Source organism: Geotrypetes seraphini, chromosome 1 (genome assembly GCF_902459505.1).
Source record: "Geotrypetes seraphini chromosome 1, aGeoSer1.1, whole genome shotgun sequence".
NCBI lineage: Eukaryota > Metazoa > Chordata > Amphibia > Gymnophiona > Dermophiidae > Geotrypetes > Geotrypetes seraphini.
In genome coordinates this window covers 343,601,454-344,520,684 of record NC_047084.1, presented here as the reverse complement: position 1 = coordinate 344,520,684, position 919,231 = coordinate 343,601,454, and the positions used below count along the sequence as shown (strand labels likewise).

The following is a 919,231-nucleotide window of genomic DNA, read 5'->3' as shown; positions in this document are numbered from 1 at the left end:
ATAAGATGCGCCGGGTGCGGAGACTCTCGTCCTCTTCTTCCTCGAGGTCCTCACGAGGCTCCTCGCCTTCGGGCAGGCCTCGGACGAGGCGCCGGACGAGGAAGGCGAAGCGATCTCGCGCCTCGCCTCGGAGGCGCGGTCGTTCGTCGCCGCTCGGGGGCAAGACCTTACAGGTCTCGGAGCTCCGACTGGATAACCCCAGCCTTTTCCGCTCCCCGGTCGGGGAAGGTTCCCGTGCCTCCTCGCCGAGGCGGAAGGGACGGGCCTCGATTCCTCGTACCCCGGGGGGTTCCCCCGAGGCTTCTCTCAGGCATGCTCGGTCCCCGACCCCCTCGAGGTCCCGGGAGCGTGCCTCATGGGGATCGGGGTCCGGTAGAGAGCCGAGGTATTCCCGCGAGGCTTCCCCTTTCGGCTCGGCGGGAAAATCGCGGTCTCCTTCTCCGCCTGCCAGACCTTCGTCATTCTCCCGGTTTGTGCAGGATATGGCGGGGGCTTTGGGAGTGGACTTGTTGGCAGGTTCCCACTATACCAAGGAGTTTTTGGAAGAGCAGGATCTTCCGGCCCCCCCTCGGGAATCCCCTCGCCTTCCACTGAATAAGGTACTTCATCAGACCTTACTGAGAAATTTGGAGACCCCTCTTACAGTCACGGTGGTGCCGTCCAAGATGGAGTCGAAATACCGGACCCTCCCTCCTAAGGGGTTCGAGAAGGCGCAACTCTCCCACCAATCGCTCTTAGTGGAGTCGGCGCTTAAGAAGTCTCAACCTTCCAGGGTGTCTGCAGCGGTCCCGCCGGGGAGGGAAGGTCGGACCCTTGACAAATTTGGTCGTCGCCTCTACGCTAACTCTTAGATGGCGATCAGGGTCTTAAATTATGCATTTTCCTATTCGTCCTTCTTGCGTACCATGGTGAAGGACCTCCCATCTTTTAGGGAAGTCATACCTGATTCCCACAGGGAGAAGTTCGCCACTTTTATGTCACATCTGTCGCAATTGCGCTTGTACCTTTTCCACGCTGTGTACGACGCTTTTGAGCTCGCCTCGAGGGTGTCGGCCTGTGCGGTGGCTATGCGCCGGCTGGCGTGGCTCCGCACCCTCGAGATGGACTCCAACCTGCAGGAGCGTTTGGCGAACTTGCCCTGTGTGGGGTCTGAGCTGTTCGACTCCCTGCAGGCGGCGACCAAACGTCTGTCGGAGCAGGAGCGTTCTCTGGCCTCCCTGGTCCGCCCCAAACCTAAGGCCCCGCCGCAAAAACCTTTTCGGCAGGCCCTGAGAAGATATCCGCAAAAATCTACGCCGGCCTTCTCGAGACCTCCGCCCCGACGTCCACCCCAACAGGGTAGGGGAGGTCAGTCTAAACCCCCAGCGCAGGGAGCGTCCAAGCCCGCGCCGTCTTTTTGACGGGATCTGCGGTTGGGGGCGGGCCCCCTCCGCGATATCGCCGGACCCCCTCCCCATCGGGGGTCGACTCAGGTCCTTTTCCGGGGCTTGGACCGAGATTACATCTGACGCATGGGTGCTCCGGACCGTCTCCGAGGGCTATTCACTAAACTTCTTATCACAGCCTCCGGACAGGCCGCCCAGCGCTTGCCCGTCCAATCGGAGCCAGTTGCCCCTTCTCCTGGTCGAGGCCAGGGCCTTGCTGAACCTAGGGGCAGTGGAGCCGGTCCCTCCAGACCAGCGAGGTCGGGGTTTTTACTCCCGTTACTTTTTGGTCCCGAAAAAGACCGGGGATTTGCGCCCCATTTTGGACCTCCGGAAGCTCAACAAGTTCCTGGTCCGGGAGAAGTTCCGTATGTTATCGCTTCCGGTTTTGTACCCCCTGTTGGAGGAAGGGGATTGGATGTGCTCCCTGGACTTGAAGGAAGCATATACCCATGTTCCGGTGCATCCCGCTTTTCGCAAGTTCTTACGGTTCCAGGTGGGAGAGTTGCACCTTCAGTATCGGGTCCTTCCCTTTGGTCTGGCGTCGTCCCCTCGGGTGTTCAACAAGTGTATGGTGGTAGTCGCGGCAGCCCTGCGCTCTCGGGGGCTGCAGGTCTTTCCCTACCTGGACGATTGGCTGATCAAGGCCCCGACCAGGGAGGGAGTTATCTTAGCGACCCAACAGACTATCATCTTACTTCAACGACTAGGGTTCGAAGTGAACTTTCCCAAGTCTCAGTTATGCCCGGCTCAGTCTCTACAGTTTATCGGTGCCGTGCTGGACACGGTTCGCCTCCGCTCTTTCCTTCCCCCTCCTCGGAGGGAGGCCTTGCTTCGGTTAGGTCGCCAAGTGTTGAAGCTATCCGTGGTGTCGGCTCAGGGTATGATGATCCTTCTGGGCCACATGGCATCGACGGTCCACGTCACTCCCTTCGCTCGCTTGCATCTGAGGCTTCCTCAGTGGACTCTGGTCTCTCAATGGCGACAGGATCGCGACCCAGTCTCTTGTCCGATAGCAGTGACTCCTTCTTTGAGACGCTCGCTCCGACTCTTCCAGTCTTTCAGGAGGTTTGCTGTTTCTCGTTCCTCCATGTCGCAAGGTCCTGACCATGGACTCCTCGGAGTACGCGTGGGGGGCACATCTCGACGGTCTGCGAACGCAGGGCCTATGGTCGGCCGAGGACCGTCGTTGTCACATCAATGTGTTGGAGCTTCGTGCCATTTTTCTGGCTGCACGAGCTTTCTGCCACCTACTGCACGATCAAGTAGTGCTCGTGCGGACGGACAACCAGGTGGCAATGTATTATGTAAACAAACAAGGGGGGACGGGCTCTTGGCCTCTGTGCCAGGAGGCCCTGTGCCTTTGGGAATGGGCCGTCTCCCAGAACATGTTCCTGCGTGCGGTTTACATCCAGGGAGAGAAGAACTGTCTGGCAGACAAACTCAGTTGTCTTCTCCAGCCGCACGAGTGGTCGCTGAACGCCCGGGTTCTACGCGAGGTCTTCGACCGCTGGGGGACTCCTCAGGTGGAACTGTTTGCCTCCCCGGAGACTCACAAACTACCCCTCTACTGTTCTCGGATGTATTCCCGGGACCGTCTCGAGGCCGATGCCTTCCTTCTCGATTGGGGGGGGAGGTTCCTTTATGCGTTCCCTCCTTTTCCTCTGATCTTGAGAACGCTGGTACATCTCAAATCGACCAGAGCCACTATGATTCTCATTGCACCTCGTTGGCCCAGACAGCACTGGTTCTCCCTGCTCCTTCAACTCAGTGTCCGGGAACCTCTACTTCTGCCTGTCTTTCCCTCTCTGCTGTCTCAGAGTCGGGGTTCGCTGTTACATCCCAATCTGCAGTCTTTACATCTGACCGCTTGGTTCCTTTCCCCTTGACTTCGATTCCTGTTTCTCAGTCGGTGAGGGAGATTTTGGAAGCCTCGCGCAAGGTCTCGACTCGGCTCTGTTATTCCCAGAAATGGACCAGATTTTCATCCTGGTGTTCCTCGAACCATCTGGACCCGAGTTCAGTTCCCGTGTCTTAGGTGCTGGAATATTTGTTGCATCTGTCTCAGTCTGGACTGAAGACGACTTCCATTCGGGTGCATCTCAGTGCCATTGTGGCGTTCCATCGGCATCTTGAGGGTCGATCTCTCTCTCTTCATCCTCTGGTAACTCGTTTCATGAGGGGTCTCGGGAATGTCCATCCTCCTCTGAAACCTCCTCCTGTAGTTTGGGATCTTAATGTGGTCTTAGCTCAGCTGATGAGGCCTCCTTTTGAGCCTCTTGATAAATCTCATCTTAAGTTTCTCACTTGGAAAGTGATCTTTTTGATTGCGCTCACATCCGCTCGTCGGATTAGTGAGCTGCAGGCTTTGGTTGCGGATCCACCTTTTACTGTGTTCCATCATGACAAGGTGGTTCTTCGCACCCATCCTAAATTTTTGCCTAAGGTTGTGTCTGATTTCCACCTCAATCAGTCCATTGTTCTTCCGGTGTTCTTCCCGAAGCCCCACTCTCATCCTGGTGAGGCGGCGCTTCACACGCTTGACTGTAAGAGGGCGTTGGCCTTTTATCTCCAACGTACCAAGTCTCATCGGAAGGTTCCTCAATTGTTTTTGTCCTTTGATCCTAATCGGTTGGGACATCCTGTTTCCAAGCGCACCTTGTCCAACTGGTTGGCTGCTTGTATTTCTTTTTGCTACGCTCAGGCTGGTCTCACGCTCCATGGTCGAGTCACGGGGCATAAGGTCCGGGCTATGGCAGCTTCTGTTGCTTTCCTCCGGTCTACTCCTGTGGAGGACATATGTAAAGCTGCCACTTGGTCTTCGGTTCATACGTTCACCTCCCACTACTGTCTGGACACTTTGTCCAGAAACGACGGCCGGTTTGGCCAGTCGGTGTTACGTAATCTGTTTTCCTAAATTGCCATCCTCCCACCTGCCCTTTTTTGGTTGGCTTGGAGGTCACCCACATGTGAGAATATGCTGCCTGCTTGTCCTGGGATAAAGCACAGTTACTTACCGTAACAGGTGTTATCCAGGGACAGCAGGCAGATATTCTCACAACCCGCCTGCCTCCCCGAGGATGGCTTCTTTGCTAGTTATGGAACTGAGGACCACGAGGTGGGATGCGCCCTCTAGTGGGCAAGAAGGCATGCACATGCGTGGTGCAGTGTAGCAAACTTGAAACTTCAATCAAGTTTGCTTGAAAAGCTGTCCGCGCTGGGGCTCCGTAGATGACGTCACCCACATGTGAGAATATCTGCCTGCTGTCCCTGGATAACACCTGTTACGGTAAGTAACTGTGCTTTTTAGCACACTGGTTTATTTTCTTACTGTGCAAAATCAAAAGTTCAAGGAAAGAAATGGAAACAAATCCTTAAATTCTAATAACAAAGAAGTGTGAAGTTTGTGTTTTTGATGTTCATATCTTTCTTGAATTAGGAATTGGAAGAAGTTTTGCACATTTTGTTTACTTCATCTCTTAGATGTGGCCCGTTTCAAGGCAGTTTATTTTAAGAGGAAAAGGTTTAAATGTGTTCCCTTGTCATTCCCACTCCACAAGCTCAACTGTGTTGTCTTTCTCAGAATCCATGCAGAGAATGAGATATTATGGTGGCCAATATCCTTTGTGTCAGCATCCATTTCCATGTGAATAAATTTGACTGCACAGCTTGTAGCATAATGCACTAAATTTCAAATAATTGTTGCTTTTCAACCAGTAGGACAAAGATTGTATAGTCCACCAAGGCAAAAAAAACTGGTCTCTAGAAATTATGGGTCCAAATTGGTTTGGTGTGATTGTTAATAAAGTAGGGGTGATCTTTGATAAGGTATTATAAGTGTCTTTATGTAAATGTTATTCACAGATGTATTTATTTTGCTTTATTGACCAAATCTAATTTGAAAGTATTTATTTTTGTTTGCCTGTGCTGTATTCTGTACAGTGTATGTTTATTTTTATTCCTGCTTTGTGTTGTAGTAATCATTCATTCATATTATTTGATTAAATACTCTTCCCCTTCCCCAAAAACTCTAAACATTTTCTGAAATTAAAGAATTGCGGTTTGTTTTGAATTTTAGAGTTTATGTATTTATATGTTTGTCCAAAATAGCCCATTTCCATGCGAAATGCAGATAAACCCCTTACTCTCATCTTTTCTGTCTGGTAGAGTTCCCTTTCTCCTGCCATTTTAAACTAGCAGAATTTCCCACTTCTTTCTTTCCAGTGATAGGAGAAGACTAGGTGCTCCTTTTTTGAAGGCGCGTTAGGGCCTTAATGCGCGGAATAGCGCGTGCTAGCCGCTACTGCCTCCTTTTGAACAGGCGGTAGATTTTCGGCTAGCGTGCACTATAGCATGCGCTAATCCGGTGCGTGCGCTAAAACGCTTAGCGCACCTTCGTAAAAGGAGCCCTAGGACTGTTTATCAGTGTCTGCCACCTGGTTTGCTTGTTTCTGAACTACAGTCTCATCGAACCACCTGACACTAGGGCAGATGCAGAAAGCTCTACTGGGAAATTGGTGCACCAAAAATGCAACAGCATGCAAATTACTGCTGTGTTAAAACTATGGCAGTATTCCACAGCTCATTGCTAAATGCCACCCTTTCTCAATATCTGAGTGATAATTGGATAGGGAATGAACAGAAAGGGGGGTGATACCTTAAAAAAAAAATCTGGTGGTCTGCATTGGCCCCAGGTTGGAGTCTCACAATCTTTCACCCCACCTGCTTGACCCGACCATCTTCCATCTCCACCAGTATTTATAAAGAAAATATCCTGGATATTCTAGTCAGTGGTTCTACCTCCCTCCCTCACCCTATTTCTAATATATTCCCTGGTGTCTAGTGACTCCCAACCCAATTTAATATTTAAAAAAACCCTCCCTGTGGTTAATGGACCGTCTTCCCAACTACTTACCATTTGCCCCAGCCTCCCTAGACCCTGTACTTTAAATGAGACAGGAGAAATACCCATTTGCACCTACCTCATCTTTGGTGATGATAGCTTCCATATATCTTCCCCTAGAAATGGGGTCATCAACCCAGTCCTTGGAAGATATCTAGCTAGTTGGGGATTCAGGGTCTCCACAATATGCATGAGATGGATTTGCATACAGCAGAGGCATGCAAATATTTTCCATTCATATTCTATTCTAGAAAATACCATTCTGCTTTTGACATAATGATTTATTGGTGTGTTTGGTGGGGGGGGGGGGGGGGAGGTTCAAGGCAAAAATAAAATCTTCATGTTTGCAATGAATGGATTCTGTAATAAATTTGATGGTGTTTAAGTTTGTTGAAGGAAATTTTGTAAGTTTTCGAGAGAGCTCCCTGTCATTTGGGCTACAGTGAGCATTTCCTAATTTGGTCCTGTTATATCTATGATCTGCAAACCTTGCTTCAGAGAAGTTGGAACTAGAGAATGACACGGGGACGGATGGGGGTAGTTAACCATAGAACGGGGGCAAGGACAGGAACAAAGCTCATGGGAATGGGGACAGAGCCTGTGGGGACAGGACAGAGCCCATGTCCACAGGAACAAATTTTTCCCATGTCTTTCTCTAGTTGGAACTACAAGTTCTTAGGGTAAAATCATAACCCTAGACAGTGGCGCAGTAAAGGGGAGGTCTGGGGGGGGGGGAGGACCAGCCTAGGAGTCATCTTGGTGGGGATGCCGGCACCTCTCCATCCCTCCCACCACGCTCATGCCTTCCCCCACCCCACCTCCTCAAATCTTCATCATGAGCAACTTTTCCAGCTTGCTGTTCGAACCGGCTTGGCTTCCCTCTGAAGCACTTCTGGGTCGTGGGGCCAGAAAGTGACATCATAGGGAAAGCCAATGCTGGCACAAGCAGCAGGCCTGGAAGCTGCTCACGCTGGTGATGATTTAAAGAGGTATGTGGGGGGAAGAAAGGGTACGAATATGGTGTGGGGTATGAAGAGTAGGGTGCAGGGGTGACCACCACCCAAGTACCAACTACCCTCGCTACACCACTGACCCTAGATCAATGTGATGTTCATGTCTGGTTTTCAAGAGCCACAAACAATATAAGGCATGAGGTTAAGGTAAATTGCAATAGGAGAAATTTGAATATTGTGAATAAAGTATATTCCATAGGAAACCACTCCTATGGAGCAAAGGGCTGCAGCTGCTTTCTCAACCAGTCCCCCCTCTCCCTCCCCAGTATAGGAGAGCCCTCTTAGCAGAGGCAGATACTATGTTTGAATTTATTGTGACCTTTTTTTGCTTAAAGATAGGTGTTTTTTAAAAAATCATGAGCCACCCTTTCAGTATTGACTTTGCCTTAAGCCCAGAAAAAAAGTGAAATAATTGAATTTACACTTATCTTGACTTTGCCATCAGATACATTCAGTTTGTCTTGTACACACCACTCTCCTGTAGAATGCCTTTTCCAAATATGAGGGTTTGGGATAATTTACTTGACAGGTTTTACTTCCTTTTTTTTCACTGTATTACTTTAATATTATCAGTTTAGAATCGTTAAGGATGAACTGTCAAAGGTTATAATTTGTAACACTGGTTTATCCTGGGGAGATGTTTTAATTTGCTGATGCTGTATGCAGATAAACTTCTCAATTTCTATGGGATGTTGTTGCCAGCTCTGTTTCATGTAGTAAAATAGAATATTGATGGGGGAAATGGGCAAATAAAACTTTAATAGAAGGAATCAGAACCATTTATTAAAGTAGATTCAGGAAGGAAGCTGTGTTTTGGGGAAGCTTATGTGTAGGCTGCCTTGTACAAATGTGTAGATTAACTAAATCATGATCTTTGAAAGTTTAGTTTATTTTTTCATTTGGAATAAAGTCATGGTGAAAGAGGTTTTTCTGCCCAAAGAAGTTGTGCCACAGATTTTGTCTGATTAAGATAAATTGATGCATAAATGTAAATTTTTGACTTCATCTTTTAAATTCTTTCCTTTCAACAAAGAAGTGTCAGATCAAGCTGTGGAAAACAAATAAAGACATACTTGCTGGATTTTTGTATGGAAGTGGTGTAATTATTGAATGTGTTCAGTTAAACTGGTACATTTACGGAGGATGGTACTGAATTTTCGTTAAGAAGCATTCTAATGGGTGCAAGGCACCGAAATAGGACAGAAACTGCAGATTCACACAAAAATATATACCCATTTATAGAAAAGTGCCTGTGTTTTTGTGTGGATCTGCAAAGGAGGCATGGCCATGGGAGGGGAATGGGTGGATCAGGGTATTCCCTTAAAATGTGCGCAATTATAGAATAGTGAGGATCTGTGCCCAATTTTCCACACTGGGATTTATACCTGGTTTCAGCGGATGAAACTCTTAGGCCCTGATTTTACAAAGTGCGTCCCGATTTTAGGCAGCTGTAGGTGTCCTACAGCTGTCTAATCAGCCAATCGGGATACACGTTTTTAAAAAAAATGCTCCCCAGGCAGGCCGCCTATATTGAAGACGCCTCCGGGAGCCTAGGGAGGCCCGCAAGATGCCTAAGCTCGCCTAAGGGCCTTAGGCGGCCCTATGCGTCTCCCTAGTAGAGGAAGAGACCCTTACAATGTAGGCCAGCAAAATGCGGCCGCTATACTTATCGCGGCAAGGGGTCTCCCTGCTGCAATAAGTATAGTGGCCACGGATGCCTGTCCGATCACCAGCAGGAGAGTGCCCAACCACCTGAAACTCCTGATCGCCGGCAAGAGGGTGCCGAACCCCTCCTGCCGGAACACCACCCCAAAGTCCCGATCACCGGCAGGAGGGTGCCCAACCCCTCCTGCCGGAACACCACCCCAAAGTCCCGATCACCGGCAGGAGGGTGCCCAACCCCTCCTGCAGGAATGCCCCCCCCTCGAAACTCTTGATCGCTGGCAGGAGGGTGCCCAACCCCTCCTGCTGGAAAGCCACACCCCTTCCGGACCTCCCACGCTAATGACCCCCCTCCGCGCTACCACCCCCCAACTAACCGCTAAATTGTTGGTTAGCCGGCCGGGTCTTGCTGCTGTACAGCCGTCAGGCCCGCCTCGTTGAAATGAGGCGGGCCCACCCCTTCCCGGCCCATCCCCGCTAAGTCTAAGGCCTGATTGGCCCAGGCTTCTAGAGCCTGGGCCAGTCAAGCCTTAGGGTTAGTGGGGATGGGCGGACCCGCTATGCCTAAGGCCTGATTGGTCCAGACTTCTAGAGCCTTGGCCAATCAGGCCTTAGACTTAGCTGGGATGGGCCGGGAAGGGGCGGACCCGCCTCATTTCAATGAGGCGGGCCTGCTGGCTGGATGACAGCAAGACCCGGCCGGTCGGCCAACAATTTAGAGGTTAGTTGGTGGGGGGGAGGTTAGGGGTGGTCATCGGGGGTGGGGGGTTGGCATGGGAGGTCTGGAGGGGGTGCGGCTTTTCGGCAGTAGGGGTTGGGCACCCTCCTGCCAGCGATCAGACAGCTGATGACGCCAAACTATGTAATATAGTAAGTGAAAGCAATCTGCAGGATAGTATGACGCAGGATCTGCTTACGTTGGAAAACTGGTCCTCGACATGGCAGCTGGGCTTCAATGCTAAGAAATGTAAGGTTATGCATCTCGGTAGCAGAAATCCATGCAAACCTTACACCTTAAATGGAGAAACACTAGCTAGGACTTCAGAAGAAAGAGACTTGGGAGTAATCATCAGTGCAGACATGAAGGCCGCCAAACAAGTAGAGAAGGCCTCATCCAAAGCAAGGCAACTTATGGGATGTATCAATAGAAGTTTCGTTAGCCGCAAATCTGAAGTCATAATGCCACTGTACAGAACCATGGTGAGACCTCATCTGGAGTACTGTGTGCAATTCTGGAGGCCACATTACCGTAAAGACGTGCTTAGAGTTGAGTCGGTTCAGCGGATGGCCACTAGGATGATCTCGGGGCTCAAGGGTCTCTCGTACGAAGAAAGACTAAACACATTGCAGCTCTACACTCTAGAGCACAGGTGTCAAAGTCGGTCCTCAAGGGCCGGAATCCAGTCGGGTTTTCAGGATTTCCCCAATGAATATGCATGAGATCTATGTGCATGCACTGCTTTCAATGCATATTCATTGGGGAAATCCTGAAAACCCGACTGGATTACGGCCCTCGAGGAGGGACTTTGACACCCCTGCTCTAGAGGAACGCAGGGAGAGGGGGGACATGATTGAGACATTTAAATACATCACAGGACCACGTGTCGAGGTGGAAGAAGACATCTTTTTTCTCAAGGGACCCTCGGTCACAAGGGGGCATCCGCTCAAACTCAGAGGAGGGAAATTCGATAGTGACGTAAGGAAGTATTTCTTCACAGAAAGGGTTGTAAATCACTGGAACAAGCTTCCAGAGCAGGTGATCAAGGCCACCAGCGTGCTTGACTTTAAGAATAAATGGGATGCCCTAGTAGGATCCTTACGAGGGTCGAGTTAAGGAACTAGGTCATTAGTACTCAGACTTAATGGGGTGGGTCAGTAGAGTGGGCAGACTTGATGGGCTATAGCCCTTTTCTGCCGTCATCTTTCTATGTTTCTATACTTATTATCTCTTGCCGCGATAAATGTAGCGGCCACGTCTACCCTAACCCGATTCTCTAACCGGCGTCTATAATATGGACGCCAATTCTGTATAGGACACCTCTCCCAGGCGTCCTATACGGAATCAGGGCTTTAATGCCTAAAGATGAGAACAGATCCTGGAACACACATTATAGAATACCATTCAACACTGATATTTTTCATTGACGAATTTTGAGCACCAATTACTGAAGCCAGCCCTTGGGACATAAATTCTGTATAGGAGGTGCATATTTTTAAGTGGTATGTACCCACTTTATCATTTGCATACAGATGTGCCAATATCTGTAGATAAGTATCATCTTATAGACTACCAGTTGGTTGAAAAAAATCACTATTACACGATGATGTGTACTTTTCTGGTAAGTGTGCAGAGGGGGTGCCTGCTAATTAAACTAGTATTTTTAAAGAAACATAGTTGCTGCTGTAACCTCTTCTGTTCAATCTGAGCCTAATTTTGTAGAGTGTTTAGGTGGAAAAAGGGGCATCCGAAAAGACATTCAAAATTTACACGGTATTTTATAAAGGGCTCACTGAATACAGAGCCTTTTGTAAAATATGTGTAAGGCCATGAACTACATGTATATTTTCCATGACACATGCATTGGGTATAACCATTTTACAAAATATTTAAAGAACAATCTCATATGGAACTTTGTACAGGTAAGCAGATGCATTTACATTTCAAAAGTAGCAAATTTTACAAAATCTGCATGTAGAAAGGGAACCAGTTAAGGAACTGAGCTCCAGAACTCAATCTTTAATACTTTGTTTTAGGCCCAACTGCCCCCTCAAATCATTCCTCCAAAGCCCAGGTTAAGGGAAGCAATTAGCTGACACTTGTGTGACTCATATTAGGTGTTTATCCCAGGACAAGCAGGCAGCATATTCTTACAGATGGGTGATGTCATCCTCAGAGCCCGCTACGGACAGTGCTAAAGTGTACTGTTAACTTTAAGCTTTTAGCAAAGCTTCAAGACGGCCTGCACCGCGCATGTGCAAGTGCCTTCCCACCCGACAACAGTTCGTGAGGTCACCAGTTTTTCATTTTCCGCGGAGTGAAGATGTAGTATCTGGACTTTGTCCAGTAAAGTTTGCCTTCCCACTTCGATTTTTCTTTCTTCTTGCTGCTTTTTTTTTAAGTTAGTGTCTATACGATGTTGTTTCAGATCAGAATTTTTAAACTTCTTTCTAAATTTGGGTTTATTGACATTTTTCTGCCTTCAGCCTTACTAAAGGCATCGACAGGTTTCCAGCAGAACTTGCACTTGACCCTCGGTTCCCTCCTGGTCAAGACTTCTTCCTGGCTACAGAGGTTTTTCTCCATTGTATTCTTTTTTGTCTGGAAATTTATTCCAGAAGCTTTTAGCCCTATCTAAATGCTTACTGCCATGGGTACAAATCCAACTTGTAAACTAAACTAAACTAAACCTTAAGTTTATATACCGCATCATCTCCACAAAAGTGGAGCTCGACACGGTTTACAGGAATTAATATAGAAAGGAACTCCAATGGAAAGGAGAAGGGCTTAGTAAAAAGAAAGAAAGAGGGGACTTAGTATAATGGAGAGGGAGGGAGTAGTTACATTTTAGCGAAAAGCCAAGTTTTCAAATGTTTTCGGAAGCGTTGGAGGGAGGTCGAACTCCAAAGAGGGGCAGTGAAGCTGTTCCACAGCTCGGTGATCCAGAAGAGGAGGGATGTCCCAAGTTTTACTGTATGGGATATGCCTTTTAAAGAGGGGAAGGATAATTTGAATTTTTGAGTGGATCTGGTGGAGGTAGGATTCGAGGAGAGCCAAGATAGAGGAAAGAGGGGAGAAAGGATGCCGTGTAGAGATTTGAAGGCTAGACAGGCGCATTTGTAGTGAACCCTGAGGATAACTGGGAGCCAGTGAAGCTTAGACAAAAGCGGGGAGACGTGGTCGAATTTGCTCTTAGCGAAGATTAGTTTAGCCGCGGTGTTCTGAATCCGCTGAAGTCTGTGAAGACTTTTCTTTGTTAGGCTTAAGTAGATGGAGTTGCAGTAATCCAGTCTGGATAGAATAATGGATTGAACGTGGACAGCGAAGTGTTGTTGGTGGAAGCAGGATCTTACTTTCCTTAACATGTGAAGATTGAAAAAGCATTTTTTTACTAAGGAGTTTAGGTGATCATTGAAGGACAGTGTAGAGTCAATGATGATTCCCAGAACTTTGCTTGAGTGCTCAAGCTGCAGTTTGGTGCCAGAGGATAGTGGGATGAGGGTGGATAGCTGATCTAATTTTGGGCCGAGCCGGAGTTGTTTTGTTTTGGTCTCGTTTAGTTTCATTTGAACGGTGAGCGCCCAGGATTGGAGATTCGTTATACAAGAAGAGATGTTATCAGAGAGGTTGGTGAGGTTAGAATCGGTCTCGAGGAGGACAAGGATGTCGTCTGCGTAGGTGTAAAGTGTCTCCAAGGGGGATAGTTGGAGGAGTTTCAGGGAGGACATATAAACATTGAAAAGAATCGGGGATAGAGGTGAACCCTGAGGGACTCCACAAATCGGTTTCCAAGGGGAGGATGAGGTGCCATTCCTGTTAAAGAAGTAGGAGCGGGAACGTAAGAATTTTGAGAACCAATCTAAGACTGTGGAGTTTATGCCAGTTTTAGAAAGTTGGAGGATTAGTATGTCATGATGGACAATGTCGAAAGCTGCAGAAAGGTCAAATTGAAGAAGGACAACGAACTTGTTGCAAGAGTGAAGATGTTGGACTTTTGAAATTAAAGAGGCCAAAAGGGATTCGGTGCTGAAGTTGGGTCTGAAGCCATGTTGATAGGGAAGGAGAATGGAGAATCTCTCAAGATAGGATGAGAGTTGGGTAGCTATGATGGACTCCAGCATCTTGGTCAGGAGAGGAATGTTAGCTATTGGGCGATAGCTGGATGGTGTGGAGGGGTTTAGATCAGCTTTTTTCAGTAGAGGGGATAAGGCAATGTATCCCATTTCTGCAGAGAATAGGCCTGAGAGTAGGGCGGAATTTATAAGTTTGGTGAGAGATGAGATGGCTTGTGCAGGAATATTCTCATATAAGTAGGAGGGGAAAGGATCCAAGGTACAATTGCAGAATTTTAACTTGAGGCAGAGTTTGGAGACCTGGGAATTGGAAATGAGCTAGAAGGCGGTCCAGGATCTATCGGCTGGGATATGGTTGGCCTCGGTTTGATTAGGGTTGGAGACGGCGAGTACCAGAGAGTTGTAAGAGGGTGTTAGAGGGAAGGAGCATCGTAAGGTAGTGACTTTCTCATTGAAAAATTTTGCTAGATCATCGGCAGATGGAGAGGAGGGGTGTGGCGGAATCATGTTTAGAGGATATGGAACGCCAAATGTTGAACAGTGTGTTACTTTGGTTGTTGGATCTGGCGATTTTGTAGTTTCAAAAACTACTTTTTCACCCTCTAGTTGCAAGGTTGTTCCTCACACTTGACTGGCAACTAACCACCATCATTCTTCCACCTTTTTGGTGGCCCTGGCGGACTTGTTTTCTTGTTTCTACTTAAACAATCTGACCAGAAAAAAAGAGAAACACACATTTATTTTCCATTTCCAGTTCACTCAAAACCAAGAGATCTTCTGTTTCATAAAACCTTCACTCTCTGAAATCAACAGCCAGAAGGACTTCCCTTTTTCTGTCCAATTTCTACTATCATACCTGCTATTAGAAGCCATCCAGTGATTGATGTTTTTGCTTCCGTTGGTTTTGTTTCACTACCTGGTATAATCCCTCTCCAGTGGCATTTAGATTCCTGGTCACTCTTTTCATAGTTGCCCTCCTACTATTCCTGTTTAACTAAGAAGAGGGTTCTTGTTGTCATGCTTAGTGCTCAGGACTCTGACCAGCGATCTGACTCCATATCTTAGTTCAAGCTGAGGTTAGATTTTTTGGCTCACACTTCAACTCGCTGCTGTCAGTTCCTCCAATAGTTCCTTTCAGCCTTAAACCTTTCCCTGAGCATCCATTTGTTCTAACCTCTGCTCTTTTTGACTTTCATTTTCTGTCTTGGAAAGTACCACTTCTACTCTACTATTTTTTCCTATTTGAGTCCGTGAACCTAGAGCACTGACCTCTATTCACCTTACAGAAGAGCTTCCAGAGCTCTCAAGGTAATCCATAGTGCAGGGTTAGGCAATTCCGGTCCTCGAGAGCCGGACCTAGGTCAGGTTTTCAGGATATCCACAATGAATATGTATGAGATGAATTTGCATGCACTGCCTCCTTGAGATGCAAATCTATCTCATGCATATTTATTGTGGATATCTTGAAACCTGACCTGGCTCAGGCTCTCAAGGACCGGAATTACCTACCCCTGCCCTAGGGGAACACTCCTGATGACTTCCTAAGCCCCAGTAAGCCCAGTCAACCTGTTCCTTATCATGCAACAACTTAAGCCATGCAGGGCTTCCCGTAACCTGGCTGTTTCCTTTTCATGTTTAAACATCCCACATTCCAGAACCCAACTAGACATTCTATCTGGATCTTCTTAACATTTTGCTCTCCTATGTGCGCATTTGGCTACTACTATGAGGTCAGATTACATTTTGCAACCACAATCACTGATGGCTTTACTGGATTACAAGTATTTGCCTATACTTGTTGAGCACATTTTTGTACCAGTTATTAGTTTACCAATTTCCTTCTTCCATTATGCTATACATACTCTTATATCATGGTATGTCTGAGTTCATTCAGATATACTGCACCATTTATTCTTTATTTAGAGGCCAACTCTCCCTCCATCTCTTTCAGTTAAGCTAGGGGGTCCCATCTGTGAGAATATGCTGCCTGCTTATCCTGGGATAAAGCACAGTTACCTGTAACAGGTGTTATCCAGGGACAGCAGGCAGATATTCTCACAGCCCGGCCACCTCCCCTAGTTGGCTTCTTCACTTGGGCATAGACATGACCTCATGAGCTGTCGGGCGAGAAGGCACTCGCACATGTGAGGTGTGGGCAGTCTCGAAGCTTCGCTAAAAGCTTAGTGACAGTACACTTGAGAATTGTCTCCATGGATGATGTCACCCATCTCAGAGAATATCTGCCTACTGTTCCTGAATAACACCTGTTACAGGTAAGTAACTGTGCTAAATGTCAATAAAGGAATTTTTTTTAACATTACAATATGTATTTCTTGTTTTAAATCTGCCCAAACCATGCCCAGAACACAGCCCTCTTGAAATCTCTGCTTGCCATAAATATACACATGCAAACAGCTTTTCTAAAAATTTTTCTTGCATGTGTTCCCATTTATATGTGCAAGTCAGCTTTTTACAAAAGTAAATGGCACCTAACCCTTCTAAAGTCACCTCCTTAATCCTGAAGATCATGCCTATGAAAAAATATGTGCATTTCCTTCTCCTTCAAATCTACCTGAACTGTATAAGAGGCATGATATGCAATATCAATGGTGAGATCATTTATCCAAATCTAGGCTAAATTATATGTTTGTAAAATTTTAACAATTTTTAGAAAGTAATTTGAATATTTAATTCTCACAGTTTGGGAAACTTTTGCTTTTATTTTTCAGAACACTATTAGAATTCAAGGCAAACAATAAATTCTCACCCAGCCAGCAGCCTATTAGCACAAAAAGTTCACAAGTACAGAATGCTCTTATTTATACAAACTTTATATAAAGGTTATATAAATAACTGCCTACATGTTAATAAAAACAACCAATGTGGACAAGTGAAATTCCTTTTGCAATCTCAGGTTTAAAAAATCTCTAATTCCTGCCTTATCTCAACCCAATCCTTTATTACTATCAAATAAAGACAACATGAAAATTCTCCTTCCCCAGTGTATCTATTATTTGATTTTATGGGTAAAATCAAGTTTTTAATGTTTTACAAAAAGAAGGATAATAGTTGGCAAGTCTAATTCAGGAGGCGTTTTGTTCCACGGCGTGGGTGGTGGTGTTGAATGCTCTAATATACTGGTTGCAGGCAGCCCAGAATGCAACTGCTAAATAAACCACCTCGGTACCGTGCTGGGCTTTAGCATGTCCACTACTGGATTTGTTGAACTTGGCTACCCATACAAGCCTGATCACAATTCAAGACGTATAAAGAAAACAATCTTTTACTAAAGTGGTCTTAAAACATCAACCATATTTTGATAACTTTTCAGGGCAAACCTAAGGCTCTTTATGGCAGGGGTAGGGAATCTCTAAACGGTGGCTAGTTTATACCCAGCTACAGTTACCATATTTAAGACAAAAAAAAGAGGACTCATTACCCTCTCCCCCCCACACACACATATTTGGTTCACAGTCACCTTGCCCTATCAATACCCTCTTATTCCCCAGTCTTTAACTCTATCCTCTTAACTCCTTCCATCCAGCAGGTCCTCTCTTCTCACTTCCATTGTGTGCCCCCTTCTTTCTCTCCCATCCAGTGTGCCCCCTTTCCTCTCTCTCCCCACCCTTCCATCCAGTATTTCTCTATGCTTTTCCATCCAGCATGTCCTCTTTTCCTCCTTATCCTTCCATTTATTTAAAAAAAATTTTATACAGCTTAAAAACTAAATGGTTCACATGAGTGCCTCTCCCCATCCTTCGATCAAGCATCTTCCCTGGGACAACAGTGGCATGGATTTGGACTTTCCATCCACCCAGTCCTTCAGACTGAACCTCCTGGTCCAAGTCTATGTCCTTATCTGGTCAGGGTGCATGCTGAGGGAAGCGCCCCATACCACTGCCTCTGATGTGTTGCAGCAGATGGTGAGAACCCTCAGCAGTTCAAATAGGCATTCCACATGAAGCTTACAAAAGCTAGGGTGAAGCCTTGTTCTGGGGTCTTAAGGACACTGGCAGGGACCTCCTATTTGTCCACCTGGGCTCCACAGCCCCTATGTATCTGTGCTTGGCCAATGCATCTTCGGAGTGCTTTGGAAAGGGTCTCGTCCCCTGGGAACGTGCCTTCTGTAGATCCCCAGGCCTGGAGGGCTCAGAGGAGGCTGAGTTCAAGGCTCCCACCCTTTTCTGATATGCTCCACATCATGCAGGACATGAACAGTCCTCAGCTAGCGCAAACCTCACATGGTATAGGGGTAGGAAGGCCTGAGGGGGTCCATTCCTGTTAATTTTAAGCAAAATTGAGGGGTTTTGAGGCAGATGAAGGCTTTATTTATTTTTTTAAAAAAATGTTTAAAACCTAAGATGGCCACTGCCAGTAGGGAAAGGGTTTTAGAGGAGGGAGAACTAGGCTCTGGGTGTAGAAACCTTCAGAATCTGACTTTTAAACTCATCTCCTGATTTTCCCCAAGACTATAATAGCTTTACTGTGCCATGTGGTGCCTGCCAGATTTGCTGGCTGAACCTGGTCTTGAGGCAGCTAGTCAGATCGAGGTCGGACTGAGCCTCATCACCTGGAAAACCACATCACATAGGAGGGGGGAGGGGAACCATGCAGCAGGCCCATTATTCCAGCTGAGCCAAATAACCTGCACTCAAGCTCCTGAATAAATCAGGGATGCAAACAGCTATTTGGACAGCCCCTGAACTTCAAAAATACGAAGGCGGGCTGGCTAGGTATCCCTGAGGGCTGATTTTGCTAGCAGCAGACTTCTGCAATATAAGTCTCCATCTTCTTCCAGGTGGAGGTTCCAACAAATGGGAGCCTCTGGACATCGAGCCTCCAATCGAACACTTGGGAAAAATATCTGAAAATAATAAAACCGCAGAGCAGAAACACTTCTTTTTTTTAAAATAATTTTTATTAGCGATTGCAACACAGAGTGGACAGAAAGCCAACATTGCAAGGACACAAGGCCCAGAATAATGAAAAACTGAGTAGTAAATGTAACTGACAGTATACAGAAAAGAAATAAAGAAACGGAATATCGCCATACACTCCAGCCGCAATCTGCAAATTTTTCATTAAAAAAACAAAAGCAAACCCTCCATTTATACTACACATGCACTAACTTCAAACACACCATACAAAACTCAACAAACACGCCACAGACACACCATCACACACTCAAGAACATACACCATACAAAACTCAACAAACACGCCACAGACACACCATCACACACACTCAAGCACTCACCCCTCACGTGGGAACCACACCGAATGCCCCCGAAACGGGAAGAAAGAAAGAGAAAGGGAAACCAGAAAAAATAGAAAAAAGTAGAAAAAGTTGTAGTAGAAAAAAAAAAGTAGAATAATTGTAATCCAGCTGTGCCATTGAGTCCCTGGGACATAATAACAAAGCTGCTTTCCAAAGCCCCACATAGCATCGATGGTCAATCCCCCCCCCCCCCCGGGAGTTCGTTGAATTTCAAAGCAGGCTACTTGTGCAATCCGATGAAGCCAATGAGTAAAGGAAGCCGCTTGGTCAGACACCCAATATTGCAAGAGGATTTTTTTCACCAAGAGGATGGCTAAATAAAGAAATTTCCGCTGAGGACCCGAGAAACTGGCATCCTCCAACACCCGTTGATCTTCCAATAAGAGCATGCCATAGTCACGGGGAATAGAACGGTGCACGATCTGCTCCAAAAAGGGGAGAACATGCAACCACAATTCGGTGGAGGGCATTCCAGAAAATGATGGACCAAAGTCCCCGAGGAGCGGCAATACTTGGTGCAAATATCCCCCTCCCAGAGGCCCTTACGCGCCCCGTGCTTCCTAGAGATATACGCCCTGTGTAATATCTTGAACTGCATCTCCTGGAGGTCGGAGGATCCTCCCATGGATCTAATATGACCAAACAAATCAAGGAACTCTCTCCGATCCCCCAGGAAGCCCATCTCCCCCCGCCATGCAGAGGCCATTCCATCAATGGGACCAAGAGACAAAGTCGCCCATAGCAGATAACACCACATAGAGAGTTTATTCTGGGCAGGAGGGACCAGAAAGAATTGTGCATCCAGAGGACCACAGAACCAAGCTACATCTCTTTTGTAGCGTAGTATAATAGTGGCAGACCTGAAGGTACGCCCAAAATTGGTTCGAGGGCAGATCCCACCGCTGCTGGATCTGAGTAAATGTGGGAAATACACCCCCAACACCCCATCCCAAATATCTCTCAATGTCCTACACCCCTGCTGCTCCCATACCTGAATTCGAGAAGGACCCATCACTGGAATGAAGCCAAGATTACCGCACAAGGGCAGCATCCCCAACGCAGCAGGTGTTTACAGCTGTTGTCTCCTCCACCACCTCCACGCTAGTCGAATCGGTTGGAGAAGACGCATTTTCGGGGAACCCCCTAGGACCGCCGATGGCTGCAAGTGTAATAAAGCCAAAAAGGAATGCGGCGCACACCAGGAAGTAAGCCACCCCCAGGAGCATATTTGTAATGTCCCATCCAGCCCTCATGGATAAAGCGAAACAGAGCCGCTACGTTATAAAGTCTGATATCTGGGAGGTTCAATCCGCCCCGTGATCTATCTAGCATCAACTTAGTATAACTAATGCAAGCTCTCTTGTGGCGCCAAATGAAAGTAGAAATAATGGAGCGAAAAACCTTCACATCCCGGCGGAGAGCCATACAGGGAGAGTCTGTAACAGATACAGAAGCTTCGGCAAGAGAACCATTTTAGTTAAAGCTACTCTACCCTAACGGTAGCTCCCGCCATCGGTCACAATGAGCTGTGATTTGCTCAAGAGGGCGGCGGACATTATACCAATACATGAGGGACAAATCGGGGCTCAAATACACTCCGAGATACCGCAGCGGCCCTTCAACAGGTGGTATAGAGAGAGCTGAATGCCAGGCCTCCTTGTGAGTAGCATCCAGGGGCAACAACTCAGACTTGGCACAATTAACTCGCAGACCGGAGAAGTTACCAAAAGTTTGGACCACCTCAAGTGCTCGCTCCAGATCTTCGGTTGGATTATCAAGATATAGCAAGATGTCATCTGGAAAAAGATTTATCTGACTTTCCCTATCTCCTATCCGAATTCCCCTGATGGAAGGATCGGTTCGAAGCTTTACCGCCAAGGGTTTGAGGGCTAGCACAAAGAGTAAAGGGGACATCCCTGTCTAGTACCTCTGCCCAGTGGGAAAGGATTGGTAAGGCCCCCATTCACCAGCAAGCACGCCTGCGGGCTAAGATATAAACTACGAGTCCATTCATGAAAACGGCCCTCTAAGCCATATTGCTGCAGAACCCAGAATAAGTATTGTCAGGATATACTATCAAAGGCCTTTTCCATGTCTAGACCTACTATAGCCGATTTGCTCCCTGTCCCCCTTCTTGAGTGCAATCGGGGCCCGAAAAAGGTTCATAGAAGCGTACCGGCCAGGAATAAAGCCCACCTGATCTTCATGGATTAATAAAGGGAGAACGGCATTCAAACAGCGGGCTATATAGCAGCTAAGAGTTTAACATCCTGATTGAGCAGAGAGATTGGGTGGTACGATCCCACCTGGGTAGGATCCTTCCCCGGTTTAGGCAGCAACACCACATGGGCCATATTTCTTAGCCCCAAGCCCTGTCCCGAATGCATCACATTATAAGCAGCCCCCAACGCAGGAGGGATCAAATCCCCCACCATCTTATAGTATTCGGGCCCAAACCCATCAGGGCCTGGCACTTTCGTGAGTTTCAAAGCTTTAATACCCGCCTGAATTTCCTCTACCGTAATTGGTGCGTTCAGAAGTTCAAGATGGTCAGCGTTCACTTGAGGTAAAGCTAAATTCCTGAAAAAATCTGTTCGATCTTGCTCTGACGACTCTCGGTGCGAATAAAGGTTCTCGTAGAATTTCACAAATTGGGACTGAATTTCCGCCGCCCCTGTATAAAGACGGCCCCCACTATCTTTAATAGACAGAATGACCTGTTGTTTTCGTGGAGGACACACGAGATTGGCCAAAAGCCGTCCTGTCTTCCCCCCCCCAGCAATGCAATTGATAACGTTGGAAATAAATATCCCTATTGGCCCGCTGACTCAAAATGACCTCCAGCTGGGAACGGACATCCCATAGATAACGCTTATCCTCCACAGAGAGCATAGCGACATGTCTCCGTCTCTGGGTCTGCAACTCCCCAGAGAGCCGCAAAAGGTCTGCATCCTGCCCCTGCCTTGCTCGAGACACGTAGGCAATAATGTATCCCCGGAGTACCACCTTAGATGCTTCCCAAAATACCACCAGGTCAACGTTAGGCATCGCATTACTACGACAATACTCCTGCCAGTGTTCCCTGAGGTAACTACGGAACACCATATCTCTGTACAGATGGCTCGGGAACCGCCATCCCCGTCGCAAGGGATCCTTTGTAAGCCGAATTGACAGTATCACTGGGGAATAGTCCGATAAAGGAACATCTACAATAGAAACACTCTCTATCTGTGAAAGCATAGAGGGCGCCGCCAGAAAATAATCTAGACGGGCATAGACGTCATGAGGGTGGGAGTAAAAAGTGTATGTATGCTCAGTAGGGTGCATAATCCGCCACAGATCCAACTGATCCATCAAAAAATTAACCCCTTTGGCTCCATGGTCCCCTGGGCAAACCCTCCCCGGTCTGCAATCCATCGATGGATCTGCCGTGATGTTAAAGTCACCCCCCACAAGGAGTTGATAGTCAGAATACTGAGCTACTTTGGCCAAGAGCTCAGAGAAAAATCGGTGACTATATATATTAGGGGCATAAAGATCACAAAACATCCATTTCTGTCCCCATAATTCTCCCAAAACTATCACATATCTCCCCTCCTTATCCGATAAAGTTTTATGAACGTGTAGTGGCAAATGTTTATGAAACAATATCGCTACCCCCTTCCGCCTGGAGTTAAAAGGAGGATGAGCAGACTTCCCCTACCCATTCCCTACGCAACTTGGCATGCTCAGCACCTGAGAGATGGGTCTCCTGGAGATAGGCAATATCAATGTGATTTTGCTTGAACCAATTCAGCAATTTCTTTCTCTTCACAGGGGAGTGGATGCCATCCACATTGTAGGTGGAAATGCGGAGCTTAACCAGTATCAAAAACAGATCTAGACAAAGAGACTGGAAACACTGAAAAAAATGGTGAGAAGAGAGGGACCTCCCAGTTAAGACCCCCTCCTCGCCTCAAGCATGTCCCAGGTAAGGAATCAGCAGCCCCCTCGGCCCTCCGGTCCCACCCAGAAGGTGAGGGCCTCAAGAAGATAAGGAACGGTGCAAGTCCAACACGCAACTCCCCAACCCTCCCCTGAAAGCACAACCAGATGTCCCACCACTCTCCCTACACACACCTACCATACATACCTCCAGGCACACACACCCTCCCCCCAACCCTATCCCAGAGAGTGCTCCCCCAGGACACCAACAAATCCCCATACAGACCCAAAAAAAACCAGAACAAGAAAACAAAATCCCATAAGTGAAATCAAAACGGAGAGTTCACGGATCTGGGCTAGCCATGATCCGATGCTAATGAGAGAACATGAACTCTAGTGCAATATACCATGGGAACAGCGAGTAGAAACAGTAGAAATAGTAAAATTATTAGAAAAAAGCCCCCCACCCCCCACCCAGGTGCTCCCAGCAACAATACTACATGCAGTCTCCAGACGATAACAGTCCCTGGACGGAGAAAAGGAAGCCAGGTCAACATCATGGAGGCCACACACAGCAACCACCCCCGCCACAGTGCCAATGTCCCCAGTATGACAGCCAGAGTCTCGTCCGCAAAAGTGCAAGAAAGGTCCAGAGCACTGGAGCATTGGGAAGAAACAGGACCAGATGCCAGTAATCCAGCATGTCAGCCAACCATGGAGGAGCAAGAAAGATCAACAAGGACAACAAGGCATGCTCTCCACACTCCGAGCGTCGAACTGCTGCCGGTTTCAATTGGCCGGGTCACCTCTACATTCCACAGAGGGGCCAGCGGCATTGATGGTGTCAAGGAAATGCTGCGCCTCCCCCTTGGTCAGCAGAGTATGCACCTTGCCTTCCCGCCAAATCCGCAAGCTGGCAGGGTAAACCAGAGCAAAGCGTACCCCCTTACGATGCAGGGAGGTGCAAATGGGCACCATTTCCCGCCGCTGAGAAGAAACACCTGCAGAGTAGTCATTGAAGAGGAGCAGCCGCTTCCCCTCGTACATCAGGCTGCCTGCCGAGCGATAGGCTTTTAAGAGTTGTTCTTTCTCCCTCCAGTTCACATACCTGGCAATAACCACTCTAGGCTTTGGGTTAGACCCCGAGGTGGTTCCCAGCCTGTGCGCTCGTTCGCACATAAAGGTTGCTGCCGAGGTCTCTAGGCTGAGGTGTTCAGGCAGCCACGATTGAAAAAATTGATAAAGATCGCCGGCGTTCTGCAGCTCTGGGAGCCCCACAACCCTCAGGTTATTGCGCCGTTGGCAGTTCTCCATATCATCCAGTTTCTCCGTGAGGGCTGCCACCTGGATTTGCAGGCTGTCCACCTGCTGCTGTGTTCGAAGGGCCTCATCTTCCCTAGCTGAAATACAAATTTGTCCCCCTCGGAACTCAATTTCCCCGTCCTGTCCCCGTGAGTTTTGTCTCTGTCTAATTCCTGAAATCTCTGCCTTAACCGCACAAGCCTCGAACACTTATGATTTTAAAGCGTTTGAGGCTTGTGCAGATGAGGACAGAGCTTGCAGGAATGGGGTAAGGACAGGAAAAGAACTTGCGAGGACGGGACATGAAAATGAGTTTCCGTGGGGATGGGGAAAATTTTGACCCCCATGTCATTCTCTATAAAGTAGAGTCCATTGAAGATGACCCTCCTACTAGATGGCCTGTGGAAGCAACTTCCACAGAAATGTGCAAGAAAGTTGAATAGCTGAAGAAATGGGCATCTCAGCAGGTACAGTTTGGAAAATAATTCATGAAAAGCAGGGCATGTCCAAAGTTAATGCAAGATGGGTTCCAAGAATGCTGACACTATGTCAGAAGGCAATGCGGCTTAAGTGCTGTCAGAAGAACTTGGAGATGCTCCATTAAGACAAAGCAATTTTTTTTAATCGTTTGGTGACTGGAAATCCTGAGTTGAAAATGGAGTCAATGCAATGGAAGCACAAGTCATCCCCCACTGCAAAAATGTTCAAGACAGAAGGCAAGTCACAGCAACTGTTTTCTAGGATGGTGAAGGACTTTTGCATCTGGAGTTCATGTCACACAAGATAACCATAACTGGGGAGAGTTACGCCAACACAATGATTGCTTTGCAGGAGTCAATCAATCAAGGAGAAAAGATGAGAAAAACTCAGCAGGCATGCTGCTTCTTCATGACCATGCACTGATTCATGACCATGCACTGATGCACGTCCCAACAATCAGACTTTGAGAATGTAGGTTTCAGCAGCTAATAACCATCCACCTTACAGTCCTGACCTGATTCCCTCAATTATTTCCTGTTCCAAGTTTTGAAGAAATCTCTCTGTGGACAGCGGTTTTCAAGTAAGGAGCCATCAAGGAAGCTGTTATGTCCTGGTTTGAAGGTCAGAAGAATTCTTTTCAAAGGGGTTAAAGTCATTGCAGGAAAAGTGGATGAAGTATATGGAGCTATCAGGGGACCATATTGAAAAAAAAAAAAAAAAAAAAAACAACTTTCTTACGGAGGTAGAAAAATTATTGAATGCCCCTGGTATTACCCGACCCCCACCTTCCATTCAGCCTGTGCCCCCTTCTCTCCTTTTAACATGATACATTCCATCTTGAACCCTCCCTTTCCATGCTCTGGCATCTCTCCTCTTCCCCCCCCCCATGGTGTGGTGTTTTCCTCTTTCCCCACCCCTTCTCCCCTCTCCTTTCCCTATAGGCTGCTGCTTGTACTCTTCGGGCCCCCCCCCTGGCAGCCCGAAGACGCTGCCCCATACACTCTCCCTCTGCTTCAACTTCTCGTCCCCGTAGAGGGCAAGCTTCCGGGCCGCCGGACGCAGCGCATTTAGCCCAAAAATTGTAGGCTGCAGCAGTGGAGTAAAAAGAGATCAGAGCACCTCCCTCCCCCCTCCCCCTTATGAGCTGCTGCTGGGGCGGACCGCCCTCGATACGCCACTGGTTGTGTTTCTTTTGCAGAGGGAGGGGAGGGGTTTGTTTTTTGCCATGGCTGCTGCGTACCGCAGTTGAGTCTCGCTGTCTCGCTGCCTCGCTCTCATGGGCGGGCAGGGAGGGAGGGGGAGGAGGAGGAGGAGGGGGGGGGGATGAGGATGACGATGACGGAGTGAAAATGGCGGATCTTTCGAAATCCAATCCCGGCCCTTGACATACCGAGAGAGCGAGAGAGGGAGGCGGCGGCGAAGGTAACCGGGTCGCTTGGCTCGATGTGGCTTGGGGGCGGTGACGGGTTCAAGCTCTGCCGGGGCTGCTGCGTTTCTAGCGGGGTACTTGGGGGTGGGAGATTGGGGGAAAGAGCCGCGGCCTAACGAGCCCCGCCGTGGACATAGATACACTTTCCCTCACCTCTAGGGAGACGCTGGAAGGAAAGATGCGGGCTGATCTTTCGCCGCTTCCCGGGCTTAATTTTGTCAGCATTTCGACATGACGTTGGAAATCAAAATGACAATATTGAAATTTAAAAATATGTTACTGGGGAAGGCAGTTGCCTTTACTTCATAATTTTTTTAGTTTATTTAGGAGAGCTAACTGCATCTGTGCTCTCATAAACCAGCTTGTTTTGCTTCGGTTTCTCAAAATAGATCGCCATTGGTCTTATCCTGAGTTGTGGTTTCTGGTTCCTTTTGTTTTATGCCAGTTTCTCCAGGTTGACTAGAGTGGAAAGCTTATTTCCTTTTGTTGCATTCATGAACCAGCAACTACTTTTTTCCTTTCTGCACATGAACACTACCTACATCTCCACAATATGCCACCACCAAGACACCCAAACATATGTATTTTGTGCCATAGTGCTATGACAGATCTTAGGGTTATCTAGGCTCCAATTTACAAATGTGCATAAGGAAAACAGTTAATGCATTGCACACCCTCTTATTTGCTACTACTTAAGGTGCCCACTGGTATAGTAAGGGGGAGGGGGCGGTCCACCCCAGGAACAGTCTTTGGAAAAGGCGCAGGCACCTGTCGTCCTCTCAGCCTCCCCTCCTTCATGAACCCCCGCCTTGTGTATACGCCCCTTCCCTCGTACCTCTTTAATTTTTCCTGTGCTATGAACTTGCTGCCTGTGTCAGTGTTGCCTCTCTCTGATGTCATTTCCAGGCCCTGCGCTTAGGCTGTTGCTCTCTCCTGGAAAATTAAGAAGGTAGGGAAAGGGAGGGGAGCACGTGCAGAGGTTGGGAGAGGGGTGCCACTGAAGGTGCCCCAGTCTGTCCATTTTTTTCTTTGAAAGGACAGTAAAAAGATCAATTGTGCAACAGTGAGGAAACCCAGACTGCTGCTACTATTATAATAATAATTTATTTTCTTGTATACCGCCCCACCAGCAGTTCCAGGCAGTTCACAATAGAAGAACTGAAACATTTCAGTTAAAAAATACAATTTAAAAAAACACAACTATTATAATTACTACATCCATTAAATACAGCATCAGATAAAAAGTACATTTAAAATAGAGCCTAATAAAAAATACCTTCTTAAATATCAACATTCTTGTTTATCAAATAGGTGAGTTTTCAATAATTCCCTAAATGTAAGATAAGAATAAGCTTGAACAATCAGCGGACTCATCCAGGAGTTCAACTTCCCCGCCTGATATTCCAATGTCCTATCCAAAAAAGTCTTATAGCGACAGGCCCTTGGGATAGGGAAGAGGAACATACCTGAATTTCTGGTACATTTTAATGAATTAAACAGTTTCAGGTAAGATACTAAATAGAAGGTAATAAACCAAAAAGAGCCTTATAACAGTTACACCCAAACTTAAAAAATACTTTGGCCTCAAAAGGCATTCAATGCAGTCTAGCATAAAAAGGACTAACATGATCATACTTATTAAGATCAAAGATTAAACGGACTGCTACATTCTGAATTAATCAAAGCCTTAATAGAATCTTTTTTGGTAGCCCCAAATAAACAATATTACAATAATCCAGAGTTGACAGTACAGTAGACTGGACCAGCAACCGAAAGGACTCTAGATCAAAATACTTCTTAATGGTTCTCAATTTCCTCAAAATTGCATAGCTTTTTTAAATTAATGAATCCATATGCTTCTTAAAAGTTAAACTACGATCCAGAATTATTCCCAAAATTTTCAAATTTGGCACTATCTCAAAACTTTGACCCTTTATTTGAATAGTTGTTTCATTAATTTTATCGATAGGGCTAGCCAAAAAAACCTTAGTTTTTTCAGAATTAAGCTTTAGTCTGAACTGTAGCATCCACAATTCTACCTTTTCCAAAATGTTAGAGATTTGAGTAATCAATTCATTCGAAACAGCCTTACAGGGGAGCAAAATGGTAATATCATCTGCGTATATATAAAACGTCAGATTTAAATTTTGAAGTAAATACAGTGTTCCCCCGGTTGTTCACGGTCAGCGGTTCGTGGTCCCGGTCATTTGCGGTATTTTCGGACCGTGAACCACCGACAAGGAGAGGGCAGCGGGAGAGGCAGGAGAGAGCAGCTGGAGCGCTGCGACTGCAGGAAATCACTCGTGGTTCGCTCAGACTGCCTCTTCCTGCACTAAGTCGGGCCTTATCCAATCAGGAGCTGCTTTGACACGCAGCTCCTGATTGGATAAGGCCCGACATCGTACAGGAAGAGGCGATCGGAGCGAACTGCGAGTGATTTCCTGCACTTGCGGTGCTCCGGCTGCTCTCCTGCTGCCCTCTCCCGCTGCCCTCTTCAGGCTCCCCTATGAAAAACTGTATTCGTGGTTTTTCGAGATTCACGGGGGTTCCTGGAATGGAACCCCCGCAAATCTTGGGGGAACACTGTATGCCAAGAAAACTAAATAGTGTTGGAGATAAAGGAGAACCCTGCAGAACTCCGCATGAGTTCTTCCAGGAAAAAGAATATTTGTCTTCAGTGAAAACTTCATATGTTCTATGTTTCAGGAACCCACTAAGCCAATTTTTTACATTACCTCTGATCCCAATTGAGTCCAAGCAGCTTAAGAGTAGATCATGATCCACTAAATCAGTAGTCTCAAACTCGCGGCCCGGGAGCCACATGTGGCCTGCCCGGTATTATTTTGAGGCCCGTGGTATGTTTATCATAATCACAAAAGTAAAATAAAACAGTTTAATGATCATATGTCTCTTTAGCTATAAATTACAATATTATTATTAAGACTTAGCCAAAAGGAAAGATTTATAAACTATAAAGAGTTTTACCTCATGCAAAATTGTCATTTCTTTAATAAGACATTAACTATTTTTTATGAGGCCCTTCAAGTACCTACAAATCCAAAATGTGGCCCTGCAAAGGGTTTGAGTTTGAGACCACTGCACTAAATCAAAAGTGCTGCTCAGATCCAACTGCAGGATCAGGGCACCAGTGCCAGTGCTAAATAGAATAGTAAAATGATTTATTAATGATGCTATTACTGTCTCTGTACTATATCCTGAGCGGAACCCTGATTGATAATCATGTAATATGTTAAATTTATCCAAGTATTTTACTAATTCAGCATTTACCAAACCCTCCATTATTTTTTCAAACAATGGAATTCTAGCTATTAATTATTTCCATAGTGTTACCAGACATACACAGTGCTGTAGAGCACTGTTCTTCAATCGCAGGTGTGCGGACGGACCGGTGTCGGTCTGCAGGAAATTTCTGTCGGTCCGCGCAGGGCCGGCAAGATTAAAGTGACCATAGGTCCGTTTTCAGACCTTCTGTCCCATTGTCCCCACACACAGCTTTGGGACAGTGGGACAGGGGATCATTTCCTGTCCCTCCCTCCTTCCTTTCCCCGGGTCTCCTTCTCTTACCACCCTGCTGCTGCTGCTAAAGCCGACAGGAAGTCTTCTTTCCGACGTCAATTCTGACGTCGGAGAGGACGTTCTGGGCCAGCCAATCGCTGCCTGGCTGGCCCAGAACGTCTTCTCCGACTTCAGAATTGACGTCGTAAAGAAGACTTCCTGTCGGCTTTAGCAGCAGCGGCAGGGCAGTAAGAGGAGAAAGGAAGGAGGGAGGCTTTTTTTTTTTTTTTTGGCGGGGCAGGGAGGGAAGGTGGTAGGCAGGAAAGCAGGCAGGCTTTGGCCAGGGAGGGAGAGAGGTAGGCAGGCAGGATGGCTTCGGGGGTGGGGGGTGGGACAAAGTGTGGAAGGCAGTGAGAGGGACATAGGAAGGAGGCACTGAGGGCACTAAAGAGATATGAAGGAGGCACTGGGGGCACTAAAGACAGGAAGAGGCACTAAGGACATGGGAAGGAGGCAATGGGGGCACTAAAGACAGGAAGGGGCACTCACTAAGGACATGAGAAGGAGGCACTGGGGGGCACTAAGGACATGAGAAGGAGGCACTGGGGGGCACTAAGGACATAGGAAGGAAAGAGGGAGGGAATAGAAAAGGACAATTATTGGGCCTGAGTGCAGAAAGAAAGAAATGAAAGAAAGGATACACAGACAGAAGGAAATGTAACCAGAGACTCATGAAATCACCAGACAGCAAAGGTAGGAAAAATGATTTTATTTTCAATTTAGTGATCAAAACGTGTCAGTTTTGAGAATTTATATCTGCTGTCTATAGTTTGCACTATATTTGTCTAGTTTTCTATAGTTACTGAGGTGACTGAGCTCACGGAGATGGGGCGGAAACGGAGTTTTTAAATTTTAGTATTAATAGTTGCTAGTCCACAAAATAATTCTTTTATTTCTGCCGGTCCACGGGTGTAAAAAAGTTGAAAAACACTGCTGTAGAGAGTCATGAAGGAGACAGTCTATGCTTGAAAGAACTTACAATTTGACCCTTTAATTGGCAGATGGTGAAACGGCTGCTTTACATCACTGTTCTTCAACCGCCGGTCCGCAGGAAATTTTTGCCAGTCCGCACAGGGCCGGCGATATTGACTCAATTCAATTTCCTGCCGATCTGCGCAGGGCCGGCAAGATCAACAGCTGAAGTCTGCGCTGGGCCGGAGAGATCTTGGGGAGCCTCCGACAGTGGCTTTCTCCCCTCTCTGCAGCTCTCCTTTACTTCCCAGCACAGCGATTCATGAAGGCAGCCTCGGGGCTTTTGCTGAGTCGCGGCTGCCTCTGATGATGCAACTTCCTCTTTCCTCAGAGGTGGCGCGACCCAACAAAGGACCCGAGGCTGCCTTCCTGAATCGCTGCGCTGGGAAGTAAGGAGAGTTGCTGGGAGGGGAGAAAGCCACTATTGGAGTCTGGGAAGCTGTTGGGCAAGGGGAAATAGGGGCAGCTGCTACTGGAGAGGGAGAAGGAAAGATGCTGCTGGGAGGGGAGGAGGGAAAGGAATCTAGGAAGCTGCTGGGCAAGGGAAAAAAAGGGACAGCTGCTACTGGACATGGAGGGAAGGAGAAGGAGAGATGCTGCTGGGAGGGGAGGAGGGAAATGAGTCTGGGAAACTGCTGGGCAAGGGAAAAAAAGGGATAGCTGCTACTGGACCTGAAGGGAAGCTGCTGGGCAAGGGAAAAAAAGGGACAGCTGCTACTAGAGAGGGAGAAAAAGAGATGCTGCTGGGAGGGGAGGAGGGAAAGGAGTCTGGGAAACTGCTGGGCAAGGGAAAAAAAGGGATAGTTGCTACTGGACCTGAAGGGAAGCTGCTGGGCAAGGGAAAAAAGAGACAGCTGCTACTGGAGAGGGAGAAGAAGAGACACTGCTAGGAGGGGAGGACGGAAAGGAGTCTGGGAAGCTGCTGGGCAAGGGAAAAAAAGGGAAAGCTGCTACTGGACCTGAAGGGAAGCTGCTGGGCAAGGGAAAAAAAAGGACAGCTGCTACTGGCCCTGCAGGGAAGCTGCTGGGCAAGGGTAAAAAAGGGACAGCTGCTACTCGAGAGGGAGAAGGAGAGATGCTGCTGGGAGGGGAGGAAGGGAAGAGAGTTACCGCTGGACAGGAGGAGGAGGGAAGGGAGAATGAAAAAAAGAAGGAAACAGCTTGCATGGAGATTAGAGGAGGGGAAGGGGAGAGACAGGCATGAGAAAGTAGAGAGATTGATGATAGGAAGGGGTCAGCAAAAAAATAAAGCAGAGAGGGACAACAATGGTAGATCTGGTGTAGGAGAGATAAAAATGAAGAGAGCACTGAAGCTGGAATGAATCATGTAAAAAGGAGAGAGGGAGCACAGGCTGGATGGAAGGGGGAGAGGGCAGACAGTGGATGGAAGGGGCAGACGCTGGAAGGAAGAGAATGTAAAGATGAAAGCAGAAACCAGAGACAACAAAAAAAATAATTTTATTTTTATTTTGTGATTAGAATATATCTGATTTGAAATATGAATTTGAAATGCTAGAGCTGGTGTTAGACATAACTGGGGACTGCAAAGCCCAGGCAATGCTTCTTTAGCTTCCAGCTGGCTTAGGGCACTCTCTGACCAGGGGGCAGTAGCCCTAGTTGCACTCCCCTAAAACTATTCCTGTCATGTGTGACTGCAGTATTCTGTTAGCATGATATTTCTGTGTAGCATTCTGTAATAATTTGGCTTGTTCCGTTTTCTTGATAGTAGAGGGGATATATGTAAGGGGAGGGGAGACAAGGTTTTATTGATCCTTGCTCTGTATTATTTGAATTTATAAAATGACAATTGTACAGAATATTGTTTCTTTTTATACTTTAATAAAATACATTCAATATAAAATCATAACTGAGGTTTATGCGGATGGGATCAGATGGTTTGCGGGGACCGAGCTCGCGGAAATGGGGTTTTTAAATTTTAGTCCTAGTAGTTTGCCGGTCCACAAAATAATTATTTTATTTGTGCCGGTCTATGGATGTAAAAAGGTTGAAAAACACTGCTTTACATAACTTGATGCTGAACGAGAGTAACAGTGCCAAGGAACAGGCATTTGGAGATACAAATCTCCCATAAGAGCCATAGAAAACACATGTTGCTTTTGAGGGTTAAACAGACAAGACAGACAAACAAGATGCCAGGATGGGGGATACAGTTAAGGTGGATGGTTAATCTGCTGGCTAGGGTGGTGAGCAGTGGGGAGTATGGTTATAGATTGAAGACTATTTCAAAAAAGGTGGATTTTCAGTCTGTCTTTAAACAGGGTAAGGGAAGGGAGGGGCATGATAGACAAACTCAGATAGTTTATTCCAGCATCTAGATCAGTGGTCTCAAACTCAAACTCTTTGCAGGGCCACATTTTGGAGTTGTAGGTACTTGGAGGGCTGCAGAAAAAATAGTTAATGTCTTATTAAAGAAAATAAAATTTTGCATGAGGTAAAACTCTATATAGCTTATAAATCTTTCCTTTTGGCTAAGTCTCAATAATAATATTGTAATTTATAGCTGAAGAGACATATGATCAAGAAACTGTTTTATTTTACTTTTGTGATTATGATAAACATACAGAGGGCCTCAAAATAGTACCTGGTGGACCGCGAGTTTGAGACTACTGATCTAGATCATGGGTGTCAAAATCTCTCCTTGAGGGCCGCAATCCAGTCGGGTTTTCAGGATTTTCCTAATGAATATGCATGATATCTATTTGCATATACTGCTTTCATTGTATGCTAATAGATCTCATTCATATTCATTGTGTAAATCCTGAAAACCCGACTGGATTGCGGTTCTCAAAAGGAACAAAGTCTGAAATTGGCAGTGGAGGAGAAGGGTGCAGATAAAAGTAGCTCATCTGAGGAATGGAGTTCTTGGGGAGGTGTATAAAGAGAGAGGAGAGATACTGAGGGGCTACAGCATGAACACACTTGTAGGTTAGTAATAGGAGTTTGAACTGTATGCAGAGGTGGATTGGGACCAGTGAAGTGATTTGAGGAGAGGGGTGAGTGTAGAGAGGTTGGCAGTAGATAAGTTGTGGAGATGAGTTTTGCACTGACTGCAGGGGGAGGGAGGGGTAGTTCAGCAGGAGATCTGTTAGAAGTAAATTGCATTAGTCTAAGCTGAGGTTATATGAGTGTGGACAAAGTTTGGGTAGTGTGCTGAGAAAGGAAGGGGTGAATTTTGGTGATGGTGCAGGAGTCAGTTTGATATCTCGTTTTCCCTTTAGGTCCCTCAATCTTTCCCACAGCAGAGCACTTTTTTATCTTTTGCTCTTCCACTCACTCTATCCACTATACAGCTTTTCTCCTCTCTGATCCAAGGGCTCTTCCCTCTTGCAGAGCAAAGTTCTCTTTCCTCCATCGTACCCTTCCATTCTTTGCCACTGATTTTCATGTGGTCATGGGTTACTGCAGCAAGCCTTTTTACCAGTCCTAGATGATGAGAGGGCAGGTTGTTCCTTGTTTTGGCCTGCACGGTTTGATGACTAGCTCTCCATGCTCTGGGTTACAGAAGCTGATGCAGCACTGCCATCCGCACTTGAGGATCTGGTCAGCATGAGAGTGGTGTATTTATGCTTTGAGCCTGTGGTAATGACAGGAGCAAATGAGCAATGCCTAAATGTTCCAGCCGTGTATGTTGTAAGGGGACTCTGATGTAAGGTGTCCAGTTTGTGCCTTGGTAGAAAACTGGCTGGATCTTAAGAGTTCATCATGGTAATATGTAGAAATAAAATAAAAACATAAAGCCTCCTGAGAAAATTAGAAAATAATGGGATAAGAACATAAGAATAGCCTTACTGGGTCAAACAGAGAGTAGGTTTAAATGGTCAGTATTGTCAATGGAGAAGGGTAGACAATGGGATTCCCCAGGGGTCTGTGCTAGGACTGCTGCTTTTTTATATATTTATTAATGATGTAGAGATCAGAATAACTAGTGAGGTAACTTACATTTGTTGATGAAACAAAGTTAACAAGAGGATTGTGAAAAAGTGCAAGAGGACCCTGGGAAACTGGACATGCAAATGGCAGATATTTAATGTGAGCAAGTGCTAATGATGTGTATGGGAAAGAGGAACCCAAACTATAGCTACATGATGCAAGGTTCCACATTAGGAAAAGGAAAAGGATCTAGGTGTCATTATTGATGATACACTGAAACCCTCAGCAGAGGCCAACCAAACTGGATGTTTTAGCTTCAACTAAAACTGTCTAACCATTTTCAGCAGAAACTGTAGCCGAAACTTATTGCCTGGTTTCAGCTGATACTGAAGTTTGATTGTTTGAATGTGAACCAATGAGGCCCATTGGGGATTATAAGAGCTGCTAAACCACAGGAGATCATGTTTCTCATGTGAGATCTCTCAGAGAGAGATAATGGTTACTGCGGATGGGCAGACTAGATGGGCCATTTGGCCTTTATCTGCCATCATGTTTCTATGATTACCCTCCAGTCCCAGGAAATCTCGTAAGCACTGGCTGACAACTGGGAGAAGCATTTTAGCAAAAACTTTTCAACGAATCTGGCACATTCAGGTTCTCAAGTCAATGCAAATGTAATTAAATATCTGAGACAGGAACTTTGTGAGCACATGTTTAAAAAAAATCATGATTATCTGCTTTTTATGTTTATGTAAACTATGCACAAATAGCAAGATATTTTTTTTTCTATTTTGTATTAAAGGACAAGCATGATATAAATTCTTACTAAAATAGGGTAAAGGAGTCCAAACAGTGATCAACACTACAGACATTATACAAGCCTGATGCACAATCCAGAATAAAAAAGCACAATGATGTTACTGAATGCAAGGACTACATGCTCTGAAAAATTACATAAGAAGTTGCTCCGCTGGGTTAGACCAGAGGTCCATCGCGCCCAGGAGTCCGCACCCGCGGCGGCCCATCAGGTCCATGACCTGACAAGTGGTCCCTGAACTCATCCTATAACCTATCACTACTTCTATCCGTACCCCTCAATCCCCTTATCCTTCAGGAATTTATCCAAACCCGCTTTGAATCCCTGTATTGTGTTCTGTCCAATCACAACCTCCGGGAGTGTGTTCCATGTGTCCACCACTTTCTGGATGAAGAAGAATTTCCTGGCATTGGTTCTAAACCTGTCCCCTTTCAGTTTATCTGAGTGCCCCCTTGTACTTGTTGTTCCCCACAGTCTGAAGAATCTGTCCCTGTCTACCTTATCTATGCCTTTCAGGATCTTAAAAGTTTCTATCATGTCTCCTCTAAGTCTCTGCTTTTCCAGGGAGAGTCTCCGCTTTTCCAGGGAGCAATACATTTCTCAAAACAATTTTTAATATATAAACTTAATTTCATTGTACAAATATCAGTTTCCTGCTATTACTATATAAGCTTGAACAATACTTGTGCTTGAAAATAATCTCTGCAGGTTTTTCTAATAAAATCTAGCTTCTGTACACTACAGGTTTAATTTAAAAGTTTGCATCTTCATCATACGCAATAGAGCCTGGAAATTCTTTAGAATCACCCAAATACTGTAGTATCCAAGCCAGAATGAATATATATATATAAAAAATAAAAAAATAATAAACACCATATTGTATCTCCAAGCAAAATAATCTCTATACACATGGACCTCACCTAAGAACATAAGAATAGCCTTACTGGGTCAGACTAATGGTCCATCAAGCCCAGTAGCCCATTCTAATGGTGGCCAATCCAGGTTTAGCAACCCAAGGTCTAGCAACATTCCATGCTACCGATCCAGGGCAAGCAGTGGCTTCTACCATGTCTTTCTCAATAACAGACTATGGACTTTTCCTCCAGGAACTTGTCCAAACCTTTCTTAAAACCAGCTACGCTATCTGCTCTTACCACAACCTCTGGCAATGCATTCCAGAGCTTAACCATTCTCCGAGTGAAATTTTTTTTTCCTCCTATTGGTTTTAAAAGTGTTTCCCTGTAACTTCATCGAGTGTCCCCCAGTCTTTGTAATTTTTGAGTTTGAGTGAAAAATCAATCCACTTGTACCTATTCTACTCCACTCAGAATTTTGTAGACTTCAATCATATCTCCCCTCGGCTGTCTCTTTTTCAAGCTGAAGAACCCTAACCTTTTTAGTCTTTCCTCATATGAGAGAAGTTACATCCCCTTTATCATCTTGGTCGCTCTTCTTTGAACCTAATGAACCTTGGTCGCTCTTCTTTGAACCTAATGAAAACTGAAACTAAAAGCCCCAGTGCTTTTACAGTGCCTCACTTTACACCACATTTGAAGTGACAGCTGATATCCAGGGAGAATAATTCCTAAAGAGCTTAGCCTAAATTTACAGACTTAAATTCTTGCTAAACTTTTGTATCAAAAGCATTTATTTATAACACTCTATCATAATGGTTCTCAACCCTGTCCTGGAGGACCACCAACCAGTCAGGATTTCAGGATAGCCCTAATGAATATGCATGATAAAAATTTGCATATAATGGAGAAGACGGGCATTCAAATCTGCTCCATCAGGGCTATCCTGAAAACTTGACTGGCTGATGGTCCTCCAGGACAGGGTTGGGAACCACTGCTCTATCATATAAACTACTATGCAAGATCATAACTGCATTATTTGTAACCACATTACACCCCCAAAATTACAGAAAGTAGCTCCTTTCATCCCAGATTATTTTACAATCCCTTGTGATGTAGTTGGGGCAGGAGTATTTCCCAGTTGCTCTTGCCCGTGTCCACTCTAATCTCAAAATGGTTGTCATAACTTCTTGTGGCAGTCTCACAAGCTTGCCACTAGAAACATGATGGCAGATAAAGGCCAAATGGCCCATCTAGTCTGCCCATCCGTAGTAACCATTATCCCAGGACAAGCAGGCATGATATTCTCACATGTGGGTGACGTCATCTACGGAGCCCCGATGCGGACAGCATTTCAAGCAAACTTGATTGAAGATTCAAGCTTGCTGTGCTGCATCACGCATGTGTGCCTCCTGCTCCACTAGAGGGCGCATCCCCTCCTCGTGGTCTCCAGTTCGTTTTTTTCCTCAGTGCTAAGAAGACATGTTTTTTCTTAGCTCTGCCCCAAGTGCCTTCTTTGCACCGCGATTTATTGTTTTTTGCCGTTCAAAGTCGCTGTGCGTATAATTGTTTATTATTCTTCTTCTTCTTCCTACTCATCGTGCTTCATGCGCTTCATTCGCGATCTGGGGGCTCCCGGGTCGTCGCGGCCGCGTGGCCTGATAGGCCGCAGCCGCCTGAATTTTCTATGTCCCGGCCTGTTACGGGCTTTAAAAAGTGCACCAGGTGTGAGCGTCTATTATCAATCACAGACCCGCTTCGCTGGTGCATCCTCTGCCTGGGGGCCGATCATCCGACAGAAACTTGCCCCCGGTGCGCTACCTTCCAACACCGGGCCCGCATGGCGGACCTGTTTGCTGCCGATCAACCCTCGACCTCGGCCTCGAGGTCGGCCCCGGCTTCGGCCCCGGCCTTGACCTCGGCCTCGAGTACCTCGGCCCCGCCTTGGGACTCGACTTCGAAGACCCCGAGCTCTCAGAAGTCTTCGGCTCCGGGTAAGTCCCCTCTTCCTTCCTCAGGTTCCATACCTCTGAAGAAGCCAACCTCGGGGACAATGGCCGGACAAGGGGGGAGTCCCTTACCCACGGCCCCGACGAAGCCCCCGAAGACCTCGGGACGTGCCTCCACCACTCGGAAATGCTCTAACTCGAGATCGCCCCCGGTGGAATGCACCGCGGCCTCGGACATGCCATCGATGCTGTCCGTGCCGGTGTTCCAGGAGCTGCTCCGAGCAATGATCACAACGGAGCTATCCGCTGCCATGGCTCACCTTCAACCGGCCTCAACCTCGACCTCGCGTGCGCCGGACCAGCCTGAGCAACGCGTCGAGACCCCTCGGGGCAAAGTGCACCGTTTTCGCTGCCTCTCTTCTTCCTCGGATTCTTCTCCGAGGCACTCGAGGCGTTCGTCCCCGGCGGAGCTATGCGGGGCGAAATGTAGATCAAAGCCCCTCGACTCCTCGGGCCGCCGACTTTCCAAAAAAGCCCGGAGTTCCCCTCCAACTCGAGGCCGCTCGCCCTCGACTCAATCGGGGGGATCGCTACGGGTTACTGAGCTATCTCTCACTAACCCCAAGCTGATTCTGACTCACCCTCGGTCCGGGGACCCGGTCCGAGGCTCTAGGCTTTCGCCGAGGGAGTTCGGGGAGAGGTCCCCGACCCGACATCGGTCGGTGCCTCTTACCCCGTCATCGTCCCCGAGGGACTCCTCGAGGCGACGCAGGTCCTCGACCCCGGAGCGCTTCCATAGCGCGTCCCCGGTGTCGGATCGAGGGTCCGAGCAAGAACCTCGCTATTCGAGGGAGGTTTCCCCTTCCTTCTTAGCGAAACGGAGGTCTCGTTCACCATCCCCGCAAGGGGCCACGGGATCCCACCGATCTTCCTTCACGAGGTTCGTCCAGGACATGGGACGTGCCCTTGACTTGGACTTACAATCTGACTCGAGGTACTCCAAGGAATACCTGGCGGAGTTGGATATGCCTTCTCCGCCCCAAGAGTCTCTCCGGCTACCGCTGAATCCGGTGCTCCGGCAGACCCTCATCAGGAATCTCGAGACCTCTTACATGGTGACGGCGGTCCCTTCTAAAATGGAGTCTAAGTACCGTACAGTACCCTGCCCGGGGTTTGAGCAACCACAGTTGTCCCACCAATCTTTACTGGTGGAGTCTTCCTTGAAGAAAGCTCACCCCTCTAGGGTGTCCGCGGCGGTCCCTCCGGGACGCGAAGGCAGGACACTGGACAAATTTGGCCGCCGTTTGTATCAGAACTCTATGATGGCCTCTAGAGTCCTGAACTACACGTTCACCTTTTCCTCTTATCTGAAACACCTCATTGGGCTTCTGGGCGCCTTCTCGGTGGATTTACCTGCCCCTCGCCAGGCAGCATTTGGCCTCCTCCTAGAGGATTTCTCCAACCTCCGCCTGCACTTGTTCCATGCTGCTTACGACGGCTTTGTACTTTCTTCCAGGGTTGCAGCCTTCGCAGTGGCCATGCGCAGGCTGGTGTGGCTGCGGCTCGTCGATATGGACCCAAACCTTCAAGATCGGTTAGCCAACCTTCCTTGCGTCGGTAAGGAACTCTTTGACGACACTATTGAGGCAGCTACGAAGCGGCTGTCGGAACACTTAAGTTCCTTTGCTTCGCTCGTCCGACAAAAACCTAAACCGCAGGCCTCTCGCCCTTTCCGGGGATTGCCTCGCCGCTACCCCCAGAAGTCTACTCCGGCCTTTTCCAGACCGCCGCCTCGGTGTCCCCAGGCTCACTCTAGGGCTTTACCAAAATCACAGCCTACTGCGCCTGCGAAGCCGTCTCTGTCCTTTTGACGGGAAAAGCGGACGGGGGCTGGCCCCCTCCGCCAGGCCTCCTTCCCATCGAGGGCCGCCTACGAGCCTACTACCCTCGCTGGGAAGCCATAACGTCGGACTCATGGGTCCTTGGCGTGATCTCATCAGGGTACTCACTTAACTTTCGAGAGGTTCCTCCCGACAGCCCACCAAGTGCATGTCCTCCCAATCGAGTGCAGTTGTCCCTCCTCCTCTCCGAGGCACAGGATCTCCTCCGCCTGCGGGCGGTGGAACCGGTCCCCCAAAATCAGAGGGGGTCAGGGGTTTTACTCCCGTTACTTCCTGGTACCGAAGAAGATGGGAGACCTGCGCCCGATTCTGGACTTAAGGCGCCTGAACAAGTTTCTGGTGCGGGAAAAGTTTCGGATGCTTTCCCTTCCGATTTTTTATCCCTTGCTCAACGAGGGCGACTGGCTCTGCTCCCTCGATCTGAAGGAGGTCTACACCCATGTTCCGGTGCACCCTGCTTACCGCAGGTTCCTGCGCTTTCAGGTGGGAGACCTCCACCTGCAATACCGGGTCCTTCCCTTCAGCCTGTCCTCGTCCCCCCGAGTCTTCACGAAGTGCCTCGTAGTGGTTGCGGCTGCCTTGCCCTCCCAGGGCCTGCAAGTATTCCCCTACCTGGACGATTGGCTGATCAAAGCCCTGACCAGGGAGGGGGCTATCTCAGGGACCCGACAGACTATTACTTTTCTTCAGTGTCTGGGGTTCGAGGTAAACTTTCCAAAATTCCAGCTGTGCCCCTCTCAGTCCTTACAATTCATCGGGGCCGTGCTGGACACGGTCCGTCTTCGTTCCTTCCTCCCACCCCAGCGCCGGAAGGCGCTGGTAAGTCTGAGCCGACAAGTCTCGAGATCGACCTCAGTCTTGGCACGACAGATGATGACGCTCCTCGGACATATGGCCTCCACCGTCCACGTCACTCCGCTTGCCCGCCTTCATCTGCGGTTACCGCAGTGGACTTTGGCCTCACAATAGCATCAGGATCGAGACCCGATCAACCGCCACGTGACAGTGACTCCTTCCTTGCAAAGATCACTCCGTTGGTGGGCCGATTCTTCGAATCTTTCCAAGGGTTTGCTCTTTCTCGCTCCTCCACACCACAAGGTCCTCACCACGGACTCGTCGGAGTATGCTTGGGGGGGGCTCATGTGGACGGTCTCCGCACTCAGGGTCTGTGGTCTACAGAGGATCGCCGCTGCCTCATCAACGTGCTGGAGCTTCGGGCCATTTACCTCGCCGCGGTGGCTTTTCAACACCTGCTTCACGACCAGGTGGTTTTCGTCCGCACAGACAACCAGGTGGCGATGTACTATGTAAACAAGCAGGGAGGGACGGGGTCATGGTCCCTCTGCCAAGAGGCTCTGTGGCTCTGGGACTGGGCAGTCTCCCAAAACATCTCCCTTCGAGCAGTTTACATACAGGGAGAACAAAACTGTCTGGCGGACAGGCTCAGCCGCCTCCTCCTGCTACACGAGTGGTCCCTGCATTCTCGGGTCCTGCGACAGGTGTTCGACACGGGGGGACTCCCCAGATAGATCTGTTCGCCTCCCCCGACAATCAAAACTGCCTCTCTTCTGTTCAAGGATATACTCCCCGGACCGTCTCGAGGCCGATGCCTTCCTCCTCGATTGGGAGGGGAAGTTCCTTTATGCGTTCCCGCCGTTTCCTCTGATTCTGAGGACGCTGGTTCATTTGAAATCGGTGAGGGCCACCCTGATCTTGATTGCTCCACGATGGCCCCGCCAGCCTTGGTTTTCCCTACTACTTCAACTCAGTGTCAGGGAACCTCTACTTCTACCTGTCTTTCCCTCTCTGCTATCTCAGAGTCGGGGTTCACTGTTACATCCCAATCTTCAGTCTCTTCATCTGACTGCTTGGTTTCTTTCCCCTTGACTTCCTTCCCGGTATCTCAGTCGGTCAGGGAGGTGCTGGAGGCTTCTCGGAAAGCCTCAACTAGACTCTGCTATTCCCAGAAGTGGACTAGATTCTCGTCCTGGTGCTTCTCTCACAGCCAGGACCCGATGTCGGTCCCTGTGTCTTTGGTTCTGGAGTATTTGCTTCAATTATCTCACTCTGGCCTGAAGACCAATTCCATTCGAGTACATCTTAGTGCGATTGCTGCCTTTCATCAGCCCCTAGAAGGGAAGGCTCTTTCACTCCATCCCTTGGTCTCTCGTTTCATGAAGGGTCTTTTGAATGTCCATCCTCCCCTCAAACCTCCTCTTGTGGTTTGGGATCTTAATGTGGTTTTGGCTCAACTGATGAAACCGCCATTTGAGCCCATGGATAAGTGTCATCTCAAGTTTCTCACTTGGAAAGTGATCTTCCTACTCGCCCTCACTTCTGCTCGGAGGGTTAGTGAACTGCAGGCCTTGGTGGCGGACCCACCTTTCACTGTATTCCATCATGACAAGGTGGTTCTCCGCACTCACCCTAAGTTTTTGCCTAAGGTGGTATCTGATTTTCATCTCAACCAGTCCATTGTTCTGACTGTGTTCTTTCCCAAGCCCCACTCTCATCCTGGAGAGGTGGCGCTCCACACTCTGGACTGCAAGAGGGCGTTGGCTTTTTATCTTCAACGCACTCAGTCTAATCGGACAGTTCCACAATTGTTTTTCTCCTTTGACCCAAATCGGTTGGGTCGCCCAGTTTCCAAGCGCACCTTGTCCAACTGGTTGGCTGCTTGTATTTCTTTTTGCTACACTCAGACTGGTCTCGCGCTGCATGGTCGAGTTACGGGGCATAAAGTCCGAACGATGGCAGCTTCGGTAGCTTTCCTCAGGTCCACGCCTATTGAGGATATCTGCAAGGCTGCCACGTGGTCTTCGGTTCATACTTTCACCTCCCACTACTGCCTGGATACACTGTCAAGGAGCGATGGCCGGTTTGGCCAATCGGTCTTACGTAATCTGTTTTCTTGAATTGCCAACTTCCCTCCGCCCCTTTTTCATTAGCTTGGAGGTCACCCACATGTGAGAATATCATGCCTGCTTGTCCTGGGATAAAGCACAGTTACTTACTGTAACAGGTGTTATCCAGGGACAGCAGGCATATATTCTCACAACCCGCCCACCTCCCCGGCGTTGGCTTCTTTGCTGGATATGTGAACTGGAGACCACGAGGAGGGGATGCGCCCTCTAGTGGAGCAGGAGGCACACATGCGTGATGCAGCACAGCAAGCTTGAATCTTCAGTCAAGTTTGCTTGAAATGCTGTCCGCATCGGGGCTCCGTAGATGACGTCACCCACATGTGAGAATATATGCCTGCTGTCCCTGGATAACACCTGTTACGGTAAGTAACTGTGCTTTACCTCTTTCTCTCTCCTAGAGATCCCAGGCCCTTTTGAATTCAGACAGTCTCTGTCTCCATCATCTCTTCCGGGAGACTGTTCCATGCATCTACCACCTTTCCTTAGATTACTGTGGAGCCTATCACCTCTTAACTTTATCCTATGCCCTCTGATTGCAAAATTTCCTTTCAAATGAAAGAGACTCGACTCATGTGCATTTGGAGGAGCATCTGAGGATCACTCCTGCCCTCACTACATCCCTAGAATGCCAGGGATTGTACGATAGGTTTAAGGAGGGAGGTGGGTCCGTACTGGTGGGCAAAGGGGGAAAGCCACTCCTATTTGGAAAGGTGGGCGAGGGAGATAAAAAGGACAAAATACAAATTTTCAGTTTCCACTGAAAATGCATGGTCACTTTTGGCTGAAACTGAAATCGGACGGAAAATGGATTTTGGGCCAGTTTTGGTGCTGTAACTGAAACTGAAGTTCAGTCAACTTCTAACCTTCTGCTCAGTGGGCAGCAGTGGCTAAAAAAGCAAATAGAATGTTAGAAATTATTGGAAAATAAATGAAAAACAGAGGAGAATATTAAAATGCTTTTGTATCTCTCTATGGTACAACTGTGCCTCAAATACTGTACATCTCAAAAAATATATAGCAGTATTAGAAAAGGTACAGAGAATGGTGACAATGATAAAAGGTATAGAATGACTTCTCTATGAGTAAAGGCTAAAGTGGCTAGGACTCTTCAGCTTGGAGAAGAGTTGACTTAAGGGAGATATAATAATCAAAGAACATTCCTCCCTTGTAAGTATAAATACTTTTCAGAGAAAGCTTTACATATGGTAGGATTTAGCTCAGAGATACGGAGGGGCAATAAAGGGGCGGAACCCTAACCACCTCACCACCCAATCATCGCTTAGTCCTCCACATTTTTTAACCTTTTCTTTACTTATTTTTTATCAATTTGTAATAATGAAAAAGTTTTAAAAGTCAGTATCACTTATAAATAAATCACTTAGCTATATAGCGGTTCTTTGGTTTCAACATGAACACATTTCGATTTCTGCATCAGGAAACCAAATATCTAATCTTTGAACTTCGCTTTCATACCAAGCAGCAGGAAAAGGTGAAAGTCTAAAACAGTAAAGGAAGAAAAGAATTCAACATATGAAACTTTCCACTAACACTTAAACAGAAAACTATAAATCCAAGTTACACACAAAATCTAAGCGATGATTGGGTGGTGAGGTGGTTAGGGTTCCGCCCCTTTATTGCTCCTCCGTATCTCTGAGCTAAATCCTACCATATGTAAAGCTTTCTCTGAAAAGTATTTATACTTACAAGGGAGGAGTGTTCTTTGATTATTATATCATACCTTTCACTCCCTCATTGTCATACCTATGTGGTATTTTTGTTCCCGATATTGGTTTTTTTTTTTTTTATTAAAGAAGAGATATGTCAGGTCTATAAAATACTGAGTGAAGTAGAAGAGGTAGATTTGAATCGTTTGTTTACTCTTTCTAAAAATACTAGGACAAGGGGGCATACGATGAAGCTATTAAGTAGTAGATTTAAAACACACCAGAGAAAATGTTTCTTCACTCAACATGTAATTAAACTCTGGAATTCATTGCCAGAGAATGTGAAAGCAGTTAGCTTAGCAGGGTTTAAATAGGTTTGGATACCTTCCTAAAAGAAAAGTCCATAAGCCATTCTTAAGATGGATTTGGGAAAATCCATTGCATACTGGCTAGCTTCTAGGGATTTAAAATCAAATCTGAAGAAACAGGCATTGTATTCTTTGCACCTCCTGCATGAGTTTTCAAATAAGGCTTCTTCAGGTATATCGGTGACAGAAATAAGAACTCATGCGGGATAGTACTTCTTAGGAAACCAGACGGAGACTATGTAGAAGCGGACTCGGAAAAATCCCAACTGTTAAATGAATACTTCTGCTCAGTCTTCACCCGCGAGGCGCCAGGACTCGGCCCTCAGCTACAGACAAGGGTTGACGCAGATGACCCGTTTAGTAATTTCAAGTTTACACCCAGCGGTGTCTACTGCGAGCTGTCAAAGCTTAAGGTTAACAAGGCAATGGGGCCTGACAACCTACACCTGCTCAGGGAGTTGTGTGATGTCTTGGCGGAACCGCTATCCGCGCTCTTCAATCTCTCCTGTAGTACGGGTAGCGTCCCGTTGGACTGGAAGACGGCTAACGTTATTCCACTCCACAAGAAAGGCTGCAAGATGGAGACAGAAAACTACAGACGGTGAGTCTCACATAGATAAAAAATTTTAATTGTAATTAATTGCACAATTAAAGGTATTATTTATTTATTTTCTACTGCAGCTCTTTGTGATTCTGGCTAAGTTACCTAATCCTCCATTGCCCCATGTATAAAATAAGTAACTGTATTTAATATGTAAACCAGTATATCAAATCCCATCCCCTCTTTCCTTATGGACTGATAATCTCCCTCAATCATATCCAGTATCTCTCCCTATCTCTTCTTACACCCCCGTAAGCAGTAGCAAGCTGTTCTCATGGCTGCTGGAGCTCACTGCCTTGGCCATAGCTTCTACCGGTGCTTCTCCTTTTCCGCTTGCATGTCTTCAGTTCACTCCCTTCATTCCATTTAGTGTTCCCCATCTGCTTCGCCCCACCCCCCACCGACAGTCTACCGGTAGTCTTCTGTTGGTCCCTAGCAGTGGCAACATTGTTCATACACTGCCTGTGGACTGCTCCCAAGTTTCAAGTTTTATTAGTTTTAATATAATGACTATCGACGTGCATCTAGCTGGTTTACAATGCTAAAAAATTTAAAGATTAAAAAAAAGTATATAATAATTATAAGAGGGGGAAGAGTGAACATCAAGTTTGTATTTGTAAATTGTCCTTAAACTTGAAGGTAAAGAGGGGAAGGGGGACTCAATAAATACATCATTAAAAATGGTAAAAGAACAGGGAAGAGGGGGGGATATGACATCAGGAGTGGGGGGGTTGCTTCTTAAAAGCGATTGATGCTAAGTTTTACTAGCTGTTAGAGAGGAAGATTTAAAGGCAGTGATATGCATCTTGAAATAACATTTTTAGTTTAATTTTAAATTTGTTGAGGAAATTTTTGAGACGGAGTTGAGGTGGCATAGCATTTCATAAAGTTGGAGCAACTACAGAGAAGTTAGTTTTCCTGGTGTAGTAGAATTCTTTGATGGAAGGGATGGTCAATAGATTCTGATCTAAGAAGGGCAAAGAGGAATGATGACTTTATCTAGAAAAGATGGAAGACGGGAAAGTTTGATTTTAAAGACTAGCATTAAGATTTTATAAGTGAAGCTTTTCCTTTGGCCTGCTCCACCCATTCATAAACAGGAAGTGATGTCAGAGAAGGCGGATCAGAAGTCCAATAGAAAACCAATAATAAGGTAGACCAGCACAGAGGAGGAATGGAGGTGGAAGAGAGGTGCTGTAACACTTCTACTCTTCAAACAATTTTTAATCACAATTAATAATTAATATATTAATTGCAGAATTAACTGCAATTAACTTGCAGCCCTAAGGCATAAAGATTTGCTTCTGTGTTTTCAGCACTCAGAATTAGCATGAAAACTTTTGTTTAAATGTGGTAATGTTAATTTCTTTGGACAAAACATTAAAATAATACTTTGATTAAAACAAAAATTATTTTTCATCATGATGGAAGTCGTTGTACAACTTGTTCTGAAAAACTGGAAAAATTGGGATAGATTAAACTAGGTTTTTGGTGGTAATCCTTGTGCCAAACTTATAAATTTGAACATATGAGAGCAATACAATTGGGACATTATAAAAAATTTAAGGATGTTTGGGACCCATTGACAAAATTTTGTTAAGATTGATTATTGGATTTAGCCCTTTGATTATATGCATCCAGGATGGGTGGGAGGGGGGTATGTAATTAATTTATTATTGGATTGCAAGGTTGCTTATCTTATTCATTTGCATTATATTAAATGTTTTTACACTTTTAGGAAGGATGGATGGGGAGGGGGTTATGTATTTATTGTATCACTAGTGTTAAAGCCCATTACATTAACGGGTGCTAGAAAGCAGCCCCCTTTCCCTCTCCCCCTCCAGTTCCTCCCTGACTGTCTCTCCATGGCCCCCTTTTGTCTCCCCTCCCCCAAGCAAAGCTGTCTGCCTCCCCCCAAAGCTGCCTGCCTCCCCCAAGCAAAGCTGCCTGCCCAAAGCAGGGGTTATGTATTTATTGTATCACTAGTGTTAAAGCCCATTACATTAACGGATGCTAGAAAGCAGCCCCCTTTCCCTCTCCCCCTCCAGTTCCTCCCTGACTGTCTCTCCATGGCCCCCTTTTGTCTCCCCTCCCCCAAGCAAAGCTGTCTGCCTCCCCTCCCCCAAAGCTGTCTGCCTCCCCCAAGCAAAGCTGCCTGCCTCCCCCTGTCCCTCCCCCCAAAGCAGCCTCCTTTCCCTCTCCCCCTCCAGTTCCTCCCTGACTATCTCTCCGTGGCCCCCCTTCTGTCTTCCCCCCAAGCAAAGCCATATGCCTCGCAGCACACCCCTCCCCCAAAGCAGCCCCCTTTCCCTCTCCCCCTCCTTTGAGAATTTTTACTTGCATGGGACACCTGCAGCACCGGCACCATACCCTCCAGCCGTTCCTCTGAGCGAAACTGCCACCACCGCTCAAATTCCAACAAAACTGCCACCACCTGTTCAAACTCCTTAACGCGCCGCCCGCCTACATGCTGTTGAGGCTGTCGCACACCGTCCCCGCGGTCTGGCCGGCTCCCTTAGTCCCTTGCCGCCCCCTTCCCTTCCCGCGGTCCCGACAAACGTCCTGACTCCAGCAGCGGCTGCAGCACTCTAAACATGCTGCTTCACGGCCTTCTACTGCCCTGATTTGCTCTGCTGTGTCGGGCAGAGCAAATCAGGGCAGTAGAAGGCCGCAAAGCAGCGTGTTTAGAGTGCTGCGGCCGCTGCTGGAATAAGGACGTTTGTCGGGACCTTTGGAAGGGAAGAGGGGCGGCGGGAAGGGAGGGTCGGATGGGAGGCTGAATGGGGGTTCGGGTGTGCCGGGGAGGGGGCGAAGACGAACTGTCTTACGGGAGAGGGGGAACCCTAAGCGCGCATGCGCACTCCTGCAGCCACAAACATATAGATCATGGAAGCATGCAGATAAGAGTGCGCATGTGTGGCTAGGGTTTTATTATATAGGATTAGAAGGAATTGAGTGCTATTGAGTTAATTGATTGATAATATGTTGCACTTTATGCTGGTTTTAAAATGAATAAAGATTAAAAAAAACCACAAACCAACAAAAATTATAATAAAAATTTCCAATGTAATCATAATCCAAAAACTTTTTTATTTTTTAGATTTGTCCTACCATACTTCTTATGGATCGTCATATTTTTAAAAAGTCTTTAAATTGTTTATGTGAAAAAAAAATATGTATCATTAATTTAACATAGCTCTTGAAGGAAAATATTTAGCTAGGATGATCTGAGATAACAAAAAGCATTGTTTCAAGTTGCAGCCATACAGTTGACAGAGATGATAGTTGTAATGAGCCGGCGGTGATCCTCAAGCATCATTCCTCCAAGTCAAAGCATCCTTCCTCTGCTACCTTGGAGCCTTTAGCCTCAGCAAGTGATCCAGTTGCAGACTCAGATCCACAATTGCAGGCTACTATCCAGACCATTCTAGAGTGGGAATTTGTTCAGTTTCTGAGCAAATACTGTCCTGCCTCAAATCTCCTCCCTGCAGTCCAGCCTAGGCACTCAGCAGGCTCCCAAGAGGTTGAGTCCTTGTCTGTGCCTTGAGCTGAATCTACACACTCTATGCAAGGAGTCGAGTCTTTGCGAGTGTTTGGTCTGGAATCTGCACACTCTGTGCAAGGAATCAAGTCTTTGTGAGTGTCTCGACTGCAATCTCTACACTCTGGAAGGAGTCGAGTGTCTCGACTGGAATCTGCACACTCTGTGCAAGGAGTCAAGTCTTTGCGAGTGTCTCGACTGGAATCTGCACACTCTGTGCAAGGAGTCGAGTCTTTGCGAGTGCTTCGAGATTTCTTGATCCAAACCACTGAGTCTATGGGGTTTCGATCTACAGATTCCAGCCCTATACCCTCTCCAAAGGCATTGCCCATCTCGACCTCACATGAGACCTGTTTCAGGCAGCACTCTCGTTGCCAGTTGAAGCCTACCTCATCCAGGCCTTCCAGCTCTTCGAGGCCTCCAACTCCTCAATCGAGGACACCGATCGCAGAACCTGAGGACTCAGCTGATTCCAATGCCTTGTCCCAGTCTGTCTATTTGCTGAGATACCAATACTCCAGAGAGGCCTCGTCTTTGTTTTCCACTTGAGGCGCCTCGAAGTCATCAAGTCCCTCTCGAGGCCATGCTCTGGCGGATTAATTTGGATGCTGGATCGAAGTACTCTTAAGGAGTATTTAGAGAAAATAAGTATGCCGCGACCTCCTGCCGAGTCTCTCAAGCTTCCTCTTAACAGGCTTCTGTCTCAGACTTTCATACGAAACCTGGAGACTCCTTATGCTATCCCTGCTGTTCTAGGCAAGTTGGAATCGAGGTATAGAACTCTACATTGCAAGGGCTTTGAGAACTTCCAAGTATCTCATCAATCCCTTCTTGTGGAATCTTCATTGAAGAGGAGTCATCCTTCCAGTATCTATGCTACCGTACCTCCTGGAAGAGAGGGCAGGACCATGGACAGGTTTGGCCGTCGTCTCTATCAAAACTCGATGATAGCCTCCAGGGTTTTAAATTATAATTTCATCTTTTCTATTTATTTCAAGTATTTTATTGATGTACTCCCTGGCTTCTCTAAAGACCTTGGTTAACACAGGCTTTTAGAGTTTCAGCAAGTCATTGCCACTTTGGCACAACTCAGGTTGCATCTTCTTCAGTCATTTTATGATGCATTTGAACTTTCCTCGAGGGTCATTGCATTCTCTGTAGCGATGCGCTGTCTGGCCTGGCTTTGCACCATCGATATGCTTCCCTACCTTCAGGATTGTCTGGCTAATATTCCTTGTGTGGGCAATGATCTCTTTGATGAATCCATAGAGGCCGCCACCAAGAAATTGTATGAGCATGAGAAAACTTTTACTTCCATCGTCAGACCAAAGCCTAAGCCAGCTCCTGCAAAGCCTTCTCGACTTCTCCATCCTATCAGAGGCGTTATCCTCCAAGGGCAGCTCCTTATACTCAAGCACCCTTCAAGATACCACAACAGCAGAAGCAACAGAAACCTCAGCCTTCTGCTACACCCAAGGCTTCTCAGCCTTTTTGACTGTCTCACACAGAGCATAACCTCAATTGTTTTGTCTCTGTCCTCTCCTCTCCCCATAGGAGGTCATCTCCATCTTTTTTACCATGGATGAGAGATCATTACATCCGACCCTTGGGTGCTGTCAATAATCAGGGAAGGATACTCTCTTCGCTCAGATTCCACTAGAGTTTCCTCCCAGAGAGTATCCTTCCAATCCATCCCAGACCGCCCTTCTTCTTCAAGAAGCTCAAGCTCTGCTTCGTCTCCGTGCCATCAAGGAAGTTCCCTTGGAACAGCAGAGCAGGGGGTTGATTCCCATTACTTCCCAGTTCCGAAGAAGACGGGCGATCTACGGACCATTCTGGATCTCAGGGCTCAACAAATTTTTGGTCAAAGAAAAATTTTGCATGTTGTCCCTGGCATCCCTTTATCTCCTTCTAGATCGGAACAATTGATTATGTTCTCTAGATCTCAAAGAGGCTTACACTCATTCATCCAGCCTCCCATCAGTACCTCAGATTTTGGGTGGGAAATCTGTATTTTCAATATAGAGTGCTATCCTTTGGCCTGGTATCATCTCCCAGAGTGTTCACTAAGTGCCTAGTAGTGGTGGCAGCAGCTCTGCGGAACCATGGTCTTCAGGTATTCCCCTACCTAGACGACTGGCTCATCAAAGATTCAACATCTCAGGGGGTTATTGTAGCGACCCAATGGACTACATGGTTCCTACAAAGCTTGGGATGCGAAATCAACTTTTCCAAATCCCATATTCAGTCCTTTCAGAATTTACAGTTCATTGGAGCGGTTCTGGACATTATCCAACTCAGAGCATTCCTTCCTCAGCAGTGTCTGGATGTTCTCCTTCAGCTCTGCCACAAAGTGTCTTCCTTTCTTCACTCTCAGCGGGACACATGGTACTGCTCGGTTACATGGCCTTGACTGTTCACGTGACTCCTTTTGCCAGACTTCACCTTAGAATCCCTGAGTAGACCCTGGCATCTCAGTGGACGCAAGCTTGCGATCCACTCTCTCAACACATTACAGTCACTCCTTCTTTGAGACAGTCTCTCCACTGGTAGTTGCTCTCTTCCAGTCTCTCCAGAGGTTTGCTGTTTTAGACGCCCCCTCATCAGAAACTCCTCGCGACAGATTCTTCGACCTACACTTGAAGGGGCTCACCTCGACGGTCTCAGTACTCAAGGCCATTGGTCCAGCACGGATCATCAGTGTAATATAAATCTGTTGGAACTCAGAGCGATCTTCAATGCTCTCAAAGCTTTCAACATCTTCTTCACGATCAAGTAGTCCTTATCGGATGGACAACCAAGTCGCCATTTACTATGTCAACATACAGGGAGGAACAGGATCTCTCCCTCTTTCCCAAGAAGCTCTGAGGGTTTGAGATTGGGCAATCCTTCACAACAGCTTCCTGAAAGTTGCCTATATTCAAGCAGAGGAAAACTGTCTGGTGACCAATTTGAGTCGTCTTCTGCAACCTCATGAATGGACGCTCAATTCTTCGCCTCTTCATCACATTTTTTCTTAGTGGGGAACTCCTCAGATAGATCTCTTAGCATCTCACCACAACCATATGCTGTCTCAGTTCTGCTCCAGGATATATTCTCCTCATCGCCTCGAGGCAGATGCTTTTCTGCTGGAATGGACGAATCTTTTCCCTCTATTCTCTCTCATTCTCAGACTCTTGACAAGCTCAAGAACGATCATGCCACCATGATTTTGATAGCTCCTCGGTGGCCCAGGCAACCTTGGTAATCCCTTCTACTTCAACTCAGCAGCAGGGAACCATACCTTCTACCAGTTTTTCTGTCTCTGCTTACACAGAGTCAAGGATCTCTACTTCATCCCAACCTGCAGTCTCTACACTTGATAGCTTGGTACTTCTCAACATAACTCCTCTTCAGTTTTCTCAACCTGTTCAAGACATTCTAGAGCAGGGCTGTCTTCTTGGTATGCAAATCTCTCTCTCATGCATATTCATTGTGGATATCCTGAAAACCTGGCCTGCCAGTAGATCTCGAGGACCGGGCTTGGGCAGCCCTGTTCTAGAGGCTTCCAGAAATCCTGCCACTAGGCAATGCTACCACCAAAAATGGACTATATTTTCTATGTGGTGCATCTCTCATTACATGGAGCCTTGAGATACCTCCTTGGATTATCTTTTGCACTTGTCTACCTCAGGCCTCGTCTATATCCATTCGAGTCCATCTCAGTGCTCTTGCTGCTTTTCATCAGCCTATTGATGGAAAACCCCTCTCTGCTCATCTGATGGTTTCCAAATTTATGAAAGGACTTTTCAATGTTAAACCTCCTCTCAAATGACCTCCATTGGTTTGGGATCTCAATGTTGTTCTTGCTCAATTGATGAAGCCTCCATTTGAACCAATGTCTACGGTTCATCAAAAATACTTCACTTGAAAAGTGGATTTTCTCATTGCCCTCACATCTGTTCGAAGAGTCAGTGAGCTGCAAGCTTTAATTGCTGATCCACCTTTCACAGTTTTCCATCATGACAAGGTGGTCCTCCGTATTTATCCTAAATTCTTACCTAAAATGGTTTCAGAATTTCATCTCAATCAATCCATTTTTTCCAAAGCCTCATTCTCATCCTAGAGAATCAGCTCTTCTTACTCTGGACTGTAAATGTGCTTTGGCCTTCTACCTATAATGCACCAAACCACACAGATCTACTCCTCAACTTTTTGTCTCCTTTGATCCAAACAGGCTGGGATGTCCAATTTCTAAGCGTACCATCTCCAACTGGATGGCTGCTTGTATCTCTTCCTGCTATGCCCAGGCTGGACTGCATCTACAGAGTTGAGTCACAGTTCACAAAGTCAGAGCCATGGCGGCTTCTGTAGCTTTCCTCAGATCCACTCCTATTGAAGAACTTTGCAAAGCTGCCACATGGTCCTCGGTTCACACTTTCACCTCTCATTATTGTCTGAATGTTTTCTCCAGACGGATTGGCCATTTTGGCCAGAGAGTATTACAAAATTTATTCTCTTAAGTTGCCAACACTCCCACCATCCCATTCTGGTTAGCTTGGAGGACACCCACATGTGAGAATAGGCTGCCTGCTTGTCCTGAGATAAAGCACAATTACTTACCATAACAGGTGTTATCCAGGGACAGCAGGCAGCTATTCTCGCAACCCACCCACCTCCCCTAGTTAGCTTCTCTGTTAGCTATCTGAACTAAGGAGACGTGCCCTTTGCTGGGCGGGAAGGCACTCGTGCATGCGCGGTGCAGCAGATTCAAAACTTCTGAGTTTCTTCAAGCAAGTCTGCTTGCGAGGCTGTCCGCATCCGGTCTCCATGGATGACGTCACCCATATGTGAGAATAGCTGCCTGCTGTCCCTGGATAACACCTGTTAACGGTAAGTAACTGCTTTCCTGAAGATAGGTGTTGGAAAGAATTCTCTGTGGTTACCACAGCTGTGGTTATTAGTTTATTAAAATGGCTATCTAAAAAGTGTTGTCACCTTAATATCTGTTCTACTAACTCACTGGACCATGCACCCTCTGACTGACAGAGCTTGTTAACAAGTACCTGTCAAAAGGACTCTATCCTAAGACATTATCGACCATCTCACTGACACCCATTCCCAAAGCTGCAGGTTTAAATCTATCTAAGATAAAAAAAAACCTACAGGCCAGTAGCAGGTATATCATGATTAGCTAAGCTGGTAGAATTCTGTTAATACACAACTTTATGAATTTCTAAGCCTGGTAGATGGCTATCATAGCTCTAAGCATGGCTTCAGGCTGATGCGCAGTACTGAATCCCTTGTAAAGATTACATCAGTGTCAAAGATCTATCTTAGCAAAGGCAAGCAAACTACTGTTGCAATTTCTCGGTGGCATTTGATGCAGTAGATCACATTACTACAGTTCCCCCCCGAATCCATGTGTTTTTTTTTGTTTTTTTTTTAAACAAAACTATTCTTCGGACCTTCCCCAGACCTTACCTGGTGGTCTAGGTGCGACGCTGGGCAGGATTGATCGTCCTACGCTCCTTCCCTGTGCAAAGCCGTCATCAAAATGGCTGCCGTGAGTTCCTACAACGGGCAGTTACGGCAGCCATTTTGATGACGGCTGTGCAAGAGGCAGGAGCGTAGGAAGATCGATCCTGCCCCGCGTCACCGTTAGACCACCAGATAAGGTATGGGGAAGGTCCGGGACACAGGAGGAAAGCAGGTGTGGGTCAGAACCGGTCCTAAAAATCAACTGTGACTTTTTTTTTTTTGGCCCTCAATATTCGTGGGCTGGCTCTGTTCCTAACCCCCGCGAATATTGAGGTTCTGCTGCACTTTTAAAACTAGAAGTACTAGGAATGTGTGGGTTAGTGTTGAAATGGTTCACAGAATTCCTTAGCAAGAGAACATATGAAGTGAGGAAAAAAATCATAAGAAATCTCAAACCTGGGATTCCACAAGGCTCCCCTCTTTCGCCATCACTGAACACCTTGGGCAGGCAGTTTTCCTTCACATAAGTCCATACTTTCACTTATGCACATGATCTCTTTCTCCTCTGTGTAGCCAGCGACTCCTTCATGGATACATTACATCACATATCTATTCTGATTGAGGATCTAAGTACATGGTCACAGCGGAACTTCCTTAAATTAAACAAGCAGAAGACAAAGGTGCTATGGTTTGGTGATCACAACTCGATACCTTATTCAGAGTTAATCCTGTGAGAAGCTCATGATTAATAAAACGTCAAAAGTATTAGGAGTAATTCTATACTCTAATCTTATCATGGGTGAGCAGATTACCACGCTGTTCAAAAGATTTTTCTTCAGATTGAGGCAGTTGAGGACAATAAGATCAATCCTGAGCCCAACTAGTTTTCAGACAGTCTCAATCAGTTCTACTTTCATATCTAGATTATTGCAACTCTTTATATTGCAACATTACAAAGAAAAGACTTCATTGATAAAAAAAAAAAAAAAGGACTCCTGAACACAGTGGCTAGACTGATTTTCCATAAGGCCTGATTTGAGAGAGCTAGTCTGCTGTTGATAAAACTACACTGGCTGCCAGTCAAGTATAGAATTAAATTTAAAATTGCATGCATGGCTCGCAAGGCTATATATGGAGAAAGCTCAACTGGGCTAACTTCAGCCATCCAAGTTTCACACTCCTTCTATAACTCAAGAATGACTCAATGCTATAAATTGTCTTCTCTTTCCACGTCAGGTTCAGAGGAAATCACTCTCCAAATCCACTCTACAAATCCACCTTCGAGTTTCAAGGCCCCAAAATTTGGAACTTCCCTAGCAACAGCAGCAGATGAATCCAGAGACCAATGGGATAGCTCACATCTACCAGCAGGCGGAGATAGAGAAACTGATTAACAGGTGGTCCTATTGGCTGGCACTCCTCCTGTTTATCTAGTATTCTCTATCTCCCAGCAGGAAAAGATCGCTATTCAACTAGCTCCTGAATTCTGGCTGTGGCTGGAACTTTATTTTCTCCTGTTGAGGTTTCTCTTCAGTGAGACTGCCATTCTGTTTCTCCTGTTGAGGTTTCTCTTCAGTGAGCTGGCAGTGCTATTTCTCCTGTTGAGATTTTCTCTTCAGTGAGACAGGGATGTCCGGCTGAACGGTGCCGGCTTTAGGGGTTACACCTGGGCCCCCCCAGGTCCCTGCCTCACCCTCCCTCCATTGCTAGAGGGTCTGACTGGGTCTCAATTTTTTTCTTCTTTCCCTTCTCTGTAAAAAAAAAAAAAAAATGAGACCACAGTTGCTACATTCTGCCATGCTTTTGCTGCAAACTGGCTTCAACTGGCCCTAACAAGAAGCTGTGAGTATGTCTGGCTTTTACGGTTGTTTGAACTTCAGGTTCTGTTTGGGAGTCTTAGTACTGTGGGTTTGGTCATCGTACATTTAAGGTATGGATATTTTATTGAGGCTAAGTTTTATGACTAGAAATCCGTGGAGGGAGCCGGGACTTCCCGCCCTTTGCATGCACGCGCTTGGTTTCCTTGTTGGTTACAGCGCGGCAGTAGCAGTGCGATTTCTTGCTCGCACTTGTTCTCATTGTTGGGTTTCAGTGCAGCAGTAGTCCTGTTTATTCTGAAGCTCTCTTTCATTGGTGTTTGTCACGGCCATGTGCAGCTGATTGTGCAGGTGCCGGTTTATAGCAGCATGAGATGGGACATGTTTTTTTCCGGCGCTGTGGGCCGTTCTAGTTATTCCCTGAGTCTGATTTTATTTCTATGCAAGCCGCGGCAGGGTAAATTTTGCGGGGCTTGAATCCAACTATGTTTCTAGGAGCGTTGATGCAGCGGCCACGTGTCAGTGAGAATCCGGCGTGCGCTTGGGTCTCTGGCGATGGCGGGAGAGCTGCAGCGTTCCGGTAGTTTGTTTCCAGCTGACTTTGGTCAGGGTATGCCGGGGCTTCTCTCCTTTCCGGTTCAGACAAGTTGTATGTGTGTCACCAGCTTTGGGACAAGCTTGGGCAGCTTTATATGTCTATGTCTGTGTTCCTGCTGTACTCCCTTGAAGGAAGCTGCTTGTTTAATCGGACTCTGGGGTTAGCACTCAAGGGGTTTACCAGAGAGACTCTGCCCTGTGCTAGGTCACCCAGTCTCGGTTTGTCTCCGGACTGGGGCGACATACGGTAACTCATGGCACGGTGAGATCAGCAGTAAGATAGTGCCCTGTATTTCACACAGGTATCTCATTGTCTCTCTTGGGGTCCCTGCAGATTGAGCCTTTGTCTGTTGGTAACTGTCCTTATTTGGGCCTCTGTGCTGAGCTGCATGTGTCTAGTAGTGGCACAGGATATATATGCCTAAAGGTAGTACAAACAGTTTCCAAGTTCGGACTGTCTCTATGGGCATAATGACACTGCGCATCTTCCTGCGGCCAAGACTCTCTTTCTCTATTTCTGAGGGGGCCTGGACTTCAGATTTCCATGCTTATCACGCTGGTTTCTCCTGTCACCATTTTCTCATGGCACATGCTAGACGGGCCCCCCAACCAGACAGGAAGGGCTGTACAGCTCCTTTTAACCAGGAGCCAGTTACCTATTCTATCAAACCCGCGGAGGATCAAGCGCTATGTGGCTGTTAGCCTCATCCCTGAAGCTCTCATTAGCGATGTGAGCTTTGTCTGATACTTGTAAGGATGCTGTTGTTTTCCACGGGGCGGTAGATGCAGCATCTTGATGAATGTAGTATGTATTCACTTTAAAGGACATACGTATTTCGCTCATGTTGCATGGGGTTAGTACTGTTTTCATGGTTCCAGTATATTCCTCTTTACATTGTGAAACTTGAATTTTCCTAGGAGAATCTTCTTGCAGATCCTACAGTCTCATCCTGCCATTCCCTGACCTTCTGCACTTCATTCTGAGGGGATCTTGACTTCTTTCAATGACTCTTCAGGCTTTCTCATGAGGGAGAAGACGCTATAATGTCAGATCAGGGGGCTGTGAAGATTTTTCAGGATGCTTGCATCTTTGCATTCTCCTCAGGTTTCCAGTTCGTTCTTGGAGTCTCTATGTTTTGTGTTTCCCTTTTCAGTGTTACTGGTCCTCAGGACAGTTCTTGTAGTTCTTCGGGAACTAAGGGACGTTGTTCCACTTACTGCATGGTGCCCGAGACGGGGGCATTGGGCAGGTTGGATCCCATTCTTCTGAATTAGTTTCTCGGGGTTACACATTTCTGCAGACAACATGGTAGTATATTTACATTTTCTCTATGGACTTCGAATCGGCACTTGGTTTGCCTGCCTCCCTTGGAGCAGCGCTTTCGGTTTTGGCACATGCCAAAGCCTACCCAAGGCTTCACGAACGTTTTAGGTGATGTGGGCGGTGGTACCGTTTTGGCGCTACCAGGCGATTCATCTAATTTCTTCTTGACTGCCTGCTTGATTCGGACGACTTCCAGTCGGGCCATTTGACTGACACGAAAAGGGTGGTATCTTTTCCTCAGTTCTTTACACGTGCATCTTCAAATTTGCACAGCGCTCTTTTCTCCTGTACTATTTATAGGTATATTGGGGTAATGTTTTTATTCATATAGGAGAGACATGTGTTTCTTTCTGGAGACTTGAGGTCTCGGTCTCAGATTGGTATTCTTCTTCTCTTACCATGACCAAGAGTATGGGATTCTGTACAGTTTCTATGACCCATATTGCTGACTCCACTGGGAACTTCGGCTTGCTTTCCCCTTCTTACGCTACAGCAGTCGCTTTTGTTCCGGTGGTTCCCAGTATCTCAGGGCTCCAATTATTTGGTATGCTCCTCCTGCATCGCTCTGTATGATTTGGTGGCTCAGTGCAATTTCTCTTTTCAAGGCATGCCTCAGTCTTTGCTGGACTAGCTCATGACCACCGACCATCCCGGGCTGTCGGGTTGGGGAGTTCGGTGGCTTCCATCCTCAGCTCCAGGAGTCTGGTCTTCAGAGGCGACTCAGTACTTGAGCAGGGTCAGGCTACCTTTCTGGAGCTTCAGATCATTCTTCCGGATTGCCACTGAGGGTCCTTTTGGTCAGTATTATGATGGGGGTATTTCTCTACAGCTTGGGCAGTAGGTGTTGTACTCAGTTTGCAGGTGAATTTGGTCTGCTTCAATGGGTGGACTCTCATCTTCGTCTTCTGTTGGCAGATCCTTTTATGGATCAGGATAAGAGTTTGGATAGACTTTCTCTCCGCAGAATCTGAGCATGTCCCATTTCTTATATGTTACAGTGTACAGCACTGTGTACGCTCTGGAAAGTGTGCATGTTAGTAATAGTGTAATTTTCTGCATCCTGGATATTGAGATTTGTGGCTCAGGCGTTCTAGCTCTTTTTATGGACGTGAGATCTCCTTGACCTAGACCTCATGGCCTCGTCTCTCAATTCTAAGCTTCCTAGCTTCTTCGGCGGGCCCAGGAAGTGGGAGTTAGAGGGGGGTAGCTGCATGGCGCCTTTCTCGCCTCTGCCTTCTCTTTTTCAGTGTTTTCCGCTGGCTGATGATGGCTTGGATTTGCCATCTCGAGCTCGCTTTCCGGGCACAGTATTTGTAGAATCTCTGGATTGGCGGCGCCATCCTTACTATGCGGATTTGATGAGTCTTTCGACAGCCGGACTAAGAAGTTTCCTGGTATCTCCGGCTTTTCTCGCCTAGGGTCCGATCAACATGGATATTTGTACTACTTTAGTATTACGACCTAGTTTTTTGAAAAATCTTGGTTGACGTGTAAGGGTTATGTGAAGCAGGTTGTTTCTTCTCTTATCCAGGTGCTACGGACGTCTTCTCCTGTGGCTTCTGCTTCCTTTTGGAGGTTTTTCCTCTCTTGGGTGCTTCTTAACGTTTGAAACACTCCAGAGTTCCTTTTTGGCACAAGTGTATTGCCGAGGGCTTAGCTTTCAATTCCCTTCAGCTTCTAGTGCCATTCTTGGCTTGTTACAAGGGCTAGGTATATTGCTCTTTGTTTACTTCTCAGCTTCATGTAGTTCAGTTCTTAAACAGAGTGCGGTATATTCATGCGCCTCTTAGAAAGCCCGGTTTGGAGTACAATCTTCACGTACTTCTTCTCAGTTTACCTAAGGCTTCATTTCATCCTTGTCTTTTGGGACTCTAAAGGGCTGTGCCATTGAACATGGGGTTTCTTGTGGCCATGGCTTCAGCTCTGCAGTTTTCTATGTTGCAGGCCTTGTTCAACGGGGATTCCTATTTCTGATTTCCAAAATATGGGGTATCAGTTCGGATGGTACCACTATTTCTTTCTAGGGGGATGTCATCCTTTCTTTTATGTCATGCTCGCTTTTCCTTCCTTCTTCCTGGGAGGAGAAATTGGGAGCAGTGCTTTTATTCACTGCATTTTTTGATACGTACGTAGCGTTCTCCGCGAGCTCAGTTTCTAACGACTTTTAGTTGTTTATACCTCCTTTTTATATTCTTCAAGGGATGCCTCAAACGTATGGCGGCATCCGAACCTCCATCGCTCAATGGGTCCAGGAGGACATTCTTTATGCTTGCTTGCTGGCAGGGAAGCGGTTGGCGAACGAACTTTATGACCATTCCGCCGGAGCGATGGCTACTTCTTGGGCTCGGCCCAGAGGTTTTTTCCTTGGAGGAGATTTGTCTCGTGGCTAATTGGTCTTCCGAGAGTGCTTTCTCTCTGCATTTCTGTTGGATGTGGGGGCGCATGTGGTAGGGGCATTTTGTGCTTCGGTTGTTGCGGAGGCGGCGTTTGCTTCCCACCCAGATTGAGGATTGCTTTGCTACATCCCATTGGTCTCTGGATTCATCTGCTGCTGTTACTAGGGAAGGAAAAATTATGTTCTTACCTGTTAATTTTCTTTCCCTTAGACGCAGCAGATGAATCCAGAGCCCCACCCTTTCTGGATATTGTCTCTCGGTTTTTTCTTTTGCAACTTTCGCAGTTTGTTATTATGGCAGGTTGTTTTCTGTATTATTGCATTTTGAGATTTGTTATGGGAAAGAAGTTTTTTATATGCTATGCCTATTGATGGTTACGGATGCTTGGACAAGGAGCTATACAAGATAAACAGGAGGAGTGCCAGCCAATAGGACCACCTGTTAATCAGTTTCTCTATCTCCGCCTGCAGGTAGATGTGAGCTATCCCATTGGTCTCTGGATTCATCTGCTGCGTCTAAGGGAAAGAAAATTAACAGGTAAGAACATAATTTTTCCTTCTCCCGAACTGCTTTCGTTGGATCTCCTCCTATCTTCAATTTAGGAAGATGCTAAAAATGCATCTGTTTTCATTATAGTCTTTCTATCAGATATAATAAAAGCCTTAGCGGACATGCGCAGTGTGAAATTTGTGCGGCCGTGATCCCTGATCCATTGCACTGTGTCACCGCATGTGCTGTAGGAGCGGCTGTTTCCAATGCGTGCAGCACATTTCCACAGCAACGTAGGAGAAGCGCAGTGGTTTCCTTCAGCTGAGCGGTTTCCGACGCTTCCCCTATCGCTAGCGTGTGGCGGTTTTAGTTGCGGTGGCCGGCAGTGGCGGCTGACCGCTGGCACAGACAGTAGGTAGGTAGCAATTGCTGGGGCCGGTAAGCGGGGGGCAGGCATCGGCTTTTGGCGCTGGAGGGAAGGAGTCGTGCAGGCAGGCTTGCTTTAGCGCGGCAGAGAGGAAGAGAGGTAGACTGGTTAGCTTCGGGGGAGGGGGTGGGACAAAGGCTGGAAGGAAGTGAGGGTGGACATGGGAAGGAGCACTGGGGGCACTAAGGACATGTGAATGGGCAATGGGGACACTAAGGACATGGGAAGGAGTACTGGGGGCACTAAGGACATGGAATGAGGCACTGGGAGCACTAAGGACATGGAATGAGGCACTGGGGGCACTAAGAACATAGGAAGGCGGCACTGGGGGCAGTAAGGAAATAGGAAACTGGGGGAACTAAGGACATGAGAAGGAGGTACTGGCGGCACAAAGGACATGGGAAGGAGGCACTTGGGGCACTAAGGACATAGGAAGGAGGCACTGGGAGCAATAAGGCCATAGGAAGGAAGGAGGGAAGGAATAGAAAAGGACATTTGTTGGGCCTGAGTGCAGAAAGAAAGAAATACAGCAGAAAAGGAGATAGAAAGATAGACACTTCTAGCACCTGTTAATGTAACGGGCTTAAATACTAGTGATTTATAATGTCTGTTGCTAAGTTTATCAGAAAAGGGAACTACGATGCCATGAGGAAAATGGTGAGAAAGAAACTCAGCGGCAACTTAGGGAAGATGGAGACCGTAGAAAAAGCCTGGTCCCTACTCAAAGGCACAGTGCACGAGGCACAGAACTTGTACGTCCCCAGGTTCAGGAAAGGGTGCAAAAAGAATCAAACAAAAAACCCAGTGTGGATAACAACTGCAGTGAAAAAGGCAATAAGCGACAAGAAAGCGTCATTCAGAACATGGAAAAAGGAACCAACAAAGGACAACCAGAAGGAACATAAAAGACACCAAAGAGAATGTCACCGAGTGGTTAGGAACGCAAAAAGAGAATATGAGGAGAGACTGGCCGGGGAAGCAACAAACTTCAAATTGTTCTTCAGATACGTCAAGGGGAAACAACCAGCCAGGGAAAAAGTGGGACCATTGGATGATGGAGACAAGAAGGGAGTGGTAAAGGAGGAAAAAGAGATAGCTGACAGGTTAAATAAGTTCTTCTCATCGGTCTTCACGAGAGAGGACACATCCAATATTCCAGAACCCGACGAGACCATAAATGGGGATCAGGATGAAAAGTTGGTCCAACTAGAGGTAAGACAAGAGGATGTCCTCCGACAGATAGACAGACTAAAGAGCAACAAATCACCGGGTCCGAACGGCATCCACCCAAGGGTGCTCAAAGAGCTCAGGAATGAAATAGCGGAACCACTTCGCCAAATATGTAACCTATCCTTAAAAACTGGGGAGGTATCGGAGGACTGGAAAATAGCGAATGTCACGCCCATCTTTAAAAAGGGTTCAAGGGGTGACCCAGGAAACTACAGGCCGGTGAGCTTGACCTCGGTTCCGGGAAAGATGATGGAAGCACTAGTTAAGGACAGCATCTGGGAGCACATAGAAAACAATGGACAGCTGAAGGCGAGCCAGCACGGCTTCTACAAGGGAAGGTCGTGCCTCACAAACTTACTATAGTTCTTTGAGGGAATAAACAGCCAGATGGATAAAGGGGAATCCATAGACATCATTTACCTTGACTTTCAAAAAGCCTTCGACAAGGTACCCCACGAACAGCTGCTTAAGAAGCTGTGGAACCACGGGGTGCAAGGGGATGTCCACCGATGGATCAAAATGGTTGGAGTAAAGGGCCACTACTCAGACTGGCTATGGGTCACGAGCGGCGTTCCGCAGGGGTCGGTGCTGGGACCGCTCCTGTTCAATATATTTATTAACGACCTGGAGGCGGGAACAAAATGTGAGGTTATAAAATTTGCGGATGACACCAAACTTTGCAGCAGGATTAGAATCACGAAAGACTGCGAGAACCTGCAAAGGGACCTAACGATACTGGAAGAGTGGGTAAAAAAATGGCAAATGAGCTTCAACATAGAGAAATGCAAGGTCATGCATGTAGGAAAAAAGAACCCGATGTTCAGCTACAAAATGGGGGGATCGCTGCTAGGGGTAAGTAACCTTGAAAGAGACCTGGGGGTGATGGTAGACACAACATTGAAGGCGTCGGCACAATGCGCGACGGCCTCAAGGAAAGCAAACCAAATGCTGGGTATCAATAAGAAGGGTATCACTGCCAGGACAAAGGAAGTCATCATGCCACTGTATCGTGCAATGGTGCGCCCGCATCTGGAGTACTGTGTCCAGTACTGGTCGCCGTACCTCAAGAAGGACATGGCAGTACTTGAGGGAGTCCAGAGAAGAGCGACTAAACTGTTAAAGGGTATGGAAAACTTCTCATTTGTGGACAGGTTGAAAAAGCTGGGGCTATTCTCCCTGGAAAAGCGGAGACTTAGAGGAGACATGATAGAAACCTTCAAAATCCTGAAGGGCATAGAAAAGGTAGACAGGGAGAGATTCTTCACACTGTGGGGAACCATAAGTATAAGGGGGCACTCGGAGAAATTAAAAGGGGGCAGGTTTAAAACAAACGCTAGGAAGTTCTTTTTTACCCAGAGGCCGTGATAGGACAGAGCACGTTACAGGGCTTCAAAGAAGGTTTGGATAGGTTCCTAGACAATAAGGGGATCGAGGGGTACAGATAGAGGTTGAGGTAAGTTATAGGAATAATCAGGGACCACAGCACAGGTGATAGACCTGGAGGGCCGCTGTGGGAGCGGACCGCTGGGCGGGATGGACCTTTGGTCTGACCCGGCGGAGGCAAATTCTTATGTTCTTATGTAAGTCACAATGACTCCCAGTTGGCATTTGCGGAGTATAAGAAATAATTTGAGCCTCTTAACAGCAGAAAGATCGCAGAAGTGCTTTCCATTGCCATTTTGTCCTACTGCAGCTATGTCTTGTACCTTTTACTCAACTGTTCTAGTGTCTCACCTGCTACCTCTGGTGTTTTTTCTGTATGCAACACATCACATGTTAAGCTTTATGAGATTACAATTGTTATCCCAGGACAAGCAGGCAGCATATTCTTAACACATGGGTGACGTCACCGACGGAGCCCTCGGTACGGACCTTTTTAACTAGAAGTTTCTAGTTGGCCGCACCGCGCGTGCGCGAGTGCCTTCCCGCCCGACGGAGGAGTGCGTGGTCCCCAGTTTCTTCGTTTCCGCGGAGCGAAGAAGACGCGTGTGTTTTTTCAACGGCCGTTGAAACCACTTTTTTGCCTTCCCGCTTGCGCTTTTTTCCCTATTTTTTCTTCTTTTGCCTTCGGGTTTCTTTTTCCTTTGATTTGTAAAAAAAAAAAAACAAAAAACTTTGCTTTTTTTTTCCCTTTTTTCGATTTTGCCCCGGCGGGGCCTGTTGCCATTATACAGGCCTCGGGGTTCGATTTTGCGGAGGCTGTTTTCCCCTTCATGCCCCCGCAGGTCGGTTTTAAAAAGTGCCAGCGGTGTGCACGCCCGATCTCCCTCACTGACCCACACAATTGGTGTTTGCAGTGTTTGGGTCCGGAGCATCGGGCGGACTCCTGCACCCGCTGTGCCACTCTTAAAAAGAGAACACTCAAAAACCGAAGAATTCAACAAACTCTTTTGTTCGGCACCGGGTCGGTGATGGACTCCTCGACATCGACAGCGGTACCACAGAAATCGGCACCGTCTACTTCGACACCGCCCGACCCCGCATCGGCGTCTCTGGCGCCAGGTAAGCCGGCTAAGAAGCCTCCCTCTTCCCTCGAGCGCCCTCCAACTACGGTGGCGACACCGACCTTGCCGGCCTCGCGCCGACCCCGCAAGCGCTCCGCCCCAATCTCGGTGAGTGCCTCGTCATCGGCCTCCTCATCGCTGGGGCGTGGAGCGGCATCTAAGGAACCGAAGCAAAAGAAAGCGGTTCCGATGCCACCCCTAGATGACCGTATTTCGGCCATCTTAAAAGTTCAACTCCAGGAACAGTTACAGCGACAGCTCGAGCACCTGTTGCCCACTATCCTGGCACCACTCCTTCCGGTACCAGACCGGCCCGAGCCCCGTACCGAGCCCCCGGTATCCACCCCTTCGGTACCTATCAACACCTCCATGCCGATTCTTTCGGCTGAGCAACTTCATACCCATCCGGTGGTTCACTCCCATACCACGACGGATCCTCCTCGGCACCAGGCGGAGCGTCATACTTCCCAGGACCGGGATCGACGCCGGTCCTCCTCTCCTGGTACCGTTTCGGTGCGCTCTGGAAAATCTTTATCCAAGACTCGCCATACCGCACCTTCCACCCCGGTGTCTCGACATGCACCAGAGGTCCGGGACCCTGACTTATGGGAGGAATCCCCTCCCGGTACCGAGGAGGATCCCTCCTCATCTGATGAGGACCCGTCGGCACCCGATGCCACCTCCAAACCGGAGCAGTCCTCCTTTTCAAAATTTCTAAGGGAGATGTCTGCAGCCCTATCCCTTCCTCTAGAATCTGACTCAAAAAAGTCTCAAGCCTTCCTGGAGGCTTTAGATTTTGAACAACCTCCTAAGGAGTTCCTCAAGCTTCCCGTGCATGACATCCTACGGGAGACTTTTTACAAAAACTGGGAGAATCCCCTTACGGTACCGGGGGCCCCCCGTAAACTGGACAACCTCTATCGTGTCATCCCTATCCCAGGGTTCGACAAGTCTCAATTGCCCCATGAGTCCCTTCTTGTTGAATCCACCTTAAAAAAGACTCAGGGCTCCAGTGTCTATGCCTCTACCCCTCCTGGCAGAGAGGGTAAGACCATGGACAAGTTTGGCAAGAGGCTCTACCAGAATGCCATGCTGGCCAACAGGGCGAACAACTATTCATTCCATTTTTCTTTCTATATGAAACATTTGGTCCAACAGCTGTCCGCCCTTCAAAAGTACCTGCCGGAGCGCAAGGTCCCACTGTTCCAACAGCACATCTCTGGCCTTCTTCAATTGCGCAAGTTTATGGTCCGCTTGATATACGACTCATTCGAGCTCACCTCCCGTGCCTCTGCCATGGCCGTAGCCATGCGCCGCCTGGCCTGGCTGAGAGTCTCCGACCTGGACATCAACCACCAGGATCGTCTAGCCAACGCCCCCTGTCTCGGGGATGAACTTTTTGGAGAGTCACTGGATTCCACCACCCAGAAACTCTCCGCCCATGAAACCAGGTGGGACACCCTGATCAAACCAAAGAAGAAGGCTCCGCCTGCCCGACCTTATCGACCTCAGTCGTCTTATCAACGCAGGTTCTCAGCCAGGCCACTCAATCCGCCTCCTCAACAACCTCGGCGGCCCCGTCAACAACAGCACCATGCCCAGGCTCGTTCTCAGGCCACTCAACCCTCCAAGCCTCTTCAGCCTGCCAAGCAGTCTCAGCCCTTTTGACTCTTCTCTCCAGGGCATAGCCAGTCTTCCACCTTCGCTACCTCTTCCACAACCAATCGGAGGTCGTCTCACCATATTCTCCAGCCGTTGGGAGGTCATCACATCGGACCAGTGGGTCCTCAACATCATCCGCCACGGCTACTCTCTCAACTTCCAGACTCTTCCATCAGACAACCCTCCCGTAGAGTCTGCTTCACACTCATCTCAAACCCCCCTCCTCCTGAGGGAGGTTCAATCCCTCCTCCTTCTCAATGCCATCGAAGAAGTACCTCCAGATCAATGGGGTCAGGGATTCTACTCCCGCTACTTCCTGGTACCCAAAAAGACGGGAGACCTCCGTCCAATTCTCGATCTCAGGGACCTCAACAAGTGTCTGGTAAAGGAGAAGTTCAGAATGCTCTCCCTTGCCACACTCTACCCTCTTCTTTCTCAGCACGACTGGCTATGTTCCCTGGACCTCAAAGAGGCCTACACTCACATCTCCATCAATCCGACTTCTCGCCGCTATCTGCGGTTCCAAGTACTGCACCGCCACTATCAGTACAAGGTACTACCGTTTGGCCTCGCTTCCTCACCCAGAGTCTTCACCAAATGCCTCATAGTAGTTGCGGCCTTCCTCAGGTCTCACAACCTCCAGGTGTTCCCCTACTTGGACGATTGGTTGGTGAAAGCACCTTCATCTCAACTTGTGCTACAGGCTACTCATCACACCATCTCTCTCCTCCACCTCCTGGGGTTCGAGATCAACTACCCCAAGTCGCACTTACTTCCCACCCAGCGACTTCAATTCATCGGAGCTGTTCTGGACACCACTCTAATGAGGGCTTTTCTTCCCTCCGATCGTCAGTGGACTCTGCTCCACCTCTGTCGTCAGGTGCTCAAACACCCCTCCATTCCTGCTCGACAAATGATGGTCCTCCTGGGACACATGGCCTCGACAGTACATGTCCTTCCTCTGGCACGTCTCCACCTCCGCACGCCTCAATGGACTCTCGCCAACCAATGGTCACAGACTACGGATCTTCTTTCTCATCCCATCTCTGTGACATCATCTCTTCAGCAATCTCTCCAATGGTGGTTGAACTCCTCAAATCTTTCCAGGGGTCTGCTCTTTCATCTGCCCCCTCACTCTATGATCAACACCACGGATGCGTCCCCCTATGCGTGGGGAGCTCACCTAGGAGATCTACGCACCCAGGGACTTTGGACCCCACAGGAGCGTCGACATCACATCAATTTCCTGGAACTCAGAGCCATGTTCTACGCCCTCAAGGCTTTCCAACATCTTCTCTGCCCTCAGGTTCTCCTCCTGTGCACAGACAATCAAGTCGCCATGTACTACATAAACAAGCAAGGCGGCACCGGATCTCGCCTCCTTTGTTTGGAGGCTCTACGCATCTGGACCTGGGCCACGGACCGCAATCTCTTCCTCAAGGCGGTCTATATCCAGGGCGAACAGAACTCCCTGGCCGACAATCTCAGCCGCATCCTTCAACCTCACGAGTGGACGTTGGACCCTCCGACTCTACTCTCTATCTTTGCTCGATGGGGCACTCCGCAGGTGGACCTCTTTGCAGCACCTCACAATCATCAGCTGCCCCACTTCTGCTCCAGACTCTTCTCTCCTCACCGTCTGGCCCCGGATGCATTCCTACTCGATTGGAGGGATCAATTCCTGTATGCCTTCCCTCCACTTCCTCTGATGTTGCGGACCTTGTCCAAGCTCCGCAAGGACAAAGCCACCATGATTCTCATCGCCCCTCGGTGGCCTCGTCAACACTGGTTCTCCCTCCTGCTCCAACTCAGCTCCAGGGAGCCCATTCCTCTTCCTGTGTTTCCTACTCTACTTACACAGCAGCATCAGTCTCTACTGCATCCCAATCTGTCTTCGCTCCACCTGACAGCTTGGTTTCTCTCGGGCTGACCTCTCCGGAGAATCTATCTCAACCTGTCCGCCTCATTTTGGACGCCTCCAGGAAACCGGCCACCCTCCAATGTTACAATCAGAAGTGGACCAGATTCTCCTCGTGGTGTCTCCGGCATCATCATGAACCCACCTCTTTAGCGGTGGAACTTGTATTGGATTATTTGCTCTCGCTGTCCAATGCTGGCCTCAAGTCTACCTCCATCAGAGTCCACCTCAGTGCCATCACTGCGTTTCATGAGCCTATTCTCGGAAAACCCCTCACGGCTCATCCTCTGGTTTCCAGATTTATGAGAGGTCTCTTCAATATCAAACCGCCTCTCAAGCCTCCTCCTGTCGTCTGGGACCTGAATGTGGTTCTGTCAGCACTCATGAAACCTCCGTTTGAGCCTCTTGCCACAACTTCGCTCAGGCTTCTTACCTGGAAGGTGCTTTTCCTAATTGCCATCACCTCTGCCAGGAGAGTTAGCGAACTGCATGCACTGGTTGCTGACCCACCGTTCACTGTTTTTCACCATGACAAGGTTGTTCTGCATACCCACCCTAAATTCCTTCCCAAGGTGGTCTCGGCTTTTCACCTCAACCAGTCCATTGTGTTGCCCGTCTTCTTCCCTAAATCTCACTCGCATCCTGGGGAACAGGCGTTGCACACGCTGGATTGTAAGCGTGCCCTTGCTTACTACCTTGATCGTACCAGAGCTCACCGAACATCCCCTCAGCTATTTTTGTCTTTCGATCCCAACCGTTTGGGTCGTCCTGTCTCCAAACGGACACTTTCAAATTGGCTTGCTGCCTGTATTGCATTCTGCTATGCTCGGGCCGGTCTCTCACTGGAAGGAGCTGTCACGGCCCACAGAGTCCGAGCTATGGCTGCTTCTATAGCTTTCCTCCGTTCCACGCCCATCGAGGAAATTTGCAAGGCAGCCACTTGGTCTTCAGTTCACACGTTCACTACTCACTACTGTCTGGATGCGTTCTCCAGACGGGATGGACACTTCGGCCAATCTGTGTTACAAAATTTATTTTCATAATGGCCAACCATCCCCCCTCCCTCTTTGTTAGCTTGGAGGTCACCCATGTGTTAAGAATATGCTGCCTGCTTGTCCTGGGATAAAGCACAGTTACTTACCGTAACAGGTGTTATCCAGGGACAGCAGGCAGATATTCTTACGTCCCACCCACCTCCCCGGGTTGGCTTCTTAGCTGGCTTATCCTAACTGGGGACCACGCACTCTTCCGTCGGGCGGGAAGGTACTCGCGCACGCGCGGTGCGGCCAACTAGAAACTTCTAGTTAAAAAGGTCCGTACCGAGGGCTCCGTCGGTGACGTCACCCATGTGTTAAGAATATCTGCCTGCTGTCCCTGGATAACACCTGTTACGGTAAGTAACTGTGCTTTTTGGGGCTACCCCTAGAACAACACAGCAAGGTCTCAGCTCATCACATGACCCCTGTTCTGTAGATTCTGAGGAATAACCTGTTGTTATCTCATGGTTGATGAGTAGTAGTTGATACTTCATTATATCTTGAATGGAAGAATTTGAAAATTTAGAGCAGGACCTAAAATAATTATTTTTATGGGCCTTTGCAAAAAAAGTTGAAATGTTGGTGTATTAAATTGAACTCCTTCAGATTTATTTTTCTCCTCCCCCATTGCAAAGCCATCCTGCTGTTGGAGTTGTAAAATATTCTACTATTTTTCAATACTTACTCCTTTCTTCCTGCATTTGGTTATGAAGCATTGTAGAAATGAGATGATTGGGAGCTTCTGTGAATTAATTTGAATTCCCTAAACTAGGCATCAGCACTTAGTTTTCTTAGCTTTCAATATTAAAACATCTTGTCCGCTTTCTGTTTCTAAAGATTCTGTGTGAGAATGTAGCTGTGCATTGTGATGCAATATTTCTACAGTTACATTTCATGAAAAAACTCTCCCTTCCATACCTAATAATCAGAATGCAGTTTGGACTCTTTCGGTTATAGATTGGACTCTGTCACCAAGTAAGAAAATAACAGACTCGAGTATAATTTTTTTCTTTGTTATTTTAATGCATTTCAATTTAATGTGGTTACTGTTACTAATTCAGGCCAAACTAGTAATTGTGGGTGAGATGTGGGGGTATCGCAGGCTGAGATGGTCTCTCCAGGAAGGTATTTGCTAGTGGAGATCACCTACATGCTTAAGGAATATCTTGTGCTTCTTGGAATGTGACATGTTTTGCAAAACTTTTTCTTCTTTTTATAAAAGAACAATCTCCAGAGCAGCAAAAAGGGTAGATGTGATGTTGCAGGAGACACATTTGGATGACCTCAAGCAGTGCTCTGTTTCATTATTATTGAAAACATGTTGAGGTGGTACTCTTTATTATACAACAGTTAGGGCTCCTTTTACGAAGGTGCGCTAATGGTTTTAGCGCACGCTACAATGCCGTGCGCGCTAGATGCTAATGCCTCCATAGAGCTGGCGTTAATATTTTCCATGTAGCGCGGGGTTAGCACTCATGGCATTGTAGCACACGCTAAAAACGCTAGCGCACCTTCGTAAAAGGAGCCCTAAGACTCATATTTTCTTGCTTATCCTAAGTATTGTCTTTTGAGAATCCTGAAACAGACTGATTCAACATTGCCACTCTGCTTTAAACATTGAATCTACATGAGATGCTCACTCAGATTGAGAGAGATTCCATCTACTATATATGTAAATTAATAAGACGTTTAAATTTATTTAAGCTCTCTAGAAAAGGAAAATTACTTTTATTCTATTATCTCAGCCGGACAAAACCACATAGAACATCTCCTCAACTTTTTGTCTCCTTTGATCCTAACATGTTGGGGCATCCTATTTCGAAGAGAACAATTTCAAACTGGTTGTAGGACATTGGCTTTTTTTCCCTATGTTTCAAGGGTATACGTCTTCTACCTGTGGACTATTTTTCTAGAAAGAAAGCATGGGTAACCAGGGAAACATTTTAGTTTTACTATATGCTCAGGCTGGGCTGCAACTGGAGAGTCATGTCACAGCCCATAAGGTTCGAGCTATGGCAGCTTCAGTAGCCTTCCTTTGCTCTACTCCCATTGACAAAATATGCAAAGCTGCTACTTGGTCCTTGGTTCATCCATTCACCTCACATTACTTTCTGGAATCTTTTTCCAGAAGGGATGGGCAATTCGGCCAGTTAGTTTTACAAAATTAATTTTCCTAAAAGGCCAACACTCCCACCATCCCATTCTGGTTAGCTTGGAGGTCACACACATGTGAGAATATGCTGCCTGCTTGTCCTGAGATAAAACACAGTTAGTTACTGTAAAAGGTGCTATCCAGGGACAGCAGGCAGATATTCTCACAACCAACCCACCTCCCCTAGATGGCTTCTTAGCTAGCTTACTGAACTGAGGAGCTGTGCGCCTACGTCTGGTGGGAAGGCACTCAAGCATGTGCGGTGTGGGCTATCGTGAACTTTTGAAATTTCTTAGTGGCAATGCACTTCTAAAGTATTCATGCCGGGGCTCCATGGATGACGTCACCCACATGTGAGACTATCTGCCTGCTGTCCCTGGATTACACCTGTTACGATAAGTAACTTTGGTTTTTGGTCTTTGTTTGTTTTTGGTTTTTGTAGTGATTGGGGACATTGGCTTTTTTTCCCTATGTTTCAAGGGTATACGTCATCTACCTGTGGACTATTATTCTAGAAAGAAAGCATGGGTAACCAGGGAAACATTTTAGTGATTGGTTACATAACCACTTTGTGTCAGCAGCAAGAGCTCATTGTAGAGAAGCTGAACTTTAAGAGAACTGTGAAGTTTTACTGGTTCTAAACAACTGTTACATAGAAACATAGAAGATGACGGCAGATAAGGGCCATAGCCCATCAGGTCTGCCCATTCTACTGACCCACCCCCAAGTCTACTATCCTAGGGATCTCACTCCTGGTGACAGGTTCCCTTGGCTTAACTCTCTAAGGGATCCCACATGGGCATCCCATTTGCTCTTAAATTCTTGCACGCTGTTTGCCTCGATCACCTGCAACGGGAGCTCGTTCCAAGGATCAACCACTCTCTCGGTGAAGAAATATTTCCTGGTGTTGCCATGAAATTTCCCGCCCCTGAGTTTGAGCGGATGCCCTCTTGTGGCTGAGGGTCCTTTGAGAAAGAGAATCTCTTCTTCCATCTCGGTAATATACTTAAACGTCTCGATCATGTCTCCTCTCTCCCTACGTTCCTCGAGTGAGTACAGCTGCAAATTTTTCAGCCTTTCCTCGTACGATAGATCCTTGAGCCCCGAGACCATCCTGGTGGCCATCCGTTGCACCGACTCTACTCTCAGCACATCTTTTCGGTAGTGTGGCCTCCAGAATTGCACACAGTATTCCAAATGAGGCCTCACCATGGTTCTGTATAATGGCATTATGACTTTAGGCTTCCGGCTGACGAAACTCCTGCGGATGCAACCTAACAACTGTCTTGCGTTAGATCAGGGGTGTCCAATGTCGGTCCTCGAGGGCCGCAATCCAGTCGGGTTTTCAGGATTTCCCCAATGAATATGCATGAGATCTATTAGCATACAATGAAAGCAGTGCATGCAAATAGACCTCATGTATATTCATTGGGGAAATCCTGAAAATCCGACTGGACTGCGGCCCTCGAGGACCGACATTGGACACCCCTGCCTTAGATGAAGCCTTCTCCACATGATCAACAGTTTTCATGTCTGCGCTGATGATCACTCCCAAGTCTCATTCTGTTGAAGTTCTAGCTAAGGTCTCACCATTCAAGGTGTAAGTTCTGCATGGATTTCTGCTGCCGAGGTGCATGATCTTGCATTTCTTAGCGTTGAAGCCCAGCTGCCAGGTCGAGGACCAAAGCTCCAACAAATGTAGGTCCTGTGTCATACTATCGGGTGAATTGCCATCTCTCACTATATTGCATAGTTTGGCATCGTCAGCGAATAACATTACCTTACCTTGAAGCCCCTGAGTTAGGTCACCTATGAATATGTTGAAAAGGAGCGGGCCCAAGACTGAGCCCTGCGGTACTCCACTGGTCACCTCCGATGTTTTAGAGAGGGTACCGTTAACTACCACCCTCTGAAGTCTGCCACTCAGCCAGTCATTGACCCATGTAGTTGGTGTTTCTCCCAGCCCCATTGATTGTAAGGGCGGACGACTTGGAATCACTATGGGTTAAGCTACCAGGAGGAACTGGAGCAGACATAAAATTGGGTCTGTACTGTCGCCCACCTGGACAAACAGAAGAAATCGACCAGGATCTGGAGGCTGAACTGAGGCAGGTATGCAAAAGCGGAAGGGTGGTGGTAATGGGGGACTTCAACTACCCGGGAATAGACTGGAGTATCGGGCACTCAAACTGCATGAGGGAGACCAAATTCCTGGAGGTCACGAGGGATTGTTTCATGGACGAAGCACAGAACCTGTACATCCCCAAGTTTAGGAAAGGGTGCAAAAAAAATAGAACAAAAAACCCAGTGTGGATAACAAATGCAGTAACAAAGACGATAAGTGACAAGAAAGCATCATTCAAAAAATGGAAAAAGGACAAAACAGAGGACAACCAAAAGGAGCATAAAATACACCAAAAGGAGTGTCACCGAATGGTTAGGAAAGCAAAAAGAGAATATGAAGAGAGACTGGCGGGGGAAGCAACAAACTTCAAATCATTCTTCAGGTACGTTAAGGGGAAGCAACCAGCAAGGGAGGAAGTGGGACCCTTGGATGATGGGGACAGAAAGGGAGTGGTAAAAGAGGAAAAAGAGATAGCTGACAGGTTAAATGAGTTCTTCACGTCAGTTTTCATGAGGGAGGACACAACCAACATTCCGGAACCCGAGGAGATCGTAAAAGGAGAGCAGGATGAAAATCTGGTCCAACTAGAGGTGAGCAAGGTGGATGTCCTCAGGCAGATAGACAGGCTAAAGAGCGACAAATCGCCAGGTCTGGACGGCATTCACCCAAGGGTACTCAAGGAACTAAGAAGTGAAATAGCTGAGCCACTTCGACAAATATGCAACCTATCCTTAAAAACTGGAGAGATTCCGGAGGACTGGAAAATAGCAAATGTCACGCCCATCTTCAAGAAAGGCTCAAGGGGAGACCCAGGAAACTACAGGCCGGTGAGCTTGACCTCAGTCCCGGGAAAGATGATGGAAGCGCTGATTAAAGACAGCATCTGGGAACACATCGAAAACAATGGGCAGCTAAAGTCGAGCCAGCATGGCTTCTGCAAGGCAGGCCATGCCTCATGAACTTATTATACTTCTTTGAGGGGGTAACCAGCCAGGTGGATAAAGGGGAATCCATAGACAAGGTGCCACACGAAAGACTGCTAAGGAAGCTATGGAACCACGGGGTACAAGGGGAGGTCCACCGATGGATCAAAAACTGGCTGCCGGACAGGAAACAGAGGGTTGGAGTAAAGGGCCATTACTCAGACTGGCAATGGGTCACGAGCGGAGTTCCGCAGGGGTCGGTACTGGGACCGCTCCTGTTCAATATATTTATTAACGACCTGGAGGCAGGAACAAAATGTGAGGATATTAAATTTGCGGATGACACCAAGCTATATAGCAAGGAGGACTGCGAAAATCTTCAAAAGGATCTGACAACACTGGAAAAATGGGCCAAAAAGTGGCAAATGAGCTTCAACATAGGGAAATGCAAGGTCATGCATATAGGGAAAAAGAACCCGATGTTCACTTACAAAATGGGGGGGATCACCGCTAGGGGTGAGCAACCTCGAAAGAGACCTGGGAGTGATGGTAGACACAACATTAAAGGCGTCGGCGCAGTGCGCCACAGCCTCAAGGAAAGCAAACAAAATGTTGGGTATCATTAAGAAGGGTACCACGACCAGGACGAAGGAAGTCATCTTGCCACTGTATCCTGCAATGGTGCACCCGCACCTGGAGTACTGTGTTCAGTACTGGTCGCCGTACCTCAAGAAGAACATGGCGGTACTTGAGAAGGTCCAGAGAAGAGCAACTAAGCTAATAAAGGGCATGGAGGACCTCTCATATACTGACAGACTGAAAAGGCTGGGGCTTTTCTCCCTGGAAAAGCGGAGACTTGGAGACATGATAGAAACCTTCAAGATCATGAAGGTATAGAAAAAATAGACAGGGACAGATTTTTCAAATTATGGGGAACCACAAGTACAAGGGAGCACTCAGAGAAATTGAAAGGAGAGAGGTTTAGAACAAACGCCAGGAAGTTCTTTTTCACACAGAGGGTGGTGGATACATGGAACGCGCTACCGGAGGATGTGATAAGCAGGAGCACGCTACAGGGCTTCAAAGAAGCTTTGGATAGGTACTTGGAGGACAAAGGGATTGAGGGGTACAGCTAAGAGTAGAGGTAGATTATAGGGACAGGATTAGAGGTAAGTTATAAAATTAGTCTGGGATCACTGTTTCAGGCAATAGGCCTGATGGGCCGCCGCAGGAGCGGACTGCTGGGCAAGATGGACCTCTGGTCTGCCTCAGCAGAGGCAACTCTTATGTTCATCTTGCTCAACAGCCTGCGATGCGGGACACTATCGAAAGCTTTGCTGAAGTCTAGGTATATGACGTCCACGGATTCTCCCAAGTCTAACTATTTTGTTACCCAGTCAAAGAAGCTGATGAGATTGGATTGGCAGGACCTACCCTTGGTGAATCCATGCTGACTGGGATCCCGTAGATTCTCCTCATCCAAGATTGCGTCTAATTTACATTTGATTAGTGTTTCCATGAGTTTGCATACTATTGATGTGAGACTCACCGGTCTGTAGTTTGCAGCCTCTGCCCTGCAACCCTTTTTGTGCAGTGGAACGATGTTAGCTGTTTTCCAGTCTATGGGGACTCTCCCCAAACTTAGGGAGAGATTGAAGAGTCCTGATAGCGGTTCTGCCAGGACATCACGCAGCTCACAGAGCACCCTGGGGTGTAGATTGTCCGGTCCCATGGCTTTGTTCACCTTGAGTCTTGCCAGTTCGTAGCAGACGTCGCCAGGTATGAACTCGAAATTCTGAAACGAGTCTTCCACGCTGGGCCTTGCCTGCAACTGCGGACCGTGCCCCGGTGCCTTGCAGGTGAAGACTGAGCAGAAGTATTCATTCAGTAGTTCTGCTTTATCGGAATCTGATTCTGCGAAGTTCCCATCTGGTTTTCTAAGGCGTACTATCCCGTCTGTGTTCTTTTTCCTATCACTAATATACTTGAAGAAGGATTTGTCCCCTTTCTTCATGTTCTTTGCCAGAGTCTCTTCCACTCGAAGTTTGGCCTCCCTGACTGCCGTTTTGACCGCTGCAGACCTCGCCCTATGTTCTAGTTTAGCTTCCCTAGTCTCTGTTCTTTTGTAGGAAATAAATGCTTTTTTCTTTTCCTTGACGAGGTGCGAGATTTCTGCGGAGTACTATTGGGGTTTGTTGTTTCTCCGCCGTTTCTGTACTGATTTAATGTAGAGGCTTGTTGCTTCATGTATGGTAGATTTCAGGGATGACCACATAGCTTTCACATCATCGGTCGTAGCTTGGTTCTGCAGTGTCCGGTGGACAAAATCTCCCATGTGTTCGAAGTCAGTGCCTCGGAAGTTGAGTACTTTTGTTTTCGTGTTTGATCTAGGCTAGGGAAACCTTTCCTGAGGTAGAACCACAGCATGTTGTGGTCACTGGAGGCTAGTGTATCTCCTACCGAGACCTTCGAGACGCTATCCCCGTTGGTGAGTACCAGGTCCAGGATCGCCTGAACCCTAGTGGGTTCCAATACCATTTGTTTGAGTCGTGCTCCCTTTATGGATGTTAACAGTCTCCTGCTGCCGCTGGTTGTTGCTGAGTATGAGTTCCAATCTGCGTCAGGCATGTTGAAGTCCCCTAGCAGAACAGCATCTCCCCGTAGAGTGATATTCTCTATGTCTTCAATTAATTCGGGGTCTTTGTCTTCCAGTTGACTTGGAGGTCTATATACTACACCAAGATACAGGCATTTTTCCCTGCCTAAACTAAACTAAATCTTGGGTTTATATACCGCATCATCTCCACAATGTGGAGCTTGGCACGGTTTACAGGGGTTGGGATAGAACGGAACTCCAAAGGAATTATAGAAATAAGTATGAAGAGAGGTTAGGGCTTAGAATACCAGAGAGGGGGAGAGGTTACATTTTGGAGAAGAGCCAAGTTTTCAGATGCTTACGGAAAAGTTGAAGGGAGCTCAAGTTACGAAGAGGGGATATCTGCATATCCACCTCAAGAACATCTTGTGAAAAATAATGTTTATGCCATTTACCTCTCACCCAATGTGACATCCTTATTACAGCCTTGTGACCAAGGAATTTTAGATTCCATGAAGACCCAAGTATAAAAGACTGTTTTCTGAATTGCATACTTGATGCAATTAACAGAGAGATAAGAATTCAAGACTTTCTCAAGGGGTTCAGTCTTAAGGATGCTATTTATGCCATTGCCAATGCCTGGAAAGATGTAACTAGATAAGCATTAAAAATGCTTGGCATAAACTTTGGCCATCAACAATGTTCGATGAAAATGAATCTGTAGAAGAAGACTATGAAGGTTTTGAAGTAAGTGTTGAAAGGCTGCTGATATCAAACCTCATTGCTTATGTGATGTCTATCATCTGAAAATGTTAATAAGTTACAGACAGCTGATACAGCATTAATAAGGTATTAATAAAGTGCTGAATATTGACAAAGATCCATCTGTTGTGCATTCCTTCAATGATGGCGAGATTGCTGAAATGGTGTTGAATAAAGAAGAGCTTGAGGATAGTAGTGATGATGACCTTATGAACATCAGAGAAAATATCCCTATAGATATGGTGAAAATATGTGACCAGATAATTGCTGACATGGAACAACGTGCATTTTATCCGTGAGCATGAGATTATGGCAGTCTACTTGATCAAAGAGAGACTACTGAAACAGAAACCTTTGCTAATTAAACAGATGACACTGGAAGAAGTCTTTTAAAAACACTGCCACTGTTCTAGAACCATCATTAGATATCCGAATATAGACAAAATGATGCATGTTAGATGTTTTTTGTTAAGTAAGACCATGTGTGACTAAATACCATCGGCCTCTTTTACAAAGCCACACAGCAACAGCCCCGAAGCCCTTTAAATCTCTATGGGCTTCGGGGCTGTTAGCGCAGCACAGCCACTAGCACGGCTTTGTAAAGAACATAAGAACATAAGAAGTTGCCTCCGCTGAGGCAGACCTTAGGTCCATCCTGCCCAGCGGTCCGCTCCCGCGGCGGCCCATCAGGCCCATTGCCTGAGCAATGGTCTATACCTATCTATACCCCTCAATCCCTTTTTCTTCTAGGAATCTATCCAAACCTTCTTTGAAACCATTTAATGTTTTCTTGTCTACAACAGCCTCTGGAAGCGCGTTCCATGTATCCACCACCCTCTGAGTGAAAAAGAACTTCCTAGCGTTTGTTCTAAACCTGTCCCCTTTCAATTTCTCCGAGTGCCCCCTTGTACTTGTGGTGCCCCTTAATTTGAAAAATCTGTCCCTGTCTACTTTTTCTATGCCCTTCAGGATCTTGAAGGTTTCTATCATGTCTCCTCTAAGTCTTCGCTTCTCCAGGGAGAAAAGTCCCAACTGCTTCAATCTGTCGGTATATGGGAGATTTTCCATTCCCTTTATCAGTTTAGTTGCTCTTCTTTGTACTCCCTCAAGTACCGCCATGTCTTTCTTGAGGTACGGTGACCAGTACTGGACACAGTACTCCAGATGCGGCCGTACCATTGCACGATACAGCGGCATGATGACTTCCTTCGTCCTGGTCGTAATACCCTTCTTAATGATACCCAACATTCTGTTTGCTTTCCTTGAGGCCGTGGCGCATTGCGCCGATGCCTTCAGTGTTGCGTCTACCATCACTCCCAGGTCTCTCTCCAGGTTACTGACCCCTAGTGGTGTTCCCCCCATTTTGTATGTGAACATCGGGTTCTTTTTCCCCACGTGCATGACCTTGCATTTCCCCACGTTGAAGCTCATCTGCCATTTTTCGGCCCACTTTTCCAGCTGCGTTAGATCCTTTTGGAGATCTTCGCAGTCTTCCCTGGTTTGAGCCCTGCTGTATAGTTTGGTGTCATCTGCAAATTTAATGACTTCACACTTGGTTCCCGACTCTAGGTCGTTTATGTAGATATTGAACAGGAGCGGTCCCAGCACCGACCCCTGCGGAACTCCGCTCGTGACCCCTTTCCAGTCTGAGTAGTGGCCCTTTACGCCAACCCTCTGCTTCCTGTTTGCCAGCCAGTTTTTGATCCATCGGTGGACTTCCCCTTGTACCCCGTGATTCCATATCTTTTTAAGCAGTCTCTCGTGTGGCACCTTGTCGAAGGCTTTTTGGAAGTCAAGGTAAATGATGTCTATAGATTCCCCTTTATCCACCTGGCTGTTCACCCCCCTCAAATAAGTACAATAAGTTTGTGAGGCATGACCTACCCTTGCAGAAGCCATGTTGACTCGGTTTTAGCTGCCCATTTTTTTCGATGTGCTCACAGATGCTGTCTTTAATCAGTGCCTCCATCATCTTTCCCGGGACTGAGGTCAGGCTCACCGGCCTGTAGTTTCCCGGGTCTCCCCTTGCGCCCTTCTTGAAGATGGGCGTGACATTTGCTATTTTCCAATCCTCTGGGATCTCTCCGGTTTTTAAGGATAGGTTGCATATCTGTCGAAGTGGCTCCGCTATTTCGTTTTTTAGTTCCTTGAGTACCCTTGGGTGAATGCCGTCCGGACCCGGCGATTTGTCGCTCTTTAGTCTGTCAATCTGCTTGAGTACATCCTCTTGGCTTACCTCTAAATCGACCAGCTTATCGTCTTGGTCTCCTATTACGATCTCCTCGGGTTCCGGAATGTTGGCTATATTCTCCATCTTGAAGACTGACGTGAAGAACTCATTTAACCTGTCAGCTATCTCTTTCTCTTCTTTTACTACTACCTTTCTGTCTCCATCGTCCAATGGTCCCACTTCTTCTCTCGCTGGTTGCTTCCTCTTGACGTATCTGAAGAACGACTTGAAGTTTGTTGCTTCCTCTGCCAGTCTCTCTTCGTATTCTCTTTTTGCTTTTCTAACCACTCGGTGACACTCCTTCTGGTGTTCTTTGTGCACTTTTTGGTTCTCCTCTGTTTGGTCTTTTTTCCATTTTCTGAACGATGCTTTCTTGTCGCTTATCGCCTTCTTCACTGCATTTGTTATCCACACTGGGTTTTTTGTTCTATTTTTTTTGCACCCTTTTCTGAACTTGGGGATGCATAGGTTTTGCGCTTTGTGCACAGTCTCCTTGAGTAAGGTCCAGGCTTTTTCTACAGATTCCGTCTTCCCTATGTTGCCTTTGAGTTTCTTTCCCACTATTTTTCTCATGGCATCATAATTTCCTTTTTTGAAGTTGAGTGCCGTCGTTGTGGTTCTTTTACCCTTTGATGATCCAATTTCGAGCCTGCACTGGATCGTGTTGTGATCGCTGTTACCTAGCGGGGGTAATACCGCCACCTCCTTTGCTGGCCCCCCTAGTCCATTGAATATTAGGTCAAGAGTGGCATCGCCCCGTATTGGTTCCGTGACCAGTTTCTCCATGAAACAGTCCCTCGTGACCTCTATGAATTTGGTTTCTCTTGCGCAGTTTGAGTGCCCAATACTCCAGTCTATCCCAGGATAGTTGAAGTCCCCCATCACCACCACATTTCCGCTTCTGCATACCTGCCTCAGTTCAGCCTCCAGCTCCTGGTCGATTTCTTCCGGTTGTCCAGGTGGGCGGTAGTACAGACCCAATTTAATGTCTGCCCCTGCTCCTCCCTGTAGCTTAACCCATAGTGATTCCAAGCCATCCGCCCGTACTGTTGTTTCCATCCTGGCTGATGGTATGGAGTCTTTTATGTACAGCGCTATTCTTCCACCCTTTTTATGTGTCCTGTCTCTCCTGTATAGTTTGTACCCTGGTATGGCCACATCCCATTGATTGTCCTCAGTCCACCACGTTTCTGTGACTCCAATTATGTCTAGGTCCTTATTGCTGGCAGTGATTTCCAGTTCTCCCATTTTGGCCCTCAGGCTCCTAGCATTTGTGTATAAGACCCAGTTTTTTGTCCTCTCTTTTTGTTTCCCTCGTGCTTTGGTACTCCTGCAGTTTTCCTCATGGTTTGCCAGCCCCTGAGCTTCGTCCTCCTTCTGCTGTGTGTGTGTGTGACGTCCTCTGCCTGTTCCCCCTGCACCTCCTGCTCTCCTAATTCCCACTCAGTCCTGGGCTCTTTTTCACCTTTGCCGCTCGCCTTCGCTGCGCGCCGAACGGCTGGGCGCCGTTGGCACCCTTCTACTTAAAGGGGAGCCCGGGCGCCGATGCGACCTGTGACGCGGCGGGGGGGCGGAGCTACCTCTCGCCGCGACCCCAGGTCTTTCTGCCTGCTTCTGGCTTCCTGCCCGCGCTGTCTCTCCTGCCTTCTCCGGCCCCTGCCCTGCGACAGCCGAACCTGTAGAAAAAAAGAAGAAGAAAAGCAAGGCAGAAACCGCTGAGGCCGTATGTATGGAACAGGTCTGTGTATGAAGTGTTTAATGTTTGCGACTCTTTCCTCAGTAATGCGCATTCTTTTGGCCCTTTTTACAAAGCCGTGGTAGCGGCTTTGATAAAGGGGCCCTTTGAGAATGGTGTGACTCAGTAGTGCACACTTTTCCCATAAATAACATGGAAAATAAGACTATGAAACTTGTTGGGATATGCACTCCTATATTTTATATTTGTCCTACATGAGAAATTGAGGCAGTGACATGCCATCCAGTGCAGGCATATGACCGACTGAAGGCTCTTTGGTGAACAAGTTTGTGCTTGAAGTGTTTGCTTTATTTTGAAATTAAAAACATTTTGGTGGCAATTTTATGGTCTTATGGTGTGTCTTTTTCAGACTTAACATTATCATTCTGAAAACTGAAAAAAATTCCAAAAAATGAAATATGCCTGGTCCCAAGGATTTCGGATAAAGGATCTTGTACCTGTATAAATTGTGCCCATAATTGGGTAAGTTTGCAGACAAACTAACTTATGGATTGCCAACAAGGTATCCTGTATTGTCTTTGAATTAGTATATGGTTTGCATAGTACCAATTTGATATTTTAAAAGGAACAGGATAAGACAGTTGTTCTAAATCTAGCTATACAGGGGCCAAATTAGTAGGCGAATCAGCTAGCCACCAAGATAATGCCCTTAACAGGAAGGCCTGATTATAAAATTTAGTTTGGGAAACTTAACACCAACCGAATGTTTGGGGGACATTTAATTTTTTGTTTGTCCTCTTGGTATCTCTCTTGGACCCATTCTCCTGGAAACAGACTAAAGTCTATTTGTTCTGTGTGTAAACAGGAAGCTACAAGGGTCATTTCATAAATAATGCACACTATTTTTTAAAATTGATATGTTTTATTTTTTTTTCCATGTATTTCTTTACAATCCTTCAACCTAGTCTCCCTGCTTTGCAATGACCGTGTCCCAATGTTCAGGAAGCTTAATTATTACATCCAAGACACCATTTTTGTTCAGTTGCCGAATGGTTTGGGTAACGGCGGAAGAAAGCTCTTCCAGAGATGCAAAATGATATCCATGCATAGGTTGTTTCAACTTTGGAAAAAGGTTGAAGTCTGGTGGACTCGTGTCTGGACTGTAGGGAGCATGAGGTAACACCTCCCAGCTGTATTTGCTTAGGTTTTCAATGATGACATTCCCTATGTGCGGGCGAGCGTTGTCATGAAGAATGAGTGGTCCAGCCAAGAGCAACTGAGTTCGGGTTTTGTGCATTTTTTTGCAAAAAATCACGATAATACACTGCTGTGACACTTCTTCCACATGGAACTTTGTCTGTAATGATAATATCTTCATGATGATAAGCAAAAATCATCATTTGTTTGACTTTCGATTGAGTTCGTCAAAATATTTTTAGCTGTGGGGAAGATGGAGCTCTCCACTCATCATTGAAAAACTACATAAATATGGCTGGGAGGTGTTACCTCATGCTCCCTACAGTCCAGACATGAGTCCACCAGACTTTGACCTTTTTCCAAAGTTGAAACAACCTATGCGTGGAAATCATTTTGCATCTCTGGAAGAGCTTTCTTCTGCCGGTACCCAAACCATTCAGCAACTGAACAAAAATGGTGTCTTGGATGGAATAATGAAGCTTCTCGGCCATTGGGACTCGGTCATTACAAAGCTGGGAGACTGTAAAGAAATACTTAGAAAAAAATAAAACATGTAAATTAAAAAAATAGTGTGCATTATTTATGAAATGACCCTCATATGTCAGAAGAGCATGATGTTGGAGAGGCAAGGATCTAGGTCACCCCAGTCAGTGTGTTACTGCCATTGAAGAATTCAGGTTTCCTGGACCAGGGAAGAGGAGGTAGAGGTTGGAGTAGGATGTGGCAAATGGAGAGGAGGGAGGAACCTGCAAAATTATAGAATTTTTATTTTATTTTATTATTTTTTTTAAAGTCATCCTTATCTGCTGGCTCCATGACACATCACCTAGGTGCTTGTAACATACTAGTTGAGAACTGCTGAGCTGAGCTATTTATCAACATGGTGAATAAATGTCTTTCTGGTGGTATTCAGTTCCTCAGCTAAAAGGTTAGTTCTGCTTCCCATTTGTTCCTGATTCTTGCTGAATATGTAATGATTTTCCCTTGCTAAAGTGGATTTCCAATATGTCCTTGGATCAACCTCTCCCCTATTCTTTTCCTCATAAGCCTGTCAATCCTATTGCAAATATAGGAAAAAAATTATATCTTAGTATAGTAGGATTGGCTTAAGAAAATAAGAATTGCCGCTGTTGGGTCAGACCAGTGGTCCATCGTGCCCAGCAGTCCGCTCATGCGGAGGCCCTTGGTCAAAGACCAGCGCCCTAACTGAGACTAACCCTACCTGCGTACGTTCTGGTTCAGCAGGAACTTGTCAAACTTTGTCTTGAATCCCTGGAGGGTGTTTTCCCCTATGACAGATTCTGGAAGAGCGTTCCAGTTTTCTACCACTCTCTGAGTGAAGAAGAACTTTCTTACATTCATACGGAATCTATCCCCTTTCAATTTTAGAAAGTGCCCTCTCGTTCTCCCTACCTTGGAGAGAGGGTGAACAACCTGTCTTTATCTACTAAGTCTATTCCCTTCAGTACCTTGAATGTTTCGATCATGTCCCCTCTCAATCTCCTATGTTCGAGGGAGAAAAGGCCCAGTTTCTCTAATCTTTCACTATATGGCAACTCCTCCAGCCCCTTAACTATCTTAGTTGCCCTTCTCTGGACCCTTTCAAGTGGCATCATGTCCTCCTTCATGTACGGCATGATAACCTTCTCCGATCTGTTTGTGATCCCCTTCTTTATCATTCCTAGCATTCTGTTCACCCTTTTTGCCACTGCCGCTTCATTTTTCAGTCAAAGGTCTTCTCTGTCTTGTTCCATTGACGGCCAGCTCCTACTGGAATAGGAATGGTTAGTAACTTGTTGTTTCATTGGCTATGCAACCAGTATGTAGTCCATGAAGGCATTCCCCCCCAAGGGGGGCACAAATAAAAGGTATTATTATTTCCCCCCCAATGGGGGTACAAATAAAAGGTGAAGTCAGCCTCATCAGAGTGCAGGATGCTCTGCTTGCAATGGTTTTTTGCATCAGCCCTTGAATGCATACACATTACCTTTTCACCATCTAGGAGATGACTATCTTACTGCTGGTCTGCTGTCTACAAATTAGGGTGGTGAATTGTTAGGTTTATTCTAGGACAAGCAGGCAGCATATTCTCACTTGAGGGTGATGTCATCCATAGAGCCCAATACAGACAGTGCAAAAGGGTACTGTCACTTTAAAAGACTGAAAAATGATGCTGTGAGCTGGGGAAGACTTGAGTTGACTTAGCTTCTGAACCTCAGGCCTGATTTTTGTATATTAAGCGGCTCCCATCTCAATCAGGTTTACTTAATTGATTTCTCTACATTGGCACTATTTCATGGAAAAATATTTGGCACATATTGCTGATGATATGTCTTCTAAATCAGCCAGGAAAGATCGCATATTGACAACTCGACCCTGAGGACAAGATGGCGTCAGTAGCAGTTTTGGAAATAAGTTCTTGAAGGACACATTCATTACAGGAGATAACCCAAGGAGTCTCTAAAGCTATGCAACCTGGACTGGATCGTTTCTTGGAGCAGCTGCAGCATCTTGAGGACTTAGTTACTGAAATCATCCGCTGCACCACGGAGCTGGAAAATCGTGTTTCTACTTTGGATGATGGTCATCTGAAACATGCAGCGGATATACAGGCCTTGCAGGCCTTTACACATGTGCACGTCAAATGTTCAGAGGATCTGGAAAATCGTTCACAAATGGCAAATTTATGTATCTTAGGCATACCGGAGACGGTAGCCGATTCTACATTGCTGGATTCTTTGGAATCTTGGCTGACCCAAAACTTTCTGCTTTGAGATGGACTAGGCCCAATTTGCCTTGAACACACACATTGTTTGGGGTGTTTGCCACCCCGAGATTTGCACCCTAGGCTGGTAATATCAAGCTCCACAATTACAATCATAAAGTGGAGATTTTGCAGTAACACAAAATATTTAAGCATACCCTTTGCTACGAAGACTCGGTGATATGCATATTCCAAGATTATTCTGCAGCGCTTACAGTAAAACACAAACTTCTCTACACACATTAATACCCAGATAGATCAATCTACTGACCATACTTGACCATATATGACACTTTTTGGGAGTCGCGTTGTTTTACATCTTGGTCTCGTTATCACACAGGGAACAGGATATTTTTATCCCCATGGCTCTAAAAATATGCAGCACCTACCATGAACCCTTGATAAAGCAATTATAATTGGCGAACCAGGTTCTATTTGGGCTTTGGCTGCCTGCATTATTTAAGATAAATGATTTAGTTCTTTTGCTGTAGGTATGTTTTATGTGAAGAGGATGGAACATTTTTCTAAGATATTTTAAGAAAATTATAATTAGAGATTTTTGAATAGCAAAAGATTTATCATAAAAAGGTGAAGGGAGGTTTTTTAAGGATCAATGAATGAAACGTGGATCCTGTCAGCCTTGGCTTGAGTTCATTTACCAACTACCAACTGGTTTCTGAAATCCTTTTCCTACCTTAATATTCACTCTGGACATTAGAGGGTGGGACCTGATTGTATTGTTGGATTGCTTCTGTTTTCGATCCCACTCACCATCTTTTGTGAATATCAGTGTGCAATATGCTTCCTTCCTACGTTGGACTCTTTCTTCACAGGCTCTATTTAGATGCTATTCACTACCATCTCCATCACCTAGGGGCATGTCTGCCTTTGTAGCTAGAACTGTACTGCTTGGGAAAAAAAGCCATCTTAAATGCCTGATTGACTTCGGATCCACCTATTCTTGCTCATTTGAAGCATCATTAGAGCGATGTAATTTTTCCGATGTTGATTCTCTAGGAGGTCAACAAGCTGATGACGGTTTCAGCATATGCAAAGGCATGGGAGACGTTTAAGTGCTGGTACAGCAAGGAAAGGTTAGAGTTGGACAATGCCCCATCTTGTCCGTACTGACATTCCATCAGGAGGGCTTTGACAAGGGATTGGCAGTGGCATTCTTTAGAGTTCAAGTAGAGAATGACAGGGACAAATTTTTCCCTGTCCTCATAGGAATTCGATTTCCCTGTCCCCATGAGTTTTGTTGCTGTCCCTGCCCCATTCCTGTAAGTTCTGCCTTAACTACACAAGCCTCAAACACTTATGATTTTAAAGTGTTTGAGGCTTGTGCAGATGAGAACAGAGCTTGCAGGAGTGGGGTAGGGACATGAAAAGAGTTCCAACGAGGGAAAATCTGTCCCTGTGTCATTCTCTAAGTTCAAGTAGCAAGGCTCTCGTGCTTCCATGGCTGAGTGAGAAGAGCTTCATTAGCAGCCTACCAGGACATAGGTTCCTGAAGGGCGTCCTGAGGCTGTGACCTCCAGTTCAAGACAAATTTCCATCCTGGAAGTTTATGATAGTTTTAGAGGGACTCGGCAGAGCCCTGTATAAACCCTTATAAGAGGCCTCCCTCATGGATCTGACGGTCAAAGCAGTCGTCTTGGTGAAGATTACTTCTGCCAGAAGAGTCTTGGAATTGCAGGTGCTGTGTCTCAGGTTCACGGAAACAGAAGTAACCTTGTGGAAGGTTCCTTTCTTCCTACTAAAGATCATTTTGGCATTTCATGTCAACCAAGAAGTTAGACTTCCAGCATTTTACCCCAGGGTCTAAGAAAAAAGACAAGGTCTTAAAGGTTTTTTTTATTGTGTTACCTGGAGGTGACCAGTAAGTTCCGTCTTTCAGATCATCTTTTTGTCTTAAATTAATCATGTGAGACAAGGTAGACCTGCTTCCAAGGCTACCATCTCCAGATGGATTCATAGAGCTATATCCTCTGCATACATCTGTTGCAGCAAACTGCCGCCTATCTTGTTGAAGGTGCATTCTACAAGAGGAGTGGTCTCTTGTGTGGAAGCAAGGGCAATTCCTCCTGAGGAAATTTGTAGATCAGTGACCTGTTCCTCCTTTTATACTTTCACCAAATTCTACAGGGTGAACATAGCAGCACAGGAGGATGTCACTTTTAGGTCCTCAATACTACGTGCAGGCTCCTCTCCTACCCTATGCTTTGGGGACTGCTTAGGTATGTCCCTATAGTTCAGCATACTATCTCTATTGCACTGGAAAAAGAGATTAGGTTCTTACCTTGATAATCTTTGCCAGTGGATAGGGATGGTATACTGAACGCCCCCACACAGCAATTTATCTGATGTACCTGCTTTCTAACTCAAGCTTAATGGTCAGCTCAATAGCTAAGATTTTGCTGTTAGTCAGACTATTAGGTTATGAAGAGTCTGTATATAGGATTACAAGGGAAGAATGGTTGAGCTCCTTAAATGTTCTAGCTGTTATGCTCTTGTATAACTTGCATTTTCTTATACTCATTGTTTCTCTCTGAGGCTTGTTAATGTTTTAACATTACTGTACTATTCGTTCAATGATTGTTGTAAAAATCTATCTGAGCAGATCAGATACCTAGTTTCGGGGAATTCCCTGTACCGTTCCTTCTCCTGTGTTCTGTAGGACTGTTGCCAGCTTTGGTACGAACTGAAGGGGGCAGCAGAGACAAGGGAGAAGGAGGAGGAGCTGAAAAGCTGTGATTGACATCTTCTGCAGTATGCCCTTGAGCACGCATGGTGAACACTATGATTCAGCATACCATCCCTATCTACTGGAAAAAATATTATCAAGGTAAGAACTTAATCTCTTTTTAAGCCAACCAAACAAGAAATACTAAGTAGAGGCAAGATTGATTCCTTACAATTCTGGAACAAGAATGTAAGACTTTTGAAATCAAAATGTTAAAATATTTTGATACCAATTGGACAGGACTCAACAAGGATCTTTGTTTCTTTCTCACTATAAAGAAATTCAAACTACTTTTGCTACCTCTTTGTCTCCAACTACCATTGAAATACTTTCATGTATCCCTTATACGAGAAATATACAGGTTTTTTCAACATATTACATTACATTAGTGATTTCTATTCCGCCATTACCTTGCTGTTCAAGGCGGATTACATCCAAACTAAAACAAGAATTACATTTCAACTTGAAGTAATAGATTAAACGATGAGATAAAATTTTAAGGGAGAATTATGGGTTTTAGATAATGTTTGGTAACTAGAAAAATTAGAGTACTAAGGGTTTATAGAGTGTTGGATGTTGGGTTAGGATTGTTGTGCTGGATAGGTTTAACGTGTTTTTTGAAGAGTATGGTTTTAATTTCTTTCTTGAAGGTTTTGTAATCTGTGGATGAAGATAACAGAGTGGTAAGTTGTTTGTCCAACTTAGCTGCTTTGGAGGCTATTAGGTTGTCATAAAGTTTTTTTATATGCTTATTTCTGATCTGTGGGAGGAGTTACCTTCGAAAGCTAATCATAAACTACATTGTTAGTCCAATTAAAAAGGTATTTTTTTTCCTTTGATTTTGTTTTATTACTACATATTACCTTTGAGCAAAGTATGTAACCAATTGAATTAGACCCAAACAGAAGTTGCAGAGAAACTCAACAACTGGAACAATACAATCCAACCAACAGTATGACCTCACATTGTAAGAAGCATGGTTCACAAAGATTCTAAAGGCAGAAAAACAAACATGCCACCAACTTGAAAGACGATAGCAAAAAGAGTTGCACCATAGACTACAAACTATTATGGAAATCTGCTATAAAGTCTTAAAAGCAACATGTAAATAAGACTAAACACACTTTGCATCAGAAATTGACAATAAAACCTTTGACATAAAGAATTTTTTTTCAGCTAATGCCCCCCCCACACCTTCCCAGAACCAGATTTAGCTAACCCAAACTTACACTCAGGAGCTAGCAGACTTATTTCTAAGACAAAATCAAGGGTGTACAGGTATGATATCCAATATCATAAACCCAGACATCCAGTCTGATCTCAAAACCACTGAATCATGTATGGTAGTCTAAATCTGGACTTTGATCTAATCTGTCCAGATGAACTTAACTCCACAACTAAAAAGAATATCCACTTTAAACTGTGTACTAGATAACTGCCCCTCATGATTATTTGCTCATATCACAGACTCACTAATACTATGGCTAGTCTCCCTATTCAACAACCTACTAACTGGTCAACTACCTAAACAAATGGGCTGCATTGCTCTCACCCCAATTCCAAAAACTGAGGGAGCTGACCCACTATTCCTTCTAACTTTAGGCCCATAGCAGGAAACCCACTACTAATCAAAATTTGTGAAGCCCTTGTCTGCAAGCAGCTTACTGCATGCATAAACTGCATGCCTCCATTCCTCACAATTGTGCTTTTGAGCCCGCTGTAGCACAGAACTACTGCTACTGACCTTAACCACCAAAATCAAGCAGATGCTGAGCACAGGACAACAACCAGTTCTACTACAATTCGACAACATCTCCTTGGCCTTCGACTCAGTTGATCACAATCTACTACTGACAAAGCTGGATGAACTAGGCTTGATTGGTTCTGCCCTCAATTCTGTTAAACAGAGGATATTGCTTATGCAAGGATAGTTCATTCTCAACACTGGAAATCTTTCTGCAGAGTACCCCAAGGGTTTCCAATATCCTGTATACTCTTCAACATATTCATGAGTTCCTTAGGTACTCTTCAGCAAGGGTGAATATCTACTATCTTAAGCAGATATTTTTCTTCTGATCCCACTAAGTACTGACATGAAGGAAGCTCCCACCAAAATCTCAGATGCCATAGAGAAAATCTACTCTTGAGCACTAACCCAAAAATTAAAACTTAACGCGTTCAAAATCAAAATATTATGGTTTCATAGTAACCTAAAGACAACCCCCAAAATTGTATAAACATTGTCAGGAACGATCCTAAACATAGACAAAACCGCCAAAGTCTTAGGAATCATATTTGATTCCACACTCTCCTACAAACCTCAAGTCTCTAACCTATAGAAAAAAAAATTCTTAAGCATGAAAAAAACTAAGATTAATCAGACCCTACTTCTACAACCATAACTTTGCTTTCCTGATTCAAATGCTGGTCCTATCACAGCTGGACTACTGTAACTCAGTTTACACAAGCTTAATGCATAAACTTAAATAATACAGAACACAGTAATTAGACTGATCTTTTTAGTCTAAAAAATGACGCTCTATCAGACTATTACTGCAAGCTTCACTGGCTATCAATAAATGCAAGAATAGCCTTTAAACTGTCCTGCATAATGTTTCATTCATTCCACGCTAACACCTCAGTCAATAACCCACCGATTCTCAAAGTCCTTATTCTCATCCTTCAGAATCCACGAAATGCACCAAATGATCATCATGTCATCCAAAGGAGTGAAATACAAATGAATATTCAACTCCTTATTCACTTACAAAATCACCTGAATTTGGAACAGCCTTTCATCATCCATCAGAACAGAAAATAAACTATCTCAATTTCCCCAAAAATGGAAAACTTTTCTATTGATGGATCCTATTAACCAAAATCATAACGTTCATCAATCCAAGAAAAACTCACTCTTCATTCTGACCTTCAACCACAAATGATAATATCACGAACACTAATCATTTGTGGTTGAAGGTCATTATAAGGGGAGAATACAGCGTTATTGACCAATTACATCAAAAGATAGCAAGTGAGTACAGGTTTCAGAAGAGTAGATTTACAGTGACAGTGTTCATATGTCACTGTAAATCTACTCTTCTGAAACCTGTACTCACCTGCTGCTTTTTGATATAATTAATTTGTCAGTAATTAATTTGTATTCTCCCCTTATAATGTAAGGGCCTCTTGATTGTAAATCGCCTTGAACCTATATTGGAAAAGTGCAATCCAGAAATTCAGATTAAATTTCTGGAAAGAAGATTCAGAAGATTATTCAAGATCTGGTATAGCTCATTGGGGCAATAATACTTAAATGATCGCAAATAACTTTTAAGACGCCTTTAACTAAGGTGCACTAACAGATTTAGGGCCTCTTTTACGAAGCTGATTAGCGCAGGCTGCTGCATAAACTGTCCCAAAGCCCATAGGGATTTGAAAGGCTTCATTCAGGGCTTTTGCCACATGTCACTTGCGTGGCTTCATAAAGGAGGCCCTTTGGCCCAGATTCTCTAAATGGTGCCATTGTTGGCAGCTGCCTTAAAAGCAGCCGCTGATGCATATCAATCACAAGACTGCATCATTTAGAGAATCGCACTCTGCCAGAAATGTAGGCCAGGGTTTTACAGGCCTACATTCCCAATTCCTATCTTTTGACATGAATCACACTTCTGGAGGCGCCTAATGTTACTTCTGGCATTAGCCACACCTGTAGTAGCAGTAGGTGCCTCTAGAGGCACAATTCCGGCGCTGTTTATTTAGGCATCAGTAGGTGTTTTGAATTTGCACTTAAGGACCATTTAAAACAGCATTTCCCTTTTAGGCCCCTAAGTTAAGGCACTATTTATAGAATTTCCCCTTCAGTGTGTGCTAATCATTTACTGAACTCTAAATTCCAAAAGCCCATTTTATTCCTATTAGTGTCTTTTAGCATTTCATGCATGCTAATCGTTAGCACACTTTAGTAAATGGAACCCTTAAACTTATGTTTGCTAAATATTCTATCTTTAATATTTTGGGTTTTTGTGTTATTATCTATGCTTTGTATGATATATAATGATATATGTATTTGTGTTATTGTCTATGCTTTGTATGATATATATATATATATATATATATTTATTTATCCCAGGACAAGCAGGCATGATATTCTCACATGTGGGTGACGCCATCTACGGAGCCCCAGGGCGGACAGCTTTTCAAGCAAACTTGATTGAAGTTTCAAGTTTGCTACACTGCACCACGCATGTGCATGCCTTCTTGCCCACTAGAGGGCGCATCCCCACCTCGTGGTCCTCAGTTCAGTTTTTTCCGCGGAGCCAGAAGCCCTGTGGAAATTGAGCTCTGATAGCTTGCCTTCTGTTACCGCGTCTGGGTGATTTTCGCTCGGTCGCTGTGCTTTTCTTTCTTTTTCAGTCGTCTTTGTTAAAAAAAAAAAAAAACAAACTTCTCCGACTTTGTTTTTTTTTTCTCGATCCGGCTCCGGGGGCCCCCGTGAGCCGCGGCCGCTGGCCGTGCTCGTTCCGGCCTTGTCGGTTTTCATGTCCCGTCCCTTGACGGGGTTTAAGAAGTGCACCAGGTGTGATCGGTTACTTTCTATTACCGATCCTCACCGGTGGTGCTTGCTCTGTTTAGGGCCTGAGCATCCGACAGACTCTTGCGACAGGTGCTCTACTTTTCAGGCCAGAGCGCTCCGCCGACGCCGAGCCAGGATGGCGGAGCTTTTCGCGGTCGACTCCGCGGCGGGGAAGGCCTCGACGTCGGCCTCGGCTTCGGCCCCAGCCTCGACCTCGGCCTCGGGATCCTCGCCCCAGCCGCGTCCCTCGACTTCATCGAAGCCTGCTGCTCCGACCAAGCCTACCTCGGGTAAGTCCCCGCTTCCCTCCTCAGCCCCAGGTTCGGCGAAGAAGCCATCCTCGGGCTCCTCGACAGCGGGTGGGTCGTCCTCGGCCCAGCCCAGGGTTGGCAAACCTAGTGCCCCGAGGGAATACTTGAGACCGAGGTCGCCCTCCAGGGAGCACCCCCCGGCCTCGGACCTACCGGCCATGATGGGGATCCCGGCCTTCCAAGACTTGCTCCGAGCATTGATTACCTCGGAGCTGTCGGGAGCCATCGAGCAACTGCAGCAGGCTTCGGCTTCGACTGCGCCGGTCTCGACGGCCCAGGCCTCGGCGGCCTCGGTCTCGGTACCCTCGACTTCGGGTGTCGGGCCGGCCCCGACCTCGACCCCGACATTGTCCTCGACTTCGACCTCGGAGACCCAGCCTGAGAAGAGCGTTAAGCCTCGGGACAAGGTGCGTCGGGTCAGGAGGATATCCTCGTCCTCTTCTTCGAGGTCTTCCCGGGGCTCCTCGCCCTCGGGCCGGCCTCGGGCGAGGCGTCGTCCGAGGAAACCCAAACGTTCTCAGGGTTCTCCTCGGAGACGTGATCGCTCTTCGCCGCTCGAGGGCGAGACCTTGCGTGTCTCGGAGCTCCGCCTCGACAACCCAAGCCTGTTTCGTTCCCCCGCGAGAGGGGGTTCGAGAGACTCCTCCCCGAGACGGAGGGGGCGTGCCTCGGACCCCCGGGGTTTCCCCCAAGGGCTCTTCGGGGCGCAGGCGTTCCCCGACCCCTTCGAGGTCGCTCGATGTGGCCTCCTGGGGATCGGGGTCTGGCAGGGAACCGTGGTATTCCCGCGAGGCTTCCCCCTTCTGTTCGGCGGGGAGATCTCGAACCCCCTCGCCGCCCGCCAGAACATCCTCCTTCTCCAGGTTTGTGCAGGATATGGCACAAGCCTTGGGGCTTGACTTAATGGCAGGTTCTCAATATACCAAAGAGTTCCTAGAGGAGCAGGACCTTCCTACTCCCCTGAGGGAAACTCCTCGCCTTCCCCTGAACAAGGTCCTACATCAAACCTTCCTTAGGAACTTGGACTCCCCTCTTACCATCACTGCAGTGCCGTCGAAGATGGAGTCCAAATACCGGACCATTCCATCTAAAGGGTTCGAGAAGCCTCAACTCTCCCACCAGTCGTTGATTGTGGAGTCGGCACTTAAAAAGACTCAACCCTCCAGAGTCTCAGTGGCGGTCCCGCCCGGAAGGGAGGGGAGGACCCTGGACAAGTTTGGTCGTCGCCTCTATTCTAATTCCCTCATGGCCGTCAGGGTCCTCAACTACGCATTTACGTTTTCATCCTATTTGCGTAGCATGGTGAAGGACTTACCTCAGTATCGGGAGGTCATGCCTGCTTCCCATCGAGAGGGGTTTGCCATATTCATGTCCAACTTGTCTCAATTGCGGCTGTACCTGTTCCACGCTGTGTACGACGCGTTTGAGCTTGCTTCGAGGGTGTCGGCCTTTGCGGTGGCTATGCGCCGGCTGGCCTGGCTCCGTACCCTCGATATGGATCCTAACCTACAGGAACGCCTGGCCAATTTACCATGCGTGGGGTCAGAATTATTTGATTAATCCTTGGAGGCGGCGACCAAGCGTTTGTCAGAACAGGAGCGCTCCTTAGCCTCCTTGGTCCATGCTAAACCTCGTGCCCCACCGCAAAAATCTTTCCGGCCACCCCCGAGGAGATACCCGCAGAAGTCTACTCCTGCATTTTCTCGACCTCCGGCCCGGCTCCCTCCCCAACAGGGTAGAGGGGGCCAGCCGAAACCTCCGGCGCAGGGAGCGTCCAAGCTGGCCCCGTCCTTTTGACGGGCTATGCGGATGGGGGCGGGCCCCATCCGCAATATCACGGGACCCCCTCCCAATCGGAGGCCGTCTCAGGTCCTTTTCTGTGGCTTGGACAGAGATAACATCCGACGCATGGGTGCTCCGGATCATCTCCGAGGGCTACTCGCAAAATTTCTCAGCCACGCCGCCGGACCATCCCCCCGGAATGTGTCCGTGCAATCGCAGCCAACTTCCCCTTCTCCTTCTGGAGGCCAGGGCCTTGTTGAGCTTATGGGCGGTGGAACCAGTGCCCCCAGAACAACGGGGAATGGGGTTTTACTCCCGTTACTTTTTGGTCCCAAAGAAGACAGGGGACTTACGCCCCATTTTGGACCTCCGGAAGCTCAACAAATTCCTGGTCCGGGAGAAGTTCCGGATGTTGTCACTTCCGGTTTTATACCCTCTGTTGGAGGAAGGGGATTGGATGTGCTCCCTAGACTTGAAGGAAGCCTACACTCATGTTCCGGTGCATCCCGCTTTCCGCAAGTATTTACGGTTCCTGGTGGGGGATTTGCACCTTCAATATCGGGTCCTCCCATTTGGTCTGGCTTCGTCCCCTCGAGTCTTCACGAAGTGTATGGTGGTGGTTGCGGCAGCCCTGAGATCGCAGGGACTGCAGGTCTTTCCCTACCTGGACGATTGGCTGATCAAGGCCTCCACCAGGGAGGGGGTTATCTCAGCGACCCGACAGACTATCATCTTCCTTCAACGTCTGGGGTTCGAGGTGAACTTCCCCAAGTCTCAGTTGAGCCCGACTCAATCCCTTCAGTTTATCGGAGCCGTGCTGGACACGGTTCGCCTTCGTTCCTTCCTTCCTCCTCCTCGGATGCAGGCACTGCTTCGATTGAGTCGACAGGTTTCGCTGATGCCCGCAGTTTCTGCTCATCGCATGTTGGTGCTCCTGGGCCACATGGTGTCGACGGTCCATGTCACTCCGTTCGCCCGATTGCGCCTGAGGCTTCCTCAGTGGACCTTGGCCTCCCAATGGCATTAGGAGTACGATCCCCTCTCTTGCCCGATAAGGGTGACTCCCTCTTTGAGACGCTCGCTCCGTTGGTGGACAAACTCTTCCAATCTTTCAGGGGGTTTGCTCTTTCTCGTTCCGCCGCATCGCAAGGTCCTGACCACGGATTCCTCGGAGTACGCGTGGGGGGCTCATCTCGACGGTCTGCGGACCCAGGGTCTATGGTTGGCGGAGGACCGTCTTTGTCACATCAATGTGTTGGAGTTTCGTGCCATTTTTCTGGCGGCTCGAGCGTTCTGCCACCTGCTCCACGACCAGGTAGTCCTCGTACGCACGGACAACCAGGTGGCAATGTATTATGTAAACAAACAAGGGGGAACGGGTTCTTGGGCCCTGTGCCAGGAAGCCCTGCGCCTCTGGGAATGGGCGATCTCCCAGAACATCTTCCTACGTGCGGTTTACATCCAGGGAGAAGAGAATTGTCTCGCAGACAAACTCAGTCGTCTTCTCCAACCACACGAGTGGTCGCTACACTCCCGAGTCCTACGCGAGGTCTTCGACCGCTGGGGGACCCCGCAGGTGGATCTCTTTGCTTCCCCGGAGACTCGCAAACTGCCCCTCTTTTGTTCCCGGATTTACTCCCAGGACCGTCTCGAGGCAGATGCCTTCCTTCTCGACTGGGGTGAGAGATTCCTTTATGCGTTTCCTCCCTTTCCTCTGATCTCGAGGACGTTGGTTCATCTTAAGTCATCCAGAGCCACTATGATTCTCATAGCGCCACGTTGGCCTCGTCAGCACTGGTTTTCCCTGCTCCTTCAACTCAGTGCCAGGGAGCCTCTACTTCTGCCAGTTTTTCCCTCTCTGCTGTCTCAGAGTCGGGGTTCGCTGTTGCATCCCAATCTTCAGTCATTACATCTGACGGCTTGGTTCCTTTTCCCCTGACTTCGGCGGTCAGGGAGGTGTTGGATGCCTCGCGCAAAGCCTCGACTCGGCTTTGTTATTCCCAGAAGTGGACCAGATTTTCATCCTGGTGTGCCTCGCACCATCTGGACCCGAGTTTGGTTCCGGTGTCCTCGGTTATGGAATATTTGCTGCATTTGTCCAAGTCTGGGCTGAAGACGACTTCCATCCGGGTGCATCTTAGTGCTATTGCTGCCTTCCATCGGCATCTGGAGGGTCGTTCTCTCTCTCTTCATCCTCTGGTGGTTCGTTTCATGAAGGGTTTAGTTAATGTTAATCCTCCTCTGAAACCTCCTCCTGTAGTTTGGGATCTGAATGTGGTCTTGGCTCAGCTGATGAAACCTCCCTTTGAACCAATTGACAAGTCTCTTCCTAAGTTTCTCACTTGGAAAGTGATCTTTTTACTTGTGCTCACGTCTGCTCGTCGAATTAGTGAGCTTCAGGCTTTGGTTGTGGACCCGCCCTTTACTGTGTTCCATCATGACAAGGTGGTTCTTCGCACCCATCCTAAATTTTTACCTAAGGTTGTGTCTGATTTCCACCTCAATCAGTCTATTGTTCTTCCGGTGTTCTTCCCGAAGCCCCACTCTCATCCCGGTGAGGCGGCGCTTCACACGCTGGACTGTAAGAGGGCGTTGGCTTTTTATCTCCAACGTACCAAGTCTTATCGGAAGGTTCCTCAATTGTTTTTGTCCTTTGATACTAATCGACTGGGACATCCTGTGTCCAAGCGCACCTTGTCCAACTGGCTGGCTGCTTGTATTTCTTTTTGCTACGCTCAGGCTGGTCTCACGCTCCATGGTCGAGTCACGGGGCATAAGGTCAGGTCTATGGCAGCTTCTGTTGCTTTCCTCCGGTCTACTCCTGTGGAGGACATTTGTAAAGCTGCCACTTGGTCTTCGGTTCATACGTTCACCTCCCACTACTGTCTTAGACACTTTGTCCAGAAGCGATGGCCGGTTTGGCCAGTCGGTGTTACGTAACCTGTTTTCCTAAATTGCCATCCTCCCACCTGCCCTTTTTTTTTGGTTGGCTTGGAGGTCACCCACATGTGAGAATATCATGCCTGCTTGTCCTGGGATAAAGCACAGTTACTTACCGTAACAGGTGTTATCCAGGGACAGCAGGCATATATTCTCACAACCCGCCCACCTCCCCGGGGATGGCTTCTTTGCTGGTTATGGAACTGAGGACCACGAGGTGGGGATGCGCCCTCTAGTGGGCAAGAAGGCATGCACATGCGTGGTGCAGTGTAGCAAACTTGAAACTTCAATCAAGTTTGCTTGAAAAGCTGTCCGCGCTGGGGCTCCGTAGATGACGTCACCCACATGTGAGAATATATGCCTGCTGTCCCTGGATAACACCTGTTACGGTAAGTAACTGTGCTATATATATATATATACATACATACACCTTTTATTTCAGAAACAAAGAAAATGATGGCAGATAAAGACTATATAACCATTACAGTCTGCCTGTCTATACCATTTATTTATTTTTATTATATTTATTTGAAAATTTTCAGAGAAATACAAAGCATGAGAGGTACAGCAAATAGAAAACCAAATAAAGTTCACACAGAACAACCCTTCTCTCCCCCCCCCCCAGAAACTCAAAAATGCAAATAGTTGTACTGTAACTCTTCAGTACAAAGCACCACAACACATCCAAAACCCCCCAAACTTCCCTCCCCTCACCCACCCCAGGGTCAATTATACAAATAAAATAAAACAATGCAAGATGGTTAGCACTATCATAAAGATAACAAACAAAGGTCATGTTATACTTTCACACCATTTAACATAAGTATCCCACACTTTAAAAAAGGGAGTAAGTCGATTATGCAGCAAAACAGTCAATTTAGACATACGAAAAATAAAATCCACTTTATGCAACAAAAAAATTCTGCCAGGGGGATAGGCCTGTTTCCAATGGGCAGCCAATAAAAGTCGAGCCGCCGTAAAAACAAAACAAGCAAGTTCATACGCTTTAACAGATAACAAAGCTAATGGTAAATGTAAGAGTGTCTATACCATTTATTACTCCTTCCTCTCCCTTAGAGATGCTATGAGCTTGTTCTATGCTTTCTTGAATTCACATACGAGTATAGTCTTCATCTCTACTTCCATGCATCCGCACTGTTTCTGTACAAAAGTAGATTACATCCAAGTATCCTTTTTTCTCCTTAATCCTATGCCCTTTGTTCCAGAGCTTCTTTTCAGTTGCAAGAAACTTTCCTCTGTACATTTATGCCTCAAAGATATTTTAAGGGGAGAAGTTTTCAAGGTATTTTTAAGATCTCCTCCTTTTACAGCACCTTGATTTACCATAGGAGTCACAAATCTGCATTTTCTTAGTATGGGGAGTCAGTTACCTGGAAGACTATCAGAGTAACCTTGCAGTGTTATTCTAAGGTCTCAGGAGCATTAGGCCACAAAGCTGGCTCACTGCTTCTGGGCTATATCTTAAAGGGGCTGTATTGTGTCTCCTGAGACCACAACCCTAAATCATGCTCCACTCCTGATGCCCTTCTAAATTAAGCATCACCCCCAACACAAATTATCCCCCATAAAACATCCCTTCCATCCTCTAGAACTGCTCCCTACCTTCAAAGTTCTTTGGTGTGTAATGGGATCAGGCAGGACTGAATCCCAGCTGTTCTGCCTCTGCCTAGTTTGGAGATGTAGCTTGGGCAGATTGGAGACAGGATAATGACAGCTGACTAGGAAGAAAGGCTAGTGAGAATTGAACTGATTGGGGTAGGGTTGAGGAAATTGTGTATTGGCTAAGAGTTTGGGGAAAATGTTGATTGGAGAAACAAGATGGGTTGAATGGGAGGAATCTGGAACATTTACACATATTGCTTTGAGTAAACCTGAGCAATTGCATCATTGGAGAGCCCTCCCTTCCCCCTTATCACCTACACTGGTACTGGGTCTCATGTTCTTTTTGCCAATGTGACCCTCACTTCAAAAATAGAGATCACTAGCCTACCTAGACTGCCCATTCATGCCATCTACTATTCCTTCCTATCCCTTAGAGATCCTCTGTATTTATCACATATACCTGAGGGAAGTGAAAGAAGCTAGGCAAGAAAAAAAAGAATCGAGATATGATGGGGAAGAATGTGCTGAAATGATGAAGAGCAAAGGGGCTTGAGCAACAGAATGGTGGTAGGAGGAGGAGCAGCAAAACCCAAGTGAGTAAGCAAGAGAAAACCAGAACTTATGAAGAATTTTCTGGTATAAGGGATAATAGTAAAATGTACTGTTTATGTGCTAATACCCTCTAAATAAATGCTAGCAATGAGATAAAGTGAAGAAATTGGAAATAAATGTGATATTACAAATAGGGTAAATCTGTGGCGAATGACCCTCCTGTTGGTGCAGCCTACTTACAGATAGAAACATTGATGCACATCTAACCTTTTTTTTTTTTTTTTTAGTATCATAGTCACCAAAATATATTAAAGAAAAAAAATGCAATTTATGCTTTTAAGTACCTCCGGGGCGGTCTCCTTCCCCAACGCCAGCGACCATTTAGATGCTAAAATAGGCAGCTGGGTGTACTCCCTCTCCGCCCGCGCTGTCCCATACCAGAAGGACAAAGAGTTGAGATCAGGAGGGAGAGACAAAAATATCTAGTCCACTTTTAAAAAGGAACCACCTCCCGGGCAACGGCATAGGTGGTCCAAGTAGTAGTAGCGCAGCTGCAGGTATGCAAAAGGCATATTAGGCAGAGCCCAGGTGGTGCAGAGGGTATCATAGGTAGGAAAGACAAAGGGAGCAGGGCCCACCAGAGTCACATGACCCAAGCAGAGACGGAAGCCAAATCATGCCGCAACACCCCTAGGGCCCCCACTCCAGCAGAAAGTCAGGGTTATGGCTGAGAATCCGGAAAGCCCAGTTACCCTGCCCCCTTACCAACCCAATGCCTCCACAAGTTCAGTGCCCTCCACAATGGAAGTAACCAAACAGAGTTGAGGCCCAGAAGAGTGCGCTGCCACTGAGGGCAGGTCAGACACGCCAGCTCGGCATAAGGAGTCACCCAGGAGTCAAAGAGTCCTGAATGGCAAAGCGAGCCTCGGTGAAAAGTTTGTGAATCCAGCGCATAAAAGCGGCTATATTATATAAGCGAAGATCCGGTAGGGCCAGCTCTCCACTATCCTTGCTCTGGGTAAGCTTCCACCATCCTGTGTGCGCTCTCCTACGGTGCCAGATAAGAGCTTATAAAGGACCGATAAGAGCATTCGTTGGTGGGCCTAAGCCACAGAGGGAGCATCTGCAGGGGGTAAAAAAGCTTGGGAAAGAGGACCATCTTTACCAGGGCAATTCTCCTAGACAGAGAAAGAGGCAAGTCCCCCCCAGCGGGTACAATAATCCAGTAAGCTCTGTAGCTTGGCAGAGATGTTGCGTTGATAAACAGTGGGCCAATCCGCAGTAAGAAAATGCCCAGATACTTAAGTGCCCTGCTCGCCCAACGAAACGGAAAAGCCGGATCAGAACACGAAGCACACGGAGAGGATATAGGCAAAGCCTCAGATTTACCAAAATTGATGCAGAGACCTGACAAACGGGGGATCGTCTCTTGTGCCTTACTCACAAACACCATGTCGCCACAAAAAGGGTTATCTTACACTCTTCAGGACCGACCCGAATGTCCGGGCTATGCCGAATCTTGTGGGCCAGCGACTCCAAAGAAAGAATAAATAGAAGTGGAGAAAGAGGGTACCCCGATAAAGCGAGAAGGGTGCAGTTCGACATTTATTGATAAGCAACTGTGCCGTGGGGGCGGTATAAAGACTAACTATCCACTGATGAAAGGGCCCTAAAATACCGAATTGTTGCACGATCCAAAAAAGATAAGGCCAGGTTACCTTATCAAAGGCCTTCTCAGCATCCAAGCTGGCCAAAAGATCGTATCCCGCCCGTCCCGCACCCTCCCCGAGTGCTACCAAGGCCCGTATGATATTAGAGGAAGCAAAGCGCCCGGGAACAAAGCCAACTTGATTAACATGGGCCAGGGAGGGTACTACTTGCGCCAACCAGTTCGCCAAAATCGAGGTAAGGATCTTCATATCTTGATTTAATAAAGAAATCAGACAATAAGACCCCACCAGTTCAGCATCTCTTCCCTGTTTAGGTAAAACCACGACATGAGCGTGGCTTTGTTCAGGGAGATTACGCCCAGATTTCTGCATGTCAGCAAACATGGCAACCAAGGTGGGCCCTATCCGAGTGTTCAAAATTTTGTAAAACTCATGCCCCATACCATCAGGACCGGAAGTATTCGCCAGCTTCAGCTTCCCCACCGCCACTTGAACCTCATCGCAAGAAATCGGGGCATTTATCAGTTGTAATTGAGAGGCCAACACCTGAGTTAGAGCAAGATCACGAAAAAAGGAGTCTCTAGCCTCCAGATTGTAGGGACCTGGTCCGTAAAGATCCTTATAGAAGCGAACAAATTGATCTTGGATCGCTGCCTCTTCTGTATGAACAGTATGATAACCGTCCTTGATGCGGGAAATGCAGGTGGCCTTTCGGAACGGCCGCACCAAGTTAGCCAGAAGCTTACCGGCCTTGTTGCCCCACCGATACAACCGGAACTTATAAACATCAATATGGGACATAGCGCGCTCTGTAAATATGGCATCAATTTGTTTACGCAGACTAAGATACTCGGCATGGGAAGCCTCCGATGGCTGTGAAATAAGGGTCTGCTTACTAAGATGCAATTGTTGGGCAAGCAACACTAGGGCTGCGTCCCGTCACCTCCTCTGACCATGTAGGCGATAATCCGTCCCAAAAGGTACGCCTTAGCAGCCTCCCAAAAGATAGTGTCTGAGACTTCCTCTCCTATATTGGTGAGGCAGAATTGATCCCATTCCTCAGCAAGATATGTATGAAAGGTTTTGTCTAGATAGAGTGTAGGATTAAGGCGCCAGATACGATCAGAGGCAGGGCCCTGCCATTTCAAAGTGATAGTAATAGCTGCATAATCACTGAAGGGAACATTAATGATATGGGAGCGCACCACTCGTCCAATTGACTGGGATGGCAACAAGATATAATCCAGCCTAGAATGAGAGTGGTGCACCCCAGAGTAAAAAGTGAAGTCTACCTCTCCCAGATGATAAACCCGCCAGACATCCACAAGGCCTAACTCGCCCATCAGAAAGTTTACCCCAAGCCTTTCATTGGTGCTCCGCACCACCTGAGGAGGTTTACAGTCAGTGGAAGGGTCACTAGGAATATTAAAGTCCCCTGCAACTATAAGTTCATAATTGGGCAGCGCTACCAGTTGGGCTAAAACTGTGGAAAAAAGAGTGAGCATAAATGTTCGGGCCATAAATATTGCACAGTACTACGGGTCGATCCTGGAGGGTGCCAGCCCAAAGAACATAACGACCCTGAGGATCCGTGATAATCCTATGTGGGACCGCTACTACAGTTTTGTGGATAAGAATAACAACACCCCTTTGTCTAGAATTGTATGAGGAATAGGCAGCATCCCCTAACCCAATCCCACACCAACTTGGAATGCTCACCAGAGGTAAGGTGTGTCTCTTGCAGAAATGCCACAGAAGCCTTCTCCCTCTTCAAAAAGGATAACACCTTCTTACGTTTGATTGGTGAATGAAGGCCAGCTACGTTGAGAGTAATATGTCAGGTCAACCATAGCCATGAGAAAGGCAAAGAACAATCAGTAGAAAGAAAAACAGCAAACAGTTTCCCCAGGGGGCCTCTCAGCCAAGCCCCCAGGAAAAGAAAAAGGAGAAACCCCAGTCGCTGAGGGTTACCAACCCCCTCACCCTCTCCTGCCTCCCCGCTCTCACCGTCCAGTCAAACAACCCAAACCCTAATACAAACATAGCCCACCACAACACCAAGCATGTCCCATACAAACTCTACCACACCCCTTCCCCCACTACTACCAGCTACCCCCTCCCCCAACCAGATTAAAATAAGAAATGCCCACTTCCAACCTCCCCCCCCCTCCCAATCCAAAAGAAGACCCAATAGATAGATCAGCATGAAGAAAGGACAGCTATAAAACCATCAGAAAAGTTCCCATATGAACACCCCAATCAGGAAGAGTTAACATGGAGGATAAAAATACCCAGCAGGTAAAAAAAAGTAAATAAGGAAACAGCAACCCCCCCCCCTGTTAGAACCCAGGGGAGATAAAAGAAAGACAAGAGAGAAGCAACAAGTACAGAGCAAGAGGCCAGCTGGGGACACTCCAGTGACCTACAACAGAGCGCCAGGCATCCCACAATAGAACACCTGGGGTCCCCCAGATACCACCCAACTGCCCCCGGTAGCCATCTCCACTCCGCTCCACTGGGCCCTATGGCAGTGACAGTCCACCCACACAGGCAATCCACCAAAAGATAGGGTCCATCTCCTGCAAGCAAACACAGCCATCCGTGCTCAGCCCAGAAGCAGAACAGAATACAGTAACTCTGCATGTGGAATAGGAAAAAATGGCCGAGGTATAAGGGAAGTCTGCTCTCCACTCAGCCACAGTCCGTCCCAAGAGCTGAGGGCACCAGCGATGAAGAAGTCCCAAGAACCGCAGCACAGATGTACCAGGGGTGAACCAATCAAAAAGGAGCCAAATCCAAAGGTGACAGCAGGAAAACACATTCCAAAGAACAGCTCGCGCTCAGGCCCTGCGGCCTCAGTCAAATTCAGGTCATGGAGCCGCCACTCCATGAAAGCCCTCCGTGTAAAGCTTTAGATCCGCCAGGGTGTTGGACTGATGAGGGCCAGACTCCGCATGGATACAAACCTTCGCTGGAAACAATACAGTGAAGTGGAACCCCCAGTTACGCAATTCAGCACAATAAGGGGCCAAAGCGTGACGGCTTGCGGCCACAGCCGGCGAGTAGTCATTAAGAGCAATTTGGCACCCTCATACTCCAAAGAGCCCGCCTTCCTGTACAGGGCCAAAATGCTATCCTTGAGCGCCTCATTTAAGAACCGGGCAATCACAGGGCGAGGTTTAGGCTCTCCTTGCCAGAAGGGCCCAATACGGTGCACCCGCTCCACCACCGCTCGGGCCTCCGCCATATCCAGGCCCACCTGAGTTGGCAGCCACTGTTCCATGATGTTCCAAAGATTCGCCTCCCGAACCCGTTCCGGTAATCCGAGGACTCTCAGGTTATTTCTTCTTCCGCGGTTCTCCTGGTCCTCTAATTTGGCTTACAGACTAGAGCATTGGGTCTCCAGGGCATGCAGGTGAGTAGCATCCTGGTTACCACAGTCCTCCTGTGCTGACACTCTCTGTTCCAGCTGGGTAAGTTGAGAACCGTGCCTTTTCATGCAATTTTTCAGTTCGTCAACGGAAGCCTGAAATTTGGCAAGTTTATCATCGATAAGGGCAGACAGATGTCTGGTAAGTTCCTGCAGTGTCTCCTCCTGCAAGGTAACAGTTGTTTGCGCCGGATTCCCCTCCGACGCCATTTTTGGCGAGAGCGTGGTCTGCTGAAGTTTTGGCGGCCGTGGTATCTTAGCGGGCATAACACCCCTCTGTTCGATCCAAATTGCACTCCAGCCGATTCCCGCAGCGAAGCAGCGCTGGCAAGGGTAAATTAGAGCAAGGGTAAATTGGACACTTCATGCCGAGAAAAAAAGAGGAAGGAGCGGGGAGAGAGAGGAGCTCAGGCAGAGAGCCACAGCTCAGCAGCGCGTCATCACGCGACTCCCCGCAATTTATGCTTATCCCAAGGTGAGCAAGAATACAGAAGCCCTAACTTTGCCAACATGCTGAGAAAGTGGAAGTGTTCTGTTGCCCCTTCTGCTGGATATTATCGTAGTGCTGCTCAGTTGTCTTCTGGAGGCACACCTAACCAGTTGGGTTTTTAGGATTAACAATGAATTTGCATGGTATCAATTTACATGCTTCAGAGACTCATTATATATGCAAATCTATTTGATGCATTTTCATGTGGTGATCCTGAAAATCTGACTAGCAAAATATTCGCTAGCACAGGGTTGAGAAGCACTGGTCTAATGAGCCAGGAAATTATTAAAGAACACACAGAAGGGGTAAATCTATAACTTTCCTGTACACAAGTATAGAATATGAAGCTTCATATTCTACACTTGTGTGCAGGAAAGTTCTTTGTCCACTCCTACTTGGAAATTATTAAGTCATTGAAGGGGTCTTTAATGGTCAAAGTTATAAATTTCAACTTTGTTTACTGTGGATAGGACAATAATGAAATGTCAGCTACTTGTGGATTACTTTACTGCTCTTGATGGTAAGAATTTAGGACATCTAGAGGCAATAGGTCTTATTTCAAACTCAACACAAAGTATAAATGTGTTTATCAAATAAAGCCAAATAAAAAAAGAAATAGAGTCCATAAGTAGTAGTAAAAGCTTCAACAGTTCACAAAATCAGGGACTCAGGAGGCCAAGAGTTGCTCAAAAGTGCATGGTTCAGAACAAGATATCTTTTTTAAAAGATACCACCAAAACAAAGAGAGATTATCCCATTAGCAAGGTTACAGTAGAGACCATAGTTGACCAAGTGTCCTTAAATACAGAGTAGATAGATTTTAAAGATTACAAATTATCCATGTCAACTACTGAATAAGTTGTAAATAGGAATGCTAATTTGGCATTTCTGAGTCGCACTATGTCCAAACGGATTCAAGGCAACTTACAATTTGAAGTTATAGGTAGCCAAAATGGTGCATTGCAATAATTAAAGGAGGATACAATTCTATAGAGCAATATCTCTCAAACTTTGTAGAGCCGGAGCACACTAAAAGTAGTGGCCATGGCTTGAGGCACCCAGAAGTGCGTGGACGTCGCTGTGATGACATAACGCATAGAAACATAGAAAAATGATGGCAGATAAGGGCTACAGCCCATCAAGTCTGCCCACACCATCGACCCTCCCTTTTAAGTCTAATTGTAATACTGCCTTTCTACTGACCCGCTCTTTCAAGTCTATACCCTAGTGATCCTATCCTTTGGCTGACCCTCGTAGGGATCCCACATAGGTATCCCATTTATTCTTGAAGTCTGGGACGCTGCGTGCCTCGATCACCTGCATTGGAAGCTTGTTCCAGTGCTCAATCACTCTCTCCGTAAAGAAGTGTTTCCTGGTGTCTCCACGAAACTTCCCTCCTCTGAGTTTGAGCGGATGACCTCTTGTGGTTGAGGGTCCCTTCAGGAGAAAGATATCATCTTCCACCTCAACCCGTCCCGTGATGTACTTAAATGTCTCAATCATGTCTCCCCTTTCCCTACGCTCCTCGAGAGAGTAGAGCTGCAATTTGCTCAGTCTTTCCTCGTACGGGAGACCCTTTAGCCCCGAGACCATCCTGGTGGCCGTCCGCTGAACTGATTCAACTCTGAGCACATCTTTACGGTAATGTGGCCTCCAAAATTGCACACAATATTCCAGATGAGGTCTCACCATGGCTCTGTACAATGGCATCATGACTTCAGGCTTCCTGTTGACGAAGCTTCTCCTGATACAACCTATCATCTGCCGTGCTTTAGATGAAGCCTTCTCCACTTGAGTGGCAGCTTTCATATCAGCACTGATGATTACTCCTAAGTCTCGTTCTGCCGTAGTTCTGGTTAAAGTTTCTCCATTCAGGGTGTAAGTTCTGCAAGGATTTCTGTTACCGAGATGCATGACCTTACATTTCTTGGCGTTGAAGCCCAGCTGCCAGATTGAGGACCAACTTTCTAGAGTACGCAGGTCTTGCTCCATAGCATCCTTTAGATTATAGTCGTTTACTATATTGCATAGTTTGGCGTCATCAGCGAATAAGGTTACCTTGCCTTGAAGCCCTTGAGTCAGATCCCCAATGAATATGTTGAAGAGGAGAGGGCCCAGGACTGAACCCTGTGGCACTCCGCTAGTCACTTCCGACATTTTAGAGAGGGTACCATTAACCACCACCCTCTGAAGTCTGCCACAAAGCCAATCTTTGACCCATGTAGTTAGAGTCTCTCCTAATCCCATCGATTTCATCTTGTTCAGCAGCCTGCGGTGTGGGACGCTGTCAAACGCTTTGCTGAAGTCCAGGTACACAACGTCCAAGGACTCGCCTGAGTCCAGTCTTTTTGTTACCCAGTCAAAGAAGCTGATAAGATTGGACTGGCATGACCTACCTTTGGTGAATCCATGTTGACTGGGATCCCGGAGATTTTCCTCGTTCAGGATCGTATCTAATTTATACTTAATTAGTGTTTCCATGAGTTTACACACTATTGAGGTGAGGCTTACCGGTCTATAGTTCGCAGCCTCAGCCTTGCAACCCTTTTTATGTAGAGGAACGACGTTGGCAGTTTTCCAGTCCAACGGAACTTTCCCCGTACTTAGTGAGAGATTGAAGAGCACTGCCAACGGTTCCGCCAGAACATCTCTCAATTCTCTGAGCACTCTTGGGTGTAAATTGTCCGGTCCCATGGCTTTGCTTACCTTGAGCCTTGCCAGTTCGTTGTAGACGTCCCCAGGTGTGAACTCAAAATTCTGAAACGGGTCATCCACGCCTTGTTTTACTTTCAACTGTGGTCCGTGTCCTGGTGCCTCGCAGGTGAAGACTGAGCAGAAATATTCATTTAGTAGTTCTGCTTTTTTGGAGTCCGCCACTGCGTAGTTTCCGTCCAGTTGTCTAAGGCGTACTATACCGTCTGTGTTCCTTTTCCTATCACTGATATACCTAAAGAAGGATTTGTCCCCTTTTTTAATGTTTTTTGCCAGAGATTCTTCCACTCGAAGTTTGGCCTCCCTAACTGCTGTTTTGACCGCTGCAGATCTGGTCTTATATTCTACTTTAGTTTCTTTTCTCTGCGTACGTTTGTAGGAAAGAAATGCTTTTTTCTTTTCCTTAATGAGGTGCGAGATCTCTTCAGTGAACCATTGGGGTTTGTTGTTTCTTTGTCGTTTATCTACTGATTTTATGTAGCGATTAGTTGCTTCGTGTATGGATGATTTCAGGTACAACCACATAGTTTCCACATTGCCGGTCTCTGCTTGGTCCTGCAGCGTCTGATGAACGAAATCTCCCATGCGTGTGAAGTCGGTGCCCCGGAAATTGAGTACCTTTGTTTTTGTAATTGATTTAGGGGATCCTTTCCCAAGGTTGAACCATATCATGTTATGGTCGCTGGAGGCTAGCGTATCTCCTACTGAGACCTCTGAGACGCTTTCCCCGTTGGTGAGTACCAGGTCTAGGATCGCCTGGTCCCTAGTGGGCTCTGTTACCATCTGTCTGAGATGTACTCCTTTTATGGAGGTCAAAAGCCTCCTGCTGCTGCTGGTTGTTGCTGAAATGTGTTCCAGTCTGCATCAGGCATGTTGAAGTCCCCTAGCAGTACAGTGTCGCCCCGTAGAGTTATATTCTCTATGTCTTCAATTAATTCTGCGTCCATGTCTTCCTGTTGTCTTGGAGGTCTGTATACCACACCAAGATACAGGCATTTTTTGCCACCTCTTGCCAGGTTTACCCAGAGGGACTCCCCGGTGTACTTGACATCAGAGATCCTGGTGGTTTTGATGTCCTCTTTAATGTATAGTGCTACCCCTCCACCTAACCTGACGAAGTAGATTGTACCCCGGTATGGCCATATCCCACCCATGTGCGTCTGTGAACCAAGTCTCGGATATTGCCACCACGTCCAGGTTGGCATCTCCTATTTCAGTTTCCAGTTCTAGAATTTTATTACCTAAACTGTGTGCATTAACATACATGGCCCTCCACACTTTGTGTTTGCTGAGTCCCTGTAAGGCTATTCCTGTCTGAGTCTGTGTGGCTCCTAGAGAACTGTTTGCAAAGTGGGTCCTTACCTCAGAAACAGAGTGTCGACTCGTCCCATCAGGATAGTTCCTTTCCCCCCCAGTATATGAGTAGGTCCCCTCCCCCAACTTACCTAGTTTAAAGCCCTGCGAAGCAGGCGGGCTAATCGGTGTCCGAAGATGTTCTTACCTCTGCTGGCCAAATGGAGTCCGTCTGGTCCCTGTAGTCCCTGCAGCGCCTCTCCATGATCCAGGAATCCGAAGTTCATATCTCGACACCATCCTTGTAGCCATTCGTTCGTTCTCAGGATGCATTCTTCTCTGGCTCTTCCCTTGCCTCTAACTGGGAGGATTGATGAGAAGACTACCTGCGCACTCGTCTGCTTCAGCCTCTCTCCCAAGGCTCCGAAGTCTCTGGTGATGGTCTCCGGGGTGTTCCTGGCAGTGTCATTCGTACCTATATGGATAAGAAGCATAGGAAAATGGTCATGAGGTGTAAGTAGTTTACCTAGGCTGGTGGTGACATCCCGTATTTTGGCTCCAGGCAGACAGCAAACCTCCCGTGAGTGTGCATCTGGTCTGCAGATTGGTCCCTCGGTGCCCCTCAGCATGGAGTCCCCAATGACTATAACTCTGCGCTTCTTCCGTTGTGGGGGGGGAAGTCGGTTAGCAGATGGAGTTGCGTGTTGGGCCTGCTCCTGTTCTTCGAGTTCTTCGTGCAGGGTCTGCTCCTGTACTTTGTCGGCAGCTTCTTCCTGAAGAATCTGAAATCTGTTCTTTAGGACGAGTTGAGTGGTTGATGTAGGGTTGGCCTGTTGAGAAGAAAAAGAAGAGGATGAAGAGATTGAAAAAGGGGGGGGGGGGATATTCTATGTTTACCTGTGGAAGAGGTCACCAACTGCCAGGTGTCATTGCCGCCAGCCATTTCCTTTATCCCAAATGTTGGCTTCAAAGCTGATGATTTGGGCGTCTCGAGAATGGACTTGTCATGGGTCTACTCTGTAATTTGGGACAGCTCCTGAACGACTCCGTCGATGTAGGCTTCATCCTCTCGGATGCTTCTCAGGTGAACCACCTCCTCCCTGAGGATCCACAGTTCCTGCATGATGGCTCCATCCAGCTGAGCGGCCTCCTCTGTCTGCGTGGAGACTGTAGTGTAGTGCCGGGGGATGGATTCGGTCTGCACGGAGACCTCTGTCCACCGTCCAGAGTCCTCCTCCCTCTGCACGCCGTCCGTAATCTCCTCCTGGATCCCCATGGTGGCTGGCATGCTGGATTTGATTGTAGCCTTGGCGCTTCTAGTCCTCCCTGCCATTTTCAAGTTGTGAATTAGGTTTGCCTGTCAGTAAATTAGAAAAAGAAAAGAAAGAGAGTTAGAAAAATCCTACTGAGAGCTAGTGCGATATTATGAAAGATTTGGGTGTCTGAGAGGATAAGAAGTTAAGAGCTGAGGGTATCTGAAAGGGTGGCTGAGTGTGAGTTAGTGTGAGAGATGTGATTTAAGTATGAGGGATAGTGTGATTAGGGGTGGTCTAGGGTAAAGGGATAGGTTGCTGCACTAAGGTATCCTTAGTCGAGTGTAGTTTGGCTCTCAAGGCTCTCCGCAAAGGTGCTCACGCTAAGGCGAGTGCCTTTGCCGCTCGCCTTCGCTGCGCGCCGAACGGCTGTGCGCCGTTGGCTCGCCTCCTTTATTGGAGGAGCCCGGTCGCGAGTCGCTGATGCGTTGGGGGTGGGCGGAGCTTTCTCTCGCCGCTTCCCCGAAGATGTACCCACGTGGTCCGGCGCTCCTAGCGCCCTCCTCTGCCTCCCCTTAAGCTCCTCTCTCCTCCTACCCGATCTGCTACTCTCCTGCTTCTCCTCTGCAGCCGATCAGCGCTGCGCCCGTTGGCTCGCCTCCTTTATTGGAGGAGCCCGGTCGCGAGTCGCTGATGCGTTGGGGGTGGGTGGAGCTTTCTTTCGCCGCTTCCCCGAAGATGTACCCACGTGGTCCGGCGCTCCTAGCGCCCTCCTCTGCCTCCCCTTAAGCTCCTCTCTCCTCCTACCCGATCTGCTACTCTCCTGCTTCTCCTCTGCAGCCGATCAGCGCTGCGCCCGTTGGGTCGCCTCCTTTATTGGAGGAGCCCGGTCGCGAGTCGCTGACGCGTTGGGGGTGGGCGGAGCTTTCTCTCGCCGCTTCCCCGAAGATGTACCCACGTGGTCCGGCGCTCCTAGCGCCCTCCTCTGCCTCCCCTTAAGCTCCTCTCTCCTACTACCCGATCTGCTACTCTCCTGCTTCTCCTCTGCAGCCGATCAGCGTTGCGCCCGTTGGCTCGCCTCCTTTATTGGAGGAGCCCGGTCGCGAGTCGCTGACGCGTTGGGGGTGGGCGGAGCTTTCTCTCGCCGCTTCCCCGAAGATGTACCCACGTGGTCCGGCGCTCCTAGCGCCCTCCTCTGCCTTCCCTTAAGCTCCTCTCTCCTCCTACCCGATCTGCTACTCTCCTGCTTCTCCTCTGCAGCCGATCAGCGCTGCGCCCGTTGGCTCGCCTCCTTTATTGGAGGAGCCCGGTCGTGAGTCGCTGACGCGTTGGGGGTGGGCGGAGCTTTCTCTTGCCGCTTCCCTGAAGATGTACCCACGTGGTCCAGCGCTCCTAGCGCCCTCCTCTGCCTCCCCTTAAGCTCCTCTCTCCTCCTACCCGATCTGCTACTCTCCTGCTTCTCCTCTGCAGCCGATCAGCGCTGCGCCCGTTGGCTCGCCTCCTTTATTGGAGGAGCCCGGTCGCGAGTCGCTGACGCGTTGGGGGTGGGCGGAGCTTTCTCTCGCCGCTTCCCTGAAGATGTACCCACGTGGTCCGGCGCTCCTAGCGCCCTTCTCTGCCTCCCCTTAAGCTCCTCTCTCCTCCTACCCGATCTGCTACTCTCCTGCTTCTCCTCTGCAGCCGATCAGCGCTGCGCCCGTTGGCTCGCCTCCTTTATTGGAGGAGCCCGGTCGCGAGTCGCTGACGCGTTGGGGGTGGGCGGAGCTTTCTCTCGCCGCTTCCCTGAAGATGTACCCACGTGGTCCGGCGCTCCTAGCGCCCTCCTCTGCCTCCCCTTAAGCTCCTCTCTCCTCCTACCTGATCTGCTACTCTCCTGCTTCTCCTCTGCAGCCGATCAACGCTGCGCCCGTTGGCTCGCCTCCTTTATTGGAGGAGCCCGGTCGCGAGTCGCTGACGCGTTGGGGGTGGGCGGAGCTTTCTCTCGCCGCTTCCTCGAAGATGTACCCACGTGGTCCGGCGCTCCTAGCGCCCTCCTCTGCCTCCCCTTAAGCTCCTCTCTCCTCCTACCCGATCTGCTACTCTCCTGCTTCTCCTCTGCAGCCGATCAGCGCTGCGCCCGTTGGCTCGCCTCCTTTATTGGAGGAGCCCGGTCGCGAGTCTCTGACGCGTTGGGGGTGGGTGGAGCTTTCTCTCACCGCTTCCCTGAAGATGTACCCACGTGGTCCGGCGCTCCTAGCGCCCTCCTCTGCCTCCCCTTAAGCTCCTCTCTCCTCCTACCCAATCTGCTACTCTCCTGCTTCTCCTCTGCAGCCGATCAGCGCTGCGCCCGTTGGCTCGCCTCCTTTATTGGAGGAGCCCGGTCGCGAGTCGCTGACGCGTTGGGGGTGGGCGGAGCTTTCTCTCGCCGCTTCCCTGAAGATGTACCCACGTGGTCCGGCGCTCCTAGCGCCCTCCTCTGCCTCCCCTTAAGCTCCTCTCTCCTCCTACCTGATCTGCTACTCTCCTGCTTCTCCTCTGCAGCCGATCAACGCTGCGCCCGTTGGCTCGCCTCCTTTATTGGAGGAGCCCGGTCGCGAGTCGCTGACGCGTTGGGGGTGGGCGGAGCTTTCTCTCGCCGCTTCCTCGAAGATGTACCCACGTGGTCCGGCGCTCCTAGCGCCCTCCTCTGCCTCCCCTTAAGCTCCTCTCTCCTCCTACCCGATCTGCTACTCTCCTGCTTCTCCTCTGCAGCCGATCAACGCTGCGCCCGTTGGCTCGCCTCCTTTATTGGAGGAGCCCGGTCGCGAGTCGCTGACGCGTTGGGGGTGGGCGGAGCTTTCTCTCGCCGCTTCCTCGAAGATGTACCCACGTGGTCCGGCGCTCCTAGCGCCCTCCTCTGCCTCCCCTTAAGCTCCTCTCTCCTCCTACCCGATCTGCTACTCTCCTGCTTCTCCTCTGCAGCCGATCAGCGCTGCGCCCGTTGGCTCGCCTCCTTTATTGGAGGAGCCCGGTCGTGAGTCGCTGACGCGTTGGGGGTGGGCGGAGCTTTCTCTCACCGCTTCCCTGAAGATGTACCCACGTGGTCCGGCGCTCCTAGCGCCCTCCTCTGCCTCCCCTTAAGCTCCTCTCTCCTCCTACCCGATCTGCTACTCTCCTGCTTCTCCTCTGCATCATGTCAATGTCCCATGTGCAGAGGCCCTCCAGATGTGCTCTGAGACGTCAGTAGGGGGTGCCAGCAGGGAAGAGGGCTGGAGAGGCACTGGCATCAACTACTTCAAGCTAAGTACCCTCTAAGTCTAACAAATATCAACTGAGTACCCCAACCACAGACCTTCCTAGGCCCACTGAAGCTCTGCCCCAGATCCCATCCCCTTTACTAATTGTAATGCAATTTTTTCCATTCATTTTCATATACACACAATATACACAGCAGATATGAATTCTCAAAACTGACACATTTCAATCACTATATTGAAAAAATCATTTTACCTACCAGCGATCCTCTGCAGGCTGCTGTAATTAGCTTTAAAGGTGAGACCGGGAGGCCAGGGGAGAAGCCGGAGGACACTAGAGAGAAGGGGGAAACATGCAGGCCTTCAGTGAATTGGGCAGCAGTGGCGCTGTACCGTGTAGGGAAGTCAGCTGGCAGGCGCCTCCCTTCCTCCTCATTGTGCCACGGCACACTTGGAATCTCAGGAGGCACACAGTTTGAGATACAGTGCTATAGAGAAATTGTAACTTATAATTTAAATTTTGATAGTTTAAGACAATACATTGCCATAAATAAGGGGAGTACAGTTCTATAGAGGGATAGGAATTATTTGGTTTCATATGAAACATGAGGTAGTTCTGATGGTTGGAGGGAGCTAGTAGTTGGAGAATAAGTGGAGTTGAAAAGGTAGGTTTTTAACTTCTTATGAAACGTGAGGTAATTTAGTTCAGTTCTGATGGTTGTAGGGAGGCCATTCTGTGTTTTTGTGCCAAGATGCATGAAAATCATGTTAAATATGCATTTGTACTTGAGGATTTTTGCTGATGGCAGTTTGTCGAGATTTTTGGATGAAGAGAACCATGTGGAAAGGAATGTGTGCACAAGTGCTGCTGCCGAGCTTCCGTTGAGTATGTGGAACCTTGTGCAGGAAATTTGAAATTGATTTGGGTTTGGACAGGTAGCCAGTGTAGTTGTTTGAGGTAGATAGAGATGGAGTCACATTTTTTCAGCTTGAATGAGTCTTATCCCTGTGTTTTGTATGAGCTGCAGCTTGCGGGTTAGGGTGATGGCGAGACTCGCGTAGATGGAGTTGCGGTAGTCTAGTTGCGATAGGATCAGCATCTGTACAAGTAGTCAAAGTGTTATTGATGGAAGTATGGTCTGATGAGCCTCAGTTGTCTCATAGTGTAGGATGTTTTCTTCCAGAGATTGGAGATTTGTGATTCAAGGGATAATGTAGAGTCCAGTTTGATGCCTAGTACTCTGGATGACTTTCTACCACAATGATAGTGCCTGCTGGAAGGATGATGCTTGTTGGAGCTGTCTGTAATGGAAAGTGAAACCAGAGAATTTTGGTTTGGGACATATTCAATTTGAGCTTGTTGATTGTAGCCCATGTTTGTATCTTGTCAGTGCTGTCTGAGATTTTTGGGGTTGTATCAGGCCAATTGTTTGTGGTTGGTATGAGAAGGATGACATCCACATATGATAACATGCATTCGTTGTTGTCGAATTTCATGTTGCCGAGAAAGCGCATGAACAGATTGAATAGAACTGGGGGAATGAGCAGACGATGAAGAAATGTTTACAGAGATTAGGGAAGCTGGCAAAATAGGCAATAGTATAATAATAGGAATTTTTCATTAAAAATGTGGAAATTGTTTCATTTGTGAAATTATGTTGGAAACAGATGGTTTTATTGATCTCCATTCTGGTGATAAATATCCATTACAGTCTTATACCACATGTTCTTCTGAGAATGTAAATTACCAGTATACTACATTGGGCAAACATTGAGATCTTTAAAAAGGAGATTATTCAAACATCACAATTATGTATGTATGGGCAAAATTTCTGGTTAAAGTGAAACTCGATGTGCATGAGTTATTTATCCAGATCCCAAGGCAGTACTTTACTAATCCTGAGCAATAATCTCCATACCCCTTATATTACTCAGGATTTACTTTGTTTGTTCTTACATTTATCCCAGAACCTCGGCAGTGCCTGAAACTTGACAAGAGCCTGTGCACTGAGCCCCAATGCCGGTGCCTCGAAGGGTGCTGGAGTTGGCCTTATTGCATGCACCACTGCTATCAACGTCAGGGGGTTGTAAGCCTCCTCTGAGTTGAATGGTAGGGATGGTACTGCAATGCTTTAGAAAGTGTGGACATCGTTTCACCTGTCTGAGGCAGGCTGAGCCTTTCTCCACTCACTCTGATTTGGAGAGACCACTCTTGAGGATTCACATTGCTTCTTGAAGAAAAGGGATTGAGACTTGTATACCGCTTTTTTGTAGTTATACAACCACACTCAAAGCAGATTACATATATACATGTACTTATTTTGTATCTGGGTCAATGGAGGATTAAGTGACTTGCCCAGGGCTACAAGGAGCACCCTTTCAATTTGATCCCATAACCTCTGGATGCAGAGGCAGCAGCTCTGCCACTAAGCTGCTTCTCCACCTCACATGGCATCCTATCTGACCTGTCATCACCTCAGGAGAGAAGAAAGTCTCCACCAGAGTCTCTTCATATTATCAAGGAAATGGCTTTCGTCATCCCATTTAAGTTGGAGACAGAGTAGTCATCTAGGACCGAGATGTTAGAGGTCTTGGATTATGAGTCTCCTTTCAAGAAAGGTGTCACATTACCATTACACCCTTAAGGGACTCCTTGGAGTCCAGAAGGCTCCTGGATTCAAAAAGGCCCAGCGTCCTCACCACTCTCTGGTGGTAGAATCTGCTCTCAAGTGAGATGAGAATACTTGGATTAATTAGGCTTCAGTGCACATTGTTCACATGTGTCAGATATACATGAACATGTACGTGAAATCTTTGTTTGATTCTCTCCCACTGGAGCAGGCTGAGGAGCTTCACCAGATGGCCAGAAAGCAGCTGCAGTGCAGGAACTACTTGGCCAGGAGCAAATATGATATTTTTGACATCCCTTTAGACTCTCTGCTACGAGTGTGGGGATGCAAGATGGACCACTGGTCTGACCCAGCAGCAGCAATTCTTATGTTCATGGTTGTGGGTCTCTGACCTTGAACAGAGGATTCAGGAGAGGCTTGCGGATGCACCTTGCCTCTGAGACAGCTTGTTTGGGAACAAAGTGGAAGAAGTGGCTGATCTGATAGGAAGCATAGAAATATCATTCAATCCTGTCTTGGCAACCTGCGACTGCCACCACCTCAACTAGGAGGAGATATTTGGGGAGGGGGGGGGAAGACAGCATCCCTTCTATTCGCAAAATCATAAGTTACCCTCCTGTTGCTAGTCTCAGCATTCCCATCCCTGTCGGCCCTGCTAGCAGAAGTCCCAATTGGCTCCCCAATCAAAGGGGGATGAGTTTTTCACTGGCTCCAGCAGAGCATAGCCACTGTAAAAGTAACTGTCCTGGGCAACCTGCCAGTGGGGAGGGAGGCTGAGTTTTTACAATCAATGGTGGCTCCTTGTAAGCTCTTCAAATGGGCTCTTCAAATGGGCACTTCAAATAGTTCGCCTCAGTTACACTTTGAATTGGCATCAATGTCCACCACATTGCCCCTGATAATATCATTTATCCCAGGACAAGCAGGCATGATATTCTCACATGTGGGTGACGTCATCTATGGAGCCCCAGCGCGGACAGTTTTTCAAGCAAACTTGATTGAAGTTTCAAGTTTGCTACACTGCACCACGCATGTGCATGCCTTCTTGCCCACTAGAGGGCGCATCCCCACCTCGTGGTCCTCAGTTCAGTCTTTTCCGCGGAGCCAGAAGCCCTGTGGAAATTGTGCTCTTCGTGTTTAGCCTTCTGACACCGCGGCTGAGGGTTTTTTTCTCGGTCGCTGTGCTTATTTTGGTTTTTTCTTTTATTGTGTATCAAGTTCCGTCAAAAAAAAAAAAAAAAAAAAATCTTTTATTTTCTTCCGTCGGCTCCGGGGGCTCCTGGTAGCCGCGGGACCTCGTTTGTTCCCGGCCAGATTTCGTGTCCATGTCCCGTCCCTTGACGGGTTTTAAAAAGTGCACCCGGTGCGATTGCCTCCTTTCAATTACCGATCCTCATCGGTGGTGCTTGCTTTGTCTGGGCCCTGAGCACCCGACGGATTCTTGTACTCGGTGCTCTACTTTTCAAAACAGGGCCCTCCGCCGCCGTCGCGCTAGGATGGCGGAGCTCTTTGCGGTGGACACTGGGGCGGGGAAGGCCTCGACGTCGGCCCCGGCCTTGACCTCGGCCTCGTCTCCCTCGACCTCGCCCCGACAGCCCGCTTCGTCGAAGCCGGTCTCTTCGACCCCGAAGTCAACGAAGGGTAAGTCCCCACTTCCTTCTTCTCTTCTAGCTTCGAAGAAGCCATCCTCTGGATCATCGACGGGGGTGGGTGGGTCGTCCTCGGCCCCGCCCCGAGCGTCGAAGTCTGGTGCCCCGCGGGAATACTTGAGACCGAGGTCGCCCTCGAGGGAGCACCCGCCGGCCCCGGAGCTACCTGCCATGATGGCGGTACCGGCCTTTCAGGACTTACTCCGTGCGCTTATTACCTCGGAGCTGTCCAGTGCCCTCGCGCACCTCCAGCCGCCTTCGGTGGCCCCGGCGTCGGTGGCCTCGGTTTCGGTTCCCTCGACTTCGGCCCCCGGGACGGCTTCGGCCTTGACCTCGGCTGACCAGCCTGAGCGGAGCGTGCGGCTTCGGGACAAGGGGCGGAGGGTTCGGAGCATCTCTTCCTCTTCGACCTCGTCGAGGTCCTCCCGGGGCTCCTCGCCCTCGGGTCGGCCTCGGGCGAAACGTTGGTCGAGGAAGCCCAAACGTCAACGGGTTTCTCCTCGACGATGCGGTCGCTCCTCGCCGACCGGGGCCGAGACCCTTCGGGTCTCCGAGCTTCGCCTCGATAATCCGAGGCTTCTCTGTTCCTCCGAGGTTGAGTACTCGAGGACTCCTCGCTGAGACGGAGGGGGCGTGCCTCGATCCCTCATACCCCGGGGACTTCCCGCAGGGGTTCCTCGGGGCGTGGCCGGTCCCCGACCCCGTCGAAGTCGCTTGGTGCGGCCTCTTGGGGTTCGGGCACGGGGAGGGAGCCTCGTTATTCCCGTGAGGCTTCCCCTTCCTTCTTGGCGACGAAGACTTCTCGTTCTCCCTCGCCTCCTTCGAAGCCCTCTTCCTTTTCCAGATTTGTCCTGGATATGGGAAGAGCCTTGGACCTTGATCTGGCGTCAGGGTCTCAATATTCAAAGCAGTTTTTGGAGGAGCAGGATTTGCCCTCTCCTCCCAGAGAGACCCCCCGGCTGCCTCTTAACAAGGTTCTACACCAGACCTTCCTGAGGAACTTGGACTCCCCTCTTACAGTCACAGCTGTTCCGTCTAAGATGGAGTCGAAGTACTGCACAGTCCCCTGCAAGGGCTTCGATAAGGCGCAGTTGTCTCACCAGTCGTTGCTGGTGGAATCGGCGTTGAAGAAGTCCCAGCCTTCTCGGGTCTCGGCTGCGACCCCCCCGGGCGGGAGGGGCGGACACTGAACAAGATTGGTCGTCGCCTCTATTCGAACTCCTTGATGGCCGCCAGGGTCCTTAATTACGCATTCACCTTCTCCTCCTATTTGAGGCAGATGGTCAAGGCGTTGCCCAGGTATTATGGAGTCATGTCTGATTCCCATAAGGAGGATTTTGGCGCCTTTATGGCCAATCTATCCCAGCTGCGCCTCTACCTCTTTCACGCAGTCTACGATGCCTTTGAGTTGGCCTCTCGCGTATCCGCCTTTGCGGTGGCGATGCGCCGTCTCGCGTGGCTTCGTGCGTTGGACATGGACCCGAACTTGCAGGAACGTCTGGCCAACCTTCCCTGTGTGGGCTCCGAGTTGTTCGATGAGTCCTTGGAGGCGGCGACCAAATGCTTGTCTGAACATGAGTGCTCTATCGCCTCATTGGTCCGTCCTAAACCCCGGGCCCCGCCGCAGAAGCCGTTTAGACCTCCTCCGCGGCGGTACCCGCAGAAGTCGACGCCGGCCTTCTCCAGGCCTCCGCCCTGGCGTCCATAGCAACAGGGCAGAGCGTCCCAATCAAAGCCTCAGGCGCAGGGAGCGTCTAAACCCGCTCCGTCTTTTTGACGTGTTGTGCGGTTGGGGGCGGGCCCCCTCCGCACTGTCAAAGGACCCCCTTCCTTTCGGGGGCCGATTGCAGGCCTTTCTTCCAGCCTGGGCCGAGATCACGTCGGATGCTTGGGTGCTCCGGATCATCTCCGAGGGGTACTCGCTAAACTTCTTAGCCAGGCCGCCGGAACATCCGCCGGGGGCTTCTCTTGGCTGTCGAGACTAGCTTCCTCTTCTCCTGTCGGAAGCCAAGTCCTTGTTGAGCCTTCGGGCGGTGGAGCCGGTACCCCTGAACCAAAGAGGACGGGGGTTTTACGCCCGGTACTTTTTGGTCCCGAAGAAGACAGGGGACTTACGCCCCATTCTGGACCTCCGGAGGCTCAACAAGTTTCTTGTCCAGGAGAAGTTCCGTATGTTGTCCCTTCCAGCCCTGTACCCTCTGTTAGAATCGGGGGACTGGATGTGCTCCCTGGATCTGAAGGAGGCATACACGCATGTTCCGGTGCATCCCGCCTTCCGCAAGTTCTTACGGTTCCAGGTGGGGGAATTGCACCTCCAGTATCGCGTACTCCCCTTCGGGCTGGCCTCGTCCCCTCTGGTCTTCACGAAGTGTATGGTGGTGGTCGCGGCTGCCCTGAGATCTCAGGGGCTACAGGTCTTCCCCTACCTGGACGATTGGCTGATCAAGGCTTCATCCAGGGAGGGGGTTACCTCAGCGACCCGACAGACTATCATCTTCCTTCAACGTCTGGGGTTCGAGGTAAATTTTCCCAAATCACAGCTGTGCCCGGCTCAATCCCTTCCCTCGTCGAGACTGGAGACTCTGCTTCGACTGGGCCGTCAGATTTCGCTGCTGCGCTCCGTCTCTGCGCACAGGCTGATGATTCTACTCGGCCACATGGCCTCGACGGTTCATGTCACACCGTTTGCCCGTTTGCATCTGAGACTCCCTCAGTGGACTTTGGCCTCACAGTGGCGTCAAGATTGGGACCCGCTCTCCCGTCCTATAACGGTGACTCCTTCCTTGAGACGATCGCTCCGTTGGTGGATCAACTCTTCCAATCTTTCCGGGGGTTTGCTCTTTCTCGTCCCTCCACATCGCAAGGTCCTGACCACGGACTCTTCGGCGTACGCGTGGGGGGCTCACCTTGACGGTCTATGGTCGGTGGAGGACCGTCTTTGTCACATCAATATGTTGGAGCTTTGCGCCATTTTCCTGGCGGCTCGAGCGTTCTGTCATCTGCTGCAAAATCAGGTGGTCCTGGTACGGACGGACAACCAAGTGGCAATGTATTATGTAAACAAACAAGGGGGAACGGGCTCTTGGTCCCTGTGCCGGGAAGCCTTGCGCCTTTGGGAATGGGCGACCTCCCAGAACATCTTCCTGCGGGGGGTCTACATTCAGGGAGAAAAGAATTGTCTCGCAGACAAACTCAGTCGTCTTCTCCAGCCGCACGAGTGGTCGCTAAACTCCCGAGTCCTACTCGAGGTCTTCGACCGCTGGGGGACTCCTCAGGTGGATCTCTTTGCTTCTCCCGAGACTCGCAAACTGCCCCTCTATTGTTCCCTGATTTACTCCCAGGACCGTCTCGAGGCGGATGCCTTCCTTCTCGACTGGGGAGAGAGATTCCTTTATGCGTTTCCTCCTTTTCCTCTGATCTTGAGGACGTTGGTTCACCTCAAGTCATCCAGAGCAACTATGATTCTCATAGCGCCACGTTGGCCTCGTCAGCACTGGTTTTCCCTGCTCCTTCAACTCGGTGCCAGGGAGCCTCTACTTCTGCCAGTTTTTCCCTCTCTGCTGTCTCAGAGTCAGGGTTCGCTGTTGCATCCCAATCTTCAGTCGTTACATCTGACGGCTTGGTTCCTCTCCCCCTGACTTCGGCGGTCAGGGAAGTGTTGGAAGCCTCGCGTAAGGCCTCGACTCGGCCTTGTTATTCCCAGAAGTGGACCAGATTTTCATCCTGGTGTACCTCGCACCATCTGGACCCGAGTTTGGTTCCGGTGTCCTCGGTTCTGGAATATTTGCTGCATTTGTCCAAGTCTGGGCTAAAGACGATTTCTATCCGGGTGCATCTCAGTGCTATTGCTGCTTTCCATCGACATCTAGAGGGCCGTTCTCTCTCTCTTCATCCTCTGGTGGTTCGTTTCATGAGGGGTTTAGTTAATGTTAATCCTCCTCTGAAACCTCCTCCTGTAGTTTGGGATCTGAATGTGGTTTTGGCTCAGCTGATGAAACCTCCCTTTGAGCCAATTGACAAGTCTCTTCCGAAGTTTCTCACTTGGAAGGTGGTCTTTTTACTTGCGCTCACGTCTGCTTTCCGAATTAGTGAGCTTCAGGCTTTGGTTGCGGACCCGCCCTTTACTGTGTTCCATCATGACAAGGTGGTTCTTCGCATCCATCCTAAATTTCTACCTAAGGTTGTGTCCGATTTCCACCTCAATCAGTCTATTGTCCTTCCGGTGTTTTTCCCGAAGCCCCACTCTCACCCTGGTGAGGCGGCGCTTCACACGCTGGACTGTAAGAGGGCGTTGGCTTTTTATCTCCAACGTACCAAGTCTCATCGGAAGCTTCCTCAATTATTTTTGTCCTTTGATCCTAATCGGCTGGGACATCCTGTTTCCAAGCGCACCTTGTCCAACTGGCTAGCTGCTTGTATTTCTTTTTGCTACGCTCAGGCTGGTCTCACATGGTCGAGTCACGGGGCATAAGGTCCGGGCGATGGCAGCTTCTGTTGCTTTCCTCCGGTCTACTCCTATGGAGGACATATGTAAAGCTGCCACATGGTATTCGGTTCATACGTTCACCTCCCACTACTGTCTGGACACTTTGTCCAGAAGCGACGGCCGGTTTGGCCAGTCAGTGTTACGTAACCTGTTTTCCTAAATTGCCTTCCTCCCACCTGCCCTTTTTTGGTTGGCTTGGAGGTCACCCACATGTGAGAATATCATGCCTGCTTGTCCTGGGATAAAGCACAGTTACTTACCGTAACAGGTGTTATCCAGGGACAGCAGGCATATATTCTCACAACCCGCCCACCTCCCCTGGGATGGCTTCTTTGCTGGTTATGGAACTGAGGACCACGAGGTGGGGATACGCCCTCTAGTGGGCAAGAAGGCATGCACATGCGTGGTGCAGTGTAGCAAACTTGAAACTTCAATCAAGTTTGCTTGAAAAGCTGTCCGCGCTGGGGCTCCGTAGATGACGTCACCCACATGTGAGAATATATGCCTGCTGTCCCTGGATAACACCTGTTACGGTAAGTAACTGTGCTTTCTCAGCTTTCAGCACAAGCAGGTATTGTTCTAGGAAATCTCCACCCTTTTGATGACCAGCGCAGTTGAACCCTTGCCACCTGGGGAAAAGGGAAGGGATTTTACTTCAAGTGCTTCCTTGTGCTGAAGAAAATAGTGGGATTTTATCACATCCTAGACCTAAGAGTCCTGAACAAATATCTGGTCAAAGAAAAGGTCAAGATGCTTCCCCTGCGCACCCTGTTCCCATGATTCAGGAGAAAGATTGGCTATGTTCTCTGGACTTGAAGGATGCCTATACCCATATTTCAATACTTAAGTCATAGGAAATATCTCAGATTTATAAAAGGGAAACACCTCTATCAGTACTGCATTCTGCTGTTTGACATCGTGTCTGCTCCTAGGGTGTTTCACCAAATGTCTAGTGGTGGTAGCGTCGGTATGCAAGCTGGTTATGTATGTGTTTCTCTAGATGATAGGCTGGTCAAGAGCACAAATCTAGAGAGAGCGTCTGAGTCCATGTGCAGAACTATTTGGGTGCTGGAGCTACTAGGGTTTGTCATAAACTATTCCAAATTTCATCTAGATCCAGTATAAAAATTAAGAGTACATTTGAACCATGCTGGATACCATATAAGCTTGAGCCTTTCTGCTCCTTGGTGAAGGCAGAAACATTTTGTTTCTCTAGCCTTGCGGGTTCGCAGGTCACAGCTCAGCACATGTTGAGGTAATGGGCCACATAGCCTCAACACCTATGACATGTCTCCATTTGAGAGAAGTCCAGTGATCTCAAGCCACTGGAAACCTAGCAGATCTCATCCATATTCCCCCTGTAAGGGTATTAGTGGACCTCGGGGGTTGCCTACATGACTTAGAAAACTAGGAAACTGAGAACATAGTATTTTTGATATGGTAGCACTCTGGAATATTTAGTTGTACCTATATTCCCCAAATATATATAATATTTATTTTCTATGCTGTTGTCCCCAAAAAGTTCAGGACGGGTTACAGATTAACATAGTTTATAGTACAAGTTGGTTGTTTTTTTTGTCCTAAAGACACATACCAAGAATCTAATACCCATATCTGTAATATACAGTTTATAGGTTAAAATTGTCACAGATACTGTACAGTACAAGTTTTTATCCTAACGTGACTCATACGAACATAAGAGTTGCTGATGCTAGGTCAGACCAGTGGTCCATCGTGCCCAGCAGTCCGCTCATGCGGCAGCCGCTAGGTCAAAAACCAGTGCTCTAAATGAGTCCAGCCTCACCTGCGTACGTTCCGGTTCAGCAGAAACTTGTCTAACTTTGTCTTGAATCCCTGGAGGGTGTTTTCCCTTACAACAGACTCCGGAAGAGCATTCCAGTTTTCCACCACTCTCTGGGTGAAGAAGAGCTTCCTTACGTTTGTATGGAATCTATTCCCTTTTAACTTTAGAGAGTGCTTTCTCGTTCTCCCTACCTTGGAGAGGGTGAACAACCTGTCTTTATCTAATAAATCTATTCCCTTCAGTATCTTGAATGTTTTGATCATGTCCCCTCTGTCTCCTCTTTTAAAGGGAGAAGAGGCCCAGTTTCTCTAATCTCTCACTGTACGACAACTCCTCCAGCCCATTAACCATTTTAATCACTCTTCTCTGGACCCTTTTGAGTAGTACCGTGTCCTTCTTCGTGTACGGCGACCAGTACTGAACACAGTACTCCAGGTGAGGGCGCACCATGGCCCAGTATAGTGGTATGATAACCTTCTCTGATCTGTTCGTGATCCTCTTCTTAATCATTCCTAGCATTCTGTTCGCCCTTTTCACCACCACTGCACATTGTTCCCGAGTCTCTTTCCTGGGGGATCTCTCCAAGTACTGCCCTGGACATCCTGAATTCGTGTATGAGATTTTTGTTACCGACATGTATCACTTTACACTTATCCACATTGAACCTCATTTGCCATGTCGCTGCCCATTTCTCGAGCGTGGTTAAGTCACGTTGCAGATCTTCGCAATCCCCCTGTGTCTTCACTACTCTGAATAACTTTGTATCATCTGCAAATTTAATCGCCTCACTCGTCATACCAATTTCCAGATCATTTATAAATATGTTGAAGAGCATGGATCCAAGCACCGAGCCCTGTGGTACCCCACTGGTGACGCTTTTCCTGTCCAAGTATTGTCCATTTACCCCCACTCTCTGTTTCCTATCCACCAACCAGTTTTTAATCCACGTGAGTATTTCACACTCGATTCCATGGCTCTCAATTTTCCAAAGTAGTTGTTCATGTGGAACCTTGTTGAACGCCTTCTGAAAACCCAGATACACAATGTCTACTGGGTCTCCCTCATCTATCTGTCTGTTTACTCCCTCAAAGAAGTGCAGCAAGTTCGTCAAACATGTCTGCTTTTGCTAAAACTGTGATGACTGGTCCTCATCAGCCCGTGTCCGTCAAGGTGATCAATGATGCGGTCCTTTATCAGCGACTCTACCATCTTTCCCAGTACTGAAGTCTGTAGTTTCCCGGATCTACCCTCAAACCTTTTTTGAAGATTGGCATAACATTCGCCACCTTCCAGTCTTCCAGAATCTTTTCTGATTTGATCGACAGATTGGCTATTAGTTGAAGCAGTTCAGCTATAGTCTCTTTCAGTTCCTTGATGACCCTTGGATGGATGCCATCCGGTCCCGGGGATTTATCATTTTTAAGCATATCAATCTGCCTGCATACCTCTTCTAGACTGACTTTCAACCCTGTCAGTTTTCTGTCTTCTTTTCCAGTGTATAGGCTGTTGGGTTCCAGTATGTTGTGTATATTCTCTTCGGTAAATACAGACGCAAAAAATATGTTCAGTTTGTCGGCGATGGCTTTAGCACTCCCTTTATTACTATAGTTCTTTGTAATCTTATCAGTTGTGGGGGTTAGGTGAACAGGTATGTTTTTTTTTTTTTTTTTTTAATTGAGGAGTCCATCAAGGGATCTTATCTGCAGAATCAGTCTATTCCAGGGGGTTGGTATGAAGTGGGAGTAGGAACGTCGTTTGGCAGTTTGCAGTTGAAGGGCAGGACCAGGGGTGTTTTGAGGCATATTTTATCCTGGGTGCAGAGGGACCTGTTTGGCACGTACAGAGGAAGCTTGGCCATTACATAGCCTGGTGCCACGTTGTGTAAAGACTAGAATGCTAACATCAGGCCCTTAAAGACACAATGTTTGGCTTCGGGCAGCCAGTGAGCCGACGATAGGGCCTGAGAGACCGGGTCGTGGGGATGGAGGTTCTTTAGATGTCTGATCACTGCTATAAATGTATGTTCTTTACCGTGATACCATTGAATAGAGGATTGCAGTAGCCCATGCTGGAGAGGTCTAAGGCATAGAGTAGCTGGGTGAAGTCAGACTCAGAAAAGTAGGTCTTTATTTTTCGCAGTTCCAGGTAGTACAGTGAGGAAGATACCACCTGAGAGATGTGGTTGGAGAGCGCTAGGTTGGAGTTAAGGAGTATTCCTAGGCTGCGTGCTTGGTCTTTTGCAGTTATGGTAGTTGAATCCCACTGTAGTCCTTACTACCGACTGTTGCATTGGCTCCTGGTTAAGGCATGAGTACTATTCAAATTTTTTTGCGTCTGTTTTAAGCTGGTTTGGGGATTTGCCCCAAATTTACCTTTTATCTCAATTTGTGTTATACAGTCCAACCAGGAATTCCGATTTATTTACTTATCCAAAAATTACTGGCTGAAGATATAAGACTTTTTTGGATAGGACCCTTGCATGTCAAGCAAGTAAGCAGCAGTCCTGGTGGGGTAATTATATTGGTGGAGTTATGTTGTTGTATGGTGGATTTCGAAAAGTAATTAAGTCAGCGTTGTTTGATAAATTTATTTCCTAAATGAGGATATTACTGTTAATCAAAATTCTACTTTGAATATATTAGGAAAACTGTTATATTTTAATTATTTGTATTTCTCTGATTGATTTAAATTATTTGTATTTCTCTGATTGTCCAGTCTTCTACTGTGTAAACCGCCTAGAAATTGTTTGATTATGGTATTATAGAAGAATAAAGTTATGTTATTATAAAACTAAATAAATTGAAAGACGTAGTCATGAACAAAAAGCCGTTAATTAATGTAATTTCCATAGTACAGAGAAACCCTTTTTTTTACTGCAGCATCCACTGCAGCATAGTAAGATTTTTGTCCTAGAGGACACCTAATATTTTTATAAAGTAGAAAGAATAGGATATTGTACCCTATGTACTGGTAATGACGACAATCCTCAGTAAGTTTAGTTGAAGTAGCAAAGAGCAATTTGGTTTTGTTTGAATTTAGTTTCAATTTAAACTCCCTTGTCTACTGCTCAACAACCAACATCACCTTTGAGATTTCCTTGCAATGTTTTGAGGAACCAACACAATAGAAATGATTACAGTAATGCCATCTGCATAGTTAAACAATTTACGGTAATCCCTCAAATCTGATAACCTAGTGTCTAAAGAGGATAAATAAATGTTAAAAGGCAGAGGTGAAAGAGGTAACCCTTGTGGCATTCCACAAGGGTTACGCCAGGGTTTAGAAAATATGTTGTCGGATAATACCTGGTAAGAACGTGAACACACAAAATCATGAAGCTGTTGAAAACATAGCCAGTGGAATCCAAGCATTGAAGTAATATGCTTATATCAACTAAGTCAAAGGCACAGCTAAGATCGAACTGTGAGATTAAAGCCCCCAATCCCCTACTAAAGAATGCATATATATGGTCTTAGAAATAAATGCCACCAAATACCCTATACAGTCTGCTCTTAAACTCCTAGGAGTGATGATAGTTAGATGCTGCACCATGCAGGTCCAAATCAACAAGACAAGCCTTTTTAATCATGCACAATCTAGAAAAATAAGAAAATTCTTCGACAAAGAGCAATATAGGCTCATAGTCCAATCCCTAGTCCTAGGTCTAGTGCAACATCCTCTACCTACCATGTCCTGCAAACATGATAAAACAATTACAGGCTGTACAAAACACAGCCCTCAGATTGATCTATTCACTAAGCAAATATGACCACATCACCACTGCTTACCTAGACTCACACTGGTTACCTATACAAGCGTGAATTCAATTCAAATTATACTGTCTATTATTCAAAGTAATAAATGGCACTGCCCCCACATATCTAAACAATCGCCTAAATTGGAACAATATAACCAGACAAAGTAGAACTCAGACCCCATTTACCTACCCCCCATTCAAAGGTACTTAGCGCAAGAAGATGTATGACAACCTACTAGCGACGCAAGCAGCGAAACTTGACCACCCCATCTCCAACATGCTGACAACGACAGACTTCAAATCATTTCGAAAAGAAATCAAAACCCTACTATTCAAAAAATTTAGCTAGATATCAAAACACATCCCCTTGTCCATCCCCTCTCTTGTAAATTTCCCTAAGTCTCTACCACTCTTGTAATTTTCCCTTCAAAGACTCAATCATGTAAACAGCACTCTAAATTGTAATTTTCCTTGAAATGTCCAGTTATCTTCTTTTGTAATCCGCCTAGAACTGCAAGATACTGGCAGTAATGTAATAGAGATACCAGCACAGTTTCAGTACTATAGAATGATCTGAAACCAGATTGTGAACTGTGCAGTATAACAAAACATTCCACATAATTTGTTAAAGAAACATAGTAACATAGTAGATGACAGCAGATAAAGACCTGAATGGTCCACCCAGTCTGCCCTGATTCAATTTAAATTTTAAATTTTTTTTTTTCTTAGCTATTTCTGGGCAAGAATCCAAAGCTCTACCCGGTACTGTGCTTGGGTTACAACTGCTGAAATCTCCGTTAAAACTTACTCCAGCCCATCTACACCCTCCCAGCCACTGAAACCCTCCCCAGCCCATCCCCCACCAAACGGCCATACACAGACACAGATCGTGCAAGTCTGCCCAGTACTGGCCTTAAAAGTTTACTAAGAAAGGAATGGAAGCTATAGTTGGCAACCGAGTTAACTGACCCTTTGCATTCCTTTATAGTTGCAGTGTTTTATATGAACCAAACCTTTGCATTCCTTTTATAATTGCTGTGTTTTATGTGAACAAGCAGGGGATTATAGGTTCCTACCCTTTGTATCAGGAGACATTGGGGATGTGGCAGTGAGCTCTCCTTCGTGCAAACAACAACCTGACAGACAGACTGAGCAGGATTCTACAACCTCATGAGTGGTTGCTCAACATGGGTGTTGCCTGCAAGATCATCCAAGAGTGGGACACTCCCTTGGTGGATCTTTTTGGCCACTCATCTCAAAAATAAAGTCCTTCAGTTGTGTTTCCGACTCAGATCACACGATGCCTTCTTCTTACATGGGGACAGATGTTCTATATGCACCAGGGTACGCCTGGCTGAGCCTCCGCGTGTGCGGATCACCGGACTGGATGGACCCCAGGTCTGATCCGGTGCAGGCATTTCTTATGTTCTTAATTCCTCTCATAGAGAGGACTTTGCTGAAACTCAAGCAAGATCAGGGAACTATAATCCTAATCGCTCCTAATTGGTCAAGACAGATTTGGTTCCCTCCTCTTCTGGAATTTCTTCTGAAGAACCCTGGAGGTTCCAACCCTGGAGGTTTCCAACCATCATAACACAGAACGAGAATCCCTTCTGCATTCCAATCTCCATACTCTGGCCTTCATGGCCTGGAAGTTGAGAGCATAGAATTTGCATCTCTAGCCCTGCCTGAGGGTGTCTCCAGAATCTTGCTTGCTTCCAGGAAAGACTCCACTAAGAGGTACAACTCTTAAGTGGAAAAGGTTTTCTGTCTAGTTTGTCCTTTATAAAAACTGCTTGAATACTTCTTGCACCTTTCTGTTTGAAAACCAACTCGTAAAGATTCATCTTAGTCCAATTAGTGTTTACGTTAGACAAACATTCAGCTGATCCATCATACGATCAAAATGTGCTGGTTTTTCCTATTCTCATATTTTCACAATTTTTATTCTACTTCTCTGATTGAGCAAGCATCCAAAGTTCTTTAGGCTTAATAACTATTTTTTTTTTTAAATTACAGCTAAGTATTTCAACCCTGCAAAATAAGTTTAGCTTTTTGATCCATGACAGGCAAGATTAAATTTTCTTTTAGCTCTGCAGTCCTACAGCTACTTAAGGTGGCCAAACAGATTGACAAGCTAGAAGGATGGTAGGGTGCATAGGGAGATGTATCCAGTGGCAGGAGGGAGTGGATATTCTTCCTGCTGACTTTTTTTTTCTTTTCTTAACGAAGGGGAGCGGGGGGGGGGGGCAGTTTTGGGAGTATTAAGTTCAAGGGGGAGGTTGCTGCGGCAGGAGGGAGTGGACATCTCTCCAAATGATCTTCAGTTGGGGGTGTTGGTTCAGGGGGTGTTGGGGGTTCGGGAAGGCCGGTGGCAGGAAAGAGTAGGCATCCCTTCTGCCGATGTTCAGTTGGGGGGAAGGGATTGGTTCGAGAGTGTCGGGGGCTCAGGAGGGCAGGGGCTGGCGGCAGGAGGGAGTGGGCACTCCTGCCAATCGTGATATCGGGGGGGGGGGGTCTTTTTTATGAGGGCAGATATTGTGCATGTGTAACACATGTACAACAGCTGTGCCATTTTTTTTTTTTTTTAAAAGCCCCAACAGCTGAGTGACAGGAGGCTGCTTTGGGGCTCTTCCCTGCCACTCAGCTGTTTGGACTCCCCAAACAGGCTCTGCACATGTCACTCGCTCTCTCAGTTGCTCTCACAGCAACTTATCAGATGAGATTCTGGCGAGCCTCCATTTGAATCATTTGCATGGAAACTTGTTGGAACATCAATTGCTGTTCCAGAGTCGGCCAAAAAATCGGCCAACAGTGACTCATTTGTAAGAACTTATAAACCCTTTGAAAGTAAGGAATTTCTTTATTATTTTAAAATTTATATACCGCTTTATTCCAAATGTGGTTTACAAATGATTACATACATAAAATATTATACAATTCAAAACCAGGTTAAAACAAAACAAACAGATTCAGTCCTTACATAGGATCAATTTCTCAAAGAAATGCGTCTACTGTCTCACTGTATAAGTTATTACAAATGAACCGTCATACACAGGTATGTGCTGAAAACCCTCCTTTTTCATCGTCATCATTGGGTTTTATACCATTTCTATGGACAAATGAAAAAGCAGACCTAGACACTGGTACCACCATAATAAGAAAAATAAAATCACTAGAGGACAAAGATAGAAAACTAATTTTATTTTCATTTTAGTGATAGAAGATGTAATTTCCCAAATCTGACATATTCCTATCATTATTTTGTATAGTAGAGGAAGAAATGCATCTTATTTCTCTGGCATTATAGTGCATGCAGTATATGGCTTCTTGATTTGTTAAATTTTTGTCTTGTTTTTGGTAACTTATTTTGTACTTGGTGAGGATCTTTCTGTATTAAGCCTTTGTGACCAAGGCCAGTTATTCTATCTGCATAGAGTTTCTATCTAGGGATCTGTAGAAATCTGGCTGTTTTCCTAGCCAGGAGCTGTATTGATGATCCTAGAGCCCATTGCAATATTTTCAATGCTTGCTTTTCCTGGGTAGGCACTGCCTTCTGAGTTCTAGTCTTGAGTGACTTTTATAGGGTTTTGGATTACTTCATATTCATAATAACCCAGTACTGGAGAGGTTATTTTGCTCTTACTAAGATGACTTCTGTAGGTAAATGTCCTTCTGCTCTGGATGCTTTGTTACATGAGGAAGGCTTCTGTGGATAAATGTCGGGGTTCAGTAATTTTTATATTAGCTTCAGGCTACATAATTTAACAATTTTTGCTAACTATAATGAGCATTTGCAAAGTGTTTATTATCCCAGGACAAGCAGGCATGATATTCTCACATGTGGGGTGACGTCATCTGCGGAGCCCCGATGCGGACAGCATTTCAAGCAAACATGATTGAAGATTCAAGCTTACTGTGCTGCACCACGCATGCGTGCCTCCTGCTCCACTAGAGGGCGTATCCCCTCCTCGTGGTCTCCAGTTCGTTTTTTCCCGCAGTGCTAAGAAGACACGTTTTTTTCTTAGCTCTGCCCCAAAGTGCCTTCTTTGCACTGCGATTTATTATTTTTTGTCGTTAAAAGTCGCTGTGCGTATAAATTCTACTTCTTCCTGCTCATCGCGCTGAACGCGCTTTTTTTTCGCGATCCGGGGGCTCCCGGGTCGTCACGGCCGCGTGGCCTGATAGGCCGCGGTCGCACCCATTTTCCTATGTCCCGGCCTGTTACGGGCTTTAAAAAGTGCACTGGGTGCGAGCGTCTACTATCACTCACAGACCCGCATCGCTGATGCATCCTCTGCCTGGGGGCCGACCATCCGACAGAAACTTGCCCTCGGTGCGCAACCTTCCAACACCGGGCGCTCCGCCAATGACGGGCCCGCATGGCGGACCTGTTTGCTGCCGATCAACCCTCGACTTCGGCCTCGAGATCGGCCCCGGCCTTGATCTCGGCCTCGAGTACCTCGGCCCCGCCTCGGGACTCGACTTCGAAGACCCCGAGCTTTCAGAAGTCTTCGGCTCCGGGTAAGTCCCCTCTTCCTTCCTCAGGGTCCATACCGCCAAAGAAGCCAACCTCGGGGACAATGGCTGGACAAGGGGGGAGTTCCTTACCCACGGCCCCGGCGAAGCCCCCGAAGACCTCGGGACGTGCCTCCACCACTCGGGAATGCTCTGAATCGAGATCACCCCCGGTGGAGTGCACCGCGGCCTCGGACATGCCATCAATGTTGTCCGTGCCGGTATTCCAGGAGCTGCTCCGAGCAATGATCACAACAGAGCTATCCGCTGCCATGGCTCACCTTCAACCGACCTCGACCTCGCGTGCGCCGGACCAGCCTGAGCAACGCGTCGAGACCCCTCGGGGCAAAGTGCGCCGTTTTCGCCGCCTCTCTTCTTCCTCGGATTCCTCTCCGAGGCACTCGAGGCGCTCGTCCCCGGCGGGGCGAAACGAAGATCGAAGCCCCTCGACCCCTCGGGCCGTCGACACTCTAAAAAGGCCCGGAGTTCCCCTCCGGCTTGAGGACACTCGCCCTCGACTCGATCCGTGGGACTGCTACGGGTTACCGAGCTGTCTCTCACTAACCCAAAGCTTCTACTGACTCCCCCTCGGTCCGGGGCTCCTGTCCGAGGCTCTAGGCTTTCGCCGAGGGAGCTCGGGGAGAGGTCTCCGACCCGACTTCGGTCGGTGCCCCTTACCCCGGCGGCGTCCCCGAGGGGCTCCTCGAGGCGACGCAGGTCCTCGACCCCGGAGCGCTTCCATAGTGCGTCCCCGGTGTCGGATCGAGGGTCCGAGCAAGAACCTCGCTATTCGAGGGAGGCTTCCCCTTCCTTCTCAGCGAAACGGAGGTCTCGTTCACCATCCCCGCAAGGGGTCACGGGATCCCACCGATCTTCCTTCACGAGGTTCGTCCAGGACATGGGACGTGCCCTTGACTTGGACTTACAATCTGACTCGAGGTACTCCAAGGAGTACCTGGCGGAGCTGGATATGCCTTCCCCGCCCCGAGAGTCTCTCCGGCTACCGCTGAACCCGGTGCTCCGGCAGACCCTTATCAGGAACCTCGAGACTCCCTACATGGTGACGGCGGTCCCATCTAAAATGGAGTCTAAGTACCGAACGGTGCCCTGCCCGGGGTTTGAGCAACCACAGTTGTCCCACCAATCTTTACTGGTGGAGTCTTCTCTGAAGAAAGCTCACCCCTCTAGGGTGTCCTCGGCGGTTCCTCCGGGACGCGAAGGCCGGACACTAGACAAATTTGGCCGCCGTTTGTATCAGAACTCGATGATGGCCTTAAGAGTCCTGAACTACACTTTCACCTTCTCTTACCTGAAACACCTCATTGGGCTGCTGGGCGCCTTCTCGGGGAATTTACCTGCCCCTCGCCAGAACAATGGACTCCAATGGAGTCAGTGTTTGGCCTCCTCCTCGAGGATTTTTCCAACCTCCGACTGCACTTGTTCCATGCCGCTTACGATGGCTTTGAACTGTCTTCTAGGGTCACAGCCTTTGCAGTGGCCATGCGCCGGCTGGTGTGGCTGCGGCTCGTCGATATGGACCCTAACCTGCAAGATCGGTTAGCGAACCTCCCTTGTGTCGAGAAGGAACTGTTTGACGACACTATCGAGGCAGCTACGAAACGGTTGTCGGAGCACGAACGTTCCTTTGCTACCTTGTCCGGCAAAAACCCAAGCCACAGGCCTCGCGCCCTTTCCTGGGATTGCCTCGCCGCTACCCCCAGAAGTCTACCCCGGCCTTTACCAGGCCGCCGCCGCGGCGTCCCCAGGCTCACCCTAGGGCTCTTCCAAAATCACAGCCTACTGCTCCTGCGAAGCCGTCTCCGTCCTTTTGATGGGATGAGCGGACGGGGGCTGGCCCCCTCCGCACCTCCACCTGGCCTCCTTCCCATCGGGGGCCGCCTACGAGCCTACTACCCTCGCTGGGAAGCCATAACGTCGGACTCATGGGTCCTTGGCGTGATCTCATCGGGGTACTCACACAACTTTCGAGAGGTTCCCCCCGACATCCCACCAAGTGCATGTCCGCCCAATCGAGCGCAGTTGTCCCTCTTCCTCTCCGAGGCACAGGATCTCCTTCGCCTGCGGGCGGTGGAACCGGTCCCCCAAAATCAAAGGGGCCAAGGGTTTTACTCCCGTTACTTCCTGGTACCGAAGAAGACGGGAGACCTGCACCCGATTCTGGACTTAAGGCGCCTGAACAAGTTTCTGGTGCAGGAAAAGTTTTGGATGCTTTCCCTTCCGATCCTTTACCCCCTGATCAACGAGGGCGATTGGCTCTGCTCCCTCGATCTGAAGGAGGCCTACACTCATGTTCCGGTGCACCCTGCTTGTCGCAGATTCCTGCGCTTCCAAGTGGGGGACCTCCATTTACAATACCGGGTCCTCCCCTTCGGCCTGTCCTCGTCCCCCCGAGTCTTCACGAAGTGCCTCGTAGTGGTCGCGACTGCCTTGCGCTCCCAGGGTCTGCAAGTATTCCCCTACCTGGACGATTGGTTGATCAAAGCCCTGACCAGGGAGGGGGTTATCTCAGCGACCCGACAGACTATTACTTCTCTTCAGGGTCTGGGTTTCGAGGTAAACTTTCCAAAATCCCAGCTGTGCCCCTCTCAGTCCTTACAATTCATCGGGGCCGTGCTGGACACGGTCCGTCTTCGTTCCTTCCTCCCTCCTCAGCGTCGGGAGGCGTTGGTAAATCTGAGCCGACAAGTCTCGAGAGCGACCTCGGTCTCGGCACGACAAATGATGATGCTCCTCAGCCATATGGCTTCCACCGTCCACGTTACCCCGCTTGCTCGCCTTCATCTGCGGTTACCTCAGTGGACTTTGGCCTCACAATGGCGTCAGGATCGAGACCCGATCAACCGCCACGTGACAGTGACTCATTCCTTACAACGATCGCTCCGTTGGTGGGCAGACGCTTCGAATCTTTCCAGGGGTTTGCTCTTTCTCGCCCCTCCACACCACAAGGTCCTAACCACGGACTCGTCGGAGTATGCTTGGGGGGCTCATGTAGATGGTCTCCGCACTCAGGGTCTGTGGTCCACAGAGGATCGTCGCTGCCACATCAACATGCTGGAGCTCCGGGCCATTTACCTTGCCGCGGTGGCCTTCCAACACCTGCTTCGCGACTGGGTGGTTCTCGTCCGCACGGACAACCAGGTGGCGATGTACTACATAAACAAGCAAGGAGGGACGGGGTCATGGTCCCTCTGCCAAGAGGCTTTACAGCTCTGGGAGTGGGCGGTCTCCCAAAACATCTCCCTTCGAGCGGTTTACATACAGGGAGAACAAAACTGCCTGGCGGACAGGCTCAGCCGCCTCCTCCAGCCACACGAGTGGTCCCTGCACTCTCAGGTACTGCAACAGGTGTTCGACACGTGGGGGACTCCCCAGATAGATCTGTTCGCCTCCCCCGACAATCAAAGACTGCCTCTCTTCTGTTCAAGGATATACTCCCCGGACCGTCTCGAGGCCAATGCCTTCCTCCTCGATTGGGAGGGGAAATTCCTCTATGCGTTCCCACCGTTTCCTCTGATTCTGAAGACGCTGGTTCATTTGAAATCGGTGAGGGCCACTCTGATCTTGATTGCCCCTCGATGGCCCCGCCAGCCTTGGTTTTCCCTACTACTTCAACTCAGTGTCAGGGAACCTCTACTTCTGCCTGTATTTCCCTCTCTGCTATCTCAGAGTCGGGGTTCACTGTTACATCCCAATCTTCAGTCTCTTCATCTAACTGCTTGGTTTCTTTCCCCTTGACATCTTCCCCTGTGTGTCAGTCGGTCAGGGAGGTGCTGGATGCTTCTCGGAAAGTCTCGACCAGACTCTGCTTTTCCCAAAAGTGGACTAGATTCTCGTTCTGGTGCTCCTCTCATCGCCAGGACCCGGTATCGATCCCGGTGCCCTTGTTCTGGAGTATTTACTCCATTTGTCTCACTCTGGCCTAAAGACCAATTCCATTCGAGTACATCTTAGTGCGATTGCGGCTTTTCATCAGCCCTTGGATTGGAAGGCTCTTTCACTCCATCCCTTGGTCTCTCGCTTCATGAAGGGTCTTTTGAATGTTCATCCTTCTCTCAAACCGCCTCCTGTGGTTTGGGATCTGAATGTGGTTCTGGCCCGACTCATGAAACCTCCGTTTGAGCCTATGGATAAGTGTCATCTTAAATTTCTCACTTGGAAAGTGATCTTCCTGCTCGCCCTCACGTCTGCTCGAAGAGTTAGTGAGCTGCAAGCCTTGGTGGCGGACCCACCGTTCACTGTATTCCATCATGACAAGGTGGTCCTCCGCACTCACCCTAAGTTTTTACCTAAGGTGGTGTCTGATTTTCATCTCAACCAGTCCATTGTTCTGCCGGTGTTTTTCCCCAAACCCCACTCTCATCCTGGATAGGTAGCGCTCCACACTCTTGACTGCAAGAGGGCGTTGGCTTTTTACCTTCAACGCACTCACGCTCACCGGACAGTCCCCCAATTGTTTTTGTCCTTTGACCCTAACAGATTTGGGCGTCCAGTTTCCAAGCGCACCCTGTCCAACTGGTTGGCTGCTTGTATTGCTTTCTGCTACGCTCAGGCTGGTCTCGCGCTGCATGGTCGAGTTACGGGACATAAAGTCCGAGCTATGGCAGCTTCGATAGCCTTCCTCAGGTCTATGCCGATTGAGGATATCTGCAAGGCTGCCACGTGGTCTTCGGTTCATACTTTCACCTCTCACTACTGCCTGGATACACTGTCCAGAAGCGATGGCCGGTTCGGCCAATCGGTGTTACGTAATCTGTTTTCTTAAATTGCCAACTTCCCTCCACCCCTTCGTTATTAGCTTGGAGGTCACCCACATGTGAGAATATCATGCCTACTTGTCCTGGGATAAAGCACAGTTACTTACCGTAACAGGTGTTATCCAGGGACAGCAGGCATATATTCTCACAACCCGCCCACCTCCCCGGGGTTGGCTTCTTTGCTGGATATGTGAACTGGAGACCACGAGGAGGAGATGCGCCCTCTAGTGGAGCAGGAGGCACACATGCGTGGTGCAGCACAGCAAGCTTGAATCTTCAATCAAGTTTGCTTGAAATGCTGTCCGCATCGGGGCTCCGTAGATGACGTCACCCCAAATGTGAGAATATATGCCTGCTGTCCCTGGATAACACCTGTTACGGTAAGTAACTGCTTTTTTCCTTCTCTATTATATAACCTGGAAATATAAGTTCTGTTCATTTTCTGGGGGCAGCTGTGTCTTACCAGTGTTCTGAATAATGGGGACCTCCCCACCATCCTTCCTGATCAGAGTTTTGAGGGGGAAACAACCTCATTCCTTGCCTTGGGCAACAGATTGTTCAGAGCTGCCCCTGGCTGTTAGATACTCACTAATGAGCAAACTAGATAAATGTTTGGTCTATTTCTGTCAAAATTCTTTAATATATTTGTGTAGAAGGAACTAACTCTTAACTGAATTTTCATTATTAGAGCCACAACTAAGGGTGATTGAGTTCTGTTATAATTATAAAGCATTTTAGGAAATTCTAACTGATACCTGTTCTTTAAATCTTGTTTCAGTGCCTTGTCTGACCTGCTCCCAGAAGACTTAAGATGGAGGTGGTTTCAGCAGAAGTTAACAGCATACTCCCAGAGGAGATAATGGACACAGAGATAGCTTTAGGGGATGATGATAGCATTGAGGCAGTCACCGTGACGTCACCTGCTGCAGAATCTATTCCTATGGAAACAGACTTGGAGGAAATAGTTGAAGTAAACCAAACCAGTGATTCTCTAACCACTGTAGAACCAGTTGCCATGACTGGTAATCATTCTAACCAAGCTACAGGAATTTCTACAGGCTTAAAACCTGAAATGTCATCTGCTGTACCAATTGCCTTCCAAGGTGGCCTCCAAAAACTTGGTGCCCAGATTCCTGTGACTATATCTGCCAATCAGATCATTTTGAATAAGGTGTCTGAATCTTCTGATCTTAAATCTGGCAGTCCACTTGTGAAACAGGAGGGCCAAAAGGTGATTTTAACGACTTTGGGAAAGTCTGGCCAGCCAATTGTCTTGACTCTACCACAGAGCCACCTACCCCACTCTCAAAAGGCCACAGTCCTTACCCAGTCAAGTGAGAATAAATTGCCTTCCCAACAGATAAAGGTGGTTACTATTGGAGGGAGATCGGATGTGAAACCTGTTATTGGTGTTTCATCCCTGACACCAGGAGGTCAGCTGATAACTACTGCTGGCAAGTCAGCTGTGCTGCAGACACAGCCACTGAAGACAGTGCAGGTAAAATGGATTGCTGAAGGACTTCTGCTTGATATACTGTTATCTTTTAGCTCCAGTGCATATAGGAGTAATTTTGCTGATTGCAAGAATAGGTGTGTTGGAAATTAATGAAGAGGATGCTCATATCTGCAGTTTAGAGAATTCTCCAAATGGCATTTTCAAAATATAGCAAGTTTAAATTTTGGCCCAAAAGTATGGAATTCTCTCTCAAGTATGCTGACTGGCTTGGAGTATTTTCAGGTCTTGTTTTGAAATAATTAACATTAATCAAGATTGAAATCTGAGTAGCGCTTAACTTCTCTGATAGGTAAAGTAAAAAGTGCTTTTTCTTGTAATAGTCAAACTTTTTTTACAAATCCCTCATCCAACACACTTTAGAAATTGATGCTCCGGTGTTTGTCTGGAATCCCTACTGCTGCTGTTAGACTGGCAGAAAAGTCAGCAGGAGATGGAATGCTTATAAATGAAAGAATCATTCTGAGGGGAATAAAAGTCTTCTCAAATCATAAATGAATCTAGGAAAAATTTAACTTTTAGCATTGACTAAAGCTGTTTAGATAGAATAAAGGAGTTAGTAAAAACTATATAGGTACATCACTCAGGGACATAGCCAAAATTTTATTTATTTTTTTTTTTTTTGTGGGGGGACTAGGGTTGGACTTGGAGGACCAAGAATTTCCTCTTAGTCCTGTTCTTTCCCCCCAGTACCTTTGCTGGTAGGGATGCTGAAGCCCAGTCAACTACCTGTGCTGTCTGAGGAGGAAGGACACAAGTAGGCTGCTCCAGCCTTCGACTTCAGTACTTCCATGTATGCTCAGTTCAATTGCATGAACTAAGTATGTGCAGAAGTACCAGTATGAGTGTCTGGAGCACTCCGCTGACTTCTGCTGCTTGGACAGCAGGGCTTATGGCAGCAAATCTCTTTGGCTGGCAGGACTTAAGCAACCCTGCCAGCCGCACGTTCAGTGCTGCAACATTGGAGGGGGCCTGTGTCCAGTAGGGGAGGGAGGTTAATGACCTGAGCCTCTCCCTTTCCATAACTTCACTAGTCTGTGGTCTCTGCCATCTCCCCTTCCCTTCGACAGTATGCTGAGGAAGCCCAGAGGACCATTTGTCAGTATTGAAGCAGCTATCTTTCCTCCTGCTTTAAACCAGAGCTCATATCATGCACCAAGGCATAATCAGCTCTAATGGTTGGGAATGTGAGCCTGTTTTATCCCAGGACAAGCAAGCAGCATATTCTCAGTTGATGGGTGACGTCATCCATGGAGCCCTGGTATAGACAATGCAAAAGTGTACTGTCACTTTAACTTCTTTTGAAGTCTCGCAATTGCCCATACCGTGCATACATGAGTGCCTCCCCACCTGATGTCAGTCAGCTAGCTTGCGGGACCATCAGTTCTTAGTTTTCCACAGAGCTAAGAAATTATCTTTTGGAGTGTCTCCAAATGTGCAATTTTTCTTCATATATTTTTTGCCTTCCTGTTCTTTTTCCCCTTTATTTTCATCATCATTACTTTGCCTCCTTGATTTTGGGGCCTTCGGGCTCCTCTCAGCGTCTTCGCAGGCTGGCTGTATTGATCGAATTTCGAGTTCTACTTAACCACCGCTGACTGAGTCCTTTGATCTCGCGGTGGCTATTTTTCCATCAATGTGCAAGCCTTCCAGTGGGTTTAAAAAGTGTTTTTGGTGCAACAGGGCCATTTCTGTATCTTCCTTGGCTCCATCGGTACCACCCCAGCCTGAGCATTGCTCCCTCAGGGAATCCGGTACCAAGTCTGCAATCCAGCATAGTCGTCACAGTTCTTCATCGCGCTCCACATCGGATTGATATCAATAGGAGCTCTTCCCGATACTGCAGTCATAGATCTTCACATCGACACTGATCTAAATCTAGATGTGCATTGCCTAATAAAAGAACTGATTATGATTCAGATCTCTTGGATCCAACATATTCAGATCCAGAACTCTCTGCACCAGAGTCCTATGGTATATCCTTCTGATTTTTCTTCTCTTCCTCCTAGACGAAGGTCTCCACTGGAGAATAATTTCATTCACCAGATTCATACAACTAAGGGGGCAAACCCTACCAGTGAAAATGGAATCTGAATTTGAACCGAGAGCAGAGTTATTTGATTCATTAGACTTTAAGCAAATTCCTATGGCTTGTTTAAAGTTTCCATTTAATCACCTTATGAAAGTCACTTATGTTTAAAAATTGGGAGTCCCCTTTTACCATGTGCCTGTGGCCTCTAGAAAACTTGACTTCCTTTACAGAGTCCAGGAATGTCCAGGGTTAGATTAGCCTCAACTACTCATCACTCTCTTTTGGTTGAGTCTGCTCTTAAAAGATCATCCAGTTCTAGAACTCTTCCTGGAAGGGAGGGCCGAACCCTGGACAAATTTGGTAGATGACTCTATTAAAATGTCATGTTTATGAGTCATATCCTCAGCTACAACTTCTATGACTTTCTACTTCAAACAGTTAGTCAAGAATTGGCCACCTTTGAGCAACATATTCCTGCTGAGATTCTTGAGCACAATACCAAGAAATCAACCATATTCTGCTCAAAACCAGAAATTTCATGACCAAATCAGTGTTCGATACATTTGATGTCACTTCTAGAGCTTCAGCATTGTCTATTGCTATGCATTGAGAGGCTTGGTTGTGTGTCTCCGACCTAGACCCCAATGTGCAAGTCTGTCTCACTAATATTCCTTGCTTGGGAGATGAGCTATTTGGTGACAAAATTGAACATGCCACTGAGAAAATGACAGAACATGAACAAAGTATGACAGTTATGTCTACTTCAAAATCATCCAAACACCAGACTACTAGGAGATACTACAAACCTAGATATCAGTCAACATCTTTTAAGAGATGCTATTCTCAGCACATGTTGTCTTCTAGGCTGCCTCCACAGAACCATCCCAGACAACGATCCCAGAAACTGCAAGCTCAGCCTTGGCTAAAATCTACTCAGTCTTTTTTGACTTCCTTATCCAGAGACTAGCCACTGTTCTATCATCCCACCCTCCTCTTCTGACTCATTATCACCATTGTTGGACCCTAATCACCACTGACAACTGGGTCTTGCAAGTCATAAAAGGCGGCTATGCTCTTCGTCTTCGTGCAGTGTCTCCATACAGATCTCTAAATATTCTTTCAACTTTCAGCAGACCTCCCTTCTTCAGCAAGAGCTCTCGGGCCTTCTACTGCTGAATGCCATCAAATCAGTACCCTCTCAGCAGAGTGGCTGAGGGTTTTTCTCCAAATATTTTCTCATACCAGAGAAGACCAGAGGACCGTGCCTGATCCTTGATCTCTTAGCCCTCAACAAGTATTTAGTCAGAGAAGTTTTGCACGCTATTCCTAGACACTCTCTATCCCCTCTTAGAGAAGAATGACTGGCTTTGCTCTCTGAATCTCAAAGAAGTATACACTCTTATTCCCATTCTTCCAGCCCACAGGAAGTACTGTCACTTTCAGATAGGAACACATCATTTCCAATACAGGGTGCTACCTTTTTGCCTGGCATCAACACCCAGAGTTCACAAATTGTTTAGTTGTAGTAGTTGCAGCACTCCACTTTTACGGCTTTTATGTAATCCCTTATCTGGACAACGTGTTGATAAAGGCATCCTCACCTCAAGCTGCTTAGATAGCAGTGAATTCAATCACATATGTCTTCTAAAACTTCTGAGATTGTGATCAGCTACCAGAAATCCCATCTCCAATCATCTCAGACACTGGAATTCATAGGGGTGCTGCTGAATGCAACTCAAACTTGAGCCTACTTCCCTAAATCGAGAATCTAATTCGCCTCTGCAACCAATATGATCTGCAGCACTTGTTTTCCACAACCTACTGTTCTAACCTTTATTGTGCCTTTTTCTCCTTCAAAATTGTAGTTCTACCTTCCCTTATGTCAGATTCATCTATGTCTACATTTGTCTTAGTATTTTAATCAATTTTTTTCTCCCCTATTTTTAAATATGTACACCGCTTAGAAACATTTTTATTAAGCGCTTGTATCAAATTTTAAATAAACTGTATCTACTCAACAAATCATCTCGGTGCATCACATGATGCGTCTCCTAGGGCACATGGTCTCCATAGTACATGTTACTCCATTTGCCCGTCATCTTAGAGATCTCCAATGGACTCTAGCTTCTCAATGATCTCAGGCCACAGATCTGCTCTCCCACCAACTCAATCGCCTCACTTCTTCCATCAAGCTCTGCTGTGGTGGCTTATCCCAACCAACCTATCCAAGGGCCTTTTTTTCATGTGCATCAAAAGATCTTAACAGATGCGTCCATGTCTGGATGGGGGGCTCACCTAGATGGCCTTCGTAATCAAGGGACTTGGACTGTTCAAGAGAAATCCTTTCACATCAATCTACTAGAACTGTTAGAAATCTGCAAAGTTCTGCACACATTTCAGAATTGTCTCCTCATTCAAGTAGTTCTGATACATACAGACAATTAGGTCACTATGTACTATGTTAACAAGCAAGGGAGCATGGGTTCTCGCCTCCTTTGCCAAGAAGTGACTAAAATCTGGAATTGGGCCATTCTGCGAAACATCTTTCTTAAACAGTATACCTGGCAGGCAAGCGGAACATACGGGCAGACAAGCAAAGCAGATACTTTCAACCTCATGAGTGGTCCCTGAACATGAAGACAGTACAACAAATCTTCTCAACATGGGGAACCCCTCAAATAGATCTGTTTGCATCTCCCATCCATCACAAACTTCTACAGTTTTACTCCAGACTACACTCGCCACATTGTCTGGAATTCGATGCCTTCCTGATAGACTGGACAGACCGATTTCTCGATGTCTTTCCTCCGATACCTTTAATAGGGAAACTTCTATTCAAACTCAAACGAGAACCAGCTACAATGATTCTCATTGCTCTGCGATGGCCAAGACAGCCCTGGTTCCCTCTTCTACTTCAGCTCAGTGCCAGGGAGCCCATCCCTCTGCAGGTTTACCCAACTCATTACTCTGAATGAAGGGTCCCTACTCCACCCCAATCTACATTCGCTGGCTCTCACAGCCTGGTATCGCTCTCTCAGTGACAGGAAACCGTCCACACAATGATGCTAACACTTTAAGTGGACTCGCTTCACTTTATGGTATAATCAGCAAGCTTTACTTCCAGTTTCATGTCCCCTTTCATCAGTATTGGATTACCTTATACAGCTCTCAGACTCGGGTCTAAAGATTACTTCAGTGAGAGTGTATTTCGGTGCCGTCGGTGCCTTTCACATTCCTCTTCATGATGAACCTCTGGCTACACACCCATTGGTTTCCAAATTTATGAAGAGATTGATGCACACAAAACCCCCAATCAAAGCCCCTATGGTTTCTTGGGACCTCAATATAGTTTCCATTCTCATAAAGCTACCATTTCAACCACTAGCATTGTCATCCCTCAAATATCTCATGTGGAAAGTGGTTTTCCTGATTTGTATCACTTCAGCTCGACACATATACAGGCAGTCCCTGGATTAAGAACTGGTTCTGTTTTTTTTTAAATTGTTCTTAAGTTGAATTTATATGTAATTTGAATCCTGTAAAGTAGAGTCTATAAACATTAAAAGAAATCAGTCCTCAAAATAAAGTACTGTAGTTTAAATATAAAGAGAAGATAGGTTTACACTTTCGTTCTTCATCCATCCCACTATTCCCTCTCCACCGCCACATTCAACATTTCTTCCTCTCTCTTCCCCATGCATCTATACCTTATGCCTTTCCCACCACCATGTCCAATATTAAGATATGACATCTCCCTCCCCTTACTCCCTCAGTGGTCACTGACCCCCCTCCCACCACCCAAAGATGTAAAAAACAACCAAAACCCAAAATAGCACATTCTAGCCTATACTATGAGAGGGTGTTGAAATGTTCTCAGCCCAAGAAGCTTCAGGTGTTAACACAAACATTTGAGCCCAGAAAGCAAAGAGGCACTGCAGTGAATTTCACATTAAAGATTCCAGATAACAGATTGTATGGTGAGCCCTTCAGATCCTACTGTACCTACATTAAGATGACACCTGCAGGCATAAAGGCTATTATGGTATACAGGTGGGGTACAGTAAGTTTTGGGTGAGTTTTGGAGGGTTCACCATACAATAGAAGTAAGTTAAAGTGACATTTTACTATGACTTTCTCTGCAGTAATCCTCCTGCTGTGCTGAGGAATGCTCAGCTATCTTTGAACAATTTCCTAAGAATGCTAGCTGTTTGAATGTTTGAAAATTTTGTGCTTGTGTGTTTTTCACATGGACGTTTTTATATTTGAGAATGGCCAAAAAAATAGACGTACTAAGGACCAAAACGTCTACATAGGTCATTCTAAAAACCAAACAAACTATTAAGAGCACTGAATAATACAGTCACATTGCCTGCCCACTGCTAAAATAGCTAACAGACTTTATATCCCACTGTTATAGCCTGGCATGGTTGCAGCAAAATAAAATGGTGAAAGCGTACTAAGAGCCTTGACAACATCCACTGCCCATCTCATCACATTTCATTGAAAACAGTTGAATTAAAACATGGTAGTCTGTACTTTTACGTCTCACTAGGAGAGGAGAGTGTGGTATAGTGGTTAGAGCTGTGGGTTCAAACCCTGCACTTCTCCTTGTGACACTGGGTAAGTCACTTAATCTTCCCCTTAGTCACTGTTCCATGTACATTAGATTCTGAGCCCACCGGGACAATGGACCTTCTTTGGGAGGACAGGCTAAAAAAAAAATCAAATAAATTATAAAAAAATAGACATCTTGCTGTTTTGAGAATGGACATTTTCTCTACTGGATTTCTGGACGTCTTTCCCAAAACGTCCAAACTCATATCGAAAATGCCCCTCCATGTGGTTGACATTCAGGTACACAAGCATTTTTCCAAAAGAATCTGAGTGGTGAACAAGTCAACAATAAAATTGCAAGCAATCGCACATAAAAATGCTGAGTAATAAAATCAAAATACATATTGGACCAGCCAATTTTTTTAAACAGAGATTTTTCAGTTCTAGTTGTCATGACATCCTAGCGTATGCAGGGGAACTGTTTTTATATGCTGTGGGGATATTTGAACAGATGAATGCTGAAACAGTGGTATCTTTATTGGCTTCCAACCAGAGCATGCTGTTTTATAAATACAGCTGTGCTATTTGACAGAAAGCATTGGGATTTGGTTTTAAGATTGTCACGTGCCTTCCCAAATGTGAGCACAAGGAAAGTTACATTTCAAGTACAATCAACAGTTATTTGCCAACGTAGGGCATTATTTACTAAAATGTGATATAATTTACTGCAAATTATTTAAAGAAGCATATAAACTCGTATTAAAACAAGTTGGTAAATAACGCCCCAAGTTTGTACCTCATCCAGTGCAAGGTTAAGCAACTTGCCCAAAGGTTGCAAGAAGCATCTGAAAGAAAAGTGGTTTTGAACCCTAGTTAGCCTGGGTTGCAGCCAACTGCTCTTCCATGCCCCACTAAGCTAGCACAAATTTGATTTTAATTAAAGTTCTAAAGTAAGGCTGCCAGCTGGATCCATTTTGGCAGGACAAGGTTTATCCAGTCCTGTGTTTACCCTGTTGCATACAAGGAATTGTAGTTCTGATTTCCCCATTTCATTCCTTAAGGAAAGCAAGACTAGGTCCAGGACTGGATGAACTCTGTCCTGAGAATCTGGATCCAACTGGCAACATTTATTCTAAAGTTTAAAAAAAAGAAGAAAGAATTGAAAATGTAGTTTGTAGGCTAGGAGAGTAACCAATGTGCATCTTCTCCATTTCCTTTGTTTCCTTGTGGTTAGGTCTGCTTGTGGCATACATGTGCTTGTGCCTTTTAAGGTTATTCTGTATTCTTCTGTTCGTCTATCAAGCAAGTACTTGTTTAGCCTTAGCTCCTGTTTGGTAGTGTGTTGAAAGAGAGAGATAATGAGTAAGAATAAGAGAGGCAGTTAAAAGGCAGAAAGATCAGGTTCCCCCCCTCCCAAGTCAATTCCAAAGAGGAAAGACAAGGACAACCTCCCAGTCTTTCCTCAGTTGATGTTTAGTATGGCCTAATATTGAGGCAGATCTTTTATGTGTGCCAGGACTTGGCATAATTCAGTTTTTTTCTTTTAATGTAACTTCTTGTGTTTTTTCAGATTGCTAAGAAGACTCCTGTATCGTCATCTGGCCCAATGATCACCAAACTCTTCATTGCAAAACCAATAAACAGCAAAGCGGTAACTACTGGACAGACAACTACAGTATCATCAGTTCTCACAGGTGGTATTTCTGGACATGTTTCAATTGTCTACTAAAATAGTCATATATAATTAAATTACTTGCAGATGTGCTTTGTACTTTGTGTTTAGAAGTGGCTATGCTTAGTTTTTGACATACATAGGTCTGTCCTTGTGGTTAGTTTGGAGATGTGCCTGTTCGTTATGGGTTTGTAAGTTGTCTTGTCATAATGATAAGACCAAAATATATGCCTGTGCATGTGACTATTAGATTCCATGTAGATCTATAATTTCCAGAGATGATTTTCCAAAATTTGTATTTATTTAAAAAATTTATTATTCTCAATCATGTGAGTGACTTACAGTAAACATACATAATTATCAAATTATATTACATTAGTGTCTTCTATCCCGCTAATACCTTTCAGTTCTAGGCAGTTTACAACAAGAGTTGGCCTGGGCATTTCCAGGGAGAATACATGGTTAATAGATATAGTATGCGTCGGGGTCTGTGGAGAGTCGATCAGGTTTAGTTTGATCATTGGACAAATTTCTTGAATAGAAAAGTTTTAAGTTCTTTCTTGAATGTTTTGTAGTTGGGCATCATAGTCAGCAGATTGGAGAGGTGGCAGCCTAGTTTCGCTGCTTTGATGGCTAATAGTCCGTCGTATATTTTTTTTTGCTTTGTATATCTTTGATTGGGGGGTGGCTAAAGTGTGCATGAGTTCTCCTTGGTATGGATGTATTTTTTCTGTTTAAGCGGTTGCTCAGATAGCTTGGTCCATTTCCATTTAGGGCTTTGAATAGGATGCAGTAGAATTTGTATTGTATGCGTGCTTGTACTGGGAGCTAGTGTGAATCTCGGAAAGCAGTGGTGATGTGGTCATATTTTTTCAGTGAGTAAATCAGTCTAAGAGCTGTATTTTGGACTGTTTATAATTATTTTAGTATGTTGGTTGGGCATGACAGGTATAGGATGTTATAGTAGTCCAGGAGTCCTAGGATTAGCGCTTGTACCAAGAGTTTGAACTGTTCGTTGTTGAAGTATTTTCGGATTTGCCTTAGGTTGCGCATGGTTGCAAATGCCCCTGAAATTTGTGGGGGCTCCATTCCAGGAACCCCCGTGAATTTCAAAAAACCATGTCAAAAGGCAGAGGAGGCAGGAGAGAGCAGCTGGAGAGAGCGAGACCAGAAGGCTTTGAGCATGCGCAAATGCTCAAAGCCCAGCACAGGGAAGAGGGAGGATCTCCCTCGCACCGCCCAGCCCAGCCCAGGCGAGGGAGGATCTTCAGGCACTAGCACTGGCACGTCCTGTGCATTGGTGCTGGTTCCAGTGCCCAATCGGGGTAAGCGATGTCTTTGCGGTGCTGAGGGAGATGTAGGATCGGGGGGGGAGGATGCCGTTTCACAGGGCCAGAAGAGGGAGTAAGCGGGGGTGGCAGGAGGAGGTTTTAGCAGCATGCGCGCTATACGTGTGTGCGTGCTTTATAGAATTTTTTTTACATAAATGCGTTGTTCCCGCGCGCTATACGCGTGTGCGTGTTATACGCGTATGCACATTATATGCATGAAAATACGGTAATCTCTCAGTTATCTGGCATCCATGGGGATTGGTAGATGCCGGTTAACTGTAGTTTCTGGTTGCTTGAAAACTACTCTAAAAATAGTTTTGTCTCCCTTCCCTCGCCCCGTTCTCTATTATCCCCCAGTTCCTCCCTTCCCACCCTCCTTTCTGGTCTGGTCTGGGTCACTTTATCTCCTCCCCCCCAACTTATGGGTCCAAGATTCATCCTTCTTCCCTCCTCTGCTTTCACCCTTCTGGACCCCTCCCCCCTTCCCCCAGGATCTGCCCTCCCTCCCTCCGTGCGGGTCTGTCTTTTTCTCAACCCTCTCACTTGAAACAGTCCTGACCCACCAAACCTCTCTTCTTCCCTCACTTTCCTGAAGCAGCGCTGGTGACGGTGATCCTGACCTGCCAACCCCCCATCCTTCCTTCCAGCTCTGAAGCAGTGGTGGTAGTCCTGACCCCTCCCTCCTTCCAGCCCTGAAGAAGAAGTGGCAGCGTTCCTGCCACGCAAGCCCCCTTCCCTCCCTCACTTTCCTGAAGCAGGAGCGGTAGCCGGTCCACAGATGCAGTGCTGTAAGCAGGCTGCTTGCGGCCGACCCTGGCAAGGCCTTTCCTCTGCCACAGAAAAGGCCCTGCTGGAGCTGGCCACAAACAACCTGTTTACAGCGCTGCCTCTGCTGCTTCGGAGCTGGAAGGAGGGTTTGGCAGGTTAGGACTGCCAATTCTGCTGCTTTGGGGGAGGGAAGGGGATTTTCGGGTCAGGAACATTGCTGCTTTGGGGGAGGGAGGGGGGTTTGCAGGTCAGGAAAACTGCCGATTTTGGAGCTATAGGGGGGGAGGGGGTTGTCCAGTCAAGATTACTGTTGCTTCGGGGACTGGAGGGAGGATGATTTTTTTTTTTTCTGGTTGGTGAGAGTACTGGTTGCTTGTCCCGATAATCGGGATTCTACTGTATTAAATCTTAAACCAATTGGTATGGTTCTATTTTTATACAGGAAAAATTGGCAAAACAAAGGGACATCTTCTAGTCCAGAGATGGGCAACTCTGGTGCTCGAGGGCCAGAATCCATTTGGGTTTTCAGGATTTCCCCAATGAATATGCATAAGATCTATTTGCATGCACTGCTTTCAATGCATATTCATTGGGGAAATCCTGAAAACCCGATTGAATTCCGGCCCTTGAGGACCGGAGTTGCCCACCCCTGTTCTAGTCTAAAGAGGTCCACCAAGAATATCTTGAATATCGAATCACTTCCCTAGAATATGTTGGATCTTCAGTGGTGTCACTTACGAACAAAAAATAATTTTATATCAGAGCATATTCAATAGAAGCAACACATTTTTTTGATGCTCCTTTAAAATTTTTGATCTTTTTATATTGAAGGGTGCCTGAGATGCTTGTGAATGGATGGTAGTATCTCTTGATATTGCTGTATGATCTATGCATAATAAATTCACATATAAAGGAACTGATTGTACATTGCAGAGTATAACAAGGATGATATTGTGAATGTATTGTTTGCAGGTAGGGTCCTTACACACGGTGCTCCTGGAACACCACCCAAGGCTATAACCATCTCTGAAAGCGGAGTGATTGGAACATCAGCACAACAAACAACCAATAAAATAGCTATTTCACCAATGAAATCCCCCAATAAGGTAACTAATGGGTTTCTGTAATCCTTCAGTCGATTCTCATATTAATCAGGTGCTTAACATTGTAAGTTTAACAGCACCATTTCACTCGACACTACATCTGCCACTGTTTCATGTTCACCTTTTTATAATATCTTTTCAGCACACTTCAGAGTTCTCTGCATTTCAGCATTCACAGTCTAAAATGTTCAGTGGGCAAATGTGCATATAATATAGTCCCTGCAACAAAGGCCTTGTTTGGTTTGCTCTTGTACGATAACTTCCAATTGCCTTTTTTTTTTGTAAATCTTAACTGCTGTGTCTCTTCCTTCTGGTGCATAGGTAGGTGTGACTCTTGACATCCTTTTTACTTGAAAACAGTCAAAGAAAATTTAAATCCTGATGAATTTGTTCTAATGGATTTTGCTGAAAATTATTCCTTTGTTGTTCAAGATGCTGTTCAGGGTTTTCATTGGGAAAATAACCAAACCACTTTGCACCCTTTTGTTGTCTATTTCCACCTTAACAGTGAAATTCAACGCATTAGTGACAGCTTAAGGCAGGGGTGTCCAATCTGTGGCCCGAGGGCCGCATGCTGCCCCGTGAAGTATTTTGTGCGGCCGCAGTCTAGGGTGATGCAGTGTTTTCCTCTGCTGCCCCCCGATGTTTACCATCTTGCCAGCTCCCTCCTATGTCTTGCTGCAGCATTTGTGCGTTTATGCGGCCCCAGAAACATTTTTTTCAGCCAATGTGGCCCAGGGAAGCCAAAAGGTTGGACATCCCTGGCTTAAGGCATGATACAGTGACAGTGCACGTTTTGTTTTTTTGTTTGTTTGTTTTTTTAAGTTCATTCTTCACATAAAAAGCTTACTTTCTGCCAGTGTAAGTACATAAGATATTTCAGTGATGGCTCTGCTACACAAAACAAAATTTTAAAAACTTTGTTAATCTCTGCTATCGCTATTCTGACTTTGGTATTCCTGCTGAGTGGAATTTCTTTGGCACAAGCCATGGTAAGTCACCCTGCGATGGAATTGGTGGAACTGCTAAAAGGTTATCAGCAAGTGCAAGCTTACAATGGCCATAAGAAAACCAAATTCTTTCACCAAGTGACCTGTTTAAGTTTTGTGACCAAAATTTGACAAAAATCAAGTTTTTGTTTGTCTCAAAAGAAGAAATTGAGTCTGCTAGACTCAATCAAGAAAGAAGATTTGAGACTGCCTCTACAATTGCTGGAACTCGTGAAAATCATCAGTTTATCCCATGGTGCAACCTCATCTGGAATACTGCGTTCAATTCTGGTCTCCTTATCTCAAGAAAGATATAATGGTGCTAGAAAAGGTTCAAAGAAGAGCGCCCTGTATCGGTAGCAAACTCCTTGAGTTTTGGCCAGATACTAGTGACTTGGATTGGCCACCGTGAGAATGGGCTACTGGGCTTGATGACTTTGGTCTGACCCAGTAAGGCTATTGTTATGTTCTTATGAGTCAAGTATCAAATGATTGTTCATCAATCATTGCAACTATTGGTTCACTAGATGATTCTTCAATTAATGCTTCTCTAAAGATAGAAAATCTTCAACCTGGACAATACATAGCATGTGTTTATGATAACAAATGGTGCGTTGGAAACATTTGCGAGACATCAATTGAAGAGCATGATGCACTCATAAATTTCATGCATCCTCATGGACCCATTCACTCATTTCATTGACTTCCTAGGAAGGATACTTGTTGGATTTCTGAAGACCACATTTTTGCAATTCTGCCTGCACCAAGCACAGTAACTGGTCGACAATACACATTTACAGAACCAACAATTCAACTCATTGAAGATAAATTTCATAATATTATGCAATAAATAAAGTGTGACTATGGCTTGGGAACCATAAAGAGACCCACTTGAGGCTTGGACCTTGGCTAAGAAACCCACCCACCCGTGGCTGGACTTGCCTGGCTATCGGGCGTGACCTCTTGGCGATGGGGTTGTCAGTTTGAATAAACTGGCAGTGGTTAAACCACCATGGACCAATGCAAGTTTTGACAATATTTTAATAACTATTAAATACATATGTAGTATGTGAAAAGGATTTGGTCCCAATTACTGCCTCAAACACACTGTCATTAGTAAGTCAGATGCATCTGGGGACAATATCTTAGAAACAACAGACGCCCATCCATTATCTCCAAAACATGTCCAATTTATTGTCAGTTCTACAACCCTTTTTATATCATTTTACATGGGTCAGTGTCATCAGCATATGACGTAAGTACAAACCATATATGGACACAGATCACATGAAACTTTAAAAGAAATAACAAGCACCTTACTATCTAAAGGCTAAAGGTGCTCTGCTTAGCAGATACTTTCTTTATCTAAAGCTTCTTACAAATACAGCTACGAAGACAATTGACTTCACTTCATAACAGGATAAGAAAACACATCTCTCAAACATAAAATGGCCTTGTAGTATATCAGCAAGAGAAGGAAAAACATACAGGGTCTGGGTTTACAGCTTCAAACACAGTTTAAGAAAAAACTACAAGACACATGATTTGTGTCCCTTCAGTATGCTTAACACAATTCCTTTACCATTAACCAACATTCTTAGTGCCTGGCAATTTCTAGTCCTGTGCCACAATTACGGTAAGTTTTAAAACAAACAGTAAATTATGTGTGGTGTAAAGTAGAGAATGACACGGTGACAAAATTCATCACCGTTCCCGTCCCCGCAGATAACCGCGGGAAATAATCCCATGTCATTTTCTAGTGTCTATTTCAACCTCAGTCCTTCTACACCAGCATTCTTCAAAGCAAAGCTTGCAGGTCAGTGGTTATGCCCAATTATATTCTGATTCTTCCCTCTCTCCTTAAAGCAGGGGTGTCAAAGTCCCTCCTCGAGGGCCGGAATCCAGTCGGGTTTTCTGGATTTCCCCAATGAATATGCATTGAAAGCAGTGCATGCAAATAGATCTCATGCAGATTCATTGGGGAAATTCTGAAAACCCGACTGGATTCTGGCCCTCGAGGACCGACTTTGACACCTGTGCCTTAAAGAATGACATGAAGATGGTTTTCCGCAGTTATCCGTGGGGACGGGAACGGTGTTGAATTTTGTCACCGTGTCATTCTCTAGTGTAAAGTTCTGAATAGGAAGCCAAGGAGAAGCCTCAACAATGGGAGAACCACACACAATGAGTGAGTCATGATCTTCAGCTTCGCTTCAGATACTAGTTTTTTCACTGCCTCCACTGATGTCTCACCAGTGTTTTAACTTGAGTGCCTGCGCGTACTGGGTTAGACATCCAAGACAGACTCTTGATAAAGGCACAGATGCCAAAACACTGCCAGTGTCGAGTGTATGAGCCCTCGTGAAACATTTATCAATAAAGTGACTTTTGAACTATATACCCGTGGCTGGTCAATTGGTGTAAAGTTCTTTCATAGTTCAACTTGAATATTTGAAGAATCCTCCAACGACAAATACAAAAAAACACCCTCTTGAAAATTTGATATCTGGTAGAGAAAAAGTTGCTCTATCCAGTGCTTTTTGAATCAAAGCGATTGCTGGTAACAAAACTGAAATACAAGGCTTCAAAAATGGGTAAAAGTTGTTGTTAATATTTTTCCTGCTCTGCTTGACTTGCAATATCTTTGCAAATAAATGAAAGCCTGTCTTGAAATTTTCACAGATGGATAACAATCAGTAGTTGAGCAGGTGTATCAAGCGAGAATAAACCATTTAAAGTTATTACAAATCTATCACACCCCAAAGATGAAGCCAAAAATTAGCAAATTGAGTTTCTGGCCAACTTTGGGATTGAGGCATTAGAAGAGCACTTAGCCTAGACTTTTGAAACTGTAAAAGTTTATTAAGTACAAAAAAGTTATACATGTAGATTAAATTTCAGGCTAATATTAGCAATACTCTGCAGGAGGTCCTTGAAGTTGCCCATTGTTTCATACAACACGCACAAAAATTTTAAGGCCTCTAATTAGGCACCTCTTACTACATGAATTTCATGTTTTCAAAGTTGAAGCTTTGCAGCGCTTAGTTTTTCAAGTCAGAGCATCTATGTGCCAAGTTTCATTGAGATGGTAAGGTGGGGATCATTTTGAAAATTTGTACAGTTGACTCAATAAGTAGGAAAAAGTAATTAAGTACACAGTAGGACGTTCTTTTTAACTCGATACCATACATGGCTGCATGTTTGGTAGGAGTTTACAGTGTCTGCAGAGTTTGGACCAAATTCTTTGACCCAAGCTGTGACACAACCTACTGTTGATGCCCATTTTCTAACATATAGAAGCTATTGTTTTGGTAACATGTAAACAAAAGAATGTGCCTAGAACTACAGAAACATGAGATGCTGTCCAGGCAGTCGGTAACTGTTGCTTTTCCATGACAGGCAGTGAAATCCACTATGCAGGCCCTCGCAGTTGGAGGAGTGAGCGCCCCTCAGTTTAAGACCATTATTCCTCTGGCCACAGCACCTAATGTTCAGCAGATTCAGGTACCTGGCAGCAAATTCCATTATGTCCGACTTGTCACTGCCACAACGGCGAACACCTCCAGTCAGTCTGCTAGCCACAGTTCCAGCACAAACACTCAGCCTCTCCAGCAAGGTCAGTCCTCTTATTGTAACTTAAAATGCTGGTAATATGGGTGTTCCTCTAAACCTCTGTTGAAAATCAGTGCGTTTTAGCAAATGTGTTGGAACTGAGTTTTTCAAAAGTGGTGTTTGAGAACGTAATTGCTAAGAGATATATAGGATCTCAAAGAGAAAGATGGGGAAAATTATTTCTTAAGACTGAAAAAGCTGGGACCAAAGTCAAGACAGCAGAGATACAGGGAGAAAGATAGCTAAGGATAACAGAAGGATTTCTCCTTTTTAAAAGATGTTAGAGGCAAAAATACAGAGAGAAGACCAAAACTAACCTAATCCTATGGTCCTTTTACAAAGCTGTGAAAGCAATTCCTGACATGACAAAGCTAATAGGAATTGAATGGGCTTCATCGTATTTGCTGCATGGGAATTGCTACTGCGACTTTGTGAAGGGAGCCTCTAATCTCTCTCTGTTCTGGCAAATCTTGACAACAGGCCCAAAGTGGATTATAAAATCATAAAATTCCCCAAAGGGATCAAAACTACATATTTTTAAAATAAATTATGTACAAATATTAGTTATTACTAACAATAATGCTTATAATCGAGATAAAGTTTTTTTTCTTCAAAAAGCAGAGTAGGGAGCAGCAAGTCTAAGATCTCTTGTAAAAATTATTCCATAATCAAGCTGCTAGGTAACTCAAAGCAGTGTGTATGACAGTTTTAAAGTGCAAGGCCTTTACAGATAGAAAGCATAATATTAATTAATATTAATTATTCATTCAATGAGATCTCCTTGGGACAGAACTTAAGTTGATACATGAGATATTTAAGCACAGAGCCATCAAAAACTTTATAAATCATCTTGAAACCTATTCTTGCCTCAACTGGTAGTCAATTCAGTTTAATTGAAAGAAGTTTTGCAAAGGCAGAACTGATGAGAAGAATGTGTGAATGGTGATGTGGAAAATGCTGAAAGTAATAATGATTATCCTAGGACAAGCAGGCAGCATATTCTCACATATAGGTGATGTCATCCATGGAGCCCAGTATGGATAGTCTGAAAAGTGAACTAGGGAATTGTTTGCTGTTGTTGAGTCACTTGTTACTCTTAAAATGTCAGATGTTATGTTATGTTAGTTCCTTCACCTCAATAATTTCCTTATTATTTTCGACATAAGACTCTATCTGTAGTTAAATCATTTGACGGAATGGCAGTTATTCTCTGTTGATGTTAATGAAACCTTTAAATTTTAAGAGCTTTGCAACTACCCGCACCGTGCATACGCAACTGCCTTCCCGCCCAAAGAGGCTCGAGGTACCTCAGTTCTTTGTTTTCCGCAGAGCAAAGAAGTATCTTTTGAGCTGAACTCTGTTCAGCTGGTATTGCCTTCCCACTTCGTGTAATTTTATTTTTTTCATTTGTTTTTATTTCCTTTCATTAAAGATAAGTAAGAAGAGAAATCTTTGTAATTTTTTCCTATACCTTGGAGATTTTTTTCTCAGCGAGTTTCTTGTTTCGAAATTGAGTTTCATAGCACCAAGAATTTTTCTGTCCATGTCTAAACCTTTGACAGGTTTTAAGAAGGGGCAGTACGTGCCAGCGGTCTATTTCTGTAACCGACCCTCATAATGGGTGGCTTCAGAGTTTAAACCTTGGACTCTGCATCTAGACTTGTACTTGGTGTTCCTCTTTAAAATCGTGCTCTCTTAAGGTCTGTCAAGCTTTGCAGGAACAATTCTTAGGCGCGACCATGGACATCGCCAGATCTTAGCCATCGACAGCTTCTGCATTGGCATGGACATCGGGGGAGTCAGCTCAGATGCATCCTCTCCCTAACAAGCATCATAGGTCTCTACAGCATCGAGTCTCTTGACGCTCCCCAGCTTTGCAGGTTTTGTCTCCCTCATCGAGGTCATCCATTTTGAGACAACCTGCTGCACTGATCATATCGGCTGTTGAGCCATCAGTACCGGTGCATTCTTTTAAGGTGTTGCAGATCCAAACGGCATTGAGTCTTTTGATGCAGAGTGAACAGCGATGTCATGGTTCTTCATTTACAGGTTGTTTCTCCTTCGTGCTGTTCACTCATTGTGGCACCCTCTCCGAGGCAACCTGCAGCATTGAGGGTACTGCCTGTTGATCCTTCGGTACCGGTGCATGTTTTCTGGGAGACACTCCATAAGTTCTTCTGTAATATGCTTAATTTGCACAAAATGCTGCTGCTAGCATCGACTCCCTCGGTACCGCCTCACTTAAGCATAGTGCTACGAGGCTTCAAGGTACCGATGTTGGCTGTCCATTGGAGCATCATGCTATTTCTCATTGGAGCTTCAAGATTGATGTTTTCCATTGGAAAATTTGATCAACTGCTTCAAAACATCAATCCTCTTCTTTGAGACATTCCAAGCTGAGGTATCATCTTTTCTCTTCGCGTCGATCTTATGCATCTGAACGAACAAGAGATATTCATAGATCCTCCTCATCTTCATGAGATTGATGCTGATGACATTGTAAGATTTTTTTTGAAGACACAAACCTCTATAATTCAGATTTCCAATTGGACTCAAGACAGTTTTATGCATTCCTTTCGAACTGTTACAGGAACATCCTTTTGGGTGAAGATCTTCAGTGGATCTTTCATTTCTTGGATATATTTGGCAGCTGGGCACAGCCTTTCCTGTTAATTTGGAAGCTAGCATTGAACCTAACGCTGAGTTCATACATGCTTGAGCTATGATGAGCCTCCCAAAGAGCTTCTCAGGTTGCTGTTACTAAACTAAACTAAACCTTAGGTTTGCATACCGCACCATCTCCGCGAACGTAGAGCTCGGCACGTTTTACAGAGTTAGAATAGAAAGGAACTACAATGAAGGGTTATAGGAAAGGAACTAAGAGGATAGAGGGGGACAAGGGTACTAGAGAGCGGGAGCTGTTATATGGCAGGCTTACTGAGATACCTCTCAACAAATTGGGGTACACCTTTAAGTATCATGGTTGCTTCAATAACCCTGGCTCGGTCTTCTCCATGCCACATCACTCATTACTGCTGGACTCAACCCTTAACAAATATTCCAGTATGTGAGTTTATGCCTCAGCACCTCTAGGGCATCAAGGCTGTATTTGAGACAAATTTGGACGTTGTCTTTTTTCAAAATTCTAGGCTGGCGACCAGAATCCTTTCTTACACTTTCTATATGTCCATTTATCTAAAGCAACTGAGCAGGAAATGGCCTGGCTTTTGCAGTATTTTCCTTCATAGCACCTTTTAGAATATCATCAAATTCATAGACTCTAATATATAGCAAGGTCAGCCTATCATGCTTTTGAGAGGTCATCTAGACCAGTGTTTTTCAACCGCTGTTCCGCGGCACACTAGTGTGCCACGAGATGTTGCCTGGTGTGCCGCAGGGCCGCCGGGCCCGGAGCTGACAGGGGGCCTGAGGCAGGGGCGCCAGTAGCTTGCCAAGGCAAAGTGAGTCGATCACCCAGGACTCACTTTGTCTTGGCGATCTAATCTATCGAGCCGATAAGTCTTCTTCTCCCCGACGTCAATTCTACAGTCGGAGAGGAAGTTCGGGCCAGCCAATCGCTGCCTGGCTGGGCGGAACTTCCTTTCCGATTGTAGAATTGACGTCAGGGAGAGCATGCGTCGGCGTCGGCTTTGGGGCCTGTTATCCATTGGTGGGTCCTGTTCCCCGATGGCAGCGGCAGCGGCAGTGGCAGTGGCTTGGGGAACGGCAGGGAGAAAGAAAGAAAGGGGGCAGGCAGGGAAACAGAAGGAAAGAAGAGAAACAGAAAAAAAGAAAGAAAGGTCAGGGAGAGAGGAAGAAAAAGTTGGGGGAGGGAATGAGGTGTGGAGGAGAGAAAGCATACAGGCTGATAGAAGGGAAGAAAGATTGGATGCACAGTCAGAAGAAGAAAGTGCAACCAGAAATCACCAGACAAGGTAGGAAAAATGATTTTATTTTAAATTTAGCAAAGTGGAGGCAGTATTACCACAGTTTTCAAAGGAATTTGCCCAAATAACTTAATAGTTAACTGGGTAAATTCCCAGAGATGAAAACTTCCCTTCACTTACTATGCACAGTTCTGAATTTATATCTGCTGTCTATATTTTACAATATGGTCACCTTTTACTAAACCGCAATAGTGGTTTTTAGCGCAGGGAGCCTATGAGCGTCAAGAGCAGCGCTGGACATTCAGCGCAGCTCCCTGCGCTAAAAACTGCTATTGTGGTTTAATAAAAAGGATGGAGGGTATATTTGTCTATTTATGTATGCTATAAAAACCAAATACAGAGAGAGACTGAGAGCTGTTGACGAAGAGCTACGTGTGTGTGTCTTTCTTCGATTCCAGCCAGAATATCAGCTTTGTGTTCAGCCAAACAGGCCCAGGTTTCGCACTGAATAAAGTATTTTATAATTTTTATAATTTTTATTTCGTAATAAAGTAATTATAAAATACTTTCTTTGTGTTTATTTGATTCCTATTCAAGAGAATTACTTTATATATAGTCAATATAGGCAGAGAGTTAAATTTTTTAACATTTTCTAATGGTGGTGTGCCTCGTGATTTTTTTCATGAAACAAGTGTGCCTTTGCCCAAAAAAGGTTGAAAAACACTGATCTAGACCTTCTGCAATGTCGGACTATGAGACGCCTAGTATGGCTAACAGTTTCTCGTACCATTGTGGTGGCCACAACATGAACGGAATGGGAATGCTTGAATAGCACAAAGTCTACTTCCTATTCATATCAAGGTTGATATACTTTTATATCTCAGCTCCTGACGCAAAAGCAGCAAAACCAGCCTCAGCAACCTCACACGGCAGCTCCTTCTGAACATGCACAGCCTTTCTTCATATGCCTCTGAAGAGCAACACTCTTTTTCTCTGATGCTTCCTCAATCAGTCTGAGGTCGTCTACAATGTTGATTTCTGATGACACTTGTGGGTTCTTAAAGTTATCAACGACACTTACTATATCTCATTTCAAAGTGAGGCCTTGTCAATCCTTGGCAGATGCCCTTCTCCTTTCACAAATGCTGGCTGTACTTCAATTGCATGCTGTAGGGGTAGTTTCCCTTTTTAAAAAGGTGTGGGGGAGACCAGAGGGGGCTGGGGAGAGGGGAACGGGGTGGAGTAGGGGGAGGCACTACATGGAGGCATGGGTCTTTGGGTATTACTATTACCGTATTTTCACCCATATACCGCGCACACGGGTATTGCGCGCAGGGAACAGAAATTTATGTAACAAAATTTTACTATAGCGTGCACACGCGTATACCGCGCATGCCGCCCCGACTCTCCTTTCGCCCGCCCCGACTCTCCTTTCGCCCGCCCTGCCTCTCCTTTCGCCCGCCCCGCCTCTCCTTTCGCCCGCCCCGACTCTTCTTTCGCCGCCCCGACTTTCCTTTCCGAAGGACCGCTCGCACCCCCACAGCCTCCCCCCTCCCCCTCCCGCATGGAGAAGCTGCCTACCGTTGTTTCCGGATGCCAGTGAGCCCAGCTGCTTCCTCTGCCGGTGGTCCCGCCCCTTCTCTGAGCCCTGCGCTACACTGCTTCCTCTTCCGGTAGTCCCGCCCTTTCTCTGATGCCCTTTCTCCTCTTCATTTTTTGAGTAGCTGGTCCTCCCGGTTTCGGCGTCTATTTCGCAAAATTCTGGAAACCCCATCTTCTCATTTGGAATATTGGACGGCCCTCCGAGCTGGCAGCACATGCTGTACAGCTTCTTGTAGCCTGGGGCATGCTTTTGGTGGCCGGGGATATGTCAATGTTTACCCTGTGCCTACCTCTTTGAGGGCCTAACACGGTTGACAAGGACTATCTCGAGTACCCTTTCACCGATTCCTCCAGGTTCAGGGGTCTGTGCTTTCTCTCTTTTTGACACAAGTGGCTTTTGAAAGGGGTGTAGGATATCTGGCAGTTGGTTTCATAGCTGAGGTTCTCTTTTGGGATCTCAGCTTTGTCTTATAGGCATAGTGGTACTGTTCGTTGCCATCAGGTGCTTCTTGCAGCTTTAACATTCTGCCTAGTGAGTCTTCCCTTTACGGGCAGTGTGGTTTTGTAGCTGTCTCCGTGGACTCTTTCTTATGTTCCTGCTTTCGCTCCGAACTGGGTTTTTTCACGGGGGTTTATTTACTCTATCTGGAACTTCCTGGTCTTGTCTAACCCATGTCGCATCTTCTACACTTCCTTTGTTGGGATCTTGGCTCCCTCTGCCAGCTCATACGGCTTTCTTACATAGGGGAAGACATGTCTCTGTATGGTTAATGGGTTTTAGACCTTCTTTCGGTTGGTGGCGACTTTGCCTCCTTCTCTACTTTTACAGATTCTTTCACCATGTTTTGTGCAGCCAAAGGTGTTGTGGGTGTTCGGCCACTCCAGGGGTTCATGGACCTTGAGACGGTGATTCCGGTTCCTCTTGCCCACTGGAGCCAGGGTGGTTAGGCTTGTTTATTTCTGGTACCACTGGTGAGACGTTTAGTGAGTCTGGTACTGGCTCTTTTTTGGCTCACTTCCTTATTCTACATCAGTTAATTCGGGGTGACCACTGTGAGATTGCTCAGTATAGCGGTTCAGCCGCAGCAGTTCTTTTCAGCGTTGATTCTCGACGGAGGTGGCTTAAATGTTGAATTATTCCGCAGTATAGGTCGTATCTTTGCTTTGCCGTCCTCGGGCGGCATTGTCACTTCGGCAGTGGCCATTTGTCATAGATACAACGACATCTTTCGGAACTTACCTTTTTTGTCCAGTGGTTTCCTGGCCTTTTGCTCTTCATTCTGAAGGGATCTTGGCTTCTTCCACTGACTCTTTGGGCTTTCTCATAAGGGGGAACACGCTATGATATCCGGTCAGGGGGCTTTGGACATTTTCAGGATGCTTGCCTCTTTGAATCCTCATCCGCTTCTGGTTCGTTCTTGGGGTCTCTATGTATTGAGCTTACCTTTTATAGGTTACTGTTCCTCGGGGCAGTTCTGTCAGTTCTTCCGGTACTACGGGGAGGTTCTTCCTCTTACGTCCTGGTGCCCAGGACAAGGGAATTTGGTCAGCCTGGGGGCTGGATCTCATTGTGCTGACTTAGTTTCTCTTTTATGAAGTGTCACTGGGAGAATATTTCCATGTTCGCTATGGACATCGAATCTGCCCTAGGTTCGCTTGCTTCTCTTTGAGCAGCACTCTCAGTTTTGGCCCTTGCCATTTCGCCTGGCCAGGACTTCCCGAACCTGTTGGATCAGGTGGGCAGTGATGGCGTTGTGGCACGAACTGGAGCATCACCTCCTTTCTTTCTTGGCTGTCTGCTTGATTTGGGCATCTTCCGGCCGGGTCAGGTGCCGTACACCTCAAGAGTGATTTCTTTTCTTCAGTTCTTTGGATGTGGCTCCTCACGTTTGCATGGCGCTCTTTTCTCCTGTGCTGCTTATTTGAAAATCGGGACGCTGTTGTTATTCTTCTTGGAGAGCAATGGGTTTCTTCCCAGAAACTAGGACAATGTATCCTGTTTGCCTTCTTCTTCAGTCACTGAGACCAACCGTATGGGCTTCGGTTCGAGTCCTGGGCTACATGGGGCTCTCCTCCACTGGGGTCTTTGGCTTACTTTCGCATTGGACCGCTTCGGCAGTCGCTTTTATTCCGGTGGTTCCCGCTTTCTCTGGGCCCCAGTTGTGTTATTTCATCGACTCCTCCAGCGTCACTCAGTATAATTTGGTGGCTCAGCGAGATTACTCTTTTCAAGGGCATGCCACGGTCTTTGCTGGCTTGCTCGCTGTCGCCGAACAGCCAAGGCTGTCGGGTTAGGGGGCTCAATGCTGTCATTCCTCAGCTCATGGAGTCTGGTCTTAAGAGGCGCCTCGATACTTGTTCTTTCTGCTACTCTGCCTCCTGGTCAAGCTACCGTTTTCAGAGTTTCAGACCATTTTTTCAGAATGCTGCTGACAGTGTTTTAGGTCAGGATTAGGATGGTGGATGTTCTCTATGACTGTGGCGGTTGCCGTGTGATATTGTGGTTCTACTTCACTGGGTGGAATCTCATTTTCCTCTTCTGTTAGCGGATCATTTTATGGGGCAGGAAATGTGTTTGGATGGACTTTCTCGCTGCATACTCTGAGCGTGACCATCTATTGTAGGTTTCAATGTGCAATGCTGTGTATGCCTTTCTGCACATTCGCTATACTATTTGGTAGTAGTACTACATTCTTCTGCATCCTTCTCTCTGTATAAGGGGAAGATATCCTGGAACTGGACCTCTTGGCCTTGTCTCGATATTCAATGTTTCCTGCCTCCTTCCGCAGGCGAGGAAGGGCCAGTCAGAGGAGGTAGCAGGGTTGCTTTTTTCTCTTCTCGCCTCTTTTGTCTGTATTTTTCCCTGGCTGATGATTGAATGGATGGGCCATCTCATGCTCGCTTTCGGGGCGCAGTTCTTAGTCCTTGCGGTGTGGCTCTGAGTCTTTCATCGGCCGAGCTGTGAGCTTCCTGGGTTCTCTGGACGGATTTCATTGGGTCTGATCTACCTAGGGCTTCGGCCTACTTTGGTGTTACGACCTCGCTTTTGCACAGTCATGGGTGACGTGTAAGGGTTCTGCGATGTAGATTCTTTCTTCGCTTATCCAGGCGATAGACGTCTTCCCCTGTGGCTGATACTTCCTTTGGGTGGCTTTTCCTTTCTGGGAGGCTTCTCACCATTAGCTCCCTTCCTGAGTTCCAGTGAAGCAGCCTTTGATGGCAGATCTTGCTGCTCATTCAGCGGGAGCTATGGCTGCTTCTTCGGCTGAGCCTAGAAGGTTTTATCCTTGGGGAGTTATGTCTTGAGGCTAATTGCTCTTCTGATCATTCTTTTCTTTGCATTCCTGGTTGCATGTGTCAGCACATGCTGAGCCTCATGTTGCTCCGCTCGTTGTGGAGATGGGGTTAACTTCCCGCTCAGATTTAGGATTTCTTTGCTACATCCCACTAGTCTCTGGATTCATCTGCTGCTGTTGCTAAGGAAGGAAAAATTATGTTCTTACCTGTTAATTTTATTTCCTTTAGACGCAGCAGATGAATCCAGAGCCCCACCCATTTCTGGTTTCTGTTTTGTGAGTTTCAGTAGTTTAATTGTGGTTGTCCGTGGTCTTCTGTGTTGCTACCTTTGTATTTTCTGATGGGAAAGAAGTTTTTTTTTCTTACATGCTAAGTATATTACTAGTTCCGGATGCTTGGGCAAGGAGCAATACTGGAGAATCAGGAGGAGTGCCAGCCAATAGGACCTCCTGTTAATCAGTTTATCTATCTCCGCCTGCTGGTAGATGTGTCCTATCCCACTAGTCTCTGGATTCATCTGCTGCGTCTAAAGGAAAGAAAATTAACAGGTAAGAACATAATTTTTCCTTCAGAGAGGAAAATGCTAAAAGGGGGGTAGATTGGTTTACAGAGGGAGATAATGCCAAAAGAGGCTAGATAGGCACACAGAGGGGGATAATACTGCAATGGAGGATTGATTGGAATATAGAAGGGGCAGTGCTGCCTAGCTTTCAAAACGCTAGATGACGATGCTCCAGATAAATTTCCCCAGATTTACAAAGCTATTAGGAAGATCTGTGGATCAATGTAACTCTAACAACTTAATCTTATCATTACCAACTCTGATAGAGAATGACACAGTGGCAAAATTCATCACCATTCTTGTCCCTGCAGATAACTGCAGAAAACCATTTCCATGCCATTCTTCAAGGAGAGAGGGAAGAATCAGAGTATGAATTGGCACAATCCCTGAGCCTCAAGCCTTGCATTGAAGAATGCTGGTGTAGAAGGACTGAGATTGAGATAGACACTAAAGAATGACACAGGATTGTTTCCCCACAGTTTTCTGCGGGGACAGGAACGGTGATGAATTTTGAGACCGTGTCATTTTAGACTCTAAAATTCAAAACAGACCACAGCGAATCATTTATCTACCAAATAGCAAAAGGATGGACCTCACTTCCCATTGATATTCGCACAACCAACATATACAACCTGTTTCAAAGAAACCTAAAAACATGATTTTAAAGAAATCCCTACCAGTGTCTCAAAGAAATGCAGACTAAATAATAGAAGCCAACAGGAACAAAGACAATTGTTTGAGAATTGAGCTCCTATCTGATACATTACCCACACTGCTGTAACATGTTGATAATTATATAATATGTACAACTTATGTTAAAAATCATTTCTGATTACCCTATACTGCATTACCCTATTCTGCTGTATTATGTTGAAAGCTCTAGATAATATCTATAACTCCTTGTTAATGAGCTTTTTTTTAAAAATATTTTATTTATAAATTTTTCATTCTTACAATAATTTAATTATACATAAACTTCAATTAATACGTGAAAAATTGTGATTACAAGTAATTCATCTTATCACATAAAATATAACCCTCCCCTTTCTTCAGTTCTTAAATCCCTATAATATACATTCCCACCCTTCCCCAATCTAATATATCCATTACTAATGTGCTATGAAACCTGATTATTGGAATATCGAGTCAGTGGTTCCCAAATTTTCTTAAAATTATGAATATTTCCCTGTTGTAATGCTATTGTTTTTTCCATTTTGTATATATGACAGACTGAATTCCACCAAAAAGTAAAATTTAATTTGGTGTAGTCCTTCCAATTTTGAGTTATTTGTTGCATGGCGACCCCTGTCAATATTAATAATAGTTTGTTATTGTTTGCTGAAATCGGACTCTGAGTTCTCATTGCTGTACCAAATAGTATAGTATCATATGAGAGTCCTACATGATTTTCTAGTAATTCATTAATTTGGGGCCAAATTAGTTTCCAAAATGCATTTATACAGGGACAAAAAAAAATTAAGTGATCTAATGTCCCGACTTCTACTCTGCAATGCCAGCATCTATTAGATCTAGTACTATCTATTTTTTGTAAACGCGTAGGGGTCCATAAAGTTCTATGTAACAAAAACAACCAAGTTTGACTCATAGATGCTGACTTTGTAGATCTTAATCTCCAGGACCAAAATCGTGGCCATTGAGATTCAGAAATTGTCTGACCAATCTCAATACTCCAAATATCCCTAAGTCCAGTTTTCTTTTTTTTGTTTAAAAATCCATTTAACAATTTATACCATTTTGCGGCTTGGTGACCCAAAAAATCCGCCTGGAAACATAGAACCTGCAGACTATATTGAGTATTAAGAGCTTTCCATTCAGGGAACCCTGCCTGAATAGCTTGCTTCAGTTGCAACCATTTAAAATATTGTGTTTTATTTAATCCAAATTTATGTTGCAATTGTGAAAAACTAAGCATTGCTCCTTCTGAAATAACATCATTCAATGTTCGTATACCTGCAATTATCCATTGTTTCCAGACGATTTTGTATCCGCCAATCTTGATCTTGGAGTTTACCCAAATTGATTGATTTAATGATTTAGCAATTGGTTCTGGTGATAGATTACTAACATATCTTAACGTCTTCCAAGTATCCAATAAAATTCTGTTATCCTTATATCTTCTTGGCATGTTTATACTAATTAGATGTTCTGGATGTAGTGGGAACAGGAGCCGCCATTCTAGATATAGCCAATCTGGTACATTCTCCATGAGATCTGGGAGGATCCAATACATACCCTGTCTTAGAATATAGGCTTGATGGTACCTATAAAAATTTGGAAAATTTACCCCTCCCTCCACAATTGGTCTTTGTAAAGATACTAAAGCAATTCTGGGTCTTTTCCCAAACCAAACAAATTTTGTAAGAATATTGTTTAACTTTTTATAAAATGACCCCTGAAAAAATATTGGTATCATACTCATTTGATAACAAACCACAGGCAATATCATCATTTTAATTGTTTGGACTCTTCCCCACCAAGAAAGATGTAAAGGATTCCATTGCTCACACATTTCTGTTATTTTTTTTAATAAAAGTTTTTCATTTTCTTTTACTGTATCTTCAATTGTATTTTTGATAATAATACCTAAATATTTTAATCCTTCTTCTTTCCAAATAAATGAATATGAATCAAATAATCCTTTGGTACAGTGAACATTAATTGGAAGAATTTCCGATTTACTCCAATTAATTTTATATCCAGAAAATTTCCCAAATTTCTCTAGAAGATTAAGTAAACTTGGAACAGTATTCCCCGGTTCTCTTAAATATAATAATATATCATCTGCATATGCAGAAAGTTTAAATTCCCAGTAAGAAAATGGGATTCCCTTTATCTCCTTAGTTTGATTAATTGCAATTAATAAGGGTTCTAAAACAATATCAAAAAGTAAGGGGGACAAAGGACATCCTTGTCTAACTCCCCTACGCAAGTTAAATCTATCTGATAAATTGTTATTAATATATAATCTTGCACCAGGAGAGCTATACAATGTCTGAATCATTTTAATAAAACCGGGGCCTATTCCAAACCATTCCAGAGCTTGATACATATAACTCCATTCCACTCTATCAAATGCTTTTTCTGCATCTAAAGATAGCATAAAAGCTGGATCATTCATATTTTTAACTAAATTTAAAGAGTGGAATGCTAATCTAGTATTGTTTGATGAGTGTCTTTTAGCAATAAATCCTGTTTGGTGTATATCAATAATAAAAGGAAGAGCTTTTGCCAATCTTATTGCTAATACTTTAGCAATCAACTTACCATCTACATTTAATAAAGAGATAGGCCTGTAGTTTGAAACCAAGGTAGGATCCTTGTTTGGTTTTGGTAAGACAATAATTACCGAATCAGCCATAGTACCTGATATAGTCCCATTATTTATTTGATATTGATACAAATTTAATAAATATGGTAAGATGATATTTTGAAATGTTTTATAGAATTCATCACCACCCGGAGCGGATCCAACTCTAAGAGACTTCAATGCTGATTCTATTTCTTTTAAAGATATAGGATCTTCTAAACTTCGTTTTATATGATCCGGAACATTTGGTCCAATAAATGAGTTTAAGAAATTTAATCCCTCTTGTTCTTTATTTTCATAAGATTCAGAAGAATATAAATCTTTATAAAAATCAAGAAATTGTATTAAAATATCTTTGGTGTTAGTGTGTGTGTTGCCTTGTGTATCTTTAATTGCAATAATCTTAGATTTCCTTTTTTTTTGCTTTAAGAAAATTAGCTAATAATCTTCCAGCTTTGTTTGAATTACCATAGTACTGAACTTGCTTATAGAAGATATCTTTTCTCACAAATTGAGAAGAAATCTCATTATATTTCGCTTTTATTTTTAATAAACTTTGTAATGTATTATGTTCCCAGTTCTTAATTAATTTATTTTCTAATACTTTAATTTGGTTTTCCAGATCAACATATTGTTTTTTAAGTTGTTTTTTGATAAATGCTGAATATGAAATAATATTTCCTCTTATTGTTGCTTTAAATGCGTCCCACAAAATCTCAGCATTAATATTGTCCGAATTATTTATTTGAAAAAATTCATTCATCTTTAATTTAAAATCTTCCAGAAAGTTCGAGTCCGCAAGTAAAGCATTATCAAATCTCCAAATTGGATCGAAATGTACTATATCATTATTCTTAAAGTCAATCCACACACCAGCATGGTCTGAAATTATAATGGGATCAATAACTGCATTCATCACTCGCTGCGCTATATTATTAGACACGAATATATAATCAATTCGTGAGAAAGATTTATGGACCTGAGAACAAAAAGAGAATTCCTGATCATTAAAATGAAGAATACACCATATATCAACTAAATTACAAGATTGAACCAAATTATCTAAACCTAACGATTTCATAATTCTACTTGGTCTCTTATCCAAAATTGGATCCAATTCAGCATTGAAATCCCCTGCTACGATTAAATTAGAAGTAGCCAGTGGTAACAGTAATTGTTGAACTTGTTTGAAAAACTCCATTTGATTCGAATTAGGAGCATATAAATTTAATAAATCCAGGGTTGTATTTCCCAGAACCATTTTGATATGCACCCATCTTCCTAAAGGATCATAGTTTATTAATTTGAAATCAGCATTGCACTTCCTATTTATCAGAACAGCAACCCCAGCTTTTTTCCCCATTGCAGGTGCAAAGAAGCATTTAGAAATCCAACCCCAGATAACTTTTTAGATTCAATATCAGAAAGGTGCGACTCTTGAATAAAATATATGTCCGCATTTTGCTTTTTAAGGAATGTTAGTACTTTCTTTCTCTTAATAGGATGATTTAAACCATTGACGTTAATAGAATAAATTTTTATATCCATCTATTTTATAATTAAATTTTGGCAAATATTTCTAAAATAAAAAAGATGACCAGACCTCAGCACATTAAGTAAATATAATTCATTTATCCAATTCCCCCATCCTTTTCCCCCCTAAAATAAGATTATAAAAGAAAAATTCAAATTTTACATTTATCCCATTTTCAATCCTCATCAATATATTATTACTGTGAACCCCCCTCCCTCTCTCTATGTTCCCTCCCCTCCCCCCAAAATCATTGTCTGATCTGGAACACACATTGGTATAGCAGACCCTAAACCCCCTCCCCCAGACAACTAATATCCCTCCATATTGAATTAATATCTCTCAAAAATTCAGCTATTCTTTTTCCCCCCACATATTTAATATTTCATTATTTCTATCCATACATATTCCATCATTCAATTAATAATTATTATCATTAATATTAATATTTCATTGTAGCAAATAACATAAAATTATCTATAATGAATTCAAATATAACTATTCAAATAAATTTTCATTCATATAAGTTATTCATATAAATAATAGTATCTTAAAAATCTTTATCTCCTTAGTAATTATCTCTTCTTTAAAAAACCCAATTCCCAGACTTAACCCTTTATTTAATAATTTTTATATTTCATATCAATTAGTATCTAGGTAAAATATATCATTATATTAAGAATCATACTTAATTCATATAAATTTTAAATATATCTTCCTTTCAAAGTAATATATATCCTATCTTAATATTTTGTTAACATTTTCAATTTTAACTATAATTCCATGTATATTAAATATTCATTGTTAATTTAAATATATTCATTCATAGCGTTAATATATTACTAATATTAGCATCTAACCAATTTATTTATAACATTCTCATTTAAAAATCAATCATGATATATTCAATATAAATAAATATTTGAATAAAATATATATTTTCATATTTATTAATAAAAGTCTAAAATTATTTCCTATTTTATTAATAATCCCTTTTGAAATATGTAATATCCTATATTTATTTCCTCATATTAATCAATTATTGTTATTCAGGATGGTTAGTTATTAGTAGTTAGGTAAATATATATATTATATTTATAATATTTCTCATAGATAATTAATTTCTTGTTAAATTAAAAATGTATCAGTAAATTCACAATATTGAAAAATTAGTCAAAAGCTCTTCATCTGCAATAAAATGCAGTAAAAATAACTTGGACCAGTATCAATCCACTTTTTTTTTTCCTTCTGTCTTCCTTTTTTTTTCCCCTCTTTTCTTCTCTTCAAAATGAGTCTTCTCCATTTTCTCTTTTTCCTTTAATCAATTTTTCTTTATGTAGACATCGGTTCCTCTTGTGATAGAAATTCTTTAAGTTTTGCAGGGTCTTGAAAATACCAGGACTTATTTCCAGTAGATATTCGCATTGTAGATGGATAGTACAAGCCGTACATGTAACCTTTTTTTTTCAACTGCTGCCTCAGCATAAGAAACTGCTTTCTGATGTTTGCAGTATGTTTTGCAAAGTCTGGAACCAATAACAATTTAGACCCTTTATAATTTAAATTTTTGTTCGCTTTTGCTACTTTCAGGATTTCTAAAGCTTGCTGGTATCTCAAAACTTTAAAAATCAAGGGTCTGGGGCCATTCTGATTCACTTGTTTTTTTGAAGGGATTCTATGTGCCCGTTCTATTTCCAACGGCCACTTGGAGTTTAACTGTAACAGTTTAGGTAGTAAGTTCTCTAAAAACTGTACAGTGTCTCCCCCTTCAAGATTTTCAGCCAGTCCAAGCACTCTGATGTTCTTCCTTTTCCCCCGATTCTCCAAATCTATCAGCTGATTTTTCAAGCTTTCTACATTTTGTCTTTCACTGTCACACTTTTGTGTGACAGTTTCCAGCAGTTCAATTCTCTCCTCAATCACAGACATCCTCTGCCTGTCAGTCTGGATCTCCTGCCTCAGACCCAGCACCTCCTCCTTTACCTCAGAAATTTTGCCAGCGTTGTCTGTCAGCATTAATTTAATTTTAAATAGCTTTGCCATTATATCTGCTTTATCTGAGAATTCCTCTGTTTCCAACGGGATCGGGACACTCGACGGCGACACCGGAGTCACTTTAGATCTTTTTGCCGATACACCGGAAGTGCACAGCTTCTCCGATTTGCCTTGCCTTGTGGTAGCCATTTCAGAAGTTATTTTTTGTTTTTATAACTCAGGTGAGCGATTCTTAGCAGCTGTTTCCTTTCCTTTAGTTGTCTGAGTTCAGGGAGCTCTGTTGCTATGCGACCATTTTGCGTGCTCCAAGCCACGCCCCCTTGTTAATGAGCTTTACCCTACATGGCACTGTAGTATTGTGCTGATTTTAACCCACCTAGAATTCTTGATTTGTGAGGATTTGGTGGGATATAAGACTAAACATAATTTAAGCCTTAAAATAGGTACATTTTGGGATTCTGACATCAGTTTCCTCATATAAAATTGTCCCCTACATGTTCTTTGGGTAAGGTGGAGGACAGCTGGACTTTCACTGAGAGCTAAATGTGTTTAAAAAAAATAAATAAATAAAAAAAAGTAAAGTATTTTGACCCACAAGCCTAAATCTGTCTTTACTAGATTGTATGTGATTTGGAGGGGAGCTAGAAGAAAAAAGTTTGGTTTAAAAAATGTGTGACTTTTCTGTGTTTACTTATTCCTATTTTATATATTTAGCTTTTTTGCAATTTAACTGTAAATGTATACCTGTGTAATTTGAATAACTTGATTTCTGTTGAATAGCTAAGCCAGTGGTGGTTAATGCAGCACCTGTCCGGATGTCAGTTCCTATTATCCCAGCTCAGACTGTCAAGCAGGTATGTAAATAAAGTGGCTTTGATATCATTTCCATTGCCAGTCCTATAAAACTTAGATTTCAATGAAGTTTACAGTTTTGCACAAAATAATTATTCAGCACCTCATAGGATGATTGGAGTAATATTATGATGCCTGTTATGAGAGTTTCATATTCATAATTTTTCTTTCAGGTGGCTCCAAAACCAGTCAACACAAGCTCGATTGTGACTACCAGCCAGCCACAACAGCGACTTATTATGCCAGCCACTCCCTTGCCACAAATTCAGCCAAATCTCACTAACTTTCCTCCAGGAACAGTTCTGGCACCAGCACCTGGGGCAGGAAGTTTAGGATATGCTGTTCTTCCGGCTCAATATGTTACTCAGGTACCTAGAGTATGAATGTGTGACATTACAACAGATAGTGTGATTTAAAAAAAAGGTATCCTGGCTCATCATTGTGACTCTGCTTTGCCCAGTACTTGCTACTCAAAGAGTCCCAAATTTTACTGTAGCAATGACTGAAGACATCTCAAAAGTACATTCACAGCCAATGTTTCTTCTAAGCTGGGCAGCAGTCGTCCTTTCATTTGTGAGGGACAGGCAGGTTCCTTGGGAGTCCTACAGAATCTACCTGTCCCCCATGATTGAATGTGAACAACCCTTACCAGCAGGAACATGGCAGTAGATTTCCATACAGCTTGGAGGGAATATTCCTTACATGAGTTTTGTTCATAGCCACTGTCAGAATTGGTCATTGTTCAGCACATTTTGATACCTGCTGGCCACATTCAGGGGTTGATGCAGAGTTTCTCACCTGTGGGTCAGAATCCTAAATGGCGTCACAAAACCTTTACTTAGAGTCACTACATTACATTAGTGCCTTCTATTCCGCCAATACTTTTTGATTCTAGGTGGATTACAAAGAATTAATCTGGACATACCCAGTGAGATTACAAGATAGATACTTTAGAAGAAGCATTATGGTCTGGGAATATATTGAGAAGGTTAGTGTGACTTGACAAATTGTCTGAATAGCTTGGTTTTTAATTCTCTCCTGAAGGTTTTGTAGTTGGACATTGTGATTAGCAGGTTGGAGATATGGTGGTCTAGTTTCGCTGCTTGGGTGGCTAGTAGGCCATCATACATTTTCTTATGTTGTATACCTTTGATTGGGAGGTGAGTGAAGGGTGCAGGTGTTCTCCTTGGTCTGAATGTATTGTTCCTGGTTAGGCGATTGTTTAAATAGGTTGGTCCAGCGCCATTCAGGTCTTTGAATAGCATACAGTACAATTTGTAGAGTATGCGTGCTTGTACAGGGAGCCAGTGTAAGTCTTGGAAGGCAGTGGTAATGTGGTTGTATTTTTTCAACGAGTATATCAGTCTGAGGGTTATATTTTGCACTGTTTGTAATTGCTTTATCATGTTGGCAGGGCATGACAAGTATAGGATGTTGCAGTAGTCTAGTAGTCCTAGAGCTAGGGACTGGACCAGGAATCTGAATTGTTTTTTGTCAAAGTGTTTTTTTGGATTTGGCTTAAGTTGCACATGACTGTGAAGTCTTTCTGGACTGTTTTGTTGATTTGGGGTTGCATGGTGCAGCCTTTGTCTTCACTATTTCCTGCAGTTTTAGATTGGGTTGCAAGGGATGTGATGGAGTTTATTTCAAGAATTGTTATGGATGGGGTTTTGTTTTTTTTCAAGAAGTAGGAATTTAGTTTTGTCTTGGTTCAGCTTTAGTTTGTGGTCTGTCTTCCATTTTGTCACTGTTTCTAGTGTTATGTGTAGTATGTTTGTTGTGTTGGAAGTATGTTGGTCGAAAGGAAGGAGGATGGTGATTTTGTTTGCGTAGCTATATGAAGTTAAGCCTAATTTGTTCAGGTAAGTACCGAGTGTGGCTATGTAGAGATTGAAGAGTGTTGTAGATAATGGAGAGCCTTGGGGAGGGGTCTCTACAGGGGATGATCCAGTAATCTGATTTTTTTTTGTTGTTGAAGGAATCTTTGAAACCGTGTGTAAACTCTACCTGCGATTCCTATTGCTTCCATTGTTTGTAGTAGGATGTCATGGTCTACCAGGTCAAATGCTGCAATGAGATCAAATTGTATGACTAGCATTTTTTTGCTTTTACTTAGATGTTTTCTGGCTGTGTCTGGTAGAGAGCCTATTAGTATTTCTGTGCTGTAGTTGGACCTGAAGCCTGAGTGTTATAGTTTTCTAGGTAGTCAGTGAGAGGTTTTGTCACAAGGCCTTCCATATAGCAGTATTGAGGCTATAGATCTATAGTTGGATAGCTGATCTGTTGCGCCCTTTGGGTCTTTCAGAATAGGGGTGATAACGATGTCATTAAGACCTTGTGGGAATTGGCCATCTGTAAGCATGCAGCTCATCCATTGCTGGGAGGGCTCTCTTAGGTGCATCATTCTACACTTCTGGAGGTTCTCACAATTTTATTTGGCCACAAAGATTGATAAACACTGGGCTACTGTAATAAAGTGTGAGAGGCTTAGTGCAGGCTTTGTGCACAGTTTTTTGTGCTATGGCTAGTCTGTGCAGAAGAATTTAGTGTACACAAAAACTTGTACAAATAGTTGATTAGAAGTAGCTATCAATGCACCGTTTATTTAAATCCAATAGTGATGAAGTCATTAGCTATTAAGCCTGGTTTTTGTTTTGTTTTGTTTTCGAATGCTGGGTTTTAAGTGCATGGTCTGAGGAATAAAATGCTATTTCACTATTTTGTGCCAGTTTCTTTTGCTAGTCTGAGCTAACCATAATCTAGTGAACAAAATGAGAAAAAAAAATGCAATAGTAAGAGGGTGAGGAGCTGAGATGATAGCTTCACCGAATGCATGGTTTATGGGAAGATGCTTTAGCTGTGAATTGATAGGTAATGCACTTGACTGTAGAAATTTATGTGATATCATATCAACCAAATTTATGCATAGAGTATACATTTTGTTCAATTCAAATAACCGCACCTTTTGCTTTAGTATTATTGAGGTACCATATATTAAGTATATACCATGAATGAATTATATATAGCTCATTCAACATATACCCCTTATAAACAATTACTGCAGATCCTCAGCGACACCACTTTTGGCTCAAACAAGCTCATTGCCAAAAGCTTGACGTGTCCTATCGTCACTGGATTTTCTATTCTCTAGATATAAATTAATTTTATCGTTAACTTTAGTTATTCTTGTGTATGTGTACATTTAGAAGTACTTAGTTTTGTGGCCTTTATAATAGGGATCTGTTCACTCCAAAGCTAAGTACTTCTAAATGTACATGTACACATACACACACAAAGTTCTGTTCACCTCTTGTCACTGAAAGCTGGTAAGGTAAAGCCATTCAGATAAATAATCAGGCAACTTACACCAGGATAAGCACTTGAATTAGCATAATTATAGTCCACTACTGCTGTCAGTAATTTTAAGCAAGGATTTATCTGTTCCCAATCGACACGCGAATATCCAAGGCTTCTGAAAACAAACGCCAACCTCCAACGCTTCTCAGTGCAATCACGTGGGAATTCCAGCGTTCCTCAGGGCAGTCACTCGGGAACTAAGATGTCCAACATACCCATTTCAATTACCCCAACATTGACTGATTAAATGTTAAACGGAAGTGCTAGGGAGGTAAAATTTCTAGATGTCATAAATGACTGCTTCTTGGAGCAACTGGTCCGGGAACTGACAAGAGGGGGAGCTATTTTAGATTTGGTCCTTCGTGAAATGCAAGGCAGAGTACAGGAGTAACTGTTGGGTCTGCTGGGAAACAGTGATCACAACGTGATCAAATTTGAGCTGATACTGGGAGTGATGTTGCAAAAGAAATCTACTGTAAAGGCATTTAATTTTTGAAAGGGTGACTATGATAAAATGAGGAAAATGGTTAAAAAGAAGCTAAAAGGATCAATTGCAAAGGTTAGGACTATATAAACCAGGCATGGATGTTATTTAAAAATACCATTGTGGAAGCCCAGACCAGATGCATTCCACGTATCAGTAAAGGTGGAAAGAAGAGGAAACGAGAGCCGTCATGGTTAAAAGGTGACGTGAAAGAGGCTATTAGAGCAAAACAATATTCTTTAAAGAATGGAAAAAGGATCTGAATGAAGAAAATAAGGAGACCAAAGCACTGGCAAGTTAGATGCAAAGCACTTATAAAGAAAGCTAAGAAGATATGAAGAGAAACTTGCAAAACAGGAAAAAGCTCATAACAATTTTTTAGGTACATCAGAAGCAGAAAACCTGTGAGTGAATCCATCAAAGAGTAAAAGGGGCGCTCAGGAAGGATAAAGCCAAAGCGGAGAGACTGAATGAATTCGTTGCTTCGGTCTTTACGGAAGAAGATGTAAGAGATCTACCTGAAACGGAAATGGTTTTCAAGGGTGATGATGCGGAGGAACTGAAAGAAATCTCGGTGAATCTAGAAGATGTATTAAGCCAAATCAACAGTTTAAAAGTGATAAATCGCCAGGACCAGATGGTATACATCCGAGGGTATTAAAAGAACTCAAACATGAAATTGCTGACCTGCTGTTAGTGATCTGTAACCTGTCGCTAAAATCATCTGTAGTACCTGAAGATTGGAGGGTGGCCAATGTTACGGTGATTTTTAAAAAGGGCTCCAAGGGAGATCCAGGAAATTACAGCCTCACTTCAGTGCCGGGCAAAATGATAGAAACAATTATAAAAAATAAAATTGTGGAACATGTAGACAAACATGATTTAATGAGACAGTCAGCATGGGCTCAGCCGAGGGAGATCTTGCCTCATCAATTTGCTCGACTTCTTTGAAGATGTGAATAAACATGTGGATAAAGATGAGCTAGTTTATGTAGTGTATCTAGACTTTCAGAAAGCTTTTGACAAAGTTCCTCATGAGAGGCTCTTGAGAAAATTTAAGAGTCAGTTTTGGATTAGGAATTGGTTATCGGATAGAAAACAAAGGGTAGGGTTAAATCAATGGTCTCAAACTCAAACCCTTTGCGGGGCCACATTTTGGATTTATAGGTATTTGGAGGGCCACAGAAAAAATAATTAGTATCTTATTAAAGAAATGACAATTTTGCATGAGGTTAAACTCTTTATAGTTTATAAAACTTTCCTTTAACAGTTAAAAGGAAAGATATATAAACTATAAAGAGTTTTACCTCATGCAAAATTGTCATTTCTTTAATAAGACATTAACTATTTTTTCTGCGGCCCTCCAAGTACTCTATTTTTTCTGCAGCACTCACATTTAAAGTTTAATATCTTTTCTTTCTCAAAACTGGCACATTTCAATCACTAAATTGAAAATAAAATCATTTTCCTACCTTTGTTTGGTAATTTCATCAGTCTCTGGTTGCACTTTATTCTTCTGACTGTGCATCCAATATTTCTTCCTTTCTTTCAGCCTCCTGTATGCTTCCTCTCCTCCCTCGTTCGATTTTTTTTTTCCCCTCCATTAAAAATTACAAAGACTAGGGGACACTTGATGACGTTAGAGAAATACTTTTGGTTTTTATTTTTTTAATATTTTTTATTTAGAAGTTGCTCAATACAAGAAACACAACATTCGTAAACATAGCCCAAGTGGAAAAACAAATGATAAGAAATAGAGAATGACACGGGGAAAAATTCTGTCCCCATCACTGTCCCGTCTCCGGACCACCATCCTCTTCACTGCCCCGTCCCCACCGTCCCCTTCACCGCCCCGTACCCATCTCTGCTGTCCCCGTCACCGTCCCCACTGTCCCCTTCACCGTCCAGTCCCCATCTCTGCTGTCCCCATCACTGCCCCGTCCCCATCTTCAGCGTCTTCTCCTCTCCATCCCCCCACCCCCAGCACCCTTCACGCGGTCCAGCAGCTCCCTCCTGCTGGCCAGCCGTGGATTTCCCTCCCTCCCTCCCTTTCCCTTACCTTCTCTTGTTGAAACTGGGGCTTTCTATAAGGCTATGCGCTGTATTAAAGCCGGAGCCTTGAAGTCGCGTCGGGTTGCCTTCTAGAAAAGTCTCCTCCGATGAAACAGGAAGTTGCGTCGGAGGAGACTTTTCCTGCAGGCAACGCGACGCGATGCAGCTTCAAGGCTCCGGCTGTAATACAGCACATAGCCTTATAGAAACTGCCAGTTTCAACAAGAGAAGGTAAGGGGGAGGGAGGGAGATGCATGGCAGGCCGGCGGGAGAGAGGAGGCTGCCGGTTCGAACGCTCGTTCACCGCGCGTGCTAACCATTCACCGCTCCACGGGGCGGTGAATGGCCTGGTCCCTGATCTTGTGGTGACCTTTTTTTTTTTTTGGTCACTGTTTTGGCGGGTTACCCGCGGCTAGCTGCGGGTAACAACCACCGTGTCATTCTCTAATAAGAAAGTCTATCGCGTGGTTTTTTATGTAGACCATAAGGACAAAAACAGAGCTAAACTGCCCCCCTTCATCTCCCAACCCACCCGCCACACCCACTATGGGTTCAAAAGTTCAGGAGAGCACTTGTGGCTCTATGGGATATATTGTCCCAAACAGGCGCCCAAATAGCCCGAAATCTCCTCCAACACCCAGATCACCATGTTTAACATCCAAATATTCATATTTTAAAAAAAGAAACTCCTCATTTCTCCACATGGTAACAGTAGGTACTTCAGGCAGTCTCCACAGTAAAAGAATACATTTCCTAGCCAACAGGGAAGCTTTTTGTAACAATTGAGAATGCTAGACAGTCCCAAAGAAGAAAATTGTGAAAAAAAGCAAAACATCCGCCTGCAGAGGAATTCTGCGCCATAATATCATCTGCAGATAGACAGCCAAAGGACTAAAAGGTTTGAACTTGGTCACAAGCCCAGAAAATATGGAACAAAGCAGCTGGCGTAGACTGGCACTTTAGGCAAAAAGAGAAATACTTTTAAAACCAATAGGAGGAAATAATTTTCACTCAGAGAATAGTTAAGCTCTGGAACGTGTTGCCAGAGGTTGTGGTAAGAGTGTAGCTGGTTTTGAGAAAGTTTTAGACAAGTTTCTGAAGGAAAAGTCCATAGTCTGTTATTGAGAAAAGACATGGTGGAAGCCACTGCTTGCCCTGGATTGGTACTCCTTGTTTTTTGGCCAGGTACTAGGAAACTGGATTGGCCACCGTGAGATTGAACTACTGGGCTTGATGCACCATTGGTCTGATCCAGTAAGGCTATTCTTATGTTCTTATAATATATACACATGCTACACTTCTCCATGCCCTGGTACAATCTATGTGCAAAATACTGATTCTTCTGCTAATGCATGCTCGATGAACTGGAATGTATGCATGCTTCCATAGCAGGCTGTGTATTCTCATGTGTTTCTGTAGATGTATGCCTTTTACATACACATTATTTGCATACAATTTGTTTACCACATTGGGTGTAAAAATATCTTTGTGTCTGCTGAACTCAGCACTCCGTCCTCTTGCATAGCTTATATCAGCCCCTCAGACAGCATGTTTCTTAGGTACCGGGGAGAGCTATGGTCTGTGATCCTTGACTCAGGATGTTTTTTTGTGATGGATGGACTAGATGAGAAGAGGTGAAAACACTGGAGGGATGAAGAGGAACCACAACTTGTGAAAGAATACAGATAGTGTTGCGATAGAGTCCAGTCCAAATGGAATTGGAAACCCAAAAGTGCAGGTGAAAATTAACAGGCCACTGTTCCCCCTGCCAGTTTTACTTGTCCATTTATTTTAAATCTTTGCTAAAACAATTATCAGACTTTGAGGAATTCCTTCCACCAGACAATTTATAACAGTTTCAGCAGGAATTTTAAAATCTTGTTTACTACTCAAAAGTTCATGGCTAGAGCAGCTTTTGATGTCTTTGATATTTCTTCCCAATCATCGGCAGTAGCCACTGCAATGCACAGGTTGGCTTGGCTTTGAGTCTTAGACCTGAAAACTTCAGTTCAGGAATGTCTGTCCAATGAACTGTACAATAAAACCTTGGTTTGTGAGCATAATTTGTTCCGGAAACATGCTTGTAATCCAAAGCACTCGTATATCAAAGCAAATTTCCCCATAAGAAATAATGGAAATGCAGATTCGTTCCACAACCCAAAATCTTTAATAGAAAATACTGTACTGTAGTACATTTAGAACAGTCACTACACTCCCGTGTCAGAGAGAGAAGAACCATCGGCTCAGTTGTGATGACATGTCAAGCGTATACGTGCTCGTATTACAAGACATCACTCGTTTATCAAGTTAAAATTTAATAAAACATTTTCCTTGTCTTGCAAAACACTCACCACCAAGTTGCTCACAATCCAAGGTTTTACTGTACCTTGCAAGGGAGAAGACCTATTTGGAGAAAGAAACTGAGAAAAGTGCAGACAAAATAAAAAAAACCCACACACATACTATGACAACTTTGTCTAAACCACACACCTCTCAATCTCCTTCATACAGAAGATATACTACCTCTTCCAGACGTCCATAGTATAACAACACCAAACATCGCTACAACTAGCCTTCTTCCTCACCTGCTACAGGGAAGTATTTTCACTGTTAACAGCCATGGTCTTGGCTACATTTCTAAACTGGACAAGTTTTCAGTGGAAAAAAAAGTGGAAGGCATATGCTTAGACTTTGAAGCAATAAGAAATACTATGGGCTCCTTTTACTGAGTTGCGTTAGCATTTTTAGCGCACACAGCATTTTAGCGCGTGCTAAACCCGCGTTACGTGGCTAGAACTAACGCCAGGTCAATGCTGGCGTTAGCGTCCAGCGCGCACGGCAATTTAGCGTGCGCTATTCTGCGCGTTAATGCCCTAACGCGGCTTAGTAAAAGGAGCCCTATGTTGTGTAGTATAAAACTTTTCAGTCTTTCTGCCTTTCATGGCTTCTTTTTTATTTTTCTACATTCCAATTTTGTTCTCTCTTGTTTTATTTTGCTTTAGAATCCCATTTTTGTTTCTCTTTACTTTACTCTTTCTCATGCTCTCTTGCTAAACACCTATGTACTTCTGGTTACTTTATCATTTCCTTCCCTTTTCTTCTCTTCTTTCTTTAACTCTTTTCCTTTGCTTCTTCCCTTTCCAGTGCTACAGCTAGAAATTATTTCCTTTCTATGTTTGGTCTTATATTCCTCCAGTGCTATTTACTGGCAGATCCTGCATACACTTCAAACATGAGGTGGAGATGAGGTGTTATTGCAGTTAATGAGAATTTTATCCAGTAATAAGTCATTAACAAATAGCTTTTATTTTGTTTACAGTACGATCTTGCATAGTGATTAAAAGGTTGGTGTTTGCATAGAGATGAAGAATGATCCCATCTACTAGTCAACTTATTTTCATATTTTTACCTCTTATCTTTGAATAGAATTTAACATTTTTTAGAGGTATAGCAGGGCCACAATTTACAAGACATTCTTTTCATGCACTAAATTCTCATAGTTAAAAAGTGCACTGTGATTTGTTTTTCTTTGTATTTTGTTAGCTGCCACAATCAACATATGTGCCTATTGCAAGCAGCGCTGGCTTCACTGGAACATCTAGTATTCAGACTCAAGCCAGGATACCATTCAATGGGTGAGTATTGGCACAGAAAAGTACTTGATCCTGAAGGAAGTTTTAAAACAAGAGGTCAGAAGATGGTACTTCAAAAGGCTAGATATGAAATGTGAAGGAAAACTCTGAGATCAGATGAATTCTGATATTGTCCTAAATAGTAAAATGGCCTCATCTATCGCTATATTCTGATTCTCTATTATGACCTTTGTTATTACATTGTTTTGATAATGATGAAAAGCATTATTGTATGCCCCTATTTTTAATTTGTAAAACTGAAAAAACTTGCCTTTGTGGCAGCTTTGATTTCCAGCTCATAGCTATTTTCCATCTGCCTTACTGTTTGACCACATTACTTCACAAAAATAGAAAAGTGCAAACTCGGGATGTTTTCTTGTTACATCATGAAACGGTAGACAGTTGCCTTATTAGGCCAGCTATCTTGACATCAATAATGGAGAACATCCCAGGCTTTTTAATCCTTCATTAGCAAGAGTTTAGCTATGTAATAAATTGATTTCAAACTACAAAACTGGACAAAGATAAGCTAGATGCCATAGAACAACCACATACATTGAATCACAAATTTCTCTGTTCAATGAGAATGATGAATCAGCTGACATAAGAATATAAGAGTTGCCATACTAATAGTCCGAAAGTCATCAATCCCAGTATCCTGTTTCCAATAGCCAACCCAGGTCACAAGAACCTCTTTAATTTACATTCTTTGTTTTCCAATTAGAGATCCTCTGTTTATCCCACGTTTTTTTGAATTCCATCACCGTTTTCCTCTCCACCACTTCCCTCGGGAGGGCATTCCAGGCATCTACTACACTTTCTGTGAAAAATAATTTCTTAACATTGCTCCTGAGCCTTCCTCCCCACAACCTCAAATTATGCCCTCTAGTTTCACCATTTTCTCTTCTCTGGAAAAGATTTGGTTCTATATTAATACCTTTCAAGTATTTAAACATCTATATCATATCTCCCCTGTCCCTCCTCTCCTCCAGAGTATACATATTTAGGTCTTCAATCTCTTCTCATACTACTTTTGGTTCAAACCCCTTACCATTTTCGTAGCCTTCCTCTGAACCACTTCAAGTCTTTTTATATCCTTCACCAGGTATGGCCTCCAAAACTGAACACAATACTCCAAGTACGGCCTCACCAGTGACCTATAGAGGGGCATCTATAGACTAGCAGGGGCAACTAAAACAAGAGGTCACTCAGAAAAACTGAGAGGAGACAGATTCAAAACGAATGCAAGAAAGTTCTTCTTCACTCAACGAGTGGTAGACACCTGGAACGCGCTTCCCGGAGAGGTGATAAGCCAGAGTACAATTCTGGGGTTCAAAAAGGGACTGGATGACTTCCTGGAAGCGAAGGGAATAACGGGGTACAGATAGAGGTTTACTTCACAGGACACTGAGCAAATAGGGTATGGACTTTTTAGGTTAGGTAGGGAACATTTTCAGGTCATGGACCTGGAGGGCCGCCGCGGGAGCGGACTGCCGGGCGCGATGGACCCCTGGTCTGACCCGGCAGAGGCAATGCTTATGTTCTTATGATCAACACCTCCCTTCTGTTGGTTATTCCTTTCTATACAGCCTAGCATCCTTTTGGCTACAGCTACCGCCTTATCACACTGTTTGTTTATTTATTTATTTATTTATTTAATTAATTTAACAAATTTCTCAACCGCCTATTACTAGGTAGCTTACAAATAGCGACATTCATAAAATAAGTAAAAATATACAAAAAAACAGAATTTATCCAGTCAATATACAGCTGCCTTTAGATCCTCAAACACAATCACTCCAAGGCCCCACTCTCCATCAGTGTTTATCAGCCTCTCTCACCTCCTAGCATATACAGTTCCCTCAGATTTCTACCCCCAAATTACTTCACATTGTATTTTAGTTGCGAGACATTAGACCAGTGTTTTTCAACCTTTTTTGGGCAAAGGCACACTTGTTTCATGAAAAAAATCACGAGGCACACCACCATTAGAAAATGTTAAAAAATTTAACTCTGTGCCTATATTGACTATATATAAAGTAATTCTCTTGAATAGGAATCAAATAAACACAAAGAAAGTATTTTATAATTACTTTATTATGAAATATTAAGTAAACAGAATAGTGAAAAATTATAAAATACTTTATTCAGTGCGAAACCTGGGCCTGTTTGGCTGAACACAAAGCTGATATTATCCCAGGACAAGCAGGCAGGTATTCTCACTAGTGGGTGATGTCATCCGACAGAGCCCCGACACGGACATCTTGAAAGCATGTCTTGCTTGAAGAAACTTAGAAGTTTCGAGATGCCCGCACTGCGCATGCGCCAGTGCCTTCCCGCCCGATGTACCAGGCGTGTCTCCTCAGTTCTTTTCTTTCCGCGGAGCTGAGAAGTTTGTACTTCATTCTGCGCTGACTGAATTTCAGTTTTTTTGCCTTCTTAACCTGCGTTTGTATTTCTTTCTTTGACTTTATTTCTATTTTACTTTATTTTCTAAAAAAAAAAAAAAAAAAACTTAAAATTATTTCTTCCGGCGGTTCGGCCGGGCCGGCCTCGTGGCTGCGGCCTAGCAGCTTCGACCTTGCAGCGTCAATTTTCCGGCCTATGTCCCGACCAATCACCGGTTTTAAAAAGTGCAGCAAGTGCCAGCGTGCGATTTCGCTGACGGACCCACACCGACGCTGCCTTCAGTGTTTGGGTCCGGAACACGTTCCGAAATCGTTCCGGCCTTGTTCCACGCTCACTGCGCGCTCGTTTAAGCGGCGCTGCTTGCTCTGGGAGTCGATGTTCAAGATGGAGACTGCCAAGGACATCTCTGCTGCTGCGGCTGTTGAGGTTTCGCCGATCCATTCGAAACCCACATCTGCGACTCCTGCATCGAGCATCGTGAAGCCCGCATCGTTTGCTCCGGCTTCAGCTTCGAGTTCAGCATCGGCGCCTGCCTCCGTCTCCTCGGTTCAGGTACCGCCTTCCACTGTCCCTCCCGTGGTCATCAAAGTGCCTAAAGCTAGCAAGCAGAAGCACGTGGCCACGAAGGAACGCGAAGACCGTGCAGGAGGACCCCCTTTCGGTGCGGATCCCTCCATATCGGCTTCGCTTCGGTCCCTGCTAGAAGCTCAGTTTGTCGAGCTTATGCGCACTATGGGACCCCGGCTTATCGCCAACATTCAAGGTGAGATTCCGACCCCGATTTCGGAGGGCGGTCCGCCCCCTCCCCCTCCTCCTCGTCGTTCGATCTCTCTGCTCGACGAGGGGGATCGGCGGAGGGCGGCGGAATCCTCCAGGAGGGCTTCCCTTCCGGAGATGCCACCTTTGGAGCCCATCACACCCCCGCGACAACAGGGTGCTAGGGCGGCTCCTGATAATCGTAGTCCTGGGCATACGGCATCGCAGGAGGAGTTCTTCCGCACTCCATACCAGACATGGGTGGCGCTGCGTGAATCCGCATCTCTGCCACCTCTGCGATCCACTGCATCGAGCCCTATCCATTCCTTTGAGGCTTCGAAGGATCAATCGATGCATAGAAGATCTCGTTCTCCGTCCCGTCACCGGGAGGGGCATCGATCTCGGCACTCTTCTAGGCACTCCTCACGTCATTCGGAGGTGTCTCCGCAGAAGAAGATCCAGCGTTTGGGGTACTCCTCGTCGGATGTGTCCCAGCCGGAGGGGCCAGAGTATGAGGAACCATCTACCTCCTATTCTCCATACCGATCTCAGCTCTCCCTGGACCCGGAGGCTTCCACGTCTTCTAGTCCGTCCCGTCGGCCGGCCTTGGCAGACCAGCTGTCTTTCTCATCCTTTCTCAGACAGATGGCGGATGACTTGGATGTGACTTTAGACACTGGGTCCAAATATTCTAAAGAGTATTTGGACACCATGCATTTACCTCACCCTCCAGCGGAGACACTTCGGCTTCCTCTGCACAAGCTGCTGGACCAGACTTTCATGCGCTGTTTTGAGACACCGTATTCCTTGCCTGCAGTTCCCAGTAAACTGGATGCTCGATACTGCATCGTTCACCACAAGGGGTTTGAGGGAGCCCAACTTTCTCATCAGTCCCTTCTGGTCGAGTCTTCTCTCAAGCGTTCTCATCCCTCCCAAGTCTATGCTTCCGTGCCTCCGGGCAGGGAGGGGAGAACGATGGACAAGTTTGGTAGACGTATCTATCAAAACTCGATGATGGCGACTCGAGTGCTCAATTACAATTTTTTCTTCTCTTCATATTTGGATTTCTTCTTGCCGGTGCTCCGCAAGTTCATCCCTTTCATCGATGCTCAGGCTCGTTTCCAGTTTGAAGAGGTGGTGGCGACCCTGTCCCAGTTGCGGCTGCAGCTGATGCAATCCTCTTACGATGCCTTCGAGCTCTCGGCATGTGCTGCGGCATGTTCGGTCGCCATGCGTCGCCTGGCGTGGCTTCGCACCATCGATATGGATCCGAACCTCCAAGACAGACTTGCAAATGTTCCTTGTGCAGGAGCGGATCTATTTGATGAGTCTATAGAAACTGTTACTAAAAAGCTGTCGGACCATGAAAAGTCTTTTCAGTCTATTCTGCGTCCTAAACCGAAGCCTCAGCAGTCTCGTCCCTCTAGACCGCCTCAAATTTACCAGCGGCGTTATCAACCGAGGCAGACTCCTCCTGCGAGACAGCCTGCGAAGAGACAGCCTCCGCAGAAGACTCAGCAGAAGCCACAGATGCCGGCTGCACCCAAGGCTACTCAGCCTTTTTGACTCTCTTCCAGGGAGCATAACCAACGTTCTGTCTTCCCCTGTTTTTCCCATAGGGGGTCGTCTCCATCATTTTTGTCATCGATGGGAGTCAATCACCACGGACCTTTGGGTCCTTACCATCGTAAGAGAGGGATACTCTCTTCATTTCCAACGGGTCCCCCCGGACCACCCTCCAAGAGAGTATCCTTCCAACTTAACGCAGACCGCTCTTCTTCTCCAGGAGGCTCAGGCTTTGCTTCGGCTTCGGGCCGTCGAGCCGGTCCCGTTAGATCAGCAAAACCAAGGGTTTTACTCCCGGTATTTCCTGGTTCCGAAGAAGACGGGCGATCTGCGGCCCATTTTGGACCTTCGAGTCCTCAACAAGTTTTTGGTCAGGGAGCGGTTCCGTATGCTGACCCTTGCCTCTCTCTATCCCCTCCTCGAGCAGAACGATTGGTTATGCTCTCTGGACCTCAAGGAGGCCTACACTCACATCCCGATTCATCCGGCCTCCCGCAAGTTCCTCAGATTTCGGGTGGGACATCTACATCTGCAGTATCGAGTGCTTCCATTTGGCCTTTCCTCTTCGCCCAGAGTCTTCACGAAGTGTCTGGTGGTGGTGGCCGCTGCACTCCGGAACATGGGTCTCCAGGTGTTTCCATACCTCGACGACTGGCTCATCAAGGCCCCGTCGGCCCCAGAGGTCATTTCGGCGACCTTGACTACGATTTGTTTTCTGCAGCACTTGGGCTTCGAGATCAACTTTCCCAAGTCACATCTTCAGCCCACCCAGAGTCTTCCCTTCATCGGGGCGGTCCTGGATACCATCCAACTTCGAGCGTTCCTTCCTCCTCAGCGCATGGATGCTCTTCTTCTACTCTGCCAGTCGGTGTCTTCTTGCCCGTCCATCTCAGCGAGACACATGATGGTCCTCTTGGGTCACATGGCATCCACAGTTCATGTGACGCCTTTTGCCAGACTACATCTCAGAATTCCTCAATGGACCTTGGCATCTCAGTGGACTCAGGTGTCCGACCCATTGTCCCGCCACATTGTGGTCACTCCTGCTCTACGGCAGTCTCTTCTCTGGTGGATGACCTCTTCGAATCTATCCAGAGGTTTGCTGTTTCACTCTCCTCCCCACCAGAAAGTTCTCACGACCGATTCATCGAACTATGCATGGGGAGCTCATCTGGATGGTCTTCGCACTCAGGGGTTCTGGACCAGTGCGGAACGACTCCATCAAATCAATCTTCTGGAGCTCAGAGCCATCTTCAATGCTCTTCAGGCTTTTCAACATCTGCTTCACGACATGGTGATCCTAATTCGCACCGACAATCAGGTCGCCATGTATTATGTAAACAAGCAAGGGGGCACGGGCTCGGCCTCCCTCTGCCAGGAAGCTCTTCGAGTCTGGGATTGGGCGGTCCGCCACAACACCTTCCTCAGGGCTGTCTACATTCAGGGGAAGGACAATGTCTTGGCAGACAAATTGAGTCGTCTTCTCCAACCTCACGAATGGACGCTCAATTCCAAACCCCTTCATCAGATATTTGCACAGTGGGGGATGCCTCAGATAGACCTCTTTGCAGCCCCCCACAACTTCAAGCTGCCTCAGTTTTGCTCCAGGATCTACACTCCTCTCCGCCTCGAGGCGGACGCTTTTCTGCTGGGTTGGGGGAATCGCTTCCTATATGCGTTTCCTCCTTTTCCTCTCATTCAGAAGACTCTGGTCAAGTTGAGATCAGACCATGCCACCATGATTCTAATTGCTCCTCGGTGGCCCAGACAACCTTGGTTCTCCCTTCTACTTCAACTCAGCAGCAGGGAGCCCATACTTCTTCCAGTGTTTCCTTCACTACTCACTCAACATCAAGGTTCACTACTTCATCCCAATCTGCAGTCCCTCCACCTGACAGCTTGGTTCCTTTCAACATAACTCCTCACCAGTTTTCTCAAGCAGTGAGGGAGGTCTTGGAGGCTTCCAGGAAGCCTGCTACTCGACAATGCTACTCCCAAAAATGGACTAGATTCTCCTCCTGGTGTATTTCCAATGCCATGGAACCTCAGCGAGCTTCCCTTTCTTCGGTATTGGACTACCTTCTACACCTATCTCAGTCTGGTCTCAAGTCTACCTCCATACGAGTCCACCTGAGTGCTATTGCGGCTTTCCATCAGCCTCTACAGGGGAAACCTTTGTCTGCTCATCCTGTGGTTTCCAGATTTATGAAAGGTCTTTTTCATGTCAACCCTCCTATCAAACCTCCTCCTGTGGTTTGGGATCTCAATGTTGTCCTGTCTCATCTCATGAAGCCTCCGTTTGAACCTCTCAACAAGGCTCCACTTAAGTATCTCACCTGGAAGGTGGTTTTTCTGGTGGCCCTGACGTCTGCTCGCCGGGTCAGTGAGCTTCAGGCCCTAGTGGCGGATCCACCGTTCACTGTATTCCATCATGACAAGGTGGTTCTTCGTACTCATCCGAAATTCCTGCCTAAAGTGGTCTCTGAATTTCACATCAACCAATCCATCGTGCTTCCAGTGTTCTTTCCAAAGCCTCATTCTCATCCTGGGGAAGCTGCTTTGCACACTCTGGACTGTAAACGTGCTTTAGCTTTCTACTTGGATCGCACAAAGCCTCACAGAACTGCTCCTCAACTTTTCGTCTCCTTTGATCCAAACAAGTTGGGACGACCTGTATCGAAGCGCACCATCTCTAACTGGATGGCGGCTTGTATCTCTTCCTGCTATGCCCAGGCTGGATTATCCCTTCCCTGTAAGGTCACAGCCCATAAGGTCAGAGCAATGGCAGCCTCTGTAGCCTTCCTCAGATCGACACCGATTGAGGAGATTTGTAAGGCTGCCACTTGGTCCTCGGTTCATACATTCACCTCTCATTATTGTCTGGACACTTTTTCCAGACGGGATGGACAGTTTGGCCAAACAGTGTTACAAAATTTATTCTCTTGAAATTGCCAACTCTCCCACCATCCCATTGGGGTTAGCTTGGAGGTCACCCACTAGTGAGAATACCTGCCTGCTTGTCCTGGGATAAAGCAATGTTACTTACCGTAACAGTTGTTATCCAGGGACAGCAGGCAGCTATTCTCACGTCCCACCCACCTCCCCTGGGTTGGCTTCTCAGGCTAGCTACCTGAACTGAGGAGACACGCCCGGTACATCGGGCGGGAAGGCACTGGCGCATGCGCGGTGCGGGCATCTCGAAACTTCTAAGTTTCTTCAAGCAAGACATGCTTTCAAGATGTCCGTGTCGGGGCTCTGTCGGATGACATCACCCACTAGTGAGAATAGCTGCCGGCTGTCCCTGGATAACAACTGTTACGGTAAGTAACATTGCTTTCTGGCTGGAATCGAAGAAAGACACACACGTAGCTCTTCGTCAACAGCTCTCAGTCTCTCTCTGTATTTGGTTTTTATAGCATACAAAAATAGACAAATATACCCTCCATCCTTTTTATTAAACCACAATAGCAGTTTTTAGCGCAGGGAGCTGCGCTGAATGCCCAGCGCTGCTCTTGACGCTCATAGGCTCCCTGCGCTAAAAACCACTATTGCGGTTTAGTAAAAGGTGACCCTATTGTAAAATATAGACAGCAGATATAAATTCAGAACTGTGCATAGTAAGTGAAGTTATTTGGGCAAATTCCTTTGAAAACTATGGTAATACTGCCTCCACTTTGCTAAACTTAAAATAAAATCATTTTTCCTACCTTGTCTGGTGATTTCTGGTTGCACTTTCTTCTTCTGACTGTGCATCTAATCTTTCTTCCCTTCTACCAGCCTGTATGCTTTCTCTCCTCTACACCTCATTCCCTCCCCCAACTTTTTCTTCCTCTCTCCCTGACCTTTCTTTCTTTTTTTCTGTTTCTCTTCTTTCCTTCTGTTTCCCTGCCTGCCCCCTTTCTTTCTTTCTCCCTGCGGTTCCCCAAGCCACTGCCACTGCCGCTGCCATCGGAGAACAGGACCCACCAATGGATAACAGGCCCCAAAGCCGACGCCGACGCATGCTCTCCCTGACGTCAATTCTGCAATCGGAGAGGAAGTTCCGCCCAGCCAGGCAGCGATTGGCTGGCCCGAACTTCCTCTCCGACTGCAGAATTGACGTCGGGGAGAAGAAGACTTATCGGCTCGATAGATTAGATCGCCAAGACAAAGTGAGTCCTGGGTGATCGACTCACTTTGCCTTGGCGAGCTACTGGCGCCCCTGCCTCGGGCCCCCTGTCAGCTCCGGGCCCCTGAATGCAGGACTGGTAGTACTGCCCTGATGGTGGCCCTGCGGCACACCAGGCAACATCTCGCGGTACACTAGTGTGCCGCGGAACAGCGGTTGAAAAACACTGCATTAGACCATTCTTCTAACTTTTGCAGATCCTTTTTCATGTTTTCCACTCCCTCCAGAGTATTACAAATCTTGGTATTATCCGCAAAAAAGTTAACCTTACCTTCTATATAATTCTAGCATTAGAGACTGAGATAACAAACGCCGATCTTGACGTGATAGCGATATCCGAAACTTGGTTCACAGAATCGCATGGGTGGGATATGGTTATACCAGGGTACAACCTACTTCGTTGCGACCGAGAAGGTAAATTGGGAAGAGGAGTAGCGCTATACACTAAGGAAAGCATCAAAACCATCAGAATCACAGATGTTAGATACACCGGGGAATCCCTCTGGGTGAACCTGGCCAGAGGGAATGAAAAAGCCTATACCTTGGGGTGATATATAGACCTCCCAGGCAACAGGAGGACAAAGACATGGAATTAATCGAGGACATAGAGAACATCACACTGCGCGGGGACACAGTAATGCTAGGAGACTTCAACATGCCAGATGCAGATTGGAACACACTCTCCGTGACTACGGGTAGCAGCAAAAGAATATTAACCTCCATAAAGGGTGCACGTCTCAAGCAATTGGTATTGGAGCCACCAGGGACCAGGCGTTACTAGACCTAGTTCTCACCAACGGAGATAGCGTCACGGAAGTCTCAGTAGGAGACACACTGGCCTCCAGCGACCATAATATGGTATGGCTCAACCTCAAGAAAGGTTTCCCTAAGACAAACACAACAACAAGGGTTCTCAACTTTAGAGGCACAGACTTCAACCGCATGGGAGATTTTGTCCATCAGGAGCTACATAAACAAGCAATATCTGACAATGTGGAGGATATGTGGTCGTCTCTGAAGTCCATCCTACACGAAGCAACAGACCGATACATAAAGACAGTAAGTAAACGCAGGAGAAACAAAAGGCCCCAATGGTTCAGTAAAGAAATTTCAGACCTAGTTAAACAGAAAAAAGACGTATTTCTTTAGCACTCTCCAGACCAGTAGAGGTTAATCTTTACAAATGGGTATATATCCAATCATGACCAGTAGGTGGAGACTGAAAACCAAAACTGTGGGACAGTATATAATATACTCCCTTCTCTATTTACCTCAGTCTTCTTTCAGTCTCCAGCAGGTGTTGATGTGATCTGTACCCATCTCCCTTGGTAGGGCTGTTGGAATTTGTTTAGGGGGTTTATAGTCCCTGTTTTTGGCCGGATGGAGCTTGGGTGGGCCCTGTTTGGGGTCCGTCCGACCTCGGGGGTGTCAAACCCGGCGGGTCTCGAGCGGGGTCCCTCCCCTCACTTCCTCCACCTCTCCACATTTTTCTAGAGGAGCCTCAGCAGTAAGCCTTGCCCCCTAAATCAAGCAAGGCATATTGCTTCGAGAGCCTGTGGAGTCTGTTATGTTAAAAAAAAAAAAAAACAAATCCTGAGGTAGTGCTGGTCTGGAGGGTTGTTTCCCTTTAAGAAAACTGTATTTTACTGTATTTTTTCATCTAACCGGCACTTTTTTTAAAGCTAGGTCGCGTATGGAGCAATGAGCACTTCTAAAGGGAAAAAGTGCTCATTGTGCTCCAGGCGCGAGGCACTCGCGGCCGGCCTGTGCAAGCGGTGTTCAGGCCGGTGCGGTGGAGGAGCTCCGTCGGCAGCGGCTGCAGGCGCCCAGAGCTCCCCGCCGATGGTGCCTCGCGAGTCGGCTGGGAGCAGTGGGGAAGCCCGGTCTTCCCCAACCGCCCACGGAGGGATTCCCCGAGCCGCCGACGGTCGGGTTGTTGGGGATTCCCTCTCAGCTGATGTTTTGACAGCTGATGCCGACTTGCCTGTTTTAGCGGCTGGGACTGTTCAGGCTTCTCAGCTGCTACAGGCTAGGGAGGGAGCAGTTTTGGCGGGAAAGTCGCCATCTTCACAGTCTGGCCCCTCCATTTTGTCTTCCACCTCAGGTGACCTTCCCCCTGTATTGGAAAAACAGGGGCAGGTTTCTGCTGGGTCCCCTGCTGTGGCAGGGAGTTCCTTGGGACCCTCGGGGGGGTTTTTCCCCTGATTTCTTTTTTTCTTTGTGCAGAGCCTATTTTCAGGCGGCTGGGGGTCCCGGATGCGCTCAGGGGGTTTCGGGGAGTGGGGTTTCCTCCGCGCTCCCTGCGGCTTTGCCTCTCTCGTCTGTTGTGGCGTCCCCTCCTCCTCCTCCCTTGTCCAAGCGTCCGCGGGTGTCGTGGGACGAGGATTTATGGTCTGAGGAGCGTGTCGGTCTGGATGAGGACCTGGACCCTTTTGAGGATTTCCAGGACCCTCTCGAGGGGACGGCTGCTGGCGGCGGGTTGTCGGGTTTCCCGTCCTCCGGCGAAGAGGCGTCCGTGGTGCGCCTTTTTCAGAGAGATGAGCTGCCGGACCTGATTCAACAGGTTTTTTCGGTGTTGCGTTTTGAGGATGTGCCGCCGGAGACTCCGCATGTGGGGGACCCTCTGCTTCGGGGGATCCGTACCGTTTCCCGCTCTTTTCCCATGCATCAGGATATTCGGGATATTGTACTGGAACAGTGGAAAACGCCGGAGGCGCCGTTTCGTTTGGCGCGCGTCATGGCTTGTTTGTATCCCATCCCAGAGGGGGATCGGGCTACTTAAGCATCGCCAGTCGTAGACGCGGTGGTCTCGGCGATTTCTAAGCGGCATACCGTGCCTGTTGAGGGCGGTTCTGCCTTGCGGCTATTTGTGGGGGGCTGGTGGCTCGCGCCGTGTTTTGGTGGGCTGAGCGTGTCCTGGATCGGGAGTCTGATGACTGGTCTTTGGTGGATCAGGAGGTGGCGAAGATTGAGATGGCTGCCTCGTTCCTTTCAGATGCTCTTTATGACTTGGTGCGGATCTCGGCTAAGTCTATGGCCTTTGGCGTGGCCGCGCGGCGTATTTTGTGGCTGCGCGCTTGGTCGGCGGATGCTGCGTCCAAAGCTAAGCTTACTAAATTTCCCTTCCGGGGGTCTTTTTTGTTTGGGGAGGAATTGGATAAGTTGATTCAGACTCTGACGGACTCAAAGGTGCCCCGTCTGCCTGAGGACCATGCCCGCCCTGCGTCTCGGGGTGGCGCTGCCCGGGGGCGTTTGCGGGAGTTTCGCAGGTATCGCCCTGGGCGTGGGGCTGCTTCTTTCCCGGCTCCAGGGTTTTCCCGGGGTCGGTTCTTCCAGCGCATGCAGCCCTTTCGGGGGGCCATTCGGGGGGCAGGGAATCCCTCCGCCGGTTCCCCCGCTTCCCGTCCTGCACAATGACTCCTTGCCGGCGCCCCCTTTGGTTCCAGTGGGGGCCCGGCTGCGCGAATTTTTCCCCAAATGGGCCGAGATCACGTCCGATCAGTGGGTCCTGGAGGTGGTGCGGGACGGTTATGCCCTGGAGTTCGCCCGCTCTCTGCCGGACCTTTTCCTAGCCTCTCCATGTCAGACTCCTTGGAAGACGCAGGCTTTTCGCCAGACCCTTCAGTGCTTGCTAGATCTCAAGGCAGTTGTTCCAGTGCCCCCTCCGGAGTGGGGCACCGGCAGGTACTCCATTTACTTTGTGGTGCCCAAGAAGGAGGGGACCTTTCGGCCCATCCTGGATTTGAAAGGGGTCAACAGGGCTCTCAAGATTCCCTCTTTTCGCATGGAAACTCTGCGGTCGGTCATTCTGGCGGTTCAGCCGGGGGAGTTTCTCACTTCTCTCGATCTGACGGAGGCCTACTTGCATGTTCCCATTCGGGCCTCTCATCAGCGCTTCCTTCGCTTTGCGATCTTGGGTCGGCACTATCAGTTCTGTGCGCTTCCCTTTGGTCTTGCCACGGCTCCCCGGATGTTCACCAAGGTGATGGTGGTCGTCGCGGCAGCCTTGCGGTCGGAGGGCGTTCTGATGCACCCCTACCTGGACGACTGGTTGATTCGGGCAAAGTCGTTGCAGGAGAGCTCCCGGGTTATGGCTCGGGTGGTGGAGTTTCTCCGGTCGCTGGGCTGGGTGGTCAACCTTTCCAAGAGTCGGTTGGTCCCGGCTCAGCGTCTGGAGTACCTTGGGGTTCTGTTCGACACCTCCTTGGGGAAGGTCTTCCTTCCAGAGGCCCGGGTGAGCAAATTGCAATCTCAGATTCGCCTGCTTTTGGCGTCCCGGTGTCCTCGGGCGCGAGATTTCCTCCAAGTCTTGGGGTCGATGGCGGCGTCCCTGGACGTGGTGAGGTGGGCGCGGGCCCACATGCGTCCTCTTCAGTATGCTCTGCTCCGGAGGTGGTCACCCCAGAGGCACGGTTTGGATGTTCCTGTCCCCCTGCGAGGCATGGCGCGCTGCAGTCTGCGTTGGTGGCTCCGGACCCCTCACCTTGTTCAGGGGGTGGGTCTGGATCTCCCGCAGTGGACGGTGCTCCTTACGGATGCGAGTCTCCTCGGTTGGGGGGCTCAGTGTTTGGGTCACTCAGCTCAGGGCACCTGGTCCACGGAGGAGGCCTCCTTGTCGATCAACATGTTGGAGACCAGAGCGGTCCGTCTGGCGCTGTTAGCTTTCCGCTCCCTTTTGTTGGGCAAGTCGGTCAGAGTCCTGTCGGACAATGCCACGGCGGTGGCTTATGTCAATCGTCAGGGGGGCACCAAGAGCACTCAGGTGGCGCAGGAGGTGGCTCGGCTCATGGTTTGGGCGGAGTCCCATCTTCTGGACCTCTCGGCCTCTCACATAGCCGGGGTAGAAAATGTTCAGGCGGATTTCCTCAGTCGTCACTTCCTGGATCCAGGAGAGTGGTGTCTCGGCGCCGTGGCGTTTCAGTTGATAGTGCAGGCTTGGGGGCAGCCCCTGATGGCCACGAATAGCAACGCCAAAGTGTCCCGCTTCTTCAGTCGTCGCAGGGACAGTCTGGCCGAGGGTCTGGATGCTCTGGTCCAACCGTGGCCAACGGAGGGGATTTTGTATGTGTTCCCTCCTTGGCCATTAGTGGGCAGAGTACTTCTTCGCATTGTTCACCATCCGGGTCTGGTGGTTCTGGTGGCTCCGGATTGGCCTTGACGTCCGTGGTATGCGGATCTGGTGAGGCATCTGGTGGCGGATTCTCTTCCTCTGCCTCTCTTGGACGATCTTCTGACGCAGGGTCCCATTACCATGTTCGACCCGTCTCCCTTCTGTCTTACGGCTTGGCTCTTGAAAGGGGTCGCCTTAGTAAGAAGGGATATTCAGATAAGGTGATCTCTACACTCTTGGGGTCCCGGAGGCTTTCTACCTCTCGGGCTTATGTGCGGGTTTGGCGTCTGTTTGAGGGGTGGTGCCGGGCGCGGGGAGTGGTCTCTTTTCGCGCTTCCCTGCCTAACATTCTAGAGTTCTTGCAGGATGGCCTGGATAGAGGCCTGGCTTGGTCTTCTCTCCGGGTTCAACTTGCGGCCCTGTCGGCTTTTCGAGGGTTGGTGACAGGTCAGCGTTTGTCTGCCATTCCTGATGTGATTTGCTTTTTGCGGGCGGCCAAGTTGCTCAGGCCTCCCCTACGGCCCTCTGTTCCCTCTTGGGATCTCAATCTGGTTCTCTCTGTTTTGGTGCGCCCACCTTTCAAGCCGTTGGATGGCTGTTCTTTGAAGGACCTTACTCTGAAGGCGGTCTTTTTGGTGGCCATTACTTCCGCTAGGTGTGTTTCTGAGCTACAGGCTTTCTCTTGTAGGGCTCCCTTCTTGGAGTTTTCTAGGGAGCGGGTTGTCTTGCGGCCTGTTCCTTCCTTTCTGCCGAAAGTAGTTTCTCCTTTTCATGCCAATCAATCGGTAGTCCTCCCGGTCTTGGGTAGTCGGGAGGGCTCTTTTGAGCAACGGCAGCTGCGCAAGTTGGATGTCGATCGGGTCCTTCGCTCTTATGTGCAGTGGACCCGGGAAATCCGGAAATCCGATCATCTCTTTGTCCTTCTGGCGGGTCCTCGTCGGGGGGCTGGCGCTTCTAAGGCTACTATTGCGCGCTGGATCAAGGAGACGATTGCTTCCGCTTATCTTCTGAGACAGAAGCCTGTTCCGGAGTTTCTCAAGGCTCATTCCACTCAGGGTCAAGCAGCTTCTTGGGCTGAGTCGTCGCTCGTGCCTCCAGTGGATATTTGTAAGGCTGCGGTTTGGTTCTCCTTGCATTCCTTTGTTAGACATTATCGGGTAGATGTTCAGGCGCGTCGGGACGCGGTGTTCGGTGAGCGTGTTCTGGTATCGGCCCTTCGGGGGTCCCGCCCGAAAGAGGGACTGCTATGGTACGTCCCATTTGTAAAGATTAACCTCTACTGGTCTGGAGAGTGCTAAAGAAGGAGAAATTAGGTTCTTACCTGCTAATTTACTTTCTTTTAGCTTCTCCAGACCAGTAGAGGTCCCCACCCTGTCTGTTGTTGTTGTTGTTGGGGCTGTTTCGCGGGCAGTTTTTGTTTTTTGCTGCGGTTTCTAGTATTTTTCTAGGGCCGGGGAGAATTGAAGAACAGCGGCTGTGGCTCGGCTGGCTTAGCTGGCGAGCTGTGGGGACATTTTCCTTCGGGTATTTCTCCTCTGCATTTTCCAACAGCACTTGGGTATGTTAGTTGTTACTCCTGTTCGGAGTATTGTTTTCTTTCTGTTTTCCAGTTCTTGGTTCTGCTTGGCTATTCGGCAGACTGAGGTAAATAGAGAAGGGAGTATATTATATACTGTCCCACAGTTTTGGTTTTCATTCTCCACCTGCTGGTCATGATTGGATATATACCCATTTGTAAAGATTAACCTCTACTGGTCTGGAGAACCTCTACTGGTCACCTACGAACATTTAGGCAGAGAGGGGGGCGAAAGAGGACTATCTAGACAGATCTAAAGCTGTCAAAACAGCAGTCAGAGAAGCCAAACTCCGAATGGAGGAAGAGCTAGCACGGAAAATTAAGAAAGAGGATAAATCTTTCTTCAGCTATATTAGTGACAGGAAAAGAAACAAAGATGGGATAGTACACCTGAAGCAATTGGGCGGTAACTTTGCGGAATCAGATTCTGAGAAGGCAGAACTACTAAACAAATACTTCTGTTAAGTGTTCACTCGCGAAGCGCCGGGAGCTGGTCCACAGCTGCAGACGGGAGATAACCAGAAAGACACGTTTCAAGATTTCGAATTTACGCCCAGTAGCGTCTACATAGAAACATAGAAACATAGAAATAGACGGCAGATAAGGGCCAAGGCCCATCAAGTCTGCCCACCCCAGTGATCCTCACTATCTATCTTTGCGGATAGATCCCACATGTCTATCCCATCTGGCCTTAAAATCCGCCACACTGGTGGCCTCAATAACCCGAAGTGGAAGACTATTCCAGCGATCAACCACCCTTTCAGTGAAGAAGAACTTCCTAGTGTCACTGTGCAGTTTCCCGCCCCTGATTTTCCACGAATGCCCCCTTGTTGCCGCGGGACCCTTGAAGAAGAAGATGTCTTCTTCCACCTTGATGCGGCCCGTGAGATATTTGAATGTCTCGATCATGTCTCCCCTCTCTCGACGCTCCTCGAGTGAGTAGAGCTGCAAATTCCCCAACCGCTCCTCGTACGGGAGCTCCCTGAGTCCCGAGACCATCCTGGTGGCCATTCTCTGGACCGACTCCAGTCTCAGCACATCCTTGCGGTAATGCGGCCTCCAGAATTGCACACAGTACTCCAGGTGCGGTCTCACCATGGATCTATATAGTGGCATAATGACTTCAGGTTTACGGCTGATGAAACTCCTGCGTATGCAACCTATGATTTGCCTTGCTTTGGATGAAGCTTGCTCCACTTGGTTTGCCGACTTCATGTCTTCTCTGACAATCACTCCCAAGTCTCTTTCTGCTACAGTTCTTGTCAGGATCTCGCCATTTAGGGTGTAGATCTTGCATGGATTCTGGCTTCCCAGGTGCATGACTTTGCATTTTTTGGCATTGAAACTGAGTTGCCAGGACCTAGACCAGTGCTCCAGCAGAAGTAAGTCATGCACCATATCGTCTGTCATTGCTTTTTTGTCTGTTGTGCTTTTGCTCACTACATTGCACAGTTTGGCATCATCGGCAAACAATGTTATTTTACCTCGAAGCCCTTCTGTCAGGTCTCTTATATAGATGTTGAACAAGATCGGGCCTAGGACGGAGCCCTGTGGCACTCCACTTATCACCTCCGACATCTCGGAGGGAGTGCCATTCACCATCACCCTCTGAAGCCTACCTCCAAGCCAGTTCCCAACCCATTTTGTTAAAGTGTCGCCCAAACCTAAAGAACTCATCTTATTCAGCAACCTGCGGTGTGGCACGCTATCAAATGCTTTGCTGAAATCCAGATAGACGATGTCCAGGGACTCACCAACATCCAGCTTCCTCGTCACCCAGTCAAAGAAGCCGATCAGGTTGGATTGGCACGATCTCCCCTTAGTAAATCCATGTTGGCGGGGATCCCGCAGATTCTCCTCGTCCATGATCCTATCCATTTGGTGTTTGATTAGGGTTTCCATTAGTTTGCTCACTATTGAAGTGAGACTCACTGGTCTGTAGTTTGCCATATCCACCCTGGAGCCTTTCTTGTGTAGTGGAATGACGTTAGCCGTCTTCCAGTCCATCGGGACGTTACCTGTACTAAGGGAGAGATTAAAGAGCGCGGATAGTGGTTCCGCCAAGACATCTCCCAACTCCCTGAGTACCCTAGGGTGTAGGTTGTCAGGCCCCATTGCCTTGTTGACTTTGATTTTTGACAGCTCGCAGTAGACGCTGCTGGGTGTAAATTTGAAATTACTAAACGGGTCTACTGATTTAATCCTTGTATGTGGTTGAGGGCCGATTCCCGGCACCTCGCGGGTGAAGACTGAACAGAAGTATTCATTTAACATCAAGACTCAAAGTAAACAAAGCCATGGGACCGGATAACCTACACCCCAGAATGCTAAGGGAGTTAAGGGAAGTCCTGGCAGAACCATTATCTGTTCTTTTCAATCTTTCCCTAAGCACAGGAAGGGTCTTCTTGGACTGGAAAACCGCCAACGTAATCCCACTCCACAAAAAGGGCTGCAGGACAAAGACAGCAAACTACAGACCAGTGAGTCTCACGTCTATAGTGTGTAAACTCATGGAAACACTGATCAAACAGAATCTTGACACAATCCTAGATGAAGAAAAACTGCGTGATCCACACCAACACAGGTTCACCCAGGGTAGATCCTTCCAATCTAATCTGATTAGCTTTTTTGACTGGGTTACTAGACAACTGGACGCCGGAGAGTCACTGGACGTGGTATATTTGGACTTCAGTAAAGCATTTGATAGCGTCCCTCATCGAAGATTACTGAACAAGCTGAAATCGATAGGATTAGGAGACACTCTAACTACATGGGTTGGGGATTGGCTGAGCGGTAGACTTCAGAAGGTGGTGGTGAACGGTACCCCATCCGAAGCATCGGACGTGATCAGTGGAGTGCCGCAGGGCTCGGTCCTGGGCCCAATTCTATTTAACTTATTCATAAGAGATATGACGCAAGGACTTAGAGGAAGGGTATCACTGTTACCCGACGACGACAAACTTTGCAACATAGTAGGCAAAAGCTTATTACATTACATTACATTACATTACATTAGGGATTTCTATTCCGCCTGTGCCTTGCGGTTCTAGGCGGATTACAATATAGAAGATGTCTGGGCAATTCCAGTAGAATTACATTACAGGATAAGAGTAGATTACAGGAACAGTAAAGAATTATGATACAACAATTTAACAGAATGGTACATAACACAGAGGATAATACATGTCACAGAAGATAATACATATCACAGGAGATAATATATATCGATTGAATCAAGTTAAATCAGGTGTAGTGTAGAAGAGTTACAGTACATTCTAAATCACAGACAAGGAGATACTATAGGTGGGTATTTCTGAAGGTGTTGATTGGGAACTCGTTGGGAGGAGGTTAGAGTGATGGGAGATATTTTTTGAACAATAGTGTTTTTATTTCTTTACGGAAATTTTTTATGTCTGTTGTTTTGATCAGTAATTCTAAGATGTCAGAGTCGATTTTAGCTGCCTGTGTCCCTAGAAGGTTGTCGTAAAGTTTCTTACGACAAGTTCCGTTGAGAGGTGGGAAGGTGAAGATGTTCTGCGTTCTCCTTCTTCTGGGTGAGAGGTAGTAGTGAAAGCGGTTGTTTAGGTAACTAGGTGCCATGCCGTGGGTTACTTTGAAAATGAGACAGTAGAGTTTGAATTGTATTCTTGCTCTTATTGGTAGCCAGTGAGATTCTAAGTATGCATTAGTAATGTGGTCATGTTTGCTGAGTGAGTATATGAGTCTGAGGGCTGTGTTCTGGATGGTCTGCAGTTTTACCTGATAATATGACACACGACCTACTGTTGCTGGAACAATGGTCAACTACTTGGCAGCTAGGCTTCAATGCTAAAAAATGCAAGATAATGCACCTGGGTAAGAGAAACCCGCGTAGAACTTATGTACTAAATGGTGAGACCTTGGTTAGGACCACGGCGGAACGCGACCTAGGGGTGATCATTAGTGAGGACATGAAGGTTGACAATCAAGTGGAGAAGGCTTCCTCCAGGGCAAGACAAATGATGGGGTGTATCCGCAGAGGTTTCGTCAGCAGGAGACCTGAAGTTATGATGCCGTTGTACAGAGCCATGGTGAGGCCTCACTTGGAGTACTGTGTTCAGTTTTGGAGACCACACTACCGAAAGGACGTGCTGAGGATTGAGTCGGTTCAGCGAATGGCCACCAGGATGGTCTTGGGGCTCAAGGATCTCACATATGAAGAAAGATTTAAAAAATTGTGGCTGTACTCACTTGAGGAAAGAAGAGAACGAGGAGATATGATTGAAACATATAAGTACATCACGGGACGCATCGAGTCAGAAGATGATATCTTCTGGCTCATGGGACCCTCGACCACCAGAGGGCATCCGCTGAAAATCAGGGGAGGGAAGTTTCATGGCGACTCCAGGAAGTACTTCTTCACCGAAAGAGTAGTGGATCATTGGAACAGACTCCCACTCCAGGTGATAAAGGCCAGCATCGTGACGGATTTTAAGAGAAAATGGGATACTCACGTGGGATCTTTAAGGGAGTAAATTCAGGGGAGGGGATACTTGGAATGGGCAGACTTGATGGGCTATAGCCCTTTTCTGCTGCTTTTTTCTATGTTTCTATGTTCTAACCCTTCAGCAATGTCGCTCACAAACATGTTAAACAGAATCGGTCCCAGGGTTCATAGACAAAATCGCGCGAGACAACGGCACGCCGACAACTGAGCGCCGACAACTAAGTGCAAGGTTGACGGCGCACCGAAGAAAAGCACTATTTTAAAGGGTTCCAATGGGGGGTGTCCCCTATTTTACTTAACAGACATCACGCTGGCGTTGTGGGGGGCTTGGGGGGTTGTATCCCCCCTCATTATACTTGAAACCGAACTTTTTGCCTGTTTTTTAGGGAAAAAGTTCAGTTTTAAGTATAATGTGGGGGGTTACAACCCCCCCAAACCCCCCACAACGCCAGCGCAATGTCTGTTAAGTAAAGTGGGGGGGTTTCCCCCCCCATACCCCCCGTCGGAGCCCTTTAAAATAGTGCTTTTCTTCGGCGCGCCGTCAACCTTGCGCTCAGTTGTTGGCACGCCATTGTCTCGCGCGATTTAGTCCCGTCACCCGGTCCCAGTACCAAGCCCTGAGGAAAGTTGCTAGTCTTAACCTTTCCCTCCTCCGAGCGAATTCCATTAACCACCACCCTCTGGCTGACAAAACTCACTGGGATGGGACAGGGAAATTGAGTTCCTGCGGGGATGTCATTCTCTACCCTGCATCACTAGAGTTGTTCATAAAAACCTAAAGTTGGAAAAACTGTGCGAACTGAAGTTTTTTCCATGAATTTGGTTGTGCTTGATCAAAAAATATTTTTTAAAGCCCATCCTGGGGTCCTTCAAAGCCACTGATTACATTTCTTATTTTTGCTTAATGGAGTAAATTTCTTGGTATTATAGCTATAACGTTTGTTTTCACAATCAGCAATGATACATTTTATGTCAAGTCTGTTTTATTGAAAACAATTCCTTAGAACCCCACTAATACAGTGTTACAACCACAAAAGAAAAAAAAAAATCTGAATCCTGGTCCAACCCCTGTGGCATACCTGAAGGATCTCCACTGTCTCCAATGCTTTTTAACCTTTACGTCACCTCCTTTGACATCATCTACCATTCTCCTACCTTTGAACCAACCAACTCTCATCTCTACTGAGAAACTGCAAAAAAAATTAGAAACATTGGACTGGAGGACGGCTAACGTCATTCCACTCCACAAGAAAGGCTCAAAGATGGAGACAGCAAACTACAGACCAGTGAGTCTAACATCGATAGTGAGCAAACTAATGGAAACTCTAATCAAACACCAATTGGATAAGATCCTGGATGAGGAAAATCTACGGGACCCCCGTCAACATGGATTTACTAAGGGAAGATCATGCCAATCCAACCTGATCAGCTTCTTTGGCTGGGTGATGGGGAAGCTGGATGTTGGGGAGTCCCTGGACATCGTGTACCTGGACTTTAGCAAAGCATTCGATAGCGTACCACACCGCAGGTTGCTGAGCAAGATGAGTTCTATAGGATTAGGTGACACATTAATAATAATAATAATAATTTTATTTTTTATATACTGCCATACCCGGCGAGTTCTAGGCGGTTTACATCAATTATAAAAGGATCTACGTTTTCAAGCAGATTTACAAACAAATAAAACAATTCAGTAACAAGTAAAACCGAAATTGACAGAGGATGGAGGGAGGTTGTTGAAGACGGGGAAGAGAGGAGCTGTAAAGGGGGGGGGTGAGAGCAGGGGGGGAGAGGAAAATGTGAGCGGGTGGGGCCGCTAGGGGTCTTGTTTGCTGAAAAGGTAAGTTTTGAGAGATTTTCTGAAGTCGAAGTAGGAGGGGGCCTCGAGTATCATTTGGGCCAGCCATGTGTTGAGCTTGGCTGCTTGGTAGGCGAAGGTTTTGTCTATGAATCTTTTATAGTGACAGAGTTTTAGCGAGGGGAAGGCGAACAGTTGAGTTCTACGGGATTTCTTGTTTGTGTGATAGAGGTTAAAGTGGGGGTTGATGTAGCTTGGAGTAGCACCATTAACCGATTTGTAGCAGAAGCATGCGAATTTGAAAAGGACTCTTGAATCGAATGGCAGCCAGTGTAGTTGGTGGTAGAAGGGGGTGACATGTTCCCATTTCTTTAGGCCGAAGATGAGGCGCACGGCAGTGTTTTGGATTATTTTTAATCTCCTGGTGGTAAAATGGGTTGGGAACTGGCTTGGTGGTAGGCTTGGTGATAGGCTTGGTGGTAGGCTTCAAAGGGTGGTGGTGAACGGCACACCCTCCGTAATGACGGAGGTGTTCAGTGGAGTGCCACAGGGCTCGGTCTTGGGCCCGACCCTATTCAACATCTTTATAAGAGACTTGGCAGAAGGGCTTCGAGGTAAAATAACATTATTCGCCGATGACTCCAAACTAAGTAATGTAGTGGGCAAATGCACAACGGACAAAGATTCAATGCCCGACAACATGATGCACGACCTACTCCTACTGGAGCGCTAGTCTAGGACCTGGCAACTTAGCTTCAATGCCAAAAAATGCAAAGTCATGCACCTAGGCAACCATAATCCATACAAGACTTATACCCTTAATGGTGAGATCCTAACAAGAACGGTAGCAGAACGAGACTTGGGGGGTGATCGTCAGTTAGGACATGAAGGCTGCCAGTCAGGTAGAGCAGGCCTCATCCAAGGCAAGACAGATCCTAGGTTGCATACGCAGGGGTTTCGTCAGCCGTAAGCCGGAAGTCATTATGCCATTGTATAGATCCATGGTGAGGCCCCACCTGGAATACTGTGTGCAATTCTGGAGGCCACATTATCGCAAAGATGTGCTGAGACTGGAGTCGGTTCAGAGAATGGCCACCCGGATGGTCTCGGGACTCAAAGATCTCCCGTACGAAGAACGGTTAGACAAACTGCAGCTATACTTGCTCGAGGAGCGCAGAGAGAGGGGGGACATGATCGAGACGTTCAAGTATCTCACGGGCCGCATCAAAGCAGAGGAAGATATCTTCTTTTTCAAGGGACCCACGGCAACAAGAGGGCATCCGTGGAAAATCAGAGGCGGGAAACAACGAGGTGACACCAGGAAATTCTTTTTCACTGAAAGGGTGGTTGATCGTTGGAATAGTTTTCCACTGCAGGTGATTGAGGCCAGCAGCGTGCCTGATTTTAAGGACAAATGGGATCGACATGTGGGATCTATTCGCTAGGCAAAGGAAGGGGAGGGTCATTAGGGTGGGCAGACTAGATGGGCCGTGGCCCTTATCTGCCGTCGATTTCTATATTTCCATGATAGACCACAAATTAAAACTGAACACAGACAAAACAAAATTTCTACTACTTGAAAAAGGCAAAACTCCAAACACTACAGAAATGGAAATAAACACTGTCAAATACCCCATACAACCCGCCCTAAAAATTCTTTGGGGTGATGATAGATGTTGCACCATGCAACTACAAATAAACAAGATCATCCAGAAATTCTTCGCTGTAATGTGCAACCTACAAAAAATTTATAAAGTCTTCAACAGGGAACAATTCCAACTCCTTTTCCAGTCCCTAATCCTGGGTATTCTAGACTACTTCAATTACAATTACAGACCATTCAAAACACAGCCCTCAGACTGATTTACTCTCTAAGCAAATATGACCACATCATCACTGCATACCTAGATTCACACTGGCTCCCAATGCAAGCACAAATATTATTTAAATTTTACTGTCTACCACACAAAGCTTAAATGGAGCTGTCTCCATATACCTGAATACCTCATCCAGAACAACTCAACCAGACCATGTTTTAGTGTCAAGTAGGTGTGGCAAAGCTACAAAATTTGTTTTTTCTGAATTAAGCTTCAGTTTGAATTCAGTCATCCATTGCTCCATCGAGTTTAGTACTTCTGTTGCCTTAGGAGTGACTTCCAAGAGAGAGGTAGCGAATGGGATAATGATTGTAAAGTCGTCTGCATAACTAAATAATTTTATCCCCAGCTGGATTAGTTGTGCTCCTAATGACGACATGTAGACATTGAAAAGCAGTGGTGATAATGGTGACCCTTGCGGTACACCAGATGGATTGCGCCAGGTATCAGAGAGATCGTAATTAAAACGTACTTGATATGTGCGGGACATAAGGAAACCTCAAAACCAGTCTAACACTTCTTCTCTGATACCAATTGCATCTAAGCATTGTAACAGTTTCCCATGGACCACTATGTCAAAGGCAGAGCTCATATCAAATTGCATGACCAGGGCATTAAGGCTCTTACTAAACAGGAACCATAAATTATCCAAGATAGCTACAATTACTGTCTCAGTGCTGAACAAATGTCTGAAGCCAGATTGAGTTTCATGTAAAAGGAAGAACTGATCAAGGTATTCCATCAATTGGGCATGATTTTTACAATAAAAGGGATGGATGCTATTGGCCTGTAGTTGGTTACTAATGCTGATGATTCTTTACTATTCTTTGGAATTGGGCTTATTATGATATGACCGTTATTAGTGAGGAATTTTCCATTTTTTAAGTTATCGGTTAAATAATTCAGCAAAGATAATTTAAAGTCTAATGGAGCTGCTTTCATAATTTCTGGGGGACATGGGTCCAAAACACAGTACGATTTAGAGTACTTGATATAATTATTCCATTCTAAATCTTGAAAGGAACTCCAAGTCATGTCCGCTGGTATTTCAGTTCCTTGTATGTTAGTTATTTGATGTTCGTATATGTCATTTGTTGAACAGTTATTTTTTAGGTTTTTAATTTTTGAATCGAAATGCTGTGCTAAATCGTTTGCTGAGGGTAGTTTACTATTATGCATGAGTTGAGTGTAGCGTGTGGTGTCAAATAAATTCGTAACCAAGTTGAACAGCTCTTTTGTATTGATTCCATTTGAGCTAGTATTAAATGAGTTGATTTTGGCCGAGTAAAATGCTTTACGTTTTTCTTTTATCAGTTGTTTGTAGATTTTTATGTTGGATCTCCAGTTGTTCCAGTCTGACAAGTTTCCCGTTTTTTTCCAAATTCTTTCCAATCATCTTACTAATTGTTTCATTTTTATTAGTTCGGTGTCAAACCATTTATTATATTTATTTGAGCAGGTTTTGCTATTTCGTTTAGGGGCAATTTTATCTAAAATAGATGTGCTAGTTTTCATCCAGTGGTCCCAAAAATCAACCCCTTCCCCTATCTCCGCTTGTAGTTCATATTGTGACCAAAATTCCTCTGGATTGATATGACCCCTTGTGAGATGTTCTCTATTTATCTTTGGATGTATTTTGGATTTTAAATGAGTCCAAGTTAAATTGAAATAATAAGTAAAATGATCAGACCAGATATCGTGACACCAGGTACCATCCGATAGAGAGATGGAGGGGTCTAAAATCTCCTTTGTGGCCATAGCTACCACATCTAAATGATGGCCTTTTTCATGTGTTTGTGTAGGTAAAGGGAGATTATAATTAAGCAAAGATAGAAAGTTTTTAAAGTCTTTTGCATCTGGATTGTCCTCTTCGTCTAGATGTAGGTTTATTTCTCCTACAATAATATTATATGAAGGAGTAATTGAATTATGTAGAACAAATTCGTAAAATTCCTCTTTAGCTTTTAACCAGCTTTTCGGCGGGACATAAAATAATATGCAGGAAATGGAATTTTCTAGTTCCTTATTGCTAATTTTACAGGCTAATATTTCTAACTAATTAGTCATTTTGGAATCCAGTAATTCAAGTTCAAATCCTTCCTTAAGAATAATTGCTAATCCTCCCCTTCTTCTTCCATCACGGTTTAGCATGTGAATTTTGAAATTATTTGGTAGAAGATCATTTATTATTGGATCTTCTTCAGACAATAGCCATGTTTCCGTTAGAAAAAGACAGGCTATTTGCTTGCTGACGATCCAATCTTTAATTTAAAAAGCTTTGTTCCTAACAGATCTAGTATTACGATATGCACAGGGAACAGAAGCGGATGTGATAGGTTTGGTAGTTGTAGTGGTTCTGAAAGGTTTTACTTCCCTTGTCCTTTTTTAAGGGTACGTTGATGCCTTCCGTTGCCTGAGATTACATTAATGTGATTTACTCTATCTTCCTGTTGGTTAATTATGAACCTAGTAGATAGATCAGGAACGTGGATTGAGTGTAGATGTGGATAGAGTGAATTGACATCTTTAATGCTACCACTTATTAAATAGAACAATAGAATCAATAGGAAATTTCATGTTTGCAGATTAACGTGTCACCCTCCTGTCGCAGTAGCTATGTTGGTTTCCCTATCACTCTCAATTTCTAGGTTATTTAGTTGACACTAATCAGATTGCTGAGTTCTTGAAAAGTAACTAATTCCAGATAGTAATGATTATGTTGAGGGAGTTAACTCTCACTACACAAATCAGACACACGTTTAACAATCTATAAAGTTGATTGCAGAGTGCAAAAACCTTATCTTAGTTTCTCACCAACTCACAGTTAAGTAGGGAGAGGTATAACGTCTCTTCTTTGATCACTGTTCAACAAATGAAGAGCAGAGTTTCTTGTTAAGTTCCACGCGGCTTTCCGCAAAGAGCTGAGGAAGAGGTAGCAGTCATTGGGGGCGGAGCCAAGGCCCCGACGCAGGTTCTGGTGATCGGGCCAGCAGGGCAGGGAGGGAAGATGGTGGTTTCCTGCCTCTTTGCTCTGCTGACTGAAAAATCGAATATGGCTCCCTGGATGGCCCTTTTCAAAGGGCTGAAGAAGAGGTAGCAGTCCTTGGGAGCGGAGCCAAGGCCCCGAAGCAGGTTCTGGTGATCGGGCCAGGAGACTGCTCACATGCATACATAGAGCCAAACATTGTCAATACAACAATACTCACGCTACAGTGTGTGGGTATGTGACGGGAAGCGTGTTCCAACTTTTGACAATCAGCTGGTCTATGGGTTGAAGTTTTTTAATTTCTCCCCACTTGTGTTTGCTCGCCAACTCTGCTTGCTGTCGTGCAAGTCTTTCCAAATCTTCATTTAGTGACTTGAACTTATTCACCCACATGTCTGAGGCCTTCAGGTCAGCAGCTTGGAGCTCAAAATCTCTGACGGAGACACCGGGGATGTAATTCAGGTCGGCGCTGTCCACTGCACACTCGTGTGGATGGATGATGAACTTAAAAAGACGAGTGCGCTCACGAAATTCTCCAAAGCACGTTTTGAATGACTGCAGGAGATTAGATGTGAAGCCTGCTAGCTGCTGAAGATCAAGATGTTGAGTAGGGTCACTTGCTGTGCATGCATCTTTAAACTCTCCCAGTTTTTCAAAGTGTAGTAAACGACCTGTTTCAATGTCGGCGATGAAGAGGTCTAGCTTGTTTTCAAATGCAAACACTGCTTGTTGAAGAGATAACTGTATTTCCAACACATTGAGCTGGTTCAGATGTTCAGTAATGTCCACAAGATAGTAGAACTTCAGGAGCCACTCAGTGTTAGCTAACTCAGGATGCTCAATGTTTTTTATTTCAAGAAAAGTCCGGATTTCACTCAGACAAGCTGCGAAACGGCTGAACACTTTCCCTCTTGACAACCAACGCACATTGCTGTGCAGAAGCAGACCAGGATAATTATTCCCAACTTCATCCAGCAGTGTTTTAAACTGGCGATCATTTAAAGCTCGGGCAACAATAAAGTTGACCACCTGAATGATCAGCGACATCACCTCACCAAGCTGCTCGCCACACATCTGAGCACAAAGCGCCTCCTGATGTAAGATGCAGAGAAAACTTAGGATGGGTCTCTTTTCATGTTCACGAAGAAGCGCTACGAATCCTCTGTTTTTCTCCACCATGCACGGAGCACCATCAGTACACACCGAAATAAGTTTATCCATCGGTAGATTTTGTTCTTTAGTGAGTTCAGTGAAAGACTTGAATAAATCCATCTCTCTTGTTGTCCCTTTCATAGGCAAAACAGCAAGACTTTCCTTACGTAGTGTGTCACCAACAGCATACCTTGCAATCACGCTGAACTGGGATAAATGGCTTATGTCTGTTGCCTCATCCAAAGCGAGAGAAAAGAATGGTGCTGCATTTATGTCCTTCACTTGTGTTGCCTCAATTTGATTTGCCATCATGATGGTACAATCGTGAACAATTCTTGCCGACAGAGGCATGTCTTTTATTCGTTTGATTATCTTGTCTTTATACGAAAAGTCATCAAAACATTCATTGGCAACATCAAGCATGAATGTTTTGGCATATTCCCCATCTGTGAATGGCTTTCCGTTTCTCACAATTGCTAAAGCACTAGCAAAGCTAGCCGAATTCCAGTCACCTTGTTGAGTCCAAACACGGAGTTGCTGCTGACTAGCTTGCACTCTGCACAGTAGCTCTTGACATGCTTTCTTCCTGCTGTCCCCCATAGGATATTTCGATGCAAATGTAGTATGGCATGTGTCGAAGTACCACTTTATATTTGACCGTTTCATAGATGCAATTTTATCATTGCATATTAGACACACTGCAGAACCTGCTCTCTCCACAAAGGCGAATTCCTCTGTCCATTCCTGCTGAAAAGTATGATACTCCTCGTTTTTTTTTTTTCTTTTAGCCATCTTCTTCAATAAAAGGGTTTCTGCAATTAGCTAGCTGACTGAGGTGAGGAGGATACCACTCCAGGTAGTGGTCTGTGGGGCAGGGCAGAGGTAATGAAGGCAGGGTAGCCAATTGTGGGTGTAGCTGGTGGGATGGGAAGCCGGGGCCTCGATTTGGGGCTGCCTATGAAGGATGATACAGCTTCAGGCCCATTTGGCCGCAGAAGCTGTGGGGCAAGGTAGGGTGGGTCCCAAGGATGCCGTAGGCACACTCACAACTTGTCCCCTTCACTGGTATAGCTTGCTGCGGTCCAGGCTAGAATCTACAGCTGGGGGAGGTGCCACATTGTGCAGAGCGTTGGAAGATGGCCCTTGCTGTCCCCGTCCTGGCTCAGATCTGATCCGGCTCTGTGTCAGTGGCTCCCGCTCGTAGCGTGTGCAGCCGCTCTCCTTGGCTCTGCCCCCTGAAGTCAGAGTGTCATGTTGCGAGCCAGATGCAGCCATCAAAAGAGCCACATCTGGCTTGCGAGCCATAGGTTCCTGACCCCTGTGTTAGCCGATGCCATATTGGATGGCTACTTCTCCCTACATAAACTAGATTGCAAGGTCATGCTATAATGTACACCATGGAAATTGCCATGCCAAAACAAAATTCTGATTCTCATGTCATTTTGAGAAATACCATTAGCAACATAAATCTCCACTACCAGTTACATTGTGACATACTAAAAAAAAAATCCTAACTCAACATATTGTACAGATCTATATAGCTTCCTCAACTTTGCCTTCATCATTTTTTCTCTTTCCTATCATGGCTAAGGGGTTCCTTTTTGTTTCTTTGACTTGTTATTGTAAACTACTTTGCTGTGTATTAAAATCCAAAATAAACATGTTGCAAGCCTACCATATAAAAGTAGCACTAATTCTTATGATTTGAACAACATGAACCTGGATAGCACTATATTAACATGAGGCCCTATTGGTAAAACAGAATAAATGGGGCTGCTACAGAGTTCTACACAGAAACTACATGCATACAAAATACCACACATTAGTCACATGCAAAATACAAACAAACCCTCACCAGATACAGAACAAGAGGCCACAAATTAGAAATAGATATATGAAGACAAAAATTGAACTGGATATTCCAAGAAGTCAAACAAGGCATGCACCACAATACAGAGGAAATAAAAACAGAAATGTATTTCTACTTGTACTGAACAAAAGACATCCATGATACACATTTCACAAAGCTAACATATTCTGCTTAATAAATAAAAAATAAAACACTTTTTTTCTACTTTTGTTGTCTGGGCATTTTATTTTTCCCAAGTATGTTGGTCCCTGTTTCTCTATTCTGCTTTCTTGTCTTTCCTTTGCTCTTTCCAGTGGGTGCTATCCTTTGTCATTTCTCAATTTTCCTCCCGTCTTCTTCCATTCCCTTGCTACATAATCTCAAACTCAAATTTCATCCTCTCACTCTTTAGCCCTTCATCTATATTTAACTAACCTATCAACTTGCCATCTCCTCTTCTCACCCTCTAGCGCTCTCATTTTTCCTTGGCCTCTTATTCCTTTCTTTTACCCACTCCCCATTACAACGTTTCTACCCTATATACTCACTATTCTCTTCTCACTCATCTCCTTTTCAATCCCCATGGCCTCTTCCACATAGTTTAATTATGTCCAGATTCCTCTTTCTCCTATAGCCTTTTAGCCCAGTATCTCTTCTCTCTTTCCCTCTTCTATTCAGTTGTTGCCTAACCCCTGCACTCCCAAAAGTGCATCTTCAGCAGCTCAGAGGGAAGAGTGGCAGCAGGAAACACAACCCTGCTGCAAGACCCACAGCTAAGCTAACCCTAATGTTATATTCTTTCCTGGGTTGCAAGCTACAAACCATGCTTACCAGATTTCATTTTTGGTGTACAAATCCACCAAAAAGAGAAAGGGGTAAACACAATTTCCTGCCTGCACAATGCAATAGGATGAATCTGCCACAAGTGACAGCTGAGGGTTTTCCTTTTTTCAGCTGTGGAAAACATGATTTGGTGTCCAGGGTACTTCATTGATAGCAGATAAGAATAACTGATCAAATGGATAAAATTTCTGAATGTCATGATTGTTATGCTTCAACCTGGTGTGCATGGCCTGTGTATTTATAAAGATCATTTATTATTTACTTGAATTTTGCTCACACCTTTTTTGATAACTGCTCAAGGTGAGTTACATTCAGGTATACTAGGTAAGACCAGCATTTAATGCCCTTTCTGTCGATGATAGCTTCTTTAACACTTCAGTGCAATTAATTAAAAAAAAAAAAAATGATGGTGCTGATTTCATATTGGTCTTTTTTCTTCATTAAAGAGATGCTTTACTTCATTAATTTTATTGAGCCGCAGTGCATTGTGAAATTTAGAGGCTCTGTATTAATAGATGTATGGTGGTGAGATATTCCATATACTGTTTTAAATTTCCATTTACTATAGAAATGGCGAACTTTCACTCTGATACTCAGGGTAGTTATGCTAGGTTCAAAGGCCTGGTGAGATCCAGGCAGAAGCATAAAGACGACTATAGAGTAGGTTTCCAGATTATTAAAGCAAAGAAAAGGTTCCAGAGAAGATGACATGGTGGTATGTTTTTCTTTTTCAGAATAATTTCATCAGAGTCTACAAGCAGACCCAGAAAACCATGCAACTGTACAAAGTCTCTGTGTTTGAAATTGTAAGTAACTATTATGTGTTTCTATGTACTATTCTTCTGATTTATTTTGACTCCTGCTTGGTGGGGATATGTGACAGCTGACTCCAGTATGCACAGAGAATACATTATAATAGGGACAGCTGCCTGCACTGGAAAGTAAGATACATTTATTACAATTGCTATAAAAGAGATCTTTTTAATTCATACAGTCTGTTTAGATACTATACAGAAAAAGAATCTACATAACAAAGCCCTTCAAACAACAGCACTGGGGCACTTGCTCAGCCTTAATGTTTTGTAGTCGCACGTCATTCTGTTGCGACTCTGCTCTCTTCTGGGTACTGAGCACTTAACTGGCCCCAAGCAATAGTAATTATTGTTTAGATTTATACCTTTATTTTAGAGTATCTTATCTCCTACTAAATTATCACAGAGCAAGGTGAGTATGTTTCATCATTATTATGATGACCACATTACAGTCAAACCTCGTTTTGCGAGTAATGTGGTTTGCGAGTGTTTTGCAAGACGAGCAAAACACTCGAGCAAATTTTAACTCGCAAACCAAGCGTTGACACGATATGCGAACCCCCACCCCAGGAACTGGCTTTGCTTCTCCCCCGAGGCCACCGGCGCTGCTCCCTCTCTTCGTGACTGAGATCGCCTCCCTCCTCCCCCCCCACTGACCGGCCATGTGCTTACCTTATCATCCATGTGTCGGTGCTGAAAGTGTCTGCCGCTGGTTCTATGCTGGACTGCTGCAGGGTCTTGAGCATCTGGGCATGCTCAAGGCCTTCTGGCTCACCCTCTTTGAGATTCTCGGAGTTCCGCAGCAGCCCAGCCATAGAACCAGCGGGCAGGCACTTCCAGCACCGATGCATGGATGGTAAAATAAGCACATGGCCGGTCAGTGGGGGGAAGAAGGGAGGCTATCTTGGTCGCGAAAGGAGGGAGCAGCACTGGTGGCCTCGGAGGAGAAGCAAAGCCGGTTCCCGGGGTGGGGTGTCAAACTAGAGGACAGCAGTGGGAGAAGACAGAAGAAGGGATGTGGGTCAGGTGTTGGGTTGGGGGAGTGTGTGTGTGTGTGTTTGAGAGAGATGTACCTATTAAGTCAGTGGAACAAATCATCTGAGTTGCCATTATGGCCTATGGGGAACTTTGCTTTGATATATGAGCACTTTGGATTACGAACATGCTTCTGGAATGAATTACGCTCACAAACCAAGGTACCACTGTATATCGCTTATTTGAATTTCAGTGCGGTTAAATGTGTATATTTTTTATACTGTTTCATATTAGATTTCAATTTGCCATTTCCAGGTTTATTTAATTTATTGTATTTATATTTATATTTGGTCATTTTTGCTATTCTATTAACAAAATTGTAAGTTTTATATTAAACTATACCTGCTGTACATTGCCTCAGCTAAATCTCTTCCTAAAGGTGGTGGTAATTCCCAATAAATAAATATCGAGGTCCTTTTACTAAACTTAAGAACTTGCATGTGCTTATCGCATGTTAAATAGGCTTACTGCGGGACATGCTATTTTTCAGATTTTAAGGGGATGTGTTTGGGGGTGGATAGTGGGCATGACAGCATTAATCAGCGCATGAGGCTTTGCTGCATGGTGGGCCCTTACTGCCTATAAAATAGGTGTCTGTAAGGACTCGCATAGTAACTTTGTTTAATGGCTGTGCGCCTATGGCGAGATTAACATGTGGTCATTAATTGGGGAAAATGGAAATGTCTTGTCATTTTCCAGCTGTGGCACAAGTGGCCTTGATTCACTGGAACGCGCTAAGGCCCCATTGTGAAGATAAAACATACAGGCTATACATAATCCACAAATCAGCAATCACACGGTAGACAAAACAAAATGTTTGAATATCTTAAGTTTACAGCAAAACTCCTGCAGATTTTGGAAGTCTCAGGTATTTGATAATGCATTCTACAATGGGGGCCCAAACAAACAAAAAAAAGCCCTTATCCAAGTAAATCGATGGATTCCTAACAGCAATGCTATGTGTTTTTTTTGAGGCTGCAGAGGGGAAACAAATACACCTCAAATAGGCCAGCTTAAACCATTATTAATAGTGTGTTCTGTCATATTCTACCAGTAACCCGTGTATTAAATACTTAAACTGGGATTTACCTAGCACAAACTGGTTTAGAACAGTGGCATGACCAGATCACAAATATCAGGCAGATTCTAAAAAGTAGATAAATTTCTAAGGAGAAGCGATAGCTTATATAGTCCCTATAAAACTAAAGAAGGGAAGCACTTCCTTAAACTCTAATTTCTGTTGTAGTTTACTTAGGTACCTTTTATTGGCCCAATATAAGAATAATCTAAATATGTCATAGTACATAAGGTTTCAAGAGCATGTTTAATAATAATAATTTATTCTTATATACCGCCAAAGCCATAATAGTTCGAGGCGGTTTACAATAAGAAGTGCTGGACAATCAGAGAAATAGTCATAATGTAAAATCACCAAATACAGAATAAAAGAAGTAAAAACAGTAAAATTCTTAGGTTACAAATCGATTAAACAATTTCATTTTTACTGATTTTTCTAAAACTAAAATAGGATGAGGAGTGCATGATAATGTTACCCAGCCAATCGTTCAATTTACCTGCCTGTAAAGCAAGAGTTCTGTCCAGGAATCTTTTATAACGACAGGCCTTTATTGTTGGATAAGTGAACATATGAATTCTACATGTAGGCCTAATAGAACAATACAAGTTAAAATGAGAAACCAAGTATGTAGGGGCCAAACCAAATATTGATTTAAAACAAAGACAAAAAAATTTAAACAACACTCTTGCTTCCAGGGGCAGCCAGTGTAGTTTTTGATAATGGGGACTTATATGTTCCCATTATTTTCAAACCAAAAATCAATCAACTGCCAAATTTTGAATAACTCAGAGTCTTTGAAAGGTTTTCTTAAAAGTTCCCAAATAAATGATGTTACAATAGTCAAGCATGCTTAAAATGGAAGATTGAACCAATAAACGGAATGATACTGCATCAAAATATATTCTGATGGTTCTGAGTTTCCATAATATCGAGAACCATTTTCTAACCAATAAATCCGTGTGTTCATCTAAAGTAAGGTATCGGTCCAATGTCACTCCCAGAATTTTTATGGAATAGTCAATAGGAAAGTCCTGACCATTCAAAGAAATCGACAAATCTTTAATTTTATCATTCGGGCTCGACAGAAAAAAATTGGTTTTATCTGAATTAAGTTTCAATTTAAATTTACACCCTTTTTCTCCATCAAACATACAATTATATATAAAACTGTAGGCATTTCTGGTCACTTTATTATTTTTCAGTCTGTTAAAATCAGCAAATAGTAATCAAGTACAGTATTAATATCATAAAAAGATGCTGTATTTAACATGTTACCATATAGAGACAATGTCAGCTTCTGTTCACTTAGGGATTCACAGCTGCATTCCCATGATATATGGACAAAACTTTGAAATAATAAACAAGGTGGGTCAATAGATTGCTTTAAGCAGTAAACCTTACTTTAGAAATAGGCCCAAAGTCATTTTGTAAGTTCTCCTATGCCCCTTATATTTCAGATACTGTGATTGTTTTGCGAATGGGGAGTTCTGCAACAACTGTAACTGCACAAACTGTTATAACAACTTGGAACATGAAAACGAAAGGCAAAAAGCTATAAAGGTAAATAGCAGATTTTTTTAAACATACTTGTTGGTCTCAAAATTAGCCTGTAGTTATGCTTTTGATGAAACGAGAAATGTTTGTGAAATTGTCATTGGTATTGAAGGTGAGCAAAAATGGAAGGCAAAGTCTCTAAGACCAGCATGTCTGATAGGTAGACAAAGAGTCTTTGCAGGACACTTTAAATTCTCAAGACGGGGTGGAATTAAAGCTCCTTTCAAATGAGTTCAAGCAACAGTTCAGTGCTTTCCTACCTACTCTAGGTTTTTAGGTTTTTCTTGATTTAGACCTTTTTATTTAATGTTTGTTCTAGTTTTACTCTCCTGCAGGCTGTAATAGCTTTTATTGGAGGTATCTTTAAAACACAGGAAGAAGCAGTTGTACAGAGAGGGCCAGTCATAAATAAGAGAAGCAACTCTCATCCTAGCAATGGAGAAGAGAGGCAGGGGGAGGGTTTTAGCCTATTTGTATAGGTTTGAGTTTGTTCTAAAAATAGTATCATCCAGTATTATCTTCTGTCACAGTTTAGAATCTGTTTGAAAAAATGGCTCTCAATTGACAAGAAGCACCTGTCTTTAAGAACAGGTAGCTGGAGCCATTTTGTGTCTGAGGGGTGGATGCTCTAAAATTGCCGTTAAAATCCTGTGAGTTGCTGTGGTACTGGTAAATTGTCTGATTTGAAAATGATAATCGATGCTGGATCAATTTCGCATGAAAATGAGTTTTGCGGAGGCCTGCCATAATCCCATCCAATCAATTGTTGGAGAAAGCGACTGACGCAAGTGCTGCAGAGCTGGCAGGGGAAACCCTGAAGAGTTGAATGGCAGGAGAAGCCCTGAAGCAGTCTTCTGCTGCTCAGCTGTTTGGGGCAGGAAGAGTACCATATTTTCACGCATATAACGCGCGCGTTATACATGATTTTTACAAACCGTGCATAACCGTGCGCATTATACGTGTGAGCGTGTTTTACAACTTTTTTTTTCAATCCGATCCGGCATCCCCCCTGCAAACCGGCATCCTCCCCCCCGCTCGCGTCACCCCCCTCCCCCGTGATCCTACAATCCCCCCAGCACCGCAAAACATCTCTTACCCGATTGGGCACCGGCACCAGCACCAATGCACAGGATGTGCCAGTGCTAGTGCCCGAAGATCCTCCCTCGTTGGGTTGGGTTGGTCTGGGCGGTGCGGTGCGAGAGAGATCCTCCTTCTTCCTGCGCCGGTGCAGGAAGAAGGAGGATCTCTCTCGCACCGCACCGCCCAGCCCAGCCCAACCCAACGAGGGAGGATCTTCGGACACTAGCACTGGCACATCCTGTGCATTGGTGCTGGTGCCAGTGTCCAATCGGGTAAGAGATGTTTTGCGGTGCTGGGGGAGATGTAGGATCGCGGGGGAGGGGGGGTGACGTGAGCGGGGGGGGGGGGAGGATGCTGGTTCGCAGGGGGAATGCCGGATTCGAATGAAAAAAAAATGCTCTCTTGGGTAAGCGAGCGGGGGGGAGGATGCTGATTCGGAGTAGGCGGGAGGAGGTTTTAGCATGCGCGGTATACGCGTGTGCACGCTATATTAAATTTTTTTTACATAAATTTGTGTTTCCCGCGCGCTATACCCGTGTACGCGTTTTACACGGGTGCGCGGTATATGGGTGAAAATACGGTAGTTTATTTTTTTAATGAGCACAGTCATATTAATCAGTCTTCAGGCAGGAACATGAAAAGAATCTGTTGTATGTATTTCTTATTAGAACTTTCACAGCTGATAAAAAAATGCTGAAGACTTTTAAAGGGCTCTGATATAATGTGAGTGCAGCAGCTGACAAAACATTTCCATTCAAAATGTTAAAGGAACAGGCTACACATTGCATAGTATAAAAATGCCTTTTGAAAATCATTCTTGACAAGACGACATAAAAATCAAAGAACTACCCAACTTCCCACATAGTACCATAGTCAAGGGCACAATATTGCGGGAACAATATCAAGTGATATTGTATAAGTTTAAATGTTATTTTATGATACACTTGTTGTAAGATGTAAAATGAATAAAGAATTTAAAAAAAACAAACCAATGAATCTTTTATAACACACACATGGAGTCAATTTAAAAAAGCCCAACACTCAATTTCTTTATTCAGCGCCACCAAGCTGACTGTGTTGAGACAGTAGATCCATTGTTGTTCTTTATGCCACAAATGAAATTGCCTCCATGATGCTTTGACTGCAGAGTTTCCAAAATAGTGAACCTCAAGTCAGTTACCACATGATTTAATTGTATCCAATGGCTGATGAATGGGGCAAGCAAAATCACTCAAAATAAGTACTGGAGGGATTGCCACAGTCATTCAAACAAAAGCTCAAATCATAAAAATAAAAATAAGTAAATTGTGGAGAAAACAAACCTCAATACAGTGGTTCCCCGGCCGCAAGGTGCTCAAAAGGAGCCTATATCATCACTGGAATGAAAAAACTCCACAATATCAATATAACTCAATCGTACACACTGATATTCATCAGAATCTTCTTTATCATTGGGAGTTTGTTGAAATAATGGCTCCACGCCAATAAACTTTGAAATGAAAGCTCCAATTGTGAGAATAATAATTTTTTTAGAAAGTGCTTTAATTGGCGTGAAACATATATTGACAGTTAGGTCAGCATATTAATGAAAATATTGTCCAGCAAATCTCAAATAGCTGGGACAAATCTTCTAGGACACAACCATTAAATCCAACTGTTATCTTGTCCCAACAGAAGTCCACCTGTTTCACCTCCTAATATGCTACATCAGGAGATAAAGAATCAAGCTGATATCAGAAACATGCCTTCAATCCGCTGGTGCGGTTCTTCAAAATGGCAGCATCTATAACATGCCTCCGCAATTTGCTGAGGTGCTCAATTATTTTGATTCGCACTGCCCTTACTGTACTTCTCATGTAGTACTGTAGGCAAGGGCATTGAATTAGATAAATCACTCCCTTGGTATTACAGTTTGAATCCCACCAATACCTCAGTGGTAACGCTAAATCTTTTATGTTTTCCAAAGATACAGCATAGGGGCATACACTACAGGCACCACATGCACTGTGCCACCATTTAGCATCTCCCTCTCTACAATATCACTTTAAAAATAAGATTGTATAAGTAGCTATTTAAGCTTGCATCCTCTGGAAAATGCAAATCGAGGCACACACTGAAACTCTTGAAGACACTATAAAATATTCCAGTGTCGTTTAATAATACTTTTGATCTCATACGCATTACTTGAATAAGGTAAAGCACAAAACAAGGGAATCACTGGAAGCAGGAGGCTGTCAATTGATCAATAAGGATTCTTGCGCATATAGAGCACGCTTATACGTATTTTAAAAAATGGAGTTTTGTTGATGGCCCTTTTCCAAAAAATGCTCCCACATTTCTTCAGCTTTAATCAAACATTCTTGTTTAATAGAGCAAACCATCCACAACCTGAGAAACTGCCCTCTAGTACCGTATGCTGTCCTTCAAGTGTCTTGGATGATGACTATGATATCTCAATAACATATTTTGGTTTGTGGGTTTACGAAACAGGGTAGTGGCAAATCCAGAACCCTCAAAAGATGATATCAAATCCAAAAACAGAAGTTGTTGAGAATGGATGGTGGAATTAAATTGCAGATTAGAATCGCAAGAATTAAGGCACATTTCAAAATTATCAAAGCTTTCCAATCAGCCTGCTTATATGTGGCTTCTTTTGGAAGAAAGGTTTTTATACACCTCTGAGTACTATTCACATTTGTATTTTTGGATTAGATATATTGATAATATTTTAGCAGTTTGGACAGGCTGATTGGAAACTTTGATAATTATGAAATGTGGCTTTATTCTTGCAATCCTAATCTGCAATTTAATTCCACGGTCCAACTTCTGGTTTTGGATTTGATATCTTTTGAGAGTTCTGGATTTGCCACTACCGTGTTTCATATAAGAACTTGCCAACTTCTTGACCATGTACTTAAATACATATACCACCACATAATTTTATAGTGGGTCTTTTCCACATGTAAAACAGACTTTACATGCAGTAGGATGTTTATTATCCCCCACATGCTTTTTGTCAGGAATTAACTGCTCAGGCTAGGGATAGGTGGAAGACTGGGGCTTTTTTTTTTTTTAGAAGAAAAAGGATACATTTGCTGAGTGGTTTTAGCATTTTTGAATAAAGGAAAATATTCAAGTGCTAAGGAAATGGTGGTCTGCATTGTTGGTGCAGTTTGCTGTTCTACTGAATTGTTTCATAATGCAGTGAGGTATGCCTTCTGTGCACTTCTTTGTGTTTGTGGACATAGTTTATATTTTATTTTTATTTAAAATAATCTAAGCTGACAGGGGTTTGTATAGCTGCTTCTAATTTTGGTTTTCTAAACCACATGCCCATAAATGTTCAAGCAATTCATAAATGACTCAGTTCAAGTATTATTTAAGAATCAAAATGAAGCATTGAAATTTCTAATAGAGTTGCTGAGATGTTAGAAGGAAAACTGTGAGTACTTCATAACATGAAAGCTTGTGAAACAGCTTAATGTCAAATATTTTTCCTGTGGGAAAGAAATACTCTTGTTCTGTCATTTAATACTCATCTTGGATTTGTTTTGGTAGGCATGCCTTGACAGAAACCCAGAAGCCTTTAAACCAAAAATAGGCAAAGGAAAAGAAGGAGAATCAGATCGACGTCACAGCAAGGGCTGCAATTGTAAGCGATCAGGATGTCTTAAAAATTATTGTGAATGCTATGAGGTAAGCCTCTTTGAAAGTAGTAGTTATTTCTCCTATCCAAATGTAGGGGTAGAGAAACCTCTTCCCATATTTCACCCAACTCCTATTATCCCCTTGATCACTGAATCTTGATTCTAGCGATCATTTCACCCACAATTCCAGATCAATCCTACTTTTTCTTCATCCCATATCCTATCTTCCCTCTTTCTCTTTTGCCTCTTCTTACCAGCCCTCCCTCTCTTCCCCTCACTTCTTTCCTTTTGCCCATTACTTTTTTAAACAAGAACAAGCAGAACTGTAAAATTCTCACCTATTAAGTGACTTCACCCATAAAGCCTGGTGCAGGAAGCAGTACCCCAGCAACTTTTTTAGAAGCCTTTGGGTAGGCTTACCAGGTAAGCATGCCTGTTCCGGCCTGCTTCTGTCATGTAGGATCTCCTTAGCCTACCCTTTTCTTTAGAGCTATTTTGACTGTTTTTCATTGTGGTTGCTTCAACAGCCACTGCATGATCTTTTCACAAGTACCTGGTAGTTCTCTAGTCAGGTTTTCAGTGAATTTTAAGGGGTTTTTTTTGCTTCTTTTTTTTGTCAGCTCAGTGTGGACCACTTTTAAGCCTCAGTCTCCTGGCCTGATTATTTTTGTCAACACCAAGTCATTTGATTTTTCTGTGACTTCAAAAATGTTCCTGATACAACAGGACTGTATCGGTTGTGGATACCCACTCTTGGTGCTTGCAATGTCCAAATCCCAACCATGATTGTATTCTTTGTTCCCAGATGTCAGGGAGAAACCTATGATAGAGAAAAGCCTGTTGGTGATAAGACCAGCATATTGATATCAGCAACATTGGTTTCCATTGGTTCAGGAGAAGCATCGGACCCTGGGGATGCATAAACATTAAGACTATCTCAATCATCCTCAATACTAAGCATCTGTAAATGTCCAGTTGTCTTCCAAAGAAAAGTAAGGATTCAACCTCATCTTTTGTTGGTTCCAAGGGAGCTTAATGAAAGACATCAAGTGTAGGCTGAGACATCTTAGCATCTCTATCAAATCAAGGTAGCTGTTGTTTATGAAGCACCTTCAACATAGGACTGCTCATCCTCTGTGTCGTCAGAAAGGATGCAAAAACCTCCATGAACTTAAGATCCAAGTTCCAATAAACCTCAGGCAACGCAAGATAGCATGACCACCCCTACAGGAATTGCTTCTTACTTATCTGCTGTCATTATCCAGTATGCTCTCCACACCCCTCCCCGACTTCTCAGAACACTAAACAACTATTGGCTACATAGCCCCTCAGTATCAGCTGCAGGTCTAGACTCCACTACTGGTTTTTTTGTTTTGTTTTGTTTTTTTACATATCTGGCTATTGTTGGTGGGTGGTGTATATGGGTTGCTCTCTAGGATGCTTAATAGAGTATGTTTGAGCTTCTTTTATGTCTATTGGTTGAAAAGGAGAATAGGTCAGTTATGTATTTGGGGGCTAGACTGAATAGAACCTTGAAGCAAAAGCAGCCGAACTTAAACCTCAAACAGCATTGCATATTTTCATGCTTCTTTGTGCATCTGTGCAGCACTGCATGGGTCGGGTGGCGCTATAGAATTAGTTACTAGTGGTACTAGTAGGAGTTTGGGATTGGAACGGTTTGGGGGCAGCAGTGCAAGATGCCCTGGCGGAACTTGTCCACTTATGGTAGGGGAGAATACCTTTCTTCCTTTCCTATGCTTTTCATGTTCCTACGCTGTTGAACAGGCCTTTCTGGCATTCCCCTAGTTCATGAAAAAGGCTACTCCGCTCCAATTCTTTCTGTATCCGTGCAGCATGCAGGATCTCTTTTCAAATCTGGCCCATAAGTCTGAGTGGCGTTGCTGGCGAATATTGTATTCTATATATCTCCATTGGAGTGATAGCGCCTCACTCTGGACAACCTGTCATTGCAGCGGTGTCCCGGATGGCCTCTTTTCCGGTTTCTATTCAAGACATGATCTTGCAAATCCTGATTGACCCTCCCTGATCCCGCCACATACTTCATCCATTACCCATGTATTCTCCATGGCCATGCCTAGGCTAACTCTTGTTGTAATCCACCTAGAATTGAAAGGTATTGGCGGGATAGATGGCATCATTTTAATGATATAATAATGGAGGGGTGGCAATCTTGGATTCAATAACTTGTCAGTTAGTTCCATCCCTAGGATTTTTCTTTGGGTTTGGGTTCTTGCTGTTATAGGTGGCGAAGAGCAGCTCTTCGGCCTTTGGGCGGCAGAGGCATTTCTAGCTTTCATATAGTGCGCTTTTCCTTTTAGGGAAATATGGGTTGGACAAGTGCCTTTCCATCCCCTCCTCCTGCCTATATTTTCCAGAATAGGCCAGGTAGGATCTTTTATTCTTCTAGTTGTCTCAATTCTTTCGCCGCTAAAGCTAAATTTTGCGCAGAGTTGTTATTTTCTTGTCTCCCTCTGCTAGCTCTTTAGGACTTTTAGAACATGGACTTTGGACATTATTCAGGATGATAACAATGTGAGTACTCTTTTCCTCTCGCAGATTCTTTCTGGGGGGCCCCGTATCTTTCAAGATTCCTACATTGGTTCAACTGGGAGAGTTCTCAAGTAAGGGACACTCAATCTCAAGTAAGATTGCTTCCATATTCCTGTGTGGTCGCCGTATCTGCGGTATCTTCGCTTTGAACCCCTTGGCCAGGCGCTATCGCTTTCGGTGGATGCCATTTGTCCTAGCAATGGCTCCAAGGACGGGTTCGAAGGTGATGGCAGTGGTTGTGGCGTTTTGTCGCAACCAGGGAACTCAAATACATCCTTCATCGTCCCGTTAATTCAGGGGCCTTCCTGGCAGGTCAGTTTGGCGGTGACACAAACGAGTGATTTATCTCTTTCGATCTTTGGATTCCCTACTGAACTCTCTTGTCCTGTGGTAGTCATTGGACCATCTCATAGGGTTGTTCGACATGCAGGGTGACCACTTCCAGTCTCAGGTTTGTCTTTTTTCTTCAGTCACTCAGACCAAGAGTGTAGGTTTATATACAGGTTCTAGAATCCATGGTGGCATTTCTGGACTTAGCGCCTTCGGCTGGATTTCACGTCAGCACACTGCAGCTGTGGCTTCTGGGCCGATAGTGCCCAGTGTAAGAGGCTGCACCCATAGTGTCTAATGGACTCCTTATCCATAGTTCAGTATAAGTGGATGGCAAAATTATTTTTTCAATGGGCCCTCTTATAGTCGCCAAGGTTTCCAGTCTTTGTGGTTAGGAGGCTCAGTTCCTTCCTGGCTCAGCGTTAGGCATCTGGTCTCAGTAAGAGGCTCAGTGTTCGCTTGCTCTTCGGAAGTTGTGGACGTTCAGGCTAGCGTTTCCAGAGTTTCAGGCCATCCTTCAATGAGGGAATTGTAGGGTAGCGTCTTGGCGGTTTCATTTTTTCAGCCGCCGCAGAAGTGTGTGGATCCTTCGGTTGCTGGTCAAAGCAATGATCCTGTTTCGGTAGGTGGTACCTTATCTTTCTCTTCTCTCAGTGACTCACATTGCGAGATCAATTAAAAAAAAAAAAAATCCCACATGTTCCACATACTTACTCAGTAAGGGTCTTCTCCATCCCGGGCTTTGCGATCTTTCCGCTCAGGAGCTCCAGCTTCTTGTATAGAGATGACACCTCCTTGAGCTATACTTCCTCACCTTATATTGAACTGCCAGCTTTTCACTTCTTCAGCGGGCTCAGTGAGTGGAAGTCTGAGGGAGTCGGAGTGCATAGCTGCGGTCACTCTTTTCTGACCTCTAGGTACTCTTCTCTACGTGTTTCCCTTGAACACTGCTTGCATACTTCCTTCTCATGGCTCGCTTTCACGACATGATGATATTCGTAGCTCTGGTTTTGCTGTGCCGTCCTTGGTATGCGGGTTGGAGGGGTTTGTTGGTGAGTGAGCCGCTGTAGTTCTCAGTATCTTCGGATTTGTTTACCCAGGGATTCATCGACAGCTGAGGCATACGAATTATTTCTCCTTTGTTCCTGGCGAATCTTATGTCTATATCTGCGGCTTACGCTTGTGTTTGGAGGGGTTATTTTGAGTCCTAGGCAGTTCTGGTATTTAACCCTTCTATACTTCTTCTATGCTTCTATGTCTTGCTTATCAGTCCACTGTAGTTCGGTTCCTGATGATAGTACAGCCTATTCTTTCATCGGTGTAGATACCCTATCTTGGGTAGACACTTATGATAGTTTTTCAGAATTTCAAACACATACCGTTTCAACCTTTGTCTTTTGACGCTGTAATGGAGGGGCATTGCAAACAGTGTTTCTTGTGGCCATGACTCCATTTAGGTGAGTTTCTCCATTGTTTCTTCCTCAGGTGATATATTCCTTGCATTTCAGTCGCTCTCCCTATTCCTTCCTGCTTTCTGGGAGGAGGACTGGAGGGGCGCGTGCTTCTCTTCATGGTGCTTCTTCGATCTTTGACTCTTCCTCTTTGTCTTCTTTGCGCGACACATCAAAGCTTTGGGAGCGACCAAAGCGCCTATCGCTTGAGGGCTCAAGGGGATCTTGACTTCCGCTTTCTGTATGGCAGGGAAGCGGTTCCCACATGAGCTTCATGCTTTTTCACTTCGACCACTGCCACCTTCTTGGATTGAGTCAGGAGGTTTTCCTTGACAGCCATTAGTCCGTGCTTATAAGAAGGCATTTTATATGCATGCCATTAAGAAGGCATTTTATAAGCTTGGTGCGATTGAGGATATCAGAGACTGCGCAAGCTTCTTTTGGTGCTTCAGTCATTGCAGGGCAGGGTATGCTTCCCACCCAGATTGAGGATTGCTTTGCTACATCCCACTAGTCTCTGGATTCATCTGCTGCTGTTGCAAAGGAAGGAAAAAATATGTTCTTAACCTGTTCATTTTCTTTCCTTTAGACGCAGCAGATGAATCCAGAGCCCCACCCTTTCTACATTTTGCGGTTCGGTTTATCTTTTGCGAGTTTCAGAGGTTTCGTTATAGTTGGTAGTTGTATTCTGTATTATTACCTTTGGACTTTATTATGGGAAAGAAGTTTTTTGCATACTAAGCAGCTTACAAGTTCCGAATGCTTGGGCAAGGAACAATACTGACGATACAGGAGAAGTGCCAGCCTGTTAATCAGTTTCTCTATCTCCACCTGCTGGTAGATGTGTGCTATCCCACTAGTCTCTGGATTCATCTGCTGCGTCTAAAGGAAAGAAAATTAACAGGTAAGAACATAATTTTTCCTTCTTTCGCCCATATCCTAGTTCCCTTGTTTCCATATCTGAGCTTCTCTCCTTTTCTTCCCATCTTTGCCCCTTCTTTCCTGTGATGTTTTCCTTTCTCCTTCAAATTGATATTCAAGGTTCCCCACCCACAATGCTCTTGGAAAAAAGACAAAATAGAAACACACAAAGATTGTAAAACCATTTTTATTATGCTGAATAAAGTTTCAATATAATAAGCAAAATCATTAAAATCTATCTAAATGAGACAAAAGTTTAGAAATTTTGCTACAGAATGTTCTAACTTATTCTAATGCAAAATCAATACCTGATTTGGGCTGTATGAATAAGATCATGGCAAAGCTACATTTGGAGTCAAGGATTGTGTGTTAGATACTAATCCTCAAAAAGGATGTCTAGATATCAGTTAAGCATTTTACAGTTAATTGGATTTTAGGGTTTATATGCTAACATGTAAAATTCCAGTTTTCATGAACACTGCTTCAGAATTATACTTTTTCTACTAAAAGTACTTTTTGGATGAAATTATACAGTATTTGTATGTCAGATTGCATTGTGTTTTACTGTATTGTGACATGCTGTTTTAAAGAAATAATTTAAAACAAAGGAGAAAGGGTGTCGGGAAAATTTAAATCTCTGCACATTGATGAAACAGGCCAGATGCTATAGATTAGAATTAACTTAACACAGAAATCATATTAAAAATTGCAATACCAACCAGGATGTCACCTCTGTCTGACAGCATGTTTGAAAAACTGACCATGGCACCAATGATTTTATGGTGAGAATACTAAAAGGAAATTTTAAGACAATCCAAGAATGTAAGACCTTTGAAATTAAAATGATGAAATATTTTGATACCTACCAATCAGGACTTAACAAAGACCTCAGCTTCCTTTCACATTATAAAGAAATTTAAACTACTTTATCTCTCTGTCTCCTTCCTACTTACCCACCTGCCCCTCCCTTTTCCTGTGAAACTATCACTAAAATACTTTCATGTTTCCCTTATATATATATACTGATATTTATCAGCATTTGCTTATTTCTGATCTGAAGGAGGATTTACTTTTAAAAGCTAATCATAAAATGCATTGAGTTAGTCCAATAAAAAAAGATATTACCTTATTTCTCTTTTTATTTCTAAATATTACCTTGAAAAGTGGACTAACAAGTCCCAAAAACCAGCAGGCTTGGTACTGAAATTATAGAAAAATATGCCCAGACACGGTGGCTAGAACGCTAAAGACATTCCATCAAAACCTGAACAGAGTTTAGTTATAAGTTATGGAGATTTAGTTATGTTGTTGGGAACTCCAGATTCAATAACTGAAGCTAATTATCATGTTTTAGTTTTTGTTGGTTTAAACATTGCTATAGATAGCACATAGTGAGAGATCCATATAGACCCTCTTTTACAAAGGCGCGCTAAGGCATTTTAGCACATGCTAAATCAACACGTACGTTAACCACTAACACATCCATAGGATAACATGCACACGTTAGCGTTTAGCACGCGCTAATATTTAGCGTGCACTAAAAAGCTTAGTGTACCTTTGTAAAAGAGGGGGATAGTCTAAACTGCTGTGCTTCCTCAGAATGCATGCGAGCTGGTTTCTTGAGATTTCCTAATCCTCACTGCCTCAGTAAACCATTAGTGATGTGATATATACTTAAAATGTTAAAACAACCACCACAGTAAAAAGTGTGTGACCAAATAGTGGAAAAATGTTATTTTAACTAAATTGTAACTTATATTTCCAGGCAAAAATCATGTGTTCTTCTATTTGCAAATGCGTTGGATGTAAAAACTTTGAAGAAAGCCCTGAAAGGAAGACGTTAATGCACTTGGCAGATGCAGCAGAAGTCAGAGTGCAGCAACAGACTGCTGCAAAAACAAAGCTATCATCACAAATTTCAGATTTGCTAACAAGGCCCACACCAACGCTAACTAGTGGAGGTGGAAAGTAAGTTAATGAAACATCCAGTATCATCCTTTCTTATGGATGTTGTAAGATATATCTTGCTCTGCTTTGAGCAGCTACTATATACACTCAAATATAAACCAATATAACTTTTATCCCAGAACAAGCAGGCAGCATATTCTCACATATGGGTGACGTCAACCACGGAGCCCCGATGCGGACAGCATCACAAACAGACTTGCTTGAAGAACTTTTAGAAAGTTCACGACTGCCGCACCACGCATGCGCGAGTGCCTTCCTGCCCGATGTAGGGCACGCGTCTCCTCAGTATCTCCTCAGTTCTTCATTTTCCGCAGAGCTGAGAAGCTGTTTCAAGGCTCTGTATGAGAATTAGTTCTTTACGTGCCTTCTCATCACCATGGCTTGTGTTTGTTTTCCCAGTCGCTGCGGTGCGCGTTAAAAAAAAAAGAGTTTTCGAAATTTTTTTGGCTGTGTCGCAGTGCGGCCTATTCCGCGGCCTCAGCCTGCAGGCTTCAATTTAGCCGCGGTCGTCTTCCATTCCATGTCCAGGTCAGTTACAGGATTCAAGAAGTGTAGCCAGTGTCAACGCGCGATCTCTATCACTGACCCACATAAGTGGTGTGTTTAGGACCTGACCATCTTCTGGAGTCATGCGCTCGTTGTGCTACACTTCAAAATCGAGCCCTTAAATGCCGTCGAGTTCAGCTTGAAAAATTTTCGGGGCCATGGATCTGCCTCCAAAACCCTCAGCTTCGACTTCAGCCTCGCTAAAGCCTACCTCGATGGGGAAATCTTCATCTTCAGGGAAATCAGCAAAATCATCCCTGGAAGGGCCGCTCTCCTCAGTGTCTCCCTCAGGTAAGCTAGTGAAGCCAACCTTTCATGAGTCACAACACACTCCAAGAGCGAGCTCCATAGGACCCGTTGCTTCGAGGCTTTCCAAGAAGCGTGTGTTCAATCGAGGAATCATTCGTTCTCGAGATCATCTTCCTCGGAGTCTCTAGCCGCACCAATTGAACCAGCTCCAGTGGTCTCGGTGCCAGCTTTGCAGAATATGTTGGAGGCTATTCTGCATCAGGAGTTTGGTAATATGCTTGCCAAATTAACTCCTGCCTCGACCCTGCTTCCTGCAGTCCAGCCTGAACACTCAGCAGTAATGCAAGGAGTCGAGTCCTTGAGAGTGCCTCAAGGTCAATCTGAACACTTTATACAAGGAGACGAGTCCTTGAAAGTGTCTCAACCTCGATCTTCAACCTCCAGTCCTACTCTACATGAGGCATTGCCTTCTTTGAGGCACAGGACGAGGACACCTCGCCAATCCTCATCGAGGCTGGCTTCGGCTCGATCAATGCCTCATTCTCCGAGGCATAGTTCATCTCCACACCATTTGTCCAGACGGTCGTCTCGACCCAGGTCTTCTTCTCGAGGTAGACCTTGTTCATTGAGGCATCAAGATTCTTCGAGGCCTCCAACTCCCTTATCAAGGAAGTCGATTGTAGAACCTCATATTCAACAGCATTCTCGACAGTAGAGTTCTTCTCCTATGAGATTTTCTTCACCAGTTTGTTCATCAAAACGAAAACGGCCTGCTTCTCTTGTTCATTCCAGGAGTGGACATTCCTCCACGTCTTCGCTATCAATATTCTAGAGAGGCTTCACCTTTCTTTGCAGTACAGGGAACTTCAAGGGGATCTCGTTCACCTTCACCTCAACATGGTCACCTCTCTTCTGACCCGGTGTCTTTTACTAAATTTTTGTGTCAAATGAGTAAAGATCTCAACATTGTCTTGGAGTCTGATTCCAAATACTCTAAGGAGTATTTAGAAGAACTGGGTATGCCTCATCCTCCTTGGGATTCTTTAAAATTACCCATGAATGGCATTCTTTGTCAAACTTTCAAGAGGAATTTGGATACACCATACTCAATTCCTGCTGTGCTGGGTAAGCTAGAATCTCAATATAAGATGGTTCATTGCAAGAGATTTGAGAAGTCTCAACTATCCCATCAATCTCTTCTCATGGAATCTTCTTTAAAAAGAACCAATCCTGCCAAAGTTTATGCCACAGTTCCTCCTGGCCGAGAGAGATGAACCATGGACAAATTTGGCCGTCAGTTGTATCAAAATTCAATGATGACAAATCAGATTTTAAACTATAGTCAAATATATTTTGAGCAAACAAGAAAGCAACATAGCAATACAATAAAACATGAAGCCAGCTCAACAGTTTTCAAGAAAGCCCCTCAAAAATCCCACCCCCCTCGAGCCCAACCCAACCCCCCTCCCCACCACCACACCCCCTCACCCCCGGGTCCTCCTTCCAAATACAGAACAGGGAAAAAATACAAAAGAAAGGGAATACAGCAAGCAAAACCAAAAGAAAATACAAAACAAGAATCAACAGTTGAGCACCCTGCTGCGAGCCAAAGGAGTCAAGGTAGTCCAAAAAGGCTCCCAGGTACTCTGAAACATACGGCCCTGGCGAGTAGAAAGATCAGGCACATCCATCCGCTCCCACATCAGAAGGGAAATCATTCGGCATCTCCAGAGAGAATAATCCGGAGCGTCAGGTTCAAGCCATTTCAACAGGATGCATTTCAGAGCAATCAGGACAGTCCACTTGAGGAAAGCTGCAACTCCTTTGGAACGAGGAAAGTAATGAGGAACAGTACCAAACAAAAGCAAAGGTGAACTGCGAATGGTGATGTACCTGATGTGATGCACAATGTGCGGCAGCGGCAAAGAAGGCAAATAGAATGTTGGGCATGATAAAGAAAGGAATCTCGAGTAGATCGGAGAAAGTTATAATGCCGCTTTATAGGGCAATGGTCAGACCACACTTGGAATACTGCGTCCAACATTGGTCTCCCTACCTAAAGAAGAGGGTGCAGAGACGAGCAACAAAACTGGTGAAGGGTATGGAGAAACTGGAATACGAGGATAGACTTATAACACTAGGATTGTTCTCCCTTGAGAAAAGGAGACTGCGTGGGGATATGATCGAGACCTTCAAAATACTGAAAGGAATCGACAAAATAGAGCAGAGAAGATTATTTACATTGTCCAAGTTGACACGGACTAGAGGACATGTAATGAAGCTAAGGGGGGACAGGTTCAGGACTAATGTCAGGAGGTTCTGCTTCACTCAGAGAGTGGTTGACGCCTGGAATGCCCTCCCAGAGGAGATTATTGCGGAATCGACCGTCCTAGGCTTCAAGAGCAAACTAGATGCATATCTCCTTAAGAGAGGCATATAAAGATATGGTGGACTATAAATTACGTTTTGTGAAATTCAGTTATAAGCAGGGATTCATCCAGACCAAATATACATAGATATAGCTGACATACTAAAAATCAAAAAAGATGAAAAGGAGAAAAATAAACCTCAATTGAGGGCAGTTGGGACTACACAAGTACCCAACCCTCCACTCATCATCACGGGTTTATAAAAAACTCCAAAACATGTATAAATAATCAATTCTCACGTTTTTCATTCATACAAAATCTTCTTTTTGTTATTTTCTCAAAGTCTTTTTTATAAATTCAATGTAAATGTCAAGCAGTAGAAGGCCCGAATCCCAAACTTAACCACATTAATTGGCGAGGACTACAGCTGAATGCAATAAGTGTAAGCAGTTTTTAGAGATATAAAGCATACATATGGAACCGTGAAAAAATACACTCATCTAAAATCGAGGGTTTTCACCAAAGGCTTCCAATTCAAGATCCCGACAGAAAAGACTTTCTGTTTCGCCCGGCAAGGGCTACTTCAGGGGAAAAGTGCCAACTCGAATATCTCTCTGCTTCTTATTGTCTGCTGGTGGTAAAGCCGACTCCTCTCTAGATAGTGCTGGGCTTGTATGAATGAAAAACGTGAGAATTGATTATTTATACATGTTTTGGAGTTTTTTATAAACCCGTGATGATGAGTGGAGGGTTGGGTACTTGTGTAGTCCCAACTGCCCTCAATTGAGGTTTATTTTTCTCCTTTTCATCTTTTTTGATTTTTAGTATGTCAGCTATATCTATGTATATTTGGTCTGGATGAATCCCTGCTTATAACTGAATTTCACAAAACGTATTTTTAATATATTTACTATTAGTTTCACGTTTGTGCCTCAAACAAATTATTAGGGACTATAAATTACGCCAGGTGTACACCTGGCAGGGCCTCCGCGTGTGCGGATCGCCGGACTTGATGGACCGAAGGTCTGATCCGGAGATGGCAGTTCTTATGTTCTTATGTTCTCCACAAAAGTGAAGATTGCAATCCAGAAAAGTTGGACTTTAGGACAGGTCCAGAACATGTGACCCAAGCCCGCTTCCGGAGCCTGGCAACGAAGGCAAGCAGCAGTAAGGCGGAAGTGGGACAAAAAAGCCCTCTTAGGAGAGATGTATAAACGAAAAATTAATTTAAAATGCTGTTCCCAAAAGGTGGTATATTTACGAAAAGCAGGTAGTCGTCTAACAGCCTGAAGGAGTACATCAGAGGGTAAATCAACAGCAAGATCGCAAGACCAAGCATCCCGCAACCTAGAAGGACATGGCGGTACTTGAGGGGGTCCAGAGAAGAGCGACTAAACTGATAAGGGGTATGGAAAATTTTGCATACGCTGACAGGTTGAAAATGCTGGGGCTGTTCTCCCTGGAGAAGAGGAGACTTAGAGGGGACATGATAGAAACCTTCAAAATCCTAAAGGGTATTGAGAAGGTGAATAAGGACAGATTTTTCAAACTGTGGGGGCCCACAACCACTAGGGGTCACTCGGAGAAATTGAAAGGGGACAGGTTTAGAACAAATGCTAGGAAGTTCTTTTTTACCCAGAGGGTAGTGGACACATGGAACGCGCTTCCAGAGGATGTGATAGGCCAGAGCACTTTACAGGGGTTCAAGGAAGGTTTGGATAGGTTCCTGGAGGATAAGGGGATTGAGGGGTACAGATAGAACTAGAGGTAGGTCATAGAAGGGGTCAGAAACCACTTCACAGGTCATAGACCTGATGGGCCACCGCGGGAGCGGACCGCTTGGCGAGATGGACCTCTGGTCTGACCCAGTGGAGGCAACTTCTTATGTTCTTAAAGGGGAAGGACCTGAAAAACATAAAGCCAACAGGGAACTATGAGCATGTTATATAGGTGCACCCGGCCCAGAAGCGAGAAGGGGAGAGATTCCCAAAGGGTCAATTTATTCTGGAGGGCCTGAAAACAGCGGGGGAACATTTAACCGATACAAACTAGAAAGGTCTAATGGAATGGTAACCCCCAGATACCGTAAAGTAGAATCTGCCCAGCGAAGAGGAAAGTCACCCCTCCACGAAATACGTAAGTCCGGCGGAAAAGGTAAAGCCAAGGATTTATCTAAATTAAGAGAAAGTCCAGAATAAAAACCAAATTCAGAAATAAGGTCTAGGGCCGTCGGAAGAGAGTCTGCAGGCCGGGTAAGAATCAAGAACCTGTCGTCTGCGTACGCCAGAGTCTTAAGCTCAAAGTCACCCACCAGAAGACCACAGACCTCCGCGCACCCCCGAAAAGTACACAATAAGGATTCCAAAGAAAGAAGAAACAAAAGGGGGGAAAGAGGGCAACCCTGCCGGGTACCACGAAGAATAGGAAAAGAGTCCGAACGGGTCCCATTAACTAGCAGAGAGGCCTGTGGATTAGAATAGAGGGAACGCACAGCTTCCAAATAGAAACCTCCCAACCCAACATGTTCCAGGGTACGGAATAAAAAGGACCAAGAAATGCTATCAAATGCCTTAGAGGCATCCAAGCTTACAAAAAGAGTCGGGATCTGACGAGAGTGACACTGAGCGAGAGCAAGAAGGACCTTGCGAACATTGCGTACTGACTGACGGCCCCGAACAAACCCAACTTGATCCTCATGGATAAGCTGCGGCAGATGAGGAGCCCGACGGTCAGCCAACATACGAGCAAAAAGTTTCAGGTCCACATTTATTAAAGAGATGGGGCGATAAGACCCGGGTAGGTCAGCCTCTTTCCCAGGCTTCAATAGTAAAGTAATGAGGGCCTCATTTGCAAAACGCGGAAAGGAACCCTGTGCAATAGCGGTATTAAAATACGCCAGCAAAGGTCCAAAAAGAGTAGGGGAGAGAAGCCAGTAAAAGTCACCGGAGAACCCATCTGGGCCCGGAGCTCGATCAGAGTGAAGTGCTTTAATAGCGGACTCCAATTCAACCGCCCAAAACGGACTATTAAGAGAAGACACCACTTCCGCGGGTAAACAAGGTAGACCAGAAGAGTGAAGATAATCCGTCGTCATGTCCAGAGAAACATCATCCGGAGCATCATATAGCCGGCGAAAGAAATCAAAGAGGACCCCAGAGATATCAGGTGTTGTGTACACCACCCCACCACTCCGAGTCCGAAGAGATAAAATCGGCCTCTTACCCGTCGCAGCTTTAACTAAACTGGCCATTAGCCGACCAGGCTTGTTCCCATAACGAAGAAAATGGTGCTTATAGAAGGCTCTACATTTTTGGGAACGAGAATGGAGAAGCGAGTTCAAAGCCGCCTGAGTAGAGAGATAACATTCCCGAGTCTCCCGGGAAGGGTGGAGAGAGAAGGACCGCTTCGCCAAACGCAAGGCCCGTTCCAGATTAATTATCCCTTGGTTAATGCGCTTGTTACGGGCACACAGGAAAGAGATAATGTGTCCCCGAATCACCGCCTTCCCAGCCTCCCAGAACAGGATAGGATCATCCATGTGGGAAGCATTATGGGTAGAATAGTCATCCCACTGAGTCTGTAGAAAGGTCCGAAATTCCTCATCCTGAGCAAGATAAAAAGGAAACCGCCAGGACGAAAGACGACGATACGCGGCATCCAGGACAACATCCACCCATATCGGGGCGTGATCAGAAATGGACAACGGACCAATCTCAGCTAACTGAACTGAAGGAAACAGAGATGAGGACAAGAAAATATAATCCATACGGGACCAAGTGCTATGAGCACGAGAAAGATGAGTATAGTCACGGACTTCAGGGTGAAGAAGACGCCAAGGGTCCACCAAGGAAAGAGTATCACAAAAGTCAGAAAGGAGACGACCCTTGGCACCCAAAGAAGAAACAAGTGGTCCAGATTTATCCAAAGCAGGGTTCATAACCAAATTAAAATCACCCATAAGAAGAAGAGGATCCCCAGGAAAGTTAGAACAAAGTGTAAGCAAGCGTTGCACGAAGGCCGACTCCCCCGAATTGGGGCCATAGACTACTAAAAGAAGATAAGAACTGATACCCAAGGTGAGGCGTAAAAGCAGAGATCTGCCATCAGGCGCCGTATCAAGAACTTGCACCCCAATAGGAGAAGACTTCTGAACCAACACTGCTACGCCACCATGGCGGCCCTCGGAAGAAGCAAAATAGACCTCCCCCACCCAAGAACGACGCAACTTAAGATGTTCCGCATCAGTCAGGCGAGTCTCCTGTAGACAAGCAATATCCGAACGACCACGCTGCAAGGCAGCCAGAATTTTAGAGCGCTTCACCGGGGACGTGATGCCTCCCACATTCCAAGAAGTAAGTCTAGATGGGGTACTCAGAGTAGGAAATACGAATAAAAGAATCGGAAAAAGAGCAGCAAATAGTAAACCACCCCAGGGGCCCAGCCTCCCCCCAGAGCAGAGATCCCAGTCCAACTGCAACAATTGAGAAAAAAACATCAGGAAATAAAGCAGAAAACAAACAAAATATCTCAAAGTAAGGAGGACCCCCCATCCCCAACAGCCCAACCCTCCCCATCCCAAACCTCCCCCCCTCCCTAAACCCCCCAAAATCCCCAAAAAATCCCACTGCGAACACACACCCCAGTCAACGGACGTGGAGTGAGAGGGAGTCACACAAAGATGGCAACAGGGCCCCCGATCCCCCCACCCCACAAAACAGTGCAGAGCAAAATCCTCACATTCACACGAGCAAAAAACCCAACAGCACAAACGGCACACCAGTCCTCCTCCCCCGGAGCAGGAAGAAGAGAAAGGGAAGGCCAAGGTAATAAGGCCCAAGCAGCCCTCAAACGAGAACCAGTCAGAATGATACCCCAAAACCCCACCCTCCCCCCCATCAATCACACACTCACCCAAAAAATCAATCAAACAATGCCAATCCCAAACTAAAAACAGTAATATAAAAGATGAAAAACCCCATTCCCACAAAGATGAAGATACCCCATGTAAATCCCTAACCCCAAGCAAATCCCCCACGCAATCCACAAACATCCAAAACAGGCAACAGGATCCTCCAGAGGTCGGATCTTCCCAGCATAACAGCAAGAACGCCCAAAACCTGAAGGCAGCGCATAGAGGGGAGGAGAGCACAGACTCAATACAAGCACTGCACAGCCATGAAAAGCAAAGAAGAAGGAAAAGGGACGAAAGCTGGGCGCAAACAGTAAACAAAAAGCAAAGGGCGTATAAAGAGGCTAGGGTACACCACCAACCTCTCCAACAGTAACAATCCCCCAAACATACCACAAACTCCTGCAAGAAAGTCCACAGAAGACAAATAAGGCATGGGAGGCACATTAAGTCCACCGGGAGGCCCAGGGGAATCTAAAACCGCCTGCCCGGTTCAGCATCCAGGATGACCCAAAGCACAGGCTCACTGCCCCAGCACTCCAGGGGAGGAGGACACAGTACAGAGATGGCAGAGGCCAAACTTCAGGCAGGACTGCAGGTGAGGAAAACTGCCTGCCCTGCTCAGCATCCAGGATGGCCCAAAGCACAGGCTCACTGCCCCAGCACTCCAGGGAAGGAAGACACAGTACAGGATTGGCCGAGGCCAAACCACAGACAGGACTGCAACCAAGGTCCCATCCAGGAAACAAGCCCCAAAGAATCCAAAACCTCAAGGGGCCGATGATGGACCAGATTCCCCGGGCAGGGCATCCAAGTAGGCCTGCGCTTCCTCTGCGGTGGCATAGCTCTTCCAGCCGGCGGTCGTCCAAATCCTCAGGGTGGCAGGATAGGAAAGTTGGAACCGGTGTTTTCATTCAAAAAGGGCCGAACAGACCCTGGAAAATCGACGACGCCGGTCCTGCAGCGCAGGGGAGTGTCCTGGAACAAGCGGACTGGTGCCCCGTCGAAAGCAAGCGTGTTCCTCTTTTTTCTGTAGTGGCGCATCAGTTCAGCCTTATGCGCAGAATTTTAAACTTTACAGATAGTAACCCGCGCCCGGGTATGGTCGTCGGCCCGCCGACCCAGGCGGTGTGCACGCTCCAATCGGAGGGGCCCCATCCCAGCAGGGAGCGGTAACTCAGTCTGTAGCCAGGACTCTAAGGTGGTAAGTAAGCTGGCATCAGAGACCATCTCAGGCAGCCCAATGAGACACAAATTGTCACGTCGGGAGCGTTTTTCTAAATCTTCAATCTTTTCTTCCTGGCGTCGAAGTAAACTTTTTAAGGAGGAGAGCTCCGCTGCCGAAGCATTGTGAGCGTCTTCCATGTGGGCAACGCGGTGCTCCAGCTCCCCGGTGCGTCTGGTGGTGTCAGTAATAGTTGACTCAAGCGAGGCTAGCTGGGAGGAAAGCTGGTCGAATCGGGCATCCAACGCTCGCACCACGGAAGCCGACAATGCCTCTATATGAGCCGCAGAAAGTGGGAGCGCGGAACCCGTCTCAGCCACCGCCGCCATCTTGGTGTCAGCACGCGAGGCTCGCACCTCCTGATCCTTGGTAACACAGCTAGATTTTCCGCTCATAGTAGGGCTGCCCGATTGAAGATAACGTTCCATGCACTGCAAAAAGGTGAGTCACATCCAAAAATGATTGAATCCTGTAGTAAAGAGGTGCAGGGGGACCCAGGGCCCCGGAGCTCGAGCAAAACACGTCTTGCCCGGCTCAGCACATCACGTGACTCCTCCAGATTTTAAACTATAATTTTGTTTTTATATCTTATCTCAAGCATTGGGTCAACGCTATGCCTACTTTTTTCAAGTACCTCCCAAAACATCAGCTATCAGAGTTCCAGCATATGCATTCTACTATAGGTCAACTTTGCTTGCATATGGTACAGGCTGCATATGATGTTTTTGAAATGTCCTCCAGGGTCATTGTGTTCTCGATGGCCATGCGTTGTCTAGCCTGGTTAAGAACTGTGGAGATGGATCCAAACCTGCAAGATTGACTGGCTAACATCCCACGTCAGGGAAATGAGTTGTTTGATGACTCCATTGAGGCAGCCACAAAGCGTTTGTCTGTGCATGAGAAATCGTTTGCCTCTATAGTTAAGCCGAAGCCTTCCACTGCTAAGAGTTACAGGCCTCCTCCATCTTATCAGAGGCACTACCCTCAGAAGTCAGCTTCTTATTCAAGGTCGTCTCCTAAAAAACAACAGCAGCAACAACAAAGGCAGCGTAAACCTCAGATTCCTGCTGCGCCCAAGTCCATTCAGCCATTTTGACCATCTAATTCAGAGCATAACCTCAGTTGTTCTGCTTCTGTCCTCTCCTCTTCCCATAGGAGATCATCTCCATCATTTTTATCATCGATGGGAACTAATTACATCTGACCTCTGGGTCCTCACAATAATCAGGGAGGGTTACTCTCTTCACTTCCTTCAGATTTTCCGCCAAGAGAGTATCTTTTCAATCTATCACAGATCACCCTTCTTTTTCAGGAAGCCCAAGCTCTGCTTCATCTCCGTGCCATCGAAGAAGTTCCTCTGGAACAGCAGAGCACAGGGTTTTACTCCCGTTACTTCCTTGTCCCGAAGAAGACAGGGGATCTGCGACCTATATTGGACCTCAGAGCTCTCAACAAATTTCTTGTCAAAGAAGTTTTGGATGCTGTCCCTAGCATTCTTGTATCCCCTTCTGGATCACAACGATTCGTTATGCTCTTTGGAGCTCAAAGAGGCTTACACTCACATTTCCATTCATCCAGCCTCTTGCAATTTCTCAGATTTCTGGTGGGAAATCATTTTTAATACAGAGTGCTACATTTCGGCCTGGCATCATCTCCCAGAGTTTTCACCAAATGCCTGATTGTAGTAGCAGCAGCTCTGCACAGCCATGGTCTTCAGGTTTTTCTGTACCTGGACGACTGGCTCATCAAAGATTTAACATCTCAGGGAGTTATTGTAGTGACCCAACGGACTATTTGGTTCCTAAAAGTTTGGGATTCGAAATAAATTTCCCAAAATCCCAGCTCCAGCCCTCTGACTCTATAGTTCATTGGTGCTGTACTGGATACTGTGCAACTCAGAGCATTCCATCCTCAACAGCATCAGGATACTCTCATGCAACTTTGTCTCAAAGTGTCATCCCTCACTTCACTCTCAGTGAGACACATGATGGTTCTCTTAGGTCACATGGGCTCTACAGTTCACATGACTCCTTTTGCTAGACTTCACCTCAGAATATTTCAGTGGGCGCAGGCTTCCGATCCACTTTCTCAACACATTACAGTGACTCTTTCATTGAGACAGTCTCTCCACTGGTGGATGCTCTCTTTTAAACTCTCCAGAGGTTTACAGTTTCAAACACCCCCTCATCAGAAGGTCCTCACGACAGATTCCTCGACCTATGCTTGAGGGGGCTCATCTCGATCTCCGTACTCAAGGGCATTGGTCCAGCACAGATTATTGGTGTCGCATAAATCTGTTGGGACTTGGAGCGATTTTCAATGCTTTTCAGCATCTTCTTCAAGATCAAGTAGTCCTCTTTCATACAAACAATCAAGTAGCCATGTACTATGTTAACAAGAAGGGAGGAACAGGATCCCTCTCCCTTTGCAAGGAAGCTCAGAAGATTTGGAATTGGGCAATTCTTCACAACATCTTTCTGAAAGCGGTCTACATTCAAGGAGAGAAAAACTCGAATTGAGTGTCCATTTGTGAGGCTTTAGAAGACGACTCAATTTGTCATTGAGTCGTCTTCTAAAGCCTCACAAATGGACACTCAATTCGTCGCCTCTCCATCACATTTTTTCTCAATGGGGAACCCCTTAAATAGTCTCTTTGTGTCTCCCCACAACAACAAGCTGCCTCAGTTTTGCTCCAGGATATACTCTCCTCACTGCCTGGATGCAGATGCCTTTCTTCTGGAATGGACGAACCAATTTCTGTATGCATTTCCTCCATTCCTTCTCATTCTCCATACACTCGTCAAACTCGAACACAATCATGCCACCATGATTCTTATAGCTCCTCAGTGGCCCAGACAACCGTGGTTCTCCCTTCTTCTTCAACTCAGCGGCAAGGAGCCTCTACTTCTACCAGTTTTTCCATCTCTACTTACACAGAGTCAGGGGTCTCTGCTTCATCCCCAACCTGCAGTCTCTTCACCTGACCACTTGGTACCTTTCAACTTAACTTCTAATCTACAGTTCTCTCAATCTGTCAAGGACATTTTAGAGGATTCCAGGAAGCCTACCACTGGACAATGTTACAACCAGAAATGGACTAGGTTTTCTGTTTAGTTCGCTCTTCATCACAAGGAGGCTCAGTCTACCTCCTTGTCTTTAGTCCTGGATTACCTGTTTCATGTATCTCAGTCGGGCCTCAAATCAACATCTGTTAGAGTCCACCTCAGTGCAATTGCTGCTTTTCATCAGCCACTGAATGGGAAACCCCTCTCTGCTCATCCTGTGGTTTCCTGATTTATGAAAGGACTTTTCAATGTTAATCCACCTCTCAAACCGCTTCCAGTGGTTTGGGACCTCAACGTGGTTCTTGCCAAATTGATGAAGCCTCCATTTGAACCAATGTCTACAGCTCATCTGAACTATCTCACCTGGAAAGTGGTTTTTCTCATTGCTCTCACATCTGCTCGCAGAGTCAGTGAGCTACAAGCTTTAGTGGCAGACCCTCCTTTCACAGTATTCCATCATGAGAAAGTGGTCCTCTGTACTCATCCTAAATTCTTACCAAAAGTTGTTTCAGAATTTCATCTCAATCAATCCGTTGTACTTCCAGTATTTTTTCCAAAGCCTCATTCTCACCCTGGAGAAACAGCTGAGTCTGGACTGCAAGCGTGCTTTGGCTTTCTACTTACAAAAGACTAAGCCACAGAGATCTTCTCTTCAACTTTTTGTCTCCTTCAATCCAAACAAGTTGGGACATCCAGTTTTCAAGTGAACCATCTCCAACTGGTTGGCTGCTTGTATCTCTTTCTGCTATGCTCAGGCTGGATTGCATCTAGAGGGTCGAGGCACAGTCCATAATAAATGGGCAGATCTAAGATGGCAGTTTGAAGCTGTAACTCTGCTGAAGGAATCTTTTGAAAATCAAGTATCTCTGTCTGTAACAAACTAAGTTGGTAATTTTTCTGGTAATATGTCTGGGAAACCGGGTAAAAGAAAAATGTTGAGAATGCATCGCCTAACAAGCAATTAACAAAAGGTGCGGCACCACTATAGCTTCTTTATTAAAGATTTTCATTTTCAGGGCTGCCCCAGCTGACTACAACGGCTGCAGCCGCAAGGGAAGGAGTTGGAGCCGGCGTGGGAGGCGAACTCCGCCCCCCCCCCCCCCAACAGCTCTTGCGGCACCAATACAACCTCTTTTAAAAAAGTTTTCATCTTCAGGGCAGCTCCACTGTGACCAGGAGCTGCCCCAGCTGATTTCAACGGCTGTAGCCACAAGGGAAGGAGTCGGAGCAGGCGTGGGAGGCGAACTCCGCCCCCAACAGCCCTTGTGACACCACTACAGCTTCTTTATTAAAGATTTTCATCATCTTTCCCCACTGTGATCGGGAGCTCCCCAGTTGACTACAATGGCTGCAGCCACAAGGGAAGGAGTTGGAGCAACTCTTTCAAACTGCTCTCTCTTCAGGGCAGCTCCTTAACCAGTGGGAGATTGCCCCACCGGCACAACCAGCACCACAAGGAACAGATCGGGCTGGTGTGGAAGACGTGCACCTCCTGACTTCCCTAACAACACAGATCTTTTGAACTGTACACTCTTCATTCCACTACCCTACCTACACCCACACCCACACACACAAGAGAGCCTACTATCTCCTACGGGCACCACTTAAGATCCTCAATCCATCAAAATGAAATTCCCACTCGCCCAAATTCTCCCAATTCTTTGCTTTTCCAACTTGACAGCTGTGCACAACGCACCCTCCAGCAAAAACCCCACCCCTCATGGCCCCCCAAATAACAGAGTTCCAGATCCTTTGACCCCCCCCAATATTCATTTAAAGAACCTTCAAACCCACCACAAAACCATCCCAATACTCGAACAAAAACACTAGCAACAAAAGACAGAGAAAACAACCTCCTTTCAAACCATCCACATCCAGTAAAACAATCAGCGGAATAAAAAAAATGGAAATACCCTCATCCCCATCCACTGTATGTATGCCAACACAAGATCGGTAGTAAATAAGCTATTTCTCCTGAATGACCTATTCTCAATCAACAGCCTAGACCTCTCATTCATAGTGGAAACTTTGCTAAAGAACCTAGATAGCCCGGAACTACCCTATCTCTGCCCTCGGATACAACATACTGTAATTCCCTAGGAAGCACAAGATTGGAGGTGGTCTAGCAATAATATACAAAAGCTCCTACATCATCACCGAGCTAGACTCAGCAGCCCACCCAGATCTAGAATACATTGCTTGCAAACTCGAAGACACGCCCAACTCTGCGCTCAACAAAATTGGAATCCTACTGATCTACAGACCACTCAATTCCCAATCAAGCTCTAGCCCCAAAATGAGTGAAATAATAATGAACCTAGCGTGCCAGTACACTAAATTACTCATCCTCGGAGACATCAATCTTCCTCTCGAATCTACCGAGAACAGATATCTTCAAACTCAAAAGACTACTTGAAGATTGTGACATCACGATCATACCCTCAGGTCCCACCCATGAGAAAGGACATACCCTAGACATACTAGCATCAACCCCTGCCAACCTTACAACTAACGCAACACCATGGACAGACCACTACCTACTAAACCTCTGCTTAAACTTCGTAACTGAGAATCAGAACAACAAGGCCACAAAGGAAGTGAAACTCATGCGAGGAAAAACTAGATCAGATCTTTTTTGGAACTTAGTTGAGAATACTCTAACCCCTCCTTCAGACCTCATTACAGCTATGCTAATGAGCTGGAACCAAGCCATTACCAACACATTGGACACACTCACCCCCCTCCACCTTCGAAAACAAAAACATAACTCCCCCTGGTTCACCGAATTTCTGAGATCAGATAAACTACTATGCAGGCGTCTGGAAAGAAAATGGCGAAAAAGCAGAACACTAGAACACAGAACACTATGGCGAAAGGCAATAAACAAATACAAATCCAACATATTGGAGGCCAAAAAGAACTACTATGCCAGCAAACTAGGCACCAAAACGCTAAATAACAAATAAACTATTTCACCTGGTACGACAGTTCACAACTCCACCGCTCGATAACCCAAAGGACAACCCAACAAAATCAGCACTCAGGATCTAGCAGACTTCTTTCTCAACAAAATCAAAACTGTACAATCAGAGGTAGCCAAATCAATCCCCACTGAGACACACATGCTCAGTACATCTCAACACATCCCTGAACCCACCAAAGCAGACCAGATCTGGACCTCATTCTCCAATCTGTCCATCCCTGACACAAAAAAAACTACTATCCAAACTATCCGTGCGCTGCAACTCCCTAGACAACTGTCCCCCTTACCTTCTCACTGCTGCTCCTGGTCAAATCACCACCTGGATCACCAACTTACTTAGTAACTCACTAAACCAAGGCCACTTGCCAAAGATAATGGGAAAGATTGCCCTCACCCTGATACCAAAATCACCAAAAGCATATCTCTCTTTGGCTTCAAATTATAGACCTATTGCCGGCATACCCATTTTCACAAAAATCATTAAGACCCACATAAGTAAATAACTCACAATTTTCATGGAGCAACACTCATGCCTCCCTCCATCCCAATTCGGATTCCATCAACAACATAGCACAGAGCTTCTCCTCCTCACCTTAATCACAAAACCCATACAACTGCTCAGCACAGGATGCCAAGCAATACCCCTCCAATTCGATATTTCAGCAGCCTTCGACTCAGTTGACCACCATTTACTACTAATAAAACTATCAGAAATAGGCATAACAGGCACAGTGCTAAAATGGTTCTCAGATTTCCTAAAAAACAGAGAATATATCATCAATAAGAGCAGAAAGATCTCCAACCCCTGGAAAGCCTTCTGTGGTGTGCCACTAGGCTCCCCACTCTCCCTCATCCTATTCAATCTCTTCATGAGCTCTCTAGGTAACATCAAATTTGAAGACGAAAGCATAATGTCATACGCAGATGACATTTTTCTCCTTATTCCCATAACCAAAAATCAATCGGACTTACCCAACAAAATCTCACACAATATAGAAAAAATCCAAAATTGGGCAACAACCAACAAACTGAAGCTAAACGCAACTAAAACCAAAGCTCTGTACTTCCACACAGCCCAGCAAATGGCACCTACAAGCATCACCCTTCGATCAGGCAAAACCCTCTCCATAGATGAGTCCTCCAAAATCCTAGGTTGCGTACTGGATTCCACTCTAACCATGGAACCCCAAATATCTAGTCTCCGAAAGAAATCCCTCTACACCCTGAGACAATTAAGACTAATCAGACCTTACTTTCACCAATACCACTTTGCCTTAATCGTACAACTGATGATCCTACCACAACTGGACTACTGTAACTCCATCTACATGGGAATCAACACTGCTCTAATTCACAAACTGCAACTCATCCAAAACACTGCCGTAAGACTTATCTTCAATTTGAGAAAATACGACTTAGTCACAACCTTCATCAAACAAATGCACTGGCTACCCATCCCATCACAAATAACATTCAAAATATTTTGCATCATTCACCGCATACTTTATGGAAACTCTGCGGCCCCACTCATTCAACTCTTCTTAATAGCATGGTCTACTTCCCGCAGAACCCTCAACCGGTTGCTACTAAATCTCCCATCCACTAAAGATCTTTACTATAAACGAGTTTTCCACTATAAACGAGTTTACCTTCCTATGAGTCAAAACTTGGAATGGCCTTACAGAAAAGACCAGAACTTAACCTTTCCACATCATCTTCCGAAGAAAACTGAAAACCCATCTGTTCGATACTTAATCTCCTTTACCCTCTCTTCTCTCCCTTTCTCCTTTCTTCTTCTCTCCTCTCTTTTTCTCTCCCCTTCCTCTCCCTCTTACCTCTCTTTACAGTCTCCTTGAGCCTGTATAGGTCTGAAGTTTCTCAAGGGGCTATGGAGAACTATGCACAAATGGAAAATTAGATAAAGTTAGAGCCATGGCAGCATCTGTAGCTTTCCTTAGATCTACTCCTATTGAGGAAATCTGCAAAGCTTCCACTTGGTCCTCAGTTCACACATTTACCTCATTATTATTTGTATTCTTTTTCCAGACGGGATGACCACTTTGGCCAGGCAGTATTACAAAATTTATTCTCCTGAATTGCCAACACTCCCACCATCCCATTCTGGTTAGCTTGGAGGTCACCGATATGTGAGAATATGCTGCCTGCTTGTCCTGGGATAAAGCACAGGTACTTACAGTAACAAGTGTTATCCAGGGACAGCAGGCAGACATTCTCACAACCCACCCACCTTCCCTGGTTGGCTTCTTAGCTAGCTATCTGAACTGAGGAGACGCTCGCCCTTTCTAAAACTTTCTAAAAGTTCTTCAAGCAAGTCTGCTTATGAAGCTGTCCACATCGGGGCTCCGTGGTTGACATCACCCATATGTGAGAATATCTGCATGCTGTCCCTGGATAACACCTGTTACGGTAAGTTACTGTGCTTTTTTTTCCTTCCATAAAGAGACAAAAATGTTAACTTGACTATAAACCAAAGGTTTATAGTCAAGTAGTCATCTTCTACCTTTGCCCCTCCCCAGTGGCATCTGGAATTCCTCCTCTCCCCTTCCATGAGTTCCCTCCCAACACACGCATTGGCCTACCTGCCCACCCCATCCCCTCTAGGCCTACTGTTTCACTTATTGGTCACCCTGACAGTAGTGGCTCCAATCCCAAAATGACTGATGCGACCTCCAGTTGTAATCTCGCAAGACTTAGCTGGAAGTTACAGCAGCCATTTGCATTGAGAATACGGGCAGGAGTGCATGAGAACACCTCCTGCCCCTGACTCGTCACTAGACTACCAGACACCACAGGGAAGAAAAGAAGTGGAGGAATGCCAGCAGACTCAAGTATAAACCAATATTTACATTTTGGCCCTTTTTTTAGCCAAAAGAAATCTTGGTATATACTCAAGTATATACAGTTTATCAGAATCTGGCATTAAAATGTAACTTGGAAGGTAATCTCTTTTGAAGTAAGCTTTATTCTGATGTGTAAGACACTGATTAGAGAAGGGGTTCTCAACCCAGTCCGGGACACATCAATCCAGTTTGTTTTACAAGATACCCATAATAAATATGCCTAAGAGATTTGCATATAATGGGGGCAATACATACAAATTTATCTCATGGCATAGTCATCATGAATATCCTGAAAACTTGACAGGCTGGGTGTATCCTGAGCACTGGATTTAGAACCCCTGGTTTAGAGTCTCCTGTCTTTCAGTGTGAGATGGGCCTGGGCTTTCTACAAAGGCATTACGTTTGATCCTAAGGAGAAAAGTAATTCAGCTGTCACTAATGCAGCAGCTACTGCCAGCTAAAAAGTATCTTTCAGGGTAACTTCCATCCAGCCTAGCAAAATATCCAATTTGTTACCTGAACATGCAGTAGATTGCCTTAAGGATCAGTGCCTACCGAACATATTTTTTTTCAGTTTCTGGTATAGGAGTACCAAAAAGCAGGGAGGAGATATGGAGGGATGCTGGACCCATAAGTGGGGGAAGAGAGCGCCCACAAAGCAGTGAAGAACAGATGCTAGGGCCTACAATTGGAGGTGGGGGGATGATAGAGTGAGGTGGGAAGGGAGACAAAACTATTTTTACAGTAACTCTCAAGCAACCAAAAACTACAGTTATCTGGCATCCACCAAGCCCCATGGGTGCTGGATAACTGAGAGTTTATTGTACTTACTCATTAAACATGAGGCATTCCTTATCTGAACCCCAGATCAGTCCAGATGCTTGGGTCGTGCTCTTCTGGCAGCAAGTGGAGACTGAAAAGTACTGAACTATAATGCTATTAGTTAAGAACCTTGTGCAGCCCCTTAACAGTCATTATTTCTCACTCTCCAAGAGCAGCCTCTTCTCAAGTATGCTGGGAAAGTTCAATTTTTCTGGCATTTAAAACAAAAAAAGGCAAAAGTTTGAAAGTCAGGCTGTTCAGATTTGAGGAGTTTAACTGTTCTAGGAGCCTTAAGATGTTACACCTGGGGTTTCAGGTTCTCTCTTCTCCCCATCACCCCATTTTTTCTTAGCATTTAAGGGGTAGCTGTTGCATGCCTGGGTCTTTTCCTCACAAAAAGGAAATCTTGAGTTAACTAAGTATTTCTACAACAAACAAAAAAAAAAAGAATGGTATGCTTGGTATGCTTATGTTTCCTCTCTAATTTATTGTTCTGTGAAAACAAAAATCTGTTTTAGTTTTTTTTGGGTGGAGAGAGAAGAGAGATTGTCATTTTGTTTTTGGGTTTTTTTTTTTGTTGTTCTCTTGTATAGTTCTGTTGTTTTTTCTCTCAACGAATCTCTCCCCCCCCTCACTCCGCCAACCCCAGTGTGGTGTCTATTCAGTTGTTTCTTTCTCAGTCCAGTCAGTGAGCTAATAATGTTAGCTGGGCCAGAAAAGTTGAAACAGTTTGCAATTTGTGAGAGAAGATTTTCATACAATCATTGTTGGAGGTATGAGGAGAGTGCAAAAAACTGGACTTCAGCCAGTGGGGAAATCTTGATATTTTTTCAGTGAATTAAGTCACTGATAAAATAATCTACAGAGGAATATTGCTGGAGATTCTCTTTGGTGGACTTGCTTTCTTATGTATGTTTGTGTGTGTGGTTTTTTTTCCTTTTAGTGCAACATTCCCACTAGTGGCTTGGCAACTTCTGTGGAATTTTCTGTCTGTTATAGAGCCTGTTTTGGCAGGAACTACATTTTTTATGCAGTTGCAGTAGTTTATGCCCAAATTGAATCACTTGTGCTCTTATCTTCAGATGCAGCTGTTTTTGACATTGACAGGTTAAACACGGCTAGGAATTCTGAAGCTGAACAGGAGGGTTGTGGGGTTTTTTCCCCTGAGTTTGTCTCATTAATGTATAAAACTTTTTTGTATGAGGAAAGGTTGCAGCAGAAGGTATTTTGAAATCTTTTCCCTAGGAGTCCTAGACTGGAAATGTTAAAAGACCTGGAGGACTTAGCTTCTGTTTCTTCTCTGGAAGATGCTAACTGTTGCTGTTCCAGAGCAATCTCAAAATTTACAGGTCTTTGAGGTTTTGGCCTTGGCGTTACAGGTGGCAGTTTGTGGAAGTTATGTTGCTTAACCTTAGGATACTCTGTCCATTCTTAATATCATACTGCAGAAAGATGTCAATCATAGCTGTTGAACCTTCTCCTCCCAGGAGTCTGCTGCCCCCTTCAGTTTCTCTTTCTGCAAGTGAGCATAAAATGTGTCTTCTGATCTGCTCGGTTTATTTCTTTTTTTATTTTGCGATAGTTTAGTTCTGAGTTTGAGTTGTGTCTTTTTTGTGAAATCAGAGATCCCTTTTGATAAGCATCTATTTATTTATTTTTATTTTTTTAATTTATTCAATTTTCTATACCATTCTCCCAGGAGAGCTCAGAACGGTTTACATGCATTTATTCAGTTACTCAAGCATTTTTCCCTGTCTGTCCCGGTGGGCTCACAGTCTATCTATAGAGCCAATTGTTCATCTGTTGTCTATTGAGGAGTTTCCATTATACCTACTACTTTAAATATTGACTGGCTAAGGGGCTGTACAAAGTTCTTAAATAATGACTTCATTGTTAGTACTTCTCATTCTCCACCTGTTGGCAGGCTAGCATGATCCAATCATCTGGACTGGTCTGTGAAATTAGGAGGTAAGATCAAATGTAGATCAATTAAAACCTAACATTTGAACATTCAGTGGTCACTAATGAGCCCACCTGACAATCTTATCAGCCTGAAAGGTTGAGGCAGGAGGGTGTGCCTTTGCTAGGAGGAGGTATCAGAATTAAAATCTGCCACTTTTTTTTTCAGCTATATGGGCCTTTTTTTACTAAGATGCGCTAACTGATTAGTGTGCGCTAATCGATTCTATGGACGCGTTAGCGTTTAGCGCGCGCTAATCGGTTAGCGCACCTTAGTAAAAGAGGGGGTTAGTATTGGCTAATCCCTAACTGCCACACACAAGCAGTTTTTAAATTTAAAATGACACTGCAGGGCTTGGACTTCTGCCCTTATTTCCTTGTCCTGACTTCCCTTCCTGTCAGGAAAGACAAGCCACCCAAGGGAAGCAGAGTGACCATTTCCTTGTCCAGTTTCTTGTTACTGTAGTACATGGAGCATGTATGGTTGGGCAGACTGGATGGACCATTTGGGTCTTTATCTGCCGTCATCTAATATAATAAAACGCTAGGCCGCACATGCGCACTCCCTATGCGTGCGCCGGTTTTCCGTGAGCTGTAGCGACCCGCATGTAGGAGTGCGCATGCGCGCGAATTTCCTGAGGCGGCTGTTGGCTTAGCGGCGGGTTAGAGACAGTGTCATTCCTCAGGTCCCCCTTCCCCCCCTACTCTCCCTCCCAACCCGAGCAGAGGCACAGCCGACAAACGTACCCGGGGCCGAAGGACCAAGGCTTTAGCTGAGAGTTACGGGTATCTTGAACCAGCACTTCCGCTCCTCTTTCTCTGGCCATGAGGTGCAGGGATCAGATTAAATACATTACGACAAGGCGAACAGGGCCATACCGAAGCTCCGACTTGAACTGCCAGTTGGCCGGCTCCCTTGCCGGAGTTATTTTTTCAGTTTAAAGGTGCCGCCGCGGCTCCTGTCACGAGCTGCACCTGCTTCAAAGAAGACTTCTAATGCAGGCGGGGATCATTAGAGGAGCTGCCGCGGCACCTTTAAACTGAAAAATAGCTCCGGCAAGGGAGTTGGCCAGATCACCACGGAAGCCACTCCCCCCCTTCCGCCCTCTCTCTGTCTGCAAAAAAAAAAACTACAACAACCCCAACAATCGCTGGCATGTAGGGGGAAAGGGGAGCTTGCAACAATAAAAACTCCCGATGCCCGCGACTGTGACCCCCCCCAAAAGTAAACTCCCCTGGAGCAAGGGGGGAGAGGGAGATCATTCCCATCTGTCCGAAGAAGGAACCGGCAGATTAGACGGTCAGCTGAGGGTAGGAGCAAGGGAATCAATCATGAGATGAGGGTGGAGGACAAGGAGGAGAATGATAGTTGGGTGGGGGCGGAAAGAGATGCCTGATTGGGAGTTGGGGCCTGGATTGGTGAGGAGAAGAGAGACATGGGATAGCCACTAGAGAGAGAGGCTTTGGGCTGGTAAGAGAAGCAGGCATTTGGAGTACAGGTAGGAGAGAGAGAGTGCATGGATGGGGTGGCCCACCCCCACCTCAGCGAACGAGAGCTAAAGGAACCCCTCCCCTCCCCCGCCAGGAGTGTGCGGGCAACTGACCACAGCTGGATTGAGGAAAGGGCAAGGGATCCCTTAGCTGGCACCGCTGGAAGGCAGCTCCAGTGAAGGTCTGGGCAGGGAGAGCGACAGAAAGAAAAAAAGATAGAAAGAAAGAAAGAAAGATAGCGGGAGGAAGAAAGAAAGATAGAAATAAAGAAAGAAACATAGGGCAGGGAGAGAGACAGAAAGAAAAAAGATAGACGGGCCAGGGAGAGAGACAGAAAGAAAGGAAGAAAGAGACAGGGGGGCAGGAGAAAGACAGACAGACATCTATTCTAGCACCCGTTAATGTAACGGGCTTAAACACTAGTTTACTATGTTACTGTGTATCTTTTCTGCCCTGCTCCTAGGTTTCACCAAGCCTTATTCACTACACCAATATTCTGGTGCTTCTAAGTTTAAGGTAAAAGAACCAAACAAGAACATTTGAAGTAGTCCTGAAGCCTCTCCTTATTAATTTAGGTATTGATTTTATTTTTGATATTTTATTTTCAGGCTGCCATTTACATTTGTCACCAAGGAAGTTGCTGAAGCTACATGCGACTGCCTCTTGGCACAGGCAGAGCAGGCTGAGAAAACAGGAAAATCAAAAGCGGCTGCAGAGCGCATGATACTGGAGGAATTTGGACGGTGTCTTATGAGAGTTATTAATTCGGCAGGGAAAGCCAAAAGCGACCCTTGCCCCCTAACCAGCTAACTCTTGCACATTAAACAATGCTAAACCTGGAACTCAAAGCACAGGGGACTCTTCAGGACAGGGGTCTGTGAGGACTAAAACTCCTTTTTTAACAGGAGAAGATCTGCTGATATTTCACCATGTTCACTTAGTGCTTGTTTTAGATGGACTTGCTACATTTAATATTGAAGCAAGAGGAGATTTTATGAAGCAATCACTTCTTTTAAATTTTGCAGGTAAATCTTCTACTTATGACGATACCCGGTGGTGAATTTCTTTTTCCTTTTTGATGTTATCAGTTTTAGCTTTCTGCCCGAGAGATGTGGTCACTCTTCCCCACTTTCCTTTCTTCTCTACAGAAATAAAACTGACTGAAAGGTAGTGCAGTGTGTGATGGTGCACTGCAAGCATCATGTAGTTCTCATGAAAAATAGAGCAAGAGGGAAAAACATTAAAAACTTGCATTTTTTAAAGGGGGAAAATTGATTTAATGGCAATATGCTAATGTTATCAGTCATAGGAAACTGGATTCCAAGGGGGGGAAAAAGGATACCGTATTTATTAGTCCCTCACAGTTACAGAAAAAAAATTCCAGTAGTGACAATTTTTTCTATCCTGGTGATCCATTGTGAGCTGCCTTTGCCTCTCTATCCTGAGATTATTAACTTGAAAGAAATAGTGAGCTGTTATATTATGGCAGGACACTACCTGAAGAGGACATTGTAGAATATTGACAAGTTCCTGATAGAATGCATTAAAGTCAGGATTGCTGCTGGCCGATCGTGGAACAACGATCGATGCGCTACCAAGTTTGCATGCAAATGATTTGCACGCAAACCCGACAGATCAATCGCTCATTGAGCAATTGACACATGCTCAGAGCCCTAACGCACAATCTGCCCCATTAAAAAAAAGAAGCCCCGTGACCCCCCGCCCCCCCATGACAGCGAAAATGGCAGGAGGGATGCCTATTCCCTCCTACCTGGCCAAATACCCCCGTGCCATGCCCCCACCCATTCCTAGACCCCAAGCCACCAATCCTCCTCAACCGTCCCATCCCTTCCCCCCTCCTCCTGAAAAAAGGATGCCCATTCCCTCCTGCCACCGGAAGTTCTCCTGAACCCCATTCCTGCTCCCTGAACACCCCCCCCCCCCCGGTACCTTTGCTAGACGGGAGCTGGATGGAAGCATGTCCCTCCAGCTCCAAGACCCGCCCATGGAAAATGACAGGTCTTCCCCTCTCCAGTGCACCATGTGATGCACGGGGAGGAGTCTAAGGCCCTGATTGGCTCAGACGCCTAAGGCCCCATGGGGAGGGGCCTAAGGTCCTGATTTGCTCAATGTCAGACCTTAGGCCCCTCCCTGTGCATCACATGGGATACAGAGGGAGAAGCCTAAGGCCCTGATTGGCTCAGACACAAAATATCTGTGCCATTGAAAAAAAATGTTTAAAAAAAACCCAGGTACACCTGTCGGTTACACAGTTACCGACAGATCTAGACCAATTGTTTTTTTCCGATAGCTAAAACCCCTGGGTTTTGTTTTGTTTTGGTTTTTGCATAGCCATGCGATGTTAGTGCATCAATCGCTAGGCTACTTTGCATGGCCAGATCGTAAAATGGACGATCGAGGGGAAAAACATGCAGTTAGCCGTTTTGTGCATCGGGTTAGTAAAAGCGATCATTGCTAAAGCTGTGAAAACAGGTTTAGCGACAATCGCTGGCTTTAGTAGATCTAGCCCAATGTGATTGTGGGAGTAAGAAATGTGAGCACTTCAGAAGATGAAGCCCATAGTTTGCGAGTAGGTAGAATAATTTAATGAGATTGCTTGGCAAACAGATGCAAAGGCTATAGTATAACCTGCATTAGCACATACCGTGATTATACTTATCTGTTCCCTCTGGGTTGAAGTTTTATACTTGACCAGTGTTGAAGATCTGCATAATGCTGCCTCTTGGCTGGGGTTGTCTTGATAATATTGTATTTTCATGTATATAAAACATGTTATATGCATTTTTACAAACCGTACATACAAGCTCTGTGCTATATGTGTGGGTGCACTATACCAATATATGTTTACAAAGACATGCTAATTGCAAAATCAGCAAATTTGTTTTTAAGGCTTTCTTTGAGGTTGTTATTTTTTAGGTTTTGTGCGGTAATAATGCCTGCAAGAGCCTAAAAAGAGAAGCCTTAAAAATAAATGCATTAGTTTGGCAATAGGCGTGCCTTAGAAAAATAAACTGGTATAGTGTGTGCTATATGCATGGGTGTGTTATATCAGTTTTTATAGTTTGCGTGCAGTATATATTTATGTATATTATACACATGGACATGTTATATGTGTAAAAATACAGTACTTCCAGGCCAGAAGGGTGAAGGTCTGGATGGTTCCCCTTTATTTTTAAAGGGTTTACTCTAGAGCAGGGATGTCAAAGTCCCTCTTCGAGGGCCGCAATCCAGTCAGGTTTTCAGGATTTCCCCAATGAATATGCATTTAATACATAAAATATAACTAGACGGGTTTTTTAAATTTAAATATACTGTATTTTTATTAAATAACACAAATCTTAACACTATATTATACATTAAACATAAATGAATCCATATTGCACTTTCAGTTACTAAAATCTGTATTATCCCACAATACAGTGGAAGAAAGCCTGGAGCTTGTACTCAGTCCATTCACAAGCCTTTTCTGATGAAAATAAAGCTATTCCACATCATAGTCTGTGTGTATTGTTTCATTTCTCCAGTATTCTTCAATGTTCCAACAAGCATACATTGATTCTTAGACAAAGCTGTTATAATGCCTTCTCACTCCAATTCAGACTGTGTCCGTCCAGCCAGCCCAACGTAGCACCACGTTTCGCTATTACAGCGTCTTCAGGAGCTAAAACTGGCAGGTTTTCAACTTCTTTATTGCTTTATTTCATTATTGATTAGCACCTGCATGGGTTTACAAGCCCACTCTCCTCTCAGACAGGATACAGTCTTCAGGGAGAATGGCCTTGTGAACCCATGCAGGTGCTAATCTATAATGAAATAAAGCAATAACGAAGTTGAAAACCTGCCAGTTTCAGCTCCTGAAGACGCTGTAATAGCGAAACATGGTGCTACGTCAGGCTGACTGGACAGTCTGAATTGGAGTGAGAAGGTATTATAACAGCTTTATCTAAGAATCAATGTATGCTTGTTGGAACATTGAAGAATACTGGAGAAATGAAATAATACACACAGACTATGATGTGGAATAGCTTTATTTTCAACAGAAAAGGCTTGTGAATGGACTGAATACAAGCTCCAGGCTTTCTTCCACTGTATTGTGGGATAATACAGATTTTAGTAACTGAAAGTGCAATATGGATTCATTTATGTTTAATGTATAATGCTTAACTGTTTAAGATGGTGTGACCTAACCTTTATCTTGTGTCCATGACCCTCACCATTTGTCAGTGTATGCTTCAGCCTTATGAGTTACATATATTAAGTATAGCTTATCAAGTGCTGCTTCTGTATTTTGATTTCAGAAATTACTGGAAAGTCCTTATAAATCCACTTAGGCATTAAACCAAAGCCTAATCTCTATTATAATTCCACACAAACTCTATTATCCCAGGACAAGCAGGCAGCATATTCTTAACGTATGGGTGACGTCACCGACGGAGCCCCGGTACGGACCTTTTTAACTAGAAAGTTCTAGTTGGCCGCGCATGCGCGAGTGCCTTCCCGCCCGACGGAGGAGTGCGTGGTCTCCAGTTTCTTCGTTTCCGCGGAGCGAAGAAGACGCATGTGCTTTCAACGGCCGTTGAAAACTCGATTTTTTGCCTTCCCGCTCGCGATTTTTGATTCCTTTTTGTTTTAATTTCTCTTGTCTTTCGACTAAATTTCCTAAAAAAAAAAAAAAAAAAAACCTCGTGTCTTTTTTCCTTCGTTTTTGCAGCCGGCCCCGGCTGGGCCTGTTGTAATCATCCAAGCCTCCGGGTTTGATTTCGCGGAGGCCGTGTTTCCCTTCATGCCCCCTCAACCGGGCTTCAAGAAGTGCCAGCGGTGTGCACGCCCGATCTCTCTCACTGACCCACACAACTGGTGCCTTCAGTGTTTGGATCCAGAGCATCGGGCGGACTCTTGCACCCGCTGTGCTACCCTAAAGAAACGCACTCTCAAGAACCGGCAAATACAACAAAATATTCTTTTCGGTACCGGTTCTACCATGGACCAGGCCCCGACGTCGACGGCACCGCCGAAATCGGCACCGACCACATCGACGACGCCTGATCTTCCTTCGGGGTCGACATCGCAAGGTAAGCCGGCTAAGAAGCCTCCCACTTCCCTTGAGCGCCCTCCAGTTACCGCGGTGACCCCGGTCCTTCCGGCGTCCCGCCGACCCCGTAAACGCTCCGCTCCGATCTCGGTGAGTGCCTCGTCATCGGCCTCCTCATCGCCGGAGCGTCGAGCAGCACCAGTGGTACCGAAGAAAACTAAAACGGTACCGGTGCCCCCATCTCGACCATCCTCCAGGACAAACTCCAGGAGCAGCTTCAACAGCAACTCAAACAGCTCCTTCCGACCCTACTGGCACCGCTCCTTCCGGTACCGGTCCAGCCCGAGCCTCGCACCGCTCCACCGGTGTCCACCCCCTCGGTACCGATGGACACTTCCATGCCGGTCTTATCTGCCCAGCCTGCACTTCAGACTTGCGCTGCAGAGGACCCCTCCCAGTCCCAAGATCGACACCGGTCGTCTCGGGATCGGGATCGGCACCACTCTTCCCATGACAGGGATCGACGCCGGTCTTCATCTCCCGGCACCGTATCCATGCGATCTGGCAAGTCCCTTTCTAAAACCCGCCATACTGAGCCGGCCATCAGGGACCCAGACTTATGGGAGCAATCCCCACTTGGTACCGAGGAGGATGCCTCTTCTACAGATGAAGAACCCTCCATGGCTGAATCCACCTCCAAACCCGAGCAATCCTCCTTCACTAAATTCCTTCGGGAGATGTCGGCGGCTCTTTCCATACCACTTGAGTCCGACTCCAAGAAGTCCCAGGCCTTTTTAGAAGCCTTGGACTTCGACCAACCTCCCAAGGAATTTCTTAAACTTCCCGTACATGATATCCTACGGGAAACCTTTTATAAAAATTTGGAGAATCCCCTTACTGTTCCAGGTGCCCCTAGAAAACTGGACAGTTTATACCGGGTCATCCCTATTCCGGGATTTGATAAACCCCAATTGCCCCATGAGAGTCTCTTGGTTGAATCCACTCTCAAAAAATCTCAAGGCTCCAGTGTTTATGCCTCCACCCCTCCTGGCAGAGAGGGGAAAACAATGGATAAATTTGGAAAGCGCCTATACCAGAATGCCATGCTGGCTAACAGAGCCAACAACTACACCTTTCATTTTTCATTTTATATGAAACACCTGGTGCAACAACTTTCTGCTCTACAAAAGTATATACCTGAACGCAAGGTTCCACTGTTTCAACAGCAAATTTCCAACCTCCTCCAGCTCAGAAAGTTCATGGTGCGCTCCATTTATGATTCCTTCGAGCTCACTTCCCGAGCTTCGGCTCTGGCAGTAGCCATGCGACGCCTTGCCTGGCTGAGGGTGTCTGATCTTGATGTGAATCACCAAGACCGCCTCGCCAACGCGCCCTGTCTTGGCGATGAACTTTTTGGGGAGTCTCTGGATACCACAACACAAAAACTTTCGGCTCATGAGACTAGATGGGACACCCTCATTAAGCCTAAAAAGAAGACTCCGCCTGCACGTCCATACAGACCTCAGTCCTCTTACCAACGTCGTTTTTCTGCTAGGCCGCTTAACCCTCCTCAACAACAATCTCGTCGGCCTCGCCAACAACAGCACACTCAGGCTCGATCTCAGTCTCACCAGACAACCAAGCCTCCCCCTCAGACTAAACCCCCGCAGCCCTTTTGACTCCGTTCTCCAGGGCATAGCCAGTCTCCAACCGTCGATGCCTCTTCCTCAACCTATCGGAGGCCGCCTCACCATCTTTCTTCAACGCTGGGAGGCCATCACATCAGACCTGTGGGTTCTCAACATCATCCGTCACGGATACTCACTAAGGTTCCAGACTCTTCCTGTAGACCATCCTCCCGTAGAGTCTGCTTCTCACTCCTCCCAAACTCCGCTCCTCCTCAGGGAGGTCCAATCCCTCCTCCTCCTCAATGCCATCGAAGAAGTTCCTCCAGACCAAAGAGGCCAGGGATTTTACTCCCGCTACTTCCTGGTACCCAAAAAAACGGGAGATCTTCGTCCCATCCTAGACCTCAGGAACCTCAACAAGTGTCTGGTCAAGGAAAAGTTCAAAATGCTTTCCCTTGCCACACTTTACCCTCTTCTATCTCAACACGACTGGCTATGTTCCCTGGACCTCAAGGAGGCCTACACTCACATTCCAATCCATCAGACTTCACGTCACTACCTTCGATTCCAGATACAGAATCACCACTATCAGTACAAGGTACTGCCTTTTGGTCTAGCATCATCACCCAGGGTGTTCACCAAATGCCTGATTGTGGTAGCGGCTTTTCTCAGGTCCCACACCCTACAGGTGTTCCCCTACTTGGACGATTGGTTGGTAAAAGCGACAACATCTCCACTTGTGCTCCAAGCCACTCATCAAACCATCTCTTTCCTCCATCTCTTGGGATTCGAGATCAATTATCCCAAGTCGCATCTGCTTCCCACACAACGCCTTCAGTTCATCGGAGCGGTTCTCGATACCAACCAGATGAGGGCGTTCCTTCCTGCCGACCGGCACCGCACCCTCCTTCACCTTTGTCGACAGGTGCTTCTCCATCCATCCATCCCTGCTCGGCAGATGATGGTCCTTCTGGGTCACATGGCCTCGACAGTCCATGTGATTCCTCTGGCACGACTCCACCTCAGGATACCTCAATGGACCCTTGCCAACCAATGGTCACAGACCACGAATCTTCTTTCTCATCCCGTCTCTGTGACATCATCTCTTCAGCAATCTCTTCAATGGTGGTTGAACTCCTCAAATCTTTCCAGGGGACTTCTCTTTCATCCACCCCCCCACTCCATGGTCATAACCACGGATGCTTCCCCCTATGCATGGAGGGCTCACTTGGGCGATCTCCGCACCCAGGGACTCTGGACCCCTCAGGAGCGTCAACATCACATCAACTTCCTGGAGCTCAGAGCCATGTTTTATGCTCTCAAGGCTTTCCAGCATCTCCTCTACCCCCAGGTTCTTCTCCTGTGCACGGACAATCAAGTCGCCATGTACTACATCAACAAGCAAGGCGGCACCGGATCTCGTCCCCTTTGTCAGGAGGCCCTCCGAATCTGGACATGGGCCACGGCCCACAATCTTTACCTCAAAGCTGTCTATATCCAGGGCGAACAGAACTCCCTGGCCGACAGTCTCAGCCGCATCCTTCAACCTCACGAGTGGACTCTGGATCCTCCCACACTCCACTCCATCTTTGCTCGCTGGGGCACCCCGCAGGTGGACCTATTTGCAGCTCCTCACAACCATCAGCTGCCCCAGTTCTGTTCCAGACTCTTCTCTCCACATCGTCTGGCCCCGGATGCATTCCTGCTCGACTGGACGGATCGGTTCCTCTATGCCTTCCCTCCACTTCCTCTGATGTTGCGGACCTTGTTCAAACTCCGCAAGGACAGGGCCACCATGATTCTCATCGCCCCTCGGTGGCCCAGACAGCACTGGTTCTCCCTCCTGCTTCAGCTTCAGCTCAGCTCCAGGGAGTCCATTCCTCTTCCTGTATTTCCTACTCTGCTTACTCAGCAGCATCAGTCTCTACTGCATCCCAATCTGTCTTCCCTCCACCTGACAGCTTGGTTTCTCTCGGGCTGACCTCTCCAGAGAACCTATCTCATCCTGTCCGTCGCATTTTGGATGCCTCCAGGAAACCCACCACACTCCAATGTTACCAACAGAAGTGGACCCGGTTTTCCTCTTGGTGCCTCCTGCATCATCACAACCCCACCTCATTGGCGGTGGAGACCGTACTGGACTATTTCCTCTCTCTGTCTAATGCTGGCCTCAAGTCCACCTCAATCAGAGTCCACCTCAGTGCCATCACTGCTTTTCATGAGCCTATCCTCGGAAAACCTCTCACGGCTCATCCTCTGGTTTCCCGGTTCATGCGAGGCCTCTTCAATATCAAACCACCTCTACAGCCTCCTCCGGTCGTCTGGGACCTCAACGTGGTTTTGTCAGCCCTCATGAAACCTCCCTTTGAGCCTCTTGCTACCACTTCACTCAAACTTCTCACATGGAAGGTGCTTTTCCTCATTGCCATCACCTCTGCCAGGAGGGTCAGTGAGCTGCATGCTCTGGTCGCCGATCCACCGTTCACTGTTTTTCACCATGACAAGGTGGTTATGCGCACCCATCCTAAATTCCTCCCCAAGGTGGTTTCAGCCTTTCACCTCAACCAGTCCATTGTGCTGCCTGTCTTCTTCCCAAAACCCCATTCTCATCCTGGGGAACAGGCATTACACACGCTGGATTGTAAGCGTGCCCTTGCTTACTACCTTGACCGTACCAGGGCTCACCGCTCCTCTCCTCAGCTTTTTCTAACCTTCGACCCTAACCGTCTGGGTCATCCTGTCTCTAAACGAACGCTGTCCAATTGGCTTGCTGCCTGTATTGCGTTCTGTTATGCTCGGGCCGGCCTGTCACTGGAAGGAGCTGTCACGGCCCATAGGGTCAGAGCTATGGCTGCTTCTGTGGCTTTCCTCCGTTCCACGCCTATTGAGGAAATCTGCAAGGCGGCCACTTGGTCTTCAGTTCACACATTCACTACTCACTACTGTCTGGATACCTTCTCCAGACGGGATGGACACTTTGGTCAATCTGTGTTACAGAATTTATTTTCCTAATGGCCAACCATCCCTCCTCCCTCTCTGTTAGCTTGGAGGTCACCCATACGTTAAGAATATGCTGCCTGCTTGTCCTGGGATAAAGCACAGTTACTTACCGTAACAGGTGTTATCCAGGGACAGCAGGCAGATATTCTTACGACCCTCCCACCTCCCCGGGTTGGCTTCTTAGCTGGCTTATCTTAACTGGAGACCACGCACTCCTCCGTCGGGCGGGAAGGCACTCGCGCATGCGCGGTGCGGCCAACTAGAACTTTCTAGTTAAAAAGGTCCGTACCGGGGCTCCGTCGGTGACGTCACCCATACGTTAAGAATATCTGCCTGCTGTCCCTGGATAACACCTGTTACGGTAAGTAACTGTGCTTTATAACTTCTTAACTCATGGTGGCCCCATACAGAAATCAAGCACGCTAATAGCCCTTGATGATAGATAAGCATTGTTATTAGAGTGTGCAAATGTTGGATCTACTGTATCCTTGACATCTATGTGAAAATCTCACACCTAAGTTATTCTATTTACCCAGTGTCTTGGCTTCTGCATTTGAAGTGCTCATATTTCTTGCTCCGCCCCCCCCCCCCCCACACAAAAAAAACTCATCCCACCAGGTGCTTGCTAACATTCCAGAGTGCCCCCTTCAGGTAATTTCCCATAATAATAGTTGCAAACAATTTGGCAAAAAAATGAATTAAATCTAATCAGGTGCAATAATTTATTCTTGAGACCTTTTTCTGCATGACTTTTTTTTTGTGTATAAATCTGGCATTACTGAAATGTGCTGTAGCTCTCTAATTTTTTCACTGCCGACATGGCTAGCAGCTGTGTAGAGACACATGAGTTTTCATACTGCAATACCATCTACTCTAGAATGTAGATCATCTTCAAAACGTACATCTAGATAAGAATTCCACCTCAGTTTGAGGTACAGTATATAAAACCAATATATAAAACCTTTGTTGGAGCAACACAACAAATTGGATACACTTGGAGTCATTACATACATGCTTTAAATTCTGGAATTGAAAAAGATTGATGTAGCAGGCCAAGCAGATGTATCGATGTGAGTCATTCAGTGTCGGTGTTCAGTGACTTCAAAACAAAGGAGAAAGTCCAACTTTGTCTGCAGAAAAAACCAAGCAGGAGAAACAAACAAAACTGCCGACTGTGTACAAGATGCAGGCAAAAATTTATTGTACCAAAATTAAAATGCAAATAAGTAAAATAAAACCTTATTTGCATTTTAATTTTGGTACAATAAATTTTTGCCTGCATCTTGTACAGTCTGCAGTTTTGTTTGTTTCTTCTGGTGTTCAGTGACTTCACATAAGCATTTCTGACAATTACAGTCAGACCCAAAGAGTAGAAAACAGCCACAGGAGCAATATTCCTAGGAACCTACATGGGGGTGTGACACCTTTCTACTCAGCTGGAGTTGTTCCAGGTAGATAGACAGGAATCGGGGATCCATGAGTAGGCTAGTGCAAACACAAATTAGTTGATCTCTTACGCATGATTATGTAAACCAAACATCTGAATAGCACAGAAAAGATGATATTCTTACATATGACTGATGAAAGGGATTTCTTTCATTCAGGCTTGACAAACCCAAAGATTAGTTCTGAAACCTCATCCCTCATAGTCAGTATTCCTGTCTCAGGACTGGACAGCTTATCTGTCCAGGTAGGCTAGAGCTTTATACAAACCATTAAGTCCTTCTCATCTCTGACAGCTGGCTTTTCCAATTTGTAAATGAAAGCTACAGAATACGCTTATTTTAAATCCACCAAATTGCCCACTGAATGATGATTTACATTTCCAAATACACTGGGATTTACTACAAATAAAGGTCTTCTCCTTTTTGTAGACCAATACCATTTAACTAATCCAACTGTAGAAGAAAGTGCGTGGATAAAGAACGTTTTTATTTTTAAAATTGTCAAAGTTTATGCAATATTTAAGAGGCAGTTTATTAAAAAAATACTGATTTTTCACTGTAAATGCTAGTGGAGGTGGGACATGAAGGGGGGGGATGTCACTGATCATTGTGAAAGCATCTGCCTAAGACCTGAGCTACATCTGATTGGCCAGAGATACATTGCATCACTGGATTCCAGTTCCATAATGGCAATGTTCTGAAACAATTTACATAATTCATCTAAAGTTTGCTCCAATAAAAGGGCTTTATATAATGGGTTATTGATCCCATTGAAAAATAGGGTTTAATAACCATAGATAAAGAAGTATTTTAATGTCTGGTTCCCATTGTTTTATGCAGTACATATTTTAAAATGTAAATTAGCTTGTGAATTTGTTTTAAGGGAGCATCACTATCCCCCCTCTTTTTTTTTTTTTTAACAAAACTAGCATGGTTTTTAGCACTTGCCACGGTGGTAGCAGCTCTGACACTCATAGAATTCCTGAGTGTTGGAGCCATTAACGCTTTGGCAGGCATTAAAAACCATGCTACGGTTTTGTAAAAAAAAAAAAAGGGGGGGGATATATTTGCTTGCTAAGTTTGCTAGACAAAATGATGTGTGTCCAAGAGTTTGAAAGAAAAACAATTAAAATGTCAATCATTTGCACACAGTGCAAAGATTAAAATGTAGAGTTGCCTTAAAACAAAGCAAAATCAAAAATATACATGGACATCTGAAACTCAGAATAGACCAGTGTTCCCCAAGTCACTCTTGGAATACCCCCTTGCCAGTTAGGTTTTCAGGATATCCACAATGAATATGCATGAGATTGATTTGTATACATTACCTCCATTGTATGCAAGCCTCTTTCATGCATATTCATTGTGGATATCCTGAAAACCTGACTGGCAAGGGGATACTCCGGAACCAACTTGGGAAACACTGGAATAGACTATTATCTTGTTATTGGGCATATTATTTCTGCTAGGGTCAGATAGCTTTGCAATTTGAGTTTAGTAACAAAAACAATTACAATATGGTTTCATAAGACTTCATGCCTTGAAATGTTGGTAGATAATTCACTAGAAAACAATGGTGTCATTAAGAAATCGTCATTAAGAAATCGCTTCAGAAACTTTGAGCTGCTACCACTGTCATTATTTTAAGGGCCACATCCGATTTGGGTTTTGTTTTTTTTGCCATGGGTGAAGCGATATATTGTAAACCTTTATCTTTTTAGTGCTGTTGCCTTTGTGCTTCAGATACCACTGCTCTGCTATGTCTTCTGCTATAAACACTAATGTCAGCAGCTAATGTCAGCATCCCTTTTTAATTCTGTAAATATTCCTTTCAGTGTCTACATCTGATTATAATTGGGTTTTTTTTTAAGTAGTAAGCTTTGTGCAAATCCCAAACCTTTGGAGTAGCATAGAGTACTCTCTAGCCAGTAGGACCACCTAGGATATGGCCATTTGCAAAGGGATGCAAGAGAAAACTAGCTAAAATGCATTGGAAAAGGTATTAGTGCTAGGTAAATTTTGTCTTGTCTCCACATTCAGCTTCTACAGGATGCAGTGTTTAGGTGGAAACTAGATTTTAAGATTTCTCTTGGCCTTATACAATCCATACTTTTCATTTTCCACAGGGTTTCAAAATAATACATGCATTTTTATATAATCAAACTAGAACAGGTGGATAAAACTAGCTGAGTGTGATGGATTAAATGTAGGGCAAATGACCTTAACGTTTTTAGTTCTTAAGCTGTTCTTTACAGATTTTTTAGCCTTTGGGGGATCAATCATGGTCTTGACTATGTATGATCAGTATCCTTGCTATTACAGTAGCACCACAAATGATCTTGCAAAACTTTCACCACTCATTTGGATGCAGAGGCAAATGTTGTATTTGTGGCATGTTGTAAGCATGGTGATGCCCAGAACCTGAGCTCCATCTTAGGGTTTTTTTCAAGCTTTTATTTTGTTTATGAATGAGTTTATTACTGAAACACCAACAGGCAGTGCATGTTCTGTGTGGATCTTAAAACAAGCTATTTGTGTATTTTAAATTCTGCCTAGAGCTAGGCCAGAGTTGTTCAGTCACTTAGGGTCTGATTCTATAAATGGTGGCGTAATTGAGGCTACCTAGCGATTCCTAACTAAAATCCATGCCTAACTTAAATTCGATCAATTAGCTTAAATGGTGTCCTAATTGACCATGCCAATAAACAATTGATTTAAAATAAGTTAGGTGTGGAATTCTGTGCAGCACCTAAGTGCCTATCTGAAAAGTAGATATGGTTAACTTAGACATCGCTAGGCATTTGAGTTGGAAAACCCTGTCCTAATATACTGGTGCCTAGCGACGCTTAAGCATGCCTAGGAGCCATTAGGCGTGATTTATAAATGGCGCCTAGCTGTTGATTGACAACCGTGTCAAGCAGTACAGGAGCCATTTATAGAATCAGGTCCTGAGGCTGCGATAGCGGTTTTAGCGCGCGCTAACACCAGCATTGAGCTGGTGTTAGTTCTAGCTGCGTAGCGCGGATTTAGTGCACGCTAAAAACGCTATCGCAGCTTAGTAAAATGAACCCTAAAAGATACACACAATGGGCTCCTTTTACAAAGCCACCTTAACGCGTGGAATAGCAAGTGCTAAATTGCCGTGCGCGCTAGCCGCTACCGCCTCCTTTTGAGCAGGCGGTAGATTTTCAGCTAGCGTGCGCTAATCCGGTGCGTGCATTAAAAATGCACTTTCAAATGCTAAAAGACAACTTACTTGGTTGAGGAAAGGGAACTTGGAATGAGCATTGGCCACAATTTATTTTACAACACAAGTAAGCCTTAAGCCTATGTCTTTGTTTTCTATTAATAGAAACTTTATGCCAGATCTTAGTTGAGTATTTTTTTCCTTACAAATGCTAAACTTAATCATTTATAATAATTTAAGAAATAATTCACATTGTGCATGGGTGCTGGGCTTTTCAGACGGTGTGAAAAACAACCATGTTAGAATTCTCAAACTTTATTTCGAGTTTAAATTTCTCTAAAATTATCAGAACATTTTATTTTTTTTTCAAGAGAGATTACTATATGTGTGCATTTGTATATTCTGTATATAATATAGACACATCCTCATCCGTGCTGTTTTAATGCAGGATTTCAGAAGTTGGAGTTTCTATTCTGTGCAATAGAGATTTCTAGCAGAGTCCATTTGTGAAGCTGATCCTGTCTTGTGATGGCCTGTGCATCACTATATATGTACATTAATGTCATAACCTAAAATCTATTATGACTTAAAGTAATGTTGATGCAGTAACTTTAAGGGCACAGCAGGGTATGGACATCTACTTTTAGCGACTCAATTGTTTTGTGTAGTGATATTGTATAAATGTAAATTAGATTTATGTGGATAAAGTAATACCTAATCAAGTTATTTTCAAAACAAATTGCAATATGTTTTCTTCTATCTAGGAATAGAAGTTGTGTGTTTTGTATATATTCTGTAGTTTATTCTAATGGCACCATTCGTAATGTGTATTTATACATTGTTCTGGGAAGGAGAAAGATCTAGACAGATATACAAGGGTCATTTCATAAATAATGCACTTTTTTTTTTTTAATTTACATGTTTTATTTTTTTTTTCCAAGTATTTCTTTACAGTCCTTCAATATAGTCATCTTGCTTTGCAATGACCGAGTCCCAATGTCCGGAAAGCTTCATTATTCCATCCAATACACCGTTTTTGTTCAGTTGCTGAATGGCTCGGGTAACGGCAGAAGAAAGCTCTTCCAGAGATGCAAAAAATGTCCACGCATAGGTTGTTTCAACTTTGGTAAAAGATTGAAGTCTGGTAGACTCATGTCTGGACTGTAGGGGAGCATGAGGTAATACTTCCCAGCCGTATTAACATATTAACAATGACGACATTACCTATGTGCGGGCGAGCGTTGTCATGAAGAATGAGTGGCCCAGCCAAGAGCAACTGAGGTCGGGTTTTGTGCATTTGTCTGTGATGATGATGCCTTCATGATCATAAGCAAAAATCATTTGTTTGACTTTTGATTGAGCTCGTTGAAATTTTTGAGGAGAAAATGGAGCTCTCTACTTGTTGGACTGTGATATCAGCTCCAGTTCAAAGTTTCTGACCATGTTTCATCAATAGCAACAATGCGATTCAAGAATGCCTGACCTTCAACGTCAAATCTTTGTTTTAGCACGGTTGCATTATCCAGGCATCTCTGCTGCTGCTCAGCAGTCAAGAACTGGGGTACCCATCTCACAGAAATTTTTTTCTTTTAAATCATTTGTCAGAATTCATTATACTTACGTCAGAAAGTTCTTCACTTGCCACATGATGATCTTGTTCAAGAGCATCAGCCACGAGTTTCACACATCGTTCATCGGTTGTTGATTTCGGCCTTCCTGGTCTTGCATCATTTATGCTCACATGACCACTCCGAGAACGAGTTACCCACTGAGAAATTGTACTACGGTCCACTGTTAACTCACCACAAACTTGACATAACGCACTATGGATTTCTGTCGGGTTTTTGCCACGTAGAGTTTCAATCTTTATGTACGACCTCTGATCGTCAACAGACACAGTACCCGAGACACCTGCAGCCTTCATTTCCCACACTTGTCACAGCCACACTATGTACACTACAGAGCTCCTAAGCACATGCTGCTTCAAGCACTGAAGTGAAACAAGGTTTACTGCAATTGCATCATCCACTCCCCAATGTTGCCAACCTGTGCATTATTTATGAAATGACCCTTGTAGATTATGTATGAAAGCACTGCTCAAATAGTTTGCTTGTGAAAATTTGAAGGTGAAATTGAATGTCCTTAGCGCCAACCCCTCCTCCAATTCGTATTCAGTGAGCTCTCCCAAGTATTCTGCTTCTTTTTCTGTGTTCAGTATGTGTATTTTTTTAATACTTCTGTAACACTTTTTATCAAACTGCTGAACAAGGATTGTTGTCAGGTTCATTCAGTTTCTTTTAAGTGAATTAGGGCAAGACTTCATTTTCTAATTCTGTTTACATCTGAAAGTAGAAAGATATAAAAATTTATATTTACAATACCTCTTCAAAGAATACACTTTCTATATTGTAAAAAATTAAATAAAACAGATCAAAAGAAAAATAAACATTTATACTATTCTGTAGAGCAGTTTTGTGCAATCTTTTTGTTCAAAGTCTTGAGTTGATTCTTAGTGGTAGGATTCATCAATATCCATGAATTAGTATTTTATTTTTGTTCAAGCTTATTTAATTTCCGATACGATAATGGTATAAATTTATTAGATCTGCTGATCTACTTGCACTGTTATGTGCAGAGTTACTGGGCTAATCAGTTAATGTAGCCAGAGATAAGATTTTGGGTTACTCTAAGGGGAAAATGGCTGGGCACTAAATGTGCTCTGCATCCCTCGAGGCGCTCACTCCCAGACTTAAGGTTTAAAAGAAATAAGTACTTGATCTGGTGGGCATCTTCAAGCCTCACCAGCTGAAGATCTCCCTGAAGCTCCAGAAACACCTGTGTTCAGCTCAGCAGTTAGTGATTACCGATACTTGCATTCCTGTGTATAATCAGGTTCCGCGCCTGTGTGAAAATTGAGCATGTGCAGAGTACCAGCATCGGTGGCTCAGGAAGTAGCTGCCAAACTGAGCCTGGGTTTCTGGTGCCTTTGGGGAGATCTTCAGCTGGAAAGGCTTAACAATCCTGCTGGCTACCTTAGTAGTATACAGTACTGCTGATGGGTGAGCCTGTGCCCATGCCACTGGCACTAATGCTCATTGGAACTCCTACCAGACATGTCACTAACCCAAGTTAGGCAGTGATAAATCATAAGCAGCTAAGAAATGGGCTCAGGGTTTTTGCAAACTAGATTGTTGCTGAAATAAAAATTATATACCGTATAATTTGTATATACTCAAATATAGAATGATTTTTGGGCCCAAAAATGGGAGTATTGTCCTATTATCAGGTCATCACCTGACCCCACTCCCGGACTTGATGCAGGCTTCTGGTAGGCCGGGACAGGAGGGATCCCTCCCGTCCTGGCCGATACTAACAATTTTTTATCCCCCACATACCTTTTCTCGTATCCCTGGTGGTCCAACGGTGTATGGGCAGGAGCAAACTTTCCCCACTCCTGCTCTGCTCCCTTCTTTTGAACTTGTGGCCAGCAGCACACAGGCACACAGGAGCGAGCTTCTCAAGCTCTCACCCGTCCCTGCACTGTTCCCTAAATGGCTGCCGCCAGTTCTCATGGGACTCATGAGAAATGGCAGAAGCCATTCAGCAAGCAGGGCTGGGCGGGAGCTCGAGAAGCTCGTGCCTTTGTGCTGTGAGATCAGGAGGGAGCAGGGTAGGAGTGCGTAAAGTTTGCTCCTGCCCATATACCACTGAACCAGGGATAAGAGAAAATGTACATGGGGGGGAGGGGGGGTGTAAAAAAATCTATCGGCCAGGACAGGAGGGAACCCTCCTACCCCGGCCTACCACTAGACCACCAGAGGGGGGTAAAGGGTACAGGGCAGGAAGGTGGGACATGGTGCAGAGCCTGGCAAGTAGTGAGGGGGGTTGGGTTCAGAGCTTGGCATGGAGGGAGGCTGGCTGCATAGCCTGGTAGGGCAGGAGGGAAGGGGGCTGGGTGCAGAGCTTTGCAGGGCAGGGAGGGAAGCGGGCTGAGTGCAGATCCTGGCAGGGGAGGACATGAGGGAGGGGACACGGGATGTAGATCCTGGAAGGGCATGGCACTTGAATATTAAGCCCCTGTCTTATATTCGAGTCAACTATTTTTTCCTCCTTTTGGGGGGAAAATGGGGGGTCTCGACTTATATTCAGATCGACTTATATTTGAGTATATACAGTAACTGTTTTCTTAAAATGACAGTGCCTTGTAAAAGTCTTCACATCTTTGTCCATTTTCCACATTCCACTATCTAAAAATACAATTCAAAATATATTAAAGTAGGAGTTTTTCACTGATCTACACAACATACTCTGCACTGCGTGGAGAAACAATCGTAAAAAAATTAAAAAAGTAATTAAGAACGAAAGTAGTCCTACCGTTTGTCATAGCAAATCCCCAAATATTGCCTAACAGCTCCCATAATAAGTTAAAGCCCAACTGTATCCAGTCACAGTAGCTGAGGAAAATGAGCCATTTTTGTTCTATAAAGTGAATCTAGCCCGGAACTTCCTCTCTGATGTCAGAATTGACCTTTTTTTTTGAGAGGGGGGGGAGGTTAAGGCTGTGGACCCGGCCCTTGTATGCGTCTGGCCTGTTGTCAGGGAAGCAGAGCGAACAGAACACAAAGGTTGTGTGAATCTATCGTGGAGCCCTGATCGACTCGCGTTGCCTTAGCGATCTACTGGCCAATCGCAATCGACCTTTTGGGCACCCCTGACTTATACTATGTCAAAGCTTCCATGTAAGCTGCATGACTGCAGAACCATACACCTTTTGGTAGGAGGCTGCACAGCCATTCAACCCCACCATGCAACTGGCACACCAGGACCTCCCGGAACATGCTGCTGCTGTTGCTGCTTTCCCAAACCAGCAACAAACTTAAATTCAGCCATCATGGGATCTTCCTGCACCTGCCTGTGGCTGCTGGTCTGCCCCCTCCATAACCTCTTGTTACGCGGTAGAGCCATTAGTCACAGGTAAGTGCAGGAAGATCCTGCAATAGCTGAATTTCAGTTTGCTGCTGGTTTAGGAAAGCAGCAGCAGTTGGGGAGGTTAGAGGGCAGATTCTGATAATGGAAGGGGAGAGAGAGAAGGGGATGACACTGATGGAAGTAGGATGGAGGAAGGGGACAGGGAGTTGTATAGGCAGATGCTAGTTGAAAGTGAGGAGGAGAGGGGGCAGGCTAGATGGAAGGAGGGGGATAAAGGGAACATGCTGGATGGGGGCAGAGGATACAATTGGTGAGATGCTGGATGGGGGCAGAGGATAGAGTTGGTGAGATACTGGATGAATAAAACAGGAGAGATGGGGGTAAGGGAAAGCAGTGGCAAGCAATAGGTTGACAGTGAAAAAAGAGAAATTGAGAACATAAGAACATAAGCAATGCCTCTGCTGGGTCAGACCTGAGGTCCATCGTGCCCAGCAGTCCGCTCACGCGGCGGCCCAACAGGTCCAGGACCTGTGCAGTAATCCTCTATCTATACCACTCTATCCCCTTTTCCAGCAGGAAATTGTCCAATTCTTTCTTGAACCCCAGTACCGTACTCTGCCCTATTACGCCCTCTGGAAGCGCATTCCAGGTGTCCACCACACGTTGAGGACTGGATAGTAAGAATTTAATCTAGAGAGACAGGAAATAAATTGAAGAAAGGAAAAGGAGAGAAAAATAGGAAATCCTGACAAGAAAGTTAAGAGAAAATGAGGAAAGCAGAAATCAGAGACTGGGACCAAAACAGTTGGGAAAAATAATTTTATTTTCTGTTTAAGATAAAAGTAGCTGCTGTGCTAATAAACATTAATAAATAAAAATGGAAATAAGGTGTTATCTTTATTGGGCTAATTTTAATAACTTTTGGACTAACTTTCAGAGACCAAAACCACCTTCCTTAGAACAGGATACCATAGCCCACAGCATTAACAGATAACCTCTGGCAGGCCTAACAGGGCCTAGCTCAGTTTTCATTCTTTTAAAAAAAACAAAACCAAACCTTTTTTGACTAGTCTCGGCACAGGTCAAACTTAATTGTTGGAAATTTATTTTCTTTGCCATAGGAAGCAGTGCTTCTGACCTGAATTAGATGTTAATTAAGGTTCTGTGAGGAAGATAGAATAACTGTAACTGTCACCAGGGCAGATTACTGTTAGCTTCAGATGGTCTCGTTGTAGCAGTCCCCTAAGTATCAAACCTATATAGAGAGGAAAAGTCCCAAGTAACCTTCTTTCTGAGAGAAAAGAGGATATTTTTCAGGGTACATGAATATTATTTTGCTCTGAGTATTTGATAATCTTTGCTTAAAAGATAAATTGTAGGTTCCTTTATAAAGATAGTTTAAATCTTAAAAGAGCAAACTTACTACCTAGTTTCTATAGTATGAAAGCCTTTTCCCTATAGTTTTTAAACTTGAACTTTCTGCTAGAGATAGAAACTTAACTGTCATAGCCTACACAGCATTAAGAGTTGGCAAGCATAACAGGACCTAGCTCAGTCCTCTTTCTCGCCTGCCCCAGCATATTTATTCACTTATTCTTAATCTATAGTCAACTATTCTAATTAAGATAAGAGACTATTGTCTTACATTACTTGCTAAGAATCAAATACCAAATAAAGCACACAATGTAATCCTAAGGCTTTTTATAGTAGTCTAATATTCTCAGTATCTTAACAAGGTTTAATTAAACAACTCAATAATACTAAGATGCAGACAGTAGTCCAGTAGCAAGAGGGGTGCTATTCAGTCTTTTGCACTGTGTTACATGTATGATTCTTTCCCAACTGGCGAGAAGTTGTGTGCTCAGTGCAAAAAGCTCCTAGCTCTCAGATAACAAGTCCATTCTCTTGAGGCTAGAATAGCAGACTTAGAGAAGCTGAGGGAGACAGAGATACATAGAGAACTAGAGGGACATTTTATTTAAATCCCACCTCGTCTGGCAGCCCTTGTGCTGCCTTGGAGGGAGGTCTCTTTAAGAGCATAATCCTGGTGAGGTAGGAAATAATCCTGTAGCCAGGACCTGTCCAGCAGGGAAAGCAATATATTCTTACACTGAGGATGTGTCTCTAAGATCTACCCAGGAGGGAAGAGCTAGGACAGCTGTTGTAGTAGGTGATTCAATCATTAGACATGTAGATAGCTGGGTATCTGGTGGACAAGAGGATCTACTGGTCACTTGCCAGCTTGGTGCAAAGGTGGCTGAACTTGCTCGTCACCTAGATGATTTTCTAGTGCATTCTGGACAGTAGCATTCTCCTCATGCTCACGAGCTATGCACAAGAAATCCATTCCAGGTTTTTAACTCCTACTTCTCCAGAGGGCTCTGCTGCCCCCTTCAGTTTTTCCTGCTGCATGTAAACTGGAGGGTGTCTTTCTGATCTTCTCTGTATATTTTATTATTCTTGGTTTGTTTGTCTTTTTTTTTTTTTGCGGTTTTTGTGGCTATCAGTGCAGCAGAGCTCCCCAGTGCGGGGGAAAGCTCTGCTTGCATGCAACCAGCAGGTTAATTCCTTGGGGACATGTTTGTCCAGCCTGCAAAAAACTCTGTGGAGCTTGGAGTCCGTATCCCTAGTAACTTAGTATGCCTACTGAATCGAAGAGGCTTGAGTGCAGGCTTAGCCATCCAAAGGGGGCTTAGTGGGGCTCTTTAGGGTGCCAGTTAAGATTTTGCCTCCACTTGTGCACAATTCTGCAGGAGTTGAGGATCAGTCCAACTGGCAGCCAGATTTTAACATTTGAGGACAGGCTGATTAAGGCAGGGATTCTTCTCCCAGATCCAGCTACTTCTTAGAACTGAGGCAGACCGCAGCACCTTCAGAGTACATGTCATAGTGAGTATGGCTATTACAACCTATGGGCAAAATTGGGTGGGGGGGGGGGGGGTGTCTGAAAAACTTATTTTTGAAGGATTCTGCCACATTCCCTGGGGTTTTCCTCCTCAAAAATCTTGTTTTCTGAGTTTTTAAACTTTTAGTTAAGGCATTTTTAAGCCATTTTTGTGATAAAACACTGCTGTTGCAGCCATTTTGGATTTCTTGATTTTATTTTTAAAAGTTCTCCATTCTTCAAATCACCTTGTTTTGCATCAAAACTGGTAGGGATGGAGTCCTCATTCTCTTTTACCCCTAATTCTTTCCTATTTTGTGCTGGATGGATGCTGGAAGAGCCCCTTTGCACCATGTGGCTTGGAGGTAGGCTTCAGAGGGTGATGGTGAATGGCACCCCCTCCGAGATGTCGGAGGTGATAAGTGGAGTGCCACAGGGCTCCGTCCTGGGTCCGATCTTGTTCAACATCTATATAAGAGACCTGACAGAAGGGCTCCGAGGTAAAATAACATTGTTCGCCGATGATGCCAAACTGTGCAATGTAGTGAGCAAAAGCACAACAGACAAAAAAGCAATGACAGACAATATGGTGCATGACTTACTTCTGCTGGAGCACTGGTCTAGGTCCTGGCAACTCAGTTTCAATGCCAAAAAATGCAAAGTCATGCACCTGGGAAGCCAAAATCCATGCAAGATCTACACCCTAAATGGCGAGATCCTGACATGAACTGAAGCAGAAAGAGACTTGGGGGTGATTGTCAGGGAAGACATGAAGTCTGCAAACCAAATGGAGCAAGCTTCATCCAAAGCAAGGCAAATCATAGGTTGCATACGCAGGAGTTTCGTCAGCTGTAAACCTGAAGTCATTATGCCACTGTATAGATCCATGGTGAGACCGCACCTGGAGTACTGTGTGCAATTCTGGAGACCGCATTACCGCAAGGATGTGCTGAGACTGGAATCGGTCCAGAGGATGGCCACCAGGATGGTCTCGGGACTCAGGGAGCTCCCGTACGAAGAGCGGTTGGGGAATTTGCAGCTCTACTCACTCGAGGAGCGTCGAGAGGGGAGATATGATCGAGACATTCAAATAGCTCACGGGCCGCATCAAGGTGGAAGAAGACATCTTCTTCTTCAAGGGTCCCGCGGCAACAAGGGGGCATTCGTGGAAAATCATGGGCGGGAAACTGCACAGTGACACTAGGAAGTTCTTCTTCACTGAAAGGGTGATTGATCGCTGGAATAGTCTTCCACTTCAGGTTATTGAGGCCACCAGTGTGGCGGATTTTAAGGCCAGATGGGATAGACATGTGGGATCTATCCGCAAAGATAGGGAGGATCACTGGAGTGGGCAGACTTGATGGGCCGTGGCCCTTATCTGCCGTCTATTTCTATGTTTCTATGTGCTGCACAGCACAGAAAAGGGGACGGGAGTGTCAGGCTTAGCTTCCACTTTAGTCTCTAGGGCTGAAGAACCTCTGGGGGGCCAGTCTACTCAGAAAAAAATTCCTCCCGAAGCCCCAGAACAGTAACATGCCTAAGTGTAAGAGTGTGGAAGTTGCAGAGCCCAAGAAACATAAGGTGGAGTTACCTAGAGGGACTTGGTGATAGCTAGTAAAGCCTTTTCTCCTCAGTTTTGTTAATTTGATGTGGAGAACTTATTTGGATAGCCAGGATCCTCATTTGAGCCCTGGCAGTGAGCAAGAAGTTGCACAAGGGGGCTTGGGCTCCAGGGCATATCGGGGTCATTGGTGGTGGCTGACCAGGAGTACTATTCAACATAGGAAAAGGCCGGGTCTATCTTCTAGAGGCACACAGCTTGCACTCAGATAACAGACATGATGGCAAAGCCAGTTCCAGCTGTGTGGCACTATCTCCAAGTACCAAACTCCATGCAGCCACTATAGATGTGGTCCCTTAGGTGAAGGCTCACATGCGTCCTCTCTAGAACTCACTACTGTCTCGGTGGTCCCCACAACAGGACTCCCTTCAAATAACTCTCCCATAGACTCCAGAATCCCACCGCAGTATGAGTTGGTGGCTCCATCCACAATCGTTATTACAGGGCATGCCCTCAGAATAACTTTGTGGGCGATTCTATTGACAGATTAGCCTGTTTGACTGGGGAGGCCATTGCAACGGATACCCAGTCCAGGGGCAGTGGCCAGCCTCTCAGAGAAAATGGTCCAGCAAGAGTCTGAAACTTTGTTACAAAAGCGATGGAATATGTCATAAGAACATAAGCAATGCCTCCACTGAGTCAGACCCGAGGTCCATCGTGCCCAGCAGTCCGCTCATGCGGCGGCCCAACAGGTCTAGGACCTGCACAGTAGCCCCCTATCTATACCCCTCTATCCCTTTCTTCAGCAGGAAATTGTCCAATCCTTTCTTGAACTCCAGTACCATACTCTGTCCTATTACGTCCTCTGGAAGCGCATTCCAGGTGTCCACCACCCGCTGATAAAGAAAAACTTCCTAGCATTTGTTTTGAATCTATCTATGTCAGTTACCAAGAAGGCACCAAGATTGTGCAACTAAGCCTGGAAGCCATTGTCTTCTTGGAGGTTGAAAAGGGATGAGTTCCAGAGGTTTGGCTTTGCCTAGGTCCTGTGAATCTGTCTCCGATAGGATTTCTGAGATAAAGTTCCGGCTGAGTACTGTTGAAAGCACATGGAACAGTAGGTGCTTCACATTGTATTGCCAGGTATGGAGTCGTCTCAGTTTGGCCATTGTTTCTGCCTGTAGTGCAGGGGTGTCAAATGTCAGTCCCCAAGGGCCGCAATCCAGTTGAGTTTTCAGGATGTCCCCAATGAATATGCATGAGATCTATTAGCATACGATGAAAGCAGTGCATACAAATAGATCTCATGCATATTCATTGGGTGAAAACCTGACTGGATTATGGCCCTCAAGAACCGACATTTGACATCCTTGCTGTAATGGGTGGCGTCATCACGAGTGTTCCAAAGACATAAGAAGCATATGTATTTGGTGTACCCCAGTTGCAGACCCAGAAGGAGTGACAACTTTGAGATCACCACAGAGGTTCCACTGGTGATCTGCTTAGCATGTGAGTTTTAAGTGTCTCCATTGACTCAAGAACCCACCACCAATTTGCATTAATAACTTTCCAATTCAGTCCGTCAATAAAATAAGAATTCTTGGAGTCATCACAGATAATAAACTAAATTATCACAATCAAATAAATTGTTGTTAAAAGTTGTTTCCACAGGCTGTGTATGATTTGATCTTTAGCTAACTTTTTGGATGCTCCCTCACTAAATATTTTAATTCATTCATTGATCATTTCAAAACTGGATTATTGTAATTCACTGTATAAAGGAATCACACAAAAAGAAATAAGAAGACTACAACTGATACAAAATACTGCAATAAAAATTATTACAGGTAAAAGAAAATTTGACCATGTAACACCATCATTAAAAAACGCACATTGGCTTCCTATCAACCACCGAATAAACTATAAACAGGTGCTCATTCCATTTAAAGTTCTACAAGTAAACACACCATTATTCCTAGATTGAGTTATCATTCTGTATTCTCTTTCCGCTCTTTACGATCTGAGGATAGAAACCTACTTACTGTTCCATCCCTACGAACCATAAATACCAGACATACCACACTTTTCTCCTTTACCGCCCCCCAAACGTGGAACTTATTACCTGCTCAGATAGAAAAAAAAATTATTGAGAAATTTTAAATGAAAACTAAAAAGTTTTCTATATAGATGCTTTTAACTGATTAGTGAGTCCCTTAAATTGAGTTAACATTCTTAATTGAAGTAGCCAAGCACTGATCTAATATAACCCCTATTGTTCTATCCTTATTTGTTCTCTTTCCTATATTAAAATTGTAGTTCTTCCCTGATTTCCCTTTGAAGTGCACATCTGTTTATCCCTATATTGTATGTTGCTTTGTAATCTTTGTAAAAAGCGATTATCAAATATGAAATAAACTTGAAACTCATATGTTTCCTTCAACCCAACTGCATAAGCAATAGGAACAGATGGCTTCTGGTTTCCATTCTGTAAAAGAACCGCTTTAAGGCTTACTTTGCTTGAATCAATGAAGTTTCCATTCATGAGAAACATGTTAATATCCCACGCATGAAACCATTAATATCAGTACCGAAACAAATGTTTCCTTTTGGTAAAAGGAAGCCAGGATGGTGTGATGATCACGGAAAAAAAGATATTTTGGTGTCCTGCCTTAAAAGATTCCATTGCTTTAGCCTTGAACCCAACAATTCTGCTTTCTTCTTTGACAGTGACAAGTCTCTAACCACATCATTAAGATCTTCTTGAGTTAGCAGGTGAGGTTGTTTTTCATCCACTTCAGGTTCATACAACTCCTCCACAGCAACAGAGGCACATTCTTCATCAGAACTTTCGGTACGTTGTGCTGATGTGGAAGGAGGAATTGGAACTGGATTCTCCAAGTCATGAGGAACGGGTTTAATTGCTGACGAGCAATCAGGATACACAATTTTTGATTTATTCCTCTTTGTGAATCCAGCAATTTTTGTCATGCAAAAATAACAGTCTGAGCCATGATTTGTTGGTTCACGCCACACCATGGCTACAGCAAAAGGCATCTTCTTCCGTTTCCCATTCAGCCACTGTGTTAATCCGGAATAGCAGACAGTGCAGCACACATGAGGTGCCCACACTTTATCTTGGTCACCAACTTTCGAGCCAAAATAATGCTTGTATGCACTTTTAAGTCTCCTGGACAGATTCTTTCGCTGATCGTGTGCAGTAAATTGTCCGCAGACATAACAGAAATTATCAGGATGGTTAACACAACCTCGTCTGTTCATAATATCATCTTAGACAAAAACAAACAAAATATAAAAAATTCAGTTAGAAAAAGCAGCACAATCACTTTTTAGTATAAACTTTCAAGTTACTGGTATATGTGATCGATGAGCTATCCTAAAATGCAATATTGTGCTACAGAAACAGTAAAATAGCAACATTTCATGGTAACGTTATGACAAAAATGATATAAACACAAACTGATACATAACTTTAAAACAGGATGTGATAGACAAAAGCTGTTTTCAGATTTAGAGTCGGCATGTATCCCTTGTTAAGGTACAAGTGACAGAACTCTAGTAGCAAATTGCTTGTTGACCAGCGTTATGAGCCAAACTCCAAATGCACTAGCTCTTCAAGTACATTGTGGATTACTTTGATAAAGATCAAGGTTCTTACAGGAAATCTTCTAATCACGTCATTGCTTGAGCTCCACAGGCACCTGCACCCTAGAAAAAAACAAAAAATACAAACAAAACAAACCGTGGTTTATGTCTTGTTTAAGTTACAAAACTGTACATGTACTGATTTCTAAATAACTTAATGTGACAGCTAGAATTCTCAGGCAGAACTCTAGTGGCTAGAACTTGATTACTTCATAGACAGATGCTGCACCATGCAACCGCAAATAAATAAAATACAGAAATCCTTCACAATCATGAGAAATCTGAGACTAGTCCGGAAATTCTTTGAAAGAACACAATTCCAACTTATAGTACAATCCCTAATTCTAGGTCTGCTGGACTACTGCAACATCCTCTTCCTTCCATGCCCTGCTACTATGACTAGACAACTTCAAACAATCCAAAATACAGCTTTGAGACTCATCTACTCATTGAGAAAACATGACCATATCACAGAAGCCTACATCAACTCACATTGGCTACCAATCCAAGAAAGAATACAATTTAAATTTTACTGCATGTTATTTAAAACTCTAAACGGAGACAGCCCATCTTAGCTGAACAACCGCCTCATCCAAGCATCCACTACCAGACACAGAAAAACGCACTCCCCATTCATACCTCCCCCGATCAAAGAAGTAAAACGATCAAAACTACACGACGGCCTCCTAGCCACTCAAGCCGCAAGACTGGACAACCAGATCTCCAACCTTCTGACGACCACCCCAGACTACAAGACATTCAGAAAAGAAATAAAAACTATACTTTTCAAGAAATTCCTGAAGCAGCCATAACATCACGTACTCTTAACTCTAAAATTGACAATTGTTCTACTCTTTACTTCACTAGTAACAACAATTGTGCTTCCATTGTTACCCCCTTTTAATTCTTTTGTAAACCGCCTTACTCTTAACAACCCGAGAAATGTTAAAAGATCTACTACTTACCTCACTAGTTAATCAATAGTTCTCCCATTGTAACCCCCGTTTTATTAATCTTTTGTAAGCTGCCTTGAACCGCAAGGTAATGGCGGAATAGAAATCCCTAATGTAATGTAATGTAATAAAGGCATTTTATGACAAGAGACATTGCAGTATAGGGAGATAGCAGTTACCTTGAGAGTAAAGGGCCCTAAGAAATGGGATTTTCTCTACTTCTAATAATCATTTCTATAGCACTGCACATGTTATATGCAAGTACCTTCTCTGGCCCTGGTGGTCTTACACTATAAGTTGTTTTATGTACCTGGGGCAATGGAAAGTTAAGCGACTTGCCCAGGGTCATAAGGAGCTGCATTAGGCATTGAACCCAGTCCCCCAGGATCAGAGTCTGCTAGACCAGTGTTCTTCAACCTTTTTACACCCGTGGACCGGCAGAAATAAGAATTATTTTGTGGACCGGCAAACTACTAAGACTGAATTTAAAAAAACCCAAAACATTTCCGCCCAGTCTCCTCAAGCTCGGTCCCCGCAAACCATCTGATCCCATCCGCATAAGCCTCAGTTATGATTTTATATTGAACATATTTTATTAAAGTATAAAAAGAAACGATATTCTGTACAATTGTCATTTTATAAATACAAATATACAGAGCAAGGACCAACAAAACCCCTGTCTCCCCTCCCCTTCACATATATCCCCTCTACTATCAAGAAAACTTAACAAGCCAAATTATTACAGAACGCTACACAGAAATAGCATGCCAATAGAATACTGCAATCACACATGACAGGAATAGTGTTAGGGGAGTGGCCCCTGGTCAGAGAGAGCTCTAAGCCAGCTGGAAGCTAAAGAAGCACTGCCTGGGCTTTGCAATCATCAGTTATGTCTCTAGCAGGATATTTCAAATATGATATATTCTAATGACAAAATAGAAATAAATTTCTTTTTTTCTACCTTTTGTTGTCTCTGGTTTCTGCTTTCATCTTCTTTTCACTCTTTTCCTTCAAGAGTCTGCCCAGTCTCTTCAATCCAGCATCTATCTGTTCCATCCACTGTCTGCCCTCTCCCCCTTCCATATGTATCTGCCTTCTTTCTATGCCCCTCTCCCCTTTCAATCTAGCCTGTGCCACCTCTCTCCTTTTTACATCATTCATTCCAGCTTCACTGCTTTCTTCATTTTTATCTCTCCTACACCAGATCTAACATCTTTATCCCTCTCATTCCTCTGTCTCTCCCCTTTCCCTCATCTGATCTCTCTATTCCACCCTGACCCCCTTCCCCTCCTGTAATCTCCCTGCCAGCTGTTTCCTTCTCCCTTCCCTCCTCCTTCTATCCAACAGTAACTCTCTTCCCATCCCTTTCCCTCCTCCCCTCCCAGCAGCATCTCTCCTATCTCCCTATAGGTCCAGTAGCAGCTCTCCCTTTATTCAGCAGCTTCCCAGCCTACAACAGTGGCTTCCTCCCCTTCTAGCAGCTCTAGTTGCCTGCAGCAGTGATTTACTTAGGCAGCCTTGGGTCAGTTGCTGTCTCTTAGGAAAGAGAAAGTTGTTGAAGTGAATCATTGCCTTTGCAAGTACGAGAGCTGCTGGGAGGGGAGACAGCCACTGTCGAAGGCTCCCCATGATCTTGCTCCTGTGCGCCCTGCACATTCACGACCTCCCCAAGCCGGCACAAACAGTATTGCACTGCAGGCCCTGCCATAGAGTCTCCATGAGTGAGCGGCCGCAGACAGGAAAGCTCAGGGCCAGCACCGCACCACTCGTTCACCTGTGGATGCTGTCAACAACCTGGTGGCAAGCCAGCAAACACGGCACAACCCCGCAGCCACATGGGTTCAACCCACTGGTTGCCTGCGCACATCCCACACATAGGCGGACTCTCCTCTTTGCACTACTACTACTGAAAAAAAATAGGCCTGCCATTTACTTCCTGGGTCAGAGCAACAGATACATAATCTGCTGATTACAGGGAGTAAGACATACACTGATTGTGAGTACAGGGGAGGGTTAGGTGGACACACACGTGAGCCGTAGCGGAGGGAAAGCCCAGACGCTGCCAATGGCCCCAATGCACACGCTGGCCCCGTGCACCGCCTGGAGCCTGAGGCTAGGTGGAACAGCAGCCTTCCGCCAACACCACCGCAGTTGGGGTGCCCACTGCTATACACCCGGCATGAAGTTTAACTGCGTTAATCTCATCGGCCCTGCGCGGACCAGCAGGAATTTTCTGTGGACCAGTGGTTGAAGAACACTGTGCTAGACTAATTCTTAGGTTACTCATCTACTTCCTACATGCTAAACCCATTTCTAGTGCTTTTCTAAGTAGAACTTGCAAAAAAAATTAGAAGGCGCTAAATGTTCCTGTATTAACTCAGTATTAGCCAGTTAACATGCACCAATGTGAATGCAACAGCTGGTTAATGCTTCTACACCTGTTCTCTGCTCTTAAGATGCCTTCTCTGAAAACTTGCTTTTGAAAATTAGTTCAAATATTTTGCCTGTTTGTATGCGTTAACACATCCTGCCACAAACCTGTTATTCACATGCTAAGCATACATTAGGGTGTAATGCTCTTTTGTTAAAAGATCCTTAAATGAGCTAAGGTCAATGAAACAGGACAAGTATGATGGTGGTCAACATTTGGTAATACTGCCCAGTAGTGCTGCCCGGTTCACGATTCGAATCGGTTCACTTCGGGTGAATCGATTCGAATCTATTTAAAACACCAAAATTCGACTTCCTGATTCGGACCCTCCCCCCTTAAAGCAGGTGCAGCAGCACTGCTCTTGCTGGCCAGCTGCTGCCGCACCAGCTTTAGAGGGCGAGGAGGGAGGGTCAGTCGGGAAGTGCGGCTGTCAGTTCCCCCCCCTTGGTGTCCGATTTCCCATCCTGGCATCCGGCTTCCCCCCTGGCCTCCCCGCACCGTTTACCTTATAAGTGAAGCCTACAGAGCAGATCGCGGTACTAGCATCTTGTGATATGCAGACTGTGCCTGCTAGGTCTGGCCCTAGGGTGAGACCTCTATCAAAAGCAGACAGTTCCCAACCTGCTCAGGTTAAACCCCAGTTTAGCATTTTGCCTGATGTTCCTTCTGTAACCAGTAGAGGGAGCCCTGGGGCTAAGCAGCAGTTTTCCCTTCCCCCACGCAATCCCAGAGGAAGTAACCGGATATCCTCTACACCTGAGGGTTTGGGGCGTGGTTGCCAGCTCCTAAACCAGAGGTCTGAGCTTCTAGAGAGACAGAGGGAGAGTTGGAGGGAACAGAAGCAGCTGCAGAACTCAAGGCTGGGAGATCTGTAGGGCTGTTCTTTGACTGAAGGTACGGAGCTTATAGAGGCCGGAGCAGAGATACCTTCTGACCCTTCCGAAGTATCCCAAGCCATGGAACTGGAGCCGGAGCCAATTACTGAGGTACCGAACAGTGTCCAGCCCATGGAAATATGCTAGTCCAAGGCAAGTGTTTAAAACTCTTAAGTTGATTACAAATATCCGGGTTTTGCTGGTTGGACTATTTTTGAAGCTGTGCCTTGCCAGTATTGCTAAGTTTAAAGCAGGATAGGATTCTTTTGGCAAGGGCTGTGCTGGACTTATCCTGTTGGGGATTAGTTTTTCTTTTCTTCCTTTTTGAAGTTTGACTGTTTTGTATCTAAGGTGGTGGGGTTTGCCCCCACGTTCATGTGGTGGGATCGAGGGCCAAATCTTGGCAATATATCACCACGTGGAGCACACCACCTTGCCCAACACTGCTGCTGCTGGAGGAATCAGTGCCGGTGCACTGATACAAGCACAAGTCTTCCTGAGAAAAGTAAAGACATGTTTTTGGACTATTTTTGGTTTGAGTGAAACCTTACTGACTGGAACTCTTGATTATATAAAGAATCTGTTTTTGCTTGGAAGATAAGGTTTCTTGTTTTGGGTTTAAAACCACTTTGAAGCTTTTTGTGCAGCTTTAGGACCATTAAGCTATACCAAACCTTATGTTTTGGGACTTTATTGTTTGCTGCTGTATCCTGACAAAGTTTATGTTTGACTTATTTGATGACTGGGTTAAGAACAAAAGAGTGAAGCAACTGGTTTATTTTGTTCTGAAGAATAAATCCAGTCCTGATTTTGATTTTCAACTTCCTAGTTTGTCTGTATTTTCTTCCACTAAACCTTTCTTTTTTCCTTGTGTCGCCCTCCGTGGCCCACAAGAGTATTTCCTTGTTCCAGCGGTCCAAGGTGCCCTGAGCCCGCTGGTGACAATCTTTGCAAACTGCTTTGAGGCTGTTTCCTCCGCTGCGATCCTGCCTCTGACGTCAGAGGAAGGGCGGGACCGCAGTAGAGGAAACAGCTCAAAACAGTTTGAAAAGATGCTAGCACCGCGATCACTTATAAGGTAAACGGTGCGGAGAGGCCAGGGGAAACACGGAGGCCTTCTTGGGGGGGAGGTGTGCGCAGTCCTTCGGGGTGGGACAGGCCTTGGGGGGGGAATTCAGGCCTTTAAGGGGGAGTGCAGACCTTCAAAGGGGGGACAGGCCAGGTATGGTGGCATAGGCCTTCAGGGGGGACAGGCAGGCCTTCAGGGGGGACAAGCCTTCAATGGGGGGAAGGGGGATAGAGATACTGGATAGGAGGGTAGCTGGGAAAAGAGGGAGAGATGGTGATGGGGAAAGGGAGAGAGATGCTGTAAGAAAGGGTAGTTAAGAAAAGGTGGATCTGTGGATGGAGACGAAAAAAAAGAGAGACGCCAGACTTCCGGGGGAGGGAAGGGGAGGACTGAGATGGCAGATGGATGGTTAGCACGGAGAAAGGAGACCCTGGCAAGCAAGTTATCAGAAGACAACCAGAGCCTGGGACCAACAAGATTTGAATAATGATCAGACAACAAAAGATAGAAAAACTAATTTTATTTTTTATTTTGTGATTACAATATGTCATATTTGAAACGTGTATCCTGCCAGACCTGGTGTTAGACCGCAAACATGAGCTAAGATTTAACAGAGAGAGGAAAAGTCTTTGTTTGTTTATATCACAGCGCCAGTGTGGTTAGAAGGCAATGGGGTGAAGAGGCTATAAAATAGACCCAACAATACACATCCGTATTGCCCTCGGCCTCAGAAATGGAGCCTACGCACAGCAATGCAGTCACAAACTGAGACAATCCACGTAGAAAAAACTCCTGCTCCAATCATTGGCCTTTAAAACTCTTTTTCTTTTTTTAAATGCTATTCTATAATATAAACCCTACACCACTCAGTATTTAAGATGTGGTTTTTAAATACTTATTCAACAAATCTGCATCAAATACTGTGTGTAATATCAAAATTTGAAAAACTCGACCACAAAAACTTATCTTATTTGTTTAGTAGTCTTCACTGTCGGAGTCTTAATAGTAAAATCTCAATTCATGTCCATTCGCCAACGCGGCCAGCGTTTCGCGGGAATTGCATACATCCGCTGCATCAGGGCCACCTGGACATTACCACACCAATCCTCGCTATAAACAAATACAAACAATAATATATTCACATTCAAAAACCAAAAAAGAAACATCGTTTTTTTAAAAAATTTAAATAGTACAACACTCACATCAGTGCATTCGGTCACAGCTTTTCAAACAGTGCCAAAATGGCAGCAACAACTTTATATAGTCTAGTTACCGTCACAACGTGCTGACATCATCGTAACGTGGCAAACGCACGTTCCACCTTTAAAAGAATGGCTACTAATAAAAATGTTGCCATTCCAGTCAGCACGTTGTGACGGTAACTAGACTATATAAAGTTGTTGCTGCCATTTTGGCACTGTTTGAAAAGCTGTGACCGAATGCACTGATGTGAGTGTTGTACTATTTAAATTTTTTAAAAAAACGATGTTTCTTTTTTGGTTTTTGAATGTGAATATATTATTGTTTGTATTTGTTTATAGCGAGGATTGGTGTGGTAATGTCCAGGTGGCCCTGATGCAGCGGACGTATGCAATTCCCGCGAAACGCTGGCCGCGTTGGCGAATGGACATGAATTGAGATTTTACTATTAAGACTCCGACAGTGAAGACTACTAAACAAATAAGATAAGTTTTTGTGGTCGAGTTTTTCAAATTTTGATATTACACACAGTATTTGATGCAGATTTGTTGAATAAGTATTTAAAAACCACATCTTAAATACTGAGTGGTGTAGGGTTTATATTATAGAATAGCATTTAAAAAAAGAAAAAGAGTTTTAAAGGCCAATGATTGGAGCAGGAGTTTTTTCTACGCGGATTGTCTCAGTTTGTGACTGCATTGCTGTGCGTAGGCTCCATTTCTGAGGCCGAGGGCAATACTGATGTGTATTGTTTGATATAGTGGTATTTCGCTATTATTTTTGTATTTGTATTATATAACACTGGGTTATATTACATTAGGTTTTATAAAATAAACCCACCAGGATGTTTGAAAAAAAACATCCAATTGGGCAGGAAAATCGAATCGAAAAACCAATTCAATAGGCTGAATCGAATCAAATTTTTTTTTCCTGAATCAAGTTTATTTTTATTTTATTTAAAATTTCTTATACCGCCCAATCAGCCTTCTAGGTGGTGTTCAAATTTGTAAAATCAGAAAACAAACTAACTAAAATACAAGTTTGAGGTGACAATACGTCAACAAATTAACTATTAAAACTTAAACTATTAAAAACAAAGACAAACAAGAACAAAAGGTAAAAGGCAAGAACTACATTAGGCTAAGTAAAAGAGAACAATTAGGGAAAAAACAATAAGGAGTGCTGCTGTTAAACTCAATAGTATTTTCACTCAGTTGCCCTTAAAAGGACAGTTATGTCTCAAAGGCATCAAGAAAGAGAAATAGCTCTAGCTTCATCTTAAAATTATTAAAATTTGATTCTTCGCATAAATAATTTGGAATACTATTCAAAAGAGAGGGGGCAGTGACAGAGAAGATAGTAGACCTCATTATAAACATAGAAACATGACGGCAGATAAAGGCTACAGCCCATCAAGTCTGCCCACACCATTGACCCCACCCTTATAATAATAATAATAATAACAACTTTATTCTTGTATACCGCAATACCATGGAAGTTCAATGCGGTTAAAAATAGAAGAGACTGTACATTTACAGCGATGATACATATTACAGTGTTGTTACATTTACAGAGATGTTACATAAATAGCAGTAATAAAAAGGCATATACTAAAGAAGAGACTGTACGTATACAGCGATGTTACATGTTATAGCAGTGATACATTTACAGTGATGTTAAATGTGAGGCAATGAAAAGGCAGGGCAATTAGATAAAACAGAGATTGAGAAAGAGAGGCCCCCTTAACTCTACTGACCTGCTCTATTAAGTCAATATCCTAGCGACCCTATTCATTGGTATGACCCTCGCAGTGATCCCACATAGGTATCCCATTTATTCTTGAAGTCTGGAATACTGCGGGCCTCGATCACCTGTACTGGAAGCTTTTTCCAATGCTCTATCACTCGTTCCATGAAGAAGTACTTCCTGACGTCTCCACAAAACTTCCCTCCCCTGAGTTTGAGCGGATGTCCTCTTGTGTTCGAGGGTCCTTTGAGAAGAAAGATATCATCTTCCACCTTGACCCGTCCCGTGATGTACTTAAATGTCTCAATCATGTCTCCCCTCTCCCTACGCTCCTCAAGAGTATAGAGCTGCAATTTCTTCAGTCTTTCTTCGTACGAGAGACCTTTTAGCCCCGAGACCATCCTGGTGGCCATCCGCTGAACCGACTCAATTCTGAGCACATCTTTACGGTAATGTGGCCTCCAGAATTGCACACAGTATTCTAGATGAGGTCTCACCATGGCTCTGTACAATGGCATCATGACCTCAGGCTTCCTGTTGACGAAACTTCTCTTGATACAACCCATCATCTGCCGTGCCTTAGATGAAGCCTTCTCCACTTGATTGGCAGTCTTCTTGTCTGCACTGATGAACACTCCCAAGTCTCGTTCTGCCATAGTCTTGGTCAAAGTTTCTCCATTCAAGGTGTAATTTCTGCATGGATTTCCATTTCCGAGATGCATGACCTTACATTTCTTGGCGTTGAAGCCCAGCTGCCAGATAGAGGACCAACTTTCTAAAGTACGGCGGTCCTGTTCCATAGTATCCTGTAGATTGTAGCCGTTTACGATATTGCATAGTTTGGCGTCATCAGCGAATAAGGTTACCTTACCTTGAAGCCCTGAGTCAAATCCCTAATGAATATGTTGAAGAGAAGTGGATATATAAACTTCAGTGACGTTATAGAGAAAAGGTTATTAGCTGTTGATCTTAGGGACCTAGGAGTATAAGGGGTAAGATTATTTATAAATTCAGGTTGATTGTTTTGTCTAGTCTTAAAATGTTCCACTGGCAACCAGTGAACTTCTTGCAACAAGGGTGACATAGTCGGATTTCTTTGCATTGAATATAATTTTTATGGCGGTGCTTTGTATTATCTGAAGTCTTCGTATTTCTTTTTTGGCTATACCTTTATAAAGGGCATTACAATAGTCAATGCACGAGATCACAAGAGTGAATCAAAATGTTAAAGGATGCGGCATCTAATAGTTTCGATAATGATCTGATCATATGGAGCCAATAAAAGCAACATTGAACCACTGTACCGATATGAAGATAACTAAATTTGTTATCAAAAGTTACTCCAAGCAGTTTAAGTGAAGGTACGGTTAATAGATTGAGATTTGAATGTAAGAGGAGTCTGCAAGGAAAGTCCTTCCTTGTTGGGAAAAATCATTATTACTTTGGATTTTTCAATGTTCAATGATAGCATAAGTACATCCAACCAGGAGTTAATCTTTTTAAATTTTTGGTTTAAATAGATCTATCGGATGTATTAATTGGACATCATCTGCATAAGCAAACATTGTAAACCCAATAGATTGCCCTAATGTTAAAAGGGGTGCCAGAAAAATAGAGATAAAATAGAACCCTGAGGAATCCCATAATCAGTAGTAAATGAGTCAGACGATGTAGAATTAATCTTGGAAGAACGATCTGTAAAAAAAGATAAACAGTCCAAGACCTGGTTTTTAATACCAATTTCACTCAGACGAGACAGAAGAAGCTTATGATCAATCGTGTCAATGCCGATGATAAATCTAAAGTATTAAGTATAAAGTATGTGTTTTTTCTCCCAGATCAGTTAAAATTCTTTTTGGAGCTGAAAAAGATAGCTTGATGAAGTATACACAGGTCCAATGAGTATATGGTAGCAAACTTTTGAGTTAGAGTGTTAAGCCTTACTTTTTAATTTTTATGCATTTTGATTTATTCTTTCCTTTTATATAGAATGTACTCCTCTTATTAACATTGTTGTCTAAGGAAGGATTTATAATTATTCCACTTGTAAAAATTTTTGATGATTTATATTAACATTCTACTGTATTTCTATAACAAGATTTTTTTCTTGTAAATTTTGTTGAAAATATAAATAATTTTTTAAAAAATCAAAACTTTCTGAAGTAATTGCTGTTTTATGGGGGCAGGTAACTTTTATGGGGTGCAGGCGGGGACGGAGGGGGACAGAGGGGATTCTGGCGGGAATTCTGCAGGGTACTTCTGTCCCTAAGCAACTCCTTATTCTGTATTTGTTGCAAGACGATTAGCAATGTTCTTGGCAAAGAAGTTTTTTTTGCTGGATGACATGACTTCAGACCACCTTCCAACAATCTGCAACAAACCATCCATCTGCTCAGGTTCTGAAGGTGAGATGGTAAGCAAGAACAGAGTTGGATAGCATTGCTACGAAGATTTAACTTTGCAGTCATTTATAATTTTCCTATCATCACGGCTAGTTGATACATGAGGACAACCACTCCGTTACCTGGAGCCAAAGGATCCAGTATCTTTTACACGTTTAAGTGTAGCATGCATCACTCCAAGTTAAATTTTCAATGTTGATGCAATTCTGCGATATGAGACCTTCATTTTGTAAAACAGTAATCTGTGCCTGGGTTTCAGGACTAAGTTTTGCTCCTCTTTTTCGCATATTTCTGTAAATAAAACAAACTAAAATATAATAAATTTTAATAGAAAATACATTTGTATCCAAAAACCTCAAATCTCAATTAAGATTGGCTGGAAATACAATTACTTTAAGTTCAGTTACAGTTCAGTTATTTAATAATTATTAGAAATAAAAATTAGAGAAATTATTAGTAAATACCACAAAATTATTAGTTACGTATATAAACAACACAGGCAAACACCTACAAATTTGAACATTAATTATTGTATGACTTTTTCAGAAATGCTACATCAACACATGCAAGATTTAAATTCAATCGCCTGTTCTGATGGGTTTAGTCTGGATTTCTTTGAAAAACACTTTGTCACAATATTTATACAGAAAGATTAGAAAGTGGCGAATGTTACGCCGATCTTCAAGAAAGGTTCAAGGGGAGATCTGGGAAACTACAGACTGGTGAGTCTGACCTCGGTACTGGGAAAAATGGTAGAGGCGCTGATAAAGGTCCGCATCATTGATCACCTTGACGGACACAATCTGATGAGAACCAGCCAGCATGGCTTCAGCAAAGGAAGATCTTGCTTGATGAACTTGCTGCACTTCTTCGAGGGAGTAAACAGGCAGATAGACAAGGGTGGCCTGGTCGATATTGTATATCTGGATTTTCAGAAGGGGTTCGACAAGGTCCCGTGTGAACTACTTCGAAAAACTGCAAGCCATTGAATCAAGGGTGAAATACTCATGTGGATTAAAAAAACTGGTTGGTGGATAGGAAACAGAGAGTGGGGGGTAAATGGACAATACTCGGACTGGAAAAGCGTAACAAGTGGAGTGCTGCAGGGTTCGGTGCTTGGGCCCGTGCTCTTCAACATATTTATAAATGACCTGGAAATTGGTACGAGCGAGGTCATTAAATTTCTGGATGATACGAAATAAGACCTGCAACGTGACAAAACATGCTTGAGAAATGGGCTGCGACATGGCAAATGAGGTTTAACGTGGATAAGCGTAAGGTAATGCATGTCGGTAACAAAAATATTATACACGAATACAGGATGTCTGGTGCAGTACTCAGAGAGACACCCCCCCCCCCCCCGCGGAAAGAGACTTGGGAGTACTGGTTGACAAGTTGATGAAGCCATCTGCGCAATGCACGGTGGCAAACAAAATGCTAGGAATGATTAGGAAGGGGATCACAAACAGATCGGAGAAGGTTATCATGCCGCTATACCGGGCCATGGTACGCTCCCACCTGGAATACTGCATCCAGCATTGGTCGCTGTCGCCATACATGAAGGACACAGTACTACTCAAAAGGGTCCAGAAAAGAGCAACTAAAATGGTTAAGGGGCTGGAGTTGCCGTACAGTGAGAGATTAGAGAAACTGGGCCTCTTATCCCTTGAAAAGAGGAGACATGATCGAAACATTCAAAATAAGGGAATGGACTTAGTAGGTTGTTCACTCTCTCCAAGGTAAAGAGAACGAGAGCGGAGGGATCTGCTCGCCACGTACGGAGGAAGCTTTGCCATCATGTAATCCGGCGCCATGTCGTGCAAAGATTTCAACGCTAGCATTAAGCCCTTGAAGACATTTGGCCACAGGCAGCCAGTGAGCTGACGATGCATGTGTAGACCTTCTTTGCCTGTAGATGGTCTGCACATACGCTGGCCCTCCGTGCCTGGCTGAGCTGGGAACATTACTTTTTTACTTTACTTCACAAGTCTGTGGTTTTAACCCGCTTTAAACCCAAAACCACAGGCTTGCATGGCGGGGAAGGGCAGGAGTCTGGGCAGAGAACAGGGTGGCAAGTCACGTCTGCCGGCTCGATCAAGGGCTTTCTTGGGTACCCATATGTCAAAGCTTCAGCAGGTCACCTGAAGTTCACCGACGGGGTTAAGGCTTTGATTAACAGAATCGGGGCAGAGAGTACGGTTTTTGTTCACACGCCTGGTCCTCACCAACCCAGTCGGGGTGTCTTCTTTAGTTTAGTGAATTGCATCCTTACTACTTTGCGTGCGCGGATCGGATCATGCAAATGATCCGAGGTTAGTGAATCAGGTCAGAGGAAAATCAGGTTGCAAAGTGCTCAGGACACGATCGGTGTCCTTACATCTAGCCCTAAGTCACTAGGAACTGTGGAATATACTGTAAATATTTTACAAGAATACATTTTATATAGTTAAAGTAACTTACCTGCTTTCAATCCAGTAGCATTGACTCGTTATCCTAAGTGAAAGCAAAAAAAAAAAAAAAAAAAAAAATCAGTTATTGGTCATGCCTAAAACGGCGTTTTTGTATATATATAAAAAAAATTAAAACCTACATCGCACAACTTAACCTTCACTATTTTCTTCCTTAGTTATGTCCTCAGCAATGACGTAATAATCACGGATGCTCATGATGTGAACAGCAAAAACCTTTTCATCATCGGACATAACCAGAACACCCCTCCCCTCACAATAACACCGTTCTTTTAAAAGAGCTCATTTTACAAAGCCACGGTGCCGTAAATGCGACGCAGCCCCTTCAATTTTTATGGGCTAGGTCAGTATCTTACGGACGCTTTGTAAAAGGGGCCAAAATAAGACGATAATAAAACCAGAACGGCATACCGAAAAAAAAAAATCGTAATCTGCCTTTTTTCCCCCCGGTGGATTATATATATGATAGATTAACTCAAAACATTTCAGCCTTACCACCCACCATTCCCTCCGACCCACTAACCTCTCCTCAATCACTGAGCAAAAGAGCAATAAAGCCCGCGCGCGCCAACTTATACGGCAAAACTAGGCTACCGGAAGTTGCGTCACCCCCTGCGTTTTGACTCCCGCCCATTTCGTCCTGGTGTCACAATCAGTAACGTGGAGACGGACAAACTCTATGGTCAACAAACGCAGATTTATGACGTTTTTATCAAACAGGAAATAATCCTCCTGGATATGCGGAAAGGGGGAAAAGCACACGCTGCTTTTCTTATTGCGCGTTCCCACTGTCTTTCTACCTTTATAGCCTAATCATTTTTTTCTATTGGAAGGTTGGGATCCTTGCTTCCCTCTTTATGTCCTGATGCCTCTGCAGGCTGGAAAACTTTTAAATATATAAGTTGTCTAGTATTGTCCGATAGTGATTTTTGTTTCTTAGAGCAACTGACGGTAGACGGAAGGAAATTCCACATTGTTCGAAGTAGAGGCACAGAAGGTGCCTAATTAGGAGATCAGTACTCTCAGTTTGAAACACTTGTGATGCAAAATGCTTCTAATCCTGGGTTTCTCCTTTATTTTACTCACATACGTTCTTTTCCACCCAAAAATCTAGGCTTGGACATTTTTTGTTTTCTTCACATATGTAAGCAACTTGGACAAACCTTAAAAAAAAAAAAAAAGAGGGCAGGCAGAACGAGGCTTGAATTGTCACCCATATAGCTTCCCCTTTCCCTTCACGCTAAGGGCACTTCTAGAACATGCGCACGAGCGACAGAAGATGCCAAAGAGCAAGACCGCACGCCTTATGCGGGGGTGGGGGCGGGGTTTTGAATGCCACGTTGTAGGAGGACGTGGAAGAGGCCGGTAGCTGTAGCTGTTTGCTGTTGCGGGCACGCTGAAGGCAGACTTGAGCGCGAGACGTCGGCGCGTGCCCTTGCCAGCTTCCTCCCGCTGCCCAGTGCGTCCTCAGTCTGTGCGGTGCTTGTAGCCGGTCCCGGAGTGGGAGAAGGAGAAGAGCAGGTGAGGGAGTGGCCCTGGGGGGGGCATTCAGTACGCCCGTCCCCCGAGTTCTCTACCCTATAAAAATTTCTTCCGGACTCCCAATGCGAAGTGATGAGGTCGAGGGCCTGGAGCGTAGTGTCGGTTCTCTATTTCCTCGCTTGCTTCTGGATCGAGATGTAACCTTTCTGTCTCAGGAGCGAGTCTCCTGCTAGGCTGAGAACGGCCTTGTCATTATTTGGCAGTCCGCTGAGGACGAAGTATACCTGCTGTCAGATTGCATGTTAGGAAAGGTTTCGTATTCTGTGTTTACTGATGTGCCTTTCCCGACATTATTGGCCAGAATAGGAGTCTAGTGGTCCAACGTTTGTCCCCCCCATCCTGATGAGTAGCTGAAAACATTTATTTTAGGGACAAGAGAGAGAGAGATCATAGGTGAGTTCTTCGTTTAAGGGTCAGTCAAGTTGCTAAATGTGAAGAACACGAGTATGTTCAAAGTTCATTTAAGGCCTGGTTCACGAAAGCTTTTCTGTGCCCATGGGGAAGAAAATAACTTGGTGAACAATTCTCTAGTTCAGGGGTGCCCACACTTTTGGGGCTTGCGAGCTACTTTTAAAATGACCAAATCAAAATGATCTACCAACAATAAAAAAATTTTAAAAACACAAAGCACACTGTACGCTGAGAAAATGTTAATTATTCCTATTCCTGGTTTTTTTCAAAGAGGTCAAGGCAGATGACTCTATGCAATGTCACCTCAGTAACAACCATACAAAAATAGACAAATATACCCCCTCCCTTTTTACTAAACCACAGTAGCAGTTTTTAGCACAGGGAGCTGTGCTGAATGCCCAGCGCTGCTCTCGATGCTCATAGGCTCCCTGCGCTAAAAAACGCTATTGTGGTTTAGTAAAAGGAGGGCCATAGTGCAAAATATAGGCAGCAGATATAAATTCAGACACATTTTGATCACTAAATTAAAAATAAAATCATTTTTCCTACCTTGTTTGGTGATTTCATGAGTCTCTGGTTGCACTTTCTTCTTCTGACTGTGCATCCAATCTTTCTTCCCTTCTTTCAGCCTGTATGCTTTCACTCCTCTAGACCTCATTCCCTCCCCCAACTTTTTCTTCCTCTCTCCCTGCCCTTTCTTTTTCCCTGTCTCCCTTTCTTTTTTTCTGTTTCGCTTCTTTCCTTCTCTCTCCTTGCCTTCCCCCTTTCTTTCTTTCTCCTGCCCTCCCCCAAGCCACTGCCGCCGCCATCGGGGAACAGGCCCCAAAGCCGCTGCTGCTGCCCCAAGCTCTCTCTCTGCTTCCCTGCGTCGGGCCGACCAGCATTCCTCTCCCCGACATCAATTCTGCCGTCGGAGAGGAAGTTCCGCCCAGCCAGGCAGCGATTGGCTGGCCCAAACTTCCTCTCTGACGGCAGAATTGACATCTGGGAGAGGAAGGCTGATCGGCTGGTAGATCGTCAAGGCAAAGTGAGTTTATCACGGAGCCCATCGACTCACTTTACTCTGGCGATCTACTGGTTGATTGCAATCAACCTATTGGGCACCCCTGCTCTAGTTTGTCTGCCGTTGGTATGAATTGATGCTGCTTGAACCACCTTGGGTGAAATGTACCCTGGCTGTTGTTAGACATAGGCAATTAAAAAAAAGTTGTTTGTAATCCTGAGAAAAACTGGATAATATAGGGACCAGAATAAAAATTGTTTTAAAGCGGAGGATGGAAGTGACAAGATAGAATTTGGTTGTTTGTTGTAATAATGGTAAATAACGGGTCTACGGTGTCTACTGAAATGTGAATTCTGTTAATAAACCAATAGTTTTCTAGAAAGATGAGTGAATACATTTATATTCAAAGATAAATTAGCTTACGTATTTTAAGTTAGGGTTTATGGGCTCTTAAAGCAATCGCTACTGAGAAAGTGAAGTCTATAACCAGGGTCATGTTCCCCAAGTAAGTATGCACTTTAGTATGTTTTTGTTAAAAAAAGTAGTGTACAACATAATCTAGTGCTATTGTGTTTCCCTGAAAATAAGCCCTAGCATGATTTTTGGGGTAGATCCTAATATAAGCCCTACCCCAGAAATAAGCCCTAGTTGGATCAATCCCCGAAGCCCCACTCAAATGTCCCTGACACTCCCTGATTTGCTGGCAGCAGCATCTTTCCTTTCCTATCGCCCATCCCCTTGCACAGCAACTTTCCATCCCTCCTTACCATCCTGCGCAGCAGAACCCTGCTGACATACGTCCGTTGCAAACAGCAGCGGTGGTAGCACTGAACAGGCTGCTTTGCAGCCTTCCTGCCGGGGACTTCCCATCCCTCTGCTGCATCACTGATGATGTCATCGGTGACGTGGCACAGGGAAGGCTGCGAAGCAAGCTGTTCAGTGCTGCTGACGCTGTTGTTTGGAATGGAGGTATGTCAGCATTGTTGAGTTCTGTTGCATGGGGGGGATGGGAGGGAGAGATGGAAAGATGCAGCGTAGGGGAATGGGTGGTGGGGTCAGGGTTCTGCTGCACAGGGGGGGATGGCTTTGTATAATCTGTATAATGCCCCCAAATTAGTGAAGATCACCCACTGCAGAAGTCCTGGGATTTCTAGCCCCAAATGCAACACTCCAAACACTGAGTGTAACAGTCTTTCTTAAAAGTTGTCAGACACACTTCAGCACAGCCTTACATTACAGTAAACAGGCAAGTAAGTGGCTTATCCTTTGGAGTTGTTTGGTATTGTAGTTGCCTCAGAAAAGCCCATGTATTATCTGTTCCACAAAGATCTCAAGACTTTTTTTTTAATTTCAGAAATGTTATGACATCTGAAATTCAGTTTGTTTAAGGATGATCTGTAATTTGTTTATTTGTTAACCATTTAAAACTCTTTCATAGGGAAGATGTGGCATACAAGAACAATGTTTAGATCAGTGGTCTCAAACTCAAACCCTTTGCAGGGCCACATTTTGGATTTGTAGGTACTTGGAGGGCCACAGAAAAAATAGTTAATGTCTTATTAAAGAAATGACAACTTTGCATCAGTGTTCCCTCTAAGCGGGCGGGTGTTGTGAGCAAACTTTTTTCACTGTGAGCTAAAAATATCGGGCGCCAGCAAGTTATGAGCCAAATAAATATGTTGCTTTCTACCACAGAACTTCCTTACGTTTGTATGGAATCTATCCCCTTTCAACTTTAGAGAGTGCCCTCTCGTTCTCCCTGCCTTAGCTACTAAGTCTATTCCCTTCAGTACCTTGAATGTTTCTATCATGTCCCCTCTCAATCTCCTCTGCTCAAGGGAGAAGAGGCCCAGTTTCTCTAATCTTTCGCTGTACGGCAACTCCTCCAGCCCCTTAACCATTTTAGTTGCTCTTCTCTGGATCCTTTCGAGTAGTACCGTGTCCTTCTTAAAGTACCAGTGCTGGACGCAGTACTCCAGGTGAGGGCGTACCATGGCCCGGTACAGCAGCATGATAACCTTCTCTGTCTCTTCAGTCCAGCATCTGCCCCTTCCATTCACTGTCTGTCTTTCCCTGCCATCTCTCCTCCTGCCCCCCCCCCACCCCCCAATTTGGTCTAGCATCCATCATCTTCCTTCTGTTCCCCTCATGGTCTGGCATCTCTATCCTTCCCTCCCCCCTGTGGTTTTTAGCATATCTCTCTTCTCATTTCCTCCACTCAGATCTGATCATTCTCTGCTCTCTCTTCCCTTTTCTTCTCTGGTCTTCCTTCTCTATTTTCTGCCTCCATCTAAATTAAATTCTTTCTTACTATTTAGTCCCGTTTCCCTCTTTTCACTGTGTCTACACACAGCTTGTCACCCCTTTCCCTCACCCCTCCATTATCTTACTATTTTCTTCCCCCTTTATTTATCTCCTCCTTCCATCCAGTATGTGTTCTTTCCCCACTTCCATTCAGCATCTGCTCTCCCTTCTCAACTGACATCCATCTGCCTTCTGCTCTCTCTCCCTTCTTCTCACTTCCATCATCTGTCCCCTTCTCTCTCTCTCTCATCTCCTCCATTCCATCATCTGCCCCTTCTCTCTCTCTCTCCCCCCCCCCCAACTTCCATCATCTGCCCCCCTTCCCCTCACCTTTGTGGGTCACTTTCTTTCCCCTGAGGGTGGCTCATGTCACAGGGGAAGCTTTGGCCGAGCAGAACCGCTTGATTGACAGTGGAACTTACTTGATTGATGTCGATGCTGGGGCCCGTTGCCGTTTGAAGGAAAAAAAAAAGGTGGAAAAAAGGAACCTGTAAAGGCGAGAGGAAGGGAAACCTCCAGGACAGCTGCTTTTTGCCCTCCTTCAGCGGCCCAAGAGTTCAGACCAGCAGCGGCAGCTCTGTATGCTTTTAACTTCGGCACAGAGCTGCCCCTAATCAATAGTTTAGCGCGGTTTCATGAGGCAGCCTCGGGGCCTTTGATAGCCGGCCCGCTTCGATGATGCGATGTGGGCCGGCCTAGCAAAGGCCCCGAGGCTGCCTTATGAAACCGCGCTAAACTATTGATTAGGGGCAGCTCTGTGCCGAAGTTAAAAGCATACACAGCTGCCGCTGCTGGTCTGGAGGTGCGGAGACAAGGCAGGAGGCAAACGCGGTGGAAGGCAGGAGTCCCGGCGAAGGCAGGAGTCCCGGCACAGCGACTGCAACAGGAAGTTGCAAGTCAGCTGACGCCGGCCTTTCGTTGCGGCGGGGACCGAATCCTTCGTGGACCGGCAAGATTTTGTTTGCGGACCGGCGGTTGAAGAACTGTGCTCTACACTGTGTGCGCTGCGACGAGAAACTTGTGCGCTGCGAGGTAATATTTTGTGCGCGTGCGCACGTCAACGCAGCTTAGCGGGAACACTGCTTTGCATGAGGTAAAACTCTTTATAGTTTATAAATCTTACCCCACCCCCCTGAAGGCCTGCATGTTCCCCCTACTTTGCAGTGTTCTCCAGCTTCCCCCCCTGGCCTCCCGGCCTTAGTTTCAGCTAATTATCGCAGCCTGCAGAAAGGATCTCCGGTGCTATAGCGTTCCTTACAGGCCACTATCGGCCTCCACAACATGTTCCCTCTGCCGAGGTCCCGCCCCTCCTCTGATGTCAAGGGCAGGATCGCAGCAGAGGGAACGTGCTGCTGAAGATGATGGCAGCTTGCAAGGATCACTACAGCACCGACAATTCTCTCTGCAGGCTGCGGTAATTATCTGAAGGTAAGAGCGGGAGACCAGAGGGGAAGCCGGAGGATGCTGCAAATAGCGTGCAGCACTAGTATAGACCGTGGGCCACAAAATAGTACCTGGTGGGCTGCATGTGGCCCCCCGGGCCATGAGTTTGAGACCACTGGTTTAGATCTAATGCAACACAATGAAATTGCTGCATGGGTGGGGGGGATGGGACGGAGTGAAAGATGCTGCACAAGGGGATGGGGTGAGATAATCATTGTACACACAAAAAAAAGGCATCCCCCCAAATTAAGCCTTAGTGTGTTTTTTGGCCCCCAAATTAATATATGACAGTGTCTTATTTGGGGGGAAGCACGGTAGTTCTTTGGGTATCATCAGAATGAATTACTGTTATGGTATAGGAGGAAAAGGGCATGTAATAGCATTTCATCTTTCAGTTTACTTGATTGTTCTTGTTTTTGCCACTGGTTGTTTTTTATGCTTGTAAACAAGTCTATGGTTATATTTATTTATTTCATTTTCTATCCTGTCCTCTCCAAAGAGCACAGGCTTTGCTGTACGGGGACAGACTGAAAGTATCCTGTTTCCAGCAGTGGCCAATCCTGGTCACAGATACTTCTCGGGATCTCAAAAGATTAAAATAGATTTCATTCTGCTTATCACAGGAAATAAGTAGTAGATTTTCCCCAAATCCAAGTTATTAATGATTTATGGAATGTTTAATTTTTTTTAACTATTTTTTTTTAACCACATTCTCTGGCAAGTTCTAGAGTTTGTTTATGTTTTGAGTAAAGAAATGTTTTCTCCAATTTATTACTTTTACTCATTTTGAGTCTCCTAGGCCTTGTTCTTCTGGAAAGCATAAACAAGTGATTTATACCTATTGTACTTCACTCATAGACCTTTTCATCTTATATTGAATCTCTTTTCACCAAGCAGAAAAGCTCTAGCCTTCTTAACCTTTCTTCATAGGGGACTTGTTCCATCCTTTTTATCATTTTGATCCCATTTCTATGTACCTTTTCCAATTTGTGTGTGTGTGTATGTATGTCCCCTATGAAGAAAGTTTTTTAGCCTGTTACATTAACGGGTGCTAGAATAGATGTGTAGACTTTTAGGCATTTCTTTCTTTCTGTCTTTCCCCCCTGTCCAGCAGCATCCCTTCCCTGCTCCCCCTGTCCAGCAGTAGCTCTTCTCCCTTCCTTTTACCTCCCACCTGTCCAGCAGCACCCCTTCCCTGTTCTTATCTGATAAGTCTTGCGTGTTTTCTGAAACAGCTGTGCCAGGACCCGCCGCAGACTCGTTGTAGCAATAAGGGAAACCGCCGCAGGCTCATTATTAAGCTGGCTCCTTTTTCAGCTGGGGAAACTGCCGCACACGTCTCAAACTGCCACTGGGGAAACCGCCGCATGTGTCGTGGCAAATCGCCACAGGCTCCTACTGCGCATGCGGGGGCACGGCACCATAGCAATTGAAGTACGCATGCGCGCTAAGGGTTTTATTATAGCGGATATAATATAGGGCGAAGACTTGGGAAAGTCCTGGTGCCTGCCACATGGACTTGGAGATACAGTAAAGCCTTGGATTGCAAGTAACTTGGTTTGCAAGTGTTTTGCAAGACAAGCAAAACATTTGATTAAATTTTAACTTGATATGCAAGCAATGTCTTGTAATACAAGTACATACAGTATACACACATCACAACTGAGCCGATGGTTCTTCTCTCTCTGACACTGCAAGAGTGTAGTGATTGTTCTAAACAAGCAAAGTCCGGCAGTACAAGTACATACAGTATACACGCATCACATTATCACAACAGAGTCAATGGTTCTTCTTTCTCTGATGCTCTGGGAGTGTAGTGACTGTTCTAAATGAGCGAGGTCTTGCAATCCAAGTACTTATAGTATTTTGTATTAAAGTATTGAATCAGAGTTTCCATTATTTCCTATGGGGAAATTCACTATGATATACGAGTGCTTTGGATTACAAGCATGCTTCTGGAACAAATTATGCTCGCAAACCAAGGTTTTACTGTGTGTGTATGTGTGTGTATATATATATATATATATGCTATTGCGGTGTGTATATATTCTTTAACGTTTGGCACACACAGGCGCTTTGTTTCATACCTTAACCACCATGGACCCCTGAGGAAGGCGTATTATCCGAAACACGGACCGTGTCGGGTCCCTTGGTTGGCAATAAGGTTATATATTCACTGTAATTTTTACTGATTCAATAAACAACGCCTGCATCTTGTACATAGTCTGCAGTTTGTGTTTTGTTTTTTGCTTGCTTTATAATGATTTAACATAGAAATTTCCTTTAGATTGTTGCACAATTATGATCGAGTGACATTTATGTTTTTTATCAACAGAATACAAGATTATTCGCCCTAATTACACTATTACCAGTTCTTTGGCATTTGAGTTGTTCAGATTTAACTCTGGGTTCCTTGAAAAATAACTTCGAAACATGGTCCATGTCAGGACCTGTTTGAAAACTTTCAAAAGCTAAGTGGGGAATTTTCTTCCCCTCTTTTTTGCCATTGAAAACAAGTTTTACTTATTTTTTGAATAGCACATTTATTAACACTTTTTTCACAAAATTCATACACAGTGATGGGGCGGTGGGTTCGGCTATAGGATCCTCAGCTCTTGGTCGAATTACATAATTCTGAGTGTATGTGAAATTTAATTAATTATACATTTTTCAAGCTAGACATATAACTTATTTAACTACTCTATCTTAGGAGTCTTATTTAGTAGTGTCATAATCTCAAAGGAGACATGAGTTGCCTTTCTAGCCACAACCAATCTGGAAGATTTTCCATGAGCTCTGGGAGGATCCAGTACATACCTTGACGCATAATATAGGATTGATGATACCTATAAAAATTAGGAAAATTTACCCCACTCTCCGCAATTGGTTTTTGTAGAGATACTAAGGCAATTCTCGCTGCTTTGCCCAGCCAAATAAATTTAGTTAAAACGCTATTTAATTTCTTGTAAAATGACCCTGGAAAATAGAATGGCAACATACCTATTTGGAAACAAACTACAGGCAAAATCATCATTTTAACTGTTTGGACAGATGTAAAGGATTCCATTGCTCACACATTTTTGTGACCTTTGTCAAAGATTTTTCATTAACCTTCATCGTCTTCATCTCGAACTGTACCCTTCACATTACTTTCTTCTTGGTTCTAACCATACACAGATTGTCTAGCCCCTCTTTGTTGTACCTATCTTTTGCTCTGTTTTACCATTCGCTGATTGTTCCTATTTTTGCTCTGATTGTACCATATCCTCTGATTGTATCATTCGCTGATTGTCCAGCCCTTCTTTGTTGTAAACCGCCTCAAACTACTATTGGCTTTGGTGGTATATAAGAAATAAATTATTATTATTCCAATGTTTTATGAATCCAAATACCTAAATATTCAATGCCCTCTTCCTTCCACAGAAAGGGGAATGAATCAAATAAACCTTTTTGACAATGAACATTTAACGGAAGAATCTCTGACTTCCTCCAATTTATTTTATAACCTGAAAATTTCCCAAATTTATCAATCAAATCCAATAAATGTGGAATGGTAGTTTCAGGATTTCTCAAATGAAGCTAAATATCATCTGCATACGCAGAGACTTTATATTCCCGACCTGTATAAGGAATACCTTGAATCACCTTTGCTTGTTGAATAGCCAATAAAAAGCACCGGGACTTTCCCAATTCTTTGCCCTACATTAGAACACCAGGTAGAGGAAAATAAAATACCCCCATAGAGTCATAAGCCGGGGCTCCCAGGTAACACTAATGCATGCCTCAAGCACAAGAGCTCTGCTCCCAAATAGGTTAGATATAAGTCCACGTCAGAAGAGGATGGAGGTTGTTCAAGAAGCGCCACAGTTCCTCAGGCTTTGTTGCTGTAAAGGTGTGATTATTGTGAGTCACCCGAACCTTAGCAGGGTATTGTAAGTTAAATTTAATCCCCTTATCAAAGAGCTGAGGGCACAATGGTGTCATAACCCTCCACTGTTCAGCCACATGCTGAGAAAAGTCTTGAAATAACAGGATCCGTGAGCCAGAGTAATCCAGGGATCTTGATATCTTGTATAAATCCAAAAGCCTCACTTTGATGGCATAGTTGTAGAATCTGGCCAAAACTGCCCGGGGTTTAGCCCTGTCCTCACGATCATGGCGGGGGCCCACCTGATACAGTCATTCTACAACAACCGGGCCAGCAGAGCTCAGCAAACCCAAGATGCGAGGCAACCAAGACTCCACAAAAGAAACAAGCACCTCATCAACAAACCTGCTTAGAAATACAATAAGAACATAAGAATTGCCACTGTTGGGGTCTGACCAGTGGTCCATTGTGCCTAGCAGTCCATTCATGCGGCGGTACCCAGGTCAAAGACCAGTGCTCTAAATGAGTCCAGCCTCACCTGCATATGTCCAGCTTTGTCTTGGATCCCTGGAGGGTGTTTTCCCCTATAACAGACTCCAGAAGAGATTTCCAGTTTTCTACATCTCTTTGGGTGAAGAAGAACTTCCTTACGTTTGTACGGAATCTATCCCCTTTCAACTTTAGAGAGTGCCCTCATTCTCCCTACCTTGGAGAGGGTGAACAATCTGTCTTTATCTACTAAGTCTATTCCCTTCAGTATTTTGAATGTTTTGATCATATCCCCTCTGTCTCCTCTTTTAAAGGGAGAAGAGGTCCAGTTTCTCCAATCTCTCACTGTGTGACAACTCCTCCAGCCCCTTAACCATTCTAGTCGCTCTTCTCTGGATCCTTTCGAGTATTACCGTGTCCTCCTTCATGTTCGGCGACCAGTGCTGGACGCAGTACTCCAGGTGAGGGCACACCATGGCCCAGTACAGCGGCATGATAACCTTCTCCAATCTATTCATGATCCCCTTTCTTTATCATTCCTAGCATTCTGTTTGTCCTTTTCACCACTGCCGCGTATTGCGCAAACGGCTTCATCGACTTGTCGATCAGAACTCCCAAGTCTCTTTCCTGTGAAGTCTCTCCAAGTACTGCCCCGGATATCCTGTATTCGTGCATGAGATTTTTGTTATCGACATGCATCATTTTATACTTATCCACGTGGAACCTCATTTGCCATGTCGATGCCCATTTCTCGAGCTTGATTATGTCACATTGCAGATCTTCGCAATCCCCCTGTGTCTTCACTACTCTGAATAATTTCAAATTGTCCGCAAATTTAATCACCTCATTCGTCATATTAATGTCCAGATCATTTATAAAGATGTTGAAGAGCACGGATCCAAGCACCGAGCCCTGCGGCACCCCACTGGTGACGCTCTTCCAGTCTGAGTATTGTCCATTTACTCCCACTCTCTGTTTCCTATGCTCCAGCCAGTTTTTAATCCACGTGAGTATTTCACCCTCGATTCCATGGCTCACAATTTTCTGAAGTAGTCGTTTATGTGGAACCTTGTCGAACGCCTTCTGAGAATCCAGTTATATAATGTCGACCGGGTCGCCCTTGTCTATCTGCCTATATACTCCCTTAAAGAAGTGCAACAAGTTCGTCAAACAAGATCTTCCTTTGCTGAAACTGTGTTGGCTAGTCCTCATCAGACTGTGTCTGTCAAGGTGATCAATGATGCGGTCCTTTATCAGCACCTCTACCATCTTTCCCGGTACCAAGGTCAGACTCACCGGTCTATAGTTTCCTGGATCTCCCCTAGAACCTTTTTTGAAAATCAGCGTAACATTCGCCACCTTCCAGTCTTCCGGAATCTTTACTGATTTTATCGACAGATTGCCTATTAGTTGAAGCACTTCAGCTATAGTCCCTTTCAGTTCCTTGATGACCCTTTGTTGGATGCCATCCTGTCCTGGGGATTTATCGCTCTTAAGCCTATCGATCTGCCTGCATACCTCTTCTAGACTGACCGTCAACCCTGTCAGTTTCCTGTCTTTGTTTCCAGCTTATAGCCTGATGGGTTCCGGTATGCTGTGTATATCCTCTTCGGTAAATACAGATGCAAGAAATGTGTTCAGTTTGTCGGCGATTGCTTTGTCCTCCTTTAGCACTCCCTTTATTCCGTGGTCATCCAACGTCCCCACTGCTTCCTTCGCGGGTCATTTCCCCTTAATATAGCGAAAAAACGGCTTGAAGATTTTTGCCTCCTTGTTGTTTGTGCTTATTCCAGTTTTCGTCCATTCTTGACCTTTTCCATTCTTTAAACAAAATTTTCTTGTCTCTGATCGTTTCCTTCACCTCTACAGTGATCCGGATGTTCTTACGACAGCTCCTATTTTCCTCATCCACCCAATCCATTAACAGCCGAACCATTTCCGCCACTGGATCTGGGAGGTCTGTCCTGCCAACGCGCTTTTCACATCCTCCATCGAAGTGTACAACTTTGCAAGCTCGTCATCTAGGAGCTGAGACATATGCCGCATTGACACCTGTTAAAACTTTTCTGATTCCGCCGTCTGGTTTACCGCTGGGTCGTCGCCATCTTAGCATGAGATAATGCCTCCTTATCTTTCCCAGGCTGCGGTGTTCTTACTGGCATTACACTCTCAACAGACGAGAGAGTGCACTGAAAATCACCAGGGAACAGGTAAGCACCAGAAACAAGAAGATGCTGATATTTGCGAGGTAAAACTTGGGGTTCCCGATGCACAAAACTGGGGAAGTCAGGTAAATAGTGCGGAGCAGAGCACACAGACGTCCGCTCAGGAACCAGCCATCACGTGACCCCCTAACCCCTTGTAATCAAATGTATAATCAGATGTATATGACACAAGCAGTGTTCTGTCTGTTTGTCCATCCTGTACGTCTTAATGTTTGTTTTCCATTTTTTATAATTTTATTGTAAACCGCCTAGAAGTTACTATAGGCGATATAATAAATTATAATAAAACTTGAAAACTTGGAGAAAATGAAAGAGAATATTGTATAAGAATGAAGCAGAATAAAGGCTGGACATATTAATATATCCATAATTAGCTAACATGGCTATTGCCTGATAACACACTCCTAGATCTTAGAAAGGTTTGCAATTGTACCAGCTCATAAAAAGTGAACACCCTTTGGTAGGGTGGGTTCGGGGATGAAAATGGAAACCTGTTCCTACTGTTTAATTGTTTTTGGCGGCTGTTCATGTTGGCATGCTGTTTGTGGTTTTGTACGATTCAAGAATAAAAATATGATTTACACTAAAAAAAGGTAAACACCCTCAAATTGGAGAGAATAGTTGCAAAGAAACCTTAGAAGAAATTTTACACCCAATTGGGATGTTTCTTGCTGCAAAGCCAGGAACTGCTTCCTCCTTTTTTGGATGCTTATACCCACTATACCTATACCCACTACAATCTCCCCCCAACTCTGGATATCTGGAACTCTGGTTATAGTGGATATCTGCTGTCAGATATCCACTATAACCTCCCCAACTCTGAAATGTCCTGTCTAAATTAGATTGTAAGCTCTTATGAGCAGGGACTGTCTATTGTATGTTAAAATGTACAGCGTTGCGTACGCCTTTCAGCGCTATAGAAATAATAAATAATAGTAGTATGTTTCTAGACACATCTGGAAAAAAATATGTAATTTAGCTTCTAAAAAATTGGGGCCCCTTTTTCAAAGCCACGGTAGCAATTCTCTCATAGCAAATTGCCAAAGCCCATTCAATTCTTATAGGCTTTAGTGCATTTGCTGTGGGAGGATCACTACTGTGGCTTTGTAAAAGGGGTCCCAGTTTTTTAGAAGCTACCGCATCCTCTTGAGCAGGTGGTAGTTTTTCAGCTAAATCCGGTATGTGCACTAAAAATGCTAGCGCACCTTTGTAAAAGGAGCCTCTAAGTTCAGGTGCTCCACTTTTTAGCATATTTGTTTTGTGGCCATCTTGGATCTTCCTCTCCCCCCTCACTCCTCCAATATCTGTGTTATATATATGATATATTGTGTTATATATATGATTATCCCAGGACAAGCAGGCAGCTATTCTCACTAGTGGGTGATGTCATCCGACAGAGCCCCGATACGGACGTCTCACAAGCATATTTTGCTTGAAGAAACTCAGAAGTTTCGAGATGCCCGCACCGCACATGCGCCAGTGCCTTCCCGCTCGATGCTCCGGGCGTGTCTCCTCAGTTCTTTTCTTTCCGCGGAGCTGAGAAGTTTTACTTCAATTCTGCACTGACTGAATTCCCGTTTTTGCCTTCTAATTGCCGCGATTTTGGGTTTATTTTACTCTTTATCGTGTCTTTTCTTTGTTTTTGTTCTTTAACCCTTTCAGGACCATAAGGATCGTAGGCCAATTTTTGTGGTTTTGATGACATTTTTATGGTAAAAAGGGCTTGCAGATGCCAAAAAGTTGATTTTTTTTGTGAAATATCATTATTTTTTTTAAAAAAAATCACACTTCTGGCTTATGGACAGTGTGGCAAGTGAATCTTCTCGTCAATCTGGCAACGACGCTAATGAATGAATGTCGGAACCAGTTTGTTTACATAAAGGCAGCTTCATATGGAATCCGTACATATCAAATTTAGAACTGTAGACTATCCCAATCAAAATTTATAGGATTTTAAAGTTATGGGACAAATATGTCCCTTGGTCCTGAAAGGGTTAAAAAAAAAAAAAAATTTTTCTTCCAGCGAGGCGGCCGGATCGGCCACGTGGCTCAGGCCCCGCGCCTTCGATCTCGCGGCGGAGCTTTTTCGGCCTATGTCCCGGCCAATCACCGGTTTTAAAAAGTGTAGCAAGTGCCAGCGCGCGATTTCGCTGACGGACCCGCATCGACGCTGCCTGCAGTGTCTTGGTCCAGAACATTTCCCGAAATCGTGCCAGCCTTGTTCCACTCTTACAGCGCGGGCGTTTAAGCGGCGCTGTCTGCTGTGGGAGTCGATGTTCAAGATGGAACATAAGAACATAAGCAGTGCCTCCGCTGGGTCAGACCAGAGGTCCATCGTGCCCAGCAGTCCACACACGCGGTGGCCCAACAGGTCCAGGACCTGTGCAGTAATCCTCTATCTATATCCCTCTATCCCCTTTTCCAGCAGGAAATTGTCCAATCCTTTCTTGAACCCCAGTACTGTACTCTGCCCTATTACATCCTCTGGAAGCGCATTCCAGGTGTCCACCACACGTTGGGTAAAGAAGAACTTCCTAGCATTCGTTTTGAATCTGTCCCCTTTCAACCTTTCCGAGTGCCCTCTTGTTCTTTTATTATTCGAAAGTTTGAAAAATCTGTCCCTCTCTACTCTCTCTATGCCTTTCATGATCTTGTAAGTCTCTATCATATCCCCTCTAAGTCTCCTCTGCTCCAGGGAAAAGAGTCCCAGTTTTTCTAATCTCTCAGCGTATGAAAGGTTTTCTATCTTTTTTTATCAGACGTGTCGCTCTTCTCTGAACCCTCTCTAGTAGAAGCTGCTACGGAACCTTCGGCTTCGACTTCATCGGCCGCTTCGCCTGTCCATGTGAAGCCAGCGACTACTCCTGCTACTCCGGGCCTTCTGAAGCCGGCTTCGTTCACTCTGGCTTCGGCCTCGAGTTTGGCGCCGGTGCCTGTCCCCGCCTCCTCGGCTCAGGTACTGCCTTCCACTATTCCTCCCGTGGTCATTAAGGTGCCGAAAGCTTCCAAGCAGAAGCACTCGACCACGAAGGAGCGCGAAGACCGTGCTGGAGGACCCCCTTTCGGTGCGGATCCCTCCATATCGGCTTCGCTACGGTCCCTCTTGGAGGCTCAGTTTGTCGAGCTCATGCAAACGATGGGACCCAGGTTAATTGCCTCCATCCAGGGTGACCTCCCGGTCCCGATTCCGGGGGGTGGACCGCCCCCTCCTCCTCCTCCTCGCCGATCGATCTCACTACTTAGCGAGGAGGAGCGACGTAGGGTGGCCGGTCCCTCGAGGTGGGCTTCCTTCAGCGACATGCCTCCTTTGGAGCCCATCACGCCTGCACGCCAACAGGGCGGGAATCCTCATGTGGGTAATTGAAGCCCTGGGAATAGCAAGTCTCAGGAAGAGTTCTTCCGCACCCCATACCAGGCCTGGGCTGCGTCGTGTGAAGCGTCGACCATTCAGCCTCTTCGCTCTACAGCTTCGAGTCCAATTCACTCGCTGGAAGCTTCGGGGGACCATGCGAAGTATCGTCATTCTCGCTCTCCCTCCAGGCACCATGAGGGGCATCGGTCCAGGCATTCATCACGGCACTCCTCGCGCCATTCTGAGGTTTCGCCACAGAAGAAGCTGCCACGCCTGGGGTACTCTTCCTCTGACCTGTCTACCCCGGAGGGACCGGAGTACGAGGAACCGTCTACCTCTTTTTCTCCCTGTCGATCCCAAGTCTCTCTGGATCCTGAGGCCTCAACTTCGTCCAGTCCCTCTCGGAGACCTGTACTGGCGGACCAGTTGTCTTTTTCTTCTTTTCTCAGACAAATAGCTGATGACTTGGATGTTACTTTGGACACTGGGTCTCGATATTCTAAAGAGTACCTCGACACCATGCACTTGCCTCACCCTCCTGCCGAATCTCTTCGACTGCCTCTCCATAAATTGCTGGATCAGACATTTATGAGATGTTTTGAGATGCCTTATTCTATTCCTGCAGTCTCGGGCAAATTGGATGCACGATACCGCACAGTCCATCACAAGGGGTTCGAGGGCTCTCAACTCTCTCACCAATCCCTGCTGGTCGAATCCTCCCTCAAGCGATCTCATCCCTCCCAAGTGTATGCCTCTGTGCCACCAGGTCGCGAGGGCAGGACGATGGATAAGTTTGGGAGGAGAATCTACCAGAACTCGATGATGGCTTCCCGAGTTCTTAATTATAATTTCTACTTTGCATCTTATCTGGAGTTCTTCTTGCCTGTACTTCGAAAATTTACTCCCTACATCGATTCTCAGGCTCGATTTGAATTCGAGGAAGTGGTAGCCTCGCTTTCCCAGCTTCGCCTCCAGCTTATGCAATCCTCGTACGATGCCTTTGAGCTCTCGGCACGTGCTGCTGCATGTTCCGTGGCCATGCGTCGGTTGGCATGGCTTCGGACAATTGACATGGACCCGAACCTCCAGGACAGGCTTGCCAATGTGCCTTGTGCGGGAGCGGATCTGTTTGACGAGTCCATCGAGACGGTGACGAAGAAGCTTTCTGACCACGAAAAGTCTTTTCAATCTATCCTTCGGCCTAAGCCCAAGCCTCAACAGTCTCTACCTTCTAGACCGCTCTTGATATATCAGCGGCGTTACACTCCGAGGCAGGCTCCGGCTGCGAGACAACCAGCGAAGAGGCAGCCGCCTCAGAAGGCTCAACAGAAACCTCAAACGCCGGCTACACCCAAGGCTACTCAGCCTTTTTGACTCCGTCCCAGGGAGCATAACCGACCTCGTTCTGCATCCCCCTGTTTTTCCTATCGGGGGTCGCCTCCACCATTTTTATCATCGATGGGAGGCTATTACCACCGACCTCTGGGTCCTTTCCATCGTAAGAGAAGGATACTCTCTTCAATTCCATCGGGTCCCTCCGGACCACCCTCCAAGAGAGTATCCTTCCAACTTGACACAGACTGCCCTCCTTCTTCAGGAAGCTCAAGCTTTGCTCCGGCTTCGGGCCGTCGAGCCGGTCCCGGTGGACCAGCACAACCGGGGTTTTTACTCCCGGTACTTCCTCGTCCCGAAGAAGACGGGCGATCTGCGACCCATTCTGGACCTTCGGGTCCTCAACAAGTTTTTGGTCAAGGAGAGGTTTTGCATGCTGACCCTTGCTTCTCTCTGCCCCCTCCTCGAGCAGAACGACTGGTTATGCTCTCTGGATCTCAAGGAGGCCTACACTCACATTCCCATTCATCCGGCCTCCCGCAAGTTCCTCAGATTTTGGGTGGGACATCTGCATCTGCAGTATCGAGTGCTTCCATTCGGCCTGTCCTCGTCTCCCAGAGTCTTCACGAAGTGTCTGGTGGTGGTGGCCACTGCACTCCGGAACAGGGGTCTTCAGGTGTTTCCATACCTCGATGACTGGCTCATCAAGGCCCCCTCAGCTCCAGAGGTCATTGTGGCGACCCTGGCTACAATTTGCTTCCTACAAAGTTTAGGCTTCGAGATCAACTTTCCCAAATCTCATCTACAGCCTACCCAGTCTCTTCCCTTCATCGGGGCAGTCCTGGACACCATTCAACTTCGAGCATACCTTCCTCCTCAGCGCCTGGATGCTCTTCTTCATCTTTGCCAGTCTGTGTCTTCTCGCCAGTCCATCTCAGCGAGACACATGATGGTCCTCCTGGGCCACATGGCCTCTACAGTTCATGTGACGCCATTTGCCAGACTCCATCTCAAAATTCCTCAGTGGACCCTGGCTTCTCAATGGACTCAGGTTTCGGACCCGTTGACTCGACACATCATAGTCACTCCTGCTCTTCGGCAGTCTCTACTTTGGTGGATGACCTCTTCGAATCTATCCAGAGGTTTGCTGTTTCACACTCCTCCCCACCAGAAGGTTCTCACAACCGATTCCTCGACCTATGCCTGGGGGGCTCATCTGGATGGGCTTTGCACTCAGGGATTCTGGACCAGTGCGAACTGACTCCATCAAATCAATCTTCTGGAGCTCAGAGCCATCCTCTATGCTCTGCAGGCTTTTCAACATCTGCTTCACGACATGGTGGTCCTCATTCGCACAGACAACCAGGTCGCCATGTATTATGTAAACAAGCAAGGGGGCATGGGCTCGTCCTCCCTCTGCCAGGAAGCTCTCAGAGTCTGGGATTGGGCGGTTCGCCACAACCCCTTCCTCAAAGCTGTCTACATTCAGGGGAAGGACAATGTCTTGGCAGACAACTTGAGTCGTCTCCTCCAGCTTCACGAATGGACTCTTCATTCCAACCCCCTTCATCAGATCGTTGCACAATGGGGGACGCCTCAGATAGACCTCTTTGCGGCTCCCCACAACTTCAAACTGCCTCAGTTTTGCTCCAGGATCTACACTCCTCATCGCCTCGAGGCAGATGCCTTTCTGCTGGATTGGGGGACTCGCTTTCTATATGCGTTTCCTCCATTTCCTCTCATTCAAAAGACTCTGGTCAAATTGAAATCCGACCAGGCCACCATGATTCTGATAGCTCCTCGGTGGCCCAGGCAACCTTGGTTCTCCCTTCTGCTTCAACTCAGCAGCAGGGAGCCGGTCCTTCTTCCAGTGTTTCCGTCACTACTTACTCAATATCAAGGATCACTGCTTCATCCCAACCTGCAGTCTCTCCACCTGACAGCTTGGTTCCTCTCAACGTAACTCCTCACCAGTTTTCCCAGGCGGTGAGGGATGTCTTGGAGGCTTCCAGGAAGCCTGCTACTCGTCAATGCTACTCCCAGAAATGGACTAGATTTTCTTCCTGGTGTGTTTCCAATTCCAAGGAGCCTCAGCGAGCCTCCCTATCCTCTGTACTTGACTATCTTCTACACCTGTCTCAGTCTGGTCTCAAGACTACATCTATATGAGTCCACCTGAGTGCTATTGCGGCTTTCCATCAGCCTCTACAAGGGAAGCCTCTCTCTGCTCATCCTGTGGTTTCCAGATTTATGAAAGGACTTTTCCATGTCAATCCTCCTCTCAAACCTCCTCCAGTGGTTTGGGTTCTCAATGTTGTCCTTTCTCAGCTTATGAAACCTCCTTTTGAGCCTCTCAACAAGGCTCCACTTAAGTTTCTCACCTGGAAAGTGGTTTTTCTAGTGGCCCTCACTTCTGCTCGCAGGGTCAGTGAGCTTCAGGCCTTAGTAGCGGATCCACCTTTCACAGTATTTCATCATGACAAGGTGGTCCTTCGCACCCATCCGAAATTCCTGCCTAAAGTGGTCTCTGAATTTCATCTCAACCAATCCATAGTGCTTCCTGTGTTTTTTCCAAAGCCTCATTGTCATCCTGGAGAATCAGCTCTTCACACTCTGGACTGTAAACGTGCTTTGGCTTTCTACCTGGATCGCACCAAACCACACAGAACTGCTCCTCAACTTTTCGTCTCCTTTGATCCAAACAAGTTGGGACAACCTGTATCGAAGCACACCATCTCCAACTGGATGGCGGCTTGTATCTCTTTCTGCTATGCCCAGGCTGGATTACCCCTTCCCTGTAAGGTCACAGCCCATAAGGTCAGAGCAATGGCAGCCTCTGTAGCCTTCCTCAGATCGACACCGATTGAGGAGATTTGTAAGGCTGCCACTTGGTCCTCTGTTCACACATTCACCTCTCATTATTGTCTGGATACTTTCTCCAGACGGGATGGACAGTTTGGCCAAACAGTATTACAAAATTTATTCTCCTAAGTTGCCAACTCTCCCACCATCCCATTGGGGTTAGCTTGGAGGTCACCCACTAGTGAGAATACCTGCCTGCTTGTCCTGGGATAAAGCAATGTTACTTACCGTAACAGTTGTTATCCAGGGACAGCAGGCAGCTATCTCACGTCCCACCCACCTCCCCTGGGTTGGCTTCTCTGCTAGCTACCTGAACTGAGGAGACACGCCCGGAGCATCGGGCGGGAAGGCACTGGCGCATGCGCGGTGCGGGCATCTCGAAACTTCTGAGTTTCTTCAAGCAAAATATGCTTGTGAGACGTCCGTATCGGGGCTCTGTCAGATGACATCACCCACTAGTGAGAATAGCTGCCTGCTGTCCCTGGATAACAACTGTTACGGTAAGTAACATTGCTTTTCCAAAAGATGGTGTCAAGCTCATTTCTCTTGTGGGCCTTTATAATGTGATTGAATAGTATCGTCTTTGTTATAATTCATGAACCCTTTTTTTCTTTTGAAGGATGAAGTTGAAGGAGATAGAGCGCACTGCTATGCAGGCATGGAGTCCTGCTCACCATCATCCCATTTACTTGGCCACAGGTGAGATGTGGCGCTGGGCATCATTGTTTCTCATATCATCGGCAAATCTACTTTAAAATTTCTGCTTTGCTCTATTTTTATTTTAAATCATTTTAAAAATATTACCACCACTTCTTTGCATTCTCACCCCTCAAAGCAGAGCATTTAAGGAGTATAATCTGGGGCTGTTGACAAAAAACTCACCCAGCAAATATGCAGGTTGGGTCTTGGGGAATGATATGTGTTGAGACATTTCAAAATGCTGAAATTGTTGGTCAATTTTCAAAGAAAGATGAACACCTGAGGTAGTTCCTAAATTTTCAGGCATCTGAAGCAAGTCTTCCTAGTTGAAAATGCTCCTAAACTTTGGAGAGCTGACATTCTAAGTTGTTTTTCTTGAACTGTCTTTACCCACTTTTGAGAAAAGTCTTGGTTGGGATGAGAGAATTTTTATAGATAGATGTTGGTACTTAACACTGGGTTTCACTAAGCAGCGTAAGAGCATTATTTTACCACGGCTGGCGAAGTAAATGCTTCGATGCTTATAGGAATTCAATGAGCTTTAGCGCATTTACTTCACCGGCCCACAGTAAAATGCTCTTGTGCTGCTTAGTAAAAGGAACCCTAAGTTAAGTGCCTGAATCTTTTGAAAATCTCCCTTTTGATACTTAGTTTCTCTCCTTTTTCTCAAAGGTCATGATATAATGGGCTGCATTTTTTTTTTTTAAATGTTGAAACTGTGTCTTAATATAAAAGAAAATGGCAATTCTCAGGCTAGATACAATGTATTGAAACTAAGAACAATGCTAACTTCATAGACACTCTCCAACATTTCCAACTGCCTCATTTCCATCCCAATATATACACTCTTCCCAAGAAAATTCACACGTAACTAGGATCTTCAGAATGCCAGTAGGATAGCATAACCCATCGTGGTAGCAGTCGTCATCAATCCCATATTTTTATTTATGTATGTAATATGTATTAATAAAATTTGTTTTAAAAAAAATTTCAAATCTTCATTTTGATAATTTCAAATCTTCAATTTATCTGTTCTCCAATATCTGTTGTTAGTAAAAGCTAATACAACACTTATCTTTTCAGCGGCACCTCTTCCTCCGGTACCGCCCAAGCAAGGCTCTATAAGGCCACATGGTACTAAATCTAAGTCTCCTCAATACAAATCCAGGTCCCGATGTCGGAGCACCTCCTTCTTAATGTTGGGCCGTCATCAAAGGAAACATAGGAGCTCTTCTTGACGTTCTCATCGGCACCATAGTAGTAGTAGTACTAGAAATAGATATACTAAATCTCCAAGCATAGAAGAATTTGATTCTGATCTATCCACCTAGATGTAGGTCACCCCTAGAAAGCCTTTCCTTTACCAAGTTCATTAGACAAGTGGGTCAAGCTCTTCCTGTCGGAATGTAGTCTTGAATCTGGACCAAGAGCTAAACTTTTCGATGCCCTGGATCTTGAACAAGTCCCTAAAGACTGTTTGAAACTCCCATTGCATAATCTCATGCAAGTTGCCATGTTTAAAAACTGAGAGACTCTTCTACTTATTCCAGTAGCTCCAAGACAATTAGATTCCCTTTATAGGGTGCAGTCCTGCCCTAGCTTTGATAAGCCTCAATTGCAGCATCACTCTCTCCTGGTGGAGTCTGCTTTAAAGAAATCATCTAGCTCCAGGACATATGCTGGTACTCCTCCAGGTAGGGAGGGTCATACTTTGGACAGGTTTGGCTGTAGGCTATTCCAAAATACAGTGCTCAGTAACCGCATCCTCAATTACAGTTTCTATATGACTTTCAATCTCAAACAATTGGATCAGCATCTGTCTCACTTCAAACAGTTCATTCCTGGAGACCAACTTGCTAATTTTCAACAGACCAATGATCTCCTTGAGACTAAAAAGTTCATGGCAAGATAACATAACATAAATGTTTATTTATATATCGCATTAGCCTTTTGGTTCAAGGCGGTGTACAGGATAGTAAAAAACATCAAGGAACAGTAATTTTTAACAAACTAGTCTTTGATGCCTTTGCCATAACTTCACATGCATCAGCCTTATCTGTTGCAATGTGGCTGCGAGCATTGCTTTGTGTATTAGACTTGGACCCCAATGTCCAAGACCATCTCACAAATATTCCCTTGTTTAGGAGACAAACTATTTGGTGATTGAAGAAGACATTCAAATGATCACCAGGCATGAGCAAAGTATGACTACTTTTTCAGCCTCTAAGTCGCCGAAACTGCAGGCTCCTAGACGTTACTACAATCGTAGACAGTCAAGTACATCTTTTAAACAGCACTATACTCTACCACCAATGTCTTCCAGAACTCCGGCTCAAAAGCACTATAGAAACCAATGTTCTCAGAAATCTCAGGCTCCTACACATCAGAAGTTGACTCAGTCTTTTTGACATGCTTCTAGAGAGTTCTTCAACCTCCTCCCCATCAACGCTGGACTCTGATCACCACCGACACTTGGATTTTGCATGTGATGAAAGAAGGGTATGCTCTGCATCTGTAGGAAATCTCTCTAAACAATCCAACAAGAGAGTTCTCTATCAATTCCTGGCAGACTTCTCTCCTGCAGGAACTCTCAGCCCTTCTGCAACTCAACGCAATTGAAACAGTACCCCCCTCAACAGAAGGATCATGGGTTTTACTCCAAGTACTTCCTCATACCGAAGAAGATGGGAAATCTATGACCAATTCTCGACCTCCATGCTCTCAATAAATACTTAGTGAAGGAGAAATTCCGCATGTTCTCCCTAGGAATCTTGTATTAGTGCCTCCTGATTCACTGATTGGCCGACTCATTTCAGTAAATCTATTCGAATTGATTTGTTGTCCGAGAAAATCTGACTCACCGATTCAGCAACCAACACCCCCTACCCCACACGGTGACACCTGCCATATTTCTGAGGCTTCCTAAAGCAGCAGTGGTGGTGCTCTGAACGGGCTGCTGCATGACCTGCCCCGCTGGGGCCTTCCCTCTGCTGCATCAGTGATGATGTCATCAGTGACACAGCAGAGAGAAGCCCTAGTGGGGCAGGCCGACAAGCAGTCCTTTCAGAGCACCACCACTCATGCTGCTTTATGAGGCCTCAGAAGTATGTCAGGTCTCACTATTGGAGAATTGGTGGGGTGCTGCTGTACGGCAGGGAATGGGAGGGAGGGATGGAAAGCAGCTGAACAGGGGGATGGGTGGGAGGGGAAGAACAATGCTGCACATGGGAGAGAGGAAGAATTGTGGTGGAGGAGGGGAAGAGGTAGAAAGGGATGAGAGGGAGAAATCCTGCATATGGTGGAGGGGAGGAAGATATGCATGGAGAAGAGAGAGGGAGAAATTGTGCATAGGGTGGAGGACAAGGAGAAATGGTGCATAGGGAGAGCGAAAGAAATGTTGCACATGATAATTGAGGGGAATAGAAAAGTTTGGCCCAGGGCATAAGGTAGGGGGAGAGAGAGATGGTAGACAGTGGGAAAGAAACAAATGTTAGATATGGCAGTAGAAGGTAGAAAAAAATATTTTATTTTCTATTTTGTGATTACAATATGTCAGATTTGAAATGTGTATCCTGCCAGATCAGGTGTTAGACAGAGAATGTGAGTTAGGATCTAACAGAGAGAGGAAAAGTATTTTTGTTTACACCTCACCGGTGTGGGGTTGGAGAGTGCAAAGTGGGGTGGGGTTGGTGGAAAGACTACAGAATAAACCTGCCAGGATGTTTGGAAAAAAAAAAAAATGTCTGATTGGGCGGGAAAATCGAATAAAAAATCAATTCAATAGGCCAAATCAAATCGATTTTTTTTTTCCCCTCAATTGGGTTTTACTACCTTGTATCCCCTCCTAGAAAAGAATGACTGGCTTTGCTCTCTGGAGCACAAGGAAGCATACACACACATCCCCATTGTGCAAGCCCATAAGCAATACATGCGATTTCGAATAGGCCAGCATTACCTTCAATACAGAGTACTTTGGGCCTAGTGTCAGAACCCAGAATGTTCACAAAGTGTTTTGTTGTAGTGGCTGCAACACTCCATTCTTACGGCTTTCACGTATTCCCCTATTTGGATGACTGGTTGATAAAAGCGTCATCCCCTCAAGCAGTCTAATCGGGCACCAACTCAACAATACGTCTCTTGGAACTCCTGGGATTTGCAGTCAATTACCAAAAGTCCCATCTCCAACCAATGCAGAATCTGGAATTCATAGGGGCTCATCTGGATACAATTAAGACTCGTGCTTACCTGCCTCAGCAGAGACTAGACATTTTACTTCATCTTTACAAACATGTCTCTGCTTTCCAAACCATCACAGCACGATAGTTAATGTGACTGTTGGGACACATGGCATAAAAAGTTCATGTATGGTCTTTGATGCATATGTTTACAAAGCACTACCGGATAGATTTGGTAAGCGCAGTCGGAGGCAGCTTTTGGGGCTTTGGTGCTCTCAGGTGCAATAGCTGTTTTCCTTCCTAATTGAGGACTGATTTTCTACATCCCACTAGTCTCTGAAATCATCTGCTGCTGGTGTCTAGGAAGATAATTTTCTTTCCTTTAGGCACAGCAGATGAATCCAGGGTCCCATCCTGGTTGTAAATTGTGCTGGTCTTGTCTGAAGCTATGTAATTTCTCATTCGGTGTCAGTATTTTGTGGTGCTGTTCTGCACAAGTTTTCTTCTGTTGGAGGTTATGGTAAAAAAAAAAAATTCAGCCTCCATATCTCCTACTGCTTTGTGAAGAGCAATATTGAAGGACCAGGAGACTTGCCATCCTATAAGAAAGTGTCAGTTCCGTGATCCCCACAGCAACACAAACGACTGAGAGTCCTTATTTCTTATCTGAAGAGCTAAGGGAGGTAAAACTTCACACAGACACATAATGTTTATTGTAAAATTCACAAAGGCTTTCTAGAGGCAGGATCTGGTCAATTTAAAGGCAACTGAATTCTCAGGCCTGTCTCCCAATTCTCTGCAAGCCTTGTGCCTTTTTATTAGAATCCAGATCAAAATTGCACAAGTAGCTATCAATCAACATATCATCTGACACAATATGTCACCTAATACAATATGTCATTAATTCTCATTGCCATCTATCAGGCCATTTTCATGTCAACAAGAACCCATTACAATATAGGACAAAACCAAAACATAGGTGTTGATGTTGTGTAAAAGCCATCACTAGTACATTACATAATTAAGCATATTTGATCCTGCATATAGTATTCTGCATCTAAAGGTTGTGTCCTTTCTTAGTTCTCTGTATCTAAATTTCTAAAGGCCTCTGATCCTCAAGGCAAATCTTAATTCTCTGTCTCTTTCTACACTGCTTAATAACTAATAACCTCAGTCCTCTTTAGCTTCAAGGTTTCTGCAAATGTCCGAGCAGTGTATTTCATAAACAAATAGTTCTAACAGGGACTTTTCTTATCAGAGCACAGAGGAATGAATCTATAAACATATGATTCTACAGCAAATTTCTATTCTAACATTTCACAGTGAAGCAAAACCCTGCTCTCACAAATCTTTCATAGTATATATATTTTCTGAGAGGGGGCCTGTTTTACAAAGCTATGCGAAGCCTTTTATATCTCTATGGGCTTCGGGGCCATTAGAAGAGGGGGTTAGTCTCTATTGGGGCCACCAAGATTTCAGTTCAGTACTCTTTATCTCCATCTACTGATAGATGTGCACAAACCATATCTCTGTATTCATCTTCTGTGCCTAAAGGAAAGAAAATTATCAGATGAGACATAATTTTTCCTTCCAGTTCAATAGGAGTGTCATGCTGAACACTAGGGTATTCTTCCTGTGCTTGCGAGCCATGCAAAAGGAATCCAAGGAATCCACTCCAGTTTTTCAATTTTTCTTCCTTCATCAAAGGACTCAAACCCCCCCCCCTTCAGTTTTTCCTTCTGAATGTGAGCTGGAAGGAGTCTTTTTGATCTGCTCCGTATATTTTTTTTTCAGTGTTTGTGGAGGGAAAGTTCTGCCTGCATGGAGGAGAAGCAGACTGGAGGTCTGCAGCTGACAGGCCAATCCCTCTGTGGTAACTTGTTGGTCAGCCTGCAGAGACTTTTTGGAGCTCAAGAGTCTGAACCCCTAGAAACTATTCACCTACTTGTTTGCAGGGGCTTGAGTGCAGGCTGTTAGGCATCTACAAAGGGCTCAGCAGGGCCCTGCAAGGTGCCGGCTGCATTTCACCTCCCTTCTTTTCACATCTGTGAGTCCATGGGAGTAGAGGTTTAGTCAGACATCAGTCCGACTGGAAGCCCAAAGATTTCAGCATTTGAGGACAGTTCCATTGAGGCAGAAAGTTTGAGTCCAAACTGAAATTCTGGATGTCGGTCAGACCTCAAGGGTATGAAAATTAATAATTTGTTATGAAATATTGGAGGACTGTTTGAGGTTTCTGATAGTATGCTTTGCCAATGTCTTAATTGTTCAATTTCCATGTTAACATTTTGTTGTACTTTTCAGAGCAGAACAGAAGTGTTGGGGAATCTCCCCATACCCCTCCTTCTCATGTGCTTTTATATATACTTATCGCCTGCTTTGGTACAAACTGAAGGGGGCAGCAGAAATCTTTGGTGAAGGAGGAGGAACTGAAAAACTGGAGTGGATTTCTTCTGCAGGGCTCACAAGCATGGGGAGAATACCCTAGCGTTTATCATGACATCAATTTTACTGGAAAAGATATTAGTAAGATAAGAACTTAATCGCTTTTTAGTTTTTTACAGAACAAATGGTTTCTTATGTTTAAGGTTTGAATGTACTATCATACCTCTGTGTGTAAATACTTTGCAGGAGTTTAGTTCTCTTTTTTTATGTATTGTGAACAGGTACGTCTGCTCAACAATTAGATGCTACTTTCAGTACAAGTGCCTCTCTAGAAATATTTGAACTGGATTTGGCAGACCCCTCCTTAGATATGAAGTCTTGTGCCACGTTCTCCTCATCTCACAGGTAGGGGTTTTGTTTGTGCACATGTGAATTATGGACTAAATAAAGCCATGAATAACGGATAATTATTTTTTTTTTTTTTGCTACAGGACATGCAGGTTTATAAGTTCTCATACCTCTTGTCCTTTTGGAGCCTGGCTTCTTGCTTTGGATTCTTATTCTGTTTTTGTCTCCACTACTTTCCTTGTTTTCATGTATACTATTTGTTGGTATGAACAGAAAACATCTCATCTCAGGTAGCAGTTCAAACACTTAACTATATACACATAATTTGTTTTCCTTGCACTCAAAGGATCTGTTTATTCTTTGCTTACCCCTGATGCAGCCAATATGACCAAACAGGTCGGGCTTCATATGATCACTTTAAGCAAATAAACATCTACTTTTTATGTGGATGTTTTTGGAATTTAGTTTTCAGGGGATTCTCGGTGAATATTACATTACATTACATTACATTCGGGATTTCTATTCCGCCATTACCTTGCGGTTCAAGGCGGATTACAAAAGGTTAGTTTAAGGACAGGATTACAATGAATTAAAGAATTACAGAATTACAGAGTTAGAGAATTACAGAATTACAGAATTACAGAATTGCATGAATTATAATGAATAGCTAGATAGGTAAGATGTAGATCTTGAGGGCTTTTAGAGGTCGTGTTGTTATTGCTGTTTTAGGAATTTCTTGAAAAGTGTGGTTTTTATTTCTTTTCTGAACGTCTTATAGTCTGGGGTTGTCATCAGAAGGTTGGATATCTGGTTGTCTAGTCTTGCAGCCTGTGTGGCTAGGAGGCCGTCATATTGTTTTGTTCTTTTTACTTCTTTGGATGGGGGGGGTATGAATGGGGAGTGCGTTTTTCTGTGTCTGGTGTTGGTTGCTTGGATGAGGCGATTGTTCAGGTATGATGGGCTGTCTCCGTGTAGGGTTTTATATAATATGCAGTAGAATTTGAATTGGATTCTTTCTTGGATTGGGAGCCAGTGTGAGTTGATGAAGGCCTCAGTGATGTGGTCGTGTTTTCTCAGTGAATAGGCGAGTCTTAAGGCTGTATTTTGGATTGTTTGGAGTTGTCTTATCGTATTTGCTGGACATGGGAGGAATAGTATGTTACAGTAGTCCAATATGCCTAGTATCAGGGATTGTACTATAAGTAGGAATTGTGTACTTTCAAAGAATTTTCGGACTTGTCTCAGGTTTCTCATGATTGCGAATGATTTTTGAGTTGTTTTGTTTATTTGCGGTTGCATTGTGCAGCATCTGTCTATGGTCATGCCTAGTAGTTTTATGTTTGTTTGGATGGGATATTTGGTTGCGTTTATGTCTAGTATGGTTGTGGTTTGGATCTTGTCGTTTTCTAGGAGGATGAATTTGGTTTTGTCTTGGTTGAGTTTAAGTTTGTGATTTTCCATCCAGGTTGTGACTGCTTCCAGTGTTTGGTGAAGTTCGTCTGTCATGGTTGGTTTGGAATGATCGTATGGGATGAGGATGGTGATGTCATCCGCATAGCTATAGGATGTTATGCCTATATTATCCAGATGAGTTCCTAGAGAGGCAGTGTATAGATTGAAGAGGGTGGGGGATAGTGGAGATCCTTGTGGTACGCCGCATGGGTTTGACCAGGATTCTGATTTTTCTTTGTTTGATTTTACACTGTAGGTTCTGAGTTTTAGGAATCCTTCGAACCAGGTGTATACTTTATCTGAGATGCCTATTGCATCTAAGATCTGTAGAAGGATGTTGTGGTCTACTAGGTCGAATGCCGCCGATAGGTCCAGTTGTATGAGTAGCATTTTTTTTCCTGTACTAAGTTGTTGTCTGACGGTATCCATGAGGGAGCCTAGTAATGTCTCTGTGCTGAAGTTTGTTCTGAATCCTGATTGCATGGGGTGGAGTAGGTTGTGGTTCTCTATGTAATTGGTGAGGAGTTTGGCTACTAGGCCTTCTATAATTTTGACATATAGCGGAATTGAGGCTATAGGTCTATAGTTAGCTGGGAGGTTTTGTGGTGCCTTTGGATCTTTTTGGATTGGGGTGATGACGATTTCGCTGAGGTTGTCAGGGAATGTGCCCTCTGTGAGCGTGAATTGGATCCATTGTAGAGTTGTGGTGCGGAACTTTACACTAGAGGTGGTAAGGAGATATGAGGGGCAATGGTTGAGGTCACAGGAGGCATGGCTGTATTTTTTGTAGAATTTGTTGAATGCTTACATACATACAGTGGTAATATCTATGAGTTCATAGTCTGGTTTTTCAGAATATGTACAATAATCTGGTTCTTGGAGATTGGATCGACCTGCATTAGGGGACTCCAGATAAATGAGGATTTCAGGAATAATCCTAACAAATATGCAAGAAATAGAGTTGCATGCATCTACATCATATGCAAATCTACAATGTTCATTTTTATTAGTTTGTTGAATCTGTTTTTATCTTTTTTTTCTTATGTATTAACTTATTTTAAAATATCTGCTCTTTAATGAGTTTTTTTGTAAACTGCCCAGGTTAGCAATCGGGAGAGTGAGATAGAAATGTTATAAATTAGTATTGTGATAAGAGTATAAAGCTATCTTGAGAGGACAGGGGACATGTTGACATCATCAACCAAAATGGCTGCATCAGTGCAAAACTCTTGGCTGCCTTTGGCAATATTATTAAATTACTCAGCCTTCACCAGCATATCTCGTGCACTAGTTGCACAATATAGTACCTGGAAAAGACAACTTCCTGCTGATATAATAAAATAGCCCCAGTGGTTGATCTTTCGGGGTTTGCCTACACAAGCAGCATGCAGCCCAATAGCATGCAGCCCACTGAGCGGGAAAATGCGCAGGGTCTACAACTTCACTGCCTGCACTACTCTTGCACTGTGACTCACCCTCTCCGGAAATATTTCAGGCAGATGATGCCTCAAATACTCTTCTAGAGGAACCACTAAAGACATTTATATGTGGATGAAAGAAATACAAACTGACTTGAAGGCGGTCCAAGTGGAACTGACTTCTTTGGGGACCAAGCTCCAAGTTGGGTACTTGCATTGAAGACGTTGAACAACGGCTAGACAATCATGCTGATATGATGGAAACTGTTGATAAGCAATTATTGGAGATCTGGGTGGACACCACACTGATACAGAATAAAATTAAAGATCTAGAAAACTGAAGCTGCCACCATAATCTCCAGTTTTGCAGTCTCCCTGAAACCCCGACTTATTCAGACTGTGATCGAGTAGTCCAGCAAATCGCAGGATATGTTTAGATGCCAGCTTTACCAAATCTTTATGTTGAACATCAGAGTTCTCATTTCAACTTCTGTATGTCCTTTTATCTCAAAAAGCTAATTCAGAAGTTGGCTGATTTTGAGCAGTATATTCCATTTGACTTCCTGCCAGAATTTCCGGACTTGGAAGGATCCACTATGGCTATAGAGTCTGTCAAAGTTGGATCGCTGCTTCCTTAGCGTCGTCAGCAGATGAATCTAGAGACTAGTGAGATAGCACACATCTGCCAGCAGGTGGAGATAGAGAACTGATTCGCAGGTGTATATCTTGGATGCAGTCCCTCTTGCCAGTCAGTACGCTCTATCTCCAGCAGGTTGGATGGTTGCTGTTCCGATAGTTCCTGGATCTCTGAGGGCTCCTGTGTGGAAGGCTATTTTCTCCTGCTGCTTTGGCTCCAGTTGAGTTTAGGGGTGTCGGCAGATTACATTTCTGATTTTGGGGGCAACACCTAGGCCCTCCCAGGTCCCTTCCCCACCCTCACTGCTTTGGAGGTGTGGCCGTGCACCTCAGCTGCGGCGGCAGATGAAGTGCTGGCGCCAGGAGTGGCGGCACCGTAAGGGCTTGCGGCCTTAGGTAGTCTCTTGCCGGAATTAGTGCTTCTGCTGCACAAGATTTTTTCGCAGCAGAAGGCAAGCGCGGACAGAGGTCTCTGAGGGAGACCTAGCCCAGGGGGCAGTGTTACAGCCACAGTTTGGTCATAAGAGAGCCAAGAGGCGTAGGGTGCCTGAGGCTGAGGACTTTGCCTACCCGGATTTCCCTCAACCTCTGTTCGGTCCCGGAGGGGGGCGGGGGGGGGGGAGGCCGGGGTGCAGGACATGGATGTGGAGGAGGCTGGTGGGGATGAACCCTCAGCATTGCGCCTGTTCCATAGGGAGGAACTGGCGGCCTTTATTTCAAAAGCTATGGACTGTCTGCACATTTCCCTGCCGGATACAGAAGGGGGGCGGTGCCCAATCCTCTTATGGCGGGCACTAGGCGGCCGCCTAAGACCTTTCCTGTGCATGAGGCCAAGCAGGAGTTGATTTCTGAGCAATGGACTACGCCAGAGACAGGCCTCAAGGTGACAAGGGCTTTGCATTTGTTGTGTCCTGTGGCTTTAGAGGAGCAGGATAGGTTTAAACTTCCTAAAGCGGATGCCTTGGTGGCAGCAGTCACTATGAAAACTACTTTACCGATCAAGGGAGGTATAACTCTGAGGGACCCTCAGGATAGGAAGATTGAGTCTTCTTTAAGGTCTTCATTTGATGTGGCAGCCCTGACTCTTCATGCAACTGTGTTTAGTTCTTATGCGGCATAGGTCTGTCTTCAATGGATCCAGCTATTTACTGATGGGGTTGTTGAATCTGGTGGGGTTCTGCCCCCAGACTTTCCTGATGTGAAGTCAGGGCTGGCGTATCTGACTGATGCCTTATATGATAATGATTAGGGCTTCAGCTAGGCAGATGGCTCTGGCTGTAGTATCTAGGAGGCACCTATGGCTGTGGCATTGGGCAGCGGATGCCGCCTTCAAATTACGCCTGGTATGTCTTTCCTTTAGGGTCAGGTTACTGAGGATCTGGAAAAATTGGTGAAAGATTTTGGAGATTTAAGTCTCAGAGGTTGGCAGAAAATAGGTCCAGAGGAGCACCTCAGTTTCCCTCATCTAGGCTGCGTTTTCAGGATACCAGGAGGTATAGCCCGGGGAAATCAGCATATAGAGCCTCCTATTCAGCAGCATATAGTGCCAGGTCCAGGGTTATTCAGTGGCAACCTTTTCGCCCTGCCAAACCCTCGGCCTTGAGGGTAGATCCTCCTCAGTCCTCACACCCTCCACAATGACGGGGTTTTGGCTCCTTCCGCCAGGTGAATGGGTGGAGGGTGGCGGCTGGTCTCATTGCTGGCGGAATGGGCCAAGATTACGTAGGGCACGGAGGTCTTCTGTATAGAGCAGTGTTTTTCAACCTTTTTACACCCGTGGACCGGCAGAAATAAAATAATTATTTTGTGGACCGGCAAATTACTAAGACCGAAATTAAAAAACACATTTCCGCCCCGTCTCCGCAAGCTCGGTCCCCACAAACCATCTGATCCCATCTGCACAAACCTCAGTTATGATTTTATATTGAACGTATTTTATTAAAGTATAAAAAGAACCCACATATTCTGTACAATTGTCATTTTATAAATATTCAGAGCAAGGACCAACAAAACCCCTGTCTCCCCTCCCCTTCACATATATCCCCTCTACTATCAAGAAAACTGAACAAGCCAAATTATTACAGAATGCTACACAGAAATATCATGCTAACAGAATACTGCAGTCACACATGACAGGAATAGTGTTAGGCTTTGCAGTCCCCAGTTATGTCTCTAGCAGGATATATATTTCAAATCTGATATATTGTAATGACAAAATAGAAAAAAAATGATTTTTTTTCTACCTTTTGTGGTTTCTTCTTTTCACTCTTTTCCTTCCAGCATCTGCCCGCTCCATCTTCCATATGTATCTGACTTCTTTCTATGCCCCTCTTCCCTTTCCATCTAGCCTGTGCCTCCTCTCTCCTTTTTACATCATTCATTCCAGCTTCACTGCTTTCTTCATTTTTATCTCTCCTACACCAGATCTAGCATCTTTATCTCTCTCTCATTTCTCTGCTGACCCCCTTTCCAGCATCAATCTCTCTCTACTTTCTCATTCCTGTCTCTCTCCCTTCCCTCATCTGATCTCTCCATTCCACCCTGATCCCTTTCCCTCCTCTAATCTCCCTGCCAGCTGTTTCCTTCCTTTTTTCCTTCTCCCTTTCCTCTTCCCCTCCCAGCAGCATCTCTCTTTCTACCTCCCTCCAGGTGCAGTAGCAGCTCTCCCTTTATCCAGGAGCTTCCCAGCCTCCAATAGTGGCTTCCTCTCCTTCCAGCAGCTCTCAGTACTTGCCTGCAGCAGTGATTTCCTTAAGCAACCTTGGGTCCGTTGCCGCCTCTGAGGAAAGGGGAAGTTGCCAAAGTGAATCACTGCCCTGGTAAGTACAGAGCTGCTAGGAGAGGAGACAGCCACTGTTGAAGGCTCCCCATGATCTTACTTCTGCTGTGCCCTGCACATTCGCGACCCCCCAAGCCGGCAAAAACAGCTTTGCACCGCAGGCCCTGCCAGGGCCCCTACCCGCCGCATCCTGCATGTGGGCAGACTCTCAGCAAAGACGCTGCTGATGGTCCCAATCCACATGCTGACCCCCCCCCCCCCCCACACACACACACACACACGCTGACCATCTCCCTTCTACTTGCAGTTTCCCCGCGGCCCTCTTTGGCGACTTGGCAGGGGCAGTGATCAAGACAGGCTGCCGACGTCGGGACCTTCCCTCTCTGATTCCCGCCTATTTTGTTCCAACTTCCTGTTTCCGCATAGGCGAGACTCACAGAGGGAATGCCCGATGTCGGCAGCCTGTCTTGATCGCCCGAGGCTGGGAGGAACAGAAGATTTCCGGGGCAGGAAATTTAATGGCATCGATCTCGGCAGCCCTGCGCGGACCGGCAGGAATTTTCTGCGGACCAGCGGTTGAAGAACTGTGGTATAGAGCACGAAGGTTACGGTTAAGAATGCTTTTTTCCAGGCACAGATTCTTTCTGAGCATCCCTGTGGACAGGGCCGGATAGGAGATTGTGAGCCATAGGGCCAGGGGTTCTGGTTCCTTGCAGTCAGAAGGGCCCGGGGCTCTATTCCAGGGTTTTGAGGGCCCACCAGTGGGTCATTTGGTTCACCAGGAGGTGGGGACTCAAGGTGGTAGGTCCTTTCATTCCCTTGCGGTAAGTTCCCCCACTCCCCAACGAGCACGGGGAGCAGGCTCGGGAAGTAGGGTAGGCCTTCGGTCCTCCAAGGGCCCTACAGCGCCTGTCGAGTGGTTTACCTTTCCGGATGGTGAAGGGCGCGAATTGCTTCATCCAGCTTGCGGCTCTGGCGCAGCAGGGTGGGTATTTCAGGGCTGTCCGCAGCCCTCAGGTTAGACTCCTCAGGGAGGTGGTTACCGGTCACTCCGCTTCGGTGGCGGGGGACACCCGTCTGCATCGCACAGGAGTAGGTTCAGGGGGATGCTCCCTTCCGCTGTGGTCTTGCGGTCTGGGTATTGAACAGTTGAGGCTGCAGCGTAGGGGGTATTCCGAGCAGGTTATCTCTACTGCAGGCAAATAAGAAGTCTACCTCTATGACTTATGCTAGGATCTGGTGGGTGTTTGAAGCTTGGTGCATTCAATTAGAGTTTCTTCCTTTTCAGGCTTCCCTGTCTCAGATTCTTTCCTTCCTGCAAGAAGGGGTTGCTAAAGGGTTGGCCTACAATTCCATTCGGGTACAGGTAGCGGCTATTGCCTGTTACAGAGGGAAGGTGTCAGATTTGTCCACAGGGTCTCACCCTGATGTGGTACCGTTCCTTAAGGGGGTTAACTGCATTAGGCCTCCTTTGCGCAGGCCCTGTCCGGATTGGAGTCTGAAGGTGGTCCTTAGAGATTTACAAGGGGCATCTTTCAAGCCTTTGGATACCGCGACACTCAAGGATGTTAACATTTAATGCGATTTTTTTTCTGGTAGCACTGGCTTCGGCCAGGCGGGTGTCGAAGTTGCAGGCTTTATCCTGCAGGGATCCGTTCTTAAGTTTTTCAGAGGCTGGTGTTTCGATTCGGACAGTTCCTTCTTTTGTTCCGATAGTAGTGTCTCCTTTTCATGTCAGTCAGGTCCTCTTTCTACCGTCCTTTCAGGAAGAGGATTGGGGGTCAAGGTTTCCTGCCTTGCGTTTGCTCAATGTAAGGAGAATGCTCTTGCACTAGCTTCAGGTTACTAATGATTTTTGGTGTTCGAATCACCTCTTTGTGCTCTTTTCAGGTCCTAGAAAGGGTTTTGCGGCTTCCAAGGCCTCAGTGGTCGTTGGGTCTGAGAGGCTATTTCTTCCACTTATTTGTTGGCTGGTAAGCAGGTGCCGGAGGCTCTACATGCTCATTCGACAAGAGCGGTGGCTACATCTTGGGCGGAGTCTAGGGGGTTTTCCCTGGAAGAGATTTGTAGGGCGGCCACTTGGTTGTCTTCCAACACGTTTTCTAAGCATTACCGCATGGATGTGGCAGAGCGCATGGAGGCATCCTTAGGTGCTTCGGTGCTTGCAGAGATGGCATGTTCGTCCCACCCGAGTTGAGGTTGCTTTGCTACATCCCACTAGTCTCTGGATTCATCTGCTGACAATGTTAAGGAAGGAAAATTTATGTCCTACCTGTTAATTTTCTTTCCTTTAGACGCAGCAGATGAATCCAGAGCCCCATCCGATCAGTATTGTTCATGGATCTTTTCTCGCAGGTGCTGTCTCATAGTTGGGGGGTCAGGATTTATTTTACTTATGAGAAAGAAGTTTGCTAGGTTGCAACTGCATTGTCTGAAGGCTTGGACATTAAGCGATACTGGCAAGAGGGACTCCATCCAAGATATAAACCTGCAAATCAGTTCTCTATCTCCACCTGCTGGTAGATGTGTGCCATCCCACTAGTCTCTGGATTTATCTGCTGTGTCTAAAGCAGGGGTGCCTACACTTTTTGGGCTTGCGAGCTACTTTTAAAATGACCCTGTCAAAATGATCTACCATGGCCATGCGTCGTTTGGCCTTGCTTCAGACCATTGACATGGACCCGAACCTCCAGGACAGGCTTGTCAACGTCCCCTGTGCGGGTGCAGATTTATTTGACGAATCTATTGAAACCGTGACGAAGAAGCTGTCGGACCATGAAAAATCCTTTCAATCCATTCTTCGTCCCAAGCCTAAGCCTGCGCAGTCTCGTCCTTCTCGACCGCCCTTGATCTATCAGCAGCGCTAAGCACCCAGGCAGGCTCCTGCTGCGAGACAACCAGCGAAGAGACAGCCTCCACAGAAGGCTCAGCAAAAACCTCAGCCTTCTGCTGTCCCTAAGGCTCCTCAGCCTTTTTGACTCTCTGTTCTGCCATCCCCTGTTTTTCCCATTGGGGGGTCGCCTCCATCATTTTTATCATCGATGGACGGCTATCACCACCGACCTTTGGGCCCTTACCATCATCAGGGAAGGATATTCTCTTCAGTTCCATCGGGTCCCCCTGGACCACCCTCCAAAAGAGTATCCTTCCAACTTGACCCAGACCGTCCTTCTTCTTCAGGAAGCTCAGGCTTTGCTCCGGCTTTGGGCCGTCGAGCTGGTCCATGTGGACCAACACAACCGGGGGTTTTACTCCCGGCACTTCCTTGTTCCGAAGAAGACGGGCGATCTGCGTCCAATTCTGGACCTCAGGATCCTCAACAAGTTCCTGGTCAAGGAGAGATTTTGCATGCTGACCCTTGCTTCTCTCTACCCTCTCCTCGAGCAGAACGACTGGTTATGCTCTCTGGATCTCAAGGAGGCCTACACTCACATTCCCATTCATCCGGCCTCTCGCAGATTCCTCAGATTTCGGGTGGGACATCTACATCTGCAGTATCGAGTGCTTCCATTCGGCCTGTCCTCGTCTCCCAGAGTCTTCACGAAGTGTCTGGCGGTAGTGGCCTCTGCACTCCGGAACCAGGGTCTTCAGGTATTTCCCTACCTCGACGACTGGCTCATCAAGGCTACCTCGGCCCCTGGGGTCATCTCGGCGACGTTAACAACGATTTGGTTCCTGCAGAGTTTGGGCTTCGAGATCAACTTCCCAAAATCTCATCTGCAGCCTACCCAGGCTCTTCCCTTCATCGGGGCGGTTCTGGATACTATTCAACTCAGAGCATTCCTTCCTCCACAGCGCCTGGATGCTCTTCTTCATCTCTGCCAGTCAGTATCTTCTCGCCAGTCCATCTCAGCGAGACACATGATGGTTCTCCTGGGCCACATGGCCTCTACAGTTCATGTGACTCCTTTTGCCAGACTTCACCTCAGGATTCCTCAGTGGACCCTGGCTTCTCAATGGACACAGGTGTCAGATCCTTTGACTCGTCACATCATAGTCACTCCTGCTCTTCAGCAGTCTCTACGTTGGTGGATGACCTCTTCAAATCTATCCAGAGGTTTGCTGTTTCACACTCCTCCCCACCAAAAAGTTCTCACGACCAATTCCTCGACCTATGCATGGGGAGCTCATCTGGACGGTCTTCGCACTCAAGGCTTCTGGACCAGTGCGGACCGGCTGTGCCATATCAATCTTCTGGAACTCAGGGCGATCTTCAATGCTCTTCAAGCGTTTCAACTTCTGCTTCACGATATGGTGGTCCTCATTCGCACTCTGGACTGTAAACGTGCTTTGGCTTTCTACCTGGATCGCACCAAACTACACAGAACTGCTTCTCAACTTTTCGTCTCCTTTGATCCGAACAAGTTGGGACGCCCTGTCTCGAAGCGTACCATCTCCAACTGGATGGCGGCTTGCATCTCTTTCTGCTATGCTCAGGCTGGACTACCCCTTCCCTGTAAAGTCACAGCCCATAAGGTCAGAGCAATGGCGGCCTCTGTAGCCTTCCTCAGATCGACACCAATTGAGGAGATTTGTAAGGCTGCCACTTGGTCCTCGGTTCATACATTCACCTCTCATTATTGTCTGGATACTTTCTCCAGACGGGATGGACAGTTTGGCCAAACAGTATTACAAAATTTATTCTCCTAAGTTGCCAACTCTCCCACCATCCCATCGAGGTTAGCTTGGAGGTCACCCACTAGTGAGAATACCTGCCTGCTTGTCCTGGAATAAAGCAATGTTACTTACCGTAACAGTTGTTATCCAGGGACAGCAGGCAGCTATTCTCACGTCCCACCCACCTCCCCTGGGTTGGCTTCTCTGCTAGCTACCTGAACTGAGGAGACACGCCCAGAGTATCGGGCGGGAAGGCACTTGCGCATGCGCGGTGCAGGCATCTCGAAACTTCTGAAGTTTCTTCAAGCAAGTATGCTTGTGAGATGTCCGCATCGGGGCTCTGTCGGATGACATCACCCACTAATGAGAATAGCTGCCTGCTGTCCCTGGATAACAACTGTTATGGTAAATAACATTGCTTTTTCTCTCTCTGTTAAATCCTAGCTCACGTTTGCGGTCTAACACCAGCTCTGGCAGGATACATTTCAAATCTGACATATTGTAATCACAAAACAGAAAATAAAATTATTTTTTCTACCTTTTGTTGTCTGGTCATTATTCAAATCTTGTCGGTCCCAGGCTCTGGTTGTCTTCTGATAACTTGCTTGCTAGGGTCTCCTTCTTTCTTCTTTCTCTGTGCTAACCATCCATCTGCCATTTCTGTCCTCACCTTCCGTTTCCCTTCCCTCCCACGGAGGTCTGGCATCTTTCCTTTTTTTCGTCTCCATCCACAGATCCACCTTTTCTCAACTACCCTTTCATCCAGCATCTCTCCCTCCTTCCCCACCACCCCAGGGTCCACCATCTCTCCCTTTCTTTTCTCAACTACCCTCTTATCCAGTATTTATATCCCCCCCTCTACACCATCCCTTGTGTCCAACTTCTCTCCCTTTCTGTTCCTTCCCTCCCTAAATCCCATTGTCCATCATCTCTTTCCCTCTCCTCTATTTTTAGACCGATTATTTCTTCCCCCCCAAAGTCCGGCATATGCATGTCTCTTTGAATCCCCCTTCCCTCTGTGTACTTCTACACCAGGGCCCCCCTCCCCTGAAGATCTGTCCCCCCCCCTGAAGGCCTGTGCCACCATCCCTGAAGGCGTGTCCCCCCCTTGAAGGCCTGTCTCCCTCCCTTGAAGATCTGCATCCCACCCCTGAAGACCTGGCTGCCTGTCCCCCTGAAGGCCTGTCCCACCCCCTTGAAGGCCTGCCTGTCCCCCCGAAGGCCTGTCCCACCCCCCTTGAAGGCCTGTCCCCCCTGAAGGCCTGCCTGCTTGTCCCTCCTGAAGGCCTGCCCCACCCCCACCCCACCCCGAAGGACTGCTCCCTCCCCCCCCCACCTCCCCCGGAAGACCTGTGTGTTCTCCCTGGCCTCCCACTGGTGTCTGACTTTCCCCCTGGCCTCCCTGCACCGTTTACCTTTGAAGACCAGCCTGCAAACAAAATCACGGGTATAGCGTCTTTCCAAACTGCTTCGGAGCTGTTTCCTCCGCAGCGGTCCCGCCCCTCCTCTGACGTCTTACATTATGAGGAAGAGAAAAGTATAGATTGTTTGATCTTTGCCACGTTTGGGGCCTATGGACTATCATCTCCAGCTCCTGCCTTCTTCAGTAATATAAGACAACATAAATTCACCATCTCATTCTGTGTCTGTCCTTAGGTGAACCATCACCACCACTTCAACCTTCTTTGAACTTGCCGGGACTGGTAGAACCTGTCTCTGGAGTTGGGGCAGGTCTAGCAACTCCTATACAATTTAAAGCTCCAATAGTAAACCTGGAACCCATTTCTAGAGACACTGGGACTCAGGGAGAGCAGCCCTTGGCTCCTGTTCAAATGTTAACAGAGCCAAGTATGGATTGCCTCCCTAAGGATAAAACTATTACTTTAAATGTCTGGCTAGTGGTTGGTAGCACTACAGGGCACTGTTTCAAAGTTGTGTCAGTTTTCATTTGAAGTTACCACTAAAGTAAATAAACAACAAGATTCAATAATGAAATTGACTATCAAAGTGGATAAATTAGATGGTTCAATAAAAGGTTTGCAACAGTCGGTTACTTTAAGTATGAAGGATAGTATGCTGTTACATATGCAACTGGAAAAAATGAAGAATTCACTGAGAGTGAAAAATTTGCAAATTTTGAAATTTCCAATTTCACATTACTTGGCTACCTTAGAAAGTGGTTCCTGTCCTGGAGGACCACCAGGCCAATCGGGTTTTTAGGCTATCCTTAATGAATATGCATGAGAGAGATTTGCATATAATGGAAGTGAGAGGCATGCAAATCCGCTCCATGCATATTCATTAGGGCTATCCTTAAAACCCTTATTTGCCCGATGGTCCTCCAGGACAGGTTTGGGAACCACTGCCTTACAATGTATTTAAGAGATATCCCACAATATATTAAGGTGGAATCTTTTTCACTTGACAATTTGTATTACATTCCAAGGAGTGCTAAGGTAATTAAAGAAGAAGGAGAAATAGACAGACAGGCTGGTATCCCCAGACAGTCTAAATGTCTCATAATTTGGAATCATCCAAAGATGTGATTGATAAAAGAGTACTTTATTGGTAACTTTCAGAACGGAAATTGAAAAGCAATGTAGTCTTAAGCTTTACTTAAAAACCAGACTCTGTTTTGTGGGCAACAAATATTTTTCTGATGTGTCCAGGCAGACACAGGCTAGGAGGAAGCAGTTCCTGCTGTCTAAGTCTAAAGTACTAGCAGTGGGCGCAAGTTTTTTTCCTAAAATTTCCATGTAAGTGTCTCATTACTTATGGAACTGACAAATATGTTTTGTGGATCCATTACAATTGGAGACCTTGAAAGATAAACTTGTTTTTTTTAAAAATTCAGATGTTAATGTTCACGTTGTAGAGAATTAGTGACAAAAGAAAAAGTTAGGCCTTTATTCGCCTCTCAGGTTAGTTAAAAATAAATATTTTCCTTTGAAATTTAGCGCTGACTGGCTCCAATTATGTAGACTTGAAATGTAATCATTGATTGTATATTATTTTGGAACTGTATTGTTCATGGCTTTATATTTTGCCTGATTTTTTGTTATAAATGTAGCAAATATCAATAAAAATAAAGTTTTAAAAAAATTGTAAATGCACAGTAGTATATTTAATTGCCATGTGAAAGAACCCTGTTTTGAATTTCTAGGAGGGCTCTTCCTCAGATTTGCAAATAAAATTGATCTCTGTAATTGTTTGATAGGTACCATAAGTTGATTTGGGGCCCACATCAAATGGATTCGGATGGTAGCTTGTCAGGAGTCCTCATCGCAGGAGGTGAAAATGGAAATCTGATTCTATATGATCCAGCTAAAATTGTACAGCGAGAGAATGAAGTTGTGATCGACCAGACAGACAAGCACACTGGTCCAGTTCGGGCTCTAGATATAAACGTGTTCCAGGTTTGGTTTCTTTTTATTTGATTTATGAGACTTTATATACTGTTTAATTTGGACATTCTGATTACTTATAATGCGATTAGCTGTATTTATGCTATTCTTTATCATCTGTACCAGACCAATCCAGAACTATTGGGTTATGTCCATCGACCAATGGATGGTGACAAAGAAAGTAGTTCTTTGTGACTCGCCCTTTAAGGGTATCGTGCAGCCGTAGAATGATCAGTATTTTTCTGTCTCTATGCAGATGGTTGGCAGACTGCAACTTCTCCTTGGTGCTCTTACCTAGCTCCTGATCCAGCTGATATCTGGGTCTCAATAGAGTAGGAGTTTACTTTTGGACAAAATTAGCTGCTTTTTAATTAGCTAAAAGATGTTTCTGGAGCTGGGTGACACTTTGGGGTGCTGAGTGCCCCCCCAACCCCCCCCCAAAAAAAAAAAAAACCACAGACACTTTTCAGTGCTACAGTAATCTTCTTTCCTTGAAGAACTTTCGCTTCTTACTTTAATTTACTTAACCTCATTCAGTAATATTTCCATTTGGGTAAACTTTTTGTTGGACTATGCCACCGGCCGAATAGTTCTGAAGTCTGCATATTTCTTATTTCTTGTAACAGCAGTGACTTTCACTCCTGGACACTGGTGTGTTTTCAGCACAAGTTTCAGGCAATTTGACTGACTTTGTTTCTTTATCCTCAGAGCCTTCTTTTGTTATCTTCAGACTCTCTTGTGCACCTGTTTTTATGTCTTGAAATGTCTCCCATATAGAGTTGATTTAGGCTGGACTCTTAATGATTCCAGTCCTGTAAATCAGTACATTTACCTGGTGAATTTTAATGTAATTTGCTTGCATTATATAGCAAGCTCAAGAATATGCCATTACTTTCAATGGACTTGGCTCCATTGCAATGCTACAGTTAAATGGCAAGCCTTTAGATGCCCTCTGGTTCCTCGTGTTAGCCTTACAGAACAGCTGTCAGCCAGTACTATTGCAGACGACTGTATGCTCGAGCTGCATGATTCTACTCCAATTCAAATCTGCTAGCAGTATGTGTGAATTTGCGTTTCCATGCCACATCATTAATTAAAATTCTAAAAATAAAAATCTTTCTTGCAACTGGCAAGTCCACTGTTGTCAAACTTCTTTTTTTTTTTCCTCACAATTTTGATTCTTCAGTTGAATTATATTGTTAATGGAAATGGTATATCTCTGGCAAATGAAATGATAGAAAGATTTGGTTTGCTGCATTTAAATTAGCATCTTCTTGATTACTTAGCCAGCTGAATAACAAAATTTCTAAGACTTGGTCCTTTTTTTTGGATTGACACATTTCTATAACAGTTTCTTATATTGCACTCCTACAGTAGTTGGCTAAACTGTAGCCATGACTGGCTGAACAGGACAACGACAGCACCATTGCTGATGCAGCCAGCTGAATGGAACACGTACATTCCTGCATCTATAAGGCCTAAACTAAACTAAATAGTTTATATACTGCATCCTCTCTATAATTATAGAGCTCGGCATGGTTTACAAGAGCTTAATATAAGGAAGGAACAGCATAGTAGGGGTTGGAGGTAGACGCCTGGAATGCTCTCCCAAAGGAGGTTATTAAGGAATCCACTGTGCTAGGATTCAAAGGCAAATTAGATGCACATCTCCTTACGAGAGGCATAGAGGGATATGGGTGACTAAAACTACATCAGGTGTATACCTGACTGGGCCTCCGCGTGTGCGGATCGCCGGACTCGATGGACCATGGGTCTGATCCGGAGATGGCAGTTCTTATGTTCTTAATATAGAGGGGAAGAAAGCATTACATTTTTGTGAATGGCCTAGTTTTCAGATGCTTTCGGAATAGTTGGAAGGAGCCCAGATTCCGTAGTAGGGCAGTGAGGTTATTCCAAAGCTCAGTGATTCTGAAGAAGAGAGATTTCCCTAATTTTCCCGCATAGAGGATACCTTTTAGCGAGGGGAAAGATAGTTTAACTTTTTGGGTGGATCTGGTGGTATCAGGACTTGAGGAATTCCAAGATAGTGGAATTAGGGGAGGGAGGATGCCATGTGGGGTCTTAAAAGCCAGGTCCACCATTTCTCCCTAAATCTCGCTCTCTTCACAGCCCAGCATGCCTTTCCCTCCAGCGCCAGTCCCTCTTTACCTCCGGCGTCAGTCCGATGTCGCTGCCAAGCCGAGGAGTCTGCTGGCTTCAGTGATTTGGCAGTGTTGTACATGGCTCCCCCTCCTGCTTTTCGCCTGCCACGGTCTGTCTCCAATAACGCGCAACTTCCTGTTTCCACCCGGGTGGACTGCGGCGGACGGAAGGCAGGAGAGGGAGCCAGGGACAACACTGTCGAATCACTGCCGAAGCCGGCAGACTTTACGGCGTGATGGCAACGTCGAACCGACGTGGAAGGGAGGATACCCTGGACTGTGAGAAGGGGAAGTTCGAGAGCATTGCCGCAGGCCACATAAAAAGGCCAGGTGGGCCTGATTCGGCCCATGGGCCTTGTGTTTGACACATGTGGTGTAGGGAGAGAGAAGAGGAGAGAGAAAAGCAGCAACAGAAAAAAATGCACGTTTAAATCAATACGAGGAGTTTAAATTGTGTGCAGAAACAGATGGGGAGCTGATGAAGAGGCTTGAGGAGAGGGATATGTGAGTGTAGCGACACTGGTAAAAGATAAGTGATGCTGCAAAATTTTGAAGATTGACAGAGTTCAGTGGGAGCAAGTTGCAGTTAAATGGGAAATGAAGAGAGTGTGGATAAAGGTTTTGGTAGTGTGCTCAGAAAGGAAGAGACAAATTTTGTTGTTCATAGTTGCTAAATGGCAGCACTGGCTGCAGCACATATGTCTGGCAGCTGCTAAAGGTGAGATTCAGCCTTAATGGGAACAAATGATGGGTTCTAGTGGAGGCCAACTTCAGGCCACTACCGGCATTGATATTATTGTTTATATTATTCTTGCACTGCATTTACTTGCTGGGGGGGGGGGGGGGTTTCTGCCTGTCTTTTCATGGCTGAGCGTTACTGTGGTCCTCCCGGGCCTGCCTGTTTTGTTATTTGTTCTTTCATACTGTAGTGTTGTAGCTTCTGTTTCTTTGTTATGGCGATGGCTGCTACCTCAATAAAAACTATTTAAAAAAAAAAAAAAGATTGGACCTTTCAGTTTGAAAAGAGTGGGAGAGATGGAACAGCTCGTGGACGGGCATAAAAGGACAATATGACTATGCAGTAGAAGAATGGATCCATTTGAAGCACATGATAGAACTTAGGGTAGAGGTGACTACAGGGGGAGGGACTCGATGTTCTTTCAGCGTGCGCCTGCACCAGCGATGTACACTCTATTTGGAAGTAAGGGAGAGGTTATTGCCTGCCCGCTCGCCAAAGCCACCACCAGGGATCCCTCCTTCCTACCCTCCATTGAAGCTGCCGCCGGGGATCCCTCCTTCCTGCCTGCCCCTCTCTCCACTGAAGCTGACCCAGTTTCTGAACGTACAGTGTGCTTTATGTTTTTTTAAATTTTGTGGTTACCATTATGCATTAATAAGATTATATTATGTGTATATGAAAAATGGATGGAAGAAATTGCATTACAATTAGTACTATTATGGGGGTGATGTCTGGGGTGGAGCCTGGGTGGGGGTACTCAGTTGATATTTGTTAGACTTAGGGGGTACTTGGCTTGAAGTTGAGAAACACTGATCTATAGCAATAACTTTGCCACACAGATTAAGCAGACTTCCAGCATTTGTATCTTATCCTCCACGTTTAGAATTTTCCATAGCAGGGTAATTTTGATACTCCTTCCAAATTCTTTGTAAAATAGTACCCTATGGTAAAATGGAAAAATTCATTGGCCTGCCAACATTCTTTGCAAAGCCACATGAACGCAAAAGAGCATGTGGTTGTCACTTATTGGACTGTAATAGAGCATTGACATGTGACACAACAGGAGCTCAACCACATAGGCAACCATCATAACCAATTTGTTGGTATGAAAAGAATAAGTTATTTGTGTCCAAGAGCACTTTCTGATTGGATTGCAGATTATTCAATACTTGATTTTAATGTGTTTTTATGTCAATTGTATTTTCTTCACTGATTGTACAGCTCTTCTTGATGTGAACCACCTAGAACTATGTGGTGTGGCAGTACATAAGAATAAAATTATTATTATTATTAATATGCAAGCAGGCAGAAAAGTTAAGGTGCATTAAAATCAGTAATGGCAATTTCAGTATCTTGTCTTCGTTCAAATCTCCTTCAAGGAAATGTATAGAGCTGCAGCTTGATCACTTATACATACATCTCACTATTTAAATTGGCAGCTTCAATAAAGGAGAGTAATTTTTGAACAGGCAGTCTTGAAAATTCTGAATAGTGTTTTAACTCTTTCAATCTACTACATTTACTTGGGTAGTGTTAAGCGTCAACTTAAGTGAATAAAATAACCAATGTGTTAGAATAGTGATTTGAGAGTTCTTTTGATATTTTATGAGGGTAGATTGAAAAGTTTGATCAAAAAAAGCAATTTAAACAACCTTAATCTCCATTGAGGGCTATACACTTAATCCAGCGAGTTTCATGAGGGCTATACACTTAATCCAGCAAGTTTCCATTTTTTTCATTAAACGTTATTTAACTTGCTTTTTCACCAAACTTTTCAAACCACACTCGTATTTTATGTTAAATTTTTCTAAACAGTTTTTAGGTCGGGAGCCCTCACTTATGTGGCTGATTTCCATTGTGCTTGTCAGAAAAGTGAAGTTAATTATTGAGAAGTCTTTGTAGACAACAGGATAAATTGGCTGTTCTCTATAGAGTTGAAGCTTCCGCTTAACTTGATATAAATTGAGGGGGTTTGTGCAGAATTTTCTTAGCCTGGCAGAGCTGATCAATCCTGATTCTGTTATGTATGCCATTCTGCCGGTGTGACGAACCTGCTGTATGTGGAGAACCCCCTTTTCAGGTAAGCAGTCTTGATTTCTCCTTTGGCAAATAGGATAGAAATCGGCCATGTCGATGAGCGCTCCCAAACTAAGGGATGCAAAGAAAAAGAAATCTAAAAATATTCAGGCCTTTTCCTAATTACCGGTACTCTTTTTATAAAATGTATTTTATAAACCTAATGCATATGATAGCAAGTAGCCTGAGCTTCAGCGATTCTTGGGAGCCTGAACTGTATTTTTGTTTTTTTTCTTTGATGGGAAGGAGCATAATAGGTCAATTTTCTATAGACTTCTATTATTGGCTATAAAGTGTTAAGCTTCATTGCATCTCTAGAGATTTATTTTAACTTTTTAATTTGATTGTATCTTTTGGATTATTTTCTTTGTTTTATGTAGACCAATCTTGTGGCCTCTGGTGCTAACGAATCAGAAATCTACATTTGGGACTTAAACAACTTTGCTACACCAATGACTCCTGGAGCTAAATCTCAGGTACTTTTATGTTGTAATATAAAGGATTGATATTGGTCCAAATTATGGCAATGAGCAAATGCTATCATAAGAAATAACATGCAACAAATTATTCAATTTGTTAAATTTTTAAAATTCTGATTTATAACATCTGTGTCACTTAGTTGAGGTAGCAGTAAAAAATGTGATTCTCTGCTCATCCTGAAATTGGATGCCTGGCCTAGTGTTTGAAAGATTTTGCCAATATACGTTTGTGTCAATTTTTTTTAAGCAAATACAACATAAAGAACCACATATATAAGCCAAAATGACACGGCAGGCAATTTTTTTCTCTCCTATTATTATATAAACAGGAATAAGCCTCAGATTTTGGAGTTTCACCCATTCCAGGTTTTCTCAAAGAGAAAGACAGTTCTTTTCTCTTACTCCTGCTTCCATCATCGGCTTGAACCCATCCTCCCTATCTTGATTCTAACAATTGATTTATTCTTCATTTCTAAAATTACTTTATCTCTTTAATTCATAACTCTTCAATCTTCAATTAATCTATATAAAAAAATTTAAATTGATTTCTGCTAATTTATACTAAACTCAACTGTTTAAATCAGGGATCCCCAAAGTCCCTCCTTGAGGGCCGAATCCAGTCGGGTTTCAGGATTTCCCCAATGAATATGCATTGAAAGCAGTGCATGCACATAGATCTCATGCATATTCATTGGGGAAATCCTGAAAACCCGACTGGATTCGGCCCTCAAGGAGGGACTTTGGGGACCCCTGGTTTAAATCCTTAAAAAACCTCACAATTCATTAATACTTGGGGCCTGTTTTACAAAGCCACGCCAGCGGCTGTAGCGCGGTAACGGCCCTGAAGCCCATAGAGATTTAAAGGGCTTCGGGGCTGTTGCCGCGCGGCTTTGTAAAACAGGTCCTTAATACTTAAGAAACCTCACAGTTCATTTCAAAACTCAAAACCGATAGAAAAAAATGTACTTATGCTTGAAAAAGTGCACTGGTGCCTCAAAGTGCTATGTCAAAAAGTGCATTAGTGCTGTAAACTACTTCAGTTAATTTCAAACTTTTTGAACTTAAAGTACTTAGCTTATGCTCTTTAGAATCCAAGGCTGTTGCTTGTTACTTCAATCATCCAACGCAGCCTGCGTTTCGTGGGATAGAATTACATCCCTGCTGCGTCAGAGAAAAAGTCTCTCTAGCAACGCTGAAAGTTTAAAAAACAGAAAGTTACTAACTCTTCAGAAAAGCCAACTAAATACTTTTACCTTCTTATGGAGGATTCACTTTTACCTTCTCTGGGCTGTAAACATACTCCTGCCGGTTCTGAGCAACAAGTGAACAAAGTAATGCATTTTACTTAAAAGAATGACATGACGTCTAGCACGTACACGTACTCAAACCTAATTGACAATACTTAAGGTGGTACATAGACTGCAGAGATCATTCCCAACTGTATTTCTCTTTATGTTATATTTAATTAATAGGTAACCACCAGGGTTTTTTGAGTATGCAAATAGCTTTCTTTGAAGGTTTGCTATAATATAACCACTTATCTTAAGTCAAGCAAACAGGATGCTAGGAATTATTAAAAAAAGGATGGTTAACAAGACTAAGAATGTTATAATGCCCCTGTGTCGCTCCATGGTGCGACCATACCTGGAGTATTGTGTCCAATTATGGTCGCCTTATCTCAAGCAAGATATAGCAGAATTAGAAAAGATTGAAAGAATGATGATCAAGATGATAAAGGGATGGAACACCTCTCACATGAGGAAAGACTAAAAAGGTTAGGGCTCTTCAGTTTGGAAAAGAGACGGCTGAGGGACGATAAGATTGATGTCTACAAAATCCTGAGTGATGTGGAACGAGTACAAGTGGATTGATGTTTTTTACTATGTCAAAAATTACAAAGACTAGGAAACACTTGAAGTTATAGGGAAATACTTTTAAAACCAATAGGAGGAAATAATTTTTCATTCAGAGAATAGTTAAGCTCTGGAACGCGTTGCCAGAGGTCGTGGTAAGAGCATTTAATGTAGCTGACTTTTAAGAAAGGCTTGGACAATTTCTGGAGGAAAAATCCATAGTATTTTACTGAAACAAGGGGAAAGTCGCTGCTTACCCTGGGTCAATAGCATGGAATGTTGCTACGTACTATCAGAGTATACTTTGATGCTTCATTGTTTAGATTGCTAGTACAATCTTTGGTTTTAAGTCAGTTGGAGTATTGCAATATTGTTTACTTGGTGGGCACATAAAAAATTTGCGTAGATTAAGTATTATTCAGAATGCAGCCATTTGGCTTATTTTCAATTTGAAAAAGTTTTGATCATATTACTCCCTATTTTTGCGAATTACATTGGTTGCTGATAGAGGCCCTGGTTCAGTTTAAGTTTGGCTGCATTTGTTATAAAATTTTGCTCGGCTTTATACCAAATTATCATGTGAACTTATTTACATATTCTAATATTAAGCACACTAGACGCTCACATGTATTTACTTTTCCATCTGTTAAAGAATGTAAATTCAAAAGATACCATTATAACCTGTCATATCAAGCAGCATCTTGGGATAAAGATTTAAATCTTTTAATCGCGACTTCTAGTATTTATCATTTATTTGAGAGACATTTGAAAACATACTTGTTCATTAGATATTTAGGTAACTAAAACACTTCATTTAACTGTAATTATTTTACTTTTGTAAACTGCATAGAATTTATGGTACTGCGGTATAGAAGTAAATTTTGTTATCTCTGTACATGTGGGTTTGGAGAGTTTTTGAGACTTGGGGCTCCTTTTACTAAGGCGTGCTAACCCCGCGCTACGCGCCAAGTACTAACGCCAGCTCAATGCTGGTGTTAGCGTCTAGCGCGCGTGCTAAAACTGCTAGCGCAGCTTAGTAAAAGGAGCCCTTAGTGTTTGGAAAGGACCATCTCTCTTAAATTCTGGTCATTAGGCAGGAAGATCTTCAGAAGGGCCTAGTTCAAGGGGCAGCCTTGGCTTATTTTAGGGGACTTCTTTTGTACACCTCTCATCCAGATGTGGTGCAGTTCCTCAAAGGGATTAACCATGCTGACTGGAGTCTCAGTTTGGTTCTTAAGGCCCTTTAGAAATTCCCCTTTGAACCTCTCATAAATAAGCGACTTTGAAAGATCTTTTCTTGATGTCGGTTTCTCTGGTCACCATTTTGTCAGCTAGATGAATTTCAGAGCTTCAGGTATTATCCTGCAGAGATCCATTTCTCTGCTTTTCTGAGGCAAATGTGTCTATTTGGTTGGTGCCATCTCTTCCTTCCATTTCAATCAACCGTTCCTGCTGTCTTTTTGGAGAAAGGGCTTTGGAATGGATTATCATTTGCTACATTTTCTTGATGTTCAAAGTCTTGTTCAGAGTCTCCCTCCAACTCTTCCGCAAACACCTGAAAACTTGGCTCTTTTCAAGAATCTAACACCTCCCGCTCTCTGGTACCTTGACCCCTCTCTACCCTCTTAGTTCCTTTCCTATTACCCATCTTCTTCTGGAGTTCCTTTCTATCCTAATTCTGTAAACCGTGCCCAGCTCTACGCTTGCGGAGATGGCGCGGTATACAAACTTAAGGTTTAGTTTAGTTTAGTTTCGGTATTTGGTGGTCACAAATGAGTTTTCGCTAACCAGATAATCTTTTTCTTCTCTTGGTGGGCCCCCATAAAGAGCATCTGGCCTCTAAAACAATTGCCTGTTCAATTATGAATCCATCTCTTCAGTATATGTCCTTTTGGGCAATGATCATCCATCACTGTAAGAGCTTATTCTACCAGAGTGTAGTTGACCTAATGGGCAAAATCCTAGGCTTTTTTATCTTGAGGAAATCTGTAGATTGTTTATGTGGTCTCATCACACACTTTTTCTAAATATTATTGTGTAGACATTTTGGCTAGAACAGAAGCTTCTTTTGGGACATCCATGCTCTCTGTGGGGGTTTCTGTAGCTCACCCAGTGTGAGGACTACTTTGCTGCATCCTATAAGTGTCTGGATTCCTCTATTCTGATACTAAGAAAGTAAAAATTGTCTTACCTGATAATTTTCTTTCCTTTAGTCATATCAGATGAATCCAGAAGCCCTTCCTCAGTAAGTGACTATGTGGTTTCCTATGTTGCATTTTTCTGTTTTGAATTGTTCTTCCACGTTTTAGGTTTCTTCATTGTTCTTACTACCATGTTTCCCCAAAAATAAGCCCTAACATGAATTTTGGGGTAGGTCTTAATATAAGTCCTAGTTATATCGATCCCGGAAGCCTAACCCAAATGTCACTGGATTCACCGGCAGCTTCCCCTGCTGCGCAGCCAAACCCCCGCTGACCCTCCCATCTTTCCATCTCTCCCTCCCATCCAAACCCCGCCAACTCTCCCACCAGAGAGACAGACATACCTCCTTCCTAACAGCAGCATCGTCAGCACTCTAAACAGGCTACTTCACAGTCTTTTCCCGCCTGTGATCCCCTCTGCTGCATTACTGATGATGTCATCAGCAATGCAGCACAGGGAAGGCCCCGGGGGGAGAAAGCCATGAAGCAGCCTGTTAGAGTGCTGCCAGCACTGCTTTTAGGAAGGAGGTATGTCAGTTTCTGCAGTGGGAGGGTCGGCGGGGTTCGGATAGGAGAAATGGAAAGATGGGAGGGTCAATGGGGGTTCAGCTGCGTGGGGGGGATGGGAGGGATAGAAGCTGTGCAAGGGTTCTGCTGCATGAGTGATGGGAGGGAGGGATAGAGGGAAGGCACAAGGGTGAGAGGGGGAGGAAAGATGCTGCACATGTGGGGGAGAGAAAGGAAAGAAGAAGAATTGGAGTGAAGGAGAGGAAGGGAGAGCTGATCATTGTACATGAAAAAAATAAGACCTACTCTGAAAATAAGCCGTAGTGGTTTTTTTGGACCCAAAATTAATATAAGAGACACTGTCTTATTTTCGGAGAAACACAGTATTTCCATTCTTTGAGGAAGGAAAAGTCTGTTTGATGTGCATACTGCTTTAAGAGAACTTGTAAATCACCAAGAGCCTTACCTTCTCTATGGCTGAGTTCAGTTCTGCACTTTTATCTCCACCTGCTTGTAGATGACCATAACCTATAAGTTTGGGGATTCATCTGCTATTACTGAAGGAAGGAAAATGATGAAGTATGACATAATTTTTACTTAATTAGAACTCTTGAAAATCTTTTTAATCGTTGATTAATTTTAAGAGTCCATGTAAATACATTATTTATAAGTCCCACAAATAAAATGCTATAAAGTTAGTATTAGGACATTGAACTAAAAACCTTCTGATTAAAATAGGCCTAATAAAGGAAGCTTGGTAAAAGGATGAGTTTCTTTAGAAGTATTCCTTCCCCCTCCCCAAGCTGAATTTATGTTAAATAGTAAAGCCTGCTGGACCTAACTTTTTTTGTTGGCCATATAAAGGTTATGTGTGACTCAGATATTTTACATTTTAATCTATTCTAGCCCTTGGAAGACATCAGCTGCATTTCCTGGAACAGGCAGGTTCAGCACATCCTTGCTTCAGCCAGCCCCAGTGGCCGTGCTACTGTATGGGACCTTCGGAAAAATGAGCCTATACTTAAAGTCAGCGACCACAGCAACCGGGTAACTATGTGGACAGAAATGTATTTCATTAGAAGTTAAGACTTTTGTCTTTCCTGTCTATGAAGCTGTGCAAGAGGCTTTAGTATCTGGTCTTGTTTTTTTTCCACTACAGCATGGTATTATTCTGGAAAATGGTATAAATTAATAGTAGGGAAGCGATTGTTTATTTTTTGTTTGTTTGTTTTAGAATTGTAAGTTTTTAATGTCAACAAGCAGGACTTGAGTCATGCACCAAAGTGGATGAAGTCATGTGATGAGACAGGAGCAGTACAGCTGTTCCAGAACTCTGATTTTAATGTAAAGTTCTAGACGTGTGTGCCTTCCTTGCTGCAACAGTCTCCTCAGCCTGACAGGCCTATTTTTGATATTCTGTTAAATGAACATGAAAAGAAAGCTACTCTGTTTTATTTCTGGTTGCTTTGGATTTTCATAAATTTTTTTTTAAACGCTTTACTTTCATTTGTTTTTTATTCTTTTAAAAATATCTTGATACATATTTTAAGCAAAGTTGGTGTCCTGGCCTTGTCCACAGTGTAGGAAAAAGATTCAAAACATAAACACTCATTCCTGAAATTTGATTTGACTGGACTAGGGCCTAGATGTACTAAAATCATCCTTAAAATCATATGGATCACTGTGGGGCTGAGAAATTGTCTGACTTCAAAATGGTGATCAATGTTCAAACGACTTCCCCTGCAAATTAGTTTTGTGGAAGTCTGCTGTAATCCCGCCTAATCAGTCGTTGGAAAAGCAACTTTGACACATGCGCAGATCCAGCAGGGGAAGCCCGAACAGCTGAGCAGCAGGGGAAGCCCTGAGGCAGCCTCGTGCCGCTCAGCTGTTCGGGGCAGGAAGACTTTTTTTTAATAGGCAAAGATATTGTATGTGTGTTACAAATGCACAATATCTGTCCCTATTAAAAAAAAGCCACGCTGGCCCCCAAATAAAAAAAGAGGCAAGAGGAATGCCAGAACGCTAGAACACAGACTGGCATGGAGAAAAAAATTAAAACAATACAAAACCCTCACTAGTGAAAAAAGAAAAAAATTCTACTCCAACAAAATCGGTAATCCTAAAACCAATAGCAATAACCTCTTCAGATTGGTCAATGATCTTTACAACATAGAAACCTACACTTACCTACACGAAGAAGCCACCTTAACCGCCAACACCCTGGCTGACTTCTTCAATACCAAGATCCAAAAAATAAGAACAACTCTACCAGCCAGCCCCAACCCCCTCGAGCTCTTCCCCATCCTCACAGACATGAATCCACCAAACCCAGACCCGGGAGCCAAAGTCGACCTTAGTTGGAAACAGTTCGCAATAACCGATTGGCAAACCTTCAATACTTACTACAACAAGTATACTCACTCCTACTGCCATCTGGACACATGCCCACCAAAAATCATGAGAACGGCCCCCCCCCCATTTTAAAGCAAAAATGATGACATGGGTTAATTACCTATTATCCAAAGGTAACTTCCCATCGGAGCAGGGTCAAATAATGATCACCCCAATTTTAAAAAATGAGAAAGAACCACCAAACTCCCCTTCTAATTATAGGCCGATTGCAAGTATCCCCCTATTTACCAAAATAGCGGAAGGGCTGGTAAAAGCGGAACTCTCCGCATACCTTGAAAAATTTAACATTCTAAGTGACAACCAATCAGGATTTCGGGCGGACCACAGCACTGAAACCATCATAGCCTCCCTTCTCGACCACCTCTTCACACTCTTCAGTCAAGGCTCAAGTGCCCTAATCATACAACTCGACCTGAGCAGTGCTTTTGACCTGGTCGACCACACCATTCTCCTGGAATGCCTAGCGCACATAGGCATCTCAGACCAGGTCCTCAATTGGTTTCAGGGGTTCCTACAAAATAGATCATACAAGGTACTCAAGAATAACTCTTTCTCATACTGCTGGGACAACACCTGCGGGGTCCCACAGGGCTCCCCCCTATCCCCCATCCTATTCAACATTTACCTTGCCTCACTAGGTAAACTCCTACACAACCTAAATCTCAAATTCTTCATTTATGCAGACGACATCACAATAACCATTCCATTAACCAACTTTTCACAAGAACTACTCGACCACATCTCAAACACTCTCAACCAGATAGAACTCTGGATGCTTGCATTCAGACTGAAATTAAACCCAGACAAAACAAAATTTTTTCTAGCCTCCCCCAAAGATAAAATTAAGGAAACCACAATTCAACTAAAAGGAAAGACCTTCCCCCTTGATCCGACCATAAAAATTCTGGGAGTCACGCTGGACAAAAACTTATCTCTAGATAACCATACCGACCTCATAATTAGGAAAAGCTTCTCGGTACTTTGGAAACTTCGCACCATAAAAAAACACTTCTATGACAATGCATTCCGCCTACTTGTACAATCCTCCATCCTCAGCATCCTCGACTATTGCAATATCATCTACCTTAACGCCACTAAGAAAACTACCAGGAGACTAAAAACAGTCCAAAATACCGCGGTGCGCCTCATCTTTGGCCTAAAGAAATGGGAACATGTCACCCCTTTCTATCACCAACTACACTGGCTACCATTTGAATCTAGAATTCTTTTTAAATTTGCATGCTTCTGCTACAAATCGGTTAACGGCTCCTCCCCAAGTTACATAAACACACACTTTAACCTCTACTGCAGCAACAGGACATCACGGAGAACTCAATTGTTCGCCTTCCCTTCGCCTAAACACTGCCCTCTCAAAAGATTCCTGGATAGAACTTTTGCCTTCCAAGCAGCCAAGTCGAACCCATGGCTAGCTCAGATGATACTCGAGGCCCCCACTTACCTAGCATTCAGAAAACTACTAAAAACATACCTTTTCAGCAATCACGACCCTTAATAACCCATTCACCGCACATGACACTTACCCCACCGCTGCCCCCTTCCTCCTTCACCAGTCCCTCCCTCCCCCACTCTCTACCTCCCCTACCTAGCTCGGTCAAACCTGCAATTTCTGTAATATTGATGTAAACCTGCCCGCTTTGCAGACAGTTAAGAATCGCTGTAACTTCACGGCTGACTGCGGCAAATCACTGTAATTTATCGGAATTCAGCCTGCAATTTTCAGTCAAAAATTCTTCAAATTATGCTGTAAATCTTCTTCTAATTTTGTAAACCTACTTCCAATTTTGTTGTAAATCTGCTATTCAATGTTGTAAATCTGCTTCTAATTTTGTAAACCTACCTCTAATTTTGTTGTAAATCTGCTACTCAATTCAAATTATGCTGTAAATCTTCTTCTAATTTTGTAAACCTACTTCCAATTTTGTTGTAAATCTGCTATTCAATGCTGTAAATCTGCTTCTAATTTTGTAAACCTACCTCTAATTTTCGTTGTAAATCTGCTACTCAATGCAGATCATTTGCTAATTGATGTAAACCGCCTAGAACTCACTGGGTATGGCGGTATATAAGAATAAAGAATAATAATAATAACTCCCTCCTACCTCGGCTATCTGGACTCCCCCCCCAGTGAAGATCATTGGCTGTCCAGCCCCCCATCTGCCTCATAACTTATATATAGAGACAGCATGAGGGATGTCTAGTCTCTCCTGCCTGCAGGCCTGGCTCTCCAAAATGGCGGGCCTTTCCGGTGCAACCTGGGATGCACCGGGAGGGGCCTAATGCCTGATTGGCTCAGGCGCCTAAGGAGCCATAGGTGCTTGAGCCAGTCAGGACCTCAGGACCCTCCTGTTGCATCCCAGAATGCACTGAGAAGGGGATGGTCCACCATTTTGGAGAAGCGAGCCTGCCAGCAGGAGGGACTAGGAATCCCTCCTACTATCTTCTTCAGTATAATGTATGGGTCAGGGGACCTGGTGGGGGGTTTGGATGGTCGAAGCAGGAGGGAATAGGCATCCCTCCTGCTGCTGATCTTTGTGGGGGGAGATGTCAGGAGTGTGTGTGTGTGTGGGGGTCAAATAGCCATGATCTTTGCGGGGATGAGTCAGGAGTGTGTATGTGTGTGTGGGAAGGGGTGTTTCAGGTGGCTGCAATTTTCGTTGGGGGGGATCGGGAGTTTGGGGAGCTCCAGGTTTTGAGACAGGAGGAAGTGTGCATCCTTCCTGCCTCCTTTTTTTTTTTTTTTTTTGAGGGCTGTCGTGGCTGACAAGAGAGGCGAACAATATGACAGTCTTGTCTAGACCTGTCGGTAATTTTGGGTTGTTAGTAGTCATCGCTAGATTTATTGCATGCCTAAGCGATGTTAGGGCATTGATTGGAGTGCTCGTTTTAATATTAATGACCTCATTTTAATACTAATTAGGTCATTTGCATTGCAGAGTTGGAGGCTGCAATGAATGCACGGCAAAGCCTGCAGTGAGCCATTGTGTGCATCAGTCAGTAACTTTAGGCTGACGCTAAACCAGTTCAGCCTTGTTTAGTGACAATCATTAGACGCACTGTGAGTTTAGTGCATCTGTGCCTAAGAATGTAATCAGCCTGACTGTTAATATTCTGGCAGTGTGTCTCTATGTGCCTGAATTGACTGCCTGAAACAATTTGTCAATCACTGTGAGGTGGAGAAAAGGAGGGCATCATATGTGCAGAGATTTTCTGACTGCCCACTAAAAGATCCTTCTTAGTGAATGTCATCTCTTCAAACCTGTGCATCGAATTACAAAGGGGAAGCATCAGGGATCTTCCAGAATGATACAGATCTCCTCAGAGTCTTCCAGGTCTAAAGTTCAGTTGTTTTCAGCACAATTGCACAAGTCTAATGTCAAGGACCTTACTGGACTAGTACAAAACAGATTTCTTTTTAGATCTCTAATTCATCAAGACTGAAACATGAGTCAAATGGCACCTAACACAATGATTTTTTTCTAAAGTTCTGGGGAAGTACATACAAAATCAGCAGATGTTACTTAGAGTTCTACCCCTAAGTGGATACCATTTTCCATTATAAGTACAATGCAAGTGATGGGATGGGTGGGGGGGTATTCTGAATTTTATTAAATGATTGGATAAGTAAAAATAATATTTCCTAGGATGGGATGGGAGGGAAGGGATTAAATGTTATGTATTATTGTTAAATATGATAGATGTTCAAGTGATGTATTTAAATCTCAATTGTCAATTTTATTGATACACTTATAAGAGGTAAAAATGAATAAAGATTTACAAAAACAAATATTTCAATCCTAATCAATACTGCATTCAAACCTATACAAGAAATATTTGCTTCTATACCCAGCATTGGAATGTCTGGACTATCTGTTAATACTTAAGCCATGAGGTTTCTCCTATTCTTCCTGGGCATGGCAGTCCACACAAAGAACACTAGAATCACAGGCCTTTTATAGGCGGGAAAACTGCAGTATGTTTTACCCCAAGAAGAAGAGACACACAGAAAGACAGAAAACAAGATGGAGTCATTAATACAAGATGGAGTTCTTAATACCGCTGTACCTCTACTTGATTTCCTCCATGATCTGGCGTACTCCAGCAAAATACATAAAGAAAATCTTATTATGCTTTTCCTTATCCATAGTGTTTTTCTCTGGCCTTAGCTGCAATCAATATTCAGAATTTTTATTTTTGTACCAAATTTTCCGTACACTTCTATTGGGCGTGACCTTAACTAACACATATGCTTGTATCTAACTAGAGTTACCCAGAATCATATGAAAAGCAGGCATTACATGTAGAAAAAATCCACAAAAGACTGCACCAACATGTCCTGCACACTAAGCATTCCATTATCACCCCCCACAGCGAGCGAGCGCCACTCCTCAAGGGCTGGGATTTCAGGACAAGGACAGTAGGAAAGGACATGAGCGACTGGTCCCCAGCAGCCGCTTCTTTTGTTGATCGGCCAGCCAAGTCAGTGTCCCAGATTTGTTTAGTGAATTGCTGCCTGTCTACTTTGCATGCCGTTTCCCCTCATTTGCATGCGCGGATCGGAGGATGATCGGAACAGAGGATAATGAATCGGGTGGGCTTAGTGAATATAGCCCTATGTTGGAGAGTTGAATTTGGGAGCAAACATCTTTTGTGTACCAGAATCTGTATACGATATATACATGTATCGGGGGAGAGTATAGCAGCAGAATTTTCAAATAAGAAAAGGCAAAAACAAATATGGATGAAACTAAAATTTCAGTCTCCATCTGTACTTATATCTATAAAAATGGGAAGTGAACAGGCCCTTTTATATAGGTAAGGCTGTATGGATATTCATGTATTAAACAGTTATTTCATTGACACATTCAAAACATCTATCCCATCATGAGAAGTGCTGTGTAGATGTTTAAATTAAGATATAAATCTTAAAAATTGAAGAAAAATTCTGGGTGCTAAACAGTTTGAAATTAGTATAGTCTATGTTAGTAATTAGTTGTTTGACCCATGATAAGAATGTGATGTGACCTGAAGGGTTTTTTGTGGGGGGGTGTTTTTTTTGTTGTTTTTTTTTGCAGATGCGCTGCTCAGGAATGGCATGGCATCCAGATGTGGCTACTCAGATGGTCCTTGCCTCAGAGGATGATCGACTGCCTGTCATACAGATGTGGGATCTTCGCTTTGCTTCTTCCCCATTACGTGTTATGGAAAACCATACAAGGTATTGAATCTTTAAATTATGCAGACAAATGCACACTTAGCCACAGATAAAATTTATACCCATCTCTTTCTCCCTCTTCTCCTTTCTTACCTATAACTCTGTGCAAGTCACTTAACCCTTCATTGCCCCAGGTACCACAGTTAGATAGTGAATATGCTGGGACAGATAGGAAAAATACTTGAGTACCTGATAACTGTTCAATGTATTGTAAATGCTTTGGGTGATTCTCATCATGAAAAAGGCGATTAATAAATCCCAGTAAATAAATAACACCTTGAGTTTTGATGTCCCCTCGAACCAGGATTCTAATTAGAAACATCAAGTGAGTGTTTCTGTTTGCTTTTCCTTAAACAAGTATCATACTTGTACTTATATTTTCAATAATTATAATAAAAAAGAGAGAAACAGCTTTTGAGGCCTAGTAACAATTTCAGTCAGTCACAGATAGTAGTTGCTAAATGCAGTATTTTCAGAGCTTACATTCTTCTACAGTGGATTTGGATTCTATTCCCTTTTCTGTTTTGTCACAGTGCAAAGAAGTGATTTTGCCATTGATAGCATATTTGGTCAATCTTTCTTTCAAGATTGGTGTCATTCCAGACAATTTAAAAGGAGCTGCTATTGCTCCCTTTTCTAAGAAAGGAAAAAGAGTCTAAGATGGTTATTGTAGTTTTCTTCCTATTTCAAATGTACTAGTGTTGACTAAAATGTTTAAAAAAACATTTTTAGAGCAACTGATTGATTTGGTGGAGAAAAGGCAGATTGTGAATAAGAACCAATCAGGTTATAGGCATCACAGCACTGAATCCCTTTTTTTGCCTATAGTGGATATGTCGTGGAGGACCAGGGTTATCAAGTTTCAGGTTTTTAAAATTTCTTATACCGCCCAATCAGCCTTCTAGGAGGTGTACAAATTCATAAAAACATAAAACATACTTTAGCTAAAATACAAGTTTGCATCACCAAACTGTAACAATAACTTTCAAAGACTTTTAAAAACAAAAACAAACAGGAACAAAAGGTAAAAAGGCAAGAACTACAATAATCAAAGTAAAAGAGAACAATTAAGGAAAAACAAAAGGAGGGGCTGCTATGAATAATGTTGAACTTATGATGCTTTTTTGGATTCAGTTGGATCTACATGCAGTTTCTCATTCTAACCTACTTAATTTGCTGTACAAAAAGGGAAAAGTGGTGGTGTGACCCAGGTGTAGGCTCTTCACCAGGAACAGTTTTGTCAGTCAGAACTCCAACTTTGTGTGGTCTATTACAACATTCTCTGTGGTGGGCTGTCCATATACACATGACTATAACTGGCAACTGTCCAAGAAGCCTCAAGGTAGGCCAGTGTGGGTTTGTAGCAGCATTAACATAGGTAATTTCAGGAGTCGTGAAAGTTGCTAATGTACAATGCTTGGCTGCTCAACAAGCATTTTTAATGAGGACTGTTAGTTACTACATTTTTTTAAATTGATAGTTTGGTTTGAAATTTCTTTTATAATTGTGTGAGGATGAAGAGGTAAGGTGTTGTGTCAAAGTTAATACTTGAAACTAAAATGCAGCACTCTGCTTATTCCATGTCAGTCATGCATTTGTGTATTCTAAAGAGTTGTAGCAGGATGTACTTGCTGTCTGAAGCACTTTAAAACTGTACATGGTATGTGAAAGAAGGTAGGGGGAAATGAAATTTTGTTATACATAATGACAACTCCTTCCATACTAGGACTGCACATTGAGAGCAATAATTAAGTTTATAACATGTCTTAAAGAAATCAACTACATTCATCACATCACATCATATGCTACGAGTTTATCTTGTTGGGCAGACTGGATGGATCATGCAGATCTTTATCTGCCATTATCTACTATGTTATCAACTATGTAGATGAATATAATAAAAAGATAACAGTAGCATATGAATCGAATCCAGTGATTTACCCACTCTCTCTTCTATGTCGTGATTGCAGACTGGAAGTGACAGCATTTCCTTTTCATTTCCTCTGTGCTTGGAGATCTGTTTTCTAGCTCAGTTATGTTTTTAATTTAATTTGGCACTTAAATTCCCCTTAAAATATAATTCTAGGTGGATTACAACAAACAAAACACATGATAGACATTGATGGAAAAATGTATTCGTATTTTTCATTTTGTCACTCAAGATGTTAAGTTACAAAATTTTTTCAAAATAACCAAATCTTCAAAGCACGTCTAAAGCTCACATAATTTGAAATAACTGTAATGTTCAATGGCAATGAATTCCAAAGTTCAGACCCTTTTCATATTACCATATGAACTCAAATATGTTGATCTGAATGTCAAGACCCCCTTTTTCCCCCCACCAAAAAAGGAGGAAAAATGATTGACTCAAATATGTCGAGCGGCTTAATATTCAAGTGCCCTGCCCTACCAGGATCTGCACCCAACGCCCCATCCCTCCCTCCCTTGTCAGGCTCTGCACCCAGCCCTCTTCCCTCCATCTCCTGTCAGGCTCTGCACCCAGCCCCCTCCCTGCAAGGCACTGCACCCAACCTCTTCCCTCCCTCCCCTCCCTGTCAGGCTCTGCACCCTTCCCCCTCCTCTCCCTGCCCTGTCCGTCGTACCTGCTCTGCCGTTCCCTGAAGTGCAACGGGCAGGAGTGAATTCTCCGTGCTCCTGCTCTACTGCTAACCCGCTGCCGTGACTGCTGTGAGTGTTGGTTTCTTCAGCCGCTGAGCGGCACCAAGCAGGAGCGCACTTTGGCGCTTCTTCTTGGTGCTGAGCAGCTTCCTGACTGGCTCCCGCAAATTCTTGGCCCAAATGTTTGGCCCAAAAATCCCGGTTTATATTGAAGTATATAAGAACATAAGAACATAAGCAATGCCTCTCCTGGGTCAGACCTGAGGTCCATCATGCCCAGAAGTCCGCTCACGCGGCGGCACAACAGGTCCAGGACCTGTGCAGTAATCCTCTATTTATACCCTTCTATCCCCTTTTCCAGCAGGAAATTGTCCAATCCTTTCTTAAACCCCAGTACTGTACTCTGCCCTATTACGCCCTCTGGAAGCGCATTCCAGTAGTCCACCACTCGTTGGGTAAAGAAGAACTTCCTAGCATTCGTTTTGAATCTGTCCCCTTTCAACTTTTCCGAGTGCCCTCTTGTTCTTTCAATTTTTTTGAAAGTTTGAAGAATCTGTCCCTCTCTACTCTCTCTATGCCCTTCATGATCTTATAAGTCTCTATCATATCCCCTCTAAGTCTCCTCTTCTCCAGGGAAAAGAGACCCAGTTTCTCCAATCTCTCAGCGTATGAAAGGTTTTCCATCCCTTTTATCAGACGTGTCGCTCTCCTCTGAACCCTCTCGAGTAACGCCATATCCTTCTTAAGGTACGGCGACCAATATATAAGGTATACAGTAGTTCTGTTTAAGGTCCATCATAGTGGACATTCAGACGCCAATGGAATTTTTGTTCTAACATCATGAGTTGACAGAAGAGTCCTTATAGGTTGGTATAAATGAACAAAATCCTGAAGGTAGCTAGGATCCATACGATATAATGTCTTAAAAATTAAGGGCGAGAGCTTAAATTCAGTCCTAGTCTTACAGAGAAGCCAGTGAAGTTTCATAAAATAAGGTGTTGCATGCTGAAATCTAGTGCCACCAAGTATTTTGCTGCAGCATTTTGAACAGCCTGTAGTCTCTTCATTTGCCTATCGGACATTCCCAAAAACAGGATATTACAGTAATCAATGTTGAGGCATGTGTGGCAAGAGGAAATGATGAAAGCTGACTACCATTCCTTGTCTGCAAGCACCACTGGTCTCTTTTGTTTACTCATGCATATATAAAAGTCTTTATATATTACCCTAGAATTGTTTTCGTTTTTGTGTATTTAAGCTGTACAAATGTAAAATGTTGGTTAAGTTTATTATTTTATGAGTAAAATCAGTGATACATTATGGTTAGATTGTACCCAGACAATATTTTGGATGTTAACATTTATCTAACTTCTCTTGTGCATTTACAGGGGTATTCTAACTATTGCCTGGAGCATGGCAGATCCTGAACTGCTCCTCAGCTGTGGAAAAGATGCCAGGATCCTATGCTGGAACCCTAACACAGGAGAGGTATGGAAAGGTCTTTTTGGTATAGTGAAGAAGCTCCATTTATTTGTTCTTTTGTGGAGTTGGTCTTAAAACAGTAATATTATGAAAGGCAATTTATTTTACTTCATACTGAAGACTGAAATTAAAGAGTAATTGTAAAATAATCTGGATGGTAGAATAGTAAATGACAGCAGATAAAGACCCGAATGGTCCATCCAGTCTGCTCAACTGTACACGCCAGCTCCAGACTCTGTCCTTTGTCTTGTTGCACCATATGCCTGGAACAGACAGTTTGAGTCATTACTTCAGGCTCAGTCTCTCTAGTAGTATTCAAATCCAAGCCAAAAGCCCATTTTTTCAAGGCTGCTTTCAACTCTTAACTCCCACTCACCATAAGATACCGATGTCTAGCCTATCATTCTCTTTGTAGGAAACTCCCCAACCCCAACCCCCTGTCTGTACAAATTAGATTGTAAGCTCTTCTGAGCAGGGACCATCTTTTATATGTTAAATGTACAGTGCTACGTAAACCTTTCAGCTCTATAGAAATGACATAGTAGTAGTATGTACACTAATGTCTAGATACTTCCTTTCCACAACAAACCTGTTTGCTTAGATCTTTTGTTCTAATACCAAATCACATATTGCCATTTTAAACAGAGACACACACACAGACACAGAGACACCTCGAGTTACAGATGCCCAATTTAAGTATGACTCGTACTTCAGAACGCAGTTGCACCTTCACTTGATTTCACTGAGCAGTATTTCCAGTGGCATAGACTCCTACATTTCTCCTGTAGCAGATTCAGGAATGATGCATGGCCACATTGAGAACAGTGTGTGGTTGTGCATGCTGTACCTTAAAGGGAACACCGATAGGGACAGTTGACCCTTTTGTCAGCTGGGAGCAGAGGTAAGCAGCAAGAATCTTAAAATGTACAAATTCTGAGTTACATACAAATCTGACTTAAGAACAACTTTAAAAACGTAACTTGTTAATCCAGAGACTGCGAATGTGTATGTGTGTATATTTTTTTAATTTTTAAAAAAATAATTTTCATATTAAGGTTTCAGAATTATTGTAAGCAGGACGAAGAAGTGAACCTCATTTTCAAATTTCATCTTGCTGTACCATAGGCCAGAATTTTCCATAATAACTATTGGTCTCTGTTTTGTTTGTACTGGCATCATTGTTCCCTCTAAGGGCAGAGTTATATGAGCAAAAATTTTCTTCACAAGCAAAGGACTGAGTTAAAGGGAGTGAAAAATTGTTACATTACATTATGAGCATTTCTTACAGATACATATAGACACAAGCACACACGTTGGACATGAGCCATACTCTACATGCTACTTTATAGCTACTCTGAATTTAACCAGATACTGGATGTTGAGCACAGCTTAAAAGGGAACACTGGTCTTCCTATATGAACACTACTCTTAAAAAAGAAAAAATGGGGGGTGATGGGGGGGGGGACAGTAGGGGCACTTCTGAAAACAGGAGGAAAGAATTCTACTGTCTACTAGCTGCCTCCCCTAGCACCTTTGTTATTAATGCTGGCCCTGACTTAAAAGTGACATCAGAGGTGGCAGACCGGCAGCTGCAGTTATGTACAGAAGGTCTGTGACTGCTGTATTTTAGTTTGCTGCTACTATTGGTTTAGGAAAGCGGCAGCAGAGAGTGGTAGAATGGAACAGGAGGGAGAAGGTGGTGTTCCTGCCCCCATCAGCTGCATGGCAGGGCTGAATGGCTACTCTGCATCGTAACACAAGGTATGCGACTGCTCAGCTTAGAGGGAGCAGTGACTGGCACCTCCTTTCTGTGTGACCATTCTCATAATTGTATGCATTTTTCTATTGATAGGTGCTGTACGAGCTTCCTACAAATACTCAATGGTGCTTTGATGTTCAGTGGTGCCCAAGAAACCCAGCTGTGTTGTCAGCTGCCTCTTTTGATGGACGAATCAGTATCTATTCTATCATGGGAGGAAGCCCTGACAGTCTGAGGCAGAAGCAAGCTGACAAGGTAAGTAAAGGTGCCTTTAAAGGACACAGTCAACCTTATTAGGTGTCCTATTACTGCTTCTGTTTGAGAACATAATGCAAAAATTTTGATAATTTTGGTTTTATTAAAATCACAAACAAATAGGAACAAAGCCATACAAATAGCTCATAACTTCTTCCACACAAATAGATAACATAGTAGATGATGGCAGATAAAGATCTGCATGATCCATCAAGTCTGCCCAACAAGAAAAACTCATAGCATATGATGTGATGTGATAGAACCTAGTCATAATTGATTTTTTTCAAGTATATGATATAACCTGTGCCCTTGACATTTTCAGGGAACAGATTGTAGAAGCTCGGTATTAGTCTTGCTCCTCAACTGCTGGAGTTGCCATCGAAGCACTCTCCAGTCCATTGTGGGATCTCAGAGAGATAAAGAGACTAGATGGGCCATTTGGCCTTTATCTGCCATCATGTTTCTATGTTTCCAGATCAGTCTAACCATAATTAGAGCATAGTCGTAGAAGTCTGCCCAATTACTGGAGGTGCCATCTAAAATCCTCCGTTTTGCCTTGATTCCGTTCTCTTTCCATATAGAAATACTTTGTGCTTATCCTACACATTTTTGAATTTCATTACCATTTTTGTCTCCATCACTCTCCGCAGGAAGGCATTCCAGGTATCTACCACCCTCTGTGGAAAAATAATTCCTTATGTTACTCAAGTCAAGCCCCCCCCCCAAAAAAAAAACAACAACAAACAAACTCTGTTCCTGTCCTACCGCTTCTCTATCTCTGGAAAAGATTTATTTATATATTAATACCTTACAAATATTTAATGTCTGTCATCACCCCTATCTCTCCTTTCCTCTAGGATATACATATTTAGGTAATCAAATCTTATATGTCTCGTAGTGTAAGCCACATAACCATTTATTTTTCTTTTCTCTGAACTGCTCAAAGTTTGTTAAGTCCTTAGCACGATATAGTCTCCAAAACTGAACACAATATTCCAAGAGGGGCCTTACTATTGACTTGACTAAGGGCATTAACGATCTAGTAGCTAACAAAGAAAAGACAGAACTACTCATAAACAAATGGGGAGGAAACAGCCCTGGCTTCCAAATAACACTAAAGGGCAATACCATAGAACCATCCAAGAATGGGGTGAGAAACTTAGGTGTATGACTGGACTCAAGCCTAGACATGACAACACAGATCCAACGCATAGTCAAAAAAGCTTATGGCAAACTCTACTGGGTTAGAGGACTGAAACTCTACCTCTCCCACCAAGCAATGTCCAATGTAGTAATATCCCTGGTGCTCACACTCTTTGACTATTGCAATGCAACCTTTCTGGGTTTACTGAAATACATGATCAGACGGATCCAAACAGTACAAAACACTGCACCTAGGTATTTGCTAGGTAAATTGAGACCGATAAGTGCCACCCCACTACTAAATGAGTTACACTGGCTCCCGATTGAGAGCAGGGTAAAATTCAAAATCTTATTGGTGGTGAGCCTTGAGGTACTCACCTTGATGTTGACCATTCTTCTGATCTTCCTCTATTCATTTTTATGCTGTATGTTCTGTTAGGAATCCTTCTAGCAACATGTGCACTTTACCGCTTATCCCTACGAAGTTTAGACTCAGTAATAGGAGTTGGTCTGCCACATCAAATGCACTAGCTAAGTCGAATTATAGTAAAAGGACTTGTTGTCCAGTGCTCATGCGTGTTTTAATCTCAGATGTCGGCACTGAGGAGCATTTCAGTGCTATAGTGTTTTCTGAAACCTGATTGTGTGGTGTGTAGTATTTTTGTTCCAGGTATTTTGTGATTTGATTTGTTACCATGTTTTCTAATAGCTTGACATAAAATGGGATTGAAGCTTCTGGTCTGTAATTCTTGACATTGTTCATTTCTCATTTTTGATCTTTTGGGATGGGTGTTAGAATGATTTTTCCTAGGTGTTTGGGAGAATATTCCTTTTTCTAGTGAGTTGTCCAGCCAATCTAATAGATAGTTGTTGTATATTTTTATGGATTTTATTTTTTGTAAGAAAATTGAGCAGACATCTAATGAGCATTGTGATTTGGTGTATTTGGGTAGTAATCTTATTAACCCTGTTTCTGTGATTGGTAAGAATTCCTCCCAGTAACTATTTGCTAGGTGTTTTATTTGTGGAAAGTCCTCTCGCTTTTGATTTTGTGCTGTTCCCTAGTATTTCTATGCAGTTCGCTGCATTTCCTTTGTTAATGTCAGTTCTGTTGTGGTCTACTTTTGCTTTGAAAAAGATTGCCAGTTCATCTGCTATTTAAGTATTTGTTTATTTGGTTGTTAATTCAGTTGGGTTAACTAGGAAGTGTGTTATTTGAAATAAAATTTTTCAAATCTGGTTTTCTTTTTCTGATTTGTTCAGAATAATACATTTGACTAGTTTTGTTTTGTTTTTGTAGTGGTTGATCTTTTTTCTCAATGAGATTGTCATCTTCAGTTTGATGCTTATTCCATTTCCTTCCATTATGTATCATGACTCAAATGTGTGAAAAATGAATTCTACAGAGAACATGAATGCTGTAGAATGGAATAAAATAGACCATGTTCTTGAAAACCCACCAAAATCAGAAAAGTTTACTCCAAAAAGAAGGTTTAATAGCAGAGGATTTTTTATCCAACTCCTTTCTTGTGTGTTGTTGTGTCCAATATATATGCACATGTATTTTACTGTGTAATTACAAAAACCATTGTCAAAAATAAAAATAATAGAAAACGTCAGAAATAGTACATGACAGATATGTAATATTGGACTAGTATTGCCCTCTGTATAAAAAATAGTGACCTGTGGTGTCTGTTGGTCGCCTAGCTTCACTCTAATTCAGGCTGAGATATTGTTAAGGTCTTAATTCTTTCATTCACAGCTGTCCTCATCCTTTGGAAACTTGGATCCATTTGGCACAGGGCAGCCCTTGCCTCCGCTACAGCTTCCTCAGCCCACAACACAAAGTACCATCCCTCCCCTGAAGAAACCACCAAAGTGGCTACGCAAACCTGTGGGTGCTTCCTTCTCAGTAAGTCTCTACTTTTATTGCCTTACAGCATTAGTCACTCTTTGGAAACCATTATAGATGCATTGTTTATAAATTGTTAGCTAGTACAGTGGTACCTTGGTTTACGAGCATAATTCGTTCCAGAAGCATGCTCGTAAACCAAAATACTCGTATATCAAAGCGAGTTTCCCTATAGGAACTAAGGAGAGAATGGGAACACGAAGGCCTTGAGCATGCGCAGATGCTCAAGGCCCAGCGCAGAAGGAGGCAGATCTTCGGGCACCGGCATGTCCTGTGCGTTGGTGCCGGTGCCAAATGTGGGGTAAAAAATGTGATCGGGTGGGTGGGTGGGTGGCTGCCTTTTTGATGCCGGATCGCGGCGGGGAGGGGATGCGACGCGAGCGGAGGGTGCCAGATCGTGGGGGGGAGGGTGCTGGAACGCGGGGGGGGGGGCACTCGTAAATCGAGGCACGCTCGGTTTCCGAGACGCCGATTTAGCAAATGTTTTGCTTGTCTTGCAAAACACTCGCAAACCGGTTCACTTGCAAACCGAGGTACCACTGTACTTCAGAGTAGCAACCGGAAATCTGGTCCTTTTGGAGCCTATGAACTTCTGAGGAGAAAAGCAATGTCTAGATTCAAATTTGGGATTCTTCAGTAACAGAGATCCCATAAAAGGGCTGTTTGTACTATAATTTATAATTTATAATTAGAGATGCCTCAAACAGTTTGCATACCTGAATGTTTCTATCCACCTCAAACTGCAAATTATATAGTACTCCTATTTTTGTAACTCATGGATGGACCAAACAAAATGATTTTGAAGAAAAGTGTTATGATTTTGGTGCTGCATCTAAAAGCAGTTAATCCACAGAATGAAGCGGTGCCAAGCATACCGAGTATAAACAAAAGTAGATTTTTTTTTCCTTAGGTTTTGCATGGTCAGTTTTCTTATGTCTCACCACTGTTCCTAGAAGGGCAAAGCATGTAGCCTTGCAGTGTAGCTGCAGTGGTGGCTAACAGGTACCTCTCCTCCACTTACTATGTGATGCAAAATGCTGAAATATATCCTGTGGTATGCTGTAAGTTAGAACATAACCTTGGCACTGTCTCACAGATGTAACCTTTTTCATTGCTTTCCAATATTGCCTTCATATCTTTCCGTACATATTGTTATGAAACTAAGAAAAAGAGGGAGAGGGGGTGTTAACTTCTTTCAAATTTAGTTTGACTATCTGAGTGTATGGAGATAGCAACAAAAAAATTAAAATTGTTGTTCTCCTTGATCTTTTGCTAAGTTTTGAGGCTTCCACGCCATGCTTTTCTCTTTCAAAAGCCAGTGTTGAGTGTACTGTATGTGTGTGGAAGATACTTCAAACAATATTTATATCTGAATATGTCTTTGCTGCATCCATTTTTTCTTGGAAGAATAACCGTCATAGAAACATAGAAAAATGACGGCAGATAAGGGCCATAGCCCATCAAGTCTGCCCACTTCACAGACCCACCCCCCTGAGTCTGCTCTCCTGGAGATCCCTCTCCTAATGACCCATCCTTAACTCCACCCTCTTAAGGATCCCACATGGGCATCCCATTTACCCTTAAAATCTGGCATGCTGTTGGCCTCGATTACCTGTATTGGAAGCTTGTTCCAATGATCAACCACTCTTTCGGTGAAGAAATACTTTCTGGTGTCCCCATGAAATTTCCCGCCCCTGAGTTTAAGCGGATGCCTTCTTGTGGCTGAGGGTCCCTGGAGGAGGAAAATATCTTCTTCCACCTCAATACGTCCAGAGATGTATTTAAATGTCTCAATCATGTCTCCCCTCTCCCTACGTTCCTCGAGAGAGTAGAGCCGCAGCTTGTTCAGCCTCTCTTCGTATGAGAGATCCTTGAGCCCCGAGACCATCCTGGTGGCCATCCGCTGAACTGACTCTGCTCTTAGCACATCTTTACGGTAATGTGGCCTCCAGAATTGCACACAGTATTCCAGATATGGTCTCATCATGGTTCTGTATAACGGCATGATGACCTCAGGCTTCCGGCTGACGAAACTTCTGCGGATACAACCTAACATTTGTCTTGCCTTAGATGAAGCCTTCTCCACTTGATTGGCAGCTTTCATATCTGCACTGATGATAACTCCCAAATCTCGTTCTGTTACCGTCCTAGATAAGGTTTCACCATTTAAGGTGTAAGTTCTGCACGGATTCCTACTGCCGAGGTGCATGACCTTGCATTTCTTGGCGTTGAAGCCCAGCTGCCAGGTAGATGACCAATGTTCCAACAAAAAAAGGTCATGCGTCATACTATCGTGTAAATCAGAGCCGCTCACTATGTTACATAGTTTGGCGTCATCGGCAAATAGTGTTATTTTACCTTGAAGCCCCTGAGTCAGGTCCCCTATGAATAAGTTGAAAAGGAGCGGGCCCAAGACTGAGCCCTGCGGTACTCCACTCATCACTTCTGATGTTTTAGAGAGGGTACCGTTAACCACCACCCTCTGAAGTCTACCACTTAGCCAATCCTTGACCCATGCAGTTAGCGTTTCTCCCAACCCCATCGATTTCATCTTGCTCAACAGCCTACGGTGAGGGACGCTATCGAAGGCTTTACTGAAGTCTAGGTACACTACGTCTAGGGATTCTCCCTAGTCCAGCTTTCTTGTTACCCAGTCAAAGAAGCTAATGAGATTGGATTGACAGGACCTACCCTTGGTGAATCCATGTTGACTGGGATCTCGTAGATTCTCCTCATTCAGGAACGTGTCTATTTTACGTTTGATTAGTGTTTCCATGAGTTTACACACTATTGATGTTAGACTCACCGGTCTGTAATTCGCAGCCTCCGCTCTGCAACCTTTTTTGTGCAGTGGAACAACGTTAGCCGTTTTCCAGTCCATGGATACTCTCCCCGTACTGAGTGAGAGATTGAAGAGTATGGATAGCGGTTCCGCCAGGACATCACACAACTCCCTGAGTACTCTGGGGTGTAGATTGTCCGGACCCATGTCTTTATTCACCTTGAGTGTTGTAATTTTGCAGTAAACGTCTCCGGGTGTGAACTTGAAATTCCAAAACAGGTCTTTCGCACCTTGCTTCGTCTGTAAGTGTGGACCGTGCCCCGGTGCCTCGCTGGTGAAGACCGAGCAGAAGTACTCATTCAGAAGTTCGGCTTTTTCGGAATCTGATTCCACGTACTTTCCATCTTGTTTTTTTAGGCGTACTATCCCGTCTGTGTTTCTTTTCCTGTCGCTAATGTACCTGAAGAAGGATTTGTCTCCCTTCTTGAGGTTCTTTGCTAAAGTTTCTTCCACATGAAGTTTGGCCTCCCTGATTGCCGTTTTGACCGCTGCAGCCCTGGATGTATATTTTAGTTTGGCTTCCACTTCCTCCGTACGTTTGTAGGAAATAAATGCCTTTTTCTTTTCTTTAACGAGGCACGAGATCTCAGCAGTGAACCATTGGGGTTTATTGTTTCTCTGCCGTTTGTTTACCGATCTAATGTAGAGGTTTGTTGCTTCATTTATGGTAGATTTCAGGGTTGACCACATAGCTTCAACATCATCCGTCTCTGCTTGTTTCTGCAGTGCCTGATGGACAAAATCTCCCATGCGTTTGAAGTCAGTGCCTCGGAAGTGGAGTACCTTTGTTTTTGTGTTTGATCTAGGGAAACCTTTCCTAAGGTTAAACCGTACCATGTTGTGGTCACTGGAGGATAGCATATCTCCTACCGAGACCTCCGAGATGCTTTCCCCGTTGGTGAGTACCAGGTCCAGGATCACCTGGGCCCTAGTGGGCTCCAATACCATTTGTTTAAGTCATGTTCCCTTCATGGCCGTCAATAGCCTCCTGCTAGAGTGATATTCTCAATGTCTTCAATTAGTTCCGTGTCTTTGTCTACCGGTTGTTTTGGAGGTCTATATACCACATCAAGATACAGGCATTTTTCTCTACCTCTGGCCAGGTTCACCCAGAGGGATTCCCCGGTGTACTTGACATCTGTGATCCTGGTCGTTTTGACGTCCTCTTTAATGTATAATGCTACCCCTCCCCCTAACTTACCCTCTCTGTCTTGACGAAGTAAGTTGTAGCCCGGTATAGCCATGTCCCACCCATGAGAGTCCGTGAACCAGGTTTCGGATATTGCCACTATGTCCAAGTCGGCATTTATTATTTCGGTCTCCAATTCTATAATTTTATTGCCTAAACTGTGTGCATTAACATACATAGCCCTCCACACCTTGTGTTTGATAAGTCCCTGTAGAGAATTTCCCATCTGAGTCAATGTGACTCCTAGAGAATCGTTTGTAGTGAGGGTACTTACCTCGGACCTAGAAGCGGAGTTTCGACTCACCTCATCAGGATTATTACTTACTGCTCTGGTATTGTATGAGTGGGTACCCTCCCCCAACTTACCTAATTTAAAGCCCTGCGAAGCAGGCGGGCTAGTCGGTGTCCGAAAACATTCTTACCTCTACTGGTCAGGTGAAGTCCGTCTTGTCCCTGAAGTCCTTGCAGCGTCTCTCCATGATTTAGAAATCCGAAGTTCATTTCCCGGCACCATCCATGTAGCCACTCATTTGTCCTCAGGATACGCTCGTCTCTGGCCCTTCCCTTACCTCTAACTGGAAGGATCGAAGAGAAGACCACCTGCGCTCCTGTCCGCTTTAGCCTGTCCCCCAGAGCTCTGAAGTCTTTGGTGGTGTCCTCCGGTGTGTTCCTGGCAGTGTCATTTGTTCCGACATGGATGAGCAGCATGGGGTAGTGACCTTGGGGCTTGAGCAGCCTATCAAGACAGGCGGTCACATCTCGGATTCTGGCTCCAGGTAGACAGCAGACCTCCCTCGATTGCATATCTGGTCGGCAAATAGGTCCCTCGGTGCCCCTCAGCATGGAGTACCCGATGACTATTACTCTACGCTTCTTCTGGGGGGGTCGATCCGTTGTCCCCGGAGATGGAGCCTTGTGTTGGACCCGCTCCTGTTCCTCGTCGGTAGTCTCTTCCTGCAAGGCCTGGAATCTGTTCCTCAGGATAAGTTGAGGGGTCGATGTGGAGCTACCCTGGTAAGAAAAAGAAGAAGAAGAAGGTGAAGAGATTGAAAGAGGGGGGGAGGGTTTCCTACGCTTACCCGTGAAGGATGTCACCAGCTGCCAGGAGTCATCATCTCCAGCCACCTCCTGGACCCCTGTGGTTGGTTTCAAGGCCGATGGTCTGGGCGTCTCAAGGAAGGATCCGTCACGGGCCTGCTCGGTGATTTGGGACAGCTCCTGCACTACTTCATCGATGTAGACCTCATCCTCTCTGATGCTTCTCAGGTGTTTGACCTCCTCCCTGAGGCTCCTTAGTCCCTGCATGAAGTCCTCATTCAGCTGACCGACCTCCTCTGTCTGTGTAGAAACTGTAGTGAACTGCTGGGGGATGGTCTCGGTCTGCACGGAGGCCTCTGTCTGCCGTCCTGGGTCCTCCTCCTTCTGTACGCAAGCCGTGGTCACCTCCTGGATCCCCCCGGTGGAAGGAGTGTCGGTCTTGAATGTAGACTTCGTGCTTCTTGTTCTCCCTGCCATATCCAAGTTGTAGTTAAGGTCTGCCTGTTAGTGAGTAAATGAGAGAATTAAACAAAAAGAGAAAAAGAAAGAAAAAGGTGTCCTGTTGTCAAGGATTTGGCTCTTCTTAAGGCTCTTCGCAAAGGCACTCTCGCTAAGGCGAGCGCCTTTGCTGCGCGCCGAGCGGCTCGCGCCGCTGGCCCCTCCCCTTTTAAGGAGGAGATTGGCTGCCGGGTGCTGCTGATGTCAGAGGGGTGGGCGGAGCTATCTCTCGCCTCTGCCCCTCTCTCTGCCTTGCCTCAGCTCTGCCTGCCTTGGCTTTCTCCCTCCTCCGTTCTCCCTCAGCTCCTACATGGATTTTGCCACTGAGTTGCCATTTTCATGTTCTGTGTGCATAAAGAGGTTAAGACAGTGGCTTAACCGAAAAAACGAGGTTCCAAGCTAGTGTACCTAATCCCACCTCTTCTGTATATGCTGTGAGCAAGAACCAGATATTTCCATCTTTTATCTCAACTGCAGATAGAAAACACACTGCTTCACTTCTCTCCCTACTGTGGATGTTCTCGTAGCATATCGATTTACTGGACGATATTCAGCCAGCAGTGATCTGCATTGTTTTAAATGCATACTGTCTTCGGCTAGTTTAGTCCCCAGTGTTCAATGGCTACTGTGATCATTTTTCACCAGGCAGCTGCAAGGGGGGGGCTTTGCCCCTACTTCCATTGCCCCATGAAAACCACCAGGGATAGAGGTAGACCTGGGTTGGTGGGGGGCTTATTCAAGGGGTTTGGCTTTGCTTTCCAAGGACTGTGGGGAGGGAAAGAAAAAGGGGCAGCAGCTTTTGAACACTGGGAGGGGTATTGGAATGGTTTTTATGTTTTAATTTAGTTATGCAGGTCCTGGCTGATGTTCAGTGCCAGCACCCGTATAGCTAAGGGGATGAAATTAGGACAACTTTTGAGCTTTCCTTAATTCACCCATTTAGCTATGTAGATGTTGGCACTGAATATTGCCAGCATATGCATAACTCCCAGCTCCTCCCCAATGCTTCTCCCCAGAGCTGCCCCTGATCTGCCTACATTTTCATTGGGCGGTCTGTGGAAATATTCAAAGGTACTGTTGGGTTAAGTGTCATTGACTGACTTCACTTAGGCTGTAGTATGTAATTTAAGCGGTCAGAGAGGCTCTTACCTGCTTAAAAGTTTTTTTAAAACAGTTAATGTTTAGCTATCTATATATCTATCTTATGGGCTATGATTTTTCCATTAGGCTATGATAAGAACTATCAGAACACATGTGATATACTTGAGCTTTTGAAACCGTTTAGGTAATGTCTTAACATATCCCAAAAGTTCACGTATAGCTTCCTTGGATAATACTTACAAAAGATTTAATAACCTGCAAAAAAATCCAGTATCTTTCAGGATCAGTCTAGCTGCTGCTAGAACACCACACTTTCTTGAGCACAATGATTGTAAACCACTTCAGTATTATGGGAAACATTAGTTATTGCACTGTGCTAAATCGTGGTGGTTTTTTTTTCCAATTACAGTTTGGTGGTAAATTGGTGACATTTGAAAATATAATACCACAGCAGCAACAAACAGTTCAGCAACATTTCCATGTGTACATCAGTCAGGTGGTGACTGAGAAGGAGTTTCTGAGCCGTTCAGACCAGCTTCAGGGAGTTGTACATTCAGGAGGGTTTGTGGAGTTTTGTCAGAAGAAAATAGAAGCTTCACAAACAGATTTTGAGAAGAATGTTTGGTCTTTTCTGAAGGTAAGGACCATGCTTTGAATAATTTTGAGGTGAATTGAGATTGAAGGGGAAGCAGTCTTTAAGCCAGAAAACCAGTAGTTAAAAGCACTGAGTAGGCTTTTCATCCATAGCACGTTCATGACAGGTGTTTGAAGCTTTGTCAATAGCTACACCAACATGAGATTCAACATTTCATCTTTGTTTAACCTCACAGTAGTTCTCATTTATTTTTCTGTTTTCAGTCTTCCCTCATTACTTTATCTTATTTCTTCTCTTTCTCCACTCCTGTGTCTTTCCTTTGTGCCAGCTTCACCAAGGCGATTGTTTATATTAAAGCTGCTTCTTGTGCCTCCTAAGAAAATGCTGTTTCTCCTATTGATGTTTTTATTAACAAGACTACAGTCTTATACCAAAACATAGTGGGACAGTGTGAAAAAAAAATAAAAATTAAATTGTAACAAGTATGTCAAATTCATGCTTTTTCCTAACTGGATGGAAGATGCCAAAATAATTGTTTTTCTTATTATTATTAGCCAAGACTGACAAGTTATATCACCCTACCAGCAAATGGAAGCAGAGAATTAGAACTGTTTTTAGTGACATCATTAATATAACCCTTCAATCTGGACTTTTCGTTTGATTAGTTTTTAGCTAAAGTTCCCTGTGCCGTATGTTCTTTAAATATATGCACATACATTCTGAAATATAAATTTTAAAATAAGCACAGTTCTTATTTACATTTAAGAAAATCTTGAAATTAAATCTTTAATTTCTGCTTCCATAAACTTGAGCAAAGTTTTGGGATCAGACAATTTTCTTTCAGTGCTTTTACTGTGGTGCTGTACATAATTAGTTCCAAAAACTACCCAGAATGTACTTGTTTGAAGTATGGGAGGCACCTTAGAACTTGTTATAGCTGTCTAACCTTTTTTAATCTTTTGACCTGCCTTGATATGAGTGGGGTGAAATAGCTGGAGCCTTTTGAATGCATGTAAATTATTTCAGTATGAACTTTTCTAAAATGGCAATCCAACTTTGCCTTTCTTTTAACTTTCATTCTCTGGGCTGACAGCTGTGTTCAGAGTCCAGGAAAAATGCCTTGCTGAATAACTGTGTGGTTGAAGAACGAAGGGGCTGATGTTTTGCATGGTTCTCATGTTTTGCATGGGTACATGAATAGCTGATGAAGCATAGTTGCACCTACACTCAATTTGACTGAGTTCTGCCTGCCTACAAATAATTTCACAAAGATGTGGAATACAGAAAACAATATTAACTTTTGCTGTCTATTTTTAGGTGAATTTTGAGGAAGATTCTCGTGGGAAATACCTAGAGCTTCTTGGCTTCAGAAAGGAAGAGCTTGGTCAGAAGGTAAGGTGCTTTCATTGTTTGCAGGTAATCAGGATTTAATTGGGTAATCCAAGCAGAAAATGGTGCTTGCAGTAGTCAACATCATACAAAAAATGGCCCAAAAATGGAGGTCTCAGGTTATATGGGAGTCCTCCCCAGCTCTGCACCACCCCACCCCCTCCCAGATTCACTGCAGGCCTCCCATGGGCCTGCCTTAAGCCCCAGTGATCTAGTTGTGAGTAGGGACAGGAGCGGTCCTGGATGGCTCTGCTCCACCCCACCTCCCTCCTATTCCCCGGACCCATCCACAGCTTACCTTTTATGCCCTAATGGTCCAGAGGTGAACTAGGGTAAGAGCCCTTAGGTTCTTGCATCAACCCAGCCTCCAAGAAAACACAATGATGCCAAATCACCAGCCATACCTCCATGGTTAGGAGGGAGGCTGTCGACGTTCTGGACAAATGGGTTATCTCCCTATTGCCACAAGCCTCTGCAGAAGGAATCCACTCCAGATTTTTTCTATTACTTTCCTACTTCACTGAGAGCTCTACTGTCACCTACATGAGCTGGAAGGAGTGTTTGTTCTGCTCTGCTCTTTATTTTATTCGGTTTTTTGATGCTGGGAGCTTCCCTGTTTGTGGGTCCAGCTCTTCCTGCATGGAGAACAAGCAGATGGTGGTCTGAAGCTGAAAGGCCTGTTAACCAGCTTGCAGAAGCATTTTTGGAGCTTGGGGCCTTCACTGGTTAGCGTTGCTCACCTACTGCTTGGCAGGGGTTTGAGTGTAGGCTGTCAGGCTGCTGTAGGTTGTGTTTTCGCCTCCCCTTTTCTAGTTGTTCATTCTTTGGGTCCATGGGGGTGGGGGATCAGTCAGATGCCATGTCTGACTGGCAGCCTGAAGATCAGCAATGGAGGAGACGTTCTGGATGAGGCAGTGATGTCTTCTCCCTTTCCTGCTACAGTTCAGAGATAAGGCAGGCTGCAGCACAGATCACAGTGAGTAAGGCTGTTAGTCTGTAAAGTGAATCGGAGGGGGTGTCAGAAATACCAGTTTTTAGTGGTTTCTGTTTGTTCCCCTATGTTCCCCCTCCCCCTAAATCCTAAACTTGTTGGTTTTTTATCTTTATTTCTTTGTTTTTTTCAGCAATTTTTGGCGCCAAAATCCTGATGGTGGCTATTTGGGATTTTAGCGATCTTTCTTTTTTCAAAAGTTTCTTGCAGCTCCAAAACTCCTTATTTGGCCTCAAAACATGTTGGGATTGAGTCCTTGGGCTCTCTTACCCCTAATCCATGCTAGGAATGCGCAATTGTGCGCCTCATGAGTGTTCTTGCACCATGTGCCGCACTGCACGTGAAAGGGAAGCGGGAGCGTCCAGCTTAGCCTCTCCTTTGTGCTCTCAGGCTGAAGAAAGGGCAGCTATCCTGGTGGTTCGGGCATTTTTCTTTTCTGGACCTAGAAACAGTGACCGTCCTGTGTGAAAGTGCACGGAAGCCACAGATCCCAAGAGGCACAAATTAGTCATCTTCAGGAGTACCTGGGTGTCTTGTTTGACATGGCTCCATGCTGTCTGGAACGGCTTTTTCACCTGAATTCATTAATTTAATGTGGAAAGCCTTTCAAGAAAGCTGCCCTTTCAAGGCAAAGGCGGTCTGCGCTTCAGATACTGCACATGAGGGCTCAACCCCTCTGGGTGCCTTTGCTTTGCAGTCTTCCACTGCCTAGGGCCTGGGAGATCCTTTTGATGGGAACACAGATGATGAGCCTCTAACTCAGTGGTTCCCAATCCTGTCCTGGAGGACCACCAGTCCAATCGGGTTTTCAGGCTAGCCCTAATGAATATGCATGGAGCAGATTTGCATGCCTGTCACTTCCATTATAAACAAATGGAAGTGACAGACATGTAAATCTGCTCCATGCATATTCATTAGGGCTAGCCTGAAAACCCGAATGGCCTAATGGTCCTCCAGGACAGGGAGGGAATCACTGCTCTAACTGTTCTCTTATTGTCTCAAGATGTGCCTCCCATATCTATGGCGCTGGCCCACTGTCTGGCGCTTTGGATCCTGTTTTGGCTTAGGATCTGGGGGATCATCCCACAGTCCTGCGCTTCTTTAAGCCCACGACTTTGCTAGATCTCATTTCTGAGTCTTTGCATGAGCTGAATTTGGACTGTCCCTTATTAGTGGAGTCTGTAAGGTGCACATGAGCTGGAAGGAGTGTTTGTTCTGCCAATTCCTAATGTATATCCCTTCTCCCTTCCTTTTCTTTTTAACTCAATTTTTTATTTTTTTCAAACAATGTAATTATCTACCCCCCCCCTTTTCCTTTTACCCCCACTTTCATGTTTGTCTTTGTAAAATGTCTCTTAATGTTCACTCTTCCCTCTCCTATAAGTATTATTTTAATTTTTAATTTTATTTTAGTATTGTAAACCGGCTAGATACTTGTCGATTGTCGGTATATTAAAAATAATAAAATTTGAAACTTGAACTTGAGAGAGGGTTCAGTCTTCTATGTTTCCCTAGCATCTGGACATTAATGTCATGGAGCAGTGGGATTCTCCAGAAGGGTTCCTCAAGGTTGTGAGATCCATGACTTGGCTGTATCCTATGGCACAGGAGTACCAGTAGCTTTTTACGCAGCCTAAAGTAGATTCCTTGATTTCACAAGTTACTGCCAAGCAAAGGTGGTGTAGTGCTCAAGGATATGTAGGATTGCCGAGTGGATGTGGTTCTCAAGAGACTTTTTGAGGCGCTGACTTTGGGTGTCAAAGCAGCCTCAGCAGTGTCCTTTGTGTCACGTGCCTGTCTTTCCAGGCTATGTACTTTGGAGCACGTGGAGCCCATACCTCAGCTCCTTTTGTCTGGAGTAGATTATTTGGCAGATGCTCTCTATGACATAATTTGTGTCGAGTAAAGCATCAGCTTATTCAATCTCTGTGCACAGAATGCTCTGGATCAGACAGTGGGCTGGAGATTCAACCTCTAAAGCTACTCTCAGAAGACTTCCTTTTAAGGGACAGTTGTTGTTTGGAAAGGGTCTGGATGATCTTATGTTTTGTGTGGTAGACCGCTGACCCAAGACTCTGCCTGAGAGCAGACCTGGAACTTTTAGAGGTCCAGGTCACAATAATTTTCGTGGCTCCAAGTGGTCTTTGCAGTATTCCAGCTCCACTTTCCAGAGATTCTCCCAAAATTACAGGCAGAGATTTTCTGGAGTTAGACACAACCAGTCTTCAGCACCCTGTGTTGTCCCCTCCATGAAGAAGAAGTGGCAATGATGTCAGGTCGGAAGCAGTCCCTCTCACAATAGGGGGATGACTCTCAGATTTTCTACAGGGCTGGGTTCAGATTATATCAGACTGCTGGGTTCTGAAAGTCATCCTGAGCGGCTGAAATTTGCCCAGACTCTTAACAGATTGGTTTGTGGACTCTCCTGTGGGGCATCAGGAAAAAGCAACCCAAAGTGCAAGCCACTGTGAAAAAGCTGCTAGACGTTCAGGTCATAGAGCCTGTGCCATCCAAATACTCTGGCTCAGGCAGATAATCCATATACTTCATTGTGGCAAAGAAAAGCTCTGATAATTAGAGACCCATTCTGGACCTTACATAAATGCAGTGCTCATGTTTTCGTATGGAGATGATTCGATCTGTCATAACAGCGGACACTTCAAGAGAGTTCCTGACCTCTCTGGATCTGACAGAGGCCTACTTGTATATTCCCATTTTCCCAGACCACAGAAAGTTCCTAAAATTTCATGTCCTGGAACAGCATTTCAGTTCTCGGCCTTGCCCTTTGACCTGGCTACAGCTCCACGCACATTCACCAAAGTGATGATGGTGGTGACAGCCCACCTGTGAAGGATGGGTCTTCAGGTACATCCCTACCTGGACGACTGGCTGATCTGGGTGCCCTCATTGATCGAGGGTCGGTGCACAGTAGATCAGGTGATCCAAGTCCTAGAGGGTCTGGGTAGGATTGTAAATTACAGGAAGAGCAATTTGTCTCCTACACAATCCCTGGAGTACCTGGGTGTCTTGTTTGACATGGCTGCAGGCTATGTCTACCAGAAGCACACACACAGAAGCTTTCCTCTCAGATAACGTGCCTCCTGATCAAGCCAACTCCTTCAGCATGGGACTATCTTCAAGTCCTAGGTTCAATGACGGCCACAATAGATGTGGTTCCTTGGGCGAGGGCTCGCATGTGAACTCTCCAGCGTGCATTACTCACACATTACTCTCTGTAGACACTTGTTACAGAAGTCTCTACCTTGGATGCTGGAGGATTGGGCTAGCATGAGTTGGTAGCTCCGCTCTCAGTCCCTTACCATAATAACATAAGAATAGCCCCACTGGGTCAGACCTGTGATACATCAAGGCCAGTAGCCCGTTCTCACAATGGCCAATCCAGGTCACTACTACCTGGCCAAAACCCAAAGTGTAGCAATATTCCATGCTACCGATACAGAGGAAGCAGTGGTTTCCCCCATGTCTTCCTCAATAACAGACTATGGACTTTTCCTTCAGGATCTTGTCCAAACCTTTTTTAAAACCTGCTACGCTATCTGCTCTTACCACATCCTCTGGCAACATGTTCCAGAGCTTAACTATTCTCTGAGTGAAAAAAAATTTCCTCCTATTGGTTTTAAAAGTATTTCCCTGTAACTTCATCGAGTGTCCCCTAGTCTTTGCAATTTTTGACGGAGCAAAAAAATCGATCCACTTGTACACATTCTACTCCACCCAGGATTTTTTAGACTTCAATCATATCTCCCATCAGCCATTTCTTTTCCAAGCTGAAGAGCCCTAACCGTTTTAGTCTTTCCTCATACAAGAGGAGTTCCATCCCCTTTACCACCTTGGTCGCTTTTCTTTGAACCTTTTCTAGCGCCACTATATCTTTCTTGAGATAAGGAGACCAGAATTGAATGCAGTACTCCAGATGAGGTCGTACCATGGAGCGATACAGTGGCATTATAACATTCTTAGTCTTGTTAACCATCCATTTTTTAATAATTCCTAGTATTCTATTTGCTTTTTTGGTCGCTGCCGCCACACCTTGGATGGAAGATTTCATTGTATTGTCTACGATGACACCCAGATCCTTTTCTTGGGTGCTAATCCCCATTGGTTATACCCATTAAAAATACATGATTAAATTAACTTGTCTCTTCTTTGATATTTCTGAATCATCCTATATAATAAAAAGCTAGCTGCACATGCACACTCCTATTTGCGTGTTCCGTGCGCTGTAGGTCTGTGACCGAAGGAGTGCGCATGCGCGCTTATACGTCACCAGCCGATCGCCTCCACAAGCCGGACCACAGCCAGCCGCCGATCTCCGTTCCTCCTGCACCATGACATGCCAGGCATGTCCCTGCCTCCCCCGCCGCCGGCCTCGGGCTCCTGGGGGCCGGCGGCGCGAGCCGCCCTGCCGGTGCTGAGGCCCCACCTCCCCGCTTCCGCCCTACACGGTGCCGCCAGACCCGGACAGCTTCCCATGAGGAAATAACAAAACAGCCCTACACTCACAGACCCGCGAGCAGGGTTGCCATGGAAACCCAGCCGGAATAACATGCAGTCGCAAGGGTCAGTGAGAGGGGATTAGGAGCTAAAGAGAGATTGAAAAAAACAAACAAACAACCAACAGTGGACAAGGAGAGAGAGACACACAGACAGTCACAGAAGGACAGGGGGCTAAAGAGACAGATTGAAAAAAATAACAAAACACAGAGGACAAGGAGAGAGAGTGACACAGGAAAAAAATGACAAACAGACATACAGCAGCCAAGGAGACAGACAACAAAAAAAAATACAGACATACTTACATACAGCGTCCAAGTAGACAGACAGAGAGACAGTGGGCAAGGAGACAGCAAAAAAAAAATACAAACAGCCAAGGAGACAAAGAGAAAAAAATAAAAAATACAATGCCCAAGGATAAATTCAGGAAAAAAAGACACAGTGGCCAAGGAGTTAGACTGCAAAAAAGACATACAGACATACAGCAGCCAATGAGACAGACAGACTGACAGCGACCAAGTAGACAATCGGCAAAAAAACACAAACAAACACAGAAAGCAAAAAAAGAGAAACATACAGCGGCCAAGGAGACAGGCATGCAACAAATAGGAAAAATATAAAAACTTTTAATAAATCAACCATACGTGAAGAAGGAATTAAAAAAAAAAAAGGAAAAGACACCTACAGGGAAACACAGGATCAAGAGCATACAGAGAAAACAGAAGTTTGCAGGAATCAGGAACATATAGAGAAAGGAGAGCAGAGACCCCTGCAAGAAGAGAAAAATAGCAAAGAGACTGGGGATGAGAAAGAGAGCAGAGATGCTTGCAGGGAGAAAAAGCTAAGCAGTAATGTTACAGCTTGAGAGTACAGACTAAGGAAGAAAGCAGAGACAGCGCTACACAGGGAAATGGAGGGAGGAAAGAGACAGAAAGAAAAATACAGACAGACATAAATTCTAGCACCCGTTAATGTAACGGGCTTAACGACTAGTAGACTATAAAGTCCATCTGGTATTGTCCTAGGTTCCAAATGCTGAAGTTGCCGTCCAAGCTCACTCCAGCCTGTCCAACCATCCTGTCTGCAGGATATCTACCATAAAGTCTGGCCAGTAACATCCTCATGTTCTAAGTTAGTGGAGTTCCCTTTGATGCCCTTCCCAGCCCAATCCTACACCAAATTATCACATAGGGGACATAGACTGTGCAAGTCTGTCCAGTACCAGCTTTAGCTCTTTAATGTATAAACTTCATTTTCTAATTAGAGATCCTCTATGTTAATCCTATGCTTTTTTGAATTCCATCATCGTTTTACTCTCCACCACTTCCCTCGGGAGGGCATTCCAGACATCTACCACCCTCTCAATGCTAGATATGCCAATGACACTATTCAAAGTCAGTGTCCACTGTGATGACGTCAATGAAGGACATGCATCAAATAGACTCAATGCTAATATTCCACTAACGCTCTTCAAAGTCTATGTCCACCGGTACCGAGAGGGATTGGTAATACAGAACAATCCAAGTGGCTGGAAATCTGACTCCAGGCCTAATATTTCTAAAAGAGAGGAAGAAAACATTGTGGTAATTTGTTTTTCTCCTTCAAGTTCTTTTACTTTATTTGTGTATCTAGCTCCAGAGTCGGGGCTAGCTACAAAAGACTATCTGCGGTGGACTGTGGTGGAATAGAAAGAAGGTTAAAAAACCATTGACGCTGATGGCAGGGGCAAAGGATTGAAAGTTGTCTGAGGGCCCCTTGGCACCGAAACAGATTAATTTATTTTTATTAATTAATTAAAAAAAATAAAATAAAGTAGAATAATAAACAACAAAGAAGAATGAAAAGAATTGAAGAAAAGTGGGAAGGCAAACTCAAGAGAATGAAGTTGTGAATTGTGATACATCATCGTTATTTCACGGAAAATGAAAAACTGATGACCTCACGAGCCGGCTTTGAGCAGGTAGGCACTCACATATACGCAATGCAGGCAGTCACAAACTTTCTAAAATATCTTAGTTGCAACGCACTTTTACCACTGTCTGTACCGGGCTCTGTGGATGACATCACCCACATGTGAGAATATGCTGCCTTCTTGTCCATAAGGAAGGTGAACTGATAAAGAAAATGACTGAAATTACACTTTTGCATTACTTTTCCCAGTGTTTTTTTTTCTTGTATGTATTTATGTATCTTTCTCACTCTCCCCATCTTGTATTTCATTGTAATTTGTCAATATCCGAATGGGGCGTACTTTTTGCATGCCTTAAATAATTTCCAGAGGATGAAAGTAATTTTGTATTTACTTTGAAAATGTAGTCCTGGTGAGTCATGCTGAAACAGCAGAATTAAGGATTGAAAAAAAATTTAGTCACAACTGTTTTCCTGTTGCCCCCACCTAGTTTCACAGTGACAAGTGTTGGGTGCTGCTATGAAGAAGGACCCTGATTCAATTCCTATGTAGGATTTCTGCATGCCAGGTTGGTCAGGAGTTGGGATGCTACAGAGGATATGGTCAAAGCCTCCTCCTTAAGAGTGTCAAGTATAGTAGAGACTGGATTTAGAGGCAATGATACGGGGTTTGGGAAGGAGCTCTGGCATATAACCTTTGGTCAAGGACTATTGCTACAGTGACTAAATTATGAACATTGGAAGGTAGATTTATTAAAATAGAGGTGGAAATCCCTGGGTAGTTGTGATTGACTGTCCCATGACACTGGCATACCATTACAAGTTCCAACAGAAATGAGAGCAAAAATAGAATGAAGGAACTACTTGGTCTTTTAGTAGCACATTGACAGTTGTGTTGGCCACTTCTTCTAGCGCTTTATAATGGAAAATGAAGTACATAGGCTTTCAGTGAAGTTGCTTGTGTTTAATTTGCTGTTTTTTGCTTTGTCCTGTATTTTTCAGCCTACATTTAAGTTCACCTCTCTGTACCTTTGATGTTTAAAAAAACAAGCCCAATGCTATTGCAACTTAAACTCTAAAGTTTAAAATTGTACTCTCATTTTCTTTCAGATTGCCTGTGCTCTGGATAGTAAAAGTGTTGTAGATGGTGAACTAAATGAGGTAAAAATAATTCATACACCTATCGCAATTATTTCAATTTTTATAACACAAGCCTGTTTTCAGCTTAGTAGGTACCTTTTCTTTTAAAGATGGTTCCCTAATGATCACAGCTGATATGCACGATATGGCACTGCTGACTTAGGCTGCAGCTTTTACTTACTAGGGTTTATTTATTCGTTTACCCTATTGGGAAAAAAAGTTTCATGTTTATTAAAATTTGATGCAAATACTTATACCATAATTTCAAAGCGAATTACAAATACAATAAAATTGGGGTGCCAAAAAACATTTAGTTGTATATACATTGACAATTTTATAGACAGACGACATGAGGAGAGAGGGTGAAACTACAGAATTTAGAGAAAGCAGTAATGAAGGATCACATGAAAGGAAGGGAATGGAAGACATAAACAGAAGGCTTAAAAACAAGAAATCTGCAGTATTGCTCTTGGATAAGAAATTTAATTATCGAAACATCTTTGAAAAGAAGTTTTCAAAGAATTTTTAAACTTCTCTAGTACAGCTTCTTCTCTGATATATCCGGGCAGCGAGTTCCATAGCCAGTCAGGTTTTCGGGATAGCTGTAATGAATATGCATAAGAGAGATTTGCATATAATGGAGGTGACAGGCATGCAAATCACCCCATGTATATTCCTTTTTCTGAAAACCTGACTGGCTGATGACAGGGTTGGGGACTACTGTTCTAGTAGGTTGTTAAATAAGCTCTGGTGGATGCATCATTGAATAACTAGAGTAATATTTATTATTTAGACTTGTGAATCTAAGTATCAGTGTGGTTTACAGGAGATAACATAAATACAATATTAAAACATAAAATGGTTATAATACTGTTAAAAGACAAATAGAGTTAAGCGACCAGCAGGAATTAACCCACAAACACATAAATATAATATCAGGAACCCTAAAGAGAGAGAGAGAGTTAACAGGTCTCCTCTACCCTAAAGATCACAGAAGATGGGCATAAAAATGATCCTATTTGCATGATGGCTATGGTTCATCTAGGAAATTTTTTGTGACTATGGATCTATTTGAGACCTCTCTCCATATTCCAGTTAGACCAAAGCACAAGGGGTTTGTGATACTGGGGAGACAGTTTCAGGCTCTCCTCTTTGGACTACCCACAGCACCTCTGACCACCTCCAAGGTTATGGTGGTGGTGGTGGCTGCAACAGTTCAGAAGAAAGGCATTCAGGTGCACCCCTACCTGGATGACTGGTTGATTAGGGTGAAGTCATCAACAAAGGGTTGACAGGCGATGGTGTGGGTAGTCAAAGTGCATCTAATATAATAAAATGGTAGGACGCGCATGCGCACTAAAAAAATCGTTTACCCTGATCCCGTCGCGGAAACACGATTGCGCATGCACGGGTTTTACGTCACCGCACTCTGTTCCTCCTCCACCATGCTACGCCAGCCATGCCCGCCGCCGGCCTCGAGCTCCTGGGGGCCCCATGTCCGGCACCAGCCTCGAGCTCCTCGGGGCCGGCGGCGCGAGCCGCCCGGCCGGTGCTGAGGCCCCGCTTCCGCCCTACACGCTCTTCAATTCCTCCAGGCAGTGGCAGACCAAACAGGACCCGATCGGACACCAGGGTTCTACATACTCACGGAACCCAAACTAATGTTCACAAAGAATTAATTTTTAAGTTCAGCAGACCCCAAGGTAATGTTGTGGCCGAAGTTATTTTTTAAGTTCTAAGCCGCTGTGCAATCCCCCCTCCCAACTGGAGATCGCCGCTCTCCCCCCCCTCCCGGAGATCGACGCTCACACCCGCTCCCACTGTGCAAACCCCCCCCCCCAACTGGAGATCGCCGCTCTCACCCGCTCCCACTGTGCAACCCCCCCCCCCCCCATGGGAGGATGCGCCGCAGCAAAGTGCTGCACAGGTACTGGAGGGGGAGAGACATATCGCTTCTGCACCGGTACAAACATCCCTCTAGCGTTGGCACTCGCTGCACGTTAAACAGGCTGCTTCGGGCTTTCTCCTGCAGTTGAGTCCCTTTGCTGCGTCACTGATTACGTCATCAATGATGCAACAGAGAGCCTCAACGGCAGAAGAAAGCCGAAGCAGCCTGTTTAACGTGCAGCGACTGCCAACGCTGGAGGGAGGTTTGATATTAAAGTCTTGCTAGGAGGGTCGTAGAGTCAGCGGGGGTTGGGCTGGGAGGGGAGAGAAGCGTCTGCATCGGGTGCTTCAGGCAGCACCAGCGTTTACAATTCGCTGCTGTTGCTGGCTTCAGGCCTTCCTCTCTGGCCGGTCCTGCCTACTTCCTGTTTTCATGAAGACAGGACCGGCCAGAGAGAAAGACCTGAAGCCAGCAACAGCAATGAATTGTGAATGCTGCTGCTGACCAATGAAGTAGTTAAATGAGGAAAGGGAGCAGAGGGGGAGAGAATGGCTTGGAGGGAAGGAGGAAGGTATGCCAGACCAAGGGAAAAGGAAGGAGGAGATGGAGAGAGGCCATATGGGAGAGAAAGAGAGAGATAGAAAGAGAAGAGAGGGCAGTGAATGGAAGGGGCAACATAGAGGGTGAACAGTATTCTAGCACCCGTTAATGTAACGGGCTTAAAGACTAGTTGTTCAATATAGTGTCTAGCAAATTGTATTTGACTTTGGAGAGTTGTCATGATGGCACAGGTTGGAGATTTCTAGTCTCCTAATGGCTTCAACGTGGAAGGACCTCCAAGTGTTGGATTCCATGGTGGTGGGTGGTAGTGGTGGTGGTGGCTGCCCTGGACTGGTTCCCTAGGCAAGGACGTATATGAAACCACTCCAAAGGACCTTGCTATCCAGGTGGTCACCCAAGTCTAAAGAAGTTTGAAATTTAGCTTCTACTCCCTCTGTAGACGAGAGTAGACCTCATATGGTAGTAGGTAAGGAGGCACCTTTCCCAGGGCATCAAATGTAGAGCCCCCAAACGGGTTTATCATGGCCACAGATGCCAGCCACAGGGTTGAAGGATGCTCTGTCAAGGGTTAGGTGGTTCAAGGTTGTTGGTCACTGTCAGAATCTAGGTAGGTCAATCTGCCTAGCACTTCTGATCTTCTTGCCTAGAATTTGAGGCCCAACAGTTTAGTGTTACAACGTGATGGCAGTAGCCTATGTCAACCGGCAAATAAGCTCCACAAATCTTAGGTTGTGGAAGAAGCATACCTAACAATGGCTTGGGCTGAATGGGGCCTCAAAACCATCTTGGTAATACATAATAATAAGTGTGGACAATTGTCAGATGGATTTCCTCAGACAAATTGTCTCGGACCTGGAAGCAGTGAGGCCTTTTGGTTGATTATGATCAGGTGGGGGTACCTCTGTCATTGATCAAATGGTATCTGCCAGAAACTTGTTTTTCAGCAGAAGAAAAAAAAAACTAGGATATAGCAGAATATATGTATTGGTACAGCCTTGGCCCCAAAAGGGGGTGCTTTGTTCTTTCATGGCCAGTGCCAAAGCTTCTGTTATGATGGATGGAGAGATGAGTGATAATGGTGATTCTTGCGATGCTGGACTGGCTCAGGCACCCATAGTATGGAGACCTATTGAGACCACTATGCAGGGTTTTTTTTATACTTCTCTCATCATAAAGATCTTTTATACTGGGGACATTGAACTTGGAGAATATAAAGCTATTTTCACTTATGGTATGATTCTTGAGAGGTTCTGTTAGAGCTAAAAAGGATTTTTCTCAGTAGTAGTGACAATTATGATGTGCACATGTAAATGGTCAACATCTCTGTATTATGTGTAAATCTGGAAAGTCTTCAAATTCTGGTGCATTTGAAGTCGGTGCCATCTTGGAAAGGTTCAATACCAGAGATTCTAGCCTAGTTACAGGTGGGACTGGATAAAGGACTTGGTCTTGAGCTCCTTGAAGGTTCAGATAGTGGCTTTTCCTGCTACAGAGGGATGGTACAGGAGAGGCCATAGCAGGGTGTCTGGATATGGCTGTGTTTTTCAGGGGCTTGAATCATGTTCTTTCTTCTGCTGGAGTTTGCAGTTGTTGCTATAGGCCTGAGTGAGGATCTGCTAAGGGGAAGAAAAACTCTATTGGAATATCTTACCTGCTATCATTCAAACTTGGGAAAAGGTAAAACTTGGGCTTCAGTAGGTATTTCATTGTCCTTCTCTTTTACCTTTTGGTTCAGAATTCTTCTTTTTCAGCAAAGTCAGTTTAGGCAGTGGTGTAGCCTTTAGATCTGTTATGGTTTTTATATAAAAAGTTTACTCTAGATTAGTATTTAAAGTTGCATTTCAGAGCATAAGATCAGATAAGGGCCAGATAGCATTTGAGGAAAGACAATATGTTTCTAGGCATTTAAATTAGAAGGTGGGGGTGGCACATTTGTGAAATAGAATTATGGAGGCCACCCCCAGCAAAAGATAAGATGTGATGGTAGTACAGATAGCAACGTAAATAATATTAGCAACTCCTTAGCAGTGAAACTAAACATAAACCTATACAAAAAACGAGTTTACCACTGAAAGATAGCTGGAAAGTGATGATCACAAACGCTAGCAGTCTAAGCAACAAAGTTCATGATCTTCAAGCCCTGATGTTAGAGGCAGATCTAGATATTGTTGCTATCACAGAGACTTGGTTCAGTGACTCCAATGGATGGGTTGCAAACATACTAAGATATAATATTTTTAAGAAGGACAGAGATGGTCAAAGAGGTGAAGGAGTAGCACTATGTAAAGATTGGTATCCAAGCGACTGAAATGCAGGGATCCTGGGGAGAGGAAGAAGTGATATGGATCGCTCTGAAAAGAGAAAATGAAACTTCTATCTACGTGGATGTAGTCTACAGACCTCCAACTCAATCACAACAAATTGATAAAAATCTGATTGCAGATATCCAAAAGTTTGGAAAGAAAGAGGAGGTGCTGCTCTTGGGTGATTTCAATCTGCCAGATGCAGATTGGAAAGTTCTGTCTGCGAAATTGGAAAGAAGTAGGGAGATTGTGGATGCCTTTCAAGAGGCTCTTCTCAGACAAATGGTGACGGAACCCATGAGGGAAAAAGCGATACTAGATCTGGTCTAGAGAATGATACGGGGACAAATTTGTTCCCATCCCCGCAGGAACTCAATTTCCCCGTCCTGTCCCTTCGAGTTTTCACTGACCCTGCCCCATTCCTGTAAGCTCTGTCTTAACCACACAAACCTCAAACCTTATGATTTTTAAGTGTTTGAGGCTTGTGTAGATGAGGACGGAGCTTGCAGGAATGGGGTAGGGACAGTCAAAGAATTCATAAGGACGGGAAAATTAGTTCCCGCGGGGAAAAATTTTTCCCTATATCATTCTCTAATCTTGTCCTCACAAATGGGGAGAGTATCTCTGTTGTTCGAGTGGGTGTCCATCTTGGAAATAGTGTTCATCAAATGGTTTGGCTTGATATAACAGCTAAAGTGGAGGGCTACCACACAAAATTCAAAGTCCTAGATTTCAAACATACGGTCTTTAGTAAAATGGGAATGTACCTGAAGAAAGAGCTGTTAGGATGGGAGGACATAAAGAAAGTGGAAATATAGTGGTCTATGCTGAAAGGAGCAATAAAAATGGCTACCGACCGTTATGTGAGTAAAATTAAATAAAAACAAGACAAAAAGGAACCGAAATAGTTCTCTAAACATGTGGTGGAGAAAATAAAAGCAAAAGAGCTGGCGTTCGTGAAATATAAAAATACCCAAGAAGAAGAGTACAGAAAGTGCTACCGGATGAAACTGAAAGAAGCCAAGAGAGAGAGATGTCTGGTGAAAGCGGAAGAGCAAATGGCTAGAAATGTAAAAAAGGGAGACAAAAATTTTTCAGATATATTAGTGAAAGGAAGAAGTTGAAAAATGGAATTGCAAGACTAAAAGATATGTATCGATATGTGGAGAGTGATGAGAAAAAAGCAAACATGTTAAACAAATGCTTTTGTTCTTTGTTCACGGAAGAAGATCCTGGAGAAGGACCAAGATTGCCTGGCAGAGTTACACACGAGAATGGAGTAGATACCTTTTCATTCACGGAAGAAAGTATTTATGAACAATTTGAAAAATTTAAGGTGGACAAAGCAATGGAACCAGATGGGATCCATCCCAGGATATTGAGGGAGCTATTAAAGATTTGTTCAACAAATCTTTGGAGACAGGAGTTGTTCCTATGGATGAAGAAGAGCGAATAGGCTTCCTTTGACAAATAGGTGAACATTTATGCAATAAACCCTTAAAAATATTTCTGTACCGTATTTTTGCATATATAGCTTGCACATAGACATAATCTGTACTATAATCCACAGAAAAGAAGCAATGTAAAAATTTTGTATTCCCTACCAAGTGTTCCATCATAAAGTTGGTAGCAGGCTTCTGCTGCTGAAGCTGACACTCCCACGAATGCTGAATTCATGCCGCTGAACTGAGCATCCACAGGAGTGTGGACATGTCACCAATGCTAGAATGATGAGGAATATGAATTCAGTAATGATAAAGTGGAAGCATTTACTCTCAAACATGTCAACTATTCAGATGATGATGATGACATGGACTTGAAAGGTTTTCCTTCCAGAACAAGCAAGATAATGAAGAATTATTATAAGACTTACATTAAATTAACGGGTGCTAGAATAGATAGAAACATAGAAATAGACGGCAGATAAGGGCCCACTGCCCATCTAGTCTGCCCACCTTAATGTCCCTCCCCTACCTTTGCCCTGTGAATAGATCCCATGTGCCGATCCCATTTGGCCTTAAAATCAGGCACGCTGCTGGCCTCAATCACCTGTAGTGGAAGACTATTCCAGCGATCAACCACTCTTTCAGTGAAAAAGAATTTCCTGGTGTCATCTCGTAGTTTCCCGCCCCTGATTTTCAACGGATGCCCTCTTGTTGTCGTGGGACCCTTGAAAAAGAAGATATCTTCCTCCGCCTCGATGCGGCCCGTAAGATACTTGAACGTCTCGATCATGTCCCCCCTCTCTCTGCGCTCCTCGAGCAAGTATAGCTGTAATTTGTCAAGCCGTTTTTCGTATGGTAGATCCTTGAGTCCCGAGACCATCCGGGTGGCCATTCTTTGCACCGACTCCAGTCTCAGCACATCCTTGCGATAATGCGGCCTCCAGAATTGCACACAGTATTCCAGGTGGGGCCTCACCATGGATCTATACAATGGCATAATGACTTCCGCCTTACGACTGACGAAACCCCTTCGTATGCAGCCCATGATTTGTCTTGCCTTGGACGAAGCCTGCTCCACTTGATTGGCAGACTTCATGTCCTCACTGACGATTACCCCCAAGTCTCGTTCTGCTACCGTTTTTGCTAGGATCTCGCCATTAAGGGTATAAGACTTGCATGGATTCTGGCTGCCCAGGTGCATAACTTTGCATTTTTTGGCATTGAAGTTGAGTTGCCATGTCCTAGACCATCGCTCCAGTAGGAGTAGGTCGTGCATCATGTTGTCGGGCACTGAATCTTCGTCTGTTGTGCATTTGCCCACTACATTACTCAGTTTGGCGTCATCGGCGAATAATGTTATTTTACCTCGAAGCCCTTCTGCCAAGTCTCTTATAAAGATGTTGAATAGGATTGGGCCCAAGACTGAGCCCTGTGGTACTCCACTAATCACCTCCGTCATTTCGGAGGGGGTGCCGTTCACCACCACCCTTTGGAGCCTACCTCCAAGCCAGCTCCCAACCCATTTCGTCAATGTGTCGCCTAATCCTATAGAACTCATCTTGCTCAGTAACCTGCGGTGTGGTACGCTATCAAATGCTTTGCTAAAGTCCAGGTACACGATGTCCAGGGACTCCCCAATATCTAGCTTCCCCGTTACCCAGTCAAAGAAGCTGATCAGGTTGGATTGGCAGGATCTCCCCTTAGTAAAACCATGTTGTCGGGGATCCCGTAGATTCTCCTCATCCAGGATCTTATCTAATTGGTGTTTGATTAGAGTTTCCATTAGTTTGCTCACTATTGATGTTAGACTCACTGGTCTGTAGTTTGCTGTCTCCATCTTTGAGCCTTTCTTGTGGAGTGGAATGACGTTAGCTGTCCTCCAGTCCAACGGGACGCTGCCTGTACTAAGGGAGAGGTTGAAGAGCGCGGACAGTGGCTCCGCCAAGACATCACTCAGCTCCCTAAGCACCCTGGGGTGCAGGTTGTCCGGCCCCATTGCCTTGCTAACCTTGAGCCTTGACAGCTCACCGTAGACACTGCTGGGCGTAAACTCAAAGTTACTAAACGGGTCAACTGAGCCAACCCTTGTCTGTAGCTGAGGGCCGAGCCCTGGCGCTTCTCGGGTGAAGACTGAGCAGAAGTATTCATTTAATAGTTGGGCTTTTTCCGAATCCTTTTCCACATAGTCTCCGTCTGGTTTCCTAAGACGTACAATCCCGCCTGAGTTTTTTCTTCTATCACTGATATACCTGAAGAAGGATTTATCTCCCTTCTGGATGTTCTTTGCTAGAGACTCCTCCATGAGGAATTTAGCCTCCCTGACTGCTGTTTTGACGGTTTTTGATTTGGCCAGGTAGTCTGCTCTAGAGTCCTGCTTCCCTGATTGTTTGTAAGAGATGAATGCTTTTTTCTTCTCCTTGATCAGGTCTGAGATCTCCGCAGTAAACCACTGTGGCTTATTGTTCCTTCGCCGTTTACTTACTGATTTTACATAGCGGTTTGTTGCTTCTTGTATGGTTGCTTTCAAAGTCGACCACATGTCTTCTACGTTATCGGTTTCTTCTTGGCTTTGTAGCGCCTGGTGAACGAAGTCTCCCATTTCTTTGAAATTTGTGTCCTTGAATTTGAGGACTTTGGTTAGTGTAGTAGATTTAGTGAAATCTTTCCTGATATTGAACCATACCATGTTGTGGTCACTGGAGGCCAATGTGTCGCCCACCGAGACCTCTGTGACACTTTCTCCATTGGTAAGTATCAGGTCCAGTATTGCCTGATCCCTTGTCGGTTCCAACACCAGTTGCCTGAGGCTTGCTCCTTTCATAGAGTTTAATAGCCTCCTGCTGCTGCCAGAAGCAGAGGTAAGTGTAACCCAATCCACATCAGGCATGTTGAAGTCACCTAGCAATACTGTGTCCCCACGCAAAGTGATATTTTCTATATCTTCGATTATTTCCATATCTAGGTCATCCTGTTGTCTTGGGGGTCTGTAAATTACACCAAGATACAAGCATTTGTCCTTCCCTCTGGCCAAATTAACCCAAAGGGATTCCCCAGTATACTGGACATCTGAGATTCTCGTGACCTTAATGTCATCTTTAGTATATAATGCTACACCCCCTCCCTTCCTACCCTCTCTGTCCTGGCGAAGCAAGTTGTAACCCGGTATGACCATGTCCCACCCGTGGGAGTCTGTGAGCCAGGTTTCGGATATCGCCACCACATCCAAGTCGGCATTCCTTATTTCTGTTTCCAATTCCAGAATCTTGTTTCCTAAACTGTGTACGTTGACGTACATAGCCCTCCATGTTGTATTTTTGTTATGTCTCAATGGGGATATTCCTGTTTGAGCTATTTGAACACCTTTAGCATTGTTTGTGTTATTTGTGCTTTCCTGAGGCTCAGAACCACAATGTGTACTCCCCATATACCCAGAACTACAGTGTGTACTCCCCCTAGACCCGGAATTACAATGTGACCCATAAATATGATGTGACCCTACTCCCGACTCAAAAGTGTGTGCACTCACCCCTGACCCAGAATTTTGGTGTCTACTTTCCTCAGCCTCATAAATGTATTGGCATTTTAGTTCGCCTGGTATGTTGTTTGTGCCTGTACCCTCCCCCGACTTACCTAGTTTAAAGCCCTGTGGAGTAGGCGGGCTAGGCGGTGTCCAAGGACATTCTTCCCTCTTCTGGTTAGGTGTAGCCCGTCGTGTCCCTGTAGTCCTTGCAATGCTTCTCCATGGTGCAGAAACCCGAAGTTCATCTCCTTGCACCATCCTCGCAACCAGTCGTTCGCCCTTTGTATTCGATCCTCTCTGGCTCTGCCCTTGCCCCTCACTGGGAGAATCGAGGAGAAGACTACCTGCGCATCCATCCTCCTCAGCTTCTCCCCCAGGGCCCTGAAGTCTTCAGGTATTCTGTCCGGGCTGCTCCTTGCGGTGTCGTTGGTTCCGACGTGGATTAGAACCATGGGGAAGTGGTCTCGGGGCTTGATGAGTCTGTCAATGCAAGCAGTGACATCCCGGATCCTGGCCCCTGGCAAACAGCAGACCTCTCTTGATTGTAGGTCTGGTCTGCAGATTGGTCCCTCGGTGCCCCTCAGCAGCGAATCTCCGATGACCACCACTCAGCGCTTCTTAGGGGTGGGCTGTACTGTTGATTCCGGAGTTGGAACCGTCTGCTGAACAACTACTTGTAGCTCTTTCTCCGGACCTTCCTGTAGCAGCTGATATCTGTTCCTCAGGGCGATATGAGGTGTCGATGTTGAGCTGTCCTGTATGGGGGAAAAAGAGACAGAGTTAGGTCCTCTGCATTTTCTTGTGGAGGAAGTCACCAACTGCCAGGAGTCAGCGTCTCCAACCACTTCCTGCATTCCGGTAGTTTGTCTCAAGGTGGCCGTTTTGGATGCTATGGGTGTTCCCAGGGTGGTCTTGTCAGGTTCCTGTTCAGCGATCTGAGACAGCTCCTGGATGACTCCATCGATGAAGGTCTCGTCGTCTCGGATGCTCCTTAAGCGCTGAACCTCCTCTCTCAGGCTCTTTAGCTCCATCAAAAGGCTTTCGTCCGGTTGAACCATTACTTCTGTCTGCGTTGAGACTGTAGACATCTTTGAGGGGATGGCCTCGGTCTGTACAGAGACCTCTGCCCTCCGTCCTGGTTCTCCTTCCATCTGTACTCAGACCATAGCCATCCCCTGGGTGCTCTCGGTGACTGAACTGCCTGTTTTGATTGAAGTCTTGCTGCTTCTAGTCCTACCTGCCATTACAAAGGTTTATTGTTATTATTTCTTAATTTAAATTTTTTTTTTTTTAGGATGTTTGTTAGGGTGGGGGCTGTTAGGTGTTGGTCAGTAAGTGTTGAGGGAGGGATAGAGGTAGTTAGTTAGTTCTTGGTCTGAGGGATGGAGTAGTTAGTTAGTTAGCTAGTAGTAGTAGTTAGTTAGTTAACAGTTAATTGTCAGTTAAGAACGTCTGTTTGTTAGTGTGCCTGTTTAGTGAGAAAGATTTAGTAGCTTGTTGGTGAGATAGAAAGTTGTAAGATTGAGAGTTAAAGACTTGGTAGAAAGTTGTAGATTGATAGTTAAAGACTTGGTAGAACGCTAAAGAAAGACTGAAGACAATTGATTAGTTAGCTAGTCTTATAAGTTGGGAGTCCGGCTGCGCGCCGTTGGCTCGTCCCCTTTTATGGGGGGAGTTTGGCTGGTGATGTCAGGGGTGGGCGGAGTTAGCTCTCGCCTCTTCCCCTGCTAGCACCGCCTTCTCTGCTCCTCTCTCTGCTTCTTCCTGCTAGCACACTCTCCGCTCACTGTTCTGTCATGTGCTCAGAACTCTGCTACCATGTGCTCAGGACTAGGCACAGCTCCTACAGTCTCCCTTCGGCTGGCCTTGCACTGTGAACTGCAGATGTGTCTGTCTGTCTTTCTTTCTGTCTCTCTTTTTGGCCGCTGTCTATCTTTCTTTCTCTCTCTCTCTTTTTGGCCGCTGTCTGTCTGTCTTTCTTTCTGTGTCTCTCCTTGACCACTGTCTGTCTTTCTCTCTCCTTGGCCGCAGTCTGTCTGTCTTTCTGTCTCTTTCTCTCGCTCTCCTTGACTGCTGTCTCTCTGTCTTTCTATCTTTCCCTCTCTCCTTGGCCGCTGTCTGTGTGTCTGTCTGCCTTTCTATCTCTCTCTCTCCTTGACTGCTGTCTATCTGTCTTTCTGTATATCTGTATCTGTCTGCTTTTTTGTCTCTCTCCTTGGTCGCTGTCTATCTGTCTTTCTGTGTATCTGTCTGCCTTTCTGTATGTCTGTCTGTCTCTCTCTCTCCTTGGCCACTGTCTGTGTGTCTGTCTTTCTGTCTCTTTCTCTCCTTGGCCGCTGTCTCTGTGTGTGTTTCTGTCTCTTTCTCTCTCTCTCGTTGGCCGCTGTCTCTGTGTGTGTTTCTGTCTCTTTCTCTCTCTCTCGTTGGCCGCTGTCTGTGTGTCTTTCTGTCTCTTTCTCTCTCCTTGGCTGCTGTCTGTCTGTCTTTCTGTTTCTTTCTCTCTCTCTCTCTCTCCTTGTCTGCTGTCTGTGTTTCTTTCTATCTTTCTCTCTCTCTCTCTTTGGCCGCTGTTTTTCTGTTTCTCTTTTGGCCGCTGTCTGTGTGTCTGTCTTTCTGTCTCTTTCTCTCTCTCTATCTCTCCTTGGCCGCTGTCTGTCTTTCTGTATATCTGTCTGCCTTTCTGTCTCTCTCCTTGGCCGCGGTCTGCCTTTCTGTCTGTCTGTCTCTCTCTTTCTTTCTCCTTAGCTGCTGTCTGTGTGTCTGTTTTTATGTCTCTTTCTCGTTGGCCGCTGTCTGTCTGTCTCTCTCTCTCCTTGGTCGCTGTCTGTGTGTCTGTGCGTCTTTCTGTCTCTTTATTTCTCCTTGGCCACTGACTGTCTGTCTCTCTCTCCTTGGCCGCTGTCTGTGTGTCTGTCTGTCTTTCTGTCTCTTTCTCTCCTTGGCCGCTGTCTCTGTGTGTGTTTCTATCTCTTTCTCTCTCTCTCGTTGGCCGCTGTCTGTGTGTCTTTCTGTCTCTTTCTCTCTCCTTGGCTGCTGTCTATGTGTCTTTCTGTCTCTTTCTCTCTCTCTTTCTCCTTGGCCACTGTCTGTGTGTCTTTCTGTCCTTTTTTCTCTCTCTCTCTCCTTGGCCGCCATTTGTATATCTGTCTGTCTTTCTGTCTCTTTCCCTCCCTTCCGTTCCCCTCCTGCGCCCCACTCCCATTCCTTTGACCGCCACCCCCCAGCCCACCCCACCCCCTCTGCACAGTGCCACCAGCCTCCAACAAATCTTCTTCCTCGACTCACCCAATGAACTGAAATTCACCCAGAGGGGAGAGTGGAGGCAGAGGAGAAGGCCGTGCGACCAGGGAGTGGCAGTGGTTGTGGTCTTCCCTCCCCTAGCTCCGTAGCTCGGTCGCTGCCTCCTCCTCTCCCCAATGTCAGCTCAGAACGTGCGCACGCGCCGAACGCACATGCGCCGCACTCTCCAACATTTCTCTGCCGGCCATGGAACTACGGACGCACGGAGCCACGAAGATTGAAGTGCACATGCGCGCTAAGGGTATTATTATATAGGATGTAAGTTTATGGTATTAAGTATTTTAAGCAAACCATTTGGGAGATAGGGTTTTTTTCCTTCCACTGTGACGAATATAACCTGCACTTGGCATCTCCCAGCTGTAAAAACTTTTACACCCCGTGGGTTATATTCATAAAAATATGGTAAGTGTTCTTTCACATTGAGTAGATCGGGGAAACAGTCATGTTGTAATGGATTTTGGATTGTATTTTATTAGCAAAATGTGTACAAAGGTCTGAAAACTTTTTTTTTCTAGGACATCATTTGGTTTTATATATTGTATTCTATTAGATATGCATTTGAGGTGGACACAGATCTTATATACATAACATTGCATATCAGTACTTATATATTTCACAACAAAATTTCTATTGTAAGAAAAGTAAACTTTTATTTGGATTTATTTCTCTGTTTTCTTTGTCAACCAGTATTTATGCATATGACAGAATTTGAATCTGAATATTGTTGTACCTGCTTTCTTGTTGATCAATTTACATCATACTTCTAAATCCCCGCAAACTTTCTTTTCTTGTCATTCGTTATAAAAGGCTTTTAAAGAATCTGGCCAGCCAATCTCCTGTGATGATGAAGAAAATGCTCCTGAACAGCAGTTTTTGGGGGAGGTATTTATTTCCGCTTAAGTTTTGATGGGCAGTTCTGTGCTAAACTTCAACTCTGTGCAGTTAAAACTACTACAGTATGTGTTTTTCAAATGGCATGATCTGTTAATGCGGAAATGCATCATTTCATAATCAAAACCACTTCCTTCTGCTTGTAATAGGTTTAGTGTCAAGTGTTAAATTGCTGTGTCTTGTTTGTTTATTTAATTCCACTAAAAGGGTTGGTCAGAAGTTTGTTTTTCTGCTTTATTTGTGTAGCTTGTATGCTATGTATTCCTAAATCTGTTTCTTGAGATTCTCAAACAAATTTCTTTGTCAAAATATGCACAGTGGAAGGCTGACAAGATTGATTTGAATACGTTTTTTTTGTAAGAAATGGTTTAATTAGGAGGGGCAAGGGAGATATGATTAAGATGTTCAAATACTTAAAAGGCATTAACATAGAACAAAACCTTTTCCAGAGAAAGGAAAATGGTAAAACCAGAGGACATAATTTGAGGTTGAGAGCTGGTAGACTCAAGAGCAATGTAAGGAAATTCTTCTTTACAGAGAGGGTGGTGGATGCGTGGAATGCGCTCCCAAGGGAGGTGGTGGAGAGGAAAACGGTGACAGTTCAAAAAAGCGTAGGATGAATGCAGAGGATCTCGAATCAGAAAAAAATTAAGGCTAGCACTGAGCAGACTTGCATGTTTTGTATCCATAAATGGCTGTTTGTTTGAGGATGGGCTGGGGAGGGCTTCATTGGCTGGGATGGTTTGGATGGGCTGGAGTGAGCTTGATGGAGACTTCAGTAGATGGAACCTAAGCATAGTATCTGACAGAGCTTTTGGTTCTGACCCAGCAATAGCTAAGAAGAAGGAAAATTTAAATTAAGTCAGTAATTTAAAGAGTGGGTAGGGTTGGGCAGACTAGATGGAGCATTCGGGTCTTATTTGCTGTCATCTACCATGTTATTATGTTACATATTTTGGTAGATAGCCTATAATAGAAAGCTGTTCCTTTCTAATCTTGACATTCATAACTAAATCCATTTCATATTTTTCCTGTTTATCTTGTATCAATGAACAATATTTCTAAGAGATTTCCTTTTTTTTATTTTTGGCATGAGCTACTATTTGTGGTAGTACGGTTCCCAAAAATGTTCACGAACCACAAAATCGCAAATAACAAAACATGGCGTCTTTGGGATAATAGAGGTTAGGTTTCAGCGGTTCACATTGCACCTCAAAACTGTGGAAACTGAACAATGAATCCTATGGGAAAATAGGGTTAGGTTCCTGCATGAAATACCTGTAATTCACTCTCCAGATGCTTGAGAGCCATATCTGGAAGCAAAGCCTGACCACGAAGTGAAATCAAAAACTTTTTTTTGTAGTACCAGTTCACAGCGGCACAAATGGAGAATTCTGCTACATAAAAATAGGAGTCTGTCTGTACTCTAGGTGAGCACAAACTGTTGCAGAGGAATGTTCATCACATCTTTCAGTACCTCCTCCTTTACCAGTGGAGTATAGTGCTCTCTCTCTAGTTTTTCCTTGTGCTAGCAAATTTAGAAGGTGTGTTCTGATCTGCTCTGTTCGATTTTTATTATTTTCAGATATATTTTTATCCATTTTGTGAGGCTGGTGCCTAGAGGTCCCCAGTTTAAGGCAGCTCTGCCTGAGAGAGGAAGCAGATTCTGCATGGGTGGTCTACTGCTCATGGGGCAACCCCAAGTTGTACCTGCTGAGCCAGCTTGTTTGGGGCATTTTGGAAGCTCAGGGACCATTCCCTTGGGAGCTAGCTCGTCTTCCAAGACTTGAGTGCAGGCTATGGGGTCCCTTTGGACTTCAAGGAGCAGGCTGAATTTTTCCTTCTCCCCATCAAGGTGCAAGGATCTGTAGAGCTTGAAGTCTGTTAGGTCTGGTCTTTCTGGCAGCCGAAAATCTACAGTTTTGGAGCCACTTGGCATTCAGGCAGAAAATCTTCTCCCTTCAGTCAGGATGCAGGAAAGCTAACAAGGAAGGCACCAGCACAGCACAGTGAGTACCGGCCATTATTCCCTAAGGGGAAAAATTGGGGAAGGGAGGGTGTCAAAATTGCTTTTTTTTTTAGGGTTTCTGGGGCCAGGACTAAGGTTTCCCACCTCCAAAACCCCTTTCCCTGAGTTTTTTTTTAAATTCAGGGGAGCCCCCCTATGGGCCAATTTTGGCGCAAATTTGCTGGCAGTCTATCTTGGATTTTAATTGGTCTTTTTTTTTTTTCTAAACCCCTCATTTCGGCTCAAAATTGATTAGGATGGACTCCTCACGCTATTCTACCCCCATATCATACCTGTTTTGTGCTGGATTTTCAGTTGAGGAGCATCTGTGTGCCATGGGCCACGCATGGGGATGAGCTTCAGGCTTAGCCTCCTTTGAGTCCTTTATAGCTGGGGGATCCGCAGGAGGTCTGAATGGTGGCAAAGAAATCCCTCCCAAAGACCCTGAACAGTGAGTCCACCTAGCACAAGTGTGCGAAATCAGAAGAGCCCAAGAGAAGCCAGTGTGAGGTCCTACAGGGGTCCATGGGGTCTCCGGTTCAGGGTTTTTACACCAGATTTAATTAATCTCCTGTGGAAAGCCTATCTGACGGGACCAAGATGCTCTGCACTGCCTGCAAGCACGCTGGTTTTGGACCGGGGGGATATTCTGTTCCAGGAGACCTCCCCGCCACTAAGGAACCTTAAGCACAGCCTGAGTGACCAGGTGGACCAGGACTGGGAGGATTGGAGTCCATGCCTTTACTGTCCCAGAGTGCAGTTTTCTTGCCTGGAGGATTCAGAATCCTTTTCAGGGTCCAGAGGTCAGGAGACAATAGTCCTGCGTGACCAGGGGAATAATCCCTCAGTGCGGTGACTTTTTACATCAGCGACCTTGCATTCAGGGAACTGAAGCTAGAACCTCAATAATCGTTGACCTCTCGGTGCACAGTCATGAGCGGTACAAATGCTCAAACTGCCTTTTTACCTGCACACCTGGACATTACCTTGCTAGTCACTGAGCAATGGGAGTCTCCAGAAGGCTCTCTAAGGTTAGTCAAGACTACTTAAGACACCTGTGTGCAGCTCTACTAGGCTTTCCTATACCAGGTGCTGATATTCTGGAGACAGGTATGTACTTTTGTATTCTGATCTTTGTGGGTGTGAGGGGGTCCATGAACACTGTTGTCATATGGTCAGTTTGGGCACTTTATGGCACTTAGACCCTTCTAACACAGGTCTAGTTCCAAATGTATAAGTTCTGTCCAGGATGTCTTGCGAATGTTTGCTTTATTATCGCTGCAAAATGTCCATGTTTAACCCACCCTTGAGACTGCCCAAAGCCCACCCATAACATGCCTCCACCATACCCATCTTGTGCTCTGAACGTACAGAGGCTGGAACACCTCGCTAGACGTACAGAAAGACAGTTTTGATTTCGGCACTTGGACGTTCTGGCGATTAGGACGTCCAAGTGCTGATTTAGGATGATTTTGGAAATCTATGTGTTTTGATTATGGGCCCCATAGTAACTTAGTAAATGACAACAAATTGTACTATCAATGATAAGCTTATAGGCAACCTGACTTTTGTTTCCGTGGTTTCTATCATCAATATTTATACCTTTGGTATAATGAATTGATATTTGCTCCACATAGTAACAATAGTAGTGAGAAGGAGTGATTTGGTCACAGTATAAAATTTATAAAATGTTAAGAGTATAGAATTTCACAGACTGCAAACGTATATGATCAGACACATTTCTTCCTTGCAGACGCCAGAGGTTGAAGAAGAGACTGAAGTCTGCAGATCTACAAGAGAAACTTTTAATATTTCTGTTAGTGGAGGTAAATCCTGCTCAAATGACAATAAGCACTCTGAATATTTTTTTTCTTTTTGTTGTGATAGTAATACAGTGGTATTTCTTAGCAATAGCAATGTAAGAAAAGGTATAAATAAACAAGGCCTGAAGGTGGTCAGGGCAACCTTGATATGGAATCTTCTCTGTATTTTCTACCTTACACCTTTCGAGGTACCTGCTCCTTTGCCTAAACTTGGCTTAGCTCAAAGAACTTGACTGAGGCTTTCTCTCATGTGTTCAAATTTGAAAAGTTTACAATATTTGGGATCTTTGTTCATAAAATACAGCATTCACATTATACTATCAAATATATAATGCTGTTATACTATTGCAATTATTTGCCTTTTATTATTTTTTAATTTTTAATATGCTCTTTTTGTATTGTGTACCTGCATGGATTTCACTGCTATCACTAAAACTTTGCGTGAAAGATATCTTTACAATGTGCTCAGTGCTCCTCCACCCAGGTCATTACTAACGCTGAGACCATGTGTGTGACTGCTGGGAACCATCTCCACACATGTATGTTCCCACCTACATATTTGATGACATTTACAAAACTCTTTTATAAAGTCATCAGTAAAGTTCAAGCATAAACCAACGTGAAATCGCTACTTCTGTATCGCTTGATAGACTGGTATAGTCCTTATGAATGGGTAATATGCCTCACTGCTACCAGCAGGTGGAGACTGAGATCAAAACTTGTATATCAGTAGAGCATCCCCTCTTGCTACTCCAGTTTTCCTCAGTCTCCTGTGGTAAAGCTTTTCAGCTCCCCTCTTAGCACTGTTGGAACTTTGTGGACTCCTGGTTCCCCTTTTTGTGCCGGATAGAGCTTGGGAAGGTTCTGTTTGGGGATCCATCTGACCTCGGGGGTGTTAAACCTGGCAGGTCTCATGCTGGGTCCCTCCCCCCACCTTCCTCCACCTCCCCATATTTTTGTAGAGGGCCTCAGCCGGTCTAAAGGGCTCATTTCCCTTTAAAGCTGCCTTTTTTCTGTGTTTTTTTTCTCAACTGACCGGCACTTGCTTTACAGCTAGGGCGGTTTTCAGCACAATGAGCTCTTTTAAAGGTAAAAAATGCTCCAGGTGCGAGGTACTCGTAGCCGGCCTGTGCAAGCATTGTGCAGGCTGGAACGGTGGGGAAGCCTCGTCGGCAGCGGATGCTGGTGGCCAGGGCACCCCTCTGCATGTGCCTCGCGGTTCAACTTCGGATCGTGGGGAAGCCCAGGCTTTCCCCAACAACCATGCGGGGGGGGTTCCCCCAGCCGCCAATGGTCAGGGAGAAAAGGATTCCCTTCCCGCTGGTTTGGCTGGGGATTCCCTTTTTACGTCAGTCGGTTCATCGACCTCTGCTTCAGGCCACAGGAGCTTGAATTTTGGTGGTTTTAGGGCCAATTTCGGCAGGAACCTCATCCTTCATTTCAGTTACCTCTGGTAACCTTCCCCCTGTTCTGGAAATACAGGAGCAAGGTGTGTCAGGGGCCCCTGCTGGAGCAGGGAATACCTTGGGGCCACTGTGCCCACTGGGGGGGGGGTTACCCTCAACGTCTTCCCCGGTGTGGCCCCACCACAGCGGTGGTGTTGCCCACCTCTACTCCTCTCTCATCCAAACGCCCAAGGGTCTCTTGGGATGAGGATGTTTTCCCAGAGGAGCACGAGGTGATTGATGAGGACCTGGACTCTTGGGAAGAATTCCAGGATCCTCTTGGGGGGCCGGATTCTGCTGGTGAGGGGTTTGAGCACTCCCCAGCCGGTGAAGATGCGTCTGTGGTGCGCATTTTTCAGCGGGACGAGCTCCATGAGTTAATCCTTCAGGACTCTTCGGTTTTGCACTTTGAGGACCCCATGTCGGAGCCCCCGCGTATGGTAGACCCCTTGCTTAAGGGGATTCGCGTTGCTTCCCATTCTTTTCCTATGCATCAGGATGTTTGGGACATAATGCTCGCATAGTGGCAGGTGCCGGAAGCCCCTTTTTGCTTTGTGCATTCCATGGCCTGCCTGTATCCCATTCCGGAAGGGGATAGGGATACTCTGAGGTCGCTAAACAATTGATCTGTGAACACTTGTGTTTGAACAAGCTTAAAAGAAGCAAAAGGGAACTATATAGAACAAAAATACATACCCTGGGGGATCCTATAATGGTGAATATGTGGGAAAGCTGATTAATTCAAAGAGATTAAAATAAAAGTAAATAGTTAGTTAGATTCCATTTTAATTATTTTGCTATTCACATTTTAATGCTCTTTTCTCCATGTTCAGTCTTTTCTCTAGCGATTCATCCAACATTTGTACCTTTTAATGTGTGTTTGGGGCATTTTTCTTAGACTAGTATTCATTCATTCATTCATTTCAGTTATTCTTCATACATTTGTTAGCCTCCCCCCTTCTATTTTTGTTATGTGGAACATTTCACCAATTAGATCGCATATTTAATTGCTCCTCCTTCTACGTGCGTCCCTATCCAATGCAAATGCAAGCAGTGTCTCACTCCCGGCTCACCACATATTAGGTGTTTCTGACTCTGCTTTCATACTGCAGTTCTTTCACGAACATCACTGGTTTATGGTTTTCACTTCTTGAATCAAGTTTTTTTCTTTTCCTTTATTAGCGACATTTTATACTTATATTTGTTTTCTTTTGCTTTTACTGGATAGCTTTTTCCTTTGCATTGTCTTTTTAGCAGCATCTAGTTATGTGTGGCATAGCTCCTTCCTGAACCCATCCCCCACTATCACTTCCCTATGGCTCCGTGGTAGATGCCTCTTCCCACCGGTTTTTCTTATGATCACAGCTCACTGGGTATGCTAACTTATATAGTTTTTGGTTTTTAATTTTGCCTCTTTATCAGAAGCTTCCACTTACTACATTCTTTTAATTATGTGTCCTCTTTCTATTACCTGCACCTGTTTCCTGATGTTACTAGGATTTTTTGTACAATATGCAATTCCTAAATATCTTATATGGCTTTGCTAATATGCTTAATTTTAAACTTGGTAGTAGTACAGAGTTTTATATATGTTTTTATCTTTTAAAATTTTAATTTATTTACTTTTGTTTTTATCTTTTAAAATTTTAATTTATTTACTTTTATTTTAATCTCTTTGAATTAATCAGCTTTCCCACGTATTCACCATTATAGAACCCCCCAGGGTATGTATTTTTGTCCTATATAGTTCCCTTTTGCTTCTTTTAAGCTTGTTCAAACACAAGTGTTCACAGATCAATTTTTAGCACTATATTTTTTATAATATATTAAGTTTTTTACTTCACTCTGCATTTTGCATAGATTCCAATATATTTTTTGTCTTCGCATGTTTGTGATATTTATCACGGTCTTTCACCAATTCATTACTATCGGTTTCATTTACATCACTGTATCCATAATCTCACATTGTCAATATTCTTTGCATGTTAGATATCACTCACAGTCTCAAATTTTGAGTCCTGCATCCCTAGTGGACTAGGTCCTTTAAGGATTTTATGTGGATTATCTTACTTTTATGTGGATGATTTTAGTGTATCTTTGGAACTTTGACATTTTCAAATAAAGTCCATTAAGGAACATCGTCATACCACAGAGTTTCTTTTGGTTTCTTCTGGATTTTCTTCTCTGTGGATATTTTGGGGTCATTTTTTTGGTTTTTAATAATTATTCAACAATTCTATACATATGTGAAGATTAGCTCAGAGACATGGAGGGGTAACACGGAAGGAAACCCCTATAAACCACCTCACCACCCAATCATTGCTAAATTTTCCATACTTTTAAGCACAAATTAGTGCCAAATTAATACCGAATTGGTGCAATGGAATTAAAAAAAATTCTTAACTTATTTGAAATGGTGAAGAAGGAGCCAAAAGGTACTGATCCAATTGACCCATTCCTGAAGGTAAGAGATGTATTTTCTTCTTCCTTTTGCACATGGTGGAAGGAATTAGTATCAGTCCTCTCCTGCCTTAAAAGGGGAGTGTCCTGCCCCTTTAGGCCACACCCCTTCGGACTCACTACCGTGTGCTGCTGTTAGATGGACTTTTAAAGGAGTCCACCAGGACCCCTCTCCTTCACGCTGGCGAGCATCGGGCTGCTGCATGGATGTGATTAGCCACACAATTGAGTGGTGTCATCTGATGATGCTGGAACAGAACATACAGTATCTTCCAGAACTCAGAAATAAAATTCAGAGCATATATTGCCTCTCTTATATGCAGAAGTACCCTGTTTCCTCATTTTTGTTTTGTTTGCTCTACTGAAAATACATGAAACAAAGCTCTTAAAAAGAATTTTATGAAGAAATTTCTCTTTTGGTTTTTATCTAATTTTGATTTTAAAAGATACCTGATGATCTAGAATAGTGAAATGTTTTTCTTTCTTCCTTCCCATTATTCCAGATGTGGATGGGTTGATTACACAGGCTTTGCTGACTGGCAACTTTGAAAGTGCAGTTAATCTCTGTTTACATGACAACCGTATGGCAGATGCCATTATATTAGCCATAGCAGGTGGGCAAGATCTTCTGGCTAGGACACAGAAGAAGTACTTTGCTAAAACCCAGAGCAAAATCACCAGGGTAAGTAGTTTGTCATATGAATGTTTAGTTTTTGAGCTCTAAAAGTGATAGTGTGCATGAGAAGAAGTCAATTTAACAGACTATCTAATCAAAGCATGTTTAAAATTCAAAGAGTAATTTTCATATTAAAAATGTTCTATTTTATAATATCTTTTTTAAATTATTATTTATAAGTTTTCAAATTACATATTCAAGATTAACTTGTACAGAACGCAAATTCAAGACATAGAAAATAAAGTACTATACATACTACCGTGGTTTACAAAGAAAAGTATAGCCTAAATCCAACTCAAGTCCTCAAGTGAGATCCAAAATGTAAATAATAGCAAGAATAAAGAAAACTCTCTGAAAGAAACTATGGTAGATTGACGGAGATATCTTTCATTGAGCACACTCCAGTCGTGACATCGACAAAAATGTTGTCAGTTGGAAGGGCTCAAAGAAAACAAATTTTTGTGATTTATAGTGTATTATACATTTGCCGGGGTGACGGAGAAAAAATGTAGCCCCCAAAGCTAAGACACCAGGTTTCAATAACAGAAATTATTTCCTGTGCCATTGTATATCACGTGCTAAGTCTGGAAACACTTGCACTTTAAATTCTTTTTGCTTATTTTTAAAGAACATTCTCAACAACCAAATCTTATCAAACGTAAGGGCAACTGTCAGGAGTAAAGTAGCAGGGATAGCTACTTCCTTATTAGAAATTTCTAATAGAGCTGATAAGTTTATAGAGTCCTGGTTCTTCTTGCTGATTATTTTGCTCCTTGCTTGGAAAATAATAAACTTGTGTAAATGGAGCTAATGAAGCCTCAGAGACCTCCAGTATTTCCTTGAAATAACGTTTCAACATTTCTCTAGGAGTTATTGTTGTAATCCTAGGGAAATTAATCAATCTAAGGTTGTTATTTCTAGAAACATTTTCAAGTGATTCAAGTTTTCTTCTTTGATTTGTGTTATCCTTGATTAGCGTCTCTTGTATTTGTTTTGAAGACTTTATTTCTTGTTGCAAATTTTCTACTACAGTTTTAGAGACGCCAGTCATTTGCTTTACATTGGTAATATCTTTATCATGTTCTTTTAATCTCCCTTCTATCTGTTGAAATCGGGGATTAATGATCTTAGCTAAGTTAGCCACCAGATCCCACAAGGCGTCTAATGTTACTTTGCAGGGTTTTTGAAGTTGAGGAAATTGCAAATGTAAAGTACTTTGCTCACCCACTGGCAAGTCTTGTCGATGTTCTGGCTGGGCAGATCCAATCCCTGATGTTATCAAATCCTCCGTATCCATGGTCTGGCTTCCTTGTAGAAGCTGAGAGCCTGAATCCCCGTTCCCCGTAATGATCTCTTTAGCTTCCCGGGGAGGTTGCATTCCGACTCCTGGAAGCTGCTTCACCCGTAGGGAGCTGGTAGTTTGGGGATGCAGGGGCGGTGCTGTCATGTCAGGACTCAGAGTTGTATCCAGCCCCTGGGAGATCTGCTGTGTCCCACTTCTTTGCTGCGTCTCCAGCGGGGAAGTCACTGATGATACCAGCATGTGCTGCATGAGTTCATGATGCCTCCACCCAAGGCCTTATGTCCGTGTCATTGAGTCAAAACAGCCAGAGACCCAAGCTTCTCTTTTGGAGTGGAGCATCTCTTCTGGATTGCTTATGGGATCTGAAGACCCTATGCCTTCACAGACAGACCACTCAACTCTCTTTATGCTGATACAAATAATATGAGTTTTAATAATCAAATAGCAATAGCTTAGAGGAACAAATCACACAGCATACAGAATGATAGAGCATACACCAGGCTGGCCAGACTGATGGAAAACTTCCAAAGAGTTCTGAAGCTCTGGTCCCGGGAGCCCTCTTTTATAGGACTCTTTGACAGTTCTGGCCCACCTTGATGCATGTTACATTTCACATTTTCATTGGTTAATCATATTTATTATCTCATTTATTAATCTAATGATTGGTTAGCATAATGAGTGATACTGTGTGACCACACCCCTTATGATCTAATCCTACCCTGAGTCCCAATAAATGTCCTGTTAATATACCAAGCCCCCCTTCCGGGCACCTGGCCTAACGGTTTTTTAGCTCTGTGGTTAGTTTTTACTTCCTTACATCCCTTGCTCTTACGCTGCACAGCGTAGTTTCTTGGTGAGTTTCTTACATCAATTTCAGTGTCTTCCTTTCCAGCTGTGTTTTCTGGTTGACCTTTCTTTCAAGAAAGCAGAAGTGTCTTTCAGAGCTGACAGTTTGTTAGTCAGAGTCCATTTTTACTTTTTCAGCATCCATTTTAGGCTCCATCCGTATTGGCCTGTTTCTGCTTAAATGGGGGAAATTTCAGGGGTCTTCACCTGGTCTCTTCTACACAGGACTTCTATACCCTTCCTCAGATTCTAATTATGAGCTAGAGGTATTCTCTGAAGAGGATTCAACTGGCTTAGCGTCAGACTCTTATCCTCCATGGCAGGAGTGTCAAAGTCCCTCCCCGAGGGCCGCAATCCAGTCGGGTTTTCAGGATTTCCCCAATGAATATGCATAAGATCTGTTAGCATACAATGAAAGCAGTGTATGCAAATAGATCTCATGCATATTCATTGGGGAAACCCTGAAAACCCGAATGGATTGCGGCCCTCGAGGAAGGACTTTGACACCCTTGATGTAAGAGAAGAAATTTCTCCCACCTATGGAATTCTCATTCATTGATTTTGTTCTGGAATTGTTGAAACTGTTTTATTGAAGTTAGAAATGGAGGCGGAACCCCCAATGTTGAAGCTTCAAACATCCACCAGTTCCTCAACCACCTCACCCCACCCCCCTACGCTATGAATGCTGTTCACAGATTCCTTAAAGCAGGCCTCAACAAATTTTTATTAAATCTAGAAGCCAGCCCAAAAACCTAGGAGCCAACAGCTCAAACCTCTCTCACTTCTCCTTCCCCACCCCTCCATTACTGTCCGCAGTGAATTTTTTTAGGAGGGGAGGGAGAAGGGAGAAGTTTGAACTTTGAAATCTTTGGGAGAAAATTGTTTCAGAATGCTAGTCTCATGTCTCACATTGCTTCTTAACAGCTTTTTGTGGGTGTATACTTATGAAACATGTGCTGGATTACTGTTTTTTGACCAGCCTTTATAAGAGTGCCATCACAATGGGTTTAGCACTTAATTTGGGGGGTCCCTAGTCGGGGTGCGCTATTCTGTCAGTGCAGGCTATGTCTCATTATAGCACTGTTTTTTATCATTGCGGATTCTAATGTTTAATGTGTTTCATATTTGCTTTTTTGCATTTCTTGACATGAGCAGATTAGACTTATTTGTCAGGAAGTGTCCCTGTACCCCCCTCTCTCTTGTTTTTGTCCTCTACAGATATTCCTGGCTGCTTTACGACTGATTCCTGAGGGGCCAGTGCTGAGGTGAGAGGGATGGAGTTTAAACCTCTGGAATTTGAGGCTTCCTACAAAACCCTGGCGGGTAGACAGCATTAACCCACTAGTCCTGGAATAACATGTAGATTTACAAGAAAGAAGATTAGCAAAGGGAAGCACCTAATCTTTCATTATTTAAGTTGCTAAGGGAGTACACTTTAGTCTCCTAAGATTGCTAGTTGTACTGTATGTTAGGCTGTGGTAATGTTTAATTTTTATTTTGTAATGTTGTAATTGATAGGTTACCCTCAAAGGAATTTCTTAGACTATTTCTTAAGAGCTAATTACTAGGTAATAGAGACTAGCTATTTACTTTTTTAACCTTCTAATTGATTCAGGGTCCTATAAATCAGAAATCAGAGCAGGGCTGGGTGGAAGTTGGGGTGGGACTGTTGGAATTAAATTTTAAACAGAGGCTGCCTATACCTTCAGTAATACAGCATGAACAAATCTAAATTTAATGGATCAAATTTAATCTAGCACACTGAAAGAAATACAATCATTTACAATCTTTATAAAACAAATAAACTACTATGCAAATATAAATTCCACCTCCTGTCCCTTTCCACCCTTTCTCCCCTCCTCCCCCTCCCCCCCTCACATGGCAGAGAATGGAAAAGGAAATCTGTTACCAGGCATTTGTCTGTTCAGGAGCCTACTCCATGCCACAGGTGTAAGCGTTTTCCAAAAAAGCTCCCACATACATATAAATTGTTTTCCCAGAATGGAGTCAGTCTGTAAATTCACGTTGTTTCAGTGAGTACCACAGGAAGTCCATTGAGAGCTAACGTAATAGAATACTTTTCTTTCCTAGAATTACTGATCTTTGAAGTAATCGTCTCATACCTTAGGGAAATGGTAGCACAACTTTAAATTGCCCAAATAGCATCATTGGAGAGGGGCATCAGGTGCAACACCATTTGTATGACACTGTCCCCACAGCTTTAGTCCAAAAAATAGATATATTTGGAGAGAGCCAAAACATATGTCCTAAGGTAGCATTAGAATGATGACATTTTAGACAGCAATCAGTTTACTGGAATGTTGCCAGGAATGCCCTGCAGGGAGAAATATAGAGATGAAGAAGAAATTTGTATTGCATATCCCAAAGTAACACATTTCCTGACAACTTCCCCGCAGTAGTGAGACAACACTCGGATTGTTCACGGGTGGGTTCAGGTACAAGATCTCTATTCCATTTACCCACATAGCGCTCATAAGTCAAAGTTCAGTTTATTTTGCATAAATTTGATAACATTTTAAAGGAACCATCAACTGTGCATCCAGCCATTATACTTTAATCAGAAGTTCCTGGCCTTATAACATCAGAGAGCTGGACAGCAAAAAGGCATGTAACAGAAAGTATGTTGCCCTTCTAAACCAAATTCTTGACCTAAAGATACAACTTGTGAAATATAATATATATAATATAATATATCCCATGTTGTTCCCAGTTGTTCTCAGTTAAGACCTGACAGAAAGTCTCCATTACCACATATTGGCAGCAAGAGAGATACATCAGTTTGGACCCTCAACACTTTCCCCACTGTGCACCATACTGTGCGCAAGGGTATATAGAGCAATGAAGAAGTCCTCCTAGACAAAGGCAAACCAGATTTATTAGAATGAAAAAAGTAATAAAATGGTAAGGGTAGGTCAATTTTATCTCTATTGATGTTACAGAAAAATGGGCAGTGTCCCTAAACCAGTTACGGTACTTATGTGTCGCATACCACAATTCTGTGAAAAAAGTCTGATTTAACAGGCCCATGCCTCCCTTAAGTTTTGGTAGAGGCATTAGAGAGATTGAAAGGTAAGTCCGTTTTCCGTTCCAAAGAAATTTGGTAATAACCTGGTCTAGCAACTGTAAATGCCTAGTCATAAGCATCAGGGGAAGTATCTGTAGGATATAAAAACAGCAATCCTGGCTGATATAGAAACAGTGATGTATTACCAGGCAAATACATTTTCTGTGGTAGTATGCAAATGAGGGTCTACATTGATTGTACAGTATATAAAGTAGACAGAACATGATGTACGAGTAACTCCAAATATCATTTCATCAATATCAAACATTGTAACTTTTTCCCCACTTACCCTCACAATTCTTGTAAGTTTTAACCCTTAAAAAATTATTTTATATGTACGTATTTTGTATGTTAAGTTCTAACGCATAACAAAAGTTATTTTATATGTTAACACTAATATTTTATTTGTATATTTTATTAAGTTGTACATCGCCTAGCAATTTAAATAGGCGATTCATTAAGAACAAATAAACTTGAAACTTGACCCATGCCAACGGCATGGCAGTCTACACTATGTAATGTCAGTGCTACTGATTTCTGCAAGTTTAATGTAAGGTCTGAGAAAATCCATATTCATCCATTACACTAAGTAATTGGGGCAAAGAGGATTGTGGGCTAGCAAGTGTAAGTAACGCATCTGCATAGATAAAGACCTTCAAGGGAGCAGGGCCCAATTGTAACCCATGATCTCATCATTCAGCTCAATAGTCCACAACAGGTGCTCCAGATACAACACGAATCGAAGGGGAGAGAGGGGGCACCCCATTGCATCCCATGCTCTATTGGAAATGACAGAGTCTAGACACTATTCACTGATAAAGGCTGCTGATGGGTGTGTATAAAGAACTTGAACCGCATCATAAAACGAGCCTTCTAGCCCAACAAAGCAGAGGGTTTCAAAAAGAAAGGCCTAATAGACTTTGTTGAAAATTTTTGCAGTGTCCAGGCTGGCCAGCATCCCCTTCACATGCTCCCTCTGCTCCCTAGACATAGCTGACAGTACTTTACGAACATTTTGTACTGAGTATCTGCCCAGAAGAAAGCCTACTTGATGATCCCTGATTATTGTAGGCAGATGTAGAGTGAATCTGTTAGCTAGAATCTTGGAAAAGATTTTATGGTCTACATGTGGGAGAGTGTGGTGCAGTGGTTAAAGCTACAGCCTCAGTACCCTGAGGTTGTAGGTTCAAATCTATGCTGCTCCTTATGACCCTGGGCAAGTCACTTAATCCCCTCATTGTCCCAGGTACATTAGATTGTGAGCCTGCAGGACAGACAGGGAAAATGTTTGAGTACCTAAATAAATTCATGTAAAACTATTCTGAGCTCCCCTGGGAAAATGGTATAGAAAACTGAATAAATAAAATAAATTTATCAAGGATATAGGTCTGTATACATCATGCGTCAACCCCGACTTCCCAGGTTTAGGTATGTGATCAGAACAGAATTAGCTGTATCTGGAAAGGTACCCCTGTCTAAAACTTCATCATAATATACTTTTAAGGGTGTAACCAGAGGAATTGATAACATCTGAAAAAATTCAGGGGTAAAACCATCAGGTCCTGGCACTATTCCCTTTTTCAGTTGCTAATGACCTGCTGAGCCTCTTTCATCTGCAAAAGTGCATTTAAAATTTCATAGGCTGTGTCTGTCAGTTGAGGTACACAAGAGTCTTCCAGACAGTCTGATATAATAGGGCCCCATCACTGCCTGGAGCTTGATAAAATTGCTTATAATAATTATAGTAATGCTACTATAAAAAAGCATAGCTATATCCTCTGGATTTGTTAAAGTTCAACCTCCAGCATCTTGTAACAATGGAATGTAATATGATGATCCCTACCAGCTTTTTGTGATTTGCGCTAATAATTTGCCCGGTCTGTTGCCATAGTGATAATACTGAAACTCATGGTATATTAACATTTTCTTGGTTCACTCATGGATTAACACATTTAACACAGCTTGTATATCCATGAAAGAATCCCTGGCCTTAGAGGTGAGATGGGCCAATGTCCTTTTTGCCTCTGCACACTTTTATTTGTAGTAGCTACATATGCTATAATTTTCCTGCAAATTACCACTTTGTTTCCTAAAAAAGATGCAAATCTTATTGGTGGTGTCCATGAAATAAAAGAATTATCTCACTTTTGTTATAAAAAAGATTGAAAATCTTTATCATCAACAAGATAATCCAAGAATCTCCAGTGGATACCTGTAGGAGGGAGAGTGTAGCGCAGTGGTTAAAGCTACAGCCTCAGCACCCTGAGGTTGTGGGTTCAAACCCATGCTGCTCCTTGTGACCTTGGGCAAGTCACTTAATCCCCCCATTGCCCCAGGTATGTTAGATAGAGTGTGAGCCCGCCGGGACAGAGAGGGAAAACTGCTCGAGTACCTGAATAAATGCATGTAAACCGTTCTGAGCTCCCCTGGGAGAACGGTATAGAAAATTGAATAAATAAAATAAAAATAAAAATAGTCGTGAAATGTGAGCAAAATCTAGCTCCAACCATATGAGAGCATGGTCAGATACTTTTTTTAGTCCTATTTCTGCTCTTTGTACTAATGAAAAGGCAGTCCTTGAAATAAGTATACAGTATAAACTAGCCTTAAAAGTATGTGGTAGCTCAAGAGAAATGTGTGTAGTCATGCTTAGTGGGGTGGAGGAGGCACCAGGGGTCAACTAAAGTTAGAGCTGTGCACAGATCAGGAATTTGGAGCTAGATTCACTAAACTCACTGATCGTGTCCCGACCAGTTTGCGAGTCTTTTCTGACCCCGACCTGATTCACTAACCTTCTGCCCGAATCTATCCGATCTGTACATGCAAATGAGGGCAAATGCATGCATAAATAGGATGGCAGCGATTCACTAAACAAGAAGGAACACCGATTGGGCTTGCCGATCCAAAAAGAAGCGACTGCTGAGGGCCAGTCGCTCACGTCCTTGCCGATTGTCCTGCACTCTGCCGCCATGAAATCTCAGCCTTGTAGCCCTGAAACCATCAAAATAAAAAACATCTCCCTTGGGAAAAAGCGCCCTTCTCTCTGCTTCTCTGCTCTCTACTGCCCTTCCTCTCTGCGAGTCTGTGTTTTTAACCCACAGGTTTAAAGCTGGGCCGCGCTAAGCCATGTTCTGCTTAGTTGTTCCAGTCTGGCTGCAAAGCGTGTTCTGTTCCCTTGAAATGATTCTCGTGGGGCCAGGGAGTGCAGCCACCCCCCTTTTGTTTTGACCTCAATCGCATGCTTGGATCGCATCTCCAGGCAGAGAGGATGGTCTGCGCATGTGTCTGGATCGCTCTGCAGCGATTTGTGGGTTTGCTTGTGGGCATGTGTCCGATCAGATCATTTGCATGGGGACTTTTGCTCGGCAAGACTTGGACATGGATCGCCTCCAGATTGCCCCCCAAAAAAGAGTTTAGTGAATCTAGCCCTTAGTTCGTCTCTTATAAATTATCTCCACAGGAAGAAATTTGAAAGGGTGTGTGTGGGGGGGGGGGAAGTGGAGGGGTGCCAATGTTATCAAGCAGGTGTGAAATTAACTTGTGTTTTTGTCTCTGCCTGTATATGAAGGGACACAACCTACCCTCCAAAGCTGTCTCATTTCCTAAAATTAATTTGTAATGTAGTTTCATTTTAGATTCTTAACTCATACAGAATTTTGCTATAGGGTCAATAAAGCACATCTGTATGGACATAAAGCAGTTCATAGTTCTATGAAGTACATAACAAAATTTGTGGGGTCTTAAATAAAGACATACTAATCTAATGATATTTCCTTCTTTTTTCCCCAAGTTAATCACTGCAGTGGTGACAAAGAACTGGCAGGAGATTGTTCAATCATGTGACCTACAGAACTGGAGAGAGGCTTTAGCTGCTGTGTTAACTTATGCCAGACCAGATGAGTTTGCTGGGCTATGTGGTAAGCTTTCTTAAATCGGTTTCTGTAATACAGTACTCCCCCTAAATTTGCGGGGTGGTTCCATTCCAGGAGTACCCGTGAATTTTTAAAAAACGCAAATGCGGTTTAGGAGTGGATCGGAGGCAGGAGAGGACTTCAGAGATGGTGGCGGGTGCTAAAAAAAGCAATCTTTAGACTGGCAGGCGCTTTGGCTGTGCAGAAGGCTGATTGGGAGTGAAGAGGAGGAGGAATCGGCTGATTGACTGATGAGGGGGAGAGGAGGAGGAATCAGCTGTGCAGAAGGCTGATTTGCAGACTCAGTCATTCCCTATATTTTCTGACCGGAAGAGGCAGTTAGAAAATACCGCGAATGACTGAGTCCGTGGTTCGCAAACCCACTAATTCACGGGGGGTCTGCTGTGCTGCTCTTAAGATGATTTCATTTCTGACACTTTTCCTGAGTAATAGATATCACTACTAAGCTACAGTAGAATCTTAGCACCCTTGGGGATTAACATAGGAACATAAGAATTGCCACTGCTGAGTCAGACCAGTGGTCCATCATGTCCAGCAGTCCGCTCACGTGGCGGCTCTCTGGTCTAAGACCAGCACCCTAACTGAAACTAGCCCTACCAGTGCACGTTCTTGTTCAACAGAAACTTGTCTAACTTTGTCTTGAATCCTTGGAGGGTGTTTTCCCCTATAACAGCCTCTGGAAGGGCGTTCCAGCTTTCTACCACTCTCTGGGTGAAGAAGAACTTCCTTACATTTGTATGGAATCTATCCCCTTTCAACTTTAGAGAGTGTCCTCTTGTTCTCCCTACCTTGGAGAGGGTGAACAACCTGTCCTTATCTTCTAAGTCTATCCCCTTCAGTACCTTGAATGTTTCGATCATGTCCCCTCTCAATCTCCTCTGTTCAAGAGAGAAGAGGCCCAGTTTCTCTAATCTTTCGCTGTATGGCAGCTCCTCCAGCCCCTTAACCATCTTAGTCGCTCTTCTCTGGACCCTTTCGAGTAGTACCGTGTCCTTCTTCAGGTAAGGCGACCAGTGCTGGATGCAGTACTCCAGGTGAGATGCTGGATAACTATAGCTTCTGGTAGCTTGAGAGTTACTATAAAAATTGATCTGCCTTCTCACCTCACTCTTATCATCCCCCTCACCCCTGTTGTAGGTCAGCATCTGTTCTTCCCTTCTTTCTCTCCCCCCATTTTTCCCCTCCCTTCCTCCGTTTCTGAACAAGTAGAGCTGGTCCTGACAACCTGCCCTCTGTTCCCGAAGCAGTAGAGGCAGTCCTGCCAACCCCCTCCCTTCCTTCCCCAAAGCTAAAGCGGTAGCTGGTGAGCAAGTGACATGTCAAGGAAAGGTCCTGCTGGGGTTGGCTGGAAGCAGCCTGTTTACCAGCACTTCCTCTGCTCATTGGCTGCTGCTACAGCTTCGAGGGAGGGGGGGTTGTCGGGTTGCTCTGCTGCTTCAGGAACAGAGATAGGGAGAGGGTTGTCAGGACAAGCTCTGCTGCTTTGGGAATGGAGGGAGGGAGGGGGTTGTCGGGTCCCTGCTTCGGGAACGGAGGGAGGGAGGGAGATTTGTGGCTTCAGGAGCTGGAGGGAGGGAGATTGTGGCTGCTGCCTCTGATGCCTCTGGGGCTGGAGTGAGGGGGGGGTGAGGAGCACAGTAGACGATTTTTTATTTGCCAACCGTTTTTTTGCTGGTTGGTTAAGAATGCCCGTTAATTGAATACCAGTTAAGTGAGTTTCTACTGGACTTGGGAAAAAGAAGGTGTAGAATGCTTGCTTGCTCTGTGGCTTTTCATGTTTACTCCACAAGTTGAATGTTTGTTTTTTTTAATTTATTGGGGTTTGTTAACTGCCTTTTTCATGAAGAGATTCACCCAAAGTGGTTTACAATACACTGAATAGTAATCAGATATTCTTAAGTATTTATCCTTTTTGTCTTGCCATAACATGAACATAAGAGCATAAGAATAGCCTTACTGGGTCAGACCAATGGTCCATCAAGCCCAGTAGCCCATTCTCACGGTGGCCAAGCCAGGTCACTAGTACCTAACCAAAACCCAAGGAGTAGCAATATTCCATGCTACCGATCCAGGGCAAGCAGTGACTTCCCCCATGTCTTTCTAAATAACAGACTATGGACTTTATGAATAAATGTGGATAAAGGTGAGCCGGTTGATATTTTGTATTTGGATTTTCAAAAGGCATTTGACAAAGTACCTCATGAAAGATTATGTTACTATGTTAAAATTACCCCTATAGGAGATGCATATGTCTGTGTGTATATAGATAACTTTTTATTAGCAAGCAGGATTGATTTGGATACGTAAGTGAATGATGTCAACACAAGTTCCCGGGACAGATCAACTTTGAGCTGAGGGCATAATTCTGTAGAGGTCACCTAATGTTAGGCATTTAAAGTGTGATTACTAAGCATGAATTCTAAAATGGCAAAGAATGCGCTTAATTGGAGTTATAGAATACTAGTATAAGTCTGCAGTTACATGGCAGCTTTAGATATAAACACGTGGCGGGTCATAATCAAAAGAAACGTCCAAGTCTGATTTGGACATAGGACACTAGTCGCCCAAAGTTGGCACCTGTAAAATGTCAATTCTTGAAAAGAACTTTTAAACTATTCTGTTTCTCGAAATCATCTATCTGTAAGTCCAGGCATTTAATCATCTAGACTGTCACTATATGTATCTTCATACCACATTCTCGACCAAAAATTCGTCCAGGTCCCAAACGCCCAGAACAAGACCTTTTGGATGTGGGAGAGGTCAGTAATGTGATGAACTGGCTACCCAGACATGGCAACAGAGCAGTAGGGCACCTTACAGGGCACTGCTGTGGATGTCACAAAAAGGGTGCCACATAAACATCTCACCAGAACTCCCTTATAGGTTATGGTGAGCCCCTCAAAACACCCCCAAAAACCCCCTATACCCACCTGTCTACAACCCCAATAGCCCTTATGGCTACAGGTGGCACCTATATGGCAGTACTGTAGGGTTTGGTTTTTTTTTTTTGGTGGGCTCACATTTTCCACCATGAATGTAGTGGTTAGAGTGGCTTTTGGGCCCGGGTCGTCCTCTCTATGGTTCACTAGTCCCCCCTCCCCCCCAACTAATTAAGCCACCTCTATGCAGCTCTACTAGGCTTTCCTATGTCAGGTGCTGATGTTCCAGAGGCAGGTATGTACATTTTTATTCTGAACTTTGTGGGGATGCAACGGGGGTCAGTGAACATGGGGAGAGTGTGTGGGTCTTTACTTTGTCTCGACAGTGGTTATCTGGTCACTTTCGATACCTTTTAGGCACTTAAACCTGTCTTTACATCGTCTAATTCGTAACGTATAAGTTTCACCTAGGCAGTCTCAGCAAACATTCGATTATTCCTGCAGGACAACTAAGTCTAGGCTGGCTCACATCCCGCCTTAACCATTCCTCCAAAAATACCCCTTTCAGCTCTGGACACACAGCGGGCTTCAGAGGCCTAAAATGTCCCTGAATACGTCCAAAAAGCCATTTTGATTATCGGCACTTGGACGACCTGTCTTTTAGATCGTCCCGAGTGCCAACTTGGTAGGGTTTTTAGATGCATTTAAGTTTTGATTATGAGCCTCTTAATCTAGGTCTGTGGCAGACACAAATGCTTGCACCTAAATTTACCTCAATATACTTCACTATGACCAGTCTGGTCTCTAGAATAAGCTCTGTCATTCTCAGCTGTAACCTATTTGATGTCATGACTCGTCTGTTTTTAAACGATTGTGACTAGTCTGTTTTTAAACGATTGTAACCCGTTCTGAGCTTCTGGAAGAACGGGATAGAAATTGAAATAAATAACAGTACACATGTATTGGATAGTATTCTAAAAGCACTTAACTCCTTGGTGTGACCCACACTTCTCCCACAATTACAGCTATAGAATTATAGAACAGAACCTAAGCAGAATAGATGGAAACTGCCAATTAGGGCCAAGTAGTAATTGCAGGTTATTGGTTTGGTGTCAATTTGTACCTAATTAGGCAATTAAAATGTGGAACTGGCACTATTCCGTAACGTGCATTTGCACGCAAAATTATAAAATGAGGGGTGACTGTAAAGTTCTGAGCATGTATAGCTTTTCTCTTGTGTGGCAGCCTCCTCAGCTTCCCTGTTTTTCCCCCACTGCTGAACAGAGCTACAACTAAAGCTCTTCCAGATTGATTTCTCTTCATTATTTGACATTGCTTTTCTTCATTCTTCTTTTCATCATAGGTAAACTTTTAATTTATTACTTTTTCCAGTGAAATAGGAATGGTATGCTGAACCGTAGGGTTGTCCATGCCTGCTCACGAGCATTTTGCAGAAGATGTCAATCACAGCTTTTCAGCTTCTGCTCTTTCTCCCCGGTCTTTGCAGCTCTCTTCAGTTCTTTCTTCTGCAGATGCGCATGAAGGTGTCATTCTGAGCTGCTTCATTTATTTCTTTATTTTTGAGATAATTTTTATAGTCTTTTTTTCGGTTGTTTGCGGGTTTTACGCGGCTCTAGGATGGGTTATGCCTGCTTGGAGAGCAGCAAACTGTCTGCAGTTGGCAGGTGCATCTTTCGGGAACCTGTTCAGCCAGCCTGCTGAATATTTGTGGAGCACAGGGTTCTGGGCCCTCAGCACTTGCTTGCTTCCTTGACTTGGTCAGAGCTTGAGTGCTAGCTGTAAGGTATCAATAGCATCCGGCAGTGGTTTGACTCCCCTTCTCTTTTTGGCGGTCGCTTTGGCTTGGGGGAATGGAGATTCATTCCGACTGAGGTCTGACTGGCAGCCCAAGGATCTCAGCTTGACAGCTGACTGGTAGGTTGAGGCTGAAAATCCCTCCAGTTCCAGCTACTCTTTGAAGGAGCTGAGGTATGCTGCAACACCTTTTCCTACTGCACATGGTCTGTGAGTACAGGCTGTGAAAACCTATGAGGAAAATCAGGGGGAGGGGAGGGATGGATTCTGAAAAACTATTTTGACTGTTTTTTACAGATAAATCATTGTTCCCCCCTCTAAAATCATATTTTTTAATTAATTTTGTTCAGCCTTGAAATGTTTTATAACCATTTTTGGTGCGAAAATGCTGCAGCGGTGGCCATCTTGGATGTCCCAATTTTTTTTCTAAGTTTCCAAACTTTCTTAAAACACCCTGTTTTGCCTCAAAATTGATAGGGATGGTGTCCTCATACCCTAATACCCCTATATCATGCTTTATTTGCGCTGGATGGGCTGCTGAAGGGTGCCCATATGCTACGCAGCACAAGGAGGGGTGAGAGCTTTGGGTTTAGCCCCTATACAGGTCTCTATGGCTAGAGAAAGGCAGTCAGTCCCATCAGAGGTAGTGAAATATCTTCCGGGGCTCTGGGACAGCACTTCTGCACCCATAAGGACGTAGAAGCTTTGCAGCCCAAGAAAAGGCATATGTTCCACTTTAAGGGACAAGGATACTTTGCCCTTTCAAGCCTTTAGCCCAGAGTTTATTAAACTCCTCTAGCAGGCTTATACAGAAGGCAAAAATCCACTGGTCCAGTCTGTAAGCGAGTGGACCAGCACACAGACCTTGCTGGAATCTCAGAGTGCTTCCTCCTCAGAGGACAAGGGGGTGACACAGCTTCCTATTCAGAGAACCAAGAGCTATCGGCTATAGATCAGGTAGAAAATCCCTCCATCCACCAACTCTTTAGATCCTGAAGGCTTTCTGAGAGTGGCTAAAACTATGACTAAACTATACCCCATGGATTTGGAATTCCAGCAAATGTTTTCTGTACCAAAAGTGGACTCCCTGGTAGCCTATGTGACCAAATGCACTTCCCTACCCAGTGAGAGGGGGTTGGTTTTGAAAGATCCACAGGACTGCAGAGTGGATATAGTTCTCAGGAGTCAGTTTGAGGCTTTGATCTTATGGCTTCCTTCATGGCATGTGCCTCACACTCTAGACTAAGAAACCAGAAGCTTACGGACTCTGAGCTCCTTCCTCAGCTTGTGCTGGCAAGAATAGACTACATAGCGGATGCCCTTTATGACATTATCAGAGTCATTGGAAAACTCTCAGGTTTTTCAATCATCGCCCATCATATGCTTTGGATCATACAATGGGTGAATGATTCAACCTCTAAGGCGACTAAGCAGGCTTCCATTTTAGAGGATAGATACTATTTTGCAAGGGCCTAAATGATCTCATGGCCAGTGTACAAGATCGCTGGCCCAAATCCTTACCAGACAGCAGATCCTGAGCGCCTAGAGGTAAGCGCTAGGGGTGCTTTCGCGATTTGTGGCTTCAGTATACCACAAGAGTGTCCACTCAGAGAACTTTTCCAGGTTCCAGACTGAGATTTTCCAGATTCAGGAGGATCCAAGGTTCACATTCCCACCCCCGCAGTGCCATTCACAAAGCCATAATGACGCCAACTCTCACGAAACTCCTCTGAAGATTGGAGGTTGGCTCTCAGAATTTCTGGAGGCTTGGGAGCACATAACATCTGACCGCTGGGTCCTGGACATTATCAAAAAGGGTTACAAGATAGTTTGCACACCCTCTCTCTGACTGGTTCATGGATTTGCCAGCAGACCGACCAGAGAAAGCAAACAGGATCAGAGCAATGCTGTGTAGATTGTTAGATATCCAAGCCATAGAACCAGTTCCTCCAGACAACTCAAGCTCCAGCAGATACTCCATATACTTTGTTGTGCCAAAGAAAGGCTCAGAGGAGTGTTAATGCAGCATTGAGAGTTGCTCAGTTTTGGATGGAAACTCTTTACTCAGTCATTGCAGCAGTGCAGCCAGGAGAATTTCTGGCTGCCTTAGACTTGACGGAAGCTTACCTTCACATTCCCATTTTCCTGGAACATAGGAAATTCCTCAGATTACATGTGCTTGGAAAATCACGATCAATTCTCAGCACTTCCCTTTGGGCTAGCAACAGCAACCTGAACATTCACCAAGGTTGTGGTGGTGGTGTCTGCCCACCTCAACTGAACGGGCTAACAGGTGCACCCGTACTTGGACAACTGGCTCATCAGAATACCTGGAGGGAGAAAAGGTGCTTTTAGCAGTTGTCAAGACACGGCATAGTCTGGGATGAATTGTGAACTTCCGAAAGAAATACTTAGTGCTGACACAGTCCCAGGAATATCTGGGAATATTATTCAACACAGCGAAAGGCCAAGTCTTTCTTTCAGAAGTATGCAAACAAAAACTTCATGCACAGATTACAGCCTTGTTAATCAAGTCAGAGCCAACTGTATGGAATTACCTGCAAGTCTTGGGGTCCAAGACAGCCATGATATAGGTAGTACCCAAGGCAAGGACAAACATGAGATCCCTCCAGGATGCATTGCTGTCTTGCTGGTTACCTCAAAAAGATTCCCTGCAACTTCCCCTCCCTTAGAAGGCGAAAGCTAGAAGGATGCTAGTTTGCATAGGGAGAGGTATGGCCAGTAGGAAAAAGAAGATATTGATGCCCCTGTATAAGACTTTAGTGAGACCTCATTTAGAATACTGTGTACAATTCTGGAGGCCGCACCTTCAAAAAGATATATAAAGGATGGAATCGGTCCAGAGGAAAACTACTAAAATGGTGCGTGGTCTTCGTCATAAGGCGTATGGGGACAGATTTAAAGATTTCAATCTGTATATTTTGGAGGAAAGGTGGGAAAGGGGAGATATGATAGAGACGTTTAAATACCTACATGATGTAAATGCGCATGAGTTGAGTCTCTTTCAATTGAAAGGAAGCACTGGAATGAGAGGGCATAGGATGACGTTAATAGGTGATAGACTCCAGAGTAATCTAAGGAAATATTTTTTACAGAAAGGTTGATAGATATGTGGAACAGTTTCCCAAAAGAAGTAGTGGAGACAGAGACTGTATCCGAATTCAAGAAAGCGTGGGATAGGCATATGTGATCTCTTAGAGAGAGAAAGAGATAATGGTTACTACAGATGGGCAGACTAGATGGGCTATTTGGCCTTTATTTGCCATCGTGTTTCTATGTTTCTCTCTCTAGATGGATTTGTAGAGCTCTATCCTCAGCCTACATCAATTGTGACACATGGCCACCTGTCTCTTTTAAGGCGCATTCAACAAGTGGAGTAACCTCTTCTTGGGTGGAAACTCAGGTATTTCCACCCGAGGAGATTTGTATATCAGCAACCTGGTCTTCCCTTCATACTTTTACCAAATTATACAGGGTGGACGTAGCAGCACGGGAGGATGCCATTTTTGATCCTCAATGCTGCAAGCATGCTCCATTATCCCACCCAAAAATATTAGGACTGCTTAGGTACATCCCTATGGTTCAACATACCAGTCCTATTGCACTGGAAAAAGAGATTAGGTTCTTACCTTGATAATATATTTTCTAGTAGATAGGAATGATATACTGATCCCTCCAACCATCAATTACCTGATGCACCTGCCCTCTGACTCAAGCTTAACAGTTAGCTTCATAGTTAATTTTTTTCCTGTCATACTATGGGATTATGAAGAGTCTCTAAATATACCAAGGAGGGAGAAATATTTGAGCTCCATAAATGTTCAGCTATTGTGTTCTTGTTTAACTTCTAGTTTTTCTGGCTTTGATCTGTTTGCATTGCTGTTCATTTAATGATTGCTTTCAGTTAATCTGAGCAGATCAGGTTTTGGGGAGTTCTCCATACCCTTCCTTCTTCTTTCTCTTTCTATAGGGCTGTCTCCAGCTTTGGTATGAACTGAAGAGGGCAGAAGAGACTGGGAAGAAGGAGGAGGAGCTGAAAAGTTGTGATTGACATCTTCTGTAGAATTCTCATGAGCAGGCACGGACAACCCTATAGTTCAGCATACCAGTCCTATCTACCGGAAAATATATTATCAAGGTATGAACCTAATCACTTTTTTTCCTTTGTCCCAGCCAGACTGGGGCCTTTGCCTCTACTTGCAGTGTGTTGAAAACTTCCTCAGTTTAGCTTTAAATTTCAATCTGTCCTAATAGTAGATGTTTCCATCTCTTAGTGGGAGCTTATTTTGACTCCCATCTTACTCGAAGGGCTTCTCCACATCAAGCACTTGAACTTTAAGCTATAATTTTATTTCCTTTGCGATTTCGGCTATCTTTTTCAAGTCAACGTAGTGTTCAAATGGACAACGAAGTTGCAATATTAATGTCAGTAAGGAGGGTTGGGATCTTTCCACTTCTGTAGCGAAGCAGCAGTGATTGGGAACTTTGCTTTTGCCAATTGGGTCTTAGTACAGGCTGCTTATTGTGTCAGTCTACAAAATCAAAAACAATGTCGAGGCTCTTTGTTCTTGCTAGCAACCTTCAAGTGCTTCTTAGATCAAAGAACCCTTCACATCTTTCAGGCTTGGAGACCCTTCAAATAGATCTGTTCATCAGCAATGAAAATGGAGAGCTACCATTCTGTTTTTTTTATACACCCATCATTAAATCATCTGGCAAGGTATGGCCAAGCAATTACTCAGAATAGACCTGTTCTTTATGTTTATTCCTCCATTCTACTTCTTCAAAGATCATATTACTTTTAGCACCCTATTGGCCTCATTAGAACTGGCCCCCTGCTAACAAGACTCTCATAGTCTGTGCCTATGTAGTCTTCACATGTTTTCGCCGTTGGTCCCTGAAAGCAAAAGTTGCCTGCTTCCTCCTAATCTCAAATCGCTCAATGTATTAGATGAAACTATTTAGTATCCACCTCGGTCTACCAATGCCTACTCATGATATATTAACTAAGGTAAGAAAAATGTCTAACAGGTTTACCTTCGCATTTAAATAAGATGTTTTTCATTTGGTGTTTCATGAATAGGTTCAACACTATTCACTGTCCTGACTCCATCTATTGTTTAGGTCTTCAAACTTCCTTTCTGAGTATATCTATTATCTCAGCACTGTCTATGCCTGTTACACTTCAGTTGATAGAATACTGAGAATTGTTCTTACATTTCTTATGAACCTGCTGTTTCAGCCAATGTAGTCTGCTTTACTGAAAAATATCACCTGGAAAGAACTCTTTCCAGTAGCAGTTACCTTGTCTAGAAGAATAAGTGAATTTCAGGCTTTAGTTACCTACGAGCTTTACAGTCACTTTTATCATAACAAGATAGTTCTTTGAACAACATCTCACTTTTTGACCCAGAGTAGTAACACTCTTCCACATACATTAATGAGGAAACAGTACTTTCTACATTCTGTTCAGAATCTCATAAGAATCTGAGTGAGAAAGGCCTTTGCATTCAGGACTGTAAATGGATTTTTGCTTACTACCTCAAAGAGCTGAATCCATCAGAAAGTCTATTCAGCTGGTAGTTTCCTTTAAATCCTGCAGAATTGTATTTCAGTTTCTCAGTGAACTTTAGTAAATTGGCTAGCATCCTGCATTCAGTTCTGTTATGAGCTTTCTCATGTTTGTGGGGTGCTCTTGAACAATGAACGAGCTTGGGAGTCATCCACTTATATTCTTGACTCATTTTTGCTTTGTTGACAAAAAAAAAAACATTGCTATCGTATGCTTCCACTTCTGTTGTCATGATTGTTGCAGTTGGCCGTGTCTTGGTAGGTAGAACCAATGTTTCAGCCATCAAGCTGAGGCTTTCTTCAGAGTGTGCTGAAGAAAGCCAAAGCATGATGGCTGAAATGTCAGTTCTACCTATCCAGAAGGGGAGACCTGGAGAACTGCAACAATAACAACATTGTTCACCTGTAACAGATGTTTTCCATAGACAGGATTGATCAGATATGTTCAATATTACATTAATTCTTGAGCTAGGGAAGTAACTGAGTTGCTGAGGAGTCTGCTGCACATGAGAAGGGCCATACATGCTCAGAACATTACATTATTTACAAGTTTTGTTATGCTGCCAATTGTGTGAACACATTGTGGCAGTTTAACAATAAAACCAAAAATCAAACATTAACTTCTGAGCTCTGGGAGAGCTGTTCTGTTCCAGCAATTTGCAATGACATCTACCTAAGTGCTTGATCAGTTCTGCTATTTATAGAATGCCTGTTTAAATGCTTAATTTAAATAAATACAATGCTTAATATAAATACAACAAAATATAAAAACTTGTTTTCCATTCTGTTTCAGATCTGCTGGGTGACAGACTGGAGAATGAAGGGGACAATCTTCTACAGGCCCAGGCATGCCTATGCTATATTTGTGCTGGCAATGTAGAAAAGCTGGTTTCTTGCTGGACTAAAGCTCAGGATAGAAATAATCCATTGTCCCTTCAGGTGAGTGTCTGTACATCCTAGTGTGTTTAATTTTGTTTGTTCTGTGTTCTAGGCATATGCAATTTATTTAAACCATCTTTAAATATTTGTTCATACCTTCTGAAATTCCAGTCATTTTGTGCCAGGCCATGTTTCAGTTAGATGAAAGAACCTACTGGAATCTGCCTTAATTTGCAGTTGCAGGTGTTAATAGAGAGATGTTTGTCATATGGTACTGATCTGAATTGATGGTATTGGACAAGGTGAGTACAATACAATACAGAAATAATAGTATATAGATGGTACAAATAGGTAAGATCCACATATATTTAGCTCACATAACACCATTACTGGAGCTCATTTATTGTAACACCTTTATTGAAGTTCATGCTCAGAATTAACTCCCCAGTCATTAGTAGTGGTATATAAGCTTCCGATAAACAATTACGAGGATGTAATTAATGAACAGTGCAAGACATTCAAGTGAGAATCAGCGGAGGTTCTTTACACTATAGATCTTATAGTGTAAGTGGGGAGATAGGGAATCATACATGATGTTAAGGTGGAAGCATCTGCATCAATCTCTACATTAGGCCAGTTCTAGACTTAGCCCATCAAATACAGATTCACTCCTTTGCAGATGACATCTAACTATACCTATCGCTAGGAGAAAACCGCGATGCTCCGATGGTCAAGTATTCTGACTTGCCGGTGCTCTCCCTAGCTAGGTAAGCTTTTGAGCTTACTGGGCATGTGCAGGAGTCCTACACCTACAGCCCCTCCCCTCAGCATGTCAGTTTTTTCTTCGACTGCTCCTGACAGGTCGCAGCTCTCCCCTCTCTCTTCACAAAATAATTCTTCATTTAATAAGATTTAGTTTCAACTATTCCCTTAGTTAGAAAATATTAATTAAGAAAATAAAGAGGGCTTGAAATTTAAACAGAGTAGCTTTACAGCAATGGTCTCAAACTCGTGGCCCGTGGGCCATATGCCGCCCACCAGGGACTATTTTCCAGCCCACGGTCTGTCCACTCCACTTCACAAGTTTTCCGATTGTGAAGTGGAGAGGACAATCTTGTACAGACCGTGAATATTTGACTGCTGTAATTGACTTGCATCTCTCTGGAGCGAATGTCTGCGAGTGGCCGCCTGGTGGCGCTATGCCTCTCCCAGTCTCAGCCTCCCTCCACCCTCTTTGGCTTGTGTCTCTAGTCTAGAATGAATGTCAGCGAGTGGCCACCAAGTTGCACTGTGCATCTCGTGGTCTCTGTCTCCCTCTGTCCCCTCTCAGCCTGGATCCGGAGCGCACGGCTCACTCTGCCCTGCAACTCGCCCACAAGCACCAGAACCGAGCAATGAGGCATCCCAGGCTGTGGCTGCGGTTGCAGTGTAGGGCTGTAGGCCTTTGTCAAGTACGTAAAAAATGTGGTGTTTTTTCACATAGACTTTGGTTATTACAATTGTGTGTCACACCAAAATTTTTTGGGACCCCCCCCCTTATGATTTCTCCTGTAGTGGTGTTTTTTTGGTTGAAGCTAACATCATTGGTTACTGATAGTGCACCTGCTATGGCAAGTACTAAAAACGGTGTTGTAGGAAAGATAAAAGAAAAAATTATTGATAAAGGGTCAGTTATTCTATTTGTACATTTCCACTGCAGCATACATCAAGGTGCACTTTGTGGCCGTATTTTAAAAGTTGGCAACATTTTGAAGCCTGAATTAAAAATTATTAACTATATTTGCTCAAAAAGTTTGCACCACAGACAGTTCAACACTTTTCTACAAGAAATTGGCTGTGAGCATAGTGAAATTGTGTACCACTCTCAAATAAGCTGGCTTAGCTGTGGAAGAGTATTCAAACAATTTTGGGATTTGAGAGATGAAATAAAGATGTTCCTTGAAAGTAAAAATCAAGATGTCTTACTTTTTGATGATACAAAATTGTTAGCTGATCTGGCATTCAGCACAGACATAACTGGCTACTTGAATGATTTGAATGTCAAACTGCAAGGTCAAAATAAGTTGGTCACTGATATGATTGGCAATATTAATGCATTTGTGCGCAAACTACAGCTTTGGGAAGTTCAGCTTAAAGTGGGAAATCTTGCTCACTTCCCAACTTTGAAGTCTGCAGTTACGGCAGAAGAGGAGATTAATTTTGCTGAGTTTTCTACAAAAATTAGTGTGTTAAAGGAAGACTTCGACAGACGATTTGAATGCTTCAGGAATATGGAAAACATCATGTCACCATTTTCTTGTACCTAAAGAACTTCAACTGGAATTAATAGATTTTCAGTGTGATGTTCTGCTAAAAGAAAACTTCAACAGTTGCAGTCTTACAGAATTCTATCAGTTTGTTTCATAGGACAAATATAAAACCATTCTTAGCTTAGCTGCACGAGTTCTGTCTATGTTCAGATGCATATATTCATGCGAACAATTAGTTTCAAAAATGAACCAAGTGAAATCTCTTCAAAGGAACAAGTGACGCCCATTTGTTTTCAGTTTTGAAAGTTACATGTTCCAAGAATATTGATCCTAATATTGATAACTTGGTGTCAGAGAAGCATGCCCAAGCTTCTAGTCAGAAAAGGTAACATGTTGTGTACTGCACTCAGTATTTAAAATACCAATACTTTACCTACCACATTTGTAATTTTTGAATTAACCAAAGATTCCAACTGTTATAATCTTTTATTAAGGAAAAGGAAAGATGTTATAGGAAACATTTATAAAGAGTTTTACCTCATGCAAAGTTGTCATTTCTTTAATAAAACATTAACTATTTTTTTTCTGCGCCCTCCAAGTACCTACAAATCCAAAATGTGGCCCTGCAAAGGGTTTGAGTTTGAGACCACTGCTTTACAGAGACTACTCAAATTTCTTCAAAAACTGAGGAACCAAGATGGCGGCAGGCTAGCAGCCAATGTTAGCATTCCGTCCCAGCCTATTTCCCCTTAAAGAACTCCTGGAATTCTTTGGCATTTTATACCTACAAATTCTACAATGCCACATACTAAAAGGAAGGGCTCTGTTCGGCTGAATCCTTCACTGCCGGGACAGCCAAAGATGGACCGCTTCATGGCAAGCTCACCATCTGTTCCAGGAGTTGAGTTACCTGCTTTTTCTTTGGGGGAAGGAGCCTTCGGAGTTTTGGGGTTGTAAACATCTCTCTCTCCTCCGTTTACCCTGCCTCCACCGCGGCCGACGTCAGAATACAGCGATGCTGTTGCGTCTCCAACCCAGGGTGGGTTGGAGCAGACGCGCAAAGAGGAAGCTGACCTGCAGACTGACACCGATGCTAGAATCAACTAGGGAGTGACAGAATCAAGCTCTCCCGCGGTGGTTACCTTGGATGGTGTTTGGAGTGTTCTACAAAGGCTAGAAACTGTAGTAACGCAATTGACTTTGGAATTCTTAATGGTTGTGAGTAAAATAGATGATCTAACTAAATCCGTGGAATCCATAAGAAATGATACAACAAATAGGCTTGATCAGATGGGCAAAGAGATATCAAAATTTGACTGGGAACTTGGGTGAAAGACAAACTTTTTATTCATAGAAGAATTGAACAAATTGAAAATTTTAACAGAAGGTTAAATCTTAGACTGTTAAATTTTCCTAAGGCTACAGGAGTAACACCGGGCGACATGTTTAAAAAATACCTGTATGAAGTACTAACATTTCCTCTTGAAACAATACCGCCCATTATTCGTATCTACTATCTTCCTGAAAAAAAGAAATTGGATAATCAACCTGAAGCTGAGAAATTGCAACCTATTGATATTACTAACCTATCTGATTCATTGGAAAAATCTTTAGAAATTCAATCTCGCCCTACCCTTCTTGTCTTGTTTGTTTTTGAACAAGACCTAAATTCTGTGATGCGTATGTTTTTTCTTTTCTCTCAAGCTTTGTTCCTTGGACAAAGAATTTGGGTCTATCCAGATGTGACCAAATCTACCCAAGAATGAAGGAAATTATTCTTAAATATGAGACAGGAGTCAAGGCATTGGGGGCTTCTTTTTTGCTAATTACCCATGTAAATGTTGTAAAATATACTGGGATTAAATATACCTTTTTTGCCCCGACCAGCTTAAAGCTTTTGTAGATACTAAGAAACTGCTCCATTAAAAGCAGGGATAATTAAATTAAATTGCAGATGTTGTTATAACCCGTTAAGCATATGCCTTAATGTAAATACTGTATATAACTTTAATTGATCTCCTTATCTTCTGTGTTCCGCCCCAGCTTTATTGTGGTCTGAGGAAGAGATTATATATATTATACTTTGATTGAAGATTTCTGCTTTTTGTTAATTCTTTATTCTCTGTATTTCTAGCACAAGTGGATGCTTGTAATTATATTGATAAAATAAATAAATAAATAAAATAACATTTCTTCAAAAAAACGGATAGTAGCATCAGTCCACAAGAACAGAGAGGACTTCACAAAAAAATAACAAAATAAAATAAAAATACCTGTAGCATTAAACGTGGATGAATACTTTATACTCCGAAGCGTCTGTTTCTTATAGGAAGGCGCTAGGACCAGGACGGCGTTTTTCAGCGGCTGACAGGAAAGCCGCAATGGACAGCGGTTCCCACGTAGGGGCACTTCAGGCTGCACCATCGAAGACATTCATTAAGCTGCGTTCTGCACCACTTGTTCCCTCCTCCCAAGGCCCTGTTTCAGTACTTCAAGGGGAGGGAAGCTGACAGCTGCCAATGCCATCTCTCTGCAGGCTATAAGTAAAAGAACTTTACACCAGAATTTTGAGGAAGGCATCGAAGCCGCACACTTTGATGAACGCTCTCTCTACCCAGGGCCCTGTCTCGGTATCGCAAGAGGAGGGAAGCCAACAGTTGCCGATGCCATCTGAAAAAAAAAAAAAGAAGCGGCAGTATCAGTAGACAATAACAAACGGAAAAATGCAGCTCTAGCCAGCACACAACAGTGAACCTGCCCTTGGTGCCACTTGCTCCCTCCCCCCAGCGCCCTGACTTGGTACCGCAAGGGGAGGGAAACGTTTTGCTGCCAAAGTTGTTTTCATGGAAAAAAAAATAGTCGGCAGACTCAGCAAGCCACAAAAAGAAGCTCCTGACATTGGAACAATGCAGTACATCTTCACCACAGCAATCTTCACACAGAGTTCAGAGTCTGCAGCAGCTACTGTTAGTTTGGAAGTATCAGTGAAGGCTCCCTGGGACTCAATCTTGGCCTCAAAGTCCTCTTCTTGGCTTCACCCAACAAGACTCTGCTGTACACGCAGGCAATTTTTCTCTCAGGTGTTCTTCCCGCCAATGCTAACCTGGCGTCTCTGTGGCCTGTTTCAGCACTGCTAGGGGGAAGGAAGCAGATAATCCCTGACATCGATGGAAGGAAAAAAAAAACCCCTGCAAAGACGGCAACCATCATTATAGCAATGGGAATCAAAGCAGTGAGTGAATTTTTTTTCTACTCAAATTATTCCCTCCTCCCAAAGTCCTGTCTCGTCCTGCTGGAGGAAGTGAATTATTGCTCCCTCCCCTAGGGTCCTGTCTCGGCCGGTGACAGGTCAAAAGCGCGCGCCGACAAAGGCAAGGCGGAAGCCCACGTCGAAGAAAAACAGTGTTTTAAGGGGCTCTGATGGGGGGTGTTGGTGGGGAACCCCCCACTTTACTGAATACAGATCACGCCGGCGTTCTGGGGGGTTTGGGGGGTTGTAACCCCCCACATTATACTGAAAACTTCACTTTTTCCCTATAAAACAGGGAAAAAGTTAAGTTTCCAGTATAATGAGGGGGGTTACAACCCCCCAAACCCCCCACAATACCGGCGCGATCTGTATTCAGTAAAGTGGGGGGTTCCCCACCAACACACCCCATCGGAGCCCCTTAAAACACTGTTTTTCTTCGGCGTGGGCTTCTGTCTTGCGCTCAGTTGTCTCGGCGCGCCTTTGTCGATGCGCGCTTTTGACTATGAACCGACAGGTTAGGCTTCCATGGGCCAAGTCTCAGCCTTGTGGTCCACTCCAATGTCACAGCAATAGAACTAATTACAGAATGAGAGGACTCCTGTGGGTCAGGGTTCGGCCTCACAGTTTTTCTCTTTCATTCAACACAGCAGCAGTCTCCAGGGAACAGGAAAAAACACCGAGCCCTGCATTGACTTTTGCAGGATCACAGAGACTAGACATTTTTATATCGGGCTCATTCCCGGTACCCTACTTCTTCCTGTCGCTTTTCTAAGCAGACAGTAGGTATAAGAACATAACCAAAATTAAACAACTCAGAGAGACCCTCCATCCTTCCCTCCCAACTGATCCCTGCTGACCGCGATCATAAATACCTTAAAGTAGCTAATGACAATGCTTAATTTTAGCAAGGTATTTTGTCCCTTTATACAGGCTGAGCAGGTTCTTTGCATTCAGGCAGATCTTTGCCCAAAGAGTTCTTAAATAACTCTCTCTGATTATAAATGAAGCAAAAGGTACAAACATCAGCTTCTCAATCTTACAGTCCAGCAACTTGTAGTCATACAAAGAACAGTTCTGAGGCACAAGCTGTTCCAGCATTCAGAAAGGCTTCTAGGCACAGCTGCTGCACTGCACTGCTGCTAATTAGCTGCCTCTGTTTAAACGTACCTCAATGCCAAAACCTCAGCAAAACAAAATTAGAAAGAAAAACACTTTCTCTGAGCTAGTTTTAACAGGGAAAAACCCCCCAATAACTCATAAATGTTACATTTCATAAGCAGGTTTGCTCTTGCCAAAACAAGCCACTTTTTTCCAGGCAAAAATATTCAAAAACAAAAACACAGTTCAAAGTAATGTCCTCCTCAGATAGTTAATAGCACAACTCAGCACACTCACTTTTACAGCAGTTGATTTCCATCAGTTCCACACTAGGTACTGGCTCTTTCCCTGCTACTTGCAAATCCAGAGCTTCCGTGTTACTCAGCTGTTCGAGGACTGGGGCAGAATCAACTTCCTGCATCTCCCAGTCTTCTAGCCTCTCACTCTCTGGCTGGGCACCTCCTCTGACTCTCACCAGGCTTCCATTTAGGGAGCTCAAAACCATGACTCCTCTCCCTGGCTGGAGGGAGGTGAATCAGTTCTCTAGCAAACTGCTTGCCTCTGCCAGAGGTCAGATTTCCCTGCTCCTTTCTTAAAGGAACAGCAAGCATTTCAGGTGAAAATCTCCTGCTAGGATTTAAAGGCTCTATACAAGAGTGCAAGCTTTCCTGCAAAACTTTCCCTGTCTCATACTAGCTGTTCCAGAGATAGTCATCGCCTGCCTGTTCCAGGGCACTGACCTGGTCAGCTCTTCTACACTGGAGCTGCCTAACTTTAAATTTAATACTTCAAACACTTAGGGGATATACTCACTTGTTCCCTAATTAAAAGGAATTAAATTTCAATATAATTTTATACTATCATAATATATTCAGCTCAAAGAATACCATAAGGAAAGGAGGAAAGAGCCTCAGACTCCCAGCCTGCCGCTGCTCATTAGCTTTCAAGCAGGCTACCTCATTGGCTCAAAAACTTCCTCCTCCCTATGTTTCTTTGTTAATTTTATAACTCCCTATCAATTTTATAATTTCATAATCAATTAATTTTATAATTTTTAATTTAGTAATAAATCATTTTATAATTTTTAAATAAGTTTTTATATTTAAAAAAACTTCCTCAGAGCTAACTAAACACTACATTCCAAACTTACTTTCTTAAGCTGGAGGGGGCCTAACAGAGGTACTCGGGAGTGACTATAACATCACTTCTCGCTAGTGTGTTAGAACTGCGATCGGATGAGTGCTAGCATAAAATATGCACAAAAGCCTTAAGCTACAACATTTATCTCTATCCCTTGCAGTTCAAGGTATCAGCATTCCACACTCTTGTCCAAAACCAGCAGGTCTGTTAAGCCCATCAGTCACGCTATTATATTTTTTCAAATGTTCATATTTATATTGTACTTCATACTTTGGATGTGCATCATAGAATAATTTGAGGGGCCTACTGTAAAGTAGAGAGTTGCGTAGGGACAGAAATCCCACCCTTCCCCGCCAAAATCCCACCCGTCCCCGTGAGGAATCCCTCTGTCCCCACCCGTCCCTGCGAGGAATCCCTCCATCCCTGCCCATCCCCACAAGGAATCCTCTCCGTCCCCGCCCGTCCCTATAAACTTCAGAAACAGTTATTTCATTTAATTATGCTACTGAATTAAAGGCTCTGGTAGAGACCCATTTACAAATAAGCAAAGACACTCTATTAATTTGGAAATATTAATTGGGAAGAATACATACTTTGTAAACGGATTTCTACCAGAGCCTCTAATGTAAATATAAAATAGAAATACTCAGCTGATGAGGATCTGGTTTACAAAACAGGAAAAAAAAATCACCCCAGAAAGGAGCTGGGAGGAGACGTCATTGCAGGCTGGAAGATGAGGCGGGCAGCAGAGGTGAGACGCTCCGCCTACAGCAACCTCCCTCCAAGAGTTCCAGCAGGAAACAAAAATCCTTCCCTACATTCATCCCCACCACTCCTCCTAAAGTCAACAGCCCTGAGTCTTCATAGCCTTGGCCCTTCCTCCTCGTTGCATTTCAGTTTGCGTACAGGAAAAGAGCATGTGATTTTCTTTTCTTTTTTTTAACAAAAACAAAAGGATTCTTGATCTTAGCAAATTTTTCTGGGGCATTCTCCCCTTCGCCGTCTCCTACAATAGCTGCATGCACGCCCGGATACTGAGGAGGGAGTTAAGCGTGGAGGAGGGGGGGTGGAGGATGACTGTCCGCCCGTTCTAGCCTGCACGTGACAACCTCCCCATGAATCAGCAACAGTCTCTGTCACGTAGGCATGGAGCTCAGCACGTAGGCACACAGAATTTGTGTGCCTATGTGCTGAGATCACTGCCTATGTGACAGACTTGCTGCTGATTCGTCAGGAGCTCAGCTCGGCCCTGGACTCGGACCAGAAATTAGGTAGGCCTCGGGATAGGAACTGTGGGTCCATCCCCATGGGAGTCCCGTTAGCCTTGGAGGGGTCCCCGTGGGAATCCCGTGGGCCTGGGAGAGGTCCCCATGGGAGTCCCATCAACCTAGGGGGATCCCCGTGGGATTCCTGCGATCCCCGTCCCCGTGCAGATCTCTACTGTACAGTGATCTCTACATGCTGTTTTGTGAAGGAGAGTGTGACGCAGTGGTTAGAGCTACAGCCTCAGCACCCTGAGGATGTGGGTTCAAACCCTGTGCTGCTCTTTGTGATCCTGGGTAAGTAACTTAATCCTCCACTGCCCCAGGTACATTAGATAGATTGTGAGCCCACCAGGACAGATGGGAGAAAAAGCTTGAAATACCTTCAATGCTAAAAAATGCAAGATAATGCACTTGGGCAGGAGAAACCCCCGTAGAACTTATGTACTAAATGGTGAGACCTTGGTTAGAACTACGGCGGAACGCGATCTAGGAGTGATCATTAGCGAGGATATGAAGGTTGCCAATCAAGTGGAGAAGGCTTCCTCCAGGGCAAGACAAATGATGGGGTGTATCCGTAGAGGTTTCGTCAGCAGGAGACCTGAGGTTATGATGCCGTTGTACAGAGCCATGGTGAGGCCTCATTTAGAGTACTGTGTGCAGTTTTGGAGCCCACACTACCGAAAGGATGTGCTGAGGATCGAGTCGGTTCAGCGAACGGCCACCAGGATGGTCATGGGGCTCAAGGATCTCACGTATGAAGAAAGACTAAAGAAGTTGCGGCTGTACTCACTTGAGGAAAGAAGAGAACGGGGAGATATGATTGAAACGTATAAGTACATCACGGGACGCATCGAGTCAGAAGATGATATCTTCTGGCTCATGGGACACTCAACCACCAGAGGGCATCCGCTGAAAATCAGGGGAGGGAAGTTTCAGGGCGATCCCAGGAAGTACTTCTTCACCGAGAGAGTGGTGGACCATTGGAACAGACTCCCACCCCAGGTGATAAAGGCCAGTAGCGTAACAGATTTTAAGAAAAAATGGGATACTCACGTGGGATCTTTAAGGGAGTAAACTCAGGGGGGGGGATACTTGGAATGGGCAGACTTGGTGGGCAATAGCCCTTTTCTGCCGCTTTTTCTATGTTTCTATGTTTCTACCTGTATGTAAAACTGCTTTGAATGTGGTTGTATAACTACAAAATGGCGGTATACAAGTCACAATCACTTTCCCTTTCTCTTTTTACATTGTTGTGAGAATTTGTGAGCTCCGATGCTTGGGAAGTTGAAGTGTCTTGGTCCTACTAATTTCTTTCTTTTCTTGGTTGTCTTTATAGGACCTAATTGAGAAGGTGGTCATCCTGCGCAAGGCTGTTCAGCTCACACAGGCCGCAGAGACAAATGTGGGTGCTCTTCTAGCAGAGAAGATGAGTCAGTATGCCAATCTGCTGGCAGCACAGGGCAGCCTAGCTGCTGCATTGGCTTTCCTGCCAACCAACAGCGCTCAGGTGAGCTAGAAATGCTCTTATTTGTATGTTCTTGCTATTTGTGTCTCATGGCCAGTGGGCAAACATTTCTTTCTTGTTTAAATATGAGCAGTGTATTCCATGATCAACTGAAGATGATAACTTTAGAAATTCTTATTAGGCACTTTGCTTTAATGAGTCCAGATATTACAGCATTTATCACTGTGGCATCAGCTGCCTGAATCTTTTGAATGCTTCCCAGTAAGTTTTGACAGCTACTCCCCTGCATTTGACGTGCCATGCCTTGTGCTTTTTACAATTACAGTGGTACCTTGGATTACGAGCATAATCCGTTCCAGGAGCATGTTCGTGCCGGTGCCGCTGCGGAGGCTACAGCAAAGTAAGAAGAGGGTTCGGGTGGGTTGGGGGGACCTCAGGTCGTGGTGGGGGGGTGCCTGATGGCGTCAGGGGGGGTGCCTGATGGTGGCGGGGGAGGTGCCGGATCGCGGGGGGGGAGGGTGCCGGTTCGCGGGGGGGGGGGGCACTCGCCGATTTTGCAAATGTTTTGCTCGTCTTGCAAGACACTCGCAATCCGGTACATTCGTAAACCGAGGTACCACTGTATTTTTAGTCGGATCCTTCTTCCATTTTCTGAAGGATTCTCTTAGCTCTAATAGCTTCCTTCACTCACTCGTTAACCATGCAGGCTGCCATTTGGTCTTCCTTCCCCATTTTTAATACATGGAATATATCTATTCTGAGCTTCCAGGATGGTATTTTTGAATAACATCCATGCCTGTTATAAATTTTTGATCTTTGTAGCTGCTTCTATAAGTTTCTTTTTTACCATTCTCCTCATGTTATCATAGTCTGATTTTTTGTTTTTTTAAAGTTAAATGCTGTTGTATTGGATTTCCTGTGTGAACTTATTCCAGGGATTGTAGCGGATCTGATCATGCTATGATCACTGTTATCAAGCAGCACCAGCACCATTAGAACTTTTTTATTGACTTTGAATTTTTTGGGCTATATGTATGCTTTTATTGAGGGTAGGTTTGCTATTTGAAAATATGACTATAATTTGCTTTGAACAAGAAGTTTCTTTGTGAAAACAAAATATACATGCCAAATCAATTAAACCTTTAGGTCCTCAAGGTGAGTAGTATTCTCTTATGTTACATCCTTTTTAGAGGAGCATTTGTCATTACTCCCTGGTTGATGTTCAGTTTTTTTTATAGGATTTATAAGCCCCCTTTTACTAAAACAATTAGCGTGGGCCATCATGGTAACTGCACCAAAGCCCTTTAAATCCCTGTGGGCTTTGGTGTGGTTGCCTTGCGGCACTTGCTAACGCTGCTTAATAAATGGCCTAAATTAGGTTCAAGGTGGAGTACGTAGAACTATAAATAAACAAGAAATAGTTTTCTCTGGCATTAAACTAAGTACAAACTTTGTTTTGTTACTTTTATCTATGTACTTTTTGTAGCCAAATATCATGCAGTTGTGTGACAGACTGTACAAAGCACAAGGAGAGCAAGTATTGGGACACGCAGCAGTGGCAGTACCAGCAGCAGAAAACAGAGGAAGACCTGGACCTACTACTGTTGGCCAAATTCAGATGCCACAAGTTCCTGTTGCACCATATTATCAGGTAAAGGTCTCAGAATATCATGGCTTTTATGACAGGAAACACTTAGTTTTTTTAAAACATATGAGGTTTTGTGTTTTACAATCTTGCGTCTGGATGTGATGCTGGTTTTCAGACAAGGGAAATGGGTTGGGACTTGTATACTGCCTTTTTTATGGTTACACATTCAAAGCGATTTACATATGTACAGATACTTTTTTTGTACCCGGGGTAGTGGAGGATTAAGTGACTTGCCCAGGATCACAAGGAGCAGTGCTGGGACCAATCCCACAACCTAGGGGTGCTGAGGAAGTGGCTCTACTAGTAGACCACTCCTCACCAAGATATTAGGAATCTCTTGGTGTGGCTTGTTTATCAGCATCATTGATTTTCGGTTGGTTTGTGCATGGGCATAAATAGTGTAATAGGAAATACTGTGACACTTGTTAAGGGCTGCAGCAGTTGTACATAATAGCATACTATAAGTCATACTGAGTTAATCTAAGGCCCATAATAAGGGCCCATTATAAGGCCCATACGAACGACCAGAATCAAAAATATCTTTGCATACCCAAAGATCACAGGCTGCAGATACAAATCCTTCCTGGATAGAACATTCATGTTCCAAGCAAATAGACAGCAAGTCTGGCTGAGAAACTGCATAAATGAACCCAAACTGACTTACAATGCATTCCGAAAATCTATTAAAACCGCCCTATTTGACAAATTTATTGACTAAAACAGACCACCCTCTCTCACTATTTCAATCTCTCAGGAAGCTCCAGTTTTCATGTATTCTTTACCCATGGACCCCAATTAATATGTATCTTTTCTATTTTAGGCTTCTTGTTATTCGCTGACTGTCCAGCCTTCTTTCAATGTGAACTGCCTAGAAGTCGCTTGACTATGGCGGTATAGAAAAATAAAGTTATTATTATTATCATAGAGCCTAGCAGTCTGTTTCTGATAATGGCCAGTACGGAGCCAATAGATCTTATAAAGTAAATTTAAGGGATAAGTGTTTACTTTTGTTAGTTTGCCCAGCTTATAATCTCTTATGGTTTTGCCTCCAGGAATTTTATCAAAACCTTTTTGAACCTCACTGATAGTCATCTTGACCTCCAGCAACAGATTTTGCAGCTTTCTCATATTTGTTTTCATTCTGCTTGTTCTTTCATGGAGTGTACACTTCTCCCTCGGTATTCGCAGGGGATAGGAGCAGAGCCGGACCGCGAATATCAAGGGGCCTGAGACTCCTTGCACAACCCCAGACGGGGGAAGAGGAGATTCATCTGCTACCACATGCTCTAATTTTGATCCATTGCTGCTCAGTTCATTTGAGATAGAGAATGACATGGGGACAAATTTGTCTCCATTCCCGTAAGAACTCAATTTCCCCGTTCCATTCCTGTGAGTTTAGTCACTGTCCCTGTCCCTGTCCTGTAAACTTTGCCTTAACCACACAAGCCTCAAACACTTACGGTATTAAAGTGTTTGAGGCTTGTGCAGAGGAGGATGGAGCTTTCAGGAATGGGGTAGGGACAGGAAAAGAACTCGCGGTGACAGGACAGGAAAATGAATCCCCGTGGGGATGGGGAAAATTTTGTCCCCATGTCATTCTCTAATTTGAGCAGGATCTCTTCTAGTGCTGCCCGATTTCCGATTCAAATCGATTCACCGATTCACTTTGGGTGAATCGATTCGAATCGATGTGTATTTTTAAAAAAAATCGGCCTCTCCGATTCGGGGCCCAACCTCCCCGTGCCCGGCTGTGATCGTGCTCACGAATCCTGCCACTCAAAACATTTTTTTTTAAACCCTCTCACCGGCTTGTGGATTCCCCGGTCTGACTCGGCACAGCCTGAAGTTGTGTTTGACTCCGGTAAAGAAAGTACAAAAGAAGAAAAACAGGCGCTTTTTCAAACTCTCCCCGTAACACTAGCCTGTATTAGCAGCTGCACCGCTCTCCTTCCGTAGCTTTAGCATGTCAATTCGCTTCTGCAGCCTCAGAGCCTCTGCTAGGCCGTCCCGCCTCCGAGGAAGAAGGAAGTTGCATCATCAGAGGCGGGAAGGCCTAGCAGAGGCTCTGAGGCTTCAGAAGGGAATTGATTCGCTAAAGCTACGGAAGGAGAGAGCGGTGCAGCTACTAATACAGGCTAGTGTTACGGGGAGGGTTTGAAAAAGCGCCTGTTTTTTTTTTCTTTTATACTTTCTTTACCGGAGTCAAACACAACTTCAGGCTGTGCCAAGTCAGGCCTGGGAATCCACAAGCCAGTGAGAGCCTGTTAATCGGGAGGGGGGCGTGGTGCCGATGGACCTGGGAGACAAGAGGGAGGGGAGTGCACCGGAGGGCGCAACTGCAGAGCCCTTTTAATAACCCAGGCGACAAGAAGTAACTCACTCAAAGACACCCTTACCTGCATCCTCTGCTACATAGCTCCAGGAAAATGGAACACCACAAAACACGATCTTGAAGATTTCATCTTCCGGAACTCATTAACCTCAACACACAACCTGCTCCTCGGAGATATAAATCTCCACCTAGAAGACACCTCCTCCAAACAAGCTTCTGGCATAATTTCATACCTCAACGCACTCTCTTACCAAATTCTACATCCTCAACCCACACATGAAAAAGGCCACCAACTTGATATTGCAGCCTACATGTCACAACACCCCCACGCACCGAACATTCATATCTCCAATGGGGCCTGGCATCCTTCCCTCTGGTCTGACCACTTCAAATTCACCTTCAACATCAACTGGACTCAAAGCACAAACAAGCACGAAACCCACAAAACCTCCTTCAAAACCCGACCAAAAATCGACCCTTCTACATTCTGGACCACAGTAGACCCATCAATCGTCTCCATAGACCACGATGTATTCATTCACCAGTGGCGCTCTCTGAGCGAAACAACCCTGAATGGTCTAGCCCCAGAAAAGACAAAACACAAACTCTGCAGATCTTCAGACAAATGGTTCGACACAGAACTTCTTCAACTAAAGAGACACTGCAGACAACTCGAAAGAGCATGGCAAAAAAAGAACCAAGAACCAACCAAAGTAGCTTGGAGAAACCTAATAAAACAATACAAGATCAAACTTAAGGAAAAACGAAGAGCTTATTACTCCAAACTAATAGGCACAGAATCCTTAGACACAAAGAAACTCTTCCAACTTGTGAAGAACCTCACCGACACTCAACCATTCCTAACCACTCAAGGAATCCACCCTCCAACGGCCACCCAACTAGCGGACTATTTCAAGAATAAGATCGCCAATATTAGAGCCTCCTTCAACAACTCACCGTCCCTCCTAGACGAGATCATAATAAACCCTACAACAGATGAAGCCACTGCAGCTGACAGGCACTTGTCCAACTTTACAAAGGTGCAATGGCTGGACATGAACCGACTCTACAGAAAATACAGTCGAGCGTCATGCGACCTGAACAACTGCCTGTCATATCTACTGACAAACGCATCCCCCAAATTTAGAGCTTGCCTCTTGCAATGGATCCAAACAACTCTCACGGAAGGCCAATTCCCACAAGACCTAGGGGAAATCATAATCACCCCAATACTGAAAGATCCCAAAGGACCAATAGACACCCCCTCCAACTACAGACCCATCGCCTCAATTCCATTATATGTTAAACTAATAGAAGGTCTGGTTGCCAAATACCTCACCAACTACCTTGAAGACCACAACCTACTCCACCCAACTCAATTGGGGTTCTGATCTAACCACAGCACCGAGACACTGCTAGCTTCCCTTCTAGATATAGCCAGACAGCACCTTAGCAAAGGAAAAAGGATGCTGATAATTTAACTCGACCTCTCTGCCGCATTCGACCTGGTCGACCACACCATACTTCTTCAGATATTAGAAACAATAGGGATCTCAGGCGAAGTATACAACTGGTTTCAAGGATTCCTTAAAACAAGAACATACAGAGTAAAAACAAACGATCTTATATCGGAGCCTTGGACCAACCCCTTTGGAGTACCCCAAGGTTCCCCACTGTCACCCATGCTCTTCAATCTTTACATTTCCTCCCTCGGTACCCTGTTAGACAAACTCAAAGTAACTTCATTCAGCTATGCAGACGATATCACCATACTCCTCCCCTTTGACACACAAAACCCCACCAAATCAGGCATCCTGGAAAAAACTCTAGAAGCAGTGGAAAAATGGATGACAGAACATAAACTGAAGCTCAACCCAGATAAAACTAAATATCTACTGCTTGAAAAGGACAAAACCCCTTCTATAACAGAGCTAGAAATAAAAACCACCAAATATCCCCTACAACCCACTCTCAAACTCCTTGGAGTAACAGTAGACAGAGATTGCACTCTTCAGGTGCAAATCAACAAAATCACACAAAAAGCTTTCTTCACCATGCGCAACCTTCGCAAAATCAGAAAATTCTTTGAAAAAGAACAATTCAGACTCATAGTTCAATACCTAGTCCTAAGTCTATTGGATTACTGCAATATCCTCTACCTTTCTTGTCCTACCTACCTACCTAATAAAACAACTACAGACTGTGCAGAACACTGCCCTCAGAATGATCTATTCCCTTAGAAAATTTGACCACATCACCAACGCCTTCCTAGACTCACACTGGCTTCCAATACAAGCCCGCATCCAATTCAAACTATACTGTATGTTATTCAAAACCTTAAACGGAACGGCACCCACCCACCTAAACAACCGTCTAAACAGGAACCTCTCAACCAGACAGAGGAGAACCCAATCCCCTTTCTCCTTCCCCCCTTTTAAAGGAACTAAACGCAAAAAGATGTATGACAACTTACTTGCAACACATGCAGCTAAATTGGACCCCTCCATCACCAACCTACTGACAGCATCAACTGACCTCAAGGCTTTCCGCAAAGAAATCAAGACCCTACTATTCAAGAAATTCACCCAAATGTCCTAATCCCTTCCTTTCCCCCTCTCTCCCCCTCTTAGAACCCACTCATCAAAATTGCTTTAGACCTTACGCCTTAATTGTAATTTGTATTTCTCTTCCTGGAAATGTCCAGTTATCGTTCTGATGTAATCCGCTTAGAACTGAAAGGTACAGGCGGAATATAAGCCAGTAATGTAATGTAATGTAAGAAGCCTGTTCCTCGAGCTTGACAACAGGAAAGGTCTGCTATCTACACTGTTGGAGAACCTACAAAAGGACCAGGACTACTGAGATCATAACCCGCAAGGGCTATACATCCTTCACCATACACCAGCACTGAAAGGACTTCCAGACCTTAGCATAGGCTGCCACCATGGATGGCTTCTTAGCTATGTGCAACATGGCGATGACCACATCTCAATAACCCTTGCTTGTCAGGGCCGCCCATTCGAGTCATGTTCTAAGCCCAAAACGTTCTGGAATCTCAAGGAAGACGATCCATTTGGACCAGCAGTCTGAGGCCTTTGGTCCACTGGAGATGGACAAGGATAGCATACCAAATTCTGTGAGGCCAATCAGGCATCACTAGGACTACCAATCTTGGATGGATCACAATTCTGTGAATAACTCGATAGAGCATGGGCCACAGGAAAAACACGCACGAGAGATCATTCCCAATTCATAGTTGGACAAACATGTCCAATCCTTTGCTTCTGAGCTCGTATCTGTGGCTGTAAATGTGAGGCACCCAAGCATTAACCACTGAGGCCATCAGATCCAGTTGTGTGAAGGCCCCCACTGCCACACTATGGCATTGAATGCCTGTGGAGACCATATTTCTCCCAGGTTGAGAACCTGTCGACTGAGAAAGCCGGCCTGCACAAATTCCACTTCTGCTACACATGCGGCTGAGAGAGCCTGCAAGTGAGCTTCTGCCCACCAGAAGACAATGGGGTGCTTCTGGTGCCTTCTTGCCTATTGACATATGCTACTGCTGCTGCATTGTCTGAGAAGACTCTTAACTGCCTTGCCTTCCAGAAACTTCTCCAGTGCCAGAAGCGATAGATGAATGGCTCTGAGTTCCAGGCGATTTATGGACTTCTGAGCTAGAGTCCAATGTCCCTGGACTGGGTGTCCATTGCAATGACCACCTCCTCCCCCCCAACGGCTGGTAGTGGTTGTTAGTATTGCCCAGAAGAGATGAAGAGGCATACCCCTGGAAAGGGCAGCTGTCTGTAGCCACCACCACAGGCTGCTCTTTGCTGCAGGTAGCCAGACAAGCAGCTGTTGTAGTGAGGCCATCTGAGGGGACCAGCGAGAAAGGAGAGAATCTTGGCTTGGTAACGTTCTCCTCATCCTACTTCAATTTTAGAAAACTGTTAAAAATGAGTTTGTTCAATCGATTTGTAAACTAAGATTCTATACTGCTCTGCTTATTCAACCAGTAACCCTAAGAACTATATAGTTTTCCAATTCTTTCATTATGTAAGATTGTATTGTTGACTTTGATTGTAACCTCTTTGCTGATTGTCCAGCGCTTCTTGCTGTAAACCGCCTCAAACTTCCATGGCTTTGGTGGTATATAAGAATAAAATTATTATTATTATTTGTGCTCTGGCCCAAGGAACCACTTCTATGGTTGCCACCATCGACCCCAGGACTTGCATATTAGAGAATAACACAGGGAAAAGAATTGTCCCCATCCTGTCCAAGTGGACTATGGCCCGCATCCCCGCGGATTTTGTCTGATTCTATCCACACAAGTCTTGAATAGCTATTTTATATTGAAATCATTTTATTAACGTATAAAAAGGAACAATATGCTGTACAACTGTCATTTTATAAATCACAAATACAGAAAAAGTATCAACAATACCCATCTCTCCTTACAATATCCCCTCCACTGTCAGAAAAACTGAATGGTACATAGAAAATTCATCCTAACAGAATACCTGAGTCACACACACAGAACACAAATGCCAAATAATAACTGACCAAAAATAAATTAAACCAAAATCCCAAGAAGCCATATCTTCCATATAGTACAACACCAAAAAAATAAATATCATCTGCCCTTGAAAGGGAAGCCTGTTCAGTGTAACTTTAGAGGCAGAATCTCCTGCCCACTGGCTGATCCAGAGTAGAGAATGACACAATGACTATTATCCACGGATAACCAAGGGTAACATGTAGGAAAGGGATAAAAAAAGACTGGTTGCCGCCCCATGAGTGGTGAATGGCCTTGTCCCCACAGTAAAGTATCTGCCTCGCGTTGCCTCCCTTCCCACTCCTCCCGGTCAGCAGCCCTCCTCGTGATTGTGCATCCAGCAACCCCCTCTTACGATTGTGGGTCCAGCAGCAGCCCTCCCTCTCGTGAGTCCAACAACTCCCCTTCCTCCCTATTGTGGGTCCAACAGCCCCCCACCATTGCTCCCTCCCGATCGCTGGCATAAACTCCCCCGCCCCACAACAAACCTGGAGTTGAAAACATGATTTGACAGTTTTCTGCAATCAACTTGCTAGTTCAGATACAAGACCCTAGTGTTCGGGCCAATAGACACATCTACAAGAAAGAAGATAATCGAGGTAAGAACCTAATCTTTCTTAATGTAGGATTTGCGGAAAACATGTTGAAATGGTTTAAAAGGTTTTTGTCCCAACAATTTTATAGAGTAAGGTTGAAGGGACAATTTTCAGACTCTTAGAACCCCAGTTGTGATGTACTGCAGAGCTCTCCTTTATCGTCTACACTTTTTATCATGTTATGTGCTCTTTAGGAACTGAACTTCAAAAGATGAATGCACATTGTTATGTTTATGTTGATGATATCACCATATTACCTACCGTACCAAATGAAAATGGTAACAGTAAATGACGGCAGATAAAGACCTGAACAGTCCATTCAGTCTGCCTATAAGTTATAACTATTAAAAAATTTATGATTAGATTAACTTCTCTCTTCTCTGATTTTTCTGGGCCGTAGACTGGTATTGTCCTAGGTTTCAAACACTGAAGTTGCCATCCAAGCTCATTCCAGCCTATCCAACCATCCCGTTGTTTGCAGGATATCTACTGTAAAGTCTGGCCAATAACATCCTCAGGTTCTATATTAGTGGAGTTCCCATTGATGCCCACCCCAGCCCATCTTACACCAAATCACCATATGGGCTTTTTTATCAGATATCAGTGTCTGACATAATTGAAGAATGGGTTCTTTCCTGTAGTCTAAAACTAAATAAAGATAAGATCAAATTCTTGTTAGGTTTTCTAAATTAGATAAGATTCCAAATGGCTCAACATTTTTAATAAATTATATCAATTACAAATTTGAACATGTAGCGTGAGTGTTGGGCAGTGGATTGATAATTATAATTAATTAATTATAATTAACTATGGTAGATCATATTAGCCGACTCATAAAGAGTTCTCATCTAACACTTAGGAAATTGTGCATTATCAGAAAGCTTTTAGAACATCCTGTTTTCCAGTACTTTCAAAGATAGATTACTGCAATATTGCATTATTTAGATTTTTCTAAGACTTCTATGAAAAGGGTTCATAGAATTCAGAATACACCCATTTGACAGATTTATTCAGTTTCAAATTTTGATAAAATTTACCCTCTTTACACTTAGTTACACTGGTTGGCAGCTCAAGCACATATAAAATTCAAACTTTGTATAACAAGTACTAAAATTTTATATGGTTTGCACCATCTTATAATAGTCTTTTATTTTTCTATAAGCAGAGATATTTATATACTATGCAGTCAATTTAAACATTGCTTTTTCACTATTAAGAATGTAAAATTATTTAAACAAAGGTTATCTTCCATGTTTTATCAGGCTCCTTCATTATGGAATTTGCTGCCTATTTCTCTCAGAATGATGCAAAATTATGTTTAGAAATGCTCTGGAAACTTAAAAAAATTGTTTTATACCAAGTGTAATTATTATACAGGATTGTTAAATACTGGTTTATTGATATTTTGATGTGTAAGCTCTTAGGAATGCCCATCTCCTCTTGTTGGTTTTCCACAATTAACTGCAAAGAAATCTGCCTACCACTGGCTTTATTTCCCAACTACTGGAATTGCTGTTGAATCGGGACACAGACCATAAAAATCTGCATGGCATTGGCCTTACTTCCCAACTACTAGATATGCTAAGTGCCTATAAGTTTTATTTTCATTTCAATCTTTGTATATATAAGGATTGTTTGTTTATCTCACGCCCTCCTCTCCACTCTCCCTTTTCTGCACCCCCATGCCACACTTGCGCCCTCCCTCCTCATCATACCTCTTTAAATCTTCGCCAGTGCAAGCAGCTTCTCTGGGCTGCTGCTTCCAATGGCACTAGCGTTGGCTTTCTCTCTGACATAGCTTCCTGGCCATGCAACCAGGAAGTGACGTCAGAGGGGAGCCAGGCTAGCATGAACATCAGGCTGGAGAAGTTGCTTGCACTGGCAGAGATTTAAAGAGGTACCAGGGAGGCAGAAATGTTCCAGCGTCCCCCAAGACAGCACCCGGGGCAGTCCACCCCATCCTCCTTACTACCTACTAGTTATTGGGTCATGGTATTAGCAGCAATTCTCACACGCTATCTGCTGCTAATCTGGAAGTCTTTCCACAGCAGAGGGGAGGCTTCTGGGTTAGCGGCAGGCAGCGTGTAAGAATCAGTGCTGATACATGACCCAATGAAGCAAGTCTTACTAGGAAGAATACATGGGAAGGGAGGAAGCAAAGTTGCTAGCACAGGAAGGAGAGGGGTGAAAAGAAAAAAAGAAAGTTATTGGAAAAGGGAGAGTGAGAGGAAGGAAAGATGCTGGCACAAGGGCAGAGGAGGGAGCCATGCATGGTGAGGGGAGAGGGTGGAATGTTGTACATGATAATGGAGGGGGAAGAAAGGGAGAGTTGGTGCATGGAGGGGGATAGAGAGGTTTGACCCAGAGCAAAAGGCAGGGGGATAGATGGTGGACAGTAGGAAAGAATCAGAAATGTTAGCTATGACAGAGGAAGGGAGAGAATGCTGCATGGGGGAAGGGATGCAAGGGAGGGGGGGAGAGAGGTGTTGGACATTGGAGTGGATGAGAAGGAGAGAGAGACACACACAGGAGGTAGAGAGGGAGAAGGAGGGAGATGTTGGATGCAGGACCAAAATGGAGTGAAGGAAAGATGCATGGCAATGGGAGTGAGGGAAGAGAGTGGGAGAAACTCTGGACCATGGGGCAGAGTGCAGGATGGAGGCGAGAGGAAGATGTCAGGCTACGAAGGTGGGGAGGGAAGGAAGGAAGAGGGAGCAGATGTTGGGCTATATAAGGGTGGAGGAAGGAAGACGCTGAGAATGGTAGAACCCTGGTGGAGAGGGTGGCAAGGAAACGGATGAGAGGATAGATATAAAAGAGGTATTAATATGATAATGGGGTACATTGAAGATGAGGGAATGGAGGGCTGATGGGGAATGAGAGAGAAGATGGAAATTTGATAGGTAGGTAAAAAATGAAAAAGAGAAGGTAAGGAAGAGGCAGAAAAGAACTAAAAAGGAATGATCAATATGTCAGAGGCAGGTGTAATGAGGGAGTAGAGAAGAGAAAAGAAAAGGATAGCAGCCGCTTGAAGGAGAATTAACAGATGACAGGAAAGCAGAAAAAAGAAACTGAAACTAACATGATGGAAAAATAAAGCATCCAGACAACAAAGGTTTTTTGAATGCTGCCTCTTTTGCCTTCATTTTTTCAGACACTTGTTTGGAGGACAAGTCTTTTTTTTTTTTGGGGGGGGGGTACAATTCTCATTGGGTATGGTCTGTGCCAGTTAGTTCTTTGTTCTTGGCTGTTGATGGATGTACCGCATAAAATCTGTGTATCCTTATTGTGGTATTTTTATTGTTCTTATTTGAAGTGTATTGTTGCTATTGGCTGTGTATTATAGCTGTTTGTGTGATATTTTTGGTGTGCTTTATATTCAATAAAAAAAATATTTAAAGTTAAAAAATAAATAGCCGCTGTCAATTTGGACCACTGTCCTTCCACTTTTCCTTTGTCTACCCATTCCTTCAGCTTCTTCTGTAAGTAGTCCCATATTCTATTAAAGTAAGAATATTTGATATCTAGACTTCTTTTTTTTGTTTCTGCACTACACTTTAGCTCACATATTAAATTGTATCATGGGATGATCACTATTGCTTATATGGACACCCACCTTCCCTTGTTCAGAAGTAGGCTGAAAACTCACCTTTTTGAGACAGCCCTTCAACTCATAACCTTACTCCCCTCTGCCCACCACCCTAGCCAGTAGTTTAACCATCCCCTCTAACTGTAACCCCTACACTGGCATCCTGTTTGTCTTGATTGTTTAGTTTGTAAGCTTACTCGAGCAGGGAAATGAGAGACAGCGTTCACTAAAGTTTAATTTTCACAAGACTGGAGCAGCTGTTGAGCATTCACAGCTCCACCACCGCTAAAGATAAGTAGCAGGCAGACACCTTAGAGCAGGGGTGTCAAAGTCCCTCCTGGAGGGCCGCAATCCAGTTGGGTTTTCAGGATTTCCCCAATGAATATGCATGAGATCTATTAGCATACAATGAAAGCAGTGCATGCAAATAGATCTCATGCATATTCATTGGGGAAATCCTGAAAACCCAACTGGATTGTAGCCCTCGAGGAGAGGCTTTGACACCCCTGCCTTAGAGTATAAGATTTATTGTACTATGCGGTGGTATGAGGCAGTGAACAAGCTGTGATGGTCTCATTAACAACTGGCTCCGTGTTTATCACTAGAGGTTGGTTGTTGGGTCTGAGGTTTTCACACACATATATTTAAATATTTATGGATATTTATTAGTAAGAAATATATGGTGATTATGAATTTGTGACACCTGAGATCATCAATTTATTTTTCATTATTTTTTGAGTTTTCTAAAGGTAAATCGTGCCAAACGAATCTGATTGAATTCTTTGACTGGGTGACCAGAGAATTAGATCAAGGAAATATTCTAGATATAATTTACTTAGATTTCAGCAAAGCCTTTGATACAGTTTCTCATAGAAGGCTCTTAAACAAACTTGACCGGCTAAAGTTAGGGCTCAGTGCTGAACTGGATTAGAAACTGGTTGACAGACAGATGTCAGAGGGTGGTGGTTAATGGAATTTGCTTGGAGGTAGGAAAGGTGAGTAGTGGAGTGCCTTAAAGATTAGTGCTGGGGCCAATTCTGTTAAATACGGGGCTCATAAAACTTAAACATGTCTAAAAACCCGCCCAACTCGGCACTTGGACAACTTAAAAGACAGGTGGTCCAAGCGCCAATAATCAAACTGACGTTCTGGATGTTGTCGGCAGACTTTTTATGCCTCTGAATGCTGCTGTGTGCCCAGAGCTGAAAGGGGTGTATCTGGAGGAGTAGTGTGGGCAGGAAGTGGGCCGACCTAGGACAAATGTTTTACTAGATGTTCTGGATGAAATTTAAACGTTGTGAGTAAGACAATGTAAAAACAGGTATAAGTGGCAAAAAGATATCCAAAGTGACAGATAATCACTGCAGAGACAAAGTAAAGACCCCCACACACACTCTCCCAGTGTTCACTGACCCCCTCCCCCCTCCCCAAAGATCAGAATAAAAACGTACATACCTGAATCCAGAACATCAGCACCTGGTATAGGAAAGCCTAGTAGGAAAGCCTAGTAGAGCTGCACACAGTTGTCTTAAATAGTCTGGGGGTGAACTAAAGAACCATAGAGAGGAGGACCCAGTCCCCTAAACCACTCTAACCACTACATTTATGGAGGAACATGTGTGCCCACCAAAAACCCTATTCTATTACCATATAGGTGCCACATGAAACAACAAGGGCTATTGGGGTTGTAGATGGGTGGGTTTTTGGGGGCTCAAAATAACGTATAAGGGAGTTCTGGTGAGATGTTTACGTGGCATCCTTTTTGTAAAGTTCACAGCAGTGCCCTGTAAGTTGTCCCACTGCCCTGTTGCCATGTCTGAGTGGCCAGTCCATTAAGAGATTGGCCCCTCCCACATCAAAATGGTCTTGTTCTGGGTGTTTGGGACTTGGATAAAATTTTGGTTGAAAACGTGGTATAAAGATAGACGTTCTGGCGGTCTGGACGAACAATAGCCTGGATGTTCAGATAGACAATATTTTTGGGGGGGGGGGAAAAATTCTAGACACATTTTTAGAAAGTGAGCGTCTAGCTCAGTATGCCCAAATTGGACATAGATGCATGATTTGATTGTGCTCCTCTTTTTATGAGCAATATTGCTGAAGGTATAGAAGGAAAGGTTTGCCTTTTTGCAGATGATACCAAGATTGCTGACAGAGTGGATACCCCAGATGGAGTGGAAAACATCAATAAGGATCTGCAAAAGTTGGAAAAATGGTCTGTCTGGCAACTAAAATTCACTTTTCTACAATAATGGAGTACTGTAGTATAACTTTCTGGTGATTTTAAAATGTCAATATCACAAAAAGCACAGAGGGGCATAATCAAAAAAAGCGTCTAGTCCCCTTTTAGCCTAAGTCCTTAAACGTTCAACGCAGAAGCAGGGAAAGTGTCCATAACCAAAACAAAAGTCCTTGTTTTGATTATGGCCTTCCTCTGCCTAAACGCCCAATCACCACTACGTCTAAAAGTACACCAACACGACGTCTACACTTTTTAGCCATAATGAAACAAAAAAACGTCTAAGCCCCAAATGTCCAACAGAAAGGCTTTTAGGCGAAGGAGGAGCCAGTCCTTCGCCTAAAAGTTGGATTCTGTAACCGGTGTCTGTCAAAAACAACACCGGTTACAGAATCCCCCCCCCCCAACGATCCAGGCAGGAGGGTGCCCAAGCCCTCCTGCCATGTCGAACCGCCAACCCCCCTCCCCCCGACAAGCTCTCTTGCCCCGCGGCACTCCCGACTCGATCGGGCCAGGAGAGAGCCCAGGCTCTCCTGGCCCACGGCGACCCCCGACTCGAGTGGGCCAGGAGAGAACCCAAGCTCTCCTGGCCCCGGCGACCCCCCGACTCGATTGGGCCAGGAGGGAGCCCAAGCCCTCCTGGCCCCAGCGACCACCCCCCCGCGATTCGATCGGGCCAGGAGGGAGCCCAAGCCCTCCTGGCCCCGGCGACCCCCTACCCCCACCCCCCACTACATTACAGGCAGGAGGGATCCCAGGCCCTCCTGCCCTCGACGCAACCCCCCCCCCCCCAACGACTGCCCCCCCAGCCGACCCACGACCCCCCCGGCCGACCCCCCCCATCCCCACCCCCCTTCCCTGTACCTTTGTTAAAGTTGGCCGGACAGAATGGGGCCGGATTGGTCCAGCCATCCCAAAGCCCCACCCACAGGTGGGGCCTAAGGCACTTGGGCCAATCAGAATAGGCCCGGGAGCCTTAGGCCCCTCCTGTGGGCGGGGCCTTAGGCACATGATTCCTTGGTTGTGAGAGGGACCCTTTTTAGTTGTGAGGAAGAACCTCCTTTCTCCCTGACTTATAGAGCTCTGATTCATTTAATGTGTTGGGCTACAGCTATAGGTGCAGGCAACTGCGGGCCTTCTGTGGTCTTTGTTCAGCTCCCTCTTGGGCTCTTTGGGTCAGGTATCTCTTGCAGGCAGAGAGGGCAGTGCTTCCTTCTGGGACTGGTCTGCCTCACTTCCATCTCTGGATGGGGCCTTGGACCATTTGCTGTGCTTAGAGTTTGGACTTGAGGGTCAATGTTTCTTATTTGTTTACAGCCCTTGAGTCAGTCTATACCTATGAGTTCAGGCTGTCCTCATCCTTGGTTCAGGTTCCACACTCCTCCGCCCCTTCCCCCCCTCCCCGCATCGGCACTTGGGTGCTATTCTGTCGCTTGGCCCCTAAGGCCTGCGGTAGAGTGTAGGCCTTGTTCTCAGGACTGCCAAGGCCCATCTTCAGGTCAGGTAGACTGTCTTGGTCTCCGTGGGGGTCTTCATACATCTCCATTGCTGATCAGGCCCCTTACTAGGGGGACAGCATTCATGCCTAGGGCGGCTCTCTATCTAACTTGCCTAGATTTTCCACCTTGGTAATTGTTTGACTTTGTGTGCTGTGGGTGGTAGACTGAGCTCCCATTCCTCTGCATGCTTCTCTCTTGGGAGTCTGAGTTTTCATGTGCCTCTCAAATTGATCTGTCCTATGTAATGAGCCCAGATTAGGCTCTCAAGACTTGACAGTTTTTGCTGGAGGGAAGTAGATTCCTTTCATCCTGGGGATAGCTAGGCCTGTTACCTGTTGCCTTCCAGGGCTTAGGCCATGTCCTAGTCTTGTGCATTTATTGGCTTAGTTTGGCCTTTTGTGTTCCTAGTCTAGTCTCTCAGGTGTAGTACTTTCTTGGATTCTGTCTTCAGCTGTCCTTTTGTTTTTTGCAGGTACCATTCACTGGGTTCCAGCAGGCTCGGTGACATCTGCTGTATCATTGGCTTCCATGTCTTTCTTTGCTGTCTTGCCCTTCTGAGGACTGCTTTGCTACATCCCGCTTGTCTGGATTCATCTGCTGATTACAACAAGGAAGGAAAAATTATGTCTTACCTGATAATGTTCTTTCCTTTAGCCACAGCAGATGAATCCAGAGCCCCACCCTGTCTGTGTTTCACTTTATCTTTTCCGTAGGTCTTGAGCCTTCTGATGGACTTGTGTGGACTTGGGACTTGCTTCACCCTGTGAGGCGGGGAGTTCAGGATCTCTTGGTTTCAAGGCTGGTCCTTCTACTTTGTTACAAGAAATACTGGATAACCAGTGAGCTTACCATCCTATAAGACAGCTTAGTTTGGCTCTTTTTCTCCACTTGCTGGTGGATGGATAGAACCCACCCGTCTGGATTCATCTGCTGTGAGTAAAGGAAAGAAAATGATCAGGTAAGACATTATTTTTTCCTTTTCATACTCAGTTTTTAAATTTCCATATGAAATGGTTGTTTTTCTTTTAATCCTTTTGTACATTGCTGCTCCTTTCATTTTGTTTTGATTTATTTTTTTTAAACACTATCTTTTAATAAAGGAAGACATAGGACAAAAATGTAGGAGAATTTTGCTTTCGTTTTGCCTGTATTTATTTCTGCTTGAGGCACTGGGATATTTTCATTGATGATAGTTTTTGAGATAGAACAAAATATTGATAAATCTGACATCTAATATTTTTGGGGCACTGTCTCCAAATGGATTAGTTTTGTGCATACCATGACAGCAATGAACCGCACTCTTAAGCAAAGGTATGTGGAATATAATTTTAGTCTCACAGACTTTCTGCTAATGCTTGCCTTAATTCTTGCATTGTGTTAAAGGGACTTCCTTTTTGTGTTTTCATAGCATCCCTCTAACTAGCTTTCTAGCATCTAGTAATGTATTACCATTTTTGTTTTAATTTTGTTTTGTTTTCTGTATTGGTATTTCTTTGTTTGATTCAGGTTAAAACTGCCCCTACAGTCACTGCCTGGAGTAACAAAACTCCTACTGCCCTTCCCAGCTTCCCACCTGCTGCCTCTCACTCTGACACACAGGTATAATATTAATTGTTCCTCTCTCAGCAGGCTCTTGATCCCTTTAGACAAATTTTTTAAAAAAAGGTTATTTTAGTGGTTGGAGCTGTGAAGTACCGTAGTCCACTGAATCTTATTTCTAACCAATTTGTGTCCTCTCTTAAACCAGTAAGTCAAGTATAGTAGCTTAAGAGTAGTTAGGAAGTAAAGCTAGTGCTGGGCAGATTTCCACGGTCTGTATCCCAAGTATAGCAAAAACAGAGCAGACATCTATGGTCTGTTTCCTGATAATGGAAAGAAAAATATGTAGGGACTGGAGTGGGCTTCAATGGCAATTCCAGTTTGGAAGTAAAGGTCTGTGACCTGAAAATAGCAAGCATGGTCAAGAACAAGTATGAGTATTTTACAGTATATCATGTTCATGTCATATGCTATGAGTGTAACTTGGAAGAGGAAGGGAGGATGCTTTAAAGATGATAGCAAGAGTAAGATATTGTCAGTTTGCAACATTTTTGTGCAGCTCTTGACTGCTTTATTGGGCAGGCTGGATGGACACTGTGGCTTTTTCTGCCATCATTTGAGATGTTACTATGAGACAAGCATTGTGGCAATAAAAACTCTGGCACAGCACAGGAATCGTGCCTATGGAGGCGCTTTATGGTGCCTAATACCGCTGTAGTCGTGGCTAATGCCAGAAGTGGCGTTAGGTGCCATAAAGTGCCTCTGTAGATGCGATTCATGTCAAAGGTAGGCGCCCAAAATGTTGGCCTTTGAAAACCCTGGTCTACATTTCCGGCACCTACCTTTCCCAAAGGCATGAATCTGTGAAAGTCCCCTTCGCGTGATTGACATATGATCAGCGGCTGACGACAATGACGCCATTTACAGAATCCGGGCCTTTGTGACTAGAGTTTTGAATTCAGAGGTGGAACTGACTACACTTTTTCTAGGACATGGGGGAAGTGTGAGAGAAACAACATTTATATCTAGTTTGTTGCACATTGTTCCCTGTCCTCTTTTTTTTGTACTATTTGGATCTTATTATGGTAATAAAACTGAACAGATATTTTATGCTGTTTGTTGGTTTAGTGCAGCAAATTATTTAATACTGCTCACACTTGTGAATTTCTTTCCTGCTTTGAAGCTCATGGGTTGTAGCTTCCAAGTGCCTTAGACCCTAAGGGGCTCATAATAATAATAAAAAAAAAAAGTCTAAAAAGTGCCTAAATGGGTATTTGAACGATCAAAAAGCCTGATCGTCCAAGTACCCATAATCAAAGCTGGTTTTAGACGTATCTAAAACCAGCTTAGGCCTTTCCCCTGCCTCTAAACGCACAGAGAGAAAAGAGGCGTTTTTAGAGGAGGGGAAAGGGCGGGCGGTGGACTGACCTACACCTAGGCGTACAACACATATAACCAAAGATTTTGACAGGTTGCCTAGTCGGCAAGTCAAAACAGGTATAAGTGTCAAAAAAGGGGCCGCTGAGCTGATGGCGGCTGGCGCGATCAGTTCAGCAGCCTGGCAACCTACCCACCCCACCCCCTACCGCAACCATCGCGGCAGGAGAGATGCCTCATCTCCCCTACCGCGATGCGATCACCCCTCTACCCGAACTGCCGCGACCTGTGGCAGGAGAGATGCCCAATCTCCTCCTCCTCCTGCCCTGGCGAACTACAACCCCTCACCCCCCCCCGCTGACATCTGGGCAAGAGGGAGCCCAAGTCCTCTTGCCCCGCAATCCCCAACCCCAAACCCCCCACTCCCGCTGAGTCCGATGGGGTCAGGAGGGAGCCCAAGCCCTACTGGCCCGGCGACACCCTCTAACCCCCACCCCCCACTAAAATATGGGCAATAGGGATCCCAGGCCTCCTGCCCTCAACGCAACCCCCCCAACCACCCCCCGATCAGCCCGACCCGCGACCCCCCCCCCCCCCGCCGAACCCACGACCCACCCCCACCCCCTTCCCCGAACCTTAAAATTGTTGGACGGACGGGTGCCAAGCCCGTTCATCTGACATGCCAGCCATCTCGGAAATGGCTGGCCTTAGGGCCTGATTGGCCCAGGCGCCTCAAACCCCGCCCACAGGTGGGGCTTGAGGCACCTGGGCCAACCGGAATCGGCCCAGTTATCTTAGGCCCTTCCTGTGGGTGGGGCCTTAGGCACATGGGCCGGCTGGGTCCATATGCCTAAAGCCCCGCCCACAGGAGAGGCCTAAGACAACTGGGACGATTCCGGTTGGCCCAGGCGCCTAAAGCTCGACCTGTGGGCGGGGTTTGAGCCGCCTGGGCCAATGAGGCCCCTAAGGCCAGCCATTCCCAAGATGGCTGGCCTGTCGGACGGATGGGCTTGGCACCCGTCCGTCCGACATACAATTTTAAGGTACAGGGAAGGGGGGTGGGGGAGGTCTTGGGGTCAGCGAGGGGGGGGGCCGATCGGGGGGGGCGGTCGTGGAGGGATTGCGTCGAGGGCAAGAGGGCCTGGGATCCCTCCTGCCCATATTTTAGTGGGGGGTGGGGGTTAGAGGGTGTCGCCAGGCCAGGAGGGCTTGGGCTCCCTCCTGGCCGAATCATGTGGGGGGGAAGGGGTTTGGAGATTGCCGGGCCAGGAGGGTTTGGGCTCCCTCCTGGCCTCATCGGACTCGGTGGGGGGGGGTTGGGGATCACGGGGCAAGGGGGCTTGGGCTCCCTCTTGCCCTGATCGAGTTGGGGGTTCAGGGGTGTCGCGGGACAGAAGGGCTTGGCTCCCTCTTGTCCTGTTGTCAGCGGGGGAGGGGGTGTTGCGGTTCGTCAGGCCAGGAGGGCTTGGGCTCCCTCCTGTCCTGATCGTGTCGCGAGGTTCGGGGGTGCCGTGGGGCAGGAGGGCTTGGGCTCCCTCCTGCCTGGATCATTGTGGGGGGGGATTCTGTAACCGGTGTTGTTTTTGACAGACACCGGTTACAGAATCCAGCTTATAGGCGAAGGACTGGCTCCTCCTTCACCTAAAAGCTCTTGTTTTGGACGTTTGGGGCTTAGGCTTTTTTTAGGTTGATTATGTGTGTAAGTTTAGACGTAGGTGTGGTCTGGGCGTTTAAACAGCTGAACGTAGAGGCAGGCCATTATTTTTTTAAAAACCTCCTTTTGGACATTTTTTTGATAATGGACATTTTCCCTGCTTCAACTTTCAACGTTTAAGGCCTTAGGCCAAAAGGAGACTTAGACGTTTTTTTTAATTATTATGCCCCCTAAGCATTCATTTTTATTTTCTTTGTGCTTTAATACACATTAAATGTAGAGTTTCCAAAGATGGTATTAGAGGAAAGGTAGAATTCTCATGAAGCCTATATCCTGTAATAGCACATGAAATACTTGGATAGAATCAACACTTGTAAGTTGAACAAATTCTAAAAGATGCCGGCTCTTGGTACTATTAAGGACCTTTAGATTAAAATTGAAATATTTTGTTCTAAGGGAGTGATGTATTAACTCTATTTCTTTGTTTTGTTTTTTTTTGTCTTTGCTGCTTTTTTTTTCTCCAGAAAGAGAATCCTCCACCTCCAGGTTTTATTATACCTGGTGCTGGTAATCCTAATGTTGTAGCCCAGGTGCCCATATCTACTGCTCCTGGTTACATGTATCCACAGGCTCCTCAGACATACCCCCAAAGTAAGTAAGGAATCATTTTATAGGCTATCTGAGGTATCGTATGTTTTTTGTTTTTTTTTAATATGGACTAATGTGAAACACCACCTGTTGAAGATAAAGTCCAACTTTAAAGTTGCTGAAGGGAAACAGTTAGAGGAACAGTCTGGCTACATTCTGCATTCTGCTTTCTGCCTTCCAACTACAGCACTAACTGCTAAACGTTAATCCTTTGCATCACTGCTAGGAGCAGTATGCAGCCTACTATAGGGCCTCAGTTTGTTTTAAAACTTGCCTGGAGTGCTTTCAGCCTGATGGCTGAGTGGCCGTGTTATGTCCTGTCATGCAAAGAACTTGGGTTTGGTTTCTAGACCCAGCTTCTGCTTATTGGGCTGCCAGTCAAATTAGAAGCAGGGGTGGAAATAGAATCTCAGCTGTTACTTAGGGCCTCTTCTATCAAACTGCGCTGTTTTTAGCGCAGAGAGCCGCACTGAATGGCCCGTGTTGCTTCCGACGCTCATAGGCACTCTATGAGCATCGGGAGCAGCGCGGTTCTCTGCGCTAAAAACTGCTAGCACAGTTTGATAGAAGAGGCCCTAAGTTTTTCCTGCATGGCTTCTGTGCTTGACGGTCCCCTTCTTGGGCTTACTCCACTGGAGAAGACCACAGACACACAAGGGCAGGCTTTTGCTCACAGACCATTCTCTTGGACTGCCTGTGGAGCCAACCTGCTTTGTGGTCCATCATTCTTTCTGTCCAACCACCCAAAATGAAAGAAAAATTTCTGAAATGATAGTATTGTTTATATGAGATTGGTGTGGAGAAATGGTTCTCAAAAATATATTATTTTAGTGCTTCTTTCTCATACCCTATTTCCCCCACCTTTCTCCCTATGGATGTCAGATAGTTGATTAGATTGTCACCCCATTTCATTTTACCAACTATTGTACTCTAGACCAGGGATGGGCAAACTTTTTGACTCGTGGACAACAATGGGTTCTTAAATTAGACAGAGGGGCCGGACCAAGAGCAGATGGATGGAGTATTTATGTGAACTAATATAAATTAAATGTAAATGTCATAACATAAAAGGTTTTGGTCTTTAAAAAGTAGCAAAGCATGAAAACATAAGGCTTATTGCACAAAACAAATGTACATGATCATCTCTCCCTTCCTCTCCTTCACCCCAATTCTTCCTCTTTCCTTTTTCTTCCCAACATATGCAGCATCTTTCCTCCCCTCTCACCCATCCCCTTGTGCCTTCCATCTGCAGCATATTTCTATCCCTCCCATCCCCCTGTGCAGCAGAACCCTTGCCCAACTTCTATCCTTCCCTTCCTCCCTCCAATCCCTCGTGCAGCAGAACCCTTGCCCAGCTTCTATCCTTTTCTTCCTCCCTCCCATCCCTCATGCAGCAGAACCCTTGCCCAGCTTCCATCCTTCCCTCCCATTTCTTGTGCAGCAGAACCCTTGACCAGCTTCCCTCCCATTTCTCGTGCAGCAGAACCCTTGACCAGCTTCCATCCTTTCCTCCCTCCCATCCCTCGTGCAGCAGAACCCTTGCCCAGCTTCCATCCTTTCCTCCTTCCCATCCCTCGTGCAACAGAACCCTTGCCCAGCTTCCATCCTTTCCTCCCTCCCATTTCTCGTGCAGCAGAACCCTTGACCAGCTTCCATCCTTCCCTCCCTCCCATCCCTCGTGCAGCAGAACCCTTGCCCAGCTTCCATCCTTTCCTCCTTCCCATCCCTCGTGCAACAGAACCCCTGCCCAGCTTCTATCCTTTCCTCCCTCCCATCCCTCGTGCAACAGAACCCTTGCCCAGCTTCCATCCTTCCCTCCCTCCCATCCCTTGTGCAGCAGAACCCTTGCCCAGCTTCCGTCCTTCCCTCCCATTTCTCGTGCAGCAGAACCCTTGACCAGCTTCCATCCTTCCCTCCCTCCCATTCCTCGTGCAGCAGAACCCTTGACCAGCTTCCATCCTTTCCTCCCTCCCATCCCTCGTGCAACAGAACCCTTGCCCAGCTTCCATCTTTCCCTCCCTCCCATCCCTTGTGCAGCAGAACCCTTGAATACTCGCCCCTGCCGCACAGCCAAACCCCCACTGACCCTCCATCCTTCCCTCCCATCCAAACCCCGTCGACCGCGAGCCCTACATACCTCCCTCCAGAGCAGCATCGGGCCAGCAGCACTCTTATCTTTGCAGCCTTCTCTTGTCAGGGCCTTCTGTGTGCCGCGTTACTGATGACATCATCAGTGATGTGGAAGAGGGAATTCCCTGACGAGAGAAGGCTGCAAAGCAGCCTGTTTAGAGTGCTGCCGGCCCGATGCTTCTCTGGAGGGAGGTATGTAGGGCTTGCGGTTGGCGGGGTTTGGATGGTCGGCAGGCCACATATGGCCTGCGGGTTATAGTTTGCTCATGTCTGCTCTAGACACTGTATTGTAAAACATATAAGTAATTGGTGATTTTGTTTATGGAAGTATTTGGTAATCAAATTATGAAGAGCTTTTATTTTTCTTCCAGACTTTAGAATTCTCTTCCCTTAGTCTTAAAGAAAATGGAACTTGTATACCGCCTTTTTGTGATTACACATTCAAAGCAGTTTGCATATATACAAGTACTTAATTTGTATCTGGGGCATTGGAGATTAAGTAACTTGATGCATCAAATAACCAAAGAGCTTCGTTTGAAACTTTGTAACTTTGAGCACTTAAATTCCAAAGTGTTCCACTTAATTTTCAAAAGAGAAATTTAGTAGGATAGGCTTAAAAATTCAAACCTACGATCCAAGATAGCAGCAGGATGGATGCGCTGAGAGGATCACTCTGAAGTCCTGTTCATTTAAAATAGTTTCCCCTAATTGCAAAATTTCTTATTGAAGATGCCGAAGCGAAGAAGTTGAAGCGCTGCTTGCGCCTCACGGCGCTCTGGGGTGCTCGCACTCGGCAGTAACATTGAGGAGCTCTTCAGGTCGAATGCAGGGAGTCTCGATGATGTCGGAGGGCAGCCCGCTGAGGGCGCACAGAGCTAGCGAGACCGTGGTGGATCCTCCAGGGGTAGAAACAACGCTTAGCCCCGATGTAAGGGTGCCACCCCTGCAGCCTCAAACCACTAGCTCTCCAAGGGGTGGGGAAGCCCAGGATGTTGTGGCGTTTCACTCCCCTGAGGCAAGCATAATAACAGCTGGGAGCATGGAGGTTGGAGCTCTGATTTCAGGGATGCCAACCAAAGATTTTGAGGCAAATCCAGCGTCGGAGGTGGGACTGAACCAGGGAGGAAAACAACAACCAATTCTACAGTCTGGTGAGCACTCTGCCACTTTTCAATTTCTATATCCTTGGATAAACCTGCAGAGGTAACCCTAGATTCTCTATGGGATCTTATGGTTGGTTTGGTGAAGACCATAAGCCCTATCTTCAAACTATTCAAGGGAAATTAACTGAGCATTCTAAGGAACTAAAAGATTTAAAATCTTAACTGGCTGCTTCCAATTCTTCTGTTCAAACACTTGAACAGGAAATAAAAACTACTAAACGATTACAAGAAACTTTAGTGAGAGACAATATTGATCTCAGGAGAAAAATGGAAATACTTGAAAACAACTCTCATTATAATAACTTAGATTGATTGATTAATTTCCCCAGTCTTATATTGGTAATGCCTAGGGAAAAGCTTAAGAGATATTTGTTGGAAATTCCGGAAGAAACAATGCCACCATTTTCTTACCTGATAAAAATCAGGTATATTACTTACCTGATAAAAATCAGTCTCAACAGAAAAGGGCTCTAGATCAGGAGCCAATGAATGTGTCAGAATTGTTAGAATCTTCAGATAATGAGACAGCAATGGCATCTTCGTTGATTATATCGTTAGCTCTCTCGATTGATAAAGTTTGGTTGATGAAACTTTTCTTTAAAAATCGGCAGAAAGAATTCATTGGCTTTAAAGTACAAATGTTCCCTGACCTTTCACGAGAGACGCAGAAGCATAGTCGTGAATTTCTTTTCTGGAGTTACATCTTTGGGTGCTACCTTTTACTTACGACACCCTTGTAAGTGCATTGTGTGTTACCACACTGTTAAATATGTTTTCTTTGAGCCTAGTCAGTTGACAGCATTTTTGTCGTTTTCCTGCCTGGGAACTGAAAAATCTTGAGCCCTATTGATTTATATATATGAGACAATGACCCAGCTCTATAGCCTATATTATGCTCAAATATATACTTAAGTATTTTCTTTTATCTCACTAATTTCATTATCTTGGTTCCTAGAGGACTTGAGCATTATTAGCTAAAGTGATATCTTTTTCTTTTTTTGTTAAAAGCATTGACTTTAAACTTTAATGGAATGCAATTGCTAATTTGCTTTCTGTACAAGTGTATACTTGGTGTTTGTTTGAAAAAATTGATAATTTAATTAATTAATTAATTAAAAAAAGAGAATTTCAGTAGTGGGAACTTAACCGCAAGGTAAAATATCCCGGCGGAACAACATATCTGACGCCATGAAGCAAAGTTTATAAGGATCTGCCTCTACATCATATTTTCTCTCTGAAAGTTTTTTATATTGTTTTTAAATTAAAATAATTTACATGTCTAAGGAAGACACAATCTCAAGAGATAACAGGGAGACATTTCAGCATGTGGTAATTGTATTATCCCAGGACAAGCAGGCAGCATATTCTCTACATGTGGGTGACGTCACCGATGGAGCCCCCTAGCGGACGTTTTCGCAAGCATACTTGCTTGAAGACCTTCAAGCTTGCGATTGGCCCGAGCATGCGCATGTGCCCCTCCCGCCCTACCTAGGGCATGTGTCTCCTCAGCGTGGCCTCAGTTCTATGTTTTCCATGGAGCCAGAAGCACTGCTCCCTTGCTTCGCACGATCTCGTTGTCCCTCTTGCACCGCGGTTTATTTGGTTAATTTCAGTTGAGTCGCTGTGCCCATGTCTTTATTTTTCTTTTTTTCCATTCGTATATTTTTGACCAGGTTAACCGGTCTTGCTCTTGCCGCCTGGCCTCGCGTGGCCGCGGCCGTCTTTTTTCTTATGTCCCGGCCTCGTTCCAGGTTTAAAAACTGTACTAAGTGCAACCAGGTTATCTCCATCACCGACCCTCATCGTTGGTGTGTGCAGTGCCTGGGTTCGGAGCACCGTGCTGAGTCGTGCCCATGTTGTGCGACTTTGCAACCGTGGACTCTTCGTCAAAGGGTGGCCAAGATTCTCCAACTCTTTGGCCCCATGGATCCTGCGGGACAAGCCTCGAGCTCGGCCTCGGCGGCCTCGAAGTCCCCCTCGGCCTCGAAGGCTCTGGCTTCGGCTCCTCCTGCTACTCCAGTCTCGGGTAAGTCTCCTCTTTCCTCCTCAGGTGTGCCGGCAAAGAAGCCTATCTCAGAGTCTCATGTCAGTGCCGCCTCGTCGGTGTCTTCGAGACATCATTCTAAGCGTGCCTCCTCACGTAGGGAATACTCTTCCTTGAGGTCGCCCTCGAAGGAGCACACTGCTGCACCTATGATCCAACTGCCTTTGGTCTCGGTGCCTATGTTCGAGAACATGCTTAAGGCTATACTTACCACGCAGCTTTCCTCGGTGGTGAGCCAACTGGTCCCGAACTCGATGCCTCTGACCTCGGTCTCGACCCAGCCGTGGTCTGACCAGCCTGAGCGTCTTTCTCTCATGTCTCGAGGCCATGCCCGCAAGACTCGTCAGGTTCCCTCGAGCGATTCTTCATCCCCCGAGTCACCTTTGACTTTTCAAGGGTCAAGGACAGGGGCCCTCTATTATGTCGAGGCTTGCCCCTCCTAAAAAGCTCTGGTCTTCCCCGCTCCTTCGGGGCAGGTCTCCAACCGCAAAGCCTTCCAGGCACACCCTTGTCCTCGAGTTGGACTCTGGTTTGCGTTCCCCATCGAGGCAGATGCCAGACTCTAGGGGGTCTTCTTCGAAGCCAGTGGAGGAATTTTCCTTTGCCCCATCTTCTCCAAGGCTCCGCCAGCTGATTCCTCTGACTCCGGGGTCCTCCTTGGTCCACCTTGCATGGGGTCATTCCTTGACGCCCTCCAGACACTTTAGTCGAGCCTCCTCGATCTCCCATTCGCGGGACTCCGAGGCCCTGGCTTACTATTCGAAGGAAATTTCTCCTCTTTCTCGGCTGCCCCCAGATCTCGCTTGGGGTCTCCTCAGGAGGATGAGTCTTCTTCTCGAAACTCCTCCTTTATTCGTTTCATCTCTGACATGGGTAGGGTCTTGAACCTGGACCTCCAATCTGAGTCCCATTATACCCAGGAATTCCTGGCGGAAATGGGTGTTGATCATCCGCCCCGTGAGGCGCTGCACTTGCCATCGCACCAGGTTCTCCGGCAAACATGGAGATCCCCTATTCGGTCACGGCCATTCCCTCCAAGTTGGAGTCCCGTTACTGGACAATCCCGATTAAGGGGTTTGAAAGTTCTCAGCTTTCTCACCAATCCTTGGTGGTCGAGTCTTCCTTGAAGAAGTCCAACCCCTTGAAGGTTTACACTGCCGTCCCTCTGGGCAGGGAAGGCCGTACAATGAACAAATATGGACGCCATCTTTATCAAAAGTCAATGATATCGAATCGTGTCCTCAACTATAACTTTATCGTCACGTCCTACTTCCGGTTCTGTGTAGAAGCCCTCCGTTCGTTCCGGGAGGATGTAACAGATTCTCGGTGTCAGGAGTTTCGTCTCCTCGAGGGGACCCTCTTCCAGCTCCGCCTCTATATGTTTCAGGTGGCCTACGATGCCTTCGAGTTGTCCTCGAGGGTCACGGCCTTTGCGATCGCCATGCGTCGCCTTGCTTGACTCAGGATTGTGGATATGGATCCTAATCTACAGGATCGTCTTGCCAATCTCCCGTGTGTGGGTCATGAGCTCTTTGATGATTCCAGCGAGGCGGCCACTAAACACCTCTCAGAACACGAACAGTCCTTTGCCTCTCTGGTGAGACTTAAGCCGAAGACCCCTCTGGCTCGGCAATGCAAAATTCCTCTCCGGAGGTACCCGCAGAAATCTACTCCTGCATTCTCTCGGCCTCCTTCGAAGCGGCCACAACAACAGCAGCAGCGTCAAACTAAGGCCCAGCCAGCGAGGACTGGGTCATCTTTTTGACAATTCCGGTCCGAGCCTTCGGACTCCCTTCCTCCTGGAGCCTTCCCTCCTCCCCATCGGGGGTCATCTCCATCATTTCTATACCCAGTGGGAAAGTCTTATCACCGACAGTTGGGTGCTTTCTATCATCCGGGAGGGGTACTCCCTTCACTTCAGTCACGTACCCCCGGACCTTCCTCTAAGAGAGTTTCCTTCTGCCCGGTCTCAGCTGCCTCTCCTTCTGCAGGAAGCTCAGGCCCTTCTTCGCCTTCGGGCGGTCGAGAAGGTTCCCCTGGACCAGTGGAACTCCAGATTTTATTCTCGGTACTTTCTGGTTCCCAAGAAGACGGGGGATCTGCGTCTGATCTTGGACCTCCGTGCTCTGAACAAGTTTCTGGTCAGGGAACAGTTCAGAATGCTCTTGGATGAGGGGGGACTGGCTGTGCTCACTGGACCTCAAAGAGGCATACACGCACATTCCAATACACCCGGCCTCTCGCCAGTATCTGAGATTCCGGGTGGGGGATCTCCATCTCCAGTATCGTGTTCTTCCCTTCGGCCTGGCAGCCTCTCCGAGGATTTTCACGAAATGTCTAGTTTTGGTAGCTGTGGCCCTGCGTCTCTGCGGCCTGCAGGTGTTTCCCTACCTCGACGACTGGTTGATCAAAGCGTCCTCTCGCCACGAAGTTCTGTGAGCGACGGATCAAACCATCTTGCTCCTTCAGAACCTCGGCTTCGAGGTGAACTTCTCCAAGTCTCAGCTCTGCCCGTCCAAGTCTCTAGAATTTATCGGAGCAGTCCTGGACACGGCTCGTCTCCACTCCTTCTTGCCTCATCCTCGTCAGGAGGCCCTTGTTCACTTATGCCAGAGGGTGGCCCATCTGTCCTCGGCCCCGGCTCGGCTCTTGATGGTCCTCCTAGGTCACATGGCCTCCACGGTTCACGCGACTCCTTTTGCCAGACTTCACCTCCTCAATGGACTCTGGCGTCCCAATGGAACCAGGATCGGGATCCTGTCTCTCGACTCATTGTCATGACTCCTTTGTTGAAGCAGTCTCTCCATTGGTGGATGCTCTCTTCCAATCTATCCAGAGATTTTCTGTTTCATGCTCCTCCTCCGCAGAAGGTCCTCACGACGGATTTGTCGACCTATACTTTGGGGGGGGGGGGGCTCATCTGGACGGTCTTCGCACTCAGGGTCTTTGGTCCAGTGCCAACCGTCTTTGTCAAATCAATCTGCTGGAGCTTCGAGCGATTTTCCTCGCCCTGAAGGCTTTTTGTCATGTGCTTTGCGACTGAGTGGTGCTGGGCCGCACAGACAACCAGGTCGCCATGTATTATATCAACAAACAAGGGGGGGGGGAGCGGGCTCCCTGTCCCTGTGCCAGGAGGCAATGCAGCTCTGGGATTGGGCCATCCGCCGCAACATATTCCTTCAAGCGGTCTACATTCAGGGCCAGCACAATTGTCTGGCGGACAAGTTGAGTCATCTTCTGCAGCCTCATGAGTGGACCATCCATTCCTTGACCCTGCGTCAGGTGTTTGCTCATTGGGGGACTCAAGATATCGATCTGTTCGTGTCCCCCTCTCAATAACAAGTTGCCCCGCTTCTGCTCCAGGGTTTACACCCCTCTCAGACTCGAGACGGATGCTTTCCTGCTGGATTGGACGAACCTGTTTCTGTATGCGTTCCCTCCATTCCCTCTGATACTGAAAACTCTCGTCAGGCTCAAGTCCTCCCGTGCAACCATGATTCTGATAGCTCCTCGGTGGCCCTGGCCCCGTGTTCTCCCTTCTGTTGCAACTCAGTTCCAGGGAGCCTCTTCTTCTGCCTGTTTTTCCTTTTCTGCTTACACAGAGTTGAGGGTCTCTTCTTCATCCCAGTCTGCAGTCTCTTCACTTGATGGCTTGGTTCCTTGAGACTTGATGCCCTCATTCCAGTTCTCTCAACCTGTGCTGGACATCCTGGAGGTGTCTCGGAAGGAGTCCACTCGCCAATGTTACCATCAGAAGTGGACCCGCTTTTCTTCCTGGTGTGCTTTTCGACAGCAGGAGCCGCAGTCTGCCTCCTTATCTGCTGTCCTGGGTTATCTTTTACACTTATCTGGCGCTGGACTCAAGTCCTCATCGGTTCGAATCCACCTTAGTGCTATTGCTTTTTATCAGCTGATTGACGGGAAGCCTATCTCTGTTCATCCTGTGGTTTCCCGCTTCATGAAAGGCTTTTTCCACGTTCATCTGCCCCTTAAACCTCCTCCTGTGGTTTGGGATCTTAACGTGGTCCTTGCTCACTTGATGAAACCCCCGTTCGAGCCGCTAGCGCGGGCTCACTTGGAGTATCTTACTTGGAAGGTTGTGTTTCTTATTGCTCTCACTTCTGCCCGTCGGGTCAGTGAGCTTGCGGACCCTCCTTTCACTGTCTTCCATCATGATAAGGTGGTTCTCCATACCCATCCTAAGTTCTTGCTTAAGGTTGTTTCTGAGTTTCATATTAACCAATCCATTGTTCTTCCTGTGTTTTTTCCGAAGCCCCATTCTCACCCTGGAGAAGTGGCTCTGCATTCTCTTGATTGTAAGCGTGCGCTGGCCTTCTACTTGCAGTGCACCGCTCCTCATCATTCTGCTCCCCAGCTGTTCCTCTCTTTCGATCCTAATCGCGTAGGTCACTCTGTATCTAAGCGGACCATTTCGAACTGGTTGGCCGCTTATATCTTTCTGTTACGCTCAGGCTGGTCTCCCTGCCGGGTCGAGTCACAGGCCACAAGGTCAGAGCGATGGTGGTGTCTGTTGCTTTCCTCCGCTCGACTCCGCTTGAGGAAATCTGTAAGGCTGCCACTTGGTCCTCGGTTCATACGTTTACCTCACACTACTGTCTGTCTGGATGCTTTCTCCAGGCGTGATGGTCATTTTGTCCAGTCCGTTTTGCAAAATCTGTTCTCCTAAATTGCAACTCTTCCTCCATCCCATTCTGGTTAGCTTGGAGGTCTCCCACATGTAGAGAATATGCTGCCTGCTTGTCCTGGGATAAAGCACAGTTACTTACCGTAACAGGTGTTATCCAGGGACAGCAGGCAGATATTCTCACAACCCACCCACTTCCCCTGGTTGGCTTCTTTGCTAGCTATCTGAACTGACGACACGCTGAGGAGACGCATGCCCTAGGCAGGGCGGGAGGGGCACGCAAGCAAGTCTGCTTGCGAAAATGTCCGCTAGGGGGCTCCGTCAGTGACGTCACCCACATGTAGAGAATATCTGCCTGCTGTCCCTGGATAACACCTGTTATGGTAAGTAACTGTGCTTTATGTGCAGTACTACCATGGAGGGACACACATGCATTCATCCTGGTACTCAAAAGGTGTATCAACTTGGAAATATTACATGTATTTCCACATATGTAGTATATGTGGTAGTATGCCCCTGTAAATTACTATATATTTAGGATGCACAACATGCAGTGTAAAAACGAGACTTATAGAGCATAAAAGTTGTTTAAACACAAAGAAACTTACTACACCTATGGTGTCTTATCACTTTCATCAAGGATATCTCTTTTCAGATTTACAATTGTGTATTTTGGAACAGATAGCTACTACATGTAATGGTAACAGGATGTCCTTGCCGTTAACTTGAGAACAACATTGGATTTTTTATCTGAAGTCTTACCAAACTTATGGGCTTAATGAAAAGGTGGATTGGTTAATTCAATAGAAAAAAAGAAATTAATTTGGTTTTGGATTTGGTTTTCTAAGAGCTTTTTGTTTTTATTTGGTAGTTATTTGAAATAACATCATCACATCATTTTTACAGAAGTACGCAGCCATGGACATTCCTTTCAAAAGAATGCTGAAGAAATTATTTCTCTCATATTAGACTGTGGATTTGTTGGTGGGAAGAGTTTTGATTTTGAATCTGGTTAGTGGCTTATAATAGAAGAAAAGGTGTCTACCCCTGATGAAGAGACAAAATGGAGAACTCTGTCGGGTATTTTCAAGCCATGCCATTTCAAAAAACAGCTAAATGACTCTCCCATGGTATATTGTTATATTCATGAGTGATTGAGTAGATAATTAACTTCTTCATTTTGAAAATTCATATATATATATATATATATATTAAAAAGAGTCTCCCTCAGACATGTGAATTATTTTAAAACAATATAAAGAAACTTTGAGAGAGAAAATATGATGTAGAGGCAGACTTGTATAAACTTCATGGCATCAGATACATGGTTCCACTGGGGTACTTTACCTTGCGATAAGTTCCCACTACTGAAATTCTCTTTGGCAATTAAGTGGAACATGTTGGAATTTAAATGCTCAAAGTAACATTGAATAAGGAGTCTCTTACAAACGAGATTCTTTGGTTATTTGATATATTGGGTCATCTCTTTTGTTTGTTTGGACCCATTAAAGAGCTTTTGGTGATTAACTTGCCCAGGGTCACAAGGAGCAGTGCTGGGATTCAATCTCAGGATGCTGAGGCAGTAGCGCTACGACTAAGCCACTCCTCACCTTTAGGCCATGCAAGGAATATCTAGTCTTTCAAAAACATGTTAAATCATGATTATTTTAATGTGACTTTGATCTTTTCTGATATATTTAGATGGGCATTTTCAAAAAACAATCTCCAAGCCCAAAGTTGGAGGTACAAAAATGGCCATTTTCAAATGGCAAACTGCTGGACGTCAAAATATAATTATTATTATTATTTTTTAATCATCTACTTAGAAGTCTTGGCCACCGGGTCATCTAAGCCACTAGAACGTTTAACTTTATACCCTATTTTTGATCAGAAAAACATCCAAGTTGAAAGTGTCCTAATCCTGACCATTTCAACGTGGGTGGGACCAGCATAGTAATGGACTGGCCACACCCGACAGAGCAATGGGACACCTTAGAGGGCACTGCTGTGAACTTCACATAAAGGGTGCCAGCTGTATATCTCACCATAATCCCCCTAAAACCTACTGTACCCTCCTGTGTACCACCCCAATAGCAGTAATAGCTGTAGATAGCACCTATATGGCAGTATAGTGAGTTTTGGGTGGATTCACACATTCTACCATAAATGTAGTGGTTAGATTGGCTTATGAGCCTGGGTTCTCCTCTCTATGGTTCATTAACCCACCCACCAGGCTACTTAAGACAGCTGTGTGGAGCTCTACTATGCTTCCTCATATCAGATGCTGCTGTCCTAGAGACAGGTATGTACCTTTTTGTTCTCATATCGTGTGAAGGAAGAGGGTCATTGAGCACTGGGGGAGTATGGTGCATGCAGTCATCATATGATCAGTTTGGGCACCTTTGTGGCACTTAAGATCCTTCTAAAACAGGTCTAGTTCCAAATATATAAGTTCCATCCAGGATATCTTGCAAAATGTTTGATTATCGCTGCAAGAGTGCAAGACGTCCATGTCTAACTCGCCTTTGAGACTGTCCATAACACGCCTTCACCACACCCATCTCGTGCTCTGAACTAGAGAATGACACGGGGAAAAATTTATCCCCGTCCTCGCAAACACCGTTCCTGTCCCCACGACCACTGTCCCCACCCCGTCCCCGCAACCACTGTCCCCTCCCCGTCCCCATGACTACTATCCCCGCAGCATCCATAAAAGCCTCAGTACTGCAATATTTAGCTTATAAATCAAATTTTCTGGCTGCTGAACTAGAGAAAGAGATGTTCAGCTGGCAGGGCTTTGTTTATAAATTTTTATAAACACAACTAATATACTACTTGATCCTAAAGCAAAAAAGAAATAGAAATTTTTTTCTACCTTTGTTGTCTGGTTTCTGCTTTCCTCATCTTCTCATTCAATTCCTTTCATCCACTGTCTGTCTCCTCTTTGCATCTTCCATTTGCTCTGTTACTGTTCCTCTCCCTTCACCCCCCCCCCCCCAATTGGTCTGGCACCCATTTTCTTCCCTCCGCTCCCCCCATAGTGTGGCATCTCTGTCTTCTTCCCTTCCAGCGTCTTCTCCCCACTCTTTGTTCCCCATTTCCCTTCAGCGTCTTCTCCCCACTCTGTCTTCCCCATTTCCCTTTAGCGTCTGTTCCTCTCCACCACCCTTCAGCATCTGTTCCTTTCCTCCACCACCCTTCCCTCTCACCACCTCACCGCCTTTTGGCACCCCTCGCGCGGCCCCCTCCTTCCTACCTACCCGAATCTATCTATCTTCCTCCCTCCCCCTTACCTTTGCGGCACGTTTTAAGATTGAGTAACTTGTTCAAAGCCGTCAGAACCTGTGAGCAGTAGCGTGCATCTGGACGGAAGCTTCTCCTCTGACTCAACTGGAAGTTGCGTCAGAGGAGAAGCTTCCGCCTACAGACGCACGCAACTGAACGCAGGCTCCAACGGCTTTGAACAAGTTACTCAATCTTAAAACACACCACGAAGGTAAGGGTGAGTGAGGAAGATAGATAGATTCGTGTAGGTAGGAAGGAGGGAGGGGGCCATGCGCAATTGCTGACCGCGCGCATTCTCTCCCTTAATTGCAAGGACAAGGCCATTCACTGCTCCACGGGGCGGTGGATGGCCTTGTCCCCCTACCCACAGTGAGCATTTCCCCCCCCCCCCTGTTTCGACAGGTTACCCGTGGCTACCTGCGGCTAGCTGCGGGTAACAGCCACCGTGTCATTCTCTACTCTGAATGTACAGAGGCTGGAACACCTCACTAGACATACAGAGAGGTGGTTTCAATTATTGGCACTTGGACATCCTGGCAATTAGGATGTCCAAATGCCGATTTAGGATGCTTTTTGAATGTCTGTTTTTTTATGATGAGTCTGTTAGCCTTTTCTTATGAATTGCAGAGTGAGTGGGGTTTTTTCCATTGATTTTTGTTTTGTGATTTTATGTGGATGATGTTTGTATAATTCTTTCATGTTAGCATTGTGATTGTTTGATTTATTGTAATTTTATGTCATCTGGAGCAATTTTTTTGACTGTGGTGACAAATTGAATGTAATATTTTCTTTTTTCACCCTTTTTTGTTTAGCACACCCACAAACTCAGCAGTATTCTTTCGGAACAGGGGGACCAACTTTCTATCATCCCCAACAATCTAGTGCTCCTCCTGCTTCAACCTCTTATCCTAACCCTCCTTATGCATCTTCTACTCCTTCCCACCCTGTGGTGCCTTCTGTGTACCCAGGATCACCTCAAATCTCTCAGACAAGCTTGAATCCTGCATCTTTTCCTCCTCCTCACCTTCCTACTGCTGCTTCTGGAGCTCCCTTCCAGCATGGCGGACCTGGAGCTCCAGCATCATCTCTGACTTATGCACGGCCTCCTGGACCAACAGGTACTCAGCCTGCTACAAGTGAGCTGCCTGCATCCCAAAGAACAGGTCTGCACTTAAAACCGTGTTTGAAGCAGAGGGGGCTTTGTAGTGCTATTTTAATATCTCTAGTGCATGAATAGTTTATTAATAGCATTTTATCATTCTGCATGACTTTTTTGAAATGTCTCTAACATTTTTAATTCTTTTGTGCTCTTGAATAGAAAACAAAAGGGGAATCCAGAAAATATATCATTAATGGCAGGGATTTTGTTATTTTTAGTTTAGAAACTTTGGGCTTTATTTATTGTCTACTGGTGGGGCTAATCCTGAAGAATTAAAGAACAAGAAAAGGGGATAGAGGGGTATAGATAGAAGATTACTGCGCAGGTCCTGGACCTGTTGGGCCACCGCGTGAGCGGACTGCTGGGCACGATGGACCTCGGGTCTGACCCAGCAGAGGCATTTCTTATGTTCTTATGTATTTCTTATGTAGAGAGTTACCAGAATTCAGTGGTACTGGATTTGATCCATATGTCAAGGGCCCATCAGTAGAAAAGGCGATAAACTGTTAACATTATTGCATTTATGTAGAAATCTAGTGATGAGGAATGGAGCAGAATCTTACAATAACAGAAAAAAAAAAATACTAGCTGTTGTACTAAATTCAAAATTAAATAATCAAATACGTAGAAGTATAAAGCCTCAGATGCCCAGTGAGCAACTTTTCATGAAGAACTTTGTGATCAGTCACATCACTGGATGAAAAATCTTTTACTCAAACCTACATGTTTGTTTATGAGATACTTCAGTTGTAGCTTTATATACAAAAATTAACTGAAACTAAACCAAAGTTCTTTCATAAATGGCCCAAATGACATTTCACTTCTTTGCTGCTTCAGGGAATCAAGACAGTTAAAAAAAATGAATTGTCCTGATTCCCTGAAGCAGCAAAGCAAAGAAGTGAAATGCTGGCCACCATCAGTGGGACCATCTATTAAGGAACTTTGGTTTAAGTTACTTCAGCTGCGTACTTTCAATAGAAGAATTTTTAGCCAGTGATGCGATTGAACCCAAAGCTGGGAATCTGAGACTTTTTCCTTCTATATATTTGAAAATTAAGGCATCTACAGGAAAAAAAACTTGCCCTTTCTGCAGGACAGCATGGGTTTTGAAGACCTTTTTATAGAATTTTTAGGGATTCAAACTGTTGAAGATAGATTTGAAGTGGTTAAATTTACGGAATGTTTAACATAGTTGCTGCACATTATATTTACTTACCTAAGGAATAAAATGGAAGACAATCCTATGTAAATCAAGCTTCTAGAATAAGGAAGAATAGAATGGTCTAGTGAGCGAGTGAAAAATCTAGACATCTAACATTTTGTGCCAGGTTTGATCTAGAAGATTATTCCACATGTATTACTCAATTTCAGGACAATTACACCAAACAGCCAATTCAACTGAATTTTGCAACACCATAATTGTAAAGTTGGTACGGTACCTAAAATTCAGTATCAAGATGGTCAGTAGCTTGGTTCACTTCCAAAGCATATGTCCGAAAGTGCTATCTTACCTTTCTACAACCGATACCCAACACAGAATATGCTATTTTAGCTTAGTTTCCTAGGATAGTGATATAAAGTACCACATAAAGCACATATATACAAGAGTACATTTTATGATGATAAGAATCCACCTTATGTCCTCCTCCAGTTTACCTGTTACAATGGTAGCAGTCATTAGACCATTTATTTGCCAGTTTATCACAGGAAAAAAGGAAGATTCAGGAGATAGCAACAAAAGGTTCAAAACTGACAGAAATTGACAGACCGTAAGCTCATTGTTTCCCAATTTCCTTTTTCGTACAACCTGATAAATGAAGTGAATAGATACTGCAACTATACGTTCCTGGCATCCAGGATTTTGACAGGCCATAAAGAGATAGCACAGGCTATCTTCCTAAAACCCCAAAGAACAATAAGAATAGTTTCAGCCATTTTTTGGACAAAATCAGTAAAGGAAAGAACCTTCAAGAAGGCTTCGAAGGGGAGGATCACAAAGAACTGCTCTTCATAGTCAAATTATTCTGACATTTAGGAAGATTTCCAAATATCCACACCTGAATCCAAATAACCTAGGAATTCCAAATGCAGATGCAATTAACCATGAGTTGATCACCTTTTGGAATTAAAGGACAACTCCCTGGCTAAGGTTTTCAAGCGTTGAAAGGCAACCATGAAGGATTCTCCCCTTCAGCTAGACTTTAAACAGCTCTGTTTGCTGTAAGCTTGCACCACCAATTTGTGTAGTCAAAGACCAAGGAAATATAGCAGAAAGATGCAGAAATAATTGCCACTGTTATGTGTGCCTTGGGCTTAATTAAAGGGAACTTTCAAGCACACCTGGACAAGGTACTTATACACATTCCATCTTATGAAATCTAGAAGAAAGCTCTCTTTACCATGACACTCCTCAGTGGCCAGACAACCGTGGTTCTCCCTTCTACTTCATCTCAATGTCAAGGAACCAATACCCCCTACAGATATTTCCATCTCTTCTCATGCAGAATCAGGGGTCTCTTTTACATCCCAATCTACAGTCATTGCAGCTGACAGCTTGGTACCTCTCAGGATGACATCAGCAGAAACTGATCTTTCTAATCCTGTCAGAATCATTTTTAGATACATCCAGAAAACCATCTACACAGTGGTGCTACCAACAGAAGTGGACACTGTTTTCAACGTGGTGTACTCTTCATCATCAAGATGCTTCATTTTCCTCCACATCTTCAGTGTCGGATTACCTTCTCCATTTATCCAATTCAGATCTTAAAACCACTTCAGTCAGAGTTCACCTTAGTGCTATCAGTGCTTTCCATGTGCCAGTCAATAATAAATCTCTGACTGCTCATCCTCTTGTTTCCAGGTTTGTGAAAGGACTTTTCAATATCAAACCACCTCTCAAACCGCCTCCAGTGGTTTGGGATCCTAATGTTGTTACTAGAATAAAGAAGATGATGAAGTGAGATTAAATGGAAACTTCCACAAATATAGATCCCACTGGCTAGTAATTCTGCATAATAAAGATAAGTGACAAAACTTACTGTGATAATGAATGCTTTATTAAATTCAGTCATAAAGTAAATTAGCAACAGTAAGATTTTTTGCAAAACATCAAGGAGGAGGTGGCAATAAGGGTTAATGATCAAGACATCAACCCTTTTAATTTCAACATCATATATAGAGTCCACTCTGAAGTGGGTTGATCTATATTTGTGAAAGATCCTAATGTTCTCACTGGACTAATGAAGCCTCCATTTGAGCCAATGTCTTCTACTCATCTTAAATATCTCACTTGGAAAGTGGTATTTTTAATCCTCATCACTTCTGCATGTCGAGTGAGTGAGCTTCAAGCGTTGATGTCGGACCCACCTTTTACAGTTTTCTACCATGATAAAGTGGTTCTTCACACCCATCCTAAATTCTTGCCTAAAGTAGTCACAGAATTTCATCTGAATCAATCAATTGTGCTTCCAGTTTTCTTTCCAAAACCTCATTCTCACCCTGGAGAAACAGCTCTTCATACTTTGGACTGTAAACAAGCCTTGGTTTATTACTTACAATGGACTAAGCCACACAGATCATCTCCTCAACTGTTCATCTCCTTTGATCCTAACAGGTTGGGCCGGCCTGTAACCAAGAGAACTATTTCCACATGGCTAGTGGCCTGTATTTCCTTCTGCTGTGCTCAGGCTGGGCTGTAGCTCAGGGGTCGTGTAACAGTACATAAGGTCCGAGCTATGGCAACTTCAGTTGCATTCTTTCATTCCATTCCCATAGATGAAATCTGCAAAGCAGCTACTTTGTCCTCAGTTCACATGTTCACATCTCACTTCTGTCTGGAATCTTTTGCCAGATGGGATGATCACTTTGGCCAAGCAGTATTACAAAATTTATTCTCTTAATGGCCAACTCTCCCTCCATCCTGTTGCAGTAAGCTAGGGAGTCCCACGTGTGAGAATATGCTGCCTGCTTGTTCTAGCATAAAGCACAGTTACTTACCATAACAGGTGTTATCCGGGGACAGCAGGCAAATATTTTCACATCCTACCCGCCTCCCCTGGTTGGCTTCTTAGCTTGCTTACGGAATTGAGGTACCACGAGCCTACTTTGGGCAGGAAGGCACTTGCATGGTGCGGGCAGTCGCGAAGTTTCTTAAAACTTAAAGTGGCAGTACACTTTTCATACAATCCATACTGGGCTCCATGGAGACGTCAAGAGATACCACAATAACAGAGGTGTTGATCAAGAGAAGAAGAGATTGTATTGTAAAATGCCAGGAGAAGGGATTCTGTACCATGACCTCAACAAAAGCTGGCTTGGATTTCATGAAGGACATTGGTATTTATAGATGCTGCTTGAAAATCTGCTTATGTTGGAGACATTAATAAAAAGTAATAATAAAAAAAAGGTCCAGAAACAGAGAAACAATCAATAGCAGAAGAAAAATGGCAGAGATAACTAGCGCATAGTTGCAAGAGCAGCTTTAACATCTTATTGACTCGACACAGGCTTGTGTTTCAGCTCAAATGCCTATATCAGGAGTTTCAACATGTAGAAAAAGAAAGAAAGAACGGAAACCATATTCAATTAATAAATGCACAAATTTTCCAGGATCATACCAATCAATGAAATCTATAACATCTCATTAGACCTTAAAAAAGTCTTGATTATCGATAAAATAATAACATATAAATACTTGAAACACTAAAGTATAAAATCACAAAGCAATATTTTTCAAGCATAAAATATATTAAACAATAGAAATAGAAATATGAATAAGCAAGTACATATACTACATACTATGGAATTGTTAATATATATGAAACCTAAGCTAATATAAATATATAATGCCCATGTAATAATGATAAAATAAAAGAATAGTGTACAAAAATTAATTAAAAGCTCTTAAACTAGTAAAATATTAAATACAAACATATATAACAAATACTTTTATACAAATCTCAGACATGTAATAATAAGACACTCTTTAATGCCCATCTTATACATACAATAGATCAAAACTCTTCCATATAGAAGATCATTCACAACTCATATAAAATATCATACAGGATAAACAGGGATTATAATGCATCAAAAATGAAATTGAAATAAAGGGCTCCTTTTACGAAGGCGCGTTAGGGCCTTAACGCACGGAATAGTGCGCGCTAGCCGCTACCGCCTCCTCTTGTGCAGGCGGTAGTTTTTCAGCTAGCACGCGCTAATCCAGTGCATGCACTAAAAATGCTAGCGCACCTTTGTAAAAGGAGCCCAAAGAGGTGAGCCCATTATTAAGAATGGAATATTTTAGACATAGTACCTGAGGTAAACTCAGCAGCAATAAATGAAACACCAAATATCTGCAGTGTTACAATGAATATAACTTACATACCGAAAAAATGAAATGAAACAAAAAAAATATTTTTTAACCAAATACATGAATATGGTTATTGCAGCAACCAGTACCTTGAACAAGGTGATTGAGTGATTTGCGTAACATTATCGTACAAAGATACTGTCTGCAATCAGCATCAACCTCTATAATGATTCACTTAAAATTTTTGTTTTATACCATAAACTGTTTTAGTGAATGTTAACAAATAGGGTGAGCGAAATGCACTTGTGAATTATTAAAAACCATGACACAATCCGATCAAAGTGAAATAAGTAAAAAAGTACAGTGATACCTTGGAATCAGAACTTAATCCGTTCCAGAATCCCGTTCGAGTTCCAAATAGTTTGAGTTCCAAGACAATTTTTCCTATTTAAAATAATAGAAACTGGTTAAATCCGTTCCTGGGTCCCACAAACTCAAACTTTAACAGTAAATACACTGGATTTTAAGGTAAAATATTAACAAATAATAATACAGTTCAATATTTTCCTCATTACACTATACAAAGGCGAAAATGCTTTCACTACAGCTTCCGACAATGAACTGAACAACGTATGGGTGGCCCAAGTGCTGTGGAAACACACATGAACAACGTGCAGGGTGTTCGGATTCCAAAGCAGCATTCGGATTCCAGGGAAAAATTTGCTTGAAATTTTTGTTCGGATTCCAAGTTGTTCGAGTCCAAAATGTGCAATGTATAAATAATATACTGTACTCAAAAATAGATCTGCTTACTGACATCTTGAATCAATGATGCCAGGGGGGGGCGGCACTTCAACTGACCCTCCCCCCTCGCCCTCTAAAGCAGGTGCATAGCGGCTGGCCAGCAAGAGCAGTGCTGCCGCTCCTGCTTTAGGGGACGAGGGGGAAGGATAAGCCGAATCGGGAACCGATTTTATTTTTATTCGAATCGATTCACCGGAAGTGAATCGGTGAACCGATTCGAATCGGGCAGCACTAGTCTCTAGAGTCTTTTTCCATTTGAGAGTTTTAAGAAGGCTTAAAGATTTATCTATAATTAATTTTTCCTTTTATAGTTGTAGTAATACCTCTTACCGCTCTGAACTGTAACATATTGTTATTATTATCATTATGACTATTGCAATTCATTATATGCTTATTTACCAAAATACATGCTACATGCTTTGCAGCTGTCCCAGAATGCAGCTGCAAGGCTAATTGTCAATTTGGCTAGATAAGAGCATATTACGCCTGTTTTTCAGGACTTACATCGGTTACCTATACCTGCACAAATTGAATTTAAAGTTTTGTGTCTGCTTTATAAGGTGTTGTCCAACAGCAGTTCTCTTGTATTGGCTTCTTAGTTTCAAAAGCATCATTTGTCATGCTCTTTATGTTCTGCAAATAAAATGAACTGGAAGTAAAATCCTTTAAACTTGTTAAATTGTCGATCAGTGTTCTCAATCTAAGGTGTTTCTTTATGAAATACTTTGTCAATGGAAATTAGATCACTTTCTGGGGTTTTATAATTTAGAAAACTCTTGAAAGCAGTCCGTTTTGAGCGTAGCTATCAGTATATTTTATATTTGCAATCTGTATTTATTTTGGCCGCAGTAGAGATTTCTGTTGCAGCCTGGAGAGCTAAATTCTTCAATGGTGATAGAAATTCTATGAGTGTTGGAGCATTATTGCTTCAGACCATGGTAGAAACCTCTACTGCGGCTTAGTAATAGGAGGAGAGATTATTTTATTAGGTTTTGTCATGTAATTTATTATATTACTGTGTGTGTTTTTAATTGTACCCGCACAAAACTAGTGGATTTAATGGGCTATAAGTGATTTAAATTAATTAATAAATTAAGATGTGCCTGGGAAGGAAAAATGTATGAGTGTTACAATAGAAATAGTGCTTGAATTGCCTTTGTTTTAGGTTACCATTCCTTGAATATGTTTTTGTTGCTCTCCCTTTTTCCCCTCAAGCCTGCAAGTTTGACTCACTGGAATTAATTTTATAATACATTTGCAGCACAAAAAGCATGTTGTGCATGCCAAAAACTAGCTCTTACAAAATTATGCAACTAAATGAGCTGTGATGGCATGCAAGTGTGTGTGCCAAGAAGATTGTGCTTAGTTTTAGGTAGGCTGTGTATAAGTATTCTTGGGGGCATAGTTTGGGATGTGCTTACTTAAAATGAAAACCACAGAGCACACTTGTACATGCAAACATTTACATCTTTGAAGCAGATGTAAATTTGCTTGGGAGAATCTATGCTACTTGTGGTCATTGTATGAGCTTATTTTATAAAAGCACATGGGCACCTATGCTACTTTTATAAAATAGGACTCTCTTGGTCCTTTAAGTAGGCATCATTATGTGAAACTCAAAAATTAGCAATGATGGTAAATTTAGGTCCGGTGGTGTTACAAGCTGGTCTTGTTTTCAGCGTATCCATATTGGGGGTAATTTTGAAAAACTTTTATGTAAATAAATGCAAATTTACTCAATTAAATATGTGTTTGAAAATTGTCTCCCCACCTTAGTGTGGGTAAATGTGAGCTGGATTACTTATGGAGGGGAGAGTGGGGAAATTACATGCATGCTTAACTACATATGCAAAATATGTGGGTACAAAGGTAGCCATCAGAGGTCAACTCCAGAGTGAGCTTTTTAGACAATTCACTTGTAGGCTCATGGACACAAAGTAGGGCCAACAAGTACTTGTATTTGATTACCTTGCAAACTGTAAAGCAGGTTTCAGCCCAATAGAATGTTTTATGATGGAATGTGCATGTTTGCTTTGGATACACTATAAACATTCTAAATAAAATAACATACCTAAAATAAATTAGTCTAATAAGTATAACATCAAACACAATACAACAAATTAATTAAAAATACCCAAACAGTATTTCATATTTTTCAAATTAAAAAGCCCCAGAGGTTAAAATTGCCTGTCCATGCAAACAATTCACATAATAGTCATTATAAAAATCTTGAAAATTAAATCTATATGCTGCATTTAAAGAACAGAATTCTGTATAAGTGTTCCAGGGATATAGCTGTCTGTCTTTTATTTTGAGATTTTTTGGTTTTCCCATTGTATAATTATTTTCCTAAATAATAGAATTCCTTTACCCTTTACTGGCACCTTGCATTTTATGGCAGTAATGAACAATTTGTAAACATTTTACTCTCAATTTACTCTTAATTTATGTGTTGAGACAAGATAAACCCTAGTTGTATAGCACAGGTACACAGCATGAGAGTGCAGAATTGGTATTTGTGTATTATTGGCAGTGTGACATTGCTTGTGTAAGAATGATTTAAGAATGATGTAAAGGATTTCCATAGGATGTAAATTGGGTCTATGTTGCCTGCCTCATTGGTGGTGGTTCTTAAACAAAAAAATTAGTTGAACTTTAAAACTCTATAAAATTATTTTGAAACTTCATGAAAGCTTGACTATATTTTCTCATCTTTTGAGTTACTTTTGCATTTCATTCACAGAAAATCTATCTACTCAAGACATGGCATCTTTCCTGCAAGGTGAATTAAAGTTGTAGTGATACTGAAATCATGAAATCACAAATATTCACAGAATTAAATATTAATCTAATTAATCAGATTTAAATTTGATTTGCATTGATCTCAGGGTTTGGTGTTGATTATATTTAGGTAAATCTTAACATAAGCTTTTACAGATGATACTAATTTTTATTTGTAACATAAAATTTGTGATGATTAGTTCATTAGGATCACAGTTTGGAAACTGCTGATTTTGAATCTGGGCCACATGTTCAAGTGCTAACACTATTAAGAGAGATGAGAGAGTTGCTTCTCGCGTGGCTACTTCCTCAGTCACCATTAGCTTGAATCAAATTTGGTCACTTAATTTTAAGCCAGTGGTTGGCGCCTTGATTTCCAGTACAATAGTGATGGTATGCTGAACCATAGGGTTATACATCTGTGTTCACAAGCATATTGCAGAAGTTGTCAATAACAGCTTTTCAACTCCCTCCTCCATGGTCTCTGCTGTCCCCTACAGTACTTCCTTCTGCAAGCAAGCATGAAGTTGTCTCTCTGATCTGCCCTGTTTATTTCTTTACTAGTGTTAAAGCCCGTTACATTAACGGATGCTAGAAAGCAGTCCCCTTTCCCTTTCCCTCTCCCCCTCCAGTTCCTCCCTGACTGTCTCTCCGTGGCCCCCTTCTGTCTCCCCTCCCCCAAGCAAAGCTGTCTGCCTCCCAACACACCCCTCCCCCCAAAACAGTCTCCTTTCCCTCTCCCCCTCCAGTTCCTCCCTGACTGTCTCTACATGGTCCCCCTTCTGTCTTCCCTCCCAAGCAAAGCTGTCTCCCTCCCAGCACACCCCTCCCCCAAAGCAGCCCCCTTTCCCTCTCCCCCTCCAGTTCCTCCCTGACTGTCTCTCCGTGTCCCCCCATCTGTCTTCCCCCCCAAGCAAAGCTGTCTGCCTCCCAGCACACCCCTCCCCCAAAGCAGCCCCCTTTCCCTCTCCCCCTCCTTTGAGAATTTTTACCTGCAGCACCGGCACCATACCCTCCAGCCGTTCCTCTGAGCGAAACTGCCACCACCGCTCAAACTCCAGCGAAACTGCCATTACCTGTTCAAACTCCTTCACACGCCGCCCGCCTACACGCTGTTGAGGCTGCCGCGCACCGTCCCCGCGGTCTGGCCGGCTCCCTTAGTCCCTTGCCGCCCCCTTCCCTTCCCACAGTCCCGACAAACGTTCTGACTCCATCAGCGGCCGCAGCACTCTAAACATGCTGCTTTGCGGTCTTCTACTGCCCTGATTTGCTCTGCCGTGTCGGGCAGAGCAAATCAGGGCAGTAGAAGGCCGCGAAGCAGCGTGTTTAGAGTGCTGCAGCCGCTGCTGGAATCAGGACATTTGTCGGGACCGCGGGAAGGGAAGAGGGGCAGCGGCAAGGGACTAAGGGAGCCGGCCAGACCTCGGGAAGGGAGGGTCAGATGGGAGGCTGAACGGGGGTTCGGGTGTGCCGGGGAGGGGGGCGAAGACGTCGACGCCGAAGACGAACTGTCTTACGGGGGGGGGACCCTAAGTGCGCATGCGCACTCCTGCAGCCACAGACATACGGCTCATGGAAGCACGCAGATAAGAGTGTGCATGCGCGGCTAGGCTTTTATTATATAGGATTGGGGTTTTTTTCAGCTTGTTCACAGATTTTTGTCACAGTGTCATAGATCCCAGCTTCAAGGGTGTGCTCTTCCTGGGGGTTCAGCACTCAAGAAAAAGATCTGGGTGTAATCGTGAACAATACACTGAAACCTTCTGCCCAATGTGCGGTGGCAGCCAAGAAAGCAAACAAGATGCTAGGAATTATTAGAAACTGGGATGGTAAACAAGACTAAGAATGTTATAATGCCTCTGTATCGCTCAATGGCTCAACCTTACCTTGAGTATTGCATTCAGTTCTGGTCTCCTTATCTCAAAAAAGATATAGCGACCCTAGAAAAGGTTCAAAGAAGAGTGACCAAGATGATAAAGGGGATAGAACTCCTCTCATATGAGGAAAGACTAAAGAGGTTAGGGCTCTTCTGCTTGGAAAAGAGACGGCTGAGGGGAGATATGATTGAAGTCTACAAAATCCTGAGTGGTGTAGAAATGGGTATAAGTGAATCGATTGTTTTTTTTTTTTTTACTGCATCAGGATTTACAAAGACTAGGTGACATTCTAAGTTACAGAGTAATACTTTAAAAACCAATAGGAGGAAATATTTTTTTCACTCAGAGAATAGTTAAGCCCTGGAATACGTTGACATGGAACGTTAAGTATCTTCTTTGCTTCAGAAAATGGGGATATGAAGATAGGCCTCTGTGAAATCCAGAAAGGCCAGAAATTTCCCTGGTTCTACCAAGGCAATCACAGACCCCACTGTTTCTATTCTGAAACAGGGATCTTTGAGGGCATTGACTTCTTTGAGGTACAGGATTGATCTCCAGTCTTCAGAGCCTCTCTTTGACATGATGAAGTATATCGATTATCTGCTAGAGCCTAAGTCAGACTCTGGGACATGCTCTGTGGTCGCTTTGTCCTTGGCTGACCTTGGCTAGGTTGTCCGGGCATTCTGCTGGAGAGTCCAGGAGAAATTCTGGAAGATTCTGATAAAATTTGAGTTTGTACCTGTCTCACAATGTCCATCACCCAGCAATCTGTGGTGATGTCCATCCACTCCACCAGGAATACCAAGAGCCTCCTTCCAATCTGTTTAGGGTTGGCCAAGGACCTGATGTTATAACTGCTTCTTTGGGGTGGAAGTAGAGCGGACTCCTGAAGATTGCAGATGCCTAGCTCCACTTGTTTGGTTGTTTGATAAGGTCTCTGACCCGAGGGTCCTCCAGAGTATTGATGATATTGCCAGGAGGCACAAAAATACAGAAAAACTGATAATTATGACTGCTATGCTCTCCTCCCCCTGCCAAGTACTCAGCAAACTAATCTACAGCAAAGTAGTCAAGTTCTTGATTGTTAGGCAACTTATTGTCGGTGGTTCTTATGTTTGGTTCCTGAAGAAAGGTCTTTGTCCTCGAAACCAAGCCTGGTTGAAACCTGGAGACTGCGGGAGACTTTCTCTATAAGCTTTTTTCTCCCGACATTTATTATCAGTTCCTGAAGAATGGGACTATCTGACTCATTAAGCTAACTCCTGCTGTATTTGACTTTTTCAGCTTGTTTATTTTATTTTTCTCAGCTGGAGGTGTGGAGGTAGGATTTTCACTGTTATTTTGTGATTTATACTAAGAGTAATTTGCACTTTATAAGTTTATTCACTACATTTATTCACACTTAGTATATTCCTATGATGGTGTGGGGCTAAGTTGTAATTCTATTTCACTCTGGAAAAAGCCCAGAAAGGTGAAGCGTGGTGGCTTTAGTTCTTTTTGAACTTTTGGCTGCCTCAAGCTTGCAACCTCACACTGAGGACATACTTGACTATTATTATTATTATGATGATGATGATAGTATTTTGGTGTTAGCGGTACAGTGGAATTCCTTCCCTACAGTTCATTGGCAAGTGCTTCTCATATAGTGTCCTTTAATCAGCACACCTAGTTACAGAGGTATTCTACATTAACTGTTTGGTCCCTTGGAAGACAGTCATTACAGCATCTTCCTGATCCCAAAACACTGTGGCCATGACCTTTCCTGCTGAATTTTGGGTCTTGAGTTTTCTTGGCCTTTGAGAACCTGAGTGCTGCCATTGCAAGATCTGTTGTTTTGTGTCAGGATCATAGTGGTATAACCATGTTTCATCAGCAGTAGCTAGTTCCAAATAGTTGGCACCAGTTCTCTGAAAATGCTACAAAATCAACATGATGCCGTTTCTTGTCAGCTTTCAAACATTTGGGCACCCACTTGACTGACAGCTTCTGCATACCCAGCTGCTTGTGAATTATACATCCATCATGTTCCCTGGATATTTGTAGTGTCTCAGCAATTGTTTTAGCCAATATTTATTTATTTAAAAGATTTCAAACCCGCTTAAACATAGCATTACGATTCTGCAAATTTGCACTTTGCAAAATAAAATCACACTCTTTTTAGCTACATTGGCAAAATAATACTCTGAATTGGCCGGGCTGAGAACTTTTCAGCTAAAAATGAAGGCACTTGTTATAGGTGCTAATGAGTACTTTTTTTCTTAAATGCTCTTGCAAATGTCTGACTTCCTATCATTATAATCAGTATGTATTTGTAGATGCAATGCAATTAGAATTTTTTTTACAAGCCAAGAAGAGAGAAAGGTAAGGAAGTAGAGCTGGTAAAAAAAAGGCAAGCTATCCCTTGAGTTGATTTCCCATCCACTCTGTCCTATCAAAAAATTGTAGTGCTACCGTCTAACCTCACATTCATATCTATGTCATATTGTATTATTACACTTTTATTGTATTTGCTAGAATGTAATCCCCCCCTAGAAGGCATTTGCTCTTTGTGAGAGATAGAAACCCTTAATAAACTTGGATAGGTTGAAGAGGATAATGTTACTTGGCAGGGAATTCATCAAGGGGTGTTATCATATTAGCTCGCACTAAATGCTAAAGATGCCCATAAGAATATAATGGATGTCTTTAGTGTTTAGCGTATGCTAATCATCTTTTATTTATGTTAAAAATTTATATGCCGTCTACAATTGGGTGTTTTACAAAATACAAACATAAAAAACTTAGGAATAAACATTACAAAGCAAAATCCTAAAAACAACTACTCTTAAAATAACCCACTGTGCCATTTCACAGAAATGCTGTAATAAACAATTGCGTTTTCAATAATATTTTAAATCTTAACCAAAGATCAGAACACAGCTGTAACTGTCCCACCAAAGCATTCCATAGCTTAATACCTACAATACAAAAAGCAACAGCTCTGGTTTCAGCATATCTTCCTCACTTTCAGTTCCAACAACTTTTGATTTTCAGATCTCAAAGCTCTATTAGGCTGATAAGTTACCACCATACTAGTAAAGTACCATGGTGCTTTACTAGCACGTACTAACGCGGTAGCGCCCCTTATAAATTCCCCTTTTAGACTTTTCTCAAGATTGAGATAATAAACAGGTTTATACTAAAAAATAATTGTGTCTTGGTTATAATTTCTTTAGAATTATTGAAAGAGCTGGTTCTCTCTTTTTGTTTGTTCATATTTTTGAGACATTTGCTTATGGTATTTTCTTATATTATCTGTATAATACATTAATAAAAATGATTCAAACTTTTTTTAAAAAACTTGGTTACTGTATGTATTTTTGGAATTTTTTTACAATTATTGTTTCAGATTTTCCACATTTATGTTTTAAATATGCACTTTGTATGCATATTATAACTTTTATGCACAAATTAGTTGCATGCGCAGTAAGTCTTTAGGTATATGTATACACAAGAATAGTTTTGGGTGTCTCCACAAAGTGAATACACAGTACTAGTTAACTTATTATGGACCTTTCTAAGGTGTGAAGTTATACAATCAATGCATTTTTATTAATTACTTTTTGAATATTTTCATAACTTGATTTTTTTTATATTGTAAGTATAGTATAAGGTGCTTAGATCAGTGAAACACCTACTTTAATAAATGTCAGACTATATTTTTTTAGTTTGCAAAATGTGAAAAATTTGCTAAAGTCAGGTAGCTCTGCTGACTGACCTTTTAAATGCGTCTCTAGAGTCGGGAGTGGTACTAGAGGACTGGAGAAGGGCGGATGTGGTCCCTCTCCACAAAAGTGGAAGTAAAGAAGAAGTAGGTAATTACAGGCCAGTTAGTCTGACTTCTGTTTTAAGCAAATTAATGGAAATGCTTTTAAAACAGAGAATGGTCAGGTTTCTGGAATCTTGTGGATTACAGGACTGGAGGTAACATGGATTCACTAGAGGTAGATCTCATCAGACAAATCTGATCAATTTCTTTGACTGGGTGACCAGAGAATTGGATAGAGGATGGTGACCAGAGAATTGGATAGAGGATGTGCGCTAGATGTAGTGTATTTAGATTTTATCAAAGCCTTTGACAGTGTTCCACACAGATGTCTAATAAATAAACTGAGTGCCCTTGGCCCAGTGGCAGGATGGGTCAGGAACTGGTTGCTCAATGGAGATCGCTCTGAGGATAGGATGTTACCAGTGGTGTGCCTCAAGGTTCTGTTCTTAGGCCTGTTCTTTTTAACATTTTTATAAATATTGCTGAAGGGTTGTCAGGTAAGATTTGCCTTTTTGCGGATGATACCAAAATCTGCAATAGAGTAGACAGGCTGGATGGTGTGAATAACATGAAGAAAGACCTGGTGAAGCTTGAAGAATGATCTGAAATTTGACAGCTAAAATTTAATGCTAAGAAATGCAATGTCATGCATTTGGGCTGCAAAAACCAGAGGGAATGGTACAGTTTAGGAGGTGAAGAACTTATGTGCATGACGGAAGAGTGGGACTTGGTTGTGATTGTATGTGATGATCTTAAGGTGGCCAAACAGGTTGAAAAGGTGACTGCGAAAGCTAGAAGGATGCTAGGTTGCATAGGGAAAGGTATGGCCAGTAGGAAAAAGGAGGTATTGATGCCTCTGTATAAGACTCTGGTGAGACCTCATTTAGAATATTGTGTACAATTCTGGAGGCCGCACCTTCAAAAATATATAAAAAGAATGGTGTCGATCTAGAGGAAGGCTACTAAAATAATGTGTGGTCTTCGTGTTAAGGCGTATGGGGACAGACTTAAAGATCTCAATTTGTATACTTTGGAGGAAAGGCGGGAGAGGGGAGATATGATAGAGTTGTTTAAATACCTACATAATATAAATGTGCACGAGTCAAGTCTCTTTCATTTGAAAGGAAATTCTGCAATAAGAGGGCATAGGAAGAAGTTAAGAGGTGATAGGCTCCGGAGTAATTGGAGGAAATACTTTTTTACGGAAAGGGTGGTAGATACGTGGAACAGTCTCCCGGAAAAGGTGATGGAAACAGAGACTGTGTCTGAATTCAAGAGGGCCTGGGATAGGCATGTGGGATATCTCAGAGAGAGAAAGAGAAAATGATTACTGTGGATGGGCAGACTAGATGGCGATTTGGCCTTTAACTGCCATCATGTTTCATGAGGCATTGCATTTGTTTTAATTGAATATCAATTTTTAAACTATATACAAAACCTTAATTTAGTTTTGTGGAAAATATTATTCTATGATATTCCAACTAGAAATATAGTGGGCCCCTTTACAAAGAAAGCTGCAGTAACAATTCCCACATGACAAATGAGACAAAGCCTGTTTAATTCCTATGGGTTTGTTGTATTTGCCACACCACAGCTTTGTAAAAGGGGCCCAATAAAAGGCAAAAACAAAAAAAACTTCTAAAATATGAAATGTGCATATATATTGAACAGGAAATACAGAGTCCCAGGCTGAACTTGACACAGCATATGATGGTAGAGGAAGTAGTTACAGTCACACTCATACTTACTAACCTAATGTTGACAGTATTGAGCTACATACAGGACTTTAAGCCCAGCATGTTACTGTACTGCATGGGAGGGAGAAGCACACTGAAGTTAACAAAAGTTGAGTAGTCTTATTCCTCAGACCTCTCCTGCCAATCTACTGATTCTAATGAACATAGAGAGAAAACAGAGTGGATAGATAAGAGGAGTTGAATGTTTATTCAAATGCAGTTTCTGTAACATCCCTTCTGAATTCCATACCCTAGGTGTTCAATCCCAACCCGCAGTCTGGGTGTTGCAGAAATCTACATCTTTTCTGAACACATGCTGCACTCCCCTTAGTGTTAGAATCAGTTTCAGTTTCTGCAGGTAGTCTGATCACAGGTCTTTTGCTGTTGCTCTGCTTCTGTTTCTCCACCAAGCTGCTTTAAAAACACTGACAGGTAAAGTCACTTCAGAGATTGTGAGTACCTCCACTATTTCCTATGGGAACTTCGGGGGTGGTTTGTAACTCGCTTTAAACTCCATTTTTCACAGTTTCTGAGGGTAGGGTTCAGGACACCACCTTCCTAGACCCCTCTGGTTAGTTGGGTCATCTACCAGGTAGCCAGCGACATCCCGGCTTGGTGTCTTTACTGGCTCTGGATTGGCCTCACCTGGATTGGCCCATGGTATGTGGTTCTCGTACGTCTTTAAGCGGGATTTGAAGCTCCGGTTCCCTTTTCATCAATATCTTCTCCGTCAGGGACCCGTGTCCATGGAGAACCCTCAGCATTTGGCCTTATGGTATGGCATGGCATGGCATGGCTCTTGAAGCTCAGCCTTGATGATGAGCAGTTATTTGGAGGTAGTTATCTCGACTCTTTTGCGCTCAAAGTACCCTCTGCTTTGGCTTCTTCTGCCAAAGCTTGGTAGGCTTTGCTCACAGGGGGGTGCTAGGAATTAGGTGAAGCCAGAGCAGGCTCCCAGTTAGGTAATCCAGGTTTTCCTTCAGGAGGGTTTAGTCAGAAGTCTGGCAGTGGCCTCCCTGAAAGTTCAGATTACAGAGGAGCTAGATCACTTACTTCTCTTTCCGATCTGACTAGGTGTATGAAGGGGAAGCTTCATCTGCGTCCTCCCTTGCATGTTTCTTTCCCTTCATAGACTCTTGACATCGTTTTACAGGGCCTTGATGAGGCTCCTTTTGAACCGCTATAGGATGTATTTCTTCTGGACCCTGACGTTCATGATGGTTTTTCTGGTCACCGTTGTCTCAGCACAGTGTATTTTGGAGTTTCTGCTATTTCATGCAGAGGACCTTTTTTTTCCGTATTACATTCGCAGGTGTTTCCTCCATACTGTACCTTTCTTCTTGTCAACTGTGGTCTCTGCTTTCTGAGTTAATCAGGAGATTAGATCGACTGCATTTCATAACGACAGGTTCGAAGCACAAAGATCAGATCTTCCACAAATTAGATGTCTGGAGGATGTTGCTCCTTTATTTGGAAAGGATGAATTGTGTTCTGAGCTGTCTGATCTCCTTTTTATTCATACTGCTGCGCCTCACCATGGTAGGCCGGTGTCCAAGTCCTCGATCGCTCGATGGATTCAAAGGGCCATTTACATGACTTACATCACCCACGGCATGCAGCCACTGATTTTGCTTACAGCACTCTTGACAAGAAGTATGGCTGCATCGTGGGCGGTATCTCACGCGATTCATCCTGATTAAATTTGCAGGGCAGCTACTTGGTTTTCTCCAGTTTTACCGAATGGATGTGGTGGTGTTTTCCGATGCCATTTTTTTCCAGGCCTTAGTTTTGTGGGCAGATTCTTCTGTCCCTCCCTAGCTATCGTGGCTTTGGTACCTCACCTAGCATATGGAATCTGGAAGAGACGTAACAGAATGGAAGATTAAGTTTACACTTTCAATGATCTTCTTTCTGTTAGTCCTTGGAAGATTCCATACGACCCACCCTCTCTGTATTCACTCAGTTGTTTGGAGTAGCCTGCTCCTTTCTGCCTCAATTACTCTCATTGTAGGCTTGAAGATTTTCCAGCCAGTTGCCAGATCCTGTGGTGAATTTCTGTGAGTATACACATTACCGAAGGCCTTTCTTGGGGTGCTCGTTAGTACTGCATTGTTCCTCAATGTTTTTTCTGAGTTGCCTTTGTGCCTGTTTATTACTTAATATTTTGCAAAGCAAACCAGTTTGTGAGTTACTTATGTTGATGGGGATTCTTCCCTGTACCTCCTTGTCCTGGATTTGCAAGTATGTGCTTGGCTTTGGGACTGAACTGATTCCAACACTAGGAGAGTACAGCGTGTGTTCAGAAAAGATGTAGATTTCTGCAACACCCGGACTGTGGGTTGGGATTGAACACCTAGCATATAGAATCTTCCAAGGTCTAATAGAAAGAAGATTATCGAAGGTATAAACCTAATCTTCCATTCGTTGAAGAGCTTACGCACTTGCCAAACCAACATGCTCATGCTTTCCCAGTGTCTTACACTTGAACTAATGCTGGGGTACCACAGTTGCTAACTTACTGTTCTATCTTAGTGCAGCCTTCTGGGATGCTGCTAGTATACATCTGATTCTAGAATATATAACATACTGATTGTGTTTATTCATAAATGAATTAAGCTTTTAGTTCAGAAATAAATTAAATTTGTTTTTGTTACAGGACCTCAGAATGGTTGGAATGATCCTCCTGCCCTGAGTGGTGGTTTAAAGAAAAAAAAGGTAAAATATCAATATTATACTTTCTACCCAAACATACTACAATTGTGCCTTTTATTTACAAATTGGCACTGGTACTTGTAGTTTGCTTAAAATAAGGGGACAGATCTTTGATAAAGCCTTTTCGCATGTCAGAGATCCCCGGCTGGCATAAAAAGAGTCTAAGTGAAAAATAATTCTTAAAATGGATTCAATTTTGGATAGAATGAGATAGTTTATTAAAATTTTGATTAAACGCTTATCATAGCATTCCAAAGCATTGTACAGTTAAAAGCTAAAAATATAAAATGGGGGAACAAACAGATAATGGACAAAATCTTTGTTCAACAGACAGACTTGTTATCCCAAGACAAGCAGGCAGCATATTCTCACTGACGGGTGATGTCGCCCACGGAACTCCAGTACGGACCACTTTAAAAGTGCATTGCCACTTTAAGAACTTAGAAAGTTTGTGATAGTCCGGACTGCGCATGTGCAAGTGCCTTCCTGCCTAATGAGGGCGCACAGTCCTTCAGTTTCTTCGTTTCCGCGGAACTAAGAAGTTGCATTTTCAATGGCTGTTGAAAAATTTTCTTTTCGCTGCCTTCCCGCTCTCATGGTTTTCTGACTTTTTAGGCAATTTCTTCTTTTCTTTCATTGTTAGTAAAAAAAAAAAAAAAACCCCTAAATAATTATAGTTGTTTTTTTTTTTTCTTTTACTGTCGTCGGTTTAGCTTGGTGGGGCCTTATGAATCACCATACTATTTTCTCCCCACCTTATGGCTCTTGTTTCATGCCAGTTTTCCGGTTCAATTTTTATCTGAGCAGTTGTTTTGCTGGGGAAGTTGTCTTCTCCGACATCCTTCAGTAATTCTAGCAATGTCGGGACCTCGGTCTTGCCATTTTCTTCTTCCCCTTCTTTTTTCCTCACCAGCGCATTTTCATGCGGGTTCTTCAGAAATCGTTTCTTGTCGGCACCATCAGGAATCCAGCACCCGCCGATGTCAGTAATCCGGTGCCCATTGTACTTCTTGTACTGTTTTTCCAGTCCGCACCGACATGGACTTTGCTGCTCGGACCCAATCCTATCTAGATAAGTTGGCTCACAAACTTCTCTTTTGGGCTTTAGGTCATTGTAACAGTGAGTCTAATCCTGCCAACCTTGGTCAGCCCTTTCTTTAGCTCCGCTTAGATATTGATGAGTGCCTTGATATGTGCATACTCATTTTGGAAGCGTGGAGTGACACCGATGGTACCGGTTTATGGGCCAAGGGTATCGGTGTTTTTTCTTTCCTTCTGAATAATTTTTTTCCATCGCGCTTGTGATAAGAACATAAGAACATAAGCAGTGCCTCCGCCGGGTCAGACCACAGGTCCATCCCGCCCAGCAGTCCGCTCCCGCGGCGGCCCAAACAGGTCACGACCTGTCTGAATAACCAGAAGGGGCCCCCTTGCCACCTTGGTTTCCCATTTAAGTCCTATCTTCCCATCGAAGTCCTAACCCTCCGGTCTTGCACATTCACGACTTGGTTGGGTTTCCATACTTATTACCTGGTTAGCTTTCTATACTTGTATTACATCCCAGCACCTCTCTCAGTATCCCACAATCCCTTTATCCCTCAGGAATCCGTCCAATCCCTGTTTGAATCCCTGTACCGTACTCTGCCTGATCACTTCCTCCGGTAGCGCATTCCAAGTGTCCACGACCCTTTGGGTGAAAAAAAACTTCCTTGCATTTGTTTTGAACCTATCTCCCTTCAGTTTCTCCGAATGCCCCCTCGTACCTGTTGTCCCCTTCAAACTGAAGAATCTGTCCCTATCCACCCTCTCTATGCCCCTCATGATCTTGAAGGTCTCTATCATATCTCCCCTGAGCCTCCTCTTTTCCAGAGAGAAGAGCCCCAGCCTATCCAACCTCTCGGCGTATGGGCAGTGTTCCAGCCCTTTTACCAGTTTCGTTGCTCTCCTTTGGACTCTCTCAAGTACCGCCATGTCCTTCTTGAGGTGCGGCGACCAATACTGAACGCAGTATTCCAGATGTGGACGCACCATCGCTCGATACAATGGCATGATGACTTCCCGCGTCCTGGTTGTTATGCCCCTCTTTATGATGCCCAGCATCCTGTTGGCTTTTTTTAAGGCAGCTGCGCACTGCGCAGATGGCTTCAGTGATGCATCCACAAGCACACCCAAGTCTCTCTCTAGACTGCTGTCTCCCAGCAATGCCCCCCCCCAATTTGTAGTTGAACAACGGGTTCTTTTTCCCTATATGCATGACCTTGCATTTTTCCACGTTAAAGCGCATTTGCCATTTGTTTGCCCAGTCTTCCAGCTTGTCCAGGTCCCTTTGCAGGTCCTCACACTCCTCCCTGGATCTAACTCTGCCGCACAGTTTGGTATCGTCTGCAAATTTTATAACCTCGCACTTTGCCTCCTTTTCCAGGTCATTGATAAATATGTGCCTTGATACCGGCATTTTCATCTCTGGAGCGTAGCACTGATGATACCGGCGAGGCAGTCAGCGGTACTGTTGTTTTTCTTTTTCAGCAGTTTTTTCCGTTCATGTCTACGACTTCGGTCAACACCAACATGTTTAACTGTGTTTAGTTGTTCCTGTCGACATCTGTGTCGATGTCAACTTGTTCAGCTGTATTTTCAGTTGTTTGTGTCGATGACCATGTCGACATCGTCTTTTCTGGTGCTAATCCGGCTGAGTTCTTGACACCGGTAGCACTTTCACAGGAGTCTCCTATGATTCTTACGACTCATATATTGCGACGTCGGACTTCTTCAAGTTGCCGGCGTCGGTGTCAATTCGGTATGGCAAGGCTTTGTAGTCATTAAGCTGCCTTCAGCCTTCGACATCGACTCTCTTACTAACTTTCTGAGGGGGAGGGGAGTTTTTTGCACAACACCCCATATCTCTCTGAAGCGGTGGGTTTTTTTTCACCACCTGCTTCTCTTTCTTCTTCAGTAGGGCTGTGAATTTATTTTTTTTCCAAATTCCTTAGGGAACTGTCTATACCTTGTGTCATTCACTTGAAAGTTGATTTGACAAACTCATTTTCCTTGACCAAGGTTTGTTTGATTCCCTTCTATGATATCTGCGGGAATTTTTTGATATAAGAACATAAGAAATGCCTGGATCAGACCTGGGGTCCATCCAGTCCGGTGATCCGCACACGCGGAGGCTCAGCCAGGCGTACCCCGGCGAATACCTCGTATTCCTCAATGTGTTCTGCAAGAAGATGTGCGTCCAATTTTTCCTGAAATCCTAGAATGGTGGTTTCTTCCACCACCTCCTCCGTGAGAGAGTTCCAGGCATTCACCACTCGCTGTGCGAAGCAGAATTTTCTGACATTTGTCCTGGCCGTGTCCCCTCTCAGCTTCTGTTCATGACCTCTTGTCCGAGTCCAACTCACATTAGACAATGTGAATAACGTTGTTTCTTGCTCACCATCCTTTCCCCCTGCTGGTGAGTGAGCTTGCTCCATTTTGTCGATTCCTTTTAGTATTTTAAAAGTCTCTATCAGATCCCCTCTCAGTCTTCTCTTCTCGAGGGTGAATAATCCCAGTTTTCTGAGGCGATCTTTGTAGCTCAAGTTTTCCATACCTTTTACTAGCTTTGTCGCTCGACTCTGCACCCTCTCCAGCAGTGTTATATCCTTCTTCAGGTATGTAGACCAATGTTGGACACAGTATTCCAAATGTGGTCTGACCATTGCTCTATAAAGCAGCATTATGACCTCCTTCGATCTACTCGTGATTCCCTTCTTTATCATGCCTAACATCCTGTTTGCTTTTTTTGCCGCCGCTGCGCATTGAGCCGACGGCTTCAGGTTCCTTTCTATCAGTACCCCCCAGGTCCTTTTCTTGTTCGCTCTTCCCCAATGTTATACCTAACAGCTTATACTCATGCTCCTTGTTTTTCATGCCCAGGTGCATCACTTTGCATTTTTCAACATTAAAACTCATCTGCCAATTCTCTGCCCATCTCTCAAGTTGGTTCAAATCTCTCTGGAGTTCCTCGCTGTCTTTTTGTGACCTGATTGCCTGGCATAGCTTTGTGTCATCTGCAAACTTGATGATAAGACTGGTTGTTTCTTCTTCCAGGTCATTTACGAAGATATTGAATAAGATAGGCCCAAAAACCGAGCCCTGAGGCACACCGCTAGTTACTTTCTTCCAGTCCAAGTACTTCCCATTATGCACACTCTCTGTCTTTTGTTTTACAGCCATTTTCCTATCCATCTTAATATATCCCCTTCTATTCCATGACTTTGTAGTTTTCTGAGAAGTCTCTCGTGTGGTACTTTGTCGAATGCTTTCTGGAAGTCCAAGTATATAATGTCCACCAGTTCTCCACTATCAACTTGTTTGTTCACCGTCTCGAAAAACTGAAGTAAGTTCGTCAAGCACGACTTCCCTTTCCTGAATCCATGCTGACTATCTCTCAGTAGGTCATGGGTATCCAGATGCTGGACTATGCTATCTTTAATCAAAGCCTCAACCATTTTCCCAGGAACCGATGTGAGACTTATAGGTCTATAGTTTCCCGGTTCTCCTCTTGATCCTTTTTTGAAGATTGGGATGACGTTCGCTATCTTCCAGTCTTCTGGTATCCGTCCGGTTCTAATTGACATGTTAGCGAGGGATTGCAGTAGTTCTCCGATTTCTACCTTTAGTTCCTTTAATACTCTCGGGTGAATTCCATCTGGGCCAGGGGATTTGTCACTTTTTAGTTTGTCAATCTGATAGTTTATCTGGTCCAGATCTACCTTCACTGTGGTGAGGCTCTCCTCTATTTCTCCTTTGAATACTTTCACTGTTTCAGGTATTGATGTGGCGTCTTCTTTGGTAAAGATAGATGCAAAGAAGGAATTTAATCTGTCTGCAATCTGTTTGTCTTCTTTGATGTATCCTTTTCTTCCTTGGTCGTCGAGAGGGCCCCACTGTCTCCTTTGCAGGTTTCATCCCTTTAACGTATCTAAGAAAGGGTTTGAAGTTTTGGGCCTCTTGCGCTATCTTTTCCTCATAGTCCCTTTTGGCTTCTCTCACCACCTTGTGGCACTTCTTCTGGTCATCTTTGTGGCTGTTCCAAGCCTCGGTTGTTTTCTCGCGTTTCCATTTTTTTAATGAATCCTTCTTTTCCCTTTCACAACACTAAGAAGGTTTCCCAGAATCTCTACTGGTGGAGTTACTTTTATAGACTAGTGTGTAGGCCTCTGCCTTTCTGGGCAGAATGGCTTAGCCTGTTAGCCAAATAGGCTTACTAGATTCATATGATGCCTACATGGTTTTTTATTTATACTTTCTCTGCTCACATGTACAGTATCTGTGTTTTCAGCACCTCTTTTCTGTTCTTAAAGATCTGCTCTGCATTTAAGTGTGTCTTCTTATCACGACCCACCAGGACAGGCTGGCACAAACGCCTTGTTTGGGGGATGTCTTCTTTGGTGTTTCCAGGGCTATGCTGGGACATGCTTACTCAGCAGTTGTCTGTTCATGGGACCAGGTGAGACTTTCTGGTCATGTCCAAGTAGCCTTCATTATATCCCTTCTCAATGAAGATTTGTGGTTAACTTTTTTTCTGTCTGCCGCAATGTCCACATCGCTATGAGCCTTGGCTCTCTGGGTTTTCTTCATAGAGCAGGTTTCTATACTCAATATTTTCACTCTGCTATCTACCCCATTTTTTTTCCAAGAAGATGTACAGTTCTCCTTTGTTATGATGATTACCCTCGAGGGGGTCTTCTTCAATTATTGAAGTCGGGGATTATCCCAGGACAAGCAGGCATGATATTCTCACATGTGGGTGACGTCATCTACGGAGCCCCGATGCGGAAGCATTTCAAGCAAACTTGATTGAAGATTTAAGTTTGCTCTGCTGCTCCACGCATGCGTGCCTTCCTGCTCCACTAGGGGGCGCATCCCCTCGTGGTCTCCAGTTCAAAATTTTCCGCTGAGCCTAGAAGTCGTGTTTTTTCAGGCTCTGCCCCAACTGCCTTCTAGCACCGCAATTTTTTTCTTGTTTTTTCTCGTTTAAGTCGCTGTGCGCGAAATTTTCTTCTTCAACTTGATTCCTGCTTCGTTTTTGACCGACCCGGAGGCTTCCGGGTCCCCGTGGCCGCGTGGCTACTCGAGCCGCGGCCACTTTCGATTCTATATCCCGGCCTTTGACCGGCTTTAAAAAGTGCACCCGGTGCGAGCGGCTTCTTTCCATCACAGACCCGCATCGCCGGTGCATCCTCTGCCTGGGGGCCGCTCATCCAACCGACTCCTGCCCCCAGTGCGCTACTTTCCAGAACCAGGCCCTCCTCGAAGAAAAGCCCGCATGGCGGATCTTTTCGCCCCAGACCAACCCTCTACCTCGGCCTCGAGGTCGGCCTCGGCCCCGGCCTTGACCTCGGCCCCAAAACCTCGGCATCGCCTCGAGACTCGAATCCGAAGTCCTCGGGACAACAGAAAGCCTCGGCTCCGGGTAAGTCCCCTCTTCCCTCTTCAGGTTCTGTACCAGCGAAGAAACCAACCTCGGGGACGCCGGCGACGCATGGCGGAAGCCCCATGCTTACAGCCCCGGTGAAGCCCTCCAAGCCTTCGGACCGTGCCTCCACCACACGGGAATACTCTGATACGAGGTCGCCCCCGGTGGAGTGCACCGAGGCAGTGGACATGCCTTCGATGCTGTCCGTGCCCGTCTTTCAGGACCTACTCCGAGCGATGATCTCGTCGGAGCTGTCCGCTGCAATGGCCCAGCTACAATCGGCCTCGACCTCGACCACGCATGTGCCAGACCAGCCTGAGCCTCGCGTCGAGCCACCTCGGGGAAAAGTGCGCAAGCTTCGCCGCATCCCATCCTCCTCGGACTCCTCGCCAAGGCGCTCTCCCTCCACAGACCGCCGCGGGGCAAAACATTGTGCTAAAACGACAGAAACCTCGAACCGCCGTACCTCCAAGAAGGCCCGGGGTTCTTCCACTCTACGAGGCCGTTCACCTACACCTCGTACGGGACCGCTGAGGGTGGCAGAGTTATCACTCTCCAACCCGCGCAACCTCCGAACTCCCCCTCGGACCGGGGCGCCGATCTGAGGTTTCGGGCTCTCACCGAGGGAGTCCGGGTCGAGGTCACCGATTCGACATCGATCGGTACCCCGAACCCCGGCGGCGTCTCCGAGGGGCTCCTCGAGACATCGGAGATCCACGACCCCGGAACACTTTCACAGTGCTTCCCCGGTCTCGGAGCGTGGATCGGAGCAGGAACCTCGATACTCGAGGGAAGCCTCCCCTTCCTTCTCCACCCGGCGGAGGTCTCGTTCACCGACCCCCGCACGGGGCTTCTGGAACATCCCGCCCATCCTTCTCTCGCTTTGTCCAGGACATGGGCCACGCTTTGAATTTAGACCTCCAGTCCGACTCCAGATACTATAAAGAGTACCTAGCGGAACTGGATATGCCATCACTGCCCAGAGAGTCCCTTCGCTTACCGCCTAACCCAGTACTCCAACAGGCTCTCTTCAGGAACCTGGAGACCCCCTACATGGTCACAGCCGTGCCCTCCAAAATGGAGGCCAAGTACCGTACAGTACCCTTTCCGGGATTTGAACAACCACAGCTCTCCCACCAATCGCTGTTAGTAGAATCCTCCTTGAAAAAGGCCCACCCCTCCCGGGTCTCAGCGGCGGTCCCCCCAGGCCGAGAAGGCCGAACCCTAGACAAGTTCGGCAGGAGACTATATCAAAATGCGATGATGGCCTCTACGGTGCAAAGCTACACGTTCACCTTCACATCCTACCTCAAACACCTCATTGGACTACTGAGAGCCTTTGAGACTGACCTACCGGCCTCCCGCCAAGGAGCGTTTAGCCTGCTTTTGGAGTCACTCTCCAACCTACGCCTCCATCTATTCCACGCGGCCTACGATGGCTTCGAACTCTCCTCCAGAGAGGCAGCCTTTGCTATCGCCATGCGCCGACTAGCTTGGCTACGCCTGGTCGACATGGACCCCAACTTACAGGACCGGTTGGCTAACCTCCCCTGCGTGGGAAAAGAACTGTTCGATGACACTATCGAGGCGGCTACAAAACGCCTCTCCGAACACGAACGCTCGTTTGCCTCCCTCGTCCGGCAAAAGCCTAAACCGCCCGCTTCCAGGCCGTTCAGGACCCCTCCGCGCCGCTACCCACAAAAATCCACTCCTGCCTTCTCGCGGCCTCCACCTAGGTGCCCGCAAGCCCACCATCGGGCTCTGCCCAAGTCCCAACCGCCTGCGACTACCAAACCATCCCCGTCCTTTTGACGGGATACGCGGAAGGGGGCGGGCCCCCTCCGCCATAGTCCCAGGCCTCCTTCCCATCGGGGGTCGCCTCAAAGCCTTTTACCCTCGCTGGGAACAAGTCACGTCGGACGCATGGGTCCTTAGCGTGAACTCATCAGGATACTCTCTCAACTTTCGGGCCATTCCTCCAGACAACCCCCCAAGGAATTGCCCTCCCAACCGGACGCAGCTGCCCCTACTCCTCTCCGAAGCTCGAGACCTGCTTCGCCTGAGAGCAGTGGAGGAGGTTCCCCTCGGCCAACGGGGGAAGGGCTTCTACTCCCGTTACTTCCTGGTACCGAAAAAAACGGGAGACCTGCGCCCAATACTAGACTTAAGACGCCTCAACAAATTTCTGGTACAGGAAAAATTTCGGATGCTTTTCCTACCGACCCTCTACCCCCTGATCGATGAGGGCGACTGGCTCTGCTCCCTCGATCTGAAGGAGGCGTACACACATGTCCCAGTGCACCCCGCTCACCGCAAGTTCTTGCGTTTTCAGGTAGGGGACCGGCACCTACAATACCGTGTCCTCCCCTTCGGCCTAGCATCGTCACCCCGGGTCTTCACCAAGTGCCTCGTGGTGGTCGCAGCCACCTTACGCTCCCAGGGCCTTCAGTTATTCCCCTACCTAGACGACTGACTGATCAAAGCCCCGTCCAGGGAGGGGGTTATCTCAGCGACCCAACAGACTATTACCTACCTACAGAGTCTGGGGTTCGAGATAAACTTCCCAAAATCCCAACTACGCCCCTCGCAGTCCCTACAGTTCATCGGGGCCACGCTGGACACGGTTCGCCTCCGTTCCTTCCTCCCCCCTCCGCGTCTAGAGGCGTTAGTAAGTCTGAGTCGAAGGATCTCCCTGCTGACCTCGGTATCAGCTCGGCAGATGATGACTCTTCTGGGCCACATGGCCTCCACCGTCCATGTCTCACCCTTCGCCCGCCTCCATCTGAGAATCCCTCAATGGACCCTGGCCTCTCAATGGTGTCAAGACCGGGACCCGATCGACCGCCCCGTGACAGTGACTCCTTTCTTGCAACGATCGCTCCGCTGGTGGGCCGACTCTTCAAATCTTTCCAAAGGTTTGCTCTTCCTCACCCCACCTCACAGCAAGGTACTCACCACGGACTCGTCGGAGTACGCTTGGGGAGCCCATCTGGACGGCCTACGCACTCAAGGGATGTGGTCAGCAGAGGACCGTCGCTGCCACATCAACGTGCTAGAGCTTCAGGCCATCTATCTCGCAGCTGTAGCTTTTCAACATCTGCTCCACGTCCGGGTGGTTCTCATCCGAACCGACAACCAGGTAGCAATGTACTACGTAAACAAACAAGGAGGAACAGGGTCTTGGTCCCTTTGTCGGGAAGCCCTGCGCCTCTGGAAATGGGCAATCTCCAACAACACCTTCCTTCGAGCGGTGTACATACAAGTAGAACAAAACTGTCTGGCGGACAGACTCAGCCGCCTCCTCCAGCCACACGAGTGGTCACTGCACTCTCAAACCCTATGACAGGTGTTCGAAAAGTGGGGGACGCCTCAAATAGATCTATTCGCATCCCCCCACAACCACAAGCTGCCTCTCTTCTGCTCCCGGATCTACTCCCCGGACCGGCTCGAGGCCGACGCCTTCCTCCTCGACTGGGAGGGAAGGTTTCTGTACGCGTTTCCGCTGATCCTGTGGACGCTGGTCCACCTGAAAACGGTGCAAGCCACCCTGATCCTGATTGCTCCTCGCTGGCCACGCCAGCCTTGGTTTTCCCTTCTACTTCAACTCAGTGTCAGAGATCCACTACCTCTGCCTCGGTTTCCCTCTCTACTATCACAGGGTCAGGGTTCGCTGTTACATCCCAATCTTCAATCTCTTCATCTGAATGCTTGGTTTCTTTCCCCCTGACTTCTCTCCCCGTGTCTCAATCAGTCAAGGAGATACTGGAGGCCTCTAGAAAAACCTCGACGAGAACCTGCTACTCCCAAAAGTGGACCAGATTCTCAGCCTGGTGCTCCTCTCACAGCCAGGACCCGGTATCGATTCCCGTCCCTCTGGTCCTTGACTATTTACTTCAATTATCTCACTCTGGCCTAAAGACCAACTCCATTCGGGTACACCTCAGTGCGATTGCGGCCTTTCATCAGCCCCTGGAAGGAAAAGCCCTCTCGCTCCATCCCTTAGTCTCTCGCTTCATGAAGGGTCTTCTGAATGTCCACCCTCCTCTCAAACCTCCTCCGGTGGTTTGGGACCTTAACGTGGTTCTGGTTCAACTAATGAAACCTCCTTTTGAGCCCCTAGACAAATGCCATCCAAAATTCCTCACTTGGAAGGTGATTTTCCTGCTTGCGCTCACTTCCGCTCGGCGGGTTAGTGAGCTACAGGCTCTGGTAGCGGACCCACCCTTCACGGTATTCCATCATGACAAGGTGGTACTCCGCACTCATCCAAAGTTCTTGCCTAAAGTAGTGTCTGATTTTCATCTCAATCAGTCCATTGTCTTACCTGTGTTTTTCCCCAAGCCCCACTCTCACCCCGGAGAGGTGGCGCTCCATACTCTTGACTGCAAGAGAGCGTTGGCCTTTTACCTCCAACGCACTCAACCACACCGGAAAGTCCCACAATTGTTTTTGTCCTTTGACCCTAACCGGTTAGGTCACCCAGTTTCCAAGCGCACCTTGTCCAACTGGTTGGCCGATTGCATCTCCTTTTGCTACGCTCAGGCTGGTCTCGCGCTGCATTTTCGAGTAACGGGACACAAGGTCCGAGCGATGGCAGCCTCCGTAGCGTTCCTTAGGTCCACACCTATTGAGGAAATCTGCAAGGCTGCCATGTGGTCTTCGGTTCATACCTTCACCTCCCACTACTGTCTGGACTCACTGTCCAGGAGCGATGGCCGGTTCGGCCAATCAGTTTTGCGAAATCTATTTCCTTAAATTGCCAACTTCCCTCCATCCCTTTTCAGTTAGCTTGGAGGTCACCCACATGTGAGAATATCATGCCTGCTTGTCCTGGGATAAAGCACAGTTACTTACCGTAACAGGTGTTATCCAGGGACAGCAGGCATATATTCTCACAACCCGCCCACCTCCCCGAGGTTGGCTTCTTTGCTAGTTAAGTGAACTGGAGACCACGAGGGGATGCGCCCCCTAGTGGAGCAGGAAGGCACGCATGCGTGGAGCAGCAGAGCAAACTTAAATCTTCAATCAAGTTTGCTTGAAAATGCTTCCGCATCGGGGCTCCATAGATGACATCACCCACATGTGAGAATATATGCCTGCTGTCCCTGGATAACACCTGTTGCGGTAAGTAACTGTGCTTTCTATCCCATTTTCTCCTTGATTCTTACGTTCATCGGAGAACTGTGTTTTTTCTGGATATCAAAACTTTTATTCTTTTTCTGGTTGCGATGTCCTTCAGGACTAGTTTCTCCTCATTCAGACGTCATGGCTCTGCTTCCTGATTTTCAGAGAAGCTTCCACATATTCCAATTCGTACAGCTTACACTATATACTTTTTAGTTCAACTCAGCCGTTGCCATTCCCAGTATAGTCTTTCCTTTAGGTCTGGCTTTTTCTCCCAGACTCTTCATGCAGTGTCTGATTGTGATGACCGCATCTCTTCGTTCACCCGGCCTTCAGGGTTTTTTCTTTTTCTCAACATCTGGTTTTTTCCAGGCTGTTTCTTCTTAGGAAGTGGTTCAAGCAATATCTCAGACTATCTCCTTTCTTCTGGTTCTAGGCTTTGAATTTAAATTCCCCGTATTCATGACTATATTTCATTGGGGTACTCCTAGACACCACTGTCATGAGAGCGTTTCTTCTTCCAGCTCACTTTAGCCTCTCAACCATCTGTGTCCACAGTTGTTTTCTTTTCAACCTCTTTCTGACAGACATATGATGGTTCTTCTGAGCATAGGGTTTTCCCTGTTCGGGTAGGACTACATTTTTGTACTCCTCAGTGGATTTTTGTTTTCCAGTGATCTCGGGAGAGGGATCGTCTCTCAAAGTATGTATATCTCTGACATTGTCTCATCGGCAGTTGCTTCACTTTTGGCTGATCTCCTCTAGTCTTCCGGAGATATCCCTTTTTTATTTGTCCCCTCCTTGCATGGTCATCATGACTGATGCATCTTTTTCTGCATGGGGGGTTCATATGGACGATCTGCACCTTCAGGGTTTTTTCGACCAATAAGGAACGGAAATTTCACATCAATTTCTTAGGCTTCAGTGTGATTTGTAATTTGTCCATTTAATGTTCATATTTCCCCTCCCCCTATAATAATTTATTTTAACCTTTTATTTTTAACATTGTAAACCGGCCAGGTTCTTGTCGATGGTCGGTATATTAAAATTAATTAAACTTGAAACTTGAATGTTGTGGGCATATAGCCTTCCAACTTTACCAGCAACTTTATGACAATACTGATTACAGATGTACAGGAACAGAGAAAATATGGGATGCAGAGTGTGGCCTCCAACTTTCTACTGCACAATCTAAGTGCTTTTGGGGGTTCCTCAATCCAGATTTTTCTGTCAACTTCTGTAACTCAAAAGTTGGATTTTTTTTTATTTTTAGCCCATTGAGCAATCTGGATGCTTATAAGGGCTGCTAAGGCTAACAGAGAAGCCAATTCTATTAGTCATATAAGATGGGAAAGAATACAGTTTTGTGATAATCTATCACAGGGTTGCCCACACATTTTTGGCTTGCGAGCTACTTTTAAAATGACCAGGTCAAAATGATCTACCAACAATAAAATTTAACAAAAGCACACTGTACGCAGAGAAAATGTTAATTATCCTTTATATTCAGGGGTTTTTTCAGAGGTCAAGGCAGATGACTTTAAAATATGCAATGTTACCTCAGTAACAACTATACAAAAATAGACAAATATACCCCCTCCCTTTTTATTAAACCACGATAGCGGTTATAAGCGCAGGGAGATGCGCTGAATGCCTCGCACTGCTCTCGATGCTCTAGGCTCCTTGTGCTAAAATCCGCTATGCATTTTAGTAAAAGGGGGCCATAGTGCAAAATATAGACAGCAGATATAAATTTTCAAAACGGACACATTTTGATCACTAAATTGAAAATAAAATAATTTTTCCTACCTTTGTTGTCTTCTTCTGACTGTGCATCCAATATTTCTTCCCTTCTTTCTGCCTCCTGAATGCTTCGTCTCCTCCAGACCTCTTTCCATTCCCCAACCAACATATCTGTCCTTCCATGAATCCAACTTTTTCTTCCTCTCTCCCTGCCCCCTCCCCTTTCTTTCTGTCTCCCTGCCCCTTTCTTACTTTCTTTCTCTCTGTCGTTCTGCCTCCCTGCCCCTTTCTTATTTTCTTTCTCTCTCTGTCTTTCTTTCTGTCTCCCTGCCCCCCTTTCTTTCTTTCTGCCTCCCTACCTGTCTTTCTGCCTCCATTCTGCTTCCCTGTCTTTCTGTCTCCCCTTTTTTTCTCCCCAAGCCACTGCCGGGGCTGTTGTCTGAGAATAGGCCCCTAAGCCACCGCTAACTTCTGGGCCCCCAAACCACCGCAGACGCCGCCGTTGCCGAGTTCTTCGTTTTCTGACGCTACAACAGGCCAGCAGCCTTCTCCCTTATGTCAGTTCTGATGGAGAGGACGTTCTGGGCCAGCCAGGCAGCCATTGGCTGGCCCGGAACTTCTTCTTTGACATCAGAATTGACGTCGGGGAGAACGCTTCTGCAGGGAGAGCTTGAGGCGGCAGTGGTGAATGTGGAGAGAGGAAGGCTGATCAGCCCAGTAGATCGCGAAGGCAATGCGAGTCTATCATGCAATTGACTCGCGTTGCCTTCTAGATCTACTGGTCGATCACGATCGATGTATTGGGCACCCCTGATCTATCATATTGGGGGAGAGTATGCAGGTGTATCAGTACTACTTGTGCATTAGACTTGCATATGTCTCGTTGCTATAAAATCATAATGTACATATATCTTGAATGCCAGATTCAGCTGGACAAGCAACAAGCTACTTTTGTTAGCTTTGAAATAGATATTTAATATTTGGAAAACCATTTCTGCTATGAATATTAATATTTGGAAGTATGTCTATTAGGTATATTGATATGAAAGTGACAGCAGAGAGAAAGGGGACTCTTAAGATTCTAAAATTGTGGGCTCCAATAGAGGAATATATCTCTCAATGATGTTTTGCACAGCCAAGATTTGTAAATGTTTTTTCCAGTGCAATAGGGATTGTATGCTGAACCCATAGGGTTATCCATATGTGCTTGCAAGCATATTGCAGATATCAAGTCACAACGTTTCAACTCCTCCTCCTTCACAGTCTCTGCTGCCCTCTTCAATTCTTACTTCTGCAAGCGAGCATGAAGGTGTCTCTCTGATCTGCTCTGTTTATTTCTTTATTGGTTTTCATTTTTTTTCAGCTTGTTACACGTTTTTTGTTTTTTTTTGGGGGGGGGGGTTGTTACGGTGTTGGAGATCCCAGTTTCAAGTGACTGCTCTGTTTTCTTGGAGAGCAGTTGGAAGGTGTATCCCTCAGGGAGCTGTAGAGCCCGCCTGCTGAAGATTTGTGAAGCTCAGGGTTCCAGGCTCTCAGCCCTTGCTTGCTTCCCTGACTTGGTCAGGAGTTTGAGTGCAGGCTGTTAGACATCAATAGCAGATCTTCGGGGCGCTCAGACTGCTGGATGCAACTTCACCTCACCCTTTTTATTCTGCATCATCTATCGTGGTAGAAGATCAGTCTGACTGGTAGCCCTAAGATCTCGGCATGGCAACTGGATGGCAGTTTGAGGAGTTTGAGGCAGAGAACCCTTCCAGATCCAGCTACATTTTAAAGGAGCTGAAGCAGGCTACATACAGCACTATTTCCCCAACACAAGGTCTGTGAGTGCAGGCTGTGACAGCCTATGGGGAAAATCATGGAAGTCTTAGTGTTTTTTGACTGTTTCTGCAGTTAAGTCTTTAGTTTCCCTACCCTAAAATCCTGGGTTTTTTAATTTATTGCTCAGCCCTGAAGTGTTTAGAAGCCGTTTTTTGGTGCCAAAAGATTGCTGTGGCAGCCATCTTGGATTTCCTCATTTTTTTTATCTCTTAAGTTCTCAACTTCTCAAAAATACCCTGTTTTGCCTCAAAAGTGCCAGGGATGGAGCCTTCTGACCCTAATACCCCTGTATTTTGCCTTATTTGCACTGGATGGGTGGCTGAAGAACATCCTGCTTCAGGCTTAGCCCCTCCACAGTCTTTTAGGACTGGAGAACAGCAAACAGTCCCATTGGGAGGAAAGAAATACCTCCTGGAGTCCCAGGACAACAGCCCTGTGTACCATAAAGACATAGATTCGGGGGGTCACGTGATGCTCGCGTGCTGATCAGACGCCGGTGAGCCGAGCTCCGTTCAAAGCCTCAGAAAACACCCCCGAAATAGCTCTCAGTCGGCGCAAATCGCCCTTTATTTGCTCCATCCGGCATCGGGTTTCTCCTGCTTCTCGGGGGCATCTCGGTGGTGAGCGGATTCGCTGGGGCCGGTCGGTATGCCGATAAGGACCCCGAGGCCTGGCAAAGAGAGGTCTGCTAAACCCTTGAAAATGGCGGCCCCCAGCCCGATCGCAGCAGGTACGGCCCAGCACGATGCAGACATGCAGGTCTCGGTCTGCCACCTCTCAAAACTTTTGGATGAAAAATTGTCCAAACTGCATGCAGTGCTGGAGGAAGTGAAAGACAGCATTGCGGGTCACGCTGCGCGCCTCCAGCAAGCAGAAGAACGGATATCGGCGCAGGAAGACCGGGCAGAAATAGCGGACGGACGTCTGGCGGCCTTGGAATCTAAAATTCAACAGCTGGACGATCGGGCTGAGGAGGCAGAGAATCGTAGCCGCCGAAATAACCTGCGGCTTATTGGGGTGCCGGAGTCAGTCCGTGATGCTGAGTTGGCAGACCTGGTGGCCACGTGGCTGCCTCAAACCCTCGGACTTCCATCCTCCATGGGCCCAGTGCATGTGGAACGGGTACATCGGATAGGGGCACCACGCGCTGAAGGAGCCCGACCACGTCCAGTCATAGCTCGCTTCCTCAACTATGCTGTTAAGGCTCGCATCCTGGAGGCATACAGGCGAGCTCGCTCCCTGGATTACAATGGCACCAAGATCTTGCTCTTTCAGGATTTCTCCATCAGGCTCTCGGAAAGGAGACGGGCTTTGGCGCCTTACTGTACACAGCTTCATGCCAGAGGGATTAAATTCACTCTCCAATATCCTGCTAAAGTGCGCATTCAAACCAACACTGGTGTAGTCCTGATGGATACTCCAGCAGCGCTTCGCTCTTACTTGGAAGGACTGCCAGCCCCTTGAGAGGACTGGGGCTGCTGACAGCTTGAGTGAACTGTTATCCCAAACTCCTTGGGAGGCGGCGGACTTTATACCAGTTGCTGGGACAGAGAGAGAGGGATCTCTTGGTCCTGCGCATGAGGAGCGCTGGCTGATGGAGGATTCTTTTCGCTCTTGGCTCCTGGCTTCTGGACAGATCCGTACCAGGGGCTATCTCCCTGCTACCTGTACCTGGGGAGTCCTTTATGTAGCCTATGGATTTGTTTCCACATTTTGGGGGGTCTGGATCTCTTGTTCTGCAGCCTGCTGGGGAGTCCTTGTTGGGCATTATGTTTTCTTAATACTTGCTGGAGCGAGTTTGTTTACATTTATTACTTTTGTGCTGACTGTACAAATATCATGCTGCACTTTGTTTATGGGGGGAGGGGTACGGGGTTCTGGTTACATCATGGTTTTCTGGTTGGGTAGGGTACTGGAAGGTTGGAGTATGTTGTGGGGGGGTGGATGGGATGAAGAGGGGTGGGGGGGAGTGTGTCGGGGGGGGGAATGTATGGGGATGTATGAATGGAGTCTCGAGAGCACCGGTTTTTTCTCATTTGATGGTACATGTCATCTTTGGTGATTTGACCGGGGGGGGGGGCCTTGCTGGGGGGCTCTTCCTCTTCTCTTATTTGATTGACATTTCTGCTCCTATGGTTATTTGGTGGGGGGACCATGGTTAACTTGAAACTTTCCTCCCTTAATGTAGATGGGATCCATTCCCCGGTCAAACGAAAGAAAATACTCTCCTGGTTTCGCAGGGAACGTATTGATATTGCATTCCTACAAGAGACCCATCTCACACCTGTAGAACATGAGAAACTTAGGAGGGATTGGGTGGGGGAGGTATACTATTCTTCTTATAACACTCGTCAAAGGGGGGTAGCAGTCTTGGTCCATAAGCAACTCCCGTTTCAATTGCATAAGGTTATACAGGACAAAGAGGGCCGATATGTCCTAGTGCTGGGAGAGCTTTGGGGAAGGCTTTATCTTCTTTGTAATGTTTACGCCCCTAACATTTATAATCACAGCTATTTTTCGGGGTTGATGTCGCGGCTGGCGCAGTACCCGGGGTACCATGTCCTTGTGGGAGGCGACTTTAACATCACAGCGGATCCCTCTCAAGATTGTGCCCCCGCCAAGCGCTTCCCTAAGGATCACTTGGGTAAAGGAGTTAATTTTCTGACCACGCAGTTAGGGCTCTTAGATATTTGGCGTCTATTCCATCCTACGGAACGTACTTATACGTTTTACTCCAATCCCCATAATCTTTATACACGTCTTGACTATTTCCTGCTCTCTCCTGCGTTGCTGCCCATGGTTAGCGCTGTAGAGATAGTGGAGGTTCCACTTTCTGATCATTCTCCCGTGACACTATCCCTCCAAATTACTGCTGAATCTTCCGCGAGGACATGGCGTTTCCCGGGATACCTCTTTAAAGATCTTGCCTTTCGTAGATACCTTAGGGAAAAATGGCTGGATTACTGTAGAACCAATTCTGATCCGGATCTTGATCCGGGGCTTTTCTGGGAGGCATCCAAGGCAGTACTGCGGGGCTTTGTTATCGCTTATGTCGCGGGTAAGAAAAAGAAACTGGAAGCGGAACTGCTACGGCTGTCGGGCGAGTTCCAGCAGTTGCGAAGGCGCCATCAGGGGACCTTGCAGGAGGCCGATCGTATACGCTTACGTACACTCCGACAGCAGATAGATGCGATCCTAACACAGCGAGCGGAGAGGGATTTGTACTTTCGTCGCTATAATCTCCACAGGTGGGGGGGGAGAGCTGGACGGTTGTTAGCCCGCCTGGTCCGCCCTCATCGAAAGCGACAAGTCATCACCGCTATTACAGATATGCAGGGTCACACTCATACAACGGAAACACACATACATCAACAGTTCGTGACGTATTATAAGGACCTGTATGCAGAGCGACCCTCGACGGATACGGATAGGGACCGTTTTTTCAGTGATGTCATCATTCCGAGACTCCTCCCGAATCAGATTCAGGCTCTGAATGCTCCCATTACTAGTCTCGAAGTGGAATTGGGTATAAGAGAGCTTAAATTGACTAAATCACCTGGGCCAGATGGTTATGGGCCGGAATACTATAAAATTTTGTCTGACGTTATATCTTACCCTCTGGCGGAGGCTTTTAACTCTTTGCATTCCCACAAGGGGTTGGATCGCTATAATCTGGCACATGTTGTTCTGCTGCCCAAGCCGGGCAAGGACCCGTCTCAGGTGGGCTCTTATAGGCCCATATCACTTCTTAACCAAGATGCAAAATTACTCGCAGCGTTACTTGCCAAACGTCTGAATGCATACCTTCACCTCCTTATCCATGAAGATCAGGTGGGATTCGTGCCTGGCAGATATGCCTCCATGAATCTCACGAGAGCTTTGATGGCTATTTATTCACGCAGAGGAGGGGATAACCAGGCAGCTATTGTAGGCCTAGATATGGAGAAGGCGTTTGATAGCATCTCTTGGTCTTACCTTTTTTGGGTCATGGGGCACTATGGGCTGGAGGGCATGTTTTTGGACTGGGTGCGCAGTCTTTATTTTTTGCCCATGGCTAAGCTTCTTATTAATGGACAACTTACTTCACCCTTCCCGCTTGAACGTGGTACTCGCCAGGGTTGCCCCCTGTCCCCGCTACTATTTCTTCTGGCTATTGAACCACTGGCGATTAAAATTCGATCTCATCCTTTCATTCATGGTATTCAAGTTGGGGCTAAGGAGAGCCGCATTAATCTTTTCGCAGACGATATTTTGTTATATTTAGACCACGCGCCCTTACACTTACCGGAGGCTCTCTCGCTGGTTCAAGACTTTGGCACAGTCTCAGGTCTTCGAGTTAATTGCGCCAAATCGGAACTCTTGCCTCTGGCTTCTCATAGACATGAGCCCTGGCATGATACATTACTGATTCCACCGGTTCGGAAGCCTATGCGCTACCTTGGCGTTTATTTGAGCACCCAATCTCATCTCCTTTACCAGTACAATGTTCTCCACCATATAGAGACTATTCGTACTCTTTGTGAGAAATGGAAGGACTTGCCTCTTTCCCTTTGGGGCCGTGCGGCGTTATTCAAAATGGTGCTTCTCCCAAAACTTTTATATCCGCTTCAAACGATTCCGCTTTGGATTCTGAACAGAGATGTCCAAGTCTTTCGGTCTATTCTTCTCTCATTTTTATGGCGACACAAGCGGGCTCGAATCAGTTTTGATACCTTGTCCCTGGACTCTAGGCAAGGTGGTTTGAATCTCCCGGATATTCGCAGGTACAACGTTGCTTCCCTGCTGCGCTTTGTTCATGAGGGCATCTCTGGCCATTATAGGTACTCCCCTCCAGGTTGGATCCGTGAGTGGTGTGCTCCTCATTCCTTTGTCTCTTTATTGCATTTGTCCCCCCGGTCTTTTCCTGGGGGGGATCATCGATTCCTCTTTCTGAAACCGCTAAGACAGGCCTGGTGGTGGTGGCGGAAGGCACAGGGGCGAGCCCCACAGGCATCTCCTTTTTTGCCTCTGGTGGGTAATGTAGATTTCCTCCCGGGAATGGGTACCTCAGGGTTTCAACTGTGGGATTCCCGGGGCTGTGTCAGCTTGCGACATCTCTCCGACGAGGGAACGGGGACTTTCCCCACCTTTCCACACCTTCAGACACGCTGGGACCTCCCGAACACGCACTTTTGGGCCTATCTGCAAGCCAGACATTACTTTTTTTCTCTAACTCGGCGGTGGGGAGAGCATTGGACGATGGGGAAATTGGACTCTTACTTGGCCCTCTTACCTTCTCAGACAAACACATTGTCCACCTGGTATAGGCTCCTTAAAAATGCTCTTCCTCCCTCCTATCTGCCTAGGCTGGCGGCCCGGTGGTCGCGAGATTTGGCTCTTGACATTCCTGAGGCCCATTTTTTGGACCTTTTTACTAACCTTACTCAATTCACGGGATCCATGGACCTTAGGGAAATGCAATATAAGATCCTGCATCGGACTTACATCTCTAGGGCCCGGGGACATGTCATGGGTTTATGGGATGATGACACTTGCACTCATTGTCAGAGAGAGAGGGGCACACTACTGCACATGTTTTTGGAGTGTCCCCATGCAGCTTTATGGCTCCAGGTGCTCCCGTTTCTTGAGGATCTCCTTGGCAGGGCCATTCCCCGGTCTTATGGCCTCTTATTGCTGGGTGACATGGGGGAATCATCCGATGCAGGCTTTACCGCACCATATCAGAAGTTTTTATACACTGCACTCTTAGCGGTGAAAAAGCTGTTGCTTGTCCATTGGGTGGGGCCTGAGCCCGCATCCTTCACTCACTGGCTTCACAAAATGCGGGAACTAGCAGCTTTTGAACTTCAAACTCATGCGGCCTCTACTGGACGCGATAGGGTCGTATACGTTTCCCTGTGGAGAGCATTTCAGGTTGAGGCTGACTCACAGCTCCCGTAGTCTTGCCTTGGTTTGATCCCCTTTTGGGATATGAGCGGCTCCTTGACTGGGCCTTCTACTATGCACCCTGACCGGTGACTCTCGAGCTTGGTTGCTTGTGGTCTGTCTGTGGAGTGTTAGGTGGGTGGATGTTGAGGATGGTGTGGACTGATTGAGTGGGATAGTTCTGTATGTAGGATGAGTGGGTGTATGTAGGGTGTGGGGTTTCCACTATTGATAAAATTGTTTTTGCGGTCTTTCTTATCTTGAGGAGGGTGCTTTATGGGGAACCTCTTGCAACTCGTTTAGGCGAGACTCTTATTTCTCACACCATCGCTAGGGTGTGCCTACATGTTGGCTGTTACGATAACACCTCCTCTGCTTTGAGGTATTTGTATTTCTTATTGTTTTGCTTCATTGCTATACCTGTTATGTGGCCCCTTGCCGGACCACTGTTGTGTGTCTTTTGACTGCTTTTTCAATAAAAATTATATTAAAAAAAAAAAAAGATTCATCACAGCCCAAGAAAAGGCAATTACTCCATACCAGTAGGAAAGAAGAGTCTTCACTGGCCTTTACTCCAGAGTCCATTAAACTCCTCTGGCAGGCTTAAGCACAAGACCAAACTCCCGTGATTTAAAACATGACAGTTTGGCCACCTGAACTGTAGAGATGCCACAGCCTGAAGAAAAACGAGAATCCACGTGACCAGAGCCGAATAAGGATCCACCTGGTCTTGGACACACCAATGCTTGAAAGGTCTTCCACACCTTAGCATAGGCTGACACCATGGACAATGACAGCTCTGAGGAGCGTATCAACCACCGGATCCAAATATCCTTTATGTTCTAGGGCAGTGCGCTCAAGAGCCATGCTGTAAGTGCAAAGCGACCCGGATCTTCCATGTTCAGCAGACCCTGACAGAGCAGGTCCGAATAGACGCTCAGACGGAGACTAAATCCCATGCACAGCTGCAGCAGATCCGTGTACCACAATCTTCGAGGCCATTCAGGTGCCACCAGAATGATGCACCCAGGATGACCCACAATCCTCCGAAGGACTCAGCCGATCATTGGCCAAGAAGGAAAGACATAGAGAAGAACTCCTGGAGGCCAAGGTTGCCCCTCACTTCCAGGCTCGGATCTGTGACTGAAGAAGCGCTGTGCCTTCTTCCTTGCCGTGGCCATGAGGTTGAAGCTGGGCCCCCAGTGCTGCACAATTGCCCAGAATGCCTCAAGTGAGAGGGCCTATTTGCCCGTATCCAGCGTTTTGTCAGCTGAGAAAATCCACTTGAACGTTGTCCACTCCAGCCACATGCTCAGCCATCAGTGCCAGAAGATGACATTCTGCCCAAAGGAAAAACATGCGGGCTTCCTGAGCTAAGGGAGAGCTCTTGGTCCCTCCCTGGCAATTGACATAGGCCACCACTGTTGCATTGTCGGAGGAGACCCGAACTGCCTGCCTTTCCAGGGTCACCTGCAATACTATCAGGGTGAGACGAATTGCCCTGAGCTCCAGACAAATGATTGACCAACTTTTCTGAGACTTTGAATCCAACAGTCCTGAAGAGGATGACAATTGCAGTGTGCTCCCTAGCCCCAAAGGCTGACATCTGTCGCCACCAAAGTCCAGGAGGCAATGTGCAATGGAACGCCCTTGCAGAGCGATTGAGGACGAAGTCACCAGTTCATGCTCACTTGGGCCTCCAAAGTCCATGGCAGACACATCTACATCTTGGTGGGTGCCAGGCAGGAAAGCAAGACATGTTGAAGAGGACACCTATGCGCTCTCGCCCAAGGGTCAACATCTAGCGTGGCCACCATGGATCCCAGAACCTATAGGTGTCCCACGCCGCAGGAGCCGACTTCTTCAAAAGAGCCGTAATCTGAGCACACAGCTTCTGCCTGCGAGCCTCGGGAAGATAAACACAGCCTGCCGCTGTATCAAAAAAGAACTTCCAGGTATTCCAGCGATTGCATGGGCGTCAGATTACTCTTCTTGTAGTTGACAATCCAGCCCAGGTCTTTCAGCACCTGGAGCACCTGTCCCACTGTGCGTCACCCCTCTGTCAAGGAGGGGGCTGATCAGCCAGTCGCCTAGATAAGAGTGAACCTGCAGCCCCCATCTTCCTCAAATGAGCCGCTACTACCACCATCACCATGGTGAAGGTCCGGGGCACTGTTGCTAGCCCAAAGGGCAGGGCTGAAAACTGGTAATGCTGATCCAGAACGTGGAACAGCAGAAACTTGCAGTGGGTCAGAAAAATGGGAATGTGCAAGTACACCTCCATCAGATCCAGGGAGGCCAGAAATTCCCCCTGGAACCACTGCTGCAATGACCGGCCGCACTGTCACCATTCGGAATTGAGGAATCTTGAGCGCTGCACTCACATGCTGAAGATCCAGAATCAGTCTCCAATCTTCTGATCCTTTGGTATGATAAAGTGCCTGTAGTCACAAAAATTTCTGTGAGAGCCACGAAAATTAGAATGCCCAGAACCCCTGGAGGATCTGGCTCTATTATCAGGTAGGGTCTTCAGGCGATGGTCCACTACCGAATCCATGAGGTCATCCAGTCCTTTACCAAATAACAACTGCCCCTTGAAAGGCAGCCATGCTAAAGTTTTCTTGGATGTGGAATCACCAGCCCACTACCGAACCCAAAGCATTCAGCGTGCCGAAATAGAATATGCTGACATCTTTGCCAGCACTTTCAAAAGATCATATAAAGCATCTGCCATGTAATCTGTCCCAGCCATCTGAAGCTGAGGAAGAGGCTCCACCGCATTAGTCTCCAGCATATTCAGCTGAGAGAGACAGGCGTGTGCCACAAAGGAAGTCACCACCACTGCCTTAATGCCTAAATTCACTCTCGAAAATTTTCCTTAGGACTACATCCACAAGGCGGTCCTGCATATCCTTCAACACCACACCCCCATCACTGGGAAGAGAGGTGCGCCTAGTCACCTAAACCACAAAGGAATCCACCTTGGGCTGTCCCAGAAACTGCTGGCACTCCTGCCCCATAGGATACAAATGAGACATAGCCCTAGCATTTCTCAAAGGACCTTCGAGAGTCAAACTGCTCCAAAACCATGCAACTCATATCCAGATGCCAAGGAAAGGTCGCAGATTGCAAGCACACACTGTAAAGCTAGGGAAAAGAAGAAGAAGTGGAAGAAGCTGGTTGAGCGGCTAAGTTCAATTCCTTTAAAGATTCAGCAATCAGATCAATCAAAGCCACAAATTTAAATAAGTGCAGCACAGTCAGATCATCACTAGGATCTGGAGCCCCTAAGGGATTCGCGGATCCAGAACCCAAGTCCATATCCCCCAATCCGGTAAGGGCTGCACTATCAAAGAAAGGATCAGAGAGGTGAGGAACAGCCGCCAGATCCCCTAGAATAGGAGTCGAAAGAGGAACAGGTGGAGCGAGCGGAGGAGGGGAGCTCCCTGAGGGCACTCAAATGCCGACGGAGGAGGCGGAAAACTTCCAGCAGCAGAGCCTCTGGTCTGAAATTCAGACCACAAAAATCTCATAAAGTCAGAAAAAATATTGGGTCCCTGGGGCATAGTCTCCCTTAGATGACATATTCGTGTTTCTTAGGCAGCGGAGGGTCCACTGCCTGGAAACCTAGCCGAGTCAAACTCCAAAACCAATGGCGGCTGCCCCACTGGGCTAGCTGAGCATGGAATCACTTGCTTCTGTGAGAAGGAAGCAGAGCTGGTAGCTACCCCTCCCCCCCCATTGTGCCACGCAGCATGTGGCGCAAGGATACTCAAAAAGCACTAAATTTGTGTAAACTTTGCATGAATTCAGAAGAGGAGACCCTGAGGACTCCATCCCAGCTGTTTCCTGGCAAAACACTGAGTTTTGAAGAAGCAGGGAGAAGATAAAAAAAGATCGCTAAAAATCTAAGATGGCCACCAGCACTGAATTCACACCAAAAACGCGTTAAAATAAACACTTTCCGAAAATAAAAAATGGTGATTTTAGGATTTTTTGGGGAAATTAACTTTTCAAAATCGCTGTGAGAGCCTGTCAGCTCTGTTGTACTCACTGTTGCCAGAGACACTGGGCTGCACCTGCTTCCAACTCTGAGTCAGCTGCAGCCATGCATGCAGAAGAAAAGAATGCTAGAGGGTGCTAAGCTGATCTGTGAAGTACACTGGAGGCAGAGTAAGAAATCCGGAGTTGATTCCTTCTATTGTTTAGAATGTCTTGCCTATTGCACTGGAAAAGATATTATCAAGGTAAGAACCTAATTTCTTTCTGATATTATGTTTAGTCTTTTAATAAAAATGTTTGAATTAAAAGTTTATAGAAGGGCAGAGAGTAGCATTATGTACTTAATTTTAACATTGTTACCTCACTCCCTTTAAGCAACCTTTCATAATTAAATTACTTGCTCCCATCCAGCAAGAACTCATTTTACTGTCCCGTCCCCGTGAGTTCTTTTCCTGTCCCTGTCCCATTCCTGCAAGCTCCATTCTTATCTGCACAAGCCTCGAACACTTTAAAATCATAAGTGTTCGAGGCTTGTGCAATTAAGGCAGAGCTTACAGGAATGGGACAGGGACAGTGACAAAACTCATGGGGACGAGACGGTGAAATTGAGTTCCTGTGGGGATGGGGACAAATTTGTCCCTGTGTCATTCTCTACACAGTATTTCCTGCTGCTTGTAAGAGCCATTTGACTTAGCAGCTGATCTTGTCTTGAATCTAGCAGTGGGAGATGCTACTCCTTAAGGGCTTCTCTGGTTGCCAGGTAGGAACAAGTAAATTAAAGAAAGGCTCCAGGCATTTGTGCTGCAATACTGCTAAAAGCTACATATAGTATTTCCGTGTTCACTCTCTGAGGTATGTGGTTCTCTGGTTCTCTTCTTTTGGGATTATCTTGATATCAAGCCTTCACAGATAGGAGATGACATCTGACAAGAGTCCACGCAGATGTAATTTTTCCAATTTAGAAAAATGTTGGACAGTTGTGAAAGAGCCTACCATATATGTGTGCCACTTTCCATTTGATATCTCACAGGACCTGCTCAAACTTTGTTTTTCTGCAGAGCCGTTTGGGCTTTCCCCACTTATCTCTCAGGACACTTTTTTATTGTTTTAATTTCTTGGATTTTGTCACATGGACCTAAGAACATAAGAATTGCCGCAGCTGGGTCAGACCAGTGGTCCATCGTGCCCAGCAGTCCGCTCACGCAGCAGCCCCCAGGTCAAAGACCAGTGCTCTAAATGAGTCCAGCCTCACCTGCATACATTCCAATTTAGTAGGAACTTGTCCAACTTTGTCTTGAATCCCTGGAGGGTGTTTTCCCCTATAACAGATTCCGGAAGAGCGTTCCAGTTTTCTACCACGCTCTAGGTGAAGAAGACTTTCTTTACGTTTGTACAGAATCTATCCCCTTTCAACTTTAGAGAGTGCCCTCTCGTTCTCCTTATCTTGGAAAGGGTGAATAATCTGCCTTTATCTGCTAAGTCTATTCCCTTCAGTATTTTGAATGTTTCGATCATGTCATCTCTCAGTCTCCTCTTTTCAAGGGAGAAGAGGCCCAGTTTCTCCAATCTTTCACTGTACAGCAACTCCTCCAGCCCCTTAACCATTTTAGTCGCTCTTCTCTGGACCCTTTTGAGTAGTACCGTGTCCTTCTTCATGTATAGCTACCAGTGCTGGACGCAGCACTCCAGGTGAGGGCGCACCATGGCCCGGTACAGCAGCATGATAACCTTCTCTGATCTGTTCGTGATCCCCTTCTTAATCATTCCTAGCATTCTGTTCGCCCTTTTCGCCGCCGCCTCACATTGCATGGACGGCTTCATTGACTTGTCGATCAGAACTCCCAAGTCTCTTTCCTGGGAGGTCTCTCCAAGTACTGCCCCGGACATCCTGTATTTGTGCATGAGATTTTTATTACCGACATGCATCACTTTACACTTATCCAAGTTGAACCTCATTTGCCATGTCGATGCCCGTTTCTCGAGCTTGATTATGTCACGTTGTAGATATTCACAATCCCCCTGTGTCTACATTCTTCTTTCTTTATTTTCCTTTAGTGTCCTAGGCAGGGCTTTCAACATCCTTGTCAAGTTTTCTTTCTTTCTTTGTAACTGCCCATAGCTAACCCTTCTTTAAATATAAGGTGTCTGAAAGGGTTTGGATTTTTTTTTTTTACCAGAATTTAGTCATTTTATTTTGCTGTGGAAATATTTACTGAGAGCATGGCCCCCCAAAGAAGTCTAGGATGCTAAATGCAGATAGTTTGAAGAGACCATATTCAGAGCTGTCGCTGACAACTGTTGCTTGGGCTATATTGAATACTTTCCATGCCATTTATAGTTGCAGATGACAGAGCGATTCACAACAGTAAAGAACAGCCTGAAAAGATTTAAATCTGGTCCATCAATTTTTGCATCAGAGGCATTAATTTCAAGGGGTTCCAACACTTCACTCTAAACTGGGGATACATCCTCAAAATCATGCATTAATAGAAGCTATTGGAAAAGGATATTGAGTGTTTCTTGCCAAAACAATAGGAAGAATTCATCCTAATCTTCATTGACACCAAGGACACTCAACCTTGAACTTCAAGTGGAAGCTCAGAAGCATCAATACCAAGCCTCATCAGTACATGTGTTGAACACCACAGTGCCGGTGTCTACCGTACCCTTATAGCACAGTTGTGCAGAGGTATGCCCAGTTTCCTCTGTGTCAGAGGGGTTGCACCAATTTCCAAGGCCCTACAATGAAGTCACTGATATAGTTTACACCAGGTACGCCCTTCAATATTGGATTTTTAGTATTCCCCCACACTTTATTATAAACCTCTCGCCTCTCTTTTTGAACATATGGTAACTTTTTGATGAGAGAATTTCCACCACTTGGGAGGGCCAGTGGGCATAGGATGGGCCATTTTCCAAAATGTAGCTTATAATATGATGAGCAGCATGTAAACAGACGACTGGACAGACCACTATGAATGGAAAATGTTTCTCGACTGCCACACCCCACTCCAGCAAAGATCAGAGGAGGCCCTCATGTTGGGCATAAAAAAGAGATCTGAGGTATGATCCAATAATCAGATCTTCAATTTTACCGTGTGACAGAATATAGCCACCAATTGTATATTAGGTCAGGTAATCTCCCTTTCAGAAATGTTCAGTTTGGTGATCAAATTATTATTTCACTGTTCATTAACCTTTTGAAGTGCAGGAGATGACAGCAATTTACGACATGCACAGGGTGTCACCAAAACAATTCCAAGAGAGTAGGCTGCCGATAACTGCCAACTGCATTCCCCTGAGCACTGCAGAGTGGACTTAATCTGCTCATGCACATGCTCAGACTGCTTCCTTCTGAAATTCTGATGCTAAGAAATTGAAGTCTTTCACAAATACCTAAGCTCATTTTGTTCCCCCCTCCCTGATCTCAGGGAAAAAGGTCATATAGGAAAGTAAAGGATTCTTACCTAGTGGGGTGATAGGAGACAAAATGTCCTTCTCAACGTGTACACTACCACAAACCAGATGCCAAACTTGCAGAGTATATGTCACACTTGGAAAGTTAAATAGTTGTGAAGTATCTTTTGACGCCCCACTGACAGCAGTGAAGTGACTAACAACAATAGAAGGGTAATTCCTTCTAATCTAATCTAATCTAATCCTTAGGTTTGTATACCGCATCATCTCCACGTTCGTAGAGCTCGACGCGGTTTCTACCCGTGCTTCTTCCAGCTGCAGCCAACCCTGCACCTCAAGTCCCTGGCACCCCCACCACCACAATGGAGAACTAAGATGTCAAAAGTAGAGCTCCATATTGGACAATCCCATACCCTCATCTTCTCTAAGAACATAAGTATTACCATACTGGGACAAACCAAATGTCCATCAAGCCCAGTTTCTAACAGTTGCCAATCCAGGTCACATGTATCTGGCAAGATCCCAAAAAGCCCAGTATCCTGAAATCAGAGTTGCATGTCCTTATTCTAGTTTACAAATCCATATCAAACAAAGCCTACTTCTTTTTAGTCTGTTGTCCCATCAACTTGCATCAAGTACACAGACCCCTTTCCTTGGACATGAAGGAACCTTATTCCCAGCAGTTATAAATGGTCTGCGTTACCATAACCTACAAAAGGGTGCTGGAGTGAATCCGAGGGCACTTATAATGCCAACTAAAACTTGATAATCTCCTATTTAATGCTGGAAACACAACACCAGGTATATGTTGGAATAAATAAAGCAACAATCAGAACATTCATCTTGATCATCTCGCCCCAAGAAATGGGAAGGTCCATCCACAACCAAAGACTTGTATATATATATGATCTAGTAAAGGGACATAATTGGCACAGTACAAGTCTTTTAAGTGAGGAGGAATGACAATGGCCAAATATTTAAAGGAAGTGACCTGCACCTACCCAAAAAGAAATCTCAGATTTGCCAATATTTAACTTATACCCTGGTACACAACCAAAGTCCTCTATCAGGAACATCAAGGCTATGCTGAAAGTATCCACGTGAGACAAAAAAATAAAATCATTAGCAGTTTAAATGGAAAGCTTGTACTTGACACTTTATTTTTTAAGCCCCTTTATTTTAATTGCACGAGAGTCCTGTATGAGTTGGAAAAAGGGTTCAACAGCCAAATCAAGCAATGCAGGGGATAGCAAGAAGTTGTGTGCATGTGATAGGGCCTTTCAAAAGCATTCAGAATTTTTCTAGACTGGAAAGGCTTTTTCCCACATGAGCTCAGTCAGATGACATTACTTATCTGTGAGGACCTGCATATTTCTTTTCATGAAGAACACCTGCTACAGGTAAGTAAACTTGTTCTTTTTCCTGGCAATTTATTTCGGATTTATGGAAGCAATATGTAAATTATGGTTAATCTTTATCTTCACAGAATCAAGATGTGTACACGCGTCCTTTTCCTATCACATCTCCAGTAATGGCCCCCCTGGTAGATCCACAAATGCAGCCGTCACCCTCTTCCATTCCAGCCCCAGTGCAGCCTACCTTTCAGCCATCCCACCATCCTCCTGTACAGCCAGGACTACAGAGCTCTTTCCAGATGATGCCACAGCCACCAGTACAACCAGTAATCATGGTACCTGCTATTCCTAAGCCTAGCATGGAAGGAGCACCAGGAGCCCCAACTGGAAATGTCATTCAGGTTATAATAATTTAATTTTGGAGATAGGGGTTAGCACTGAGCATATGGCTGCATCCACTAGTCCTCAGTTTTCTTGCTTCTTTGTCTACTATATTTCAACCCATATCAATTTAACTTACTGTCTTGTACTGCAGCTGTAAATATGTTGCCTTCCAATTGATGTCAACTGTATTGCTGGCCAAGCACCATTCTCTGAAGCTCCAAAGCTGCAGAGTCAAATATTAGAAAATGGTTGAAAGCAGTGCAGACTATCCTTAATTTATATTGCATTTATGCTTTTCTTAAGGATTTTATAGCTGAGTTATTTTTTTGAGGACAAGCAGGATAAAAATTCTTCTTGTATGGTAGAGATTTCTAACATGGTGAACCACTCAAATACAATCCTCCTATACTGATATCACTGCACAGGGCCACTTCAGTTCTTTATCCAGTGAACCATGTTGCGAAGGCCTGGCTTTGACTTCAGCAGTCTACAATGTTCTAGAGCACATCTCCATGTAGAAGTGTATCAGTATAGCAAGTGAGTTTAAAGATTCTTGGTCATTCTCCCATTCTACTTTAACCAGGAGTTCTACCCCACACACACACATTGGTGTTAATCAATTATAATTGCCAATTTATCCAGTCTGGGATGGTGAGCTCTCCTAAATATACTGCAATCCCAGCACATTTTTTCTTCTTGTAAAATGGACTACATAGCAGTCTCCTGGGGTGAAGGCTAAATGGCCAATCAAACTATCCCATGCCAGACCAACAATTAGGGAACCATGTTCTTCCTCAAGCTGTCAAGATTGTGTATTTGGTCCTTGTCAAATCCAAGAACTATAGGATAAGAGCCACTTATCTGGCAGGTACAGAAAACACTGATAACAAACTTGTGAGCAGTCTTGAGTCAGAATGTAGTAGTGAACAATGTTTATATGTTCGAGAAAGTCTCCAGCAGCATTTCCAGTTTATGGCCCTGCCTTTTGTGATGGTGATGGTTCCCTGCATCTTCACCAAAGTGATGGTGGTGGTGGCAGCTTATCTCCGCAGAATGGGGGTCCTAGTTCATCCATATTTGGACAATTGATCTGGGCACTATCTAAGCTGGAGAGCAAGCAGGAGGGGAGACTGTGGTGTATCTCCTGCAGCATCTAGGCTGGATTGTCAATTTCAAGAAGTCAGCTAACCCAGGGGTATGCAATTCCAGTCCTCGAGCCACAGGCAGGTCAGGTTTTCACGATATCCACAATAAATATGCATGATATAGATTTGCATCTCAAGGAGGCAGTGCATGCAAATCCATCTCATACATACTCATTGTGGATATCCTGAAAACCTGACCTGCCTGTGGCTCTCGAGGACCAGAATTGCCTACCCCTGAGCTAACTCCAGGTCTGGAGCAGAGTTTGGTGGCGGTACTCAGTTGATATTAGACTCAGGGGGTACTTGGCTTGAAGAAGTTGAGAAACACTGGTATAGATTAAATAAATGTTTGTTTTTGTAAAAAAAAATTTTTAAATATGTTCCATGAATCTTGTGTATTATTCTAAAGTGAAAGTGCTTTAAGCTAGGCATTTCATACTGTCTAGATCAGTGGTTTTCAACTTAGTCCTGAGAGATCACCTAGCTAGTCAGGTTTTCAGGATACCCACAATGAATTCACATAGCAGATATTTGCATGCAATAGAGGAAGTGCATCCTAATATATCTTGTGCATATTCATTGTTGATATCCTGAAAACTTGACTGACCCAGGTGATTGCTAAAGACTGGGTTGAAAACCACTGGTCTAGATAAAAGCTTTGTGCACTGTCAGCCATCTTTTAGTGCTTTCATTATTATATGTAATTTATTAGTGTATTGCAACTCTTAAACCAGTTTTCAAAAAAATAAAATTATGTCTTGTAGCCTGTGCAGTCATTGACCACAGAGAAGATCACCAAAAAGCTAATTCCTGAAGAACATCTTATTCTTAAGACCACATTTGAGGCTCTCATTCAGAGGTGTCTGTCATCAGCTTCAGATCCGGTATGTGGAATATGTGCGTTTGCACTTTTCATAATTTTTTACTTCAGAATAGGATTTTACTTTATGAAAGAATGTCATTGCACACAGCATTAAAAAATAGGTTTATATTATCTTTAGTAAACATTGGAAAGTTGGTGGAGTTTTTGCCCTTTGGATTTAGTTAGACCTAGGTGAAACTGTCATCTTGGACTCTGGGTGCTTGCACTTGGCTGTGTGGTGTTGCTGAAGTAGCACTCTTGAGTCATTGATTGAAGAGCTAAGTCAGACACCTTTGCTAGATTTATTCCAAGTAGTTGGCAAATGGCAACACTGGAAGTAACTACAGTCAAACCTCGGTTTACGAGTAACCCAGTTTGCAAGTGTTTTGCAAGACGAGCAAAACACTCAGCAAACTTTTGACTCGTAAACCGAGCATTGACTCGATTTGCGAGCCCCCACCCGACCCAACCACGGGAACCAACAGTATTGCTCCCCCCGAGGCCACCAGCGCTTCTATTGCCTCTTCCCCCCCCTCCCCGACTGGCCTTGTCCTTACCCCTGCACCGCCGGTGATAAAAGTGCCTGCCGCCGGTCTGCTGCTGAGTCTTGAGCATCTGCGCATGCTCAGGCCTTCTGATCTCACCCTCTCCGAGATTCTGAGAGGGTGAGATCAGAAGGCCTGAGCATGCGCAGATGCTCAAGGCTCAGCAGCAGACCGGCGGCAGGCACTTTTATTACCGGCGGTGCAGGGGTAAGGACAGGGCCAGTCGGGGAGGGGAGGGGAAGGGAAGAGGCGATAGCAGCTCCGGTGGCCTCGGGTGGAGCATGGGAGTCAGGGTGCGTCCGGCAGGAGTGAGCCAGCACTTGATAGTCCCAGCAGAGGGGGTAGTGACATCCGGGGGGGGGGGGGGGGGGTGCAGCGTCCGGGAGCGGCAGAGCCAACAGTGTCCAGTCGGGCTCTGTGGCGGCGGTGGCGTTTGCTTAGCGAGCACCACTTGCAGTGAGAGGCAGCGAACAGCAGCAGAGGAGGAGAATTGGAGGAGCCACGTGGATGGGTCTGTGGCAGAGGTAGCGGTGGAGGCATCCCTAATGGTAATTAAGTTTTTGGGGATGTGGAACGAATTGTTCAAGTTTACACTAACTCTTATGGGAAAAGTTGCTTTGATATACGAGTGATTTGGTTTAAGAGCATGCTTCTGGAACGAATTATGCTCATAAACCAAGGTACCACTGTATTGAAATAATTGTGTTCTGCAGCTGAAAGCAGGAAGCTAATTCAGCTTTTTGTTCCATGCATGCAAGAAAAAGTGGGCGAGACTCCCATAAATAAATAAAGTATAAACACAAGTTATGATCTTTAAGCTTAATTCACTTCCTATGTTTTTGATTTCTGGTAACATAGTAACATAGTAGATGATGGCAGATAACGACCCAAATAGTCCATTTAGTCTGCCCAACCTGATTCAATCTAAATTTCTTGAGGGGTTTTTCTTTTTCTTCTTTTCCTTTGCTATTTCTGGGCAAAAATCTAAAGCTCTGCCCAGTACTGTTCTTAGGTTCCAGCTACTGAAGTCTCCGCCAAAGCTCACTCCGGTCCATCTACTACACTCTCCCAGCCATTGAAGCCCTCCCCAGCCCATCCTCCCCCAAACGGCCATATACAGACACAGACCATGCAAGTCTGCCTAGTACTGACCTTAGTTCTTCAATATTTACTATTATTTTCTGATTCTAGATCCTCTGTGTTCATCCCATGCTTTTTTGAACTCGTCACTGTTTTCCTCTCCACCACCTCTCTCGGGAGCGCATTCCAGGCATCCACCACCCTCTCTGTAAAGAAGAATTTCCTTACATTGCACTTGAGTCTCCCACCCCTTAACCTCAAATTATGTCCTCTGGTTTTACCATTTTCCTTTCTCTGGAAAAGATTTTGTTCTACATTAATACCCATCAAGTATTTGAACGTCTGAATCATATCTCCCCTGTCCCTCCTTTCCTCCAAGGTATACATATTTTTCTGAGCAAAAAAATTATTGTGTATATATGTAAAATTTCAATAAATAAAAAGTTAAGACTAGTGCTGCCCGATTCACGATTCGAATCGGTTCACCGATTCACTTCAGGTGAATCGATTCAAATCGATTTAAAACACCAAAAAATCGGCTTCCCGATTCGAACCCTCCCCCTCACTCCCTAAAGCAGGAGCGGCAGTGCTGCTCTTGCTGGCCGGCCACTGCCGCATCTGCTTTAGAGGGCGAGAAGGGAGGGTCATAAGAACATAAGAACGTGGAGGCCTTCCCAAGGAGGTGGCGGGACAGGCCTTCAGTGGGACAGGCCTTCAGGGGGACAGGCCTTCAGGGGGACAGGCCTTGGGATGTGCAGGCCTTCAAAGGGGGGTGCAGGCCTTTAAGGGGGGGTGTAGGCCTTTAAGGGGGGGTGCAGGCCTTTAAGGGGGGTGCAGGCCTTCAAAGGGGAGACAGGCCAGGGATGGTGGCATAGGCCTTCAGGGGGGATAGGCAGGCCTTCAGGGGGGGACAAGCCTTTAAGAGGGGTACAAGCCTTCAAGTGGGGGGCACAGGCCTTTAAGGGGGGGACATACCTTTAAGGGGGGACAGGCCAGGGATGGTGGCATAGGCCTTCAGGGGGGACAGACCTCCAGGGGATGGGGGCCCTGGTGTAGAAGTACACAGAGGGAGGGAGGGAAGGGGGGCTTTCAAAGAGACGTGCATATGCCGGGCTTTGGGGGGGAAGAAATAATGGGTCTAAAATTAGAGGAGAGGGAGAGAGATGATGGACAATGGGATTTAGGGAGGGAAGGAACAGAAAGGGAGAGAAGTTGGACACAAGGGATGGTATGGATGGGGGGATAGAGATACTGGATAGGAGGGTAGTTGGGAAAAGAAAGGAAGAGATGGTGGACCCTGGGGTGATGGGGAAGGAGGGAGAGATGCTGGATGAAAGGGTAGTTAAGAAAAGGTCTGTGGATGGAGATGAAAAAAAAAAGATGCCAGACCTCCGGGGGAGGCAAGGGAAACGGAAGGGGAGGACGGAGATGGCAGATGGATGGTTAGCACGGAGAAAGAAGAAAGAAAGAGATCCTGGCAAGCAAGTTATCGGAAGACAACCAGAGCCTGGGACCAACAAGATTTGAATAATGATCAGACAACAAAAGGTAGAAAAACTAATTTTTTTTTCTGTTTTGTGATTACAATATGTCAGATTTGAAACGTGTATCCTGCCAGAACTGGTGTTAGACCGCAAAAGTGAGCTAAGATTTAACAGAGAGAGGAAAAGTCTTTTTTGTTTGTTTATTTTGTTGACACCACAGCGCCAGTGTGGTTAGGAGAAGGCAAAGGGGATGAAGAGGCTATAAAATAAACCCACCAGGATGTTTGAAAAAAACACCCAATTGGGCAGAAAAAAACAATTCAATAGGCTGAATCGAATCAAAATTTTTTTTCCTGAATCGGGCAGCACTAGTTAAGACAACCTGTTTTTGTCAGTGTTTCAAAATTGTTTTAGAAATCTCGAGTGAAAATACAAATTTGAGGAACACGATCTTTTCTGTAAGTGCTCCTTTTCTTTGGAACAGTATCCCCAACTACTTGCGGGATAATACATCACTGATCAAATTTAAGGAAATGCTAAAGACATTCTTATTCTGCGATGCCTTTGTAACCTAAACTGTCCTTTTAAGGACGACTTAGTTTTTAGAAAAATCTTTTAGTATTACTTCCCCAACCTTCTGTTTTTACCTTTAAGTGTTTTCTTTTTTCTCCAATAATTGGAGTTCCTATCCCTTCTTTCCTCTTGTTCCTGTTCGTCTTTGTCCTTGAATTGTTCTTTTCCCATGGTCTGTTTTAGATTAAATTATACTTTTACTGGTATATTATTATGACATGTTTGTACACCGCCTAGAAGTCCCGAGTAGGCGGTATAGTAAATTTTAAATAAACTTGAAACTTGAAGCCTTAATTTATCAGTAAACGCAGTCTGGAAATATTTTTTCAAGTAACATTTTTTTTTCTTCTCTTTTACAGCAAACCAAGAGAAAATTAGATGATGCCAACAAGCGCCTGGAATCCCTCTATGATAAACTTAGGGAGCAGACAGTAAGTTTAAGTTTAAAATAGTGCTGTCATTTTGAGCTTAAACTGTTTTCAGTAAAGATCAGTGTAATGATAAAATAGTGACCTTTTATGTACAGTATTTTGAAACATTACATTACATTACTATTTGTATTCCGCCAAAGCCCTTATGAGATCATGACAGATCACAATGACTTCAACTACATATAGTATGCTACCAAATACCTTAAAATTCAATAAACACAAATAATAATCAATTTCAAGATAGAAATTTCTTAAATAAAATTTTTTTTAAAGCTTCCTAAGAACCATATAACGAACTTCTGATCAAATTTAAAATGGTAAATCTTTCCAGATTAGATGTGCCTGATGATAAAAAGATGTGTTTCATTGCATAAATGACCTAATTTGTTTTGGGGAGGGAAATTGAAGGTTAAACTGCTTCCTGATCTACCTATAGATGAGGAGACTAATTCCAGCAGATACGATGGTCCTTGACCATATAAAATATTAAAATCCAGCATACAAAGCTTTTATTCTTGCATGTATTGGCAATCAATGTAATTTAATAATATATAATGTAATTGTCATATTTAGAGATCGAAAAGATCACCCTAACTGCAGTATTTTGAACTGTCTGTAGTCTCTTCAATAACCCCTTTGCACATAAGTGATTGAACAATAATTGCAAACACTGCTATAGAAAAATATTTACCTACTGCCTACAATTTCCTTAAAAAGCCAAAAGTTTTCCAACTAACCAATTTAATCTGATATCCATAGTCAATAAATTATCCAATTGAACTCCCAAAGCTCTAATTTGCATATTACATTACATTAGGAATTTCTTTTCCACCATTACCTTGCGGTTCAAGGTGGCTTACAAAAGATTTATAAACAGGGTTACATTGGGAGAACAATAGATTTGCTAGAGTGCTAAAGAGTAGATCTTTTGATATTTCTTTGGTAGTTAAGAACAAGGAGGCTTAACAGAAGATTTATGAACTGGGGTTTCAGTGGAAACATAATTGCCCTTGTTATAATAGTAAAGGGTAGATCCTTTATCAATTTTAGCGTTGTTGAGAGTACGTGAGGTTAGGGCTGTTTCAGGAATTTCTTGAAAAGTATAGTTTTCAGATCTTTTCTGAATGTCTTGTAGTCTGGGGTGGACATCAGAAGGTTGGAGATCTGGTTGTCCAGTCTTGCTGCTTGAGTGGCCAGGAGGCCGTCGTGTAGTTTTGATTGTTTTACGTCTTTGATCGGGGGGGGGGGGTATGAATGGGGGATGCGTTTTTCTGTGTTTGATTGTGGATGCAGGGATGAGGCGGTTGTTCAGGTAGGACGGGCTGTCTCCGTTAAGTGTTTTAAATAACATGCAGTAGAATTTGAATTGTATTCTTTCTTGGATTGGTAGCCAATGTGAGTTGATGTAGGCTTCTGTGATATGGTCATGTTTTCTCAGTGAGTAGATGAGTCTTAAAGCTGTATTTTGGATTGTTTGTAGTTGTTTGGTCATAGAGGCTGGGCATGGGAGGAAGAGGATGTTGCAATAGTCCAGCAGACCTAGGATTAGGGATTGTACTATAAGCTGGAATTGTGTTCTTTCAAAGAATTTCCGGATTTGTCTCAGATTTCTCATGATTGTGAAGGATTTCTGTATTGTATTGTTTATTTGTGTTTGCATGGTACAGCATCTGTCTATAGTTATTCCTAGTAGTTTTATGGTGGTTTGGATGGGGTAGTTGATTGAGTTGAGTTCTAGGTTGGCTATGGTTTGGATTTTGTCATTTTCGAAGAGAATGAATTTGGTTTTGTCAGGGTTGAGTTTAAGTTTGTGATCTTTCATCCAGGTTGTAATCGTTTCTAGTGTTCGATGTAGTATTTTTGTCATGTGGGACTTTGGCTGATCATAAGGTATGAGAATGGTAATATCATCCGTGTAACTGTAGGTGGTTATGCCTAGATTGTCTAGATGTGTTCCGAGAGAGGCAGTGTATAGGTTGAAGAGGGTTGGGGATAGTGTGGATCCCTGTGGTACTCCGCAGGGGTTTGACCAAGGTTCTGATTTTTCTTTGTTTGATTTTACACTGTAAGTTTTGGATTTTAGGAAGCCTTCAAACCAAGAGTATACTTTGTCTGAGATACCTATTGCATCCAATATTTGCAGAAGGATATTATGGTCTACTAGATCGAATGCTGCAATCAGGTCCAGTTGTATGAGAAGTATTTTTTTCCTGTGCTTAGTTGTTGTCTGATTGTGTCCATGAGGAAGCCTAGAAGTGTCTCTGTGCTGAAGTTGGTTCTGAAACCAGATTGCATGGGGTGGAGTAGGTTATGGTCATCCAGATAGTTGGTGAGGAGTTTGGCAACTAGGCCTTCTGTGAGTTTGACGTACAGTGGTATTGAGGCAATAGGTCTGAAGTTGGATGGTTGGTCTGGTGGTCCTTTTGGGTCTTTTTGGATTGGGGTGATGATGATTTTGCTGAGGGTCGAGGGGAAAATGCCGTCTTTGAGTGTGGCTTGGATCCATTGTAAAAGTAGGGTACGGAATTTTACACTGGAGGTAGTAAGGAGATATGATGGGCAGTGGTTGAGGTCACATGAGGCGTGGCTGTATTTTTTGTACAGTTTGTTGAGTTCGGACCATTGTATAATGGGGAAATGAGACCATGTTCTGTCTGCTGCGGTTGAATCTTTATCTGTGGGGTGAGTTGTGATTATGTTAAGGTGGGAAGGAGTACAATTGAGGGTGGCTCTGACATTTGTGATTTTGTTCTTGAAGTGCTCTGCTAGGAGGGTAGCTGAAGGGGGAGGGGTATTATTAGTGGTAGTGTAGGGTTTGGTATCTGTGAGATCTTTTAAGATTTGGAATAGTTTTTTGGAGTCTTGGGTTTCTGTGCCTATAAGATTTGTGTAATGAGTTTTCCTCTTGTCCTTTAGTAGAAGTTTGTGTTGTTTTTGATTTTTTTCCAAGTGATTTTTGTTTGATCTAGGTTTGTTTTTCTCCATTTTCTTTCAAGTCTTCTGCACTGTCTTTTGAGTTAGAGTAGTTCATTGTCAAACCATTGGTCTGATTTCCTGCTGGTTCTGGTTTTGGTTTGAAGTGGGGCTAGATCATCAAGGATGTTGGTTGATATATTTTTCCAGTGAGAGATGAAGTCTTTAGGGTCACAGTCTTTGATTGTTTCATCTACTTTTGTCCAGAAAATTGTTGGCTCGATATGTTTACATGAGGTATATGTAATTCTGATCTATAATTGACAGAGAAACGTAGTTTTTTAAATATTTATTTTCAATTTGCAGGTCAAAACCCATTGTTCTACAGTGTTAAGCACTGTTTTTAATAAGATCCAATCTAACATAGTAAGTGTCAGCAGATAAAGACCTGAATGGTCCATCCAGTCTGTCCATTAGTTATACCCATTAAAAATACATGATTAAATTCACTTCTCTTCTTTTGTATTTCTGAGTCAGACTGTAAAGTCCACCTGGTATTCTCCTAGGTTCCAAATGCTGAAGTTGTCATCCAAGCTCACTCCAGCCTATCCAACCATCCTGTTTGCAGGATATCTACCATAAAGTCTGGCCACTAACATCCTCATATTCCAAGTTAGTGGAGTTCCCAATGATGCCTTCCCCAGCCCAATCCTACACCAAATCATCACATATAGGACACAGACCGTGCAAGTCTGTCCAGTACCAGCCTTAGCTCTTTAATTTACATCCTTCATTTACTAATTAGAGATACAGCACTGTTACTTACCGTAACAGGTGTCATCTGGGGACAACAGGCAGATATTCTCACATATGTGGGGTGACGTCATCCACGGAGCCCGGTATGGACAGTTTGACAAGTGAACTGTTACTTTAAGTTGAAAAACTTTGCAATTGCCTGCATTGCGCACACACGATTGCCTTCCAGCCCGGCACCAGCTCGAGCCCCTCAGTTCTGTAAGCAAGCTAAGAAGCCAACCAGGGGAGGCGGGTGGGATGTGAGAATATCTGCCTGCTGTCTCCAGATAACATCTGTTACCTGTAAGTAACTGTATTTTATCCCAGGACAAGCAGGCAGCATATTCTCACATATGGGACTCCCTAGCTTACTGTAATGGGATGGAGGGAGAGTTGGCCAGATAAGAGAATAAAAATTATAATACTGCTTGGCTGAAGTAACCATCGTGTCTGAATTTTTTTGTTTCCATATTAGTTTGTTCTGAAGTCTTAGAGATGCCATCAAGTTCCCCCCCCCCCAGGGATGGAGGGAGAGTTGGCCAGATAAGAACATAAGAACATAAGCAGTGCCTCTGCCGGGTCAGACCATAGGTCCATCCTGCCCAGCAGTCCGCTCCCGCGGCGGCCCAAACAGATCACGACCTGTCTGAATCATCTGAAGGGGCTCCCCTGCCACCTTGGCCTCCCAATTTGGTCCTGCCTTCCCATCGAAGTCCCAGCCCTCCGGTCCTGCACATGCACGACCTGGTTGGTTTATACTCATTACCTGCAGGCAGACAGCACCCGATTGGGAGCAGAGCACCGGCAAAAATGCTCAATCGGGCAAAGGAAGCCCCACAGCAGTAAGAGAATAAAAATTATAATACTGCTTGGCTGAAGTAACCATCGTGTCTGAATTTTTTTGTTTCCATATTAGTTTGTTCTGAAGTCTTAGAGATGCCATCAAGTTCCCCCCCCCCCCCCAGAGCCTTTACCTCATTAGATGTTTTCAGGGAAACTGCATCCAGCCTCTTGAGCATTCCCCAAATTACTTCCAAAGTCACCTCTCTGGGGTGGTCTCCTTTGGTAGAAGCTCATCTAGGTTACTACCTCCTTGGCAGGATCGCACGTTGCAACTTCAGCAGCTTTGCTTCCTACTTCCGCGGTAGTGGCTTCAGCTGAACAGGGAGGCGCTACTGGTGACGGGGGTGACAGTGAGATCTCATGCCCCTGCATGAGGCCTTCTCCGCCCTCTCGCGCTGTGGGGCTTCCTTTGCCCGATTGAGCATTTTTGCCGGTGCTCTGCTCCCAATCGGGTGCTGTCTGCCTACAGAGGCGTCGAGGAGGCTGACACCTTTATCGTTCCCTTCCGTTTGTGCGGCATAGTTCGAGGAAAACATAGAACGCCGACAGCACCAGGAGCTCATTCTTAGAGTCCTGGGAAGTGCCGCCACCTTGGTCATTCCCCCATGAAGTGATTTTAAGCCATGAGTTGGATAAGCAGAAAAAACATTCCAACACTAAAGATATGGAGGGTGATAAAGCATCTTAATATTGAATACCATACTATGCTATTTTGTTGGGAACACTGCCATGTAGAAGGGATTCCTGGAGACATCCAAAAAGATTCTGAAAGTGCAGAAGATTAGCATCAGATGAGGTCATCCCGAATAGAAGTGTCAGATGAAACAACTGTAGCAAGGGATGTAAGTAACAGAGACTTCGACTCTGCAAGAGAAGAGATGGCAGCGGCAAATAAGGCAAATAGAATGTTGGGCATGATAAAGAAAGGAATCTCGAGTAGATCGGAGAAAGTTATAATGCCGCTTTATAGGGCAATGGTCAGACCCCACTTGGAATACTGCGTCCAACATTGGTCTCCCTACCTCAAGAAGGATATAAAACTGCTGGAGAGGGTGCAGAGACGAGCAACTAAACTAGTGAAGGGTATGGAGAAACTGGAATATGAGGATCGACTTAAAACACTGGGATTGTTCTCCCTTGAGAAAAGGAGACTGCGTGGGGATATGATCGAGACCTTCAAAATACTGAAAGGAATTGACAAAATAGAGCAGAGAAGATTATTTACAATGTCCAATTTGACACGGACAAGAGGACATGAAATGAAGCTAAGGGGGGGCAAGTTCAGGACCAATGTCAGGAAGTTCTGCTTCACACAGAGAGTGGTTGACATCTGGAATACTCTCCCAGGGGAGATTATTGCGGAATCGACAGTCCTAGGTTTCAAAAGCAAACTAGATGCATATCTCCTTGAGATAGGCATATAAAGATATGGTTGGCTATAAAATAAGCCAGGCGAATACCTAGCAGGGCCTCCGCGTGTGCGGATCGCCGGACTTGATGGACCGAAGGTCTGATCCGGAGATGGTGCTTCTTATGTTCTTATGTTCTTATCCCTAACATAGTGTCTGAAATAGGATAGGACTACCTGAGGATTCTCAGAAAGAGAGAAAATATGACGCAAAACCAAGGAGTTGAGCGTCCACTGGTGTTGCCGAAGAAATCAGCTGAGTTTGTCAGAAGAGTATTTGTTACTTCCTGAAAATAGACAAGGTTTAGAAATATGTGTGAAGCAATTGAGTAGTTGCAAATCCTCTTGGCTTTCTGACAAAAATAGAAAAATTGATACTATCATGCTTGATTATGCAGTAGAACGTAAGTTGATTGCTCATGCATACTAAGAAGAGTTGATTAAATATGGTGTGATGAAAAATACTTGAGAGTATTCCGACTCATTTAAGTCTCAACATATGTATATAAACATCTGCTTTTGGCAAAGCAAGTAAGATTCACAGGAAAACTTGGAGGAGTATGTGGTCCGAATTGGCTGATCTGGAGGCATCTGAAGCAGCAGCCGTTTGGAAAGAGTGGACGAAGTCATCCCCCACTGAAGAGAGTAACACAGCAATGAAAGTGGCTGTGAAAAAGGATCAAAAATTGGAAACCATGCAGATGCCAGAGACTACTGGGCAGTTCAGAATGAAGTCTCGTGAAGAGAGTAATATGGACTGGAGATGCTTTGTGATCCAGCTGAGATAGAAGATGAAAGAGTTGAGTGGAAAGTTGAAACAGGTGGTCCTGTTATTGCTTAAGTAGGAAGGCCCTGAGTATAATTAGGATGCACCGGAGAGGGACCTAAGGACCTGATTGGCCCTGATACCTCAATCAGAGCCTTAAGCCTCCTTTCCAGTGCATCCTGGGATGCCCTGGGTGTTGCCTAAAACTCTGATTGGTGCAGATAGCAAAGGCCACTCCTGAGTGAGCAGAAATATTCTTATAAACAAGTATTGGGGCTCAGGGGACTTAAATTATACACTAGCAGGTAAGACATGGAGAAATGCTGGAACAAATCTAAGAGTCAGGATGGTAATGCTATACAATATTTGGGCTATCAGTATTGAATAGCTAAGGATTCAAAATGAGCTTAAAAGGTCAAACACAGAAAATAAGCCCCAGGAATTGTTACATTTGGTGGTGCAATTGACTGGTAAAAGTGGTAAATTAGGTGAGGATGGGCCTTTTTCATTTTCTACCATTTTTCCCCGAAAATAAGATACTGTCTTATATTAATTTTGGACTCAAAAAATGCACTAGGTCTTATTTTCGGGGAAACAATGCCCAATCACAAATCCACAGCATCTTTCTAACAACAATTTTCAGAATGCTAGCAAATTTTTCCATTTTCATAATGTACAAAATGTAATAATTTCACCAGATTTAAGCCAGTACTTTTTTCAACTCATATCAATTTACCTGTATCAATCAGTAATATATTAAAATCTTGTTAAATTATTTTTTTGTATCAATACTTCTAACTGGAATGGACATTTAACAATAGTAATAGTAATTTGTTGCAATGTTTGACTCCTGGCACTATCTCGCTTTTGCCAACTGGATGGACCATTCGAGTCTTTATCTGCCGTCATCTACTATGTTACTATGTCAGTGCTGGGAAAGTCAAACCCTTCCCCCCCCTTTCCATCTCTCCCTTCCCATGCCGACCGCGAGACTGACATACCATTACGGTACCAGAAGCAGTAAATCTAAACGGGCTGCTTTGGGCCTGCTCCCGCCAGGGTGTTCCGAGTGCCACGTCTCAGGCCTGCTCCCGCCAGGGTGTTCCAAGTGCCGCATTGCTGATGACATTATCAGTGATGCGGGAGCAGGCCCGAAGCAACCCATTTAGATTACTGCTGCGACACTGCTGTTGAAGGTACCGTAATGATATGTCGGTTTCGCGGTCGGTGTGGGGAGAAATGGAAAGGTCAGTGGGGGGGGGGGGGTGCATGGGAGGGGAAGCACTGCTGCCAGCGAACCCAGTGCAACTAGGGCTTATTTTTGGGGTAGGTCTTATTTTCAGGGAAACATTGTAGTACCAACTTTGAATCTAAAATTGTATGGCTATTCCCAGGCTTTGATAGTATGCATAACCTGAAGGGGTGGGATAGATAAGAGAGGGGAGTGGATGAAGAATTATGATTTAGGAAAGAGAGTGACCTTGTTAAAGTCCAGAGAGGAACACATTCAGTGTGGAATTCTAGTGTCTCCACTAGAGATGTCTTAGGTTAAAGTCGGTTCCTTAGCAAAAGACCACCTACTTATACAAATAAGAGAATAGCCTTGTCCAGGTTAAGTGAGTTGGGAAGGAATATTAAGTAGTTAAGAAATCCATGGGTAGATGCAAATGAAGGCTCATGGCCCAAATCCCAATCCAGGTTTCTATTGAGCTGAAAGTCTGAAGGAGTAAGAGATGCCTGGCCCACTTCATTCCCTCTCCCACCCACCCCCACTCCACCCCTATTCTAAAAACATTGCTGCATTATTCAATTGGGTCTTAAGTCATCTCATCCAAACTGCTGTGAGTGTACTTTGTTCTCTTTATTCTTAACATTTTTTTGTCTTTTGTTTCAGCTTTCTCCTGCAATAATCAGTGGTTTACACAGTATTGCAAGGAGCATCGAGACACGAAACTACATGGAAGGATTGAACATCCATACCCATATAGTGAGCACTAGTAACTTCAGTGAGACATCTGCTTTTATGCCTGTGCTCAAAGTCGTTCTCACCCAAGCCAATAAACTGGGTGTCTGAGGCAATGGTTCACAACTCTCTAATGACGCTGCCTTATGAGAGTGCTAGTGCATTTGTGCACCATCAGCAAATAAATGGACCAAGAACCGGTTCTATTTGCATGTTTTAAATATAGAGCCTGTTAATGGCATTGACCTATTTTCTGCATATTGACCACAAACCTAGGTTGAAACTTTTCCACATATTACTGTATTTTATTTTTCTTTATTTTGACTTGGTGGCGAGAGAATTCTGACTTTCTCACAGGAGTGGTGGCACTAAATGGTTAGTTTTGTACACACCATAATAGGAGGTTTATCATCTCTCTTCTATTTGCCTCTGCATTCAGTCTTACTGTATGCCTTCATCGATTTGCCATTTGCCTCAAAGTTCTTGTATGATCATGCTGTGTGGAATGCAGTGTGTGCTACTTTTTTTCCTACCTTATTTGTACACCAAATATGATGAGACCCTCTTTATGAAAAAGCGGAGTAGCATATCCATCTGGTTCTGCCCTAAAGATAAGTAGAAAGTTGTTCTAGAAGAAGAATATTTGACTCTGCTTTGCACCAGTAATTTTGCATGCTGCCTCTAAAGATAGCCCAGCCTTAGGATATCCCAGTCTCTGAGATATAGATTCCTGAATCAGGAATGAAAATCTAGATCTACTTTTGTGAGCTGGGCTGATTACCAGTGGTTAGCATTCTCCCTACAGACAGCTGTATTTTGCAGATTATACTGCATTGCCAGTTTGATATACAGTGTTCTTAGCGAGTATTTAATGCATCCTTTTTAATGCAATGACTAAAGAAGATGAACACACATTACTGTGTGAAAAGCAGAGCTAAAGCAAAGTTCCTCACACATCAGCTCTATTAAAGTATGCACTCTCACTGTGAAGTGTATCCTGTATTTTGCTTTCATTCATCTCCATAACAGTATATTCACAATAATATGTAGTATACTTTGTTTTGCATATTGTTTTTATAGTTTCACCAGATTTGTTTGTGACTTTTTTTCCTTTTGTTATATACTGCCAAATTTGGCACCAGGAAAATGATAGGAAATGGGAAAGAAAAGCAAATGCAATATTTTAAATAAACATTTTAATTTATTAATGTGTGTTGCTGTGTAATTTAAAATATCAAATGGGAGACAGAAGATTTCATTTCCCCACAGATTTAAAACATATGCTTGGTGGCAAAGCGAGAGTAAGATGCACCCGGGGTGATGGTGCCCCTCCCCCGCCCTCTTCTGAGCCCCCTCTGCTCCTTCCCCGATGCTACGCGTGCCTTCCCCTTCCCTTCCCCCCGTACCTCTAGTTGAAGTTGTTGATTGCAGCGGTCAACGACGTGCTCCTCGCGACCCTGTCAGCTTTCCCTCTGACATCACTTCCTATGCTTGGCACCCAGAAGTGACGTCAGCGGGAGAGCCGATGAGTTTACGAAAAGCACATTATCCCAGGACAAGCAGGCAGCATATTCTTGACTGATGGGTGACGGCACCGACGGAGCCCCAGTACGGACAATTTTAGAGTGATTGCACTCTAAGAACTTAGAAAGTTCTAGCTAGGCCGCACCGCGCATGCGCGAGTGCCTTCCTGCCCGACGAAGGTGCGCGGTCCCCAGTTTCTTAGTTTCCGTGGAGCTAAGAAGACGCGTGTTTCCAACAGCTGTTGGATACTCTTTTTTCGCCTTCCTGCTCGTGTATTTTTTCTCGTGAATTTCTTCACATTTTATTATTTTCTTGAAAAAAAAAAAGACTATTTTTTTCGACTTTTTTCGGTCGGCCCCGGCGGGGCCTGTTGGCACCATCGAAGCCTCGGGCTTCGATTTTGCTACGGCCGTTTTTCCCTTCATGCCCCCTTCACCGGGTTTTAAAAAGTGTCAGCGGTGTGCACGCCCTATTTCTTTATCCGACCCGCACAAGTGATGCCTTCAGTGTTTGGGTCCGGACCATAGGGCAGAAACGTGCACCCGCTGTAGTTCTCTTCAAAAGAGAACTTTGAAGAATCGACAAATTCAACAGCGGATTCTTTTCGGTACCGCTATGGAAGTCCCACCGGCATCGACTCTGGCAACTTCCTCTAAATCGATACCGGTGGTTTCGACACCGCAAGATTTATCTTCGGTGTCGCACCCTGTAGGTAAGCCGGCTAAGAAGCCATCCCCTACTGTTCTTGGCCCGCCAGTCGAACAAGCAGTGAGCCAAGTCCTGCAGACTGCGCGCCGGCCCCGCAAACACTCCGCTCCCATAGAAGTCACTGCCTCTTCATCGGCATCGACTTCGCCTGAGTGTCGAGCTGCACCGCAGGTACCGAGCAAGAAAAAAGCGGTACCGGTGCCCTCGGGACCGTCTCTGGATGAGCGTATAGCATCCATCCTTCAGGTCCAGCTTAAGGAGCAATTACAACACTTGCTCCCGGCTCTGCTAACTCCGAACCTTCCGGTGTCGGTTCCCACTGAGCCTGCGGTACCGATCGTCGACCAGCCTATGTTGTCGGCATCGACGTTATCGGCACCACTTAAATCTGCCTCTTCCATCTCTATGCCTATTTTATCGGCAGAGCCAAGGTCTCTTCGACGTACGGCTCACTCAGCCTCTGATCCGGTACCGCTCTGTGACACCCGTCCCGCTTTACAGTCACCGGGTACGGTGTTGATGCGTTCAGGCAAATCGGTACGCAAAACCAGGCATACTGAATCCTCTACTCCTCTGTCTCAGGGCCGTCTTAAATCGGTACGTGACCCTGATTTATGGGATGACTCCGATGATCCCCTCGGTACCGAGGAGGATTTTTCATCGGATGAGGTTGACCCATCGGTGCAGGATCCTGCTAGTAAGCCAGAGCACTCTTCCTTCATTAAATTTCTGAGGGAAATGTCAGACACCCTTTCTCTCCCCTTGGAGTCTGATTCTAAAAAGTCAAAAGCATTCCTAGAGGCTTTGGACTATGACCAACCTCCCAAAGAATTTTTAAAGTTACCCCTTCATGATATATTAAGGGAAACTTTTTATAAAAATCTGGAAACTCCTCTCACTATTCCAGGCGCTCCAAGGAAATTGGAATCACTTTATAAAGTTATTCCTATTCCAGGGTTTGACAAACCTCAGCTTCCACATGAATCTTTGCTGGTAGAGTCAACCTTAAAAAAATCGGCAGGCTCTAGTGTGTATGCCTCGGTCCCTCCTGGCAGAGAGGGCAAGGCCATGGACAAATTTGGTAAACGACTTTACCAAAATGCTATGTTGGCCAACCGTTCAGGTAACTATGCATTTCACTTCTCCTTTTACCTGAAACATCTTATACAGCAGATGGCCACTTTTCAAAAATATATTCATGACCGCAAGCTTTCTGCTTTTCAACAATGCACTGCCAGTCTCTTGCAGCTCAGGAAGTTTATGGTCCGTTCCATCTATGACACTTTTGAACTGACATCCCGAGCTACTGCTATGTCTGTAGCGATGAGACGATTGGCATGGCTTCGCGTCTCAGACCTTGATGTGAACCACCAGGACCGCCTTGCCAATGCTCCCTGCCTGGGTGATGAGCTGTTTGGTGAATCTCTGGATACCACCACTCAGAAGCTTTCTGCCCATGAGACGAGGTGGGATACCTTATTGAAAAACAAAAAGAAACCCCCTTCTCCTCGTCCTTTTAGACAGCAGACATCGTATCGGAGGCGTTTTTCTGCTCGGCCGATCCAGCCTCATCCTCCTCCGCCTCGGAGGCAACGGCAACAGCAACAACAAGCTCGCCAACAACAGCCGCCTGCCATAAAGCCTGTTGTTCAGCCTAAACCGACTCAACCCTTTTGACTCACTTCTCCAGGGCATTGTCAGTCTTCCTCCCTCATGTCCTCTTCCACAGCCCATAGGAGGTCGACTAAACATTTTTCTGACTCGATGGGCAGTAATCACCACCGACCAGTGGGTACTATCTATCATCGCCCACGGCTACTCCCTCAATTTTCAGACTCCTCCGCCGTTAGGCCTGCCAAAAGAGTCTGCTTCCAACAAGTCTCAGTCCCTCCTTCTCGCTCAAGAGGTTCAATCCCTCCTTCTTCTCAATGCCATCGAAGAAGTTCCTCAAGATCAGTGAGGTCAGGGATTTTACTCCAGGTACTTTCTAGTTCCCAAAAAGACCGGAGACCTCAGGCCTATATTAGATCTCAGAGATCTCAACAAATGTTTGGTCAAGGAGAAGTTCAAAATGCTCTCTCTTGCCACCCTCTACCCTCTTCTCACTCAGGGCGACTGGCTATGCTTCCTCGATCTAAAAGAGGTTTACACACATATTCCTATCCATCTGACATCCAGGCAATTTCTACGCTTTCTCATCAATCAAAATCATTATCAGTACAAGGTGCTACCCTTCGGTCTGGCCTCCTCGCCCAGGGTATTCACCAAGTGTCTGATTGTGGTAGCGGCCTATCTCCGCTCTCACAATTTTCAAGTCTTCCCTTATTTGGATGACTGGCTGATCAAGGCTCATTCTCCTCAGGCGGTTCTGCTTGCCACCAACCAGACCATTCACTTCCTTCGACTGTTGGGTTTCGAAATCAATCTACCCTAGTCGCACCTCATTCCAACCCAGCGACTTCAATTCATTGGAGCCATTCTGGACACTGTTCTGATGAGGGCGTTTCTTCCGTCCAACTGCCTTCAGACCATCCTTCATCTCTGTCAGCAGGTGTTTCAACAGATTACCATCTCTGCCAATCACATGATGGTGCTCTTGGGGCACATGGCTTCCACAGTACATGTCATCCCCTTCCCAAGTCTCCACCTCCGTACTCCTCAATGGACTCTAGCGACCCAGTGGTCACAAGCGACGGATCCTTGCTCACAACACATATCTGTGACCTCGTCTCTTCGACAGTCGCTTCTTTGGTGGTTGACATCTTCAAATCTATCCAGAGGTCTACTGTTCCATCTACCTCCTCATCATTTCGTGATCACCACAGACGCATCCCCTTATGCCTGGGGAGCTCACTTGAACGAATTCCAAACTCAGGGGTTTTGGACTGCCCAGGAAAAGAAACACCACATCAATTTCCTGGAACTCCGAGCGATGTTTTATGCCCTCAAGGCATTTCAACATCTTCTCTTTCCTCAAGTACTACTCATTTGCACAGACAATCAAGTTGCAATGTACTACATCAACAAACAGGGAGGGACGGGCTCTTGCCTGTTGTGTCAGGAAGCCCAACGGATTTGGTCTTGGGCGACAGCTCGTCATTTATTCCTGAAGGCTGTCTACATTCAAGGGGAGCAGAATTCCTTGGCAGACAATCTCAGCAGAATTCTCCAACCTCACGAATGGACTCTCGACCCCTTGACTCTCCAGTCCATTTTCGCTCAATGGGGCACTCCTCAAGTGGACCTTTTTGCAGCTCCTCACAATCATCAGCTGCCCCTGTTTTGCTCCAGACTCTACTCTCCTCACCGTCTGGCACCCGATGCATTTCTCCTGGATTGGACCAATCTCTTCCTATATGCATTTCCTCCTCTACTGCTCATGCTGTGGACATTGTTCAAGCTCAGGAGGGAACAAGCCACCATGATTCTCATCGCTCCACGGTGGCCCAGGCAACATTGGTTCTCCCTTCTACTTCAACTCAGTTCCAGGGAACCCATACTTCTTCCACTGTTTCCTTCTCTGCTTACTCAGCATCAGCAGACCCTACTTCATCCCAACTTGCAATCTCTGCACCTGACAGCTTGGTATCTCTCGGGCTGACTTCGGCTCACTCACTCCTGTCTCAGCCTGTCCGTTCTATCATTGCTGCTTCCAGGAAACCGGCCACGCTTTAGTGTTATCAACAGAAGTGATCTCGGTTTTCTTCCTGGTGCCTCTTACATCACCATAATCCCATGTCTCTAGCAGTGGGACTGGTGTTGGACTATCTTCTTTCCTTGTCTGACTCTGGTCTCAAATCTACTTCTATCAGAGTTCATCTTAGTGCCATTGCTGCCTTTCATGAGCCAGTTCTTGGAAAACCCCTCTCGGCTCATCCTTTGGTTTCTAGGTTCATGAGGGGCCTTTTCAATGTGAAACCACCTCTCAAGCCCCCTCCTGTGGTTTGGGATCTCAATGTGGTTCTTTCCGTTTTAATGAAGCCTCCTTTTGAACCTTTGGCCACAGCACATTTCAAATTTCTTACTTGGAAAGTGGTCTTCCTTATAGCTCTCACTTCTGCCAAGAGGGTCAGTGAGTTGCATGCACTAGTGGCCGATCCACCTTTCACTGTTTTTCACCATGATAAGGTGGTTCTCCGTACACATCCAAAGTTTCTCCCTAAGGTTGTGTCTGACTTTCATCTTAATCAGTCCATAGTCCTACCTGTATTTTTTCCGAAACCTCATTTTCATCCAGGTGAACAGACTTTGCATACCTTGGACTGTAAACGTGCTTTGGCTTACTATCTTGAACGCACTAAACCTCACAGATCATCTCATCAACTGTTTTTGTCCTTTGATCCTAACAAGTTGGGTATCCTGTATCTAAACACACTCTATCCAATTGGCTTGCTGCTTGCGTTTCATTCTGTTATACTCAGTCGGGCCTGACACTGGAAGGTTCTGTCACGGGCCACAAAGTTAGAGCTATGGCAGCATCTGTAGCTTTCCTCCGCTCCACTTCCATTGAGGAAATCTGCAAGGCTGCTACTTGGTCCTCATTTCATACTTTTACATCTCACTATTGTCTGGATGCATTCTCCAGACGGGATGGACACTTCGGCCAATCTGTTTTACAAAATGTATTTTCCTAATGGTCAACCTTCCCTCCATCCCACTTTTTGTTAGCTTGGAGGTCACCCATCAATCAAGAATATGCTCCCTGCTTGTCCTGGGATAAAGCCCAGTTACTTACCGTAACAGGTGTTATCCAGAGACAGCAGGCAGATATTCTTGCGCCCCTCCCACCAGCTGGCTTATATTAACTGGGGACTGCGCGCCTTCGTCGGGCGGGAAGGCACTCGCGCACGCGCGGAGCGGCCTGGCTAGAACTTTCTAAGTTCTCAGAGTGCAATCACTCTAAAATTGTCCGTACCGGGGCTCTGTCGGTGCCGTCACCCATCAGTCAAGAATATCTGCCTGCTGTCCCTGGATAACACCTGTTACGGTAAGTAACTGTGCTTTGTTAACCGCCGCAAACAACTTCTTCTACTAGAGATATAGGCGAAGGGAAGGGGGCGCGCGCATGGAGGGGAGGAATGGGAAGAGGCAGGGGGGTGGAGAGGAGGAGGGGTGTCAGTGCCCCCAACAACATGGCGCCCAGGGCGCACCGCCCCCTTCGCACCCCCCTTACTATGGCCCTGCATATGCTGCCTATCAACACTAAAATATAATTTTCATATTTTGTTGTTTGCTAGCGTGTTCTATCTTTTGGCTGTTTTTAGGATGCAAGAAGATGCTTAGAATATGTTGGTATTTAAATATTGTGTTAGGTTTTCATTTCTTTTAACTTTTATGCATTCAGTTATTTGAAAGGTTTTAATCTACAAACAAACCTTTTTCCAGAGACAGGGAGATGGTAGAACTAGAGGATGTGAATTTAGGTTGTAGGGGGGTTGACTCAGGAAAATGTCAAGAAGTACTTTTTCACTGAGAAGCTGTATTGATACTTGGAATGTCCTTCCGCAAGAGGTGGTTGAAATGAAAATGGTTACAGAATTCAAATATGCTTGGGATAAATATAAAGGAATTGTGCATGGAAAGAATGGAACCAAACAAACGTAGCTATGCTTAGATGGCAACTTCAATAATTGGGAAGCTAGGCCAGTGCTGGGTAGACTACTATGGTCTGTGCCCTGATTGTGGCTGGACAGATTTGAATGGGCTGGCGTGGGACTTCGGTGACAGCTTCAATATTAGGAGAACAAGGCCAATGCCAGGCAGACTTCTATTGTCCATGCACTGAAAATAGCAAGGATATTTCAAGATCAAGCATGCATATATAGTATCGTATCATACCTTATGCTATGAGTTTATCTTGCAACTGTATGCCTATATAAGTTTTATCCCAAGATATATTCAATAGTTATAACTCATATCTCTTAGGATATATCAGTGTTGTTTTAAATGTTAAAGTATTCTCTAGAGTAGTGTTTCTCAATACGCAGTACAGGTACTCCTAGGGATTCGTGAGACGCTTGTGAGGGTAAGCACCACTACGTGGGTCTCCTGTCCCCCTTCCTCATCAGTCGCCACTGCCGCCGGGGATACCATGCCCTCCAACTGCATCGACAAAGCCGACCTGGAAGGCTTCCCTCTAATATCAAAGCTGATGTCAGGGGGAAGCCTTCCAGGTCAGCCGGGGATCCCACTTACCTCAATAGTCCTTCCTGAACGTGGCTGACCCAGAAGCCTTCCCTCCAACATCAGAGCTGACGTCGGAGGGAAGGTTTGCAGGTCAGCCACGTGCAAAATGCAAGAGCCACTGCCTGCGTCCCTGCAAACACGTGCAGCTGAAGGCAGGAAGGAACAGCCCAGCTGTATGGCCCTGAAAGGAGCGTGTGTGGCTCTGGAGTGAGCAAGTAAGGGAGAGACGGGATATTAACGTGGTGGAAAAGGGAGAATGGAGGGGGAAGGAGCGCTTTTGGACATGGGAGGGACACGAATTTGATACGAAGGCAGGGAGGGAGGTATAAACTTGGGACACAGAAGGGAGGGAGGAAGGGGGCGCTAACTTGGGACATAGGAGGGAGGGAATAGAAAGGGGAAATTGTTGGGTATTGGATGTGTGAGTAAGAGGGAAAAAGAGATGGTGCACATGGGGAAAGGAAGAAAGGAAAATTGGACAGAGAGAAACCTACTCTCTGTTTTCTGTCTTTGAACCAGTTGGTTTTTTTTTTAATCCATAATAGGACATTACCTCCTAACCCCATGACTTTCTAATTTCCTCAGAAGTCTTTCATGAGGTACTTTGCCAAATGCCTTTTGAAAATCCAAATACACAATATCAACTGGTTCACCTTTATCCACATGTTTATTCATTCCTTAAAAGAAATGCAGTAGATTGGTGAGGCAAGATTTTTCTTCACTAAATCCATGTTGTTGCCTTTCTCTCATTAATTCATATTCTGTTATTTTGTTCTTTATAATAGTCTCTTACCATTTTGCTTGGCACAGACATCAGACTTGCCAATCTATAATTTCCTGGATCACTTCTGGAACCTTTCTTTTTTATTATTTTAATCAGCGTCACGTTACCACCCACCAGTCTTGCACTACTATGCTGGATTTTAGAGAAAAATTACAAATTACTAACAATAGCTCTGCAAGTTAATTTTTCAATTCTATCAACTCTAGGATGTATACTATCCGGTCAGGGTGATTTGTTACTGTTTAATTTGTCAAATTGACCCATTACATCTTCCAGTGTTGAGATTTTTTTTTAGTTTCTCTGATTCATCAGAACTGATTACCATTTCTGGCACCAGTAACTTCCCCACATCTTCCTTGATGAATACTGAAGGAAATAATTCATTTAATCTCTGCTTTGGCCTTGTGTTCCCTGAGAGCCCTTTTATCCCTCAGCCGTCTAGCAGTCCAATCGATTCTCTTCCTGTCTTCTTGCTTTTAATATACCTAAATATGTTTTTACTGTGTGTTCTTGCTTCTTTTCAAGGTCTCTCTTTGCCTTCCTTATTAGTGCCTTGCTTTTGACTTGCCATTCCTTGTGCTATTTACAATCATTTTCAGTCAGATCCTTCTTCCACTTTCTGAAAGATTCTCTTTTGGCTGTAATAGCTTCCTTCACCTCACTCGTTAACCATGCCATTTTTTTATATGTGGAACATATCTAGTCTGGATTTCCAGGATGGTGTTGGAGTTGGAAGACTCCTGCTCTGTTTAGAGGGAACAGTGGTGTCCAGGTATCCATTTGCCCCTGAAGCAGCCTCTTTGGTGAAATATAGCCATGTCAGGTATGGATCTTTGTGAGAAAGTAAATAAACAGAAGAGCCATTATGGTTCTTCAAGAAGGTGACTAGCAAAAAGATTAGCATTCATAAAGTACAAAGGATCAAAAAAGGAAGAGCTGCAAAACACTAATGTAGCGAATAGAAATTTAGACTGGACAGAACTCTTTATGGAGTTAAGAACATTTAAAGAGCCTTACTAGGTTAGACCAATGGTCCATCAAGCCCACTAGCCCATTCTCACGGTGGCCAGTCCAGGTCACTAGTACCTGGCCAAAACCCAAGGAGTAGCAACATTCCATGCTTATAATCCAGCAAATAGGGGGCTCAACACTTTTCTCGTTTCTCAAGTTGGTCATCACGCAGAAGGGCCACAGCAGCTCTGGAGTGCGTGTCCCTTCTGAGTGAAGTTGTGTGTGTGTGGCGGGGGGCTATTCTTTGTTTAATGCAGTTGCAAGTAATGTAATTATGGTCTTGCATTGTAATTTATATAGTAAATAGAGTGCTCCAAATAAATGCTTTTTGATACAATAATTTTTAGCCACAATTTAAATCCATAAATTTGGGATGATAAGCTCCTTAGGAATTAACTTGGCTGTGGAGATACAATATTGCTCCAAATGTGGCACAAAGCCACTGTAAAAGCACTATGGCTTTTAATTTGTTTTCATTAACTAATTGTAACTACCGTGTTTCCCCCAAAATAAGACCTACCCCCAAAATAAGCCCTAGTTGAAGCGCTGGATTTGCAGGCAGCAGCACTTCCCTCCGCCCCGCCCCCCTGCACCCCCTTCTCCCCCCCAATGCTTCCATCTCCCTCTCCATGCCGACCGCGAGACCGACATACCATTACCTTCTTTCAAATGGTAGTGTTGCGGCAGCAATCTAAACAGGCTTCTTAGGGCCTTCTCCAACCGGGGCATTTCTCTGCCACATGATGTCATCAGAAACGCAGCACAGCAACACTCCGGAGATAGAAAGCCCAAAGAAGCCTGTTTAGATTGCTGCCGCGATGCTGCCATTTGAAAGAAGGTAATGGTATGTCGGTCTCTGTCCTCTCTTTCCCTCTTGTATGGTCTGACATCTGTCTTCCCCATTGCCCCACCTATGGTTTGGGATCTTTCTCCTCTCCTTCCCACAGTCTGGCATCTCTCTCCCCTCCTTTCTTTCTCTTTTCCCCTCTTTGTGGTCTGGCATCTCTCTGGTTTTCCCTTCCCCTCCCCCTGCCTTAGCCAGGAATCCCTCCCTCCTCCTTCCTTTCCCTGGTCCGTTCCCCCCCCCTCCTCTGTCAGAGGTCTGACATCTCTCTTTCCCTTCCCCTTCGGCCGTGATCTGGTATCTTTAGCTGCCCCTTCCATTTCTTCCCTTGCAGGCTTATGGCATCTTCCCTTTCCTCCTCATTGCTGCAGTCTAGAATCTTATCACATTCCCACCCCCAAGGATCTGGGGCTTGCTTATTCGACACTGCTGTAAACTCTTTGTACCGTCTGCAGGCTGGCTGAACTAAACACACTGCCCACGTCATGAAGTTACAGCAACACCGGGTGAGCAAGCATAGGATCACATAGGGGTGGGGGATAGAGAAGGACTCTGGCTAGGTGCGCAAGTGTAGGGTTTCCCTGGACAAATGTTTTAAAATTTAAAAGCTGCCTGGACAGCCACCAAAATCTTCAAAAAGAGGCCATGTCTGGGGAAATCCAGACATCTGGTAATCCTACTCACCCCTTTCTACCTCTGTTGTATCTCTCCCTTCCTCTCCTCCAGGCCATGTCCAACAATTCTTCTTCTCTCCCCCCTTCCCCCCCCCCCATGTGCATCAACTTTCCATCGCATTGTGCAGCATCTCCGGACCCGACCAACTCCCCTCCCCCCCTCCTGAGCTTTGGCAGGCAGCGGTGCTATGAACAGGGTGTTTGGGACCTGCTCTGCAAGGGCTTCTCTCTGTCGCATCATCAGTGACGTGACAGAAGGAAAGCTCTGATGTGGCGGGCCACAAGCAGCCTGTTCTCGCATTGTCGTTGGCGTTAATTCGCTGTTCTGCCGGTCCGGAAGGCCCAATGCCAACAGAGCAGCAAAGTTCCCGGACCGTGATGCCGACCCTGGGAGCGCCCCACCATTGGTATGCCACTGGGTTAGCCAGTTTTGGTTGTCATTTAGGAGGGGTTAACACATGATCATAATGGCTTTTGGTCCATGACTTTGATCACCACATAGAAGATCAAAAATATTGAAGTAGTCCAAAATCAGTAGTGAATTTTGTGTGTGTGTGTTGGGGGGGGGGGGGGGGGGGGGGTTCTTTGGAGTGGTGTTTCATATATTTATGTTTTTGACGAGACACGGCTATCCTGGCCACTTTGGGCTTCTGTATCACTGGGCTGGAGTTCTTGGCTTTATATCTATGACTTGTTTAAACGGGGTGAGACTACTGCGTTCTTTAGGGTGGCCACAAAGTAGGCGGCAGTCTGTATTTGCAGGTCTCTGAATGCCAGGCATGCAGCCTCTAATAAGGAAGCAACAGCAAGCATACTAATTTCAATGCAACCGTGTTCTGATCCAAGCACCAAACAACAACAACAACAAAAAAAAAATCAATCCAGACACATGGAACAACGACGAACACTCTGCAGTGAATCTGGGCTAGTGGCTCAAGCTGGTTTCCTTCTGCTCCTCTCGAGCCGGCGCCTAACCTGTGTTTCAGCAACGCACCGAGCTGCTTTTCTCCTCCAGACAGCCACGCTCACATCTGATTGGCTGTAGCTATGCAGGTCTTTCTCTCTGTCTCTCTTTCTCTGTCTGTATCTTTCTCTCTATCCCCCTCCCCTTTTCCCTTCTGTTGCTGTGTAGGGAGTTCTGCACTGACACAGCAGCAGCTGCAACATCATGGATGAAATGGAAGCCGGAGATGCTTTGCCTCGGTACTCGTAGTGGTAGGCCATAAAAGACAACCCATTCCCAAAATAATAAAGCTAACCCTACTTCAAGGCAAGGAAAACAAACAAAAAAAAAGGATCCCCTGCTAACCCACCCCCTCTCCCCTCCGCATTTCCGATTGCACCTGCGCGGCCTGCAGCGCAGAGGCCTTTGTCCGGGGCATGGAGGAGCAGGGGAAGCTTGCCGCTGTTGCCTCTGGCCATGAGACGGAAAACGGCGCTCCGGTGACAAAGATCGGAGGAGAGGGGGAAGGCAGAAAGCGGCAGGACATTGTGTGGAGGAATGTCATCCTCATGGCACTGCTTCATCTGGGGGCAGTGTACTCCCTGGTCCTCATTCCCACGGCCCAGCTGCTCACGTTGCTCTGGGGTAAGTTTCTGCAGTCAGGTCTCTCTCCCTTAGGTTTGGTGGTGGTGATGGTTTGGCTTTTTTTTTTTTTTTTTAATAAGTCTTGGATATTTCTTTTCATTTTTCATCTCCTTTTATTTAAATTAACAAAAGAGGAATTTTCAGAAGGTCCCTTTTTATTTGTAATTTTTTTTTTCTTTGAAGCTTTGTTATCTGGAGATCTCACCAGTCCAAAATACTGTTGAAGGTGTATATTTATAATTGAATGATTTACAGCAGTGGAGTCTTTCCAGTCAGACTGATACTGCCTACTTTGTTTTTGTGACTAAATACTTGAGGACAATAAATGGAAAAAAAATGGCCTAGAAATTTTCTGCATAGGGAAAGATCAGAAACACCTTTTTGTAGTGTTAAAATCAGATGTTGAAAAAAGCACAGTGGAAACTCCTTCATTCTATATGTTTTGTAATGTGAGCAATATCTGGTAATAAAGACATTAGGAGAAATCCTGAGCCCTGGTCTGTAGCCATGGCCTGGATCTTTCAGGTTACCAGTATTCAGAAGGTTGCCAGAACTGATAGGGCCTGTGGTATGTAGGCAGAGATGTTCAAAGAAATGACTAATAACTTCCTCGTCACCCACTAAAAACAGGTCGGGTGGGGGGTGAGGGAGAGGGAAGGGGGGGGGGGCAAGCATGCAAAGATGAAACTGGGGGCTGAGGGAGAAGGAATTCATGGTTTGTCTGTTTTACTTTTCTGTCGTTTGGGTACATCGTGTTTTCTACAGGCTTAGTTTTTCTCTGCTGTCTATATTATATGTGTCATTGGGAAGAGATGGCTTAATATTGGCTTCCAGAAGCCCCAGGATCAGTCCCTCACTCCTTATTTGAAGGGAAGACACAGTCTTTGTATTGGGTTTCCCACCATGTATAGGATTACCATATGGCTCCAGAAAAAGGAGGCTAGATTTAGATACCCAGGTTTTACTTCCATTGAAAGAATCCATCTTCCTTTTTCTGGAGCCATATGGTAACCCTAGATGCCGTATATTCTGTGGCCACTCCCCCCCCCCCCCCCCCATCACTTTTTCCCGCCTTTTTTTTCTTAAAGGATACTGATAGTCATAATGGTGCCTTTTGTTCCTCTTAATAAATTGTCATTTTTTTCCTACTCTTACCTTATTTTTGTCAGGGTGAGGTCAGCAGACTGAACTGTCTCCCTCAAGTGACACCACTGTATAGGGCAGGGCAGCCCAGAGATCTCGCTTGAGAGCTTTTGGTTAGGGTTATCAGATGCAGACTCACACTATTAATAGGATTCAAATGCACAGAATATTACGAAAGAGACAGCATAATGGTACCTGAGCAGCTTGGTCTATGGTAGAATGATAAGCAGGGGATTTCACTCGAATATTTTAAATGAGAGGTTGAATCTCCCAAGTCCCCTTCTGGTATCAACCTTTGGGTTGTTTTATAGATTGTAAAGTTTGGAGTTTAAAATCTTTCCAGCTCTGAAAGTACTTTCACATACAGCACAGATGCACAGGTTTAGTGGTGCTATTAAAATGATAAACTGTGACAGCATCTTTCTCGGTATTATGCAAAATCCTGATTTCCTCGGTATTATGCATATCCTGATTTATTTATAACATGTCTAAGCCTGTGGAAAAAATTCCTGAAAATTCAGGCCCTGGAATGTTTGTTTTCTATATGCTCTTGGCTCTTTCAGTCATAGCATAGTGCAATGTAAAATGTGTTCGCTGAGGCACCTCCTCTAACCTTGAACTTCAAAAGAAATAATTTATTTAATTAATTAATTTTCCATCCCATTTTCCCCAAAGAACGCAGGACGGGTTACAAGTTATACCTGTATACACACCCCACCATCACCACCACAATTATAAGTGCATCAAGTTATGAATATATCAAACCATTACCAGAGAGTCTTCAGAGGTACAAAAAAGAAAGAAGATAAAGACCAGCCATGAATTGCTCAATTTATTATTATTTTTTCTGCTAAACTTGGTAATCTGGACTGATATGTGTGATGCTTCTTTGTCTTGTGCCAATTTTACACTTACCTCTGCTTGCTATGGATTGGTAGTATAGAATATTGCTATTCCTTGGGTTTTGGCCAGGTACTAGTAACCTGGATTGGCCACCGTGAGAAATAGCTACTGGGCTTGATGGACCATTGGTCTGAGCCATTAAGGCTATTCTTATGATAAAAGAGTGGTCTCAAACTCGTGGCCCGCCAGGTACTATTTTGAGGCCCTCGGTATGTTTATCATAATCACAAAAGTAAAATAAAACAGTTTCTTGATCATATGTCTCTTTAGCTATAAATTACAATATTATTATTAAGACTTAGCCAAAAGGAAATATTTATAAACTATAAAGAGTTTTACCTCATGCAAAGTTTTCATTTCTTTAATAAGACATAAGAACACGTATTTGGTCTTGGAGGATGAGATGTACGATGTCAGCATCTATAAGACAAACTTGGTTTTTCTTATTACATAGAGCTTTCTGGACCCCTGTTCGTTTCATAAGTTAGATACAGTGGTGCCTCACACAACGAACTTAATCCGTTCCAGGAGCAAGTTTGTTATGTGAAACGTTCGTTGTGTGAAACGCGTTTTCCCATAAGAATACCTGTAAAACAAAATAATTCGTTCTGCAGCCCTGTTGTCCCATAAGAATACCTGTAAAACAAAATAATTCGTTCTGCAGCCCTACATTTCCCTCCCTCCACCTCACCTCACATGCAGAGCCTGCCAGCCTTCTCCCTCACCCAGCCGCACGATCTCAAAAAGCTGTGCACGCGCAGCTGCTGGAGTTGATCAATGTTCTCTCTCCTGCAACTTCCGGTTTCCGGTTGCGTCAGAGGAGAAGATTGAACAACAGAGCATGCGCGCATGTGCTGCTCTTTGAAAGTGTGTGGCTGGCCGAAAAAGAAAGCCGGAAAACTCGGTTTTTAAGGTAAGGTGGAGGGTGCTGCTGTTCCCGGCTCACATTAGAAAGCGGCGAGAGTAGTTCCGCCCCCCCCCCCCCCCCGGGCCCCTCGGGCGACTTCGTTGTGTGAAACGAAGTTCGTTATAGGGAGCAAGACAAAAAGTTCGTTATGCGCAGCGTTCGCTGTACGAGGCGTCCGTTATGCGAGGCACCACTGTAGTTCCAAATCAAATAGATGTTGGCATTGTCATCTTGAAGCTGGAACTTTAAATCATTTACTTTACTATTGTCCTTTCATTATGCAGTTTTGGAGGTCTGTTTGGGATCAAGTAATCCAGTGGCTTTATCTTATGATACCATTTTATTTGGTACTCCTATGAGATCCAAAGTCAAATATCAACAAATAATAACAAGCTTCTATTAGTGATGACAGGGGTTGCCATGCAGCTTATCTTAAGAAATTGGAAAAACTGGGATAGGTTGAACTACACGTTCTGGTGGGAATCCCTATGTTATACATATAAAATGGAACGTGGTATGGCTATACAACAGGGAAGATTGAAAAATTTTATGGAGGTGTGGGAGCCATTGACTAAATATTGTAAAGATTAATAATTTAATGTATTTTATTATATAAACAAGGAACGTACACATCCTTGGAGGGTGGGGTAAGGGAAAGGAATTGAATGGAATTTTATGATTTTTATGAATGGTTTCATGAAGATTTGATTTATTGATTGTATATTTGATGGGGGAAATTACTTTATTGCAGTAATATTTGTTTGTTTTTTTAATCTTTATTCATTTCATATCTTAAAATCAAGTACAGTAAATGATGTTTAACAATTGAACATTTAAAAACACTTGAATTCTTACATTTGATCGTATCATCCTAAAATATTGTACCCCCCTCATTTTATATATATAACATTTATATATATATATATATATATATATATATATATATATATAATCTATTTCTTTAATAATCAAATTTTCCCTCCCCTACCCTCCCTCATATGTCATATATTATAATCAGGGAAGAATATTTTTAATCTTTGCAATAATCTGTCAATGGCCTCCACACATCCTGAAATTTGCTATAATTTCCTTTTTGGACTGCTAATGTCCTTTCCATTTTATATATGTGGCACAGAGTTCCACCAGAAACAGTAATTGAGTCTATTCCAGTTTTTCCAGTTGTACGTAATCTGTTGAATCCCTGTTAAAATGAGCAATAAGTTATTATTATTAGAGGAAATTTGTTTCTTTGCCCTCATTTCCATGCCAAATAATACTGTCATATGATAATGCCACATGATTTTCTAAAAGGCAATTAATTTGGTTCCAAATTGATTTCCAAAATTCTAGTATATATGGACAATAGAATAACAAGTGATCTAAAGTCCCTGCTTCAAGATGGCAATGCCAGCATCTATCAGATTTAGAGCTATCTAATTTTTTTAAACGAACAGGGGTCCAGAAAGCTCTATGTAGTAAGAAAAACCACATTTGCTTCATAGTTGCAGTAATATTTGAAAGTTCGCTGCGCTTATTTTACAATTGTACATGTAAGTTATTTTTTTTATGGCGCATTTGTAGTTTGAAAATCAATAAAGAAAAAAAAAAGACATAAGAACATAAGAATTGACGCTGCTGGGTCAGACCAGTGGTCCAATGTGCCCAGCAGTGCACTCACGCGGCGGCCCCTGGGTCAAAGACCAGTGCCCTAACCAAGATCAGCCCTACCTGCGTACGTTCTGATTCAGCAGGAACTTGTCTATCTTTGTCTTGAATCCCTGTAGAGTGTTTTCCCCTATAACAGCCTTCGGAAGAGCGTTCCAGTTTTCTACCATTCTCTGGGTGAAGAAGAACTTCCTTACGTTTGTACGGAATCTATCCCCTTTCAATTTTAGAGAGTGCCCTCTTGTTCTCTCTACCTTGGAGAGGGTGAACAATTACCTGTCTTTATCTAAGTCTATTCCCTTCATTATCTTGAATGTTTCGATCATGTCTCCTATTTTCAATCTCTCACTGTACGACAACTCCTCCAGCCCCTTAACCATTTTAGTCGTTCTTCTCTGGACCCTTTCAAATAGTACCATGTCTTTCTTCATGTATGTCGACCAGTGCTGGACACAGTATTCCAGGTGAGGGTCTAGCATGGCCCGATACAGCGGCATAATAACCTTCTCCGATCTGTTTGTGATCCCCTTCTTAATCATTTCTAGCATTCTGTTCGCCCTCCAAGTTCCTACAAATCCAAAATGTGGCCCTGCAAAGGGTTTGAGTTTGAGACCACTGTGATAAAGGAAGTGTAAAATTGGCACAAGACAAGGAGGCATCACACAGATTTAGCAGAAAAAAACATAATACATTGAACAATTCATGGCGGGTCTTTCTCTTCTTTCTTTTTTGCACCTCCAAAGACTCCAATAATATCTCGAGTTTCTCTTTGCTTTTGTTTTTGGTTGTTTTTTTTTTAATTATTTATATACAAATTTAATGATTACAATATCAGATAATACCAGGAAAAAAAGGATTCTTACACATAATTAGCGATATTTATACACATAAACGAAATTCCTTTCCAAGCCCACAAACATGGGAAGACATACTACAAATTCAACTACAAAAATAAGAAGAAAATTAAAGAATTGGTTCTTGATTCATCCTTGTGAATCTTTAACCAGTCCCTACTATTATGGGACTATTACATCCTCCAATTTCTCAGTAGTGAAACATATTTAAAGAAAGAAAACTAATTTCTGTTCTCTAGCTAATAAGAATTGTTGCAACTGAATAGGATCCCAAAATACATATTCTATGTCTTGTAATTTAACAACCAATCTCAATATACAAGGAGCTGTAAACCTTGTATATACGCCTAATTCATTCAAATATATCTCAGGTTACATGATCCTCAGTGAGACCACCTCCCCACTCAATATGTATTTATTGGGTCATTAGGGCATAGACAAGGGGTGGGTAAGCAGAATGGGCAGACTTGATGGGCTGTAGCCCTTTTCTGCCGTCATCTTCTATGTTTCTATGTTTCTATTCAGTTGAAATAGCGGGAATAACTTCCCCACTATCACTTGATACTGGGTGAATGGGGGGGGGGGTCCTTTCGAGGGGGCTCATTGATACACCCGATATGGGAGAAGTCATATCAAATGAAGTTTGTGGAGGATTATTAGCAGAAAATGTCAAATGCCTGTACATGGGACCAGATACATTAGGTGTAGAACTTTTAGGTTTAATTTTCCTTTTCCCCATGACCTGACAGAGTATTATTTATACGACCTGAATTCCTGCTCCTCAGCTCCTCGTTGCTCCAAGGGGCTCCCAAGGGGCAAGACCTGCCCCTTAGGGCGCGCCCTGCGGCCGCAACTGCAGCAGCGGAGTCAAATTAAATAAATCAATAGAGACGGACCCGGTGACGTCAGGGGTCCGTCTCGTCCAGTGCCTGCCTGAAGGATCCCAACGAGCCTTGCCACTGCTGCAGGAGACACGGGGCAACAAGAACAGAGTCTCCTCTAGCGTCCCAGGTAGATAAGTAAGCTCCCTTTCTCTTTGCTTTTGAATCTTTTTTTTGGTAGTGTCATACCCTCTTCTCTGTCTAGGAGTAGCCTAGTGATTAATGCAGCAGCCTAGGGAACTGGGTTCTGAAGTGAAAGGCGTGAGCACCCTGCAAGAGTGTGTGGGGGGCGTGGCCACAGACGGACAAAGCAAAAGATTTCTATTGAAAGCTGGGTGGCTCAAGGGGACAGAATGGGGAGTAAAAAGCTAGCAAAAGTGATGAGGGGATGGTAGAGACTTCCCCAAATTCCCACTGCAGCTCCTTGTGGCTCTGGGCAAGTTGCCCCAGGTACAAAATAAGTACCTGTATATAATATGTAAACCACTTTGATTATAACCACAGAAATGCAGTACAGTACACCAATATTCACGTGAGTTCCGTTCCAGGAACCCCCGTGAATCTTGAAAAACCGCAAATACGGTTTTTCATGGGGGAGACTTGAGAAGGCAGTGGGAGAGGCAGGAGAGAGCAGCCAAAGCACCGCCGAGTGAAGGAAATCACTCGCTGCATGCTCCGACCGCCTCTTCCTGCTCTAAAGTCGAGCCTTACCAATCAGGAGCTGCCTGTCAAAGCAGTTGTGTGAACCAGTTGAGTGGAGTGGACTAACTGGGGGGTGGAAATGGGCCCGGAGTTTGCTCAGCAGAATTTCCCAGACCACCTCTTCCTCTCAACATATTGACACGCTGCCATCACCACCCCTAGGAACACCTCACTGGGTAGGCCAGCTATGCTATAAACTTTATAAAACACATTATTATATTTTCTTATAAAGCACATATTTTAACTGAGCTCTCTGACATCCTCAGCCATTCCATTCCCAAAAATAGAAGGAAGAAAAGTTCCCATTTCCTGCTGTCTCATGTCCCCGGCCTATACAATATTTTTTTTCTGTAGACCCTTCAAAAGTCTGACCAAATCCTCGTTTCACTTGCATTATAAAGTACTGAGGATGCCATCTCTCCCCAATCCCAGGTCCTAAAGTCTAAGACAGTAGCGCAAACTAATGCTGCCAGATTCAGGAAAAAAAATTTTGATTCGATTCAGCCTATTGAATTGGTTTTTCAATTCGATTTTCCTGCCCAGTTGGGTGATTTTTTTCAAAAATCCTGGTGGGTTTTATAGCTTTTTCACCCCCTTTGGCTTCTCCTAACCACACTGGTGCTGTGGTGTAAATAAAATAAAGAAACAAAAAGGACTTTTCCTCTCTCTGTTAAATCCTAGCTCACGTTTGTAGTCCAACACCAGCTCTGGCAGGATACACATTTCAAATCTGACATATTGTAATCACAAAACAGAAAATAAAATTAATTTTTCTACCTTTTGTTGTCTGGTTATATTTCAAATCTTGTTGGTCCAAGGCTCTGGTTTTCTTCTGATAACTTGCTTGCCAGGGTCTCCTTCTTTCTTCTTTCTGCATGCTAACCATCCATCTGCCAACTCTGTCCTCCCTTTCCATTTCCCTTCCCTCCCCAGGAAGTCTGGTATCTTTCCTTTTTTTCATCTCCCTCCACAGATCCACCTTTTCTTAACTACCCTTTCATCCGGCATCTCTCCCTCCTTCCCCACCATCCCAGAGTCCACCATCTCTCCGTTTCTTTTCCTAATTACCTTCCTATCCAGTATCTCTATCCCTCCTCCACACCATCCCTTGTGTCCAATTTCTCTCTCTTTCTGTTCCTTCCCTCCCTAAATCCCATGGTCCATCATCTCTCTCCCTCTCCTCTATTTTCAGACCCATTATTTCTCCCCACCCCCCCCCAAAGTTTGGCATAAGCACATCTCTTTGAAAACCCCTTTCCCTCCGTGTACTTCTAAACCAGGGTCCCCCCCAAAGGCCTGTCCCCCCTTAAAGGTCTGCCTGCCCCCCCCCCTTGTAGGCCTTTACCCCCTTGAAGGCCTGTCCCCCCCTTGTAGGCCTGCCCCCCCCCCTTGAAGGCCAGCCTGCCTGTCCCCCCCTTGAAGGCCTGCAGCCCCTTGAAGGCCTGCACCCCCCCGAAGGCCTGTCCCCCCCTTGAAGGCCTGTCCCATCCCCTTGTAGGCCTGTCCCCCCCCTTGAAGGCCTGTCCCCCCCTTGAAGGCCTGCCTGCCCCCCCCTTGAAGGCCTGCACCCCCTTGAAGGTCTGCACACCCCCCGAAGGTCTGCACACCCCCCCTTGAAGGTCTGCCTCCCCTCTTGAAGGCCTGCCTGCCTGTCACCCCCTCCCCCTTGAAAGCCTGCCTGCCCGCCCGCCCCTGAAGGCCTGATGCCCCGACCCACCCCGAAGGACCGCTCGCCCCCCTGACCTCCCCGCACCACCTATGAAGCAGCCCGCAGCAGGATCGCGATGTCAGCGATCCCTGCGCTGCTTCCTGCGCCGCGGTCTCGCCCCTCCTCTGACGTCAGAGGAGGGGCGGGACCGCGGCGCAGGAAGCAGCGTCCAAGCAGCTCAGGGATCGCTGACATCGCGATCCTGCTGCGGGCTGCTTCATAGGTGGTGCAGGAAGGTCAGTGGGGCGAGCGGTCCTTCGGGGGTGGGGAGGACTGAACGGCAAGGCCGGACCGCCCCCCCCCTTAGTACGCTATTGCCGCAGTCGGCAGGAAATTTAACTGCCGACTGGATCTCGCCGGCCCTGAGCGGACCGGCAGAAATTTTCTGCAGACCGACACCGGTCCGCGGACCGGCGGTTGAAGAACTGTGCTCTAGTGCAACTGGGAATAAACACCCAAACATAAAACTCAGCTGATAGAGAGCCTATATGAAAATCAAGAAGCTGCAGTGAGAACTGAATACGGCAACACTGGATTTCAATAAAACGTGGCGTCAGGCAAGGATGCATCTTGTTACCTTATCTGTTCAACCTATACAGTGAAACTATCTTCAGAAAAACAAATTTGGAATAAGAGAGTGTCGGTTTCAAAGTTGGTGGCCAACAACCTGCACTAAGCAGATGATACAACACTCACTAGCAGCAAAGAAGACGTGCTGTATCTACTGAGAAAAGATAAAGTCGAAAGTCATAACATGGGATTGGAACTGAACATAAGCCAAAGATCATGAACACAGAAAATGATGAAGATTTTGAGCTTGAAGGTGATAAGACTAGAAGACTAGAATCTCCTGGGCTCTTTTGTAAATAAAGAAGCAAATAGCAGGGAGGAAATATATTCTGCAGAATAACACATGGTCACTCTTCAATGAAGACTCTCAACAAAGTATTCAAAGGCAAGAAGGTAACACTCCAAACGAAGATCAGACTTGTCCACACACTCATTTTCTCAGTGGTCAGTTACGGATGCAAATGTTGGATACAACGGATCAGACAGAAGGAGCTTTGGTGCTGGAGAAGGGTTTTAGGCATGCCGTGGACTGCCAGAAGAACTAACAAATCGATTCTGGAAGAGATCAAACCGGCTATGTCACTCAAAGCCCAAATGATGAAGTTACGACTGTCTTATTTTGGTCACACCATCAGAAGAGAGAGATCACTGGAGAAGGACATCATGTTTGGGAAGATTGAAGGAACCAGGCGAAGAGGGCAACTTGCAATCAGATAGCTGGATATGTCGAAAACAACCATGGGGATGACACTCGAGAACCTTTCCGGACTAGCACAAAACCAATTTCTGCAATTCATCAAGTCGCTAGTACTCAAGCACGAATCGATGGTACCTAACAACAACAACAACAGTGATACACCAAAGCATGCCCCAATGATCTGAGTGGTATTTTTAGATTCAGCACAAAATGTTGTACTAGAAACATGACTTTTAGCCTGCTTGAACAACTATCCTTTCTATAACCTGAATCAAAAGTTGACATTTTTTTCACTATCTTCCATGGAACAAAAAAAGTGGCCCCAATAATGAGGCCTCTAACTTTAGAAGAAGCTGAGATCCCGTTCTAAGACTTTGCACATATTCATTGACTGACCTATGTTCTCCTTTTGTTTAAGACAACTGGCAAGAATATCACACCTGCTCTTGCAGCTGTAATGTAATTAATCTCTCAGTCCTGTCAAACTGTCTGCTGCACTAAAGATGTCAGCCTTCCTTAAGAGAAATGTAGGCCTAGGCTAGTTCATCTCTTCTTGCTGTCATTAGAGTCATTGAAAATGTGGCGTTGAACTAGACAGATAGATTTGTAGATTGTAAGCTCTTTAGAGAAGGGACTGTCTCCTAGGTGACTGTACAGCGTTGCATAAATCTGGTAGCGCTCTAGAAATAATTAATAGTAGTAGGAGAGCCCAGTATGGTTTCAGGAAGGCATACAGTACACAGATGTTTCTTCCTTCTATTGCAATCATTCGATGCTGTCTCACGGCTGCAGTCATTTGGGTTTTCCGACACAGGATGTGAACCATTTCAAAGCTACCTTAAACTCAACAATCATGATCATCGTACAAATACCCTGTAAAAGTTCAGGTTGAAGTAAGTGCCAATGGTCCTTCAAGTTTGTGTGCCAGACTATGCGGGAGCGGAGGGAAGAAGATGGGTGCTAGACCAATTGGGGGGGGGGGTTAAGGGAGAGGCACAGTAACAGCAAATGGAAGACGCAGAGAGAAGACACACAGTGGATGGAAGGAATTCAATGAGAAGATGTGGAAAGCAGAAACCAGACAACAAAGGTAGAAAAAAAAAATTATATTTATTTATTTATTTTTTGCTTTAGGATAAAATAGTATATTAGTTGTGTTGATAAAAATTTATAAACAAAGCCCTGCCAGCTGAACATCTCTTTCTCTAGTTCAGCAGCAGGAACTTTGATTTATAAGAAAGGAATAAGCTAAATATTACAGTACTAAGGCTTATATGGATGCAGCGGGGATGGTGACGGGGCGGTGAATGGGATGGCAGTGGCGGTGACGGGGCGGTGAAAGGGATGGCGGTGACGGTGACGGGGCGGTGAAGGGATCGGCGGTGACGGGGCGGTGCAGAGGATGGTGGGGCGGTGACGGGGACAGATTTTTTCCCCGTGTCATTCTCTACTCACAAGTTTAAACATTGTTCATTTTTTTCTTTTACAATCAACATGGGTCTCAGTAGAGACTTACTCCCCCTTCCAACAGAATTTCACAAAGGAGAGAGAGAAGTGCTTAAAGATCAAAGAGATCAAATTACAGATATAGTCCGTTTCAGAATTTTTTAAATTTAGACAAATAACTTCTAAATTTAGACAAATAACTTATTTTTAGCATGGAATATAAGTTCCAGAAATCATATTTTTCATTTACATACATTTCTAAATATATATATATAAACATTTTATAACATAGCCAAAAACTTTAAATCTAAAACTACTTATCTGTTTCAGGAGAAACAGCATTTGAAGTGCTAAACATTTCATGGCCCTTATCACAAAAGGAGGAGGAGGGGTACTCCCCTCTCCTGCTTTAAACAACTGACAGTTTAAACTTCACTAATACATTTGGACAGACAGAACTCATAAAAAACCCGGGATACTGCAGGACTTGGGAATCAGATGAAGGGAAGAATTTGGCAAGGTCTGAAGCAAGGGCGGTGCTGAATAGAGTGGGGCTATTTTTAAAGCCCTGGGATAGATGGGTCCAGGTTACTTAGGAGGTTTGTCCAGTGGAAGGGTTTTCCCATTGGAATGCAAAAATTGGCTAACTGGAAGAGGAACCGACAGCAAACGAATGCATAAAAACCTGACGGGTTATGTCCCAGGGAGCCAGAGGGGGCCAGCCCACACCAAATATCGGCCATTCTAACTGGCACAAACAAATAAGGGTTGATTTGTTAAGTGTAATCAGAGATAAATCCATTTTTAAAATTAGCTAAGATATCAAGGGATCCCCACAGGTAGACAGACATCCCCCCATTGTGCAATGGAGGACAAAAACACTTCCCTGAATTCCTGGCCCCGCCCGTCTCCAGACTAGGGAAACGCAGTACTAACAGGTCCACACTCGCTTCGTCCTCAAGGACGTTTCAGACACTCTCAAACACACAAAACACAACAGATTTCAGTTCAGTTACTCAACCAGAAAATAACAGTTCCTAGAATCCTTCCCCATAACTTTTCAGCGACAGATCAAGTGGCTTACTAGGCAGGAGACGAGAGACAGGATAGGGATGATCAATCCCCACTTACCAGATGGTGGCCACTCCAGGTACAGAATTAAACTGATACAGATTCTTGTACTTTAAACTGAGACTAGACAAGTCAGTTGAAGTGGTCCAACGTCCTGAGGTCTGTCAACCCCCCAAAAGGAAGGCAGCCGGCTAAGCAGACACATCAGCCGTAGGACCAGAAACAAGTGACCAATCGAGTAACCAGTGGTCAAGAGACCTTCAAGTCCCTGTTCGGAAGCCAAATGAAAGGTCACTTGGACACACAAAGTCAGAGGCGTGAAGAAAGTACAAGAGTTTATTCACAGCATGCATGCTGGACCCCTGAGCTCCAAGCTGGCTCAGAAGTGCCGAAACCAGGAAGTTACAGAGATATTTATTCATTTTTCTGGCTATACAACTGAATTCTAGAAAAAGCTTTTCACGTGTTACTTTTCTTAACATTCATTGGTTCTAAGCTCACACTAGCAGGTCACTAGCAGGACACTTATCTAACTCTTACAGTTAAATGTACAGAAGGGCAGGGTACATCATGGCTCAAACTCTTATCTATTCAGCTTACAATGTGGTAAGGTAGGGACATACATTTTAGGCAGATGAAGTCAATAGATTGTAAACTTTCTTCAGCTATGTAGGCCAGAGCAATATTTTAAACAACAGTTAACCATTTCAAGACCCTACAGTAGAAGTTAAACACAGAGATTGCGACTGTTTATTTCACAGCAGTGAATTGGAGTGTGCCCAGAAAAAAGTACTCTTTGGCCCACTGGGGTTTAACCTGGCCCTGGCCTAAACCCAGCTCAAAAAATAGAAAGCTGTTTTGTATATTCTGCTTAGGGTATCTTATCCGAAGAGCTTAGCTGGTGCCCAGGACAATTGGTGAGAGACAAGGATTACTTACATATTGCTTTGCCTGTAGCTGCTCTTTGCTACCTTAGGTGGCTTTCTAGTCTTGCCTAATGGTTGGTCTGACCTTGATGTCACAAAGGCACAAGATCAGGAGTAGAGCAATTGTGATGTCATCCAGTTGCCAGGAGGACATAAAAGAGCCTGAGTTGTAGGTTGGGCATCTCAGAGAGAGCAGGAGCCAGAAGGCCTTGAGCATGCACAGATGCTCAAGGCCCAGCAGAATCAGCGGCAGGCTCATTGGGCACCGGTACGTCCTGTGGATTGGTGCTGTGTGCCGGTGCCTGATCGCAATAAGGGTACGGGCGGGTGGGGGGGGGGCAATGCTGGTTCTCAGGGGTGGAGTGGGCGAAGCCGGTTCCTGGGGGTGGGGTGGAAGCACGCCAGTGGCCTTGGAGGGGGGGTCTTTATGGGATGTGGAACAAATCATGCGAGTTTCCCTTACTTTCTATGGGGAAATTCGCTTTGATATACGAGCACTTTGGTTTACGAGCATACTTCTGGAACAAATTATGCTCACAAACCAAGGTTCCACTGTAATGGTTTTAGAAACGAAGAATAGCACCTGGCCCTCCAAATGAAATGTAATTTCCTGAGGTGTTGATGATGCATCTCACTCTCACTGCTGTTCCTCAAGTCTGTGGTTCTCAGGGCAGTCTTTGGGCCTTCAGTACATGTACTTATTAGGGCTAACCCTCAAAAACCAAATTGTCAGGGAAAAAGGAAGGAGCTTAAATTACAACACAGGGCTAGATGCGGGTTGCTGTGGGACGATTTCTAAACAGCGATTGGTGTTCAAACTGCTGCCCATGGAAATGTGTTTTGAAGATGGTAGTCGTAATCCCTTGATCGCTTAGAAATTGTCTCTCACACAGAGCCAGTTTGGGGAAACCAGAACAGCTGAGCAGCAGGGGAAGCCTCAAAGCAGCCTCCTGCCACTTAGATGTTTGGGGTGTTTTTCTTTTTTTAAAATGGCACAGATGTGCATGTGTTACACACATTATCCCAGGACAAGCAGGCATGATATTCTCACATGTGGGTGACGTCATCTACGGAGCCCCAGCGCGGACAGCTTTTCAAGCAAACTTGATTGAAGTTTCAAGTTTGCTACACTGCACCACGCATGTGCATGCCTTCTTGCCCACTAGAGGGCGCATCCCCACCTCGTGGTCCTCAGTTCAGTTTTTTCCGCGGAGCCAGAAGCCCTGTGGAATTTGTGCTCTTCGAATTTAGCCTTCTGACACCGCGTCTGTGTTTTTATTTCACGGTCGCTGTGCTTAATTTGCTTTTTTTTTCTTTCTTTTGTTTCAGTTTTCGTCGGAAAAAAAAACAAAAAAAAACAAAGGACTTGTTCGGCTCCGGGGGCTCCCGGTAGCTGCGGCCGCGAGACCTTGTTCGTTCCCGGCCGGTTTTTGTGTCCATGTCCCGTCCCTTGACGGGCTTTAAAAAGTGCACCCGGTGCGATCGGTTGCTCTCTATTACCGATCCTCACCGGTGGTGCTTGGTTTGTTTGGGTCCTGAGCATCCTACAGAGTCCTGTGATAGGTGCTCAACTTTTCAGACTAGAGCTCTCCGCCGACGCAGTGCTCGGATGGCGGAGCTCTTTTCTGCGGACCCCACGCCGGGGAAGGCCTCGACGTCGGCCTTGGGTTCGGCCCCGGCCTCGACCTCGGCCTCCGGTCCCTCGACCTCGCCTCGACCCTCGACTTCCTCCAAGCCTGCTGCCTCGACCAAGCCTGCTTCGGGTAAGTCCTCCCTTCCATCCTCGACTCCAGGGTCGGCGAAGAAGCCATCCTCGGGCTCCTCGACTGCGGGTGGGTCGTCCTCTGCCCCGCCCCGAGTAGCAAAGCCTAGTGCCCCGAGGGAATACTCGAGACCGAGGTCGCCCTCCAGGGAGCACTCCTAGGCCCCGGACCTGCCAGCCATGATGGGGGTTCCGGTCTTCCAGGACTTGCTCCGAGCGCTCATTGCCTCGGAGCTGTCCGGGGCCCTCGCGCACCTGCAGCAGGCTTCGGCCTCGATTGCCCCGGCGTCGGCGGCCTCGGTGCCTTCGGCTTCGGCCCCGGGGGTCGGTCGACCTCGACCCCGACCTTGCCCTCGACCTCGACCTCGGTTGACCAGCCTGAGAGGAGTGTCAGGCCTCGGGACAAGGTGCGTCGGGTTAGGAGGATCTCTTCCACGTCCTCTTCCTCGAGGTCCTCCCGGGGCTCCTCGCCCTCGGGTCGGCCTCGGGCAAGGCGTCGGCTGAGGAAACCCAAGCGTTCTCGTGCTTCCCCCCTTGGAGACGCGGTCGCTCCTCGCCGACCGGGGGTGAGACTTTACGTGTCTCGGAGCTCCGCCTCGATAATCCGAGGCTCTTCCGGACCCCCGGGGAAAGGGGTTCGCGGGACTCCTCGCCGAGGCGGAGGGGACGGGCCTCGGTTCCTCATACCCCGGGGACTTCCCCCAAGGGCTCCTCGGGGCATAGGCGGTCCCCGACCCCTTCGAGGTCGCTCGGTACGGCCTCCTGGGGATCGGGGTCTGGTAGGGAGCCTCGGTATTCCCGCGAGGCCTCCCCCTCTTTCTTGGCGGCTCGGACCTCGCGTACTCCTTCCCCGCCTGCTAGGCCCTCTTCCTTCTCAAAATTTGTGCAGGATATGGCACGGGCCTTGGACCTCGACTTACTTGCTGGGTCTCAGTATACAAAGGAGTTTTTGGAGGAACAAGACCTGCCCACTCCCCCGAGAGAAACTCCTCGTCTGCCTCTCAATAAGGTCCTCCACCAGACCTTCCTGAGAAATTTGGACTCCCCTCTTACAGTCACAGCGGTGCCTTCGAAGATGGAGTCCAAGTACCGGACCATCCCATGTAAGGGGCTTCGAGAAGGCGCAACTGTCTCACCAGTCGTTGCTGGTGGAGTCGGCGCTGAAAAAGTCGCAGCCCGCTAAGGTTTCGGTGGCGGTCCCGCCCGGACGGGAGGGACGGACCCTGGACAAGTTTGGTCGTCGCCTCTATTCCAACTCATTGATGGCTACCAGGGTCCTTAATTATGCCTCATCTTATCTTATCTCATCTCATCTTATCTTCGAGCCATGGTCAAAGACTTGCCTCGTTATCAAGGGGTCCTGCCGGATTCCCACAAGGAGGGGTTTGCCACTTTCATGTCCAACTTATCTCAGCTGCGTCTGTACCTGTTTCACGCTGTCTACGACGCATTTGAACTGGCCTCCAGTGGCCATGCGCCGGCTGGCATGGCTGCGTACCCTGGACATGGACCCGAATTTGCAGGAACGTCTGGCCAATCTACCCTGTGTTGGCTCTGAATTATTTGATGAGTCCCTGGAGGCGGCGACCAAACGTCTGTCGGAACAGGAGCGCTCCCTTGCCTCCTTGGTCCGTCCTAAACCTCGGGCCCCGCCGCAGAAGCCGTTTCGGCCTCCCCCAAGGCGATACCCCCAGAAGTCCACGCCGGCCTTCTCTAGACCTCCGCCCCGGCGCCCGCCGCAACAGGGTAGGGGAGGCCAACAAAAACCTCAAGCGCAGGCGACGTCCAAGCCGGCGCCGTCTTTTTGACGGGATGTGCGGTTGGGGGCGGGCCCCCTCCGCACTCTCGCCGAACCCCCTTCCTATAGGGGGTCGACTCCGAGCCTTTTATGCGGCCTGGACCGGGATCACATCAGATGCTTGGGGCTCCGGATTATCTCCGAGGGCTACTCGCTCAATTTCTTAGCCACGCCGCTGGAACATCCGCCGGGTGCTTACCCATTCAGTCAAGCCCAACTTCCCCTTCTCGCCGAAGCGAGGGCCTTGTTGAGCCTTCGGGCGGTGGAACCTGTACCCCCCGACCAACGGGGGCGGGGGTTTTACTCCCATTACTTTTTGGTCCCAAAGAAGACCGGGGACTTACGCCCCATTTTGGACCTCCGGAAGCTCAAGAAGTTCCTGATCCGGGAGAAGTTCCGTATGTTGTCGCTTCCGGTGTTGTATCCTCTTTTGGAGGAAGGGGATTGGATGTGCTCCCTAGACTTAAAGGAAGCATATACTCATGTTCCAGTGCATCCCGCCTTCCGCAAATTCTTACGGTTTCAGGTGGGGGATTTGCACCTTCAATATCGGGTCCTCCCCTTCGGACTGGCTTCGTCCCCTCAAGTCTTCACGAAGTGTATGGTGGTGGTCGCTGCAGCCCTGAGATCTCGGGAGCTACAGGTCTTTCCCTACCTGGACGATTGGCTGATCAAGGCGTCGACCAGGGAGGGGGTTATCTCAGCGACCCAACAGACTATCATCTTCCTTCAACGTCTGGGGTTCGAAGTGAACTTTCCCAAGTCTCAATTGTGCCCGACTCAATCCCTTCAGTTTATCGGAGCCGTGCTGGACACGGTTCGCCTCCGTTCGTTCCTCCCCCCCCCCCCCCCCCTCGGTTGGAGGCCCTGCTTCATTTGAGTTGCCGGGTTTCGCTGATGCCTGTAGTATCGGCTCAGCGCATGATGGTTCTTCTGGGCCACATGGCATTGACGGTCCACGTTACCCCGTTCGCCCGCTTGCATCTGAGGCTTCCTCAGTGGACATTGGCCTCGCAGTGGCGTCAGGATCGCGACCCAATCTCTTGTCCAATAACGGTTACTCCTTCTTTGAGACGCTCGCTCCGTTGGTGGACCAACTCTTCCAATCTTTCCGGGGGTTTGCTCTTTCTCGTGCCTCCGCATCGCAAGGTCCTGACCACGGACTCTTCGGAGTACGCGTGGGGGGCTCATCTCGACGGTCTGCGGACTCGGGGTCTATGGTCGGCAGAGGACCGTCTTTGTCACATCAATGTGTTGGAGCTTCGGGCCATTTTTCTGGCGGCTCGAGCGTTCTGCCACTTGCTACACGACCAGGTAGTCCTCGTGCGGACGGACAACCAGGTGGCAATGTATTATGTAAACAAACAGGGCGGAACGGGCTCTTGGTCCCTGTGCCGGGAAGCCCTGCGCCTTTGGGAATGGGCGGTCTCCCAGAACATCTTCCTATGTGCGGTTTACATTCAGGGAGAGAGGAACTGTCTGGCAGACAAGCTCAGTCGTCTTCTCCAGCCGCACGAGTGGTCGCTGAACTCCAGGGTTCTACGCGAGGTCTTCGACCGCTGGGTGACTCCTCAGGTGGATCTGTTTGCCTCCCCGGAGACTCACAAACTGCCCCTCTATTGTTCTTGGATGTACTCCCGGGACCGTCTCGAGGCCGATGCCTTCCTTCTCGACTGGGGGGGAAGGTTCCTTTATGCGTTCCCTCCTTTTCCTCTGATCTTGAGAACGTTGGTACGTCTCAAATCGACCAGAGCCACTATGATTCTCATTGCGCCTCATTGGCCCAGACAGCACTGGTTCTCCCTGCTCCTTCAACTCAGTGTCAGGGAACCTCTGCTTCTGCCTGTTTTTCCCTCTCTGCTGTCTCAGAGTCGGGATTCGCTGCTACATCCCAATCTTCAGTCTTTACATCTGACCGCTTGGTTCCTTTCCCCTTGACTTCGGTTCCTGTTTCTCAGTCGGTGAGGGAGATTTTGGAAGCCTTGCGCAAGGTCTCGACTAGGCTTTGTTATTCCCAGAAGTGGACCAGATTTTCATCCTGGTGTTCCTCGAACCAGTTCAGTTCCAGTGTCTTCGGTGCTAGAATATTTGTTACATCTGTCTGAGTCTGGGCTGAAGACGACTTCCATTCGGGTGCATCTCAGTGCCATTGCGGCGTTCCATCGGCATCTCGAGGGTCGGTCTCTTTCTCTTCATCCTCTGGTAACTCGTTTCATGAGGGGTCTCGTGAATGTTCACCCTCCTCTGAAACCTCCTCCTGTAGTTTGGGATCTTAATGTGGTCTTAGCTCAACTGATGAAGCCTCCCTTTGAGCCTATCGACAAATCTCATCTTAAGTTTCTCACTTGGAAGGTGGTCTTTTTGCTTGCGCTCACGTCCGCTCATCGGATAAGTGAGCTGCAGGCTTTGGTTGCGGATCCACCTTTTACTGTGTTTCATCATGACAAGGTGGTTCTTCGCACCCATCCTAAATTTTTGCCTAAGGTTGTGTCTGATTTCCACCTCAATCAGTCCATTGTTCTTCCGGTGTTCTTCCCGAAGCCCCACTCTCATCCTGGTGAGGCGGCGCTTCACACGCTTGACTGTAAGAGGGCGTTGGCCTTTTATCTCCAACGTACCAAGTCTCATCGGAAGGTTCCTCAATTGTTTTTGTCCTTTGACCCTAATCGGTTGGGACATCCTGTTTCCAAGCGCACCTTGTCCAACTGGTTGGCTGCTTGTATTTCTTTTTGCTACGCTCAGGCTGGTCTCACGCTCCATGGTCGAGTCACGGGGCATAAGGTCCGGGCTATGGCAGCTTCTGTTGCTTTCCTCCGGTCTACTCCTGTGGAGGACATATGTAAAGCTGCCACTTGGTCTTCGGTTCATACGTTCACCTCCCACTACTGTCTGGACACTTTGTCCAGAAGCGACGGCCGGTTTGGCCAGTCGGTATTACGTAACCTGTTTTCCTAAATTGCCATCCTCCCACCTGCCCTTTTTTGGTTGGCTTGGAGGTCACCCACATGTGAGAATATCATGCCTGCTTGTCCTGGGATAAAGCACAGTTACTTACCGTAACAGGTGTTATCCAGGGACAGCAGGCATATATTCTCACAACCCGCCCTCCTCCCCGGGGATGGCTTCTTTGCTGGTTATGGAACTGAGGACCACGAGGTGGGGATGCGCCCTCTAGTGGGCAAGAAGGCATGCACATGCGTGGTGCAGTGTAGCAAACTTGAAACTTCAATCAAGTTTGCTTGAAAAGCTGTCCGCGCTGGGGCTCCATAGATGACGTCACCCACATGTGAGAATATATGCCTGCTGTCCCTGGATAACACCTGTTACGGTAAGTAACTGTGCTTTATCTGTCCCCACAAAAAAAAAAAAAGTGGTCCAGCCCTCCCCCCAAGAACCCTCCTCCCCTCTCAATGACCCCCAGAACCAAATAAAGGCAGAAGGGATGCCCACTCTCTCCTGCCGCCATGAACCCCCAACCGACCACCATGCAGGACCCCCCGTTCAATAAAGCCCACTTCAATAAAGCCCACTCCCTCCTGCTGCCACAAATCCCTCCTGCCGAACTGACCCCCCCCCTCCCTGAACCGACCCCTCCCCTCCTCTTTCCCACTTTACGGCAGGAGGGAGTGGGCATCTCTCCTGCTTCTATTTTGGTTCTGGGGGGGTCATCGGGGACTTTTGACTTTTTTTAATGGGGCAGATATTGTGTATGTCGGTTGTTTTGGGTCAGTATTAGCGATCCAACTATGGCATGCAATGTTAGGCCATTGATCGGATGACTCTTTTTAATAGTAATGAGGCCGCTTGCATTCCAAAGTCGAAAAATGTACAAATGCACGGAAAACCACACAGTGAGCTGTTTTCAACATTGGGTCAGCAAATTCGGTCAGTTGCTAAACAGTCAGTACTCGGTCAGAGTGTTTAGTGCATCTAGCCCACAGTTCGTTTTTCAAGGGAATATCTTTTGTTTTTCTTCTATACTTCATTCTCCTGAAATTCACCCCACCTCAATTGATGTCTGCAGTCTTAACATTCTGTCTTGCAGCTTATCTGTGTTTTTTGCTGACGGCCCTGGGGGTGACAGCTGGAGCTCATCGCTTATGGAGTCACCGGAGCTACAAAGCGAAGCTGCCTTTGAGGATATTCCTGGCTGCTGCCAACTCAATGGCATTTCAGGTGGGCACAGAGCTGAGTTACACTTCTATAAAGGTCAGGCCTGCTGTGTTTTATTTATATATTGTGGAAGAGTAAGGAGTTATCTTTTGCTAATTCAGTCATTCCACCTCTATATAGCAAGGACTGCGAGCCCAAGACTGAGCAGACTACATGTCCCAGACAGCACTGGGCTTTACAGATCAGGGCTGAGCTACCTTAAGGTAACCCTGTTGAGTCGGGGGGTCGTGGTTCAGCCAGTAGGTGTTTATCTGCCATAGAAGAGAATCATTCATGGAGGTCCCTGGTGGAAGGAAAAGAGTCACTAGCTTTCCCCTAAAACGGTGTTTCTCAACTTCTTCAAGCCAAGTACCCCCTAATATCAACTGAGTACCGCTGCCCAGGCTCCGCCCCCTTATCCTACTCCAGACCTGCCCAGGCTCCGTTCCTGACCCCACCCCCATAATAATAGTACTAACTGTAATGCAATTTCTTCCATCCATTTTTCATATACACACAATATAATCTTATTAATACATAATGGTAACCACAATATTTAAAAAAAATCCCAAAGTACACTGTATGCAGAGAAAATATTAATTATCATTTATTTTCCTGGATTTTTTCAAAGAAGTCAAGGCAGATAACTTTAAAATATGCAATGTCACCTCAGTGACAACTATAGAAAAACAGAAAAATATAGTGCAAAATATAGACAGCTGATATAAATTCTCAAAACAGACACCTTTTGATCACTAAATTGAAAATAAAATCATTTTTCCTATCTATGTTGGCTGGTGATTTCATGAGTCTCTGATTCTACTGCCGTACAGTGAGAGATTAGAGAAACTGGGCCTCTTCTCCCTTGAAAAGAGGAGACTGAGAAAGGACATGATCGAAACATTCAAGATAATGAAGAGAATAGACTTAGTAGATAAGGACAGATTGTTCACCCTCTCCAAGGTAGAAAGAACGAGAGGACACTCTCTAAAGTTAAAAGGGGATAAATTCCATACAAACGTAAGGAAGTTATTCTTCTTCATCCAGAAAGTGGTGGAAAACTGGAATGCTGTTATAGGGGAAAACACCCTCCAGGGATTCAAGACAAAGTTAGACAAAGTCCTGCTGAACCAGAAAGTACGCAGGTAAGATTAGACTCAATCAGGGCACTGGTCTTTGGCCTACACTCCGCTGCAGGAGCGGACTGCTGGGCACGATGGACCACTGGTCTGACCCAGCAGCGGCAGTTCTTATGTTCTTTCTGACTGTGCATCCAATATTTTTCTTTCTGCCTCCTGCACGCTTCTTCTCCTCCGGACCTCATTCCTTTCCCCAACCAATCTCTCTCTCTGTCTATCCCTCCATAAGTCCAACATTTTTCCCTCTCATCCCCCGAATCATGTTCAGCATTTTTCACCACTGCCCACCAGCCCCATGCCTATTTCTCCTTCTATCACCTCTCTCTAGCACCATGCCACATCTCTCCCTCCATCACTATGTCCAATATTCATCCCCTTCAATCTGTTCCTCTGTTCCCTCTCCACCACCATATCCAACATTTCTCCCTCTCATCCTTCTCTTCCCCATGCATCTCTACCTCTCTCCTCTCTATGCCCAATTTTCCTTTCTTTCTTTCCCCATGCGCCACCATCTTTTTCCCTCTCACTCACACACTCATGTCCAAGAATTCTCCCTTTCTAGTCCCTCTCTCCTATGTTCCAAGTTAGTGCCCCTTCCTCCCTCCCTCCCATGTTCCTGCCACCTCCCTTCCTTCTGAGTCAAGTTCGTGCCTCTCCCTGCCATTGTCCTAGAATTGTGCCCCTCCAATGCCCCAATGCGCCCCTCCCCCGCCTCCTTTTTCCCTTTGTCTCAGAAAGATCGTGTCCCCTTAACTTGTTCGAGCCGCACTCTCTCCATCTGCCTTCAGTAGCTTGTTGGGGGCTTGCAGGCAGCAATACACACTTCATGTGGCTGATCCACAAGCCTTCAGCTCTGATGTTGGAGAGAAGGTTTCTGGGTTGGCTATGTGCAGTGTGTAAACTGCCGGCTACGCATCCCCTCAATAAGCTGCTAAAGGCAAAAGGAGCGAGTGCTTCAAGGAGGTAACTGGTAACCTCCCCCCCCCACTTACCTGGAAGGCTTTCCTTTGATGTCAGCTCTGACATCAGAGGGAAGACCTGTGGGTCGGCTTCGGGAGGGAGGAGAGGGAGCCGGCAGGGATCCCCGGCAACGACTTCAGCGGGTGGGGCAGGCAGCAAGGAGGGATCCCTGCTGGCAGCAGCGCGGCTTCAATGGACGGGTGGGCAGGGAAATTCTCTGCAGCGGTCATACCGCGTTCCCCCAACTAGTGGCCCCTGTACCCCCAAGAGTATGCATACCGCCTGTTGAGAAACACTGCCCTAGAAGTGGCTGTGGCAGAAGCCTGGGGAAGCTAACTCCACTTGAGCTAAGAAAGAGAGACTGTGCAAGGTGAAACAGTTACTGACAGCTTGGCTGAGGGTATCTGGGCTGTATGTGTGGACCAGCTTTGCTGTGTATGGAGGCCCCAGAAGGAACATAGGAGCTAGGGAAGCTGAGTGGAAGAGCTGACCTGGTTTTGCTGATAGAATCTGCTGAAGAAAGATTCTCCTATGTGGCCCCTACAATATGGAATTCCCTACCTCTTCATATCAGGGCAGAAAAAAACTTAGATAAGCTCAAGGGAAATCTAAAGACTTACCTTTTCCAAGATGCATTTGACTGTTAAATAGATTAGGTTACAGCCAGCGTTATTTCATAATCTTTATTCCCTAGCTTCCTCATTGTGGTTTACGTTTCATGTATTCTTTACTGTTAATTTGTAGTTCTCCCTATTTTCCTATTATTTCTAGTTGGTCAAGTATTGTTATGTGAGTACTTACTCATCTCCCCCCTTTTAAATTACAAATTGTAAAACACTTAGAAGTTTTGATTTGCGTTTTATCAAAATGTTTAATAAACTTGAAACTTGAAAACTTTGCTGTATTCCAGTGCCTGACCAGAGCTGTGATTGAATCTTTTTATTTTATTTTTATTTATTTATAAATTTCAAGATTCAATTCAAGATTTAACTTGTACAGAAAGCGATTTACAGCAAAGAAAAAATTTTCCCCCTAGTTATATAAGAAAATAAGTATTGCTTAATCGACTCAAGTCCACAATAAGATCTAAAATGTAATATAAACGGAATTTTATTTGGCAAGTAATAAACCTGGGTAAATGGAGGCAATGAGTCTTCAGGCACTTCTAATATCTCCAACAAATAACGTTTTAACATTTCTCTTGGGGTAACTGTTGAATTTCGAAGAAAATTAATTAATCTAAGATTGTTACTCCTGGAGAAATTTTCAAATGTCTCTATCTTCCTTCTTAGTCAAAAATCTTGACGGCGGAATTGAGTGATAGCTGGATGCCGCAGTTCTGGCCCTGAAGCAGCGGACAAGTAACGAGTCCGCAAAACGCTGGCCACGTTGGCATGTAAAGCGATAAGCACTGTTTGTAAAGCACATCCAGAGACAAGCCTTGTTTGAGATAAGTAGTTTGTCAATTTTTTCAAAACACTGGATGAGTGCACATGATCAAAGAATAGTACTTTGAGTGGAAAAGCAGAGATGTAGATGTGAGTTTTAAAAAGTTAAAAATTCTTAAAAATTTATAAAACATTAACAAAAAATTAATTAAGTTATTAAAGATTAAAAATTAAAAGTTATTAAAGATTATATGTGTTTTAGCACTTGGCCAATGATTGGAGCAAGGAGCAATGACACTACGCTGATCACTCTAGTTTGTGATAACACAACTGCACGTAGGCTCCAGTTCTGAGGCCTGAGTAGTGTGATGCACTTTTCTGGTTGAAGTGGTGTGAGTTATATTGTTTTTATAAAATAAACCTACCAGGATGTTTGAAAAAAACACCCAATTGGGCAGGAAAATCGAAGCTAATCAAATCGAAAAATCGATTCAATAGGCTGAATCGAATCACATTTTTTTTCCTGAATCGGGCAACACTAGTCTACAGTACTTCTCTTTGTCCTTGGTTCTTCACATTTTTGCTGCTGACTTCTTGGATTTCCTTTTTCTTGTCTCTATCTTAGCACATGTTAATGCAGGACTTTCCCACGCACTAAGTCCATTTCTAGCGCACCTAGGAATCGAGCAATTTCCAGTCTTTCTTTTTCACTATAGCACCCATAACCTGAGAAAAACTGTTTGGTGAAGTGCTTACCGCCTCCTAAAGGCTCCTATGTTATGGATGTGCCAGCCAATTAGCGCGTGGTATAAAAGAACGCAGTAGTTGTACAGCATGTCCATGCCCACTCTCCATTCCTGACATGTCCCCTCCAGATGATAAAAATAAATAAATACCATGTGGTTAGGGCCATATTCTATAAACTGCACCTAGTTAGGCAATGGTAGGCACCCTACCACTTAATTGTTTCAAGTCATAGTTTATTATTATTATTTAAAAAATAGTTTATTAAAATTTGATTAAATGAAAATCATAAAATTCAAAGCATTGTACAGTTAAATAAAATTTCTTTTTTTTTTAAAGGAAGACAATGACAAGACAAGACAGCCAACCTAATCATACTAGACATAGGGAGGATTGGAAAACAAGAGGAGAGGGGGAGGAACTACAATCTTGTAAGGAAAGAAGACAATAAAGGGAAAAGATACAAAGGGAGGGGAGGGAAAATTAGAATGAAATCACGTAGAAAAAAGAAAATTACTCATATGCATCCTTAAAAAGGAAGCATTTTAGACTACCCTTAAATTTATCAAAATTATGTTCTGCTCTGATGGAAAATGGAAGAGAGTTCCAGATCAGAGAAAATGGAGGCACGACGAGTGCCGATAATGTTTAGCGAGGGGACGGGGAGAGTTTGTTGAGAAGTAGATCTTAAAGCCCTTGGAGGATCATATGGAATCAAAAGATGGTCTATAAAAGCGGGTTCATTAGTTTTTTTTGTGTTTTAAATGTTTAGAAGGCAATTTTGGCAATTGGCTTTAATCAGCGCAGTAATTGACCACATCGTTTAAAAACTTGTTTAAAAGAAAAGTAGGCGCCAGGGTTACAGTGTACTGTAATCATATCTACTGTAGGACGCCTAAAGGCGCCTTATACCTAAGTGGGTGTGGTTAGGGGCAGAACTGGACTTAAGTGCTGTTAGGCGCGATTCATTAAAGAACTTAGGCGTCTGCAATGTAGACCAGTAAAACCCAGGCCTACATTGTAGATGCCTAAGTTTTCTGATAGGTGCCATTAGCTGCAATTCTTTTAATGGCGCCTAAGCATAATTGACAGCCATTTTTATAGGCAGCTGCCGATTTAGGCGCCATTCATAGAATCTGGCCCTTAGTTCATTCAAATCAGATTACTTACACCAAATACTTTAACGCACTTTTGCCTTAAGCACACGTTAGGGCTTAATGCTCTTTAGTAGACATAGCCCTATGTTTATTTGAACATAACCGTGTACTTTTGAATGCTATAAAATGTGCTAAAAATTGCACCCACAAATTTGGATGCGCAGTCATTTTGCGTATGCAATTTAATTGAATAATGAGCCAATTAGCACTGATAATTGGGATCTTAACAAAACTATTAATGCTCATTTGATGTCAATTAAAATTTGCAAAGCTAGCTTATGTAAAACCATCATTGTATTAAAGCATTATCTTTTGTAGGACTTTAGAAGAAACACATGTTGGACGAAAGTAGTTTGGTGCTATGCCACAGTGTCATATCAATAGTCCGTTTTTTTGAGAACTTTTTTTAAATAGTGAAAGTGCAAACTGTGCTTTGAGACTGCATTGAGTCTTCAATAAATATACTTAAATATCTTTTTCTCTTCAAATAAATCTCATTTAGCAATCAGCAAACTTAGCTTTGTGGTTGCGTCGGGGAGGGAATGAACAAGCCGACATGGTCATGTTTCACCACCAGGGCTGTGTCAAGGCTCTCTCCCCCTAAAAATATAAAAAGATTTTAAACGCAGCTAAGGCAAATAAAGCTCCAAAAAAGGCAAATTACATGAGCCAAAGGTTATTTTAGTCCAACAATCACTGAATATAGGAACTCACCCTTTACTTTTTCAACTGCATGTTAAGGTTTCAATCAAACTTTTGAAAACGGCTGCGGCGTTCTTAAAACAGCTGAGCACTGCCAAAGTCATGTGATTTAAAGAGCAAGTCAGAGGATCAGACCAACGTCATCCACTCTACTTCTTTGTTTAAACCGAAGGGTTCTACAGAATTCAGTTTAAAGATCTACATTTGTTCTTTATAATTAAGATTATCTTGAATATTACCACCCAACCACCCACTATCCACTTGATCGATAATGCGCCATTTAATATTGGGAATGGTGTGGCCCTTTTCGAGCCAATGATTTACCAACGGAGCTTCTTCTGATTTAGTATTAATTTTAGACTTGTGTTCCATTAGTCTTGTCTTGATCGTTCTACTACTTCGCCCAATATAGACTTAACAAACAAGGGCAAATAATAACATATATAATATTCTGTGATAGACATCATCCTGACGTGAGATTTGATACAGATGTTAGTTTGCGGGTCAACCCAGTCAAGGCCACACATCAAATGGTCACACCACTGGCAAAAGCTGCACACTTCGATGGAACAATGTTCAGACAGGGGAACAATTCTTCTCCTCTTCGTTGCCAAAGTCTCACCAATATTTCTACCCCTAGAATAAACTGTCACTGGATGGTTCTGAAAACATTCATGAAGTTGTAAAATTTCCCAATGATAGTGCATGCTGGTATTGATTTTAAATGCTAGGGGAGAATTGGGTATAATACAGGTAAGTTTGTCTTCATCAGCTGGATGTCTATTTTAGAGAAGAAGAGGACGGGCATACCGTGCCCTCAGCCAAGCATTGTTTACAATCTTCTTTGGATATCCTGAAACAAGAAAACATTGAAAAAGCAATTGTGCATGTTTAGAAAATTCCTCATCTGTAGCACATATTCTGCGAATACGAAGAAACTGACTAATAGGCAGACTTTTCTTCAGAGAATAAGGATGGTAGTTATGGATGAATTTTGTTACTGTGCCATTCTCTACCCGAAACAAGAGTTTTCTATTTAACTATTCTATCCCCACCTATGATTTTTGTTAAACTATGCAATTTCCTATAAACTATAAGCTCCACCTCATCTCACCACAGGAAATTGCATTAGAGAAGGCGGGGCATCAGAGGGAAGACTCAGGGCCTGGCCAAAAGCAGCCTGCCTTTAGGCTACTGCTGGTAACTCACACAGAGTTTATAGAACTGCAGGGGGAGAGGGAGGGAGAGAAGTGAAGAAGGAGGGATGCCAGACCCACTGGTGTGGAGGGGGGAAAAGAGAGACTAAGCCAGGGGTGCAAGAAAAGGGGAAAGGACCCGCAGGAAGGAAAGAGAAGAAAGAAGAGAAGGCTTTGAATATTAGACCAGGTGAAGTCAAAGGCCTTTATTAGCGGTGTCCTGTGCCAGTACCTTACTTGGCCTTTATAAAATAAGCAACCAGAACGTGCGCAGACATTCATGCACAAATTTCCATCGGCTCTGAGGCAGGAATAAATGTGTGTACATACTCCTTGAGGGGGATCAGTGACCACTGGGGAAGTGTGTGTCCGACTAATAAGTGTTCCCGCTAAGCTGCGCTGGCGCACAAAATATTATCTCGCAGCGCACAAGTTTCTCGTCACAGCGCACACAGTGTAGAGCACAGTTCTTCAACCGCCGGTCCGCAAACAAAATCTTGCCGGTCCGCGAAGGATTCGGTCCCCGCCGCAACGAAAGGCCGGCGTCAGCTGACTTGCAACTTCCTGTTGCAGTCGCTGTGCCGGGACTCCTGCCTTCGCCGGGACTCCTGCCTTCGCCGGGACTCCTGCCTTCCACCGCGTTTGCCTCCTGCCTTGTCTCCGCACCTCCAGACCAGCAGAGGCAGCTGTGTATGCTTTTAACTTCGGCACAGAGCTGCCCCTAATCAATAGTTTAGCGCGGTTTCATAAGGCAGCCTCGGGGCCTTTGCTAGGCCGGCCCACATCGCATCATCGAAGCGGGCCGGCTATCAAAGGCCCCGAGGCTGCCTCATGAAACCGCGCTAAACTATTGATTAGGGGCAGCTCTGTGCCGAAGTTAAAAGCATACAGAGCTGCCGCTGCTGGTCTGAACTCTTGGGCCGCTGAAGGAGGGCAAAAAGCAGCTGTCCTGGAGGTTTCCCTTCCTCTCGCCTTTACAGGTTCCTTTTTTCCACCTTTTTTTTTTTCCTTCAAACGGCAACGGGCCCCAGCATCGACATCAATCAAGTAAGTTCCACTGTCAATCAAGCGGTTCTGCTCGGCCAAAGCTTCCCCTGTGACATGAGCCACCCTCAGGGGAAAGAAAGTGACCCACAAAGGTGAGGGGAAGGGGGGCAGATGATGGAAGTTGGGGGGGGAGAGAGAGAGAGAGAGAGAAGGGGCAGATGATGGAATGGAGGAGATGAGAGAGAGAGAGAAGGGGACAGATGATGGAAGTGAGAAGAAGGGAGAGAGAGCAGAAGGCAGATGGATGTCAGTTGAGAAGGGAGAGCAGATGCTGAATGGAAGTGGGGAAAGAACACATACTGGATGGAAGGAGGAGATAAATAAAGGGGGAAGAAAATAGTAAGATAATGGAGGGGTGAGGGAAAGGGGTGACAAGCTGTGTGTAGACACAGTGAAAAGAGGGAAACGGGACTAAATAGTAAGAAAGAATTTAATTTAGATGGAGGCAGAAAATAGAGAAGGAAGACCAGAGAAGAAAAGGGAAGAGAGAGCAGAGAATGATCAGATCTGAGTGGAGGAAATGAGAAGAGAGATATGCTAAAAACCACAGGGGGGAGGGAAGGATAGAGATGCCAGACCATGAGGGGAACAGAAGGAAGATGATGGATGCTAGACCAAATTGGGGGGTGGGGGGGGGGCAGGAGGAGAGATGGCAGGGAAAGACAGACAGTGAATGGAAGGGGCAGATGCTGGACTGAAGAGACAGAGAAGGTTATCATGCTGCTGTACCGGGCCATGGTACGCCCTCACCTGGAGTACTGCGTCCAGCACTGGTACTTTAAGAAGGACACGGTACTACTCGAAAGGATCCAGAGAAGAGCAACTAAAATGGTTAAGGGGCTGGAGGAGTTGCCGTACAGCGAAAGATTAGAGAAACTGGGCCTCTTCTCCCTTGAGCAGAGGAGATTGAGAGGGGACATGATAGAAACATTCAAGGTACTGAAGGGAATAGACTTAGTAGCTAAGGCAGGGAGAACGAGAGGGCACTCTCTAAAGTTGAAAGGGGATAGATTCCATACAAACGTAAGGAAGTTCTGTGGTAGAAAGCAACATATTTATTTGGCTCATAACTTGCTGGCGCCCGATATTTTTAGCTCACAGTGAAAAAAGTTTGCTCACAACACCCGCCCGCTTAGAGGGAACACTCATTACTTAATCCCTCCAGTGGTAATCTGGTCAATTTGGGTACCTTTTTGGCACTTAGATGCTTTTAAAACAGGTTTCGCTCCAGACATCTAAATTCTATCCAGAACGTCTTGGGAAGCATTTTGATTATTGCCACAATAAGTCCAAGTCTAAACACATCCAAAGCCCACCCAGAATACCTCCCCTTGACTTTTGGACGGACAGTAGCTAAGATGCCTCGTCAGACGTCCAGAAAGACAGTTTTGAAAATCGGCACTTGGACGTCCTAGCGATTAGGACGTCCCAAGTGCCGATTTATGTCATCTTGTGGATGTCTTTCTCTTTTGGAAATGCCCCTGATAGCATCCAGAATCAAATTAAATATTTTTATATAAAATATTTGGCATCTTTGAATGCTTTCCATAATGGTCGCAGGCAGTTCATATTCTCTTCCGATTCTGATCTACAACCGACTGCTTGCAGATGTTACACGTGGACTGTTCTTGTTTAGGGTGCTGTGATATCTCTGTATTACCTGCATCACATTTTTCTGTGCAGAATGACATTTTTGAGTGGGTTCGAGACCATCGGGCACATCACAAGTTTTCCGAGACGGACGCAGACCCTCACAACGCCCGTCGAGGCTTCTTCTTTGCCCACATTGGCTGGCTCTTTGTGCGAAAGCATCGGGATGTCATTGAGAAAGGAGGGCAGCTGGATTTCCAAGACCTCGTGCAGGATCCTGTTGTTCGATTTCAAAGGAAGTAAGTGATTTGGTTTTCCAGTTGCTGTATCTTTATTGTATCTCGTATGATATATGAACCGCTTTGATTGTAGCCACAGAAAGGTAGCCAAAGATACCTTCATACATAAGTGGTGGAGCTGTCATATTTACAACGATTTTGGATACAAATCTTCGAGTATGTGAGTAAATTGATACATTATACGATACTTATGAATACAGAGGCCGCCCTTTTGGGTGGCAGAGTAGGAGGTCTTAAAGGTCCTCAAGACAAATTAATGTTATTAGCTTTCACAGAATGGCTGTTACACACAGTTGGTGAAAGCATATTCTGCCCACTATGAAGAAGGCTCGAGCTCAATTGGGGTGGGTTTGTGGTTGCTGTAGATTGTCTGCTCTGATGTCTCACAAATGTTAATCCCTCCTGCCTTTTTTTTTTGTGGAAGGGGGAAAGAAAGGAGGGTAGAGGATGGTTTGAGAGTGGGCTACCTGGCATGGGGGAAAGGCCTCTGTTGGCAGGAGGGAGTAGGCATCCCTCCTGCCGATTTTTATTTATTTATTTTTTTTTCTCATGCGATGGGGGAGGGGTCAACAAGGCAGGAGGGAGTGGGCAAGGAAGAGGGTTGGGAACTATATTCTCATTTTTTGTTTCTTTTTCCTTTGTGCTGTGTTATTAAGCCAAATAATGTATTGGCTTTGAATCATTTGAGGGGGCAGGTGGTGCTTCTTCACAAGAACTTAGAGTTAACGGCATTTGGTTTCTATCTCAAAATTCAATAAAGAAATCATTTTTTAAAAAAAGAATGTACCGGTCTACCTTTCATTGGGAAGATGGAGAGGGTCAACAACACTTATCAAAACAATTGGAAAATAGACCATGAGGGCAAATAAAAGGTGCCTATTATGTGTCTACTACTATTGACTGAACTTTTCTTGAAAGAAATGATGTTCTGTGACCAGAAGAGTTGATTTGCTTGAGCTATGAGTTGTCGGTTCTTTGTATTTTTCTCTCATCTACTTTTCTGTTCATGTATTCCTTGTTTCCCTGTAGGTACTATAAAACTTCAGTACTGATCATGTGCTTTTTGATCCCTACCCTCATGCCCTGGTACTTCTGGGGAGAATCCTTGTGGAATTCGTATTTTCTGGCAACCATCCTTCGTTACACCATCTCCTTGAACGTCACCTGGCTAGTCAACAGTGCTGCTCACCTGTATGGCAATCGACCATATGACAAGAATATTAACCCCCGAGAGAACACCTTTGTCACTTTTGGAGCTATTGGTGAGTACTCAGGGCAGAGGTGGGAAACATTGGGCTATATCACACTTTTTGAAATTGATCAAACAAAAGACAAAGAGCCTGGTATTTAAGCAGGCTGGAGAGGCTCCGGCCTGCTTATGTTCAAAAAGTTTTTATTGAGGACAATACAAGAACAACAATAAACAAACCAATGGAACAAAAAAAACAAAACAACACATGTCACTCAATTTTCAGTTTCTCCCCAACCCCCCCCCCCCCCCCCACACACACACACACACACTGTATACAGTTACAAAAGGATACCCACCCCAGGTGGAACATTGCAGAAAACCAATCCAGATATCAAATATAAAGAAACAGATTATTCCCAAAACAGCAAAACCCCATTCAATCAACCTCCATCCCAGAAACCTCCCCTCCCCCATCCGTCATGGCGACCAGCAGTAAGTAGATAAACATAAAGAGGAAAAGAGACAACAAGAAAGAAAGAGAAGAATAAAGAAAAAGAAAGAAGGGGGGAAAAAAAAAGGAAGAAGACGAGACTCACGATTGGACACCTGACAACAAAGGAGCATGGCTCCGGCCTGCTTAACTCACCTGGGACATCCTAACTCCTGATATTCAGAGGCACTAAACCAAGCAGTGCCGTTGAATATTGGATCTGACTGTCCATTTAAAAAAATGGGCAGGGGCAGTACAGGGGGTTATGTTATGTGGGTGCTGGCAACATTTAGTGCTGGTACTCACATAGCTAAGGGAGCTGAATTAGGACAGTTTAGCATCTGTATAACTATTTTTTTTACTGCCCTGATCCCCCTCCCAGCCCCATGATAAAGCCTTCTGCTTTCCCACCCCCAGAGCATCTCCCCCATGTGTTCTAGGTAGTTCCCTCTGAGGATCTAATGGGACATACGGGCAGGAGCGAAGACCCTGGCCCCCTAGACCACTGGGGGGGAGGGGGGCCAGGGTCTTTTACAGAGCATTGCCTGAGGGAAAATGGAGGGAAGGAGGGAAGCTTATTTGCGGAGACGGGAGAGGAATTGCGGGCAATAAAACTTGAAAAAATAGTTATGCGGATTCTGGTCAATATTTAGCTGGGGTTTGTATTAACTGAATATCAGCCTGGACCTGCATAAGCTCTGGCGGTCAGTCTGTCTGTATTTAGTCTCTGATATTCAGTGTCAGTACACAGGCATGGCTGGCACTGAATATTGGGGATTAACTTAGCTGGTCAGTGTTTTAAGAAAATGCTGGCCGCAGCTGGCTAAATATCAGCTGTAAAATGTTTATGGTCTAGCAATTTAATAAGTATAGTTTCCACCATGATATCATTGCTGTCAGGCCCTACTGTTAGACTGAAAGGATGTCTAGATTTGTTGGGGTGACTTTAGATACATCCAGGGCTGGCTCGAGGGACTGTGGCGCCCTGATCATTGACGCCCCCTCCTCCCACCTCCAATCTGGTTTCTGTGCCTCCGCTTCCCACTTATGATCCAGTATCTCCTGCTCTCTCTCAAGTCCTTCTCTCCTGCTGGGCCAAGTGAGATAGCTCGTGGTATTGATGATAAAGGGCACCAAAATCCTAGTCCCACATCTGTCCCTCTAGAAGTCTGAAGGTAGACTGAACTTGGATTTTGGCATCCATTATCATGGGCACTGTGGACCATTGTCCACCTGGCATGTGGGAGGAAGAGATAATGGTTATTGCGGATGGACAGGCTGGATGGGCTGTTTGGCCTTTATCTGCTATCATGCTTCTATGGTCCAAAGATTAAGCCGTCCAGGGATATATCTTTAACAATGGAGACCAAAATCAAAGCCCTGATTAGAAAGAGGGTTTATTTTTGGCTTAGACAACTCTCTATATAAGATCGTGTTTTTTGGATGAACATTTTAAATTACTGCTACTACTAATCATTACTAAGATGTACACAGCACTGTATACAAATAAGTAAGAGACAGTCTTTGATTGACAGAGCTTACATTTTATTCAAGACAGACAAACAGGACAAATAAAGGATTAGGGTGGTTTGTTTTTTTATATTATTAGAATGATTAAAACAACATGGATATTAAACAGGTGACTAAGGGATTAAAAGTTAAAAAGAAGCACAAAAAGATGTGCTGTTAGCTTGCAAGTGAATAGCCTGATGTACTGACTCAGGAAGTCTGTTCCAAGATGGAAGGAAAAGAATCTAGAGTTGGAGATAGAGATTTCTAGTACAACTGATGTTTTACATTATGTGAATTACTATAATTTACTACCGAATATAAGTCGAGACTCCCTTTTCCCCCCCAAAAGGAGAAAAAAAAATGGTTGACTCAAATATAAGTCGGGTGGCTTAATATTCAAGTGCTCTGCCCTGTCAGGCTCTGCCCCCTGCACCCTCCCTGCACTAGCCTCATACCTCATCTTGCTGATCTCCGGTGGAGGTACAGCGGGTAGGAGCGAACTTTCCAAGTTCCTGCCCTGCTGCTAACCGGCTGCCGTGAGTTCCTTCAGCCGCTGAGCAAATTCGCGGGAGCCAGTAAGGATGCCTCTCAGTACCAAGCAGCAGTGCCAAATCATGTTCCTGCTCATGTTGCTCAGCGGCCAAAGGAACTAGTGGCCGCCGGTTAGCAGCAGGGCAGGAACTTGGAAAGTTCACTCCTGCCCGCTGCACCTCCACCAGGGATTGGCAAGATGAGGCATGAGGCTAGGGCAAGGAGGTGGCAGGGGGCAGAGCCTGGCAGTGGCGGCCTGCAATAATTCTGGGAGGGGGTGTATTATGGCTCAAATATAAACCAGGACCCCCATTTTTGGGCCAATTTTTTGGCCCCAAAATCCCGATTTATATTCGAGTAAATACAGTTTATCCTGTCATTATTATAAAATTATTGAAAAAGTTACAGCTTTTTGAGTGTAGCCTCCAAACTGATTTTTAAAGTTTGTAAATTTAAAAGGGCTACTCCATTGCTGGCTAAATTTGGCTGCCAATTCAGGACCATATGTCTTTTAAGATTGCCTGTGCTGTATTTAACAACAAAGAAGCCCGATAAGAGGAGTACTGCAAAATTGTCGAGAGAACAAGTCTCCCCTGACCCAAAAAGGGGGGTGAGGGGAAGAGACAGCTCAACGAGGCAAACTGAGTAATTTATTTAAGTGAATGGGAAGCCCTTAGTCTCACAGCCTGCAGTGGGGAACTAACCCCTGATGCACCAGCTTTCACAGTCATACACCCAGAAGGGTATTATCTGTGAAACATCCCCAGGCTGACCCAAGTGAAAACTAAATGTGAATTGACTAGTGCACAAACCAGTGTGCTAAAAGTGAAATATTTAAATAAACAAAACAAAAAGCTAGATAGGCTGTCTCTGCCCCTCATCCAAGGGTACAGCAGCATCCAAATTCATCCAAGCTAGCGTAATCACAAGCTGAACATGAAATTAAAGAGGTACTTAGCTTCTCCGTAGAAATCTAGAGTAGATAAATGTGTAGTCAGCATAAATTGAAACCATCCAATGGGGCTCCGTTTCGAGGGAAAAAACCCCTTCCTCAGGCACCAGCTCTACTAACACTGAACACTTTCAAAAAGACAGCAAGCAAAATGGCGCCATTTTCAACTTGCCTAACCACGCTTGCTATATTCAAAGATGCCTTTGAGCACCTTCCCCAATCAAGTAAATGGCAGCCATGAAAAAACTCTTCCCTCTTCCTCTTGTTCTTCCCCCTTTGTTCTCTTTTCTTGATTTTATTGTAGTTCAGCCCTCTCCCTCTCGTTTACTTGTATGTCCATCTTTGTCCATGTAATTTGTTTATGGTTTTTATTTTAATTTTGTATGCCCCATTTTATATTGTATATCGCCTAGAATCCATGCTAGACGACTAATCAAATTTTTATTAAACTTGAAACTTGCAAGAATTACAGTCACTTTACAACTCAGTATGTTAGAAAATGCACACAGGCTTAGTACAGTATATATTTCTACAACTGTGCAGTTCTGTCCTGTGATCTTTTTTTGAGGAGTTATTTTTTAGCCATTTATAAGCTTTGATCAAAATTTGAGCAACTCTGACATTTGTTGTTTTAAGTATTAAGCAGATAGATTAAGTTTTGTGCAGAATAAATACATTTCCATAGTTATGCAAATACTTCCGATAAACATATTAAATTCAACCATCATCATTTTTTTATGATTTTAAGTCAGTATTTAAATGCGGGAAGCATGACCCCTTAGCAATACTTACTGTTAGTGGCACCATTTTGTAGGCCGCACCAGAAGGACAGGGTTTGGTCCTGCCTTTCAGGATGGTGGGAGACACTTTGAAGGATGTCTTGGGGGGAGGGGGGGCTGTGTGTCTTTATTGGGTTTGGGGAGGCCGTGGCAGAAGGAATATGATCAAAAGAGGTAAGGAATGTATTTGAGGGCTGGTTAGGGTATTGGTGGCGCTGAGTAAAGCCTGTTGGATTTGATTCATCTGATCTGCTCCTTTGCCATTACAGTACTCCCCCGAAATTCGCGGGGGTTCTGTTCCAGGAACCCCTGCGAATCTTGAAAAACCGCGAATACGGTTTTTCATGGGGGAGACTGGAGAGGGCAGCGGGAGAGGCAGGAGAGAGCAGCCGGAGCGCCGGCGAGTGAAGGAAATCACTCGCTGTACGCTCCGACCGCCTCTTCCTGAACTAAAGTCGGGCTTTACCAACCAGGAGCTGTAAGAACATAAGAAGTTGCCTCCGTTGGGTCAGACCCGAGGTCCATCGTGCCCAGCAGTCCGCACCCGTGGCGGCCCATCAGGCCCATGACCTGTAATGTGATCCTTCTCTAATCCCTTTTATCCTTCTATCCATACTCTGTCTAAAACCTATCTCTACCTCTATCTGTATGTCAAAGCATTAGTGTTTCCGGGAAGGGTGGACCAACTCACTACTGATGCCTTGGGTCGGTTTCTTCTTTGCTGGGTGACAGTGTTCGGACACTATGATCATCAAATTTTTCCTCTTTGGTGCAAATTGGCAGGAGTGATCCAACACATCCTCTGATTATATTGGGTGATTTTAACCAGGTCCTTGACCCTCTGCAAGATAGAACATCCTCTTCTAAGGGTATTCCGTATTTGTGTGAGTTTTTGGATTTGCAAGGCCCCTGGCGATTATTGCATCCCAATGAGAAAGATTACACTCATCAATCTCGAGCCCATCAAACATTTTCCAGATTAGACTATTTATTGGTGTCCATTCAATTCTTTCCCTTGATTAACTCTTCTGAAATTGGTCCTCTCTCAGTCTCCGACCATTGCCCGGTGTGGGTTGATGTTCTCCTGAAGGACTATCATGCTCCTGGGGGGAGTTGGCGTTTTCCTGTGTATTTGGTTGATAATCCTGATTTTGTTAAATACCTCACGGAAAAATGGGAGGACTATCTTTCCTTTAACGCACAACATCGGACGACGCCGTTATTGTTTTCGGAAGCGGCAAAATCTGTCCTCCGGGGGGATATCTTCTACATGGTGGCTTATAGGAAGCGCGTTGCTCGGGGAATAATTTGGTTGGAGCGAGAATGTCTAGACTCTTAAGAAACAATATATTGCATATCCTACGACTCAGTCTCTGGAGCTTTTGGCTTCTGCACAGGCTGCTCTCAATAAGTTAATACATGAACGTACCAAGAAACACCTGTATTACACTAAGTTTCACTATTACAAACATGGGAACAAATGTGGACGATTATTGGCTGCCTTAACGAAACCTAGGAGGCCTAATTGCTATATTCCTTGTTTAAATTTGTTTTTTTCACCATTATAAACAATTTTATGCATCCGTGGAAGGGGATTGGGGTCCAGATGCTGGTGATTACTTGGAGGATGCAGGGATGCCGCAGTTGTCCTCTCCTATGCGTTCTTCCCTGAATGGGCCAATTCAGGGAAAAGAATTGCAACTGGTGGTTAAACAGCTTAAGAATCGCTCTGCACCAGAGCCAGATGGGTTTGCCCCTGAATTTTATAAAGTTTTGTTTCCGCATCTTTGTGACCCTCTGGAGGCATATTACACAACAGCGTTGGAGGAGGGCACCTTCCTGGAGGGTGCTAATCAGGCATACATTACATTAATTCCGAAACCAGGCAAGCCAGATGCAGACATTGATTCCTATCGTCCTATATCTTTAATTAATGTTGACATAAAAATTTTGGATAAAGTATTGGCTAATCGGTTAGCTTCCATTTTACCGCAATTAATTGTCTCTGAACAGGCCGGTTTTGTTAAATAGCGGCATTCGGTTTTGAATGTCCGTCGGTTGTTGACAGCTGTCCAGAGAGTACAAGTCATGCACACCGCTAGTATACTTGTTAGTCTTAATGCGGCTAAGGCCTTTGACCAGGTTAATTGGAATTACATGTTTACTGTTCTTACCCATATGGGTATTACGGGCTAGTTTCAAGATATGGTTTGATTGTTGTATACGGATCCTACGGCTCGAGTTTTGGTGAATGGTACACGAACCTTACCTTTTCCCATAGTGAGAAGGACAAGACAGGGTAGTCCTCTCTCTCCCCTGTTATTTTTGCTTTACTTGGACCCCTTTTTGCGTACGCTCAAGAGGGATGATGATTTGCGAGGTCTCCCGGAAGGGGACGCGCAATTGCGTGTTTTAGTGTTTGCAGATGATATGTTGTTCACCTTGGCGGACCCGCAGCCGTTCTTGCTCAGGGCTCTGGCTATTTTGGACGAGTTTAGTATGTACTCTGGTTTGGCCCTTAATTTTCAAAAATCTTTGGTGTTGCCTATATTTCCAGACATACCTAGTCAATGGAGAGGGGATTTTCCATTAAAATGGGCCTCGGACCGTTTGACTTATTTGACAAATCCCCATGGATCTTACCAAATTATACCAATTGAATGTCCTGCCACTCCTGTCCCTTACTAAACAACGGTTGTGCCTTTGGAGGGAGTTTCCACTTTCTCTGATGGGGAAAATAGCATTGTATAATATGGTCTTGGTGCCTCAATGGCTTTATGTCTTTCAGATGCTTCCTATATTGTTACTAGCTAAACATGACAAAGAACTTACACCTTGAATGGAGAAACTTTAACTAGTACTTCGGCGGAACGAGACCTAGGAGTAATCATCAGTGCAGACATGAAAACTTCCAATCAAGTGGAGAAGGCTTCATCTAAAGCAAGGCAGATGATGGGATGTATCAATAGAAGCTTTGTCAGCAAGAAGCCTGAAGTCATAATGCCATTGTACAGAACCATGGTGAGATCTCATCTGGAATACTGTGTACAATTCTGGAGGCCACATTACTGCAAAGATGTGCTTAGAATCGAGTCGGTTCAACGAATGGCCACCAGGAGGATCTCGGGGCTCAAAGGTCTCTCGTACGAGGAGAGACTAAACAAACTACAGCTCTACACTCTAGAAGAACGTAGGGAGAGGGGAGACATGATTGAGACATTTAAATACATCACAGGACGTATTGAGGTGGAAGATGATATCTTCTTTCTCAGGGGATCCTCTGCATCCGCTCAAACTCAGGGACGGGAAATTTCATGGTGACATCAGGAAGTATTTCTTCACAGAAAGAGTGGTTGACCGTTGGAATGAGCTTCCAGCGCAGGTGATCGAGGCCAGCAGCGTGCTGGACTTTAAGAATAAATGGAATACCTATGTGGGATCCCTACGAGGGTCGAACTGAAACATCGGTCGCTAGGTATAGACTTAAGAGGATGGGTCAGCAGACTTGATGGGATGATCGAGACCTGCATCGTGTTGGACTTTAAGAATAAATGGGATGCCTATAGGAGATCCCTAAGAGGGTCAATCTGAATAAATAGTCACTAGGTATAGACTTAAGAGGAAGGGTCAGTAGGGTGGGCAGACTTGATGGGCTATAGCCCTTTTCTGCCGTCATCTTCTATGTTTCTAACTTGGTAGTATGGATATACTAATCGTCCTGAGCTGCTCTTTACTTTGGAGCATATCCCTCGTGTGTCCCTGAGGAGGTTCCGTGGGTTTTTGGAACGTGCTGTTTTGTTGGGGAAAAAGACAATATTGCACTGCTGGATTGTACCTGATCCCCCAACATTGTCTCATTGGCATACACTTATGATACATCAAGCTTCTATGGAGCGTCTTTCTTTGACTTCCTTGGATACCTCACAGGGATGTTTGTTTTGTAACATTTGAGAGCCATTTTGGCTCACGGGAGGCACAATACGCATGTAGATGATGGTGTCAAAATTCAAAGGCACTTGTTCAATTAGCAGGTCCCACTAACTGGATTAGTGCCAACCAGTGGAATATTTATCAAAACTTATCACTTACTGCTGCTGAATATTTCCGCTGAACATCTCAACACTATCCAGATAATTCTGGAACATTAGAAGACAGGGCTCGGGTGGAGTTAAAGGTATGGGAGAATTCATCCCATTAACTGGATATATATTTGGCTCATGATAGGTCAGCAGAAAGGCTGTCCTAACTTTATCCAGATCGCTATCTGGTTAGTGATTTTGAATATCACCACTAATTAGCTGATATCCATGAACTGACGCTGAGTTTCTGGATTATATTTAATCGAGACAAATGGAGTTAAAAAAAACACTGATTGCTGTGGTAAAATATCAGGCTGAGTGTGGGGGGATATCTTCAAATCACTAAGTGCGTTTTTCCAGGAAGATGCTATCTGAATGAAACGTAGGTACATAATTACAGTCAAAGTCGCTTATATTCCACTAACACCATATAAGGTCTAAGTGGATCACATCCTTGTGGTACCTTCTCTTTAAAGATGGGGGAGGGGAGGAGAATGGGTGAATAATTCATGGAGATTTGCACCCAACAGGCAGTTTGAAAATTGCCCCCTAAAATGTACTATCCATAATTCTCTCTGTCTTGCAGGTGAAGGCTTCCACAATTTTCATCACACCTTTCCATTCGACTATTCAGCCAGTGAGTTTGGTTTGAGACTCAACCCTACCACGTGCTTCATTGACTTCATGTGTTTGCTAGGGCTGGCCAGCGACTGCAAACAGGCTCCCAAGCACATAATCCTGTCCCGCAAAGAGAGGACTGGTGATGGCAGTAATTAAGAAGACAGTAATTGTCTGGAAATTTCCACTCTTGTACATGGCTTGGTCTGTAGGGTACGGTATGAATTTCAGTATTTTGTCAAACGAGAAAGCTTTATTTATTTTTTTGGTATTAACTATTTTACATCCAAGAATGAATGGATTATGTTAAATGTATTAATGTTAGAGTGAGAGGTGTTAGTTGTTGTTAGATTTAGATGTGGCAAGACTTTAATTTAGTAGTTGTAAAGAAGATGCATCTGACGTATGCTGTAAAGTGCCAGTTCAGGTCATTAACCTGGAGGAGCTGGCTAATATATAAGGTGTGGACAGATCCTGATTTGTCTTACTTTATTAACAAAACCACTGATTGTTGAGGATCTGATACACCCTCGTGATTGTGGGATGCTAACTTATTTTGTAAATATATTCTAAAATTGTATAGCTAGATAAAAATATACGTTTATCATTAATTAATTTGATTCCACTTCACTACACACTTCATCCAAAGAACATCCAAAATGAGTTACAATCAAAATTTAAATCTCCCCCACCTTCACACTACTACGATCCTCTCCACATCACAACCCTACTCCCTTTCAACCCTCTACCATCCATCACCATCTACTGCCATCCCAATGCAGCATCCTATCTCAACCCCTCCAACATTATTAACCAAGCTTCAAAAATACTCATTGATAAGCAGTTTAGTACCCAAACAAGTGACACTTTTGGAGCCCGATCTGCCCACCAGCAGCAATCTTGTTGCTGGTGACTGGACTCTATCACACCTTTAAGAGCATAAGAATAGCCATACTGGATCATTCAGCCCGGTATCCTGTTTCTAACAGTGACCAATCCAAGTCCCAAGTATCTGGCAGAAACCCAAATAATAGCGACATTCCATGCTACTGATCCAAGGGCAAGCAGTGGCTTCCCACATGTCTGTCTCAGTAGCAGACTATGGACTTTTCCTCCAGAAACTTGTGTAAACCATTTTTTTTAACCCAGCTATGCTAACTGCTGTCATCACTTCATATAGGCCCCTAGATCACTCCTATTCTACATAAACCAGGGCTTGGAATCAGGGCTCTTGGGACTGGAGCTCTATATGGAGTTGGAAGATGGTTGACAAAATGGATTGGCGACTTTGCTGTTCTGCCAGAGCTATTAGCTTCCCCACAAGTACACTTGACCCCAGATAAATTTCAGAAATCACTACACTAAGGCAGATTTTTAAATAATAAAACTATAATATTTACTAGACAACTGGGGGCAAAACTAATGGAAAATATTAACTTGTGTAGGCTAGTGCAAAGAAATAAATAAACCTTAAACTTATTGACTTAATTTGAGCTTCATCAACCACCCTTTTTTAGAATCAGAAAAGTGGCCTATAGCACTAGTAAACTAAACCAGAATACGATAAATAGAAATCAATATGAACATACAGTAAACGTTCATGATAGTGGAAGGAAATAGGAAACAGACAAGGGAATTCTGATGGGGGAGAGGATAGATTTACAACTAGGCTATGTGAGAAAAAAAAAGTATCACACACAAAATGAGATCTTTCCCCAAGTGAATATTACTGTATTGTTTCCTCTGGGAACTAAGGGCTCATTTTACAAAGGTGCGCTAGCGTTTTTAGCGCGCGCTAGCCAAAAAAAATACTGCCTGCTTAAAAGGAGGTGGTAGCGGCTAGTGCGTGCGGCATTTTAGCATGCGCTAAAAACCGCTAGCGCACCTTTTTAAAAGGCGCCCCGAGTCTGTGAACTGGAGCTGATAAGAGTTTGGGCTTTCTCTTTATCCAGCCCCGTTTTTGACTCTTTAAGTTCTTCCCATGAGGAAAAAGTTTCCAAATGTGGGTTAGTTCTACACATTCATAATGATAATCCTGCTGCCTACCACACTGCAACCCCCCCAAAAGGTGGAGAAAAAAAAGTCTCAGACTTGTGCGACAGTATACCAGAAAATCTCAGCCCATACTCTGTCATAAGTACAATCATAGGCATTAAAAAACTCCAACGTTCTCAGTATTTATAGAAGCAATATTTACAGCCTGAAGCAGCCGAGAGGGTCTGGCAAAACAATGATCCTTATTGGGTGTCCGGGTGGCTCCGCGCTGAAGGTTCACTGCAAGGCTGAGGATTGCTGGAGAGCTGAAAAAAATGGAGCCACACTGACCCGTCATAGATACACAAATACAGTTGGAAAAATGTGTTATCCAGTTTTCTGATGAATAAAAGGACTTTTATGGGATCAATTAAGTCCACCAGTCTCTGTAGGTCATTTCGACTCCTTGCCTTGAGACTTTGAGTTTGTGGATTTGGTTCTCCTGTTTTTAACTCGTCTACAGGTTGCGTATGGCTTTGCCCACTCTGCTTCTCTAAGGGCTCCTTTTGCTAAGATGCACTAGACTTTTTAGCGCACGCACCGGATTGGTGCGCGCTAGCCGAAAAACTACCGCCTGCTCAAGAGGAGGCGGTAGCGGCTAGCGCGCGCTATTCCTCGCGTTAAGGCCCTAACGCGCCTTCGTAAAAGAAGCCCTAAATATTGAGAAGTTTGGAGGTTTTTTTTATGCCTATGATTGCACTTAAGACAGAGTATGGATTGATATTCCCTGGTATACTGTCGCATGAGCCTTTTTTTCTCCATCTTTTGCTTTTTGGGGGGGTTGCAATGTCAGTAGGCTATTTGATCTTTGGAGCTACTCATAGCAGTATTATTGTTAAGAATGTGATTGACTTCCGTTGTTTCCCCTTATTGATGTCACTTCCTAGGTGCGGGTCCCGGAAGTGACGTCAGAGAGAGCGCCGATGCCGACACGAGCAGCAACCTCATGCCAAGGAAGTAAAAAAGGTGCGGGCGAAGGCAAGGGCGTGTGCTCATGGCAAAGAGAGGAGCTAGGGGGGAGCGAGAGGAGATGGGGTGCCACGCCCTTAGGAAGATCGCGCCCGGGGCAGACCCCTCCCTCCACCACTGATCCCAACCTCCCCAAAGAACTCAGAATGGGTTACAGGTTAACATATATAATACAGGCAGTCCCCAGGTTAAGAACAAGTTCTGTTTTTTTAAACCATTCTTAAGTTGAATTTGTATGTAACGCGGATCCTGTACAGCACACAGTCTATAAAAGCATTAAAGATTAAAGAAACAGTCCTCAAAATAAAGTACTGTAGTTTAAATAGAAAAGATAGGTTTACACTTACTTTTGCTCTTCATCCGTCCCACTGTTCCCTCTCCACCACCACATCCAACATTTCTCCCTCTCATCTCTCTCTTCCCCATGCATCTGTACCTCACGCCTCTCCCACCACCGTGTCCAATATTTCTCTCTCCCTCCCTATGCCCAACAATTCTTTATTCATTTCCCCATGGGTACCATCTCTCTTTCCCTCTCACTCAGACACCCATGCCCAACAATTCTCCCTTTCTCGCAAGGTGTTTACCTCCTCCGGCTGGCTCTCTCCTTCCAGTCGCACTTTGCGAAGCCACAGCTGCTGGTTCCTGCTTGCGGCTGACCCGGAAGTCTTCTTTCACGTCAGAAAGAAGACTTCCGGGTCAGCTATGAGCCGTAGGAACCGGTGGCCACAGCTTTGTGAAGCGCGACTGGGAAGAGAGAGCCAGCTGGAGGAGTTAAATGCCTGCAAGAGGCACGAATGTGTGACACTGAATGGCAGGAAAGACAATGAGGGGCGCTTTGGGACACCGAAGGGAGGAGGAGGGTCACGTTTTGACAGGAAGAGAGGAAGAGGGGGCGCGTTGGCACAGGACGTGAAAGGCAGAATCCCAGTTCGTAAGTACGAGTTTTACATAAGTCGGGCCTTCTTAAACCGGGGACTGCCTGTATATAAGTTAACAGGTTACAATTTGCATAGTTATGCTACAAGGTTTGGGGGGTGGGTTGGGGGTATAAGTTTTTATCCTAACTCAATACATTATTAATGAGTAAGCTTCAAGTTTATCAGTTATACAGTACAACATGCCAATATTTGTGTGTATGTATGTATGTGGGTCTATATACAGTATATATATTGCAATAGGCAATTTGTGTTTGTATTATCTATCTATCCACCCCCCTCCCCTGACCCATACCAGTAATGTATGTTGACTTGTTGCAATATATATATGTATATGTGTGTATGTGCATGTGTACATATTACACACACGTTTAGGTGAGTCACCTGTTTCCATAAACATCATAATTGATAACCTAAACCAAATAATGCTTCAATTTGAAATGCTAGGAGGATAATGAGAGCAATACACTTCAGAGTTGGAGCCACACAAGCATGCATCGTTTTGTTAGTTCTGCATGCATTGGTCAGTTCTTTTTAAATTCTTGGTCCTAAAACCCGGACGTTATTGCACTATTCACTATTGTTTTATTGTTTAGCTGCATGTAACATGGTCATTAATTGCAGAGCAAAGTGCAAATGATAAAACAGCTTTGAATTTTATAGTGTTCAAAAAATTAGCTTGTTAAAATGCATGCGGAATGAATGAGATATATATATATATATATAGATACAGATGCATCTGTGTATATATACGTCATTTGTGTTAGCTGTTAGCCATTGTAAGCGTCAGGAGCTGAGAGCTGAGAAAAGGCCTTATATCGTTGACACAGGAGCACTTTGAAGAAAGATATTTTCTGTAGTAGGAGAATATTAAAGTATTTTTTTAAAACAATGCTGGTATATATACTGTCTTTATGCTTCATCTAACAAGTGTTAAGTGTTACTTTGCTCTTACTAATGTGAAAATATCTGAGTGATTTACAATAAACCATTATGAATTACTCTGTGTAATGTATCCTACTTTTGCATCAGTAGGTTATAAGTGGCAGCCTACAAAAAAATCATGATGGGCTTTAAGATGGAAATCCAGAGAGCCACATGAAGCGACATCCGGATTTACCCGGACATGTCCTCTTTTTAGAGGACTGTCTGGATGGTTTTCTGGACTGGAGGGAGTTTGTCTGGGTTTTGGACTCACTCTCTCCAGTCCAGCCCTCACCCCGGAGTCAGGAGTCTCCACTGTCCCCAGCGCCTCCTCTGGTGCTTGTGTACCTTCAACCTGCAAGGTGTTTTAGGGTGAAAACCTCTTGGCAAAAGGCAAATATGGTCTTGGTCCCAATATGGACTGTATGAAAATTGCCCCTCAGTTCACACTGCACTTTTTCATACCCATCTCCATATATTCCATAGATAGTAATCCATAATTATTTCTCATAAAAGGAATGTCTTACAAACTGGAATCACAGCCCTAACAAATCCTTGGGCTCAAAAGGATTTATGTGATCATTAACAAAGGTTGCCCCTAAACTCTATAAATAAGGCGCTAACATTTACACAGTGAACATGGGACCCTTTTACCTAATTGCGATTAAAGGTGGCCTTAGCACATGTGGGTCATTCCCATGTGCTAAAAGCCATTTTTCCATAGGGGTAAAAAGGCCAATTTTTCTATTTTCTGTACTAAAGGCTACATGCTAATTTTACCATTAGCATGTGAGTGAGCCTCTACTTAAAGACAGTAAGGACCTATGCGCTAATTCATGTGCTTATTGACAGGCTTGGCAGACTTCTGATGTCAAAGAAAAAAAAGCTTAGCAAAAAAGCCAAGTTCCTGGCAAGCTCAGGGGATGGCAATGCAATGGAGGAAGGACCAGTGGAGGTGAATGTGGTTGGTGGGTCCGTCTTTCTTCCTACACTACAAAGGCTGTTTTCTGACCACTGTGCCCACCGAGTGTCCTGTACCAATGCATGTGCTTTTCTCAGTGTCAATTTGCATCGGAAAACACAGGAAGGAAATGCTCCATGGGCAGCTGCTGTCTGGGGAGAGGGTATGGAGTGGAAGGGAGAAGGCGGAGGCTGCTTCTTTCGCTGCCTTAGCTGCCTACTGTCCCACACCAATGCACATCAAGGGAGAGGGAGACCAGTATACTTTTGAGGAAAGGTGGGAGAGGGGAGATATGAAAGACGTTTAAATATCTACGTAATGTAAATGTGCACGAATCAAGTCTTTTTCATTTGAAAGGAAACTCTGCAATGAGAGGGCATAGGATGAAGTTAAGAGGTGATAGGCTCCGAAGTAATCTAAGGAAATACTTTATTTACAGAAAGGGTGGTAGATGAATGGAACAGTCTCCCAGATGAAGTTTAACGTAGAAAAATGCAAAGTGATGCACCTGGGCAGGAAAAACAAGGAGCACCAATATACCTTATTTGATGCAACTTTGGGCAAAAGTGAATAAGAAAGGGACCTGGGGGTAATGATAGACAGGACCCTGAAGCCGTTGGCTCAATGCGCAGCGGCAGCAAAAAAAGCAAACAGGATGTTGGGCATGATAAAGAAGGGTATCATGAGTAGATCTGAGGATGTAATAATGCCATTATACAGAGCGATGGTGAGACCACACTTGGAATACTATGTCCAACATTGGTCTCCCTATCTAAAGAAGGATATAATACTACTATTACCCTTGAAGAAGCCTCACGGTGAGAAACGGACCGGGCCTCCGTCGGGTTACTAAGATAAGTGCTTATTGATATATTCTTTGGATAAACCAGTTAAAAATCTTGAATACACAATTGCTGGTTTTTCAATGCTCATTGGCTAGAAGAAAGTTGAGATAATGAAAAGTTAATCATGATAATGAAAGGTTGATTATAAAAATAACATAAAATTATCACACAAAATTATTAAAAAATTAAAATTAAAAATTCAAGGGTTTTTGACCTATGATGATACCCAACCCCAATATGATTGTAACTCATTGATTGCATTCTTGGGGTATTTTGAGGACTTTTTTCCCTTGATTTAAATTGCATCATATACATTATTGGTGGTCCATCACATTTGATTAATTTTAATAATTATATTTTTGGACACTATTTGGTTTCCAATCACTTTATTAAATTTCCTGTTGGGCATCTCTTCCCCTTTCCCTTCCAGGGCCGGCGTTAGAATCGTCTGTGGTACTGCTACAAAGGATGGCAAAAAGAAAGACAGAAGTCGCGAGGCTTTTCCTCCTGCCTGCATCATTATAGGCTGTGCCGATCTTGATCCCGCCCCCCTCTGAAGTGACTTCCTGTTTTTGAGGGGCAGGATTGAGACCGGCAGAGCTTATAGCAAATAGCAATGCAGGCAAGAGGAAAGGTCCCGCGGCTTCTGTCTTCGTTCTTGCCGTCTGATTTAGTGGGACCACAATTGAAGGTAGGGTAGGTTTAGCAGGACCAGGGTCGAAGGCAGGGCTGATAGCAATCGAGTGCTGGAAGTTTGGAAGAGACATCCCTAAGCCCCATGGAATGGGTGGCTCCCCCACCACTTCAGTTCAGCGCTTGTCTGAGGCATCTTTGCATGAGTCAAGTCCCAGCGAGCAAGGGAGGCAGACAGCAGCATTATTGGGCTTAACTCTGAATGAAGAACAAGCCTTTCAAGTTTCTTCAAGAGTTCTGGGCAAGGAAACTGTGAGTAAACTGATGCGAGATAAGAACTAGGCTGCTTCCGATTTAGTGTCAGTTATGGTGAGACCAGCCATTGTGACACTGGAGTCACTCTGGGGCCAGCAGCCAAGGGAGAGAATAAGAGATGCTGGATTATGAGGAGAGGGAAAAATGTGATATACGTATTGTGGAAAGGGGATGGTAGACCCGGGGGGGATTGGTGTGACAGAAGGGAGATGGTGGATCCCCTTGGGGGAGGATAGTTATTGGAACTAGGTGGGAGTTGGAAGAATAGGGGCACAAAGACAGATGCTGGACCTTGCAGGGGGCAGAGAGACATGGAAAATGTTGAACACGAGGGTGGAGTATGAAGACAGAAGTAAGATGTTGGACATGGGTAGAGGGAGTAGGGAGACGGGATATGCTGGACATGGTGAAGGGAGAATAGGGAGTCAAGGAGAAGATGCTGAATAAGGAATGGAGGGAGTAGGGTGATGGAAAGTATCTGCTGAATTAAGATGGGGAAAAGAGGGGAGGTACTGGAATTGGATGGGGGAAGATGGTGGGTTGGCTGGCTGGCTCAGCAACGGGAAGAAAAAAAGAGCACAGGAAGATGCTGGACATAGAGGTTGTAGGGTGAAGGAAAAAAGCAGACTTGAATGAGTAGGAAGACAGGTGGTAGATGCTGGACACGGGGTGGATGCAGTAAGAAGAAAAAGGAGGTTCTGGATAGCGGAGTAATAGGTAGAAGACAGGAAGGGACAGAAGTGGCAGATAGACTGAAGACTTTGGAAAGAAAATTAAGAAAAGACAGAAGAAAGCAGAAACTGGGATAAACATGAACAAAATGGGCAGACAATAAAGGTAGAAAAAATAATTTTATTTCTATTTTGTCATTAGAATATATTAGATTTGAATTATATATCCTGCTAGAGACATAACTGGAGATTGCAAAGCCCAGACAGTGCTTCTTTAGCTTCCAGCTGGCTTAGGGCTCCCTCTGACCAGGGGGACTCCCCTAACACTATTTCTGTCATGTATGACTGCAGTATTCTGTTAGCATGATATTTCTGTGTAGCATTATGTAATAATTTGGCTTGTTCAGTTTTCTTGATAGTAGAGGGGATATATGTTAAGGGGAGATGAGACAGGGGTTTTGTTGGTCCTTGCTCTGTATATTTAATAAAATGCGTTCAATATAAAATCATAACAGGCTTGTGCAGATGGGATCAGATGGTTTACGGGGACAGAGCTCACGGAGACGGGGCGGAAATGGCTTTTTTTTTTATTTCAGTCTTAGTAGTTTGCCGGTCCACAAAATAATTATTTTATTTCCGCCGGTCCATAGGTGTAAAAAGGTTGAAGAACACTGCTCTAGAGAGTATATAGTACATAAACTATCCTTCCTCTCCTCTAGAGTATACATATCCAGGCCTTCCAGTTTCTTCTTATACATCTTTTGGCTCAGACCCCCTATCATTTTTGTCACCTTCCACTGGCTGCATCAAGTCTTCTTATATTCTTAGCCAGATACAGCCTCCTAAACTGAACACAATACTCCAAGTGGGGCCTCACCAACTACTTGTACAGGGGCATCATCACATCCTTTTTTCTGCTGGTTATGCCTTCTACTGGTTATGCCTGGCATCCTTCTAGCTACAGCCACTACTTTGTCACACTGGTCACCTTCAGATCCTCAGACACTATCCCCAAGGTCCCTCTCCCCTTTCGTGCATATCAGCCTCTCACCTTCCAGCACAAATAGCTCCCTCGGATTTCTACTCCACAAAAGCACCACTCTGCACTTCTTTGCACTGAATTTTAGTTGCCAAACAGACCATTCTTCCAACTTTTTCAGATCTTTTTTTCATGGTTTCCATTTCCTTTGGGATGTCCACTATTACAAATCTTGGTATCATCTGCAAAAATGCAAACCTTACCTTCTAACTCTTTGGCAACGTCGCTCACAAACATTGAACAGAATCTGCCCCAGCACTGATCCTTGAGGCATTCCACTACACACCTTACTTTCTTCCAAGCAAATTCCATTAACCACAACCCTTTGAAGTTTGTCCGTCAACCAAATCCAGTTCACCACTTTGGGGCCTAGCTTCAGCCAATCAAGTTTGTTAAAGAGCCTCCTATGAAGAACTCTGTCAAAGACTTTGCTGAAATCTAAGTAAATTACATCTAGCATATGTCCTTGATCCAATCAAAAATTCAATCAGATTCATCCAGAGAAGGGTGGGAGGGGGCGGGGTTATTTCTGTCCTAATTTTGACCTTTGAGTATTTACACCTGGGGTGGGTTGGAGGAATGTGGGAGGATTTTATTAATCTGAATAGGGAAAGGTTATTGGAAAAATCTATGTTTCTGTGTTTAATTGATTAATCATTGGATGGGTGGGATAAAATGATTGGTCATGTATATTTGTAAGATGAATGTGCTTTTATTGACTTTATTATATGTTATATACTTGTGTCTTGCACTATTGAAGTTTGGAAAATCAATAAAGAATTTTAAAAAAACCAACAACCCCAAAAAACCCAGTGGAACTAGGATGGAAGAAACCCTATAACTATGATCTCTGTGTCCCTCCTCAACCCCTCAGTTTCAACATAGAGAAGTGACTTGGCTGAAGGTCCATGGCACCCGCTAGGTGCTTTATTGAATTAATTAGAAAGCAAGTGATGTGTTATCATTTAAAATTATGTTTATCATTAAAATGTTTCCATCAGAGCTCAGACTCATGTAACAATGTCCTTGTCATTATAATTGCAGTACAGTTATGCTCCAAAAATGTCCGTGAGAACAAAAATGTTTAATATTATCCATCATCAAGTGGTAAAGCATTCCATTCAAATGGCTAACATAAAGTTAATGACTTTTTATATGATTCAATCAACCGATACTGTTCTTAATATTTTAACACTTCCACAATCTAAACAGAGGAAGTACACAGTACCATGGAAGACAGGAAATGTGACAGTGCATCACTGGTCAGAATATTATAGATAAAAAAGGGGCCCTTTTACTAAGCTGCACTAAAAAATGGCCGGCGGAAGCAACTTTTGGTACAGCTGTAAAATGGCCAGAGTTTCAATTTCCACAATTATTGGCTAAACGCAAATTTCCCAGTCAGCACATGGCCATTAGCATGGGAGCCCTTACCGCCATCTATTTTTTAGGCAATAAAGAGTTCTCACGCTAACCACGTGCTAAATGGACAATGGGCATTCCTATTCTCCACATGAGATGGTTTGGAAAGCCAAACTAATAGCCCAAGCTCCAAAAAAATTCTGGCTTCCAGTAACCAGAAAAAGGTGTTAGGTCATATATGAGAGGAAAAGGATCTCAGAAACTGAAGAAATACTACAGAATTTATCAGTTCCAGATCTCAATCACTGATCCTAAAAACCCCCCTCATATTTTCAAAACATCCTACTACTGTTTAACCCTTTCAGGACCAAGGGACATATTTGTCCCATAACTTTAAAATCCTATAAATTTTGATTGGGATAGTCTACAGTTCTAAATTTGATATGTACGGATTCCATAGGATACTGCCTTTATGTAAACAAACTGGTTCCGACATTCATTCATTAGCGTCGTTGCCAGATTGACGAGAAGATTCACTTGCCACACTGTCCATAAGCCAGAAGTGTGATTTTTTTTTAAAAAAATAATGATATTTCACAAAAAAAATCAATTTTTTGGCATCTGCAAGCCCTTTTTACCATAAAAATGTCGTCAAAACCACAAAAATTGGCCTACGATCCTTATGGTCCTGAAAGGGTTAAGAAGTACAAAGACTAGGGGACATTGTCCTCCATGAAATGACATAGCAGTTCATTTCAAACAAATAGGAGAAAATAATGTTTCATACAATGCATGTTTAAGCTATGAAACTCATTGCAAGAAGATGGGGTTAACAGCGGTTACCCCTAAATTCTATATATGGTGCCTACATCAGTGTGCCCTGCCTAAATGTGCCTGTAAATCAATTGGCTAAGGAGCTCTTAACCGTCAATAACCACTTATTGATGTTAATTGGCTCCTCTTTAAAATTTCCACATGCATTCGGCTGTGTGCTATTCTTTAGTGCAGGGTGCCCAACTCCCATAGCGTGTGTCTCAAAGGGGTGTGGCCATGGGAAGAGCATGGGCGTGTGAAGTGCATTCCGAAAAGTTATTGCATAGTTCCAGAATACTGGGTAAGCATGCCTAGCTTGGCTGCCTGCTTTTATACCAAGTTTCAGCAGGTATCAGTCTGGTGCCCAGAGTTTTAGGGGTGGGAATCGGTGCTAGGAGTTGTTCTACAGGGTGGGCCACAGAAAAGTAGCCCACCTCCGGAAATAATATGACAAGATGAACGAGCCATTTCCGAACCAGACTCTGAATGCAACATTTAGCTGGTGGTTTTGCTCCTGGGTACTTGTCGGCACATGGCCTTCCACAATCACTATTCGCTGTTCCAGGGAGAACACCATCTTTCTGGCACTGGTATTAGAGGTGGGCTACTTTTCCATGGCCCACCCTGTATAAAGGGCACATGCCCTATATAGATTAGCGCTTGGCACTGATTTTTTTTTTCCAACACCCATCTCTGAACAGCATTTATAGAATTACCCCCCCCCCCCCTTTAGTGTAGTTGGGTTTAAAAGAAAAGGTTGGACAAATTCCTGGTGGAAAACTTTTAACCCTCTATTGCCCCAGGTACAAATTAGTACCTGTATATAATATGTAGGGTTGCCAGATTTCCTCTAAAAAAAAATAGAGGATGCCCGGTCCCGCCCCCGCAAGCCTATTTTGCCTTCAGCTCCACTCCATTCCACCTCCATCCCTGTCCCCGGGCAAACCTTCTGTCTCTTTCCCTGAGGTCTGGAAGCCTGCGCATCAACACGAAGACCACATGCATGTGCGCGTGCATATGATGTCTGCACATGCGCAGAGGGCCTCCAGATGCAGCCCTGAGCTGGGGATCTCCAAAACCCAGACAAATTGCCAGGTTTTGGAAATCCCTCCAGGTATCCAGGCAGTCATCTAAAAAGAGGACATGTCTGTGTTTTCTCAGATGTCTGGTAACCCCAATAATATGTAAACCACTTTGATTGTAACCACAGAAGGCGGTATATCAAGTCTCCTCCCCAGAAGGAGAGTGTGGCATCGATCTTAGAGCTAACAATCTCAGTACCCTGAGGTTGTGGGTTCAAACCCTGCACTGCTTCTTGTGTCCCTGGGCAAGACACTTAATCTTCCACTGCCCCAGGTACATTAGACAGATTGTAAGCCCACTGAGGCAGATAGAGAAAATGCTTGTAGTTGTTAAGTGCCGTTGACTCGTATTCGAGTCCTAGCGACTTGATGGACATCATCAAGTTTCCTTGGCAGAAATACAGAAGTATATTGCCAGGCCTTTCTTCTGCGCAGTATAAATCCAATATTGTCGCTGTTGTCGCATCAAACGTGATCCTCCGCCACCAACACTGCCCATCTACCTCTGCCCGGATGGGTGGTACATCGTTGTCTGACATCTCCGCTGAAACCTCTCCGCCTTGGGAGGCCCTGCTGGTTGTGAAATTACAGACAGCATAGTTTTCAGCTTCTCAGATGCGCGCAAACCCCAGTGGCACCACAAGCACACATACCAGTCATGCTTGAAGTACCTGTATGTAACTGCTTTGAGTGTGGTTGTATAACTACAAAAAGGTGGCATACAAGTCCCAATCCCTTTCCCCCCTTTACATTTTACCTTAAACCATTAAGATTGACCTGGGGAAAGCCATTACTTACCCCTGGGGTCAGTAGTGTGGAGTCTTGCTACTTTTTGAGATTCTGTCAGATACTTAAGACCTGAAGTGACCTCTGTTAGAAACAGGATACTGAACTAGATGAAACTTTTGTCTGGCCCAGTATAACAAATCTTGGGTCTCGTGTTTAAAAGTCACTGCTAGCCAATGTAAGCTTTTCAGAGCTGGTGTGATCTCTGACCTCCAAATTTCAAGTTTCAAGTTTTTATTAAAATTTGATATTGTCGCTTATCCAACTTCTAAGCGAGATACAGTTAAAAAATAGGGGGGGAGAACAAAAGATAAAAGTAAAATGCCAATAACAGTAATTGCACAGAGTTAGTCTATGAATTTGCTGCTCATTAAACCCCACACATAAAAAAATGACTAGCATCCACACACCACATAACTGATGCATGAATCACCTTTGCAAGGTCATCGTTAGATAAATATGCAAATTTTAAATTACCCACAACAATGTGAACGAAGTCCAAGTTACATTCCTAATATGGATTGCATATTCTGCATCCAAGGTTACACCCAAAATGTTAGCTTCAGAGCTAAAGGTATTAGCGAGCGATCTAAAATAATCTTTGGGCAGGGAGAGGGCAAAATTTGCAGAAGTATTTTTAGTCCAAAGAACTTTGATTTTAAGAAGACTCTTCCTTAATTTATTGACACCCACCCAGTCCTGGATTAGCTTCAAGCATGTATTTATTCTCTCATTGATCTCCAAATGATTATGTCATAATTTGCTATAAATCTGACATTCTTAGGCATACTTTAGGAATTTAGAACAGCCTTCCTAATTAAAGTATGAGAACAGAGGGAATGCTCTACAAAGGGCCATTGTGGCAGTAATTCTATAACTGGGTTCCTCCTGGAAGCCTGTTCTATAAAGGATTCTACTTTCCCTTATAGCATACTAGTGTAACAGCAAAAATGCACACCTCTAAGTTAGGAACAAGCACTTATACCAGCTATAGAATTAGCATAAGGTGTGCCTAAATTACAGAGATACAGTATGTGAGAGAACACGCTGGAATCAAACAATAAGGTAGAGTCTCTATGGGCCAAAATTCCAGGAACAAATGGAACGGAAACAAAGATCGGCATCTACTACCGACCCCCAGAGCAGTCCGAAGAAATTGATGGAGAAATGACAGATAAGATTAAATGCAACTGCAAAGGAGGCAACACAGTTATCATGGGCGACTTCAATTATCCGGGGATAGACTGGAACCTAGGCACCTCTGGCTGCGGTAGGGATACCAAGTTCCTGGATGCTATAGGCGATTGCTTCCTGGAACAACTTGTCAAGGAAAATACGAGAAGAAATGCAGTTCTGGACTTAATTCTAAATGGACTACGAGGACTGGCAAAGTGTAGAAGTAGAGGGGACGCTGGGAACCAGTGATCATAATATGATCCGCTTCGACCTGGACACGGGGTTGAAACATCGATCCAGAATGACAGCCACGGCGCTGAACTTCCGAAAAGGGAATTACGAAGGGATGAGACTCATGGTGGGGAAGAAGATCAAGAAGAGGATAAGCACTGTAAAGATGCTAGAGCAGTGGTCTCAAACTCAAACCCTTTGCAGGGCCACATTTTGGATTTGTAGGTGCTTGGAGGGCCTCAGAAAAAAAAATAGTTAATGTCTTATTAAAGAAATAACAATTTTGCATGAGGTCAAACTCATCAAATCTTTCCTTTTAGCTAAGTCTTAATAATAATATTGTAATTTATAGCTAAAGAGACATGTGATCAAGAAACGGTTTTATTTTACTTTTGTGATTATGATAAACATACCGAGGGCCTCAAAATAGTACCTGGCGGGCTGCATGTGGCCCCCGGGCCGCGTGTTTGAGACCACTGTGCTAGAGCAAGCATGGTCCCTTTTTAAGGACACAGTCACAAAGGCACAAAATCTATATATACCGCGTAGCAATAAGGTATCCAAGAGGAAAAAGAACAAGGAACTGGCGTGGCTCACTATAGCAGTGAAGGAAGCGATCAGAACCAAAAAGACTTTGTTTAAGGAATGGAAAAGGTCAAAAACAGACAAAAACTGGAAAAAGCACAAACAGCATCAAAGCAGGTGCCATAAGGTGGTAAGAGGGGCCAAAAGAGACTATGAGAAAAAATTGCCAAGGAGGCAACAAACTTCAAGCCGTTCTTTCGATATATTAAGGGGAAATGACCCGCAAAGGTAGCAGTGGGGCTGTTGGATGACCCGAGGAATGAAGGAGTGCTAAAGGAGGACAAAACCATCGCCGACAAACTGAACACATTTTTTGTGTCTGTGTTTACCAAAGAGGATATACGCAACACACCGGAAGCCGACAGGCTATATGCAAGAAACGAAGATGTGAAACTGACAGGGTTGACGGTCAGTCTAGAAGAGATATGCCGGCAGATTGATAGGCTTAAAAATGATAAATCCCCAGGACCGGATGGCATCCATCCGAGGGTAATCAAGAAACTGAAAGGGACTATAGCTGAACTGCTTCAACTGATAGCCAATCTGTCAATCAAATCAGGAAGGGTTCCGGAAGACTGGAAGGTGGCAAATGTTACACTGATCTTCAAGAAAGGTTCGAGGTGTGATCCGGGAAACTACAGACCGGTGAGTCTGACCTTGGTACCAGGAAAGATGGTAGAGGCGCTGATAAAGGACCGCATCATTGAGCACCTTGACGGACACGATCTGATGAGGACCAGCCAGCATGGCTTCAGCAGAGGAAGATCTTGCTTGATGAACTTGCTGCACTTCTTCGAGGGAGTAAACAGACAGACAAGAGTGACCCGGTCAACATTGTATATCTGGATTTTCAGGAGGCTTTCGACAAGGTTCCGCATGAACGACTACTTTGAAAAATTGTGAGCCATGGAATCGAGGGTGAAATACGTGGATTAAAAATTGGCTGGCGGATAGGAAACAGAGAGTGGGAGTAAATGAACAATACTCGGACTGGAAAAGTGTCACCAGTGGAGTGCCGCAGGGTTCGGTGCTTGGACCTGTGCTCTTCAACATATTTATAAACGAACTGGAAATTGGTACGACGAGTGAGGTGATTAAATTTGCGGACGATACAAATTTCAAGTTTATTAAAAAAAATTTTATTCCGCTTAATCAAATTTCTAGGCAGTGTACAGTATTAAAAAAATATCTTAAAAGGAACAAAACAAGTTGGAGTTAAAATACTATACAGAACCGGGTTAGGTTAGTAGACACATACAAAACCATATATACTAACTGCACACAATTAGGAAAGAAGGGTAGAACTACAATCTTTGAGAAAAAGCACACTTAGGGGTAAAACAATAGGTGAGGGTAGAAGCTGTAATTGTTTTAGTCCTTAAAAGGATAGTTTTTATCCAAAACCATCTTCGAATAAGAATGTTTTTAGTTTTGCTTTAAATTGCTTTATCGCGGATTTGATCCATAAATGATTAGGCAGCAAATTCCAAAGAGAGGGTGCAGTGACTGTGAAGTTGTTGGATCTCAACGTTTTAATTAGTTTTAATGATGGTACAACAAGGATATGTTGTGACGTAGAATGAAGAGATTTAGTGGGATAATAGGGAATTAGGAGTCTATCAATAAACTCTGGTTGATTATTTGAGCGAGTTGTAAAAGTTAATAGTAAAATTTTGTAGATAATTCTATGTTCAACGGGTAGCCAATGTGCACTGAATAGAAGAGGGGAAACATGGTCATATTTCTTTGCGCCATAAATGATCTTGATAGCAGTATTCTGCACTATCTGAAAGCGTCTTATTTCCTTTTTTTGTAATGCCCTTATAAAGGGCATTACAATAATCTATACAGGAAATTACCAAAGAATGGATTATTGCATTCAGAGATGCTGGGTCTAATAGTTTGGAAAGGGAACGTATCGTTCTAAGACAGTGGAAGCATTTCTGAACCACCATACTAATATGATTGTGATAGGAGAATTTACAGTCAAGAGTGACTCCTAGTAGCTTTAAAGTGGGTACGACTTTAATTGGGAGGGATTCAAATTTCAAGGGGGCCTGAAGAGTTATTCCCTCTTTAAAGGGAAAAATCATTAGTTTTGATTTATTGATGTTGAGGGACAACCTATTTAAATCTAACCACAATTTGATTTTTTCTAGTGTGTGGTTGATGGAAGCAACATCCTCTATATTATTAAGATCAATAGGGTGAAGTAGTAGTGAAGACACAGGAGGATTGTGAACATCTGCAACGTGACATAAACACCCTCGAGAAATGGACCGCGACATGGCAGATGAGGTTCAACGTGGATAAGTGTAAAGTGATGCATGTCGGTAACAAAAATCTTATACACGAATACAGGATGTCCGAGGTGGTACTTGGAGAGACCCCCCAGGAAAGAGACTTGGGAGTACTGGTCGACAAGTCGATGAAGCCACCCGCGCAATGTACGGCGGCGGCGGCGAAAATGGTGAACAGAATGCTAGGAATGATTAATAAAGGGATCACGAACAGATCAGAGAAGGTTATCTTGCCGCTGTACCAGGCCATGCTACGCCCTCACCTGGAATACCGCATCCAGCACTGGTTGCCGTACATGAAGAAGGACACGGTACTACTCGAAAGGGTCCAGAGAAGAGCAACTAAAATGGTAAAGGGGCTAGAGGAGATGCCGTACAGTGAGAGATTAGAGAAACTGGGCCTCTTCTCCCTTGAAAAGAGGAGACTGAGAGGGGACATGATAGAAGCATTCAAGGTACTGAAGGGAATAGACTTAGTAGACAGGTTGTTCACCCTCTCCAAGGTAGGGAGAATGAGAGGGCACTCTCTAAAGTTAAAAGGGGATAGATTCCGTACAAACATAAAGAAGTGTTGGAAAACTGGAACGCTCTTCTGGAGGCTGTTATAGGGGAAAACACCCTCCAGGGATTTAGGACAAAGTTGGACGGGCTCCTGTTGAACTGGGAAGTAAGCAGGTAGGACTGGTCTCAGGGCACTGGTCTTTGACCTGGGGGCCATCGCGGGAGTGGACTGCTGGGCCCGATGGACCACTGGTCGGGCCCAGCAGCGGCAAATTCTTATGTTCTTATGAGTAACACAGATTGACATCCTGCATTGATAAAGGCACCAAGTCTAGGAAAAGACACATCATAACACAGGTCCCAAACACTGTTCCCTCTAAGCTAGGGTTACCAGATTTTCTGGAACGACAATTTGGACTCATGGCCCCACCACCAGGCCCTCCCAGTTCCACCCAGCCCTGCCCACAGTACCTGTAGAGCATTTACCCATTCTGTAGAGCTACCAGATGCATGCAGCACTCTATAGGTATAAGATCCTTTATCCGAAATCCTCGATTCCCATTATGGTTTTCAGAATGATACAGGTACAAGATCTGGTGGCCTAGCAGTAGAGCTGCCAGAGGCAGTGGGATCGAATCCAAGCAGTGCTCCCCACGATCCCATGTAGAAAGCAAGCAAGTACAGGTACAAGATCCTTCATATAAAATTCCCTGGCCACTTTTGTTTTCGGAACTGTAATCTTAAAAAGTCAGAAAAGAACAGACCAGAAAGCTAGAAAATTGCCACCTGGTAGAAGAGCCACACTGCCCTCTGCACCCAGAGACCATGGGATCAAATCTCAGCACTGCTCCCCATGACCCCAGGTGCAAAATAAGGCAAATAGCAAACATTGCAAGCACTTCAAACACAATCTTGTTCATCAAAGAGCCTGCACTAGGTGACATGTCCCTGCCTCAGACTTTCCTGGAGGATATTACTCGCATCATCTGCCTGTATTTGGCTTTCTGGCAATGTTGCAGAAACCACTATGCTCAGGTTTTTTATTTATTTAGCACCATTTTAGCAATTTCACTATCACTGAAGGAATGGACTATAGCTGCATTATTGTCGATACTCAATACCTCATCAATATCTGCGGCCTCTAATGCATTAAGAGTTTCAGAGGCTAGGCTTCTGGCATAAGCATTGAGGTTTGATATCATCTGACTTGGAAACCTTCAAAGTCTTCCTCTCCAGATTCACTTTCATCGAACATTGTTAAAGGCCAATGTTTAATGCCAAGCATTTGTTCAGACTGACCTGGTTGCTTCTTTCCAGGCATTGGCAAGTACATACATAGCATTGTTATGACTGAATTCCTTGAGAAAGTCTTGAATTCTTATGCCTCTGTTAATTGTATCAAGCATGCTATTTGGAAAACAGTCTTTATACTTGGAGAGAGAAAGAGATAATGGTTACTGCGGATGGGCAGACTAGATGGGCCATTTGGCCTTTATCTGCCATCATGTTTCTACTTGGTCTTCATGGAATGTAAGATTCCTTGGTCACAAGGCTGTAATTTAAGGATGTGATGTTGGGTGGGAGGTAAATGGCCGAAACATTATTGTTCACAAGAAGTTTTTCAGGTGGGTGTGCAGAGCAGTTGTCTAGAAACAATAAAACTTCACAGTCCTCTCCCAATTCTGCCTCTCTACAATGGGCTATTGCTGCTGGCACTAGGTGATTATGGAACCAATCCTTAAACGTTTCATGGGTTACCTATGCTTTTCTGCTAACATAATAGTGCATAGGCAGATGAGGTACACTCTTTAAACATCTTGGATGTTGACTTTTTCCAATAACTGCCAGCTTTAATTTGTGTGTTCCAAGAGCATCAGCATAGGCCATAACCTGTCCTTAAGACCAGCGGGTGCTCATTCATTAGCTTTGGCCAGTGTTTTTTCTTGGAACATAGCGCCAATAAAGAACCGTTTCATTGGCATTGTAAATTTGTTCAGGAGCTAAGTTCCCATCGGATATCCTCCTAGCAAATTCAGCAATAGAACTTTCAGCTGCCTCGTGATCGGCAGAAGCTTTTTCACCACAGATTTTGAGACATTTGACACCATGGTGATTCTTAAATTTCTGCAGCCAACCTTCTGAATCTACACAGTCACTTCCAATGCTCAGTTCTTGATGGTATTTTTTTTGGCTTGCTTCATTACAATCACACCAGACAAGGGCATGCAGTCGCATCTTCTTTGATGAACCCACGTAATCAGCACCTGGTCTAAATCTTTATTTTTTGCCCTATGCAATGCTTTTCTGGTTGCCATTAGTTTCTGGTCCTCACTCTCATGGTAAAACTTCAATATCTTTCTGACACCATAATCTTCAACCAGCTGATGTTCAGACATACCTTCGTCAAGCTTCTTCAATCGATCAACTTTCTGTGTTATCGATAGTGATAAACACTTCCTTTTCTGCCCCTTACCAACACTCTGAGTGTACTCTGCATTTCTCTCTGATATTTTCCAGCCCTTTGGCCTTTTCGGCTTCACACTTCCACCCTGTGTGGAATCTGCATCTCTTCTTTGACACTCTCCACAGCTTTCTCTGCTGTGTTCCAGCTCTCCTACCATAGGTTTCAGCGTGCGCTGCCTCTTATACATGTCCTACCTCTTCACATCTGCAAATAAAAAAATGTAACAACGCCCACACAGAATGGGACGGTATTCATAGTGCCCCCCTGGAATTCAGTGGAGAAAATATAACCTCATTCTGACTTCCAGGGACAGCATCGAGAGCGTCTCGTAGAAGATATGTGTGTAAGTATTAGGCATGTCCCTGACCCTCTCATGCCCCCTTGCAGTTGCAAGCTATGGATTTTCAAGAAAATTCTATTTATGTCGCCTAAAAAATCAGCACTGAAAAAATTATTGCTTAGCTCTATTCCATAAACCACATCTGAAGTTAGGCTTGGTTTTACAGAATATGTGTAGCGCTCATCCATGTGACAAAAATGTAGGTATGGCCATATATGCCAATGAAAACCTGGCATAAATGCTTGCACCCAAATTGTGTGTATTCTATAACTGTGTGCCTAACTTTTAGGAACGCTGATGACCCACCCACGCCTCCTTTGGTGTCCACAAAGTAGAATTTATACGCATCACTTTATATAATGTATATTCTTAGTGTTGATAATTGCTTGCTAATTGAGAATTATTGGTGCGGATTGGCTTGCTAACTAATTAAGCTGCGGACACAAATTAGAATATGAACAGAGTAGCACACAAAGCTTTAGTCACGGTATATAGAATCTGTAGGTTTGTGCGTGTAATTTGTAGAATTTTGACATACCTAATTACTAATTAGTGACAATTAACAGCAACTATAGCTGGGTTGGCCATTGTTGGAAATAGGTTACTGAGCTTGATGAATCTTTGGTATGTCCCAGTATGGCAATTCTTATCTTCTTATGTTCTTTACCGATATTTATTTGATTTCTAGAATTTCCCCCCTCCTTATTTCCTTAATTGGGACTCAAATATTTGGGAGTGAATTGATCCCACAATTAATTCCTGCTCTTCCGTTCCTGAGCATTTTTTTGCAATTACAGTACTTTGAATGCTGTTTCATATTTATATCTGTTTTTTTGTTTGTTTGTTTTCTCTAAGGATTTGATCATTAAGGTTTCCTCGCCGAGTTATTGAGTGGTACTATGTCTTTATTAAAACAATTGATATTTTGCATATGTAAATATTCTACCTGGATTGCAAATCAACATAATTTAATTTTTACTGTTCTGAATTATCTTAGTACATACAGTATTTATTCTATCTTTCTCACTTACAGTAAACGACCTGCAGTGATTTAGGAGGAAAGATATGGGTTATTTTACCACAATTAATGCTATTTTAGCACAGGTCCCATTTTATGCATGAGACCTAGTTACTAATAACCCAGATTAACAGTACAGTAAAATAACACTTTTCTTACCAATGGACCATGTCGATAAGTTCCCTCCTTAAAGTGATATGCCACAGAGGAACTATGCTCTACATCAGCTTGAACTACAGCCTCAGCACTCAAATCCTATGCTGCTCCTTGTGACCCTGTGGGGGTCCTTTTACTAAGGCACGCTAATGACATGCTAAATCCTAAAGTGCCCATAGAATATAATGGGTGCCTTAGCATTTAGCATGCGCTAAATCAGTTAGCAAGCCTTAGTAAAAAATACCCCTTAATCCCCCATTGCCCCAGGTACATTAGAAAGAGTGTGAGCTTACCGGGACAGATAGGAAAATATACTTGAGTACTTGAATGTAAACCACTTAGACTATAAGTACTATATAAATAAATACATTTTATTTCATACTTGATTGATCAGTAAAGTGACATTTGCTTTTAGACCAGCGATATGTTTGTTAAAATGCAGCCCTTCAGAAGAAGCAACTTATTTAATGTTGTTATTCCATCTTCTATAGTCTTTCTTTTCGCTCTCTTGGACTCAATGGATGGTCTCAGCCTGGCTCCGCGACAACAGGGAAAACACCAAGATAATCAGTCGCCAATGCACTTTATAAAAACAATATGGTCCTCTTCCATTACTCATGCCCTTTTCATTTCAATGTCCTTAACATGTTTTCTCAAAAGTCTTCATATAGTGTACACTTCTTTAGAACCCAGCCACAGATTGCCTTACTCATCCTAGGCAGGTCAGTTCCTCTTGCTAAGTAGAGAATGAATCCCTAGAGATTGTGAGTGTCACTTCATTGAGGGACATTCATGATGATCAAACCTTCTTATTAATGGACCAGACCCAACCTACAGGTCTCCCAGTCCCTCTTCTTTTCATGTGCAGTTCTCAGTGATGGACTCCTGAGATTCCAAAGTCCAGTCACATGAGACCAGGTCAATCCTTTCTCAGGTACCTTGGATGTCACAGTAACTGCTGGAGTCCTGCGGGTACTGTCATTCTTGGCACTGATAATTCAGTCCATCATTTATAAGCAGCAGATGGATAAATATATTTCATCTTTCCAGTGTTCTTTCCCTAGAGCAGATTTTATATGGTGACTTTGATTTTAGGCACCTAAAGTAAAAAAGATAATGTGTGAATTAAAAGTGAAATCATTCTGCAGCACTGGAACATGAAATATCTTATTATTATTAACATATTATTTCTTATCCTTATCTTTCTAATTAAAAATTAAACAATATAAACAAAATAATGCCTTTATATTGCTTTTAACACAGAACAACCAGATATAAGACAAGACTTAGCTCTATGCTTGGAGGTACTAAACTGACAAGTTTAACAGATTATAATGTTAATAAAATGATAAGCAGCAATCTTAACTGTCACTGCCATGAACTCAGTATGATTTACAGTTGTACTGGTAGCCATGCAAACTCAGAAAGTCTCACTCATTCTAGAGGTAATATAAAAATAGTCTATTAAAATACATTTCAGAACAGGTATGCTTTTGTTGGTATGTCCTCATAAGCAGCAGTCTCTGTTTTTTAAGGAAACATGACCCCTATCTATTGTTTTAGCCCTTAAATGTGCTTTATTTTAAATGCTGTAGTTTTTCCCTTTTCCCTATTTGTGTGTAGTTTATCTCCTTAGTCTCAGTCTATGGTTTTGTTATTTGTTGCTTTTTAATATTGTCTTGTTTTTAATATATCAATACTAATTTCTTTAGTTATTTTTAATATTTCAATACTAATTTGTTTTGTTATTTTTAAAGATTCCCCTCTTTTATTATTGCTTTACACCGCCTTGAAATTTGTATAAGCGATATAACAAATTTTTTAAGAAACTTGAAACTACTGTTAGGGGTGCCAATTTTTTGAGGCATTGACAAGGGAGAAGCAACTAGGGACTGCTCCTACCCACAGACCCACTGGACCACCAGGAAATGCCCAATAGGACCTCAGGGAACAGAAGAAATCTTGCAGGAGGATGGGGTCTGATGGGGTGAATCTTGTGTTTGGGGGGCACTGGAGATTAGGGAGGGGCACAGGTGGGTCAGAGATGTTCCCAGAAATTAGGGGGAGTGTGGCGCAGTGGTTACAGCTACAGCCTCAGCACCCTGAGATTGTGGGTTCAAACCCACCCTGCTCCTTGTGACCCTGGGCAAGTCACTTAATCATCCCATTGCCCCAGGTATTTTAGATAGATTGTGAGCCCACCAGGACAGACGGGAAAAAGCATGAATACCTGAATAAATTCATGTAAACCGTTCTGAGCTCTCTTGGGAGAACGGTATAGAAAATTGAATGAATAAATAAATTAGATGCGATTTGTTATATAATACTTGAATTTACATGCCCAATTACTTTGAGTTGGACATGAAGATTTATATAAGGTTTCACTAATCGTAAGTCCTTGGATATGGGAATCTTCTCTAAGTGGTATTCTATAAAGGTCACAGAGCCAGATTCTATAAATTGCAAGTTGTCAATCAACCACTAGGCGTCACTTATAGAATCCCGTCTCGAGGTGCCTAGGTATGCTTGGACATTGCTAGGCCTCCTAGAGGTAGGCACTGGTATATCAGGCCAGGTTTTACTCTTCACCACTCAAAGAAAGTCCAAAAAGAGAAAAAAAAACCCCTATGAAAGTCCAAAAGTGAATAAGAGTAGGGTAATAAAGATGACTTGTCGAATGATGTTATGTATTTAAATACCTTTTATTCTACGTTCAGAAAACCCAACATAGATCCATGTTTCAGCATAAACACGCCTTCTTCAAGGGTGAAACACAGAATCTCATAAACTGCAAATCTCCACCGTGATCAACACAGTAAAATACGTGTAGCAATGAATCCACCAAATAATACTAGCTAATCATTTCTTTTTATCCAGAAAGTGGTACATTCAAGGACAATCAGGCAGTGTTAATAAAGAAATGCTAATGCTAGTGCTTGAATATTGACCTGTGTAAATTTAGGTGTTCATTTTCCGGGTAATGAGAGTTTTTATCAGGGTACAAAAATTCTGTGCTTATCGGTGTTTTTTGCACCACAGGTACGAGGTACCATTGCCTGGTACTTATTCTGGTGGAATCAAAAACGTATGGTTGTGCCAGTGCAGAAAAAGTACAAATCAAGGAACACATGAGAGAATATTAGGAGAAGTGGCACTTTTCTGGTATTTATCCAATGAACACCTATTTTAATCTTTTTGTAACAGTGGGTGTTTTATTGGTGTATATGAGTTACAACTTTTATTGTGAGCTAAAACTTAATTCTTGATTTAATAAGGTTCTCAGGACACAGAATGGATGAACTAAAATAGGTGAAAGCATGCTAGCATAGTTCTATAAAAAAAGCAATTGCCTCAGATAAGAAGGTGAGAAAATGATTGTTTAATGTAATAATTGTATATTTAATAGTGTTTTCATGCAGTTTGTATGATTTATCATTTCTATTGCACTATCAAAGTTTAAAAATCCCTCTTGGTGTATGATATTGAAAATTTTTCAAGTGATGTATTATATTTGGTTGATATTTACTGTACATTTGATGTAAGTTTAAAAATGAATAAAGAAATTTAAAAAAAAAAGTTTAAAAATCAATAAAGATTTACAAACCAATTGCCTCATAACATACAGTATGTTAATTTTACTTTTTTCTCTGACTTAGAGTACTAATACATCAATAGCAAACCACAGTGTTAAGCATTACAGTATCCAGGTCTAGGACCCCCTACACTAAGGAACTCCAGGCTCAGGACCCATACACCCAAGAGATCTGAGATCCTCTGACACAGAGCCCCTTAGCCAAAGTCTCTCTTTGTGACTCCTATGAATGATGGGGCATAGCCCTGCCACCATTTAATGTGTACCTCAGAAATCTAGCCTGACCAAGCTTTAACCAAAGGCCTGTGCCATCCAAATGGATTTGGCTGTGTCAGAGGCCATTACACTCCAAATTGTGACCAGATAGATCCAGTTGTAAAGATTCTTGAAATTCTTGGAAAAGGGACATTTATTTTACCTTACGTCAACCATTTTGGAGCCTCGATGCATATTTTGAAGTCAGGTATAGAGTATCAACATGATTGGTCTGATATCATCAATGATTGTCAACCAGCCCATTATTATCTATTATCTACCCTGTTTTAAGTTTCAAGTTTATTTTAATTTGATGAGGCGCTTAATTTAATTTTTACTAAGCGAGTTACCAACATTGAAAAATAAAATAACATTTATTTTAACATAACGTTTAAAAATTTTAAAACAATAGTTAAGACCAACAGACTTACAGACCAACCAAGATATTAAGTAAAAAAAGGACAGAACTACAATTCAATATTTTTAGAGTGCAGGAGAGAACCATAAATGGAAAAACATTAGGGGGGAGAGGTGGAAACCTGGAAGAAGGTAATGTAAAATTTTTGAATGAAATTTAAAGATTAAAAGCATCTTTAAAAAGAAAACTTTTTAAGTTACTTTTAAAATGACTCTAATTATTTTCCTCTCTCGATTGCTGAGGTAAAGTGTTCCAAAGTTGTGGAGTCATTACTGAGAACATATCTTGTCGTCGAGTTCCAATAATTTTCAGGGAGCGAATTACTAAGAGCTTTTGGTTAGTAGACCGAAGGGAACGCGACGTACTATAAGAAATAAATGATTTACTGATAAATTGGGGTTCGTTAGTGACAAGAGTTTTGAATACTAGTAATAAAATTTTAAAAGTGATGCGGTGATTAATAGGAAGCCAGTGAGATTTAATCAGAAAAGGAGTAACGTGATCATATTTTTTACCGTTATGAATAAGTTTAACGGCAGAGTTCTGGATTATTTGTAATTGCTTCTTTTCCTTTTGCGTAATATTTATTAATAATGAATTACAATAATCAAGTTTGGCAATAATTAAAGAATGTATTAATATATTTAATGATTTTGGCTCTAGAAACTTAGAGATTGAGCAGATCATTCGTAATCTATAGAAGCAAGATTTTACGATGTTACTAATATGCTCATGGTAAGAAAATTTGTCATCAATGATGACACCAAGTATTTTTAAGGATGATACAAGCTCCAGGTGAGTGTTATCAAGGGTGAAAGGGGCACTCAAGCTTATTCCCTTTTTCCATGGAAACAGTAGAGCTTTTGTTTTTCGTATATTTAGAGCTAACATGTGGGAACTAAGCCATTGTTTAACCTTCTCTAGCTTTGTATTGATCTCAAGTATTCCCTCTTTATTTTCTGGGTTTAGGGGTGAGAGAGCTGAATATCGTCAGCATAAGTAAAGGTGGTAAAGCCTATAGATTGACATAGAATCAATAAAGGAGACAGAAACATGTTGAACAATAGTGGAGATAGGATGAATCCTTGTGGAATACCATAATTAAGAGTATAAGGTTTAGAGACAGGGACCAAAGGAGATAAGTGATGAGGAGAGTTAAGAAGAGATGAAAGGAGTCATCCAGCTAAAACCAGAGATTCTGAAGACATCCCTAACCACAGTGATGACACCCCCAGGTCCAGTGGTTTTGGTTCTGTGATCACTCAGATATTAAGGGATGATAGGAAGGCTATTTTCTAGTAGGAAGTGTGTGTTATACCAAGTGACATTGAACTTATTGTAAGAATTATAAGAATTTGTTATTAGGATTTTAATTCTTTCATGGGATCCCCCACCCACACTTCTTCTGCTCACTAATTTCTCATGCATACCCATCCTCTTATTTTCTCACTGACCTACCTTCTCTACCAGCTCTGCAACCACTCGCTACCTTATCCATACTACCCTGCAATGGAAGAAAGAAGTAAGTCTGTTCTGGCTGATTTGTGGGACAATGGAAACACCCCTTCCCCTCCTATTTTGCTTGATATCTGCAAAGAACTGGCTTTATTTTGCATCTGAAATATTGGGATTCTTGAAGGGGCTATGCAGAAGCCCAATTGCTTTATGATGGGACATACTTCCTAGATTAAAGATAGTCGCTTAACTTATTTTTGAGCATAAGTGAACTTCTTTCTGTCATTTCAGGGCAATATAGACCCTGTGTATACTTAAATGCCCAATACAAGAGCCCTTTTGTCTTCTATTCAGGCCATTTTAAGAAAGGCACCTGTTCATCTTTTGATCCGGGGTTCTTTTTTGCACTCCCAATGTATATATTTTGCTTATATCATCCAGACCAAACTTGCTTTTTAACATCTGAATAAAGAAAATGTTCTAGTCCCATTTGGTTACTTTGTGGCCTTAGTGAGATAGGATTATCCCTTGCATATTTTTTTATTTATTAAGTAAAACCATCAAAAAGAAGATATATAAGACAATTTCAAAAAGAGTACCTCATACCTCATCTGTACAATGCAATAGATGAAAGCAATAATTCCACTTATCAATAATCCAACACCAACTCCAACTGCAATATAATTCACACGTGAATCGGTTGAATGTAAATTTAATGTCAGGTGTTCACATCTTTCTCCAGTGTAACCAGAAAAACACCTGGTAAAAAAAAGAAAAAATGTTATCATAATATAATGGAAATAGAGATTTTAATTTATAATCTAACAGGTTCTGCTAATCTAGAGCAGTGTTTTTCAACCTTTTTACACCTATGGACCAGCAGAAATAAAAAAAATTATTCTGTGGACCGGCATTGGTCTGTGGACCGGCAGCTGAAGAACACTGGGCTAAGTCGTGGGCCAGACCCCGCCCATCTCTACCTAATCTCCACCCCAGACCCTGCCCCCATAATAGTACTAATTGCACCTTGTGAATCCCGTGCCTCATCTGGAAGCCTTCCCTCTGACGTTGCAACGTCAGAAAGAAGGCTTCTGGTTCAGGCGCAGGATGCCCTTAGGAGCCGCTGCCTGTGGCTCTGTGTACTGAATCAGTGAGGAAGAGGGAGCTGGCCCGAAGATAACACCGCATCGATCGCACCGTGGACTGGCGGTTGAAGAACACTGTTTTGGGCCTGATGCATGTGCTGGCCCTGTGGACCGGCAGGAAATTTCTGTGGACCGGCACTGGTCCATGGACTGATCTAGAGCAACTAAAGATGTTAAGAAGTTTCTTTTTCTTGGACCTAACTGCAATGTAGTGGGGCTGAAATTATGAAGGCAAAATTCCTTGAAACAGCACAATGTGAAACACGGTTTATGTTGGACATTAGTCTTCATGCCGATTTTAATTTGAAAATGAGTATCAAGTTTTGAATGTACTTTGGAAAACCTATAAATGGATAAATTGAAAGTATTTTATATACAAAAATTGAGCACATGATAATTAAAATTAAGAACTGGGATAATCTCGGATCCATGAATGGAATGGTGTGTGTAAATCTCAGCAGAGCTAAAGTAACTTGTGAGTAACACCTGTGAAGGTCCTACGAATAAAAAGCTATACATCTTCAATTAACTCGGCATAGACAAGGCGCTTATCGATGCCTAAGTTTAGGCGCTGGTTATAGAATTTCCCTGTAAATGCTCTGACACTGCTCCGATGCTCATAGGAATTCTATAAGTGTCGAAGCATTTAGCGCTCCGGGCCATGGTAGAAACCTCTGCCGTGGCTTAGTAAAAGAAGGCCTAAATGAAAGAATATGGAATGAAAAAAATGTGAGGGCAAGCACAAGCCTCTCCCTGTTTGTTTCTTCATGTGGCAGGAATGCTCTCAACTATTCCTCTGCCATAAAATAAGATAAAGAGGGTATGGGAATCGGGGGTGGGGTGGGGGAGGGGTGAAGGGGTAAAAAATAATGAATAGGGGATGACCTCAGAGTTTGGGAGTGTAATTTATTTTTACTAAACAAAGGAAATTTAATTTCTTTTTCTTTTTCCATTTCAAGCCAGTGCGCATCCCTGGCATATTCGCCCCCAAATGCAATTGTGGAAAATACTGAGCACACTCACCTGCAGATACGTAGACTGAGGTCCTTATGAAAAGAACAGAGACCATGGATACAATAACTCTGGTGCTCTTCAAGACAAGGGATTACAACTTTGTGGTCCATAGATCCCTTTGTTTTATCTATTTGGATAATAATAACAGAAAGTATTTCATTGAAAGACCTAGGGATGATTTCTAACCTTTGTGTTCATTTCTTCTGTATCGCCTGCAAACCTGAAAGCGATTAAAGCAGTGTACATTCAGGCATAGTTGTTATTTTTCTGTCCAAAGGGATTCACAATCTAAGGAGTCCTTTTACCAAGCTGCAATAAGCTTACATACTTACCATAGCTTAAAATAGTGTAGCGTGGCACATTTTGAGGCATCACGTGTTAAGTTGCAAATGTGCGCATGCTACCCACGTGCTAAAAAAAATATGTATTTTTAAGCCACAGCTCTTTAAATTTCACAGGCTGCCGCTGCCATGTTTAAACGATATGAACTGAACTTGCAGAAGCAGTAGCTTAAAGGTGGGATTACACACGTGAAATATTGAAGATGTGGACAGTGGTATGAAGAAAGATTTCTAGTTATATGTTTCTGCTACAGGGAAAACCAAAGAAAAACTGCAGACAAATGTACAAGATGTAGGCTATGTTTATTATATCAATTAATGACTGCGGTTAATTTTACCACCTTTAAACAAACCTAGGGACCCAACACGGTCCGTGTTTCGATTAACACGCCTTCATCAGGGTTCCCAGGTTGGCACGGTATCAAATTAAACCGCAAACAAAAAATAAACATGAGCCTGTATAGATTAGAACATAAGCAATGCATCCACTGGGTCAGACCTGAGGTCCATCGTGCTCAGCAGTCCGCTCACGCGGCGGCCCAACAGGTCCAGGACCTGTGCAGTAATCCTCTATCTATACCCCCTCTATCCCCTTTTCCAACAGGAAATTGTCCAATCCTTTCTTGAACCCTAGTACCGTACTCTGCCCTATTACGCCCTCTGGAAGCGCATTCCAGGTGTTCACCACATGTTGGGTAAAGAAGAACTTCTTAGCATTCGTTTTGAATCTGTCCCCTTTCAACTTTTCTGAATGCCCTCTTGTTCTTTAATTATTCGAAAGTTTGAAGGTAAATACTGATCCAAAGCAAGTTCACACAGAGACTTTGGATCAGTGTTTACCTTTAATCTATACAGGCTCATGTTTATTTAATACTGTGCCAACCTAGGACCCCTGATGAAGGCATGTTAACCGAAACATGGACCGTGTCGGGTCCCTTGGTTTGTGTAAAGGTGGTAACATTAACCGCAATCATTAATTGATATAATAAACAACCTGCATCTTGTATGTTTGCAGTTTTTCTTTGTTTTTCCTGGGTTGCTTCTACTTCACGGCAGATTGTGTTGGATTTCTCTTTTGTTTTTCTGTTACAGGGGAAGCAGCCTTGAAACAGCCTGGATGGGGAATCTCTTCCCCGATGCGATTAAAGATAAACAATTATTTCTACCTATGAAATTATTGAAGCATGTTGAAAGTGAATTATTGAAGAGTTTAAATTATTAGGTATATGTATAAAAAGATTGGACCATTAGATGAAAAAAGTATATTAAAAAAAGTTAATTATTTGGACTGATGAAGAATATGGTGAATCGGATTATCACTAATTTCACTCTGATACTCTCACCTCTGAAGTCCTGAAGAACCCAATGTATGAGTATTGTGAGGATGTTTGTCCAGTTAGAGAAATTTTTGGAGAATAATGTCTTCACTTAAGGAATTATTTTTGAGGAGCATTTTTGGAGGAATATTAGCACATGGCCATTAAATCAGAAAATGGAAAATCAGTTGCAGCCACAGCAAAGGGTTCCATATTCTATATATGGTGCCTTAGGTGTCTAACTTAAGTTGAAAACGCTGTTTAAAATTTTTTTAAACCAACTTAAAAACAAAAAAAAATGTTTAAAAAATGGCACCTGTATCGTGCCTACAGAGGCGCTTTACGATGCCTAACGCTACTGTAGGTGTAGCTAATGCCGGAAGTGGCTTTAGGCATCGTAAAGTGCCGCCAGAGCTGCGATTCACGTGAATGGTAGGAACTGGAGATGTAGGCCATGGAAACCCTGGCTTATGTCTCTGACGCCTATCTCTTCCGAAGCTGCATGATTGACACGCGATTGGCAGCCATTTTTAAAGCGGCCGCTGATAACGGTGCCATTTATAGAATCCGGACCAAGGTGGCTATAGCAAGTGGGAAAGATCCGTGTAAGTGATGCTAAGGCCACTTTTGCCACAGCTTTGTAAAAGGGCCCCTAAGTTTGTAGCTGAGGCAAGGAATGATTAACCCTCAAATTCTATAAAGGACGCTAAGAATTGGGCATGCAATTGGGAGTGCAGCAGTCATTGATATGTGTTACTAAATTATCCAATTAGTCCTAAACTGGCAAGTATCTAGGCACCTATGCAGCAGGTGTTGATCATAGAATCAGCCCCTTAGGGTCAGATTCTATAAACAGTGCCCAAATCAGCTGGCACCTAGAAAATGGAGCACAACAAAGAAAAATGGGGAGACCCGATGATCCACCGATAAAAACAAAAACTGTGGATACAGATGTTCTGGAGATAATTTATTAAACACTGATGTATAAAACCATGAAAATTCAATTAAAAAAGTACAATGCTAAAAAAATATTGTGATAAAAATCCAACCGGACCCAACCGAACACGCGTTCCTCAGGGGTCCAATGGTTTGCAAACTCACATATAAAGAATAGGACTGAAAACAGTCTATTGTCTTTAAACGTGTTCGCCGTGTAGGGTGGATTTTTATCACCATATTTTTTAGCATTGTACTTTTTAAATTGAATTTTCATGGTTTTATATGTCAGTGTTTAATAAATTATACCTAGAAAAACGGTACCGGCCACGTGTCAGTCAAGTTTAGTCACCATTTACAGAATCGTACCTAATGGATCCTAACAAAAGACATAGGTATTGGCCTACTTTGCAGGCACCTAAGTTCTTTGGAGAATCATGCTTATTGGCGCCTTTGTCTGTCTCCACCCTAAACCTCCCCCACTTAGGTGTTAGGCACCGCTAAGTGCAATGTGATAAGTGCCAATTCATTTTTCCCCCCAATTATGAGCTTGTTAAAGCTCATAATTGAAGCTATTAAGTCCATTTTGGCATTGGGGCGGAGAGGTGCCAGCGCCCCCACCGAGATGGCACCAGGGGCAGTTTTCCCCCCCCCCCATTACTATACCACTGTCTTTGCCTATTCATTTACTTTCAAGCAGACTGCATCAGTATGAGATACCAAGCAGCTAGGAGTAGTAAAGTTCCTGCTAGGTGACCCAGTTATGGAAAGAGCACGCTGAGCTAGCACTGCCCGTGTGACACCTCTCCTAATGCAGTTTGGAACTTGTCGCTCTAATTCCAGGTAGATGTGTGCAAATTCAGCACTGCATTTCCATTCAGAATAAGGACATATTAAAGAGATTACTTTACCTGCCATAAGGGTAAGTGTAATTGAAATGTACAGGACGGGAACAAGATGGATAGTACAGATTAACCCCCCTCCTCCCCTTTTACACTTTGAGGTTGTGGGTTCAAATCCCACACTGCTCCTTGTGACCCTGGGCAAGTCACTTAATCTCCCATTGCTCCAGGTACATTAGGCAGAGTGTGAACCCACAGGACAGACAGGGAAAAATGCTTGAGTGTAAACCACTTAGGCTATAAATAAAATAATAATAGACTGAATACACATGGATATGGTAAATATACAAACAGAAATCAGAAAATAATTCAACTATTTACTTATAATCTAGCTGATAGTGACCTCTTCACCACTAAATAACTGTATTTAAACAATAAAGGAACTTTAGAACTCCAGGATGTAAAGTTATATCACACTTGCCATCCTTAAAAAGTCACAATATTATGTTTAGATACCTGGGATGCAAAACTTTCAGGTTGGCTTGGTTTGAACGGCCTGAAAAAGTGCGTACATAGTTACTTTCCATTTTACTATGCCTTAAGAAATTTCTATGTCAATTTTTGTACCTGCCCTGAGCCACCTGCATGTGCCAGTTACCTGCTCATTTAGACCTGGGGGAAGTTTGTGATGTCTGCTAACATCTCAAAAAGTCTGAAGAAAGTCACATTTCACTGCTCTCCTAAACTGGCTTTTAAAATTCACCAAATGTGCTTGTGGGAGCTGGCAAGTACACACACACACACGTTGCAAAATTGGTACGTACGAAAGTGTATATTGAAAAGCTGTGAGTGATGCCACCCTTCATGTAGATTTATAAAATCACTGCTCCTACTACAAGTCCTGGCAGGTACACATTTACCGGTATCCATACAGGTATTTTAGAAAAGGTTCTACTGTAGTTTGGAAGAGCCTTTTTGGAAAATATAGAGGGGATTGAGCATATCCTCACCTGGATGTCTCAATGCCTAACTCAATGACCTGGGCGAAATGGTGCTTTAAGGGCTCCTTTTATCATGCCACGCAAGCTGTTTAACGCGCGTTAAACCGCTGGCCGTGCTAGCCACTAACGCCTCTCTTGAGCAAGCGCAAGGGGGTTAGCGTGTGATTAAAAGTTGCGCGCGCTAACCCTGCTAGCGCGGCTTGATAAAAGGAGCCCTAAATGTTTACCTTCATAAGCTTAATGCTATGTGGATAGAGTTCTGACTTTCAAAACATTTCATTGGTGTTCATCTCTCTAGTAAATGTTTTCCTAACTTTCGGAATTAGACTAACTTTCCCACAACAATGGCCTTATATTGAACTTGTCTCTCCTTTATGACAAACACCTAAAGTGTAGGAGGAGGAAGCACATAATAGAGTATTTAATTTAACTACATTTAATGATTTATCTATCGCCTTTTCCCAGTCACCCAGCCCAAGGCGATGTACAACATGTAAATTCATAGAGGGTAATTTTGCAATACTAGACTATCCAGTTTAGAAAAACAGTAAGCAGCCAGTGTGTCCACATATGGAGGCCCCTCTGCTATCCTCTCTCTGTTAATCTCTGTGCCAAGCAGATGACCAAAACTATAGCTGTCTAGAATCACTTCCCGCTGTCAAGTTTCAAGTTTATTAGGATTTTATATACCGCCTATCAAGGTTATCTAAGCGGTTTTTACAATCAGGTACTCAAGCATTTTCCCTCTCTGTCCCGGTGGGCTCACAATCTATCTAACGTACCTGGGGATATGGAGGATTAAGTGACTTGCCCAGGATCACAAGGAGCAGTGCGGGGTTTGAACCCACAACCTCAGGGTGCTGAGGCTGTAGATCCAACCACTGCGCCACACACTCCGCCACACACTCCTGTCATAATCAACATCTAGGAAACATTTTCTTTTTCTTCCCGAATGGCTGGCAAACTGGTAGAACTTAAGGAATTACAAAAACTACTATTTTGCATAAAAGAAAGAATGTCTTCGATAGTACTAAAATAGTACTAAGGTTTCAGACACTGTATAACTGCAAATGGTCACTTTTGAAAATATCCGAGATTGCATGTGCTAAAATGCTAATTTTGTATATTTATTTTTGTGTCTCAAAATATACTTATCACTTTTTTTAGCTTTTGAAAGAGAAGTCTGTGTGCGGTGGAATGAGATAGTGATTAGCTGTGATGGTCTCATTAACAACTGGCTCCGTGTTTATTCACTTGACTTTGGTTGTTGGGTCTGTGCTTTTCACATTCACTAATATTTATATCATGTATTTAGATATTTAAAAGAAAAAGTTTTTTGTAAGTATATTTTGAGTTAAGATTTTGATCACTCAATTACAATAGGGTTTCTCATTAATTGTTTTAGTATTTATTTTTGTGGACAGCTTTCACGAAATCCTTTCACAAATTTATTGAAAACCATTCATTTTGATCTGCAAAGTGTTTGCTTTTTCCTGTCCAGTTCAATAATACTGAAACAGCCAAAAGGTGGCAACATTTCTATCCCGTTTGATAAGCCCTTCCTCAGTTTAGCAAATAATATCTATGTATAGATGCCACATGAATCAGATGCAGGGGCTAACCATCTTGCACCTTAATTCATTTTAGAAAACCTAAAAGGTAGAGAGACACTTCATTATGATCCTGTTCTATCTGAGCAAATAATTTATAGAAGATCTGAGCAGTGGCATAGTGAGGGGAGGAGTCGCACAGAGCGGTGCCTCTCCCCCAACTCCTTCCGCATCCCCACACCGCACTCGTGCCCACCCTTCCCACCTCCGTATCTCTTTAAATCTTCACCAGCTGCTCGTGCTGGCGTTGGCTTTCTCTCTGACATCACTTCCTGGCCCTGTGACCCGTAAGCGATTTCAGAGGGAGCCAGGCTGGTGCAAGCAACAGGCTAGAGTAGTTGCTTGTACTGGTGAAGATTTTAAAAGGGTATGGAGGGGTGGGGAAGGGAAGGTGTGAGCATGGGGGATGAGAGGTGCCCCCAACAAGACAGTGCCTGGTGCGGTCCAGCCCCTGCCCCCTCCTTACTATGTCACTGGATCTGGGATAATGATTTAGAGATAATTTAGCAAGAAAGCAAGTACACATACCATAAATTCTTGTGGGTTAATGCTCACAAGGGCTTAACTAGGCAGGAAAGGTTCCTGTCCAGTTAAACCTCCCTGACCAGACCATCTGCCAATATTTAGCAGCATTTAAGTGGTAGTGCAACCGAATATTGCCTGTGACCACCTAGGTATTGTCTGGTTAGTGCCAGGATGGTCTGGGGCAGAGCTTAGGTGGAGCTGGCATCTAAACAGCTGGCGGCTATATTCAGTCTGCTATCCAGTTAAGTAAGTGAATAAAGTTACAACATCAAAAAAGTTTATCCACCGAGGAAACTGGGCACTGGTCTCAATATTGCCTGATTAACTTCCAGGTGAATGAATGTACCTAGATTTTTAATGTTGGACATGAACCAGCATTGACTATCAGGTTTTAATTCACCCCATGGATATCAGTGCCTAAAAAACTATTGAATATAGGGCCCTCTCTGTTTTAAAAATAAAGAACAGTCAGTCTATTTTGAGTAAGAGTACTGCATACTAGTTAAACTAAATTCAATGAGCCACACTACTTTGGCAGAGTAGCATTTGGATATTTTGGATATTTTATTTGCCATTTTCAAAACACATTTTTTACCAAATAAAATAGTATCATAGGAAAGGGCAACATGATTTTCTAACAATTAATTAATTAATAAATTAACTTCCAAAAGGGACAGAAAAAAAATATGATATTTGTTTTAACTGGTTTATTATTAATTGGTGGGATGGGTGGGGAGGGATTCTTTTATACTTTGATGATTATAAGTAAGAATGTCAAGTGATTTGTAAAATTTATTTTTTATTGAATATTATACACTTGTTGTAAGATATGAAAACGAATAAAGATTTTTTTTTAACACATTTTTAGATGCTTTTCTATGCTGTTTGTCTGAAGTGCATCTAAATATCAAGGGGGGGGGGTGTTTTGGGTGGACATATGATTTGGACATTTTTCTGCAATAATGGAACATTGCAGAAAATATCCAGGGCAAAACCTGGACATTTCAGACTAGACTTGATACTATAATAAATACATTGAAAAAGGTGACCAAACTGACTAGATGACCACTGGAGGGATGAAAGCATGACCCCCCCCCCCAACCATACTCTCCCAGCATTACTGACTCCCTTCCACCCCCCCAAAGATATTAATGAAACAGTACATATCAACCTGTATGACTGTTTCCGATGTTATGGCCAGTACAGCAAGCAGGTCTCTGGAGCAGCCTGGTGGTCAGTACAGTAGACTGCAGAGAGGGGGACACATATCCTACTCTAACTAGTACACTTGTGGTGGAAAGTGTGAGCCCAATAAAACCCACTAAAAAAACTACCATACTGACATCTGCAGGCATAAGGGCTATTGAGATGGAATACAGTGAGGTACAGTAGGTTTTGCATGAGTTTTAGAGGGCTCACTAAACAATTTAAGGGGGTTATGGTGAGATGTGTACCCGGGATGTTTTACATGAAGTTCACTGCAGTGCCCCATAGGGTTCCCCAATGCTGTGCTGGGATGTCTGTGTGGCCAATCTGCTAGAAATTCTGGCCCCTCCTGTATCCCAATGGTTGTTTTTTGTGAGTTTTTCATTTGGATTTACTTTTTTGACAAACACATCTAACAAATGACCATTAAAAAAAAAAGAGAGATTTTTCTGGTTTGAATTGGGATGTCTTCCTTATAACATCCCAAAAAAGTCCATCTTGCAACCATTTTCAAACAGGAAATACCTTGGGGTTTCCTATTCAAGAATGCATGAGAATGCCCAAAATGAACAGCCATTTTACAAACAGAAGAGACTGATGTTCAATGCTATTTAGCGGCTGGGAGCCATTCCCAACTGCTAAATAGAACATAGCCAGCTATCCAGCAATATTCAGTGGAAGATAATTGGCTATCCCGCTGAATCTCCGGCTCAGCGGATTAGCTGGTAAATGGTCATGGAGTGTGACAAAGCCGGTCATCGCCGATATTCAGCAGCTTGCCTACTAACTTTGGCGGTTAGATATAGCTGTGTAATAGGGTGGTCTATATTTGCTTGTTAAGACTTAGCTGGCTATGCTTCAGCCTGCCAAAAATAGATGGTAAATTCAATGCCAGTCTATTCCATCATATTTTTTATTTAATAGCAAATCACAATTTAGTATTTGAGTTCTACCATTGCCCACATTTAGATTCTTTGTGTCAGGATTTAGCGAAATGCACAAATATAAGAATGAAAAGAAATACCTTTGGCATTGCTCATCGTCCGATTACTCCTTAGGACTATGGATGATGGTGCTACAGTGATGGCAGCCTCTTCACTGAAAGCTATCAGTGCTATAGGGTGACAAAATATAATATATTTAAAGCAGTCCACTTATAAGCACCAAGTTTATGCCATTGTTATAAAAAGCAATTAATTCAATATACAGTACTGTACTTTTGTTTTTCCACTTTGACCTTTTGAAGAGAACCCTATAAGGGGATGTTTAGATTTAGGCACTAGGAAAGCACCTACTTAAGGCCTAAACTATAAAGAAAAGTAGGCATCTGCTTTTTTCTTTAGAATACTAGTATAAACGGCTGAAAGCACCCCTCTATTTATGAGGGGCCACTGAAAAGTTCTCAGCCCAATCAACAAAGTTGGGGCAGTCTCCATTGAGGGCTATATACTTAGTCCAGCGATTTTCTACTTTTTTCATTCCGTATTTTTGGGGTAGAATGAAAAAAAGTGGAAAATCGCTGGACTAAGTGTACAGCCCTCAATGGAGACTGCCCAAACTTTGTTGGTTGGGCTGAGAACTTTTCAGTGGCCCCTTGTAAAGTGTGAGCACTGACACTAGCCCAGGGGTCCCCAAAGTCCCTCCTTGAGGGCCGAATCCAGTTGGGTTTTCAGGATTTCCCCAATGAATATGCATGAGATCTATGTGCATGCACTGCTTTCAATGCATATTCATTGGGGGAATCCTGAAAACCCGACTGGATTCGGCCCTCAAGGAGGGATTTTGGGGACCCCTGCACTAGCCATAGAGCTGGTTTAAATACTTGTGCCTAGACTGCATAAAACTGAGCAAGGATTATAAGATTTTCTAGTCTACGCTTGTATGTATACGCCTTGCCCACGCTTCATCCATATGAGCACCCACCCACAAAGTACAGACCATTACATCTAGGCCAGGGATGGGCAACTCCGGTCCTCGAAGGCCGGAGTCCAGTCGGGTTTTTAGGATATCCCCAATGAATATGCATGCAATCTATTTGCATGCACTGCTTTCAATGCATATTCATTGGGGAAATCCTGAAAACCCGAATGGATTCTGGCCCTCGAGGACCAGAGTTGCCCACCCCTGATCTAGACACATACTTACAGAATACCACTTAGCAAGAAACTGTTCATTTACACATCTATATATTCACATCTGCTTATAAAAGAGTGGCATTTACATATGCTCTTTGTCACTAAAAACGTGCAGCTTCTTATAGAAAGCCCATCTTTAAGGCCCTTTTACTCAAGGGTGTTAAGGCACCATGCGACTCAAATGGGCATGAACACTGGAATATGAAACCTCCTTGTGTATTTTGACTCTTCCATTTTCTTTCTTTCATTTGGGTAAAATTATGTGGGCTATTTACAGCACATGTACCTTTATCACACAAGGGGAGAGGAGGGAATAGTCAAAATGTATTTATTGAGTTGGTTTTGGTTCGTGCCTTTTCAGTTGTAGTGTCCAGGTGTAGTTGGCATTTCCCAGACCCCAGAGGGTTTATAATGTATTAGACACTAGTGCATGCCTAATGCAGCTTAAAAGAGTTACTGCGTGATGTGCTCAGGCATCCTGCAATGTGCTAAATAATTTTTTTTTACTTTTTCCATGAAAGATTTGTCTCAATGGGAGGAGGGGGGGAAGTGGGTGTTTCTGCACTAATCAGTTAAAGTATTAGTTAACAATGCCTGAAATCTTTAAGAATATGATGTCCCGCTATCAACCACAAAGGTCCCTGCGTTCTACAGGTGCTGCATTGGTTGAAAACAAAGGCCAACCCTACACAAGTAGACACGAACGCTATGATTTTTACATGTGCATGAGTTAAACTATGGAACGGCCTTGTTGGCCAGATTCGAAGATGTGGAGAGAGGAATTCTTTTAGGAAAATGTTGAAAACTCAACTATTTGTTAATGCATTTTTCTGAGCAATTGATTTATACTACTTTGAATTTATGCTACACTGAATATGTCAATTTTATTTATTTATTTATTTTTAATAATTTTGTATAGACTTAACATTTTATGTATGTAACCCCTTGTGAACTGTTTTGGATAAAACGGTATAGAAATTTTTTAAAAAAAATAATAGTACAGCATATTAACTGATTAGTGCAGGATTAGCAGTAAATGCTTAAGTGATCATTTTTGTTAATGGCCAACTAGAAAATCAGCCATTTTCCGGCTGCAGGAAAAATAGTCTTAGTGCATGGGAAAACCTCAAGGAAGAGAGTGCTAAGACCAACTTTTAGTGAAGCTTGGTAAAAGGGACTCCTAAGGTTGAACCTGAGGCAGTAGAGCACTGTCTTAAACTTTTTCAGCTCCGGCACACTAAACAGAGCAAATGTTTTTTGTGACACATTATAATTGAAATTATAAAATTACAAAACAAACAAAAAATTAAATTTGAGAATTATTTATTGAAAGTTTTTTAAGTTATGTTTAGATAATTGTAACAATGGTGAAACTAAAGTAGATAGAATAGAATTGCTAATCAATGCAATGGATGTGCTTGTTTTTGAGTGCAAATTAACTCAAAACACGGCTCGATAGTTAACAAACAAACATGCATTTCATCATCCACCATTTGCAATCGTTCTCTTTTTTTAAATTTAATTTCTGTCAGATCTGAAAATCCAAGTTCGCAAAGATAAGAAGATCCAAATGGTAGCAAAGCCTTGATTGCTTTGTTGTTCAATAAAAATAAAAATTACAGTACTTCCCTGATATTTGCGAGGGTTCCGTTTTAGGAACCCCCGCGAATGTTGAAAAATCACGAATATGGTTTTTAGCGGGGGAGTCAGGAGAGGGCAGCTGGAGTGAAGCAGCTTCTGATTGGTGAGGCCCGACTTTAGTGCAGGAAGAGGCATACCGTGAGTGTTTCCTTCATTTGTCGTCGCTCCGGCTGCCCTCTCCTGCCCAGCCATTCACGGTCAGAAAATACCGTGAATGACTGGGACCACGAATCGTCAACCGCGAATGACCAGGGGAGCACTGTACTTGCCATTAGTTTTCAAGGACCAATCATGTCAAAGAATGATGCTTGTCTGGGCAGTTGTATCTGTACGCACACAGACACTCATAACATTGACAGGCTCTTGTGTATGTGATGTATTGTACATGTCATCTATTCTAGTGTATACATCTGAAGGGAATTTTTTAAAAATAAAGTACAATTCTGGAATCTCTCGTGGCACACTCAGAATCTCTCCGGGGCACACCACTGTGCCCTGGCACACAGTTTGAGAGACACTGCAGTAGAGGGTTAAGTGACTTGCCCAGAGTTACAAGGTGATGCAGTGGGATTTGACCTGGGATCGCCTACTGCTGCTTTAAGCATCAACCACTCCTGCAAAAGAAGGAACGGAGCGGATAGCTCTGGCTGGTGATTGCTTCCAAGTTTCCACTGGTTTGCTGTCCACTCCATTCCTTCTGTTGCCGGTGTCTTATTCACGGAGAGGTTTTGCTCTTCCCTTTCTTCTAATCCTCCACTCCTACCATTATACTGTTCCTCAATCTTTAGTCATTCCTGATGCTTTGATTATTAAACTATGAATGCATGAACAGGAAAGGGCAGAAGATTGCACAGAAGGAGATTTTTTTAAAGAGAGGGTAAGGTTATAATAATGTGTGTATACCTGTAATTTAAAACAAGTATGAATATAATAAAACACATTAAGAAAAAGGCAGAAATAAGAGAATAGGAACTGAATTATGAAATACACAAATGGATATTTCTGAATCTAATCTAAGCTGGTATTTGTATTTTGCTACATCCCTCATAGTTCGAACTGGATTACAATATTATACTACAGGAACCAGGAAATAAACTGGGAAGTACAAAAAAAAACCCCAAGTTAACAAAAACATTTCTGAAATAAAAAAGTTTTACGAAAATGCAAGAAAAGGAGAATGTGGCACAGTGGTTAAATCTACAGCCTCAGCACCCTCAGGTTGTGGGTTCACACCCACCCTGCTCCTTGTGACCCTGGGCAAGTCACTTAATCCCCCATTTGCCCAGTATATTAGATTGTGAGCCCACCAAAACAGACAGGGAAAAATTCAGGTAAATCATTCTGAGCTCCTTTGGGAGAAACTTGAATGAATAAATAAATAATAAAAATTCAAACTTCTGCAACCTCCTCTGAAACATTTTCTTGTGTAATGTTGATTCAAAATACATTTACACATCTATTCATTAGATATATTTATATTACATTCCATAGTCTTGGATTGAAAGCTTTTGGGCTGGTAGCCGGTATATAAATAACAATCATGATAATATCATAATAGGTACATGCCAGAGGATTAATGCCAGAGCATTTTTATCTCTGCAAAAGGTTCAACGCATCTATGAGGGTGGTTTGAAAAATTTGGTAAAACGGCAAGATAAACAATGTAGTCTCCATTGAGGTCTATACACTTAGGGCTCCTTTTACTAAGCTGCGTTAGGGCTTTAACGCGCAAAATAATGCCGCGCGCGTTAGACCTTAACACCAGCATTGAGATGGCGTTAGTTCTAGCTGCGTAGCGCACAGTAATATCCTGCGTGTGCTAAAAACGCTAGCGCACCTTAGTAAAAGGAGCCCTTAGTCCAGCAAATTTCCTGGTTTTTCGTAAGCTATTTTTTTTCCTCAGTCTTTTCAAACTACCCTTGTACTTCTGGATATAATTTGTTAATTTTGAATGCCAAAGAAATAAAATAATGGCATCCTTAAATTTTTAAAAGAACAATGTTGGAAATAAATTGCCTCAATGTTCTAATTTCACTGCAGCTGTGGAGATAGGCAGAGAGAGCTGCAGTGTATACCTATGTTGGTGTTTCTAGTTGAAACAGTCATGAAAAAAAAAAAATTCAATGCCAGGAATATCCTGGAGACAAACAGCTCATCACGCTTGAAATATTTCACAAAAAGTTGTCGAGGCTAAGCTGTTTCTTCCTGTCTAATCCTGTTTAACACTGGTAGCAGAATTCATGAACAAATTCGTATGATAAGGTCCCAACTTCAATACAAGTTATAAAAGGAGGAAACTTACCGAATATCAAAGTATATCTTAGAATTTCCATATCCAAATGCTGACTAATGTCTGCTTCCTCAGACTGTTGCTGAATTCACTTTTCTTGCTCCTCTGACTTTCTTCTGCAGTCTATAAATGCTCTAAGTGTATATACATGCCATGCAAGGTCACCTGCCTGTTCTCGCCAATCAAATTATTCAAATTCTGTTACATCCTACACCAGCCTACAGCTCCAGGGCATACACATACTTAAGAAATCCTGCGTTACTGAAGATCTGATGAGGTAGGTTTGGAAGACATCTATTTCCTGTAACCTGTGGGCACAAGCCAGCTGTGCATGTTTGGACACTATTGATAGAATGACAAAAACCAGGAAACCCACTCACACAGGTTTTATTATGATGAAATATATCTACACGTTCCGAACATTTTAACTTACAAATGTCCTTCTAAAGTAGGGTTACTTTTACGGTGACAGGTCAAAAGCGCGCAAGACAAGTTGCTTGCGCTGAGTTGTCTTGCGCTCAGTTGCTGGCGCTGAGTTGTCTTGAGCCGAGTTGTCTTGCGCTGAGTTGTCTTGAGCCGAGTTGTCTTGCGCTGAGTTGTCTTGCGCTCAGTTGCTTGCGCTGAGTTGTCTTGCGCTCAGTTGCTTGCGCTGAGTTGTCTTGCATTGAGTTGTCTTGCGCCGAGTTGTCTTGCACTCAGTTGCTGGCGCTGAGTTGTCTTGCGCTCAGTTGTCCTGCTTGTGCACATTTTGTAAAATAATTTGTGCTCAATTGTCTTGCGCTCAAATGTCTCACGCTCGGTTGTCTTTGCGCTCACTTGTCTTAATGCTCAATTGTCTTCCGCTCATTTGTCTTGCGCTCAGTTGTCTCGCGCTCGGTTGTCTGCGCGTGATTGTCTTGCGCGTTGTCTATGAACCTACTTTTACTACAGTCTGTTGAGCATTTTAAGTGTAAATTAGCACACGGTGTTAGTAAAAAAAGTGCAGTCACTGTTACCATGCTGGTATGACTGTTAGCACACTAGTTAAACTAAACTAAAACTTAGGCCCTCTTCTATCAAACTGTGATAGCAGTTTTTAGCGCGGGGAGCCACGCTGAATGGCCCGCGCTGCTCCCTACGTTCATAGATACTCAATGAGCCTCGGGAGCAACGCGGGCCATTCAGCGCGGCTCCCTGCGCTAAAAACTGCTGTCGCAGTTTGATAGAAGAGGGCCTTAGTTTTAAACCCTGGATCATCAACCAATTTGGAGCTCGACTCGCTTAACATTAAGAATAGAGTAATAGAAAAGAACAGAACAAAAGAAATCTAATTTGGAAAAAGTAGAATAATTAATTTCCAAAATGTTTGGTGAACAAGACTATCTTCAGAGCCTAGTTCAGGATCCAGCAGTTTGAAATACATGATGGAAAGCAATCTGCAAGGGAACTTTTTTTTTTAAAAAAAAAATTTGGCCCCCACATTGTTGATATTTTGCTGGGGGACTTGCATGAAGAGCCATTTTTGTCACTTTTAGGAAATGGTTGACAGCTCATTTTTTTCAATCAGGTCTTTAATGTCTCTTTGCTGGAGGGTCAGCACATGGGGGATAGGGAAAATGTGGAGCACAGGTTGAATAAATGTTGCTTTTAATTTGTGGGGGTCGGTTCTTTTTTAAGGCTCTGTCCTATCTACTACAACTATTTATTATTTCTATAGCACTACCAGAAGCACACAGTGCTGAACATTAAACATGCAAGAAATGGTCCCTGCTCTAAAGAGCTTACAATCTAAATTATGACAGACACATAGAACACAGGGTCGCTCAATATATGGTGCTCATGAAGGGACATACAAAGGGATGAAGAGGTACAGAGGGTAAGTGCTACAGAGGGAATGAGAACCAGATATAGGGCTCCTTTTAGCGCAGGCACTGGATTAGCGCATGCCACCAGAGATGGAGCCTGGCATAATGGAGTTCTTTTCTATTTTATGTGTTTTTACGTATTTTTATTGTAAATCTCTGGGTTTACCTTGGCAGTCAGGCGGTATATTATGTAAGACTAATAAAACTGGAAACTAAATTCTATAAAGGGTCACGAAATTGGACATTCAGAGGTCATTCACACACATAACTAAATGACTAATTGGTATTGGCACTAATTTGTGATTACACACAAAGAAACACAATGGCAGATAAAGGCTTACATACATAAATTACTTACACCCCTATTCTATAAACTTTCCACCCAATATTCAGCACTATTTAACTGACCAGGAATGACTTCCAGCTGGTTAAATAGCACTAAACTGGGTAAGCATGCAGGAAATTACCGCTCCCGCTACACTTCTAGAACTAACGCCAGCTCAATGCTGCCGTTAAGGTCTAGCGTGCGCTATTCCACGCGTTAAAGCCCTAACACAGCTTAGTAAAAGGAGCCTTATGAGATGGCCACTGAATAGAGGCTTTGTTAGCCGGAAGCCAGAGGTCATTATGCCGCTGTACAGAAGCATGGTGAGACCTCATCTGGAGTACTGTGTGCAATTCTGGAGACCGCACTACCGTAAGGATGTGCTGAGAGTTGAGTCGGTTCAGCGAATGGTCACCAGGATGATCCTGGGGCTCAAGGATCTCTCGTATGAAGACAGGCTGCACAAGTTGCGACTGTACTCTCTCGAGGAACGTAGGGAGAGGGGAGATATGATAGAGACGTTTAAGTACATCACTGGTCGAATAGAGGTGGAAGACAACATTTTCCTTCTAAAAGGACCCTCGTCCACAAGGGGACATCCGTTGAAAATCAGGGGGGGGAAATTTCATGGGGATACCAGGAAGTACTTCTTCACTGAAAGAGTGGTGGACCATTGGAACGAGCTCCCGGAGCAGGTGATCATGGCCAGCAGCATACAAGATTTTAAGAATAAATGGGATGCCCACGTCGGATCCCTACGAGGGTAGCATAGAGGAGGGCAGCTTGGGGACGAGTGATAGAGTGTAGATTAGGGGAGGGTTGTTGGAGTGGGCAGACTTGATGGGCTATGGCCCTTTTCTGCTGTCATTTTCTATGTTTCTATGTTTCTATTAGCGCTTAGTAGATTGCAGATAAATGGATATCCATGAAACCTCAAGTGCTAGCCAGCTAAGATTAGTGGCCAAATCATACCTTATAAATAGTTGGTCTATTTTTGGCCACTTTAAACTTAGCTGGCCAGTGCTGAATATCAACTTAACCGGCTAAGTTTATAGTGGCCAAAAATAAAATGGATGTTCAATGCTGTTCACCAGAAATGGCCTGGCATTGAATATCTAGACTCAGTGCTGACCACGGGAGTCAGCCTGGCTATATCCCGCTGTCTGAATAGTGACCCCTTTATGCTTAATTTGTATGGCATGCAACTCCTTGAGCACAATTCAGAGGGAAGGGGTAAAACGTGGACCTCATGGATCTCAACTGCACGTCCTTAAAAATCTTCATTTGTCGATAGCTGAGGTTTCAGATTTCTTGTCCGCAGGCCCGCATTTTAGCCCCTTATTCCACCGCTGTAACTGTTGCCGTTTCTGAACCTACAGATCTGTGCTGACAGTCTTATCTATATATAAAATCGGAGGTATGTATGTGTGTATGTATGTAGGTGTGTGTGTGTGTATGTGCCGCGATCACGCAAAAACGGCTTGACCGATTTGAACGAAACTTGGTATGCAGATCCCTCACTACCTGGGATGATATGTTCTGGGGGTCTCGCGGCCCACCTGCACACGTGGGCGGAGCTACAAACAGAAAATCAGATTTCACCCATTCATGTCAATGGAAAAAATGTAAAAAGCTGCCAACACAAAAACGGCTTGCCCGATTTGAACGAAACTTGGTATGCTGATCCCTCACTACCTGGGGTGATATGTTCTGGGGGTCTCGCGGCCCACCTGCACATGTGGGCGGAGCTACAAACAGAAAATCTGATTTCACCCATTCATGTCAATGGAAAAATTGTAAAAAGCTGCCAACGCAAAAACGGCTTGCCCGATTTGCACGAAACTTGCAAAACATCTTCCTTTTCAGTTTAAGAGCTTGCAAATTCCAGTGAGACTTGCATTCTCTATCACAATCTACAAATCACAGGGACAGACTATTACATACTGTGGAGTGGATTTAAGATCCCCCTGTTTTTCCCATGGTCAACTCTATGTTGCTTGCTCAAGGGTGGGTTCACCCAAGAATTTATATGTTCTTGCTCCTGGAGTTGAAACTAAAAATGTTGTTTATAATCAAGTTTTGTGTTAGTTGTATTGTATTCATTTTGTCAAATATTTCACATTATAATTTGAATATTGTACTTTTTATAAAGCTGTAAAAAAATACTTTCATTCACCACTATAAAGTATCTTTATTTGAATCCATTTACAGTGTTATTGCTATAATTAAATACCCGTGCAACGCCGGGACATCAGCTAGTTAATAATACTTCAGCTAAGGGAGGTCTGTGTTTTATCACAGAGATGTGGCAGGAATATGTATTTTTGCTTGGTTCAACCCGGTCTTGAACCCAGATCAGTGGGGCCCAAGACAGCAGCCCTAACTTCTAGGCTACTTTTATAGCTTGTGAAATAATAAAGTTTTGCCACTTTTAGTCGCAGCATAGGTCATGGCTCTGACAGACCTCCATGACACTTTAGCTCTGATGGATCCTAATGCTTTTCCCTCCCTATGCTGCGACTAAAAGTGGCACGGACCTCAGGGCAAAAGTTTTGCCACTTTTAGTGCGGTTGAGATCCGTGAGGTCCATGTTATACCCCTTCCCCAATTCAGATCCTTGTCTTTGGCTCCTGACTCCCCAGCTGCTCATTTATGTATGTTGAAGGGACAGCCCTTACTGCCCAAAAGCCTTAGACACCAAAGCTGAAGCAAATATAGAAAGTAGAGATACCTAGCTGCCCTATAAGAAGAAGCCTAGGAGCCTTCAGCAGTAAAAGCAGCCACTTAAGCTTCAGGCAGCACATTTCTGAGGGCAGCATCTTGCTGATGGCCAGCCTACCTACTTGTCTCTGCCGCATTCCCTCCCCGGTATCTCTCCTTCCATTCATTCCCTCCCCCCAGGCTAGCATCTATCTTCTTCCTTCTTCAAACCCCCCCCCCCCCCGAGACTACCTTTTGTTTCAAAAGTTACCGGGCGGCAGCCTACTCTTTATGATGTAATTTCTTTGGCATAGAGGGGGATATACAAAGATGGATAGGCAAATGGCTGGAAAACCGAAAGCAGAGAGTGGGCATAAATGGGAAGTTCTCCGACTGGGAGAAAGTGACTAGTGGTGTACCCCAGGGCTCGGTACTTGGGCCGATCCTTTTTAATATTTATATAAATGACCTGGAGGAAGGAACATCCAGTGAGATCATCAAGTTTGCAGACGATACAAAACTATGCCGGGCGATCAGATCGCAGGAGGATAGAGAGAAACTCCAGAGCGACTTGTGTCAGTTAGAAACATGGGCGGAGAAATGGCAGATGAAGTTCAATGTGGAGAAATGCAAGGTAATGCATTTAGGCAATAAGAATAAGGAATACGAGTATACAATGTCAGCTGCAACTCTGGGGAAGAGTGAACAAGAAAAGGACCTGGGTGTACTGATAGATAGGACCCTGAAGCCGTCGGCACAATGCGCGGCAGCGGCAAAGAAGGCAAATAGAATGTTGGGCATGATAAAGAAAGGAATCTCGAGTAGATCGGAGAAAGTTATAATGCCGCTTTATAGGGCAATGGTCAGACCACACTTGGAATACTGCGTCCAACATTGGTCTCCCTACCTAAAGAAGGATATAAAACTGCTGGAGAGGGTGCAGAGACGAGCAACAAAACTGGTGAAGGGTATGGAGAAACTGGAATACGAGGACAGACTTATAACACTAGGATTATTCTCCCTTGAGAAAAGGAGACTGCGTGGGGATATGATCGAGACCTTCAAAATACTGAAAGGAATCGACAAAATAGAGCAGAGAAGATTATTTACATTGTCCAATTTGACACGGACTAGAGGACATGTAATGAAGCTAAGGGGGGACAGGTTCAGGACTAATGTCAGGAAGTTCTGCTTCACTCAGAGAGTGGTTGACACCTGGAATGCCCTCCCAGATGAGATTATTGCGGAATCGACCGTCCTAGGCTTCAAGAGCAAACTAGATGCATATCTCCTTAAGAGAGGCATGTAAGGATATGGTGGACTATAAATTACAACAGGTGTACACCTGGCAGGGCCTCCGCGTGTGCGGATCGCCGGACTTGATGGACCGAAGGTCTGATCCGGAGATGGCATTTCTTATGTTCTTATGTTCTTATCTCCGCTGGGGTGGCCGCAATAGGGAAGGACATGTGAATGAATGCTGGTACCTTTTGAAACAATTAAAAGGTAGACTGGGGAGGGGGATTGAGGAAGGAAGAAGAAAGATACTGGCCTAGGAGAAGGAATGGAAGGAGAGATACCGGGGAAGGAATGCGGCAGAGACAACAAGTAGGTAGGCTGGCCAGCGTCAAGATGCCGCTCCCAGAAATGTGCCGCCTAAATACAGATTCAGGGGGCTGGTTTGAAGAAGGAAGGGGGGATGCCAGATTGCAGCTTGATGGGTGGGAGAAAGTTTAAGTGAAGCTGGAGAACAGGAGGAATAGGGGATAGATATTTGGTTCAGGGTGCCTATATAGAAGGGAGGCATGTTATACTGGGGGGAGATGCTAGATTCCAGGGAGGGGAGGGAAGGGATGGAAGGGGACAGGGAGAGATGGAATTGGGGGAGGGTGGAGGTGTAAAATGGAGAGAGGGATTTGGGGGAGGGGCTAGAAGAGGGAGAGCCAATAAGGGGAAGGAGAAATTGGGAATGGCAGAGGGGAGATGGACTTGGAGCTGGAAGGGAGATGGCAGGGAAAGAGAGAGTCAGACTTGGGAGAAGCAGGCCCACTCATAATTGTGGCAATCTTCTTTAGGCTGGCAGGGATCCCTAAGCTGAAAATTTCCTTCTCTGGCAGCCCAGAATGATCCCATTCTTGTTGCAGTTGACAACACTCTCTGTGGGCTGTTTTTGTATAGGCTCACCCAGTTTTTGCATATGTACAGTAGGGAAGATCGCTGGTTTAGTGGTGATTCGGTTTTTGTGCATGAACAGAAGGAATGAAGGCTGGTTTGATGGCAGTCCATAAAGAGTGTTACCAGCTGAAGTATGAGAATGTTCTGGGTCACCGGAGCAGGACCTCTTCAGCTGGTGAGGTTTGGGGATCCCTGATAGCATATGTATTAAAACTGAATTTGGGCTTATGGAGGGGGAGGGGGTCAAAATAGTGACCACTTTGGGCTGAGGCCCACCAAAATTGCTATGTTTGGCTATGTCTCTGAGGAGGAGGGAGTGAAAGGACAGGAAGGAGAGATGTTGGACTTGTGGGAGGGAGAAAGACAGAGAGGGAAGAAATGCTGGTTGCAAAGAACAAGAAGAGGAGATGATAGGAATGGGAGAATCTATCAGAGGGTTGTCAAGGAGATGAGAAAGAAGGAGGATGGTGAGTATAGAGGGTAGAAATGTAGTAATGGGAAGTAGATAAAAGGAAATAAATAGGAGGATGGAAAATGTGAGAGCTAGGGAATGAGAGGAGATAGAAAGTTGATAAGTAGATAAAAAGTGAAAAAGAATAGAGCAAGAGGGTGAAATTTGAGTAGACAGAAAAGAAACATGGAGGAGAGAATTTTAAAATCGATATTGTCAGATTATGTAGTAAGGGAATGTAATAAGACAGGAGGAGAGAGGAGAAATAAATTGTCAGCAGCTGCAGGAAAAAGAAGTAGTAGAAGAAAGGAAATCAGAGAAAAGAAACTGAGACCAACATGTTGGAAAAATAAAATGCACAGACACACAAAAGTTAGAAAAAAAAGGTTTGAATTTATTAACTGGAATATGTTAGCTTTATGAACTGTATATCACAGATATTTATGTATTGTGTTCAGTACATAAGGAATCACATTTAATTTTGTTTTTCTAGTGTGACAGAATATGCTGAGCTTAAGTTCTTGGGGTTCCCAGTTCAATTTTTGTCTTCATATTAAGAACATAAGAATAGCCTTACTCGGTCAGACCAATGGTCCATCAAGCCCAGTAGCCTGTTCTCACAGTGGCCAATCCAGGTCACTAGTACCTGGCCAAAATCCAAGGTGTAGCAACATTCCAAGCTACCAATACAGGGCAAGCAGTGGCTTCCCCCATGTCTTCCTCAATAAAAGACTATGGACTTTTCCTCCAGGAACTTGTCCAAACCTTTCTTAAATCCAGCTATGCTATCCGCTCTTACCAGATCCTCTGGCAATGCGTTCCAGAGATTAACTATTCTCTGAGTGAAAAAAATTTCCTCCAATTGGTTTTAAAAGTATTTCTTTACTCTGCGATTTCAGGTTATAAACTAAACATCTCTAAATCCGAAATTATACCTCTAAACTGCGTTGATGCTCAACCGGATGTCACCAGCCACGGTTTTATATGGTCTCCCCAAAAAATTAAATACCTTGGACTTTTCTTCGGACCCACTATAGACTCCACCATACAACTCAATACTGAATATCTTTTGTCTACCATTTTGACTTGTACACGCCAATGGTCCCCTCTTAACTTATCTTGGTTAGGACGTCTTTCTACTATACGGATGATGATTACTCCAAAAATAAATTATGTTCTCAGCATGCTTCCCATTCTTTTACCTCACTCTACATATGCTCGCATGGAAAAGCTGCTTGTGAACTTCCTGTGGCACGGGAAGCAACCCAGAATCTCACTAAAAAAATTAAAATGCCCCCATATGCAAGGTGGTGTTAACTTCCCGTGTTTTAGAAGCTATCACATAGCTTTCCTGATGATGCAAGGATCTCTTTGGACAGACCTAGTACCCCTTTCCTTTCATCCCAACTGGCTTCATCTGGAACATACTCTGACCGACCCATTCCATCTCAAATTCGCTCTGTGTCAGATAATCCCACCACCTGTTAAGGAAAATCCTATCCTTATGAGTACCTGGACTGCGATTTGTTATATAGATTCTATTTCTCCTAAACCATGGGTCAAATCCTCGGCAGCCCCCATATGGCACAACCCACATATCAAAATTAACAAGGAGGTGGTAGCATGGAAAAGATGGCAACAATGTGGAGTGTGGTTTATCCATCATCTTATCATGAATGGCCTCTGGATCTCTTTCTCTGACCTTACAGCCAAATTCCAAATTCCTCAATCTCAATACTTTCTCTGGATTCAGCCTCATCACTGTCTCAAATCTGCATTTCCTTCACCTTCCTCTTTTCAAGATCCTCCTGATATCCCTGATCTGATTATCTCCTACTCTGCCACTAAAGAACAGACGTCCAAATGGTACAAATACATTCAATCTCACACCCTTACTCCTCCTATCGACACTATAGTCAAATGGGACTCACTACTTACATCCTCATTTACTGAACTCACATGGCTTATGATGTGGCCTAAACTCTTGAAATCTCTCAGATCAGCCTCACACTTACAGACTGCCTTTTTTCTTTATCATAGGGCTTTTTGGACCCCGGCTAAATTTAATAAATCTTATGATGGATGCTGTTGGACATGTAAATCCTCTGATGGATCTCTATATCATATGCTTTATACTTGTCCACATGTTTCCTCTTTCTGGCAAAGTATTTGGCCGATCATAACCTGCATTCTTCACATTGATGATCCTTTCTCACTAGACATATTACTCACTGGTGCACTAACACTCACCTCTCCATTACCCATCCATCATGAACGATTACTGCTTCTACTTTTATTCACCGCCCTAAACTAAACTAAACTAAACCTTAAGTTTATATACCGCGTCATCTCCACAGAAATGGAGCTCGACACGGTTTACAGGAATTAAAAACAAAGAAAGGAACTCCAATGGAAGGAAGGAGGGCTTGGTAAACAGGAGAGAGAGGGGGGAAGGGAGGGGGAGGTTACATTTTGGAGAAGAGCCAGGTTTTCAGATGTTTTCTGAAGTGTTGGAGGGAGGTCGAACTCCGAAGATGGGCAGTAAAGCTGTTCCACAGCTCAGTGATCCTGAAGAGGAGGGATGTTCCAAGTTTTCCTGTATGGGAAATGCCATTTAGAGAAGGGAAGGATAGTTTGAATTTCTGAGTGGATCTGGTGGAATGGGTACTCGAGAGCCAAGATAGAGGAAAGAGGGGGGGAAGGAGACCGTGAAGAGATTTGAAGGAAGACTGGGAGCCAGTGAAGCTTAGACAGAAGCGGGGAGACATGGTCGAATTTGCCTTTTGCGAAGATTAGTTTAGCTGCGATGTTCTGAATCCGTTGAAGTCTGATAAGACTTTTCTTTGTTAGGCTAAGGTAGATGGAGTTGCAGTAATCAAGTCTGGAAAGGATGATGGATTGGACAAGGACAGCGAAATGTTGCTGGTGGAAGCAGGATCTGACTTTCCTTAGCATATGAAGATTGAAAAAGCATTTTTTTACTAGGGAGTTGATGTGGTCGTTAAAGGACAATGTAGAGTCAATGGTGATTCCCAGAACTTTGCTAGAGTGCTCAAGCTGCAGATTGGTGCCGGAGGAAAGAGGGATGAGGGAGGGTAGATGATCCAATTTCGGGCCGAGCCAAAGAAGTTTTGTTTTGGTCTCATTTAGTTTCATTTGAACGGAGAGAGCCCAGGATTGGAGATTTGTTATGCAAGTTGAGATGTTATCAGAGAGGTTGGTGAGGTTAGAGTCAGTTTCAAGAAGGATAAGGATGTCGTCGGCGTAGGTGTAGAGTGTCTCAGAGGTAGATAGTTGGATGAGTTTCAGGGAGGACATATAGACATTGAAAAGAATCGGGGATAGAGGTGAACCCTGGGGGACTCCGCAGAGCGGTTTCCAAGGGGAGGATGAGGTACCATTCATGTTAACGAAGTAGGAGCGGGAACGTAAGAATTTTGAGAACCAATCTAGGACTGTGGAGTTTATGCCAATTTCGGAAAGTTGGAGGATTAATATGTCGTGGTGGACAATGTCGAAAGCAGCAGAGAGGTCGAATTGAAGAAGGACAGCGAACTTGTTGCAGGAGTGGAGTTGTTGGACCTTTGAAATTACAGAGGCTAAAATAGATTCAGTGCTGTAATTGGGTCTGAATCCATGTTGTAGGGTAGGAGAATGGAGAATCTCTCAAGATAGGATGAGAGTTGGGTGGCGATGATGGATTCCAGCATTTTGGTCAGGAGTGGAATGTTGGCTATTGGGCGATAGCTGGAAGGAGTGGAGGGGTCCAGATCAGCTTTTTTCAAGAGAGGGGATAGGGAAATGTGTCCCATTTCTGTCGAAAATAGGCCAGAGAGCAGGGCGGAGTTTAAGAGTTTGGTGAGAGATGAGATGGCCAGCACTGGAATGTTCTCGTATAAGTAGGAGGGGAAAGGATCCAAGGTGCAGTTGCAAGATTTTAACTTGAGGCAGAGCTTAGAGACTTGGGAGTCGGAAACGAGCTCAAAGGCGGTCCAGGATCTATCTGCTGGGATATGGTTGGCCTCGCTTAGATTAGGGGTGGAGGTAGTGAGCACCAGAGAGTTGTAAGCGGGGGTTGGGGGAAAGGAGCATCGTAAGGTAGTCACTTTCTCATTGAAGAATTTTGCTAGATCGTTAGCAGAAGGCGAAGAGGGGAGTGAGGAGGAGTCGTGTTTAGAGGATATGGAGCGCCAGATGTTGAACAAAGTGTTACTTTGGTTGTTGGAGCTGCAGATTTTGTTGCCGTAGTAGTTCTTCCTTGATTTTTTTAATTCGGTGTTGTAGAACTTAATGGAAGTCCTCCAGGACTGTCTGTCAGTGGGGGATTTGGATTTTTTCCATTTTCGTTCTAGTGTTCGACATTTCTGCTTTAGTTGTCTGTGGAGGGGAAGGTACCAGGGGGCCTTGCGGGTGTAGGAGACCGTTTTAGTGGAAAGTGGAGCAAGGGAGTGGTAGGTGGTCTCAGAGAGGGTGATCCAGTTGTGCCAGTTGGATTCAGGGTTTGGAGGGTTGGGGATGGTGGGAGTTAGGTTGAGGAATTTGGCCCAGAACAGATCACTCGCAATTTTTTTCCGGAAGGTAATAGGATTGGGGGAACGAGGGGGGGTTCGAGGTGGGACATGAAATTGGGGAGGCAAAAAGCCCCTAGGAAGTGGTCGGACCAAGGGACGGGGTCCCAGCGAGTGTCGTCGATCGAAGTTTTGTATTCGGTGAGGTCGATGAAGCTGATGATGTCTAACGCATGCCCTTTTTCATGGGTTGGGGAGGGAGCTGGGGGGGAAGCCTAAAGAGGTGAGGAAGTTGATGAGATCAAATGCATCCTTGTTGGTAGTATCGTTTAAGTGAAGATTAATATCCCCAATGATTAGTAATCTTTGAAATCTGAGGAAGGCGTTTGTAATGGTCTCAAGGACGAGGTCGGAGGATTTGTTCCAGGGGGATGAAGGTGGGCGATATAAAAGCAGGATACCTAGTGGGTGCGGGTGGAGCTCATCATTGACAGAGGCTAGCATGTATTCTAGGGAAGCCTGGCTACCCTTATTAAAGAGCTGGACGTCGAAGAATGATTTATGGAGGAGTGCTAGACCACCTCCTTTCCGGTTAATTCTGGGGGAGAAGAGGCCTTGGTAGCCGTGAGAGCAGAGTTCATTTTGAGAGAAGTTGTCTTTTGCGATCCAAGTTTCAGTGATGAATAAGAAACCGGGATTGAGATCTTCAAGAAGGTCCTTCAAAATTTGGGTTTTGTTGCATGCGGATCTGGTGTTGCAGTATAGAGATGGGACTGGGGTGAGAGAGTCTGAGGTGGGGTTGGGAGGGTTGGCAGGGGGAATGGGCTTTAGGAAGGCGAGATTGATTCTTCGGGAGTTTTTTTTGGAGGGGTAGCTTCTGGTGCGCAAAAGCGTGGGGATTTTGGCACCAGGGTAGATAGGACTGACAGTGATGGGGTTCAGTAAGTTAGGGAGGGGAAGGTTCAAGCAGAGGGAGATATTGGAGGATGAGCAGATAAGGAGAAGAAGGATCCATAGGTGTGGCTTCATGGTGGGGGTTTGGAGGGCCTTTGGGGGGGTGGGAGGCAAGGGTCACGGAAGGTTTGCAATTAAGGAGGGCAGGACTGAAACAATTGAATAGAATCAGGTGGATCTTAGTAATTAGGCAAGGACATAAACAGTTGGGAGGAATCAGGAAGTCCTTAGCAGGTGAAATAAAATCTGGGGATCTTTAGCAAACTAAAAAATTAAGTATAATCAATTGAGTAGCAGGACATAAACAGTTGAAAAGAATCTGGTAATCCTTGGCAGATTTAAACAGTGTATAGAGTCAGGGGAATCTTAGCCGGGCTTGAGTAGGGATTGTTGACTAAGACAGGGTGGAACTTGGCAATTTTGAAAAAACTTGACAGGGATAAGGTCAAAAGTTTGAGCTGCGGGAGGCCTCGGGTGACGGAGCTGGACTCCCACGCGGCCCGAGGTTCTCTCTCCGCGGCTGAGGGTTAGTTCTACGATGGAGCAGCTCCCGGTATCGGTGGAGCTGCCCTGCCGAGTCACGCTGGAAAGAGCTGGCTTGCAGGGGGTTTCGGGAGGCAGAGCTGGACTCCCACGCGTCCCGAAGCTTCGTCCCTGCAGTCGGAGGGTCGGGCAGTGTTGGGGCAGCTCCGGATTCAATGGAGCTGCCTGAAGAAGTGGAAAAAAACCAAAAAACAAAGTTTGAGCCGCAGGAGGCCTCGGGTGACGGAGCTGGACTCCCATGCGGCCCGAGGTTCTCTCTCCACGGCTGAGGGTTAGTCCCACGATGGAGCAGCTCCTGGTATCGGTGGAGCTGCCCTGCTGAGTCACGCTGGAAAGAGCTGGCTTGCAGGGGGTTTCGGGAGGCAGAGCTGGACTCCCACGCGTCCCGAAGCTTCGTCCCTGCAGTCGGAGGGTCGGGCAGTGTTGGGGCAGCTCCGGATTCAATGGAGCTGCCTGAAGAAGTGGAAAAAAAACAAAAAACAAAGTTTGAGCCGCAGGAGGCCTCGGGTGACGGAGCTGGACTCCCACGCGGCCCGAGGTTCTCTCTCCGCGGCTGAGGGTTAGTCCCACGAAGGAGCAGCTCCCGGTATCGGTGGAGCTGCCCTGCCGAGTCACGCTGGACTCCCACGCGTCCCGAAGCTTCGTCCCTGCAGCCGGAGGGTCGGGCAGTGTTGGGGTAGCTCCGGATTCAATGGACCTGCCTGAAGAAGTGCCCTATCCCTTATACTCCAACACTGGAAGGATACCTCAAAACTACATACAAATCAATGGTGGAACTCAATTTGTCTCCTCATAAAATTTGAGCGTAGCATTGCTGAAAGACATAACTCACTGACCTCCTATGATAAAATTTGGTCTCCTATACTTGAATATTGTAAATCAGATCTTTGACATTCCCATCTATGTAATTTTACTGCTATTTTTGTTCTCATCTACAATATACCCTTTGCCACTGATTTGGTTATGCTATCTAATGTATTACTGATACATTACACATGTAATATCTCCTTTCATCTCTTTGGTGGTGCATATCTCTAACTGATATATCAAGCATGTCTGTAATTTTATATTACCTTCTCCTTTCTCTTTATGTATTATTCAATCTTTCTCATATTATTTACTGTGCAAGACTGCCATTATCTCATTTTTGATTCACTTCACATATGTTGATGTTTATTGTTATTCTGTGTTCCCCTTTGGAACACTCATATTGTTGGTCTTCTATTTTGTATTTCATCAAAATCAATAAAAATTTATTGAACTTTAAAAAAAAAAAAGTATTTTCCTGTAACTTCATTGAGTGTCCCCTAGTCTTTGTAATTTCCGTATTTAATGCGGGTCTATCTGAGTTCTGCATGTGACTGAGGTGTGATGTTTGTTTGCATATAGTTTCTGTGCTGAAATCTGTAACAGTCCCACGTGTTCTATTTGTATAGATGTTTTGGTGTTTTAGGGTCCAGTGTAATATTGCATTTTGTTCTGTATTGATGGAAATGCATCTCTGTTTCTCTGGGATTTCACTTATAGTATGATTGCTTTTGTTTTCATTTTTTTAAAATCTACATTATGTTTCTAGTTTTTTTGGGTTTTTTTTTTGCTAAGTGATGGTCTGTGTTTTCCTTGTGTAACAAGGATGAGGAATTCAGTTGATATATAGAGTCTGTATAGGAATCTGTAGTGTCCGTCTTCACCCCTATGCTTAATAAAAGACCCACACCATTGATTCCTGGAGGCGTGCTGGTGTTCTAGAATGTTTAGAATTCTAACTTTCCATAGGTAGGGGTTGGTGCAGTTTGAGTTCTTAACTTGGTGCTGGTATGATTCTGAAGGTCTATTTGCAAGGCTTTGTCTTACATCACACAGTGTTTGGTAGTAGAGAGAGCTTGTGTTGCTATAATTGAATTAACACCAGAGTTAGTGTTACCAGACGTCCTCCCTTTTGAAGGATTCCAAATGTTTTTTCAAAACCCAGCACTTTGTCCAGGTTTTGAAAAGCTTCCCGTCAAAATCGTGTCAGGAAGGGGCATCTGCGCATGCGCAGATGCTGTCTGGGGCTGGGGGTTGAACATAAGACTTGCTATACTGGGACAGATCAAAGGTCCCTCAAGCACAGTATCCTGTTTCCAACAGTGGCCAACCCAAGTCCCAAGTACCTAGCTAGATCCCATGTAGTAAGACAGGCTTTATGCTGCTTATCCTAGAAATAAGCAGTGGATTTCCCCAAGCCATCTCAATAATGGCCTACGGACTTCTCTTTTAGAAACTTATCCAAACCTTTTTTAAACACTGCTATGCTAACTGATTTCACCACATTCTCCAGCAATGAATTCCAGAGTTTAATTACACATTGTGTGAAGAAATATTTTTTCTGGTCTGTTTTAAATTTACTACTTAGTAGCTTCATCACATGTCCCCTAGTCCTAATATTTTTGGAAAGAGTAAACAAGCAATTCACATCTACCCTTTCTACTCCACTCAGTATTTTATAGACCTCTATCATATCACCCCTTAGCCGTCTCTTCTCAAAGATGAAGAGCCCTAGACACTTTAGCTTTTCCTCATAGGGAAGTCATCCATCCCTTTTATAATTTTTGTCACCTTCTTTTCAAACTTTTCTAATTCCGGTACATCTTTTTTGAGAAACATGGATCAGAATTACACATAGTATTTGATGTGTGGTCTTACCATAGAGCGATACAAGGGCATTATAACATTTCCATCTTTGTTTTTCATTCCTTTCCTGATAATTCCTAACATTCTATTTGATTTCTTAGTCGCGCTGCACATTGAGCCAATGGTTTCAAAGTATCCTCAACAATGACACCTAGATCCTTTTCCTGGGTAGTGACTCCTAATGTGGGTTCCTGTATCATGTAGCTATAGTTCGGGTTCCTCTTTCCCACATGTCTCACTTTACACTTGCTCACATTAAACATCATCTACCATTTTGGCGCCCAGTCTTCCAGTCTCATGAGGTCCTCTTGCGATTTAACAACCTTCAGCAACTTTGTGTCATCAGCAAATTTAATTATCTCATTAGTTATTCCCATCTCTAGATCACTGATAAATATGTTAAAAAGCAGTAGTCCCTGCACAGACCCCTAGGGAACCCCACTATTTACCCTTCTCCACTGAGTATATTCAACCATTTAAACCCACTGTTTTCTGTCTTTCAACCAGTTCTTAATCCATAATAGGACAATACCTTCTATCCCATGACTTTCTAATCTCCTCAGAAGTCTTTTATAAGGTACTTTGTCAAATGCCTTTTGAAAATCCAAATACACAATATCAACTAGCTCAACTTTATCTACATGATCCTTCACCCCTTCAAAGAAATGCAGTAAATGGTGAGGCAAGATTTCCCTTGACTAAATCCATGTTAGCTTTCTCTTATTAATCCATGCTTATGTACATATTCTGCATTTTGTTCTTTATAATAGTCTCTACTATTTTGCTCAGCATCAACATCAGACTCACCGGTCTATAATTTCCTAGATCACCTCTGGAACCCTTTTTAAAAATTGGCATCACGTTGGCTACCCTTCAGTTTTCTGGTACTATGCTGGATTTTAGAGAAAAATTACAAATTACTAACAATAGCTCTGCAAGTTCATTTTTCAATTCAATTCTATTAGCACTGTGGGATGTATACCATTTGGTCCAGGCAATTTGCTACTGTTCAATTTGTTAAACTGACCATTACATCTTCCAGTATTACAGAGATTTGTTTGAGTTTCTTTGATTCATCAGTATTGAATATAATTTCTAGCACTGGTAACTCTCCCACATCTTCCTCGATGAAGACTGAAACAAAGAATTCATTTAATCTCTCCATTATGGCCTTATTTTCCCTGAGAGCCCCTTTTATCCCTCTGTCGTCTAGTGGTCTACCTTTGCACCATGACAAAAACATGCATTTCAGGATGTCCACAATGAATATGTATGAGATAGATTTGTATACCAGAGAGGCAGTGTATGCAAGTCGATCTCATGAACTATGTTCCCTCTAAACCAATGTATCATAAACCATGTGCGTGGTGAGATTCTGAGTGTGCTGTGAGATGCCGGTGAGGAGGAAAGACGTAGGTGCAGGCACCAGCTGATTGCTTACAGGACGTGAATCTCCCAGTGAGAGGCATGTCCTATAGTCAGTCAGCCTGTGCCTGCACCGGCGCCTCTCCTTCTCACCGGTGCCTCTTTTCCTTCAGTACCCCCCCCCCCCCCCACTGGCATAGTGATAGCAAGCTCAGGGCCTCATCTGGGGGGTCTTTGCGCTTGTGTGGATCTCAATGTGATGATGTCACACATGCACGTGACATCATTGTGTTGACGTCCGTGCATTTCCGGATGCCCTGCAGTCGTGGTCCCGAGTTTAGTGTGCTGCAATTACAAAAAGTTTGCAGGACACTGCTCTAAGCAATCACTCATACATTCTAGGAACTCCGCTCACAGATTTTACATGGTTGCTCACAAAAATTCTTGCATATCTGGATAATTGTTAATTTTTAGAACTTGTTGCTCACATGGAAAAAAAAAACATTTTTAGAACTTATTGTTCACATGAAAAAAAAATTTGAATGTACCCAGTCAATTCTTAGAGGGAGCATTGCTCATAAATATTCATTATTGATTTCCTGAAAATCTGACTGGCTGGGATTCTCCTAGAATAAGTTTGGGAATCCTTCTACTCTTTTATGATAAACGTTTTAGGACCATCATATAGGAAACAAGTTTGGCTCTCAAAGATATACTTTAAATAAAACTGATCTTTGACGACATGATGAACTCATAGAGTAACATAGTAAACATAGTAAATGACGGCAGATAAAGACCCGAGTGGTCCATCCAGTCTGCCCAAACATACATGCTCCATAAATTAATTATTTAGTTTAAATGGTCCTTTTTCTTAGATATTTCTTGACCAGAAATCCAGAGCCCTGCCCAGTAGTATGCTTAGGTTCCATCTACTGGAGTCTCCATCAAAGCTCACTCCAGCCTATCTTAACCATCCCAGCCATCGAAACCCTCCCCAGCCCGTCCTCAACTGGCCTTAGTTCCTTCAATGTATACCCATTATTTTCTGATTAGAGATCCTCTGTGTTCATCCCATGCTTGTTTGAACTCTGTCACCGTTTTCTTCTCTATCACCTCCCTCGGGAGTGCATTCCACGCATCAACCACCCTCTCCATAAAGAAGAATTTCCTAACTCTAACTCTGCTGATATCAGGGGGCTTAGAACTCAAAGTAGAACTTAAAGTTTAGTGCTACCTGTATATTAAACTGTTTTGAATTGTTTGAAAGCACTGGCCTAGTAGAACTCCACACAGGCATCTTAAATAGCTAGTTGGGTGGGCTAGTGAACCATAGAAACGAGGAGCCAGACCCGTAAGCCACTCTAACCACAACATTTATGGTGGACACCAAGACCCCACTATACTGCCATATAGAGGTAGGTGTCACCTGTAGCCATAAGGGTTATTGGAGTGGTAGACAGGTGGATATAGTAGATTTGGGGGAAACTGCTATTCAGCCAATGATCAAACTCAGTAAAGCCCTCTGCAACAGTGGACAGAAAATTTCATTGCACTGTTTTATTGAGACCCAGTCTAAATCTTCATTTTAAGAGAGGCAATGTTTTTTTTCCAAAATGTACCTTTAAAACAGGGGTAGGGAACTCCAGTCCTCGAGAGCCGTATTTCAGTCGTGTTTTCAGGATTTCCCCAATGAATATACATGAGATCTATTTGCATGCACTGCTTTCAATGCATATTCATTGGGGAAATCCTGAAAACCCAACTGGAATACGGCTCTCGAGGACCGGAGTTCCCTACCCCTGCTTTAAAACATAACTGTTTGTGTTTTAAACAAAAAATTTCAAGACTCCTGAAGAAGGTACCCTGAGTACCGAAACGCATGCAGTGTTGAGTCGCTGAATGCTTTTATGTTACTGACAATAAAGACCTCTATTGGAACTTCTTGACCTTCCCACTTTGTTTTGTTGATTCAGGGCTACACGGTATAACAGGAGAATTGCACTGGGAACTGTGGCCTTTGAATCCAGAAAGTTTTCTTTTCGTAACTAGGGCTATGGCAAGAGCTTTGACAGCTGTTTCCACTCAAAAAATTAAGGGTGTGATAAAATCCTTGCTTGAAAATCTAGAAAGGGAGAGGCATAAATAGATACTATCATTCTGAAGGCTAATTTCTTAGAAGCATAATCTGCATATTGTTACTGTTTTTAGGAACTGTGTGAATTACTGCTGACAACTTCTTTCCCTTTGTTTCTGCTTCAGGTAGGCTTGTCCCTTTTTCTTTATTTTTACCTGCACAATGTATAAACAACACCATATTCCAGAGACTAATGGCTAGAGTATTCCGAAAACCCATCACTGAAGATGGAAGCTGCCAGAAGCAAATGACTGGAGCGAATTTGCTGATGCTCATGAGGCTGAACTAGACTTTATTTTACAGAATGTAAGTGCAATATTTCACCGTTTTGATGCATGTCTGGCTGCTAGGTTAAGACAGGGAGTTATTAGGTCTGTTATTAATGTGTCCCTAAGAGAAGGCTGTGTTCCAGAGTATTTGGCACAGACGGTAATCCACCCAATAGTATAGAAGCCTGATTTGGATGACATAGAAAGTAATAATTGCAGATCAGTTTCAAACATTCCCTGTCTGATTGAACTAAGTAAAAACCCAAGGGCAGTGCAGCTGCAGGACTTTGTGAAGATGGGTAAGTCCTCTGATCCAAACTAGTTTAGATTCAGAGTAGAAGATACGGAACTAAGACAACCCTTATACCTGTAGCCCCATCCGGTTGTGCTGTTTACATAATGATGGATTTATTACCCCCCCTTTTGTGAATAGACTTCTGAGGGGAGCTCTTCCTGTGAACCATTGAAATAATAAAAGCTGTGCATTTCCTCATTGTTTTATATATAGCTATGATCCTCTTCACCCATCAGTGGCATTTTCCTTGACAGGGACAGAAGCCCCTACACTTTCAGGCAGCTGACTTTCCCTTCTACTTTGACCACCTGGACCTGAATTTTGGGAATCAGACCAGCCAAAGTAAAGACTAATAAGGAATTTTCAGTCCTGTGTCTGGAGACTGGTCTTAAGTGGATTAGTATTAGACTACATCTGGCAGATATAATTTTACTACTTGGAGATTGCACACGGATACAGGCAGTGGCGTATCTAGCATATATGACACCCGGGGCCCATCATTTTTTGACAGTCCCCCATCTGTATGAAAAACATGATTTTTAGTAACAATCCACACGACACACAAGAGTGTACCTAGGAAAAGTCAGCATCTTACATACTGCAGTGAGCAGTACATCATTACACCCATTGTAAAACTAAACAAGCCAGACTAATACAGATCAATCCTACACGGTCAAGCCTAACAGAAAACCATGTCTTTTCGAACCCACAGAACCCAAAAATACCTTCGCCTAGTATGGAATATGTAATCACAAACTAACCCTTCCCCCTTTTACAAAACTGTAGTGTGTTTTTTAGCCAAGGTGGTAACAGCTCAGACGCTCATAGAATTCTGAGCATCAGAGCTGTTACCACCACGGCCAACGCTAAAAAACGCTCTACAGTTTTGTAAAAGGGGAGATAAAATAGAAATACGTAGACAAAGGTTAAACTGAACCACCAAGAAGCTGGACTCTGCATACCATGCAACACCACAGAAACAGCAATGCATTTCCCCTAAAGCAAAAAAATAAATAAATAGAATCTTTTTTTCTACCTTGTCTTCTCTGGTTTCTGCTTTCCTCATCTTCTTGTCACTCTCTTCCTTTCATCCACTGTCTACCCTCTCTCTGCCCCTTCTATATAGCATCTTCTCTCCTTCTATTCCCCTTTTATCTCTCCCTTTACCCCCATTGGTCTGGCATCCATCTTCTTCCCTTCCCTCCTCCAATGGTCTGGCATCTCTCTCCTCTTCTTCCCTTCCCTCTCCCACACCCCCATGGTCTGGCATTTCACTCTCTCCTCTCCCTTCCCCCCACTTCCTTCAGCATCTGCCCTCTTTCTTTCCATCCAACCTAATTCCATCCAGTATCCTTCCCCCTTTTGTCTCTCTCCCCTTTCTCTGCACACCAATTCCATCAGCATCTGCCCCCTTTCTCTCCTTCTACCACCCTTCCATACCACCCTGCTGCCTTTCATACCACCCTGACTCCCTTTCACACCCTTTACCACCTCTCCATACTACCCTGATCTCTTTTCTCACCATTCACCACCCTTCCATACCACCCTGACTCCCTTTCTGACCCTTCACCACCCTTCCATACCACCCTGACCCCCTTTCTCTCCTTCCACCACCCTGACCCCCTTTCTGACCCTTCACCACACTTCCATACCACCCTGACCCCCCTTTCTCACCCTTTACCACCTTTCCATACCACCCTGACCCCTTTTATCACCCTTCACCAAACTTCCATACCACCCTGGGCCCCTTTCTCACCCTTCACTATGCTTCCATACCACCCTGACTCCCTTTTTCTCCTTCCACCATCCTGCTATGCTCCTTTCTCTCTCCATCCAAATCAGCAAGGTCCTGCGATGACTGCTTCTGCTGCCTCTGCTCTGGAAGAGTTAAGTGACATTAGAGGGGGGTGGGCCAGCAGATGCAGGGAGTTGCGGCAAGGTCTCACGATGACTGCTTAACTGCTGGTCCACCCCCCTCCGACGTCACTTACCTCTTCTGGAGCAGAGGCAGTAGACGCAGTCATCGCGGGACCTTCCTGCACTTCAGCGCGGCTGCCGACTCTGCTCAGGAATAAGAACGGCAGCCGCGCTGAGGTGCAGGTGAAATTTAGAGCAACGTGGGAGGTTCCAAACTCAGCCAGCTGTGCACTCCCCTAGGGTTGGCACCTGGGGAGGTCTATACTCTCCCCGCAGCGCCCTTGGTATGCCACTGGATACAGGACAGTTTTTTATGCTCCTGATGCAGGCACAAGCCAAAATGTATCTGTGTTGGGTTGTTGTTTTTTTTTTTTTACCATATTGCACTAGATGGCGAGTTTTATCAAACTCTTTTAAATATACCTTTATTTACCAGTGTATTCCTATGACACTGCAGACAACATTAAGGGGCACATTTTCAAAACCGAAAAATATCTGCAAATGGCATAAACATGGCAGATAGACATTTTATTTTGCAAAAACATCTAAGTTGCTGTTTTTAAAACTAATTGTTATGCTGGTTTTCTTTGCAGTTTACCTAAATCTCAAGGGGTTGTGTTTTGGGTAGGATTAGGGTGGGATTACAATTTGGACATTTTTCTTCAAAAATGGAACATTGTAAAAACATCCAGCGTAAACAATAATGACTAAGGGCTCCTTTTACAAAGAAGCGCTAAGTGTTTTAGCGCACGCCCCGGATTAGTGAGCGCTATAGTGCGCTAACCGAAAATCTACCGCCTGCTCAAAAGGAGGCGATAGTGGCTAGCGCATGCGGCAATTTAGCGTGCGCTATTCCGCGTGTTAAGGCCTAGCACGGCTTTGTAAAAGGAGCCCTATGTGCCAAAAAGATGCCCAAATTGATCATATGACCACTGGAAGGATAAAGGCATGACCTCCTATTAATTCCCCAGTAGTCACCGATCACTTCCCACCCTCCTAAGTGGTCAAAGTGACAGTACATACTAGACTCTATGAGAGCTGCAGCTATTTATTTATTTTATTAATTCACTTTTTTATACCATTCTCCCAAGAGAATTCAGAACGGTTTACATGAATTAATTCAGGCATTCAAGCATTTTTCCCTGTCTGTCTTGGTGGGCTCACAATCAATGTAATATACCTGGGGCATTGGGGACCAAGTGACCTGTTCAAGGTCACAAGGAGCGGCGTGTGTCAGATCTCACAACCTCAGTGTGCCACGACTGCAGTTTTAACTGCTGCCCCACACTCTCGGATATAGTACGGTAAAAGATAGCATGGCAAACATTGGCTGACAGAGATGGCAAAACATAGTTAACAAAGCATGGTAAAACATAACATGACAACCATGGCATGGTGAGCATAGTATTACAAAACATGGGTAACAGAATGACACGACTTGGTAAAATTGCTAAGGCAAGCATGCGTGGTGAGACACAGCATAGTTAAGGTGACCACACGTCCTGTTTTGAACGGGACTGTCCCCTTTTTAGATCTCCTGTCCCGTTGTCCCCACGCACAGCTTCGGGATGCCGAAATGTCCCTTTTTCAGGGACAGCGTCCCGAAGCTATGCGTAGGGATAACAGGACAGGCGATCGCTTCCCCTCCTTCCAGCACCGAAGCCTGCCCCCCCTGGACTGGCCTCCACTGCTGCTGCCTACCGCCGCTTCATACACCCCCCCCCCCCGGTCCGCCACCGCCGCTGTCGACCATCGCCAGCCGCAACTAAAGAGAAGGAAGATCCAGGTGCCGGCCCACAAACCTTCTTCCTGGCATCAATTCTGATGTCGGGAAGAAGGTTTGTGGGCCGGCGCCTGGACCTTCCTTTACTTTAGTTGCAGCGGGTGGCGGTGGAACGAGATTTTTTTTTTTTTTTTAAGCGGCAGTAGGCAGCAGCAGTGGGGGCCGGTCCAGGGAGGGAGGCTTTGGCGCTGGAGGGAGGGAGGGAGGCAGGCAGGCTGGCTTTAGCATGGCAGGGAGGGAGGTAGGCTGGCTAGCTTCGGGGAAGGGGGTGGGACAAAGGCTGGAAGGCAGTGAGGGAGACATAGGAAGGAGTACTGGAGGCACTAAGGACATGGTAAGGAGGAACTGGGGGCACCAAGGACATGGGAAGGAGGCACAGGGGGCACTAAGGACACAGGAAGGGGCACTAAGGACATAGGAAGGAGGCACTGGGGGCACTAACGACATAGAAAGGAGGGAGGGAATAGAAAGGGACAATTGTTGGGCCTGAGTGCAGAAAGAAAGAAAGAAAGAAATAAATGAAAGAAAGGATGCAGTCAGAAGGAAATGAGACTCATGAAATCACCAGTCAGCAAAGATAGGAAAATGATTTTATTTTCAACTAGTGTTTAAGCCCGTTACAATAACGGGTGCTAGAGTAGATGTCTGTATGTCTGTTTTTTGTTTTTTATTTGTCTCTCTCTCTCTCTCTCTCCCTGGACGCTCTCTGTGTCATTCTTTGTGTCTGTGTCTCTCCCTGGTCCCCTGTCTGTGCGTCTTTCTTTCTGTCTGTCTCCCTGGCCCCCCTGCTTGCCAAAGCAGCCTCCTTTCCCTCTCCCCCTGTTGTGCAATGCCTGCCTGCTTCTTGGCCCCCTTCTGTTCCCCCCCATGATTGCTGTCTGCCCCCAGAACAAACATCCCCCAAAGCAGTCCCCTTTCCCTCCCCCCTTGGCCCCCAGTTGTGCCATGCCTGCCTGCTCTGTGGCCCCCTTATGTCCCCCCCCCATGATTGCTTTCTGCCCCCAGAACAACCATCCCCCCAAAGCAGCCCCCTTTGCCTCTCCCCCTATTGTGCAATGCCTGCCTGCCTGCTTCGTGCACTCAGCACAACCCTCCCACCAAAACAGCTCCCTTTTCTGCCTGCTCCATAGCCCTTCTTTTTTGGCTTCCCCTCCCGTTCTTACCTTCCTCCATGCATCCATGTTTCCTGCCGCCGCTGCCGCTCCTGTTCAAAGCGGTCTGCTTAGGTTCATGGGCGGCTGTATTGAACCTCGCAGGCCGCTCTCCATATGGTAGCATGTTCCTTCTGACCCAATCGCGTCAGAGGGAACGTGCTTCATGTGGAGAGCAGCCTGCGAGGTTCGCTACAGCTGGCCGCGAACCTCATCAGGCCACTTCAAACAGGAGCGGCAGCGGTTGGTGCGGGAGGGGGGAGTCGTTCCCTACTGCTGCGGCGCGAAAGTTGCTGGGCTCTTCGGTGGGGGCGCTGAGTGGCCGCGATCCCTCTCCTCCCAGACCCTCCCCCCCCCCCCGGAGGAATGGAGATCGGCAGTGTCTTCTATCCACTGCTGAGTTACCGAAGAGCAGGGAGTCCAGCAATGGCGGCCAGTGCTGCGAGTGTAGGTAGGAGCTGGGGGCTCGCGCATGTGCACTCCTGCTTGGCCGCGGACCTACTGAACATGGAACAGGGATTACAGATCACGAAAGTTGGAGTGCGCATGTGCGGCTAGCGTTTTATTATATAGGATTTAGTGATCAAAATGTGTCAGTTTTGAGAATTTATATCTGTCATCTATATTTTGTACTATATTTGTCTGTTTTTCTACAGTTACTGAGGTGACATTGAATATTTTAAAGTCATCTGCCTTAACATCTTTGAAACCCCCCAAATATAAATGATAATTAACATTTTCTCTGCATATACTGTGCTTTGTGGTTTTTTTTTTAAATTTTATGGTTACCATTATGAATTAATAAAATATTATGTGTACATGAAAAATGAATGGAAGAAATTAGGGACGGGTTTGCGGGATCACCCCTAGGCTGCATACTTTGTCTTTGGCCATGGCGGTGGCCTATTCCCAAGAGATCGAACAGCAAGCGAGTTGAGGGTCACCTCTCAGTATCCAGAGGAACTTGGATATAATGACCATGACTCTTAGAGCAGCAAGCAGGATCCTGGAGTAGCCTAGTGGAACATTCAGCCACTCCTGATGTCATAAAGCTTTTCTTAAAGACATCGGGAGCGGCAGAATGTTCCACGGCTGAGTCTTTGACATTACAATATTACAAAAGTAAAATGCCAGTGGATTAAAATGACAGTTTATGAAGATCTCCTGAAGAAGCTCATTTCTGAGCGAAACAGAGACCCTCCGTTGAGCTAATTACCATCGTAGCAACAGGACATAGATGTCTGTTGGGTCTTTATCCAGTCACTAAAGTTGGCAGCAGAAAGTACCAGCAATATAACATTAGGGCACACAAGCTAAGTACTGTATACTAAAACGTTGATTTTGTCTTTTCTGACCCTACCATAGAAGTGACTGGTTAACAATAATAATAATAATAATAAAAAGATATAAAACAAAGTAAGGTTAAGATTGAGATAAAGAGAAGTGAATAAGGATAAAAATGAATGTCATATAATTGAAAATAAGAGTGATTATATTAAAAAACAGCTACGGGACTGAAGAGAGCAATGATAGCTCACAAAGAGGCTGTTCTAGCAAGACGAGTTCTAAAGTTAAACAGCCATGAGTACTTGAGGGCTCTATATCCGATTATTAATTTCAATCTGAGCCATAAGAACAATAAAAAAAAACCCCAAAACATGTTGTCAGAACCACAACAGAAAAAATGTGGAGCAATATTACATAATTAAGGAGAAGATTATTTCCTTAGATCATCAGTATTCTGATATAGGGGGATTTGTTTAAGATGTATGGGGACAGACTCAATGACCTTAATACGTATACTTTAGAGGAAAGGTGGGAGAGGAGAGATATGATAGAGATGTTTAAATACCTATGTAGCATAAATACGAGTACGTATGAGGCAAGTCTCTTTCAATTGAAAGGAAACTCCAGAGTGAGATGACATGGAATGAAGTTAAGAGGTGATAGGCTCAAGAGTAATCTAAGGGAATACTTTTTTATAGAAAGGATGGTAGATTCATGGAATAGTCTCCTAGTAGTAGTCTCCTAGTAGTAGAGGTGGGCAGACACATGGGTTCTCTTAGGAAGAAGAGGAGATAATGGATGCTATGGATGGGCAGACTTGATGGGCCATTTGGCCTTTATTTGCCATCATGTTTCTCAGTTTCTATTGAAGATAAAAAGTGTGATGGCGTTTCTTCCATTAAAGATTTGGAAGAAGAGCCAAGGAAAGACAATCTTTATATTAAGTGAAGCCTTTCTGAGAATATGTTGCAGAGCGAGGGGCTCCTCATGAGACGGCTTGTGTGTGGGGGGGAGGGGTCACATTGCATGATTTTCTTTGGAGAAAGTTTGATTAGTGATATTTCTTGGGAGGACCTTAGCACGCTTGGAGGTGTGTAAAGGTACTTGTTCATCAGCAGTTGGTGAACGTAAATCTTTGAATATATTTATATATCTTGGCTCAAATTCTATATATGCTGCCTAAAAAATTGGTATTGAATGTGGTGCTAAGCGTGATATAAAAAAGGCACACTGGATAGAATTGCGCTTAGTGCTGCCTAAGTACTGCTAAGCAATGCTAAGCATCCCAACTTTTAGGTGTACCCTATTTATGCCAGGGTTTTCTTGGCCTTAATGTATGCACCTGAGTTGTGTGCACATTGGCACCTAAGTCAAAAACATATGCATTACTTGAAAATACATCCGCAATCCACCCCTAACCATGCCCACTTTTAGCTATGTGCCTTGGACAAGACGTATAACACTTTGAGCTAGATTCACTAAGCCCACCGATCAACTTGCAACCACTTAGCGACCCCTTTGCAACCCGATTTCCCTCCGACCCGATTCACTAACTTCTGTCCCGATCATCCTCCGATCCATGCATACAAATGAGGGGGAATGGCATTCAAATGCAGGCAGGCAGGGATTCACAAAAAAAAAGAAAAGAGGGACATTGACTGTAAAACCAGAGGACATAATTTGAGGTTAAGGGGTGGTAGATTCAAGGGCAATGTTAGGAAATTCTACTTTACGGAGAGGGTAGTGGATGCCTGGAATGCGCTCCTGAGAGAGGTGGTGGAGAGTAAAACTGTGACTGAGTTCAAAGAAGCGTGGGATGAACACAGAGGATTTAGAATCAGAAAATAATATTAAATATTGCACTAAGGCCAGTACTGGGCAGACTTGCACGGTCTGTGTCTGTATATGGCCATTTGGTGGAGGATGGGCTGGGGAGGGCTTCAATGGCTGGGAGGGTGTAGATGGGCTGGAGTAAGTCTTAACAGAGATTTCGGCAGTTGGAACCCAAGGACAGTACAGACAGGGTAAAGCTTTGGATTCTTGCCCAGAAATAGCTAAGAAGAAAAAATTAAAAAATTTAAATTGAATCAGGTTGAGCAGACTGGATGGACCATTCGGGTCTTTATCTGCCGTCATCTACTATGTTACTATGACCGATCCAAAAATAAGGTCCTTTTCGACTACCCTGCCTTCTGCCACCCTGCTCTCTGCCCTGCTTCTCTGTTCTCAGCCCCGATCTCCTGCTCTCGCCCCGAATCTCCTGCCCTTCCCCACAGTGCAAGCCCGTGGTTTTAACCTGCGGGCTTAAAGCGGGTTAAAACCACAGGCTTGGGAAGAAAAAAAAAAGAAATTTCCTGCTCTGCCAGGCAAGGAGGGCCAGCGCATGCGCAGACCATCAACAGATGGTCTGTGCATGCTCAAGGATTGCTGTTCAGCGATCCGATTCAGTCGGTTGGGGGCGTGAATCAGCCCCCCCCCCGGACACGGATCAGAATGGATCCCTCACAGATCCGATCCGATCCGTGTCCTTAGTGAATCTAGCCCCATGTGCTATATGTTTACTAAGTTGTGTACCTTTCAAATAACTCCAATTAATGCCAATTTTGAGGTGCTAATTGGCAATTACTGTTACTGATTAGTCCTACTATTTATGCACATATATCAGCTAAGCATGCTGATGTATGCGCCGAACTTTAGGTACCATATATAGAATTGACAATGTTCAGCCTCAAAGGAAGTAATTATATAAAAAGGATTCTGATGCTCTGCATTCTACGCCTTGATCTGTTGTCACAACCTACATATTACAGTGCTATGTGGTAACCACAGCCAGCACCTTGGAAGTGATGTTTCAAGGACGTTGTCTATATGTGGAGTCAACTAATTCAGGCAATTTGCAGAAACGGCCTATGTCAGGTAGTCCAATAAATTTAATTCCTCGCCACAACTCTTGAGGCTTTGTTCACTGTGATTTTGATTTCCTTTCTGCAATTGCTTCCTGCTATAAAAATGGTGCCAATACATCTATTCACCACATTAAGCCTGCAATATTCATTTCATATGGACAATAAATTCTTTTCCAGAGCCCTCAGAAGCGGCACTCAATACTCATTGAGTATTAGCCGTCAGCTTCTTCATTGGCCAGATGCTTCAATGTTTTGCTTTAAATAACACTGCACAACAAAGTTTTTGCTTCCTGAACACTGCTGGGTGTTTCTTATAGAATTTTGGGTGCTGATCATGAATATTACATCAAAAATTACCCATCACGTACCATTTCAGAGAAATCTTCAATTTTGTCGTGATTTTTTCTTATATTTGGATGCAAACAATTTTTTCTCCCATAAGTGTCTTATCAACAACGGTTTGTGCCGCCTGGGTATGTCCATGCATAAAATCTAGCCAGGTTGGAAGCTGTTTTATGGAAGATGACATCCTGGGCATGTCTGGGCAGGTCTGAACGAGCTTGCGCTGTCTCACCATGCTATAATGGTGGCTTCCATACACCGATCCTGCTCATTTGGTTAATATAGATAGTCCGTGTGTGTATATAGTATCAGTATAGTAAAGTATAGTAGTATAGTAGCTGTAGCAATATAACAGTAAGTAAGCTTGATGCTATAGACGTTTTGGTGTCGGGCAATATGTCTCGTCGGTGTCGTAACAGCCGCGACACATTCTGCTATATCTGTGGGGAATATACACTTACGCCTCAGAGACGTTCGATGACTGCCCTTGTAAAGAAAGCCTATCATCTGTATTTTGGCTGCAAAATAGGTGATCAAGACAAGCAATGGGCGCCTCACATTTGCTGTGCGACATGTGCTGTTAGTCTGAGAGCCTGGCTCAGAGGTACTCGAAAGACGATGCCATTTGCTGTTCCGATGATATGGCGAGAACAGAAAGACCATGTGACGGACTGTTATTTCTGTTTGACTAATGTGTCTGGTTTCTCTGCCAAAAACAAGAAGTCAATTGAATATCCTAATCTGCCTTCAGCAATGAGACCCATGCCACATGATGACAGTCTTCCAGTTCCGAAACCACCAGAGGATTGGACCTTAGACGAACCAGATGAAGAAACTGCAGTGCAGGGTTCTAACAGTGACATTGACCCGGATTTTGAACCATCCTCATCAGGCGATCCACATCTGATAACACAGTCCGAATTGAACGATTTGGTCAGAGATTTGGGTCTGTCAAAAGCAAAAGCTGAGCTGCTAGGTTCGAGACTGCAGGAATGGTGTTTGCTATCACCAGGTACGAAAATTTCTGTGTTTCGAGACCGGCATCATGATATAACCAAATTTTTTGCACAAGTCGACAGTCTCTGTTTCTGTTGTGACATTGAAGGATTGTTCTCGGTCTTTGGTTGTGATCACAACCCGGAAGAGTGGCGTCTTTTCATTGATTCGTCAATGTTAAGCCTGAAAGCTGTTCTGTTGCACAATGGCAACGTTTATCCTTCAGTACCTGTTGGCTATGCAGCACATATGAAAGAAACATATGAGAATATGGAAATGTTACTAAAGTATGTCCAGTATACCAGGTATAACTGGAATATCTGTGGAGACCTCAAAGTCGTTGCTCTGTTACTAGGACTGCAGCTTGGCTATACAAAGTACTGCTGTTTCATCTGCGAATGGGACAGCCGAGACAGAGAGTCGCACTATTCTAGAAAGAACTGGCCACTCCGTAAAAAGTTAGTTCCAGGACAGAAAAATGTAGCACATGAATCGCTTGTTGACCCGACAAAGATATTTTTGCCTCCTCTTCACATTAAACTGGGACTCATGAAGAATTTTGTGAAAGCAATGAACAAGGAAGGGGAAGGTTTTCGTTATTTAAGACAGATGTTCCCAAGAATAACTGATGCCAAGATCAAAGAGGGTATTTTTGTTGGCCCCCAGATCAGACATGTTATGAGTGACAAGCGATTTGAAGATCTGTTAGTTGGGCCGGAAAAAATTGGCTGGAAAGCCTTGAAAGACGTTGTTGACAATTTTCTGGGCAATTACAGAGCCCCAAACTACATTCAGCTGGTAGACAAACTTCTCAAAGCATACAAGAGAATGAAGTGCAATATGTCACTCAAGATTCATTTCCTCCATTCACACTTGGACTTCTTCCCCGCAAATCTCGGTGCTGTGAGTGACGAGCACGGTGAAAGGTTTCATCAAGACATAGCTACGATGGAGAAACGATACCAGGGCAATTGGAATCCGTCAATGCTTGCCGACTATTGTTGGATGCTACAACGTGATGCACCAGACACTGAATATAAAAGAAACTCGGGAGCAAAACACTTTTAATTCTGTTTCATTTAGTCGCTTGTGCGAAACGTAAACTTGACTATATATTTTATTGTCAGTAAACATAAAAATGTCTATTTCTCATAGTTCTTACGTGATGCAGTAAAACCAAAACCATATTTGAGCATACCAAGTTGGTACCTGTCATAATCACCAAAAACTTTTCAGGAATCAAGACTTAACCAAAAAATTGTTGTGCAGTGTAATCCTTTCTTTTGATCTCATTTAAATTTATAATCAAAAATATCACACTTACCTTAAACTGCTGTTCAGACCTACTGCCGACATGCTTGTTTCGCACCACTGCGTCAGGGCATTGGTCTTACAATCATTCTCTAATAGCTTCTTCCAAAGTTTGTGAGCTTTGCAACATGGCTACACAATGCTCTAAAACACTGCTCAGCGTGATTACTTGCTGACGTGGAAGATGTTGCTTGCGCCAGCAAACATTTCAAGAGGTGGGCAGGGGGGACTCAAGTGGTGGGGAAGAGTGAGGGGATACACAGCGCGGTGATTCCAGGGCTGCCGCTCTGGGCATCAACCTCTCTCACTATGCCACTGGTTATAGTAATGTAAAAATGTTTTGGGTTTTTTTTATTAACCTTCATCTCCCTCATCCTATTATTTGGAATGTAAATTTAAGCACCATTTGCACACTGAAATTTATAGAATACTAGCACTTATATAGGTAAGTGTATACTTAACATACAGCACATTTCTAAAAATGACACACACGTAACTGCAATGGGGCATTCTTAGGGGAGGAGCAAAGGTGGGGGCCAAAATTTGCATATGTAAATTGCAGAATACTGTATATTATGCACTAAAGTGCCAACTACTGCTGGATGGGGGGAGAGGATGGAGTTAGTGGAATGAAGGGAAGAGGGGAAGAGGTGGCAAGGTATAGGTAGAAACAGTGAAAAGAGGAAAATTGAGAACTGGATAGCAAGAAAGGTAATTTAATCTAGACCGATGAAGAAAATAAATTGAGAAGAAAGACTAGGGAAGAAAAGGAAAGGGAAGGGAAGGGAGAGGAGAGAGTGAAACCCCAAACCATGGGGATGGGGGGGAAGGAAGAAAATGGATGCCAGACCAATGGGGGTAGAGGGAGAGATGGAAAAAGGGGGCAGTTTCTGGAAGGGGCATAGAAGGAGAGAAGATGCCATATGGAAGGGGCTGAGGGAGGGCAGACAGTGGATGGAAGGAAGAGAGTAATGAGAAGATGAGGAAAGCAGAAACTAGAGATGACAAAGAAAATAAAATTTATTTATTTTTATTTTTTGCTTTAGTATAAAGTAGTATTGCAGCTGTGCTGATAAAAGTTTATAAATAGAAAATGGAATTAAAGTGATCCTTTTATTGGCCTAATTTTAATACATTTTTTACTAATTCAGAGACCAAAACCTCGTTCCTCAGGTCAGGACAGGGTACTGTAACAGCCAGTGCCATAGGGAGGGTAGGAGGCACCTGGGGCAGTGGTATTCCCCCTTGTCCTCCTCCCTGCTTCTTCCACGTCCCCTGCTCCTTCCCCATCCCACTTGCCACACTCGTGCCCTTCCTTCCCCTACTTTTGTCTACATATTTCTAATTTTAGTTTGTGATTACATATTCCATACTGGGCGAGGGTGTTTCTGTGATCTGTGTGTACAAAAGACATGGTTTTCTGTTAGCTCTGACTGTGCAGGATTGATCTGTACTAGTCTGGCTTGTTTAGTTTTACAATGGGTGTACAGTACTCCTCTGAAATTCACGGGGGTTCTGTTCCAGGAACACCAGCAAATTTTGAAAACCGCAAATGCAGTTTTGAGTCTGTAAAAAGGCAGGAGAGGGCAGCTGGGGCGCTGGGGGGTGCAGTAAATCATACCTGGTATGCTCCAGGTTGGGGGGGGGGGGGAGAGGAGGAGGAATAAGCTGTGCAGAAGGCTGATTGGTTGACCAGGAGGGGAGAGGAGGAGGAATCAGCTGTGCAGAAGGCTGATTGGCTGATCAGGGGGGTAGAGAAAGAAGAATCAGCTGTGCAGAAGGCTGATTGGTTAACCAGGAGGGGAGAGGAGGAGGAATAAGCTGTGCAGAAGGCTGATTGGTTGACCAGGAGGGGAGAGGAGGAGGAATCAGCTGTGCAGAAGGCTGATTGGCTGATCAGGGGGGTAGAGAAAGAAGAATCAGCTGTGCAGAAGGCTGACTGGCTGACCAGGAGGGGAGAGGAGGAGGAATTGACTTTTACAGAAGGCTGATTGGCTGATCAGGGTGGGGGAGAGAAGGAAGAATCGTCTGTGCAGAAGGCTGATTCACGGACTCATTCCCTGTATTTTCTGACCGGAAGAGGCAGTCAGAAAATACCGCAAATAACTGAGTCTGTGAATCGTGAATTTGCGGGGGAACACTGTATTGATATTCTACTGCTCACTGCAGTATGTAAGATGCTGCCTATTCCTAGGTACACTCTTGCTGAGCGATGTTTGGATTATTACAAAAAATCATGTTTTCATATGGAGGAGGGGGTGTTAAAAAATGATGGGTCCTGGGTATCACATATGCAATGTATGCCATTGCATATAATGGAAGTGACAGGTATGCAAATTTCTCTCATGCATATTCATTAGGGATATTTTGAAAACCTGACTGGCTGGGGGGTCCCCTAGGACAGGGTTGAGAACTACTGCTTTAAAGGTAGCGATTTCCAGCAAAACACCCTGGTTAAAGCACAAGTTCTTGCGTGTGAATACCATGACAATATCCTCATCAAGAAAGGAATTATTGTGCCTATAGATAGGCATTGATTCTCTCAAGCAATTCTTTCCAATGGTTTATATTAGAAAGTGGGGAAAACTTGAACAGGCATAACTTTGGCATTGCTTTCGAAAACATTTTGGTAGAAGGTATGGGTGTTGTGAATAAAGGTTGTGGTGGAATTGGTTTTGGAAGGAATGGAACATGTGGCTGTACGCGAAGGTGTAAGTAGGGTATATGGGATGTGGGCTAGAGTGAACATGGGCAGGGCTCTCTCAAGGGAGGAGAAAGAATGATGAGACCTATGAGGCAACCAGGAGAGAACTATGCTACCATTTTGAGTCTGTCTGTGAGCACACAATCTTGAAAGGGAAGGATGAACCAAAGCCAACCCTTGCTCTGGGCACTCTTTTATCCAGAGACTGCCCTGGATCATGATGTAGAACCAGAAGTTTATCTCATGTATCTATCCTCACACCCTATCAAGGATTTGGAAAAAATGAATTTTTAATTTGCAAGTATTTATCCATAGATGAAAGGAAATCCTTTTTCTCTGTTTCAGAGAAACATTCCACACCCAATTAGGTCACATATTACTGACATTTGTCTTGCAACATCTGTAAGTTTAGTACTTTATCATGTAGTCTGACAAGAGGTAAGCATTTTTCAGATAAAATGAAAGTGATATAAGGTCAGAGTAATATATAACACTATTACTATAGCTCATATAGCGTAACTCATGTATTGTAACACCATCACTGAAGCTCATGTATCGTAACACCATTATAGAAGCTCATGTAGACCACTCTGAACTGACCCCCCAGTCATTAGTAGCGGTTTAGAGGCCTTCAATAAACAATAATGTCTCCACAGAAAGCATGGTAAATGCATGAAACAGCATCCAAAATTATAAAGGAGGCAAAAGAAGTGTTTTTATGACATTGTACACTGCCTAGAAGGCTGATTGGGCGCTATATGAAATCTTAAATAAACTTGAAACTTAAAAACTCAAATAAACAAAGGATAAGCATAGAGGATGGAAGAAAAGAGAAAGCAAATATGAAGACCAGCTAGGGCTTGCAATGATACAGAAAAAAGGTGGAAAAAAAACTAGTTTGTGGTAAAGTGAGTGAGAGTGGGGCCTGGAAACCAAGTAAGACAGAACCATACAGCAGCTGAAGACAAGAAAAATAACATTTATTAAAGCTGTATGTCAGGGACCCTGTTCCATTCACAGGTAGGAGGAAAAGCAGCAAAAAACTTTTCCGTGATGCATCAATGTCCTTGTGTGGCTTGCTTCTGCAGGGCCTCTGTGTACTTTACTGTCTTTCAGCACAGTAGCCCATTTTACTTGGCACAGAGAGAAATCCCAGCCTGATTTTTCAAGTACTCGGGTCAAAATACAAAATCTGCAAAGTTCCAAGAAAGGCTTAGCCTACCTGACTGCAGGAGCGGCTATTCATACGAGATGGTAGGCACATGTTGCTTTCTTCTGGGCCTCTTTCACCTGGCTGCACCCTTAGTTTTTATACTTCCTAGTTTCTGCTTTTCTGGCTCCATTCCTCCTGTATCACTTTCCCCTATGGATCTTAAGATGTATCTGAAGGGGGGCGTGGCCTGACGATCATGGCTGCCAGACATGCCGACTGAGCTCTCCTCACTACGGTGCGATTAAATAAGAACTATCTAGCTCACTATATGAGCTGAAACGTTACAACTCCTAACCGGAGCAAACTATATCACTATAGCTGTATGCCATGTCTTCAAGTAAACCATCAAAGACGGAGCAATCCGGTGTTGGACCCACTAGTGGTAAGAGGCCTAAACACGAGGTCGCCTCACCCGTAAAGCTGCCACCAACCTCAGTGGAATCGCAACTTGAACTTATCCTAACAGAAATGCAGGCATTTAAAAACCTCATGTCCAAGCAAGTGGAAGAATCTCAGCTTATTAAAACTGAAATAGAGGCTTTGAACGCACAGTTTACTGATGCGCGCCATAGAATCGATGCTCTGGAGGATTTCAAACAACAACACGCGGTGAACGTCTCCCTCATACCGCAGCACTGTAAAGCCATCGCCGCATTGCAATCAGATCTGGAAGATCTGGCAAATAGAAGACGTCGATGCAACGTACGCATTCTGGGAATCCCTGAGTCGTCCGAAGGATCGGACACCATCGCTTTTCTACAAACCTTAATTCCATCTCTGCTAGGTATAACCTTCGATCCACCGCTGGAACTGGAGCGCGCACACAGGGTTCCATCCAGGCCTACTCCGAACCAGAAGGCGCCTCAGCCTATCGTAGCCAAGCTGCTGTGCTACCAACATGCCTTAAAGATCCTGACCTCAGCTAAAGAAAAGAAACAGATTCTACACCAGGACAAGAAGATTCTTTTCATCCCAGATCTGGCAAAAACCACCGCGGCAAAGAGAAAGCTATTCCTACAATTGCGACAAGATCTAAAGGACATCGGAGCCCGCTTCGGATTGCTCTACCTGGCGAAAATGCTTGTAACTCACAACAACAAAACTGTAACGTACATGGATCCAGATGATCTTCAGCTGTATATTGAATCTATTAAGATGCACTAATCCTGTCATGTCTCCCTATTATCTCACAATATGTTCCAAAATTCAGATATATTGTTTTCTCACAGTCCTAGTGTGCTAATGATATCAGCCTTTTTCACTCTTGCACTGTGGGGGAGAGACAGCTTTTCTGCCTCTGACTGCTCATGAGGTTTCAAGCCCACCCGTTCTTAGCTTTCTTCTTTAACTTGTCATTTCTCTGGCACTGTTTGCCTTTTCTTGGTATGACATTTTGTTGTTATTTACAGGTTCAGAATTGGTTTTCCTCTTTGAAACTATTCATGTCACTGTTTGCTAATATACATACACGATCTTTTTCCAAAATCAGCATAATAATGGTAATGTTTCCTTTTTATGACTAATTTGCATATACTAACTTTCAATGTCAATGGACTTAACCACTGTATTAAGCGGAAAAAAGTGTCGAATTATGTAAGATCATTGAATCCTGATATTATCTTCTTTCAAGAAACCCATCTCTCCCATGCTGACAATCTAAGAACCACCCTGCTAGGTTATAATGCTCCTATTTTCTCTCCTGCACAGAAAAAAAAAATGGTGTCTCCATTTATATTAGATCCTCTTTACCTATAGTTATACACTCTCAAAATACTGATCTGGAAGGGAGATGGTGCTTATTACATGTTTCACTTCATGACTCTCGTTTTACTCTGCTAAATGTCTACACCCCGGTGTCTGACTCCCCCGATTTCTACCGCTCTTTACAATCAATTCTTCTTCCTTTCTCACAATACCCACTCATTATTGGAGGAGATCACAACCAACCACTTGATTATATTTTAGATAGAACCTCTACATGCAGACCCACCAAATCCAAAACTCTAGTAGAACTTAACTCTCTAATTCTTAACTATACCTTAATTGACCCATGGAGACTCTTAAATCCCACACAAAGAGATTATACACATTTCTCAGCTCCTCATAATTCCTACTCTAGGTTGGACTATTTCTTACTATCTTTTTCCTTAGGTTCTGATATAACACAAGCTACTATACACCCAATTCTTATATCGGACCATGCACCAGTATCTATTTCTATTACTCTAAAAGGTCCCTGCAGATCCTCTCCCGGCTGGAGATTGAACAATGCCATCTTAGCCGATGAAGATGCGATTCGCAAGCTTCACACTTTCACCGAAGATTTTTTCCTACACAATTCCTCACCAGATATTTCCCCGACCACATTATGGGAAGCCTATAAAGCTACATTGAAAGGGCAAATTATTAGCTTAATGGCATGGAAGAAAAAACAAATGAATCAACATCTCACTACACCAGAAGCTGACATCAAATCACTGGAATCACAATATTCCTCTGACTTATTCAATTCTATCATACGCTCACAACTTATAAAACTTAAATATGAATATAATTCTTCTGCGTCCAAATTAGCTAATCACGATATATTCCTCCTGAAATCTGAGCACTATATTGGTGGCAACAAAATGGGAAAATCTTTGGCTCAATATCTCAAAGGGAAAAACAAAAAACGATCACATATCACCTCTATCATGACCCCAAGTGGCACCCTAACTACAGACAAACGAACTATAGAAACTGAATTTGAAAATTTCTATCTTAAGTTGTTTCAGTCTGAATCCTCCTTTACAACTGATGACCTTTCAAAGTATCTTGATTCTATTAGCCATCCGGAATTATCCTCCAATCTCAAAACTATTTTAAACGAATCTCTGACCAATACAGAAATCCAAACTACTATCAAAACGCTTGCCAATAATAAATCCCCAGGCCCAGATGGCATAACTAGTGAATTCTACAAGACATTTTCCTTAATTCTCTCTCCTCATTTACTCATCTATTTTAATTTTATTCAAATGCATCCTGATCTCCAAGGAATTTTTAGGAAGCCCATATTGTAATCTTTCCCAAACCAGGCAGAGATAGTATGCAACCCAAAAACTATAGGCCTATTTCACTGCTTAACTCCGACTATAAAATACTAACAAAAATTCTATCCACCAGGCTAAATAACGTAATAGACTATATAATTTCCCCCGAACAAGTGGGATTTATTAAACACAGATATATTGGTGACAACCTGCGCATTTTTCATAATGTCAATGATTACGCCAAGACCATCTCGGAGCCTGCAATAGGCCTCGCTATTGATGCGGAAAAAGCCTTTGATCGGGTGGAATGGAGGTTCTTGTTGCAGGTTCTGAGATGGTTTAATCTGGGGGAATCTTTTATCTCATGGATTCAGGCCCTATACTGTAAATCACTCTCCAAGATTCTCATAAACGGAACTCTTTCCTCACCAATTACTTTAGGAAGAGGCATTAGACAGGGCTGCCCTCTCTCCCCGCTCCTTTTTAATATATCCCTGGAACCGCTCCTCTTAGCGATAAAGCAATCTCCTTCAATGCAGGGCATCTCCTTAGCTACCAGAGAACTTAAAGTTGCAGCATACGCTGATGATATTATGCTCTTCGTTAGGAATCCCTCGACTTCTCTCCCCTCCTTTATACAACTTACAGATACTTACTCCACATACTCCGGATACAGAGTTAACTGGGAAAAATCCGTTATACTACCTCTCAATGATCTGATAGCTCAAATCGAATTATCTTCATTTCCATTCGCATGGTCCTCCTCTCCAATTAAATATTTGGGTATCCATATACACAAAGATCGAGACATTATAATGGACACCAATGTCACCAAATTAAAAGATCTTGTTATAGCATCCACTTCTAAATGGAAACCTCTTTATTTGTCCTGGTGGGGACGCTTATCATCCCTCAAGATGACCTTAGCACCACAGATTACCTACATCTTAACTATGCTTCCCTATTTAGGAAAACCTTCTCTATATAAATGGCTAGATAAACGAATTTCAGAATTCATATGGGGCAATAAAAAACCCAGGATAGCTTTAAATTTACTAAAGGCACCCAGGATGTATGGAGGAGTAAATATTCCTGATTTTCGTAATTATCAAATTGCATCACTAGCTAAATATGGATCACAATGGATTATATATACTCGCTCCCAATCTGCTTCTTTCCTACCCACCTGGCTGGAGCTTGAAGTTTCAATATGCAACCCAATCCCCATTAATATAGTGCCTACTATGTCTATTCCCTCAAGACTAAAATCCTTCTCTCTGTTCACAGCCACAACCGCCGCACTCCGTATGCTAGACCATAAGGCTTCTCACTTGATTTTTGCTCAGAGAAATATGGCCTTCTGGAATAACCCAGTTATTAAACACAACAAAAGGGTTTTCCATTGGACATCCTGGAGTAAATTGGGTATATGGCAGGTCCAACAGCTCTATCACAACAACACTTTGTACTCTTTCGCTGATCTTATTGCATCCTACCCAACCCTTTCTGACAAGCACGCTCAATGGATGTTGCTTACCACCACACTCTCTTCCATACAATACTCATCTACTTCATGCATTAGTAAATGGGGTTCATTACTTGAGACACAAGGAAAAGCAATATCATACTTCTACAAAATACTACAAGGGGGCCAACCCTTATCCAATATAGACATTCAGCGTAAATGGTCACAAGATCTAAATATACAATTCTTGGACAGAGAATGGATTAGACTTTGGACGAAAGTAAATAGACCTCTTCTCTCAGCTAACATGACACAATCCCTATATTTCCTAATGAGAAGAGCGATATGGACACCACATAGAATGAAACTAGCACATTTAAAAGACGATGATCTCTGTTGGCATTGTCAAAAAAGCCCAGGTACCCTAGCACATATGCTGTATAACTGTCCTAAGATTTTATCTTTTTGGACGCAAATTTGGTCCTTAATTAGATTAGTAACCAATTGTACTGCTGAATTATCCTTTGACATTATTATTATGAGATCTCTCCACCCTTGCTTTAAATCCTGTACCTGTGATCCAAAATTGATTGATATATTGATATCTGTGGGTATACAGCATATTTTGCAAAATTGGAAATCCGCTTCTCTTTTGAATTTCACTTTTTGGTGGAACTCTATATGCCTATATAAAAAATTCGAACAACATGCTATTGACAAGAAAAAGACCAATTTGTTATCTTCACTAAGTGATATTTGGACTCCCATTGATGATTACTTACAATCTCTTTAATTATGTGATTATTATGTTTTCGGTACAAGCACCTTCAGAAGATATATATCCTATACTATTATGATGTTCTCTGCCAATTTCTGTACTCTGTTTATTGTTACATGATGTATATTTTTTCCTTTTCTTCATTATCCAATAAATAAAGTGAACTTAAAAAAAGATGTATCTGACACTGTGAAGGAGCTTAAGAGGAAGGGCCAAATAACAAACAATACTTCTTTAGCAACAAGTCCTTATTTCATATAGCTATTTTCTCACACCGAAGATCCTCAGAACGCCACACTAAGGGCTCCTTTTACGAAGGTGCACTAGCCTTTTTAGCGCATGCACCGGATTAGCGCACGCTATAGTGTTCGCTAGCCGAAAAACTACTGCCTGCTCAAGAGGAGGCGGTAGTGGCTAGCAAGCGCAGCATTTTAGCGTGCGCTATTCCGTGCATTAGGGCCCTAACGCGCCTTCGTAAAAGGAGCCCTAAAGCATTTAGATCATGTAACTCGTGTGGTTGCACTCCTCGCTGGAACCTTTTAAATCAGCGTGCATTATTTTTGAACTTTTTATATATCTTTTATAACTTTTTTCTTTTTAAAGTGACAGTGCTTACACTTAAAACATTTTAATACTTTAATAATAATTTAAATAGATTAGTTTAAAGTGAAACTTAGCTTCAAAACATTGGTGTATCAATCCCCTCCAACACGGTTCATTCTTCCTCAGAGTCGGGGATATTAGATGTGCACAATGTTCAAGATTCTGCTGATTGACAGCCTAGGACAGGGGTCTCAAAGTCCCTCCTTGAGGACCGCAATCCAGTCGGGTTTTCAGGATTTCCCCAATGAATATGCATGAGATCTATGTGCATGCACTGCTTTCGATGCATATTCATTGGGGAAATCCTGAAAACCCGACTGGATTGCGGCCCTCAAGGAGGGACTTTGAGATCCCTGGCCTAGGAGGAAGAGCAGCATCCTATAGACCAGGGCTGCCCAAGTCTGGTCCTCGAGATCTACTGGCAGGCCAGGTTTTCAGAATATCCACAATGAACATGCATGAGAGAGATTTGCCTGCACTGCCTTCTTGGTATGCAAATCTCTCTCATGCATGTTCATTGTGGATATCCTGAAAACTTGGCCTGCCAGTAGATCTCGAGGATCGGACTTGGGCAGCCCTGCTATAGACTCTCTCACATAGTTTTAGGTAGCAAGAATGAACATATATGCCACTAGGTGGACTTGGCCACTAGGTGGACTTGCCACTAGGTGGACTTGGACTAGCATGGCATTAAATGGAGGATCATTGCACAGCAGTGGAAAACTTGAGCTATAAATTGTTTACATACATCTCATATTGTTGGAATGATATGATGGCATCCTATGAAATTACAATGAGTTGAAAAGTATTACTGAGAGTTGCCTTTTAAAGTAAGTACTGCTTTGATATTTGTCAGAGATACACGCTTTAGAGTTTAGATCAAACCTATTAAGAAGTTTAAGTTTCAACCAATTTTGGTGTTAAAAGATTTTGAAACTGATAAGTTCTCGATTTACAGGGGGATAAGACAGGGTTGTCCGTTATCTCCGTTATTATTTGTACTTACTTTAGACCCCCTTATTAGGGATATATGTGCAATGTCATCTATACGAGGGATTGATATTGGAAACACTACTTTTAAACTTTCAGCATTTGCAGATGATATTTTAGTTCACCTCATGGATCCTTTATCTTCTTTATCGGCGTTATTGGAATTGATTAAAGAGTACAGTGATTATGCAGGTTTCCGTATAAATTTAGGTAAATCTGAAGCACTTGCATCCTCTGTGGCGGTAAAGGCTTTATGGGGGGTCGGAGTTTCCATTGACTTGGGCACAAGGGCATTTTATGTATTTGGGGACAGTGATGACTATGGTGACTTCCCAATTATATCGTCTTAACGTGGATAGGCTTCAACAGAATATGGACATACTGTTGGATACCTGGCAGATGTTGCCCCTTTCTTTAATGGGTCGCATCTGCTTGGTTAAATTGTTTATCTTTCCTAAATGGTTGTATATGTTGCAAACTATGCCGTTATGTTTACTCAAGAAGGATTTAAAGATCTTTTATTAAAAAATTACTCATTTCTGTTGGGCTACATATTTGCTGGGTAATTGGAATAGAGGGGGGTTGGATTTACCGGATATGCGGATTTATAATTATGCATGTTTACTTCATCATTTAGGTGATTGGGTAAATGTGACAAGCATTTATACTGCACTTCAGATGGAACAGGAGTTTTTAGCTCCATATGACATATTTGCGTTACTACATAGTATGCGAAATGCGTTACCATCTCTTATTCGTTCAAGTGTAGTATTTAATACTTTACAGACGGTATGGCGGTTGTTTGTGCAATTATTGGGAAGGAATCCAATGGTTACTGATCTCTTGCCTTTGCAGGGTAATCCAGCTTTTCTTCCAGGTAGAGACTCTAGGGAGTACAGATTATGGGGTGCAAAAGGAATTTTAAGATTGGAACATATACTGGGAAATTAGGGGGAGCTATTGTCTCGTACTGAGTTGTTGGCTAAGGTGGGGGAGTCTTGGGGAGTGCAATTTGCATGTATACAAGTGGAACATTATGTGAGATCCCTTGACAGAGTACAATTGAGTTTGCATTTGGGTGCTAGATTGAGAGTTGTTTGCTCAGGAGGAGGGGATGTCTCTTTCGGTGTCTTGTATTCATTCTATTTTGCAAAAATTACAAGGACTATCAGAAAATTCGGGAGAAATGGGAGAAAGAATTACAGCTTAATTTGAGACATTGGGATGTTGCCCGTACTTTAAAAGCGACACCTGGGGTGACATCATGTTCATGGTTAAGAGAAACATATTATATGGTTACATTATTTGCCTATTACACATGAACACAATTGTTTTATAGTGGAGGTCTTCCTACACCTTTGTGCCATAAATGTGGGAGGGAGAGTCATACATTAGGTCATGCATTTTGGTTTTGCCCCATAATTCAGCACTTTTGGAAGCGAATAATAAATTATATGTCAAAAATAATTGGAAGATCTTTGCGCTGTTCTCCTTCTTTGTTTATTTTGGATTTGCCAGAAGCTTTTGGCCATTTACCTAAAGGAAATAGGGCGTTGTGTAGGAAAATGAGTCTCTTGGCTAGAAAATGTATACTTCAATATTGGACGATTCCTGATCCTCCGAGGTTTTGGCATTGGCGGAACCAATTACATCAGTTGGCCATTTGGGAAGCTAGAGATGCTAGAATTATAAGAAAGCGAAAGATGTTATTTATACAAATCTGAGATTCATAATTGCAAGATTTGCATCCTAAGGGCCGTAGTGCGATTTTAAGTTGGATTTCTTAATTGGGTTTTTATTAAATTAATGAAGAGAGTATCATTGGGAAGAAAGTACTAATGGGTGGGGAGAGGTGGGTGTGGAGAGGGACGGTAAAGATAAAGTGGGGGTTTATTTGAATTTGTCTTTTATTATGTATATTATATTATAAAAGTTGATGCATTATTGATGTGCTTTGATGTTGTATTTATTGTATTCGGTGATGTTTGCATCAATAAAAACTGTTTGAAACTAAGTTTCAACCAATTTAAGTGATTAATCAATTAGTGTAGCATCCCCCCCACCCACCTCATCATTTTTGCTGATCATGTAAACTTCTTACGGATGCTGGAAGTTATTTTCCTAAGTGTGTAGCAATTCCCTCTAGCATCTGTCTTGGATACTCAATGGCTCTCTCCAAAATCATCCCAATTCCTCTTGCAGAGATTAGCCCAACTGTACACACTATATGCAGGTACTTTCTCTGTTTCTATTGGGCTCACAATCTGTGTACCTGGGGCAACAGAGTGTTAGGTGACTTACCCAGAGTCGTAAGGAGCTGCAGTAGGAATTCAACCCAGTTCTCCAGGATCTCAGTTTGCTGCATTAACCATTAGGCTACTCCTGCTTTACAGCCTATCCCTAATCCTGATTTCATAGCTGGATCCTCACCATGTCTTACAGAAACATTTTCAACTCTCTGACATATACTCACCAGATACCCCAATATAGTTCAAAGCACCCATACACTAATGCTACTATTCTAATCTTATTTATTTATATTCTGCACTAATCTAATCTAATCTTCTATTTCTGCATCGCACATACCTAAGCAGGCTCAAAGCAACTTACAAAGAGAAGAGAGAGGAGTGAAGAGAGTAGGGAAGAAGAAAAGAGGAAACATGGGGCAAGGGAAGATCTGAGAAGTTTAAGTGTCAAAGAAGCTGGTTTTCAGTTTTTTCCAGAATGTGGTGTAATTGGGTTCTGTTCTGGTTGTTTCAGCGAGGTCATTCCAGATTTTCACTCCAAGGAAGGTGAGCATGGAGTGAAAGATTTGCTTGTATTGGAGATTCTTTGTTGAAGGGAGGTTCAGTAGTATCCTTTTAAGGGTTCTGTGGGAGGTAGACCATGCTTTTAAGAAGAGTTGGATGAGTGGAGCCGCTGAGTTTCTGTGAATTACTTGGTATACGATGCATGAAGTTTTAAATTTTATTCATGATGGGATGGGTAGCCAGTGTAGTTGTTTGATGAAGGCTGATATCAAGTCGTATTTTTTCAGATATAGATTCTAGGTGGATAACAACAATTTAAAAAATATGGTGCCCATTGGCTTCCGGTGTCTTCCTGGATAACGTACAAAATTTGTTTATTGACTTTCAAAACACTCCTCTCCAAGGCCCCATCTTTTTATTGACAGGCTCCGCATTTATTAAATGTTCCCTCTATCAAAGTTATTAATACAAGATGACATAGTATTTTCTCAGTTACAGCGGCCCAAACATGGAACTCTCTTCCAACTTATTTAAGAGAAGAATGGTCTCTCGATAGGTTTAAGGCTAACCTAAAATGTTTCCTATTTAAGGATGCTTTCAACCTTTGACTTTTTGAACCAGGTTGAGATACATATTGATTTGATCTCTGTATTATAATTTTATTTTATTTTATTTTTAATCTCTTCCCTAGTCCCTCCTTATTGGTTCTGTAAGTATTAATTATGTTAAGTTTGTGTTTTTTATGTTGTATTACCCTAATTGTTTTTAATTTTTTCCTTTGTACATCGCTTAGAAACAACTTGAAACTTGATTTAAAATAAAAAGTTTTAAACAATTTTCTAAAGATATAATAAGAAGAAACTTTTCTTAGTGCAGTTGGAAGATCATTCCAAAGCTTTGTTTCTATAAACTCAAAAGAATTTGTTCCTTAAAGATTTCAAACAACCATATGAACTTAGGGAATAGCCAAGCCTCAATGACTGTTTATACCGAGAGGTAACTCTATTTATTGGGAAAGTTATATACTTCATTAAACCTTCTGGTCCCATTCCCTGCAACAAATTATTTATAAGTATAACCAATTTAAAATGTATCTTCTCAATTTTCAACTATCTCCTATACAGCCTCAACTACCATGATCCCATCTCCCCAGCCCTCCGCGCTGAACACTGGCTTCTAATTAATCAATGCTGTGCATTCAAGGTCCTGGTAATAGCGCATAAAAGAATTTAAGCCACCACCCCTACCTACATAAAATCCAAGCTAACCCTATACGCTCCCACCTGACCCCTCCGCTCTGAAATGGAGAAACACCTATGCACCCCCCCCAGGAAGGTCCCTCATGTCAGAAACTGCCCACAAACGCTCCTACAGCCACTTCATCCCCCACCTCTGGAACCAACTCCCCACACAAATCAGACTAAAGAACTCATTGATGGCCTTCCAGAAAGCAGTAAAGACCCTCCTCTTCAACTAAAATTCAACCACAGTCTACGCCTCCCCCCTTAAACCCCCCTCTACTTTAACCTCTCACCCCATTCAAAACTTCTAATTAAATTGCTGCATAGTTCATTCTTAACCTGTACTTAAATTACTGTATAGTCCTTGTATTTAAACCACTGTATAGTCTTTGTATTGTCCAAATGTATTTAAACTACTGTATAGACTTTGTACTGTCCAAATGTACTCCACTGTGAATGTTTGCTTGTAGACCGTTCTGAGCTACTGGGAAGACGGGATAAAAATCTAAATAAATAAATACATAATGTACCGGTAATTGATTGCTCTAAAAATCAAATGCACAGCGGTATTTTGAAGCAATATAAAGAATTACAATAATTCAACTGATAGCTCTTAGCAACCATTTGAAAACTGTCTAGAGATAAAACATAATAAGATAATTGGCACAAATGAAAAAAGACTTTCTTTACTAATCCATTTATTTGATTCTCGAATGTCAAACCACAATCTAAAATAATTCCTAAAACCCTAAATTTTTATTCTACTGTAAGAATTTCTCCAGTACTCAGTACTATTTTCTGACCAATAAACCCACTTGGATTGCCAAAACAAACTAATATACCCCCCATGCTTTTATGAAGCCACATTAGGGTTGACGCTCAAAGGAATTCTATGAGCAATGGAGCTTTTACTGCTGCAGCCTGCAATAAAAAACACTAACACGGTTTAATAAAAGGGGGGTATTCGTTTTTTGTTTATTCAGCCATAAGAAATTATTGGCTGCCCAATTATTCACTAATAAACTTACCCTTTCAACAAATCTCAAAGCCTCCCCCAGATTATCCAATGCTGGATTTAAGATAATATCATCCGAAAAAGATAAAATAAAAATGCCTAAATTTGTCAACCCAAAGAGTTCCAAGTTCAAGTTTATTTAAAATTTCTTATACCGCTTAATCAGACTTCTAGGCGGTATACAAAATCATAAAAACATACATTGGCTAAAATACAGATTTAAATAACAAGGCAACTCTAGGGATGCCGACTACATTCAGAGACGTTTAAGACCATGACAAATGGGGACAGAAGGTAAAAAGGCAAGAACTACAATATTCAAGGTAAAAGATAACATTTAAGGGAAAAACAATAAGGGGGGGATGCTGAAGGTAAAATCATTCTAGGTCGCCCTTACAAGGGCAGTTAGGTCTCAAAGGCGTCAAGAAATAGAAATGTCTTTAGTTTTCTCTTGAATTGGTTAAGGATTGATTCATCTCATAAATAAGCCGGGATACTATTCCATAGAGAGTGAGCATTCACGGAAAAAATGGTAGACCTCATTGTGTTTATGCACTTTAAAGATGGGATAGAAAGAAGATTCTGAGCAGACGAACGAAGAGTCTTAGATGGGTTATATGGGATAAGAAGCCTATTAATTAATTCTGGCTAGTTATTTTGTAGGGTTTTGAATATTAACAGAAGAGCTCATATAAAAATTAAAAATCACAAGAGACACAGGTTACCTTTGAGGAGCATCACAATTTGCACCCCAATACTCTGAATTTAAAATAATTCCTTTAACACAATACCTTCCTGTCCTTAAAAAATCTAAAAAAGCAATTCAGCACTTTTCCACCCAGATCATTTTAAGTCAACTAGATAAAGCCATGAACTAGTTATCAGGAAGGAGCAGATCAGATCAAAAAGATTTGTGGGATTTGCGGTTTGTGCAATCCTTTTTAAAGTTTTAGGTTCTTTATTTGGTTCATCATTTTCCTAGCAATTGTCACGCCTGCAAATAAATTATAGAATAATATTAAAGAGTTACAAGGTGATATAAAAGACATCAAGGCTCAGATTCACATACAACAATTCTAATTAATTACATAAGACAAGACCTTGTGTGACACTATGTAGTTAATCTGTGCTTCCAAAAGATTGAACAGAACAAAGGTAATCAGTTTGCTGAAAGAATACAATTACGTAACAAAACCTTATAAATGATGTGGTAAATAGTGAGCCAACTGTAGTGGCATTATTTTTCATTGCTGACAGCTTTATGCCCTGATACTCAATGCCAGGCGAAATCTCAGTGCAGACATTGAATTTGAGGTCTGACAATAAAGTTTGTGAACTCATCTTAGAAAAAGTGCTACATACCTCATTGCTGAATATCACTATGGTCACCTTCGAAGTACTCCCCTTGGGCAATCTATGAACCGACGCCAGCACCTAGTCTACCCTTCAAAGCAATTTTGGAATCTTTTTCTAGAATGCCGATCAGAGCTGTTGTCGTATTACCCTTGATGTCCTGAATGTCACAAAATGTCTTCCTTTCAATATTTACTTTTTCTTCAGGTAAAGAAAAAAGTCATTGGGGGCCAGATCAGGTGAGTAGGGAGGATGTTCCAATACAGTTATTTGTTTTCTGGCTAAAAACTCCCTCACAGACAGTGCCATATGAACTGGTGCATTGTCATTATGCAAGAGCCATTTGTTGGTGGTGAAAAGTTCAGGTTGTTTTCGTCCAACTTTTTTACGCAGCCTTTTCAGCTCTTCCAAATAGTAAACTTGGTTGTTTGTCCAGTTGGCACAAATTCATAATGAACAATTCCTCTGATATCAAAAAAGATTAGCAATATTGTTTTGACTCTTGTTTTGGACTGGTGGAACTTTTTGGGTCATGGAGAATTGGCTGACTTCCATTGTGCACTTTGACGCTTTGTTTCCGGGTATTGGTAAACCCATGTTTCATCACCAGTCATGGAAATGGAGAACTTATTGGTGATTGTTTTTAGGAAGTAATTAGAGGAATTTTCTAAACACTAAGAAGTTCAAAAAATGGCATAAATTGGTACTTGGATGTTTTTCTTGCCAAAACATCTAAGTGCTGATTTTTGAAGCTGACTTTCTGGACATTCTTGCTAGGCTTCTTAGCTGCTGTGCATCGAAAGTTCAAGGGTGTGTTTGGAGGCATGCTATGGGTGGGTTTTGGGCGTGCTCAGCACTTAGACATCTTGCAGTAATAATCAAATATTTCCTAAGATGTCCAGGATGAAACTTAGATGTCTAGAGCTAGACCTGTTTAAAAGCATCTAAGTGCCATAAAAGAACCCAAAATGACCAGATGATCACTGGAGGGATTAAGTAGTGACCTCCACACACTCCCCTAATTATCATTGACCCTATCCCACCCCAGAAAGATCTGAATGAAATAGTAATATTATGATAATAATAACTTTATTCTACTATACCGCCATAATCGTGCGACTTCTAGGCGGTTCACAACTGAAGAGAGCTGGACAATCAGCGAGTTACAATATGCAGATAGTCAGTGAAATTACAGTATACAGAATCTTAAAATGCAGCAAATTACAATATACAGTTTGTTTAGCATTTCAGAAGGGCCCTTTTAGAAAAAGTGGCGAATTACATAATACAATTTGTTAAGAATTTCAGGGGGGACATAGGAAAAAAAGAAATGGAAATTAGTGTTTTGTGTAGTTTAATGTTTAGGTGATACATCTGTCGAATAAGGCAGTTTTTATGACTTTTCTAAAGGCGAGGTAGGTCAGTCTAGCTCCATTAATGTAGTTGTCCAGCCAGTGTTGTTTGTTTGCTTGGTACATAAAAGTTCTATCCAGAAAGGTTTTGTATTTACAGCCGGTAATGCTTGGATATGCAAATAGATTGCAATTTCTGGTTTGCCTCATGGGACTGTATAATACGAAGTGTGATAACAAGTATGTAGGAGCTAGTCCCCAAACTAGCTTCAAGCATATGCAAGAGAACTTGAATATTATTCGTGCCTCGACTGGCAGCCAGTGCAGTAGTCTGTAGAAGGGGCTGACGTGGTCACTTTTTTTCAATCCAAATATCAAACGGAATGCTGTGTTCTGAACAATTCTAAGTTTCCTCACTGTTTTTTTTTTATATACCCATCTAAATGATATTGCAATAATCCAGTGTAGAAAGTACTAGTGATTGCACTAGTAGTCTAAATGATAATGGGTCGAAGTATTTTTTGATGGTCTTTAATTTCCATAATGTCAGGAAACACTTTTTTACCACTAAATTTGTGTGTTCAACCGTTGTCAAATGTGTGTCTAATGTGACTCCCAATATTTTTATTGTTTTAGTAATTAGGTAGTTGTGATCTTTTATATGTAACGTTGTTTTGGTAATTTTGTCCGTTTGGCTTGCAAGGAAGACTTTTGTTTTTTCTGTGTTTAGTTTCAGTTTGAAGTTGATTGTCCAGTGTTCTATTTCGGTCATAATATGAGAAATGTGTTTTGAGGTCTCGTTTGTTATGCTGTTCACTGGGATTAAAATGGAAATGTCATCTGCATATATGTAGTAGTTTAAGTTTAGCTTTTGTAGTAAGTGTCCTAGGGATGAGATGTAAATGTTGAATAGTGTAGGTCAGTGGTTCCCAACCCTGTCCTGGAGGAACACCAGGCCAATTGGGTTTTCAGGCTAGCCCTAATGAATATGCATGAAGCAAATTTGCATGCCTATCACTTCCATCATATGCAAATCTCTCTCATGCATATTCATTAGGGCTAGCCTGAAAACCCGATTGGCCTGGTGTTCCTCCAGGACAGGGTTGGGAATCACTGGTGTAGGTGATAGTGGTGAACCCTGTGGTACTTCCGAGTGGTTTCTCCAGGAATTTGAGTATGTCCCACCACTAACCACACGGTATGATCTCTTTGTTAAGTAACCCTGTACCCAGTTTCTTACTCTTCCCGTAAGTCCTATTGCATATAGGCAGTATAGCATTATTTCGTGATCAACAAGATCAAAAGCACTGCTGAAGTCTAGTTGTACAATCAGAGCACTTTTTCCTTTGTTGAATAGGCTGTATAGGTGATAAAGGACAGAGGCTAGGACTGTCTCAGTGTTAAAACCTTTTCTGAATCCTGATTGGTGTTCATTGAGTATGCTAAATTTGTCTAGATAGTTCACTAGCTCCAAGTTGACCAATCCTTCAAGAAGCTTGGAGAATAAGGGGATGCTTGCTATGGGTCTGTATTTGGTTTTTAGGGCTAATGAGCTTTTTTGATCTTTAGGGATGGGTGTGATTAGTATATGTCCCATTTCCTCGTGAAATTTTCCTTCCGTGAGAGTGGTTGTTATCCAGTTAAATAGATCCTTTTTAAAATCTAGTGTGGCTGTTTTCATGGTCTTGGAAGGACATATGTCCAGTAGGCAGTTTGATTTAGTATATTTATTGAACAGGGTTAGAAATTGGTGCCAGTTTGGAGGTTCAAAATGGTTCCAAAGTATGTCTACTCTGGGTTCTTTTTCGTGGGGTCTGAGCTGGAATTCGAAGTTGGGTGAGGGTGGAGGTATGGTCGCTCTTACGTTTAAGATTTTGTTGTTGAAGAAAGTGGCAAGGGTTTCTGCCGAGGGCATACATTCCGTTTTCCCGTAGCAGGATTTGGGTAGTGTCTGTTAGTCTGTTTACCAACTTGAACAGTTCTTTGCTATTTGTTTTGGGTGTCCCTATTTTTTGTGCATAGTGTTTTGTTTGTTTTTCTCTGATCAGATTTTTGTAGCTTTTCATTTTTTGTTTCCAGTGTATTTTGTCTTCCTCTTTGTTTGTTTTTTGCCAGATTCTTTCTAGTTTTCTCAGTTCCTGTTTTAGAGTTAGTAGTTCAGAGTCGAACCATTTGTTTAGTTCCCTTTCTTTCTTTTTGTATGTATGGAATGGTGTATTTGATCTAACACTTCTTTGCTAAACTTTGCCCATATAGTGGGGAAGTCCTGTATTTCCTCAGTTTTGGGTTGTAGTTTGTAATGGGCCCAGAATTCCGTTGGATTTATAGTTCCTCTTCTGGTGATTGTGGTTGGTTTTAGGTTTTTTCTTTTATATTTTTGTTGAGGTGATTTTTTATGCCAATATTTATCAAAATTACATATGTAGTGATTTGACCAGATGCATTTTTCCCAGGCTCTTAGGATCAGGGATTTCTTTTTGCGAAAAGGTAACTATGTCTAGTTGGTGGCCTTTTTCATGCGTTTTCTCTGGTTTTGGTATTATGAAACCGAGAGTTTTTAAGAAAGTGTCAATTTCTATCACGTCTGGTTTTTCCACTTTCTCTAGGTGAGCGTTTATGTCTCCCAGTAGCAGGTTGTACGTTCCTTTTAGGGTGTTAATAGTGAGGTATTCGAAGAACTCTTTTCTAGCGCTAGTCCACTTTTTTGGGGGGAATGTAAAAGAGTGTCACGGTTAATGCCCCTTCCAGTTGGGTGTTTATGATCTTACAAGTTAATATTTCTAGGTCTTTTGTGGTTTTGAGTCTATTTTGCTATAATCAAAGGATTCTTTTAAAATTATCGCTATACCTCCCCCTTTTTTCCAGTTTCTCGATAGAGGTATTATTTTATAGCCCTGGGGCAACATTTCTTTCATAATCGTATCAGTGTCTGAAACCATCCATGTTTCAGTCAAAAATAGGAAGTTGGGGTTCTTTTTCGCCAGCCAATTGTGTAGTATTTGAGCTTTGTTTCTTACTGAACGGGTGTTCAGGTAATATCCCTTTAAATTACCATACTTATTTGGGGTGGGTGTTCTAAAGCATTCTATTTGTTTAAATTTTCTTTCCTTGATCTTGTTTCTATGAGTTTGAATTAATTTCGAGCTCTATTTACCACAGGTATTTGTAATGGGCCTAGCTTTGAATAATCGTAAAGGAATTGATGTGGGCCAGTAGGTTTGCTCATCTTAGTTGGTCTGTGCCAGGAGAAATGAATAGGAATTGGTTTGGGGGGTTTTTCATCATTACACTAGCTTCTATAACATTTTAAATAAAGTCTCTCCAGTATTAGTAGCTATTTATTGAAAGTCGCCATTTTTGCCTGCTGTTTAAATTGCTTGGGAGAGGAGGTATAGAATATCGGGTGATAGACAGGGGAATGATGCAATACAGTAATATCAGCTATTTCAGGAGATATACAGTTCAATAATATCAGCTATAACCTGTTCAGTAATATCAGCTATAACCGGTGCAGTATGGTAACATCAGCTAAATTTGGAGATGTACAGTTCAATAATATCAGCTATAACTTGTTCAATAATATCAGCTATAACCGGTGCAATCCAGTAATATCAGCTATAACAGATTGTAATACTTATCAGGGTGTTTTTTGGAGACAATCATGTTCGTCGTTTCACAAAGGCGCGTCGAAAGGCTGAGCGCCGTTGACACCGCTCTATTTAAAGAATCCCCGCTGGTTTCGGGGGAGGGGCGGATCGGCACACGTGCCCCCGCAGGATCGGGCTCCTGCCTTGCTCTCCTCTGCCTGCCCGCTGGTCTTGGAGCGGGAAAAGGCAGATCACCGCCAGCGCTGCTCTAGAACAGCAGAACCTGGTATAGGAAAGTCTAGTAGTAGAATACACAGGTGTCTCAAGTAGCCTGGTGGGTGGGCTAGTGAACCACAGCGAAGAGGACTAAGACCCATAAGCCACTCTAACCACTACATTTATGGTAAAAAGTATGAGGCTACCAAAATCCACCAAAACTCTACTATACTGCCATATAGGTGCCACAAGGGCCATTGGAATGGTAGACAGGTAGGTATGTTTTGGGGGATTTTTAGAAGGCTCACCATAAATCATAAGGGGGTTATGGTGAGATGTACATTTGGCACCCTTTATGTGACATTTACAGCAATCCCTCTAAGATGCCACACTGCTCTATTGGCATGTCTGTGTGGCCTGTCCATTACAATGCTGGCCCCCTCCCATGTCCAAATGGATTCGTACATTTTGAACTTGGAAATTTTTATGACCGAAAATAACCAGAAAAGTTAAAACATCTTATGGTTGGACGCCCTGATTGCCAAGATGTCTAAATAGGTAATTTTTGGAAAGATATATTGGACATCTGTTTTGCTGGTTTTAAAAATAGCCATTTTTCTGCCCCCAACTTTGGACGTCTTGTGGAAAATGTCCAAAGTTGTACTTAGTTGTATTAAAGTTATTGAATCAATGGACATTTCAAGCTTTATTAATGCTTTACAGAGATTCCTTGCCATCATGGGTCCAGTCAAGCAGATTCATTCTGATTGTGGAACCAACTTTGTAGGAGCTTGCAGAGATTTGGACATTCCAGCGTTAAGTTGGACCAATCAGCTATAGAAAAGTATCTATATAACCAAAAGTGTACTTGGGACTTCAATCCACTTCACTCGTCACATATGATTCCATCTCACTCGTCACATATGGGAGGAACATGGGAACACATAATTGGTATAACGCAGCAGATCTTGAACGCTATGCTGTTAGAGACTGATCCTCAGACACTAACACACGAAGCATTAACCACCTTGCTGGCAGAGGTGGCAGCTATTATGAATGCCAGCCTCTTAGTACCAGTGTCATCTTATCAAGTCACCACTGATTTTGACCCCAGCTACACTTCTCACATAGAAAATCAACACCAATGTCATTCCACTTGGAGACTTTAAGGGTGGCAACATTTACAAATACAGTAGAAGCAAGTGCAGCATTTAGCTGATATTTTCTGGAAACAATGGAAGAGGGAATACCTTTCTACTCTTCAATGACAGAACAAATGGCAGGATAATCGGCTAAACTTACAAGAAGGAAAGCTTGTACTGCTGAAGGACAGCCAAGCTCAGCGTAACAGCTGGCCTCTGGGCCTCATCAGTAAAACCTTCCCCAGTAAAGATGGGAAAGTTTATAAGCTGGAGATCAAAACTGTGAACTAAGGAACAGTAAAGACTTTCATCCAACCAGTCACAGAAGTAATCATCCTGCATCAAGAAGGATCCTGAGATGAGGACGTCATGGCCCGTTGTCCATCCCAGAGACTCAAGAACTTTCTCTTTTTCTCTCTTTTATGTTGTTTGTCTGTGTTGTCTCTCGTTTCAGCTCCTGTGAGACTGCCAGAAAGAGTTTTGCCATGCCTCAGAGATGATAAGACAAGCCAGAAGTCATCAAGCCAAGCTTCAATGACTTATGGACTTTGACAGGACTGTGTGGTATTATTAAGTTTAAATAGTAATAGTGGTATAAACCGATACCAGACAAGGAATGTTCTGCCCCTACTTTATGTGGGCATTTGCTCAGTTTCTTATATAAGAACAAGTTTAAGTGTTTATGTTAAGATGTATATATAAAGTGTTCTCTGTGGACTTAAATCCCCAGAGGGCTTTGCTTCTCCCAGACAGCTAGGCTGCATTCTCAGAGCTGAAGTCCCGCTCTTCTTCTCCAGTGTGAAAGAGAACAGTTGCCATTTTTGCAGACCGCATTGCTGTATGAGAGTTAGTATTATTCTGCCACCAGTTTTTTTTTTACCCTTTATTTCTAACAATCTAACACAGCTTAGTTTTACATGTAAGTCTGGAGAACAGTGTTATTTCTACAAGGTGTGGACACACTTCCAGCCCCTTTTGGATAAGAAAGCTAGTAGAGTGAGAAGATGCTGCGACAGAGTTGAACTGCCTTGAAGTCATCAATTGTGAATGTTTATTCTTTATTTCATGTTATTAAAGAAAATTGCTCTACAAATACGGAGTCTGGCTGGTAACATTAAGATTCCAGAAGGGTTGGCTGAATTGGAGTCTCTTACAGTTGCCAAAATAGCTCAGAGGAGTCCTTGCTTTCAGCACAAAAACCTGAGAAAATCCATAGTAAAGACTGTACAGTACGCTGTAGTTGTATAGTGAGATTCGGTCAGCACATGAATATACTCTCAATGGCCAATGACTCACCTCACATGTCATCAGGCTACTATATTTTTGTTATTTGTAACTTTCTCATGACATAAAAATCCTTTATTTATTATCTGTATTTTCAAGAATATATGAGACATAAGACTTTTATTTTTTATTCTTGTAACAAATAACAATTATCAAGAACCAGCAACCAGTCTTTCCTTGGATGAGGAACAGCTTCTCTTTTAGGACCACTATGACCTGGGCCATTAATAGGGTGTATATGGCACTAAAATGATTTTTGTATATCTTAAAAGCTATTCTGTGATAATTCAAAAATATGCATGTCAACATGCGTATCATATCATGTACATAAGAACATAAGAATAGCCTTACTGGGTCAGACCAATGGTCAATCAAGCCCAGTAGTCCGTTCTCACGGTGGCCAATCCAGGTCACCAGTACCTGGTCAAAACCCAAGGTATAGCAAAATTCCATGCTACCAATACAGCAGTGGCTTCCCCCATGTCTTTCTCAGTAACAGACTATGTACTTTTCCTCCAGGAACTTGTCCAAACCTTTCTTAAAACCAGCTACGCTATCCGCTCTTACCACATCCTCTGGCAACGCGTTCCAGAGCTTAACTATTCTCTGAGTGAAAATTTTTTTCCTCCTATTGGTTTTAAAAGTATTTCCCTGTAACTTCATCGAGTGTCCCCTAGTCTTTGTCATTTTTGACGGAGTGAAAAATCAATCCATTTATACCCGTTCTACTCCACTCAGGATTTTGTAGACTTCAATCATATCTCCCCTCAGCCGTCTCTTTTCCAAGCTGAAGAGCATTAACCTTTTTAGTCTTTTCTCATGGGCAGAAATCTCCAAGTACAATATTTATTTCTCTGTTTCTTCAGAGTGAAGATGCACCGATTTTATAAACTGTCCAGCTTCTAAAATTTTGGCTAATTTTTCAACCGCCCATCTTTCAGCCTGTTATCTCTGTTTCCCTAACTTATATTGAACTACCCTTTGTGGTGTAGCAAGGGTTGGACGTAGCCCCCCCCCCCTGCTCCTGCCACGTCACACCACAATGCCCTCCTTCCTACCATCCCCCCATTCCTTCTGCACCCCCAACCCTATACCTTTTTAAATCTATGCCAATGGGAGCAGCTTCTCTGACCTGCTGCTCGCATGGGCATTGGCTTTTTCTTCTGACGTCACTTCCTGGCCCCGCAACCCGGAATGGATTTTAGAGGGAGCCAGGTCGGTTTAAGCAGCAGGCTAGATTAGTTGCTCGTGCTGGTGAAGATTTTAAAGAGGTACGGGGGGCTGAGGAGGGCATGAGTGTAGCATGGGGGGTGGAGAGGTATCGGTGCCCCCACCAAGGCGGCGCCCAGGGAGGTCCACCCCCTCCTTACTATGCCACTGACTACCTTCACAAACAAAAATATAAACAAATTGAATGTCATTGTATCATTGAGCCAAAATACTATACTTGTATATTGCTTTTTTTGTTAGGATAAAATGCTAGGATCTACTGAGTTATGTTTGTAATAAAATAATAAAATAAAATGTCTCCACAAATGAAGTAATATTGAAGAACAAGTGCTCAAAACCAGAGCTTAATAAATTCCCAAATATTCCCACACCAATTACAGGAGGTGGCAACTATCTTAACTTTGATTATAGTGTTGCAGCTGCTTCAGGTAAGTGAACAAAACCTCAATTTCAAGTGCCAGTTCCAGTAAGAAGTAAATCAACAGAATCTGGCCCTCAAGTGACAATTCCGCTTCTGAAGCACATTGGGAAACATTCCAGAATGGTAAAACACATACTAGAAACTAAGGGTGATTTCATAAAGCATTTTCACATATATTCCATGGTTTACAAGAGGAAATTCGTTCTTTATAATCATAGGGCTGAATATACACATACAAATAGACACGTCAACAAGATTTCACATACTTGTACAATGCATGTATGTATTCCCAGGGGCTTAGTTTAGGCTGAACTGGGGCATTATTTTAATGTATAAAGCAGGTGTAAATTTCTGCACTATTGGGGATAATTTTGAGAATCTATTTTATAAAGACACATATACACCTACATAGGATTACCATATGGCTCCAGAAAAAGAGGACAGATTGATACATCCAGGCTTTACTTCCAGTGAAAGCGATAGAAGTAAAGAGGACAGATTATGACATCTGGGATTTACTTCTATTGACAGGAATAGAAATAAAACTGAGATCTCTCAAACTGTCCTTTTTCTGGACAAAAAAATACTAATCAAAATGTAAGACTGAATAAAAACATCAATTATCTGGCATGTTCCAAAAAAAGGTTAAATAATCTGTGGCAAGGAGGAAAGGCCTCAGACCATGTGTCCATTTTCACATACCAGCCCAATGGCCGTTCAGCCAGTGCGGACAACAATTTCAATCCCTGGCCTTCCCCTCACCACCCTCAATTGATGTACAAAAATCGTGCTAATATATAAATAATACAAAATGTAAAAATCCACTTATCTTAGTGGTATCAGGCAACTTGTTCTAGAAACAAATTCTGAAGCCACAGTACGTGTGTTTTGTCATGTCATTTTGCTCTAAAGAAGGTGAACCTGAAACAATGGCCAGTATTTGGATTTTTGCGGACTAGTGATTTCTACCAATGTAACTGATGCATATCTGGGCTGCCTCAGGCAACAGCCATCACTTCTTGGGAGTTTTTCCATTATAATACAAGTAAACCATTTCAAACGTCTGCAATTCTGTGATTGTTTGCATCATAAAAAATATTATAAAACATGATAACAATACACTGAACTAAGTGCCAAACACCAGGAACAAGAAGCACATCTACTGAGCCCTTGAATCTTCTGATATCCCATCCCATGCTTACTAGGTTTTCTGTGCATGCATTTATTTGAAAGAGATTTCTTTGTATTACGTATTTTGTGGGTTTTTGACAGCCCTGTCCATTGTGTGTTAGTGACCTGTATTGGTATGTTGTATGACAAGTGAGAGGAGCCAGATCATTATAATAACCAATGTGAGACAACTTAAAGTAGAAGTACAAATTATTAATAACTTGAATAACAATATTTTAGACTTTTGAAAAGCAACATATTGTACCTGAAAAGAGTCTCTCATATGAGCCATCTTGATTATAGCAGAGTACTTATTCAAAGCATATTAGTTCAGTGGCTTAGGCAAATACATTTTATAGTCTACACCAGTGTCCAGCAAACTTTCTCGAGCTGCGGCACACTAAAGGTAGTGGCCATGGCTCAAAGCACCTGGAAGTGCGCGGATGACATCACGTGCATGCGTGATGATGTCTGCGTGTGTGTGAAGGCCCTCCAGGTGGGCCCTGAGTCGCCAATGGGGGGAGGGGTCCAGAGAGAAGGATAGGTGCTGGCGCCTGCTTATTGCCTACAGGATATGCCTCTCGCCACGAGAGGCACATCCTGTAGGCAGTCAGCTGGTGCCTCTCCTCCCCAGTGTACCGTGGCACACCTGAAATCTCAGCAGGCACACAGTTTGAGATACACTGGTCTACACAATTTGAAAAAAGCTGCTGAGAGATACTGAAGCCAGGGAAAGATGAATAAGTGATACTGCTAGATACCCCTCTGACCTTATCAAAAGTGCACAGGTAGTATTCTCATCAATCCTCTCTGCCGAGGGTAATGGCCAAGGCAGAGAAGCTCACGTCCTAGAGATCAATGTGTGGCTGCACGGATGGTGTAATCAAGAGCATTTTGGCTTCCCAGACAATGGGATGATTTTCCAAGGGCTTCTCAGCAGAGATGGTGTGTCTTTAGCAGCAGACTGGTTAACCTACTAAAGAGGGCTTTAAACTAGAATTTTTAGGGATAAGAACATAAGAAGTTGCCTCCACTGGGTCAGACCAGAGGTCTATCGCGCCCAGCAGTCCGCTCCCACGGCGGCCCATCAGGTCTAAGCCCTTTTATCCCCCTTGTCCTTCCCTGTAAGCCCTTTCATAACTTATCTCTACCTCTATCTGTATCCCTCAACCCCCGTGTCCTTCAGGAATTTATCCAATACTTCCTTGAACCCCGGTAGGGTGATCAAAGCCCTCAGGTAGGTAAGTATAATCCTTCAGGGAAGTGAATCAGTAAATACCTCTACGTGTAGGGGAAAAAGTGGCAATGACTGAAAATCAGTTTAGGTCAACCTTCATATTCATGGGGGATTAGGGGCATAGCCCCCTCATGAATACCATAAATTTGCGAATTGAGAACACCCCCCCAAAAAAATTTTAATTCCCTCTTGCCCAGTGAAAGAGCAACTTCAGTGGCACTGGAGCTATGAGTGCTACCATCCCCTCATGCTCACATTCCTTCTCACCGTTACTGCTGCTGCTCTTTGCGGGCACAGAGCATGAGCCTAGTTGCTGGGGGAGGGGCCCGACATCCCCTTCCTTTCCCCATAGGCCCTGAGCTGGCCTTCCCTCTGCTGGCTGACAGACACGTGCTCTGCTATGGGAAGAGTGTGTAGCTTATAGTGGCGAAAAGTCTGTTCTTCAAGTGGACTTTGTATAGGTACCTGGCCTCTTACCTAACACAACCCGACCTCATCAAGCTTAATAAAAGGAAAACAGAGCAGAAGCCATGCAGTAAAATATAAACCAGGACTGGCTATTGCTGTCAAGATACCTCAGTTCCAGGAGGGAGAGTTTAGGCTGGTACTCAGGGCACTCATGAATAACCAAAGTCATGAATGCCAAACCCATGAATATGAAGGGAGACCTGTATACTGTATGCTAATGCCTGTAGTATGGGAAATAAGGTTTTGGATTTAGAGCAGTGGTTCTTAACCTTGTCCTAGGGGATCCCCAGCCAGTCAGGTTTTCAGGACATCCCTAATAAGTATGCATGAGAAAGATTTGTATATAATGGAGGAGACAGGCATGCAAATATGTTTCATGCATATTCATTAGGGATATCCTGAAAACCTAATTGGCTGGGGGGTCCCTATGACAGGGTTGAGAACCACTGTGATGAAAGAGGCTGATTTGGATTTAATGGCCATCACAAGGACATGGTTCATGGAGAACCATGACTGGGATATACGTACAGTACTTATACTAGGCTATAATCTGTTCAGGAAAGACAAGACGGGGAATGGCACTCATATATATTAAAGCCACACAATTACAAGATCTACAGGGTAAGGAAGAGGCACTGTGGGTCATTTTGGAAAGAAGGAATGGAAAATGTATCTACATTGTGTGATATACAGGCCTCCTGCACAGACAAGAAGTAGACATATTTAATAGTAGACATTCAGAATATAGCTGTAAAAGAGGAAGTAATATTATTTATTTATTTATTCAGTTTTCAATATTGTTCTCCCAGAGGAGCTTAGAATGGTTTACATGAATATACAAGCATATTTCTCTGTCCTGGGCAGGCTCACGATCTATCTAATGTACCAGGGGCAATTGGGGGGGGGGATTAAGTGACTTGCCCAGGGTAACAAAGAGCAGTGTGGGTGCCGGGGGGTGGTCCGCATCAGGCATTAAACTGGTGGGGGTGCCAGCACCCGTCCTCCTCTCCACACCCCACTACCAGGCATATACATCCCTTCTTACATACCTCTTTACAATACAATAAAGTGATTTCTAGACCGCATAACCAAGTAGTTCGATGTGGTTCACAAAAGAGAAATGTAAATACATGGAAGAGAATGAATGAAAAAGGACGTTACCTATAAACTTATTAAAGAGATGAGTTTTTAATTGCCTTCTAAAATGAAGGTAAGAATGGGACGTAGAGAACAAGTGCCTAAGATCACTATCATGCATCGTGACTTGATAATAATAATAATAATATAACAGTTTATAAACCGCAGGACCGTGAAGTTCTATGCGGTTTACAATAATTAGAAGATGTTACAGAATGAATGGATTTAACAATGTTCTGCCAGTTAACATTGATTGAAAGATGTTACAAGTTGAGTGGATTTAACAAAGTTAGAAACTAGTGAGTAACAACTCTAGGGATCAGTTATTGTGGGATGAGGTTAGTTGCCTAAGTACTTTAGGAACAGATATGTTTAAGCGTTTCCTAAATTCCCCATAAGTAGTAGACATAAGCAATTGTTCTAGATTTTTACCCCATAATGCTGCCTGGTGTGAGAGGAGATGTTGATGATGTCTTTTAATTTACATCCTCTAACCGGAGGGGAGACAAAATTTGAGTGTGAACTTCTCTTATGTCTGTTGGCTGAGAAAGAGAAAAGGTCAGTTATGTATTTAGGGGCTAAACCGAATAGCAGAAACAACCAAACTTGAACTTCACATGTGCCTCCATCGGCAGCCAATGCAGAAATCGGTAGGAAGGTGTAACATGGTCGAACTTCTTCAACCCGATAAGAGAGCAGATGCTCATGAAATTTTTTGTACTTACAGCCATTAGCTGGTGGAAAATTTTTTTTAAACTATAAGTTTTTCTGGGATTCCTTTGAAATGAAAAAATGTTCCCGGCGCAAGCAGCAACCCTAACCTGCTGCTCACGCCTGCATTGGCTCTTCCTCTGACTTCACTTCCTGGACCCACGCCTAGGAAGTGACATCACAGGAAAAGCTGATGCTGGCGCGTGGAACAGGTTGGGGTTACTGCTCACACTGGGAATGTTACAGGGTTACAAGGGAAGGGGTGTGCACGTGTGGCAGGAGGGGGTGGAGGAGCGAATGGGGTTAGGGGGTAGAAAAGAGGGTAGGGAAGGGCACCACGCCCCAGGCGCCTCTCACCCTCACTACGCCACTGTTTGCCTGTCCCTTACTATTGAAAATGTCATAGTGAAAGAGCACCCCCCACAGTAGCAGGACTGTAGGTGGAGGATTCCCATTCATCTGAGAGGGAAGAGTGTGCCTCCATTTAGGTATCCTGGTTCTTTAATGGAACCTGGGAACACGAGCACTGTTTTGCCTCTAAGCTGAGCCAGAGTCCTCCAACTGCATTGCTGCCAGTGGGGGGAGGGGCAGTGCTTCAATATTGTGTTTTCAATTGCTAGGGACAGGCAGGTTCCCTGAGTCTTGCAGAGTATGCCTGTCCCTCGCTAGTGAATAAGTGTTAGTGACTGGCAAAAATGTAGGTGGAGAACTCCCGCTCAGTTTAGAGCAGTGGTCTCAAACTCAAACTCTTAGTGGGGCCACATTTTGGATTTGTAGGTACTTGGAGGGCCGCAGAAAAAATAGTTAATGTCTTATTAAAGAAATTACAACTTTGCATGAGGTAAAACTCTTTATAGTTTATAAATCTTTCCTTTAACAGTTAAAGGAAAGATTTATAAACTATAAAGAGTTTTACTTTATGCAAAATTGTCATTAACTATTTTTTTCTGCGGCCCTCACATTTAAAGTTTAATATCTTTCCTTTCTCAAAACTGACACATTTCAATCACTATATTGAAAATAAAATCATTTTCCCTATCTTTGTTGGCTGGTGACTTTATTTTTCTGTGCGTTTAACTATGTTTCCAGGGTCTTCTTGTGCTTTGACTGGTTTTCTCTCCGTCTTCACTTTCTGCCTTGCATCCATCTTTGGCATTAACTTAATATTCAATTTTTCTGCTTTCTTTTCAAAATTTATGTTTCCATGTCTTCCCTTCCCTTCTATCTCTCTCTTCTTCTGTCCCTATTTCCATGGTCTGACATCTCTTTCTTTCCTTTCTCTCCCTCCCTCCTTCCTTCCTTTCCCCTGGTCTGGCATCTGTCTCCTTCCCTCCACCAACTTTTTATTTCTCTCACCCTGCCCCCTTCTTTCTTTCTCTCTCTATCCATGCCCCCATTCTTTCTTTTTTTCTTTCTCCATGCCCTTTCTTTCTTTCTTTCTGTCTTTCTCTCTCCATGCCCCTTTCTGTCTGTGTCCCGTTTCCCTTCTTTCTTTCTGTCTCCCTGTCCCCCCTTTCTTTCTTTGCTTCTCCCTGCCCTCCCCCAAGCCACCACCATTGGGGAACAGGCTGCCACTGCTGCAATCAGGGAACAGGCCACCACTGCCGCAATCGGGGAACAGGCTGCCGCCACCACAATCGGGGAACAGGCCAGCGCCGAGGCCTTAACTCTCCCTGCTTATCTTCCCCAGCGCGGGGCCGACCAATTCTAACGTCAGGGAGGAACTTCCGGGTCAGCCAGGCAGCGATTGGCTGGCCCGGAACTTCCTCCCCGACATTAGAATTGATGTCGGGTGGCGAGAATTGGTCGGCTCCGAGCTGGGGAAGATAAGCAGGAAGAGTTAAGACCTCGGCGCTGGCCTGTTCCCCAATTGCGGCGGCAGCAGCCTATTCCCCGATTGCGGCAGTGGCGGCCTGTTCCCCGATTGCGGTGGCTTGGGGGAGGGCAGTGGGAAGGGAAGCAGATTGGGAACCCCTGCTTTAGGCGAGGACAGATTGCGGGCCGCAAAATAGTCCCTGGGGGCCGCATGCGGCCCGTAGGCCTCGTGTTTGAGACCGCTGGTTTAGAGGGAACAGTGCATACAAGTGTTGCCCAGTATTGGCGTCTGCAGCATGTAAGCACCTACATTTAAAGCAACCATAGAGCTTGTGTAAAGGCAGGTGCCTAGATGTGGTGGGAATGTGCATCACTTTCTAGCATTCTGTAAGTTACCCACCCAAGTGTGAAGCATGCCTATCTTCTGACTGGCCTTTGCTCTGCTTCAGTATATTGTAAGCTCTTCTGAGCAGGGATCGTCTCGTGCATGTCCAATGTACAGCACTGTGTACACCTGGTAGCGCTATAGAAATAATAAATTGTTGTTGCTTTACATGGTACATTATTAATCCATATACTGATCTTTGCGCCCTCTGGAATACCATGCAGTCATAGTATGACATCTGAGTAATGGCTCAGTGAGAAGTTTGCCAGCAACTCAATCACTGCACAAATCCCATGAAAACATCTTCTTTAACAAATAACTCTGCTCCATAGGAAACAGCAAGTTAAAAATCAGCATAGTACAAGCATAAAAATTATTACTTGTCTTAACTAGCTGCAATGTTTTAGGAAGCGAAAATGTTAAGGACTATACTCATGCACATTAAGTTCAGTATTCTTCACGAAAGATGTAACCTAGCTTGCCCAATCTGGGGCACCCCATCCTTCTCACTTTCTTCCTTGACCCTGGCTGACACCATGTACAGCCATCATCATACCTATAGCTCAGTGGTCTCAAACTCGCGGCCCAGGAGCCACATGCAGCCCGCCAGGTACTATTTTAAGGCCCTTGGTATGTTTATTATAATCACAAAAGTAAAATAAAACAGTTTATTGATCATATGTCTCTTTAGCTATAAATGACAATATTATTATTAAGACTTAGCCAAAAGGAAAGATTTATAAACTAAAAAGAGTTTTACCTCATGCAAAATTGTCATTTCTTTAATAAGACATTAATTATTTTTCCTGAGGCCCTCCAAGTACCTACAAATCCAAAAAGTGGCCCTGCAAAAGGTTTGAGTTTGAGACCATTGCTATAGCTGAAGGGAAAAAAATGTATGCTTTGGCTGTAAAATATAGCAGTTCTCTGGCTTCCATAAAAACAGCATATGAAACTTTTTGCAGAATCATTTTGCTGACAAGGTGAAAATGATCACAAGCACCTAGGAAAATGCTATACATAAGAACAGAGATTGGAGACACTGCTGCAAGGGGAAAAGCAGGTCTTGGGGCTACAAGTCCTGGGATATGCAAGCATGCTTGATAAAACAGAGGCAGGAGTATGTTTGGAATGAAGGAAAATGAAAAAGTGCATGTTATTCTCAAAGCTGTAGATGCTACCACTTCAAGATTAGACCCTTGTCCAAAATTATTTGGGGATATTAAAGGCAGTGTTCTGGAACCACTGCACTTGATTTTTTTAATGACTCATTGCAAAAAGGTGTTATACCATCAGCCTTAGAACAGGCAGTAATTATATCGTTAATTATAAGATCTGGCCTTGATCCTGCAGTCTCTAATCCACCCAGTCCCTAATCTGCCTTATTTAGGAGCAGTGTTCTATAATGCCAATGGCAGCCCTTGGAGACCTCTGGGATGGCTCCCATCTTCATTCTGTTTTTTTTAAGCTACTCTATGTCAGAATGGGGATGGAGGGTGGGGGAAGAGCTGCATGTTAAAGGAGTAGGCATTTCTCAATATAAGAGGAACATGCAATTGGAAATACCCACCTCTTTGAAGATACTCTCAATGAAAAGTATGAAGGTGGGCTAGAAGGGATGGATATCATTGGTCAGCTGTGTCATGGCCCCAAATGGAAAGATATTTTATGGCTCTCCTTCAGCTTATTTGGATGCAAAGTGGTTCCAACTTAAGAATTAGTGAAGACCACTGACTTAGAGAGAAAGGGAAGCTCTTTAATATTAGGAGTTTAAGAACAAACACTAGCTTTTTCTAACCACAGTAGAGCTTCTTACCGCAGGCCAGTGAGGTAAATGCTCCGACGCTCATAGGAATTGAATGAGCATTGCAGCATCTACCTCATCGGCTCACAGTAAAAAGTTCTACCACAGTTTAATAAAAGAGCCCAAAATGTTTTGGACATAGATCAACAAAGTTGAAAAATGCTCACAGATAAGCCATTATTTTCAAACTGGGGCAAGACAATCATGTCAATTCAGTATTGCTCTTTTTAGATCTCAATATAGCTTGCGACACTAGATTTTGATATACCATGTTTCCCCGAAAATAAGCCCCGGCATGATTTTCAGAGTAGGTTTTAATATAAGCCCTACCCCCGAAAATAAGCCCTAGTCGTAGGCAGCTGTGCTTCCCCACGCCCTCGCTGCACAGCCGAACTGCCGAACCTCCGCTGACCCTCCATCCTTCTCTCCCAACCAATCCCCGACGACCACGACCATAAATACCTTGCTGCAGAAGAGCGTCGGGCCTGCAGCACTCACAGGCTGCTTTGTGGCCTTCTCGCTGGGGCCTTCTGTGTACTGATGATGTCATTAGTACACAGAGGGCCCCAGCGAGAAGGCCGCGAATCAGCCTGTGAATGCTGCTGGCCTGATGCTCCTCTGCAGCAAGGTATTTATGGTTGCGGTCGGCAGGGATCGGTTGGGAGGGAAGGATGGAGGGTCATCGGTGGTTCGGCTGCGTGGCGGGTATGATGGCAGGTGCTCTAGGGTTCTGCTGCATGAGAGATGGGAGGGAGGGAAGAATGGAATCTGGACAAGGGTTCTGTACAGGGGGATGGAAGATGGAAGCTAGGCAAGGGTTCTGCTGCACAGTGGGATGGGAGGGATGGAGGGATAGAAGATGTTGCAGAGGGAAGGCACAAGGGGATGGGTGAGAGGGGAGAAAAGATGTTGCACATGTGGGGGAAAGCAAAGAGGAAGAATTGGGGTGAAGGAAAGGAAGGGAGAGATGATTATGTACATGAAAAAAATAAGCCCTACCCGAAAATAAGACCTAGTGCCTTTTTTGGGCCCCAAAGGAATGTAAGATACTGTCTTATTTTGGGGGAAACACGGTATTACTTCACTGTCTGTTATTGGAATTTGGGGGGGTATTCCTGAAATGGTGTCATTCTTTTGTACTGACTTCATCAATCTTTTTCTGAGGCTTATTTAAGCCTCCCATTGTCCATTTCTTTTCTGAAATCTAAGAATAAGTCATTTCACATGTAATGTTTAGTTTGTCACAAACAACTTTATTTTATTCAGTAAACACTATTTTCACAGTATAAACATTGACATCACAGTGATGTCACTTGCATGGTAGAAAAAGTACCCAAATTTGCTTCAATAAATTATACTGTTAATCAAGAAAGTTAGATGATAATATCTATAGATTTTTTTTTCCAATCAATTTGTGGGGATTCCTGCATGTTAGTCCATTGACTTCAAAGATTTAAATATATCATAGGCTCTTCTCCCCTGATTCTAGTTTGAAGTAGTTTAAGATTTAAACCAAGGGAAAATGCTGAGTAACTGAATAAATTAATGTAAACCATTCGGAGCTCCCCTGGGAGAAAATTGAATGAATAAATAAATAAGATGCAAAAGTGAAATGATATTTTTGAAGGTAATAAAACATAGACATATTTTTCTTGAAGTGGTTTTGGGATTTTTTCTGTGCTTGTTAATCAATATTTGTAGGGAATGGTCAGTAGATCCAGGTTTAGGGAAGAACCCAATCTGTTGTGTCTGCCATTTCTCAGAAACTGTATAATGCTGAATACACCCAATAGCATTATACAGTAAAAACAAGTGTTATAAATGGTAAGTAGTAATTGTAGCATCCTACAATAATGGAAGGCCTGGTACAAACCCAATTGATGGATTACCTGAATCAGTTCTCACTATTACACGAAACCCAGTCTGGTTTCAGACCATTGTTTAGTACTGAGACAGTGATTGCAGCGATTCTAGAATTCCTACGTAACTTATTCAGCAAAGGTCATAAAGCCTTAATCATGCAATTCGACATGAGCTCGGCCTTCGACTTGGTAGACCACGAAAAGTTACTACAATGCTTAGACGCAATTGGCATTGGAGGCGAGGTGCTGAACTGGTTCCGAGGATTCCTCACGACTCGCACCTATCAAGTTCGCTTCAACTGCAATCTCTCTAAAACATGGAAAAACCCATCAGGCGTACCACAGGGGTCCCCACTATCCCCACTACTCTTCAATGTCTATATAGCTTCACTAGGTACGCAGCTGTCCCAACGAGGTATCAAAGTATTCAGTTACGCAGATGACTTCACAATCATCATCCCATTCATTGCGTCTCCCTCCGAAATCACCCCCAAAGCAACTGAAGCGCTAAACATGATGGAACAATGGACCACAGATTACAAATTGAAGCTCAATTCGGATAAAACTAAATTCTTTATAGCCTCGCCACAAACGCATAACATGACAAAATCTCTACACATTAACAATCTTGACTACCCCATTCAATCAACGATGAAGGTCCTAGGAGTAATACTAGACCAAAGTCTAACCATGAAAGACCATATAAACTCCCTAATCAAAAGAGGGTTTTTCACTCTCTGGAAACTTAGGTCCATCAAGGCGTACTTCCACACTTCAGCTTTCAGAATTCTAGTACAATCCCTAATACTGAGCCATCTGGATTATTGTAACATCACCCATCTGACAATCCCCCAGAAGCAAAAGAAAAGACTACAACTGATACAAAATGCAGCAGTCAGGATGATTTTCGGGCTAAAAAAAATCCGACCACATAACCCCTTCCTACAGACTCCTACACTGGCTGCCGATGGAAGCACGCACGAAGTTCAAACTAGGATGTCTCTGCTTCAAAGTACTAAATGGGCTAACCCCTAAATACATCACAGACCTCTTCTCATTCCCAACCAACAGACACGAAAGAAAAACACACCTGAAATTTGTCTCCCCACCGGCCAGAGGATGCAAATATAAAAGATATCATCAACAACTGCTATCGTATCAAGCAGCAACATGGGGTAAAGACCTAGAAAAACTAATTGCACATACGAACAATTATGGAGAATTTAGGAAACACCTAAAAACTTACCTGTTCCTGAAATACCTAGACAACGAACCAGGCCATCAACCCCCCTTGTAACATCATCATATACCAGAACTTGTAAAATGTTAACCCTAACCCTACACACAAACTGTTGGTACTATTATTAATGATGACATTATCAGATGCACACTGTTATTCTCTTCAATTCGTTGTATGTACAGCTCTATTCATTGTATCTACAGCTATTATTTATTGTATTTACAGTTTCTATTTAATGTAAACCGCCTAGAAGTCGCAAGATTGCTGGCGGTATATAAGAATAAAGTTATTATTATTATTATTATTATTATTACAGAGTAGTTTAATAATATTGCTAATTAAATATATCCTTCTTTTTTATTATTTAGATTAATTGTAGACTTGTGTAGGTTGATTGGTATAATTAGCCTTTTTGCCGATGTCTCTGAGAAAGGGACAGAAGGGAAAGGGATGACAAGACTGGAAAAGACAACTGCTGACCTATTGTAGTTCCATTATTCTATATTTATTAAGAAATATTTTGGTGGGCTACTGTTTATTTTAAGTGTAGTTCCTTAATAAATAATTGTTTTAAAAGACTTTTCCAACTGAGCTACTTCTTTTTTTTTTTTTACCACATTGGATCAGCTGCCCTGTTGCCTTTTTGGCCCCATTATTCTATAAAAGCATGCTTTGTTTGAAATATTTAAAGAAATGTGGATGAGTTAGTCCTGTCTTGTGTTTCAACTGGGTCTAAAATTTTGCATATGTAAAAAGATATTTACAAGGGCATTTTCAATGGCTCTGATTCTATAAAGGGCGCCTAAAGGGTGCCTAATGTTGAGCGGGACTTAAGGGTTCAATCTAAGTGGTTAATGAGCCATTTAAGGGTCATAATGAGCGATAATTGGCACATGAACGTCCAAAGGATGTGGATGTCAATTTGTAGGCGCCTCCACAATTTCATGGACGCCCATTGGGAAAACTAACGCCTAATGGAATAGGCGTGGACATGGCTTCAATATGGGCATCCTTCGATTCATTTGCATAATGCTGAGCAACCTAGGGTGTCTATCTCATGCCTACATAGTAGGCAAATGAAAACCAAGTTTACATTTCTGCATAGTTTGGGCTTCAAACTATGGATGGAACTTAGGCACAGTTTGGACATCCTTAATGCGATCTGCTAAATAGCTCTCTTGGTTTTTATTTTTGCTTTATTAAGCTCAAAATACTTTTAATAAGGCACCACATAAACAGGGCACAACAAAACAGATATATTACATGCAAAACCTTTTATTTTTGTGGACAAACAGCAATGCTATTTGCTAATTAGAGGAAAAGATCCATTAACTGAAGCACAGAACATGAAAAACACAGCTTTATGTTTATTGCTAAAAGGCTACCCTTTTTTCTGACGAAACAGTGCTCCAATCAGCTCATTACTGAAAGCAAGGAAAGGACATGAAAAATATATAGATTACATACATAACTTCATTTGCAAAAGCTTAAAAACTGAAAAAAGCAGATATAGACCCTTAGCATAGCTTCTATTTCATTGCAAATGGAGGTGTGCAGCTGCACAATGCTGACCCCATTGTAAGATCATCAAGGTGCACCTGCAAGGTAGAATGGCACAATTAAAATATGTGCTGGGATTTGAACCTATGACCTCTGTAAGATAGAAACATGGCTTTTACCCGTTGAGCCACAGCAGCTTCCGCTAATGTCTTTCTTCCTCACATCTGATATGATAGCTTAGGGATCTGCTAAGCTATGATCTTGTCAAGTATTTTTACCTTCACATGGCTAGGATCACTAAGCTCTCATGGTAGGAACTGCCATGAGTGAACGGAAGCAGCTGTGACTCACTGGGTAAACGCCCTGTGCTCATTTTCCAGAGGTCATGGATTCAAATCCCCCAGCACATATTTTAATTGTGGCATTCTACCTTGCAGGTGCACCTTGCTGATCTCACAATGAGGTCAGCATTGTGCAGCTGCACATCTCCATTTGCAATGAAGTAGAAGCTATGCTAAGGTCTATATTACCTCTGTAAAATGCATTATCTTCTGCTATATGTAGTATCTTCTGTAATAAGTAATATCTTCTGTGAAATTGTAATATCATAACTCTTCACTGTTCCTGTAACTTACTCATATCCTGAAATGTAATTCTACTGGAATGTCCCAGATATTTTCTATATTGTAATCCGCCTAGAACCGCAAGGCACAGGCGGAATAGAAATCCCTAATGTAATGTAATGTAATGTAATATTTGTTTTTTTTCAGTTTTTAAGCTTTTGCAAATTAAGTTATGTATGTAATCTATATGTTTTTCATGTGCTTTCCTTGCTTTCAGTAATAAGCTGATTTGAGCACTGTTTAGTCAGAAAAAAGAGTAGCTTTTTAGCATAAAGCTGTGTTTTTCATGTGATGTGCTTCAGTTAATGGATCTTTTCCTCTAAATGGCAAATAGCATTGCTGTTTGTCCACAAAAATAGAAGGTTTTCCATGCAAAATATCTGTTTTGATGTGCCCTGTTTATGTGGTGCATTATTAAATGTATTTTGAGCTTAATAAAGTAAAAATAAAAACCCAGAGTGCTATTTAGCAGATCGCACTAAGGATGTCCAAACTGTGCCTAAGTTCCATCCATAGAACTCAGGTCTATCTGAATCCCAAACTATGCTGAAAAGTAAAATTCCTTTATAATGCCTATAGGACCTAGTTTTACAATTGCTATGCAACATGCTAGTTCACTGTGTAGCATACTGGTTAAACCAGGGATCTCAAAGTCCCTCCTTGAGGGTTGCAATCCAGTTGGGTTTTCAGGATTTCCTCAATGACTATGCATTGAAAGCAGTGCATGCACATAGATCTCATGCATATTCATTGGGGAAATCCTGAAAACCCAACTGGATTGTGGCCCTCAAGGAGGGACTTTGAGATCCCTGGGTTAAACCTACAGCCTTTTACCCTAATGTTGCTGGCTCGAATCCCAGTTAATCTCTCTGATGGAAGAGAAATAAATAAAAGCATTAAACAGATCCAACTCCCATATCACAATTATAATTAAAATCACCATTCTAATAACATCATAAGAATAAAATATTATAACATTAAGGACATTGCCTAAAACCTGATTCTCTAAAGGATGTCTCAAAATTTGTATGTCTAAACAGTGCTGAGCGTCACTGAGCGCGATTCCACAAAGGATGCCCAAACTGAGCCTAACTTTAGGCGCACTTTGCAGAATTAGGGCCAATATGTCTAAATTCTGTTTTGGAAAACACATCCAAATATCCTTTAGAGAAAATTACAATTTTCAAACCAAAAAAAAAATCCAAATTTTTGAAAATGGTTTTGGGGTTCAGTGTATCTATCTTTTAGAACCATTTTTAGAAAAAAAAATCCAAGGAGAAAATGCACATGTTCCAACACAAGTGTATTATTTAGAGTGGGACATGGGCCTGGGTCCCCCTCTCTATAGTCCACTGCTTTGACCACCAGACTATTCCAGAGAGCTGTTTTCTTTCTAATGGGACTAGCCATAACATCTGCAACGGTCATACTGACTGGTATATACTATTTCATTCACATTTTTGGGGGGAGGCAGGAGAGTAAGAGAAGAATCAGTGATCTCTGGGGGAGTAAGAGGGGGGTCATGCCTTAATTTCTCCAGTGGTCACCTGGTCAGTTTGGGCAGCTTTTTGACACTTACTCATTTTTGGACCAGGTCTAGCTTGAACGTCCAATTTTTGCCCTGGACATTTTCTACAATGTTTAATTACTGCAGAAATACATCCAAATCACAAGCTTACCCTAGTCCCACCCAAAATATCCCCGACACACCCCTTTGAGATTTAGATGCACTGCATATGAACTACAGAGAAAACTGTCTAAAAATTAGTTTCAAAAATAGAAATTTGGACATTTTGCTAACATCTGCCACTTTGTGATACTTTCTGAACATTTTTATCTTTCAAAAATGAGTCCCTTAATCATCAATTCCTCTTCCTACTCTATTACACATGATATATTTACTTAAATCAATATATGCAAAGAAAGTTCATCTATAAAACCTATACATGCATAATATTTAAATTTTAACTGGGTGTTTGCTACAGGGTGTACATTCTCAGAACAGATTTCTCAGGAAAAGTCAATGCCAGAGAGTAACCTGGGTCTAAGGGTAGTCCCAGGAAACCCCTTTGTAAAGTTAGGATGAATAACAAGGACCCTGCCAGTGGGAGATAGTAGTTTGACAGGAAAGGATACATGGGAGGTGGCAGGGGAGGGCTATCCCTCAAATCCCTGCCGAGAGAATTCCCTGAGCATTGGGAAGGACTGAATAGTGCCCAACAAACGGGGCCTAGGAGGGAAGTGGGCCTAGGTCCCCACCAAAACTTTGGGTGGTTTTTGGATAATCTTTACAAATCTAGTGATGCCTCATCCTGACTATACATGGGGACAGGAATTAGGACTCTGCTGCTGGTGAGCCCTAGAATTTTGGGAGAAATTGATCTCTGACCTTTTCTTCTTAGAGAAAATGACTCTCACAGGTGACCCTTGGGGGGGAGGATTACTTGCTTTGGCCTAACATAACATAACATAACATTTGTATAACACAAAACCATGTGAATCCTTACGGTTTACAATTAGCAAAAGAAAAATCTGGATACCAAACAGCAAATTATAAACTGAAAACAACATAAGTTACTACTGTTTCCCCTGAAAATAAGACACAGTCTTATATTAATTGGGGGCCCCAAAAAGGCACTAAGTCTTATTTTCAGGGATGTCTTTTTTTTAATGTAATGATCATCTCTCCCTTCCTCTCCTCCACCCCAATTCTTCCTATTTCCTTTCTCTCCCCCACATGTGCAACATCTTTCCTTCCCTCTCACCCATATCTTTGTGCAGTATCTTTCTAGCCCTCCCTCCTATCCCTTGTGCAGCAGAACCCTTGCAGTTTCTATCCCTCTCTTCCTCCCATCCCCCCATGTAGCATCTTTCAATCCTCCTGCTGCTGCAGCCCACTTCCCCCCCACCAGCTGACCCATCTCTCCCTCCCATCTGAACCGCGAGACAGGAATACCTTATAACAAACCAGCAGTGTCGGCACTCGACATACTGATGACATCATCATCAGATGAACTCCCAGAAGATAGAAGGCCGCGAAGGAGCCTGTGTAGATTGCTGCCGAGTGCCGATGCTGCCGGTTGGGAGGGAGAGATGGGTCGGCAGAGGGGGGGGAGGGATGCGCAGAGGGGGTAAGTGCTGCTGCTGCCTGCGACTAGAGCTTATTATGGGGGGTAGGGTTTATATTAAGACCTACCCCAAAAATCATGCTAGGGCTTATTTTCGAGGTAGGTCTTATTTTTGGGGAAACACGGTAGTTATAAATATTTATCATATAAATAAGCTTTTAACAATTTTCTAAAGTTCACATAAGATGTGGAAATGGGGCTTTTGAGGAGGAGCTTACCTAAGATGGCGGTCTGAGGTCTTCAGGGAGATGCCGTTGTGGGGAGTTTGAAAAATTTTCCCTTTTACCCAATGATAAAATGAAAATCAAAGATCCGGGGGATCCTGGATGAATCTGTGTTGCAGACCAGCCCGATGGACGTCTACATGGAGCATAGTTCAAGAATGATACGACTGGAGGAATCCTTGGCTGGAGAGTGTGCACAGGCTGAGGCGCAGGGGTTCTCCTTTTAGGACGTCACTTTATCCTCAGAAGAGCGCAGTTCACTGATTTGCCCCGAGGCTAAGGCAGAGTTGATGGGAAAGGGGCTGGCTGGGATGTTCTTTTGCAGAACAGGAGGACCGATTCTGGATGAAGGCAGGAGGAGTCTTTCAACTTACCAGCTCTGTAATCAGTGGTTAGAGCACAGCAAGATCTGGAAGTTAATTTTGCAACTACTGTGGCTCCAGGTACTTTTTCAGCTACAGGGAATTCGGGAACTGAGTTTTCTTCCTTACAAAGATCTGAGGTCTTCAGTTTAGAATCAATTTGGAATGCTATTTCTAACTTGCAAGTCTCATTGGGGAACCAAATGCAGCATCTTTCCTTACAGTGCACTAAGGTAGTCTCTGAAAATTTGGAACTATTACTGCTCAAGCTATGTTTAAAAGATATGAACAAAATTCTGATAGTATCAGAAACCTCGTATCTGCCTCTCTCAAAAATTTATTATCTTCCTAAGAGAGTTAGGTCTCAAAATCCAAACCAGCAGAATTTATCTGCTGATAGTTTGGATTTATCTAATTTCTTTGAGAGGTCAGAAACTGAGGTTTAGGGTTCTGCCACATTGTTAGTACAATTTGATATTGATTCTGATAGGGAATGGATGTTAAAACTGTTTTTTAAGTATAAAGATGTTCCATTTTTGATTAATACTAGCGTTTACCTTTTTCGGCAGGCAGCAAGGCAGAGGGGGAGCAGAGAGGCACGAGAGCTGTGCGAGGCGCTGGGAGAAGGAAGAAGCGCCCGCACAGGCAGAGAGACTTCGGGGCAGCGGCGAGGTAGCTCCGCCCACCCCACCGCAACAGTAGCGTGCGACCGGGCTCCTCCATAAAAGGAGGCGAGCCATCGGGCGCCGCTACTGCTAGCGTTTACCTTTTTCGGCAGGCAGCAAGGCAGAGGGGGAGCAGAGAGGCACGAGAGCTGTGCGAGGCGCTGGGAGAAGGAAGAAGCGCCCGCACAGGCAGAGAGACTTCGGGGCAGCGGCGAGGTAGCTCCGCCCACCCCACCGCATCAGTAGCGTGCGACCGGGCTCCTCCATAAAAGGAGGCGAGCCATCGGGCGCCGCTACTGCTAGCGTTTACCTTTTTCGGCAGGCAGCAAGGCAGAGGGGGAGCAGAGAGGCACGAGAGCTGTGCGAGGCGCTGGGAGAAGGAAGAAGCGCCCGCACAGGCAGAGAGACTTCGGGGCAGCGGCGAGGTAGCTCCGCCCACCCCACCGCATCAGTAGCGTGCGACCGGGCTCCTCCATAAAAGGAGGCGAGCCATCGGGCGCCGCTACTGCTAGCGTTTACCTTTTTCGGCAGGCAGCAAGGCAGAGGGGGAGCAGAGAGGCACGAGAGCTGTGCGAGGCGCTGGGAGAAGGAAGAAGCGCCCGCACAGGCAGAGAGACTTCGGGGCAGCGGCGAGGTAGCTCCGCCCACCCCACCGCATCAGTAGCGTGCGACCGGGCTCCTCCATAAAAGGAGGCGAGCCAACGGCGCGCAGCCGTTCGGCGCGCGGCGAAGGCGAGAGCGCCTTTGCGAAGGGCCTCAAGAAGGGCCTCTAAACAGAGCCCTACCACTTTGAACCAGATTCACTCCATTCTTCCCACACAAAAAAACAGATACTCCCTTTTATCACACGCAAGCAAGCACACAAGCAAACACACTCTTTCCTTGACTCACATTTGTTTTTCTCTTTTCTTTTCCTTGTTGAAATGGCAGGGAGAACAAGGAACGCCAAGACTACTATCAAGCTCAACACTCCAGCATCTAGTGACACCCGGGGGATGGCCAAGGACTCTACACAGAAGGCAGAGAGTGCCACTGAGCAGGGAACAGATGTCTCAGTGCTGACCGAGGCCACCCCCCTCCCACGGTATGCCTCGATCTCTACGCAGACAGACGAGATGAAACAGATAGAAGCGGACGAGGACGTTATGCAGGAACTGCGGAGCCTCAGGGAGGAGGTGAAACGCCTGAGGTGCATCAGAGAGGATGAGGCCTTCATCGACGAAGCCATCCAGGAATTGTCTCACATCGCAGACCGAAGCCTCGACAAGACCATCCTTGGCACTCCCAAACCTACAGCTCTAAACTCAACGATCGGAATACAGGAAATGATTGGAGATGCCGGTCCCTGGCAGCTGGTAACCTCTTCTACAGGCAAGCAAAGAAATCCCCCCCCATTCTCACATTCTTCTTCTTTTTCTCTCAAACAGGGCAGTTCAACACCAACGCCACAACTTTCCCTGAAAAACAGATTTCACATCCTTCAAGAAGGAACTGACGAGGATGAAGCAGAGGAGGATTCCGAACATATAACACCGGCTGCAATCCTCGCTGCTCGATCCACCCCCCCTCGGAAGGAGCGTAGAGTGGTGGTCATCGGAGACTCCATGCTAAGAGGCACCGAAGGACCAATTTGCAGACCAGATTTGCAGTCGAGGGAGGTCTGCTGTCTCCCTGGAGCCAGGATCCGCGACATCACCACCAGTATAGACAAACTTCTAAAACCTACTGACCATTTCCCTATGTTTCTCATTCATGTAGGTACCAACGATACTGCCGGAAGCACATCAGACAGCATCCCTAAAGACTTCGAGGCCCTGGGAAGGAAGCTAAAGCAGACAGGAGCACAGGTGGTCTTCTCATCAATTCTCCCGGTAAGAGACAAAGGCAGAGACAGGGAAGAGCGCATCCATAGGACCAACGAGTGGCTTCGCGAATGGTGTTTAGAGACGAACTTTGGATTCCTAGACCACGGAGCAGCGCTACAAGGACTACAGGGACCTGACGGACTTCACCTAACAAAGAGAGGCAAGAAAGTTTTTGGACATCGACTAGCACATCTACTTCGGAAGGCTTTAAACTAGGTAAGTTGGGGGAGGGTTCACACATACATACCAGAGCAGTAAGGATCCATCCTGGAGAAGCAAGTAAAACCCACACTTCTGAGCCTAAGGTAAGCACACATAGTATACACACTTCTGAGCCTAAAGCAAGTACACTAACGGGGATAGGCATATCATCACAAATTTGGAGAGCAATGTATGTTAATGCACACAGCTTGGGCAACAAAATCCTGGAACTAGAAACAGAAATAAGAAATGCAGACCTTGACATAGTAGCGATATCCGAGACCTGGTTCACAGACTCGCATGGGTGGGATATGGTTATACCAGGCTACAATCTACTTCGTCGGGACAGAGAGGGCAAATTAGGAGGGGGGGTAGCACTATACACTAAGGATAATATCAAAACTACCAGGATCACAGAGGTTAGATACACAGGGGAATCACTTTGGGTAAACCTGGCCAGAGGGAACGAAAAATGCCTTTACCTCGGTGTGGTATACAGGCCTCCGAGACAAAAGGAAGACAAAGACAAAGAATTGATTGAGGACATAGAGAACATCACTTTACGTGGTGACACAGTACTGTTAGGCGACTTCAACATGCCAGATGCAGACTGGAACACCCTCTCAGCAACTACGAGCGGTAGCAAAAGAATAATGACCTCCATTAAGGGTGCACAACTAAAACAAATGGTATTAGAACCCACCAGAGAAGAAGCGATACTGGACCTGGTGCTCACGAATGGAGACAGTGTCTCAGAAGTATCAGTGGGAGACACGCTGGCCTCCAGTGACCACAACATGGTATGGCTCAACCTCAGGAAGGGCTTCTCTAAATCAAACACAGCAACGAGGGTCCTCAACTTTAGGGAGGCAGACTTCGACCACATGAGAGACTTTGTCCATCAAAAGCTGCAAAACCATGCAGAAACTGACAATCCGGAAACTATGTGGTCAAACCTAAAATCCATCCTGAACGAAGCATCCAGCCGCTACGTAAAAACAGTAAGCAAACGCCGGAGAAACAAAAAACCGCAATGGTTCAACAAGGAAATTTCGGACCTCATTAAAATGAAAAAAGAAACATTTATTACCTTCAAACATCTTGGGAAAAGGGAGGCAAAAGAAGACTATCTGGCCAGATCTAAGGCTGTCAAAAAGGCAGTCAGGGAAGCCAAACTTCAAACAGAGGAAGATCTAGCACGGAACATTAAAAAAGGGGACAAATCCTTCTTTAGGTACATTAGCGACAGGAAGAGAAACAAAAATGGAATAGAACGCCTTAGGAAATCAGATGGAAACTACGCAGAATCTGATACTACCAAAGCAGAACTGCTAAACGAATACTTCTGCTCAGTATTCACCTGTGAAGCACCGGGAGATGGTCCGCAACTACAAATAAGAAACAGCCAAAATGACCTGTTTCGTGACTACGAGTTTACACCTAGTAATGTCTACCACGAACTTTCAAGACTCAAAGTAGACAAAGCCATGGGACCAGACAATCTACACCCCAGGGTACTCAGAGAGCTGAGTGAAGTTTTGGCTGAACCACTATCCGTACTCTTCAATCTTTCCATGCGCACGGGAAAAGTACCCCTAGACTGGAAAACAGCTAACGTAATTCCACTCCACAAAAAGGGCTGTAGAACGGAGACAGGAAATTACAGACCGGTGAGTCTTACATCCATAGTGTGCAAACTCATGGAAACACTGATCAAACAGGAACTTGACAAAATTCTAGACGAAGAAAATTTACGCGATCCACATCAACACGGATTTATCAAGGGAAGGTCCTGCCAATCTAATCTGATTGACTTCTTTGATTGGGTGACCAGTCATCTGGATGCCGGTGAGTCCCTTGACGTGATATATTTGGACTTCAGCAAAGCTTTTGATAGCGTCCCACACCGCAGGCTGTTGAACAAACTAAAATCGATGGGATTAGGGGATACATTCACAACATGGGTAAGGGATTGGCTAGATGGTAGGCTTCAAAGGGTGATGGTAAACGGTACCCCCTCCAAAACGTCAGCAGTGATGAGTGGAGTACCTCAGGGCTCCGTCTTAGGGCCGATTCTATTCAATTTATTCATAGGAGATTTGACCCAAGGACTTAGAGGAAAAGTATCACTGTTTGCCGACGATGCCAAACTATGCAACATAGTTGGCAAAAGCAGTGTGCCTGACTTTATGACGCAGGACCTAAGACAGCTTGAACAGTGGTCATCAACTTGGCAGCTGGGCTTCAATGCTAAAAAATGTAAAGTAATGCACCTAGGCAAAAAAAATCCGCACAGAACTTACACACTAAATGGTGAAACCTTGTCCAGGACCACGGTGGAACGTGATTTAGGAGTGATCATTAGCGACGATATGAAGGCTGCCAATCAAGTAGAGAAGGCTTCATCCAAGGCAAGACAAATGATGGGATGTATTCGTAGGGGTTTTGTCAGCAGAAAGCCTGAAGTCATAATGCCACTGTACAGATCCATGGTGAGACCTCATCTCGAGTATTGTGTTCAATTCTGGAGACCACACTACCGAAAAGATGTGTTGAGAATTGAGTCGGTTCAGCGAATGGCTACCAGGATGGTTTTGGGGCTCGGGGAACTCACGTATGAAGAAAGGTTGAGGAAACTGCGGATGTACTCACTGGAGGAGCGAAGAGAGAGAGGGGACATGATTGAGACCTTTAAGTATATTACTGGGCGTATAGAGGTGAAAGATGATATCTTCAGTCTTACAGGGCCCTCGGTAACCAGAGGACACTCGCTGAAAATCAGGGGAGGGAAATTTCAGGGTGATGCTAGGAAGTACTTCTTCACTGAAAGGGTGGTAGATCATTGGAACGAGCTGCCTCAGCGGGTGATTGAGGCCAGCAGCGTGTTAGATTTCAAGAGAAAATGGGATATTCATGTGGGATCTCTAGGAGAGTAAGAATCAGGGAGTGGGTCATTGGTATGGGCAGACTCGATGGGCTATGGCCCTTTTCTGCCGTCAGTTTCTATGTTTCTATGTTTCTAATGTTTCCTGATGTGTCTCGTCCTACCCAGAAGAGATGTAAACAGTTTATTATTTTGAGGCCACAGGCAGTAATGTACCAAGGGGAGGGGGGGGCGGTCCTCCCTGGGTGCACGCCCTAAGGGGGTGCCCAGCCGGCCACCCTCCCTATTCTGCCACTGCTGCTTTCCTTAACCAGCAGCAGTGGCAATAAAACTCTAAATTAGGCGTGTCTGTGGCCCAGCTTGTGCTTCCTCCGGCGGGTGTTTAGTTTCTGGCTGGTTCCCCTGCAGCAGTTTTTCCGCTCAAAGCCGCAGCCATTGGCTCCTTGCGCGATCCACGGCTGTGTCGGAAGTGTTCCCTCTGCCAAGTCCATGGAAAGGAGGGAAAGGAAAGAAGGAAAGGCGATACCAGACCATGGTGGGGAAGGGAGAGATGGCAGGGCATGGGGGGAGGGAAGGAGACAGATGCAAGACCAGGGGAAAGGAAGGAAGGAGGGAGGAAGAGAAAGATAGAAGAGGAGATGCCAGATAATGGAGGGGAAGGGGGAGTTGGAAGGAGAGGAGAGAGATGTCAGGGCATGGGGGGAGGGAAGGGAAACTAAGGAGGCAAATGCCAGACCAGAGGAGAAGGAGGTGCCAGAGCATCGAGGGAAAGAGATGCCAGGGCATGGGGGGGAAGGGAAGGAGATAGAGATGCTAGACCATGGTGTGGAGTGGGAAGGAAGGAAAGGAGAAGAGAGAGCGAGATGCCAAAGTATAGGGGAGGGGTGGATACAGAAAAATGGAGAGGGTGAAGTTGAAATGAATCATGTACAAAGGAGAGAAGGGGCACAGGATATTGAAGGGACATAGAAAGAGGGAAGATGCCATATGGAAGAGAAAGAGAGTAGACAGTGGATGGAAGGTGCAGAGAGTGTGGGCAGTGGATGGAAGGGGCAGAGAGAGTGTGGCAGTAGATGGAAGCGGTAGAGAGAGTGTGGGCAGTAGATGGAAGGAGTAGAAAGAGAGGGCAGAAGCTGGATGGAAGGGGCAAAGGGGGGGGTGCAGATGTTGCATGGAAGGGACAGATGACAAATGCTGTATAGAAAGAAGAGAGCGAAGAGAAGATGATTAAAGCAGAAATGACAAAAGGTAGAAAGATTTTTTTGTTGCTTTCCTTAGAATCAAGTAGTATTGTAATTGTATTGATAAAAGTTTATAAATAGCAAATGGAAATAAGGCAATTACTCTTTGTATCTTCGCTGTATATGTACAGTCTCTTCCTCTGTAAACCGTTTTGAACTGTTTGTGGTATAGCGGTATACAAAAAGAAAGTTATTATTAACACCAGCATTGAGCTAGCATTAGTTCTAGAAGCGTAGCCCGTAGTAATTTCCTGCGTGCATTAAAAACGCTAACGCACCTTAGTAAAAGGAGCCCTTAGTTTCTAATATATTAAATCCAAAATTATCTCTTAAAATTATTGCAAAACCTCCTCCCCTTTTGTTTTCTCTGCAAAGTGGAATTCTATAACCTTTTGGTAATAGATCACCTATTACAGGGTTGGTGGGAGATTTTAGCCATGTCTCTATTAGAAAGAGGTGGCACTGTACCAAAGATACTGTAAGTTAAATCCCTACTGTTGATTATGAAGTATATAGGAAAAAATAAGTAAACTATTCATAAAAATAAGAATATAAGATAAAATAAGATAAAATAAAATAAAATGAGGGACTAATGAGGATTGCGGCCCATTATATTACACAATGGGCAATCTGAAGATCCCTGAAGAAGCTATTATGCTTTATCACCACTGTTATGTCTACTGTTGACAGTTTTTCTATCTGTAACTCTGTTAGAAAGAGACATCTCAATTTTTCTTCTTTCAACCAATCATGTATTGATTGGAATTTACCTCTAACAGATCTAGAATTTAGATATACACATGAAAGATATACACAGATGAGGCTGGACTCATTTAGAGCACTGGTCTTTGACCTGGGGGACCGCCGTGTGAGCGGACTGCTGGGCACGATGGACCACTGGTCTGACCCAGCAGCGGCAATTCTTATGTTCTAAGAGAAAGATATTCTGCAATAATTTAAGGTTAAGGCAGGATAGAAGTTGCTAATGTAATGTAAAATTGGGATACATTTAGAGCAATAAAGTACCCTTGCTCTTTTCCTAGTGGTATGCAGATTATTACGCCTGTCAGAGATTACTCTAATGGGGTGAGGACCTTGTTCAGTACAGTCTATTAGAATTCAATAGGGATAAGAAAATGTCAATTGATTATTTATCCTCTACAATGAATAATGAACAAGGATCAGTGTGGAAGAAAATACCTTTGTAATCTACCAATCTGAGCAAATCAGAAAAAGAATGAAATAGAGTTGTGACTTCATCTTGCCTATGTTGTTTGATGATTGAAATAACAATAGAAGGTTTTAGCTTAAGAAATTTGAGTAGAATATGAAACTACAAATATCATTAAAATGTAACATGTCAAGCATCAAATAAAATAAAGAATTATGCTTACTACAGAAAAAGCAATTGTGAGAATCCTGAAATTACGCAAACCTGCTTGAAGGAGGAGGAGTCTGATTGTAGTCAGACATAAAAATCAGAGGAGTGAATAGAGGATTGATCTTGTCACAGTGTTACATGAGTGTGCTTTGTATCTGGTACAATTATTTTCTCTTCCAAATTTAGATGAGTAGGTTATGAAATCTAAAATTACCCAATAGTTTGCAAAAGATAAAGGCACTTGCTGAACAATGAAGCTTATGATTTAGAAAGGAAAGTAATCTTTTGAGACAATAATTTCTGTCAATAAACAAGTTTCATTCTAGATTGTCCATAAACTAGTAAATGAATTGTTCTATCCACTTCTATGAAATATATTGCAATGCATTTAGAAAAGTAAATAGGAACATATGAACATAACAATTTCCATACTAGGCCAGACCGAAGGTCCATCAAGCCCAGTTACAAGTATCTGGCAAATCATCTTTACAATAAAGATCCTGTCTATAATTATAGTCTTGCAAAGTCTCATTAGATTATTGTGTACAGTTTTGCTAGAGTTATTTTGCTTTATAGTCAGTAAAAATTCAGTGGAACTTATCCAGCTGAAATTGGCTGCTATTGAGATTAGGTCCATACCAGAATTTTCAGCAGCTCACCGTGGTATTAAGGTAATGCTGGGGCAGGATGGAGATGGACTGTTTGTGGAACTTCAGATTCAGGGGGGAAATTATCAACATGGTCTATGGTTAAGATGTGTTATTTTACAGTTAACAAGTTTCAAGTTTATAAAAATTTTGATTGAATGCAAATCAAGGCTTCTAAGAGTTTTACAAATTATATTAAAAAGGGGGAGACGAAAAAGACAAATATCCACTTGACAATACTACAAATTAAATGTAAAGAACACCTAAAAGGTAGACCACAATAGGGAGGGAAGGCAATCAGGATTATTGAACAACTTTGGCTGTATTTGAAATCTATTTAAGAGTCATATGCATCTTGGAAAAGGTAAGTCTTTAAATTTCCTTTAAATTTGTCTACGTTTTTTTCCACCCTGATATACAGAGGTGAGGAAGTCCATATCGTGGGGGCTGTAATTGTGAAGGAAGTAACCCGACGTGTGCTAATAATTTTCAATGATGGTGTATGAAGAAGATACTGAGAGGAGGATCTTAAGACTCGTGTAGGTTCATGTGGAATAAGAAGTTTATGGATAAAGGCCGTTTCTTTAGTGTTTTGAGACTTAAAAGAGAGAATAGCTATTTTATAAATGATACGGTATGGAATTAGTAGACAGTGAGCAGATTTTATGACAGTGTTTTGTATCAGTTGTAAACAACGGATATCTTTTTGACAAATACCCTTATACAGTGCATTACAATAGTTGAGTTTAGATATGATAAGAGAATGAATTAAAATGTTGAGAGATAGATGGTCCAGAATATTCGCCAGGGATCGAATCATCCTTAATCTAATGAAGCAATTCTTTACTACGGCACTGATTTGTGGATGGTAAGTCAGTTTATTATCTATTATTACACCCAAGATTTTAGTGGAAGACTTGGAAATAATAGGGGTGCCATTTATTGTAATGGGAAGTCTGAGCTGAATGTTATCTTTCCATGGAATGAGAAGACATTTGAATTTTGATATACTGAGTGACAGCATATTTTTGTGGAGCCACTGACAAATATTATCTGTTTTAGAGTTAAGAAGTCTAATGTAGTCGGAGCTGCTGGCGTCAATAGGATAAATGATCTGGATATTGTCTGTGTAAGCGCAAGCAGTAAGGCCAATAGATTGGCAAAGTGTTAATAAAGGGGCCAGGTTATTAGTAACTAGCCCCCTCTTCTATGAAACCACGCTAGCGTTTTTTAGCGCAGAGAGCCGCACTGCTCCCCACGCTCATAGAATTCCTATGAGCGTCGGGAGCAGCGCGAGACATTCAGCGCGGCTCCCCACACTAGAAACTGCTAGCGCAGTTTTGTAGAAGGGTTAGGTCTCATTGCATAAAATAGAACCTGTGCTAAAACAGTACATGTTAGTGGTAAAATAATAAATAAATATATAATGCCCTCTTAATAAATTTAAATCAACTATTTATTAAACACTATTTATTTAAAATTTCACCATATACATAATACACATAACATCATTACATTCATAAAGTGTGAGCTAAAGAGCTAATTAAGGTGCTGTGAATACTTATAAATGGCTGCTATCTCAGACCTGCCATCAATTTCATTTAATTTCTCCTCAGTCTGTTGAACAGAGTCTTGTTTCTGTTAGACTATCAGAAAAAGTTTTTTTAGTCCTTGAATTACTCACAACGTTTCAGTTTTCACAGACCATTGTAGTCTTACCACAGAGAAATTTCTTTTGTCTGAATTACTTTTGTTACAATAATGTCTTAGCGGTAGCTCACATTGATAACAAAGCATCTTAGGGCTCCTTTTACTAAGATGCACTAGCGGTTTTAGCATGCACTTAGCAAGCGCTACAATGCCACATTCGCTAAATGCTATCGCCTCCATAGAGCTTGCGTGTTTTTTGTTTAGCGTGTGGTTTCCACGCACTAAAAACGCTAGCGCACCTTAGTAAAAGGAGCCCTTAGTCTGCTAGTTTGGGAACCCTCCTGCTGGCGAACATCGGAGGGTGGGGGTCGTCTTTGGGCAGGAGGGGATGGGCTCCTTCCTGTCTCGGCGAACATCAGGGGTGGGTCGTCTTCGGCCAGGAGGGGATGGCCTCCCTCTTGCCTCTGCGATCGTCGGGAAGGGGGGAGCCTACCGGTATTAGGGGTTGAGTACCCTCCTGCCATGGTCGTTCGGGGGGGATTGACAGCCGCTATACTTATCATGGCAGGGAGATCCCTTTCTGTGATAAGTATAGCAGCCGCATCTACAGTAACCCGGTTCTATAACTGGCGTCTATAACATGGACGTCGGTTACAGAATCGGGTTTATTTTAGGTGGGTCTAGGCCCAATTCTGAATAGGACGCCCGTCCCGGGCGTCCTATACAGAATCCAGGCCTAAATGCTAATGCACACATTATATTCTATGGACGCATTAGCATTTAGTGCGTGCTAATCGTTAGCATGTGCTAAACCGATTAGCACATGCTAAATCGGTTAGCGTGCACTAAATTGGTTAGCGTGCCTTAGTAAAAGAACCCCGATATGCATAAATCTTTTAGTGTGCTATGGCAGAGACATGGGTGAGTCAAGGTAATTCACTAAGGATGCATACATTATTATAGAATTTAGAGGATCTGTACCTAATTTATGTATGGATTTGCCCAGGTTTCAGTTGGCATAAATCCTTGTGCTCAACGTTGGGTGTGTTCCAACTCAGAGCACAAGCGCTCGGCACGCATCTTTTCAGCCCAAATGTGGACGAGTCCTTTAGACCCAATTATTCAGTGCTGACTAGTATCATGGTATAAAATAAAATATTCTGGCAGCTGGTATTTAAATCAAATACTGATTGCCATAGCTGAACATCTAAAAATGCACAATTAGCTGTACCTATATACATAGTAACATAGTAACATAGTAGATGACGGCAGATAAAGACCCGAATGGTCCATCCAGTCTGCCCAACCTGATTCAATTTAAAATTTTTTTTTTTTTCTTCTTCTTAGCTATTTCTGGGCGAGAATCCAAAGCTTTACCCGGTACTGTGCTTGGGTTCCAACTGCCGAAATCTCTGTTAAGACTTACTCCAGCCCATCTACACCCTCCCAGCCATTGAAGCCCTCCCCTGCCCATCCTCCTCCAAACGGCCATACACAGACACAGACCGTACAAGTCTGCCCAGTAACTGGCCTAGTTCAATCTTTAATATTATTTTCTGATTCTAAATCTTCTGTGTTCATCCCACGCTTCTTTGAACTCAGTCACAGTTTTACTCTCCACCACCTCTCTCGGGAGCGCATTCCAGGCATCCACCACCCTCTCCGTAAAGTAGAATTTCCTAACATTGCCCCTGAATCTACCACCCCTCAACCTCAAATTATGTCCTCTGGTTTTACCATTTTCCTTTCTCTGGAAAGGAAAATGATTAGACATAAATAGATATCCTATTTCCAAATATTTAAATTATTTTGAATGGTCCTAATAGGATAGCTTATTAGATGGAATATATTTTGAGAATTTTAAAAGGGAGACAACTTATTTTGGTGGGACAGAGAGGGCAAAATGGAGGAGGGGTAGCACTATACACTAAAGAGGACATCAAAGTTACCAAAATCGCAGATGTCAAGTACACCGGGGAATCCCTCTGGGTAAATTTGGCTAGGGGGAAGGACAAATGCCTGTATCTTGGTGTAGTATACAGACCTCCAAGACAACAGGAGTACATGGATATAGAATTAGTCAAAGACATTGAGAATATCACTTTGCGTGGAGACACAGTATTGTTAGGAGACTTCAATATGCCTGATGTGGATTGGAACACACTTTCCGCTACGACCAGCGGCAGCAGGAAGCTATTAACCTCTATAAAGGGAGCGAGATTCAGACAAATGGTATTAGAGCCCACTAGGGATCGGGCGATACTAGACCTAACACTCACTAACGGAGAAAGTGTCAGAGGTCTCGGTAGGCGATACGTTGGCCTCCAGTGACAACATGATATGGTTCAACCTCAGGAAAGGTTTCACTAAGTCAAGCACATCAGCCAAGGTCCTCAACTTTAAGGGCACAAACTTCGAAAGCATGGGAGATTTCGTCCATCGGGCACTGCAAAACCATGCCTAAACAGATAATGCAGAGGTAATGTGGTCAACTCTGAAATCAACCTTACACGAAGCAACCAACCGCTACGTCAAATCAGTAAGTAAACGGCGTAGAAACAATAGACTGCAGTGGTTCTCTGAGGAGATCTCAGACCTCATAAAAAAGAAGAAAAGAGCGTTCATCCTCTACAAACTATCAGGGAAGCGAGAATCCAAGGAAGACTATCTGGCCAAGTCAAAAGCGGTCAAAACGGTAGTCATGGAGGCCAAACTCCGAATGGAGGAGAACCTTGCGAAGAACATCAAGAAGGGCGATAAATCCTTCTTCCGGTATATTAGTGACAGAAAAAGAAACACAGATGGGATAGTACGCCTTAGGAAACCCGATGGGAACTATGTAGAATCGGACTCCGACAAAGCCAAACTTTTAAATGAATACTTCTGCTCGGTCATCACTTGCGAGGCGCCGGGATCCGGCCCTCAGCTGCCAATGAGGGAAAACTTGGAAGACCCGTTTCTAAATTTCGAGTTTACGCCCAGCAGTGTCTACGTGGAGCTATCAAGACTCAAGGTGAACAAAGCTATAGGACCGGACAAACTACACCCCAGGGTGCTCAGGGAGTTGAGTGATGTCCTGGCGGAACCGTTATCCGCGCTCTTCAATCTTTCCCTAAGTACAGGAAGAGTCCCGTTGGATTGGAAAATGGCTAACGTCATTCCACTCCACAAAAAGGGATGCAGGATGGAGGCTGAGAATTAAAGACCAGTGAGTCTCACATCAATAGTGAGTAAACTTATGGAAACACTAATCAAACGCCAATTGGATACGATCCTGAACGAGGAGAATCTACGAGATCCCCATCAACATGGTTTTACGAAGGGAAGGTCCTGCCAATCAAATCTGATCAGCTTCTTTGACTGGGTAACAAGAAAGCTGGATATAGGGGAGTCCCTGGATGTCGTGTACTTGGACTTCAGCAAAGCATTTGATAGCATCCCACACCGCAGATTATTGAGCAAGATGGGTTCGATGGGACTGGGTGAAACATTAACCGCATGGGTTAGGGACTGGCTTAGAGGTAGACTTCAGAGGGTAGTGGTAAACAGTACCCTCTCCGATACGATGGAGGTGATCGGCGGAGTGCCGCAGGGCTCGGTCTTGGGCCCGATCCTATTTAACATCTTCATTAGAGACTTGGCTGAGGGGCTTCAAGGTAAAATTACATTATTCGCCGATGATGCCAAACTATGCAACATAGTAGGCAACCGCACAACAGATGAAAGCACTGTGCCCGACAAAAGTTCAATGCCCGACAGTATGACACAGGACCTACTCCTGCTGGAGCATTGGTCAAAGACTTGGCAACTAAGTTTCAATGCCAAAAAATGCAAGGTCATGCACCTTGGCGGCAAAAATCCATGTAGGACTTACACCCTAAATGGTGAGATCCCAGCAAGGACTGTAGCAGAACGTGACTTGGGGTGATTATTAGCGAAGACATGAAGACTGCCAATCAAGTGGAGAAAGCTTCATCCAGGGCTAGACAAATCATGGGCTGTATCTGTAGAAGTTTCGTCAGCCATAAACCTGATGTCATAATGCTGTTGTACAGATCCATGGTGAGACCTCATCTGGAATACTGTGTACATTTCTGGAGGCCGCATTATCAAAAAGATGTGCGGAGAGTTGAGTTGGCTCAGCGAATGACCACCAGGATGGTCTCAGGACTCAAGGATCTCCCGTATGAGGAACGACTGGGTAAGTTGCAGCTGTAATGTAATGTAATGTAATGTAATTTATTTCTTATATACCGCTACATCCGTTAGGTTCTAAGCGGTTTACAGAAAATAAAATAAACATTTTAACAAGACAGCATTGATCTAAATACTTTGGAAGGTAGAAGAGAGGAGAGAAAGGAATAGAAGCAGAAGGGGGAGCCGTTGAACAGTGGAATTCTGGAGAAATTTAAATGATAGAAATAGAACAAAACAAAGACAAAAGGCAAAACAATAGATAAGATTAAAGATAAATCATAAGCTGGAAAGAAAAATAAAATAAAACTTTGTCTTCAATCCACGGTTTCAGCGTCAGTGATGAAGTGGAGCAAGTAAGTTTAGGAGGAGCGACTGACGTTTCCAGAAAGGGCTTCTTCAGGGAAGAGACGAGGAACGCAGAGAGAGGGGAGACATGATCGAGACATTCAAATATGTCACGGGCCGTATCGAGGTGGAAGAGGATCTCTTTTTCCTTAAAGGACTCATGGCAACAAGAGGGCATCCGTTGAAAATCAGGGGTGGGAAATTTCATGGCAACATCAGAAAATATTTCTTCACCGAAAGGTGGTTGACCGCTGGAATAATCTTCCACAACAGGTAATTGAGGCCAGCAGCGTGCCAGATTTTAAGAAAAGATGGGATTGGCATGTGGGATCTCTTCATGGAGGTAGTTAGGGGGTAGGCCATTAGTGTGGGCAGACTAGATGGGCTGTGGCCCTTTTCTGCCGTCATTTTCTATGTTTCTATGTTTCTAAATTGTATTGCTGCAAGAGTAAGTGCTAACAGGAATTAATAGCAAAAGTGACACAGATACAGTGATAATCCAGTAAATATCAATAAATCACTCATTCACATGGACCATGCAACAAGGTAAAGAATGCATATGCATAGGCCAGACTCAATATGTCAAGGGTGGAAAAAGCCTCAGGTACAAGATCCTCCCACCATCCACAGATGGGATTTAAGATGTTAGGGCTAAAACAACATAGGCATAAAAACCCATCATTGACACTGTATAACTAGCATGTGCTAAATTGGTTAGCGCACCTTAATAAAAGGACCCCTTACTTCATATTTACAAATACTTTGAGTTCTATACTTGCCTATGCCATTTTAAATTTGCATAAACCGGTACTTCATTTGGTTTTAAAGAGAACTCACATTACAAGTTTATAATACTAACAATTACCTGAGGGTTTGGGCAGTTCCTGGGAACTAATTCTCTCACTGCTTTAAAAGTCCTGGCAAATTAACCTGTCTAGCCAGGGCAGTGATTCCCAGGAAATGCCCTTCCCATCAGCCATTATTACTTAACTCTAGCATCAAATAAGCACTTAAAGATGTTCTCTGGTATAAGAACATTCCACGTGAATTTATTCTCCCAATAAATGAAGGTCAAGCAGAGATTTAAAATCAGTAAACTACACATTAACCATGCTCAGTTTTGAACATACTGGCTACAATCAAAATCAAATACTGGAAGAAGGCAAGATCTCTTAGAGAATGGCACAATGAAAGAATTTGTCACTGTCCCCATCCCCACAGATAATCGCAGGAAAGCATCCCATGCCATTCTTTAGTGTTTATCTCAACCTCAGTCCTTCTACACCAGCATTCCCCAATGCAAGGCTTGAGGGTCAGTGGCTATACCCATTCATACTCTGATTCTTCCCGTTCTCCTTAAAGAATGACATGGGGATGATTTCCCATGGTTATCTGCAGGGTCAGGGATGGTACCAAATTCTATCACCGTGTCGTTTCTTATTTTCAGTACCTTCCTCTGATAAATTTTCTTCCTATCTTCTCACTGACTTTGACTCTTGGCTTATCATTCTTCCTTAAACCATCTTCTCTTTCATTCTTGGAGACTTTGGGGCTCATTTAAAAAAAAAGTTCTAAAAGTGGCCATAATCGGTACTTGGACAATCAAAAAGCCAGATCATCCAAGTACTGACAATCAATGCTAGTTTTAGACATATCTAAAACCAGCTTAGGCCTTTACCCTGCCTCTGAATGCCTAGAACGAAAAGAGGCATTTTTAGAGGAGGGGAAAGAGCGGGAGGTGGGCCGACCTAGACTTAGTTGTACTGCAAGTATAACCAAAAGTCTAGGAGATCGCCCAGTCAGAACTTATACGTTTTGACTTAGACCAAGTCAAAACAGGTATAAGTTCCCAATAGGGGCCACTGAGCTGATCGCGGCTGCCACAAACAGCTCAGCAGCCCCAGCAACCTGCCCGCCCCATGGCAATGATTGCGGCTGGAGAGATGCATAATCTCTCCTGCTGCAATCCCCCCTGAACTGCCCAATACCAGCAGGACAGATGCCCAATCTCTCCTGCCGAAGGCACACCCCCCGCGACTACTGGCAGGCGGGATCTCAAGCCCTCCTGCCGAAGACGGCACCCCAACACTCACCCCATGAATACTAGCAGGATGGATCCCAAGCCCTCCTGCCGAAGACAGCATCCCAACACCCCCCATGAATATTGGCAGGAAGGATCCCAAGACCTCCTGCCAAAGACGGCACCCGAAACCCCCCCCCCCACGAGTACCGGCACACTTACACCCCAAACCCACCCTCGGCGACTACCGGCAGGAGGTATCTGAAGCTCTCCTGCCAAAGATGGCCCCCCATCCCCCAGCGAACCTCCCCAATTTCCCCCTAATAACCCACCCCCTCCAACTACCCTGGAATCCCCCTCACTAACCTTTTCAGTTGGCCGGATGGCCGAGTGCCCAGTCCGGCCGGCTGGCAGGCCCACCATCCTCAGAATGGCAGGCCTGCCCCTTCCCAGTGCATTGTGGGATGCACCGGGGAGGGGCCTAGAGCTTGATTGGCCCAGGCGCCTAAGGCCCGCCTATAGGAGGGGTCTTAGGCAACTAGGCAAACCAAAATTGGCCCAGTTGCCTGAGGTCCCTCTTATGGGCAGGCCTTAGGTGCCTGGGCCAATCAGGCCCTAGGCACCTCCCCCGTGCATCCCACAATGTACCGTGAAGGGGCAGGCCCACCATTCCGAGGACCAGGCTGGGACCCATCCAGCTGACCAACTGAAAAGGTTAGTGGGTGGCGGGGATTTCCAGGGTAGTGGGGGATTTGGGTTAGTGGGGGGAGCATTCAGGGGGGAGTTCATGGGGGTTTCACGGGGGGGCATCTTCGGCAGGAGGGCTTGGGATCCCTCCTGCCGGTATTTGTGTGTGTGTGTGGGGGGGGTGTTGGGGTGCCGTCTATGGCAGGAGGGCTTGGGATTCCTCCTGCAGTATTCATGGTGGGGTTTGGGGTGCCATCTTCACCAGGAGGGCCTGGGATCTTTCCTGCCAGTATTCGTGGGAGGTGTTGTTGGGGTGCCATCTTCAGCAGGATGGCTTGAGATCCCTCCTGCCGGTATTCGGGGGGGGGGGGGTCGGGGTGCCTTCTTTGGCAGGAGGGCTTGGAATCTCTCCTGCTGGTATTATTGGGGGGTTGTCAGGAGGCCATCTTCGGCAGGAGGGCCTGGGCTCCCTCCTGCTGGTTTGGGGGTTTTATCGGGGGGGAAGGGGGGGGCGCAATCGCAGCAGGACAGATTAGGCATCTCTCCTGCCGTGATTGTTGCAATGTGGAGGGGGGCAGATGCAGGATTCTGTAACCAGTGTTGTTTTTTGACAGACACCGGTTACAGAATCCTGTTAGGCAAAGGACTGGCCCCTCCTTCGCCTAAAAGGTCTGAGTTTGGGCGTTTGGGACTTGGGTGATTTTTTGGTTGGGAATGTGGTGTAGGGATAGACATAGTAGCAGTCTGCCGAGTAGATTGCTGAATGTGCAGGTAGGCCATTCTCAAAAAACATTTCCCTGCTGCCAAGTTTAGCATCTACTGACTTAGGCCAAAAGGGGACTTAGATTTTTTTTTTTTATAATGCCCCTCTTTAGCTTCTGTGTTGATATGCCTTGATTTAACCTCTTCCTTTGATATCCTATGTACTGCCTCAACGCACAGGTATAACTGATATCTTGTCTTATCCTTTCTTCCATCTACTGTCTCAGACTTTTCCCTTTCATCCTTTTCTTCTTTGACCATCATCTTATAAGTTTCACACTTAACCATCCTATGCTGCAGTCTCGTTCAGTCACCAACACCATTTTCAGGAATATCCAGAATATCATCTACAGCCGAGGTCTCAAACTTGCGTCCCGCCAGGTACTATTTTGAGGCCATGGGTATGTTTATCATAATCACAAAAGTAAAATAAAACAGTTTCTTGATCATATGTCTCTTTAGCTATAAATTACAATATTATTATTATTAAGACTTAAGGCTCCTTTTATTAAGGTGCATTAGGGCCTTAATGCGCAGAATAGCACGCGCTAAATTGCTGCACATGCTAGACCTTAATGCCAGCATTGAGCTAGCGTTATTCTAGAAGCGTACTGTGTGTTGTAGCGCACGGTAATTTAGTGCGTGCGCTAAAAATGCTAGCGCTACTTAGTAAAAGGAGCCTTTAGCCAAAAGGAAAGATTTATAAACTACAAAGAGTTTTACCTCATGCAAAATTGTCATTTCTTTAATAAGACAACTATTTTTTTCTGAGGCCCTCCATGTACCTACAAATCCAAAATGTGGCCCTGTAAAGGGTTTGAGTTTGAGACAACTGATTTATACAATTGTCTCATCTCTCCTCTCTAAGCCATAACACTGGCAAATATTGTTGATGTAGCAGTTTCTTTTTATAGAACTATGGGGTTCATTGTCCAAACAGAAAAATGTCCCCCCAAAAAGCACAAAGCAGCAGATGGACATTTCTTTCACTAAAGCTTCCAAACCCCTATTTTCAAAACTCCTTTTTAAGACTTTATATAGTTCATCTAAATATCAAGAGGTGGGCTGGCGAGGTAAGTGCTCTAATGCTCATAGGAATTTCTATGAGCATTAGAGCATTTTCTGCACTGACCTGCGCTAAAAAAACCTCTAGTGCAGCTTGATAAAAAGGGTCATATAGATAATAGTGAGTCTCCCGTAGCAAATGCATAAAAGCCCATAGGAATTGAATAGATTCGGTGCATTTGCTGCAGGAAACTCGCTATCATAGCTTTATAAAAGGGGCCCCTAAATCTTCTATATATAAACACTTCTCCCTCTGTATTCGCGGTTTCAGCAATTGCGGTTTTGATTATACACGGTTTTTAGCTTGCTGGCTCCTCCTCCCAAATTGTGTCAGCTTGCATAGAGAAATCGCTGATTCCAAACGTTTACAGAGAAAATTGCTGATTCCCATCCCTTTCTTCACCCTGTTTTGCCTCTCCTTCAGGAACAGGCCAGGTCTCCCACCAGGTTATTCGCGGTTTCACCATATTCATGATGTTTTTTAATAGAAAACAGCGAATTACATATGAAAAAGTTATTCGCGGTTTTTCTGTATTCACGGATCTGTTAATCCCCTATTACAATGAATACAGAGGGAGAAGTGTAAATTCAAATCACCTAATGTTACCAAATCATTGAAAATTGTAAAATAATATAAAACAACATCAAATGATTTTTGATAAATTGATGACCAATTGTCTGGGGGTCTATAAATCAGAATCATCCCCAAATTTCTCATAGATACTACATCTGAAAATTGACATATCATTAACTCCAAATTTGACTCTATAATTGAATCAAGTAACCTAATTGAATAAAATATTTATAAATGAAAGCTAAACCACCACCTCTTTTCTCCTTACAAAGACAATAGATTACCTTATAACCTAAGGGACAAATATCCAAAACAACTGGGGAACTCCATTACTATTTATGAACGCAGCACTGTACATTAAAAATGCATGAGACAGTCCCTGATCGAAAGAGCTTACAATCTTTAATGCCCCCTCTCCTCCTCCTACCTCTTACAAAGTAATATAACAATACCTCTTTTTCTCCTCTTCCTCTTTGTGATCATTCACTTACAGAGCTCCACCTATCCATTAGTTCAAAATATTATGAAATCATGGAAAGAAAATGTCAATGTAGTACCCCAAACCTCCAAGAAAAAAAATGTTTTTCCCCAGCTCCCTCTTTGCCCAGATATGATCCATCCACATAAGCTGGTGTATGGTATTTGTCCAGTGCCAAAATTAGGGTTGCTCATGACAATATAATCTTTTAACCTATAAATCACAGGTGATAAAACCATCCATGTCTTTCCTCCTCTGAATCTGTATCTCATTCACATCATCAAATAATATTACCTTGGGACCACAGTCAGCTCTTAACCCAGTGGTATCCATAAAGATCTCTGAACTGGGCCAAAAGGGCTCCTTTTACTAAGGAACGCTAGCGTTTTTAGCGCACGCAGGAAATTACCGTGCGCTACACTTCTAGCACGTGCTATTCCGCGTGTTAAAGCCCTAATGCGGCTTAGTAAAAGGAGCCCTAAATCAACCACTATAATTTTAACACACAAACGTGGCAAATGCAAGGCTTTAGTGCCAACAGAACATATATATATATATATATATATATTAAAGAGAACCATCATTACAATAATTAGGTTTTCTGTATATGACACAATGAGTTTCTGCTGCACCTGGCATCATCCTTAATAAACAATTGCTATTCCTATGGAATTCCTATGCATTCATTTGTGTGCGCTGGGTTTGTTAGCACATCTTGAAAAATATAGGGCTCCTTTTACAAAGCCATGGTAGCAGCTGCTGCTGCGGTAATCGCTCCGATGCCCACAGGGACTTAATAGCTGCTACCATGGCTTTGTAAAAAGGGGGGTTAGTGTGCACAGAATTGATTCAATGTATATTATTTAATGTGCATTGAAAATTCTAAAGCACATTGAGGGGCCCTATTACCAAACAGCAGTAAAAAAGCAGCCTTAGTGGGTGCTTACAAGGGTCATTCCCACACGCTAAGGGCTCCTTTTACAAAGGCGCGCTAGTGGTTTTAACGCTCACTTAGCGCTTGTTAAAATGCCACACGCGCTAGCCGCTACCGCCTCCTTTTAAGCAGGCGGTCATTTTTCAGCTAGCGCGCGCTAACCTCGTGCGTGGGCTAAAAACGCTAGCGCACCTTAGTAAAAAGAGCCCTAAGGCTATTTTTTTCCCACTGGGGTAAAGTTGCCGCTTATTCCATTTTTCTTATTAATAGCCACACTCTATTTTCCCATTAGTGCAGGACCATCTCTGTGCCGCCCCCTACCACTGCCCATTAAGGGCTCACGAATTAAACATGTGCTAATCAGCGTGCGGCAATGTAGCTGCGTAAATCGATTAGCACAGAATGTGCTCACTCTCCATTCCCAGCACTAATAAAATTATTTTTTATTTTTTAGTACATGGGCAGTGTTTGCTGATCCTAAAATTATTGTAGAAAGCCTTAGCGCTTACTGCAGCTTTGTAAAAGGGCACCTAAGGTTTTTTTTTTAACTAAATTGTTTGAAACAAAAAGGCCCAAATTCCCTAAACGGTGCCGATATTGGCGGCCACCAATCGCATGTCAATTATCCAAGGGCGCTGGGAAACATAGGTACTAGAAATGTAGGCCAGGCGCCTAAGTAGGCACTTTACTACAGCTAACATCACTTCCGGCGTTAGCCAGACCTATAGGTAGGTGCTTTAAATTTAATGTTAATTGTGTTTAGGCCCCATTTATAGAATTTCCCTCAAAAAAGTCCAAAATAGGGACTTGTATAAAGCTGACATTCTAAAGCAGTGGGCACTGGAAGATTGAATGACTTGCCCAGGATTTGACCTCACAACCTCTGGGTGCAGAGGCAGCAGTAGAGAATGACCCAGGGACAAATTTGTCCCTGTCCCCGCAGGAACTCAATTGTCCCCTCCCCATCAGTTTTGTCGCTGTCCCTGCCCCATTCCTGCAAGCTCTGCCTTAATTGCACAAGTCTCGAACACTTATTTTGAGACTTATGCAGATGAGGACAGAGCTTGCAGGAATGGGGCAGGGACAACAACAAAATTGACAGGGATGGGAAAATTGAGTTCCCACGGGGACGGAGACAAATTTGTCCCCGTGTCATTCTTTAGCCAGCAGCTCTACCAGTGAGCCACACCTTCCCCCATGGGGAATGTTATCCCAAAATGACTGCAAAATAATCATAAAATGTTTTCCATGCACATCCCTGGTTTCTGCAAAGATCATACGAGATCATATTATGCTTGGTTACTAGCTAGAGAAAACCAAGAGGTCAATAATCAAACATTTGCTGCTGCCATAGAGGCTGTGTGTGCTGCCTCTTATTTTCCCAGGGACACTCCAGGCGATGCCTCCTTTTGAAAATGAACTTGTAGTCTCTAGACTAGAGTACAAAGCATTTCTGGTCTTGCAAGGAGTTTCATGATTTTGTCTTTTTATAGCTTTCACAAACACTCTTCGCCTCTCTGTGTAGCAACAAGATTTCATTCTTGAGTTTACTCATAAAATTCCTCTTGAGCAAGGTGTCACATTCAATGATAGAAAAATATGTTGCGGTTCTGAAAATATGCAGGGCAGGAACTAAATATATAGGCTTGACATGTGAATACATTCCTAACTTTAAATTATGAATGAATTGTTCAAACTTCACAGACCTTTTCCTTCTGGGTTATATGTTCTTATACTCTGGTGTCATGTCTGCATGATATGAAAGCAATGCCACGACTTCACATAGTAATATAGTAGATGACAGCAGATAAAGACCCGAATGGTCCATCCAATCTGCCCAACCTGATTCAATTTACATTTTTTTTTTTTTTAATTTTTCTTCTTAGCTATTTCTGGGCAAGAATCCAAAGCTCTACCCGGTACTGTCCTTGGGTTCCAACTGCTGAAGTCTCCGTCAAAGCTCACTACAGCCCATCTACACCCTCCCACCCATTGAAGCCCTCCCCAGCCCATCCTCAAGCAAAAGGCCTTATATAGACACATACCATGCATGTTTGACCAGTACTGGCTTTATTCTTCAATATTTACTATTATTTTCTGATTCTAGATCCTCTGTGTTCATCCCACGCTTCTTTGAACTCCGTCACCGTTTTCCTCTCCACCACCTCTCTCCACCATTACATCCATTGGCTGTTTTCTGCTCTTTTGCAATCAGATTTTCTCTAAATTTCATATGTCCTTTCAACTTCCTTAGACAAGTCACTGCAGTGATAATCTCAAAAAAATCAGAAATAGTTTTTTACCTCAATATTATCAAAAGCATCAGTTCTACAAGGAGGTAATCATTGAAAGTATTCATTCATGTTACATCTGGAGGAGGAGTAGCTTAAAGGGGTTAGTGCGCTGAGAACTTGGGGAACTGAGTTCAGTTCCCACTGCAGCTCCCTGTGACTCTGGACAAGTCACTTAAGGCCAGATTCTGCCAAGTATTACCTGGCACCTCCAACACCAGTGCCAGTCACGTGTCAATCATGTACCAGCAGACAAAATAAGGAATGGAATTATCCTAAAAAGACTGGTGAACATAAGCTGTTATAAAAAGTCCTTTAATTCATCCAATGGTTTAAATAGCTTTATTCATCCAATATCTCAATGACTCGACATGTACGTGTTTCGGTCAAACTGGTCTGCTTCAGGAGTCTAAAAATATATATTGTAGCGTGGCCGGCCCTCAAGGCTCGCAGTAACCGGCCCGCGCTTACAATATTCTCCCCAGCGTGCTTCCTCAAGATGGAGGAAGTCCCTGTTGTGCATAAACTTAACCTATGTGTATAAACAGGATGGCCTCACACAGGTAAGTAATGAAACAAAAATCAAATTTATTGTTCAACTGGCAAGTCCAAAAAAAATGCATCAAAAGAAAATGTATTCCAAAGGTCTTTGGCAAACTTATGAAGAACAACATAATCTGCTAGTAACCAGCCTGGTCTGGATATCTGTCTCAAAGTTCTTTATCAATGTCTCAGGTGTAACAGAGTTTCTTGATAGTCCTTGACTCTACCAGAGTCTTATTGGTAAACAGGCCAACTATGCATGGTGCACTGCACTGTGCAGCGCTGCCTCATTAAATGCAGTAACAAAGATTGGCAGATTTGTCAAAGGGTTCCTTGTTAGCAATAGAAAAGAAACCTGCAAATTATTCACCAAGGTACTGTGTAAATCCTGTCTCAAACTTCCAGGATATTCACACTTTCTGAAAAGAACTTGCTGAAATTCCTTCCCCAGCAGTCCTCTTGGTAAGCAAGAGAGAAAAAAAAACCTTCTCATACAAGCACACCTTGGGCTAGCATACATTCCATTAATTAGCAGACTTCAAGAAAATCCTCATGTTCAACAGAAATGGAAACATTCAACAAAACTCAGCACAAAAAAAACCCAATTCCAAACTAATTGATTTCCATTTCTTCAAATAGTCCCACCTCTGGTAAAGTGTTACAATCCATAGCTTCACCTTCTGTATTTACCAGGGTTGTATCTTCTGGTTCTGTGTCCAACATTTCAAAGTCCCTTGTCTCAGGGGGACTTGGAGGCTCCTTCCACCTGAGAGCTTCTCCTCTGTCTCCTCTCCTCTTGGTCAGCCAGCTCTCTAAATGCTGCCAAGCTGCTGTACCACGCCCAGCCCTACTCCGGGGCTGAACTTCTTTCAGCTGTGGTTGCCTTCTCCCCTGCTTAGCCAGCTTTCCACAAAATGGAGGATTTAAAGGGGCCCTACCAGATTTCATCAGGCTGTGTTCTGCATTAGGTTTAAACACAGCCTGTGCTTCCTGTTCTTGTTCTTGCCTAACAGGGACAACATGGTTAGCCCGGACTAGTTTCAGGGGGTGTTTTTTATCATTCTTCCCTGGCACAAGGCCGGCATTGGACTCGGGCTTGTGACAATACGCATACATTAAAATCATACAAATGCATGGCTGAAACATGTACATGCTACATGCTAAAGTCCTTTCTAGGATCTCACCATTTAGGGTGACCTTGCATTTTTTGGCATTGAAACTTAGTTGCCAAGTCTTTGACCAATGCTCAAGCAGGAGCTGGTCCTGCGTCATACTGTCAGACATTGAGCTTTTGTCGGGCACTGTGCTTTCATCTGTTGTGCGGTTGCTTACCATGTTGCATAGTTTGGCGTCATCGGCAAATAATGTAATTTTACCTCGAAGCCCCTCAGCCAAGTCTCTTACGAAGATGTTAAATAGGATCGGGCCCAAGACCGAGCCCTGCGGCACTCCGCTGATCATCTCCGTCGTATCGGAGAGGGTACCGTTTACCACTACCCTCTGAAGTCTACCTCTAAGCCAGTCCCTAACCCATGTGGTTAATGTTTCACCCAGTCCCATCATGTACCAGCACCAGTTATACAATCTCAGCCATATGTAAAGTAGACACCAGACTTGAAGGCCTATATTTCCAGTGCCTACTTTACATGAGAATTGCATCCACAGGAGCTCCTACTGGCACCTAAGGTTATTTCCAGCAAAAGCCTTGCCCATTATGACCGTAGGCATTGGTAGGTGCCTCTGTGGAAGGGACATCAGCAGCCTGTTCTGTAGGCACATACATTTTTTTAAAAGTTAGGTTTTAATTGGTTTTAAACAATGTGGTCAATTATTGCATCGTTTATCTCCAGTTAAACCAATTAAGTTAAGTGGCAGTAGGATGCCTACTGCTGCCTAACTTTTAGTGTCCCTATGAGAATCAGGGCCTTAATCCTCTATTGCCCCAAGTACAAAATAAGGACTTGTATATAACTTGTAAACTGCTTTGATTGTAATCACAGAAAGAGTACAATATATGCTCGAATATAAACTGACTTGAATATAAATGGAGGTAACCTTTTTTCCCCCAAAAAAGGAGGAAAAAAGTTTGACTCGAATATAAACCAGGGGGGTTAATATTCAAGTGCAGTGCCTTGTCATGCCCTGAAAGTCTCTTGACTTCCTCCTGTTAGGTTCTGTACCCTGTCCCCCCCTCCCTCCAGATACCTTGCAGGCCTCTACTGGGCCTGCTGTAAGTCCTGGTGGGCAAGCGGTGGGCAAAGACAGCAGGGATCCCTCCCGCCTCCTGTCCTAGCTGAGTCTAAAATTTTTTACCTCCCCTGCATACCTTTAGAATCCCTGGTGGTCCAGCAGTGAACTGCAGCAGGAGTGATCTTCCTTCGCTCATGCCTGTATAGAGCCACTAGCTGACTGGCTACCATGAGTTCTCATGGGACCGTGAGAATTCATGGAAGCCAATCAGCAGTTCTGCACGGGCAGGAGCAAAGGAAGGTCGCTCCTGCCTGTGCAGAGCCACTAGCTGATTAGCTGCCGCAAGTTCACGGCAGCCAATCAGCTAGCAGCTCTGCACGGGCAGGAACGAAGGTTGCTCCTGCTCGTGCAGAGCTGGTAGCTGATTAGCTGCTGTAAGTTCATGGCAGCCAATCAGCTTTCAGCTCTGCAAGGGCAGGAGTGACCTTCCTTTGCTCCTGCCCATGCAGAGCCACTAGCTGATTGGCTGCCACAAGTTCTTGCGGTTCCGCTGGACTACCAGGTCTCATAGCAGGCCCGGCAGAGGCCTGCAACAGGCTTGGGAAGGGTATGTGTCAGTACGGACCCGAATATAAACCAAGACCCATATTTTGGGCCATTTTTTTGGGCCCAAAAATCTCAGTTTATATTCAAGTATATATGGTATATCAAGTCCCATCCTCTTTCTATTTTAGTTTATTTTAGTATAGGCCTTCTTTCTACTACAGCCTATGAGTATCTACATAGCATTGGAGCATTTAGCACCCCAGGCCACAGTAGAAACCTCTACTGTGGCTTAGTAAAAGGGGGACATAATTCCTACTCTAAATAGAAACTAGTTCCAATACTTGAATTTGGACCCCTTTTACAAAGCCACAGTAGCAATTCCTGGCACGGCAAATGCAAAGCAGCCCATTCAATTCCTTTGTGCTGTGCCACATTTGCTGTGCTGGGACGTGCTATTGCGGATTTGAAAAAGGGGTCCTTTATTTTCACGTTACGGGAGGGTGGCGGTTGTCACATAGATCTCAGACTGACTGTGAAAGTGCTCGGCAGAAGTCAGGCACTAAAGACCTGGTTTTGCCTCCCTGGCGTGCATGGTAAAAATCAGAGCGGTATAACTGATGCCATGGGAAAAACCAGGAGCGATCAACTTCTTTGGCTGGCCCAGATTAAGAGTGTACATATACGTTAATTCAGGATGTCTTCAGACAAGATGGGGATCGCCTGAGAAAAGAGACAGCCAAATCAACAAACTGATCCGCAAAACCCATGAGTCTCCCTTTTTCCTCATAGGAATGGCTAGTTTTCTAGCAGTGGTGGTTTATGGTCTGTAAAAGCTGAAGAACAGAGGAGACCAGAAGGTATACATCTCATCCACATGTGTGTCGGAGCCCAAGGATTTGTTGTGGGAGCAATGACTTTTGGCGTAATGTATTCCATGTTCTAGGAGTACATTGGGTCAAAGCTTTCTCACCCATCTGACAATATTATCGGCAACATGGTGCTCTATTGGACCAAACTGAAGCTTGATTTTTCTACAGAGAGTAATTTATTTTGGATTTAAATTTTAGTCTACTTTATTTGCTAGGTTATGTTTTTAATTTTGCTTTCCTGTTTATTTCTTATTTTTACTTCTTTTACTTTTTTATCTATTTGTTATTGTATTTATATAAAGTATTATATACTTAATACTTCTTCCTTAGGCACTTTAGTTTAGATTGTGCTTGATATTGTAACATATATTTATTTTGTTAGATCTACTGTTCTATGTTTTCTTTTCTTTTCAAAGTAACCATAGTAATTCAGGCTTCTTGAATCTTTTCTGTTCTTGCTACTAATGTTCTGAGTATTTCTCTGGGGTGTCTTCTTCCCTCTTTCCTCCTTTCTATGTTATCTTTATTTTACAAATGTTGTTTTCTCTTAGGCACTTTTACCCCCTCTTCTACGAAACTGTTTTTTTAGTGCAGAGAGCCGCGCTGATCCCAACGCTCATTGAGCTCCTATGAGCGTCAGGAGCAGCGCGGGCCATTCAGCGCAGCTCTCTTCGTTAAAAACTGCTAGCGTGGTTTCGTAGAAGAGGGGGTTAGTTTAATGTATCTACTGTATTAATTTTGTAAACTGCTTAATACTCATGTACAAACGGTATATCAAATGCAATACAATACATATTCTAATCCCCAAAACATGTTTAAGGTAAACTTACAGTTTTTGCTTCTTACTTACATTTCTATGAAAAATATTTGTTGTAAATGATTTGCAGTGTTAATAGTGGTCATCTGCTGTACAAACTGAAATAATTTTATAAATTAAAAAAATGAGCTAATTTAAAAGAGCCCAAGCCTCATTTCAGTACTGTAAATATATGGCAACCTCTGACTTCTCTTTTATTCTCGATCAATTTTCACTTTTCTATATCACATCAGGATCTTACAACATTAATAGATTTTAATTGCAAAAGGTTCGAAATGACTTATCTCCAAGAGCATTTTTGAAAACAACTGAAAAAAAAATAAATTGAAAAGCTGTCTTTATAACTTCACTGTTCTATTCACTTTCGCTACTTAGGTAATCAGTGCTATATATACAGTTCAATCTTAGCACTGATATTGCCCATATACAGTACATTGAGCTTCTTTAGGGAACAGCTGCCATATTATTCAATTCTAAGGGATAGGATTGAAAGAAGCAAATAAAAACAGAGCAAATGCTAGGCATATTACAAAAAAAATAAAATCAAAGAAAATTAAAGCTTGCCATTGACAAGAGAATGACAAGGTAACATAATTCATCACCGTTCCCATCCCCGTGGATAACCGCGGGAAACAATCCCGTGTCATTCTTTAGTGTCTATCTCAACCTCAGTCCTTCTACACCAGCATTCTTCAATGCAAGGCTTGGGGGTCAGTGGCTGGGAACCATCCCGTGTCCTTCTTTAGTGTCATTCTTTAGTGTCTATCTCAACCTCAGTCCTTCTACACCAGCATTCTTCAATGCAAGGCTCGGGGGTCAGTGGTTGGGAACCATCCCGTGTCCTTCTTTAGTGTCATTCTTTAGTGTCTATCTCAACCTCAGTCCTTCTACACCAGCATTCTTCAATGCAAGGCTCGGGGGTCAGTGGTTGGGAACCATCTTGTGTCCTTCTTTAGTGTCATTCTTTAGTGTCTATCTCAACCTCAGTCCTTCTACACCAGCATTCTTCAATGCAAGGCTCGGGGGTCAGTGGTTGGGAATCATCCCGTGTCCTTCTTTAGTGTCATTCTTTAGTGTCTATCTCAACCTCAGTCCTTCTACACCAGCATTCTTCAATGCAAGGCTTGGGGGTCAGTGGCTGGGAACCATCCCGTGTCCTTCTTTAGTGTCATTCTTTAGTGTCTATCTCAACCTTATTCCTTCTGCACCAGCATTCTTCAATGCAAGGCTCGAGGGTCAATGGTTGTGCCCATTCGTACTCTGATTCTTCTCTCTATATCCTTAAAAAAGGACATGGGGATGGTTTCCTGCGGTTGTCCGCGAGGACAGAAACGGTGATGAATTTTGTCCCCGTGTTATTCTCTTCCATTGACTGACCATGGCCATTGCTTGCTGCACACTTTTACTATTCATGTGGATATAAAGGGAATTCTACCAATCAGATATTAATAAAAAAATGTGATATTCGACGTCCAGGTTCAAACCTTTTGATATCAAACTTTCCCACTGGAATATAAACTCTTATTCTTATTGAAATAATAAAAAATAAGCTAGATTCTCCTCATGAATTAGATGGTATTGTTCAATAATAAGATATTTTAAATCTGAAAAAGAATGGAGGTTTCCTGCCAATATTATACTAAATGGCCCAAATTCTAAAGAATCAATGCTGAAAAGTTCAGCGTTTAGTACAATGCTATAAATCACCTCTGGAGTTAGGAGTAGTTCATAGAATCACGCATAGTGGCCTTCCACGTGACTATGAAAACCAGGCCTAAATGCCTGCGTCTAAAGTGCGTGGATCAAGCGTATTCTATAATGGTATGCCTAACTTTTAGGAATGCACACGACCCACCCATGCTTCTCCCCCGCACACACACCCTTTTGAGATCTGCACACTAGAATTTACACACACCTCTTTATAAAGTATGCTTAGAAAGTTGTGCTCATAAAGTCTAATTAGTGCCAGTAATTAAGTTTCATGTGCAAATTGGCAATGTGCACAGATTTGGCCGCAGTATATAGAATCTGGCCCAGTCTGCCTTTTCCTTTAATGTTCTCAATCTCATTCTTTGCCCAATATACGGTTTGATATTATAGAAAGCACAGTTTGTTCAAGATGTCAACTCATGGCAGAATCTCAAATCATGATGAACAAATTCTGTTATTTCTTTTGTATAGGGACAAACTAAGACCCCTTTTTATCAAGCGGTGTTAGGGTTTTTTTTAAAAATCACTGGACGCTGCGGTAAAAGCTCCGACGCTCATAGGAATTCTATGAGCGTTGGAGCTTTTACGGTAGCAACCAGCAATAATAAACCCCCTAACGCAGCTTGATAAAAGGGAGCCTAAATAATGACCACATTGGTAAGGTCCCTCTCTTCTATTTTCATAGTTTTCCAGGTTCCTCTGAGAGAATGCACCAAAACATCTCTTAAATTTCTTCAACATTGAAATGTGAAATGCAAAATGTGGACATTTAAATACTTCCAATAATGCAAAATTATTTTCTTCACAAAATTCGTTCCAGAAGAGTGAAACAAAACACAGGCACAGCAGGGTTTTGATGTACATTGTTTATAATTTAAAAGTATTTCTCTAGGTTCTAGGTTGTTGTATTATTCTTTTTGGATATTGCTAATGATAGAACCCCTTATGGTTTATTATGTCTTAATACACCTCTTCCCCATAACGTGCACTTGTATGTAACATCTTTTTTATTTCAACACAGGCAATATAATCCTGAAGCTCTCTCGAATGCATATTATTGCAAAATCTTGGAATTATAACTGTGATAATGTAGTAAACTATTTTTATCGGTTTGTTGACAATTCATTTTTGTATTGTTACGATAGACCCCACCCTGGTTTCTGGACGGTTAAGTCCTGATGACTGCCTGTATTGGAGGAGTGAATCCAAAGGTCAAGCTGCTTAATTCATTAGTTGGGGCATGTGAAACATCCTGTATGAGAGGACCGGTATCTCTTGCACCCTGGCCCTTCTCCTTATAACCTGCATTCACCAGGCTCGTATTGCACTACAGCCATGAATAAAAGATGTTTCCAGTCTTTTCTAACACATGGGCAGATATATGTTGAAGGAGCAAACTGAGAGGACTGGCAAAATACAGAGAAAAGACAGACAGAGGTAAGCTAGTAGAACCAAATAGGGCAGGTCAGACGGAGAATAGGCTGGGACTTAGTGATATCACCTTACCAACACTTACTGCAGCCGTAGCTGTGGCTCTCCATGGCCATTTTGAACACACTTGTAAGCCAGCATCAGTTGCATAATTTGGCAGATGTATGAGAGAATGTGAGCAATGTATAGGTGATGTTGAAAAGACTGTAAGGAAGACCAGCTTGCAGCTCATGACCATGCAGAAAAAGTTAGAGCCCTACAAAGCTAAATTTGATGACCTAGAAAACAGATATCCTAGGAATAATCTAAGATTAGTTGATTTGCCCTAGTCACTGCGAGAATTGGAAAATTGACTTCCTGATGTTGTGGCTGGCACAGGAACTGGCACCAAATGCAGTCTTAGGACCTACTTCACAGGGAATGTGCACACTGCTTTGGTCATTGAATTACTGCTGCTATGAAATTATGAACTATCGTGAGGATCCTGAACTAAGTCCATAACATGGCTTTGATGTCAACATATAGGAAAAAGAAATTAATGCTCACATAAACTCACCCCCCCTTCCCAAGTATTTAAATGTTTTTAGACTATTTGGTGGGAGTTGTGGCATGGAGGCAGGAGTTTCACCCCATGTGCACAAAATTCATGCAATGTAATATTAAATTTATTCTTGCATATCCTGCCATGCTGTGAAGGAGCATGTGAGCATAGTGGTGAAAGAGGCAGAGAAAGTATTGAATCATCAGTTTGCAATTGTCATCTAGACCACTGTTTTTCAAACGCTGGTCCGTGGACCGGTGCCAGTCCGCAGAAAATTTCTGCTGGTCTGCGGAGGGCCAGCGAGATTGACCCGGTTAAATTTCCTGTCGGGCATCTCTTCTCCTTTCCCTTCCAGGGCTGGCATTAGGATCGGCTGCGGTACTGCTACAATGGACAGCAAAAAGAAACACAGAAGCCGCGGGACTTTTCCTCTTGCCTGCATCGCTATAGGCTCTGCCGATCCTGATCCCGCCCCCCTCTGAAGTGACTTCCTGTGTTTAAGGGGCAGGATTGAGACCGACAGAGCTTGTAGCGAATAACAATGCAGGCAAGAGGAAAGGTCCCGCGGCTTCTGTCTTCGTTCTAGCCGTCTGATTTAGCGGGACAACAATTGAAGGCAAGGCTGATAGCAGTCAAGTTCGGGAGAGACATCCCTAAGCCCCATGGAATGGGTGGCTCCCTTGCCACTGCAGTTCAGCGCTTGTCTGAGGCAAGTACTAGCGAGCAAGGGAGGCAGACAGCAGCATTATTGGGCTTAACCCTGAATGAAGAATGAGCCTTTCAAGTTGCTTCCAGACTTCTGGGCAAGGGAACTGTAAGTAAACTGATGCGAGTTAAGAACCAGGCTTCTTCCGATTTAGTGTCAGTTATGGTGAGACCAGCCATTGTGACACTAGAGTCACTCTGGGGCCAACAGCCAAGAGAGGGAATAAGAGATGCTGGATTCCCACGTGTTGTGGGAAAGGGAGGTAGACCCAGGGGGGAATTGGTATGACAGAAGGGAGATGGTGGATCCTCTTGGGGGAGGATAATTATTGGAATTAGGTGGGAGTTGGAAGAATAGGGACACAAAGACAGATGCTGGACCTTGCAGGGGGCAGAGAGACATGGAAAATGCTGAACAGGAGGAGGGTGGAGTATGAAGACAGAAGTAAGATGTTGGACATGGGTAGAGGGAGTAGGGAGACAGAGGAGATATGCTGGATATGGTGAAGGGGGAAATAGGGAGACAAGGAGAAGATGCTGAATAAGGAATGGAGGGAGTAGGGTGATGGAAGGTATCTGCTGGATTAAGATGGGGAAAAGAGGGGAGGTACTGGAATACGTTCAATATAAAATCATAACTGAGGCGTGCAGATGGGATCAGATGGTTTGCGGGGACTGAGCTTGCGGAGACGGAGCGGAAATGTGTTTTTCTTATTTCAGTCTTAGTAATTTGCCGGTCCACAAAATAATTCTTTTATTTCTGCCGGTCCACAGGTGTAAAAAGGTTGAAAAACACTGATCTAGATCATAGGAGCCATCAAAAGTGGCATCTGTGGAAAATTGATTGTGTATTGTTCTACAAATTCTGTATATGGCGCCTAAGGTTGTGTGTTCATATTGGCACATGTAGCCAATGTGTGCAAACAATTTAATTGATTAATTAGCCTAATTGGTGCCAATAATTGCCAATGAACACCTCATAATTGACACTAATTGTGCTAATTAAGTTATGCACACAACTCTGAAAGTGTGATTCTATAAAAAGCATGCGCCAATGTCAGTGCACAAATTTGAATAGGGGCGTGGCCAGGGGGGTGTTCCTAAAAGTTATGTGCATTATTATAGAATACATCCGATCTGTACGCAACTTAGGCGCAGACATTTAGGCCTGGCTTTAGCTGACCTTAATGGGTGTGCTTAAGTTATGCATTGCACGCAGGTGCTAAGTGCAATTCTATAAAAGGTACACACACCTTGTAGAATTGCACTAAGTGCAGTTCTAGTCAGTGCCAATTTTTTAGGTGGCACTTATGTGTTTTTAAAACAGGTCTAGTCCCAAACATCCAAACAGTGCCATGGACTTTTTCTAAAATGTTCAATTATTGCAGAAAAATGACCAAATCATAAGCCCATCCTCGTTCCATCCAAACCATGTCTCTACAATCCCCCTTTGAGATTTACATGCATAGAAATCAGTCTATAAAATATGTTTCAAAAATAGTGAATTGGAAGGGTTTGGCAAGAAAATATCCCTTTAGTGCTGGTAATTTAAGAAGATTATAACTATTTCAGACAAGTCGTAATGTATTCTGAGCAGCAGTTTGGGGGCACAGAATGTTTTTTGACAGCAGAAAAAGAGAAAATAATGCGTGTTCCCCATGTACTGTGTGCAAAATACCATCCTACCTCTGCCCCTCTCTCTTTGCTGCTTCCAAAAAGCATATGCCCCTTCTCTCCTGCCCGCTTCCATAAAGTGAGGGCCATTTTGGGTCCAAAAGGGGTGAAGGAGAGCTGACAAATACTATATGTTCCTACTTTGGGCCATGACACCAATAACACTTCTCGACATTCATGCCTACCAGAACCCCTGGCCTTGATCATACATGCAGAACACAGATAAACTCTATGCAAATGCAGGAGTACAAACTAAAAGTACAGTACTAATATTCACAAACGTAGGGCTACCACACTTCCGGGAAAACCTGGACATATCCTCTTTTTAGAGGACTGTCCGGGCTCAAGGACAGACTTTCCAAATCTCTGCATTTGTCTGGATTTTGGACAGTCTCAACGAGCACCGGCCACATCTGGAGGGCTTCTGAGCATGCACAGATGATGTCACACACATCCGCGCATTCTCCAGGTCCTCGTCTGGAAGAAGAGAGGAGGCTTCGTGGGGGTGGGGCTGGGGCTGGGGCGGAATGGGGTGGGGTCATGTGTCCGGGGTTTCCTGGAGAAAAATATGGTAACCCTACACAAACAAAACCCTAAGATGCTAGACTCTGCATGCATGCAGTTCAGTACCAGAGAAACAGAAACAAATGCATTTCTTCCTGAACAGTGCAAAATATAGAAAGCAGATGCAAATTCTCAAAACAGATATATTTCAACCATTAAATTGAAAATAAAATCATTTTTCCTACCTTTGTTGTCTAGTGATTTTGTTGTTCGAATCATTTTTTCCCCAGTCTCTGGTTGCACTTCCTTCTGTCTGTGCCCTTAACTCTATTTCCAGGGCCTTCTTATCCATTTGCTGTTTTTTCTCCTTCACTTTTTGCCCTACATCCATCTTTGGTATTAACTTTTAAAATTCATCTTTCTTCAATTGTTCTGCTTCCTTCTCAGTTCTGTCTACTGTTCCATGTCTTCTCTTCCCTTCTATTCATTTACATCATATCCTCACTCTCTCTGCTTTTCTCCTCCCCTCCATCCATGTGTACCATCTTCCTTCTCTTTCTTCTCCCCTCTTTTCTTAAACAGCATCTTTTCCGTAGGTGGTGAGTGAATCAAGTTTAATAAGTAAAATAAAGATAAGGAAGTAAAGAAGATATGCAAAATTTCTTTGTGTGTTTAAGAGAGAGGTTGAGGGGGGGGGGGGAGAGAGGAAATGATTATAGAGAGGGCATGCTAGACATGAGGGAAGGAAATGACATGGAGCTTCCTTTGCCCTTCTATGCAAGACTGACCTCTAGCAGTAGAACCACAAGACAACTGCTAGAGCCAGTGGCAGGCATTTTAACTTAGGCAGCTAATAGAGGCATGGATGAGAAGGAATATATCCTGCTTGGAATACCCCCCTCTGGACACCAGAGATACAGGGGTCTTATGTTGGGGGCAGGCTTGCTGGGGGGTCTCTTCCGTGGGTCCTTATTGGGGGAGGGAGGGGGGGGAAGGCCTGCTCGAGAAGTTTGATTGCGGAGGGCCAGATTGGGGGGATTGATTGTAAGGTGATTCTTGCTGAAGGAGGGCTTGTCTGAGGAGGTCTTGATTGGGGGATCCTGCTTGGGAGGAGGGAAGAACTGCATCAGCAGAAAATTTAACAGGAACTTATGTGGGTTCTGGCTGATATTTGAATATTGGATGGGACCTTCATAAGTTTAGGCAACCAGCAGCAGTCCGGTCAGACCCAGATATTCAGAGTGGGTGCCATGGCCTGGATTTGAGTATTTGGGTCTAACTTAGCCAGTAATGGTCAATGTATAAAAACAAACTTACCCTTGCCAGCTGAGTATTGATCAGTTAGTTTCTATTTGGTGAAGGTCTATTTGAGTTGTATGTGAGTGATCAAGGCCAGATAGTCTGTTAGCAAGGAGTTTATATGTAAGGATCTGTAGTAATCTGGATTCATTTTTCTCAATAGGTGTATTGATGTTCTAAGGTTCACAACATACTTATTAAACTGATAAGAACAGATAATACACTTGATCATAGCCAAAAGGCCGAGAAGCGATCACAATATACTTAATAGTTCAGCCTGTTTCTAGGTAGTTCCTAGGAAGCTATGCTGTAATGATAGATTTGCTGTATGTCCTGAGTACATTTTTGTATAGTTTTGCATTATTTTACAATATGTCAGATACTGAGAGAGTTTATTTCTGAGAGAGACTGTTACTGAGATTATATCTCTCTCAGACTACAGTGGCCACTTTCAAAGCAAATCTCATTTTCAATATTGAGCTGAGTAGTAAATACAGATCTGCTACTTGTTTACCAAGCTTTCAGAAAGCAGTTTTACAAGGTTCTCTCCAAGCTTTTTACTTCACTCCCTGTCCTGATTATGAACACTTGTAAGAACATAATAGCCATACTAGGTCAAAACAATGGTCCATCTGTCTAGTATCCTGTTTCCATAGTGGCCAATTCAGGTCACAAGTACCTGGCATAACCCAAAGAGTAGCAACATTCCATGCTACTGATCCCCATGCCTGTCTCAATAGCAGACTATGGACTTTTCCTCCAGGAACTTGTCCAAACTATTTTTTTAAACCAACTATGTTAACCTCCTATTGGGTTTAAAAATATTTCTCTGTAACTTCAACAAGCGCCCCCTAGTCTTTGTAATTTTTGATGGAGTAAAAATTTGATTCACTTGTACCCACTCAGGATTTTGTAGACTTCAATCATATCTCCCCTCAGCTGTCTGTTTCTAAGCTGAAGAGCCCTAACCTCTGTAGTCTTTCCTCATATGAGAGGAGTTCTAATCCCACTAATTATCTTGGTTGCTTTTCTTTGAACCTTTTCTAATTCCGCTATATCTTTTTAGAGATACGGTGACCAGAACGGAATGCAATACTCAAAGAGAGGTCACATCATGGAGCGATACAGAGGCATTACATTCTTAGTCTTATAATTCCTTTTCTAATAATTCCTAGCATCTTGTTTGCTTTTTTGACCACTGCTGCACATTCGGTGAAAGATTTGTGTTTTGTCTATGATAACACCTAGATCTTTTTCATGGGCACTGACCCCTAAGGTGGACCCTAGCATCTGGTAAATGTGATTCTTCCCAATGTGCATCACTTTGCATTTGTCCACATTAAATTCCATCGGCCATTTGGATGCCCAGTCTTCCAAAGCCTGCCTACAATTTTTCACAGCTCACATGCGTTTTAACAACTTTGAACAGTTTAGTGTCATCTGCATATTTAATCATCTCGCTCGTCGTTCCAGTTTCCAGATCATTCATAAATATGTTGCATGGCACCGGTCCCAATACAGATACCTGCAGCACTCCACTATTTACACTCCTCTGTCGAGAAAAATGGCCATTTAACCCTACCCTCTGTTTTCTGTTCAATAATCAAATCCTAATCCACAATAAAATATTGCTTCCTATAACATGACTCTAATTTTCTCAGGAGCCTACACAGGGCTCTTCACATACCTCTGCATTTAAAAATATTTTCCCATTGTCAATGTCAAACAATCTCTCACCTCAAAATAAGTAAATCCCATTTAAACATTCAACCTGAGACAATCAAAGCTCTTCAAATTGAACCGCATTGAGTTTTCACTCAGAACGCACTACACTCACCCGTAAACTTACACCTAATGCATTTTCCATTTTTCTTTTACTCATCCTATCATATCCAACACCAAACATACTAGTTTTCTTCAACAACCTTCTCCATCTAACAAGCTACTCACATGTTCATTCAGCCAACGCATACTTTCCTTCCTGACTACCACAACAGCAGCCAGTAGAATGTTTACCCTGGTTACCAAGGCAACCAATAGACACGTGTGCTGCACTATTTCTGCTGCTCCACAAAAAAAAAAAAAATTATCTTCTCCTCTGCACGGTGAGCATTATCTTTTTAATTTTTAATACCCCTTTATACTTGCACTTTGGGAATGCTCAATTCTTGTGCATGCTCAGGTTATGCATGAGAACTGAGCATGCCTGATGCCAGTTATGGTGGCTCAAAAAGCTGCTCCTGACTGTCATGATTCTCTAAACATGGGTCAGCAGGCCATCTTGTTTTTGGAAGGCAGGGCTTGGGGTTCCCTGCCAGATCAGATATTTATTTTTTAAATTTCATGGAGGGGAAGGGAGAGAAAATCTGCGCTCGCCCAACCCATCTGTTGGATCACCCCAAAATTGTCTTTTGGCTACTACATCAAAGCAATAAATAAATGAATGAATGATGACAGCCGCTGCCTGTGAAAACTCCACCTGGTCCTTGCCAGTGCCCATATGATTCTTTCATAGAGGCCTGAGTTATTGTTCTAGTGATAGATGGGAAATTTGTAGGTCACAGTCACTATGGCAGGTCTTTCATGTTTTATAATGAAAAGTGATTTATTATATAGGGTAACTAAGGGAATCCTAGAAGAAGAAAAGTAAACAGTTATTAGTCCCTCAGTCCTACCATAGGCAAGTAATGCAACTGGCTCACAATCATTTGTTAGGGGGAAGAGAAAACCTGGAGCACATCATGACTGATTTTTCTGAGCAGGATGTCAATCATGCCCAATCTGCCAGTTGAACTCTCCTGCAAGCGTTTTATTTGCCCCTCTCATGAATAAGCCCATCATTGAAAATCCATTTGAAAGAGTGTCATGGATTTTGTGATGCCACTGAAGTGAACCACACAAGGTAACAAGTATATTCTGGATCATATAACCCACTATCCGGAAATCATTGTATTATACAATATAGAAACCAGCACAGCAGTGAATGCTTGAGAGGTCTTTTCATGAATAGGAATATCTACAGAGATCCTCACAAACCAGAGAACACTATTTGCCTCACATCATGAAACAAGTAGGTTTCCTACATCGAAGGGAGAACAAGAAGCAGAAGACCTCAATGAAGACACCCACAAAGAGAAATTGACCAGTCGATGCCCAGAAGAAGAGAGAGCGAAGCACACCGAGGACATTGACCTGAGGCCGAAGCGAACATTGAAGAAGGGAAAATCAGCGATCCTAGTGGGGGACTCGATCCTGAGGCATGTGGACAGCCACATAGCAGGAGGGAGGGAGGACCGACTGGTGACCTGCCTCCCAGGAGCGAGAACCAAGGACATCGTGGACAAAATTGGAAAGATCCTGGAAGGTGCGGAGACGGAAGAGACCGCAGTAATGATCCACATTGGGACGAATGATGTCAGCAGGAGAGACTACAAAAGAAGTTCGCTGATAGAACAGTTCAAGATTCTGGGAAGGAAGCTGAAGATGAGGACCCAGAAGATAGCATTCTCAGAGATCCTACCGGTACCGAGGGCAGATGTGAAAAGGCAGGATGAACTACAATCAATAAATGCGTGGATGAGGAGATGGTGTGAGGAAGAAGGATTCCACTTCGTGAGGAACTGGACGACGTTCTGGGGCAAGAGCAAGCTCTACAGGAGAGATGGATTGCACCTGAGCACAGCGGGAACTAGACTTCTAGCAAACAATGTCAAGAGAGGAATAGAACAGGCTTTAAACTAAGAAGAAGGGGAAAGCCGACAGTCGACCAAGCGTCGATGTTTCGGAAAAAGGTATCCCGTGAAGATACTGAGGGGAAAAAAGGCTGGGAAGAAACAATGGACAAATTACAGGAGTCGACTAACCAAGAAGAGAAGGTTAGAAAGATTGTAGCCAAAGAGAAGTATCTAAAGACCAAAGCACAGGGAAAGGAATTAAAGGCAGCAAAATTCCAGGAGCTAAATTGCATATATACTAATGCAAGGAGCCTAAAAACAAAATGGGGGAATTAGAAGCCATGATCATTGCGGAGGACATAGACATCATTGGAATCTCTGAAACATGGTGGAATGAGGAAAGCAAATGGGATACAGCACTGCCGGGGTACAAGCTCTATTGCCAGGACAGGTCAGGACAGAAAGGCGGTGGAATAGCACTATACATAAAAGAAAGCATACAATCGACAAGAATGGACACAGCGGAGACGGCCAACAAGCTAGAATCACTATGGGTTAAAATACCAGGAAGGAAAGGGCCTGAAATAAAGATAGGCCTATACTATCGTCCACCCGGACAAACCGGAGACATCGATGAAGAAATGGAAGCCGAGATGAAGCGAGAATGCAAAGGCGGTAACACGGTTATTATGGGAGACTTCAACTACCCTGGGATAGACTGGAGTCTCGGAAGCTCAAGATGCGCTAGGGAGACAGAATTTCTGAAGGCTGTACAAGATTGCTTCATGGAACAGCTTGTTAGAGAACCGACAAGAGGAAATGCCACTCTGGATCTAATCCTAAATGGGCTAAGGGGACCTGCAAAGGAAGTGGAAGTAGTGGGACCGTTGGGAAACAGCGATCATAATATGATCAAGTTCAAGATGGAAGTAGGAATACTGAAAGGAAAGAGAACCATAGCGACAACTTTTAACTTCAGGAAGGGTAACTACGAAGCAATGAGGGGAATGGTAAAGAAGAAACTTAGGAACACTTCCCAAAAATGGCAGACGGTAGAACATGCCTGGTCCTTTTTCAAGGACACGGTGAGCGAGGCGCAAAATCTATATATCCCCAGATTCAGAAAAGGGTGCAACAAGAGTCGAATAAAAGACCCGGCGTGGATAACTAAAATAGTGAAGGAAGCGATAAGTAATAAGAAAAATTCATTCAGAAAATGGAAAAGGGACAAAACTGAGGTAAACTGGAGAGAGCACAGGAAGTATCAAAAAGAATGTCACCGTGTGGTTCGAAAAGCCAAAAGAGAGTATGAAGAGAGACTAGCCAGGGAAGCACGAAATTTCAAACCGTTCTTTAGATATGTTAAAGGGAAACAGCCAGCTAGGGAGGAGGTGGGACCACTGGATGACGGAGACAGGAAGGGAGCGGTGAAGGAAGAGAAAGAGGTTGCAGAAAGACTTAACATGTTCTTCTCATCTGTATTCACAAACGAAGACACAACCAACATACCGGAACCTGAGCAATACTTCAATGGAAATCAAGCACAAAAGTTAACATCCATAGAAGTGAGCCTTGATGATGTGCGCAGACAGATAGAAAAACTAAAAACTGACAAATCCCCGGGTCCGGATGGAATCCATCCAAGGGTGCTGAAGGAACTAAAGGAGGAAATAGCGGAACTACTACAGCAAATTTGCAACCTATCTCTGAAAACAGGTGTGATTCCGGAGGATTGGAAGATAGCCAATGTTACGCCCATCTTTAAAAAGGGATCAAGAGGAGACCCGGGAAACTACAGACCGGTGAGTCTGACCTCTGTTCCGGGGAAAATGGCGGAAGCACTAATAAAAGAAAAAATTGATGAACATTTTGAAAAACACGAACTTCTGATAACCAGCCAACATGGTTTCTGCAGGGGGAGATCGTGTCTGACCAACTTATTGCACTTCTTCGAGGGAATTAACAAACAGATGGACAAAGGAGACCCCATAGACATCATATACCTAGATTTCCAGAAAGCCTTTGACAAGGTGCCTCATGAACGTCTACTCCGGAAACTGAAGAACCATGGGGTGGACGGAGACGTGCATAGATGGATCAGAAACTGGTTAGCGGGTAGGAAACAGAGGGTAGGGGTGAAGGGACACTACTCAGACTGGAGGAAGGTCACGAGTGGTGTTCCGCAGGGCTCAGTGCTCGGGCCGCTGCTATTTAATATATTCATAAATGATCTAGAAACAGGAACAAAGAGTGAGATAATAAAATTCGCGGACGACACCAAACTATTTAGTGGAGCTCGGACAAAGGAGGACTGTGAAAAATTGCAAAGGGACTTGGACAAATTGGGAGAATGGGCAGAGAGATGGCAGATGAAGTTCAATGTTGAGAAATGTAAAGTATTGCATGTGGGAATCAGAAACCCGAGGCACAGCTATACGATGGGAGGGATGTTATTGAATGAGAGTACCCAAGAAAGGGACTTGGGGGTAATGGTGGACATGACAATGAAGCCGACGGCACAGTGCGCAGCGGCCGCCAAGAGAGCGAATAAAATGCTGGGGATAATCAAGAAGGGTATTACAACAAGAACGAAAGAAGTTATCCTGCCGCTGTACCGGGCAATGGTGCGTCCGCATCTTGAGTACTGCGTCCAGTATTGGTCACCATACCTTAAGAAGGATATGGTGTTACTCGAGAGAGTTCAGAGGAGAGCGACACGACTGATTAAGGGGATGGAAAGCCTTTCATACGCTGAGAGATTGGAGAAACTGGGTCTCTTTTCCCTGGAGAAGAGAAGACTTAGAGGGGATATGATAGAGACTTACAAGATCATGAAGGGCATAGAGAGAGTAGAGAGGGACAGATTCTTCAAACTTTCAGAACATAAGAAAACAAGAGGGCATTCGGAAAAGTTGAAAGGGGACAGATTCAAAACGAATGCTAGGAAGTTCCTCTTTACCCAACGTGTGGTGGACACCTGGAATGCGCTTCCAGAGGACGTTATAGGGCAGCGAACGGTACTGGGGTTTAAGAAAGGATTGGACAATTTCCTGCTGGAAAAGGGGATAGAGGGGTATAGATAAAAGATTACTGCACAGGTCCTGGACCTGATGGGCCGCCGCGTGAGCGGACTGCTGGGCGCGATGGACCTCAGGTCTGACCCAGCGGAGGCATTTCTTATGTTCTTATGTTCTTAGGTGTCTTATTGAAAGTGAATCATTCAATAAATCACCTCAGGGATTCAAATTATCTTAATATTTTCTTCCAAGGGCTTTAGCAGTGCCACTTAGAGCAACTTTGGGCTCCTTTTAGTAAGCTGCGATAGTGGTTTTAGCGCGCACTTAGTACGCTAAATTGCCGTGCACACTAGACACTAATGCCAGCATTGAGCTGGTGTTAGTTCTAGCCGCGGAGCGCGGGTTTAGCGCGCACTAAAAACGCTATAGCAGCTTAGTAAAAGGAGCCCTTTGTCATCAGCTCTTTTATATCCCACTCAAAATTCATATCTCTTATGTGAAAATCTCTCTTATTTTTTTAATTTAGAAAAAATGTTAAACTTTAAGAAACAGTATTGGATTTTTATTTTAATTCAATTTTTCAAAATATATTTCACAAAGAAATAATCAGAATAGATTTAAGAAACACAAGAATAATAATAAAATATCTAAATGAAAATTCTGTCTAGCCCACATTATTGGTGGATTTACCAGAGTTTAAATATATTTATCAGTAAATCAAGCTCTAAAAAGAGGGCTTATCAAACCCTCAAATAAACAAGCTAATCTTTCCTGGCGATTACATCTCTTTCAGAAATCAGTTTAAGCAAAAAGCTGAGGGGTCCTTTTACTAAGGCGCGCAAGCCGATTTAGCGCATGCAACATATTAGTGTGCATTAAATGCTAACGTGTCCATAGACTATAATGGACACATTAGCGTTCAGCGCGTGCTAATATTTAGCTAGTGCGCCTTAGGAAAAGGACCCCTGAATACGGTGGCCCCCTCTGTCTCAATGTGAAGATTGAGTGGGCATCTGTTTTAGTGCAGCAATATTTGGGATTGGTGGATGAGTCAGCTGACTGGAGTAAGTGTTTAAAGGCTGATGTTTTGATTCTGTCGCCATTTTGGTTTGGAAAGAACTGAGGTGAATGGCGTTTTTGGCAGGATAATATGAGCTTAAAATATATGGAAGTTCTTTAGTTTTCTAAAGGGGTTTGTGGTTAATGCTGTTTATATGATTGCAGGGGTTATCCTTGAGAAAGCCTATTGGGCGAAACATGTCTGCTGAATGGACTATAGAGAAAAGTGATATTTAGGGCTCCTTTTACGAAGCCGCGTTAGCGGCTTTATCGCACACCCATTTTTAGCGCGCGCTAACCCCCGTGCTAGCCGAAAAACTACCGCCTGCTCAAGAGGAGGTGGTAGCGGCAAGCGCAGCCAGCAAATTAGCACGCGCTATTATGCGTGTTAAACCGCTAACGCGGCTTCGTAAAAGGAGCCCTTAGTTAATATTTATATTTGAAAAAGAAAATAAGAGATATGAATTTTGAGAGGGATATAAAAGGGGATGATGATGAAGTTGGTGTATAAATCTTAGAGCTGTGCATTGAATTAAGCTCTAAGTGACACTGCTAAAGCCCATGGAAGAAAATAGTATATTAAAATAATTTGAACCCCTGAGGTGTTTTATTGAATGATGTTCATAATAAGCCTTGGGATATACATATAGAACAAAGTGCCTGTGTATAGATTGATTTACTTATTGAAGGTGAAGATACTTCAAACCTTTGTATATGCATTGGGGTAATTGTTAATACAATGAAACCAACACATAATTTACATAGATAAAAAGTAATAAATAAGAATAATTGCAAAAATTCAATATAATACATAGAAACAGGTACATACCCAAGAAGAGCAAGAAAAGCATATAAAAATTTCTGAAGAACCTTAAAATGCTACAATAAATCATATAAAACAGTAACAAATAAATACAATCATAAAATTTATTGAAGTGGACGTCTATAATTGCAGTGCAGGTCCAGGAAGATGACTTTGGACCTGAGATTCCATCACAGACCGAGCCCCTTCGAGTTCTGTTTGAAGACCAGCTCACAGCCACTCATTATACTGTTTCCTAAACCAGATGGGAGTATTCACTTCAATAACATAACAGATTTCTAGGCCGCATAATCGTAAATTCAATGAGGTTAACAAAAGATTATAGTAATGAAAAAATCAAAAAGTATTATAAAGAATACATAGGTATCTAATTATTCAAAAATTTAGAAAAGAGAAAGGTTTTCAGCAACTTTCTAAAGTGTTTGTATGACATAGATCTAACTAATAGTATTCGGAAATCTTTATCATAATACGCCGCCTGATAAGTGAGAGTGTGTTTGCGATATTTTTTCGCTTTTACATCTCTTGACCGAAGGAAACGTAAACAGAGCATGTGATTTTCTAGTATTCATCTGCAGCAAAATCTCAAATCTATCAACAAGATATCATGGGGCAAATCTGAAGGCTACTTTATAATATAAACATCCCAACTTAAAAATTACTCGAGCCTCCATTGGAAGCCAAAGCAATTCACGACAGCAAGGCGTCAAATGGTCAAATTTCAGGCCATAAATCAATCTTACCACCGTATTCTGCACCAAGGTCTATCTAGCCATACTGATTTCCAGAAGGTTAATGCAGTTTTCAAACTTGAAGAGTATCCATGACAAGAGTATCCATGACAAGAGTATCCATGACAAGAGGCTGAAAGAATGGGAGGAGCCCAGTTTATTTCAACATTGGACCTGACTAAGGGGTGCCTTACTCCAGCTGCCAAGAAGACAGCATAATGAAAGATGGTATAGAAGCTAAACTAAAAACACAATTGTTGCTAAAGGTGACTATTAATTAACAAGACCTTCAAGCACCGCTCTTCCAGAAGCACTGCTTCTTTGAGAAACTGCACAGAAAATAGTGGGATGTGGACCTGGACGATCATGTTGTAACTCTACAAATTTTGTCAATGAAATGCAGATAAGGATGGCTTTGACTTTATGTGCTTGCACTGGACTGATTCATTTTAATCCTGTTAAGCCATAACAATGACGTATGCAATCTGCTAACTAATTTAATTAAATCCTGTTACTCACTGCAGCTTCTAACTTGTTAGGGCCAAATGATTTTATTTAGCTATTGGGATTCATTAACTACTTTTATGAAGAGATTCACCTAAGGCAGTGTACAGCAGGTACAGTTTAATACATAAGTTATGATTTTTTTACAATAGTAAAATGATCAAATATAAGCATAAACACTGGGATTTAGCCCGTACCCTTCACGCAACGCCAGGGGTGACCCCTTGCGTTTGGTTGTGGAAAACCTATTATAGTGTGACTTTAAGGGCTTATTTTACTTGCAAGCAATTATGCTACTGTGGTGGTTTCCAATCACCCGTTTGTCACAAATGTGAGTTGGGGGAGTATACCCTGGGACACGCCTTTTGGTCTGATCTAGTTATTCAACGTTTTTGGAGACGTATATTATCCTACTTGATTGTCATTGCTGCTTAATTCCTTAAGGGAGTTAAAAAGGCTACTGTAAAATTTAAATCAAAGCTTCTTTAAATAAATGACTCTTGAGTAGGCTTTTGAAACGTTCAAGATTAGCTTCTTCTCTAACAAGAGCTGGTAGGGTATTCCAAAGTTGAGGGGCTACGACTGAGAAAATGTCATGCCTTTTGGTTCCTATTATATGAAGGGAGGGGACCATCAGCAATTTATGATTAGATGATCTAAGACTGTGGGGTGAGTCATATGGGATAAGACATTTATCAATAAATTGGGGTAGTTTAGAATGAATTGTTTTAAATGTTATGAGAGAGATTTTGTAAGAAATTCTTTGATTAATTGGCAGCCAATAGGCATTTCAAAGTAGGGGTTAACTGGCGTATTTTCTAGATTTTGTTATTAATTTTATTGCGGCATTTTAAATTATTTGTAAATGTTTTAATTCTTTCTGGGATACTCCTATAAATAAGCTATTACAATAATCTAATTTCGCAATGATTAATGAATGTACCAGAATGTTAATGGATTTTGGTTCTAAAAAATTTAGAGATTGAGCGTATCAGTTGCAGCTTGAAAAAAACATGATTTAATTACAGAACTTATATGGTTATGGAAGGTCAGTTTTTTAAATCAAATACAACCCCTAAGATTTTAATAGAGTCAACATGGTCCAGGGGGGAGGTATCGAGAAGAATTGGAAAGTTTAGCGTTATTCCTTCTTTCCAGGGGAAGAACATTACTTTTGGTTTTGAAGCATTTAGGGCTAGCATATTTTCTTTCAGCCATAATCTATCTGATTGAGTTTATTGTTAATTTCAATAATTTAATTGGTATTTTCCGGGTTTAGCGAGTGTAATAATTGGATATCATCTGTGTAAGCAAACGCTGATAAACCAATTTATTGACATAAGGTAAGTAGAGGAGAGAGGAAAATATTAAACAGTAAAGGAGAAAGAATAGAACCCTGTGGTACTCCACTTAAAGAAGCAAAGAGATCTGATGAGGTATTATTAAAAATGACTTTAGATTGACGATTTCAGAAATAGGATTGGACAGTCTGAGACCCTCCGGCGTACTGGCATTGGTGGAATCAGTTGCCTCAGTTGGTTACCTGGGAGGCAAGGGATGCTCGGGGGTCGCAAAAACAGAAGCTGTTATTTTTGAGCATTTGGGATCCTTACTTGCAGTCTTTGCACCCCAGAGGGTGCAATGCGATACTTTTGTGGTTGACTTAAAGCCTGGTTTGGTTCTTGTAATGTTGGGGAAGAGAGTACCTGGAGGGGGGAGGGGGCGACTCTCTGGGTTGGCTGTAATTATTTGGATTTGTGAATGAGAGCACTCAGGGGGGGGGGAAGGGTGGGGGGGATTTGGGTATTGCTTGTGTTAGTATTTTTTGACAGCAATCTTTTCTATTTGATGATGTGTTGTTGAGTGTGTTTTAGCTGTTTTTGACTTTGGAAATAAAAACCGTTTGAACATAAATATAAGCATAAATACAATCAATAAGGTATATATACAGTGGCATGCTCGCAATCCAAAGCATTCATATATCAATGCTTATTTCCCCATAGGAAATAGTGGAAGCCCAGATGATTCTTCCCACAACCCAAAAACTAATGTACAGAATAAAATAAAAAGGAGAAAGACGCAGAGCCGTCAGAGGAGGAGGAAGAGGAAAAGAACCGCAGCCTGGGTGGCTCCCTGGTACTTCTGCAGAAGCAGGCGTGGCACTGTGTGGAGCAGAAGTGGTGAATCCGCAGGCGGTATGCGCCATGCTTTCCCAGGCTCCGCAGCATCCCAGTGCACACCCTGCAGGAACGTAAACACCACCAGCACTGGCCAAACCTGTACGCACGCATTGACCCTGCCTCCTGGAGCTCCAAACGCGCAAAGTACAGGAGTTCTAACCAGGTGCGCGAGCTGCACAGATATAGCCCCGCCTCGAGCAAACACGTGCACCGTCCCATCTCCGGAGGAAGGCGCCTCCTCGGATCCGCTCGCCTCGCAACAAGGACGCACTCCCAGCGGGAAGAAGGTATTTGACTGCTCGTTTTGCAAGTCACAGATTTTGCAAATGTTTTGCTTGTCTTGCAAAACACTCGCAAATCGTGTTACTCGCAAACCGAGGTTTGACTGTACTTGGAAATGGCAAATTGAAGACTAACATGAAAGATATACATTTAATAGCATTGTACAAAAATAATAACAGAAATGTGATAAATGTCATTACAGTAATAGCATGGAAGAACATTCAAATAACTTAGATATGATATGCCAGCATAATACTAGTGAAACACCTAATAAGTATGCATTAGAACATTCAAATAACACAGATATGATATTAATGCTGTTCATACAACAATGAAACATCTTATTACATAACCATAAGAGCAAGAGTAATTGAAATGTACAAGATGGGAACAAGATGGATAGTACAGATTAACCCCCCCCTAAACTCCTTTTATAAAACCTCGTAAGAGGTTTTTAGTGCTGGCCAGAGCGCTGAATTCTCTGCGCTGCTCTGACGCTCATAGGAACTCTATGAACGCTGGAGCAGCGCAGAGCATTCAGCGCACAGGCTGGCGCTACAAACTTCTTGCACAGTTTTGTAAAAGGGAGGGCAAATTGGAATCCATAGATGGGAGGCTAAACTGAAGGCAAATTCTATGTCAAGTTGAAGAAGATATGAGGAAATGGTGTGCAGCAAGGTAATTCAGGTAAGGATAGTCAGTCACCACATGTATTAAAGCCTTGGGAGGAGAGTTGGGTAGATTTGGCTGCATCCTTTGTATACAGCAAGGGTCTCAAAGTCCCTCCTTGAGGGCCGTAATCCAGTCGGATTTTCAAGATTTCCCCAATGAATATGCATGAGATCTATGTGCATGTACTACTTTCAATGCATATTCATTGGGGAAATCCTGAAAACCCGACTGGATTGCGGCCCTCAAGAAGGGACTTTGAGATCCCTGGTATACAGCAAGCAGGCATTCTTTAGATCAGGGGTGTCAAAGTTGGTCCACGAGGGCTGCAATCCAGCCGGGTTTTCAGGATTTCCTCAATGAATATGCATGAGATCTATTTGCATGCACTGCTTTTATTGTATGCTAGTAGATCTCATGCATATTCATTGGGGAAATCCTGAAAACCCGGCTGGATTGCGACCCTTGAGGACCGACTTTGACATCTGTGCTATTAAACGTATATCTTTCATGTTAGTCCTCAATTAGTAAGGATAACCATAGGTACCAACATTTCAAAATGATTGGTGTGCCAAACAATACGAAAGAGGAGCTTGCTCAGTAGTGGGGGTGTTCAGCATCCATTGGCGCCCATAGAGCTGGCTCCTATGAAAGCAATGTCTAGGACAGACATGGGCAACTCTGGTCCTCAAGGGCCGGAATCCAATTGGGTTTTCAGGATTTCCCCAATGAATATGCATGAAATCTATTTGCATGCATTGCTTTCAATGCATATTCATTGGGGAAATCCTGAAAACCTGATTGGATTCCGGCCCTCGAGGACTGGAGTTGCCCATGTCTGGTCTAGTCCCCTCTGCCCCAATAGATTTCAGTATCTTCTAACCAGAAAGCTGTGGAAGAAACATTTCAAGAACTTATTGGATAATTATATTTCCTACTACACTTCTCCCTCTGTATTCGCAGTTTCATTTATTCACGGTTTTTAGCTTGCTGGCTCCTCCCCCCAAATTACATCAGCTTGCGTAGAGAAATCGCTGATTCCAAGCATTTACAGAGAAAATCACTGATTCCCAGCACTTCGTTCACCGTGTTTTACCTCTCCTTCAGAAACAGGTCAGGTCTCCCACCATGTTATTCGCGGTTTCACCATCTTCACGATGGTTTTTAATAGAAAACAGCAAATAACATATAAAAAAGTTATTCGCGGTTTTTCAGTATTTGTGTTTCTGTTAATCCCCTATCACAGTGAATACGGAGGGAGAAGTATATCTTGTTTTCCAGTACAGGTCTACATATTTTCAGGCCCCTATATAACTGCTAAGTTATGTGATTTGGGTGCTTTGTAGGTAATCGTATTAAAGGACTTGCCCACCTTCTCCTCTTAGATTGGAAATCTATAGTAGAGCCCACTACCTTGCTGTTTCTACAAGCTCACCCTCTACTTTCATCATATCAAGTATGTACATCATGATATTCAAGGTAATGCCTCTTCCATTTTTTCATTCTAGAATGCTCTTCTACACAAACATTCCAATAATTTGAATGATCATACTAAGTAATGGCTACGTATATCATTAAAATCATTCTGCCTTATATTCAGAATGGTTTAGCTGGCAGCTGACTAGTAAAATCACTTCTTCAGGGCTAGCCGCTAATATCATAGCACTGAATACAAAGCCAACTATCTTGGGGGTGTTCCAGGGGTGGAGTTAGTGGTACAGTGGTTAGAGCTACAGCCTCAGCACTTTGAGGTTGTGGGTTCAAATCCCACACTGCCCCTTGTGACCCTGGGCAAGTCACTTAATACCTCATTGCCCCAGATACATTAGGTAGAGTGTGAGCCAACCAGGACAGACAGGGAAAAATGCTTGAGTACCTAAATATAAATCATTTAGGCTATAAGTAAGATATAACTACTAAAAAATAAACATAATGGAACCACATAAATTTCTGTCCTATCTTTATATAGTAACCCGTGGAAGCTTAAGTGACGAATATCGACATAAGCAGCTATGTGTTAATCAGCTTAGAAATAACCAGATATTCAAAGCTGAAGCCTGCATAAGTTCCGTGTTTGAATGTCTGGAAATAGCACCAGCGGCAGCAAAAAAATCACTCACTGCTGACGGCTGAATATTGACCCCATTGTTTAGATTGTGAACCTAACTTCCTATGCAACCTAGATAGAAATTGCTCATTTAAATATATAACTTCTGCAAAACTACACATTCCAACAGGGAAGTTGACAAACTAAGCCGAGGATGTGCACATTCACGGCAGCAATGATGTTTCTATGAAGGATAATTCTTTTCTCAGCTCCGTAAAATTTTACCTGACTGAGTCATTGTGCTGTTAGGCAAATTCTTGCAAGCTTATTGTATATGCGTAATCTTTCTGCCGAATCATGTTGTTCTTTTTTTTTTTTTTTAATTGAGAAATATACGCTTAAGAGCCTTGCTCAACAGGTTAACATTTCCAGAAATTGCCCAACTCTAAGTATTACTTTGCCAAATCTTTTTTCAATTATTAATATTCATTAGACTTTTCTACTCACATGGTGAATTATCAGTTCAGACTTAGGTTCTGGCTAATTGTTAAAGTAGCAAATAATACTGCTATCATTGTAACATTTTCTGGAAAAATGCATGTTTATTTTGTTATCATCTTCTCCAGTACAACTGATTAAAATGTCATAATTCTTTACAATGAAAGTTAGAGGGCCTGGATATGATTAAGGCTGGACTTATAAGACTTGTTCTGGCCATCCCGCAGCTAATCACCAATAAATATACATGACATCAATTTGCATTCATAACCAGAAAGCGTAGCATATTTTTTACGAGGGGCCGCTGAAAAGTTCTCAGCCCAACCACAACATTGGGGCAGTCTCCATCAAGGGCTATACACTTAGGGCCTGTTTTACGAAGCCGCGCTAGTGGCTGCTGCGCGGCAACAGCCCCGAAGCCCTTTAAATCTCTATGTGCTTCGGGCCGTTACCTCGCTGCAGCTGCTAGAGCGGCTTTGTAAAACAGGCCCTTAGTCTAACGACTTTCCACTTTGTCATTCTGTATTTTTCCAATGGAACGAAAAAAGTGGAAAATCGATGGAGACTGCCCCAACTTTGCTGGTTGGGTTCAAAACTTGCAGCAGCCCCTCATAAACATATTTTAAAATCCTACTTTAAATTTAATAATTTCTTCTTGCGTCAACAAACTAATATGTGCTGAGCTGAAGAAACTAACACTGAACTGAATAACTCACCTAAGTCTTATGTGGCAACAGCTACACTTCCCCCTCCCCATTCACGGTTTCGACACTCGCGGTTTCCCACATTCGAGATTTTTTTTTGGGGGGGGGAAATAACCCCACACCATAGTTTCGGATGTTATTGCCTCCCTCCAGCCTTCCTCCCGGCATCCCAGCCTTACCTGGTGGTCTAGCAGCAGGCGTACGTTCTGGTTTAGCAGGAACTTGTCTAACTTTTTAAATCTAATAGCCCTAGCTGGAAACTAAGAAAATCTAATAATTGTTCTTTTCCTTAGATGCTAAAAATGTCATTGATTTGGTTTGAATTGTCCTTTTTGGTTTTTTTAAAAATCTGGACTAGGAGCAACAAGATTAGCTTCCATTCCTACCCCCCCTCACTTCCCCCCTTTCCCTCCACCTTACTTTCCTTCCCCTACAACCCTTTTCTGCTGTAACTTTCCCCTCATGCATTTGTAATTCGCTGAATGTCCAGCCTTCTCTTGATGTGAACCGCCTAGAAGTCGACTGACTATGGCGGTATAGAAAAATAAAGTTATTATTATTATTATTATTAATGTACAAAAGGCTATACGTGCTTTGAAGAAATCAGTATAGAGATCTTTTCATTTTAATGCTAAGATCTCTGCAAAGGCCCAATAATATTCAATTCCAATACCATTTGGATCTAGAGCCTTATTGAGAGAACGAGGTTTTATAGCCATTTAATCTCAGCTAACGAGATCTCTGACTCTAAAAGATCTCACTGAAAATGATTTAGTTGTCTTGGACTAGTATTTTTTATTTTTATTTATACCAATTTTTATTGTAAGCTGCTTAGTTATTATATGATTTGTGGGATAACAAGAAATAATAAACTTGAAACTTAAAAGGGTCAATGCAGCCTGAGAAAGAGAAGATTTGTTCATGTACTGTACAGTATAATAGTGAAAAATTGTTCATCAGTGTCCTTAGCAGAGGAAACAAGCCTATTGGCCTCAGGATAATATTGCTACAAGAGGTACCCTCTTAGTTTCTTTCATGTCTGAGCAGGTGAAGATTGTGGTTATGTAAGCTTATTTTTTTTTTAAGATTTATTATTTTGTGGTCAAAAGCTTCATTTGTTTCCTGTTACTCATTCCACCCAGGTGCGCCAGAAGCAATTTCTTTTGTTAAAGCCTCGTGTCTTAGTTTTAGGAACATCTTTTTTATTTTTTGAGATTTACATGCAAATTTTTGATACAATATCAGGATGCTCAATATATTTTTTTTGATTCCTTGCAATTGGAAATGTTTTCTTGATAGAAATGATTTTATTTCTTTTTTTGTTCTTCTGTGAATGTTAGGTAGCAGGTTAGCAGGAAAAGGGTCTAATGAAAATGCAGATATTTACAGTAAGTGAATGGGTTTTTCTTTTTGGATTATTGTTTTAGGTTTTTGTTTCTTTGGTATGTCCTAATCCTCGCTGCTGATATGGGCTTGGTTTTAGAACAATCGATAAGTATTTTATTGTTGTTTCTTATTTTGTATATTTCTTGTAATGCTACCTATCCCCACTTTTACTAAGCCACGGTAGAAGTGTCTACCACGGACTGGAGCACTAAATGCTCAAATGCTCATAGGAATTCTATGAGCTTCAGAGCATTTAGCATTCTGGGCTGCGGAAGAAACATCTACTGTGGTTTAGTAAAAGGGGAGGAGGTATATTTGCTTGTTTTTCTTTTGCTATTTTAGAGTTTGATCTAGAACAAAATTTTTAAAAATCCATTGGTTAAATATCTATAATAATAAAACGCTAAGCGCGCATGTGCACTCGTGCCACATGTTGCCTGATCCCTGATCTGTCGAGATGTGGCGGCACAAGTGCGCATGCGCGCCAGACAAGCCTCCCTCCTCTCCACCTCATGCAATACAGCCCTACCGGCCGAAGTTTCTTTAGACATTGCAGCGGCTCCTCTCATCCGCCCAGGCCCCGCTCCCTCTCACGGCGGCTGCCGGGAGGAGGGCTCCGAGCCGCTGAAGACTGCCCCTGATCAACTTACCTGAAACGGTCCCTAAAAAATGAACTTTTTCATCCAAGGCACGAGGCTGAGGCGACCTTCCTCCCCCGGCTCACTAAGGTTCCATCTTGAGAAATTCAAATGCGTTGCTGAAAAAGCAAGTGACCAGAGGACACTGGAAGAGAAGTTGAGCGGCCTGACAAAATGGCATTGAGGCAGTCCGACTCTGAAGAGGGCGATGATTTGCATGCGTTTTCAGTGATGATGAGGTCATTAAAAAGGATTTCATTTTCTGATTCCGTGCCCTAAAATCTGAAATGAAAGAGGTACGTATGGATGTTCAGGCTGCTTTGACAGAGATTTGCCAAGAATTGAGTGAGATTGGCAGGAGAATTGAGCAGGTGGAAAAACGTGTGGATTTAGTGGAACACCTATCTGACTACTGTTTCCCAACATCAAGAGGACTAGCAGGCAGGGAGAGAGACAGACAGATAGATAGAAAGGGAGACAGAAAGAAAAGAAGAAAGACACAGGGGCAGGGAGAGACACAGAAAGACAGAGGGGGCCAGGGAGAGAGACAGACAGAAAGAAAGACAGCGGGAGGGAGAGAGAGACAGAAATAAAGAAAGACATATATTCTAGCACCCGTTAATGTAACGGGCTAAAAACTAGTTTAATATAATGCACTCTCTCTCTCTTTTTGTTTTTAAGTATTGAGCAAGTACATGTCCAGTCCCATTACTCCCAACGTAATAGTATGCATTTTGAGAAAAAAAAGAATCAAATCGGCTTACCAGTACTACTAGACATTCCTATTCCAACCTCCAACCCACCTGCTAAGCACCAATATCTGTTTTTGTAATCCCCCCACCTGAGCACTGTGTATTGATTCACCTTCTTGTCCAGTTTGTCTGTCTTGACTAGATTGTAAGCTCTTTTGAGAAGGGACTCTCTGTCTTCTGTGTTTTGATGTACAACTTACAATCTAATCAAGACAGACAATGCTAGGAATGATTAAGAAGGGGATCACAAACAGATCAGAGAAGATTATCATGCCGCTGTACCGGGCTATGGTATGCCGTCACCTGGAATACTGCGTCCAGCACTGGTCGCTGTACATGAAGAAGGACACGGTACTACTCTAAAGGGTCCACAGAAGAGCGACTAAAATGTTAAAGGGGTTAGAGGAGTTGCCATACAGTGAGAAATTAGAGAAACTGGGCCTCTTCTCCCTTGAAAAAAGAAGACTGAGAGGGGACATGATAGAAGCATTCAAGATACTGAAGGGAATACACTTTGTAGATAAAGACAGGTTGTTCACCCTCTCCAAGGTAGGGAGAATGAGAGGGCACTCTCTAAAGTTAAAAGAGGATAGATTCCATACAAATGTAAGGAAGTTCTTCTTCACCCAGAGAGTGGTGGAAAACTGGAAAGCTCTTCCGGAGGCTGTTATAGGGGAAAACACCCTCCAGGGATTTAAGACAAAGTTAGACAAGTTCCTGTTGAACCAGTGCGTATGCAGGTAGGGCTGGTCTCAGGGTACTGGTCTTTGACCTGGGGGCCACCGTGAGAGTGGACTGCTGGGCACGATGGACCACTGGTCTGACCCAGCTGCGGCAAATTCTTATGTTCTTAGTGTCATCTGCAAATCTAATCACCTCGCTCATCGTTCCAATTTCAAGATCATTTATAAATAAGTTAAATAGTACCGGTCCCAGTTCAGATCCTTGTAGCACTCCACTGTTTACTCTCCTCCATTGAGAAAAATGACCATTTTACCCTACCATCTGTTCGGGACAGTAAGGGAATTTCTAAGTACCTATTTTACTTATAATTTTAATGCACCCTATTGTCTATTTTTCTGTAAACCGCTTAGAATCCTAACGGAGTTTAGCGGTATATAAGAAATAAATTACAATTAAATTACAATTTTCTATTCGATAACCAATTCATAATCCACAACTGAACTTTGCCACCTATCCCATGACTCTTTAATTTTCTCAGGTGGGGGTGGAGAGTGGGCATGTTCTGTAGTAATCAGTTAGAAGAGCTACATTGCCATGTGAACATAAGAACATAAGAAATGCCTCCACCGAATCAGACCATTGGTCCATCCAGTTCGGTGACCCGCACACGCGGAGACCAATCCAGGTGTTCCCTGTTTACGTCCTAGGTGTTCCCTGATGAAGACCCTGTTTTCCCGTATCCCTCAATGTGATTTGCAAGCAGGTGTGCGTCCAACCTGCACTTGAATCCCATAATGGAGATTTCCATCACCACCTCCTCCGGGAGAGCATTCCAAGTGTCCACCACTCGCTGTGTAAAACAGAACTTTCTGATATTAGTCCTAGGCTTGTCACCTCTCATCCGAGTCACATTTGACAACGTCAGTAATGATGCTTCTTGTTCTATTATGTCAAAACCTTTTAGTATTTTGAAAGTCTCTATCATATCCTCTCGCAGCCTTCTCTTCTCGAGGGTGAACAATCCTAGTTTTACGAGGCGTTCTTTGTAGCTCAAATTCTCAATACCTTTTACTAGCTTCGTGGCTCGCCTCTGCACCCTCTCCAGCAGAGTTATATCCTTCTTTAGGTAAGGAGACTAGTGTTGGACACAGTACTCCAGGTGTGGTCTGACCATTGCTCTGTAAAGAGGCATGATGACTTCTGCCGATCTACTTGTAATACCCTTTTTTATCATGCCCAACATCCTGTTTGCTTTCTTTGCCGCCGCTGCGCATTGTGCCGATGGCTTCAGGGTCCTGTCTATCAGTATCCCCAGGTCCTTTTCTTGTTCGCTTTTGCCCAATGTCACACCTAACATTATATAATCATGTTCCTTGTTTTTCGTACCCAGATGCATCACTTTGCATTTGTCTACATTAAACTTCATCTGCCACTTTTCTGCCCATTTTTCTAGCTGGTTCAGATCTCTCTGGAGTTCTTCAATGTCCTTATGTGATCCAACTGGTCGACATAGTTTCGTGTCATCTGCAAACTTGATTATATTACTCGTGGTTTCCTCTTCCAGGTCATTTATGAATATATTGAATAATATGGGACCAAGAACTGAGCCTTGGAGCACACCGCTTGTCACATTTTCCCAGTCCGAGAACTTTCCATTTCCCTCTGCAATCTGTTTTCCAGCCAATTTGCTATCCATCATAGTATATCCCCTTCAATCCCATGGCTTTGTAGTTTCCTCAGAAGCCTAGCGTGTGGAACCTTGTCGAACGCCTTCTGGAAATCCAAATATATTATATCCACCGGGTCTCCGCTATCAATTTGTTTGTTCACCTTCTCAAAAAATTGAAGTAAATTTGTCAGGCATGACTTCCCCTTCCTGAAGCCGTGTTGACTAGCTTTCATCAGGTCATGATTCTCCAGGTGTTGCACTATACTATCCTTGATTATTGCTTCAACCATCTTCCCAGGAACTGACGTAAGACTCACAGGTCTATAGTTGCCCGGTTCCCCTCTCGATCCTTTTTTGAAGATTGGAATGACATTTGCTATCTTCCAGTCGTCTGGTATTTTTCCGGTTCTAATTGACAAGTTGGCTAGGGTTTGTAAAATCTCTCCGATTTCCATCTTAAGTTCCTTTAGTACTCTCGGGTGAATTCCATCCGGTCCAGGGGACTTGTCACTTTTTAGCCTATCGATTTGATAGTATATCATGTCCAAGTCCACATCCACTGTAATGAGGCTATCCTCAATTTCTCCCCTGAATGCTTTCCCTGGTTCGGGCATTGTTGTAGTGTCCTCCTCGGTAAAGACAGATGCGAAGAATGAATTTAATCTATCCGCAATTTGTTTGTCTTCCTTGATGCACCCTTTTATTCCTTGGTCATCGAGAGGGCCCACTGCCTCCTTTGCTGTTTTTTTCCCTTTTATGTATCTAAAAAAGGGCTTGAAGTTTTTGGCGTCTTGCGCTATTTTTTCCTCATAGGCCTTTTTTGCGTCTCTTACCACCTTGTGACACTTCTTCTGATCGACCTTGTGACTGTTCCAGGCTTCCGTTGTTTCTTCTTGTTTCCATTTTTTAAACGAGTTCCTCTTTTCCCTTACCGCTTCCTTCACCCCTTTATTTAGCCAAGCTGGTTCTCCTTTGTTCTTATTTTTCCTTCCTTTGGATATCTGCGGAATGTAGAGAATCTGCGCTTCAGTGATGGTATTCTTTAGTAGGGACCATACTTGGTTGACCGTTTTGAATTTGGCTGTCATTTTCTTGAGTCGTTTTTTAACCATGGCTCTCATGCTATCATAGTTCCCTTTTTTGAAGTTAAAAGTTGTGGTTTGGGTCCTGGTTCGCTTCCCCTTCCCAATGCCAATTTTAAATTTGATCATGTTGTGATCACTCGTCCCCAGCGGGACCGAGACTTCCACATCTGTTGTCCTTCCAGTTATGCCATTTAGGACTAAGTCCAAGGTTGCGGTTCCTCTTGTCGGTTCTCCCACCAATTGTTCCAGGAAGCAGTCTCCTATTGTTTCCAGGAACTTTGTTTCCCTGCCGCAATTTGAGGTTCCTATGTTCCAGTTTATCCCCAGAAAGTTGAAGTCTCCAATGATCGTTACGTTTCCTGTTCTACATTCATGGCTGATTTCCTCCATCATTGTTGTGTCTGCTTCTGTTTGTGCTGGGGGTCGATAGTAGAGGCCAATTTTTGCGTCTGCTCCGCTCTGTCCTGGAATCTTTATCCAGAGGGACTCTAGTTTTTCTTTTCCTTCTGTCTTCCCTTCTCTAATGGACTCGACTCCTTCATGGACATAAAGGGCAATACCACCCCCTTTTTGCCCCATTCTATCTCTTCTGTATAGTTTGTATCCCTGAAGAACTGCGTCCCATTTATTTTCTTCATTCCACCAAGTTTCGGTTATTCCAATGATATCTAGTTCTTCTTGTCTTGCTAGTGCTTCTAGTTCCCCCATTTTGTTTGATAAGCTTCTGGCATTCGTGTACATACATTTGAGATCCCTTTGTGTTGTCTTCTTGGACTTTCCAGTCTTTATAACTCTTTTTGTTTCTTTTTGCGTTCTTTCTCTGTCACTTTCAATTTCTGCATGATCTTCCCGTTTATTTGAGCCGTTGTTTGTAGATCCATCTTTGGGATCACCTGATGTTCGGGCCATCGACTGGATGTCGACTGTTGGCTCTCCCCTGTTCCTTAGTTTAAAGCCTTCTCAAAGATCTTCTTCATGTTTTCAGCCAAGACTCTTGCTCCTTGCTTGGTGAGGTGTAGGCCGTCGTTCCTGTAGTATCTGCTTTCCCAGAATGTCGTCCAGTTGCGCACGAAATCGAATCCTTCTTCATCGCACCATCTTCTCATCCAGGCGTTGATTGCTCGTATCTCCTCCTGCCTCTTTCCATCTGCTCTCGGTACTGGGAGGATTTCTGAAAAGGCTGCTTTCACCTCCCTGACCTTCAGCTTTCTTCCGAGTGAGCGGAGTTGTCCCATCATTTCTTCCCTGTTGTACTTCCGTCCGCTTACATCATTGGTTCCCACGTGGATAATCACAGCAGTGTCCTCTCCTCCCGCGCTGTCTATGATCCTGGTGATTCTGCTGGCCACATCCTTCACTCTAGCGCCAGGCAGGCAGGTGACCAGTCTATCTTCCCTTCCTCCTGCAATGTGGCTATCCACATTGCGTATGATGGAATCTCCAACGATGATCCCTATCTTCTTTATTCGGGGGTTCTTAGGAGGACGCAAGTCTGTATCCAAGGTGTAGGACCTGTCTTCTCTCTTCTGTAGTGGATTCCCAGATGGACTCTCATTTCCTCTAAGTGTGTGTTCATCCTTTACCTCTGCTTCAGTCTTTTCAGCTGATGTAACGGTGTCTCCTTCCGTATCGTCTGGGCTCTCCGCTTCAGTCTCTTCTTCAGTTGAAGCAGAACCTCCTACCGTTTCGCCCGGGCCCTCTTCCATGGTTGCTGGGATTTCCAGTCCTGGGACCTCCACATGTTGCTGGTGGGCTTCCTCAATGAATCTTTCCAGTTCTACGATCACTTCACTGGTGTTGGTCTCTCCTAGCAACTTCTCCTGCAAGCGGTTTTCTTCTCTCTTGGCAAGGAGTTCTTCCAGCTCTATCACGTTTCCTTCCAGTAGCCGAACTTGCAGTTTCAGGCTGTCCAGCTCCTTGCATCGGCTGCAGAAGTATGCCCTAGTCCCCGAGGGGAGGTAGTCATACATTCCGCAGCCAGTGCAGAAGACTGGAAAGTTCATCTCCTGTCTTCTTTGGGTGCACATATCCTATTCTACTTCTTAGTTGTATAACCTGATCTCCTGTTTTCTGTATTTCTGTTGGTTGTCGGTTTCACGTTGTGATGATGCTGCTGAATTGATTGCGAGTTCTTGTCTAGGTGTGTGTTGTGCCGCTAGATAAAAATAAAACAACAAACAAATTGGAATGTTACTTACGTTTTGGGTCTCTCAGTTAAGCTTCCTGGCTCCTTCTCCAAGCTCCTTCACAAAGGCGCTCTCGCTAAGGTGAGCGCCTTTGCTGCTTGCCTTCGCCGCGCGCCGAACAGCTGCGCGCCGTTGGCCCCCCCTTTTCAAGGGGGAGTCCGGGCGCTCTTCTGATGACGCTGGCAGTGACGATGGGGGTGGGCGGAGCTTCCTCTCACCGCTACCCCACGCTGCCTGCTTCCTTCGCCGGCTTCTCTCCTCTCTCTCTCCTGTCGCTGTCTTCACCGGTGCCCTCTGCCTCCTGCACCGGCCGAAGCTGTAGCTCCTAGTCCCAGCGCCGGTCTTCTCCTTTAAGGGGGAGTCCGGGCGCTCTTCTGATGATGCTGGCAATGACGATGGGGGCGGGCGGAGCTTCCTCTCGCCGCTACCCCACGCTGCCTGCTTCCTTCGCCAGCTTCTCTCCTCTCTCTCTCCTGTCGCTGTCTTCGCCGGTGCCCTCTGCCTCCTGCACCGGCCGAAGCATGTGGTTAATGCATGAGCCCTGACTGCCTAGGGGCTCATGTGCTAATGGCCACATGCTAATGAGAAAAATTAGCACTTGGTCATTAATACTTCCAAAAGGAATTTTACCTGGCAGTAAAAATGGCCTTAGCATGCAGGAACAATCCACATAGAGGAAAATTTGGTGCAAGTGGTTAGAGCTACAGCCTTAGCATCCTGAGGTTGTGGGTTCAAAACCCCACACTGCTCCTTGTGACCCTGAACAAATCACTTAGGCCCAAATTCTATAACTAGCGCCTAAAGTTAGGCACCTATTTCGGAGGCACCCATCTAGATAGGAGCCTATCCAAACTGAACAACAAGCTCAATGAAGCTTTTTAATCAGCACTGATTGAAACATAGGCGCCTATCAAGAAAGCGCGATTCCGTAACAAAGCGCCACTAAAAATTTAGGTGGCCTTCAAAAAAATAGGCGCTATGCATGTTAGGTGTGGGCGTGGCTACGTGTTAGGCGCCTTCTTGCAGACTCACTGCTCTTAAGCGTGCTTAAGCGCTTGCATGGACGCCTAAATTTTAGTTGTGGCTAGAGCTGGCCTATTTAATGGGCGCCTCCAAAATAGGTGCCGCTCAGCGTGATTCACTAAACAGCACCCAATTGTGCTTGAATCGCGGTGAACAGTGCCTATATCGGCACCTAATTTTTGGGCGCTTCTTATAGAATTTGCCCTTTAATCCTTCACTGCCCCAGGTACATTAGATAGACTGGGAGTCTACCAAGACAGGTAGGGAAAATGCTTGAGTACCTGAATTGTAACTTGTTCTGAGCTCCTTTGTGAGGACAAATTAAAAAAAACGAATAAATAAATATGAGGAAGTGCTGACAAGTTCTCAGCCCAACCAACCAACTTGCTAAATTCTGAATGCTATTTTGCCACTGTTGCTGAAAAGAGTGTTATCTCATTTCGTTAAATGCCAATTGGCAGAAACAAAATTTTCTGTTTTGACATTGTTTCAGATCATTGATTGAACCATATCCACATCGTTCTCTTCTTGGTTGGGCTGAGAACTTTTCAGCACCCCCTTGTAAATAATAAATAAGGATGAGCTCAGGTCACTTTTTGCTGCAGTTTGGTAAAAGGGCTCCTATATTTGTATTTCAAATACAGAATTTTCATAAGAATATCATATTTTCCAACGTGAATCCAAAACTCTGCTATCTCTGATGCAATGCTGTGAAACATGATACAATGTTGGACAGATGACAGAGTACTGATGTTCAAACTTCAGGATTTATGCTGAGTTCATAATAAAGATCTCAAGAGATAAGCTTTTAAAGATTTTGATTGAAAAATTTAAAATAAGATTGATGAAATCTATACATTTTTTACACTTTAGTGGTGAATTGTTGAATTTTGAATTTTGTACGTATGATGATTGTGGAATTTTGTACGTATGATGATTGTGGAACTGAGTTGATATTATATAGTCCACATTTTGATAGTCCATTTAAAAAGTTATCTAAATATATTTGTTGTACCAGTATGGTAAACTACAAGTTTATTGATTGAAGATGTCCTTTACTAGGTCTTTAAAAAATCAGAATAAATAGGTAACACACCACTATTTTCACATTGGTTGATCACTAGAGGGAGCTTCAGAGTATGAGGCAGAGTGTTAACCCATGGGAACACTGGTAATTATAATGCCTCGGTCCTGAATTTTCAGCAAATGATTTTACAGAAGCAACCAGTTTTAGGCCCAAGTTGCACTTGCATCTATCTAGGAATCTACTTGTAAACACATGAAAAAGGACAGATTGTTCAGAGAGACTGACATGAGACCAGCAAAGTGAGCTCAGAAGCGAGAGTTTCAGATGTTCATCCAGAAGGATGATTTTAAGAGGAAAACTCTTAGGTGGAGAATGCTTGAGGCTTAGTTGTCAGAATTTATAATAAAGTAGGAACTTAAATGCTGTTCTTTGTTAATGCTTACAAGATTAAGGAACAGCCAATGTTTGGTCACAGACTGCTATGTGAAGTATTTAGAGAAGCATTCACCTGGTGCTTTAAGCTGAGAGGGATACTGAAATGTCATTAGCAACATCCTGGTTTAGAGTGTTTCCAGAAAGCTATGAGAGGGATTTATGCAGAGTAGCTTCTCTAACCCCTTCTTTGGCAGAAAGTTTCTTTTCATAGGGTTGACTATTCTGTCACCTGATTTAGATTATTGAAATTCTCTATATCAATGTGTTTCCTTGAAAATTCTGAGAATTGCAATTCAAGTTTCAAATTTAATTAATTTTAATATACCGACCATTGATGTGCACCTGGCCGGTTTACAATGCTAAATTGATACGGTATATCATGGGAAAACCAACCCCTTGTCATTCTTTAAGGAGAGAGGGAAGAATCAGAGTATGAATGGGTGCAGCCACTGACCCTCAAGCCTTGCAATGAAGAATGCTGGTGTAGAAGAACTGAGGTTGAGACAGACACTAAAGAATGACATGGGATGTTTCCTACGGTTATCTGTGGGATGAATTCTGTCACCGTCTTTCGACAAATCAAGCAATCAAACTTTTAGCTAAATTGAATGCTAACCAGTGAAGCTCTTTCAAAACAGGAGATACTCTATCACATTTCTTTGCACTGCATATCAGCCTAGCTGTAGTATACCGTATCAATTGCAATTTTCTCAGAAGTTTCAAGGAAATACCTTGATATAGAGAATTTCAATAATCTAAATCAGGTGACAAAATAGTCAATCCTATGAAAAGAAACTTTCTGCCACAGAAGTGGTTAGAGGAGATGAAGGGAGGGCTACTCTGCGTCTGCATAAAGCTGAATAACACTAGTCTAATTTGCTTATGCCTTGAGAAATGAGGGATCTTGGGAACTCACCCTGAATATACAGGGCACCAAGAATTAGGGCTCCTGTTGGCTGAACACATTGTTTTAGGGATAAGCTAATTTATTTATTGTGATGTAGAATTCTAGCATCCTTAAAAATAATGTCAGTTTATCAAAAACTTTCACAGACCCATTGCTTAGGTATGTGTGTTTTCAGTGATGTAGAAAAAAGATAAAATGTCAAAATGTTATTTGCTCCAATGTAACTAAAAGATAATTCATAAAGCTTTTTATGTGCGACTATATTTTCCTGATTTCTTTTTGATTTCTATTGAGTTCAGCAAAGCTTTAATTACTTTACTGCATAAGAGATTCATTAATAAATTCAACCACAGGAGGGCAGGGTTGCAAGGTAGCTGACTGGATTAGCCATTGGTTGAGTAATAGAGAACAGAAGGTAAAAGTAAACGAAATTCAATTTGAGGAAAGAAAGGCGATTAGTGGTGTGCCTCAGGAATCTGTCTCTGAGCTAGGTCTGTTCAAATATTTGTTTAAAAAAAAATACTGCAGAGGGATTAGAAGGAAAAAAGTTTGTCTTATTGAAGATGACAACATCTGCAATAATGTGGACATTTTTGAGGAAAAAGAAAGCACAAGATGTCATCTAAGAAAACAAGAAAGGTGTTCGATTGCTTGGCAGTTAAGGATCAATGTGAAAAGGTGCTGAGTCATGCATTTGCAGTACAGAAATCTGAGAGAACATTAAATGATGGGGGTAGGGTGGGAGAGAGTACTAAGAAAGTTATATGAACCAACCAGGAGAAAAACTGTGGGGTGACAGTGTCTCATGATTTCAAGAGGGCAAAGAGGTGTGGTAAAGCAGTAGACAGAGCCAGAGGAGTACTATGATGCATAGGTGGAGGCTATAATGCCTCTGTACAAGTCATTTGTGAGGCTTCACCTACAACACTAAGATCAGTCATGGGGACCATTTCTCTGACCGGCTGGAGGAAGCTCAGAGAAAGGCAACCAAAAAGATAATGTAAAATTAGATTGAAGGACCTATATATGCCTTGGAGGAGAGGCAAAAAGTATATGACCGATAAATATTTAAAAGATGTTTATAATGCACAAGAAGCAAACTTTTTTCAGTGATAAGCAAGTTGCAAAACCAGGGGTTGTGATATGAAACTCCAAGCGAGTAGCATCAGGAACAATGTCAAAAAATAGTTTTTCAACAAAAGTATGGTGGACACCTAGTATGGAACAAATAATAATGGAATTCAAAAAGGCATGGGATAAACAAGTTTCCAAGTTTATTAATCATCTATATACCACCTATCAATAGAGGTTGTCTAAGTGGCAAACATTTTTCCCTATCTGTCCCAGTGGGCTCACAGTGTACCTGAGGCAATGGAGGATTAAGTGATTTGCCCAGGGTCACAAGGAGCAATGATGGGCTTGAACCAACAATGTCAGGGTCCTGAGGCTGTAGTTCTAACCACTAGGCCATTCCTTCCTCTCTAAACATAGAGTATCACTGGTGAAAATAGGATGGTAATGGAGCACCAGACAACTTGTTCAGAATGATGGATCAGACCAATACAAGGGTCTGATTGCAAGAGTATGATTGCACTGCTGGCTACTAGCTGGAATTACAATGCCACTGTAAAACGGCATCATTGCATGACGTTAGAACCAAACTTGGATAGGGCAGCTTTTTTCACTACAGCTTCAGTCTTGATGACTATGAGGATTATTACAAAACTTGGTAATAAGACATAGAAGGGGAGCTCGCTGTTGCTTAAATATTGGCTATAACTGTAATAGATTTTAGGCATAGACAGAGGGCAGGGATAAGAAGAAGGTTGAAAAGTTAGATAGAAGACAGAGAGGAAAAAAGGGGGAGTGGTGTTATATGTTAAAAATCATATTAAAGCCACACAACTGCAGGACCTTCAGGGTAAGGAAGAGGCACTGTGGGTCAACCTGGAAAGAGGGAATGGAAAATATATTTACATTGGTGTGAATATAGGCCTCCTTCAAAGAAAGAAGTGGACAGAGGTATATTTTGAATGTCTTCAATTAAAAACTTTAAAAGGGGAAGTACTACTAATAGGTGATTATAATATTCCAGATGATTGGTGTATCCTATTGTAGAGTCTCCTAGAAGTAGGGAGATCATGGGTTCTCTACTGGGAGAAATGTTCCAACAGTTGGTAATGGAACCCACGCAGAATGGGGTCATGCTGGACAGTGCTTTCGAATGGGGGGAATATTTCTGATGTTAAAGTGCAAGCTTGTCCAACTTTTTTTTTTATCGGGGGCCACATTTAACATTTCATAACATTTGAAAGGCCAAGACACGTGTACGAACACTCTTTCTCTCCCTTGACCCCCTCCTGTCTTCTCCTAAGTAGTATTGCCTCTGTCTCTAACCCCCCTGCTATCCAGTATCTCCTCTGGCTCTCCTCCTGTCCCCTTCACCTCCAGCATTGTCTGTCTCTCTGTCTTTCTACCCCACTATTGCATCATTCAACATTGTTTCTGCCTACCTCGATTCCCCCATCCAGCACTGCCTCTCTTTCTCTCTCTCCTCCTAAGCAGTATTTCCCCCTCTCTGCTGTCTCTTCAGCTCATTCAGCATTGCCTGTCTCTCTCCCCCACTTCCTTATTCACTATTGCCCTCTCTCTCTCTCTCTCTCTCTTTTTATCCTAATTTAGCATTATCCTATTCTGTTTTTCTCTTTCTTCCCTCCCTTCCTGTCTTGCCCCATTTGTTTTCTTTTCAACCCATCGAATATGAGGGGGGTACTGAAAAGTTCTCAGCCTAATCGACCAACTTCTGACCATTAGTTTGCCACTGTAGCTGAAAAGTGTTATCTTATTTCATTAAGTGCCAATTTGCAGAAACAAAATTCTATGTTTTTGACATTGTTTCAGATCGACTGAACCATATCCACGTCATTCTCTTCTTGGTTGGGCTGAGAACTTTTCCGCACCACTTCATATTGCCCCATTTCAATCTTTCTTTCATCCAATCTTGCCCTGTCTCCCATCCCATCCACCTCTATGCTGCATAATTTTCCTCCCTTCCATTGCACCTCCCCCAGGTCCATGCTGATGAACAACCAAGGAAATAGGAGAGCTGTGGCTCTGTGCACACCACTACTGCGTCCTGTACTTGTCCCATCTCCTCTGACATAAATGGAACCAGCACAGGCAGCATGTACAGAGAGTTTCAGGCTCCATTCCTTCCTAAGTTGCTTATTAGCATGGACCCATGGGAGAAGAAGGGTTGGGAAGGTTGGAGTTGGGGTTAAAGAGGCTTAACCTCCTCAAGTCTCTTATACAGGGTACCTGTGCGATCCCCCTAGAGGCATAGCTAGCCTTCTGATTTTGGGAATTCCAGAGGTGGACTGGGGTGGGAGGGACAACATATTCCCTCTGCCTCCTCCGGTGCATTAAAATTAGTACCTTTGCTGGCAGGAATCTTAAAGCTCCATTAGCCAAACAAATTTCCTGCTGAGCTGTTCTCCTACTCCTGGACTCCTAGCATTAGCAGCTGGAAGCATCCTGCCAATTTTCAGGTTATTGTAACAGCACCAGGAAGAGAGGAATTTCTTTGACTGATGGAGCATATGCATCCCTGCCAGCCATTTAATGAGTTCACTGCAGAGCCCCCTGTGGCTATACCACTTTAACCGTAACATCAATGGCAGTTTCAAAATGAAACTCCATGCTTTCTTATGTTCTTCTGAACCTCCCCCTCCCCAGCATTTTTATTTTTGCTTGCACTTGTCTCCCCATTTACATTTTTCCCAGTACAGTATCTGACTCGTTTTCTTTCGTATTTTTCTCTCCCTCCCTCAACATTCACCAGTCTCTCTCTCATATGTACCCCCCTGTCTTCATCATGTCTTGTTCCCCTTTCCTGATTGCTTTCTTCCCTACTGGGTTCTCTGCCTCTCCCCCTGGAGCTTCAATGGATCCTTCTTCCCTGCCCCGATGATTCTACGATCCTCCTTCCCCGCCGCAACTGGTCTGAGAAAGCCCCGTGAAATCTGTTGAGATTTCTGCTTCTGTACCGTGACTGGTTTTCACCATGAGGTCATGCTGTGCCAGAAGTTAAAGTTGGTCTTGTGATATTAAGTCTTGCAAGACTTGATACCGCGGGACATCACATGACTCAAGTTCCCCGTTAGACCAATTGCAGCTTTCTTACATTGCCTTCTGTAAAGACTGAAGGAAAGAATTCATTCAGTCTCCCCGCTACGGCTTTATCCTCCCTGAGTGCACCTTTTGCTCCTTGATCATCCAAAGGTCCCACGGATTTTAAATTTAGATCTATAATGTATAGGCAACCAGTGTAAACCTATCAACAAAGAAGTGATATGATCAAATACTTTAGCCTTGTATAGAAGCCTAGCTGCTGAATTTTGTAAAGTCTGTAACCTATGTAAAAGTGCTGCATTGATTCCTCAATATATTGAATTACAATAATCTAACTTTGATATTACAAAGGCATGAATTAATGTGTGAATGGAGTCAAAATCTAAGGCCTTACAGATTGAACGAATACGTCTACGTCAGTAATAACCTTTTTTTAAATACCTGACCAATCTGCTATTCAAAGGAGAGTTTACTGTTGAAAAGGATTACTAGATAATGAAATGTCTTTACTGGAATCAAATCAACATCTAATAATTTAATAGGATCTGTAGGTGCAGAAAGCATTCCACTAATCCAACAGTTGAAAGGAAGCTCTGGAACAAAGGGGCAAAGGATGAAAGTGAAAGGAGATAGATTAAGAAATAGGCTCAGAAAAGACTTTTTTAATGGAAAAGGTAGTGAATGTATGTAAAGGTCTCCCAATGGAGGTTGTGAAAACAAAAAGCGTATCTGAATTTAAGAAAGCATGGGACAAGAACATTGGATCTCTAAGGGAGAGGTAGGGATAATACAGGCCAACAGAAAAAAAAATTCTTGGTGCCTTGCATTTTTTTAAACCTTTTCCTGGGGTTATTTGGGGTGCTGATTCAGAAAATTGAATTGGATAGATTGCATCAGTTTCTTAGATATGGTGGCTACACAAAGATTGGCCAACTAAGGAATATATTGTAGTTGGAAGACAAAATGTAATCCTGAGATAGAATCACTCTGCCACCACTACCTATAATGCTAGGCCTGATGAAACAATTTGTAAAGGCTATGAATAAAGACAGTTCATGTATTGAATATATAGCACATATGTTACCTGGACTTACCATGGAAAAACTGAAGGCAGGAATTTTCGATAGTCCACAGATCAGACAACTTATAAATGACCCACATTTCATAGCATCAGTGAATGAAATCAAATCATGTGCCTAGTCTTTTGTTCTTGTTGTGAAAAACTTTCTTGGCAATAAGATGGCAGACAACTAAACAAAATTAGTAGAGGATATGCTTTTTCTTTTCAACAAGCTTGGCCGTAACATGTATATTAAAGTCCATTATCTGCACAGTCACTTAGATCGCTTTCCAGAGAACTTTGGTGACTTAAGCATAGAGCAAGGTGAAAGATTTCACCAAGACATAAAAACAAGGGAAGCTAGATACCAAGGAAGATGGGATGCACACACGATGCACACAGACTATTGTTGGAATCTTATGTGGGATTGTCCTGGCAGATCCCACTCTTGGAAGTCTTACAAAAGGAGCTTCTTGTGTATCATAAACTTGTGCTTTTGGTATGAAATAAGTAGATTTGCATGTTGTACACTTCTTTTAATTTTTAATGTTTCCTTCTTGCTTAAAAGATATTAAACACTACATTAAAATGTCCTGATTTTTTTTAATGGGCAAGCAGAGTGAAGAGTGGTATATGGCACATGTTCTGTATTTCAAAAAGAAGAACCGATAGGAGAAAACTGGTGCCATTTTTGGAATTATCAGGTCAAATATATCCAGAGAACCAGAAATCAAAGGGAAGACTGTAGAAAACAATGTTCTTGAGATATGGTTTTATTACTAGTTCAAATTAAAAGTTCAAAGTGACTACATCCACTTAAGAGCAAAATGACCCAGTTGTCTGTGATGGGACCCAACACGGCCTGTGTTTCAGTTCTGCTGAACCTTTCTCAGGGGTCCTAAAGGTATGAGAATGTGAATTAATGTGGCAATGGGATGAAATGTAAAAAATGTGTACAATAAATTGGTAAGTGGTACTGCCGTGGTAAATTATATTGCATCCAAGGATTGAGAGAGTGATATATCAATTGTGATATTTAAGGCTTAAAAATAGTGATGTTTTGAAAATGATATGGTGAGTTGTGAGAAAATTCAAGGAATTGTGTGGGTGTGCTTAGGCGTAACTCTGCTCCCGTGGTACTGGAGAAAAAGGAGTGATGCTGGTTGGAAAATGGGATAGCTGGAGCTTTCACAGAGAACTGGTCTCAAATAACCATGCCTAAAATGGCTCACATATTACAAATGATCAGTAGGATGTTTACACCAATAACATTAAACATGCACGAGAGAACAATTCTCCTGAAGAAAAGCAGCGGCATGTGTGTCACATACAGATGAATTATGCACAAAAATATAAATCAATATAAAACACATGAATAACGAAACTATTTGAACTTGACATTGCTTGGATGTAGCGATTAAACAGGTAGAAACATAGAAACATGGAAAATGACGGCAGAAAAGGGCCACGGCCCATCTAGTCTGCCCATACTAATGGCCCACCCCCTAACTACGTCCATGAAGAGATCCCACATGCCAATCCCATCTTTACTTAAAAATCTGGCACGCTGCTGGCCTCAATTACCTTTTGTGGAAGATTATTCCAGCAGTCAACCACCCTTTCGGTGAAGAAATATTTTCTGGTGTCGCCATGAAATTTCCCACCCCTGATTTTCAACGGATGCCCTCTTGTTGCCGTGGGTCCTTTAAGGAAAAAGAGATCCTCTTCCACCTCGATACGGCCCGTAACATATTGCAAATGGTCAATGGGATGACATTAAACATGTAAGAGAGTGCAAATCTCCTAGAGAAAGAACATAAGAAGTGCCATCTCTGGAACAGACCCTAGGTCCATCAAGTCCGGCGATCCGCGCACGCAGAGGCCCCGCCAGGTGTACCCTGGCATAGTTTTAGTCCCCATATCATTCTAAGCTTCTCATAAGAGATGTACATCTAGCTTACCCTTACCTACGTATCACATATAGACAAATTTCATTTTTGAGCGCCAGCGTTCTGGCAAACACGAGCAGCCCTTGGGCCCCTTCTGACTTTTAGATATTTGCTATTTCCATCACAGTTATCAACATCCCCTGATGAAGGCACCGTTTGATGCCGAAACTTGGGTCCTTGTTGGGACTTTTTTTTTTTTTTATTTGTTTATAATTTTACAGATTGTTAAACAACAATGTAATAGAAATAAACATTTAAGAAGAAACATAACATAAATTATAAATCAAAAATTTCACAAATTTAACTAAGTTCATAGTCCACAAACTAGGGAGAGAGAATCCTACACCTCCAAGGGAAGTTGGTTTTTCAAGAAATGTTCATTCAAATTAAATTAGGAGATCAAACAGTTGGATTAAATTAAATTATCATCCTGGTTAATAGAAAAGGCATGGAGGGGATTGGAGCTTAACCAGCTGCTTTACCCTCAAGAAAAAATTTCAACTGATCAGGTTCATAAAATATATATCTATTATTCTGATAGGTAATACAGCATTTACAGGGAAAACGTAACTGAAAAGTTGCTCCTATACTCAAAATTGGCTGACGATAAATTAAAAATTTCTTTCGTCTATCTTGAGTCCATTTTGATACATCAGGAAAAATTGAGACTTTTGAACCATGAAATTCTGAATTATCAGTTTTATAGAATAGACGAAGAACTGCTTCCTTATCTTGTTGAAAAACAAAGGTTACCAATAAAGTTGCTCTTCCCATAATTTCTTCTTGTTGAGATGTTTCCAGGATAGCTGTGAGATCTAAATCTCCTGCTACGGTTCCTTTTCCTTTATCCTCTTTAGGAATATTTAAATAATAAAGTTTATGTACCGGTGGTAAATTATTTTCAGGAAATTTAAGTACTAGTCTCAAGAAGGAATGAAACAGTTCTCTTGCTGGTTGGAATTTGGAAATAGGAAAATTTAAAAGTCTAAGATTCAAACTCCTGTTAGCATTTTCCAAATTTTCCAATTTTCTAACAAGTAAATTTTTATCCTTCAGTTGTAAATTAATTGAAGCTTTCGCTTCAGTCATAGATTTTTCCAATTTGTCTATTCTATCGGATTGCTTTAGAAGTTTCTCATCAAAAGTCTTAAACTGTATGTTGGTACTCTGGGCTGAAGTGACGAATTGAGAGCATATCTTATACAATGATTCCAAGCCACTCCAAATAGCCTCCATGTCTATAACATCAGGTCTTATCAAAGGAGGAAGCAAAGTTGTACCGGGAATCACTCCACTGGATTCCACCTTCTCCTTCTCTGTAGCATTACAGGTTTCTGTTCCTCCATTCTCCATTGTCGGCTGCACAGGGGCCGACAAGCTGTGCAACTCATCCGGGGTCAGAGGGGAAATCGGCAGCACCATCGGAGGAATCAACTCCGGAGCTTCCTGTGCTGCAAACATCGCTCCCAACACCGTTGGGACTTTTTAACAATATAGTTCGATCCTTGTTGGGACTTTTTACCAATAAAGTTTGTATACTGTTGATTAGGACATGTCTCTTGCCTTTCTTCTGTTTTGTCTGTACCTTTACCACAAGGCAAGTACAGTAAAACCTTGGATTGCAAGTAACTTGGTTTGCAAGTTTTTTGCAAGACAAGCAAAACATTTGATTAAATTTTAACTTGATATACAAGCAATGTCTTGCAATACAAGTACATACAGTGTACACACATCACAACTGAGCCGATGGTTCTTCTCTCTCTGACGCTGCAGGAGTGTAGTGACTGTTCTAAACGAGCGAGGTCATGCAATACAAGTACGTATAGTATTTTATATTAAAGTTTTTGGGTTGTGGAACGAATTGTCTGAGTTTCCATTATTTCTTATGGGGAAATTCGCTTTGATATATGAGTGCTTTGGATTACAAGCATGCTTCTGGAACGAATTATGCTCGCAAACCAAGGTTTGAATGTATTTTCATTTTTTGCTGATTGTTTCACTATCTATGTAATGACCAGTTGGTGCAGTAACTCTCCATTCTCCATTCCCTGACACAGCCTCTCAAAAATTTTTTTTTAGTGTTGTCAGGTTACTGGGCACATGCTAACAGGATGCCTGAACATATCCCACAGTATGCCATTTTAAGCTGCGTTAGGCACGAATTAGCACCTAAAACAACTTCTACTCTAAACACCCTGCTATATGTTCACTTACCTACGCATTACGGACCAGGAAATGATCTCCTTCAGTCACAATTTAAATATGATATTTATAAAGGGTGACTAGTAATTACAGTACTGTACAGTCAAGTCAAGCAGAACATTTTCCCACAGTTAAGGAATGGAAACTCAGATACATGTTTATTAAAAGCTTTTCATTACATTAATAATGTGTCACTATATTTCCACTTGCACTAAGTATGCTGCAATATGACAACACCCAGATTCACCTCTAGCTCAAGCCCATTATTCCAGCTGTTTCAGGAAAATGTTGTAATGTTACACCTGTGCCTCTATGTTTTTAGTCCCTAATAGAACTAGAGTGCTGTGTTATTTACCCAAAGAATGCTACTGCTAAAGTTTTTTTGCAGACTTTAACATCAAAACAGAACTGGTAGAAACCTGAACTATCAAGTGATTTAGGCCAGATATTTAAATTATTTTAATTAGGGGATAACGAGGTCAAAAGCCATGAAAAATGGTGCAAAATTTTGAAAGATCGATTTATCACAGATCGTTTTGTCCCATATTGAAAGGTAGCAATTAGGGTCTAGTAAAGTTCATCAAACGAGATCCAAAACAGAACCAACAAACAACAATCTGCCCAATAAAGGGGATAAAAGGAAAGGGGTGCCATTCTGTAGTTACAGTCAAGGTGGTTTACATATTATAGATTTTATTTTTGTATCTGGGGCAATGAAGGGTTAGGTGACTTGTTCAGAGTCACAAGGTGCTGTAGCGGGTGCTGCAGTTCTCCTGGTTCTCAGGCCACTACTATACCCATCGGACGACTACTCCATTCCCAATAAGATTCTCACCTCATATATTCACTAAGCATCCTCACCTCTCAGAATGGTGGTAATAGATGCCATGGAAAAGAGAAACAATCCACTGAAGTGGTTCCACATAAACCAGAAGCGAAGCAGAAGACAAAAAAAAAATATGGAACTGATGATCTCGAAAATCTTTTATTTAAAAATGGTGCCAAAATGTACAAGATAAAATATACAGTAACGCCAATCACAATAAAGAATGTGGATTCCGCTTCATACTGTAGCCCTATGCATGCAGTCAGATCATTTCCTTCTTCAGTAACAGCACCCAACGTGTACTGCTGGAACTGAAATCAATCAAATATGGAGTGCCATGGGGAGCTCTCTTCCCCCTCTCCTATTCAATCTCTACATCAAACCTGCCCTAGATATAGTCCACAAACACCACATACAAATCCACCCCTTCGCCGACAACATCAAACTATACCTTCCCTCTTGGAAAGAGCTGCAAATCCCAGATTACCAAACTTCACGGCTGTCTCATGGAAATAAAAAACTGGATGTCTACAAATAAACTGCAACTAGTTGCCTCAAAAACAGAGCTCCTTTGGATTTGCAAAGAGCAATGCACCTACACTCGGCCCTCTTCTGGGAAGCCATTACCGTAATTGCAAAAAACCATAGCTTAGGTATACTTCTAGATGCAAACCTTTCACTCTCCTGTCATATATCCTCCTCGTTCTATCATCTCTGGCAGCTTTGGAAAAAAAGCAACTACTTCTCTGAACCTGACTTCACCCAACTTCTCTATGCCTTCATCCTATCCCGCTGGACTACTGCAACACATTATTCAACGGTCTGACAGCAAAAAATCGCCAGTGTCTACATGTACAAAACACAGCAATTAGAGTCCTAAAGAACCTCCCTGCTTGAAACCCCATCTCACAAGCACTATCATCAGCCCACTGGCTACTCATCACCAAGCATATCTTTAAGAGCCTAGTAATAGCATATAAGTCCTTACACAACGTGGCACCCAGCTACATAACAGCAAGCTTCCTCCATACGTCCCAAACAGACCATTCCGTTTTCAGGAGGAAACACATCTTCATATACCCCCAGCCATGCCCTCCAACTCCAGAGTGCTAGTCGCTGTTCCTATTCCCATTTCCTGCCAAGCTACCAGAATCAACTGCATCCTCACAGAAGCCCTTAACGGGCTTCTGAGCTTTAGGAGAGCAATAAATATTTATATCTTCCCATAAATCCTGTTGCGTAATATCCTTTAAGTACATCTCTCGGTATTATTCCATACCCATACCCTTTAGCCATTGTGATGAATCAACAGACCCCTCTATGTATGTTAACTTTGATAATAAACCGGTTGTTAATCTGAGATGACCAAATTGTATGCTAAAGTTGACTCTCTATGTATACCAACCACAGATGATCAAACTATACTGTATACATGTAAATTTATAAACCATCTGTCTATGCATTATGTAATATGCATGTCAACTTGTAACCCATTCTGAGCTCATTGGGGAGGATGGGATATAAAATGAACCAAGTAAATAAATAAATAAAATCAAGGGGTGCACAAACAGTTTACAAGACTAATTCAGGTGTAATGGTCAAGCTGGCAGGAGCAATGACATACTATTGGTGGAGAGGAGGACCTCTGAATGGTCAGCTGGTCTCAGGTTCCTGATAAATTGCCTTTTTTAAAAATAAATAAATAAATGCTGCTCTCCATGACCAAATATTCTAGATACTCAGCAGCAGGATCTGGAAAGTGACTGCAACTGAATATCTGTGAGGTGCTACTAGCTTCCAATAGAGAAGAAAAGTTCTCTGAATATCAGCGACTATCTGGCTCATACTTAGGACAGTCTTTATTGCTGTCCTAAATTTTCCAGATAGTTATCTAGATAGCGGTGCTGAAAATCGCTGCTATCCGGACACACTCTGCCTCTACTCTTGCACGGTGCCGAAGTGATCTATAAAGATATTTAGTTAGCAGCATTGTCTGGATATCTGTCTCATTTTTATGGGTAGCAGGTGTTGCTCCCTGGACAAATGCTTTTAAAATATTAGCTCCTAAATCTTAATGAAGGTCTCTGTGGTAAATGAACAAGGACGGTACATATTAAAATTCTGGACTCAGAATCATAAATTTGATCCCATGGTATAAACCAGTGGTTCCCAACCCTGTCCTGGAGGACCACCAGGCCAATCGGGCTTTCAGGCTAGCCCTAATGAATATGCATGAGAGAGGTTTGCATATAATGGAAGTGACAGGCATGCAAATCTACTCCATGCATATTCATTAGGGCTAGCCTGAAAACCCGATTGGCCTGGTGGTCCTCCAGGACAGGGTTGGGAACCACTGGTATAAACAACAGAGACTGTAGCTGATATTTAAAACAATTTAAACAGAGTGGCTCATGGCCTTTTAAATCACCTGGCCAGAGCTCACTGGGCATTTTTGCTGACACTCAATCAGACAAAAGTTCAAAAGCAGTTTAAAGTGTTTTCTTTTTAAAGATGCCTTTAACTGACAATATGATATATATTTACCTTAACAGTGTCTAAAATTTCTCTCTTTTTCAGTTTCCTAGCAATTCTTCACCATCCCTACTCCCTCTTGCATTTTCCTTCTGTGTACCTTTCTTTAAATATTGTAGTTCTCCCCCCTTTCCTATTGTTTTCTGTAACTTAAGCATGTTAGTCAGCCCAAGAATTATTATTAGTCATGTATGTCTAATTGGTCTACAGTTTGTTTCCTTGTTATTTTTTAATTTTTTATCTACAACGCTTTGTACCTTCGGAGAAGCGTTTTATCAAAATCTTGAATAAACTTGAAACTTGAAAATGTCTTCTTAGCATCAACGTTTAATGTGAGCAAGTGTAAAGTGACGCATATGGGAAAGAGGAACCCTGAACTATTGCTACGTGATACAGGGTTCCATGTTAGGAGTCACTACCCAGGAAAAGGATCTAGGGGTCATTGTTGAAGATACATTGAAACCCTCAGCTCAATGGGCAGCAACTGCTAAGAAAGCAAATAGAATGTTAGGAATTATCAGGAAAGGAATGGAAAACAAAGATGAAAATGTTATAATGCCCTTGTATTGCTCTATGGTACTGCTGCACCTTGAATACTGTGTGCAGTTCTGGTCGCCATATCTCAAAAAAGATATAGCAGAATTAGAAAAGGGCGACTTTTCTGTGAGAAAAGACTAAAGCAGTTAGGGCTCTTCAGCTTGGAGAAGAGAAGGCTCAGAGGGGGTATGATGGAGGTCTATAAAATAATGAGTGGAGTGGAAAGGTTAGATGTGAATCGCTTGTTCACTCTTTCCAAAAATACTAGAACTAGGGGGCATGCACAGAAGCTACTAAGTAGTAGATTTAAAACAAACTGGAGAAAATACTCCTTCACGCAACATGTAATTAAACTTTGGAATTCGTTGCCGGAGAATCTAGTAAAATCAGCTAGTTTAGCAGGGTTTAAAAAAGGTTTGGATAAGTTCCTAAAAGAGAAGTCCATAGGTCATTATTGAGATGGCTTGGGGAAATCCACTGCTTATTCCTAAGATAAGCAGCTTAAAATCTGTTTTACTACTTAGGATCTACGTAGTTACTTGGGACCTAGGTTGGTCACTATTGGAAACAGCATACTGGTCTTGATTGACCTTTGATCTGTCCCAGTATGGCAATTCTTATGTTCTTAATTCACAATTAATAAATAATAAATAAATAAATACATAAATAAATAAATAAATAAATAAATAAATAAATATTTAAATATTTATTTATTATTTCATTCAATTTACTGACTAGTATTCACATATGAGTCCCTGTATGTTTTTCTAACTTAATTCACAATTGGCACTTTTGGGGGGATTAAGGAGATGGTGTTAGCATTTGGGGGGGGCTAAGTGCCAATATTCGGCACTTAATTGTAAAGCTAGGACTGTCTATGTGGTCCTGTCAGTCCTGTCTTTATACAGTTCACCAGAGCCAGTTAAGGGCTGAATATCACAGTTAACTGGCTATATTTTTTTCTGCCCCTGTATACCCAGAAATTCAAGGCCAGAGCCCGGACCTAGCCCGGCATTAAATTTCTGGGGATCACTCCAGCAGCAATCAGCAAAAGGCTAATTGCCACCAGCTAAATATTGGTCTCTATGATGCTAACCTTTGAAAATTTAGAATTCCCTGTATTATTCACACTACAAGATAAAACTTCAACAATATTCTCTGTCAAAGGCAAAAACCTTAAGGGCCTGATTCTCAAAACTGTGCAGTAAGTCAGGTGGTGATAAAACTCTGACCTATATTTCTGCGCCTGCTTTTGACAAGGCCACAATTCTGCAAACAGCATCGGGGCATGATTGAGACATGAACGGCCCTGCTTTTCTAGCTGGCCGCTGATTATTGCGCCGTTTGCAGAATCCGGCCCTAAATGTCCATCCGTAAAATAGGGAAATCCAGGGGGGGGGGATATCTTTTGTTTTGGTATTATTCATGATGGTAATGATGGATGGGGGAGGGAATTTTTATCTTTTGTATAGATTCTGATTGTTTATAAGTGCTTATTTGATTATTATTATTTGTATGTAAATTGTATTGCACTTTTTGTTGGCATTAAAAACTAAATAAAGTTTTTTTTTAAATAAAGGGGAAATCATTAACCTGTGAGTCACTGAAATGTGCTATTGTATATGCCATGTTTCCAATGTATGAAGTGTAGGTAGAAAGGCAGCTCATGCTTCTGGTCTCTGTATACATTTTGGAGAGATAGCACTGGATCTTGCCATTTTCTCTGTATGGAATGCTACTCAGTATTTTTAAAGATTATTTCCACATTATCTAGCAAACTAGCATAAAACTGGAAGTAACAATGCTGCTTTTATACAACAGATATCCCCAATTTTATTTACTCAATATTCAGAGTGACTTCCAACCACGTAATGATTTATTTAACTTTTAGAAAAACTGTAAAACGTAGGATTCCCAGGCTACTGTTAAAGGGTTGGAAAACTGATAATCATTTTTGGTCAATTGTATTCAATCTAAACTATGGTATGTTTAATTTGATGACTTTAATCATTTATATTGGATTGCTTTGTTGTTTTATGTTATGAATTATGTTGCACAATAATTGATTGAAAGGCCATTAAGTTATCATTATAAACAAATGTTTACTTGCTTTGAAATACTCTATAGTCTATGTTCAAACAATAGATTCAATCAGCTATTTTAAAGCCTTGCATTCTGGCCTATAATTGGATGAGACAGAGCCGCTGGCTGTCTAGGACATATGGCCATCTAAAAATTAAGGGTAGTACCAATTCTAAAAAAAAAAAATCTCTTTGATCTTGGTACAGATTGCTTCAGCCACTGCCTGGGAGTAGTTTGTTCCACCCCAAGCAACCTGCATAAGCTTTTTCAGAAGTTACACCTTGAAAGCAGTTCTAAAGAAGGTGTTTATTATTAGGAGGAGAAGGACTATACTGGCTATGATTTTCTCTTAATTAAATAGAAGCAAGGATAAACACAAAAGGCTTGATTCACCCTGTGAGGTTTGAGCCTCCACTTGGTGAACAGCAGCCGAATGCTGCCCTTCTTAAAATTTACCATGTAAAAAGATGTTCGGTTGTTCTTTAATGTGTATGTGCGCCGTGTGTGTGTTTTTAAGCTTCTAAATGTACTGTGGAGTATGCAGGGTCCAAAGCTAGCCTGTACTGCTCATCATTGAGCTACGATTTGCCTCTAGCTCTGCCCAAGATACATGGGGCTTAGTATTCAGAGGAAGGAGTGGCATTGCGGTTAGAGCAACAGCCTCAGCACCCTAAGGTTATGTGTTCAAATCCCATGCTGCTCACTGTGACCCTAGACAAGTCAAACAATCCTCAGGTCCATTAGATAGATTGTGAGCCCACAGGGATAGGGAAAATGCTTGAGTACCTGATTGTATACCGCTTAGATAACTTTGATAGGCGGTATATAAATACCTAAAATAAATAAATATTCAGAAGATTTGTCTAGATAGCTTGAGAGTTACTCGTGCTCAGACATAACTTGACATTTCAAATTCCCCTTCCTTTAGTTGCTTAAAATTTTATCTGGTCAACATGTTGCATGGACAAAATTTTGCCCTATTATAAGAGTCTGAGATAATTCTAGAGGTGCAGTTAGTTTAGCCAAATAACACTGAATAACATTTAACTGGATAAATCAGGCTACTAAAACAGCAGGTCTAATGTCATCTGAACAAATTTGTATGGATAACTATCTGGCAGCTCTGTGGCTGCTTGAACATGAACTCTGTGGTTTTTATTTCCCCAGGGTCTCTATCCTGGGTCAATTTACTTCTACTCAGAGCAGCAGGAAGTCTAGGTGATCTCCTTTTGGCCCATATACAGTGACTTGCATTGCTTCGTAAGGAGGAAAATATCCCTCTGTGGAAAAGCACAAGAATTACAAAGTCCCCTGCTCTTTTCATTTGCTATCCAATTCCACTGGAACTGAATTGGGAAAACAATGTCATGATATTTAAGTGTATTTTCCCACCATTTATAAAGAAAATCTCAGAATCAAACAATTTAAGTTGCAAATGGCCCAGAAAGTACTGTTAATTCTACTCTAAAAGAAAAATAAATAAAGTTCTCCCTAATGTTTCACAGCCGATAGTGAAGCTGAAAAATCATTGCTATCCAGATAAATTGTCTCTGGATAGTGTCAAAGTGGTGTGAATACATAATCAGTGGCACTATCTGGTATTGAACCTTCTGAAGCTCTAGATATATTCTCTTTCCTATATGGCAGCAACCCAATGGAGGAAAAAGGAACAGCAGACCAGAGATGCCCACACAGTTTTAATGAAGATCCTTCACACATGCAGTGATGCTGATCTCAGATTCAACACGTGTTTTGGCTGGAGTAGCCTGCATAAGGAGTCTAGAGCAGTGGTTGCCAACCCTGTCCTGGAGAACTACCAAGCCAATCGGGTTTTTAGGCTAGCCCTAATGAATATGCATGAGAGAGATTTGCATATAATAGAAGTGGCAGGCATGCAAATCTGCTCCATGCATATTCATTAGGGCTATCCTGAAAACCCGATTGGCCTGGTGGTCCTCCAGGACAGGGTTGGGAACCACTGCTCTAGCGCACAGTATGCAATGATTAAAAGATGAGGACTTCCTGCAAAGTGTGATTCATCTGTGGCAAATATTCCAGCTATATAGAACCAAAAGTACTGCGTCACACTTTGCAGGAGCTCCTCATCTTTTATTCATTGTATGCTGCGCTCTAGAATCCTGATGCAGGCTACACCAGCCAAAACACATGGCAAATCTGAGCTCAACAGTACTGTGTGTATGAAGGATCTTCATTAAAATTTTGTGGGCATCTCTGGTCTGCTGCTATTTGTTTTTTTGTGGGGGACTGTTTCCTTTATTTTATTTTTTTTCTTGTTTCCTATATGCACAATTTTAAGTTCAATGGGGCCTTCTCCCATATCTTCCATCCAAGGATACATCACAACAAAAGCTTTTTTGCTTCCAAGTACAACATTGAAACAGGAAAAGTCCATAGTAGCTATGGTTTAAAACAAACGCAAGGAAATTCTTCTTCACACAGAGGGTGGTGGACACATGGAACACCCTTCCGGAGGCCGTAATAAGAAATAGCACAGTACAGGGTTTCAAGGATGACCTGGATAGGTTCCTGGAGGACAAAGGGATTGAGGGGTACAGATAAGAGCAGTGGAAAGTTTAGAGATAAGTGTTGAGGTAGGCATAAAATTAGTCAAGGACCGCAGATCAGGCAATATGCCTGATGGGCCACCGCGTGAGCGGACCGCCGGGCTAGATGGACCTCTGGTCTGCCCCGGCGGAGGCGACTACTTATGTACTTATGTACTATCCTCACTGCAGCAAAAACAGTTACTGGTGAAATATAAAGGTCAATCATTTGGTGCTGTACACAAAGGAGGTCAACCAAAACCTAAGCATCCAAACCTAAATACCAACCATGCATCACGCAACACAAACTTTGATGACAAAGCAGGTTACTCAGAACATTTTATCCTTATGTGTAGAGAAGGGAAAGGATGCTATATGCCATAGCTACAGAAGTATTTGTATTTATTTATTTATACCCTGCCTTTCCCAAGGCGGGTCACAACAGAGCACATACACAAACAGAATCACATACAATATAACAAATCAAACATCAATAAAACATAATAGTAATAATGTAAAGCCTCTTAAAATTACAAAGAGGCTACCATTGCCTCGCATCAAAAACTATAAATCAAGTCCCATATTTAATCTTACAGAAGAGGGCACTTCGTCAACATTTTCATAAAACTACTCAAACTTGATTGCTGTCGTAAATATTCCGGAAGCTTATTCCACTCCCGAGGGCCAACACATGAAAATATGCTAGCTCTAGACACAGCTAGCCGCAGCTGTTTCACTGTCGGAATATGCAGGTCATCGTGAGTCACCAAGCGCAACATACGCTGTGGTTCATATGGCAGAATGCTATTCATCAAATGTTTCGGTGCCTTATTGTGTATGCAAAGATGCACCATGACCAGGTGTCGGAGAAATTAGATTGTACTGCGTGGTTGTACTGCAGATTTCGACCCCTGATGAAGCCTTAAATAGGTGAAACGGGTCCTCGTAGGGTTAAAATCATACCCCAATGAATTCACCTGACACTAAGATAAGTGTTATTTTTTGAGTCCTTTTGAGTTTTTCTGGCACATATATTTCTTTATACACTAATTTGAGTTATTATATCTTTGCTTACACTGCACTCGATGAATGATACCTTCTCCTGCATATCGGGATAGAAATCCTTGATGATTCACCCGAGCAGGCATCTGAGAGTCAGTGAAGCACCTGAACGTTCTTTCATACACAAGTTTCCAAGTTTATTAGTTTTTAATAACCCGATCATAAAATGAATATCTGACCGGTTTACAATTATATAATAATTAAATAGAAAAGAATTTAATATAGAATAGAGAGAAATGAAAAGAGTGTAAAAGAGTAGTTAGAGTGAACACGTATGACATTTACAGACAAACTAGAAAGTGAGGAAAAATGGGGAGGTGGGAAAAAGTTACATAATTGTAGAAGAAAAAAAGGATATAGAGGGAAAAGGGGATGACACGTAAGGGGTGGGGGTATAATAAAAAAGAAGGTGGACTGCTCTAAAATAAAAAAAAAAAATAAAAATATATTATTATTTTATGATTAGGATTTATCGTACGCATCTTGAAAAAGGAAAGTTTTGAGATTGACCTTAAATTTTGGTAGTTGTAGTTCATCGCGAAGATATTGAGGGAGAGAGTTCCATAAGGTGGGTGCTGTTATTGCGAAATTAGTTTTTCTAGTGTAATAGGATTCTTTTAAGGATGGTATATAGAGAAGTTTTTGATCAGTAGATCTTAAAGAACGAGGTGAACTTTGGGGTATTAATAATTTATCAAGAAATGAAGGTAAGTGAGAGTTTTTAATTTTGAAAGAGAGGAGAATAATTTTATAAGTTATACGGTGAGTGATCGGGAGCCAATGAGCCTCCTTAAGGAGAGGAGTGACATGTTCGAATTTGCCTTTTTTATTTATTAATTTGATTGCTGTGTGTTGTATGCAAAGATGCACCATGACCAGGTGTCGGAGGGATTAGATTGTACTGCGTGGTTGTTGTCCCAGTATGGTTTCTTCACACATATGCTATTTCTCTTTCTAAACTAAGAATCTCATGAAAAAAAAAAAGTCCAGTTCTTATGACTTCATGACCCAGAATTGCAGCAACACACAGAGAGTTACTGAGATGAATAAACCAAAGTCATGTTTGCACCTCCAATTACTCAGCCTCTACCACCCAATTAGGTGTGATACCTCTGCACAAACTGCTTTCCCAAGGGCTAGTTCCATGCATGTCTATTAGGATGAAATTACCTCTCATGGCTGCACAACACACCATTAGTGTTTCAAGAAGGAATGGTTTCCAAATACGCATGCCTTTCTTAGCATTGTGAAAGCTATTGTTTAATCTGTCAGTCTTGCTGAAAGCTGCTAGATGTATTCTTTATAACATAGAGATGCTGCTTTGAAAAGAGCAATTATATAAACGGCTATCCAATTACTGGAATCATATAATTGCAATTCAGCTTCAAAACTTCCAGTGTATTAAACTCTTAGTAACCATTAAAGATCACATTAAGTCTTTTATTCAGATCATTTCGATCCTCAGAGGGCTAAACCACCCCAATGGTTCATGTGAAACATATCACAGAACCCAATCTTCAAGATTGAAATGATCTGAATAAAAGACTTAGGGCTCCTTTTATCAAGCCACGCTAGTGGGGTTAATGCGCGTGACTTTTCATCACGCGTTAATCCCTGCGCTGGCCAAAAACTACCGCTTGCTCAAGAGGAGGTGGTAGCGGCGGTTTAGTGCGCGCTATTACGCGCGTTAAACCGCTAGTGCGGCTTGATAAAAGGAGCCCTTAATGTGATCGTTATTGGCTTTGAAAAGAGCAGCGTTTCCTGAGGATTCATAGTTGAAACAACCACTAAAGATTCAGAATCAGAGTCCATAGCCATCCCCTATATGGTGGCCATTCCACTCTGACTTCCTACCAAGCTATTTCCCAGTCGTGCAACCCAGTTGCATACAACCCTCAGAACCCTGCATTACTCACATCCAGCCTTTAAATCTAGCCTTGGTTTGTACTGTATAAAACCAACTCTTCCTCGACATCCTATGGGCTCTATCCTACTAGGACAGCTCCTACTTTGCCGTAGAACTCATTCTACCCACTAAGTGCATGTTCACGCAACATATCATGGGACTGTCTCTTTTTAATTCCCACTTCTTTTTCTTACCTTAGGTGAACAGCAATCCTCTCCATCACCTGCTGCAGTTGGTGCAGTGGTTAAAACTACAGCCTCAACATGCTGCTATTTATGACCCTGGGCAAGTCTCTTAATCCCTCCATTGCCTCAGGTACATTAGATAGATTGTGAGCCCATCGGGACAGACAGGGAATAATGCTTGAGTACCTGAATAAATTCATAGAAGCCGTTCTGACTCCCCTGGGAGAACGGTATAGAAAATTGAATGAATAAATGGCTGGGACCAGCATCTCCACAACTGCTACAAGTTGCTATTGCGGTGCCACCTCTGCTTCACCATACTAACACTCCTTTAACCCCCTTTCTAGTGTGAACATTATTCCTGAACCTGTAGGCAGTCAATCTATTTCCAGGAGAATTCTTGTAGACAGCCTAATTAGCATTCTTTTGCTCTGCCTCCCATCTCTCTGGGATGTCCTCCAATTCCTCAGTTGACTCTCTACAAGCGATTTGGTAGGATACGATCTTTTCTGCTCAAGTTTCTTTTTCCATTAAATTCAACTCTTGCTTACAATTTGGGACATCTCTGGCTGCGGGAGAGCGCAGATTCTAAGTTCGGAGGTCTGCATCCAAGGGGAAGACTGCCTTGCACCCATTTGGACAGCCTAAACTAACAGTTTGGGAGCTCAGGGACCAGTGCCTTGGGAGCAAAGCTCACCCCAGGTTCTGTCTGCAGTGGGCTTGAGTGCAGGCTGAGTGGCTCCATGGTGGTTTATCCAGGATCGGTGCTGTTTACATCCCCCCCAGTTCTGATGGGGGGTCGAGGTCTTCAGCTGGTCGTTGGGCCCAAGAGGCAATCTGAAGAGACAAGCAATCCAGATTCCAGGCAGGATGGACCATTGGTTTGACCCAACAGCAGCAATTCTTATGTTCTTAAGTTCTCCCAGTAAGCTGTCTGCAGCTTCCTCACAAGGAGCCCCCAGAACACAGCATGGTACAGTGATGGCCTTTAAATCAGAATCAGGGAGGGGGAGGGGGTGTCTTTAAAGGTGAGTTTTTTGTGTGTGTTTTAGGATTACAGAAGGGGTCCCTGCCTGTAAAATCCCAAATTAATTAGTTTATGGACCTTGGTGTTGCTTCCAAGGGCTGATTTTGGTGCTAAAATGGCTGCTGTGGTGGCCATCTTGAAATTCCTGATTTCAAAACAAAAGCCCATATCTGCCTCAAAACACCCTAATTTTTGCTAAAAAACAGATGTGATGGGACTCCTCCGACCAAGATACCTTAGATCAGGCCTGCACAACTCCGGTCCTCGAGGGCCAAATCCAGTCGGATTTTCGGGATTTTCCCAATGAATATGCATTGAAAGAAGTGCATGCAAATAAATCTCATGCATATTCATTGCGGAAATCCAGAAAACCTGGCCTGGCGAGGGCCGAAGTTGTGCAGGCCTGCCCTAGATTCATGCTAGATTTGCGCTGGATGGCTGTCTGAGGTGAATGGAGGGTTGTTTTGTTTTGTTTTGCCAATGAATGATAGTCAGTCTTTTTATGTGATAGCAGTAAAAGTGAAATAAATAACTGCAGGCAGATGGATGTATGTATGAGGCTTCTTTTCCTCCATTTTTATGTATGGTGGTTCCTGATCTTGTTTTTGTGACTTTGATATTCTTATGTTCACCCAGTTATAGAATTGCCTTTTTAAGGTGCATGACAGAGCCAAGTGATGAAAGATGGATATTGGCATGAAAACCTGTTTTCTAGTTCAGGCTTTCTTGGCTGAAGCACAATTTCTTCTTCAAGGTCACCATAGTTAGGTACAACCATCTACATGTCCTCTAGTACCAGCATGCTTATGAACAAAGAGCAATGCCCTTTTCTTTCACAGCAGCAGTGCTGGTCCTAGTGTAGCATAAATCCAGAAATCTTTGCTTGAGAGGTCCATGTTGTCTGGCCCATGCAGCTCACACTTCCAATAAAATATATATAGACTATGGTCCTTAAACTCTGGAGTGATACTAGAAAACTACTGCCTGCTTATTGAAAGAAATACCACCGAAAAATCCAGGACAGTGGTCCATGGATCGATCACAGCTAGCAGAGTAGTGAAAGACAGGATTCAGGAAATCTGGCCACCACCTTTAATATTCACATATGTGCATCACACACTTCTTGCACATTTACAGTAAAAGGGATGTGACTTGTACATTGCTTTTTCTATGTGTGGTTGCAATCAAAGGAGATTACATATTTTAGACAGATACTCTTTTTGTACCTGGGGCAACAAAATGTCAAGTGACTTGCCCAGAGTCACAGGGAGCTGCAGTGGGAATTGAACTCACAACCTCAGGTTGCAGAGGCAGCTGCTCTAACCACTAGGCCACTTCTCCCCGTTTACAATTGAATTGAAGGACTAGATTCTGTAAATGGCATCCAAATTTGTATACCCCAAAAAATGCCTAGTGGTTAGAGCTACAGTCTCAGACCCTGCGGTTGTGGGCTAAAGCCCAGTGCTGCTCCTTGTGACACTGGGCAAGTCACTCAATCCTCCATTGCTCCGGGCATGTTAGACCGATTGTGAGCCCACTGGGACAAATAGGGACAAATGACTGAGTACCTGAATGTAAACCGCTTAGACAATTAATAGGCGATATATAAATAAATAAAATAAATACGCACTGAATGCCATTCTATAAATGGTGTTCTGAGTCATTCGCTATTTACAGAATGACACATAGGGCTCCTTTTACTAAGCTGCGATAGCGGTTTTAGTGCGCACTAAACGCTAATGCGAGCCCCCCCGGAAGATCCCTGCTCACAGAAACTGCCCACAAACGATCCTACAGCCACTTCATTCCACATCTCTGGAACCAACTCCCCCCCCAACTCAGACAACAGAACTCATTATTAACATTCCGCAAATCGGTAAAGACCCTCCTCTTCAACTAAAGATCTCCTCTGTCTTCTCCCCCCCTTAAGCCCCACCCCTCCTCTCTCCTATCACCTCCCCAAACTCCAGTATAATCCTCTCTTACTCTCTCCACTGACAAATTGTACCTAAACACATATAACTTTCCTTAAACTAAACTACTGTATTTCCCCCTTCTCTCATTCTGCTGTATTCTCCCTGTATTTAATTCTCTCCACAATCTATAAGTCCAATCACTAAACCTGTTGTATTACTTATATGTCTAGTTACTCTCCACTGTGTATGTTCATTTGTAGACCATTCTGAGCTACTGGGAGGACGGGATAAAAATCCAAATAAATAAATTAGTTCTAGCCACATAGCGTGGGTTTAGCGCATGCTAAAATTCTGCACGCGCTAAAAACGCTATTGCAGCTTAGTAAAAGGAGCCCATAGTGACAGGATCCATGTCCAGCTTGTAAGCATGAGGATTTACACCAACTGAACCCTGATGTAAATCCCCATAGCTAAATTAGGCATGGATCTCCCAAATTCTACATTAGTGCATGCATTTTTAGTGAAGGCCCCTCACTCGCCCATGCCCCCTTTTCAGTTGCATGCTATAAAGATTGCATTTGCATCTTTATAGAACAAAGCTTAGCAAGATATATGTGTAAATCCAAATTGTTGTCAATTAATGCCAATAATTGTTAGTATCTAATTATTGGCAGTATTTAGCCCATTACTCAGTTAAATGCATGTGCAAATTGGGCACACACCCAAATTTGCACTTGCAATTTTAAGCACTATTTGTAGAATTCCCCTGGAAAGAATTTCATGCTTCTATAGATGCTTTTCCTTTAATGAGACATCATAAGCTTTAAATGCATATATTTTATTGCATCCATGACATTTAGGGCTCCTTTTAATGAGCTGTGTTTTTAATCTGATGATGTATATTCAGATGGAAGAGCTGGAGCATGCTTCTAGGGCAGTTAATTTAAGATTGCTAAATTTTCCCGTGACTCATTCTCTCCTCTAGGGAACATTTTAAAAACGCATGTTAAAAAACTTATTGCAGATATTATAAATGCTTATTATGTACCCCGCACTACTAGAATGGCTGCTCATGAAGGAGAGAGAGATCATATGAATTCCCCAGACAGTCTGGATCTGCTAAATTTCTAGAAACATCCCAAGGTTCTATTCTCAAAAAGTCAATTTTGTTGGTATAGTAGACTCGTAGTTAACCAGCACCCATGGTGATTGATAGATGCTGGATAAATGTAGTTTCTGGTTGCTTGAGAGTTATTATTAAAACTAGGCCTAACTAATACTATATCCCATACTATGCCATACCATAGACTGCTCCAGACAAACTACCGGACAGGCAAAGCATGGGCATACTCAGGTTTACACTTAAATTTCCGCCAGAAATTGATTTTATTTTCATTTTTATTTAAAGTATTACAGTATTAGATTTTTTTTCTGGTTGCTTGAGAGTTCTGGTTAATTGAGTTCAGATTAACAGAGAGTATACTATATTGTTATCTACAGTGGATTAAAAAAAAGTTAATTATGAAAACTTATTTTATAAATCTTTATTCATTTTAAAGCTAAAAATAAGTGCAACATATTATACAGACAGTTTATACTTTAACAGCACTTAAATTCTATCAAATTATAATTCATAACAAATACATGTATCATCCCCCCTTCCATATATCCAAAAATTGCACTTTGCCATAATTAAATTTAAAGTATCTCCCCACCCACCTTGGCAAAATCAACAATTATTCCTTACAGAATTTTGTCAATGGCTCCCAAACATCCATAAATTTCTTATAATGTCCCTGTTGTATGGCCATCATACGTTCTATTTAAAAAATGTGGCATAGAGATTCCCACCAGAAAGTATAATCTTATTTTAGAAAAAGAGTGCACCTTTTTATGGTTAACCGATACTGATGTTCCGTGATGTAATCAGACAAACTCAAGTACATCAGAAAGCTTTTCTACTGCTTAAGTCTAAGGTTTTATCAAGTGGCGGAGTAGCCTAGTGGTTGGTGCAGAAGCCTGTGAACCTGGGGTACTGGGTTCAATTCCCACTGCAGCTCTTTGTGACTCTAGGCAAAGCACTTAACCCCAGGTACACAATAAGTACTCAATTTCTCCCCATGAGTTTTGTCCCTGTCCCATTCCCATAACCTTTGCCTTAACCGCACAAACCGTGACCATTTACGATTTTAAAGTGTTTGAAGCTTGTGCAGATGAGGACAGAGCTTGCAGGAATGGGGCAGAGACAAGGGCAGGAAAATGAGTTCCTGCGGGGATGGGGAACAATTTGTTTCTGTGTCCTTCTCTAGTGCCTGCATATAATATGTAAACTGCTTTGATTGTAATCACAGAACAGCTGTATATCAAATCCCATTCCATTTTTTTTTTTTTTTTAATTTCCTTGTACCCTGTTTCCCTGAAAATAAGACTTATCCCGAAAATAAACCCTAGCATGATTTTTAAAAATGCTCCTAATATAAGCCCTAGCCCTAAGATAAGCCCTAGTTAAGATCGACCCCCAAAGCCACTCCCCCGAATGTCCCCAACACTCCCCAACTCCATGTCTGAATCACCAAAAAAATCAGACTTGTCAATTCAGTGACCCTCCATCCCCCTGAGACCTGACATACCTCTGCTCTGAGGCTTCCTAAAGCAGCAACGGTGGCAGGGCTCTGAACGGGTTGCTTTGCGGCCTGTCCCACCGGGGCATTCCCTCTGCCGTATCACTGATGACATCAGAGCGAAGGTATGCCAGTCTCACGGTGGGTGAGTGGGTTCTGCTGCATAGGGGGGATGGGAGCGAGGGATAGAAAGATGCTGCACAAGGGGATGGGTGAGAAGTGAGGAAAGATGCACATGGAGGGCTCGGAGAAAGGAAAGAGGAAGAATTGTGGTGGAGGAGATGAAGGGAGAGATGATTGTTGTAAATGAAAAAAAAAAAAAAGGACATCCCCCCAAAATAAGCCCTAATGTGTTTTTTGGACCCAAAATTAATGCGACACTGTCTTATTTTAGGGGAAACACGGTAAATGTCTGGTGATATGGGGTACAAATTCATACAAGAGGTCGCTGAAAAGTTCTCAGCCCAACAAATAAAGGGATTTTCTACTTTTTTTTGTTCGCAGGACCAGGACGTGACATCGAAAGCGTACCAAGGCCAGCATGAGCAGCAGATGGAGGGTTGTACTCTCACCGGCAAACTTTTCAAGAAGTACGCAGGGAAGAATGGGAGAGGCACACAGTGCAGTGGGGGAACAGTGTGGGTGTGTGGGTGTGTGGGGGGGGGGGTGCTTGGCATGGCGATGCTGGGCGACACCATCCCAGACGCCACCTTCCCTTGCTAGGCCACTGATTAGATGTGGAATGGTACAGCTGAATTAAATATTGTAAGGATGGAATTCCTATTAAAGCAGCAGTCATTGGAGTCTGAGAAAGGAAAGGCTTTTTCATCTGACGATCTGGCTGTTTGATTTTTATTACATTTTAAGTAGAAGTAGAATGGGGTTGATTAGCCAAGTTGTATTAGCTGCTTTAAAAGAGAGAGAGAGAGAGAGAGAGAGGAAAACATGGCATTATGGAAGGCAGATGTTTCAGTGTGCTTTGTGTAGTTTAATTTTGTGGTTACCATTATGCAGTATATTGTTAATAAGATTATATTGTGTGTAAATGAAGAATGAATGGAAGAAATGGCATTACAATTAGTACTATTATTATGGAGTGGGGTCAGGGGCTTGGACACCCCTAAACAAAAAGGCATTCCACTGCCCCTGATTTATTACATTAATTTTCTTTTCTTTATAAGTTGTTTGCCTTTTTCTTGATGTTACTTATATTATGGTGTGATAGCGCAAATCACTGTGCAGCCACATTTATCGCACACTGATTAGCTTGGGATTAGCACGAGTCCTAACTGCTACAAAATGAGTGGCTGTTAGGGCTCATATGCTAATTCCTGATAATAGCCATGTACTAATTGCAACGTTAGCACGCGACCATTTATTTGGAAAATGAAAAATCAGACATTTCCCAGCTGCAGTAAAAACGGCATTAGCGAGCTGATAATGTAATGAATATTTTGCCTTTGTTGTTTCTGAGTAGGACATTTATACATCCATCTGTGGTTTAATACCCGATAGCAGCGAATAAGAGAACGTGTTTTGCTCCTTTCTACCAGATGAATCTATGCTTCATTCATGAAGAAGGCATAAACTTTCAAGAGCTTAGGCCAGGGGTGTCCAACCTTCGGCCCCGTGAAGTATATTGTGCGGCCCTTGTCGAGGGCGATGCAGTGTTTTCCTCTGCTGCCCCCGGATGTTTACCATCTTGCTGGCTTCCTCCTCTGTCTTGCTGCAGTGTTTGAGAGTTTGTGCGGTCCCAGAAAATTTTTTTTGGCCAATGTGGCCCAAGGAAGCCAAAAGGTTGGAAACCCCTGGCTTAGGCATTTGTTAAAGAAGATGCAATGAAATGGAACCTGCAGGCAGAAAGGAATTTTTAACTTAGAAGCTCAGCATCAAAGTAGTTTAGCACCCCCTTGTGCTCATTTGCAGTATCACATGCCTTTTTGACAAATCATGTTAAAATACAGTCCACCTGATATTCAATTCTATTTAACTGGCCACTGTCAATTCCTGGCCAGTTAGATTGCACTTAGCTAACTAAGCGCTAAAATTCAGTGAGATGGTCGCTGTATATAAGCATTTAGAGATTAGCCCTGTCACTCGCTATGTCATATGACATAGTCACGTAGGGACTGATTTTTGTCAGGCCACCGAAAGTTAGATGGCGGTAGATGTCCTACCAATTAAGCAATTGTTTTAATTAGTGATAAATGATGTAGTAATTGACTGCATTGTTTAAACCCAATTAAAAGGTGATTTAAAAAAAAGCCACCGCTATGCAGCCTCCCCAACCGGCACCTATCTCCCTGGTGGCTAGCGGCATATAGTGATGTCAAAGCTCTGAAGAGGTCATGTTTAGGGGCATTGCCAGACTTTGGTGTCACTATGTGCCACTGGCTGTGATTCTGCTGTGACCCTAGATGCCAGAAATGTAGGCCTGTGAAACCCTGTCCTACATTTCCGTTCCTTAGCTAGTACATTCAGCAGACTTTATCATTGCCGAGGTACGGAGGCGACTAGGTTTTTTTTTTTCAACCACTTTGAATTTCCATGCGGAGGCGGGATTTGAACCGGGTCCAGCCTGGGAACCTAGGGACTACAGGGCGAGTGCTCTGACTGTTGAGCCACGACAGGGGTCCCTGTATAGCTAGTACATTCAGCAGACTTTATCATTGCCGAGGCTCAGAGGCGACTGTTTTTTTTTTTTCAACCAGCTTGAATTTTCGTAGCGGAAGCGGGGTTTGAACCGGGTCCAGCCTGGGATCCTGGGGACTACAGGGTGAGTGCTCTGACTGTTGAGCCACGACAGGGGTCCCTGTAGAGCTAGTACATTCAGTACGGAGGCGACTGTTTCCCCCCCCCCCCTTGAAATTCCCTTGCGGAGGCAGGGTTTGAACCTGATCCAGCCTGGGACCCTAGGGACTACAGGGCGAGTGCTCTGACTGTTGAGCCATGACAGGGGTCCCTGTAGAGCTAGTACATTCAGTAGACTTTATCATTGACGAGGTTCGGAAGCGACTGTTTTTTTTTTTTTCAACCAGCTTGAATTTCTGTAGCTGAGGCGGGGTTTGAACCGGGTCCAGCCTGGGACCCTGGGGACTACAGGGCAAGTGCTCTGACTATTGTGCCATGACACGGGTCCCTGTAGAGCTAGTACATTCAGCAGACTTTATCATTGCCGAGGCTCGGAGGCAACTATTTATTTTTTTTCGTCCAGCTTGAATTTCCCTAGCGGAGGCGGGGTTTGAACCGGGTCCAGTCTGGGACCATGGGGACTACAGGGCGAGTGCTCTGACTGTTGAGCCACGACAGGGGTCCCTGTAGAGCTAATACATTCAGCAGACTTTATCATTGCCGAGGCTCAGAGGCGACTGTTATTTTTTTTCCAACCACCTTTAATTTCCATGCGGAGGCGGGGTTTGAACCGGGTCCAGCCTGGGACCCTGGGGACTACAGGGCGAGTGCTCTGACTGTTGAGCCACGACAGGGGTCCCTGTAGAGCTAGTACATTCAGCAGACTTTATCATTGCCGAGGCTCGGAGGCGACTATTTATTTTTTTTCATCCAGCTTGAATTTCCCTAGCGGAGGCGGGGATTGAACCGGGTCCAGCCTGGGACCATGGGGACTACAGGGCGAGTGCTCTGACTGTTGAGCCACGACAGGGGTCCCTGTAGAGCTAATACATTCAGCAGACTTTATCATTGCCGAGGCTCGGAGGCGACTGTTTTTTTTTTTTCAACCACCTTGAATTTCCCTAGCGGAGGCGGGGATTGAACCGGGTCCAGCGAGTGCTCTGACTGTTGAGCCACGACAGGGGTCCCTGTAGAGCTAATACATTCAGCAGACTTTATCATTGCCGAGGCTCGGAGGCGACTGTTTTTTTTTTTTTCAACCACCTTGAATTTCTCTTAAGGAGGCGGGGTTTGAACCTGGTCCAGCCTGGGACCATGGGGACTACAGAGCGAGTGCTCTGACTGTTGAGCCACGACAGGGGTCCCTGTAGAGCTAATACATTCAGCAGACTTTATCATTGCCGAGGCTCAGAGGCGACTGTTTTTTTTTTTTCAAACACCTTGAATTTCCATGCGGAGGCGGGGTTTGAACCGGGTCCTGCCTGGGACTCTGGGGACTACAGGGCAGTGCTCTGACTGTTGAGCCACGACAGGGGTCCCTATAGAGCTAGTACATTCAGTAGACTTTATCATTGCCGAGGCTCGGAGGCGACTGTTTTTTTTTTTCAACCACCTTGAATTTCCCTAGCGGAGGCGGGGTTTGAACCGGGTCCAGCCTGGGACCCTGGGGACTACAGGGCGAGTGCTCTGACTGTTGAGCCATGACAGGGGTCCCTGTAGAGCTAGTACATTCAGCAGACTTTATCATTGCCGAGGCTCAGAGGCGACTATTTATTTTTTTCATCCAGCTTGAATTTCCCTAGTGGAGGCGGGGTTTGAACCGGGTCCAGCCTGGGACCCTGGGGACTACAGGGCGAGTGCTCTGACTGTTGTGCCATGACACGGGTCCCTGTAGAGCTAGTACATTCAGCAGACTTTATCATTGCCGAGGCTCGGAGGCGACTATTTATTTTTTTTCGTCCAGCTTGAATTTCCCTAGCGGAGGCGGGGTTTGAACCGGGTCCAGCCTGGGACCCTAAGGACTACAGGGCAAGTGCTCTGACTGTTGAGTCATGACACTGGTCCCTGTAGAGCTAATACATTCAGCAGACTTTATCATTGCCGAGTCTCGGAGGCGACTGTTTTTTTTTTTTCAACCATCTTGAATTTCCATGCGGAGGCGGGGTTTGAACCAGGTCCAGCCTGGGACTATGGAGACTACAGAGCGAGTTCTCTGACTGTTGAGCCACGACAGGGGTCCCTGTAGAGCTAGTACATTCAGCAGACTTTATCATTGCCGAGGCTCGGAGGCGACTATTTATTTTTTTTCATCCAGCTTGAATTTCCCTAGCGGAGGCGGGGTTTGAACCAGGTCCAGCCTGGGACTATGGAGACTACAGAGCGAGTTCTCTGACTGTTGAGCCACGACAGGGGTCCCTGTAGAGCTAATACATTCAGCAGACTTTATCATTGCCGAGGCTCAGAAGTGATTGTTTTTTTTTTTTCAACCACCTTGAATTTCCATGCGGAGGCGGGGTTTGAACCGGGTCCAGCCTGGGACCCTGGGGACTACAGGGCGAATGCTCTGACTGTTGAGCCACGACAGGGGTCCCTGTAGAGCTAATACATTCAGCAGATTTTATCATTGCCGAGGCTCGGAGGCGACTGTTTTTTTTTTTTCAACCACCTTGAATTTCCATGCGGAGGCGGGGTTTGAACCGGGTCCAGCCTGGGACCCTGGGGACTACAGGGCAAGTGCTCTGACTGTTGAGCCATGACACGGGTCCCTGTAGAGCTAGTACATTCAGCAGACTTTATCATTGCCGAGGCTCGGAGGCGACTAATTGTTTTTTTTCGTCCAGCTTGAATTTCCCTAGCGGAGGCGGGGTTTGAACCGGGTCCAGCCTGGGACCCTAAGGACTACAGGGCAAGTGCTCTGACTGTTGAGTCATGACACTGGTCCCTGTAGAGCTAATACATTCAGCAGACTTTATCATTGCCGAGGCTCGGAGGCGACTGGTTTTTTTTTTTCAACCACCTTGAATTTTCATGCGGAGGCGGGGATTGAACCGGATCCAGCCTGGGACCCTAGGGACTACAGGGCGAGTGCTCTGACTGTTGAGTCATGACACTGGTCCCTGTAGAGCTAATACATTCAGCAGATTTTATCATTGCCGAGGCTCGGAAGCAACTGTTTTTTTTTTTCAACCACCATGAATTTCCATGCGGAGGCGGGGTTTGAACCGGGTCTAGCCTGGACCATGGGGACTACAGGGCGAGTGCTCTGACTGTTGAGCCACGACAGGGGTCCCTGTAGAGCTAATACTTTCAGCAGACTTTATCATTGCCGAGGCTCGGAGGCGACTGTTTTTTTTTTTTTTCAACCACCTTGAATTTCCATGCGGAGACGGGGTTTGAACCGGGTCCAGACTAGGACCCTGGGGACTACAGGGCGAGTGCTCTGACTGTTGAGCCACGACATGGGTCCCTGTAGAGCTAGTACATTCAGCAGACTTTATCATTGGCGAGTCTCTTAGGCGACTGTTTTTTTTATTTCAACCACCTTGAATTTCCATGCGGAGGCGGGGTTTGAACCGGGTCCAGCCTGGGACCCTGGGGACTACAGGGCGAGTGCTCTGACTGTTGAGCCACGACAGGGGTCCCTGTAGAGATAATACATTCAGCAGACTTTATCATTGCCGAGGCTCGGAGGCGACTGGTTTTTTTTTTCCAAACACCTTGAATTTCCATGCGGAGGCGGGGTTTGAACCGGGTCCAGCCTGGGACCCTGGGGACTACAGGGCGAGTGCTCTGACTGTTGAGCCACGACAGGGGTCCCTATAGAGCTAGTACATTCAGCAGACTTTATCATTGCCGAGGCTCGGAGGCGACTGTTTTTTTTTTTTTCATCCAGCTTGAATTTCCCTAGCGGAGGCGGGGTTTGAACCGGGTCCAGCCTGGGACCCTGGGGACTACAGGGCGAGTGCTCTGACTGTTGAGCCACGACAGGGGTCCCTGTAGAGCTAGTACATTCAGCAGATTTTATCATTGCCGAGGATCGGAAGCAACTGTTTTTTTTTTTTCATCCAGCTTGAATTTCCCTAGCGGAGGCGGGGTTTGAACCGGGTCCAGCCTGGGACCATGGGGACTACAGGGCGAGTGCTCTGACTGTTGAGCCATGACAGGGGTCCCTGTAGAGCTAATATATTCAGCAGACTTTATCATTGCCGAGGCTCGGAGGCGACTGTTTTTTTTTTTTCAACCACCTTGAATTTCCATGCGGAGGCGGGGTTTGAACCGGGTCCAGCCTGGGACCCTGGGGACTACAGGGCAAGTGCTCTGACTGTTGAGCCACGAAAGGGTTCCCTATAGAGCTAGTACATTCAGCAGACTTTATCATTGCCGAGGCTCAGAGGTGATTGTTTTTTTTTTTTTCAACCACCTTGAATTTCCCTAGCGGAGGCGGGGTTTGAACCGGGTCCAGCCTGGGACCCTAAGGACTACAGGGCGAGTGCTCTGACTGTTGAGCCACGACAGGGGTCCCTATAGAGCTAGTACATTCAGCAGACTTTATCATTGCCGAGGCTCGGAGGTGATTGTTTTTTTTTTTTCAACCACCTTGAATTTCCCTTAAGGAGGCGGGGTTTGAACTGGGTCCAGCCTGGGACCCTGGGGACTACAGGGCAAGTGCTCTGACTGTTGAGCCATGACACGGGTACCTGTAGAGCTAGTACATTCAGCAGACTTTATCATTGCCGAGGCTCGGAGGCGACTATTTATTTTTTTTCATCCACCTTGAATTTCCCTAGCGGAGGCGGGGTTTGAACTGGGTCCAGCCTGGGACCATGGGGACTACAGAGCGAGTGCTCTGACTGTTGAGCCACGACAGGGGTCCCTGTAGAGCTAATACATTCAGCAGACTTTATCATTGCCGAGGCTCGAAGGCGACTGTTTTTTTTTTTTCAACCACCTTGAATTTCCATGCGAAGGCGGGGTTTGAACCGGGTCCAGCCTGGGACCCTGGGGACTACAGGGCGAGTGCTCTGACTGTTGAGCCACGACAGGGGTCCCTGTAGAGCTAATACATTCAGCAGACTTTATCATTGCTGAGGCTCGGAGGCGACTGTTTTTTTTTTTCCCAACCACCTTGAATTTCCATGCGGAGGCGGGGTTTGAACCGGGTCCAGCCTGGGACCCTGGGGACTACAGGGCGAGTGCTCTGACTGTTGAGCCACGACAGGGGTCCCTGTAGAGCTAATACATTCAGCAGACTTTATCATTGCCGAGGCTCGGAGGCGACTGTTTTTTTTTTTTCAACCACCATGAATTTCCCTTAAGGTGGCGGGGTTTGAATCGGGTCCAGCCTGGGACCCTGGGGACTACAGGATGAGTGCTCTGACTGTTGAGCCATGACACGGGTCCCTGTAGAGCTTGTACATTCAGCAGACTTTATCATTGCCGAGGCTCGGAGGCGACTGTTTATTTTTTTTTCATCCAGCTTGAATTTCCCTAGCGGAGGCGGGGTTTGAACCGGGTCCTGCCTGGGACCATGGGGACTACAGAGCGAGTGTTCTGACTGTTGAGCCACGACAGGGGTCCCTGTAGAGCTAATACATTCAGCAGACTTTATCATTGCCGAGGCTCGGAGGCGACTGTTTTTTTTTTTTCCAACCACCATGAATTTCCATGCGGAGGCGGGGTTTGAACCGGGTCCAGCCTGGGACCCTGGGGACTACAGGGCGAGTGCTCTGACTGTTGAGCCACGACAGGGGTCCCTGTAGAGCTAATACATTCAGCAGACTTTATCATTGCCGAGGCTCGGAGGCGACTGTTTTTTTTTTTTTCCAACCACCTTGAATTTCCATGCGGAGGTGGGGTTTGAACCGGGTCCAGCCTGTGACCCTGGGGACTACAGGGCGAGTGCTCTGACTGTTGAGCCACAACAGGGGTCCCTGTAGAGCTAATACTTTCAGCAGACTTTATCATTGCCGAGGCTCGGAGGCGACTGTTTTTTTTTTTTTTTTCAACCACCTTGAATTTCCATGCGGAGACGGGGTTTGAACCGGGTCCAGACTGGGACCCTGGGGACTACAGGGCGAGTGCTCTGACTGTTGAGCCACGACAGGGGTCCCTATAGAGCTAGTACATTCAGCAGACTTTATCATTGCCGAGGCTCGGAGGCGACTGTTTTTTTTTTTTCAACCACCTTGAATTTCCAAACGGAGGCGGGGTTTGAACCGGGTCCAGCCTGGGACCATGGGGACTACAGGGCGAGTGCTCTGACTGTTGAGCCACGAAAGGGGTCCCTATAGAGCTAGTACATTCAGCAGACTTTATCATTGCCGAGGCTCGGAGGCAACTGTTTTTTTTTTTTCAACCATCTTGAATTTCCATTGCGGAGGCGGAGTTTGAACCGGGTCCAGCCTGGGACCCTGGGGACTACAGGGCAGAGTGCTCTGACTGTTGAGCCACGACAGGGGTCCCTATAGAGCTAGTACATTCAGCAGACTTTATCATTGCCGAGGCTCGGAGGCGATTGTTTTTTTTTTTCAACCACCTTGAATTTCCCTTAAGGAGGCGGGGTTTGAACCGGGTCCAGCCTGGGACCCTGGGGACTACAGGGCGAGTGCTCTGACTGTTGAGCCACGACAGGGGTCCCTATAGAGCTAGTACATTCAGCAGACTTTATCATTGCCGAGGCTCGGAGGCGACTGTTTTTTTTTTTCAACCACCTTGAATTTCCATGCGGAGGCGGGGTTTGAACCGGGTCCAGCCTGGGACCCTGGGGACTACAGGGCGAGTGCTCTGACTGTTGAGCCACGACAGGGGTCCCTGTAGAGCTAATACATTCAGCAGACTTTATCATTGCCGAGGCTCGGAGGCGACTGTTTTTTTTTTTTTTCCAACCACCTTGAATTTCCATGCGGAGGTGGGGTTTGAACCGGGTCCAGCCTGGGACCCTGGGGACTACAGGGCGAGTGCTCTGACTGTTGAGCCACGACAGGGGTCCCTGTAGAGCTAGTACATTCAGCAGACTTTATCATTGCCGAGGCTCGGAGGCGACTGTTTTTTTTTTTTTCCAACCACCTTGAATTTCCCTGCGGAGGCGGGGTTTGAACCGTGTCCAGACTGGGACCCTGGGGTCTACAGGGAAAGTGCTCTGACTGTTGAGCCATGACAGGGGTCCCTGTAGAGCTAATATATTCAGCAGACTTTATCATTGCCGAGGCTCGGAGGCGACTGTTTTTTTTTTTTTCAACCACCTTGAATTTCCATGCGGAGGCGGGGTTTGAACCGGGTCCAGCCTGGGACCCTGGGGACTACAGGGCAAGTGCTCTGACTGTTGAGCCAACGACAGGGTCCCTATAGAGCTAGTACATTCAGCAGACTTTATCATTGCCGAGGCTCGGAGGCGACTATTGTTTTTTTTTTCGTAACCACCTTGAATTTCCCTTAAGGAGGCCGGGGTTTGAACCGGGTCCAGCCTGGGACCCTAGGGGACTACAGGGCGAGTGCTCTGACTGTTGAGCCACGACAGGGGTCCCTATAGAGCTAGTACATTTCAGCAGACTTTATCATTGCCGAGGCTCGGAGGCGACTGTTTTTTTTTTTTCAACCACCTTGAATTTCCATGCGGAGGCGGGGATTGAACCTGGGTCCAGCCTGGGACCATGGGGACTACAGGGCGAGTGCTCTGACTGTTGAGCCACGACAGGGGTCCCTGTAGAGCTAATACATTCAGCAGACTTTATCATTGCCGAGGCTCGGAGGCGACTGTTTTTTTTTTTTCCAACCACCTTGAATTTCCATGCGGAGGTGGGGTTTGAACCGGGTCCAGCCTGTGACCCTGGGGACTACAGGGCGAGTGCTCTGACTGTTGAGCCACGACAGGGGTCCCTGTAGAGCTAATACATTCAGCAGACTTTATCATTGCCGAGGCTCGGAGGCGACTGTTTTTTTTTTTTCCAACCACCTTGAATTTCCATGCGGAGGCGGGGATTGAACCGTGTCCAGACTGGGACCCTGGGGTCTACAGGGAAAGTGCTCTGACTGTTGAGCCATGACAGGGGTCCCTGTAGAGCTAATATATTCAGCAGACTTTATCATTGCCGAGGCTCGGAGGCGACTGTTTTTTTTTTTTCAACCACCTTGAATTTCCATGCGGAGGCGGGGTTTGAACCGGGTCCAGCCTGGGACCCTGGGGACTACAGGGCAAGTGCTCTGACTGTTGTGCCATGACACGGGTCCCTGTAGAGCTAGTACATTCAGCAGACTTTATCATTGCCGAGGCTCGTAGGCGACTAATTGTTTTTTTTCGTCCAGCTTGAATTTCCCTAGCGGATCCGGGGTTTGAACCGGGTCCAGCCTGGGACCCTAGGGACTACAGGGCGAGTGCTCTGACTGTTGAGCCATGACAGGGGTCCCTGTAGAGCTAGTACTTTCAGCAGACTTTATCATTGCCGAAGCTCGGAGGCGACTGTTTTTTTTTTTTTCAACCACCTTGAATTTCCATGCGGAGGCGGGGATTGAACTGGGTCCAGCCTGGGACCATGGGGACTACAGGGCGAGTGCTCTGACTGTTGAGCCATGACAGGGGTCCCTGTAGAACTAATACATTCAGCAGACTTTATCATTGCCGAGGCTCGGAGGCGACTGGTTTTTTTTTTCCAAACACCTTGAATTTCCATGCGGAGGCGGGGTTTGAACCGGGTCCAGCCTGGGTCCCTGGGGACTACAGGGCGAGTGCTCTGACTGTTGAGCCACGACAGGGGTCCCTATAGAGCTAATACATTCAGCAGACTTTATCATTGCCGAGGCTCGGAGGCGACTGTTTTTTTTTTTTTCAACCACCATGAATTTCCATGCGGAGGCGGGGTTTGAACCGGGTCCAGACTGGGACCCTGGGGTCTACAGGGCGAGTGCTCTGAATGTTGAGCCACGACAGGGGTCCCTGTAGAGCTAGTACATTCAGCAGACTTTATCATTGCCGAGGCTCGGAGGCGACTGTTTTTTTTTTTTCAACCACCTTGAATTTCCATGCGGAGGCGGGGTTTGAACCGGGTCCAGCCTGGGACCCTGGGGACTACAGAGAAAGTGCTCTGACTGTTGAGCCATGACACGGGTCCCTGTAGAGCTAGTACATTCAGCAGACTTTATCATTGCCGAGGCTCGGAGGCGACTATTTATTTTTTTTCATCCAGCTTGAATTTCCCTAGCGGAGGTGGGGTTTGAACCGGGTCCAGCCTGTGACCCTGGGGACTACAGGGCGAGTGCTCTGACTGTTGAGCCACGACAGGGGTCCCTGTAGAGCTAATACATTCAGCAGACTTTATCATTGCCGAGGCTCGGAGGCGACTGTTTTTTTTTTTTCCAACCACCTTGAATTTCCATGCGGAGGCGGGGATTGAACCGTGTCCAGACTGGGACCCTGGGGTCTACAGGGCGAGTGCTCTGAGTGCCATGACACGGGTCCCTGTAGAGCTAGTACATTCAGCAGACTTTATCATTGCCGAGGCTCGGAGGCGACTAATTGTTTTTTTTCGTCCAGCTTGAATTTCCCTAGCGGATCCGGGGTTTGAACCGGGTCCAGCCTGGGACCCTAAGGACTACAGGGCAAGTGCTTTGACTGTTGAGCCATGACACTGGTCCCTGTAGAGCTAATACATTCAGCAGACTTTATCATTGCCGAGGCTCGGAGGCGACTGTTTTTTTTTTTTCAACCACCTTGAATTTTCATGCGGAGGCGGGGTTTGAACCGGGTCCAGCCTGGGACCCTAGGGACTACAGGGCGAGTGCTCTGACTGTTGAGCCATGACAGGGGTCCCTGTAGAGTCTGTAGCCTCGGCAATGATAAAGTCTGCTGAATGTACTAGCTCTATAGGGACCCCTGTCGTGGCTCAACAGTCAGAGCACTCCCCTGTAGTCCCCAGAGTCCCATCCTGGACCCGGTTCAAGCCCCGGCTCCGCATGGAAATTCAAGGTGGTTGGGGAAAAAAAAACAATCGCCTCCGAGCCTCGGCAATGATAAAGTCTGCTGAATGTACTAGCTCTATAGGGACCCCTTTCGTGGCTCAACAGTCAGAGCACTCGCCCTGTAGTCCCCAGGGTCCCAGGCTGGACCCGGTTCAAACCCCGCCTCTGCATGGAAATTCAAGGTGGTTGGGGAAAAAAAAACAATCGCCTCCGAGCCTCGGCAATGATAAAGTCTGCTGAATGTACTAGCTCTATAGGGACCCCTTTCGTGGCTCAACAGTCAGAGCACTCGCCCTGTAGTCCCCAGGGTCCCAGGCTGGACCCAGTTCAAACCCCGCCTCTGCATTGAAATTCAAGGTGGTTGGGGAAAAAAAAAACAATCGCCTCCGAGCCTCGGCAATGATAAAGTCTGCTGAATGTACTAGCTCTATAGGGACCTCTGTCGTGGCTCAACAATCACGACAGTACTTTCAGCAGACTTTATCATTGCCGAAGCTCGGAAGCAACTGTTTTTTTTTTTTTCAACCACCATGAATTTCCATGCGGAGGCGGGGTTTGAACCGGGTCTAGCCTGGACCATGGGGACTACAGGGCGAGTGCTCTGACTGTTGAGCCACGACAGGGGTCCCTGTAGAGCTAATACATTCAGCAGACTTTATCATTGCCGAGGCTCGGAGGCGACTGTTTTTTTTTTTTTCAACCACCTTGAATTTCCATGCGGAGGCGGGGTTTGAACCGGGTCCAGCCTGTAGAGCTCTGTCCAGCTGTATAGCCTGTAGAGCTCTGTCCAGCCTGTAGAGCTAATACATTCAGCAGACTTTATCATTGCCGAGGCTCGGAGGCGACTGGTTTTTTTTTTTCAACCACCTTGAATTTCCATGCGGAGGCGGGGTTTGAACCGGGTCCAGCCTGTAGAGCCTGTAGAGCTCTGTCCAGCTGTAGAGCCTGTAGAGCTCTGTCCAGCCTGTAGAGCTAATACATTCAGCAGACTTTATCATTGCCGAGGCTCGGAGGCGACTGTTTTTTTTTTTTTTCAACCACCTTGAATTTCCATGCGGAGGCGGGGTTTGAACCGGGTCCAGCCTGTAGAGCCTGTAGAGCTCTGTCCAGCTGTAGAGCCTGTAGAGCTCTGTCCAGCCTGTAGAGCTAATACATTCAGCAGACTTTATCATTGCCGAGGCTTGGAGGCGACTGTTTTTTTTTTTTTTCAACCACCTTGAATTTCCATGCGGAGGCGGGGTTTGAACCGGGTCCAGCCTGTAGAGCCTGTAGAGCTCTGTCCAGCTGTAGAGCCTGTAGAGCTCTGTCCAGCCTGTAGAGCTAATACATTCAGCAGACTTTGTCATTGCCAAGGCTCGGAGGCGACTGTTTTTTTTTTTCATCCAGCTTGAATTTGCCTTAAGGAGGCGAGGTTTGAACCGGGTCCAGCCTGGGACCCTGGGAACTACAGGGCGAGTGCTCTGACTGTTGAGCCACGACAGGGGTCCCTGTAGAACTAGTATATTCAGCAGACTTTATCATTGCAGAAGCTCGGAGGTGACTGGGTTTTTTTTTCAACCACCTTGAATTTCCCTAGGCTCGGAGGCGACTGTTTTTTTTTTTCAACCACCTTGAATTTCCATGCGGAGGCGGGGTTTGAACCGGGTCCCGCCTGGGACCCTGGGAACTACAGGGCGAGTGCTCTGACTGTTGAGCCACGACAGGGGTCCCTGTAGAGCTAGTATATTCAGCAGACTTTATCATTGCAGAAGCTCGGATGCGACTGTTTTTTTTTTCATCCAGCTTGAATTTTCCCAGCGGAGGCGGGGTTTGAACCGGGTCCAGCCTGGGACCCTAGGGACTACAGGGCAAGTGCTCTGACTGTTGAGCCATGACAGGGGTCCCTGTAGAGCTAGTACATTCAGCAGACTTTATCATTGCCGAGGCTCGGAGGCGACTATTTATTTTTTTTCAACCACCTTGAATTTCCATGAGGAGGCGGGGTTTGAACCGGGTCCTGCCTGGGACCATGGGGACTACAGAGCGAGTGTTCTGACTGTTGAGCCACGACAGGGGTCCCTGTAGAGCTAATACATTCAGCAGACTTTATCATTGCCGAGGCTCGGAGGCGACTGTTTTTTTTTTTTTCCAACCACCTTGAATTTCCATGCGGAGGTGGGGTTTGAACCGGGTCCAGCCTGTGACCCTGGGGACTACAGGGCGAGTGCTCTGACTGTTGAGCCACGACAGGGGTCCCTGTAGAGCTAATACATTCAGCAGACTTTATCATTGCCGAGGCTCGGAGGCGACTGTTTTTTTTTTTTTCCAACCACCTTGAATTTCCATGCGGAGGCGGGGATTGAACCGTGTCCAGACTGGGACCCTGGGGTCTACAGGGCAAGTGCTCTGACTGTTGTGCCATGACACGGGTCCCTGTAGAGCTAGTACATTCAGCAGACTTTATCATTGCCGAGGCTCGGAGGCGACTAATTGTTTTTTTTCGTCCAGCTTGAATTTCCCTAGCGGATCCGGGGTTTGAACCGGGTCCAGCCTGGGACCCTAAGGACTACAGGGCAAGTGCTTTGACTGTTGAGCCATGACACTGGTCCCTGTAGAGCTAATACATTCAGCAGACTTTATCATTGCCGAGGCTCGGAGGCGACTGTTTTTTTTTTTTCAACCACCTTGAATTTTCATGCGGAGGCGGGGTTTGAACCGGGTCCAGCCTGGGACCCTAGGGACTACAGGGCGAGTGCTCTGACTGTTGAGCCATGACAGGGGTCCCTGTAGAGTCTGTAGCCTCGGCAATGATAAAGTCTGCTGAATGTACTAGCTCTATAGGGACCCCTGTCGTGGCTCAACAGTCAGAGCACTCCCCTGTAGTCCCCAGAGTCCCATCCTGGACCCGGTTCAAGCCCCGGCTCCGCATGGAAATTCAAGGTGGTTGGGGAAAAAAAAAACAATCGCCTCCGAGCCTCGGCAATGATAAAGTCTGCTGAATGTACTAGCTCTATAGGGACCCCTTTCGTGGCTCAACAGTCAGAGCACTCGCCCTGTAGTCCCCAGGGTCCCAGGCTGGACCCGGTTCAAACCCCGCCTCTGCATGGAAATTCAAGGTGGTTGGGGAAAAAAAAACAATCGCCTCCGAGCCTCGGCAATGATAAAGTCTGCTGAATGTACTAGCTCTATAGGGACCCCTTTCGTGGCTCAACAGTCAGAGCACTCGCCCTGTAGTCCCCAGGGTCCCAGGCTGGACCCAGTTCAAACCCCGCCTCTGCATTGAAATTCAAGGTGGTTGGGGAAAAAAAAACAATCGCCTCCGAGCCTCGGCAATGATAAAGTCTGCTGAATGTACTAGCTCTATAGGGACCTCTGTCGTGGCTCAACAATCACGACAGTACTTTCAGCAGACTTTATCATTGCCGAAGCTCGGAAGCAACTGTTTTTTTTTCCCCAACCACCTTGAATTTCAATGCAGAGGCGGGGTTTGAACCGGGTCTAGCCTGGACCATGGGGACTACAGGGCGAGTGCTCTGACTGTTGAGCCACGACAGGGGTCCCTATAGAGCTAGTACATTCAGCAGACTTTATCATTTCCGAGGCTCGGAGGCGACTGTTTTTTTTTTTTTCAACCACCTTGAATTTCCATGCGGAGGCGGGGATTGAACCGGGTCCAGCCTGGGACCCTGTGGACTACAGGGCGAGTGCTCTGACTGTTGAGCCACGACAGGGGTCCCTGTAGATCTAGTACATTCAGCAGACTTTATCATTGCCGAGGCTCGGAGGCGACTGTTTTTTTTTTCAACCACCTTGAATTTCCATGCAGAGGCGGGGTTTGAACCGGGTCCAGTCTGGGACCCTGGGGACTACAGGGCGAGTGCTCTGACTGTTGAGACACGACAGGGGTCCCTGTAGAGCTAATACTTTCAGCAGACTTTATCATTGCCGAGGCTCGGAGGCGACTGTTTTTTTTTTTTCAACCACCTTGAATTTCCATGCGGAGGCGGGGTTTGAACCGGGTCCAGCCTGGGACCATGGGGACTACAGGGCGAGTGCTCTGACTGTTGAGCCACGACAGGGGTCCCTGTAGAGCTAATACATTCAGCAGACTTTATCATTGCCGAGGCTCGGAGGCGACTGTTTTTTTTTTTTTCAACCACCTTGAATTTCCATGCGGAGGCGGGGTTTGAACCGGGTCCAGCCTGTAGAGCTCTGTCCAGCTGTATAGCCTGTAGAGCTCTGTCCAGCCTGTAGAGCTAATACATTCAGCAGACTTTATCATTGCCGAGGCTCGGAGGCGACTGGTTTTTTTTTTTTCAACCACCTTGAATTTCCATGCGGAGGCGGGGTTTGAACCGGGTCCAGCCTGTAGAGCCTGTAGAGCTCTGTCCAGCTGTAGAGCCTGTAGAGCTCTGTCCAGCCTGTAGAGCTAATACATTCAGCAGACTTTATCATTGCCGAGGCTCGGAGGCGACTGTTTTTTTTTTTTTCAACCACCTTGAATTTCCATGCGGAGGCGGGGTTTGAACCGGGTCCAGCCTGTAGAGCCTGTAGAGCTCTGTCCAGCTGTAGAGCCTGTAGAGCTCTGTCCAGCCTGTAGAGCTAATACATTCAGCAGACTTTATCATTGCCGAGGCTTGGAGGCGACTGTTTGTTTTTTTTTCAACCACCTTGAATTTCCATGCGGAGGCGGGGTTTGAACCGGGTCCAGCCTGTAGAGCCTGTAGAGCTCTGTCCAGCTGTAGAGCCTGTAGAGCTCTGTCCAGCCTGTAGAGCTAATACATTCAGCAGACTTTGTCATTGCCAAGGCTCGGAGGCGACTGTTTTTTTTTTCATCCAGCTTGAATTTGCCTTAAGGAGGCGAGGTTTGAACCGGGTCCAGCCTGGGACCCTGGGAACTACAGGGCGAGTGCTCTGACTGTTGAGCCACGACAGGGGTCCCTGTAGAACTAGTATATTCAGCAGACTTTATCATTGCAGAAGCTCGGAGGTGACTGGGTTTTTTTTTTCAACCACCTTGAATTTCCCTAGGCTCGGAGGCGACTGTTTTTTTTTTCAACCACCTTGAATTTCCATGCGGAGGCGGGGTTTGAACCGGGTCCCGCCTGGGACCCTGGGAACTACAGGGCGAGTGCTCTGACTGTTGAGCCACGACAGGGGTCCCTGTAGAGCTAGTATATTCAGCAGACTTTATCATTGCAGAAGCTCGGATGCGACTGTTTTTTTTTTCATCCAGCTTGAATTTTCCCAGCGGAGGCGGGGTTTGAACCGGGTCCAGCCTGGGACCCTAGGGACTACAGGGCAAGTGCTCTGACTGTTGAGCCATGACAGGGGTCCCTGTAGAGCTAGTACATTCAGTAGACTTTATCATTGCTGAGGTACGGAAGCGATTGTTTTTTTTTTCATCCAGCTTGAATTTTCCCAGCGGAGGCGGGGTTTGAACCGGGTCCAGCCTGGGACCCTAGGGACTACAGGGCAAGTGCTCTAACTGATGAGCCATGACAGGGGTCCCTGTAGAGCTAGTACATTCAGCAGACTTTATCATTGCCGAGGCTCAGAGGCAACTATTTTTTTTTTTTCATCCAGCTTGAATTTTCCCAGCGGAGGCGGGGTTTGAACTGGGTCCAGCCTGGGACCGACAGGGGTCCCTGTAGAGCTAGTACATTCAGCAGACTTTATCGTTGCCGAGGCTCGGAGGCGACTGTTTTTTTTTTTTCAACCACCTTGAATTTCCATGCGGAGGCGGGGTTTGAACCGGGTCCAGCCTGGGATCCTGGGGACTACAGGCCGAGTGCTCTGACTGTTGAGCCACGACAGGGGTCCCTGTAGAGCTAGTACATTCAGCAGACTTTATCATTGCTGAGGCTCGGAGGCGACTGTTTTCCCCTCCCCCCACCTTGAAATTCCCTTGTGGAGGCGGGGTTTGAACCAGGTCCAGCCTGGGACCCTGGGGACTAAAGGGCGAGTGCTTTACTGGGTATTGCAATACTGTAATACTGGCTTAGAGGTAGTGGTACAGGGTAGTGGTAAACGGTATCCTCTCCGATACGACGGAGGTGATCAGTGGAGTGCCGCAGGGCTCGGTCTTGGACCCGATCCTATTTAACATCTTTGTAAGTGTCTTGGCTGAGGGGCTTCGGGTTAAAATTACATCATTTGCCGATGACACCAAACTATGCAACATAGTAGGCAACCGCACAACAGATGAAAGCACAGTGCCCGACAAAAGCTCAATGCCTGACAGTATGATGCAGGACCTACTCATGCTGGAGCATTGGTCAAAGACTTGGCAACTAAGTTTCAATGCTAAAAAATGCAAGGTCATGTACCTTGGCGGCAAAAATCCATGCAGAACTTACACCCTAAATGGTGAGATCCTAGCAAGGACTGTAGCAGAACGTGACTTGGGGGTGATCATTAGCGAAGACATGAAGATTGCCAATCAAGTGGAGAAAGCTTCATCCAGGGCTAGACAAATCATGGACTGTATCCGTAGAAGTTTCGTCAGCCGTAAGCCCAAGGTCATAATGCCGTTGTACAGATCCATGGTGAGACCCTATCTGGAATACTGTGTACAATTCTGGAGGCCGCATTATCAAAAAGATGTGTGGAGAGTTGAATCAGTTCAGTGAATGGCCACCAGGATGGTCTCAGGTCTTAAGGATCTCCCGTATGAGGAATGACTGGGTAAGTTGCAGCTGTATTCACTCGAGGAACACAGAGAGAGGGGAGACATGATCGAGATGTTCAAATATGTCACAGGCCGTATCGAGGTGGAAGAGGATCTCTTTTTCCTTAAAGGACCCACGGTAACAAGAGGGCATCCGTTGAAAATCAGGGGTGGGAAATTTCATGGCGACAACAGAAAATATTTCTTCACCGAAAGGGTGGTTGATCGCTGGAATAATCTTCCACAACAGGTAATTGAGGCCAGCAGCGTGCCAGATTTTAAGAAAAGATGGGATTGGCATGTGGGATCTCTTCATGGAGGTAGTTAGGGAGGGGGCCATTAGTGTGGGCAGACTAGATGGGCCGTGGCCCTTTTCTGCCGTTATGTTCTATGTTTCTATGTTTCTAAACTGCAATTCTGGAAGCAATGCCTGTTGGTGATTAACATACGGTGGGCATGGCAGATACCGCTTCCAGAATCAGTCCCTTAGTGCCAATATTCACTGGTTGACTGGCTAAGTTCAATGGCTAGATAAACCTGCTTAAATAACAGGTCTATCTTTGGCCACTATAACTTATCTGGCCAATCAATGAATGTCACTTTAACCAGCTTGTAAAAGTGGCTAAAAGCTCCCACTAATTAAGGCCTGGAATTGAATTTCTGGCTTCGCTGCCAACCACGGGAGATAGCCAGGCTGCCTCCCTTGGTCTGATAGTGAGCCCAGTGGGCCAGATATTGAGACTGTGGGAGGGAGGCTCACTAGTTGAGCTGCTGCCTCTGCACCCAGAGGTGGTAAGATCAAATCCCGATGCTGCTCCTTGTGACCCTGGGCAAGTCATTTAATCCTCCAGTGCTCACCACTTTGAACGTCAGCTTTGAAAATGCCAAAACGACAAAAAGGTGGTATACAAGTCCCCATTTCCTTTCCCTTTCTATCTGTGATACTGTTGAAATCTGTGAGTCTGATAGCACCTAAGTAAACTCTTTAAAATATGAATTTTGAGGGGATGTATCTTAAATCAGGGAGACAGGGAATATGTGTTTGAATTAGGTGCCATTTGAATTTAATTGTCATCTGCTGATTTCCCATGTTGTGTCTTTGGCAGAGAGTGGGCAGGTCCTCAATTCTGATTGGATCCCATTCCAGAAGATGGCATGGCACCTGCCAAAATAAGTTATTTAAATGTGCTTTGAGAAAAGCTGATAAACTATACTACTCACCTGGACTGGATGGTATACAGTGCACACTAGGGCAGTGGTCTCCAATCTTTTTCATGTAAAGGGCTGCAGTGTGAATACAAGAAAGCTCTGAGGCCTACCGGAAGATTTCAAGCTTACACATATTACTAATTTTGTAAACTGACGTTACCTACCTGCTCAGACTGAGTATTAAACATTAAAAATTAATACTAATATTGATTCTATAGCACGTCCAGGATATATATATATTTTTTTAAAAACTCACTTTCTTTTGGATTTTAGCAAATTCCATAAATGAGACACCTGAGTGACACACTTAAGAGATTGTTTGCGATTAGTCTACCAAGTGGGCAAGATTGAAATTAACCCATTTACAGGATTTGAGGAACATTTCAGTTAACTGTTTGAGGGCCACAGTGGAGAACTTTGGAGGCCATGCTTTGGAGGTCACCATCCTAAGGTACTGAAAGAACTTAAACATGAAATTATTGATGTGCTGTTAGTGAGCTGAAATCTGTCATTAAAATTGCCCATAGTACCTGAAGATTGGAAGGCAGCCAATTAAAGAACAACTTTTAAAAAAGGGTTCCAGGAATGCTGTACATCAAAACAGTCCCTGCTGAAAAGAGCTTACAATCTAGTCAAGACAGACAAATTGGACAAGAAGGCACAAACCAGTAAAGCCTGATGTCATTGCTGGGTAGTAGCCTAATGAGGGTGAATGGTGCCCAGGCCGGTGGCACCCCCCTCCCCCGCTCTCTTCTCCACCTCCACTCTCCTTCCCTCTTACCATTTTAATTTTCCAGGCATGAGCAACACTATGAACTTGCTGCCCGCGATGTGTCAGCTATCCCTCTGATGCCCCTTCCTAGGCGCAGGCCCGGAAGTGACATCAGAGGGAGGCGACACTGACATGGGCAGCAAGTTTCATAATGCTGCTCGCGCTGGGAAAATGAAAAAGTTATGAGGGAAGGGGCGCAGGTGCACGGTGGTGGTGGGGGGCCTGGAAGGAGTGGCCGGGGGGAGGTGGGGGGAAGGGTGCGGAGAGGAAGATGGGTGCCAGTACCCTTACCAAGACCATGCCTGGAATGCCCCCCCCCCTTACTATAACACTGTTACTGGTCAAAATAGTAGAAACTGTTATAAAGAATAAAATTACTGAGCACATAGACAAACATGATTTGATGGGAGAGAGTCAACATGGATTGAGCCAAAGGAAGTCTTGCCTCACCAATTTTCTTTACTGACACCTTCAAAGAAATGAACACATGGATAAAGGTGATGTAGTGGATCTAGATTTTCTGAAAGCTTCTGTTAAAGTCCCTCATGAGAAATTCCTGAGAAAAATAAAAAAATGTCTTGTGCTGCTGCTTCCTTAAGGCGGAAATTGGTGCATGCATGCCTTCAGCTGCTGACACTGACTTTTTGCACATGTATGAGAAGTCCCAGCGGTGGTAGCTGAGAGCATGCCACCAACTTCTGCCTTGAAGCAGCATGGGGAGAAGGGGAGCAGTAGCACGGTATTTTATTTGGCTGGTGGGGCTTTGGCATTCCTGACAGCAAAAGTAAAGGGTGCTGATGCTCTGGAGGGGTCCAAGGCCATGGGGTGGGGGGCTAGCCCCCCCCCCCCTGGCTATATCACTGTATACAGTCCTCTTTGTCAATAGATTTTTAATAAGAAACAGAGTCATTTGGGGGCAAATTTCAAATAGATTTGTTGCAAGTAAACAAATACCTGTGAAGACAGCTCCTTTAAAAAATTGTTAGAGCCTTGTATGGTTGTGCCTAATTTTAACAGCTTTAATCTGTTTTGTAACTGCAAAGTTTGCAGATTAGACTCCCCACTGGCACCAGCCATAATGAATTTTCAAAATGAAATATCATGGGGAGTTTCTCATTGAAAATCAACTTGTGAGCCTACAGGGAGGTTGAAAATGTGTCTTCCCATGGAGTTTAATTAAATTGATATGGTTGGTTTTTTTGTTTTGTAAATCTTTATTAATTTTAAAATATAAATAGTGCAATACAATGAATTTAAACATAAACAAATCAAGAAATGCACTTTAAATATGCAAATAATTTTAAAAATATTCATTTTCTCCCCCCTTCCCCCTTAACTAATAAAAGTAGATCATAAAAACATAAGCAATGCCTCTGCTGGTTCAGACCAGAGATCCATCGTGCCCAGCAGTCCGCTCACGCTGTGGCCCATCAGGTCCAGGACCTGTATAGTAATCCTCTATCGATACCCTTCTATCCCCTTTTCCTTCAGGAAATCATCCAATCCCTTCTTGAACCCCAATATCGTACTCTATCCTATCACACCCTCTGGAAGCGTATTCCAGGCGTCCACCACCCTTTGGGTGAAGAAGAATCTCCTAGCATTGGTTCTGAATCTGTCCCCTCTTAATTTTTCCGAATGCCCTCTCGTTCTTGTAGTTTTCGAAAGTTTGAAGAATCTGTCCCTCTCCACTTTCTCTATACCCTTCATGATCTTGTAAGTCTCTATCATGTCCTCTCTAAGTCTCCGCTTTTCCAGGGAAAAGAGCCCCAGTTTCTCTAATCTTTCAGCATATGAAAGGTTTTCCATACCTTTTATCAATTGTGTCGCTCTTTTCTGAACCCTCTCGAGTAACGCCATATCCTTCTTAAGGTACGGCGACCAATATTGGACGCAGTATTCCAGATGCGGGCGCATCATCGCCCGATACAACAGCAGGATAACCTCTTTCGTTCTGGCTGTAATACCTTTCTTGATTTTATAATTTCCATACAATATTTATAATTTCCATTTATAATTTCCATACAATAAATAAAATAGGAATAACAAACAATAATACATTTCCCACCACCCTCCCTCCCATCCTGGATGTGTAAGGAGGTCAGATAAAAAGAAAAGGTACATGACATCTATTGTGACTCAATAAATGATGCCAATGGGCTCCACACCATGTTAAATACTTTACTATAACCTAAAATTTCAGCGTTCATTCTTTCATATTTATAACTAGAACACAAGTTTGCCCACCAGAAAGTATAATTAAGTCAATCATAACATTTCCATTGCGTGTTATCATTTGAATGGCTACTCCAATCATTATTAAGAAAAATTGGCTTTTATAACGATCCAAAGAAGGTTTAACATGTAATAAAATACCACAAATTATAGCTTCATAAGTTAGTGGTATCGATGACCCAAGTACAACATTAATTTGTCCCTATATCGACTTCCAAAAACTAAGTATCAATGGACAATAATACAACAAATGATCCAAAGTCCCTATATGAATATGACAGTGGTTGTTGTGGATTTTAGCTTGAAATGTGAGAAAATACCCATTCCAACATACTACACTGTACTAGTGCTGTCTTATTCAGCCAAAACATGTTAGATTCAAATCAATTCAATTTTTCAGTTTAGTTCCTTAAGGCTGCTATCAATAAACAGAAAATAGAATTCATTTAAAAAAAAAAAAAAATTCTTGGGATAGAAAGCAATGTTTTTTTTTTTTTTTTAAATTCTTTATTCATTTTCAAATTTACAACAAGTATAACAATATATCCAAACAAATTAACAATAAATATAACACTTAATAATCATCAATGGTACAAATAATATGCTTTTATCTCCCACCCTTCCCACCCTTTCTTATCATATAATCAATACCTTATATAATATGTAACAATAAATTTACCCTCCCCTCCCCCCTCACAATCAAACTTGTAAATTTAAGGGGGGGGGGAAATGTCATCTAATTGGTACAATACTTTGTAAATGGCTCCCACACATCCTGAAATTTCCTGGAAAAACCGCGCTGTATTGCAATAAATCTTTCCATTTTACAAACATGACATAATAATTTTAATTCAACTATACTTAGACTGCACTGAAACTTAAGATACACTTTTCCCTCCGTATTCGTGATTTCAGCAATCATGGTTTTGATTATTCGTGGTTTTTAGTTTGCTGGCTCCCCTCCTCCAAATTACATCAGCTTGCATAGAGAAATCGCTGATTCCAAGTGTTTACAGAGAAAATTGCTGATTCCCAGTCCTTTTTCACCGTGTTTTGCCTCTCCTTCAGGAACAGGCCAGGTCTCCCACCATGTTATTTGCGGTTTCACCATATTCATGATGGTTTTTAATAGAAAACAGTGAATAACATATTTTTCTTGTGTTTTTTTCTCTGGGATTGTGACTAGAGACTGACTAGTGCAGAAGCACAGGAGCTGTGCTGATTAGTCCAGCACAGCTCTGAAAAGAAGTTTTTTGTGTGTTCTTTTCTGCTCTAACTCACTGAGATTTATATGTTTGGACTCAGGGTGAGAATAGAAATCTTTTGCAAAGATTCCACCTGTGTGCACTTCCTGCCTGCCCTACATGTGGCTTAAAGAATTCCTGAACAAAGACACACCTGAAGGGAAGACTCTGAGGCACAGAGAAACCCAGGAACTGTTTCCAAATGTTTTTTCTTTTGTTTGTTGCAAGTATGAATTGATGCTGAAATTTCCTTTGATTGGGAGCATTCTGACATTGTGAATTGTATTTTGAATACAATTCTGTTTGGACTTTCTTTTGGGGCTGGGAAAAGCAAGATACCTTTTTGAACTGAGTTATAATGAAGTCCCACAGAGTTGACGCCTATCATCCTGACATATCCTGTGCTTTTGAATGGAAAGACATGTTTCCTGCCCTACAGGTGGTGAAGGGTGCTGAATCCAGGTGGATATAGCCCTTTCTGGGGTCAGAATTGCAGGATCCTGGCATATCCTGAGAAATCCTGCTGGATCTTGGCAGATCCTGTGTTTTGATGGGGAAGGATGTTTCTTGCCACTAACCACACCCCCTTCACCCCACTTTAGCTAATATGTATTTCATATTTTCTGGAACATATTGATCCTACTTTATGCCTCTTTTAGTCCCCATACCCATCCTTTGCAGCAGCTTCCACCATCACTCCCACCAGCTGCATTTCTAGGTATAATTTTGCAGAGCATCCCCCCCCCCACTCCCCACCCCAGTGCTAACATCATTGGCCCTTCTTGGCCAAGCCCACCCACAGGAGAAAAGAATTGCATCATAGGGGGTGAGACCTTGCAGAGAAGGATGAAAGACTGTGGGTATTCCCCACTGAAGGACAGCAGCAGGCAGTCATAAAAGAGGATTCCATTATTAAGGTGGTCTGTTCTGGATCCTGGAGATCCTGAGTATCTTAGAAACATAGAAACATAGAAAGATGACGGCAGATAAGGGCTACAACCCATCAAGTCTGCTCACACTATTGACCCTCCCTATTAAGTCTAATGACCCCCTTAAGTATAATTGTAATTATACTGCCACTCTACTGACCCGCTCTTTTAAGTCTATACCCTAGTGACCCTATCCCTTGGCATGACCCTCTTAGGGATCCCACATAGGTATCCCATTTATTCTTGAAGTCTGAGATGCTGCGTGCCTCGATCACCTGCACTGGAAGCTTGTTCCAATGCTCAATCACTTTCTCCGTGAAGAAGTACTTCCTGGCGTCTCCACGAAACTTCCCTCCCCTGAGTTTGAGCGGATGACCTCTTGTGGTCGAGGGTCCCTTCAGAAGAAAGATATCATCTTCCACCTCGACCCGTCCTGTGATGTACTTAAATGTCTCAATCATGTCTCCCCTCTCCCTACGCTCTTCGAGAGTGTAGAGCTGCAATTTGCTCAGTCTTTCTTCGTACGGGAGACCCTTTAGCCCCGAGACCATCCTGGTGGCCATCCGCTGAACCGATTCAATTCTGAGCACATCTTTACGGTAATGTGGCCTCCAAAATTGCACACAGTATTCCAGATGAGGTCTCACTATGGTTCTGTACAATGGCATCATGACTTTAGGCTTCCTGTTGACAAAGCTTCTCTTGATACAACCTATCATCTGCCGTGCTTTAGATGAAGCCTTCTCCACTTGAGTGGCTGCTTTCATGTCAGCACTGATGATTACTTCTAAGTCTCGTTCTGCCGTAGTCCTGGTTAAAGTTTCTCCATTCAGGGTGTAAGTTCTGCAAGGATTTCCGTTACCGAGATGCATGACCTTACATTTCTTGGCGTTGAAGCCCAGCTGCCAGATCGAGGACCAACTTTCTAAAGTACGCAGGTATTGCTCCATAGCATCCTGTAGATTATAGCCATTTACTATATTGCTTAGTTTGGCGTTATCAGCGAATAAGGTTACCTTGCCTTGAAGCCCTTGAGTCAGATCCCCAATGAATATGTTGAAGAGGAGTGGGCCCAGGACTGAACCCTGTGGCACTCTGCTAGTCACCTCCGACATTTTAGAGAGGGTACTGTTAACCATCACCCTCTGAAGTCTGCCATTAAGCCAATCTTTAACCCATGCAGTTAGAGTCTCTCCTAATCCCATCGATTTCATCTTGTTCAGCAGCTTGCGGTGTGGGACGCTGTCAAACGCTTTGCTGAAGTCCAGGTACACGACGTCCAAGGACTCTCCTGAGTCCAGTCTTCTTGTTACCCAGTCAAAGAAGCTGATAAGATTGGACTGGCATGATCTACCCTTGGTGAATTCATGTTGACTGGGATCCCGGAGATTTCCCTCGTTCAGGATCGTATCTAATTTATACTTAATTAGTGTTTCCATGAGTTTACACACTATTGAGGTGAGGCTTACCGGTCTATAGTTCGCAGCCTCAGCCTTACAACCCTTTTTATGTAGAGGAACGACGTTGACTGTTTTCCAGTCCAACGGAACTTTCCCTGTACTTAGTGAGATTGAAGAGCACTGCCAACGGTTCCGCCAGAACATCTCTCAATTCTCTGAGCACTCTTGGGTGTAAATTGTCCGGTCCCATGGCCTTGTTTACCTTTAGCCTTGCCAGTTCGTTGTAGACGTCCCCAGGTGTGAACTCAAAATTCTGAAACGGGTCATCCGCATCTTGTTTTACCTTCAACTGTGGTCCGTGTCCCGGTGCTTCGCAGGTGAAGACTGAGCAGAAATATTCATTTAGTAGTTCTGCTTTTTCTGACTCCGCCACCGCGTAGTTTCCGTCCGGTTGTCTAAGGCGTACTATACCGGAAATCCTGTTTTTACTCAGACCCGAGGCTTCCTTAAAACATCATTTCCTTCCTGCCATGGGTTGGGTTTTTGCACAGGTACCCAGTGGCGTACCTAGGGGGGGGCGGGCCGCCCCGGGTACCAGCCCTAAGGGGGTGTTCCCGGCCTTGCCGTTCAGTCCCCCGCCACCCCCGAAGGACCGCTCGCCCCACTGACCTTCCTGCACCACCTGTGAAGCAGCCCGCAGCAGGATCGCGAAGTCAGCGTCAGCATCCCTGCGCTGCTTCCTGCACCGCGATCCCGCCCCTCCTCTGACGTCAGAGGAGGGGCGGGACCGTGGCGCAGGAAGCAGCGCAGGGATCGCTGACGCTGACTTCGCGATCCTGCTGCGGCTGCTTCATAGGTGGTGCGGAGAGGCCAGGGGGGCGAGAGGTCCTTCGGGGTGGGTCGGGGCATCAGGCCTTCAGGGTGGGGCGGGCGGGCAGGCAAGCAGGCTTTCAAGGGGGAGGGGGTGACAGGCAGGCAGGCAGGCCTTCAAGGGGGGACAGGCCTTCGGGGGGGGGGTGCAGACCTTCAAGGGGTGCAGACCTTCAAGGGGTGCAGGCAGGCCTTCAGGGGGGTGCAGGCCTTCGGGGGGGGTGTAGGCCTTTGGGGGGGTGCAGACCTTCAAGGGGGTGCAGGCCTTCAAGGGGGGGAACAGGCCTTCAAGGGGGGAAAGGCAGGCAGGCCTTCAAGGGGGGGACAGGCCTACAAGGGGGAGGGGACAGGCCTACAAGGGGGGGGACAGGCCTACAAGGGGGGGGACAGGCCTTCAAGGGGGGGTGCAGGCCTTCAAGGGGGGTGCAGGCCTTAAAGGGGGGACAGGCCTACAAGGGGGGGACAGGCCTACAAGGGGGTGGGACAGGCCTTCAAGGGGGGGACAGGCCTTCGGGGGGGTGCAGACCTTCAAGGGAGTGCAGGACTTCGGGGGGGGGTGCAGTCCTTCAAGGGGGTGCAGGCCTTCAAGGGGGGGAAAGGCAGGCAGGCAGGCCTTCAAGGGGGGACAGGCCTACAAGGGGGGGGGAGAAGCTACAAGGGGGTGGGACAGGCCTTCAAGTGGGGGACAGGCCTTCGGGGGGGTGCAGGCCTTCGGGGGGTGCAGACCTTCAAGGGGGGGACAGGCAGGCAGGCCTTCAAGGGGGGGACAGGCCTACAAGGGGAAGGGACAGGCCTTCAAGGGGGGTGCAGGCCTTCAAGGTGGGACAGGCAGACCTTTAAGGGGGGACAGGCCTTTGGGGGGGGACCATGATTTAGAAGTACACGGAGGGAAGGGGGTGTTCAAAGAGACATGCATATGCCAAACTTTGGGGGGGGGAAGAAATAATGGGTCTGAAAATAGAGGAGAGGGAGAGAGATGATGGACCATGGGATTTAGGGAGGGAAGGAACAGAAAGGGAGAGAAATTGGACACAAGGGATGGTGTGGAGGAGGGATAGAGATACTGGATAGGAGGGTAATTAGGAAAAGAAACGGAGAGATGGTGGACTCTGGGATGGTGGGGAAGGAGGGAGAGATGCCGGATGAAAGGGTATTTAAGAAAAGGTGGATCTGTGGAGGGAGATGAAAAAAAGGAAAGATACCAGACTTCCTGGGAAGGGAAGGGAAATGGAAAGGGAGGACAGAGTTTGCAGATGGATGGTTAGCATGCAGAAAGAAGGAGACCCTGGCATGCAAGTTATCAGAAGAAAACCAGAGCCTTGGACCAACAAGATTTGAAATATAACCAGACAACAAAAGGTAGAAAAATTAATTTTATTTTCTGTTTTGTGATTATAACATGTCAGATTTGAAATGTGTATCCTGCCAGAGCTGGTGTTGGACTGCAAACGTGAGCTAGGATTTAACAGAAAGAGGAAAAGTCCTTTTTGTTTCTTTATTTTATTTACACCACAGCGCCAGTGTGGTTAGGAGAAGCCAAAGGGGGTGAAAAAGCTATAAAACCCACCAGGAGTTTTGAAAAAAATCACCCAACTGGGCAGGAAAATCGAATTGAAAAACCAATTCAATAGGGCTGAATCGAATCAAATTTTTTTTTCCTGTATCTGGCAGCATTAGTTTGCGCTACTGTCTTAGACTTTAGGACCTGGGATTGGGGAGAGATGGCATCCTCAGTACTTTATAATGCAAGTGAAACGAGGATTTGGTCAGACTTTTGAAGGGTCTGCAGAAAAAAAATATTGTATAGGCCGGGGACATGAGACAGCAGGAAATGGGAACTTTTCTTCCTTCTATTTTTGTGAATGGAAAGGCTGAGGATGTCAGAGAGGTCAGTTAAAATATGTGCTTTATAAGAAAATATAATAATGTGTTTTATAAAGTTTATAGCATAGCTGGCCTACCCAGTGAGGTGTTCCTAGTGGTGATGGTGGCAGCGTGTCAATGTGTTGAGAGGAAGAGGTGGTCTGGGAAATTCTGCTGAGCAAACTCCGGGCCCATTTCCACCCCCCAGTTAGTCCACTCCACTCAACTGATTCACACACTGAGTGGGTCTTTGGGTGTTGTTTTGGGATCTCATCCAGTGGTTTATCTCCTTCTGGTCCAAGGAAGGAAACTTTGTTATCCTTAGCATTGTGTGGCATTAGGCTATGTAGTGATCGAAAGAAAAAAACAGACCTTTGCACATTTTTGCACTATATGGTGGGTGTATGAGGAGATTCACATTTCCTGCACAGCTAAGTCCATGTGAAGTTACCTTGTGCTGTATTTGACATCTAGCAAGGTCTCTGTTTGAAAGGAAAGATCTAAACTTAAAAATGAAGTGGCCAGAAGTTATGGTAAAAGCAGATAGTGTAGCTGGTTTTAAGAAAGATTTGGACAAATTCCTGGAGGAAAAGTCCATAATCTGTTATTAAGACATGGGGGAAGTGTCTGCTTGCCCTGGATCGGTAGCATGGAATGTTGCTACTCTTTGGGTTTTGACCAGGTATTAGTGTCCTGGATTGGCTACCATGAGAATGGGCTACTGGGCATGATGGACCATTGGTCTGACCCAGTTAGGCTATTCTTATGTTATGTTCTCATCTGTAGGGGCCTTTGTTTTCACTTCTTATTTTAATGTATTTTTTTTCTGGGAACTTATCAGTGTTTTTTATAATGGGAACAAAAATGGAAGAGAATTAATGTGTGTGGAATGGGGGGTAACTAATTTCTTCAGCTAAATAATTCAATCCACTTCAAACAGACATAGGAGAACTTGTGCACCATTCACACACCCTCCAACCAAAAACGTCAAAAGAAAAAAAACTGTTCGACAACCTCCTAGCCATTCGAGCTGCAACACTCGACCCCCAACTCTACAACCAATTGATATCAACCACAGACTGCAAAACCTTCAAAAAGAAATAAAAACCCTTCTATTCAAAAAACACATAAAACTGAACTAACACAATCAGAACTGTCCCAAGCATCACCTGCAACTACTCCATATGTACTTCTAATGTCATGACAATTTAGACATAATTTATGTTATGTTATGTTTGGAATAATGGTTACATATATGAGGTTCAATAAAAGAAAATTTTCACTGCCTGTTTCTATTCTGACCATTTATTCCATTTCATGGTTATTGCAAAAAAAAAAAAAAAAAAAATTTTTTTACATGGGGGGGGGGGGGGGTGGGTGTCAAAAAATGATGGGCCCCGGGTGCCACATACCCTAGGTACGCCACTGCAGGTACCACAAAACATTTTCATTCCTTTCTTTTCTACCCTGCCCCCTCTTTCCTATTTCTGGAAAATGCTTTAGCAGAGTAGGACTACCTGTTGTTTAAGCAGTCCAATGGGGTAATAATATTATGGGGAAGAGCAGTAGGATCTTCTCAATTAATTTAAGTGCACTTCAAGTGACTTGGAGACAACTAGGAGCATCTAGCCCCAGATGAAATGGAGCCTCCTATGTCCTTAGGGCATTAGACAGTTATTTCTAGTAAGGATTTCATAAGTTCTTACCTTTACTTTTTTTTTTTTTTTGCAAATTATTGTTACACCTTATACTGAGGCAGACATGGGGGAAGCCACTGCTTGCCCTGAATTAGTAACATTGAATGTTGCTACTATTTGGGTTTTGGCCAGGTACATGTGACATGAATTGGCCACCGTGAAGATGGGATACTAGGTTAGATGGACCATTGGTCTAACCCTGTAAGGTTATTCTTATGTGTATGTATATATATATACAGTATACAGTATATATTTTATAGATGCTGAGTGATCCACGAAAAATGAATAAGGGTTTAGTGTATTTCTAACAAGGACACTCCTCTTCTTCATCACTTCTAAAGAGAGTCAGATCTGCGATTTCAAAATGTTAAAGCAGTGCCCAATGAAAAACTCTCTGCAATGGGTGCAGTTAGACCCACCACAATTTTAACATTTCTCTTGTATGTTCAGAAGTGCTACCATAGGTATGCAGCAAACACTTCTCCTTACAATGAACACAATGCTAAATGTTCTTGTAGAAAATGGAATCATTATTGCAACAGGCTGTTAATGTATCACCAATGAGAGTGGCTGAGCCCTCATTAAGTCACTCACTATTACTGGATCAAACAAATGAACATTCTGCATTTTTATTTACTTTAACTAAGATTAATATAGCCATTAGAAATCCGTAACTATATTTTGTGATATCAGATATAACAAGAAAAGACAAATGAATAGGAATTTTCCAGTGCTTGATTCACCAAAATGTACAACTTAAACAGATCTTAGAAAATATTCCAGAAAAAGATAAGAGAAGTGATAAAAAGTTCTCAACTCAACCAACCCATTTCCTGATTCTCAGCGTTATTTTGCCACTGTAGCTGAAAAGAGTGCTATCTTATTTCGTTAAGTGTCAATTTGCGGAAATGAAATTCTGTGTTTTGACATTGTTACATATCATTGATAGAACCATATCCATGTCATTCTCGTTTTGGTTGGGCTGAGAACTTCTCAGCACCCCCCTCGTATTCACTAGTTTCTGATGTTATAGCTATCATTCACTCCAAATCCTTAGTATGTTTCATTCTGTTTTATTGAAGGAACATGTCAATCCAATACAAACAAGATACTACAGAATCCCCAACAGTCACAATTTCAAAATGAGTAGAACCTGATTCTTTAAAGTTCCACTCATATAATGGTACAAACTGATCACAGAAACAGACCAGAGGAGGGCGACGAAAATGATAGGAGGCTTGCGCCAGAAGACGTATGAGGAGAGACTGGAATATGTATACCCTAGAGGAAAGGAGGGACAGGGGAGATACGATTCAGACGTTCAAATACTTGAAGGGTATTAACGTAGAACAAAATATTTTCCATAAAAGAAAAATGGTAAAACCAGAGGCCATAATTTGAGGTTGAGGGGTGGTATATTCAAGAGCAATATTAGGAAATTCTACTTTATGGAGAGGGTGGTGGATGCCTGTAATGCGCTCCCGAGAGAGGTGGTGGAGAGGAAAATGGTGACGGAGTTCAAAGAAGCGTAGAATAAACACAGAGGATCTAGAATCAGAAAATAATAGTAAATATTGAACTAAGGCCAGTACTGGGCAGACTTGCACGGTCTGTGTCTGTATATGGCCGTTTGGGGGAGGATGGGCTGGAGAGGGCTTCAATGGCTGGGAGGGTGTAGATGGGCTGGAATGAGTTTTGATTGAGATTTCGGCAGTTGGAACCCAAGCACAGTACTGGGTAAAGCTTTGGATTTTTGCCCAGAAATAGCTAAGAAGAAAAATAAATTAATTAATAAAAAATTTAAATTGAATCAGGTTGGGCAGACTGGATGGACCATTCGGGTCTTTATCTACTATGTTAAACATTTCCCCCAATCGAACAAACTGGCATGATTTCTCCTACCTCTCCCACCCTCTCATTATACCTCCAAAATAGGAAATAGAAACATAGAAACATAGAAAAAAAGCGGCAGAAAAGGGCTATAGCCCACCAAGTCTGCCCATTCCATGTATCCCCCCCCCTGAGTTTACTCACTTAAAGATCCCACGTGAGTATCCCATTTTCTCTTAAAATCCGTCACGCTGCTGGCCTTTATCACCTGGAGTGGGAGTCTGTTCCAATGATCCACAACTCTCTCGGTGAAGAAATACTTCCTGAAGTCGCCACGAAACTTCCCTCCCCTGATTTTCAGCGGATGCCCTCTGGTGGTCGAGGGTCCCATGAGCCGGAAGATATCATCTTCTGACTCGATGCGTCCCGTGATATACTTATACGTTTCAATCATATCTCCCCGTTCTCTTCTTTCCTCAAGTGAGTACAGTCGCAATTTCTTTAGTCTTTCTTCATACGTGAGATCCTTGAGCCCCAAGACCATCCTGGTGGCTGTTCGCTGTACCGACTCGATTCTCAGCACGTCCTTTCGGTAGTGAGGTCTCCAAAACTGAACGCAGTACTCTAAGTGAGGCCTCACCATGGCTCTGTACAACGGCATCACAACTTCAGGTCTCCTGCTGACGAAACCTCTGCGTATACACCCCATCATTTGTCTTGCCCTGGAGGAAGCCTTCTCCACTTGATTGGCAACCTTCATGTCCTCGCTAATGATCACTCCTAGGTCGCGTTCCGCTGTGGTCCTAACCAAGGTCTCACCATTTAGTACATAAGTTCTACGTGGGTTACTCTTTCCCAGGTGCATTACCTTGCATTTTTTAGCATTGAAGCCAAGCTGCCAAGTAGTTGACCATTGTTCCAGCAGCAGTAGATCGTGTGTCATATTATCAGGTAATAAGCTTCTGCCTACTACGTTGCAAAGTTTGGCGTCGTCGGCGAACAGCGATACCTTTCCCCTAAGTCCTTGCGTCATATCTCTTATGAATAAGTTGAATAGAATCGGACCCAGGACCAAGCCCTGCGGCACTCCACTTATCACGTCCGATGCTTCAGATGGAGTACCATTCACCACTACCCTCTGATGTCTGCCGCTCAGCCAATCCCCAACCCATGTAGTTAGAGTTTCTCCTAATCCTATCGATTTTAGCTTGTTCAGTAATCTTCGATGAGGGACGCTATCAAATGCTTTACTGAAGTCCAAATACACTACGTCCAGTGACTCTCCTGCATCCAGTTGTCTAGTAACCCAGTCAAAAAAGCTAATCAGATTAGATTGGCAGGATCTACCTTGGGTGAACCCGTGTTGGTGTGGATCACGCAGTTTTTCTTCGTCTAGGATTGTGTCAATATTCTGTTTGATCAGTGTTTCCATGAGTTTACACACTATAGACGTGAGACTCACTGGTCTGTAGTTTGCTATTTCTGTCCTGCAGCCCTTTTTGTGGAGTGGGATTACGTTGGCGGTTTTCTAGTCCAAGGGGACCCTTTCTGTGCTTAGGGAAAGATTGAAAAGAACAGATAATGGTTCTGCCAGGACTTCCCTTAACTCCCTGAGCATTCTGGGATGCAGGTTATCTGGTCCCATGGCTTTGTTTACTTTGAGTCTTGATAGTTCGTCGTAGACGCTACTGGGTGTAAATTCATAATCTTGAAACGGGTCTTTCTGGTTATCTCCCGTCTGTAGCTGTGGACCAACTCCCGGCGCTTCTCGGGTGAATACTGAACAGAAGTATTGGTTTAGCACCCACATAGTACAAGAAACTGAAACCGGTTTCTCTGATATCACTTATAAGTGGGATAGTGAACTTCAAACACCCAAACACCCATAAAGTTTTGGTGTTTTTACTGGGGTATGAATTTCATCACTAGGTTCACTTGAAACCCACTGTAGGCTGTATTTTTCTAAGCTGATGACGACAGAAACTTAGAAAAGTACAGCAGTCGAATGGTAGGTTTAGGCAATCGATGTTGTGAACAGACATAACAGACTGTAAAAATTTCAAACCCCTGACGAAGCAAGAAATAGCGAAACGACAGAGCTCCCGTCGGGTGAAAGCTAAGCACACTTCTCTCTCTGTATTCACTGTGATAGGAGACTAACAGACCCGTGAATACAGAAAAACCACAAATAACTTTTTCATATGTTATTCACTGTTTTCTATTAAAAACCATCATGAATATGGTGAAACCGCAAATAACATGGTGGGAGACCTGGCCTGTTCCTGAAGGAGAGGCAAAACACGGTGAAAAAAGGACTGGGAATCAGCAATTTTCTCTGTAAACACTTGGAATCAGCGATTTCTCTATGCAAGCTGATGTAATTTGGGGGAGGTGAGCCAGCAAGCTAAAAACCACGAATAATCGAAACCATGATTGCTGATACCACGAATACGGAGGGAAAAGTGTATCTTAAGTTTCATTGCAGTCTAAGTATAGTTGAATTAAAATTATTTTATAATAGCATGCAGTGGGTTTTATGTGAACTAGTGATGATATTCATACCCCAGTAAAAACACCAGAAAGTTACGGGTGTTTGATGTTCACTATCCAACTTAAAAGTGATATCAGAGAAACCGGTTTCAGTTCACTTGTTTCACTTTGTTATATGATATTATTTAGTTGAGCAAGTTGTGTTCCCATATTGCTAAAATTAACCACACAGAGAATGATCCAAATTATAAATTCAGTTCATTCAGAACCAGACTTCTGACTCTGTGGTAAGCACTGAAGGTATGGTTCCCAGAAAGTTCTTTTACGTTTAGGAATCAAAAGAGCCTCTCTAGCCTCGAAGAGTAGTAAACGATGAACTTGATTCCTCCAATGCCAAAATCTAGATGGAGAGTCCTGTAACCAAGACTGCATTATACAATATAAGCCTTCTGAAAAAAACAGATGCTTCCCCATCCCCAAAACACCACAATAAGCAGCCTTATTAAACAGGACCCCCGTGGGCGAATTTAACTCAGTAATTCCTCACAGTTTCCCCATGTAGTGTAAGATTTGGTCCCAAAAAGATTTTATATGTGGGCATTGCCATAATGTGTAAAAAATCCTTAGTTATTAAGGAACTTTCCTTACTCTGAAGCCTTTCTTGCTGAGATTGTTGGCTGGCCTGCAGTACATATTCTCCACTTCTTTGCCCTACTTCACTCATAGCAATGAACATAAGAACATAAGAATTGTTGCTGCTGGGTCAGACCAGTGGTCCATCGTGCCCTAACTGAGACTAGCCTTACCTGCGTACGTTACATAGTAACATAGTAGATGACGGTAGATAAAGACCCGAATGGTCCATCCAGTCTGCCCAACCTGATTCAATTTAAATGTTTTTTATTTTTTCTTCTTAGCTATTTCTGGGCAAGAATCCAAAGTTCTACCCGGTACTGTGCTTGGGTTCCAACTGCTGAAATCTCCGTCAAAACCTACTCCAGCCTATCTAAACCCTCCCAGCCATTGAAGCCCTCTCCAATCCATCCTCCCCCAAATGGCCATATACAGACACAGACCATGCAAATCTGCCCAGTACTGGCTTTAGTTCAATATTTACTATTATTTTCTGATTCTAGATCCTCTGTGTTCATCCCACGCTTCTTTGAACTCCGTCACCGTTTTCCTCTCCACCACCTCTCTCGGGAAAGCATTCCAGGCATCCACCACCCTCTCCGTAAAGTAGAATTTCTTAATATTGCTCTTGAATCTACCACCCCTCAACCTCAAATTATGTCCTCTGGTTTTACCATTTTCCTTTCTCTGGAAAAGATTTTGTTCTACGTTAATAACCTTCAAGTATTTGAAAGTCTGAATCATATCTCCCCTGTCCCTCCTTTTCTCTAGGGTATACACATTCAGGGCTTCCAGTCTCTCCTCATACGTCTTCTGGCGCAAGCCTCCTATCATTTTCATCGCCCTCCTCTGTACTGCTTCAAGTCTTCAAGTCTTCTTACGTCCTTCGCCAGATACGGTCTCCAAAACTGAACACAATACTCCAAGTGGGGGCCTTATCAATGACCTGCACAGGGGCATCAACACCTTCTTCCTTCTACTGGCTACGCCTCTCTTTATACAGCCCAGCATCCTTCTGGCAGCAGCCACCGTCTTTTCACTCTGTTTTTTCACCTTTAGATCTTCGGACACTGTCACCCCAAGGTCCCTCTCCCCGTCCGTGCATATCAGCTTCTCACCTCCCAACATATACGGTTCCTTCCGATTATTAATCCCTAAATGCATTACTCTGCATTTCTTTGCATTTAATTTTAGTTATCAGGCATTAGACCATTCCTCTAACTTTTGCAGATCCTTTTTCATATTTTCCACTCCCTCTTCAGTGTCTACTCTGTTACAAATCTTGGTATCATCTGCAAAAAGGCACACTTTTCCTTCTAACCCTTCAGCAATGTCACTCACAATCATATTGAACAGGATCGGCCCCAGCACTGAACCCAGAGGGACTCTACTACTCACCTTTCCTTCCTCTGAGCGACTTCCATTAACCACCACCCTCTGGCATCTGTCCGACAGCCAGTTTCTTACCCAGTTCACCACTTTGGGTCCTAACTTCAGCCCTTCAAGTTTGTTCAACAGCCTCCTATGAGGAACCGTATCAAAGGCTTTGCTGAAATCTAAGTAAATTACATCTAGCATATGTCCTCGATCCAGTTATCTGGTCACCCAATCAAAAAATTCAATCAGGTTCGTTTGGCACGATTTACCTTTTGTAAAGCCATGTTGCCTCGGATCCTGTAACCCATTAGATTCAAGGAAGTACACTATCCTGTCTTTCATTAACACTTCCATTATTTTTCCAACAACCGAAGTGAGGCTCACCGGCCTGTAGTTTCCTGCTTCATCTCTGTGACCACTTTTGTGAAAAGGGACCACGTCCGCTCTCCTCCAATCCCTAGGAACCACTCCCGTCTCCAGAGATTTCTTGAACAAGTCTTTAATAGGACTCGCCAGAACATATCTGAGCTCCCTTAGTATCCTGGGATGGATCCTGTCTGGTCCCATCGCTTTGTCCACCTTCAGTTTTTCAAGTTGCTCTAACTTTGTCTTGAATCCCTAGAGGGTGTTTTCCCCTATAACAGCCTCCAGAAGAGCGTTCCAGTTTTCTACCACTCTCTGGGTGAAGAAGAACCTCCTTACGTTTGTACGGAATCTATCCCCTTTTAACTTTAGAGAGTGCCCTCTCGTTCTCTTTACCTTGAAAAGGGTGAACAATCTGGGATTTAGTTCATCATACTATTGGTAACTAGTCTTTAAGCCCGTTACATTAACGGGTGCTAGAACATATGTGTGTGTGTCTGTGTTTATTTCTTTCTCTCTCTCCTTAGTCGCTTTTTTTCTTTCTGCCTATCTTTTTCCTTGGCTGTCCATCATCACCCCTTGCCTGCTCCCCCTGTCAATTTTCCCTTCCTTTTACCTCCCCTGTGTCCACCACCACCCCTTCACTGCTCTCCTTATGCAGCAGCAGCCCTTCTCCCTTTGTTTTACCTCCCCCCTGTCCAGCAGCACCTGTTTCCTTCTCCCCCTGTCCAACATTAGTCCTCCATTCCTTTTTCTTCACCCCCCCTGTCCATCAGCATCTCTTTCGTTCTCCCCCTGTCCAACGGGTGTTAGAGTAGACTGTTTTTTTTTTTCCTTTCTCTCTCTGTGCTTGGATGCTGTCTGTCTGTCTGTCATTCTTTCTGTTTGTGTGTCTGCCTTGTGCCCTGCCTGCCTGTATTTCTCCATTGCGTCATGCCTGCCTATCTCTTGGTGTGTGCCCCCAGCACACCCTTCCCCCCAAAACAGCCCCATTTTCCAATGCCCCTGCCCCCTTTTGTGCCATGCCTGCCTGCTCCGTGGCCCCCTTCTGTTTCCCCCCTATGATTGCTGCTGGCCCAGCAAACCCCTCACCTCAAAGCAGTCCCCTTTCCCTCTCCCCTTGTTGAGCCATGCCTGCCTGCTCTGTGATCCCCTGCCCATGATTGCTGTGTGCCCCCAGCACACCCCTACCCACAAAGCAGCCCCTTTCCCTCTCCCCCTGTTTGCCTGCCATGCCTGCCTGCTCCCTGTGCATCAGCATTTCCCTCCCCTTCACCTGTTCCTTCGTAGTTCGTAGCAGAATGCAGATAAAACGGCTCCCTTAGTTATTTGCTGGTTTTTTGTTTTTTTTTTAGTTTAAAGATGCCGACGCGGCTCCTCTCACGATCCCGCCTACGTCGGAAGCCTTCTCTGACACAGGCCGGGATCGTGAGAGGAGCCATGGCGGCAGCGTTAAACTTTAAAAAAAAATCGAACAAAGAACTAAGGTAGCCGTTTTCAAAGCCGCCGCTGCGGCTTAAGGGACAGGATTGTACAGCTGGACTTGATCCTGGGCCCGCGTCTGCCCTCCTCCGACAGCCGGCTCCCTCGAAGCCCTCCTCCCCTCCCCTCCCCCTTTCCCTTCCCGCGGTCCGTTTGGCTGCGGTCCGGCCTGTGGAGGCGATTGACTGGTGATGTACAACCCGCGCATGCGCACTAAAAAAAACGGGACAGCTCAGGGAACACGATTTTTTTTAGTGCGCATGCGCGTCTACCATTTTATTATATTAGATGCCTCCACTAAGAGCTCCTTTTACAAAGTTGCAGTAGTGATGCTGGTGTGGTAAATGGGCTAAAGCCCATTCAATTCCTATGGGCTTCGGTGCATTTACCATAACAGCATTTGCTACCGTGGCTTTGTAAAAATGGCCTTAAGTTGTTCAGTCCTATTGTCCTGTTTGAATTTAATATTCATGTGAATTTAATATTCATTTAATACTCATCCAGTAATACTTACTTCTGTTTCATATTTTCATTTTAGAAAGTTATTGAAGACTTATCTGTTTCAAGCATTTCTTGGGAAGTAATGATAGGTGGTTGATATCTTTTGTTATATTGATTACAATTTTGTAGCTCGCTGTGTTTGATGTGCAGTTTTTTCTCAGGGTTCTACCGTTCTCAGCGTCTTCCTTCCTCCACCCTTATAGCCCAGCATCTGCTCCCTTTTCCTTCCCTTCCCACCCTCATAGCCTGACATCTCTCTCTCTCTCTTCCCTCTTGCACTCCCCCCCATGATCTAGCATTTCTCTCACTCTCTTCCCTCACTGCTATTGCCCGGCATCTCTCCATCATTCCATTCTGATCCTGGATCCAACATCTCCCTCCTTCTCCCTTCTACCACCTATGTATCTCTCCCTCCCATTCACCCCTAAGTCCAACACCTTTCTCTCCTTCCCTTGCGTCCCTCCCCCATGCAGCATTCTCTCCCTTCCTCCCACTGCCATATCTAACATTTGTTTCTTCCCCACTGTCTTTCATCTCTTGCTCCCTTTGCCTTGGACCCTGGGTCAACCCTCTCTATCCCCCTCCATGCACCATCTATCCCTTCCTCCCCTCCATTATCATGTGTAACATTTCACCCTCTCCCCTCACCATGCATGTCTCTCTCTCCTTGTGCCAACATCTTTCCTTCCTCTCACCCTTCCCCTCAACCTGTGACATAATCTTTCCTTCCTACCCTCTCCCGGGCCCTTCCTCTCCCTAGTAAGGCTTACTTCATCGGGTCATGGTATTGGCAGCAATTCACACATGCTGCCTGACGCTAACCTGGAAGTCTCCCCTCTGTTGCGGAAAAACTTACAGGTTAGCGGCAGGCAGAGTGTGGGAATCACTGCTGATACCGTGACCCAATAGCTAACACCGGCTGAGATTATGCACGGGAAAAGGGGAATTCTGCAGAACTGTGCAATTCTGTGCAAATTCTGGGTTGAATAGTCACACAGAATTCCGCCAGGAGTAAAGAGTGAAATGGTCATACATGTGCAGTCACTCATGCACACAGATAGACAGCAAGTTGTATATATGCTACAATAGGTGCTTTTGCCATTGTGGAAAAACCTGACTGAGAATATCCCCCTTTTAATCAAGCGTTTTAGTGCGGGCTGGCTCAGTACATGCTCCGACGCTCATAGGAATTGAATGAGTATCGAAGCATTTCCTACGACAGCATTGCTTCTGTGGCTTGATAAAAGGAGGCCAATGTTTGCTTGCACATCAATCACAATGTAAACATGCTTAATAGCATTTGAGGCTTTATGTAGTAGTCTATTTCATAGGAATCAAAAGGGATAATGTAAAACAATGGAAGAATGCAAATCTTCCATGTCTGACGGAAAACAAGCTAATCATTATAAAAGATTTGCTAGTATTCACAGATTTATTGTAGAAACATAAATATAAAATTTTTCATATCAATATAAAATGTTTTATTTAGTGACATGTATTCATTTTACAACTAATGGTTTGTGTAACTTTAAATAAACCAAATAACTACAGCTCTGGAACAAGCCAAATCCTTCCTCATGCCGTTTGTTCTCAGCAACAGCAAGATTTATGGGGGCACACACAGAAAAATTTGGGAGTGGGAGAAGAAAATTGCATCAGACACTTCACTGGTCATGTTGAATCTTTTTGACAAAACCAAAAGAAAACTCTGTTGTGTGACGATGTTCCTAATTGGACTTTATTTGAAAGTGTCAAAGTTCCAAAGGTACACTAAAATCATCCACATGCCAAGCATGCCTATTCCAAATTCCACAGCTGAAAATGTCATTAGTGTAGCAAGACACCAAAAACATCAGCAATTCAACACCATTTTCCCTTGTGCATTCCGAGAAACAAGCTAGCAGAGAATTGACAGCTTCAGAAAAATGCCTTGCGGAAGTCCAAAATAAATGTGCCAACATTCAAAAGGAGTTGCATGTTTACCAGTAAATGTACTGCATAACTCCTCCAGTCACCAATATTCAAAGGCACTGTGCAGCTACTGCAATATACACTTCTAAAAGCCAAGTTAAACACATCTAAACCATGCTTAGGGCTACCAAAAATAAGAACGGTAGTGATTGGTGGCTTGGGTATTACATTATATTCAGGACTTCGGACTATATGTAGGGCAGTACTGATTACCGGTATGTGCTTTTTAAAAATGCAGCTGACATTTAAAACTTATACTGGTCACCGTATCTCAATATTGACTGAAAAGAAGTCATCCAAAGATCATCCTGTTGCAATTTCAAAAAGGCAAGTCATTCTCCAAAAATCGTGCACACAAATGAGGTTGGCAGAGAGTAGCGAAGGTTTGCTGGTGATAGCGATCGGCACATGCGCAGAATAAATGCACAAAAATCTCCCAAATCGGCAGAAGGGATGCCCACTCTCTCTTGCCGTTGAAGTCAAGCATCCCCCCCCAAGGCAGCGGGAGAATTGCCCACTCCCGCCCGCTGCTAAGCAATGCCCCCCAACACCCCTTCAGCAGGAGAGATGCCCACTCCCCCCCGCAGCAAAAATCAAGCAACCCCCCACCCTCCACGGCAGCAGGAGAGATGCCCACGCCCTCCTGCCGCCAAGTAACACCCCCCAACACCCCCCTTCACAGTGGGAGAGGTGCTCACTCCCTCCCACCACCAAGAAAAGTCCCCCCAACAACACCCGTGCCTCTGACGAACCGCTGCCCCTCCCCCTTACCACATTTATTATGGCTGGCTGGAGGGATGCCTACTCCCTCCAGCCAGCAGGCCTGCCTTTTCAAAATGGAGTGCCTTCCTCTCCCCGGTGCATTCTGGGATGTGCAGGAGAGGGGCCTAAGGCTCTTATTGGTCTTCTGTTCAACCATCTCTTTCCTACCAATCTGTCCATAATTCTGCTGCACAATTTATATTCTGCGAGAGCTGCCATTCTCACATTACTCTTCTCAAGTCACTTCACTGGTTCCCCATCCATTTCTGAATACAATTCAAACTCCTCTTACTGAAGTGCACTCACTCTGCAGCCCCTCAATATCTCTCCTCACTTATCTCCCCCTATGCTCCCTCCTTGAACTCCGTTCATCAGGCAAGTCCCTCCTAATGATACCCTTCTCCTCCACTGCCAACTCCAGATTCTATCCCTTCTATCTTGCTGTGCTGCATGCATGGAACAGACTGCCTGAGTCATTACGCCAGGCTCCGTCTCTTGCAGTATTCAAATCCAAGCTAAAAGCCCACTTTTTCAAGGCTGCTTTCAACTTCCAACTCCTACTCACCATAAAATTAACTAGGTCCTTCCTATCATTCTGTCTGCAAGGAAGTCCTCTACCCCTGTCTGTCCACACTAGATTGTAAGCTCTTTAGAGAAGGGACCATCTATCACATGTCAAATGTACAGCACTGCGTAAGCCATTCAGCGCTTTACAAATGTTAAATAGTAGTAAATAGTAAACCATACCATCCAGTGATCACCCACTATAACATCAGAAACACTCTTCCCATTCATAAGCACTATGTCCAGTATGGGCCCTATCTCACTTGGGTTCTATTACCAACTGCTGGAACAGCTTTCCTTGTAAAGAATTCAGGTTCTCCCTACTTCTAAGTGACCTCGCAATAGGAATACCCCAATCAACATCTGACATATTAAAATCACCTACTAGTAATACTTCCCCTTTTACAGCTACAGTATATTCTGAATGTCTATTATTAAATAGCTGTCCACTTCTGACTGTGATAGAGGCCTGTATATTTTCCATTCCCTCTTTCCAGATTGACACACAGTGCCTTTTCCTTACTCTGTAGGTCCTGAAATGGATAACATATAATGCCACTCCCTCCCCTCCTTTTTTTCCTACCCTGTCTTTCCTGAACAGATTATAGCCCGGTATAACTATATTCTAGTCTTGGTTCTCCATGAATCACCACTCTCGGTGTCTCTGTGATCACCACTAAATCCTGATCAGCCTCTTCCATCACAGCCTCTAGATCAAAAACCTTATTTCCCATACTACGGGTATTAGTATGCAGTATACTGCTTTCCAAACATTGTTCCTTTTTCCAATTGTGTAGAAGCATTTAGTGATTCACTTAGCTGTGCTTTGATCACCCAGCCCCAACAATTCTAGTTTAAAGCCCTCTTCAATAGGTTAGCCAGTCTGCTGCTGAAGACACACCCCTTTTTGGATAGATGCACACCATCTCTGCACAGCAGCCCTTGGAAAATCTGAGAAGCGATTCTTATATTCAAATGATGACAAGGGGGAACCTAGGTAATATGAGTCCAATAAAGGGTTACTAGATGTCCGGATTTACCTTTTTAGCAGTCTGTCCAGGCGTCCGGAAGGCTTTTCATAACCTGACAGTTTGGGTTTTGAAAAGCATTAAGCTCGGGCCACGTCTGGAGGGCATCTGTGCATGCGTGGATGCGATGACATCACATGCATATGTGTGATATTATTGCATCACATCCGTGCATGTGCAGATACCCTCCAGACGCAGCCCCGAAGAGACGAGGTTTGTGTGGGGCCGGGGTTGGGGGCGGAACGGTACGGGGCTGTTGGTGGAATAGGGCGGGGCCAGGCGTCCTCCTTTTAATAAAAAATCTGGTAACCCTAGTCCTACAGCTTTTCCATATCATAAGTTTTGGAAATCACCAACAATACACTGCTCAGATCCTGGTGTCAAGTATTATGGTCCAAAGTTTGGTATGGCTAAGCTCCACGCCTTTACATCTTTGAACGAAATAGTAGTTCAGATGGAACTCTTGGGATGCTTACCATGCCACATCTATAAGGGCTGTGTTCATTCAGCAGGTTGGTATGCAAAATAAAATCCCAGAAACATTATCCTGTGTTTAACCTTGGTTGGAAGGGAAATAGCAAATTAATTTTCTACCAAGGGTCGTGTTGATACTTTAAATTATACAATACTTTAATCTGAGCTAACATGGTAATCAATCACTAAGGCCCTGATTTCCTAAGGCTTTTTTACTATTCTGTTTATAAGAGAAAAAGCTTAGGGTATCCAAAAGGTCTGTATGTTACTGACAAAGAGAAACAGGATTGAATATTTCCCGCTAGCTCAGGCAAGAAGTCAAATGGTAACAACACAGATCTTGAGTCTTTTTATGAGAATTGAATCATTCTCATAATTAATTATATCTAGGAAAACAGGCAAACGTTGCCCAATAACAGACGTCAGCATAAGAAGACGTCTGCATAAATCACTGTTTTATGTCCACTATAGCCATCTGAAATACCAGGAACATCTTGCTTGTGTCAGTGGTTTCAAGGAAAGAGCAAATGAATGGTGTTTGCTCCATAAGAACATAAGAATTGCCGCTGCTGGGTCAGATCAGTGGTTCAGTGTGCCCAGCAGTCCGCTCCCATGGCGGCTCTTAGGCCAAAGACCGGTGCCTTGAGTCTAGCCCTACCTGCGTACGTTCTGGTTCAGCAGGAACTTGTCTAACTTTGTCTTGAATCCCTGGAGGGTGTTTTCCCCTATGACAGACTCCGTCAGAGCATTCCAGCTTTCTACCACTCTCTGGGTGAAGAAGAACTTCCTTATGTTTGTACGGAATCCATCCCCTTTTAACTTTAGAGAGTGCCCTCTCGTTCTCCCTACCTGTCTTTATCTACTAAGTCTATTCCCTTCAGTATCTTGAATGTTTCAATCATGTCCCCTCTCAGTCTCATCTTTTCAAGGGAGAAGAGGCCCAGTATCTCCAATCTCTCCTTCAGCCCCTTAACCATTTTAGTCGCTCTTCTCTGGACCCTTTCGAGTAGTACCGTGTCCTTCTTCATGTACGTCGACCAGTGCTGGACACAGTATTCCAGGTGGGGGCGTACCATGGCCCGGTTCAGTGGCATGAGAACCTTCTCCAATCTGTTTGTGATCCCCTTCTTAATTATTCCTAGCATTCTGTTCACCCTTTTCACCGCCACCATGCATTGCGCGGACGGCTTCATTAACTTGTCTACCAGTACTCCCAAGTCTCTTTCCTGGGGGTCTATGCTTTAGGTCTTTTTACTAAGCTATACCAAGAAATGGGCTTAGTGCACCCCTAAGTAAGTCTTTCCTGCATGCAAAGCCCATTTTTAGCATGGCTATAAATTATATTTTTGTTGGTTGTTGTGCATTAATGTTAGCATTAGTGCATGAGCCATTAAAAACACTAATGTAGGATCACTTAGGGACAGATTCTATAAATGGCGCCTACATTGTGAGCACCACTTGGAATGTTTGTTAATCAAAAAATGGTGCCATTTATAGAATCGTGCCTAGCAGCACCTAAGCGGAGTTAGGTGTTGCTAAGTGTTCTAGACATAGGCATCGCTTCATTAAGGCCATCTTTTCACCTGCCTAATTTAGTGGTGTCTAAGTTGGACACCTAAGTCATCATGCCTACTCTCCACCCATAAGGTGTCCCTAGCCATCGCATGGTGCTTCCACTTAGGCATTGCTAGGCAACCTAAGAGTTTGGCACTGAATTGTTAAATTGCTTAATTTTTATTTTGATTGGCTGAAAACTGGCATGGTCAATTACCAAGCTAATGAAGCCAATTAAAAAATTAAGTTCAGCACGGATTCTGCACTTAGGCATTGCTAGGTGGCCACAATTAGGATGCCATTTATACAATATGGCCGCTACTGCCTCCCATTCTGGAGGCAGTAAAGACTCCTATGTTAAGTCTGTGTTATAATTTTTAAAAAATAAATTAACACATGGTTAGCATGTGCAGATGCAAAATCTAATTAGCATTAGGCTATTTTGTCTGCCTAACATCTTAGTAAGAGGGCTCCTTAGTGATATGTTCCACATTCTGCTTTAGAGAATGAATTTTTTTATTTTTAATAATTAATACTGTATTGTAATTTCAGTAATTAATACTGTATCATAGGAACAGCATTACAATCATATCTACGTTATCTGAGTATTCTAATGCATACTTTTCATTGGCATCCATCTGACATCGCACTATATCTGTGTTATATGAATGTTCTTCCACGCTGCTTATTATGGTGTATCAGATGCTAGGGTCCACTTTTGGGGGTTAGCACCCAAGAAAAAGATCTGGGTGTCATTGTAGACAACACGCTGAAACCTTCTGCCCACTGTGAGGCAGCAGCCTAAAAGCAAAAAAAGATGCTAGGAATTATTAAAAATAGGGATGGTTAACAAGACTGTTATAATGCTTCTATATCACTCCATGATGCGACCTCACCTTGAATATTGCATTCAATTCTGGTCACCTTATCTCAAGAACGATATAGTGGAGCTAGAAAAGGTTCAAATAAGAGTGACCAAGATGGTAAAAGGGATGGAACTCCTCTCATATGAGGAAAGACCAAAAAGTTTAGGGCTCTTCAGCATGGAAAAGAGACGGCTTAGGGGAGATATAATTGAAGTCTACAAAATCCTGAGTGCTGTAGATTGGGTACAAGTGAATCGATTTTTTTACTAAGGGGACACTCATAGTTACAGGGATATACTTTTGAAACCAATAAGAGGAAATATTTTTTCACTCAGAGAATAGTTAAGCTCTGGAACACATTGCCAGAGGTTGTGGTAAGAGTGGATAGTGTAGCTGGTTTTAAGAAAGGCTTGGACAATTTCCTGAAGAAAAAATCCACAGTCTGTAATTGAGATAGACATGGAAGAAGCTACTGCTTACCCTGGATTGATAGCATGAAATGTTGCTACTATTTGGGGGTTTTATCCAGATACTAGTGATCTGGATTGGCTACCATGAAGATGGGCTACTGGGCTAGATGGACCATTGGTTTGACCCACTAAAGCTAACATTTATTATATTTCAGTTATATGATTGTTCTAGAGTGCTTTTAAATATTTATATTTCTGATATTGAATCATTTTAGTCCTATTTCTAGTTTCAATTTGCCATTTCCAGGTTTACCTCATTGATTCTATTTATGCTTATGTTTGGTCGTTTTACTATTGTTTTGCTGTTAACAAACTTGTAGGTTTTATGTTTTATGTACCTTCTGTATGCCACCTTAGGCAAATCTATTCATAAAAGCAGTTAATAAATTCCAAAATGTAAAATATACCATCAGAAAGCTTCAAGGTAGTGTACAATCCAGGTTTCAAGCAAAACTGTAGCAGCACAGCAGAAGACAATATATTATCCCAAAAACTGACAATATTAGAAACAAAAGGAAAAAGAGTATGAATAGGATAACATCTTAATATCCAGGCCAAGAGAACCAACACCAGAACACAGGGAATACAGGAAAGAGAGGAGAAGAGAAAGGTGCTAACTAGCCTAAATCAAGGGAATGCCTTACTTAAAAAAACAAACAAACCAACAACACGCCACTACAGAAGTTTAAATTTCTTGCAATGGAAAGCTGGGGTTCGGGAGGAGTCCAACCATACCATAGCAAAAGAAGATACCACTTTCAAATGAGCTGTGGCTGATTGCAGAGGGCAACCAGGTACACAGGGCACAAAGCATTGCTGAAAGGTAGACCAGTTATCCCCTAATTCTATAAAATATGCCAAAAATTCTGTGCGCAATTTATGGTAACTGAACAAGAAGCTAATGCCAATAATAGGCATTAATTAGCACAGGTTTAGGCCTAGGAGTCATATGAGTCCAAAAAGGGGGTGAGGAAATGGGTGGGGGATGGACTGATTGGGGATGTTCCCTTAAATTACACATATAATTACAAAATTAGGGTGTCCGTGCCTAAATTATAATTATTAAAATATATTGATTGAAAGTGTTTATATTAATCTAATCTAATCTTCTATTTCTACATCGCATATACCTAAACAGGCTCAAGGCGACTTACAAAGAGAAGTGAGAGGACGATAGACTAATCCACTCTTTCTCTATAGGGGTGTCCTTGATAAAGCGTTATCAGCAAAACATGTCGGACTAATCCACCCCCTGACCGAGCGAAAAGAAGTTTCAGACTTAAAACTAAAGTTTAAAAGCTAAGTGCTGATTTATTCTTTAAAATTTATATATAAATGAAGTTAGAGTTAAGTTAAAGTATCTAACAGATTAAAAAATATCAAAGAAAATATATCTAAAAATAAAGGGACCAGTGACAATTGGGTGCATAAAGCTCTAAGCCATGAGAGTATTCGAGCTTAAAGTGGCACCGCTGAGGTCCTGGTAAGGGATGTTAATAGAGCTTTTTTCTCAATGATTACTGGTTAAATTTAGGTGCTTGGCTAGTGGCACTAACTCTTAAATCATAGGCTTAAATAAGGGCTGTATTCAAAATACAACTTAGAAATGTTTGATATAATCACGCATTCATTCTGCTCCTTATTACTGTATATACCAGTCTCCCAGTTTCTCAGCGGTACCACCACATACTCAAATATATCTCATAATATGTGGCTTTATGCTCCAACTTGTTACTGGATCAATTTTATATTACTTTTAAATTATTTTCTTAGGGCTCCTTTTACAAAGGTGTGTTAGGGCCTTAACATGCGGAATAGCACGCACTAAAATGGCGCAAGCGCTAGCCGCTACTGACTCCTTTTAAGCAGGCGTTAATTTTTCAGCTAGCGTGCGCTATAGCGCGCGCTATAAACACTAGCACACCTTAGTAAAAGGAACCCTTAGTTAGCATTTACTTAATTTTTAGGTACTAAAAAATACTTAGCTGTGATCTGTTTGAATGGCTTACAGCAAAATAGGGAATAGTAGCCTTGAAAAAACCTATGTAAAGTTCAATGGGTGAAACATGTCGGTGTAACTATCCCTGTGTGAGGCGAGACCATACAGCTAAGTACTTTTTAGTACCTAAAAATTAAGCAAATGCTAACTAAGAAAATAATTAAAAAGTAATATAAAGTTGATCCAGTAACAAGTTGGAGCATAAAGCCACATATTATGAGATATATTTGAGTATGTGGTGGCACCGCTGAGAAACTGGGAGACTGGTATATACAGTAATAAGGAGCAGAATGAATGCGTGATTATATCAAACATTTCTAAGTTGTGTTTTAAATTTAGGTGGTGGCATAAGCACTATTCTATAAACTATGGGCTCCTTTTACAAAGTTGCAATAGCGGCTTTAGCGCATGCTTAGTGTGCGCTAAATTGCCCCGCACGCTAGACGCTAACGCCAGCATTGAGCTGGCATTAGTTCTAGCTGCGAAGCGCAGGTTTAGCGCGCGCTAAAATTCTGCATGCACTAAAACCGCTATTGCAGTTTTGTAAAAGGAGCCCTATGTCTAACTTTAGGTGCCACTTATAGAATAGAGCTTTTTTTGGTGCTGAATTTTTGAACACCATATCTAGATTTTAGCCCAAAATGCTTTATAAGACAGTGAAAGCATCTTAAGTCTAGCATCTATTGGGGAGGGGGGGGGGGGGGCAGTGTTGAGCAAAGAGAAGTGTAATGTGGTCATATCTTTTTACCAAATAGATCATTTAAGATCAGTATTTCAAAGCTGCTGGGTAACTTAATGGGGACATCCAATAAGAAGTTGAATCACGATAGTATGAGAGGCCGCTGTATGTCCTGCACAGAGTTGCAGGTATATCTCTAGCCATGTTGCTGGGTTGTCTAGATAGAGCATGTTGATCTCTGTCTTTTGCTACCATGTAACACGCACATTGTATGCATTCAGCACTCTGACGATAGCTTGCTCCTCTACAGTTATTATATACATATACAGTATAAAAAATATTTTACATACGGTCAGTGATAAGAACTGCTTTGTACCACTATTATATTTTTTTCACGGTTTTTTTTTTTGTTGTTTTTAAACTAAACAGTTACAGAAGTGCAGTATTTGCCAAGTGCTGATGCAGAACTTGACAACAGCATGGACTTCTCATCAGGGAATGTTGCAATAAGTCTGTCCAGAATTTACAGGCTGCCTAAAGTAATTAGCTGGAGTTCATAAGGTGCATTTGAAATTCTTTGGGAAATTTGCACATGATTGGAACTTGCCTGGTTTTCTGTGTTTCACATTTATAACCTAATGGATTATTTTTCTCTTTTTTGCAGAATTTCAATAAAATTACTTTAGACTTTCAATGCTGTAGTTTACTTATAGTATGTAATTCTATAAATGCCAGTTTCATAGTAACTAAAATATATTTCTGTTTGTCATTTTATGCAATTCAGCAGTTACATTGTTACCTGCAGGGCTGCTTTTACCAATGGGCAAAGAGTTATGAGGTTGCCCAAGTTATGAGGGTGCCCAAGTTTGGGTTACCACATGACTCCAGAAAAAGGAGGATGGATTGAAATATCCGGGTTTTACTTCCATCGAAAGCAATGGAGGTTGACAGAGGTGGTGCTTGACTAGCTAGAGAATGGACATAGAAATATAGAAAGATGACGGCAGAAAAGGGCTACAGCCCATCAAGTCTGCCCACTCTACTGACCCACCCCATTAAGTCTGAGTGCATATGACTTAGTTCCTTAGCTCGACCTTCGTAGGGATCCCACGTGGATGTCCCATTTATTCTTAAAGTCGAGCACGCTGGTGGCCTTGATCACCTGCACCGGAAGTTTGTTCCAATGATCCACCACCCTTTCTGTGAAGAAGTACTTCCTGGTGTCACTACTAAATTTCCCTCCTCTAAGTTTAAGCGGGTGCCCCCTTGTGACCGAGGGTCCCTTGGGAACAAATATGTCGTCTTCCAGCTCTACACGACCTGTGACGTATTTAAATGTCTCAATCATGTCACCCCTTTCCCTGCGTTCCTCTAGAGTATAGAGCTGCAATTTGCCCAGTCTTTCTTCGTATGAGAGACCCTTGAGTCCGGAGACCATTCTAGTGGCCATCCGCTGGACCGACTCGGCTCGAAGCACATCTTTATGGTAATGTTGCCTCCAGAATTGCACACAGTATTCTAGATGAGGTCTCACCATGGCTCTGTAAAGTGGCATTATGACTTCAGGCTTGCGGCTGACGAAGCTTCTCTTGATACATCCCATCATTTGCTTTGCCTTGGATGAGGCCTTCTCTACTTGTTTGGCAGCCTTCATGTCTGCACTGATAATTACTCCCAAGTCCCGTTCTTCTGAAGTCCTAGCTAGTGCTTCTCCATTCAAGGTGTATGTTCTGCATGGATTTCTGCTGCCGAGATGCATGACCTTACACTTCTTAGCATTGAAGCCCAGCTGCCATGTCGACCAGTTTTCCAACGTGATCAGATCCTGCGTCATACTATCCTTGAGATTGCTTTCACTTACTATGTTACACAGTTTGGCGGCGTCGGCGAACAGTGCTACTTTACCCTGAAGTCCCGGGTCAAGTCCCTTATGAATATGTTTCAAGTTTCAAGTTTCAAGTTTAATACGTTTTTGATGAATCGCTTCTTCTAAATTCGAAGCGATGTACAATATAATAAAATTGCAATATAAAAACAAAATCATAAAAGATACTTCTAACAAGGTTAAAAAACAAATTTGACAAGACTGGAGACAAAAGGAAAATAAGGGGATGAAGTTACATTTTAAATACAGTAGAATGTACATAAAGGGAAAGCACATAAGGGAGGTATAATGATAATAATTTTAAAAAGATAAAATTTGATAAAAGAGTAAAAATCGGAAATAAGACTCGAAAGATTAAATTTATGAGATTCTCATAATTTTTAAAGAGACACTTAGGAGCTAGTTAGTTTATAAATGCGTCATTGAACAGGAATGTTTTTAGTTTACATTTAAATTTTTCTAAGTTAGTTTCTTCCCTTAGAAAGATCGGTAAAGAATTCCATGTCTGGGGTGCAGTGACTGAAAAAATAAACTGACGACGTGTATTAATTATTTTTAGCGATGTTGAAAAGGGATGGTCCCAGGACTGATCCCTGCGGCACTCCGCTAGTCACCTCCGATGTCTCAGAGAGGGTGCCGTTGACCGCCACTCTCTGAAGTCTTCCACTCAGCCAATCATTGACCCATGCAGTTAGTTTCTCACCCAACCCCATCGATTTCATCTTGTTTAATAGTCTACGGTGTGGGACACTGTCAAAAGCTTTACTGAAATCCAAGTACACTATGTCCAGAGACTCTCCCGAGTCTAGTTTTCCTGTCACCCAGTCAAAGAAGCTGATGAGATTGGATTGGCATGAGAGTAAATGAGAGCGAGTAAATGTGAGAGTATGAGAGTATAAGAGAGTATGGGAGTATGAGAGTGTGAGAGTATGAGAGATAGTATGAGAGATAATATAAGAATGAGGTAGGTACCCTGAGAGGTAGGGTTGAAGTAAAGTTGAAAAGTTAGGTGTTAGAGAGAGCAGTTGGAAAGTTAGGTGTTAGAGAGAGCAATAGGGTGTCTGGAATGAAGGATTTGCCCTAATATGTCCTGTTGCCCCGGGTTTGGCTCTTCTTAAGGCTCTTCGCAAAGGCGTTCTCGCTAAGGCGAGCGCTTTGCTGCTCGCCTTTGCCGCGCGCCGAACGGCTGCGCGCCGTTGGCTCGCCTCCTTTAATGGAGGAGCTCGGTCGCTGGCTGCTGACGTGTGGGGTGGGCGGAGCTACTCTCACCGCGACCCCGCTGGCTGCCTCGTGGTTCTCTGGCGCTGCTAGCACCTCTCTCCGTCTCCCGCCTCGCTCAGCTCACCACCTCCTCTCTGCCTCTGGTGAACCTTCTCCCTGCCTGCTGCCTGCTGCCTGCTGCCTGCTGCGTGTGATTCAGTTGCTATCCCTCTCCCAGCTTCTTATTCAACTACTGTCTAACTCAAAACTGATTTCATCGAGTTCATTCAGGTGAGAAAAATAGGGAATTTATCCTGAATTGAACTAAATATGTCAAGGAGAAACAGCTGCAGCTTCAAATTCAGGTTCAATTAAACATTTGAAACATGGTCCTCCTACCCCGTCTAAAGTTCCCTTACCTAAGGACTCTTCTGAATTGATTGTGCAGGTTTGCTCTGATCTGACTGCGATAAAAGAGCTGTTAAAGGAGACAACATTTCATCTTAGTGGAGTTAAAGAGGAACTTTCTAACTTGACACAGCAAATGTCCAGCTGCACTGCCCATATAGAGCAGTTAGTAACCCGGGTGTCAGGGGTTGAAGATACAATGGTTCAGTGTAAAACAGACCATAAATCTGTAGCCCAGCTGACACAGCAGCTTGAAGATTTGAGTAACAGGAATAGAAGAATTAATATTAGGATTCTCGGTTTCAATGAAGGTTTGGAAGGGGCAAATATAATTGATTTCTTAACAACTTTTATCCCGGAGGTTCTATCATTGAAATTCAAACATCCTTATCATCTCCTGAGAGCTTCTTTCACTCAAAATGGTCCAATACTGATAATTTCAGCAGGTCATGGACTGATAATCCTTTCAGCTGCAAAAAAAAGCGAAGCAGATTCAGTGGAAGGAGTCACATCTCATATTTCTCCCAGATTTTGCTCAGCACACTGCACACTGCACAACTGAGGAAATCCTTTCTACAGCTGAGACCAAGGTTAAGAGATCTGGGAGTTAAATATGGGTTATTATATCCTGCCACAATAAAAATAACTTTTAATAAATGGACCAGTTATTATCAAGATCCAGCTAAACTGGAAGAATTTATACAGGAAGAACAAAACAGGATGGTTTAAGTTTGTTTAACTTTGGTTTAACCTTAATAAAGAACTACAATTGCCAATATCAACTTGTGGCAGTTGATATTGGCAATTGTAGTTCTTTATTAAGGTGATTGACACGGTGGAAATAACAACAGAGCAATATCAGGACTGGATTGCATGGGCACCATCCGGTATGGAAGATTCCTGGTAATTGAAAATTTCAGTGTAGCTATTTCAGAGAGTTTAAGTGATATGGGTCTGCAGCAAGAAAATGATAACAGCAAGACATCTGATCATTCTCATCATGAAATCGTTCTGGGATCGTGGTTTGTTTGTATGTGAGTACTACTTTTCAGGGTCTGGAAAACACTTCAGTGCGCTCCGATGAAAATTCATGGAGTCCCATCATTATTCTCTCTTTTTCTATATAAACAAGGATGGCAAGCAGCTGGGATTGTACCTCTTTGAATATTTTAATTTTCCAGGGTGAAGATCAACATATATTGTTTTGTGACTGCAGAACTTATCCATGAAAAGAAATAGCATTTAGAAACTTATTAGTTTATTTCTGCAGCACTGTGTTTCCTGAAAAGCCAGATAGTACTTTCTTATATTTTAGGTTAAGCTGATTTTACTTGAAAAGAGAGTGTTTTACCAGTTTCTAAATGAAATTTCATATAAATTCAGTATTATATATTTATTCCACATTTATTCTAGAAGTACTCCATATTCCATATATATTATGTCACTTTATTTAGGGCTCCTTTTGCTGGAGTACACTAGCGGTTTTAGCACACGTGGGATATTACCGTGTGCTACGCGGCTAGAACTAATGCCAGCTCGATGCTGGTGTTTGTGTCTGGTGCACAGGGCAATGTAGCGCATGCTATTCCATGCGTTGGTGCCCTGGCGCAGCTTAGTAGAAGGAACCCTTATTTATTGATAGTTTTATTCTATATTTAATAGGGACAAATGGAGTTTAGCATCTTAAATAAATAGTCATGATATATTGGGGATTATAATACTAAAGCATTATTTAATTCTTGTTATTTATATTTTGTTCATATCTATTTTTCATTTATTCCATGGCTACTTCATATCTATTGAATTATATTATATTATGGGTAATTTTAGTACTTCAAAACCTACTCTGGCAAAATAACTTAGACACCCGAGAAAGTAGGCTTCACCTAAGTTAAACAATCATTTTATCCAAAATGAGCCTCAGAGCTATAGGCCCGGCCAGGAATGCCAGAGCCTCTGAATTCAGCTATACAGCTCACCTGCTATAATCATCGGCTCCTCTTATAGCCAGCACTTACCCAGGAAAAAACTCCACCCATGGGAGAAAAAAACCTAAGGTATTGCTAGCTGTAGAGACAAAATCAAACCAAAAGCACTGAACTCCCCAGTGTCTAAGATAATCTGGGGGAGAATTTAATAGGGAAAGAATTATTTATTTTTAATGTTAATGTTACAGGGATGTTGCATTATTTTTTGATCATAGAAGGCTTTATTGTAAGCTGCACTTATAAATCTTAGATATTATATTGCCCATTAAAAGGAGGAACTAGAGTTAATTTTTTCAAGGCTATGTCATAATATTAGTGATAAAATACTGAAGACATTTAATAAATAAATTGATTCAATTATAAATTATAGTAAAGGATCCGAGGTTTTATTTGGGAATGGGGAATGGAAATGGGGTTCTGAATAGACGGATTTCCTTAAGGGATTAGTTTAATGTTTTATATGAGTTATGTTTCAGGAATGGCATGGGAGGGGGAGGGATTGGTTGCAGGTCTGTTAATTCTAACCAAGTTTACCATATCAATGCGATTTAGGGGTTGGTGGGAGGGTTTTTGGGGGCAGGGATAAGGGTTTGGGGGGTAGTAGGATAGATAGGGTCCTGGATGTGTATAGTGAATTATTTATTAGAGTGTATTATGGTAGGAAGGGAACTACTTTGAATTTTATTGTGAATCATTTAAGATGTCCTTAAAAATATTTTCATTAAATGTCAACAGTCTTAACCATCCAATTAAGGGGAAAGAACACTGAACTTTCTAAAAACACAGGATGCTGATATATATTATATTCAGGAAACACATTTAAATGCCATTGAGTCAAAGAAGTTGGAAGGGGGTGGGTGGGTTAAACAATGTTTGTTTGCTCCTGCTATAGGTAAGAAGGCTGGAGTAGCTATTTTAGTTAATAAGAAATGCCTAACTACTTTTAATTTGAATTCTGCTGATCCCTCAGGTAGATGGATCCATGTGGACATGAACTTGAGGAAAGATACGCTGGTGCTCTTTAATATCTATGCCCCTAACTCACATCAAGCTGAATTTTTCAAGGCTCTTCAACAGTTGATACTACCAGTGGCTGCTTCTACTGTAGTAGTGGTAGGGGACTTTAACGCTGTTATGATCCATTATTGGACAAGAAACCAAGTAAAATAATAAAATCATTAGGGTTAGATAACTTAGTACAATCCTGTGCACTTAAGGATATATGGAGAATTCTCCAATTTAATGATCAGGAATTTTCTTTCTGCTCCCAGGTTCACAAATCCTTTTCATGAATCGATTATGTTTTTGTATCAGATAAATTAGTGTAGTAGATAACAAAAGTCACCATAGATCCAATTATTTTGTCAGACCATGGTGGGGTTTGGATTGAATTTAAGTTTGCTGATCAAGATTGTAGTAGAACTGTGTGGAGATTTAATAATACATTGCTTGCAGACTCAAACTTTCTAAAAGAATTTCAATTAAAAATGAATTAATATTTTCAAATTAATGCCTCAGAAGAAATCTCAGAGACATTGTGGGATGCTTTCAAAGCTACCATGAGGAGGCATATCATATCATATTCGGTACATAATAGGAAACATCTTAAAAATAAATTTACTGATCTGGAACAAAATATTAAGGACTTGGAGTCACAATTGGCCTCGAAATGGGAACAACCTACTTTACAGGCCCTCTTAAAAGCCAAATATAAATACAATGAGATTTCCTCTCAACTGGCTAGGAATTGTTTTCTCAACAGGCTCTGTATTATAGAAACATGAATAAAGCGGGAAGAGTATTAGCTAATTATCTTAAAGCTAAAAAAAGAAAAGTAAAGACTGTAGCTATTAAAGATGAGAAGGGTGAAACTCATTCTCCAATTGGAGATATTTTAAAACAATTTTTGAACTTTTATAAAGCTTTAGATTCTTCCGAGCCTTATTCAAATAAAGAACTAGAGGATTCAGAGTTTTTAAACTTAATTAAGGGACCAAAAATTCCCAATCATATAAAAGGTAACCTGGAGGCGCCTATTTCATTGAAAGAACTACAAGCAGCATTGAAGTCCCTTAGAGTTGGATCCGCTCCAGGTGGGGATGGTTTCACTGTAGAGTTTTATAAATCATTCCATATTACCCTATTACCTCATTTATTAAATTTATATCAGGATCAACTAATTAAAGGTTGTATTGCTGGTACTATTGCAGAATCTTTAGCAATTGTTTTGCCAAAACCAAATAAAGATCCTATGTTGGTTTCAAATTACAGGCCTATTTCTTTGATTAATGTAGATGGAAAACTTCTAGCTAAGTTATTGGCTTTACGCTTGGCCAAGGCTCTCCCTTACATTATTGGTATGCACCAAATGGGGTTCGTTGCTCATAGACATTCTTGAAACAACACCAGACTGGCTTTCCACATGTTAAATTTAACAAAAGCCATGGAAGATCCGGCCTTCTTTGTATCCTTGGATGCAGAAAAAGCTTTTGATCATGTAGAGTGGACCTTTATGTATCAAGCAATGGATTGGTTTGGTATTGGTTCTGGATTCATACAAATGATTCAAACCTTGTACAGTTCCCCTTCTGCCAGATTATATATTAATAATACTTTTTCAGAACGTTTCTGTCTGGAGAGAGGAGTTAGACAAGGGTGTCCGTTATCTCCGTTGCTTTTTGACATTGTAATGGAACCCTTGTTATTAGATATTCAACAGGCAGAGGAGATATAGGGTATTCCTTATCCAGGTCAGGATAAAGTCTCTGCATATGCAGATGATATATTGCTTCATTTGAGGAATCCTGAAACTACCATTCCACATTTACTAGATTTGATTGATAGATTTGGAAAATTTTAGAGTATAAAATAAATTGGAGTAAATCAGAAGTTCTTCCGCTAAATGTACATTGTCCAAAAGGATTGTTTGATTCATTCCCTTTTCTTTAGATATTTGGATTCATAAAATGCTGGAAGAGACGATGAAAGTAAATGAAAGATCTTTATTGCTGAAGGTTACAGAAATGTGTGAGCAATGGAACCCCTTATATCTGTCTTGGTGGGGGAGAGTCCAAACGGTTAAGAAGATGATTTTGCCTGTGGTTTGCTACCAAATGGGTATGCTGCCAATGCTTTTTCAGGGGTCTTTTTATAAAAAAAAATAAATAGTATACTTACCAAATTTATTTGGCTGGGTAAAGCAGCTCAAATTGCTTTAGTATCTTTACAAAAAACAATTGCGGCGGGTGAGGTAAATTACCCAAATTTTTATAGGTACCATCAAGCCTATATAATGCACCAGGGTATGTATTGGATCCTCCCTGAGCTTATGGAAAATCTTCCGGATTGGCTGTACTTAGAGTGGCAAATTATGTCCCCATTACAATTGTTTCATGTGTTGAGTATCAGGTTACCCAGATATGTTAAGGACAATAGTATTTTATTTGATACTTGGAAAACCTTGAAATTTTTTAAATAAATTAACAAATATTCCAGTAGAGAAATCTACTTATCAATCCTTATGGCTAAACTCCAAGATTCAAATAGGCGGGTCTGGGATCTTCTGGAAGCAATGGATGTAGGCAGGCATTCATACATTAGATGATGTTATATCTAATGGGAAACTGCTTGCTTTTTCACGACTGTAACAATCATTCAGTATTTCAAAGTCTCAAAATTATAGGTGGTTGCAGTTGAAGCAGGCCATTTTGATTGGCAGAATCTCAAAAATCATTATAGCTTGCAGGTCCTATGCTTCCAAACAGATTTTTTAGGACATCAGGCCACCTGGTGGTATAAATTAATTTCAAAATTCATGAATAAAAAACAAAAAAGTAGTTTTAGAGACATTTGGAGCATTGAGATAAAGCAGTATATTTCTGCATCTCGATGGCCACGAATTTGGACTTGGAGGATGAGATGTACAGCATCAGCATCTATGAGACAAACATGATTTTTTCTATTGCATAGATCTTTTTGGATCCCTGTTAGGTTACACAGGTTGAACATTCTAAATCTAATAGATTCTGGCACTGTCATCTAGAAATTGGGACACTGGATCATCTGTTGTTCTATTGACCTTTGATACTCAACTTTTGGAAGTCAATATGGGGACAGATTAATCTCATATTGGAAACAACAATTCCATTGACATATGAGGTAGTTATATGTGGAACATTACTGCATATTAAGCCCCCCATGGACCGCTATAAATGCAGGCTTCTCCTAATTATGACAGTGATAGCCATGCAAATGGTAACTCGCAATTGGAAAAATTGTGATCACTTTAATTTTTCTTTTTGGTGGGCCAGTTTATGTTTATGCTGTAGATATGAGAAGATGAATGCTGATATGTTGGGGGCATAGTAATTTGTTTAAACTGATTTGGGGCCCATTTACATCTTTCATTACTTCATTATAGTTTTCTTTTGATTTTAATTTTTATTTATTTCCATACACATCCAGGACAGGGGGGGGGGGAATACCTCTTTGGTTCAAACTTTGATTAAATTGTGTTGGAAGGGATGAGAGGATATTTTTCTTCTGCATTATTATTGATTGAATATTAGTGCTTATTTTGATTATTAATGTTTGTATAAATCCTGGCAGTTTGTGTTAGTTTTGGAAAATTAATAAAGTTAAAAAAAAAAAAAAGTACCGGTGAGGAGATGGCACATAAAGCTTAGAACAATGAATAAATAGGAGTCCTGAGAGGTGTCTATGAGGTTCTTAAGTCAAAATTGAAAATCTGTGAATCTTGGGATTGTTGCTGATACTTGTATTTGAAGATTATCTCAAGATAAATAAGAAAGATTCTTAGTTAAAAGAAGTGATCATTAGTAACTGTCATTGTCAGCTGTTGTTTTGCTCAGTTTGGACCCTTGACCCTGAAACTGAAGCTTGACTGCTTACCATGTATGGAGGAACAATACTGATGTTTGTGTCTTTTTGAGCCATGAAATGATTATTATGGGGGTTAACAGTTTACTTTCTTAGCAGCTACTCTGCATAGTGTGAGTTCTTTGGACCAACTGGGTTCCAAAGCCCCTCACATCGATCTTAGCCCCCCCACCCCTCAATCCCAAAGATACACACCACTTATGTGCACATTTACAATTCTCTTCTCTTTTTATCTCTGTTTATTCTTACATTCTCATACACACAAATAAATACTTATGAATCTTATAAAGAATATTTTGTCACTGTTTTATTCTAATTTTTGCTATCTAGTTTTGATATGTATCTATTGTTGCTTATTAATTTATTTGTGTGTATATTGTAACCCGCATGGATTGGTGTGATATGCTGGATAAAAGTTTTTTTAAAATAAATAAATAGTTTGCATGAAGAAAGTATTCTATGTTATACATAAACAGTATCATAGTAACCCGAATGGTCCATCCAGTCTGCCCAACCATACATGCTCCATAAATAATTTAGTTTAAATGGCCTTTTTCTTAGATATTTCTGGGCCAGAAACTCAGAGTCCTGCCTGGTAGTGTGCTTAGGTTCCATCTACTGGAGTCTCATCAAAGCTCACTCCAGCCCATCGAAGCCCTCCCCAGCCCATCCTCAATTGAATGCCCATATACGGGACACAGGCCGTGCAAGCCTGCCCAGTACTTGCCTTAGTTTTTTCAATGTATACCCATTATTTTCTGATTAGAGATCCTCTGTGTTCATCCCACATTTCAATCATATGTATCTATGTTATACATAAACGCAGAAAATCATAGAATCAGGATTAGAAAAGAGAAAGAAATGCTATGTACCTGGCAGAGACAGGAAGAGTAGAATGAAGAAATTGCTCATTATAGATAAAGTCTGAGAATCATAGATAAAAAGGTGGAAAAGCAGCTTGTTAGTGAGTCTAAGGGCTCCTTTTACAAAGCCGTGCTAGGGCCTTAATGCGCGAAATAGCGCGCGCTAAATTGCCACACACGCTAGTCGGTACCGGCAGGAGCTTAGGAATATTGATCCTGCCCCGTGTCGCCGTTAGACCACCAGGTAAGGTCTGGGGAAGGTCCGGGATGCAGCGTTTCTTTAAAAAAAAAAAAATCTCGGATAACTGAATCCGCGGGTACTGATACCACGGATTTGGAGGGAGAAGTGTATTGGCCTTATTGAAGGAATATCAAAACTTTAATATAGTTTTAGGTTGTCATAACATCAGACATGGTTTTAGAAATTTTGCAGTACGTAATTGATATATGTTGATCTTGTAACTCCCAATCTCATTTTATTTATTTATTTAGCCCATCCTCCCAAAGGAGCCCACAACGGGTTACAAGAGTACATTCATAGTATGGCTAGGACATACTTTGGTGAGAAATACAGACTCTAAAGCATTTACAGTAAAGACAAAGGGGTTTAGATCAGTGTTCTTCAACCGCCGGTCCGTGGACCGGTGCCGGTTCACAAACATTTCCTGCCGTTCCATGAAGGATCCTCTATAATTGCTAACTCTCCTTCCGCCTTGCAAAAGTCACACTTGTTGATGGGTGTGAGAGCCGGGGGCGGAGCTGGAGAGGTCGGGAACAGCTATACTGTTATTGGTTGATGTAAAGAATGAAAAATAGGTCGGAGCTTTGGTTTTGAAGTTGTCCGTTATTGACGAGTGTGAGAACCAGGGGCAGAGCGTGGGCGGTTAAGAAGCTGCGCTGTTATTGGCTGGACCTAGAGTAGAGGAGCTGAGTTCTTATTGGCTTGAGTTAGAGCCGTAGGCGGAGCTGAGGACAGAAAATTGTCCGTTATTAGTGGGGTCTGGGTCTGGCAGATAAACTTCAGAGTTCTTGCCATTGGGAGATTTATTCCCAGCTGCAGATATGGCTGATAAAATCAGGGGCAGGATTCGGGCCGGAGAACCACGGACAGAGGTAATAAAGCAGGTGAAGATGGAGTAAGAGAACCTTGTGGTCAAGTCAACCTGTGGCGGATCATAGTAAAGGATAGGAGGAGATAAGCTTTTAGTGTTAAGGTAGACAAAGTAGTAAGAAAGGAGAAGGGCCGGCATAGTAATTAGCTCGAGGTATAGTAGGGAAAAAGAGAGAAGATAAATAAAGAGATAAGAAACTTCTGTCTAGGAGACAGGGAGCTTCTCTCTGAGTGGGGGTCGGGGAGGGACGTTCCTTCCAGAGAGAACAGTAAAAGGAAGGAAGCTTCTCTTAGTAATCAGGAGCCTGGAGCTTTCCTGTAATGCAGGTCTGTGATCTGAATACTAGAGATCAGGGAAGAGTAAAAAGTTGTTGGGATAGAAATTGGATCTTGTCATTCCTTTTAAGGTTGAAATCATGAGGTGCTTACAGTGAGGAATGGGAAATCCCCCTCCTGTCAGACCTTGATGAGAGGGGTGATAGAAGGAGAAATGTTGGGCAGGGGCTGGTGAGCAATAGTGAAAAATGCTGCATATGATCCGGGGGATGAGAGAGAGAAAAATGTTGAATATGGCATTAGAGGGAGTGGGAGAGATCCACCATGGACCTCTCTCTCTTTCCCCACTCCCTGTACATGGGATGGAGATGGGGATCGAGTTCACAGGGACAGGACGGGGACTGAGCTGCAGGGATGGGGCAGAGACAGGTTTTTTAAATTTCAGTCTTAGTAGTTTGCCGGTCCACAGAATAATTATTTTATTTACGCCGGTCCATAGGTGTAAAAAGGTTGAAGAACACTGGTTTAGATTACAGTATTGACATAACATGCAGACTTAGCGGACATAGGGTGGATTTAATTGCAGCACATTCAGTGTAGATATCACATGGAGGTAAGATAGCTTTCTTAGTAAGTGGGTGTTTGTTTGTTGTCGGAGAATGTAGTAGTAATTCAGGTTATATTTGCGACAACAAAATCAACAAGTTCTCTTGAAAAAGAAGAAGGAAGACTGGCTGATGGCAGGTGGGATGTGTGAGATAAGAAAGGTGTCTTGGTTTATAGGGGCCTGTTTATATATATAATAAAGATAAAACAGAAGTACTTCACAAAAGTGAAGAACTTGCCAATAGTGACCAGAGATTCTTGTCTCATTTTCTCACAGAAAAGATGAAACCGAATTGGTCACTATGGGCAACTTTTGTGGGAAACTTTCTCCTCTTTTTATAAATAGGCCCTGTACATGTCTCATTGTTCATTTTTAGTCAGTTTGTTAAAATAGCACACCACCTGTCAGGTCAAAGAGTTTATGTGAGAGTAAAATGTAACAGATCCTGCCAATTGTGTCTTAGTCTGTATACCAGTTGTAGTGACGTTGTTATATGCGTTGCCTAAGTTAACTGTTTAACAATAAAATGTCCATTTCAAAACCTCTGCTGCTTGGATTTGTGGATACTCTGTTGAAATTTGCTCGACTTAGGGGGATACTTGTCTTCAGGAAGTCTCTCTCTAGTCCCTGCTTCTGAAGCAGCCTTCAGGCGAAAATGGCCATGATTGACACATCACGACCTTAGAATTACATGGTTTTAACTGTACCGAAAGTTGGCTCGCAGTTAAAACCTTGTAATCTCATGCATAGACTAATTTCTGTACATAGAACCATGTAATTTCTTATGAAATGAAGGAACAGTTAAGTTGCAATAAATCCTCGTGAGTGTTGTAACATCTACATGTTAGATAGAACCCGGAAGTCATCGGAGTTAAAAATACTGAAAATTGTCACTTAGAACCCTGTAATTCTAAAGTTGCGACATGCTGGTCAACAGTGTCTGGTCCTGGATAGGAAGACATTTGACTGTTTTCTTTCAGCTGTTTTAGATCCAAAGTGGCCCTGACTTAAAAATTAGTGAAGACCAGTGCCCTAAAGTGTCACCCTGTGAGCTAATGTTCTGGACCCTGGAACATTTTTCTTTGGAAAAAGGTTTGTCCTGACTAATAATTTTGAGGTATTTAAATGCTTCTGCCAATGCCTCCTATCTCTCCAGCGGATATACATGCAGATTCCCAAATCTCATGTTATGTTGCAATTCCTTCACTATTTGGTAGCCTTTCTCTGGACCATCTGTAGCAGTACTTCCTTAGTGTTTATCCAGGATTACCCTGTTTTAACACTTAAAAATTTGTGTGACCCCAGATGATGACAACAAAATAGCAGATCTCCATTCCCCTCATTCCCTCCAGGGCCAGTGTTAAAACATGCTGGGGCCTAGGAAAAACATGTAGAAGAAGGCCCCAAAGCCTAATAACAAGCTTTATATCCTACAGATTTAGGCAAGTTTGGGAGCAGCCTGTGGCATGGGAGTGTAACTTCCCTGTTTGCATCCCCCTAATGCCAGCAGCAGCCTGATTCCCTTATCTACTGTTTCTCCAAAGAAAGATGGCAGAAACAGTATCTGTAAGAACTGTCAGCACAGAGTTTGCGTTTCAGTGTGAACTTATGGACCCCAATACTTTGCATGGGTTTCTAGTTTAATGGGAAGTAGGATCAGGGCCCATGAACATTCACTAACTCAAAGGCCAGAGCTGCCAGATTATGAAGTTCTAGGAGAGAGATTTTAAGTAAGTTCTGGAGTTTTAAAAAAATATATTTATTGTGAAGTGCAATACAGCTTCATTCTGCAGTACTAAATTTAATGGGTTGAAGCAGGGACTACAAATACCACACTGCTTTAGGATGCAAGTTTAATAGCAGGACCGGCCAAATTGAATTCCTCCTGGAACTCAGTAACTGCCATATTGAGTGCTGTGAATGGGAATAAGTCACTGTGGGGTTCCAGGGGAGGGGAGAGCCACTCTGTTTCTATGACCCACTTATTGATGATGTAACCCCCCCCCCTGTTTTTGAGGTCCCATTGGTACTGCCATTGATAATAATGTCAACTGACCTGAGGCTCCCTTTTTGCCTTACAAAATGGGAAAGAGAAGTGGAGAAAGACAAAAAAGGGGGAATTGAAAAATGGGTGGAAGTTAACACCACAAGGAAATCAGCACTAAGCCCTCTATAAGGTGTTTCTTCATGGAAGAGATGCTTCAGATAAATGCACACATTTTTGTGTGAGAAATACTGAAATTCCTTGATTTGAACTTTAGCAGTGACAGATTTGAGGATTATCCTAGGGACTTGGGCTCGGTGGCAAGGCAGGGGCTGAGAAGCACCCCTCTCCCGCCCTCTTCCCCCGTCACGTGTGCGCCCCTTCTCAGTACCTTTTTATCTTCAGCGCAAGCAGCCACGAACTTGCTGCTCACATCGGCTTTGGTGCTCTCTGACATCACTTCCTAGGTGTGGGTCCCGTAAGCGATGTCAGAGAGCACACTGAAACCGACGCTAGCAGCAATTTTGTGGCTGCTTACTCTGACGTTACAAAGGTACAGGGTGAAGGGCCATGCAGGCGGCAGGGGGCTGAGTGGGAAAAGGGGGGCGGAGAGCAGGAAGAGTGCCAGCGCCCCGAGGAACACCGCGCCTGGGGAGAACTGCCCCCCCAATCCCTCCTTACTACGCCACTACACGGGCTTTTGATTTTGTGCCCCATTTTCAGACGTGTCCAGTAAATTTGAGGTCATAAGGTGTCAAAGTGAAACGAGATACATAATGGACTTTGCAGCAATGTTCTGGTGACAGGCCTTATGGAGTTATAGCAATACATGTTTCTGACACTTGTGAACCCTCTCCTGTCCCCATTTTCCAATACTGAACATTCATTTTCTTTTGTAATTTATTCTTTATTGAATTTCAAATTTTTATGATATCACAAATCATATTGAAAATAACAGTATCACTGGAAATAAGTTCTTAATAAAGTACAAAGGAAAATACTGTATAAGATGCTTCTACCGCACATTAGTCCACAATAATTGGAGAAGGAGTTTTCAAATAGTCGGATATTATTACTTCATCATAATAAAAAAATCAAAGGAAAAAAGGAAGACAGCCTGAAATGGACCCAAAAATTCCTAATTATGAGCGTTATTCTTGTCTATTGGTAGGGTGCTCGCTATCACCACTGCATTATCTACAACAAGGGCTCCTTTTACTAAGGTGCGCTAGCGTTTTTAACGCACGCTCAAGATTAGCGCACGCTAGCCAAAAAATTACCGCCTGCTTAAAAGGAGGCGGTAGCGGCTAGCACACGCGGCATTTTAGCGTGCGCTATTCCACGCGTTAAGGCCCTAACGCACCTTTGGAAAAGGAGCCCTAAATCTAGATAACTGTGTGGAATCAAAGAAAATGTGAACATTTTCTTGCCTGCTGCCGACCTGAGTATTTTTGTGCCGTTTGCAGAATTTGGCCCACTACTGTGCTTTCCATAGGTCTGAATTCTTCAGTTTTAGTGCCCTTTCGATTTTCGAGCTCACTTCAGTAACAACGTAAAATGGAGCACAAAAAAGTTCAAAACAAAAGCATTTCAAAGCCAAGCAAGCAGATGAGTAGAAAATTGATTTATTCAGTAAATAGATAAATAATAATAATAATAATTTTATTTCTTATATACCGCCAAAGCCATAGTAGTTCGAGGCAGTTTACAATGAAGAAGGGCTGGACAATCAGCGAAATTGGTACAATGGTACAAACAGAGAAAATAGGTGGCAGAGAAAAATGGTACAAACAGAGAAAAATAGAACAATCAGCGAACGGTGGTACAATCGGCGAAGAATGGTACAATCAGCGAGGATAGGTACAATCAGGGTAATAAATGGTACAGGGAAGAAGGTCAAGACAATCTGCGTGAAGGACATGGTGAGAAAGAAGGGGCCAGGGTATGGCATAGGGGTTTAGAGTGTGAACTCAGCATACAAAACTGAGCAATAAAAGACAATTGCACACGGATTATGACAGTATGCCATACAAATATACAGACATTAAATATGTCTACTCATATTTAGAATATTACCATTCTGGTATTTTCAGTATAAAATATTAAATAGTTGATCTGATATACTATACAATAATTTCAAACCCTTTCAGAAACAATAAAAATCCCCACAATTCAATAAACTGATCATGAAAAAGTAAATCACCGAAGTATGATATGGACAATAGCAGTCGTTTTTGATTAAAAAAAAAAAAAAAAGGGGGGGGGGAGAGACTCAGCCTTACAAAGGGTCAGTGGTGGAGATGAATCAAAAACTCAGGGCTCCTTTTACAAAGGTACGCTAGCGTTTTTAGCACATGCACCGGATTAGTGCGTGCTAGCCAAAAAATTACCGCCTGCTAAAAAGGAGGTGGTAGCGGCTAGCGCGCGCTATTCCGTGTGTTGAGGCCCTAATGCACCTTTGTAAAAGGATCCCTCAGTGCCGAAAGTCTTCAGCTCAACCACAGATTAGTGCATTAATTACAAGCCTCACGCTGGTGTCCCTGGTGCAAGGGAAACAAATCGACTTTGTCCGAATCAAACCTTCAATCGCTCTCCTGAAATGTTTGCAACAATCTTTTTCCTTCTCAAAAATAAATATATAAATATTGGCCTGCCATTCACATAAGCAGTCCACATACAAAATAGCCCAAACATGCTGTCCGGTGGGGGCTGTCGCTTGACATGTGCAAGAAGAGCACATTTGCAACCCTCTTGCTGTGTTTGCAGTTTTGATTTCTGCAGACCTTCATTCTTCTGTTCTCAGTTTTCTTTCACATTCTGGATTGAGTGGTGCACTTGATCTCACAGGATTGCTTTCTGGGATGGCCTACAACAAGAGTGCAAAGTTAATTAGAAACACAAAAATTGCTTCTAGAAGTTATGCATCGAGTACAAGTGGAATTTATGCTGTTCCAGAGGCACATATATTCCTTTAAAGCAGTGTCCTGCAAACTTTCTCGAGCTGCGGCACACTAAAGGTAGTGGCCATTGTTCGAGGCACCTGGAAGTGCACGGATATCGCCGTGATGACATCACGTGCATGCATGACATCATCATGTCGATGTCCGCGTGTGTGTGAAGGCCCTCCAGGTATGCCCTGAGATGCCAGTGAGGGTTGCCAGATGGGAAGAAGGCCAGAGAGAAGGATAGGTGTTGGTGCCCACTGATTGCCTACAGGGATGTGCCTCTTGCCATGAGATGCATGTCCTGTAGGCAGTCAGCTGGTGCCAGCACCTCTCCTCCTCCCCAAAGTACCGTGGCACACCTGAAATCTCAGGAGGCACACAGGGCTCCTTTTATAAAGCCGCGTTAGGGCCTTAACACACGGAAAAGCACGCGCTAAACTGCCATGCGCACTAGCTGCTAGCGCCTCCTTTTAAGCAGGTGGTAATTTTTCGGTTAGCATGCGCTATAGCACGCGCTAATCTTGTGCGTGCGCTAAAAACGCTAGCGCACCTTAGTAAAAGGAGCCCACAGTTTGAGATACACTGCTTTAAAGTGTCTATTTCAAGGGTAGGCAATTCCGGTCCGCGAGAGTCGGAGCCAGGTCAGGTTTTCAGGATATCCACAATAAATATGCATGACATAGATTTGCATCTCAAGGAGGCAGTGCATGCAAATCCATCTCATACATATTCATTGTGGATATCCTGAAGACCTGACCTGGCTCCGGCTCTCAAGGACTGGAGTTGCCTACCCCTGGTCTATTTGAACTATTATTCACCCCTCCCCCGCCTTTTAAAATAGTATCGATTATATCAATTAAATTTTGTTAGAAAACTGCAGAAACCAGTTTTTGTTACAAGCCAAAATTCTAGGATCCTGTAGCATGGGCAGACTGGATAGGCCATATGGGGTTTGGGTTTTTTTTTTAAAAATCTGTCTTCATTTTTCTGTTTCTAGATTACCCTACACTTGCATCAAATAAGATATATTTTATAATGGTCCCCTTCATATACTATAAGTGTTGCTCCTTGCTGGCTTCATTGCCAGAAATCCACAGAGCACAATGCAAGTGGATTTATTAGAAAGACAATTAATACATTACATTTAAAATGTGTCTTTATTTAGCCTGGAGAAGACAACCCAGAGAATTACATTGTGCCCAGAGAGATTTACCTATATACTAAAGCAAGAATGGAACCTTTTGGTTCACCATTTCAGAACTGCTATCCTGCTTGTATCCTTTTGTGTAATCTCTCAAAAACATTTACCCTTGAAGCAGCCTATCACTGTTTCAATATTCTTTCAAGAACATTATTGGGGATTGGATTTGATGTACCATCTTTCTGTGGTTACAATACTAATATCTTAAAAAAAACAACAACAAACAACCCTGTACAGATGAAGAACAATTAATTTCATTGTTTTTAAATAAAAATTTGAGCTATGAGGAACACAATCTATTGATGTCCTCATAAAAAAAAGAAAGAAAAGTGACAGTACCTCTTTAGAATAGCATGTATAATTCTCTTCACCCATTTCTCTTCAGGATTCAGGCAAGCCAGGTAACCATTCTTGAGAGTAGCACTGAAAAGAAAATTGAAGTTTACTGGAGTGTTTAGCAGGCAAAAAGCAATGCAGTTAAACCATTCAGAGAAACTCCCCATCAAATACTTACATGACTTCCACTGTGGGGCAGTGGGGTCCCTCTGGGGTGAGCTCCACGGTAAGGATCTGTTTGATGGGGATGAAATCCGATACCGTCGTTAAACACTGACAGCGCAGCTCTGTCCTCAAACTGGCACCTGTGGATCAGAAATAGACACTTGTATTTTATATTGTATTTTCTTTGGACAAGCATTGTAGGCTAAAACACAGAAACGAAATGAAGGGAAATCCTTTACCAAGTAAATCTTTACCACGTTCTAATAAAAAAAAAAAAGTATATGTAAATAGCGCGTAAAACTCCGCAGGTTACAGCTGAACTGCGTTTTCACCCTGTCCGTGCCACTCGAGACAACGCACACAATAGGAAATATAAGACACGATTCAACTCCGCAGCAAAACCGCTTTTCACCCTAGCTTCTTAACTCCTAATACACGGGAAGGATGTTACACTGATTGCAGAGAGGTGCTGTGGAAGTCCGCAGCGCTGCAAAGGGCAACAGGGAGGGCTAGTCTCGGGGTGCAACGGGTACTTGGATAGCACCCATCTCCTAACATGGAACAACTGCTTTAACGCATCCAGGGAGGGCAACCGGAGCTCAGTTTAGCTCGTTCTGCAAAGGTTCCTCTGAGAGTGCCAGGCTGCAAAAGAAGGCAAGGGGTTGGGGGTGCGCGATTTAGCGGGACCTCTTACCCTGGGACGGAGTTGTCCAGACTGCAATCAGGACCAGCAGCAGGAGGAGGTGGAATCTCATCGGGCTCTTCATGCTGTAGCCGGGGCCGAGCTGTTTTGACTTTACTTGGCTTAATTTGGCTCCACTCGGCTCCCGTGAGTCTATCTATGGCTCCGACTGTACTGCTCACGGCTCTCAGCAGCGCTTTTATGCTCCTGCTGGCAGGATCACCTGCAAGCGGCCAGGAAGGGGGAGTGGGAATTTCCGCGTTAAATTAAAGAAGAGAGAGAGAAAAAAAAAGGAATGAGTCATTGCTCATCCGGCTTCTTCGCCCTGCCCTCCGAATTAAAGATAAAGCAGGATGGGAGCGCTGAGAAGTGGCTTGTTTAGATGCCAAGTATTAGAAATTGCTGCGGTTAGGGGAAAAACCAGAGCAAAATATGTCAGCGTTAGGATAACAGTGACATTTGCGAAGGTGCTTAATCCCTGCGCAAACATCCCACGCACATGCGCTGTCACGGCCAGACCCTCTGGAAACCCGGAATCAGGCCGCGCAGATACTCACCGGCCCCTGTCCTGCACCCCAGACCCACTAAGGGGAGACAGTGCAACTAATTCATGGAACACATTTTGCAGAAAGGAACGTCGAAATCCATACAACACAAAGTCATGGTTTTTAATTCGTTCTTATAACTTTCAGGCTTAGTAATTTCATCCCCCCCCCCCCCAAACAAGTGTTGCTTAAAAAGCCCTAATCGTCCCAACTGCTTTAAATCACCGCCCTTAAGTGTGTACAGTTCACAGACTATTGAGCGTGCTATATTTCTTAAAAACAAACCCCAAAACCTTGCAAAGTTCCTGATAGACAAGATCCTCTGCTCTTAAAATCTGTTATTTAGCCTTAACGTGCTACCCCGCTTTCATGAACTAAGAGCAACACTGTTCTGTACTGTCACCTCACCTAATTAAACATCTCTTGAAGGGGAAGGGGTAAAACGCGGACCTGACGTCTCAAGGGAATAATGGCCCATGGACTTCTCTTTTAGGATCTTATCCAAACTTTTTTTTAAACACTGCTAAGCTAACTGATTGCAACAAATTCCAGAGTGTAATTACATGTTGTGTGAAGAAATATTTTCTCCAGTTTGTTTTAAATCTACTACTTAGTAGCTTTATCGCATGCCCCCTAGTCCTAGTATTTTTGGAAAATGTGACTAAGGGCTCCTTTTACAAAGGTGCGTTAGGGCTTTAACGCGCGGAATAGCGCACGCTAGATCTTAATGCCAACATTGAACTGGCATTAGTTCTAGAAGCATAGCACGGGTTTAGCGCACGATAATTTCATGCATGCACTAATTTCTTTAGCGCACCTTAGTAAAAGGAGCCTTAAATATTTTACATCTACCTTTTCTACTCCACTCAGCATTTTATAGACTTCTGTCATATCAGCCCTGAGCCGTCTCTTCTCCAAGCTGAAGAGCCCTAGCCGCTTTAGCCTTTCCTCACAGGGAAGTCGTCCCGTCCCTTTTATCATGTTGATATTTAAACTTCTTTAGTACTGTAGTAACAATTATGTTGAACAAAAAGGTATCACCGTGTATTATTTTTATTTATTTTTCTTTACCTTGTACCTGTACACTATTCATTAACAAAAAAAAAAAACAACCCACAACACTTGAACATACCGCGCTTCCAGGAAAATCCTTCCTTCAGTGCTTTGCTATAAAACATGATGTCCTTTTACCATCAATGATTCATTTCATTGTATAAAACAAAAGCCCTGAAATTTGCAACAAATAAGATACTGCATTGGGGAAAAATACTTCCCTTCCTTCTAGATTTTTAAGGATTGATGGAAGGGGGGGGGGAGGGGGCGGCAGTAGTTTAGAACCTCTCCTCCTCCAGCACCCCCTCCCCCAATGGCATAGCAATAGCAGGTTCAGGACCTCCACACATGCTTGGATGTTGACGTGATTACATCACTCAGGCGTATGGGCATCATTGAGTCGACATTCACGTATTTCCGGATGCTCTCCAGTCACAGCCCGAGTTTAGTATGCTGTGGCTTCAAAAGGTTTTGCGGGACACTGGTCAAGGGGGTAATCAATTGAGTTTCTTTCTTTTTCTGCATCACAACACAAAACAGTGTGGAGAAAAGAACCTCAAAAACCAAAGAAAAAGTGATCAACTGTGTCAAAACTTAAATGGATAGTTTTGGGCCTTTTAAAGGAGGAAGTTATCAACATGGGTTATGGTTAAGACATGCTATATTTCTGTAAAGCCCAGTTATTAGTAACTAGGTCTCACTGCATAAAATGAGAACTGTGGAAAAATAGCACAAGTAAACAACACATCTTAACAGTAGCCCACATTGATAACTTACCCTTTAAAATGCTAAATGACTGGGCTAGGTTAGGGGCAGCCCAAAATATTGTATGGATAATACTGACATTCAGCTATATAATCATTTACTTGTGAAGAGCTTCTAAAATAAGGGAATACACTCTTCCCTCCTTATTTGCGGTTTCGGCACTCGCAGTTTTGACTATTCATGGTTTTTTGTGCTGGGCCCCCTCCCCCAGTGAATCGACCTTACCTGGTGGTCTAGCGGTGACGGGTGGGATTGATCTTCCTACACTCCTGCCCCTTGCAGAGCTATCATCCAAAATGGCTGCTGTGAGTTCCCGTGGAACTCACGGCGGCCATTTTCGATGACGGCTCTGCACGGGGCAGGAGTGTAGGAAGCTCGTTCCTGCCCCCGCGTCACCGCTAGACCACCAGGTAAGGTTTGGGATGCAGGAGGGAGGCAGGGGTGGGTCAGAGTCGACCCAAAAGTTATTTGCGAATTGTTCATATTCGCGGGCTGGCTCTGCGGAGGGAGGAGTGTAACAGGTGTAGTTATCAATATGTGCTACTGTTAAGATGTGTTATTTTACCACAAGTCCCATTTTATACAATGAGATCTAGTTGCTAATAACTGAGATTAACATTAAAATAACATGTCTTTGTAGTAACCCACGTTGATAGTACACCCTTAAATGTTGCCCCCCTCCTTATAGAATTACCCCCATACTGCCAGCACAGTCACCAGCCAATAGGACAGCAGTGTGAACATTTAAGATTAAGTTGAACACGGCATCAGCATTTAACTTACAAGGGGGTGCTGAAAAGTTCTCAGCCCAACCAAGAAGGGAATAACGTGGAGCCATGGAACTTAAGTTAGTCTACAAATTCACCCTTAAGTTCACCTGAAGTTTCCCCCCCAAAAAATACTTTGATATGTCTGATCACTGAAATATTGCTTCATTGCTGCAATCTCCTCCAAATTACTCAAAAAATTGTTACCCCTTCAAATTCTTTTTAAGGTTTGGAAGCAGAAGATAGTAACTAATCGTTCCAAAAAGTTGGCACCAGCTTGCTGGAAATGCTGCAAAATCAACTTGGAAGTGTCCACTCAATGTCGTTTCTCATCAGCATTCAAACATTTAGGCACCCACTTGGCTGACAGCTTCTACATACCCAGTTGCTTGTGGATTATACACCCAGCATGTTCCCTGGATATCTTTAGTATCTCAGCAATTGTTTTAGCCGCTATTCGCATAGGTTAGGACTGTAAACCAGGCATGGATTTTATTTAAAAATATCATTTTGGAAGCCCAGAGCAGATGTATTCCACATATTAACAAAGGTGGAAAGAAGAGAAAAGAAGAGCCAGCATGGTTAAAAGGTGAAAAGAAAGGCTATTAGAGTCAAAAAAACATCCTTTAAAGAATGGAAAAAGGATCCAAATGAAGAAAATAAGAAGAGACATAAGCACTGGCAACTTAGATGCAAAGCATTGATAACAAAATCTAAGAAAGAATATGAAGAGGAACTTGCTAAAGAGGCAAAAACTTATAGTAACAATTTTCTGATCTGATTTCTGATCTAAGGAAGAAGGGGTTACCTTCAAAAGCTAACCATAAACTACATTAACACTTGGTTTTATAAAGCTGTGGTAGAGGTTTCTATCACGGGATGGTGAGGTAAATGCACTGATGCTCATTGAATTCCTATGAATGTCAGAGCATTTATCTCTCTGGTCCGCGGTGAAAACCTCTACTGTGGCTTTGTAAAAGGAGCTCTAAGTTAGTCCAATAAAAAGGTATTATTTTTCCCCCCTTTATGTTTTTATTTTATTTCTCATATTGTCTTTAAGTACATCAGGAGCAGAAAACCTGACAGGTAATCCATGGTACCGTTGGATGATCAAGAAGCAAAAGGAGAACTCAGGGAGGATAAAGCCATAGAGGAGAGACTGAATGAATTATTTGCTTTGGTCTTTACAGAAGAAGATGCAAGAGACCTACCTGAACTAGAAATAGTTTTCAAGGGTGATGATGCAGAGGAACTGAAAGAAATCTCAGTGAATCTGGAAGATGTACTAAGCCAAATTGACAAGTTAAAAAGTGATAAATCACCTGCAGCAGATAGTATACATCCCAGGGTACTAAAAGAACTCAAACATGAAATTGCTGATGTACTGTTAGTGATCTGTAATCTGTCACTAAAATCATCTGTAGTACCTGAAGATTGGAGGGTGGCCAAAGTTACACCAATTTTTAAAAAGGTTTCTAGGGGTGATCCAGGAACTTACAGACTGGTAAGCCTGACTTCGGTGGCGGGAAAAATAGTGGAAACAATTATATAAAATAAAATTGTGGAACACGTAAACAAACATGATTTAATGAGATGGAGTCAGCATGGGTTCAGCCGAGGGAGATCTTGCCTCACAAATTTGCTTGACTTCTTTGAAGGTGTGAATAAACATGTGGTTAAAGGTGAGCCGGCTGATGTAGTATATCTAGATTTTCAGAAAGATTTTGTTGAAGTTCCTTACGAGAAGCTCCTGGAAAAATTAAAGAGTCATGGGATAGGTGGCAAAGTTCAGTTGTGGATTATAAATTGGTTATCAGATAGAAAACAGAGGGTAGGGTTGAATGGTCATTTTTCTCAATGGAGGAGAGTAAACAGTGGAGTGCCACAAAGGGGTCTGTACTGGGACCGGTGCTTTTTAACTTATTTATAAATGATCTAGAATTTGGCATGACGAGTGAGGTGATTAAATTTGCAGATGACACTAAGGGCTCCTTTCACGAAGCTGCGCAAGTGGTTTTAGCACACGCACCGGATTAGCATGTGCTATAGCACATGCTAGCTGAGAATCTACCGCCTGCTCAAAAGGAGGCGGTAATGGCTAGCGCACGTGGAAATTTAGTGCACGCTTTTCCGCGCATTAAGGCCCTAGTGCGGCTTTGTAAAAGGAGCCCTAAACTGTTCAAAGTTGTTAAAACGCATGCAGATTGTGAAGAGTTGGACGCAGACCACTGGCATAGTAAGGAGATGTGGGGAGGGGGGCAGTCCACTCCAGGTGCGGTCTTTATAAAGGGCGCAGGCACCCATCCTCCTCTCCACCCCTCCTTCTCGACCCCCAATGCTGTGCACATGCGCCCCTTCCCTTCCCTCGTTCCTCTTTCATTTTTCCTGTGTGAGCAGCATTACAAACTTGCTGCACGTATCGGTGTTGCCTCTCTCTGATGTCACTTCCGGGCCCTGCATCTAGGATGTGACATCAGAATGATAGCCGACATGATGTGAGCAGCAAGTTCATGCTGTTGCTCTTGCCTGGAAAATTAAAAAGGGATGGGGGAAAGGAAGGGTGGTGCGTGCATGGCAGGGGGAGGGTCAAGAAAGAGTGGTGGGGTGGAGAAGAGGGCTGGAAAGGGGCACCACTTACCCTTGCTATGCCACTGATGCAAACCTTAGGAAATTGGAAAACAGGGCATCCAAATGGCAGATGAAATTTAATGTGGACAAATTCAAAGTGATGCACATTGAAAAGAGTAACCTAAATCACAGTTACCGGATGCTAGGGTCCACCTTGGGGATTAGCGCCCATGAAAAGCATCTGGGTGTCACTGTAGACAATATGATGAAACCTTCTGCCCAATGTGTGGTGGTGGCCAAAAAAGCAGGATGCTAGGAATTATTTATAAAGGGATGGTTAACAAGACTAAGAATGGTGCATGTTATCTTAGGGACGTGCTAGCGGTTAGCGCATGCTATATCCGCGCTAAGACGCTTAGTGTGCCTGTGTAAAAGAGGGCCTATGTATTTTTTACATCATATAACAAATTTGACTTCCCAGAGGTTGCATTCGGCTGGACTTGTGATATCTAATAAGTGTTGGAACTGTAAATTGTATTCAGGAACTTTTTTACACATGCTTTATGAATGTCCTCTTTTATGCTCCTTTTGGACAGAGATTTGGTCTGTCGTAAAACTTTTTTTTTTTTTAATTTTTATTCACAGGAAGATATTTCTGCCCAAATGGTTATTTTTATTGCAAAACTCTTTTATTGGTCAAAAGCACAATCCAAATCAACAAACCAATAAATACAGCGAGACCAAATTTTCAATACCAAAAAAACCCCAAAAACCTCCCCCCCACCCAAATAAAAAATATTAAAAAAAAGGAGGGGGGCATGGAATTTCAGAAGAGCACAGGACATAAACCATACCAAAAATAATGGTTATTTTTAAATCTGAGAAGCCTAATCTCAAACTTTAATAGTACTTTAATAGCAGTTGCTTTGAGATTGATTCTATCCAATTGGAAATCGTTTGATCTTAATGTTCATTTTTGGTGGCAGTCAGTAATGTTACAACATAAGCGGGAAGTTTTGTTATCTGCAACCTTTCCACATAAGAAGTGGGCCCTTTTTGAAGATTATATGCCTCATACCTCTTTGCCTTCACTTGACTAATTCATTAGATTGAGATCTTGTGCATTGTTTTCCAGATTGCCTCTGAAGTATGTTTTATTTTCTTATTCTTATTTTATATATTCTTAGTTTGGTTTTTTTTAGTTTTTATAATATTTTTTTCTCATGACCATATGTTAGTTACTTTTGTAATTAGGATATATAGTTGCTGTTTTTTTTAGAATGGTTTTGTGATCATTTTGTATATATATCCTGAAACTGTACTACTGTATGTTTAACTTTGAAAATTTTAATAACATTTCATGGTTAAAAAAACAAAAAAACTACTAATGTATATAGTAATGTTTCACGTGACTCTCATTTTGCAAAACCCATTTCACACAAAAAGAAAAGAAAAATACCTCCACGAAGAGCAACTAATTTTGTCTGGCTGCTGCTTTATTGCTGGATTTATTTGCATACAAGTCCGGGAGACACATTTGACACTCTATTCCAGAAGCAGTCACAATGTATCGCCCGCTTTCATTGGCCTCGCTGCGCTCTGTCTCTGTCGATTCCTACATAGTTGATGCAAACTGTTTATAGCCTCTAGAGGGAGAAATAATCCAGCAAAAAGAAACAGACTGATGAGTTGAGGGAGGGAAAGGACCATGCGCCTCACTCTGTACCATTTCCTTGCCTAAATCTTTCTGATTCTCCAGATTTACCTTCATTTCTTCATGTCTAAGGATCCCCACTGCTTAGCTCATGGTATCATGGATTTTTCTACTGATTGATTCCACCTACAGTGGGAAGCTGTTCTTTGCATCCAGAAATGTACTAACATAGTAAATGATGGCAGATAAAGAACACAATCCATATCAAATTTGCTTCCTATATCAGAACCATTAACTTAATTATTTTAGGGGGGGGGGGGATTTGGTCTAAAATCTGCGATAGACAGTCCCAAACCAAAACTACTGAAGAATTTATTAATGATAATAATCAAAACAATATTCTCTAATGGGAAGGATTTTTCTAGATTGAATTATAATGGATGGTGGAACACAGTATACCTTTATGGTAAATATGAGAAAATATATGCAATTAGGAGCGGTGGCTTGAGAAAATTCAACAAAATACGGGATTTTTTTTAACTTCATTTAAATGACTAACTATATTGGATTGTTGCAATGCCTTACGACTAATTTTTATTTATGTTGTTCTTAATATTGTTCTTTATGTATTTTAATTATTTAATATTGTGTTTATTAGTCTGTTATCTTGTTGTAATGTTTAAAATTTTAATTAAAATATTTATGGGAAAAAAAGAGAACACCACTCTTTAGTCTGCCTAGTCCTGAAATGAAAAAGTCATTTATAGTTTGCTTTGTGCAGCGATGCTTTACACTTTGATTCCATCCTTTTGCTAAATAGGTGTCTCATGCCTTTTTGAATTCATGAGACTCTGAACCATGTCTCTGTTAAAAAAAAAAAAAAGTAAGCAACAATATCTAAGCCTGACTCTAATATTATGACTTACAGATCTGCAACTTTCTTGCTTAGACTGTGAATATTTGTGGTAATCATTACTTTCCAGTTGGCTTTTGCATTCTTATGTTATTTCTGAGTTTATTGACTTTTGCCCCATATTCTGTATGTAGTGCCATAGGTTGCATGCGTAAATCGGTGCACACATCTGGTGTGGGCATGCATCTTAATTATTTAACAAGCCCAATTGGCACCAATAATGGGCAATTAACACCTCATAATTTATGTTAATTGGCACTTATTAGAAGCTGCACGCACAACTTGGTCAGCGCATTCCATAAAGTGGTGCACACGTCAGTTCTAGTGGGTGAATCTCAAAAGAGGGACATGACCAGGAGAGGAGCATGGGCGGATCATGGGTGCTCCTAAAAGTTAAACACTGAATACGCCCAATCCATGCATAATTTAGGCACAGGTGTTGAGGCCTGCTTTTTCTTGGCCTAAACGGATGCGCCTAAGAGCAATTCTATATATGGTGCATGCCTTTTTTGTAATCACACTAAGCATTGGCCTGATCGGCGCTGATTTTTTAAGCACTCTATATGGAATCAGGTCCTTCGAGCCTCATAGCATGGCCTTTTAAAAGGCTAACTTGCACTGATTTTCTTTGTTTCACATTGACAAACAGATTTGCCAAGGTAGATCTGCATTATTCACTTTGGTTGTGGATGTGAAGACTCTGTATCCGTACTGCAGTGTCAGATATAGAATAACAATAGCTAGGGCTAGGACTACCAACACTAGCGCAGAACCATCCAATAGAGTGACAAATCTCAGCAACTGCTCAATGCTTTCCACCCCCCATGGGGAAAGTCTATGAATAGATTCCTTCTCCTTGGCAAGCATTACTAGAATCAACTAGAAACAGTGCGTTTTTATTGTACATTCCGTTTGTTTTGGAATGCTATTCTATTTCAAGTCCCCTTGGAACTATCTTATGCCAAATTCCCGTACTTTTTTTGAAGACTTATTTATTCCAAAGAACTTTTGGAGCAGATGCAGTGGAGGGATGCCTAGACACCTCTGATCCATTGACCCAAATATAAGATTTGTTGACCCAAGTATAAGATTTATTCTACCCAATTAGTTACTAGCCCAATCCACTCTGCAGGTCATACACTCAATGCTATTTTTTACCCTGTCTGATCTTCCTTTTTGTTTCACTTTGTTAGACTTCAAGGAGCTCCCCTGGACTAACCACTTCTTACTAATTTTTTCATGTAAAACCAAGGCACGGCCTCTGTGCCCATCAATTACCCCAGTATTTCCTTGTGATTACAGCACATTAATATCTGATTGTATCATATACTCTCCCATTATCTCTTGATTCATTTAGTCTTCTACCCTTGGAAGGCTAATGTAAGTCTTGGAATAACACTCTCCAATTTTTTCTTGATAAGTTAGCCCTCAGTAAAGTTTCTACTGCTTCTTCAACAACGCGAACAGACCCATGGTTTGGGCCTGATCTATGTCTTCATAAGCAGCAACTTTACTCTGCGAAACACAATTAGACTCATTGCCCTTGAGAAGCATCCTTTGCTCTTTATCAAGCAAGAGTCTATCCCTCTGGAAGTCTGTTCAAAAAACTCAAAAAGCCTTGGTCAGTGTGTGTGTGTGTGTGTTGGTTCCCAGTTACCTCCTTGTTGCACTCGCTCTTTCTGCCTTCAGTGGTTTGTTGGGGGGATGCGGAGCCGGTAGTGGTTCACACGATGCACATAGCTGACCCGGAAACCTACTCTCCAACGTCAGAGCTGACATCAGAGGGAAGGCTTGTTGATTAGCCACATGGAGCATGTAAATTGCTGCCTGTGCATCCCCTTATCAAGCCGCTGAAGGCAGATGGAGTGAGTGCACCGCAAACATGTAAGGGGACATGATCTTTCTGGGACAAAGGGAGAAAGGGGGGGAGCGCATTGGGGCATTGAAGGTCACGATTCTGGGACAATGGTTGGAAGGCAGGGAGGGGGAGGGAGTATGAACTCAACTCAGAAGGAAGGGAGGTGGCATGAACATGGGACACAGAAGGGAGGGAGGAAGGGAGCACTAACTTGGGACATAGGAGGGAGGGAGGGAATAGAAAGGGAGATTTATTGGGCATGAGTGTGTGAATGAGAGGGAAAGAGATGGTGGCACATGTGGAAAGGAAGAAAGGAAAATTTGGGCATAGAGAGAGAGAGGAGAAAAGTAGAGAAGCACGGGGAAGAGAAAGATGAGAGGGAGAAATGTTGGATATGGTGGTTGAGGGGGAACAGAGGGACAGATTGAAGGGGATGCAAGGGGGAAGAATATTGGACATAGTGATGAAGGGAGAGATGTGGCATGGTGCTGGAGAGAAGGAGGAATGGGCTTTGGACTGGTGGGCAGTAGTGAAAAATGCTGCACATGATCCGGGAGATGAGAGAGGGAGAAATGTTGGACTCATGGAGGGACAGAGAGAGAGAGACAGATGTTGGTTGGGGAAGGGAATGAGGTCCAGAGGAGAGGAAGCATGCAGGAGGCAGAAAAAAAGAAATATTGGATGCACATTCAGAAGGAAGTTCAAGCAGAGACTCATGAAATCACCAGCCAACAAAGGTAGGAAAAATTATTTTATTTTCAATTTAGTGATTGAAATGTGTCTGTTTTGAGAATTTATATCTGCTGTCTATATTTTGCACTATATTTTTCTGTTTTTCTATAGTTGTTACTGAGATGACATTGCATATTTTAAAGTCATCTGCCTTGACTTCTTTGAACCCCCCCCAAATATAAATGATAATTAACATTTTATTTGCATACAGTGTACTTTGTTGTTGATTTTTTAAATAATTTTTTGGTTCCCATTATGTATTAATAAGATTATATTGTGTGTATATGAAAAATGGATGGAAGAAATTGCATTACAATTAGTACTATTATTATGGGGGTGGAGTCAGTGGGCGGAGCTTGGGCAGGTCTGGTGCGGAGCTTGGGTGGGGGTACACGGTTGATATTTGTTGGACTTAGAGGGTACTTGGCATGAAGAAGTTGAGAAACACTGCTGTAGGCTGCAGGGCCCTATATTGGGCAGCAGCAATATAGTGGAGCCACACACAATGTAGGAGAAGGCAATGGCAAACCACTCCTGTACTCTGCCTTGAAATATCACTGGGAGGATTCCGCACTGTGCATGCAGCCACGGGTCGATGGTCAACTTGAAGGCATACACACACACATGGTTAAAGTTAGCCATCTGCTATACATACATTTTCCCCTTCTCATCTCCAGAATCAGAAGAATGACTTATCGCGGTACCTCTTCTACTGAAAAACTGTAGGGAATGACGTGTTCATGCTGTGTGAACTTTCTTATTGACAGACATGGTCTCTTGCAACACTACTACAGTATTATGGACACGCTACACCCTAGAAACCATAGGAGTCACATGTAGCTGTTCATTGCTTGACTAAGTAATGCTAGGGCCACATCATTCACCTGAATTCCACTCTAAGCACCATTTCTCCAAGGGGAGCTGCTTTGTGCCTTGTTTATACCGCATGCTCAGTGTTCATTCCCCCTGTCCTTTGCCATGTGCATGTGCTGTATATTGCTGTCAGTTTTGATGGGTGCAAGTCACTACTGTACTGTGTGCACCATAAGTCTCATTTTCTAGGGATTTTGATGCAGACCCTGTTCCATTTTGGTAGGCTGCTCAGAACTGTTCTGCTCTTTGGCTTTTTTGGTTTTATGTACTCCAGATGTCTTACCAGCTGTATACCTCTTTTTTTCTATTGATTATATCAATAGGGTCTACTGAAACAATTTTTAAAAAGTGAGTGGTATATTCATGTCTGGAGAAAGCAGTATAATTTATTTATAGGCAAGGAAAGAACTGAAGAGGTATTCACATGAAAACGGTACTTTTTTTTTTTTTTAAAGAATAAAAAATATATCTAAAATTCTTGTAAAAACATGTTTCAAGTTGGTCTAAGTTTAATTTTGGACCCGCTACTGCCCTGGATAGAATCATGGTTCTGAGGAGATACAGTTACAGCTTGGCCTCCAATGTCTCACATCACTTCCTGTTTCTCATTAGAGCTCTGAGGTACAACATGCAACAGTCTGTTTATTTGTGGTTTTTGATAAATTGCCAAATTTTGGACATGCCAAATCTAAGCGATATATAATCATAAATAAACTTCCAGAAGAAAGAAAAGAATGCTAAACAAAAGGATGGGAAAGTACCCAAGCTCACTAAGATAATTCCTCTCTTGCATAATAAAAACAGACCATAGAAAAGATGAGGGATTCAAAGTATAAACCACAAAGGAACACAAAAAAAAGAACACACAAAAAAGGCTCTTTGTGCTTTTTTTGTGTTCCATAATAAAAACAGCATCTGGCGAAAACCCAAGGAGTAGTAATATTCCATGCTACCGATCCAGGGCAAGAAGTGGCTTTCCCTATGTCCTTCTCAATAACAGACTATGGACTTTTCCTCCAGGAACTTGTCCAAACCTTTCTTACAAGTGTAAGCCCAGCCTTAATTTGCTGGTCTTACCAATGTCAGCAAAGGCCTATGGGAGATCATATCATTCATATCTGATCTTGGGGGATGTCAGTGCAGATGGGCTAGCAGCCTCAGAATAAAGTAACAAAAGACTTTGATATTTCTCCATGGACAAGCAGTATAAGTCAGCCCCACTTTTGGTGATGTCATCTACGTTCCCAATTCGGAATTGCTCTCCCAGAGCTCAGGTGAGGCTTTAGGAGCCTCATCTGAGCATGTGCAGGTAGCCCTATATATACCTGTGCTGTCCCTCACTAATCCAGTTTAGTTCATCTGCCCTTCCCAAACGGACGGATCACAGCTCTCCATTCAAAAAAAAACAAAAAACCAAGAACAAAAAACCCAGAAAGAAAGAAAAGAAGAAGAATGACAGAAAAAAAAACGAAAAGCCTGCAGGAAAACCGGGTTTCAAGAAGTGCCCGGACTGCAAATGAAAAATGAGCTCCTTGGACCTCCACGAGGTGTGTGTCTATTGCCTAGGAGAAGCACACCTCATGGCAGCCTGCCCTCAGTGCCTAAAAATGTCTCTGAGGGCTAGAAGAAATCGGCTCCAAAAGCTGCACACCATGGGGGAAGACCAGAGAGAAAAAAAAAAAAAAGCAGCCAAAAAGCAGCCCCTGCTTACCTGCTGCCCCAGGAAGCTCAGCAAGAACAGAGCAGACTTCAGGATAGCCTCCCCATGGCTGCTCCATGGCCTGGGGCAGGGCACAGAAGTGCAGACAGTGGCAGAAATGGCCGAGGGTCTCCTATCCCCTCCACTGGCCACCCCAGCTGCACCAACTCGGGACTGCTCAGATTAAAATGGAAGCCATGCTGCAATCGAAGCCATGTTGCCTGCAGCCATGAGATTCAAGCTGCCTCGATCTCATCCCATGATGATATCAGTGCACTGGGTCCCGCCCCCTTAAAGGCACAGACACAGCAAAAGGCAAGCCTGGATACAGACAGTGCCTTTGCAAGCATGGAAAAGAACTCTGCCCACCTACAGGGACAGGACAATGTGCCTCACAGGAGCCAACACACCAGAACCTGCAAGGAGGGAACATGAAGGAGACAGAACATCTTCCTCCCCCTCCCCCTCCTCTTCATCATCATCATCATCAGCGGCAGCCTCACCAAGACGGCGGAGGCACAGAAGGTCGAAAGATCGCGGGACCAGGAGCAGGGACAGACCCCATCAGCCGGCTGACCACCAACGTGCATCGGCCGCAGATCCCAACATCCAGCCGCGCCAATTGACCATCCCTACCGCTCACGGACAATTGTTCGACTTTTCAACAGATTCATCGCACAGCAACTCTCCGGGCAAAGGGCGCAGAGCAAAAGCCCAGCACCGAATGCAGAGCAGACACTGCAACCACCGGCAACATGGAGGCAGGGAGCAGAGACAGCCGCATCACACTCTCCAGCCACAGACGGCTATGCCTCCGAATGCAGTGGGCGCTACCAGCAAAGCTACGCTTCAACACGGGGCAGCCCACACACATCAACAACCCAAGACACCCCAGACACAGAGCCCACGTCTGGGACAACATAGTCCAACACGCAGGTGGAGGACCTCACTTATCCAAAGTTCCTCCAGAAGGTAGCTTCCAAGCTGGCACTCACCCCAGTACAGGAGCTAGATGCGACAGAAGAAGACTGCTGAAATGCCCAAAGGTGCAAAAGGCCATAGCCGCACTACCAGCTCACAGAATGCTACTAGATTACCAGGACCAGATCGGGAAAACCACACGGTCAGGCCCGGCCGTGTCCAGGAGGCTAGACCAAAAAATACCAGATCAGCGATGTATTGATTTTTGACAAACCACAGCTCCCTCACCAGTCCATCATAGTAGAAAGTGCCCTTAAGAAAGCTAAGAGCAACCGCCTGCAGGCCAACGACCCTCCGGGCAAAGAACACAGGACCCTGGACGCTACCGCCAAAAAGGTCCACCATGGCTCCATACTGAATGCAAAAATTGACTCTCACCTGTTCCACCTTACCCTTTACAATGATGCCCTCTGGAGGAAAATAGAGGAAACTCTAGACACGCTATACCCCGAGGGAAAAGCCTGCATAGCCCCCATATTACAGGATATGGAGGAATGCGGAAAACACATGATAAAAGCGACTTTTGATGCATTTGAAACATCTGCCCACACGGCCGGAGTGGCCATAGCATCCAGACACCTGGCATGGCTGCAGGCATCGGGCCTATGCGAGAACACCCATGAGCGTATCGCAGATGCACCCTGCTCAGGGGAGAACTTATTCGGAGACAAAGTCACGGAAACAGTGGACACAATGAAAGCCAATTGCACAACTCTCCAAATCCTCTCCTCAGATGGCTTCGTAAAAAACCCCGGCATCAAGGCGGCATAGCACCAACCACTATCGCCGACAAAATAACACCGTAAGGCGCTTCGACAACCAGACAAGAGGGCCGTCCCACAGACAGAAAGCACAACCCTGCAGCGCCCCTTACCAGCAAAGGCAGCGCCAGAGGGAGGGAAAACAGCAGAAGCCATCTACTTCCACCACCGCTTTTGACTCATCAACAAGGCCCTCCACCCCTGTTGGGGGCCGCCTCTCCGCTTTCAACAAAGCCTGGGAGAAGATAACAACAGAAAAATGGGTGCTACAAATCATAAAAAAGGAATACCGCATCAGATTCCACACATACCCGCCAGCAACCCATCAAAGAACTCATCCTCAGAGAAATCAAAGCTCTCCTTCAAGCAAGAGCAATAGAACCAGTACCCAAGTCACAGCACAACCAAAGTTCTACTCCCACTATTTTCTCATCCCCCAAAAGACAGGAGGGTTCAGACCCATCCTAGACCTACGAGGCCTAAACAAGTATGTAACCAAGGAGAAATTTTGTATGCACTCCTTAGGAACAATCCTACCACTAATTCAAAAGCACGACTGGCTGGCTTCACTGGACCTCCAAGATGTATTCACACATCCCTATGCACTCCTCCCAAAGAGGAGGGATCAGGACCCAAACCCAGTACTTCCAATACAGGGTCCTGCCCCTTTGGACTCTCCTCTGCACCGAGAGTCTTCACAAAATGTGTCATGGTAGCAGCGGCACACCTCCGCAAGAGCGCCATATGCGTGTTTCCTTACCTGGAAGACTGGCTGCTGGTGGGTCCATCAGCCTGGAAAACGACAACAGCAGTCAATACAACGATGTCACTTCTGCAATCCCAGGGGTAAACATCAAAAAATCCGTGCTACAACCAGCATAATCAATAGAATTCATTGGGGCAAGGATCTGCACGCCCCTGAATGCAGCTTTTCTGCCCCACTCAAGGGGACAAGCAATACAAAAACCGGTTCAGCAAATATCAGAGACACACACATTCACAGCAAGAACAATACTACGCCTCCTGGGCCATCAAGCAGCCTCCATGCATGTTGTCCCACGCGCCAAACTCCACATACGACCCCTTCAGTGGTTCCTCAGAAAGAATTGGAACCAACACACACAGCCTCTGTCTCACAGAGTCCCAATGGATCAGAAAATTCACAACAACCTCAAGTGGTGGACACAACAACAGAATTTGTACATGGGCAAGCTTTTCTAGCAGCCACAACACCAACTGACACTCACCACAGATACCTCAAAACAGGGGTGGGGAGCCCACCTCCTCCATCTGAGGACCCCTGGTCACCTTCCGAGGCCAAACAACACATCAACCCGCTAGAACTCAGGGCAATTGGGAATGCCCTACAAGCCTTTGCTCCCTGGATCTCCAACAAGACCTTACTGATCCAATCAGGTGGCAATGTTCTATATCAACAAGCAGGGAGGCACGGGCTCACTCACCCTCTGCAGGGAAGCCCAAAAAATCTGGACATTTGCTTTATCAACCAATACTCTCATCCATGCCACCTACCTCCTGAGCCTGAACAACGCCCTGGCGGACAGCCTCAGCAGAAAGCTGGACCCCCACGAATGGTCCCTCCATCCGGAGTTAGCCCAGGATCTCTTCCACAAATGGGGCCAAACAACAAGGGACCTCCTCACCGCAGAGGACAACAAGAAGTGCCCTCAATTCTGCTCCAAAAGACCGGCACAATACAGTCAAACCAGGGACGCTTTCTCCATGCATTGGGGGGAACGCCTGCTCTATGCTTTTCCCCCCATACCACTCATCCACAGAGTGCTACAGAAGATCAGGCAGGAGGCAGCCATAGTGATCTTCATTGCGTCCTACTGGCCGAGACAGGTATGGTTCCCCTGCCTATACCAGATGTCGGCACAGCCGCCAATCAGTCTACCGCTGCGACTGGACCTCATCACCCAGGATCAGGGACAAACTCTGCATCCCAGATTGAAAGCACTAACACTGACAGCATGGATGTTGAAAAGCTAATCCTGGACCCTTTCCACATGTCAACCAGGGTGACCGAGGTACTGCGAGCAGCCAGACGCTCAGCAACTAGGAAATCATACAGACTCAAGTGGAAAAGATTCCACATATGGTGTGCCTCGAAAGGAGAAGATCCACTCACCTGCCAGGTCCCAGTAGTATTCCAATACTTATTTGACTTAGCCACAGCAGGCCTGAAAACATCCTCCATAAGAGTCCACTTGAGCGCTATATCAGCGTTCCGCAACCGCATTGAGGACAGGACCCTAGCCACACACCCACTACTGTCCAAATTCATGAAAGGGCTTATAAACCTGCACCCCCCGCCCACCGCCAGCATGGGACCTGGGCATCATCCTCCGCAGGGTAACAGCGTACCCCTTCTAGCCATTGGAGGATGCGCCAATCAAATTCATCACCTGGAAAGTAGTCTTGCTCACTGCCATCACATCAGCAAGGCGTATCAGCGAGCTACAGGCCCTGGTGACATACCCACCAGACACACAGATCCTTCATGATCATGCAATGCTGAGAACTCATTCAAAGTTCCTATCTAAGGTAGTCTCATCTTTCCATGTAAACCAATTGATAGTGCTCCCCTCCTTCTGCCCGGGACCACATACCAACAGCACGGAACAACTCCTACACACCTTGGACTGCACCCGTGCACTTCGCCTATACATTCAACGAACGCAACCCTGGCGAAAGGCAGTACAACTATTTGTCTCCTTTGACCCCAACAAGCCAGAAACACCAGTGGGGAAACGCACTATATCCAACTGGATCTCAAACTGCATTGCCTCCTGCTACGAGCAAGAGGGAGTGTCCCTTGAGAGAAAGACCACAGCACACCAACTAAGAGCCATGGCCGCAACATTGGCAAACCTCAGCAACACGCCACTTCAGGACATTTGCAGAGCAGCCACATAGTCTACCCCACACACTCTCACCAGACACTATTGCCTGGATCACCCGAAAACAGACCTCCAAAGACTTTGGTCTCAACATACTATGAATGGTGACCAAAACAGACACAGCAAAAGACACCAATACCTAGACTAGATGAACAGGACTATCTGATCTGTCTGAATCAGACAGAAGAGATTGTTAGACAGCTTATATTCTGCTATGTTGGCACAATTTGCACAATCAAAAAAAAAAAAGTGTTACTCAAACACCATGTTGGTGATATATATTTGTTATAATCGCTATCTGTTATTGAGATACATACTCTACCATGTTGGTAGATTAAAAAAAAAAAGAAAAAAAGAAAGGGAGTGTTGGTCCAGTTCTAAGGACCAACATAAAGTTCCTATTGTTTACAACGCATAACCTCTGACTGGTCTCAGTAACTGGGGCTTTGTCTCTGTCCCTCACTTGACATTTATGTAGCCTCACCCTACCGCAGCGAGGTAGCGGGGACGCAGAGGGGACCATCCCCGACGGGGACCCCGTTCTCTTACACCCTCCGCACCCCGCAGCTGGAGAGTCACCAAAAGTGGGGCTGACTTATACTGCTTGTCCATGGAGAAAGCAAAGTTACTTACCTGTAACGGAAGTTCTCCGAGGACAGCAGGATAAGTCAGCCACACTGACCCTCCCTCCTCCCCTATGGGTGACACTGCAATAAGACTTAAGCTAGGGGAATCACTGGATTAGTGAGGGACAGCACAGGTATATATAGGGCTACCTGTACATGCTCAGATGAGGCTCCTAAAGCCTCATCTGAGCTCTGGGAGAGCAATTCCGAATTGGGAATGTAGATGACATCACCAAAAGTGTGGCTGACTTATCCTGCTGTCCACGGAGAACTCCCATTACAGGTAAGTAACTTCGCTAACCCTGAGGTGCGAAGAGGTGTTAATGTCTGGTGCTTAAGATAGACAGTAACCCCAGCTGCATGTTCTAGCACAGATAGGGCTAGATTCACAAAGCAAACCAATCATGCACCAATTGGTTTGTGAGCTCTTTGCGACCCGATATCCCTCTGACCCAATTCACTAACCTCTGTCCCGATCATCTTCCAATCCACGCATGCAAATGAGGGGGAACAGTATTCAAATGCAGGCAGGAAGCGATTCACTAAAATAAAAAAGCAACACCAACTGGGCTGGCCAATCCAAAATAAGCGAATGCTGAAGACCAGTCGCTGAGGTCCTTTCCAACTGCCCTGCCTTCTGCTGCCCTGCTTCTCTGCCCCAGTCTCCTGCTCCTGTCTGCCCCAATCAGCTGCTCTAGCCACCCTGATCTTGCCCCGAATCTCTCCTGCCTGCCACTCCAAATTTTTCCTGCCTGCTGCCTGACTCGCCGCCCTGCTCTCACCCCGAATCTCTCCTGCCGTCCCGACTCTCCTGCCCTTTCCCGCACTGCGAGCCTGTGGTTTTAACCTGCGGGTTTAAAGCAGGTTAAAACCACGGGCTCGCTGGGCTAATAAAAGTAAAAAATAGAAGTCACGGTTCTTAGACGCATGCGCAGTCCATCTACAGATGGTCTGCGCATGTGTCAGGATCGCACACTAGCGATCCTTGCGATCTGAGGGGAGTATTTCTCCAATTGCCCTCATTTTAATTTTTTTGTTTTCTGAATTGGTCAGGCCTGCACGGATCGGGCACGGAAAGAAGGTTAGTGAATCTAGCCCATAGTTAGGGTAATCAGAAACCATTGTCAGAGTGATACTGGAAATTACAATTGACTCCAGTCTGTGAGGGACAGTTTCTCCCTCTTATCTTCTCCAGTCTCTCACACCCCACTCACCTTATTCACCATTGTTTCAAACAGTTTACAAAAGATAGAGGTATTTAACTTCAGTAGATTCTATTTTTAGAACAGGTCTCAAACTTATAAATATGAGATGAGTTTCTCTCTCTCTGGAACCTGAAGATTGGACTATCACCCCTTCCCCTCTCTCTCTCTCTTTCCCCTGGACTTTGTAATGCAGGTAAACGGTCCTCTCTCTCCTGGCGCACACATAAGCAGTCTCTGTATTTGTAAAGCTTATTTCTATTTCTTTCTGTACAATTGTAACTCAGTACAGTATATGCTTGATGTATCTTTATAAATCTTATTATTATTATTAAATCTGTAATATTAAGCCTATTTCTGCACATTATATTCTTTATGTAATCACTTCTGGCTGTGCTTGTCATTTGATTTTACTTCCTACTGAAACTTCAACGAGGGTATTGAACCCAGGGCCTGGTGGATTGTAAGGCCGCTGGGGCTTATTTGCTTCAATGTTACCCCTCCAAAAACTTACATTTTGGGCAGAGGCTAATCTTTACAACAACAGCTACGCTACCTGCTCTTACCACAACCTCTGGCAACGCGTTCCTAAGCTTAACTATTCTCTGAGTGAAAAAAAATTTACTCCTATGGTCTTAAAAAGTATTTCCCTGTAACTTCATCGAGTGACCCCTAGTCTTTGTAATTTTTGATGGAGAGAAAAACCGATCCACATGTACCCATTCTGCTCCGCTCAGTGTCCCCTAGTCTTTATAATTTTAGACGGAGTGAAAAATTAATTCCTGTTCTACTACACTCAGGAATTTGTAGATTTCTGTTCTTGATCTGACATCATTAAGGAGGGTTAAATGATATTGAAAACAGGTGAACTTGATATTCAGCCAGCAGCAGGCAGCGCTTCAGCTGTCCACCTCTGGTGTTAAGCACAGATATTAAATGCCAGGCCATTTCTGGCGACCAGCATTCAATACCTGGTTATATTTTTAGCTGCAGCAACATAACTAGTTAAGTCGACATTCAGTACTAACTGGCTATGTGCTTAGTGCAGGGGTGTCAAAGTCCCTCCTCGAGGGCCTCAATCCAGTCAGGTTTTCAGGATTTCCCCAATGAATATGCATGAGATCTATTTGCATGCACTGCTTTCATTGTATGCTGATAGATCTCATACATATTCAATGGGGAAATCCTGAAAACCCAACTGGATTGCGTCCCTCAAGGAGGGACTTTGACTCCCCTGGCTTAGTGGTTAAAGATAGTCCTGCTTTTTATGCAGGCCAATTTTAGCTGCTAAAAATAGCCGGTTTGCCGGTGGGTCACGTGATGTGTTTGCCTGGGTAGGACGTGTTTCCCTGAGCTCTCCGATTCTGAGCCCCCTAAAATCCGCTTAACTCCCTAAATAACGCGGTTTGGTGGTTTTCGCTTGCCCTGGACCCTTTCTTAGGGTTGTGAGTGCTGCACAGAGATCTGCAAGATCGCTGACCCCTGGGATGCCGGTAAAAACTGCGAAGACGCCAAAACATAAGTCTGTTTTGTCTGGGGCCAAAATGGCGGCGCCCTCGACTCCCCCTGCTGCACCGGTTCAGTGGGGCGAATGGGCCCAGGAGATCTCGAGGATGGTAACAGCAGCCCTGGAGGATCGCCTGCATAAGCTGCAGTCCGCAGTGGAGGGCTTCCATGAGCGGTTTGAAACCCACAGCACCCGTCTGGCGGCGGTGGAGCAACGGGTCTCGGACGGGAAAGACGCAGCCCTTCAGGAGCGCAATAGTGTCTTGGCTTTGCAGGCTCAGGTGGCTACCTTGACAGGCAGGCTGGATGATCAGGAAAATCGCCAGCGTCGGAATAACATTCGAGTGGTGGGCCTGCTGAAGATGCGAGCGGATCAAGAGCTGTATGCTTTCTTTCAGGTTTGGCTTCCCACGCGGCTGGGACTGGAGCCGCCGGCGGTGGGCTTTTTGTGTGAGAGAGCGCATCGTCTGGGGCAGCGCACGGAGGATAAAAATCGAGCTCGAGCAGCAATAGCACGATATCTCAACTGGAGGGAGAAGGAGTTAATAATCCAGGCTTACCGGAGGACAGGTGTGCTGGAGTACGAGGGGAAGAAGCTGCTGCTCTTTAATGATTACTCCCCCCACGTGGCTTCTCTCCGAAAAGATATAGCGCCTCTCAGCACTGCTTTCCATCGGCGGGGAGTGCGCTTTGCGCTCGTCTACCCGGCGTCCCTGCGTGTCTGGCGAGAGGCGAAACCCCATACTTTCCCGGATCGGGCGGCTGCTCAGCGCTATTTGGATTCTTTGCCGTGTGGGGTCGATGGAGGAGTTCCAGCGGCAGTTTGATCGGCCTGCTTGCGGTGCCTGTTTGGCTCTGTTGGCCCTGCTTGCCCTGCTCTGCTCTGGAAAAGATGACTGCAGTCACCGTGGTGCCTTTGCAACTTTCCTATCTTGAGAGTACGGTTGACCCCGCTGGCTTGCTCTCCCTGCCCTTCGGGGTTGGGCTGTCTGATGTATGCCGGTCAGTGAGGGGCCGTCTGGTAAGCTCCGGACTTGGAGAGGCATGAGGATTGGGCCGTGACCTGTCCCTGCTGTTGAACCTGCGGCTGATGGCTGGACTGCCTACAGGGGTTTCTGGAGATCCCTCTATCCTTATCTTGTACTGGTTGCCTTCTCATTTTAGTCTACCTGTGGGGGGTCTCTTCCATATGCTGGTGGGGGGCTCCTTCTGGGGGCTATTGGACAGCGGACCTGGTCTGGGGGGCTCTGGATTTGGAGAGCTCATACAAAGGACTTTAGTTGCTCCACTCGTTAGGAGTGCAGTTTTCTGTATTTTTTCTTTTTAGTTTTTTCATTGGGTGGGACGGGGTTTGTGGGGGGGCCGCTGGAGATGGAATTCTCCGGGGGTGGGGGGGGGGGGGGCTGTTCTCCATTTCTTGCTGTGTTGGGGAGACTGGGAGAGGGCCGGGGGGATGAGTCTCTTAGGGGTGTGGGGAGTGGGGGGTGTGGTGTGGGGGGGGGCTGGGGGGGTAGGGAGAGGGAGGTTTGTGGGGGTTGCATGGGGGTTTGTGTGGCTGTGGTGTGTATGGGTTTGGATGTGTTCAGTGTGGGTGATGGTGCAGCGCTCTGGGTCCAGACTTCAGTACTCTTGGATGGGAGGCCTAGCTGGGGGGCTACCCATCTCTGATATTTCACTGTCTTCTGTCCTTATCTCTGAGAGTACACTTTTTGAATGACTAGGTTGACTATAACGACCCTCAATGTGGATGGGATCCATTCTCCTATTAAGAGAAAGAAGATATTGACTTGGCTTCGCCAGAGGGGGACTGATATTGCCTTTGTGCAAGAAACTCACCTCTCCCAGGCGGAACATCTGAAACTGAGGAGAGACTGGATGGGTGAGGTTTGCTCGACTGCCTTTGGTACCCGGAAGCGGGGAGTTGCCATTCTTCTGCATAAACAGTTGCCCTTTCACACTCACAAGGTTCTCCAAGATCCGGACGGATGCTATGTTATCGTCCTGGGGGTCCAAATGGTTATTGTGTAATCTGTATGCTCCTAATGGGTATAATCATAAATTTTTTTCAGCTTTGCTCGCCAAGATAGCCATGTACCCCGATTACCAACCGCTGGTGGGAGGAGACTTTAACATTACTGCGGATCCTGCCCTGGATTGCAGTCCAGCAAAGGCAGGGGCCAGGGACCATGGAGCTCGGGGGGTAAATTTTTTGCTCAGTCAGTTGCAGTTGTTGGACACCTGGAGGATTTTGCACCCTACGGAACGCACTTACACATTTTACTCGCATCCCCATAATGTCTATGCTAGATTGGATTACCTGTTGGTTTCCCCCTCTCTGCTCCCTAGGGTGTCGCGAATAGATATTGAGGAGGTTCCCCTGTCGGATCATTCGCCTGTCGTCCTGGAGCTCCAGTTTGCGTCGGAATCCGGGGAGCGGCATTGGAAATTTCCGTGCTACCTATATAGAGATCTCGCATTTCACAAATACATTCGGGAACAGTGGTTGGAGTATAGTTCTCACAATAATACCGCTGATGTTCATCCGGTGACCTATTGGGAGGCCTCCAAGGCGGTTCTGCGGGGGTTTATTATTGCTTATCTTTCTCGCAAGAGGAAGGCCATGGATGCGGAGCTCCTGACACTATTGGGGGAGCTTCGGCAGTTGCGGACGCGCCATTGTAACTCACTTTCAGCGGTGGATAAAGGTCGCTTGCTGACTGTTCGGCGGCAGATAGATGCAATCTTGACGCAGCGGGCCACTCGCGATATCTATTTTCAACGTTATAAACTGTACGCTTGGGGAGGGAAGACGGGGAGACTGTTGGCCAATTTGGTCAGGCCTCCGCGTACACGCCAGGTTATCTTGTCCATCCGGGACTCTAAGGGTACTAGTTACACGCAGGAACGGCAGATCCAGCAGCAATTTGTTCATTTTTATGAATCTTTGTACGCTAACCGCCCGTTCTCGGATGCTGCTCGGGACGCTTTCTTTCAGGGGCTCCAGCTCCCTCTGCTGACGGACGCTCAGTTGGAGCAATTGAATACCCCTATTAGCTCCGACGAAGTACTGATAGGTATTAAGAAGCTTAAATTAACTAAGGCGCCTGGTCCGGATGGGTTTGGCTCCGAGTATTACAAGATTCTGTCGGATCAGATCTCTCTTGCTTTGGCCGGGGCATTTAATGCGCTCTCCGAGTCTCGAGGTTTGGGGACTCCTAACATGGCCCATGTTGTGTTGTTGCCTAAGCCGGGTAAGGACCCGGCCCAGGTGGGCTCTTATAGGCCTATTTCCCTCCTTAATCAGGACGCCAAGCTTTTTGCTGCCATATTGGCGCATAGGCTGAATGCTTTTCTGCCACTCTTGATCCATGAGGATCAGGCTGGCTTTGTGCCGGGCAGATATGCATTAATGAATCTGATTCGAGCTTTGATGGCCCTTCACTCCAGGCGGGGCCTGGTGAGCGACTCAGCCATTGTAGGCCTGGACATGGAGAAGGCCTTTGATAGTATTTCTTGACAATATCTTTTCTGGGTTTTACGTCAGTTTGGCATTGAAGGCTCTATTCATCAGTGGATCAGTAGCTTATATATATTGCCGCAGGCGAGACTTTTGGTTAACGGTCAGTTTACTGCCCCGTTTGCTCTGGGACGGGGGACGCGACAGGGCTGCCCGTTATCCCCGCTACTTTTTGTACTGGCTATTGAACCTTTGGCGGCTAAGATTCGCGGGGATCCGGTTATTCAGGGCATTCGCATTGGAGACAAGGAGAGTCGCATTAATCTCTTTGCCGATGATATCCTACTTTACCTGGATCAACCTCGACGGGATTTGGGCCGGGCCCTTGCACTGGTCCGTTCTTTTGGGGATCTTTCTGGCCTGCGCATTAACTGCGATAAGTCTGAACTTCTTCCCTTGCGGTCTCCTACTGTGGAACCCTGGCACGCGAGTCTCGAGATACCACCGGTGAGGGGGCCGATGCGTTACCTTGGTGTTTATTTAAGTCCAGACCTCACACTTTTGTATCGTTCCAGTGTGACCCGTCATCTGGAGGCAATTCGGCAATTGTGTGATAAATGGAGGGATCTTCCGTTGGGTGTTTGGGGGCGGGTGGCCTTGACTAAGATGGTACTTCTCCCCAAGATTCTGTATCCGTTGCAGGCTGTGCCCATTTGGGTTACGGATAAAGAGGTGCGTTTGTTTCGGTCGATTATTTCCACGTTCATCTGGCGGCATAAATGAGCCCGAATCAGTTATGCTACCCTAGCTTCGGATAAATATAGGGGTGGTTTGAATCTTCCCGATCTTCGTTATTATAATGTCGCAGCTTTGTTTCGCTTTATTCACGAAGGTTGGTCGGGCTGTTATAGATTCTATTCCCGGGAATGGGTAGAGTCCTGGTGCGCCCCACACTCCGTCCTGTCGCTTCTGCACGCTCCGATGTCAGCTATACCGGGTGGTGGGGCCAAGTTTGCGTATCTTTTGCCCTTGAGGCGTGCATGGCGATGGTGGCGGCGGCAGCAGGGGAAATCTCCGGAGGCCTCCCTTTTGCTGCAGTTGTACGGCAATGTTGACTTTCCTCAGGGGGTGGGCCATGCTTGGTTTCGGCAGTGGGAGCGGAGAGGGGGTAGAACTCTCCAGGATATCCTAGCGGTGGGGGGGGGGGGTGTCCTTTCCCTTCCTTTGCCCAGCTCCAGATTCAATGGCACCTTCCTCAGACTCACTTTTGGGCTTACCTTCAGGCCCAGCATTATTACTTGTCTTTAGACCGGCGGTGGGGGGAGGCTTGGCTATGTGGGCCCTTGGATGTCCAATTTTTTCAGGTCTCTCCTGCCTCTAACAAGCTGACTACTTGGTATCGGATTCTGAAGAATGCGTCGGCCCTGGGATCTATTGATCGCTTGGCTTCCCAGTGGCAATCTGATCTTGGCACTCTTCTGGATCGTAGGGCTTTCCTTGATCTCTTTGCCGCTGTGTATGCCTTGGGGGGGTCCACGGAGTATAGGGAAATGCAGTTTAAAATCCTCCACCGGGCGTATATTTCTCGAGCCCAGGGTGCTCGAATGGGGCTGTGGGAGGATGCAGTCTGTATCAAATGCCATCGTTCTGTGGGCTCCCTTACTCACCATTTCTTGGAGTGCCCTTCCACTGCCATCTGGTTGCACGCTCTCCCTTTTTTGGAGAGCATTCTACAACGAGCTGTGCCCTGGTCCTATGGCTTTTTGCTTTTGGGGGATCAACGTGAATTAATTGAGGGGGGGCTTACACTCCCTCAGCGCAGGGTTCTTTACATGGCTGTCTTGGTGGTGAAAAAGCTCCTGTTAAAACATTGGGTGGGCGATTCTGTGGTCTCCTTCCCGCTATGGCGGGCTCGGTTGGCTGAAGTGGGGCAGTATGAACTTCAGCGTGTTCCTCAGTCTGGGAACCTGAATCATCGTTGTTACCGAGATTTGTGGCAGCGGGTGTTGAAGGGCTGTTCCAGCATGGAGGCAGAGGACGTGCCCTCCTCCCCTTGACTTCTTGACTTTTTGACTTCTTTCTTTCTCTCTTTCTTTCCTTTTCTCCACCCTTTTCTTGGGGGGGCTGCTGCTGGTGTTTTTGCTTTTGCCTTTTCCTTTTTCCTTCTTTTACCTTCTGTCTTTTCGCTTTGTTCCCCAGAGAAGCAGCATCTGTGGTGGTGTGGGTGTGTGTGCGAGGGAGGGTGTCGACGGGCTGCTGGGTGGAATGTGAGTGGTGTGGCTGGTGTGGTTTGTGGTGTGGGCTTGGGGTTGGCAGGTGTGTGTTTGTTTGGGGAGGGGTATAACCTCAAAATGTCAATTGTGATGGGCATTCACCCATGGGGTTTTTTGTATTATGTATTTCTCTTGTTGACATTCTCTTTTATGCTGTTTACGACTGTTGTCGATGGCTCTGTTCCAGCTGTTTTGCCCATGGATGTTTGTTCCTTCGCAATTGTTAATAAAGATATTGAAAAAAAAATAGCCGGTTTGCCACTGAATATCCGTGCCTAGCCTGCTATGTCACACAATATAGCCACTAGGGATAGATAGAATTTACATGTGCAAAAACCTAGTTTATATATGTAAATAGACATTCAGCTTTAAGCGGCTACTTTAGGCCCTTTTTTTACCAAGTCGCGATAGAGGTTTCTACCACGGCCCAGGGTGCTATATGTTCCAAATCTCATAGGAATTCTATGAGCGTTGGAGCAGCATTGAGTATTTATCTCTCTGGGTCTTGGTATAAACTTCTATTGCGACTTAGTAAAAGGGGAGGGGGGAGTTAGAAAAGCTGTTACACATGTATATCTACAGCATATACAAGTTTCAAGGGGGCATGTGGTGGACATGTAGGGTTTCCGGATGTCTGGGAAAACCCAGACATGTCCTCTTTTTATAGGACCGTCTGGGCTCCCGGATGGATTTTCCCAAAAACATTTGTCCAGGTTTTGGAAAGCCCTGACTAGCTCCGGCCACATCTGGAGGGCCTGGGAGCATGCCAATTCCAGTGGGCGAGGCCTTAAGCACCTAGCCCAATCAGGCCCGCCATTTGGCAGATGGCAGGCCTGCCGGGCGGACGGGCTTGGGACATGTCCATCCGGCCAATGGATTTTAGGTAAGAGGGGGTGTCTGGGGGGTCATGGGGTGCAGGTTGGGGGGTGTTGCGGGGTTCAGGGGGACTGATCGGAGGTTCAGGTGGGCAGTCATGGGGGTTCATCGTGGGCAGGAGGGGGTCGGGTTCCCTCCTGCCCATATCGGTTGGGGGGGTCACCGGGGCAGGAGGAGTTGGGCTCCCTCCTTCCCAGATCGCATCAGGGGGGTGGGGGGTCGTAGGGCAGGATGGGTTGGGCTCCCTCCTGCCTGTATCAATTGGGGGGGGGGATCATGGCAGGGAGATTGGGCATCTCTCCTGCTGTGATGGCGATCCCCCACCTCCCTGAACCACGGCACTTTGGGGGTAGGATTGCGGCAGGGGAGAGTGGGCATCTCTCCTGTCGCGATCGTTGCTGGGTGTGTGTGTGTGTGTGTGTGGATTCTGTAACCGATGTTCTTTTTGACAGACACCGGTTATAGAATCCAGCTTATAGGTGAAGGACTGGCCCCTCCTTCGCCTAAAAGGTCTGGTTTTGGGCGTTTGGGATTTAGGCTGTATTTTGGTTGGTAATGTGTTGTAAGTGTAGATGTAGTGGTGGTCTGGGCGTTTAAACAGCTGAATGTAGAGGTAGGCCATTCTAAAAAAAAAACAAAAAAACCCCCTTCATTTTGGACGTTTTTTTGAGAATGGACAATTTCCCTGCTTCTAATTTCAGCATTTAGGGTCTAGGCCAAAAGGAGACTTAGATGTTTTTTTTATTATGCCCCTCCACGCTTCAAGTACTATAAAATCATGATATTGAAAAATGACACACAGTTGCGTGCAGAACCATTTTCTATAATTGAAGGTTCAACCTTGAATTGCCTAACTCCTATGTCATGAAGTAGAGTTTCTTGCCTTATATCCTGGGTACAATGCAGCAACCCATTTCTGAAGTGGTTTGAAAACCTACTTCCTGTGGTGAAAGTAGTTATAAGTTTTCATTATCATTTAAAAACAAAGTGTGGTTTTACATAGGAAATGAGCAGTTTTTCCTCCACTGAAGCAACTTGCAAGTCATTGAGGTTTTACTGAATATTTTAAGAAAGGCAGAAAGTAACTGGAGTATGAGACAAATCCTTAAATATAATTTATAAAGACCTAAAATTTCCTGGCTCTAAATCCTAAGGAATCTAGTTCGTGTAGTCTTAGCAAAATAGGAAAGGAGTTGTCCAAGTATGGTACTTGAAGGGACAATTTTGTCCCTAGTGTGTGAGACAGTGTAAGTGATGGAGATAACAGAATATGTGAAAGTGGTAGGAGGGCTGTGAAGGGATGGTGAAAGAGATAAAAGAACAATAGTATTTGGGGAGGACAAACTTAGAACCCAATATACAAAGGATTTATATTTTTAATTTTGAGGTACCAGCATTGAACCTAGAAACTCAGTCCTAGGCCATATCCAGGCACAGAAATTGAATTTCCAGGTTTCTGGATCCAGCTAACTCATGTCAGTTAAATGTGAAATTCAGCACATAACCGGCTATGGGTTACCACATAAACATAGGACTGACTTTTATGCAATTAACCTGGCTGGTTCAGTGCTGAATGTTGGCACTTAACCAGCCAAGTGCCAACTCCACTCCTGGGAGACCTCCAAAATAGCTGTTTGCAGTTTGGTGCTGACTCAAGTGCCGTTGAAATTTAATGGTTAGCCCAAACAGGTGATTTAACTGACCAGGAACCCTCAGATTCTCTAGTTGGCACCGGTCAGCTGCCATCTTAAAAGTGGCTACCGATCACATATCAATCACATGACAGTGCCTGTTAATCATGCCAGAGCCTGCCATCAGTTGATTGCGGCAGGGGACTCCCCAATCAGCTGAGCTAGAAGGACTCCCTGAAACTGTGGCTTCGGGGAGTCTTGCCGGTTCAGCTGATTGGGGATTCCCCTGCTGTGATCAGCTGAACTGGCAAGGAGATCCCCAATTCCTCCCTCCCGCTGATCAACCCTAGCCCCCTCCAAAGAAATCACCCTCCCACCATGCCCACACCCCACACTCTCCCAACAGCCTTTCACCCCCAACATCCCTCCAGCCCCACTCCTGACATCCCCACCCACCCCTGTACCTTCAATGAAACATTGGCAAGAGGAATGCCCTCTCCCTCCTGCTGATAGGGCTGCCTCTTCAAGATGGTGGCCTTCCCCCTCCCAGTGCATCTTGGGAGGGGCCTAAGGCTTTAAACCAATGAGGGCCGCCTTAGTCCCTTCCCAGTGCATTCCAAGAAACACTGGGAGGAGCCTAAGGCTCTAAGCTAATCAGGGCTGCCTTTGGCCCCTCTCAATGCATCCCAAGATGCACTGGGAGGGAGAAGGGCCACTATTTTAAAGAGGCGGCCCTATCGGCAGGAGAGAGTGGGCATTCCTTTTGCCGATGTTTCATCGAAGGTATGGGGTGAGGGGGTAGAGATGTCGGGAGGAGGGCTGGGGGATGTCAGGAGGTGTGGAGGGGTGTGGGGGGTGTATGAAGTTTCAGATGCAGTGGGAAGGGGCTCTCTGTAGAGAGGAGCTGGGGAGATTGGTGGGTGGGAAGGAGGGAGAGAGGAAATGGGGATTTCCTTGCCAGCCAATACATGTACAGCAAACAAAGAACCTACATACACTCTGTTGCACCAATACCACCATCCTTAGATGGCCATACCCAATCACTCTCCACAGATTGCATCAATGTCTCAGATATTTTTCCTCTACCCTCACTAACCCACCATTCCCCACCCCTCACCACTACCAGCAGGTCCCTTACCCATCTCCCTTAACCTTCCCTGACCAGCCTCACAACATCCCAATGACTAAACCCAGAACATCCCCCCCTCCGCCTTCCCTCCAATAATGAACCAAAAATTACCACAGTGCAGAAATGCTCAGTGAAACATACTTTCCCATTGCTACCATTATGATGTCAACATAGAAGAGGCAATACCAATAGCCAGCATATTACCCATATGCAGAAAAAAGTACCGATTGTTATATCACAGGGACAGTAAAAATATTTTCAAGGGTCTCCTTGTTGATATTCCCTCAGCTCCTTTGGATTGTCATATTGATGTGTTCTATTATTTATTTATTTAAATTAGTTTTCTATCCCACCCTCCCCAAAGAGCTCAGAATAGGTTACAGGTTAACATACATAATATACAGTTTACAGGTTACAATTTGCCACAGTTATAGTATAAGGTTGTTTTTATTTGGTACAAGTTTTTATCCTAACTTGACACATACTAGGGATCTAATACTAATATACACAATATACAGTTTACAGGTTAAGTTATGGTGTGTGATCTTCATAACATAACATAACATAACTTTATTCTTCTATACCGCCATAATCAAACAATTTCTAGGTGGTTTACACAAAAGAAGGCTGAACAATCAGCGAAATACAATACAAATAATTAAAATACAAGTTTCTTAAATATGTTCAATGTAAAATTTTGTTAACAGTAATATCCACATTTAGGAAATGAATTTATCAAACAACGCTGACTTAATTACTTTCCGAAATGCACATAAGACAGCATAACTCCACCAATACAATTACCCCCAGCATGACTGCATGAAATGCAAGAGTCCTATCCAAAAAAGTCTTGTATCTGTAGCCAGTAATTTTTGGATAAGCAAATAGATTGGAATTCCTAGTTATCCTTGTTGGGCTGTATATAGCTGGGTAGAATAGTCCGTACTGCGCTCCCATAGTTTTGAATTGTGGCCGCAATTCCAGAAAAACTTTTCTACGTCATACACTATTTTATCAAAGACTGGCAAAATTCTAATTATAACTCCCTTCCAGTGTAACTCCAATGTATTGCGAACCTTAGCTAAGATCTCCAAAACTTGGATATGGTGTAATGCTTTGGAAATGAAAGGTTGCATACCTATTTGATCTGTGTGCTTTGTGAGAATCCGATGTGCTCTCTCCATTTCAAATGGATGTTTAAAATTCAGTTGCAATAATATTGGTATGATATCCTCCATGAATTGTATGGGGTGAGTTCCTTCAGTCCCTTCATTAAGGCCTAGCACCCTCAGATTGTTACAACAACTTCAGTTTCCAGAATCTTCTAAATTATGACCAGCTCTGCAATTATATGCTTCTGTGCATTCCAGCCACAGGCAGAGTCCAAAGTAGAAATTCGGTGCTCCATTTCAGTTGATATCTCACTACTGTGAGTTGTGTTGAAAGGCTGGAAATTTCTTTTTGCATCACAGTTATATTGGTAGCACCATCTCGAATTAGCACTTTAATGGACATGAGCTTTATCATTTTTGGCTCTAGCAGTTCTTGTACCTCTCGCATCAATGCCATCTTTATCAGAGTGGGGAGATCTTGGTTTGGTCTTTTTCCACTACTTTGAGCACCAAATCCTGTCTCAGTTTTGCTTTGCTTGTTAGCTGCCATCTTTTATGAAGGATCTCACTTTGGGAATCAGAGAAAAACCTTTACTAATCTTGCATCTGTGTATTCACAGCAGGAGAGGAGGAATGGACTTAAGCTGCCAACCTGTACACTGCAGGCTCCACCCCCATGTGTTTAAAATTTTAATCCATTCATCAGGTAGTTATAAATGTTTTAAATGTGCAGCCTTGGAAAAAAGCCCAATTTAACCTGGAGAGGTTCCTGTCTGGTATAATCGTGGTGATCAGGCCATCCCCAGATTTTCTGTGACATTTTATTATACAATGCCACTGGAATCCATTGTGATCACCAAGGCACTCACCAGTTAGTGTGATCTGTGGTAGAGTTGGGGAGGGGCTGAGAGTAATTTGGCCATCAGTAATATTCAATTTCAATGCCTGCATGGCTAACTGGGCAATAAGATCACAGAAAAGACAGTCCTAACTTTATCTGGTTAGCTATGGGTGCAGACTGAATAATGGCCCTAACCATACAACTTCTGGGTGCTGCCGGAGACCTGGATATTCAGTGCTGATATTCAGTGTTGATACTCAGAATGGCAGCACTGAATGTGAAGCTCTAAATTAGCCAGATCACCACTGGCGTAATATGAACCTGGAAAGAAACACATATAAATTTGGAAAAATTAAGCAAGTATGACTTCTAACTGAATTATGTTTTGGCCATGTGCGTCTCTAAGATGGAGATATAAAAATGGCAAATTACCTCGGCTAACTGCCATGCAGGTTATGAATATAATTATAAAACATACTATGAGACGTTCAGGTCTTTTATCTGCCGTCATTTCCTATGTTACTATGAATTCTCTGTATTCAAAAGCTAGAAATCTAAAATATGTATATTAAGGGAGTAGTTTCTAATGTGTATTAAGAGAATAAAGCTCAATTTTTGCCTCTCAGTGCATGTTAAACTGCAAAATCATGTATTATTTCACCATAATACACTTTAGTTGGAGGTACCATGGGCTTCTTAATAATACAATGTAAAGCACACAAAGGAATGCAAAACACTTCATTTTGATGCAAATTGAATGATATAGCTTGCACTAAGCTTCTCAAGTTGTGATATTACATGAAAAATAATGCCATCTCAAAGATGGCATTGTTTTTCCTGCTGGGGAGCATCAGGGCTGTTAACTTGATGCCCAATGCTCCCAGGCACAATCTTTAAAGGCTGGCATGATAAAAAAAAAAAAAAAAGATATGCAGCCTAGGGTACCCCCTACCAGCAAAGCATTCCACAAAATATACCAATTTAGAAGGGATCAAGCTCTACTTCTCCCAACCCCCTCAACTTCTCTCCCTGAGCACTCATTCCCCCCCCCCCCCAGGCCTTGAGAAAGTCTTTCCTTGTAGAATATCTGTTTTAATGAAAGATGCTATTCAGTTTTTTCTTCACCCTCCTGAGGTCAAAAGGAATTTAAGTAAGTTGAGCCCACAGTAGGTAGGAGAACTGAAATAGGGCCTTCAGCTTTGTAGCTATTTCACTCATGGTTCTAAGATAGAGGTTCTCAGTCCAGTCTTTGGGACATAACCAGCCAGTCAGGTTTTCAAGATATCTACAAGGAATATGCATGAAACAGATTTGCATACAATGGAGGTACAGCATACAAACTGATTTCATACATATTCATTTTTGCATCCCGAAAACCTGACTGGCTTGATGTGTCCTGAGGGCTGAGAACTCCTGTTGTAAGGTATCGTCTGAACCCACAGATTTTTTTTCTAATTATAAAGTAGATGTACTGAAAAGGTAAAAACTACATTGAAAAAACCATTTATTCTTTTGAATATAGTTTTAAAGCATGACTGATATGTCAGCTGTGAAAGCTGGTGTACTGTCAGCATGATCATTTTTTGTGTGGAAGCCTGGAGTGTCATGTGGATGGTTTCAATCAGTACACTGTGTTTAGATGCCAATGAAATCATTCTATGATTCAAAGCTGTTTTCTATTAAAGTGTTTATTTAAAAAAAAAAAAAAAAAGGTAAAACTGATTAAATAAGCAAATACAATTTTTGATCTTGGAAAGCATATGCCGATAAATAACAATTTCTTTTCTAGTATTTTCCATAAATAGAAAGGGGAAGAAAAGAACAAAAACATTTATAGTTTGGTCTCTCTGTTTAAAATATGACATTATGTCACAGAACAAAATTCAGTAGACTACAGAGTCTGAGAGTCTTACTGGTCCAGGGGAAACTGGATCCTATGCAGGGCTATGGTGTTTGCCCCCTTGAAGGTGTATGGAAACTTTTTGAACCCACGTAGGTCCATTTCTCAGATGTCACATGCAACTACAGAGAACATTAGCACCCTCAAAGGTTCTTGAAATGAGTCAAAATACATAAAATTCCCTTGGAGACGCTGAGAAAATCACTGCAATTTCTGACTTCTAAACAAATATGCCCTAGACTTAAAATTCCAGGGGCGGGTGAGACTGCTGGAAGGGGTGCTTAGAGATTAGTATGTTTCATGAGGAATGCTCTTGTGCAATTTCCCTAGCTATGATCTGGAGCCAAGTGTTTGCACACAGAACATGTGGAGTGCAGAATTTTCCTGCCATTGGCATGCTACATTTAAAAAATTTGTTCTCATGGTAGGGGGGGAGGGGTTGTAAGAACCAGGGACCATATAAGTGGGTTATTCATTTCATTATTCTCCTTTGCAACTGGCAAACAGTAAAACTAAAAGGTATTTCCAGTGGGAAATTAAAAGTGCATTCCTCCCTAGTCTTCAGGACTTAGGCATCTGGCTTTGGTAAAACTAGAACACATTTCACAGCTTTCAGATACCTCACAACCTGTATGCATTCTATTATCCTAGTCTGTACCTTTTCCAAAACTCCTCAAGTTCTGGTTCACACTTCTCTTAACACAAATTCTCCCAAGAGAAGGGATATGTGACCTTGGGAAGGCTCAACCAATCAGGAAGACTGCTTGAGGCTTTTCCTCATGGGGCAAAATCCCCTACATGCAGAAGACATGCACAATCTAAAAGTGTGAGGTCATCAGTGAGCGCATACAGTGCAGTACCAGGCTGTTGCCTGTATTTATATTATTACAAATAAATTAAAATATAAATAATATTATATTGCCATAATAAGTGCATAAATACATATTTAGTAAGCTTTGAGACAAAGTAATTCAAATATTTAATCCAATGTTTCTTGAAGCCATCGTGGCACCGGATCTTGAGTCTTGTTTCTTCATAGATGCATTAATGCTTATTTATTTAAATGATTCAGTATTTCTTTTGAAGGATCCAGTGTTTGTATTCTCTTCAACGCCTGCTGGATGCCCTGCAACAATAATATTGCATTAAGTGACCTGTCTCCAGTCAAGTGTCCAGTCAATGCATCAAGCAGAATAATCCTGGTATATATTGGACACACAACAGCATACATACCAAAGGACTACAATTATGGATGTACACAAGACAACATAGTTTTTACTTCATGTTTAGTGGCATCTAGGCCCGTATTCTTGAACCAGTGCCGATATCAATGGCCGCCTTAAAAGTGGCCGCTGATCGCGTGTCAATCACGTATTGGCACCGGTTTCAGAATCATGCCAATGTAAAAGATAGGCACCAGAAATGTAGGCCATGGTTTTCCGGGCCTACATTTGTGGCACCTATCTCCATGTGAATTGTGCCTAAGTAGGTGCTTTAGGCTGTATAACGCCACTTCTGGCATTGGCCATGCTGACTTTGGCGTTCGGTGGTCTAAAGCGTCTATATAGGTGCAATTCTGGTGCCAATTTTCTAGGCCCAGGGTCAGACTCCCAGGCGGTGGCTGATATAAGCTAAGTACATATACTATTACTTGCATTAAATTAGAAACTGCAGAATACACTCTCCAAAATATAAAAAAATAAGGAATATAACATATTAAACTATAACATGGACAGCCAGTGATGAAGTGCCACATAAATCTCCCCGCGGTCACGAGATAACACAGCGGTGGAGTGGTGGGGCTAAGGCTAACCCATAAATGTTAGTGATCTTTATGATCCGGTCCACTGAAAATATATATTTGCAATACGTACATTTGGGACTGGTAGAAGATTACCAATAAGGTGTTTGCCATACAATTAGAAGGATATATATAACAGTGGCAGTAGGAAATCACCACACAAAAGCTGGAAGTAGCCTTAATTCCCAATTTTGTACAAGCAGTAGGATGGTCTTTATATGTTGTTTTTTTTAAAATTTTACTGAATTAAGCCTGCAATCTGTCGTACAATATATCAAATCACAACAAATTGTGAGACCTTTTTATTAAGGCTTAGTACATGCTGACAGACATTAGCACATTAAACGCACATCAGTGGCACATAGGCACCATACCGGTGCCAATATTAAGTAACAAACGCCATTTAAAGTGGCAAAAAAATGGCACTGTTAAAGCGCCTCCTGGTGCCTAATAATACATGCTGGAATCGTGCCTACATAGGTGCTTTATGCCGTCGAATGCCACTATGGACGTGGCTAACACCAGAAGTGGCGTTAGGCAGCCTACATTTCTATTGCTATAAGAACATAAGAACATAAGCAGTGCCTCTGCCGGGTCAGACCACAGGTCCATCCTGCCCAGCAGTCCGTTCCCGCGGTGGCCCAAAAATAGGTCAAGACTTGTCTGAATCATCAGAAGGGGCTCCCTTGCCACCTTGTTTTCTCATTTAAGTCCTGCCTTCCTATCGAAGTCCTAGCCCTCCCGTCTTGCACATGCACGACCAGGTTGGTTTATACTCATTACCTGGTTAACTTCCTATACTTGTGTTACATCCCAGCTCCTCCCTCAGTATCCCACGATTCCTTTATCCCTCAGGAATCCATCCAATCGCTGTTTGAATCCTTGTACCGTTCTCTGCCTGATCACTTCCTCCGGTAGCGCATTCCAAGTGTCCACGACCCTTTGGGTGAAAAAAAACTTCCTTGCATTTGTTTTGAACCTGTCTCCCTTCAGTTTCTCAGAATGCCCCCTCTTATTTGCTGTCCCCTTCAGTCTGAAGAATCTGTCCCTATCCACCCTCTCTATGCCCCTCATGATCTTGAAGGTCTCTATCATATCTCCCCTGAGCCTCCTTTTCTCCAGAGAGAAGAGCCCCAGTCTATCCAGCCTCTCGGCAGTATGAGCAGTGTTCCAGCCCTCTTACCATTTTCGTTGCTCTCCTTTGGACTCTCTCAAGTACCGCCATGTCCTTCTTGAGGTGCGGCGACCAATACTGAACGCAGTATTCCAGATGTGGACGCACCATCGCTCGATACAATGGCATGATGACTTCCCGTGTTCTGGTTGCTATGCCCTTCTTTATGATGCCCAGCATCCTGTTGGCTTTTTTCGAGGCTGCTGCGCACTGTGCAGATGGCTTCAGTGATGCATCCACCAGCACACCCAAGTCTCTCTCGAGTCTGCTGTCTCCCAACAATACCCCCCCCTAATTTGTAGCTGAACAATGGGTTCTTTTTCCCTATATGCATGACCTTGCATTTGTCCACGTTGAAGCGCATTTGCCATTTGTTTGCCCAGTCTTCCAGCTTGTCCAGGTCCCTTTGTAGGTCCTCACACTCTCTTTCGGGGAGGTGCGATTCTCTATATGGTGCTGTCACATGATTGATACGTGATTGGCACCCTATAGAGAATCTGAGCCTTAGTGCACACAAATGCGTGCTCTAAGGTTTAGAGCCCCTAAGTGATTTGGCCACTTTATAAGAATGCCATTGAACAAGCTCCATAATGGAAGGAAAACCAGAGGAAGAGCACACAGAAGATGTGTAGATAGCATCAAGGAAACACTGCAGACCCTGTGGACTTTACCTTTGATGCCAAGAGAATGGGAGAAGAAGCAGAAGTCCTAAAGGACAACTCAGAATCACTTCCTGTTCCAGGCTGCGATGAACAAACCATGTTAGCACGTGCCTGGACAAATTGTGACTTTCTTTTCTTTTGAGTTCTGTGACTGTGCAGCTCTGCTTGTTAATTGTTAGTGTTGAATTTCAATTGTTAGCATTATGTACTTTGATTTAGAAATAACCCTTATGGCGTAAAACATGTGGAAAGAAAGAAGATAATTACCCGTTTAAGATTTTGTTTATAATGATCTGCACCCACTTGGCTTCAGGATTCAGGCAGACCAGCGATCCACTCTTCAAGTTAGCTCTAACAAGGAAAAGAAGATTATGATCAGGAGGAAGGTGCTGCTAGCAGCCATGTGTTCAGTGGTGTAGTAAGGAGGGAGGGGAGAGCAGACTGCCCTGGGCACCGTCACCTCTCCGCCCCACCCCACCACGCTCACGCCATCTCTCCCCTCCCACCCTATACCTGTATAGATCTTTGCTAATGCCAACATCTTTTTCTGCCTGTTGCTCGCGCCAGCCTGGTTCCCCTCTGAATCACTTCCAGGTCATGGGGCCAGGAAGTAACATCAGAGAGAAATCCAACGCTGGTGCCAGCAGCATGATGAAGACGTCACTCGCGCTGGCAAAGATTTGGAGGTACGAGGGGGAAGGGAGAGAGTGAGTGTGGAGTAGAGGGTGGGAAGGAGGGGAGAAGGGGGGCGCCCCCTACCCTTACTACGCCGCTGCATGTGTTTAATTCAGTACAGCAGGAATTACAAGAGGTGTTCTAGATACTTACATGACATCCACTGTGGGGCAATGGGGTCCCTCTGGGATAAGCTCCACATTAGCAATCTGTTTGATAGGGATGAATTCTGGATACGTCTGTACACATTTACAGCGCAGCTCTGTCCTCAAAGTGGCACCTATGGATGAGAAAAAACAAAGTATGAATAAAATAACAGCTATTTTATATTTTGAGTGTTATATATAAATATTTACTCTTGAGTGCTAAGGCCTTGATTCTATAAAAGACACCTACAGTTAGGTGCCTATATCAGCATGCAGGGCTGATTTTTTTTTTAAATTGGCTTAATAGATAATTGAAAGTACCATTAAAAAACAATTTAAGAAAACTTAATTTGCTGGTAGGCACCTACCACTTCGATGTAGGCAACTACACCAAGGAGTCTACTGGCACATACCAGCAAGTAGGGGTGGATTCAGAGTGGACTCTGGGCATGAATTGAGTTAGGCCACCTTAGGCGCATTCATTCAGGCCAAGAAAACCCTGCCCTAAATGGTGTGCACCTAAGGATTTAACACTTCCTGGTGTATAAGAATGCTTAGGCGTCACTAGGCATGATTCCATAAATGGTGTATAACAGTTGACAACTGAACGGCGCCTAGGCGTTAGACGCCATTTATAGAATCAGACCCTAAGGCCCAGTTTCTATAAGCGGTGCCAGGATCGGCAGCTGCTCACAAAAGCGGCGCGATCTTGCGTTAATCACGCGATGGTGCCGTTTATAGAATCACGGCCAATGTCACAGATAGGCACTGGAAATGTAGGCCAGGTTTTTCAAGGCCTACATTTCCGGCGCCTATCTGTGACGAGAATCATGAATATGGAGGTGCCTACCAATTCCTAAGGGTACTTCCTGTGTTAACCCTTAGGCCCCTTAGGAGCGGGGGAATGATCCAAGCCAGTCACAAATTGAATATGAGTTAAATCTACAAACATTAGAAAGTCTAACCTGTCGAGGAGAGCGAGAAGTGGGAATCAGTAAAGGGATGGGTGAGCCAAACCTGCATGCAATGGCAACTAGCTAGGAAAAAGTGCACTGAACATTGCTGGGGGAGTGGAGAGAAATAGAAGGCTGGGAAAAGGGAAAATGAGAAGCAAAACAAGTTAAAAAGGTTTAACCCTTCCCCCTCCCTCTTTTATGAAGCCACATTAGCATTTTTTATCACCAGCCACAGCAGTAAAAGCTCAGACACTCATAGAATTCTTATGAGCATCAAAACTGGCCAGTGATAAAAAATGCTAATATGGCTTCATGACAGGGGGAAGGGGGGAGCAAGGGGTTAGGGAGTAGAGCAGGCAAAGAGCAAGTAAATTCCCTGCCCTGAAATATAAAGCATACCTATGCAGGAGGAGTAGAAAGGGGGAAAAGAACAAGCAGGAGCAAAAGGGAAGAAGAAATTAGGGGACATGAACAATTGGTGGAGTGTGGTATAGAGGTCTGCATGGGAATGGGGATCGCGGGAATCCCCCCAACCCACGGGACTCCCCTTTGGCCCATGGGACTCCCACGGGGGCCCCAGGCTTTGGAAGCAGGGTTCGTCCATATAATATAATGGACACGTCAGCCTTAGTAAAAGAGGGAATTTATAAGTTAATTACCTGAACAGAAAACAAAAAAAGGGTTCCACCAAAGAGATTCCACAAGGAAAACAGCAGCGCAAACACAAAAGAAACTGTGGAATTGATGATCCTGTCAGAAGTAATTGCTGCTTTTTATGGGGACGAGCGGGGATGGAGGTAATTCCTTGCGGGAATGGGTGGGGATGGAGAGGATCCTGACGGGGTCGGGTGGGGATGGAGAGGACCTGGCGGGGATGGGCGGGGATGGGTGGGATTTCTGTCCCCGTGCAACTCTCTAGTGTGGTATAGGATGAGCTGAGGGACTGGTTTAAGAAAAAGTGCTATGAATGACTTGAATAGAGGGCAAGAGAGAGAAAGTATGATGCTGAGAAGCTATGAGAGGGAGCAGAGAGTGGCAGGAAAAATGCTCGCATACCTGAATGTCAAAAAACACTTAGACAACTTCCATTGATAGGCGGTATATAAATAACTAATAAACTTGGACCCTAACTTTTGATATGTCCATATGCCTGCCCTGCTCTTGACATTTAGATACAGATTGGTCACTCACTACCAGATGTATTTTGGTTTCCCTTTTTTATTCTTTTCTGGATAAGGGGGAATTCGTGAGTTATGAGTTGAGCACCCCCAACCATTTTCAAAAGTTGACTCCTTTGATAAGTGCACACTCGCCCATGAAAGTGCCAATATTCTGAGGCACGTACATGCTGGTGCCTAATTATAGAATTGCTCGTACTGTGACTATAGGGACCTTATACTAAAATGTGATAAAATCTGGATGCAGCACTTTTTTTTTTTAACTTTATTTATACAACTCGGAACAAGTGGCATCCACATTGTGAAGGCAAAGCAGAGAAGAAACATGAACCACAGAATAACAAACAGTCCAGCCCCTTATACATTGCAAGTATCTAATATACTATATCTAATATAATATATAATATAATATAATATAATATAATATATCTAATATACGCTGCAGAGACATTGAAACTAAATCTGTTTACTTATATGAGCTTTTCACAAAACTTTGGACTTTGGACTTTATTTTCACATTATGGAAATTTAAGAATTACTTATGAATCTATGAAGTTATTTAAAAATCATTTATTCTAACAAGATGGTGCAATGATTGATTCTATGAAAATTTATAAAAGGGTTTTTCCCTATGCTGAGTTATTTTACTCTACTTTTGGATTCTAAACACCATTTTTTGAAACTGTATTAATAACTATTATTGTTCCTTTTTTGCTGTTTGTGTCTAATATTGAATCTACAGTTATAACTAAAAGAAAGAAAAAAAAATAAGCCGCATAGTCAGTTCCAAGTTAGGACTTTCCTATGCACTTCAGAACTCCTCGGCCACCGTCCACTGTTCCCCTCATTCTTCTCACATTTCTGTTGCTATAAAGGTCAATAATCTTACAGCCCGACACAGGACCGTGTTTCGCCGCTTGGCGTCTTCAGGAGCTGTACTTGCAAGGCTCGCCAGATTATCATCATATCTGGTAAAACTAACGTGACAGAAACAGGAACCCAGGGTTCGACACAAACCAGGTATCAGCTAGCGAACAGGAACCACAGCGCTTACCGAGAAATTCAAACATGCAGTGTGGTTCCTGTTCACTAGCTGATACCTGGTTTGTGTCGAATCCTGGGTTCCTGTTTCTGTCATGCTAGTTTTACCTGGATTGGCCTCCGTGAAGACAGGATATTGGGCTAGACGGACCACTGGTCTGATCTAGTAAGACTATTCTTATGTTCTTAGTGGTTAATACTACATCTGCTGGTAAACTATCTCACCCTGGAACCCTGAAAGAATCTTGAATTTAACATCTGAGAGAGACGCTATCTGAACATCTGATATAAAGATGAACATTGATAGATAAGTTTTTTATGTTTTATATTAGCTGATCACCCAGCGTTGCCTGGATATATATTTATCCCAATCTTCCGGGATTGATAGACTTGTATTCAGTGATTACACCTGGAACTTGGACTTAAACGGCATTGGGAGGGTCAGTATTCATCTCAGCGTGCCCTAAAAGTATGGATTAGATACTAATTTATAATATCACCCCTTTCCCATCCCCACAGTATTTTTTCCCAGATAGTAAGTCATATGTATATGTAATGTAATGTAATTTATTTCTTATATACCGCTACATCCGTTAGGTTCTAAGCGGTTTACAGAAAATATACATTAAGATTAGAAATAAGAAAGGTACTTGGAAAATTCCCTTACTGTCCCGAAGGCTCACAATCTAACTAAAGTACCTGGAGGGTAATAGAGAAGTGAAAAGTAGAGTTAGAGGAAAAATAAAAATAAAATAAACATTTTAACAAGACAGCATTGATCTAAATACTTTGGAAGGTAGACGAGAGGAGAGAAAGGAATAGAAGCAGAAGGGGGAGCCAAGTATACCAAGTTTGGTTGAAATATCTCCATGCATTTATAGATTAGATGCTAATATCTGTCGTTTTCGATGTCACCCCCTTCCCACCCCATCCCCCCACCCACATTTCACCCCCTCTCCCCCCTCCAGTATTTGTCCCCAGATAGTAAGTCATAAGTGTACCAAGTTTGGTTGAAATCTGTCCATGCGTTTCAGAGTTATCCTGGAACATCCATCCATCCATCCATCCAATTTTATATATAAAGATAATACCATTTGCAATTATGAGAGATGTGCATTTACCAATATGTTTATGTTTATTTAAGATTTGATATACTGCTCCTGCATTTTACTGACCTAAGAGGTTTACAATGTATCGAATTAAAATGAGATTAGGTACCTGATAAAAACTATCTGTCATTACAAGTGCAATCATTGAGAATTGAGCCATTGACCAGCAGGCTGTTTGGCCTAGATTGGTTTCAAGTCTCACCAAGTTCTCTGAGCACTTTGGAGTCTATAATATCATATGTTTATGTACATTTGAAAGATTGAAAAGTTGCCTGGAGCTATTCTTCTGATCCTGTTTGCCTTCACTTGGACCTTTTGCCCCCTGTTCTAGTTTGGCAAACTGTCTCCAGGCATCCGTCACCTTCACCTTCTGAGTATGAAGTATTCCCTCTGAGCTTTCCTCTCTCTAACTCATATGAGTATTGGCCTTGAACGTTTTAAACCTGATAATCCCACCTCCCTATATTTTAGTGACGCTCAACTTCAGATCTGCAAGCAAAAGCAATTCTAGTCTGAAGTGGATAGCATAGTAGCACTTTTTTTTTTGGGACTAGCCATAGCTATGGTTTGGGGGAGCAGCACCCTTCTGTCCCCAAATGTTGCAGGTATTCAAGCTGAATTGCTCCCCACCCCCATATTAGCAATATGACTTCCTTAGGATCTGTTTCTCCCTATCTCCAAGATAAGCATACACACAAACGACGTTTATAACTCCAGCCTACGCAAAAGCTTCTGAACATAACGGTTCACTAGTTTATCCACTTAGCTTACGCTGAGAGAGTTAAGTGCAATTAATTGTTCGTGGTGGCATTACTAAGTGAACAAAAGGACTTGAGCTTAAGCCGAGAAGCACAGTGGAGACAGAGCTGACAGGGGGCAGCAGCAGAGGCGCGTCTTACCCTGCGAGGGAGTTGTCCAGGCTACGAACAGGACCAAGAGGAGGAGGTGGAGGCGCAAAAGGCTCTTCATGCTGTGGCCGGGGCTGGTCTCGGGCTCGCAGTGGACGGCTCCCGGGTCCCCGAGCTTCATTTATGCTCCCGTTGCAGGTCATCCCGCGTCACCAGGGACGGATGCAGAGGAAACCAGGGAGAGGAAGGGGAAATGGTTAAGGAACCCGCAGCTTCCCGGGCATGACAGGCGCTGACACGCAATCCATGCAACATCTTCCCGACCCGACGCGTTCCGCCTCTTCGCCACTCTGCCGCACGCAAAGCCAGCTCAGAGAGGCGGAGACGCAGACCGCAAGGGCAGATTCCCCTGTCCCGGGGAGTAAAAGGAATGCCGAGAGCTAGGGCTTCTTTTACAAAGGTGCGCTAAGCGCGCGCTAAAATACCGCGCGCGCTAGCCGCTACCGCCTCCTTTTAAGCAGGCGGTAGTTTTTTTGGCTAGGTGCGCTAAAAACGCTAGCGCACCTTCGTAAAAGGAGCCCCTAGTGTCCTTATAATCAACGTGATTTAAACGGGCATCTCTTAGGCTGCACTTCCTGCAGAGTCCAGCATTTAAGTAGTTCTTCAAGTCTTTTACTGGGGGGGGGGGGGGGATATATATATTTTTTAACCAAATGTTCAGAAGAAATAGACATTGATTCCGATATGACAACTCATTCCCCCAGAGCTAAAACTTTATCATAAATCTCGGGGCATGGACCCATTCTCCGTTCCTCATCATATTGTCGCATTTTGATTGCTTGCATGTTTCTGCCTCTACTTTCCAGATCTCTGATACAGATTGAGGAGAAATGTTTGGCTACACTTTTTGCCCTGAGCCAATTAAACTCCCATTGCTTTGTTAATGATAAAATAGGGGCTATCTAAGAAAACAGATTTGATTTTATTTGAACTGTGGTATCCACCAGTTAACAGCAATACCGAATACTTTGTATAAAGTGAAGTCTGATTTAAATATATCAACTGTTTTTCCTCTTAATGTGTATAGAAAATAGTTTAAATTTCTTCAGCTCTTATTAAAAGGTGGCCTGTTTACATTTGGAGCATTGAGGTCAAGCATCAAATTAAGGCGTCTCAATGGCCACGAATTTGGTCTTGGAGGTTGAGATGTGCAATGTCTGCATCTATGAGACAAACTTGTTTTTTTCTGGGAAGGGGTAAAACGCGGACCTCACGGACCTCGCGGATCTAAAACCACACGTCCTTAAAAATCCGAGGTCCGTGCATTGACAAGTCCATCTTCGCTTCCCTGCAGCTCAGCTCAGGCCCCCGGCTCCCTCGCGGACCTCACAGATCTGAACTGCATGTCACATCTTTAAAAATCCGAGGTCCGCGCCACTTTTGAGGTCCGTGCCACTTTTAGTCTCTGGCTCTAACAGAGCTCTATGACAATTTAACTCTGACAGATCCTAATGCTTTTCCCTCCCTATGCTAGGATCCGTCAGAGTTAAATTGTCATAGAGCTCTGTCAAAGCCAGAGACTAAAAGTGGCACGGACCTCAAAAGTGGCGCGGTACCTCGGATTTTTAAGGACGTGCGGTTTTAGATCCACGAGGTCCGTAAGGTCCTTGTTTTACCCCTTCCCGTTTTTTCTGTTGCATAGAGCATTTTGGACCCCTGTTCGTTTACATAAATTAGATAGCTCTAAGTCTGATAGATGTTGGCACTGCAATCTCGAAGCTGGGATTTTAGATCATCTATTATTCTATTGTCCATTTATTTTGGATTTCTGGAAATCAATATGGGGCCAAATAAACAGTTTATTGGAAAATCCAGTGGCCCTATCATATGCTACTATTTTATTTGGCATATCAATGAAGGCAAAGAGTCAAATATCCTCAAAAAATAATAAGCTCTTGCTAATTATGACTGGAGTCGCCATTCAACAAATTACTTTTAATTGGAAGAATTGGAGTAGATTAAACTTTAATTTCTGGTGGAATTATTTATGCCATATATATATATATATATAAGATGGAAAGAATATTAGCCATACAGAAAGGACATTTTAATAAATTCAAAGATGTTTGGGGACCATTAACAGATTATTGTAATGAGTACATAACGGTGACAGGTCAAAAGCGCACAAGACAATCGCGCGCAGACAAAATCGCGCAGACAACTCAGCGCAAAGACAATTGAGTGCAAGACAAGTAAGCGCAAAGACAATTGTAACTGAGAGGGTGGGGATGGGGGGTGTTTCTAATCTTACATTAAGTGCTTGGATTAGTGGAAAAGAATATATTATATGATATACATGATTACATATGATATGGTAAGGATGGGAGGGGGGATACATTTTAATTAATTTAAGATGATTGCAATAGAAATTCAAGTGATGTTTGTAAGTTTAAATGTTATAAAGATCTGGGGGCCATTGGAACGATATTGTAAGGAGCATCATTTCCTTGGATGAATATATGTACACATAGGGGGGGTGGGGGGGAGTTTTTCTGGAAATTTCACTAAATTATGTGTTTATATTATATTTATGATATAATTGATTATAATATTTGAAAGAAGGTGGGTGGGACGGGATATAATTTTTATGTTTGTAGAATTATATGAGAATTACAAGTGTTATTGTTGTTACTAATGATATATTCCTGTACGCTTGCTGTAAATTTTTAAAATGAATGAAGAATATTTTTTAAAAAAAATGTTATTTCTGTTTACACTTGTAAGTTGTAAAAATGAATAAAGAATTATAAAAAAAAAAAAAAGTGGCCTGTTTTCGGGCCACTTAGGTACTGTATTTATTAATATGTTGCGAAGGTTTGGCTTTTAGGACACCTTAATTTCCCATGGGAATGACTAACCTGTGATAGGTCAGTGCTAAGCATGGCCTGAGGGTCCCACGTGCTTTTTAAAGGGGTCTGCACTAATCTACTACTCCTTCCTCTGGCAGCCTCCTGGACGTCCCTCAGCCCAGCACCCTCCAATATATGCCTCTTCCAATTCATCTCCATACATCTCCCTCCCTATTACCCCCTTCAGATCCCTCCTCCCAGTGTTTCCCAATATAAGCCTTCCTCTCGATGTCCCTATCCTGAAGACTCTCCAATTACATTTCCTATTCTGAAATCCTCAAAACATCAAAATCATCCCCACTCTCCAATAAATTGCCCCCTCCCCCCCCCATGTTTAGCAATTTCTGGTGTCTAATGGGTTTGGGACTAAAGCGATCCCTAATCAATCCTGCTCTTTACTGGCTCTTTGTTCAAAATAGTACCAGCGATCTCTAGTAATACTTCTGTGGTACTAGTCTAGGGTGTTAAGCATTGTGTGTGGGGGGAAAGGTAGCGGCACCCCCACCAAGTCAGCACTGGGATGGTCCGCCCCTCCTCTTACTGCACTACTGAGCATGTATATCTAGGCTTGGACATTTAAACTTATATGTTTTTATAAAATAGAACCTAAGTAAGCCTTACTTGCTCTCTTAAACCAGAGGCTAGTCTTCTGATTATTGCTAAGTTGGTTGAAAGAGCAACTACGAGTCGAGCAACTACGGAGGTGCATGGGGATGCCTACAGATGCCTAAAAATGTAGGATTCTTCAAAAAGTTGCAAAACCAGACCTCTGTTCCTATTGACTGCAGTGGATGGGCAGACTGTTGAGAGTTTTAGTTATTCTTTTACTTTTAAATTAACTGAATTCAGGAATGCTTTACCGCTTACATTAAGAAGTTTAGGTTCTTTTGCTTTATTCCGGAAAGTTCTGAAAACTTTTTTGTTTGCTAAACATTTTGGAAATTAACTATTTCAGTCTACTTTTTCTTGTCAAATTTATATATTATGTTTGACATTATTGTAAACAGAGTCGAGCTCCTCTTGGTTGATGACTTGGTCTATAAAACTAAGTTTTAGTTTAGTTTATGTTTCTATATATTGCAATTGTGTGGCTTTTATATGACCTTTAACATATAACGCTACTCCCCCTCCTTTTCTTCTTACCCTGTCTTTCCTGAACAGATTATAGCCTGATATAACTATATCCTAGTCATGGTTCTCCATGAGCCATGGCTCTTTGATTGCCACTATAGCCAATTCATCTTCTTCCATCACAGCTTCTAGATCCATAATCTTATTTCCCATACGTTGAGCATTAGTATATATTGCTTTCCAGACATTGCTCCCTTTTCTCATCCATATAGAGGTATTCAGTGATTTACTTACTAGTGGGTCAGGTACTCCAGAACCAACCCAAGCGTCAAACCGAGCAGATATAGAGTTGGCAAAGAGGTGTGAAAACAAAATATTATTTCCCAAAAAGCACTCCAACTCCCGGCTTCAAAAATCTAAACAAAAAGTTTATTACTTCTGCTTTCATCATTTCAATAGTAGCATGGCATAGTTCTTTGATACAAATGAACAAAAATCAAGTCCCTGGACTCTTATGCAGCACTCTGAATATTTTCACATAGGACAGTTGCTTCTCAGTTCACATTTTTAACTTAATACTTCTGCCAAACACTTTAGCCCCAGGTCATGGACTTAAGAAGTCAAAGACCAAAACACAATTCCAATTCCTTACCTTGCAAACTGGCTTCCTTTTTATTGTGCTTTCAGAGCTTTTGGGCCCCCCAAAACAAAAAAAAAGTGTTCTGCTGCCTATGCCTTGTTGCACAGCAAGTTTTCAAGTCCAAACACAGCTTTAGCTTCCGCTGGTCATTACTCATAACTGTATACATTCACATTTCCTTAAGCAGAGTCCCAAATCATTTCCTCAGTATTCTCACTCTCTGGGCAAACCTCACTGCAGTCCATGAGCACATGGATACTTAATCATCAAGATCAGTTTCTTTAGGAAGGTTTACCTCTTGGCTCCTGGGACGTTTGGTTT

General features: G+C 44.2%; 6 protein-coding genes, 1 long non-coding RNA gene and 1 pseudogene across 22 annotated transcripts; 3 read left to right on the top strand and 5 right to left on the bottom strand.

Moving 5' to 3' along the window:
• Nucleotides 1-26,089: 26,089 nt before the first annotated feature.
• Nucleotides 26,090-253,474, top strand: LIN54 (lin-54 DREAM MuvB core complex component). Of its 6 annotated transcripts, XM_033962711.1 has the most exons (16): nt 26,159-26,198; nt 83,018-83,130; nt 89,963-89,995; nt 100,976-101,134; nt 139,551-140,270; nt 148,442-148,565; nt 151,615-151,748; nt 156,134-156,350; nt 173,329-173,402; nt 173,574-173,768; nt 182,837-182,928; nt 214,236-214,307; nt 217,884-217,986; nt 222,619-222,756; nt 229,746-229,948; nt 253,036-253,474. In XM_033962711.1, exons 5-16 carry the CDS (start codon nt 139,584-139,586, stop codon nt 253,235-253,237), a joined length of 2,241 nt encoding a protein of 746 aa, XP_033818602.1. In that variant the 5' UTR covers nt 26,159-26,198; nt 83,018-83,130; nt 89,963-89,995; nt 100,976-101,134; nt 139,551-139,583; the 3' UTR covers nt 253,238-253,474. The 6 variants fall into 6 exon arrangements, with proteins under 6 accessions (XP_033818636.1, XP_033818617.1, XP_033818602.1 ...); XM_033962717.1 differs by lacking the exon at nt 89,963-89,995; XM_033962753.1 differs by lacking the exon at nt 253,036-253,474 and having other exon boundaries at nt 222,619-222,712; nt 229,746-229,917.
• Nucleotides 253,475-269,017: 15,543 nt separating this feature from the next.
• LOC117368886 lies at nt 269,018-293,558 on the bottom strand. Its single transcript, XR_004541034.1, has 4 exons — nt 293,445-293,558; nt 292,914-292,946; nt 279,791-279,840; nt 269,018-269,082 (listed from the first exon to the last, which is right to left on the bottom strand). It is a non-coding gene; the product is annotated as an uncharacterized LOC117368886 (long non-coding RNA).
• A 610-nt stretch (nt 293,559-294,168) lies between these two features.
• Nucleotides 294,169-534,205, top strand: SEC31A (SEC31 homolog A, COPII coat complex component). Of its 8 annotated transcripts, none has more exons than XM_033962592.1 (29): nt 294,170-294,442; nt 314,372-314,451; nt 321,293-321,416; nt 335,479-335,677; nt 341,023-341,118; nt 346,589-346,729; nt 353,188-353,330; nt 357,335-357,434; nt 359,281-359,442; nt 362,348-362,497; nt 369,575-369,802; nt 371,078-371,152; nt 379,674-379,724; nt 393,528-393,602; nt 397,373-397,445; nt 401,851-402,029; nt 411,048-411,174; nt 422,269-422,414; nt 432,693-432,863; nt 434,308-434,472; nt 450,789-450,881; nt 454,377-454,503; nt 468,580-468,930; nt 477,788-477,826; nt 487,903-487,961; nt 517,940-518,209; nt 520,102-520,221; nt 524,241-524,312; nt 532,932-534,205. In XM_033962592.1, exons 2-29 carry the CDS (start codon nt 314,373-314,375, stop codon nt 533,109-533,111), a joined length of 3,795 nt encoding a protein of 1,264 aa, XP_033818483.1. In that variant the 5' UTR covers nt 294,170-294,442; nt 314,372; the 3' UTR covers nt 533,112-534,205. The 8 variants fall into 8 exon arrangements, 6 of the variants coding, with proteins under 6 accessions (XP_033818483.1, XP_033818494.1, XP_033818498.1 ...); XM_033962603.1 differs by having other exon boundaries at nt 468,580-468,885; nt 532,932-533,111; XM_033962597.1 differs by lacking the exon at nt 294,170-294,442 and adding an exon at nt 294,559-294,856 and having other exon boundaries at nt 532,932-533,111.
• Nucleotides 534,206-545,857: 11,652 nt separating this feature from the next.
• Nucleotides 545,858-591,288, top strand: SCD5 (stearoyl-CoA desaturase 5). Its single transcript, XM_033962585.1, has 5 exons — nt 545,858-546,319; nt 567,398-567,528; nt 577,521-577,726; nt 578,756-578,988; nt 587,848-591,288. Exons 1-5 carry the CDS (start codon nt 546,112-546,114, stop codon nt 588,036-588,038), a joined length of 969 nt encoding a protein of 322 aa, XP_033818476.1. The 5' UTR covers nt 545,858-546,111; the 3' UTR covers nt 588,039-591,288.
• A 19,084-nt stretch (nt 591,289-610,372) lies between these two features.
• Nucleotides 610,373-746,420, bottom strand: EPGN (epithelial mitogen). Of its 4 annotated transcripts, none has more exons than XM_033940629.1 (5): nt 746,382-746,420; nt 626,703-626,792; nt 617,911-618,028; nt 616,349-616,501; nt 610,373-611,121 (listed from the first exon to the last, which is right to left on the bottom strand). In XM_033940629.1, exons 2-5 carry the CDS (start codon nt 626,716-626,718, stop codon nt 611,061-611,063), a joined length of 348 nt encoding a protein of 115 aa, XP_033796520.1. In that variant the 5' UTR covers nt 626,719-626,792; nt 746,382-746,420; the 3' UTR covers nt 610,373-611,060. The 4 variants fall into 4 exon arrangements, with proteins under 4 accessions (XP_033796520.1, XP_033796256.1, XP_033796433.1 ...); XM_033940365.1 differs by lacking the exon at nt 746,382-746,420 and adding an exon at nt 743,378-743,450; XM_033940542.1 differs by lacking the exon at nt 746,382-746,420 and adding an exon at nt 732,836-732,914.
• LOC117352773 lies at nt 744,590-744,685 on the bottom strand (annotated as a pseudogene).
• A 119,912-nt stretch (nt 746,421-866,332) lies between the features above and the next one.
• On the bottom strand, nt 866,333-870,280 carry LOC117368789 (growth-regulated alpha protein-like). The gene is made up of 4 exons (XM_033962495.1): nt 870,067-870,280; nt 869,386-869,512; nt 869,211-869,294; nt 866,333-867,591 (listed from the first exon to the last, which is right to left on the bottom strand). Exons 1-4 carry the CDS (start codon nt 870,137-870,139, stop codon nt 867,567-867,569), a joined length of 309 nt encoding a protein of 102 aa, XP_033818386.1. The 5' UTR covers nt 870,140-870,280; the 3' UTR covers nt 866,333-867,566.
• A 34,217-nt stretch (nt 870,281-904,497) lies between these two features.
• On the bottom strand, nt 904,498-914,674 carry LOC117368773 (growth-regulated alpha protein-like). Its single transcript, XM_033962494.1, has 4 exons — nt 914,342-914,674; nt 909,166-909,292; nt 908,605-908,688; nt 904,498-905,826 (listed from the first exon to the last, which is right to left on the bottom strand). Exons 1-4 carry the CDS (start codon nt 914,469-914,471, stop codon nt 905,808-905,810), a joined length of 360 nt encoding a protein of 119 aa, XP_033818385.1. The 5' UTR covers nt 914,472-914,674; the 3' UTR covers nt 904,498-905,807.
• Between the last annotated feature and the right edge of the window lie 4,557 nt (nt 914,675-919,231).

Coding starts and splice junctions, on each gene's coding strand:
- LIN54 (XM_033962745.1), top strand. CDS start 139,584: ATGGAGGTGGTTTCAGCAGAAGTTAACAGCATACTCCCAGAGGAGATA. Junction 173,769..182,836: donor CGGCTCAATATGTTACTCAG/GTACCTAGAGTA, acceptor GTATTTTGTTAG/CTGCCACAATCAACATATGT. Junction 182,929..214,235: donor GCCAGGATACCATTCAATGG/GTGAGTATTGGC, acceptor TTTCTTTTTCAG/AATAATTTCATCAGAGTCTA.
- SEC31A (XM_033962592.1), top strand. CDS start 314,373: ATGAAGTTGAAGGAGATAGAGCGCACTGCTATGCAGGCATGGAGTCCT. Junction 321,417..335,478: donor ACGTTCTCCTCATCTCACAG/GTAGGGGTTTTG, acceptor ATTGTTTGATAG/GTACCATAAGTTGATTTGGG. Junction 432,864..434,307: donor TGCCAACCAACAGCGCTCAG/GTGAGCTAGAAA, acceptor TACTTTTTGTAG/CCAAATATCATGCAGTTGTG.
- SCD5 (XM_033962585.1), top strand. CDS start 546,112: ATGGAGGAGCAGGGGAAGCTTGCCGCTGTTGCCTCTGGCCATGAGACG. Junction 546,320..567,397: donor GCTGCTCACGTTGCTCTGGG/GTAAGTTTCTGC, acceptor TCTGTCTTGCAG/CTTATCTGTGTTTTTTGCTG. Junction 567,529..577,520: donor CCAACTCAATGGCATTTCAG/GTGGGCACAGAG, acceptor TTTTCTGTGCAG/AATGACATTTTTGAGTGGGT.
- EPGN (XM_033940365.1), bottom strand. CDS start 743,411: ATGATTCGAACAACAAAATCACTAGACAACAAAG. Junction 618,029..626,702: donor GACGATGAGCAATGCCAAAG/GTATTTCTTTTC, acceptor TTATCCAAATAG/ATAAAACAAAGGGATCTATG. Junction 616,502..617,910: donor CTCAGTCTACGTATCTGCAG/GTGAGTGTGCTC, acceptor TTTTTTTACCAG/GTGTTTTTCTGGTTACACTG.
- LOC117368789 (XM_033962495.1), bottom strand. CDS start 870,139: ATGAAGAGCCCGATGAGATTCCACCTCCTCCTGCTGCTGGTCCTGATT. Junction 869,295..869,385: donor TGCCCCACAGTGGAAGTCAT/GTAAGTATTTGA, acceptor TTTTCTTTTCAG/TGCTACTCTCAAGAATGGTT. Junction 867,592..869,210: donor ATACATGCTATTCTAAAGAG/GTACTGTCACTT, acceptor CTCTTGTTGTAG/GCCATCCCAGAAAGCAATCC.
- LOC117368773 (XM_033962494.1), bottom strand. CDS start 914,471: ATGAAGCTCGGGGACCCGGGAGCCGTCCACTGCGAGCCCGAGACCAGC. Junction 909,293..914,341: donor CTGGACAACTCCCTCGCAGG/GTAAGACGCGCC, acceptor TCTCATCCATAG/GTGCCACTTTGAGGACAGAG. Junction 908,689..909,165: donor TGCCCCACAGTGGATGTCAT/GTAAGTATCTAG, acceptor TTTCCTTGTTAG/AGCTAACTTGAAGAGTGGAT.